Genomic DNA, 1005815 nt, shown 5'->3' with positions numbered 1-1005815 from the left:
GATCTGCAAATGAGGGAAAACTGAGTTTAAGTTCTGCTTCAGCCACATACTAGATGTGTACCCGTGAGCTTACGGCATAATCCCTTACAACTTTGGCTTACTTGTTTGCAAGTAGTGATAGTAACTATGCCATGAGGCTGTGGTGAGGTGTGTAAGAGAAGGTACGGTGGGAACATACCTGCAAGCTCCTGGCCTATAGATGCTTGGCTCAGAGGGGTAGACAATAGGTGAATTTCCTTGCTCACCTTGTGCTCTGTCTTCTCCCCTTTCTAAACTACCCCCACACTTACCACATGTGATGTTCTAGAAAGCATAAGTGTGAGGGATGGCTGTGCTTAAATATCATATTCTCAAATTAGTTGTTAGGATTTATAGGAAAGAGTGTCCAGCTAAGTGTCTAGCTCCAAAGTGTTAAATAAGATCCACTTCTTTCTCCCCTTTTCCCTCTGTCTACATGCAATCACTGGGGCATAAATGAACTAACAAGAAATGCGTAAAGAATATCTATGAATTCCCTGACCCCCAGACTCTGCAGGCCGGGGAAGTGCTTTCTGGGTTGGCTGTTCCTGAAGAATAAGGCAGGCTGGCACTACCCGTGGGGCCTGCTTCTTTGCTTTTGGTCTTGTTCCCTGCATGGTGAGTTTGCAAGGGGACGGTTGCTCTGGTTACAAGACTAAATCACTTCATTTTCTGTCTCTTCGTCGGTAAAGGTCTCAGGGGAACCAGCTTATTAGAGACATAGTCACTGTGTGTTCGAGTCAGTTAGGACAGGAAACGGCCTCATCGGAGGTCCTCAGATACAAAGGCACCAGTTCTTCTCTTAATGAAGCCAGAGTCTGTGTCATTGCTGCGGCTGGTAGCGTGGACAAGCCCATTTGTGATTATTCTGTCTTACAGTTTCCACCTTCCATGACAGTGGCTCCAGCGCCTGAGTCAGTCCAAGCGTTTGAATTAGCCCTCTTTGATGTCAACTTGGTTGAGCTGCTCGCAGAATTCTCCATTGTCCCTGCCTTGTTCTCCTGTACTGATCTCTATTCTGTGGGCAAGTCCGGTCTCTTCAACCTGGCCCCTTCCCTCTGCTTAATTCTTACCTTAAGAAACTTGAAACTGCTAAGGAAGAGAGTTAAGCGGTAGAAGGTACCACAGCGATGAAGAATGATGCCGCAGGAATATGCTTTTTGTTGCAGCATGGTGAAGTACACAAAGAACACTATATTGTAACAGACCCATCCCTTGAGCAAAAGCAGAACAATAGCAATGTCTGTGCAGGGTGAGGAGGGAGAGACTGCAGCAAGGGCCAAAGCCTGCTAACATTTTTGTTTCTTGGCATGATATGTGGAACAAAGGGGCTTTGACATGTACTAATTCATATGATTTTTTTTCAGCAGCCTCAGGAATGGTGCCTTACCCTTATAGAAGCTCAGAGGCACAGCGGTATACATCAGCGGGGTTGGGGGTCCCAGGCAGGTCGGTTTGACTCCATACAGCACACTCTTTCCGGTTCAACTCAAAACTGCTCCATTCTCAGGGTGAACCCCATGTTCCAAAACACACTGGGCTCTATCTTATGTACACAAGAGCAGGTCACATAAGTCTTTTGTAAGGCTGCCTTCTTTGTGAGCTTCCAGGAAAGGAAGGCAGGAAGTTCTGTTTCTTAGAAGAAAATGGTAGCGAATCCTTAGACAATCTCCTGGCTCCAAGGGTCAAGTCCAAAAAATGTCTGTGATCTTCAGCAGAAACCCTTTCCTTGTTCCCATTGAAGAGTAAAGCCCCTGTAGTGTTGCTTTCTGTGTATCTGACCCTAAACAGTGCACAAGTCTGAGAGACTTTGAGAAGCAACATGTAAGAGGGAACCGTCAATCCTACAAAGAATCGAGGTGAGGAAAGAATTAATTCTAGGCTTCAGGGTATCTTACGAGTAAGAGGGAAGAATTTTTCTCTGTTTTCTAGTTTGGATAAAACAAGAGAAATCATCAAAAAACAACCTAGAAAAATAGATTATAGATGATGAAATACAGACTCTATTTAGCCAAATGTACCTCCATTTGGGCAAATGGGAACCATTGACTTCAAATACATATAAAGACATGTCTACGTAAAAACCTCTCCCCGTCTCTTTCTCTCTCTGTGTCTATTATCCACCCTGTCACCCTCCACTACATCTAACTCAGTGATAACAGGTTGTGTGTTTGCTGTTTACCAAGCACCTACCACACAGCCTGCTCTATGGTAAACCTCCATATCTACTGAATGAATAAATCTATGGCTTTTGAGCTGAGGATTAACATGATTGAAACAGTCCTTGAGCAGAGGCTTTGTGGAGATACACTAGACAGAGTGAAAGGGATAAAGGGCCAGCAGGCAGGAGAGCACAGAGGTAGAGCTTTCCTAGTGGTCCGTGTTTGTGATTCTGAGGTCTGATGCAGGAGGTGGTCAGGTGGTCATGGGCTGGAAACACACAGATACTAGAGATATTGGGCAGGGAGAGATACTAGAGATACTTCTTTGTCTGAAGGGAAATGGGCCTGAAGAGATCAGCTAGTCCCTTTTAATTTTTTTTTCACTTATTTTGTGTGTCTTGCGATAGCAATCTTCCAGTTTTATAAATGCATAAGTTTTAAGAAACCTGGGCTTCACTGGTGTTATTTATTTTCTAGACAAAGCATCCACAGCACAGAAGCCAATGCTCGCTAGTTTGCACCAGATGAGGTCTGGCGTCCAAGTCCCTGGCTGCTAGTCCTTTACTAGTCACCTCTCCCCTGCTGGTCTGCTTCTGTCCTCACCCTGCAACCACAAAGTCCTTGCCCCCTACTTCCTTCTCTGCAGGAGTCAAACTTCTACATCTTCAGCCCATTTTTCCTCTTATGTATACAGATGAGCCCCATCATCCCCAGAAGGGCAACCCATGCCCCATGCTCATTGCCATCCAGCTTATACTGCATCTTTCTATCTCACACTAAAGACAGGGAGAATTCAACAGCAGGAAAACACTAACCTGGCCCTGCCTCCCACGAACTGGCATGAATAAAGACTGAAAAGGGTAATGTGATGAGGAGGTGAATGAGATGTCAGCCTTTGGACCAATGGATTGCCAGTGTCCATGGCCCCCTTCATAGGAACAGCTACTGTGTGTCAGAACCATACACTACATCCAATAACGAATCCAGTGGCATTGCATGTGGTCCCTGCCTCCAGGGAGCATAGGGTAGAAATAGGAGGACAGCATATATGCAGACATGTGTTTAAAATGTTATATAGTGAGGTGCAGTCCTTAGAGGTCACACAGGGAGAACCTTTGGAGGGTGATTAAATCACCGAGAATACTGTAGATGCACAAATCCTTCCCTTTCCTATTCCCAGACTTCCCCACCCAGTCAAGCTCAGGAAAGACTACCTCAGGGAGTGAAGTTGAAAAAGAGGCCAAATCCTCCCTCCTCCTCCACCCAGTCCAGCCGTAGCCCCCAGGGGCCCATTGTTCTCTCCTTAAACCATGAACAGCACTCAGAGGCACTCAGAGAGGAGAGGGAGGTCAAATACAGAGCGGGTGAGCACAGAATGGGCTGCCGCTGCTCACCTCACCGCCACATCAGCAAACAGCACCGCGGCAATCAATTTGGCTTTTTTGATGAAGACAAAACCATAGAGGAAAACCATTAGAAGAGGTAATAAAGGCCCTTCTTGTACAGTTAATAGAGAGCCTCCTGGATGGAACAAGTCCAGCTGTTACTGCTGAAAATTTACTTCTGTTTTCAAGTTCAAATAGAGACTAAAACATTATCTTCGCGGGAATTGATTTTACGTCTTCCAAACACATATGCCACCTTAATTGTGATTTGTGTGGTAGTTCAGCTGCTGAAAGCTTTCGTTTATCTCTACCTGGTTAAACAACTTTAAATAATAACAAGTCAATATATCTGTCTATTGACCAGGGTTCTTCTCCCATCCCCAGAGCACACCATTGATGAAGAAAAAGGCATTTAACCCTCCGCAAGCCCCCAGTCTTTGACCCACATCCATTTCCCCATGCTTGATTTTAAAGGGCAGGTGTAATTGTTTTAAAAAATGATATGCATAGCAATATGCAGGGCCTTTTCTGATGTACTTTCTCCTGCAGAGGCTGCTGTCTGTCTGTTTTTATTTTTAACTTCGGTACATCCTTTAAAGGAAAAAAAGTCAGATTTTTGTCAAACTTTTCTGCTCTGATTTCTTCATTCATTTTAGTTACAGAAATTTTGTTTTTGGATTGAGCTTGAGAAAAGGACGCTAAAGATGGCAGCTTGTTTTGGAAGCCCCTCACAAACAAACAAAAATCTATTAGGCCGAAAGATAGAAATGAGCAGGACGGAAAGGAGAGAGGGCCTCCAGAAATGACTCAGGGAGTTGATCAGATGAAGCCACAGGGTCCAAGAGGTACTCAGGAAATGTCCAGGATCTCCTCAGATCAGAAACTTCAGAAGCACAGCACAGTACAGCCCATGTCCTCATTTCACCAATCAGAACAAGCCTAGAGAGCTGACAGCTATCAATCAAGACCTCTCTGCCCTGCCAAACCCACATAAAAGCAGCTTCAGAAGGGGCAGCCGGGCCTGTCTCACCTCAGGCAGACCCACTCTGCTACTCTGTGCAGAGCGCATTAAAACTTACTTTGCTTCTTGACTTTAGTTTCATATCTGATTTCCCTGTGACACCAAGCCAAGTTCTTTCCTTCAACAAACGCATGGGCTTTCCATGGAGTTTCTTGTAAGACACTCTTTTTCCACAGGCATGCTTAATGTTATGCGAAGCAGGGTAGGGAGGCCAGGGCAAAAGGGATTATTTTATTCCTATGAAGTAAATCCCAGAATTCTTTGGAGAGTGAAAATGTTGATGGTAATGGTGGTGATGGGGCAAAGTTTGGGTTTTGCTTTCCTGTTTGTTGAACCAAATCATTTATTAGATGATAGGAAGTCACAAAAGGGGTAGGCCTGGGGTTCCAGAGCTCGTTTAGCCACTGCCCAGTCACTGAAGACCTGCCACTGAGGTAGCGTGTAGCTGGCCACCAGGGGCTGTCTCCCGGCAAGGGATGGAAGGGGTGCGAGATGCTCCCACGTCCAGTGGCGTTCAGTCCTCCATGAACTTTCCCTTGGTGTCAAGGGTCTATGATGCAGACAGGGTTGGCATCTGTCTCTCTCCAGGCTGCCCCGAATTTTAACCAGAGGGCAAGGAGACAGTACAGCCTGATCCCCAGTTCTCCATATAAGCCATTTCTTCCCCCAGTGTTGGTCTTGCTTCTGTATCACAACCACGTAGGAAGTGTATATGAGGGCTAAGAGATTTCATGCACCTCTAGCTGCTGGTAAAACCTGTCTGGTGCCAGCACAGCGGGAGGGACAGAGAGGACCAGCATGCAGTTTATGCTGCTGAGAGAAAGGAATGTAAATCAAACAAGTCATACATCCTTATTTAGACTGCCATGGGTGTGGGAGGAGAGGGAGGCTGCTGCTATCAGTGGGTGAGTTCAAGATTAATTTGCATGCTAAGATTTTTTCAAGTTTTCACAAATTCTTTTTTAGAGCCTTGCTTTCCAAATGATATCACTCCATCCCAGACCTCCACTTAAAATGCCATGTTCTCACTTTCTTTTCTCCCTTCCACTTCTCCCAGAAAGTCCTGAATAAATAATAATATTAATAATAATAATAATACTTCCAATTGACAGATTGCTTATAAACAGTGAGCTGTGAAGATGGGAAGGTATCACTAATTGCTAATTAAGAAAACACTTCTCTTGGATGTGTGCTCATTTGATAAAGAATATTTCTTGACTCTTTCATGTTTATTCTCTCTGTGTTTACCTCCAGGGCATGGGCTGTGTATTAATTATCTGTGTATCTTCAGTTGTGAATGAGTGACTGAATCTGATTTTTTATTCCACGGCTTGCTTCATTGGGTATATGAACTTCCTCCTTTAATGTTGATATTGAAATGACATCTGTACCAAGACTTTCCAGATGCTGTCACAAAGGCGACTCTGTGCTGCCTCAGTCTTATCCGGTGACTAATACACTCCTTCCGTCTGTACATACCTGTTACAGTCTAGTGTGTGTTTGCATAGACGACAATAAAAGCTCCCCACTCCCACATTCCAAACACCCTATCAAATCAGCTCGTGTCTTTTTTAAAATTTTCTGTTTCTCTCCAATTCTTATGCTCATACATAGGTAAGTTGACAGAAATGCCATCATAGCAAAGATAAAATTCTGTATTACAGTTACTAAGATGCAAGTGGGTATCTTCTCCAGATTATTAGCTTGGTGGTGTTGGGGTGGGGGTTGGCAGTATGTCACTTGACATATAATGGTCCCTAAATAAATATAAGTTGATTTAATTAAATTAAGGGAACAAAAATGCTGCTCACCTTCTGGTTGGTATATGGAATCTAAGGCTGCAGTCAGAGGTTCCTCAGTAAATGCCTCTTTCACTTTCTAATCCAAATAACCAGCCCCATTATAGCTTCCGAATTCTTTATGACTGATTCCAGAGGAAAGGAGAGAATGGAGGGCCATGGCGGGGAAGGGTTAACGAGTACCACTGTCCCGCAGCACCCAAGGAGGCCTGAGAGTGTCCATGAACACTGACACCCAGGGCAACTCCAAAATGATTTAGTATTTATTTTTCAGATGGAGAAGCTGCGATCCAGAGGGAAAAAAAAAATTCTCAATAAAACAAAATGAGGCAAAACCCCGGACATCTCCAGCCTACACGTTCTGAATCCCAGCCCTGGCTCTTTCACCTAGACTGGGCTGCCCTTGCACAGAGCCCGGGCCTGGGAGTGAAAACCTTGCCTTTCACCTGGAGGGAGTACCCAGCTCGGCCTTGTCCACAGCAGACCCAGAGATGGGAGCCCTTGAGACCCCAAGGCCCAGAGGTGCACAGCAGGGGTGGTGAGAAGGGAGGGTCTCACTCTGGTGTGGAGACCGGCTGGTATTCCTTACTCAGTCTGAAAGAGCTGTCTCACAGTTTTGGTTTGGGGAAGTCAGCCCTGAAATGCAGGTCCTGGTGGAGGGCGCAAGGCTTCAGTGCCACCCCTTTGCCCCGCAAGCCACTCCAGTTCTTCCTTTGCGCACAGGGGGGCACTAGCAATACACCGGCAACTCGTGCTCTGCAGCTGCTGGGGAAGGACTTAATTACACCCGCTTCCAGTGAGCAGAGCTGCTCTTCAGTGAGCCAGTTCTGCAGTGCAGACCTGCTGGCTGTGCTGGCTCAAATGTCACCTCCTGTAGGAAACCTGGCCTCCTCTGCTTAACCCCACTTAGCCGGGTTCACTCCTAAACCCCGGGTCTCCCCAGCGAGTTGGTCAGTTGGCCCTTTACCTTTACATTGCATTGGCTGCTTTTTAAAGTATCCCTGGGTATTTCTCTTTGTCTTATTTTATCTCAAGCTCTCTTTGTGCAAAGGCCATGTTTTCTCCTGTGGGTCCTGATAGAGCTGTGTCCGTGGAAGGGGCATATAGGAAGTTAGGTGTGGGGGAAGCTCTGCAAGCCATGTGCTCAAAACCTAACACTCCCTATTGCCAGGTAACCTCAGGCAAGTCCTTTTGCCTTTCTGAGCCTCAGTTTCCTTTAGCTGTGGAATTAAGAATAATCATAGCTGTGTCTCAGAGCTGCTTGAGAATTAATGAATGAAGATTACGAATGAGTACCTGGCAGGGGGCCTGAACACGGAGAACTTGAGAACTGCCCCCGGGGAACTAAGTGATGTTCGAACTGCACCCGAGAGAGCACGCAGTTTCTGTGCCATGTATCTATTACCAGCTCTGTGCTGGACTCCAGGTAAGTGACCTAAAGAAGACACAGCTCGCTCTTAGGAAGCCCAGTGGGGGAAATTGGAACAGGGGCGAATGTGAAGCAGCAGTGTGAAGGCCTGGACGCAAGCAGAGCGCAGTAGAGGGGCTAAGCCCACCTCTAAGAGGGAGCAGTAGCAGGAAAGGGAATTTTCCTAGATTTTTCTCCCAGATCTGAGGCAATCGCCATGTAAGGAACATGAAGACATGCACTCCTTTGTTGTTTTCAAACCCCACCTCCCAGGACCCCTGGAATCCTCCTGAAAATGGAAGTAAGACAAAGAAATCAAGTTTAGACTGTTGCGCTGCCTCCGACCCTAACCGTTGTACCCTGAGGCTCTCTCTTGCATTTGTAAGATGCAGTCTTCCCATCTATTATTTTGTCCAGAAAATTTTAGTGACCTACAAGTGGCCATGTGCTTGACATGTAACTGAAAATAAATGCTTGTTGGGTTCCCTTCCTTACCCTGAGGCAGATCAGAGCTCCCAGCTCCAGTTTTCCCTTCCAGGGACACCCCAAGGTTCGGATGGCCCTCGCTTTTCTTCTAAACTAGCACACACTCTAGCTGAATGTCTGTGTTTCAGTCCTGAGAACTGGAGCACAGGAAGGCAACTGGATTCGTTTATTGAAGATACTCACACGGAGGTCTGTAAATGACCAGTATTTATTTATTTATTATTTAAATATAAAATATTATGCTTTTTATTATATGTATTAAAGATTATTATTTAAGTATTATTTATTCCATGTTTATTTGCCTTTGAAAAAGATGAGCTCTGCCAGCCTTTGGTCTCTGTAAGGGGTAAGAGATCATGTTCAAAGTGTGGCGGTTTCCCTCACCTTTCCATTAAAAGTCCTCAGCCACCCACCTCACCACTGTTTTTCCTAGTGTCAGGAGAAAGTGGACCAATTATGTGGATCCATATGTCTGAAAGGTAGCTTGCCTCGTCCTTATGTTGAATCTCAAGAAACCGTAATGTATTTGTAGAACAATTCCTATCTTTTCTCTGACTGCTTTTGTTTTCGGTGAACACTCTTATTGTGTTTAATTCTGAAGTGAAAACAATACTCATTTAGACTCTACCTTGACACAAGTGACCTCTGATCATTTCTTTTTGACCTGAATAAAAATTATTGTTTATTGCACTTCATGCAACCACACCTTTCTTTTTATGTGACCCCTATAGGCCTGGGTCTTTCCCTCTCTCCCTTCCCAAATTTAGGAAATATACTCTTCCTACACTAAAGGCCTCAGCTTATTTTGTGGGACTTTTTGTTGACCTTTGGTTGACCCTAGTGAACTGGAAATGCATGTATTGATTTCTGTCTCACCTCAGGAACCATGTGCTCTTTGTGCTTCTGAAATTTTATTCCATTAGCCATTCATACCTGTTGTGAACTGTTTTATTTCCAAAGTATATACTGTTGCCTAAAAACCAGTTGAGCTATGGGGAATTGGGAAGGTTGAAGGTGGCTCTATCATCTTCCTTGTACCAATCTTCTCCCTAGAATTACCCAGGGAACACAATCATCTCAAAACTATCATCTCTGATATGAATTTCCAGTTGTGACTTGATTCATCTCCTTTTATCTTCCTCTGTATAAGTCTGGTCTTGGCTTCCATGTTTTCTATGAGTCTTACTTTGTCCTTCTGAAATTGTTGCTTTAAGATGCTGGGAGAGGAGGGACAACTTTTCCTATTTATACTTATCTGTGGCAGGTTTAAAAATGGTCCCCTAAAAGATACCCACATTCCAATTTGCACTCTCTGAACCTACCCTTATATAGAAAAAAAAAAAATGGGGGAGAGTGTTTACAGATGTGATTAAGAAGTTAAGGATCTTAAAAAAAAAAAGAAGTTAAGGATCTTGAAATGGAGAGACTATCATCCTAGATTATATAGTGGATTCCAAATGCCATCGCATGTATCCTTAATAAAAGAAGAGCAGAAGGAATTTTAATACGCAGAGGGAAGATGATGCAAAGGCAGAGAAGAGAGACATTTGAAGATTCTGGCCTTGATGATTGGAACGACACAGCTACAAGCCAAGGAATACTGACATTCACCAGAAGCTGGAAGAGACAAGAAATGGATGCTCTGCAAGAACCTCTGTCCACACCTTGGTCTCATCACAAGGGTACTGATCTCTGACTTCTGGCCTCCAGAACTGTAAGGGAATAAATCTATGCTGTTCTAAATGTCCAAGATTGTGGAGTTTTCTATAGCAACCATCGGAAATGAATACGCCATCATTACCTCTTTTCAGACAATTGGATGTGCTTCCAAACCAATTGCCTCTTTAGAGTCTCACATTCCTATATAATTTTCATGATCACTGCTACATCAATGTGAACCTCTGAGCCGATGATTTGGTCCTAGGTGTTTTTAAATCCAGTGTGGAATTTCTAGTTTAGACTCCCAAACTATAATGGAGAGCCACCTTCCACTTCAAACACATTGAAACACTTACATATTTTTAAAAAGAAATCATGTGTAGCCAAGCCTGGGAATTAAAAAGAGACTAACTCTATTTTCCAGAGGAAAGATGGAAAACATGGTAGAAAGAAGAAGTTGAGATGATAGGGTCTGTGAAAGAAGACGGGCAGGAGAACACGCCATGGGGTTGTAATGCTATGTGGGACGGACATCAGGTATCAGTCCTGAGTGTGACAGACAACTAACTATGCTCCCTGGATAAAGCCAGGAATCTGGAACATGTGTTTACTTGGAAAAAACTTCACTTCCTGGCCTGAAATAAGCAGGAAGGCAATGCTTCCCTCTAGACCACACGGGAAAAGTGATCCCACTGCAAGAAACCAGAGACCCTAATTGCGATGCATTAGGATATAAGACCCACGTTTTCATATTAAATAAAATTGGTCTGGAACCTACATTATTAATAAGAGTTTGACAGAGGCAACTAGGAAGCAATCTTTTATGGACATTTCCACAATCCACAAAACACACAGAACCCTCACAGAAGAAAATATCTGGAACAATGTGCTCATAATTAGAATGTTAAAATATATATGAAACCTAACATCAGAATATTTAAATTAAAAAAAACAATTGGGAGAAACCTAGAATTCCTGAAGTAAGAACACATTATAAGTATACAAAAAAGAACAAGTGGTTTAAATACATATGCAAGTCTAAATATGAGTATATGTGCAAATGCACCATTAAGTCATTTAATTTAACCATATATTCATGCAATAGGTACTTACTGAATACTAACTTTGAGCCAAGTACTCGTTTAAATGTTTCTTGCATGAATAAATAAAACCTTATCCCAACCCTCATGGAATTCATTTTCCAGTTGGAAAAGTAGAAAATATTCAAATAAATATACAATAATTGGCAGTTAGTGATAAGTGCTCTGAAGGAACATAACACAGACTAAAAGAGATGGACCAAGCAGAGATGTGGAAGCTGTGAAGGAGTGAGTCATGAAGGTATTAACAAACTGCATTCTAGGCACCTGAAACAGCAGGTGCAAAGGTCCTGAGGTAAGCACATGCTTAGATGTTTGAGAAATGGCAAAAAGTCAAGCTAAAACTGTGTAAGACAGACAGTTAACGACAAAACCCCAAAGGTTTCCAGAGGACTGGTTTTGTAGGACCTTGTAATAACAACTGTTTTTTTTTTAACCTAAGTGTATTGAGAAACCACTGGAAGCTTGCGATCTAGGAATAACATGATCTCATTTACATTTTTAAATTAACATTCCTGGTTACTCTGTAAAGAGTAGATTTTAAGAAAGAGAGAAAAAAGGGAGCACTGTTCGGAAAATATCACTGTCATCCTGGTTAGACAGTTTTGTGGCTTCTCTTAGGTGATGTCAGTGAAGATCATGAAAAATATTTGGATCTAGGGTTTATTTTTAAGAGAATGTTAATGAATTTGCTAATGTTCACGTAGTAGAGTATGGCAGAGAAAGAGTTATCAAGGCATCAGTGATACCTCCTGTTTTCTTTCTGAATGACTGGAAGAAGGGTGGCTCTATCTTACTGGATGTTAAGTGGAAGATGTGTGTGTGGGGGTGTATGTGCGTCCAGGTACATGCGTGATGCATTTGAGGTTTCTCTTGAACGTGCAGTTGCCAAGTAGCTGAATACATAAGTTGAGAGCTTAGGGGGAAATAGGAGCTGGAGACACACATTTGGCAGCTATCAGGAGATTGAATGGACACAAAGCCAGAATCTGGATAAAATCTCCTAGGAAGAAATTATAGATAGAGAAAAGAGGTCTGAAATTCAACATTTAAAGATGAGGAATAAGAGCATAATCAAGAAAAGGAAGATGAGAATGAGCTGTCTTTGAGGTAGGAAGAGAACAGAGAGATGGTCTGAGAAACCAAATGAAAAATGTGTTTCAAAGAGGCAGTGACCACTGGATCAGATGCTGCCAAAAGATGGAACAAGATTAAGATTGACGCTTGACTCATGTACTTGGGAAAAATTTATTTTTTGAGAAGAAGGCCACTGTCTTACAGCTTGAGTGAGTAAAATAGTGAGGACAAAATCCTGGCATCTGATAATCAATAGATGTAGAGGATGTGGAAAGAACAGAGTTACTTAAAGGAGCTTTACCCTAAAAAGATATCTGAGGAACAGATGGTTGGAGGAGGAGGTAAGGATGGGGAATACTGGCAGGTTTGTGATCTGAAGGGAATGATCCAGTAGAGAGAGAAAAAGGTAAGGTAGGAGACAGTGGAAACAGTTGCAAATTAAATACTTGAGACTAAGTGGGCAAACGTGGGGTGGATTTTACTGAGCAAGGAGAGTTGCCTTCAGGCAGAAATAGGGGTAACTTACTAGTCAGCACAGGTTAGAATGCCTGTGTACAGAAGAAGGCTCACCTCTTAGTCTTAGATGCCTTGGCAAATAGGAACTCTGATGCTTTATTTGGGCAGACCCAGAATACCAGGAAGGAGAAACAGTGAAGTCTAACAATAAGAGACTTCAGCAAAACAGCATGATGCTTTACCCTCCTGGCTGCTGCTTCACAGTGAATGCAGCAGGAAGAGACAAAGCTAGCACTTAGTGGTGGCTGCTCAACACGTGGGTCTTCTCTAGATGGTGTACATGAAAAGACCATGCCTTGGAATAGTCCATGGGAGAGAGGAAAGAGGAGAATTTATTTTTCCAGGTGCATTCCAGCCCCTGCTTTCCATTAGTTAAAGTGTTCTGGGCAGTGTAAAACCTCCTGAATTTCTGTGTTGCACCATCTGACCCCTTTGATGACCAGCTGGGAGATGACATCCTACACCATGCAGTGTGCTGTTTCATCAAAGTTCAGAGCGTTACTAGGAGCTACAAATTCCAAGCAAAAACACTGTGCAGTAGTGGCTGAGGAGCAGGGCTTGGTAGAAAGGTAGTAACAGAGGTAGCAAGTGTACCTATCCAATTCAACTTCCTCCCCATAATATAGGACCTCCATCCTGAGTGCTTCTGTGCATGTATGTCTTGTGAGAAAAATGATGCCTTTGTGCTTTCTTCAAAGGGTAGAGGTGGCTTACAGTCTCCTTTAAGGTTATAGCAAACTGTGAGTTCCTGAAACATGCAAGCAAAAAGGGCTAATGATATGAAGAACATTGCCCACTGCCATATCTGGTCCCAAGCCTGAAGCTGATGTCCTTCACTTGCCTCCTCTGCCAGCAGTTCCAGATTTCTCTCACTCTGGGAAAGCAATTAGGCTGGTCAGGGTTACATACCTGGTATGGTGATCTTGACCCTGAGCTCAAAGGCATCTAAGCCATTAGTTTCTCTATACTTTTTGGTTTGTGTTTGTTATAAGTTCTCATTAACAGTTATTATCAAGTATGGGAGTTCTAAGAGATACTCTAGTGAAGAAACTATAATCACTTACCCTTATCATGTAGTATCAATTTTAGCTCCTCATGGTAAACAAGACCTGTGTGCCCCACCAGTTACATTCACACTGTTCTTTGCCTGGGTACCCACTCACATAAGAAGCCCAATTTAACCAGGTGGCACTTGCAGCTCCTAGTTCAGTGGAACACCAAATGAATCCCCTGGCAGCATCTCCACACCCTGTAAACTGGGACTTGAATGGAGCTCAAGGTTGAGGCAACAGCAGGAATTCTACAACTGAGCCACGGGGTGTGATAATGAGAAGAGTTACAGAACTATATATCAGTGGTTGATTTAACACATATACCAAATCCTGGAGGACAGAAGCCTTCCTGTTGGTACCTCCCCTGAGATTTCAGTGGGCAGCTATTCCACTGTTATGGGAGTCTGGCTACCTCTGAGTGACAGGACAAAACAGTGAACTTTGCGGTCATGAGATCATTGTGGAATCTCCTTTGCTATGAAGCATTCTTTTTAATAGCATGTCTCTGAACAAGGTATTCTGTATGCCTTGGATGGTGGTGATGGTGGAGGCACATGTAAATGCTTACATTTATTCTAATAAAGGCAAACTTATGCTTTTCCATGATGGAAACAGTCTAGTAGAAGTTATCTCTGCTGAATGGCTGGTAGGGGCTCCAAGGAGTCATGTCAAGTGTCTGTTTCTGCTGCTGTCAGAGGCACCAGGTAGACAGGCCTTGGTGAAGACAAGCTTAGATTGTTGGATTTATTCATAGTCCCCCTCTCTGCCTACATAGTCTATTGGCCATGCATCTAGGTAGCTGAGGAAAGAAGCTGACCTCCACTGGGAAGCTTGTCCTCCCCATGGGGTTTTGGAGCAGCTAGTCTACGTGGCATATTCTCTCCTGGCATTGGTATGACAAAAACAGATCTCCACACTTTGTTTCATGTGCTCAGAGGTCCTTCACCCCAATTCATCCTCCCATCTCCTTATCTGCATCCTTGCAGTTTTATTCTGTCCAGCCTGTGATTAAGCAGTCAAGCCATTCTGTTAGAAGTCCATCTCTGTCTTTCATATATTCTGGCCACCTTCTCCTCCTAGATGGATGATTAGCTCTCTCCCAAGGATTTCCTTTTCCTAGTACATCAAGCCTTCCAGACGGTAAGGCAGCACTTCATTTCCTGTCAGCGCTAACATTTTGTACTGACATCTGGGAATCAGATCAAATTCCTTTCCTCTCCTGTCAGTTGGTCAATAGGAACCTTCTCACATCATGATGAGGTTGTAAATACAGGCTCAGAGAACAGAGGTAAGATAGAACATCTGTTTGTATAACACATGTGCTTCTTGGATCTCTTTGAGTTTATTGCAAAATGTATCCCTTCAATTCCATGGTGGATTTCTGATCAGTGTGTCCAATGTAAAAGTTATATTATGTATGCTATTGTTAAAAAATACCCACTCCCCCACTCTACCTCCATCACAGGAATATACATCCTGATTCCACTGATGTTTGACCTGAACATGTGACTCTTTGACCTTGGAGTGAGCAGAATGTACTTTCTGCCTCTTGACTTTAGGTTAGGTTTCTGACTTTCTTTGGTCAGTGGAATGTTTATTAGCAGATGTGAGTTGGACAGAACTTGAGATGTGCCTCTATGCTTGGAGGTGTGCTCTTGGTCTTCTGCCATTGCAGATTACAGTCACTTGGTTTCTGCAATCAGGAGCTCAGTCTACTATGCCCCAGTATCTCAATAGAAGCTGTTTTTCAAGTGGCAAGTTCTCTGGTAGACAAATCATGGCTTTGTGCCAGAACCTTAGATGTCTTCTCTGTGACTTGTATTGGAGTTTGGAAAAAATTTCATATAACATCCTTTCCTACTACAGGTCTTTTAATCACCTGAATTATATGGCCCTAGAGGCAGAAGAGCACGTCCTACAGTGTGAACCTACTGAAAACCCTTTTATGGCGGTCTGTGGATGACTCAGTAAATACTGTGAAGCAATATTCCCAAATGAAGTATATTTTACTTCCAAAATCCAAGGAGAACAACCAAGTGCTCTTATTTAGTTGAAGGAGGTACCACATGCAGCAAGTTGTACTTTACCCAGGCCACTGGATAACTAAAATCCTAAAATCTTCATTGATATGCCACTTTTCTGAATATCTGTACTTTTTAAAATTTCTTATTGTATGGTTGGTATATGTGTTTATGTATGCATACATCTGCATGTATACATATATACATGCATATATGAATAGACAAATAACAATATATATATTATGTATGTGTATAATTATGAGTATGTACATAGGTATACATATGTATCTTACACAGGCATTTACAGAACTGCTACTCAAAATGTCATCCTCAATCTGCTGCTGGTCTATGAACTGTTTATTGCTAGTTCAAAAATAAATCCAAAAGATAAATTAACTGGTCTAAAAGATAACTTAATAAATATAGAAAGTGAGAGTGACTAGACACTTTTATTTGTCATTTTGACATTTCCACAACATCCAAGCATTTGGTTCTCTGTATTTCACTAAATTGAAGTATTGGTTTGTGAATACTTGGAATTAAAATAAAACAAAATGAAACACAATAAAACTTTCTTAAACTGACCTTTGCTACAGGTAGCATGAGAAACATTTCTCTAGGTTTCTACATGTGACTCCCTACTCATGAGCTTGATGTTCGACAGAACATCAAGAAAATAAAAGTGCCTGTGAACTTACTATATTATGACACACAGCAAACTATTTAACATGTCCTAGAGCAGGACGGTAAGGTATACTGCCCTCCTTGCCACATAAAGGCAAACTACTTTTGATCCTTCTAATTATCAGATTTACACAACAGGCAACATTTTTCAAATTATTAGTCGCAATCCACAATTCACAATGGCAGAAACTGTATTAATCTTCTCAATAAAGATGACTTGTGAAATACCTATGATCTGGACTATCATCTTACTAAGTTATCTTGTATTCCACAACCATCTGCCATGATCTATTTTTGTAAGGGCCAGACAGGTAAATTAAAGAGAGATTTTCGAGACAATCACCTTTGCTTCTTTTTATGTCTCTAGTTGTAATATGAAAAATATTTGCTTTTTCTCAAGGGATACAGTATTTCTTCTAGGCCTTGGGGAAAAGAGGAATGATGGGGAAGCTATTGCAGAAGTTTACACTGACTAGTACCTACTGTAATATCCACAGATCAGTAAACCAGATGCTAAACTTATCTACCCCAATTATACATTTGCAGTCCCAGGAAATAGCCACATGATGAATTTGCTCACTCAGTGAAACTACAATTGAGTTAACCATAGGCCAAAATGTATTTATCGACTGACTTCCAGAAGCCCTTATCTTAATTATGGGGTCCTTGTTGTTTTCCCATTCCATGACATTAATGTAGTTCAGACTCAATAGTCAACAATCCCAAAAATAGCTATTTCCCTGTTGCCTAGTAAGGACTTTTCTCAAAGTATTTTTTGGAAAGTATCAGAGAAATATTTACTAAAAATACTTAAAGTGGAGTTTAGGGCAATTTCTGATGGGGATATGGCGTTGTCTTCAAGCAATGAGTTCTGATTCTGTGAATTAGTTAAGATTTGATATCTGGATGAGGTACTGTGATTTACTACTGTGGCAGTTAACACCAAGCTCCTACTTGCTATTTCAGTATTTATTTTCCTGATTATATAAATGAATAATATCTTAGTGTTTTGTCCTTCCATCTTGTCCTAAGAGACACCATGATCTATTAGCTACCACCATATATTCTTGTGGGTTAATTGCTTATTACAGCAATTATATCCATCTTGCTTGTAATGGTTGAGTGCTGCCATGTGGCATTTGTCATTTTATGATCCCATTATTGATACTGATATGCAAAAGGCCACATCAAACTAGTTGCTAAGCCAGCACCCACAATCTACTATATCCCTCAGAAGACAGCTGTTACTCAGCTTCATCACCCCAATGCACCCATCGCCACTGAATCCTTACTGCCCCAGTGAAGTGTGTCTTCTGGACCCTCCGGGGGGTGTAATCAGGTGGCAGGATCCACAGTCAAATAGAGTTAACTCACCCTAACTACCCATCTCCCTATCTCTTATAACCTCCTCTCCAAGCTGACATATCTACATACTTTAGTGCATGTCATTTTTGAGTCTAAATTTCCAGAAGACCTTCCAGACAATTTTAGGATTTACTCCAGATGTTCTTGCCAAAAGCTTGATGCCTGAACTGTGGAAGAGTAGCCCCAAATGAATGAATTATCCATGATCCTGCTTTATAGCTCAACCCAACCTTGTTTTAATACCTTTAAGACGCACTTCCATGTGTGTTCTCTACTTTCCTGCTCTGCATATTGCTAGGCCCTGAAATCCTTTCAGTTTGTACATTCTATCTACCTGGAGAAATTATCGTTTTCCTCCATTCTTTAACTTGTGCTTACATTGGACTCTTACTATCAGCCTACAATTCAGAGGGAATCTTGCAGAGAGTATAATCATCCTATAAAGCAAATTCTTTATGTGAAGTTATCACATGGTCTCCCAAAAAAGGGAGGGTATGTTTTTCTGTTGAGAAAGAAGGGACAGTATTCCTCTTGAGAATTGCCCTAGCAGGAATGTTCAGGAAAACTTGTGAGTTCAATATTTTTTAGGATCATGCATAAAAATGACTCCAGCCATGTCTCTAGATCCTGTCTCTCACTGTTAGGATGCTGCCTCAATAGTGGAAGACTTCTATGCCTTCATAGTCTTCTTTACACCTTTGTTACTTAATATTCAGTTTCGGAGTCTAATTTTCAGCTTGTTATATTCTGAGACTTCACAACATAAGAGTCTCCTTTACAGCTACTAGAGAGGCCATCTAGTTTAAGGACATGCCAAGTTGGCACAAAACTGTCCCAGCCTGTTATTTTTTCAGTCTCCAGTGGTATCACAATCATCCACCAACTCCACAATCCTTGTAATATTCACAGTTCTCGTACTCACTGACATTGAAACGTGTTCTTCCAGTGCCTTGCATTCTAACTACATTTTATTCCAACTAACCATCAATGAAAGCTTAAATCATTTGGAATGCTACTCCATATGAAAGTTTATTATCATTCCAGTAACTACCAACAAAAATAAACTGTATTGCTTCCAGACAGATAGCTAATACAACTCAAAAACAATCTTAAGGATATAAGATTTCATTTGTATTATCAATTGCCTTGTTTTGAGATTCCCAAACAACAGAACCTGAATTATGCATTACAGCATTGACTTTTTATTTCAGTAGTGCAAGACCAGGTCAGTGAGGGTACATAAAGGAAAGTGAAGCAAAGAGAGATGCAAAGCCATGCAAATAATGATTTACTGAGTCAGCTTCCACTTTGCAATGAGGCAGGAGAAACACAAAGTCTATAATTCATGGCTCAGTACCTGGGACTTCTAGGATTACTTATAATGAAAACCTTCAAGTGGAATAGCCCTAGGGAGGAAGAAAGCTCACTGAGAGGAGGACTTGCTGAAAGGCCCAGAAGTCTTGCTTCGCAATCCGAATCCAATTCTGCCCCAGTTTCAGTTTTGAGCCGCCTGATGATGGCTGTCAGCTCTGCCTGAAATATCCACGGAGACGACACAGGACTGCATGCCCAGCAGAGATGCCCAGGAGAGCACGGATTCCAAGATCTGCCAAATCTGTTGTCACCCATTTCACTGATATGATCTGGAGAGACCAGTTAGGGAGAATTCTGACACTTGGCGCCCTCCCCTCACCCTCTTTCAATTCCTCATTGGGCTCCATGCTTCATTTCACCTCCACAACTCAAAAACAAGACTCTTGTAAGAAAACACCTAAGCAGAGGGCAGAAGCAAAGAGCTTATTTTTTTTCTTTAGAGCTGAAATCATGTTGGCGCAGGCCACCATTGTCATGAAGGTTTTTAATGTATATTTATATATTTATCACAAGTTCAAAAGAAAAGATATTATGCAGACTGAGTTTTTTGACAATGATGCAATATTATCAACAAAATTACAACCTTAATTACTTCTTCCAATATATTTGTCAACTTAAAATATATTGCTATGTAGCTCATGAATTAAAGAAGAAATCCCAATAGGCTTATAAAATATCTATACATGAGTGACAAAAAAAGCTTTGTATATCAAAATTGCCTATTGAAGCTAAAGTAGTCATTGGAGGGAATTTTACGGCTTTAAATGCAATTTTGTAGCTTTAAACACACAAGTTAAAAATATCTGAAACTTGAGTTACTTATTAAGAAGTTATGCATTCAGTCACAAATCTTAACCAAGAAAAATATACCACAAAATGAAGAAATAATAAAAATAGCAAAAATGGTTGACAGAAAAAAAACAAATGGATCTATTGAGATTTTCAACAAAGCCAAAAACCAATTCTATGAATTAAAATAACCAATAGAAAACTTCAAGAAAGAAAGACAGTGGATATGAAAAATTATAAGAGCCTAAGACATTAATTCAACCTTGGTTCAAATTTGAATAAATCATAGGTTACTAGTTTCAATGTTAAATAATGAAAGTTCTTGGATACAAGAGACAACATTAGATAGAGGGTTTGTAGATACAAGTGTACTTTTTAGCCAAGTGGTGTAAAGGTTTTTTTAAGCGTATCTACTTTTTTTATCTTATATTTTACCATAAAATTGCTTTCCTAACTAGTTTCCTTTAGAAGAAATTCTCCTTAGAGATTCCAACTAAAATGGTTTATATTTATAACTTTAAGATATGATTAAGTTATGATTAATTAAGTTATGATTATAACTTTAAGTTATGATTGTTTTAATTGTCATTTGTGGGAAATTGTATTTACTTATTTGGTATTATAGAATGTTAAATTTACTTATAAACTTTGTAGTGTATATACATTAATAAGTTTCAAAGCTCTTTTCAGAATTAAACAAGTGTATATGTTCTCTTGGAATTAGAAATAATCATTATTATTATTCTTGCATATATCTAAGTAAAAATAAATGTTCATGATAAGATTAATTTTTAAAACATTACATGCAAATATGGATCTTCCAAAATAATCATGGAATAAAGTGACACAATTAAGGTGCAGTTAAGACAATTCTATAAACAACTTTGTTCCACCATTAAATAAAAAGCATACAAAGCATACATATAATCACAAAATTGACTCCAGAAGAAGTAGAAAATCTGAATATATAACAATAACCATGATAGGAATTAAATTATTAGTCAAATGTTCTACTAAAAGGGCATCAATTCTAGATAGTATTATAGATTTCATTAAATCCTCAAAAATGAGAAAGAAATGAGTAATTCCTGGCACATAAAATTGTTTTAGGGAATAAAATTTTTAAGGCAAACTACACAACTCACTTTAAATGTTAGACTATTATTGACCAAAACTGAACAATGTCCATGCAAAAAAAACCGTAAGTTCATGTAATTTATAAACATACAAGCAATATTCTTAAAATATTGAAAATAAAGTGCATTAAATCAGCTCATGACTAAGTAGTATTTATCCCATGTATGCAAAGCTATTCAGCATGAGCTAATTTAGTAATATACCTCATAAATAAAGAAAGGAAAATACTACGATTATCTAAATAGGGCACAGAGAATAACATGATGCAATTTAATATTCAGTCATTATCAAAACAGGCTTTTAGCAGAATAGAAGGACATATCCACGATTGGATTAGAAATTCCCTGGTAGCTCTATCTAAACCAAACTCTCCAACTGTTCACTCAACCTCAACCCCTTTCACTTCTTTTAAGGACGTCATGCCTACAATTCTCCTCTCTGTGCCAACACCACATTCTCTTGCTATTTGATATTTCCATTAGCATATAAACAGGCTATTTCTATGTCTCTGTTTTTCTTTCTCAGTAATTTTCTCTCACCTCTCTCTCTCCTTCTCATTTTCATCCATTTCTCCTCCCACTTCTTCCTCCTCTCTCTCCTTCTTCTGGCCTCAAGTTTTCCGCTCTCCTTTATAACAAAACTCAAGAGTTACCGATTATCACCGTGTCAGATTTCTCTCTCCAGTCTTCACATCTCTGAGTGTTTTGTCACTATCATTCTATTAGACAGGAACTCATAAAGGTCACAAAGCTCCACATCATGACATTCAATGGTTAATATTTAGAACCATCGTATTTGACTTGTGTCCAGCCCTTGACGTCACTGCTCCCTCTGTCCTCCTCATTACACGTTCTTCATTTAGCCTCTAGGATACCGTCGTCTCAGTTTTCTTCCTAACTGGTTGTTCTTTCTCCTTCACCTTTCCTCATCTTCTCTACAATCTCTTAATTTTAGAGTGTCCCAGGGCTCAGTCCTCAATCTTAATGATTCCATCTACTCTTCTGATTTAAATACATTTTTTCCCATTGTCTCTTAAATTTGTATCTCCAGCCAGACTTCTATTTCAAACTTCAAATTGAATAGCACATTGCCATCTCAGATGTCTTATCCACATGTCAAGCTCTCCATGTCTGAAGGTAGATTCTTGATCTTCCCCCCTGTAAGCTGTTTAACTTTGTCTTTCTTTTTCCAGTGGAGAGAACATATAACTTTCTGGTTATTTAAGCTAGAAACCTTAGAATCTTTCTTGAGAGCTTGCTTTTTGAAAAAATCACATCTAATCCAGAAAATCCAGAGTTCAGCCACTTCTCTTCTCTCACCTTCCTCACTGCTTTGAACCTTGTCTAAGAATTTCCCTCTGCCTGGAATGCTCTTCCCAAGGCATTTGCAAGGTGAACTCCTTCATGTCTTCCAAGTTTTTCCCCAAATATCACTTTGTTAAGGCCTACCCTGACAATCACATCTAAAGATACAGCTAGGGACCTGTAATCCTGGTTTATATTTTTCTCACACATATCTGTCTCCTGTTAGAATGTGGGCAGCTTGAGGGAAGAAATGTTTTCCTGTTTTGTATACTAGATATTGCAAGCATCTAAACAGCATCTCTCATATGTTAGGTTTTCAATAAATATTTGGTGTTAAAATGAATATCAAGCATTTTATTGCAGATCTAAACAATGGCAAGACAAGGAAGAAAAAGAAAAAATGTTTTAGAACTGGAAAGGGGGAGTACAAATCCCTTTTGACTTATTTAAAATATGGTTGTGTACATAGATATCCCAAATAATCTAAAGACATAAAAAATATAGAAGAGTTGCCAGGTAAAATCTGAGTATATTAACAATATTCCTCTTTACCAGGAATGATCAAACAGAAAATGTTACAGAAAAGAAAAATCTTATCTGCAATAGCAATAATAAATTTTACAAAGTCCTTTGGAATAATCTAACAAAAGATGTGCAGAACTATTATGGAAAGAAATAAAAAACTCATGAAGGCTATCAATGAAGACCTAAGAAATAGAAAGATAGCCACTATTCTGATAGGAAAATTCAGCATTATAAAAAAAAATAATCATTCTAATTTAATCTTTAAATGCAATGAAATTCTAATCATAATGTCAAATGACTTTTTGTGGAACTTAAAACATGCCTACAATAAAATAGTAAATGAACAGAAATAGCCAAAGCATTCTACAAAATAAGACCAAAGGTACTTATGTTACCATTTGTCAACATTTACTTTAAAGTTATAGTAACTAAAAGAATGTGGTATTGTTGCAATAATAGACCAAAAAAAAAAAAATGAACAGAGCAGAACAGAAAATCTACAACAGAGCCAAGCACTTAAAAAAATCTTATCACTTAATATAGATGCTTTTAAAAATCAATGAGGAAAGCAGAAATAGTTAAAAAGGTACAAGAATAATTTGCTTGCCATGTGGAATAATGTATGATCTCTTCCTCATTCTACCCAAAACTTAATTCTACACGGATGCAATGCAAAACCATAAAATTATTAAAGGGCATATATGTAAATATCTTACAAACTTGATAGAGGAAATAATTTTTCAAAAAAAGAGTGAAAGAAGTCTACCTATTGTATAAAAATATTGATTACATTAATTTACATCACAGTATATATTTCTATATCAGTAATCAATAAAATGCAAATTAAACAAGATACTATTTTCATTTGATTAAAACTATATTAACATTTATTATATGTATGTTGTTTGTACACAACTCTCTTGAGATCATTTTCTGACATTTTAATGTTCATTTTAATCTTCAACCCACCCTTGCCCGAAAAAAATCAAAGATCAAATATTTGTTTCATTTGTGGAAATTGAAACTTATGCATGCCTATTTAAAACTTAAATTATCATTGCTATTTTGGAGAGTTGTCAGTTTCTCATATAGTTGGGAAAGTAAAACACTAAATGATTCAATAACTGTTTCTAGCTAATACTCACATATGAGCCCAAGGAGATATATACAGGAATCTTTATAGACACATGGGTTTTAATGTTGGAAGGAACCCCAAATTTCTGTTAATGGGGGATAGAATAAATTCAGGTTTATCTATATATGAAGGAAATTTATATATAATTTAATATAGATTAGTCTATACATATTTATACATATTTATGTTAAAATATATGTATATATATATTTATAATAAAAGTGCAAAAGCTTGGACAGAGGAAATACACACAAAATTTTTAAGAGCAATTGTTAAAGAAAGTAAATGGAGAATGGGTTTGTAAAGAGGTCAATTTTATTTGTAATTCTCTATATACTAAATGATTTGAAACAAATGCAATATAAAAAATCTAGGTGTTGTGCCTATGGGCATTTCATACATTCATCTCTGTATGCATTTTAGGTCTTAGGTTTTGTTTTTTTTTTCTAAAATAAGATCAACCCAAAATGGAAGAGATTAGAAACAAACCATGCCATTTCTAAGTTTACAGACTCCATCTACAGCAGTGTAACACTCCAACTAAAAGCTAAGTAGTTTAAAACAATCACACGTTTAATTCATAATTCCATAAATTAGCTGGTGGGTATTTTGGTCTAAGATAGCCTAGTCTTGGTTATTCTCTGCTGGACTTTGATGAGACTGAGGTCAGGGGGTGAGTGGCAAAGTTCTGGATGGTCTAGGATGGACTCAGCCCACGTCTGGCAGTCAGCAAGTCAGGGGACCTATTGGGCACCTCCACGGAAATGGCTTCCCTCTGCTTATCTCTGCTTGTGGGACTCTCAGTCTTCAGCAGTCCAGCCTAAGCTTCCTAAAGGGTGGTCACGAGGTTCAAAAGGGGCAGCATGAGAGGACAAGCCCCAAGGCCAAAGCTCCTGCAGCCTCTGCTTACGTCAGGTTTGCTGACAGTCCACAAGCCAAACAAGTCCCAATGATGAGTCCAGACTCAGTTCAGGTCTCTCAGTATCATATGCCTCAACGGCGTATGGATGCAGCAATGGGGAACAGCTGTGTCATTTTTGAACCTATCACATGAACCCTGACAATGGTACACACATATGTATATATATAGTAATAGTAAGAGACAAATATGATAACTTCAAAGCCGAGGAAGAGTAGAGAATAAAGCAATTGGTAAAGAGTGGAAAGAACAACTAAAACACTTGTAGAGGGTTGAGTGATATTTCTGATCTGGTTATGGGTTTGGAACCCAAAATGTGAAGAACCCAGATGGGAAAGACACAGATGGCTTAGTTTCTGTTTTCTGTTTCCACGTGCGGTATCACCAACAGGTGGTATCCTTCAGACAGTGGATTTTCTTTGAGAATCGGATCCTAGGTTACACTTCACATGTTTTATAAAAGAAAGAGAGCAAAACAAATGTAGTTGTAGTAAGTAAGTTCACAGTAACATAGGTCGGAGAGGGAGATGTGTGAAAATTGAAAGGTCAGGGTAAGCTCCAAGGTCACTGAGGTCACGCCCCGCCTGGAGGAGATAGAAGCAGAGCTGATTTCATATGTCCTCCGGCTGCCAGCCTTTTCAACATCCTCTGAACAGAATTTCTCCTTTTCTTAAAATCTGTAGTGATAGAGGTTTCATATCCTGCTTTGGAAACACACTCCCTGCAGCTCACAGCCCTCACAATCAGCAAGTTTTTTCTTCTGTCTAGCCTATATTTGTGTTGCTGCAACTTGCTAATTTCCTGTGAGGCTGTACCCTCTGTGGAGATGTGAACATAATTCTCCCTATAATATTCCCTCCTAGATCAGATATAACAGACTGAGTCGCTTTCACGTGTCTGCACATCTCTCTTGAAAGACAGATTCAGACCAGGCATAATACAAGGGTCTGACCAACAGCATAAGCAATGAAAGGATTAAAGTATTGCCAGTTTCTGTAGGCAATTCTCACACTTATTAGCACAGGTGGCTTTTATCTTGGATTTTTTATAGTAGTGTCATATAACAACCTCACTTGTTACCTACAGTCTCTGCAATGTCAGAGGTCCTCGCTGTACCTAGAGGCAGTGCTAAGCAATGGAGGGATTACTGTTCTTGGAACCAAAAATCCCAGTTTAAGTTCAGGCATTACCACTTACTTATTATATGACCTTGGCCAAGTGGCTTAAAGTCTCTGCTTTACTTTCTTCACTGTGAGAGTAATAAAACCTACCACTCACTCTCTCAAACTTGATGGAGAGGATTTAATAAGATAATGTACCTGAAAAGCACTTTGCAAACTGTAAACCAATAAAGCCATGTAAGGTATTAGCCTTGTTTGCAGACCCCTCAGCACAGGGCAGCTTAATCACGGTTCTCTAGAGTAGGTTTTGAAAAATGTCTAAGTCACAAAATCTTAATCCCGGGGTTTGGGATTGGCTGGCTTTCTAAAGATGATCTATAAAGTGTTATTAGTCACTTGGAATATGTTTTTTCATCATATTTTTTTCTTTATAAATAGTTCTATGAGCATCAAATCTTCAGGCATCTCACGAAGGTTGGCTCTTTTCTGCAGTTAGCAGAGGACTCCAGGACGTGTGCTGTGGTGGATGAAGGAGATCAGAAGATGAGGAAGAGGGCCTCTTCCCTCGGGAATCCAGCCCAAGGGCAGGGTCCAAGATGTAAATTACCATATAATGTGCAAGACCCGGTGCTCAAGGCATGTGGTGCCAAACCATTTAACTTCCCTTTATTGTCCAAACAGGAAAAAGATGATACTCTTTAAATATGGCATGAAGAGCCCTGCAGAGTTTACATCTACTGTGATTTCTCATCCCTATGCACCTACACGTCCCTTGTCTTGGCTACTCAAAATCACTTCTGGTTTTGACATGAATGAGGCCTTTTCTAGTTCCTATGAAGCTGTCCATGCAGTACCTACAGAACAGTCATACATAACGCAAGGATGAGCTGAGGCCTTAACTTTTTACTTTTTACTTTTTTAGCTTAACTCTTTACTTTTTTAGCTACACTTCCCTTCTCTTTTGTCCTCTGCAACCCTTTGGCCCTTACTGGCTCAAGTGTAACCCAAATACAGTGGCAGGATGTTGGGTGAATGGTCCACATGGATATGGAAGACGGGGGCAGAGAGGATGCTGATAAAGCATGTTCTCCACCCTCCAATGAATGAGGAAGAAGTGGTCTGGAGGCAGCAACAGAAAGCAAGGAGTATAGACTCAGCAGTATCTGGGGGACAGTGAGAGAGAAAAATCAGCCACATTTGAGAGAGGATCTGGAATGGTAGTATTTTTAGAGGGAAGTTAGGAGAAAAACATGAAAGTTACTTTTAGGGAAGGATTCAGGATTCTGAGACATTTCTATGAACAGACTGTAAGTTTCTGACCAGAATAGAGAGGGTGTCAGAGAGACGTGCAGAGTTGGGCCAGAGTAATGGCTACGTAAGTGATGTGGAGATCAGGTCTGGGGCAACTAGGCTCATCTGGGAGGTGTGGTGGTCTGCTGGAGTCTGGTGAAGACAATGTAAAACACCGTGGCCTCAGCTGATTATTTTGGCAATGGCTTCATGACCTCAGATAAACCTATAGGAATAATTCCTTAGAGATGTTCAAACTGAAGCTTGGACCAGAGGTTCAGGATGCTCTGCTGGCAAAATGCGTGACATGTGAGGTTTATGAACAGTTTCTTGCTGTGTCTCCTACTGTGTAGAGGAGGCTGTCATACAACATGAATCCAAGATACAGAGAAAAGCAGATTTGAAGGGTGAAGTGTGTATGCCCTGAGACATTAGATTCCTTGTTCCAAATTGACAGCCAGCTGCATCCCTGTTTGGAGTTTTGTGGAGCTTGCAATAAGTTCCTCTTCCCAAACTAATTCAATTTGGCTATCTCTCGGTTGCAACCAAAGAAATCTTAACATGTTAATCTAATTTATAAAAAAAGAAATCATTGGAAAAGATTGTTGCTTTATTATTGCCAACAAATTGCTTTGACATGCCTCAGAGCTGACTGTGACACTGCTAATTAGTGGAGACTGTTGAGAGCCATTTGCCTCAAACACAGATGGAGGGACTCCGGCCATCTCAGCAGAGACCTGCAGTGCTGACTTTTCTCATACTGTCTTCTTCAGGCCACACAGGGCTCCCAGGTGCCCTCCCAGACAACCCTGTTGTCTGCGCCTCTTTTGTGTGGCCTCTGTGTCATTGGTGCCTACCTAGTTGAGATCAGAGTCAGACAGGGTCTGATTCACTTCCCAAATGAGATGCCCTGACCTGGACTTTCCTTCAGAGACTCCTAACTTCTGTATCCCTCTCATAGCCACAACAGCAACTGAAACATCCCCATTCCCCTTCATCCTGGGAAACTACCTTTCCTGAGACCCTGCCCTAGTGGAATAATAATAAAAGTCATCACCATGACTGTTACATTGCTGTGAGGGGTGCACAGTGACACAGGCTCATGACACAAAATCTTCCTCATGAGATTAACTCACGGCAATCTATGCGCAACAGTAGCCAACTGCACAAAACCTCTGACTGCTGAAGTCACTGTATGGACAGGTGTAATCAACCTGCTGCCAGGACGAAGAGGAGAGAGGAGGGGGCCTCCTGAAACCAAAGGTGTGTCTTGTCTGTGTTCTACCCTCTTTTCTGGAGAAGAAAGGTAAGTCCATACTGTCCATGCCCCTCTCTGCACACTCATGACCTTTAACTTCTCTTACATTGAGAGAAAATCAAACAAGTTCTTCAGCACACATGGGAAATGGAGGCTATAAGTGCTAATACTAATTTGCTATTATGCATTAGCAATAGTGTCAATTGAGTACATACATGATATCTTTGTGATCTGCTCTGCTGGTTTGGGATGCAAGTACGTCCACATCTCTTGTGTATTTCTAATTGATTACCCGAGGACCCTCACACACACATTAATGGGAAGCAGTGCCTCACTGTCTAAAGGGCATAGCCTCCTGAATTGTCCAAAACCCCAGGAACCCACTCAGTCCCACCAAGGAGGGAGGGGCGAAGTGGGGGTCGGGGGAGAACAGGTCTTTTCTCAAATGACAGGTAGACCCGGAACAGATGTAACTTACTGGTCTTCTGCCATTCCTTCTGGCTGCAATATGTTGTCACTGCTAAGAACAACTCTTGTCTATGCTGCTGAAAGGCGTTTGCCAGTTGAAATCCCTGCTGACTCTGCATGGGACTGCATGCCTGCCCTCTGAGGTTGCTGCTTTCTTAGCTCATGAGTACATGCTCTGTTGCTTTCCTTAAAAGCATACCACCCTGCCAGGTGGCTGGGCCAAAGGAGCTTGCCATCATGGCGCACGCTGCCACCACCAGATCTTCCCAGGGCACTTGGCTTTGAACAAGCATTCCGTGTCTAGATTTATTTTCCCCGCAGGATAATGCCCTTCCTTGCCGCCAAGCCTTGCTCAGGCCCATCTGTGCTCCCAATTTCAGGTCTTACAAAAGCTGCTCATGTTTCTCTGAGGCAAGGTGACTTCTCTTTAGCCAAAACCAAACCGTGTGCTGTCTGGAGTACAAGATATTTATTAGGGATCAACTTCTGTTAAGGGAAGGGAGAAGATGAAAAACTGGGCATAGGGAAAGGTCAAACCATTATTCAGGCTCAAGAAAAGCTTTGGTCAAGTTGGAAGGGAGCTCTGGCAAAAGTATTGCCTTACAGAGTATTCCACATCTATCCAGACTGGCTGTGGGCTTGGACCCTGCCTCATTGTCACTGCATGTGGGCTGTTCAGACTGGGCATGGCCTTGAATGAGGTGGTTCCTATTCGTGGCAGACCCTGAAGCAGCAGACAGCTCTGAGATGTCTGCTGAGCACACTCCCCCGGCTGGGCAGCCAGTGAGGTTTTGAAGGGGTCCTGGGCCCTGCTCCTCCATGCCGCGCTCCTAGAATCAATGTAGCTTATGCTGGCCATTACGCAGAGTTCTGACCTTCCTAAAGAGAGCCACTGGGGAAGGCTCTTCTAGCCCAGTACTGGCTTTCTGGCATGAATGCCACAGTCATTGCCCACTAGTCCTGATTGGGGAAGCTCTTTCCAAGTCCTCTTGGCCGGCAGCTGTTTTTGAGACAAAGAGAGTGAGCCCAGAAATGAATTTTGGCTAGATAGATGGACATGGTTTTCTAGACCCACTTTCAAGCTCAAGTTTTCAAGTTCTAGGTTTTATGCCAGTATCTTTGTCTGCCATGTGTCTGGAAGGAGCTCCTCACCCCATACTTAGAGTCTGTGAGTTCCCAAATAATCTCATCATAGTAAACAAACGCAATGTAATACCAACTCTGTCCTAAATAAAACTTGAGTTATCACTGAACACCAATGTTGTGGGCAGTGATACAGTTCTCTCTGCCCAGGGCTTCCCTATTTTTCATGACCTTTCCAGGGTCATTTCCATCCATGGGGGAAAAAAGACACCTCTCAAGAAACTGTTTTATGAATTCCTTTGCTTGCAAACATCGTGATGTCTTCTCCCTTGGGTGCTTCTGGTTCATCACCATCCTTCCAAGAGGAAATTTGCTCGCCAAGAGGCTCACTAAAGACATCATTGCTGTCAGCTGCCACAAATCACCATTAGGCCTGTGCTGGACTGTATGATGCCCCCACCCTATCCCCAAAGATTTCCACATCCTAATCCCCAAAACTTGTGAAGAGGTTACCTTAGTTGACAAAAAGGACTGCCTGTTGATTACATTGAAGATCTTATGATGGGGACGTCATGCTGGATTATTTGGGAAGGGCCCAAGACATCACAAGAGGACCTATAAGCAGCATGCAGCAAGGTTAGAATGAGAGTGGGTGATGTGACCAAGGAGGCAGAGGTCGGAGGCCGAGGTGATGTCAGGCTGCTGGCTATGAAGATGCAGGAGAGGCCATGAGCAAAAGCATGCAGGCATCCTTAACGAGCCGGAAAAGGCAAGGGAATGGATTTCACTCTCAGAGACTCCAGAAGGGAACAGTCCACTGACACCTGGCCTTTAGCCCAGTGAGAGTGATTTTGGACTTTTGAGCCCCAAAACTGTAAGATAATACCTTTGTACTGTCTTAGGTGATTATGCATGGATTGGTTTGTTACAGAACCAACAGGAAGCTAATGCATCTGCCTTACTTAGAAGCAAGCGCTCTCCTAGAGTCTTCAGGCTTCCCCGAGAGTACTCCTCTGGGGTCTGAGTGGCTCCCTCCTTGGGCTGCAGTGTCAGGGAAATAGCTTCAAGGACAGCCCCCCAGAAAGGCTGAGTCCCTGTCCCTAAAGCATGGCTCCCTTGCACACCTGCCTCCATAGAGACCAGAGGGTAATTCCCATGGCTGATTTGCTTGTGTTCATATTCCTCAGGACAGAAAGTAGTGGGCCCGTACCCAAAACACCCTGCCTGAAGGACAAGACAGCTGCCGCCCTCGCAAAGACTTCAGGATTAAGGGCTGACCTCAGGGGGCTCTGACAGCCTCATCCATTCCTCCTGTTCAGGCCAGAGCTGCTTCAGCTGTTCTTTCCTCTGCCTCTCCTGTTATCTGAGAACTTCTACCATCAACTCTCTTCTTCCTCCTCCAGAATTAACTTCACTAACAGTGAACATTCAGCTCCAAATGAGAAATTTAAGAGTGTCATTTGATGCTAAGGAAGGTCTAATGTCCACAGGCCCAGTAGAACATCTTTGCCCACCTCTATCACATGCCCCCACCTGCACAGCCTCCTAATTTCCAATGTGTGCAGGGCTTCTTTACCTCTTGTTTCATAGCAAAGAACATTGACCTGCAGGTTCCTACATTCTCCACATGATCAGCTGCCATTTAAGCAATATCAAGCCCTTGGCGACAGATACCGTGGCATGAGCAGTTTTGAGGTCACAGATGACCTTTTGTGCGGGGGCTTGTGGACTTCTTAAATTATCATCCTGCTTTGTCTCAAGGACCTGCCAGTTTTGTGCTATCTAAATGGTTTGGTAGAATCACAGCTTATAAATTCTTTTCCAGGCACTATCATCGCACTTCTTTAAATCTCCTACAGTTGTGGTTTCTCTTGGGGCCTCACTGTACTCTTCTCCCCCTGCCACAGTGCTTACGCAGCTGTCCACACAGTACAGACACACCCTGCCATTGTCTTCATGCATCTGCCATAGGCATTCTTTCTAGGTCCAGCTTAGTCTTCTATGGGTTTAGAAGTTGGGTACACATAGATTCTGACATATGCATTACCTTCCCAGGGTCTTCCTCTCCTGATGCTCTTGAGAAATGTAAAAACATTTTTCCACTTAAGAGAGTTTGTAAAAAATTGCATAGGCTCTGCATCCTGTTTGATATGTCCATTTTCTAATAGGACATCCCTCAGGAGCACTCCTTCAACATCAGTGTAGTTCCAACAGCTTGTCTTCGCTGTTGGGGGACATGCCAGGGATACTGTGAGGAGACACAGGGCAGGTCGGCGCCCTGGTGACAGCATACTCCTGAGTCTATCCTAACAACAGTGACTAGTCATGAGGCAAATGAATGCTTGACCAGACTCCCCCCAGATACTGCATCAGATTCCTCAGACCATCCCACAAACGCCCCAGGCTTCACCCTCATGTCCTGTGAATTCTGTGACATGCACACTGCTGGCCTCTGCGCCCATGTGAGTAACTGCAGGACCTCACATCTACCTCCCTGGCCCAGCCCCACCCACCAAGTCTCCCAAGGCGGTTAGTTTTCTTCTTTCCCCTCATTCCTCCCAGAGGCCATGGCTTCTCCCACTCTCACCCTGAGGATCCCCTGAAGGTGCTGGCAGCCAGCGCTGCATGGTGAAACACCACACCATCTCCACTGCTCTTCGATCCCTCTGCGAGATTCCCAAGGAGTGTTTAAAATGCTGTCTCTCAAGGGTGCAAAAACATCCTGAGAAGCCACATGATTTTATTCCTCGACACATACAATGTTTCCGCACACAAAAGCAGGGAGCCTGCTTCCCTGCATGGGGCTTAGATGGAATCATGGGCTGGAAGAGGAGTCCCACCATCAGGTCCTGCCTGTGATGTCTCCCACCTTCTGCCTAGGCCGTGTGACACAAAACAGTGCTCTGGGTGCTATTTTTCTCTCATGCAAATAAATACCTGGGGAGCTTTGGGCCCTGCCTCTGCCCAGCCAGTGTAGGCCGAGCCAGGACCAACGCACCAGAGTTTATATCACACGTCCTGTGCTCATAGAAAGTGATGCTACTGCACAGCTCCCCCATGCCTTTTTGCAGCTGAAATCAGGCTAAATCTTCCTCCTGTGGCTGATGATCAGGAAAAAAATGTTCATAATGAAAGATTTCTATGGTTTTGAGTCACAGTTCCAGAAGAGTCCTGGAGGTGTAGCAATATCAAGAAAGTTGTCTTATGGTGATTTATGTGTTTTCATGCCTCCAGCCTGGCATTCCTGCCACTGACACCCCTCCCAAGGCTGTTGGCAGATCGAAGCCACCAAAGACCAGTGAAGGCAAGTGCCAGGTCAAACACATATTTTTCCTGAACTTTGATACTTGAGTAATGACAGCACAGCCCCACTATCCCTGACCATGGGCAAAAAAAAAAAAAAAAAAAAAAAAAGAAGAGAAAAAGAAAAAGGCCATATCTCTAACTTTGACTACTTTGCACAAACATGAATTTGCCACTTATTTCCTTACATTCTGGTTACTGACAAATAATGATGATGATTTCAAGGGTGAAAATGGAGCTGAATCATCAACTGCCCATTTCAGTTCATCTGAGTTTGGTTAAAGCGTGACCTGGGTTGGACGTGTAATGGCATGATAGGCAATCAAACAAAGGTAGTGCACTTTTGATTTGGGAGTAATTTTTCAGAGTCCTGACTTGATCTTTCAAAGGCAATCATATTAATTCCCACCAGTTACCCCTCAGCTTTCTTTCTAGGATCAGTCATTGAAATAAAACAGCTCTGGCCAGACTTGTCTTACTGTCTGCAGCAGGAACCAAGCCCCACTGATGGCGAACCAGAGACTCCGTGAGCCAGTGGGACAAATTTCTTCCCAAAAGACATGCTATGTGTGGCTTCCAGGAGAAAGTAGTTAAGAAATGGCTACACTTATCCAGCCTCTCTTTCCCCTCTGACCTGTTGGAGGGATCCCACGTCCGGGGACGTCCTGGAAGCCAGCACAGCAACAATGCCTGCGTCTGCTTCCTCTCCGAGTCGGCCTGGGAACACCCAGGCGGTCTGTTCCATAAGTAGGAATCTGCATTTGTAGTGTCAAGCAGTTGAGTTTTTTTTTAAAGCAGGTCTGTGTAAGGAGGCATTTTCACTCTATGTGATGGACCTGGGATTCCCACCCCTGTGTGATGTGTGGCCCTTTTGTCTGCCTGCCCTGCTCTGGTGGACTTCTTGGACTTTGGGTCTCACATGATCATATGTGATCACACGCCCAGTTTCCAGGAGACTCCGTGGGAACCTGTGCACATCCCCCATCCTCTTCCTCTGAGCAGCTTGCTTCCCTGTGACACTCTGCCGTGAGTTCTGGCTGCATCAGCCTCGCTGAACTTCAAACCCTCTCAGCTCAGGAGACTGCTGGGCTCAGTGTAGGGCGCCTGCTTCCTGTACTGAAGCCTGGAAACTCTCTTTGATCAGTAAGCTTGGGCATCGCTGACCTCACCCACTTGTCCCGTTCTCTTACGGACAGCCATCCTGAACCGCCTCGGCTGTCATCCACTGACTGCAATCTGGGTTCCCAAATTCAATTTGTTTTCAAGTTGCTTAAGGCAAGAGTGCAGTCCTGCTTCTTCACCAGGGCTGAAAGTGGAAGTCTGAGACTAGCACACTCTCCCAGAACTAGTCTCCTTGAGCAGGATAGTCCTAAACACCTTTGAACAGGGTCTGCCACTGCGATGAACTATATGTGCACCTTGTTCTTTGCCGACGTAGTGCTAGCTTCTTCACAGCACTGGCAAATTCAGAAAAGTCTCCTTAGAAATCACTGGGTGGCTGCCCTTGGACACTCAGGAAGTGCTTGGGTGAGTCCCTTAGGAGGGAGGTTGTTCCGGAACCTCTTTCAGAAAGGCAGGGGCTGAATAGGTTATGCTGTCTAAGGAAAGGATGAATGAAAAATTTTATGTTTTGTGAGGAAAACACAAAGTGCTCCTTCTCAGGGCATGTTGGCCCTCTGGGTGCATTGGGGGCGGGGGCCCTGGGCTGAGCCTGTGGGCGCTGGAAGCTGACCTGCTGCAGGGCTGCAGGGCTGCCGGGCTGGTTCCCTCTGTGTGGGACAGATGTCACCTGAAAAGCAGAGTCTTAATAGCACGCCTTACTGGGCTCAGACTTGGCAGGTGTTAGAGCCCCATGAAGATGGGGGAGGCACCTTTGGCCATTGCTTACCTGCAAACCAAGCTTGAGGCTCTGCTGGTGTACGGAAGGCTCCACATCCCCAGACTGTGTCTTCTGCCCGTTTTTGAGCTGCTACAGGTCTTTCCCCAGAGAGATCCCATTACAGGGAGGAGTTTGAGCTGCTTCTTTCTGTGAAGGCACTGTACCAGTGCATGGGGTGCTGGTCCCCTCTGTACCTACCCTTCCTGTCTTACATCTACCATCTTTGGAGCCTGACTTCAAGGTCTTCCAGTTGTCTATTGGTCTGGGAGGCTTATTCTCCAGGTGATGGAAATAGTCACTTTTTAATAGGAAAGACCCAGTGAGCCTGGGCATGTTTCACTGGGTATAGCATTGTTTTCAGATGTGACTTGACCCAGGCAGATTGTATTCAGCTCCTGGGCCATCCCCAGTAACCACCTCAAGAGAGTCATGAGCCAAGGTGGACCTCCCTTGAAATAGTGGTCCTCAGTGCTACAGAAGGCTAGATCATGGTCGAAGGGGTTGGAGCACTCCAGGGAGGCTGATTGGTATCCCACTGTCAGGGCTGGACTCCAGCCCATCCCTGCCCAGGCTGCTGGGCTCTGCACCATCCACTCTTGAGCATCTCTCCAGCTTCATCCCTCACTGTTTCTTTATCTGCATTCCCACCCACAGTCCCTATGCATGCTCTTTGCTCCAGTGTCTACACAATGTCGGTTCCTCTGCCTGGAAGGCTCAACCCCAGTCTTCGCTCCACCTTTACCTGGTTAACCCTGGCCCATTTGTTAGATCTCTGCTTCAATGTCATTTCCTCCAGGAAGCCTTTTCTGATCCCCAGTAGAAAAATGAAACAGAAGTCATTGGTGCCACTGTATTTGAGTAACTGTCAAAATGTTTGTTGGCCTAGCGCCCTGCTGGGCAGTAAGCCTCCTGGTGGGAGGGACAGAGCTCCCCTGATCATATCCTAAGCTCCGAAGGCACGTCCTCCCATCTGAATGTGGGAGGGAATAAACCACAAACCAAGGTGTTGCTAATCATCATCCTTCTTAAAAGGAATGCTTCTCATGGTCAAGATGCATTCCTACATCCTGTGCCTATCTGCCCTCATTCCTACATCCTTAGTGCTTAATACTGTGCCCCAAACACAGGGATGATCAGTGTCTGTCTCTTGTGTGGCTGAATGCATGACTGTCCCCTGAAGGTCTTACCATAGCACATGCTTTTGCTTTCCACTGAGGAGAACCATGCCCACCGCCTCTCAGCCCTCTCCCGTACTCTCTGCTTGGTTCGCTCTCACGAACCATCCATCTCCTCCTGCCCAGCCGGTAACTGGTTTTGCCTTTCCCCACTGTGTGCACACTTTGCAGGCAGAGTGGCAGGGAAGAATTAGATCACACAGGGGGAGGCAACTTCATGCTTCTAAGCTGTCAGAGTCACGGAGGGCCCTCCAGGGACCTATGCAAGATGTCCGTGGGGACACTGGTCTGATTGTCACGGTTCAAGCCCAGTCCTGGCTGGAGACAAGGAGCTGAGCCACATGACCTCTGAAAGCCCTCTCAAGAGCTTACTATGATTTCACATGGAAAAAAAAATCAATCCCTTATTTTGTATTATAGATCTGTAATAGGAAACAGCAAGTGATCTCATTGAGTGCAGAGACCCCCATGGATAGGCACTATTCATAGACATTCATTAAAAGCCAAAAACATGTTAGACATTGTACCAAAACAAAGAATTAGGCAAACTCTCTGCTATGATACAGGCTCTTCCCAGGGAGCAGAGAAACTAAATTCATTGAATCGCTGAAAAAAAAAAACATAGGTAAAGAACATAAATGCAGTCAGGGTCCTGACCCTTTTGAAAGAATTTCTTACATGTTTCCTTTATATGTCATGGTTTTATATATAGAATGTGGCATTCACCATCCTAAAAGGATTTGTAAGCTGAAGCCCCAAACCCTTATGGACAGGAAAACTATAATGGGCCATTTCATTTGACCTTCTTGAGTCTTAGTTTCTTTATTTGAAAGATGAGATAGGAGCAAGTAACACTCAGGACGGGGGTGACAGGCAGCCAGCACACACCTGTGTGACTAGAGTAGCTCCTAAAATATGGACATGCTTCCACACTGGCTGGTACATGGCCCTTGGTGCTAGTCTCCCAAAATGCCTCTGACCTTTTTAGACATTTCAGTCACCCTCCCCTGGAGACTCCTAGTCCTCTACATCATCAAGCTACACACAAATCATTCAGGAATTTTGCAAAAAGCAGGTAGTTGAAGGTGGTTGAAGAGGGATTAGAGTAGGGCTCAGGTTCAATGATGTGTCTGGGGAGAAGGAAAACCATCAAGGCGCAGTGAGACATTCCAGATCTATGACAGTGAGTAGCTACTACCACTATGCTTTGGCCTGAAATGTCAAGGGCGTGGGGAGGCTCTGATAATTCGGTTTGATATTTAGCTGTGGAGAGAGCCAACTGATGGGAGCTGAGGCCTTTATGGAGGAGCACAGCCACTGCCAACTTCAGGCCGTCAGGGAGGACTCCAGGAAATAAATAGCCTGACTTCTCACTCTTACCCTTTCGATCTGCTGGTGACCCCCCACCAGCCAAATCCAGCCTGTAGCCAGACAACAAGGGGACTTAGTTGAGGGTGACAGTCAATGCCAGGCTCCCAGGTGCAGAGCACAGTGGAGAAGGAAGGAATGGTTTGCAGGGGAAAAAGGAAGATGCCCAGCACTAAGCCTTAAAGCTCTGGCCGCTCAGGAGATCCCCAGGCCAGCTCCTGTAGGGCTGGGGTCTGCCCTGCTCTGGTTTTATCCCTGCTACACCAACTGTAAGAGATCTGTTTCTACCCTGGCACCAGGTGTAAAGTACCAGGTCTCAGACTGTAACTCCCCCTTTCTCCTTCTGTATTAGTGTCCATTAGAACTTACCACTCCAGCACAGTCAGATTCAGCCTAAGGAGAACAGGAAGCAACTTCTCCATCTCTTAAGGTCACAAATCATTAAGTAAACAGACGGTAAGATTTTGACCCACCAGGAACCCACCCAGGTCTGGGTTTGGGGGTTTCCCCTGGCTGCACTCTGCAGCTAGGGGAGGAAGGGGTTCCGCACCAGGAGCACGTTCTATATATGAATCTCATGAGACCAAAGGAAAACAAGAGCAAGGGACTGGAAATGATGGCGTTTAAGGGGCCCATGGCTCAATCTCTTCTTGCTCCAGTACCAACGGCTTGGCTCTCTCCCTCCGGCTGCAGTGCACTCCGCACCTGAATCCCCACTCCGTGCTCCAGGAGGAACTCTGTGGACAGGGCCCTGCTGACCAGCAGGCCGCTGTCCAGTTACATACAGGAACTCCGGAGAAGACAGCCTCTCCATGCCGCCCTCTGCCACAGGGCCGCAACTTCTGTGACTAACTAGCAGCTCCCCCTCTGGCAAACATCCCCTTGATGTGCAAACAGGATCTTATACGTATATACAGTGGCCACTACTAAGGGCAGGTGGGAATTCTGGTCAAACACTTCCATTTTCCCCACACAAAGCTATACAGCAATAAGCTGAGTGCATTTGCCACTCTACCTTTCTGTACGATCTTTGCTGATGTGCATTAGAGGAAGGCAAAAACGGAGCAATATGTGGGCCCGGCCACCTCGTACATCTCTTCTTACTAGACAGAGTGCTGATGGTTCCGTCCATCGCTCCCTCAGAGTTGCCTCGTGTGGGTCTCCTGCTGCAAGGCCAAGGCCTATCCTCTTGCTGCCCAAACCCTGCCTTCCTGCCCCACCCAAGTCCTACCCCATGGCTTTCCATGGCCTTCCCAGTACCCCCTGTCCCGACTCCATCTCCTCTGAGCACTTGCTGTCCTTAGAAGCTGTGCGACACCAGTTGGCATGTCCCCACACTCTGCTACTTTTTACAATAAATCTCCGTTTATTGTATCAGTGCTGCCGTGAGGAGACTCCCTTGTGGGTTAGACCTTGAGCAGGCACCCCTGTGTTTCCCCACACACCCAGCATGGTACTGAGTCCTGGGTAAGAACTCCCAAAGGACAACAGGCTGACCGATTCTTCCGGGCTCCTCTCGTTCAAAACCAACTACACACTGGATGTCAGGAGCCTTTCACTCAGACCAGCCTTGGTCTGACGGCCTTGTGACTGCGAGGAGCCGTTTCTCCTCACTGATTCCTTTTGCTGGAGGAGCACCACAGAGGATGCCAGGTTGCAAGAGCTTCTCCTCCGCACAGCCCACCCTTCCATAATGAGGCACACATGGCCCCTGGGTGTGTAAGACATGCTAGGGCCCTCCAGACCCTGACACCCAGACACAATTTGCTCACCCTCATGGTTTGCTGGATTTCTGACCCTGACCCGGCTGCTGGGGAAATGCATGTGTGGTGGAACTGTGATTTTCTATGCTTATTGCCTTTTCTATATTAGGTGGATGGAACTCTCACCCTTACAAAAGGAGCTTAAAGTCAGAGGAGCTCTCTTGTCAATTTCAGTTTAACCAGGTGTTGCTTGTACTCTGTCAGTTGCCTGGGAGAGATTTCCTTTGCTTAGCAACAACCTCAGCTTTTCATAACAGCTTCTCCCTAAGCCTCAGCAGTAACTCTGGAACTGCCGGTAGGGGGAAAGCCTCTTGGAATTAAAAGGAATTGAAGGTAAAAACTCCCAAAGGTTGTGGTCTCCTGGAGGGTCTTAAAGCCTCTGGCATTACAGCTCTGTTTCATGGCTGGACTACTAATTCTTTTTAACATAAAGGGCTAATCCCTGCATTGTATCAGTGGGTTTTGGTCACGTATTCTTGCTCAGTGATGCTGGGTTAGCCACAGAGAATGTTTCTGGCCAGGCAAGTCCTGGTCCTAGCACTATCGGTCCTACCAGGAAATCTCACTATTAAATTCATCTCAGCAGAAGGGAAGTCTGTGCGAGTCTGTTCAAGTCACTAGGGGATGAGAAGAAGGCACAATGACAGCTGTGCAGTGTATTCTTACTCTGAGTTTGGTGCTCCAGAGATCATCAGGTTATTCCTAGAAATTTTCCAAAGCCTCAAAGTTTTTCAAAGTCCCTAAGTTGGCATGGAATCATGGAAAAGAGGCAACGTTTGCACTTGGATGGTGAGTTAATTTTAGCATTATGTTAGAGAGAGGTGCAGGGCACCAGCTGAAGCCATGCAGGCTGGGCACCCCATCTGCAGCTCTGTGGTACTTCCTCATACAGAGGGAATGACACGCCTGAAGCTTGTGCAGTGAAGCATGCCTGGGTCGGTAAGGCCCAGATGGAAGGTTTAATCGGCTATGAAGTCTGCACAGTTTCCAGACTGTTATGTGTCATTGCACACATGGAACATGTGTATAGAATGCTAGGGGAAATGGACAAACCCGTTTGCAGTTAGATGCTATGAGCTCAGGGGTTCCAGCTGCCCAGGCCCTGGCCTGTTGATTTTCTCTGTCAGAATCTTTGTCTGTCAGGTGCCATGGAACCCCTGTTGATAAGCTCTGGTCCACAGCTGCAGGCTCATTACCAATCAGAAACACACTTCCAGAATTTGCTGAGACTCTTGACCCAGTGTCCTCTTGGCTAATTCATGACTTTGGGTCTATCTGAAGTCGTCATTTCAGATCCCAGAGAGTACTCACAGAGATATAATTAAGAAGATGCAGATGGTGAAAGGTCATGTCTCTCCTTGCATGGAGAGCTTTAAAGGAGATTAATGAGAGAGACTGTGGAAAGTACTTGGTAAACTGCAAAGAATAGATGAGCATAAATTTTTATTTTTAATACCAATACTAGTGCATGACTGTATAAGCAGACATTCCTCACTCACTGATTGTCATCTGCAAACCCCCAAATATCCAATTCAAATCATCCACATAAAGTAATAAATAAAATACAGGTCAACAAGTGGAGAGGCAAGCAATCCTCACTAAGTAGATATGATGCTCACAGACACTGAGCAGTGCCTGGAGGTCACCGTGAGAGAGGGCTGGGGTAGGTGGCTGAAATAGGTGAAGCGAATAGAGAGGCACAAAATCTCTAATAATATAAATTAGTCACTGGGATGAAAGTACGGCCTAGAGAACACAGTCAATAGCTCTGGAACCTCTGTGCTGACAGATAGTAACTACACTAGTTGAGATGAAGATTTAATAATGTATATAAATGTTTAATCACAATGTTGTTCACTTGAAACCAGTATATCATTGTATATCGACTACACTTCAATAAAAAATTTAAAAGAAAAAAACATTAGGCTGTGTTTAAGGGTGTGACTCACAGAGAAGAAGAATAATGGTGGCTAAAATTAGAACAGTCTAGCTCAAAACAGTCAGAATGATGGAAAATGGGTAAATTAATGCCTTAAAAAGTTTTACAATAACAGGTCAGAAGAAATACTGGAGTGTCTAAATTCTTATTAGTCATCAAGAAATGTTAAGCAAGGGTTAGATATACATTAATGTAATATTCCCTTAAGTTATTTTTGTTAAATACATTAAAATGTAATGAATTGGAACCATAAGTATTTGATGGTAATAATAATAATTACATAGATCTCTACTAATTTTTGTTCCAAACTATTCCATGTGTTGTGTATGTGTTGTTCCCCTGGAGGCAAAGTCGAAAGCAGAGTGGCCCAGGGGAGCTCCACTGACCTCCTGCTCCCATCCATGCATTCAACAAGTACTGTATTTCACCAACTCTGACAGCCATCAGATGTGATACATGCCTTTTTTTTATATATACCACAGGAAAAAAGCAATGCCAGTTGAGCTGTGACGTGTCATTGATTGTAAGACACATCTCCAACTTCCAAGATTTTCAAGTGAAAACAGGTGTATCTTCAAATTGAATTAAAGTGGTATTTTCTAAAGATGGTATAGTTCAAAGACTGGACCTGCAAGTTGCAGAGTCAGACCCCCTATAAAACCCTGCCTTTTCCTCCAGAGACCTTGACAAGTGCTCTCTGGGCCTGAACATAAAGATCTGAAAATTATAGAGTCAGAGAAGCAGCCCAAGGGAGAACTGCCAGGAATAATCGGATTCAAATGAGTCAAGAGCTATGATGACTCGTGGAATGATAGGTTTTGTGTGTTTGTTTTCGTATCACTCCAGTAGGTGTGTAGAAAACAGGAAGGCCATTAGGGGCTCACATGGGATAGCTGGGGGCTGGCAGAGAGGAGCTGGAGCAACAACAGGGGCTTGAAGGAAAGTGGTAGTAAAGTTGGCAGAACTGGACACAGTGAAGTACACATCAGAAATGATGGAATTTCTGGAAGGATTGTGTGTGGGTGGTGAGGAAAAGGAAGCCAAAGTCCTAGGATTTTGGTTTGAGCCAAGTTTGCTGATGCCATGTATAAAAATAAAGACAATTGGAAGAACCATAAGTTCTGCTTTTTTGGGCTTACTGATTTTGAGAACTCACCTGGGAACTTGTTTAGAATCCACACTCCACGGCCCTGCCCCTGGAGATTCTAACAGGTGCCTCCGCCAGTAATTCAGATGGGCTGCATTCAGGTTGGAGAGTAGTCCAAGTCTTAAAACACACAGAAACCTTTGTATTTAAAAAAAGTTCACTGGCTTTTATTGTGTGTAAGATAAATAGCAGTTATCTGGTTTGCATTTAATTATACATGCAAAGGTTCCCTGTATCAGAAAAAAAATTAATTGAAATCATGTATATGAGAAGAATAAAGTTGTAGATGAAGGTTTTCTCTGTTATGCTCACCTTCTCTCCCACTTTAGGGCTGTTGAACCCTGTGGTGACTTTGTCCTTCTCTTCTTGAACCTACACGGAGAGCTTCTTCTCACCTTAGTAGCTCAGATCAAATCTCACCTCATCAGGAAACCTTCCTGGACTCCTGTATTGCCCCTCATGTTACACGCGTTCACAGCACCATGTGCAAAGCACATTTATAGTGTATGTCTGCGTGTGTCCATGTGATAATTGACTCTCTCACCCACTAGACTGGAAATGTCTCAGGAGAAGGAACCATTTTTGTTTTGCTCACCATTTTATCCCCAGTGCCTAGTACAATGTCTGTAATATATTAGGTCCTTAATAAATAATGGATGACAAATGTATACATGAGGCTTCTTATCCAGTTCCAAGTGCAACCTACTTTTCTCCTTATTGGTGGCAGGTCATTGATTTCTCGAAGGTCCATGTTCACCTGTAGGAACAATACCCCAGAAGGAAGATAATATGATTCAGAAATATAAGGAAAATAACTGGGTGGAAAAGTCCTTCTATAAACTTAAATGTCAGCAACAACAAAAGTCTACTGAATTCCCCTTTTAACTCTCTGTGGAGTCATAATGGTCCAGAAGGGAGTTTTAAAGTCCCCACGTGATACTTGTGTTGAAGTGAGAACTTGCAGCGAACCTCTAAGGAGTAACTCTCACGCCAGAAACCCTGGCCACTAGGGAATGGGGGTTTAATATGACCCACTCCTTACCTGAAGGAACACCCACCCCCAGCTTCATTGAGATATACTTGACATATAATATTGTGTGCATTTAAGACATACAATAGATGACATGATATACTTATATGTTACCAAATGATTACCCAGCAGGGTGAGTTAACATCTCCCTCACTTCACATAATTACCACTTCTTTCCCCAGCGAGAACATTTGAGGTCAACTCTCTAAGCAACTTTCAAGTATACAATACAGTATTGTTAACTGTAGTTGCCATGCTGTCCATTTGATCCCCAGAACTTATTCATCTAATAACTATAAGTTTGTGCTTTTTGCTGACATCCCATTTTCCTTCCCTCAGTCCCTGGAAGCCACCATTCTACTCTCTGTTTTTATGAATTCAGCTTTGTTAGATCCCACACATAAGGGATATTGTACTTTGTCTCTCTCTGTCTGACTGATTTCACTTAGCATGATGCCCTGAAGGCCCATCCACGATGTCACAAATGTCAAGATTTCCTTCTTTCTCATGGCTGAGTAATGTTCCATTAAACACACACATGGACACACAGACATATCACATCTTTATCCATTCACCTATATGTAGACATTTAGGTTGTTTTCATGTCTTGGCTATGACGTAAAACATAGGAGTGCCGCTATCTTTTTGAGACCCTGATTTCATTTCCTTTGGATATATACCCAGATGTGGGATTGCTGGATCATACTATGGCTCCATTTTTAATTTTTTAAGGAGCCTCCCTACTGTTTTCCATTGTAGCTGTACCAATTTACATTCCCAACATCAGAGCGTGAAGGTTCCCTTTTCTCCACATCCTTGCCAGCATTGTTAAATTGGAGATAATAGCCATTCTAACAGGTGGGAGGTGATATCTCATGGTTGTTTCTCCATTTTCATTTGTTTCTCTTTCTTTTATTTCTCCTGCCATTTTATTTTTGATTTAGTTGTCTTGCATCCACTTATTTGTGGATTTTCCAGCTTTCCTCCTGAAATTGATTTCTAGTTTCAGACCATTGTCATCAGAAAGGATACTTGGTATGATTTGAGTCTTAAGTTTGATAAGACTTATTTTGTGATCTACCATATGACCTGTCCTGGGTAATGTTCTATCTGTGCTTGAGAAGAATTTGCTTATTTCTGCAGTTGGATGGAATGTTCTATATAGGTCTGTTTGGACCATTTGGTCTAAAGCATTTATGATTTTCTGTCAGAATGATCTATCCATTGTTGGAAATGGGGTACTAAACTCCCCAACTATTATTAGATTGTTGTCTATTTCTCCTTTGAGATCTGTTAGTATTTCCTTAATACATTTAGGTGCTCTGTTGTTGGGTGAATACATATTTATGATTGTTATATCCTCTTGCTACATGGACCCCTTTATCATTGTATAATGATGATCTTTTCCTCTTGCTACAGTTTTGGGCTTAAGTCTACTTTGTATAATATAAGTATAGCTACCCCTCCTTTCTTATGGTTTCTATTTTCATAGGCTATCTTTTTATTTCCCTTCACTTCGAGTGTATGTGAGTCCTTAAAGCTGAAGTGAGTCTCTTGTAGGCAACATTTAGTTGGGGCTTTTTTATATACTTGTTGTTATTCTATGTCTTTTGATTTCAAGATTTTAACTCATTAACATTAAGAGTAATTATTGATAGACAAGGATTTACTGATGCCATCTTTTTAATTGTTTTCAGGCTGTTTCGTAGGTTCCCTTATTTCTTTCCCCCCTCTCTTGTTCTCTTCCTTTGTAAACAGATGAATTTCTGTTGTGGAATACTTTCATTCCCTTCTTTTTATTTCATTTTATTTATCTACTAAAGGGTTTTGTTTTGTGGTTACCATGAGGCTTCCATAAAACATCTTATAATAACACTGTTTTATACTAACAAGTTTGATCACCTACATTCTACTCTTTTACTTTCTCTCCCTTTATATTTTTGATGTCATGATTTACTTCTATACTGTGTATTCATTAACTCATTTTACTATAGAGCTTTTAAAATACTTATGCTCTGTAACTTTATACTGGAGCTGTATGGTTAGCATACCGCCATATTACAATATGGTGCTATAAATTTGACTATATACTTACCTTTACCAGTGTTTTGTATATTTTTATATGTTTTCATGTTATTAATTAGTGTACTTTCAGCAAATCTAGTGGTGATAAACTCTTAGCTTTTTATTTGAAAAGTCTCCATTTATGAAGGACAGCTTTGTCAGATAGAGTATTTTTGGCTAGAGGTTCTTTTTTTCCATTTTTTAAAGCACTTTGAATATATCATCCCTTTCTCTCCTGGCCTATAAAGTTTCTCTGAAAAATTCACCTATAGCCATATTAGGGTTCCCTTATAAGTTATAACCTTGTTTTTCTTGCTGCTTTTAAGATTCTTTGTTTTTGGTTTTTGATTTGACAGTTTTATTATAATGTGTCTTGGAGAAGATCTTTTGAATTTGAATTTGTCTGGTTACCTTTGAGCTTCTTGAACTTGAATATTCAACTCTTTCCAAAGATTTGCGCTTTTTCTCCTCTATTACTTCTTTACATAAACTTTCCATTCCCTTCTGCCTCTTTTTTCCTTCTGGGACTCTAATAATTTGCAAATTTCTTCTCTTGGTGGTATCTCATAGATCACATAGTCTTTCTTCATTATTTTTCATTCTTTTTACTTTGTTCCCCTCTGGATAATTTCAAAAGTCCTGTCTCCTAATTCACAGATTCTTCCTTCTGCTTGATTCATTTTGATGTTTATGGTCTCTATTGCATTTTTAATTTTATTCACTATATCCTCCACCTCCAGAACTTCTCTGATTCTTTGCGATTTCTAGCTCTTTGTTAAACTTCTCATTTTGTTTGTGTATTGTTTTCCTGATTGTGTTGACTTGTCTTTTCTGTGTTTTCTTCTAGGTTATTACACTTACTTAAAATAGCTACTTTCAGTTCTTTATTGGGTAAGTTACAGACCTCCATGTCTTTGGGGTTCATTACTGGAACATTACTGTGATCCTTTGGTTGTGTTATGTTTCCTTGATATTTCATGTTCTTTCAAGTTTTGTGTTTCTATATCCATATTTCAGTAGCAGTCCTCTCTTCCATTTTTACTAACTAACTTTGGGAGAAAAATACCTTCTGCCAGATCTCCTAGGGATTCTGAGGTTTTCCCAGACCTATGGATATGACTGCTCTATGCTTCTTACTCTCTCCTCTGGCAGAATTTTTGAGATTGTATGCTGTCTCTCAATCCTGTAATGCACCAGGCCAAATGCTGATGCTCCCCTTTCACCTTTCCAGTAGCAGCACTAAACCTCAATTTTGTGATCTCTCCCTGGCCCATAGATTTGGGCCAGCTTTCTGTGCACTAGCCATTATCAAAGTTTACTCTTACCATTGTCAGAAGCCTGCACAAAGAGCCAGCCACAGGATGTGGGGGCTTAAGGGTGAGGCATGCAGGATGGTAGGGGTGGCCATGAGCCAACTGGGAGAATCCATGGCCAAGGTATTGATGACAACTCATGGGAAGGCTTCTTGACGGATGCTGAAGCCAGTTAGTAGAATCTACATCCTTTTAATGCTCTCTTGGGGTCCGTTCTGCTTCTCTTCCAGCCTCTTCCATCCCCAGATCATGTAGCTCATGACTCAATATTCTGGATGGAGCAATAAGGAAATCAGCCCTTTCGGCTATACCCCACACATCTGGGGAAACTGAGTCCTCACTCACACTCTCTTATTTTCCCCATGGGAGAAATCATGGACCAAGAAGGTCTCTCTTGGCAATGGGGTGTGCTGTCTTAGGATACAAATTATTCAGGGAAAGTCAACCTGTTCTTATTACCCTATCCAGGGCATCCAAACTCATATTTTTAGCTCTAATGCTGTGCTGAACTTCTCTGTTGGAAACCTGGACTTCCACAAAGGCTCTCAGGTTCATAGATGATTGTCTCAGACAATGTTCTCCTGGGGGCTCATGGACTGTGGATTGGAGCTGGTTCATGGGCCACCGCGGGGCCCGAGGCCAGGACTGACATCTGTGTGCCTATTTCCCAACACAAAGGGAGAAGCCTCCCAGCCCCTTGGCACGTGGTGTTGGATTCCACAGCTCCCACAAAGGCACATTTGTCCAGGGACAGATGTCAAATTGTTATTGAGAGGGGATATGATGAGAACGTCTTATTAGCCATGTTGCTGATGTCACTCTTCAAGAAACTTTTGAAGTAATGGAATCTGAAGTTCATTGTCAATTGTGCTATTCATGTGGCTAATCTGAGTTATTCATCAGATCACTAAAGCTGAATGAGTGTGACTGAGTCCAACCAACATTCCTGACTAAAGTTAACCAAGTGGCTAGGATCTGTGGAGGGAACTCGTAGCATAGAACTGCTTTAGATGTCAGCTAAGCCCTTGACAATGATCCGGATTGATCGGAGAATTGTACATCTAAGTCAAAGTACTAGTAATTCATATTCCGAGGTATAGGCCAACCAGATCACATTAATTTTTTTTAAAGTCATTATGTTGCTCCTAAATGCCTAGTGTAAACAAGGGGGTATTGGAAAAATCTTGTGAAATTGATGTCTTTTTTCTAAATTGGTTCTTCTTAGATATCTAGTTTCTTAAGTTATTAGGGCACAGGTAGGCTGTACTAGAAGGAAATGATGGAGAGAAAAGGACATAAAGGGAAACATATATAAAATGCTACTAAGGACAACCTGAGTGAACTAGGTTAAGAGGGTTATTTAATTCGAAAGGCTTTCTCGTTGATAGTTCAGTGATGTGCCTTTAACACGGCAATGTTTGTTAATGAAAATGGTCTATGCTCCTTCTCACAAATTCTAATCTGATTATCGGATTTGGAGCTCAGACCATCCTATGCCTGACTGATTATTCTTTTATATTTCTGAAGGCAAGGAATGATGAGACATTAATATAGATGTTCCTAGTGTGTCAAAATTTAGAAAAATGATTCTATATGTGGCTGGGAAAAAAGACATGTATTAATGCAAAAATCATCAGGAGGCCAGGGTGTCTGAAGTATTTGTAAAACAGCAGTGCTGAGTTCCATGAGAGAAGTGGCAGCAAACACGTTGTAATGAATTTACTGCCCTTGTGCTGCTGTGATAGAGGGCGATCATTTCTGACTAGTGAATTACACGGTGGAATATTGATTTCCTTGTTCAGAACCAGGGCTGGGTGCATGGTGTGCTTGACCCTCTTACACACATGCCGTGCTAGTGTTGGCACAATCAAATGCTTAGTAAATAAAAAAATGTGTTTCTCCCTTGGAGGGGGACACCCCACACCCACACTGTGAAGAAAAAGTGCTAGTGGGAATGACTTATCCCGACACTGTGGAACATGGAGTGTTTGGTTAATTAGGTTTTATTCAGTCAAATGTCCTGATAACCTTAAGCCTACCAGGCATGGGGTAAAGACAGTACTGATGTGATCTCCTTGGTTCACGGTGGGCTCTGAGCCATTTGGCTGAAAGGAAGAGGCAGAATCACTACTAAAAATAAGAGCACACACACACAGGTTTGGTTTTACCTAAACTGGTGTAATTGTACAGACACTGAGAAGAGTCAGTCAGCATAAAGAGTTTGGGATGAAATATCCTACATAGTATGGTCATTACAGGTTTAATTCCTAAATGATGGGCTCAAATCCATATGGGACTCCCTGGGTGCTCCCAGAGGCAGCTCTGCTTTTTGCTTAGTTGGTTAAAAATTAAAGCATGTAGGACACAATTCTTATGGTGTATATCTGAGAAGTTTAAGTGACCTACAAGAAACTCGGAGCTATTTAACATGGATCTCATTGGTGAGTCTGAAATGACCCAGAGTGTTTCATCAATTTGTATTTGTCTAGATTTCTTGTTTGGAGAAGATGTCTAGGTTTGTTCTTCAGTTTCTCAAAGAGTAGCCTAACATCCAAAGGTAGCTGTTTCAATCCTTATATCATGCCAGAAAAAGAAAGGGGTTCCTCCTACCTTACTGTGAATAGAGATACCTCTTAGATATCTCCATGAGGCCAATGCCTGCTTGAAGGCTTTGCCTTGGCTTCAGTGTGGACATGAACTATTCCTGTTTTGGGAAATAGATGTTAACTATGAAAGAATGAAGAGGTTGTCCAGAGGATATCAGAGCTCGGAGAGCCTCTGAGACCAGCTAGTCCAATGTTCATTTTACCAGTTAGGCAATCACGGCCCTGAGGCCTGCAGTGACCTGCCACAGATCCCACAGTAAATCTCAGCCTGCATTTAGGCTAGAATGCATCTTTTGGCTGCCAATTTAATATTCTCTCTACTCTACCCATACCCATTCCTCCAAAAATGAGGGGGCATTGGCATGCAGTAGCACATGGTACCTTTACTATGTGAAATTGGATTGTATTTTGCCAAAAGCCTGTCTAGGAACGGTGCTTAGAGTGACCGGTGAGGAAGGCGGCTGAATCTCACCTCTGCTCTCTAAGAACTCACTTTTTAACACCACAGGACACATCGGATGTATTATATGTAGACCCTCTCATGCAAATAGATTCAAGGATAAATATTGTCTTTTTGGATTTCTTCTCTATTTTGTCATTTTATTTTCATTTTTTTTGCTTGTTAAACTTTAAGATGGACGCTTAGAGAAAAGAATTTGTGTTTAACAGCATTTCTCACTGTACATCTTAATTCCTGTTTGTCTTTCTTTCCAAGTGGAAATACCAAGAACTGTGAACGGGAGTGAGGAGAACGACATAGTGCTAGTTTTCACTCACTGACATGATAAAGCATTTATTTTCTTTTTCCTTCTCTTTCTCCCTCACCTTTCAAAGGGAAGACAGGGACCCCTCACCTCCGTGTGGGCTATGTGGCATTTGCTCTTCTTCCCTTGACAGTTCAGAGTGCGGAGGTGTGGTTCGATGGCTCCATATGATCCTCCTGTCCGCTCTGCAAGTGAAGCTTCAGAAGGAACTAGGGCTCAGAGAGCAACTAGCACAAACATTTGTGGGAAGGGACCTGGGCTCTCATCTTCCAATGCAAAGCTCAGTCTGCGCTTTTCCCACTGCTCTTTACAGAGAAGTTAGAAAATGAAGCACAGAGTCTAGGGGGCAGGATGAAAAATGATCCAACAATATACAAACATGCTAAGTGAGACCTGCACAGACATTTTTGGGCCCTTCAACAGGACACTTATCAGGATGATGTGATACCATTCAAATCCTTTTACGGAGACCTCTTTTCTCACACTATGTCCTGTTATTTTGAATATGAATCTTGGGAATAACAGGTGTTAAATGTTTTGAAGAATTAAGTAATTACAGTAAATAACACACACACACACACACAAACACACCCACATACACACATGCACACAAACACGTGCATTCCAAGTGAGACCTCTGAGAACTTGGTCTAGTCCCAATGTCATTTACTTTCCCAGACATCAAGATGGGTGTCATATAGAGTGCAAAGCTGAACAGAAGCTTGGGGCTAACATCATTTCCTGTTCCAGAAAAAGAGAAAGAAAGAAAATAGTCTTTTTTTCAACAACACTCCTTTCCAAGTGCTGCAATGTCCATGCCTCATGTTCTCCTAAGGAGTCAGTGCAAAAATCTGCGGAAATGCATCTATGATTATGCATTTTCTTTTTATGAGCCATACTGGAAACAAGGACACTGCATTGACTGTAAAACTTTCTCAGATTCACTCCTTCAGTTGTCATTTATCAAAAAGGGAGATTTCTCAAATTTTTCTTGCAGAAATCTTATAAAATCTGAAGTTACTTGATTACTAGATTTTAAAGACTAATAATGATTAGCAAGCTGCCATCATAACATCTTATAAAAAAGATAAGAAAAGAGAGCCAACTAGTTAATAATAAGATCTGGACTAGTAAAAGAATCTGGACTAGAACCTAGTCTACTGATTAGCAATTCAGTTCTGTATTCAGATACCACACTGATACACAGAAATCCCCAAATCAGAGACATTCGAAACTAGGTAAGAGCTACAGATGACCATAGCCAACTTATATGTTCTAGTCAAACAGATAATCTGGCAGAGGAATAAGTCAGTTTCAAATAAAGTATAGAAATAGACTCAGATACTGTCACAATATGCAGATTCAAATATCTAAGTTATTAGAAGGTTTGCATGGGGGTAAAAAATCAACATTCCAGAATGAAAGCCAAACCAAGACTCCTTCATAAAGGACGATGCACCAAAATGCACCAGACATATATTGTAACAAGTGATCTTAAGTGGAGCCCAGGAATTAGGGAGTCTTTTCTCCAGAAAGCCATGTTGCTCTGGTCACATGATGTGGATATGATGGGAGAGATGTGGAGTGTAGGAGACAGGGGAATGGGAATGAGGATGCAGAGACCCAGAGACTCAGTTATTCATATGTCTTGGGGAATATTCATCTCTGTTATTTCCTTAGAGGAAGATAGGGTTGAACACGCATGGAAACACAGAGTATGAATTAAGAGCAGTAAGAATTAATGCAGTAGAATGGCCTGGTTAAGCAGTTACAGATGACAAAGGAGACACTTCCATATAATCAAATCCCAATTAGTTCTGGGATTTGGTTTAAAATAACTAAAAAAAATGCTGGAAAAACGTATTATTTAGTGCCTCTCTCAGACCACCAATCTCAAGTCTTTTAAGTTGCTTATTTGATGAAGGGTAAAAGACTGGCATAAATACATCTGGCCTGTAGTACCACAACCATGTAAGGCTCATCATAAACAGGCACCATCTACTCTGCCACATCTCTTTTTTGGCATAGATTTTTCTCCTCTCATGAGAAGTACCTCACATTTTTACCATTGTAAGAATAAAAAAATCATAGATGTTTGGCTGATCTACACATTAAAGAGTCATTCCTGTTGAGGATGTTTTTCTATCTTCCCTTCTAAACTCATGGTTCAAAGGTATAAAATAAAGACGGGGTCAGTCCAATGAAATGTGTGAAACCTCAGCCCAATTTTAGTGTTAATTCACTTGCTAACTTATCTCCAGCTTAAGAACAATAACCGTCATTCATCATCACCATCATTATCACCATCCACAGCCATGGAAACATTCCTCTGTGGCCCATCCACCGTGAATGTAGCTCTGAAAGTCTCCTCAGAAGGAGTCGGTTCTTAGACAAGAACTCACAGCACTTCAAATTAGATATCCGAACCCCTCTGTGGAAGAGACTGTGGGGAGAGATTTAACTACAGAACCTGAGAACCATCACACATCAGTGTGGCTGGGAAGGAGCAGATTGTTGAAAGATGAGTGGGATTCTACAGGAACATTTGCTCAGAGTGGGTTAGAGCTTGAGCATCCCCCACATCCCCTACTACACACTTGAGCAACTATTATGGGTTATCTGCCAAATATAAATCACGATTTCTCCAAAGAGCATCCTAACATTACAGGTAGTGGATGAATCCTAATGTATGACAGTGACTTGTGTCTCAAGTGTCGAGTACATTTGAGATCCGGGCCGGCCTGTGGCAACAGTCTTCCATCAGTACCTGTGCCAAGATAAATGACTGTAGATACTATTCATGATGGTTTTCTTTACTCACTCTAATGAACACTCTTGCCAAGCTCCTGTTCCCTGAGAAGACACAGGCTTGAGAGTGGTCCCTAGAAGCTCCTATCAAAGCTATGCCCTCCTGATTGAAGCTCTAAATCTAGTTAAAGGTCTTTCTCATGAGCACCCAGATGGTCTCCTTTAAGGATGAAAGTCAGCAGATTGGGGCTGTGGGGTTCACTAAGCAGAGGATGAGAGGAAACCCCTTTTGAGGAAGAATAGGGAGTTTTGTCAGCTGAAGCCATCAGTCAGAGCAAAATGGGGTCTATAAGGGATGTGCACTTGAATAACCAGAGCTCTCAAGAACTGCAGCAGAAGGAGGTGTATCGAGTTGGCACAAAGGTAAAATTCAATCTTCCTCATCAATGTCACTTTATAGAGCTGGTTGTGACTGACCAGTCTGTCCCAGGAAGATGGTGGTGGAGTGATCTAAAGCATGCTTAGTAACTATGGACAAGGAAGCTGATTCAAATGGAAATTTTGGGCTGTTGGGTTCTCCTGTCCCAGCAAAGTCTAGGAAGCTGCTCACTGCAGGTGCCTTGGTACAGCTTATTCAGAAGTGGTCTGGGCTCAGGCTTAACAAATGGAAATTACCTGTGTTCTTCCCACTCTCCTCCAATGAGCCATGATCTTCACTTCACCCAAATCCTCTCGTTAGCATCCTTAGCAGTTCCAGGCATGGACAGCTAGTAAATCCCACCCACCCACTCTCTTTCTGAGAAGACCTAAAGTCCTTGCCTTTGGCAGTTCTGGGACATAAGAAAGAAATACCATCAATGCAGTCAAAATCTGGGAGGCCTGGACACCCATGTTGCCAAGGAGAAGTGGGGTATCTGGCACCTAGTGATGGGGGTGGAAGGTCCAAAAGGCACAAAGAAACATGAAGTCCACAATCTCTTCTCAATTTTGCTAGTAGCAGCTGGAAATAAAACTTCTTTCTAAACATTTCCTATTCCTCTCAGGTGGAACTGACCCCTGAAAACATGAATAATCCTTCAGTGTGTCATCTCTGACCTCATTTCTTCCTCTCAGTGAATCGTCAGCTACTTAATTCCCAGAATCAATCTGAATCAGTTAAAATGATTTGAATACTGTTTTCTATTAAATTCTACCTTTTCTCTTAATTTGCAACTAGAGGCAAGGTTTGGGGGATAAGCATGAAGGGAAGAGAGACCCCAAAACACTGGTTGGTGGAAGTTGGGATTATTCAATACCAACCCATAAGGTTTCAAGCTTTTTAATTCACCTTTTTTATTTTTTGGTGGGAGCTGCAATATGCTGCATCCCAGAAATAATCACACATGAAAGCCTTTCTCAAACTGGCCTTGACATTTGGCCTAGGTTATGAGGCGAGGCATCTGGGCCTGCGGAGGATGCTGCCAGCCCCTGCGGGACATCCTGAAGGCATTCAACATGCGCTCCCCAGGATACCCACCCCGCCTTTTCTTCTTTTGGAGATTGAAAGTGGCCTCCTGACCTGCCATCTGTCATCTGAGCACACCCACAGAAAAAGCCCACTCCACCTTGAGGAGGGTCTGAAGGGTGGCAGTGCGAGTCAGGAGCCCATCCCCCTGCGTGCACCCCTGAGCCAGGCAGGCTCGGCTCTCCACCACCCCCTGCCCGAGAATGAGGTACCACACCAGGTGAAGAGGGACATGGAACACTTTTTAATGTCAAGTCAGAGACAACCCCTCCCTCCCCTAGCCCCCAACCCCACTTTCCCTCACCACATCCAGGACCCCTCCCCGAGGCCTCTCTGGTTCCCAGACTTCGGGGAGGAGGAAAAAAGGGTACCTAAAAACTGCATTTTCTTCTCTTTCATACACACGCACACAAAGGTGGAAAATTAAATAAAAGAAACCAAGAGGATTCGATTCTCCAGTGGTCACAAAGGCATCCGAAATTCCCGCAATGGGCTAAAGCAAGTGGTGACGGACTGTTTAGTTGGTTCAGGTGCTTGTGTTGGTTCATGCTGAGGCCTGACAGAGAGGAGACGCAGGCTCCCTGTGGAAGGCCTTCCCCTCTCAGAGCCGCCCCCGGAGCAGAGGCTGCGCCTGGGACTAGCGTTCTCTCTGTGTTCTCTTTGCACTTTTTATAAATGTCTCTGACATGTAAATAACCCAAGAAAAAGAAAAAGGCAGGAGCTGATTACACAATTACCAGTAAACTCTATCATCTTTTAGAAGATCAACACACAGCTAACGCCATATACAGCATGCAGTAATGTCTGAGACAGGACCCTGCTGAGAAATTAAATGGCTAGAACTCTAACAAAAAAAATAGATGTATATATATATATATATACTGTATAATATATATCATCAAAAGAAGCAGAGTCAAGAAACTCAAGAGACAGTGCACATCACCCTTCCGTTTCTAAACAGCACGTAGAAGCATAGTGGTTCCTGCATTAAAAGCCAGAATAAGGAGAAATCTGTAGCGCTGGTGGAGAGGTTGGTTAAATCGTATGTGGTTTTTTTTGGTGGACCTGCTGAATCCTCACCAGGTGGGTTAGTGCCCAGTGTGTGGTCCACCAGTTGTAAACCTAGTTTAGAAGTACACTACTCATATTTAATGTTTAACAGACATACTTCTCATCACCCTTTTCATGTGTGTAACTTTTTTTTTTAGTTTTGTCTTGTTTTTGCACTAAGTTCTAGACTCATATCAGAAAATATAATTAATAAAATTAATCATGAATCAGAATCCCTTATTATCCATAATGTCCATGTAATAAAATGGGGAGAAATAAAGTTTAACAATATCTTTTGTGACTGTTGATTGTGGGACTGTTGTAGCTGGCAGGCTGTCTTGTTTAGTTTCCTGTTTCTTTTTTTCTTTTTTTTTTATATTTTGCATTTCATCACACACACAATAGTGGCAGTCTACGAGAGGGCCCTCAGCCTCACAGCGGGGCCCGCACGTCTCACTCCTTGTCTCTATTGAATCTGGGATGGCCGGCTCCAGAATTTTCCTTGGCAGGGGCACTTTAATGGGCAGAGTAGCTGAGCCCTTGCCCACCCCGGTAACACATCGAGGTCACACAGTGCAGCTTGCACGTGGGTCCAAAGCCAGGCGTGCGCTCTTTCCATTTGGGGAAAGAAAGAAAACTCAGTTGTACCTACATATCAGCAAGGACTGCAAGGCGATTTCGATTTCCTTTTAGACTTGTTGCCCCAAAGTATTCTTTGTTCCCCTCCCTTCAATTTGTGTCCCTCAGGCTATTTCTTGGAATTCATTTGCTGATATCTGGTGTAGAAACGGGTATGCTCATGTTGCTGTCGGAGTTGCTGTTGCTGTTGTGATGGTGGCCGCGGCGCCAGCAGCTTTCCCCGGTGGGGGAATGACCCTCACATCAAAATTTGAGCAGTCGGTGCAAGACCAGAAGAGGTAGCAGCCAAATGCAGCCTGCCCTCCTTGATGTCCCGTTGTTCACCTCGCTGACTGCACCCGGGCCTGTGGAGAGAACACACTGGCCATGAGCTACGTGCCATGAGCTGGAATGCCCGTTACCTGGTCTGCTGCCAACAGGTCACGCCTCTGATGAGGCAGGCCTCCCACTGGAAGCATTCTGTTCCAGCTCCCTATATAAGAGCCCATGTTAGCACTGGACCTTCTGCAGCTGTGATCACATGGGTGAATGCTGCAACATGGGAAACCTCTTGCAAGGAGAGAAACTGAGGCCCTGGTTGGTGTGTGCCATTGGCCATGACTCCTTTTTGTGTCATAGCATGCTAAGGCCCTAGTTCAGGGTCAAGTTCATGAAGAATGTGCTGCATAAATTAATATCCTACATAGAGCTGCAGTACGGTAAGAGCTCTGTGATCTTTGCACCATCCTCCAACCACTTCTGAGCACTGGTTGCCTTAAACATTCACATGACCCTCCAGTGGCTCAACCTGTCATGAAGGACAGGACCTCCTGGCCACAACTGTCTGTCTCCCTGCTGTGGTGTCGGACTCGGCATCCACGCTGTCAATCACTCTATCTCAGGGCAAGGCCCTGGGCTTCCGCCTAGAGCGCTTGGCTTCTTTCCCATCTGGATGAGGTAACAGCAGGACTAGCTCAAGCACCATGGGCCTGACAGGCTAGAACCAGCGCACATGAAGAGGAGGTGGGAATAAGTAGAGAAACAGTTGGCCTTCTGCTGTGTAGCTGGGAGTAAGGAAAGCTTTATGTGGACAGTGGGAGGCAGAGCCGGCCATAGCGCTGTGTGAGAGGGCAGGAAGTGGATGGCATCTCTCATGGAGGGTCACACCAACTTGGCCTGCAAACAGATACTCTTTAAGATGGAGCCAAATGCAGGAGGCAGGAAAACCATGACTTCATAAAATTCCCCAGCACCATCCCTACTGCTAGAAGCATAAGCTTTCTGGCCACTCCGGCTCTGTGGCCAAGAACACTTGTAACAAATGGATTCATGAACACTAAACGCAAGATTGGATGCCCAGATGAATAAGGTGCCTAACGAAGCAGGGCACCTTCTCAGACTGCACTTGCTTAGGCATGCTCTGCTGCATGGAACTTAATGGAGGCATTTGAAGCTGGTGTCCTCCCGAAGCCCATGTCCTCACCAGGGGTGAAGGAACAAAGCTAGAACATGCTTGCCTGACTCAGATACTGAACATCAGACACATTTCCGACTATAGCAAATCAGCATCAAACCAGGCTTCTTGACCCTCTGTGGAAATATGCCATCAAGTCTTAGAACTCCTGGCCTGGAAGCACTGCCCTTATGATTTTATTTCTCAGACCTCTGGGACAAATCCCTGTTTCTGGGGCTCTGGCTAAGTAGATAGTCAGGAGTTAGAAATGCACCAGGTCTTACAACCTCACATGCCTCTGGTGTCTGGTCCACAGTATTTCTAAGGCCAAAACTTCTTGGCAGTGCAAGTTTTCATGCTGAGAAGCACATGAGACACCTGTTCTGTATTCCACCCCTCAGGGAGGTGAACATCTGGGCAACACAGAACTGAAGGCATCTGCCCTCAAATGCCCTCCTCCCAGTCTGGGCATCCCGGTGAGCTACACACATCATTCACCATTGATCACTAATTGGTTGGCTCTTCTACCATCTAATGACTATGTTTCTACATACAGCACCACCTCAAACCCCCTCTTCCACATCTAATCACTCTGATATCTATAGTGTTCTTTGGGATCTCCGGAGAGAAGACCCTCCCACCCCTACCCGGGGCTTCTAAGAGAAGAGGTTATTTGTTTCTCTCTCTGAGGAAGGCCTGCCACTCTGAGACACTCCAAGATCATTTGCAACAAGACCCATGCCTGTGCCTGATGCTGACTCCAGGCCGTAAAGGTTGATTCTGAGCCATGGGCCCAGCTGGTCTTTGTGGAGCCAGGCTTCATGTTAAGCTGGGCAGAGCTAGTGGCTGTATCCCACCTGCGTGCTTGCTCACTGCATAGTGATTCCAAAGGTGTTCTGTACACTCGGCATACTGTCCGGGCCACACACGCATCTGCTGGCTCACAGCTCTTTTTCTTTTTCATCTCTTTTGCTCTCCTGAGCATTTGCGCTACACACAGCTCTTTGAAACCCACTCCCCATTTTCCCCAGTGCATGTCTCCACCCCTGGCCCTGGCCATGAAGATGCTCCACGGTAAGAGACAAGAGGGAGAAATCCCAGCTCCCTGAATTCAGATGTTCTCTGCTTCTCCCTGCATTTGCACCTTTCAGGGCTGCCCAGCTAGTGGAAGTCTCCAGAGAGGAGGATGAAGAAGGCCACAAGCCCCACATGCAAGCCAGCAGGGGCCTGGCTTGGTTACCAGGTAGGAGAGGGGACAGCCTTGTCTGCAGGCGCAGCGGCCGTGAGTAGGCATCTCACAGAGGCAGGTGGCCCTGCGGTGCTCTCTGGGCACCCGTGTCCCCTTTCATTCCTCAGCCCCTCAGAGCTCCTTTGTGGCTCGGCTGCCTGCTGCGAAGCACTGCACAGAGTGGGTAGGGAGGCGTCCTGACCTATTGTCAGAAAATTCTTCCCATAGAAAAAGGTAAAGGCCACCAGGTGCGCCCAGCCTTCTTGCCTGTGTTGTTTCCCTGGACAAGCTCTGGGGCCTCTCTGCTCTCCTGTCTCAGGCCGGCAGGGGAGCTGCCACTCACTGTGCAGGACCACAGGCCACCTGCCCCTGTCTCCTCACATGCCCTGCCCTCTCCTCAGCCCGTCCTTCTCCGGCATGCCAGGGGAAGCTGACGTGACAAAGCTGGCCAGGGGGAAGAGGCCACAGGGAGTCCCAGGCGATGCACGCAGGCAGTGCCGGGGGCTCCACTTGCCTCTCCAGGCACAGCTGGATCAGCTCTCCTTTTAATTTCCAAATATGTTCACAAACTGAACTGCCACCTGTTGTCTGGACCCCTTGATTTTATTCTTTATGCTTATTGAAGGGTGATAGTTCTCTGGTTCCAAATTGATTATGCTACTAATCTATTTCGTTCCTACTGCGTTTACAAAACTTCCCAACTGCTTGGCAGGGCACTCATTGCACTTCTGCATCTGTTTGCTGTCTGCCTCCTTAGCTGTTCTTCCAGCCACACGTTCTTCAGTTTCTCTCTGCCCCTGTTTCATGCAGCACAACTACACGTGTGCCACACAGAGGCACATGTGCTACAGAGATCCCCTTTCCTTCCCATCTTCACACCCTCTGCGCCTCTCCCTGGAGCTCTACACTCAACTCATTTCCAGTCCTGCTGTAGCTTCTGTTCCAGCCCCCAGCCACCTCCTCCAGGCAGCCTTCCTTGACTTGCTTTGGCTTGCTTCCACAGCACCAAATGCAGCCTGCTTTTAAAATGCACACCACTCTATTATAATTCTGTTTACATATTATAACATTTATTGCCTCCTCTATACTGTAAGCTCCTTAAGGGCTGATGGCAGTTATTTAATAAACGTTTGTTGAAAGAAGGAACCAGAACACTGTGACATGTGCTGATGTGTCCATATTTACTTCGTGTTTTATTTCCTCTTAAGATTCTATGTGGGGAAGAAACAAACAAACAAACAAAAGACTGACTAAGCCAAAAACAACAAAACACTCTTCCTACCTTGTCTTTAACTTCTGCCTTAACTCAATTTTCTCTTCCAAACACCCTTACCCTCTTTTTCTAACCATAAAAGTTACTGTATAAGTTTTACTTCTAATAAAAGTCACTGAAAAATCTCTGGTTGAAGGAGGGTATTCACAGTTGTGAAATCATATTAGGATTTCAGGCAGACTGCTTGCAGTCAGAAGGGTGTTCCCAGCCTCTTAAAGACACTTGTGTACAAGATGAGGATTATTATCTCCTTCTCTAATATGTGGAAATAACCTTGGAGAGCTTAAGTGATTTCCTCACAGTCCCTTGACTTTTGCCTCCAAGTGCAATTTCCCTTCCACTAATTCGGAACTGTCACTTTGTGTAACCCACACATCTTCAGAGGATGAAGAGAGGAGAGAGAATGAGGCCACAGGGCCTGCCGCAGCTGGGTACCAGGTAAGGTGGGAGCCACACAGGCCATCCCACACTTACCAGGCAGATGCAAGGCCTTCTCAGAGCCTGTGCTGGCCAGAGGGACAGCGCAGCCCATCTGCCTGGTGACATGGCCTTACAGAAGAGGCTCTGTTCTTCATCCAGCTTTGCCTTCCCTCTGTGCTGGATGCCTTTATTGCCTCTATCTCATTAGAGAGCTGTGAAGGCCTAAAGAGACCAATTACCAGGACAGTTAGGGTCTCAGAGAACTGTGATGAGTGTCCATTACCCGTCAGAAACATCTGGCAGCAATGAAAGCCTCAAATAAGATGCATTTTATTCATAGCCAAGTGACTCACCCAAGAACCTCCCCCTTCCTTCCACATTCCCCTCCCTCCCGGCATGTCCCTTCCAGCTCCAAGTTAGAGAGAGAGAAAGAGAGAATGGGGTAAGCAAAGGGCAGCATGCAAGGCCCAGGTCTAAGGAGGTCATCACATTAGTGCATCCTTGTGCAAGGAGAGAGGCAGGCCTGCTACAGAGATGCACAGACACGGGGCTATTCTGGGCACTGACAGGTGCTCATTAGTGCCACCAGCAAAGAGAAGTTAGACTTCTGCAAGTGGAAGCTACACAGGGAGAATGGGGTGTCCTTGCGGCTGGGTTAATCTGCATTGACACAGAGATGGCCCAAGGTCAGGGAGGGTTCCTCCTGGGCTACTTCCTGGGGTTAGCTCAGAAGAGAAGGCATCAGAGGAAGGTGAAGCGTTTTGCACACCCCATCCCCACTGAGGCAGCAGCTGCCTGGAAAATGTGTATACCAACCTTTCCAAGGGCTCAGAGCAGTACTTTTCACTTCTAAAAGAAATTAAGAACAAGTCACTGTTACGGTAAAGCAGTCAGAGGCATGCACTTTGCCCCTATGTGTTCTGGGAACAGGCCAGCCCCACACTGGCCCCTTGCTGTCCTGACCCCAGCTGAGCCCTCACACACGCATCCTGGCCGGGGGAGCCAGCCACCTTAAGGGCTGAGTTGAGGACTAAGGAGAGGAATAGTGATCGGAATGGCTCCTTGGTCCGAGGACAATCAGCCAGCTTCATCTTAGCAGGGCCTCAAGTATACCTTGGGGCTCCAAGCCAATAAATGTTTCTTTCTAAACCAACTTTCTGCCTTTGGCCACAAGATCATCCCCTGATAAGTTGAAGTCTGTAGGGCTTAAGTACATAATTGGTTGATACAAATCGATTATATTACAGTGATTTGGATTTAGGTGCCTCTGCGATATCTGGCATATAAAAGTTTGACTGGGATTTACCTATGCATTTGAGAAACATTGCTGAGCTTGCCTCCATGTGCCAGAGAAGCTCAGACCTTTGATACCTGACTCCTCTTGATGAGTCAGATTATACAGCAAGCGGGCCCAGGGTTCTCATCTCTCTGGGCCACCCCGAGGCAAGGAGGCCTGCATCTGGGCTGCCACCCTGGCACTTGCTGGGAGCCACCTATGGAAATGCTTAGATGCCAGCTCCTCCCTGCTGACAGCACCATGAAAGACTGACGTTTCACCAACTTGAAGATCTCAGAACAATCGAAGGAGCCTTTTGTAGGGATTGTAACTAGAGCGTCTGCAGTTTGTTCAATCTGGATGTAGAAAGGCTAGGAAATCCTTCCAAAATGTATATTCATACCAAAGCCCCGTGATGTCCACTTTAAATATCTTACAATTTTATTTACACATCCCTCAATAAAGCTGAAAAGAAAAGAAAATGACATTAAAGTCTTTTGCACCATGTGATACTGTTCTTTATGCAAAGGTCCTTGCATAGAGAAGGGAAGACCACCTCGCTATAACTCAGCCTAAACTCCACTAAAACATTTGACCAAAAGCAGATGAATACATACTTGCTCATTCAAGTTCTTAACCTTTCTTTAATAGCACCTAACATATGCAATCCCTCTTGGTCTAAATGGACATTAGTGACCCTAAAAAGCCACTCTGAGAAAGATGGAAGGGGTGATCTATGATCAAAGATCAAAGGGTGATCTAAAGAAGATCTGATGTAAAGCCAGGGGGTCAGAGAAAAGCAGGGGTGTTGGTTGTCTTCATGGTTAGCAAGGATAGTCCCTTGTAGTGTTTACTGGGCTCTAAAACCCAGCCCAGAAGCTAAGGAGAGGCTCGCTTCATTCAGGAGCCACTGGCTTCTCTGGGCAAGGAGGCAATTCGCAGGAGGGAGGAGAGTCCGGAGAGGATCTTGGAGGGACAAAGCAGTCATAGTCCTTTCACCCCCAAACCACAAGCAGTGCAAATGGAGGGTTTATTTCGGGGAGGGTCACCCACAGGGTGGGCAGGGGGGCTGTGGTTTAAACTCTGTTGAAGGAAGGACACAAGACAGGGTTCTCCTTGGTAGTCCAACATGTTGGAACTTTCAGAAAGATAAATAAATTGAAAGCATAAGTTGCCACAGTGTTCCAGATAGGAGAAGTGGTTTTCCATAAAACAAAGATCTGAAAACAACTTCAGCTTAATTGTTCCCATCTAGCTATTTTTTTCACTGACTCTCCATCAAGCACTCCTTGCAAGACCAACACTCCTTAGTATCCACCCAGGTAAAGGTAAAGGACCACCTTGAATCTCATGCTTAACCTTGGCTAGAAGTTTTCCTTGGGCTTTTTCAGGAAGCAGTGTTCCAACTCTTCTGGTTAACTAGAATGCCCTGTCCCCCTTATATCTACTGTAGTGATGTTGGGAATATGCCAAGATATTCTTTATTTTATTCTAAACTCGTCAGACTGCACTACAGTTCATTCCTTTCAGTTGGTACTGAAAGGAGATGTAGAAATACTAATGCTGTTTTTTATAACATTCTTGACGTGGGGTCCAAGTGCAGAAGTCTGAGCCTTGCCTGAGCCTCCAAAGTGAGCACGAGTCACACACCCAAGTGTGTGAGCTCATCTTCACCATCAAGGAAACAAACAATCCCTTGAAATTCAAGCATGTGTTTTCCTCACCAAGAGCTTGACTGAATGTTGTAATCTTTTTGCTGCTCTATTAATGAAAAGGCAGGTAGAGTGGGAAAAAAATATTCAAAATAAAGAAAGAAAGAATGAGAGAAAAGAGAAAGGAAAAGAACCATTTGCCTCAAGGACTCCAGCCAGCATCTCTGGTCAACCCACCAGTGATCTTTCTCATCACCAAAGCCAATGCTTGTAGCTGAGCGCAAGTACCCAGGAAATTACAGGGCTGCTGCCTGGTTCTGGCGGCTAGAGGAAAGCTGGTTTCATGCCAGGATGCATATATGAACCTTCTAGAAAGATCTTTTGTTTTTGTTTTTACACCTTTTGCATTTAGACACTTGTGCCATAGAAATGTTAACTGCTGGATGGATGGATCCAATTAACAGCTTTAATCCTCTGCCAGGAAGAACAGATCATCTCTCCTACTACAGTTTTTTTGCTTGTGGTACAGAGTTTACTTACTCCCCCATTCTTTAATAAGTGGGTTTGATGGTTACAGTGAGGTTCACAGACATTAATCAGCCAACCTCTCCCAGCCCACTGATACCATCAAATCTGCCTTCATGCCTGGGAGATAAAAGACAAAGGACCGTAGAAGGGAAATGAACAGCCCCCAAGTCGCTGAGTTTGCAGCGTGGCCCTGGCACACTTGCCTGTGAGGGATGGTGGCTCATCCCTAAGTCCTTATTTATCATGGCAGGAGTCCTGCACCACCAAATATTAATACGAGAGGGTGACATGCAATCTGTTGTGTTTGCAAAAGGGGAGCAGAGAAATACTTTAAGCACAGCAGAAAATGCTGAGGAGGGATGATTCTCTTATCAAAATCTTTCTACTCCATCCAGACATTGAGTAACAAAAAACTTCTGTTAAAGTCAAGTGTTCCCAGTTAGTGGGAATCTGTGCATTCATGTAAAACTTGCTTGGTCTATCTGAGATAAGATGAGCATAATGTGGGGGTATTCCCTGAGAAAATAGGTAGCTCTCTATTCTATGGGAGACAAGCAGAGGAGGAGGGACAGATGGACAAACAGAAATAAAGCACACAGGTGAGTGAGGGAAATGCCCTAGGTTTGAGGCCTATTTTCCACTAAATTATTCCTTAGTTGTATGAAAGAGTCCAACAGCTGTACTAAAGACCCTACGAATCCAAGTCCTGGAATGTTCCAGATATCTGTAAGCTACAGCTTCTGGCCTTGACCCATTGCCCTGAACTCAGCAAGGATGAGGGGTTAAGAGCAGCCTGAGAAAGGAGAGCAGAGAGCTGGTGCAGAGATCCTTGTGCCACACTCAGCATTGACAGTAGGGGGAGGGGAGGCAGGACAGCTTCGCCTCAGCGGTAGGAGGCTGATAATGGGGTTCCTGCACCTGCGGGGCTCAGCAGCCAGGGGGTGGTTTGCTTGTTTCTGGCTGGTTCTATTGTTGGCTTTGGGGTGGGACAACACGCTCTCTATCTATACCATCAGTTAAATACTAACTCCTTAGCAACCTCTACCTGTTTTAAATGTACCCACTCACTCTGAGAACGAAGAACTGAGTGATCGGAACGAGCTCGGTTCGTTCTGAAAGTCACCCTGTGCCATCATCGGCGTGAGCCTGACTCTCACACTCCCCTTTCACCGTTTATGTTGGCTACTTTCTAACGCTCTCTACATCTGTGGACATCCTTGCACAGGGGTCTGATACATGTAAGTCAAGTCATACGTGGAACCTGAGTATTTACACTGACGTCACTTTCTCTTTCAGGTCTTTGTCTGGCTTTCCTGCCTGTGGTCCGTCTCCACAGCACTCCACGTCACTCAGGTGAATCCGCTTGAGTCTTTTCATCATAAAAATATTTTCCTCACCTGTCACACAGCCTCCCATGTAACTCGTTTCCTTCCATTCCTCCCCCACCCCCATCTTCCAGGTCTGATGCCATCCTCCGTTGACTGCTTGAACAGCCCGATGTGAACTGATGAGTAGCACGGGTGTAGGGAGAGGTGGAATGAGAAAGGTCAGGGCGTTGGCGTGGAAGGCAGGAAAAGCCATCCCCCCACTGTCCTCACAGCTCCCCTCCTGCTAGCCTCTCGTGTGGTTGGCACCGTCCTGAGGCAAACAGCTGCCCTTTCAGCCCGGGTTTCATCTACCGCTGACCTGGGCGCACTGCTGCCCAGATGCTCGGTCACGGGCCCAGGGAATCACTTATGCTAGGCTAGTAACCTTGGGGAAGTCTGAAGGGCTTTGCAAATAGAAGCGAGAGATGCAGGAGTCATACCAGGGGCAGACCGTGAGGTGGACAGGGGTGCAGAGCGGCTGGGGAAAAGAGCTCCAAGGAGCACATGAACCCCTGTGACGTCACGCCGAGGAAGGTCCCTGTGTCCTCCAGTTTGCATCTGGAGACTGGACGCTAATGATTCGAAACGCACCCAGCAGTTTTCAAAGTCTTTTCAATGTGCATTCTTGGTTGAAATGTTGGAAAGACACTAAGTAGATAAGGCAGATCAACTCTATTTTACATAAGAGGAAACTGAGTCTAAGTTATGTTCAGTGACGTGCCTGACAGCAGGCAAGTATGAGATGTCAGGCTCCGAGGTAGGACTCGGAGGGATCCCACTCCAGATGGCTGCTCATTGGCCGCAGTGCCCACCTTCCTCCCCTGGAGAACCTCCTCAGGAGCCGGATGATGCATTTTAGGGAATATTTGAATTTTTATGCACATGGTGTTGCTTCTGTTGCTGAGGAATAATCAATAGGACTCGTTACAGACACTGCACAGCTGGTTGGATTTGTCTTCCTATTGGGCCAGCCTCACTCTCTCAACCTTTTGCCCACCCAGATCTCTGGGCTTTGAGGTGTTCATAGACGTTTCTTTCCCTTGCCCCTCCCAAGCCCTCCAGGGAAGTGTGCACAGGCTCTGAGCAGAGAAAAGGGGACTCTCCTTAGGATTTTCTAAGCTCCCAGTAATATCTTTGAAGCCACTGTCATCCTCTAAGCAACTTCACAGATTAGAGCCTTGGGTAATGGAGGTTTAGGGCAGGGGTGGGGGGCTCTGGGAGAAAGGGAGGGGAGAGAAACCGTCCGGCATGGGGGATACTGACCTTGCAACAAAGTTGAGCTTGTAGGCTCATTTAGTTCTAAATCGGGTGAGGGACATACAGGAGAGAAAAATGAAAACAAACACATATATTATATACAGTAGCTATATATTTGTCATATATAGTTTGTATACTGACTTTTACAAACATTTCTGCAGGCATGGATAAATAAAGGAAGACATAAAAACCAAGGTTGGTAGGACAAGAGGTAGCATGAGAAACACTAAAGGGCTTTCTGCTTCCAAACCTGGACACCGGGAGGGAGGGAGTTGCTGGCCATAGGACGGTTTCCAGGGCAGAAGGATGGACTCCCGGCAGGTGCTGGGATGAGGTACTGACTTGGGAACAAAGGACTGAAGTCCCTTTGCAGGTGAGGTTTCTGTTCCACACCCTCCCCCCTTGTTTGAGTTTGGGAGAACAAGTTCAGGAATTTCTGATCCTATGGCATGAAGCAGGAAGAAGGGTCTCTGAGAAACCGTGGTGATTCAAGATGGTGGGAGCAGAATTCTGTGCCTCATCTGGGCTATGCAGCCTCAGGTGCACAGGACCCTACTGCGTCTGCCTGCAAGGACCAGCCCTGCCCCTGTCTAATTTAAGTACACTTTGAGTCCAGCGCCAGCACCCCTCACTTCACAACCTCAGGCCTTGTGAAAAGGGTGTGCAGTTTATGCACAGGTTGGTGGCAAAATGATGATAATTTTGCTTGTTTCCTGTGATGCTCTCCTTCACCAAAAAGTTTGTATATTCACATAAAGTAAGTGCTGCTTTCTGACCTGTCCATGTCTGTTTCTTGGCTCTGAGCTGTGATGTTGTCTGCTAATGGGAAATGACATGGAAAACTCTCTAATAAGTTTATATTTGTCACAAAGCCTTATTGATGGTGCATCTCAATAATGAGTTTAGGGGCTGCAATGTCTGGACTAGCCTCAGTGAGTGCCAGCAGGGTAGAATTGCCCATCTTGCACATTAATGGGATTTACTAGATCCTTGGAACTATGACACCCATGAGCATTTCTGTGATAGGCTCCTCAGAACTGACCTCTTCGTTGAGGCTAAAATAGTTGTTTCTGTTTGGTTAAGTTTGGAACATGTACCAAACTTTTTCTCCTTCTTAGAGATTTAGCATGTGATGATGTGATGGATCTTAGACCTCCTGCATTAAAGAACATTCCCACATGGACACATTCATCTTTGTTTGACTCAGTCTCAACTGAAATTATTTGAATACATACTATCACTTTTTAATGCTTTTTTTTGACAACCCTAGACTCCCGGAAGCTGGCAACTGTTGGAACGTCCCAAATGACGCACAGGGTGAATACTGACAAAACGATGGCACGAAGGCAGAGGTTTTAATTGCCACACATGGGTCTGCTGAAAAGAGCAGATTTATGACACAAGCTTCACGACATTCCTTGTCACAAATGCCAGCAAGTTCATTCTTAAAGTCTGTTGCTTCTCCTTCTGATCTTAAGATCGCTTAAAGGGAAGAGGCCAGGGAATTAGACAGGAATGATAAAGCCAGTTGCAAAACCATTTCATGCACCCAAATCAGAAGGGCGAGGTCCAAAGAGGAGGAAGACTGCTTACAGGAATGAGGACCACTGTGGGTGCAAGGCAGAGGGCAGGACTGGGGGCCTAGCGAGAGCCTTAGATGTGCAGGGCATGAGAAGGAGGGGTTCGCTCCTCTCTAATCATGGCCCTTCTCTGGAGGTGGACAGACACCTGCCAAAATGTCAAAGGGCCTGACAAACGTGAGGGGCAATTATGACTATCCCTGTGTGAGAGATGTCAGACAGATCAATCACACTAATCACAGCTGTGCCTATTCTGAGCTACCAGCTTTGGGGTCAAAGACAGCCTTCCCCTTCCCAGCCCTCCTCCCAGCCGTGCTTGATTTTATGTGTTGGACAGAAGAGGGATAAAATGTGATTCGGAAGCAGAGATGGAACAATGGAGTGCATGTGCCATGGAGGGGATGTGGCAGGGGTAGTGGTTGAGGGCAAGGGGCTGGAAGCTATGGGATTTTCAAGCATTCTCAAAATAAAAGGAATGTGTGTTCTTGCCAATTACTGCTAACTTCCTCACCTTTCCCTCCCCACCACATTCAAGAGTGATTATTAACATGGGAGTCTAGGGGAATGGATTAGAAAGCTTCTAAGCTAACCAAATGTGTTGGATAGTGAGGGATTTTTCCCCTTAAGCGACCGTAAATGAACCATGTGTTCTGTAGGGAGAATCTGTCTCCATCAAGAGATGAAAGCCATCCCTGGGTGCCTGGAGCCCTGTCCGCTGACACAGACACAATGTAAGCTCACGCCTGTGTCATTGTCCCACTCACGGGAGCTGGAGACACACAAGGTCTAATCAGGGTGCTGGTTTATTTGTTTCCTTTACATTCTTTTAGCAGCCAGTGCAGTTATCAGACATGCAATGAACACAGAGCAATTTGCCTCACACTCATTAGTCCTTCAATAAATAGTTGTTTAATGAATGAATGCATGAATGACTATGGGATTCTGTCAGGATGGTGTCTTGGCTGGACAAATATATCTTAATCCAGCCAGACAGCATCCATTGACTCAAATGGAGCACCAGGGAAATCCCATTTTCTATGTTAATTCTCCCTCTAAAGCTAATATTATTCAGGATCCCAAGGTCCAGGATTCTATGTTCATAAATATAATTTAGTTTCTCTCATGTTCCAATGGCCAGGAAAACTTTCAGAAATAGTTAACATTTTATACTAATCCTTTGAACAACATAGTGAAATCATAAATGTCCTCTTTGGGTTCTACACTATTATGTCCAATTATAATCCCCACGGCCAGTTTAGGAGAGATATCACTGAGAAGAAAAAATTAAATGTCACCTCAGCTTCCCAATTCCCCTCTCTCCTGTCTCAGGATTTTTCCCATTATAGAATGAAATATGAACATTCTTTTTACTTTTTTTTCCCCCTACTCCAGGCATCCGCTTTGAAGTGGACACTAGTTTTCTCTTCCCTTCGTTGCTCCTTCTTACCTCCCCGCCTCACCCCTGATTCTCCTGTGTGCCCCCCGGCCTCTTCCCAAGGCCTCCCTTCCCCGTGGCCCTTCCCCCTGCCCAGCTCAGGGCTCAGTCTCACCGAACAGCGTAAGGCTGGCATTGGTGTGGCCCAGTCTATTGGAGGCCACGCAAGTGTAGTTCCCGTAGTCGTGCTCAGACACGTTGAAGAAGATGAGTTTTGAGAGGAAAGGTCTGTTTTCCACTTTGACCCCTTTCTTTCCTTCAACCAGCCTGAGACAAACAAGGGAGAGACAGAAAAAGGAGATGGTTATATTTTTCTCATAGAAAGAAGACAGACTCGGGAATGAAGGATCTCATTGACCCCTTTGTGACATCGTTATAACCACTTCTTCCTCCGTTCAACTACACAGCAAGTTCACACACAAGGACACATGTAACTGTATTTGCTGTGTGTCCCTGGAGGCACTCTTGGCCTGTACAGATATCCATCTCCTTATACAGATATTTAAGTCCTCTGAAGGCAAATGCCTTCAGAAGACCTAACGCGCCAGCTGTGTGACATTCAGCATGATGTTATTCACACAGTAGGTGCTCATGACCTGGTCCTCACTGTTGTGGATCATGGTGGCAATGAAGATGACGAAAACCATGGAAATGAAAAACACATCTTCAAAGAGAACAACCGCTGGAGGGGTTTGAAAGGGCGATGTTTTCCAGGCATCTTGGGAGTAAAGTTTTCTCTCAAGAACTTGAGAGATAATACCTTGCTTTTGGCTGTGAATAAGGTAAAAGAACCAGGGAGCATTTTGACATCAGGGGACTCTGAAGGGCTTGGAAGAGGTAATCTGCCTAGAGTGTGGGAAGGATTGTAGATTCTTAAGAACATGACCCCATAGGGCCAGGACAGTCTCCCTGAGCAATCCATTATGGCAATTTGTAGGGGCCTGCAAAGAGATACCACAGATAGTTAGTGGGGAAAACAGTTAGATGTACTCATTAGAACCACGGATTCCATTTTGGGGCAGATGGAGAAGGTAAGAAGAAACCTGCTGTCAGGGTTGGCAGGGCCATTGCCTCCTCTTTCGAGGTTGTAAGCCACAATTCCTACTACAATTGCATGTCCACTGGGAAATTATGAGACCACCTCTCTTCCTTTTAAAGCATCTGGAGTGTCCTATTTCAGAGAACAGGCTTTAAGCCAAACTTTTACCTTCCTTGAGATAATTTGTCTTCCTTGTCCAGAAGCTGAGTCTATGTTATGGGAAAGGTAAATGCTATTGGGGAAAAAAATATTTCTGAATGGAGAGTCCCAGGGAACATGGAGACAAACCTAAACTGCCTTGTTTAGGGCCTGGTTGGGGCAGGATGTACAGACAGTAAACCATTTCAAGGTATCAGAACAGAATCAGGGGACATGAATTGGGGCAAATGGCTGCATCATTAAACCAAGAAAAACAATATTTGGGGAAGAAATGGAAAGTGAAACTCAGCAAGACAATGACAAGAACATCTTTGTAAACTTGAACATGTGATTCAATACAATATATTTTTATGGAGTCAGACGTCAAGAGCACTGTCTGTCCCTGAGTCACAGTGTGTTCCTGGCATAGAGGACAGCCACTTGATCATTATCTGAAGGTGTTGTCTCTGTAGGACTCTGGAGTGATTCTCTCCATCACCAAAGAAGAGAGCCAGGTTCTGGCTTCAGTTGTCACCCAACATGCGTCTCTGGGGAAGTCAGGAGGTTGGTTGGAGGAACTTGCCTTGCTTTTCATTATGTAGGTTTTCCTGGGAGCCTTTCTCTCTCATAAGCGAGGGGTCAATGAACTGGCCTGAGTCCACGAACTTCATTAAAATCTTCATTAAAATGTGAGCGCTGTCTGAATGGAATAAGGCATCCGTCTGTGCAGCCAGAAACCAGTAATATTTCCAGCTTGTTATGTAGATATTGATCCTCTAGGGGGTGCTGTCCAAAGAGGGCGCTACAGCCCGCCCACCAGGAGGCTTCTGCAAAACTGTTCAAGCGTATTGATCCCATTTGCCATTTTGATGCCATTCCTGGGCTGGGGAAGAAGCCTTCACATCAGAACCAAACTGTGAATTACATTTCGGCTCTGCAGTGGAGAAAGGCACTTACCGAAGCAGGCTCCTGCTTGACAGCTCCGAAGTGTCTTTAGCTAGAAACAGTGTAAGGTGCCCAAACGTCACTTTGCGGCACTTTGCAGCTTCTGGGACGGCACACTAGCCTTTCTCTGTGTGGTCACACCTTTGCCCAGCCCACAACTGCTACCGTGCTTCGGTTTCTTAATGAACCTGCGAGCTTTTCATTGGCTCATGTCACATGGACGGGTGGCCCTTAAGTACTGCGTTCCATCTTCTCTCCCTCTGATTGATGACCCACATGGCAGCATGCAGTTGAGTGGCACTAGTCCACAATCAGAAGTTTTCTACCCTACATTTTGAGATATCTGCCCGATCCCATCACTCGGAGATCTGCTTTGCCTCAGAAGTGCACTTATCTTGCTGGGAATGTGAGCGAGGGTGGAGCTCACCTCCCCGTGGGCAGATGCAGATGCCCTCTGAGCGCTACCTGGAGGAGGCAGCCTGCCCTCCTCGGTGGCCCAGGAAAGCGGGATAGTGGCAAGGACCTCAGAGGCAGAGGTGGTCTTCTTGAGCTGAGTGCCAGGAGGACAGACAACTCCACCAATGGGAGAATACTGGAAATAAATAAATGAGGAGCCAGTGGAAAACTGACCAGACTCCATTAGTGGGGAGACAAGGAGCCTCCTTGAGAAGAACTCAGATGGAGGAGGAAGCAAAGGCGCCTGAGCTAGAGGCCTCTGAACCTCCCCCGGGCCTCTATCTGGCCTTCTCCGCCTGGGTGAATGGTGCCGCAGACTGCCGTCCCTCCTGTGACCCACAAACCTACAAAGCTGAGCTCTCTCTTCCCTTTTCTCCCCAGTGGCCACTTTTGCCTATGACCTGCTCTACTTGCCTCCACATACTTTAAGACCTTGCTTTCCCCTATGTTTTCCTTGCATTTTTCTTCCATACAAAATAAGAACAACAGGATGTGGCTGATGAGTTTTCACAAAGACCTGGGCACCTGAAGGTTTGGGGTCTGACCCGGCAGCTCCATGGTTTTTGTTTTCTTCTGACACCACATCTTCTATATGAAAGAAGGAAGGGAGGGACAAGGAGGAAGGATTTCTAAGAGAGATGACCATGTCCATTTATTGGGAAAATGCTGTTCCCTTCTGCTTGACTCTGAATACTTGGATGGAGTGGGGGGAAATCAGCTGTCTCTCCTTAGCTCTGAGTTTGCTTTTACTCCTTTCACCTCAGTCCCTTCCTCTACAAAATGGGCTGGATGAACGCAACACGCCTCAGTAAGAGGTTGCCAGCGCTTGTACTTAGCAATGAAAAGCACTACATCTCACTCGGAAGGATTAGGGTAAGACACAATGAATCATATGAGTAAGTGACAGGGTTGTAGACAAAATCTAATGACTGATTCAGAGGCTGGAAGAGCTTCTGCTGTCTGACCAACCTCTGGATAAGGAAACCCCAGGCACATGGGAGGGGTCTTCAGTAGTGCAGGCAACAGCTGAGACACCCTGGGCCCAGAACTGCTCTCTGCTCCCCTTCTCACAATTCTGCTGTCATCGTTTCTCACTCAGCCTCTTGGCCTGTCACCTCTTCCTCCCCCGTAACCCACACACCCCTCAGGACATTTTGCATGCCCCCCATCCCCATCTGTTATGCAGGGGCTCTGAAATGGACAGCTCTTCCCATTGTTGCTCATCCCCCTTCACATAGCTCTTTGATAACGGTAATTGTCATGTTGCCTGGCTGCGCCGAGCTGCTGATCCCGTGCTAACGTGCTATTTGATAACTCCTCGCGGTGACAATCTTCAGTGAATCACAACAAATATCTCCACGATGGCTGCCACAATGGAAGAGAAGGGAATAGCCCCCTCTCTTTTCTTCTTCAGGGAAAGAACAACCTGGGCACAAAGGGAGGGCTTAATCGGGTCATGGACTCTCTTATTCACTGCCACTGATACTGTCTGCTTCTGGCCTGGAGACTGGCTAGCTACAGCTAAGTCGCTAGCCACTCCCAGCACCCCGCGAGCACCCTTACTTCTTAATGCGAGCCTGACGATGTGTTAAAAATAGCTTCCGGCCGAACACATTATTTCCTTGGCCTATAAAAAATTTACAAACTTTACACAGGCCTCTTGGTTTCCTTTGAGATCTTGCTTTTCTGAAAAAAGTTTAGGCTTGTTGGCTGGTGAGCTTACTGCGCATGGCAACATTAAAAACAAAGGTGAAGTCCACTAATAATAAGAAAAGATGTGTTTACACACAGTTTCCCCCTTATGGGCACGAGGTACCCTGCCCATGAGAAGAGGGTTTTGTGGGGATTCATTTTGCAACCACCTGGAATTAGGACTTGAAAGCGCTTTCCTCCTTCTGCGGGGGAGGTGGGCAGGGAGGGAGGCTTACCTTTTGTCATCCTTGTACCACTGGAATTCTGCTGAGGGGACTGCTGAAGCTTCACACTGTAGTGTCCCCTTTTGTCCCACGGGGACACCTGTGCCCTTAGCTTCTGAAATGTATGGTGGATCTGCAGAGAGAAGACCCGTCGTCCTGTAAAATGCATTCTGAAGTGAGGCAGCCTGTCTCATTCACCGATTCTGTTGTTCACTCCCTGCTCTACCTCAGCTTCATGGAGCTGACAAATTGCTGTACTAACTGTGCCAGAGAATGAAGCCATTCAGGGTTGTTCTGAAAGAAAATTTGGTCTCCCTAGCATGTATTACTTCTGTTCCCCTCTCTTCAAAAGTGGGATGACCAGGTATTCAGGCATATTTCCTGTTTAAACTTTTTAACTTTCATAGGATGATGCCAACCCATCAACCCTATGCTCCAAGGGTTGACACTCAGCACCTTTAATCAGCCTTATAGAATTTCTGCACACTACGTTCTTGCCAGAGTATATAACCCTGAACTACTCAATTCCCATCAAAAGCTCAGTTGCAAGAAATAATATTCACAGAGAATTGCCTGAAGGATAGATAGATCAGTCATTCTAGGTATTCTAAAATGTATCCCTGAGTCAAGCCAGACCAAACCAGATCCAGATACTGGGCCCACATTCATTTGAAGTCTTTACCTAACCATCCTACAGTCTGCATGGAAGTACATTATGACAAATGGCCATAATAAACTCGCCATACTACTTACTGCGGAAATAGCATATGTGATGTTGTTGACTATATCTCAAAGTGCTCTATTTGTGGAGACCCTAAAGAGAAATATCTTTGGGGTTTCACTAACAGGAAAAGCAGGGCTTTTCCCAAACAATGAGTTTGCTTTTATTTTATGGACATAAAGTTTAAAGCAAATGTTTCCCTTCTTTGTTTTAGCAACTCAGCCAAACACCTAGCCATTCTGGACCTGCATCTAGCCACCTAGTGGTACATATTTCATGTGCTGACTTATCCCTAGCTTTCACTTATTTTCCTAACTAAGTTTACCCTTTGCTTACATTTCCTTACTCTTTAGGATAATTTTTTTTAACAACGGCTAGTCATCTTAAGCCTCTTTTTTAACAAAAACTGTGCTGCCAATTTTGGTATAAAAAATGGTAACACTGTTATTCCTATTTCCTTGCTTCTTAAAGCATTAATTAGGTTCAGATTACAACAGAAACCAAACTATGAAAGTCAAGAATGAACAATCACCAATACATAACATTCTTCCTCTATGTCTACCCCACCCAAGTTTTGAAGGGAAAGCTTCTTGTCTGCTGGATTCGTTCTTGTGTTCTATTCTGTCATAAGACTTCCTGGAAAGCGCAAAGCAAAGAAAAACGTTCAAAATGTCATAAAGAACTGAATGTACAAAATGAGGAATTAAGAGGGAGAGGGTGAGAGAGAGAGAAGGTGAAGTTGAGTAGGAAAGGTGTAGAGAGAATTTGGATGGTTGATAAAAGAGAATGAGGGGTCTAGAGCAGTGGCCTCCAAACCTTTTGGATTCTGTACTTGTTATCGGTCAAAATCAGGTTTTGAGATACACCCTCTAATATGTATATGTTTATCTATATGTAAATTATGAATATATACCATGTGCATTGACTTACATCATTGTAAAAGGATGAGATAAAATAATGTACTGTACATGGAAATTATAATATTTCCTTTACACATAGAGTTTTTGTGTCTCCTATTATGGATATGACAGGTCTAGAGAATGAGAAGCTTGGAAACATTATGAGTAAAGTATGGGAAAAACAGGGATTCAAAGACACATTTATATAAATTATGCACCGACTATAAGTCAAGTTTGGGCCTGTGTTAAATTCCTTTGGGATACATTGTCTTTTTAAAACTAGAGTTTGGATTTGTTGCCCTTGAAAGCAGTGAATGGGCCAAGGTGCTGCATTATTTACTGTGCTGAGTCAGCAGCTGGCTCTGCTACCTGGCTCTTGGTTGTGGCTATGACAGCAGCCAGGCCCATGCGGGTGCAGGACGGGGTCCCTGAGTCCACTCACAGTTCACGGTGACCTTTACTCTCCGGACCACCGGCGCAGCCACGTCATTGGAAGCACTGCACTCGTAGTCCCCCGACTGCTCCCGCGTGATGCCCTGGATTTCCAGGTATTCATCTTCACTCACAAAGCCCACAGCTACAGGAGAAGGTATGGTGAAGTTGGAGAAAAAAACACCGAAGGCATAAACTTAGAAAACAAAGTATAAGATGGTTATGTCTGCAGAGAACGTGCCACTTCTGAGTTCGGATTCTGATGAGCTGTGCTGATGGTCCCTGCCCTGACTGTCCGCGGCTTCCATCAAAATAGTACCTGCAGTACTTGAGGTGGGGATTTAATAAGGTGGGTAACTGATGAACCACTGTGTTGTATACTTAAAAACAATATAAGATTACATATCAATAATACTTCAATTAAAAAAAAAAAAGAACTTTTCTTAAGTTCTCCAGTGGATCCACAGAAATGTTTGTGTTCCTACCGGGACTGAACACAGTGCCTAGAGAGTTACTGGTCCTCAGTAAGTGACTGATAATTTTGACAGTTACACTGCCCAAATCTTACATAGCAGGTGAGCTCTGGGATTTGAGTTAGGTAACTTATGTGAATATCAACTCTTTCTGATCTCAAGGTATCATTGAGACTGAACCTTAAAGTGTGTAGGTGATCACTTCAACCCAGACTATGGATCAATTAAAATACCCCACTAGCATTTATACACATACATACACACACAGTCATAAAAGGCAATGGAAATACTTATAAAATAAATTTAAATTTCTGTTCTTAAATGTAGATACACAATGGGATAAGCAAAATGCACTTTTCTAAACTTTAATCTGCTAGAGCTCTTGGTTACATGATCCTGAAGACAAACCATCAAAAGGGACTCCATACTCTAAACACAAACAGGGCAGAGGGCAAAGGGCAAGAAGACACGTCTGCATATCTTACTCTGTCCCTTCACCATCCTGAGACTCAGGCTCTCTATTGAAAAACAATAACAACCCTCTACCTACTAGTCATCCTACCTGACACCTTGATATAAACCTCCAAATATGGAAAGCCTAGAAGATGGGCTCACAATTCCCACCCATAATCACCTGGGCTTTAGCTTCCATGCAGAAAGGCAATGGAGAACACAAGTAACTGCTTGTGCCAAAGCAATCTTGAAAAAAGAGAACAAAGCTGGCATATCCTACTCCCTGATGTCAGGCTATACTACAAAGCTACAGTAATCAGAACAGTATAGCACTGGTGTAAGAACACACATATATCAATGGAACAGAACAGAGAGCCCAGAAATAAACCCACAATTATATGGTCAATTAATATATGACAAGAGAGGTAAAAATATACAGTGGGGAGAAAGGATGGTCTTTTTGATCAATGGTGGTGGGAAAACTGGATAACTATATGCAAAAGAATGAAACTGGACCACTGTGCTACACCACAGAAAAAAATAAACTCAGAATGGATTAAAAACCTAAATATAACACCTGAAACCATAAAACCACTAGACAAAAACATAGGCAGTAAACTCTTGAATATAAGCATTAGTAATTTTTTCTAGATATGTCTCCGCAGACAAGGGAAACAAAAGCAAAAATAAATAAATGGGACTGCATCAAACTAAAATGGCTGCACAGCACAGAAAACTAACAACAAACCAAAAGGCAACTTACTCTATGGGAGAATATATTTGCAAATTAAATATCCAATAAAGGGCTAATACCCAAAATATATAAAGAACTCATATAGTTCAACACCAAAAACACAACTAATTTGATTAAAAAATGGATTGAGGACCTTTACAGACATTTTCCTAAGGAGACATACAGACAGACAACAGAATGGATAGATACTCAATATCTCTAATCATTGCTATCACCTCACACCAGACAGAATGGGTAGTATCAAAACGATAGAAAGTAACAATTGTCATAAGGATGTCCAGAAAAGGGAACCTTCATACATTGTTGATGGGAATAAAAATTGATACAGCCACTGTGGTAAAAAGTATGGAGGTTTCTCAAAAAAACTAAAAAGAGAAATACTGTATGACTCAGCAATTGCACTTCTGGGAATTTAACTGAAGAAAACAAAATCACTAATTAAAAAAAAAAAGATAAATGTACCCCTATGTTTATCAGAGCCTTGCTTACAATACACGAAATATGGAAGAAACCTAAGTGTCCATTCATAGATGGATGGATAATAAAGATAACATACACAATAGAATACTAGCTATAGAAAAGGGTGAAAGCTTTCCATTTGTGACAACATGGTTGGACCTAGAGGGTATTATGCTAAGTAAAATAAGTCAGACAGAGAAAGACGAATATCGTATGATATCACTTACATGTGAAATCTAAAAAACAAATCAATCACAAACAAAACAAATAGTTTCATAGATACAGAGAACAGACTGGTGGTTGCCATGGGGTAAGTGGAGGGGGCTGGATCAAATGGTAAAGGGTGGAAATCAGTAAGAATGTTTGATACCTTGATCTGGTTGATGGTTACAGAAGTGTATGTACACGTCAAAATGTATCAAAATGTACAACAGGATTCCTGCATTTTGTTGCAGGTACCTCAATATTTAAAAGAACATCTTCACATTTAAAAAAAGCACATGTTTTCATCTCAGGACTATCCCACTCCTCTGTTAAATGAAGGTATTCAACATGATGGTATATTTTGTCATGTAAACTGAAGGAAAAGAGGGTGCTCTTAATAGTTGTTATGGGACAACAAGCTTAAGCTGAGATATTTGCCCAGGCATAATATATAGTCCTCATTCCCCACAGGGTTATTTGGACTAACAAAATGTGTGTGTGTGTGTGTGTGTGTGTGTATATGTATGCACAAAAGCACTTTAAGAATTCTGGTGTGCTGGACACCTAGTACTTCAGTTAGTAATCCTGGAATCCGCCTGGGGGTGCAGACTGCAGTGGAGTGAAGCTATGTTAACATGAGTGGGCCCACAGGAAGAGAAAGTCAAGAAAGGAACATTTCTCTCCAGGTGATAAAAGCCTTCCATCATGCCACGTGAACCTGCTAATCCAAAGCATGAAAATGACAACAGCAAGAAGCTAACACCATACAAAGAGTGACATATGCAGGAGGTAAGTTATGGTTGTATTTGTTTTCTGACATTGTTAAGGTCATCATTTTTGTCACGATAACAACAGTAGCAATAACAACGGCAGCAAAAACAAGACACCTATCTTGTAAAGAAGGGCCACTACCTGCCCAACTCTGCCCCACACCTTGGTCATGATAAGTCTGTGCCACCATCTAATAATAAGCCATCCTGAGCATTTCCTTATGCATCTTTATGCCATATGGAACCCACGCCATATATGTGTAGAAATTCTCTTGCCTCTACTACCTACAGAAAAGTAAAAGAATGGCCTCTATTTATTATAGCAAACAAGTGTTAATTAAATTCACAGGAATAACCAGGAAAATGTTAATAAGTAGAAAACAGAGACAGAAAGTCCAAGATATAGAGAGGACAACTACATAAACTCGTAAAGACTCATAATCCCAACCAGTAAGAAACTTCTAATCATCATAGTAGCCTTTATTGTTATTGTTTTCTAAGTGTCTTTAGGGGAAAAAGTACTAACTTTGATTTGAGGAAAGATAGAGAAAATGAGAAAGAAAGGTTTAAATGAAAAATGTGTGATTCATTTTGTATTGTCATTGTTTATTTGCTCCCCACCTCAAGCCTACATTTGTCACATCTTTCCCTGCTGGAATGCTATAATTACTGTGCAAAGCATCTCGGAGACCAGTGTCACACTTAATATTCCCATTAATTTTAAATGGTAGTCCTTGGTACATATGTGTGGCAACTGGTGTCATATTTTAATTAGGCTTGCCCTACACTATCTGAAATTAATAATAGCTTGAATTACCAATGTAATTTATAAATTAACAGTGCCGTACCATTAGGAAATAAATTAGCTCTGGACAGCTGTTTCTGGATTGAGCTCCAGTGTCAAAGCAGTGACTGCTAGGACCCCAGGTCTCCTGGGAGGCTGTGCACTACACCATTGAAGCAAGGAAACAAAGTGACATGGGGTTCTCTGAGTCTCTTACTCTTTTCTCCAACTAGAGACCGTCCATCTGTTTTAATTCGATAATCCAAATATGTTCTTATATGATCACAGTAAGATTTATAGGGACCAGACTTGGATGAGTTTGTTGTATGGATAACCAAATAGAAAAGCAAGTTAGAGGTTTGCAGTCATTGGCTAAAATGCAAGTACACAAATATTAGGGTAATCACAATCAAGAACTCAAGTTTTCTTTGGGAACATGTGTGTTAGTGTACATACAATTTTATTTAATAATGTCAGGCAATCTCATATAGGGAAGGAAGTTGGATGGCTTAAGGTTTGGGAGAAGTGAATGTTCCCTACTGATCCAGGTTGCTATTTACAGAGGTTGGGGATCTATACTTATGTCATCCTGGAAAAAACAATGAGGCTAAATTTTACTATCATGTGCTTCCAGACCAAATGTAGAATTACAGGAAAGCCACAGTGACTCCATTACTCACCAATTACTATGTGCACACTTTCTGATTAAATTGGGCAAAGCATGTGAAAGTAATTTGTATACAATAAAATGCTTCATACAGTTTAGCTTTCATTATCATTATTTTCACCTTTGTCTTCACATACTTTTTCTCTACTAGAAGCATACACGGCAAAAACAAAATGAGAAGGTTGATCACTATATACGTAACAGTTGAACTTTGAACCACCAAAAAGGAAGTTCCCATAGGTGCTGCTTAAAGCAAACAAATAAACCAATACCAGCAAACAAACAAACAAAAAAACCTCACTAAATTGAAATCTGAATTTATAAGAGTTCATGATTCCAGGGAAGTTTTCCTTTAACAGCATTTGTTCTCTGGCTATGAAATAATTTATCACTCGTATCAAGAACTTACACAGAGTAGCAGAGGAAAAAAAAAAGATCAAGAGAACATACTTTAAAGTGCATTTAAAGTTGCTAAAGGAAATTCTTGGTTAAGAGATACCAGTGAGGAAGAAGCAAATCAGAAACTCTTCATGGTCAATAGCTCCTCATTTATAAGTCTTTCTTTTCTATAGAAAATGAATCCTTAAGTGGTAATGACACACTCATCTTCCTAAAATATCCCCTTCATCATGTCACACCTCTTCAGACACTAAAAATGGCTCCCTATTTTCTATAACATCAAACACAAACGCTGCTGCATTATCAATGTCCTTCATGAAGTAGCCCCGATCTACTCATCCGAGTTTATCTAGCATTAGTGCCGTGAGGAAGGCAACATATCATTATGGTGAAAAGCCTGTTTGGGATCAGATAATCCTCTACCCGCAAGTTTTACCACACGTCGAGCTACCTAAGTCCTCTGCACCACCGTGTCTTCAGCTCTGTGACTCAGTTAGAATAGTATTACCTAAGGTTGCTTTGAGGATGGAAAGCCACTCTAATTATCATTATTATCAACACCTCCTCTACTACAACTCTGAAGCCAGACCATGCTAGTTTTCATCTTGGACAGACATGATTATTCCTTTTATGCACAGATTGCTTCTACCGATTTGGAAGTTAAGTTCTTCCTGTCATCCTAAGCAAATACCACCTCGCTTTCAAATTCTAATTCTTCCATGAAAACTCCCTGCTATACACTGAACTGCAATCCCCCAAAAGATATTTTGAGGCATCAGTACCTCAGAATGTGACCTTAATTGGAAACAGGGTCTTTACAAAGGTAAGCAAATTATGATGCGGTATTGGGGTGGTCCCTAATCTCCTGTGACTGGTGTCCTTATAAAGGAGAAATTTGTGCACAGAGAGAGGATGATGTGAAGACGCACAGGAAGAAGAAGACCACGTGATGCCAAGGAAAGCCGAGGATGGCCGGCAAATATCAGAAGCTAGAAGAAGCAAGGTAAGATTCTCCCCTATAGTTGTCAGAGAGAACAGGGACCGTCCGCCACCTTGATTTTTGACTTTTAGCTTTCAGAACAGTAAGACAACACATTTCCTTTATGTAAGCCCTCCCATTTTTAGTACTTTGCTATGGCATCCTGAGGAGACTAATACATTCCCATCTATCTCCTGATTCTCAGTGCCTATGACTGTCCTGCACACCTGTTGCATGAAGAGTTCCTCTAGTCTTTAAAATCATAAAAGAATGAAACTAAAGAGCCTAAAGTGACATTAATGATGATACAGTTCCATAGCTGCCATGCTAGAACACAGCCTGACTCCAGTAAAACCAATTTAGTTGCTTAAATATAGATGTCTAGATCCCACCCACACGGACTAAATCAGAATCTCCTGGATGAGAAGTTTCAAAATTTTACCAGGAAATTTTCATGTATAGCTAAATTTGGGAATTAGTGATTTTTGTTCAAGCCCTGTATTTTTCATGTGGGAAACTACAATTTAGAGAGGTCCGTATCTGGTTAGTGACAGAGCACAACAGGTCTCTGGATGCCAGAATCTACAGCTCCTGTAAATATGATAGTATTTTCTAATTCTTTTATGCTCTATGCACTAGTCTTATTTTCTAAGGCAATAGAAACTCTTTGAGAGCAGGGACCAAGTCTTAGACTTTTCTGGTTCTCAGGGTACCTGGGAAAGTAGTTTACATAATTTGAAATCTGTAAACTTCTTATTAATAAACCAGTTGACTGACAGACTCAGAACTACAGTCTGAATTCAATTGAAAAAAATAAGAGGGTACCCATGTCATTCTCCTGATCCTTATGTGGCTCTATTCCCTAGACAGGGTCACTTCCGGCAATTTTTCTTAGTGCAATATTTGTTATTTCCTGACTTTACAAAGTATCATCACTATTAGTGTTCTAACAAAACAGACTTTCTTTAAATATGTGATTTTAAAAGGTTTATTGAGTGTTTAGTAGAATGCATATTTAGTCTTGGGGCCAATTATTTCCTTAGAGGTATGTGTCTTTAATTTAAAAACATAGATCAATGAGGAAGTATGATTTATCTAACAGAATTTGTTTTACAGCCAACTTTTGAGAAGCACAGCTATTTCATTAAGTGGAATCTGACAACCCCAGCAGTGAAATGAAGCAAGTTGGAAACATAATTACACCTGCCCCCAAATCCCCAAAGGAGTTTCACATTGTCCAAAGGGTTGAGCTCAGCAGTTTACAGCCAATCAAAGGACAAAAACATCCCTGTGAAGTAATACCCCTTTGGAAAAGAAAACCCCAGGTTTCTGAATTCATAAATTGGGCATTAAAATCCTTCACAACACAAAATAGTAATAGCCACAATTATCATTTTTATTGCACCCAAGAATAAGCTTGTCAGAACAGCTGTAGCATTGGAGAGGAGAGGACACAGCTGTCTCCTTGCTAAATATTTTTATGGCATATATAGCAGCTGAGATAAAAACCACTGGACCTCAGAAACTGGAAAAATAAAGAATGTAGAATCCCAGAACTTGAGAGTTGGAGGGAATTATTTTAATGATTAGTTCAAACACTGTGACTAGCCTCGTACTAGACTGGATCTCTGGCCCCTGCTCCCGCTTTCCCTCTCAGTTTGTACCAGGATGTTCCTGTTCAACTCAGATGGGGCTCCAGGGGCAGCTGTTTCCTGGGACAGGTCAGCTGGTGTCCCTCCATGTGCCTTTGTTATGAACTGACTATCATGGCCGGTTTTGTGCTTTGACGGAAGAAGACATGCTTTGTTCAGATGCTTGGAGATCGGTTGGAGAGGAACAATGTGACAGATGTGGTTACTGTTCCTCGGGACTAAGCCCTGCAAGCCTGGAGGGATGGGTCTGAGATGTGCTGGAGCAAGGGGTTAGGGCCAGTGGCTACAGAAGACGTTAGAGGTGGGCCACTGTCAACACCTGCTGATGAATCAGGGGTGCCTCCATATTCCCTGCCACCTGAGGAGCCCGTGCAGCCTGGAAGGTTAGTGCACAGGCAACAATGATTAGAATAGACCTCCATTCTCCTGAGCCAGCAGAGGCCCTGGCGAGGGGCTCCGTGGGGCAGGGCAAGGGGAAGAGCATGAGGAGACTTGCATTTGAGCACATGGTAGGGACTCCAAGGACCAGTCAGAGGAAAGTCTTGAGGTCAGGCTGAGGGTCCCCAGGCATGCAGACTGACCCTAAGAGCTGCATCAGCCTCGCAGTGATGCACTCCTTGTACTGCAGGATCAGACACACAAAGCCAGTCAGGTACCTTCTCTCACAGGGCAGACTACCAGTGTAACAGGGGTTCCAGACGTGATGTCAGTGTTGAACTCTCTACACAGAATTGCTTCCAAGGGTCTGAGGTCAGGCTGGAGCACCGCTTGGTGGTGGCAGCCCATATCACTTGCCCCTGGCTGCACCGTGGGGCTATGTTTAGCTCCTGTGCACTCACACGGGGTCTAGATCACACTAGCTGGGAGGTCATCCTGTGCACTTCAGATTCCCCACCTGTAAAATGGGGACCTCATCCTACCTTATAAGGTTAGTGAGGGTATTATATAAGTGAATATGTGTAAGGTATTCAGAACATAGTAGGCCCTCAATAAATGGTACTTATCATTACCATCATTCTTACTGATGCTACAACTCAGTCTGAGCACATTTTAACATACACAATCCTTAATACAAGAAAATCACCAGGCAGAAATGAAAGAATAATCAGATCTCTGATTTTCTAGTAGAGATTTAATAATAACTAACTTGACAAAGGTTTCACCACAAATCCTTTAACTAGAGAGTTCTACTCCCTTCACTTAAAACAGGATCTGATTTACAAGAGATACAATTTCTCAGGATCATTTCTTCTAAGAAAGCAGATACACTGTGTAGCTGCTCATGGGCTTGAGGAATGTCTCTCATTTCACAATGAAGAATAAAAAGATATAAACACACTGTATATATATTTTTTCTCCTTGATCTTTCCTCTGGATACAGATGGCCTGGCTGGTGGTAAGGTGAGTCTAATGGGGTCTCCATGAAGGAGTGAATTCATAAGATCTCCTTCAGGAAAAAAGTTCTGCTTTTGCATATTATAGCACTGTACAGCCTCAGACAGTAGATGAGAAAATTACCCTTGATCACAAATGCAGGTAAATGCAGGTAGCATTTTGGGGGAAGAGGCAGGCTGAATTGTTCTCAGTAGCTGGCTTCCATTTATGAGAGGCATTGCCCTGGAACACAGTACAGTGTTGGCTGCTGGTGCAACACGAGCTGTGGTCCTTCTGTGTACAATGCGTGGTGGTGTCCGCATGTCATTCCCTGCCTGCCAGCCTCAGATTTGTAACTGTTTCACATGGACACTGCTTTGGGAAACTTATTTTCCTCAGCTTTCCATCGGATTCCTGAGACTTGTTTGTTTCTGAGCTCCTCCAGCTTGTTATAGCTTTTCTTACATCATGTCTTACACACAGAAGATACCATCTCCCAAACAGCTCCAGTGTTCACTATCCTCTTTGCTTAAGATGGAAATACAAAGTGACAGGTTAAAAGTTAATCTAATAACATGATTCTATCGTAAAGTGACAGAGATCCAATAAAAATATTACATAAACGGATGCAAACTGTAAATTGTATGTCTATCATCTATCTATTTATCTATCATCTATCTATCTATCTATCTATCTATCTATCTATCTATCTATCTATCTATCTATCTATCTATCTATCTATCTATCTGTCTATCTATCTATCTATCTATCCATCCATCCATCTTTCTTTCTTATCTACCTACCTATCTTTCTGTCTATCTCTGTCAATAAGGATAACAGCAAAAGGTTTTGCTTATATATAATCTTGGCATATATTAAGAACTCATTTGATAGTTGAAACTGAATATATGTATTTGTTTGCACATGTGTGAATATGCATATATGAAATGTTATATATTTTTTACAGATATATAGAAGGAAGAAAAAATAATTTCTTTAAATCTTTGGTTGGGAAATTTTCTGAGAATAACCATTAGCTTTGTGTGAAGGAGGAGTTGCAGCCCCAAATGTGATTATAGGACAATGAGCCCTGTCCTCCACAGAGCCAGGCCCTGCATATGTCTGAGGCCTACCCCTTCCCTTCATGGTATGATGCTTGTATCCTTGGTAGATGTGACCTCAGCAGCCGGCTGGGCCCTGGGAGTTGTGCGCTCTTCTGCTTTAGGCCTGTTTGTGAGCTTGTCAGCTCAGTTTTGCATGCAGACCCTCTATTATGGGTGATGATATCAAAGCCAGAAAGCACACAGCTGGATGTTTGGGGGTTTGCAGCTTGCTGTCTGGAACCTGGGTATTTGCAGTAATGCAGCTGATGGCTGCTACAAAAATAAATAAATAAATAAATAAATAAATAAGTTAAAAAAATCAGGTTTTGATTTGTAAACTCAGCCAATTTGATCTGAAAGACATTGATAGGGGATAAATATAGAACTTCTCAGTGTCGTATTACCTCAGTATCTTGGCTGTTTGCTTTCTCTTTTTCTAAATCTTCAGAAATGTAAGCCAGTAGTGAGTAATGAGACATGTGAAGAATTTAATTTGTTTGAAATCCCTTGCCCGGCTTGATTTAAGGAAATCATTTTTCCTTGAGAGGCCCCTAACGGGTTAAGGCTCTCCTGACACTATCACCCCCTTCCTCATGTCAGAAGTCCACTTGCAGGGAGCTACCTTAAGCCCAGGTGCTGAGCTGCCTTAGGAAAACCGAGCATTCAGGAAAGTCAGTCTATAATTTAACCATGAAGACATTTGATGGTTTAACAACAGGGGCTCTTTATCTGAGAACTGTAGGATCTAACCTCAGGGGCTTTTGACCTCGTGAGATGATATGACGCATGTGTGCATATGTGTTTGTGGAGCTTAGAGCACAAAAAGATTACTGTCCACCCTTCTATGTTCCTTTGGTTCACTTCCCAGTGATGGCACAGAATCAAATCTCTATCAGCCCTCAGCCCCACAAAAAAGAAGACAGAAAAACTCTTCAAACTATAACTGATGATAGGAAGAAGGGCATACCTTTAGGAGTACAGCACAGCCTTGTGAGCGTTTCATTAAATACTTTATGGAGGGTGAGAAGGTAAGTAACTTGTAAATAATCCTTTTGAAGAATAGAATGGACAGATCTGAGGCGGCGGATTATTATTAAAAGGAGGGAGTTCTTTTCCCATCAAGACTTAGAATGGAAGGGATGGAGTGCGCAGGGTTCTCTCATTCCCCTGGAGATGCACAGCCACTGGGTGCTCAACCAAACGCCCGCCACACACGGAGGGAGGAGGAGGCAAGGGTCCCCCAAACACCCTCAGATACAGCACAGAGTGAAGGCCTTCCTGACGTGTTCTATTCGTAGACAAACACCCAATGACAAAATGACACTTGGGGGAAAACACAGAGTAGAAAAGATGGGGAGGGGGAATGACTCTACAATTAAGATAACCTAATGAAAAATTCAGATCAGCTCATGAGAGGAAACCTCAAAGTGCCACCAGTACTACAGATAGAAATGTCCTAGTGTTCCCAATGGGCACAGGTGACAGAGTGTGTGTGAGTGACTTGAGAAAATCACATGGAAATATAGAATAGCAGCAACCCCGTTGGCGTGGGTGATATGGGCCCAGAGAGAAAGAAGACATGACTGAGAGCCTTGGTATTTTCCATATTTGATGACAGCCTTTGAACACATATACAAAAATATAAAGTAAAATCTTTGCAAATAGTTCTGAAAATCTACCCACCACTAGAGCTCCTTGCTGGCAAATGGTACTGCGGGACTCACGTGCTTGGGCCCTGACCTTATCTGATCTTGGTGTGCCACTTACACACGGGTGGAATTCTTACCTAAAATCTCTAAAAAAAAAAAGAGTGTTGGAAAGGAAGAGTTGATTTACTCTTTCATTGATTAAACTACTAATGCTTCCTTCTGCCTCCGTACATTTCACACAGAATGTGAACGTGGGCATGCCCACCTGGGTCCTGGATAGAACACAGATATGAAAACAAGACAACATGTGTGATAGAATGTGTGAGACTGGGAATAGCCCAGTGTTTCTGAATCCTGATTGTAGCTATTTTTCTTAGCAATCAGGTAGCCCTGAGTAAATTACTGAGCCTCAGTTCCCTGGCTACAAAAATGCAGACATTCGTGTCATTCACAGGTCAGGCCCAAAGATTATAAGAGAAAATTCATGCACATGCACAGCAGAGAGACTCACACATGATAGGTGATCAACAAATGCCAGAAGGATCAGTCTATAGGAGGAAGGCTACCCTGCCCTTAAATAAGATCCTGTCCCCTGCTACTTCTCTCCCCTCTCCTTGGTCATTTTGCACTTTGAATTCTCATTTCTAAGTTTGGAATTACTAGTGATTTCCACATCTACACCCTATCCCAGTAGGACCTGCTCAACTGCCAACCAAAAGCCTCCTCTGAGTGCCTCACAGACCACGGGCTGAATTCATTATCTTGCCCCTCAACCTCTCTCCTATCCCTGTGTCTGCTGTTCTCTGTTGGTAGCACAGTGAACTCCCCATTCTCCTAAGACAAAAGACAGTCCCATCTAACTCTTCTCTTTCTATCGCTCCTCACCTCTAATCAACAAATTTGTTGCCTTTAGTCCCTTTAGAATTTCCAAAGTGTCCTCTTTTCCTATCATTGTTAGCTATCTTAATCCAGACACCCATTATCTACTATGGATTTTTACAACACCCTCTTTACTGACCAACCTGCCTCCAGTTTATTATTGTTATTCTTGTCAAAATAATCACCAAAGAGTCCGTCTCAGCCCTGCTTAAATCCTCCCACTGCCCCATGCGCCTCCTTCACAAGGCTGTAAGAGCTCATTGTGAGCTGGCGCTTGTCTCCATCTCTATGAGCATTCCTAAATTCTTTCTTCCCGCACCCACTGATGCACTGGGTAAGTTCCTACAACACTAGGCTGTGTATCTATGTTTTGGTGTCTTCTCAGCCTGAGATCTAATACCCCTGCATCTACTTTCAAACGTCTATACTTCTTTCAAAACCATCTTTAGATCATCTTCCCTCTGGGAACTCTTTCTTAACACTCAAGCTCCCTTACCTCGTCTAAACTGGGTTTTTGTTTGTTTCTAGTGTTACACTAATCACACTGCATTGTTATGTATTTCCATATGTTTACCCCACTGGACTCAGAATTCCAAGAGAGAGAGGGAACCTTATTTATATCTCTAATACTAATACATATAGCTGTGTTTAACACAGAAGGCACCAAATGATCATATGGTCAAAGACGGAATGAACGAACCAACTGACTGCTAATTCCGGGGGCTCTTCCGGCTGTCATAGTGAAGTATTTAAAGCCCTTTTTGGTGACTGTTAAGAAAACAGCAGATATCTATCCTTGAATGTTTTTTTTTTTTCATCTGATAAAGTGCTAGACATCTAAAGAGACCTCTCACACCTCCTGAGGTTAAACATTTTTTTTCTTCACATTTCTAAAGAGGACTAAAAAAAACAAAACCTTCTTCAAGCTAGGCCTGGTGTGAATAAGGAAAGAGCCAGGTCTGGCCATCTCCACAAATGCCCTCAGTTGAAGGCTCTTGGAGCTGCTGTCCCTGCCGCCTCTGAATGAGTTAGGATCTGCGTGCTCTAATCAGAAGTGTCTCAGAGAGCTTTTTTATGTCATCATCAATTCAGCTGAATCTTGTCCAAGTGAAATCAGCTTGGTGATTCAGCTCGGTCTATATGTGATTAGTAGTGGGATGATTGCTGGGTGTGTGATTAGGCTCTGTACCTTTCTGGGACAGGCAGGAAAAAAAGTGCTGCCATCGACACAAAATGGGACTCCACTTTGGGGTAGGGTAGCCTCCACGTTAGAAACACTAACAGCAAGCATTCCAGCAAGCGGCACTATGCCAAGAATGGAAGCTAGCCACTGGGCATGTGGTTTCAACCAACAGCTGCTTCTGTTGAGAAAATACTGAACTCAGCCTACTGTGGGGGAAGGACCAGAACCATCCTGAGCTCCCCCACTACCTGCTTCAAGAAGTTTGAAACTAAAATGAACAAGCAAGTGGGACAAATGCCCCTGTTCTCACACATGTGCTCACCTGACTTCCCTGCCCTTCTTCCTTCTTGGGATCTGGGGCTTCGCCTGCCACTGACGGTGCTCTGCTCCGTCCCCACGCACCTGTCCTCAACTGCTCCACTTAAACTGCATGAACTCCCACTCCTCCGGGCTTATCCAAACCTAGAAACTCCCTTTCTCATAATTCCAAGAGATGGGATAAAGGAACATTTTACTTGATCACCAGCCAAAATGTTATTGGTCTTTGACTTGAAAAAACTAACAATCTTAACTGATGGGCCTCAAGTTATCCTTTATTTCTGTTCTATTTCTCTACTTCAGTAGACTAATTGCCACATCTAAGACTTGAGCGGCACTTCCATGGTGAAGTGGAGAAATGGACAGGAGCTCATGAATCCACTATGGTGTCAGCAGTTGGTAAAGGCAGAGCTGAGAGAGAGAGAAAGACAGAGACACAGAGACAGAGGCAGAGAGACAGAGAAGAAAGGGAGAAAACGGTGTAAAAAAGCAAGATAAGCAGATGACAAAATTACATATAAAACAGAAAGCAGGCAGAATGCAAGTGTTTGCTAAAGACAATTATCCAGTTCCTTACGTAAATCGGAAGCTCACTCCCATGACTACTGTGTTCTCATCAATACTCAAAGCCATTGGCACCCCTCTGGGAGTGGTTAACCACAACTACTCTTTTGCTGAAGCCTTTGGGAACAGCTAGCCTGAACACTGAAGCAACCGATGACACTTTGAAGACCCCTGCATTGACTTGGGTAGCCACTCTTCTCCAATAGACCCTCCTCAACAGTCCTTTGGGGTCCACAAACTTTTTTCTGTAAAAGACAAAAACTGAACATATTTTAGATCTTGCAGGCCATTCAACCTCTATAGCAGCCATGGAGAATATGACAATGAGTGAGAGAAGCTGCATTCCAATAAAGCTTTCTTATGGACAATGAAATTTCAATGTCATATAATCTTAATGTGTTACAAAATAATATTCTGCTTTTGATGAAATTTAACTACTCAGTGTAAAAAACATTCTTTACTCTCAGGACATACACAAAATCATATGGCCTGCTGGATTTGGCTGGTAGTCTTTGGACCCCTGATGTGCAAGTCTGAATCTCTCTAGCCTCCTCCTGTTTCCCATAGTCTCCTGTCGCACTTTTGCATCTGACTCAACTCCACACCCTTCCTTCCCTTCAAAGTGCCTCCACGCTGCTCTCTGCATCCTGCACTGCAGAATCAGTCACTCCTGCCTATCCTCACCTTCTTCTCAGACAGAGACCTCTGCCTCACTGTCACACTGACTCTGGGCATGACCTACCCTGTCAAGTGGAGGCTGCTGATATATTTTATTGTTGGTTTCTATCTTTACTTTCTGATGAAATTTCTAGGCTCCATTTTTTTTTAAACCCTGCACCCTCGAGACTTATATCACCCTAATAATTATGCACTCTTCTGCCTCACCACATTTCCCCTCTTTTTTGACCTTCTGGTCATTCCGACCCACCCCTGAGCACATTTGCTCCTGGCGTAGAGTCTTCATCTCCATCCCAACTCCCATCATCATATGCTCTGTGACTCTGTTGTCCAGAAACATAATCCATCAAAAACCTGATTCTCACATTATTGATGTCCTCATCTCCAGTGAGTTTTTCCTCTGCTCACTTCTACACAGTCACACCTGGAACTTGTCTGAAACAGCATCACCTTGGAGGTCATGAATTTGAGCATCTTACTATCCATGATTTCTTGTCTTTGCCAAAACATGTGCTCAGTGACTTTATGGGAAGAATTATTTTACTTCACTGAGGCCTCAAATCCACTGATGAGCAATTTTTAGTTCCTTTTATTTTTATATCCAATGTGATAAAACCTAGGTTTTTATGGCCCGTCATTGCAATCTCTCCCTGAGAAATATCCACAACTCCTTCACCTCTATATATACGTTCCACTAGCCTGAAGAAACTGCACTCTCGATGGATCCAAATACCTGTCTTCCCTGTGTCTGCTCTGGGAATCTCCCACCGACAAGCAGTTTGACTTCACCACACGTCCATGACCACCTACCTCAAGTGAGCATTCATCACTGTCCTGAAATTCTACAGTGTTTCCCTGATAACCACACTCTGCCTCTCTCAAGGCTTATTTTTCCTTCTTTGTTCTATGCAGACCTCTCACTGCCGCATTATCCCATCCACCTCTGCTATCCTTTAATGGTGATCAACTTACAGAGGCAGAGACCAAAAAGTCAGGCTTCTCTCATTTTCTCACTATCAAATCTACAGACCTCTATGTGCTTGTCATCTCATTGTCTCCTAAGTTTTAGAAAACTTTGAATTTGTAACCCATCATTGCAATCTCTCACTGGGAAGTACTCTCAACTCCTTCACCTCTACTCTTCCTACACTGTCCAACAGCACAGCTCTATACCCTTCTATCAAGAAGCCAGTTCTGCCTTTTGATCTATAATTTCTTCCCTTCTCACTTTTCAATGCCTTCACACCCTCCAATTTATTTATTATGCCTCAAAGATTTTCCTTTTATTATTATTTTTAAGCATATCATTCTAGGCACACCAAATGATTTCTGCTCAAGAGATAAGAATCAGTTTGCTCTTCCAGCCTTAGTTCATAGTTGTAATCTACCTAGATATTTTTCACCTTGAACGTCTGTCTTAACACCACTTTCCCCCAACTGACTCCATGTTTTACAGCCTCTTTTCACAGATAAGCTTCTCAAAACTGTTGTCCAAGTGTGCTCTCTAGAATTCTTCACCTTATATTCACTCTTTAGTCAGTTCAATCTCCCTTCTGCCCATATCTGTTCACTGAACCTACTTACATGAAGGTCAATGAATGACTGGCAAGTTGCCAAATTCATTGCACACTTTTAGCGTTTTCTTAAGGATTTCTTGGTAGCAATCTACTAGGTTGACAATGTTTAAATGGCCTTCTCTTGGCTTCTTTCTCCTGATTTTCCTTCTATCTCTCTGGATGCTTCTTCTAAATCTCCTTTACTGGTTTCTACTATTTTATCCAACCTCCATGTGCTAGGAAATTTTAGAGCCAGATCTTATGAAATCCTTTCTTTTCCAGGTAATGTTATTTATGCCATGTCTTTGAACATGCAATTTTATAGCAATCAACCATAAATTTATACCTCTAGCTTCTTTCTTTTTCATTGGTCCCAGACTCGTATATGCAATGCCCTACCTCAGAGTTACTTGGAAGTCTCATGGGCACCCAAATTCGATGTGTACAACATGGAATTGTTCATTTTCTCCTTCCAACTTTCTTTTCCTTCAGTTTTTCTCCTATTAACAAATGGCATCTTTATTGACCCAATTGCTCAAAAGAAGATTCTTGGAATCATTCTCAACACTTACCTCTTCCTGACCACAATACTGAATCTATCACTAAGTCTTACTGATTCTCTACCTCTGAAATATGTCTTGAATCTATCCTCTTCTATCTGTTTTTACCCCTATCACCTTATACTTCAGGGACTACTGAAATAGCCTCTGGACTTTCTAATTTGCAAAGCTTATTTACAGACATTATTTTTCAATAATACTGTTAGGTAGGTATATACATCTGATCCAGTCACCCAAACTCAGCATAAATGACTATGTGGCCCATCATGACCTAACACCTCATTATTTTCTTACTCTTCCCCCACAGTGTATTTCTGTACTTGGCTCACATCTCACTGAAAAAAAATTACAGTTCCCGAAGAATGTCATCTTATATTCTTGTCCATGGTTTTACTCATGTTATCACCTGGAAACACCTTCTCTCTCAAGCTGTCTCTCTTTTTCTTTTTTTTCTCCTCTCAGGTCACAGCTTAGATGACATCTCTTATGAGAATCCTTCCTTAACCTTTGGGTCCCCTGGGATAATGCCTCCCTGCCCTCGTCTTCACAGTACATCAGAAGAACTCCAAAGCTTTTTTCTATAGATAATATGTATTGAAATGGTCTAGTCGTTTATCTATTTTTCCCTTCAGAATAAAAGTTAACAAAAGGCTGTGTCTACAGCATACAATATTGACAATATATAGCTGTTGAATGAATGAATGAATGCATTAGCTGATATGTTCTCTGCTTCCAATGAATTTATAGTTTCCTAGGTCAACATTAATCTTTTCTCTCTATTTGGATGGACAGACTCTATTAATCTACTCTACATTCACATATGTATTCACAGCCCCCAAATGAAGGAATGCACCCTTATTAAATTCTTTGATAACCCATGACACACCGTGACATACCTGTCTGTGTAGTCCTTTTTCTGTTACTCCTAGCTTCCATTTTCCCTATTCCAGTGGTTTACCAAGGGCAGGTAAGTAGTGGATGTCTGTTGACTGCTATTGTTTAAACATTACACATGCATGGTGATAATAGAAGAATTGGACTGATTTTTTTAGTTATTATTATTACTACTATTATTATTAATTCTTCATAGGACTTGCAGTTTCAGTTAACATGGAGAAAGCACATCTTATCCAATCTCTCCCTCTCATTATAAGCAGACAGACACATTAAAAAATATCCTGGCTTAGACTCAGAGCAGTCAGAATCCTGAAACTGCAGTAGATGCAAACAGAAAAGGCTTCAAAATAAATGCCCTCTTTTGGGTCTGACGCTGGAGAATGGGGAACCTTAGAAGATGGAGAGGGTGAGAGACATGCCCGGTTTTTGTAGTGGCTTTTTCCTCTTGCCTCTGCCCTGGAGTAAACCTCACTCCTGGAGCTGCAGCCCCACAGCAGCAATTGCAGTAGCTAACAGTGGTCAGATAAACACTTAGCTCTTGAAAGAAAAATAACTTCTTTGTGATCAGAGGACCTGGGGAAAGGGGCCCATGTGGTCTGACAAATGCGAAGGAATGTCCGTTTCTTTATTTTTCCCTTCTTTTGTCTTTCACTACTTTGCTCTGGAGTTTGAACCATAGGACATGAGAAACATTAATGGGAAGTAATATTTTTGCTTTCTAGGCAGAAGGCAGGGAAGGTGGGCCCAGGGGAGCCAGAAAATGAGAGGGAATCACAGAAAGAAGGGAGGTCAAGAAAGAGATCACATAGAGAAGTGTATACACTCTCAGATTCACCTTTGAACATGTGTGGGACTCACCCAAAACAGTATACCAAGAGCTCTGAGAACTGCACTATAGTGCATACCACCACACAGCATTATAGTTGACCAATGGAGAACACGTCTTAATAACACTGTGAAGACTTTGAAATGGAACTGTCATCACAACCACAATCAGCAGAGGGAGGGTGAGTACTTATGGCATTAACCTACCTGAATTGATTGGTGGTAAAAACAGCCAGTTCTGCCTCTAAAGTGTATGCTCAAGAGACTTTAACAGGATCAAGAGTCTACAAATCTAATATTCAAAATGTACAGGGTATAATCCAAGGTTACTAATCATACAAAGAACAAGGAAAAGTTAAATAACTCACAAGGGAAAAGACAATTAACAGAAACCAGCCCTAAGGAGATCTTTATGCTGTGATTGGCAAAGACTTTAAAGCAGTTGGTATAACTATGCCCTATGAAGTAACAGTGAACATGCTTGAAATGAATATGGAGATAGAAATTTCTAACAGAGAACTAGAAGAAATAAACAAGAAATAAAAAAAATAGAACTGAATTTTAGATATTCACCAAAGGGCTCAATAGCAGAATGGAGATAACACAGTGAAAAGTCAGTAAACCTGAAGATAGATGGATAGAAATCATCCAGAGAGGGAGGGGCGGAAGATGGCGGCGTGAGTAGAGCAGCGGAAATCTCCTCCCAAAACAGCATATATCTATGAAAATATAACAAAGACAACCTTTCCTAGAATAAAGACCAGAGGACACAGGACAATATCCAGACCACATCCGCACCTGAGAGAACCCAGCGCCTCGCGAAGGGGGTAAGATACAAGCCCCGGCCCCGCGGGAGCCGAGCGCCCCTCCCCCCAGCTCCCGGCGGGAGAAGAGCAGGCAGAGCGGGAGGGAGACGGAGCCCAGGGCTGCCGAACACCCAGCCCCAGCCATCCGGGCCAGAGTGCAGGGCCCTGGATACTAGGAAAACAGGGCAGCAAGAACAGTGAGCGGGCACCGGAGGCTGGGCGACAGAGGACATAAGAAAAGCGCGCGACCACTTTTTTTTTGCTTTTTTGCTGTTTTGTTTTGGCGAGCGCTTTTTGGAAGTCTTAAAGGGATAGGGACCCCAATACTAGGGAAACAGGGCAGAAAGACCGGTGAGCAGGGGCCTGAGGCTGGCACCGGAGAATAAAGAAAAACGAACGACCACCTTTTTTTTTTTTTTTTTAAATTAAAAACTTTTTTTTTTTTTAATTAAAAAATTTCTTTTTTTTCTTTTTTTTTTTTTGGTGGTCATTGTTTTGTTTTGGCGGGTGCTTTTTGGAAGTCTTAAAGGGGCAGGGCAGGACACTTAATCCAGAGGTAGGGAATCCGGGATCTCTGGGCACCCTAACCCCTGGGCTGCAGGGAGCAGGGAGGCCCCTTACGGAGATAAATAGCCTCCCAGCAGCTCCTGCTCCAAGTAGCTGCCCGAGCCAGGCCACGCCCACAGCAACAGCGGAGATTAACTCCATAGCAGCCGGGCAGGAAGCAGAAGCCCTGTCTGCGCGCAGCTGCGCAGCACAAGCCACTAGAGGTCGCTGTTCTCCCAGGAGAGGAGGGCCACAACCAACAAGAAAGGAAGTCCTTCCAGCTGTCACTCGTCCCAGTTCTGCAGACTATTCCTATCACCATGAAAAGGCAAAGCTACAGGCAGACAAAGATCACAGAGACAACACCAGAGAAGGAGACAGACCTAACCAGTCTTCCTGACAAAGAATTCAAAATAAGAATCATAAACATGCTGACAGAGATGCAGAGAAATACGCAAGAGAAATGGGATGAAGTCCGGAAGGAGATCACAGATGCCAGAAAGGAGATCGCAGAAATGAAACAAACTCTGGAAGGGTTTATAAGCAGAATGGATAGAATGCAAGAGGCCATTGATGGAATTGAAATCAGAGAACAGGAAAGCATAGAAGCTGACATAGAGAGAGACAAAAGGATCTCCAGGAATGAAACAATATTAAGAGAACTGTGTGACCAATCCAAAAGGAACAATATCCGTATTATAGGGGTGCCAGAAGAAGAAGAGAGAGGAAAAGAGATGGAAAGTATCTTAGAAGAAATAATTGCTGAAAACTTCCCCACACTGGGGGAGGAAGTAATCAAACAGACCACGGAAATACACAGAACCCCCAACAGAAAAGATCCAAGAAGGGCAACACCAAGACACATAATAATTAAAATGGCAAAGATCAAGCACAAGGAAAGAGTGTTAACGGCAGCTAGAGAGAAAAAGGTCACCTATAAAGGGAAACCCATCAGGCTAACGTCAGATTTCTCAACAGAAACCCTACAGGCCAGAAGAGAATGGCATGATATATTTAATACAATGAAACAGAAGGGCCTTGAACCAAGGATACTGTATCCAGCACGACTATCATTCAAATATGATGGTGGGATTAAACAATTCCCAGACAAACAAAAGCTGAGGGAATTTGCTTTCCACAAACCGCCTCTACAGAACATCTTACAGGGACTGCTCTAGATGGGAGCACTCCTAGAAAGAGCACAGCACAAAACACCCAACATATGAAGAATCGAGGAGGAGGAACAAGAAGGTAGAGAAGAAAAGAATCTCCAGACAGTGTATATAACAGCTCAATAAGCGAGCTAAGTTAGGCAGTAAGATACTAAAGAGGCTAACCTTGAACCTTTGGTAACCACGAATTTAAAGCCTGCAATGGCAATAAGTACATATCTTTCAATAGTCACCCTAAATGTTAATGGGTTGAATGCACCAATCAAAAGACACAGAGTAACAGAATGGATAAAAAAGCAAGACCCATCTATATGCTGCTTACAAGAAACTCACCTCAAACCCAAAGACATGTACAGACTAAAAGTCAAGGGATGGAAAAACATATTTCAAGCAAACAACAGTGAGAAGAAAGCAGGGGTTGCAGTACTAATATCAGACAAAATAGACTTCAAAACAAAGAAAGTAACAAGAGATAAAGAAGGACACTACATAATGATAAAGGGCTCAGTCAAACAAGAGGATATAACCATTCTAAATATATATGCACCCAACACAGGAGCACCAGCATATGTGAAACAAATACTAACAGAACTAAAGGGGGATATAGACTGCAATGCATTCATTCTAGGAGACTTCAACACACCACTCACCCCAAAGGATAGATCCACCGGGCAGAAAATAAGTAAGGACACGGAAGCACTGAACAACACAGTAGAGCAGATGGACCTAATAGACATCTATAGAACTCTACATCCAAAAGCAGCGGGATATACATTCTTCTCAAGTGCACATGGAACATTCTCCAGAATAGACCACATACTAGGCCACAAAAAGAGCCTCAGAAAATTCCAAAAGATTGAAATCCTACCAACCAACTTTTCAGACCACAAAGGCATAAAACTAGAAATAAACTGTACAAAGAAAGCAAAGAGGCTCACAAACACATGGAGGCTTAACAACACGCTCCTAAATAATCAATGGATCAATGACCAAATCAAAATGGAGATCCAGCAATATATGGAAACAAATGACAACAACAACACTAAGCCCCAACTTCTGTGGGACACAGCAAAAGCAGTCTTAAGAGGAAAGTACATAGCAATCCAAGCATATTTAAAAAAGGAAGAGCAATCCCAAATGAATGGTCTAATGTCACAATTATCGAAATTGGAAAAAGAAGAACAGATGAGGCCTAAGGTCAGCAGAAGGAGGGACATAATAAAGATCAGAGAAGAAATAAATAAAATTGAGAAGAATGAAACAATAGCAAAAATCAATGAAACCAAGAGCTGTTTCTTCGAGAAAATAAACAAAATAGATAAGCCTCTAGCCAGACTTATTAAGAAGAAAAGAGAGTCAACACAAATCAACAGTATCAGAAACGAGAAAGGAAAAATCACGACGGACCCCAAGGAAATGCAAAGAATTATTGGAGAATACTATGAAAACCTATATGCTAACAAGCTGGGAAACCTAGGAGAAATGGACAACTTCCTAGAAAAATATAACCTTCCAAGATTGACCCAGGAAGAAACAGAAAATCTAAACAGACCAATTACCAGCAACGAAATTGAAGCGGTAATCAAAAAACTACCAAAGAACAAAACCCCTGGGCCAGATGGATTTACCTCGGAATTTTATCAGACATACAGGGAAGACATAATACCCATTCTCCTTAAAGTTTTCCAAAAAATAGAAGAGGAGGGGATACTCCCAAACTCATTCTATGAAGCTAACATCACCCTAATACCAAAACCAGGCAAAGACCCCACCAAAAAAGAAAACTACAGACCAATATCCCTGATGAACGTAGATGCAAAAATACTCAACAAAATATTAGCAAACCGAATTCAAAAATACATCAAAAGGATCATACACCATGACCAAGTGGGATTCATCCCAGGGATGCAAGGATGGTACAACATTCGAAAGTCCATCAACATCATCCACCACATCAACAAAAAGAAAGACAAAAACCACATGATCATCTCCATAGATGCTGAAAAAGCATTTGACAAAGTTCAACATCCATTCATGTTAAAAACTATTAGCAAAATGGGAATAGAGGGCAAGTACCTCAACATAATAAAGGCCATCTATGATAAACCCACAGCCAACATTATATTGAACAGCGAGAAGCTGAAAGCATTTCCTCTGAGATCGGGAACTAGACAGGGATGCCCACTCTCTCCACTGTTATTTAACATAGTACTGGAGGTCCTAGCCACGGCAATCAGACAAAATAAAGAAATACAAGGAATCCAGATTGGTAAAGAAGAAGTTAAACTGTCACTATTTGCAGATGACATGATACTGTACATAAAAACCCCTAAAGACTCCACCCCAAAACTACTAGAACTGATATCGGAATACAGCAAAGTTGCAGGATACAAAATCAACACACAGAAATCTGTGGCTTTCCTATATACTAACAATGAACCAACAGAAAGAGAAATCAGGAAAACAACTCCATTCACAATTGCATCAAAAAAAATAAATACCTAGGAATAAACCTAACCAAAGAAGTGAAAGACTTATACTCTGAAAACTACAAGTCACTCTTAAGAGAAATTAAAGGGGACACTAACAGATGGAAACTCATCCCATGCTCGTGGCTAGGAAGAATTAATATCATCAAAATGGCCATCCTGCCCAAAGCAATATACAGATTTGATGCAATCCCTATGAAACTACCAGCAACATTCTTCAATGAACTGGAACAAATAATTCAAAAATTCATATGGAAACACCAAAGACCCCGAATAGCCAAAGCAATCCTGAGAAAGAAGAATAAAGTAGGGGGGATCTCACTCCCCAACTTCAAGCTCTACTATAAAGCCATAGTAATCAAGACAATTTGGTACTGGCACAAGAGCAGAGCCACAGACCAATGGAACAGACTAGAGAATCCAGACATTAACCAAGACATATATGGTCAATTAATATTTGATAAAGGAGCCATGGACATACAATGGCGAAATGACAGTCTCTTCAACAGGTGGTGCTGGCAAAACTGGACAGCTACATGTAGGAGAATGAAACTGGACCATTGTCTAACCCCATATACAAAAGTAAACTCAAAATGGATCAAAGACCTGAATGTAAGCCATGAAACCATTAAACTCTTGGAAGAAAACATAGGCAAAAACCTCTTAGACATAAACATGAGTGACCTCTTCTTGAACATATCTCCCCGGGCAAGGAAAACAACAGCAAAAATGAGTAAGTGGGACTATATTAAGCTGAAAAGCTTCTGTACAGCAAAAGACACCATCAATAGAACAAGAAGGATCCCTACAGTATGGGAGAATATATTTGAAAATGACACATCCGATAAAGGCTTGACGTCCAGAATATATAAGGAGCTCACACGCCTCAACAAACAAAAAACAAATAAGCCAATTAAAAAATGGGCAGAGGAACTGAACAGACAGTTCTCCAAAAAAGAAATACAGATGGCCAACAGACACATGAAAAGATGCTCCACATCGCTAATTATCAGAGAAATGCAAATTAAAACTACAATGAGGTATCACCTCACACCAGTAAGGATGGCTGCCATCCAAAAGACAAACAACAACAAATGTTGGCGAGGCTGTGGAGAAAGGGGAACCCTCCTACACTGCTGGTGGGAATGTAAGTTAGTTCAACCATTGTGGAAAGCAGTATGGAGGTACATCAAAATGCTAAAAACAGACTTACCATTTGACCCAGGAATTGCACTCCTAGGAATTTACCCTAAGAATGCAGCAATCAAGTTTGAGAAAGACAGATGCACCCCTATGTTTATTGCAGCACTATTTACAATAGCCAAGAATTGGAAGCAACCTAAATGTCCATCAATAGATGAATGGATAAAGAAGATGTGGTACATATACACAATGGAATACTACTCAGCCATAAGAAAAGGGCAAATCCAATCATTTGCAGCAACATGGATGGAGCTGGAGGGTATTATGCTCAGTGAAACAAGCCAAGCGGAGAAAGAGAAATACCAAATGATTTCACTTATCTGTGGAATATAAGAACAAAGGAAAAACTGAAGGAACAAAACAGCAGCAGAATCACAGAACTCAAGAATGGACTAACAGGTACCAAAGGGAAAGGGACTGGGGAGGATGGGTGGGTAGGGAGGGATAAGGGGGGGAGAAGTAGGGGGGTATTAAGATTAACATGCATGGGGGGGTAGGAGAAAAGGGAGGGCTGTACAACACAGAGAAGGCAAGTAGTGATTCTACAACATTTTGCTATGCTGATGGACAGTGACTGTAAAGGGGTTTATAGGGGAGACCTGGTATAGGGGAGAGCCTAGTAAACATAATATTCGTCATGTAAGTGTAGATTAGTGATACCAAAAAAAAAAAAAAAAAAAAGAAAGAAAAAAAAAAAAGGGCAGTTCCTGTGTGGTAACCTCCAATGAGTTCTACACAAGGGTATAAAGGGCATATAAAAGTGTAGGCAAAGGGTCTGTTTGTGTTTATACAGAGGATCAAAGCCTAATTGGGCTACCCCGAAAATGAACTAAGATACGATATGAAAAAGAACTTCCAACATCTGCACTCTCTGGAAGACTCATGCCAGAAGATGATCATCAAAAAACCCCAACAAAGATCCACGCACTGCTACAGCTGTAGATGCACTCATCCCACCAGTTCCTGGACTTGCCATGGGAATGAGGAAGGAGATATCTAAGCTGGCCTGTGCATACAGTAAAACAACAAATTTGACTGGATCTATACTGTTGGAACTCAACCAAGAATTTGGAGAAGTGCAAATTGTAGCGCTCCAAAGTCTTACAACTACAGACTATCTACTGTTAAAAGAACATATGGGATGTGAACAGTCCCCAGGAATGGGTTGTTTTAATTTGTCTGATTTCTCTCAGACTGTTCAAGTTCAGTTGGACAATATCCACCATATCATAGATAAGTTTTCACAAATGCCTAAGGTGCCTAACTGGTTTTCTTGGTTTCACTGGAGATGGCTGGTAATTACAGATATGCTTTGGTTATGTAACTATACTCCTATTATGTTAATGTGTGTGCGCAATTTAAGTAGTAGCTTAAAACCTATACATGCTGAAGTTACTCTACAAGAAGATATGTCAAAGAAATAATCAATCTTCCCATGTTTCTTCCGCCTGCTACTTCTATAGCTTTTCTTCTTCCTTCCTAATTACAACCCTTAAATAGAATTTGTGCCTCATATCAAATTTACCGAGTATCATAATTCTTCCAAGTGGTAAAGATACCTCAAGACAAATGCTGGGCATAGAAGCCACAGGGCATAAATATGCAAAGAAATAAAAAGCTAACCATTTCAAACAATAAGGCTTCTCTCTCACTTACCTACTTTACACATCCCTGTATGGCCCCGGACGATGACTGGTTAGCCAGAGACAGGTAAGATTCCTCAAGGGAGGAACAACCTAAGACAGGCACAGTCGCAGGGGGGTCATCAGGTGAGAAATTGGGGATCAACAGAGGTGAGGCTTAGAACCTCACCCCCCCTGTTCTGAGAGAAATCTTCTGCATATGTGGATGTTTTATTGCCCTGGTCTAGCTTGGATTAACACATAGTCTACAGGCACACACCTGATCATCTACATTTGCTCTCTTACAATACTAAACTATGTTTTCTACCTTTATCTTGTATCTACCTACCACTTCAGCATTTTATTAAAAAACATAATAATAAAGAGAGAAATGTGGTATCCACATATAAATCAAGTATAAAAACCAAATGAGTATTCATATTTGAACCGACTGTTTAGAGTTCATAATGCATGAGCAAAACCGAAAGTTTCTGTGATGACTGCCCTTGTACTGTTCACTATGTAACTTATTCATTATGTAAGAATTTGTTCTCCATGTAAGAACTTGTTTGTTATGCCTCAGAAGATCGGAGACTGACGAAAATTAGGCTTGGGGTGGATTAATGATTGTGCATTGAGCATTGACTCCCCTATACAGAATTTTATTGTCGTTAACAACCATTTGATCAATAAATATGAGAGATGCCCTCACAAAAAAAAAAAAAAAAAAGGACAGACTTCCAATGGTAAAATAAATAAGTAACCGGGATGTAATGTATAGCATAAGGAATATAGTCAAGATATTGTAACAGCTTGGTAGGGTGATAGCTGGAACCTAGAATTATGTATATAAATGTTCTACCACTGTGTTGTACACTTGAAACTAATGTAATGTAATACTGTGCGTCAACTACCCTTCAATAAAAAATAATTAGTTAAAAAAAAAAAAGAAATCATCCAGTCTGAACAACACTGGTTAAGAGAGGGCTTGATTACAAAAGGGCAGCACAATAAATGTCTTGGGATGATGGGGCTGTATGTATTCTGTTCATTTTTGGGGGTGGTGGACGTATGAATCTATGAACATGTTAAGACTCACAAAAATGTACACTTAAAATGTAGCTAATTTTAGGAGCTAACACAGTGCATTGAACATTATAGATGCCAAACAAACTTATTTCATATGTCAGAATCTTGGATGTCTCCAAGTTTTACAGCTTCTTAAAATCTACTTGTCCTTTAAATTTAAGTAAATCTGGATCTTCTATGCACTGAGAAACTCAGTGTTCCTTCAAATAATTTGGGGATTTTGGAAAGCTCACAACCCTCTTGGCCTCCATAGCCCTTGGTTCTGGATTCCGCTGACAATCACTCTACTCTCTGCTTTGTGTCCTGTGCAGATTGTCTCCCCTTTACACTGGTTGGTAGAACCATCTGCTTCTGTTTCCAGAGAAACACTAGCTGTACGCTCTGTGTATAGCCACAGTGCTAAAGGTTTTTGACAGGAGAGGAGACTATGTTTTGCAAAGCATGTAAAGAACTAAAATTTTACTTTTAAACTGCATTGTCTCTGGGGATTATATATATATATTGTCCCCAGCAACCACACAAATGTTTATTGAATAAATAGCTTTAATCATTCCTCAGTATTCTTCAAAATAGACACATAGACATGCAACGCATCCCCAGAGCACTGTGATTTTCCTTTTATTCACATTTGCTATGTTCTCTCTTTGGGCATCCACACAGACTCATAAAATTGTAAGCCTATTGGAACATACTCACATGCATGCTCACGCATACACATATGTTAACATATTTCTCTATTTCTCTACTTAGCAGAATACTTAAATTTGTCATTTATTTCCCTTTAAATCTATCTTTCAGTTTTACATTGGGAAACTTTCTTGGAATCATAAGTCCCTGATTCATTTGCACTTGACTTCCTATAATCATATTCTCTAGGGGTTGTTCAGTCTCCCAGATCCCTTTCTCAAGTCTTTTTAGTGGTTTATTTTTTCTTATTAACTAGGTATTTTTCCCTGTGAAATTCACAGAACTTCAACCTCATCCACACTCACAGCTTGACACATGACCTGCTCAAGGGCCCTCTGCCCAGTCACATGCACATCTATTCCACACACAGGCCCAGAGCAGGATAAGAGAAGCTTCCCCAGGAGGAGGGGGTGGGTGAGAGGGAGGAGGCCAGGCAAGGGGAGGGAGGGGCAGATGGAAGTGGAGCCCCTCAGGTGACGGCAGAACAGAGACTTGTCACGGGAACTGCCAAGAGCTGAGTGTCTCATCTGCAGCCACCATTATGGAAGGAAAATCCCTACTTTCCCTCAGAAGCCTCTTGTTTAAAAGGCAAGACCCATTTTAGTCTTGCCCATCTTGGCCTCCTCTTGCAGTCCTCTTTGCTGAAAGCACCGTCAGTTCCCTGACTGACTTAGAACAAGGCACAGTGAGGAGCCTACAGAAGAGATTCCAGCAACTGCAGGATGCATTGGATGTTTTCTGCATTTTGTTCTTTTTTCTCATACTCTAGGAATACACCCATGATGCAGACATTTTCTAAAATGCCAAATTTTCCATCCACATTCATGCTCAAACTTAACAGGCATCATAATTGGCTCATCTCCCCAAGCTCTCTGATTCTGCACAGGATGCTGTCACTCTTGCCTTTTTTTTACAAAGACGCCAGGCATCAGACCTGCACTGGGATGCTCAGTCTGTGTGTTTCTCTGAAAGCTGGGGCTCATTACCTTGAGGCACTCAATGCGTATACTGGGCTGGCCAAAGTAGGTTATGGCTTTACAGACATGAAAATAATTAGGAGTTAAGAATTCACTGGAAGTTTAATTTGCACACTACATAATAGGAATAGCCCATTTCTTCTGTCTTCCAAGTGCATACAATAATGTGAACGCATGTTGACAAAGGTATGCCACCACATACTTACGCAAACAATCAGTTAAAAATTATATACGCTACAGAAGTGCACACATATTACTTATATTTAAGAAGTTACAGGTGAACACAGACACTCACAGGTAGATAAAAGATTTTGTGTAGACTTCTCTCTTAAACTGAGTAAGTATTCAATTTACCATTTTACCTATACTAATCAGTTTTAAACCATCTTTGCAAGGTAAACACGAAGGAAAAATTCTTCTCATCTGAGTGTAAATAGTCCAAGTTATGAATTAGTCTAACAGGAGTTAATGTTTTGCTGTATTATGGATCAGATGTTTTTCAGAAAACGAGATTTTCAAGACAGAAGTTGATCACAGAGGATATTTCTGCTCAGGGAGCTGTTTTAGACAAAAATCCTTTCTTTAGGGGTGGAGTTTTGGGTTGTCATCTGAAAGCTCCTAATAATCACCATTATCCATCACCATAAAAAATGTGTTTTTCTGTAAGCTTGGAAACCAGAACGATTTATAGCTATTTCAAGTTACCCCCTCACTCCCAGACACAAGCTATTCCCCAAACAGCTCTAGCTCAGCTACTCAGATGATGAGAATTCCTGACAAATATTTCATGGAGATTTTTTAAATGTTTACAACAATGCAAATATTGATGTCTCAGTCCAGTCAATATCACAATTTATTGTCCTTCCATATGAACACTGAGCCAGGCTCCCTATTGGTCAATATTTGCACTCAGGTAAATAAATCTTTATACTGACTTCAGAAGATGTCAATAGCTACTTATTCCAGATAAGTAAAAGTAAAAACAGGGAGCATTATTTATTTTTTTTGAGGTAAAATAGCAACTAGTTACATAAAGGCCCTGCGGCATTTCTGAAATATCAATATGTCGTTACTTTTGGCAATAAAACATAACAGTATTAGATGTGGGCTTGAAGCACACTGCTTGAAATTTTAGAGGTAGGAGTTAGTAAAAATACATTTCATTTGTGTTATTAATATCACAGTAGTGTTTTTTAAGACTTGAAAGAATTCACAGCTTTCTTGTTCTTTTCATCATGTGAGGCTAATTTTTGATATTACCTGTGACTGTGAGAATTCACAAGGCTGTGCTCCTGAACGCTCCCTAGATTATGTGATTAACCCCTTCTTCCAAACCTAAAAGAAAACTACGCCATGACTGACCTGTATGTAAGTGAGCACGTACTGCCTAGTCGTGCCCTGGGCCTCGTGTTTCTGTGCTTTGGGAATAGGCTTCATGGGCTCTTTTTGGGCATCAGTCTTCTTTATTTTTAGATTTCTAGTAAGAAGAGACTGGGGTCCTGCTCACGAAAGAAGATCCTTCCGCCATCAGGGCCCACTGGGTGGGCAAGGACCTCAGTCATCTATGAGGACCCAATAAACAGCTTCTATGGAAAGTGGGCAAATGTTTCTGTGTTATTTGCATAAGTAAAATTATGAAACACATATAATATATATTTTTCAATTATGTTCCCCTTTTCTGGGGAGGCCTGGTACTTTTGTATACACAGAATTTACTTACCTAGATACTGGCAGGTATTTATTAAAATGATGATAATATACAGAAAAAAGTAACAATGTTACTTCCCTGTAAGAAAAGTTCTTGCACCCTTCAGGCTTGTGATTATGCTTCACTAACTGGGATGTGAACTAACTGGCCTCACAGAAAATGTGAGTCTACACTCTAAATGACCACCGGTCACCCCTAGGGTGTTTGTTCTTTTACAGCTGTGAGCAGAACTGCGTTACTAAATGAGTGATACTTTGGCACTATGGCACTTTTAAAGCAGCATTATGTCAAATAAAATTAAACAAAGATTTATGCCTCTTATAAAAATGTCTACAAGGTGATAGAGCACCTCCCCCCACAAAAAAAGATAAAAGCTGGTAAAAGGGAAATAGTGTTCTTTGCCTCAAGTATGATTTACCTCCAGAGCCTTCATAGCCCCATGGCAATCACAGCCAACTCTACAAAAAGGTGAAAAACTCCTATTTGTTGCTTTGAAATCTGGGTGTGGTCTACATAAGCAGAAGCAAATGGAGGAATTCCCTAGAGAGCCCACCAGCGGAAGACCACTGGGAGAGCAGGAGGTCTGGGTGACAAACCAGGTGTCTCCTAGGGGAGTTCAGGCTAGTAGAGCTTCAAAAGCAAAAGCGCTGGGCTCGGCCTGGCCACGTGGACAGCATGTGTCTGCTGGGGACTCCTGGACTTTCACGATTCTACATTAGCAATTTTTTTTTCTTTGGGATTCACATATCAACAACCTTTAACATAAATCAAAGGGGCTTTAATAACAAATTTAAGGCACAATTCCTGCCCTATGCACATATAAGGATTTCTCTGATGCCCCCTGCTAACATCCATGGAGGCACATTTCTTCTCATTATCTGTTCAACAACACAGGTAAGCATCTACAGTAGCTTATCGTTTATTTAAAATTCAACACAAATTTTCTGAATACCTACCATGAGCTAGAGGTAGACTGTAAGTGAACTCCTGTTTACCATGGCATCCTGTTCTGACAACAGGGACTGGCATGTGGTAGGAGTTATTAGCATTAGTTGTTGATATAATTAATAAATAAGAGACTGCTGAAACAGAGTTGTCATTTAAGAGGCTTACAGCCTATAGATTCATGCATACAACCATTATAACACATGGTGATATTTTATATTGAAGGTGGGCAGAGGAAATACTACGATCAGAATATTATATCCACAAGTCTACAGTTATCGCAGTTAATTTTGGAGAGTTTGTTTATCTCTGTAGGTGAAGGGGATTACTTATCAGGGACGTATTCATGGAAGAAGTAATACTTATATTGATATTTAAAAGGCCAAATATAAACAAAAAGCCTGGAAGACAAAGGGAGGAAAAGGATCCCAGGCAAATGGAATAGCATGTGCAAAGGCTCCGAGACATAAAAGAATATGTCACTCAAAGAGATGTTTTTAAGTGATTTGTTGTTCCTGGGGCTTAACATGCAGTAGTGGAAAGAATGACGTTCATTAAATATGGACATTTGGGTAGGTTATCAAATATGACAAGCAAAAATGTTTTAGGATATTTCCGAGCAGCATGAGAAACCATGTACAAAATGTGAGCAAGAGAATAACATAATTAATATATATGACACAGTGCCCTCTAGCAGCAGGATGGAGGATGAAGGAGAACAAGTCTAAAAGACAAAGGATTAGTAAAAGAAATAGTGCAATGATCCCAGTAAGAGAGAATGTGAGCTTCAACTAGGCAGTGGCTGTGGGAATAGAGAGAAATGAATGTATTGACAGGCTATTCAGAAGGACTGGAAACTGAGATGCTGTTATTACAGTACTTGGAAACTGATTGAAAAGATATGTGGAATAAACAGAAGGAATCTAAGATAACCCACAATTCCCTGTCTGGGGCAACAGGACAGTGGTGAGATTCCTGCTAATAAAGACTAGGGGAAACAAATAAGGAATGCCATCTCGGTAATACAAGTAGGACATTACAATGGGAGTGTCTTCTGAACAGTTTATGTGGGTTTGGAGCTGCCTAGTCAAGTCTGAGCTACGCAGGTCTGCTTGTTGTGTTGTTTACAGCAGCTGCCTATTGGTGGTGGTCACAGCAGGGAACTGGAATGAGATCAAAGGAAAAATGCAGAGTGAAGAGCAAAGGATTCATTTCAGCCCCACACTGGAAGTTACTGTCATTTAAGCATAAGGAGATAGAGTCGAAACTAAGGTAAAGAAGGAAATTTCAAAGAGGGAAGGAAACAATGGAAGAGTGTAATGAGGCCAAGGCAGAAGTGTTTTTCAAAGATCCCTGGACAACACTGGACAGCAGTGACTTCCATGGTCCTTTCATTGAGAGGTGGAGCCGGTGACACTCTTGGCTGATAGCCTGGCAGGATTGTATTACAGCTTCCCATGTTCTCTAGAAACCCAGCCACCTTGCTCTGAGGAAGCCCAGTTAAGGTCCTACAGGCAGACTACTCGGAGACACGATGTTTAGGTGCCTGGCTGACAACCTAGCAGAGTCTTAGCCAACAGTCAGTATAAGCAATTACATAGGTGAGTGAAGATATCCAGGATCATTCCACACCTGATGCTGTCTAGTCGTCCAGCCTCCAGTCTTCTAAGGTGATCTCCCAAACATCATAGAGCAGAGACAAGCTGTCTCCACCACGCTCAGGCTCAAGGTGTCTGTGAGCATGACAAAATGCTGAGTTTATAACACTAAGCTTGGGAATGAGTACTGACAGGGCTTTAGCTAAGTGGAACAGAAGCCAAGTACAAGAATAGAAATCCAAGAGAAACGGTGCACAGTCTATAAACAAAAGCAGGCAAACAGTTGAAGTGAGATGATGAGGCATCTATTAGATTTGGCAACTAGGAGAACCATGGTGGTCTGAGTGTCTCAGGGCAGTGATGACTTCAGACGTCAGACCCTAGTGAGTTTAGCAGTGAATGTGGCTTGAGGAAGATGAGACAGTGAGATAAACTTCTCCTTTTACACACATTTCTCCTATCTTGTTTGAGGATGGGTCAGTACTAGCATCTCTTAACACTTCTCAATAATCTGTTAGGAAAAACTAATTGGCCAATATGCTTTTCATTTCTTGGAACTCAGAAAATAAAAGTCCCCAAGCCAGAATTAACCTATTTGTCTCAAAACTTTAGCACAAGTGATTAATATTTTTAAAAGATTTTTAGTATGATTATACACAGCACACATCTTTTAAAATGATCATATTCTGATAATTCCATGTTAGTTACTATTGCTGTTTGCTGGAATATTTTAAAGTAAATCCCAAACATTATATCATTTTCCTACCTTTGAGTATATCTGAAAAGTAATGCTTTTGATCTTACATTGCCAAGTACAATTATGACATCTGACACAATTATTAATAATTCCATATAATGATTGACTTGATTCAAGTATTCTAAAAGCCTTATTATCATTATTATTACATATGAAAACCTACTATCTAAGGCATTAGGCTAAGGACTACAAAATATGTAAGTAAGAAGAAGGAGGGCAACTTAAAAGGAAAACTGCAAAAAAATGTTAAGCAATTCTTCAGATGGCACAACACCTTTCAATTCCTTTTCCTCATCAATAGTCTCCCCCTTCAATCCTAGTTGCCAGGTCCTCACATAGTATTTGCTATGATTTTACCTCCTGTTTGGGGGAAATATGCTCTTAGCAAAATATCAAGCAATGGTAAAGTCATTAAGTCATAAGTCAGTTGAAAAGTTAATGATAAATTAATAATGAGAGCAATGAAAGTCTTCTGCTTTCAATAAGAAACAAGGCCAGAATGTGTACTCTTACCACTTCTGATCAATAAGAGACTTAACTAGGGCAGTAAGATAAAAAAACAAAAATAAAAGGAGTTACAGATTAGAAAAGAAAAGAAATAAAACTGCAGATGACATAATTGCCCATGTAGAAAACATGAGGAATCTACAAAATCCTGCTAGAATTAATAAGTGAATGTGTCAACATACTGGAATAGAATAATCTGTCAGGGGTCCCTAAGACCAGTCTCACACTCAGAGATTCTAGAAGAATTCACAGTACTCAGCATGTAGTTGTGCTAATGGCCGAGACAGGAACATAGTGAGGCTGCACAGCTGAATCAGAAGGGACAAAGGTGCAGCTGGAGTTCAGAGGAATCCGTGTGAGATTCTGCGTGCTCTCTCCCTCCCATGAGCAGCCACGCAGAACACAGTCTTCCATCCGTAATGAGCATGCAGCAACAAGTGTGTGATGTTTCTGTCTAGAGGAGCTCATTAGAGACTCAATGCCCAAGGTTTTAATTTGGGCTGGTCACGTAGTCATCCTCTGCCTAGTGTGTGCCAAGATTCCAGGCTTGCAGATGTGCAGCATAAACCACACTGTACAAAGAGTCTAGACCCAGTAAGCTTCCCTTATCAGTTAGGGAGTTTTATATAAATATAAGGAACTGTTTAACAACCAAGTTCCCAGATACCACCTAAAGGACAACCTTTCAAGGAGTTATCTTTAGAGATACCTTGGGTCTGTTATATTAAATCCTTCAGAACAAATACCTACCTATAAGAACACTGAAGCTTTTTTTTCTCAATGAAATTGACAACCTTACACTAAAATACATATGAAAAATCGAAGTACCTAGACTAGTCAAAAATTTTGAGGGAAAAAGAGGAAAAAATTTGGAAGACTTATATTATCAAATTTAAGGTTTACTGTAAAGTTAAAATAATCAATACATGGTGGATAACTGTAAGGACAGATATATAGATTGATGGATGAGAAAAGACAGTCCCAAAATACTCACACATATATCATCAACTAATTTTTGACAGTCACTACTGTAACCCAGTGGGTGAAAGGGTAGTCTCTTCAAAAAATGTTCTGGAAAACTAGATATCTGAATCAGAAAGATGAATAATAATACTAATCCCTCTCTTACAACATATAAAAAGTAACTCAAGTGGGTTGTGCATCTAAACATAAAAGCTAAAATTATAAAATATCATGAAGAAAAAAACAGAAGGACATCTTCATGACCTTGAGATGAGACAAAGATCCTTAGGTCTCAAAAGTTATGTATAAGAAAAAAGCTAACTGTATAAGAAGCTGACAATCTGGTTTTCATAAAAAGTAACACCTTCAGCTCTTCAAAAGGTATCTGAAGAAAATGAAAGGGTGAGCCAAAGAATGAGGAAAAAAAATTGTTGTAATACATCCATAGCTGGCAAAGAACTTGTATCTCAAATATATGATATTCTTGTAACCGAATAACCACATATATTTTATTTACAAATAGGCAACAACTTGAGAATATTCCATAAAAGAACATATATAAATGACCCATAAAAACATTAAAATATATTTAACATGATTATTCAGCAGAAAAACTTAACTGGAAACCACAATGAGAAAACACTTAACACTCATTGTACTGGCAAAAATGTGTATACTGGCATAGAAAATACTCCACCCGATAAATATTCCACCCAGTAAACACTCTTGGCATATGGAATATTTTCTGAGATAGACCAATGTTACTCTATAAGGCAAGCTTCAATAAATTTAAAAGGATGGGAATCATACCAATTATCTTCTTTGACCAAAATCACTTGAATTCAGAAATCAATAACAGAAAAATTTGGGAAGTTTACAAACATTGAATATTAAACAACTCACTCCTAAACAGCCAATGGGTCAAAGGGAAATAAAAGAATACTTTGAGATGGAGTAAAAGGAAGATGCAGACATCAAAACTTATGGAGTACAACTAAAGCAGGACCTAGAGAGACATTTACAGTTTATATTAAAATAAAGAAGAAAGATTTCAAAACAATAACCTGAACATTTACATGAATACACTGGAAAAGGAAGAGTAAACTAAACCTGAAGAAAGCAAAGGAACAACATAATAAGGAATATAGCATCTATTAATGAAATAGATAAGTAGAAAACAGTAGAGAAAATCCACAAAACCAAAAGTTGGTTTGGCAAGCCATTAAAGGTGTGACCAACAATATAAAAAGAAAGGACTCAAATTACTAAAATCAGAATTGAAAGAGGAGACATCATTGCCAAACGTACAGAAAAAAAAAAGGGGATTATAAAGGAATACTATGAATAAGTACACACCAATACACTAGGTAATTTACACAAAATGGGCAAATTTATAGAAACACAGAAACTATTCAAACTGACTCACAAAGATTTAAAAATTGGAATAGACTTCTAACAAAGAGATTAAATTAGTAGCTAAAATTAAATCACAAAGAGAGCCACAACTACATAGCTTCACCGGGGAATCTACTGAACATTTAGAAGAATGAAATGACAATTCTTCACAAATTCTTTAAAAAGAAAAAAATACAAGAGAACACTTCCCAACTCATTGTATGAAGCCAGTATTACCCTGATTCCACAACCAGAAAAAGGCATAAGAAAACTATAGGCCAATCTGTCTCATGAGTACAGATGTAGAAATACTTGACAAAAAATAATAGCAAATAAAACCCGGAATCATGTAAGAATGATTGTACACTAAAACCAAATAGGATTTAGACCAGGAATGCAAGATTAGCTCAACATCTGAAAATCAAGCAATGTAATATACCATATCAACAGAACACAGTACGAAAAAACATGATCATTTCAATAGATCAGAAACAGCATTTGACAAACTCCAGTGCTCCTTCCTGACAAAAATATTCAACAAACTGGGTGTGGAAGGAAACTTCTTCAGCCTGATAATATCTGCTAAAACCCATAGCTAGCATCAAACTTAATGGTGAAAGATAATGCTTTCCCATAAGATCAGTAATGAGAAAAGAATGTCTACTATTAAGCAGTTCTATTTAACATTGTACTGTAGGTTCCATCCAGGGCTATTGGAAGGAAAAAGTAAAACTATCTCTGTTCACAGATGACATAATCTTATATATAAAAAAAAATTTGAAGAATCCATTAAAAACTATTAAAGCTAATAAAAGTGTTCAGAAATATTATAGGATACAAGATCAACATAAAAATAAGTATACACTTGGAGTGAACAATTTGAATATGAAATTACAAAGGCATTCCATTCACCACAGCATCAAAAGAATAAAATACTTGGCTATAAATTTAACAAAGAATGCAAAACCCATACTCAGAAAACTACAAAACATCATTGAAAGTTATTAAGAAAATCTAAATAACTGGAAGACATTCTGTGTTCATGAATTGGAAGGCTTAATGTTAAGATGGCAGTATTCCCCAAACTGATCTACAGATTCAGAGCAATGACTAACCAAATGAGATGATTTTGTTGCTGAAACTGACAATCTGGTAATAAATTGCATATGGTAATTCAGAGGTCACAGAATAGCCAAAACAGTTTTGAAGGAGAACAAAAAAGACTCACATTTTCGAATTACAAAATTTACTAAAAAGTCATAGTAATCAAAACTTACTACAAAATCAAACAAACCTACCACAAAATCTCAAACATACTACACTGTGGTACTGACATAAGCATAGATATATAGATCAATGGAATGTACTTAAGAGTCCAGAAGCAAACCCCCAGATTTACAGTTGATTTCTTTTTGAGAGGAGTGTCAAAGGAGGGTGTCTTAATAAGGGAAATAGTAATTTTTTCAACAAACAATGAAGGGACAACTGGATATCTACATGCAAAAAGATGAGGTTGTACCCTACCACACACTGCATATAAAAATTAATTCAAAATTGAAAAGGTAAGAACCAAAACTCTCAAAAGAAAACAGGGGTAAATATTCATGATCTAGGATTAGGCACTGGTTTCTTAGATATGACATCAAAAGCACTAGCAACAAAAGAAAAATAAACATAAATGGACTGGATCAAAATTTAAAGCTTAAAAAAATAATATCAAAGAACAACATGAAAAAAGTGAAAAGAGAACCCACAGAATGGGAGGAAATATTTGCAAATCATCACTTTGATAAAGGACTCATATACAGAAAACATGAAGAACTCGTACACCTAACTAAAAGAAGACAACCCAATTAAAAATGGGCAAAGATTCTCAATAGACATTTCTCCAAAAAAGATATACAAATGGCCAAAAAGCATGTGAAAAGATACTTGCATCATTAGCCATGAATAAAATACTAATCATAACCATAATGAAGTAACAGTTCACTAGGATGGCTATAATTGAAAAGATGGATAATACAAATGTTGGTGTGAGTATAAAAAATTTGACACCCCCAATACACTGTGGTGAGAATGGAAAATGGTGCAGCAACTTTGGAAAAATAATCTGGTAGTGTCTCAAAAGATGAAACAAGGCTACCGTATGACCCAGCAATTCCACTCCCAGGTATATACTCCAAGAGAAATGGGTATATACACACAGAAACTTGCAAACAAATGGTCCAGAAGTATTGTTTACAACAGCAGAAAGTGTGGCAACACTCCAAGTGCCCATAAACTGGTGAATGGATAAAAACAAATATGGTATATACAATGAAATGTTATTCAGTCCTAAGGAGGGGTGAAGTACTGATAAATACTACAATAGGAATCATCCTTGAGGGCATCATGCTAAGGCAATAAAGGCCATAAGTAAAGATCCCACATTATATGATGCCATTCATATGACATATGCAAATAGGGACAGAAAGTAGATTAGTGGCTGAGGATGGGTAAGAGGAAGAGTGACTTGTAAAGAATACAAATTTCTTTTGGAGGGTAATAAAACTTTTTCTAAAACTGTGTTGATTATAACAAAATAATGACACTTGGAACTGCTCTCTGAATACATAAAAACCCATTGAATAGTACACATTTAAATGGCTGAATTGTAAGCCAGTTAATTATATCTTAATAATGATGATGACCATATTTATTTTAATGTGTTGTATTTTATATTATAATCTAATTAATTTATTGTAACACCAAAATATGACACAATTCTAGCTAAGATGTGGATCAAATGGAAGATTCATTTTTTTTTTTGGTAGTAAAGTGGCTCAACTATTTTGAAAATGGTCTTGATATATCTTGTAAAGTTTAAGATACAGTTGCCATGTGACACAGACATTCTAATCCTTGGTATTTATCCAAGAAAATAAAAATATATACTTATTCAAAGACAGGCATACAAATATTCATTATAGTTTTATTCATAATAGCCTGAAACTAGATAGAGTCTAAATGTCTTTCAATAAATTAATGGACAAACTATTACAGTGTGATAATGCAATGGGATACTACATGCGATGACATGGAGGAATCCCACATGTCATCATTATGACATGTGACCTTATGTAGACATCATGTGACATGTGACAGCATGTAGACATTATGTTAAGTGATAAAATTCCATCCAGAAGAATATATTATTTCAGAATATATATGATTTCATGAACAGGACACTCCAGCCATAGTTACAGAAATAACATCAGTGGTTGCCTGGGGCTGGGTGCTAAGGAGAGAGAATGTACAGGGGCATGAAGGCATCTTCTTAGTAGATGGAAAGGTTTTAGATCTTGATTAAGGTGGTGGTTACATGACTGTACACTATTTGTCAAAAGCCATCAACCTTAAAATGTTTGAATTTCATTGTATGTAAATTACAGTTCAGTAAAGTTGACTTCAATAAACCAGTTGCTTGACAAAGTAAATCATATATCTCTCAGATGTGTTTGCAGGGTTGGTTCCTGAGTGATGGGATTTCAGGAAAATGTTTACATTTTTGGCTTGCCAGGACCCCCAAATCACACAATGACTTTTCACCTTTTTTGCTCAGCAGCAGCATTCTGGGAATCTCAGTGCAGTATTACATAATGCAGAGAACAAAATTGGAAGTCAGGAATCTTGATTTTAATCCTGGCTGTATCATTTATGAGCTGTGCAATTTTTGGTGTAAATTCTGGCCTGGCCTGTAAAAAACCTATTCCACAGGGTTGTTGTGCATATTGACCTATATGAGATCTATATAAACATCTGCCATTTTAGATGGGAATGTTACTGCTAAGTATTTTATTAACACAAGTCTACACAGAGAAGTATCACACTCTGATGAAATAGTTGCAGCTTTTCAGAGGGAATAGACAGTGCAGTGGTCTCCTGGTGAAGAGAGCATACCAGCCTGCCAGTTAGAGCTTGTCTTATTTTGTTTCCATGAAACACAAAGAAAAGATTTAATTATCTTTGGTCAATAATTTTAAAAAAATCACAAGTATTATCCTCTCTTATCTCCTGATTGCTAGATCTGCAATGGGATGCAAGTCTAAATGGAAGACAAGTTCTCAAGCACATAAGACAGTAGTTTTTCCTTATGTTATTTCTTGTCCTACTGTATGTACTTAGCTTCCCTGCTTCAGAACAATTGAGTTCTTTCTCATGAGTTTTCTCTTTTGCTTCAGACAGCAGCCTCTCTGACATTTAATTAAACTGGACACATGGAGTCTGCCTTCAGATTCAATTTCATCCCCTGGGCCCCTTCATGTGGCTTCTGTTCTGGAATCAGGGGATTAAAGGCATTAGGAGCAATGGAGATTCTGATGATCCTTCGATTATATCTGAGGCTGAGCTATCATGACGGACCATGCCTGGAAGGTCACTTCAGGTCACTCAGAATTATTGCCAGCTTTCTCTCACCTCCATCAGACCCCTAACCCAGATTCACCATAACTTCTTGTCTACTAATTTTGTCATTATCAATATTACCATCCTCTCAGCAAACTGGACTTTTTTTTGACCCACAAAATTATCAGCCCAGTCTACCTTTAAAAATGATTTGAGTTCATTCTAAATTCATAGCTCCATCCCAAACACACACATGTACACACACCCTTGAAATAGTAATCACAATAATCACAATCCTTAGCCCGCCCTCAAAATATGGGCAGCCTCTTCTCTCATCAAACAGGAACCTATGCCAATCTAAAACAAAAAAAAAACATGATACAGGAGATGTTTGATTATTATATGCATGCTAAGTCTTTACTGAACTATCATGAAGTCTGAATTCCTCATTTGAGAAATGAAGATGATATCTACTTATCATATTTGTGATATAAAATAAAATAAAATAATAATAAACATTCAACTAGCAGTGTCTGGCAAAAGGGATACTCGGTACATGCTTTCTTTTTCTTTTTAATCACTCAGATCTAGTTTAGATTTGTGATTATTAAGAAAGATAAAGGATTTCAAAAGTGTACCTTATAAGACACACCTTGTAGGGATGAATTCCAACTACCATGCATATATAAGGTGAAAGGCATGCTAAGTCACTTCTATTTATGTATCTACTGCTCCACACTGGCACAGAGCTTTGCACACTATAAGTGTGCAATAAATAGTTATTGAATTCATAATTTGGTAATAATGTAGGTGAGAACATTTGTGCTAAATTCTAGGATTCAGTCTCTGACTTTTAAGAGTCTGTACCCAACAGAGACAAGAGGAAAAGAGAGTGTTCTCGGTGATGTACTGGATGATTTTTCTTTCATATTAGCTTCTTTCCTGGATGCTGAACAATATACCCACTTGAATTCCATGGGGGAAACCTTAAGGTATGATTTTTGCATACATTTTTAAGTAAAGAAAAAATAAGCATCTGGGAAAAGTTAAGATGAAAGATCGTTTCAAGAAAATGCCTAAGTTGAGGGCTTAGATGTGTATTTGAAACCCATTGAATATGGGTAAAGAAAGTGTGGGTGAGCAAGATTATGTAATTCAGTAGATTTAAGGAGCTTGGTGTAACCAAACGGTGAGGAATGTATATATCTAAATGATAGCATGTCTTCTAATGATCTTTACAGTATTTTAGCAGCAGCATCTAAGTAACCAGCTGTAATATATCACACAGTGTTTTCCAAATTAATTGATTTTGTGCTCCCACGCTGTACATCTAGTCTTTCATCTGCTGAATCTTTGGTATGAGACTAAATGAGCTTTCACAAGGAGACTACTTTGATCTAACAACTCCAGGGAAAGAAAACACAGTATATACACATAAGGTATTGCTTGTTCTTATCACAAAGTGCTAGGGAATGAAAAGTATGATAAATTGTGAGCCTCCCTTTCTTCTGTGTTACCTGAGCATCAGTGTTGGATGTTTTCATCACAATTTCCCTGACGAGGACTAACAGCTCTTAATGTTTGTACTCTCTGAAAAGATCATTTGGTTTTAAATGAAATATTAACAAGTCAAAATCTATTAATGAGCTTCTCTGATTCAAATTTGAACCAAGACACTCAGTCATTATTCCAAATGTGCTTATTCCAAAATAGGTGGCCACCATCTTTCTCCACACATATCCACAGTTTTCTTTTCTGTAGCTCTTACCATGTGACCCCCAAACTGTCATGAGCATATTAGATCTATACTACCAATAAAAGGCAGAAATTCAGAAGTCTTCCCTCAAGAAGTCTGGGGCACCTGGATTCTTTGCACCACATCTAAATAGCCATAAAACCTCGCTCAAATCACATAAACCTTCTAGCCTTCGAGTTCTCTGTCTTTAAATTGTAGATCATGCTGCCATCGGAGAGGAACAGATTAAAGACCTCCTTCCTCATTATGTGTGGCTTTGGCTTGGCCCTGATAGAGTGACCTCCATGTGAAGTCAAATGTAGATGGACCTAAAAGAGCAGCAGGTAAGAAGGCTGCACCAGACTGCACACACCTGGAGAACAGAGCAGACCTCATGAAACAGGGTAATGTACCAAAGAATTGATCTGGCAGGACCCAAGCTCTTCCTCCACCCCAGCTCACTGGCAGGAGGAATAGAAACAGAGCCGGGAGTGGGTGGAAGCCTGGGACTGCTGAACACCCAGCCCTGAAGATCTGCTTTGGGAGCACAAACCTACATTGCATGGTGCTCTGGAGATTAGTGGGGTTGGAAAGCTAAGACAGGTGGAATGCTTGGAGAGACTGAGATTCCAGCCATTTGTGGAGGACAGGGATCCACATCTGGCTACTCTGGGACAAAGGAAAGGCGGGCAGTCTGAGAGGCTTCCTAGAGCAAGAGAACTGCTGAAAGGGCAGGGTTTGCATGGAGCTTGCTGTGCAGGAGAAGGGTTAGGTGGACAAGGTTGTCTGGGCATGCTCTGCCCAGCAGATTGGGAACTTTCAGGAGATTCAGGCACTCCATACCCCTGGCTGGCTACTCAGCTCAAAGGCCCCCACTGTGATATGCAGCCCTTTGCACCTTTTTCCTGGCCAGCCGGCACATGCTGGCAAAATGGCAGTGCTTGCCCTGACATCAGGCCAGCCAGAGGGAGGCTCCACCTATGGCAGGTATAGACACAAAGTGCAGAGGCTTACACCTGTGTGCTTGTCCCACTGGTTCTGACAGTGGAGACAGGCACTACAGCTGGAAAGCAGGAAACAGCTCCTTTCTCCCCCAAGGCACCACCACCGCTCCCCTGCAACCCCCCACATCACTCCAGGGGCTGAGCAGCTCTAGACACTAGAGTTTCTGGGCACTAGAGGAAGCCACACACAAATATGAAACATCAAAGGAAACTGGTTCAAACAAAAATCTCAGAAACATCAGAAAAAGAACAAAATGATACTGAACTCACCAATCTCCTGAAAGAGAGTTCAAAATGAAAATCATAAACATGCTCATGGAGGTATAGAAAAATATTCAAGAACTCAGGAATGAATTCAAGTCAGAGATTCAATCATTAAGAAATTCCATATCTGAAATGAAACATACAATGGAGGGATTGAAAAAAGCAGATTAGATGTAGTGGAAGAGACAGTAAATGAAATAGAAATTATAGAAGAGGAATACAAAGAAGCTGAGGCACAGAGAGAAAAAAGGTTCTCTAAGAATGAAAGAATATTGAAAGAATTGTGTGACCAATTCAAATGGAACAATATTCTCAATCTAGGGATACCAGAGGAAGAAAAGAGAGGAAAAAGAATAAAAAGGGTCTTTGAGGAAGGCATTGCTGGAAACTTCCCAATCTGGGGAAGGAGATAGTCTCTCAGGTCATGGAGGTGCACAGATCTCCTACACAAGGGACCCAAGGAGGACAATACCAAGACATATAATAATTAAAATGGCAAAGATTAACGATAAGGACAAACTTTTAGAAGCAGCTGAAGAGAGAAAAAAGGTCATGTACAAAAGAAAACCAATCAGGGTATCATCAGACTTCTCAACAGAAACCTAACAGGCTGGAAGGGAGTGGCATGATATATTTAATGCAATGAAGCAGAAGGGCCTTGAACCAAGAATACTCTATCCAGTATGGTTATCATTTAAATTTGAAGGAGGGATTAAACAATTTTCAGATAAGCAAAAGCTGAGAGAATTTACCTCCCACAAACCAGCTCTACAGTGCATTTTGGAGGGACTGCTATAGATGGAAGTATTCCTAAAGGTAAATAGCTGTGACCAGGGGAAATAAAACCACAGCAAAGAAAGTAGAACAATTAATTACCAAGCAGATACAAAATCAAATCAATTACCCCCAAAGGCAATCAAGGGATAGACAAAGAGTACAGAATACAGTACCTAATATATAAAGAATGGAGGAGGAAGAAAAAAGAGGGAAAAAAAAAGAACCTTTTGGTTATGCACATATAATAGCACACTAAATGAGTTAAATGAGACGTTAGATAGTAGGGAATTGCCCTTGAACTTTTGGTTACCACGAATCTAAAGCCTGCAATGGCAGTAAGTACATACCTATCGATAATCACACTAAATGTCAATGGTCTGAATGCACCAATCAAAAGACACAGAGTCACTGAACAATATGCTGCCTACAAGAGACTCACTTCAAACTCAAAGACATATGCAGACTGAAAGTAAAGGGATGGAAAAAGATATTTTATGCAACTAGTAGGGAGAAAAAAGCAGGAGTTGCAGTACTTGTATCAGACAAAAAAGGCTTCAAAATAAAGAAAGAAACAAGAGACAAATAAGGACATTACATAATGATAAAGGGGTCAGTCCAATAAAGGGATACGACAATTATAAATAAGCACCCAACAAACAATCACCTACATATGTGAAACAAATACTATCAACATTAAAGGGGGAAATAGAAGGCAATGTATTCATTTTAGGAGATTTCAACACACCACTCACTCCAAAGGACAGATCAACCAGACAGAAAATGAGTAAGGCACTGAAAAATGTATTAGAACAGATGGACATAACAGACACCTACAGAACACTCCATCCAAAAGCAACAGAATACACATTCTTCTCAAGTACACATGGAACATTTTCAAGAATAGACCATATTCAAGGGCACAAAAAGAGCCTTAGTAGATTCAGAGATTGAAATTGTACCAACCAGCTTCTCAGACCACAAAGGTATGAAACTAGAAATAAATTACACAAAGAAAATGAAAAAGCCCACAGACACATGAAGACTTAATAACATGCTCCTAAACAGTCAACGAATCAATGAACAAATAAAAACAGAGATCAAGCAATATATGGAGACCAATGACAACAATAATTAAAACACTGCAAAATCTGTGGGATGCAGCAACGGCCATGCTATGAGGGAAGTATATTGCAATACAGAACTACCTCAGGAAAGAAGAACAATCCCAAATCAACAGTCTAAACTCACAATTAATGAAACAAGAAAAAAAAAGAACAAATGAGGCCCAAAGTCAGTAGAAGGAGGGACATAGTAAAGATTAAAGCATAAATAAATAAAATCGAGAAGAATAAAACAATAGAAAGAATCAATGAAAGCAGGAGCTGTTTCTTCAAGAAAATTAACAAAATAGATAAACTCCTAGCCAGACTTATCAAGAACAAAAGAGAGTCTACACACATAAACACAATCAGAAATGAGAAAGGAAAAATCACTACTGACAATACAGAATTATAAGAGAATACTATGAAAAATTATATGCTAACAAACTGGATAACCTAGAAGAAATGGACAACTTTCTAGAAAAATACAACCTTTGAAGGCTGAGCCAAGAAGAAACAGGAAATCTGATAGACCAATTACCAGCAAGGAAATCAAATTGGTAATCAAAAAACTACCTAAGAACAAAACTCCTGGGACAGACAGTTTCATTGCTGAATTTTATCAAACATTTAGTGAAGACCTAACACCCATCCTCCTTTAGGGTTTCCAAAAAGTAGAAGAGGAGGGTGTATGCCCAAACTCATTCTATGAGGCCAGCATCACTCTAACACCAAAACCAGGCAAAGACACCACCAAAAAAGAAAATTACAGACCAGTATCACTGATGAACATAGATGCAAAAATACTCAACAAAATATTAGCAAACCAAATTCAAAAATACATCAAAAAGATCATCCATCATGATCAAGTGGGATTCATCCCAGGGATGCAAGGATGGTACAACATTCAAAAATCCATCAACATCATCCACCACATCAACAAAAAGAAGGACAAAAAACACATGATCATCTCTATAGATGATGAAAAAGCATTTGACAAAATTCAACATCCATTCATGATTAAAACTGTCAACAAAATGGGTATAGAGGGCAAGTACCTCAACATAATGAAGGCCATATACGACAAACCCACAGTCAATGTTATACTTAACAGCAAGGAGCTGAAAGCTTTTTCTTTAATATCGGGAACAAGACAAGGATGCCCGCTCTCCCCACTTTATTCAACATAGTTCTGTAGTCTCTAGACACAGCAATCAGACAACACAAAGAAATAAAAGGCATCCAGATTGTCAAGGAAGAAGTTAAACTATCCCTATTTGCAGATGACATGATATTGTACATAAAAATCCCTAAAGAATCCACTCCAAAACTACTAGATCTAATATCTGAATTCAGCAATGTAGCAGGATACAAAATTAATGCACAGAAATCTGTTGCATTCCTATACACTAATAATGAACTAGCAGAAAGAGAAATCAGGAAAACAATTCCATTCACAACTGCATCAAAAAGAATAAAATATCTAGGAATAAACCTAACCAAGGAAGTGAAAGACCTATACACTGAAAAATACAAGACACTCCTAAGAGAAATTAAAGAGGATACTAATAAATAGAAATTCATCCTATGCTTTTGGGTAGGAAGAATTAATATTGTCAAAATGGCCATTCTGCTTAAAGCAATCAACAGATACAATGAAATCCTTATCAAAATACCAACAGCCTTCTTCAATGAACTAGAGCAAATAGTTCTGAATTCATATGGAACCACAAAAGACCTGAATAGCCAAAGCAATCCTGAGAAGGGAGAATAAGGCTGGGGGGATTATGCTCCCTGACTTCAAGCTCTACTACAAAGCCACAGTAATCAAGACAATTTGGTGCTGGCACAAAAACAGACTCATAGACCAATGGAACAGACTATAGAGCCCAGATATAAACCCAAGCATATATGGTCAATTAATATACAATAAAAGAGCCATGGATATACAATGGGGAAATGACAGCCTCTTCAGCAGCTGGTGTTGGCAAAGCTGGACAGCTACATGCAAGAGAATGAAACTGGATTATTATCTAAGCCCATACACAAAAGCAAACTCAAAATGGATCAAAGAACTGAATGTAAGTCATGAAACAATAAAGATCTTAGATGAAAACATAGGCAAAAATCTCTTGAATAAAAATATGAGCAACTTTTTCCTGAATGCATCTTCTCAAGCGAGGGAAACAAAATAAAAAATGAACAAATTGGACTACAAAATGCTATAAAGCTTCTGTACAGCCAAGGACACCATCAGCAGAACAAAAAGGCATCCTACAGTATGGGAGAATATATTTCTCCCAATATATGGAGACAAATGACAACAATAATTAAAGTGACATATCTGACAAGGAGTTAACATCCAAAATATATAAAGAACTCACATGCCTCAACACCCAAAAAGTAAATAACCCTATTAAAAACTGGGTGGAGGATATGAACAGACACTTCTCCAAAGAAGAAATTCAGGTGGTCAACAGGCACATGAAAAGATGCTCCACATCACTAATTATCAGGGAAATGCAAATTAAAACTACAATGAGGTATCACCTCACACCAGTGAAGATGGCCAACATAGAAAAGACTAGTAACAAAAAATGCTGGTGAGGATGCGGAGAAAGGCACACCCTCCTAAACTGCTGGTGGGAATGTAAACTAGTTCAGCCACTGTGGGAAGCAGTATGGAGGTTCCTCAAAAAACTAAAAAGAAACATATAATTTGACCCAGGAATTCCACTCCTAAAAATGTAGGATCCCAGTTTCAAAAAGATATATGCACCCCTATGTTTATTGCAGCACTATTCACAATAGCCAAGATATGGAAACAACCTAAGTGTCCATCAGTAGATGAATGGATAAAGAAGAGGTGGTACATATACACAATGGAATATTATGCAGCCACAAGAAGGAAACAAATCCTACCATTTGCAACAACATGGATGGAGCTAGAGGGTATTATGCTCAGTGAAATAAGCCAGGTGGAGAAAGACAAGTACCAAATGATTTCACTCATTTGTGGAGCATAAGAACAAAGGAAAAAATGAAGGAACAAAACAGCAGCAGACTCACAGAATCCAAGCATGGATAGACTGTTACTATAGGGAAAGGGACTGGGAAGGGAGAGTGGGAAGGAAGGGAGAAGGGGCATAAGGGGCATTACCATTAGCACACATAAAATAGGGGGGGTACGGGGAAGGCAGTATAGCACAGAGAAGACAAGTAGTGACTCTGTAGCATCTTACTACGTTGATGGACAATGACTGTAATGGGGTCTGTGTTGGGGACTTGATAATGGGGGGAATCTAGTAACCACAATGTTGTTCATGTGATTTTATATTAATGATACCAAAATAAAAAAAATCATATTCACAAGTAAAAATTAGTCCATGCATAGTTCAGATTCACCCATGACTGCATTTCACATTGAGTTTATATCCTCTTAAATATGCTTTGTGTAAATTTAGAAATATCTGAGGTTTATAAACAGATGGTTAATATAGTCAACATTCATTAAAGGTATCCACAAGAGGAAAAGGTTATTTTATGCATATTTCCTTATAAAAATAATTGTATTAGTTCTATCATAAAAATAGTATGTGTTTAGTATAAAATTTACCCTAGAAAATAAGGTATGAAAAAGAAAGCAGAACTGTCCATAAATACAGCATCTAAAGATAGATTTGGGTTTGGATACGTTTTGGTGTGTGCCATTCCAATTTAAAATTTTAATAAATAACATTACTCTTTAAAAAACAAAGTGGAGATGGAGATGGCACTCAGTTTCTACCTCACCCCAGGATGCTCTGGCTGTCTGTGGCGCTTTCAGTAGCCATGACCCTAGACTGGACACACTCTTCTGTGGCCATAAGAATGAAGCCACAGTGGCCACTGCCACCAGAGACTCAGGAGCCCACAGACAGCATTGTCCACAAAGGGGATGAAGCCTGGCCCCAGGGAGTCTCTAGCTTCTGGGAGGCAGAGAGACACAGCCAGAGATTAGGGGTTAACACCTTAACTTCTCAGGGTGGGCTTCAACCACCAGAGACAAGAGGCGGAAAGGAGCTTGGTGATAAATTGTTGTCTTGGGCAATTATTGGTTATCACTCTGAGTCATTCCTGAGACCAGACCACCAGGTCCAGAACTGTGAAACCAAGCAGCTCTAGCACGGCAGCCCCTCATACCTGCTGCCCTCCCTCGCTCTTCCTTGCTTGGGACCGCACCCTGAATAAGCAGCTAGCAGGAAAGGCTTGGACCAAAGTTTCCATTTTTCCAAGAACCTGAGCCAGGTAAGGTGGAAAATCCTACTAGTGATGTCAGGTGAGGAGTACAGTGGGAGCCCACTGCTGGCTTTGAGTCCCAGCTCTGCCCTTCTGAGCAAGTGCTCTGAGATTTTTTCTTAATCTGTCAGTGGTTGTTGTCATCATCACCATCATCGTCATCATCGTCTTCATCATCATCATTGTCATCGTCATCATCGTCGTCGTCATTGATATCATCATTGCAGTCATCATCATCATCATCATCATCGTCATCATCATCATGATCATTGTCATTGTCATCAATGTGATCATTGTCATCATCGTAATCGTCATCATCGTCATCATCACAATTATCACTTGTGTGCTTCATTCTTTTTCTCCTCCTCAGCTGCCATGCTTCCTGATTCTTGCCAACCTTCTACAAATTGTGTAAGTCCCCAAATTCTTAAATTCTTAAATGCTGCAGTTTCTCTAGCTTATATTAGTCAGGATCAGCACAGGTTTTTGGCAAACAAAGAATCCTAACTGGTATAACCCTGCTACAAGTTAGGGTTCAGGAGGCAATGGAGAGCTCGTGTGGTTTCTAGAGCAAAGTCTGAGCAGATTTGATGTCCTCTTTGGTCTGGGAAAGAAGTTTAGACTGTCAGAGAAATCAGATAATTTACCCAAGATCACACAGCTGGAAATGGCAAAGCCTTGAGGTTCACCCACAAAAGCCAACCCTTTGCAGCCATACCAGTGGTTTTGATGCTTCTAACTTTTTAATAAAAATAGCTGGCTCTTCTTGAGTGTTTACTATGCTTAAAATGAGTCAGATGTGTAACTTTATTTAATTCTCAATCAACAATCCTCCGAGCTAAGAGTAGATTCTAGTGTCACAGTGGTGAAAAGAAACGTATAATGACAGAAGTTCAAGTGATTTGCCTTGTCCCCAGCTTGTCTGATATACTAACCCCGGCCCCTGGGCTTCAAGGGCTTGCCTCCTTCCCTCTGCATGTCCTTATCTGAACATTTTAAGATTTTGCTCAGAACCTTGGTAGTAAGCTGTCAAGTACAGGGCCACTTGGACTGCAGTAGGGATGAGAAGTTTCCCCCCTTCCCTCAAGCCCTTCCCCCATGCTCTGGTTCTTAGCTGCTCACTGAGTGTAGCATCTGCTGGCTTTGAGTCCCAGCTCTGCCCTTCTGAGCAAGTGCTCTGAGATTTTTTCTTAATCTGTCAGTGGTTGTTGTCATCATCACCATCATCCTGCCATCTCAAGCTGACTTCCATGTTAGGGATGGAGTAGCTGGGAGCTGTCACCGTCAGGCCAGATGCTGCAGGGAAGGAAGGGCCTGTGACCACTCAGCAATGGGGGCCTCTAAACACCTCACAGGTGGCGCCGTTCCTTGCCTCTGCAACTCCTTACTAATGACCTAGCAGGGGCTTCTGGGGGGCGGTCTGGAACTTTGGGACATGGCTGTGAAGCCCATGTGACAAACCTAAAGGGGCCTGCACATCCCTCCAGGGGTGGCAGCAGAAGGAATGGTGGTAAATACAATGAGCAGCTGCTGGAGGGAGCCTTTGGCAGTTCTGTCTATTGGATAAACTGCAGACTTGAGTAATGAGATAATAAAGTTGAAAACACTTAGGAAGTACCAGTGTTGTATAAATAGAAGCTGCCTCTGTCTCCCATGTGATGTGCCTAGGAGGAATTCTTCTTATTTTAATTCATTCATTTCTTTATGTCTTGCCTTTATTTTTTTAAGGGATTTAACATAGTTTACAGAAATACACAATACAGTATATGTGTGTGAAAGCCTGCCTGAGTGAAACATGAGATGATGAAGCCATAAAGGAAAGATTGGCAGATTTTATGACATACAAATCTAAAATAGCTGTATGACAAATGACACCATAAAATAAACTAAAAGACAAGAGACAGACTGGAAAAGATATCTTCAACATTTATAATAAAGGGTTAATGTCTTTAACATATACAATATTTCTGAATATCAATTTTACAAAGTGATAAACACCCCAACAGAAAAATGGATGAAGAACACGGACAAGCAATTCACAGAAGAAATACAAATATCCAATAGAAGTATGAAATATGGAAAACAATATGCATGGTAACTTCCTAGTAATAGGGATATGTACGTTTAAATTAGGTACAATTCCTGCCTATCACACTGGCAGACGTGTGAACTGTTGAGTATCTGTTATGAGCCAAGGGCTTGGTAAAGGCACTGCCATGTGTTGGTGAGATAACTAATTGCCACAGCGCTTTTGGAGGGCAATCTGGCTGGTAATGTAAACTTCTTAAGTACACATGTCCTTTGACCAGGCAATTCCATTATAGGCATCCAGCATATCTAAATATTCATAGATATGCATGAATATGTGTGTCTGAGGCTATTCAGGGAAGAACTCTTGGAAAGAGAGAAACATTAGAAGTGACTATGTATCACAAAGATTAATAAATATCCACAGGGTTATATTATGACCTGTACAGTGCTAAGATGAATGCCATCTAGCTATGTAGATGCATGTGAAAAAATTACTCACTAGGTTGTTAAGTTTAGAACATGTACTTATACAATTCTGAGTATAGTGGAATCACATTTATGTATTATATATGTTATGTATGCACATATGTATAAATGTACAGAACATTTTCCAGAAGGACAGCTATCAAACTGTAAAGCAGGGGTGAATGTGTGTTTTACTAATTAAACAAATATTGATCGAGCACTTACATGCTAAACACTGTACTAGGAGATAGAATAATGAACAAAACACAGACAAAAGTCTTGCCCACAGGGAGCTTACACCTCAAAGTGGGGATACAGACAAATGAAATTAGTGAATCAATAAATAGCATACAGATGTGATAAATATTGAGAGGTAAGAGAGCAGAAGAGTAGGATAGTGTTTCTGTGATAAGAGGATGAAGTGATACAGGAAACTCAGAGAACTACACTGAAGTGAATTTGATACAAAAGCTAAAGAAAATGAGGAAGTGAGCATGTAGATGTCTGGAGAAGGATGATTCCATGAAGTAATAGCAAGTGCAAAGGCCGTGAGGCAGGATCTCCATGGCACATCTGAAAAAAATAAGCAAGAAGGCAGTGTGGCTGGAACAGAGGGCTCAAGTGGAAGAGATGGAGGAAATAAGGCCAGAGAGATCATCAGGGTTGTTCTTCGCAGGAGATGAAGAATGATGACTGCAAGCTTTTGTGCAGTTGAGTGACAAGACCCAACTTTAACAAGGTCCCTCTGGTGCTGAGCCACAAACAGGCCAAAGCAGGGCTGAGATGTAGCAGTTTTAAGGTTAGTAGGCTGTTGTAAACTCCAGGCAAGAAAGAAGAGAGACTTGGACCAAGTAGATATTAAATAAATTCCAGTTTCTTGTCCCCAGTCAAAAGGATATCGTGTTTTCTGATTTTAGTTCTATGGGATACATAGTGATCCAGGCTGTGCTTCTACCGCAAAATCGAAGATAAACCTTTTATGTTCAAACCACATCCTTGAATTATCATTGGCACCAGCAGTGGGGAGAGACAGACTTTGAATTAACATGAGCCTTGATTGTAACAAACTGGGAATGGGAGGGAGTGGAGCCAGAGCAAAGGAGCTGAGGAAAGTGGCAGACAAGGCCAGGGCAGAAGGGCACATCCAGGAGGAGTCTGCAGGCACAGGTTTAGTCCACGAGGAGGGTGACAACCCAGGAGATGTCCGTATGGAGCAGAGGATGGAAGGGGGTAGGTTCCTGAGCGGAAGGAGCAGTTGTCCTCGATGTGAGATGTAGCCTGGGTGTCGGGCCACCTGGGCATCGACCAGCAGCAAGACAGAGTCAGGACAGGAGGCCAAGGCAAGCTCTTGGCACAGTGTCAGGGAGACCCTGCTTCCCCTGAGAACCTGGCACAGGAAGGAGCAGGGCACGGGGTACCTGAGTAGGTGGCAGGTTGCATGAGTGGGTAAATCAGGAAGTTTCTAAGGAAGAAACCTGTGGGGCTATGGTTGTGGGGCTGCTGTGCAGTCCTCCTGGAGCGAATCCTTTCCGCGCCCCTGGGACAGTGAGGCAGCAGCCGCAGACTCTGCGGGCAGCTCCCCGTGGGCTGCACAGGGAGGCCAAGGGAGCAGGCAGCCGAGGGCCGCTGCACACACCTGGGGTTTCCATCTGGTTGGAGCCCGCCAGTTCTGAGTCTCCGCCATCCAGTGGCAGTCTCATTCAGGGGTGCCCCCCAAGCAGGCCCTGGACGTGCAGCTGTCAGCCCAGTCACCTGCCGCAGCTGTGAGAGTTTTCAGTTTAGAGTTCTTAAAAAGTTTCCCCACTGTGACTAGTCAAACATGATCTCTCTGCTTTCTCCCTTTCTCCACTCACAATATTTATACTCATTTCTTTTATTGAAATCTATCTTCTCCTGTTCTATTAAAACTGCTTGACTGGCAGCTCCTATTCTACTAAAGCCTGCAATCCATCTGCTTTCCAGACAATGAGGTGCCTGCGTTCTTTCTCCTATTGTGCTTGTGCGGCCTTCTAGGCTCCAATCTTCAATCTGAAAGGCATGGAAGAAATGCCTTCATCTAAACTAGATCTGCAAATGTGGGCAGTTTCAACTACCAGTTGGACATTTAATCAGTTCGGACCAGAGATTTTGGATCTTCCCTTCTCCCTGGCACTTGCCCTGCTGGTCTACCCCAGTCCATGCAGTGTTACAAGGGCCACAGGAGGGTGGGGGGCTGATGGCACCCAGCTGCATCCCTGGACTGTGTGCCTGGACTCCCATACATGTCACTGTGCTTCCCATCCTCCCCACCCACTGTCAGGTGGGTATCATTACCACCCCCACCTTAGGGATGAGGAAACTGGGTCTCAGAGAGATAAGTATATTTGAAGACTGTTAAGAGCTTGTTTGGAAAGTCTGGTATGTAAATGAAGCTACTTTGGTTAGTTCTCCGTATGGAAAACCTACCTTTTCTTACAGGAAGGTGAGTGACAATGGCTTAGTGTGCCAGGTCAGCTAATGAAACGAGCATCACCACTTCACCATCACATCTGGCTAACAGGCATACCTGAGACCATGCAGCCAGAATAGGAGAGCTAGCTACTGGCTTCAAATCCTCAGACTCCTGAGCATAAGCTCTATCCACAACACCATTCCCACCCAAGCCCATAGCTCTTGCCTTCCTCTCCTAAAGAACACTGGCCCACAAAGAGTTCTCAGGATGCAATGAGGGCAAGACTCCTATAAGCCAGTCTCCAAACCAGGATGAGGATTATGACTTGCTGGGTGAAGGATGCATTTGCACGTAAGTTTCCCTGGCATTCCACTGCCAACACCTAAAAACTCAGCTGTGCTTCAGGCCATGCTCTGGAGACGAAGGGTTTTCTCACTTGTTGACCTTCTTTTCTGCAGGTCTTTAGCCAAAACAAGTCAATTTAGCTACATTGTGAATAAAAACCATTTAAAAAAAATATTTCATTATCCATTTGTGTAAAAATAATCTAGTTGACTTGCAAACTGGACAAGGCAAATCTGAGGACACAGATGTGTACCAAATTTTCAGCTCAGTGCTATTAAGTACCGTATTATAGATGGGTATGGGGACTGCAACTTTGATTCATCTTCTCTCTCTCTAGTTTCTAATTATATCACCCATATTTGGAAGCAACTTTATCCAAAGCAAAACTATAGAATTTTCTTAAACAATGAAAAGCCCACATGGTGATATAAATAGACAGCATGATGTTTTACAGCAGGGAAGGCTACTGAGATGAGGTCAAGAGAGAGAAAATCTCAGTCCTGTGTCCTTTCTGCAGACCAACTAATACCCTGATGCACATTGCCTGCTGCCGGCGCATAAGGCTGAGTTGTCCAGCCTAGGATCAAATTAAAGATGGTCTGTGGGGCTTGTCCTCTTCTGGAAGATGGAGTCATGCTATCTGCAGTCAAGATCTCTGCCTGTGAAGGCCTATATTAGAAATGCCTGGGTAGCTGTTCACGTGTTCCACACTGTCACAAAGTACAAATGGATCTGGTGGGTAAGGCTCTGCAGCTAAACCCACAGTGAATGCCAGCTCCATTAGGATGGCAGGTGAGCAATCTATTAGGAAATCAAAGGCCCCTCCCTCCTTATAGGAAAATAAATGAGCTGTGTCTCACAGGGAGCCTGGAGACAGAGAGGAAATTCTATAAAGGGAGGCAATGGGCTTTGAAATCAGACAGATGCAGATTTGAATCCTGGCCCTGCCACACACAAATTGGATGGCTGTAGGCAATTGCTTTAAACTCTTCAAGGTTCCTCATCTGTAAAATGGGCAAAAATAATCCTACCTTGTAGGAACGTGAGGATTAAAAGAAATCAGTTTCGAAGAACAGTCAGCCCACACTACATGACCTACAATGAGGGTGTGGAAAGGTCATGGCCAGTTTCTCCAGCTCATCCTGAATTGATCTGCAGGATGAGGACCACACCTGGCATTCCCCCTGGCCCCCCTCGCTGCCTGCATCCCTCCCCTCTGCAGAGTGCTGCTCACTCTCAGCTGGGCCTGTCCACCTTCTTCCCTTCCGGGAGTGCCGTGCGTGCGACTCAGGCTGTTACCATGCCGCCCAGAGCCCTTTTCCCCACGCACTCACTTCCTCCACTCAGGAGTTCTTGAAGGGTACAGCCAAACCTCGGAACCTTGGAGAGTCTTAGACCCACCACAAGTTCCTCTTTCATTATTTCCTTCTTGCAAGGTGAGAGAGGACAACGTCTCAGAATGAAAGATTCTCCTCCATGCCCTCTCTCAGCAGAGGCCCTAATTCATTTTTCATGGCCCCTTGCAGTGACAAAAGCCGCTGCTTTCTCTCTTGTAAGTGTGCTCCATGCAATAAGTCAAAGCTGATGTGCATTTTCCCCCTGGGTGCCAGAGCGCGCTTTGATTTAATTTGCCCTGTTGTTTGGCACAGAGCCTTTGCCGGCAAGTTTCCTCACAGACCTGGGGAGGCAGGGCCCTGACAGCGATGGGGCTCAGTGACAGATGGGGTTCAGTGGGTACTGTTTAAATACTTTGCTGCAATGATAAAGGAAACGCTGGAGAGTGACAGATGCTCCTGCAGAAAGTCAGCCTGACAAACACACACATCCTGTTTGTGGGAGCTGGGGGCCCCGACAACGACACCATCCACGGGAGGCATACCCACTCTTGTCCAGTTGGAATCAGCAGGCATCACAGGTGAGCTGTGTGCTTTGGAAACTGTTGTTGATGAGCCTGTCTCGGCCTCTCCTGCAGACCATCTGGAGGGGCTTTGTGTAGACACACACATGCCCCCTTTACACCGCTTTTACACTCCCCACCTGAGAACACGCCATCCCTGTTGACACAGGCTCAGGAAAAAAGCCAGTGCAGGGTCAGGCTGGATTCAGTGAGCATTCCTATTTAAGAATGACCTGGGGTAAAAACAGCCTGGTGAGCCGTGAATGCTCAGAAAGGCAAAGAGAGTCAGACAAGTGGGCAAAGTGAGGTCACTCAGAGATGGAAAGCCATGAATAGGCCCCATCAGGTAGGCAAGCACACACATGATGGAAGCCCACAGCACAGGGGCCCGGACCACTGAGGACACTGTGAATCCTGGTCAGCCTGCTGGGCACGGTGCGTCTGTGATCGCTAAAGACCAGGGGAACCCTGGGCACTCAGCCCTATCTATTCCTGATTGCGCAGTAATTATTAATAATTACTGTGGGGTCAGCACTGCTGTCTTCCCAAATGAATGGCGCCACGTGGGGGGACCACACTGTGATTTGGAAAATAATATGAAAGAGAGGTTTGGCAAGCAAGGCAACAATCAGGTTGGAACCACAGGGCATGTGCAGGAGAGCATCATGGGAGAAGGTGATTATTGGGAACCCACCATTCCCAGTGACTATGCATGGGTATAAATGCAATACAGAGAGAAAGAAGAGAATGTTGGGGGGCATTTCAGAGAGACAGAAGAGAACATGGGGGGAATTTATCTTATGCAGGGGAAGGTTCACTGGGCAAGTCTGGTTTCTTTTATTTTTTGATCTATATTTTTTTAGCAGATTTGGAAGGGAGATATATGACATCTCAGTCATGTATAAGATGTATAAGAGGCTAGAGAGGCATGGCGAAGACATGTAACCAAGACCAGCTTGTTGGTGTGGAGCTTAGAATGAAAGTAACAGGATGGCATGGGAATAGGGGAAGGGAAGGCTGCCTGGCATGGAGGGAGGGCACCTAACTGGGAACGCAGAGAGGACAGCAAATAGCACTGAGCTATCTTCCAGCCAGAAGTCAGCAGCTGATAATTGAAGGTGACTCAGGTGGTGTAGCAGTGAGAAGAGCCATGGTAGAACTGAGTCTATTTGCTTGCTTACCTGTTCAAACGTAACAGCTGTGAAACTAACCACCCCCTCTGCATCCCCTTCTCTGACGGGGCAGTGAGCTTCATTCTGAAAGGCAAATTGAGATTTGCCTCTTGGCATTTTCTGGATTTTGTTTTACAGCTAATCAAACAGGCATTAACCACCTGGGATTCAAGAAGCTGAGTTCCCTTGAGCAGCTGAGTGACACCTTGACCTTCTGATGGTTCAGATGGAACACTGGCAGAGTCTCTTGTGTAAGCATCAGTGAAAGGGTTTAATCAGACTGTTTTCAGCAGACTGAGACTCAAGACTGTCATGTCGTCATGTGAGAAGGAAATCTGGACTATGGTGAAAGAAGGCTAAAGAGAACAGGGATAAAAAGACGAAGGAAGGGAGTAACAAAGGTCAGAGCAGAGCCCAAGTTACCAAAATCAATGACAAAAAGGCAAAAGCTCAAGTCCATCCTGTCCACTGCCTGCTTCTTCTGTGTCCTCACCCCGGCACCGTTCTGAAAATGAGGCTGCAGCCTGTGGGCTATGGTAGTGGTTCTAGACTCAGGCAATTTTGCCTCTTAGGGGACACTTAGCGACATCTGGAGACATCTTTGGTTGTCACAACTGGAAGGTGGGTGCTACTAACATGCAGTGAGCAGAGCTCAGGGATGCTGCTAAATACAATACACAGGACAACCTTCCCACAACAAAGGAATCCGAAGCCCAAAACGTCAGTAGCGCTGATGTGGAGAAACCCCAGGCTGGAGAATCCAAGCAGGAGCCAGGGATGCTGACCCCACTGGAAACCCAGATATACTGAAAACGAAGTCCTGGCTGCCTTCAGCCTGCCAGCCGGGGACATCTCAGGGAATGGAGCTACTCTGTCTTCCAGCAATCAGGAAAACAGTGACAGAGGTGAGGAGAAATTAAAGGGGCTCCCACACAAATGGCAGAGGGGCAGGGAGCATGTTGGAGAAAGAAATGGATGTTCTTGAAAAGACAGGGTCAAGGCAGAAGAGGAAAAATACATCAAGAGGGGAAAAAAATGGAGAGAAATGAGGAAGGAATGGCTCAAGGAAAGAGAATGGTACGAGTAACTCGGAGAGAATGCCAGGGCAGAAGTGTGAAGAAGTACTATGAGGAAGTTTGATGAGCCTAGAAGAGAGGTCAAACACAGTGTGTTTACAGGGCATGCGGCGGAGGGGTGGTGAGAGGGCAAGACTGGCGTTCGAAAACATGGGAGAAGTTGGGGAGGAAATGAACAGTTCTAGGCAAAAACAAGAGAAGAGAAATCACAGATGATAAGTAAAGCTCGTAAGAGACACATGACTGAGGAGGGTTAAGAAATCAAGGGTAAAGGCAGACAGAGAAGAAGCTTCCGAGAGAAAGGGTGAGGCAGATGATGACTTCAGCCTGGAACAGCAGCTGCGCTTGACGCTGTCAGCACCTGAGACCTGACACTGCCCGCCGCCAGCTTTACTTAGCAGCTCAGATCCAGAAGAGGTGGTGAATGCAGGCAGGGGTGCTGGAAAGCAGAGGACATAGGGTGAGAATGAGGCTTGGGGCGGAGGGTGCTGGGGCTGAGTTCTAGCCCTTCCTTGGCTTGAGTTCATAAAATAAACCTGTAGATTATTTCATTTTTCCAGATTCTATGTTACAGGAGAATTCAGGAGATTCCTGGACAATCAACCTTTGCTCTAGGCACCGGGCTAAGCTCCAGCACACACAGATGAATAGGAGAGTCTTCGAGCTTGAAGCTCTCTCACACAAGGAATGGGTTGTGTTGGTGGTGGCAGGGGGTTGTGTGTGTCCTCATCTTCACTTGAGTACTTGCGTGAATCTTAACCAGACAGGAAGTTTCTGCTCTGTCAATTACATGAAGGGAGGAAGAGTTGCCATTGGTAAAAAGAACTCTGGGCCAGAAGCCAGGGTAATCAGTGGTGATCAGCCTGACCCTGACACCCAGCTGGCCATGTGATCTTGGGCAAGTCAGGGGACTTCCTCCAGGTCTCAGTCTCCTTGTTTGCAAGTGGAAAAGGAAAGTGCTGCTAGATAATTCACAGGTTTGTTTCAGGAACTAACATTAAAATGGTGCTTGTATATAACTTTAGAAAGGCTGCTAAATGTGTTCACTTTTTAAACTGTTTTGTTTTGTAAACATGTTTCAAGTTCATTATTGGGATAATTTGGTAGAAAAGCATTGCATTACAATCAGCAGACCTGAGATCGAATCCTGGCTTCCCTACGGGCCTTGGGCACATGACTTAACAAGCTTAATTCTCAGTGTTCTGATCCTTGAAAGGGGCACAATGCACAATGTTATCCCTCCCTCAGGATCATCAGGAGGATTAGAGGTCATTCCTGGACAAAGGACATGGGACACACAGCAGGCCCTCATAAGCGGGAATTATTATCATCACCAGACAGTGGATGCCTAAGACAGGAGGAGAGTTCTGTGCTCCAGGCAGAGAGTTTTGCTCACGGCCACCATTTTGGAAACATGCTGTTTTATGAAGAATCCATAAAAAGCAGAAGGAGAACAGAAATGGCTATTGCTTTCAGATTAATGGTTTTCAGATTAATCAAATTCTAAGTGTCCTGCAAGATGTTACTGAATCAGTATTCTGAAAAGAAAGACTTCTTCATCGAGCATGTTGGAGAAACTTTGGGTTAAACAAATTAAATGCAGGGTTTTGCAGAATCTTTGATGGATTCTTATACATCATGAATCTCCAGATGGGTAGGAGAGCACACACAGTATTTTAAACTTATTTGCTCATGGTGTATTTCTCCCTCCCTACAGAAGTATCTATTAACTTCGAAGAGACCACTGATGTTACTCTGAACACAATTTCAGAAATAGGTGTATACAGACACATCCCTTGCTTACTCAGCCTTACGTCAGTCAGGAAAAGACCCAGGTATCCATATATCCAAGCTGTGCTCCTCACCCATGAGTACTGAAGCTGCAAATAGTCTTTGTCTCGATTTTTCAACTGGCAATGAGCTTCTTGTTCTGGACCCCACCCCCCACCCCACCCAGAGCCTCATGTGCTTTTCTATGCAGCTCCGTTTCTCCAGGCTTCCTTCCTCACAGACACTGTTGGTCTTGTGGGGGTTTCCTTTCCTGCCCCAACCCCAGCTTCTCTCCTTGCTCACCCGCTTCCCAGGTACCCTGCTGCGGGCAGTGGGTGGGTGGGTTCTGTGCAGCGGGCAGGATTGCTAACCGGACCCAGCCGTCAGCCCTGTCCAACTCACTGCTGTGCCTGGGTGTTGTTTCTGGCTCGTCAAATTAAGAATTGTTACATGATGCCTGTCAGAAATATGTGGGAAGAAGTGAGGAGCAGGGGAGTGATAGGGAGGCAGGATGAAGGGCTGATTGTAGATGGAGTTCCAATTTTTCATAAGACAGGGAACACATGGTACAATAAATATGAGGAAAACTAGCTCTGCCAAGGAGAACTGCCACAGAGTGACTGGCTGGGCTGAGAAAGGGGGACAGGGCCCTAAGAGGAGGAGGCTCAGTGTTTTGTGGACTAGGTGACAGCTTCACGAAGAAGCCCCCACTTGAAGGCCACACCTTTCCAGTGCCCATAGACTACCTGCACAGGCAGCAGGGCAGGTGCAGCCACAGCCTCAGGCTCAGGGGCATTTCACACTCTCACAATGCTGGGCTTTGTCACTTCTGGCCTGAAGTCATTTTCTTGGGTGGAGACAGTGGCAGCCGGAGGCCTCCCCCTCTTCAAGTCTGTTTCTGTCATTTAACAAACCCATTTGAGAAGCAAGCAAGTTCTAAGCCTAGTGAATATGCAGGAGGCTCAGGGTAGCAGAAAGCACTTTCATAGACACCATCAAATCAATGAAAAAACCAAAACTCATGATGCTATTTCAGCTTCCAATAACCCTGTGAGGTAGGCGGTACAGGTGTTGGTCTCCCCACTTCACAACCAAGGAACCTGAGGTTCAGAAGGATAAAAACAGCCAGTGAGTACTGGAGTGGAATCCACACACCTTTCTCCTTCCCAAAGAGGACATTCAGTGCCACAGTAACAAGTTTTAGCACATGGACAGAAAGGTGACATGGGTTCTGAGTTAAGAAAATCCTGATCTTCCTACTTCTGGGAAGGGCAGATTAGGTTACTCAGCCAGACTGCCTGTTGAAAACAACTGAAAGAGCTGGATGACATTTTACATCTTTCTTAAAATCTCCAAAGAGCTTCCTTCCTGGGATGAAATTGCCAGATCCTTAATTACAGGGAAAACAGGAATCAAGAGGCAGTGGCCCCTGACCCGAGGGCATCTGTTGAGTTAGGCAAGTCTGAACAACCTCTAATGGCCAGAGAACAGAAATCAGAGCCCATGGCTCTTTCCGAGTGGGGGCATCTAACAGGAAACCCTCTCTACAAAAACTGAGACCTCAGAAGACTGCATTCCCAAAATGAGAGGGAGCTGAAAGCTTAACATGTCTTTCAAGGAATTACATTATGGTTTGAATTACCTGGGCTATAGGGGAACCAAAATACCTTAATTTAGCTTAAAGTGGTTCTAAATAGAGAGTCCCCTGGCCATCTTGCAGACACAAACCCAAACCACTTCTATAAGAAGGTACTCTAATACTATGTCTCAAGTTATTTTAAGTTTTTCTTTAACAGAACACAGCAAAATACAACCAGGCACACAAGAAAACAAGATACTATAAGTGAGAGCAGCATAAGATAGACAACAAAAAACAGACTTGAATATATGTTAAATAATGGAATTATGAAACACAGACTACACAATAGCTATGCTAATTTTATATAAAAAAATACATGGCAAACTTGACAATTTTTCATGGAAAAAAATAAAACTATAAAGAGTAAACAGCATATTTTGGGGGACCAATAAAAATATGATTCTTGAAATGAAAAAATATAATAACTGGAATTAAAAATACCAGTAGAAAGACTTAAATGCTGAGACACAGCTTAAGAGGAAATCAGTTAGCTGTAAGATATGTAAGAAAAATTTCATAGTAGAATGAAGAGACAAAAATATAGAAAATGTAAAATAATGAGTAAGGGACAAAAAAGAGGTCTAACACACATTTAGTAATGTATCCTCGAAGGAGACAAAGAAAGAAAAATAGAACAGGAGACTGTACTTGAAGACATATAGCTGAGAATTTTCCAGAATTAAAGAAAACATTAATCCATCAATTCAAGAATACCAACAAATCCTAAGCAAAATTTAGAAAAGAAAAAGGAATCTACCTGTAGAGCAGCATAGCCAAATTGCAAACAAAAACAAAAACAAAGGAAGTCTTACAAGGAACAAAGATTATTGTAAGTGGGGGGAGAAAGATAGATAAATTTCACACAAGCAAAATTATGATTGACAACTGACTCCTCGAAAATAATGTTGGGAGTCAAAAAACCTATATTAAGCTAAAAGGAAATAACTTTCAACTCCAAATTCTATACTCAAAAAAAGTACCTTTAAGAAATCAGGGCAAAGTAAGTCATTTTCACTAAACAAAATGAGAGAATATGACAACAGCAGACCTACACTAGAATAAACCCTAAAGAAGGTACTTCAAGCAGAAAAACAATAACAAAATCCCAGATGAAGGTGCAGGGAATGAAAAGCAAAGGATTTGTAAGTGCATGATAAATGAAAATTGTATAAAACAATACCATAAGAATGTTCTTAATTAAACTGTGTCAGCAACAACAATGAACTTGGTTGGAGACAGATGAATTTAAGATATTCTGACATCCTTGGATTGTCAGAGAATAAGATGAATATCACTGATCTAAATTACCCTTTGAAAAGTTAAAGGAAGACAGAGGTGGGTATGTGGCTGTGGGCCTTGCCCTCTGTCACCACTTGATGCCTGGGAATCTCAATCACAAGTAAATCCAGGCTCCTGGATTTACTTCGTAGCATCTTATATCTTCGTATTTCTATTTTACACCATTTCAAAGATCATTTCCAATGTTTAAGAGAAGGGAGATCCCAAAATAGAAGACAGGACTGAAGCAATGACATCCAGGACCTAGTCCAACACCCTGAACCAAGAGACAAGATCGCCACCTACTTCCTAATGCCACCAGTCCTTTTGGGTACCACAGCCAAGGAAACAGCCCGCTCCAGCTAGGATAAAGCACTTGTCCAATTCCAGCGGATGGTGTGTGGCCTTTCCAGCAAAGCAGCTGGGGACAGGCAATCCCTGTCTTCCCTAGAGAGCTCCTTCTCCAGCTGGTGGAATGCCTGCAAACTCCCGAGTGGACTAATCCTCCCCATGAGGGCTGAGATGCACCTTCCTGCCCACCCTCATACACACACACACTCACACACATGCAACTTTCTAGCCTTGAGACTTGTTCTGTCCCTGTATTTTATTGCAATGGCATCTTCCTTCATGAAGATCATTTACAACCTGATTGCTTTGTGGATGCCAGTTCAGAGGGGACTCTGGAGAGAGCTTGGAGAGAAAAGACAAGGCCAGAATAGCTTGTGGAGGTACAGGTGCATGCACGGAAATGAACCGACACAGACAGGCACTATGTGGAGGCTTTTCCAGCAGAGTGATAACTTGCCAGAGACCCAAACCAGCACACAGGGGGTATTGCAGTCTTGCATGGGAAACACCAGGGACAGATGGCTTCCTTCGTGATAACTAAAATAAATGACATTTCCCCTAGGAAAGAAGCCCCTGGCTATTGCCCTTACATGTGCACCACCCACACAGCTGTGGTGGCAGAGATGCACAACGGTGGGTGTGAATAGCAGAGATGATGAGGAGAAGTTTATGTAGCAACAGCTGAATGCCTCTGCACTTGGCTGCTGACAAATGTTCCCCTCCCGGAATCATCTACAGGCACACAACTTCCTGCATCCAGCTGATAATGCTTTGTTTGGACCTGATGCTTGCAGACCACTGAGGGTTCCCCAGCTTGACATGATGGCCATTCCAAACTGAGGGGCATTTCTAGGACCTTGGCTTCTGATAGTTTCTTTAAAAATGCCATGGGGGAAAACTAAACAAACACACAAAAAACACTTGTGATTTTCATGGCTGTGCTGAAGGGAACTGGATCCTGGGCGAGAGTGGGGCCGTTGGCCCTATGCCGCACTATAAAGGCACAAGGCCATTTCCTTGCTCAGGCAGCTTCCTGGTGCTCAGAAGAAAGGCCATTTTAAATAACAGTCATGTATTAAAGCAAGGGGAGAAGAAAGGGAAAAAACTCAAGGGCTATAGCACTGCCACAGTTTTAAATTATAGTGTAGGAGGATAAAAATAAAAGAGAGAGAGGGAGACAGAGCAAGGGGAAAAAAATTGCCATTGTTTTATGAAGCAGATGGGAAAGTTCAGGGGATCAGAAAAAGACTATTATTATCTCAACTCTACAGTGACAAGCCTGGAGAAGGATGTGCAGTTTTTTTGCCCTGTCTCTGCCTGAGAATGGGCCACTGGTGGAATTCATTTTGAATGCAGTTTAAGGGCAGGAGTTCTGAGCAACAAGGGGTGGAATTAAAGATTCAACAGGCATGCATATTTTGAGAGCACTTTCTCTTAATTTCTCCATTTCCTCTCATGCGTAGATGCTCTGGGCTGTGACCGTTTAATGCCACGTCAGTGCCATTTTAACACCTCTCCCCAGGGCCTATGGAGAAGGTGGAGTTCTGAGAAGATCCCAGGGTTTCAGAGTTGGAAGAAACCTTTCTTAGAGGTTAGTGATTTCGAATTTGATGTTGAAGAAAGACACAGGGTCAATCTCCATGTGGCAGGAAGTGTCAGCTAAATTTTTAGCTCCAGTAAACAAAAGGAATGAGAGAAGAGGGGATTTACCTACAATGTGTAGAGAGTGACCCTCTTAAATTCAGAAGAGAAGGGCACTCATCTCTAGATCAAGGATCCCGTCAGGCCCAGCTCCTCCTGGAAGACCTTGGCCGCACTTGCTCTGGATGATCCTTTACCTTCTGCATCGCTAATATCTGAATCTGAACCATAATTAATGTCGGACTTAATTATATATTTTTAGTAATCACTTAATAAACATTTACTGAAAAGAAGAATTATTTATTAAAGGGAAGAGAACCAACATTCATAAGCACATTTTTATGTTTAGTATCTTTCTACGTTTTCTATTACACATATTACCTCCCTGATTTCTTACAACGTGCCCTCTAAAGAAGCGAACTATCTGCATTTTAGAAATGAAAAAAGTGAGGCACACGTAGTCCTTACGAGTCAGCTGGCCAGCGTTCCATGGCACTTAAGTGGCGGTGCTGGGGTTGAAGCCCAGGTCCATCTAATTCCGCGCCTATGCTCCCAGGCTCTGAGCTCACTATTCTATAGTCCCTGCCCTGAAAACCCAGCATCCTTCAAGGGAGCTGGCCAGGCAAATGGATAGCAAACCACCGTAAGGTGACCCCTGCAGCTGAGATGTGCACATGTCCAGCTCCAGCTCATGGGAAGCCCTGAGGTGGGACTGTGCTATGAGGGTGAAAACAGGTGCCAAGGAAGGGTTCCCCAAGGAGGGGCATTTAAGTCAACTCTGGAAGGACTGCAAGGTGAGCATGAGGTTTGGGAGGTGGGGGAGGGGCATGGAATGGTGTCCAGGGCAGAGGGAACAGCATCTGCAGAGTCATAAATAAATCATGCCTGAACTGGGGACCTGCAGAGCAGCGGTGAGCAGGGACAGGAAGGAAGCCTGGGCTAGGAAGACCCCTGTGTGCGTGTGAGTAGTTCTGGGCTGTTCTGGTTTACCAAACATGGAGGAAGTACCTGCAGCTGAGCCGCGAAGAGCTTTAACTATAAGTAGCCCAAGGTGGTACGGGTGTGAGTGTGTCTGCATAAACACACACACACACGTGCACATGCACTCTCACCAGGTCAGCTGGCTGGGCTTGGAGATGGCCCTGGCGGGGTGGGAAGTGATGGCTGGGCCCTCGGCCTGGGTCGGCACTTCAGCTCAGGAAGCCAAGTCGGTGTCCCCCCAGGGCCCCTGCAGGAGGCTGGGGGCCTGCGGCAATGAGACTCCACGTGCTGCAACTCAGTCTTCTGTTTGCCTCCTTCCCCTCCATCTTGGGGTGGCAGCCACCACATCAAACCCTCACAGCGGGTGTTGGCCGGGAGGAAAGGGCCTCCACAGTCAGAGCAAAGCAGTGGAACCCGGAGCTGGGACTCCTGGGTGCCCCTGCCACCAACCCGCCACCACAGCTCCCCATGGTGCTTCTTAAGCCCCCAGGGGGAGGTGAGGGGTCACAGCCCTGAAAGACACAATTTTGCAGTGGGAAGAAGACGAGAGAAGAAACGTGAGAGACAGACTAGCTGGAATAGCACAGGTGGTCCAGGAGAGGAGAGGGCAGAAAGTGCTGGCAGGCACCCACCTTCCACTCCAGGCCAGGGGGCAGCAGGACTCCTCTGTTCTTAGGACCAAGTCCATTCACTGGTCATCAGACAGAAATGACTTCCTGACTGTCTCTCCTGCCTGTCTGCATTCCTCCTTCACTGGGCTGGCCCCTCACCATGTTATTGATGCGTGTAAAGGAGCTGTGCATAAAATGCTTGCTGGCTCTGTCTGACAAGCCCATCAGCCAGCCTCCTGTGTGCACTCTCCATGCAGGCCTACCCTCTCCTCTGCAAGTCCCTGCTGCCTCACCCCTGGCCCCTCATGACCTTGCCTTTTACTTCTCTTCTCTGCACTTGAACTTCCAGGCCCCTTTTGCCTCTTATCCAATTGCTTTTCATGGGCCCCGAGGTGCACAGTCTGCATTATTCCTGCCCCATCAGCTGACTTTTACTCCATCTTTCCTCTCCTTCACCACAGATCCAGGAGGTGGCCTTAAACCCACAGGCTTCACGCCATGCAGCTCCCCAGTAAAAGTCACCCAGAGGCACGGTGAGCCTCTGTCCTCTGCTAGGCCTGGGAGGGACCAGGGAACCTCTCCACCTAATCCAGCAGCCATTGCTCCAGTGCACTTAATATTCACGACAGATAGAACATTTCACGGCGAATTGGACGCACATTCAACTGGAAATGAAAATTTTATGACTGTTCTCACTCGGAGCTGCAGATTACACCAGCTGAGAAAACACGGGCGCAAACGTACAACCTGTGAACTGTAAAGTATATTAATAATGAAACCACAGCCTGGGAAATGAAGGCTTTATTCTGTTTATATTCTGCTCCATTAATAGAAGGCACTTCAGCTAGCTCCGCCCCATTAGCCAGCAATCTGTGCAGTGAATGAACCGGGTTGGGAGACACAGGGCTGGGGGCTCTGAGGCTCTGGGGGCACCCCTCCCATTCCACCACACCATGCCTGCAGGACTCAGAGAGATCACAGGCCTGCACACATGGGCTGCACATGTAGCCCCAGCATATAGAGTGGCTGTGTATGGTTTTAATCAGAAGGAATCCGTGTCTATATTAAAACAGCAAGGCTGGAAAGAGAACATCAACACCTCATCCAGGAACAGGTCAGTTAGAGCCTTCAAATTTCAACAAAATTTGAGAAGTGCTGTCCTGACTTCATAAAACTCCAGAAGAAGTAATAACATCACCTTTCCCCTCAGCTGCCTTCAATATCCACACAGCAATCAAAGCCTCCGGTCAAAGACAAGATGCCTAAATTCTTCCAGTCTCGTTGTATTCCCTGAGACAGGGACCAGGGAGGAACACATGCAGGAGCGGCTCGGGGATAGAGAGGTCCCTGGGGCCTGCGTACCTGGGCATCGCTCCCACGTGCACAGGGCGCTGATTGAATGACTGCAGGTGTGGCAGGGAACCCCAGTTCCACATGGAAGAGGGCTCATTCCTCTCCCTGTCAACCCTAGCCTGGGATGATTTACTGATCTGCAGTGTAATTAGTGACAAATGGAAAGAATTCAAGAGTCTGATGAACCCATCATGTGAACCCTTGAGATGGGATGGCAGATGGCAGAGATAAAAATGAATCTGGGATCCTGTGGTGAAGGAGGGTGTGGACCCTGGCAGTCTCCTTCCACATCATCTTCTGCCACACTGCGGAGCCGGAGGGTCTGTGTCCCGGCAGGCCAGCCTCGAAACTCTCCCTTGGACTACTGGGCAAGAGCGGCCCAGTGCCCCTGGTCCTCCAGTGACGCGGATGATCAGCTTTGGCAGGGGTCCCAGCACACTGTCCTAAGGAGCCTGGGTACTCAGGAAGGTCATCACACTCCGTTTTCTGCTTTCAGCTGGACTAGATGAAGCCAGCAACAGAAATAAACAGTGCCTCCTGTTTCTGGCTCTGTGCTGCAGGCGAAGGTTGAGGGAACACCCTGAGTGTCTCCAGTCACTTTTAATTTTGACTGTTTGATGGGACTCTGTGCATGAATAAGGGTACACTTGCCACCAGCGATTCTGCTTTCTGAGGCCAGCCATGCAGAGGGTAGGGACAGGGAAGGGTCCTCTGGCATACACAAACACAGCAGTGCCTGTGTGTATCTCTAATAAATGCCACACGGCTGAAGCGTGTCTGATAAACACTTGCAAACTGACCATTTCATTCTTATTTGAACCACATAGGATATCAACCCTCATTATTTATAGACCTGACTCCCCAGAGACAAATCTGGGTCTTCGGACCCCTCAACTCTGAGAAATTCTCCCTCCTCCAGATTTTGCTCTGAGATCAAGGATTTGAGTGACGACATGCTGGAGTACCATTCATGCACATGAAGAAATGGGGGCTCTTAGAAGGGAGGCAGCACATTCCCCCCTAAGTTAGAAGCTGTGTCAACAACAATGCGAATGGCTTTACATCTTAAGCTCAGAATCCTGCAGTATCTACTTAAAATGTTGGGTCAAAAATGGATTCTTGTTGAACCTCAGCCCCTAGGTCAGAGGTCTCACTGCTGGGAAGACAGTCCCTCCCACCCCCACCGTGTGTTAATACAGCTGTGCTCCCTCTGTCCCCCTCCTGGCCACACTGGTGTGCAAATGCCACCGTTTATGCAAAGCACATCATGGGAACAGAAATGAGGAGGAGCCAGTTCCTGCGGCTGAAACATCCTCATGTTGACAGAATGGGGACATATTTCCAAGCTCGAAATTTTATAATAATACCTCGGGGGAGTCACTGGCAAAGTTTGGCCAAAATATAATTAGTTTGCACAGCTATTAGAAGCTGATAAAAGGTTTTAATTTGTGGAGTGATCTCACGAATCTCCAATACTCATAGCTGCTCTGGCTTTCTTTCAAATGCAGTTGCTACTTGGGCCTTGTGAAACCCGCCTCAAACCCAGCACGGGCTGACCCTGCTGTGGACATTGGCATCCGGTGAAGAAAGAGAAGCGGGGGGCTGGGAGGAGATTCTTTGCTTTTTGAGTAAACCAGGATAGAGGAAAGGCCAGGGAGATGCCCAAATGACTCCTTTTCTTTCTTTGCTGTTCTTTCTTTCTCCCACTTGCTTCTCCCCACTTTTTAAACTAAGCAGAACCGTTTACAATTTACCACTTGTCTTTGCAAATTGAGAAGCTTGAAGAATTTACTCTGGATAACCCCCATTTCCAGGGAAGCCAAAAAGAGATTTCAGTCATCTTGTATGTCCTTTAATTGCTGGGATGGTGATTCCCTTAAGAGTGGATAAAAAAAAAAAAATAATAATAAAGCACATAAAGAAGGCTGGACTTCCAGAGGATCCCCCAGGATGATGAAGGCTGGATTGATTCATCTGGGGTTAAGGATAGAGAGACCCGCAGAGGGCTTCTGAATTCTGCTGATTGGTTGAGAGACAGGAAAACACGATGAAGGAAAACAAGGAGATGGTATCAAACTACCACAATCTATGGTGCCTCTGCAAAGAGTTCTTGAACAATGGCAGGGATGGAATCTGATAGCATAATGCATGTTTTACCCACAGCAATTTGCCTCTAAGGGAGAGAGAACACAGCATAACACACAGAAACTATCACAACAAAGGCTAGTTTACCTTTTTCCTCCCAAACGTTGCTTCTTAACAGAGCATTTCTACTGTTTATGGGCAATTGGGCTTGATGGATGTACTAGAAATCAGGGAGCAGGACAGGAGGGTGCATTGATGGATAAAAGCCTTAGACACAAACACATGCAAAATAACTGTGTATTTTCATGCTAGCTTTTAAGTCTGGCCCAAAAAGTTTATTTCTATATCATAGATATTTTGAGTATTAAGAGTAGGAGCAATTCATTATTAGCTTCATTTCATAAAGAAAATGTAATAGGTCATGGTAGGAGGCAAGGATTCCTGGACAGGGCCAATTAAGGAAGAACAATGTCTGTATTTACAACTATGCCCTGTTCTGATGCTAGGTCCCTGCTCCATAGTCAAAACATCCCTTAGTTAATTTGGTTTATGTAAGTAGACATCACTGAACTGTATTGCTAGGAGGGAATGAAGACTAAATAATATTATATTAAATGCATAGTTTTGTATCCAACACGTGGTTACCATTCAATAAATACTGTTAAACCTGCATACACATACACACACACACACACACACACACACACACACACACACACATTCAAGATTAAGTTAATAGGCAAATATCTTACTAACTACATCTTACAGAAACACTTGCGGATTCCCTGTCTCCAGCGTTCATGGTTGTTTCCATTTGCCAACTTGGTATGCCAAAGCATCTTTTATTAATGATCCCTTGGACTCAGAGTTTGGATTTTTTTTCTCTAATTTCATCTCACTATCTCTCAAGTTTTTTTTGAACACTTTCTTTAAAGTCTTGAATATGGCCAGTGGCCAACATTCTTGGCAGGCTGGGGTTTTCTCTCAAACATGTAGCAAGGACAGTGGACAGCCGCAGTACGAAGGTAAGCCGAGAGCTCCCCCATGTTGGGAACAAGACAATCTTCCACTGGAAATAACCAACTTAGTATAGCCTAGTTTTAAAATTGGAGAACTCAAGAGAAAGAGCTAGTGTTTCAGTTGTATTAGAGCCCCACCCCACAAGAGGACTATTATAATCATTGTTTGAATATTATGTCCAGGTTTACACTCTGAACTTTCTGCTTGGTTCTACACAGACTTTCATCTCTGATTGAATAAAAGGAATTACAGATAATCCCAATGTGTAAATTGTAAAGCAAACTGTCTATAGGATCACAGGAAGTAGAGAACAAGTAGGGATTATCCATGTGGTATCACAACAAAGTATTTATGTGTTTGCTTTTCTCTTTAAACTGAAGTCCCTGAGGGTAGTAACCATATCTCATTCACTATTTTTTCTATTTATTTTGTTTCCCAGCTTCACTGGAACCATTAGTAACCATATTGATGCTAAATAAATGTTAGTGAATGGATGGATGGATGGATGGATGGGTAGATGAACTAGGAAGGCATAATGCTCCCAAGCCATATAAATGTTATCTGACCAGCAAGTGGAACAGTTTGGTAGACAATAGGAAATTGAATTGGTACTGTTCTTTTTCTTTGTTTACAATTAAATTTAAAAGAAAATTATCATTGTTATTCTGATGTTATAAAGAATGAAACACACATATATAATGGCACACAAATACACATGCACCAACAGATATTCCTGAGATAAAAATTCTAATAACACTAAGTTTTCAAGATGGATAGAAAAAAAGGCTTTGAAGTGGAAGATATGCAGTAAAATATATTCCCAGTTTATACTGTCTGCCAGTTCCTGTTGCTTCTGAGATTACCTATCAAATCACAAAGACCTTCTCTCTCTTTCCCTCTCCTCTCTCTTGTCTCTCTCAGAAAAATTCAGTGGCACTGGGGAAGATGGACAGGGAGTAAAATGAGACAGGTTTTTGAGAAGCATGCCAACTCTGCTCCTTAAACACTTTTGTTAATTTCAACCTTGAGTACTTGGACTGGATGTGGGTTAATTACTTAAGCTTCAAGTTTATGTAGGTTATGTAGAGAGAAGGTTTACAAGATCAAGAAAAGAAGTGATTTGGGGAAACTCACAAGTGGCAGGACAGAATAGATCTCTCTTTGGAGAAGATGATCAGACTGAGGTTTCAAGAGTCTGAAGGTTTAATCAAGCCTGTTTGGTACTTTGTCAATATGTAACATAAAAGTAATGTTTTAGGCCTATTTAGGAATACAATGCTGTCCCCCCTCAAAACTGAAGGCACCAACTGCTGGCAGTCTTCCTGCTCTCTATAGTTCTTGCAACAGTATTTCTGGGAAGTTTTCATGCCTAACTCATCCCCAGATCTGGGTGGAAGTCACCAACATTTGATGGAGCAAAGCACCACATTTCCATGTACCCACCTCTGAAACGGGGACTATGCTATGCTTTTATCAGATGGCTGTGGGCATGCTCTGAAAAAAGCCAGTGCTGGCATTTCTAGAGGTTAAAGCTCCTGCTCCTGCAAGAAGCTCCTGCTTTGTCAGGTGTCCTCACCTCTCAGACAGTGGTCCATCTGAGCACCAGCAGCATCAGTATTCCAGTAGAGATGCTGAGTTTCCAGCCCCACCCCAGATTGCTGCATCAGAACAATCATTTTAACAAGATCCCCAGGTGATTATATGCCTCTGAAAGTTTGGGAAGCAGGAATGCAGGTGACGAGGCAGAAATGATGCAGAAACTCCTTTTTTCTGCTGCTCTGATTCCCCTGGCATGTCTCCAGCTGCATTTCATCGTAGTCAGTGAGTGCCGTGCGCCCACATGCAGGCTCCTGGGGGCTCAGCAAATGGGGAGAGCTGTGTGCTTCCCATTGAAAAGACACAGCGAAAAACAATCTCATTGTCTAACTGTCTTCTGCTTCTCCTATCTGTCTGTTGGGGGTTGCTGTGGTCACACTGAGGATGTCAAATAAAAGAAGAGAAAAGCTAGAAGTGATTGGAAAGTGGTTTCTGTGGATTCAGAACCCCTGAGCTGGGACACAGGCACACTCATCCTGTCTAGGACTTGGAATCACCTTTCACATTCTCGGGATTTTGGTCCAAAGGCACAGGGACTGAGCAGCCTTTGCCTGCTTCCTGCTGTTCTGTGGCCCCCTGACAGCTCTGTAGTTTACTTCATCCTGCACACAGGACCGTGGGCTTGCCCACTTTCACTCTTTCTTCTCTTCCTCTTCCAGCAAAATCCCCTTCTCAAGTGATATCGCCCCTCCTCACTGACTAAGTGCAAATCAAAAACAGTGGCAGATTTACAGGTTAAGAGTGATTTAGTGGAGTGCGCCACAGCCAAATTAATACTGGCTATAATGCAGTTTACCTCATTAAACAATGCACACCAAGATCCTGTCTGCTGTAAAACAATTGGTCTCTGAAGCCCAGTATTCATCTTCCAGGGTTGCTGGGAGATAATAAATGGGTAATATTCCAGTGATAATGGTAATGGAGTCACGGCTCAGAGCTAATATTATGGCAAAGTAGTAATTATTTCAACAGTAAACAAGGGGATGGTTGAGCTGCTGACAGAATTCAAGCCTGTTGAAATGGTTCAGTTAATTTACTTGGCACCTAGGCTAAGATAGTAGGATGAAGTCTTTATCTTCCACTCAAGTGTTCCAAATCTCTCTCGGCTCTCTGATTTCCTCTGGCTATGAAGAGAGAGAGAGATCTCTATGCTTCTACTTGCCCTGCTTCTGATTTATAGAGAAAGACAGGGATGGTATGGATGCCAGAAAAGAGGGACTGGCATCAAATCCACAGAGGCCCCTACAGCCTGAGATAGTGAGACTAAGTGGGGCTTTTTATAAGGGAGTGAGAATGTTGGAAATCTAGGGACATTTACAGGACAGGCTTCTCCAAATTTCCCCATTTTTATGGGTGCTGCAGCCCAGAAGCAGGGAGACCAATGAGCTGATCCTCAGGACACAGAGCCTGACTTAGCCTCCTGCCATTCTGGAAGCTCCCTGAAGCCTGAGAGAAATGCTCGGCTCACCACAAATGACTGAAATCCAAAAGGAGATTCTGAGATCAGACCATAAACTGTGGGCACCAGAAAGACCACAATGTGACCAACATCACTAGGTCTATGCTGTCTCTGGCCAGAGGGAAAATGTGCAGGGGAAGTGGACGCCAACATCAGAAACAGATGAATGTGGTACCTAAGTGAGTGAGTTTGTTTCCCTTGTGTGATGTGCCCACATTCCAGTAGTTTATTGCTGAGTAACAAACCCTTCAAAACAGAGTCATATTTTGCTCAAGAAGCTGGAGCAGTCTGCACTCAGCCAGGCAATCTTGACATGGTTTTGCATGAGGTCATGGGTCAAAGGGTGAATGGAGTCTCAGTTCTCACCAAGGTTTATTCAGTCTGACCCCAAAAGTTGAGCCTGAGAACTTAGGGCTCTTTAACTTCTCTCAAATGGGGGTCTCTCCCCATGGTCTCTCCACATGGCAACCTCAGGGTAATTGCCTTTCTTATATGGTGTCTCACAACAAGCCAGCAGAAGCCTCAAGGCCTCGGACATCCCCCAGCCTTGTGTCCGCCTCACCCCATTCATAGGAGGGAGTCATGATATCAAGCCCATCGTCCAGGAAAGGGGCTTCGGCCCCATCAGATGGGAGGGACTCAAAGAATTCCTGGGCGTATTTTCACACGATTACAAAACACTAAGCCAGCATTCGTACTTTGCCTTCCCACAGCAGCACCAGGGCTTCTCTGTCTCTGATTTCGATTCCAAAGTGTTCATTGCTCATCCATCCCTAAATTGATACCTGTATAGATAAGTCTTTCCCCATCATTTACTTATAATAAAGTTAGTAATCATTGTTGATGATGGTTAAATACTCCTGTGCGCCAGCAATTGACATTGAATACTTAGGCAGTCCTACTTTTAGAGATAAAGATTACTCCCAATTTATAAATGAAGAAACTGGCCAAAAAGGTGAAATGGAGGTCCTAAGATCCAAACACAGATTTGTTTGATACTAAGTCTATGCTCTTCCCTCTGTGCTATTTCCTTCTACGTAAAATTAGTTTCCATAGGTACCATAAGACATACTGAACAATAGCCAGAGCAGGTATTACTGCGTGACGTTGGAAATTCACTTAACCATTATGAGATTTCAATACTCTTGTCTGTAAAATGGAAAATATAATGGTACCATCTTGTTGGGCTGTTATGATTATAGATGTTGAGTACTGTTTACAGGCTTAGCAAATAGTTAATGTTCAAGAAAAGTTACTTAATGATGCTTGTTAATAACTTCAATGAGAGGAAAATCAACATCAAACATACATTTTATATCATAAGTAGCCATGTGGATCAAAGTATCATGAATTAGATGAGTGAACATATATGTGCATATACACATATATATATACACACACACACTGTATACATATAGCCATCAAATTCTTTGAATAAAGGAGCATTTATACTCCTGTTTTTTTAAGTAGGCACTTCCATGACAGGTATTTAAAAATTAGGTTCTCAGCATCGTTGATGACTGAGGGTATCATTTAATATTAAATTCTGGTATTTGTTGAAAACACCATATTGTTCAAATAGACAATACATGCAAAGGTGAGAATTAATTAGTTGCAAGATTTCCCAGGGGATTCACTTTAAAACCCTAATGATGAGGCAATAATAGGCCCACATAGTATTTTGTGGAACCATCTAGGAAAAGCCATCCATTTATTCTGCCAGCTGTTTAACCATTGATTCTTCTGGTGGGGACAGTCTCTCTGAGTTCCCTGTGTCTCAGCATAAATTACCTCAGCAAACTGATAAAAAGGCCCAAGGGACTCTGTGGGAGCACAGAATTCTTTTGTGGCATATAAGGAGAAGAAAAAGAGAAAAAAATAGAGAAAAGACAAAGAACTTCATTTTGAAAGTTTTTTCCTCCCATTTCAGTGCTACCCAAACTACTGGTGAATCTAGGCATCTGTTAAGTCTAAAACATCATCGCTTTTCAAACCAATTTAATTAGAATACAAGAGGAAGAACAGTTTGGAGGCTACAGATGCATGGAACTAAAGACACATGCACACACCACGGACACACACACACATGCTTTCAAGTACACACATGAGCACAAGCACACACACATGTGCACACCACATATATACATGTGTCTGTGCACATGCATGCATGTGCACACAACACCCATACATATGCATATAGACACACACTAACACACAGGCACATGCACATATTAAACATTTTGAAAAGTAGAAAAGTTATGAAGAAGAATATAAATAACACCTGTACTTCCAACAGTTAGCCGCAAATACAAATCAATGTTTGATGTAAGAATTGGGATTCATTTTTAAAAGTGAGTGACAGGATTTCAAAGTGCCTCTCAACAGAAAATAAATCTCTTTGACAGACTCATCCTTTTCTCTCTTTGGTCAAATTATTACTATTATAATAATGTGTAAAATATTTTTGAAACTAGGAAATCATAATGATGGGATTCTGAAAGTCATCATCTAAGAGATGCCTGAGGAATTCAAAAGGAATGTATTAAATTGAGTAATGCTCATAGGACACTGATTATTGAGGAAACATAAGGCCTGGCACCTCAGTGCTATGTATCACAGACAGAAAAAGGGAGGAGATGGGTAGTGCTGGTCTGCTGGTGAAATACAGATGTGGACCCAGAGGGCTAAGGAGTCTGCAATACAAGGGATGGTTGGAAGGTGGTGACTTCATGCAAACATGCTCCTCCCAGGAGATGGCAACCACCCACTAGACCCCTAGTGAAGGCAGGTGCAGATGCTACCATAAAATGTACCTGAAAGAGAAAAACAGCAACAACATCTGAACAAATTTCTTCAAGGGGAAAACCAGAATCAACAACAGATCAGCAAGCATGTTTTGAGCTAACAAATCAAAGACCAGGGGCAAGGGCTGACTTTTCATGATGCTCCACCACCCACCCCAGACAAAGGCAACTCCAAAGAAGGCACAGGAAGTACAACACAGAATGGTCTGCAGATCAGGGAAACACTCTTCTGGGGCCAGGCAAGCAAGAGCCTTGTGGCAGCAGAGGTCAAAAGCAAGATGAGCCATAGCTGTCAGGTGAAGTATAACATCTGTGAGCCAGAGAGGAGACTCTGAGGATTGGCATGGGACCCTTCTTGGAAGGACCACTATTGGAAGGATCATATTGGTGTGGATGAGGACTACCATAACCGCAAGGTCACAGAATGATGAGAAGAAAAGGGAACCAAAGAAGAGAGTGTGGATAAAAACAAGAATTTTAATAGCTGTGATTAGAGCTGTCAGGAGTCAGCTAGCCTTCATGTGTATGGATACCAGCATATTTCTCTAAAGGACCAAATAATAAATAGTTTAGGCTTTGTAGGACATACAGTCTAGTTGCAACTACTCAACTCTAACCCTCTTCGACAGAAGCAGCCATAAACAAATGGGTGTGGCTGTGTTCTCATAAAACTGTCTTATGTTCTCATAAAACATTATAATTGCAAATAATTTGCACATTTCATGAAATATTATTCTTCATTAGTTTTTTTTCAAACATTTAAAAATGTAAAGTTCTTCCTGAACAGACAGGCTGTTCAAAAGCAGCTAGCAGGTCAGATTTGGCCTGCTGACTGTAGTCTGCAGCTCAGGGTGTCATGAAATAGGGCAGCGAGAACCAGCACTGGTTTTGAGATTTTCGATCCTGTGCAAATCAAAGATGCAGGCCAGATTGTATGAGCCTCCATGCAAACCTTCCTTGTCTCCTGCGATTTGTCTTGTGATTTCTGTTCCGCACAGTGTGCCCTACTGTTCTGCTCTTTTTGAACAAGTTCCAGAATCGACTCTCCTCACTCAGCCTACAGTCTATGTAGCATTGTGAAATGCTTAGGTGAACTTTCAAATGAATGACCCTGCATAAATAAATGTCAAACTTAACAAAGCTAATGGGAACAAGTGATAATTGCTACTGTTATAACAACAGTCACAAACAATAATGACATCATTTGCTTTTTGAGATTGTCCTGCAAAAACATAAAAATATCTTTGTCTTAGAAGCTTGCTCTGTACTGGGTTCACATCTCACCTCCTTGCCTTCCTGACTTTCTTGGCATTGCCCTGGAACACACGCTTGATTAACACAGAACTTTTAAGGAAGAAAATGCACATAACGTCTTGTGTTTACAAAGCACCTGCCATGTAAGATTGCTAATCTCATATTGTGATCCTATTTTACAGATGAGGTAGAAGAGATTCAGTGAGGTTCATTGGTTTGTGGAGGGTCACCCACTTAGTAACTGGTACAGCCATGAGTCAAACCAGATGTCCTGCCAAAAGTGCTCCTCACTTTCCAGACTTCCTTGCCACCCTCTCTCCTGTGCGACCCCGGCATGTCAGGTGGGCATCTATGGGTTGAAGATTCCCCTTTTCCCAAGCATAGACCAGAGAAACCAAGCTTCATTAGTGAAGACAAGCACCTGCAGAATGGCCCCCTCCGTGTCACCCATGTGTCTCAGCCAGGGAGCACCGGGCATCAGCTGCCAGCTTCCCGACCACTCTTTTCTTTCTTGTCTCCCTTTTTGCTTTCCTCTTAATGTTTCCCAACATGGTGTATATCATCAGATGGTGAAATAACTTACATCCGCCCCTCCGAGCACTTGGCAAGCTCCTCCTTGCCTTTATTCGCACAGTGGGGAGTTTATAGTCAATATGAATCGTAATAGCTCTAAAGGGCTGAGTTCTCAGCACTCTCCAGCTGGAGAGCTCTCTGAGGCGAGACCTGGGTAGAGTGACAACAACTCACCATGAAGTTTTTAATTCCCTTTTGTATCTAACTGGTATCTTGAAAGAGACACCGCTGTGACCCTCCTGGCTCTCTCTCACTTTGTGTTCAACTCACTCAGCGGCCCAGGCGCGGGAAGAGAGGGTGACAGACGGGCCTTCTCCCGCTAGGCTGCCCTATCGATTAGCCAGGCAGAGAAGGGAGTTTTCATTTTAAAAGGCACATGGGAACAGCCCCCAAAACCGATGTGTAAGAATCACATCAAGACAGCAGAAAAAAATCTTGATATTATCAAGTCCTGTGGACAGCCCTGACCCTCTTCCCAAGCTACATTTTTGGGAAGTGGGGATGGAGGAGGCTCTTTGTCACGCCTCCCATCCCTGCAGGTGGGCATCCTAGCTGACAGTTATATGCACTTGATTTAATGTGGCTGGAACATTGCTCCCATTGAAATGACAAGAACACACCTCTGGTCAGGACTGGACCGTCACATGCCAGGTAAGTGATTTCTTTAGAGTAGAAATAAGAATTTTCCATTTGTGTTTTTTGTTTATTAAAACCTAGGGCAATTTATTTCTTTTGGTTAAATTTCAGTCACTTTGTGTTTCTTTGATTAAACTTCTGTTTCCATCCAAATCGGATGATGCTAATTGTGAGCTTATTTTGGTACAGGACAACTCAATGGGCAGTCAGGTACTAGCTATCTCTATTCCATGGACATTTGTTAGGAGCCCCTGATTCCACTGGTGAACTTAGAAGAGGCTGTAGGCTTGACTTGATGGGAAACTGAGGCTCTTGGAAACACTGTCAAAAGGAAATGGCAGCCCAAGAGATCATTTAAAAATAGTACTGGCTGAATTCTGCACTGGATGGAATGGGGTGTAGTTAAAAGGCTCTGGGTTGGACATCCATATCTTACTTGCCCATATGACCTACAACACCTCACTCAAGTGTTGGGAGTAGCATGTTCATCTGTAAAAATAAGAGATCATGGTATTGTTTAGGATAAGGGTTAGTTACAAGCCCTGAATGCTTGCTGATAGCACTACCTTTGGTGCCTCCACTCTCTGACAAACATTTAGTGAGCATTTACTTTATACCAGGCATAAGACGTGCACTCACATGTGTTACTTCATGAAATCCTTACAAGAAGCCTAGACTATGTATTCTATTATGATCTTCACTTTACAGATGAGATGACTAAAGGCTCAGAGAGGGTTAGCAATGTGTCCAGGGAAACACTGTTTAGAAAATATAATCAACTCAAGCCTTGAAAGTCGCCAGGTCATGCCTCTGATTATGCTCAGACCCAGATCCTAAGACTCGTCCATACCCATGAAAGACAGCATGCTGGTACCTGCAGGTGGACCCAGGAGGTGAGGCTCAGCTTCCAGCTCTACCTCATACCAGCTACTTGGCCTTCAGCAAATGATTTAACATTTCTACACCTCAGTTTCCTCATTTGTCAAATATGTATAATAATAGTATTGAAATTCGTAGGGCAATTCCAAAGATTAAACAAGCTGATACCGGTAAAGCTCTGGCACATAATAAGAACACTAAAAGCCTGCACTATGTTGTTTTTATCACATTTATTAATCTTAGTGTCATCCCACCCACATCTCCCACAATTCCCTTGTACTCGAATGAGAGGGTCCATCAACTCAGGCCTGAGTTGCTTCTGCCTTAAAAGCTGTACTTTCTAGAAGGCTAGCTTCTAGGGAACTTGTTTGTGTTTGTCATTTTCTGAACATCAGCATAGACACAGAGCTGCAATTACCCTTTAATTGGGGTTTTCCCACACAGGTTACAAGACTTGCTCAAAGTGGCCAAGAATCAATGACAGAAGATAGGATGGAATGAAGGCTGCTGCTGTCTTGCCTATGTTGGGATAGATGAGAGTAGCCACCATAACAGGAGAGTCACCAGGCATTGACTAAGGAGGGCCCGGCTGGACGTACAGTGACGAGAGTGACATATTGCAAGACATGCCAGTCACTCCTTCCATAACCATTAGTGTTGATGCTGGCCACCATTCTCCTTACATGGTCTGGCAACTCTCCTCCCCAGGCTCTATAATACAATACAGCAGGCAGAAAGGTGTAACAAAACCCTAGATTCTGAACCTATAGGTAGTTGTGTTCAGGCCTAGTCTGACATACAGTTTAGCAGCCAAGTTTCCTTGGGAAATCACAGACTCTCCAAACTTGGGTTTTCTCATCTCTACCATAAAGTTAATAGCAATACCAACCTCGTTAGAGAATCAAATGAAAATATTTTCAAACGTCAAAGTGTTGTAAAGATATAAACATTTGAATTCTAGCAAAAAAACATGGCTTGAGTTAGCAAGTACTTTGATAGCTGTGCTCATCCATGCTGATTTGCTGTCAACAGTAGAACAGGATGAGAGTAGACAGCAGAACAGTGGGTTCAGAGTTTGCAGCCAAACCACCTGGTTAAGTGTTGGGCACCTTGCAAAGGAGGCCATGCCTTTGAGCCAGTTGCCTGAGTGAGCTCTCTGTTCTCGCTTCCTTCATTCATGAAAGCACAGTAATAGCATCTATATTTTAAGGTTGTCAAGAAAATTAAAGAGTTCATGTATGTAAAACATATACAAAAGTGCCTGGAATATAGCCAACCTTCAGTAAAAAATGTTAGCTACTAGGACGAGGAGGAGAAGGAGGAAAGGAAGGTAATAATGGTGAGGATGGTGGTGATGACCTCTTTTTCAATTTTCTTTTCAAATGGACAGAGTCAAACTACTGAAGACTGCTGCTATTTCTCTAATTACCGCCACTTGCATTTTTAGGCTCAGAACCACTAACTCCCAGCCTAAAGAATTCAGACTTGCCGAGAAATCCTAGGGTCCCCTACTGCTGTCATCATGCAGGCACTAAAGTAGGGCTCTCATCAAGAGGTCCTTATAACCATGACAACATGAGCAGCCTCACTCTGCTGAGGATGTCATTGCCATGACAACACCTGAGTGACCAAAATCAAGAGGCCTAGGGAAGTACTGTGATAAAGAGAGAAAAAAGATCCACACACAGAGGAATGTGACTGTTCAAGAGCAGAGCAGGGGCCAGTCAGCGTGGATGCCTGGCAGCAAAGCCCAAGGAAGCAGAATTATGTTGAGGAAAACATTGCAGTCACGCTCAGTTGCCCGGATTTGCAATGGGCTCAGGTGAGAAACGGAGATGCAGGAGGCATGGAACCCATTCCCTCTAACCCTTCTGTTTTACACAGTGCGCCCTATCAATCAAAGGGAAGAAGTGCCTCTAGGGTAATGAGAGCAATGGTAAAACTCTGAGGAGACACATACTGGATGGATACTCGGGAATTTACCTGTGAGCCAGAATTAGGTGGAGAAGTCACTACCTGTCCAGGAGGTGCTTCCTTCCAGGGGGCTGAACTCCCTGCCACCTCTAACATTATTCTAGACTCAACACCGGGATTATCTGCTTCCTCTGTCTGCCTGACCTACACTCAGCAACACTGAGGCAGCCCAGTTTCTAGGGCATAGATCTGCACAGAGCCGAAACATTTGCTCCAAACAGCTGGAGGACCTGGGTTTTGTTTGTTCGCGATTTTCGGCTATTTTGTTGGCCTTCCTCTTTCATTCCCTTTGGAGCCTCCTCTGGGCATTGGCAGGGGGTGGGGTGTGTACTTGGACCTTGGGAAAAAGTCTTTCTTTGACCCCATACTCCTCTCCAACCACTAACCCATATTCTGCTACCCTTTATAGAAAAACTTTTCACAAATTTTATTATTATTCTCTCCATTTCTTCAAACCATTGTTCTGCTTTCCATTGATCTTGCATCTACCATCTTTCACCAGAACCATTCTTGCCAATCCATCATAGAAGTGCCTTATACCAGTTCTCAGTCCCCATCTCCCTTGCCTTCCAAGTAACACCTGTGCTATTTGTCACTCCCTCCTTTCATGAAACATTCTCTTGGCTTTCAGCTCCTTCACAACTCTCTGGTCACTCCATCACAATCATCTTTGCCAGATCCTCTCTTCTTTCCACTTAAATATTTGAATGCCCCAAGGCCCAGTCCACAGAAATCTCCTCTGTCCTTACTCTGTAGGGAGTGATAGCAGACTCATGGCTCTAAATACCATCCTACTGCTGATGACCCCTAGATTTATTTTTCTAGCCCCTGTATCCTTATATAGCCAACTATCTACTCAACATTTCCACTTACACATTTAAAGTACCAAGCTCCTTATTTCTCCTGATGACCCTGTTCCTCTTTGCATTCTGGATGGCAGCGAAAGATATTTCTAGTCACCAGTGACACGGGCCATGGATCTTAGAGTCATCGTTGATTCCTAATTTGTTCTTGCAACCCCCATCCAATCCATCAGCGAATCTCATCAGCTTTAATCTCAGAATATACTGCAGATGAAACATTGTGGAATCACCATTTCTTGATGTCTTGATGTCCTAGAGCAACATTCTAAGTGGTGTCCCACCTGCTACCCTTACTTTCCTCTCGACCCCTGTCTTCCTCTTCAAACAGTTAAAATGGCTCTTTAAAAATGTTTATACAATCATTTCACTCTCCTGCTTGCCAGTGATTGCTACTGCAATAAAGGTCAAAGTTTTTAACATGATTTTCCAGGAACTACATGACCAGACTTGGCTCTCTTGAAAGTATACTATGTAATCTCTCTGTGCCAACATTCTTTGCTGTTCCTCATACATAAAAACACATTCCCAGCTCCTGACCTTGGTACTGTGGGTACCTCTGCCTAGAATACCATCTGGACGTGTCCCATTTGCCAACTCCATTCACTCAGGTCTCCGGGTCTCTGCTCAGCCGACTTTCAACACTCCACCTAAGTTGGCACTACCTATCATTCTTTACCTCAAATACTACCTGCTCCTCCCATGGTAACCCCATGAGGCAGAGGTTCCTGAATGCTGTGTCCAACACAATCTGAAGACCTAGATATGCACTGGCATGTTTTAGGTACTCAATAAATATCTGCTGAATAAAAGATGATTGATTCTGCCTTAGTGTCACCACCCCACCTTAAAGCTCACAGAGGAGAGGGATTTCGGTCTCTTACCACAGGCACAGGCTGCAGCCGGAATCCGTGAGGTGTGGCCTCACTTCTCCCCCTGGGGACTGCTGGGATTCAACCCACATGCCTCCCATCTCACTGCCAGGGTGACCAAGCAGCCTTTAATGCTCCCTCCCTCCTCAGGGTCCTGCAGAATGGCATTCCTCACGTCTCCCTGTTTCTCCCACCATCCCTGGCAGATCACCAAGCCCTCTAAACACTCACTGCTTGAGGAAAATACTGCTCTCGGCCTTCAGGCTGCACCCCAGCTGTTTCTGGGGGGCAGTGCTTCCCCTGTGGCCCTTCAGGAAATTGCTGGGTGGTTTGTTTGGCAGGTGGAGGCAGGTTGATAGTCCTCCTGCCTCCTCAAGGGCGCTGGGAGATGGCCCCTTCACTCTCTCACTGAGAGCCTTGCCCCTTGCAGCCCTTGCCCTCTGGCAATGCTGCGCCTGCCCCTCTTCTCCTTTGCTGCCAGTGACCAATGGTCTGAATTCCTCATGATTCTTTTGGGGCTTTCACACTTGGCTCACAGCCCTACTTGTCACTAACCTTGGCCATTATCTGGGTGACTTCTCTGTTCCCTTTGATGATTTGTCAGACACCTGTACTGTCAGCTCCCTGGACCCCTCTTCTCCATGGACCTTCCCTTCTGTCTAGCCATATGCTACTATGGTTATTGGCTTGGATATTTTATTCTCCAGAACGTGAAAGTCACTACTTAAGGGGACACAATTCCAGACTGAACTGTTGTGATTTTCCAACATGCTTGCTCAACTACTCACATTAAACTCCAGATTATTTTATGCACACAGTCTTTATTTATTACATTGATTAAATGCTCATAATTTTACAGGCACATGTTAAGCACTGGTCCCCACAGTAGTAAGCAAGGAAAAGACTGTTTCTTGCCATCAGGCAGCTTATAGTCTATGGAGAGGAGGGCAGGTATAAATAAATCTGCTGGTAGCCACATGGCCCCCTTGATGATCCTTGGACATGACAGGTGGGTACTGATTCAGTACCTCTGTATTCACTGTTAGCCTTGCCAGAACATTCCTTCTTGAATTATCTAAATGTCTCTCCCTCAACTTCTATGGGATAACTTCTTAGTGAATCCATCCTCATCTATCATATTTAAAATTACAATCCCTAAACACAGGCCTGATAAGCTCTTTGCTTCTTATCCAGATTCATTTTTCCAGTTAATATCTTGTAACACATTACAAGGTTTAATTAGCCAGCAGCTTATTTTTTATCTTCCACACTAGAATACAATCTCCATGAAGCCAGGGATTTTTTTTTCTGTTTTGCCGAATCTTGTGTCTCCAATGCCTACGACGGTTGCCTAACACACAGTAGGCACTCAATAAGCAATTAATAAATTGCTTATTCATGTATGAACAATGAAAATGGTTTTGTCAAGGACTTTTCTTGGGGAAAAAATCCACGTCACTTTCTCTGATTAATTCTTTTGCTGGAATGGTGTATGATGGAATAAATCAGTCAATGGAGAGAGAAAGCCATTTGTCTTTCTCTATCATGCAGATGACTGGCTAAATATCTTCAACCATAGTGACCCTGTGAACCACTCGGTAAAGGGCAAAGCAGTGATGCAAGGAATTAAGAGAAGGAACGCAAGGTCTCTGGGGCTGAGCTCAGTTAAACAGGAGGAGTCCTGAATCAATTATGGAGGGACCATAAAGCCCAAAGTCATTCCTTTAAACTCTCTGTTAGTAGAGGGAAGAGGGATTTGTTTTTTGGGGCCAGGGGAGGAGGTTAGCAGAGAGGAATCAGTCACTGTTGGAGAGAAGTAAGTAAGAAGTTCAGATGCTGGGGGAGGAAGGGCTGCATCCTCCCCACCCCAAGTGCCAAGGTGGTGACCTGGCCAACTGTAATATATTTGGAGAACTTAGGGAACCTAACCAGGGAGGAGGCTAGAGCCTTGATATCAGAGGAACTTAATTGGTATTCTGCTCATTCCTTCCCAGCTGTCCTGGCTCCAACAGGTAACGCATTTCACACCACTAGGAAGATAAAGATGCCCAATACCAGAAGGACACGTAGGGAAAATGGGTGGAGTCAGATAATGAAAGACATACCCTGGAATCCAGCTATTTCTCTTCATGTCTAAAGCTGTTAAAGTGTAAAACAACCTAATAATAACAATCAAAGCAGAAGACATACTATTGTGTGAATAAGTGATAATATTTAACATGAAGAAAAAAATAAACCAAGTCAGAAAGCGGCTGCATCACTGCCATGGCCGGGAGCCAGGTGGGGGAGGAGCAGAGAGAGGGTGAAGCCCGGAGAGGCCCGCTCGGTGGGAGGGTGAGAACTCATCTGAGAACTGAAGAGAGGACGACCCTCCACTCTGGGTGGGCTACGTCCTTTGCTCAGAGGTATCCCTGCAAAGGTCCACAGAGAGGAGCCTGATATTACCAGGGAAGACAGGGTGCCGGGGCAAAGCGGTGTCCAGCCTGAGTCTGGGGTATGGCCATGGTGTGGATGCATTAGCAGGAATGCTTTGAAAAAGGGGACAACCCATGCACCATAGGCCCCGGGCTGGCAGGAGACCTGGAACCCAAGAGGACACATGGCCTAGAGATCTAGAAGGAGCCATGGATCAGAAATCAGGAAATTGATTCACATTAAGAATCAATCTTGGGAGTCAAAAAGACTTGGATTTGAGTTTGACTTAAGCCTCTTAATATTTGTGGGCAAACTGTCCCCTCAAATCTCCATTTCTTTGTTGCTAAAATGAAAATAATGCCTACTTCCTGGACAGTTGTGACAGAGTGATGTAATGTGTGCCAAGCAGAGTACCCAACATAGAGCAAATACATGCTCCACAGCCGTAATTCTGAAACTTGAGTATGCATCACAGTCACCCAGAGGACTGGATAAAATGCAGATTATTGGTCCCACCCTAGGTCTGTGGTATAATCCATGTGATGCTGCTGGTCCAGGGACCACCCGCTGAGAACGATGCTCTATATAGCACGGCGGCTAAGCCCTCGTGACACACTGCGGTATGAGTAACACATACTACTATGTGCCAACGTTCAACACAGTGCCTAGCACATTTTTAAACATCACAAGCTATTAGTTTTTGTTATTTTTGAACGATAGGAGCTCTGGTTGTAATTTAGACTCTAGGGGACAAGCAGTCATCCCAGGTCAGAACAAGATTCAGAAGCCAAAGGTAGAAACACACATGGAAGTACTAGTGACAAGGACGTTTTGAAAAGAAACCGTCTCGAAGCTTCCACGGTGGATCCCGGATGGGGAACACCCGAAGCCTTCAGCTGGTCCACAGGGGTGCAATGGCGAGGAGGTCGCTGTGGTTTTGGGGAGGGCTGGCCCTGTGGAGGCCCTTCTCAACCTCAAGTAGAGCTGCTTATGATGGATGCTCACCAGAGATGGGGTCTCCTGGCCTGTGGGGGGGGGGGCTACCATTTTAATAAGCCTTGCGTCTTCCAGAGCCAGAGGTGGTGAGTATCTGCAGGGATGATACAACCTCCTTGCTTTTATGTTTCCTTTTTTGTTCTATCTAAACAGTTCTGCCTGGTAACCGTCACCAAGTTCCAGCATAAATAGCCTCAGACTCAGGATTGGGGCGGGGGGGGAGGATGCTGTTAGCAGTGTCTGAATGCGGCAGACGTCTGATTCTACACCATTTTTCAAGAGCTTTAAAATAATTGGGCAAAACCACAAACAGTGTCTGTGGTGTGCGCTTCTGCCCTCGGTTTCTAGGCTGAGCCTTGATTTCATATGTTCTCCATCCAGACGCACGGCACTCATTAATTTCCCCACTAGTCTTTTTATGATTTTCATCTTCTTTGAAGTAGGAAGCTGCACAGCTGTAATATTGCTTTAACCAGAACATAAATATTAAACTTACAAAAAGCCTATTTACACTGGCAAATTTTACCCTAACTGCATCTATCTAGCGGTAATTTTACAGTTAGAGAGAATCACGGAGTTAAGAGTGACCTACCAATGTCTTCCTCGGCTTTCTTCTCTCCCACCTTGGTTTGTATGTCTATGTTTAAGCCATTTGCTTAATGAGTTCCTGGATCACTCTACCCCATGCTTGAGGTTGTATCACTGGTTTATCTTTATCATAATAAATCGCTTTCTCAGTTCCGGTTGGGCCTCATACCATATGCTCTGCTGTTACTGGGGACAGGAGATCTGCCACTTTCAATTATGATGCAATTATTTTTTTTTCTCCCACCATCAATGACCACTGTAATGCCTTTTACAATTACAATTACTTGGTTCTCCTGGGATAGCTACTTGTGGTACTCTGGGAATTTTAATCAAGCACCTACATTAATTAGAAAATGGTGAGGGTCACGAGCTGCTGATCAGGTACCTTGGCATATCCATCCATTATGGCAATTGACTGGGCTTGGTCTTTTGTAGGAAATCAACCTTTTCAGAGAAAATAACTTCAATTTTCTCTCCTTTTTGTTCTTGGATCATGGGAACGGGAGCGAGAGGAAAGGGCTGGCCGAGGCTATGGAAACTAGTGCTGTCAGTCACCCTACTATGTGTCCCCACCAGGCCAGATGCTTTCAAGGCTGAACACACTTATTCTCACTCCATCCATGTGAAGAAGGCATTACAATCTCCGTTTTTCAGATGAAGAATCTAAGGGGGGTATAGGGGGCTGACCACTGGGGAGAGACTTTTCTTACAGAATTCCTTCATTGGTTTGAGACACATGCGGTTGACAGTTAAGAATGATGTGGAAAGGTGAAGATCCTGTAGCTTACCCTTTACCCACTAAAACTGACTTTGTTTTAAATTCTTCACCCAAAAGAGTTAAATTTAAAAAGGGAAGAAAAATACTGCATTAGATAATGGACCAAATATTGGACCAAATAATGAAAACTCTAGGTGTCATGTCAAGAACCAAGAAAAAAAGTAATGAAGAAGTGCATCTTTGGAGAGGTTTATCACCACCCCAGCATGACCTGGTGGTTAGTGGAAGGAAATTCTGTCAGTGGGACAGGCTGCAAGGCCCATCTTTTCTGGACAGACTTGCCACCTTCTCTCAGGCAGCCTCCACACATGGATTTGGAGCCACTGCAGATAACCAAAGCTTCAAAGAAGAGCCAGACATTCCATAAAGCGCAGAGCTGCTCAAAGCCAGAGAATGGACACTCTGGGAAATTCACACCTGCCCTCAGGAAGCAGAGAAATAGAGCACACACTGGCCATTTCCCATGTCCACCTCTGGGATGAAAGAACAGAGGAAAAAACTTCTTATTGTTATTGTCTTTCTTAGACTCTAATTCTCCAGCAGAAGACAGACAGGCAGCTGGCGGGGCAGCAGGTACCCAGGGGAGGAAGCCTGCCCTGACAAGCAGCAAGAAGACACAGGTCCCAAAGCTTCCTTTGTCCCAAGGCCCTTGTTATTTGGGAACATGGGCTACTCCTGGTTTCATAGCCCTGTGGCCGTGACTGGAGAATTAATTTAGGCATTGGGTTCCCCCGCGGCATAATGGATTTATACCCTGTATCGATTAATTACAGGGTGAGACTGTAATTGTCCAGACTGGCTTGAGATCTTTTAGAAACATCTGCCTCTTTCCTTTTTCTGGTCCTCTCCTGGGTGGTCACCATCTGTAGGTAAGAGGATGACTTTAGCTCTATTTTGTCTTCCTTCCCTGCCATCCCTGGCTTCCCCTTGTTGGAGAAGGTTGTCTCGTCTGCCATCCTAATGATCTCTGTGCCACATGGGGCCCCAGTGCTGGTACTGACAGGCTGCTCATTAATGCCAGGGTGCTTCAGTCAGCCGATGGCATGCCAGAGCCCTACTCCTGACACTTTTTCTCAGAGCTGTCACCGGACTCCTGGCGCCTGCCAGCTCTGGTTGAACTCAAGCTGTGATACCTCCAGTGCCAATTAGGGCTTCAGTGTCCTGCTTGGCTGGGGAGGAAGGCCTGTCAGTGCTCACAAATGGGAAAATGGTTGGACATGAGGCAGGGCTCGGGCAGGGCTCGGGGCATTGGCGAGGAGAGCTCCCATCCAAGGGTGACTCTGTCTTTACCAACTTGGTGCCATTTAAATTCTGAGAAACAAGGCCCATGGCTACCCACTGCCCACTGGGCCTCTTCAAGCCCCGCAGGAGAGCTCGGGTGGGAAGGGAAGATAAAGCACCCATAGCAAGGGCATCCGTTGTCTGGGGCCCAGCGGACACAGGGCCCTGCTCTGATTCTGCCCCCTCGTCTTTGTATGTCTTTCTATGGCCTTGGAAAAACCAATCAACCTCTGTCCCACCTTAGGTCACACACTGTGTGGGGGGTGAGGATAAATGTTAAAATGTTTCTCATTTTTGTACTCACTTCTTTCTTTTTATTTTCATTGTTTTAACCCATGAGGAGCAACACATTTTCATATGCAGTTGAACTAAATCTCCCAGGCAATATCCAGGATTTCTTTAAATGGAACTGTTGGGAGCCATTGAGGCCTATGGAGGCTCAGGTAGGGTCGGGAACAGTGAGACACCCAAAGGGTCGAGGGCCCTAGAAAGGCCAGATGGAGACTATGCCAGAGAAACACACCCGTCAGGAGAGTGACCGCAGTGAGGCAGGGATGGGGCAGACGGGAGCTCACAGAAGATCTACCTCAAAGTCACTCGTGAGCCTTCTCAACATCTGCGAAAGAGAACTTGACGAGGAGTCTTCCTTCAGGGAGCAGTGGAGCCCTGCCTCCCGTAGGCTCTCTGCTAGGGGAGAACCAGGGCAGACCAGGTAACCCCAGCTCCTGCAGCACAAGCCGCACGAGCAGAGTCTCAGCGGGAGACACACCGAGTCTCGATGGCAACATCAAAGTGGAAGAGGATCAAGGGTCAGGACGACACCTTGGGACTGGGAGAAGAGGCTTGTTCCTTTGGGGCACTGACAACTCGAAGTCCTGATTCGCTGAATCAACAACGATTTCTTGAATGCTTTCTAGGTGCTGGCCGCTGTGCTGGGAGGTCAGAAATCAAGGATGAGGAAGACACATTCCCTGGTGTTAAAGAACTCATGAACCAGAAATCAGGACATCTCTGCAGACAGTTCACTGGCCCCAACCAATATCTGGATACTGGTACCGGGTGTCCTTTCAGTAGCCTCGGTGAGATTTTATTTTCAGTGTTTTGTGTGATGGGTGAAGGGTACAGGTAGGTGCACCCAAGGGGGGAGCTCCATTAGTACACTCAGTGGTCCCTGAGTTCATCTGTGGGGCGGAACCCATACATCAGCGATTGGATGCATACCTCCACCTGAGTTTCATGTTGGCCTCCCAGGAATGTGGCAATATAGGAATCTTCCCCACACAAAAGGTGGCCAAGGCTAGAAATGCTAAAGAGGTGCAAGCAGCATCATATGAATTATGATGGAAGAATGTAGGATATTTCAGAAACGTACAGAACAAATAGACCTGTCAGGAGAGAGAAAATGCAATGAAGCCATCAGGTTGCCAGGAGTGCCCAGCCCCCAGCAGCTATCCACTCAGAGATTTGAGGGATACGCACGTAACAATGGTCTAGATTGACACATGATCTAACTGCATGGAAGGGGACAAAAGATGACAACAGTTCTCTGCCTCTGGAGCCTTCGTTAAGGTGGAGCATATCGTTTTCTCCAAGGCACCCCTAGCCTGTCCCAACTTATTTACAATAACTACCCTTCTGGAAATACTTAGTGTGGAAAGATGAAGGTCTGACTGCTAAGGGTCTCCAGCTTCAGTTCAGATTTGGCAGCAGCCCAATGACATCTCTGATCTCCAAATAATCAGTCGCCAGGACAACGGCACCCCTGGTGAGTTCCAGGGTGATTAGTTACTGCTCCACGTGTCTCTTCCGTTTGAATCTGGGATAGCTAATCTGAACCAGGGATCGGGGGAGAGCTGTTCATCTAAATTTCTCTGATCCACAGGTAGATGCTGATTATCCTGCTTCTCTCCCCTTGATCTATCTTCTGTTTCCATAGCAGCTAAAACCCCTGTAAAAGGGAAGCATCTGGCCCAGGCTCAGGTGAATCCTCTGGGGACAAGGAAAGAGGGAGGGCTCTGTGGTACAGCAGTGTGAGCGTCAGCAAGATGAACGGAAGAGGGCTCCAGTGCCAGAGAGAGACAAAGGAATTGTGAGAAGAGAAAAGGGGGAGAAAAGAAAAAAATGTGGAAAGAAACGGAATTAAAGTAGAATCATTTAGGAGGCTGGAGAGGAAAGGAAAGATAAGAACAAAAAGAGAAAACCTTAGGGGGAACACAGAAGGAGAAGACGTACAGAGGAGCAGGGAAAAGGCACCCAGGAAATGCCAAGGACTGAAAGGCCAGAGAAGGAAATCAGAAAAGATGTCACACAGGAGACAATGGGGACGTGCAGGAGAGGGAGGCACAGCGCCCCCGACAGAAGGCACAGTACATCCACCTGAGCTGATGGATGCTCTGCAGCTCCTGCAGCACAAGCCGCCCTGCGTCCTGTAGCACTGGGGACTTGGTGTTAAGCAGTGATGAATGGCCTGCGCCCTGGACTTCGAACGCCTGTCCACTTGGATGCCCTTCCCTCCCATGGGCGCCACAGCCACGTCCCATCACTAATGATCTCACACACAGCAAAAGCCTGCTTCCAGGTTGTGAGCCAGGCCACCTGTAAGGCCGTTTCACATCGAGACTTTGGGGGAAATGTAAGGAATCTCTCAGACCCTCTGATCAAGGGTAACAACAGCAATGGTGGGGCGGAAGAGCTCCCGGCAACTCAGGCCCAGCACACCGACTATTCCTCACTTTCTCTGAGAACCTCTGTCGGGGCAAATGTCACTGTCTGAGAGGGAATTGGAAATGTGGGGATATATTAGGATATAGTTCCAAACTGATTTTCTGAATGTCCAAGCGTATGGACACCGTGCCACGTGGCCCCCCTCGGGAACGGAGGACGTCACCCTGCTGGACTGCCGTGCTGTTTGGGGGGCCCTCCAAGTGCAGCCCCTCATAGGGATTGTCTCATACAAGGAGAGGCACCCAGTCCAAGGTGGAGGCAGCCCATCTGTGACTGACTGCTGTGCTGGCATTAAAGGCCACCCCCCTCACCCCAATAGAGGCCATTTCTGAAAGGTAATCCTAGCTTTTGAACTGCCAGCAAAGACAGACTTCCCACCAGATGAGATCCTCCACTGGGCTGCATCCTCTGCCCAGTCCTGCCTCCTTCCCCCCCTTTCACAGGGGTTGATCCCCAGAGGACCTGGATAAGCTTATTCTACCAGCCACCTTCTCAGGGTCTGCTTTTGGGGGACCCTACATGCTACACCAAACAACTACCACTATGGTTCTTTCAGCATCCTGCACTGCTCACCATGCATATTTCCTTACACATGCATGCATACATATAGATTCACTCACGTAAATATGTTTCTCCTCAACCAGCAACAAGCAAAGCAATTAAGAATCCAAATTCATGGCTCTAATTAAATGCCACCTGTTCAAAGTCCTTCCCTAACCAAACTTCTTATCCTTCTGTGTACTGCTTATACTGCACCATTTTCTCATCTTAATCCCCACCTGTTATATTGTTTATTCTCTCCCTCTCTCTCTTCTTTTTTCACTTGTCTCATGAAAATATGAGCTCATGAGAGCAGGACATTGTGTGTTTTGGTTTATTGCTCTACCGCCAGTGCTTAGAAGAGTGCCTGGACTATTACTAGCACTCAGTAAATATTTAAGAACAAATGAAATAATTTAATGTACTTTGTATAAAAGCTAGCTTAATGATAAAGGGCCTCTTGCCTTAAATTCTAAAGGTTTAATGTTCAATCCATGAAAGCACAAAATAATACTCTGTCCAATCTGGTCCACAAAACATCTAGACATTTAGACAAAGTAAACTCTGCACTCTAGTCACACATTAAGTTGTATGTTATCTAGGATTCGTTAGAGTAGAACAACAACAAAGCCACAAAACAACTAATGGACTGATGACCAGATAGTTGGCAGTGCTGAGGAGGCAGAGTTGGTCATTTTCCTTTCGGGAACACGGCCATTCAAAAGCTCTCGTTCATCATTGCATGTTTGTTTTCTATCTCTTAAAACAACCAGCCGGACAATATCACCAAAGCTGATTGTGCCGTCATCAAACCCGACCAGTGAAGGACACCCAAAACATCTCACCACTATTTCACCTAGAAACAGCTGGGATTATTTTCCCAGGGATGGGAGAGACAATCAAATGTGATTTCTGAAATCTTAGGGGATATGAGTATCTGGCAGACAACCCCAGAATTCTCTGCAGAGTCATGAGTATATTGTTATCAAGTTTCTAAACGTGTAAGAGCCTTCGGACTAAGTCACCGACACCATGACCTGCTAGCCATGGCCAACGATGCTCCCATTTCCTCTCGTGACTTGACACAGCAAACTGCTCCTCTTACCTTTGGGGGAGATGTGTCTCCAGGTAACCGTAGGCTCCGGTCTACCCGTGGCTATGCAGGTGAGGCTGATATTGTTCCCTTCATTAATGGAGATATCTGAAGAAATCTCTACAATTTTGGGAGATACTGTGGAGACAAAATAGGTAGAAGGAAAATAAAAATTCTGCTGAAACATTTCTTTGTTGTCTTAAAATGGTAGTTGACAGGGAATGAAATATTAGGACCATAGGAATAAATGATAAGAAATTAGAGGAATTACCTTAGACATGAAAGAAATACTTTACCTTGGATTTACCTTCTGTTTCCTCCCATTTGAACACAGTCAGAGAGTCCAAATGGGAATGGAGTCCAGTGAAACACTGCAGCAACTGGTTCCCTAGCTTCCCCCTCTTCCTATCTGCATGCTTACCCCCATCCACCTCCCACACATCCAGCAGTCACTCCACACATTGCATTCAAGGCATTTATATAACACGATGCTGATCGTATCACCTTTCTGCCTGAACACCTCCAGTTGCTCCCCACTGCCTCCCTAATACTATCCAAGCTCCTGTCCCAGCACCTGAGGCCATTCAGAACCAAGCGCCAGCCTTTGTTTCCACTTACATTCCAAGAGGTTCCACTCTTATGCACCGTCCACCACACCTTGTGACCCCCAATACATCATGTCCTTCCTGGTCATCAAGTACTTGCAATCTACATTGTTTCTTTGGTCCTTCCTGGAAAACTCCCAGTCATGCTTTAAGGTCCAGCCACTACTCCTCTCTGCCCTCCTTCCAATTTAAATTATGACTGCTTCTCGCCAGAGCTCCTGGAGGACATCATGCACACCTGGTGAGGAGTCCGAAGGACGCCAGTTAGCCAGAACACCCTTGGTCTCTTTCCCTCTGTACCCTAAGTTCATCTCTCCAAAGGTGGGAGGGGCTTATTCTAATTAGTAAATCTGGGGCAGGACCTTCCACTACATCAGTCTTCTGTTTTGGAACCAGGCTGCCCTTAGGAAGCTGTATTCTGCTGTGTTCCTCCTTATGCATGTTTCACAGGGTCAGCGTCCCACAGGGCCTGGTGTGTCCACAGCACAGCTGGCGTCCGCCTGTATGCAGTCTCATTCTGAGTTTCAGAATTATAAGTTCACTATTGCTCACTCTCCAAGCCTAATTCTCTAGTATCCTCTTTACCACTAGTGAACATGGTATTTGACTTGTATATGACTATTCATTTGTCTCACCTGCTGATTGGTTTATAAAGTGAGGGTGTCATTTATTGGGCCCAAACTCCAATTCTTGGCATTTATCCCACTGTGGTATGGTTATTTGCTTAGCATCTCTCACCCACCAGATACCCATGAGCTTTGTGACAGCCTGAGCCAAGACTTACTGTATTTATATCCACAGCAAAAGCCCAACACATATTTATAGGATGAAATTATAGCGGGTTTTCAAGGGAACCATCTTGCCCAACTGCTGTCTCTTTGTAACAACCTCAGATTGGATGATTAACACATACCATCTCAATCCTACTGACACTGGTTATGACATATCAGTTCTTCACAAACTCAGTGGCCCCTCCATCCAGCTCTTAGGTTGCTTCCCATTAGGTTCCTATCTTGAATAAGCATTTTCTGTGAGCCACTGGGGTGCAATTCCGGGCACATGCTCCACTGAGTACACAATGTCACCTGGCCTCCTGTAGCTTCCAGGGAACCTAAATATCAGCCTTTTTCCCTGTTCCAAGGTCAAAGTGTGACCGTCACATGGAAATCAGATCAGTTGAAAATTTCAGTGTTGGTCTTTCCTCTAGCTGAACTATTAGTCACACACTCCTAATCATGATGGCTTTTTCCCCTCCATAAATAGGGGGTATCATGCAGATACCTTCTCTTTGCTTTCATCCTTCCCACTTTCTTGAATATTGCCTTTCCCTCCTTTTCTGGACTCTGGCCAATCAGGAACACTCATTAATGAACATATGTCCCACTTCTCTTCCCTTATCCCCATGCCCATGCCCTTTCCCTCTGGCTGGTGATTTCGAGCACTCAGTCTTCCCTCCAACTGTCTACACCCACTGGGGTTGTTCAAGGCCTGGCTGAGTGACCCTTCTGTAAGTCTCCCAGATGATCTTCAAGAGGATGTGATCTCTCCTTCCTGGGGATCTCATAGTTCCTCCAAAGCATTTAATATTAATTTGCCTATATTACATTAGTCTCTTCTTTCTTCTATGTTTATATATTATCTGAATATAAGATATTGAGCAAGAGCCTTATTCATCTTTTTATCTTCTGCTGACTTGAACAGGATGTCTTGTATAAAATGAGCACCAATTAATCATTTTTAGAATTAAATCCACATCAGGCTTCAGGTAAAGAGGCTGTGTGTGTGTGTGTGTGTGTGTGTGTGTGTGTGTGTGTGTGTACTTGCACACACACTTATCTGCACTTTCACAGGTATTTGCTAGGACAGGGACAATGGGGTTTCAATGTGGTCAGGGTAGGGGACTGAACAATGGCTCTATGATCCAGGACTTCTAAGACATAACACCACAATTTACGGCTATGTCATTTTAAAAGCTAGATTGAATCTTCCAGGACAGAAAGATAATTGATGACTTAATGACTGAACACTTGATTTGCGGACAGTCTGAAGGTTCCAGATTTGTAAACTCTTTTAGTTATAGAATCATTTAAATTTGATGTATTTTATTCACAGTTTTAATTGGCATATTCGTTTCTTGTGCCACCATGCCCCTGACCCATATTTTGCCTGGCCACTGCTCCTGCCCATCCTTGGCACCCACACAGCTTTGCTCGCCTCCTGGAGGACAGGCTGCCTGCAGAATGACTGTGCTGGCCTTGCAGGCATTGCTTCAGTTGTGCAGGTAAGTGATTTATTGATCTGTAAAGCACTCCGAGATGCTCTGCAAGGGATCATGTCACACCAACGCATGCAATAAAATAAAAAATGATGGACTTTGTGAACACAGGGTGATTTAGGGTTTGTAGTTGGAAGTGTGCTTAAAGTACATTTTAAGTGGAAATCAGGCTGGGTAATGAATTACTCTTGCTTTGGAAGGGCTTACTGGGAGTTCATTTTCCTGGCTTCTTACATGATAGCTAATCTGCTAATCATACACTAGAGAACAATGGACAGTCCCCAAGTAGAATAGAAGGTGGTCTGGGCCAGAGCTGTCAGCACAGTAAGTATATTTAGTGAGACGATCACACCTCATGCTTGGAAGAATCATCTAGAATTGTCTCCCTCCACTAATAGTTGGAAAGTATCCAACTCATGAAGTGGAAGTTGGGGAAATGCTTGCTGTCTTTTCAATCCTGCCTAAGAGTATAGTTCAAAGGTGGAAAACTGCCCCTGGATGAATTTGAAAGGTAGACCATTCATGGCATAGAGCTGAGGTGGTCTGACCAGAGGTGCAATTAATTATCAGAACCAAACTGGCCCAGTGACTAAGACACAAAGAAATTAGAAAAATCATTTTCTAGGTGGCGACTTCTGGCATATTGTTGATATTTAAAATTGAATTGTATTTTATGCACTGTGGCCTTAGATAATCCATGTTCATATAGAAGTTTCAACCAACTGAGATAAGGCTACGTTTATTATTACATTGTTCCCATGGATATATTCTACATCTTACCTTTCATCATGAAAGCTGTTAGAAACTTACTAGAAACAAACATGCTTTCTTTCCACTTATTCATTCATTTATTCATTCATTCAATAGCCACTGGTTACTTCCATATATCAGTTCTGTGTTTGGCACTAAGAACATAACACAAAAAAGACAAAAAAAACATAACACAAAAAAAGTCCTTGTCCGAAAGGAATTCATAGCTTAGAGATGTTAAAATGTGTACAGAAGCATATTCCCTTAATGTATTATGACACAGAGGAATATGTAAGTTGTTGAGGGAAACAGAGGATAGACACCTAAGCTAGGCTGGAGATGGATATCATGGAAAACTTCTTGGATATGTGACACCTAAGTTAAGCCTAGGAAGATAAGTGAAAGTTAATCAACTCTGATGGGGACTGGAGGTAAGGCATTCTAGAAAAAGATAACAACACAATAAAAGTGCTATTACTAAGACTTTTTGTGGCCCCACATACTGGTAATGGAAGAAAAGTTGTTAGAGGAGGCTGAGCCATAAGTCATTCAACCAACATTTAGGGAACACCTACTATTCCCAACTGGGTGTTAGGCACATGAATGGATGCAAAGAGATGCGAATTCTGTTGGCTCTCCATGAACTTCTAATCTGCCTGGGGAGACAGTGCCTACAAACATCCGGAAGAATTGAATAATAAGGTAAACTGTCACAAAATTTTGTGTGGTTGAATGTCAAATGAATGGTGCAAATAGTAAATCTGTGAGTTAGACAGAAGGAGGATCAGAGCAAGTAGGAGTGTCAGGGTGGTTTCATCTCAGCTCTACAATCTATTTCAGGTAAAAAAAATGAGAGACAGTCATTTCAACAGAAAAAGTGAGACTGCTTCATGTAGGACAGAAATATTTCAAGTAGGGGCAAGATGGGAAGGCAGAAACCCATGCAGTGTGTGAAGACAGAAAGTGTGCTTAGTGTTGGGGCAATAGAGAGTCATGGTTGATATCCTGGCCCTAGTATGTTCAAACTGGGTGACCTCTGTGGGCCTCACTGCCTCACCTATGCAATGAAGCCAACAACATGCGCCTCCCATAGTTCTTGTGAATTCAAGGAGTAAGTTTATAAAATGCACCTATAGAAGTGCCTAGAATTGTGAAGTGCTCAACAAGTGAGTTTTAATATTGTGTGTGTTTAGCAAACACACATAGGCAGTGTCTGTACAGAATGGACATACGATAAATATTAAGTGACTCAAGGAAGAATGGGATACAAGATCGGAGAAGTAAGCTATAGCCAAATTATGGAACAGTCTGATGGGCGGGGAACTAGATTATAACTCTGTTGTATATATAGGCAAAGGCAAGCATTTGAAACAGTTTAAAGAAGAGAATGCCATAGCTTTATTAAAAATGCATTTAAGCAAAACAATTTAGTAACAATGTGTTAGAGGGAGGGGAATAGACAGAAAATGAAGTCAAAGAAATCAATGTGTGTGAGAGTGACATTCAAGGCCTGCCTTAAACTGTTGGCTCTATATGGATAGAAAGAAAACATGGATTTGAGAGCACTGCCAAGGAAAATTTGCAGATGCTTGATGATTGCCTAGATGGAGAAAATAGAAAGATGGAGTCCAAAATAAATGCCTCTTTACCTAACAGCAGCTGGAGGGCTGGGCTAGCAGATCCCTTGATGCTATATGGAGATTTACTTTTGGGGAGGACATTAGTTTAGATAGTTTGATTCTGTTTCAGACAGCCTAACAGTGAGATGACATGGTGCGCACAGGCAGAACTATCCTGTGAGCAGTTAGACAACCAAAGATCTGGGGCTAGGTTGCAGGTTACAATCCAAAAATAAACAGAGGGGCCAGGACTGAAGCCACAAGGGTAAATGAGATTTGCTAAGAACCCATGGTCCACTAAAAAGTCATCAGCTTGTCTTCAGATCCACGTATGTGATGTCTCTGATCACTTTTGAATTCTGAACCTAGAAAACACACCAATATGGAATCAGGACGACTGAGAAGTGATTAGTTATGTTTGGAAAAAAGACAGAAACCCAATGAGCCACACTCTCTGGATACAGCTCCACACCTAGGACATTATATTAAGGTTTAATCTGACTCTTGTTGAATTTTAATTCAAATGTGTAAATAATTAAATAAGATAATTATTAAAACAGTATTCTAGGGAACTTCCCCACTCTTGGTTTAGCTTCAACTGCCCAGGTGTTAAGTTTTAATAATTATGTCATTAATAATTAGCAATTTGCTGTTTTTAGCACACAGCAGATATCCTATTAAATCCAAATTAAGATGCTTTATTAAGCACTGCATGGTCCTGTGGGGCTGAGAATGCACATAAGCTGTTTGGACCAGGTTACCCTGCATGACACATGCATATCTATGAATCCCAGATGGCTTCCTATGTCACTTCTCTTCCTGTACCATTCCCTAGTGAAGATCTGAGATGCCCATGGCAACATGGGACAGTTTTCACAGTGGGCTGACTTGCTGCTAAGGCCTTGGGACCTTTCTCTTTACAGATGATCCATGTAGAGGATCCTCAACTTCCCTGGTTCCCAGATCCCAGACAGAGACACTCTTGTTTGTCAATGGCCTGAAGCATGAATATCCAATGTAGATCAGAGAGCTCTTAAAGACACATTCACACAGACGTTGGTATGTGGATTAATCCATCTTTTAAAACTGGTCACTATGGACCAAGGCAAAGTTTAGTAAAAAATTGAGTTATTAAACTGTAAATTCAGACTATTACAAGATATGTTTGATCTAGAAACTTCTTTCCTTCATCCAGACTGAACAAAGAGATGAATCCCTTTCATGGAGCATGAAAACACCTTCCTTGGCATCAAAGGCCCTTCATGAACAGATCCTGCCTCCCTCCACACACCTAATCCATGTCATTCTTGTTTTCTCATTCTACTGGCCTCCTTTCCTCCTGAAACACCTCAAGCCTCTCGTGATTCAGGTCCATTCTGTTTGCCAGCCTTCCTGCTCTTCACGAGGCTGGTCTGTTTTATTCTGTAAATCTTAGCACCCCTATGAAGCTTTCCTTGATCAGCTTTTCTAAAGAACCTTCCGTATGGGCCTGTTGCATAATTGTCTTCTCTCCTAAATAAAATGTAAGCTCCATTGGTTGTCTTGTTTGTTGAAGGGTTCAGCACATACATAATATCTGGCTCAGTTGTTCAATAAATATTTTTTGGATGAATGAATTAAGGGTGTTTTTATAAGGCTGTATGGAAATGCAAATCAATTTAAATCACTGTACTTCCTCAAGAGATTTAAATAACCCCCAGACTCTCAACATCTATAATAATGTTGATAATTACTGTTTAGCAAATACCAGCTGTGTAACAGGTGTTTTACATGTGGTACCTTTACTTTATTTTACTCCTGTATTAATCCCACAAGTAGATATTACTTCTAAGGTGACCAACTATTCTGGTTTGCCTGGAACTAGGGAGTTTCCTGGAACATAAGACTTTAAGTGTTGAAACTGGTAATGTTCCAGGTGACTGGTGATGTGTTGGTCACCCTACTTATTTCCCTTCCCACATTTTATAGATGAGGATACTTATATCCTCAGGGTCATGGAACTTGTTCAAGGACACACAACTGAAAATTACTGTGCTTTTTAATAAGGGATTATACAGATTAGAAAAATAATAAATGCATGTGGAATCTCAGATGCAAACACTGAAAAAAATCCAGAAACCAACTAAATATACATATATATTATATATACAGGCATATATATGACACTGACACATATAAATCATGTATATAGACCCTGATTCATTATGTATCGCTGTTGCATATTAAACACTTTATAGGAACCAGACTCAGTTAGTTGATCTAATCTCACAAGACTCCTGTGAGGCTGTACTATTATTATTCCTATTCATAGATGAAGAAACTAAGGGTTAGTGAGACTTCACTGACTTGCTCAAGGTTACCTAGATAATAAGTGTTGAAGGTAAGTCCTGAAAATAGATTATATATAATCCCAAATATATTCTCTTCATACAGAGTAAAGTCCAGTAGAATTCAGGTTCCCAGCACTGCATCCTTGGGCCTTACTGACCTCATTACCCATGTGCAGACCCATGCCTCATCTTGCCTCCCCATCTACCTGGCCATGTGAACGTCTGTACACCCATATAGGAAAGGGAGACCTCGCTGTTCGTTTACATGGGTTGTTCTCTGCGGGAAAACTGGATGGGAGGTTTTATCGATGTATGTTGTAGACTTTGCCATGTTTGCTAGCTGTCTCATCCTCCTGCCTATTTGGTCACCCATCCTTCCTAATCCTCACGCTCCTGCTCCTCTGCCCCTCAGTGTGGACTGAAGCAGAGCTGGAACCTCACAGGAGAGCTTTCATCTGAGGGGCTCTGTGACTGCCGCTGCCTGCATCCAGGCGTCCCTAGCTGTCTCTCTCCTACGGCAGAGAAATCCTCACATAAACTCATGGCTGAGTCCACAGAGAGAGGTGCTCATTTGACTTAGTTTGACTGAAAGGACTAGTCGGTCCTTCTTTCTGGCCTTCCTTTTTCCTTCCTTGTTTCCTATAGAACTATGTATATGATAGAATGCATATTGCAGTAATGTGGAATCCATAGTATTATTTTGATAAAAAAGAACCTTAACCTTTGCATCAAAAGACCAGATATTAAGTCCAAGACCAACATTTAACTCTGATTATTTTAAGTATAGCAACACCTGTCTTGCCACTTCAAAACTGAGGTTTTGTGGAACAGATGAAACTGTGAGAAAACAAGTTTTAAACGTGAAATACTACTGAAATGTGCTTTATTAATAAGCACCTCTAGAGGCCAATATGAGAACAGATACAAAGGTTAGGTGCAGGGGCGGGCTGCTTTGGGTATAGGCTGAGATGGATACACGCCCTCACCCAAAGTGGTTGCTAACCACTACATCAGATGTGCCAGTGGTTCTGAGATAAACAACATCTGTTAAGTGAGGACCTGGGATGCAACGCGGACTGGGGATGTGCATCAGGACCCTACTTCCCTGCTAGCTCTGTGCTTGCTGCCTCCACCTTCCAGAAGGGACCAGTCAGATTACAGACATTCACATCCCAAAGAGAACTGGAAAATGCAGAGAGTACCACAACGACATGGCCTCCAGCAGTGTCATTTCTTTTACCTTTTGTCATTCCTTGCATCTCATTTTTTTTCTCTCTCTCCTTATTAAAATCACTCATGTTTGCTGGAAAACCATGAAGCCCAGGGAGAAAAGCCAGCGATTTAGGTGGGATTAGTCATAAACCACTGGTTCTGAAGTTTGGAATTTGTTCCTCATGGGATCAGTTGAAATGTGGAAGTTCTGATGAGCTCTCGACTCCCTGACCTAGTTCAGTCATTCCTGATAGAGACATAGGAGTAAAAAGTAAACACGTGCATTCTTCACTGCATGCTTTCCTGCTTCTGGCCATAATACAGTAAATTGAATTTCACAGCAACCTATCTGTAACCATAAGTGCTCCATTATATTTGGCAACATGCAAAAACTTGCTGGGAAGTATTTCTTCATCAATTGTTTAATGTGGGAACATAATGGAGTGATTGCTCATCATGATATGGACCTGCCATGCATGCACAGGACAGGACACGGTGAATGGCAAGCTTGGGGGTGCATGCACATGACTGGCTTCATGCATTCCCCCACCCCCAGTGCCCACACAGGACCAGATCTTCAGGGACCAGTTTATGAAGGAAGAAGATGGGATGGGAAGGACAGGACTAATGAACACCTCCTATGCCCAGCTCTTTGCCGAGGCCTTGGCCTTTGCTTCTTCTTCACAGTAACTTAAATCCCCACAGTAACTCATAAGCATCCTGCCCATTGTAAGGACAAGACGCTGCAACCCAGAGAGGTTAAACAACTAACCCAAGGTCGTCACACAGGAAGTCAGGCAATTGTAGATTCTCTAATAAGTTGTCCCTAAAAAAAAAAAAAAAAGCTAAAATTTACACAAACTCAAAGTCCTCAAAAATTGAAATACTGCTACTAAAAAGGGAATCAATAAACAACCTGACTCACTCAGATAATTTCACATGGAAAAAAAATAGAAACCCAGGATGATATTACTTTTTCATGATTATTCCTCACAGAAAAGAACTAGTATCTGTTGAACACTTAGTAAATATTACCTACTTCCCATATATGTCCCCCTTTAGTCCAGAACATTCAGGCTTTAAATAGCTAATAATGCGCTCAAAGCCACTAATCTAAAAACTGGTAGATCTCAGACCCATGATCTTCCTACAGGTTTTCTGAGATCAAATAAAATATGTAGGTATAATTGAAGCACTTAGTGATCTTGCTAATCACTCTTCAAATGAATGCCATTGTGATTTGAGATAATGCAGAACTCAGTCAATTAGTGGTAAAGAACATGAATGTCCTCTGTAAGACCAATATGGAATGGCTGGCCAAGATTTCTTCACAGCATGCCTGCAATATCTTTTGACATGCATGGTTCTTCACATCTACCTCAGAGGCAGGGGTTGGCAAGAACTTTCTGATCCTTCCTCCCCTTTCTAAGTTCTTACCAGAAACTGTCTGCTCTTGTTCCCAGCAGATGGAGCCTTGCTATATCCAGTCTGACTCTGCTGCAAGGCCTCTTTAAGCAGTTTCCTTTGTTCCCTTTGCACCTGACATCTTACTATGTCTCTCTTTTCCCAAAGCAAGAATGCAGCTAACACGACACTCCAGTGACCAGTTAAGGAAAGCTATCCAACTGTACCTGCCATTTGTATCATATCCCAGACCCCACCCACTGTTTCTTCCCCCAGAGAAATGTTTTGCACAAATTCCAAAGATTTCCAGGGAAACAAGAGGCTGACCCCATGGAGCTCCAGACACAGTGCTGGCACCGTGGCAGCCTTGGCTGTGTTTGGAGGATCCCTTTAGATACATTCCAGTTTGAGGGGCTGCGGTTCCTGGGGTGGTATTCATTTTCAGTGGAGGTCACTTTCCTCCAAATTCAGGGAGAGGTTAGCTAGCTCTGTGTCTTGGATGTCCTTGCTTCTGCTAAGACACCTACCTTGTGGAGAGACAAATGGTCTTTCTAGAATAGTCTGTGTCATCGTCTGACACCAGGGTGGAGTTCATGTTTCTCCATCTGAGATAGTATAAGTAAAATATGTAAGTATGTATGGACATGTCACCAGAATCTTGGACTCCTGGCAATGATTCCCTGTGCTCACACTCTCCTCTTGCCCTTAAAATCTGCCCAGGTGGGCAGATACCAATAGTTGCCCTCTCCCAGGCTGCCCCATGCAAGTCAGAAGGAAGGAACCTGGCAGAGATGGAGGCCCTGCCTCCTGGGGGATCCCCCTGCAGCTCTGGGCTGTCAATCTGCTAGCCGCCAACAGTGCCAAGCTCGCTTACATTCTCAGCTGCCTAGATGGTGTCATCAGCACTTTAATTCCTAATTGCCTAAAACCACTGGTAGTCATGCACTCAAACATGAGCTATAAGAACATATGTATCAGGAAATTGTGCTGACTGCAGTGAAAAGTTCTGCTGAAGCCTACGCCCCTCACCCTTGGCCGTGGGTGGTACACATTCCTCCACTGACTTCTCTTTCCCCTCAAGAAACTGCCCGGTTGAGTTCAGAGGGAGGTAGACAGCCCTGAGTGAAGTGTCTGACTCTGTCCATCAGACTCTTGATGTTACTTATAACCAGTAAGGAAAAATTCTGAGAGGTCCTAAAATTAAATGACATGAGGGCCAGAGAATTGGGGAGAGAGAGACAGGGAAAGTAATCAGTCAACAGCCACGGGTGTAGCTGACCAGAAACTCCAGCTCCTGGATGAAGTCATTCAACAATCATCTAGAAGGTCCTCAGGACCCTCACATCTCTCTTGTACATGAACAGGGCCTGATCACCATCAACAACCAATCCACAAGCCTTCTCTGTGGACTAACCACCTACTCCGGCCCTCCCTCCTCTGGATTAGTCCACCTTCCTTATCTGTAGCCAGTGTGAATTTAAACAACTAGACACCTCATAAATGTCCTGTTTCTTGATTCTGGGAGACCAGTTATTTCTGTTAATTGCCGTCGTTGCTGGAGAAGAAACTTCCTGTTCCAGGACTTAGTGCTTATCTGGTTGCATCCGTAGTGGCTCAATAAACCCTTTTATTTCAGAGTTCTCTCAGTCTCCGGAGTTTTTGAATTATCATGCCAGAAAAAAATTTTGAGTTGTGTCCACACTCTCTATGACCATAGTCTTTGGGAATAAAGTAGGCAAGGAGGGAACATCTTATTGTCTGGCTTTGAATACTGAAGCCTGAACAGTGGCCCCATAGCGGTCCGAAGGGACGTGTCGGTTGGTTTTAAACTGATTTTTTGTTCTTAGGCCTTATTGCCACTAAATCCCTCATAAAGGTTAAGGTCTGCAAACAGATCGAGGTGCAGCCTCTTCCCCTGTAGCATGAGGGTTGGTCTGTTTTAAGCTACAAGTTCGCAGCAGGAGCAGCAGCTCTGTTAATCCCCCTGTGAAATGTCACAGAGCTGGAGCTAGAGATGGCATGCAGCCGGGAGAGAAAAAGTTTCAACATGACTTCTTGTTAATACAAAGCTTGTCAAACACGTCATCTAGAAATACCAAATGTCTTTATTAGATTCTTTTATCTCCCCCCGAGATTGGAGGGATGCTACCAGTTGCTTCTCAGTGGAGATGTCATCATCCAGAAACTAATTAAAGGCTATGCAGGAAGCTGGGTCTCTCACTCTCCAGAGAACAAAATACATTAGCAACCAATGCAAATACATACACCGCCTGCCTTGATATCATTCTCCTCCCTCTTCCTACCATGTCCATAACCTCTTTTCTAGTTTTCCAGTTTCTACTATTTACATGGACCTTCTTCCATTGCAGGCATCACAGCTGGAGTAATGAAAAACAACCACAGTGTGAATCACATCATACTGTCCCTGTGCAAGCACCTCTAATGGCCCCTGATTGCCCTTGGGATGGAATTCAGAGTTCACACCTGTGCCCCTAAGACTCTGCACAGCAGGTCTCTGGGGAACTCTGGCTTGACACCGTAGACTGTTTTGCCCAGAATTCACCCAGTTCCAGTCCCGACACCTGCCTTCTGTTCCTTGAAGGTAGCAAGCTGGCCCCCTTCCCCTGTGCCTTTGCAGATTCTGTTCCGAACATCTCCACATTTTCCCAGACCCTCATCTGGTTAGCTGTTTGTCATTTAGTTCTCAATTGCTACTTACTCTGCATCCTTCCAGACCATGCAATCTAACACAGCTCCCTGCCCCATCCCCTTGGTCTGCTTCAGTAACTTTATGACATATATTCACTCCATGAAATGCTCATTTATGTGTTTAGTGTTTATCTGTTCTCATTGGACTGTAAACTCCATGAGAATAGAAACAGGTCCATATTTGCCCACTCTATCCCTGTCCCTTAGAATAGTGCCCAGCACACAGTAGTGATGCAATAAATACTTGTTGGAGACAAAAACTCCTTTGGTCAGAAATAATTTTTCCTTTCTTTGTCCTCTTGCAGTCTTTGTTCAAACCACTCTCAAAAAGCACATTATATATAGTCTGTCTCAGTAACTGCTGCCATAAGTACTCAGCACCTTACCTAGAATATGAGACTTATAAAGAATGATCCACAGTATTTTTATTTTTCTCCTATGCTTCCCTTTACATCTCACAGCCTGGAGCAGGGTTCTCTGCAAATAGGGGCACAGGAAATGACTGTTCATTTGTGTGTTTGAACTGAATCATATGTATTATCTTTCCTGTGACTCCTTGCTATTAAAAGACATATTTCTGGTCTAACCTAACTATTTAACTGGAATTATTAAATTATTACTGCCACACCCATCCCAAAAGCCACATGGGTGCTATACGTGTATATACACACACGCCTATTGTGAATCGGAGGGCAGGTCAGCCATGTTTTCTATTGCGAAATGCACTGCTTGTCAAGAAACCAGAGTAAGTGTCAACATGCCTTTGAAAAGTCCAAGTTCAGTTTCCTCTTCTAAGGCACCAGGATATCAAAGGAAACATTGGGGTATAGGCTGTTCTTCTTTTACAGAGAAGGTTGTGTTGAGTAACACAGGAAAACTAAACGAAAACCCTGTCGCTGGGCAATAAATTAAAAATAGGTCTGTGCTACTGAAGATAAATCAGTAACTTTAATACTCCTCCCTGAGCTGGGCATCAAGGAACATAGGACAGGTGTCTTCAAGCTGAAGTATTGGTTAAAAAGCTGTCCTTTAAATTACATTTGGGCTATTTCTTTTCTGGCTGGCTGTATTTTTTGTGATCTATCTAGAGGCTTAAAAAGACACACAGAAAAATAAATCTCAGTTCCATTAAGAACACACTATGGACTTGCATATTTGTTCTTATCTTTGGCTTTTCTTCCTTTCTATCATCCCTCGCTACCCCCACCTTCCAATGCCATCAAACATTGGCACCAGAAAATCTTCATGATTACTCCAGACACTGATACTAATCTAATTCCCTGTAATTGCTATTCATCACCAAGTAAACTTCTTTCGTCTCTTATTAAGCTCTAGCGTTCAGCCCCCACATGGCCCAAACTCCAGATATAAACTCATACATGCTTATTCCTAGAGTTAGAATGGTTGGCAAAGGAATCAGCTCCCACCTACACTGTCAATCAGAGAATGAGGGTCAGCAGAGACATCAAGGGTGCAACGCTGTGGATCTAGATGAGATTAGCACAAGTTAATGTACTTGCCTTCATTTGAAATCAGGCACAGGGCCCTGCTGAGATGAATCAATATTTAATAATTGTGAGATACAGTTTAAGGGGTCTCCATTTCATCCTCATGGGGAAACTGTTTGCAACAACATTGCACATACAGCATCTCATAACGTCTAGTGTTAGCTTCTCTGGCAATTCCTATTTTTATCAGCACTACCATCTACTTCTAAAATGCATAACAGATATAATAAGCTAACCCCCAAAAGATATCTGCCTAGACCAAAGTGGTTAGGGACCAGCATGAGCTCATAAAGACAGGTGGTGGAATTTTCCTTACTGGAGATGTGGGCTGGGAAGGGGGCTCTGGAGTCTGGGAGAAGATGGAACAACTTCATGTCCAAAAGTACTTATCAGGACCTAATTGGAAAGTTGGCCTCCTGGTTCTAAGGGCAAGTCATTGAGAGAGAAGAGACCCAAGGCTTCCATTCTCCACTATGCACCCCTGAGCCAGCCGCGATGAGCCAGGCTTCAGCTTTCATCTTTAACAGGAGGGGTTTGGTTAGCTGGAGTTCCTCCATCTAGGCACTTCTGACATTTTGGGCTGGAATCTTTTTTGGGGGGGCTATTGTCTGCATGGTAAGGTGCTTAGCAGCATCACTGATCTACCCACTCGATGCCAGTACCATCTCACTTCCCCAACCCCCCAAATTCGGGCAACCACGAATGTCCCCAGACATTGCCAAATGTCACCAGGAGGATAAAGTCACCATCACACACCCACCCCTTCCCCTCAGAACTATTGTGCTAGCTAATGCTTCAGAGGGCTCCTCATTTCCCCTGACTCTGTGCCTCTTTTGCCCTCTTAGAGGCACAGGTTGCAGTTTGGGAGCTTCTCCTTCGTATCACTCGCCTTCTAGTTGTCCAATCATGGTTCACTTTCAAAGCAGAGACATACTTTGTGTGCCATGAAGGTCATCTCTCAGCCCTTGAAGGAACAGTGGTGCTCTCTGCATTCCTCGGCATGTCCCCCATGGATGCTTGCCAGTTCTGCTCCAGAGGCAGATGCCATGTCCACAGCACTGACTTGCCCTCCAGGGCCTGGAGGCGCCTAAAGCTCTCCACTCTCTTGTCCTTTCCTTACTATCTACTCAGCACTATCTCACTGTCCCCTCTTGCAGGTTACCAGCAATGCAGGGGAGCAGCTGCTGAATGGCTCATTACCCAGGGCACATTCGTCAGAGAGAAGCCTCAGCCTGAGCGCTGTAATGAATCTTTCAATCGGCTAGGAATGAATGCATTAATCTGGGGCTATTAGAGTCTTTTATCAGGCTGCCTAAAATATACTGCCTTTCCAAAGCACACTGAGCAGGCATTTCACCCTAAAGGGATATGTGGGAGGGGAGCACTATACTGGCACTAACTAAAACAGAACAGTTAAGAAAAATGTGAGGGGGGTAGGGTTGCAGAGAAGCCGGATATGCTGTTGCTGAATGTACTTGTAGACTTCTCTTATTTTCTCAGGGCACCCAATCTAAAAAAAAAATCCCACCATCTGAGAAATGTCCTTCCCAGTGAAGATGAAAAATAGAGAAGCAAGACTCTGAGAAGGTCCTCAGAGTCACACATGTCCCCACGGGATTTTATGGTGAGATTAGAAAGGCCATTGGCCATGCCAGCTCCATTTCCATCAGACACACAGTGGAGACTGAGAGATGGCACATATATGGACGCTGGCATTCAGAGATACACTATCTTCTCCAAGGCAGGGGGTAAAGGGGGTGGCTGTGTTCACATACCTGTCTCCACTGCACACCGCTCTCTGAATGCATGACCACAGGTGCCTTCCATGCCGCCACCCAGGCCCTCCGACCCTCCTTCATGAGAGCACAGGGAGACCCTGCCAGGGCCACCTGAAGTAGCAGTGTGACGGGCCTGGCACCAGGGTGACACCACAGTGTCAAGAGGCTACAGCAGGAACTGATGACCCTCATGATGTCTGGCGACAAAGGAATTTCTGCCTTCCCTGAATCAGACAACCTTTACAAATGGGTGGGGACCATCCATGGAGCGGCTGGCACAGTATACGAAGACCTGAGGTATAAGCTCTCTCTGGAGTTCCCCAGTGTCTACCCTTACAATGCACCCACGGTGAGGTTCCTCACACCCTGCTACCACCCCAACGTGGACACCCAGGGTAACTTCTGCCCGGACATCCTGAAGGACAAGTGGCCTGCCCTGTATGACTTCAGGACCATCCTGCTCTCCATCCAGAGCCTGCTCGGAGAGCCCAACATTGACAGCCCTTTGAACACACATGCTGCTGAGCTCTGGAAAAACCCTACAGCCATTAAGAAGTACCTTCAAGAAACCTACTCAAAGCACGTTTCCAGCCAAGAACCCTGATTGTCCAGCCTTTCTCCTGTGTTGTCTTTTTATTTTTTCCTTAGATGGTCTGTCCTTTCCTTGATTTCTCTATAGAACTCTGTACCTTAAGCTGTGGTGTCATTTTTGTTTAGTTTCTTAAATTAAGTCTGGTTGAGCCCTTGTGAATATATTAAATAAATCCATTTTGGGTTAAAAAAAAAAAAAGTGAGGGCACCTCGGGCCAAAGGGGGAATGCCTCAGGGCTTACGGGCTCCATGTACAAAATAGAAACGACTACAACTGCCTTGCCTTGTAGAGTTTTTGTGGGAACCAAATCAGGCAATTTATGTGAATGTGTTTTCACATCAGTAAAGAAAAGGTATGGCTGCGATGCCATGCCTGCAGACCAGAACATTTCCGGGAGGGAGAGACAAGCTGTTCGACGCCATGGCCGTCGTGTGGAGGATGAGATAGTGTCTCTATCCGCTGCCACTACTATGAATTTCCAGTGACCTGCAGTTTGCTCAGCAAGCTGTGATCCCAGAGCCAAATCAAAGCAGAGGCTGCCCAAGCAACCGAAGACTGGATGGGATTTCCAAAGACGAGGTTTGGGTTGTTAGAAATACACAAACTCATGTATTCAGGGGTCTGCTGGCCATTGGCAATTTCTTTACCTTTGGCTGCTGTTTTCCAATTTGCTTGATCACACCTCGCTATGATTTATGCTCCTCATAGGCAGAACATCAGAATGAGAGGGAATCAAGTAAAATGTCGGGTGCCCCTAGGGGACCCCCGTGAGGAGAGAGCTGCGGCAATAGCTCAGCAGTGAAGTTCTGGTCACCAAAGGCTCCTGCCTGTGTTTCTTTCTGCTTTAGTAAATGTGGAATCAAGTGTGCTTCCCCAAAGCCTAGGATTTATTGATTTCAATCTCCTCCTAACCATCTAAGGCAGAACACTTTAGATTTGACTTCATTCTTCCCCTAATCTCTCATTTCTAGGATGGAAAAGAGATTAATAGGCAAGTGTGGCCATTATTTTTGATTAGGATGAATCAAATCCAGCACAGCTGTCTGCTTTTAAGTGCTTGACCCATTATTTGCCTGAACATAAAGCAGTGTCAACATTAGAAAATCCAAGCCCCCAAATAAAGTGAAAGTAATTGGTGCTCCTGAAGGCCTGCAGCCCCTCTCCACCCTAACCAGGGCTTCCCCCAGCAGTCAGAGAAGCTGGAGAACTAACTTCAACTTTGTCCCATGCCAGAGATCTGGAGCTATATTACTGACTGGCCAGCAGACACTAATGGCTAACAATATATGTACATATATTTTAATAATGGAGGTTTTTTTCTTTTTTTTTTTACTATATACAGCAAAATTAGCAATGCCTGGCCATTTAATTTGGAATGGATTACCATGTCCCATTTATGTAGCTATTGGGGAGGGAAGAAAATAACTATTTGTGGTATAACAAAATCATATGCAATGGGATAATTGGAAGGCAGCAAGCTCTAATTTTGGGTATCGCTTCTCATTAGACAAGCACTGGAAAACTCTTTACGGGCATCATAAATGCAGAGTTTATTTCAGAGCAATGCTCTGATAAAAGAAAATTTCCTATCTTGAGAAAGAAAAGTGTGAAAAGGGCATTAAAGGGAACAACGCAAGGTTTAATATCTCTTGCAGAATATGTGTGCATATACATTTTGTTTGTATATATGTATGCAGACTTAGGTGTATACATACATGTACATATATACATGCATGCCACATGTTAGGGAATGAGTGAGAGCAAAGGCAGTAGAGAGGAAGGCAGAGAGAAAGCGTTTGATGTCTAAGCATGTAATGTCTTCCAACACTGAGAACTTAGAGTGTTTTGTTTTCCATTTTTGTCAAGGAGCTGTTCTATTTCTATAGCACTGAACACAGACACAAGACTTTTTTAGAGGAACTGAGAGAATAGCAGATCAGATGTCATCATAAGGCTGTCACAATGTATAAATTGGTGTGTGAGGTAGAGGACAATAATAATCCAAATCAACAGGAATTAAAACAACAGGAAGATGAGCTGAAAACGGAAGACAGTTTCTCAAGAACTTTGCTTCCTAAATTGCGAAATCTGACCCCAGGAAATGTAGCATAGGTTCATGGTAACACAGTGCATCATTAATACTGTACTCACCCAACTCAAGGCCAACTGCCTATAATTACATATTCTTTTTACCAGAGAACTCGTTGATTCTCCATCAAATTCATGTGACAGAAATAGCATGAATTCAAAATACACAGCATTGCAATTTTAGGGTGCCAATCCCTTCCTGGTTCTCCTTTCCAAGTTCTAACAATAGAAAGGTGAGAAAGGCTTCAGGTGGGACCTAAAGGCTATACCAATATTACTGCCAGGGCAGGAGAGCTGGGAGTGGACAAAGCCTGCAGGAAAAGGGACTCACTGGTCCCTTCCTCTTGAAGTGAAAAGAAGCAGCTCTTTGCTTAGAGCCAATCTGTTCTAATTATCCAGTAGCAGCTGGAAGCGTCTTAGAGGGAGCAGAGCCCTACCTGTCTGTGTACTGCAGGAACCCGGATGTGCAAGTGTCCTCTACACCTGGGCTAAGAAGGGTCCAAAGAGCATGAGACGGGAGAGGACTCTGCTTTGCAAGTAGCCAGTGGGTCAGCTGGATCAACCCAGACTCAGCTTTTCTTTTCCAAGAAGGTTAAATTGGGGAAAAAAGGGAGAGAACATTTTCTTCAGTGCCTAAGCAGGGCACAAGTTTTGGTGGCTTTTCCCTTTGTCTATTGGTAGACACGGATAGGGAGCAGGAAAAACTATGGATACCCCATTCATGGTGGGCTCTCAAAAAAACACAATGAAACATTTGAAATACAGAACCCTTTTCTTTCTTACTTTAGTTCAAGGTATGTATAGGAGGTGCTAAGATTAAATGATTTTCCTCATTAACAACGCAGGTAACATTCATAAGGTTGCTGGCATTGCAGGAGGTTAAAGGGATGCAGGACTCAGATCCTAAAGCAGTCATGGCTGCCATTTGTCAATGGTTTAATGGATGCTGTTGGCCCAGACTGCAGGAAAATCAGTGAAATGAGGGTACTGTACCTTTGTGTTGTGCATTCACTTGTTTATTATGCAATGATTTAAAATCTCCAATTACCTAGTAAAATCTTTTATTTTAAATCAGAGCAGAGTGACTGAGATGGAAATATTTTATACCAGTATTTTTCCAACTCTGGTCTCCAGAACTTAATATTTCACAGAAATTCTGTCTGGGTAGAGTATCATATTTCAGAATAAAAAAAGTGTTTGCGCATTATTATAAAATTATTATTTTTCAATAATTAAATTTGTGAGATTTCCTAAATTTAGTTCATCTCTTCTTCTTGCTCCCAATTAGGTAATTTAGTTTCAAACAACAGCACTTTTTATTTTCAAATACAATAAATAATTGGCCTTAGCCTAATTAAGAGTTTGTAGCTTTAAGGTTTCTACAGCCTCATAGATCTAGAGAATATGTGCTTTCCCTGGTTCTCTCAAGGAACATGGACTTTTTCAAATGGCACCTGTGTTTATAAAGGTAGTCATTTCTGTTTGAGAATAGTGTGCTAGTAAATGCACACTTCTTAGGCTCTTCCCCTTAATGTTGCTCACAAATCTGGGCCCTGTAAGTGTGATGCCTGTTAATCCAGACTTCCTAAGGTAATGGAAATTCTAATGTAAAATGCAAAGAAAGCTGCCATGTATTTGAGCCTTACAGGAAATCTGAGATTTCTAAGACATCAAAGGAGAGTATTATAGATAAAAGGACCATGTCTTCCTGCATCCTGTTAAAGTCTTAGGAAGGTGCATGGTGCCAATTACAAACTGGAGGTGATTAAGGTAGAACTTCAGGACTCAAGGCCCTTACACACTCGGTTTGCTCATTTCATTATCAAGTGGAGCCAGTGTATTATGGTGCGCTCATCTCGAACCAGTTGGTACACCTCTTCCTGAACTTCCTGAACTTCACAGTTCCTGTGAACACCTCAGGTCTTCACAGAGCCATTACAAATGTGTTCATTAATGCAGTAGTTGAACAACCATTCCCTGATCACCTACTATGCGCCAGTACCGCATAACAGAGAAGGGAATGAATAAGACAGGAGCATTCACTGCAAGGGTGTGCCAGCAGATATGCAGAAGTTAATGACATATGCAAAAAGTATTGGAGTGCTGCCATGTGACTGTGATGGGAACATAGGGAGGGAGCTGGGGGGAAAATGCAAAGAAAGCTGCCATATGCATTTGAGCCTTACAGGAAACATGGGAGTTCCAAGGCCTCAAAGGAAAGTGTTACGCACCCAAATGCGTGAAAGCTAGAAGTACATCTCCGAAATGCCGAGGAGTTGGTGAATTGACTTATTCTTGCTCCTCTACTGTAACATATGTGGTGTTGAGTGGTAGGAGATGGTGATAGGAAGATAATTTGGGGTCCCATTTTGCAGTAGTTTTTATGTCTTACTAAAGAGTTTGGATTTTTTCTCATAGGAAATAAGAGCCATTGAAGGATTCTAAGCAGGGGAATAACAATATCAAATTTACGTTCTGGAAAGATAATGCTGGGAGCAGTATAGAGTACATATCAGAGAGAGGTACTAATTAGAAGTAGTTACTACTATTACTACAGTCATTATTACAATGTTCACCACCCCTCACCACTGCTTTTCACTTTTAGTGTTACCCTGTCTTTATTGAATGCCTATTGTTTTTGAGTATTCAAAATGCTCTAAGCATACTGCCTCGGCCTGTCCTTGCAACCCATGTGGGAGTCGTTATTAACCTTATTTTACATACCATAGAGCAACATTAGGTAAAGTCTAAGGTCACCCAGCTAGAGAGTAGGAAAAATTTGATTTGAACACAAGTAGTCTGACACTGGGCCCATACCCTTAACACCCATAAGGTCATCATTGCTGGAAAGTATTAAAAATCCTCTTCAGAAATGACTTGGAATGGACTTACGAGGGGAAAGAGTAGAGTGCAACAGAATTAAAGAATATTTGGTAGATAGAATGGCAACATGTAGTAACTTAAATAAGCAATACTAACAGTAGATGTGTACCATAAAGAAAAATAAACAAAAATAAAACCTTGCAGATGATTCTCAGTTTCTGGCTTAATTGACTGAATGTATGTTTGGTGCCATTTGTGGAGATGAGAAATACCTAAAGAGAAGACTTACTTCATGAAATATTCAGTGGGCATTTACCATTCCTTCAAGTTACTATCTAGAATCTGAACCATCTTCCTATATTTAAAAAATCTAGATAGTGAGTCCACTTTGAAATACTGCAAGGTCAGAGTTGTGCTCTTACAATTTGTTGCCTGGAGAATGGACATATCGAGTGGTCTCTGTCTAATGGATGCTCTTGCCAAGGACTTTGACTTTACAGCAAGTGATGAAAAAAGGCGGGGACAGTTTGAAATTCCTGAGATGTCTAATGCTCAGAGGTGCCAGAAGGGCCCCAGTGGTGCCTGTGTTCGCTGCAGTGCCTGCAGTGCCTGCTGCGACTCTGCTCATATAGTGACTTTTTCTGTATATTGATCTCTTCCCCTTTCTTGAACCAACTCTCCATCAATTCCATGAGTTCTACAATATCTTTGCAATCAATTTCCTTTTTGTACATCATCCTGCATCAAGCTCTGTTGATTGAAAACAAGAACCCAGTTAGGTACAGTGAATAATAAGAACAGTTTGGAATATTTTGAGTTGAAGTTGTCCACAGGGCATACAAGATAAGATGTTTAGTAGATGACTTGTAATCATTTGGGAATTTAGAAAAGAAATGAAGCAGAACAGACCCTGATGACTGCTCAGATCAGTACCTTCATGCTAGTGCCGTGACTGAGTAGAATCACCTGGGAAAGACATGAAGGGAAGAGACTCAATTTGGAACTCAGAGAAATGCCAGCATGGATGACTTAAGAGAATGATCTAGATTATCAAACAAAGGGAACTGAGTGGAGTGGTTTAAAGTTGGGTGAAAGTCTGAGAGTGGTTTCATGAAAAGTTAGGAAGACAGAATATCAAGGAGGGTGGCAACTATGTCAATTCCAGCAGAAAAAATAGTGAAAAGACATCGTGGAAGTTGACAATAAGAAATTACTGGGGTCCTTAGAAGAATAGCTTACCTTACTTATTTGTACCTTATTCTGATCCTTAAGGAAAGCAAGTAGCATAAATTTATATATGGATGACTGACCATGCCCACATAATAATAAACCAAACTTTATCACTTCTTTTCTCTGTATGCATTTTATTTTTTTTCCTCTGAAACTCTTTCCAGGAAAGAGCCCATGTTTACTTGAGGCTGGTTACTGCAAGAATCAAAAGAAAGAAAGCCCAATGACAAGCCTCACCAAACTGTATTTTCTTTTATCCTTTAAGGATAGGTGGAGTGACGTGTTCTGCTGAACTACCAGTTATGATGACTATAAATGTATTGGACGTACAGAGATTAGTAACTCAGGTCCTTTTATTTGTGCATAGCTGACCAGGACACAAATTACAGAAAAGTCTGTGAAGATTTGTTTTCTTTTTAACTCTGGCTTGGAAACCTAAAAGCATGCAGGTATGGAATCAAGGACAGACCAGAACGACTTGTTTAGGGGAAGCTGTTCAGTTGTACAAAATTTTTATCATTCATCCTCTTCCCTTAAGGACTTAAACACTTTTTTTTTCATTTTCCTTGTTCCTTTGAAGTTATCTACTTTACTTCTTAGCTAATCTCTGCCTTTAATAATAATCCATCACAGTTTAGTAGCTTCTTTAAAAGTCATGTTTGACTTAACTATCAACTTCCCTCTGCCTTCTGAAAGTCCTTGCTAATCATCTCCAACATCTCTCTATTGGATCATTTCATCCTCTTTCATCTTTCAGATTATGCAATAATTTATTACACTGTGAATACAGATACAAAGTGAATGTGAAGTCCCATACGGAATGAATCACCTTCCTCTCCAAACCTGCTCCTTCTTTTACATTCCAAGAACTATTAAACTGGTGTTTATGGCCTTTGAAGATGTTCAAAGAAGGTAAAAGATTTTCCAGTAGAGAAAAGTGTATGCAAATTAACATTACTATCATTACCATTTCCCATTTTCAGGTAAAGAAACTGAGGTACAAAGAGGTTAAGAAACACTTCATGGTAAACAGCCAGACTTTAAAACAGCCAGTTTGCTCTCAGTGGCCACATGTTATACCAACCCTCAATCCAGGAATTTTCCCTTTCTTCCCATACCAGTCACTGAGTCCCATGGATCCTCACTGGTGAAAAAAAAGCCATTCAACCCTGTATCTTTTTCACCATTGTGGCTAATTAGCTTAACTTAGGTCATTCTCACTACTACCCTAAAGTTACTATAGTCAATTTTGTCCCCTTTCTAAACCATTTTCCAAAATGACTTTGAATTATCTTTTCAGAAATAAAAATATCATCTGCTTATCATGTTTTAAAGTATTCACTTTTCATTCAGGTTAACAGGGCATAAAATGCTTCACTGAGTATATAAACTCAGGGTCTTCAGGATTGGCACACTTACACCTCTCCAATCTCACTCTTTACTGTAATGCACCCAACTATACACCCTCTCTCTCTCTGACACACACACACTCTCTCTCTCTCTCTCTCTCTCTCTCATAGCCGTTGTCTACCTACCACCGTCTTTCTACCATTATTACTTATGATCTATTTTAGGATCTTTGTCTATCTCCACCTCGTGAGAATTCTCTCTCATGCACTCACTCTGGTTCCTTGGATTGGAAAAAGTATACAGCTAACTCATCTTACCTCTTCAAATCCAGACTCAGATCTGGAAGCCTCCCCTCCACTCCACCTTGAAACAGTTCAGTGTTGACCTTCTTTGTGGTTGTGCTGGCATCTTACCACAGTTCATTGTATTAGATGCTAACATGCTAACAGAGGGTAGAGCTTCCTAAAAACTCTTTGAGAGCAGCCTTTCTTCTTTATATTTGAATACCCAGACAGTGCAGAATGCCTGTAACATAGCAGGTACTCAATAAATTAATGGTAAATAAATAAAATCTGGATTAAAAAGTGAATTCAGCTTATTTAACTAATATAATTGTTTGAACTGAATAACTGAAACACCCAACTTTTTATTTGCTTCGGTGGACAAGTTAAATGCTAAATTCACATAACCTACAGTTCTCCATATTTTTAAAACATTTTTTCTCTGAATAAAAATCTTTCCTCTATGAGATGGCCTACATCTACATTAGTGAAGTTCTTTTCTTTTAATTTTTAATTATCTGCTTCCTTATCATGCTTTCTTCGTGGACAAATGAAGAGCATTCCACCCCCACCTCCAGTTTTTAAAATGTACAAATGATCCACATCCCTAAAAAGCCCAAGTGTTCAGTTGTCCAGGGCATATTTAAAATAAGTTATTCCTAATTACTTATATTGTACTGTTTCCACAATAAATTTTAGGCATCTTACAAAGAAAATATTAAATAAAAGAATAAATTAAAACACAAAAAGTAAGGTCCAAGGAAAGGGAGAATACTTCAAATATCAAGCATAAATAGCAACATAAATTTTTATGGTAAATTTCAAACTGCTTTTTGAGCTCCTGACAGGAAGGGGAAAATGGGAAAGATGTTTAGTTATATGGTTGCTTTATTAAGTAAGAAGGAAACATTGATGCTTTTATGAAAAACAAAAGAAAGAAGCTAACTTACATAATATTTAAGTTTATCCTTATTCACTCTTTTTACACAAATAGTAAGTATAAGCCATGTGTTTATCCCTGAGATCTCAATCTTGGTGATCCTGATGATTCAGGGTTTCCTTATCTATTACATGAACTACATGTGATCTAAGACTTATGTCATCTTATGTTCTGTAAATATTTTTAACTCCGGCATCAACATAGATATGTATGTATTCTATAATCCAGTTTAATAGAAGTTATTCAGCAAAGCCGCTGAATTACTCCACTATTAGTTTATTCATTTCTTTTGTCATGTGTGTGAGGAGTAATAGAGTTGCTTTGGGATATTATAATCAAGAAACACTGAATAAGGAAGCAAACAGTATCCTGGATTAAGATTATGTCTCTATTTTAAGTTTTTGAACAGTTGCCTGAATCAACTGGGAATTAACTAGAGGTTTACCTAGTCAGAATAAGTATATTAGTTCACAGTCATTAGCACAGAGATCATAATTCTCCCAGTGTTTTATCCATGTCCCACAGGAGCTTTGTTGATTTCAACAAGGTTTTCATTCGCTTTAGGCATTATTTTACTCTGTTTGGTTCATTGCTCAGGTGTGGAAGCATTGAACTCAATTATGGCTCCTTGCATAGAGCTTTGAAGTGCAGCATTACTAAGAAGTTGTGGTTAGGAAAATTCAAATGTCTTCTGAAATGCTCTGTATTTTATCTAATTTGTTGTGAAACATTATCCTTATTTTTAATAGCAATGATAGTATCATAACAGTGTCATCGATCCTGTCCCTTGTTCCATTTTGTAGCAACGTAAGTGCAAAAAAATGTATTAAGGTTTTGGTATTCACCAGTTGGAACTGTTAAAGCTATTAAATTGAATCATACTGTGGTCACTGGATTGGAGTGCTGCTGTTGAGCTCTAATATTTACTTGTATAAGGCCAACTGAATCTGAAGGAAAGAGAGTTTCTGTCCATGGTGCTGAAAGAAAATAATCTCCCACAGGATTTGCTACTGAGCAAGTTCAAAGACTTCATAAGAAGTCTTATGTTGAATCATGCGTACATTGTAATGTCTCTAATAAATCAATTATTTTTTGGCAGCAAAATGTCACAGCATTTCAGATTCTTATAATCACCTCCACTTCATTGAGTTTTAGGCTATTGTAGTCCACACAATCTAGTGTGGAATATATCATGCTAGGAGAAGGTTGAGTAACAAACAATAAAAACTTTAGACTTGTATACTTGACTAAGATCAGAGGGATAAAATTCTTCCAACTCCCAGGATACTAAGGAATGTGTAGATACAATACTCCATCTCAAGCACTCTGAGAGGAAATCCACCCCTCGGTGTCTTATTTGGAAAGTCCTTCGGAATGTATAGAGAAGAATCCCTTAAATACTCATTATTTGATAAACACCAGCATATGTGTGCTATCCTTTGTTACTTATATAACCCAGTTTTACACCCTTCAAATGTCAAGATATAACAATACCTTCTACTCCTACTTACTGTATTGCAAATACGAAAGAAACTGCCTTCAACTTAAAAGTTTTTTATCTCTTATAGAAATGGAAAACTTTCTGAAACTGATTTTCCTTCTTTTTTTTGAAGGTTGATTCTCTCTCTCTAACTGATCAAAATGCCAAAAGCCATCTTTTACAAATGCCTGCTTTTTATCACCTAACCTTGTGCAGTAGCCCCTCCTGAGGCACTGTATTTGACTACTTCTCCTCTGGAATGAGAAGCAATATGAGCATCCCATGGATAGATGAATGAGCAACCCCTTCTGCATACTTCAGATTGTTCTGCATACAGTAATGCTTAACTGAAGGAAAAATCTGAATATGCTTTGATTAAGCAATATCTCTCATAGATTTATTCAGTGAAACTTTATTTAGGGTCAAACATATTGGGATCACAGTAGATGGTGATGATATGGAAATAAAGTTTAAAATCCTGGCTTGCATCCTCAAGGGATGCAATGAGGACAAGGAAAACACCCAGATACTCACAAAATGATATAAGGAATACTACAATCATGAAAAGAATAAAAATATTTGAAAATTCAAAGGGGGAACCCAGTGGCTTTTTGAGGTGGTGTGGGGGTGAGTATAGGACTATCTAAGGGTGGCTTTTCAAAGAAAGAATGAGTTAGGACTTTTTTTTTTTCTGGCTAAGAAGAAATCAGCCAAGACTGACAGAATTTGAATGAAATCCTGTTTATATCTCCTACAACTACTCCAGAAAGTCAGTCTCTGCATCTCCATTTCATCATGGAGAAATTAGTCTTCATCAGCTGTGAAGACTACATTCTGGTATATTTTAGAAAATCTTGGTTAACTTGACCAAATTTGAGGTCCTAATGATTATGGAGATGTAAGAGAGAGGACAGGAGACAGGGTGTGGACATACGTAAGTGACAACAGCATGGGTGTGCTGTGTGCGGAAAGAAAGAGAGACAAGGGCTGAGAATGATAAGCTGATCACTGCTAAGCTGAGAGAAGATCACAGGCTCAAGAGGAGAGGCCATGTGCCTCCACCCACAGGATCACTGAGAACCAAATATAGCCCACACCTTTAATTAAAAACCCTACATGTATATATTCTGCACTAAATCATTCTCTAGTACCAAGCCTGGGCACTTTTATTACCCACTTTATTTGCAAAGCAGCAGCCTCCCACATCCCAGGACTGAATGTTGTTTAACTCCCTTCAGCATGATGCAGGGGAAAAGGGAAGGGCCTTGGTCATCTGGTTCAGAGCAGCCATATCAGATAAATGTGAAGTCCTGTTACCCAGAAATATTCATCTAAGGAGAAGAGAGAATTTGATTATCATGAATTCTGTTCCACACTCTTCTTCCTGCCTGACCATAACCTCCCTCTCCAGAGCAACAATAATCTGAACACAAACAGACGTGAAGCTTTTCAAAAAGTAATGAACTCTGAGGCATTGGAGCCAAAGCAAGCGTGGTTTAAATGCACAGCTCCAGCAAGCCAGAGAGGCTATCAATTATACAGCCCTGCCATCGAGGAAGCAAAAATAATATTTCAAAAAGTCATTGCCAGAAAGCAGAAGAAAAAGAAGAAAATGCCACAGAAATTGCACCATTCAGAGCAAGCAGTTCCAAGTGCAAAGATGAGTGGTTAAATCCTGCAAAAGGAAGCGCTCTCCACCCAGAAGGAAAAAGACAGCAGCATGAGGTGACTTTCCTCTGGTTCTGCTCCTCATTGAACACAACTGAGTCTATGATGTCATTTTATCAGCATTGTTTTCTGTTACCTTTAGGGCATGCACAAAAATACATTCTTCATTTGCCAATACGTTCACAGACATTTTTGAGAACTTAGAACAATGCATCACATAAATGCAGGGATTCATCAGTTGATTTAACTAGTTCACATCCATGATTTAATTTTATTCGTGAAGTAACTATTTGAAGTAGGGAAAGGAGCATTATGATTTTGAAGACAACAGAATCAAAGCCTGGAATAGTTAAGTGACTTATCCAAGGTCAGCTAGTTATTAAGTGACCTGCTGAGGCCCTAGAACGCAGGAGGTCATCAGTAAACAGTTTTGGGACTAAAGAGTGATAAGTCTTAACTATTAAGTATCTTCAAGTCACAAACTTTATCTTCTAATAGCCAGTGTAGGCCTCTTTCCAATGCATCTCTCCATTGAAGGCTGGATAGGAGCAAACAGGTTTTATAAGACATGGTCTAATCACATAAGACACATTCTTGGCTAAAGCATTCTGTTTCTTTTTCTTTTTCTTTCTTTTTTTTTTTCTGCTTGTCGTTTCATGTTTTAGGAAGTAAGGGTGGAGATAGTCCATTATTTGAAAAAAAAGTTCATACCATTTAGGCTGTGATATCTCTAAAAGTAAATGTGTTACCCTATAGAAGAGCAAGGAATTGGAAAGACTAGCAGATCTGTAGTCAGGGGGCTCTACTCTTCAGTAACTTGGGCACTAGCCACATTCTGTGAGCCTCACTCACTTTCTTCACTTCAAAAATGGAATTGATTATACTTGGCCTACTTACTTCATAAGGTGGATGTGATAATGGACAGGGAAACCACTTCATTAAGTCAGTCAACTATTACAGATGTGGTAAGAGTTTGAGTAACCATCCTCCCAGGACCTCAGAGACCCTTCATGGAAAAGAGGAAATACATCTGGTAGAATTAGTTAAATTACAAGAATAGGGGCAGCAATCATAATGCTTATCATATTGGTATACAACTTTGTGGCTTAACATGCAAAGAAAATAAATGGAGATAGTCAAAAGCATGAAATTTGGAGCAGTCAGAAGTTCCAATACCCACTTTCTGTGCACTCATGGGCAATCATAAACAGCTTATTTAACCTCATTAGATCTGATTTCTTAATCATAAGTGGTATTGATGAGGAGATTTAACTTATAAGCTTCTTTTGAAGTTTAAATTAAAAATGTACATAGAAGACATAACACAATATACTTGGAAAATATGTGGAGCAATCACAAGAATTATTTGTATTATTACATGTTGTCGTATTTTTTCAAATTTTGCAAATTTTCTGTGTAAGGACAATTGGATTGACATAGTCTAATTTCCATGTCTAGATATCCGGTATCAGACACTAACCGACCTAATGGGGTATTATGAAATTCAACTAGTGAATTGTGGTGAGAAAGCTGGAAGATGTTTAGACACTTAGAGTAACAAAATGACATGCATGCTATATGACTTTTTATACTAGTCCTTTGGTATTACAATTGATCTTGCCTGGTTCCCTCCTACATTGATCTGTTCAGAATGTTCTTGACACAAATGCAATTTTCTGTGGCCAGCAATCAAATCCACCAATCAAACATGGCAAAAGCGATCGAAACAAAGGGCAGGAGTTAGGCTATTTCCAGCACAAATGGTTAGTTCCTGAGTTTCTGACAGCATCAAGTAGAAAAATCAAAATAACTTGAGACAGAAATAGCCCAAAGACCTTGGGTCCCCAACCCATTTGCAATATTCCTATGTGACCTGGAGCCTTCCACTATGTACAGATGGGAAATTACACATCTTGGGAGGCTGCATGCTGAGGAGAATAGGGAGGTGGCATGGAACATGGCTGGCCTTTCCAGTGCTTTCCTGATTTTAATCATTGACATTTCAGTAGATTTTAGTTGTCTCATTCCTTTATAAGGACAAATATTTCAAGTTAGGCTGATTTCTAGTCACTGAATACATTTTCCCTAAGCCCTGTCTTTTGAAAAGAAGTCTCGTATTCCTTGGATAGATTTTCTGACTGTGTCTCGGGCAGAGAAATAACCCTGGCAGTGCTCAGAGAAAGAGGTAGATGAGAAAAACGAGAAGGAAGCAGAGAGCGTTCAAGCAGACCATCTTTGGTTTTTAGTCTTGTCGACATTACAAAATATCTCTGTATTAGAGCTACCAATTGCTTTTTAACCCCATCAACTTTCTGAAATAGCAGAACCTGGAATAGACAGAGAAAGCATCATGCATCATAGTATTCCTACCCTCACCCAACTATAGCTACTGGAACAAGGGTGGTCACCTGGCTCCAACTAAGACAGTCTGAACAGCTTCCCTGCTAATTTGGACCTGAAACACCAAAACCAACTCATCTGGCTGAGGTTTAGCAAGCTGAATGTGCCCCGAGGTGGACCAGGGCCACATGTGAGATGATGTTAGTGCGTATCAGAGCAACATTAAGTAAGAGACTCAAGGGATGACAGCAGATGAGTGGAGAGAAGCACAAATAAGGCAACCATAACCCCAAAAAGAGAAGGGCAGAGAGGAACTGTCAAGGGTAATCCCTCCTCATGGCGTAGGCTATGCCTCCTGCCCATGTTTGCACCAGTTCAGCCCATTTTTCTTATAAACCATAATTATTTAGGTAATTCCTATAATTCAAATGGATTATTAAACCATGACACAGATTGGGTTGGTAGAGACTGTCAGTACGGAAACCAAAGGGAAACTAGAAATAGTCAAAGTGCAAGAAAGCAATTGGCAACGTGTGGGGATGATATGGACATCAGAGCACTGACTGGCCCCATGTGCATGTGCTGCCCTGGGAGAAAGTTAGTTACTATCCAAAGAGATATGGGAAGAAACTAAAATACATCACTAAAGGAATGATGGAGAATTAGACATTCAGTCAACAACCTGTACATATTGAGAAAAATAAGTGACTCAGCAATGACTCTTGAGCTCAGAAGAATTCCATCTTTTGGGTGAAAAGATAATGTGAGCACAATGATAGATGTGCACAATGCTTGAACTGTTTAGTTAGGGGAAGAAAAGGAGACTTCAAGAGCTTAATAGACATCTTCCATTATTGTAATTCCCACCATGAGGTCAGGGGCAATTTATGATTCATTTTCCTATTCCTAACACTGACCAGTAAGAGTCTAACAAACATTTGTCAAATTGAATTAAAAAGTACTGATGCTTCTTAATATTAGGCATTTCCTTTCATTTCAACCCCCCTTCTCAGTGAACTGATGAGTAGTTATACTCAAGCTGTTTTAAATGAAAAAGCTGGAACTCAGATTAAATATCAGATTGAAACATACGCAACTGCTAATATTTAGACATCTTTGACCTGTAACTTGTGGAAATGTACTGAGGTAGTAAGATTCAAAATTCATATCTCTCAATTAAAAGACAAGCATTTTCATTACTGTAAAGGATCCAACTTATTCTATGTAGTTACAGCAAAAATAAGCAAGAGGCAACATTGGGGTGGGCAAATTTTGGCTTAATATTAAAAAAACAGAGATTTTATAAAGGAAGTAGGACCTACATGAGTAGGTAGATGGTTGCCCATTACTGACAATGTTCAAAAGAGTGGTAAGTACTATCTACCTACCTGCGTCCCTACCTATCATGGAGAAATTCAGTTCTGGCAAGAGGACTTGTGGGAAGATACATGGCCTGAGATTTCTGTGATCTTTAAGAGCACATCTCTTCCTCTTGGGAGGCATAAGGATGTTGGTGACATGAGGGAAGCTGGAAAAATGTAGATGGTCTCTTCCAGCTTATCTTCCAAGGATATTTTTCAATTGCATCTGAAGTGGCCCCTTGGCCCATAGCACCTGAAGGTTCACATTTGGCAGGTGGTCAATGGCCAGCCCAGGTTAGGTGTGTTCCCCTCTCTACAGTGAGTCATTTCTCACCCTTCTTCAAACCCCTGACCTTGGACTGAGGTATTGACAGTTCCTGGAATAACTTCCTAACACTAGATTTCTGGAGATGTGTGTCCTAATAGCATATAGAGAGAAAGACGGGATGGACAGATTTCTGGACAGGGAGGTGGACACATCTTTCTGCAAGCATCCACGTAGACAACAACATGTTCCAGTCTTGCCAGAGAAACTCCATAAATATTTACTTCCATTTTTTTCTCCTGTTTGCCTGCCAGTGTTGAAGACAAAGACCTGCTGATGCCTCTGCTTCTTATCTTCATGCTCAGACCAATGACAGTGCCAGTCTAGGAAGTTATCCCAAGGATAAGGAGCTGATTTGAAGATCAGCCTAGCTAACTCGGCTGGCTGAAAATGTCTTCATCTCTATTTTATCAAGTGTGTGATGCTCCATTCTACAATGGATTGAGATAATTGACTACTCAACCACCAGACCTCAGAAAAAAGGGAGAGAAAGAGGAAACAAGAAAAACTCAGAGGCCAAAATAAGTGAAAAGCCAAAGGCCAGTGTGATTAGAACAGATGACTCAAATCCTAGGAATGACAAGGACCAAAAGGAAAGAGGGTGCATGGATAATGGATTAGATAATGTCTGAAGAGCTTTGTGATGTCTGATTCTAAAATCAGTTCAGCATACCATTTTCCTACTCAATAGTTTTGGTGGTATGAAACCAAAAGACCTTCCTGATACACCGGCTTGAGTCCCCATGGGGATAGGTTTCTGCCTCTGGAATAGGGTGAAGTGAAGACACACTTTGCAGAAGCTCAGTCTTTTTAGCAGTGCATTGGTGAGGCAAGCTACTTCTCAAGTCTGTGCTCCTCCCATTCTTACAGGCAAGTTTCTCTCAGGCCTTGAGTTGACTTAAAGATTTCCCATGGGAGCTGGTCTGAAAATCAGTTCTAAAAGCCAAAAAAATGAGGAAAGCCAGATTAAAGTATCAGCCCAGAATTTATGCTCTGGACTTAAGGTTTAATAATGCAACAGAAAATCAATATTTAATAAAGCAAATGATGGAGAAAAACACTGCCTGGGAGATGAGGCTGCTGCACTGTTTTCCAACGTCTGGGTCCCAGAGGAGGTTGACTTGGCAGAATGGATTGGAGCCCAGGCTGACAAGAGAATCTGGCATGCAGACAATCGCAGGTCCCATTGATTCCTATTCTGTTATCTCTGGGCTTGCTGGCTATTTTTATTAAAGCACTAACACAGAATTACAATGAGAGTGATATGAGATACCCAATAGAGTAGGGACAAATGGGTCAAGCAAGCCTTCAGTGAACAATCCAGGATTGTCCTGACGCATGCCAGAAGGCCTCCAAAGTTCAAGATATATTTGCCGAAATGGGAGGGGAAAGACGGGCTTAGAATCGTACCTCTTTAGGTGTATTCCAGAGAGGTGACAAGCAAGTGTTCCAGCCTAACTCATCATAAAATGAAGAACTGGAGTAGAATGTGTCTTGCCAGAGAAACTCCATAAAGCATAAGCAGCACTGTGAACAGTGACTGGGGCTTAGTAGGGATGCAGATTGTCACCAAAGGATTCATGTACCTTAAGAATACTCTGTCTAGGAATGTAAAGTTTCTGGCATTCTCTCAGATCCACTATGTGGATTGCAAAATATTTCTGAGCTACAAGAAACCTGAACTGAATTAGGCAGTTCTCAATGTTGTATTCTTTACAGCAATTTGAATATTTCTGGTCAATCATTTTTCAGTAGAAATTATTTTCCCCTTGGGGGAAAAACAGGCTTTTTCCTATCTATTTCTTGCTGACCTAGATATCTAGGTCATAGTTCATTTCATATCCTTATTTGACTAGATGGAAATAAGAGTTGTTAGAGTTCAACAACATCTATCTGGCCAGGAGAGAGCACTATACTTATGTGTTGTGAACAAGGTCACTGTGTTTCCTGTTACTGAAACTATGCATGGCCATCTTGTATAGTACAATAAAGTCTTCTGAGTTACTGTGTCTTCCATTCACCCAGGGCTCCCAGTATAGCTGGGAAGAAGTATGGACAACTAAAGCCAGTATGTTGCTCATAACATAAGAAGCCTCAGGCAAGGTGCATCACAGCCGCTGCCTGAATAGGAATGAGCTCATTTGTAATAAACAGATTGGCTACTTTCATTCGTTTTCTAAAAAGAACAGAATGGAGATAGTGCTGTGTATTGCTCCTGGTTAATTAGGACATTTCTTCAGAAATCTTCAGTACACCTGTAAATTTTGAAAATAATGTATGTTTGAAAAGGGGGGGAGTCAAGAAGACAGGAGAAGTGAAATACCCAAACTCCAAAAGGAGTCAGGAACTACCAGTCCTGTCCATCACTGTTGATGTCAGCCATATAGTTGGTGCATAGTTAGTGCTTAGTTAATTTTTATTGAATGGGTGACTGAGTAAAGTGTGGTGAAATAAATGGAAAAAGATCATGCTTTGTGGAGAATAGGAGAGGGAAGTTCAAATCCAATAGCATGATATGGGAGAAATCCCACTTGACCATTGGTTTATCCTGTGAATCCTTTAATGTCACTGTCATTCTAGAAAGAGAAGACAATGGTCCTCTCACATCTCTGGCTCATAAGTGCTGTGCGATGAGGAGGAAGCAGGCAGACTCCAGCAAGCAGCCTTGTGCTAGAAACGATGGTCAATAACAAGGTGACTTGTGTGGGCATCACTTCTTTTCAAGACTGACAAAAATTCTGTCTACATGTGTCTCCAAGTCTAGAGTCTTGAAGTCCTGGGTTCCAAACAAGTGTTGTGATCAATTCACGTTCAGCTCTAGCATGCCTGGAAGAGATTCCTATCACAAACTGACAGATAATGAGGTCTTATATAGCAATAAGGTGGAAAAGAAGGGTTGCTTAATTGCAAAACTTACATTATGGGTTGAGCAAATGGGATTTGGAACTTCAGTGATACAAAAAGGTTAAGGAAACTAGGTCATGTTACTCCAGAATACATCACATGCAACTTCGGCTGAGGTGCTCTCTGCTTAATTCTGATGGGGATTCTAAGGAGAAATGCCACACCACAGTGTCAGGGCTACTGCTTGCTAGCAGAAGAACGGAGCAAAAGACAAGGGAAACATGGGCCACAAAGGGCTTTAGGTGAAAATTTTCAACACTGAGAGTAATTGATACATCTACTAGATAGCTCAAGGGCTCCATCAGAACAGCGGTGATAATAATTTTATTTATAAAATTTAGCTTCTCCCAAGGTGCTCAGGGCACTGTACAACAGCACTAAATAAATTAAATTAAGGCATGAAATATTATGAAAACACAATGAAATCAACATTGCTGAGGAAACAAGGAAAACCGCAAGAAATAAAATAAAAAAGACTCTTCTTCACAAAAAGCAATTGGCAACAAGATGATTTTAAGAAAGCAGAACAAGAGCTGAGCCTCCTGATGAGGGTGTAGAGACACCCATGGACATTCTTTCCAGAGTGGACAAGGGTTCAAACCCCATGTTCTATTTGGAAGTGTGTGGAAGTTTTATGATCTGTAGCAATATTTTAACCCCTCCTCAGGTTTCTCCTCTACAAAGTGTAGATATCATATTCTCATCTACTGTTTATGGTTGCAGTGAAATTTAAAAGAGATTTTTTTATTTTAAGTGCCAAACATGGTACCCACTATTTAGTAAGCCCAATAAATGTTTACTATAATGATCACTGTGACCGCAGCACAGAGGATGCACAGTGGAGGAGAAAGACCATAGGGGATGCAATCTGTCAGGTCAAATGGGATAAAACCTGAACCAAGACACTGACAGTAAAGGTGGAGAGATAGACATAAGAGGGAGAGAGATGATATTTACAGGAGGGTGACTGACTAAATGAGGAATGCTAGGGAAAGGAAAGAATCAAGGAAATCCTCTAGTCTTTATTCTGGGAAATGGGAATATGTTCTTTTCCATTCTTCAAGATCACTAATACAGAAGCAAGAAAATTTAGGGTGGCAAGGGCAGTGGGGTAAGATGATTTATTTAATTTTGAACATATTGTTGCACTTTCAAGGGGCAAATCCATTAGGATCTTAAAGACACAGATTTGCAGGTGTTGGATGTAAGGATGTGACTGTCATTGGTGAAAGCACGATAGTTTGAGTCATGGGCTTGGCAAGATCATCGGATATGATGTGGTCTAAGGGAGAAGATCAGACAGGTAGAGTGTGAAGACCAAAAGGTGAGGGGAAGCAGAGGATAAAACAGCTGTTTAGGAAAGGTCTAACGAGGTCAGGGGAAACTCGAAGAACCATATTACATAAGCTAAAGGCCAAGATATTTAGAGAGTAAACTCCATTCTACCATGGCTTCCTTGCTAGATAGAACTGAAAAAAGATAATGACACACAATCTTGCCTCCAGAAGTAATAATTCCATAATTCCAATAATTCGTTGTTAGTCTATTGGGTAAGTGCTAAGGCTAGTCCCCATCATCAGCATTATAAAGGTCTTTGCTTCTACTCTGGTGATGAGATTGAGAATTTGGGGAGGCAGAGGAACACCCACCCTTGTGATACTCTGGCCAACCCAGACACTGGCTTCAAGACTCAGCGAGGCCCCTCTGGTGACTATCAACTTGCTCACAGTACACTGTGAGAACACATATTATCTTCAATGAACTCATAGTATACCGTTCTTTTATTTCTTTTTTTTTTAAACCAAAGTTGATATTACTGATAAATATCATGAGAAATGCTGGCAAGAAAGGTGTTTAATGAATGGTCCTTTCCATATAATAACAAAACTTACTTCATGTTGGATGGGCTGCTGAAATCTTTATGTGCTATCACCCCACAATATCACCTCACAACACCTCAATACAGGCCTTATTATAATGATCATTTTGCAGATGAGACAAACCCAAAGTACAGAGGACTGAAGCCCAAGGTTACACACTACTATTCTAACCCAGTCATGTCTCAGTCTGAATCCTTGCACACTATCTTTTACTATATTCCCTCACACACAGGCAAGATTCACCTTTGATCAAGGACAAGGAAATGAGCCTTGGATGAGAGCTAGAAGAGGCAGGACTGGTCCTCACAACTGCCCTTAGCCAGTGGTCTGACTTGGGTGAGTCAGTTAACCTCTGCAGCAGCATCATGTTTTCCAATATGTAATACAGGCATACCTCAGAGATATGTGGTTCCAGAGTGCTGCTATAAAGTGAGTTTCACAATAAAGGGAGTCCATTATTTTTGCTATTCCCAGTTAATATGAAAGTTATGTTTATATTATAGGATATTAAGTATGCAGCACTTGGTCTTAAAAAATGTACATACCTTCATTAAAAAAAATTCTTTGTTGCTAAAAAATGCTAACCAACATCTAAGCATTCAGCAAGTTGTAACCTTCTGGCTAGCCGAGGGTATTGCCTCGGTGTTGATGGCTGCTGTCTGATCAGGGTGGTGGTTGCTAAAGTTTGGGGTGGCTGTAGAAATTATTTAAAATAAGACAACAATGAAGCTTGCTGCATCAACCAATTCTTCCTTTTGCAAAAAATTTCTAGAACCTCTTTCAAAACTGCAGTCAGTCCTCTCAAACCCTGCTCACTGGTCTGTCAACTAAGTTTACATCACAGTATTTGTTGTCATTTCAACAGTCTTCATAGTATCTCCACCAGGAGTAGGTTCCTTCTCAAGGAACCACTTTCTTTGCTCATCCCAAAGAGGCAACCCCTCCTGGATTCAAGTTTTATCATTAGATTGCAGCAACTCAGTCACATCTTTAGGTTCCGCTTCTTATTCTAGTTCTCTTGCTATTCCTCCACATTTGCAGTTATTTCCCGCACTGAAGTTTTGAACTGCTCAAAGTCATCCATGAGGGTTGGAAACAACTTCTCCCAAATTCCCATTAATATGTATAGTTTGACCTCTTCCTGTGAATCACAGATGTTCTCAATAGAATGGTGAATCCTTTGCAGAAGGTTTTCAGTTTCTTTTGCTCAGATCTATCAGAGGAATCACCGTATATGGCAGCTACAGCCTTAAAATATATTTCTTAAATAATCATATTTGAAAGTAGATATTACTTCTTGATTCATGGTTTGCAGAGTGGATGTGTTAGCAGGCATGAAAATAGCATTAATATTGCTGCCCATCTCCATCAGAACCCCTGGGTGCCCAGGTATGTTGTCAGTGATCAGTAGGTCTCAACAATGGGCATAAAATAATCAGCAAACAATGTTGTAAGCAGACATGCTGTCATCCAGGCTCTGTTGTTGCATGGATAGAGCACAGGCAGAGTAGATGTAGCATACTTCCTGAAGGCCCTAGGATTCTCAGAATGGTAAATGGTCACTGGCTTCAACTTAAAATAACCAGCTTTATTAGCCCCTAACAAGAAAGCCATTCTGTCCTCTGAAGCTTTAAAGCCAAGCATTGACTTCTCTCTAGCTATGAAAGTCCTAGACAGTGTCTTCTTCCAAAAGAAAACTGTTTCATCTACACTGAAAATCTGTTGTTCAGTGTGGCTACCTTCATTAACAAACTCAGCTTGATCTGGGTAACTTGTTGCAGGTTCTACATCAGCACTTGCTGCTTCACCTGTACTTCTATGTTATAGAGATGGCTTCTTCCCTTATACCTCATGATCCAACCTCTGATAGCTTCAAACTTCCTCACCTCTCTCAGCCTTCACAGACTTAAAGAGAGTTAGGGCCTTGATCTGGATTAGGCTTTGGTGTAAGGGGAGAGTGTGGCTGGTCTGATCTTCTATCCAGACGACTGAAACTTTCTCCAGATCAGCAATAAGGATGTTTTGCTTTCTTATCATTAAGAAATTAATTGGAATAGCATTTTTAATTTCCTTTAAGAACTTTTCTTTGCGTCACAACTTGGCTAACTGCTTGCCAGTAAAGGCCTGGCTTTTGACCTCTCTTGGTTTTCAACATGACTTTAAGCTTAATCATTTGATTTAAAGTGAACGATATGTGATTCTGCCTTTCACTTGAACAGTTACAGGCCATCGTAGGGTATTAATTGGCCTAATTTCAATATTATTGTGTCTCAGAGTAGGAAGGCCCAAGGAAAGGAAGAGAGATGGGGGAATGCGCTGGTCAGTGGAATAGTCAAAACACACATTTATAGATTAAGTTCATCATTTTCATGGGTGTGGTTTGTGGTGCCCCAAAGCAATTACAGTAGTAACAATGATGATCACTAATCACAAATCAGCAGAACAATAAAATAATAATGAAAAAGTTTGAAATATTATGAGAATTACAAAAATGTGCTACAGACACCAAGTAAGCAAATGTTGACAAAAAATGGCGACAACAGACTTGCTCAGCATAGGGTTTCCATAAGTCTCTATTTGTGAAAAACATGATATCTGCAAAGTGCAATAAAGAGAAGCCCAGTAAAATGAGGTGTACCTGTATTAGATCTGTGGCTCTTAACACAGGTGAAAAATACAAGGACTCAGGAAGTTTTAAAACATAATCATGCCATGGCCTTATCCACAGTAAACTGAAACTGAACCTCTGTAAAGTGGAGCCGCCATCATTGAACAAGGTACCGAGTAATCATAATGCACAATGTGTTGAGATTACTGGCTAGTTAGCCTTCAAGGTGGCTTCCAGGTCTGAGATGATTTGAGACCATGATTCGCGCCCATAGAGCCCATCCCTCCTTGGGATCTAGTCCTGTGCATCAGATGAACCTCAGCCTTTGCTCATAAACGGGAGCCCAGTGCCTGAGGGTGGGCCGTGTGGAGTCAGACTGCTTGAGTTCAGATTCTGGCTCTGCCTCTTACCTCACCCAGGTTTGTAAGTTCAGTTTCCTCCTCTCTGAAGTGAGGGAAAAGATAGCATCTGCTGCATAGGGTGGTTCTGAACATTAAATGAGATAATATATATGAAGTGCTTCATCAAATTCCTGACTGCAAAATAGTAAGGTTTCAAAAAGGTATAGCTACGAGTATCATCACTGCATGGTGACAACCTGCCAGCTACTGCGTCCCTCTAGTTGTCTCCAGCAGTGCTACGTGATGAGAAGCTGTGCTGATGATCTGCGACCAGAATATCTATGAGCACACCAGAGTCATTGTGCCCCAGTAAATCACCCCGGACTGGAGCAGAAGGGCCCTCTGGGCATAGCGGACACCAAAGAAGACCCCTGGGACTCGGCCCACATATTTTGCTGCAGCCGCTGCATGCTTTTGCCTGCACTTCTCTGTGGAGAAGGGTCCCAGGTGGCTGGTGGAGTGGCTATGACATTTCTGATGATGGTTCTTTCACAGCCTGTCGGTCTCTTGGAGTGGATCAGAGGAGGGTTACATGGAGTAAAGCATCAGCCTTTCGGAATGGCCCTTCTTCCAAAGTCTTGCCAGAAGTCCTCAGCTCCGGGGTTGAGCCCTTTCACTCCCAGGTCTTCACATTCACTCTAGATAAACTTTATGAATCCAAGTACATGTCTATGATCAGCTGTGATCTCCTTTTGGCTCATAAATAGAAACATGCACACACACACACACACACACACACACATACACATTACATTAGGGAAAAGTACAAACACAACCTGTTTGAGTCTCAGCAAAGAAATCTTAAATATACATCTTTCTTCCCTGCACTGCATGGAGAGAGAATTTCAGTGGGGGCTGCATACAGCTTCCCAAGGGGAAATAATAGATTGTGAGTGAAACTGCAGTGCAATTTTGAGATGTGCTTATTAAATGAAATCAAAAATAAATAAATAAAAAGGTGCATTTATTGTCTTATCCTCTCCACAATGGCAATGTGAGCTCTTGATGTTGGAGATGAAACCATGGACTCCCTTTAGAGGAAGAACATCCCTCATGGACAGGTTTGGGGACTGAGACCTGCAGAGCCAGGAGGGGACAGCATGCTGGGGATTGTGGAGCTATGATCTGGGAAGGAAAAGAAAATGGGTGACAGGGAAGGGTGCCATCAGGCAGGGGACAAAGGAAATAGGAGACAGGGGAAAGGAGCATAAGGAAGACATAGAGGGTGAATGACAGTGTAGCACATATTAGAATGAACAGCATGGGAGCAAAAGAGGGCACAGTTCTGAGAGCACGGGGCTGTAATGAAGAACAGTGCAGTGATGAGTGAGAGAGGAGTGGATCAGACAGGAGAATAAGGGGACCATTAAGGTGGAACAAAGCTAAGGAGAAACAAGGAACGATGACCAACTGCAGCAGACAGAGGACAACAACATGCACATGCGGCAATGAAAAGAAGGTGCTGGTGAGCCCACAGAGAAGACAGCCTCAGAGGTGCAGACAGAGAGTGGCAAAGAGCAGGCGAATTGCCCATGGCAGGAAGGGAAGGTGCCTATCCACCTCTATAGTATCTCTACTGATCTGAATCTTCACTGCAGCCAGGCTAGAGAATCAGTCAACCATTTAAGCCTTGCTCAAGGTTAAACTGCAGGCAGAGCTTGTTTTGTCTCCTCTTAACTTCTGGTAGGCATGGTAAGCAATGGACGGACAGCATGATGAGCCACAAGGGGCCTATCTGCCTCTGCTTTGCTCCCAGAGACACTCTTCAAAGCTGAAACTGTGAGAAATCCTCCTTGAATAGGGTCTGTTCTCTCCTAATTTGGGCCTCTCTACCCTTGGACTACCTACAGACCAGTGTCATCAGCTATTGTCTATAAAGCTAAACTTACTCTAAAGCTAAGGAAGATTTTTAGCATGAAGAACTCACTTGCCATCTGTATTAGGGTTCCCCAGAGAAATATATATGTATATATACACTTATTATAGGAGTTGGTTCACACAATTACAGAGGCCAACAAGTCCCATGATCTGCTCTCTGCAAGTTGGAGACCCAGAAACGCCGGTGGTGTAATTCAGTCCTAGTCTGAAAGTCTGAGAGCCAGGGTAGCTGATGGTGTAAGCCTCAGCTGGAGTCTAAATGCCTGAGAACCAGGAGTGTCAGTGTCTGAGGTCCGGAGGAGATGGGTATGCCAGCTCAAACAAAGGGAGCAAGTTTGTTTTTCGTTCTATTCTAGTCCTCAACAGACGGATGATGCCCCCCCGCATTGGTGAGGGAGATCTTTACTCAGTCTTCTGATTTAGTTGCTGATCTCTTCTAGACACATCCTTATAGATATACCCAGAAATAATGTTCCTGCTCTCTGGGCATCCCTTAGCCCAGTCAGGTTGGCATGCAAATTAACCATCACAAGTCCCCCCCTTTTTAACTTGGCACCCATACCCATCTCCTTAAATTATACTTAATCTCCAAATAAAGACAATAACAAGGTCCTTATTATGCCTAGCATTATACACTATCCTATGTACAACAGAAAATGCATGAATCCCTTCCCTAGAAGAGGAAGTAAAGTCTTTCAATGATGTTTACTCTTCTCCTGACATCCTGTAACTTAAATACTATGATGTAAAATTAATAACACTTAAATAGTGATGCAAAGTCAGTTATCTTATGCTACATGATAAGGGAACAAGAGAGACAAGAAAGCAAAGGTATTTGCTTAATATATGTATATATACATGCAAACATATTCATAACAAAATGAAGAGGAACTTTTGAAATACGACAATGAGAGTCCTCATTTCTGTAACTGGTCACATGGTTGTAGCTGGTATTTATAACTACCTTCCTCCACTAACTGCTCTATATTCCCTTTGTTGTCACCAAGCACCTCTGCAGGCCATGGTTCTTTACATGTTGGGTGACCCAAACCTTCATTCCTAAGGCATCTGGACCATTTCTAGTCCTGCCTGGATTGTGTTGTTGCTTTTCCACTGGCCTTATTAACCAGGCATAGGAATGCCACTGTTGTTTAGCTCAGTTGTGGCTTCCTCTTGGCAATCAGGATCTATCCCCCCAGCAATTTCCGTAACTCTAGAGGCACTGGTTGTGCAAAGTGGTCAGGCGATGGTGTTAACTTTCCATTCATTGAGGATATTGTTACGTCTCCTGGTGGAGGCATTGCTCTCTCTGGACTCAGACCTCTAGGCCAGCAGAACACAAAGTCACAGGAGAAAGAAGCACACATTTATTTTCCAGTGGGTCACTAGGACAGCAGTGGTGCCCCTCCCATTTCCACCATGTGGTCTCTGGTCCTGTGAATCCAGGGAATGGGAGAAACAGCCATCTGAGCTCCAGAAGAGGATTGAAAATGCCTTTACTGAGTAGTAGGCAGGCTGCATTCTGCCCTGCCTCAAGAGAAAAGAGAGGGCTGAGATTCTTAGTATATATCTAGGAAGGATTAAACCCTAATGACTCTTTAGAAACAGTTTTGCCACAAAGGGGTTGGGGGGGTAAGACTGTACTGATCCACTTAGGTGAGCAGCTCTTCATTATGTCTCCGTTTGCCTTTTTTCATTTGAGCAGCGATATAGCAACAAGCTCAGGAGATGAAAGCCACACTGTAATTATAACTATGGAATAAGCCTGCTTACCTGATTTGACACAATTCCTGCTAACGAGCATGAATGTAATTTAGGATTGTATATTTTAAAATGTTGTAAATTTGACTTTCAGTTGCCTCTGGCCCTTACCTTTGCTGGGTCCCAGACCTGTGACCCCAAAACCCACCTATGCAAGGTCCCCCACCCACATTTGCACCTGGGTGATTCAGGTCCAGTCAGCCTGGGGAGCGCAGTCAACTTTCTTCTTCTTTTTTTCTAGAAAGTTCCTCATAAGTGGAATGTAGTAGCATGGTCTGAGAGGCAGTTTTTGGTATCTCATGTTTGGGTTTTCTCTGAATATTTCCAAGTATCCTCTCCTGTTTAAAGGCCCTGCTGATGCTTGACCCTGTCCTATCCTGTCTTATTTTAAGCTTTATTCTTTCTTCATGGCCTGGTATAATTCTTATCTCTTATTGGTGATGGGGTTTCAGTGAAATAAGCTGAAAGCCAGCTCTCGGGATTCCAAACTGAAACAAGCCAGCACAGTCTTTTCTCCCTTCCTTGTAAATTTATGAACCTTGTAATTTATGAAACTTGTAAATTTACAAAGATGTAAACCTTAAGTTCCCTTTTCTTTCAACCTTAACAAACCACTTCCTGAGAACACCTGTCTCTTTGGTCTAGGGCTACCAGTCACACTGGGCCACCCACTGTCACTGTGCACACCCCCCAGCTGCATGGCTGATCTCCAGCACCATCTGTCCAGGCGCTCCGGAGGAGACAGCCAGAAAATTCCAAATCAGTTTTCACTCTGCTGACACCGAGGCCCTGCTTCCTCCGGATGATGTCAGGGAGTCTGTTCCTTGCCTCTTCTAGCTTCTGTGGCCACTGGCATTGCTTGGCTCACGGCCACATTGCTCCAGCCTTCAAGGCCAGCAACTCTGACCCTCTCCCTGTGTCATCACCATGTCACTTTCTCCTTTGTGTGTGTCTATTTCACCTATTCCTCTGCTTATAAGTACACATGTGATTACATTTAGGATGCCCCTGGATAATGCAGGATAATCTCTACACCCCATATCCATCCGTTCAGGTTGGAACAGACCACTCTGGTTGTGAATGGAGAGAGGGAGGATGATGGAAAGCCCAGTGGGTGTGGGCAGATGAGCGATTTTATTTTCATTTTAACAGCTGAGAACAAAAATGTCAGAGCACACATTTCAAAAGACTTCTATTTGTTTGGCCTTGCTGGTGGCCCCCCAGGTCCTGCTCCCAGGTGTGGAGGACACCCCCATCTCATTCCTGAGATTCTCATGAAGGCTCGGTCACAGCAGCCTGTCTTTTACATTCCAACTGCTGCCTCGCCTCCATTACATATCCTGATCACAGGGACCAGGCCCTTCATCTTTGCATCGTTCCAGCCTCTATTTTCATCCTTCCTGTACAGTAGTCTATGCATAACTGAAAGGGAGCAAATCAAATCAAAATGCCTCCCCCTTCTCAGGGTAGCAGGAAGGGCTTGGCCAGCTGACGTCCATAGGGTAAGAGGAGGCAGTGGTTCATACATGGAGCCCAGGTTCATAGCCCTGTGAGACCACCACAATACATCCAAATGGAAGGGTGAGAACAAAGGGGATGATGGTCAGGAAGTGGAGGACATGCCCTGTCATGTATGTGGTCCTTGGTACAGAGAACCAGGTCTGATTAAAGCAGTCGAAAGAAGAAAAAGGGAAGTGAAGAGCATGGAGACCTTTATTATTAATAAATGATTACAAACATGAAGGATGTTATATGCCGTGGTATTTGGCTTCTTTTTATTTGGTAGCTTTCTCCAAATTAGATGACTTAATATATTGAAACATTTCTAATTTCTGTGCAGGGTGTCTAATCTGAAATAGATTAAAGACATAGGTCATTTTTCCAGGTACTCATTGTCAAGATTCAGACTGGAATCCAGGACTCCTAAATCCTGGAATTTACTTTTTTTCTACTAAGCTATTCAATCCCCAACAGAGCCAACACGAAGTTCATTGTGCAGACTCCCAATTAATCACAGTAGAAAGCACTATTTGCCAAGTGAAAATCCTCTATTTTGAATTCTTAATCCCCCCACCAGCTGAGTTTACCACAAAGACATGAATATATAATTGAGACATAAAGAAAACATGCCACCAAATTAAACTGTCCTAATTTTAAATCAATAAATTCTTTCTCAAATAACATGAAATGAAGATCTCTCAAAAAGGAAAATGTTGTGCTCCAACAATTCCGGAAGCCTTTCACCACTGAGCCAACCCCAGCAGAAGCCAATTAGGTTTCATACCAATGTTAGATGCTAATTTACCACGGACAATGTTCAACAGGAATATAAGTCTTAAGATAGACTTCAAGTGGTGACAACTTAAATATTAGCCAGGAGACATCTCAAGCAGACCCTCGTCATCTGTATTATGGGCTCTCAGGTACCAGGGAGAGGTGGCCGTTGGTGCCAGGCCAGGCACAGGTCCTAAGGGCTGCAGACCCCTCCCTGCCTTTCCATTTTCCTGAGCAGTGCCCTTGCCTTCTCTGGTACAATCATCACAGAGACAAGAGAATAAAGCAGCAGTACCAGGTAGTCTATTTGCCAGTGTACAAAGAAAGGTGCCTTAACTATATCACGGGAAAAGAATCATCACTGTGACTGCAATTACAAAACACATATTTTAGTGCTTTAAAAACTGACCTGGCAGTCGAAGAGTCTCTGGCAATCTTTCCCCCTTTGTATCTTTATCATGCAAGGGACATAGAGGCAGTTGGGTTTGGATATACTCTTTCCTGCTAATATACATCTTCCTTTCTCCCAAGGTTCATTGACCCTGGTACCTGTAATTTTCTATTCCACTGATAGCCCTCTGCATATTCGTCCTTTGCCAAAACAATCCAATATAACTTTCCTTGAGGAATAAAAGTGACTAAGGCTGCATTGAAACCCTACAAGACTCCAAGGCCAATCCTTCTCACTGCACCCCTTCCTTCCGCACACGGGCTATCCACAGAACAGATGCCAGTGATCCTTCTGGCCATGTGCCCAGGGAATTCACAGAAGGAACCCTGTCCTGTGACCACTTTAGGATCCTCACTCCTCCAATGTGTCATACAATTCCAGACTTTCAAGCTTTTCGCATGATGTTGCTGCTTGGGAGGGGGTGGGGCAGAGGGGCCAGATTACAGACAAAGCTCTCGGGAAGGGGTCCTCTCCAGATGCCGTCGAACGCCTTACTCACCATTAAAGACCCTGATGAAAAGCAATCTTGTAGTTTAGTCTAATCTTGCAGATACATTCAATTACTTCCTTTTAGTGTATTCACAGTATTTATATGCATGAACATACTAATCCTTATTATTTTATAAGACAGCTCTTTGTTAAAATAGTGGTCTCTTCTGCTAGACACAGTAGGAATGCTCTCTGAATCTTTGTGTTCAATGCACAGCTTTAAAATATTGCTAAATGAAATTGAAAGTTATCAGTTGACAATCCTCAATTTGACAACAGATGAACTAAAAGACTTAGTCATCAAATTCACCCTATGCCCTAAGAAGCTACCTATTTCAACTTAAGCGAGAAGATATGAATCTTCTGAGTACCTAAGAGTCCTCTTGTAACAGTCACAGTGTTCAGATCAGTGACGCTGTCCTTGATGTCACTTTATACACAACCTCCAGGTGCAGCCTACTGAAACCTTTCTGACTCGCGGCAATGAGGGTTTATGGGGACATATTCCATGATTAGCCAGATCTGTACCAGTGAGTCATGAGACTATAAAAATACCCCACATGATCCTTAATTAAGACTAGTTGCTTCAAGTTCATTTTTAATAAACAACAGGAAGGATATGATTTGAGAACAGGAATCTACAGGGATGTATCTAGGAAGTGCCACTTATTCAGGGTCTGATGTTTGTCCTTTCCCCAAAATAAAATGACAGCTTGACTTCTTTGGAAGCTGCAGGGATATGTAAGAGCCAGGCGAAGTCAGATCCCCTTTCCTCAGTGCCATGGCAGTGGGATGTGAGGCACTCAGTGTCCCTGGGGAAAGCCACCTAAATTCGGGTAAGAATTCGGGAGTCGCTCACAGACCTGCCCATGGGAGCCCTCACAGCTTACCTGGAGGGACGCTGCCTGACTCCAGCGAGTGTTTGCTAAGAAGTAATGATGTCACCTGAGCTTTCTGCCTCCTTAGAGCCATCAGCGGTGTGAAGGGTTTGGACAGGGTGACACTATCGTAATTTATTTTTCTGACCAAGAAACATCAGGAGGCAGCTGCCAGGTTGTCCATACTGCTTAGGAAACATGAGGGCCCTCCAGCCATATCAGAAGGCACAGAAAATGCCACTATCAAACCTTTATGACTGTGATTAGAGCAGTTTTCTCAGCCTTCTTTAGTCTAATGGTCTCTATCCTACTTGGCTTAGCAGACATGTTCCAGGGAGTTTACTGAAATGTTAGTAAGCTCACTAACACATTTTTCCCCATGATTGTCAGTAGCTACATGGAGAAATTTAAAAATTCACCAGGCAGAACTGAGTTGCCTTATTTGCATGCAGTCCAAATTCTGTAAATCAATTTCAGGTAAATGCCCTACCCCCTTGTCATTCTCCAGGGTGCTTTGAGGATCAGTATAATTCTGTAGTGGAATTTAATTTCCTGACTTTCTGAAAGTTTTGTCAATTTTAGGTGCAGTCTTCCAACCAGAATGAATGGGCATTTTCATCTATTTTTTTGAACATAACAGGAAGAGAAGAGGTGCTTTGAGAAAGTGGTTTGGGATGGCAAATGTGACCTATTGTCACACAGGGCTATTGAAACCTGGAGGACACATATGTACTCAGAAGGTGACTTTTGTTGGTTCACAACTGTATGATGATGTTTTCCTCCACCGTGGACTGAACTAGATGCAGCCTGAATGGAAATTAGTTGGTGCAAAAGTCTTCTCAGCTGCATGGAAGCCTCGCAGGCCAAGAGGGCGTGTTGTATTCTGGGTGATGTGGTTGAAGAGACAGATATCTTTGCTTTCAGTATAAGGATTAGAGCACATTGTTCCCTTTGATATGCTGTGTTTCAAGTTTCTTTTGTTCAGGTTCGGGTGGGGGAGTCTATGGGGCATAGGTGTCTAGAAATTAAAAGTTATTGTTCCTGTTTTCTTAATCATAATAATGAGTTTGGCTTGACAAGGTTAATTAATTATTCAGGACTGAAAAGGAACACTATTATATATACCAGGAGGGTGAGAGGGGAGGAAGAAGAGGAAGATAATACAAAGTAAGCGCAAGTGCGCACGTGCCTTTTCACAGAGAAGACAAGTAGTGATTCTACAGCATCTTACTACGCTGATGGACAGTGACTGTGATGGGGTTTGTGGGGGGCACTTGGTGAAGAGGGGAGTCTTGTAAACATAATGTTCTTCATGTAATTGTAGATTAATGATAACAAAATGAATTTTAAAAAAAGTAAATGGTGGCAGGGGCGGGTGGGGAAGGGGGGGCTCTGTTGTTTCCCAGTCACCCCCCTGTGCTGGATAGCTCCAGGGCCCGGTCCCTTTCTCCAGAATTCCACCAACACCTGGAAGGTACGGCCTGTCCCGGCCTGTCCCTGCTTCCTTCCTGCATTCCTGCCCATTCCACAGACATTAGCATGCCCTCCCTTTCACAGGAGCTTCAGAGCTGTTTGACTCCAAGTCAGGTAATTAACTCTCAAACAATGGCAGGGATTTTCAGATTAATTCTGCCCAGGAAGAAATAGGGAAGCTCATTTACAGCAAACAAAAGGGAGGAGTGATTAGATGCACTAATGACAAAACAGAGACCTAGACAGGGCCTTGAAACCTGATAATGAGGCCAAAACCTTTTATTATTATTATTATTATTACACCAATATCCCATTTTTATAAACACTGTATTCTAACATGCTGCATCACACAATTGTGTGAGATTTAAACCCCTCAGGTGCCTCACCCAGGCCCCTGCACTTGGGTAACGAGGACCTTGGCTAACCTGCAGACTACCAGGCCCGTTTTGCTGTGCCACCACACTGTGTTTTACTTTTAGAAATACAGTTAGGGCTTTTGAGATGCCTTTCACACTGCCCTTAATTTGGCAAACAATTCAGTCCCACAAAGTGTTTTACTCACTCTGTGCTTTCCAAGATACAGCCTCTTTCAAGAAACAGGAGTATGGCCATTTTAGATACTCTGAGAAGCTTGGCTTGGCAGCAGGTTCAAGGGGAGAAAGAGTTAAAATATGCAGCTAGATTCTAGAAGCAGGCACTTATTAATCACACTCCTAAAGCAGAACACCCTAAGGTCAAAAACGGATGGAAATCATTAGACCCAAATTTTAATAAGTCAAATGGATCTCCTTCACTCTAGCCTAGAAGATATGTTCTGCCTGCCTAAGTGGGTATGCAATTCCATAGGTGGTTTTTCTTACCTTTTACAAGCTCATGAGTAGAAGAGGTGGACCCACCAAAGAAACAAACAAAACAAAACAGAAAAAGGAACTGAGCAGTTCTCTTTTTACCTGTACTACAAGGATATCAAGTATTATCAACAGATTTAAAATATATCCTGGATAATACAGCACACATCTAGAATTTGCCAATAGTGAACAGCTGTCCTGCAGGCTGAAGAACCGCAGATGATGCCTTCAGTGGAAGCTCTGGAAAACGAAGCAAGGAGAGGCACCTGGCCCTCCACGCCTGTGCTGAAGCTAAAGAACAGACCAGTACTTAACAGCACTGGGAAATCTGGCTGCCCCATAAGTGGACCAGCCTGATCTCCATACAGGTCATTTCTAAATTCTATTAAAATGTCTAATCAGGTAATATGGGGATGAGGGGACCCACACTGCAGGCATTTGCAGCACATGGGTGTGGCCAACAGCAGCCATATTTTCAGAAGCTACATTATTCCTGGGGATAATTTGGGCAAACAATATACAAGTCCACTTTCTCCACGTGAAAGGAAACTGACTCTTCAAAGGCAGCTTTTTATTTATCTTCATGGGCTAGGTTTGGCCAGCGTGCCAGTAACCAGAGCTGTTCCTCAGTGATCACATACTGTCAGAGAAGGACAGCTGTGAGTGCAGCACACAGGACTGAAGGGTCTGACCCCTGGGCAAATGCAACGGCATCTCGGCTGCCAGCAAGAAGCAAGCACACTGAATCACAACCAGAGAGAAGAGCCGATTCAAAGAACTAGTGGGAAAGAAGGGGTATTTAATAGTAAAGGGAAAGATAGAATCCCAGCCATTAAGCAGCCGGCACAATACTATGGCGATGCCATTAACTTCCTTCTGTGTGGGCTTATTTCTACATGAAGTTGACTACATATACGTAAATGTACATTCTCAAGGGTAGAATAGCAGTTTAGGTCTTTTTTTAATGTTGCTACTGTGTGTGTGTGAGTGTGTGTTTAATGACCATAATAACATTTTGAAAACTTTCTATGTCTGACTTGCACTCCAGCAGTGCTCTGCTCAGGGCTGAATAGCAACTTCAACAAAATCCAGACAGCCAGCTTCTGCTCGGGGAATTAGGGTTTATGTTCAGTACAATAAATGATCCCAATAGAAATCTCTTTTTTTTTTTATCCTGGTTGGTGACGCATCCTCTTTCCAAAACAGAAACAGGGGGGACTGGCTCTATTTAGTTTGTCTGATTGCTTTTAAGAGGGGGGAACAGGTTGGCTCTGAAAAAACTATGGTCCCCTATTCATTAGAGTGTCAATAACACTCAGCCCAGGCATATCGACAGCAGGTTAGCTTGGGCTGAGTCTGTATACAGGAGCAGTGCCTTTTTCAACCCAGCTTGTTTCCAGATCAATACACCCATCAGCATTTGAAAATTAGCACAAGATGAGATTCCAATACTCAGGGTGGTGTGTCATGCTAACAGGCCACCTAGCCAAGCCACAGATGTAAACACCTAGCTAGGGATTAGACATTTTCCATTAGCTCGGACATGAGCGGAGATTGATGTAGACCCCATCCCATCTCCCCAAACCCACACACACACTGAACCTGCTCTCTCTGAGCCTATATAAGACTTCTGTGCTGTCATTCCACCTATTTGCTTTAATAAACATTTATTAAATGCACTTTGTATAAGGCATTCCGCCAAGTACTCTGTGCGGAAGTGTGTGTGGGTGGGGGGTAGGGGTGGCTTATGAAAAAAAAAAAAGTCAGAAACATGGTCCTTGTTTTCAAGGAGGCTTCAGCATTTTTCAGTATTGCTTCCATTCCCCGGTTCCACAGGCCCTGCTTCCAAAAGGAAATGTCTGTAATAGTGTATAGTTCCTAATCTCTCTGTCACTGCTAGATATTCTGCTCTCAACAGTAAGTGTGTGTGAGGGGTGGGTGCTGAGCAAGCGTTGGGAACAGCTTCCGACGCACCCGGGGTACAGACTGGGGATGGCGCCACGGGACCCTCTGCGAAGCCTCATCACAGAACTGTGATTTTCAAGCTTGTTGTGGCCAACTATGCACAATAAGAGAAGTATTTTGTATTAAAACACTGAAACAAAAATCTTATGTAACAGTAGTTGCTCTGCTTTTCTAATACCCTCTGATACCTTCTAGGGGCTTCTATTTCCTTTAAAAAATGCCGTTTGCACCCAGCAGTATGAAAAACATTCCTGTAGAGAACCAATAAAAGAAAAGCCTTTATACTTTCCATTGGGAAAGAAAGAGTAAGGAAAAAAAATTAATGACAACAACTTGGTCTGACCAAGCTTTGCCACAACACGCGGGGCTCAGAGGTCCCGCCAGCACGAAATGGGGGGAGTTGGGGCCCAAGTCCCTCCTCTTCCTGTGTCCTCTCCTCACTGCCCAGCCAGCCTCGAGCTGCACAGCTTACATCCGCGATCCAGGGGCTTCCTCCTGCCTCTCTCTGCGTCAGCTTTCCCTTAATTCCTCCAGCTCCTTTGCCTTCCTCCTCCTTAAATCTGCGCCTTGTTTCTCTAATCAATCATCCAGCGACTCTTCCCCTTTTCCTGGGGTGCCCTGCCTGGGGGCAGCTGCAGGTGCCTGTGCAGCAGGAGCTTACTGCCCTGGACCCACAATTTAGCTGGATGAAGGGGATGCACAATTGGACCCAGAAAGGAACCCCAGGGCAGGAGCCTGGTTCCACTGTTGAGGGTATACGCTTCAGAGGTAACAAAACTTCAGAGGTATTTGTTCCATTATAAAAGATGTTAAGAAAGTTAAAAAGTAACAACACTACTGGAAATAATAATAATAGCTAACACAACCACACCTCTCTACTAGGCCCTCTTCTATGTTTTTCACGTTAGTACATGTACAATGTAATGCTCACCACAGCTCCTAACAACGACTCCATTTTACAGAAGGAAATCCTAAGGCCCACTTAGTAACTGGATGAAGGTCTCACAGCCAGACAGCAGCCGCATCTGATTCTGAGCTTTTTACTTCCTGTGAGGAAGCCATCCATTCTGGGTAGGTTGTCTGAATGCCCCAGGGCCAGCTCTGCTTCCTGGGGAGCAGACAAGTACCAGTCCCAGGGACTGGGAAACACACAGCGCCAACTGAGAGAGATGCAGAAAGGAAGCAAATACACAGCCTCAAAATCTGGGGCCGAGGGGCACCAATGAAGAGGAGGGATTCGGGGTACCACCAAACCAGGGAGAACGAGACCCAGGGACTGAGGGCGGAATGCAGGATCAGAAAGGCAGGGAGTGAGAGAGGATGCAGGCCTTCTGGAGACCGTGGAGGTGCATCCCAGGTAGGTGCCCAGAACATCTGTGGTCAGCTCTGCTTTCTTTGAAGGCTGTGGGAGTGTGTGGCATATGTGTAGTGCCAGAAAGCAAAAATACTTGTCTTAAAATAAAGCATGCTTAGAGTCAGATTAAAAAAAAAACTTTAGAGGAGAAAAAAGCCAGAGAAAGCAATAATTAGAAGATAATTTTCTGAGAAAATATATTATTGGAACAAAAGCAAAAGAAAAAAATTCCTAGTCCTATTCAATGGGGAAATTATTTGAAAATTCAGCTTCTAACAGCAAAATGACAATTAAGAAGTTGTCCTGGCAGGTAGAACATACAGAACTCATCTCTGTTGAGGATCCCGGAGAAAGTGTTCACCACAGGCTGGACCCGGATGGCCTGCCAAGCCCCGCCTACCTTGCACAATGAGGTGGACCCGCGAGGTCTTTGGGTGGTTGTCCGTCTGCACAGAGCAGGTGTACGGGCCCTCGTCATACACGTCCACATTCTGGATCTCGATGCTGTACTGAGTTTGGGTGTTGCTCAGGAGGACCACGCGTGGGTCCAGGCACCACTTGTCATTCCCAGCATAGAGGATGGTGCTGCGGTTTAGCCAGGCCACCCGGGTGACCCGGTTGTCAATCGTGCACCTGGAAGGAAGACCAGATGCGTAAGTCAAGGGACCAGAGTGAAAAGGGGTCTGTCAGAGTGGGGTCTTCTTGGCAAGGATGAGATGATCTTTGGGGCCTTGTCTCTGCCCCCTGCGCCCAATATACACATACATTTCCTGTTTGTCATAGGTGCAGTTTCTGGAATTCAGCAGTAAAGGTCTTATGGGATTACAGCTTTAGAACATTAGCTCTCTCAGACATCTGGGTCCTGAGCAGTTCACGGCTTCTGAAACCACCTGAGCACAGGGTGACTTCTAAAGCCCTACCTATCTAATAGTTTTGACCTGGAAGCATCTTCCATACCCAGAATAGCTGGGCCCTGGGAGCACCATTAGCCCTTTCTTTGCTTAAGGATTTCCACGACACGCATGATGATAATCCCTCACACTATCTTCTACTGTTTCAGGGGTACTAAGTCATTCAGTACTTATAACAACCCATGAGGAAGGCTTTATTGGTAAAAGGATTTGCAAAATAAAGAAAATAATAATTCCCCCAAGTTATACAGATAATATGTGATAGATCACAGATACAGATTTTAACCACAAAATGTTATTCCCTTCATCGTAAAAGACTGAATCCCAACAGAAGGCTTCTGAAGTCAAAACTAAATATGGACCACCACCATTGCCATTTTTCTTCACAAACCCAGGGAAAGAAAAATGTTCAATTATCGCTAGACTAAAAGCATTTTCCCAAATCTCAAAACTGTTTGCACATGCAAAAATAGATTTTCTTTCTTTTATTTTTGCATCTGGAGTCCCCAAATTGTAAAAACTCCCTTCTCTTTTCCTAACTTTCAAATTTCCCAGCTTCTCTCGCCAAGTCCTAATCACATCTCTCTGTCTGTATTCATTTCCCTCTCTCACTAGACCAAGTACGTTCTCTGGCCTCAGGCTAAATTCGCAAACGCAGTGCCCTGATCCTAACTATAATGCTGGAAATAGCAATGCAGCACTGTATGTATAACGATGCCTCAAATTCATACATTCTTTGCAGTGTATGAAGTACTTTTACGTACATACTGTCTCAGTTGATTCTTGAAGCAAAGCTGTAAGGTAGATGATCTTACCCATTCTCTACTTCAAAGATCAGGACTTCATCATTTGAAATGGTCTGGTGACTTGCTTCAGGCTAGAAAGCTAGGAAGCGACATCAGACTTCTCATCCAGGTCGTCTAATTCCTGGTCCTGTGGGCTCCTCTGAATGTGCAATGGTGCATTTTTCAGTGGGGAGGGATGGTTTCTCCCACTGCATTCTCAAAATGGACTCTGGACATAAAAAGCCTAAGAAACACTGCTGCTGTGCAGACCAGCTTCCCGGGCAGCCCCTCTTGAGCTGAGATACACCCTGCGCTGTGCATTCTTTCAGGCTGTACTTGTGTAAATGTCACACGATCATTGCAGGGCCACTCAGATATCTGCGGGGAGCCTTGCTGAGCGCACCTGTGGGAAAACCGCTCAACCAGAAACACCTTTGCTCTGGAGTCCAGAAAATGTTGTGGTGTTTATTGTGCTTTCTGGACAAAGCAGGATGGAAATGATAGAAGACAAAACTAGGGAAAGATCAGTATTTCTGGAAGTGGGCACAGACCGCTTGCATCAGAATCACATGAGGGGTTTGTTAGTCTCAGATTCTTAGTCTCACCTCCTGCCCAACTGATTAAGAATCTTTGGGAGGCCTGAAATATGAATTTCTAACAATATCCCAGTTGGAATATATATCCCATATACCGACCAAAGTTTAAAAATCACAGGTGTAGAGCAGTGTGTTTAGGACCAGCTACATAACTGGTAGGATTCACAGCAAAATGAAAATGCTGAGCCTTCTGTTAAAAAATTATTAAGAATTTCAAGATGATGAGAGCAGAACATTTAACCAAGTGCAGGGCCCTTTTGAGTGCTGATCCTGTGTGTGCATAAATACACAGCCTGAATGGATCTTAAACTTCACTGCGCTCATGGCGCTTCTTGGTATCTCACTGAAATGCATATTCTGATTGGATAGATCTGGGGGCTGGGGACTGAGATCCTGCAGTTTTAGACACTCCCAGGTGCTGCCAAGTAGCATACATGCATAGGTGAATCATATATATGCACATCAGCATTTGAGAAGCACTGAGTTAGCACTTCACTGTGCAAAAATGTGGTCAGAAAACAGCAGATCAGCATTGCCTGGGAGCTTGTTATTAATGCAGACTTTCAGGATCTACCTCAGATGTAGTGAATTAGAATCTGCATTTTAATAAGATCTCTAGTAACTAGGATGCACATGGAGTTTGGACTGATTTACAGTATACTCCAAGACTTGCTATTGGCTTTGATGGCAGTGCCCAGAATACACTCTGAGAGTGAGCAAGAGGCAGAGAAACACCTTCCCTTATAGTCCTCACAAACCTGATGCTCTTCCTGTCAGGCAGCCTTACCTGAAACGTCAATTTGTAACTACAGTGGCTTGAAATTCCTTGATAAAGACACACTCCACAGCTTACTAGTGCTAGTAAGGCACCCAGGATGTTATCAGTAATAAACTTAATGGTGGTCTGTGCTCTAAAGCTTGTCTGGATTTGAGCAGAGAAATTAGTAGATTTCATATCACTGGCTAATGTTCATGGAATACATGTCATGTAATGCTTGGTGCCATGCCAGCCTATTACGTGCACTATTTTATCATCTCAAAAACTAGGTGGGATTCATTTATTATTGCAAATTTACAGATGGGGTTAAGTGAGGCTGAAGAATATCCAATAAGGTCACACTGAAAATAAGCTGCAGGGAATCCATTTTTTTCCTTCAGCCTCAGGGTTCTTGAACATCCGTAAGGCTGCCTAAAAGCCCTATCACTTTTAAATTCAACATGCATCAGAATCACCAGGAAGCCCTGATAAAATACAGATTGCTGGGCCGCTCCCTGGTCTGGAGACCACTCTTAGAAAATCATTAATTTCAATATCTGGTTTCTGGAGAAATGAGAGCAGCAGAGAGAACTGGCACCAGGAAACGGCTCTTGTTTGAACAGTTTTCCATTACTTTACAGGAGAGAACATTCTTGTAACCAATACGTTCTGGGAAGCCAGAAGCAGAGTCCTCATTATTTTCTCCTCTAGCAGCTTAAATCTGACCAGAGACCCTGTGAATGGCCAGCCACGGTGCCGGAAATGCTGATCAACAGCCTCTAAACTGCTTGAGTAATTGTTTTTGATGTCCCCAGTGGGGGCATCTCACAGACTCTTGATGAATGCCAGAGGACCGTCCTGGGCCTCCTTGTGAGGGTCTAATTATTGGAAATTGACTGAAACGAAGTAGTCTCACCACACCGCGCTTACGGGGCCAAGACGTTCATCCGCAGATGTGCTAACGCTCCGAACACACCAATTTCCAGAGCAGTTATGCGGCCCCTGTGATGTCCTACACTGATGGTTGGCATAGCTTCAGCTGTGGTTTTGGGCACATCCAAGGTCATGTTTAGATGTCCAAATTGTCACTGCCAGATATCAGTCTTGCTGTGTCTCTACAGAATTAATGCTGGTTTCTGCAGAGATGGATCATGAAGGTAACTTGGCAGCCAACTGCTATCTCCTCCTCATACCTGCCCCCATCATCTGTCTCATTTACTGAGTCTCACAACAATGCAGAGGAGACAATTCTCCCAGGTTAAAGAAAAAAGGCAAAAGTGAGCATAATGACTCTCTCAGCCCCATCAAATGCTTTGTTGGTGGGGATTTGGTAGAAGATTGCGGTAGGAAATTCAGTCAACAGGCCCCCTTTTAATCAGAGACAGATCTTAACATAGTTCTGCATAATGACTCCTAAGCCACTCCACGGTATTTCATCTCCCTCAGGAAGGTGACTAACTACTCTATTAACTGGGAGCAGGTAAAGCTGCAAACTCAGCCTAGGGAAGTGCAGCTGGAGGAGACCACTTGTCATCAGGGAAGCAGTCATGGGTCATCACGAGGCAGGCCAGGAAGGCAATGGAAAGCCAGAAAGAGCTGGCCGTGCCCTGCCCAAACCTTGAAAGCCTCTTGCCTCCACCCACAATCTTGACGTACATCAAGCCTCCACCCTGAGCATCCTTCCCGCTCATCCTGCCACACATAAAAAGAATAGAAGGACAGCCTTTGCACACCTACACCTTCTGGATTGAGCCTGGAACCTGAAAATTCCCAAACTTCAAGCATCTCTCACTCTGAAAACCTCTTGCCCTCCCTTATGTCCATACTACAGCCTTCTGGCCAGTGGCCATCAGTGTTCCTGTGAGTGGTCTTTCCTCCCAGCAGGCCTGCTTCCCTCCCCTCCTGTGTGCAGACCCCATGGGCAGCCCATGGCCTGACCTATGCAACCTCCCACCAGGATCCAGTAGACAGAGAGCAAACCTGAGAGGGAAATTTGTTTACCACCTCACGGCTGAGCCACAGCCTGTGTGTCTACATGTACCCTGATCCTTTTCTTGGAGAAGTCTCTTCCTAAAGAGAATAGGCTGGCCTATTTGAACACAGATCATCAAGGGTTCCCAGCCTGCACTGACTTTCAGTGATTTTCTTGTTCGATGAAAGCCTCATGTGTAGCTGACCAGAATAGGACCAGCCATCTGGTCCATGTAGGACCTTGCACCTGAGCACAGTGCTTACACTGTGCATACAGTAAGTTGCTACACCTGTAATTTTCTGCAGCTGCACCAGTTGTGCCAAAGCTCTAAAAATGTAGCCCTTTATGTCCTTAAACTCTTCCTGATGAATAGCAGCTTTATTGCACTTGCTGCATTTATACAGAGGAATAGTAAAAAAAATGGTTAAGCAATCCCAGGTTGGGTGCTGCAGAGATAACACCATAAAAGTATGGACTTGGGGCCTCAAGCTACTTTTGGATTTGAGGGTTGATGAAAGAGAGAGGGAGGGAGAAAAAAAACCTGGAAATTGTGAAAAAATGGAGCAAATTTATCTGCTTGGAACCTTCTAAAGATAGACAAAGAGAGTGTTGAAATAAAGAGAAAGATATCGAAGAAAGGTTAAAATCCAGGACTGGTCTTTCTTAAATACACTGCCTGAAGATCTGAGGACTATAATGGATCCAGACAGTGGGTAATCCAACCGTTCTTTCTATTAAATGACCCTTTAACAGCTTTTGAAAAGCAACACGTCTCAAGCAAAGCTCGAGACTACAGTGAAGTAAGAGCTTCCGCCCTTCACAGCACCCGGTCACATTCTCCTCTTATCGTGCAGAAATGCTCCAGCTGCCCCAAAGTTTGGTCCTCTGAGCATTTGGCTCATGCCCCGCCCCTCCACTCAAGCTGCACAGGAAACATTATAATGCGGATGGCTCAGAAATACCAATACTCAGTTCTGTGCAGTAGGCAGTGCATCTTCCAGCTCCACATCTGGGAAAAAACAACCAACAGACATGCCAGGACGCATTGTCCTTGAGCTGCTGAAAATTCAAATACCATGGGCACCCTGTCTCTTTATGCAGGAGAAGCCTTCACTAGTGGGGCTGCTAATTTTGACCCTTCTAAAATCGAAATCATCCATAAAATCGGTTTGGTCAATCGGAGATGCAAACAGGGAACTTACACTCAGTTCACACCACCTCACATGCCTCAACCACTCCTTTTTTGCTTTCCATTAAAAAATGGATGTGTGCTATGAAATGTTTCCTGGTTATGAGAAAATGACAAGGCTGACCATTGCAGGGCAGAGCAGAAGGGGCTCTCATAATAGAGGGGCAAGGACGAGGCAGGCCAAAGCTGTGTGCATCCTGCAGTCAGGCACATGAGGCCAGCTGCAGTCCCAGCAATGGAGAGGGAGAAGATAGTGCTGAAGTCACACTGCTGGAATCCAAGTCCCAGCTCCATTCCTGTTCTCTGGCCTCACTGGATTTGATTTCACTCATCTGCAATGGAAATAGCTTTCTTCCTGCATGGGGTCAATGAGAAGATTAAATGGGATCACTCATTTAAATGCATTGCTCCCTATGTAGTAGGAACCCAAATGGTAGGACGATGTAATTTATTATGCATACAACTTTCTCATCATAGGTGTATATACAGATATGTGTGACATCACTAACTAGATTGCAAGATCTCGGAAGGCAAGGCCCATGCCCTATTTTTTTCTCATGTGTCCTTACACTCAACATTATAATGCATATGAAACACTCAGTAAATATCTTTTGACTGATTGATTTCTTTTTATTTTTATTAAAATCTCTCACCATTCACCAACTCCTGAAGAGAAAACAATCATGGGTCTATATCACTAGAGGCTCAGGTTGTGAGGATGACTACTCTGTATGTCACTTCCAACCTGCATGCATAAACATACAATACACACACACCATTTATGCCTACTCATGCTTTGTGCAAATAAAACCAGTGGGGTCTGTAACCTTCCACTTCTTTCCTGTCTTGGAGATAAGTGGAAGAGGCTTGGTTTTGTGGACCTCCAAAAAGGGTTCTCAATAAGCCCACCGATCCATATGTCCTCTCTGTCCCCGTCAAATAAAATAGCATAGTCTCAAAACAAACTCTGCTGAATTAGGTGGGCCACAACTTTTCTGAAACACGTACCACAATGCTTTGATTTATACCAGTGACAAAACCCAATGCCAGTCTAAATGCTGAAGGGGCTTGGGGCCTCTCAGTAGGTCATATCATACTTGTAAGCCAGAGCTACCACAAGCTACTTTATCCAATAACCATCTTTACATCCACGTAGCAAAGAAGGATCCTAAACTCAAGATGATCAGGTGATGCGACATCTCGATTCTGTCATTTGACCGCAGATGGGAGCAACTGAAATTTTTCCCTAAGTGAGTGACCAAAGCCAGGATGCCTGGAGGCTTTTCTTTCCATTCTTTCCAAACTTGTCCCAAACAGTCCAAACGTAGGTATGGAGTCTCTTGAACCCCTTGGCGGAGATGCACATTTCCTAGGTGAGAGAGCCCAGAAGGGACTTCACCTGACATTTGACCTTGGGCCCCAGTGAATGATCTGACAAGCCACCTCTCCCCCACCCCCCACAGCTCCAGGTGTGACATGCCCTGGGCAGAGTGGACTACTTCTCACAGTTCCCTGAGCGCTTGGCTCACGTTTAGGATTCAGTGACTCCCTCATTTCCAATGCTCTTCCTTATCATGTATTAGACAAATTCCTATTTCCCTATCAAGGCCCATTTGAAACATTATTTTATATCCCCACTACCTTTTCTCTGCGAAAATGTTTAATCCTCTAGGAATGTCCTCTAGACACACTTTTATTCTCATGTGTATTAATTGCAGTATTCATGCTCCATCTTCCTGTGATAGGTGGGGCTCTTGGAGGACAGGTAGTAAACAATATTTCCCTATTTCAAGGACTATTGGTTACTTTCAGGGCAGTTTAGGCCTTGGGAGAGTTAAGGTGGCCTTGGAGGTTGGAAGGAGCTCACTCAGTAGAAGGGGGCAGTGCATGGCCATTCAGGCAGAGGGCAGAGCAGAATGGAGCTATGACAAAATACTGACCGGCATGTTCTCAGCATTTGAGAGCATGTTTTCAAAAGGCTGGGGATTTGGAGATTTTGGTAGAAGAAAAAAGTTAGGAGCGATGAGGCCAGTGGGTGAGCGCGCTGCTGTTCCCGTCCCCTAGATCCCCTCTGTACTGGATCACACCAGCAGGCTCCGCTGTCCTCTGGCTCCCCACTGGTTCTGCTGCTGCGAGGCAGTGGCAGGAGAAGGGCTGGAGGGGATAGGAGAGGGGCTGCCACAGGCCGCCTCCGTCTCTCTGTCCACAGCTCCTGGCCAGTGGCCCTCTCTCTCTGGGGGGAGCTGTGACCTGCTCCTTTCACCCTCCAGGCCCAGAGGTGTTAATGATGCCCTGGGGTCTTCACTACCCACTGTAGTTCTCCTACGCTTTGGCTGCACCTTTGTAAATATCCATTTTACCCAACTCTCCTCAAATTAACCAATTTGAGCATGCATCCTTTCCCTGCAGAAGCCCTGACTATTGCAGGTAGCTTATGGAGTATGCCAGGTGAAAGATTTTCTTCTTACTTTATTCTAAGACAAGAAAGACCAGAGAACCTAAATGAAGAATTTTGGAATGGCTACCTCAAAAATTACCAGTGGTTATACACTTGATGGTTATAAACCAAACCTCTCTTCTCTGACAGGCTGCCCTCTCTGGCAGGGAAGGGGCTGGGAAGAAGAAATGGGATTCCAGCAAATGAATCCCTCTGCAATCTCTTTGTCCTATTCTCTTTGTCTCTGACCCTTTCCTCAGCACCTGGACCATGTGAAGCCCCCAGCTGAGCTGGGGCTTCATCATGGAGATGTGAGACTCAGATGGGCCAGAAGGACAGGATATATTTGGCATGTTGTGCCAGGCTGGACGAGGGGTCTGGTAATCCCAGGCTCCTCCCAAGCCAAGGGGCAGGAATAGTTGAGAAAGATGTGCTGCTCCTGGCTCCATCTCTGGGCGGGTTGCAACTCTATCTCCTTGATGAAACCCACTTTAAATCCCTCCCCCAGGGCTGGATTCAGTCTTTAGCATCCTTTCTATCATCTCTGAGGGGCCACCTATATTTAGGATGTGAACACCACTGATATGGGAAGAACCTCATGGACTAGGAGACCAAAACCTCATCCTGGGCCAATCATACTATGTGTACCTTCCAGCCAGCAGGTGTGAGGCCTGATACCCAGTCAGTTCTGACCAGATGTTATCCTACCTGCTCCTCTCCCCACAGAATGTATAACACACATGATCCTGTCTCAGGGGAGGGAGGGCTCAGAATGGAAGCAATGCAGTCCGAAGCCAGAACTGTTCCTCTCCTTTCTTGGGAATGTGGTCTGCTACATCAAACTCACACTGGAAGGAAGAACAGGCCGATTAAAGCTAGATTTTTCAAAATGACAAAGAGGGCGCCAGGTTAGAAGGGCCCTCTCGGTCTTCTCGCTAAATGACTTTGACCACACTTTATTCCACCTCTTGGTGGGGCCACTGGGTCTAAAACGATTGTTCCCTGGGTCTGGGAAGAAATGACGGACAGCTAGAAGTAGGTTGGCTTCCTCCCGGGAGAGCAGCTGCCTGGTCACAAAGTGCCAATTCTACCATCCGAGAGGCTCAGACAAAGTTGGCCAAGGCGGGGAACCCCACCCAGGTGCACTGGAGTGGCTGCAAGGCTCCTCTGGCAGCCCAGGAGGAGAAGGGCACCCAGAGACCAGGAAGACAGCACTCACTGTGATGAGGGAATGCAGGAATAATTAAGTGCAGAAGAGGCGACCGGACCTGACAGCTAATCTGAGTGGCCTGATGCTTGCGGGGCAGGATGCACCCCGCAGAAAGACAAAAGCTCCCCATGGAAGGAGCTGACTTCTGTCTGGCCTGCCACTGCTCTGGAGGCCACCCTGCTACTGACCAGTCCCAAGGTGAAGACACATCGGATGCCTGTTCTGTCCCTTTTCTTCATCTGTCCCCTGTGACAGCTCAAACCAGTGCGTCACAGGTGCACGTAGACCCACATGGCTGTTGGCCTTCCCTCCCCGGCTCCATCAGAAAGTGGAGGTCGGCCGTGTGGGGAGAAGCCCTTGATGAAGGGAGTGGACCTACTGGCACTCAGCTGGCTTCATCTGCCTCACGTGCCAAGGACTGTGGAAGACCCTGAAAGTACCTTTCCTAGGCCACAGGAAAGGCCTAGGAAAAGTGTCACGGGGTGTTCATCCCAGGGAAGGAAGGATGCACCCGTTGTTCTGCTGGACTGCTGGCAAAAAGGGCAGCCCTGGAGGAAGGGCCTCCTGCAGTGGGAGCCCAGGTCCGCAGAGAGGCCTTGGGCAGGGTCCCCGCGGGGCACTGAAGCCTGGAGCCAGAGAGCCGGCCCCAGGGGAAGCGGCAGCTGACCTGGGCCCTGGCCTGTGACCAACTGCACCTGCCCTTTGGGGCCTCACAGCAGCCAGTGCGCAGCCTGGCTCCTCGGCCCCATCACACCGAGGCTGCTCCCCAGTTGTGTGTGTCTGTGCTTCTCACAGCTCACACCTGTGATGCTCCCCCGCAGGTGCCTGCTTGCAGGTGGTGGAGCCCTGAGGGCCCACACATGTCCACTGGGGGTGTCTGGGCACTGTGGCCCCAGGGCGGTGGCAGGCTGCCTGTGTGGGAGCATGAAAGCTGCTCTCTGCACCTGCCAGCACTTCCAGCAGACCCAGTAAAGCCCCCTCATGGGTATTTGCCTGAAACTGAGTCTCCACTCAGCTTCTGGGGCTTCTCTGCCTTGCTTTTCACTCCTTCTGCAGTTTCTCCAAGGAGTACTTTCTTCATAAGTCATCTTTACACAGACTAGCATCTCAGAGCCTGTATCTCAGCTCTGGAACCAGGACAGTCTTATTTAGCTGCAAAGGAGAGCAGGTGACAGGAAGATGCCTGGGCTGGGGAGAGAGAACATAGGGCTGAGTTGAGCTTGAACCTCAGGAGAACAAAGAGAGTTGGGGCCATCAGGGGCCACTGACACTGAGGGGCACATAACCCAGCCAGGCATGGGTGCTAAAAGAGACAGGTGGTGAGGGTTTCAGGGGTGTGGTGGTGTGGTGGTGTGGAAAGAGCACACGGGCTGGAAATGTTATGAAAAATACATCTGCGTAAAAAGTGAAATGTGAAAGGATCTTCTCCATAGGAAGAAAACAGAACCTAAACAGAAGGGTGTGGATTTGTGGTACGGGAGGGTCTGGTCTAGCAGGAGGGCTCTGAGGCATGCAGAGGAAGATAGCGTGAGAAGCAAGATCATGGTCTGCCTGTAGAAGCCCAAGAACTCCATACTGAGGGGTTTGCTCACCTGTAGTGTGAACTGTTATTTAAGAGGTGAGAGTAGCAAATGGCAGAATGAACATCACACCAGACAGCAGTGCAGGAAAGAAGACAGTGGGGTGGGGAGCCAGTCACTGCCCCAAACAATGTCAATGCTGAGGTTTCCCCTTCCTGGGAAGCTTTCCCTTCTAAAACATGTTGGGTTTATCCATACCATCAGATATCTAAGCAGGTACTCTATGAAGAGAAGATCAGCCTAGCCCAGGCCGACAGGAGGGACTCACAAGGTCTTTACCCATTCTTCAGGCCCATTTACTGGCCTTACTACATCCAAGGTTCCAGGGAGACAGCTCTACCCTTCATTCATCACCAGCACGTCACCTCTCATTGTTACCTCCAAAGATGTGGCTAAACTGAGGTATGTAGGAATAGGTTTACTGAATTATTCACCTGAATTATTCACTTGACAAATGTCCATTGAGGATCTACTGTGTGCGAGGGTTTGTGTTAAGCTCTAGCACGTAAGCAATGTGATACACAGATGAATAAGATGGATGCAGACAGACACTATGCTTGTGCAGGAGAGGCAAAAAGAAAAGACATATGATAATAGGTATGAAGGGTCATCTGAAACAATACTGTGTGGTGTTGTACAGAAATAGACTGGTGTTGGGAAACCCACTCTGGTCTTGGGAAGTGGTGTTTCTCCTGAGAAGTTAACAAGTGAACATAAATTTGGTGCTTGGAGGGACTTGAAACATTGCCCCCCAATCTCTAGATAAGACTGTAGAGAAGTCAGGTCATTCACAAGCCAATGGCCATGTAGCTATTCAGCTCAAGAAAAATAGGGGTTGAGAATCCACAATTCCTGATCCCTTCACCTGAGATAAAATAGCAGTTTTTTCTGGATTTAGTGGATTCCAAGAGAGAATCTGTAATAAACTCCTGAAAGCTTGACAAAGGACTGGTGTTCCTCAGATTTTCACAAGGTCTCTACCTTCTGGAAGCTGCCATGCATTAGTATATTTCATCGGATATAACTCACCATGTATGTTCATATTTAAGGGAAGCAGCAACCATGCCCAGAGCTTTTGGCCCGATTTCCAGGGAGTTGAACTAGCCAGGTCCTTGTTTCATTATCTGATCTGCTGTGACAAGCCTCTGTCCCGAGACATTGTGTGACTCAGTTTTCATATGTGTCAAATGGGGGAAAACTGTCTGCCATTCCATTCTTACGGTTATCATGAGAGTCAAAGCAAGTATTTCAGGCAAGAGTATCCGAACTCTACGAGAGCAGGGAGGTGTGAATGTTTACGAATCTTCTGTGTGACAATACAGTCATCCCCTCTCTTCAGTTTTATTTCCCAAGTAACCACACACATGCCTACATCACCATACTCAACATTAAACATTTATTTATGTGCTTTTATGCCTGTGGAGATGCAGTGCTCACTCTTCAGAACCAAACATATTCCTTACTTTATATTTTCAGAGTTTATGATACAAAGAAGATAACAGCTGCTTAAATGAAAGAAAGCAGGGGACCTGCACAGGCAATGGAATGACGAGCAGGGAACAGACACAGGCAAAAACAGGCCCGGTTTTAACCCTGGAAGCACAATGCCCTACTGGGAACCAAAGCAGAAAACAAAATTAGGAGACGCCTGGTGGTGAGGCCGAGGAGGGCAGGGGAGGGGAGCCGTACACATGCAAAAACGTAAGCCCACGGAGTGAGTCCTCTCTCGTGGCTCCTTCTGAAGTAATTTTTTTCAATGAACACTGGGCAAATAATTACCTAAGTCCTATAGAAACTTTTGGTGCCTTTGGCAATGTGTTTTATTAACTGGTCTCCACAGGAAGGGATTCTGGTTGCACTCTGCAGAAAGAACTCCTTTCTTGACCATTCAACAAGCCTAAATCATTCCCTACTGGCCCTCAAATCAACCAACTTCTGAACACCAGGCAGTGGGGTGCGTCAGGGGAGAATCCAATCTCAGGTTTCCTAGGTGGTTGGCCATACCAGCTTCCCCTATCTGGCCACTTGCTCCAGATTTAATCTTTCTAGTCCCCTCCCTCTTTATGCCAGAAGGATTTTTCTAGAAAATCTGTTTTACTCATTTGTTCAAAACCCTTCAGAGGTTCCATTTACAGCCTTCAGTATAAAGCTCCAATATTTCATAATATACCAGGATGCCCCCAGCCTCATTTGGACCCATCACCTTGAACAGGAGCCGAATCACAGTTTGTGTTTGCAATGGTCTTGTAGTTTTGTCTATGTAGCATGCTCTCCCATGACTCCAAACTATTGTGCATGCTGTCTGTCTCCTCTGTCTAGGACACCCATCCCCACCTCTACACCCCTGCACACCTTCCTTTACAAGGGTCCCTCTGCCTTACCATGTCTGCACTGATGTCCATAGCATTTATGAACATCTGCATCTCACTTACCAGGCCAAATGCAACTGGGGAGACAGAACCAGTGTGTTTTCTTTACTTTTATGTTTTAAACCCCCTAATCAGTTGTGCTTCTATGATACCTCGTCCATTACCACAGGCAGTCAGTAAACAGCTATTGCTTGAAGTGAAGGCATACTGCAGCAAACATCTACCCTAAACCAGGTGACTCTGAGACAATAGTTGGCCTCAGGCACAACCCAAATACTGGAATCTCTCCAACTGTTCTCCATGGTTACTCAATGCCAGGCTGCCAGGAGCCTGCCAGGCCTGCACACGTAGCATGGGTGTGCTACGCTACCACAAGTCACCAAGCCATGGGCTCATGCTCCACAGAAGCCTGCAAAATGAGAACAAGGATGCAGCAGATATATTATAAGAGTATTTTTGGCAATTTTATTACAGAAATAGTAGCTCTAATGTTCCTGGTGCATGACAGCATGCAGAATCCTTTCACATATAATTATATTTCATGAAATCATCAAAACCAAGCTGCAAGTGGGGATAAATCTCTAACCCCAAACCTAGGACTATATACATGTGTGACTGTGGGCAAGTCACCTCACCTGGAGGCTCTCAGTGTCTTATCTGTACAAGACAAAGATCTCCAAGGGACCCCTGGACCTTGGCAGGACTTCCCAGGTCTGCAGCCCATGCCTCCATAACGTCCCTATTCCCTCATGGGCAGGGAAGTCTGAAACCCTTGACTGGCTCTCTCTTTGCCAAGGTGAACAGAAAGAGGAAAGGTTAGGAGGTTAGAACAGACGGTGGAGTGGAACTGAAATGCCAGGGTGACAATTAGTAAAACACAATCAATGCAAACATGACTTCACTTTTTATGCAAATTTTTGGGAGAAAGAGAGGCATAAGTGTAAAAGAGCATGTTTTATTTCACCTCAGCAGGACACAGAAGAATCAAATAATATTAATTAGAATTTAAATGCATGGAGTAAATTTAGCAACATGATTGCTCCTTTCATTGTAATTATCAAGAGAATTACAAAAAAGTCAAAGGGATGAAAATGTAGATTCTTCTGCTTCGTTGCACTTGGGAAACATACTCCACTCTCCTTGATCCTGTGACTTTATATGACTGATAACGGTATTCTCTAGCTTTTCCCTCACAAAGCTAATTTGGGAGGCTTTGTTTCTTTCCCCCTACCCCACTAATCAAGGGTTCTCCAGCTGCAAGTGGTCCTGTCTGCCTGCCAAGTTGGTCTCTGATTATTGGTCACCTCCAGGTTCTTTTCTCCTTCAAAGAATATTTAGTGTTAGAACAAATGGCATGCCCCCCAAATCCTATCAGTCTCTGGAATTGGGTTTTTGTAATTAAGAATAAGATGTGCTTTGGTAGTTTCAGCTTCATCCAAATCTGTTAAAAATGTTCAATGATGGGCAGAACACCCAAAGAATAAAGCAATGGCTGGGCGGTTATACACAGAAACTCAAATCTTTCTTAATAAAAAGCCTGAGCCAAACTTTATCCCAAAATTCAGGAAATGGGAGGAATAGGACAAAGGGAATGGAGGAGAGGGAAGGGTGGGCAAGCACAGAAAACCATTTTAGAGTAGCGTAGACCGCTTTCCAGGGCAAAGGCCATGGACTTCTGGTCCCTCCGATACTCCACATTTTTCTCCCTTGTCTTTCTAATACAGTCATATAAACCCCAAATTGAAATGGCTGGTAGAGGGAGGCAACTATTTTGTGTGGGTGTTGAAGAAAACCAAAGACAGTAACAACAAAAATCTAATTTTCATTTCCTAACAAGTCTCTTCTTCAAAGATTTTGAAGTAGAACCGACCTAAGATTGTAGATTGATCCAATGGTCACCTTATTCTAGGCAGGTGTGGAAAACCCAGCTAAGGTCTGTACTTAAGAATTCCATCTTAAAAGTCACTCGTATCTTAAAAGTGAGGCTAGGAGACCAGAGGGTGTTTAGTGTTTGGGTCAAGTTTCCCAGAGTTCTGATATATGGGCTCATTTAGGAACAGCATATCTTGGACTCAGGTTGTTGGACCCTTTGCTATCTTTCTGGAGATTAAGTCAAATGCTTTGGATGGATACATGTGCAAGAAGCTGGGTAACTACCCTCTAAGTTGACTCTAAAACTGTCATTAGAGACCCCATAGTAACAATACTTCTTACACAGTGGTGTGCTTTATACAATGTTGCTCTTTCAGAATGCAAATAGTTTTGGATACCAAGTCCCTATATGACCACCTCCACTATTTTTCTTCTAAAATATATGGCCAAATAGAGTCTACAGTCCCTCCTGCCCCCCACACACATGCTGTTCCTTTGCAAATTTTACTCTCCCAAGATCATTTTGTAAAGAGAAGTTGTCTATGCCTGCAACCACCAAACCATCCCAAGGAAGACTTCCCAGCACTGTCCACAGTGCTTTCTGAACTCACCAGCTATCTATACCCTGTACTGTCTGCCAGAGAGTCATTTTGGTTGGGTGAACTTCTATCCCCACAACTATAACCCAGATGAAGATTCTTTGTGGCTCCTGTTCATGTTAAAGGAGATACAAATCTACACAGCAAGTCCACAGTGAGCTGAGGAAGGTCCCTGGAGAGGCAGCTACTGATATTTTACTCTTTATAGTCCCAAGTAGTTTCTAAATTTTGCTGCTGAGAGAGTGAGCAGGACTGGCAGCAGTTGAGATGTAATATTTTGCAAGCATATTCAAAAGGCATTTATTATTTGTAGGACATTGTTTAGAGATTGTTCTACTATTTGATTTGTGATGAACGATTAGTAAATGTGTTTATCAAAGTAAATAAAACCCGCAGAGTGACTTCCGTTGGATTCACATATATTAGTACTAGGCAACTTGAAAAGCAAACCATCCTAAAACCTGGCATGTCACTTATCACACTTGTAACGTGCTTCTCTTCCCCTTCTCCCTCTCACCCATTCTTCTGCACTCTGGCTTCATCCAAAACCCTGCCTAGCCTTCTTCCAAATGCAAATTCATGTTCACAAGCAGAAGAAAGCGGAGGACATATATATGGGTGAGCTTGCCCATATACGAGAGTATCATCTGTTCACAAAAGCCTGAAAAGACTGTAAAACTTCCGGAGGGTCTGTTCCTATGAAAGAATCCTGCTCAGTTCAGTCACTTGGAGGAAGTAGGATGGGTCTAAGGCCAGAGCTAGGCTCTGAAACTTGCAGACCATAAACTTAGACATCACTAAGCCTGCTGGCATGACATCCTTTCTCCTATTAATAACAACATCTTCCATTCTGCTCGCCCCAGAAAATGAAATGAATGAGGCTTGGCTGCAAGTGTAGGAGAGAATAAAACCCAGGATGGCAATAAATCGGAGCGCAGAGTGGCAGACACTGTAATCCGCTGGAATGACGCTCTGGCTCAAGGAAAAGAACCTCTTTGGGGAACCAGTGAAGGGAATCAATGCCCATAAAAGTATCCAAGGCAGCAAGCAACAGCAGAAAAGATAGATACTGTTGACCAGAACATGCAGCAGATTGCAGGTTGTAAAACAAAACAGAAAGTCATTAAAGCGGTGGGCAAAGGGCACGACTGTGTGATGCGGATGTCGCAGGGGACCTGTGTTATAAGGCGCTCAGGACTTCCCATCAGTCAGAAGGTCAGATTTGCCAAGACCTTGTTTGTATGGCCCTGGAATTCTGCACTGTAGATCCTTCTCTACGCACCAACCACAGAGAGAGGAGAGATGGTTAGTATTTATTGCCATTCATGTAATAGGTCTATTTGGAAACCCACTCTGACCAGCTTATCAGGATATTAATACATCACAGGCATATTGAGCTGTATTCATTCAGGGTCTGGGTTGCTTTAACCAAAGACTTTCCTGGGAAGCATGCCAGGGTATATTTTCTGGAATGAGTTCCCTTTTCTGTCTCACTCTCTACCTTTTGATCCAGCAGAGGGCAGAGTCGCCCCATAAGACTCCTGCTCAGGGTCACCCCCAGCCCCAGCCCTCCCCGCTCCCCTGGGGGCAGTTTGCTGCAGGTGGAGTCCTGGGACAAAGGGCCAGAAAGCAAAGAAATGGTAAATTCTTCATGCTGTAAGGTGGATGCAGGGATACAGTCTGGAATCCTCCAGACGAAAGACTGAGAGCAGGACCCGGAGGGGAGAGTTAATGGGTCCTGAATGTGCTGTGCCTCACTTTCCCGACCTGTCACAGGAACAGGCACATGGATCATCTCCAGAACGCCCTGTAAGTTAAACCACACTTGACTGATCACAGAGAGCCCCTCCAGCAACAGAGGAAGGGCAGCTGGAGAGGAGACAGGATGTGGGTCCACAACCAGCGCCAAGCAGGACAAAGGCATGTTGGGAGTCTTCCCTTCCTCTGCCCGTCGCCCCCTGCCCCCCACCCAGCTGCATGGCTCTTGCTCCTGGTACATTCCAGGCCCTTCCCTCTTTCTCCTTTCTTTCTTTGGCTGCCTTGGCTACCCTCTTCAGCATGTCTCCTCTTGGGAGAAATAAAAGTAAAACCAAAAACAACTCCTAGGGGGGAAAATGACAGCAGCTGCGTCCTCCCCCTTCTGCTGCCCCCACCACAGGAGGTAGTTGCGCACGCTGGCGCTCTGCCAGCTGTGGTGAGAGCTGTGATTTCCAATCTGATCGCCTCATTTTGTCAGCTTCTGCAGACCGCAAACAGCTCCGTCCCCACCTACCACAGAGGAGAGGGGTGATGGGAGGGAAAAAGAAAGAACCACCTTGGTCTCCCACAGTAAATAACCGGTGCAGGTGTCCCTTGACACCCCAGCACCGTCCCTGTACCTCACCATCTTACCATGAAGGAGTCACTCGCCACAGCTGAGCTGCAGAGACCCTCTATCTCCTGCTGCTATTCCAGTGGTCCCATTCCGATAAATCGGATCCATTAGACTTTTCTTCTGGGAAGAACTGATGGATTCAGGATCCTCTTGACCTTGGCTGTTTCTGTCTCTGTTCCCATCCACATGCATCTCACACACTCACACACAGATGGTCAGAACCCCCCCGGCCCTCAGTCTCCCACAGCCACTGCTTCACACAGGGGTGCCGTGGGGACCTGTGGTGCTTACAAAATGCAATGCTGCACCTTTTCTGGGCTGCATGCCTTCCTCTGTCAACAGCCCACGCATCCCTCCCCGCCCTGGACCCCTCCCTCCGTGTGCATACTCACCCACCCCAGCATGTTGTACTGTACTCTTCTACCTCCCTGAGTCCTGTGAGTTCATGTAATTTAGTCTAACTCCCTCAGGTATTATGGGAAACATCCTTTATTTATCTACTCAGCCAGTCACCACAAAACCTTTTTTGCATCCCTGCTGTGTGCCAGTCAGTGTGCTAGAGGCTGGGTGCACGGTGAACAGGCCAGGGTGCCTGCCTGCTGTGTGGACACAGGCAGGGCATGTTTGGGACAGTGTTACTTCTTTCCATCTTGAACTGTATATCAGATGCACTTGTAGAGTTAAATAAAAAAATCGGCATATTATAAATAAAGACAAAGTGAGCTGGTTATTAATACTCACCCAATACTCAAAATAAGTTCCACAGATTTCCTGATATATAAAGCTGAGAACCATTATTGACAGTGGCTGGAGAGTAGGCTTTGAGTAGGAAGCGGATGTGTAAAACACCTGGGCAGGTGAGCCAAGGTATGTTCAGGAAAAGCCTTCCACATTGGTCACCTAAGGAATTTGGAATATAATATGCAGACACAAACAGGACAGGAATGAGCTCAGATCTGTGTTCTAAGGGAGCATTGCTGCCTGCAAGAGAGCAGAATGAGGAGCCGCAGAGAGCAATACAAGCCCAGCCCGTGGTCATCCCAGCCAGGGCTGTGAGGCCTGGGGTAGAACAGGACCCTGAGCTGGAGAGGAGGGGGGGTGCTCATCCAGACGGAGAGTTCCGGGGTGGCAGAGATGAGGAAGGTAAGGAAGGGGTGCCGCACAATCATAACAGCTAACCAGCTCACGCCAGGCACTGTGCTTCATTCACTTCACCTACTTTCTCTTACTTGCTCTGCCGTAAGAGAGATGTCAAAAATACCCCCACGTTACACGCCAGGAACTTGAAGCCTAATGCATCACCAAGGGACACAGAGTCAATGCATCACAGAGTGGGGACTGGGTCTGTGGTAGTCCCTCTCCAGGAGGCCTGTAGTCCATGGAGCAAGTTTCTTTCTGCCTCCTGTTTCTGGCTTGGGTAAGTGGGTGACAAAAATGGGACTTGAGGGTAAGACCTGTGCATGCAGGAACCTCGGTCTGGGTAATTAACTGTCACACATGGCTCTCTGATTGATTCAGATGGGCTGGCCTCCCTCACCTCTGCAGGTAGATGGTGCCTTTAGGACAGGGGCCCTTCTGCTGAGCCTCTGTGGCGGTTCCTATCGGCTGGGACCACGGCAGGCGAACCTGTGGTGCACATCGTATTGTTTATGAGAAGACCCAGTGGCAGTAGAGTCCCCTACCACTTCTCAGAGAAGAGCGGTGGGAGATCACGTCCATAATGATGGTCTTGGATGCCTGCACTGAGATGGCTGTGCTCCAGCTCCATGGGTCTGTACAGTGGGCCACACAGACGGTCCTGCACGGGAGCTTTAATGAACTGATGGGTCTCCTAGTGAGTCTTCCAGGGACATGTTTGGGTTTAGAAGAGAGAGCAGATCTATCTCCGAGGATGCACTTTTGTGGAAAGCACCTGAATTCACCCCCACCTATGATGGAGCCTCTCTCCTGTCTCCTCTTCACCCCAAACCATTCCCTGTGCCCTTCCAGGCCCTCCTCTGTCCTTGCCACGGACAGCACATTTTATATGAAGCTGTAAAATTTGATGACAGCTTTCCTTGTCAGTGTGGCCCTCAGGCTGATCCCTCAGTCCTATACGGCACTGACCCTCCAGCAGCTGAGCAGCCTCATTGCAAATGAGAAAAAAGAGACAGAAAGCAGCCGTGGGGGAGTCCAGACTAGGGAACAGGGAGGCTGAGAAGACAGAGCACAGGAGAGAGAGAGAAATTTACACGAGAAGGCCAGCGAGGAAGAACATAAGCAAAATATTTTTTTAAACGAGGAGAAAGGAGTAACACAGAGACAGGTTTTTCCATTCTCTTGGCCATCTATTGTTTCCTGTTGGATGAATAAGTGCTTGAGTGTGTGTGTGTGTGTGTGTGTGTGTGTGCATGCGTACGTACACGTGCACACGCATGTGTGTTACAAGGCATCAAAAATCCCATTCCAAGCAGCACTGTGACAAGCTCCTTACCTGAGAAATTCTCAGCAGGGTAAGATTAAGTATCTTTAAAGAAACACCCACTAGGAGCTCCTGAATCTAAACCAGGCTGCATGAGCCACGGGAAAGGCAGAGCTGCAGGGGGCTCCCCAGTGAGGCCCTGTGACGAGGGCCTGGCCAGCTCAGGGAACAGTGGAGTCGCCCAGTCAGCCCCATGCCTGCCTTTTCTGAGGCCTCACTGTGCATCTGTCCTGAGAAGGTAGACCCCAGAGAGCAGCTCAGGGCCAGAGGAGCAGAAGCTGCAGAGTCCATTTACCTCTAGAGAGGCCCGTGTTGCGTCCCCCGGCGGAGGAGGCACCTCTTAGGCTCCCTGAACAAATTCATGAGGTCTGACTGCAGGTGGCACTGGCCGAGTCTGGGTTCTCCGTTATAAATATTTGTTCCCCATAAAAACCCTGTAGATTTGAGCTGAACAGCAGCCCCAGGGGAGGCTGATATGCTGACTACACAGTTGCCTAAATAAAGCCAATTGGAAGAGAATCTTAGAGAAAAACCCACACTTGCCTCTCTGGGTGTCTGTGCACTGAGGGGCACCCATCTTTGGCTTCCCCTGTTGTTTACCTCCCTTCAGCTCCCATATCCACGAGGGATTGCCTTTAATACTAATTCTCAGCCTTGGCAGGGCCTGAAGTGCCCCAATCCCAGATCGCCCCAGAAAGGAGAGATGGCACATTGCCATCCAACCTGGTGCATGTTCATGCCCAGCACACACCTCCTAGTACAAGGCTATGCCACAGGCTCCCTAAACAAGCCCTTCCACACCTACAGCACTTAACCTGCAGTTCAAATTAATGGCAGAGTATGTGTCTCTCTTTCCACTTGGTGTCTAGACGCAAAGGCTGACGTGAATGCTCGTCCATGGTGTCTAGGTTATTAGATATGTCTACAGAATGCAGGTAATTTGTGTTTCTGCTTTGTGCAATTGGCACTAATGGCACATGCATAAAAAGGAGCCATCTTCCAAATACACATCAAAGGAATATATTTACCAGGCACAAAGGCTAGGAGCAGAAGAACTGGACTCTAATGATAACATGTTTGCAGAAAAGTGATGCACTTAAGTTATTGTGTATGAAAACTATTGGCAAAATTGTCAGTCTAGGCTTGCTAGGGAGAGAGGATGAACAGAAGGGGCGGGCCTGCCGGTTGGAATAGAGGAACACAGAGCTGTGTGAGGACATAGATTACAAGCAGGAAAGGAAAATAAAATGAGAATTAAAGCTTCTGAAGTAGAATTTAAGAGAGGAACAGGAGGGGATTTTATAGGTCAAAAGAGGGGATGGCAAGAATAGGGCTGGGAATAGGATCCTGTAATGGACCAGCCTTTCACTTATACTTTATGTACTTCATAGTCTTTTTCCTTAAATAAATGGAGTCAGGCATTTGCCAGTTAGTCCCTCATCGGCCGCATCTCATCACACCCCTGTGGACCCCAGGCATCTCACACGTGATCTAAACTTTTTTCAGCATCCCATGTTATACTGTAGTGTCTTCTGTTGCTACTGCTTTGTGCATTTGGGTTTATATTTAATTTTTTATACTTGGGTCTTGATGTTGGTTTGTATTTTAAGAGCAAGGAATTAACACCATGACCCTGATTTTATATTCAAAGCAAATGAGGTCCCGGGAAGAGGGCTTATAGATGTCATCTCAGGAGACAAGTTCAGTGATTAAGATGAATTGCACTTCTTCAGGTTCATAGAGTGAAAAGCTCCTTCTCTGTCTCGAAAATGGGAACAACACCACTGGCATTTTCTGCTTAAGAGCACATCGAAGTGATCATCTGACAGTTTTGATAGCAGGATAGGGTGTTGAATGATTAATCAAGATAGTAGATCATCAAATACTAATCATTAGTGCACATGCTCTCTCACACACACACACAAACAACCCCTATGATGTCCATTTCCACCCAGCCTCTCCTGACTTAGCCCAGCTGCCTGGTCAGATCCTATGAAGGTGTGACAATAGACATTAGTCTAGAAATGTACTGTGTAGTAAATACCACATCTCTGGATAATCTAGAAAAGTATGCTAAGCTCTCTTTTGTTGCTTTTGGTGTGCCTCATTCTGGGGAATCTGGAGAAGACAGCTTTTACTCCTTGCAAAACACTAGGCAGATAGGCAAATACTGTTCTCCTCCTATTCCCAGATGAAGAAAGGAACCAATTAACACAGATGATTTGTCCAATGTAGTAAAGAAATTCTACCTGAAAAAGCATCTGGGGGTTCGATTCCCCATATGAAGCAATTAAAATGTCATCATTGCAAGTAACTCCTCTCTTGCCCACAGCAAAGACCCTGTGTAGGGGTTTCTCTGCAACCTTGTAGCCATACCTATAGTGGGAAATAAAAGCCACAAGCCAGGGTCCCATTATTTCTAGGGAGACCTAAACTCAGCCATGTAAGTTGAGTGTCCTCACCTATCCTCACTCTCATTCTCTGCACTTTATCTTCTTTGAATTCATTAATCCACCAACCCCCGAGGAGAAGGGAAACATCCTGGCATTCTTTCAAATATCTTCCTGGTCACATGCACTGGCAGATACAACATGTACATTTGAAGAAGCCATTAGCTCTGATCAGTTTTAAAGCCAGCACTGTTCAACATGTGCAGAAAGAAAATAGCAACATAAACAGAGGAAGAAACAAAGACAGGAATTAAAAAAAATCATCAGTGGAGCTGTAAAACCAAGCTGTGACTCGGGGAAAAGGCAAGCGGGGTTCAGACTGGGAGTCTGATTCAGCGCTGCAATAGTGAATTCACAGAATCTCATTCTTCTCAATTTCCTATTAATTTCCCTGCTATATAGCTCTGATGGGGGCTCTTTTATTGAAACGTATATTCTTTATACAGCATATTATAAATCATGAGCTTATAATCCTCATGAGCTGAGACACAGTTAGCCATGCCATTGTGATTCCAGCCCCTCTATGGGGTGCTTGTTCTAGACTGGGCTGCAGAGCAGCCGTTTGAACCCCTTCCGGCTGTGCCTGGCAGTGCAGGGTGAGTCACTTCATGTACTAGCTCTGCCCATCTGCGGCCTTGGTGCAGAAGGTTCCCTAGAGCCTATCAGAGATGGCTTTTTGGTAGAAAGAAGTGATGTCACGGCACCAGAGCACTGCCAGCTCACTTCAACTGTGACCAAAAAGCCCCTTTCCAGCTTAGGATGGCCAAGGCAGACGAGTTAATGTGTTGACCTGCACGAACTGCTCACCTAGCTGCTGCCCATCTTGGCTGAAGCCTCAGGAGGTTAACTATTCCCAGGCTCCTCTTCACAGAACACATCACGGCTGCTGGGGGTGGACGTGGGCTTGTCTGGGCAGATTCGGGCTTCGGGGGACCACGATGGAGAGCAATCTGGCTTTTGTTCCTGCTGCTGTGCCAGTTCAAGTCTTTGGCATCAGAAGGGTCAGCCTTGAGGTCAAGCGTGCATTTCCCATATTCAGATACCAGGCGCACAAGGAGCAATGACTCCTACCACTGCCCAATGTACTTTGGGAAACATGACCCACCCTGCCAGCCAGTGCCAAGTGGGAGGACTGCGTCTGTAGATGGTCTCTCATGGTGGGAGACCACGTTTTCATCCATTGTCATTTGGAGATGAGCCTGAGAAAGGATAAGGCAGGTGGGGGGAGAGAAGCTTCTACTATGGACTCTCTCTCCCCCTCCCCTACCCCCTAGCCCCTGCACCCCCTTGAGGACATCATCCTTAAAATATATTTCATTTCACAGCTGCATTATGGTACCACAAAATCCTGGGAATCCAATTTAAGAACAGATTACCTCCTCACTTACTTCATTTGAAGCAATTACATGTTAATTTTCATTGAAACCAGCCTAATGCATACCAATCTGATGCTGCAATCTCATTTGAATACTTAAGGGAACATCCACCGGTTTGGGGCTCCAGAGATTTATATTTAAAGGGCCACTTCATCATTCTCTTAGTCGGTGGGCTCTCGTCTCTTCGCAGACCCCTCACTGCAGTGCCTCAGGAGGGCAGTTTTCCCAGGTGAAAGAAATGCAGATCAGCTTGCTCCACACTGCAAGTCTCTGTCTTGGGAGAGGAAGCCTGTGTGCTGGGGTTTTCATCCTTTCTCTGCCATTTTTGCTGGAGGGTGGGGGTGGAGGGGTGTGGGTGTGACGGTGATGAAAATACCCCCACCTTGCTTTGTGTTCCTTGCAGAGAGTCAAGACTCTGCCGTCTGCACAGGTGGGGGGGAGTGGTGGTGGGGGTGTGGTGGGGAATGCCAGTCCCCAGGCTTTTCTCCATCTACAGCCATCACAAACTGTTGATTACTACATATTGTATTCCCAGCCATCCACCTAAAGAGGAAATAGCTTTCTAGATAAACCGTGTGCATTGATTGGAGCCAATGGTAATTAATAATACTCAGGGACTTTGAAATCAGCTGGTCTTTTAGTTTTAGAATAGGAAGGTTAAAAAAAAAAAGTCTTGCCTGCTTAGTTTATGCATTTAAACTAAAGAAATTCATGTTTGAAGCTACAATTTAATTAGATTGTAAGACTGTAAAGGACCTGAGACTATTGTAAAGATGCTATGTAAATGTGTTTTATATTATGTTCTAATTAATCTACTCTGACATGGAGGCAGGCAGATGGGAGTGACAAGATTGATTTAATTCAAGATAGCTGAGAGTTGTTGGTTCCAAAGAGGCCCAAGTTCTTTTGTTTTGAATTAGGTACTTCAGGGTGTGGGGACAGGAAGAAATCAGACAGACACCTATCACTGCTGGTTTAGCTTGGCCTTGAAGTTGCACAGGTACTTAGAATGTATATTATTCTGTACGATGCTCATTTATTGAGCCCCCACTGCGTGCCTGTCCTTAGAGGCAGGAATAGAGCAGTAAATTAAAAAAATAAATAAATGACAAAGACCCTGTTCTCATGGACCTTACATAAACAAAAAACAAAAAAAGCAAATACATCAGATAGTAAGTGCGATGGAGAAAAGTAAATGAGTGTAAGAAGGACTGGAAATGTGGCTGGTGGTGCTATTTTACTATTTCATTATTATTGCATCACATCAGCCAGGCAGATCAGAGCCCACTGCCATTGGGATTCTCTTCCTGGGAGGAATCAAGGGGCCTAGGAGGACTACTCCTCCTTCAAAACCAGTTACCCTAGTGACAGTAATGCTCTATGCATCAGGGCATTTCAGAGCCCCTTGCCAAATCACAGCCCTCCACTTTTGAGAGTAAGGACATGTCACCCCTTCTACCAGCAGAAGCTTGACAAAGCAAATGTGATATGGCCAGGAGGACAGACCAGGAGGCACACACAGACCAGGGAGGGGTGGGGGTGTCCTGGCTCCCCATACCCCACCTGAAGCCTGACACACCTTTCTAACCTCTTCAAGCTCAACAGACAGAACAAAAAACACATTCCTTTCTCTTACAAGCGAGCTCTGCAAATGTGTTTTTTGTCCTGGTGTAGCAAGACTGAATACCATTTGCATAGCTAGAGGGTGTACTAGATGGGTAGAATATAGTTGCAATATAACAAAATGATCATTTTAAAAGAACATACTTGATTTCTAAGAGACATTTTCTAATGCAGAATTTTAAATGAATATGAGTCAATTGGGAACTCTGGACTTTGAGGACGGGTGGAGCTGGGGATTTTGCCTTCTCTATCCACGCCAGGAAAGAGGGGTAGCCTGAGAACATGTCAGCATAAGCTCAGCACTTTCCTCGGCGGACACTTGTCCTGTGGGCCCCACATGGCACTTTCTTTCTCCCTTAACACCATTTCATTTATTCGCAGCATTTTAATTAATTGCATTGCTTTTCATCTTCAAGTCCACAGAAGAAGAGGGAACTGGGGGAAGTCGGGGCTGTATGTTCATCACATGTGGTACAGAAGGGTAGGCAGCCAAGTCACCTCAGTGGATTCTGTGCTCTCACCTGATCTTATTAATGATTACTTGCACTTCCATAGCATTATCTCCCAGACCCCGGCACCCATTCATTCCGTAACCCCGTGCCAGGCACTGTGCTAGGTGCCCATGGTAGAGAAACAATCCTTGCCTGGAAGTAACCCTAATGACAGTGAGGTCACTCTGTGGTGAGTGCCATGAGAGCACCAGGGCAGGAGGCTGCGAGGCCAGTGAAGGAGTGTGGCCATCCATGCTCCTGTTCTGTGCACTTCCTGCTCTGTTCTGCTCTGTACCCAGAGAACCACATTTCCTACATTTCGCGGGCTCCCTTGTCCTCTGGCTTCAGCACTGGCTCCTTCAGTGGAGAGATAGGAGCTGCTCTGCTTATCTGCACAGAGCCACAACAGACAGCCGGCCCTCACACATCCAGAGGTGATGAAGGAGCTGAGCCCAGCCGCCTCTGCTGTGCAGCATTCGGAATGATCTGCATTTCCAGACCCGTAAAAGCTTTGAGTACTAATCAATGAAGAGAGAAGAATGCAGCAGCATTGTCTTGTAAATTAAGAAAACATCAGAAGAACAAGAGCAAGTGGTCACGGGAATATTAAGCCATGGCATCTGCAACAGATCTTGGGCCCAGAGCTGCTCCCAGGGCCGCCTGCCTGGCTCGGCTACTGGCTAGAGTGGACACCGTCTGGTGGTGCCTCCCCTTATGAAAGGAGTCTACTTACTCCTTCAGGAACGCCTCTTGAAGTCTGTATTAGAAAATGTTAGATTACCTACTCTTACTTTTAACTACAGGGCAATAGAAGTTAAGGTTCCAAGCGCTGGAGTTGACAGACATCGGGTAAGCGCACCTGGTGAGGTAATGTTGAACTAAAAGGCATTCTGAAGGTCCCACTGAACAATTTTCAATTAGGAGCTGCCTGGAGTTACTGAGTGGCCTTGAGCAAGTTGGACTGCCTTTCTGAACTTAGGTTTCCTCATCCTACGAAGGATAAACTACAGGATGTCTGAGATCCTTCCCCTGCATTTATCTACAACTGCAGTTTAGGGCTTAAAGTCCAAACTTGAATTCCCCACACTCCCCTTTGCCAAAGGAATAATGAAAGTGTTATGTGCACATGCCCAGCAAATGGGGAATGGAGAGTGCGGGAAGGGGGATCAGAGAAGGAAAGAGGGCAGCAGTGAGTCGGGAAGAGAATGTTGTTTTCGAGGGTGACATTATTTTTAGAACAACACTTCACCTCATTGAACATGGCTGAGTTACGGTAATCTGAACGAGGTTGCAAACCAAGGGCACCGTGTGCCCCTCTAGTGGTGGGGCAGGCAGGAGCAATACCAAAGAAAAAGCGGGGTTGCGGGGACCTCATACACGAGACACACTCGCAGGGGCAGAAATGTGTTTAAAGCAGCGGCACCTCTCACTCCAGGAGGCCAGCTGCCTGGCTGCACGCCTTGCACAACACTTGCTCTTTATTTTAAACATATTTTCAGATGTCATGTCTAAAGCAAGATAAGACCTTTTCAAAACATTCCATATTTATACCTTTTATTATTTTTTTTAAACAAAAGTTTGTGTCTGAATAGAAACACATCTTCAAAGGATCTCTTTTCAAGAATCCATGGGACAGAGAAAAATGTGTTGATGATGAAATAGTTCAACTATACAGTATAAAAAAAAAAAAAAACTCCTGCCGGAAGATGAAAAGACTTGAGTGGTGAGAAAGGCCACAGCAGTGGATAAACTAGGTAATCAGGACAGAGCTCTCATAAATGGGGGTGAGGTCTTCTGCCTGACGTGTACTGCAGATTCCTTTCCTGCCAGCTCTGTCTCTCCAGTGCCTCCAGGGGCTGACAAGTCAGTGGACCCACAGGGGGACACGTGCATCCCATCAAGAGCAGCTGTACTCAGGAAATGACGGCTAAGGGGGACACGGGGGTCTCTATTTACTGAACTGAGGAGGCCATGCCTGCCCCTGCCTTGGACACCACAGCCATGGACAGGGGCACTGCAGTCCCAGCTCCCTGGGATCCGGCCGACGACATGTGGGCAAGGCTGAGAACCTAGTGCACACCAGCGCTGTTGGGCACCGCCCGCTAACGCAAGCAACATTTATTTTGATCATAGGGGATACAGATATGAATGAGGCACCGAGGGGAAATTTGTACTTGGTGCACACGGGCTGGCTTTACCATGAAAAGAATTCAGGTCATGATGCTGAGTTAAGATAGCTTTCCTCTTTGTGATCTGTGGATGAAAATACTATTTAAATGCAAATACAGAGGCATTTATTACAACTGTGGTTATGATTCCAAAGCTATTTTAAAAGCAAGTCGCTGGTTGAATATCTTACAAACCACCCAGGTGAAGTGCCTTGGTAAGATAGGCATTGGCTGCATTGCCACAGAGCACAGCAGAGAGAGCACATTCTCATCCTTACCTATATCTGGGCAATCAGATAAGGCACAGGAGGCATACAAGAAAGAACACACTTTGAGGGATGCATCAGGTGATATAATAACGCAAACAATAACCAGGAAGGTGCCTGGGAGGAGGAGCTTTCAAGATCTGTACTGGAATAAACTTTCCTTCTGTCTAAAATCATAAAAGATGGTCTGGTAGGCTCAACAGGAATTCAAGTGCCTTCCAAGGCTTTTCTGGAGGTAACAAGACCCCTCTCTGGCTGTGTCCCCAGCTGTGGCCAAGGATGATTATCTCTGCAATCTTTAAAAGGCAGAAACAAAGTTGCTATTGTTTTCAGTCAAAGCCAGCCTGAAACGGAAGCCCCAGGATGTGGTCGATGAGCAGCCCCTTCCCCTAGATCAGGAGATCACTATCAGGTAACATGTGTGCTGTGCATGCTGGAACACACTCCCATTGCCCGTTAATATTTGCAAGGTCAACACAGGCATTCGGGCTAAACGTCGCCCTCCGAGAGCCCCGAGGTCAGCATTGGAGGCGGGCCTGCTCTCAGAAGGATGCCTGGGCCAGTTCAGCACTGCCCACATAGAGCTTGCAGTGTCTGCCCTCCCAATAGAGGTCAGGCTTTCCTACTGTTGACCTCAGTTGGCCATGCCCCATACCAGGATGAGGCATCATTTTCTATCAGTTCAGAGAAGTTCAAGGGATTTTCTAAGAAGTCCCATTATTTACTAAGTGAATGGTTTCGGAAAAAATGTGGGTTTTTTCCTTTCTTCTTTAGTACTGCCTGCCACTCACCCAGTAGGTTAGCTTTACCCTTCTATGCAACGTGTCTTTCAAGACGTGTAACTAGGCTAAATGCTAAGGGACACTAGTTTCTTTCTTTTACCATTGAATGCCTTATAGTGGGTAGGACAAATGATGCAAGACTGTTTCAATTGTGGTCTGTTTAAGATGCACCCATCTGCATGGCGCTGCCTCAGCCTGGGTCACACGCAGACCAGAATGCACCACATAAAGAGGGCCATGCATTGAGAAACCAGAAACAAGCTGGGGTGGGGGCTAGGTTGGCTCTCATTCCAGACAATTGGGGCAGGAAAAATGAGAGGGAAAGGGTGACCTTCTGTTGTATAGTAGAGCAGCTACTCACAATCTAAGTCATTTCTTGCCTCTGTTGAAAAAAGGCAAGTTCCCCTCTTCCTTTGCCAAAGTGTCTATGTTAGAATCAAACCAGTTTCCTTGCGCTGCAAGCACAGATCACTGATAATCTCGCCAACAAATACAAACTTGCACTAAAGAGTTTTTGTTAATAATTGTGATCGTGGAGACAGTCTATAATCCCAGTTGCTGTTGACTGGCTGGAAGAAGGAAATGTGTTATTTCTTGCCTGTTGTAGAATGTAGACTGAGAAGTCATTCCATGAAATAAATCTGAAGCCTAGTGCTTATTTTTCTTTAGCTGACTTTGACATTGGAGGGCATCTACAACTCTTTACAGAAGGTCAGTTCATTAGACTCTCACTGATATTCCTAAAACAATTCACATTTTACACGTAGGAGACTGGCACTGAGGGGCGACTGGCTTGCTTAGGACTCAGGGCTGCAACACTAACATTAGACGTCAATTCCCACTGTCTGCCCTTGAGCTTAAACCTGTAGGTTCTATTAAAGCTGTATTTAAGCTTATTAAAAAGTAGCTCAGGATAATATGTTCTTTCTGTTCACTTACTCTACTCTAAAGTATTTTTGGTTTGAAGTATTTTTAACCCAAATTTTTCCAACAAAAAAAAGAGAAAGGAGAAAAAAGTCAAGAGATCAAAAACTCTAGGTAGATAGACACATGTATATGTACATATACATACATACAGATGCACATGACAAGCTCTAGGGATTCCCCACCATCGCTACAAAGGAGCCTAGTTTATTCCATTTTAAACTGGGATTAAGCTCTGGACCACATGCTCAGTTCTCGTGTAACATAAAGCAGGGAGCCCACATCCTAGTTTTCTTCTTTGGGAAGAAAACACGTGAATTATTCTATATGGATACGGAAGTTCAAGAAACAACCCTATGTTTACTCAATTAAATCTTGAGAATATATTCAGAAACAATAGTATGTTTTCATGCAATTTCCTTAAATTACTCTTGCCACAGAATTTCAGCTAAACATGAATATGAGTTAAAACATTCATAGTGAAGCCGTTTAGCCAAAAAATGGAAAAGGTATAAATCCCACGTCCCCAGCGTATGTGCTCCGAGGAACAGGCTAGTGTGTGCTGACAGTGCACTGGCCCACACTTCACCAATAGGCTGACAATTCAGCTCTCCAGGAAGATAATTGTCCTGGATGGAGTTGAGGCATGTAGAAACTTTGAAGAGGAGAAGAGGCTATCATTTCTTAAGTTTTGTTGGTGCAAAGAAAACTGAAATAATGGAGGAGTTCATGATGCATGCGCCGACCCATTCATTCACTTAGTGAACTCGGGAGCCACCAAGTTCGGGCCAAGCTCAGCTCTAGACACGGGGGCCCAGCACACAGAAGAGGAAACTCCTCTTCTCCTAGTGGCTGGAGGAGAAAGACACTGAAACTGGGTGCACATTTTTTTCAAAGGGCAGTAAGTGCTCCCAGTAGTACACACAGGGGAGCAGACTAGAGAATAATGAAGGAGCTGGGTAGAAGGTGCCATGTCTTTATAGAAATCTATTCTAAGGATGTAACGTTTGTCCTGAAATCTAAATAATGAGCAAAAGCCAGCCAAACGCAGATCTGGGGAAGAGCAGAGGGAAGAGCAATACATGTGTGTTGAGAAAGGAGAAAATACGGTGTAGTCCAGGAACAGAACGAGACCAGGGCAGCCGAGCCGGGTGGAACACCATGAGGAACGAGGCCCAGAGGAAGGTAGGGCCAGGTCTTGCAGTTCTTGACTGGATTTTAAGTGAGAGGACTTTGGTCTGAAGGCTTCTAGGCAGAGAAGCTACATGATTTATGTTTTGAAAAGATGTCTTTGACTTCTTTTTAGAGAACAGTGCATGAAGAAGATCCAACTCGGGGAGGATGTTAGGAAACCCATGCAGTGACTGTCATTTTGTTTTGTTTTATGGTAGTGACTTTAACTAGAGGCTGTGGAGAGGAAGCCCAAAGTATGGGTTAGGGACATAATTTGAAAGTATATTGGAAACAGGGTAGATGGCAGGGCTGGGAGGAATAATGAAAGAAGAATGATGTTTGACTTCCTCATTTTTGGTCTGGGCAACAGAGTGGGAAGTGGCATTCTTCACTGAGATGGGGTGGCCTGTGATTAACAGGGTTTGAGAGCAAAATCAGTAATTCTGTTTTAAACAGGAAATACAATGGCCTCTTGTAATCACTCCTCAAATGCATGGTAAGCATTATCACTATATGTTTGCATGGGACTGTCCATTAGATCATTGTTCCCATAAATCTGGAGATGTTGAGGCAAAGATGTAGATTTATGAGAGATCCCGAGAGTGTACGTCAGTGAAAGACACAAGGCTCGGTCCTTCAGCAGGCCAACGTTCAAGATTGCTGTAGGGGACCAAGCAATGTTCATTGAAGTAGTATAAAGAAAACAGGAAGAGTGACGTGTCATGGAAACTGAGAAAATTAGGCACAATGAGTATGTATCATAGATGGCTGCACAGTAAGCTGCCTTTAACTCATATGGAAAAGCACAGTGCTTTTATTTGAGTTACCGTTCTACTTTGGCACACAGTGGAAGACAGGAAAGCCTCAAGGTGGTCTAAGTCATCAGGAAAAGTTAGTTTTGTGTCATTGACCACAACTGGACATCAGAAGGAGTGTATGCAGGATCTGGTCTGCGGTCACAATGGCTGGTCCCCCTTCCTGCTACCAAGAGGTAATGTGTGTGAGACCAGGTCTCAGGCATGGGGACTGAGGCAGAGCCTGGCAAATAACTTCGTTGAATGAACAAATGCATACATTTGGGAGTTTTGGCTGCCTTTATGAACTTTTTATAAGAGATTTCCAGAACTCAGAACATCATTCAGTTTATCCTCAAGATTTCATAAGAAGCTGTACTAAAATAATCCAGGCACATGTTCTCTAACCTAGTTGTAAATATCTATTGATAAGCTATCACGATCAACATGAGAGAATTAAGCATCACACTCAACTATGTCTTTTGACTTATCACAGTGAAGCAGTGAAGAACACTCAAAAATATCGGGGACACTGCAAGCACATCTGGGAAGGGACTTGTGGATGTCTTGAGATTGATCATCACGATACACGTGACTCTGACTTTTCAAAATTTTTAACAAACTCAGCTCTGAGTTTGTTTAAACTCTTTGCAGCCAGCATATAGGTGTGCCGTGGGTGCAGACAGATGGGGCACAGGAGAGAGAGGAAGCTGTACAAATGCCAAGTGGCCAGAGAAGTGGCCAACCTGGACACCTTCTGGTGGGTACTTTTGTTTACTAATCTCCTGTTCTTGGCAGCTGCTTTGCTGTGATCACATGGCTTCTCCACACGGAGCTGCGAACTGCTGCCAGCGGATAGTTTGACCCTTTGAATCCAGATGGCTCAAATCTCCCCAGCACCGAGGATCCTGCCACTCTCCCAGAAAAAGCCCAGTTGCCTCATTACTCCTGAAAGGGCCCCTGTAAAGACCTCCCCAGTGGTCATCACCTTGGCAAAGCTAAGTTGAAATATGCAAAAGGCAAGGGGAAAAAAAAGGGTGGGAAGAGAGGGAGGGTGCAGGGTATCACTCCCCTCCCCCTTTCATTCTGGCATATGAATGTGTTTATTTATAACTCAACATTCAAACTAATTATTAGCTGAAGGCTTTCAAGTAAAAATGTAGGTCAAGCAATATTATGTGGGATAATGGCAATTGTTTCAGCTTCAGGGAACATGTAAGTAATTGAAACTCACTATTTCACTGACTTATTACAGACCAACACCCACCCTATTAGCCATTGAGCACATGCTCCCAGACCACCGTCGGGTTGCCTTGACTTCCCACAGTCCTTCAGTGCGGAGGGGCTGGGCTCACAGCAAGGATTTTGCAGGCTTGCACATCCAGGTACGTGGTACTCTGTCCCTACCTCTTTTCATGGCATGCCTAGGTGCCATCTAGACCACCGCCTCTTCCAAGGTCTCAAAATATCTTTAGGTTAAGGAGAAATAGATGGATAGGGTGGAGGTGGGCCCACAGCCAGCATCTCCCACCAAGAAGAACCAGCTCCCGTCCCGGTGGCCAACCCATCAAGGCTGTGCGAGGAAAGAAAGCTGCAGGGCCAACCAGCCAATCAGAGAAAATGCAGCCCGGAGGCCCAGAGGAGTCAACTCATAATAATTAAGGACAATTAACCGTGTGGTCAGACTGTGGCAGGAGCTGAGTGTTATCTTGACCCTGGAAACTTAGGATAAAAGCTTCTCTGCAGAGGTCCTCGGCCTTGTCTCTTTCTGTTTTGTTCTATTTTTCCTTTCCACTCTTTTTACACACATCTCCCACCTGGTCCCCTCCCCTCTGTCTTCCTCCTCTCCTCACTTCCTCATGCCCTCCACTCCTTTTCCCTTTCTTCTGATTTCTCATGTTTCTCTCCTAGATGAATTTTAATACCTTTCTTCTCTGCACTAATACAGATGGGTTCCTGGGCTAAGAGCACGTATTGATAAGCAGACCCATTTATGTATTGAGAACCGAGAGCATCCCTGACTCCCATGGGAGTTTCTCAATGTCTGGCTGCCATTCACCCTCACTGAATGGGGTGCAGCTGAAAGCAACCGCATTACATCTGCAACTCTGCTCAGACCCCTGGTCCCAAATCATGCTCCGTCGGCTGTGCTGGGTTGGAGCCTTGGGCGAATCCTTCCATATGCCTCCCAGAAGGGGACAGGGATCTGGGTCAGACTGGGGGTTTGCTGCACATGGCCAGACCTGAGGCTTTCTCATGGTGAGAGTTGCAGGGACACGACTGAAACAGAATCCAGCTAGGCTTCCTCCTGCGATTTCTGCAGGACGCTCTCTGCACTCGGCTGCTCGTGAGATCATTTTTTTAAAGAGCCAGAGTATTTTTTTATATATTTTACTATTTTATCAAATGCTCATTGTAGGAAAGATAGATGAGTGGGGAGGAAGCAAACAGGGAAGGAAGAGAGGAAAGGAGGGCTGGAGAGACAGAGTAAATAAGAAGAAAAAGAGTGAGAGAGAGAAGAGAAAGAAGGAATGGAGGGAGGGAAGGCAGGAAGGGGTTACTCTATAGTCTTGTCACTTAGAAATGTTTGCTGAAAACATTTTGATATGTAGACATTTCAAATGTATATGCTCACACACATCATAAATAACACACATACATAATCTTGTAACTATACCTGCACATATACATTATATGCATGACATAAGAAGGGATGATACTATTAATAAACAATTTTAAGTTCAAAGGGGAGGCCATGGGAAAGGGACTCTATGAAGCTTGGGAAGGGAAGGGAAATTCATTTATTGAACTCCTGCTGTATATCAGACTCTGTGCTGGGCTCTTCATATATGTTACTTTGCTTAACACTCCCACCAACCCAGAAAGAACTTTAGAATTGAGGAAATGAAATTTCAGAAAAATTAAGTGCCTTGCCTGAATTAACAGCCAGTTAGTGGTACAGTTAGGACATGAGCCCTGGATGCAAAATAGTTATATTCCTTCAAGGCTAAAGTATATGCATGCAGAAGCCACAGAAATCTCATGTAAAGAAAGAGAGTAGGTGTCTTCCTTAATTTTTGCCACCCTCCCCCAGCCATATGTCACTGAGTTAGGAAGAATATAACAACAACAAAAAAATCTAAGGCTCATTTAATAGTTTAGCTTTTAAAATAAGTTAAGCAGTATACACGTCAAAATTCATCCAACTGTACATTAAGATTTGTGCATTTTATTGTATGCACCTCAATACAAAATAATTAATTAAGCTGACCAACTGAATGAGCATGAATAGAGATTTTCACACACTTGAAAATATTGAAGTTCCTGAACTGGAGATTGCATTTGTTGTTATGTGCTCTGCAGCAAGAAAATGCCCGAGATTAGAAATGCCAGCACAGTAGCAAAGGGAAAATTGGCCCTGTAGCTGTGAATCACATTCCTTCTGTATGTTTTCCTTGAAGCCACAATGGACCCCAAAGATGGTAGAAGGGACTGATTCCAATCTGGCAGAGAAGATGTGCCAATTGGTATCAGTCTGTCCTATCTGTCTTATAAAAGCCTGGATGGAGGTGGCTGAGGAGGAGGTGCTGTGTGCCCATGTGCATCTGGGGGTCACCTCCAGAAACATCTGCTGCTGATGTTCCACAATAGGCATGATGGGGATGAAATGATGGCCAGCCCTGGCACCGTTTTCATTTCTATGGGGCCAATTTGCATTGTAGATGCCACAGGCTCTCTAGGGCCCTAGGAAGGTGTGGCTTTTACAGTCCAATTTGGCTCTGTTGTGCTGAGTTAGGAATGAGAGTCACACTTAGTTTAATGCCTCAACATGAGGCATATGATGTGTGCAGGCACCTGTAACTGTGGGGGCGGCTGCTGTGCCAGGGATATGGGACAACAGGCTTCACACTGCCAGGCAGACTTGGAGTGGGGGCCATTTCCCAGACAGCTTGGAAGACATGCCAGTCCACGAGGGCTCAGCTGGGCACCCTTAGAAATGCATAACATGTGCTCCGCTTTGGAAATGTCCTGCAAAAAAGTGATGTCCACGGTGAGAACTTTACTACAAAGTGGGTTCTTAATGGTCAGAGACAGATGCCTTGCTACTTCCTTACCTGCGGGAGGCATGTTTATCCATCTCTTCTCCAGACTCTGTGAGTAAAAAAGACTCAGCCTCACTCTTGTTCCCGGTGCAGCTCTGTGGCACAGCATGCTCCGTGCACAAGGAATGTATCCTGTTGGACATATAGGGTGCCCCAACTCTTGGGTGATATTCTTCTTAGGCTTGCTTATTTCCACTATAAAAAACACAATCTAGGTATCTGGGTGTCCCTTGCACTGGGAACAGAATGAAAAAAGTACAGAGCCCCTGTCCCAGAGAGGTTTACTAGATTTCTACTGAGTTAAAGACACAAAAAGGAAAATGTACACATATTCCATCCAAACCTCAGAACACAGAAGGAAGACATACTTAGAACACTCTGGGGGAGAAAAGAATGTTTCCTGAAAGAGATACCAGCTGAACTGATTCCCAAGGGATGAGAAATAGCCGTCAAGGAAGAAAAAAATAGAAAGGCTACTATAGGCAAAATTAACATGAGCAAAGACTGAGGAGGGAGAAAGGTGGTAAGGCAAACCTGGACAGTCCCGCCCAGAATGTGAGGTACCTGGAAGGGGTAGTGGGGATGAGGACCTTCAGGTAGAGAGGGGTACGTTTACAGAAGCTTCACTGCGGTGGCCAGGGGTTTCAACAAGAAGCCCTCAATGGGACTAATACAAGCATGTATTTTATAGATATCTACCTGCCCTCCATGTGGAGGGTTTAAGCATAAATGGCTGAGGTTAGTTAGATAGGCTGGAAGGCAGGAGATGAGGCAGTGAATGATCACAACAGCAAAGGGAAGAGCTAGTGAGAACTATAACCACATCACCCATGACAGAGACAGAGAGGAGATGGAATAAAATAATTAGCGAATCAAACTGGAGAAACTTGGGGAGACAGAAGAGGGTCTCAGGTTGCTGGTGAGCATTATCTGGAGCAGAGTGTGTGCATGGATACATGCACACACACACACTCATACATAGCTGAGTTCATCAGTCTATGCAAACTCCTTCCTTTAGCCTGGTGACATTTAAGAAGGGAGGTTCACTCGACAAGGATGTACTGACCCCTGGGTCTGTGGCTTGTCTTCATGTAGCTCCTACCCAGTGGGAGAGACATATGTGTGGTTTCCTCCAAGGAGCTGAAGGTCACTGGACCAGGAATCAGGTCACAGGCTCGCAGCACAGGAGACAGAGGTGGAATACCACTTAGGAGTGGCTCAGCCATCTCTGCTCACCCTGAGGTTTCCTTTGAGTGAGCAGCTTCCCTGTCGGGGGAGGCAACTGGCAAGATCGATATTAAAATAAAAGGTGGGGAGGGCAAAAGAGGAAGGCACTCAACTCCATAGAGGTAGGAAAGATTGATCAATAACCTCCGGAACAATCCATACTAATTATGGTGATAAAAAGCTGTCAGTCAATACTCTGGATATTAAATTTAGTGGATTGGAGACAACAGGTCTGCCTTCATTTCCCCCCCATCATTTTATTTGTTGAAACACTCAGATACAAATGAGCATTCAGTGCTAAGATTACATTATTGTTTCACCTGCTTTGAACTGCAAATGCTTTGGTAACGAAATTGAAAACACTGTCAAATTTCCCTCTGTAGTTTCCATGAAGATACCTTCCTCCACCATCTGATGATTCATTTTGTAAAATCTGACAGTGATGCTCTTAATTAAATCACAGCTGATAGCCCACCTCACAGCTAAACGCAGCTCAGGGTCTGTATGTGTTCCTGAGGGGGTGGGGAACGGGTAGTGCAAGGGGAGAAAAGAAAGGAGGGGATTCCCTCAGCAAGAAGAGAGTAAAGCTCTCCTAAGGAGCAGCAGTTGATAACAGGTTGCTGTAGGAAGCTGGGGCTCTGTGAAGGTAGCCATTCAAGCAGAAGTTGGTGCCCAGATGCCTGGGGCAAAGGAAATGGGGCAGTGGTTTCATCTGAAATTAATACAGACGGCTTGCCCACCATCCTGAATCTATATTTTGGAGTTAAATTAATACAGAAGCATGTGCTAATGGGTGGAACTCAAAGGGGGCTTGCATGAGACAAACTAAATCTACTATACTGTTTGGGCCAACTCATCCCCTCAGTCTGATGCCTGGCCTGCCCATGACTAGAGCATCATGGGTGCTGGCTCACCATCTCCCAAATCAATCCCCACCCTGGGCAAACAAGACCAAATGCAGGTATTCTCAGTGACGCCGGTCAATATTACAGGAAGGTACTAACTAAACTCTCTTTTGGTCCGTGGATTGCTTTGAACAGTGATAGGAGGCAAACAGGTGTGCTTGTCCACCAGGAGGTTTGCATTTGGAGACCTTTCAGCACGGCACAAATATGCAAACACAGGCAGAGAAATTAAGCACTATCTGTCATGGTATCCCACGTTTTCTTGTTTAAATTATTGAGTTAAGGTAATCTCCCTAAGACTGCCTGTTCTATTTCAATCCAGCAGTTTAGAAGGATCGGCTCAAGCATAGGTACCTATAAGCTGGACCAGGTGATGCAATGTGAGTGGCAGGTAAGAGAGAATGATGGTGGCAGGCACACGGTTTTAAAGGAGCACAGCAAGACTGTGGTGGTATGGGGGTGCAGAATGGTGCACCAAATACCAGCGGTCACTACCAACACTTTTTATGTGAGAAGACACCTATCTCCCCAAAGGACACTTCATGGGTGCGCTCAGCCTACGTTACACCGAAAGGAGCCAGGTCCTGGGTCTTGGGTGTGAGCAGGGGTGGGGCTCAGCAGGTGACAGGTACAGAGATGCTGGGAAGAATTCAGTAGACTGGGGCGGAAGTACAAGCTCCGCCACCCAGAGGGATAAGTCACTTCACCTCTTTGGCCCTCAGTCCTTATCTCTGAAGTTTACAGATGGGGCTAGATCGCTGTTTTTCAGTCTCCACGTTGTGCATCCATATGGGTCATGAAATCAGTTGGATGACTTTTGAACTAGCATTTTTTTGTAATGAAACAAATAGGATACAGTAGAACATATTAGAGTATATCGGACCTTGTAGGAATAAGTCGTATGTCATGAAATAAAATAAAATAAAAAATCGAAAGTCGCTGGATTAGAGTAGATCCAAGATCCCTTCCAAATGGAATAAAACATTATCTGATCATTCTGCATCTCAGCAGGCTGCCACCAACGAGCCTGTAGCCAACCACCAGCTCGGGTGAGAGCTCCTTGCTCCCTTCCCTGGTCAGCAGGGCTTCCTCCTCTTTATCTTTCATTTACAATTTGATTTTACAATGTTGCTACAATTTCAGTTTTGATAAACACGAGTTAATTAAAACATGATCTCTAAAAAGCAGGTTGGTACAAGGAGATAAGCAGCAGCTTCTGCAGGGAGTAAATAGCTGGTGCTCCTGACCAGCTTCTAGGGATTCGCTGCTTCCATAAAGAAGACAAAACTAATGTTCAGACTAAAAAAACATACAGTTCATGTGAATGGGTAGCAGATCCCTCAGACATTGCTCTGGCTGTGATCAAAACAGTCCCAGTTGTCAGAGAACAGGGCTGCGTACTATGAGTTGCACAGGTTGTTCACAGCACAAAGGAGCCTGACCAAGGGAACATGTGGGAATAAAATCCAGGTATGAGCTGCAAGTTGGGGTTGTAGCTTCTGATCCAATTTGCACAAATATGCTATAGTTTTACCAAGCCTTGCAGTTATGGGGCTATGTGTGCCCACAAGGGCATGTTTTCTACTTGAGAAAAGGTGCTCTAAGGACTAGTGCCAGTCCAGGCTGGAATTGAAACTAAAGATTGAAAAGCCAAAGTCACAGCAATAGCATTAGAGGCAGAAAATGGCCACCCTCTGGGAGCAACCAAGGTGTGTGGCTGGAGCATAAGTTGCAGTAATTCTAGCATCTAGGTAGGTAACAGCTGCCACTCATGAAGGGAATTTCTAACAGTCCAGGTCATACTGCACAGAGGCGGTCCTCTTTAAAAGAAAAGCACAGACACTGGGGGTTTCAGAACGGACGACGTAATGGAGATGACCAGAATGCCAAAGAATCTACACAAAAGAGTCTCTGTGGGAGTTTTTATAATAATGGACAGCCTTTCTGCATTTAAGACATCATTAGATTTATTATAGATGAGTCACAATTTAGGGGAAAAAGAGACTAATTGCATAAAATAAAGCATGTTCGTTCACATACAACATTACATTGTTGGGGCTTTGATTTGTATGAAGGGGGCATTATCATTTTTTAATTTTTGGTAAACTACAAATATTACTGATGTTTTTACAGTTACTGAACTTAAATCAGCCAACACCTCATAATTAAAGAATATCCTAGCTGTTTTAAATTTCCAAATCATGACACATTTCTTTCTAGTAGGCTCAATGGCTATTCATACTAACAAATATTTTAACAGAATAATTGCTACACATCTTTCTTTGCATTGGTTGGATAAAGGGAACACCAGTAGAGGGAAAATTTTAGGCTATCACCAAGGCTATACGCCATGCAAGGCATGTCTCCCCTGCACACCGGGCATAGTAAACCAGATCCTTTCTGTGCAATGAAGGACCAGCCCACCATCTGCCCATTGGGCGTCACTCAACAAATGTCAGTCCCCTTCCCCAGTTGCCCATTTATGGGAGATGGGTCTCTTCACAATCACCCAAGTGAAATATGTAAGACTGTACTCTTAAAGAGAAAAACCTGTATTACCCATGAACTCTCACAGGTGTCACTGAAGTTCCTACTGCCTTCCAGGGCCCTGAACATTAACATTCTCACCTAGGAAATCTTCCTGACTGGCCCGATACAGGAGGCTGCATGAGTCTCACTCATCATAAAGTCTTAACTGTTATGTCAAGAAAATAGCAATTACACCTGAAGCATAGAAGGAACCCATAGACTTACTTTTAAGTACTAGAAGAGACAAATTCCCTAAGGACCTAACTCAGAATGGAACAAGTGGCATTACTGATGATTCAGAATCCCAAGTCCTTATTGCCCAGGAACAGTCTGATAATGAGGGCACATGACAGGGGAGACTAACCTGGGAACTGACCCGTGGTCCCCCACACAGGTCCCTCTCCAAGAGACCCCATTTGCAAACTCTGTGTCCCCAGTGGCAGGGGCCCACTGACACTGCCACAGCCAGTGCACAAACAACACGCACATGCTCTCTCTGGAGGTAGGTGCTTTCTGAACCTGCAGGAAAAATAGGTTCATGTGCCCAAGCTGTGCCTCTAAAACCTAAATTTTAAGACATTCCACTTATAGAGAATTTCATTTTGGATCTAGGAGTCCTGCAGATCTGCCTGGAGATAAAATCCAAAATAAGAGCTAGAGCTTTGCACTACCTGAAATACACTGAGTGAGCCAGTCAATAAACTGACTCATCTGAAGGAAGCTAGCATTTGTTTAGTGCCTACCATGTGCCTGACACTTAATTACACGCCCGAGGTCACGCAACTCCTAAGCAGCAAGGCATGATCCCAGAGACCCCCAAGTCTGTTCTCTTTCCCTTATGCCATTTGCTCTCTGACTCTGGTGGTAAGTCGTGCACTTCCCCACAGTATGGAGATCCACTCTTCAAGGAGCTAAAGTAGAGACTGAGATTGGGTAAACTGGCACCTGAACACCTGCAAACTGTGCACTCCCCACTCAGAGCCTCCCATCTTCCCTCTGACGTCTGCAGCTCTCAGACCTTGCACGCAGTCCTCTCGGACACCCTCTTGCTCTCCCGGTAAGCTGGGCTTTCCAACAGCCGCGTGATGATTTATGACTTGGTAAATGTCGACTCCCCTCCTGGCAGCCCTAGAACAAGGCAGTCAGGGAGATGAAGAGTGAGGAGACAGTGGGGAAAGAAATCAGTGCTTCTGCTGGCCGGGCAGAGCCTGATTGCTCTTTGATGGGTCAGTAATTAATTGCTCCAGTGTTGAATCTGAGGCTGCAGAAATGTGCCTTGTGAACAGACCCTGGAGGGCGGGGGGAGTTCCATTGCTTGTAAGGTCATTAAGAGAATATTATAAGTAATACTCCATGACTCCCTCATTAAATACTAAGTGAGTCATTCAATCTTGGGGTTCTATTTCTATTCCCCTTCCTAAATGCAACTTTAATGATTTAAAATCCCTTCAACCCAATTACAGCCCTGTATTCTGATTAGGAACTCTTGCCCATTGTAAGCGGGAACCATTATCCAGCAGCCTATAGCAAAATTAGCACCTAGAGAGGTTGCACTAGGAAATAAATCTTTCCTTGACATTTCAAGACCGATTCCCGGCCAATTACAACACACTCTGTTACTCTGGTAATGTGTAACTGAGTTGCTTCTTGCAATCAAAGGCCACTGGTTAGAAAGAAAAAAAATTTTTTTATCATTCAGAGGGAAAAAAGCCTAAAAGGTAAGGGGTTGAGTCCCTGGCAGTGGTAGTGAAGGAGGAGAAGGAGGGGCAGTGAGAGGCTGCCTGACTGCTCTTCTCCAGAGAGGAGCCATGGCAAACTGGGGGGCTGGCAAGGCAATAAGGGCAGGGCAGGAAACGCCTCTCCCTTCTTCCCACTGTACCATGAAATGCTGCGTTAGTTAGGGTAGTGGTAGGTGCTGACTAGTCAATTCAACAATTTTCAGTGGCTAACACAACAGAAGAGCCTCTGGTTCAATTATATCCAGCGTGGGTGTTCCTGGGCACCAGGCAGGTCTGGGGTCACTGTGGGCTCTGCTCTGAGCAGGCGGGAAGTGGCCCAGGCTGCTGGGGTTCCTTCTGTTTGTAACATGAGTCTCCTAAGATCACCCTGCCTGTTGATAAGCATCTGGTGGTAGGTCCGGAAGCGGCACGTGTAACCACATGAATGAGACCTAGACCCTTGGCCACACCCAGATGCGTGGGTGACTGGGAAGCCACGTCCTTGGCTTTTCAGGCACAAGTGAATACAGCTGAGAGCACACCAAGTGCCATGGATGGGGGGACAATCTGACACAGTGGCTCTTTGGTTCCTGTCTTTTGTGTTCTCTACCCAAATGACAATCAGAATGAATCACTCAGTGCAAAGATTTTAAGTCTGTTTCTTTCTGGGTCTTTTGTGCTTGCACCTAGTGCCTCCTGATCCTAGGACCACAGTGATCCTTGGAGGGAAGCCTGACTGTCCCACAAGGGTGGCAGGGACACTGCGGGTGGAAGCCTGTTTTGGAAAAGTTCCGAGACCCTCTCTCAGTATGTTAGTGCTCTGCTGCCCTGCTTGGCCATTCTGAGAAGGGGCCCCCGGCTGGCTTTCCTTCTGATCCCCAAGTGAGGTGAAGCATCAGGAAGGTGGGGGCAGTGGAAGTGACAGCCGAGATGCGGAGCTCTAGGACCCCAGGCCTGCAGGCAGCTGCCTCTCCTGTGACCCATTAAAACTAAGCACGGTACCAAGCAATCCCGCGCCAGTGGCAACGAGAGCAACTCGAGCCGCGACTGTATTTTTGAGTTACATCTTCTTCTCTGACACTCCTCTGGCTCACATTCTGAACGTCTCCATCTCTGCCTTCCTCCCCCTGCTATTAATCTGATGGAGCTGTCATTACAAAGGCTGCCTAATTGCCAAAAGCTGATAGTTGTCTCCTTGTTGAGCCCGATTGTAACAAGTGCCGTGAATAAACATCACAATTTCCCCTGACCCAGCAGTGTGCTGGCGAACAAAGTGAGTGCAGTGCATACACACACACAGACACACACACACAGACATGCTTAGTTTTCTTAAGCATATGGGGGCTGTCTCATCACTCTAACCTCCCTGACTTTTTTGTTCTCTCACTCTGCTTGTTTCCATGGGAACCACAAAAATAATAATAATCATCATAATAAAAGAGGAAGAAAAGCCTGCTGCTCTTCTGCTGAAAAGGACCTCTATTTACCGGCACATGGAGTCCAGTGTCCTCAATGGACTGCTAAATTCTAACCAAATAATTCAGCTTTTCCCTTAGATTAACGGCACTCTCGGTTGATTTGGGGGTCATCCTAAAGAGAAGGCCTGAGATCTTTAATGGTAGAGGCTCTCACAGGGAGCAGTGAGGTACAGACACCCCAGAGGAGCCAGGGAGAGGAAGCCCTGGCCCTACTGATTAGTGCCCCCATGGGAGGTCAGAAGGCCAGCGAAGTCACTCATGCCTCCTCAGCCTGCAGAGAGCCTGGAGCACGAGGAAGAGCAAAGATGTGGAACGAGAGACCAGGCTTGCCAACTTAACCTTCCATCATTCTATCCAGCCAACCAGGCAACAAATACACACCCACAGACAGAAAACCTACCATAAACCAGAAGCAGTGCTAATTACCAACATGACACAATTGTGAAATGCTCACTGTCACAGTCCTCATGTAGCATGCCTCCCTACTTGGGATCGCAGGTCAGTAAATAAGCAGTGTATAGTTTGGCCATGTGTGGTGCAATGCCTTGTATGAGAGAGGCATTCAACACGTATTTGTTGGCTGAAGGAAACTGCTATGATGGGGGAAGCTCAGGCACAATACACCGGCTAAAAGCAGAGAAGTGTGTGTGTGTGTGTTGCAGGAGGGCTCTCTGCAGCAGTTGATGATGCATAGAAGTAGACAGCCAGGTGAAGTGTGTTCTGGAGGAAGGAAGAACTCATGATTCAGTATCTGTTGGGATGGCTGGAGAGACAGAGGGAGGAATAGGTTGGCAAACCAGGTCTCTGGTTCCAAATCTTGGGTTCCTTCTAGTGTGCCAGTCTCTCTGTAAGAGCAATACATGGGCTCACTAAGTATGTGTTGCTATGACAGACCTTCTAATCAGTGTCCCAGGCACAAGGGCCAGCAGCCACTGCCTAGAGGCTGGGGAGAGCGTGGGAGGAAGCTGGAATGTGTTCGCTGTTGCCAGAGAATAGAACGTATGTTTGGGGGAGGGGCGATGTGTTGGAAGGGATAGGGTGGAAATAGGGGACAAGCACACATCAGATGGTGGGTGACTCAGGGCCCCTGAAGTCCACTTAGTGAAGTGGGACTATACCCTGAACATAAGAGAAAATCAATGACAAGTTCTAAACAGTTAAAAGATGGAATCAGAGTTCCATTCTAAGGGCTCTCTCTGCCTGTAGTATAGAGAATGAACTGGATCAGGGGCAGCCTGAGGTGGGAAGGGCTGCTGCAGTAACCCCAGTGAGAAATCAAGGCAGCTTGAGTTAGCCAGGTGGGGGTGAGGATGGAGACCAGCAGTCAGCTTTGAGGGAGATTTGGGAACTAGAGGTAGCAGAGTTGGGATGTTACCAAAGTCTTAGACTTCATCCTTTGGGTGAGAGATCGATCACTGTATGTGAAGTGAGCCGGGAAGAAAGGCAGTGCAATCTGTTTAGACCTGCTGAATTTGAGGTGGTTATGGGTCTTTCCATGGAGATGTCCAGAGGATAGCGACTGAGGGCCAGGGAGAGACCAGGCTGCAGCTGTTGACGAGGGAGTCATTGACACAGAGATAGCACAAGAACCCAGGGAAAATGATGGACTCGGCAATTGGCCCCAGGAGACATCAACATTTCCATGACTGTTCCAGGAAGCAGAGCTGCAAGGAACACAGTTTCAGGGCAGTGGTAGAGAGAGTCAGGTAGACTGAAGACTAAGAGAGAGCTGGAAATGTAGAGACATCAAATATAAACAGTGCCTATGGAAAGACCAAACAGAAGCTGGAAACAGAATCAAGAAGAGGGTTTAAAGTATGAGCTAGATTTAGTCATGTTTAATTGTTGGACAGAAACAACAGAAATAAATGAAAGATGTAGGACAGAGAAGAAGACTTAGGAAAGAAGGTGACAACAAAGGTGGGCGTCACTCTGGTTCCTAGCACCCCTGGAAGATGCAAGTACAGGTGGGGCTAACAGCTTACTTCTGTGAGGGGACAGAGGTGCAAAAGGTGAAGGACCTACAGCTTCTCTGGCAATAGGTCATGAAAGCTCTTAGGTGAGGGTATATCTGTAGTTATCTTCATTCATTAATTTACCCTTTCATCCTTTTTTTCAACAAATATTTTTTGGATACCTACTAAAATATATAGTTGTGGAGGATACAACACATGTTGTTTGACCTCTCGAATCTTATAGATAATGGTAAACAAGTAATAAAAACAGGTGGCACGGACTATAATTGGGGAAATCACACATCTCTGAGGAAGAACTTCCCTGAGATAAAAGGGTGTTTGAGTCCTACAAGAAATCTGCCAAAGGAGAAAAGGTCAAATTAGAGTACAATCCTCTGGAAACAAGGGAACAAAGAAGGATCAGAAGAGTTAAGCATTATAGGAAAGACTGAAGTGGCTATTGTGGAGAATGAGAGACACTGACATAGAGAAACAGAATCACTAGGTGTTCTTGTGGGTCCAGGGGAGGTTAGAGATCATGAATGTGTACAGACACCACTGTAGGAAACTTGATGATTTTCTCTGGTGGCTCCCAGTGGAAACTCTCATGATGTGATTTTTCTGGGGGACTGAATTTTGCCAGGAGAATGGGGTACATGGAGAGTGGGAGAAGGGTGTTGAGGAGAACAACAGTAGATGAAGTCATGGATTGCACCTATGTCCAGGATGGATGAGGAAGGGAGCAAAGGAGGATGAAGCTGAGGGACTGAGGGAAAACACAGTGTTCAAAGAGCCATAGGTTTCAGTGGGCCTTAGGTCTCTCTTCAAGGAAATCACCAAACGTGCAGGCTCAGGGAGGACAGGAGTTTGTGGTCAAAACACACGATGTCTGACCCCACGGATAAGGAGCTGAAGAAGCTCGGCACAATCCCAGAGTTCAGAGGAGAAGCACTGGTTTGCAAAGCATAGGAAGGACCTAGAGATGGAAAGGTCAAAACAAGAAAGGAAGAGCGTTTGCCAAATCATCACCAAACGCAGCTGGATGCAGGGCGATAGCCCTCAGGAGACATGTGTCTGCTGCCATGGCCCCAGCCATCTTTTGGGCGCAAGGCTCCCTCTGCCATAGGAACGTTATGAATGGCCAAGGAGCCAGCACATCAGGTTATTTGCAATTGTTGATTGCTATGTGTAGTGGGATGACTTTATTATATATAGCACATCGTTTAAATGCTTATCTTACCTGGAGCCAGAAGGCCTGGTAAGAGCCTCACTTCAGCATGTATTAACTCTCAGCCCTTAGTCTCTCAGTATCTTGATTTCTTTGTGAATGGGGATAGTAATGTCACCTACCCTCAGAGGTTGCTGTGAGGGTCACATGAAACTATATATATATATATATATATACATATACATCTATGTGCACACACACATATATTATATATACATATATATAATACACAGCACTTTGGAGAGTGCTTAGCATACAGTAGGGACTCTAGGAAGTACAAATATTATAGATACTTTTCATCTGTGTGCTAGTCATTGGGATATTTCATACACTATTTTGATGGTGATTCTGGACATTATTTCTGACAAGTGTTAGTAGATTTAAAGAGCTACTGTGGCTCTCAAAAGGGGTAGTGTCCATCCTGTTGGGAAGTGAGAAAAGGTGCCAAATTACACCACTCTTGGCAACAGCAGCTATGTAGCTTTTAGTTACTGGGAAATTAAATGCAGACGCAATGTTGGCTTAGCTGGAGTGTATTTATGTGTCTGCCTGTGTGTGTGTGTTTGGTTTCCACATAGGATAATTTCTCAGTGATCCATCCTTAATCCCGAGTTTTACCATTTCCTGCACTGTCTAAATCCTACCCGTCTCAAATGCCCTGATGCTGTCCTGCCTTCTGGATGATTCTGGCCTATTGTAGGCTCTTCCTCATTTGAGGGCCACAGAATTTACAGCCTGGGCTAAATTCTTTAGCACCCGCTTACATAGTCTTTCATGTACTTACAGTACTTCCTATGCAAGAACTGGGTCCCTCTATCACATTAACTAGTCATAAGAACCAGGTAGAGGCCAGTTTCATTTTTTTTTTCTAGGTCTACTCCTGGGCTGGTTACACAGTAGGAATGCAGTGCTGTTGCTTAATCCATTTTCCTCATTCCCACTTGTCATAAACTGCCCAATGATTAGATATCTGTGCAACCCCTCAGAAAAACATCATATGAAACAAATACATTTCACAGTTTTCTGAGATTAAAATCCAAACCAAGGACTGTTAGCAAGAGAAGAAATTTCCATGGAGATGAATTTGAAAAGCTCTCAGGTTAAGTAAACACCTGCAGGGCTGCCCGGCTCACAGTCGGCATAGGCCAGTGAAGCAGAAAAGGCTTGCAGAGCCCAGGAGAACATAGAGATGAACTGCAGGTTCAAGGTGAGTAGCCAGATGGGCTAGAGTCTCCAGCAGGCCTACCAGGCAGCCCTTGGGCCTAGTCATTTGAGCATGGTGCCCAGCAGCGGGCAAAGGGCTCCCCAGAAGTTGCCCATTGGCCTGGAGAAAGAGGCCTGCCTTTGTCAAGCAAAGTTGTCTACACTTGGCCGCTGGCAATCTCATGCCATTGCTCAAACCCAGTGATCATTTTTCTGGCATGGGATTTTAGTACCCGGATGTGGTACTGTCTGCTCTTTGAAAAGCAATCCAGCTGAGTGGGCCATGCGGCACAGCTGGCAGATGCCTGCTGCCGGAAAGGCACATTTAGTCACTTGGCAAATGAAAAGATGTCCTCCACAGGCTGTAAGCCCACTCTCAGTTGCTTACCCAATGGGAGGACCACGAGCAATTGATTTTTTCAGCCTTCTTTCATGATAAAACTTACCTGAGCTTCACAATGACTCTTCAGCATGAGGCTTTGTGCACGTGGGACCTGGGGGCTGTGAATTTAGTTAATATATGAAAAGGAATTCATGAGACTTCCTGTTTGACCACTTCCCCAGTTACCATCTAAATCCTCAAGACAATATGCATTCTCACCATTAAATTCCCATTTATTTTTATTAATTCAACAGGATCCACAAGAAAGAACCGTATTTCAAAAAGAAAAAATAAACTGCATAAATACAGAAAATTGAGCGCAGCCTTCAAAACGGTTCACGTAAACAAGCCAACACTTGTATTACTGGCATTAACTCTAGATGAACAAAAAGGGGTAATGTGACTTGCCAAAGCTAAAGGATTATAAAATCATATCAACTGGAGTATAAAATACAAAACAAAATCAAGCAGGGTCCAGTTGTGCTACGACTGGTCAGACCTTCTCTAACACACTGGGCTCATTCTAGTGTGACAGGACAGGGCAACCAGGAAGACAGAGGCCAGGAACCACGTCCCTATCAGGAAGTGCAGATCAAACATGGATTAGTAACCATGGAAAAGAATAGTACGGGTGTGCAATCATAACTGTCTTCAAGCGTGTGAAGGCCTGCACAGAAGAGGAGTTATCCTAACTCTATTTTAAAACTAAGGAGTTTAATTTATAAGACAGGAGATTTCAACACAGAAACAGGAACAAAAACTAAAAGAACAAAAAAAGGGAGGGACAGACTACTTTCCACACTAGTAGCTACAACAGAAAGGGCTGCGCCATAAGATAACAGAGCAGTGAGGTGCCATCAGCAGCCTTGTCACAATAAAAGGAACAAGAGTCAACAGAAGCACAATTTGGGAGCATTAAGGAATGTTCCTAATGTACTAGAGTTTACAAGTGTTCATTCAAATGCAGGTCAGCTGATTCTCAATTGCAAATGCACATCCACTGCATTTTGCTACTCCTATACCAAGTGCATAAAGTTGAGATGAGGATGAAGGGACATGGTACATATAAAGTGCTAGAAAAGCAGTTGGCAGTATAGGTGATGTTCCCAAGTATTAGCTGTTACTGATATCATTATTTTCATTATTTTGTGTCACGATGTCACTGAGTAGAAGGATGTGCTGGGTGACTTTGAAGGTCTAATTCTAAGGTTTCCTCCTCCTAACAGAAGCAATGGCCTCCGAGCTGCATCATGTCTCTGCTCTGGGCTCTCACTGGCTGCCTGTGCTGAATGTACCCAGGATGCTGCTGGTCCTACTACCATTCAAGGGTCAAGTGCGTGTCTCTGCAAAGTCAGCTCAGATACCCATGAGTTTCTGCATTTAATCCTAAAGTTGGACTTCTCTTTATTCAAATTCCATTCAGAATTGGCACAATTCCATTTGCTCATTCAAAAGAGGGAAAGAGGTTTTGAAAAGGCTTATAACAAAGGCTCATAAGCCTTACAGATCAAACAGCTCTTAAAGAACAACATTTTGATGAGTTAAGTGTAAAAGAACCAGAAACATACGGATTAAATTCCCCTTGAAATTTGAATGCATTTAAAAATTAAAGGGAAAAAGCACTTGGCAGAATGCACTGGGACCCCTTGCTGAATCTAAAGCATTTAGAAAAGTAGCTTGAGACATCATGCCCAAATGAGGCGGCTCCCAGTTTCTATCTGACTCACTCACTTTAAGTGCTGCTTTTTCTTCCCCAGTGTCTCTTAGGAGACTATTTCAGATCCCCAGTTCCCCTCAGTTTCTTCTCCCTTGATAACTAATTGCAAATTAGCAAGATATTTGTGTGTTGAAAGAGGCAGTTCATTTTTGAAATGCCCAGAGCCTACACTGGGTCGTCCAGCAGCACTCACCCAGGTACCCTGGTGCTGAATGAGTTGCCGCAGTAGCCAGAGCCGCTGAGAGGGAGGTTCTGCTCTGCTCCTGGTGACATGCTAACCCATGTGCCATTGATTTGCTGAAGGATAAGGCCCTGTACCAATGAGGACCAGCTCCCAGTACCTTACGCCAGCCTCACCAGGCCATGCAGCTCTCATTTGGAATTCTTGGGATACAAAGCCTACATAGGAGGGCTACATGTAGAGATTAAACTATATTTGTCAGGGAGACAAAATATTGCCAGACCTGATGTGTTTATACGGCCCACTGGGGTGGTCCAGGGCAGTGGTCTGCAAAGTATACACATCATTTGAAGCAGGTTGTGATCCTCTCACTTGGAGGAAAATCTAGGAGTTCTTCCATCTATATTTATTTTTTAGTGCATGCTTTTTACATTTATATTTTTGTGAATATTTGATAATTTGCACATAATATGTTCTATAAATGGTACAGAGGTTTAATGTGTCCATGTACGTTGTAAATAAATATATGCAGATTTAAATATACATATTTTGGATGATGTGCCAATGCCAACATTTATTACACACGTGTCCATACATATATTACGGTTGACTTTTTTTATGGGTGATTTTTTTTAATTGTTGTTTTTTGTTTGTTTTGTTTTGTATGGTTTGTTTTTCTACTGGTGAATGTAAGCAGTCAAAAAAATTTAGAGATCACTGCCTTGGTTTTGGTTGGGTAGATCTGGGCTTGAATTCTGCTTCTGCCATTCACCAGCCAGATGATCTCAAGGAAGACACTTAGATTCTCTGAGTCTCCATCTCCTCCTCTGTAAAATGAGAAGTTTACTACCTTAAAGATTATGGTAGTTTATTGCAGGGTTGTGGGGTAAATGGCAGAATTTCCAGAATCTCCTACCTGGCCTTAGACAATTTGCATATCAATTGGTGTTTACTGCTGCAGTTTCCAGCAGCTTTCAGGGCAAGGGGTGGAGATAAAACAACCATTTTCTCCTCCCCTCCATCCTGGTACATAATTGGTCTTGCATCTGCCAATCACCGAGGAACCACCCATGGAGTTCCTCCCGGAAGGGGCAGGCAGGAAGTAGAGAGCTCACCTCAATGGCTGCAGAGAGGGTTTTGCTAGCAGGAACCAGGGAGAGTGGATTGGAGGAGAGCACATGCAGGGACTGGAGGGACAGATGGAGCCATGCCCAGAGGTGCACGAGCCGTGACCAGAGGGAAGCGGCAGAGCGGGAGCTGTGGCTGGAGGAGTCGGTTGGAGCAAGGCCTGGCTAGCAAACTCGAGCAACTGTAAGAAATAAAAGCCTTTCTCCTGACCTACCTTTCCCTTGAGTTATTTTGGTTTTACCAGATTCATAGGGCATTTGTCCCAGGCCAGGAACACCCTCCCCCTGGAGCCATAAGGGTTTGGGACAAAGTTGAATCCAGGGCACCCAGACAGTCCCTGGCTTAAAAGGTCTCAGCAAAGGTTACCTGCTATTTTGTCTTCTTGCTGTGTCCATTTTATAGACATGCTTTTTCTAAAAACTCTGAACTTTTATTGAAATCTTCCTCCAGAAAGTAAGTATACATTTCAGATGGTCATCTTGGGTCAGAGAGAAGATTGCCTATGATGAAGCGTAATGATCTCAGTTGGTCACCAATCACCTTCATCAATGGAGGTTTTTAAAGCTTCTGCTAAACAAGAACAATTTCTAAAGTTTTTCACACTCATTTTATGAGGGTCTACACCAGCTCACCCTGTGTTTTTACACATGATTTCAACAAGTCCACAAGATTGACTGCTGACAATTATAGCTATTCTAGTAGGGGCAAAGTGTGGATATTAAACACTGAATATGAAGGTAACAGCTTCAACTTGCTAATGACTTACAGAAATCTTCTCAAAAGTGGGTATGAAAGGAAAAGAATTCTAATCCACCAAGTCTTTACAGAACCTCCATTATGTTTTGCAATAACAGAGGGTGTTATTTGGGTGATAGAAACAACATCAAAAACAATATCATCAACAAGATGTAATGAACGTACAATGGATCTATTGTTTCATGAAAGACCCTTCACAAATTGTATTTACTCTTCAGCGTAGCCCTATCATATAGGCATTGCTATGGATTAATTTATAAATGAGGACACCAAGGCTGAAGGGGACACGACAAGATTCCTTAGAAAATGTCAGTATAGTCTCAAAATCACACGTTTATTCTCAAAGCCCTATAAATTATGTCCCCTAAACTATAAGTTAGTATTTATCCACTCATCTTTTTTCTCCAGAGAGAGCTTTTGCCAACTGAAATAATTTTGTTAACTTATTTACTTATTAGCATTTGGGGGCCCTACTCACCATGAGAATATTAGCTCCAGAAAAGCAGGAAAGTTGCCCAGCTTGCTACCATAGAGTTGAACCATGCTCTCGATATAGTTGGCCCTCAGTAAGTCTTGAAGGTGTTCATGATTTCTTTCACTAATCTTGGACCACCGTGGAGGGTAAGCAAAGATAGTCCATGGTCCAAATACCATCCACCAACTGTTAAGCAATATAAATTTTACTGGAACATAGCCATGTCAATCTGATTACACATTATTCATGGGAGCCTCTGTGCTTCAGTGGCAGAGGTGAGTTTCTGTAGCAGGCACAGTATGGTCCACAAAGCCTAAAATATTTACTATGTGGTTCTTTACAGAAGATATTAGTTGACCTTTGGTTCACGATAATCAAGTAGAAGTTATAGATGAAAAAAAAATTTACTAGGCAGAACGATTGCTAAAAACAGGTTACAGTTGCAAGACAACTGTTTCAACAACACATACTCATTCAGTCAGGTAAATGCAGCTATTTAGCATAAAATATATGGGATAATCAATACTACTATGGTCTGCTGTTTAAAAATAAATAAATGAAAGCATGTCATTGATTACATTCCCACCAATGCTATCAACATTTACCTTAGTTCAGGTAAATGCCAGCAAGATAAAGGTTACCTACTGCATAAAAAGAATTAGGTTTTCACCCAATTCTCAATCATTCTAAGACAGATTAATAAGATTGTTGCTTCCACTTGCTTTTCTCTCCTGATTTCTACCTTTAGACTGTCTCACTTTTTCTTCAAACTTTCAGGGGAAAGAAGGTGGATGAAAGAGTCATCCTTTAAGCACTTGTAAACCTTTCTGGAAAAAAAGCTGTGTGCTAAAGAAGTTGTTAAGAGATAATGAATAAACACTTTATTTTTAGATTTCTGTGTAGATTGCAATTATCTATACTCTCCAAGCTAATAATAGCTCAGAACATCCAAAGCTGTTTGCAGATGACAAAGGCTTTGTGTGAACCTGAAATCATCAGAAATTCTCTTTGTATTAAGATGTAAACATATATAAAACAACCAATAAAAGATAAAATCCTTCATTACCTAAAGAAATGCAGTATCAAGCTGGGAGTCCCAATGGAAGGATATTCTCGATCAAATCTAGGATATAAATGGGTTTTTGCAATTGGGCTACCAAAAATACTGTTTTTCTCAGTTTTGCAAAATACGCTTTCACATTTTAACATTTGTGAATTAGGAATTTGTCTTATGATCTGTATGTGCATGTAACATGGTACTACCCATCTTCCTACTTCTCCCAGGCCTTAAAAAGGTGTTATTAAATCAACAAGCCTCTTATGGTTGATGGAACCTTCAAACAACAAAATATATTTTCCTGGGAAACCAAAAGAGTAGGGGAAATCCATTTTTTGGAAATACCTTCTCTGAAATTAATCCTTGCTGCTGATATGACAGGTTCAAGATGTCAAGTACCATATTTCTTCACAAGCCCTAACTTCCAAGGTAGGCTTCTCCACCCACCTGTCTGATGAGTCCCCACAAGGACAGTGGTGGCACCCTGAAAAAGACATACAAAAATCCCACACAAACAAGGCCTGTTGCTCCAGCACCAACAGTCACTAAGCCGGTGGTGGGTGTTGTCCCATGTGCCCTTCTGCTTCAAGAAACCTACCGAGTTCATTCTAAAACAGCAAGCCACTGAGACTGAATATTATTTCCCAAATAACCCCATTATCCCATGGCCTATTGCAGTATTAGTTGAGGGAGAATGTGTGCTGAGAGATAAATCTTCCTGTGACATTTCAAGACAGCTTCAGCCAATTAGAACTGCCACTGTGACAGTGGCCTGATAGCATGCACTCACATCACATTGATCCCCCAAAGTCCCTAAAGAACCCCTTTTGCAGACTCGCAGTGTCCTCAGCAGTCTGTAGCTTGATGGGAGAGAAGGTGTATATGTCAGCTGATGGCCTATCAAACTCAAACAGGTTTCTGGCCAGAGATGAGAGCTGACAGGAGACACACAGAATGGAGTCCTGACACTGCTGGCAGGAAAGCGCTTCCTCTGGTAGGAGGGGCTCCTTGGCCTCAACATTTACGTTGGTCTCTGAAAGCAACCTGGGACTGTGCAGGAGCCTGGACTACTGGACAGCTGAATTATTGGTGCTTTATTTCCGAACTGAATCGGAATGGATGGTTAGCCTGGTGCCGTTCACCATGGGGCTTTACTGTAGGTTTTAAGGATGGCTCCAGGTCAGGGCACTTTGAACCTCTTCCCGTGGTATTGAAGTGGCCCTATATTTCTCAAGCACCTCTCTAGAAAGCAGATGAAGTCATTTCTCCTTTTGACAATATTCTTAACCTGCTATTTCTAAAGCTCCTTTTTACTGGAGGGCTATAGGTACTTCGTGAATTTACGGCAACTAATGCAATGCACTGTTGGGGCCATTTGATCCGCCTGCCATCACGTAGGCATTGGGTCATTAAGTTGCATAACATTCTTGTGGATGAGTAAGCACCTCTGCTCCCATTTTTCTGGTTGGATAAACTGAGACGCAGGGAACTTTTTAATTTGCATGCCCAAGGTTTAAAAAGTAAATCAAAATACTTTACTTTCAGTAAGTACCCTTCATAAATACAAAAATTCCCATTTGCATCCTGATCATTAATTCAGACAGCCACTCAATTTGGAAACCCTTAGCCTAGAGAATGTCAAACTCTTTCCTCTTACACCAATTACACTAAGCCCAAGTGGTTCCCAGAAAAAGGGGAGCTAGCCCATCTCTAAGCTGAGGCAGTGAACTGAACGGCCACACTCTTAAACCAGCGTCAGAAATAACACCATCTTCAGATTTGTTCACATCTGGCCATTGAGTAACTTTCAAAACATGTTTGTCAGGAACTTGTTCCTCTCTTTAGAAGATTTCCCAGGAGAAAACCTCCATGCCTCTCAGCAGTAAAATAAAAACATCCCCTCCCTACGATCTGCACATGCTCCCTGCAGGATGAGGAATTGCTACAGTAAAAGAAAGAGCCAGAGACGCATAGACACAGCCATGGATCTCCCCTGGGGAGGTGGTGAGATCTGTGTACACAGCATTCTTTCACAGAAATAAAACTAAAAATAAGGATGATAACGAGAAAGATTTATCTGAGACTGAAAGGAAGTTCTGACATTACCATAATGGCATCTCTCCAGAAGCCTGCTCTTCCCCTTCCACTTGCATCTCCTTTTAGTATTTCTCTGAAAACATAGCTAAAGGGAACTATTCCTTCCGCCTGGCTCCCAAAGCCCATTGCCCAAACTAGCGCTCTCCCAGTACTGAGTTAATTACCCACCAACAGAAATAACCAAAAGCAACAAATCAGTTTCGTGCATTTGTGTCTAAGAACCTTCTTGTTCTAAGAGACTCCTAATTATATGTTTCCTCTGGTATCTACCCCCTACACCTCCCTACTTCCCTACGGGAGACCGAGTAACACAATCAAAGAAGATTCTAAAGAGGCTTGTCATATCCTGAGGTTTACAAGGCATGGTAGTCAAAAGGCAGTGATGTTAATATTGTTTTACAGTATGCTGACTGCTTGGGGGGTTTGCAGCCATCTGTGTGCATTAACCCGTTTCTGCAGTCAGGGGAAGGGCTGGGGCTGGCTCACTCACCGAGTCATGTTGCCTTTCTGCTCTCTTCCTCCACCCAGTCATTGATTTGGGGCCAGCATGCATTGGCTACTAGTAGGAAAGCACATCCTAGCAGGCTCTGGGGAAACAGGCAGCTGCTGATTCTGCCCTAACTACTTCCCATGAGAACTATTTTTTAGCATTACCTTTTTGAATTTTCCAAGAGTTGATTCTAGACTATCCAGGTGGGAGCAGGTTATGGACACAGAAGATTTTATTAGAGCCATAGTCCAACTTCCTAATGCAGGCCAATTTCTACTGATGAATGACCCAGCTACCATATCAATAGGGTAATATTTCATTATATATTAAATATTCAAACAGGGAAACTTTTGTGAATCTGATAAAAATGGTGCCTCTAATTTCAGGGAAAAAAAACATGTGCATGTGTTCTCTTTCCCACATACACAAAGCATATACCTCTGGGAAGTTCATGGACCTCCTGAAGCTCCTCTGGCTCTAATGATCCCAGATTTGGAGCCGTCACTTTATTAGAAGTTTAACTTCCTCTAAACATCTAGCATGGCCTTTCCCCACAATCCCATTATAACCATGCCTAATTGGTTTTAGTGACTCTTTAATTTCTTGTACTTCATATGGTTTCCTCACTGGTATGAGGATAAATCTACTACCATAGTATTTAATTTTAATCTGTACACATGTGGTGAGCACTTATTATAAGAGAGCACTATGGCACCTTGTGAGGCTCAGTTTACCCATCCACGGAGCTAGGAACAATGCCCAGTTATTCACTCAACCAGTAATGCAGTTGTTCCTCTGGAGGCATTTTATAGATGTGATTAATGTTCAAAATCAGCTGACTTTAGGTAGATTACCCCAGATATTCTAGAAGGCCTTAGAACAAAACTGAGACTTCTAGGAAGAAGAAATTTCACCACGGACAGCCGCTTCAACCTGTGCCAGAGGGTTCCAGTCTGCCCTTCTTGCCCTGCCCTATGGATTCTGGACTTGTCTAGCCAGCCCCCCACAATCCTTGGCAGTAAGCTAGTTCCTGCAATAAACGCCTTCGTGTATGTCCCCTACAGGTTCTATTTCTCCTTTTGAACCTTTACTAAAGCAGATTTGGGCACCAGGAAACTGGGTGCTTTTGGAACAAATACCGAAAAATGTGTCACTGGCTTTGGAATTGGATAATCGATAGAGTCCAGAAGAATTCTCAGATACATGATGAAAAAGTATGTATTTTCTTAAACTGATTATTAGTGGAAACATGGGCAGTAGAGGTATTTATGGTGAGGTCTCAGTAGGAAATGAAGAACATGTATTGGAAACTGGAGGAAAGGTGATCCTTACCATGTAGTGGCAGAAAACGTAGTTGTGTTGTCCTACAGTTAGTGAAAATCAGAAGTTGTAAGTTATAAACTTGGATATTTATAGGAGGAAATTTCCAAGCAAAATGTGGGAGCATGACCTAATGTTTAATGTCTGGTTATGGTAAAATATGATAGGAAAAAGATAAATTGGGGGAAGAACTGTTAAACAAAAATGACTTGGTGATTTAAGAAATTCTTAGTCTATTTAATGGCAAAGGATGCTAAAGTAGGGGACTCACTATTACGAAAATGTGCGTGAAAAGCAGGCCAAGGATATGGCTGGACAACCTTTCGCTAGTGCTAAAGATGTTAAGTATATGACTCATGGATCCACTCAATCATGTTAGCAGAAGCCAGGAATAGAGATGAAATTATTCAGAAGACCCTTTTGCCTAATAGTATGAATCGCCATGATATACATAAGAGACCCATAAAGTTTTGTGAACATCATAAAGCATAAATAGTGCCAGCTTACTCTGAAAAGGGGTGAAGATAGGACAAAACAAAAGAAAGCTACTGGCCTCCCCAAGTTCTACAGACAGGATACAGGCTGCTAACACTACTGAACTGCAAACAGGTGCTGTCCTTTGAGAAAAAGGAAGGTTGGCTCAGGGCTGCACCTTGAACCCTGGGCCAGAACCACAGGGCCAGAGGCCAAACTGTGGGCCCAGAGGGTGGAGACATAAATCACAGAGGATCATTCCCAGCACTTGCACCCTAATGGATTTACCCTGTCACATTTTTAAAAGTGCTATGGACTGGTTTCTACCTTCCATTTTCTCCCATTTGAAATAAGAATATCACAGAACTGATACCCAGTGCCTCTCCTATCGCATTTTGGAAGCAGACAGCGTGTTTTCTAGTTTCACAGGTCCACAGATGGAGGTAAATTTTGTCTCAGGATGGATCACACCCAGAGTGTCACCCATACTGACTTAGAGGATGAAATTTGGAACTTTGGAGGCTGATCATATTTAGATGAGATTTTTGACCCTGTGGTAGGCTGAAAAATGTGCTCCCCAAAATATCTACCTCCGAATCTTTGGAATCTGTGAATATAAGGTTATTATGGAGAAAAAGGAAAAAGGCCTCTGCAGATGTAACTAAGTTAAGGCTATGATGGGGAGAGTCCCCTGAATTATCCAGGTGATCCTAAATGCAATCACATTGTTTCCTTAGAAGAGACACATGGAGGGAGAGCTGAACACACATAGAAGAGAAGGCAGCACAAAGATGGAGCAGAGAGATGTAAAGATTCTGGTCTTAAAGCCTGGAGTAGTAACAGCCCTAAGACAACAAATGCTGGCAACCACCAGAAGCGGTTAGAGGCAAGGAACAGATTCTCCCCTATGGCCCTGAAGGGAGGATGGCCCTGCCCACACCGTGATTTCAGGGCAGTAAAACTGATTTTGGACTTACGGGGTTCAGAATAATGAGAGAATAAATGCGTGCTGTTCTAAGCCATCGAGTTCATGGTAATTTGTTATAGCAGCCACAGGAAACGGATACAGACCCTATAGAAAACTAAGATGAAAACATTATGATTCTCATTCAAAAAGCCCTGAACCTGCAAATGGTGAATATTCAGATAACTATAATGCAGGGTGACAGCAACAAAGACTCAAACAACAGACTCCAAAGGACCTGGACCTGTGCTGTGGGTGCAGAGGACTGAGAGAGGACGCACAAGAGAAGCAGAAGCCCGTAAGAGACCAGCATGCTCTGAGAAGTTGCTGCTCAATGTGGAAGAACTGTTACATCCGTGAGTGTTGAGAAGGTGTAGAGCAGGACCAACGCTGAAAAGATACAGTTAGAATGGCACGGCAGGCGTTGTCTCAGAGGTGCTCTACTGATTGTCAAATTGTGCTTCATGTCAGATAAGAAAAACTAAAAACATTGAAAACCACTGGTCCAGTGTATTCTACCACCTTCCACATTAGCTTGGAAAGGAAAGAGAGACTCCCCAAGAATATAAAGGCAAAGGTGAAGAAAGGCAGCATAGCAGGGTGGTTAAGGTACGGGCATTGGCAGCAGATGGACTTGAACTCAAACGAGGCTCCTGCAGGTGCCCACTGATAAACTACTGGTCTGTCTTGATTTCAGTGTATGCAATGGAAGTAAGAGCATCTGCCTCACCTGGTGGTTAGAACCATGTCTGTCACACACCCGCACAGTTCCTTGAACTTGATTCAATACTCAGCAAGAGTGAGTAAGCAAGTACGTCAAGGACTACTACCTAGACTCTTAACCCTTTATCTTCCACTGCAAAACTAGAAAAGTACATTCAAGTCAGAATGCCAAGTTCCTGAATGACAAGGGTTCTGAACTTTGATGTGAGGTAGAATCCATAGAAAGATTTTTAAATGTGAAATTGATCAACTTTCTCTGTGCTTCAGACAGAGCCATCTGGTGGTAGAAAGACATGAACAAAAGTAAGTGGGGCCAGTGTGGAACGTGCCACAAGAGATTCCAGGAAGGAGGAATGAGGCCCAGATTAAGGGTGGAGATAGTACAGGAAGCACATTTCCAAATACTGCCCCTTTCTAACCTGAGACTATTTTTGAGAGGCAGAAAAGTGGATAGGTGCATAGGATTTCTTAACAGCTGGAAGATGTTTCATATACATTTGTGCTGGTGAAGAGCTCGCAGTAGTCTGATCATGCAAGTTTCTCCAGAAAGGAACTGTCTTCTTGGAGCTTGACATCTCTTCTGAGGGAGATGGTTATGGAATGCCACAACGTTCAGTACCTGGGAATGTTTACAAAGCCTGCCATTCACGATCCCTAGAGATCCCGATGGCCAGCTGCATATGTTTTTCTAAGAGTTACACACCCTGCCCTCTTGCACACAGAGCAGCCAGTGGGAACGTGCAGTCCCCTAACCTCATCCAATGAGAGCAGAGACAAATATGTACTTAGAATTTTAGAATAATTGCATACATCCTTGAAGGTGTGACAACGAATCCATAATACTGCATTGCATTTCACAGCTAAGCAGAAATGCAGAAACATACATGCAATGAATCATGTCCTGGAAACAGAGGGAAATGCACTGATTTTATGAAATGTTCATTCTTTTGAAATAGTGAGGGACGATTTTCTGACCCATAATCTAAGGTGGTGTCACTTAAGCTGCCTTCCCTGCGGAAAGTAAAGTTGTTAGCTTGAAGAAAGATGAAATGGAAAGGGGTTCAAAGAGTAAAGATCCGTTAGTCTTCTCTGCCTGCTCCTCAAGCTATTTTCAGGTTTGTTCCTTACACGGGTTATCCAGAGCTTTAGGGAAGCTCATTTTAAATCATCTAAAACCTGTGTCTTCAAATCCTTTCCCTTAAAGGTAGTTGCTACATTGTGGGAGGCCTCACCAGCAACTCTTGGTTCCTGACAGTCACCTTGAATTTGTCTTTTTTCCTTTGAATTTTGCCCTCTTGTTGTTCACCCTGGTACCTTTCAATAATGAGGAGTGGAGGAGTTGTATTTGGTATCACTCCTGTTTCCCTCTGGGTAACTTGGGCCTAACATAACCGCAGTTTAGCAGATACAGACATACATACATACATACACACACCTACACACGCACATGTATAGACATACACACAGACATATATGTAATATGTATACATATACACTTAAACGTATCTTTGCTAAACTGCAGTTAGGTTAGGCACAAGGTAGACAGACAGACAGATAAGATAGATAGAGATACATCTCCTAGATGGGATAGTTGGGATTTGTTTCCTGGAGAAAAAGATGATAGTTTTTACCAGGTTCTCAAAAATGGTATGTAACCCATAGAGGCTCCGCCTTAGAGGCAACCATCCCCCTGCCCCTGCGCCCTCCCTCATCACTCCTTCGTGGTGCCCTTCCACCTCCTCTCTTCCTCACATTGCTTGTCCCTCCTCAGTTTCCCTCCCATGTTAGTGAGCTTTCAGAGCTGACTGTGCCATACCAGGGGCTCTGGGGCAGAACACTCTGCTCCCTAAACTTGTGTTGCTTTTCAGGCCACGTTCAGTGGGTTCCCTCTGGGTGTGACTCTGGAAAGAGGACTGGCAGCTCAGAGCGGGTGAAGATGGGGAGGGGGCTGGTTTACCACATGTGCTGCTTTTCCTCTTGGAGGAGTTGAAGCAGGAGACTGACTCGCCTGAGAGGCTTTCTAAGTGTTCTGCCTCTCCAAGACCCAAGGAGGCTGGAGAAGACACACTTTTCTCCCACTCCTGCTATGGCCTCTATGACATGGAGCCAGTGATCAAAGAAAATTCGGACGACAAGCCATTCCACCTTAATCCTCTCAGTGTTAAAATCATGTCAACTGACTGACATAACTGAGCAATCAGGACGTAGGGGGGTTGGGGAAGGGACTTGATCCATTAGTGCATCAGGCTGTGCCAGGTCAGCAGGTCCCAGAAGACGGTACTGTAAAGCGGGGTTCACCTCTTCTGTGACTGCTCCTGACCAGCTTTGCCTCAGTCACTCTCTGGTCCTCCAACCCTCATGAATAAAACAAGGCCCCTCACTAAAGGATTCTGCAGGGCCTTTCCATTCTCAGCCCTCAGGGATTATGACACTTCTGGGACAATCACTGACCTCCAGTGATGTACCAGGTGGTCTGTGCCTCCCTTTTCCTGGGCTTCCCATGACCACACGTTTCACCCTGATAACGTCCAAACCAGGCCTTTCCATGGCTTCCCCTTAAGTTGATGTTGCAACTCCTACCCACTCCTTGTTTTCAAGCCCCTGTGCTTTCCTTTCCAGAAGCCATCCTATCCTTTCTGGTACTCACCCCCACAAACACACCTTAGACTGAGAGCCTTGGCCTTCTGTTTCTTCATGTAATTCACTCCACGGAGTTTTTACTATTCAATAAAGGACTTCATTTCTATTGACTTGCAGAGACCACACATTTCAAGCGCAGCCAAAACAAATCAATGTCACATGAGTCAAATAAATCCTTCTAACTACTCCAAAAAGCTAATGATTCTAAAGTCCTCTCACCATCTACATTTGGGTTAGAACTAGTTACATCCTATGTGATCACAAGAATATCTAAAATACTAAGATGCTATGTGAAATGGATATGCCCAGAATACACTGTTGGAGGGAAAAGCCTTTTTGAAAGATGTATCCCATTTCACTCCTTACTCCACCAAAGCACACCACTCTCTTCAGCCACATTTTTGAGAAACTTGATTTTTAGGAAAAGTTCCTTTTATAAATCCAAATGTGTTAGACATTCAGAACTGGACCATTAAAATAGTTTCACCACAGTGAGTTTGAGGGATTTTTGCTCTGCTGTTAGGAACTAGCTGGGTTAGCACCTGCCAAATCTATTCTTGGCTCTGGTTTGCATGATTAGCCCCTCACTTTCCCAAGCTCAACAGTACAAAAACAAACAGATAAAAATTACTATGTCACACAGCTCCTCTTTCATGCTCTGCTGGAACATCTTGAGGCAGCTTTACTGTTACTGACCTCAGGGTAATTTTATTGCACCTGGGTGGTAAATTACTTCCAGGTGAGGCAAAACCAGATGGCCTCAACTTCCCTTGAGTTGATTAAAATGATTGTACCTGCTTCAGAAGTCTACTAATCAGATACCATGGTTTGATTTACCATGGTAACGTCTCAGCCAGAGGCTTCTGCACTCTCAGCCGAAGATGTTGAATCTACCAATTAAAACTGGCAAACAATACCCCCATCTGATACACACACCCTCACATCACTTTATTGTAAATGCTTGCACAAAGCCATCTACTGCTGAACAAAAGGATGCTTTTAAAAAGTTCTTTAAAAAAAGGTGCTCCTACTTGGTGACCTATAGAATAATAAAGCACATTCATAACCCTCCTGGCATGATCTACCTCTGCACAAATACAGATGCTTGAACTGTGTAATTGCCTTGGGTCTCATGTGACAATCATTTCCTCTTGACAAGGATACACAATAACATAGGAGGAGGGCAATTTTCTTACTTTTGAGTTATCAAATGTCTCCACAGTTGGGTATATGAATTCAGTATTCTATCATTATCAGATGCCACCAGATCACCATGTACTTTCACTCTCTGTTTCATCATTCAACACAATTCAATTTAGTTCTGTTCAACTCAATCTGATTCAATATAATTCAATTTAATTCAACACATTCATTAGCCACTACTCTATTAGGTACAGGCTGGTATGAAAATTAGTTAAACACAGCCTCTCCCCACAAGGAACCTACCTAGCATAGTTTATCAGCCAGAGTTTGAGGGACCTTTATAATTGCAACATAAAGCATGCTAAACATCAGTGAGTTTAACACCTAAGGTGTTGATAAGGATATTTAGATGACTGTGATACATTGGCCATCCTATCAAAATGTACACAGAAAATATGCCATGGCAAAGCAAAATACTACTTATGTAAGACACAAATAGCTGATACTACTATGAGATGCTTTGGCAATAGGCTAAAGACATTTATTTGTTTCTTAGATTATGAACTTATCTTAATGCATGACTATCTTGTTTTTTGAGTAAAAATTGCAACTTCAATGTATATTTAACAAAAGACAAAGGAAAAGAAGAAACGGAAAAAAATTGTGCTGCAGCATGACTGTATCTTCAGTGCAGCATTAACAATAAAACAAATAAAAATCTAGCAGCATTTTAATGTCCATTCACAAAATGCCATCTTAAAAATCACTTAGATCTTCATTATGTTGCAACATAGCAAATGTGTTTGCTTTTGCAGACGCTCTAACACAAACATTCACATTCCAGACCAATAAAAATAGCAATAGTTTGCAGTTATGACCACTAACACCATTTGCAGACATGTAAAATCAAAAAAGATTAATTGCACCACATGAAGCAGGCAATATACGGGTTTCTACATTCTTCTGTCCCTTCAGATCTACACCCTCCTAGAAGGGAAATACTTGGAGCATGCCATTGGGCAAGAAATGGTATATTCTCAAGGAAATCCAAGGTAGTACATTACTTCTGTGACTGGAAGTCAAAGCCTGCCTTTGGTTTCTACGAACAGCAATAACGTGGCAGGTGCAATCCTTCTGTATCGCTCTACAGTGTGTTTACTTTATCAGTTTATCAGTAGCAAAAAGCTATCTCTCTCTACCTTTACATCAGTGGAGGACAAATATTTCACTGTGCCTTATTGCCTCTGTCCCAGTAAATATGAACACCCCTTTCATCCATAGCATATTAGTGTTTACAATTTAGGAAGCCCTCACTCTAGGCTATACTCACTTAAGAAAACAATTCGGAAGACGGTGTCCCTCTCTTGTGCTTTCTTAGGCCTTCAGGCCTGAATGCACCAGGTAAACTGGGTCCTCCCACACAGCCCCACTGCCAGTCCCCTAACAAGGAAGGACTGACTGCAAGACATCTGAAGCACAGAAGAACATGAGAGCAGCAGAACCAATAGACAGCCTGAGTTGCTGGATGCATCGTGCCTTCGGGAAGAAGTTTAAAGCCGAGGGGCGGTCTTCATGGGAAGCAACGTGACTGGGTCTTAGCCTATGGAGGCAGCCCTGCCTAGTCTCAGGAGGAGGGAGAGCCTCTACCTGGATCCACATCACTAGAGCTCTGAGGATGCCCGGAGGGGCTGTGAGGCTCCTGCCTGGGGATTTGAGTGGCTGTAGGTGTTGTGAGAGACCCTAACCTGGAAAAAATAAATATGCAGCTCCCAATGCTGTAGGAGGGGCTCCAGAGAACCCAGGGCAAGAAGGGAGCCCAGGGGATTGGGTGCCACTCTGGGTCTGGCTGAGGAGTGGAGCAGGAGACAGCAGGGAGGGCAGGGAATAGCAAAGGTGGGCATCCTGGACAGGAGCACCCTGAAGAAATGAACCAGAATCCAAGGCTGAGGTAAGAAGAGAGAGATTCAAGGGGCTCCGAAATGGGTTCATGGGAACTGAACACAAAGCCACCTCCCTGGGTGTATTTGGATGCTTAGTTTGTGTAGACCTCGGCCTGCTTCAGAACGTGAGATTTGGATCACCCGTTCACTGGGCTGGTAATCATGAGATCAAAATTCAATTCATGCCAGTGCTACCAACTTGCTGGGAAAGTCATCTGATGCTCATTTGTCAAATGAGCATGTGAAGCAGCTATCACCTGACCCCTAAGGCCTTTCCCTCTCTCCCGTTCTGTGACTTGGAGAAGACTGGATACCTCGTCCTAGTTGGATCTGTCTGCATAACAAAACACCATAGACTGGGGACTTAAGTGACCGAAACTTGCCTTTCCACAGCTCCAGAGGCTGTAACTCTGAGATCAGGGCACTAGCATGGGGGATGGGGACCATGGAGAGCCCTCCGGTGGCTTGTAGGAGGCTCCATCCTCATCGGCACTCACACAGCCTTTCCTGGTTTATGTGTGTGGGGAGACACCTCTTGCTCTTCCTCTTTTAAGGCCGCCAATCATATCAGATGAGAGCCCCACCCGTATGAACTCATTTAACCTTAATTACCTCCTAAACATCCTACCTCCAAATACGGACACATTGAGGACTAAGACTCTGACATATGATTTTAGGGGACCCCCACTCAGTCTATGGCACGCCTGGATCAAACAAGGGCAACAAATGTGCCTCCCAGGTCTGGCTCCCCCCTCGTGAGGCCAGACTCTCAAGGGGCTCACTGCCAAGCCTCGGAGGCAGCCGAGAGCAGGAGATGGCCAGGAGCCTCGGTGCTGTCAGCCCATGTGCCCAGCAGGTCAGACCAGCCCACTTCTCCAAAGAGGCGAGAACTGGCAGGAGTCAAGTAGACACCCCAAAGGAAGCTGGAAGTTGGGAGAATGATTCTGGGCACACTGATTATGAGCAGGAGCAGGTACCATGGAGGGGGGGATGGAAGGAGGTAGACAGCACCAGCCAGGATCGGGGAGGTATCCTATTTTCTCCATTCACATTAATAGGTTAATATATATATGAACTTAGGAGTGATAATTTTAAAACTTCTGTGAAAGAAGTTTGAGGGATTTATACCAGCAGGACACTTAGGTTCCCCCTTGCTCTTCTATTTCAGGTTTTCACAATACTTCCCACACAAATTGTGGGGAACACTGGCTTGATTTCACCCATAACAGAGCAAGCACCCACTGCCTCTTCCATTCGAGATGCACAGATTGCAGACGTGTGCCAGGTGACAGGGCTCAGGTACTATGATTTGGGTCCTTTATCACAAAGCCCTGGTTTGGGGAGAATCTGGGTCAGCATGCTTCCGACTCAGAGAAGGAGATGACTCCTAGTTTTACGTGGCTTCCTAGAGTCCCCCCGCCCAACACCCCCTGCCCCAGACAAGCCCACCAAATACGAGAGGAGATATATAAGAAACAAGAACCCAAGTTATCACTGAATGATGAGGAACAAAGCGAAGCCACCAGCACAGAGGGAAGCTACAGACCAGGAGACACGTGGGGAAGTTCAGCCATAGAAAGTGCTCATGCCGAGCAGTGGCTGAAAGTCTGGAGACCGTCTGATGCAACATGGCAGCAGTTACTCCACTGCAGTGGGAGCAGCCAGACAGGCTGCCCCTTATGCCAAGCATATGCAGGGCCAGTTCCGAAGGCTGGTAACTTGGGGAGGATCAGAGATCAGCCACAACCAGGACCAGGTGCACCGTCCCTCAGCAGCGTCCACTCCCTCTGCATCATCACTGAATACAGCACATGCTCCGTGACCCGGGCTGATCGCCCACCTCCACCCTCAGAAGGCATAGACAGGGCCTTACAAAGGTAAGTGTCCAATCAAGAATCGCCAAGCAGTCCAAAAAACCAATCCTATGAAAAATAAATGAAGAAACAAAATAAAAGAGGCTCAGCAGTTAAACTCAAGAGGAATCAGAGCTAAAAAAAGGAATGAGAATAGGTCTCTATAAGTAAGTTTCATATCTACAGTAAGATACAGAAACGTAGTTCACCCATAAACAAGAACAGGAATTATGAGACAAGCACAGAGGGCTATTTTATGAAAATAAAAGAACAAAGTAGGTATCTTGGAGATGAGAAGCAAGCACAAGATGCAACGACCTTAGCTAATTTACCTAGTGATCATGTGATACAGTCAGTGGAGGAAAACAAGAGAGAAAATACACAACAAAACCCCCAAGCAGTGACCGAGTAGTTCCTGTCTCCTGGATATTCTTAGTAAATGAAAAAATGCTGAGAAAGAACATACGGACTCTAGATCCACTTTAAAATTGAATTGAACTGTTTATTTAGGATCTGCTACACAGGCACGGTTGCCTTATACAAAGTAAGTGTTAAGAGTTCCCTCTAGAGTTGATCCAGAAGAAGACCCAATTTAAAAGAAAAACTGAAGTCTTAGCAGGATCTAGAAGTCAAGAGGAGAGAGAGGCAGGGTGATTCAGTATTTGGAGAAAGGGCAGCGTACAGGGGCGTCTTCATGTTGGCAGAGGCAGAAGTGGCAAGCCTTTTATTTTCAGGAACATTTTCCTAAAAACTGGAAAATTGAGAAGACATTACTAAAATTATTGAAAATAAAACACATAGTTCAGTCTATTTACTGTAGTTGGAAACCTTGCAGAACCTTATGGTAAAGAAGGGATATGTTAACAGATGTGGGTGGTATTGGTAAAAATAAATCATGAGTTGGAGCAGGAAGAGGGGGAAAAGAGAAGCCAGAAAGATTCTTACCCTGCTGCAGGACATGGCTAAACACATGCGTGAGAGTAAAAAAGAACCAGTCACGCCTGCATTCCTAGAAACTAAAAAAATTCCATCATGTACCATATATTTTAGGGTTCATATTTGTCCATATTTCCTGCATTGTGTGTTTTCTTTCTCTTTTCCTTCTCAGCTGAACACACAGCCAGACAGCACTTGAGGGAGGCTAAACATTTGTGCTTTGTGCTTGCCTAATGATTTCCATCTTTACCTCAACTGTGTAAAGTTTCTGAAACTTATGCTTCTTATCACCGGTATCAGCACTTTCATTTCTCTATGAGGGAAGAATGCAATAAAACATGCAAACAATTGTACAAACACTGCTCTCCTAACCAAGCAGGTGGTACGCCTGAAACCCAGTTGCTGGCTGGCCGGCAGCACTGCTGAGCCCTGGCTCAGTCACCATTGGGGCACAAGGCCCCATTTGGCATTTGCAAAGTGGTTTTAGTGTAGCATACTGGAGACTTCGTAGATTGTGCAGAAGTTGAACATGCAAAGGTTGAGGATAATCTGGATAGGTGTAAGAACTTGGCTAATGAGATTGGAGCACATCACATGAATAAATGACAGAATGTGCTGATTTATACAACATGGGGTGGGGATTTTGAGAAGAGCAAGACAAGACTGAAAAAATAGTTTCAGTATTCAAGGACAGGACATTTTCTATATCCAAGAATAGTCTGATTCTCCTCTCCTCTCCCTTCTTCTTCTTGTCTCTCCATCCATTTACTCATGCATGCATTAGCTCATCCTATATGCTAGGTCACCTACTATATGCCCTATTGATCCCTTGTATCATGTAAATGTAAAATGGAGCTTACATTTTAGGATGGAAGAACAGATAACAAATGATATGCATTGCTAGCTATCAAACTTGTATTTTCAGTAGAAGAATCCTTTCTGTCAATGACAACCTACACTGAAAATTCATCATTATAAAAGCTGAGTTGCTCCTTTGAGGCGGGGGTGGGAGTGTGTGGGTACCCAGGATCGTCACCCAGGGCTCATTCTCATAGCCACTCATTTTTTCTCTCTCTCTCTCTCTCTCTCCCTCTCTTTCCTCTCTCCATTTTAAATTGTCAAAGTTTGGAACAAGGTATAGTTTAATCATACTTTGAATTTATTGAATAAAGATGAATATTTCCAATTTTTAATTTTAAAAGAGGAGGAGTTTGTCATTTCATATGTCTTCACCCACTGCAAGAATGGATTCATAAATCCAAATATGCTCGTCATGACGATGTCCCGCTGCCTGACGCCTCTCACTCCCCGTCCTCCCTCTAAAAGCGCAGCCGCCTCGTGCTCAGGAGCCCGGAAGCCCAGCTGCAGCATCTTGGAATGTTCTACCACAGAGCTGCAGCGAGGACTGGCCTTTACTGAGTGCCTTCTGTGTGCTGGGTCCTGTGCTAGATGGCTAATATATCATCCCTTGTGATCCTGAGAAACAAGATCACCAAGGACAGATTAGAATTAGGATTGTGCAGACAAAGAAACAAAGTTTGAGAGAGGTCAAGTAAAGGGACCAACCCCACCTACTTCCTGGGTAGAAGAGATGGACTCAACCCTGGTCCACCCGGTCTTATATCCACCTCCTACTGCTCAGTTATCTCTGTGCCGCTCGACTATGGCTCTGTCCCTGTCCCTCTGCATCTCTCTCTCTAATACACACACACACACACACACACACACACACACACACACACACACACACACCCTCTTTGCTTGGAAATACCCACTCCTGATGTTAAGCACTTTTAAAACACATGTTTACTTTCTCACCCTCCCCGTCGGCTGTCCCAGACTGCAGCTGTGGCTCCTGATGCCATCATGCTGGCAGTGCCAAAAAGCTGTTTTTCTTCCACTCTAATAAACATGTTTCTATTCATTTGTGAGTTGGTGTGTTTCTTTATCGGATAGGTTCATGTGATTCAAATATGCCCAGATAATGCGTTAACCCCTCTGAGGCTAAGGCTCTCCAGAAACAAGTTCTCCCAACACCAGCCTCAGCCCAGACTCATGGATTCCACAGCTGAGTTAGCCCTGAGGGCAAGAGGGTGGCTTTGAGAGGCAGCAGGTAAGTGAGTGGGCCAGGGCATACAGAGACCATCTGCTTTTTCTATTTTAAAACAAATTTAGTGCCAATAAAAAGTGTTCAAGTGAGAAGATCAGAGAATGGAAATTGACAAAGACAGCCTGACTGGACCCCACCTCCATGCCAGTGTCCACTTCTGTGACGTGACCCACTCTGTTCTACAGCTCAGCAGGGAACCCAGACCCTCTCTGAGTTCATTCACTGGGCCTGCCAGCTTTCCTCAAATCCTTGTAATATCAAACACCAATGTCTTGCATGACAAACATTCAATCATTTAATCTTCACACCAGTCCTCTGAGGCACAGATACGTTAAGTGATTTGACCCAGGTTACGCAGCTGGTCAGTGGCAGATGCAGGACTGGAACTCAGGGAGTTAGCCACAAAGCCATACTGGTTATTGATCAAAGGCACCTCACTGTAGACATGTGCTGAGACCCATATAAGCCAATTGGTAGGAATTTCAAATTCCCTTCTAAGTAAATTCATGAGGAAAGGCCTGAGGTAGTGGCTGAGTACCCATGCTCTGTAGTCAGCCACTCTGTGTTGTGTGACTCTGGATTCATTATTGAATCTCTAATAGCTATGACTTCCTTATCTTAAAGTGGGGGTGATGACAACATGCTGGGAAGGTAGAATGAGGCCACTGACCCTGGGATTAGTGCCCTATCACAGACAGTGAGTGCTGCCCTCAGTTACGGTCGATGGTGTCCTCCACCGAGCAGGCAGTAACCTGGGCAAGACTTCTTAGAGGACTGAGGAAAAAAACCAAACCAAAATAAAACAAAATCAACACACAGACATTTTCGTTTGGCACGGATTTCAGCTCTTGACAGCCATTATTATATCTGGATGACCAGGAGAATGCTAACACCTAAATGTCCACAGCAGTTATGTTCCCTAAAGGAATTATCTCCCCACAGAGGGAAGAACACTTAGAATACACTGAGCCCACATTCCAGCACCTGGACATCTCTTCAGGCTCTGCTGCCTATCTTCGTGCCTCGGCAACCCTGTACCAAGACCTCTGATGCCTTACCAGGACCACCCGTCTCTGTTGCTCAGCTTTTGCTGTCCCAGGGATAGTTCTGAGCTGCACCCCCTGCAGGAAGGGACCCGATCATTCTCCACTGTCTCCAACTCAGTTCCACCATCCAACAGAATCATTCGGCTAAGTTTGTTATAAGCTACACTAATATGTGGTTAGCTTTTGGAAGGTTACCAGTACTACCTAAAGAGATGTATTTTTTTTTTCCATTCAAGGTAGATTTAATAACGCTTCTGAATCTCTAGTTCCTGAGTTGGTGTGCCCGCTCCCCCCTCTTCCTCCTCCTTCTCCCGCTGCCCTCCTGGATCCAGGTCAACTATTCTATAATCAGTCTGTTCACCAGCCACCAGCATAATCAAGGAGATGCTGACCTCCCTGTAACTTACTGCAAACAAACTGTGCCTCCGTCCATTCCCCTCACTCTAATGTGAAAATTATCACCATCAACCTCCCATCTTGAAGGAATTTTTTGAATAGAATACACATAATAAATACCAAGTCACTTTGAACTCTTCAGAGAAAGATTTCACATCCAAGTACATTCAAAAACATGCAGCCATTTTCAGAGAATATGACTCCAAGTCAGAATCACCTGTGTTCATCCATGGATGGTGTAGACAAATGGTTTTGGAGCTAAATCTACAGCTTTGCTTTTAAAGAAAGAACAAAAGTCAAGACTAGAAGATGCCAACCCCGAGTCTCCTGAAACATACATGTCTACATACTAAGTCCCAGTCGTTCATACAGCAGGAGGCGGAGGTGCAGTATTTTATTTTGTTTGGCTTTCTTATTTTATTTTTTGGTTGACTTTTGTTGGGTAACCACATCATTTGCTGTTGTAAATAGACACCAAGATCCAGTGCAACCACTTGGGTAGGGAATTGGCAGCTGCCACTGGAAGGAAACCCACCAATGAGGGTAATCAGTCCAAGGAAAAGAAAGAACACATATTAACTGCTTTCGGTTTTAGGAAAACACCTGGGAAGCTTTAGAAACAATTAACCCTCTATTTGAAGTTTTGAAGCATGTGGTCACTGAATTTTGCAAGAATTTCATTTGGAAGATAGGGTGGCAGGGGAGGAGAGAGTATTTATTCTTTGTTTTATGTTATTTTGCCCTTAGAACGTTGGTCTCCCACCTTCACTAACCCTCTACCTTCCCACATCCCAAGGAAACACCTACAGGCCTGGTCCAGAATTCTGTCACATTGAGAGAGGGCTAGAAGGTCCCTAACCCTATAGGAATTAGTTTGTTTGGGGGGCTAGATTCTCTTTATTCTTAGCTTTGGCAAGGTAAGAAGAACAGCTGTAAGAGTTGATAAGACCTGAATCCACCACCTGGATCTGTTCTTCCTTTATTTGTAACCTGACAAGTCCTTTGCCAGGTGATTATCATCACCTGGAAAGGATCCTTTTAAAATTTAAGCTCTGGAGTCAATATGCCTTGGATTGAATTTCATCTCTACCACTTATTGGATGGGTGACCTTGTACATGTTACTCAACCTTCTAAGTCTGTGTTTCCTCTCTGGACAAGGAAGATCATGGCAGCCCCTCCCACATAGGGCTAGTGTAAGCATTAACTTACAACATGCATACCCAGTGCTAGCAGATAACTATTTTTGTTGTGATTGATATGCCATTGCAATTAGTGATTTCAATCAAACGATGCAAATGCAGTGGAAAACTATCAAACACAGCACAGATAAGATGCATAACACTGGAAAAGCAGCATAGCTATTATTTTATGACTGTAGCTCTTGCTTTAGTTTTAGAGGTGACAAGAGGTATCATAAGAAAAGGAATCACGGATTTATTTTTGGGGAGCTTTGAATACCCAACATGGTTGAGAAATAGACATTCACAAAACATTAGTACAAGTTAAATGAAAATTCACACACACACACACACACACCCTAACTCACTGAGCATGGAAAATACAAGTGTAAAGACAGAAAATAATTCTGCTATTCTGCCTGCCTCTAGAAAGAAGAAGAGGGGAGAGGAGGGAGCCTCCAAACCAAATAACATTTCCTTCAAATTTGAAAGTCGGAGTGAATAAACGATTGACTTTTCCATTTGCTGCTTTAATTCCTGTCCATCAGATTTCCTGCTATTTCTTGCCTGGAAATGTTATTATCTATCGCTTTTCTGGAATGAACAGAACTAGGTACATCTCTCTGAATCTCGCTCTACCTCTCTCTTTCCTTGATAAGCTGGCAGAGCCGGGGGCTGTTGACAAGATTCACATTCTCACCTGATAAAGTGCCATTTACACGCTGAATGCCAAAGACAGTGGTGGGAGGCATGCTCCAACATTCCTCTCTAAGGAAGAAAATAAGTCAGGACTCCCAAACCTAGAGAAAATTCTGGTGTCCCAGAAGAAAGGGAGGGAGGGTGAGTTCCAATTTCCATCCATGCCAGTTCTTACTCTGTGAAATCATGGGATCAGAGCTTTGTGGATTAAGAATTAAGAGCAATTGGCTTAGTGAATATTCGTCCACTGGATAAATGTCTGTTGAGGATGTAGAGAACACTTTTCTAAACCAGTTGTGTATTTTATTAACATGCCAAGATTTTATTTTCCATTAATAATTGCATTCACTTCTATATAAAAGGCCTGATTTTTTTCCTTCCATATTTTAAAGATGAAACTTCCCCCATCAATTTAATCGATCCTCTTGCCTCTGACTTCTACACAGCCTGGGAGATGAGCTCCGGGCCAACTGTACAATCGGCCAGTGATCCTCCCCCAAAAGCAAGGTCAGGCCCATTACTCTGCCAGCTTCCACAGCACTGAATCCAATCTTGAGGGATCACAGCACAATAAGCAACTGGCACCCAAGAGTTCCTGACAATCATTCCTAAAATAGACTCAGCACTTGAGAAAGCTCATGCAGGGTTTGGATCCTCACTTTCTGGATCAAAGCTGTAGATGGAGATGGTTGGGTGGACAATGAGGAGTAAAAGGGCTTAGCCAGGACTGTGCTGCATGAGGCCCCCATGCCAGTCCTGCTGGCAGCCTGGCAGCCCCTCCGCCACCAGGGACTGCTTGTCCAGGCAGTCAAAGCCTACCCTTCAAGTTTCTCCATCCTTACCACAGGGACACAAGAGACCAGCACCACAGGAAAATAATGATCTTAGACAAGTAATGATATGCAAAGAGGGACAAGAAGGGAGGACTGGCTCTCTGTGCACCTCACTTCTTTTCCTTATGGCCACTGTGGACTGGGTATCACCAGCACCTCCAGGTCCCACACAGAGGGGAAGTCCAAGACAACATGGTAGCTGAATGCAGATGCAGGTAGGAGTCCACATCCAGGTTTCAGTCTGCGTTGTCTGTGCACTAACCTCCCAGGGTCTCAGTTTCCTCATCTGTCAATTGGGAATAATAATAGAATCCACCTTAAAGAGTCACTAAGGATTGGACGGGTTAGTATATGGAAACTTTCAGAACAGGGCCTGGCATGAAAGTGCCATCATCACCACCATCTTAACCACCATCACCTGCATCACCATCATCTTTTGCAAATGAATGCAAGTATTATCTGTATTTTTCTGTGGGTGTAATTGAGACCGGGAGGGACTAAGTAACTTGGCCAAGTCACAGGGCTAGGATTCAAACTGACATGCACTGACTGTAGACGGCAAACCCTTAACCAGGGAACAGGACCCGTCTCTTGGCCACCCTTTGCCAACCAGCAGCCACAAGGCATTCTTTCCATCCCCGGACACATAGTAGGTCTCTGAATTCCTCAAGTCCTCCTTAAGGAGTTCCTGCTATCAGTCAGGCATAGTTACACAGAGATGGGTGAGACAATGTAAATTGCTGATAGTGTCTGTAGAGAAGCAGCACATATACGTATGGAAAGGAAGACAACAGAAGGTGGCAAATAAAGCCAAAGAGGAGCCCTCACAGCCCCTGCGAGCTCTGTTGTTAACCTCTGTTAGTTGTCCCGCCCCGGGCCCTTCTGGTGTCTGTGAGCTCAGTTGCTTCTGGCCTCTGGCTGGACCTTCTGCTCATGGGTAGATCTGTATCCTCCCTGTCCCTAACCATGTCCTCTCCATCCTTGAAGTCTCAGCTGAAGGGAACTTCTTCATGGGGGTTTTAGACCCTTCAATCTAGGCTTTGTCCCCCATAAGCCCTCCCAAATCAAATGTTTCTCCTTGAAACTCAGATCTCAACAGGAAACAATCGTTTGCTCAGCTGTGCACCTGTCTGTCTCCTAGCATCATGGTACCACCCATTAAGGCAGGGACAGTTCCCTTCTGGCTCCAACCATAGGCACAGGGGCTGGTATACAAAATAAATAATTATAGAATGCATCTCGTTCAGGGCCAGAACTGCCCAGCACCTTTCTTCCCATTTTTGTCTCCTGTGCATCTAGTTCAGGGATTTCTGGAGCAGAACAAATCTTGAAGATGTGGGCTGTCAACACTGGCTGTGAGGAGCAACTGTGTGCAATATTCTTCTCCAGGAGGACAGGGCAGGGGCTGTGAAAGCAGGCAGGTCTTTCGGTCCCGCTGGCTTCATATCTGGGTTCTCCATTTCTCCCACACAGACCTGACTGGACAGTGGGTCTCCATCTGCTTGCCCCTGCCTGGATGATTATTAGCTAACCAGCTTGTCTCCGACAGTTGCATAGCATTCTATCTCCCCTCTAGCCTCCCTGCCCACCCCATTCTCCTGCCAGTATTTTCTCTCTAAACCCTAAAGTCACCCAACCATGTCACACTGCCAGTGGCCTCAGGTAAATGCCACTGAGCAAATTTCTGATTGCCTTTGGAAAAGCCCAGTGTAGAAATTCAGAAAAGGTCAGTGGGAAAGCTGGGAGGGAGATACCACATCTTTCAAAATGACCTGGTAATGATGCTGGAGATCATCCCATGAACACTTGGGAGCAGCCCACAGAAAGACTCAGAAATAGGATCAGTTTTCCTCCAAGGGCAGACTTCCTAAGCTGTCAGCTCCTCCCCTGTCAACTGGAAGGTATGTCAAAGAGACAAGCCCCTTAATGGCTGCCCTCCTGACTGAGCCAAACAGAAAGGCATGCCCCTGTGGTTCGTCTTCTCCCCAGCAGTTTTCCCTCCTTGTGCCTCTATCTGAACACAGCACCGCGCGGGCTTCCCCGGACGAATCACATCCCCACTAGTCACGCCACCACCGACATAAGTAAAAGCTGGTCCCCGACAAGTATGATGGAAGCAATAAACATGTCCCACAGTGCTAATAACCAGCAAGGTCACAGCCAAGAGCATGCTGCTCCCACTGACTGCCTCTGCAGGAGAGACTTTATGGTCTTCCAAACCAGTGTTTTTTGGGGGGCTGGCCCTGTGCTCACTGCAGATGCTGCCTGCTGCCCCGCGTCTTTGCAGTCTCCATCCCTGCCTCACCCCGGCCCTGCTTCCAAGGAGGAGCCTTGTAGGGATAGAAGGATCTAGTGACTTTCTCATGGATAACCAGCCCCAACAGTGGTGAAGGGAGAAGAGGAACACAGTCACTCCCCTTTGTCCTCAGAAGTGCCCCAGCATGTGTGATCCTGTGTGTTGTCCACAGATGGGCCATCTGGGAATGTCTTCCTCCAGGGGGGACTTGGGGATTTTTTTTCAGACATACTTTATGCTCTGATCTTTCTCCTTTTTGTCAGATATTTATGAGGTGTTTGTTTGTTTCTTGTCAGTAAGCATCTGAGGTGTGAAACCTTAAAATCAAGAGGCTATGTGACATGAACCCCCCATGGTATTTTCTTTCAATTTCATTTCCTATAACCTGGTTATATCTGGAAACATGGCTTTATTTTCTTTGGGGCTCATAATTAATAACAAAATAAAAAACAAAATGCTGAACCATAGTACAGAAGTCCTCCTACTCTCTCGGGTACATCAGAATCCCCTACAGGCTATGGGCTGACTCTTCTAAGGCATCCCCCAGCAGCAGTGTGGGCTGAAGTAAAGACTCTCTGGCTGGTGTTTGCTCTAGCAGAAGCAGCTCTTTCTTTCTAGAGACCACAGTTTGTGTTCATTTTGTTGTTCTTGTTTCTGCTGCTAGTGTGGTTTGTCTGCTTATCTGTTTTGAGGATAGCGTGAGGCTAATGTCTGAGGCCAGAGTGACTTCTACTGGGGTTTCTTGACTCCTGGGTCCCCAAGCCACTGTGTTTGCCATCTGGACCCAACCATCCACAAACGCCAACTATGTTCCCTCTGCGTTCTCACACACAGCTTCGGAGGGGCTCTGGAATCATGACAAGAAATGCAGAACTCTTTCTGCTCTGATAGGTGAGAAAAGCCTGTTCTTTTTCTGTTTCCAGAGGTGGAGACAAGCAAAGCTTCAAGGGTGTCCATGGCCCTGTTATTCACCCACCCGCTGCAATACTAGTCCCTCTATTTTTAGCATCAGAGAACGGCATACCCTTTCCCCACAAGGGGTTGTATGTGGTATGGACCCAGGGATGTTTACAGAGCATGGAAGAAAACTGGCTCTTTGAAGGAATCTCTTGGGCTCTGCTTGGGAACCGGAGGAGGGGAGAGGGAATGCCTTCAGATTCGGCAGCAGAGAGGAAGCATACATACTGGTCAGGCAGCGGTATGCTTTGAGACCCTCATGAGACCCTCTACTCTGAACTCATCCAAAAGGCAGATAAAGAAGGTATGGCCTCTTCCTCCTAAAAGTTTAACTGTAGCTAAGAAGAGTAGGTACAGAAGCACAAACCTAGGTGCATACATGCAGATTTACACAGCTATAAAAAAAACATGAACCAATTAAGGATGAAATTCTAGGTCAGTAGAAGTGAGGACATTACAGATACAGGGGTAATCCAACCTGACACTTGAGACCTCACACAGTCAGTCCCCCCCAACTTGGGTGTCAAAGAGAACTCTCTTCTGGCTCAAAGATGGCAAGGTGCCCTCAATACCATGAATAGTAGTTCACTGGGAAAGACAGAGCTCTCTTCTCTTGGCACAAGTCAGTTTGTGAGGAAACAGGCAGGTCCAAGAGAAAGAAGCTTACTCAAGATGTGAGTGTCTAGCTGAGCTTGCATACCATCCAGTCCATTTCACTAGGGTCAAGACCAGAGGTGTGGCCAGGAAGCTAGTATGTTTGTAGGCACTTTAGGGAGGACTGGGTTCTGGCAGACTCCCCTCATTTTCAAGTCTGAGGATTTGGATGGTTGTTATTTTTGCTTCTAAGACCACACCTTTGAAGGAAGAGGAAAATGGCATCTGAATTAGAAACACTGTTGTCTGCAGGTTTGGAGAGAAAACATTCAGAAGGGATATTCAAGATGCAGCATCAGGCTGGCCTGAATACATTGCTCGATATTTGGCCTCCAAGTTGAAAGATTATTCAGTTAATTGGATACAAACCTTTTCCTGAGCATCCCGTGCCAGAATCTTGCTCAGCCTGCCTAGAATGATTGATGTCCACTTCAGATCCCAATCCGTATGAACACAGGAGACTGGACTTAGGCAAGGAGGTAAAGCAGAAACATAGGAAACAGGCAGACGTTCTTTCCAATGACAAACCTGTTATGTATTTGCCATACAGCCAAGGATAGGAGACAATCTCTGAGCCTGGGATTCTATAGGTAAACTTGAGATAACCATACGAACCTCCTAGGGTTACTACAAGGATTAAACAAGACAGATTCTAGTGCAATTTCTGACATAGACTAAACAGTAAAAAGTGAGGTGATGAACAGATATGAGATGGATGGATAGATAGATGAGAGAGAGAGAGAAAAAGCAGATGACTGATAGATAGATGACAGATTAAGCAAGCACTCGGCTGCCTTCACTGCCCCAAGCCAGGAAGGACCCCTCTGCTCTCCCTAGAGAGAGTCCTGCATCTATCCCTCATGCTGCTAAGAAAGACACAGAGAACAGAGGGGGGTGTGCTCTGGGAATGATCCATTTTCTGTACTCAGCATGTTCCGGAAACCTGTTGTCCCCAGGAGAACAGGTGAAAACCTGATACTGTCAAGGAGGTGGGGAAAGCTTGCCGCTTAATTTTTTATTAATGGTATTAAAATTTCTGTGCATAAGTCATTAATCATTAGGTCACATGAAAGGCTTATGTTTATTCAGAGAATATAATAGCTCACAGCAGTAAGGATGTACACTTTCTCCACTGGCCAGCAGGAGTGCCATGTTGTTATACAAAGGAACAGACTTTTTGTGGGCTTTTCTCCTTACTCATTTATTTATTCTAACTTAGAACAGTTAATTCAGTTTAACAAACATTTGTTGATGTTCCAACAAAGATAAATACGATATGGTCTCTACTGCGGGAAACCTTGGAATGTTAACAATAATGACAAAACAGCAAGAATTGTCACCAGTTTGTGGGCATTTACTAGGCGCCAGTCTCTGTGCTAAGCACTTCATGCACATTAGCTTATTGATCTCATTCAATCCTCAAAACCATGCTATGAAGTAGGCACTATTATTATCCCCATTTTGTGGGAATGAAGGCTTGAAAACATTTAGCAACGCGGCCAAGGTCATGGGGTAAGGATGGTGGTAGTTTGGTAGGGAAGACAATTGCCCAGATAAAATTCTATTTCAGTTTCTGAACTTCGTATAAACAACTGTATTTCTACACATACTCTGTACAGAACCAGGACAGCAGTATTCTCTTGTCTATTTATGTTTTTACCTAAGTCACTGCTGTGGATCCTTGGATGGGTTTCCAGAGAAAGTGAAATTTCAGAAAAAGCTCAGAAGAAGTGGTCACCTGTTCCAGGGTATCTAAGAAAGTGAGTTGGTGGTCCAGGAATATCAGGATGGCAGCCTGCTGCGGTGCATTATGGGAAAGCAGAAGGACCCAGAGAGAAAAACCTCAGCCCCACTGATAACAACCTGTGTTAAGAAGAAACCTGCCTCTGAACTAACTGCATTCAAACTTGGGAATGAAGTACATTCCATGCCTTTCCTGTTGAAATGTATTTAAGGAAATGGTGAGCTAGCCATAGAAGAGAATACTAAATAGTCATTAAAATCATGTGCCTGAAAAATAACTACTCACATGGGGAACCATAATATGATGTTTGTAAAAGAATCTAAATATAAGGAAATACAACAAAATAATAATTTCAGATATCTCTAGGTGTTGAACTATAAACTGAAACAAGATACACTACCAATTTGTAAAGAGCGTACTCTACTGCCAATACAGTCGTACATTCGCCAGGGCGAGTACCACGGCTCCTGCCCCGTCCCCACCTTTCTCATGGGGACTTCCTCCTTCCCCATTCCTCTCCCTCCCCAGCAGCACTGTCCGCATCACCTGTAAGTCCACTTCCTGTGAAGGAGCTGCCAGTGCTTAACCCTTCAATGAGTGCAAAGAGATATGTAAGTGCTTATGACGGGGACAGTGTATCCCAGCAATAAATGGAATGCAACAAACAATCTGGTCAGAAACTCAAAGCTGCCACTATCCAGTGAGAATTGCCTTTGGCCCCCTCCCCTTGCAGGCTCCTTTCTCTAGGTGGTGCTCCATGACAGCTCGGGCTATTCCAGAACCCAGTCACAGCAGAGAACTTGCATAACCTGGAATCTTGTTCCAGAGACTATTTTCCTTGTACTTAAGAAGACGCCCATAGTAAAAGCCGGGATGGCTTGGTTCTCTCATTTCCCAAACCTTTTGTCCTGTATCATTCATCTTCTCTCACAGCTGTGGGCCACTTCAGGGACTAGGAAATAAGAAAGTATCTTGATCCATGAGAAAATGAGCAAAAGCGGTGCTATGGAATGACAATATGCAGGAGGGCATCCTCTCTCTTGAACTGACACACTTACTGATTTTTACAATTTCTATTTCCTTTGGCCTCAGATTTCCTACCTCTGAAACACAAAGCGTCCTGTCTACCTGATTTCCATGTATTGCAGCAGTGGCATAAATCTTAACATGCAAAGGTCTTCTACAATCTTGAAAGAATGAATCACTCAGGTAAAGTCATCACCAATGGGGCCCTGCTATGGGTTGAGATTATGAGAGGCTGGGCGGTCATAAGCCACAGAATAGGGAGGGCACTGCACCCTCAGATACTAACACACACCCCGCCAGCATCTGCCTTTTTATCTGTTACGATAGCAGCACTGTCACTTACCCAATTAGACTGTCTTCTTTTTTTTATTGTAGTATAGTTGATATAACATATTATATTGGTTTCAAGTATACAACATAGTGATCCGATAGTTATCTCCATTATTAAATGTTCACCCCAACTAGTGTAGTATGATTGGATCTTCTTTAACCAGAAGAATGATCCTAGGTCAAAGTGACATTGGCCAGATTCTATATATGTCACTGAACCAGAACTCATTATTCTTTGCAAGAATCATCAATCTTAATTCTCTCCTCTTCCCTAAAAACATCAATTGATATTGGAGGACCACAGTAAGTGCAGACATTTTCTGAATAGCCAATGTTGCAATAGGTTTTCCCCTGCCATCCAGCTAGGGGGAGAATAACTGAATCATGTGCTTGAACTGACCCAGAAGGAGAAGCCAAGGGCCATAATGGGTGACCACTTTCTAATCTTATAGAAACCATAAATGAACCCAAATCAACAAACTGTGAAAACTGCCCGAGTCAGGGTCTATGCTTTCATGTAGAGCCATACATGCTTCTGAGTCCCTTACTTCACTTACATGCCAGACTTCAATAATGCCACAGATATGGATGGTGGGTGCAGGAAAGAAGCTTGGTGAGGTCTAAACAGTGAGCCAAAAGCACCCCTCCCCACCTTTGCTGAAATGCATGTGGTCCTTATTTTTAAAAATGCCCTTTGTTAAGTGACAGGTGGTAATGATTGTTCCTTTTGCTTTAGGCAAGCCCATTAGCATGGTCTGAAGGAGGAAGAATTAGGTCAAGTTTTAAAACAGAGCCCAGAATCTTAGTGGCCATGTAGGAATTTGGAGAGAGACAAACCAAAAACAAGCAGTAGCAACAACATGTGAATAAAAGACAGGATTCCTCAGCATCCTGCCCAAAACAAATGGCTTTCAACAATTCCTTGGTCTGCAGAGTAATGTAAAAGGATTTTTGAAACCTAACATTTATTCTCTGGCATCCAACATCAGCCCCTGCCTCTAGACCTCCTCCACTTTCACACTTCTACTTATATAACAAAGGCATAAATTAGTGTCTAAGCTCAGTGAATGGAATAATGCTCAGAAATATTTACTTTGAGCATTAAGTGTATGGCAGGCACAGTCCTAGGTGCTGGGGATATAAGGTGATATGGATCACATCACCATGGAGATTTGACATAATTTTCGTTGGTTTGGATGAACTGGTCCTCTTCAGCAGAAAGAAACACAGCTGGAGACCCTGCAGAGAAGCGACTGACTGGCAGGAAATGTAAATGTCCCTTGAGCATTTCCAGCCACATTTGTTTTAGAAATGTAATGCAGGAACATGGCTCTTTCCTCCAAAAAAAAAGGAAAAGAGATGTGCTATGTGACATGTAAGGTCAAATTAAACATAACCTCTAAATTCTACTCTGTTCCACTGATCTATGTGTCTCTTATTTTACCAACACCACACTCTCTCGGTGACGGTAGCTTAGTAGGAAATCTTAAAGTCAGGGTGTGTCAGACCTCTAACTTTGTTCCTCTCCTTCAAGATTGCGTGGGCCGTTTTGGGTCTTTCACCTCTCCATATAAACTCTCGAATCAGTTTGTTGGTATCTACCAAACAGCTTGTGGGCACTTCCATTGGGACTGCATTGAATCTACAGATCAAGCTGGGGAGAACTGACATCTTGACAATATTGAGATGGATGTGAAGCATATCTCCATATTTTTAGTTCTTTGATATTTTTCATCAGTTTCCCTCATATAGATCTTGTACATATTTTGTACAGGTATTTCATTTTTCCTAAATATTTCATTTTTGGGGGTACTACTGCAATGCTGTAGGTTTTTTTGGTATCATTAATATACAATTACAGGAGCAACATTGTGGTTACTAGATTCCCCCCATTATCAAGTCCCCACCACATACCCCATTACAATCACTGTCCATCAGTGTAGTAAGATGCTATAGAGTCATTACTTGTATTCTCTGTGCTATACTGCCTTCTTCATGCCCTCCCTTACATTATGTGTGCTAATCTAATGCCCCTTATTCTCCTCTCCCTTCCTTCCCATCCCCCCATGCCCAGTCCCTTTCCCTCTGGCAACTATTAGTCCATGCTTGGGTTCTGTGAGTCTGCTGCTGTTCTGTTCCTTCAGTTTTTGCTTTGTTCTTATGTTTCACAGATAAGTGAAATCATTTGGTACTTGTCTTTCTCCACCTGGCTTATTTCACTGAGCATAACACCCTCTAGCTCCATCCATGTTGTTGCAAATGGTAGGATTTGTTTTTTCCTTATGGCTAAGTAATACTCCACTATGTATATGTACCACATCTTTATCCATTCATCTACTGATGGACACTTAGGTTGCTTCCATTTCCTGGCTATTGTAAATAATGCTGCTATAAATATAGGGGTGCATGTGTCTTTTTGAAACCAGGATCCTGCATTCTTAGGGTAAATTCCTAGGAGTGGAATTCCTGGGTACAAATGCTGTGTTTTCAATTTCAACTTCCACTTGTTCATTACTGATATATAGGAAAGCAGTCCCTCTGAGTTCTGACCTACTTGAACTCTTCATTTTAGTTCTAAAGAAAGTGAGTAGATGTTTTTCTGTCATTTGAAGTGTGAGAGAGAAATCACATTGTGTGTGACCTGCCAACCACCAGCATTAAAACATTGCATGACTACAAATTTAATGTGGTCAACAGAAAGGCAGGCCTTCATAATAATTAGGATATAATCCTCGTACTCATTTCCCAAATGGGAAAACTGAATACTAACTTAGGACACAAATAATAAATGTCATAATTATAATTAGTATTTCACCATTCATTAATCTGCTAAAATATGTAACTTATTTGCTCTTCACAACATGACTGACATTCTCCCCATTTTACAGATGAGGAAACTAAGCCTCAGAGTGGTTTACCAACTTGTTAATAAATGGTAGTGCCAGACTTGGTCCTCATGTCTTCTAGTGCCAAATCCCACAGCCTTTCCACCTCACTCAGAATTCCCAGTGGCTCAGGAACGGTTGGGGGCACTGCCCCCGCATCTGACATTTGTCATACTCCTTTCTCTGCTCCCACTTAACATGGAGAAGCAAATATCCTAAATCTTGGGTTTGTTGATGATTGCACATCCATACCCACTGAGTGACAGAAACATATCTTGGGAATTATAGTTTAATAATCCCACAAATCAGCATATTAATGCCCAGAGACAAAAATAAAATGTATGACTGTCTAAATATGCTTAAGGTTACTCTGAATACATTTGAGGGAATTTGACAAACTAAAATCCTTTATATCAGCTCTTTCAATGGAGTCAGGTGAACAGCCTTGATTTCTACATTCTTGTCTTCAGCTCCATCTGGCTCTGCCTATACTTCACTCCCATTGCCTTGGTTACAAATTAAAACAAAACAAAACAAAACAAAAGGATTCCTTTAGTAACAAACCCCTTTCTCCCTTTCTCTGTGTCTCTCTCTCACACACACATACACACATACACACCATTAAAAAAAGAGAGAGAGAGAGAAAGCAAAGAGATACAGGCTGATATGTGCATTTTAAACAAAGAAAGGTTCCAATCTTGATAAATGTGACTAGTAAACAAATTCCTCCAAGTCTCGACAAATGAAACCCTTTTGTTTTTTAACACTGGATATGGAAGCCTCCAGCTTATTTATTTAATGAACAGAAGGGCAAAACTAACATTTATAGGATGCCTACTATATGCCAGGAGTTGCGCTGGGTACCTCTACATATATCACTAAGTTAATTTTTGCAACAAGTGTGAGATTAGCTTTACCCCCTTTTTTTTACAAATGAGGAAATTGGGTGCTCAGCTCATGTGCTTATGGTCATATAGCTGCAAATGGTGGGTTGATAACTGAATCAAAATCTGAAACCAAAGCACATGACCAGGTAAAATCTGTTTCCTTCTCTCAAGATCTCAAGACCTGAACAGGTTAAAGAGATCATCTCTTGGCAGAAGAAAGGTTTCTCCAAAAGGCTGAAGAAGAGGAGAACAGAGACTGTGCTCCCAGATTCTAATGGCTGGAGAGTTTTGAACAGGAGGCTGTCTGCCACCCCCAACTGCCTGTCCTACAGTCTAGGATAGTAAGGGGCGATGTCTAGGACCTGGGGACCAATCACATACTCTGGTCAAATCCCAAACGGTTTTGGCCATGGGCTATCACTAATCTGGGGGTAATATGAAAGAAGACATGCCCCCAGGTGTGCTGAAGAAGGCAGAAGCTCTTCCACTAAAAAGTGTCTCCCAAACTGGCCCAAATCTTGCACGTAACTCTCATAACAATCATCCCTTTGAGTTAGGTCTCTGGAGGTATTCTAGTCTGACTCTGGTTTTTTAAACTAGCCCATCTCACCTCTGCTCCCTGCATTGGCTGGCTCACAGAGGCAATCCCCAAATAGTACTAGTTATTTACAACCCTTCAGCTGTATGCTTCTTTCCACTCACTCTTCATTATAATGAAAGACCATTCCTGTTATGGTCTATTTCTCAGACTGGTAAACTGAGAAACAGAAATTACAATAAACCACTAACATTTGAGTAGTTGTATGTATGTGTGTGTGTGTGTGTATATATATATATACACATACATATATATTTGTATATATAAGTAATTTCATGTATGTATATATATGAAATTACATTCATGTGGATGCCTTGGTTGATCCTCACAAAAAGCCTGTAAGGTGAATGTGGCAGATACTGCCATTCACAGTGAGAAAGCTAAGCTGCAGACAGATCAAGTGACTCACTTGGGGACATGCACAGTCTGAGGGCATGACTGATTGGCACAGCTGATGTCTTATCCCACACGCCCGCAGGTGATGCTCACCTCTGCTCCCCTTGGTTGAGGCCCCCCTCGGGGCTCCCTGCCCACAGGGCTGCTAACTCTATCCATTCTCTCAGCTTCATTGCCTCTGACAGCCTCTGCTAAGGCTACTCTGCTCTATATCCTGGTCTTAAGGTCTTTCTCACTCCAGCCCACCTGGCTTCTGAGATGACAAATAGAGGAATCTAGTCAGGAATCTGTGATTAGAACTTATGAAGGGCCTTCCTAGTGTCAGGCACAGACTTTGGTCTTTTTTTTTCTCCTGCTCTTATGTTTTACTTTGTAATTGAAATATAGTTAATATACAATATTGTATTGGTTTCAGGTGTACCACATAGTGATTCAACAATTACATACATCATTAAATGCTCATCACAATAAGTGTTGTTATCATCTGTCAACACACAAAGAAATTACAGTACAACTGACTATATTCCCTATGCTGTACTTCCGTTCCTGTGACTATCTGAAGAAAACAACATCACGAATTCAAGACATATGTGCCCCTGTGTTTACTGAAGCATTATATTACAATATCTAAGGTATGGGTGCAACCTAGGTATCCATCAATAAATGAATGGATAAAGAGGATGTGGTTCACAGGCACAATGGAATATTATTCAGCCATAGAAAAGAAGGAAATCCTGCCATTTGTGACACCATGGATGGATCGAACAGGGTATTGTGCTAAGTGAAATAGCCAGACAAAGAAAGACAAATGCCATGTGACTTCACTTATGTGTGTGATCTAAAAAACAAACAAAATAGAAACAGGTTCATAAACACAGAGAACAAACTTGTGGTTGCCATAGGGGAGGCTGCTGGGGGAACAGGCGAAATAGGTGAAGAGGAAAAAAAGGTACAAACTTCCAATTATAAGATAGTCATAGAGATGAAAGTACAGCTTAGGGAATAGGGTCAATAATACTGTAATAACTTCATACAGTGGCAGAGAGTAACTATACTTACGGTGAACATTTAGTAATGTATATAATTGTTGATTCACTACATTATACACCTGAAACTAATAGTGTATATCAACCATATGTCAATATTTTTTAAATCTTATGAAAAATAATAATGAAAAGAAAGCAAGAAGCATGGCAGAAAGTAAAGAATAGGAGGCTCTGCCTAGGTGGAGGAGACCACTAACCCAGCATGGGAAGAGAATCCAGGGAGTCAGAGCCAAGGATATAAAAAAGAAACACAGGTAACTTCTTTAGGGGCCACCGTGCCTGGGTAAAGTAGGTGCAATGGTTAATTTTAGCATCAACTCAAGTGGGCAAAGGGGGGTCCAGATGGCTGATAAGCAAGATTGCTGGGTGTGCCCGTCGGGAGGTCTCCGAGGGGTTAGCACTGGACTCTGTAGGCTGAGTGAAGATCCGCTTCACCAGTGTGGACGGGCATCATCCAATCCCGTGAGAGCCCAGGCAGAACAGAAAGCCAGAGGAAGGGCAAAGTCTGCTTGTTAAGCTGGCAGTCTCCCTTCTCCTACTCCCAGACACTGGAGCTCCTGGTTCCCAGACCTTCAGGCCTGGCCTGAATTATACCACCCACGGCCCTGGGTCTCCATCATAGCCTACCTCAGCCTCCATAAGCTCATGAGTCAGTTACCATAATAAACCTCCTCTTATATGTCTCTATACATCCTATTGGTTCTGTCTCCCTAGGGAACCCTAACACCAGGGCTTTTCTTCCTTGGAGCTGATATCCCACACTGACAGCCTGCTGAAATGAGTCTTCACTCGGCTGGCAGGGCACGCAGAGCCAGGGATGACCACCACGACAGGCATCATGCAATCGAGCATGGCGATAGTGACAGCGAGCCCTGATTGACCACTGATCACGTGGCCAGGCCCCTGCAAAATGCGCACTTTATCCTCGAAACAGCCCCATGAGCCCAGTACTAATATCACTCCTCTCATTTTACATTTGAGGACACTGAGACTTGGAGAAGTTAGGAGAAGTTAGGTGGAGTGGGATTTCAAACTGCCCTGTTTGACTCAGAAGCCCATGCACTCCTCAGGGCAAAAGCAAGTGCCAAGTCAAGAACCAAGTCTCCTCTCTTTACAGTGAGAAAATCTTCACTCCGTATGAAACCCTTAGCCAGGGAGAGCTATCCTGGGGACATCATTGGCCAAGAAATGCATGAGAGTGGCAAGTGAGGTCAAGAAAGGAGGACTGATCCAAATAACCCTTTACCCCTAGTGAAAAAAATGCAAATTACCTTGTCACCTACATCTAACAGAGTGACTCAGAATTGCTAATGTAGGACAAGAAATGAGAGGAACCTAGAAGCCAGGGAGATGACACATGCCCCAGGTAAGCTCCAGTACTTATCTGATAACATCATTCATGCTGGTAGAAACTCACTTCCACTCAGTCCCATGAGTTTGCACACATGCACATTATAATATTTTGTTTGCAGATCTGCCTATTTACATAGTTAATTTGGGATCTGTTTGCAAACACAAATTAGTTTGGTGCAATTACTTTGTGCACGGACACGGAGTTACCCGCTTCAGCGGTTTAACAGCACAGCGAATGGCTGCCGAGTAGCATATGGCTGTCTATATATAATCACAATATTACCTGCACATATTAGTTACATAGCAGTTACATTATAATTAGTGCTGTTTTTTAAGCCATACAAAGGGAAAAAAAGTATTTTAATTAAATCAGCAAGATGTTTGGGGGGAGAGAAGTGAGAGAAAGTTTTAATGATTCACTGCATTCCATCAACTGAAATGTGACATCCACACCAGCAAAGCCTTTCTGGCTCCCACGGGGCAGGGGAAGCATATCTGGTAACACAGTGAGCGTCATCTTCCCTGACCTTGTGCCCAAAGATGCCAAGCTGTTTTCTGACTCATCCATACCCTGACTGAAATCATGGGGTCAGAAACAACTATCAGAGCTGGAAAGTCCTCAGCCACCCTACCTGGCCCATCTCAACACTGAGGAGGCCACTGAAGCCTGGGCAGGTGGAGGTGACTGAATCACAGAGTGAGTAGAAAACTGAGACCAGTCCCCCAGTCTTCTGACCCCTGCATCAGCGCCAGCTCCAGTGCACCACCCATATCACAACACAGTTTCCACACCTTTTGATGGTGAAAGAAATGCCCCATTCAGTCCATTTTTCCCGTAAGGAGGAATTCATGCAAAGTAGACACCCTCAGAAAATGCAATGACATCACCCACATCAACTGATAATTAATAAAAACAGAGGGTTAAGGAGCTTGTCCTAAGTCATGTGAGCAAAAATGCAGTCATATCCAAATTTACCTAGTATTGCTTTCCAAAGTGTACTGCCTCCGAATGGCAGGAATCCATCTAAACATGTTCAAGTGGGGACTGAGCTCTGTCATTTGAATTCCAGACATACCAGTAACTTGGTGACACTAGGCGGGTCCCTGAACCTTCTCATGATTTCTCTGTGATGTTGAATTACACATTGAAATGCTTTCCTCTTTCTTTCATTATAAAAAGGGTTTTTTTTTCTTCCAATAGGCAGTGCATTAGCATGAGCTTCAAGTCACAAGATGCAGTGATATAATCCCAGAGTTGATATTGCCAACTCATCACTTGGTGGGATGGGTTGGAATAGTCCTTATATCCAATTTCCCCCATGCTGCCAATACAATATTGTCTGCATCCTCTTATGAAGAAAACGTGAACTTGGAGCCTAGGGCAGGGAAGCCACAGGATGCCGTTATTATCAGCAGGCCAATCGAGGAGAACAAATAGCATCACAGCATAGTCAACATCTTCCCAAATCGTTCCTGTCCGTCCTCCTGGCACACTATTTAACACTCCATGCAGAAGAGACTACACATCCTTAGTAGCATAAGACGAGAAACAGACCACGGTAGGACAGGATAGAGATCACTGGTGTCCATCAGGAACAAATGACCATGTAATAACTCTGTAATTACATGGTAACTAGAACTGATTGAGCCTATAAATTATATCCTTGTCACCTCTGGGTAATGATGCAGCTCTATCTCCCATCTACAGAAAAGCAACAGCACATGGTCCCCAGTCACTGAGAGATAAGGGAATTCTTGGCTGTTAAAGCAGATTTGCTGCTGATGATAGTGATAGAGAGAGAGAGGCTGAAATCTGGGAGTTAATGATTTTCTAGTGGAGACATTACTGTCCTGCCATCCATAGCAAGACGTCCATTACCCAGCCAGTGTTTTCCATCCTTAGTCAGAGACACTGATGAAGGTTCCCCAAATTAGAGATGAAAGGAAAAAGAACCCTCATGCACACAAGTGCTACACGTGCATATGAACACACAGAGCAACAGCCAATTGACACTCCTTGAAACATTCAATCTGCAATTCTTTGAAACATCACATTGTAGCATTTCACTGAATATTTTAATACTGGGAAGAATATTGTCTCTTTTTATGCAACATTCTCTTTGGGACCATTATGCAAAGGCATTAAGAAATGCTGTGTGGTAGATTATTCAGCAAATATTGTTTGACAGCCAACTGAGCATATAGCATTCGGTTAGGTGTTAGGAGACAAAGAAGCATAATACTCAATTCTCTCCCTCAACAATCTGAGTCCACATACACAGATAATATAAATACATAAGAAGCTAAATTATGATGCAAAAGGCAGTATATAATTAACTTCCAAGTGACTGGTACAGACAAGGAGAATTATGGAAATAAAGAAAAGAGGAAACCCACTTTGGGGTGGCATAATCATAACACAGCTTCTTATAGATTAAAATGAACATCTAAAAGAGCTGAAATACCAAGTGCATTCAAAGTGTTAGGAAGAGACATTTCAAATTTCTCTCAACACCTCATCCTCTCAGTTCTCTAAAAGTAAATAAACAGAAACATCAACATAAACCAGCTTTTTTCATTAATGAAAACAGAAACTTTGGGAAGAAAAACATCAGAAATATGACCATAAACAAGCTTAAAACTATGTATAGCCAAATGTTAGGTGACCAGAACTAGAGTAATAACTTCAATATCCCTTTAATGTTTGAGTGTTTATGACCTGGGCGTATATGTAGATGATCTGTCCACAGCAGTAGGGAGGTCTTCTGATCAATACAGGGATTTAGCAATTAGGACAAGACCAGGAGGATTACCATCATCAAGTTGAGAAAGTATAAAAGCCTTAAAGTGTGCAGCATGGTGCGAGGAATATGGGACTCAGGCCCTGGGGATCAATGAGGCCTGTTTGCCCTCTCTCCAGGTTGCCCTGCCCCTAAACTCCCAACCCTCTAATTGCTATTCATAACTAGGTATCAAGGGAATAGCAACAAGATAGAGTCACTGCACAGTTACCGCTGAGGGTTAATAAAAATGGCTTCTTGAACTTTATCTGGATTTAACATCAACCCATTTGCCATCATCTGATTGACCACTTGAGCAAGCTTCTGACATACTGAACTTCCAGCCACAGATACCCAGCACTTACCCTACACATGTTCTTTACTGATCTGCAAGGTGCAAAAACCCACTTGGTATAGATCATGAAGTTAGTGTCCTTGCAGTTCAGAGCCCTCCAGAGATCTGGTGGATGCAAACCAGAGACCACAGCACCTACAGGGAGCTGATCTCAGGGTGAGAATGAGGAAGACGAGGGCACCAGGTAATCTGCATGTACCATAAAAGAACTACTTCTAGACTCCGAAAAAAAAGAGGTAGTTAGCACTCCTACAGACCCATAAGAATTTGGGAGGTCTAAGTGAGATTTTCTCATTCTGGAATAGATCAGTGCTATCCCAGAGGAAATCTCTTTTACAATCACTAGGCTAACAAGGGTAGTACTTTTGACAATGGTTCAAAAAAAGAAAAGGTCCAAGCTAACTATGTGACCTTGTGTATCTTACTAATCCTTGGATCATCACTCCCTTGCCGAAAAATAAAAGACTTAGACGAGCTGATCCTTAAGGTTCCTCCTAGATCAAATAGCCTATGATCTAGAAGGAAATGGTGTAATGATCAGTTCTTAAAAATCTGATGAAGAATTATCACATCACCAATCTCAAACTTTATATATAGAGAAAGAAGCTCATGTTTTAACCAACCACTAAGTCTATAAAACAATTCAGTAACCTAGGCTCCTAACCTTTCTCTGACTCTTATAAAACAATTTCTGTCAAACCAGGCAAGATCCTAGGGACTGTATGTGACAAACGGTGGTTGATCCACTCAGGTCTTTGTTTGATGTCACATTCAGGAATTGTACTGGTAGTTGTTCTACCGTGGAACCTACGTTTCACATGCCTCATTGGACTCCCGTGATGTGTTCTTCCCCACAAGAAAGTCACACCATCAGTAACAAATGTCAACATTGACCTGCTACAGCAAAGCAGGTCTTCAGGAGACAGTTCCTTCTGCTATAGCCAGATCCCAGTGGCAATGGCAGGACTGGACTTCTCTCTCCACCTGCAGTTTTCATTTTATTTACGGTGGCCACAGGATCGATATCTCTTCCCCTAGAAAAAAACCTTTCTACTTGGCATCAGAATTTATCTGCAATAGCTGCTGGAAATCATTATCACGCAATAATGTTCTATTCACTATTCATGTTATCTCTTCAACTAGGCAGATTGCCAGACATTTGACTGCCTGACACCAAGTCCATTTGGTGCATGACAAAAATAAAACCTCGTATTGCCTGGAAATAACATGAGACACACTCATCATCTAGCCAGGGATGATTGGGCTACTTTCTCTTGCTGAGGAGTTGTCAGAATTCATGTAAATCATCCAGGGCCTACAGTCTCTCTCATTATGTGTGTATAGCAGACTCAAAGAAAAAGCTTTTGAGTGGACGAAAGTTATTACGAATTCCAGAGGTGAAGCTATGAGGTCTAAAGGACTATGTGTCTATGGCTGTATCTGGACTTAGCCTATCTTTATCATTGGATTCATTGATCCAAATGTCATTTCTGTTAAGTTCAAAAACAGTCATTGAGCTCCTACCAAGTGCTGAGTACTGGTCTAGGTACTTGAGTTGAACTGATGGACACAGCATTCTGGAGAAGTTTAATTTAGCAAGTTAGGCAAAAGATGTACACTTGCTGTCAACAGAGTACGCTGAGACATGTGAACAGGATGTTGGTAGACTACCAAGAAGGAACACAGTATCCTGGTAATGACACAGAAGAGCCTTCTTAGAGAAAATTCCATTTGCATCAGATATCTTAAACTAGAGTAACTAAAAACGAAGGAAAGTATGGCTCAGAGGATATCCCGCTACAGGATCATCATGAGTAAATTCAGAAGTGAATGAGTGTTGGAATGGGGACTGACAAGTGTAAAAGTAGGTCTGGGTCCCTAAAAGCTCAAAGGAAGAGTGAAGGTCTCTCCCTTTCCAGTTACCAGAATGTGTTTCATTGTGGGTAACCTTGAAACTGAGCTTGTACCTATTAGGCATTGATTTGGATGGATCCATCCAGCAGGGAGTTGGAAACACTTTAATTATATTCTAAGTAAGGGACCAGAGTCAGAGATGGCTATTGGGGCAGCTCCTATGGGTAAACAGCAGTGAAAATCCAGGACGTGGATGAGACTTCCCATGGGGAGCTCTAACAGTGTGGCTTCTTGGACAAAACCAATGCTGAAGGGGTCAGCATGGGAAAGAAACTTCACACAGAATAGCTGGAGCCTCATGAAGCCAAGCAGGTGAGGGGCAGCATGGCAGAAGCCAGAGCTATGGACTTTCGGGGGACAGGGGTGGTGGGGGGTAGGTAGAGCAATTTGAATGCAGCAGTGAAATGAACTAGAGCATGCACTTTGGATCTGTGCAGATTTGGGAAATTTGGCTGGAGTAGTTTGAAAAGATGTAGCGGTTAGAATATAGATTTTGATCGATTAAGGAGTGACTAGAAATGAGGAAATAGATTATTAATTAAAAATGTCAATTGAGAATGAAAGAAAGAGACAGAGAAAGAGCAAGGTAGGGAGCAGAGGGCTTGGGCGTGTTATGTTTTGGGGTAAACATCAGTAGAGAACAAGAGGATTTGGAGATACCCAACCACAAGAGATTATATAAGAGAGTCTGCCTCAAAGTGAAATATTATTTCTAATACTGAAGATAACTATAGGTTTAAATCTCTTATAAACTTTAACTATATCTCCAGCCTGGACCTCTCTCCTGAACTCTAGATTCATATATATAATTGCCTACTTGACATTTAGACTTGAAAGCCTAATGGACTTTTCAAAACATAATCAAAATAATAATTCCAAAATCTCCCCCCCCAACCCAACGCTCAAAACTATTCTTTGTCCAGGAAGCCTACTCATCACTGCAGGTCCTCCAACCAGAAGTCCTGGAGTTCTCCTTGATCTCTCTCTTTCTCACATACCCAACATCCAATCAGTCAATCAGTTCTGATGGCTCTACCTGTGAAACATCCAGAAGGTGACTCCTCCATGTCATTCCCACTTCTATACCATGGTCAAAGCCACCGTCTCCCATCTGGAATATGGTAAGGCTCCTTACTCTTCTTGCATCCAACTTGGCCCTTAGAATCTATTCTCCTCATGTTCCCAGAGTTATTCTTTAAAAACAGAAGTCAAAAGAAATCACTCCTCAGCTCAGTATCTTTTAGTGACTCCCCTTCACACAGAGAATAAAAGTTAAAGACTTCCGGTGATCTGCAAACCGCTCCCTGGTTGTGGCAGATTGAATTATTGGACTCAGTCCTTTACTCCTTTACCTCTCCACTGTGGGGAGCATGTACATTCCTGCCCACAGATTTTGGGCTTGGCCATGTGATTGCTTTGGGCTGTGGATGTTACTGACCAGGATGTGAGCAGGCATGAGGCTTGCACAGTGTGTGGGTTGTTAGGCTGTCCTCTTGCATTCTGGTATTTTATCTGAAGAAAACGTTTGGGCAGCATCTAGCTCTTCAGCCTGAGCCCCAAGAAGACCAGGTAGAGAAGAAGGCTGAGCCCAATTTGCAGTTTACAGTCTTTGCAGCCAATCTTCAAATCCAAAAGTGAAGAAAACATGCTATTGTTGAATGCCCCTGAGTTTTCTCTGCAGCAGTGTTGTGCCAACAGCTGGCCAATTCAGTGATCTAGACTCCCATTACTTCTAAGCTCTCATCTCCTCCTTCTTCTCCCCCACTCACTCTGCCAAAGATGTATCTGCATGGTATGTTTCCTGATCCTAAGCATACTCCTGCCACAGGGCCTTTGCACATGTAGGTCCTACTTCCTAATCTACAATATCCTAATGGTGCTTTTCTTTACTTCCTTCAGGACTCTATTCAAATATCATCTTATCAAACAGGTCTTCCATGGTCACCCCTTCCTCCAGCCCCCTCTCACACCTTGCCCCTGTTTATTTTTTTTCCATAGTACTCCATAACACAACAGACATATTATGCATTTATTTATTTATTAGCCCATAGGACAGAGCCTAAAACAGACTTTTTTTCATATAGTCTGTCAACTAATTAAACAAATATAAATTCAGACCTCTTATCCTATAAGGCAGTGTGTTTCAAAGACTGTTGTATGCACACACTATGAAGTGACACGTGAGATGATGTTAGAAGATAAATGGACAGATTCCATATGAATTAAATATATTTAGTTATATTTTAGGTTGAGTAGATAGGCTGGGGGCTTTTGGAGTAATTGGTAAAAGGGGTGATAAAGAAAAGCACTAGGAAGCAAGGCGGACAGTGTGCTCAGGTGCAAATGACCCCAGTCACCTCCAGAGCCCTTGAGAACTGCTCTGCATTACAACAGTCTCTCTGTGACTGATATTCACAATCATGACCTGAGTAACAAAATAAGATAAATGATATTCTCTATGCCTTGCTCAATAAGACAGAACAATAATATATTTTAGAAAAAGAACTCTATCAAAAGAGTGTAATGTTTTAAGTTCAATTTAAAGGATGATAGCTCAGTTATATGACAAATTCATTCATGTGGAACACTGCTGGTACCTCATAAATAAGACTTTCCTATATAAATATAAGGATTTGCAGTGAATTTGCTGATTATTCTTTCCCCATGAATAATAGGCAGAATTGATTTTATACCCACTCCTCTTCTCTGACCCACCCCCTCCCACCTTTATATGGTTTTCTTCTTTTTCTCTTAAAAAGGCATTTTGTAAAAACAAATAGCAGTAGCCAAAAGTTAATGTATACTCCGCTTCCCACCTTTTCACTACTAAAGGCCCATAAGATTATTTTTCTTCCTGATGGACTACACAGAATGAATTTGTTCAATGATAATTACTGGAGCAAAAAGAACTTCTAGTTTCCAGTCTGGAATCCCAAGTAACTTGGAAACATTAATCTCTTCACACAGAAGAAAAATGCTGAGCAAACTGAAAATAAAGAACTCTTCTTAGACACATCAGAGAACTAAGGTCAGAGGGCAAACTGCTACACCCAAAATTGGAGAGACAGGTGGGTAAATATAGTGTACAGAGACTCACAACTTATAGGAGGAGCAGAAGCCCAGGAGCAAAGAACTTTCTGGGAGCCATAAAGGGATAGGACCACTTAAGTTGGGATGGATAAAATGAAGGTTCCTGTGGCCAGGATTCTCACCTGGCCCTGGTCGACTAGCTCACTACACACGTGTGGGCAATATGTCATCACTGACTCTATATAAAGAGCCCTGCCCTGTGCTCTGGGCTACCCAGTGGCATGGTTGCAAGGCTGCAGGAGAGCAGAGCAGAGGCTGGAATGTTGGCAGTGCCGAGGACAGAGTCCCAGAGGACGGCTGTGCGGACAGAGAGACCCAGGGGCAGAGACCAGCTTGCTGCATGCAGACCTTCTCTGAGTGGATGGGATTCTAGTGATTGACCTGCCACCATGGAAATAAAGTTGGGTATGACCCTTTCACCCCAAGAACATTCCACTGTCATTTCTTTGGTCACACTGAATCCATAGTGAACTTGCCCAGAGCTAAAACCTATTGGCAAGACAATTGTAATTAGTGAATAATTAGAGGTGCTATGAGGACAAGTTCGAGGATTAAAAATGCCAGGGAGCCCAGGTGTTAGAGGTGCTCCCACACGTGTTTGTAAATATCACTTCCAGGAGCCCTACCAGTCTCTCACAGTGAAGAGTGGAGAAAAACCTTCTAATATATCCAGCAGAAGTAAGGACAGGTAAACATTCTGAAATGCACCCAGATCATTCTGTTGTTCTTAACAAGGCCTGATCACAGGGGCTATCATTTTAACAGAGTCTAAACGACCTTGACCTGGAGAATGAGATATACCCAACTGCAGCCCTCTCTAGCCTTTGTATCTCACCTAAGGGGGAGGACAAAACTGAGGAGCACTTCGAAAGGTCACAGTCCAGAGACACAGACTCAGTAAATACTGAGACCTAATCACAGGACTACAGAATGGTCTCTACTTCCCACACCTCACCACCACATCAATGAGGTCCTCATTAGAAATAACAGGAGAATGCAATTTCAGGATTATGCATCTTTGACCTTAAGAAGTCTCTGGAGAAACCCACAGACAGCACAGTAGACTCAAACAAGGACACAGAGGATGTATTAGCCTCTGACACCTACAGCAAACAATGAACACTGTTGTAGAGAAAATGAAAGTTCCGATGGCCAGGATTCTCACCTGACCCTGGTCACCTTGCTCATTACACATGTGTGGATAATACATTATTACTGACTCTGTATAAAGAGCTTCACCCTGTGCTCTGGGCTGCAGGGCTGCAGGAGAACAGAGGCTGGAGTGGTGACAGTGCCAAGGACAGAGACTGAGATGGCTGCGGTGGGGGGCTGGGGGGACAGAGAGGCCCAGAGGCGGAGACCTGCTTGCTGCATGCTGACATGTTCTAAGGTGGATGGTATTCTAGCACGTGATCTGCTACCGTGGAAATAAAGTTAGATATAAACTTTTTCACCTCAAGAACATTCCACCTTCATTTTTTTGGTCTCAATCAGAGGTGAACTTGCCCCAGGTTGAAACCCATTGGTAAGACAACTGTTTAATCCCCAGCCATATATATAGATCCTTACATGAGACACCTATTTACCTCACTTCTTTTACCCCAGTCACCCTGTACAGCTCTCAGGAAAAACTGAAAAGACATACTTAAAGACAAAAAACACAGCTTGAAGACACAGAGCAAGCATCAGAACCAGATTCAGCTACGGCAGGGATACTGGCACTGTCAGACTGGGAATTTACAACAATGAGGATGAATATTTGGAAGGCTCTGAAGGCAAAAGTGAACAATATGCAAGAACAGATGGGCAATGTAAGCAGAGAGATGGGAGCTCTTTAGAAAGAATCACAAGGAAATACTGAAGTTCAAAAACACCATTACAGAAATGAATGTTATTGATGGGATCCTCAGTAGACTGAACACAGCTGAGGAAAAATCAGTGAATTTGAAGAAATGTCAATAGAAACTTTTCAAACTGAAAAGAGAAAGAAGACAAAAAGAGCAGAGTATCTAAGAACTGTGGGGAAACTGTAAAATGTGTACCATATGTGTAATGGAAACACCAGAAGGAGAAGAAAGAGAAAGGAACATAAGCAATATCTGAAATGATAATGACAGAGAATTTCCCCAAATTAATGATAGATACCAAACCACAGATCCAGAAAGTTCAGAGAACATCACAAAGGAAGCTCAGAGAAAACCAGAGAATCTATACATATATTTATGTGTGGATAATACATTATATATAATTGTGTGTGTGTGTATATATACATATACATATACATATACATATACATATATACATATTGAAACTGCAGAAAAGCAAAGACAGAGAGAAAACCTTTAGAGGAGCCAATGAGGGCAGGGGATAAGGAGCACCTCCCTCTAAGGTGTAAGGACATGAATTACACTGGACTTCTCCAGAAACCATACAAGCACAAGGGGAATGCAGTGAGATATTTCATGTGCTAATAGGAAAGAACCACAGACCTAGAATTCTGTATCCAGCAAAACTATCCTTCAAAAGTGAAAGAGAAATAAAGAGTTTCTCACATAATCAAAAATTGAGGGACTCTGTTGCAGGGAGACCTTCCTTGCAAAAAGTGTTGACAGAAGTTCTTCAGAGAGAAGTAAAATGATCTATCCACATAAGTGATAATCATTGTGTTTTCCAATTTTTATTTATTTACTCAAGTCATGTCTGTGAGTGAGTGCTTCTGATCAGCATGAGACATTCAGCACTAACCCATCGAGCTGATGCAGTTCATCCCAAAGCAAAGAACTTGGCATTTCGGTTACCATGTGTGGCCTCACCATGAGGAAAAGGAAGATAGCCACACGAGTTTTGAAATGGTGATATAACTGAAGGGCTTGCAGGGGTGTATGGTAGGGACAGTCAGGGAACTCCATCTTTTTTTCCAAGGCCTTGGACTAAATTGGGATAATTCTTGGGATAAATTTATTTTGTGAGCTTTGTTCTCACTCACTCTGAGTAAATCAGGAAATGGGAGTGTGAACAAAGTCTAAACAATTCAGAATACCTCATCTTATGACCAGGAAATGGGAGTCAAAATGAGCATGAATATGGGGCAATGGTCTTATAATTGCTAACTGTGTCTTAATATCATCTGTTCATTCTTTTGGTTTCCAACCTGCTTTGCCCAAACAGATCCCACAATCCTCAGTACCATTTCCTTTCTGAGAAGGGAGAAGAGAGACACAACTGCCATTCCCCATAACCCCTCCTCCCAGGCAAAACACAAGCTAAAATTAAACAAAACAAAACCCCGGCAAAAGTATGTGTCCTGTTCTCAACACCAACTGCTGCTGGTAATAACTGTGAATGGTCAGCACTGGAATCTAGTCACACTCACCAACACATGCCAGGATTTTCTTCTACCCATTTACCACCATATGAAAGCAGATGGCAAAGCTACTGTAGATAAAAGACAAGCAGTAAAAAAAGAAAAGAAACGCCCAATTAAATACTAGAATGAATGGACAAACTCTATATTCTGAGCACTTCCTTAACTCAAAGAGCTTCCATAACATGATATGGTAGTGACCTAACAGCTAAGAACATCTCATAAGTGGACCCAAGAATGGTTTGCATACATGCCTATCTGCACTTCTTGTGAATGACACTTCCCAGGAAGGTTGAGAGCAGTGGTCATTAAGCAGCTGCTTAGCAAGACTTTCAGACAATGTTGGGTAAGATGTTAACTCAAAGGACACAGTGAGCTCCTGCTGCAACGGAAATGTATTAGTAGTAGCAGTATTATTGGTATTAGCAATAATTACAATAATTATGAGCATATACACAGTGCTTTTGTATCTACAAAGTGCACTGCATTTATCATAATGATTAGCATTTGTACAGTACTTTTTATTTCCCAAACAGTCTCTGCTCATTAATTAGATAATGCTGGCAACATCTGTGGGCAAGTATTACTACTCCCGTTTTATAGACACGAAACAAAGAGGAATTGATTGACTTGCCCAAGGCCACATGATGAGTCCCTGACAGAATCAGGATTCCATTTCTAAGTTCCCAAATGTCTATTTTGTCTTCACTCTCTACAAAGCTTGTGGTTGCTTTGCTTCCCATTGAAAGGGAAAGAGAAATGCTTAGGACATAAAATTTTATCACCCTCATAGCCTTTGAGTGGTCATTAATCACCACTAAAGCCACATAGAATTTATTTTCATGGAAAATTTCAGGGGGGAAAAAGATTCCTCAAAAATCATTCTAGGGCAACATTCTCATCCTCAGCTCAGGCTACACCCCAAGGTCAATTATATCAGTCTCCTGGGTGTGAACCCCAAGACCAGTACATTTAAAGCTCCTTGGGCAAATACAGTGGGTAGGTATGGCTCACTGAGAATTGCTGGTCTAACGCATTGGCTCTCATACTTCAGGGGTCACAAGAATCACCTGGTGAGCTTATTAAAACACAGATTGCATCCCAGAATTTCTAATGCAGTGGATTAGGAGTGGGGCCTAAGAATCTGCACTTCTAACGAGTTCCTAGATGATGCTGAGGACCACCCTTGTCCCACAACCACACTTTAAGAAGCACTGGTCTACGGTATTATAGATGCAGATAGAAGGATTACTAAATTACTACCAAATATCCCTTCAAGCCCCAAAACTAAGACTTCAAAATCAGACTGACTAATATTAGCAGTTTAAGTTTGGTGGAGACTTTGGACCCTGTCTGTGATCCTGGACCCACAGGGAAACTCCATTCTCCACATTTCCTTGCAAGGAAGTTGGCACATGTGACTATCAGACAGGGGAATGTGGGGGAAAGGGTCCCTCTCCACCCAGCCATAAAAAGGTCTGCTCAGTCTCCCATGACCACTGCCCAGTATTCCAGCCTCTCTTTAGTGGCTGGATACCATGGAACTCCAAGGTGTTGGTGCCACACAAGGGGAAGAACTCAGATACAGGGGTTATCAGTTAGCTGAGAGACACTCAGTGGGTCTGTGCCACCCTCTTGCAGGCAGTCGGGGGATTAAGAAGAAACTTTATTGTGTTTGACCTCTAAGACCTCAGGGCCTATTCATCTCTGCAGCATAGCCAAGCCCACACTGACACACATAAGAAACTATACATTGCTGGGAGCTGTTCCTAACTTTCTGAAAAGAGTGACGAAATTTGACAGACAAGTGAGAAAGAGGCCTAAGGAAAATATCCATTAGAAAACAAATGATAGCTACCTGACTCAGAAGTTAAGAAAGGTGGAGAGATTGATTCAAGATGGTGGCATGAGAGATGAGACGGGGAACTCCTCCCAAAAACCACATAAATATGAAAATAGAGTTAATACAACTAATCCTAAAAGACCAACAGGAAAGAAGGCTGCTCCAGACTGCATATACCTGGAGAACAGAGCAGACCTCAGGAAACAGGGTAACGTACCAAAGCCTTGATCCGGCAGGACCCAAGCCCTTCCCCCACCCCAGCTCACTGGTGGGAGGAAGAGAAACCAATCTGGGAGGGGTGGAAGCCTAGGACTGCTGAACACCCAGCCCTGGAGATCTGCTTTGGGAGCACAAACCTACATTTCATGGCGCTCTGGAGATTAGTGGGGTTGGAAAGCTAAAACAGGGGGAATACATGGAGAGACAAATTCCAGCCATTTGTGGAGGACAGGGATCCACATCCAGCTGCTCTGGGACAAAGGAAATGCGGATGGTCTAAGAGGCTTCCTAGCAGCGAGAGGGCTGCTGAAGGGGGTGGTTTGCACAGAACTTGCTGGCAGGAAAAGGCATTGGTGGACAAGGTTATCTGGGCACGCTCTGCCCAGCAGGTTGGGAATTTTCAGGAGCTTCAGGCACTCCATCCCCCTGGCTGGCTGCTCAGCTCAGAGGCCCCTACTCTGATACGCAGCCTGCTGCGTCTTCCTCCTGGCCTGCTGGCAGGGATTGCAGACTGGCAGTCATTGTCCTGGCTTCAGGCCAGCTGGAGGGAGGCCCCACCTACAAAAGCTACAGACGCAAAGGACAGAGGTTTAGACCTGTGTGCTCGACCCACTGGCTCTGACAGTGGAGCCAGGCGCTGCAGCTGGGAAGCAGGAAACAGCTCTTGCCTCCCCTCAGGCCCCAGGGCCGCTCCCCTGTGATGCCTGACCTCCTTCCAGAGGCTGAGCAGCTACAGAGACTAGAGCTTATGGGCACTAGAGGGCGCCACATAGAAATACAAAACAACAAAAGAACATGGTACAGACCCAAATCTCACAAACCTCAGAAAAAGGGCCAAATGAAACGGAACTCACCAATCTTCCTGAAAGAGAGTTCAAAATAAAAATCATAAACACGCTCATGGAGGTACAGAAAATTATTCAAGAACTCAGGGATGAATTTAGGATGGAGATTCAATCATTAAGAAATTCCATATCTGAAATGAAACATAACAATGAAGGTATTTAAAAGCAGATTAGATGTAGTAGAAAAGGCAGTAAATGGAATAGAAATTAGAGAAGAGGAATACAAAGAAGCTGAGGCACAGAGAGAAAGAAGGATCTCTAAGAATGAAAGAATATTGGGAGAACTGTGTGACCAATCCAAACGGAATAGTATTCACATCATAGGGGTACCAGAAGAAGAAGAGAGAAAAAAAGGATAGAAAGTGTCATTCAGGAGGTAATTGCTGAAAAATTTCCCAATCTGGGGAAGGAGAGAGTATCTCAGGCCATGGAGGTGCAAAGATCTCCCACACAAGGGACCCAATAAGTACATACCTATTCATAATCACCTTAAATTTAAATGGTCTGAATGCACCAATCAAAAGACATAGAAACACTGAATGGATAAAAAAAAACAATACCTGTCTATATGCTGCCTACAAGAGACTCACTTCAAACCCAGACATACACAGATTGAAAGTAAAGAGATGGAAAAAGATATTCCATGCATCTAATAGGGAGACACAGGCAGGTGCTGCAGTACTAGTATCAGACAAAATAGATTTCAAAACAAAGAAAGTAACAAAAGACAAAGAAGGACATTACATAATGATAAAGGGCTCAGTCCATCAAGAGGATATAACCATTATAAATATATATGCACCCAATACAGGAGCACCAACATACCTGAAACAAATATTAACAGAACTAAAGGAGGAAATAGAATGCAATGCATTCATTCTAGGAGACTTCAACACACCACTAACTCCAAAGGACAGAACAACCATACAGAAAATAAGTAAAGAGTCAGAGGCACTGAAAAACGTATTAGAACAGATGGACCCAACAGACATCTACAGAACACTCCATCCAAAAGCAACAGGGTACACATTCTTCTCAAATGCACATGGAACATTTTCAAGAACAGATCATATACTAGGCCACAAAAAGAGCCTCAGTAAATTCAAAAAGATTGAAATTATACCAACCAGCTTCTCGTATCACAAAGGTATGAAACTAGAAATAAATTCTGCAAAGAAAAGGAAAAACCCCACAAGCACATGGAGGCTTCACAACATGCTCCTAAATAATCAATGGATCAATGACCAAATAAAAACAGAGATCAAGCAATATATGGAGACAAATGACAACAATAATTAAAACACTGCAAAATCTGTGGGATGCCTCAAAGGTTGTGCTAAGAGGGAAGTATATTGCAATACAGGCCTACCTCAGGAAAGAAGAACAATCCCATATGAACAGTCTAAACTCACAATTAATGAAACTAGAAAAAGAAGAACAAATGAGGCCCAAAGTCAATTCCTATACAATAAAGGAGCCATGGATATACAATGGGGAAATGACAGCCTCTTCAACAACTGGTGTTGACAAAACTGGACAGTTACATGCAAGAGAATGAAACTGTATTACTGTCTAACCCCATACACAGAAGTAAACTTAAAATGGAACAAAGGCTTGAATGTAAGTCATGAAACCATAAAACTCTTAGAAGAAAACTTAGGAAAAATCTCTTGAATATAAACACGAGCAACTTTTTCCTGAACGCATCTCCTCAGGCAACGGAAACAAAATAAAAAATGAACAAATGGGATGACATCATGCTAAAAAGCTTCTGTACAGCAAAGGACACCATCAACAGAACAAAAAGGCATCCTACAGTGTGGGAGAATATATTTGTAAATGACATATCTGACAAGGGTTTAAAATCCAAAATATATAAAGAACTCACACGCCTCAATACCCAAAAAACAAATAACCCTATTAAAAAATGGGCAGAAGATATGAACAGACACTTCTCTAAATAAGAAATTCAGATGGCCAACAGACATATGAAAAGATGCTCCACATCGCTAATTATCAGGGAAATGCAAATTAAAACCACAATGAGATACCACCTCATGGCCATTAAGAAGGCCAACACAGAAAAGAATAAGAACAAAAAAGGCTGTCAAGGATACAGAGAAAGGGGAACCCTCCTACACTGCTGGTGGGAACGTAAACTAGTTCAACCATTGTGGAAAGCAGTATGGCGGCTCCTCAAAATACTAAAAATAGAAATACCATTTGACCCAGGAATTCCACTCCTAGGAATTTACCCTAAGAATGCAGGATCCCAGTTTCAAAAAGACAGATGCACCCCTATGATTACTGCAGCACTATTTACAATAGCCAAGAAATGGAAGCAACCTAAGTGTCCATCAGTAGATGAGTGGATAAAGAAGATGTGGTACATATACACAATGGAATATTATTCAGCCATAAGAAGAAAACAAATCCTATCACTTGCAACAACATGGATGGAGCTCGAGTGTATTATGCTCAGTGAAATAAGCCAGGCAGGGAAAGACAAGTACCAAATGATTTCACTCATCTGTGAAGCATAAGAACAAAGCAAAAACTGAAGGAACAAAACAGCAGCAGACTCACAGAACCTGAGAATGGACTAACAGTTGCCAAAGGGAAAGGGACTGTGGGGGTGGGTGGTTGGGAAGGGAGGGAGAAGGGGAATAAGGGGCATTACAATTAGCACACATAATATGTGGGGGGGCATGGGGAAGGCAGTACAGCACAAAGAAGACAAGTAGTGACTCTATAGCATCTTACTATGCTGATGGACAGTGACTGTAATGGGGTATGTGGTGGGGACTTGATAATGGGGGGAATCTAGTAACCACAATGTTGCTCATGTAACTGTATATTAATGATACCAAAAAAATGCAATAAACAGTTATTTGTAAAAAAAGAAAAAAAAAGAATGGGACTGAGTCAGAAGTGGACAGTTTCAAGGAAAGCCTAGAGTATATTCATCCCAGCACACGTGCAGCCAGACTCTATGGAAACGGTCTGCTCTTGGTGTGTGCAAATGTAAGAAGGAGGGGTAGGGCTTTGGGTCTTTCCTACGCAGGTCTTTCAGGATTGGAGCATTGGGAACAGCGGGGCAGGGACTGACCTAGGGCTCAAGCTGACAGTGATGGGCACAGTCAGGAGGTTTTCATGGATATAAACAGCTAAAAAATTTTCAAAAAACAAAACAAATCCCATTGGCCTCCCCTCTCTGAGTCTCTTCTCTTCAATTCCAGTGCCCACAGTGACACAGTTCACTTTAAGAAAACTTCTAAATAAGTCTGTGAGAAAGAGGAAGGTGTGCTACTGGTGAGCACTAAGATGAGCTGGGTATTTGGGTGGGGTATACTGCTTCAGAAACAATCGAGAGAGGAAGTCACCAGGTTGCCTGCCCCCAGCCCAGTCGGTATCCCAGCAGGGAGAGCCCCTCTGCCAGGGCTTCAGGCCTTCTTTCAGACCCAGCTGCAACCAGAGGGCCCCATTTCACAGCTGTTCAGTTTCAAATCGTACTTCTGCTTCGCAGCTGCAGTGCCATATTACTCGAGTTTGTTTGCCATCAGCTTTAATTAAGAGAGGTTTAATTTTCCAACATTATTTTGGCTCCTCCCTAGCCCAACACCCACATCAAGCGATGCTGTTGTCTTCTGCCCAGCCTCCACTACGGCATGTGTCCAGGACCACTGGAGATCCCTCCCGCTGCCTCCCAAGGGACGTGACATGCAGCAGCTGAGGCTCGAGACTGGAGTCGTGGTTAATGAGTCTTCCCTGCACCCTTAGAATGAAAGTACAATGCTCCCTCTGCAAACCCAAGTCCCCCTTTTATTCTGCGCAGTATAATTTTTTTCAAGTCTTCCCATGAGCTTCACATGGAGTCAGTCTGAGGAACTCAAACTTGATTCCAATCTGATTATCCAACATGGCCCTATCAGCTGAGACAGCAACATTTATCACATTAATAAGAAGGATAGAAGAAAACTGGGATCCCATCCAACAGGAACATTTTTATCCCATGTTGCACTGTCTTACAAATCCAATTATCACCCGCTGAAGGTCTTAACAGCCCTTGAATTGCAGCTTTCAAATCTTAAAAGACCACGATACACATTTTCTTAGATTTTTCCTGCTGTACATTAGCCACTGCAGGTTTAGGCATCCACATGTTACTTGTCCATGTGGCAATTTCAGGGTCAGCACCGCCTGGGAATGTTTGTCCAGAGTTTAACCAGTGCATTTAAGAGAAGCTTGGGTTGGGGACTGCCAGTGACTTTATTCTACTCAACAAATATGAACATCTAACTTGACTTCCCAGTCAGAAGTAGCATCTCGGAAGCCAAGTGTTGCAAAGCTCTTAAATGAGCTCATGGCAACTTATAGCAAGTGGGGTCAGCATCTTTTGCAGTGCCACATGGGACTAAAAGTTTATCTACAAATTTAGAGAGCTGTGATAACAAATACATGGACTCTGAAGACACCTCACCCAAAGTCACCAATATAAAGGTCTGAGAACAGCACCAAACAAAACCCAGTGGCTTCCCTATGGTGAAGAAAGGAGATTGGCAAATACTCTGTCCACAAAAAAATTGACTTAATTTGAACAAGATGGATAAAAACAATCAGGTAAGTGATGTGAACATTGAACAAGAACATACCACAGTCTGAGAAGCATATATTCTTGTAAAACCGATGAACTTGGGTGAAGAACTCTGGGGATCTGTGGTGCCCTGACCCCACCCCCAGCCCAGTCAATGTGGGAGTTCTTCCAGGTCAGGGCAGGCCACGAGGGCTGGCAGCTCCAAAGCCATGGTTTAAGGGCCCATTTGAGTTGGAGTGGTGGGTGATGCTATTGTGGGCTTACTGATAGAAATGACACATTCAGAGGCTAGAGGGGAGGGCCAATGATCCTACTGGCATGCAGTTTTGGTCAGGTTTAGGCAAACATATAACTTCACACATGTACTGCAGAGCCTAGAAAGTCTTCACATCAGCCACATACTCTTCACTGACTTGGAAGCTGTAAACATGAGCACAAGCTGTAGACATGAAGGGTCACAGCAGGAGGTTAAAGCCAGGGTAGTCTTGAAAATGGCCTGAACTTTGCATATGCTCCCCACCCACACACAAATCTTTGAGCAGAGGGTTTTAATGGCTTGAGCTGTTCATTCACAACCCCTATTGGATGACAATTCAGTCACATAAGGTCAACCCCTGTGTAGGAGGCTAGGCCTAAAAATTAAGCAAAGTAGTAAAAATAATCTGAAAAGAGACATTAGTGACTTCATATTGCACAGCAGAGAAGAGAGATTTCACATATTATTCCAGCAAATTTACTAAGTAAAAAAAAGAAACAAAAAATAGCAAAAACAACTTTCAATGGGGTAAGTGTAGAATCCAGGATCCAGATAGGCCACAATATATTTCCTGAAATGTCTACTTTAAAAAGAATTATGAAATGCACAGAGAAACAGGCAACTGTGACCCAAACTCACACACACACACACACACAAATAGGCAACAGAAACTCCGAGTATCCCCAGATGTGGGCTTTAGTGGTCAAAACTTCAAAGTAGTTCTTATAAATACATTTTAGAAAACTAAAGGAAACCATGTTTTTACAATAAAAGCACGACAACAATAAATCAGTAAATAGAGATTTTCAACAAAGAAACATGAATTATAAAGAACCAAATGCAAATTCTGTAGCAGAAAAGTATACAATGAGAAAATGATGATTTAACTAGAGGACTCAACAGATTTGAGATGACAGAAGAACCAGTTATCTTAGAAACAGATCAATAGAAATTATCCAAACTTAAAAAGAGGAAATAAAAAGATAGGAGAAAAATTAACAGTCTTAGAGTACCGACGTACACATAACGGGGAGTGTCAGAAGGGGAGGAGAAAGAGAAAGGGACCAAATATGTATTCAAAGAAATACTTGTGAAACTTCCTAAAATTGTTTCAAAATATAACTGTACATGTCTAAGAAGTTCTACAAATCCAAAGATAGCTACTATGAGATCCACATCTAGACACATAATAATCAAACTATTGCAACCAAAGTGAAAGAAAATCTTTAAGGAAACAAGAGACAAATGACAGGAAACCGTGATATGATTAAGGCTGACTTCTCATCTGAAACAATGAAATTCCAAGGCAGTGGAATGACATATTCAAAATACTGAAAGCAATAAAAACAAAAAAACAAAAAACCTGTTGACCATAAACTCTCTATCAACCAAACTCCCCTTACAATATGAAGATGACATTGTCAGACAAACAATTTCTTGCAATCAACTTTTGCAAGAATGACTTTTAGGATGAAATGAAATGACCAGATGACAACTTGAATTCACAAGAACTAAAGAACATAAGAAATGGTAAATATGGGGAATCTTATAAAATTCTCTATGAATACTTTTCTAATTTCTTCTCTAACATGTTTAAAATACACAATTGTAAAAAGCAACAATTGTTGTACTACAATTGCATAAAGGAACAATTATTGTACTACTGTGTTTATAATATAATGGATATAATGTATAATTTATCTGACAACAAAAGCACAAAGAAGGCGGAAGGAAATAGAGCTATAATGGAGCAAATTTTCTGTATTTTACTGGAACTTAGTCAACATTAATCTGAAGAAGATTGTAAAATGCTGAACTGAATTATAAAATCATTACAGTAACCAATACAAACACAATTCAAATATATAGGGAAAATGTGAATAACAATTAAAATGAGACACTAAAATATGTATTTAACACAAATCAATTTAACAGAAACAGAGAAGTTTAAATGATATGAATCATACAGAAAACAAATAGCAAACTGTAAAGTGTAAATCCAACTATGAAAATAATTATCATTAAATATAAATGGTATAAATATCCCAGTTGAAAGGCAGAGGTGATCAGATTGGATAAAAAAGTAAAATTTGATGGTAAGTTGCCTAAACACCTTGGATTCAAAACTACAAATAGGTTAAAAGTACAAGTGTGAAAGATATACCATGTAAACAGTAACCATAAAAATGCATCCAGATTGAGAAGTAAGAATTTTAATATAAGACAGAATAGACTTATTTAAGCCTGGAAACATTATCGGAGATGGAGGGACATTTTGTAGCAAAGCCCATGTAAGATGTATTTTGTAAAGGGTCCCTATATCAGGAGTATATACAACTTACAGATGTATATGTACCTACAAACAAAACCTCAAAATACAGCAAGTAAAAGCTGACAAAATTTTAAGAAAAAGTAGATAAATCAACACTTAAAGCTGGATATTTTAATACATCACTCTCAATAATAGAACAACCAGAAGGACAACCCAGTTCATTCTATGAAGTCAATATTACCTGATAACAAAGCCAGACAAAGAAATCACAAGAAAAAAAAACTACAGATTAATATCCCTCATGAAAACAAATGCAAAATTCCAGCAAAATACTAGTAATCCAAATCTAACAATGTCAAAAAAAGATTGCATATCAACACCAACTGGGACTAATCACAGTAACGGTAACTTGATTTAGTATTTGAAAATCAGTTAATGAAATATACCAAGTAATAGAAGAAAAGAAAAGCCATGTGTTCATCTTAATAGATAAAGAAAAAACATTTGATAAAATCCAATTCCCAGTCATGATACAAGCCCTGAACTGAGAGGATTACAAACATTCTCCACCTGAGAATAGGTATCTATGAAAACCCCAGAACTAGTATCATATACAATGATGATGAAAGACTCAATGCTTTCCCCCTAAGATCTGCAAAGAGGCAAGGATGCCCAGTTTTGACATTTGTATTCACCAATGTACCAGAAGTTCTACTCACTGAAAAGAGAGAGAAGAGAGGAGAGAAGGAGAGGGGAGGGTAAAGAAGGAAAGAAATAGAATGAGGGGACACAGGGAGGAAGGGAGGAAGGAAGGGAGAAAGAAATGAAAGACATCTAGACTAAAAAAAATTAATAAAATTGTTTTTATCTCAGGTTATATAGTCCTGGAAGTAGAAGATTCTAAAGAATTCATAAACTATTAGAACTAATAAACAGTTTTGCAAGTTTGCAGGACATAGAGTTGATAGATAAAAATGATTTGAATTTCTGTAAAGATTTAAATACTTAGGAATAAATATCTACACTGAAAACTATAAAACAGTGTGGAGAGAAATTAAAACAGATGTAAATAAATAGAGAGACATTCCATGTTCATGGATTTGAAAACTCATTATTGCCAAGATGGCAGTTCTCCTCAAATTAATCTATAAATTCAGTGTAATCCCTATCAAAATCTCAGCAAGTTGGTATAAACTGGCAATCTGTTTCTAAACTATATGTGGAAAGGCAAGCAAGTAGAAGAATAAAACAATTTTGAAAAAGAAGATCAAAGCTGGGGGATTTCAGAATAACCTAATTTCAAACTTACTTTAAACTCATAGTAATCAGTAATGTGTAGTATTGGCGCAAGGATGGGCATTTGCTCAATGGAATAGAACTGAGATTCCAGAAGTAAATCTCAACCCCAGGAAGAAAAAAAAAGAGTCACAAATCCCATCTATGGTCATTTGAATTTTGTAAAAATTGCTAAGATAATTCACTGAATAAAAGACAGTATTTGCAGAGCTAGAAATGAAGCTAGAACAGTTAAATATCTCTATAAATAAAACATTGCAGAAAATAATTCAAATTGGATCACAGAACTAAAAGTAAGAAATAAAACACTATAACACTTCTAGAAGAAAACAAAAAAGAAACTCTTCATGACTTTAAATTGGGTAAAAAGTTTTCAGATATAACAGCAAAAAATGATGTGTTAAAGAAAACAAAAGCTAAATTGGGCTTCATTAAAGTTAAAAGCTATTATTATTTTAAACACCATTAAGTAAATGAAAAGACAAGTAAAAGAGTGGTAGAAAATATTTTCAAATTATTCATCTAACATAGGACTTGCATCCAGAATATATAAAGAATTCTTAGAACTTAATAAGCATATGAACAAAATGACTAAGAAACCACCAAAAGATTTAAATTAGCATTTCACCCAAGAAGATATATGAAAGGTAATAACCATGAAAAGACGTTCACCATCAGTAGTCTAGGAGTGGAGAAGATGGAGAACTCATAAATTGCTGGTGGAAATGTAAAATGTTACAACCAGTTTGCAAAAACAGTTGGCAGTTTCTTTTAAAATTAAAAATAAACTTACTATATATATGACCTAGTGATTTCCACTTCTAGGAATCTCCACAAGAGAAATGAAAATGTTCCTATAAAGACATGTAGGTGAACATTCATAGCAGTACGATTCATAATAGCCCAAATCTGGAAAACATCGGAACGTCTAACAACTAGTGAATGAATAAACAAATGTGTTACATCTTTACAACAGAATTCTATTAGGCAATATAAAGGAAAGAATTCCTGATAACCTACTACACCATGGATGAACCTCAAAAAACATGAGATAAGCCAGATGCACAACTACATGTTTTAATTACATGAAATATTTTTTATTAAATATGAGACATATCAAATAAATATGAAGCATATTTATATGAAATATCCAGCAAAGTAAAATGTAGTTACAGAAAGCAGACCAATGTCTGCCTACCACCAGGGGGTAGATAGGATGAATATTAACCTTAATAGGCATGCTGATGGTTACACAGCTCTATAAATTTACTTTAAAAATAACTGAATTTTACACTGAAGTGGGTGTATTTTATGGTATATAAATTATACCTTAACAAAGCTTTTGCAAACCAGAGCAAAACAACAAAACAACAGTGAAGTGAGCCCTCCACTAGGTTCCATTTACAAGCAGGCATTCCTGAGGATTCTACTCCTTTCTCAGGGAAGGGATGCTGTCCCTTTTCAAGACTACTCCCATTACCCTTTTTCTAGATGTTATTTATCCCCAATCCCCTTTGTTTCTCCCAAGTTCTCCACTAGCTTCTTCCTTTAGCCACTAAGTATCCTAAAAGGATGGTCTGTGATAGGCACACCACTTTCCCACTCCTCACTCCACAGGAAAGTGAGCCTGCACCCGTCTGTGATGGTCTAAGCACAACAGCTAATAGATGCTGTGGGGTCCTGCTTTAACAGATCCTTTCTTGAAAACATTTCCTTTTCAGTTCCTTGACTCTCGGGTTTTTCATTGACTTCTCTGTGCACTCCTTGTGAAAACTGTTTGCTAGATGACTTCTCTGAATCTTAACATTAAACTGTTGTGGTACTCTATTGTCTATTGCCTGTATACATCCCTCCTGTGTGAAAAGCTTGACCTACCAAAGCTGCCAATAATTCCAAAGCTGGTTATCTTCAGGAGACCCTCCCTTCAGAATTCCACATCTGTATGTGCATTAATTTAAGGAGTTTCAGATAGAAATCTTAAGTACTGTCCGCTGAGTAACTAATTCAGTATCTCACAAACACTCCCAACACAGTAGGTCCAAAATTAAACCCATCTCCATCCTCACAGATGTTTTCAGCAGTCCTTTCTCTCCTGAGCCCTATGCTGGACTGCTCCTGAGTCCTAGACTATCATATCTAGGCATTTACTCTATCTCCTCCCTTCCACCCTCTCTGCTACTGGCTTCATTTTTACGACTGTATCATTGTAGCATTTTTGAAATAGCCTTCAAATAGTCATTTTAGATCCTCTTTTTTAAAGGAATGAGTCATTTAATTAATCAAAAAAAGAAGAAAGAAAGAATTCAAAATTCTAAGCAAATACACTGTAAGTTTGGCAAACAAGGTCCTTTATGTATGTCAACAATTATGAAGCCCTGGTTAGTACTGGTTAAAGAGAAAAATATTTACAAGTGTCCTAGGCCTTCTTTATCACTACGTGTTTTCATCCTTAGACTTCTATCTAGCCTTCTAAAAAGTTCATTATTTCAGACTGTGTTAATTTAAAATTTTCAATCATCTGCAGAAGGGCTGAGCTTAAGTCCACTTTTGCATTTATGCAAAAAGAATTGATTAATTACAGTGGGAATGACAAGACAGCTACTTGACAACATTTTGTTAGCCATTAATTAACTTTATGTTCTTGAAAGTAATAAAACTGCATTTCTTTTAAAAGGCTTTATAATTACTCTGAACCACACAATTTAGCACTTAATTATATACTGTCTTCTATTGTCCTCTAATTCCTCCCTTTCTTCTCTCCTCTCTCTCCCCTTCCTTCCCTGACCTCATCTTCCACACATGTGCAGAGAGTGACTGACTGTGCGTTAACTGTTGTACTGACTCCTGAAGAGCACAAAATGAATCAAAGGATATCAATTCTGATCTCAAAGAGTTTCTTGTGCAGGAAGGAAGATAAAATCAGTACAGAAATGGCTGCTCTGTAAATGAATTATTTTAAGGAGTTTCAGATAGAAATCTTAAGTGCAGTGAGAATTCCCATGAAAGGAGTGATGGACAACAGGGCTTGGGACAATTAACACAGTCTGAAAAAATGAGTTTTTTAGGTGGGCACCTTTTTATGCAATGGGGACATAGGACAGGCTTGGGAATGAGCACGCCCAGAGACACAGAAGCAGAAGAATGCAGAGCATATACAGATACTGAGTGATGCAATAGAAAAAAACAAGAGTTCTGGAAACCGATGGGTCTAAGTTGGTATAGTAGCTTTACCACTTACTAGCTGTGTGACCTTGGCCAATTGATTTACACTCTCTGAATCAATTTTTTCAACTTTAAAATGTGATTGTAGGATTTTGGCCACAGGATTATTATGAGAATTAATTGGGATAATGCTTGTAAATCCTACATACAGTGTATGCAGTTAAAACGTAAATCACAAATGCAAATATTCTTTCTTACAAATAAAAAGAACATGTTAAATGCAGACACCCCTGTTGAAGAAACATCAGGACAAATGTTTAGCGTTCACTTATCCAGTTCCTGGTGAGGCACTGTCTGACCTCCCTGCCATTGTCTATTTGCATTTTGAAACAAAGATACCTGATCCCTTCCCCTCTGGAGTACTGTTAGCACTGAGATCACTTCAAAGAGAGGTCAACACACTAAAATTAATTAATTTGCACTTCAAGAAAATGTTGGAAACACTACAACAAACTTATCTCAAGCATTTCCTTATTGTGACATTTTTGTTCACATCAGAGAATTATTATAAAGTATGAGTTTTCACTAGATGTGGTTTCATTTTCAGTCCTTCACATATTTACGAAACAAATTTTACAAATCATAGAACTAATTATTATGAATAATGCCAATCATATAAGAAACAGTTCCATGCTTCCTGAGGCTTGTAATTAAACATGCATAACAACTCACTGCCAGAATGTGTATGTAGTCGCAATGCCCACGTGAGATATACGAGTATTAGGTCACTTCCTATTAGAGAATGAAGATCAAGAGAACTTAGAGATTATACATAGACAAGTCACCGAGACTAAGAGAAGTCTTAAAGCTGTTATGTAAGAGCTGAGGATACAGTCTGATTCACCTAGCATCAAGTACATGATATTTCCATCAGGGAATTCTTAAGAGGGATAGCATGTAAGCTGTACCTTGAAAAAATTGTACAGTTTTGATAGGCAAACGTAAGGACAGGGAAGTTTAACAGAAAGACAGAAAGATAGTAGCAAAATCCTAAAGCTGGGGGATGTGTACAAGGCCCTTTGATGAGAGTAGTGGATACCATTCATTTGCCATAAGAGTTCAGTCTAGTGGCAGGTAAGGCAAAAATAAATGGAAAACTTAGGAAAGAGTCTCAAATGCCAGGATAAAACAGGAATGGCCATTGAGGGGGAAATTCATGGAAGTTTATTTAAGGAGAAAATGGATATGATCAAGACCCGTCTGGTTCCAGAGTTAATGTTCTTTTAGCATAAAGAACTACAGTTGACCCTTGAACAAAATGGGTTTTAACTGTGTGAGTCCCTTTTTTGATGATTTTTTTCAACAAAACATTGGAAACTTCTTTGAAGATTTGTGACAATTTGAAAAGCTTTCTTTTCTCTAGCTTACTTTTTTGTATGAATACAGAATACAACACATATAGCATACAAAATATGTGCTAAAAAAATGTTATCAGTAAGGCTTCTGGAAGAAGAGTAGGTTATCAGTAATTATGTTTTGAGAGAGTAAAAGTTATATGTAGATTTTCAACAGTGCAGGCAGTCAACAACTCTAACCTCCGTGTTGTTTCAAGGGTCAGCTGCATACTGGAATACGAGACAGGTGGGAGGCTTGAGACTGGAAATGAAGAAATTATTTAGGAGGCCATCCTAGTAGTCCAAAGTTGAGTCAAGTCCCTGGGAAGAGCAGCAGGGGATTCTGAAGGAAATTGGCCTTTGCAATATATCAATCATCCCTATAACTTGATATCTACATCCTTAAGCTTGAGAATATTGTTTCTTAAGCTCCTCTTTCTTTGATAGCTGAGTAACCAAGGTGAGCTCGAAGTCGGGCGCTGCAGTTATATCACACATTAGCTCAATTTCAAATGCTTAGTTTCATGTTAAATTCTTACAGGGAAAAGTCATTTAGATTCGAATAGATGGTAAGTACAAAGCTACCATGCAAAAAGCTATTTGGTAATATGTGAAGCCATGATGAAGATAAATATTTGGATTTTCTAAAAATTCCAGGATTATCTCTATGGACATCTACAACCTAGCCACTGGCTTAAAAAATTGGTCTGCCCCTTTGCTGCGCTCCTGCTACGCAGAATCAGGTATAGTGTGCACATGCTCTGCTCGGTGACCTGCCACGGCCATCTGAGCCAGGTGGTCAGCAATGAATGCAGAAAAAAGGGTCAAGAGGGCCAACCCTCTCTGTTGGGTGAGTTCCTTAAATATCAAAATATGCCCTCCCTTCTCCATCCTTCTGTTCCTCTGAGATCTGACATCACGATCACTTTCCAACAAAATCGAAAAGGAAAAATACACCGATGATGGATTTTTTTAATCACAAATGTAATAACCCATCATGTCTCATGAAAACGGAAGAGGGCAACAGGGAGGCAATTTGGTCCAGTAGTTTAATAAAAGCATACTTTCCTCATTAGGAATCTCATAATGCTGTCTTCCAAGGGTGGTATGCAAAACATAGCTCCAGAAAGCAGTGAGTCAGACCCAGGGCTCCAAAGACGTCACTGAGCACTTGGACTCCTTTCTCCCAAAATGAGAGGTCTCCGCAGCTGCCGGAAGAGCATGGGTACAGCATCGGTGCTGGGGAGGGTGCCTTTCCACAAGACTCTCTGTAACAGGTTCTATTCTCCTTCTCCAGGCTCCCACAATTTCTCTTAGCACCTGTCTTTGCTCTACATCAGCATGTGCATATACATCCGACAGACACTTCCGAGGGATTTACTGTTCCGATCCCAAATTGTACCTGTGTTTCAAGATAGCCAGGTACCCAGTGAGGAGCAGGTCAGTGAAAGTCAGGGAAAATTAGGACACTTCCCTGGGCAGCAGGAATTACCTTGCAGGACACTTGCAAGCACAGGCATATTTCACGAGAGTACACTGTGTGTTTAAAAATGCTTTACAAAAACGAGCTTCCAATTGCAGCGTTTCCTAACAAAAGACAGGGGGGACTTCCTCCAGAGGTAAAGCTTCCAGGCTGATGGGCAGAGGGCCGGCTGGGCACTAAGTCAGCAGGACTCAGAGAGCCTGCGGGCTGCCTTCCCCACCGCGCTGATGGGGCGTCTGTCGTCCTTTCTTTCGCCAGGCGGATTTCCACCTTGGTGCCCCACTGGCGAATTCTTTCCAGTTATAAAACACTTTGTTACCTTCATTTGCTCTTAATTAGAAAAGGAAAAGAAACTCCTAGGGCTCCGACAACAGGAAAAAGAAAAAGGAAAGAAAGAAAAGAAAAGGAAAAAGGAAAGAAAGGGAAGAAAAGGGAGAGCTCTTTTGAGTTGTTCAGCTCAAATGGTCAGAGAAGCTGCCGCGGTAAAGGCACAAAAGATAAAAACTGTGGCATCGCTGAGATGCCACATCATCGCTCAGAATGGTTTTACTTTTTCTAAGTAATGGGATTCTGTGAAATAGACATGTTTTAGGGGGAAATGGGGGCATTTGTAATGCTGGGAGGGAAGGCAAACGACACACAAAGAGGCTCATTACCCTGCAGTCCTCCCAGCCGGCTGCCCTCGCCCTACTCCTTGCAATACCACAGTGGTTTATCCGTTCAACAAGCATTTATTAAAGCCCTACTGTGGGCTGAACCCTATACTAACACCTTATGTTTAGGATCCCAGGGAAAAATAAATGTACATCAACCATATTGATAGCTTTAATTTCCTGAGTCCTATCTGGGGTCAGCTATAATAGGAAGTACTTGACATCTGTGGGCTCTTGACCCATAGAACATTCCTGCAAGGAGGGATTATGATAGTCAGGGATGGATAGCTAAGGCTCAGAAAGATTAAAATGATGATACTAAAATTTTAAAAATATAAACCTTTTCCAAAGACATGCATCCAGCCAGTGGCTGGTGGCAGAGCAGAAATTTAATCTCCCACCGACTGAGAGCCTTGGTTCTTTCCACTACTTTGTGGACTCCATGCCAAGGAGTCAAGGGGAAAGTGGCAAATCTAATCCCATCACCCTTTGTATTCACACTTAGTCCATTCTGACGTGTTCTCTGGCCTCTCTTCACGAAGGGCATTGGCAGGGCTAGGCAGGTTTTCCCCAGTTTCCTCATTCCAATATAGGGGCCTATTCCTCATTCCAAAATCTAACTTGGGGCCACTCAACAAGTTCTTCTCTACTCTTCATATTCCTAACCTACTTTGACCTTCCTTATATCCAGTCTACCACCACCCGGGGTTATTTCCACCAACTACCTACCGTGTGCTTACCTTCTCAACTTGCAGAGCTTTTTAGGTAAATATTCATATCCCGTTGTCCCTTAGCTCTACCTCCATCACAATGGCAAGCTATGTGTGTCAGCTGACCTAAGGTTAAAGTTCAGCTATCTTGGTCTCTATGCTTGACATTATGCATTATGATGTGTCCTAAATTCATAAAACCTGATATCCACACAGAAACACAAAATTTACAAAGCAAATGCAAATCAGGGTGGATGACTATTCCTTCACAAAAGGGTTCACCAAAGACTTCCTTAAATAGTAAGCTTCCCCTGATGCATCTATGATATGACTTGATTTTTCCCCCAGGGACATATTCTTTGCATAAATAAAGCAAAGCAGACTGTAATGAAAAAGAGCATCAGTAATACGTACCTGAAGAATGCACATTTTGGCCTTACTCATTTAGCCTTCAGCTGTTGCAGCCCTAAATCTTACAGGTTTTGCTCACACTGGAAATGAAATGCTAACCCACCCACCCCATGACACATGTCACTTCTGTAACATTTAGTAGGAATTGTGCCTTATTGACCCTCTGGAGTGGTCCTCGTCTACTCCCAGCCTGGCAGCCAGGGCCAATCTTATCTGTGCTCACATTCGATCCTGGTATGAATGGCTACTATTCCCTGACTTTCATTTCACCAAACTACTCTGCAAAATACTGAGCCTCAAAATAGACAGCTTCTGTGGAGAGCCAGACTTCAATTCCTGATTATTTTTTGCATTAGAATCACACTCTGTAACAGTCAGGATAGGTTACGTTATGCTGAAATAACAAACAACTGGAAAGCCTCAGTGGCTCAAAATAAGTTTATTTGTCTCTCACACTAGATGATCATCACAGTTCAGCAGGCACAAGGAGGGCCAGGACTCTTTGTAGCAACTAACCTAGGAGCACAGGTTGATGGACCAGTCACAGGAGTTAAAGCCATCAGTTGTCAAGACAGAGGGAAGAGAGAACTCTGGGAACCTCACACTGGAAACGAAATGCTAACCCACCCACCCAGTGATACATCTCACTTCTATCTGCCTCTCACTGGCCAGAACATGTCACCCTCCACTCTATTCCCCTACAAGAGAAGTAGAGCCCTACCAGAGGAAGTACTTAGCATGTAGAAGGTCCAAATTATTTATGGAGAAGTGCAGAAGATTGCCAAAGGCTCACCATGCTGCCCAAGGCTATTCTAGGACCACAGAGGACAAGGAGCTTCAGATCCTGTGGAACAAAAGCATGAAGGGAGTTCCAGATGACCTGGGCTACATTAGTTCTGTGGAAGAAAGATTGCTAGTTATATCCCTACACCAGCCCTTGAAAGCTTGTCCCCAAAGGAAAGGACTGCTGAGCTCTCCTGAATTCAGAATAGGTCCCTGGTCACATCTGCCCTGTGGGATGACTTCTCCAGGGCTGTTTTTAAGGGTGAGACCCAGGTCTTCTGTGCTTTGGTGACCTTTCCAGTCCTGCAGAGAAACCAGCAGTCTTATGATATTCTTGCAATAGAAGCTTTAATCTCTATCAAAAGAAAACTGTCTTCTCACATTCTCTTTACTCGTCTTGTTGTATTTTTTCCTCTTTTCGAGGAAGATTGAGATATTTTCTACTTCTCAAATTTCTCCTCCTGCCCCTAGCCTTTTCACAAGGAAGAGAAGAAAAGAAACACAAACAAATCAAACTGTCTCTGCTAAATCATTGGCCATTCCTCTCCCCTCAAGCTTTCTCACCATTTTGGGTTGAGAGATGCAGGTGCTAGGTCTTCCCGTGTGAAGTGGGTTTTTTTTGAGCCGCAAAAAGAGGGCAAGGTAGATTTTTTTCAATTCGTACACATTATTGAATGCTAACAGCAAGTACTCTTATTAAAAGTGTTGTCAAGATGCATTAACCAAGTAGGATAAGGCTTCCAAAAGAAGGGAATACCTAATCAGAAGAGAGGAAGGAAAAGGGCCGTGTTTCTGACTGGATTATAAAGCAAAGATGCCTCATTTACCTGTGTTAATGGGGGCACAGGTGAACACTCATAATTGAAATACACAGGTATGGTTAAAATCCTTTATTTTGTATGTGTTCAAATGTTTTATCTCTTGTTTTAATGTTGCTTCAAAATTTCTAAGTAAAAGAAGCTTTGCTTTTAGGAAAAGAAGAAGAATTTGAGTCAGAAATGCAGTTTGTAAATATAGGTGAGTTAATATTGTAATCTAAGGGGTCTGCTGTGAAATAGGTAATAGAAGGAATAAAGTCTGAGTGCCCATCCCCCCTTTGAAAAAGGGGAAAAGGAAAGCAGAGGAATATGAAAACAAAAACCACACAATGAGCATGCTGAGCTGTAGAAAACAAACAAGAAAAGGGGGAGGAGAACTTCTTTGCATGCCCTCTATACATCAGGAGTATTACATGGTCACCTAATTTAATATACACAAAAGGCATGGGATATCATTTATATAGTTCTTCCTTCTAACTTTCATTCATTCACTCATTCATTAATTCATTCTAAAACATGAACTAGGTTCCTACTCTGCCTCGCACTGTGCAGGGAATTTATGACAAAAAGAGCAAACATGGAAATACTGCAGTGAAATTGTTCATCATCTAGAGAGGACATGGGTTGGAATATAATAACCTGACCACAGGATGAGAAAGATGAGACTCAGAGAGGGCGTGTCTTGCCAAAGATTTTTTAAAGATATCAATTAGCTGAGAGAAGACTCAAGGTCTTCCTGACACCGTCTAAACCCAAATTACCCGAAGGTAGCAGGTCGTCAGGGTCATCAGCTGATGGAATTCCATCTCCAGATGTGAATTTCCATGCCTGGGGCCTAAGAACCTGTACTTTTTGGAAACTCTCTTAGTGAACCACATCTAACAACCAGCCATATGAAAGCTATCATTTCACAGTGTCACCACCTGCTTCCCTAGAAGCCCAATGCCATTCCAGCCATCATCAACAGCATCTTTCACATCAAAAGCAAAAAGATATTAAGTCTGCTTCTCCTAAGCACGCTTCTGTTGTGATTTGGGGTGAAAAGTTACAGAAGTAAGAATTTTCATGGATGAATTTATACATAGGTCACCCATTCTAAATACAACTCTAAACCTATTTCCATTTCAGATTTTAAATTTCTCTCCATGCTGCTCTGAGGACAACCAATCATTACTTAAGATTGCCAAGTCCCCAAGGAGAGGAGTCTTTTTAAATTACCATCCATAGCTACTTGAAAGTTGAATCAATCTACCAGGTAGACTGAATCATTCATAAAATGATTGTGATTCTACCACAGATATGTCCATGTTCCAGCTCATACAATGCATGTGTGTGTGTGTGTGTGTGTGTGTGTGTGTGTGTGTGTGTACAACTACTTTTTAGAGCCAAAATATAAGATTTCTTCTAGCCTGTTCCTCCAGAAGACACCAATCAGGGGAAATTAGGTTTCCAAACTGGTGACAAACTAGCACCAGGAATAAGTGTTGTCAGTGATGAGATGAGGGAGTTCACTGGACAAGGGAATAGAGATCTTGCAAAGATGAATCATTGGAAGGTGCATTTACATGGGGATATGGCCATAAGGAAAAAAATGAAAGCTCAGAAGCACCCTTCATTGCCTACTTAATAAATAGATACAGTTTTGAAAGATTCAATGAGATTAAAAGGGAAAGGGTTTGATGCAATTGAAAGTAGTGTCTGTATTTTGACTATATATGCAGACATACGCCTTCTTCTTGAGAAGAGCTAAAAGATAAAGTAGCAATCAATGTGTCCTACCACTATCACCACCCCACACAGACACATGCTCTCTCCCCTTCCTTCCCTTTTCTGTAATTCCCCTTGGTGTAAACATTCTAAATTATTTATATCTAGATTGAAGGCATCTTTTAGTCTGACTGGAACTAGAGTAATCAAAATATAATTGTGCTATAGATATGCTAATACATTATGCTAATGTTTGATTGAGCAGGCTAGGAGTCCTGAAAAGTGAAGCTAGGAGAGCTGGCCATCTAGGAGCTCAGAGATGTTCATGGAAATGGTTAGAAGAGAACCTGAGCTTTTGGAGAATTGGTGAGGCTGAGTAAGAAGTAAATTCTAAATGAGAAACGGCTCAGTGGAGCTCACTGTGTAAGCAGTAGACCCAGGAAAGGTGACATTGGTTAATAGCTTTGCTAAGAACAGGAATTGGTCTAAGTATTTAACAGGTTTAAAACCCACTTAATCTCAATTTTATGAAATTCTTACTAGTATTTTCCCTATTTTTCACATGAATTAACTGAGGCACAGAGAATGTAAATAACTCATCCAAGATCACAGGGCAGGGAAGTGGAGGAACTTAGATCCAAATTCAGGCAATCTAGTGCCATAAAATTTAATAGACTGAGATTTCCTGGGGAGAAGAATGATTTAGAGAATCATGGACATTAAGAATAAAAGAAGAGAGAAAAACCTAAGTCTGTGCATGCTGATAGTAGAAAGTTATGCAAGCAATTCGCCAGAAGCCTCCTACTTCGGGGAATAAACACAAAGGAACCATTTCTTTTCTCTGCATGCTGTTTGCAGAGAATTAATTGTATTCACTTAGAAGAAACAGATACAGTAGGGGTTTCCTAGGACCACGGCCACTCAAAACTTACCTCCTATCCCCTTCACCCAAAAATTTCCCTTCTGTTATCCTCCTAATTCAGTTGCTTATCAGTAAACTCTCATTCCTAAATTCCCATTAAAAGATATATCTTGCTATATTAATGTTCCAGATAACTGAAGAATTATTAAATTTGATGGCTTTTGTTCCATAAAGATACCACAACAGCCCATAGGAAAAGTCTGACCAATACCATGTCACTTGCCTACTTATATGTTCCGTGACTCCCTGCTGCCACTGAGGAAAAATGTCCAATACCCTTAGTCTGATATTTAAAGATCCTCCACAATCTACTGGCAACATGCCTTCTGTCCCCTCAACCATGTGCCGCCAACTCTCCTCCCAGCTAGTCTAATTCATTCACCACATTCTCATTGCAATCTGGATTTCCCTATTATTGCTCTTCCATTCAAATCTTCCTATACATCTAGACTCCTCCTTTCCACATCTCCCCAACTTCTGGGTTCTATTAAAATCCCACCACCTTTATACAGGCTTCTTGGGCTATTCATTTTTATGTAATTACTCTCTCTTCTACTTCATAATTGTTTGTCCTTAAGATTACTTGACAATTACTCATTTATGACCTTGTCATCTGACTTTAAATTGCTGTCTGATGTGTGTGTGCAAATGTGTGTGTGTGTGTGTGTATTGTTATTAATCAGCTTTTCTGTGCATTGAGGCCTTATCTCTGCAACAAAACTTCTGATTCTCAGAAGGCTGGTACTAAAATACATCTTCATATCATTTTTGTACCTCTTCATCACTGTATATCCACCATACCTGGTACACTACTTTGTACACAGCAGGCACTCAATAAGTATTTGCTAAGTTGAAGGGGCATACAATGGCCCACACTGATATGGAAACACGCTGCTTTAGTATTTAAAATCCACATTTGGTATCTTGCAATACAAATAACCCCTCAAAATCTGATTCTTGAATTCTTCTTCAGCCTCTTTCTTGCTCAGGACTTCTTACCTGTTGTTCAGCACAGAACTATAAATGCCACAAACATGCTCTTTTCTTTCTGGGAGTTTCCTGTGTTGCAAACACTACCTGGAGTGGCCCTTCCTTATTCTTTCCTCCCAAGGAAAATCCAGATAAGATTAAGCACTTCCAGAAAGTCACTGTTTACTCCTGCTTCCTCTGTGTACACCACTGCATTTTCCACAGTGTTTACCAGTAATTGATTACACTTTTCCTGCCCTATTTATTTATGAAGTGCAAGAAGGCAGAGGCTGTTTCTTTTTTCATCTCCTTGTCCCCAGGCATGAGCATAGCACCCAGCACATAGTCTATTCTTTGTGTGTTGAATGAGTGAATAATAATGAAATATAGAATGAAAACCTTTCCAAATTTGTGAAGGAGTCTGTCATTAGCCCAGCGGAGAATGAGATCCAATTATGAGATACAAGAATGTGATATGATGGGATAGAGAGGAACCTTAATATGAAAAAGGTACTTCTACACATCCGCCCTGAATGCTCTCCAAGTTCAAGTCATATCCTCCTGTAAGTTATTAGGTTGCTAAGGCCCCCGGGAGAAAACCCTTCATGATACATTTACTGGAGTAACCTCCCCAGGGAGAACAGTATTGGAGTAATGAAGGTACGAGCAACAAAACCAACCTGAGAGATGAGAGTTTGCATAGCACAGAGCTGACAACACGGAAATCCTTTGCTGGCACACAATTCCGCCTAGGTTTAACAAAGGGACGCCAGGTAAGTGCCCATGTTTGGGAGGGGCTCTGGGGACAGAGCGGTAATCAGCACAGAAATCCAGAGTCCAAGAGAAAGGCACACAGGATGGGGTGGCGGGGGCGCTTCTCTGACCCTGGGGACGCCATGCAGCGCTCACCCGCTAGACACACAGCCAGAGCTCCCGGGGCTCAGGGTTCCCTTGACACCTTAGGAGAGATCTGAGTGAGCCAGGTGGATGGGAATAAAAGAAAACAAAGTTCTGTTAGAAATCACCAGCATGGAGGAAGGGGAGAAGGAGAGGTGGAAGAGAGAAATCAACCGTGAAAAAGAAAAAGGGAAATAAAGCCAGAGACATATAAAGCCTGTCAAATCTCTAGGAACTGCAACAAAAGCATAGGAGAGATAACTTCTCTTTAATGAATGCTTTGATTAGCCTCAGTTGATATAATAATTATATAAAACCAGAGCAAGACAGAAATAAGATGTGTTTTTCTCTCATGTAGCCTGTAACCTTTGTGACTGGTTCATTTATTTAAAGAAAGAATAAGGCCCTTCAAAACAGAGGCATATGTCAGGAGAGAATGGGTTTTCTCCTCTGATTTATGTAGGAAACTGGCAGCAATGCCTGCATCCCTCTCCCCCTCTCCTTAGACGGGCTGATCTGCCAGCCCGCCGCCCTGAAGGTGAACTAGTGGTGGGGGAGCTCCCCTCCCACGCCCGCCGTCTAACCTCCCAGGCCAAGTCACTGTCTGGAAGGCTCCCCTTCACGCCTTCCCTACCCCAAGCCTGTCTCCCTGCTTCACTTGCTCTCCCACCCATCTGCACCTAGTCGGGCATCCCCCACGTAATACGAGGCCTCGTGCCGCTGGAGGTACTGACTCAGCTCATCTACAGAGGAGGAGAGGTAAGCACCATTTTTTTTTTTTCAGGATGATACTCCCCCAAGCACGTGCTTTTCAGAAATAGCAGGGGAGCAAGGTGGTTGCCATGGGAACAGAGGTTACCACACAAACAGGAGTAGCACATTTCTCCCAAGGGGGCATGAACAGTGCGGCGTCCTTGTGTCTGCCACCATCAGACCCTCTCCACAAAGCCTGTTTGTCTGAAAAAGAAGAGAGTCCAAAGTAGTGAGGGGTGCGTCCCTTCCTTCCTAACTTCCACGTTTCAGCTGAAGAGTCTGCTTGAGTCTCGGGTTATGAGCGTGACAATTCATCCGGGCCTGACTGATTCCGGGTCAGGAAAGAGGGGGAGAAACTATGCTTCTCCATGCAGTGTTCTGAGGATTCTCTAGACTGGTGATCTACTTGAGCTACAAACTAATAAAAGCTGACAATGGCACAAAACAAAGCAGCCTCCCATCACACCTCCCCTGGCTGGTTGGCACGCAGGTGCCACCAGTGGGTCTAGAGGGTGACACCTCCACTGACTGTTCTGGCCTCGTAGGGGCCCTTCCCTGGCCCACTGCTGGGCTGTGGCAGATATGCTAAGACAACAGTGGGAAGAAGGTGGAGGAAAGAAGGGCCCATGGGAAGATGGGATGAGAGGGCATCTACAGGGTGAAAGCAGGTTATACTCGGCTGGCGCGCCTCAGTCATGCTGACGGACAGAGTCTGAGATTGGGTCTCTTTAACACCAATTGACTTAAAAATAAATCAGTCTCGTTTTTTAAAAAATCAGGTTTATGGAAATAAGAAAGCCAACCAGTAATTTGGTACAATGCATAAAAAGAAGTGGTTGATTAACAAGTATTCTCTTTGCAACGAATGACTTGGGGAATGATGGCAGCCCCAAGGAGCTGGCCCCAAGTGCAGCCTGGCCTGAGAGGTGGGGTGAGGGAGCCGTAGGGAATGCAGCAGAGCTGGAAGCTTTTCCCCTGCCACATGCTGGATGCTGATTTATTGGGACTGGAACAATTTGTCTAAAGCTGTAATTTTAACTACCTCCGTGCTGAGCAGCCAATCACAGGGCTTGCTCTACGCAGCCTTTACGAGTCCCCATAAAAGCAGCAAAATGAAAACTCAGGGGCCCTTAAAATATACTCCAAGGGTTTCTGCAGTGCGATTGGATGCTTTTATGACTCCTGTCAGGACTTTTATGACCCCGTAAAACCAGGCAGCAGCCTGGCCTGAGATGAAAAGTGGCCCAACTGTCTTAAAGTCTAAATGCTCTATACATTTACAAGGCCTCAAGGAAAGGTAGGGGGAACCCCACCAGGGGTCTGCCCTGAGTGAAGGAAGGGCGTGTGCGGGTAGAAGGACTGACTCAGGGGAAGCAAGGGATGGAGAGCACGGGGAGAAGGGGACACACATGGGAAATACGTGTGTGCAGGGCCTTACGGTTCTCCAGCTCTTCGGAGCACCAAATGCTCAAGTCCCAGCACTAGTCACCAAACTCACTGGGAATCGAAGGTTCTACAGATTCATAGCTAACAGGGGCTGGGGAAGAAGGCGCCTTCATTAGAAAGATAAAAAGGAAGATGCCAGGAAATCACAGGCTCCACCACACATTTTCAAGGACATCTTCCCATTATTACAAAACCTGAATTACAGAAAGGAAAAGAAAGACTGAGAGAAAGAGAAAGACTAGGCACCAGAAACCCAGCTCAGAGCTCTGTACGTGTTCCATGCAGTTCAGAGAAAATTTGTCAACTAGGGTAGGACACATCTGTACCAGCTGGAGAATGCAAACCCCGTAGGCTCCCAGTCCTTGGCCATCCAGGCCCCTTCTGGGTCAGTGTGACTGAGTCCACCGGCTCCTGTCCTTGATCTGGAACTGTCAATCAGCCAGACTTATGAGCCAGGCTCTGGGTGTACATGTGCCCATGCAAAGCCAGTCATCCTGCAGAAGGTGCAGGCAGGGACTGGGAGAATGTGGCACGAGTGTTCCAATGGAAGCACATGGGGGCAGGGCAGGGAGCTGGGTGAGTAGGGGGCACGGACCTCCAGAGAGGGGCTGCTCTGGCCCCCAGGCATCCACACACAGAGCCTGCGGAAGGCAGGGGAAGTGAGGATGCTGACTGCAGACCTCAGAGAATCTAACAGGACAGAGACAAGGCTGTGCTGAAATAACCCCATGGCATGGGCCACGGCTGCCGCCCTACCTCCAGAACGCCCACGTCAGGTGAGGGCCGTGGTGACACTGGCCGTGTTCCCAGACCTTGACTGACTGTTTTTTGGGGGGTTTCCAGGTTGGAGAAGACAGAAAGGTAGGAAAGCAAGAGCTAGGTCTGGATGAGTTACTTCTGGGTGGAGTGGGTCTCCCTGTCTAGAGGGGAGGTGTGGCAGAACAGGGGAGGCCACGAGTGAGGAGGCCGAAGCACACCCAGGGCACCCGCCAGGCTGGCCTGGGCACCGCAGCAGTGACCCGGACTCCGTGTGGCTCCTCTCCAACCGCTCCTGCATCCAGGATGTTGTAAAGTAAGGGAAAAAGGGTGCAGACAAGGAGACTCCGCTGTAAACCCCAAGACCGTACCATGTGATGCTGGCGAGTCCTTAATCTTTCTGGGTCTCTTTTTCCTCATCTGTAAAGTGGAGATGGGGAACAGTTGCCCCATCTGGTCACTCTAAGGATTAAAGGAGGTAAGGTGTTCAGGGCAGGATTTGAGCAGCATCCTAATGGATGCACAGGAGTTTGCAGTGGCCAAAGGAGGGCCATGGCCCATAAAGGAAACCCTCATAGTAGCAGCGGATGTAGAAGAACAACCCATGTCTTAGGTACAGGAAGAGGCCTGTTGTGCCTAAGCATCGGCTCCTTGCAGGGAAGGTTTATGTGTTTAGTCGCTATCTCGACAAGCGTGCAGACGCCGGGCTGGGTACCCGCTGTGGGCCTGGGAGACCACAGCGTGTGAGACCAGGAAGGTTGGTGCGCTGCCTGCCTGACTCCCAGCCTCATCCAGTCCATTCCCCTCAGAGCAGTCAGTCATCTTTTCAAAGCAAGAACTTGCCATGTCACTATCCCCCAAATTTTCAGGCATTTGCTGCCACCCATGGGAGAAAGTCCAAATGCCCTGACACAGGCCTATGAGGTGTTGCACGACCTGGTTCCTGGGGAGTCTGACCAGGTGCCCTCTTAGCCTCGGTCGTTCTGCTTGTGCTTCTCCATCCTCAACTCCATCTCCCGCACACAGTGCTCTCTGCCACTCAGGGTCTTGGCACTGCCATTCTCCTCCCTGTAACTTTTATCTGCCTGGCTGCTTCACATCTGCCCAAGCCTCAGCCTAGACGCGGTTTCCTTGGAGAAGCGTCCATGGCAGGCACCCTGTTGCTTTCATGCCACTCAGGCTAACTGAGATGTACAGTTACACAGCCCCACCCCTGCAGGCACTTCTGTCCAGCACTCACTAGGTTCTCGGTTCCTGTTCTATTTTTTGTCCACACGAGAGTGTAAGAAGCCCCTGTGGAGTGAGCTCTGTCACCACAGGGCCCACCTCAGTGTGAAAAAATAAATTTCTGGTAAACTGCTGAATAGACCTAGATTGGAGACAGATTAAGAAGGTCTTTCATGCCTGCTAAGTTGTTTAGATGGCAACCTATAGTTTGCATGGAGCCACCCACAGACATAGAAAGATCACTGTGGCCCCATGGCCTCCTCCTAAGGGGGAGGATGGGTTAGAGAGCAGGGTTAGAGAGGATGGGTTAGACAAGGCATGGAAACTTGCTTATTTCAAAATGCACCTACCACAGTGGCAGCATGAATGCAGATGAGAGATAAAAGTCATTCAAAAATAAACTCTGCAGACAGTGGGGAAGAAGGAGGCATTTCAGATGACCCTCAGATATCTGACATGGGTGATAAGGTGGACAAAGGACTTAAGAATAAGAATTCAGAATAAGAAGCTGGAAATGGAATCCAGTTTGGACCTTGTGAAATATGAGGTACTTGTGAGACATACAGATGAGAAACACCCAGCAGGCAGCTTGAGGATTAGAGCTGGTATCCAGAAAGGCCAGAACCATAAATTGGGGAGTTAGTGGCCCAAAGGTAAAAACTACTGAAGTGGAATGGAATAGTCCTTGGTGTCTGCGTAGAGACAGAAAAGACTAGTGGGCTTACGATAAACCCTGAGAAATATAAGCATTTATGAAGTCACAGAGGGGTTGCTGCCTTTCTTAACACACATCTGCCAACACACCAGCCCACATTAGCTGGTCCTGTTTCTGTGCACTTAGTGGTGATATTACTCATTGTTGCCCAGGAAGTTTAATAAATATGCCAATTTAATAACCTTTTATTGGGTGCCCACTTGTTATAAGAATTGAGATATCCCCGCTTAGGGCTCCCATAATAATCTGTATACCTCCATCGGAGCTTATCACTTTCTACTATAATCTTTTTATTTGTCTTCCATTAAATTACAAGCTCCTTGAGTCAGAAAGTATGCATTTCCAGACTCCCAGCCCTGCCCACAGAATTGTTACTCAATGAATGCATGAATGAAGTTTACCATTAGATGGGGAGGATAGATGTATGAAAATAATATTAAAGAATAACACTGTTCTCCTCAAGGCCATGATTGACTTAGAGCCAGCTAAACCCAGTGGATATTTTTGAAACTGATGTTTCTTATCATTGGCTAATTCTAACTTCTTTAAAATATTTCCCCACCTTTTAATGACTCTGCTGTTTCTTGATTTATATTCTACTTCTATGTATGTATCTCCTTTGGGGGCTTCTCCTTCCCAACCTTCTAATTTCCCCTTAATTTTTCTGGTGTCCCAGAAAATTCATAGACTTATTTGTCCTTAAAAATTATATCCAACGTAGGAAACTTTAGACACTATCTTCACCTATCATTGGTAAGCAATGCTTACAAAAGCATCATTTTTGCCTCAGAACTCCCTTCTATTCAAAAGTATCCTGGACTTGCACTGTTAGAGGCCCCGTAGGCATTTCAAATACAAAATGTCAAAACTCAGCTTATCATCTTCCACCCCAAATCCTCTCTCCTCCTCTAGCACCTCATTACTTCATTACCTGTTCCAAAACCGTGGGAGCTATTCACGATGCAGTCCTTGTCCCGCAGATATAACTGATGAAACAAACTGCCAGTTCTGCCCTCTAACTATCACTTCTCTATTGCATTACTCTTGCCTTGATAAGATCTGTTATCCCTCCTGGATGAATGTATGTAATAGACTCTTAAGAAGAGTCACTACACTCTCATGTTCTCCTTTCCAAATGATTTTCCAAAGTGGGTGTAACTGTGATGCCAAATCCTGCAGAGGTTTCCTCTTTAATTTGAGATAAAATCTAAATTCTTTAAAATGGTTCCCAATCTGGCTGGGCATTAGAATCACCAAACTTTTAAAAGGCAGGTCCCCAGACCTCACCTTAGAATCAGAACATTAAGCAGGTAAGCCCCAGTAATACCCTGGGGTATGTCTCCAAAACTCCAGAAGTTATTATGATGTGCCATATCAGCGGATGGGCATTTGGCACCCACTTATATAATAGGCATACTTTGTAAAATTTTCAGTCTCTTTCTCTGGAAATTTCCACAACAAAAACTCCCCCTGCAGCTTCACGGTCACAAAAGCACTGTTCATACAACTTGCCATCTAGCCACAGGCAAGGTGGGGCAAGTGTAGACATCAGGCTCAAGCTGGCCAAACTGATGCCCTTTCAAGGAGAATTTGTAAATGAATTTAAAACACTCAGTCTTACCGGGTGTTTGTATATGTAAGATACAATATCTCAGATGATGGTCTTAACTTCAGAGTTACATCATGTGGACTGGAAAACTAGACAAGCAGTACTGCAGAAGGAGAATAAAGAGCCCAGGAAGAGAACAGCAGAATCGGGGTCCCTATCCTCTGCAGCAGTCTATTTCTGAAGCCCAGCTGTAGTCCTTGTATTTGTATTCCAGGAGAACATTCAATATTTTCAAGCAACTTTCCTTTCTTGCCTAAGCTAGACTGAGTTGGTTTCCATACGTAAGTCCAACATCACACAGATTAATAAACACAGACCGTAAGTGCTTCATGCATTTGACTTCTATCTTTCCAGCCTACTGTCACCCTCAACCTTTCTTCGCCTCCCAGTCCCACACACTTCCACTATACTTAGCTACTTATTGTGATGGTTTGTACCTGATGCTCCTTCCTGTCTTCCTGTGTGCATGCTAAGACATGTATACCATATCTTGAATGTCCTTCTGCCTTTTTTTTTATTTGGGTAGTTAGCTTTTCCATCCATGAAGATTCATGTAAAAGACCATCTCCTCTAGAGATGCTTATCAGGATTGTTTAAACCTAGAAAATTTATTTCTCCTGTGTCCAAAAACAGCTTGCTCTTACACCTCACTTTGGTTTTATCACATGCAATTTTTGGTTGATTGTTTCCTCTGTTAGACTTAAATCTGTAGGGGAAAGCCTATGTTTGTAATGTTGGCTCTCTATCCTTTAGCACAGTTCTGGGCACAAAGAATAACCTCACTTAATATTTAAATGGGGGCAGAAGTAATCTTTGATTAAGGAATCACCTCTTAATAACCAATCAATCAGAAGAGGGTGTCAAATGAAGGAAAGCAAAAGTCAGAAAAGTGGCTGTCTATGCCCTGTAATTAATCAGTCTCTGACCTCCTAACCAGACCCTCTTTTATGGAGCTGCAGTTCTCATTTATGCAATATAGTTGATGGAATATTTTCCCCATCTTAGGAAAAAGAAAGCAGCTCAGATGGAAAAGTTTTTTTAAATTGTGCTTCCAGAGGATCTCCCTAAGATCATATAATTAATCTCTTCAGTAAGAACTCCTGGCAGGAAGGGTATTGCATCTTCTCGGTAGCACACACTCCAGTACTAAATGTATAGCAAACATGAATCGACCTGAAGGAGTCATCGAGTCCATTTATTGTGCAGTATTGGTTTCCCTTGCACCTGAAGTCAATGTTTTTGCTCAAGTTAGAGAGTGTGTATATCACACATATAGAATACGATTTATCAGGAAACTGGGTTTAGAGCCCACCCACTCTAAAACCAGACAGATTCCAAATGAAATACTCTTTTTTTTTTTTTTGAGTAGAGCATGCATGTGGAAAATAGTTTATAGAGCTCCATTCCTGCCTCATAGGAGATGAAAATGTGATCCTCTCCTAGCTCAGACAAAATCCTCCATGCTACATTAGGCTTGATAGGAAATTTTGTACTTGCAAGCTTTTATCAAAACTGTATATCTGAAATCTTAATAACGAAAGAAGGTGGATTATGTTTCTCCTGTCTGTGCAGGTTTACATCAACAGAATCAGAACTAATTCCTGACTTGAAACACAGCAGTTTTAGCTGGATCCATAAGAATACTCTGCTAAGGTCCTGCTAAGGACTGAAGGAACCTGACATTATACATGCATATATACATGTATATGCCAAAAGTGAGAATCTTAATAAGATTAGCTAAAAATAATGATCATATCCATGGATAGAGAGAACTACCTTAGTTCAGTTTTGGTCACCTTAAAGAATAGAAAATAGATAAATGGGAGTTTAAAAACAAATTCTCCAGAATCTCATATCTGTAACATTTTCATTTTTTGTTCCAGTTTCTGACATCATACACTCACACATGTAGCAAGGCCATGAAGAGTATCAGATTTAGATTTCAGTTAGAAAGAAAATTAAAGACTTTCTTTTTAGACTTCAGTTTAAATTTAGAATTTGCCATTTACTAGCTATGAGACTTGAAAATGTTAAAAAAAAGTCTCAGGTTTTTTTCTCTTTTTTTTTGCTTATAAAACACAGTGAATAAAATCTATTCTGCAAAACTTATGGTTACTTTTGAGGATCAAAATCAATATGAGATTGATTTTTCTACCCAGATTTCAACATTCCAGCTATATATAATAATAATATGGGGTGTGTGTGTGTGTATTTTTTAAATTTTTCTGAATATTTTGCAGCTTCTCCCAGTGAAAGAATTGTACATTTCACCCCACTGACATAAGCCTTGGCCATTTGACCTGCTTTGGTCAATGTAATAGGAATAGAAATCTCATCATGGAAGCTTTAAGAGCCATTATGTGGTTCTGCAATTATTTTTCCTCTGGAACTAGACCCATGTCCTAAACAAAGCCTACCCCTTCAAACTTTGGTATAGGAATTAAATAAGTGTGAATGTGTATGTGTGTGCATATATGCATGCAGGCACATGTATAAACACACACACATATACATAAAAATATAAACATATTATGTATGTATATATATGTGTGTGTGTGTGTGTGTATATATATATATATATATACACACACATGCACAGTTGACTCTTGGACAACATGGACGTTGGGGTGCAGACCCCTCCAACAGTTAAAAATCCATATATGACCTTTGACCCTCCAAAAACTTCACTACGAATAGCCCACTGTTGACCAGAAGCCTTACTGATAACATAAACTGTCAATTAACACACATTTGTATGTTATATGTATTATACACTGTACTCTTATAATAAAGTAGAGAAATTGTTTTTCAAATTGTCACAAATCTCCATAAATTTTCCAATACATCATCAAAAAAAAATCTACATAGAAATAGACCAACACAGTTCAACAATTCACATCTGTGTTGTTCAAGAGTCAACAGTATATATGTAAGTCAAATGGCCAAGTCTGATGTCAATAAGGAGAAATGTACTTTATTTATATATATATATATATATAACATATTAGATACAGATACAGAGAGAAAAGAACACACACAGAGTTAAAGCCTCTTTTGAGCTTGTAAGCAACTGACGTCTCGGGAATATTTGTTATTCCAGTATAACTTAGCCAAAGCTGACTGATGTACCTTAGAACCTCTCTTAACTAATTTTCACTTAAATACCCTGCCAGATTAGCTGATGCTATTTACTCTATTCATACTGAAAGCCCAGAATTATTAGACCAATTCTTAATACTTAGCTCTGAACCTACAAGTTAGATGAATAATGACAAACAATCAGTTTCTTTTATGCCATGTATAGCTACTGTATTTTCATGAGGAGTAAGTTAAACACTTTGGAAAGACTTGATAAGAACAAATCCCTAAATAATTGTTGTTGACCTTTTAAAATCAATGATGAACTGTCTATGAAAGTGTTTTATAAATTACAAATTCCTGTGTTGATATATACCCAGTTGGTTGATAACTAACTTATCAATGAGTATACTTTTGAGAAGCTACTTTTTGTAAAACACCACACTGGAGATAATATGAGGCATGTAACATAGGACTATCTTCAAAGACTTTCAGCCCAAAGTATTGTAAAGGAGAATCAGCAGCACCATATTCAGGAATATATCCCAGTGACTGATCATAGTTCCCATAGTCTCCCTAGACTCTATTGTATCAATTACTAAAAAACAAAAATGGTGCAGAGTATTCCAGGCCGACTATAGCTAGATTTACAGGGTCAGAAAGGTGATGTGTTTCTTTTCTATTTATTTTCTGTTTATATATATTAGTTTATTTAACCATTCCAAAATAATACAAGTTGATTATTACAGGCGTAAAATAAGGAAACAACTATCGATGTTTTTGGTATTAAGATGTAGTCATCTAAACTCTACATAAAATAAGGGGCTTTGTTTAAAGCCTTCTTATCAGAAGTCTTGTTGCCTAAGCTCAGCTGCCTAACCTCCTCTGCTGAGAATCAATCCAAAAGACCCAGACAACTGTTAAAATGAAGGTATTGCCCAGTGAGCCACACATATCAATTTCTCTAAGGAGTCCCTGATTTAAGTGGATGAGGCAACTTTCATTTCCTTGACTTGAGTAAAAAAAGTCTGGTTTAAAGCCAAAGAGGTAATGACGAATCCCATAAACCTACCTCACCATGTCTAGAACCATCATTTACAGAGAATGCTGTCAACAAACAGAAACCACCACTGCTAATCGTTATGTCATCAGACCACAAGGAATAACCCCATTTAATTTATCAACCCCATTTCAAGCTAGACAAAAGGAGAGAGCAATACTGTATCACCAGGATGCCTAGCATACAGCCAAGTAAGAGGTACACCAGTCCCCCCAGGACAGTGGAATATTGTTGGATACCCTCAGTGCAAAGGGTCAGATACCAAATCAGCTTATGGAAAGACAGATTTACTTACACATTTTCACCTTAAAGGTGAAAAGATTTCTATATGTTTCCAGTGCTGAGCACACTGCCTGGCATATAACGAGCTCAGTAATTAATACTTCTTAAGTGAATGACAATGACTGATTAATGAGCTGATTATCCAAATGAATACAGAAAGCGCATTTTGACTTTTCTTCAGTTTCATACTAAAAGGCCAAGCATCTGTATTATTTGACAAAGACCTAAATCACAAGAGTACTACCGCCTAAAATGGTGAAATTTTTATTACTGTAAAGATTTTCTTAATCCTAGACCTTCATTCAAGGCCAAGCTCAAATGTTACCTTCTCAACAAAGTCTTCCTGAATCTTCAGTATGTGGTCTTCAGCTCCAGAGCCTTTCAACACCAAGGCACATGATAAAGAGCAAACATTTCCAAATCTATTTTGCAACCCATTTATTTGCTGCAAAAACAATTTAATGGGCCAAAACCAAATTAAGAATTGGAGTGGGATAGAATGGAATAGGATGGGAAAGAGCAGAACAGACGAAAATAGAATAGAAAATATTAGAAAGGTTCAAAATAGTAAGTACTTCTGTGTGACTGTGTGTGTACATGCAAAAATGTGTGAGTGACTGCTTGTAGGTAACAATTAAAATACATTCATTTCTATGGGTGGATATGAAGAAGTTTATAAATTACCAGTATAGACACAAATCCAGACAGACACTGTTTCCAACAGCTGCTAGTTATGTATCTCTGGACAAATGACTCTGCTTTTTAGAACCTTACTTTTCTCATCTACAAAAAGGGGAATTTGCCACTTGTTTTCAAGCAAAATTTACCTTTTCTGAGCTGTGTCCCCTCCACTGCCAATATCTCACACATCTCTCCCCACCTTGGACCCCAAATGTTCCTTCTCTCTTCCACAGACACACACACAGAAATATTATTCCACCTTAAAAAAGGAAATCATGTCATTTGCAAGAACATACATGAAATGGGAGGGCATTATGCCAAGTGAAATAAGCCAGACACAGAAAAGGAAGTACTGTGTGGTATCCTTTATATGTGTGACCACCACTTCCCCCCAAAAAAAGCCAAACTCACAGAAACACAGAGTGGACATGTGATTGCCAAGGGCTGAGAGGTGAAAGGTTGGTAAAAGGCTACAAACCTTCAGTCAGGGGCAATAAATTCTGAGGGTATTCTGTATAACAGGGTAATGTGAAAATTAATAAAGGAAAACCTCCCTAAAATGGAGTCAGGAGGTCAGAAGGAGGAGTACCTTCCGTACTACTGGAGGTCAAATGCAGGAATGATTGTCAGTTGTAGAACCCAAAGAAGAATCCTAAGCAGCAAACAATCATCAATTACAAGTCCCAACAGGGAAAAGATAGGCACTGCATCTCCTAAAGAAACTGACTACACTGCAGCTCAGCAAATGAGAAGCCATCATCACCCTGAGCTCTTACTGTTCCACCGGGAACTCTTACTTCTAGACTTTTGTTGAGAACAACCCACCCAAACTCCTCTTTCTTCTCCATAAAATAAGGTTGCTCTCCTTTGTTGGACTTCCCCAAGGTGTTACCCTAGCTTGCATGTCCTAAATTGCAATTTTCTGCTATTTCCAAATAAACCCATTTTCTCTGGTAAAATAACTGACAGTTCTATTTTTAAGATCAACACTACCTATAGTTGATAACACTGTACTGTATAATTAAAATTTGCTATGAGAGTAGAAATTAACTACCCTCATCAACAAAAAAAAGGTAAATATGTGAGGTGATGGAACTGTTAATTAACTGGATGGGGGAATCCTTTCACTGTGTGCACATATATCAAATCCTCACCTACGTTTTAAATGTCTAACAATTTTATTTGTCAATTATACCTCCATAAAGCTGGAAATAATTAACCAAACTGAAAGAATAAAAAGAATGGATGGTAAAAAAAAAAAAAAGGAAACATTATAAACTAGTAGAAATGGGATGGAACAAAAACATTTCCTTAATAATTCTTTCTGTAGTGGCAAAGTAATTTAAATCTGGAGAAAGAAAGATCAAGCCTTTGTGAAAAGCTCACTTAAAGGTAGTTATGCTTAAAGAAGATGTAAAATTCAGCACAACGGATGACTTTCATCCAATTCCTCTTCTGCTATTTTATGTTAATAGCTGACAGAGACATGCCCCAGGGGCTGCATCTTTAGTGGCCAAAGGACCTGTCAGGGTTGATGCTTCAACTTTGAAACAGTTTCCAATAAACCAGATGGGGTTCTTTGGAAAACAGTCTAGGTTTCCTGAGAGATGTTTCTGATTCAAAGAAACATCAGGCCCAAAGAGATACAAGGTCCTAAGCAAGGTCAGATTTCAAAGGTCCCCAATTCAGAGCAGAAATAACTATAACTATGTGCTCATTTATTCTGTGTGTACTCCGATCTCAGTGGCACTTAGGAGGCTGCCTCAAGTGAGGAGAGTGCTGAGGACTGACACTTACCTAGGACGTGTTTTATCATGATAGGCCCTTTACATAGCCTATTTCAATCCTTACCACAATCATGTGCAGTGGATATTTGTGAGAAGGACTGATGGCTCTGCACCACAACTTGCTTTCTCTTCCACTTGCGCATGTCTCTAGATGCCATCTCTCAACCTCTCTTGCAATTATGTGTGACACTATGACTCAGTTCTGTCTGACGGAATGAGGACAGAAGTAATCTACAATTTCCCAGGCCTGGCCCTTTAAAGCCTCCTTCCATGTCCCCTCTGTCCCCAGACAAAGGTTGACACTCACGGCTAACATGGCTGTCACAAGTTGAAGGCAGAAAAGCCTCTGGAACACAGCATCTCTGAACGACCACAAAAAGCAGAGGCTCCCATACTTTATAATCAGTAGCACCACACTGAGTGGCTACATAGTCAGAAATGTATATCCACTGTAAAGTCACACAGATTTGGGGATTTCTTTATCATGATAACTAATTTGACCCTAATTCATATTGAAATTGGTACCGGGAGTAGAGTTTTGGTATAAACCAAAAAATAGGTACTGAAGGCTTTGTATCTGGGCAATGGATGGCAATGATAAAGAGTGCGTTAGAAGGCTGGGGACACCTGTTTGGAAATAGCAAAACGTTTTTGTCACTTTTGATAACTTCTGAGGCCAATCAAGTACCAGCTGAGCCTGTGACTCCAGAGGAAACAGACAGGAAATGCCCCAGTGTTCACGTGTACTAATTATTCCTCTCTGTTCACACTAATAATTACAAGAGAGAGATGAGCTCAGGAAAGAATGCACCAGTTTTCAAGCAGACATTAAAATGAGAGAGAGAGAGAGAGAGAGATTCTAGAAATCTGAGACCTCTCAGGTCTGGAAAAGCCAACTAAATCTGGATCCTAAATATCAGGAAGGTAGAAAATAGTCCTAAGTACAAAGGCCCATTGTCAAATATTTTTCAGTTGGGTTAAAGGACTCACCTTCGTGGCCATCATCCAATCATGGCTACTACCTTCCTTCCTAGGCACTCTTTCAGGTGACCTCAAGGCCAGCACATTAAGTTGAGGGAGAGGGGTATGAGGGCATGAAAGAAGGAATGTAGGCTTAGGGGTCTGACTGAAAACAAATAGAACAGAAGCCTGTGGCAGTTTTGAAGGAATTGTGCAGCCAAATAAATCCTGAGAACCTGTAACAGTAAAACAACTTCCACACTCCCCAACATGCACTAACAGAAAACGACTATAGACATTGTCAGCCCGCACAGAGCTGCTCAGCAATGCACACTTTAGATGCGGTCACAGAGGATACTGAGTAAACAGCTTCCCAGGGGGTGACCTGGAAACAACAAACTTCCTCCTGAAGAACATAATCTGAGTCTAAGCAAAGAACATTTCCAGCTGCCAGAGTGAATGTGTCACCACCCACCGAGGAGCAACTGCTTTCTAGCTCCATCCTTCTCTTTTCCAAATTCCAAAAGTTCCTAATATTTTGTGATGTTCCTGTCCTGTGACCCCATTAAAAAGGATACTGGAATAAGGGGTGGCAATCTTTTTTAGTTATAGGCCACTTTTCCATGAAAAACCAAGTCTGGTCCTGAAGAAAAACAGTAAACATCACCAGTGATCTTGGACTTGATGCCATGGCTGGACTGAATTGTGAGCTGTCTAAGTTGGGACTCTGTGGGTTATGAATATGTGAACAAGAATGTAAATGGATATTTGATGAAAATGTTGTAGCTATGATTGCTAGCTATGCCCATAAATCCACTTCCTATTTTTTCTTGGCATTTGGCTAGATTCCTATGCTCACACCCTGCAGTCAGAGAAACCAACTGACTGCATTTTAGCTAAAGGAATATGAAGAAAAAATTTTTATGTATATATACCATTATAACTCTTGAAAGTTAAAAAAAAATGCATACTCCTCTATTCTCTTTTCTCTTGCTTTGGCTAGAAAATAGTGCTCAGGGTGAGCTTGGACGCATTCAAGATGGCAGAGCCTTCGTTAGCCTGAGTCCCGGAGCAGAACTCCTCTCCTCACCAACAATCAGAAACAATCATTTTAGACTAAGTGAACAAGACATAAACATACTGAGTTAACTCAATGACATTTTGGTGGTTCATCAGTAGGGTGAGTACTATACCCTCCATTTTGCAGATGTGAAACATGAGGCCTGGAGAACTTAACTTACATAAGGCGGGGAAATGACAAATCTAGGAGCTGACAAACCTGTGTCCCCCAACTCTAGCATCTCCCTGGGCTGCACCTCACTATCACTGGGCAGTTGAAGATATACCATCAGTCATTAACAAAGGGATCTTAACTGGGTTAAGAGAAACCAACCAATCTTTCCCTACTTTCAGATTATTAAGTAGATTTGCTTTTGCCCCTAGTTTAGGTCACAGGTTGTCCTCCACATAGCATGACTGAAAAAATTATTTTCCTTTGCAAAGTTAAGGAAGAAATGAGGACTTAATGTGAAAAAAACTGAATCTGGATGCGCCCCGCAAGCTAATGGAAACAGCCCCTCCTCCCAACTGCTGATTCCACAAGGATTCTTTAGGTAAATGAAAACCATAAGCCATTTGATCCTAGAAGTTTTTCCGCAGAAAGGCAAGATCAGGTCCTTTCTCTCTGTTAAATCTTGCCTTGATTAAATTGGCTTTTTTTCTAAGTGAGTTTCCAAAGCACTGAGTTACTAACAAGAAAAGGTTTTAATAGGGTCCTAGATTTTAAAGCCACAGGCAACACAGCCTGGGTCTTTTATGGTATGTAATGAATAAAAGAACCCAAAACACTGTTTTTTAAAAAATCATACATCTAAGAATTATAATGATTTTCCCCTTTATTTCTTTCATTTTATACATTCCCCACTGCTGCTGACTTTAAAGGGCATGTATCAGCGCTGCAGAAACTCTGCTTTTCTTAGGAGAGCCCCCTGGTTGGAAGGACCCTCTTCTCTGGGCAGATCTTGCATCCTGCCGGCTGCTCTTGCAGTCCCAGAAGCAGTTGTAACTGCTGCATCTCCCCACGTGCCCCCTACCCCTTCCCATTCCCTCTCCCTCTGTCCATATAGTGGCTCATCCTTTACTTCCTGCAGCTCATTTTATCTTTGCCCATCTTCCGTCCTTCCCCGTACACTCACTTCCCAGGCCTCCTCTTGGTCATTTTAACAAAGAAACCCCACACTGGTGAGGATCGCAAACTCTTCTCCAATAAGGTCAAGTTCCTGTGCACAAAACAAACGAAAAAGCCTTCCCTCTGCAAGGTGACAGCGTGCCGCTGTCTGAGAGTGTCTGCCTTCCTCGATCTGTTTCTTACAGATTTATTTTCCCTTTAAGCAGATGGGCATTTGGACATTATTTCAAACTTCAATATTTTGGTTTATTTCTTCTCTTTTCAAAGTCCCTAGAAGCACATGCAGGGTGATCTGAGATAAACTAGAACAATTTTCAAATCCTTTCTTAGTGCAGAAATACTAGATATTCCAACGAGAGGAAAAAGACCAAAGATGATATGGGTCCCCTCTGTTCCTCTCTTGCCACAGAGACACTGCAGAGGTGCCAGGGAACACAGGATAAGCATAACATTTCCAAAGAAGTGTTTTATTTTAATTGCTTAACAGCTTCATGCCAATGAGTCATGCCTCGGTTAAGCAACAAGTGCCTGCAGAGATTCATCAAGACCACTCCAGCCTAAGTTTGGAGGGAGAGCTGGGGAATGACTGCAGGGGGCATCTAGCTGTCTTCACACAGTTAACCAGAAAGCCACGATGCAGCTTCATAGCTGGAAAAACCACTGCCTACTTAAAACCCAGGCAACCTGGTACGCAGGGTCAGGTTTAATTCTCTCCTCTTCAGTCCTCAACAGGTAGCCTTATACAGTTCAGAATAAAAAGATGCAGAGCATTATTACACCGCCTAAATTGCTCAGGACCTGTCCACCTGAATCTCAAGGGTGAAGTCGTATTTACTGAATGCCTGATACATGCCAAATTGCATCTCTCTCCTTTATGTGAAAACAAATAAATCCAAATAGAATTACATACACACCTCATTTCATTGTGCTTCGAAGTTACTGCACTCTTAACAAACTGAAGGTCTGTGGCAACTTTGCATTAAGCAAGTCTACCGGGTACCGTTCTTCCAATAGTATTTGCTCATTTTGTGTCTCTATGTCACATTTTGTTAATTCTCACAATATTTCAAACTTTTCTTTATTATTATATTTGTTACAGTGATCTGTGATCAGTGATATTTAATGTTACTATTATAATTGTTTTTGGGGTGCCCAAACCATACCCACATAAGACAGCAAACTTAATAAATGTTCTATGTTCTGACTGCTCTACTCACTGGCCATTCCTCAGGCTCTCTGCCTTTCCTTGGGCCTCCCTATCCCCTGAGACACAGGAATAATGAAATTAGGCCAACTATTACCCTACAATGGCCCGTAAGTGTTCAAGTGAAAGGAACAGTCCCATGTCTCTCACTTTAAATCAAAAGTTGGAAATGATTAAGCTTAATGAGGAAAGTATGGTGACAGCTGAGACAGGCTAAAAGCTAGGCCTCTTGCACAAAACAGCCAGTTGTGATACAGAGGAAAAGTGTTTGATGGAAATTAAAAGTTCTACTCCAATACACGAATATATGAGTGATAAGAAAGCAGAACAGTTTTATTGCTGATATGGAGAAAGCTTTAGTGATCTGGATAGATCCAACCAGCCCAACATTCCCTCAAGCTAAAGCCTAGTCCAGAGCAAGGCCCCCACTCTCTTCAATTCTATGAAGGCTGAGAGAGGCAAAGACGCTGCAGAGGAAACTTCTGAAGCTAGAAGAGGTTGTTCCATAAGGTTTAAGAAGGAAGCCAAATCCATGACATAAAAGTGCAGGTGAAGCAGCAGGTGCTAATGGAGAAGCTATGGCAAGTTACCCAGAAGATCAAGCTAAGGTTATTAATGAAGGTGGCTGCACTAAATAACAGATTTTCAATGTACAGCCAAACAGTCTTATGTTGGCAGAAGATGCCATCCAGGACTTTTAAAGGTTCAAAGGACAGGATGACTCTTTTGTTAGGGACTAATGCATGTAGTGACTTTAAATTGAAGCCAATGCTTATTGGCTATTCCAAAAATCCTGAAGCCCTTAAGAATTATTCTAAATCTAGCCTGCCTGTGTTCTCTAAATGGAACAGCAAATCCTGGATGATGTCATACCTGTTTATAACATGGTTTGCTGAATATTTTAAGGGCCCTATTGAGGCCTACTGCTCAGGAATAGAATATTCCTTTCAAAATATTACTGCTGACTGACAATGCACCTTGTCACCCAAGGGCTGTGATGGAGATGGACAATGAGATTCATATTGTTTTCAACATTCATTCTTCAGCCCATGGATCAAGGATTATATTCTAGCTGTAAGTTTTATGATTTAGGTTTGTAAGGCTATATAGCTGCCTCTGATGGATCTGGGCAAAGTAACCTGAAAACCTTCTGGAAAGGATTAACCATTCTAGATGCCATGAAGAACACTGGTGATACATGAGATCTCAAAATATCAACATCAACAGGAATTTGGAAGAAGACAATTCCTACCTGCATGGATGAAGTTGAGGTGTTCCAGTTCAGTAGAGGAAGTATTTGCAGATGTGGTGGAAACAATGAGAAAGCTAGAATTAGAAGTGGAGCCTGCAGATACAAATGAATTGCTGCAGTCTCATGATCCAACTTTACGAGATGAAGAGCTGCTGCTTATGAATAAGCACAGAAAGCAGTTTCTCAGGGTTGAATCTACTCCTAGTGAAAATGCTATGAAGACTGTTGAAATGACAACAAAATATTAAAGATATTACATAAATTTAATTGATAAACAGAGGCAGGGTTTGAGAGGATTGGCTCCAATATTGATAGAAGCGCTAGAAATCATTCATGAAAGAAATTGTCAATTGATGGGGCAACCTTCATTGTTGTCTTATTTTAAGAAATTGCCACAGCCACCCCAGCCTTCAGCAACCACTGCCCTGATCAGTCAGCAGCCGTCCACATCCAGGACAAGCCTTCCACCAGCAAAAATACAATGAGTTGCTGAAAGATGATGGTTAACATTTTTAGCAATAAAGTATTTTTAAATTAAGGTATGTACATTGTTTTTTAGGAATAATGTTATTCACACTTAAAATACTGCAGTATGGCATAAACATAACTTTATATGCACTGGGAAACCAAAAAAATAATAATAATAACAATTTTACTTGCTTTATTATGATAATCACTATATTACAGTATTCATTTTATTGCCATGGCCTGGAACCAAAGTCACAGTATCTCAGAGGTATGATGATAGTGAGGTTGTAAATGGATCCAGTTATTTAAACGTATTAGTTTCTCTCTCTCTCTTTCCCCCTGCCCCTCCGCCAAACACACAGGTCCAAACCACAGAACTATGAAATCAACTTGAAGTAATAACAAGTGGATAGATAGGTCTGTAGAACAAAACCCTTCCCATAAGTGATATAGATGCTAACCATAGCATGTGAGCATACATTGGGATACTTCCAAAGTTAACTCTTGCTCTTCTTTGACTCCTAAGCCCCACGTAATTTGCTCATGCATCTGTTGTAGAGTTTTTCACTCTGGGTTACAACCACTTGTTTACCTTCCCTTCTGCCATCAGACTGAAAATTTTAAGGTCCATAATCAAAGATCAAGGGGTCATGGTGGTGTTTAGCACATCATATGTACTCATTAAATACTTGGAGGATGAAGTAATATACAAAATAATGGTGTTGTTTCCCATTTGCTTTTGGAAGTATAGTGGAAACTCACTCTATTTCTATATAGAACACTGTAAAATTAAAACAATACTTTTTTTTTTAATTCTGTAAGTAAGTCATTGTAAAACAATTTGGGGAGTTTGGATGGGATCTTGGAGATAATACAATTTAGTAATATTTCCTGTTTTTAATTAAAATTTCCATGTTTCAAGTAGGTGTTTGGCAAGTGGATTTTGGGCATATCTACCAGGACTGAGGGAATACCACCACCCAGGCTGACTCTGACTTGACAGTAGAATCCAGCATCTTTGGGGCTGGACAGCAAGAGAATAATATTCTGGTTATGCCAGGCATCTCTTTGCCAAAAGCTTACCTATTGTTTGAGGTCTGGCTACCAATCCAGTAAAAATTACCAATTCCTATTTCAAAAATATATGACTAGAAGTAGTTAAGTCATCCAAATAGTTTGATAATTCACTGAATTTTCTCTGGGCATCAGTTCCCTCCACTTATCTACAGTTCTTATTCTTCCTCAATTAATTTTAAAACTATAGCCCATGTGTTTTCAAATCAGCAAGCAGCTAATCATTGTATATTAGAAAAGGGCAATTTGAATATGGCTCAGTTTACTCAGCAACAATAAAGTTATAAAGCCAACTTTCTGTCACCACTTGCTTGCCTGAATTAATATGTGCAAAGAGCAGTGAGTTCCTTGTAGAGAATGGCCTTACGTACTCAGAGGGCCATTATCATTAATTGCCATTTAGTAATTAGATGTCACCCGTTCCATTATCACATCCACAGACTTGTGAATGCTTGGACCGTAATGTCTGAGAGTAAAATACTATCAAAAGTGGATGTCAAATATCTTTCAATGTCATACCCTCTTCTGGACAGAAAGAGTGACATCTTAGTGCTGCCTTCTGGGCACTCCTGAGTGAGTTAATAATGAGGCAAGTGTCTTTCAAACTGCTTCAAACAATAACCTCTTATTGGATTACCAGACAATGAATTAGTGGCCACAGAGAGGCTGCCTGATCACATCTTAATTAAGCTGGGCATTGAGAGGGTTCTGCAACTCCCTGTCACTGCATCTCCATACATCATATGGGCTGTACTTCCCCTTGGCCAGAGGTTTGCCCAGTTCTCTACTGCCAGCACAGCAAAGACACCTAAAGTCACTACAATGGATCTTAAATGTGTGCTTGTTTCTCTAAACATTAAGAAATTACATGCCGATTGTTAATGCCATCACACATTCCTTTAAGTCGTAATGTCACTCTTAGCAGGTCCTAATATCTGAAAACTAGGCAGCCTCCCCTCTTCCCTCCATCAAGGTCATGCACTGATTTAGCACCCAGTAAGCCAACCAGGGCACAGCAGGGAGAATCATATTCAAGTATGACTGGGTAACCCTGACATTCTGTGGTTCACTGTACAGCACATGCAGAACAGAATATAACCACTACCTGCCCATAGACATGTGGAAATACTAAAGAGAGTATATCTGAAAAGCCCCTTAGCTTCATGGGTTCAAAAGTCCTACATCTGGCTCCTAACTGCTTACAATTGTGTCTCGCAATACAGGTTATTTCAACAGCTTCAATACCCTTATTTGAAAAAAGGGAATTAGACCAGCATCTTGACAAGAATTGTGTTTCCTAAGTTTGCTTACTGGGTGCATTGTAGGGGAATTATTTGCCACACATGTTAATAAGTGTTTCTGATGAAAGGGTTCCCTAGTCAGGTGACTCAAGTGTGCAGGTGAAAAACTAGGTCAAACATACATTCACATATTTCAGAACTGAAGATTCCTCGCAGCCTGCAATGGGCTAATGAGTATTGCAATTCTCCAAGCTCTGGGTTATATAAGCCACATGAAAATCTTACTAAACTGAGGAAACATGTTTTGGCAGAGTATGCATGAGTCTAGTTTGGGAACTACTACCAGGAAGAATAGGGTTTCAAACCTGCTCTGTGGAGCCCTGCGATTCTGTGTGGAGATCTCCCGGACAGACACAGGCAGAGAGAAGAGCCTCCAACCTTCTCAGCTTATCAGCTGGAGCAGGTCTACATCTTTTCTCTTGATTTTCTTTGTTTGCTTTAATTTATTAATATTGTACCAGATTTGTCTAGAAGAACAGGTTCTCTGGCCAAAGCCATTTGAAAACCACCACACTAGAAGTTCTGAAGTCACCTCCACAGCCAACAGTCTATGAGTCTATTACTATTTTTGAAGAAAAATATGCCATAAGATAAAATACTGAAATCATTAGCTTCCTGCAGTCTCTAGATTCAAAGTATTAAGATGTTATCCCAGGTTTTCCAGCCTGTGGTGGTGGTCCTTCCATTGCCAGTTCACACCTTGTATTGGACAGTATGAGATCCACCTTTATTTCTGAAGCAGCTTCTTTATCTCCCCAAATAAATGATGTGTGCCCTCCTTCCTGGCATTCCAGAAGCTGCACCTCAGCCTGACTTCATGTGGCTCCCTCTTCTCCTCCTGACCACAGAAAGCCTTGGTGAAGGGCCTCCTCCTTGGACACCACTCCGGCTGCTCCCACCAACTGTCCCTCCTGACTTTGTAATTAATCTGGGCAACTTTCTCTGTAGCTCATGATTGATTTTCTCCATAACTTATTTGGGCTGCTCTTGCATATCAGAGGCCACGTTATACCACACTGTTAATGGCTCCCTGAGAATGAGACATTTCTGCCCCATTTCTGAAAGCAAACTCACGTTGCATTTGGGTTATAAAGGTTCCTATTTTGGATCTTAATTGGACACTAAATTTTTAGTCAAAAGAAATGAAATCTCCTCTCTCAGACTTTATTTTACAAGCCCAGCTCTTACTGGATATATTTACATAAGCCGTCAACCATGTCATACAACCACAATATTCAAATGGCTTTATATATTCAAGGTTAAGAGTAAATTAGTCAATGAAGTGGCAAGACCTTAAAACCAAAACCCTTTTCTTCTTTATGCAAGGGAAGCAATTGTTCACGCAAGTTGTGGCTTCTGTTGCCCACAGCTGAAGAAGCAGTGTGCGCCTAAGTGACTGGCAGAGCCCAACCTGAGGACAATTAAAATATACAGAACTATTTGGCAGGAGTAGAATAGCCCTTGCATGACATGCACCAGCTCATTGTTCTCACAATAGGAAGAGCAGATGCTCTTGGGAAATTTGGCAGCACAATACGTGGGGAGACAAAGCGCAGCACTGAAGGCATATGATGTGAAAAGTATTAAGCTTACTTGTTTTTTATTCTTTCATTAAAAATTCAGCAAACTATTCTACCATTCTCCAACTCTATCAAATGGCAGTGGTGAGCGGGGTGGCAGAGAGAATCAATGCACTTCTGAAGGATGGGCACTTGAGCCTCAGTATGTGATATGCCAAATATATTTGATTTCCAATATGCATGTATGCATAGAAAGCTTCCAATGGATGAGGCTGACATTTATCTTCAGCATCCTGGACTGGTGGGGCTGGTCACCTCTGTGCTCATGAGTGAAAGTAAATGTCAGGAAAGATTAGTGGCCATGTATTACCCACACACGTGGATATTTTTCATTCGCTGCTCATTCCTCATGCTGCTCTTCATTTAGGTAACAGTTGTGAGAAATGTAATGTACCTGTGCTCCAGCGGGAGCAGAATTATGGAAATGAGAGCTGCGTTAGCATGTGGGATTTTTTTCCTGGGATTCTTTTCACTCAAAATAGTGCACACCACACAGGCTTGTTTTCCTCCACAAATTAGAAACAGACGCATGACAAAGACTATTAACTGGATCCACTCATTTGTGAATGTGGTTACTCCTGAACTGGGGTGGGTGTGTGGAACGCAGCAGAGAACTGAATCCGAAGCATCCTTCTAAACTGTCTGTATGTTAACCAGTGTACCCATCACCTACAGTTTAAAAAAGAAAGCAGGAAATAAGGAAGGGAGAATTTAAGAAAATATGAATATTTGAGATGATTCCTTAGGACAGAAAATGTGAAGAGAACATTGAAAACTGTCAAATGTAGAAGGCAGCTGATAAGTACAAGCTGAATGACAGCTGTCCAGTAGACCAGATGTCCTCCCACTGGGCCAACTGGTAGCTGAAACAAACAAGGATCAGAACAACTCATCTCCTCTACTCACTTATCCTCAGGTCCAAGCCCAACCATGGTCCTCCTCTCATTGCTACAACTTTATCCCAAATATATTGAAAGCTGAGTTAAACTGCATTCAAGATTTTCCAAATTAAAAAGAAAAAGACAGAAAACAGCAATCAAACTACAGCAATCACACTGAAAATGCATTCAAAGGCCATTTAGCTCTTTTTGAAAGGGTAGCCAGACCCCCATGGAACACAGGGTAGACCTCACTAAGGACACTTAGCTGCAAGGTGCTAGATCCTGGATGCTGGAGGCACTTGATTCTCTGATGAGGCCCATGGGGTCCTGAGTCTGGCTCATCGGGGTCCTGAGTCTGGCTCATCGAGGTCCTGATCTTTCACAGAGCACACCACAATGCTCTCTAAAATAAACAACTGGAAAATCTAGGCAGAACATTTTCCATTAGCTGATGAACATAGATTTGAAATTGGACTCTAGAAAGCCACTTCCCTAATGATCCTCCTCCTTTCAAGTGCAAAAGCAGGAAGCTGAGGACTCTCTGCTCCAACCCACGCATTCCTCCACGAGAAGGAACCATTGAGGAAAGACATTCACACGGACCCAGGTGGCAGCAACACGGAAGAGCATTTAAGTCAGGCAGTAAGCAACTCCAACGTGCATGTGTCAGTGGCACCCACACCCACACACACTCTCCTTTCCAAAACTCCAGAGGGTATGCAAGAAAATGGGAGCCTCCTATGATGACACATTTATTCATGCAGGGGCTTCAGCATTTAAGCTGCTAATGTGTGATTGATTTTTATTTAAAGTTGTTTGATTTATAAACCTAGGACACCAGATTTTCCATAAGAAGGAAATATATGTATTTTAGTCTCACCCATTGTCTTAGGATATAGAAGCCAGGAAGCAGTAGAAAATGAAAAGGGGAGGGGGAAGCTATATGATCTGAATATTTTCTAAGGCATAAAATGGGTCACATTGGATGTTTGAAGAGCATCCACTGAGAGTGGGGTGCTCATCTATCAGTGCAGGGAGACCCCTTGAAGAAGTTGGCGAATTAAATGGGGTGGGGGTTCAGCAGACATTATATTGGTATAAATTACTTAGAATTTCTGCTAAATGCTTTAGCCCTTTCAAAAGTTTAAACTACCCAGATTATGTCTTATTTCCCCATCCAAATTTGGGAGTTTTTTCAGACTAGCCTATAACACCAGCGCTGAATAACCGTACGTTACTAATGTGCCAAGCACTGCATACATGTCATAGAAATTAATTTTCTCAATAATTCTATGAGAAAGACAGTATGTGACTCTGCCAAGTTCATTTTCATAAGTGACAGGGTCAAAATTTGAGTATAGGCATTCTGTCCCAAGAGTTTATACTCACATCTTTTAATCTATTTTCACATTATACCTATCTTCTATGCACCTTTCAGATATTATACAGTGCTCATGGTAGGTGTTAAGTCAATGTGAGTTAATTAACATGAGGACAAAAAGTCACGAATTCATGTGTAAATGATAAATATGTGCATGCTGATGATGGTTCAAGTTACCTACAGGATGAGTATCTTGGGATGCTAAGCAAGATGCCAAAGTCTTCCTGTCTTAAACATGTTAGGCTACACATATTTGGGGTAAGATTTATCACACACAATTTTATCCCAATTCACTCATTTAGGTTTTTACATTCATTCAATTATGTCTTAAATGCTTGTTTTGTGTCAGTCATTCTTCTAAACAATGCAAGATGCAGAGAACAAGGCACATCACTCCTGCCCTGAAGAGTTCACAGCTGTGGAGTGGAGGGGCAGGTATGGATGCTTCACAGGAGGGGCACTAATAAAAGCACATGAGTCTTTGGATGGTGAGGAGCTGAACTGAACCCACATGCTATGCATAAGGGTTACATGGGAGTCCCTGAATTTAGAATTGCAGGCTATGGAATTCCTAAGAATCCTGACAGCAAAGCCATGTGCTCAACTCCCTCTTCTATATTCTACCGAAAGACTAAGTGAATGAGCCAAAGAGACTAGAAGGGCTATGGGATATGGCTTTGTTTCTTTCCCACTTCCCTTCCATGTAATCATCCTCATAACGTAATTATAGATGGGAACAGGGGGATTAGATAACCCTGGACAGGGCCAAACTCTGTAGGGGACTTAGAGTCCATTTTAATGAATTTAGAGTTCATCAAAGTTAAGTAGATTGTTAAGTGCATAGTATTTACTTTGCTGTTCATGTGCTTGCTTGCTTATTTGTTTATTTGTTTGATTATTTGTGGGTTTCACTTGTGTCATCTACAGAGTCCACAATGATTTAGACTTCTCTGAATAAAACGGGTCCAAAAGGAAAAAGCTGACTCACAATTCACTCAACAGTGCACAAAAAATCATTAGACTTCCTTTCATTTAGAATGATATGATGGTAAGTGGTGCTATTTTTTTATCCTTAAAAACATCTTAATTAGCTGCCCCTGACACTATGGCAGGCAATTTACAGAGAAACAAAAGATGGATCAATGTTGTTATAATCTAACAATAGAGGAAGTAAATATGTTGAGTCCTTTGGTCCAGGATAGCTTCTGAAAATCTTACGGAAACCATGAGAGCTATACCATGTGCTCTGCCAGGTGGACAGAAAAATGATGTAGGGATCCAGACAGACACGAGTTACAAGAAATAAAGTGGACAAGAAGGAAGGCCATCCTACCAGGCAGTAAGCCTAGCATAACACAACACAATGGCCCTGGAACAGCAGGCCAATGGAACAGACGAGAGCTCAGGAAAAGAACCAAGTACGTATGGGAACTCAACATGAAAACTGCAGCTCCACAAAGCAATGGGAATGACCGACTTTTTAGCAGACGGTACTGGAAAACTGGCTCACCACATGGGGAAAAACAAAGCTACCTTTTGTTACAGTAAGATCCCTACCTTTTGTTACATTAAAATTATATTATACTGTGTTAGGTGGATTTCATATTAATTAGCTAAATGGGAGAGGCGGAACTATAAAGCTAACAAAATCATTCTTTGTTTTCATTGAAAAAAGTACAAATAAGAACTTAGTTTTTGCTAGGTACTTTTGTAAGTTCTTTATAAATTTTAACTCATTTACTCCCAGGAAAAGGCCTATAAAGAAGGTAACCTTAATATACCCATTTTATATATGGGAAAACTGAGGATCATCTCTACAGCCACCAGTGAACCCAAGCAGTTTGGTTCCAACACATAAACTCCTATTCACCATACAATGCACCGTTGGCAAAGGTAACAGATAACAAAGGAAAAAAACATTACTTTCAACATCTAAAACTGATAAGCAATCAAATCTGGAACATACAAGGAACTCTTACTTATCTATGAGAAAAAGATAGACAGTTTCATGAAAAACTAGGCAAAAGATAAGAATCTGCCATATACGGAAGAAAAAGCCCCAAAAGAAAAATCCATGAGGAGAAGTTCATGCTCCCCAGTAAACAGAAAAGTAAATGAAAATAAAAATGAGGTATCCCTCATTATACCCATGACCATGATTTTTAAAAAAAAAGTAATCAGGAGGTAGATAAAAGTGTTGGTGAAGATGTATGCACATGGGAACTAATGCTCTACAGGGGCATGTAGATGGTAAAGCCATATTGAAAGGCAATATGGCAGCTCTTAATACAATTAAGTGTGTTGGAGGCCCATTAACCCAAAAATGCCACTACTGGTTCTGTTTCCAGGGAAATTTTACCTTGGGGTATAGGGCAAAATTCCTTGTGGAATTGATTAGGATAAATGCAAACTAGAAAGCTCCCTGATGAATCAGAAAACAGATATATAAATCATTGGCATATGCATATAACACAGCATGGTATTTCATGAACACACACACATTTAATTTAAAGATTTGTGAAACATCTCTGTGGGGAAATTTGGAGGAAAGGGAACAGGATTGGGTTCACAGACGTAGAGGAAAAATAAAACAGTACTTTTTGGGGATCTATGATCCCCTTTTCAGGAATAATCCTGGCTATGAACTAAGAAATATGATTAACTCAACCCTCAAGCAGCCTGCGTCTGTGGTGCAAATAACAAAGAACAATGAGTGGGATTAAAGGATGAAGACTGAGGTTGAGAGCCCAGGTGTGAGAACTGGAATGCCAATCATGGTCAAACAAGGTGCAAGGTTGAAACGTTGCTGCCCCCAGAAGGAAGGGCTGCAACTATTTAAGTAACAGCTGCCTTCGCCTAGGAGTCCAGGGACCTGGGAACAGACATAATCCTCAGGAATCAAGTAGCCCAGCAGGGGAAGGAGGAAGTCTCACAGAAGAGGACTGATGACATTAGGCTGGACACATGAAGGACAACCGTGGGTACCAAACTGGAAGATCCGTATGGAGTTACATAGTTTACCCCGCGCAGAAGTGGAGAGATGCCCAAAGGAACTGAACCTCACCCCAAGCTCACTGGCAGGTAAAACACAGAAGCAGACAAGAAATGCACAGTTGAATCTCATGCCTGATGCCAAGATGAGTTAAGGTAATCTCAGGGAAAGTGGAGCCCTGAGTGGCTTTTAACACCGTCATTCTGGTTCTGGTTGCATGAGAATAGTTATGATTTGGTTGTGAAAAGGCACAGGTGAAGTTCCCACCTGCATGACTTCCGTTGCCTTTATATATGGATTACCATTTTTCTTGCCTTATACTTAGATGAAAGCATAGACAGAAGAGAGAGGGAAGAGGGTGCCCTGGGGGTTAGAGAAAAATTTCAGCCTACAGAGCAGGCTATCATTTTCAAAACATCTAGAGTGTGCATTCTGTGTAGTGCTCAAAATCAGACATAATAAGAAGGCTTCAAAGGGACAGATGTGTCCAATGTCTAAAGTACATCAATTCACATCATAGGCCACTACACCCCAAACAATGGAACCTTTGACATCTACTACATGGCTCTGACCTATAATAAAAAGTACTGAGGACTCATCTTGCTCACCCCACTCAGCCCCCAAAATCAACAGATTAAAGGAGCCTGCTCTCCAGAGTTGATGGCTAAATGGTGTAGGTCACGAAGACATAGGTTTGAATAATTACAGTTTTGAATAATTGAAACATGAGCAAGTACTCAAAACTCATACCGAGTACGGCTAAAGAATGGAGTAGCCCTTAGGTCAGGAAGACAAAATTTATAGCAGGTCTCCTGAGAAGGTGGCCTGCCTTCACCCACCTCCCTGTCTCACAGAATCCACTCAGGATTAACATAGACACCTGGGTAAATTTTCTTTATTTCCGATTAAATATTCTTACCAAGACTTTGGCCTTTGTACTACTATTCTTTAAGCAACCTACCACCCAAATGGAAAACAGAATTAGTCCTCTTCTGTTTTTAAACTCGAATTGCATGCTAATTGATTTTTACAAGCCCTACTGCTATATTGTATTTGCCCTATAATTAACTGTGTTTGATTACAGATGTTTCAGGGAGAGAGGTAGAGTCCCCTTGCCTGGCAACAAACAAATCCATCAGGTAGGTCTTTAAACGCCCCTGGTCTTCAAAAGGCACAGAGTACAGGAGGAGAACTAGTCAGTGGGGAAACATTTGCAGTAATCCTCAGGAGAATTAAAGGGGTGGAAGGCTGTTTGTGTTCAGTCACCAAAAAGCTCTTTCAAAATGCCTTTTGGGGAAAATGGTATGATTTATAAAAATGATAAGGAATTATCACACCTGGGCCCTGTTAGAGATCAAATATCCTAGGAGTAACGTCACTTTACTCTTACTCCAGCGCATCGGAGCAGCCGGTAAAACGGAGGCCAAGCACACGGCATGAGCAGGATACAGCCCGAGCAGGCAAGCTCAGGTACTTGGTGAATACAAACAAAGAAATGAGTAGCTATTTTTAATGCCCCGGGTGAGCCCTGGAGCCTACCTTTGCTGGGTCTGTTTGTAGATGGCGGCAGTAGCCTGCTACTCTTCAATCTTAATATTTTCAAGAAATATCTGTCAAGGATGGGGCTGAGTTTCGAGGATACCAACCCTCTAATGGCACATAAGGGACCTGATGCTGCTCTAGACACCAAGTGGTATGTTCTTCTTATTTCCAGGCAGCATGCGTTGTGGAAAAGCAGGCCGCAACTTGCAAACTGGTTTGATCTGTGGCTCTGTTCCTCTGTGATGCTGGGCAAGCCACTTCACTTAGCACTTAGTTTCTATATTCTCAGTAAAATGGTGTATGTTGGGGTTGAGGGGTACTTTATGTACTTCACAGGATAGCTGTGGGAATTCATTCTGAAGTATATAAAAGTGATTTTACACTGCAAAGCATTCTTGTTGGTCAACATGGCTAGGTACCTTATACATGTAATTTCAATTTAGTCCCATATGAGGTGGGGTGAGTGCCATGATTTAACAGGACAAGGGATTTGTGGGAATGGGATCCCTTCCATCTTTCTAAGAGAATCTAATCAGATCTATTTGTCTCACAAAGTCTCTCCCAGATCCTGAACTTGATAGTTAATGAAAGCTCCTCACCCTCCACAGTTCAGACAGACACTGATTTTCTCAAATACTGAAACCTCTGTCTCTATTTTCCTCCCTACTGCTGTCAGCTGTGCTCCCAGGAAGCAAAGCATTATAAACCATAGCCATGCCTCAAGCAGTGTTAAAAAAATAATAAAACAAAGAGACAGGAAAAACACAAAAACCTTATTTTCAGGCTTGAGTGATGTTTTCTTTTCTATTGATCTGGTGATTTCTGTTTTGAACTGAGTGAAAGGAAAATTGGTTTTGCTGTCTTTTCCCTCCTCCCCTTTATCTCCCCGGTGCCCGCTCCCCTCCATCCCCACTGCATGGCTCTGGCTCGGCCCTCATTATCCCTTCACACGGCTGGCTGGCTGGGTGGCTGGGCGCACCAGCCTCTTGACTGCCCTCCCGGCCGTCTGCCGTGGGCCCAGGAGCAGCACCTGTATAAAAGAGACAAACAAAAAGCACCAAACAAAAGAAACAAACTGTTACTCCTATTCTCAAAAAAGTAGATATCAATAGCTCTCCACTGATCACAAAATAAGGTTTCAAACTGTTGGCATGCCCTTTGAGACCAGTTATGATTTTTGGATGGATTCTTTTCATCTCAGGTTGGAGATAACTTCTACATGCTTATGACTTCCCACTGCAAACCTCCTATCTGGATGCCTCCCTGAAGTTCCGGCCTCTTTCATATTAATCCGCCCACTTGCCATGCCACTTGGATGTCTAATAGGCATCTCATCTTATCATGCAAGAGGTAACTCCTGACCTTTTCCAACAAACTTACGTCACCCACAGTATTTCCCATCATAGGTATTGGCAACATGGCAAAAACCTTAGCATTACCCTTGACTCCTATAGTTTTCTACACTCTGTATCTCGTCCATCAGCAAATTTTATTGGCCCTTCCTTCTAAACAACATCAGGAATCTGGCCCTGAGTAGCATTCCCCCTGAAGCCACCTTGCTCACCATCGTATGTGGTGTAAAGGACTGCAGCACCTTCCTAACTGGTCCCCTGGTTGCCACCTGCCACCAACCAACTGCAACCAGAATAATCGTTTTCAAATGCATGCCACTCCCCTGCTCAAAACATCCTGCAGCTCCCTCTCTCTCTCATGATGAGACAGTCCTCAAGGCCTGACACAATCTGGACTGCTGTCCCTTCTCTGACCTCTAACCTCTCTCCATGCACGGCACCCTAGCCACACTGGCCTCCAGCTCCATGAATACTCCAGAGTCACTTTTGTCCTAGAATGCTTACATAGCCTCTCCCTGCACTTGGAATGTATTCCCTAGACAAATGTGTCAATCATTCCATCACCACCTCCCTCAAGATGTTACTCAAATATCACCTTCCTAATGACTTACCCTAAATATGCTTTGGGCCTGTCCCTGTATCTCATTCCACTATTCTGCCCTTTTTACACCCATAAGCACACACTCCATTCTGCTTTCTGTGTAATTTATTTATGTGTTATATGTATTGTCTGACTCTCTTCACTAGAAAAAAATCCATAAACACATGTGTATTTATCTGTTTCATATCCTGACATATCCTAAGCCTTTTAGCAATGCCTGGCCATAGTAGTCACTCAATAAATATGCATTGAATGAATTAAAGGATGAATGAATCAGGACCCATTCTGTCTTAGCAACCTTATTTTCCACTCTTATTTCTGTGTAGAATCCAGCAAGAATGAGTTATTTGCCATTATGTTATCACACAAACACACACTCTGTACTTTTTATTATGCTACTCAGCCTCAAATCCTCTTCCTCCCACCAACATCCTCAGAAAAATACAATTTACTCTTCTAAACTCAGCTCAGATATAATCCCCTCCCTCCTTCCCACTCTTCCTTCCTACCTGCGCTTCTCCCTCCCTCCTTCACTTCCTCCCTCTATGGCTTTCTTCTTTCCACAAACATTTTGGCATATTTTACACAGTATTTACTATGCTAGCAGTGGTAGATTTCAAAAAAATCAAACACAGCCCCCACCTTCAGTTAGCTTATGGTCCACTAAAGATTTCTCCAGTGCCTCTGGGCGAGTAACTCACTCTAACGTTTTGCTTTGTGGATGGCACTTTGAGATGGTGAAAAGAGCATATAGGCTTAAGAGTCTTAGGGACCTGGGCACCTGTTGCAGCTCTACCATTTAACAGCTGGCTTCCGCAAAACATTCAACCTCCTTAAGCTTCCATTTCTTCCTCTTTAACCTGAGGATAATAATTCCCACCTTAAAGTGTTATTTGATACTTAGACTAAATAATAAGCAATGACCATATGCAACATATTATATAATACATAAAATAATTGATAAATAAATAAAATTAATATAACCTAAATAGTATGCAGATGCCCTTTTAGCATAGTTAGCATTCAAACGTTAAGCCCCTCTCCCTTCCCTCCAATGCCCAGCAGTTACCCTATTCCTCTGCCTCAACCTTTACTTCGTCCTGCCCCAGTCTGTGAGCAATGGAGTCTGCTTTCCACGAGATGCTGAGTTCCTGGACACCTCCCTGCAGCGTGTAGCTTTACATACTGTAGACTTCAATTCATGAGATTCAAGGAATAAATCTCCTTTCCTATCCTGTACCCCCTCACTTGTCCCCATGCTTGTTTATCATCCTCTACCGTTCTCCTTTCTTTTCAGACCCCCTTTGTCCCAGTTGCTTCATTTTTCTTAAAAATTATTTCTCTCTGACTCTCCACATGCGGCCCTACAACCACCCCCGCCCCCAGCCCTTCCCCATCTCACACCCTCCTTTCCTTTTCCCAGGTCATGGCACAATCTTTCCGCCCCTCTCCTCTCAATCATCACTCTCTGTCGGGCTTCTTTCCTCTCAGACCGGCTGGGGGAGTTTTATTGATCTCTCGGTAATGCCCAAGTGCCTCTGAAGGTTAAGGTCAACAGGGGTAAAGCATCCAGCTGAACCACAAAACCTAAACTCGACTGCAGTATGAGTGGTTATCAATTATTCAGAGCTGTCAGATCCCAGGGCCCTCTCCATCTGCTGATACTGAGTGGGAAAATGTAGGATGATCACATGGAAGGTTACTGTGGGGAAGACCAATCTGACAGGGCTGGTGCGCACAGCCCAGGGAAGCCCCCAGTGCTGCCGGGAGGTAGACAGTCAGGGTAAGATCTGGCCATTAGTCCTGGGGAGAATGATGCCTAATAGCATCCAATAATGACAAGAGACCATCAAAGAGGCTAGTACTGTCCAGATTTCCAGGCTTTGACTCTTATTATTCTGTCCCACAATCCTGTGTGTAGCTGTGTATAGGCCTTAATTTCTTTTCTTGATAAATAATTAATGCATCTGAGGCCTGGGAATCCTACTTAAATCAAAATAAATTCCGAGAATGGTGGGCTTCGTCATTTCCGCCACTCCCTCGCTTGCTTGTTGGCATTTCAGAGGTGCCTGTGCCATCTCAGCAAGAAAGTATGGAGTGTTTTCTTAAAAATACACAAGAAACAGAGAACTATGAATTAGGAATCTGGGTGAAATCTCATCAGGCTCACTCATTCCAAAGAAAAGGTGTGCTTAGAGTAAATGACGCATGAAAGTAGGCATTATGAGCCACCCCAACTTGCCTCCAGTGCCTCTGCACGTGCAATTTCCCTACCAGAAGCTCCCTTCCCCCACCTTTGACTGGTCAACACCCAATGACCCTTCAGGACTGCTCTTAGACATCGCTTCCTCTGGGATGCCCTTCACTCTGGCTTACAAGCTCCTACTAAATGACCCCAGTTCTTGTTTCATACGATCACTGACCTCAGGATATTGAGTGATAATTCCACCAGAAGCATGTAACACAGACTGCTGAGAACCACCAGCTCAGGAATCTGCCTGTGTCTGAATTCTGACTCCATCACCTCCCTCCCAGTGCTTCAGCTTTCTATCTGTAAATATGGGAATACTAACACGTGTGTCTACGTCAAAGCATCGTGTGATGATCGCAATATAAATTACTTACAAAAGGCCTAGAATGACATAGTCAGCACCATGCAGGTGTAGCTGTCATTATTATTATTTTTCCAACAGAAGTTCTGTCAAGGGGAAACAATTACTATGTTATTTGTAATATATTCTGTAACTACTCCAGAGCCTAGAACATTCTAGTAAGTAGTTGATGAATCAAGGAGTGCTCTGAAGTCAGGACTACAGTGCTGTCACTTTCCCAGTGATCTCAGAAAGAATTCGTCATCGGTTGCTTGCATTTCTGCATATCTGGAAAGCAGAGGACCTGACAATCTTTTCACAATGTTTGTAAAATGAATAACCTTAAAGGATTTAGTATCTATTTAGTATCTAGAGCAAAGGACACGTTTTCTTTACTGGCCAGTGTAATAAAGATAGTGTCTCCCTTCTAATACCAGGCAGGTTTGTGTGCAGCCCAGTATAAAAACGTCAGGTCCCTTAAACACAGGGTCGCCAGCTGTGCTGTGAAGCCACTGCATGTGCAGCACCCCCAGGCTGCTCTGCATCACACCTGCGGACTTGAGGATTATAGGGAGTTGATGTGAATGTGGAGATGGTGCATTTTGCTGTGCCAGAGCAATGAGGTCCTTTGTGCCTGAGCCAGGACCCTTGTGTCTCTGCCAGGGACCATGAAACAGGGGCAGGCTACCTTGTTAGCTTGGAAGTTGGGTAAAATCTCAGACCCTCCATGGTCTCTAACAGGTCCTAATGATGAAAATGGGATACTAGTAGAGATAGAGTGTTCCGGAAGAGAAAGTATGGGCCTCACAGGCTGCATGAGGGGGTAGAAAACTTCTGGGATTTGGTAGCAAATGCCCTTGCCCAGTGGGGTTGGCAGCAGTAAAGTCCCCACTCTCCTACCTATTAGCGGATGTTTGGAGACTGGGTGGTGAGAGGTGGGACCGAAACAATTCCATAAATGGCTACTTGGTTTTTCTTACACTCTTTCAGGGGCCAGGAGGAAGGGATGTTATCCCACCAATGGGGCAGCAATATGGCTGTAGCTGCTGGGCCAGAAATCCCCAGAGTTGAAATAAGTGGTATCAATAATGAGGATACAGAACTTTGAGTGAATTGAAAACACTAGAAACATGTTTTGGTTGGGTGTGCCTGGCTTACTGGCACGGAGCTGCCTCTACCCCTGACACCTTTCAATCCTTTCACCCCTTACCCTGTCTCAGCTACTTTAAGCAGAAAGATGACTGGGGGTGGGGCGGAGACCTCCCCATTCACAAAGGGGCCTGAGGGCCATATGCACCCATGCAAGTATGCTAGGGAACCTTGAGAAGGGAAGGGAATTACAACATTACGGTTCTTTTGGATACAGACTCCGAAATCACCAGCTTACCTGTTCACACTGTGGAGACAGTCTCAGATGCAGCTAACAGGGTCTGATCAGGGTTTTCAGTGGGAAAGGAAAGTTAATGCGGACTGGTGGGTTGGGCCCCATAAACCAATTCAGTGTTTTGTTGTTGGTACTGTTATTTTTACATCAATAATAGGAACTGACAAGTTATATGCTCGTACTTACACATCCCATTAGTGCCAGAAGGATCCTCCTAATTAGGGAGACTTGAGGTATAGAAGTGGGACAAACTCCCTTGATATGTACCACTAGGTGTACTAGCACAAATGCTTCTACTCTCTGGTGTCCAAAGCTTTTACTGCATAGATGATGTCCAGCTGACTGGCCACTTAGAAGCCTCAGGCTCAGTGACTGAACAATATTATCACACCTCCACCAGCAGGGGTGTCTGGTTGATAAACCTCTACAAAATTCAAGGACCTGCTTTCCAAGTAGTTTCTCTGGACTGTGTCAGTAGATTTATAATCTCCAATATCCCAGGAAGTCAAGGGAAAACTGCTCTCTCTTTAGCTTCCTGCCACCAAAAAGAAGGTCTCATATCTCGCTGGACTCTCTGGGGAATGGATGGACAAATGCTGTGGCTTACTTTGGAGTGCTACTTGTTCTTCTATGTTGACTTAATTCTCAAATCAGCTTCCTCTGAGGGAAGCCCAAACCAGCAGGCTGTGTTGAAAGCTGTCCAATGACCTGTGGCATGACCCCTCTGAGTTACATGTCTCTGTGAGGATGATATTGCTGATTGGAGCTGCTGGCAAAGACAGGCAGGCTCACCCAGAGATGTACCTTCTGTTCTGGACATTTTCCCACTCAGACATGGCTACTAGATACACCCTTTTAAAAAACATCTACTACCTTGCTACTGAGCTCTTGTCAAAACTGCACATGTAACCCATGGAGGCCCAATGACCATCAGGGTAGAAGAGCCCAGCATGCCTTGCTTGACAAATGGAAATGATCTATTCAAGAACACAGCCTGCCTAGCTCAGTAGCATTTCAGCTTTACATGAGAAGTGTCAGTTATTCCTCTGGGAAAACTTTATCCCCATTTCCATTGCCTGAATCAAAGTCACTCAGTCACCTTAGTTCACAGAGGTTCCCCTAAATGCCTGACCTTGGCTGACTGATGGTTCAACTAAGTTGAAACCCCGATGGTATCCTCTAGACTGCTGCAGCTGTGCAACCCTAGCTCTAACAGAACAGAACCCAAAATGGACATGGCTATTCGGCTCAGTGGGAAGAACTCAAAGCCAATCACATGGTTCTGGCTAATACTTTCCTTGATGAGTCTTGTTACATTTGTACTGATACTTGAACTGTTCTCAACAGCCTAGCCATTTGGTCTACCACTTAGAAAACTACAGGCTGAAAGACTAGACATCTTTTTTTGGGTCCATGAGCTGTGGAAATAAATCACAGAACTGCTAATCAAACTGCCTGGGTCTCTCACACAGATGCCCACAGCGAGGACCTGTTCTCTCATGGGACCAAGTGGAATCAAGTCACACCACCTTGATGGACACCACTGTTGCCTGGATTTGTCACTGCAGTAGACATGGCAACATATCTGCTATGCTAGACTGAGTACACAGTAAATGACTCTGTGTTCCTAAGGCAGAGGCTACCACTCATGGCTCCTGCCAATGTTGACCTGTTTACCATGTCGGGAGGAAGGCCTAGGGCATGGGGCATTGCCCCTGCCCACTCCTGGGAGGCTGATTACATCTGATCTTTTACTTCCCCTCATCAGAGCTATTGATGCTGCCTCACTACAGTGAACATATTTTTGGGGAACAGTGTGGCTGTTCCAGGATAGTCTGTTAATTCTAGCCACAATCTCTGTGGCCCTTAAAGCTAATCTGGATCATAGGTTGAGGTTTTTAGAGTCTTTACAGTCAGCAATGCTGCATCTTTGATCATTAAAGCAACTCAGGGCTGATAGTCAAGGTACATGATGGTCCTTTATTCTCCCTATCAGCTACAGGCACCTGTTATTGCTGGGTATTGGAATAGCCTCTGAAAAATTGGAAAAAAATATTTCTGACTCTATTTCCCTCACTTCCTCCTAGCCATGCGCCTTAATATATCACTTCAGTTCCCGAATGTGGCTGTTCCAAGAAAGAGATAAATTCCTTCTAGACACTTCTTGGATAATGAACAGGACAAAATAAATAGAGTGTTATAAAAGCTTTTCCTGAAAATTCAACATTTTGCCCTGACCATTCCTAGGTATGATGTGCCCTAACAGCAGCCCCAGGCCAGCCTACTGGTCCACCCCCTGGGTGGCAGCCTGGCCCAAAGGGGCTCTAAAGTGCTCAAATTCAATTCTGGAATAAAACTCAAATTCAAATTCAAACTCAAATCTAGAGGATGCCAAACTTCTGGATGTTCTTGTTAGACTGACTTGGTCTTAAAGAGGACAACGGCCATGTGGTTGAGTACACTCTTGTCAAAAATCCCTCTACAGTGGTCCACACACACCAAAATGCCATAATGCATCTCTAAGTCTTATAAAAATTACTTTGACCCTCTTCTATCTGACTCCCTGGATGACAGATTTAAGTAATAACTGATGACTGGAAAAGGTGAAGTTATAGCTACTAGATTGGCACACCAATTTTGTAGAGGTAGAGAAGAAAACCCAGGCACCAGGAATAAGGCACCTCAGACCCTGGGAAGCACAGAGACAAAAGGGACATGAGTCACCTTTTATCCTTTAAAGCCACCCAGGAAGCCTTCCTTACAAGGAGACTGACTGGTACAGCTCCCCCAAACCATTGCCAGCACCTTGATTTAATTGAAACTTGGGTCTCCCATCCTGCTTATGATGTCTCTGACCACAGTTTGATCACTGTTCCCTTTATCTTACTGAGAGTCTATCTGACCTCTTGAGACATGAAGGACAAAGAACTGATATGAAGCTGCTGACTGCTGTGCATGAGTACTTAGGTATTTGTCTCTTACCCAAGACAGTTGTGTCTTCCACCAGGCTCCCTGAAACAACAGCAGGCTACTTTGTTAGCCTGAAAGTCGGGTAAAATCTCAGACCCCATAGTGTCTGAGTAGGGCACCAAGGAGTCTTAGTAAGGTTTCCTGTCTATCTTCCAAAAGATGTTTCTCCCTGTTATGCCGATCATAAACTTAATAGAATGCCCACAATAAATGACAAGGATGCTCCAGAGTAGGGCAAAAGCAGCATAAACAGGCAAGTGATAAGACTCCTCTAAACACCCACTTTTCACTGGTTTCACAATGCTGAGCTACTTGGTTTGAGGAATATCAAAGTTCAAAGTTCACATTACAGAATGCAGTTTCACTCATCAGCATACACCAATATTTAATTCATCATCTTCAAAGCTCTTTTGTTCCAGATATAGAAAACAAATTGGGGTGGAGACAGAGTTGTGTGTGTGTGAGTGTGTGTGTGTGTGTGTGTGTGTGTGTGCGCGCGCGCGCGTTTGTCTCTGAGGTTCAAAGCCATTAATTTAGGTTGGCATCATAGGAATTGTTGATACAAATACATTTTTGTTTTTCCTAATATGATTTTCTCATTCATGAATAGACTTTTATGGGGGAATTTGGTGAAATCGGTGCTAAATTGTGAATTAAGATTTAATACCTGCGGCTTTGGCTTGCCTGTTTGGTATCTTTGTGGCCAAGATGTCTCATTACTCCATGCTGCATGGTTATTCCTTTACCACCCAGCAAGGTCTAGAACTACATATTAAGATTCTCAAAGTCCCTTTCCCTGTCCAATGCCACTTTCCCTCTGGCACTGCAGCACCCAGGATGCCTCCCAATAGCTCTTTATGTTTGATGTCCCTAAAGACTGCTAAATTGGGTTGGATGTGTGGGATTAAGCTCACCTCATAAAACTTGCTTGAGAAAATCTCAGATCCATTAATGCTTCATAAAAGTTTTACAAGGTTTCTGCTAAAGGAAGAAAAACAAACAGAGGTGGTGTCGGCATCCAGGCGCTCTTTAAATCAAGCATTCTCTCTCTAATGCATTTTTTTTTAGAGCACCAATCAGAAAAGCAATCAACCATGAAGCCTGCAGCTGCTTCTGCTTCCATTCCTGGAGCAAAGTTTCCAGGATCTTTAACCAGTCTACAAGAAGCCATGGGAGAAGTGAATATATATATATATCCCCACCTACCTACATCCCTTGGAATAATTATCTGACCCTAAAAAATCTCTATTAATATTAAATTTCTACACCCTCCAATTTGAGATTAGGAAAATGGGATAAGATGATAAATTAATCTTCCCTCTTCCAAAATGCTGCAGGGTGAAAGAGGGATAGATAGAAACCGTAAAGCCTTAAAACTAGGGAATGGCAATTAAAATATTCTTACATGTATTACCTTTATTGTTATTTTCATTGTTTGGGATAATAAGTAAAAATAAAAATAAATCATGAGTAAGAATTGGGCTCTAGGGTTGAAGGACATATGAGCCTTGTGATGACAAAGGGAGATATTTCAAAATGATCTTGGCATAAGTGGACATAAGCGAAAAGGGAAGCTGAGCCTAATCAGCAGAGCCTGGACCACTGCAGTCCAGAGCAGAGCAAACTCCCGCAGAACTGTGGCTGAACTTCCAATCTGACAAATGGAGCTTTTGAAATGAGGCTATAGGATAACTGGTTTCCTGGGATGAACAGAGAGAGGTTAATGCTCCCACCCCCTTATTTCTCCAAGCCATATTATTTCCCTTCAAAGCCAGCACATTTGGACACTTGACTTTTGTAACAGACAGGTGGCTAGAATAGGGAAGCAATCATAACACTGCCAGACAATGGTTAGATTTTTCTCTTTTTCTTTCCAAATATGTCATAATCATCTGATCCTCAAAACAGCCATGTGAAGTAAGACAACTGTTACATCTTGAAAAGAAAATAAGATTTGCACTAAAATAAAAACGGGTGTTTAAATCCCAGCATGGCCACCTAGTAGCTTACGTGATATTACAAACCTCAGTTACCAAGTATGTAAATGAGGGATGACATTCCCTACGTAGCATGAGATTCACAGGATTAAATGAGATAACTGGCAAGACACAAAGTAGGACAGCACAAAACGATGCTTGAAGAATAAAAGTGTGTTCACCCATCCTGTTGCACATTTCAGAAGTTTAATTAATGATACAGAGCTAGTTAGCAACACAGCCTTAAATTCACTCTCTTTTCCAATTCTGAGCCCTGTTCACTTTATTACACATCTGGGGGCTTTCTGGCATTATTTCTGGTTGAGGCTGTCCACACGGGTGGAGGCTGACCTAGGAGAGAAGGGGAGCGGCATTCACTCCTGCCCAGTTTCCGTCACTAAGTGGCAAGACACCTGGCTAGAGAGAATGAAGACTGTAAGGGTATGAGAAGGAAGCCAGATAGATGTGAATGAATGGACATTGCTGAGCTGGAAAGAAGGTCGCATGAAGAGCATGCTCCTCTGCACATGGCCCCGCCCACCCTGGGACAGATTAAGAGGAATCTATGCTCAACAGTAGCAGGAAGACTAGGAGATTTCCCAAGGTCTCCTCATTTTTAAGAGTCTCCCTGCTTAACAAAACTGAAAAATCTGGATAAAAGCTTGCTGAGATTTCCTGTGTTGAGAAGAAATCAATCAACATCATGCTCATCATTTTCCCTTACCCCCCACACCCAAACGCCTCTTTAATGTGGATGGCCCAATTGTGTGTTCCATAACTAGGGCTTCCAAATGCCTGAGGTCACTATTCCAACATAGATGTGCAGGCCCCTGTCTTCTACCCACCATTCAGACATGGAAGTTAAAAGGGGCAAAGGCCCAGAGCAGAGGCAGCATCAGCATATGGAATTTCCCCTCCTTTCCGCCGGCCGCTCACTAGGTCTCTATGGTGCTGGCTAATGTAGGTCGGTGGCATTTGCAGAGAGGCCTGTTCTAAAGAAAATCAATGGCAGACTCCCTGACTCCCGGTATCAGACATCTTAGAGACACCAGTTTCTCCGCTTGGCCCTGGGAGTTCTTGAGCATTTTCAGTAGGGAAGAGCCTTCATTCAGCCTCTGCCCCCACAGGTTTTGTAAATAATTCAGCAAGACAAGGATGGAGCTTTCTTAAGAACAGGCTGCCATGCCTCAGGATTCTTAGACGTCATAGAGTGCCCCTTTGGTCATTTTCGGTTGTTATTTTTAAAAGCTAAAGCACAGACTTTATATTCAGGACAAGGATATTTTGGTATCAGTGAGCTAGGGTAGGATGTATCCCTGCTGGCAATGCAAGTACAAAAATCACATTGTCCTTAAGTCATAATGGAGAACTGGTGGCCGGTGGGGGAAGGGGACACTTTTCTTCCAGTTTTTCTTGATGAAACATACTCACATAGGATTCTCACCTAATGAGTAGATTTCCTGAGACACTTTGTTCTTCTATCATTTATGTATCTCTTGAGTTTTTGCCTTTCTTAAAAACTAGTATAATTGTCCTGTTTGTGATTTGCCACACTGATCATTTACATGTTTCCCTTTTATTTTAAAATCTTTTGTTGAACACATTTGATGAAGCATAATTTCTACATAATGCTTCTCTAAGGAAAGGGAGAGCCTGAAAGTTTCCCTGTTACCACTTTCAGGAGCTCACCCACAAGCCATGTGTGTAGGTAATTGGAAAAAGGGTTAGATAGTCAATCAAAATGTGGGGGAAAAGTTGCTCTTCATTGGACATGCTCCTCATTTCATTGCTCTTCAAGGAAATGTATGTCTACCTGAAGAACCAGCAAGCCAAAACAAAACTATAACAGTTGGCATTGATGAGGGGCAGAGTGGGGGGACCAAGTAAAGAAATGACCACCCTGGTGGACTCAGCTAGGAATGCAGTGGCACTGTCTGGAGGCCAGTTTGACAGCAGGTATCCACAAGTACAGGATGCTTTCACATTCTCTGGTACAATTCCACCTGGAAGAATTTATCATGAAAATAATCATGGCTATGAATAAAGATTTAACAACAAAGACATTCATTTGAATGGTATTTACAACAGCAAAACAATTGGAAATATAGCCTACTTGTCCAACCATAAAAGATCATTAGTTTTAAATAATTGATGATCCATCAATACAATATTTGTAGCTATGAAATATAATTAATAAAATATCTAATGACATAGAAAGATAATTTAGATAGAAAGCAGAATATTGTGTAATATAGAGATTCATTTCTGTAAATTAAAATATAATTAGGTATATAACTGTATAAAATAAAGACTGAATGCGTATGTACCACTCTGTTAACAACAGTGAACTGTGGATGACAAATTACAAATAGTTTCAATTATTCCTCAATTTCCCATAACAAATATATCACGAGTTCTAAAAATAATTTTTAATTTAGTCTATAAAACTTGATCGACCACACACATTGTGCTAGGCGCTACCAGAGGAAATCACTTCAATGAAGCATGCAAGTCCCCTGGAGGTACCGATGGAAAATAAGAATCTACTCATTCTTGCTACGTCACTGGGAGCCCTGAGTAAGTCAGCCTGTTGGCTGAATGTGGGCCCAAAACAGTACAAGTGGGTCACCTTGTTCCTGCAGGAGCGCAGCCTCTGTACATGCCCGGGTGAAGAAGCAGTCTGCAGCCTGGGTGCTGCTGAGCCACAAGCAGTCTCCCTGCTTCCCAGGCTCTGCGTCAGAGGACAGTGGGCTGGTCTGCACTGTCTGTCCCTCCCAGAGGTCTACCGAGGCTCCCTACCTGGTCTGGTAACAGACACCCGCTTGCTGTTTGCAATGCTCAGAGCTCATTCCTCAAGCCACTGACCTCTATTCCCAGACTCCCTTCAGTGCCAGAGGCTTCCTCCAGGGGGGTTCTGTAGGGACAAGGAGGGCCTATCTAAGTCACAGCTCTGTGACAGCATCAGAAGACTCTGCAGCAGCCCTCTGATTGAACTTATTTAATTATGAATCATTAAATAAAAGGAACTCACCTGTAGACCTGACATATGGACCGATGTGCCCAGATGGTGGCTGCTGACGTGAGCAAGGGTCGGGATTGCCTTCTCCATCCTGAAGAGCAGCTTGAGGAATCACACTCACTTGAAAGCTCACATTCTCCTTGGGCAAACTATTTTATTTCTCGTCCTCTTTTTTCTCACCTTTGATCTCTTTATCTTTTCTCCTCTTGGATTATTCAACTCTTTTCAGCCTGCCAGCAATTACTTTGTTTCCAACCCTTTTCTCCTCTTCCCTGTCCATTAGAAAGTGAACCAAGGCTCTACGGAGGTCTGGCTGCAGGTGGCTGTTTTGCATTTTGTCCAGCACTGAGCCTTAACCAGACGTAATGCTGCCCAGGCCAGTAATACCACAGAAAACCCATCACATGCAGCCACCAATTCAATGAAATTACTTACCTATAGAAAGTTCCTTTCTTTGGATTAGGTAGTAAAATTTAACGTAATTGTAATATTATGTTTCACTTTATTTTATGCTCCCTAGGCAGATATAGTCACCTACAAAGGCCTGTTCTTATTACTGTACTTAACACACACACACACACACACACACACACACACACACACACACACACACCACAAACTCGGCTTCTACCTTCTAAATGGCTTGGATACCACATCTGCCCCACCCTCAAAACCACTCTCAATTTTTAGTCTTAAGACATTCTGTGAAAGTGTCTTATTAAGAAACATTTATACTATGCTATTTTTGGATAACTTAGCACCTCGTTTTCCATGCCTATTGCAACATCAAAGAAATGTTGCCACAAAAACAGACCATCCAGTCTTTTCCTGATGCCTGAAAACTAACTGGTATCTGACTTTGCTGTCCCATGTTGTTGTACCCCATGTAAAGTACCCCATGTGCTTCCCTCCCAGCAGCTGCAGGAACCTGAACTTGATCATTTCTGTCCAGGAGCCATGATGAGTGGCTACATTATGATTCTGCAAAATGGATAAAAATGACCCAAACAATTTAAATGTGTTACTGGGGTAAGAGACTTTAAATCTACATGCCATCTCACCAGAAGAATCATACCTCTGGACTCCAGGGGATTTTTAGCAAAGGTAGGAAGAGAGAATAGAAATACAGGACTGGCTACCAGTCAGAATGACCACACCTGAAAACCACGTTCACTTATTATGAAGTATAACTTCTAACAAGGATTTTTGTATTTGAATGGTGAATTGCCTCTTTTTTTAATAAAAATTAAGTTTGTTGCTTTTGTTTTCTACCAAAATCTAAGTTGAAAAATGCAGCCACACTCTCTAGAAGATAATTTGAATCTAATCCCTTGACAGCCAGGCAATGAGCATGGACAGTTGAAAGAAACATTTTACAAATACAAAGATCTGTTTGCCTACATGCACAAAAAATCTGGGTTTGCTGAGGGGGAGCTGAGAAAAAAGGCAAAGCCAAAATGTGTTTGTGTTTGCATGCACTGAGTCAAAAATACTTCCTGTATGTGTACGGACACATTTGTATACACACAAACATCTGACAAAGTTAAACTTACAGAAAGTACATAGATGGACACTTAGGACCCCTGCCCTCCAGGACCCTAGATTCTAGTGGTAAGGCACATATACAAACACTCATAACACAAGTATGAATGTAGCAAATGCCATTAAAAATTATGTTCAGACTCTATGTGAAGGGTGCTCAGAATAGGATGCAGTCAAAGTAGGAAGACAAGCTGAGAATCAGAGACACACGCATGGGGACAGGGACATATAGGTTGGGCCTTGAAAAGTATGGGTAGGACTTGGGGGCTGGCAGGGAGGCTTTCCTGGATGAGGGATTTACAGGCAAAGACATGGATGCAAGAAAACAGGGGTAATAGAGGAGGACTTAATATCAGACTTGCTAGGAGTAAGACGGAGATGTTACTGCCTTGTGGTGAACTTCTGTAGGTCACATACTATTCACTAACACAACAAAGCAGAAATCACATTAGTGTGACTGGGATGACATCCTTGTCTCCTGGGTAGGTGGCATGTAGGTTGAGAGTAGAGAGTAGAAGCTGGACTGTGGTAATCCGGACATTCTCTCTATATCCAGAATCCAGACAACCCTCCAGGCCTCTATCTCTGTTTTTGTGTGGAAGGTTCCTTATTCACAGGACCAGGTTAACAGGGTAGAGAGGGAACATCTGCTTCAGAGAAGGCCATCGAGTGAAAGGCAGTAACATTATCTCCAAAACAGCTTTTCATAGGCTCTTACTTACTATTTAATTTGGCTGCAGTGTATGGAATTAGGCTAATGGCTGTTAAGTGGCTAAGGCACAAACATGGTCCATCTGCCGAGAAGGCTCCCGGCCATTGTCTATTTCAAAGGCTAAGGAAAAAGATGAGTGAGACATACTGTTACACTAAGAGCCTCATCAAATGCCTTTTTATTCCCCCTCTGATCTTATTTCTTTCAACACTGGTGATTTTCCTGATACCATATTAAGAGCTTAAAATCAGGGCCTAGCTGTAGGGCCATTACCAAAGTGAAAAATAGGCTATCCTTACCTAATTTACAGGATATTGTGATAGAAGAAGTCTGGGCAGCAGCAAAATGATTCAGTCTATTAAAAAAAAAGACAATTATGCAACAACTGTGATGTTCAGAGTGTGGTGGAAAGTACAAGACAGGATTCCTGACTTCAAGGCATTTCTCATCGTACATGGGTAGAAGGGAAGGAAGGTAGAACATGTGACCAAAGAATTCTGATGTATGGCCAAAGTGGCCACAACCTCCAAGACAACAGTAAGGAAGAAGGGAGACCATGTCTGGGAAAATGAGAAGAGAGTTGGCTTAGGAGAGATTTCGTTTTGGGTTTTATTTGAGTTGGGCTTTGGAGAGAAGTAAGAACTTGCATTTATGAAACGCATACTCTACTCCAAATGATCTATGTACAGTATCTACTTTAACCTTCACAATATCCCGGTAAGGGAGGTGCCATTACTTCCCCCACTTGTCACATTGTTAAACACAAGCTCAGGGAAGTATTATCCATTGGCCAAGCAGCATTTGACCCAACTCTATGTTCTTTTTAAGCTTTGGTGAGACCTTGGCAAATACAAAGAAGGGGGATGAGTGGAAGGGGAGTGATCAGGCTCTTTGGACAGAGGTATTGTGAACAAAGGGTGTGAGAGAAAAATACATGGTCTATACAGTAAAGGTGAGTACTCTGGTTTGGCTGAAGCAGGAGTACTGAGAAGAGGAGGTAAGATGGAAGGGAAAGTTTAAGATGTGTGTGAGATACCCAGAAAACCAGGAGAACAAATTGTGGATGCAGCCTAGTAAGCAAAGGTTTGTGTGCAGTGGAGAAAGGAGTAAAGTACTCTGGCCACACTGCAGGAACATCCTTCTGGGATCCCTGCTGTGTAGGGTCCATTGCAGGGTAAAGATTCTAGAGAAAAAAAAGACCAGATAGGGTCTGCTATAGCAACCCAGGGAAGTGGTGCTGAAGGCAGTTTTGAAAAGGGAAGGGCATCCCACTTCTGCCACCTCTATGATGCAGTGTGGATCAGAAGGTGAAACAAAGTCAATCCACAAACCAATGATCACCAAATAACCGCTGACCCTGGCCAAGCACTATGCCTAGTAGTCAGGATGGGATGCTGAGCAAAGCAAACAGGGCAACATCCCTCAGAGTCTACATTCTAGTGAGGAAAACGGTGACAGAATAATTAAAAATAATAAGTAATAGTAAGTGTGCAAAGTTCTGGAAGGCAGAAATATGAATAGCTACAAGAATCTCAACAGGACGGACGAATAGGGGATATAGGATATGAGAAGGAACAAACATTGTCCATCTTACCTCAAAACAGACCCTTCTGCTCTCCAGGACTTTTGAAAATGGTCTGCAAGGCTGACTGTACTATTTCTGAGTCGGTGTGGATCTTCACTAAAAGCAGGCTTACAAAAGTGACTTGGGCCTAAAGTACATTTTCATGATTCAAGAGGAAGGACCTCAAAGACTGTGGGAATGTTCGTCACTGTTCTGGACCTGGTAATCAGAGTAGGTCTGGACCCAGAAATGCCATGGATGCCAAAGCTGATCATTTCTCCAATCACACTGGGAGTTTCTGTTTGCATATAGCCAAAAGCTTGGACTGAGATGGCTTTCCATCTTAATAAATAATTATGAACAAAGGAAGTAGGTACTGGGATCTGAGTCTCAGACGGTGCCTTGTTCTAGACTCTGAAGATGCAGCAGTGGACAAACCAAAGCCACTACCCTTGAGATTTAGGTTCTAGAAGGGCACAGTGGACAGCAGGCAAGCAGTAAGTATGCAAAATATATCAGCACTCCAGTGTTCATTACAACACTCATAACTGTCAAGATGTGGAAACAACCTAAACGCCCACAGATGGCTGAATGGATAAAGAAAATGTGGTATATACATGCAATGGAATTAGTGAGCCTTAAAAAAGAAGGAAATCCTGCAGCGTGTAACAACATGGACGGACTGGGAGAACATTACGCCAAATGAAATAGAGAAGGGCAAACTGCATGATTCTAGTTAGGTGAGACACTGAAAATTGTCAAACACTAGAGTCGTAGGTTAGTGTGGCAGCTGCCAGAGGCTGGGAGGAAGAGGAAATGGGGGTTGTTAAACAACCAGCATGAAGTCTGGATTATGCAAGATTTAAGTTCTAGAGATCATTTATACAACAATGTCCCTGTAATTAACAGTACAGTATTATGCTTCAAACTTATTTTGAGACAATAGATTCATGATAAATGTTCTCACCATAATAAAATTTTTTTAAATCAGCACGTATGGACATGTCAGTAGTCGTAAGTGCTGAGGAATCTCCCAGAATCAGGGTGGTGGTGCTTTCTTATACTGGGGTCAGGGAAGCCCCTTCCCACAGCCACACATGGCTCTTTCAAAAGAAATAAGAAGCCATTGAGATATCTAAGGCAAGACCCTTCCAAGCAGGAGCAGGGGCTACACCAAGTACAAAGGCCCTGAGTCTAAAGAGTAGAGCAGGAAGCACTAATTTCCTTCAAGTATTCTTTCAAATCATTCTTTCTAGACACAAAGCAAGTCAACTTCCTAAGTTACACTAACTTCTCTGTCAACAATAATCCATCATCAGAGGAACAGCAATGTTCTGGGAAGTAAAAACAGCTAAGTTTTGTTAGTTCACCCAAAATATACCTTAAGATATAATAATCATGGGCTTAATTTTATTATAATATTTATCAGGGTAGTACCTATGACCTTATCACCAGAGACATAATTGCATTTACCATCTTAGCACTTAATAATAATAATGATAATGATAATAAAGAAACAGAAATCCAATTGGTAAGAGCTAACCCTTACTGGGTGCTTTACTTCATATGAGGCTCTGGGTCTAGTGCTTTTAATGCATTATCTCATTTCAATCCCACTACTAACCAAAGAGGAAAAGCTGAGGCCTAAAAAGGTAAATTTAACCAATCACAAAACCAGTAGGTGGTACGGCCATTACTCGCACTCAGATATGATTGATGCCAAAGTCAGTGTTATTAACTGGTATGTCACGTGCTCCCCATATGGGTAAGTGAGGAAACAAGGCCCCAGGGCACAAAGCACTAAAGCAAGGTCCCCAGGTCCGATGTGGGGACACACCTTGGGCTCTGTGTCTGACAGATGTGATAGCTACTCCAAACATCAGGGGCACCCTGTGTCATTCTGCTCCTCTCTCCCTCCCTCCCTTTTGTCCTCTCTTCCTTCATCCACAGCTTGGTGAGTGCTTATATCTGCCAGGAGCTCTGCCTGGTGCTGGGATTCCATGAAGACAGATGAGATAATCCCAGGAGGGGCCAGGCCAGCAGGGGCAGAAGCACCCTGAGGGCGGGTCTGGGCTCCACAGGCAGGGAGCTCCTCAAGGGGACCTGCAGCTATGCCATACTTAGTGTGGGACGTGGGGAGGGGCAATAAAATCACACATGAAGATAAAGCCGAGTCTCCAGTTCCAGGTAGGAGAGGAAAATCATGCAGAAAAGTAACCCACCATAATCAAAAGGAGGAGTCCGTCCTCTGGCCAGCCACATGTGGAGTCCAGAGGCAGAAAAGAAGCCACAGGCTCACTGCTGTGAGTCCCCACAGCTATCCCACCAAGAGGGCCCTACTACTAAGAGAGCCAAAGAAAGCCCTTTGGGGGTGACTCTCTACTGTCTTAGAGGGAAGCCAGGCTTTGAGGAGCCAGGACCTTTAAGAGGGTTCCAGGATGGCACGGGGCCCCACCTCTTTTCCTCCTGTCTTCTCCCCATGTGACGGGATATCTGAGAAGGGTACTTAGTATGGGGAACTATCCCTGAGAAGTACTGAAGTAGTTACAAAACTGTAACACCTAAAACAGCACAGACCTGGCTCAGTAATAGTCTGACAAATCAATGGAATGAAAGACAATCCAGAATTTGTTCCAGATTTATACAGCAATATTTACATAATAATAATGGCATTTTGAATCAGTGGGCATAGGTAGATTACTTAATACAATGTTGGGACAATGAGTCAGAAAAAAATTCAGGACCCCCCTCCTGACATAAAACACACCTCTTACAGATCAACCATTTAAACATGAAAATTAAATTATACAAACCATTAGGAAAATTACTCATATTGCTCAAAATCTTGGGGTGGGGATGGGGAAGATCTTTCTAATCATGAGCCCAAGAGTCATAAAAGCCAAGTTGTTTGACTATATAAAAATGAAACATTTCATAGAGAAAAAAAATTTGATGAACAAAATAAGATTGCAAACAACAAAATGGAAAGTAATTTATAATATTCATGGCAATGGTCAAACTCTCTTAACATATTATGTACTCTTCAAAATCAATAAGAAAAAGATGAAGAAGAAAAGCAGGTAGATAATATAAATAAGCAATATGAAGAAAATGAAATTAAAATGCCCAGTAAATACATGAAAAGATGCTCAACTTCACAATTACAGAAATATAAATTAAACATTTCTCACCCACAAGTCTGGCAAATGTCAAAAGTTTGAAAACACCCACTACCAGCCAGATTTTCTGGAAACTTCTATGTACAGTTGGTGGTATGGCACATTTCAATAACCTTTTTGTTAGGCAATTTTACAATATTCTACAAACTTTTCACTTGTGTATCATCAATCCTAGCAATCCCTTACTGAGACACTTACGTGTATGCACCATCCTGGTGACGTTGTTTGACAGAGCAGAAGAACTAGAAATAACTTACAAATGAATTTATAAGGAACTAGTGAAATACTATGGCATTTTGGAAAATAGAATATTATTCATGTAAGTAAAAAAGCAAGATTAATTCATTCATATGGAGAAGGACACATACTGACAATATACTATTTGTAAATTTAAAAAAACACAGATCAGGACAGGTAACACATTTTGCTGTGTACAATTCATATTATATGCATTCATTTGGGTAGAAATGAATGTAGCAATACACATAATGTAAAAAGATACATGCAAACAGATGGACACCTCCAGAGAAGGAAGGAAGATACAGACCTCTTCCAGGCAACTTTCCTTTTCTTCTTAAAATACTGGACGCCTCAAGTTTTTACAATGAGCATGAGCTCTTTTTTTTTCCTTTCTTTGTCTTTTTTTTAAACAACAATAATAACCTTTTTCCTTTTACTTTCAAGAACAATAAAGACCAAGAAATCTGCCTTTTTGACCTTTGAGGCCACTTAATCTCCCCTAGGTGCTTTTTCCTATCTAAAATAAGGGCAGTGTTACAACTGCTAACGTCTTTCAGACTTATGTTTCTAGGATTTAAGAAGATGCTTTTTTAAAAAGCACATCTGGCTGCTCAGCCCAAGTGTGCTACGGATGGGAAGCAGTGAAGCATTCATCAGTGGTCCATCTCCTCACTTCTCCCCATTTCCCGAGAGTTTCTCACACTGCCTGCCAGCCCTGGCTTCCCAGGCTTGTTTATAATGTCTATCTACCTGATTTATCTCTCCCTTTACTAATTCCCTGACCCGCTTCCTCATTCTCTTTCTGGTCAGAATCTGGCTATAGACTTCTGGGTTCTATCAGTTTTCCTCTTAAGGAACCAACCCCAGTTCATTAGCTGTATACAAAGTATAGTTACATTCAATCAATCATCCCACTTCATGCCTGTGATCGTGCATGGAATGTAAGTTATCTGCCTGCACCAGGAGACACTTAATAGGCGAGATTGCTTATCGCTGGCAGGAAGTGATCTGCCAGACGCCATCTATTCATTTTAATACTTCTCTCTCCTAGAGATTTCAGGATGGACGCATCACAGCGAGCAATTATATTTACACTTCCGCGTGGGACTTGTGGAGTGTATTGTTAAAGGTGCAGGAGGTCACTGCACAATTCAGACTACCTCTCAGGCGCAATTAACTAAGTAATGTACGCAATTCACCCTTTTTTTCTGACAAACACTGGCAGGCTGATGACTCACTTTGGGGTTAATTCCTCAAATGATTTTGGAAATATTGAATATGTAGACAACAATTTGAACACCTCACTAACCTTTTACTCTTGATATTTCACCTCTTATTCTTTTCAGAGAGGAGTATCTGCTTACATATGTTTTAAGGGTTCACTCTCAATTCTCTCAATTCAAGCTTTAACCTCCAATGGACCAGGTGAAAACATCCAGGGAATCAAAAAGCTTCCCCCAACCACACAGGGTAGAGGAACGGGTCTAACTATTTCCCACATATGAGAGGATGTTCAGGCATCTCACTTCTGCACTGTTCCAAATTGAACACCTGAACACATCAGTGTCAGAGCAGAGCTCTGGCTGCCTGTGTGTGCATGTACGTGTGTGATGAGAGATTCTAAGGACACCGGGAAAGCAGGGACTTTGTCTTACACAAATATTTTTAAATTAGCCTTGATTTATATTAGTTTGTGAATTTCTCTATATGCAAAATGCTATAAACCTTTAAAGCAAACACTGCTCTTTTCCTGGATGTGTGCTTGGTGAAAGGGGAAAACCAAACAAAAACAAAAAACAATGAAACGTGCCAACACACCAATGGGACTGTGTTTAGTTCAAAACTCCAGGCATGAAGCCCATATAGATCCAGGCTGGGCTTTATCTTTACACAACAGGGGAGATGATATAAAACACATTTACTTAGTCTTGCATCATGAGAGCCAAATGACTCCAAACTGAACTAATCCTGTTCCAGCCCAGGAGCAGTGTTTTGATCTACACACTACGTATGTCAAAATGGTGATGCTGTGACATGATACATTTTCATGACACCCCTTCAAGTGTGATCAGGCATGTACCCCAACACATAAATGCTCTGTATACATTTGCTTAAATAAATAATTCATGAAACTACAAATACTGATCCCTGAAGCAGCTTCCAACTCTTAAACACTAGAAGCATGCTCATCCTCATTTTAAACAGGGGGAGATGAAGTGCATGTTGCAATTCAGATGGAGGGGATGCCATTCCACAGGGACTTATTTCAAATTAGTAAGGAGTTAGCTACTGGGTTTCAGAGCAGCGGGCAGAATTTTATTTCAAGGGCAAAAAGCTAAGATTACATGCTGATATCATTGTTCCTTGTGTGGAACTAAGGCTGGGACAAGGATGCAGCGTGTGTTTTCTCTGTCTTATGCATGGATCAGAGTACTTACTGAGTGCCCCCTGCAACACGGCTTCCTAAACATAGTCATTAAGAACTCACCTCTAACCAGCAGCCCCTGTCTCCTGTGTCTAATGCAGTACAAAAAGGATTAATAAAGCACAGAGCTCAACTCCTGCAAGTCAGCATCTAGTGATTTTTTTAAAACTAATGGAGAATTTTACTGTGTGTCTAGTCATTCTAGATATACAGTGCTTCATATTTTCTAGGCAAATTGTCTTCACACCAGCCAGTGGCATTTATTTACCACCCAAAGCATATCAGTGTCACACATGACGTTTCAAAATTACCAGCCTTTTTCTAAACTCTCACAAGCAAGGCGGAAAAAAAAAACTGTTTCAGAAAAGTTTACGAGCAGGAAGAGCACAATTTTCACATAGAAATAATGCCCAAATATGGATCTGATCAAGTGCCTCTAAGAAGGAATCTGCTTTAAGGAATCCTGTCTAACAGGTAATTTTTTTTTCCCTTTTAGAAAATTTGTGAGTCAGAATCAGAAAGTCTGCCAGGCTGTAAAGAGAGCAGCTCTGGGCCATCACCACGGATGAGTGAGGGAATGATTGGATTCTGAAGCCGTGCTTTGATGACGGCATGTTGAAGGATATTCTTGGCTTATTTGTCATTTAATTTGGCAAGATATTCTAATGACAGAACTGGTGCCTGTAGAGAAAAAAAAGAAAGTTTCATTTCTAAACTGTTTTACTCATGGCAAGTGGCCCAGTGTGGTAGGAAGGGGTGGGCAGAAATTAATAGAGCAGGCTCAGAAGGCAAAGGGAAAAAGTCATCTGTCCATTTGTGCTCCTCCTCTCTCCCTTTTCTTATATTTATATTTTTAAAATGTTACAGTTGAAGTCTTTACACTTTCGAGGTGATATGGTAGCAGTCTTTATACTTGTGAGGTGGTATGACAGCACGCAGACCCCCTGAGCGCAGTCCACAGCCGGATGCCCCGGCGCTGTCCAGGGGCTTGTCCAATGCTCAGGCCCCACTGCAGACCGCCTGAATCAAGAACTCTGCGGGGACACTCAGCAAGGAGGAGCCAGTTAAAGCAGTGGTTCCTAGGCAGCGGCAATGGTAAGTGTCCACCAAACCATCATTTTCTTCCTAACTAGGATGCTTTTCCCAGCCACCTGGCATCTACGTGGGAATATGTAAAATTCTAGGCTCCATTTCCAGGCCTGGTCCCAGAAAGTAGCAGGATTCTCTATTCTCTCTTTCCTCTCAACCTGCATAGAAGCAAGGACTCCAAAGTAAATGAGTCACACAATGCAAAGAGCCCAGGTCCTTAATCACCACCTGGATGAGGCCACCTAGGAGGCCACAGCTCCTGCAGTGGCCATTGCATGAGTAAGACATTAACTTGTAACCTGTTACCTCCCTGGTATTTCAAAGTTGTTTCCTGTATCAGCTAGTAATAATGATCCTACCCATCCACCCCACCTTCCATTTTTGCAGCTAGTTTGTCTGACCTCCGCTATATCATATTCCATTTATATTACGGTTAGTTGTTTAACGTCCATCCCATGACATTAGAGCTTACATCACTTCATTATATTTTTTTTAATCTCCAGCAAATAATTCAATCCTGGAACAAAACAAATAATCAATAAATGTCTACAGAAGGGAGAGAAAGAAAGGGAAAATAGGAATCAAGTAAAGGAAGGAAAATCAGTTGTATGATGTTCAATAACTTTAAGTGCACTCTTTAACGTGGATTGTTTTGCAGCCAACACCTGCCCATTTGAATAGATCTACACTCCACCTTAATGGAAGGGCAATGAAATTGAGTAGAGGCACAGGGATTGAGTTAAGAGGTCAAATGCATTATTTAGTGGGTTTGGGGGTTCACTTTGGTGACTCCAAATGAATAATACCTGTCTCCCAAAAATAACAGTAAGGACCTGCACCTTTGCAAACTTTATCCTAATCCTCCTGACACCTCACAAGCTCATGGAAGGAGTGAAATGAAAGTCTACTATTCATTGAGTCTGTGTTCATTCCTCAGTCACAGGCCAGGAACCGTGCCAGGCTGCCTCTGGTTAGCTGTGCCCCTCACATCATGAGGTCATGAACCTTAGGATGCCTTACAGCACCTGCCCGTGAGAGGGGCCCAGCCATTGGCAGCAGCTCTGCTCTTCCCCAAGTGGAAGAAATGCTAGATTTAGATGGAAGAAGACAACCTGGTCCTATGGGAAACTGACCAGTGGCAACAGGAAGGCTGGGAGAAGCAGTGGGCTGGTGCCTTTGCTCTGAACCCTCTTCCATATACATTATCTCCTTCAATTCTCCTTCACAAAAATGGTTGTGACATTTTTAAAACATTCAAAAAACAGGTAAGAAAATGGAATGGAAGCTAAGTAAGCAATTAATTTGCCCAAGGTCACACACAACTGCAGAAGTGGAGAGACAGGATTTGAATTCCTATCCCCAGGGTTCTTTCTTTGAGTTAGGCTGACTCCCCACTTGGGGGTGGGGCAGGGCCAGGGCTGACAGACCAGCCAGAGCAGTCATGGAGGGCAAACACAACATGGAAAAATGCCAATTAATGAGAGGAATCAAAGCAGCTAATTTCTGCATTTTTGCCCTTGTTAAAAAAATAATGTGAGAATTGTAAAATGCAACTCGTACTTATCATCAACACTGTCTCCCTATGCCCCACGAACCCTCCCAGATGCTGTATTCACAGTGTCACATGAACTTATCCTTCCCGTCAACAGAATTAATTAAGAAGAAATTTGTATTTGTCGGGATGGGTTCACTGTGATAAAATATTTTGGTAATTTGTACCATATTCACAAACGGCATTAAAAATTCACTGATTATGTCAGCTCATAAACTGACTATGTCATCAAAATAAGGTTAATCAATTTGTTTAGTGATTTTCATGTTTCAAGGATGTAGCAACATTAGGGTAATATGCAAGATTCAACAACACTTAACATTTATTGGGTACAAAGAAGGTAGATTTCTGTGTCTGGTGTTAAGAATTCAAATACTCCATTAAACTTAGCAGAATCAGAAAAGGAACATTCTAACTCTGAAAAAAATCAAGAGTTATTTAAAGAGATAAAATAAGGAAACATACCTGAAAGCTCTGGGATAATCATTTGCAACAAAGTGTCTGCAACAAACTTCTGTAACTCAAGTTAAGTGAACTATGTCTATAAAATGTTCCCTGATAATAGAACGACAGGCAATCATATGTACATTGTGCATGGATATTATTTATAAAACACACGGGACAACCAAGTAAATACAGCCCTCTTCCTGCAAACTTTAAAATATCTATCCAGTAAATTACACCAGTTAATGTCTTTACTTGATCTCCAGCAAGTACTCCCCATGTCCCCTCCCCTACAGCCCACTGTTCCTGGGAACCAGTGCTGGTATTTTGTTGCTGTTATGTTATGTTATGTTTTGTTATGCTATGCTATGTCATGTCATGTCATGTCACATCATAACATTGTATCGTACAGCAGTGGAGTCGTGCTTGGCACTTTACATTAGGTCAATAGTGAAAATAAGAAACTGTAATGGGGCAGCATCTAGAGTAAGGCTCAGGTTGGAGACAGGGTGTAGAGACAAACCAGAGTTCTTCAGATCTGTCCATCCTATATTGGGATCATCCACAATGAAGCAAAAGATAGTAAGGAAGCTTCTCTGAAGTGAAATGTTCTACCCACAGTTTAAAACAGATTTCTTCTAGTTCAGCTCAGATCTGTAGAGCAAAACTCCTTAGACAAGAGGGAAGATACAGGTAAAAGTCTTAATAGGGAGGGAGCTCATGCTGGGTCTCCTCAATTCAAAACTGGTAACATCCTCACACAGCCACAGTCACTGAATCCCAGCCCTCCTACTCCAATCTGGCATCCGTAGCTACTACCCTTCCTTTCCCCCCACATTCATTCAAGAGAGAAAAAGAGCAATTCTGGAAAATCCATATCTTCATATGTTAAATTCCTCAGACTCTCAATCATCCTGTTTGAAAACCCATAAAAGATGTGACTAAATTGGCCAAACTGAGCAGTTTACGAAACCAAGAGGTTCTAAGAGAAGAAAAATCTGGGAAGCAAGCAACAGAAGAGCTGTCACGCCCAAGGTGTGCCTTGCTTCCTGCAAGGCCAGCCCTCTACTTGCACTCTGCCTCTCACGTCTGCTCTCTTGCGTATAATTATTCCATCTCTACCAGAATCTTCTCATCTGCATGCAATCAGGCTCTCGTTAGCATGTGTCTGAACACATCCACAAACACACAATTATTTTGACTTGATTTACCTCTCCAATTACCATCATCTTTTTTTTCTGCTCCCCTTCCCTGATACTCTTCTGAAATCCTACTGCCGAGATCACCAAGCCTTCATCTTATCCACTCCCATGGGTACTTCTCTCTTCTCATTTTCCAGAGCTCCTGGTTATGGCAGCATTCCACAAAGCTGGTCACTCCCTCCTTAGGACATTTCTCTTGTAGTTCTCATATCACACCTCCTGGTTTTCCCCCGTGTGACTGGCTGCTGATTCTGTAGGTGCTTTGTGGCCCCTCCTTTCTCCACTTTTAAATGGAGCTTCAAGGTTCCAAGCCTTGATCCTGCACTCTAGCTATGCCCTCTCCTTATTTTGGTGGCTTTTATACAATTTTAAGATTTTAACAATAAATGTAACTGATCTCTCCCAAATGTAAATCCCCAACTCTCATCTTTTTCCTGAGCTCCACAATCATAAATCCACTTAACAACTCTTTCTGATTCTAAATCTTGAACCTAGTATACCTAATATGGTCCCCTTGCTTACTTGTCCCCCACAACCCCACCACCTACGGCTTCTCTAGTCTTTTCTGTATTGGTAAAGGAATCATAACCATCAAGTGTTCAAGTGAAATCATCCTTGATTTCATCTATCCTCTCATCACAAATTCCAGCACCATGTCCTATAGTCCCCTCCAAAACTTCTATTTCCACATCTACACCTCTGTCTATTCACTGCCACAATCTTTGTCCACACTTTCACCATGTCTCCCAGTGGCAAGACCACTGAAGAGGTCATGTTAACCTCCCCACTTCACAGTACTCATAGGAGGAAAGTCAGGGTATTTTAGAAACATACACATGACCAAACCAGTCTTGCTTACAACCTCTAACCCTTCCCATTGCCCCCAGAGGCAATGCAAAGGCTTCCCCCTGGCCAGCAAGGCAGGGCACAAGCTGGTGCCTACCGACCCACCTGCCCTGCCCTATGACACTCTCACTCTTGTCATTATGCTCAGCCACAGTGATGTCTTTTGTCTTTCCTAAACATGCTAAGATGGTAATAGTCAAACAAGCTTCATCTGTGTTTCTTTTCTTGTTAGAATTCTGTACTTTCTTCCGGGCTCTCTGCCTGGCTGGCTCCTTCACATCCCTCAAGGCTCAGTCCACCTACGCCCAGCTCACAAGTCCATCCCTAACCACCCTACTCCAGCTACTTTCCACCACATCACCTGCTCCTTTTCTCCTCTGCCCGTATTGTCAAAGAATGTCCTTGTTTAATGTGTGCTCATCATTTGCTTTTCCCATTAAAATGAAAACAAAGACTTCATCTTGATACAGAATCCAACCATCTAGAATAATGCCTGGCCCAGCGTATGTGCTCAGTGCATGCTAGATAAATGAATAAATGAATAAATGAATGAACAAATAATGTGTGCTAGCTAAACTGATAGCAAGCATGTTTACTGTGAGCCATACATAATGGACAACACTATTTTGAGGTTTGGCTCAGTGATCTTATACAAAAGCAGTCAAGTACAGACAACAGGCTATGTACAACCAAAAATAATTGTATTGTTTTTCTGCCCATTGAGATACTTTTCTGAAGATCCCCTAGAAAATAACTTGAATCTATACCTTATGCCCATTATTATAACTCTAAGGTAGGGGGCTACCTCTGTAAATGGAATACTGGAAAGAAATAAATTATAATTTCTTTCTATAGTGAGACCCAGAACCAGATTACCGTGGTATCAAGTGAAAAGTATCCCCTTGCCTAGATTAATTTATAGTCAAAGAAATGGGAATGGACTTGATTCTCTCAGATGAGAAATTCTGTATCATATATAAAGGACTTGGTTATTTCATTCACCTCCACCCAAGAAAGCATCATTCACATCTCACACCCTCTCCCTGAAACATGCACCCTCCTAATACAGATCACTGTCAGCAGCCCATACATTATAGAGTTTCCTCCACACCAGCCCCATCCATGCACCCTCACATTTCATCCTCCTGCCATACCTGTCTCGTAGAATAAAAAAAATACACAGAATATTAAAAAAACATTAATAGCCAGAATACATTATTAATTCAATTAAACTATGAGTCCAATAATGATTCCTTTTCATTGTTTATTAAAAGGAATAATTAATTGCTGAGAGGGTATTAAAAAAACACACAAACTGCTGACTCTATTCCTGAGTGAAAATGCAGAGCTTCTGTTGAGGCAGGAATACTAGAGAAGATGTGCTGGATACAGTTATAGAAAGGCAGGAATATTCCCTCTGGCTTCTTTTCTTTATAGTTTCATAGCTGAAACTAAAGAGGTAAGAGAGTACATAGGTTGGACTTTTTCTTTGGACTAGGATAAGAATCTCCTTTGGGACTGAAAAAGAAATATGGCTTCATTATTTACTAGTCATATTCTTTTGGTCATGTCCTTTCCTTTAGCTTTTCTGGGCCTCATTTTCCTTATTTGTAAAGTACAAATAATAGTAGGATCTGTCCCAGAGATTATTAAGGGATGGATGTAAATACTTGAACACTATATGATACATGACCAGTGGCTGATGAGTCCTGGCATTAGTTCTGTGTAAGATCCACATACTCCTCGATTCCAGCTATTGATATATCACACAGGTAGGGTTTTTTTTCACAAGTAGTGACTGATCTTGAGAACCTGTTCCCTTCAGCCAGTGGTTTGATAACCCACCATTTACCTATTTCCAAGGCTTGATAAAAAGACACCCAAGGAAACAGTATTGTCTTAAAAGACACTCAAAACCAAAGATAAGAAACCACATTTTCCAGTGATACCTCAATTTTCTGACATTATACAAAGGAATTTGATGTGTCATAGAAATGAATGTTGAGATAAACTGAAGTTTAATTCTATATGCACCAAAATTATCATCTTAATTTTAACCAGCTTTGATGACAAATTGCTTAAAATATATGCCTCATTTCAATGCCTTCGGAGACTGAGTATGTTAAATGTCATTTAATATATTATTTTAAAATGCTGATGTCCCAAGTTCATCATCCTGAACACCAATTTTTATACTGATACTTTTAGGAGTTAATGAAATATTTACAAATCTGCTCTCCATATACATATACAGCCATAATTTCCTTGATTCTTTTCTTTTTAGCATTCCTGGTTATTGCAATACCTGAGCAAAATTACAATTCTGGTTTTTTAGTGCTGATTACGCATAAGAACAAAACATCAGTATTACTGATTGTGGGTGCCAGTATTTTATTTAAAAGTGATATTTGTCACTGTCGTCATCTGCACAGGCTTTGTTCTTTGCTCTCTACATGAGACAAGGTGCTCTCTACATGAGACAAGGCTTGAATCCATGACTGCAATCCCTCTGTCATTTTGGACTAAAACTCTACACGTAAGAAGACTACAGAAACAAGCCCTAATTAAAATATATTATTCTATGGAAGATGAAACCAGGTCCACAGAAAATGTATCTGGCCCTGGGAGTGGGAAGGCTGTAGAGGGAATTTGGTGAATTAGACCAGGGAATCTTACAGCCCTCACTTCCTCTCCTCACAAAATTCTCTAATTCTCTATCCTAGCCTTCTTCTGTTTTAATTACCTGTGGTCACAGTGTCAGTGTGTGCATGCGTGCACGCACACGCGCGCGCACACACACACACACACACACACACACACACACACAACATCTAATTCCAAAATAACCCTATTAGGAAAACATCAGGCATGGGCTTGGGCACAAAATGACTCTTAGAGAAAATACGCATAACTAATAAATCAGAAAAATCCAACTCAACCTCATAAATAAAGTAAAGAAAGGGAGTTAAAACAAAAACAGTTGCTCTGCATGAGAACTGAGGAAGGGAGGTGGGGAATGGTGCTTTCTAATTCAGAGCATCCATGTTTGATTCAATGTAATAATGTGGCTGAGTAATATTCCATTGTATATACAGACCACTTCTTTATGCACTCACCTATCAATAGGCATTTAGGTTGCTTCCATATTTTGATTATTATAAATAATGCAGCAATATTATTCAGATATAAAAAAGAATGACATCTTGCCATTTGCGATGACATGGGTAGACCTAGAGGGTATTATGCTAAATGTAATAAGTCAGATGGAGAAAGACAAGTACCATATGATTTCACTTACATGTGGAGTCTAAAGATAAATGAACAAAATAGAAATAGACTCACTGACACAGACAACAGACTGGTAGCTGTCATGGGGGAGAGGATCGGGGGACGAGTGAAATAGGTGAAGGTGGGAAAAATTAGTGAGAATGTCCGCTGTCCCATTCTGGAAGATGGTTGCGTGAGTTTAATACATGTCAAAATTCATTGATCTATACAATGAGATTTGTGCGTTTTATTATACGCACCTCAATATAAGTAAATTAATTAATTAATTATAAGAACACAAGCCCAACAACATAAGCACATTTCAGGATCACACCATGCTGTCCTGTACTATCCCACATGCCAACAAGCCAAGCAGTGCGAAAGTGCCTCTGTCCACCATGAGGCCACAGAACTAAGTTGTATAGGGATGAGGAGGATGTAAATATTTGCTAACAACAATAAAAACAAAGAAGTAACATGGCAAATAATTTCTGGGTACATCTGGGTCCATTATTTACCTTCTGGGAATGTAAATAATTCTTTATGTAAATATTTCAATTATGATAGTCCAACAAAACTACCAGACTTCTGTTATTTTTAAACAGCAAGGCACACAAGCACTGCAGTCACTAACACTCTTGAATTTACTGTCAGCTTAGACCAGTTACCCATCAAACATCTTGTAAGCATCTCTCAGGTTCTCCCACGTCCACCCTCATCCGGATTCTGCATCGGCAGGTATCACAGTCTCCACCTGTCAGCCTTACAAAGCATTCCCCAAATGCCAGCCCGTACCAGCAGCTCAAGTCCTGTGCCGGTGGTTTAACTGTTCTATAGACTTCTGATCTTTTAATAAAATGAGACCCAAATGCATTACTGGCTTTCAGGACCTCTCCTGTCGGACCCCACCCTCCCCCCACTTGTCTCTACCTATTATCTCCTCTGCTTCAGACACAATAGTCTCTTTCTATCCCTCCAACACGTGAAGCCTGTCCCCAGGCCTGGAGTGCTCTGTTCCCAGATCCTCCTCTCCATTTAGATCTCAGCTCAGATGTCACTTACCCTCAGAGAGACTGTCACTAACCCATTGGTCTCCAACAGCCACCCAGGCGGCCTGCAGCACAGCACTTCAATGTATCTGACATATATGTATAGGTCTGTTTGCTTGCTCACCATATCCCCTCAGGAAAACATAAGCTCCAAGAACATATTATGTCTCCCCTAGTCACTGCAGAATCCATGGCACATCATAGGCACGTAATAAATATTTCAATGAGGGAATGAATATTTACTCAGTGCCAGGTACTGCTAAATACTTTATACGGACTATTCTATCTGATCCTTAAAACATCCCTACAAGGTAGTCTCTATTAATTACTATTCTTATCCTGCCTGTGAGGTTAAGTAAATGTCCCAGCTGACAACAGAGTCCATTCTCTCACGCATCTTTCTGTATGCCCTGGACGTGACATGCGATATCCTCTGGGGAATAATGGTCCTGATGGATTGCCACGATATTATACAAAGCCTCATTCATTAGGAAAAGATCAAAGCTGGTTCCTTAGTGTTAGTGTGGGGTATATTTTATTATGTCCTCTTTTCTTTCAAATCTGTAATTCCACACAGAGCATACAGGGTAACTACTCAGCCATGCTTTAGGCAAAAGGCCTTCAGTAGTTTCTTCTCAGTCTCTGTACTTGAGGCCCTTGCTCGCAAAACAGGAATGATAACAGAGCTCCCACAGTTAAATGAGATAATATGTAAAGCACTTGGAAAAGGAAATGGCCAACAAAAATTAGTTAAGTAAATGTTGGCTAGAATTTTTATTCTTACTAAATATATTTCTGACTACTTAATTACCTAGTACATCCTCTTTCTCACCGAGCTAGATTGCATATATTACAATAACCCAAATTTATTGCCCATGGGACTTCTATATTAAGATAAATTCTTTCTCTCCCTCTGCTTTTGCTTGGGTATAGGTTAAAAATCCATGACAGAGAGTCTCCCAGGAAAACAGGGTACACTGAAGCATTAACTTAATAAAAAACCAGGTGATTAAACCTGGGAGACTTAACGCACAGTCCGGAGCCATTTGTCTTACACACAGGCAGAAACTAGAGTATGAGGAGAATCTGGCTACATAACATTAAATCACCATCTAGCAGCTAGAGTAGAAAACAGCAATTGTAGTATCTTTGACCTAGATAAATAAATGGCTTACTTAGGAAGAGGAAATCCACTGGGGGAGAAAAAGCTCCAGGACATGGAATTCCTAAGTAAAAGACCAAGCTGCTTGGAAAACAAGTCTCAGCTTTGACTTGGGCAACAGGACAGACATGAAAAGGCAAAGCCTCACAAAGTAGCCAAGCCACCGGAGGGCTGAGCAGGCCGCAAAGCCTGGAGCTTGCAGAGAGGGGCCTGCCCGGGATGTGGGGCTCCCCGCCGCTGGTCTCCGTGTGCTTGCTTCCCTGACAGTCCTGGGTCCAGAAGCCAACTGGCAGGGCCGGCCGCACTTGCAGGAGACACAGCGCGCCACTGCCAGCTTTTGGTGACAAAAGGAGTGTTTCTAGCAGGCGTGCTGACAGCTGTCCGAGTGCCACATTTATTTACAAAATGTTAGTTAAATTACTGACAGTTGGCGCTGTGGAGGAAAAGCTGAGAGAAAAGCTGACATTCCTTGATCTAGCGGGCGCTCCCAGCCCTGGTTCTGGCCCCCTCTCCTATTTATTAATTCCATTATTTGCTTGTTAGTTTATCTATTTATGACTTCTGGCTTATTCACCGGCCATTGCTTTTAAGAGGCTTTGAGCGCCTGGGCAGTTAAGCTGCTCCACACAATTTGCTTCCAAAGGCCCTTCGGCTAAAAGTCGCCTGAGGATCGGCTGTTCTTAGCGGCATCTTGTATCTGCACTGGCTCAGACTCCGCTCTCAGACTTCCAGAAAGCCTCCTGAGGGCAGGCTGTAAGCCCCTGGCCTGTTTTCTGCAGCCACTGATGATAAGTATGCGCTCATTAGCTTGTGAATGATCACCATAATCAGCAGCATCTCATTTTTCCTCTTCTGTTGATCAGAGACAGGTTTTCTGTGATGCAGTTGGACAAAGCGTTTCCATTTTTCATTCTTTCTGACAGGGTCAATTAAGATAGAGGAAGAAGAATTTGGGTGATAAATGAAGATCAACATTATGGCTACAAAGAGTTTCAGAGACTAAAACATATTTCTGATACAGCTGTACAGTCTCATTTCCTCAACATAGAGAAAAGCATATATATTGCCTTAAACTGTTGTCTTTAATTTTTTTCTAATGTATTTCCTCTTATGTCAAAATGCTACATGTTTTTGTTGATAATTTAAAATATACAGATAAGCAAATAGTATTTAATGAGGCCTCCTCCACCTCCTATTTGAAACTGTGGTCTCCATTCTCCTTTCCTACCTCTCCACACTCTCCTTCCCTTTCCTCCCTAGCATGCACCACCAATTAATATGTTCCACCTTTTGTATGTATTTTGTTCACTGTTAGCCTTACTCTACTGGAAAGTAAATTCCATGATGACAGATTGCAGCATAATGTATAAGCTACTTTATTCCACGGTGCCTAGAATAGTGTCTGGCACATGGTTGGTGCCCGTAAGTACTTGCTGAATACAACTGAACCCACCATAGCCAAGCAGAGCATGCACTAACCAGTCTGTGTTCTGACAGACCTTGGCTGCTCTAGGATCTGATTTGAAAGGGATCCAGATCTGGCTGAGTGGGAGGGACGAGCCAAGGACGTTCAGAACTCTATTGCCCTCTCTCCAGAAACGGGCCAGCTTCAGTCAGAGAGCCTTGCTGGACCAGCCCAATGTCCCAGCAGCCCTCACACACTCAGGCCCCTTGCCACCTGCTTCCCAACACTGCACAGTGCCCCTTCTGTGCTTCTCCCACATCCCAGATGACAAGTGACCTCCCAGACCAGCAGTGGCATATATTCCAATCTCTCTGAGGTCCTGGTGCTGAAGATTCCCCAACCTGGACAGACTGGAGGCGTGCCCAGGACAGGAACTGTGCTGGCATGTGTACAAGAAGCCCTCCGACATACCCATAGCAATGTGGATTCAAAAGGTAACCTCTTTTTACTTTTACTAGATTTTATGTTGACCTCTTTCTGATTTTAGAAAACTAAAACATTATTTTTAAAAATTTAATAATTATTGAAAACCAAGAAGCAAATCAAAGGCACTTATAATTCCACTATCCAGAAACTTTATGAGTGTTTTACTACATTGATAAAAGAGCCTTTCAGTATTTTATTATTTTTAGCAGGCATTTGCATGCACACACACACATATTCACAGGGCATGGAACCATTTTTGACTGATGAGTTGTAGACACATTAATTATCTGAAATGACTTAAAGTTCTGCCTTGATTCATATTCATCATGATATTAATCCCAAAAGGATAATAAATAAGATTCCTTTTTGTATAAAGGAGAAAAGAACAAACAAAACTAGAGAGCGTATTGATTAAGATACTTCTATATTTGGCAAAACTCTAAAGAAAAGGATATTAAAAAGTTCAGAGCAGTGGTCAGCTTCTCAGAGGTAACGAAAGGGTATAAGATAAGGAGGAGAGAGAGGAGGTTTTACAGGGAATGGGAAGTTCTGCCCTTAGAATGGGTGGAGGGCACATAGGTGATCGATTTGTTATGCTTTTACATGTAGATATGTTATGCACATGGTGATGTACAGGACAGTTCATAATAAAAAGGAAAATAACATACTTAGTTCCCAGTAGGCATCAAATATTGTGCTACTCAACATTTCATCAACCATTTTCTGAGTGCCACCAGGAGCCAGACCCACAGTGAGGGCCTCGCAGGTCCAAAATGAAAACACGGAAGGAAGGTCAATGTCAGGACAACACAAAGACCCATTATTCATCACTGCTTATCTGCACGGACCATAACCTTATCCCTGCTTGTCCCACCCATCCCCACTTTCTAGCAGAAAAGGATATTATGATCAAAATAAAGAATTATTAGAAAAGTAAAAAATGTATTTCTGACAGGAACTACCCATAAATATCTCCTTTAACAATAGGAGTATTTTAGTTAGTTACTATTGTTAATTCGTATTTTATCTGCAACTCAGCAATAATTACTGTGAAATAGAGACCAAAAAATACCGTTGGCATATACCCTGGGGCAAATCAACAACCCAGCACCAACTAAGGCAATGACAAGAAAGCAAAATAAACAAATTTTTCACTTCTTTAAAGTAATGGGAAAAAAAAAAAGTTTTAATTTTAATAGATTAAGAATAGTAGTTGACAGCCTCTCTGCTGAAGCTTTTATTACAAATCATTCTTTCAGGACATTTCATCAGTTTTAACCGTCGTTAAGACCAGGAGCCATAGGGGCCTGGCAATGTGGCTGAGCTTGTGCTCATAAATGAAAGTGGAAGTCCAGGTATGGGGAACTGTTTATTCCCCCAAGGAAGCCGGTGGACTTGTACCCCAGGGAAGTTTCATGATTCATCAAGGAAATCCTCACAGTGTAACTGACGCAAGAGGGTTCATGCTTTGTGATTCAATGTGAGCCTAACCAAAGACCGAGTGTCAGAGAAAGAACTTTTCGGCGTATGTCACTGAGTGCTTATCAGAGGAGATGGTTCAGATAATTGTGGGATCTCAGAGGAGGTTCACTTAGCCAGCTTTAGGATTCTGTCCTGCCAGTGATATCTGATTTTTCATTTTCAAGTACTTAAAATTGAGCAAGTGTAGGACATGAAAATTAATAATAAAATACAGAAAAATGAAAAAATGTTAATGTACAGAGCCAAAGTAAGCACACTCCTCCAGTGGCTTCCTTGATACTAAGAATAACATCCAAAGTGGTCACTGTGGCCAAGTGGCCTGCCTTGGCCCCCAAGCCTCCCAGCGCACCTCTGTCTGTGCAAGCCAAGGATATTCCCACCTCTACACATTTGCATTTGCTGGGTTTCTGCCTAGAACGCCCTCCCCCAAATGTGTACATGCTCACTCCCTCATTTCATCAGATCTTAGGCAAAGGCCCCACCCCAGAAAGACCTCCTCCAGCCAATGTGTCTAAAATTAGCACCTACTCTTCACTTCCTATTGTCTTGCCTGCTTGCTTGCTTCTTTAGCATGCAGATCACCACCTGATATTAGATAACCACTTCTCTGATCACTGTCTTCTCATGTTCCAGGGTCTAGAACAGTGTTTGGCACTTAGCACGTGCTGAATGACTAAAAACTATTTGTTGAAAAGATGATGAATGATTATAAACCACAAGCTATGAGAGCCTGGGTGAACAGAGATTTGTCGCTGTTGGAAAAGATCAAGGAAAATGCGAAGTTGGTGCTGTTTGCAGGGTTTCCAGTGAGATTGTGTCTGGGAGAGAGGAGAGAAAAAAATGAGGAGATGGGCATGGAAAGAGCAATCGGGACGAGTAAGCCACAAATGGTGTTTGAGAGCATTTGAAGGGTGCCTTTGCAGTGGGACAATACACAGATGAGAGGTGACAGAAGAGTGTGTCTGGAAATTCTGGCAAGAGACAGAACGTGGATGGGAGAGCCTATCTTCTAACATCTCCCATCCGGGATGAACAGTTCTATCTTCTCTTCTTGCTCATTCAGTGAATTATTAATAGAAAACAACACGTTTAATGCCTAATATATTCCAGGAACAATTATTGAGATTTTACATGTTATCTTATGCAATTATTATAAATAATTACAATTATTAAATGAGATGGCCATTGTAAAGCATTTATCATGTAATCATAGGTTCCCACTAAATACTGCTAGTGATGTGGCATTTTGTTGCTATTATTATTTAATTCTTACAACACTTTTGTCTGGTAGGTATTAAGGTGTTATTTAGCCCCATTTCACAGGTAAGAATATGAAGGCTCAGAGGTTAATAGTTTCACAAATCAAGTTAAATCTCAGCTCCAGAGTCCATCTTTTCCCTACAGAATCATTCTCAATTCATATGTTTTATGTAGACTAACATGACTTGAGTATATATGTTTAGGACCTGTATTTACGTATTATAAATAACCAAGCTGTAAAGAAATTCGCAGGTTAGGCATCTGACTACTGGAACCTGACAGTGTGTTAACCCACATGGGGCTTCCTTTAAGTCCCAGAATTTCATGTCTCTGTTACAGCTTCAAAAAAATCAATCCTTCTCTGGTTAAAATTCCCTACTACCAAACATTCCACCTTCATTCTTTCTTCCTTTCAGTTACTAGGGCAAATCATGTCATGAATAGGATTTTGAAGGCTCACTGACAGTTCAAGTTTTGAAGGAAAGTATGAACAGAGAGCACAACAGTCAAGTGCACTTGGCCTTCCAGCCAGAAGGCCAACAGTTTTTGACTAATATACCTTAGGTTAAAACAGAAGGCAGCAGGAGACCATTAGCTTTGGATAAAAATTCAAATATAGATAGCATCACATCCGGGCTAACTCCCCAGTCTCCCAATCAGTACACCCTGAAGGTCAGGACCATGTCTCCCAAAGACCAGAAGGGCCTGGCGACATGGCAGGCCTTAGTCTCTGATGACTCCTACCACCTGTTCTGAGCCGCCTGGCATCCCTACGGGTTCTTTGGAGCCCAGCACCAATTGCTGATTATATATTAATGGAAACAAGCCAAGCAACTATTTTTTCAATACCAAAGATAACCCTAAGGGCAGGGGAATGTCAAACTGAATGCTTAATAAAGTTGGTGCAAAATGCTCCGAGGGGCATTGCTAAATGTTCAGGCACAAATAGAGATGATCCAAGGAGTGGAAAAAAAAAAGGGTAAAATTCTCACCATCTTAGCACAGACAATGTCTGGGTTTGATTACTGAATAGAGATATGAAATATGTGTTAAATATTTCTTCTGAACAGCTCATTAGGCCTAATCCATCTCTGATTTCATTGAGTCCATTAATTCTAAATATGCGTCTGCTTATATATACACACATATACACAAGTGATCATGAAGTGCCAGCCTAATAATTTCACAATGTAATGCCCTGGAAATGGCAAGAGGTAAAACATCAAATTGGATGTTACACAGCCTTTAAATGTTTATAATTTTCAGATATGACAAATAAAAATGACAAAGAATGATGGACAAAAAAAAAGATGGCATTTCAGTTAGAAAACACAAGACCCCTTTGGCTGGATGCATGTGAGGCAGGCGCCAGGCCCCAAATATCCGCTGTCACCAAACCACACAGCTGTACCAGCCCAGTCGGTACCCACACGGAAACTATACACAATTAGTAAAACCAACACGGGCATTATATTTGTTCAGGTGGGTTTTGTATTTCTTTCTCTTCTCCTAAAATCCACACTGCTATCATCATTTACACAAGCTACACTAGGTCTCACAGACACTCAAGAACCCAAATCATCTTTCTTCATTCTTTAGCCCTTCTTCTGCTTGGAGACTGCGCCCTTTTGCCCTGCTTTTGTTTTAATAAGTCAAGAAACTTGCCGATGCCTCTGCCTAGAGTGTTTTTCATGCTCATTTCTGCAGGGCTCTCACCCAGTGCTGTCCCCCTGATCAAACAGCAAACACCCATCTCCCTGCACCCTGGGCTTCCCTGTCCTTTGCCTGTATTTTACTTTCTGGTATAATGCTCTCCACCAGGCAAAGTATGGTTTACTTACTTATTTTTTTTATTGACAACTGGTTCTTGCTAGGTACGGTTGCGCAGGTTGTGTGCTGCTCAAGGGTGCTGGGTGGACGGAGCTGTAGAAGTGCAGCTCTGTGTATCCAAGTAGGAGCCCTAGGGAATGCTTGTCAGAAGGGAGGAAGGGCACCTGTTTCTACCTGGTCTGCACAAGCTGTATGCTGGGAGAGGTCACTTTTTCAATGTATACAAGCTGCAGCTCGCATCTCCCTTCACTAGAAACTGTGCTGAGAAAGAGGCACTCAGTGCCTAGAATACTGCTGGGCACACACAAGATGCATAGTCAGTAGTGCTGAAGTGACGCTTGGAAGCTCATCCATTTATTCTCCAAGGGTACATTAGGCTTCTGTTACCTGTCAGGTGCTGTGTGTCAAACTGAGGCAACAATGAAAATAAGACAAGGTCCCTGACTCCTGAACCACAAAACCTTGGAACAGAGCCACCCTAAAATCTCGATGTCTCTGCATTGTCCTCAGTCCCTATAAATCTTCTACCAGGACTACTGTCTCTCCCTCTCCCCTTGGTCACACCTTCCTGTCCCCTTTGCACAAATTCACAAGTGACTTCCCCGCTACCTGGTTGCTCTTCGAAAATGTGGCCTCTGACAGGGGTTTTCTCTCCTTTCTCTTCAACATTTTTAAGAACAAGCCTGCAAATCATGCCATCTGTCTCTTTACTATGTGTCAATTAAAACACTGTTAGAATATCTCTAACACAAAAGGTTACACTAAATAAGAAACCTCCAGCTATTAATGAGCGATTTGTCGTCTAAAAGGTATTTTCCCTAATTATAGTACATCTCAAGTTGTATCCATTATGGACATGTGTTAATTTACTTCAAGGTACAACTTTTCTTTGTCACTGGTTTTCACATGCTTGTAGAGTAAAGGAGACATTTTACTTGGTTTGGAGATGTAAAGAGTCAAGCAAATGAAAATCAAACATTTGAGGCTTCAGTTTGAAAAGGCCGTGGTTCCCACTTTCAGACAAATGCAAAGCATCACCAAAAGGCTTGCTACGAGATTTTAATAAGTGCTTAAGCTTGGATTTAAAATACATATCTGTGTATTTCTATGCAGTTGAATCATCAATCATAATGTATCAATCATAATTGTTACATTCAATCAGAATCAGATAGGGCAATGCTTGCTACTGTAACAAATGAACTCCAAAATCTCAGAAGCCTATCACAATGAAGGTGTATTTCTCCTTCATGCAGTAATCTACCAATCAAGGCCCTGGGTCAGCTGGCAGGGCGGGAGGTGGAAGCCCTGTGCGTACAGGCATTCAACCACTTGGCTGATGGAGCGTCTGCCAAATAAGGCACAGGTTTCCAGGGTAATTCTGGACATTGACATCCAGATGGCTTAAGGAGAAACAGTATGAAGTATTTCACAGGGGAGCTTTTTATGGGCCACATGTATACCCACAGCTTTTGCTCACATTCCTTTGGACAGAACTCTGTCACATGGCCACACCTCAATTAAAGAGTGGCTGGGAAAAGCAGAGGAGCTCAGTGTCCAGGGAGGAGAAGAAACAACTTAGATATTTCTGAACAGCCAACAGTCTCTTCCTGAAAGGTAAAGAATGAGCAGAGCAGCAGTGATCATGTCCTTCCTCCTCACTGTGGACACGGGGAAACGCGGGACCCCCACACACGAACTGTCTCAGCAACAGCCCATGGTGAGCTGAGTAGAACAGAGCCAGGACTAAAACTCAGGTGGCCCCAGCCCTAAACTACTACTCATGTTCCCCAAACAGTGAAACTTGCTGAGACGTTTCAAAGTCATTCCACCACAAAGATATCGCTGCAGCTGCAGCACCAGCCCCAACATCAGCCAGGACTCGAGGGCCCCACTTCCTGCTCTGTGCATCTCAGATCATTAGATTCAGAGGACTACACAGCCCAAGCACATACACCCCATGCTCAGCACCTCCCTATCTGTGGGAAGCTCACTGAGGGCCAGGCATTACTCCGAACACTTCCTATTTCTCTCCTGCTTCAGCACTCCTATTGGTAGTGTCTTTAAACAATGACAAAACCAAAGCCCAGTGAGGTCAACCAATTTGCCAAAGGTCACACACTTGGACAACGGCAAAACCAAGCCTGGAACCTAGGGAGGGGTCTGGCTGCAGACCTTAGTCTGAATCATTGTGCTCTGCAGCCTTGAGGTAGAATTCCCTTAATAAAGAAAGCTTCAAATAACGTAACAGACATTGAAGAGTGTGTTCAGTTTCAGGTTCACAGCCTTATTTAGGCCCACCTGCCACTTCCTTCCCTTCCCCCAAGTCTATAGGCCTTTAGGTAGAAACTAACCCTACTTTCAAATGCTTATTAGAGTTTCTATAAAACCTCTGGTGAAAATGGACATTTAAAGGTCCTTTAGATTCTGCACATGTAGGTTTTTTAAAGTGTGTCACAGCACCCCAACAACGTCCTCCTGGACATCCCACTTCACTCACTGTCCCTGTAGACAAAACCAAGGCTGAGTCACACACACTCCCTGCGTGGGCTCAGTTTAAGAGCCCCCAAACCTATGCCAATACAGAGATAAACCCAAGTCTCCTCTTTCTAGTAAAAGATAAATAATTTTCACTCTTAACAGCTTACTATTATTCCTAATAATCTTCATTCACTCAACAAATATTCTTTAATATATCCCATGGTCCAGGCTGTAATTTAGCCACTATAAACAGGAGCAATAAAGTCAGTGGCCTTGTGCATATTACATTTTAGTGGAAGAGGCCATACATAAATAACAGATAAATAAAAGAATTTTCTAAGTGTCAAGAGCTATGAAGAAAAATTAAAGCTAGGCAGGGGCATGGTGATGTGGGGGCTGGGGGCATGGCTATTTCAAAGTCTTCTTTGAGGATGGCATATTTGAGCAGACACAGGAATGCCATGAAGGTCCTGCTGGGGTCCTGGCAGAGGACAGAGCATGTCCTCAGGTAAGAATGGACTTGGGGGGTCAAGGGAAGACACAGAAGTTCACTGAGCTGCCTCCCTTCAGGGGGGCAGGTATGACAGAAGGAGATGTCTGAAGGACAGACAGGCACCAAGTACCAGAGTCTTTTGCACCAATGAAATGTTTGCATTTCATTCTAGATATGACTAGACACAACTATAAGGTTTTGAACAGAGTGCTATGACTTCATTTATGCTCTTAAATGATAATTTAGACTATCGGGGGTGGGGGGGGGAATGGATTCTGGTAGAGCAGAAGTGGAAGCAGGAAGACCAAATGTGCGTCTGGAATAGTCCAGAAGAGAGCCGACGGCAGTTTTGATTTGAGAGGTAGTGTTTGAAACAGTGGAAAGTGGCCTGAGTCAGGACATACATTAAAAGTAGAGACAAACAGGATTTCTTGATGGATAAGATATAGCATGAGAGAGAAAGAAAAAGATGTATGTGTTGGGTTTCTGAGCAGCTGGATGAATGGTGCTGCCCACTCTTAAGATTTGGACAGACTGAGGGAACATCACGTTGGTAATGGCTGGAGACGGGACAGATGGGGCTGGGATCAAGAGCACTGGTGGAGACATAGAGATGACTGAATCATAAAGATGCTCTGCAGATTACCACTGGGATACACAGTCTGGAGGGCCAGAGTGAAAGGGATCCATCAGGACAGAAAGCAGAAGACGGCAGCAAGGAAGCGGCCATAGGTAAAACAGACTCATGGCAAATTCTAACAGTAGTGGGATTTTGAGAAAGATGGAAAAAGAAATGCACAGAAGCCCCAATGAGTAGCAAGAACATCTCTCTAACTTTCAAGCTTCATGGTAAGCAGGATATAGAAGAAAAACAGCCACTGTTGAGATGGTGGTGGGTGTGGAAATAACCCAGGAAATAGCTAAGAAAAGAAAATGATAGGAACATTCAGAGAAGAGACTGGGGACATAGAAACTTTTCTGGTGACAGATCACAAAGTCCAGAAAGCAGGAAGTTTTCTTGGAGGACTTGGGCGAAGTTTGCAGCTGGGTCAGATTATTGGATGTACAGAAGCATGAGGTCATAAGATTCTAGACAATGATTCGTGGCCTGGGTTGGGGGACGGGGAGGAAGTCTTTGAGTTCTGAGGCTGAGATAACTGATAAGTGAGATAAAACAGTGTTTGTCCTGATCATCTCTTGGGAAAAATAGAGTAATCAGTTGTAACTCTATTTCTACTCCAGATCATGGTCCTAGCTATTTGTAATGGAGAACCCGGGGGTCATGACTGGGACAGACACATTCATCCAGAGCTCTGGCGCCTCCTCTACGGGCTGCAAGGGCTTGTGTCCTGGGGGCTTATGGATCAGTCTACCCAGGCCTTCCAGGGGTCCTTTGTGATCATTATTTAAGAACACTTCCTTTATAATACCCAAGTGTACCGATTTCCTGAGTCTGTTGCAATAGAGCATTACAAAGTGGACAACTTAAAACAATAGCAATGGATTATCTCATAGCTCAGGGGGCCAAAAGTTCAAATCAAGATGCTGGCAGGGTTACCCAGGAAACTTGTAGAAGAGAAGCCTTTCTCGCCTTTTCCTCATTTCTGGTGATTCACTGGCAGTCTTCGGTATTCCTTGACTTGCAGCTTTGTAATTCCAATCTTTGTCTTGTTATCATATGACATTCTCCCCAGGAGTCCACTGTGTCTCCACAGGGCCATCTTCTTATAAGGACAGCATTTCACTTGGATTAGTGGCCCGCATACTCCAGTATGATCACATCTCAACTTAACCAATTACATCTGCAGTGACCCCATTTCCCAATGAGGTCACATTATGAGGTACTAGATGTTAAGGCTTCAACATACCTTTTTTTTCCTTTTCTGGGGAGAGGAGAGGCACAATTTAACCCCACAACATGATTACTTTTTCCAGTTTTCAGGTATATCAACGGCACTAAATTAAAAATAATTTGCATATATTCTCTTTCTTACTTTCTTCCTCATAGGCTCTGACCAGTTAAAATTATTTTGAATTGAGCTTCCTGCTGCATGAATTTGTCCAAAGATGGTTATTCTGAAAGCAATAGCATTTTTCCATTCATCTGTTACATTATAGGTAGTTTGAAAGTCAGAGAAGACCAAGAAATTATTTTCACACAAACACATTTTTCTTTGCCTCCATGGGGCCAACAAAGCTTTCTCTGAAGGTTGATTTCGGTTTTGTCATTTTCCATCAGTTTAGTGGTTGATGCTGTTTGCATTAAAAATTCTATTATTTAGAAAAATCCATAAGCAAGAGTTTAAGATTAATTCGTATGCTCATTTTATGAGACACATCTAACCCCCCCGCAAAAAGCTTTCTAAATCAAAACATCTCACACTGACAGGACAGCAAGTTGGCCAATATGCCCAAATAAACCGATGTGAATCAATGAGATCTGGCCAAAACTGATAATGGAAGATTGAGACTGCTATGTAAAATTTACGCTAATTTCAGTTCATTTCAGTATGCCCCATAGCATATGGCTGAAGTGAGAAGGAACTGTGTTGTGCTTCCATTGTTAAAATTCTGAGTTTCTGGTCTTGTTCCAGACTTGCACAGAAGAAAAATTACCAAATGCAGAGAAACTTCTTTCCCTATTTTCACCATCAGTGTGCAAGCCCTGAGCTGGCCTCCAAATGAGTAGGAGATGTGAATGATGGTAAAATTCACATCAGAGAACATTATAGCTGGTGGGGTTTAAAACCTCCAAGCAATGGTGGCCCTACCCCTATTTTGCCAGCTGACTCCAGCGGAATTATAATGGAAAAATCAGTCTTTCAAGGGAAAAAGTTCTACCAATCCTAAATCTATACATGAACTCCTGACTCCACGATCTGTTTCAGATAACCTGGCTCCACAGAACTTTCCATATGGCTTTTCTGGTAGGAAATTCATCTTCAGAACTATGAGCTGCGGTAAATTGCTATGCAACAATCTTGTTATGAAAAATAACGAAAGACCTTTCTTCTTACTCCCTGTCTGGAATAAAATAGTGCAGGAAAGAAGATTTTTAGGATCTAAACAGATGTGCAGAAGAAACACAAAAAAGTGCAATTATAGGTAGATGGAGAGGCATCTCTCTCTCCATAGATCTTTCAGAAGCATGGCACAGTGTATATATCAAAGTATAGCTACATAGGTGTTTAAGCTACAATGGTTTATAATGAAAATTGCTAAATGTGTGCATATTATATATACATGTGCATACACATGTGTGAATGCATATACATATGGAGAGAAAGTTATAATTATACACTGAGCTTTATGTGCATTATTTCATTTTAACCCAACATAAATGCCTCACTTTTAGGTAGGTAATAACTGTCCTCTTTATACAGAATGATTACAAAATTCTTCCCAAGATCACACAGAGAAAGTACTTAAGAGGGTGTTACTAGAATCCTGTCTCCCAGCCTGTTTGCATTTTAGCATACAGCCCTGCTGGAATATGAGTTAGTAAGATCTTGGAGATCTTTGTCTCCATTAGTTGTGCTCCCATTAAACATCCCTATTACTTCCTCCTTTGCCTTGGCTCATGTGTGCAATTTGGAATTTGTATCCTAAACCAAATCAATATTTAATCTCCTAAAAAATAGTTTTAGTTGACTACCTATATAATGTTACCAATATTATTTTTTTTATAATCAGTAATCCTCCACCACACAAAGTGTGAAACCATCAACATACTCCTGAGGAAGTGACCTCGAAAAGTAGAGGGCTGTTGTTGTTTTTTACCCATTAATGCAGACTTTGAACCTAAGAGAATAAATATGCTATTAATATTATATAAAATTTTTTTCAAGATTTCTGAGAAAAGACACCAATGGTCCTATTTTTAGTACAACAAAAAAAGGAATGTATAGGTCAAGATCCCACCTCTGAGGCCTCCCACTGCCAGGGCACCCAGGTATACTGACTGTGGGATCCTGCTTGAATAGTGTTTCCACCTAGATGTGTTTAATCTCCTATTCCAGAGAAATACATGGCAACATATGTGAAAGTCCTGGTAATTGAATCAAAAGTTGGTGGAAGAACCTGGGTTAAAGTCTTCCTCTGAGCAAACTATGGCAATTCTAGGATTCTCTGATGAGAAGGGACATCTAAAAATCAGCTGGGTAGTTCTGTGTCCCCATGCCACACCATCGTAAACACTTGCATATTCGATTCCTTAAATACTTCAAGGAAGGAGATGTGTATGCTCCAGACAAGAGGGGAAAACTACATTCACTTGGTTTCTGGGAAAAGTAGACCTTGCCAATGAAGCAAAGGGACAGGAAGAGAAAAACCCTCGGCACAAAAAGAAAGCCAGCCTACAAGTCAGGCAAAACTGGTTCAGAGGCCCAGGCCCAGACACCGTCTATGTGATCCGGGAAACGCCTCACTTTGCCTCTCAATGCTTTCCTGTCCTGATAGGTAAGCTAGAATAATTGGAACCACCTCACAGAGCAGCCACAAGGATTAATTAAGGCTCTGCTGGTACAGTGCTCAGCACAGGCCATGACGCAAAGTAAACAGAGCTGCCGCACATGGAATCGGAGGAAGAGAACATAAGCGCTAAGAATCCAGGCTTTAGTACTGGACAACACGAGCAGTTAGGAGAGAGCAAGGTGATCAGAGGCAGCTAATCACATGAGAAGCACCCACAGCCAGCATGATACTTTGGCTCTTAGTAGGAAGAACATGGGCTTCTCTCCGGCACAGGGCGCCTGGGCTCCCAGCCGGCTGATGAAGTGTGGGAGGGATGTCAGCTCCGGCTCACCCTTCAGGAAGGCTTCCTGTGCCAGACCTATTATCACTATCCTCATTATCTGTAAATCCAGGTGGTTCAACTCCCTGGTCTCTGTAATCCCTTCAAAAGCAAAAGAAAAGAGAAACATTTCTGCAGGGCATGTAGACTCGTAGGTGAGAGGTGTTGAGAACTGAGCCATCCCTCTGTGCCCTTCTCTAGGTTCCTGTGACAACCAGCGTACTCCTTTTCCTTCTGCCCCACAGTTGGTTGGGTCTTTAATTTTCCCATTTTCTTTTTTGGCCTCAAAAGGCTGAGTGCTCTTCCAAGAGCCTCTCTCCAGAACCCCGTCTGTCCCTGCTCTTTTGTGTACACAGTCCACCCACCAGATGCCTGGAGAGCCCCAGAGGTGAGCTCACAGTGGCCCATCCTGGGAGGAGATAGGGCCATAAGAACAGCACATGCCTCCTGAGTGGCATTGTTATTCTGGATGAGTTAACTCATCAACAATGGATTGATATTCACACCACGAGACAACGCCTGCCAGCAGACTCCAAAGAGAGGGAAAGGAGGATGGGCAGAGGGTGCTTTTCTGTGACCCTCCTCATTTTGCAAATGCTGATTTCCTGATGTCCATCTGGAGGTGAGTATGTCATCAGAAGGCAGTGTTTCTTCAAAGTTTAAGGACTGGGCTGGGAAGCAACTGGGCAGAAAGAAGGCAAGCTTCATGGGTGCCAATATGAAATAGTGGACAAATGGCACAGCCCACCTGTGTCCCGGACAAACGCCAGCTCCATTACTTATGCATATTTGTGGCCTCTTCAAGAGCAATCTCACACCACTGCATGACCCAGACAGAAATGACAGTGAGCCAGTCACACATCCAGGGCAAGAACAGCACAAGGCCATGCAGGGAAAGGACAGAGAAGGGCAAGGACAAGAAGAAATCCCAGATTCCCTTCATTCCTTCACGCAACAGATATTTATAGAGCACCTTCCATTAGCCAGACACTAGTTACATGGTGAATAAGACAGAAAAGGTGCCTATTCTCAAGGAACTTATATCTGGTGGGGAAGACACGTCATAAACACATCACTATTTGAATGAATGGGAAAACTGCAGATACAGATAGCTCAAAAGACAAAATACAGGATGATAGCCTAGCGTGAGACTGGCAGAAGAGGCAGGGGGTTGTTTAGATTTGGGCGTCAGGGAACGCTTTAGCGAGGGGCTTCCATTTGAACTGAGGCCAAAATGATACACAGCTGTCCATGGAGACATCTGGTCTAGTGGTATTCCCAACAGTGGGAACCACAACACAAAGGCTCTGTAGCAAGAATAAATTTTCTGTGTTCATGACACAGAAAGAAGGCCCAGATATCCACAGCAGAGCTAGTAAAGGGAAACGCAGGACAGTCACTCGGACTTTATTGGCAAAAGTCATGGGCCTGGGTGTGTGCTGGGGACCAGGGTGCAGACCCAAAGAAGGCATAGTTCTGCCATCGAGGGGCCATGGAGCAGCTGGAGAGACTGACAGAGAATCCATCTGCTTATAAAATGAAAAGCTAAGTGCCTCACACGAGATGAGTAAAGTGCCACCACTTCCCACATCTAGAAGGGGACTCCATGGGCTTTCCCGAGTATCACAACCACATCATTCTGTGCTGTTCCGTGGAACTGCCACATAAAAACCCACCTTCAATTTTACTCATTTCTTAGACCTTTTATTCTTAACTCATCCCAAATAAATATTGTGCAGTGGCAAAGCCTACAGTCTAGATACCTGACAAAAAAGTATAGTTCATCTTCTGCTACTCACTTAACCAAGATGATCCCAAGGAAATAATTCATTTTCCTACTTGCTGCCTTATTTAGGGCATCCATGAAAGCATGAAACACATTCATCAGAACTGCCAAGTGACAGGTTGACCTTCAGTGAAGGTCTCTAACTCACTGCATCCACTGGGCTGGGCGTCTCAGGCTCTCCTGGTCCTCCCTGACTCCACAACACACCCATCCGAGGGGCTGGGTCCTACCACACTCAGAGAGGGACACTCTTCTCCAACCAGATGCACATGCAACACACATTTGTCAATCCGGCCTCAACTGCTGACCACTGCTTTGTCCACAGCCCAGCCTTCTGGGTTTGGAGCCAAGGCCCTGGAGTATAGAGTCCAGACCTCATTCCTTATATACCCCAACCTGCAGCTCAGGGCCCTTCATGAAGGACTACTCAATAAATCTTGTGGATTGACCACAGTGGCATTTAAAATAAAATGATAGAGACACGTGGTAAGGAGATAAATTGAATAGAGGCTGGAGGACATTTTTGTTTTGTTTCCATTCATTTCATCTGTTCAGGATTCACTTGCAGGCATGAGCCTGGCTTTCTAAGAGCTAACTGCTCCCCAGTCCATGTGGAGCAAGAAGACAGAGAGCGAAACAACATTGCAAGATGGGATCTAAGCCAAAACAAGTAGGGGAGACATGAAGTCCCAGTGAGGAATTAGGAGAACACAGAATTCAATGAAGACAGTTCGGTGTACAAAGTCAAGGAGCCGTGTCCGGAGTCAGCATCCCAGCTCTGCACTTGCTACTTGTATGATGTCATGTGAATTCTCCTCCCTGGGCCTCAGTTTCCTCATCTACAAAATGGGGATAACTAGGTCCATTTCAGAGAGCTTTTTGTTAGGATTAAATGTTATTATGTACACAAAATATTTAATACAGCAACTGACCGGTAATTGATAGTATTATTCATTTTATTAACATTATTATTAAGAGTACTTCATAATCTGGCTTCAAAACTTTATCTGTGCTACCTTGAGCAAGAGATGTAAATTCTCCATACGTCAGTTTCCACATCTATAAAATTGTAGATAATAATAGTACCTATATCACAGGGTTTCTGTTAGGGTTAAGTGTTCATGTTATAAGATGATGCATGAGATATTATATAAACACTTAGAAAATTCCCTAATACATAGTAAGTGTGCAATAAACCTTGGTAAATATTATTACTACTGCACATTCTGTTTTATGTAACCTCCCTCTTTTTAAAAAATATGCATGCAGACTATGGACAGGAGGGCAGACAGGGTGAGAGCTTGCAAACGGTCTGCAGTTCTTCCCAGGCTGTCAACGCCACACTGGGTGAAAGGTTTCCCAATACCTTCTCAAGGATCAATAACGTTAACTGGACAAAATAAAACATTAAAAAAAGGTTTCCTCACATTAGAATCTGCTGCTGAAGCATTCCTTCTTGGGGACTGAAAGAGATCCTTAAAAAATGAAACTGGTGAGAACAAAGCAGAATAAAATGAAATTTGAGCAAATAATCCTCTGCTGGATGAGAAGAAAACTACAAGCATCAGCCTCCTGTCACCACAGCCAAGCGGATAGATGGGGTGGCTCTCCAGGGCAGGCAGAGGAGCTCAGCATCTCCCTAGCTGTGGTCCTCTGTAGCGTGGTCACATGCTGAACCAAAAAAAAAAAAGGAAGAAGGAAGTCAGGGAGGAAGGGAAGGAGGGAAGGAAAAGAAAGAAGAGGCCCAAATACACACACAAAAAGCAAAAAATAAAATAACCCAGAGCCCTGAGCCACTGGACTGTTGCAACCAGGAATCAGGTTAAATGCAAATTTAGCAATTTTTATGCAAATAAAATATATTCTGAAATTCCTATTTGCTTCTCTGCACACACAATTACAAAATGGAGAGCCTGTGTCTGAGAGTTCAAGGGCTTCTACTCCACAAAAGCACACCTGAACATGAGGGCCCATTCTTGTTCTAGAGCATTACAGCCTGAGAAGAATGAAGGTCATCCTACAGAGGCAGGAGCATCCTCTGTGAGGTTGTCTGGTACACCTGCTACCCGATTCACATCCTAAATCAGTCCTATGGCCGGTGGGTTGGCATCAGTCAAAGCCTAGCTCCTCTAATCCCTGCCCTATAGGGCTCCATCCACTGGGAGGGTCTTCTTCCTACATGTCAGGAAGACATTTAGTCCCAGGGGATGGCACAGAATGTCAAGGGATGTTCCAGGAGGGCCTTCTGATGCCATGAGTGGGTTGGGTGTCTGAAGGAAGCCCCACCATATCCCACTTACTCCATCTAGACCCAAACAAGACCAGAGTGTTCTGAGCATATGGGGAAATGCAAACAAATATTTGTGATATTTGTGTCTAAAGGAGACAGGGTCAGTGACACCAGAGTGAAAAAGAGGCAAAGAAGGAAAGACAAAGAAAGAGAAGCCAGCAAGTACGTGATAGTGCAATTTTCAAAGAAGCTGCTCCTAACCCAGGCCCATTCCCTGGCTCAGCATCTGCTGAATGCAGCCACTCTCTAGACAGTCCTGACTCTCATGAGCCTAGGGGACTGCCGTCTGGACACCAGATCCTGGCCTGTCCAACCCAGCCCCCTGCCTTGTTCCTGTAATATGGAATCACTGTGTGCCAGGACCCCTGTGCTATTTCTTTATCTTCAAATCTCTATGGAGCTGACCAGTTTCCACCTTGTCCTTGAAAACACTATCCCTTTCATTTCTAAAATGTTCTCTGGGAGAATGTCTCTGTTTTATCACTTGGGGCTCCTCCTTACAGCCAAGAATTAGGGACAAAGGAGGGATCCAGAGACCACGAAATTTCATCAATTACATTATGTCCAAGGTTCATTGTTGTTCCTCTGTTTAAGTAGTCTGAAATCATGGCATATTTGGAGCCCCCCAGAAATTCCTTTATAAAGCAGATACACATTTTTTTCGAGATGGGAGGCAGATGGAATGCTTAACCTCTGTTCAAAACAGTCCTTAAAGGGCTCAGTGGAAGAGGTGGGTTTCCTGAACCAATGAGTAACTAGGAGTTCACAGAGCCCATGGGGTTAGCTCCCCAAAGACAAAGGAACATGAGATGCTAGCAGACCTTTCCTGGGTCCTTAAGTCCCATACTTTCTTTGGTAATGTCGTCACAAGTCTGCCCTGTACACCCATTTGTCCCCTCCTTAACATTTTCTATCCCATGGGTGTTTCCTTAAGTACATAGCACAATCCAGTCTTAGAAGAACAGACACGGGGACAAAGTAGTGGAATCCAGCACCAAGGTTACCATTGCAAGAATCGTCCTGTGCAAAGGATAGGAACACTGCCATGCTGCCTTGAAGTCAGAACAACGGCCCGGTTTGAAGAACTTAGAGAGCATATTAAATTCAAGAGAGGGAGGGAACTCATTCTTCCCCTGAACCTTCTTAACTTCTACCTCATGCTGACTCTCTTATAAAATTCCAGAGAGTGAGATTGCCTATTCCCACCACGGGTTTTGCATTACCCTCTTGGGAGTGGTGCAGTTTGTAGACACTGGAAATGGAGTTAGCATTTTATTGGGCAGGGTGATCATCCTACCTTACACAAAATGTATCCAAGGTTCTTTTTCTCCTCCTCCACCCCAGAAGCCAATCAGCACCCAACTCCACACTGAAACCGAGTGCCTGTTCAGTAGATGAGTTTTGCACATACTGCTTTAGTGGGCAGTGCCAAGAGAGCACAGTTAACCAGAGTAAGTGATATTTTCCACAGACAAATCAGACTCATCCCCACGACTTCAATCTCAGAAAGCCATGTTCAGACAGGGAAAAGGATGCCCTTCTGCTCACCAGCTCAGGGCATGAAGGCAGCCCAGGAAAGCCCAGGCAGGCAAGAACAACTCAAACAGCAGCCCTACCGGAGACCAGGAGCCCGGGGGGTGACTCCCGACCACAGGCACAGAGTGATGGCATCCACACGAAGCCAGACCCATCCACTGGGACTCAATCACTTCAGAGATGACTGTTGGTGCTGAGCCCCAGCCAAGCCCGCAGTCACCAGCGACACCAGGTTTGGGCACAGACAGTGCCCAGGTCACTGTCCTCAATCTCAGCGACTCCAGGGCCCAGCCACCCCTCAAGCTTACCAGGTCCTGAGCCAAGGAGGCCGGTTGGGGGCAAACCGCTCATCTTCCCAACCTCTGAGCATTTCCCATTGACCATCACATGCCCGGACAGAACACCCAGTTCATCCGTGAACTGTGCAGCCCAGGGAACCGGCGAGCTCTCTGCCAGCCACTCCAGTGCACACACCTGCACCCCTGCCCCTCTCCCCCGACACCCCAAACACATCATTGCCAATTCAGAGAAGAATGGCAGCTCCCTACCTGAGGGTGGCGCTCTCCCCCTGCCGGACCGTCACGTTGTCCATAGCTTTGGGGAAGGTGGCATCTCCGCTGCGCACCGGCACTCCTGTGGGTACAAGGAACAGCAGCCTGAGAGACACGACCACGAGGCACTTCCAGGGCAGGAACAGGGACCCACAGACCCCCATCCTCGACAGCCACAACTTCCCAGAACTCCGGCAGCGGCTCGGCACACGCCCCCCAGGCGAGCACAGGAAGTGGGTGGGGTGAGGCAGCGAGAACAGGGACCGAGCGGTGAACTAGCGGCGACCGCGCGGCGCGGGGAGGAGAAGAGCGCGCAGACTCCTCCAAGTCTGGTATTCCTCCCCCAAATCCGGCCTCAGCGCTCCAGCTCCGGAGGGCCAGTGTCCACGAAGGACATCCGAAAGGGGCCTCCTCGGTGTGCTTCGACCGGAAAGGTGGCCAGGAAGGGGTAGCGCAAGGCAGGTGCAAAGGTGTGGGCACGTTTCAGGAGCCCCTTCTTCCCGTGAACAGTTCTGACATGGCACTTTGGAGTGGAGTAAGCACTTTGGTACCAGGAGGGGACAGAGGGTGGGCTAGATCCGGCAACCCAAAGGTGATCTGCAATTCCTCAGTTCCAACAGGGGGAAATCCAACACTTTCTTTGTAAGTTTCGGAGGAAGGATTGCCCGCAGAAAACAATCCGTAACAATGGCAGGGGTGGAAAGTAGAGCGCGGCGGGCAGCAGGGGGTATTGCAAGGAGGCGACGGCCGCGCCGACTTCGCGCGATCCGAACCCAGGGATCCTGCAGCGGCCGCCTCGGCCAACTTCCTCCGCGCCGAAGGCGCGCTGCGGCCGCTGCGGTCTCCGGGCTCCCGGAGGGGAAGTCGCCGCGGCGGCGGCGGGGCGGAGCGGCCGGGCGGGAGCGGACCGCAGCGCCCCTGGCTCGCTCCTCGAGGGCTCGCTCGCGGGCGAAGGCGCGGCGCAGCCAGCACCGGAGCCGCGCGGACGCCAAAGCTCAGCGGCCGCCCCCGGCCTCCGCGCCGCCGTCCTCCCGGGAGCAGCCCCGACGCGCGCGGGCCCCGGCCGCCGGGGTTGTCATGGCAGCAGCTCCATCACTGACCGCCACTTGCTCCTGTGCCGGCGCGGGCGGGCGGCGGGCTGCGCGCTCCTCCCGGCGGGCGGCGAGCGCCCACCTTAACCCCTGCCGCGCCGCGCCGGTGCAGGAGCTGAGCCGAGGAGTTGAACGATTCCCCTCTTGAAGAGCTGTCACTTCCAAATTAAGAAGGAAGGCAAAATCACCACGCAATGGTAATAAGCCCGAGACACCTTAATAAGAGTCACAAACTAATTAACTAGAAAAGGAAATCCCTGCAGCACACATATAGGCGCCTTTTTACATTATCAGATTAATTCTATTAGCATTTAGAGGAAATTCAGTGTTTGGAGTTATGTTTCAGAATAATCTCATTTGTATTCAATGGTCAAACCCGACCCCTTCGGTCCCCCCACAAAAGCTACTTTAAAACTCCAGAGATTCACCACCACCATTCTAAACAGAGATCTTCCACATATAAAACAAACACAAAATCATAGAAACCTCTTAGTGTGCGAAACTGGCAAATTCACATCAGAATTATGGCCAAGTTCAGACACTGACACTCTTTATTCTTGTTTTGTCCACACTAAAAGATGCCAGCCCTGCCTAAGCGCTCACTCAGATGAACAAGTGAGCCGCTTGCTTTGTTTAAACAGGGGACCCCCAACTTTCCTGGGCTTCACACTCTACAGCCGATTGCATCTTAAGAGGTGTGTTTTTCAAATGGTTGACACCCAGAGAAAAGCTGGATTGCCTGAATTCCTGTACTCTCTAGCTGCTGCGGGTTCCTCCAGTACCTACAGTTTTACTCCTCCCTCAGCTTGGGCTCTGATGCAGTGTAGAGCATTCCACTGCCTGGGGAATAATAATCCCCCTGCCCCTGAGCCGGGCAACGCCCAGAGCAGCCCAGCCCACACTGCACTGCTGATGCTAACATGCTCTCTACTCAGGGACATCGAGATCTGAGCTCCCACACTGACCCAAGTTCTCCCTGGGGACAGAGGTGGCAACAGTGGTATTGTTTTTTTTGCCTAGACTTTCTGTGAAACCCAATGAGGGAGCTATTTTATTTTTTAACAACTCTTAAATTGAAATGTTCTTCCCAAAAGCCAAAGAGACTGAATCATTGTCCTAGTGCCAGGCAAATCCTTGTGTTCTGCAAGAATCCGCTGTCACATACATGTAGATAAATTGCTGTCAGATATGACACAAGCATGTCTCCTATATAACCCCCTCACCCTGACTGCTTGAGATTGGTAGGGATGGAGGTAAATTTGCAGATGTGGAAGTAAAACCCCAGGGTAACAAGACCAAGCCGACTTACCATTCTCTTAATAGATGACCAGAAAGTGGCCCACCATGAAAACTGAGCATTTTTACACTGAAGAGCTCAGTTAATCCATCATTAGGCCCATTTTCCCCTCCTCTCCTCTGCTGAATTTTTCTAACATTAAATCTCAGGGAAACCCCTCTGCCACTTTGGGCCAGTGTGGACCATTTGCTAAACAGCACCAAAAAAATCAGTTGTCAACCTATGACTGCAACAAATGACTGTATCGGGGGGGAAAAAATGACAACTATAGGAACAGGAGAGGTACATTTTCAATTTTGAAAGAAAAAGAGGAAAATTAACCTATTTTAGCATCAGTCCCTTCTTCCAAGACCCTATCTTATCTCCATTTTACAATAAGAAATTATGGAAATGGGAAATTGAATGATTTCACCAAATTAAGATGTTATATGATAGCAGGCATAAGGCATGAAATTGTTTTGGCTGCTTTCTATCTGCTGAATTGGGGTTCTTCTTCCCCAAAAGCCAAGGAGTTACCTTCAATCAACCATCCATCTATTTTAACCACCCCTCATGTTCCCCACCAACCCTTTTCTGTAAACATACTCTCACCACCTCAAGTGGAAATGACTGCAAGAGGTAGGGAAGAGAGAGGGATTCAGTCTGAGCTTGGGAGTCATTTCCCTGTAGCCGTGAGAATGGCAGGGGCGAGTTCTTTCATGATAAATTCTAATCCTGGCTCTTGCATCTAATTCCCAGGTAGGTACAAACGAGCATTCGTTTCTGCATCTAGGAATGTGGATAATGACAACAACAGGCCTTCCCGAGGGGCCTACACACATGATTAACTCTACAGTAAAATACTTAGAAATCCATTTAAGGTGGAAGATGCTTCATTAATACATTTTAGCCTGCCATCACTTCATTATTACAGCTGGGCAGAAAAATAATTCTTTTTACAGGCTCTTTAAGATGTTCTGTTTATACCAGTCTGTGTGCCGTTGATCTAAGACAGTCAGACCATCTTTGTCTCTGTGGTGAACGGGGAATGCTGAGTGGCAAAACCCCAGGGGCAGCCAGCAGAAAACCTAGCAGAGCTCAGATAATGCTCATGGTGGAGAAAGAAAAGCCACTCATAACCTCATTCTTGCTTTATTGACCCAGGGATCTAAACTTTTTTCAAAAAGAGACATTTAGAAAGTTGTGGAAGGCCGAAGATGCCTGCCCAATTAACAAGGCAGAATCCATTTTATTCAAACTCATTATTGAAGTTGTTTGAATAGATGAAGATCAAAATCATATGTCAACTCCCTTCCCATCCCCTAATCTCTAAATATAACCAACACTTAGTGGCTTATCTTCTATCCTGTTTCTTGCTTCATAAAAACTGCTGGATTTATTTTATTTTTCCCAGCATATCTGAGTTAATGAAAAAGGAATGACAGTCAGAGCAATTTCATTATTTGTGTTCTCTGTAGAAACAACTTCCTTTCTGCCTCCTGGAAAGCAGATTCCTAACAAGCGCCCACCTCCTCCTTTCCCGTCTCCCTCTCCTTCCCTCTTGCATACACATATACTGTACACATAAATCAACTTGTCACAGCTTGTCTCTGTGCTGACAGCTGTAATTGCTTCAGGTTATAAAAATATCTATAGGACAATGCCTTTCAAGCTCACAGATGTGCGTGCATGTGCACATGTGCGTGTGCACACACACACACACACACACCCTAAGCAAAAGAAAACAATCATATTCCCTTTAATAACCCCTTGACTGCAAAGGAGGGGGTGCGGAGGAGCTAGCAGGGCAGGCTGGAATGCTGGGAGGCAGGTGAGGAACCGGGTAGATAAAGACTTCTGTAGCTCTAACATCTACACACTAAAGCAGGGCTGGAACAGGGAAGAATTCCCAGTGAAAGGGAAATCAGAGGTTGTTTTTGTTTCACTCTAGGTTACCTACAGCAAGCTGAGGGTAGTAGCTAAAGGGCCAAGAATATTCCACACACAAAAAAAAGACCAAAGGAAGAGCCCTAGCTTAGGAAATGCAGAATCTGCTTCCTGTTCTCTAAAAAGGCTAAAGGCCCCCCTCTCCTGGTGGAGATTCCAAACAGGAGCGCAGGCAAGAAGATGAGAAATGCAGGTTGCCACACAGATACTGGAAGGTCTTATCCCCAAAGGACCAGTGGATCTGAATAAAGAGATGGGTGGTAGGGGAGGGCTGGGTTCTGGGAAAATATGGACTATTTTTTCCTCTTACATGACTGTAATATCAAAATAAAATTGTTGCTCATGTGGGTTAGAGTCCAGCATGTTAGGATTTCAGCAGGAAGCACAAAAGAACAACTTGAAGGAGGAAGAAGCCTCCAGGGAGAAAAAAAGAGGTCACGGACAGAGAGAATTGAACTGGAGGACGGGAAGAAATGGCAAAGGTTAGGCTATCTATGGACTTTGAAAGCCACAAAACTTTATAAGAGAAACATACAGTGGAGAGACAATAGAGAGAATAATTGATAGGAAGACAGAACAGTAAGGAGGAGCTCAGTGAACAACCAGAATCAAAGCTCCAAAAAGCCAAAAGAGATCTCCAAAGGGGACCATCCCCAAAGCCAGGGGTCGTCAGGGCAGAATCTTAACTTATCTAGGTTTGTAGTCATAATTATAACAGCCTGGAGGCACAGAATCACAGAATGATTTTGTCAGATCTTGGAAAATACGTCATTAACCCACTCATTTCATAACTTGGGATTGGACCCAAAAGGGAAGAATCACTATCACAGGGACATAAAGTTAATAAGTGGTAAGTCAGGACTAGAACTCAGGGCTCCTGGCTCCTGTTCCAGAGTTCTTTGCACCATACCTCTCAGATAAGGACAGTGCTTGAGAACAAAATAATAAAACGCTTCCCTTGGCTGCTACATCTGTGGCAAGAGAGAACCACAGAAGAAGCGATACTATCACTGCCCAGTTTACCTCTTGGTATCCAATTATCCACTGAATTCAGTTTATTTTTTAAACATTAATAAGCAGACTTTGTGTTCCTCCTATGTAGCAGGAACTGTATTGGAAGTTAGAGAAAGATGAAAGACAGATTCCATCCTCAATTTGCTTATACTCTAGTGCTATTGGGTTCATCAGTGGTTTGGTATGTATTTACATTCATGAACACTGAACAGTGAACTCAACCCCGCTGTCCCTATAAGCCCCGGAGAACATTCTCATTGCTGAGATAAAAAGCTGGGATGTGTCTCCCCGTTGGGAACAGTTTTTCCCATTAGCTTGCCCAGAGTGCCAACGTGCCTGTGGTTTCCTAAACTTAATTTAAAGTGACTTTAGGAGGGGAGGGGATACTCTCAAGAATTTATAAGTACAGGCAAGAAATTCATCTACTCAACAAGTGTTACAGGACACATTAAGTGCCAGTTACACACTAGGTGGTGGATTTAAGGTGTGAATGAGAGGGACAAAAGCAAACCAACATGGGTCTTACCTTTGTAAAACACACTGTCTAGCAGGGGATAGAGATACTAAGGAATTTTCCAGAACAGTAGCTACAATGGGGACAAGCACATGAGGCGATAATCGAAGAATGCATATGGCAGAAAGTATGCATAGAATCTGGGAAACCAGGAAATGTTTCCCTAAGGAAATGACCTTAAACTGAGGCTTTAATAATGAGAAGGTGGTGAAGGGGCAGGTGGTGTGGGCAGGAATCTAGCTGCAGGCAGACAAGACCGGAAGCAGCATGAGCAGAAGCTGCTCATTTAAACTAAAGGGTTGGGGCACAACTGAAGTGCTCTGTTTAATTGAAAACCTCTCACTGTTCGGCATTCTGTGTTCATTCCTTGACTCATTCAGTATATATTTAACAATTAAGAATGACCACAGGCTTTAGAATGAGACCAGAGGCCAAACATTCATCTTATTACTAGCTGTGTGACCCTGTGAAGGAACCTGCCGTGTACAGCAGTGGTGACAATGGTGCTCCCCACACTGCTAGGGTGAGGATGAAGGGAGATGATAGATGTAGGGCCTGTTGTAGAGAAGGGCTGCCATTCTGGGGGCCTGGAATGGAGGCCTATAGCTGTGATCCCGCTGTTCAGAGGAGGCTTGGGCGTGAGATTCTTTCAGGGAACGCAGGAGCCGCCTGCGACGAAAGCCTGTGAGAGCCATCGGTGTACACCTCCTGAGAGGGTTTCAGCTCAGAGACAGAGCAGGAACTTCATGCTGAGATGTGGTCGGAAACAGGAAGCGGCTCAGCCTTCAAACCAGCGCAGGAAGACCTACTGGCTCCCACGCCAGGGTCCAAGCTCAGTGGTCTCTAAAACCACACAGGACATAGGCCTGTGGGAAACAGCCTGTGCTTGAGAAAGAGGATAAGGCCTTCTCTTTGTGGCAGCCTGGGAACTTTCAGCTGTTATGCTCCCACATACACCTAAAAGGGAGGAAGATAATCTGAGAAAAGACAAGACCCCTCCATCCCATCACTGTGTTGGCCATACCCTCTGACCTCCTTCCTTGCGGCTGTAAGCCCTTCTTTGCTCCTGTGTGGCCTGATGACTGGATCCAAAGACTTCTTGGGTCCAGATCTGAGGCTATTCATTAGATAAAAATATCCTGTGCCTGCCTCTACTCTCCTAATTTCTACTGTTAAACATCCCAGGGCAGTGCTTCCGGGTCAGCCTTGTAACCTCCAGGTCTACATGCACAGACACACATCAGTTCTAGAGTTTACAAGATGCAGCTCACCCGGAGGCAGGTAGTGGTTCCTCCCACAGAAAGAACCCTTGGAGTAGCAATCTCACCAGCCCCCAGCTTGAAACTTAAAACCCCAAATTCACTGTCAGAGGACCTTGGTTAGCCTCTACTTCTTCACACCTTTCTCCATAAGCAAATGCCTTTTACTCATGTCTCTCTTTAACCTTTTCTCTACATTTTCTTTAGACATTTTACCCTTTGCTCTCTAGCCAAGAGCAGCCACAAAAGTCAATGTTAATGAGACAAGAATTTTCTTGTACTATATGGGTTAAATTGTGTTTTTTATTGGAGTGATTTTGTAAATATCATTTTGTAAATCAGAAGAATGGGATTCAAGTCTTAATGCAGGCCATGATTTGTCATCTTAGATAAGTCACGTATTTAAAAAAATTTTTTTAGCTTTGTCGAAAATCATGTTCATGATATGTGGGTCTTTAAGAAGATCTAATGCCTAATGCATCCAAATGGGCTAATGAACTGAGAAAAATTATTTTTTAAAAAAAGTGATTCTAGATCATTTTAGCTGGTAATATGGCAGGTAAGTCCAGGGTCTAGGAGTCAAGGGTATAGCATTCCAGCCCCACACCTGCCCCTTCCTGGCTGTATGAAGTTGCCCGTGTTGCTTCCTTCCAAATGAAGAGTTTGCATTAAATGACTTCCAAGGACCCTTCTAGCTCTTAACAGTGTATGGTCTTCATGCTTCTCAGCACTCTCCACAGAAGCAGTTTATGCTTCATAGACACTTATCAGTTCCTCCTGTAGAGAAATACCTGTCCTCACCATGTCCTTCCACTCTCACACACCAAGGTATCCACTTCAAACTCAGAAAACTGTTTGACAAAGTAATTAATGAGCTGAACTGGATCTAAGGCAAGCTGATGCGAGAGCCAAGATGATTAAAAGTCTTCCGATAAAGGGTTTCTTTAAGGAAAAGAAAATCCCACACTGCAACCAGCAATGTTAATCTTCAATAAATATGCTGTTAATATTTAACTGGCATTTATTTAAACTTACAGTAACTGTCCTATTAAATCTAAATTAATTGCCCATTTGGGAATCTTCCCCTAAAGCCTAGCTGGGACATGGCTGTCTAGATCATAGTCTATGCTAGGCATCCAGCCATAAAGAGAATATTTAAGCCATCCATTTAAAACTAGACTATTAGAATATCATGGTTGGAAGGGCTGTAGAGGTCAACTGGACCAGTGAATTTGATACCCTGTGGCTTTTGACTTTGTGGGGCCTTATTTTACCCATCTTCAGTAAGCGCTAATTATTCTCCCCTTCACCTAACTCTTCTTTTAATTTGAATTTCTCTCTCTCTTTCCTTTCTGTTAGTGATTTTTTCTAATGCATCTTTTAGACTCATTCTGCTGTGTTTTTGTCTCAGTCTCTCCCTAGTTTCTTAGGATAAGCTATTTAGGATAGCAAATTCTGTAAGCTCACACATTATGTACATATGCCTAAATATCGTTTTATTTTATGTGTCACAAAGAACATTTTATAACAGCAGTTGTATATAAAAGACTAGGAGCTATGAAATAACCCTGAGTCACACAGCTTCAGAAGGGGCAGCGAGAGTGTAATTGGGTAGAACTGATCTTTGCTATCCCTGAAATCAATCAATATTTTTTATTATGAATGTAGTCCTAGCTGAACTTCTAGGATGTTATTTTGCTATGATTATAACAACCTTTCTACACACACACACACACACACACACACACACACACACACACACTCACTGATTTCATCAATTCAGTTTATTACTGAAACGTGGATTGAAGATAAACACCTAATCAGACTGGTTAAGTGTTCAAGCTGAGTTAACTTAACCTCAAGAAGTAGGAACTGGTTGAAATTAAAATAATTCACTGTAAGTTTTCTAAAGACGTATAAGTCCCTGATTTATATTTATAAATGTTCACCAATTGCCTTGCATTGCAGAGCCTGGAGGAGGTCGGAGTGATGGAGCGATGGTCGGGGATGGAAATGGGAGGGGGAACATAGGGGCAAGGATGATGAGAAAGTGGGCAAAGAGGAGCATATCCCACCCACACATTTTCCATAGGATTAAACATATTCTCAGCTGTTTGCTGTAGAAGGCTTGCATTCATACCACCTGTAGAAGTCATGCTTCTTTGTATTTCTAACTGAACTAATACACAAACCATCCTACTTCCTTTTTTTCCCTTTGCTTCATTTACTGTCAAGTTAGACTAACGACACTACAGCATCTTCAGTTGAAATAAATCCTCCATATTCAAAGCATTTCTATTTATTGAGTCTTAGAAGTTTAAGAAGTAATTGGTCACATTTCTGTATGCTTAGACATCTTCCTAGCTTTTACTGCCTCTGTCCATCTTTATGCATTGCATTAGGAGTTCGGGGTCCTTTACAACAAGGCAATGAAGGCTACAGTTAGAATATCACATTCCTCCTATCCTGGGAACTTTACCTAAACCTTTGGTACACTTTCTGCATCCAGTTTAACTAAAGGCTGCAAGTGGTGCTGAAGGCAGAGAGATGGTCAGAGAAACTTGTGAGCAGCTTGGGAGAATGGACTTAAATTCTCAGGTAGCTTTGAATTTAGAGGAGGGAGAATGCAAAAAATGTTGTGAGTGTACATATGAATAAGGGACAACACACAAAAATAATTTACCTAGGCTTTCACAACAGTTTTGACAAGGTGTCAGAATCAAAGATGTCTTTTTAAAAAAGTAGATTATGAAAAGAATACTTTTTTTTCAAAGGCAGAGAATTAGCTTAAAGCTAAGACACAAATCAAAGATAGATTGACATGTTTCTATATGGAGAAGTATTAATACTAGATTCCCCATGGAGTAGTTGCTGGGACAAACCAAATATAATATTTTTATCAATGATCTGTCAAAGGGATTTCATAGAGAGAGAATTCTCCAAGTTCTCAGAAGACATTAAGTTATCTTAAGTAATTAAATCTTCAGTTGACATGGATGAGCTGCAGTAATCCAGAGCTATGCCAGTGTGTAGAACATTGGGCAAATGCCATGTAACAGATTTCATCAAAAATCATCTAAAGTGTTGCTTCTAAGATACTGGACACTAGGTGGTGGTGGAAGGAACAGTGTTGAGGCGTGGACCCACCCAGCATGGATGCTGAGGCTAATGGCTTTAACTTTAAGTCCAAGCTCCAGAAATTGCCAGGTTGACCTTGGATAATTTTCTTACCTCTCAGAGCCTCAGTGTTCTCCTCTGTTAAATGTCAGTATCACCTGCCGCATTTATTTGCTGTGAGGGTTAAATGAGATAGTATATGGAGAGGACCCAGTGAAGCGGCTGGCGAGTATAGACTCCACAAACGGCAGCCAACAATGATCATTTTACAACCCAGGAAACAACACTGGACAAACTCACGGCCAGTGGTTCCCAAGCTATGGCCTTACGACAGCTTTTGGAGTATAATACTAAAGATTATTGTCTGCTGGTATCAAGATGTTGCAGGTTGCCGGAAAAGGAAATGTTGGGCCAAACATCTTATGAAAGATATTAGAGGGGTGTTGGAAAAAATAGAAACAAAGAAAAATGTTACCTTTACTCAAAATTAGTGTATGTAAATTATTCAAATATTACTTATAATAGTAGCTCACTTATTACTTATTACTGTAGCTCATAAATAACACAGGAACTTCAAAGCGCCCAATTTCTGAAGTCAGAAATCAGGAGTGGCTTTGAATCTCTTGCTCATCACTGCCCGCTCCCTCAGAATTCAATCCATCCTTCTCTTTCTGGGAGCTCTCACCCAAAAATCTCTTTCCTGTCCAGCCATCTTTCTCAACTGCAACTGCCTTCCCAGGACCCAAGCCATCATCCATCCTTATTTTCTTCTTTGGAACTAAAATTCCCTCTATATGGATTTCTTCATTCTACTCATGCCAGATCTGTTTCCAACTCTACACCAAAATTAAGTTTTCCTGAAAATCTGGAACCACCCTCTGATGCCATCTTTAGAGGCTCCAAATTTTTAATAGATTTGAATAAAGTCTCAAATCTCTTACGTGGTCTCTGTGTGGCCCTCGTGAAGTGGTCTCTGTCTAGTGCTAGTTTCTCTTCTCATTTCTCCCTTGGGGAGCTATGTCAGTCTTTATTTTAATTCATTATTATTTTAATCCTTCAACACTTCCTCTTTTTCAATTTGGGGTCTCTAAATGTACTGTGTTCCTGCCTGGAATGCTCCTGAGTAGTCCCCACATTTTTCTGCCTACATTCTATTCATCCTCGTAAGTTCTAACTTCCTCTCATAAAAACCTTACTGTCACTACTCCATCCGATTAGGGTAAGTGCCCGGTGCATCAGTACTTCTGACATTGGTAATACTTGCAATAGTTTAAATTCTTTTCTTCTGTTATATTCCTGAAGCCTAACACAATGCCTGGCACATAGTAAGTTTTTGCTAAATTTTTGTGGAGTTTAAATGAATAGTGTAGCTGGGAAAAAATCAAAAATTAAAATGGTTCTCTGGCAGGGACTTCTGAATAAAGGGACATTTAGAAGATGAAGTGGAAGGACAGAGTGTGCACACACTTAAAATTACCAATTTCTAGCTAGAAATATATAAAGAACCCCAAGAAATTGAAATATGGTGGTTTAAGGGTAAAAACAAGATGTCTGTATAAAAGGTTATACAGGCAAAAACAATATCTAAATAGGACAAAAGGAAGGTTGGATAAATTAATGGGTGACAGACCTGTACTGGTTTATTAGGTTAGGGGTGTCTGATGTATATCTCTAACCTTTGAAGTATGATTCTCATGCAAAATTGCCACTGTCCAAAACAGGTAACTAGGACATCTGAATTGATGTGACCTGGTGCGACCTTTCTAATGTCATGTTCCCATCTGCTCAGTAATTCTATTGTCTACATCACTAGAGATAATGGAATTATGCTTATCTTTCCCCCTGCATACCTTAAGCACACCCATTCTAGAATATTGATGTGCACTTGGTAAGAGTATTTGTGAAATTCTGTAAGAAAATGTGTGTGTAAAAAATGAACCCTGAGGTGGGGAGAAACCCTCTTTAGGCAGAAGTAGTTGGACTGCCTTCTGTTCTTATTCTCTACTCCCTTGGCTATTTCTTCCATAGTCCTGACTCCCAGTCTTAACAGTGGCTTGGGACTCCCACTCTACCCTGCACTCACTATGCCCTGATGTACTTTGGGCACTTTCCACACCTCCCTTGACTCTTTCCTTCCAAAGCTCAACTTCTAATAGCCAGAAGACCTGGATCAGGACACGTGTCTTTAAACTGAGTCACATGACATTTCTTCTCCACCCGTTGCTTCCCTGAGTCAGTCTCCTTTCCAGGGCATAATGGGGAGTAACAAGTATGTATTTTACATATAATTCTTCATTTTTCACTGTGGTGCAAAAGAATCATGACAGCCATAGTCCAAAACAATAGATAACACACAGGCCTGTGTTCTCAGCTTAGCTCCATAAGACATGCTTCACCGGAAGGAGTCTATCTCTAACTTGGTTTGTGAAGCTATATGACTCACTTTCATTTCATGAAGACACAGCTAACTAAATAACATGCACAGGGCCCCAGCAAGCCCAAGACCAGAAAGGCTCTGAAAATTTCCCCCAAATCAAGGTCTACATAAGTTAGTTGGAAAGATTATTTCTTATCACTCAGTTGGCATGAGAACACCCTTCTCACATTTATTCAACAAATATGTACTAGGGTAAGCGATGTGATTCAACAGGAACTGTTGTACCATCCGTCCAGCCTCCACGGCTATAGTCGGCTACAGGGACAAACATTACAAATAATTTTACAGATAATCAATGAATCACAAGTCAAATGCATATTACAAAGGGGAAGTGTAGGATTACAAGAGAACAGAAAATGAAAGGCAGTATCTCATTCATGATCACTCTGTCTCAGCACAGAAGGGAAAAAATACTCAATAATAAATCAATGTGAAAAGAATAATTGAATAAATAAACATGTGCAAACATCTAGAATCTAGCATCTCAGTACTTCTCCTTAAGGCCAACTGGTTGTACCTCTCACACACAAACATCTCTGCCAGACCTTTTTGTTTCTTCCAAGAGATAGTAGAGTTCTAAGGAACTGGGGTTGCTCTACTCATGTTTTTGTTATTTATCAAACCAAAATAGAAGAAGTCTACAAATCAGGTTACATAAGTAGTTCAGGGCAATCATTGCGCTCTTGGGAAAGCTAGCGCACCACACTCTCAGATGAAATTCACTCTAATCCCAACACCTAATTTATGACCTCCTAGTGCACTCTATCCAAGAATAACATTAATAACAATCAGACTATTAGCCTGGGTGCTTGGTTTGAACCTGAAAAATGTGAGAAACGATCTTATAAATTATTTTCCAAGGATATTATCTTTAAGCATTAGCAAGCACAACTGACTCTGAATTCTGGGAATTGAGCATAATTACATGGAAATTGACAGGACACAAATGCCAAGAATCCTGTTAACCTTTAATATCTTGAAAAAACTCTCCTTGTAATTATCTCTTTCCTTTGTCTTAAATGTTAACTGATGAATATTTAGAAGCATAAGCAAACAGAAGTGGATGGACTGTGAATCTTGATCTTTTGTTTGGAATCCTAGAGTTTTCCAAGCATTCCATAAAATACCAAGATGCTAAATGGAGCACTTGGAATCTGACTATTTCCAGAAGTTGTTTCCATGGTTGTATTTTCTCTGCTCTGGTTCTCTGCTTATCAGTCTCCGCACTGAGTAGCAGCTCCTTTGCATTCATAATTACAGTGAAAATGTAGGTCTGAGGCATTGGGTGTCTAATGCAATTCCTGACCTGTTCTATGTCTTTGGAAAAGTCATTGCACCTTTTTAGTGCTTCAGATTTCCTTTCTGTGAAGTGAGTAGAATGACATTTAAGGCGAACAGCAACAATATTTGCATAGTGCTTTAAACTTTACCGCAGACATTTACATGCCTTATCTCACTTGTGTAGGGTTGGTGTCTACATTTTTTACTCCTTTGTGGATTCCAAGTCTACCACAAAGCCCTCCCTGGCTTCGTTCTCCACTAATTTTAATTAAATCTTAACTCACCTCTTTGCCTCCAACCTTGCTTCTATCTAAACAAGTGCTTCCTCACAGGAGCTGGGTAGACTCCCTGTGGGTGGTAAAAAGTTGGGGGGAGATTAGTTGCCACCATTATCTCGGAGACACTCCTGCCACTTAGTGTGTGGTGCCCAGGGAGGCCAGACACAGCAGCAATACATATGGGATATTTAGCCACAGATGTCAAATGCCTGCCAGACATTTAGGGAGTGAAACCTTTTTTTTTTTTTTTTTAAATCTAAGCCTAAGATGTACTCCATTTGGTATAGAAACACAAAATATTTTGGCACGGTTTTAATGTTCACAAATCCTCCAGGAATGCAACCACCATAAATAAGGGAAGATTGTGCTTTGATTTGTTCATATCGTCACCAAGAAAGGTTCACTAGTTTAGAAAATCGCATGACCTGATGTTTCTTATCGTTTCTACAGCCTGTATCAGTCTGTACTTTAGCCATCACATTCATGAAGATTCTGTATTTAAACACTTTATTATATCCTATGGTGTACTTGTGCCGAGTTATTTTACACTTGTTTAATTATCGATCACTTTCAGTTTATTTCTCTGTAGATCCAGTTAGGACATTACATAGGTCATTGTTTAAAGTCAGTGTACAGGGAGCTTATCTTAGCTATCAACTTAATTTCACATAGTAATGGGTATTACAAAAGATTTCTCAAATGAAATTTGGATCAGAAAAGTAGATATAAACAATTCCATACATGGAAGATACAATTGTCTTTTTGAAGTATAGCTCAGTAATGTCTTTGCCTGTTTAAAATATTTCAGTGGTTCCCCTACCTAGGCCACATAGATCAAATCCTCAATTTTGGCAATTAAGGCCCTTAGAAATACCCTGAGTTGATGTTCTAAGCTTTCATCTCCACTGTGGCCCTGTGCTCACCCCCACCCACCATCCTCTTACTTTTCAACCTCTCTGCAGATCTAAGCTTTGCATTTGCTCACTTTCACTATGCCAGCCTTCCTTCTCTTCCATCCGCAGATTTCTAAATCCCATTCAAACTTCAAAGACCAGCTAAAATTCCATTTTCTTCATGAAATGATACTTTTATTGATGTCCCCTGCCTCTGTCCCCCACTGGTTAAAAATCAAACCCTGTTTAGGTATAAGCATGTATATACACATAAATAGTGAGTGTATTATACATATATCCTTGTATTGTAGTTGACCTTATATTTATCTGATTTCACCTATGAGGGCATAAGCTCTCTGAAGGTAGGTACCATTTCTCATTCATGTGTCTTTCCAAAGCTGAGCAAAGTACATGGCCCAGAGTGTGAGTTCAATAAACAGTCATTGAATTGAATGGCCTTCTCAGTAATTGAGAGCAATTGCCTAGGTACTATTATCTTTATTTCATGCATGAGGACACTGAGTTCTAAATGAGTCCTGAAAGGTGATTTTATGTGGCACATCAGATGAGGCACGCGGTCGAGGGGGAACATACGATTACCTCCAGCTCATGCAAGGCTCAGCTCTGCACCTAGAAAAACATCTATAGAAAGGCTGGCCTACATTTTTTGGCTGAAAGAAAATAAAGATTTTTATTTCTAGGTCAGCTTTCCAATGTAAGGGTTTGGGGATTTATATGACTCTATATGCCGTTGATCATGGTAAATCTATCTCTTAAAATCTTGTCACCAAATAGAGCTGCAGCTTTCCTCTTTTAAGACTGTGTTCCCAACAGAATTCAGCCAGAAATAAGGCACAAGTTTCCCAGAAACCTCCTCCAGCTCGCCCGGTGGTGGGTGGGTCAGGCTCCAGCTGCGCTCCCTGGCACCTCTCCAGCCTTGACAAGTCCCATCCATCACGGCTGAAGCCTGCCCTTCTCACACGCCGCTTGAGTTGGAATGCAAGTGGCCTTTTAACAGAACATTGTCTTAGGATTGTGTGAAGCAAGACTGACAGAGAAAGGAAGATTCATTCCTGACACCGATCATACTAATATCTGTCACCAAAATGACATTTTCCCTTTAATGATGAAAAATTCATCAGGAAAGAGGGAGGAGAGTGGACAACTTCCATGTGCTGCGCTGATCTGAGAGAGAGGAAACCTCTGCTGCTGGTTTGCAGTTTATGGGGATGAGAGGAAGGATGGCCAGTAGGTTACTGAACAAACAACTGGCACTTGATTTGGAAGAGAAGGGGGCAAGCAGATGGAAGCCTGTGGGTTAGATGGTGTCACTGAACATCTGACCAATTTCTCATCAGGCCTTCTGCCTGGTTTTACAGTAGAACTATGCCCACTTCCTTAAGGCCCAAGTAGGGGTCCAGTAGTAGTTTTGGGGGCTGCTGTACACAGATTTTACCATACCCAGTTTTTACCATATCCAGGTTTGCAGAGCTAGTAAACCTCATGGGAATGCAAAGCTGGAAGAGTCCCAAACCCTCACTCACATACTCTTTGTTTCATGGAAAGACGGCACAGAAGAACCCAGTCCACAACGCAGGGGCCCCGTGCATATCCAAGAGGGTCTAGTGTCCAGATGACCCATGGATGGAAGAAGGCACTGGAAAGCCAACACTTCACACCCCCAAGGCACAGAGAATAGGGATGGCCAAAAAACCAATTAGGCAAGCATATTGCTGGCAGTTAGAGAGAAACTGCACAATGGTGTCAGGTCTTCACAGAGTGAAAATAACCCTACAAATCCAGGATCTTTACCTACAAGGCCATTGTTTCAAAAGGCACGAGGTGCTGACATCTATATAGAATGCTGTTTTTTGTCCCCTCCTTTCTTTTCTACCACCAGAGCATGCCTCTCAGAGCAAAAGCTAAAAATGCCACCCATTCACTTCCTGTCTCTGGCAGCTAGGGATGATCATATCACACAGAAGACAGCTGGTTGTCCCTCTCTAGTCAAAGAGAAGTAGATGTATTCTTCCAGGTCGCCTTTGTCCCTGTTTTTGATCAGAGACAGGTGATGGTGTGAGGGGTGGAGAAATGCACCCCCCTACCATTCATGAGATGAAGACCCAACATCTCAAGCATGCCAGAGACAATTACTAGGTCCTGGTCCCAGAGGCTGTGGTCAAGCTTTTGGACACCCTACCTCCAGGCTTCTTTGATGTCATATGTTTCTAAGCCTCTTTTATTAAGGGTCCAAATGCTGGCAGCCAAAGTATCCCAAAGTATCATATCCCCATTTCTTCAGGAACAATGTGCTAACTTTCTGAGGCTGGTCCTTAAGCTGGTCTTGCTCTGTGTGCACAAGTCTTTTGTTGCCAACTTTCTTTAATCCACCAGTCTTATAAATACTGGCATACACAGGCTGGATAATACACCAAGAATCATCCTACAGCAGGATGCTTAAGTTTTTATGCTTTAGCAATTCTTTAAGATGTTAATTAACACCCACTCATTAGCTAACCTGCCAACAAAGCAACTCGGCAGCACTTTATGGAAAAGGAAACTGAGTCACTTATATCCCTGTATTTGCACGAGTGGGCTTCTGGCTCCCCCTCTCCTCCTCCAACACTCGCACTTTCAAATATATTTTAGACCAGCAGGGATGTGATTTCAGAAGGCTTTCACCTAAACAATCAAGCCCTCGAAGTACCTGGTGCACAAGTGCATACTTTTTAAGCCCTTAACCCTAATAGGAACCCCTACCAGTAACCAAGACCACATGTCTACATGCTCATTTTTGGGCAAATATGCTGTCTGTCTCTGACATTGTTGGCCTTCCTTGCCTCCCTGTGTCTTTTATGAAGAAGAATCCTCCTACACAGAGCTTGAAAGTGACTTCTAAGTGCCAAAAATGACCCTATAGCTCTGCCTTCAGGGAGAGGAAGGACACGCTGAGACTGTTTTCAGGGAAAGAACAGCAAGAGGCGGAAGCTTCCCATCTGGAAGCAGACGTGCTGACTCCGGGGACTCAGGCAGGTGGAGGCCCTGCTGTGGGCCACCTGCAGTCAGCTGCTCCAGCTTTCTGTGGACACCATCCGGAGGAAGACACTCTTGCTCCTTGAGCGGGTGCGTGGGTCTGAGTGCCACTGACAGTCCACGGCGAGGACCACATGCTCTCTTTTGGGCCTACCCACAATGTCATCTGTTCCTTGAATAACGGACAGATGCCACAGGACCTGTAAATTCCCTCTACTGCCTTAGTGCAGACATCCAAGGGGCAGGACATGGCAACCCTTCAAGACAGCAGTGCATCCAGATGCCCAGTGGAGGCACTGGAGGAATTTCCTATCTAGTAGAAAACACATGAGAGAAGATAGAAGAGGAAGCACTATATATCTGACTTAAGTTAGAAATGGGCCACGTTTCCTGACAGTAATGGAAATTATACACTCCCTGAGAGAAGCTGTACACATAATTTAAAATCACTTACATTAAACACTGAACACTTAGATAAAACATTTACGTTGATAAACATTGGTTTATCAAATGGTTGATGAACTTTTTTAAATGATGAAGGTTATCTCTCTCTGCACAGCTATGATGACCATAACAGATACCAAAATGTTGGATCTGCAAAAAAAATTATCTTTCGTCATGTAATGTGATTCTCTCCCAATCACCTTGTCCAGAAGAAGCATTGTCCCCATTTGACAGATGAGTAAACCCAGGCTCACATTTGTAAAGGAAGCTGACAAAACTCCAGTGGTAGAATGTGGAAGATCCAGGTTGACCTGGAAATCCAATCTTCCAACTCCATATCCAGGACTACTGTAACTTGACTGCAGCTTAATAAGTGCAAAAATCTAACTTCCCTCCCTGTGGAATCCTCCTCATAAATGGCTCGTAGGGAAGATAAAGTATACTTAGCATAATGGGAATCATTTGTGAATGACAAAAGGAAGACTACAATGCAAGAACAGACGGAACGAGAACAAGAACCATTGTCAAGAAGTAGGCCCAGTGAAAGGACGTGATGCAGAAAGAAAAGGAAGGCAGTCCAAACCGTCTGAGCAATGCAACAGGCCTGCCATTCATTCATCTCCCAGTGTGTCACTTCTGAGTGTCCGGAAAAGCAGCCTTTGTTGTCCCCAGAACAATGAGCGGTGTTTATAGACATCACAAGCTTGGGGAGCACAGATAAAGTCCCCATGAAGGACACCAGGGGGCAGCCTTGCCAGTGTCACTGGTGGACCAACAGGGCCCATCCGGAGGACCAGAGGCCTCTTATCTGGAGTGGTGTTTGTTCAGGATGGAATGGTGAGCCAGCCTCTTTGATCACTTGGCAGCATGTGGCCCCCCCCCGGAAAAACTCATCTCCTTGAAAGGGCCTCTTTCTTTGGAATCCAAGACACCGAAACTTTCCTCCATCCCCCAAGTGCGAGGTCACCATCCCAGCTCATGTCCCTGCCTCTACCTTCTCTCTGTCCATGGAACACTCACACCTCCAGACGCATATTTTGTATCTTCTTTAGCATGTAAAACATAGTGCCTGTGTCATAGTTGGGTCTAAATACATAGCATCTTCCCTGTGAGAGATAAACTCATTGCTGGGATAAACTCATCCGTCTTTTCATTAGATCAATTTACTTCTGAGCTAAAAAGACCCGTATAAGTCACCTGGGGAGGCTATGGAGGCCTGGAAATCTTTATAGTTGAGGCAAGTTCACATAGCCAGGCCACATTAGAACTGGAGTTCATTGGCTCAGTGAAGCACTTGCCTGGGATGAGGCCAGAATGAAAGATTGAATGAATGATTCTGTGAACTCCCTGAGATTTGCCATCCCACAGCCAGAAGTGTTCCATCCAGAATCCAGAGACATATACAAGCAATATGGAATCCTTGAGGCAACTTGATTGTAGAAATAACTGTTTCATTTATCACGTGTCTGTTCCCATCCAAAAGGGTTTCCGTGAGAGCCTCATTCAAGCTTCTTAAGCAATTTGGTGGTGATGTTTTTAATCAGCTGACCAGGGATGAAAGTTATTTAGATTATTATGCTTTAATACATTTTAAAATACGAGCAGAAAATCAATCTAGCACTAATAAAAGATGATTGAACGTTGCTAATATAAACCCAATACTGCAGCCTTGCTTTGCAAAAAATGAAAATGCTTTTGGATTTCTTGTATCCTTCCCTGGATACCATGCACATGGCTCAGCTCCCTCCACTGCTTCCCCTGCACTTTTATTACAGGCAGACCACCTTACGATCAGCACAGCAATGCCAATTAATTGCAGTAATGAGCAGGCTTCACATCTAAGGACACTCACAGCCTGATTCCTAGCTGCATTTATAGACTTGAAATGTGTTTAGGAAGTTCTGTTTCCAAGGGGTACACAGTGTGTCTTCACAATGAAGTGAGGGCTCTGAAGGTCAGCAGCACAGGGATGTGTGTTCACATCTGCATGTGTGTGCATGTGTGCACTATCTCAGAGTAGCCAGATGCCTTCCTTTAGATAGGACAGCAGGGTGCGGGAGGAGGGTCCTGGCACAGAGGTGAATGTCAGACGGACAAGCCTGCATGTCTGGGAAGGGAAGTTGGTGTGAGCCAGAGAAAGGAGACTTTGAGTACAGAGACCTGAGAAAGGTACTGCATGCATGCTTAAGTAGGATGTTTCTGAGGTGTAAGGAGGGCGTTCCTGCAGAGACACCCATCCTGGGTTTGGGAACAATGTGTCCCGCACAAGCATTGTGTCACAGTGTGCTTTTTTGCCTAGGGTACCCCTTCCTCCTCCTCCCCCATCCTCCACATTGAAGTCTTAGGGACATGCCTCTCTGTGTCCCGCCCCACTCCATTCTTTCCCTGTCTTTTCCATCTACGTAAAGGTGTCAGGCAGTAGGAAGAACAGCTGCTCTTTACTGGGAGAACTGACTTTGACGATTGTATTGTTCAGGACCATGCCCAAGTCCTGAAACAAATCCCAAAAGGAACTCTGTTTCCCCTTGAGGCCCTTCTAGTGTACTATTTTTTAAAGCCCACACACTGGGCCATCAAAGTCACATGCAATGTGACAAAGTGGGTAATTATGTTTCACTTAGCACACATCAAAGGAACAAATGGCCAGAGAGTGTGTACGGGTACACCTGTGCATGCGTGAGGCCAGCCCTGGGTGCAGACTGGGTGCAGCCACTGCCCAAGCTCCCCTGCTGGTCCCCTTCCCGTAAAAGGAAAAAAAACATAAGACTCATTTATAGCCGGGAGCTGAAGTGGAATGTGTCTGGTCTTTCTCTTAGGTTCCTTTGTTTGGCTTTCATGGAAACCTGTTTTTATGGCAAAACTCAGCATGCTTGCTACAGACAGATGTTTCTGATCTCTGTCCCTCCTATTAAGAATGTTCCTTCTGGGAGATGAACCACCATTTTTTTCTCCTCCACTAATGCAGAAGGTGGAAATAAATTATCACCACTCCTAAAATCCAGAGGTCCCCCTGGAAGCAGGTGACTCCAAACAGCCTTTGGCTGAAGCCCATTCACTACTCGGACCTTGCTGCTGCCACTCGATGGAGAGAGGCAGAACCAAAGGCAGAAATTTAGCCCACCGTCCCTGTCACAGATAAAAAAAAAAGAGGACTAAAGCTGGATTCTGCATCACTGATGCACAGCCCAGACTCCTCCTGTAACCCTGGACCACCCCCATCCATCCTTGCCTTCCTTCTTTTTCCCCCATAGGCTGAAAACTTTGTCACTTTAACAGTTAATTATATAAAATCCTGCTTCCTTTACCCCCTGTGGATGAACAATTGTTCTGCTATTTCTATAAAACGCCACAGGAAATATGAAAATAGGAGGCAGAATTTGGAACAAGGCTGTTCCTGAATGCCTGTGGTTAGTGGTGCAGAGATGGCTGTGTGGATTTTACTTCTGTGACAGGAAAATGGAGGGAGGGGAAGAGAGGGGATGGAGGGAGAACATGCAGGAAGCAGGCCCTGCAATGGAACCAGGTCAAGATGCTAAGATGTGACCTTTGACCTGAAGGGATGAACCTGGGGCTGACCCCAAAGGAGGACAAGCCCCATGTATGCCATGCTCACTGCTTAAGGCAGGCGAGCTAGACGGGCAGACGGGTCAAAGTGAGTCCTAAGTTGGAGGGTAATGAACAACACAAGTCCCTGATGTAGAAGATAACCTTCCCAAAACATGCTGGACTGTATCTATGGCCTCATTTATTTTTCATCAAATATTTTGCTGGTAAGCAGTGTTGAGGAGGCCTTGAAAGTACAGGCGCTGGAGCCAGAAGCCTAGGTTCCAGCTGTGGCTCTTTCACTTGCTCAAGGCATTCCTGGGGCAAGTTCTTTTACTCCTGCCTTGCTGTTCTCATCTGTAAAATCGGGCCAACGATAATAGCACCTCCTACATGTGAAGTGCCGGGAAGTGATGTTACAATGACCTAACAAGAAGCCATAATGAAGCAGATATTGAACTAGATGCTACGATGGTGCAGAGCAGCCTGTGCTCACATGCCAGTGGCTCCTAACTTAATGGAGGAACAGATACGTATGCAAAGCACCAAGAACTTATGGGAGCTAAGATAGTGACATCTAAGAAGCCTGAACTTCTGGAGATGAGGTACAAAGAAGTTGAGGAGCACTTGGCAGAAGAGATGGGTCCTGTAGGTTGTGGAGGAGAGGCCGGAAGTCACCAACTGGAAAAGAGGGAACAGATCATTTCTAGCAAAGAACAAGAAGAACAAAGAAAGGGAGGTTTAAAGATCTTGGCTTGTTTAAAAAAAGGTGAGAATTTGTTTGTGCCTGAGGAATGGTGGGAGGCGAAGCTGAAACGAAGGACCACACGCAGTTTGCTGGAGAGTTTGGGTTCCATTTTGTTGGAAATGGGGATTCAGTGGAGCTTTTGAAAAAGGGTAGAGGCATGACCCAGTTGGAACTATTCTACCTTCTATCATACTAATTTTAATTGTTTTACCATCACTATGAATTCTCTATATGATAAATGGAATTAATAACCCTTCCCTAAATATGAAAACTACAGTAGGACAACACATATGTCTTGAGCAGCTGTGTTTGACCATTTGATGGGTTGGAGACAGCAGTAGGAGACACTCTTAACAGACTGTTGCAATAGACAATGTAAGAGGCAACAGAGGGCTGTGTCTGCAAGGGTAGCATAGACTGTTAGAGTTTCCTTCTAGTGGCTTCTTCTTTACTGTAGAAAAATCTACATAGTAGAAGATATCTGAAGGTGGAAGACACTATTAGTTATCTACCTAATATGTGTTATCCTTCTCCTCCTCACTCAACTATTCCTGAGTTGGTTTAGGGCACCAAGGCACCTAACAAAAAACTACTGCTCCCAGCTGCCCTTGCACGCAAGGGGCAGCCACGTGAGGAGGACCTGGCCCGATAAGGAGTGGTCTGAAAGTGGAAACTTCCTAGAGATTTCTAGAACTGTTTTGTTTCCTGATTCTCACACCATTTTTTCCCCTAACTTCTTTTTCTTCTTCCTGCTTAGAAATCAAAATGACAATGGAATGAAGCAACCATCTTTCAACTATAAGGTCAAGAATCTGACCCTAAAGATTTCAGAGGAAAGATAAGTTGATTCTGGGATGCTGATGACATCATGGAGCTGCTTCTCATGGAGCTGGCCTAACTCTGGACTTCACACTCTGTAGTTAAGCCCATGAACTTGGGTTTCTGTGATCTGCAGTGGAATGTAGTCTCTTGATGCCAGGGGGCCCATGTGGATAAATGCTTCATTTAATGTACACTGCTGTTGAGGCACAGCTTTTTGACACATCATAAGCAAAATCAGTCTCTCTTTGGCACTTAGAAAATAGCTCCATGTCTCACCAGTATTCCCTGCATGTGAGCAACCTACAACTTAAGTGCTTCTCTGTTGTCAGGTGTTAATCATTTATCTCCTACTAGCCAATGAAGAAAAATATCCTCTACCCCAAAGGCTCAGCCACCATATGGCTAACCCCAGAGAGAAAGGTAAGTGTCAGTGATAAAGGATAAATGTTGGCTATGGAATATTTGCTAGATCAGTGGGGGCCAAGGTCGTGTCTTTCACATGGAAAAGAAAGGTGATTCCCTACATAACATCAGTAGCTTGGTTTCAGGCTAGTCAAAGGGGAGGCAGACCCCTGGGCTGGGATGGAAGCTTGTTGAGGACATAAAGGGAAGGCTTAGAAGGAGATAGCTGTGGTTTCAACCTCCAGTCAGAAAGTAGAGATGGGGAGAACTACAATGGCCCAGGGTCCACCCATCAGGGAGTTAATAATAAGCAGGAGGTAGATACACGGGCCCAGATACAAATAGAAAAATCAGGGGTCTTGGAGTTACATGGATGTGGAGTTTAGGTTTTAAGAGCTAGTTGACCTTGGGTGAGTGAAAGAAACACTCCAAACCTTAGGTTCCTAAACTGTAAAGTGGAAATCATTGTGACCACCACAGGTTTATCAAGAGGATTCAATGAGATAATGTACAGTAAAGAGCCTAACACTCTATAGGCACTTTATAAATGAGCACTCCTGGTATCATGGAGGAAGACCAGGAGCCACACCTCTTTGCTAGGAAAGTAGGAGAATAGCTGTTAGCTAAGGTTGCGGTCAGAGCTTTGTAGGAAAACCCCTCAGCATCTCTGACCTCTTTTTGCCCCTTTCACTTTGGGAGCAGGGGTCTCATGAGCATCTCCTGCACAGCCCCGAATGTGGGAAAGAGAGGAGGACATGCAAACAGCCACGCTGTAGAGAAATCCTGCCCCACAAAGTCGGCGAGAAATGGAACACAGTTCTCCCTACAAATGTTCATTCCTAGGACCCACACAGAAAGAATTATTTCAAATAAAATAGTTCAGCACGAACAAAAATAACTCAACCCAGGACTGAAGAATGTTCTGCTCCATCAGCCTGAAAAACAGAACCCAGGTCAAGAGCAGCAGAGAGGTTCCCTTAGCCTGGCCCTACCCACTGTACACCTGGCAGAAAGGCTAGTCAAAGGGGATGATGTCTCCAGAATCAGAGATGGCCCAAGACAGCTTCTGGTTTTCGTGGTGGGGACCATGAACACAGATAGATGGCAGCAACCGAGGGAGAGGAAGCTAGGCCAGGAGAGAGTGAACCTAAGAGGGTTCTGTCTTGGCTCTGTTGCACCCTGCTTGGGCCTGGCGTGCCCTCCTGCAAAGGCGAGTTGAAAACTTGCTGGCCAGTAGAGCCAGTATGGCAGAGAGATGTCTCCTGGAAAGTCCAGGGAGAATGAAGGAAAAGCAGAAAGCAAGGTGCTCGGCCTCTCCAGGGAGTCACCCCCTCCTAGGTCCTCGCCCCGCAGGAGAGAATGGACCCAGGTGTCTTCATGGTCTCATGCACTGTTTTTTCATCAACTCCATCTCTCTACCTTCAGTCCCTCTACATGCAGGCTTCCTTAATAGAAAGTTTGCCCACTCTCGTGCTGGAAATAAGGGGTCTCAGGCACATTGGGAACGGTGCCCCATCAGGGAACTTCTTGTATAAAATGTATCTAGTTGTTCCATAATTTAACTGCAGCTTCTGTACAAAAAGCTCTTCTGTTGTGCTGGTGGCTGATAATGCAATGAGACACCACCCCCTCTGTGAGCTAATGACGTTTGTGGGGAGATGACAGGTGGGTATGAAAATGGAATCGGATGGGGTGGGAGCAGGCTCTGGCTCCGTTCCTTGCTCTTTGCTGTTTCTGTTGCTTGGCTCCTGAGGAAGAGCGTGGGATGTTATCTATTAGTCTGTGCATCAGGATTTTCATCTAATTTCATAATGAAGATGTTGCTCCATCAGATACAGACGACATGTCAGCAGAAATGCAGAAGGCCATTTTTATGTGTCAGCTGGCTCTCTGCAGGGGCCCCCACCTGCCTGGAATAGTGTAAAAAGTACTGGTTTGAGAGAAAGCCTCTGCCACCGTAGACTGATCACCACGGATACACCAGCTCTCCCTTCTGCTTTCCTCATGAGTGACTCCTGTCAAGCTGCGAGCTCTATGAGGGCAGGGGCCCTTTCTGTCCATTTGCTGTTGTACACCCAGTGCCTAGAACGTGGTGAGTGCACAACATGGGGGAATGAATGAATCCATTCTGCCATGCTTCCCAGGCTATGTATACTACCCGTTTTTTTCTTTAATTGAGGTATGATTGATATAAAACATTTTAGTCCCAGGGGTCTGACATAATGGTTTGATATCAGTATGCACTGTGAATGATCACTTCCCTAAGTCTGGTCATCATCTGTTACTCACCTTTCTGCTGCCCAGGTTTTGAAGACCTGCTTAATCCTTAAAGCTGAGACCTCCTCAACCCTGGTGCCCTTCTGAGGACTAGTCCTTACATTATTATGAGGAATCACAGAGCTCTGACCCAACTACATGAATCTCAGCAGCAAGTCCACTCAGCCGTTACCTGGCTTGCAAATGTGGGCTCGTATTCTGAGCCCCTTCTGTGCCCCGGCTTCCTCCTCTGAATAGTAGAGACACTAAGAGGAGCTGCCTCACGGCTTGCTCTGAAGGTTGAGTGAGATAATAAATGTAAAGGATTAAGAACAGGATCTGGAGCTTGGAAGCACTCAATAATTATTAGCCATTATAAAGTTCTAAAAAGGACATTAATCTTCTTTCTATGTATTTGAGTGCTTTGTCTGAGGAACCTACTGGGGATATCATTCCTCCAGGACTTGTCAATCCATCTCTCAAGGGCATGATCTTACCACCAACTCAAGACAGGAGCACTCACCTTCTTCCTACATTTTCCCTTTTGCCAAGATTTCCCACACATTGCCTCTTCTTGAAGTCCCCTGGCATTTCATGTAGACCCCAATGTTAGCTAGACCCAGAGGTCTTTTATTTGTGGGAGGTGTTCACAGATGATAGTTTCTATAGCTATCTAAAGCTTGATGGGCACCATGGGGTGAGAGTTAAGAGTCTTGCATCCAGTGTCACAAATTTCAGCTCTTCCATTTTTCTACCTATGAGACCCTGGATGAATTAATAACTTCTAATGCCTCACTGTCTTTATCTGTAAAATAGGGACACTGATAGTATCTAGCTCATAGGATTGTCATAAAGATAAAATGAGTTGCTTCCCATAAAGGCCTTACAGTAGCTCCTGCATCATATTAAGTATTCAGTGCATTTAAAATATTATTTGTAGTTACCACATGCCACATACCCCCAGCACAAACAACATTGACCACTTAATTATGGGTCAGACTCCTCTCATTCTGTATCATCCAGTGGGTAGCAGGTCATTCCCATGTACAAAGATAAGGTGCTGCCCTTTCTCTTTTTTTGTTAAGAGAATGAAGTTTTACCTTGGAAATCATCACAGCTCAGCACCTCGGCAGGGACCTCCTTGGGACAGACACTCCTTGGCACTGGTTTGTCATCTGCACTCTAGGCCCCTCTGCTTTAATGCTTCTTTCAGACATTGAGTTTCTATCATAAGCCAAAGGGCGTGTGCACCTGCTGGGGGTCATAAAACCTGATTTTAGTGTGAAACCTAGAGAAACTCACTCCTCTCAACCTCATCTCAGCCATGATGGGAGCATACTTGGTGCCATTCTTATTCCCTCTCAGTTCTGAGACTCTATGAACGTGACCATAACTCGAAGGTGTCTAAGAATCTGATGAGGATCTGGACAGGATCTGATTCTGATGTCTCCAGAGGGAATGTGTCTGCCTGTGATTTCTCTTTGGATTTTTTGGTATTATGATGGGGAAGCCTACAAGCTTTCTATCTATCACCAGCTTTGTAAAGGAGACTGGAGATAGCATGACCTTTGAATATGAAATATTAATGCTTTGACTTTTCCTTTTTAATTATTTGAGATGCACTGTAATTGGCAAGGAAAGGTTATATGCCGACAGTAGGTCTCAAGCAGCAAACAAAGAAAGAGAAATCCTTGATTTTCTCATTTATGGTGACCTCTTGGTCTGCTCCCTAGATGTGAGGCTAAGGAGCAAAGGGTTCTCTCTTCCAAGTATGGCCATCTTTCTCATCCTCAGTAGGAATGTGTACCCAGGATTTGCCACACATTTTCTGTCCCAGGGAGCATGGTTTTGGGGCCTTTAATATGGCCTGACCCAATCATTCATGATTTTCTTGAGCTTTTCTGGTGCACCCTCTGTTTTTTTTAGAAGGAACAGAATGAAATAGAAACTTTAACTTTTTATCAGTTGCTTACTATATTGTATCAGGCCTAACATTTCTAACATGGCATGTGAGGCTCTAGGATTAGGCTAAGAACGGCCTGCTCAGCACTCGTCACATATAAGCAGGGAATATTTATTCCCTCTCTTCTATCCTGCAAACACATACTTCCTCATCTCAACTATAAATTTCCTTTCCCCTCACTCCCCAACTCAAGTGCAGTTCAGTGCACACCCCACCATGTTTGACACGCTCTAGGAATGAGAGGAGCAGTATAAAGCATGTGTGTCATGCCCTCACTTCTCCATCATGTTGTGATGGTTTGCACTGTGGGTCAACTGGCTAGGCCACAGCACCCAGATATTTGGGAAAACATTATTCTAGATGTTTCTGTAAAGATAGCTTTTAGATGAGGTGAACATTTGAGGTAAAGCAGATTGCCCTGCATAATGTGGATGGGTCCCATTCAATCAGTGGAAGGCTTTAATAGAAAAAGAATGATTCTTCCTGGAGAAGAGGGGCTTCTGCCAACAGACAACCTTCAGACATGAACAGAGGCACTAACTCTTCCCTGCTTTTATAGCCTGCTGGTCTGCCATACTTTGGATTTACTAGCCTCCACTATCATCTCTCTCCCTCCCTACACACACACACACACACACACAATTACTGATTCTGTTTTCCTAGAGAATTCTGATTCACATGTGATATGCAAGTGTAATGTAGTATAATGCTACCCTTTCTAATAGGCACTTTGTGGGAATGTGAAGCATTCCTGGATTTCACCCAATTTTCTAAATCCCAGCTTTGGCAAAGGGAAGAAAACTGTGTGAAATTTTTCTCGGCTAGTGAGGAGAAAGCATAACACATCATTGGCCATACCCTGCAGCCACCTGTCCTGTACAATGTGCCTCGTGTCCTGTGAGTAGCCATTCACAGTTCAGAGTCTTGTCTCTCTGAGGGTGCTCTCATCACCAGCATTGAATGGTACGTAAACAAGGTACTTAGTGACTGGAAAGAAGTGAATCATAGTTTGAAAATATGACAATCCTGAAGCCTTCTTGGTCTTCTCTGAAAGAATGTTGGGAAGAGTCTTCCTCTCCTCTAAAGTTCTTTAGTGTCCTTTTTTTCCCCATTTTTCTTAGTAGGGAAGGTAAATGGTGTCTCATACTCTAGTTGTTTCTACTTTATATTCAATTGCACCTTTAATACTATTACCTACCACTTTGACTACTCTATGTCAGAGACTGTGTGTGTGTGTGTGTGTGTAATGAGAACTCACAGTTAATTTTAGGTAGGTTTTATTATCTGCAAACTGAAATCAGCAAGATCAGGTAAATTAAATAGGATCATGTAGTTAATAAGTGACCAATCTAGGATTCATATCCAGTGTTTCTGGCTCCAAATCCACATACTTTCTATGAGTCCTCTGCCCCCTCAAACTCTTGAGAGTAAGGATTGTAAAAAATAAATTATATTCACCTCTGTGTTCATATTGTTTTGATTTGCATGGTAAGTGCTCAATGTGTATTAGTGAATGACAGGCAAATAACACACAATGGAGACCAGAATTCGTTTAGACAGCTGAGTGAGTGCCTTCATGTGAGATCAGAAAGCAGTGAAATCAGGGCTGAAAAATACAGGAAATCTGCATAGGAAACAGATCATTTGGTCACATACTGATTCTTTTCAGTAAGAAGTTTCCTGACAAAGTCCAGGGAGACTCAGGAAATTCAGCTCATGACTAATGGATGCCTGTTATGGTTGGACACTCCCTAGTTAAGAAGCAGCCTGGGAAAAATGCCACAATGAAGAGACTGTGATCATGGAATCCCATGGAGCAGTGCAGGAGTGAGGAATGCCAGATGGCTGCAGACCACCAATTTCCACCACTGATATAAGTGATCTTTGGATGCCAGGGAAAAAGACCTGGCTTAACCAGAGCCAGGATAAAAGAATGGAGAGCTGATTTCAGATGAAAATGGCTGGAACTAAAAAAGACATGTATAGGCGTTAGTAGACCAGTGATGTCTGGGTCTAAGCTAAGTAGCTCTAGTTGTATGTCCACTGTGTGCTCTGAGATTCATCACAATGTGTCAGCTTTCAGGGGTGTTGAGCTCTGGGGAGGTCAGTGAAGTCTAGACCCCTACTTCCCTGTAACAGGGGTAATAATATTACAACTAATATCTTTCCCAGATTGACGACAGCAGAAATGACCAGAAATTGAAAAAGAAGCTTCAGTTTAAGGATGCTCAGGGAGATGTCAACCAAATCACTCAATGTAATATAATTCAGTAAATACTTTTTAAGCATTTATCATGTGCCTAGCTTTATAGCAGGTGGTTACTGGTAGAATGGGTGGAGAGAAGAAATAAAAAATATATATGTTTTGTATCTATACCCACACTATGTCTATTTCTACCTACATATATACACATTCATACACACATATTCATGTATGTGTATGGATGTGTTTAATTTTGGTGCCTAATCTGGCGATCTACGTGCTTACTGGAAGGTGGAAGAGGGGTGTCAGCGTGCGGAGAGAGACATAGGGGAGTTATATGTTTACTATGTAACCGGCTTTGCTAATTAATTTACCTTAATCTCGCACCTGTTCTCTGAGGTAGGCATTGTTATTTTAGTGCTTCCAACTCACACAGGCTGAGTGGACATTTGTTCAATGCCATTCATCCAGCTTATGGCGGAGCTGAGATTCAAACCCAGGTGGGTCTCACATTCAAATCCCTATTTTTTCTTCTGTCCCACCTAATACGTTTATGGAGGGGATGACACACACATGAAATAATCATTTAATCAGTAATAACTCTTACTGGAATGTTCTTTCTGCTGCTCCTACTATCTTGTAAGCATCCAACGATATCACTCAGCTACCAACCAGATCTGGCTCAGGAGCGCTACATCTTTGCATATGGGGTAAGCGCCTCTCAGGCCAGGACACTATTTATCATGGCTTAAATATAAATACTCCCAGTTTTGGGGGCCAAAGGAAAAGAGTGAAATTTGGAATTGTCCTTTCAGCTGTTGCAAAGTATCAAACATGAGAAATCTGTTTCCTACACAGGCAGGATAGAAATTAAATGCCTGAGGCAAAGGAACCTGTGTGGTTGCCATCCTAGGAAAGCAGATAATAACCAGAAAGCTTTGGGTCAGCTCCCGTGACCCTTGAATCTGGCAGGAATTCTTCCTGATGCCTATTATCTTGCTCCTGTCCCTGGCATCTGGCAGTGGCCTCCAAAGTCAAGAGCCCTGAGCAGGAAGCTCTCTGTGAGGGGAGCTTTTCTGCTAATCCCCAGCCTAAACTTTCTCTTCCCCAGCTCCAGGCTATTGCTCCTTGTCCTAGCACCTGCTGAGAAAATAAATAATTCCCTTCCCTCATTTGCATTGTTACCTTGAAGGTATTTATAGCTTGTGATCATCTGCCCCCTGAGTCCTTTCCTTCTCTGGACTATAATTTAGCATTAGATCCAGGTCTGTTAGCCTGGAAACTGAGCATGCTCAAGAGTTCTGCAGCCGGAGCTGGTGTCAGAAAGGACTGGGGACTTGTTAAGGCTTCAGCAGTGGTTCAAAACGGACTGGGGAGGGGGGCAGAAAAGGTGCTCTCAGAACTGATGCTCTTGGTTCTCTTTTACTGAGAGCTTTATCATTTGTCTGTTGGGTAAGAAGAGATTTAGAGATTTGCCTAGATGTTTGTGTGCGTGCGTGCATGTGTGTGTATGTATGTGTGTATGTGCATAATGTGCGGTGGGGGAGGTTGGGGAAGCAGAGTGAAGGAGGGACATTTGCTTTTTTCCTCTCCGGCCCCCTATGGCTCTGTTCCTCTATTTTAATTCTTGCAGGTGACAAAGCCAAAAAGCGAACAAAAACCAAAATATAAACAAATCACAAACACTATGCACACAAACATAGAAATCCTAAAATAGCTCCTTGTAGATAACACAGATAATTCTTTCAGCTTCTCAAGAGTCTATGACCCCAGATCACTGAAACATTAAGAAGACTATATATGGAATCTAGAGAGAAGAAAGGAATTGGGGACAACTATTTAAAAGACTGCAGAAGAGCTGTAGCTTGAGCCAAGGATCTTTTTGGAAGGTATCCATCCATAAAGCTGCAGGTAGCCAGATTCATCTTTTTCTATGATGCAGAAGGTGAAAAATAAAATAAATATTTTTCAAATAAACATTTTCTTCAAAAAAATCAGATGGAGAGTATTTTAAATTTGAAGCCTCTGCAATAGTACAAAGTATTGTTAAATTAAGATACTGAGCTGACAGGTAGAAATAGTTCCCATTCCCACCTTGCTGCAACCTTCTATTTTGCTCTATGTTGCTGAATTAATCTCATTAAACTTATTTCAATTTAAGCAGAAAAATGTTGAAGAGTGGGGTTTGGAAGTGGGATGTGGCATCAAGACAGCTTCAAATGTAGACTTTTTCACGTTGTTTCATGAAAGGATTTTCCACACAGTGGAGAAACCTGGCAGACACGAACTTAACCAAGAAATCAAGTTTCCAGGAGTGGGACGTTGTGGTGGTCACTGAGCTCATGGGTGTGCTGTACTGAGAAAAGCACAGTGGCATTTTGGTGATATTCCCACCAAGAATGTACCACCTAGAGCAGGTCATAAGGGTGGGACAGGCCCCAGGTTCAGGGCCATCCTACAGACTGGAAGGTCTGGAAGCACTTGAAGTCCAGTAAAATAGGAAGGATGGAAGGCCCAGGAATTCCTCCAGATTGAAGAAGACTGAGTTATGACAACTGAATTTATTACATGTTCTTGGAAAAGATCCTCGGCCAGAAAGGAAAAAGAGACATTGTTACAACAGTTGGCAACATGCGAATGAGTTCTGTGGATTGGAAGGTTGTGCTGGCATCATACTGATTTCCTGATTGGGAGGGTTCTATGTTGGTAAGGAGCACAGAGTTCTTATTCGGGAGGGTAAACACTGGAGTATTTAGGGATGATGGGACCTCATATCAGGGAAAGATCTCTTTCTCTCTCTCTCCTTCTTTTAAGAGACTCTGGACCCAGAAGAAAGGAGCAGGTGCTCACCAGGGTAAGTCTATACCACCAAGCAAAATGGTCAAGTATGTCAACTTGGCTCTGTTCCCCATTCTGGCTGTGTCTTCTTGAGCCCTTTTCCTTCCCCATCTCTGGCCACTACCCCATATCTCCTCATAGGATGTTTCTTTCCATTGGCTATTGTGTTACCCCCAATTTCCCTGATAACAAGTTTTCTTACTGAGAACACCAGAATTTGAATAGGGAACACTTGGAAAGAAAATGCCCCCAAGGCTCAAAAGAATCAATCTGCAAACATAGAATTCCTGGCTCTGGTAGTAGATGATGAAGCCCTGACATGCGTCACACCACAGGTGTCGTAGGAATCTCACCCCTTGAGAAGAGGCTAGCCCTGCCCGAGAACTTGAGATCCCAAACCGCCTGGCAGGGAACTGAGTGTTCTGGCACCACTGCACCCCTTACTCAAAAGGATGCTATTCCCCTGTACTGCCAAATATAGTTTGATATAAAAGATGGAATCCCTTTAAGTAAAATTCCACAACAGAGCATTAGAAAGATGTCATAAAATATATACGAGTTATTAAATATTGTCATCAAGATGAGTCATAAATCAGAGGTTTTATGGTTTCTGATTATAAATTCCATTTATTCAGTAAGCATTTAAAGAAAGAAAAATGGAGACCCAATGGAGATTTAAGCATGCCTGGGATGAGTATATTTCATTACTTCTGTGTGGCTGCTGCCTTCCAGGAGAAACACAGAAGAGCTTTCTCAGGGCTGGGAGATTCGAGCTGCTGTCCCTCCGGGGCTCTGGGAGTGCAGGCTTCCATAAGCGAGAACATTCCAATAAGGTTTTTGCAAGTCAGGAATTCTGGCCAGATTCCTTCTGGAAGGGAGTGCTAAGATAACCTGTCATTTCAAAGCCCCAGACCAAGGGGAGAGAGAAGCAAGGTGAGGCAAAGCAAGAGGGTGAGAATCTGAGTGGGTCTTGGCAGGCAGCCCTGAACAAGTCAGAACCTTAACGGGCGACAAGAGTGTGTGAAGAGGGGCTGCTGTAGATCAGGGAGCAGGACACAATGTCAATACAGCAAGCACCGGTTCAGTAAAATTATACCGTGTGTTCATATAGCACTTTAGAGTTTACATGTTATTTTATTAAATCTTACAGTAACCCTCTGGCATAGCCATAGTTATTTTCATTCTCAAGAAAGAGAAAATGAGGGTGGCCCACTTGTGTAACCAGGTCTTCCCAGCTCCTGCTGATGCTGCATTTAAAGGTGGTTTAGAGCGCTTTAGAGGTGGTTCTAGTCTAGGGAGAGAAGATGGCAGCGAACAGTCTCCAGGCATTCTCCATGGCAGGATTTGACCTGCTTTTGGAATGCCTCATATGTTATTCTTCTAGCAGATTTCTCTAATTATGTTTTGCTTGGGCTAAGATTAAAATTAATTGGTCTTTTCTTGATCACACATCGGGTGAGTAATAGGGCCAGGCACCTGAGGACAAGCTGGAGACTCCAGATTGGTTGTGACTAAACCGCAAGTTGGACCATCTAACTGCAGTGTGTGGTGAGGGGTGCATACCTGAGTGGGCCTCTGAATGTACGCCCAGCAGCTGGGTTATCAGTGGGATCTTTATCAGAAGCTGTATGTGACAGTATTTAGCCTTACGGGGCACAGCTGTTGACTCAACATGCATGCACACACGTGTGTACACAGGCCTTCACGCAGATGGGGGAGCATAACTGTGTGCACTTCTACAGCACTCACACTGTTTATTAGATTCTGAAGTGTTGACTTTTGCAGAAAAACCTGATAAATCACTTTGGAGAGGGAGAAAAGAAAAAAAGATAATAGAGGGGGGAAAAAAATCTACTTTCTCCCCCCTTCAAATGCCACAAGAAAATGTCAAGGAAATTGCTTTACTGGAAATAACAGAGAAGTTCAAAACAAAATTATCAAGTGTCACTCCCTTGCCCTGACTCTCCCTTGCACACAGGGTTCTCTTCCCCTGCCTGTCAACTGCCTTACTGTCTCTGCCATCGTTTACCACACTTCTCAGTCCTCCAAAGGAGGATGAACTGAAAAATAGCTCTTGGAAAACCTTTCATTAAAGGGAATAATAGACAATAAACAAAGGGACGAAGGAATGAATGGGTAAGAGATCTTTCTCTGCCAGCTGGCCAGAGCCACCTCTGGGACAATGCCCGTTGGAACCCACAGAAGAGAGGCTCCTTATCACTTTCAATGTCAACATCAAAAGCCTTTATTAGTAATTAATGTGCAAGCTTTGTACAGGTCCCTGTAAATAAGGAAGTATATAGGGACACTTCTGCCTTCTTATAACTTACAGTCCATCACATATTTCACAGTCCTACAAAAAGCTTCTCTAATTTACTTTCTGTTCTACTTCTATCATAATAACAACAGCAGTGCCTGGCAAAGGGACATGGAACAAGAGAGCTTTTTCATTATATAGATTCATTCATTCATTCAGCATTCCAAAATCAATTCAGAGCCTATAGTATTATATGCCATGTCTGAGGATGGTAGGAAAACAGAGCAATGGACAAGCCACAGGTCCTGGCCTTGAGGAACTCACAAACCACCATAAGCTGGGATATTCAATGGTTCTTCTTTTAAAGTGTAGGAAAATGATCTTTACATAAAGTGTTTCCAGGAAGTCCAATATATGAGACCAATAAACCAGAGCTTTCGGTTAAGAGGGGAGAGTACATGATGAACTAAAAACTTTTAAAGGAAGTATCAATTTATATGTGGAGAACTCAGGTTCAGGGAGGTTTTTCCAAGTCACAGTTACCAGGGGGAGAATCCAGGAGGTGGCACTGATTCTGTAGGAGTTCAAATCCCTGCTCCGGCCATTTCTCCAGTTGCTGCCCCAGTGGGACCTAAAATACAAAGAGGCACCAGGAAGGGGAACCCAGCCCTTGTTTCACTGAGTTTATCCTTTGCAGTGTCAGCTAATATCAAAGTCTTTAGTAACAATTCACAACTAAGTTTCTCATTTCTGCAGCCCTATCCTGATCTAAAGAGTCCAAGGGGGATTGAAGATAAGTATCTTGTATCTTCCCCTGGATCAGAAGGAGAACTTTTTCAGTAAGAAAAGGCCTTAATCAATCCTTTGGTGGACTTTGATAAGCCAAACCAAGAAGACCCTCCTTATTCCTTACATGTATATGAAATAGTTTAGAATATTACCATAAAATGTAAGCAGTGTTAGAAGGAATGGAGAAAGACTTATCCAACAAATGGATTTTGCACTAAACCCGTTGGTACACCTGGGCGGAGAATGCACAAGAACCAGCTCAATAGTAAAGACTTAGCTATCATGCCCAAATCAGGGCCTGTACAATTTAAATGTTGCAATTAAGAAACTTGACCAATTAAACATATGGGACTCTAGAATTAGAGTTTTTTCATATGCTACTTAGTAATGTTTCTTTATTGGGGAATATCTTACTATTACTTTGCTATTATTTTGTTTTTTTTGTTTTTAATAATGGCAACTGGTAAACAAAGCATCATGATGAAAACAGTTCATCTTGAAAGAACTCACTTAAAATCAGGATGAAAACCTGATTACATGCAGTATGCCACATGCCATAGTTTCCTGGCTATCATTCTTTTGCTTACTGGATTGATTGATACCACTGTGTACAGGAGGAGGTGACTGACCACTTTTCCCCAAACTACATAAACTGTGACAGTCTAGGTAAGACTGGGAAGATCTTTATCTCTATTTTCTTCTCACAGTAAAGGAACCAACACCTCATGGTTCCAGATATTCTGCCACTGGTTTTAAGTGCTAACACTGCCCATTTTAAACCTGGTCCTATCCCAGGAATATGATGGCATAATTCATTAATAAAATCCTAAGGGTACCAATTTTCAACAGCCCTACTATATTTCAAGAATATAAATCACCAGATTGGATATATTCTTAAATGCTACAACCCTCTCATAATTATTATATGCATCATCCCCCCACCTTCCAACTACATCTGCACACAGATACATAGGTATACCTCCTCTCTTAGGCTGCTTTCAAATACACCGAAATGTGACGGAGAAAGCCAGAAAATGATATTTGGTAGCACAAATGGGGTGGCTGTTGTGAAAGGAGACCTGCTGAACATAGATCTTGGCTGAATAAACCAATAGGCGAGGCAGCCACTGGCCCTTTTGGGAATCAAAACGAATGAAACAAGGTTGAAAGACACTGAGAAATTGACAAAGCTGGGCATTGCTAAGCATGTCATATCTATTTCTCCTGGTGCATAATCCTTCTGAAACTTTCCACCCAAAAGCTAGATGTTGCTGAGCCCCATGGAAATTTAAGGAAGGCCTTCTTCAAGGTTCATTAAGGGCTGGCCCGAGCACCTGAGCCCTGCTTCCTCACCTGTGAGCCGTTTGTGCCAGGTCTGTCTGAATCTACTTGACTCTTACTACGTGGTGTCTGGGATGTGGAGAAACTGTGCCCAGTGGAGAATAATTTGGTAATGGACATCCTGGGTACACTAAAACACAATCTAGTAGTGTGGAAGAATGGGCGAAGCTTGTGTAAGTACCAAGGGAGTTCTGTATGTGTGCACAGCATGTCTTCAGGAAGAACCTTGAAATCCCTTAAAGACACTGGCAGTTTTCCCCAGCTGCAGCACTGAAATTGGCTGAACCTCTTCATTCTTAATTGGGAGAAACTGCAGAAGCTGCAGGGAAACAAAAGGAAGAAGACAAGGGACCTCATGAGAGAGGAAGGAGCTCGGGGACCAACAGTTGCAAATGCAGAGAGGAAAGGAGAATGGCTCCCTCTGAGAGTGGGGGCCAGGTGTCAGACAGGTGCAGCAGAGGGTGGATGGGCTCAGGGGGAGGGAGGGGCCAACAGCTGACGGGTGCAACACTGTCACCCTGTCGGTCCTTGGATTAATTGGAAGAAAACAAGCCCATAAATGCAAAGTATTCATATTGATAAACATTTATGTAACTTTGTCAAAATCAGTTAATAAACACATAAGAGGCAACAATGTATAAACAGTATTTCAGAGCTAATAGCTATAGCTTTATCATCAAGTATAAAATCTCATTATAATAATATTCAGTCCTGCTGTGTCTGCCTATCTATGGCACCTCCACTTTCTCAGAAGTCACTCATTGCCTCAGTAGCTTCATTTATTTACTTGTGATTTATAATCCACCTACTTAGAAAACACGTCTGAGACAGCTTGAGATTTTAAAATATATATAAAGCAGAAGAGCTAAAAATGAAAACAGGAACACAAACCAGTAAAAAATGAACAAGGAAAGAAATGTATCAGGCACCACCGGGCTGGGCAACTGAGAGCCACTGAATGCTAAATTTAGCTCTAAGCTGCCAAGACCAAGAGGGACAACGTATGTTGGTTTCAGTGTTCTCACTGATTAAAACAGAAGCAAGCCAGCTCACATGATCACACAAAGTCTTTCTTGGTACTGTTTAGCATGTGCAGTGACAGATAATAAGCTGACAGTATCTTTGGCTACAGTTTTATAAAATATACAACAATGCTTTCAAACAGGTTTTCTTACATCTGCTCCCTATGGATGGCAGCTTGCAGATTTTGAATTTAGGCTAGGTCAAGTCCTTAAATGAGCCCAATCATAGCACCTTCTACAGCGCCTAGCACAGTGGTTCTGAAGCAGGGATATTTTTAAAACACAGACCTTAGTCTCAAATAATATGATTCAGAAAGATTCCATTGGAAAACTCAAAGGGATCTTTAAAAAAAAATACATATTGAGCATTTACGCACAGGGCATTTCTGATGCTCATTCCTGGTTGAGAAACTCTACACTCGACTGAAAGAGTTTCATTTCAATCATTTTCTCCCAGAGAACTGACTTCTAAATTCTGTAAGTTGGTATCTTTCTATCAGTACTTTCTCACCTTAAAAGTTCAAGGGAAATAGAATGCCTTGAACCTTGGAAATGGATATGTATCTTATGCCCCAGTGGGAAGGAGAGAGATCTTGCTCATAGCTACAAAGGAGCATTGTTTAAAGAGGAGCCCTACTTGACTCACAGCCTGGTTTCCCACCAGGGACTAAGCTCCAGAGAAATGACCAGCTAGGACTGGTGCATCCATCAAGCAAAACAAGGACTTCCAAACTTTCTACCAAAGGAAAGAAACTGGCATTCAGAGCACAACTAATAGTCACAGGGTGCCATTGTCAGTCATTCCGCACCTAGATCTTCAGTTACTGTGCAGATTTTTTTTATTAGCATGATTATCCCATTTTGCTAATAAAGAAACAAGGGCTCAGAGAAGTTAATACAACCTTCTCAAGATCACACAATGAATGCTAAAAACCAGGGTTCAATTCTGCTCATTCTAAACCCAAAGCCCATCCACACTATCGTGATTTCACTGTGGAAACATTTCTTCTTAGATGGGATTTCACCTCCATCAGAGTACAGTAAAATGTATTAGTTAAAAGCAAAGGTTCTGTAGTCAGAATTCCCAGGCTCATAGCTTAGCTTCACCCCTTGAGAGCTGGGGGCATTAGTCAAGTTACTTAAACTTTGCATGCTTCAGTTTTTTCATCTTAAGATAGGTATTCACTCTGCAGAGTTGCCATATGAATTAAATGAGATGACTTCTGCATAGCCCGTAGTCAGTGCTCATTAAATGCCAGCTGATTTAAAGTGGTAGCAAGGATGAAGTTATTTAGGGTCCAGGGGAGGCGTGTGAGAGCCATCCAGCAAGACTCCCATGATAGGAATTGTCAGAGCTGGATGGGCCAAGGTGTCGCCTTCAGGCTTACTCTCATCCCAACAGGAATCCCAGCTCTTTTGTACGAGGAACGACAGAGACTGAGAGAAGGGATGTGACAGCAGCCGCTGACTGGAGATCCACAATTAAGTCTTCCAAATTATCGCTAAAGGTTCCTTCTGTTTCTAAAAGTCTATAATCTTACTAAGAATAAAATAAAATGAGAGCATAAATTTTTAGATATAGCAGTTGGAAGGCTGAAAGCTGGCATCAACTAAGCCATCTGAAATAATTTTAAATTTTATTTGGTTCAAAAGACGAGCAAGGAAAGGACAGGCCAATTTCTTGGGGAAGTTAGTGAATGTTAACAGATGTTGGAAATGGCAGAACTTCTCAACTCCCAGTTTGCTTTTATATCCATGCCAAAGGAGAAGAGAAGAATCTGCAAGCTACGAGGGGTAGAAAGAATATGCTTAGAATTACACAATGAGTGATAGACCTGGAAAGGACTTTTCTTCCTCTGAAACAAGGTTTTCCAATGAGCTGTAGAACAGGAGAGGCAATGATAGGTCTGTGCAGGAGCCAAAAAGTACATCTTTCCTCTTCCAATTGCCCCTGATGGGCGAGGGCCCAGAAGGTAGGCTTGTCTGCCACAGGGTTGAGGGCAATGGAAAAACTGAATAACAAATCCACTGATTCCCCACTAATATTAGCACTAAAGGTTGAGGTTTGAGGGTGACTGGTTGCTCATGGTAATGAGATGAGTAAGAAGAAGAGGCAGGGTCCTCTGGTTTCCCATTTCCAAGCTGGGGGAAAAAACCATGATAAATTGGCTTGATTTGAAGCTTGGCTTACAAAAAAGCATGTAAGGGCAAATGTTCATGTTCATTTATCCATAAGTTTTGTTAAGTTCCTGTGCACAATAGTGTGGGAATAAGAGGTGAGTCACCGTCAGGGTAGCGGTAATATATGCAAGAAGCCTCAGTATGTAAAAGGGGTGAATTACAGAAGAGAGGTCCAGGAGAAAGGCCCCGAGGGTTCAGAGCAGGAAATGAATAGTTCAGCCTCATGTTGTCAGGGCGGCTTCATGGAACAGGCAGCATATGGTTGGGAGATTTGAGAAGCCTGGGGCATTTGGAAATGAAATAGAAGGACACATTTCAAATATCCAGTAACAAATGGGGAGAGACACGGAGCTCAGGGTGTATGCAAGAAATAGGAAGGATCTCAGTGGGTTCTGGAATGAACAGAGAAAAAGAGGCCATGCTGGGAAGGTGTGTTCTTCTGCACTGGGAGCCAGGCTGGACCCCGGACCGAGTCCACAGCTGGCAGTGGAGACTCTGAGTGCCTGGACCTACACGATGCAGTCAGAGCCATGTGTGGGGAAGGTTAAACTCCTGGCAGAAGGCAAGATGGACGGAGTAGAAGGACGGTGGGTAGAGACCCTGGGTAGGAGAGGATTAGAGGAGCCCTGATGGGAGGCAGTGAAGGACTGTCACCGAGGGGGGGAAATAAGAGAGGCAAGAGATGCTTTGATAAAACTTAGCCAGAAAAAGAATGGTAGGGAGGGAAGCACCAGGGCACTAAGTCCCTCTTCTTCATCTGTAAATCAGAAGGGGTGCCTTAGACCCTAACATACACCCAAACCATAAAGTCCTAATTCTAGTAGGGTGCGAGAGGGCCGCGAGCCCATAATCACAGACCCATCTGAAAGGAGTATTCTTTAGTTGTAACTTGGAATTCAATCAACGAGTCAAAGCAACACCTGATTTTTAGAGAAGAAAGAGGTTTGTAGGTATGGTCAGGGTTTCCTCCATCTCCACGCAGATGGGGTGTGATCTTCCCTTAACTCCTGCTTTCAACACAATTACATGTGAGGTCTGCCGAAAAACCCAAAGCCTCGCCTCTTCGAAACTTGTACCTACAGCACCATCTGCTGGTGTGGGATCCTGTGGCCTGTGGTCATGTGTAAACTCCTCACTCTGTGCCCTCAGCACCCCATCCCTTGCATCACCCACACAGACACACACACACACACACACACACACATACCCATATGCACATACAGGCCCACAGAGAAGCACACAGGCACACACAGACACGGTCAGATGCACAAAGATGCACATACAGACACACAGATGCACACACGGACACATACACAGGTGCTCACACGGGCACATACACATATACATATAGACACACACACACACACACAGGGGCTCTGGTTCTCTTTGCTGCCCCTGCTACAAATGCACACACTCCCTTTGCTTCCCCCCACTCCATATTTTCCAGAGCTATACTCTCTGGTAGGCCCTAGAGTTTAGATTGAACCACACTCTTTCCCCAGCCCTGCCTCAAAGTGGAAATGACAGACTGGTAGGGCTGCAATATTTGAGAGGACAAACAGTTGGACATCTGAAAAGTTAATTTGCTGGTTAATTTACTTGCAGATTGCTAATTAATCCTGCAATTTCCTTCTCCCCTCTGCTCCCTAGTAGAGACCCGAAAGGAAAGAGCCTGGCCCTTCTTCCCGCCCATCTGTGTCCCTCTCTCCATCTTGGCGGCAGGAGTGTCCTGTTCTCATTCCAGAAGAATCGGCAGACAACCTGGTTTCTCCAAAAGCATTTCCTATTAACCTACTTTTCTGGAAGATATCAGTTTGCCTAAAGAATCCCAAGTTCAAGTGGATTTTATTTTTAAACCAGAAAAATCATGACACTGTAATGAAAATAACCACTTTTTTTTTTTTAACCTTTTAAGAAAAATGCCATCCCCTGCCACATCTCTTAATGGCTGACTCCTGGTGGTAGCCTAAATCATGAATCCTCCAACCTGTTTAAAATGTAAGGGAGGTTATTTAAAAAGTAATTCGAGGGTGTTTCTGACTGCAAATGCAAATTTCTTTGTCAGCGGACTCTGGCGCCATGGAGCGCTCAGGTATTTTTAGTCCATACGGATTTGTAGGGGGGAAACATGCACGCACACACTCGGTTAATGCAAGGTGAGTTCTCGTTTTGAATAGTCATTCCTGTGGGATTTGAAGACCTGGAGGGAAGAGCCAAACTATCCTTGCACACTAATCGGTCCAGGTCCCTGTTACCCAGCTCCATGGTTGATGCCAGGCTCCTGGGCCCCCGGTGTTCCTACTGAGAAATGGGTCCTACCCATCACAACTGAGTGGCCCAGCTGTTCCAAAGCACTGGCCAGCAACTGCTGGTGATACTGAGGAGTGCCCTTAACAGATATTGGTGCTTTTGTTTTAATATTTTGCTCATGTACATTTGGAACAAGACTGAATAGAAAAAGAAGGATGAAAAGACAACAGTGTGTGTGTGTGGGGGTGTGGTATGTGTGTGTTTCCCAGCTTCAAGTGACGAACAGGAGGAAACTATTAGGCTGGCTAATCAAAGTATAGGGATTATTTTTGGAACAGCTTTGGTGGTAACCAACCATTTAGTCCATATAAAAAACAATGTACTTAGGATTTTTCTGGACACTCCCAACTTCAAATAGCTATCTGTAGTATACTCACAAGTACCTTTTAACTCAGTGAACCATGTATTCCAAATTTCTGTTCCCTGTGACATAGGAAAACATGTCACTTTGAGCTTTGGAGTCTCACAGACACTGGCTTGAATACTGGCTTTTGCCATTTGCTAGCTGTGCAACCTTGAGTAAGCTAATTAATCTTTCTTAGCCTCAGCATTCTTACATGAAAACAGAGACACTACTACTGGCCTTCCAGGGTACGTGTACATCACAGTAGAAGATAAAGGAAGCTTGTGCCTGTCTGTCTTGCTGCTCATCTAGCAAAAGCCAGACATTTAGGAGCGAGAGACTCAGAGCCCAGTGCCCCCCACCACCCCAGCACAGAACTGTGTTCCAGGTGGTGGGTCCTGAGCAGGGAGTGCCCTCAAGAGATGGACCAGCTTCCCTATTTCCTGTCTCCCCAGTGCAGCCAGTGCAGCCAGTGCTGGGATCACACGACCTTGGGTTGTCAGAGCCCAGAAACCTTAGCACGAGACAGAACTGAGACGGAAGCACAGAAATTAGCTAGAGGCAGATGTCAGCCGAACATTAGGAGAGGCAGTCTGACTATGAAAGCTGCCCAACAAAAGACCTGGAGGTAACAAGCTCCCGGTCACCAGGTGTGTTCAAACAAAGGCAGGTAATCCTGGTCAGAGATGACATGTTGGGAGACTTTGATGCAGAGAAGGTCCGACTATATCAAAATCAAAATCAAATGTTCTCCCAATGCTGTCTTTGTTTCTGTGAAAAAGACAGTATAACTACTCCTATTTCCCCTTGAAACCTAACACTCTGGAAGTCCCTGGTCCCTGCTGGAGGCAAAGAAATAATAGGAAACCTCCAGTGTTTCATAGACATGCACCGGGACCATTAAGCAATCGTTTAGAACAAGAGGGAGAGGGAGGCTGAGAGACAGGCTTAAAATGATAATTAGCTTTTATTATAGTCTTAATTGAAACTGGTTTGACCACAGAGAGGATCTCTTGGGTCAGTCCTGCCCTTTCCGCTTTCTGGCAGCATTAGAGTGACGCCCTCACGTGACCAAACCCAAGTGACCGGAAGCCCAGCACTGGGCAGAGGGCTAATTGATGTCCTCTGTCTTTCTTTGGATTGCTTTTCTCTCTCCCTCCTTTTCCTCCCCAACTATTGACACATCAAGAAGGATACATGACATTCTACAGAGTCCTTCTGTTTCCAGTATCCAGGGTCATTTTTTACTCCCTGACCTACCTCCCAATTGACTTCTACTTGCTTCTGCTTCCTCTTTCTTCTGCACCCCTCGGACTTCCCCGGCTGGTACAGCATCACACACTGGGGCACCCCATGCATTTTATGCCTATCCCATTCCCCTAGAGACCCCAAATTCTTCAGGGTCACTCTCAAAGGCTACACTAATTTTTCTGAGGTTAGATTGTGTTAGATCATATTGGTATAACCAGCTGTGACTGTTAAATAAGAATGTAGCAACATGCTTCCTAAATTTTACCAGTTCCACAAGCTCTGGCCAGCCCTCCCAGATCATGTGGTAACCTGAATTCATGTTCATGGACAGCAGAAAGGCAGATAGGCTGTGGGTCTTCACAGCTATGGCTTGCATAGTTCTTTAAGAAATAGGGAAAGAGAAAACCCATTGCTCATGCCATCATGATCTCCAGCCCTTGGTTTTTCATACTGATTTCTATTTCTGCGGCTCCAAGTCTAGATTGCTGAGAGCCAGTGATGCTGATGAGTGGCTGTGTGATGTCAATCATTTCCAGGGCTTTCTTGGGAACACTGAATAATAGGTCATGATGGAATCAACAGGATCCCAAGAGCATCTACTAATGCTAGGTTTGAAATAAAGGACAAGAGTGTCCAGCCATCAGGAAATGAAAATGGAAACATCAGGAGCATGTGAATGAAATCCTTCTCAGGTGCAGGCTTTGAGGAGTCCAGGTATAGCAAAGGGATTCCTATCCATGCCCTTCTTTCCTCACTGTCTAATCTGCTACCTTCAACCAACATAATGATGACTTCCATCTTCAGAACACCACTCACGCGACAGACATGATTTTACAAATGGAGGAAGCCAGTAGAGTTGAGAAGAAAGAACACTGCTTCGGAGTGCAGAGGCCCTGGATGGAGTGTGGTGTGTTCTCACACTGACACCTGGAGGAGGAGGGATGCCTCCTCAGTTTCCTCATTTTGGAAGCGAAAAACTCCATGTGAAGACCTCGATGTACTTCCCAGCTCTGAAATTCTAAAATCCTCTATGGATATTTGTGAGATATATAGGTTTCCTTTCTCCTCCCTGAAGGGCTTGAGAGGGTGTCTCTATTTATTTTAGTTAATTTGGATAGATTTATACTTACACCTAAAGACAGAGACTCAATAACTCATATTTTGAGATTTGGAACTATCTTGCCCTTAAACAGAAAACCTGTGTGCAGCTTCACGCAAGCGGAATAGTCCTAACTTTGGATGTGCAGAGAACAAGAAAATGCTCAAAAACTCCAGTATGACCAAAAACCTGAATGTCAGGACAGATTTTGAAACCAGATACTTAACTATGGAAACTTCTTTTAAATATAAATTTATCCTCATTAAAAAAAAATTTAAAACCTTCACACATAATGAGGTGACACAATGAGGTGTAGTTCAGAATGTAGGCTTGCATCCATTCCCAAGATCAGTTCTGTCTGTGACACATCAATTGATACATTGTGTGAACAAATCAATGAATGAATGAATACTAGGAACATAAACCCCCTGGACAGAAGGCTGCCTCTGGGTTGTTCTGCTCTGTTGAAGACTCTCTCAGGGACAAGGAAGTTACTATCTTGTCTAGTGTTTTGTCTTTTTTTCTAAACTGGGGAGGAGAGTCAGTTAAAAAGTATTTCGTTAAGTCAGACCCAAATTTGACTGTGTTTCCTGTACCCTTGGCCCCAGTTAGGCCAGACGCACCTATTTCCTCCTCTACACTCTTCTCTGCTTGACAGCTACCGTGTCTCTCCACACTATCGGAATCTGAGAATCCCCAGAAGGATTGATAACCAGCTTTGCACTCCACATGCCCTGCCCACAAAGTTCCTTATGGATTTGCCTTCAGAATTGTATTTGATTCTACTGGTATTAAACTGAGCCTGTAGCCCTGCAGCCCATGCCAAATGCAGCCAATGGGGAGAAAGGTGAGCCCACTGTCTCATCTGGGGTTCAAGAACTGGCTCCATATATGCAGATGGAGCACCCCAGAGCTGACCATACTCTTAGTCATTCAGGAAGTGGGAATGTCTCTGGACGAGGCGTGGAGACAGGACCACCTAGCCTTCCCCCACCTCCAGCGCCACCTGTGGCAATGCTCTGTGCCAGACCAGCAGCACCGCGAGCGGCTGAGTGGCCTGCACCACCACTTTCTGCATTCTAAGACATATTCATTAGTGAAATATCAGAAACCTCAGGGGCAGCATGTGCTTCTAATTCATTTTCCAATTGTATAATGAGCCAGAAGTGAAATTTTTAGGGTGAATTTAATTGACCTTTACAGCAACATCAGGCAGATTGGCCTAAATGCTATTAAAGCAAAATGTAACCCAGTGAGACTTCCTGGAAGGTTATCAGAAAATCTATCAAGTTGCTTTTTCTAAATTTTCATCGAGAAAGGAAAAGATAGAGGACATAGAAGGATGAACAGATAGAGAGACAGAAGGAATAAGATTTAAAGCAGGAGTGAGATGGGAAGAGAAGAGTGGAAGGAGAGAAGTGCCAGGAGAGGGAGGGGCAAGCCCTCAGGGCCGGTGGGATTATGGCTTAATTTAGAAAGGCTCTTTGAAAATGTGCAATTAAGCTACAGGTCACATTGGTCTGAAGTGTTCCCGACACTGGGGCTTAAGACAGTGTATGTTTCTCTCTTTATTAATATTTTGTGTTTTGCTGTTGAGGCCCCAAGTGACAGTACACAGGAAGGCTCACGTGGCAGCTGACAGGGGTCTTCTTTCAGACCCCACTGTTCCCTTTGCCAAGACATGCTCAGTTCTCAGGAACAATTAACCCATGCGGAAGCCAGAAAGCCAGGTGAAGGGCTGAAGAAATCCTCAGATAATAAGATCACCCCTTTTGGGAAGGAGCAACAACCAGTGGACAGAGCACAAAAGCACATGGCACACTGGGCTCAGTCCTAGGTGGTGTCAGATCTGAGGGAGGTGGCCAGTGTGTTAGGTGAGGCCCACTTGTGAGCATCAGAATCAGCATCGGCCACCTTACAACTGGCATTGCCATGGCCGCCTGCACCCAGGCCTGTCTCTCAGACACAGTCGCTAAAGTGTGGGGAGAGAAGTGTGTGTCCAAGAAAGGTGAGAATCGAGGAAAGGATTCAGCCCCATCAATACATCCTGCGAGGAAAAGTGGGTAAGAACTCAGGAGGCGGCCAGGTGGGTATCCTGGAAGCTGGAACAGGAATCCATGCCTAATGAAGAACTGGAGTGTGTGAAAGAGGGAAGCTAGGGTGAACCAAAAGACAGGGAAAAGGCAGGTTTCCCTGGAGTTCATAGCAGGTCATCAGTACCAAGATGAATGAGATAAACCACAGGGCTGGGTAGGGCTTGCTCAAAAAGCTCACGGGGCTGAGCCAACAAGCGGCACACAGTACTGCTAGCTAAGGAAGGGAATGGCCCTCTGTGCAGAAAGGAGTTAACACAGCAGGCCTGAGGTCACTGTCCTTAGAAAGGCCTGCTTGCAAGGTTGGCCATTAACAGGCATCAGAGAGCTTGGGTTTCTGGAGGGTTCCCAGCGTTTTCTAACCGGTAAGCATGGTTCTCTGTGCCTAGACTGTTTGTGCAGATGATGTGGATTATTCTGGACACTTGCTTTCCTTCTGGGAGTCTGGAATTTTGGTACATGCTAGGTGGAGGGTGCCTACATGACCAGCTCTCACTTAGGCCCCAGGGAGCTGAGTCTTTCATGGGCTTCCCAAGCAGAAACACGCACATGTTCTTGGGGGAACAGCGAGCTCTGTGTGACCCCTCATGGGAAGAAGAGCACAAGGAAGCCTCCTATGGATTCCTCCCTGTGTCTCTGTCCCTTTGACTTTTCTGTGTATCCTCACTACGTGTCTGTAATAAACCTTACTTATGAGTACAATTATATGCTAAATCCCGTGCGTCTTCCTAGGGAATCTCCAAACATGAGGTGGTCTGGGGAACCAGTGACATATTCTCTATTGTTGAAAACTCTCCAGCTGGTTCTTGCCCTATTCTCAACCCTGAATCTCACATCCGCTCCTGAGATTTCTTTTGGATACTGATGGAGACTATAGACGTGAGCAATGGCCCAATATAGATGCATCACCCCCGGCAGTGACTAAGCATGCTCAGCGTTCAGAGGACTCTAATAGATTTTGCAGTTACTCATATATAAGAAACACATGTTTCTTCTTACCCAGGAACCTGCAGAGAAAGAGGGAGTAGGGAGGAAGTGCGAAAGGAGGGAAAAATTGCCTTTGCTAATGAGAACAACCTTTACTAGTCTCAGAAAGATAGTGAAAAAAGTAAAGGAGGGGGGATATTTAAAATGGAAATGCAAAATGTCTCAGAGTCTATCTTTACCACCGTGATCAACATTGTCCTCTTCAATACTGTCAGTTGAGCACCTGCAGTGCACCAAGTATGTGCAAAGCCCTTTACATCTATGGATTCCAGCTAAAATTCATAATGGGTGCAATAGATAATATTGATATATTTCCCAGTTTTTAAATGATGACACTGAAATAATTTGCTAAGTCACAGAATTGGGTAAGTGATAGAAACTGGATTCCCGTGTGTTCTTCAGAAAGACAAGGTAAGTCTCACCTTCTCACTCAATATTCTTAGACTTGGGAAATACGATGTAAAAGGAGGAAAATAAAACAAAATATGATCACTAGGAGGACTTTTTGAGAGACAAGAGGCGGTCTTACCTCTAATTGTCCCTTATCACACCTGAATTCCTGGTGGCACATGTAGGGAAAGCCATCCAAGATACCAAGAATGTTGTCTATTAGCTCCACATTGTCAGTCCTCTACACCATTTTAAAGAAACAAGAGCTTTCTTGAAACCTTATTTTTCAAATGTTTTATCTTTTCTACTGGTTTGGATTATAGATTTACAGAGCATTTTCAAAGATAGCACAAAATATTTACTAAATTGTAACCACTGTGGAAACATTTTTGTATCCCTTGATTATTACATATGGTACCAGGCAAGCATCTTAACATGTCTGTCAGATGGATGGATGGATTAATGGATGTACAATGGGTGGATTTTTGGATAGATGGATGCATGGATAGATGCATAGATGAATAAATGATAGATAGACTTATCGTCAGATGTATGGATGTATGGATGGATACATGGATGCTGAAGGTAAAAACAGACTTTGGGAAATTGAAATAATTTCCTAGGAAAGGAAGTGAGGCAAACATAATCTTATGTTCCTAATTTTCTGGACTAAGAATTAATTAGTTTAGAGGAACAAATTTGCTCTCTACTGTCTCATTTCCTTTTACACTTAACACACCTGAGGTGCCCCCCCACCACATGGAAGCAAGGGTGGAGAGACAGTGGGCAAAGGAAATTGTCTGGATTTTTGCCAATTTCATCTGATTTGGGAATATGCAAAGAAGACTTAGGCCCCATAGACTGATAATCCTCCATCCTCTAGGCCCAAGGATTCCAATGTGAGCTCCCAACTGCTGGGACTCAACTTCCTCTGAAGCCTACTTGAGCAAAGTCAGCCAGCCAAGATGTCACTTTAGGTGAGAAAGATGCCTTTGCAACTTGCAATTTTTGGGGACTTTTTTGGGACTTTTGTCACTTAACTTGGTGTCCTATTTTTATGCTCATGTAGCCACCAGGGCGCAGGAGCCTCCTTGTTTCCAGGAGCTGTGACCATTTATGCATTTGTTCATTTATTCCACAAATACTTAACTCCTTATATAGGCCAGGTTCTTTCGTAGGTAAGAGAGATACAATGATGACTCAAACAGGGCTCCTATCTGCTTGTAACCCAGTGGGGGAGAGAGACAAATAACTCAGTAATTGCAAAACAGTGTTTCTAAAGATATGTGTGTATGAGAGAGTGAGAAAGGCTGGGGAGGGAAGAGGAAGGGAAGAAAGGGGAAGAGAAAGAGAGAGATCTGCTCGTTCTTCAATGTTCACAAAAACCTCAGCATAATAACTGACAGATGGGTTGCCAGCAAAGAAAAATCAAAAACTGTACCTGATAGAAAAGAGTATGTAGGCAGGTGGGGATTAATATTCCAGGCAAATGTAATCACAAGTACAAAAATCACAAACAGTTTGCACAGCACAGGCCCTCTAGGGCTCAGGGTGGTAAACACAAGCTGGGAAGGAAGGTGAGGGGTAGGAAGGGGGAAAGAGACAGAGGAGGGAGAAAGCAACAATGACGGAAGATGCAGTCGGACAAGGCAGGGCCTTTGAAGCCATGTGAAGCAGTTGGGGCGCTTTCCTGCAGACGATGGGATGGCACTGGAATAATGTGATCAGACTTCTAGTTCGAAAAGGTCATCTAATAGGAAGGGGGTGGGTAAGCCCAGGAGATAAGGAAACTGACTAGCAGACAGTAACATGGACTAGACAAGAGCTAACAGGCCAGGATGAAGGTGTTAGCAATGGCAACGGAGATGTATGCACCTGAAATGCCATTTAGTTAGGACAGGGAGAAGGAGAAACCCCGACTGTTGTTCAGATTTCTCAGGTTTTCCCGCCTACTTGCCTGATGGCACTTAGACAAAGAGCATAGGGACTTACTGCCCAGTGGGACTAAGACAAGGCTCCTACCCACAGCAAAGGCAGGCAAAGACAGCGGACAGCAAAGAGCCATCCATTTCCACTGCCAGTGCGGCAGAGACTAAGCACCACAGGGTAGGAGAGCATCGTGGATGCTCTGTGTCAAGCTGGGAAGATGGGCAGGACCCAGATGACCCGTAGGAAGGGGTGGCCCCAGATACAGGGGAGAAAGATGTAGCAGAGGGAAGCAAGGAATATTAGGAGTAGAAAAAAGAAAATGGCTCAGCAGCCTGACTTTAAAAAAGGATGTATAGATGGAAATTTTGGAAGGTAAAGATGGACAAAGAACGGACGAAGACATTGAAATGACAAAGGGAAAGAGTTTGAACTTCCACATCCAGGCTGATGTCTCTCTTGGTCTGTTCTGCAGAAGGCCTGTGTCCCAGGAGATGTTTATAATCACTTTGTGAAGTGAGAGGATTGTGGTTATTAAGTTAAGTTTGGAAAGTGCTGAGTTAAATTAAGTTAAATGGGTCCCACTACTAATGGACTTGTAGATACTTTAATATTTAAGACAAAAAGAGGGAAGAAGATCTAAGGCTATAGAGAAACACACAAAAAGGAAAAAGCACAGGACTGGAAATGTGTATCTCAGTTTTATGGTTGCTTAGATGTGTGACCCTTAGCAAGCCACTAAAAATCTATTTGGGCTTTACCATGCTTGTCTGTAAAATGGGCTCTCATATCTGGAGATGCCCCCAGTGTATTAGAGCCTCTAAAGATGGACATGCTTATTTTCAAAGTTTCAAATATATATACCTATATATTTATTTATATCTATCTATCTATGTATCTCTGTCTCTTTTATCTATCTATACATTTATCTGCAAAAGGCAGCTAAATCTAAATAAAATGTGCTTTTTATTTAGGCTGCAATCACATAAACAGCATGAAAATACTGGATAGTCCCCATATGGGATAGTAAGGTTTCTGAGTGAAAGGAGTCTGGTTTTGTTCATCATTTAATTTCTGGAATCCCGTATAGCACTGAGGACACAGACCTCATTAAATATTTGTTCAGTTTATGAATGAATGCTGATCAGTCCCTTCAAATGGCAAAAAAAAAAAAAAATATATATATATATATACACATATATGTATATATATGTATATACACACTTTTACGTAAAGGAGAAAATTAGCTGTTGCTAAATACAAATTTAGGGAGACATTCTTGAAAATGGTATCATGGGAATTTTAAAAATGAGTATTATTTCTGGAAGAATCTGAAGACTATTGGTATTGATAATCTCAAAATGTCTCTTAATTTAAAAAGTGCATGTGATTTTTTTGAGGCCTAAGAAAACTCATTATAGTTGATGTTTCTGAGAACATTGCTACAGTCTCAGAGATGGAGAGTCTGCAGTAGCAGTGAGGTGTGGAGAAAAATCAGCATTGCAGGCTGCTAAGAATGACAAAGAAACTGAGATCATAGATACAGGATCCTTACTTTATCCACTGATGCCAGCACCATGCACCCAGAGGGACATAGTCACTATGCTTTGACTGTCCCCAAGCTAGCAGATCCTTCTTTCATTCACTCAAAAAACATTAATTGGGCAGCCACCACCTGTCAGGATGGGGATCTGGCAGTGAATACCATTTTATACAGAATTCGATTAAACAATATTTCATGAGCATCTATTATACATCAGGCACTAACCTAGCTACTAAGGATACAGTCTGCATCCCCAAACAGGTCTAATTCATTGAGGGAGGTGAGAGTCTCAAATCTGTGTGGAGCACAGTGATCTCCCAGGGCTGTGTTGGGGAGCAAGAATTTTCCTTTAACCTGAAAGTTTCTTCCAGCTGATCTACAAATCAAATTGATGTGAGACAGATTAATAAGAGAAAAAAAATTTAGTTGCATATATTTGGGGAATATATAGACATGAGATTCCAAAGAGTCAGGGACAATAAGGTATACAGTTATCCTGAACTTAGGAGAAGGGGTAGGGTCTGGGACTTCAAAGGGAAGGAAGGCAATTCACAGGAAGAGGGAAAGGAGTAAATGTTTGGTAAACAAATGTTTGCCGGGCCACACGGAAACCATGGGACATAGGAATTTTAACTGACTTTGCCATTTTCCTCCCTGTCTCCCACTCCTAGTTCATATTTTCATGTAGTTATTTATGGTGGTAGCATTCCTCCTGGAGCAGGTCCTCCATCTAATTCTTTTTACACAGTTAGTGGGGGAAAGGTCAAAGTTTCCTCTTGAGTCTTTTGGTCCTTGCTTATTTTCAGTTTAAGATCATCTACATGTCAATGTGGCATCTTTTAAGGCTCCAGATGGCTCGCCGTTGGCCCCTATAGTGGTAAATAAGAAAGAAGTGATCAGAAGAGAGACCCCACCACATTTAGTATTGGGAATTTTGACCATCCTTAAGAAAGACAGTTAAGTAGTGTTGTTGGGATGAAAGTTAAAAGGCGTGAACTTAAGGAGTAATGGAAGGCGAGAAAATGGACCAGCAATGTATAGAGCTTACAGACTTGGCAACAATAAGAAAAAAGGAAAAGGTTGGTAGTTTGAAGAATGACAGGGTAAAAGAAAGCTGTGTTTTCCTTTCATCTATTTGTGTTATTTTGCTCATTTTTTGTCAGGATGAGGAGGATCTGAGCTTGTCGGTAGGGAGCGGGAAGTAAATGTGAACATTGCCTGTAACCAGTTACACAGAAAGATGTTCAGGCCTCTATTGCTTCTGAAGTTGGTATGGAGAGGCCACAGTTACTTTCCTTCAGATTAATATCTCGACATTATGGATGTATCCAAAATAACCTAGTTTCCCTTGACAACTCATTACATCCACTTTCTTTTAACCTCTTCAGATTGTCAGCCTGCACTGTGTCTTGGAGTAACAAGTTTCATGCACTTGCTGCCTGCTGGGTAAAGAAATACTTCATTTTAATTGCTCTAAATTTACCGTTTCTAAGCTGCGCATGATGCCTTTTCATTTTAATGATCTACAATTGCCAGCTCATCTGTGTGCCCTGGCCGGTGCGGTGCTGGCTGAGTCTCAGTCCCATTCCTGGGCCCCTCTCCCTGACCATGGGCATCCCGTTGGTCTCCAGTGCCCACTTTTCCACTCTCACTCTCCTGTGTATTCTCTCCGTGGCAGCTGTCCTCCCTTCCAGGAACAGAAGTCATGTCAGCATGCTGCTTCACACACACTACAGAAACCGTAAGTCCTACTTTACCTGTGGCACCCATTAGCTTTCAAAGGCAATCCCATTTGGACAATCAGTTAGATGTTCACCCTACTGAAAATCCTCCAGTGTCTTCCTATTGCTATTAAAATAAAATCCAGCTCCCCAGATTCTGGCCAGACCTTTCTCCCCTCTGTCTCCCTGTGCTCTTCTCTCCCCCACTCACTGTGCTCCAGCCCACCTGCCCCTCTCTAACCTCCCCCTTCTACTGAGCCTGCTCTGATGTCAAGCCTTGAGCAACTGATGTTCCCTCTGTGTGGAATGCAGTTCCTTCTTTTTTTGGGGTACTGACTTCCGCTCTTCCTTCAGATCTCAACTCAAATGCCACATCCTCAGAAAGGCCCTCCCTGATCACACCACCACTAGCAATCCTTCCCCGACCTACCAGTCATTTCCCTACTTTAAGGGCCTCTAAGTGCTCATGAGTGACAGACATAATCTGTTTTCTTAAATTTGCTATTTCTTGCTATACCTTTTCATTCAAATGGTAGCTCTCCAAGGTTGTAGTATGTATGGTTTATTTCTGTGTGCCCACCACCTCTCATATTGAGGCACCATTACTACGAAGACAGATAAGTTAGAGACTCTCTCCATTCCTATGAAGGGAATCCTCCCAGCCTTTATGCATGGGAACATTCTAGAAAACACATATCTTACTCTAAGGTGATTTCAGCTGTATGATTCTTTTATTATCACTAATGCTTTCATTGTGAGCCTAAGAAAGAGTTATTACAACGTGTCACAATGTGTCTTGGTTGCTCTCCTAACTTGTTACATGCATCTGCCCCAGACCCTCCCATTGTATAATTTCCATTACTGGCCCTCCTATATAATTACAGGGAAAAAGACATACTATGTATTCAATATTGGAGTGTATAAATCATTCATATATTGTGTATAAATCAATCATCACAGAAACAAGAGTTTATGATGACAGCTTTCAACCTGCTTCAGAGTATCTTTGAAGAAGGCAAAGGGTTATTACACTTATTAATGGATAAAAAAGTAAAGTTCAGATGGCCAAAGTACTTATTCAAGACCACTGACTTCCTAGGCTGCGATGACGGGGCCAGGCTCTCTGACTCCTACCTTGGTTCTTGGGGCTGCCTTTATATATAGGCAATGCAGACACTTCTCCAAATATTTGTTCCAAATATAGCAGAGCAAATACTGTAGAGACTTTATACAAAGCATTGCAGAACTCTGTAAAAATATGATCTAGGAAGGGGTGTTTTTCAGGCAGCCACACAGGGCTTGGCACTTGGCTCTCTCATGCACCTTTCCCTTCCAAGGGAAACGTCCTTGGGCTACAGGGTGTGGCTTCTCAGCCTACTGTTGTTACTTAAATTATACTTGCTTACTTAATTTATTTCCATAGTAATTGTTATGAATTCAGGGAACATACTACCAAGATTGGCACCTGGCTATAGTCAATCAAATCAGTTAGTCACCTATGTGATTCTGAGAACCCCTGAAGACAGAAAAATAGTGATAGGTCAGGAGTCAGAACCAATTTAGGACAGTGGCTTTCAAACTTTAGCATGCATCAGAATCATCCGGAGTGCAGAGTGCTGTGACACCTGAGTCTGGGCCCAAGAATTTGGATTTCTAGCAAGTTCCCAGGTGACACTGAGGTCTCTTGGGTTACATGAGCATGAGTGAATGGGGAGGGGCTGGGCACTTCGAGGACACTGGTTGAGAACCTGAGATGGTAGCAGTAAGGTGACCAACTATCCTGGTTTGCCTGAGACTGAGGGATTTCCTGGGAGATGAAATTTTCAGGGCCAAACTTGCTGACGTCTTTGAGCGGTGCAGGGTAAACCTGGATGAGTCAGTCCCCATAAGTGGGAGGATATTATAGATGGGCCTTCAGGAAGGGACTTGAGGGACAAGTTAACCAGTGTGTATTAAAGGCAAGAGGGTGGCATAAAGGAAAGGTCTATTTATGTGCTTTCCTAATGCGGAATGAATACTCCTAAGGGGCATCTAGTTTTGAATATACAGTAGGTGCTCTAAAGTGTTTGCAGATAGATTGTCTGCATGAATATCTAATGAATGAATGAGTCAATGAATGGGTGAGGAGATGGATATTGGATGGATGGATTTTTGGCTGGATGGATGGATGCAGGGATGGAAGTAAACCATATCTCTCCCCAGGTATAGTCCAAGGTAAGCTGGTCTACTCCAGCAATCAAACCAAAGCAAAGATCCTGGGGTGTGAGGGTTAGTATCCAAGTAGGGAGAGAAGCTCTGCTCCTGACTCAGCAGGTGCTGTCTTCGAACATGATTCCATGAGCCTCTTTAGGGGAGGGCAGGGCAGTGGCAGAGCTCTCCATCTGCCATACTAGCTCTTTCCTCAAACCTTGTTCATGCCTCTGCTCCCTAGAGAACCTTCCAAAACCTAGAGAAAGGAGCGGTTCAAAGCGAAATGAAAAAAAAGGAAATTATTAAAATGGGTCTTATTGAAAGGTAAGGTTTTCTATTTTAGAAAAATTAAGGAGTGTGGAAGCCTCTCTTGTATTCAATGTTTGGAATGTTCAGAAAGTAAATACTGTCAGTGAGCAAGCAGGAGAATAAGGTGACAGGGAGAGCTGTTCTGAGCCCCATTAGATATTAATTTCCCATAGATCATCTGTCCGTCCTCTCCTTGTTTGAAGTTCCCAAGGCTGGAGGCTTCAAAGCACACACTGACTGCCATTTGCACACAGCTCATGGCTCCGTGGGGAGACGCCTCAGCAGGTTATAACGCTCCGTCCCTGCAGGAGCCTACCTCACACTCCCTCTCTGTGCGCCGCTGCCTTTCTCTCCATTCCAGAACATCAGGGACAGTTCTATCAGCCAGTCTAGCAGCTAGTAATAAAGGCAACTCATTCCCAACGTGGTGAGCATCCCAGGCCCTGGCTGCAGAAAGGCAAATGGACTTAGGACATGAAATGCCAAACCTCCCTCAGAACTCCCACCCTAAGGAGAACTTGCCCTCCTTTTGGACTTCTTTCTCCCTTTTCTTCTCTGTCCCTCTGCATGTATTTCCCTTTTATTTTACCCAAGTTTCGAGTAATGTATGGCCCATTCTGATATCCATCATTTGACAGAGTTATTTTCAATGATCAATTATGGCTGTTCTATGCAGGAATTCCTCCAGTTGTTCATCCTCAAGGATGGTAGCAGGGAGATCATTGCCTGGTAGGAGAAGAATGTGCCCTAATGGTCCTACATTAGACACTAGCGCAAGGAAAAGGGGCACAAAAGGGAAGCTTCCCAGAAGTGGGAAAGCTTCTCCTCAGCACCCCCGCCCCCAGCAGTCATGCCCTTCCAGAGCATGGAAGGTTACAGACCCGCTGGGATTCGAATGGAGTTTTTAACTCAGCAAGAGAGTTTGGAGATACAAGCAACCCTAGTGATAATCATAGGAAACACCAGCCCTCTCTCTTGAATATGGGAACACCATTCTTTAGATGTGCTAAAGCATAAAAACAATATTGAATAGAAATATTAGCCAAACAATAAAAATAACAAAACTGTTTTTTCCTTTAGAAAGAAGACTGACCTGTGAACAGGGCATCATCTAATCACTTACGGGTCCAATTTTATGTCTGTGACAAGTGCTGGACTGTACATCCTCCAAGCTCCCTTGTTACCCAATATTTAACATATTTACGATTCTAAAGACCCTATTGCTGTATGGAACTATAGGGGCCAAGGGAGGCTGCCCCTGAAGTGCAGTTTATTTCCAGCTGAAAACAATCAAGGCCCAAAAGACTCAGGAAGGATCTTTTTCCTTCCTCCTACCCCACCCACTAGCTACATAAAAAGAATTTAGATGGAGGGACTGCTCTAGGAAGACGGTGTTACCATAGATACCTACAGTGTAATATGAAGTAGGAGTCGTAGACTTGGAGAAATTTAGCAAAGTCTGTTTATTAAAATTTCTCCCTATTTCCTATTATTTCCGTGTGGCCCATCAAACACTTGTTTACCAAACATTTGCTCCTTTTCCTCTGTGAATTGCCTTCCTTCCCTTTGAAGCCCCAGACCCCTCACCCCTTCTCCTTAGTTCAGGATAACTGTATACCTCATTGCCCTTGACTCGTTGGAATCTCATGTCTATATATTCCCCAAATGTATGTAATTAAACTTTGAGGATTTTTTTTTCTGTTGTTAATCTGTCTCACGTCAGTTTGATTTGTGGACCAGCTAGAAGAAACTTGCAGGGTACAGGAAGACTCTTCCTCCCCAACAGATCCCAAGATTTAGAGCATTGGGATCTCTGCTATATAGTTTTTACTTTCATTTAATAATTTATATAGATCCCTTGACTCCAGTAATTATACACAAATGGAACTCAAAACGTTCTCGTTTAGACTTGGCAAAACAACCACTTACCATAGTAAACTTGTTCCCCCTTAGATTAAAGCAGGTGAATAACTCAGTTTAGATGTGGACACATGCTCACCCACTGAGAGGACCAAGACAGCGGAGGTATGGATGACAGACTGCAAAGCAGGGGGCAGGGAGGACATCTCTGCCAGAACTTTGCTCCATAGATATATCTGTTGAAAGAAGTCTGAGAAACAATCTGCTGCCTATTCTTCTAATCAAAAGATCCTGTGGGTCAGCCCACACCGGAATCAAAGATGGTGCCGTTTGTTTATAGTAATTCCCTGCCAGGTCATTCATCGACTAAGCAAACCTAGCGAAATCCGATGTCTCAGCCTGACCCGCTGACCTCCCTTTTAGCATTGATTGCTGCTGCTCAACTCATTAGGCCATTCTGTTCAGCAGCCATGACCTACCCAAAGGAATTTCAGTTAATCCCTTGTTTCTGGTTTCTTTCTTGGTTTTCTTTAAGGGAATTGCAAGCAATGACCTCATACTTGGAAGGACAAGCCAAACTACCATGTCAGGGAAAAGAAACCTACTCTGGCCAGCCACCCTCCCTGCTCAGAGACTCCCTAGTAGAAACGCATCCTCTGCAGGGTCAAGGACAAAAGGGTGACTTGCTAGTATACACTTAGACTTGCTAAACTCAGAGCCAGGTGAGGTAGGAAAGGCAAGGAAACAGTGCTAGCTTTATTTTTCTTCTGGTTACCATGGACTAATGCCCTAGTGGAGTGGCTAGAATACATATTTAATCTATTGAAGGAACTAAGTGAATATATGTCTATTATTAATTGTGCCACAGTCCTTCACTTCCAACAATTTGATTGCTAATCCAAATACCCTAAGCTGAATGTGCAAGTGCATTTTACCTGTCAGCTGAGCTATTCAAGTGTTTACATTTTCACTAATGTTAGCAAGCCATTAAAGCTAATCCTGGGCATTAGCTTTCTGTTAATGGTCACTGGAACCTGCACTTAGCATCCCCAGTGTAGACCACATGCCTCTAGATGGGAGGTCTTAACTGCCATCAAAGATAATTTGTAGGTCATTTATATTGTCTCTGAAATTCTATGTATTATTTTTTGTCAGTGGGGATTTTCAGGAAAGGTTCCTGGTCTAGAAAGTATCCAAACAACTACTTGACCCAAAACATACTAGGACAATAGCTGTAAATTACAGCCTTGCCTGGAAAGAGGATCTGGGTCTCTGTCTCTCTCTAAATTCTTAATTTGTCTTACTGGGCTTTGTTTGAAACATGCCCCTGGTAAACCAAAATAACGAAGTTTAAGAACCTAACTATATTGAGTTCATTTAGTTTCAGATAATTATTATTATTAGGAGGATTGATCATATTATATACCTCTTTTATAGATGAGAAAACTTAAGTTCTGTAAGCAGTAAGATAGCTTGTATAAGAAAAGCCAGCTATTTGGCAAGGACTTACTTAAGACACCCTTTCAGGACACATTGATTAGTTAATATAATAAGCTAATGACTCAAGTAACACTCCTCAATTTATGAAGAAAAAAAAGCATTGTGAGAACTTCCCAGTGCTCTGTGATGTAATTAAAATCAGAGGCACAAAAGGAGAAGATCTGGGGTCTAGTTCTGGATCTGATTTTCCTGGAAGTGTAATTTGAGGTCGATCTGCTGCCTTCTAGAGCCAGCCTGAGAACCAAGGGTGATAACTGATAGGCAAACTCTTTGTAGAATGTAAAGACTGCTTAAATGTTAGTTATTAATGGCATTTTGGAAATGAGCGTGCACATTGATGGCATTATCAGAGGTGAAAGGGAAGCGGATCTCTCCAAGAAGTCTTGACGGGGAGGCTGATATAAAGCATAAATGTTTCATGGGATGCAAGTGTTCTCTGTAATAACATCCATCATGACCTTCCCCACAGCCTTGCTGGCAGCTGAAGGCTACATTACTATTGATATTATCACATCATCAGGAAAGTGACTTTCATGTAGATAAAAGGGAATCCAAATGGCCACAGTTTAACTTTATTAGAGGGGAAGGAAATGAATCAACTATTTAATAAGACTAATCAAGAAAACTTCAACTTGAGAGTTACAGCTACTTGGAGGCTTCCATGTTTTTATCTACAGTTATTTAATTATTTGTTTAGCTGAAATCCAAGAGGAAAGATAAAAGTCAGGCCTGCATGGAGGAAAGGGAATTTGGGTAAGATCAAGAAAAAGATATTTTCAAGATATCTTGTATTTTCATATCAACTTTAGATCTCAAGTTCAAAACCCCTAAACACAATTCCATTCAATGGCATATCTATATGATACTCAGAAAACTCCATTTGAAAAGGAAAAAAAATAAAGAAAAAGTGTTTCTTTCATTCATTATACATTTTCCTAATCTGTAAAGGATGTTCCTTCTGTGTTGCAGCCAAACACAGAATGGTCCCAATGACCTTTTACCCCCACCTCTGATATTTATGTCCTTAGGTTGATACCGTCCCCTTCAGTGTTGGCTACACCTAATAACTTACTTCTAACAAACAGAATACATCCACAGTGTTTAGATGTCATCATTCTCTAACATTAGCTTATAAAAGATGGTGACTTCCATCCTGTCCACCTACTCTCTCTCTCTCTCTTGTTTGGTCCTTTGGATGAAGTGAGCTGCCCTGCTGGGAGCCGCCATATGGAAAGGCCCAGTTGGCACGAATCTGAGGGCAGCTTCTTGCCAGCAGTCCAGGAGGAAATGAATCCTACCAACAACTCAACAACTATGTGAGTGAGCTTGAACATGGATCTACCCCAGTAGAGACTGAAGATGACTCCAGCCCTAGCAGACACTTTGATCTCAGCCTAGTGATAGAGCCAGAGCCAGAGGACCCCGCTAGGCTGTGCCCAGAGCAATTGTGAGAAAATAACTGTCTGTTGTTTCAAGCCTCCACATTTTGGGGTCATTTGCTGTGCAAAATAGAAAACCAATTCACCCTATACCAGGCACTACACTGAGTGCTCAATAAAGTTGTGTAGGCTCATAAGATTGAGATTCTTAATGATTTTTCTTAACGGACATTCTGTCCTAAAATGATGGCAAAGCTTCTATAACACACAGATCTGCCAATCCCTATTTCCTTGCCCAGGCTGCACCTAGGCTGTCCATCATGCACAGAGGAACATGCACCCACTACCATGGAGAAAAGCTGCAATGCCTGCCTCCTACCTTTTTCTCTCCAGTTCCATTGTACACCGCTCTATAGTCACACTCTGAGTTTTAGCAATATGGAACTGCCCGTACTCCCAGGTACAAGACCTTTTTCAAAGCTATGCCTTTGCTCTGAACCTTCTATCCTGTTGGTTTTCCTGCACCCCTCTTCTAACTACCATCTCTACATATACAAAGCCTCGTAGCCTTAGGATTCTGATAGGGCACTAGCTTCTCCAAGAAGCTTTCCCCGATCCTTAGAGTTTGGGTTAGGTGGCAATTCTTTGGGTTTGCATACAAACTTGGTGTCATTACATGCATTACATCAATAGCTTCATGCCCTTGTGTCTGTGTCTATGCTTCAGCTTTGAGCTTCTTGAGACTAGGACTATGTCATATTCATCATGAAGGTTTCTCACATATCAAAGTACATGTGTGATAGAACATGCCCTGGGTGGATAAATGAAGGGATGAATGGCACCTCCCTAAACATAGTTAGAGTATATTAAATACAATCCCAAACAAAAACATTGAGGTAACCCTAAAGCTCACTGTAGGTAATAGGGTGAGACTATTACCACAAAACAGGCAGAACAAATTGCAACATGATTGGCAGCGAGGCAATTCACAGATGAGGTGGTCCACTCTGCCACCCAGAGAACTGTGCACACTACAGAATATCTGTTCGGCCATGTGGGAGAACTGATCATTCAAGAATTCCTGCTCAGGCATGCTTACTCTCTGAGTGGCTAGCTTGTCAGAGATAAGAAACCTCAGTCATTGTATTTCTGTGTCTTTAAGATGGGAGAACTCTTATGAATGAGGATCAGCAATGACCATACTGGATTCCTAATATACATAGTTGTCTTCTAGATAGAAAGTACTAACTGGGTCCTGGCTTGTGTCCAACATCCTGAGTGATAAGACAACTAAGTAGCATATTTTTAGAACTAGAAGCAACCTGAAAGATGAGGTCTAGACCACTCTGCTCAGTTTACAGAAATAACTGTTTAAGTGCACATATGACTATACATGGTAACCTCTCTATGGGAAGCCACCACAGGCAGGACACAGGGCTGCCGCCGTTGGTGGAAGGATGCAGTAGTTCAGAGAACAGCAAAATGCTTACCTAAAAGCAAAGAATAATAGTAGTGAGAATAGGAAAATAAGCTGAGTGAAAAGACAATACAAATTAAAATTGTTCAAAATAATTTTCCATCTCATCAACAGGACTGAAATACAGTTAGCAGCAACCACCTGCCCCTGGCTCTTGACAGATAACACAGAGAGCTGGTTCTAAAGCAGCGGGACCTGCTGATATGCATGTATTTGCCCTGTAACAGAACTTCAGCATGACTCCCGGCCCTTTATTTTGGTTTTGATCTCAGGCATTTTCCCGGAGCCAGGCTCTGAAGCATGAACAGGGGATTCATTCTTGAGCCAAGAAATGGTTGGTTAACTCTGGACTGATGTCTGACTTGATCTTACTGCAGCAGCAAGTGAGAAGAAGAGGAGAGACTATTGCAGGATTTCCAGTAAGTGAGAAGCAAAAAGGACTACTCCATTCTTAAAGGGATTGCATTATCCATACATGCTGGGCCTGTCCTAAAACAAGCCCAACCTTCCTGATTCCTCCTTCCAGGTTTGCTGACAGTGTTCTTTGTGAAAGCAAGCCCTACTCCTGCTCAGGAGAAATGTGCAGAGTCCTATTCCTATACCTCCTCTCTCATTGTACATTATTAGTATTATTAGCAAAAAGTTATATAATTAAAGTAATTTGAATATACAAATATAGCTCACAATAACTCAGTATGGTGAACCTTATTGTTATTCCTACTTTATAGAAAAGAAAGCCAAGGTCAGAACACTGGTGATGTAACTACAATCCGTATGACCAATTGGAAGATGAAGATTTGAAATTATACCTATGATCACAGAACCAGAAACCTTAACCATCACTTCATGATTTTTACTTTTATTGCTTTTGTGCCAGAATCTCAGGATTTTCCCAATGCAGTTTTTGCTGAACTGTTTCCTTCCCAGTTGGTCCAACTCTGGCCCCATGCCTTGCCCATCCTTGTCCCATTTTCTCCCTTGTTATTTTGAACTTTTCCCCCAAATAATTCGTTTCTGCCACTCAGCCCTACACCACTGACTTTGTGTACGTGAGGGCTACTGCCGATCCTTCTCCCTGTCAGTGTTCAGCATCCTTCCTTGTCCCAGGGACTGTGCCTGACTTGTATGGACATTCATGGAGAGCTGCCCCCACCAGATTAGACATAACTACAGAATACAAGTTATTTTCAAGTACACATGGAATATCGACCATAGATGACTATTTAGACCTCAGAGTAAGTCAGAACTTACCTACATATATAAGTATAAATGTAAATATATATGTACATACGAATGCTGAACTCATGAATCAAATAATAAAAATAAAAGCTCAAAATATTTAGAACTAAATTAGAATGGAATATTAAATGTCAAAATGTATAAGATACAGCTAAAACTGCATGATATTAACGGGAGATGTAAAAATATAAAAGACTGAAAATGAATGAGATAAATTTATAATATGCTTAGAAAAGAATAGAATAAACCCAATGAATATATAGAATAAAGAAGATACTAAAATAAAAAGAAGAAAGAAATGAAATAGAAAACAAATAAAAATATTAGAGGACTGAGAAAGTGTAAAAGTAGTTCTCTGAAAAGACCAGCAAAACTCTTAAGCCTCTGGTAAAATAGGTTAAGAAAAAACAAGAGAAAAGGCACAAATACATAACATCAGGGATACAACAAACTAGTATACATTTTTAAATTAATAAGAACATTTACAGTAAATTTAAAATAAAAATAAACTGACTGAAAACATGGGAAATCAAATTAGACATGTGATATTTAAAATGAAATGTACCAACAAGTTAAAAAACCTAATAACTGCCATTAGGCACAGAACAGCTTACAGATAAGTTCTAACAAAACTACAAGATACAGACAGTTCAAAATTTAAATAAGCTGTTTTAGAGAGTATAAAAAAAGGAAATACTCCTCAGATGACTTGTTGAGATAGAATAATCTCAATACCAAAAGCAGAAGATAGTACCAGGAAAATAAATTATAGGTCACTCTCTCCTATAAAGATACAAAGTCCAGAGATGACTTCTTTTAAATGACCAGACAGTTTTATCCTAGGAATGCAAATTTGGTGTAATTTTAGACAATATATTAATATACTAGGGTATATGAATGAATTTGCCTCTGATGTTTGAAGGATGATGTCTAACAAGGCTTTTCAAACTTTAATGGGCACAGAACTCATCTGTATCAGGGATTGTGTCAAATGCACATTCCGAACTTGGCAGGCCTGGGGCAGGCCTGATGATACATTCCTAACAAGCTCCCCAAGAGTGCTGCCGCTGATCTGTAGATGACATCTGTAGGCAACCAGCAGTGTAGATGGCTGGTTTTGAAGGAGTGAGTTTCCATTTTAGTCAGAAACATCTGCTTACCTCAGTTCTAGAATATGAGCATCACCATACCCAATCCCTATTTACTTTCATCTCAAGTATTTTCCTTGAGTCAGGCTCTGTGTTACAACTAGATCTTTTCAGTGAACTTCTGGAATAGTTTGGTCCACTTTGAGGGAAAAATACTTTATTTCAATAAATGTAGAGCAACTGTTTAATAAAACGTGATACACTCATGATAGAAGTACAGTGAAAACTATGAGTATAAGGCACTTCCTTAACTTGAAAAAGGTAATTTACCAAAAATGTATGGCCAACGTCACATTTAATAGCAAAGCTATTCACAGCAGTCACTGTAAGACAAGAAGCAAAGTAAGGATCCCTTTGGCTCAAGGCTTTAGCTCAACAGTGAGCTGGAGTTCAGAGTCAGTGCAGAGAGACAACACAAAGACCTACAGATAATAAGAAATAGAGAGGAAAACAATGGACCTACCTTGTAATGAAACCTACTGATGTAATTATCTATGTAGAAAATCCAAGTAAATCAGAAGATTAATTAGAATTAATATGAGTTTAGAAAAGTTACTGAATGTAGCATCAATATAGAAATATTAATGATCTTTTTAAACACAAACTGCACACAAATTAAAAAATTAATTAGAGGTAACACTATTTATAATGGCAACAAAAATAGGGTTTGTAGGAATGACTGTACAAACATGAGTAAGAGATTTACAGCAAAAATTATAAGTTTTATTAAAAAACAAAAAATGAGACCTAAATAAATTACATGTTCGTGGATGAAAAACTCAATGTCATAAATATGTCAATTCACACCAGATTATTCTATAAATTTAATTTAATGCAACTCTAGTCAAAAGTCCCAAGAGAATTTTGCATGGTACTAGACATTAATTTTAGAAGGATGAACAAAGGGTGGGGAATAACGAAGATGAATTTGAAAAGCAAGATGGAAAGTCTCATTCTGCAAGCAAGATATATTTCAAGCTACAGTAATTAAGACATTGTGGATGGGGCCAAGAATAGACAAATGGATGAGTGAAACAGGATAAAAAACAACCAAACAGACCACACTATATAGAAGCTGGAATTAGGGAAGAAATAGCATTAAGGATTCTTGAGAAATCGTGTTACTGGGACCCCTTTCTCAACCATACATAAAAACCAAAGGCGGGCAGATAAAACATCTAAATACAAATAGCAAATGTTTGTCGTTTTTAGAGCAAAACATAAGAGAGCAGTTTAATGTTCTTCTGGTAGAAAACTATTTTTTTATGCAAACACACATGCACATACATTACGAAAAATATAATTTTCGTTAATTGAAAGGAAATAAAAAACAAAAATCTTCTCTACCTCCAAAAAAATCGTAAAGTGCAATGCATATCACAGCTGAAAGAAAAAGATTGCATAAAACTATCAAAGAATTAGCATCCAAAGTATGAAAAATAAAAAATAACTTCTAACCAAGAAAGAAAAAAAAGAACTGAATAGTTAAAATGGGCAGCTCAATAAGGGGAAAACCAAATGGCCAATAAGTATTTTAAAATATGCTCAACAACACTAGTAATCAGGAAAATACAAATTAAAACAACAATAAGACATTTTACACCTAGAAAATTGCCTGTTTTCATGTACCCTAGTGAGATTGTAAACTGGTAAAACCATTTTACAGCAATTTGGCACTATCTAGAAATTTTGAAGGTGCTCTTACTGTACACCAAGTAATTATTTCTCACATATACAAGAAGCCACGTACAAAAATGTTTGTTGCAGCAGGGTTTGTGATAATTAGAAAAAACCCAATTATCTGGCAACAATAGAAGTATCAGTATATTCATATAATGGAAGAGTACACAGCAATTAAAATGAGTGAATATGTATCATATTTTGTAATTTACATGTAAATTATATATTATATATTATGTTTATGTATTTAAATTATGTATTATATTAAAGATATATTACTATACTTAATGTTTAATATTTATATTAAAATTATATATATATCAATTATGTGAACTTATATTTATATATTAAATATAGGCATGATTTTTATATATATCTATAAAATCAATAAGAACAAATCAAATCTTGGAAAAGCTAATTTGCATAAATAAGGTAAAGAGCTGGAAGGATATAAACAGACAGATCATTTGCTAAAGTTTAAAATCATAGAGACATGATATTTTATTTACACATACAAATGCAACGTGATTAGAAAAAAATCCCACTAAATTCGTAATTATGGAAACCACTGGGGAGGGAAGAAAAGAGTGAGGAGAGGATGGAATGAAGTTGAATAAATGGGGGAATTCAGTTTGACTGTAATGTTTTCTTTCTCTAACAAAAGGGTCTGAAGTAAATTTGGCAAAAATGTTGAGAAAATGAGTAGTTAGTATATGTTTTTGTTTTATTATTCATCACGTTTTTCTGTATATTTAGAATATCCATATTATAAATGTTGATAACCATTTTAGCAGTGTCTGCACACACATGCAAATGTCCCTACTCAATGGCTGATCAGCCAATTGCAATTCTTTCACAGTATCTTTTTAAAAAAGGTCAGTTCTCTGAATGTTTTTCCCTCTGAATGAGCACACTCAGCAGATGACACTGTTCATCTTTAGGCCACCTCCAGGTGTCAGCAAATTTGTGGACACTATTTTATGACAGGCTCCTGACTCTCTCTGTATCCTACTTACTGTGCCACATTTTCTTAACACTGTAAATCATGCAGCGTGACACAGAAACCACAGCTTGCAAAACTGCACTGTACCTCGCAAAACAGATAAACTCTATGAAACGACGACGTGCAATACAAACAGACTCAACTCAGGCTGTTTTAATAGCAGCTCTTTCAGATCATTCTTTTCCAAAATAAGACCATAAAATAGACCAGCTGATTTAACAGTAACTTCTCATGGACTCATATGTTGCAAAGAAAGGACCGCTGACTGTTCCAGCAGCTCAACTGGCTTACAAAATCTGACCAATCCCTGCTCAGTTCCTGCTCACTGACTTCTGCCCTAAAACCACCCTATAGCTAACCCCAGAGCCCAGAGCCTGTAAAAAAATGTCCTTTCCCAACTTCCTACCCTTGTGAACTTCTCATAAGGTGTTGCTCTCCCTCGCTCAGCAAATTCAGTTAACCCAGTTGTGTATGATTGGCAGGCTTCCCCGGCCACCTCTGAATGGGGCTTCAACAACAGGATGGGACAAATGTGGTTTGTCAGTGCCCTTTCCATTGTGGCCCTTACCTTGCTGGTCATTCAGCTTCTCTTGACACTTTTCTCCTACTTCATGCACCTGCTCTGGCCTTATGGAACCATTCCCAGTTTTCTAGGGCAGTATTTCATCCCTCGGGTCTTTGTCACTTCTGTTCCTCCAGGTGTAATGCTCTTCCCTCCTCCTCTTCCCACCCTGACCTCACTCCTTTACTCCACCCAGGTGGCTCTTGTGGCAACTTTTCTCTGGTCCCTCTAGCTGAGGTGTAAACCCCCAGCTGAATATCTCTAATACCTCATGCTTCCCTATCCTATAGCATTTAGCACACCTATATTTCCCTGTCTGTCTTTCCCACTAGATCAGCAGTCTCTTCCTTGACTGTAGATAAGAAACACTGGGGAATTTTATAAATGCTGACTTATTGCAAAGGGGTAGCAGGGCTGTATGGATTTTTAAAAGCACCCAGGTGATTCTATTGCACAGCGAATGTTGGAAATCACTGCACTGGCTGGCGAGCTATCTGAGTGCAGAAATTCTCTTATTTGCCATTGTAGCATTAACACCTGGCACTGTGCTGGACATGATAAATCTTTATTGAGTAAATGGAAGATAACTATGGATGACTACATTCTGGTTCTGATGTGAAATACCTTACCAGCTTGCTGTGTCACTATATTTGGCAACAGCACTTGGCAGTAACTCCCAAAACAATGAATATAACTCAATTATAGAATTATCACAATTTGTTACAGCTATCGATTTCATATTTCAGTCTCTCTTGCTGCAGGACTGTGAGTTCTTTGAAGGGAGGGACAATATCCTATTTATTTTTATATCTCCAGAGCCAGGAACAGTTCATGACCTATAAAATGTCTCAAAAGCTTGTACTCAACTTACTTAATTTGACCATAAATTGAATGATCTCAGTTTAAATCAATCACCAGAAGCCCCTAAAGGGCCTTGTATGGCGGGACATCCACACCAGGCACTAGTTCATGCACTGCCTTCTCCCACAATGATCATTTCACATCTTCTCCTTCTTCAAGTGCCAATGTGCCATCATCCTCAGATTCACCTCATGACCTCACTTCATACATCACTGAGCAAATTACAACTGTTCAGAGAGCATGTCTGTAAGACTCCTCACCCTAACCTCCACCCGCCCGTGTTACTACCCTCGGCTGCCCCCAGGGAGCCCCATCTCCCACTCCACGTAATGGCTCAAATCCATCGTTCATCTCTGTTTCACACTAGCCCCTACCAGTCGTCTCTTTTGCACCTCCTGGATCATTTCCATCAACATGCAAACATGCTTTTGTGGATTCCATTCATAAAAAGCCTTTTCTAATTGACCTTACTTCTATTATTTCTTTGCTCCCATCTGTAGGAAAAAAACTCCCCGAGAAGTTGTCTATTTCATTGTTTCCTATTCATCTCTTGAGAGTGTCTCTTAAATTCTCTTCAATCAAGATTTTGCTCTCAGTGCTCATCTGAGAAAGTTCTCAAGGTTGCCCCTGAGCTCCCTGACTGCAAATCTCAGACTTCATCAAACCAGACCTGTCAGAGCCCTGAATCACTCCACCCCCCGCGACAGACCTTCTTCACATCATGTCCACATTCTTGTTTTCCTCCCACCTCACTGGTTGTTCCTTAGAGTCTCTGTGTCCTCAATTCCTCCCCTACTCCTTCATATTGGAGTTCTCAAGGGCTCAGTCACTTCTCAGTCACTTCCTTGGGGAATCTCATTTGGTCTCAGGGCTTTAAATAACATGTGTAGGCCAACGCCTTCCAAATTTCTATCTCCAGTACAAATCTGTACTACAGAAGTAAGTATGCAATGACCTGTTTTTCAGTCCCACCTGTGTCACATAGACACACTACACTCAGCATTTGCAAATAGAACGCCTGACCTGACCTCCCAAACATGACCCACTCACAGCCTTCACCATCTCGCTGGTGGCAAGTCCATCCTCCAGCCACCCAGCCAAATGCCTTGCAGTTATACTTGCCCCCTCCCTTTCTCTCACACACCAAATTCAGTCCATCAGGAGATCATGTTTGTTTACTTGGATGTATCTCCACAAACTGATCACTTCTCGATGACTGCACAGCTGCCACGGTGGCCTGGGCCACCACTAACCTTCCATGGGGTGCTACAATCCTTTCCCTATTATTCTCCCTATGTCTACCTTCGCCCATGCCCATCCAAACCTGGTCTCAGCATTGCAATAAAAAAAAATAATGATTCTTTTCACATATGAGTTCTGTGCAAAATCTTGTAGTGGCTGTTAATTTCTCTCACAGAAAAAGCCTATATCCTTACAGAGGCCTATCAGCCTCTCCTTTCCCAGCTTCTCGATATCCCTGGACTTTCTCTTAGCTTCGGCCCCTGCCCACCTTGCTACTCACTGGCCATGCCTGGCATGCTCCTTAGGGCTTTGGCACTAGCTGATTTGTCACCTGGACTTTTCTTTTCCCTGATGGCTACATGATTCATTTCCTCATTCCCTTCAAATATTTGCTCTAGTGTCATCTTATAAATGATACCTATCCTGAATACTCTATTAAAACTGCAACGTGCCCCAGCCCTTGAAACTCCCAATCATTAGCCCTTTCCTTGTTTTTGTTTTCTATCTCAGCACTCATCACTTTAAGACATATGATGGGATGTACCTACTTATTACCATTTATTGCCTGTCCACACCCCACCTTCAGAATCTAAACTCATAAAGGAAAGGGGTATTTGTTTTATTCATGGACATATAAAAAACACCTAGAAGTATCTATAGGAGGTGTTCAGTAGATATTTGTTGAATGAATGAATCATGTATTTTCTTTAATTCTGGAGAAATCTTTATAAACTTGAGCCCCTCTTTTTTACCCACCTAGTTCCAATATCTTCTATTAGATCAATTAGAATGTATAGTTTGTACTGAGGTATGTATGTATGTGTGTACACACACTCACTTAAACTTTCTTTCACCCGCTGTGTATTTTCTCACTGACCGTTTTCCTATTAACCTTTGTTCCTGGCATTGAACTAGGCACTTTCTCTACACTATCTCCAATACTCACAGCGTCATTGAAGGGTGGATATAGTTATTGCCACTTTAGATATGCAGAACATGAAGTTCAGAGGAACTTATTGATTTGCAACACAATTAATAAGTCACAGAATCAGAGTTTGAATGTAGTGTTTTCCAGTCTCTATTCTTCTACCTTCTGCTATCCCCATAAGCATGCAGAACACAAAACTAAATTTTACTCTTTCCCACCTATAGTGTTTCCCATCGGCACTTAATATATGCTAGGACACTCCTTCAGGAGCTGTCACATGCTAAATGTGTATGTTCCCAGCACAGAGCTCGGAGCCTGCCTTCCCGGGCTGGGGGGTGGCCACTGAGCATGCCCACAGCTTGCCCTGCCCTCTGCAGCCACAAGGCTGGAGCCAGGCCATTCTTTCCACTACTTGATGTAAAAATAAATAAATAACGGGGGAAAAAAATCCAATCTCCGTTTGGAGGCACTAAATCCCCTCTCCTTTCCAGATGGCTGGGAGATTTCTCCCAGGTGGTAAATATATTATTAAGAACTCATTTCACCGTGAAATTGACTATTCAAAACACAGACAGAAGTTAATATATTAGGACAACCTGTCTGAAAACTCGCGTTAGAGAAAATTTATTTTTGTTTAATATAAAACCTGGTATTATACACGACCTCTTTCTAGCTCAGGCAGTTAAAGTCATTCCAGTTAGAACATGTGTTCCAATGTCAGGAGCACCACCACCAAGAGTCATATCTCCCTGAGTAGGGCAGGTGATTACCCCACCTACCCAGGCGCCTTCTCTTACGGCCCTTAATGATTCTGGTCTCATGTGACATCGCACCTAGCCTTTGGGTGCACAGTAACTTTTTCCACCTAGCAGCTGGGCCAGTTTAAAAATCATTATCTGGGCTTGTGCTAGGTTGGCCTGCAAACTAGTGATTAAAGCTCATCCTGGGCAAATGTGGAAGAATTAGCATTACTTAGAGTGATCTGTTTCGTCATTAGGAAAACAGGATCAATCAGGAAACAGCAAAAGAGCTCTCTGCAAGGATTCAGTTGATGTGAATCTCCTAAATATGAACTCATTCATGCATTGTTGTTTCACTCTTTAATAGGGAGGCTGATTTCCTAGATTACAAAGACAATTACTAGACAGGCTGCATCTGTCCCTGAACACCTACATTTTAATGAGAATGGTGTTCTAGGATTTGCACAGTTTGTTAGAAAACCCAATTTACAGACCATTAACTACTTAATTGAAGGGGTGAGGGTCAGAGGATGCATGACAGAGGAAGTACCTTTCCAAATGATCTTGAAGAAGGGGTGAATGTCACAGAATCCTGCGTGGAAATGCATATCTATGAAGGGACCTATACCTAACCTGGTCTTGACACCAACATGGCTCAAAAAATAACTAGTCCTTCCCTACCAGAGATTTTTCATCTTAATATGTGTCCTTTTTCTGTATCTTGACTTTTTTGTTTTGAGTTTTGTCACTAAACTATAATTCGAAGACAAAATGCAAAGTATTTCACACCTTATATGTAAGGGATACCTGGCTTCCCCTAGGTCTCCCAAGAGACTTTCTTTTCATTTTAAAAAGGATCCCTTCAACACTGACAGACTTACTATGAATCACACATGAATTGGTTATACATCACCAGGAGCAAAATCAAACTGACAACTAAATAATGTCTATTAAAGAATTTCTTAACTTAGTCCTTGATTTTGATTCAACTAATTACTCTCTTAAATAAGAATTCATTCAAACAACTGCCTAGACTTCTTAAAACAAAAACAAATAAACAAACAAAAAACACCAAAGCAGCTCCAGAGTAATTGGTGAACCAGTAATGAATAATCCCCTGAGGAATGAAGTCATTTTTCACATATTTAAAGTAAAAAAGGAAACCTTATTGGGTAACTGACTTCTGCAGTAACTCAATAAAAGTTCAGCTCCTCCTGAAATGGAGAGAACTGTCCAGGGGACATCCTGTTTATTGGAAAACCATTTTAAATAAGTTTAAATTTCCTGGTTCAGATCATTTGCATACTAGTATACGAGTATAGATGCTAAAAAACAAAAACAAAACAAAACAACAAACAAAAAACCTTATTAATATAATCTAGTTACATTAATAAATACATTAACTAATCCCCTCATCCATGCATCAAGCATTTGTTATCTACTCACTGGGTTCCAGGCACTGTGCTGCACCATGTCATATAAAAATGAGAATTCCCTTGACAGTAACTTTCAGTCATTCATTATTTAGGTACAAAAAGATTTAAGGGACATTTACAAAGATGGAAAAACAAGAATTCTGTCCTGAAGAAGCTCTCACACTAGATTATGGAATTAGAATTTCAGGAGAAATCTTGTAAAATAGAGGAAGAATCAAGAAATGGAAGAGTAAATAGCCCAATTATATTTAAGAAAACATTTTATTAATATATGAGATATATATAGAAAAGTGAACACATCATAAGTTTACAGTATGATCAACAAACAGCTCACAGTGCACAGCGAACACAACTGCATTATCACCACCAGCTGAAGAAACAGAATATTACCTACACACAGAAACACCTCTCCTGACCCCTCCCCACCTCTGGTCTCCAAAGGTAACACTATCCTGACCTGTTTACAGGTTAGTTTTACCTGTTTTCACATTCAATATAAACAGAATTACTTGTTTTGAATTCTTCTGTGTGTGCCTTCAACATTGTATTTGTAAAATTCATCCATGTTATGTATAGTTTGCCAGCCTTAGTGTTCTGTAATATTCCACTGGATGAATATATCCCAATTCATATAACTCTTTGACTGTTTATATATGAGTTGCTCCTAGGTTGAAGCTAAAGAAAATAGTGCAGCTATGAACATTTTTGTAAGATATCTTGGGGCATGTATATATCTGTGCCCCGGCAATCCATGCTGGGAAGAATAACATGAGGTTCTGTAGTTAATAGTTCTAAACAAATTTTCAATATCTTTGTACCAATTTAGAGTCCCAGCAGCAATGTATGAGAGGTCTAGTTGTCCTATACCCTCATTAGCATTTGGTATTGTCAGTCTTTTAAATTTTAGCCATCCTGATGGGTACACAGTGATATATCATTGTGGTTTTAATTTACATTTCCCTAAAGTTCTTTTATAAATTGTTGGTTATTTTATGAAGTGCCTGTTTAAATCTTTTGGCCATTTCTATTGGATGTCTGTATTCATATTTTTTATTTTAGGCATTGTTTATACATTCTAGATATAAGTCTTATCAGTTATATGTACTGTGAATATCCTAATTGCTCAGACCAGGGAGCTTAAAACCAATCCCCAGCAACACTTCACACGGCATATGCCAAAGCCTCCAAGGCACACATACACACAAGCATTTGGCAGTTTCCATTTCCCATTTTGCATGGTTAGGGTGGGAAGTGTGCATTAAACTTTGCACTTGGACCTTCAAAACAAATGCTTGACATCTGGGTCCAAAGAGATATGGAACATCTAATCAAAAAGCAAAGAACAGGTATCTCCCACCCCTTAAAACTTCTTCTTCTTCTAATATGTTTAATCTCCAGATTAGTAAACTCCTTGAGGATGGAGATTTTTGCAGATCTTGTTTACTGCTCTATTGCTGAGAGCATAGTCAGAGCACAAAAGATGTTCACTGATTGAATCAACAGCTAGGGTCACAGCGGCAGCATCCTCTCTCAGAGGATTTCAGCTACCCAGTGTGCACCAGTAATGAACACTAACCCCACCTAACTGGTTAGATATTAAAGAAACAAATATAGTGTCATATATCCAATGGGAGCTAAGATGATTTAAATTATGGGCTACAGAGCAAAAAGGCCTAAGTTGGATCCTGGCTCCAGTACTAAGTAGCTGGGTGACCTGTGTTAAATTGCATAGTCTCTCTGTGCTTCTGATTCTTCCTGTGTAAAGAACATGTAATAATATTACCTATCTGACTGTGTTGCTGTGCAGATGATGTAACTTAATGCAGGTGAACTACTTCAAGGAAGCTTGGCCCGTGGTCAGAGCATACTAAGTAGTGGTGGTGACTATGCTGGTAATACTGGTGATGATGAAGGTCATAGTAGATACTTTGTGTGGTCAGACCTCATCTGTATTACTCAAAGCTACAATCTCAAGCAGGGCCTATTACGTGTTAAGGACCCAATAAAAGTTGTTGACTGGATGAACGATGAATAAGTAATTAGAGGCAGAAACTCTGAAATTGCAAACAAACCTGTGCCCTATAGGTCATAATTAAGGACATAGGTGTGGAAGAGAATGGACAGTGAGAGAATGTAGAGTGGGAAGGCAGGAAGCCTTACGTCTGAGCCTTAAAGAATGTCAACCTTGAAAAAAAATGGTTGCTAAAGGAGCATTAGTATGGTGGGCTTTGAGCTCCCACTCTGAGTAGCACAAAGGCAGAGAAATAAAGTGAGATGAAACAGCAGTTAGTGAACAAAGACAAGACAGAGGAGATGGCAATGGGAACCCAAAGACCCAGTGTTCTCTCTGCCTGCTCCATGCCCGTGCTAAGTAAGCTTTCTAGACTGGATATATCCCAAGCAGAAAGGGATTAAACGACAGCGTGGGGAAGGGAACAAGAGGAACTTTAAAACTGCCGAGGAAAAATCTTGGAAATAATTGGATGAAGATTTCTGTCATTGATGAGAACAGGGTCTGGAAACAGAAATGAAGCAATTACAGGAAGAAGAAGGAAGCTACCTTTTCTTCCAATTAGGAGCATGAGTGTGGAATCAGATGGGGTCCAAATGGTTATACCTGAGATTCCCGGAGCCAGGCCCCAGCATAGTGAGATGAGGCCGGTTGTAGACGACAGAATGAGCAGAAAATGAAGATGGCACCAAAGGGGAAAGGCTGGGTGTAGGAAGAAAGAAAGAATCCAAAGGGGAAGAAAAAATCCCAAGAGAACAAGAAGGAAATGCTAATGTCGGTCTCATTAAGACAAATGCCATACAACAGAAGCTACGCTATATGTTTAAAGTAGTTTATCCTTTGGAGAGCATGTAGTAGTTTTCAAGGAGCGTGCTTATATTATTTATGTATGTGTGTGTGTGTGTGTGTGTGTGTGTGTGTGTGTTTATAAGCACACATACATACAGGCATATACTTCCCACACTTAATCCCAAAGGCAACCCTGAGAAGGAGTTACTATTATTTTTCTCACTTTATAGCCAGGGAAGAGGGGGTCTAGAAAGTCTTAGTAGCTCATCTGAGACACAGAATTACTAAGTGTCGGATCCAGAACCCCAATACCAGATCCTGCTCTGGATCTCCCTGTACTGGACCGCCTCATATCCAAGCCGAGAGGATGAAGTCAAGATTCATTTTCATAGGCCATTGGGTTTTATTGCAAAAAAAAATTGCCCTATGTTGGGATTAAATATAAAGCTCATAGTAAATTCTTTACTGATCTTGAGTTTATAAAATCATGATTCTTTTTTACCATCAAAGAGCAAATACGCAGGTCAAATCCTCCTCAGGGCATCCATGTGTTTTTCCTTAGAAGTCAGGCTTCTTTGTAATGATTTCTTTGCCAAATATCACATGCTCAGTCCCCTGGCTGTATAGTCTGAATTTAGTCTCTCCGACTCTGACATTGAGTTAGCAGGTGAAAAAAATTGCTCTGAACTGATGAGTGGAGAGAAGCAGCATTGGGTATACAGATGACCTCTGTTTCATTTCCTCCTCTAACATCAAGAATTTGACATGAGTGTTTATGCTTGTGTTCGAGTTTGTGTGGCTTGTTTTGATGGGTGATTTGGGAGTTGGAGTAGATTTTGGGACAAATGTTTTCCCTTCTTTCATCCGTCTGTGTGCAGAAGAGTCTTCCTTGTAATACTGGCTTGTCATATATCTATGTACTAGGAAATCAGACCTCTCTGCTCTCTGCCTTCAGCATGTTGATTAATTTCGGGATCCTTTATGTTCCATGAATTTTAAGGAACTCCTACAAATCCTGAGACCATCTGAACACAGGGCTGCTCTGAGAGTAATCAAGTGAAATTCATTCTCTTTAATTCAGAGTGAGAGTATCAACGACCTAGCTTTTCCTGAAAAGCTGTAGTGTGAATACTATTCCAGAATGCTCCCCTCTGCAGTTCAAGGTGTGTCTTCCCCAGGGAAACTTATTTGCCATACAAGCTGTGAGGTCTCCTGATAAATCTACACATTTGCATGTCAGTGAGAAGATTTTAAAAGTGGCCCCATCCCTGTAAAAATCATTCTGAGTGCTGACATCAGGAAGCCTTGGTGAAGTCAGCAGAAGTCAGGGCCATCTGTTAGAGTCCCCACAAGGTCCACCCTGGGCCCAGTGTGCAGGGATGCCACCAGCTGAGGCTCAGGGCTCTGTGTGGACCTGGGCACATTGTCTGATCTTATGCCAGACTTTGCTCATCAGTAAAATGGGAAGCTGGGGCTCACTTATGGTCACATGGGGCCTTCAAAGGAGATCACATTGGTTAATATGCTTTGTAAACAGCAAACCATAACAATTTCAGACATTTATTAATTTTTTATAGATATGGGCATGACAAGGAGACCTCCAAAATCTTGGAAGCTACTATTTCCAATTAGGAAAATGAGTCCCAAATAGGAAAATGTTTCCTCTGAGGTGACAGAGGATCAGTGCTTGGGGAGTTCTCATTGTTAGCATGTAGATTTAGTAAACAAGAGTGCACAGCCTCTAGATTCAGGAGGCTGCATAATCTTGAGCTTTGAATATCATTGTGTGTGTGTGTGTGTGTGTGTGTGTGTGTGTGTGTGTGTGTGTGTCTAGACAGAGTCATACAGGGGGAGAGCCAGAGACAGAGAGATAGATTATGGTAGGATGGTTGTCATGAGGCTAAAATGAACTCTTACACCAGCTGTAATTTTCTATATTTAATTGCATTGAATAAGTAGTTCAAGAATAAAAGTGGGCTTTAACTATTCTAATACCTTGAAAGGTTTAATAGGCAAACGGGTAGCATTAGAAGTACAGGGGGAAGAAAGAAATGGGGAATAAAAGTGGAATGAACTGATTTGATATGGAGAGATGATATGAGACTTGTGGGAAGAAAAGACATTTGATGATCAGAATGAGATCATAGTAACAGTCGTGAGGTGGCGGTTTTGGTGGTGATGGTGGTGATGGTGGTGGTGGCTGGGGCCGTGATGGTGATTGTGGGGATGGCGGTGGCTGAGATGGCAATGGTAATGGTGATGGCGGTAATAGTGGTGAAAATGGTGGTAATGATGGTCATAAGCATGCAAACAATAAGAACAGCTGAGATTTAATGAGCACTTGCCATCAAGGCTATAATAAGTACTTTGCAAATACTGTCATTTAGACCTACAAACAGCCCTGTGAGGTAAATACTTTTATTCCCTTCATCTTACAGATGATGAAAACAAGGCACAGAGAGCTTAGTAGCTTTTTAAGATCATATACGTTGAGCTAGAAATTTGAACCCAGGCAATTGGCCTCCAGAGCCTAACCATTTTGCAGTTCGGTCAAGAAAAGGCAAAAAAGTAATCAAACACTGAGATAAATTTATTCCAATGGAAAACTGGATTATGAGCCAATGCCTGAAATGGGGGATCTAGAAAGTCTTATCACCTGATGATCTTAGAGGTGCGTTAAAATGCATATGAGTGCAATCTCACCAAAGAAAAGGGATCGACTTAGAAGTTAGGGAGGTCGCTGTCAATAAAATTCAATCATTTTGTAAGAAGGGGACAAGTCAAATTGAAAATGACACCAGGTATCTGTATTGTACCTACCTGTACATCACTTGAACTTCAAGATAACCATTCAAAGTGAAAAGAGATTTTTGTTTTCACTCTTAGCTGACCTACTCAGTTTGGGTTATGCTGTGTAATTGCTGTAGAGGAATGTGACAAAAGGGAAATGGTGTGGTTCTAAGGTTTCAGAATTTGAAGAAAGCACAGGCCGTTGAAAATGGGTACATAAGGACAAAATGACAGGCAGGTTGTTTTCAACAGCTTTGGGATACCTAGGAGAAGAGAGGCAGAAATTCTGAACCCACCTGACTACCTCACTCCTCCTCTCTTTCTTTACCTTTTAAATCTTTACTCCACAATACAGTCAGAGTGATCCTCTGTCATTCCATGGTGTACAACCCTCAATGGCTCCCTGCTGCCCTTTCCCACCTCTGCCAGGAATGCTTGGCCCCCAACTCTTTGCAAGACCAGGTTCACCTGATTCCTAAAAATCTCCAGATGTATTGACCCAAAATCTATATATAAGGGTGTCTCTCCTTTTATTTTCTATTTAGACATCTATCTTACCTTTTACCTTTATAGCCCATTCCTAACATATAATTACATTTGTGTCTGTTGGCCTTCTTTGCTATTTATTTTCTGTCTTAACCAAGTAGACATTAGGAACCATGAAGACAGAAACTAATGTACATCAAAAGCCTAATACAAAGTAGGAATTCAAAAATGTTTGTTGAATAAGTAAAGGAAATAATGCATGCACACGTGAATTAATGAGTGAATGCATTCTCTGTGAACACTACTATCTCCAGTCATGAACCAGGGAGGCAGTGACTCTCAAACTTCATCTGCACATGAGCTACTTGAAATGCCACTATTTCATGCTGTATAAGTGCAAAAATTGCACACCTGGGTTTGTAGTCACACTACTCCTAAGGAGGCAGAGACTGTAGGTTCTGGACTCATATCACACAGCTCTAGATAACCAACACTTTGACTATTTGGGACTGTGTACAACCTCCTACATCTTCCCCAAAGGAACTAGTGGGACTGTACCACTAACCATCCTAGTTCTTGTCACTTCTTACCTCTGTTAATATAAACATGAGAAGATCTACTTCCTCCCATTCCTTCGATCGCTGGATTTTGCTCCTCTATCTCTACTCTTCTTTTATTCACCAAGGTTTCTGCTGCGCCTTCTACAATGTTCCTTCCATACAGTTTTTAAGATTTTATGACTAATTCCTTAAAAGATGCCTAAACTGTCTAAACCTGGACATCTATTGAGGACACTGCCCTCAGTGCAAATTTAGCTTTATATTCTCTCAAGCTGACACCTGCTACAGAGTCTGCAGGTGTGGATGTGTCCTTCCTGACTACCAGTGCCCCTTCCATACAGTTACACACCCTCACAGTAAAGGTACTTCTTTAAGACTCATGCCATTTGTTGATTCCACCTCCATCTCTCCTTGTTGCTGTCTTAATTAACCTGCTTGTCACTTCCCTTATGCATCAAAGTCTTTGAAACCTGCATAATTTATCCCAAACCCTGATTTCTCAGTTCTCGACCTGTTAATACTCAGTGACCCTTTTCCCTACTCTTCCTCAAGGATCTACTCCCATAAAGATCACAGCATTTGTCACAACCCATAACTGATCTTCTTTTAAAAGTATCAATGTAAGTTTTTATTCCCTAGTCACAATATCTTAGTATCCAAGTTTCTTCTTCAGTGACTTCCACTGACAACATTCTTCAAATCTATTGATAGCTCAATATTGTACTGAGATACTGTATGGAAATTTCTATGTTGTTCCCCAACATCAACATCATTCCCAAAATTGTTCATGGACATTCTTGTCAATCGTAGTCTTGCAAAAATATCTCAAACTACCTTGCCCTTCTATTTCTTTGCTCTTTCCTTTCTTTGCTCTTTCCTTTCTTCTTGAACTGGGTAGAAATCTAAACATATTAATCCATATTTGTATCTGAGTAGCCAAGCATGGCTGGAGGATGTTACACAGTAGAGAAGATTGATCCCCATTACATCACTAACTTCTAGTGAATCCTCACTGATGCTTCAAAAATCCTCCTCTTACTCTGTCCTACTTGTATTCCAACTCTCTTCCATCCTCTACTTCCTGATATTTTACTTAAGTGGTAAGATGGGATGAAGTGCTAAGTGGATCTTGTGCAGTTTATTGGAATTTATCAACCACTGCCTACCCCATATTCTTAGTTCAGAGAAATGGCTGTTGTGGTGCCCATCACCTCCTGAAGGTTTGACTAGAGGTTTTTGCTCTGTAATACCTCTGTTCTCCTCTAATATAGAAGGCTAGAAAGGATGATTTTTTGAGAAACACTATTTGTGAGGGACAAAGAAAGGGAAGGAGAATGCCTCTTGACTTTTTCTCCTTTCTCAAGTGGAAAGAGACTGCTGCAAACATTTCTCATGAAGTCCATAGCTGTCTGTAAGCATAACGTAAGCCCAACAGTTGTCACCCAGTTGATGGTCTGTTGAGGGGCAAGGCCTACCCACATGACTTGTATTATAGATGTGGGAAGATGACACTAAGAAGAATATATAAACACAGAAGGAGATCACAGACTATTCCCTCAAGTTCCCATTAGTGGTATTAAATAACTTCTCACATATCTGTTTGCCGTCTGTATGTCTTCTTTGGAAAAATGTCTACTCAGATGCTCTGCCCATATTTTAATCATTTTTGTTTTTTGCTATTAAGGTGCATGAGTTCTTTATATATTTTATATATTAATTCTTAATCAGATGTATGATTTTCAAATGTTTTCTTCCATTACATTAGTTACCTTTTCATTTTGCTGTTTCTTCAGCTGTGCAGAAGCTTTTTAGTCTGATGTATCATTGTGGTTTTGATTTGCATTTCCCTGGTGATCATTGATGTCAAATACCCTTTAATGTATGTGTTGGCTATCTATATGTCTTCCGTGGAAAAGATATCTATTAAGCTCTCTGTCCATTTTTAAAGCAGATTCTCTGTTATTTTTATTTGTTTGCTATTGAGTTGTATAAATTCCTTTTTGGCTATTAACCCTTGTTGGGTATATAATTTGCAAATATTTTATCTCATTATGTAAGTTGCCTTTTCATTTTGTTGATGGTGTCTTCCTCTATGTAGTAGCTTTTTAGTTTGATAGAGTCCCACTTATTTTTGTTTTTGTTGCTTGTGCTTTAGATGTCATATTCAAAAAATTATTGCCAAGACTGATGTCAAGATTTTCCCCTATGTCTTCTTCCAAAAGTTACATTGTTTCAGGTCTTACATTTAATACCTTAATCAATTTTGAGCTAATTTTTTTTAGGGATATAAGATAGGGGTCCAATTTCATTCTTTTGATGTGACTCTCCAATTATCCCACTTCCATCTATGGAAGAGATTGCAGTTTCTCCTTTGAGTATTCTAGGTCCCCTTGTCAAATATTAGTTGACTATATATGCTTGGGTTTATTTCTGGGCTCTTGATTCTGTTCCTTTGGCTTATGTCTATTTTTATGCCAGTACCATACTATTTTTTAACTGTAACTTTGTAGTATAGTTTGAAATTGGGAATTATGATGCTTTCAGCTTTCTTCTTTCCCAGGAGTGCTTTGATCAGTCAGGGTCATTTGTGATGCATAGAAATTTTATGGTTCTTTTTTCTATTTCTGTGAACATGCCATTGGAATTTTGATAAGGATGATATTGATGTTGACACTCTAGATAGTTTCGGGTAGCACGTATATTTTATAGTATTAGCTTTTGGATCTATGAACATGAGATCTTTCTATTTTTCATCTTCTTCAATTTCCTTCATTAAGGTGTAGTAGTTTTTAGTGTACAGTTATTTCACTTCCTTAGTTACATTTATTTCTGAGTGTTTTATTATTTTTTGATGGTATTGTGAATGAGATTATTTTCTTTATTCTTTTCCAAGTAGTTTGTTTTAGTGTATTTAGAAATGCAACTGATTTATGTATGTTAATTATGTATCTTACAACTTTACTGAATGATTTATGAGTTCTAACAGGTTTCTGGTGCAGTCCTTAGGATATTTTATATACAAGAACTTATCATCTGTATACAATTTTATTTCTTCCTTTCTGATTGGATAACTTTTATTTATTTTTCTTACCAAATTGCTCTAAGTAGTATCTCCAGTATGTTGAATTGGAATGGTTAGAGTGAGCATCCTTGTCTTGTTCCTAATCTTAAAGGAAAAGCTTTCAACTTTTCACCATTCAGTATGATGTTAGTTGTGGGCTTGTCATATGTGGGCTTTATTATGTTAAGAAATGTTCCTTCTATACCCAATCTATTAAGTGTTTTTTTTAATTCACAAAAGAATGTTATAGTTTTTCAAATACTTTTCCAGCATCTGTTTTTTAATATTTATCATATGAGTTTTATCTTTCATTCTATTAATATGGTATATCACATTTATTGATTTGCAAATGTTGAACCATCTTTACCTCCCAGGGATAAATTCCACCTGATAGTGGTTATGATCCTTTGAATGTGCTGTTTAATTTGGTTTGCTAGTATTTTGTTGAAATTTTATTAATTTATATTCATCAGCATATTGGTCTGTATACTTATTTTCTTGTAGTGTCCTTAACTGGCTTTGGTATGCTACCCTTGTAAAATGAGTTTGGGAGGGTTTCCTCATCTTCAAATTTTTGTAAGAGTTTGATGGACTGGTATTAATTTTTCTTTAAATTTTTGGTAGGATTCATCAGTGACACCATGTGATTCTAGGCTTATCTTTGTTGGGTTATTTTTGATTACTGATTCAATCTCCTTGCTCTATTTAGATTTCCTGTTTCTTCATGATTCAGTCTCAGTAAGTTGTATGTTAGAGGGATTTATCCATTTTTTCTAGGTTACCCAGTTTTTGGTGTATAATTGTTCATAGTAGTGTCTTAAGATATTCTGTATTTCTTTGATATCATGTAAAATGTTTCCTTTCTGATTTTTGTTTTTGGAGTCTGCTCTTTTTTGTCTTACTCTAACTAAAGATTGGCCAATTTTGTTTATCTTAAAAAAAACAGTACTTTTACTATCTTTCTATTGTTTTTCTTGTCTTTATTTCATTTATTTCTGCTTTGGTATTTGTTATTTCCTGCCCCTTGATGTCTTTAGGTCAAGTTTGTTTTACTTTTTCTTGTTCCTTGACTTATAAAATTAGATTATTTATTTGAGATTATTCTTTTTTATTAATACAGGCATTTATCACTAAAAACTCCCTCTTAGAACTGCTTATGTAGTCTCCAGTGGCTTTTGGTATGTTGTATTTTCACTTAGTTTTGTTTCAATGTTTTAAAAATTTATTCCTTAACCCATTGCTTGATCAAGAGTGCATTGTTTAATTTCTACCTATTTGTGAATTTTCCACCTTTCTTCCTGTTATTGATTTCTAGCTTAATGTCACTGTAGCTGTAAGAGATATTTGATATAATTTCAATATTATCAGTCTAAGTTTGCTAAGACATGTTTTGTGACCTGTCATATGCTCTGTCTTGGAGAATGTTCCATGTGCACTTGAGGAGAATGTGCTTTCTGCTACTATTAGAATGTTTGGAATATGCCTGTTAGGTCCATTTGGTCTAAAGTCATTCAAGTCTAGTATTTCCTTGTTGATGTTCTGTTTGGATGATCTATTCATTGTTGAAAGTAGGGTATTAAAGTCCCCTGATATTATTGTATTGTCTTTTTCTCCTTTCAGGTCTGTTAGTGTGTTTTGGTGCTCAGATGTTGTTTGCATATATGTTTATTATTGTTATATTTTCCTAATGATTTAAAGCATTCATTATTATATAATTAACTTCTTTGTCTCCTGTAACCATTTTTGGTTAAGGTCTATTTTGTCTGATATAAGTATAGTTACATCTGCTCTCTTTTGTTTCCATTTGCAAGGAATATCTTTCTCCAAACCTTCACTTTGAGTCTATGTGTGTCCTTAAGGTTGAAGTGAGTCAGAGATTGTCCTTTTACATTTGCTTCTTTCCTAGCATGAACATCATCTCTCCAGGGAAGGCTGAAGTGTTTAAGGAGTACAGAGACCATATCTATAGTCTGGTCTACATTTCAAAACATTCAAACCATCTCATTTGCCTCAATTATCAGCATTTTATATTGTTAACCAGTCCTCCTCCTTGAAATACTTTCTTCCTTTGACTTTTTGACTGTTTTCCTCCTGCCTCTCTTGCACCTCCTTTTCTGCAGGCTTATGGGCTTTCAAAGTTGGAGTTTATCAATGCATATTCCCAGTCTCTGTCCATTAGGGAGTCTACCTCTCCTTAAGATATTTTATTCATATTTATAATTTAACTTATGAACTAACATATGAAACAATCATTCCTAAATTTGTATCTCCTGCCCAGACCTCTTTTCTGAGCTCCAGGATATTACAGTAACATACTCAACATCTCCTCTAGGTTATTTAAAAGGTACTTCCTATTCTACATAGCCAAGACTAAATTCAAGATTTCTCTTTTGCTAAATCTGGTTTTATGTCACTAAAAGATACTAACCTTCCATCCAGTTGTCATTCTCTTATCACCCATATCCATCACTTGGTTCTATATATTTTATTTTTTAAGTATCTCCCTAATATACTAATTTCTCTCTAATTTTTATCTTCTTCTTCCTGGTATACACTAGTCCCTAATCTTTCACCCAGATGACTATAATAGTCTCCAAAGTATCTGTCCACAACCAACCTCTGTGATGGAACCTACAGTGATGAGCCAGGGACATTTTTTGAAATGCAAATTGGACCATCATCTTAAAATGTTAGGATAAAGGACCAAGTCCCTAACATGACCTCAAGGAAGTCAGAGGCAGCACCAGTCTAGCTTTCTGTCTCATCCCATAGCATTATAGGTGGCATTGTGTCCTCCTGGTGTCCTAAACCTCCATACCTTAGAATTTAATCTCATTTTGAAATAGGTTATCCGCTGTTGTGATTAGTTAAATTAGGGTGAGGTCGTAGTGGAGTACAGAGCGCCCATAATCCAGTATGACTGGTGTCTTTATAAAAAGGGAAGATTTAGACAGACCCATTTGGAGAAATGCCACGTGTAGATTAAGGCAGATGGTAGTTTAATGCTCCTACAGCCAAGGACACCAACGATGGCCAGCGAATCACCATAATCTAGGTGAGATCACGGCACAGACACTCTCTCAAAGCCCTTGGATAGAAGAAACCCTGATGATGCTGGGGTCTCAGACTTTGAGCTTCCAGAATTGTGAGACAAATTTCTGTTGCTCCAAGCCACCCAGTTTGTGGTAGTTTATTACAGCTGCCCTATTAAACTAATCTGAATACCATGGTCCTTCTCACTCTCAGATATAGGCATACTGGCTTCCCTTCTGTAACTCACATCCTTCCTATAACAGAAGTTTACACATGCCCCTCCTTCTGTCTGGAACACTTTCTCTCTTTGTTGGCTCCTACTGATCCGTCAGTCCCGTGACCAGATGAGGAGAGTAATTCTGGAGGAAGACCACAGCCTAAAAAAGGCATATTTATTATTCAACTTGTTTCAGTTTATAATTGTGTATAATTCATGCCACTCATTGACAAGCCTATCTGTCACAATGTAGGCAAGCAAAAATTATTTGCTATTTGAATGAATGAATGGATGCTTACAGAAATACATATTTGGGTTGATTTAAATGCAAACCCAGGTAGGATTAATTGCTCACTACTCTTCTCTGCTTCTAGTGATTTCTGCTTTCTGCAACTACGGCATTTGCCACATTACCTTCTATTCATTTATCTTATGTCTGTGTCACATACTGTCATCCCCTCGAGACTATGCTTTAAACTTTGAACCTTATGTTCCCAAAACCACCACTAATCTGAAACCTAGTGGGCACTCTCCAAATATTTGTGGAACTGAATTGTGTAGAAATTGTAGGGTACAGTGGATTATAATGCGCTAAACAAATATAACATAAATATCACCAATGTTTCCCTACACTAAGGAGTTTTTAAAATTTGCTGCTCCTGGTAAATAAAGTTATGCCCAGAAGTTCTTCTGTTCAGATTTAAGCTTATGTGGAAGGAAATTAAATGTCTTTCCCTCAGATTCATTTATAACTCACTCTTCAGCTGATGTGCTCCACAATGCCTTTTGAGAATTCTTTTCAATTCTCTTTATCCTCTTATCCTCCCTTAGATGTTTGTAACCCAGGGGAAAACAAAGCACTTAACTGCAACTAATACTGTAATCATAGATGGCTTTGAATTGCACAAAGAACTAACAGACACTCGAAAGTCTTCCACTTACTCTCCTGTCTTTCTGACTTAAACTTTTGTATTTGGACATCGTAAATGTAAACATAGGCCAAAGGAATAACCTCTGACATTTGGGGTTAGCCACGGAAATCCACTGAGTTCCAGCTGAAATATAAGCACAGTGAATTCTCTAACTCACAGTTTGCTTTTGTTTTTGTTTTTTTCATTTTAAGCAATGTGCTTCAGGGTGATCTGAAGAAGATATAGAAATCTCATAAATACATAAATATGATAGGAAAATGCCCTTTTCAATGAAGCAATGATAACAATAATGATGACTGCTATTTATATATTTACTTTTATCCAAGTTCTCCAAAGCACTTCAAAAGACTGCATTCTATTATGTTAAGGTCAAGCAAGAAGTATGATCTATAGCCAACAGACAACAGAACCAGATACTTATTAATTAGGACTCTTGTCACAGGATAGCCCAGTGGTTCATAGCAAATTCAACAAAGATGTAATCTGAATCTTCTATGGGCCAGAATAGCTAAAATCTGTTTATAGCATAGTTTCTTCCACTTCAAACTTCATACCCAACTAATGCTTTTGGCTGTTTAATTTTCCTCTGAAGGATAAAACCAAGAGATTTAGATGAGTTTAAAGAAACTGTGAGTGACAGCAGGGTGAGAATCTATTTGGATTCTGCTCCGCCTCCACTGGCCACATTTTCTTGTATCCAATGTTGGAGAAGAAAACAACCCTCTAAGAGTCATTGAGGGATTTCTGTGGTCTTGGATGACCTGTGATTTCACCATTAGTATAACTGGCCTCTGAAGTAATGTAATTTTCTTTCTCATTCTTACCACTAACTTTGAGGGCCTCTAGGAAAGTCAGACCCCTATTGGATTAAACACCTAGCTCACTTGCCTCCTGACTTTTAGCATTAAAAAAAGAAAATAAAATAAAAAGCTACTGCTCTCTGCCCAAATGGATATTGCCTTTCAGTCTGTTCACAGAGCAAGGTATTTTCTTGTATATGTAGCTTTCCTTTTAAACCTGACTTTTTTCGGAAGCAAATCAGTCCCTGGATGCTGAAAATCCACCTCTATCCCCACCTTAGTTTCCGTAATTCCCCCTTTCCCATCCGCCCTGCCCTACGGAGTATGAGCTCATTAAGCCAGTGTCAAGACAATGAGCCCTTCACTCACATGTAGGAACGCATCTGAGCCCCACACAAAAGTAGCACGTCACAATGACTCCAGGAAAAATGACTCATTGGAGAGATTCCTACTTTCCTTCTCTTTATCAGTTACTCATTCAAGATATTGAAACCAGCTGTTAAGAGGAGCTGGTATTTGCTTTGCAAGGAAGAAAAGCTCCCTTTGTGTGCACATTCTTATTCTTCCTACTGATTTGAACGTTAATAGTATTTGACAGGTTGGTAATTTGTTTTTTTTTTAACCATAATTCATTTAGTGTCGTTCTGCTTTATTATTGTACATTTTATACACTGGTGCACAGAAAACATTGTTTTTTTTTAAACATTTCTATTCCTTCCAGTAATCATTCATTCAAAAGGTCTGCATGAAAGCATCTGGGGGTGGGGGCTGAATTGTGGAGGTGCCAGGAGGCCAAGAGAATGAGGAAGAAAACAGTAGAAGAGGGTAAGAAGGAAGAGCATCAGGAGGGCAGGAGCTGGAGACAGAAACAAAGACAGAAGGGATAATTAAGTGGCATGACAACTGCAGGAGAAAACAATGAGAATTGTGAAGAATCAACAAGATGAAAATACCACAGCTTTGTGCTCTATAGCATGCAATGAATTCTAACCCCACTTTCCCTCCCACCTCTAAAGGGATCTGAGAGGTGTCTTGCCATTCTTGAGTTTTTATTGAGGAAGGAGGGAACTCCTCCTCTACTTCCCTAAAGTACAATTGCACAAAGGTAAGGAAGAGGGTCAAGATAGAAGCCCCACATATGCACATTAGAGACTTACCTACACAGAAAATGCTTCTGCTGGTATCCCCGGAGTCAGAGTTGAGTAGACCTAGGAAGGCTCTCTGAAGTCCACCTCCTCCCATGAGGATCAGAATTCAAGGCCAACAGAATGCTCAGTCTGTCCCAGTCTTGGGAATTGGAGTCTGAAGGGAGGAGACAGGAGCCAAGCTCCTCCCTCCAAGGAGGGCATTCAGGGCTTTCCTCCAGCAGGGCATTCAGGCTGCCCTCCGCCAGATGTGCAGAGCACAACGCACGTTCAAAGCCACGTCTGACATTTCCTGGGCCATCCTAAGTGCCAAGCATTGTGCTTTTTGCTTTGCTTTGCTTCCCTAATCCTCTCAACTTCTCTGTAAGGTTTGTGTGATTACTCTAATTTTACAGGTGAAGAAACAGACCCTGAGAAGTTCAGTGTTTGTGATTGCAAAATTAGCAAGGGTGAGACTTCAAATTTAAGACAGACTTACTGCAAAACCCACGACCCTCCCAGTGTGCCCAGCTGACTTGCTGGAGCTTACATGGAAACAGAGGAGATGCTGTCAATTTGCTTGGAGCTCTGGGCAATAGAGAGCATCCTTCACAGAGCAGGCACCATCCTGCCTGAGCCTCAAGAAAGAGCATTCTGTGACTAAGGATCCTACCTACCAATGGCTTTAGGACAAAAATCAAAATGACCAAGGAAAACAGGAGCAAGGGATGAGTTTCCAGTTCCATTGGGAGGTTAGTGATGCTTCTGTTCAGCTAAGACATCATAGATGGTGGGAGGGCAAGAATAGAAACTTGGGGGAAGTGCTTTTTCTTTTCCCAGTGCTATTGTCTTGCTGGCAAAACAAAGGGAGAAATCATTTCTCTGTGCTCACATGTAAAATGGAGTTAACGATCCCTACTTTTCATTTTATTACACTTTGAGGAGAAAATGCCTTTGGAGACACCTTGGCATTACCCACTAGGGTTGAATATGTGCAGCCTTATAACCTGGCAATCCCACATCTAGACTTATGCCTACAGAAAAGCTTGTGTCTGTGTACAAGGAGATGAGAACCCAGATATGGCCTCAACGTTTGTAACAGCAAAATGTACTGAAGCAACTAAATGTTCTCCAACAAACAAATAGGTAAGTACATCACCGTGAGTTATCATCCAGTGAAATGTAGTACTTAAAGGCAAAAATTAGGGAACTTTAGCTCATGTATCAAATGGAAGAATGTCACATATGCATTTTTGAGACTGTCAAATACACATAGTATGATAACATTTGTATAAGTTTAAGCCTTGTCAACGCTATTTTGCATTGCTTAGCAACATACACATAAGTGTGTATAAATATCAGTGAATACCTGGGAAAGATAGGTATCAATTTTGGAATAGTATTGAACTCTGTGGGGAGAGAGAGAGGTGCGTGGAGCAGAGAAGTGTTCTCAGGAGACCTCACTTGTACGGGTGATGTATTTTCTGTTAATCTCGGTGGTAGATACATTTCTCTCTCTTCTTTGTGTATGTGTAAGATATTTTATAAGAATATTTTTAACGTTCTTAATATTCATATAAATATTCTTATGAAATATTTTAATTGAGAAATATCTGAAAACAAGCACGGAAACTCCTAAACACCAACAAGCCGCATTCACTGGGATGCATAATTCCAACCCTGGAGAACTGAGACACAGAGCAGCCCCAGGGGCCACGTTTCTGAAGCTGCTGCCCCTTGGAGTCTCCCACGGTCCTCTTCTCAGCAGACCACTGTGCTGCCTGGAGAAGCAGGAGGGTTTCCAGATGCAGACAGAGATGCAATGGGGGACGTCGGAGCAGACAGAAGCCAGAAGAGGGAGAGCTCGGACCCAGCCAATCTGAGAGGAGGGGCCCTTGTTAATCTCACCAGGCTGTTGTGGTTGAAAGGACCCACTTTGCTCCCAAGCAGACGCTTATGTTATTATTTCTCTCAGCGGGTTTCAAGATGCCTGTGATTTTCTGTTAGTTAATAAGGAAAGTGAGAGATGCAACAATTGCTTTTGCTTGGCTGGCTTGTAAAGGCTTTGTCACTCAAAAACGGAACAAAGGCCCTAATAACACCTTGTGCCGCAAAGGCAAGTGTCAGGGAACAGACCAAAATCAATTATCTGGGTGAATTTCAGAGACAGGAGGAGCAGCACACAGGCACACAGCAGCCTGCACACGGCATAATCCCATTAGCAGGGTGCCGCCGCTCTCTCGGGAGGGCAGAGCCACACAGGAAAATTAGAATCAAAAGTAAATAATGGGAAACAAGTCCCCGGTGCTTTCTGTCATGTCCCTGAGCACGAATGTGGTCCCGGCGGATGGTCGCAGGGCTCCCAGGGGCTCCGGCTTGGCCAAGGGGTCCAGATGCAAACCGTCTTGGGCTTGCTGGCTGACCCTGCTTGTTAGTGATGTTTAATAACTGAGTAAAGGATTTGGAAAGTTCCCGTGGTGTCCTGGGAGCCTAGCAGAATCTTCTGACACAGGATATGGACTGCTCTGGAGATGTCCTATATACATCTCTCTTGCTAAATTAATATTGAAGGAAAATGTGGGGCAAAATAACTGACTGACTGAATGAATGACCCTGGCAGTAGAATGTGAGGGTGAATGGTCCGTTTGAGTTTTCCTTAAAAATGATACTTAAGCATCATCTGGGGCATCTTTTTAAAATCCAGTGGTCCAGACCTGGCTCCAAATCCAGTTATACTAAAATTTTTTGGGGTGGAATGAAGTCTTCAGTGGTTTTACATCCCCCTCCAGATGACTCTAAATGTGCAGCCAAGGTGGAGAACCTTAGGTCTTCTTCAGCTGGGCTGATAGGTTTTTGTCATGAACTTATGCAATAGAAAGAGTAGGCAGAAGGCAATTAGGACAAATGGGGTCTTATCTCACCTCCACTAATAACGAGCTTTGTAACTTTTGCCACGTAACCTAAACTCTCCAAATCTCAGGGTCCTCATCTATTAAGAAAGTGGGGGGGGGTTCTGATAACTAGATGGCTTTGCAGCCTCTTTGGGATTGACAGCTCTATGATCTTGAAACTCCATGACCCAGAACTCATGTAGAATAACCAGCACAAATGTTTACTGAGCACCTTTTCTGCCTGCTAATCTCTGTGGAGAGATCAAAGATGTGCATCTAATAAGAGGCAGAGATAGGATCTCATAATTCCTTTTATACTCTGCATAGATGGTAGATAGACACACAGACAATTGGTTAAGTGTAGATAAGCAGTGTAGATAAGTGCTACAGCGACAGAGTTTGACTCTATTAGTATTTTTCAGCAGTATCTCCAGTTACTAGCCATGACAGACACAGAAGGTCTTCAATAACTACTAGTTGAATGAATGAATGAATGAGTGAATGAACGAATGAGTGGCACCTCTAATAAGTAAGTCAAAGGGTGGCTTGTCTTCAGAAATCGAGGATCTCTACCTCACTAGATGTTAAATAATAACCCTCCCTGCAACTTTCCAGGACGCAGACTGCTGCACTGAATTGCCCTTGATAGTTTCTAATATCCCAGCCCAGCTCCACAGTCCATGGATTCTATCAATATGCAAATGTATGGTTTTTGAGCCAAAAGGGATGTGGTATCTCCTCCAGGAAGGACACATTTGCACCTGGTGAGATTTTAGTCTATGAGACCTAGAGAGAGATCTTTCTTACTCCTTCAAAATTGTCTTCTATTTTATTTAAATGTGTTTTACCCATTTACTAAAGTCAGTAGGAGAGAGTGTGGCTCGAAATCAGGCAGATTTCAGGTAGCAGAAGCCCCTCTGCAGAAATACCCGCAGGATAGTAGAAAGCCATTCGAAATTAATTCCCTGGAAATCATGGTGAAAGGTGCACTGCAGCGTGAAGGTGGGTTCTGAAGCAAAGAGGGAAATTTCAGGTCATTGTCCCTCTCAGACTCCTTCTGTTGATGGCTGTGGGGTGCGAAAAACTGCTAATGAACGAGTGTAAGCAAGTGCAGAGTGCCATCGTGAACACCCTAGCTCCTCAGCCTATCATTTTCTGTGCTGCTGGAAATGGAAAATCTCTTTATAAGAAAGCACAATCAAGAAGATTTACCTTATTTGCAAACACAGTAAGTGGTATAATTCAAACCCAGCAATAGCAGCCAACTGTGAGGTGGGGAAAATTTCTTCTCAGCCCCTGTGAGATGGGGACAATTTCCAGCAGTCACTGAGTATAAATGAATGATATAAAGAGGACTGAGTAGTGACTCTCAAGTCACTGGGTGCAAGGACAGGTGACTACTGATAATTAGAATGAGGTGGCCAACACCTGGCACTAGACAATGAGTGAACTCAGGAAAGTAGGGCCAGAAGGGTAGAAGGAAATGGGATAGAGCAGGTATCAGTGCAGAAGCTCAGCACCTGCTCCCAGGACAACCTTTGGAAAGACCCACATGCGTGCTGCACACTAATGCTGAGCATTCCCAGGCCATTCTGATTGGCTCCCCTACCACTCTACATCACTGGTTAAGAGATGACAGAGCAACAGCCAATTTAGCATGGCACCTTTGCTGAGAGAGCTGCTACTGAGCTGCCCAATGAGAGACAAGCACAGTTGGAGGTCAGGCTGAGGCCAGTTATCCTATTCTTAATAAAACAAACGACTGAGAAACAGTTTTAGGGTCAAGTGCTTATTTTTTAAAAACAGCAACATCTGCTAAATTCTCACTCTCTCAAAATCCCTAAAGATGACTTTATTTTTAAAGCAGATATGTTCTATGTGAAATAATTCTTGGTCTTAAATGTCGTGTATATACCCCGAGGGCTTATTGCTTGGAGTGAAGTAGTAATGAATCAGATACATTATTCATACATGAGTACAAAGACTGGAGTCTTTCAGGGAAATTCACACAGGTATAGAAGATGCAGAACACTATGGATGTGAATGCAAAGGAAGTTGAGTAATTTGGGGAAAGATCTACCTTAACAGAGTGAAATGAAAACCTGAAACAACAGATCTAGCAGAACCAAAATTAGGTAATAGATCCTCGTGTGCTCCTGGGTTTCAAAATGCCCACACAGCCTTCAGCCTGAATAAAAACATTTGGAAATAGACACTGTGCCATAGGAAAAAAAAAGAAAGCTGTTAAAAATCTTAGGGAGGATTAGGTAAAATATTTGGAAATTCCAGACACTCAAACCCACTCCGAGTACATGAAACTAGGCAGCACAAATTCAACGTTTATCCAACTAATGCTTACTTAGTGCCTCTGGTGTTTAGGCCATGCTAAGAATATACTCTTGACTTAGAAACTTAACTCTAAGCTTTCAAGCTAAAAGGCGCCTCAGATGACCTGATTTAGGTCTGCCTAGGGCTCCTAGACACAGATGTATACTACGCTTCCCCTCTAAAATCCCTTATGTGTTAAGGCAGAAACTTAGCCAGGCCTAATTCTAAGCCACCTCAGTCAATACAGAGTGGCATGATTTGCGGTTAAGTCTCTGGAACTCAGGTTCTTTACCTGTCAATGATGAGTTGCATTAAATTATCTATAAAATCCTTTTCCAGTTTTCAAAGCCAGTGAAATTATTTTCCCAACCCAGAAGTCAATTGCTTTTGTCTTTAATCCATATCAACAAAGCTTGTGAAGTATGGGGTATCCACGAAGGGACATACCCCAAATTGTATAAAAATGTCAACCGTCCCTTTTCAGGACTAATAAGAAACTGTCATGCTAGGTAATCGTGGGTGCAACTGCCTACCATCTGGGGAGTGTCAGGGGCTGAGGGATAGACACTGTACCCCAGGCCACGCCACATGACAAGGCAGGTAGAAGAGCAGTTGATCTGGGATCAGTGCATCTGAGATGCATTCGTGATGAGTGGCTGAGCCTCAGATGTTTCCCTCTCTGGATGCACTGGGTGTGGTCCAAAACAAATCCTCTTCTGCTTCCGTGTCTCTGGGTTTCGGCTTGGTTGTTATATAATCAACAAATGCAGAATTTTCCAGCCACTCATGAAGGCACTTCACATTTAGAAATAGGAAAGCTTTCTGAATTGTAAATAAAGAAGAAGAAAAGAGAATATAATTCAGTGGGGTTTTTTAAATGTTGAAATGGAAACAACTGCCTTTTTGCCAGATTTCTCCCCCACCCTAACTCCTGGCTTCCCTGTGCACAACCCCCAAAACAGCCTGCAACTCAGAGGTCCAGGGATCCTGCAGCCCAGCCCAGCCCACGTGCTGGAATCTGCTCCTGCCACCCGAAAGGAAGCAAGATTAAAGGCAGCTGCTTAATCCTCCTGCAAAGCTTCTTAAGCGTTTCTATCAGGGTCAGCTCAGTCGGTGCTTACTCAACCTGCCTCTGGAAAATATCCCAATTTAGGCCTTTCTGCTGACTGTCAAGTTGAGAGAAATGAGAGACTGGATCCTGATCAGGAGAGGGGCTCAGGGAAGGCAGAAATGGAGGGCAGACAGATGGTGGAGAGAGCACCAAGCCATCCCCTTTCCTGTGCAGAGAGGATCTCATTCCCACTCCCCGGGCAATTTGGGCTTCATCCCTGATTCGTTTTGTGTGGCTCCCCTCAAAAGCATTCAAAAGTATCCAAAAGGATACCTAAAAATTCTATCTGTATTACCTTAAACACCTACTGTGTTCCAGTTACTATACTGCAAGATGGCAGTGAACAGGACAGGTAATGAATGCCCTTCTCACCGGGCACAGCCTAGCAAGGGAGACAGCTGGTGTGACAAGCAGCAGAGTGCAGTGCGTGCTGTAGTCGAGGGCTGCGGGAAGCTATGGGAGCGCTAAGTAGGGCCCATAGAGAGGAACATATTTGGGTTGAAAGCTTCCAGAAGGAAGTAATATTTTTTTCTAAACCAACAGCTAAATTGTGCATAGCCAGTGTCAGCAGAAAGATGGGGGCAGGGGGACAAGGGAGAAACAATAGGTGACAAAGAGGGCATTGGAGGTGAAGGGTCATTAAGGTTAAGAAGACCCTTGTCAGCCAGTCAAAGGAGTTCAATCTTGACCTCCCCTGAGGATGATAGGAAGTCATGGGCCTGTTTTCAACTGGCGAGCAACAAGATTCTTTTTGCATTTGAACAGAACTCCAGGTTGCTGAGTAGAAATGAGCCTGCAGAAGGGTTCAAATGAAAGAGGACCATCAGAAGCCCTCCCCTGTAGTGTGTTAGTACAGGTGGCAGTGAGGCTAAGGAGAAGTGGTTGGTTTGGAGAGATGTTTGGGGAGTTGAATTATCAGGGCTCACCTGGTGACCATGTGGATGTGAGAGGTGAGGAAGAGAAAAGAATTGAGACTAATGTCCAGGGTGCTAGACTGGGTCCCAGGGTAGCGCAGCTGCAGAATGAAGGGTGGCTGTGGAAACAGTGCAGAGCAGCCTGCACAGCTAGGAGACATGCATGTACAGTGCAGAGCAGGGGCTGGAATGTGCAGTGGTCTTCAGCGGGGGACCCTCTCTCTTCCCCATTCCATGTTGGAGGATTTATTTTTATTTTTGTTTTTTTGTTTGTTTTTGTTACATGTTCTATTCACTGGATTAAGAATGGAGCCAAGTTTAGGAGACTGCCTTTTAGGATTCAAGCCACTGATAGATTTTCTTTTTTTTTGAAGTGAGGATTGGAGGAGTGAAAATGTATCGCCATCCGAAAGGCATGAAAGAGTTCCAGAACCTTTGTTTTCACATGACAGCACGTATGTGTGATGAGAACATATGTGTGTGGACTCACAGTCTGGCCTAACAGAGAACCAGCTGGGGGAGGCACCTAGCAGCAGGGAGCTGAAGGGGGAGAGCCAGGTGTGAGCGTTCGCAGCAGCTTTGTTAATGATCTGGAAGAGGAAGTAAACTGCACATGCACCAAGTTTTCAGCTGTGCAACAAAAAAGGAAATACCAGGGAAAAGAGCAAAATAATTGGAGTAAAACCCAAGGGGCGCAGAGAATAGGGATTATGTGTACCTACTTTTGTGCTGGTGATTGATTGCAATGAGACCACATCCTTTCGGAAGAGAGATGAGAAGAGGGTTCTATTAAAATTTCCGGGAGGTACATTAGCTCCATAAAATTACGTGTTGTGGTTCATTCAGTGTTCCATTAGGCATTAAATGACAGATAATAATAATATTAATCACACATGGCTAACATTTGTTTAACTCTGATTGTGTGCTTGACACCCGGCTAAGCAAATTACCTCTTTATATTCTATGAACTCTGTGAAGTAGGCACTATTACAGATAAGGAGAATGAAGGTTAGAATTTAAGTGACTCGTCCAAGATCTCACAACTATTAGGCAGCAAGGATGAAATTAGAACCTCAGTTTCTGTGAGTCCAGAGATTCTGATTAAGCACCACCTTACACTACCAACAGCATCACGGAAGTAGTGCTGCAACCAAGTCTTTTGAAGAAGTAATGATTTTTGTGGGAAGCTGAACAAATAAAAAATTATAACATTGTTTTTATTTTATTGGTGAACTTCAATGGAGCTTTATGTAAGTTATTTGCAACAAAACGCCCTGTCTTCCTCATTTACAATATTTGTGAAGAGAAAACTTCAACAAAGTCTTTAATTATAAAGCTCAAATTTCCCTTCTGCTTAGCATCTCAGATTCCAGGTAAGGCCACAGATCCCCCTACTCTTCAGAGCTCCAGTCCATTCCTTATAATAAGTCAGTGTATGAGGTGCTGGCAATTGTTCTACATAGATGTGTGTGTTTTCCTCACTAGCTTATGAAAACTCTTATTATTCATGTAGGTGTCTGATACCTAGCAAAATGCCTTAAACTTAGTAGGTTCTCAATAAATAAGTTTTGAAAGAATGAATGGTTGGATGATAAATGGATGCCATTACTTCACATAAAATTAATTTGCTGTCATGATAACAATCATCTGTTTATTGAAGAAGTACATAAAATACATTAAATTGAATTGACAAATACGTTTGGTAAGTCCTTAGTTCTAAATATTATGTGCTTAATTACAAGCAATGAGAATCCCCAAAGGCACGATGATGGTAATTTTTGTTGTTGACAATATATCTTCCTTACCACACAACTGACAATCTTATCGAGAAATAAAACCTAGCTTTTTAGAGGGATATACATAGATGAGGTAAACCTAAAACATCATCACGTGCCCAAGGGACTCTTTGCATGCCATAGTCCATGCCTTTTAAACAGGTGTAGGTTGGGCACTTCAGAATATTGAGTTTCTTTAGCCTCACCTCCTGACTGTCCCTTCTCAAGAGCTTTTCTTTTGCATCACACTAATTGCAGGTCCTTGAATTGTCCAAACACTTTTTTGCTTGGGACACATGTGCACCACTTTTTCCTTGGTAAAATCTCCCCTCTCCACTTTGCTTTGCTACCTTCAGTTGTGGTGGTTCCCATGCTAATTCCTCTAAGACCTCCCCACTTATCTGACAGCCACCACAGTCCCTTTCTTCCCTGGAGATATTCCTATGCATCCCCCTAGTTTCTGCCTGGCATTTACAACAGCTATCGTGAAGGACTCTCGTGACATTTTTACCTCTCCACACATTTAACCTAGTGCCATTCACTGCTGTGTCTGACCTCGCACAAAGCCTGGTGTAGGTTGTGTGGAGGAGGAAACAGGAACGGAGGGGTGGAGAATGGTGGGAAGGAAGGAAAGGCAGGCAGGCGGACTCTAATGCTATTGTGTCATTTTTCTAATGCTGAGGGATGAATATGAAGTGCTCTTCAACCAACCAATTTAAGTCCAGGAGTCTGTCCTCACGGCTGAATGTTTAGCTGGAGTTGATCCAAACATCATTGTTTGTTGAAAGGATAAACCAATTCCCCATACTCTCCTGTGTGATCAACATTAGCACTCACATGATAATGACTGCCTTATTAGAAGAGAAAGAAAGGGGAGAATAAAAAAGAAACATATTCATGCAGAGAGAGGCTAATGCTCTTCCTGGTATAGGACAGAGAAAACCGAGAGAGGGCAAGAATTTGGGGGAGGCAAATAGAGTTTTAAAGTCAGCATTCCACTCTTGCACATTGTTACTCTGCAAGCACTTTGAGCTTGTTAGTCTGGAGATAGATAAATGCCATGGAGTGTCTCGGTTTGCTAACCACCACCATACAACCTTATTTCATGCCAGCATCACCACCTACTGTAAACATGATCCAAGGTTGGTATGAAGACTTTTTAGAAAACCTTATAAAAGTACAGATTTTCTCAGAGCTAAAAGATGAAAAATAATTATCTCCTTAATGTCCATTGCAAATCCCAGACGTTGCCACAGCTGTATTTTAATATTCCAATACTAGTACTAGGACAAGAGTGAATCTTGCTGTGTACCTCTTATCTTCCCCCCGCATACCAGAGCTGTCAATGCCACTGGCAATTTTACATGTAAATGAGCCCATCCATCACTCCTTACTTTGCAGCAACTCACTTCTAAGCCTGCCATAGAGTCACACCATTAAATCTCCCTGCCTTACAATATACATCATGACATATTTGACATCAATCAGCTGTGTCAGCCTGCTCACTGTAAACCATAAACCTGCTCTGCATCCCTCCTCTGCACGGGGTGATTAAACCTGCTTGGGGTAGCTTCCTGATTACAGTGATAAATGGGGATTCATTTCCCACTCACTCCTCTTGCACCTGCTTCTCACCTCTGCCCCACGCTCCTCACGCCTGCCTGTTGGGGGAGGTAGTGGTCAGTGGAAAATGTGCACTAAAATGTAAATTTGTACATTTGGGTTCAAATTCTGACTTTGGCAACCACTGCGTGGCTCTGGGTTATGACTACTAGTTTAAATGATAAGAAAGCTGCATCGTCCGCCATGCTGTGAGGATGCAAGAGATGAGTACTTAGATTTCTTCTGAGGACAGCCTTCCTGCCCAGAAGAGACCCACCAGGAGAGTGATTCTTAGCTTCCGGTGGTGAATGCTATCCACGTGCCCACCAAACCCCTATACACAATGGGTGATTTCTGCCAGGGTTCCTCTAACCATGTCCTATTCCTACGCAAGAAATCATATGGGAATTCATGTGGGTGAAAATGACATTACTATAGGTATAACCTTGAATCTGTTCTAATTGATTGCTTTAAATACTTCATTTGCAAACTTCAGTACTTTATCATTGGAAGCAATAAATGACTTGTGGCATGCTGGGATGTTGCATCATACTCTGCAGCTGACTGCAACACACCAGGTTGTCATGACACTCCAGTTGAAATACACTAGACGAGCTGATACTCGGGGTTTTTTTTTACAGCAAGAAAATCCAACAGAATTTTAGAAATATGAAGAGATACTCCGCTGAACTGACTAGGCAATCCATCTGAGCACTCCAAAAGTCCTTTTGCCCTTCCTTCTGTTGAGTCTGAGACAACAACTACTTTGCCTTCTTCCTGGCACATGGGCCAAGCCATCTGCTGACCAGTGGAGGCAGCCTCGACCATGTGTGCACTCCAGAATATCTCCTAGGCTACAAATCAGAAGGTTCTTTGGACCTAACAAAACACACAATGATAAACTTTCTTGTCCACATTTATCCCATTCCAGCCATAGACCTAGCACCTCCCCACTTGTCCCTCATTCTGATTTCTGTCAGTCTGCTGCTTGGGTCCCCTTTTTCTAATTACCTCCTTCATCTACTAAGTCCATGGTCCAAACCCAGGACTGCTATCCTATCTGGAAGTGGCAGAGTGGAGGGTTGGCTCTCGTTTACAGCCACAAATCAGATCCAGTGCTACAATGCTTTCAGGATGCCCACAAAAAGTTAGGACATATTTGGAGTGGGTGACAGGGGAATGGAAAGAAATATAAGTGAATATGACAGGGATGGAGAAAAGGAATAATTCTGCTTTGGAGATTCAGTTGGTCTCATGAACTAAAAGGAGGGGGTGAGAGAATGGGAGGGAGGAGAGAAGAAGAAAGCATAGGAGGGGAAGGAATAGAACAAAAGCAGAAAGTGAGCTTCTTGCTTTCATTCTTGGGACATCCAGAGTAATGAACCCTCTTTCTAGAGAAGATGAATGGGCAGCTGTAGAGATTATGAGTGAGGTTTTATTGCAGATCAATAAATCTGTGTCACAGATCCCCATCTGGAGGGAGTTTTAATTTAAAGGAAAGAGTGATGAGCTCCCAACGACAATAAATCAAAAAGTTGTGTGTTCACGTATGCATTAACCTTCTATCAAAACATACATCGACGTCAAAGCAGGAGTTTGGAAACAAATCTGGGAGGTGATTTGGAAGGACAGCCAACTGGAGCCCCATAGCTCACCTACCTTGGGACACAGAGAATTTATTGTCTCACTTGGCTCCCTGGCCCCCACATCTTTGACAAAAATTTGGGGGGAAGCCAGGATTTATATTAGAGTTGTTAACAGGAATTGCTTGTTGTAACCAGACTACAGCTGCCTCAGATCAAAATCAGGGACAGTGCTCCAAAAAGGAGAAAGAAGATTTCACAGCAATGAAACTGAGACAGCAGCTGACAGAAAGGGGTGGGGGCATATGTAGGAAATTCTGAAGCCAGTGTTCAAGCACAATCTGAAGTTCCGGGTGCAACATAGGGCGCTGCCCCGTTGGTGCCCATTGTGTGCATCTTCTCCCTCTCCACGTTTCCCGTCTTTCACTGACATCCTCCACGAGGCCATAGCAGTAAATGGCTGCTTCAGAGCATAGCCATGAACTAATGATAGTCATCCCCTGGGACAGGTGACTGGATGCCTAGCAGCAGCACTACATCTTGAAAAGTGAATCAGATGCAGACAGTATTAATCAGCTACCACAACAGCCCAAGAAGAGCATTGTAGGAAGGAAGTCTACTTATTTGCTAACCAATGGCATCACTGTTTCATGGTGATCTAAATGACTGTACTATTTACTCTTTCAAAGACTTTTATGGAAATCAAGGAAGAAATTAAGAGCTTATGCATTGACTGTCTGTCCACCAAATCAATTAGTATCTCTTTCTGCAAACATGTTATAGATGTAGAATTATACATGTGTATATGTGTAAACACTAAAACAAACATATCCATTTATCATATACATGTGCACTAAGTCCTTTATTTTCTAGCACTTAAGAAGTGTTAGACATCTTTATTCACATGAGCAATGCTAAGTAGAAGCAATGAATCTTATATTATTGATGAGAAAATTGAGACTCAAAAGGATCAAGAAGCTAGGATTTCTGTCCATCTCTGTCTGACCTCATTGGCCAGATCTTTTCTTCTGTTCCTCCAGCTTCTTGTGCATGTGTATATGTGTGCACACACACGTGTGTGTGCACGTGCATACTATCAACCTTCTTCCATTTCCAATCTAGTTCTTAATATGCTCCCTCCTGTCTGGGCTGCTTCACAGTGATGTTGTAATACAAGCTTTGCATATGCTGTTTATCAGAGCTGCAAATACCTTCTTCATGATCCAATTCATACTTGGACACTCATTTCATGATTCTGGCATCTTCCCTTATTAACACCAACTCCATTCAACAGAGCTGACTTCTTCTGTTTTTTCCACATTGTGTATGTCTCTATCAGATACTTCTTTCTCTTTATTGAACTTACTGTTTTTGCAGGTGTGATTTCTCTGTGTGCATATTCATAGGGACTGTGTCTTCGTCACAATTACTTAGCAGAGTGTATGATCTATAGTAGGTGCTGAAGTGTTTCCCGAAGGTGACTAGGGGAATATTTACACTAACGAGGTTTTAATGAAGAAAAATGAATATTTATCAAACAAATGGATACATTTGACAACAGAAGTGCAAAGAGAACTCCTGGCCATGGGGACATATAACTGGACTGCCGGTCCCTGATTATCATTAGGAATCTGTGCATATTTATTTGGTGGAACTTTTCCACCTACTGCCTTCATACAAATCCATTCATAAACACAGAAAGCTTCTGAGGTCAGCTCAAAAATCCCAGTCCAAAGACAGGTAAAGTGAGTCCTAGAGAGCCTGGCTTGGCTCTCATGACCTGTGAGTAGCTGAGCAGCCAAACAGAATCCTAGAATTTTGAGTAATTACAGTGCAACCTCAGCTCACTGATCTAAGTCAGATTTGGGGAATGATGTGCAAAGTGTTAATCTCTGGTGAATATATTGAAAGCAATAGTTTTAAAAGAGATTGTGATACAATTGCATCAAAAAGAATAAAATACCTAGGAATGAACCTAACCAAGGATATGAAAGACCTATACTCTGAAAACTACAAGATACTCATGAGAGAAATTAAAGAAGTTACCAATAAATAGAAACCCCTTCCATGCTCATGGATAGGAAGAATTAATATTGTCAAAATGGCCATCCTGCCTAAAGCAATCTATAGATTCAATGCAATTCCTATCAAAATACCAACAGCATTCTTCAACAAACTAGAGAAAATCATCCTAAAATTCATATGAAACCACAAAAGACCTCGAATAGTCAAAGCAATCCTGAGAAGGAAGAATAAAGCAGGGGGAATTATACTTCCCCACTTCAAGCTCTACTACAAAGCTACAGTAATCAAGACAATTTGGTACTGGTACAAGAAACAGACCCACAGACCAATGGAACAGACTAGAGAGCCCTGATATAAACCCAACCATATATGGTCAATTAATATATGATAAAGGAGCCATGGACATACAATGGGGAAATGACAGCCTCTTCAACAGCTGGTGTTGGCAAAACTGGACAGCTACATGCAAGATAATGAAACTGGATTATTGTTTAACACCATACACAAAAGTAAACTCAAAATGGATTAAAGACTTGAATGTAAGTCATGAAACCATAAAACTCTTAGAAAACAACATAGGCAAACATCTCCTGAATATAAGCATGAGCAACTTCTTCCTGAATCCATCTCCTCGAGAAAAGGAAACAAAAGCAAAAATGAACTCATGGGACTCCATCAAACTAAAAAGTTTTTGTATGGCAAAGGACATCATCAACAAAACAAAAAGGCATCCTACGGTATGGGAGAATATATTTGTAAATGACATATCTGACAAGGGGTTAACATCCAAAATATATAAAGAACTTACACACCTCAGCACCCAAAAAGCAAATAACCCTATTAACAAATGGGCAGAGGATATGAAGAGACAGATCTCCAAAGACGAAATTCACATGGCCAACAGACACATGAAAAGATTCTCCACATCATTAATCATCAGGGAAATGCAAATTAAAGCAACAATGACATATCACCTCACACCAGTAAGGATGGCCTGCATCAAAAAGACTAAGAACAACAAATGCTGGTGAGGATGCGGAGAAAGGGGAACCCTCCTACACTGCTGGTGGGAATGTAAGAGTTCAACCATTGTGGAAAGCAATATGTTAAAAATAGAAATACCTTTTGACCCACTAGTATAGAATAGAATCCCACTCCTTGGAATATACCCAAAGAATACAACTTCTCAGATTCAAAAAGACATATGCACCCCTATGTTTATAGCAACACTTTTTACAATAGCCAAGATATGGAAGCAACCTAAGTGTCCATGAGTAGATGATTGGATAAAGAAGATGTGGTACATATATACAATGGAATACTATTCAGCCATAAGAAAGAAAGAAATCCTACCATTTGCAACAACATGGATGGAGCTGGAGGATATTATGCTCAGTGAAATAAGCCAGGCGGAGAAAGACAAGTGCCAAATGATTTCCCTCATTTGTGGAGTATAACAATGAAGCAAAACTGAAGGAACAAAATGGCAGCAGACTCAGAGACTCCGAGAATGAACTAGTGGTTACCAAAGGGGAGGGGTGTGGGAAGGCGGGTGGGGAGGGAGGGAGAAGGGGACTGACGGGTATTATGTTTAGTACACATGGTGTGGGGGATCATGGGGAGAACAGTGTATCACAGAGAAGGGACACAGTGGATCTCTGGCATCTTGCTGCACTGATGGACAGTGACTGCATTGGGGTGGGGTGGGGACTTGATAATATGGGTAAATGTAGTAACCACATTGTTTTTTCATGTGAAACCTTCATAAGAGTGTATATCTTAATAAAAAATGCCTTAATAAAAAATTTAAAATAAATAAAATAAAATAAAAGAGATTGTGATATCATTAATAACCTTCTGTATATCAATGTATACTATCTGGAGATGTCAGCTATAATCCTTATGTAAATAACTTCATATATGATCATACCAGAAGGACATAAAGGGAGAAAATGCAAAGCTGAAAAAAACAGTGATAACAATAGCAGAAGCAGTAACAAATGCTTATTAAATGGCTAAGATGTGTCAGATGCTTTTCTGGGCACTGGGTATACAGCAGTAGGTGAAACTAAGTGGCCCCTCTGAGGAGACTCCCATTCCATGTTAGTTTCTTAATACCAACAACCCCCACAAGTATTTCAGAACTTTCTGTGAGCAAGCACCCATTTGAGCACTTTATAATTCCAATCTCGTGCATGGGAAATTTGCAGATTGAAAAACAGCACAGGTAATTTAAGGAACTTGTGTAAGGATGAGACGGAGACAGCCAGTCTGAATCCAGAGCCTGAGGTGCCAGTTCTTTCCCATTACATTTCTCCTCACTGTTTTTTGCTTTCAATTCTTAGCATGATTTTCCTATTGCAGAGAGCACTTCGTGGATTTTGAAGTAGGCTTCGGACTGCTGCCCTTACCACCTGTCCCACTCCTCTAGTCATCCTGCAGCCCAAATGGCTTCCCAAAACATACAGCGCCCATCATCGACTGCCTCCAAAACCTCCCCATCACATATGAAATGAAGTCCCATTTCCTCAGCATGACGCTCATGTCCTCCAGTGAGCTGGTCAGATTTACATCTCCATAAATTCCATACCCCTACAATGGCTCCTTCAAGTCACACCCATGAGGACAGCAGCTCCATCTTCTCCCTCTTTGTGCTCCTGGACTTTTCTTTTGCCAGACTGTTCCCTTCTTTCCTTAGCTTATGGCTGTTCTGTATTTCTTTCAAACATCAGCTTAAATATAATTTCTCCTATGAATACCACTCCACAGCCCTCAACTTTGGCCATATTATAGAATCCAATTTATTACTCCATTCACTGTGAGCCCACAGCACTTTCTCTACATCTCTATTACAGTATTTAGTTCCTAATAACTACTCAGTAGCAATTTATGTGTTTTTCTTCTCCATCAAAGTTTGTGAACTTAAAAGCAGACACTGAGACACTGTGTAATTCATCTTGTAATCCCTGCAGTGCTTAGCACCATGCCTGGAACATAATATGAGCATAATAAATATTAGCTGAATTGAGTTAGTTCATTCTGTTGTCAAAGAGTTTATCACATCTGGGAAATGGCTGATGTGGTGTGACGTGTGTGAAGAACTTTAGACCAAGAAATGTGAAATCTGGAATCTACTCCTTCTTTTGCCAGTAGTTTGCTGTGTGACATTGAACTAATTCCTTGTCCTTTCTGAATCTCATCTTATCTAGAATAAGAGGGTATCACTAGATAATAGGAATTCTACTATGTAACACTATAAAAACCCTTAAAAATCTTGCTCATGTTCTTCACGTATTCAATAAATATTCATTGAGCTCTTTTTTTCTATTCTGTCTACTCTTTTAGGCTTTAAGGCTGTGGAAACAAAGACAAACTCTAATATCAGAACCACATATGTGATTCTCACATAAATCTTTTGATTTAAGCAAGGTGTTTATTATTGACCTTGCTTTCTTTATCAAAAGGAAAAAGTTTGGAGACCTTTATACTTAATGATGAGTAGACATTCTTAAGATTCTGAGGCACAGTAGTTGAAGATATATAAACAATTCTTCATAATTTTCTTCATAGTTGAGAACAAAGTTCTTCAAAGATTTCTCACTTAGATTTATAGAAAAGCTCAATTACTACATGAATTTGCCAGGTAATCTTATTTATCTCATTGGCCACCTTTAAAAAGAATGTTACCAAGTCAATGCTATTTCATTTTGTTCACGCTTATAAAGATATAAGATGCAGTCCTCACAAAGATTCAGCAACATTTCTGTTAAAGACACTAAATTGAGATGGTGGATGTCTAATCTATTTTTCCCATAGAAATGTTGTCATGTAGGTTACATTCTTCATGAAAAGTGTGATGGCCAACATTTTATAAGCATGACCATAAACATCGTATTTGATTTTCTGAAAATTATAAAAACATATTCTTTTTGAAGCATAAATCTCTCTAAATTAGTTTGCTCCATCAGATTCAACAAATATTCTAAACAATTAAATTATATAAGGGTCTGTAATCATCACTGCTGAGGAAAGGAATGTGAATAATATATCATTCTTCCACTGGGAGCTTTGTTCTATTATTGGCAATAAGAAAATGACATGCATGTCTGTGCTAGAAGTCATAAAGTGATAAGTACCTCAAAGAGGGAAGAACATGAATTAACATTTATTGATCATTTGCCTTGTTCCAGGTATTACTGTAGGATCTTTCATAAGTATAGTTGTCCTTGAAATGGGTGTTGTAGTATTACAGTAGTGAGGAGAAAACTTTTAAAAAATTAGGAAATAAAGTTTTGTGTTTGAATCCAAATCCTAATGTAAGTTTGATAACTACAAAACATGCTCTTTCCACATTTTGGAGCTCACACACATACACATTCATGTATATATCTGATAAAAAGACATCAGAGAAGGCTTCTTGGGGGAGAAGTTATTTACACTGAGCTTGGTTCAGGATACCTCGAATTTTGATAAGTAAATAGTAGAGGATGGATTCCAGCTGGAAGGAAAGACCAGGGCAAAAATAGAGAAAGGTAATTGTAGTTGCACTTACATAATAACAAACATTCCAGGTTAGTTAGAAGGTGAGGGTGGGTCGTGATCCCATTTCTATTCTTTATAGGGTGTTGAGTAACAAATAAGATGGTCAAGGTGGCCCTGGCCTTATCGAAGCAGAGACTATAATATAGAGACACACAAAGCACTGAGGGAATAGAGCGAAGGGAATGGCTTATACAGACAAGTTAGGTGTAAGAAGACTTTGCAGAGAACACAGCCCCTGCACTGAGCTTTGAAAGAGCATACAGAGTTTGTCAAGGTGAAGGAAATGGGGCAAGGTTGGGTGGGATGCAGGAGGGCATGGTAATCCTGGCAGAGAGAGAAATGGGACCAAAGTCATCCACCAGTGTGGCACAGCCAGGACACTGCTAGCTGTCCTGCATGGTGTGGATGCCTGGTGCATGAAAGAGGGAAAAGGCCAGTGCTGGAGGCAGAAGGGCAGACATATGGGAAGCACTGGGTGTCAAGCTTCTGAGTTTGGCCTAATTCCCCTCACCCATGCCTGAAAAAAGACTCTGGACTTAACTCCCCTGGCACAGGAGGTGTCACTAATGGTTTTTGATAAGGGACCGCCAGGGCCAGAGCTGTGCTTTGGGAAGATTAATACAGCAGAGGCATGATGGGTAGAGACAGAAGGGAGAGAGGGTAATTAATTGGTTGTTCTGATAGATCAAGTGAAAAGTAATGAAATAATAGACCGGGATGGAGGGGGCGCAGAGCAAAAGGAGAGGTGGGAAATTGTAAAGTTAGAACCAACAGATCAACAGATTTTATGTAGGGGCAAGGGAGAGAGAGCTGGCGACATCCCCCAAACAATTATAAATGCAGGATTAGATTTCAAGAAAGGAGTCAAGGCTGGAGACAGATTTAAGCATCATTCCCACAGAGGTGATAATTGGACAGTGGGTGGTGATGAGAACCGCAAGGAAGAGAGAAAAGAAAGAAGAAAAGAGCCACAGACTAGACCCAAGAGAATCCTTCGCTTGGGAGGCAGAGAAAGGTAGAGGGGCCGAGCAAAAGGGAGGCTAGCAAGCCAGTCTACAGAGCAGTAGACGGCCTGAGTGAAGTGCTGCAGAAGGGAGTCGGATGGATTGAAATGCTGCCAACTTATCTGACAATTAGTAAGTCAATGATACACTTCAGGCGTTGGAAAAAAGTGTGATGAGAAAACAGGTGACCGAGACGGGAGCAACACGGCACCGACAGTGAACGCCGAGTGCACGATGTTCTCTCACAAATTCTGTCAGTGAAAGGAAAGAAAATACCCACAAAATTTCGCTCACCCACCAGTCATAGGAAGGAAAGCTGTTTAGATTTGCTTATTCGCTCGTTGGCAGCTCTGTGAAGTGTCTGGACACTCAGCATGTGTGGTGAATCTAGTGTCAGAATTCAGGGCCCATGGTGGTGATGGGCACCAGCCCTGACGCCCCCCCGCCCGGGGCCGCCTCTGCTCACCTGCCCCCCGCGTGTGGGCCCCATTCGACTCTGTCCTGAGGGGCAGTCCCTTGCAATTCTCAACAGTGGCAAAGGATATTGCACAACAGAATGGATAAGCCTCAATCGATAATCCGGTGAGCAATTTTATCAAGCAGAGGAAGATAACACCTTGATTTGCTTTTCCCTTTCTTTCTGCAGCTGCTCTAGCTATTAGTTAGCCACGTGAAGGGCAGGAAGGAAGGCTCACCCGGTGCTCTCCCTGCGTGGGAAACCGACCACTCTTTTCTGCACCCCCAACACATACCAACAACAAACAGTCGATCAACAGACGGAGAGCAAAGCTGCGGATGCCCCCGGAGAGACAGCTTGGCAGCGCACCCTCATGACCCGTCCCCCCACCCCATGCTTTACCCAGAGTTATCCTCATGGTGATGCCAGGGCACTCCAGTGGCATCGAGGCTCCAGGGTGCTCATGTGCACTAGCGGCATGTACTTCCTACCTGAAGGTACCCTGCACTCAGTGGGTGCAGACATGAGGGCTCTTTCAGGGGATTTAAGAATTCTGAGAGAGAATAAACTGCAGCAGATAAAACCCCAAGTAGCCGAAATGCTGTTTTCATGCAAATAGCCCTCAGCAAAATTGAAAAGAGGCAGGGCTGGGAAGGAGCGAAAGGAACAAGAAGAGGAATGCAAGAGAAAGGCTGAATTAATTCTAAATGGGAGATTTTCCTGAGAGGCATTATTCACTCTTAAAGAAAATGAATAGGCTTTCTTCCCACATTTATTAAATTTCTATGATTCTTTAATTTAGGAGTCTTATTTTCAGTGGAAAGGGGAAACTTCTGGTGCATTTCACAAAGAGATGTTCTCTAGTAACTATTGTAATTCTCCAAATGATTTCTTGAGGACAGGGGAAGATGAGCGGAAACTTCTGCAAGGGAGAAAGAGGTATAGCAGGAAGTCTGTGTGGGCCGGGCTGGACAAGGCGCATGGACTGCGTCAGGAATGATGTGCCTGGCGCAAACTCACACAGAGGCAGTAAGAGAACGTGTAAAGGCATCCAAGCGTGTGATGAAAAGAGCACTGAGTTTGCAGGAAGGAGGCCTTGGACTGTGCCACCATTAATTGGCTATGTCATTTAACCTGGGTTTCCTCATTGATGATATTGCCTTATAAATAGTTTGCCTCCCTTCTGTTCTATGAAAATAAAATATGACAAAAACATGAAAATGTGCAAGGAAAAAAATGGTTAGGATAGTTTTACATACACATAAGATGTTCATAAGCTTGAAAGAGGAATTGGTCTCATTAAGCACATTTGAAAAAATGAAATGACACTGTCCTGTGCAAAACGGCAGTAGTGTCACTCTGCACCTACTAAAAGGAATACAATGTCTGGGCATGCTGAGGCTTCAGTGGGGAAATCAGCCACCCTGAGGCTATATCACAGGAATAAACAAGAGGGGAGGGTGGCAATGCGCTCAGCTGCTGGCCTATTGCCGGGCTCAGGGAGCTCCTGGACATCTTTGCTGGTCTCTTTGCCCACCTGATGTGAAAACTCTTCACACACAATTGAGCCAAGTGAACTGCCTTACATTCATACAGACAAATACATTCTGCACATGTCTGCTGTGTTCCGACTTAAAATCTCAAGTCAGAAAAAGTCATTGCTCTGTTTTGTTCTCCTCGGCTTGTAAAAGTAGTTGATGTGGGTCACAGTGGGTTTGATTTGATGCAGAGGTGACTCGTTGCTTGTTGTGTAAAAGTGCTAATCTTCTGCCAGCCACTTTTGAATTCTTTAATTCCTCTGACACATTAATTCTAACCCCCTTGTAAAATGCCCCAACATCCCTGAGAATCCCAGAACAGAAATTACAGCAATTTCCTATAACTGGAATCAAATCGAAGGTTGGACAGCACGGGCCACGTCCTGCCATTAATGCAAACATCCATGTGAAAGATTATGGTGGGCAGCTGTGATTCCATTAAAGGGTGCAATTTCAACTCCATTTCCTTGATAAACAGACACAAGCTCGCCCCTAAATTGGACTTGATAGACTTGATTAGGGTAGAGTTTTTGGAGGTTGTGGTTTCTGCAGGAAAATTGCTATTTGATGTGCAAGGCCAAATTGCACTTGAAATCTCCTTCCATCCATAGAGGGGGGAGAAGGAAGAGGATGGAACACCTAGCCAATTGCTATCATCCAAGCAGCAGGGGAGTCAAGCTGTTGTATTCAAAATATCTGTTAGGTATGCAGCCAGTGTGTGATGCAGAAAGCATGCCATGCTCAGGGGAACCAATGATTAAAAGCAGCAAAACCAAATGTTATTTAAACAAAGCAAAATGTACCCATCCAATATGTTTAGCCCACATGAATCTTTTGCAGGGAGAAAGACAGATATGTAGCCTTCTTTGGGAACACCTGTCGTTCCGTGTTTCAGAATCCCCTCTGTGAGCCTAGGGACCAGGCAAGGATAGCAGTTGAAGCTTATAGCTTTAAAGCACATTCTCCAGGCACAAACACAGAATGATGGACTGAGTATCAGTCAAACCTCCTAGGCTGTTTGCCTTGTCTTCAGCAAAGGGGAAACACCACTTCTTTACATCGGCACCACCAGATGAGACAATGGGGTTGCAGTTACTTCTATAAATTACTCTTCCGAAATTCCAAAATTCACAAACCCTTAGTATTGGTAAATCTGTTTGCTTCTTCAGTATAAACTCCTTCACTACCAGACATTCTGCCTGGCCTGGTGCTAAATGAATAGGGACTGAGATTCACTGAGGGTCTAAAATGTGTCAACAGCCACATTAGGTGCTCCACGTGCATCAGACCCACTGAATCCACTAATAATCTTGGGAGGGCGTCACTGTTTCCCCATGTTCAAATAAAGGTAACAAGCCTCATGAAACTTTAAAAAATGGCCAAGGACTTGTATGTGGTAAGAGATAGACTAGAATGTAAACTAAAATCACCTGAAGCCAAAGTCCAAATTAATTCCATCATGTGGTATGGCTGCTGTCGTTGATGTGTGGTCACCGAGAACTCCAGGGCAGAGGAGGAGGAACCAAACCAGTCGGACTGGGACGGTTCTGTCCTCCCCAGAAGGCTCAGAGCCTGGAGGGCAGAGTCAGTATAAAGACTGAGAGAGGATGAAAGTGATACATGACTTAAACTCCTGAAATTCAGCATTATATAAAGCAATCACCAAATCAGACTCCATTAAAGAATAAAATAGACCGGCAAGTGCCAGTCTTGGGAGCTTCTGTTGGAGCCATGTGGGGAAATAGGCAAAGAGCTCTCAGAGACACAGGGGCTCCATGGTTCTGCAGCCATGAGCCAAAATTCTCTGTACTGTCTCCTTTGGGAATTTAACAACGGTAGAAATTCATTACACCTCATCGTCTTTAATATGTTTCTAGGTTTTAATGAAACCACTTATAGTACCCCCAAAACATAAGAATTTTAGAATTCAGGTCTCATCTACGTGAATTTATATTTTTACAAAAATGCTATGATTTTATCTGCCACATATCAGCACGTCCAACCCAGTGTACTAGAATCTATTCCAACCTTAATTTTGGAACTTTTCTGCGCTGCTCCCCATCCTTCCGAACCTTTACTCATCCACCTATTCAAAGTTTTCAAAAGCAACTTTCTGTGTGGATCAGATACTTTATTAAGGATATTAATGGAACCAACTCATGCTTGATTCTCTCTTCCTGCCCCACTCCTATCTTCACAGGTGCCCTCCCATGCCCGCCTTAGAGAAGGAGTCACACACCACTTGGAATGGCTGCTTTGATCAGCTGTCATGAGATTCAGGCTCCAGGACCTGCCTCCCCACTTCTGGCACATACAGAAACCAAATCTCTACTGAACCAGGATGTATCAGGCTGGACTCCAAACTGGAGCCCTCCTGGTCTCCCTGCTGTCTGCAAGAGCCTTTAATTACCACTCCTCTTCTCCAGCCCAGACTTCCTAACGAATCCTCCCCTATGCATGGACTGTACATTCCCTGACCCTGTAGAACAAATAAATAAAATCTTTTGGATCTGATTTGTGCACCTGAAGAGCTCTTTTTTGATGCAAGAGGCAAGGATGCCCACAGGCCAGATCAGATGATTCCTGATAATGGCTGCTGGAGCTGCCTAGGGCTCTGTGCAGAGTATAACACCCCAGCTTGACTGTGCATGAGCACTGGGGCAGTTTGAAGCACGCTGTCCATTCAGAGCCATACAGGATGTTAGGACTGGTGTCAGATTGGATTTGGGGAATGGACTGGAGTGTATGCAGCCTTATTTGTTGTGCAAGATGAATATTTTTAGTCAATTATAAAGGGTATGAAGTGTTGGCAATTTTTCTCTCTGCTCTTTTTATTGTTTCACAATTTTAATCAATGTTAATTGAATAAATATTTGTGCTGGTTAATTACAGGACAGTGCTGTTGATTAATACAGACATGAACTCTGCTCTCATGGAACTTACTGGTCTAGTAGGAGAGAGATCATTGAGCAGTTAGAGGTTCACTGGGTGTCACCATCTGCTCTGGGCAAGCACCTGAACGACCTAAGGCAGGTGCAAGCACAGACGGCCATTTTCCACCTGCAGGGAAGGAGATTGTGGATATCCTAAATAATCCATAATAATGTTGCTGAATCCCCAAAGTCAGAGATGATCTAGCTACACCATGTCTGACATTCACACATACTGGAAATGGACAAAGACCATGTGTTGCTTTTATGGATATAGGTCAGCAGGCCTCAAACTCTGAGAGGAAAGAACAAAGGAAGTTGACTGCCTCTCCTTTTCAAAGTGAGGAAACCTTGAAGTCAGCACCAATCAGAGTACCTAGCACACAGTAAGTGCTCACTAAATATTTGTTGAGAAAATCAACTGAAAGATTGCTATCTGCTCTAAAGTAATCAGGCTTTGGACTCCTTGTCCTGCTGACTTGATTTACCTTGTCCTTCTTCTGGTGGATGCCAGACTGTGGGAGGACAAATGCGATGGAGCATCTGGAGGAGGTCCCTGCCCTGCCCACTCTTAGATGCATTCTCTAGCAGGAGAGAAGGAAATTGACCACTGAGGCAGCCCTCTGACACTCCACAATAGCAATGGCAACTAGGAAGATGGAGAGCCCAGCATCCAGGGGGTTCCACAGACGACAGCTTGTACATCATGCATCATCAAGATGAGGACCACAAGGACCAGCTTACAGCAGATCTTCAGTTAATTTATTTTACCCTGTTGCCCATTATTACTACCCTTTTCTTGTTTCGGTCTTGTATCAATATGCTTGGCTAATTTTTTTCTGCCCAGCTGCCAACCTTGGGCAGAAGAACATCTGGTGTATCCCCAAAGGGCATAAGCTCATTAAGAAAGGCAAATTGATTTTTTTAAAATTTCATAAATCAGCAGTCAAATGAAAAATGTCATTTTAAATTACATACACAACTGAGTTGAATGCGTGGCTGCTCCTTGTGCACAATTGGAATTATTTATGACCGCCTAATACTTTTTGGGGGGGCACTGTAATTTTAATTATGTGATACAAGGTGAGATGATTATTTATGGGTGCTGACATGAAATTGCCAATAATTACTTAATATCTATTGGAAATTATTCAACAGTTTTTAATTAGTGATACATCTAAAGTGATTGTTATTTTCTCAAATATAAAAATCTATCCATGAGAAAAGACACTTGGGACTTACATTAGTAATTCGTCTAAAATGCATTATTGATTTATTCACATTACCATACTGTGTTATTACTTTTCAATATTTGAAGGATTCTTGCGTACATCAGCAAAAGAACAAAAAAAAACAAGCAACGACGACCAGAGAGGGCCTTCAACTAGAGGAAAAGGCATATATTTGAACAGATCCCACTTGCGTCTTATTCTCTCTTAGATTCTATCTGGGATAAACACATTATGTTGCCATAGGCATACACAAATGCTATTTGTCCAAGGCATTTCTTCATTTCAGTCAGAAAGCCCATGAGGGCAAGAACCAAGGCTTTTCCTAAGGCTTCCTGCAAGTTCTCCCTGGTTGGGTCACAGCCAGAGCAAATGTTCTCTACAGAGGTGTGGACGCAGATGTGGGACAGAGATAGTCACTCATCTGTACAAAATGCCTTTCACTGCTTTCCTGATGTTTTTTTGTTCACCCTTAGAACCATAGAGGAAAGAAAAAATAAAAGGAAAATACAATCTCACTAGCTTCTAATAAATGGTCTTAAGTCACTTACTTGGTGTAAAGATTACTCAAGAACACCATTACTTGCTAAACACATTATTCAGAATCGTTTTTATGTTAAAAAGCATTTAATTAGAATTACATTATTAGAGCCTGCTAAGTACTTCCTTTAGTTATTCATTAAACAATGAAGTACTTTATTAAGAGGAAACAAAAGAAAGAAAGATATTTCTATTTAATCATTTGCTAAATATTTTCGATGACTTGCTAACAATCACTTCCAACTATTTTTAAGTGTAATAAATTCAACTCCTACACTGACTTATTAACACCACACTCTCTAGGAGGAAGGGAGACAGGGATTCATCCTTCCCATAAGGAACAATTTAGACAGTGGGCCATCCATTCCAGGGGAACCAGGTATTACCATGACTTCCCCCGGGGCTTTACCCAGCTCCAGCCCTGCCTCTCAGCTCATCCATCCATGCTGAGGTCATTCCACATTACTTATAAGCCCCTCTGTCTCCCAGCTCCAAAAGCATCCTCTGCATTCCGCCTCATGTGCTAAGGCTGAGATTCTAGCTAACTACTTCCCTCCTATGCCAGCTGGCTTTGTGTTCAGTTCTCCAGCATGGGACATAGAGAAGGGATGGAAGGCAATGCCCCCTCCCAGTGGTCGAACTATGTGCTCTGCATGGTGCTTCTTGAGATGCAGTGGATGGCATCCCCTCTGAGGAACACTGGCCCTGGCTCTACAGGACCTACTAATTCCAGTTTCTGACAATTACAGCTTCTTCTCCTAATTCTCCCAGCCCCAGGGGAGCCTCAGTCTTTCCTTTTGTCCTTTTAAAATGGTTACATCTCCACACACAAATGCTGATTCACAGCCTTTGCTCCTGACTCCTGACTCCTCTCCACCTGAGACACCTATCCCCTTCCTCATGGAAAGTTCTCATCAGACTTCATGATGCAGCCCAGAAATGCCCTAGCCCAGAATGTCACACCTCCACTCAAGGCTGCACATCCCCCCTCTGCATTCCCAGGGTACCATACATTCTTGTGACGGGGTCCATCACTCAATTGCCCAGATACTGTAATGGCCCTCGGTCCCTAGTCAGTCCCCTCACTACGGCAGTGTCTCAGCATGGGTCAGTGCCTCCCCACACCTCACACCACACCCAGTGCAGGGAGGAAATAACACAGACACCTCCTGTGAGCCCTGGGCTGATGTGTATCAGCAACATGCCGACTTCAATGTAAATTCCTAGAGAACCTTGTGCATCTACCCTTCTGGAACCAGGATTCTCATCCAGAAAATATGGACTGAAAAGGTCCTTGCTATATTCTGACAGAGCAATGTTGTGCTATGAGAAAGAATCATAGAAAATGAGGGTAACAGACAGCTAGAGGTGACCTGGTGTCATTTTTTCAAGATACATTACACATTGGATCTTATACCGATAGTCTATCTGAGGACAGTCCTGGAACACCATTATTCCTTTCTGAAGTGATGCTAAGCAGATAGCTAATAACAATAATATCTATCACCAAGTACACCCAGGACGCCAGAGCATTGCACTAGCTCTTTACATTCCAACTATGACCCTGTGTAGGGAAGAAATCATTATCCTATCTTGCAAATGAAGGAAACATTACCATGTCTCCATCCACACACTGTGAGTGAGGAGGGTTGGAAATGACACTCAAGGTGTGGGAACAGGGTGAGGCCATTGAACAAAGTTTAAGGGGTTGACATGAAACTCAATCATCATGTACCTATGTTGATGTGGCAGTCTTAAAGATCAACATGTAGACATAAACTGGTAATAAATAAGATATGAAACTTTTAAGTAAAGACACATATTGCTGGTTCCTCCCTTGGCCTCTGACAGTCTCCAATACGGAGCACTGGTAACTGCCTCTGCTGTGTGTGTGAGATCACACATCACGTGACATTTGGACCTGAAGTGCAAATTCGAGTCCCCCTAACTCCAAACCTTAATTGTCCACACTTACTTTAGGGCCAGGGCAATCATAATATATAACTATAGAGGACATTGCCTACTGCTGCTTTCTGAAGTGAGCTTTTTATTTAAAGCAGCACCATCAGGGTATGTTCTGTGAAAGAACATGCGTGTGTTTCACGTGTCATATAGAAAGCTCTCTATTCTATACAGTCTATCTATGGTTTTAGATGCCATGCATTCCAGGGATTAAAGGTGCACTTTTCACTATGTATGTATTATTTATTCATTCATTCATTCAAGTAACAGTCCCTGAGTACCTATTTTGTATTCAGTCTATTGCCGTTATTTATTCAAGTACTTGTGGAATTCAATGAAATTCTGTCTTCCTTAGGGTAACTCCCAAGGAAGAAAGTAATAAACTATAGATGAAAAATAAAGGCAGAATACTTATATTATCGTATTAATTTATACCAGAAACTAGAGAACATGAGAACATCATTGACTTCCTTAGCTAACGGCTACTGAGAATATATTGCCTACATTCCACAGCTCTGAGGATCACTGAGTAGAAGGATTATCCCTTTTCCTCTGTTGCTTTATTTTAAAGTAGGTAAAGTAGGCCATAAGGAAAGGATCACCCTGATGCTAGACTGACTTATGCCCACATTTCAGTATGACTGCCCACAGGGTAGATGCAAAGATGCATTGCCAGAGGCAACTCCCAGAGAGGCTGCCTCCCAACTGAGAGATGTAAAAGAGCCCCTGCACCCTAAAGTTGGCATCAGATGGTCAGCATGGCATTCAGCAGGCTGTGCATGCCCTGACGCTTCACACCCTACCATCCCCCTTCTTTCCTTCCTGAAATCAGCATACACTCCCTGGGGAGTTCAGTGGTCTGAGGTGATTACACCTAGCAAATATTTGTAGATGGTTATCCTGTCTGTCCCACAGCCACAGCCCAGACAAATGATAAATATCAAGGCCTTTAATCTTATCTCACAAGCCAATCCCTCCAGCCCTCTAATCATTCTTGTTGCTCTATGGGGAGAGCCCTCCCATTTGTCTACCTCTCTCTGATACAGAAATGACGGGAAGCAGAGCCAACACACGGCTGGAAACTAGAACTTGACCGCAGCTCATGTTCTGATGCACAGACCAACGCCGAAGTCTCAGAACTTTGCATCTCTGCTTCAAGAATCTTCTGCCAGCATCTCTTTCTAACATACCAATTCCAATTAAAAAAAAAAAGTGGAAGCAGGAAATGTTATGGTAACATATACATAATGTAATTTAATCTAGTCTAAATGACATGTCTGCTTTTGGTTCCAAAAGCCAGCACTGTTGCCGAACAGCGGTGCTATACAGGTGCAAAACAGACTGGCCCGGTTGGCAACACAGGTGCTTTGGCTTTGGTAAATTGCTTAATGTCTTTGCTATTCGTGTTTTTTATCTGTAAAATAGAGATAATGCTTCCTAAGTCCTAGAGTTGCATGAGGTTAAAGGTGATAACATGGCAAAGTGTTGGGTATAGTATCCATTATTCCTTTATTCAGTCATTAACCAATAATAATTAAGTCCCTAGTGTGTGCCAGGTATTAAGTGCTGGGGTTAGGGTATAAGAAAGACAGAGATAGTCATTCATTTCATGAAGTCCAGCAAGTTCTTAACATAGTGATTATCACAATTTTATCATTAATAATAATAAGAAGAATGAAGTAATACCTGCTCATAGTACTAACGTTACCATTACTGTTAGTAGGAAAACTATTTTGCATATAGAGCAGAGGCTCCACAGGAACCCCTCAGACCACATTCCTAGGTAACTCACCATGTTTTGCTATGTTTGTGAGGGAGATGGAAAATGGAAATACTGAAAAGTCCTTCTAAACAGGTTGGCAGTTCTCACTGAGAGGTCCCAGGGCCTGTGTTTTATTAGGACTCGCCACTCAACTTCCATGTGTGTATTTGTCTAACTACTCTGGAGAGTCCGGTCCAGGCTATTCCATTTTACAGTAGAGATAACTGTTAGTAAGATAAATTAAGCAATTTAACTAAAGTAAATACAAATCATTCCACTAGTATGTACCTATTAAGCAGTATGTGATGAGATTTGCAGAAAACAAATCATTTTTATAGCCTAATTTTTATTCTTACTTATCAAATCAGTTGCCTTGATGTTTACTCTTTTCAACATGAAAACAAAATGAAAGCAATACCAATTAGAAGAGCAAGGGCCACACACGGTTTTTTAGGAGGAGCTATGTGAAGACAGCGTGTCCATTTGTTACAGACATCTTATCTGCATCCGGTATTGTCTCAGCTGGCATAAGGAGCAGCAAAGAGGAAAGATGGCTGAAGGTGATCATCAGATGGAGGGGAATTTGTGCAGAGGTGGTGACAGCCCTACATGGAAGTGGAGAACATGAACTCTGATGGTGGAGGGTAGAGACTAGTTTATCATGGGATTCAACCAGACAAAGTGTAGAGTTGGACCTTGGGCTTGAAACGATACCAACTTAAGTCCAGCCAGATTGCTGGTGTTCCACCACCAAGAATAAGCCAAGGCCTGGAGGATCAGAAATCCATGAAATCAGACTATGATCAGGGGAAATTACAGTAGAAGAAGAGAAATGCAGACCAGGACCTGAACTTACACAAGAACATAAACTAGCTGCACTAACCCCATGGCATTCTCATTTGTTGATTTCTTTTTTGTTGTTTGGCCAGGATGCTGAATATGGTTAGACCCTTTCTCCTGTATTAAAATATAATTTTTACAAAAAGCATTTGAATGTTATTTAAAACAGAAAAGATCAAGGTAAGGGGATTAGTCATGCCGCAAATGCAGGCAGTAAGATCCCTTTTCTTCCCATAACAACAATTACTAGATACTAATAATAAATAGCTTATCAGGTGCCAAACACATACATTAACTTGAAGGCTTATGACAAACACCCTGATGAGACAGATATTGGTGTTTCTATTTTAAGATGAGCAACCTGAGACTCAGTGAGATTCAGTAACTTTCCTCAAATTGCACAACCAATTAAGCTTGGACCTCCACTTCACCCTCTGTCTCCAAAGCCAACTTTGGCAATGTTTCCCCTTCTAAGAGTCTCTTCACTTAACTCTTGACTCACGCAGTTACTGATGCATCCATTTATTCACACACCCAAAAATGTTAATCAAGCACAGCAAACATTCTGTGCTAAATGCTAAATGTAGAATGGTAAGTCGTGTGTTCTTGGAAAAGTCATCTACGTTGTTGGAAATCAGGTAATGGTTAACTTTAAAGGGGTGGGTATTTACTGCAATGGAACTGGAGAGGCTTCTCTGATGTCAGTTGCTTGCTCTATTCTTGATCTCCCTGGTAGTTACAGTAGATGTGCTCAGTTTAGAAAATTTATAAAGTTGTACACTTACCATATGTGGATTTTTCTTTATGTACATATCTATGTGTGTATATGCACAGACGCACAAAGGACACTTAATAATAGTCTAAACACACACACAAGCAAAAAAGACACTGTCCTTAGAGAAACAATACAGTACTAAGTAAGAAAATAACTCTTCCTTAGGCAGAATATCTGAAAATACTCTATTCACATTGATGTTGGGCATTGCTTATTTTTTTTTATATACTTTGTTACGACTTTGCTGTACTGCTATATACTTAGCTTAAGTAGGTAGGATGAAACTAGCCTTGACTTCCTCTTGTTGGTTAAAATGTTTGTGCAAAAATGATTGGATTCAAACAGAGAAACTCCTGGTTTTGTTTTTGTTCTTTAACAAACTTACAAATTTAGGCTTTGCACTAAACACCTTGAACTTCTTTTCTCATGGTGACATGACATCAGCAAACAAGGTGATTTCAAGGGTCAAACGTGTTTGGTCAACCTTAAGTGCTACTGCTAGTTAGTAGCTGTTGTTGTTGTTTGCTTTCTGGGTTTCATAGACATGGCTTCAAAGGTATTTCTGAATGATTAAAGCAAGCCTGGTAAAGTAGTGGCCTTAATGCTCTTTTCTCCTTATTCCCAACTTTCATCTGTTTCTTTTGAGCCTCATCTGGGGCCAAAGGTCAGGCTCATGCAAGCAACTCTGATGGAATTGCTATGAAGAGAGTTTCTGTAGTGCTTGCTCCCCTGTAAGTTAGGAAAAAACTCGAAATTACCATGAGGGAGTCTTTATATAGACCAGAAAGTAGTGGACATTGGAATAAGCCTACCACACAACAATCTGTGATATGCTAGGCGGAAAATCAACATCTCAACGTCTGCCTGGTTTGAATGACTTGGTTCTCCCAGGTTCTAAGGAAACTTGGAAAGAGCTGAACAGATACATGGACTGAATCCTGCTTACTCCTGAGGCCAAGAGGGTAGGAGGAAGTGAGTGGGTGGAGAACTTCACTATTTCCATACCACTGATCCCCAGCAGGCCAGACCAGTTCACGTTCCACCACCTACTTAGTAATTTCTCAACATGAACTTAATCCCAATTAATTGACAAAGAAAGATAGTCTGTTCAAGGGGGACCAATAGTTAGAAAATAAGAATCTGTCAAAACAGAGAAGGTGCATGCTTAGCAAAGTGCTGGTGATGATAAAGTGAATTAAAGAAAGAAAGAGAGAAATAGAGATTTAACTATAGCACACAATTATTTCAGCAGGAAAAAATATGCATAATTTCTTAACTAAAGAATTCTGTGATTGAACGCAAAGAAAAAATGCCACTGTGGAAATTCAAGTTACCTGGAATATCAGGTGTAAAGTATATTTTAAAATACATATTAAAAGGATGAAGACATGATAATCGTAAGGATGGACACAGGAGACTAATACAAAAACAAAAAATTGCTTAATATAGGGGAAAACAACTAAGAAGAGAAAACAAGATCTGAACAAATAATAGGAGAAATTTGGAGGGACTGAGGATAGACTGGAATCTGAACATTGAATGGGTTTACTCTATTCTGGGCTGGTTGATGAGAAAAAATACATGCCTCAGCATATTACAATAAAATTCTAGAAGTCCATATAAATGTGTAATTTTACAAACTCCCACATAGAAAGAACAAGTGGCTTACAAAGGAAAAAGAATCAGACTGGCATTGAACTCATCAGCAACCCTAGAAGATAGAAGACAATGACATAACACAATGGATGACTGAGTGAACTACTGCAGTATTAGAATCCTATGCTCAGTCAGATATCATTCACTTGTAGGAGCAAAAGAAGGATATTGAGACTGGGCAATGATTCAGTTACTGCTTCATGCATAGAGCCCATATGAAGAAAATATTCGAGAACTCAGAGTAAACAAGGGATGTGGCATGATAGAGGCTGCAGGGCAGGGAAGATAAGAAAAGGGGCGACAGAGATAAGAAATGAACACCTCTCTGTATTTTGCCAAAATGGACAAAGAAAGATTCCGTGAGAACATATTTAAGCCACTCTTGAAAAGGAAGGCATGTATTCAAAAGGAAATGAAATATTATTGAGAGCACCACATCAGTATCAAGAACTTCCAGCTGTGGGGAAAATGGGAGAAGCAAGCTAAACAATATGAAAGACTTGATGAAGATTTGAGATAAGGAGGAAGGAGGAATAGGAAGAAAAGTTTTCCAAACATAATATCTAACTGAGGAGGATTAGGAGAAAAATAGAATATTTTTGTAGATGACAGTCAATATTAGAGGAAAGATTATATTTTATATATTTTTTCAATTAGTAGGGAAAAACATGATGGGTCAGCCGAAAGACTACAACCCCTAATAATGGAGAGTGGAACTTTGAAAAATACAAAAGGGGGAGCCATAGAATGAAGAGGGATTAAAATGTAATTGATATCAATCTATATACTCTATACAACATGCAGTCACTTGTGTAAGAAAAATTATCCATAATGCAAAAAACTTGATAAAAGCAGTTATAACAAGAAACAATAATGTGACTGTATCAAAGTTGGCATGTTTAGTAGATAAAAAACAATGATAAGAAGATGGAAGAATTAAAGAATATAGCCTATAAAGTTGACCTCAGATGTCATCTTACATTCTTATGTGCTGTATCTAGATAGTATCAATTTATGTATGTGTAAAGCATAGTTTAAAAAATTAATCTTGCACAAGACTATGAGGAAACATCAAGAAATTGTCAAAATTAAAGGTTTTATAGGCAACATCCTTTGATCAAAATGCCTTGGATTAAAAATAAATAATAAAAGTATAATACAAAACCTTTACTTTGAAAATAGAAAATATATCCCTGATGACCTTTAGGTCAGAAAGGGAATTGAAAGTTATCAGAGAAGCAAATTAAATTAAAAATCCTCACATCAAGTCCATGGAGCAACAGGAAAACTAGTGTATTCTTACTTATCTTTATTATTAATGAAGAAAATGAAAAATGGATGAATACTCACCTTAAGAAATTAGAGCAAGAACAACTAAGCAAACAAATTAAGGAAGAAGGGATTGACATAGATGCAATCAAGAATTAATTGAAAACAAATACAAAAGAAAAGGAAAAGAATTTCAAAAGCCAGTTCATTGAAAAGTCCTTTGTGAGGCCTGATTAAGAAGAAAACAGATAAAACAAACACAGATACATAAAGAGTGATAAAGAGAAAGAAAAGAGAAAACACAGTCACTCTGTACTAATGAAAACATTATGAGAGTACATGAAATTTGAAGGCAGCAAAGACAAAATGGATGATATTCTAGCAAAATATAAATTTAAGAAAATTCACCTCAGAAGTAGAAACTCAAACAAATCAAATTGAACTCTTGCCATTTTAAATAGGAATCAGAACCAGATGAACTCACGGTTGAGTTTTAAATAACCTTTAAATTCCAATGATGTTGGAAATATTCCAGGCCATTAAAAAAAGAAAAGTTCCAAATTTGTTCTATAAATCCAGTATTACATTAAAGCAAAACCTAGTGAAAATAGTACAAATCAATTTCTCTCTTGCATATAGACACAAATATCTAATTAAAATATTAATAATAGAATTGAGCAATTAATTTATAATAGAGGATGGCTTTATCCCAGGAGTGGGAGAACTCTTAGTAAAACTGGAATAGAATCAAGAGATTAGAAATTAGAATTGCTTGTGAGCTATTTCAACTCAAGATCTTGAAAAAATAATCTGTCTGTCTTAACAAGTATAGTTTCTATAATTAATCAGAGATTTGGTTGTAGCTATCAAAGACAATAGCAAATACAGATTCAGTAATTATTCTGCATAGAATGGCATCTAATTGGATATTTACAGAAATATGGAGTTTATAACAATTCCATAACATTTGAAAAGCACAGGAAAATAAGAGTTGAGTCTATTTGCAGTATTCATTAATTTGGTCTCTAACTCCGCAGACAGGAATTGTCTATGGGCCAGCAGACTGTCCTCTATATGCCTCTTCAGACTTGAGACTAAACTCTCTTGCTAACCAGTGTTGATGGTGGAAATAGGCTTCTTCAGGTTAAATCTTTAATTTAAATGTTGTCAATTGGAGCTGAACCTTAATGTCTTTTGTAATTCTCCTTTCATATTTAAATAACATGATAAATCTCAAGGACCATTCATGTCTTTGTATCCTGCAAGCTCTTTAAAAGTATTTTTTGTTTATTTGTTTATTTATTTAAAATTCCTTACAGTGTCTATTACAATTTTTTGATCGCCTTGGTATCTTGGGAGGTGGTTAATAATCATCTAGGGCATTAAATAATGCTAAATTAAATTGCTGAAAATGAACAAGTGGGACTATATCAAGCTGAAAAGCTTTTATACAGCAAAGGACACCATCAACAGAACAAAAAGGCATCCTACAGTATGGGAGAATATATTTATAAATGACAGATCCAATAAAGGGTTGACATCCAAAATATATAAAGAGCTCATGTACCTCAACAAACAAAAAGCAAATAATCCAATTAAAAAATGGGCAGAGGAGCTGAACAGACAGTTCTCCAAAGAAATTCAGATGGCCAACAGACACATGAAAAGATGCTCCACATCGCTTGTCATCAGAGAAATGCAAATTAAAACCACAATGAGATATCACCTCATACCAGTAAGGATCACCACCATCCAAAAGACAAACAGCAAATGTTGGCGAGGTTGTGGAGAAAGGGGAACCCTCCTACACTGCTGGTGGGAATGTAAACTAGTTCAACCATTGTGAAAAGCAGTATGGAGGTTCCTCAAAAAACTCAGAACAGAAATACCATTTGACCCAAGAATTCCACTCTTAGGAATTTACCCTAAGGATGCAGCAGCCCAGTTTGAAAAAGACAGATGCACCCCAATGTTTATCACAGCACTATTTACAATAGCCAAGAAATGGAAGCAACCAAAGTGTCCATCAGTAAATAAATGGATAAAGAAGATGTGGTACATATACACAATGGAATATTATTCAGTCATAAGAAGAAAACAAATCCTACAATTTGCAACAAAATGGATGGAGCTAGAGGGTATTATGCTCAGTGAAATAAGCTAGGCGGAGAAAGACAAGTACTAAATGATTTCACTCATCTGTGGAGTATAAGAACAAAGGAAAACTGAAGGAACAAAACAGCAACAGAATCACAGAACCGAAGAATGGACTAACAGTTACCAAAGGGAAAAGGACTGGGGAGGATGGGTGGAAAGGGAGGAATAAGGGCAGGGAAAAAGAAAGGGGGCATTACGATTAGCATGTATAATGTGGGAGGGGTGGCACAGGGAGGGCTGTGCAACACAGAGAAGACAAGTAGTGATTCTACAGCATCTTTCTATGCTGATGGACAGTGACTATAATGGGGTTTGTGGGGGGGACTTGGTTAAGGGGGGAGCCTAGTAAACATAATGTTCTTCATGTAATTGTAGATTAATGATACCAAAATAAAAATAATAAAAAAATAAAAATTGCTGTCTTCTTTCAGTGCTGTTTGACATAAGTAATGGATAATCTCAAGAAAAAATCTTAACCTGAGCATTTCAGCATCCCTATTACCAAACGTACCAAACACTACATTTGCCAGGCATTTGTGATCACAAATATGTTAGAACATACAGAACCCCAATGCACAGGTAAAATTTTCAACTCACCTTGCAGCTTACTCATCTTGGCAAATGCATCAAGATGTAGTCTGTCTAAAAGCTACATATTCCACAGTGTTAACACAAGTTCCTTTGTTGGATAAGGGGGTCAGTTATTAAGACTTGTCTTAACTATTTCAAGCGAAAGTCATTTTCCCAGGTTGTGTAAAACTGAGGTCTCAACCAAACACATGCTTAAGTCCTTTAAAAGACAGAAAGCTCTTTCCTGAAGAAAATACTGGCTCTACCTGGAAGAAGCCCTGCTGTCCCCACCTGTTTGGAAGTGAGATAGCCTTCTGTCTGGCTTCTCAACTTTCACAACAGAGCGACATCTTCCTTCCCATCTGGAATGGGGAGCATATGGCCACCACAGCACCATAGAATGCCTGCACTACAGGTACTTGTTAGAGGATTCACTCATAAATTGTCTGAATCCCAGCATAAGCCAAAGGCTCTCCTAATATATCTGATATTTGGGAAAGATTGCTTATTGAGCATATGAACTATTTTTTTCTCTTATTCCCTCCCAGTGCTACTCCCAGCATAGTAAGTTAGAGTATCAGAAGGCAATGTCTTAACTTTGGGTCCCAAACTGACCATCTTTAGCACATCTCCAGCTTAGCACTACCTCCTCTGCCCTCTAGGACACAAGGACAGTGACTTTGAGCAGGGTTTCTGACTTTTAAAAAATTCTCTTGAAAATACCATTTGCCTCATTACCAAAAGTTCATTGTTCCCATAATAAATTCTGTCTTCAGTTTTACTACAGGAACACATTTTCTATCAGAAAATCGACATGCTTTCTTTCAGTGAAAAAGGATAATTAAGTAATACTACATAACTCCTTTGTTGGGCTTAGTTGCCAAAGGCTCGATTACAAAATTAACTTTTCTGGTTTCTGGAAGAATCAACTCTCTCTTTTCTGAGACTATTTCTGGGCTGTTTTCATCTCTTTCCTATTTTATACTATGTATCACTTGTTAAAATTCATATGATCTTGATTTTTGCTTTGGATTTGGCTTTAGTTTCACCACAATTCAGGTACTATAATTCTGTGTATGGTAGGTTTGACTGGACCCAACCTGCCACTGGCCACAATCTAATGTAATAAGGACTATACAGGTCAGCTTCAGCAAGACTAAGGAAGAAAATTGTCAATTTTGACTCAAATGCAAAGATTGATCATCTCCTGCAGTTTTTTCATTTGTTTGATTTGTTTTTAATGATGAATCCAGTGTGACTTTGGTAAAAGAAAATGTACATATGTAAGCCTTCTGTAAGGAAGATTTAAAGGACTCGTTTTTTATAGATAGTAATTAAATTTTGGAATTGCCTAGGCGACTTGAAAAGAATATTTACAACAAGGTCTACTGCAAGAGCAATAAAAGTGGATAAAAATAATCTTTTAATTAGTTTATTTTTGATGAAAATATTAATATATGAATTTGGAAAATAAAGAAAGACCAAAAAGAGAAATTTAAACCATTTGTAAACATACTCCTACCAGCTTTACTGAGGTATATTTTGCATGAGATAAAATGCAACTATTTAAAATGTTCAGTTCAATGATTTTTGACAATCATATACATTCATGTAAATACCACCACAATCAAACTTTAGAACATCTCCACAAACTTCCAAAACTGGCTCATGTTCCTTTCAGTGTATTTGTACTGTATTTTCCATCCTTTTTCTACCCTCCCCCCAACCTTGATGGCAAGCAACTCAGCTCTACTTTTCTCTGACTATAGCTTAGTTTCGCCTTCCCTAGAACTTCATGCAGTATGCTCTCCTTTGTGTCTAGCAACTTTGGCTCAGTGCAGTGTTTTTGGATTCACTCCCAAAAAGTTCTATACACAAAGGAGAACATACTATATGAAGCTTTAGAGAGGCCAAAATCAAGTTATAGTCAGAGAAAAGTAGAATTCCCACTTGTGGCTATAATACAAATTTTGTATCCACTCACTTTTTAAGGACATTTAGGTTATTACTGGTTTTTGGCTCTTATGAGTGAAGCAACTATGAGCATTTATATGCACGTTTTTGTGTGGACATGTCTTTGTTTATCTTACATAAATGTTTATGGGTTGATAAGTTATATATTTAACCTCTGCTTAATTTTATAAGAAACTACTAAATTGTTTCCAAAGGAATTGTACAATTTTACATTCCTACCAGGAATACATGAGAGTTCCATTTGTTCTCACATCCTCATTAACACTTTATTTTTCAGTCTTTTTAATCACATCCATTCTAGAAGGTGGGAAGGGGTACTTATTGCGGTTTTAATTTGCATTTGCTTGGTGACTAGCTTGATGTTGAATATATTTTCATGTGATTATTGACATTTCATAAATCTTCTTTTGTGAAGGAATTGTTTAAACTTTTTGCCCATTTAAAAAATACATTACACTATTTGACCTCTTACTATTAAGTTGAAAGATTGGTTTATAGATTACAGATTAAGTTATTTGTTAGATACATGCATTATTAATATTGTCTTCTAATTTGTGGCGTGCCTTACCATTTTTTTACACTTACAAAGAGTAAAGATTTCAATTTGATGAAGTTCTGTTTATTAATTTTTCTCTTTTAGTTTGTGCTTTTTGTGGTAGATATAAAGAATACTCACCGACTCCAAGGTCACAAAGATATCCTTCTATTTTTTTTTTTCTAGAAATTCTAGTTTTTGTTCTTACATTTAGATCTACAATCCATTTTGAATTGTTTTATGCATAACATGAGGTAAATACAGATGTTTATTATTTTCCATATAGATATCCAGTATTTTTAGTACTGTACATTAAAAAGACATTCTTTCCCCTGCTTAATTTCCATAGCACTGTTGTTGAAAGTCAACTAAACATATTTGTATGGCTATTCTAATCAATTTGTCAATGTCAATCAAAAATAATGCTGAGATTTGTATTGGAATTTTGTTTAACGCATAAGTAATTAGAGAAGTATTGACATTTAAAAAATACTGTTTTCCAATCCATTGGTATGGTATATCTTCTCCATTTTCATTTATATTTTCTTCAATATTCCTCAGTACTGTTGTGTACTTTCAAGTGAACTTTTTTTCTTACATATTTTTAAAAATTCACACCTAAATATTTCATGTTTTTAAAATCTATGGTAAATGGGATTTTTTTAGGATAGACTTTTCAAATTCATTACTAGTGTAGAAATAAACTTGTTTTCTATACATTGATCCTATATCATACAACCTTGCTACATTCATATGCTCAAGGTGAAGGGATGCAAAAAATTATTCCAAACAAATTGAGACCAAAAGAAGGCAAAAGTACCTATACTTACATCATACAAAATATACTTTAGGCCAAAATTTACAAACCTTTAGCTAGACTAATGAAGCATGAGAGCATGAGAGAGATAGAGAGAAAGAAGAATCAATTAAATAAAACTATAAGTGAAAGAAGAGATATAACAATGGATACCACAGAAATACAAAGAATTGTAAGAGATTACAATGAACAATTTGTATACCAACTAATTGGACAAATTATAAGAAATGGGTAAATTCCTAGAAATGTAAAACCTACCAAGTCTGAATCATAAGGAAATAGAAAATATTTACAATATAATTATAAGTAAAGTAATTGAATAAGTAGTAAAATACCTCCCAAAAAAGAAATGCTCAGAATCAGATGGCTTCATGGCTAAATTCTATGAATATTTAAGGGATTAATACCAACTCTTCTCAAAATTTTCTCAAAAAATTGAAGAGGGGGAAACATTCCCAAACTTATTTTATGAGGTTAGCATTACTGAAATACCAAAACCAAATACAGATACTATAAGAAGAGAAAACTAAAGGCCAATATCCCTGATGAATACAGATGAAAAAATTCTGAACAATATGCTAGCAAATGAAATTCAATTGTACATTAAAGAGATAATGCACCATAATCAACCGGAATTTATACCTACGATGCAAGTATGGTTCAACATTTACAAGTCAATAAAAATGATACACCACAGAAATAGAAGGACAAAAATCATCTGATAATCTCAATATAAACTGAAAAACTATTTGACATATTCAATACCTTGCCATGATAAAAACTCTCAACAAATTTGGTATAGAAAGTACATATCTTAACATAATAAAAGCCATATATGACAAATTCAGAGATAACATCTTAATGTTGAAAAGTTGAAAGCTTCCCTTCTAAAATATGGAACAAGACAGGTATCTACTCTCACCACTTATATTCAAAATTATATAGAGAGTCCTATCCAGAGCAATTAGGCTAGAAAAAGAAGTAAAAGTCTTCCAGATTGGAAAGGACAAAATAAAATTTTCTCCACTTGCTGATGAACATGATGTTGCATATAGAAAATCTTCAAGATTGCAACAAAAAACAAAAAATTTCCACAAAGTTATTTATTAGGTTTGACCTAATAAAAAATTTGTTTATGATAAATAAATCCAGTAAAGTTTTGGGATACAAAATCAACATACAGGAACCAGTTCCATTTCTATACAATAAAAATGAACTTAGTTTCAAATTTCAACTATGTTTACTTCAAAGAAATGAAGAAAAAAATCCCATTTACAATAGGAACAAAAATTATAAAATTTCTAGAAATAAATTTAACCAGGGGAGTTAATGATGTGTATAGAGGAAGTTGTAAGACATTGAAAAAATAATCTGAGGACAAAATAAATGGAGACATCCTATGTTCATGGATCAAAAGAGTTAATATTATTAAATGGCCATAATACCCAAAGCCATAAATTCCTATCAAAATTACAATGTCATTTGTCACAGAAATAATAAAAGCAATCTTAAACTTGTATAGAATCACAGAAGATGCACAGTAAAGGAAACCATCAGCAAAATAAAAAGTAACCTACTGAATGGGAGAATATATTCACAAAATCAGTATCCAATAAGGGACTGCTATCCAAAATAAGGAACTCATACAACTCAGTGTCAAAAAACCACAAATAATCTAATTAAAAAATGGTCAGAGGACTTGAATAGACACTTTTCCAAAGAAGTCATAACAGATGGTCAACAGACACATGAAAAGATGCTCAACATTATTAATCATCCAGAGAATACAATTCAAAACCACAACGAGATATCACCTCACACCAGTCAGAATGGCCACTATCAAAAAAACAAGAAATAAGTGTTGCAGAGGATGTGGTGGAAAGGAAACCCTCACATGCTGTTGGGGGGAATGTAAACTGGTGTAGCCACTATTGAAAACATTATGGAGCTTCCTCAAAAAAATTAGAAATGTCCTATGATACAGTAACTTCATTTCTGAGTTGAAAACAAAAACTCTAATTCTTAAGGATATGTGTACCCCTGTATTTATTGCAGCATTATTCACATCTGCCAAGATATGGAAGCAACCTAAATGTCCATTAGTAGATGAATGGATAAAAAAAGGTGTGATATATATACAAAGGAATATTTCTCAGCCACAAAAAGAATGAAATATTGCCATTTGTGGCAACATAGATGTACCTGGAGGTTATTACACTAAGTGCAGTAAATCAGACAAAGACAAATACCATATGATTTCACTTATATGTGGAATTCAAACTACAAAACAAATGAATGAACGAACTAGCAAACAAAAACCAAGAAACAGATGACTTATAAATAGAGAGAAAAAACTCATGGCTACCAGAGAAGAGAGGGGTGAGGAGATAGGCAAAGTAGGTGAAGGAGATAAAGAGGTACAAACTTCCAGTTATAAAATAAATGAGTCACAAGGATAGAAGATACAGCATTTAGAATATGTTCAATAATACTGTAATAACTTTGGTATGGTGACAGATACAACTACACTTATCACAGTGAGTATTTTATAATGTATAGAGATATCAAATCACTGTGTTGTACAAGTGAAACTATTATAATACTATGTCAAATATACTTCAAAAATAAATAAATAAAATAAAACACAGGTTAAAAAATTTAATCACGGGAGAGGGGCGGAAGATGGCGGCGTGAGTAGAGCAGCGGAAATCTCCTCCCAAAACAACATATATCTATGAAAATATAACAAAGACAACCCTTCCTAGAATAAAGACCAGAGGACACAGGACAATATCCAGACCACATCCGCACCTGAGAGAACCCAGCGCCTTGCAAAGGGGGTAAGATACAAGCCCCGGCCCCGCGGGAGCCGAGCGCCCATCCCCCCAGCTCCCGGCGGGAGAAGAGCAGGCAGAGCGGGAGGGAGACGGAGCCCAGGACTGCCGAGCACCCAGCCCCAGCCATCCAGGACAGAGTGCAGGGCGCTCGATACTAGGAAAACAGGGCAGCAAGAACAGTGAGCAGGCACTGGAGGCTGGGCGACAGAGGACATAAAAGTGCGCGACCATTTTTTTTTTTGCTTTTTTGCTGTTTTGTTTTGGCGAGCGCTTTTTGGAAGTCTTAAAGGGATAGGGACCCCAATACTAGGAAACAGGGCAGAAAGACCGGTGAGCAGAGGCCTGAGGCTGGCACCGGAGGAAAAAGAAAAACGAATGACCACCTTTTTTTTTTTTTTTTTAATGAAAAACTTTTTTTTTAATTCAAAAATTTGTTTTTCTTTCTTTTTTTTGGTGGGCGTTGTTTTGTTTTGGCGGGTGCTTTTTGGAAGTCTTAAAGGGGCAGGGCGGGTCACTTAATCCAGAGGGAGGGAATCCGGGATCTCTGGGCACCCTAACCCCTGGGCTGCAGGGAGCAGGGAGGCCCCTTACGGAGATAAATAGCCTCCCAGCAGCTCCTGCTCCAACGCGACTCCACCATTTTGGAGTAGCTGCCCGAGCCAGGCCACGCCCACAGCAACAGCGGAGATTAACTCCATAGCAGCCGGGCAGGAAGCAGAAACCCTGTCTGCGCGCAGCTGCGCAGCACAAGCCACTAGAGGCCGCTGTTCTCCCAGGAGAGGAGGGCCACAAACCAACAAGAAAGGAAGTCCTTCCAGCCGTCACTCGTCCCAGTTCTGCAGACTATTCCTATCACCATGAAAAGGCAAAGCTACAGGCAGACAAAGATCACAGAGACAACACCAGAGAAGGAGACAGACCTAACCAGTCTCCCTGAAAAAGAATTCAAAATAAGAATCATAAACATGCTGACAGAGATGCAGAGAAATACGCAAGAGAAATGGGATGAAGTCCGGAAGGAGATCACAGATGCCAGAAAGGAGATCGCAGAAATGAAACAAACTGGAAGGGTTTATAAGCAGAATGGATAGAATGCAAGAGGCCATTGATGGAATTGAAATCAGAGAACAGGAACGCATAGAAGCTGACAGAGAGAGAGAGACAAAAGGATCTCCAGGAATGAAACAATATTAAGAGAACTGTGTGACCAATCCAAAAGGAACAATATCCGTATTATAGGGGTCCCAGAAGAAGAAGAGAGAGGAAAAGAGATGGAAAGTATCTTAGAAGAAATAATTGCTGAAAACTTCCCCACACTGGGGGAGGAAGTAATCGAACAGACCACGGAAATACACAGAACCCCTAACAGAAAGGATCCAAGAAGGGCAACACCAAGACACATAATAATTAAAATGGCAAAGATCAAGGACAAGGAAAGAGTGTTAAAGGCAGCTAGAGAGAAAAAGGTCACCTATAAAGGGAAACCCATCAGGCTAACGTCAGATTTCTCAACAGAAACCCTACAGGCCAGAAGAGAATGGCATGATATATTTAATACAATGAAACAGAAGGGCCTTGAACCAAGGATACTGTATCCAGCACGACTATCATTCAAATATGACGGTGGGATTAAACAATTCCCAGACAAACAAAAGCTGAGGGAATTTGCTTTCCACAAACCACCTCTACAGAACATCTTACAGGGACTGCTCTAGATGGGAGCACTCCTAGAAAGAGCACAGCACAAAACACCCAACATATGAAGAATCGAGGAGGAGGAACAAGAAGGGAGAAAAGAAAAGAATCTCCAGACAGTGTATATAACAGCTCAATAAGTGAGCTAAGTTAGGCAGTAAGATACTAAAGAGGCTAACCTTGAACCTTTGGTAACCACGAATTTAAAGCCTGCAATGGCAATAAGTACATATCTTTCAATAGTCACCCTAAATGTTAATGGGTTGAATGCACCAATCAAAAGACACAGAGTAACAGAATGGATAAAAAAGCAAGACCCATCTATATGCTGCTTACAAGAAACTCACCTCAAACCCAAAGACATGTACAGACTAAAAGTCAAGGGATGGAAAAACATATTTCAAGCAAACAACAGTGAGAAGAAAGCAGGGGTTGCAGTACTAATATCAGACAAAATAGACTTCAAAACAAAGAAAGTAACAAGAGATAAAGAAGGACACTACATAATGATAAAGGGCTCAGTCAAACAAGAGGATATAACCATTCAAAATATATATGCACCCAACACAGGAGCACCAGCATATGTGAAACAAATACTAACAGAACTAAAGGGGGATATAGACTGCAATGCATTCATTCTAGGAGACTTCAACACACCACTCACCCCAAAGGATAGATCCACTGGGCAGAAAATAAGTAAGGACACGGAAGCACTGAACAACACAGTAGAGCAGATGGACCTAATAGACATCTCTAGAACTCTACATCCAAAAGCAGCGGGCTATACATTCTTCTCAAGTGCACATGGAACATTCTCCAGAATAGACCACATACTAGGCCACAAAAAGAGCCTCAGAAAATTCCAAAAGATTGAAATCCTACCAACCAACTTTTCAGACCACAAAGGCATAAAACTAGAAATAAACTGTACAAAGAAAGCAAAGAGGCTCACAAACACATGGAGGCTTAACAACACGCTCCTAAATAATCAATGGATCAATGACCAAATCAAAATGGAGATCCAGCAATATATGGAAACAAATGACAACAACAACACTAAGCCCCAACTTCTGTGGGACACAGCAAAAGCAGTCTTAAGAGGAAAGTATATAGCAATCCAAGCATATTTAAAAAAGGAAGAGCAATCCCAAATGAATGGTCTAATGTCACAATTATCGAAATTGGAAAAAGAAGAACAGATGAGGCCTAAGGTCAGCAGAAGGAGGGACATAATAAAGATCAGAGAAGAAATAAATAAAATTGAGAAGAATAAAACAATAGCAAAAATCAATGAAACCAAGAGCTGGTTCTTCGAGAAAATAAACAAAATAGATAAGCCTCTAGCCAGACTTATTAAGAAGAAAAGAGAGTCAACACAAATCAACAGTATCAGAAACGAGAAAGGAAAAATCACGACGGACCCCACAGAAATACAAAGAATTATTAGAGAATACTATGAAAACCTATATGCTAACAAGCTGGGAAACCTAGGAGAAATGGACAACTTCCTAGAAAAATATAACCTTCCAAGATTGACCCAGGAAGAAACAGAAAATCTAAACAGACCAATTACCAGCAACGAAATTGAAGAGGTAATCCAAAAACTACCCAAGAACAAAACCCCCGGGCCAGATGGATTTACCTCGGAATTTTATCAGACATACAGGGAAGACATAATACCCATTCTCCTTAAAGTTTTCCAAAAAATAGAGGAGGAGGGGATACTCCCAAACTCATTCTATGAAGCTAACATCACCCTAATACCAAAACCAGGCAAAGACCCCACCAAAAAAGAAAACTACAGACCAATATCCCTGATGAACGTAGATGCAAAAATACTCAACAAAATATTAGCAAACCGAATTCAAAAATACATCAAAACCATCGTACACCATGACCAAGTGGGATTCATCCCAGGGATGCAAGGATTGTACAACATTCGAAAGTCCATCAACATCATCCACCACATCAACAAAAAGAAAGACAAAAACCACATGATCATCTCCATAGATGCTGAAAAAGCATTTGACAAAGTTCAACATCCATTCATGTTAAAAACTCTCAGCAAAATGGGAATAGAGGGCAAGTACCTCAACATAATAAAGGCCATCTATGATAAACCCACAGCCAACATTATATTGAAAAGCGAGAAGCTGAAAGCATTTCCGCTGAGATCGGGAACTAGACAGGGATGCCCACTCTCTCCACTGTTATTTAACATAGTACTGGAGGTCCTAGCCACGGCAATCAGACAAAATAAAGAAATACAAGGAATCCAGATTGGTAAAGAAGAAGTTAAACTGTCACTATTTGCAGATGACATGATACTGTACATAAAAAACCCTAAAGACTCCACCCCAAAACTACTAGAACTGATATCGGAATACAGCAAAGTTGCAGGATACAAAATCAACACACAGAAATCTGTGGCTTTCCTATACACTAACAATGAACCAACAGAAAGAGAAATCAGGAAAACAACTCCATTCACAATTGCATCAAAAAAAATAAAATACCTAGGAATAAACCTAACCAAAGAAGTGAAAGACTTATACTCTGAAAACTACAAGTCACTCTTAAGAGAAATTAAAGGGGACACTAACAGATGGAAACTCATCCCATGCTCGTGGCTAGGAAGAATTAATATCGTTAAAATGGCCATCCTGCCCAAAGCAATATACAGATTTGATGCAATCCCTATGAAACTACCAGCAACATTCTTCAATGAACTGGAACAAATAATTCAAAAATTCATATGGAAACACCAAAGACCCCGAATAGCCAAAGCAATCCTGAGAAAGAAGAATAAAGTAGGGGGGATCTCACTCCCCAACTTCAAGCTCTACTATAAAGCCATAGTAATCAAGACAATTTGGTACTGGCACAAGAGCAGAGCCACAGACCAATGGAACAGACTAGAGAATCCAGACATTAACCCAGACATATATGGTCAATTAATATTTGATAAAGGAGCCATGGACATACAATGGCGAAATGACAGTCTCTTCAACAGGTGGTGCTGGCAAAACTGGACAGCTACATGTAGGAGAATGAAACTGGACCATTGTCTAACCCCATATACAAAAGTAAACTCAAAATGGATCAAAGACCTGAATGTAAGCCATGAAACCATTAAACTCTTGGAAGAAAACATAGGCGAAAACCTCTTAGATATAAACATGAGTGACCTCTTGAACATATCTCCCCGGGCAAGGAAAACAACAGCAAAAATGAGTAAGTGGGACTATATTAAGCTGAAAAGCTTCTGTACAGCAAAAGACACCATCAATAGAGCAAGAAGGATCCCTACAGTATGGGAGAATATATTTGAAAATGACACATCCGATAAAGGCTTGACGTCCAGAATATATAAGGAGCTCACACGCCTCAACAAACAAAAAACAAATAACCCAATTAAAAAATGGGCAGAGGAACTGAACAGACAGTTCTCCAAAAAAGAAATACAGATGGCCAACAGACACATGAAAAGATGCTCCACATCGCTAATTATCAGAGAAATGCAAATTAAAACTACAATGAGGTATCACCTCACACCAGTAAGGATGGCTGCCATCCAAAAGACAAACAACAACAAATGTTGGCGAGGCTGTGGAGAAAGGGGAACCCTCCTACACTGCTGGTGGGAATGTAAGTTAGTTCAACCATTGTGGAAAGCAGTATGGAGGTACATCAAAATGCTCAAAACAGACGTACCATTTGACCCAGGAATTCCACTCCTAGGAATTTACCCTAAGAACGCAGCAATCAAGTTTGAGAAAGACAGATGCACCCCTATGTTTATTGCAGCACTATTTACAATAGCCAAGAATTGGAAGCAACCTAAATGTCCATCAATAGATGAATGGATAAAGAAGATGTGGTACATATACACAATGGAATACTACTCAGCCATAAGAAAATGGCAAATCCAATCATTTGCAGCAACATGGATGGAGCTGGAGGGTATTATGCTCAGTGAAACAAGCCAAGCGGAGAAAGAGAAATACCAAATGATTTCACTTATCTGTGGAATATAAGAACAAATGAAAAACTGAAGGAACAAAACAGCACCAGAATTACAGAACTCAAGAATGGACTAACAGGTACCAAAGGGAAAGGGACTGGGGAGGATGGGTGGGTAGGGAGGGATAAGGGGGGGAGAAGTAGGGGGGTATTAAGATTAACATGCATGGGGGGGTAGGAGAAAAGGGAGGGCTGTACAACACAGAGAAGGCAAGTAGTGATTCTACAACATTTTGCTATGCTGATGGACAGTGACTGTAAAGGGGTTTATAGGGGAGACCTGGTATAGGGGAGAGCCTAGTAAACATAATATTCGTCATGTAAGTGTAGATTAGTGATACCAAAAACAAAGCAAAAAAAAAAAAAAAAAGGGCAGTTCCTGTGTGGTAACCTCCAACGAGTTCTACACAAGGGTTTAAAGGGCATATAAAAGTGTAGGCAAAGGGTCTGTTTGTGTTTATACAGAGGATCAAAGCCTAATTGGGCTACCCCGAAAATGAACTAAGATACGATATGAAAGAGAACTTCCAACATCAGCACTCTCTGGAAGACTCATGCCAGAAGATGATCATCAAAAAACCCCCAACAAAGATCCACGCACTGCTACAGCTGTAGATGCACCCATCCCACCAGTTCCTGGACTTGCCATGGGAATGAAGGAGATATCTAAGCTGGCCTGTGCATACAGTAAAACAACAAATTTGACTGGATCTATACTGTTGGAACTCAACCAAGAATTTGGAGAAGTGCAAATTGTAGTGCTCCAAAGTCTTACAACTACAGACTATTTACTGTTAAAAGAACATATGGCATGTGAACAGTCCCCAGGAACGGGTTGTTTTAATTTGTCTGATTTCTCTCAGACTGTTCAAGTTCAGTTGGACAATATCCACCATATCATAGATAAGTTTTCACAAATGCCTAAGGTGCCTAACTGGTTTTCTTGGTTTCACTGGAGATGGCTGGTAATTACAGATATGCTTTGGTTATGTAGCTATACTCCTATTATGTTAATGTGTGCGTGCAATTTAAGTAGTAGCTTAAAACCTATACATGCTGAAGTTACTCTACAAGAAGATATGTCAAAGAAATAATCAATCTTCCCATGTTTTCTTCCGCCTGCTACTTCTATAGCTTTTCTTCTTCCTTCCTAATTACAACCCTTAAATAGAATTCGTGCCTCATATCAAATTTACCGAGTATCACAATTCTTCCAAGTGGTAAAGATACCTCAAGATAAATGCTGGGCATAGAAGCCACAGGGCATAAATATGCAAAGAAGTGAAAAGCTAACCATTTCAAACAATAAGGCTTCTCTCTCACTTACCAACTTTACATTTCCCTGTATAGCCCCGGAAGATGACTGGTTAGCCAGAGACGGGTAAGATTCCTCAAGGGAGGAGCAACCTAAGACAGGCACAGTCGCAGGGGGGCCATCAGGTGAGAAATTGGGGATCAACAGAGGTGAGGCTTAGAACCTCACCCCCCCTGTTCTGAGAGAAATCTTCTGCATACGTGGATGTTTTATTGCCCTGGTCTAGCTTGGATGAACACATAGTCTACAGGCACACACCTGATCATCTACATTTGCTCTCTTACAACACTAAACTATGTTTTCTACCTTTATCTTGTATCTACCTACCACTTCAGCATTTTATTAAAAATAATAATAATAAAGAGAGAAATGTGGTATCCACATATAAATCAAGTATAAAAACCAAATGAGTATTCATATTTGAACTGACTGTTTAGAGTTCATAATGCATGAGCAAAACCGAAAGTTTCTGTGATGACTGCCCTTGTACTGTTCACTATGTAACTTATTCATTATGTAAGAATTTGTTCTCCATGTAAGAACTTGTTTGTTATGCCTCAGAAGATTGGAGACTAACGAAAATTAGGCTTGGGGTGGATTAATGATTGTGCATTGAGCATTGACTCCCCTATACAGAATTTTATTTTCGTTAACAACCATTTGATAAATAAATATGAGAGATGCCCTCACAAAAAAAAAAAAAAAAAAGGACTTCCAATTTTAAAATAAATAAGTAACTGGGATGTAATGTATAGCATAAGGAATATAGTCAAGATATTGTAACAGCTTGGTAGGGTGATAGCTGGAACCTAGAATTATGTATATAAATGTTCTACCACTGTGTTGTACACTTGAAACTCATGTAATGTAATACTGTGCGTCAACTACCCTTCAATAAAAAATAATTATTTAAAAAAAAAAAAAATTTAATCACAAAGGTGTTTAAATATCTAAAGCAATCCTGAGAAAGAAGCATAAAGCTGGAGGCACCATGCTCCCTGTGATTTCAAACTACACTACAAAGCTATAACAATCAAAACAGTATGATGTTAGTATAATAATAGACACAGGTGAATGGAACAGAATTAAAAGCCCACTGATAAATTTACAGTCAGCTAGTAGTTTACAAGAGAGTCAACAATACTCAAAGGACAAAAGATAGTCTAATAGATAGTGCTGGGAAAACTGGATATGCACATACAAAATAATGAAATTCAATTTCTATCTTACACCACTCCCAAAATTTATCTCAGAATGGATTAAAGGCTAAAATAGAAGGCCTTGAAACAGTAAAACTGTTGGAAGAATTCATAGGGAATAATTTTGACATTAGTCTTGGCAATGATGTGTTTGGATATGATACCTAAAGCACAAGCAGCAAAAGCAAAAATAAACAATGGGACTGTATTAAACTAAAAAGTTTCTGTAGAGCTAAAGAAACAATCAACACAATGAAAATGCAACCTATATAACAGGAGAAATATTTACAAACACTATAGTGACAAGGAGTTAACACACATCACATATAAAGAACTCATACAACTGAATAGCAAAAAAAAACAAAAACAAAAAACATTAAAAATATGGGCAGAGCCTTTGAATTGACATTTTCCAAAGAACACAGACAGATGACCAGAAGGCACATTAAAAGGTGCTTAATGCTACTAATCATCAGGGAAATGCAAATCAAAACCACAATGAGAAATCACTTCACACCTGTTAGAACTACTATTAACAAAAAGCAAAAGAGAGCAAATGCTGGAGAGGATGTGGAGAAAAGGGAACCAGGGACACTGTGGGTGGGAATGTAACTGGGTTCGGCCACTAAGGAAAATAGTATAGAGGCTCCTCAAAAACTTAAAAATAGAATTTTTATTGTGATCCAGCAATCCTATTTCTTAGTATATGTTTGAAGGAGATGAAATCATTATCTTGAAGAGATATCTTTACTTTCATGTTTCTTGCAGCATTATTCCCAGTTGCCATGGGAACCTTGACAACCTAAATGTCAATCAATGAATAAATGGATAAAGAAGATGTGGTATACATACACAGTGGTATATTATTTAGCCATGAGAATGAAGCAAATTCTGCCATTTGCAACATGGGTAGACCTTGAGGGCATTATGCTAAGTGAAATAAGTCAAAAGAGAAAGACAAATACTGTATCATCTAATTTATATATGGAATCTAAAATCATTGAAGTCTTAGAGACAGAGAATAGAATGGTGGTTGCTAGGGGCTGAGGGGTGGAGGCAATGGTGAGTTGTTGGTCCTAGGATACAAACATTCAGTTATAAGATGAGTAAGTTTTGGGATGTAATGTACAGCATAGTGATTATAGTTAACAATACTGTAATGTATGCTTGAAAGTTGCTGTGAGAGTAGTGGTCTTACCATAACAACAACAGCAAAAATAATAATAATAATAATTATGTGAGGTGGAAGATGTATGAATTAACTTCATTGTGGCAAATATTTTGCAATATAGACATGATTCAAATCATCTCATTGTATACCTTAAACTTATACAATGTTGTATGTCCTACATCTCAGTATATCTGGAAAAAAATCATTCCTAAATATTTCCTGTTTTTTTATGCAATTGCAAATGGGGTTTTTTTAACTGAGTTTTTAAATTAATTGCTAATATACTGAAATAAACTTGATTTCTGTACATTGATCCTGTATTATACAACCTTGCTAATTTCACTTATTAGTACTAGTATTTTTATAGATTCCTTCAGATTTTCTAAGGTACAATCATGTCAAATGTGAATGCTGACAAATTTAACATCTTTGTTTCTGAGCTGTATAAACTGTATTCCTTTTTTAACTACATTGTATTATAATACATTATATTATCACTCTATGTAGGACCTCCAGCTCAAAAAAGTAGTGAGAACAGACATTCTTTCATTGTTCTCAATATCATGTGGAAAGCATTCATTCATTTCCCACTAAGAATGATGATAGCTACAGTTTCTGTAGATGCCCGTTGTCAGATTGAGAAAGTTGCCTTCTTGGCTTTGTTTGCTGTGAGGTTTTATCAGAAATAAATGTCTAATTTTGTCAAATGCTTTTCTGCAACAATTGAGCTTCCTCTCCTTTAGTTTGTTATATATAGTGATTTATTTCAAATGTTAAACCAACCTTAAATTCCTAGGATAAATTCCATTAGTCATAATTAGTTATCATTTTCTTATATTCCTAGATTCAATTTGCTAATATGTACTCAAGGATTTTTGTGTCTATGCTTATATGTCTTTTATTTTTTAACCTTGTGAGTTCTTTAGTTCTAATATCAGTATAATGCTGGCCTCAAAATTGACTAAGAAGTCTTTCTTACTTCTCTGTTTCCTGAAATAATTTCTTAGGTTTGTTATTATTTATTTCTTCCTTAACTATTTTACATAATTGACCAGTGAAGCCATGTAGATCTTGAGTTTTCTTTGCAGGAACATCTAAAATTTTCTTTGTGGGAGCATTCAATTTCTTTGCTATATACAAAAAGAGCTATTCAGATTTTCTATTTATTCTTGTGAAATTTTTGACAATTTATGTTTTTCAAGGATTTTTTTTCCATTTCATCCAAGTTGTCCAATGTATTGTTATATACTTTTAAATTATATCCTTATTATCCATTTGCTGTCAGTAGGAGCTTCTGTAAATCCATTTCACCTCTTGGGGGTAATTACTGTCTTCTCTGTAGTTTATTGATCAGTCCTCTTGGGGCATATCAATTTTATGGATCTTTTAAAAGGACAAACTTTGGTTCCATTTACTTTCTGTATTGTGTTCCTTCTGTTGTCTTCACTGAATGCCACACATGTTCAGTAAGTTTTCTTCACTCTAGCTGGTCAGAACATGAAAATCTCACAGTGTTTCTTGAGGTCTAGGAATTAGCCAACTTAGAAAGTCCCTAATAGTTCTTTCCTGGCTGTGTGCATGTCATTCTGCATGTGTCCCTTGACATTCACCAGTAAAACCCTTAGATCAAGTCCCACAGCCCTTTCTCCATGCACCACCCCCCAGCCATCCCAGGCTCCTCAACCTCCCTGAACACTGAGCTCTGTCTATTCAACTATCAAGACTGACATGCTTCCAGAAAGCACTTCGAGGCTGAAGGCCAAGTGAATCCTAGGGTTCACTTCTGTTTTCACTTTTTTAGGGATCAAGTCTTCACTGACTATTGTCCAATGACTGAAAAACATTGATTAATAGATTACATGCCATTTTCTAGTTTTTCACAGCAGGAGGAAATTCTGATGCCAATTAATCTTCTATTGCCAGAAGTAAAATTCTGGAAGCCTCACTATTATTATTTGTTTTTTTAAGGAAATATTTTATTAATTAATTAAACAGAATCTTTTTCAGCACTTGCCAAGCATCTAACAATTATAAATTAGTATATAAAGTATGTAAATTGGATTCATATATCCCTATATTATTATTTTTTCATTTATTTCTCTTGATTTTCAATAAATGTTTTCTTTCAGTAAAGTGTTCATATAGTTTAGGAAATGATTTTACATTGTATATATGTTGTTCTCAATTGTTACAGTATGTTCTAATACGACACAAATTCTCCTTAGGTAAGATATATTTTTTAAATTCCTTCATCTCTTTGTCCTGAAAGTTTTAATTTTGAAAATAAAAATCCTCCAATATGTTTTCTGCATCACTGATTAAATTTTAGATTGCTATTTCTATCCTATACTCCCTCTCTCAAATTTTAGTTTCCTTAAATATTTCTTGATATAATAGAACTCTCTTTTTAGCTCAAACTGCTGTTCCATCATCTTCTTTTTTATTTCTTTTTCCAAAGAACTACTGATTTCTTTTTTTGCCTGTATGGAAATTTTGTACACAATAATCTTTAAAGTTGTCTTCTGTTTTTTTGTAGTATAACTTTTTAAACATTTTGTTTCCTCCCTTGCATCTTGGTGTAATGATATTCATCTTATATGTACAACAAAGACTACCAAATCTTTTCACAAGTCTTATGGTTATGACTTCATTCTTCATATTTATCCATGAATGAGAAGATGTAGAAAATTAATGGGCAGATGGCTTTTCCACCACGCCGGCATCCCTGCCCACCTGAGAGAAGTCAGGATCTTCCATCAGAATCTAAAGGATTACTGGATGTGCTTAGCCAATTTAAACCTTTTAATATTGGATATATGGCTGTGTTTTTGTAAGTATTATCTTAATAAGACGGAAGAGGGAAAATCAACATTTCCACACGGTAAATGTAAAGTCTAAAGTCTTAAAAGTTTTAGAAGAGAACATTGTAAGGGAATTCTCAGCTTGGAATCACTCACTCTCAGAAGTACAGACACAGCCAACAAATCCCTGACATGCAAAGTAATGGCTCAGACTTTCTTGGTGACCTCAGACTCATATATTTACTTCCTGCTAAATATCTTTACCTCAGTCCCACAAGCATCTTAAAATCAGTGTATCCAAAATAACACTCATCATTTCTCCTGTATTTACTACACTTGAAAAGGATCACTCCGTCCAATAGTCATATTAACCAGGCTTCTGAGGTTCATTTTAAACAACTCAGTATCTCTCAACTCATCTTGTCTGTTGTTCAAATTCTAGATGTTTTGCCTCCTTAAAATTTGTCTTATTTATCCTCTCCTCTCTGTGCCCACCATTCCTGTTTTGTACTCTTGCCTGGACTATTAGAATAATGCTCTAACTGGTTTTCTTTCTGTCTCATACTCCTCAAATGAGTCCTTCCAACTTCTTCCAATGTTTTTCCTAAAAGACATCTGACTGTATTATTATTCACTTTAAAAGATTTCCACATCTTACCTTGTATCTAAAGGATAGCATCCAGTGTCAGCAGCACCAAGATGCCCTAAAACAAGAGAGTGTCTGTGACTCACCTGCAGATGTGGTTCAGCACAGATGCTGATTTGGTAGATGCAAGTGGGGCCTGGGGGTCTGCATTTTAAACAAGTTCCCAGGTAATGCCCATGCTGCCTGCCCCTTGGACCACACTTTGAGTAGCATATTTCTCAGATATGTCTTCCTGTTGAGCCTTCTCTCTGGGCTCTTTATTTCTGCCTCCTCCATTGCAGCCCAGTCCTTTTTGCCTCCTTGGCTTAAAATGCTGAGGAAAGATCTCTGTGTGGTTTGTCACATAGCATCTCTGTTCAGAATGTTCTTCTCTCCCATTTTCACCTGAAGAACGAATATTCCTCCTTAACACTGAAATATTCCTCTTTAACACTTTGCATTTTATGATAGATTCTTTCCTTGATCTCCCCTACCCCATAGGTAGACATATTTACTTGTGTCCTGGCTGTGCCTGTATGACCTACCCTCAGAGCACATGTAATCCATTCTTAACAGAGTTTGTTGACATACCTATTTTCTTTACCAGTCTACAACACTTTAAGGCCAGAGACTGTGTCATATCCAAACTTTGTCACACCCCTAGTACCTAGCACACCATCTGCCATATTTCAGCTACCTAATCAAATATCTATAATAGGATACAGATGAATCAGGTGAACATCAATTTGAGAATTTTTTGTGTATAGTATTAGTTTTCTACTGCTGCATAAAAAATTATTGCAGACTTAGCAGATAAAAACAACAAAAATGTATTATCTCAAAGTTTTCATAGGTCAGACATCCATGAGTCCTCTGGAATCTGCCTGGGATGAAATCACGCTGTTGACCAGGGCTGTGAACTTATCTGAGGCCCTGAGTTTTCTCTTCTGAGCTTTACTGGCTTGTGCTGCAGACTGAGGTATCCATGCTTTTTTGTTTGTTAGCCACAAGAGGCTGACTGGGTGTTTGGCACCCAGTCCTCATAAGCCATTCATACCAGTGTTGTCTGCTTTCTTCCAAGCCATCAGGAATATGTCTCTGACTTTGTGCCCCTCTCCAGTCTGCTGTGAGGGAAAGTTATATAACACAGTGTAGTTGCATTTGCCATATAGCATAACCCAACCAAGGGAATGAGGAGAGACGATCTTATCATGTTCACAGGGCCTGCCATCACTCAAAGACAGAGGAGAGGATTACACAGACATATATACCAGAGGGCAAGACCTGGGGCACCATCTTTGTATGCTCCCTACCACAGTAGTTAACTGGAAGGCTTGAGGTGCTCATGATGCGTTTGGGAAAATAGGAAAGGGAGTCCATTGAAGAGGAAGACTGATAAAATGAGACTTAAATATATATATATTTAAGACTTTAATATATATGTTAAATATATATATTTTAACATATGATCTTCACCATCATGATATGGTAGAGCTGGATTTTTAAAAAAATTATGAGGTTAAATTCTTCATTTTATAAAGGAATATAAAATTTGAGGACCTTGTAATTTGTAGTAGAAGGGGTGTTCCTGACTACTACTAAAATGATCTTTCTTCTATGTTATAATTGCCTTCTATCCCAAGTCACTTAAAAAAAAAATCCCTCAGCCTTTGAATAGTTAAGTGTGTGAAAAGGGAATTTACTGTGAAATTAAGTCTGATCAGTGTCTCTTAAATTTCTTGATCAATTTCATCACCTCTAAATAGAATCTTAAACATCACATTTAAAAGAATATAGTTGATGGCTCTTGAAGTATGGCTGGCAGCTTCTCTTTGTGCAAGCCTAAGGATGCATGGGGCCAGTTGCATTAACTTCAGTTTAACCTTCTGGAAAGCCAGTTACCAGCAAGCATTGTAGGCTTTGGCTCCCTGCAGAGGGTGTCTGTTGCTTTTCTACAAATCCATCTGGAGCCTGGAATTTGAATGACAGGTGCTTAATGTTACTGAACATGCCAGGTTTACCAATTCAATCCTGCACTGAATGGGATTAAACTTCTGAGTTGTGACAGGTGATGTAATGACAGTATTATCAGTTTTTAAATTTTTTAACACTTGCTAACACATGGCTTATTCCCCTAGGATAGTTCTCTCTTCCTGTGAAATCCACCAGTGATCTGTGTATCATAATTCAGTGTATTCCTCTATCACCATGTAAGCATAATTGGGTCAAATATTTTTACTCATCGGTTAAAAATTCCCATAGGCAATTATCAACTCCTTTTATGATTAATATAAAAACTATGGTGTTTCTATTAGTGAAAATGCGTGATAGAACATTGATAGTCATGCACTGTAGATAAACTTTGTCATTATACTAATAGAAAGTAAAATTCCTGAAGCAGCCAGGAACTTGGTATTACCTGTAGTATCTAAGCATGCCAATTGGCCAGGAAATTAGAGAGAACAACAGCATTATTAACAGAATTTTTGGAGCCATTTTTGCAAAAATGGGAATAAAGACTTTTTTTGTTTTTTAATATCATAATTTCAAGCAAGAACAAAGATCATGAGAGCACACTGTGCAGAGGAGACATCTATTTCAGATTCCTCCTAGGAATGGTACGCATGAGAGAAGACTGATGTTGCACGCGTCAGTGCATACTAACACCAGGATTGCATATGGGAAAGCATTTACTCATAAAAATATTGGGTTTGGAAATACATGGCTTATGTATTTCCAAACCAGAAGAGCCCTTGTATCATAAAGATGAACTGGAATCATATTGTTCACGAAAAGAACTTCATTTGTGGGGTGTGTGTGTGTGTGTGTGTGTGTTCTCCATGGAGCCTAGTGTTTCTCCCTGACATTAACTCGTCCCTAACTCAGATCTGCCAAAAGAGGGCACCCTACTTCTAGAGGGTATTGGTGAAAATGTAATGTTTAATATGTCTTATAATATGTAATGTGATATACATAAGAATATAAGTACATGTGCTTATGTGTCTATATTGCATTAATGCATATATCAGTGTTACTGAATATTTATTCTCCCTCTTTAGAACATGATTATTCCTTCCAAAACTTTTTTTCCATGTATGCAGAAGGAGCTTCCTACCACCAAAACTCTGTGATTTGACCTTAAATAGTGTGTTGATCGTTATTGGGAAGTGTCTGTCTACACAGAGACCACATTTATCAGTCTCCTCACACTGTGATGCAGCCATTTATTGAGTTCTAAAAAAATTGGAACCTGAGCATAAGTAATCTGCACCAGTTTCAAGGCTGTCCACAAAGTGCCCACTGCTCCCACCTCTGCTGGCTGGAGGCTGAGGACATAGGAGCCCGAGGCCACAGTGGAGTCATAGGACAGAAAGAACCTGCACCGCCCCCATCGCCATGTGGAGGAAGCTAGCCTTCCCCATGATCCAGGAACACCTGCTCTGGAATTTATATGAAGGAAAAATAACTTTCATTTTTCTATGTCATTAAAATGTGAGAACTTGCTCATTGCAGCAGCAAGCATTACCAGAACCAACACAAAAATCAAGGCCTTGAAGTAGATGTGGCCATAAAACAAAAACCTAAAATATCTGAGAAAAGCTTAGCAGTTTTGTGGTAGGCAGTGATGAAACAGATCTAGCAAGCTGGAAATCCCTGCTCTGCTGTAGTGAAACATTTGGTAAAACTGTCACCCTTGTTAGTGTGGAATGCAGACCAAGTGTCTACTGAGCCTGTGAATCTAGGGAGAGTGGTTGGAAAGAGCCAGAATGTTAGCATATGTTGATCTTCCCTTGCTGTGTTTGGCAAGGTACTTCAAAAAAGAATCAGCTGGTTTGTAGACAAAAAGAAACAGAATAAAAGTCAGAAATTTTGAATTGCATAGGTTTGAATCTGCTTCTAGAGGACAAGCAGCCTAAAATAAGACTTTAAAAGACTTTGAGCCACAAAGGCCCATTAAGACTTTTCAATTAAGCAAAGTGACACAGCCCTGCAGCTGAGACCAGATTAAGAGTGAGGCTTCACCCAAGCCAGCCCCAGATAGCCTCAAGATACCAACCATTCTGTTGATAGAGAGAGGCATACGTGTTGAAACAAGGAAGGCACACTGTTATTCCCGAAAAGAACTTGTGGTGTGATTTCTCGCCCACAGAACTGGCTGGAAACAATAAGCAGTGTAGGTTATCTTTGCCAAAACACTTTTTCTGTCCTAACAATCACGTAGTCCCAAATAGCCCCTTATTATACATAACTCCCATCACAACCTGCACCGCTCAACGTCATTTTCACTTTCCCCTAGCTTATTCGGCAGAGAAGATTTCATTTGGCTTCATGCTGACTGAGTTTCCTATATTCCTGTATATCCTAAATTAAAGTCTCCCAGAGACAACAGGCCAGGTATATATATAATTCTTTCCATGGTGTGACTAAGTTAGACAGAACCACAGTAGGCACTAGGTACCAAGAGTTGCTTAATGACTTTGGGATGGAAGAAATGATCAAAACTGGTATCTGGAAAAGATTTTCCCTGAATGCATACCTTCAGGGGGTATCAATGGAGGAAAGGGGGAAATCATGGGAGCAATCTTTTGGGGATTTAGCAAGTAAGGAAAACTAAAATGATAAAACTTTCAGTGACATTGATTCCTGCTGTCTAAAAATCCCCAAAATGTCATCTCATTTTTGGCTGGCATAGAAGCCCACCTCCAGGGAGGAAACACATGATCTTTTTCCTTGTTAAGCAAGTGCTGTACACACTAAAAGCACACTGCTATGAAACTATAAACCAAGTGAACAAATGACTAAAGGTGCCCATCAAAATTGAGTAGTAATGCTCCATACCTAACGTTTTCAAGGGACATGTCCCATGCAATGTGTTTTCGCAGATTTTTTCTAAAGTGCAGCTGACTGTGTTTTGTAAATTACAGATTATCTAGAAGTGCAGCCTTCTCCAGAGGAACCCTGTGCTGAGTTACAATCCAGGAACACTGGAACGGAAGCAGTGGTGAGTCTGACAGTAACTGGGGTGAGCATTCACCCATGGAGTGATTATTCCCAACTTCTGTAAAAACAAAACTCCGGGAGAGACACATATTGCTAAAACTTGTGAATGCACAGGAGGCAGAGAAACAGAAAGGGGAAGGGAACACATTACTCTTTTTCTCATGAGGCATCACAGGACTTCTCCAGACGGCTGAGGTTGTCTCAGCAGTTTTGAAATCTGAGTGTGCTCTAAAAGCCACAGGCGACTTAGATAGGAAGGAGCCCACAATAGCACCCAGATCATTAATGATACACTCATATTGAATGCTGAAGCAAAATTATTTTCACCTTAAGTTTAATGCATTCCTGGAAACCACAAGGAGAACAGCTCTGAGGAATTTCTGTTAATGGCAAATGATAGAAAAAAATTCTTGCTAACAATTATTGGCAACCATATGAATACCTAAAACGGATGGAAAATGATATTTGGAGCCAAAAGCATGACCTCCTCATTTATTCTGCATGTTATGACTACATTTGTGGCAAGTAGATGCTCTATTGGTTTAGCTAGAATGATTCAAAGTGGAGAAGACTATCCTAGAAAGGAGAAGGTAGGGAAATGTGTGTGACTCTGCCAAGAAGAAGTATGGTTGAGTGACATTTGAAAATGACTTCTCCAGCTCCTTAAGAGAGTGTGTGCAATTGTGTGAAAAGTCAAGGGTCAGTGTGAGTGATAACAATGGATGCCCCCAAGGGAGACAGAAATAGGGAGAAGGAAGAAATGAAGCAGCACATCAGTGTCCTTCCTAGGATGCTGCTGCAGAAGAGGAAATTGAGGTTGTAAGGGGCAAAAATGAGTGCCGGAGGACTGAGAAGCTTAATAAAAGCTATTGAAATAAAAGAAAGTTCTTGGAACAAATGTGTTTCCCACTGACATTTATGAAGAATTCACTGACGATTAAGTACTCCAAGCTTGGTGGAAAGTTTCAGAGCAATTTTGGAAAAACGGAAGAAGGCAAAGTCAATGACACCATGGCTATTGACTATTTTGTTTAAAAATGGCACCACAGAAGATGTCAGGAATTGAAAGTCTTTAACACTATTGGATTCGGGCTTTAAAACACTTGTGGGAATTGTCCTGTGAGTCCAGCAGTCATAGCTGACAGAATGATATATGAGAACCCAAACCATGTAATAAAAGGGAGGAAGATCACGTACTGCTTAGTCACCTTAAATGAAAAAGTAGGATGCAGTCAGGTGACTTACCATTCTTGGATAAAGATGTTGCATTTAACAAGACAATGTGTGCCTTTGGGTTGCTAAAGTTATGAGCTTGAAGGAACATATTAGCCATATGAGAATGGAGATAGAAAAAAAGAGAAAATGCCATGAAACAAGGTAAAGATGCCTGCTCACCACTTGCTTCCTGAATTAATAATGTATTCGTGATGCAAAAATGCATCAATATGACAGAAAAGGGATGTAGAGAATGCTGGACAACATACATGTTGGGCATCAATGATGTGGGAAACTAAGAGGAAGATAATCCCTTCTTCACCCATTGAGAAGTCCATAAATACAACTGTCAAATGGCAGCATTAAGAAAGAACTAAGGTGAGCACAGGGACACTACCCTTTACATATAGCTGGGTACCAGTTGTTCTTCAGACGTATCTTGGATGATATCACAGTAATGCATACCTCTCGCTTTGCCTGTTGGGCAAATATCTACTCCTACTTTCAGTCTCACCTTGGATATCATATCCTCTCGAGAGCATTTCCACCCCTTTCCGGGTGGAATGAACTGTTCTTGCCTCACCAATCCCCTGGTAATTTGGTATAAATTCCATGTGTGAGTTTTCTATTGTAGCAGAACAAATTATCAAAAACCTAACATCTAAAACAACACACATTTATTATATCACAGTTCTCACAGTTTCAGGAGTCTTTATGTATTAGCTGGGTGGTCTTCACAGGATCTCACAAAGCTGAAATCCAGGAGACAGTAGACTTTAATATCATCTAGAGGCTCAACAATGGAAATATCAACTTTCAAACTCTCTCAGATTATTGGGAGAATTATTTCCTTGTTTATGATTGAAAGATTGAACCCTGTTTTCTTGCTGGCTGTTAGCTGGGAATACCTGTCAGGTCCTGGAGTCTGTCTTCAGGTTCTAGACCCTGAATACAGGTCTGTGTTCCCTTCTGTAGGCTGCTTTCTTCTAGGTCATTATCTCTCTGACATTCCACCATGTCTTAATAAGTCAGCCTAATCAGGTTGGTCCCACGGAGGATAATATCCCTTTTGATTAGTTCGAAGTCAACTGATTAATAATCTGATCACAGCAGTGATCTCTCATCATATTCACTGATACCACACACACTCAAGGGGAGAAGATTATATAGGGTATATTCACGGATGGGAGGTAGAACTTGAGGGGTCATCTTAGATTTCTGACTACCATATTCTGTAAGTCAGCATGTGGTATGATAATCATATATATTATGATTGAAGATTATACACACACATACACGCAATCTCTTCAGATTGTAAATTTCTCTAGAGCATAGACCATGCCCTTTTCAAATCAGTTATCACCAGTGTTAAAAAGAAACAACAATCCCCAAATCGAGTCACTTGTGCTAAACCCTCCAAAACTTAATATGCAACTTAATTTCAGCTTTAGCCTCTCTCATGAGTGGAATTTTAAACCAATCAGTCTGGAAGGTAGTGAGGTAATCTGCATGATAAGATCCCTTGCCTTTCCCCCTAAACAAAGGTGACCCTGCCTGAAATGATCCTATTTTGTTACTAATAACTTCCATTTCCTGTCCTATTTCTGCCTATAAAAGCCTTCCATTCTGTACAGCTCCTTGGAGTACCTTTCTATTTGCTGGATGAGAATATATACCTGACTCATGAATCATTGAATGAAGTCAATTAGATCTTCAAATTTACTCAGTTAATTTTTTAAAAACAGATTTGGTAGCAGTGTAGTGTGGGTAAAATTGCAATATTTCCAGAATCTGTCCCTGGCCCTAGTGCATCTCCATATCAATAGGTGTTTCCAAGGGGTGGAGAGAAGTAGTCCATTTCCATGTCAATAGTTAATTACAAGGGTGCTGGGAGCAAGGGTATATCTGGACTGCAGAGATGTGGTGAGGTCCCTATTTGCAGCCAGGTCACAAGGGACATGGACAAGCAGAAGTGGATGACTGTTTGTCGGCAATAAATGGGTTTCTCCCACTTTATTTCTCCCTTTGACTGACTTTGTCTTTAAGGGTAATTTTCCCTGGGCTGGGAACATATTTTCCCCCCAGAGTTACACCTCGTGGTAGTCAGCAGGAACTACGAACCCAAAATCTGTCTTCATGGGTGTGAAGCTTGGGAAAGCTGCCCCTAGGGATGGTGTGGAGGCCATGGTGGCCGCAGTGGTAGATGGTGCAGCTTCATTCAGGAACCCCTATCTGTGGGGCTTCCAACTGTTGAGTCCGTAGTGAGAAATTGGTTTAGGGTAAAGCAACTCCTAGACATGTGGGCCCTTCCCCAAAATTAGGGAAGGGTGGAGACACCATAGGCTGTGGAATTAGCCCTCTATGAGATAGAAGATTGCTTAGAGCCAATCGTGGCCATGTAGCAGCCAGGATTGTGGGATGGTTGTTTCTCAAGGTAGTAGAAAGGGTTATTGAGGAGACACACTTCAGGGGCACCTGGAAGAGCTCGGTGATGACCTATGGGATGCTCTTAGGAAAAGAAAGTTACTGAGAAGATGGGTCTCACTACTGGAAGACAGGGTAGCAGCAAGGCAGGAGGCAGCTGGAGAATAGGCCTTGCGGGACGCCATGTGGAAGGGGAAGCAAAGAGCAGTGCCTTCAGTGCTGGAGGTAGTAGAAATGTTGAGGGAGAATGAGGGGGTGGAGACGAGGGCAGAACTGTTGCTGAGGCCACTGCCTGAGGCACCTGCACCCCAGACCCATATTAAAGGCCCACCCAGTTGTAATTAAGAAAATAAAAACACAACTGGGGGCTCTTCACAGGAAGGAACAGCCCAGTCCCCAGGTGGTGGAGCACTCCATGCTCCACCCCTGTACCCAGGAGGAGCCAGTGGACGTGAACATCCAGTTTCGGGAGAAGCCTTTGGAACCGCTGCCTACATGGCTTTTGCGTCTCTGGGATATGGGGGTGGAAAAGATTGTTATGTTGGGTTCTGAAATGGGTAGACTGGCTTCCTGATGACTCACACTTCAGTCCAGCAGTGGTTGCAAATGGCCCGTAACACCTCAGGGAATCAGGTGCTTCTGGAGTGGCTGACAGCAGCCATCAGAGCAGTTTGGCCTAATCAGGGTGACTTACCATACTTACCCACTAGCTGGAAAGCATGTGCAGAGCTCCAGCAGGTGTTATGGGAGCTGGACATGAAAAATGGCATCTATAATATGAACCCCCAGGGCCCTGATGAGGGCCTTGTAGCCCTCATCACCGTATGAATGAGAAATCTGATGGGGGAGACCCAAAGAGAGATGGAGGAGCAGTATGGAGCACCATAGGAATGAGAAATCTAGTGCTCCATACAGCTCCCCCATCTCTCTTTGGGTCCCTAGTGACGATTCTTGCCCCCCACATAAGGCAACCCATAAGTGAGGCTACTCGTACTTTAGCAGATCTGGGGGAGATTGAAACAATAAGAGCACAGAAGGAGGTAACAGGCTATGACTGAAAGCAGAGGGGCAAAGGGCTCCGTGAAGCTCTCAAGGACCCAGATGTGGGTCGATTTGATAAAGGCAGGAAGAGTGAAAGAAAAACTTGATGGACAGCTAAATAAGATCTTCTTAGAACCGTGGTGCCAATTAAAGCCAGAGCAGCAGTTCCAGTAGCTGAGGTCCAGGACACGGAAGCTGGAGGCAGAGCCCCAGGTCTAGCCTGTGTCCCCGCAGGACTTCCTGGGGGACAGCACTCAGGCTCTGCCTGGGCCCTCACCCTCACAGGATGCTGATTGAGCATTGCAGTTTGACTGGGGGGCTGGGGTCAAGGCCCTGACCTTGCGGGACATGGTGGGAACAGGAGGCCACATGTAGAATTAGCAATTCATTGGTCCCTGGTGAATGTACATGTCCTGGCACTGGTGGGCACAGGAGCTGAATGTTCGCTGATTTATGGCTACCCTGAGCGTTTTCCTGGGACACCAGCTGTGGTAGATGGCTATGGGGGTAAGGCAATTAGAGTGAGGAGAGCCCAATTCCCATGGGGATAGGGTGTTTACCCCAAAGGAGTATACTGTGTACATTTCTCCCATCCCTGAATAGATTTTGGGGGTTGCTATCCTTCAGGGCCTGTGGTTACAGACCCCTGCAGGTGAGTTCAGACTAAGGGTACATGTGGTAAAGGCAGTTCTGAGGGGACATGCTAAGCACCCATCTGTAGCTCTGCCTGTACCTTGGCAGGTGACATAATAAGCAGTATAAATTGCCTGGGGAGGCACAAGGAAACTGGAGAAACTCTACATGAGTTGGAGAAGGTGGGCAACATAGTCCTTTTAATTTCCCAGTGTGGCCAGTGAAAAAGCCAGACAGCTCCTGGTGTATAACCATGGATTGCAGGGAATTGAATAAAGTCACATCCCTTTTGCAGGCTGCTGTTCCCTCTATAGCACACATTCTGGACACCCTCAGTCATGAACTAGGGATGTATCATTAAGTTGTGGACCTTGCTAATACTTTCTTCTCTATTGACATAGCACAGGAAAGTCAAACAGTTTGCCTTCATGTGGGAAGGCCGGCAGTGGACATTCACTGTCCTTCCACAGGGATACCTTCAGGGTCCCACCATTTGTCACAGACTTGTAGCCCAGGACTTGGCCACATGGAAGAAATAGCAAATGGTGTAGCTGTATCACTACAATGATGATATCATGCTCATGTCTGATTCTCTTGCAGATTTTAAAAGGGAAGTCCCTAGACTGCTGCAACATCTACAGGAGAAAGGATGGGCTGTGAACAGCACCGAGGTTCAGGGACCTGGTTTGTCTGAAAAGTTCTCGAGGGTTGTTCTGGTTGGGTAAAACTAAAGTTATCCCAGAAGCATAGACAAGGTCCAGGCTTTCCTTACCCCTACCACTGTGGCAGTATTACAAGAGTTTTTGGGTCTTTTGGACCACTGGAGAGTGTTTATCTCAAACTTGGCACAAATTCTGAAACCCTTATACTGGACTCATCAAGACCCTGTAAGCTAGATGTTCTTGTAACCGAAGATGGTTATGGATGGGGCCTTTGGTGATGGTTTGAACAGACATGCCAACCTATTGGATACTGGTCACAACTATGGAAAGCAGCAGAGGTTTGGTACACTTTGATAGAGAAGCAACTGGCTGCCATTTACCATGCCTTGCTGGCTACAGAGCCCATCATTGGAACAGCTCTGACCAGGGTAATAACCACCTATGCCATCGTGGGGTGGGTGTAAAACTGTACCCAAAGGCCACGGAGTGGTGTGGCACAGACACCTACACTGGCCAAATGGGGGTGCATACTTACAGCAGTATAGAGCCCTGTCTACTAGTCCCTTAAGTGGAGAACTCCAACACTTATTGGGGCCAGTAACAGGTACCAGTGGAAAGCAGGAAAAACTTGCTTTTGAGGAATTGGTAGCTGAGAGTCTTATCAGGAGGGAAAAGCCCCTATATCTGAAGATGCTTAGTATACAGATGATTTCAGTCATGGGCAGCCACCAAAGCAGAGGGCTGTGGCTTTCCATCCTAAGACTGAGACAATATGGATGGAGGATGGAGAGAGGAAGAGTAGTCAATGGGCTGAATTGAGGGCAGGATGGCTCGTGATCACCCAGGAGCCCTCCCCTATAGTTGTCTGCACTGACAGCTGGGCCATGTATCAGGGTTTGACCCTGTGGCTACCGACATGGTACCATGCCAACTGGATAGTTGGTTACTGGTGCCTTTCTGCCTCTGGTCAGACTAAGACAGTTACTGTATATCATGCGACTGGCCATTTGCTTTTGGCATCCCCAGGGAATAATGAAGAAGATATAGTGGCCGAGGTGCATTGGCTAGAAGAAAAGCCTGCCTCTGATGTTGCCCAATGGTTACATCAGCGTTTGTTGCACACAGGGCAAAAGACGATGTGGGCTGTAGCCCATAGGTGTGCTTGCCGTTGACCTTTGAAAAAGTCAGCCAAGCCCAGAAGGAGTGCCTTGTGTGCTTTAAGAGTGACTTACACTGAGTCCCGCAGCAACGTGGGACAATAGTAAAGGGGCCGATACCCTTGTCAGGTGGCAGATAGACTACATTGGGCCTCTGCTCATATCAGAAGGGTATCGGTATGCCATGACTTGTGTGGACCCAGCTACCAGACTGTTGGTTGCTTTTCCTGTATGTCATGCAGATCATCAAATAACCAAAAGGGGCCTAGAGTGCCTCTCTGCAGCCTATGGCTGGCTGCAGGTGACTGAGAGTGATCAAGGCACCCACTTACTGGACATGTGTTACAAGAATGGGTGCAATAATTAGGAATAAAGTGGGAGTTTCATGTACCATATAACACTACCAGGGCAGGCATGATAGAGAGGTACAATGGTTTGTTGAAATCTGGCCTCAAGTCAGACACCAATAGTCTATGGGGCTGGTCAGTGTGCTTATGGACAGTGCTACAGCATTTGAATGAGAAGCCCCAAAAAGGAGCCTTAAGCCCTGTGGACATGCTAACACACGTTGCTGCCTCTCCTATGCAGCTGTATGTGCAAACCAAAGAGGAGTTATTGAAGCCAGGATATGGCCAGCAGAGCAACATCTTCCGGCCAGCCCCAACTGTGTTAAACCCTGGAGAGTCTATTGATTGGATGTGGCCCTGGACATTTTTACACATGGACTGGCGATGGCTGGCCCTTCTGGCACCTTGGGGAAAAGGCCTAGAAGCTGGCCTCCTGTGTGTTCCTGGAGTAATAGCAGAATGGTCACCAAGATCACGGTTTGTACCCAAAACAGCTGGGAAGTAAGAGCATCTTACAGGGAAGTTTTGTTTTATCTTTATGGCCAGTGCATGTACCTGCCTTAGCCCTATATATCGACCCATCTGTAACTCCCACAGGGAGGGGGATGAAAGGACAAGATCCCATTCCTGGCACTGTCCTATTACAGGACCACTTTCTTGCATGCATCCTATCTGATGGGCAGGGTTTGCCTATGCTGGTGTCATTAAAACATGTGTCTTATCGCCCTTAACGTTATTTTCTTCTACAGTCCTGCAGCCTGGACCTGCCCCCTGGCTGCAGCCGCCGCATCATGAGAGCACTGAACTCCCAACCTGTTCAGCTGCTGGCGCCTGTGGAATGGGAGCGCTATATACTTAATCTGCACAGGACTTTGAACCTGTCTGAATCCTCTGGCTTGAGGATTTTGATGATTTTATTGCTGTTGTTATTGTGCTATTAGTCTGTTTACAGGGCTCCAGTTTTCTCACACAGGGGCCATTGTGGAAGATAGGGAACAAGTAGATTGTGAGGTAAGATTTCTGGAGGGGTGGGCTATGGGTAAAATTGCAATATTTCCAGAATCACTTGCCTGGTCTTAGCGCATCTACAGATTAATAGGTGTTGCCAAGGGGTGGAAAGAAGCAGCCCATTTCCATATCAATAGGTGATTACAAAGGTAGTGGAAGCAAGGGTATGACAAGAGGTTTGATGGGGTCCCTTTTTGCAGCCATGTCCCAAGAGACATGGGCAACTGCTTATAAGCGATAAATGGGTTTCTCCCACTTTATTCCTCCCTTTGACTGATTTCAGCTTCAAAGGTAATTTGCCCTGGGTTGTGAACACATTTCCCCCCACCCCCCAGAGTTATAGGTAGGATCTGAAATAAACTTTTAATAGAATTTAGAGACAATGAGAAATACAGGTGAATCCCTTTTTTAGTTCAATGCCCTTCTTGCCATTTCTGAGGGCTGTGGGTAAGTTCCTTTTGGTTCTAAGCTCTGCTGTCTTTGTGTTGAACTTCTTATCTAATTGGCTTTAGAGTCAGTTTCTATCTGTTGGAAATGCCAGCCCTTGGTTTTGTCCCCAGATTCCATGTTAAGAAATGTGGGTGGCAGCGGCAGGTTCTCATTTGTTTGGAATCAGTCTGTAGTCCTCATTGGTTGAGGTCTGCTCAGTCTTTTTCCCGTTCCAAATTTCCATAGGAATTGTTGTAGGTTACCAGCCAGAGTTGGACTTGGTCTGATAAAAACAAAACTATGTCCAGCATGAGACATGCTTCCAACTTGAGCTGGACTGTGACCACTCAAAGCAATTGTTAACAGGGATCTCAGAAGCCAGAAAGTTGCAAAAGCTGGCGGACATGGGTTGAGTATTTAACAGCTGTTAGTTCACTCACCACCTCAATAAGTATAACTTCGGGGAGAGGAAATCCCAGGGCAAAATACTAAAACCAAAATCAGTCAAAGGGAGAAATACAGTCTAAAACCTGTTTATTGCTTACAAACTGTGGTCCAGGGGCCATCTCTCTCCTACTCCAGCAGAAGCAAGCGAAGCCTCCCCCTAAACTCTCAGGTTCAGATAAGCCCTCGGTCCCCCAGGTAATTACCTATTGATATAGATTAGAGATGAACTACTGCTCTCTACCCTTCAGAATGTCTGTTGATACGAAGATGCACTAAAGCCAGGTGAGAGATGCTGGAATATTACAATTTTACCTTCAATAAGATTCCCATGACAGGAAAAGTTGGTCGCAGAACAGTTCAGATTGACACTAAGCTACCTGTCAATTTCAAGATGTGGGATAAAACATCCCATAATTACCAACTCCATGGTATATCCCTCTTAGATATTAGCTTGGCTTCAAGAAACCCAAAGACCTGTAGAAAAGAAGTGATTTATATCCGAAGAGTTGAGTACACCACCTTATGATACATCTGCTTATTTTATGTCTAAGTATTAGCATGCTGGAAGCTGTAAATATCCACAGAAATGATAAAATATCACTAAAGACAATCTAGAATTACAAGGGCCTTTATAGGGAATGTTTGAGTTAGACAAGATTATTCATTTCAGAAGTGTGTTTAAAAGCAAGGGTTCTCAAGTCAAACAAACAGAATGGGATATCTATTTTAATTGGCATGTAGAAGTCAAAAGGCTTCAAAAGTCCAAAAAACCTTCATGAAAGATTCATTGCAAAAGAGTGATATAGATTAAAGAGATAAAGGATACCTAAAATAAGACTGTAAGTCTGGCATAACTCTGAAGGCTCCCCTCCCTCCTCCTGTATTTGAGTACCCATCTTAGTGATCCCATGTCAGAATGACCCTTACAAGACTGTAAACAAAAGTCCCCAAGTTAGTCACCTTATAGATACCTGAGGTCTACCCTTGAAGGAAGGCACCAGTAAGGTCCCCTCCCAGACTGACAAGACTCTGAGGGATTTCCGAGTAAGCCACTGTGTCATTCCCTTAAACAGCCAAGGGAACATAAAATTAAAATTAATGAAAACCTTGCCAAATTCTGGTAGATACTGGACCTACACCTTCTATTTTTAAACCCACTCCAAAGGCTGCAGATGGAATCCTAGGAAAGGCGGCAGAAGCTACCTATGGGTAAGATTGTTTTATCTGAGTCAGTTCTCTCGAATGTCTGTCTATAGCAGCTAGTAGAAAGAGAAATAAAATTTCAGAGTGTCCTTTCATTTCCAAATCCAGGCAATTAGTTACTGATCTTTGGAAGTGACTTTGGATCTTGGGAAAGTAGTAAACTTTGTACCTTCTTTGGATGCCTCTTGGGTCTATGAGATTGTTTAATACTGACAGAAATATTTACTGTTTCTCCTGACTGAAACCTGACTAGATTTTATGATCATAAATTTGTCCACTTTGGAAGCTGATATTCAAAACCTGATAGGACTTTTTTAGGCCTTCTTACCTAAGCTAAATGTACCAGAGGGAAAGAAAACCATTCTAAGTGGGTGGGTGTGTCAGTCCTTGTTATAGTTTAGGCAGTGATCCAATTCTCTGAGCTGTTAAAACAGCTCTCCTTGTCTTACAAATCTAGGCTTAACATGACCAGAAGTTCGCCTCCAGAAACAATGCAAAGTCTACCAATCCTACCAATCCCAGAACTTCTTCTATTCATCCCAAAAGACTTACATATATTGGCCTTAGAAATACAAAATCCTTCTTGGAGGAATATGCATTTTTGCCTGTGACTTTGAAATTTAAATGTTAACTCTTTTCTAGTTTAAATGTTTGTCTCTTTCAAGCACAAACTTGTCAGAAAGAGAACAAAAGGGGAAAAGGTCATTTGAAATTTAGTTAATGAAAAGTAATGTGTCTTCTTCACAAATATTAGTGGAAAAAGTAAAACTTCATCCATCTGAACAGGTAAACTTAACTTACCTAACTGTTCTTTTATAAGCTAGTGAATTTTAAATTATCATTCCCATCCTATGATTAAAATCTTAAACAAAACCATAAGGTCTGTGTTTATGTCTATAGGTATGTTCATGTGTGTCTATATATATTTGTTGTAGATGTGTGGTTGTTTCTATCTCTAAATGCTATTGCCCAAATTAATTTATAAGTGAGTTCTATTTAATTACCTTAAAGAAATCAAGTGTTTATATAAATTCTCAGAAATATAGAAATCAACCCAAATGTTTTTCAAGTTCACATTATCTAAGATTAATCATTAGTAAATAAAAGTAAAGTTTAAGACATGTCTTTGAGTTATCTGCATGAAATATAGTATTTCTATTCCACCTAGGTTTATGAGAGCTCATATAAGTTCACATTATCCCTGTTACAAAATTTGTCAGTAAGGCAAATAACAAAATAACTTTGTCTTTATGGTATGCTCACTTAAAAATAATTTCCAAATCTTTCTGATTACTCAGAATCTTAAGGTTTTGCTAGGTAATTAAATAACGGATAGTCATTGAACATCTAAAAAGATGTTCATTGGATTTCCAAGTAAGATAAAATACTGAAACAACTAATGGACACAGATTTATTCACTTTGGGCTCCTTATTACAGAGAAATTGAAGATATTTTGCGGTCTGTTAGTGTGGGTAAAATTGTAATATTTCCAGAATATCTCACCTGGCTTTAATGTATCCTCAGGGGTGGAGAGAGGTATGGCTTTAGTGCATCTGCATATCCATAGGCATTCCTCAGGGGTGGAGAGAAATTCATCTCTGCATCAGTGGGTAATTACCTGGGCAACCAAGGGTTTTTCTGAACCTGAGAGGTTAAGGGGAGTGTTGGCTTGCTTCTGCTGCAGCAGGAGCAAGAGAGGGCCCTGGACTGCAGTTTTTAAGCAATAAACAGGTTTTAAACCTTATTTCTACCTTTGACTGATTTTGGTTTTAGATGTATTTTGCCCCGGGATTTCCTCTCCCTGGACTTACAGTTAGTAAACATAATTTGTGCCAAACTGAGAAATTTACTATGAGAGATCATGTTTCCAAAAATTCTGAAATGTATTTGTAAATTTTCCAAGCCACACAATGTTAGTGTAAAAGTTCAAAATTGTTTACTTCTTTATTAAAGTTTTTAAGGTTTAAGGAATTCTTATATGCAATTGAAGCCACTAGAAATAAGCAAACATCTCTGAATGCAAGAAAAATAGGATGCATGTTTTAAGTAAAAGAAGGTATGAAGAATGGAAATGCATTTTGTTGAGGGAAAATAAATTAATTTTGCCCTAAAGAGAGGTTTATTATTTAAGAATGGGAAATATGAATGTAAAGGAGAAATTTGTAGAAGTTTTGCTGAAAAGAAATCTTTGGGAAGGAATTTCATGCATGGTTAGTGATGTCTAAGATTGGAATAAATTTAATTGAGTGAATAAATTTTAATGTCTAAAGTAAACTGGTACAAAATTAGAATCTGGTTTCTCTCTATTAAAAGAACAAACCTTATTTGGCTATTGGTCTGCTCTTGATAATAAGAGATTGTGAAAAGTTTTTATTTACTTTTTAAGTAAATTTGCCTAGAAAAAAACAAAATCTTGTATCTTTTCAATAATCACTTAAAAGAGCTGATTTTTGCTCAGAACTATTTTGCCTGCAAAATATTTAAATGTCACTATGTTAGGCAGGAAAATAGATAGGGGCAAGGTGGAAAGAGAACAAGGTCAGTAAAGCCCCCTAGAAAGGATTCGGTTAACCAGTTAAAACTAGAAAGCCAGAAAAGACTCAGAGTTAATCAGTTAAGCTCAAAAGGTCAAGAACAACTTGTCCTTGAATGTTTGAATATTCCCCAGATAAAGAAGTATCTGAGCACAGCCCTTATCTTCATTGTGCCATTGTAAGATTTACTCTAGCCTGCTAAAAGGCCCACCTGTAAACAGCATAATAAAGACAGGGAGATCCCACCTTAAAGCCAAAATTGCATTTTGAAAAAACCCAGGAAGTTAAGAAGAAAATTCTTAACATACTCTTTAGCAAACAACAAATAACTCTGCCCTCCTTGGAGGAAGGACAGTCTTGATTGATATGCTCCCAAACCAGGAAGCTGCTATCCTGGGAGGGGACCAGAGCAGTAAATTTCTTGTGTTAAGCTTATTTTACAGAATTACCTAGAGGACTGATAAGAATAAGAAACTTAATGTCTCATCTAAGACAGTTGAGACCACTTAACAAGTTCACACCCCTAGCCCTCTGTCACATTCCTGAAAAATCCTTAAAAGGGGAAACCCCCAACCTTTCAGGGCATTCCTCTCTCTGAGGTCCCCTCTAAGCACTTTCTCTCTAAGTAACTGTAAATAAAACATTTACTCTGTTTCACTACTGTGTCTCTGTCCTTCAATTCTTCATTGCAGCAGGGTAAGAACTGAGAAAAATACACAATGCCTCTCCCACCAACAACTATGGTTAAATAAATATTGTTTCACAGTGATCTATGATCCTACTTGACCAAGTGATTTTAAACCCTTTTCGATATTTTGACAAACACCCCCAGATCAAATTCTAAATAGTCTTTTTGAACTCAAACTAACATTTGGCATTTTTGAAAGGGTCCCTGGAACATCTCAGAAAATACATTCTCTTTCTTTATAAAAAGGGAGATATTAAACTAATTGAGCTTATTTGTATGTTAAATTACATGGGAAACATTGTCAAATAAGTGATTCTAAACCTTCTTAGATTATATTTGTGTGGATATATATTGTTAATACAAGTGTTCCAGAAATTGTATAAGATTCCTAGAAATCTGATGTGTGCTGGAATATTCTCTCTTGTAATTCTGATTATTATCTTGCAGCATTGTGTGGCACAGAAATCACCAAATTTCCTTGTTAACTGCATAATGAACTTACATCAAATTTTTAACCAATCTTCAAGGAGATGGATAGAAAGGACTCTGACATGTAAAGTTTTCTGATAACTTTAAAATCATAAAACTGAACTGGGTAAGAATTTTCCAGAAACAATGGAAATTGGATTCAAGCAGAATAAGTATTATTTACATTAAATTGCATTGAACTGAGGAGGGTGACCATAATTTTTATGATTTTTTGTTTGAAACATTATTGGTTCCTTAATGTTTTGCTTTTCCAGATTTAAGGGAATCTTTTCTTTTAAGCTACTACACTTACAGAAATTGAGTAAAGTATACTTTTAAAAACAAAGATTAGAACACTTACTTTTTCTCCCTAACTGATCGCTTGAGACTTTAGAAACTCTTGTGCATTCTTTTCTTGGCAATATAGTTAGTTATTTGCATAAGTTCATTGAGAATCTCTTTTCCTTATAAAAAATGCAATTGGAAATATTGCCTATGTTATCAAGGTTTTGACTAGAATATCATATTTGAGAAAGATGTGCAAAGATTCAGACTGGACCAGACAGTTTTAAGGAAATAATGTTGAATTTTAAAGATGCCCTGCTATCTTGTTTAAAAGATCCTGGGCAAGCAGTCTTAAAAAGAGATTATAGTGTCAATTACTATTCCTGCTACACTTGTGTAAATAATCAGGCCAAGCTTTGAAAGGACAAGCTCCCAGATTCTATTTCAGCCAATTGGGACCCAGATCCTATCTCAGCCAATCAGGATCTGGATCCTATTTCACCCAATCGGAGCTTGGTCTCTCTCCTCTCCAGTCAGCAAGGAGCTCACCCACCACCCTTAGACCCTGCCAATTGACCAGAACCACGGCCTATCACCCCACCAACTACCCCTAGATCCAGCCAATCAGCCAGAGCCATGACCATCACCCCACCAACTGCCCTAGAACCCCATAAAACCTTTGTGGTATTGAAACTCGCTCTCTTTCTCTGGCATCTTGCCACTGCGTTGGTGTAGATGAGAGATTGAGCTCGAGCTAGCTCGAATAAAGGCTCTTTGCTTTTGCATCGGTGTTGGCTCCTTGGTGGTCTTCTGGGATTCGTGACTTTGGGCACAACAGCTTAATGCAAACAAAGAAGTTTTACTGTGATTATCTTTGGAAAACATGTCGGGGGTAATTGTAGAGAGAAAAAATATGTTTACATCTTTGTAGATATTAGATTTTAGGCCTATTTTAATTGTTATATACCTGTAAGCTGGACTGGATTCTGAATTCTTCTAGTTTCCTCCATTCTGGCAGTGGTTTCCAATTTTCTCCCACCCTTCTGATTTAGAATCACTAAAAACAAAGAATACCCACGAATCTCTTTGGAAAGTACTATACCAGATCCTCTCTCTACCCAGAGGCTGCTAAACTTCAGGAACTTAAATGGTAGGTACACATCTCACAGTTAAAGTAGGTTCCACCTGACATGTTATCCTGGGCAGATGTTGGAGACTTCTAAACCAAATTGACAAGGAAGACAAGTAACTGACATTTATGTAGACTGCTTCCTCCCAAGACACCAGATCAAGTTTTCATAGTTCAACTAAACAAGAAATCCTCTCCTCTCCCCTTTTTTTCCTTTACTCTGTTCTGCACTAACCTGGAAAGATAATCGTCATCTGTATCACACTGCCTTTTGCTAAAAAGAGGGTAACCTCTCTTATTTAGAACAACAACTGTTTTAGCGAGGAGAAACTCTAACTGACCTCTGGCTTAAATGGGAAAACACAACTATCCCTGTGAATGAATCCATTAACCGTGCACCTTAGTGTAGGAAGTGGTTTTGTATCCCAACAGGCTATATCTTTGTCTCTGGTGATTATCATTTTTGCTGGGCCTGTGAATGCCTAGATAGCTGGCATGTAACTGGGCAGCTCCTCATAGGTTACCTAATGTGCCCATAACCAGCCACAGACGGACTGAGCTACTTTGGTTGTCAACTCCACTGAATTTACATCATCCAGTTACAAAAGACCTACCAGGAGGTTTTCATGATTCATGATTTGCTTCATTTGGCAGTTACCTATTTCTCTGGTTAGGAACAAATGTAAATGAGATTATGAACAGGAATCTCTGCTTATTTTTCAAAAATATTGCAGAATCTGCTACTAATGCAACAGCTGCCCAAGAAAAATCTTAAGACTCTCTGGCCAAAGTTGTTCTTGATTATAGAATAGCTCTCGACTATCTTTTAGCTGAGCAAGGAAGTGTCTGTGCTGTGGCCACCACCACCAGATGCACCTGAATTAACCCTTCTGGGGAAGCTGAAACTCAATTACATGAGATCACTGAGCAAAACACCTGGCTTAAAAAATGACTCCTTCAGTGGGGTTTTACTTTGACTTATTTGACTTTGATTTATTTGGGTCTTGGGAACCATAGCTCCAAAATGTCCTCCAAACACTGGGAATTATCCTGCTTGTATTCATAATAATCTCCCTTGTGTGTTGTAGTCTCTTCAAACTTAACCATGTTTGCAGCTGCTGACAATCAAGCAAATGATCTCCCAAAGACTGGAATATCAGAAAGGTGATGAAGAGAGAGACCAGCCTAAAAACTGTGAACCTCAAGTTGTGGTGGGAAGCCAAGGAAACCAAGGAGACAAAGTTCCTGTTGAGGCTTCAGGAATGTAGAGGAATCACAAGGTGCTTGGGTGCTTGGGATTGAAACAATGTAACAGTGTTTCCCCCCACCCGCCCTCCCCGACACACCCCAGGCAGGACTCAGTGCTATGGAACAGTGTGTTGATCATAGTCATGGAAGCCCATTAGTTTATAACACGGTATCTGGGTAACCTTTACAGAGACAGATTAAAATACAACCAGCATCCTGAAATACACCTATAGTGACCTAATAGCTCCCACTGCAATGGTTCCTGGGTGCTGACTCCCTTTAACCTTGTAGTGAATGTATAAAAGGCATGGCCCTGCTGCACTCGGGGCTCGGCCTGTGGATAGGAACCCACTGTGCCAGCGCCGGCACTAATAAGTGCTGCTTCTTGGCTTGGTGGCCCGACTCCTTGATCATAGTTCCCGCGGATCCTGCAACAAAGTCATTGCCTAGAGATACCACCTGAATTCAGCAAAAAAGATCTTGAACTGTAACTATCACCTTAATTTTTTTTCACATCTCTCAGTTAAGCTGAGAGTCTGATCAAAAGGGGGGCATTTTTGAAAAGAAACAAGCCCCAGATGGAGTCACTTGTTCTAAGCCTCACCAAAACTTAATACCTAATTGCAGTTTCATCCTCTCCCAAAAGCTGATTTTTAAACCATCAGTCTGGAATTTCCTGATCAGGGCTAGTGAGGTCATCTGCATGGCAGAGCCCATGGCCTTCCCCCCAAAGGGAAGTGACCTTGCTTGAAACAAATACTCATTTATTTATTTTGCTAATAACCTTCTGTCCAGCCGATGTTTGCCTGTAAAAGCATTTCATTTTTTACAGCTCCTCACAGCTCCTTTCTTTTTACTAGATGGGATGATGCTTCACTCATGAATCATTGAATAAAGCCAATTAAATCTTCAGATTTACTCAGTCGAATTTTATCTTTTAACACCAGCAACTAGTGTGATGCTAAAAATATAGTAGATATTTTATAACTTTTTTTAAGTTAAATACCAATAGGGAAACAACATATATATTAAAAAATAGCAAAACATAGGGTTGGTTTGTAGAGAGATTATCAGAAATAGATTTGGAAATGGCATAAGAAGGTGGAGAAGGGCAAGAAAAAGAAAATTTCCTGGGGAATATGAAAGACATCTCCTGGCAATGTCTCTGATGCAACTTGCATAGTTCATTGCAGACTTCTTAATAAAGCATGCACTATTTTATGCTACTACCAATAGAGCTGCCAAATTTCTTCAGATATATTCTAAAATCAGAGAAACCACATGACTTAGAAAAGCAGAGATCAGGGTGTGTACTTTCTCCCAATCCCAGAACTTTGAGTCATTTCCATGGGGCAGAAGTGGAGCAGGAGAGAAGATGGCCGTGCCCTGGCTTAGAGCAAGGAGGAAGGCCCTGAGCTCAAGTCCGTGGAGATGGCTGCACCTGGGATACTCCCCTTGGCAGAAAGCTCCATTATGCACCTGAAGAGCCCACATAGCCCACGACATGAACCCAGCAAAACAACGAGACCTCTTCTTGAAATCACTGATATTTCTGGCTGAATTGTAAGGAAATAATGAAATAGTATGTTCTGGGACTCAAAGGAGGCCTAGGAACTCTACTTTAAACCACTATCATGTTTAATTGGGGAACAAAGATGACCAAAGGCTCTGAACATGCCTCAGTAAGTCCTGACTGGTGTACCTACAGACTATGGTCTTAGCCTAGTCCGATTCTGGGGCAATCATGACTGAAGCACTGGCACCTTCTTTTCCAACCTTTCCATCCGTGCAATGGATGCCGCTCAGAGCCTGAACCCTGAGACCTTTAGGCCCAGCAGTATGCTTACAGAATCCCATAAAAACTAAACTGCATTTTACTGTGATCATGAACAAGAGCAACATAACTGATAAAAGCTTTACAGGGAGGGGGATGCAGCACTTTGAGAATTTCCTAGATGCCCTTTATCAAGAAACTACATTTTTTATTGTCAGATGTGTTCTATCAAGTTTTACAGCTAGTGGTGTTTGATTTTTACAGCTCATTTAGAGAGGTGGGGTTTGTTTTGCTAAGCACATGCTTTATAGGACCTCTTCATGTGAGTCACCAGGGCTGTGAAATATGATTAAGGCAGCCGTGTCCAGTTCACAGAAGAGCAGCAGAAAGCATACCATCCACAAAGAGCTACGGACTTTGGAGACAGGGGCAGACACAGATGATGTTTCTCCAATGATGGGCCTTTCTGACCTAACCCTGAATCAAGAAACACTGGCTGAGGAACATGAGGCACCAGGTAGAAATACTCATAATGACCATGAAGTTGCAGAGCAAAGACACGAAGGGCAAGTGTTCCTAGTCATTCATTCCAGGTTCAGTGACAAAGTACCAGAAAGGAAACAAAGGAGACTTACGGAAGGGCCGGCTTCGTACAGCTCAGAACTCGGAGATTTCTTCAGGTGGGAGCTATTGTTTATATAGCCAGGGCTCAGAAGTGGTCACAGCCCTGGAGCCTGCAAAGTAAACGCCTTATTCTAATCAGGCTAGCCTAAGAACTCATGCAGAGAAAGCTGTCCTGACTATCCCTGGAAGCCTGAGCATTTGTGTTTTAGATCATTTGGAATTCAGTACTTCTGCTATTGATGGATGGAAGAGAATTCCTATTGTGTTGAATACTTCAGCTCTCTAACTCTGCCTGGGCCTGGGGTTACATGCCCTGTCTTCCCTTTGACCTTAAGGCTCTGGGTTTGCCACCTTCTGTACAAAGGGAGGAAGGACACAAAATTCGGAGTCTTCTCAGCACTAGCCATCTGGTCTTCCCTGTCAGAGGCAGTGGCAAATCAGGTCACTGGGAGCTGGCATCCTGCTGCCAGGTTAGCAGGACAAAGGATTTAATTAAAAACAAATGAACAAACAAAATAACAATGAGGACAATTTGGACCTCTCCTCATCCTCTTATTTTTGTGAGAAAACTTAAGTTGGAACCACACTTCTGCCCACCTCCCCTTCACTGTCTCTCACCCCTTCCCCTTGAGGAGAGGAGAAGGTGTGTGCTGTGTGTGGCTGAAGGCGGATGCAGGGTTCAGCGTCCCCATCCACCATCTCTTAAGAAGCCTGCTGATCTGTAAGAGGACTGAGATCCAATTGCACGTTGGCCTGGGACCGGATGGTATTTATTACTAGTGACAGAGCCAATATTGTCATCTGACTTCTTGGTATATTTCTCAATTGGTTCGGAATATGCAGGGCAGAGATGTGACTGATGCTCATTACACCCCTCTCCAACCTTTCCACATGGACAAGTGGAAAGAGCCCAGCATTTGTAACCCAAAGCCTTGATTCAAGACACTGGCTGTCACCTTGAGCACTTTCACGATTGCTCTGAATCTCTGTTGCATCATTTGTTAGAAAGAGTGAATAAAATTTGCTCCACGTGAAGGGTTGTGTGGAGCCCATATAGAACAGCGTTATCCAAATGTCTATAATTAATGAGCTCAACATATTTTGATCTCCCAGAAAAAAAAGGAAATAGTAAATGCTTTATAGATACCAGAAGCTAGTCACTGATGAACACTTATTTCTCATCTTTGTTCTTCAATTTCCTTCTCTTTCCTTTTTTCTTGACTCCTTTCTTCCTCTTGATTTTACATTGGAGGGTCTCTGCTGGTATTTTCACAGAGGCATAAAGCTTGAAAGGGATTTGAGCGCTTTGCTTCCTAATTGAAATAGGAGATGTTTCACCTTAAAAAAATTTAAAATACAGAATCATTGGAGAATAAAATAAGAACTGATAGAAAAAAGTTTAGGGGATTCAAAGCTGGGTATGAAATATTAAATCTAAGAACTTTAGGGGAGAAATCTCTGAGATAAGATCAGCAGCAGAAAAGAAGCTATTAAATACTTAATTGTACATAGATCTGACAGAAACTGCGTGGAGCTTATGATATATACCTGGCCTTTGTACTTGATAACTGATGCCAATCTAAAAAGTTTTTTTTAGGTATCAAGACCCTCCTCCTCCCCTATGAAGGTTTACATTTATTTGATGAAACTAGTAGCACTTAAATAAGCTATATTGTTAAACATAATAGCAACTTCACAGTTTCAAAAATAATTCCAAAAAAATAAATACATCTAGGACATATTATTTATTTGGTCCATAATGCCCTGGGAATCTGGGTTCCATAGATTGGGAATCATGACTTACTCTCTACTCATGCTATTAGGACTATAAATGCTCTCAGTACTACTACAAATAATAATAATAACAATAGAGTTGAGATGTATTGAGGAATTACTAAATACCTTATTTGGATTATCTGGTTTAATTCTTACAACAATCCCTTGTGGTAAGATTGCCGAAGTCTCTTTGGAAATGAACTAAGCAAAGCCCAAAAAAGGTTAAGTAATTTGCCTTTGAGCTGAGATTAGGGGCCCAGACCAGCTGATTCTAGAGCCAGAATTGTTAACCCTTACATGGTATTTATTGCCTTGCCTGTACTTATGGGTACAAAAGAGAATACATACGGAGGGATGATGTAAAATAATTGATTCCTATTTAATCACACGAGTGAATAATTTGAAAATAAAATAGGGTAATGACTATTGAAGAAGAAAGAATTGTAGCAAAGCTACTGGGAAAAAGGGAGAGAAATATCCTCATGAAGGTGAATGGAGAAGAAAAATGAGAATGAGAAAGGGGACAGAGAGGGCTGGATCTGAATATTTATGCTCCCTGTTATTCATGTGGCAGTGACTGAAATGTGTAGAAATGAAAAGCATCTGAGTGAAAAGGAAAATAGTGAGTGGAAAGAAGAGGGAATGCATTGCTGTAAATAATGTCACTTAGTTTTTAAGATCACATACATATATAACCCACGGAAGGAAAATACTTCAATAAAATAATAATAACTAGAGGACAGGTGCAATAATAGGGGTTTCTCTGAGTTCTCTGCTGGGAAATGTACAAACAAGAGGTATTTTTGGCAGAATGGGGCCCTGCGGTGTGACCCCTGGAAATGGAGCTGTTCTGAGCCCTGGAGCGCCCACTCGAACATCAGGTTAGAACAACAGTCCTGATTTCCCTTACATTTATGGTGCAAGGCTGTGCTCCTCTCCCCTCTCACCTGTGGTGGATTGAGCTGCCTTCTCCCCTGCACCCTCTGTGCCCCAGCAGACCCTGTCCCCGCCCTGCTCTGCTCCCAGCTCCTGGCCCCCAGCGTGCTCCCCTTCAGGTCTAAACTTTTGAGTACAGGGGGCTGTCTTACTTCTTAGGTGTTAATACCCCTTATGAGAAAACGAAATGCGACCTCCTTTTCTTCCTGCCACACGTGAACTATTTAAACCCCCTTGTGTAGCAATCTGGCCACAGAAAGGCAGGCACTCTGCCCCTAAGCTAGTGTTTACTGAGTGCCTGGGTGTGATGGTGAGTGGGAAGGGGTGAGTTTGGGGAGGTAAGCAGGTGCTCAACCATAGAGGTCTTTAGGGTTAGGCCCTGACAAGAGGTGGAGAGTAATGGAAAGCCGCTGGCAGATCTAAAAGGATCAAGAATAACATCTGACCTACATTTTAAGGTGATTAACTAGGCCACTTTGCAGAGAATAGGCTGGAGAGCGGCAAGAGGGGAGGGAGGGAGTGTGCTTCTCAGAGCGGGGAGGTACTCATGTGGCCCCTTTATGCAGCTGCCAGGTCTGCACCTGGTGGGAATCACAAGCTAGTGGACCGACATCAGCTGTGGAGACAGGCTGGCTGGACTCACTCCTGGTACCACTACCAAGGAGCTGGGAGGTCTTGGTACATTTCTTAACTTCTCTGTGTCTTGATTTCCTCCACTAGGTGATAATAATTGTACTTACTTTCCTGGGTTGTGATGATTAATCAGATAAAGCATGTAAGGAATCAGGCACACAGTGACCACTGGCTGCATATTAGCTCTGTTATGGTGACTTTCGGTGGTCTAGGACAGAGCTCCTGGTCATGAGTTGGGAAGTCTGGAACCAAGGGGTTCATAGAAAGAAACAACTGCAGGTCATGTTCTCCCTCTTCATCTCATCTGTTAGTCACTCCAAAACAAAACCACCAATAGACATCAACTGTGGGCTAGGAACAATTTTACCCATGATTGTAACTGTTATTTTATTTCACTCTCACAACAGCCTTGCCATACAAATACTATCCCCATTTTAGATTTCAGGATATTGTGTGGTCTGAAGGAATTAGGTAACTCGCTCAAGGTCACCTAGCAGAGCCAGCATTCGATCCAGACCTGTGTCTTTCTAACCGCCATTCTCTTCCCACTGGAACAGCCCATCGGCAGTGCACATCTGCGTCCCGGGAATATCTCCAGCTTCTCAGGACTCCACAGCTCCTGCGTCTCCCAGCACAGGGATCCTAACTATGGAAGGTCCCAGGGGACATGGGAAAGAGAGAAGTCTGCCCACTCCAAGCCTTATAAAAAAGGAGAGAACAGAACTGCTCCATCTGGTATTCTATAAAGCACAGCCTTGCCAGGTAAAGTCTGGAAATGAGGTTGTACCCACTGCTGAGTACCAAATGTTATAGAGCTAATTAACCACAGAGATTTGGGAAGGAACCCATTAAAGAGACCAAATACAGCATGAACAAAAAGCAAATGGTAATGCTGCTGCTTATTACCATTATTTCCATTAATATTAATATTAATACTATTATTTAGTTTTATTATTACTCTGATATATCATTGTTATTGCTGTTTTCTAGCATCTTCCACATAAATCTATCACCAAATGTTTTAGGAGTTTAATATCGTTATAGTTATGTAATTAAACAAATAGAAATAATAGTTGCAGAATTGCAGAGTTACATAATTATGGCTCCGCCATGGAAACAATAAATAAAACTTACATGCCTCCATAGCTGTTACATTAACAATAGAAACATTGAAGGCTGAAGCTGAAGAATTATGTAATGGTTACATAATTAAATAATAAATTATCCCAGAACTACAGGGACATGCACTATATATAAAGCAGCTTACAGGATGGAGGAGAAAAGAAAACCATTAAGCAATATTAAAAAAAAAAAAAAGATTTGCCTGTGGATATGAAGCAAAACATGAGCCCACAATGAGGAACCCTGGGGTTTGTAGTAGGAAGAGCTCTTTAGCTTCCCATTCTGGATTCCGACATGTGCATGGATTTTATCACCCCCAGTACACAAAGTGATTTGTCTAAGGCTATAAATCACTTGGATAATAAAATCCCCTTAACTGAACAGCTTACCACATGTGACAGACATTTAGTCTCTGTTTTCAATTATCTCAAAATTTAGCTTTAGTCTTAGCTTAATATTATATAACTATTCTTCAACTACCTGCATTGACTCAATGGCTTGTGTGTGTGTGTGTGTACATGTGTGTAGGATGAAATGCTTGCCAGAGGCTGAGAACATGTTTTGAAAATTATTTGAGATAATTGACACACGCAATCACTGTGCAATGATGGGTCTTTGGTTGTGTTATCACAATATTAACATACTCAAATATTTGGAAAGACTTAGATATTTGATGTTAAATCAAATATCCACATGACTGACTGACTTGCTAATTTTTTAACCCAAAGTTTTATGGTCAGGCTGACCAGGTTTTCTAAAAAGGTGTGTTTATTGAGGTCCAGAGCGAGGCAGTCCATTATATACCTGGGGATATAAAAATGGGCACCTGCTCTGAGGGCTGAGTTCCGATTGGGATGCCAGAGTGATAGCGACGCATTTTGCACTCTGAACCCACCTGTCTCCCTGGGTGTCAGCAGATCCGGCCCATTGTTGGAAAGAATAATACAATGGGATGTTCCTAGGATGCCAGCAGCATGGGGTATGAATAAGCACGTGGCATCGCTCAGCAGCGACAATGGGGAGGCAGAAGGCTCCTGTCCAGAGCCAGCAGGGAGCAGAGCCACAGTCTGCCAGTCCCTGTGTAATTCGCATTTCAAGGAGGCTTTCACTTCTCCATCAAGCCTGTGCTGAGAGCAGCCAGGTTGGGCCATTATGATAATGGGGTCACCTGGGAGTCTGGAAATAGACAGGGGAGCATTCTATTGGGGAGAACTAATTGACTTCAATTGACAGGCAAAGACAGTGATTGGAAAAGGACAGCCTCAAAGGAGGCCCATGCCAAGGAAGGGCCAAGGGCCACCGCACCTGCTGGGCCTGGGGGAGTGCAGGCGGACTGCCCAGTGACAACCTGCAAATTCAGGTCATAGCTTTTCAGTGTGCAGCTCTGACTTGCCCTTGGCCTGTAGGGAGACTGCACTGCCCAGCTGCCTGTGTCCATGAGTTATAATGATGAAGGACACTCAGAATTCAGACCCTTTAGTATCACTTTGTCCCCAGCTGCCAATATCTCCCCTTTTAAATCCTGTGCTTAAGATCTCTTTTACCCTTCTCCAGAGGAAGGTGAAAGTGGAGTTCTTCTCTAGGTAAGCAGGACAGGTTCCATCATCCTGGGACTACAGGGACTTTTCCAGGGCCTCTCCTTACTATTGTTACATCGAACCACACGGGGCCTATGCAAAAGCTGTTTGCATTCCTCAGTTACTGATGAAGGCCTCCTGGGCGCACTGTGGTACTGCTGAAGGTCCTGGGGCTTTGACAATAAACAAACCTGCTGTATTGGTCAGCTCAGACTGTCAAGACAGAATGCCATAGACTGGATGGCTTAAAAACAGAAATGTATTTTCTCGAGGTCTGGAAGCTGGAGTCTGAGATCAGGGTGCCCACAGGGCTGGGTTCTGGTGAGGGCACTCTCCTGGCTTGCAGAGGGCCACCTTATCACTGTGTCTTCATAGGGCCTTTCCTCTCTGACATGGAGATCTCTCTGTTCTCTCTCCCTCTTCTCATAAGACCACCAATCCCATCATCAGGGTGACACCCTCATGAACGTTATCAGACTCTAATTGCCTCTCCAAGGCCCCTTCTCCAAAGAAAACCTCATATTGAAGGTTAGGGCTTCAATGTATGGATTTTGGAGGGGTGTGGTAGGAAGCCAAGCCAAGAAAAGGGAAGCTTTTGGAACACAGAGAAAACCAGGGTGCTTGAGTTTAAAGCAATGTGACAATGTACCCCCCACCGGGACCCAGTGATATGGAGCAGCTTGTTGATCATAGTCATGCAGGCCCATTAGTTTACAATAGAGTATCCGGTACCCTTTACTGAGATAGGGTAAAACATAACTAGCATTCTGGCTGAACCAACAGCTCCTACTGCAACATTCTTGGGGGCTGACTCTCCTTTACTCTTGCAGTGAATGTATACAAGGCACGGCCCCACTACGCTCGGGGCTCAGCCTTCGGATATGAATCCACTGAGCCAGTTCCGGCCCTAATAAACTGCTTCTCGCCAAACATCCCAGTGTCCTGACTCCTTGTTCATAGTTCCCACAGTTCCTGCAACAGGGGCCCAAACATTTGGTCCATATAGCACCTGGGTTTGAATTTCAGCTTCCTCTTTTTATTAGGTTTGAATCCTACATGATTTCAATGTCTGGAATCATAGTCATCTCACCTGCGTACTGGGACTAACAGTACCTACCACAGTGGTAAGATGAGTTAGTCGGAAAAGCCTCTGACTCATAATTAGTATTAAAACATGTCAGTTCTGTTCCCTCCCTCTTGCCTCTTTCAAGGAGTCTGTGATGTATGGTGGTTTGAGTTTTCAGCAGTTCTCCCCACCAACCCACATGGAAAAGGTCTTTCCTCTGAGATTCCTCCATCCCCATGGATTAGGCTGGGCTGCACCTTACCTTCTTGGAAAACAATGGCAGTTAAGACTTATCGCCCAGAAGCTGGGATGGCTCCTCTCCTGGGGGTCCTGTGGAGGACGGGGTCTTTATAACAGGCTTTGAGAGGGATGGGGACATCCTTTTCCATCATCATGATTTCCCCGGGGGGCAGGCCCCTCAGCCCGCCCCTCATCCTGCCCACCCCATCCTGGAACACTGGCCTCACTTCAAAGTCTCAGGGTCTGCAGCACCAAGGCCTGACGCAGGCCCAGCTCCCATGAGCTTCTTCCTGGAGATGGAACCCCCTGGGCCTGCCTCCCCAGCCCCTAGACACAGCTGATTCTCTCATCCGGGTTATCTCTATTAGCTGCTGCCAACGTCGGTGCATTGAAACACTGCAACGTTAGACACTTCCCCTGACGAACGTCTTTGTACTGAGCGGGGGAATCAGAACGGAACAGATGTTTTAAGGACTCCATAAATCCGTGAAGATAAAAAACCACCCACCCAGCACTTTTTAACAATGCGCCCTGCTGATGAACCAGCATATCGGAAATACCAAAATAAATATAAAATCCCACTGAAGCCTCAGAATAAATCTTAGAGCTTTTTTTTTTACCCCCTTTTTTCCCCTTATACACCAGACATCATTTTTAATTCTCAGTGAAGACCCACAACTGGGAACAGAAGTCTATAAAAAACGTTGCCTCTTTCCTCTGAAGTGACCCAGTGATCAACAGCAATGTGCGTGAATCACCCTCCAATTGCTTCCTGAAAACTCATTTCACTCCCCCCAGAATCTTCTCCCTCTCTCCCCACATCCAGCGTTGTCATGTTTCTTCTCATAACTCCTCGCTGAATTCCAATGAGGTTTTCTAATTAGCCTAATTAATTTTCTGCCCAACTTAATAAGACTGTCTCTGGTTCAGAAATAATTGGACTTCCCAAACACCATTTTCCCTCCCTCTGTTTCTCAGTGGTGAGTTGTGATCCAGCCTCCTTTAATAATTCAACATTAGCTTCTGTTTTTCAGATGATGGGTTCGTGTTCGCAGAGTTATTTAGTTTTTTCATTAACACTCTGACTTTGCCCTTTCCCTCCTATAAAGAATACCTTAAAAAGTACTAAAAATAAACATGCAACATGGATCCTTTCATAAGGAGATAAATCCATTTGGGATCCAGATTTCAGTGAATTCTTGCTTCTTACCTTAACCAATTTCAGGAAGGTAAATTAGTAACCTGGACAAAGTATATTCTTTCCCAGAGTTTGGTAGCAACTATGAAAATAATCTGTAACGAGCCCAAATATGAAACCATGAGAAAGGTCTTCAGGCAACTACCTCCTATGAAAAACAGCCTTCTTTCTAACCTCCTACAATTTTTTATGTGGTTGTGAATTTGTTATTATAGGCAAATGAAACTATTGTTAAGTGTGTGTGTGTGTGTGTGTGTGTGTGTGTGTGTGTTTTCCAAACAAATGAGAGCTAGAGAAAGGAAGTGATAAAAAAAAAGTTGATAAGCCAGTGAAAATGTCCATGTTCCTGTGCATATTTCAATATACTCTGCAAAGCTGTATAAATTGAATACTGTCTTCTGTTTGCTTCTGGGTTCCAGAATGCCAGGCAATCTCAGTCTCTCTGTATTGGTTTCGCAGCCCCAGGAATACTTTACTTGGAACCACGAAGATGGAATTATTTTCTCATTCCCTGAAAAGCCCGAAGCATTATTTTAAGAGGACGTATAAATATGCCTGTGAACAGTACTATGAAATAAAGGTCCTAGTAAGATTGTTGCTTCCAATCCTTTTTCCTTTGTACCAGGATGGCACAGCTATGAACCTTCTCATTGTGGCTGCCATGTTCCAAGTGAAATCATAAGGCTGTGGAAGTTATCAAAGAACGTATTCCAAACAAAACTATAAGGCTATAGCCCTGATCTTCTCTTTGGATTATCCTAGACTTTTCCAAAACAAAATGACTAGAGTTATTAAGGTAGCTTCAGTGTAGATGGGCGATCCACTTGTGTTCACCAGTCACTGCTTCTATTGGGATTCATTTAGGGAGATAGATGTTTTAAGACAATATGATTCAGAAAACTCCAAGTGTACCAAACTGGTTAATTTGGGGATAATAATCTACTACTAAAAAAAGAATTTCACTCTTTCTCTCTTTAAAAGAGCTCGGGATGTTGTTTCAAAAAATGTGAAGTATGACTCAATTTTTGTCAAATGTAAATAACATTCCATTTTCAGATATAAAACAAATATCCTGATATGGAACACGCCTGTATTACAAGCCCACATCACCAGAGATGGCTACAACTAGCTAGTGGGGAAAAAAGTACAGAAGTTATGGATTAAGGGGTCAAAGTTAGAGTGAAAAGAGTGGTACCATCTGTAGCTACATATTTAAATGAAGCTTACTCTTGGCTACCAGTTAGAACAATGCAAAACTGTATAAAGTAGTCTACATTGGACTTAAAATCTTGAGCCTTCTGCTTGTTGCTTAAGTAAAACCACTTGCTCTCAGCAAAATCCTGCAGTGACCAGCTGGGTGCACTTTGAAGTATGAGCCATTAAAACCCATAGACATTCAAAGGAGGTCCGTTTAAAATTTAAAGCTAGTAGAATAGTAGGTGAACATTAAGTCCTTTATCCACATTTCATTCTTAGAATACACTTTTTCATAACTGTATTTTTAAAAATGTTCTGTGCATGTTAATGTTGGGATGGCTTTCTATTCTCAACTTGGGTACATTTTACTAATCTTTGCCCTACTGTTCCTGCCTTAGTTAATTCCTCTGTTTGATAATTCAGTTACTGAGTCCTGGTTTTATGTGAATAGCTCTTGAGAAAACAAAACATCAAGCATAACAACAGTGACCACCTGTGATTCAACTTCAAGTCACCCAAGTGGAAGTTTAGAATGTACTTCCTTGGCATTGTTTCCATGTCCCCTGAGTTAAGGTGAGTATCACCAGTCATGCAACATTGACTGTGGAGTGCACGCCCCTGAAAATGGGTACCAAAAGAGCAGGAAGAGAATCAGCACCTAGTTCTTTTTCCGTTCAAGTTTGCCTTGACCGTGCAACTACGCTGAGCAGGGCTCCACCCTATTAAGATGGTGTGACAGGCAGGAATACCCTAGGGAAAATGGCATGTCCAGGTGTCCAGGTCAGAGTCCAGCCAGGCAGAGTGCATGCATGACAGGACTCCAAGAGAAGGACCGTCATTAGTGGGAACTCACTATAAAGTTGTTGGAAAAGTGAGAGGAGCTGACAAGGAACCTATATAGCTCTGCAACCTGAGGAAGTCTGTCCCCGGCCTAGGACTGAGGGTTCAAAGGAAGAAGGCATGTTCCCATGCCAGGACCCTGGGCTCAGGAATGTACTGAACTAGGAGACACTGGCTGGAAGACCCCTGCCCCTGCTGAAGGTGTCAGCTGTCACTCTGGGCTCCCAGGTGGAGGTGGCATTAGATGCCCATGCTCCAAAGCTGCATCACCAGCCAAATTTTATGGATCATAAAATTGCAGGGTCCCCTTTTTCAGTATAGTCCCTGGTTTTGCTTCAGTCACCTCCCACAGCAGTCAGCTGCATAGCAGATAAAGAAGCATTTCCTTTTAATGGCTGGGAATTTACTGGCTGTAAATTTCACCGAGTGCCCTCAGGTCTGTGTGTTATTGCCAGGGAAAGTAAGTCAGGGGAGTGACCGGTTTTCACCATTCCCTTTGAAAGCCTTTTTTCCTCTCTCCTCAGGGGGAACAAAACAAAACGAAACCCTATTGTATCAATTCTTCAAGAAGGAGAAACCTCCAGGTTCTCCAGCACAGATCAACGCCCCTCCTTATTCCTCTTCAATCCCACACCTCCTGCCTTCCTCTCAAGGAGCACGAGCAGGCAGTGAACATGACCGACCTTCGCATTCCTACCACCACTGCTAGTGCCCCTCCCTCTTCACGAACATCCCGAGAGTGCCGATGCCGAGTGTGATAATCAAAGGCAACCCAGCATCCCTTTCAGAATTTTTGCCAACACTGAGCTGTTCTTGCCTCCTCTGCAGGCAGCAGGACCTTCTAGTTTCTGAAAGTTGAGACACTGACCTCTACTGGCCGAAATCAGGGCAGCAGAGGGAAAAGAATGGATCCTCTAGATTAGGGATGACAAATGCCGAGTCCTTCCTTCCACAGCCTCTCCTCAAATAAGACAATAAGCTAATGTGAACATCATTTCCCAGAGATGTTAAATAACTTGGTCAAACTCTCAGAAAGAGTTAGGAAGCAAAGTTGGTATTAGAACCAAAGTCTGACTCACTACAATTATTTCTACTATATAGTATCAGTTCTAATTTTCCATGTGAGGGGCCTCATAAAATGCAAAACATGTTCTTTCTGCATAAGAGTTCAAACATTCTGGTGTTAATATGGTATGCTGAGAGAGTTGCAAGGTTTAGCAAATGAAAGTGCAGGATGCCTAGTTAAACTTGAATTGCAGATGAATAACAAATATAAATAAACATATATATGTTTATAATATACAGATGTTTATTATATATACATATTCAGCTTCACTTTGCTGTGACAAACTGAAAATGCTGTCAAGGAAAACTGAACTGCTCTCTCCTCTGCCATCACTGCCAGTCTCCACTCCCTGGGGTTGCTGGGATTCCTTTTAGGACAAGAGTGAAACTCATATATGGCCACTGAAAACCTTGAAGTGCCCAACTGAGCCTTTTAAACAACATTAGTAAGGTATCACACACACACACACACACACACACATGTACATACCATATATATGGATATATGATACACATATGTATAAAAAATATATGTATACATGCATGCATTTAAGAGTGTGGCTCAGTGACTTTTGATTGAATATATACGTTTTTGTAAACACTACCCCAATCAAGATAGAGAACACTTTCCTCACACCAGAAAGTTACCTCACCTCCTTTGCAGTTAATCCCCATTCCCCTCCAGCTCCAGGCAACCATTGGTCTGCTTTCTGTCACTGTGCATTATTTTACTTTTCCTATAATTTCATACAAATGGAATCGCAGAATTGTACTATCTGTACTCTTCTGAATCTGCCTTCTTTGGCTCAGCATAATGATTTGAGATTCATCACTACTATTGCCTGTATCAATAGTTCATTCTTAATTATTGTTGAGTCATTCTCTATTATATGGAGATACTATAATTTGTTCATCCATTCATCCACTGATGGACATGGACTATTTCCCAATTTAGCTAATAAAGGTAAAGCTGCTATTAATATTTGTGTACAAGTCTTTGTACAGACATATGACTTTATTTCTCTTAAATTCTAAGGAGTATAACGGCTAGGTCATATAATAGGTATATGTTTGACTTTATAAGGAACTGCCATGGTATTTTTCAAAGTAGTTCTAGCATTTCACACTCTTACCATCAGTGTGTGACAGTTCCATTGCTCCACATCTTGGCCAACCTGGTTATGGTCAGTCTTTTTGAATATTAGTCATCATAATGGGTGGGTAGTGGTATCTCACAATGGTTTTGGTTTGCACTTCCCTGAGGTCAACTGAGTTTTAAAGTACTCAGAAAAATAAAATAAATGTTGACTTCTTCATTCAGTATGCAACTTTTTGTGCCTCTATTTTTTGCCAGGTCCTGTGCTACTGACAATGTGTATAAAATGGCAAATAAACAGACGTGCTCCCTGACAGCGAGCTGATAATCTAGCATATGATCACGTACTGAGCAAACATACACCTTTAAGTATATACCTACGAATGGTAATAAGTGTCATTAGAAATATAATAAATAATGTGTGATAAGAGAATATCAGAGGCCACCCAATTTAGACTAGGAGGTGTGAAGAAGAACATTGGAAGAAGAACACTGAAACACTGGGAAGGATGACTAGACGCTGGGGAGGCAATGATGGTGGAGGATGGGGGAGCCTTGCAGATGGAGGGACAGACTTTGTACAGATCCTGAGATGGAATGGAGCTAAATGCCTTTTTTCGGGATTGAAAGTGGTCCCTGCAGTTGGGAATATTGAGGTGCAGGAGAGCATGTGAGGAGACAGGCAAGGCCAGCAGCAGCGAGCGAGCCAGATCACAGAGACCGTTCGGGATCTGATTCTGAGCCGAGGGCAGCTTCACTGGTAGATGAAGGGCAACAGCATAAACTGATTCATGGCTTCAAAATCTCACCCAGCCCCCAGTAAGGAGAGTGATTTGCATGAGTCTGGGAGTGAGAGGCCAGTCAGTGGCCACTGCTGCTGTAGTTTAAGCAGATGACTGAGTCATGGATGTTGGTGGAGAGAGGAGAAATAGAAAAGCTCAAGACAGATTTTGGAAGTGAAATCAACAGGATCTGGTGATGATCTAGAGAGCCGGAAGGCTACAGGGTCTTGGCCTTGAGCAGTTAGGTTGATGACGGTACCAAACAGAGAGTTTGGGAGCCTGTGGGCAGATCTTGTTTTCTGAACTTGTTAATTGTTACAGTAACTTGTACAGCAAGCTAAAGGGGCAAGCTTCAGGGAAGGTGATAATCTTGTTGCCAGAGTAACATTTTTCCTGACTGTAAAAATAAAGACAGTAAAAGTACACTTGTGCCAACGTGCATGTGACCTAATGTAATGTTTTAGGGGTCTCTGACTAGACGCTAATGGGAATTCAGGGCCACCACGTACAGATGTACAGAATATACTCTGTGCAGCTTGAACACCATGTGACAGCCCTGGACAGAGTTAGCAACACTTAGTCTCATGAATAAAAAGAAAAAGATACCTCTCTCAAAAACAAATGCTAGATAGGTGTTCTGAAGGACAAATTTAGAGAGAGATGGGAACATTGAGGTAATTGGTGCATGTTCTCTGCCACATGTAAGCAGGTACCTAATGGCTTGTCACTGAAGGTCACCTAAGTGATGCTTTAAATAAACAAAGCAAGGAGCACATGAACACTGGACAGCTTCCCCTCTTTCACTGGGCATTCATAGGTCCTCTGTTCTCTGACAGAACACTGCCCACACATGACCCACAGAGATGCTGGTGACTTAGTCTCTGCCTGTAACATTGACAGGAAAACATCTAGAGGTCATGAATGTAAAATGACAACCTCACAGGGATATACCTGCTACGACAGCCATATGTCCAAGGGACTATTTTAGATGGTTGTGCTATGCCCACACAGGGCTGAGCACTTTGCCAGATCTATGCCATTTACTCCCCAGGGCAGCTCTGGAAAGTGGATATTATTGCCATTCCTTTATCACATGCTAGGAAATTGTAACTTAAACATGTCCGTTTGAACAAAGTCACATTCTTAGGAAGCGGCCAAACTGGGATTCAAACCTGAGTCTGTGGGATGTGTAAGCCCATGTCCCTGATGACTTTATGGCTGTCCATGTTGGATTCACTGAGAACCAACTTCTTTGGGAAATGAACTTGGCTGCCTCTATTACTCTTACTCCCGCACCCCCTCCTGCTTCAGCTGCTGATCTGTTGTAGTACCAAAAGAGGGGTTATGATTCTTATGCAAGTCATAGGGTTATGAGTCGTAGCTAAAAGCTAAGGACCTGTGCTGCTCTGTGGCCTTTTTTCTTCTTGGTTCAAACAAGACAGAGGGTAGCCCACTCAGGCAGGCCCCAAAGGAAGGCAAAGCTAGGGCCCCTCTATTGTCAAGGACCCCGTGCTGCTGGAGAAGCATTTCAGCATCTCTCTCTCTCTCTCTGTGGCACCGCACAGCCCACATGACCCCTCACACTTTGTGTAGAGAGCCCGGGTCTCCGGGGGGGAAGCAGAGAGAGCGAGTTAGCACTGAATGGTCCCCTCCCATCTGTTTTGCAGTAGACAGTGATTCTGAAAAAGCACATCAGATTAAATAAATTAAAAGAATTGCACCCCTCTGGGAACATTCTCAAAACAGAAAGTCATTTGGACTGATGTACGATACACTCACAGCCTCTCTCCTAATAGGAAATGAATACAATCAAAATAAAAATCACTCCTCACTCTGTGGAGTAAGAGGCAGTAGATGGGCACAAGGAGAGAGGGAGGAGGGGAGCAGGTCACAGAAGCCACAGTGTTTACAAAGCCATTAAAACGGAATGAATAGATTTAGTCTAGTCCCAAAAGGCAAAGAAATGTGAATTTTCACATATAAATAGAAAACGTTTAGAATTTATTAATTCAAGACAGAGCTGCTAATGCCTCTCGGTAATAGCCATGCTTGGGTGTCTGATTAGCTGCAGTGACCCCTGCTGGTAAGAATCATTCCCTGCCACCCTAGTCCTTATTTTCAGAATTTACTGTCAATGGTTCTGTGGAAAGAGTGTGGAGGAAGCTTGTATCTGCATTTATATGCCACGTGGTACACACCCTGGACATCTAACCAAGAACCCTTCTCTACTGTGCAATATAGAACCTACTGCAGTACCTGGTGCATAGGAAACTTACAAAGTAGTTGAGTGACTATATGATCAAAACCACACAGCTTTCCTATAGAATTGAACATATATGGCACACGGCACTTTACTCTTGTATGAACTGTGGCATAGAAAATTCTTGAACCCATTCAATGGATTCTGTTAGGAAAGAGGCAAGACTAATGTTACTACAAGAGGTGACAAGTGCCATGGGGTCACTGTGAGCACGGTGGGAGGCCCATTGTGTATCACAGTGACACATGCTGGCTGGGGAAGGCATGTCTGAGGCTGCAGGGTGATAAGGAGCTTGCCCGATGAAGAAACAGGGGAAGGAGGTTCTATACAGAGAACAGAATATCAGTGGGCCAGTCACAGTGATGGGAAACTGACCTGGTGGTGCAGGAAGCTCCAGTGAGAGGAAGGACTGGCGGAGGTCAGTGGTGGGCAGGTCGTCATAAGGAAAAAAGCCCTCTTAATCCTGATGAAAGGCTTGAGATTATTCTATGGTCCATGGAGACGCCTTGGGGTGTTATATTAGGATTGACACGATTCCTTTGCATTTTATATGCACAGCTCAGCAAGACTGTGGAAGATGATTCCAGGGTGAGGAACAGACCAGAGGCAGAAAACCCAACCTTGAAATGACTGCATTTGGTAGCAACACAAGAAGGGCTTTGGTGAGATATCAGTACTATGAACAGCAATGAGAGGGAGAAGGTTTAAGAGGCGCAATCCCAAGGCGCAGCCCAGGGCTGCCCATCACAGAAGAGAAGGCCAGGATGCAGCCCAGTTCCTGGCATGGAAATTGGTGCCAGCAACAGGAAGAAGAAACTCCGGAAGAGGAACAGGTCTGTAGGGAACCCCAGAAGGGATATGGAGAGGGACAATTGTAACTTATGCAGCTGACACCTTGACATAGGAGTTTAAGCTCAAAGGAGCTTTGTCTGCTTTAATACCTTTGGGACTTGTTCACTCATAGATTGCAGTAGGAAAAAGTACATTTTCCATCTGTGCCTTAGTTTCCCTCTGGCATATTTATATTAAAACTAAACTGCTGCTCAGGGATGCAGTAGCTTCCAAGGAAGGTTTATAATAATTTCAATTTGTATAATGTTATACAATGAAATAAGTATCTCATTTTTTTTCCTTGCCACAACCCTGCAAGTTAGATATTTGTCCCCCAGTTTTACAGGTAACAAAATTGAATGTTTAAGATTATGTGACATGACTGAAACTATTACAGTGAGTCAATAAATGACTGAATCAGGACTTCATTGTCAGTCCTCTGATTCTTCTGTTTGTATTGTTGGATCTTTGTTACAATAACTTGTTGACGTCCTTATTTTATTTTTCCTGATGGTACTCTTCGCTCATGAAGGATGATAGTGGAACTCAAAGTTTTATAAGAATACTAAGTGTCTGAAGCAGGGGGAAAAAAACCGATGTGCCATCATTTATAACAGTCTGAGCTCCTCGGAAGATAAAGGTTATTTAAATGCATAGGCTTAGTAATATCTCTGCATACTCACAGATCTGTCCATTTGAGCACCACCTGAAGTTGTACATTGTACAGGGGAGATAGACAGCATGCCTAATACTTATTTTGATCTGGAAAAAAAAAGCCAAACCATAAGGATCAAGAAAGGCACTCTCAGTGCCTGGTGCATCACAAAGAAATGGATGCATGGGCATGTGTCTTCTCTTTTTGCAGAGTCTTCGTCTGCCACCAATTTGGCCGCATCATGTCCCTGCTTAAGTCAGTGAAGAGCTCCCCATTGGGCAATGCTTCACTTTGCCAGGGTTGAAAAAGAGCACACTGTGTTCCAATCCCACCGCCATGGAGGGACTGTACCCAGACAGCTCTAGGAAAGATGTCTGCCCCTGATGGTTGCCACAGAGAAATAAATTACATCTCGCCAGCTCTGAGAATCACCTTGTGAGGAAAGATTTTTGTTGTTGTTGTTCTCTACTGTATCTCCTTACCTTGACCTTCTAATCGTGCATAGGAGCAGGACAGTGTAAAGACTCCCAAAGAGAGGGCAAATGAAACATCCCTGGACAGATGATGACACGGGTAGGGTGGGCTGGCATCCCTCATGGCGCCCTGTCCTTCTTCCAGGACTCAGCCAGCTGCCCAGTGTTATGGGCGCGGCAGAAAGAGGGCACCGATTAGAGAATGAGCATGTTCCCTTGAAATGCCTTTTTGGTGAAATTTTTAAAAAGGGCTTCTTTAGCCCCCTGAGAAGGGTTTATTTCAGGGCTATACCTTCACTTCTTTTTAAGGGCTAACCAGAAGCGGTAACTGCGGCAGATAAAGATGGAGAGGTGACAGCTGAGGCGTTATTAGACCAGGGGGAAGGCTCTGATGGGAGCAGATAGAGCGGCTCTGGCAGCATCCATGATCCTGGCACAGGGCTTTTAAACTTTCTAGCGCTCTCACAGTTATATCCCGATGGCCTCCTCCTCATCTGGAAAGGAGGTAGGAGCTTTCACAGCTCTCCCCGTTTGAAAGGTGAGGGGACAGAGGGGCAGAGCCCTTAACCTAAGGGCACCTCCTGTCCTCCAGACACTCTGGTCTAGCTAGGAATCCTTCCAGTCCTACAGAGACAGCTCCAGAAAACAGAGCTCCAGGAATGTGAGCAATAATCATTGTCATCCAGGACTAGAGCTCCACAAAGTGGTTTCTGGTAGCACCACCGATCGGAGAGTAAGTCAGTGTACCTGGACCGAAGTCACTGCATTTGTGTACCGGGGTTTGTTTTCAAGAACATCATCCCTCTGTAAATACAGGAAATACTTCAGCCAAGTCATCATGTGGGGATGGTGTCAGTACGCAAGTACTTGTATTTGTCCAGAAGATAAGGCCACTTGCAGTCCATAACCTATGTGTTTTGATACTAAGTATCCAGTGATCCAGGCATGACACGAATGCTGGAGTTAAGCCACTCAGGTGGTGCAATAGGTCAGAGTAACATAGGACAACCAGGATCTGAACATCTGGGGTCTAAAGAAAGTCCAGCCTGTTCCACAGTCCATTTTGTGTCCTGAAGCTGGGCTTGAGGGCAACTATGTTCTGCTCATTTACTACAATTATTTCAGAGTCTGGAAAACAACAGAATTAGGAAATTATTCTTTTTCTTGAACATTAACTGTCTAATCCATATCCAATTTCTTAATATACTTCTCTGTTCCTTTTACCTTCTCTGACAGGTTTTCTGTAGGCTGCTTGAAGAGTTTTCTGCAGACTGCTAGCAATGTTTGGAATTGGGAGGTACTTTCCCCCAGGATACTTAGTTTGCTTCTAATGACAGTCATTTCTTTTATGTTTTTATTAACTTGAGTGGGAAGGAGGGTTGATTTGCATGTTCTGTATTACAAACAATAATAATCTCTGTATAAATGTTAGATGGAAAAAAACCACTTTTTTTGTGGATTTGCTAAAATGTTGTAAACTCACAAGAATAAAGTCAATTATTCAGTCCCTTTGGAATCTAGGTTGTAATTTATTTGTATGGAATTTAATAATACTTAGCACTTTACATATCTAATGTACTTCACAAACATTAACAAATTAATCTTCTCAATGCCTCCTTAAAATTAGGAATAATTATCTCTGATTCACAGATAGGGAAATTAGAAAAGGTTAAGAGACTGCTTCAAGTTACAGAGAAAGTCAGTATCTCCTAAGATAGGAAGCAGAATAGGACCTGCTTCTCAAATATAGGCTAACTTTGGAATATCAAGCACTTCTAGTGTTCAAAGACATTTAAACTTCAATCTAACAATCAGCTGGACCTTGGCGGACTATTAAAGTCAGAATATATCATGAGCAATATGGAAATGACCACAGAGGGTAGATCAGAGTAGGGTGGGGGAATGAAGAGATGATGGTAGAGTACTCTACATTTTGGGGAATTGTCCTGGATATGATAGCTCAATCCCAAAGTACTGGATTAAAAACTCCAGATAAAACTATCTGTATCGTGCTGAAGGGCGTACACACTTCCAGAAAACCAAGAGCATCAGTTTAACTCCAGATAAAACTATCTGTATCGTGCTGAAGGGCGTACACACTTCCAGAAAACCAAGAGCATCAGTTTCCACCATTTCACATGATTTCCCAGTCTTACTGCGTTTTGTCTCTTCTTGAGATGTGGAAGTAAAATGCACAAAGGGGCAGCAGTTCACAAATATATTTGACAAGTGAGATAAGCCATCATTCTGCCTGATATACCTTCACTCTGACCAAGCACTCAGTAGGAACACTGCATACGACCATTAAATTGAATTGAATCCATGATTCTGAATGCATTTAAAAACCACATAGCAAGTGACCCCTCCCAGGAAGAGTATGACGAAGGTTTTGGCATGATACTGTGTTTGGTTTTATTTTGTTTCAGTTTTTGCAGAAACTTGCCATACCTGGTTTCTGGAAAATAGCATGTTGTTTTTTTTAAGGGCAAATTTGTGATAGTAAACCTCATAGTACAGCTTTTACATTGTATCTACTCTTCCATTTTATCCCTATCAAAATTATTTCTTAAGTAATTACCAGGCACCAGAAATGGATATATCCTAACCAAGAGTTATTATTTTTTAAATGTGGGGGAAAAAACAATACTAGCAATAATGCGTAAAAACACAATTAGGAAAGAGTTAATAATAAAGAGAAAACTTGTTAAGTCTTCTTCAACATAACCTCAGACCTGAGAAGCTACCACAAAGTCTCAGCTTTTGTGGATACAATTGCTTATTTAACGAAAGGGGGGGAAAAGACAAAAATGGTTTTTCTGAAATTCCTTCTTGCAATAACCGAACTGAACAATCAAGCAAAGCTAGAGATCTCAAATGGTTCATACAAATGCATAAACAGTTGGAAAAAGTGAAGCTGAGTCAATCAGCCTCTAGTGTCAACCTTCGGAGGTGCTTCTTCATACAGCAGACAGTCAGCATTTAGGCATTCAGTTCATACACATTTAAGCTGTGAACTTGCTGAATTGTTGCTGTGAAAAACAAAATATTATTTCATTCCTATGTTTTCACCCTTTACCTGTTTTCTATTCTACTTAAATACATGGTCCATTTTTTTTTCTATTTTTTCCCATAGCAATCAATTCTACTTACGTTGTTTTTTAGCTGACTGGCTGGTTAGTAGGACTTCCCCTGTTTTAAATGGAAAGAGAGTAAATGAAAAGAAATAGTTTATGCTCCCCTTCTCATAAATTTGACACAGATCTCAGAACATCTTTAAATTGACATAAGTCCCCTTTTATCTAATATTGGAAATGGCTTGGCTAAAATCACAATTTCTATGTAATTCACATAGGTTATTTCTCCAGCCCAAGAGAAAAACTACACTGTAATTCAAATCACCGATAGCAAGAGATACTCATATGCTCTTTGGTTGCACTGGTGCATTCTTTTCAAAAGTCATTTACATAGCGTTTCTCTCCATATAAATGGTTGAACCAAAGGATCACAAAAAGTATAAATCGAAAGACAACCAGTGAAATAAAGATGTCACTTATAAATAGAGTGAGGTAACGTATTACTTTTTAGAACTATTTTCTAAAGGCCACAACAAAATGTGTTCATGATTTACATGTTTTGAGTTTATTTATTAAATGTATAGTATTGTGTGAAAATAAATTCTTGTTTTTTGTTTTACTATATGTAATTTACAAATTAAGCAAAATATAGGCCACCATTCATTCATTCATTCCTACTTCCTCTTAGAGTTTCTTTGTTAGTCTTACACTTCAACTATCTTTTTTTTTTGCTTCAACTATCTTTTAACTTGTAATTCCACGTGCATATAGTTTTTTTACAATTCTGAAATACTAAGTTTGTTTAAATACTTTCACTTCATAGTTATGCTACCATCAGAAAGTCCATGATCACCTTAGTGAATGAAGAAGGGAAGTCAATATTTCGGAACAAAATACCAGTTGCCAAAGATGGTCTGAGAAATAGAGCTTTTTTCTATGGCTCTGACATATTTTCAACTGGGGATCAGCATCACCAATGGCACTTACTAATTTCTCAGCGCTCAGGCATTCAGCCCGGCAACGATAGAGAGTCCATGCCCACAGGTGAGTGTGGACAAGCTCTCATCCTGCCGTCAGCCGCCTGTCTCCTTCCCAGTAACTCCAGGCCCTCTCTGGGCTGGGCTACCCTCCAGACGCGGGTGCTCTCCCAGGGCTCTCCAGGTTCCCTGCAAACATCCTGTCTCTTAAAGGTCACGGAAATGATCAAAGATGATCCAACCTCCATTGTGACGATTACCCTCTGCCCGAGCCCAGCCTGCCCTCAGTTCCAGCTGCCACACTCAGGGTCAATAAACTATTATTCTAACTGCTTTTCACAGCCCACTGACCTGAAATTGACTGCCTGCAGCTCTGTTTTACTGCGTGGACGACAGAGAGAGGGGTGGGGGTGGGGAGGGAGAGAAGTATGAATTAAATGGCAGGAAACTCCAGAGTCAAGAAAAAATCTTCAGAAAATGAAACAAATTTCTACGTCTTTTAGTATAAGCCATTTAAAAAGATACACACGGTTTAACTTGTGACCTATTCTAATCCAGTTAATAGTAAGAACTGTTTTTGTGGATAATAAGGAAAGATCAATAAAATAATAATGTTAGTAATAGCCACTTATTAATGAAGACGGATATATTTGTTGAGTATTCATTATGTCAGGAACTGTGTGCCTTAGGGTTCTTCTGTACATTTTATCGCTGACTCCTCTCAACACCCATTGAGAGAGGCAAGCATTATTTTCTTCATTCCAGATGTGGAAACTGAGGCTTACAGATGTAAGCAGCTTTTCCAGAGACCCAGAGGTGGTACCTGGCAGGGCTGGGATTTGAACACAGTCTCACTCTGCAGCCCTGTGAAGGGAGTATTATTCTGGCATGGCAAATAAGAAAGCCGGGGCGAGTGAAAATGGAACCTACTCAGCACGTTGCTGAGTGTCAGAGTGAGGCTTCCAACCCATATTTGACACCTGAACCATTTTTTCCCCACTAAACCATGATGTCAGATAATCACACTCAGGGGTCTAGGAGACTCTACATTTCGCCCTCTCCCCACTCCTGGTGTTTCCCCTTCATTCAAGCCTTTCTGGCTCCGGGTTTGTGCAGGGCCTTCACCTCCAGCCAGCTGCTGTGTATCTGTCTGTATGAGAAGAATGAAGCGAAGTCAGAACCTTTTGCAGCCTGTGGCCACTGCAGTTTCCCATCTGGGACTCACTGTAACGCCGCGCCATCCCTCGCCTCCTGCTGGCAAACACTGTTACTCTGACACAGAGCAGAGTCCTCATGTGACAGCAGCGTCTTCCCGTCCCTGGGCTGGGAAGCAGATGATGGGATGCTCTGTGGCTTGACAGGTTCCAGCATGTGGCACTGAGCTGCCTTGGTCCTCAAAGCCCCCCAGGCACCGAAAGGACAGGGGATAGACAGAGACAAGCAAAGTGCCACTGGTTTTGGAATGAGAGGTTTGCCATAGGTTATAAAGCAGCTTAGAAACAGAAGTCTTTCTTTCAATGCGGAGAGAATACTGACATAACAATGACAGCTGCTTGTGCCGGCAGCCTTCCATGGGAAGCACTATTATCCCTACTTTCTAGATTGGGAAAATAAAGATAGAAGAGGGTAACTTATCCATGATAGTAACCTTATCCATGGATAGTAACTATCCATGATAGTATCTTAGAACTGTAGGTTCTAAAACCTACAGTTTTGTTTATCCCACTCCAACAAAATGAGCTGTTTTGAGTTCTCAAAAGCAGTCGAAATAGTATTCATATTGGTTCCTTTAAATAAATTGTGGGAATAGGTGTGCAAAAAAGAACATTTCCTTCTCAGAGGCATTGACGGTCAATTATCTGTAACATGAGCATGGCAGACAGGGGACAGACCAGATGAACGAACACTCTGGGCCAGTGGCCAGGCTGCAGGGATGGAAGCTCACATACTTTGTTCTGCAGTTCAATCCTAGAGATCCTATAATCTCATTCTAAGCTTTAGCTCATTTGATGTGAGCTGTCCACACTTCCCAGGATGACTTTCTAATGCATAAAGAATGTCTGAACTCTCCTCTCTCCACTCACAAATCATTTGGACCACCATATGATGGGGAATTGAAGGGAATGCTAGTCACGTTTGTGAATAAATAGTTTACATTCACCTTGTAGATGTCAGAATCAAAAAAGCTTCTTTGGGGAGTAATACATGGCTTATTGGCCAAGAGTAGATGTCCACTTGAGGGCCATAGATCTCATTGTCTAATTATAACAAATAAACAATGGTGGAGATATGTATGAGCAATTTAGAATTAACTATGGGAGCTGGGATATGAAGGGAAGCCATGGTTTTCTTGGAAATTCCTCTAGAATTCACAATACTCAATACAGCATGAAAGACACTTCGGTTTTATTGCTCTGGGAAATTTCTTCTTGGTTCTGACCTATTTTACAAATTCCTACCTCGATACTAATGCACAGTGACCATTTTTAGTAGGTGAACCCAGACTTATTTTAGGCAGGATGGCAATGGGAAGTGTGTGGACACCATGGGGAATGTGCCAGCCCTCTGACTGCTGACATCCAGGCACAGGGGAGCGTTGTACCTGCAGCCAGCAGGATGAGGGCACTCCCACCCTCACCACCATTCACCCCCACACTGTGGCAAGGGAGCTGAATCCTGGCTCTACCTGCACTTGTCTGGATTGTTATATGCCCATCCAGAAAAAAAGAATCTGAGAGGAGTGACAGCCAATGTGGCGCATCCATCACCATCCCCTGCTCTGTGCTAATGAAAACTGCCGCTGCGGCTATCCTGGCAGCCTCGGGGACATCAGAGGGGGGAAGCTACTGCACTCGGAGTCAGTTTGATCTACAGTGTAATTACAGCCGTGCTGTGAGACAACACAAATTTGGCCTCTGTGTAGGCGTATTTCTTTTTGTCCAGAAATTAATTTTCATATCAAAAAAAAAAAAACATTTAACTTCCAAAACCGTATTGAACAAGGGAGAGAAAATGCCGAGGATGGCAACCTGAGGTGAGGCGTGCCAGCCATGTCCTGGGTGCTTATGTTTCTGACGGAGTTTGAGGAGAATGGAAACTCCTTCCCCCCACCCCCTGGCACTCCAGGGCAGAAATGAAGAATCAGATTCCAAGTAGAGATATTTGTGGAAGCAAAGGGTAGGGGAGACGGAGGAGGCACATAAAGAAGGAGACAGAAATAGGGGAACGGGAGCAGAGAGCACAGACATCATAAAACCCAGATCTATTAATCTTCCCCCAGGATCAGGAAGAGAGAAGGAAAATGATGTTTGGTGCTCTTTACAGAGCTCTGCAGGGCAAATGAAATAACAAATAAGAAAATGCTGAAGAATCAACACAGTTTATACCAGATAAAAATAGAGGTACAGTAAAACAAATAGCATGAATTGTTTCTCTTCTACTGAGCAGTGGAGTGGAACAAATATGCCACCTGAACTACGTAACAAAGGAGAACTCCTTGGTCTCTGGTGTCCGGTCCAGGCTGACGGTGGGTCTTGCAGACAGAGGGGTGGGGTCCACCATTCCTGCACCTGCAGCTATGCGCCTCCCCTTCCTGTTCACCTGCAGTCCTCCCAACCACCTTGTTTCCTTTCTTAGTCCTTACTGAACGGGGTGGCTGGGGCTCACCTCCTGTGACCAACTGTCCCCTCTTAAATGAGCTCCCCTGTGTGGGATGCCTTACAAGTGCCAGATAAATCAAAATCCAGTAAGTGTCGATTCTCTTCCTCCCCTAGACGCCATTAGCCTGATAATTTGACCTGCAGAAGGAGCAGGTTTCTAAGGAAATGTATAGTGTGAGCATGCGTATGAAGGAACAGGTAGGATTTTAAGCTCCTTGAGGGTAGTTGCTATGTTTGAGAATCTTAGAATGACACCACTCCCTGCATAGGCTTCTCAATTGATGATGGCTTATTTTTAAACTAGTCATGCATCACAGTAATACGTAAGAATGTCATAGAGCAACACGAAATTCTCAGCTAAGATGGACAAACCTTCCAGATGGAAACAGGGAGGACGATTCCCTCCTCATTCACCTTCCCCCCGCTTCCCTCCTCTCCCCTTATACCATCCTTAAGAGAATTCAGGGAAATCTTTGCACTGTTTTAACAATATTGCGTTAAGCTAATCATCTACCTCTTTTTCTCTTCTTTACTGAGTCCTTAGATGCCATGCCAGGGAGTGAGTGGTTCTGGCAGATACGGAACGTATCTCAGGAGCTGACAGAGCTCTGTCTCAGAGCCATCTCCAGCTGATAAAGTGTCAGATGAGATGGAACAGAAAGCGAAATCCATTTGAGGAGGAAGCCGACACTGGGCTGATGGATGTGAGGACAAGAGAGGGAGGAGGTGGTGGGCGGGGCTGCCCTGCCCCTGGCGATGGTGCCAGGGTGCTTTGTCAGCAGAGAAGAGTTTGTGTCTCAGGCAGCAATGCAGTTTTCTGAGTCACCTAATTGATTGTACCTGCTGAGGATTTTTTAACTTGTGAGTAGAACAGGCCTGGCAGACAGGAAAGTGTGTGTGTGTGTGTGTGTGTGTGTGTGTAAAAGAGAGGTATAACTATTTTCACGGCATTTTGGATACAAAGTGGGTTGGTGAGGTGGAAATAACACTGGAATGTAGGACTGGCTGTGCAGGGCTCCAGACATCTAGCTCCTGCTTGAGACACATGACCTTGGACAAGTCACCTTTCTCAGATCTTAGTTTCTCATCTTTAAGTTAGTGGAAATAATCAGACTTGAGAGAGACAGCTTGCCCAATGACCTTAAGTTTCTGTTCTGTGAAAAAACTGAGACAAGGACAGGAATGATTTGTGGAGAGCCTTACTGCTTCACATACTCACACAGAAGTGGTTCAAGAATACTCAAGGATTTTTATCTCTTGAATGAGAACTCAAGGAGTGTTTAAAGGCCCTGACTCACACTCCAGTGCTCTTCTCACCACACATGTAAGCAGCCTAGCACCATTGATCTTTGTCATAAAATTAATGGAAGGAGCAACCGAGTTACAGAGCATGCAAGCGCCTGAAGATATATCCAAGCACATAAACACAGGAGAATAAATTGGCGCATCCATTACAGGTAGAGCTCACTGATACATCCTTTCTTCAATGTCAAACACCTTGTTGAGACATGCACTAACCAAAGTTTGCCTATTCTAGGTGTTTCTTTTTCTTTCCACCTGATATTGCTTCAGATAGTAAAGTTCCATCCCCTCCAATTTTTAATACCACTATGGGCTACGATTCCCCAAAATGATGGTGACATTACTATTTGATGTGTTTTGTATAGAACCAGCTGTTTTACTTGGCTTCCCTCATGAGCTGCATGTCTGAACACTATATCCATTTTTCAGATGGAGAGACTGAGGGTCAAAATTTGCAAGGGTGCACAGCACACAGGAGAAATGAAGTGTGACGCCCCGGTAAGCTGCACAAAGCTTTCTCAGATCTGGACAGCTGTGACGAGTGCCTGGGAACATTGCCAGCACCTAGCCAGAGGGGAAATACTCGTCAGTGTGGCTCTAATAATGAAAGAGTTTTCTTCTCTTTTCTTCATCCTTTTTCCTTCTTGCAGCACATTTTTGGCAGGATCAACTAAATAAGTGTTACACAATCCAGCACCTCTTGAGACCTCAGTGGCAGAAAGGCCATTGAGAAAGACGGAGAGAATGTTCAGGTTCTCAGGAAGGATTTTGTCACATATTCCTAGTTGATCTTACTAGCACCTGTCGCAGTGAAGTTAGCCCCTTGGTTATATTTTCTTGGCTTTTGCAATATTTGTCATCTCATATTTATTGTGGTGTTGTTTTAATTATTCTTTGCTCTTATTACTGGATTTTAATTTTCTGAACAGCCCTTGGGTGATGGTGGGGAAATAATGAAAAGGGATATAATAATAATGATGGTGAATCCCCATTCACAAGTATGGGGGTGTTGTGCTGCTGGTAATACTGATACTGTGATTTGGGTTATTAATAGTGATAGTAACAGTGGCAACAATAAGAGTACTTTCCATCTGAGAAGCTCAGAGCATTTTAAAGAAATATTAACTTGTGCACACTCTCCCATTTTGGGGTAAAGCAAAGGAGAGGAGGCTAGGCATTAATAACGTCCCTGTGTAAGAGAAAACAGGGGAGTGCAAGCACAGGGAACAGTTGGGGACCACTGAGAGGAATAGCACAACTAGGGACAAGAGTACAAATTCTTGACTCTGTGTCTTGTGAAGGATGAGGTTCCTTCCTTTAGAATGGGGCCGTGTCTCATTCACTTCGGGGTCCCTCTACCTAGCAAATCTGTATCTGGCTCACGATACAGTCTTGATGAAATGATGGAAGGCGAACAGGGAGGAAGGCAGGAAGACAGGGTGGAAGGGGGGAGAGAGGGAGGGAGGGAGGGAGGGAGAATGGACTCACTGGAGCAGCAAAGTATAAACCAAAGTCAGAAAGGAGCAAGGACCAAGGGGGGATGCACTGGACCCTTGGCTGGGCCTTGTCACATTCCCCAGCTGCGTCACAATGGTAATGGCTGTTCAGCAACTCTAAAACCAGGTCTGTGTTCAGGGTGAGCTGCGGAAGGACAAGCTTCAGTTCACCTCGGTTCACCCAGGAAGTCAGCTTCTGAGCCAGATGAGGTGGTAGGACTATGGATAAGAAGAAATTGACTAGTAGGTTTGTCCCCATCATCCCCTCCAAGCACTGATCCACTGCAGGGTCCCTCTGTGGTGAGATGTCTGTGATACCAGTTGCTATTTTAAATATACTTCCAATAAGTTATTCCAAAAACCTATCTATTAGTGTAGACACAAAGTATGAACAATGGTGTTCTTTCTAACATGATTCGTAATACTAGAGAATTGGAAATTACCTTAATGATCAACAATATGGGGATGCTAAAGAAATAATGGTATATCCATATGATAAGTTATTAGGTAGCTATTAAAATAACATTCTAGAGTAATTTTAATCCATGGGGGAAGTATGATGATGCTAAACTGGGGAAAAAGCCAGGGAAGAAAAGTAGAGGGCAAAGTCCTTATTAGTAGGGCAATGAAAGAGGGGGTTGGATCAGTAAATTACAACAAGCATTGAATGCCGTGCTTATAGGATTTGGATTCTGAAATTCCTACAGAGGGGAGTAGCTTAGCTATCAGCTCACAGAAAATTTTTTTTCATTAAAGCAAGGCTTTACCATTTGGTTAACAATTATATCCATCTTGCTAATGCTATAAATTAACAAATGATTATCACTGTAATAATGTTAATGCAAGACATTATATTATACCAACAGAATCAATCAGAAAAGAAACTGAAACCTATCATTGGGAACAAATGACTGAAGCGTGTGAGACTCTAACTTCACTATACGGAAGTCATTTTGCAATACGGATGGATATGACTAATTAATTTGATTTTCTGAGGGTGCTGCTCTTTAATCAAAATAAAAATCGCAGCTAATTGATTTTCCTCCGACTTTGCTTTCTACAACCAGTGTTTTAATGTTATGTGTTCTCTAGAAAATTTACATGTGATTCACTATTGAACTGTTTCTAATATTGGCAAGTACAGACATGATAGTATAGACATTTGTTTGCATACATGACTATAAATAAGATAGCATTTTAAAAGCAAAAAAAAAATTCACATATGCATATGAAAAAAAGTTATTTCTAGACCTTGAGCATGTATCTTGAGAAAAGGACAATGTCTACACAAACAGGCATCACCAAGAATACTTCAATGCCATCTAAGAATGCCATCTAAGAATACAGAAAACAATGTGAACACAACAGAATAATACAACGCCAGGCTTGATATAATGGGATTTGAGGTAAACTAAAAGATCCACAAAAATGAAAAGATGGGGGCATCAAAATTACAGTTGATAAGTTACCTTAAAACTTCCCCTCCTGAAATCTCACCCATCCTGAGAACGTTATTTGTTCAATCTGGCATATAGGCAACTCTGTTTAGGAAAAACAACTCTAATGGCACCAGGGAAAACAGGAGGGATTAGGTGCTGGAAGGTTAGAGGCAGAGCCCCTGAGATGTGGTGAGGGACTGAACGAACCAGTGACACTGCGGATAGAAAGAAGGTGATGAATTCTAGAGATTTTGTATGACCCAATGAACAGGAAAAGTCACCGGTTAGATATAGAGAATAGGAATGAGGAGAGAAATGGATATTTTGCAAAAGCTCAAAAGTTCCCAGCTTGAACTCCTGGGTGAATAAATAACAAATTGGGTTAATAAATAACAAAATGCAAGATCATTTTGTACCTTCTATGGTACTAAGGATCTGCTGTAGTTTATCTCATTAATTCTCATGACAGCCCTGTGAAACAGGTTCTTTAATTATCTTCATTTTGCAGACGAATAAATGGAGGCCCTGAGCATTTAAGTAAAATATGCCCAGGATCGCCCAATTAAGTGGTGGGGATAGTTGCACTGGAAAGTGTACAGTTCTTCCTAACCATCATGCTGTACCACACACAGTAGGCCATCAGATGGACAAGCAAGCATACAGATAGAGGCACTATGTGGGGTGAGGTGCAGATGGAGAAACACCAAGACACAGAACAGAAACCAACAGCAGCCAGCAGACACAGCCCAGGATGCGTTTTCTCAAGAAGAGGAATTCTCCGTCTCTGAGACTGCGCTGAGCAGGCCTTGCCTCTGTAAATGCATTTTGGTGAACCCAGTCATGGGGTCTAACCAGCCAGCTGCCTTTTTGTTGGTGAATTTCTTTGAGGAAGCTTTTCAGCCAACATTCAGGGCCAATTCTATTCTGATTGCTTCCACTAAATCAAAAAGAAAATTGAAAAGATTGACATACATGTGCACGAGCCTGTGTGGAAATCCGGAAAGGTGATGATTGGCGCCCCAGCCATGACCTTTATTTTCTGTTAATGGACCTGGGTGAGTGCCAGTTATGTTTGAAGCTGCATAAAATGAACTGAAATAAGCAGGATAAACAGCAATAGTTAAGGGCCTTTTCTAGAGGAATTTAAAGTTGATTCAATAACATGATATACCAGGTAGCACTCTGATCTCAGGCACAGCCAAACTAAGCATTGGCCTACCCCCCAGACTGAATGAGTTATTTTAAGCAGCATGATTATGGGAGCTGATCTGCATATCTTTGATCTGAAGAAACCAGGTGAACATAAAATAGAGGAAGATCCTCAATGCTTGTGATTTTCTTTTGAATCCTCCAAATAGAGCAAAATTGAGGCCAAGACTGGACATGAAGGAATAAAGAGTGAACACACACTGGGGATGTGTGGTGGGCCATGCAAAACTTTAGAACCAACAGCCAGATGTGCTGTACTAAATTATAATTTTTCTTCTGGCTTGAGCAATCATAAGGGAAAATGATTCTATATTTTAAATCTGTAAAGTATTTCATATATTTTTTAAAAAAGCAGCTGCTTAGTCTGATGTTTGAAGCGTTAGGTAATAATACCTTAACTAGAATTCTTTTGCTATGACAAAACTTAGTAAGATTTTTATTGAGTTCTGGAACTGGTGGTGATCTTCCTGGGGACTGTTTCACTTCAGAGAAACTGCTGATCTCAGGTAGTTTGCTGATCCTACTAGAATTTCTTGAAATTTGAACTTTTCCCTCAAGGAAGCACCCTGGGCCCATCCTTGGCCTTTCCAGATCCATTTCCTTCTCCTCTTTCCATCCTCTTACTCTCCCACTGAATGCAGAAGCTTCTTGAGACTCAGGGATTCCCTGTTCTTCTCTCCCTCCTGGAACTCACGGCTCTTCAGGATGTTAGCGACCACCCGTGTGATGATTATCACAAAACCCCAAGTCCAGTGTTTCCTTTGCCTACACAAATGTCATGTCTATATATCTTTATAGAGTGTAGGTCACCCTCTGGACAATTTTATTTAGATTTACCATCCCCATCTCAGATGCATCCTGCTAAAAACAACAGAGCTGAGGATATACAAATGGCCACTAAGTATATGGAAACAGGCTCAGCATCATTAACAATTAGGGAAATAAGAACCCAAATTACAAGATAAGATTTCGCACCCACTAGGGTGGCTAAAATCAGTTTGACAGGCCCAGGCAAGTACTGGCGAGGATGTGGAGAAGCTGGAAACCTCCCACATTGCTTATAGGGTGGTAAAATGGTGCGACCACTTCTTCAAAAATGTTAGAAACAGAATTACCTTATTTCACATTTAGGTATATACCCCACAGAAATGAAAGCATATGTACACAAAAGACTTCTACATGAATGCTCGTAGCAGCATTGCTGAAGATAGCCAAAAACTGAAAATATTTCAAATTTCCATTGCCCTCCACTGTCCTCGTGTGCACCTGGACGTGGAGCCTGGATGAGTGCTTGGTAAGGTGTTTGTATACTCTCCTTGTTACTCTATTTCCTCTAGTCTAACTCAGGCAGAGTGGAATAAGGAACTGACCCTCTTATGGAGCCTATTTTCTAGCAAACATGTCCACAAATACCTACAATATATATGTGATAAGCTGCATGTATTATGTTCAACAGATGAGGAAAAGAAAGTGATCGCTTCCATGTTAGGAGGTCCAAAAAACAATGACAGTTTTCGTGGACACTGGGCTTGGCACAAGAGCTTTATTTCAGGAGCTAGGCTGGAAGACAGCGTCCAGGAGGGCACTGCCAGCCCTCACTCAGATCTTGTATGAACCTGAACCTTGGCATGGCTGTCCTGGTTCCAGATTCTCTCCCTATTCTATGGTCTTATAGACTTCTGCTGAACTGATTTCCCTTAGATGTTGTTTAAAACCTGTCTTCCTTTGAACAAAAACCTTGAATGCCTGTTTTCTTGCATACTTAGACTAATCTCCTCTCCCTGGCATGTCATAAGCTGGTCCCTTGAGTCACTCAATTAGCAATCAGTCCTCCTGCTGCAGTAAGTTGATCTCCCTGATTCACAAATAGGTCCCTATAGTTTGCTGCCCCTTTTTTTTTGAAGCACGTGAAAAACCAAATTCGTAACCATCCCCTGGCAATACTTAGGATGTAAAAGCATGTGCTTTGTGTACCAGCTTTACTGTGACTCCCTACTCTTATTTTAATTCCTCTTACTGTTTTTGAGCTAAGATATATTTGAACTTGCTATATCATATGTGCAACTGGAAGGGGAGGAAATGTGTTCCTATATAAATCAGGTGCTTTTAAAACCAGATTTCCCCAAAAGGACCACCACATTTGTCTTCCTAAGATGACTCTGCTTTTCTTTAGGAAACTCCTTGAGCTCTTTGGGGTGATGAAAGGCAAAGACTCCAAGGATGTAGCCTGGGGGAAGAGCAAGGACACACAGAGAGCAGGCTGCTCTGTGTAACAGAAGAAGAGGGATTTAAGAGTTGACCAGGTGGCATGGGAATCCACTTCAAGAGCAATGGGGCAGTGGATTGCTGGGAGAGAAAAATAGGCCTAGTTACAAAGCAGGAGACTATGGCCTGGGGAGGATGGCCACCAAGGAATTCCTAGGGACAGAGATGGCTTTAGGAATACTTGGGACTGTGATGTTTGGTACTTAGTTTTAAGTTGTCCTCTGTCCTGTGCTGTGGTATCACCCTCTGGACCCAGCCAGCCTTCAGTAAAAGCCTGTCATTCCCAGCAGCTGTGGCCTAGGCAGATCTGGGCAACAGAGCAATGGGCTGGTGTCCTGCAGAGGAGAAGTGATACCCGAAGGGGATGGCAGCTGCAGAATGCAATGCGGGCAAGTAGATTGCAGTGTAGACCAAACTGATATTTGTGAGACCTCCCTTTTCCATTAGACATAATACAAGCAGGAGAACCTTGCAAAGAGGCACTGGAAAGACTAGAATTTGCCCAAGATAAGGTCTGTAGAGAATTTTCCATGTGGATAATTGTGTTCCACATTTTATAAACTGCTCTACATTCTTACCACAAGAAAATAGAATGGGATAAGAAAACACTACCACTGTGCACTTTCCCTTTTCTTGAAAGGTTCTACCTGTTACTATCAAAAGTCCTACCTAAAATCAGCCCACCTCCTCCAGGAAGGGGTTTCTTATGCTTTGTCCCTTGTATCTTCCTGTTGTTTCTCCGAGGGCAGCTCTCATAGAGCCCTCAACACCAGGAGTGGCAGTACCTGCCAGCTTGTTACAGTGCAGATCCTCAGTCCCTACCCTGATCTGTGGAATCTTGGGGGTGGGGGAGCTCAGCAATGTGTATTCTAACAAGCCCCCCAAGTGATTTGGAAGCACCTTAAAGTCTGTGCACAACCCAGGGACCAGAAGCATCCTGTTAGAATGGTAGCCACGTCATACCTCTCTTTAGCTTGATGCCATCTGCTAGAATCCCATCTTCCTCTTAGCAACAACCAAAGTATTTGTAATGACCTTCAAGGTCATACATGTACGTTGGTTCCCTTCTTACCTCTCTTGCTGCATTTGCTGCCCCACCAATGTCTCTGTCACTCACTCGGCTCCAGTCACTAGAGAAGGTGCCAGGCTTGCTTCTGGCTCAACACCTGTACTGGGGCTGCTTCCTCTGCCTGGCACACTCCTCCTGTGATGTCTGCATGGCTCAGTCCCTCACTGCCTTCCAGTCATTTCTTCCAGGAAGCCTTCCTTGGTCACACTATTTGTAATTAGGTTCACTCCTACCAAGACTACCCATTCCTGGTTTCTGATTTATTTTTCTCCATTGCATATATCTGCATATAGTGTATATTTCACTTCCTCAATATTTTTTTACTCTTTGTCTCATTCTAGAATTGTAATATCTAGGAGAGCAGAGATCTTGTTTCATGGTTTTCTGTTCTTTGCATTGATAGAGTATTTGATTCATGTGGTGATTAGCATTCAGTAAATGTTTGTTGAGTGTGTGAATTTAGCACTTATTTTCTGTCCTCCCATTTTTCATGAACTGCCCCATCATTGTATTCTTGTTGCCAACAAGTTGCAAGCTCCATGAAAAAGACACATCCCATCTTGGATGTCGGTCTTCCCCACCTCGTTCAGCTCTATGCTGAGAATTTAGATGGCACAAAATACTCCTGGATCGTAGGTCTGACCACATTGTCCCCTGGACTTGGGATTCAAGACAGCAAACTCAGACACTGTCGATAAACATGCAAGGCTCTCTCCCCTCTGCTCTCTCCAACACACAGTCTGAAGCTCCAAGTCTGCTTCCTCCTCCTTGTCCAGCCATAATTTCCAGTCATTTTCCTGACATGCAAAGACTCCACCTCTAACTGGATGCTCTCTCTACCCCGAGGCTGTGCTGGCTCTGGCAGCCTCCATCTGTCCCGCACCCGAGTTCCAGCAACCCAGCATGACAGCTGAGATCTATAATTGATTAGTACCCTTCTGTTGGGCCTTTCTTTCTCTTTCTGGTGCATCATTGGTACACAGACCATAGTCAGCACCATAAGAAGGTCTGCAGGTGTTTGAAAGGCCCCCAGATGGAGGTAATCCGAGTTAAGCATTAGACTAAGATAAGCAATTTGAGATTCTGGAACATGCTGTGCAAGGAGGAAAAATCTTTATTACCGTAAATGTGTCCTGGAATCTCTTCATTGCCATTCCTTTTTGAATTTGCCTGAATATATACTAAAATCACATTTTGTTCTTTGAAGGAACTGTGTATACCAGTTGAGGCTAAGAACCACTAAGAGGGGGCCAGACAGCATGTATGAGTTGTCTTCTCAAACCTCAGTAGGCAATATGTGTTTTTAATAATCATCTGTAATTAACAGCTGTGATTCAAAGCCTTTCATTTGAAAAAAAATAATAATAATTTTACTTCCTGTTGCCAGGAACCAGATGGACAGCCAAAGAGGGAAGCCTCCAGCTAGGTATCAGACAAGTAGAGAAGGTGGTGCCCATGAGCTCCTCATCACCTTGCAGCTGGCACAACATCTGGACAGGAGAACAAAGCAGTGGTACAGATACCTGGGCCCCCGCCCCTCTCATCCATTCAGTGCTCATTATAGTACTGGTTATAATCTCTGCTATCAAAAGTACAGTCCCTCCCTCTACTGACTTGTTCTAAATTATCTCTTTAAAAAGATGCATTGCTTGATAAGTAATGTCAACTTGGGAAATTATTTTGAAATATGACCATGAATTCTTTATTTGGTTCAAAGAAATTGCACTGGCCCTCAGGCCTTCTTGCTGCTTGCTACCACCACTTTGACCATTTCAAAGTCCCCTGCCGATTTCTGTCACCTCAGGGTCAATGAATAGCAAACCACCTTTCAAACATCATGTGTCTGTAGCAAATATATTCAATATCTTCACAAATCTCTCTCTCTCACACACACACACCTCTTTGTTGAAGATGTCAGGAGAGGGGAAATGAGATAAAGGAGGAGGGTGACAAGAAGCAAATAATCTGGATATATTTTTATTACATTTCTCATTAAGTCTAGTGTCTGGTCTCTTACAGGTTTGGGGCGTGATGGCTGGAGTTCATCTGCTTGGCTGAAACCATTTGAAACTCAGCATGGATTTGAGGGCTTTGTTATCATTTACACAGAAAGAAAGAGAAAAAACATGGAATGAAGGGAGGAACGGGACGAGGCAGGGAGGGAGAAAGGAGGGGATAGTAGAAGGGTCTTCTACTAAGAGTAGGAGCGTGTTGATTCCTGTTTTCGTTTGCTGTATGTTTCACATGGGGCAGATGCTGCACACAGCCGTGTCACCATGGAGAAGATTGAATCCTGGTCCGGCAGCTGTGTGAGCTACATCACTCGAGTGGAAGAGGAACACTAGTAACTGATTTTTGGCTCTGCACTATCTCATCCATCACCAGGAACAATAGGAGAGCTGTGGCTGCCTTTCCGATCCTGCTTTGAGGGGCTTAATATTTTGATGGTTGCCATGGCAAACAAGCTTAAAACACCACTGGATGACATGAATGGCAGAAGATAATGCTTTATAACTTTCAACGGCCAGACTCTGAAAAGAGGATTTTTGGTTATTTCCATTTTTTAGAGTGGGAAAGCCAAGGAAACTGGGGATCAGAACTGGATTCTGGTTTCAGATCTGCCATCGAATAGCTACACTGACCCTGGGTGGTATATCTCTTAAACTCTCTGGGCAGAGAGATTCTTCTTCTGAAAAATTAGAAAATAGTACTGAAAGCGAAATATTGGGATTTTAAGGGCGAGGTAATACAAATTGTGGCCAAAGAGTTGGAATTTGGGTCCTCTTCTCCATTAACTAACTGAGACAGTTCAGATGATTCATTGAAACTTTCTGGATCATCATTTCCTCAGTGGAAAAATTAGAAATTAAGGATGCACGTTAAAGATATGGTGATTGTGTGATGCCAACAATAGATAAAGAAAAACTGGTACCGTGGGCTGACGAGTCACGATGAGAGAGGAAATAGCTCCAATGCCTCAACATGCCTTTATTTGGGACCTATCGGCTATGGCTATATCCTTGTCACTCTTTAGTGGCCCTGAAGCTCCCTCCAAGTCTGTTGAAGCTAAACCAGACGAGCCGAGCTTCTAGCTGGGGTCATCACTGTCATCCTCCTCACCACTAGAATCTATTAACAGTAGAAAATAAAACACCAGCATCAGCATAGCTACTTTCATCAGTAGGCTATCACTCACTCCCCTCCTTCACTCCCTCTAAGGGTTAGCCAAGATCCTGAACAATGTATGTTTCTAAATTAAAACACGGATTTGATTATTTATGTATTTGAGTAGAGACCTAGGAATCTTGCTCTATAGTAACAAGCTCATATCAAAGGAATCTCACCAAACTTTTCCTTTTTGGCTCGGGACAAACTAAGGCTCAGAAAGTTAGGCAATAGGCACGCTGTCATTGTGCATTCCGAACAGTTCGTTCAATTGATTGTAGTTTTTTGGGGGAAAATGACAGGCTAGAGATCCAGATTATACCCTGTATAAATGCTGTGAGCGAGCTGGTTTGCATGTCTGGAAACTTGCAGAGCATTATTTAAGCATACGAGGGTATTGACACAATGGATGCCAGATGATTGGAAAATATAATGAGAGTAATTATAATTACTCTGCATCTGTTAGTATGTATTGGACATGGACTGTATATCAGGCATTGCGCTTGGTGCCCTTTAGTGCATTATTTTCTTTAGTCCTCACAACAACCTTAAAAATTAATGTAATGAAATCCTTACTGTACAGATTGAGAGACTGAGAGGAGGTTTGGGGAATTTCAGTGATTTGTCCAGTGTCACACAACTTGGGCAGACAGAGAGAGGCCGGCTCAAGTCCAGGCATGTTGGACTCCAAAGCCAGTGTTCTCAGCAATTATCCTTATTTCTTATTTATTAGGCCCTTTTAATGTGCTAACTCTATTATAAACATTATTTCATTTTATGATCACAAAATCCTGATGAGGGAAGCATTATTATCTCCATATTATAACTGAGAACACTGAGGTTCAGAAAGTCTAGGTAATTTGAACAAGACCCGCCAGTCAGTAACTAGAAGAATTTAGGATTCTAGCCCCTGTTTCTTTGCCCCCAAAGCCACTGTGCTAGGATGGGTTTTGAGCGGGGCAAGGGTGTAGCATCACAGTAAAAAGGAAAGAGAAATCCCATAGTCTCCTGGGTTCCAGTAGTAATTCTGCTGCTAATTAGCCGGGTTATTCTGATTTTTCTGGGTCACTTATCCTAATTGGACAAGACAGGCTTTTTGAGAGAGTTAACAACATTATGCATTTTAAAATAAATTTTCCAATGAACTTTATAGTTCTAAAATCATTGGTTTAAAGTGCAATATATTTTCCATAGGATAGAAAAACCATTCTCTATTAACTCTAAAGAGTCAAGTGTTTCTATGTACAAACCAGGAACGAAAAGATAACAATAATTATTAAGTATTGAAAATTGACCAAATGTTCATCCAAATGTTCTACTCATTTAACCCTCACAAAAGCTCAGTAAGATAGGTATTACTTTTCTTTCCCATTTTATCACTAAGATGATTGAGGCAAAGAGAGATTAAATAATTTATCCAATATCTCATGGTAATAAACAAGGGAGATGGCACATGAACTCAGTCAGCCTATTTCATAGTCCACACTTTAAACCAATATCGAATTTTGCCTCTGGAGTTAAATTAGTTCATTAGCCTAATGGCAGTCAACATGGTGCTAAATTATATTGGAAATGCAGAATGACATGGTGTAGAGGGTTCAACCTAGATGTTAGGCAAAGGTGGGCTTGAATCTCCGCATTGCATCACTAGGCATCCTGCTTTATTAGAGTAAGAATTTGGTTTGATTTATTACCCCCATCCCTTTCAGCCCCCACAACACATATCTGTTGAATGAATGAATGTGTTTTTGAGGGTGGAGGCACACGCGTCTGATTCCAAAGGCTAAGAGGTTACTATTTTCCAAGACTAGCTCACAGAATAAATACCAACCTGTCCAAAGCTAAGGGTTGTTCATGAGGCATAAGCCAAGAGCTTGGCATTTGAAGAACTCTTTGAGTCTCCATTTACTTCTCCATAAGTTTAAGGTCATGTTGTCATATGTGCTCAGTTGTAAGAATCAAAGCTGTAACTACATCAAGCACCTACTACACTGCTTGGCATAATGGCATAGAATTGATAACTTTGCAATTGTTTTTCTAAAAAATAGTCAACTGAAGCTGTAGTATCTGCAGGCTGTGTTGGCCACACCCTTTTTTGGGTGATGGTGCTTCTCTAAGGAAGCACCCACTGAAATACCATGGCAGTCTGCCAATGTTTCCTCCCACAAAAGTTTTTAAGTCAACTTACAGGAAAAATATACTCCGGATGAGAATGGCCATCAGTGAGAGAAAGGCACCTTGCAAAAAGAGGAAATCCACCATCTGGCATACTTGAAACTAATTTTTAATTATTTCCAACTTGTGCCATTATGAATGTCTCCTAAAGTTGAAGCTGTGGTTATTTTTCCACTTACATCTTAGCCCGTGAATTTCCCAGTGGATGTAACTCATGATGATTTGGCTGATCAACCCCCATCAGCATTGACGGAGCACAACAGCATGCTTAAAATAAACAAGGTCCCTTTGGCCTCCATAAATGCCTCCACACTTGGCAAATAAGTAGCACATTTGGTGTGAAGTCACAGGCATGAAACAGCTCATTGTCAAGTTCCCACAACACTAACAAGACCATCCAGAAACTCATCATTTCTCTGACTTGCCTCCTGAGGCACTGTTCCCTGTACCAGATTAAACCTGAGATGATATGGGGCCCTTTGCTTCTATTATTAGCACCCTCCATGTGACCTTTGCATATTTTATTGCAGCTTTCACTGATATGGATTATTAGGAGCTCTATCTTTACCCTTCTTCCTGAATGACCCCTCTGGCATTGTGTTGCTGTAACAGCCAAACAGTTGCCTCTCCAGGGTGGCATCGCATGATATTCCCTAGATTCAAAAGCAAACTGCAGACTTCATCTTCTGGCCAAGAGGGAGTAAGTAACAGGCACGAGATTACCCTCCCATCTGAAACAACGACAGCAACAAGAGAGACAGAACATACGGGACAGTGTTTTCAAGACATTAAACATCAGGCAGTGAAAGACAGCTGTCCCTGCAAGATGGAAACAAACGAGGTGAGCCCTACAGTTGTCCCACCTAACTGCCTTGAGAGACTTTTCAGGCACAGTGTAGGGAGGGGTCATGAGGCAGAACCTAGAGAACTCCCTGAATTGAGCATCTGAGAGACCAGGGAGATAAAGGCAGTTAGAGTTCTCAGAACAGAGCACCAGGGAAGAGAACACCTGCACAGAGAGAGAGCACCAGAGATCTGTAGAGGGTTCCCTTGAGTATTCAGCAGAGCAGTCAGTATATGTGTGTGATGAAGCTACCAAAGTCTGTGCAAAGAACCATCCAGAGGGTCGGAGGGAACGATGCCCAGGACTCACACAGGGTCAGGTAAAGTGCCTGTTGCCACAAGCCAGACGAGAAAACCTATGATTTGAGAGGCATTGAGTTGACTATTCATAATTATCGTGCCTCAGTCATGGGGCCCAACACTAAATATTGTATTGATCTTACCTAACAAATCTTAGAGGTAAGATCCACAAGAAATTGAGTTTTTAGGTAAAATCCCTTCCACAAAGACACATAAGCCCAGATGGCTTCATTGGTGAATTTCATATGACATTTAAGGAAGAAATAATATCAATTATATACAAACTCTTCCATAAAATTAAAAAGAAATAACAACCAATTCATTCTATGGACCAAGCATTATCCTGACACCAAAATTGTAAAGAGCCATAAAAAAACAAAACTACAGACCAGTATTTCTCATGAATATATATGCAAATATTCTCAATGAAATTTTAGTAAATTGAATTCAGTAATATATAAAAAGAATACATTAGGATCATGTAAGTTTTATCCTAGGGAAACAGGTTTGGTTTGATATTTAAAAAATCAATATAATTCACAATATTAACAAATTAATTTAAGAAAAGCATATTATTATCTCAATAGAGAAGAAAAGCATTTGACAAAGTCTAACATCCATTCCTCATTAAGGGAAAAAATAGTCTTAGCAAATTAAGAAGAGAACTTCTTCAATCTGATGAAGAACATCCATGAAAAACCCATAGATATCAACATATCTGAAAGTAAAAGACTGAATGCACCTCCTGTAAAATTAGAAACAGGTCAGAGACATATGCTTATATGATTTCTATTCAACATTGTACTTGAGATTCTAGCCAATACAATAAGGCAAGAAGAAGAAACTAAAAGTTATCCAGATTAGAAAGGAAGAAGTAAAATTGTTATTTGTAGATGACATGATTACCATTACAGACTATCTGATGAAATCTATAATACAACTACTATAACTAAAGAGGGTATCAATGGTACAAGATAAAATATGCTAAGGAAAAATCAATTAAATCCCTATATACTGGCAATGAGTCATGAAATTTAAGTTAAAATAAAATACCATTTTAAAAAAGGCAATTAAAGTTTAAATACTTAGGGTTAAATCTGTCAAAAGATATCCAAGACCTGTACATTGAAGACTACAAAACAAGACAAAAGGAAATTTAAAAAGATCTAGGTAAATAAGTATACTGAGCTAATCAGTCACAACACTTATTATTGTTAAGATGGATTCCTCTCAAAATTAATCCATAGATTTAATACAATCCCAATCCAAAAACTAATAGTTCCTCTTATAGTAATTAACTGATTCTAAAACCCATATGGAAATGCAAAACATACATAATAAGTAAAACACTTTTGAGGAAGAAAAAGTTGAAGGCTTAACATTACCTGATGTGAAGACCTGATACAAAGCTACAGTAAACAAAACAGTGTAGTATACAGTAGTGTACAGTAAACAAAACATAAAGATAGAAAAATAGATCAATGGAACAAAATAGAACCCACAGTTACAATAACTGATTTTTTTAAGTGCTAAGGCAATTCAATGGAGAAAAGATATAAAATCTTTTCTACAAAAGGTGCTAGAACAATTAGATATTCATAGGTTAAAAAAATGAGTATCAGTCCATGCTTTGTACCATAAACAAAAGTCAACTCAAAATGGATCAAAGACCTAAATGTAAAACCTTTTTGTAAAAGGAGCATAAGAGAAAACCTTTGTGATCTTAGATTAGGCAATAATTCCTTAGATGTGACAGCAAAATCACCATTTATAAAAGGGAAAAATGATAACTTGGACTTCAACAAAATTTAAAAGCTCTCCTTTTTAAAGCACATAGGTAAGAAAGTGAAAAGATAAGCCAAAGACCGGGAAAAAGTATTGCAAATCATATATCATCTGATAAAGAACTTAAATTCAGAATATATAAAGAACTTTCAATAACAAAAATTCAATAAAGAAATCCAATTAAAAAATGGGCAGAGGATCTGAATAGACATTTTTCCAAAGAGGACATACAGATGGCCAACAGGCACATGAAAAGATACTCAACATCACCAATCATCAGGTAAATGCAAATCAATACTACAATGATATGTCATCTCACACCAGACAGAATAGCTAATATCAAAAATACAAGAAATAACAAGTATTGGTGAGAATGTGGAGAAAAGGAAACCCTCATACACTGTTGGTGGGACTATAAATTGGTGCAGCCACTGTGGAAAACAGTATGGAGGTTCCTCAAAAAGCTAAAAATAGAAAAACCATGTGATCCAATTCTACTACTAGGTATCTATTCAAATAAAGTGAAAACACTAATTTGTAAAGATACATTCACCCCACATTGATTGCAGCATTATTTGTAATAGCCAAGCTATGGAAGCAACCTATGTGTTTATAAAAAAGAATGAAATCTTCCATTACAACATAAATGGACCTTGAGGGTATTAGGCTAAGAGAAATAAGTCAGAGAAAGACAAATACATGATTTCACTTGTAGGTGGACTCTAAAGAACAAAAAAACAAAACAAAACAAAATCCAGACTCAGAGAGAACGTATTGGTGGTTGCCAGAGAGGAAATGGTTGAGAGTTGAAATGAGTAGAAAAGATCAGGAAATAGAAATTTCAGTTATAAAATAAGTAAGTCATGAGGATGTAAAGTACAGCATGAGGAAAATACTCAATAATATTTATTAACTTTGTATGGTGATTGATGGTAACTAGACATATTGTGGTGATCATTTGACAATGTATACAAATGCCAAATTACTATGTTGTATCCTGAAACTAATATAATTTTGTAAGCTAATTGTACCTCAATTTAAAAGAGAAAACTACTCCTTATCTTGCCTTTTGGTTAATTATGCACTTACAGACTACATTTCCCAGGCTTTTTGAGGTAGGTGTGATCATATGACTAAGATTGAGCCAATGGCACATGAGCAAAAGAGGTGTACATTGCTTGCTGTACATTTCTCCTTCCTCCTTACTACCTGGAAATTGGTGACAATTGGAACAGTCATAGAGACCAAGTGTTGGAGGTGAAAGCTGCTATGAGACCTTAGACTCCTTAGTCGGAACTGCCAGGAGACAGAGAATGGAATTCAATCTTATTAAACCATTGTATTTAGTTGTGGCCATTCTTTACCTAACAATCACGTATCTAGTAATTATCCTTTTCTCTGTCTTGTATCACAGGCTCCTAGAAGCTAGTGTTTGTTGTGAATCTTCCAGAAGCACCGACCTTAATGTCATGTACAAGCAGATCTTGCTTCTTAATTTTATCATTTCAAAAAGCATTTATTAAGCAAGTATGATTCTAGGACTGTTTCAGCTTGTAAAATTAAGAAGCCCATTTCAGTAAATGTTAATGAGCCTAAGTCAAGTGAAATAACACAACTCAGACCACAGTTCCTTGTTTCTTGGCTATGAGAAAAAATAGCAAAGGCTATTGAAGTTGACCATGCTTCTGTGGAAGGACAGCAGCGATGTGGCATCAAAGGTGGCAGACATCACAGGCTGATGTGGGCTAGAATGGGCCTGAGAAGGACCACTCCATGTGCAGATAAACAATATATGCCTGACATGTGTGCAGTTCCTAGTGGTGACATTTGCCTAATGACATGGCACATTTACATTGATTCGAAAATGAGGGGAGCTGACCTGAGTAAGACTTGGAAACACAAGAGAAGAGGATATATTTGCCTGTAGTATAAATTTTCATGGCGATAAAAGAGAAAAGGAAAATGTGCAGAAAGGAAGACAGGAAAGTTTTTCAGAGACTAGTTATCTAAAAAAATAGAAAAGAATGAATTGGGCCTAGAGAAGTTAAGAAAATCACTGGAGACAATCGCTGCTGGTGGCAGGAAGTGTTAATGAGGCATTTAACATTTGGACTTTGCTTAATAGCTGAGGCTAAGTTGAGACAGACTAGGCTGAACTATGTAGATAGGGGGAGGGCTGTAAAGCAAATGGTTAGAAACAGAACTTTATCACAGTTAAGTGACAACATACCCTTTTGTGCTTAGCAAGATAGTTATCCTTCTTTCTTTCTTTCACTTGCGTGTTTGGCATTGTGTCGTTTATATTTAGAACATGTACTGAACTATTTCTATTTTTTGCTCTAAAAATTTTCATTTCTTTGTAATTATACACCCAGTGTGTAGCATGACGTCCTTGTTTTCCTATACAAAGAAAGACTGAATTTACAGGGACACCTTGAAGGAGATATAGTGGACTAGATGCAGTAGTGGGGACAAACACATCACCATGAACCCCCACCTCTGACCACTCCACCCCTTCCTGGGCTCCCCGCTTCGGGCATACACATGGCCCACCAGTCAGCAGGAGAGGTGGGGTGCTTCTGTTATTTCCATTCTTCTTCCCTCCTTTCCTTCCTTCCTTGATTCATTCATTATTAGCTCTTTCTAATAATAGGTATACTGAGAGATGTATGAATGATGCCTTATAATTGTTTATCTATTGTGAATATATATATACACACACATACATATACACCAACACATTTATGAATACATACCCACATATGTGATATTTATTAATAGTTGACAGAAGAATCCTTCCCTTTAAAGGGGACTGCTTATCTTTACCTGGGAGGATAATTTGAATGTACAAATGCTGAGAAGAGAAAGGCAACAAACTTTACACAGAGCTCAGCTGTTCTGTAAAAGACAATCTGAGGTATTGTTTTTATTCCTGAGAGGATGAGGACTGGCAAGATGAAGGAACAGGAAGGAGGCCTTGAAGAGAAGGGAACCAGTGAAATGGCCAGAAATGTCTATTAGTCATCACTATGCTTTTCTCAGTGTGGAATGGGACATAATCTCTCCAGAAAACTCACTAATGTCGTCATCAATGCATTTCTTATTTACCACAGCCTTGGATTTGTTGAGACTTTGGAATAGTGCATCACAATAGCCTGGAAGTCTTGCAAACCACGGGAACTGTTTTTTGATTCATTGAGTCCACAGTGGAACCATAGGACTTGGCGTTTTTTTTACAGCTTCCCAGATTCTGTTGATGGTGCTGACCTGGGAATCATACTCTGAGAACCACTATATTAGAGACTTAAGGAAAAGAGACTGACTCCAATGTTTGGTGGCATCACACTGAATATACTATTTGATATTATGTACTTCATTCAATAAGATACCCTGAACAATTTTCCTTTGTCATTAAGTAGTGTTTGAACACATATAAAAGAAATAGTATAATTTTTGCCATGCTAATGGAAATGATCTAGAAAATGGAGAAGACTGATGATATCACAGAAAGCCAAAAATTGTGTTTGCTTGAGTTGGAGGAAGGTGATGACTTCTCTGTACCAGTGTGGAGTTAGTTCACATTTTCTGTCTCCAATTGCCTTTCTCTCCACCTCTTGCTTTGCCCTTACCACACTGACACTGTTCTTCTTAAAGTCACTAATGACCCTCCAGCTGGTAATCCAATGTCCTATCCAGCATTAAGTCACCATCACACTTGATGTAGCAGCACCTCTGTCTATTGATATGCTTCCCCCTCTGATCATTTCCTCTTCATAGCATACCTTCTTCCCTTAGCCCCCAGGACACCACACTCTCCTGTTTCTGTATCCATTTTTTCTTTCTATTACAAGGACTGCTCCCTCTTAGCCTCTGTGGCTGGTTGCTCTGCTTCCTTTACCCTCTCAGTGGTGGACCGGTTGAGGCTCACTTTTTGGATAACTTCCATTCTGCATTTATTCTCTTTCGTGATCTCATCCAGGTGTGTGGCTTCAAATATCATTGATATGTTGATGACTGCTAACTGGTTAACAGCCATTTCAAAGTTAACATGTTGAAGAGTGACTGTTGGTCTTCCCTAACCAAAGTTTCCCCATCTATGTTAATGGAGAAGCCATTCTTTCAGATGTTGGGGCCCAAAACCTCTAGGTCATCTGACTCCTGTCTTTGACTTACAAACTCAACCAATACTTTAGGAACTCCTTTTGTTTTTGCCTTCAGACTAACCAACACATCTATCTTGCCATTTCTACTGCTTCTACCATCACCTTTTCCTTGGATTATTGCAAAAGTCCCCCAACAAGTCTGGTTGGATATACTCTTGCGATCCTGTAGTCTAAATACAATAGAGAAACCAGATTGATTATTTAAAAACATGAGTCATTTCATGTTACTCCTTTGTTCTGATATTGTCATTGAACTTCCATTCACCTTGAGTAAAAACATAGTTCTGTACAATGGACTAAACAACCCCTACTTTACATAGGTACTTCTCTTCCCTCCCCAGCCTTGCCTTTATCAGCATCCATCCTGCTTTCCCTTGCTCCATACTGGAATCCTTGCTGTACCTGAATAAACTAGACAAGCTCCCATTTCAGGGCACTTGTAGTCTCTTTTTCCTCTAAAATCACAAATATGTAGAAATTTACAATATGTTACTGAATAACTAATAGGTCACCAAATAAATCAAAGAAAAATTTAAAAAATACCTTGAATTAAGTGAAAATGAAAATACAATATACCAAAATCTATAGTATGCAGCAAAAGCAGTTAGAAGAGGGAAGTTCATATTTGGGATATTTAGGATATATGGGATGCTTGTTCTCTCCCCCACAGATGTCCACAAAGCTTACTCCATTGTTACATTCATGTATTTGTTCACATAATACCTTCTAAGTGAGGCCAACTGTGGCATAACCATATGATTATCCATCACCTTCTCAATCTTTGTCACTCTCCATCACCTACCCACTCTATATTTTTCTTCTTATGTACCATCTTCCAGCATTTGCTAAAATTTATGTTATGCTTTTCATCTGTTTTCTTCCCATACAAGTGTAAGCTTTCCAAGGACAAGATCTTGGTTGTTTACCTTATTGATGCATTCCCAGAGTTTAGAACAATTTCCAATGCATAGATGGTCCTCAGTAGATTTTTGATGAATTAATGAAACATGTGACTTTATAATTTTCATCATGCTTATTGTATATAACCATTCTCCTATTTGTTGTTTATAGAACACTGTAACAAATAGTCTCTTATAAAATCCTTTTATTAGTTACATTTTGACCACCCTAGGATATAATCCTGTATATGGGTATACCAGGTAAAATAGTATAGGTATTTTAATTCCTTTGTTGCATGCAATCAAAATGCTTTTTCAGTTTGAAAATGCCCACTGCTAAGGTAGATAGTTAACATTTTTCTAGATTTGCCAATTTGTGATTCAAAAAGGAGCACATCTCAATTATTCTTAATTTAAACTTCTTTGGTGAAAAGCAGTTTGAAGTTTTTATTATGTTTCTTGATCATTAGCATATTTTAACTAGTTCTTCAGAGCTCTTGGTTATTTTGCTCTTGAAATCCTCATGTTTTTCTTTTTGATGTTTGAAATTCTTGATCTAAAGATATTGAGAGTTTCTTGTATTGTTAAAAGTATTCAGCACATTGCTTATTTTTAAATTTTTTGATGTTTAACATACAGAAGTATTACATTTTAATGCCACCAAAGTCATCAGTGTTTCTTCTCTTATTATGTCATTGCTTTTAGACATAGACAGACCTTCTCCATCCAATATCTCCATGTAAAATTACTTATATTTACTTCTAGGTTTAATGATTTCATATTTTAATTCATGTTCTGTGAGCTAACTAAAATTTATTTTGAAGTTGGGCTGTATAAAGATTATTCACTATGGAAAAAAATCTACACTGCTTATTGAATACCACTTTTTTACTAGCTGATTTCTGAAACTGTCATATTCATACACAAAATTCTCATATTCCATGAAAGTATTTCTGAGTAATTAATTCTGTTACATATGTCAATCTATTGATTCTATGCCAGAACCCCACAGCTTATATTACTGTAATTTTGTGGAATGATTTAAAATAGGGCTCTGGTGCTCCCCTCTGGCTCCATATTGCTAAATCTAAGAAGATGGTTTTCCCTGCCTTGCCAAAGCCAGTGGGTGTGAGCTGTACACACAGGGCATATACCTTGAATGCCTGGCTCTGGTGGACACTGGTGCTTGTGTTTATTAGCCCCACAGGATTGAAAAAATTGGAAAGACAGTTTTTGACAAGCTACCACTCTCAGAACACTGCATATATAGCCAACTGAAACATACTCCCATTCTTCCTGTGACCACTCCTTCAAGACTGGGAGAAATAGCTGTTTCACCTAATACATAGGAACAACACAGAGTTCAGAAAAATGTGAAAACATACAAAATAACAAGATGAAACCCCAGGATAAAAAACCCTTAATGAAACAGGTAAGTAATTTATCTGATAAAGAGTTCAAAGTAGTGGTCTTAAAGATGCTCACCTGTTTCAGGAAAAGAATGAATGAAGGCAGAGAGAACTGCAGCAAACACAGAAAATATAACAAAGTACCAAACAGAAGCCACAGACCTGAATAATACAATAACTGAACTGAAAATACACTAGAAGTGTTCAGACTAGATGTAGCAGAAGAAAGGATCAGCGAACTGGAAGACAGGGCAATAGAACACACTCAAATGGATCAGCAAAAAGAAAAAAGAATTTTAAAAACAGAGGATAACTTACAGGGCCTATAAAAGAATATCAAGCAGATCAATGTTCACATAGATGCAACACAGATTTGATAAAGATGTTAAAACAAAGGGTATAATAAAAGACAAAGATGAACAATGATAAACATAATAATAAGATCCAACAAGAAGATACGATATTTTAAATATTTACACACCTAACCTAGGAGCACCTAAATATATAATGCAACCTTTAACAGACCTAATGGGAGAATGGATAGCCATACAATAATACAAGGGGATTTAACACTCTACTTACATGAGTGGATAGATCATCCAGATAGAAAATTAACAAGGAAACATCAGCTTTAAACATATTAGACCAAAAAGACTTAATAGAGAGATACTGAACATTCCATCCAAAAGTAGCTAAATACATATTCATCTCAAGTACAAATGGATTATTCTCCAGAATAGATCATAAGGCCAGAAAACAAGTCTCAATAAATTTAAGAAGATGGAAATCATATGAAACATGTTTTCAGACCACAATGTTATAAAACTGGAAATCAGTCACAAAAAAAACCCTGGAAAAATCACAAATATGTAAAAATTAAACAACATGCTACTGAACATCTAATAGGTCACCAAATAAATCAAATAAAAACTTTGAAAAATGCCTTGAATTAAGTGAAAATGAAAATACAACATACCAAAATCTATAGTTATGCAGCAAAAGCAGTTATAAGAGGGAAGTTCATAGTGATAATACAGACCTATCTCAAGAAACAAGAAAAATCTCAATCTTAGTTTACACCTAAAGTAACTAGGAAAAGAAGAACAAGTGAAGCCCAAAGTTAGTAAAATGAAGGAAATAATAAAGATCAGAGATGAAATGTATGAGAGACTAAAAAGACAATACAAAATATTAGTGACACTAAGAAGTGGTTCTCTGAAAAGATAAACAAAATCAATAAACTTTATCTAGACTCACTAAGAAAAAAAGAGAAAAGGTCTAAGTAAATAAAATCAGAAATGAAAGAGAGGAAGTTACAGCTTCATAAAGATACACAAAGGATCATAAAATATTGCTATGAACAATTATCCATGAATAAATTGGACAACCTAGAGGATATGTGTAAATTCCTAGAAACATACAGTCTTCCAAGACTGAATAATGAAGAAATAGAAAACCTGAATAGGTTAATTAACATAAAGTAAACTGAACCAGTAATCAAAAGCCTCCCAACAAATGAAAGTTTAGGACCAGTCACCTTCTCTGGTGAATTCTACCAAGTATTCAAAGAAGATTTAATTCCTATCCTTAAATTATTCCAAAAAGAAGAGGAGGGAATGTTTCCAAATTCATTTTATGAGGCCGGCATTACTCTGATACCAAAACCAGAGAAAGACTCCACAAAAAATAAGGTAGAAATAATTACAGGTCAATATCCCTGATAAGCATATGTATAAAAATCCTGAGCAAGTCAAATTCAGCAATGCTTTAAAATGATCATACACCTCAATAAAATAGGATTTATTCCAGAGATGCAAGGATGGTTCAACGGCTGCAAATCAATGTGATATACACCACAATACCAAATGAAGGATAAAAATTATGTGATCATCTCAATAGATAAGAAAAGCAGTTGACAAAATTCAACATTCATTTTGATAAAAACTCAACAAAGCAGGAATAAAGGGAATGTACTTCAACATAATAAAGGTCGTATGAGAAGCCCACAGCTAACAGAACACTCAACAATGAAAAGTCAAAAGCTTTTCCTCTAAGATTAGGAAATAAACAAGGGTGCTCACTCATTACTTTTATTCAATATACTATTGGAAGCCCTATTCTGGAGCAATGAGGCAAGAGAAAGAAATAAAAGGCAGCCAAATTGGAAATGAAGAAGTGAAACTGTCACTTTGCAGAGGACATGATTTTATATAGAGAAAACTCTAAAGAATCCACTAAAATACTGTTAAAATAAACACATTCAGTGAAGTTTCAGGATACAACATTCAAAATTCTGGTGCATTTTATATACTACAATGATCTATCAGAAAAAGAAATTAAGAAAATAGTGCCACTTACAACTGCATCAAAGAGAATAAAATACCTAGGAATAAATTTAACCAAGTAGGTGAAAGGCCCATATACTGAAAACTATAAGGCAGTGATGAAAAGAAACTCAAACAAATAAATGGAAAGGAATTCCATGCTAATGGATTAGAAGAATTAATATTATTAAAATGTCCATATTATCCAAAGCAATCTATAGTTTATGCAATCCCTACCAAAATTCCAAAGGCATTTTTTACAGAAATAAAATAAACAATTCTAACATTTGCATGGAACCACAAAAGATCCCAAATATCCAAAGTAATCTGTAGAAAGAAGAACAAAGTTTGGAGCACTATGCTCCCTGATTTCAAACTATATTACAAAACTATAAAATCAAAACAATATGCTATTGGCGTGAAATCAGACACACAGATATGAATAGAGAGCTGAATAGAGATCCCAGAAATAAACCCATGCACATATGGTCAATTAATTTAAGACAAAGTAGGCAAGAATCTACAATGTAAAAGGGCAGTCTCTTCAATAAATGGTATTGGTAAATTGGGGCAGCCACTGTGGAAAACAGTATGGAAGTTTTTCAAAAAACTAAAAATAGAACTACTATATGGTCCATCAATACAAAAACACTAATTTGAAAAGATAAATGCACCTTTATGTTCATTGTATCATGAGCCAAATATGGAATATTACTAAGCCATAAAAATGAATGAAATCTTGCCATTTGCAACAACATGAATGATTCCTGAGGGCAATATGGTAACAGAGAAAGACAAATACCATGTGATTTCACTTATATGTAGAACCTAAAAAACAAAACAAACAAACAAACAAAACAAAAGTCATAGATGCAGAGAACAGTTTGGTTGTTGCCAGAAGGGAGGGGTCTGGGGTGGGCAAAATGGCAGGACAGGGTCAAGAGGTACCAACTACAGTTATAAAGTAAATAAGTCATAGGGGTATATTGTACAGCATGATGACTGTTGGCAATAATACTGTGTTGCAGATAACATAACTCTACATGGTGGTGGGGGAAAATAGACTTAATGTGGTGATGATTTTGCAGTATATGCAAATGTCAAATCATTATGTTGTACACCTGAAACTAATACAATGCTACATGTCAATTACACCTCAGAAAAATAAATAGAAATAAAACAAATAAAAATATAATTAAATAAAATAAGGCTGTTTGTCCCATCCTCCACTCAGTTTTCCTTTTCGGGTTTTCTTGGCCGTAGCTAAAAATGAACATAACTCCCCCCCCCGGCAGCTTTTCCAACAAAACAAAACAATTAGTATTTTTCTTGGAATTGCTTTAAAACTACAAAGTCTCTTAGGAAAAACTGACATCTTAATAGTATTCAATCCTCTTGTCGAAAGCATAGTTTCTTTCTCTTTCTCTTGTCTGTTATTATTGTTCCTGTTGGCTGTTCCATCCTATCATGCATCTCTCCAGGCCCTGTGAACACTTCCCTTTCCTTGGAATATCAGAGAGGGTTCTCTTTCTCACTGTGTGATCTTGGACAAGATACTCGACCTTCTAAATTTATCTGTAAAATGGAATTATAGCAGTAACTACTGATTAGATTCGATTGTTTTAAAGATTAAAACAATTTAAATCATGTTAAATTCGTTTTAGGTTAAAAGCAATGATGTGAAAAGCCTTTTGTGTGGAGGAAGCCCTCGTGTTGACTTTCAAAAATCGGCACATCTTTACTGTTACCATTTTACTCTTTAAAGAAAACGAGTGAAGGTCACGGGAAAAATCAGTGTCTGATAAACCTGGTAAGTCAGGGGTAATGGACTGATCGCTGGTGAAGAAGGAGCTGGACACCTGACGTCAGGGACTCTGCCTCTGAAGGAAATCTTCTGATGTTAAAGTTGGGTGGAAGGCGAAAAGGATGACTAAGAAGGCTCTGGGCTATTTGAAAGCATCCGAAGGGAGGCTGCAGGGAGTCCCCGGGAGGGAGAGCCAGGTCTTCCCAACCAGGGCTAGCCTCGTGGGTATGGGCCATGCGGTCCCACAGGGCCCCAAGCTCAAAAGAGCCCAGAGTGTGCTTTCACGCTCTCCTGTGGCCATCCAAAAATGCCTGCAAATTTTCTAACAAGAGTCCTGTATCTTCATGCATGGGGGCCCACACATGATATAGCTGTCCTGATCCCCCCACTTCCATGGCTTACCTGGCCTTCCATCTGAGGGCTTAGGACATCCCTGTGTGTCTCTAAGCCCTCATCCCAAGGACCCTGCTGACACACCATTAGATTAGGAAATAAAAAGCTGTTCAGCAGTGTACTTGCTGTAAAGACGGAAGAAGAGTTGGGGAATGTGCTTTTTGCAAAATGTGAGCATTGAACATCGGTGTATTGTTAAAATATAGGTAATAATTTATAAGCTAACTGGACACTCAGTTCTTAAAAAAATTAAAAAGCAAGAGAGATGGAATGTCAGAGGCATAATTCTTGCCCATGATTCTGGATTTTGGAGGTCGTGGCAAAGCTGACGAACCTGCTGAATTTCTCTCTTTTTGCTTCCCCTCCACCATGCCCAGATGCTTTTCTGGCAACTAATTATTTTCTTCTTAGAAGTGGATGAGGCAGTATAAAAGCAGTGACTGGGGGAGAAGAGGAACAACACTTATTGATTGTCTATCACATGCCAGGTGTTGTGCTAAGGGCTTTAAGTAGAGTTTCTCATTTATTCCTCACAATGGCCCTGTGGGTGAGAAGTATTATCTTCATTTTGCAGACAAAGAAAACTGGGCTTAGTGAATTAACTACCTTGACCAATCACACATATAATAAGTGGTAAAAAAGGATATAACCCTGGTCTGCCTGTCACCAATTGCCTTGTTCTTTTTAGTGTAATATTGTCCACCAACTAGACACTGAGACAGATGAGGAAATTTTTCATTACTATATTCCAGGCACTGTTCTAAAGGCATCCCGTGACTTGACTCATTTAATTCTCACAATGAAAGTTTAATTCATTTCTGTAAGGACTTGTAGCAGATAAGTGTTAGAATCAGGATTCAAACCTAAAGAGTCTGATTGCAAAGACAAAACCATCAGCCATTATATGATGCTGCCTCTTCTAAGAAAAACTAGGGCATGGGGAGAACAAACTTGCTTGATTAAATATGGAAAAAGCCAACGGTGATTTCCAGGCTTCATGTTTCATGTTTGAGCACATGGAGGGTAGGTGATGTCATTTAATAAACTGTGAAATACGGAAGGATGAGGTGCAGGTCTTAGGGACAGAGCTGTGACATCACTTTTGGACATGCTGAGTGGGGTGCTTGCAAGACATCCATGATGATGCTGTACAGCAACTTCTTTAAAGGGTTGTTGTGAGGGCTGAATGAGTTAATATATGCAAAGTGCTTAGAATGGCGCCTGGCGCAGAGTAAGTGCTCTGTATGTGTTTGCTATTATTATGGCCCAGTGAACAACTGGGCCATCATGCAGCAAAGAAGATTATTATGACCCAGTAAGCAATTGGGCCAAATGGGCCTAAGAAGAGGGATCTTGGCTAGACTAATAAATCAAGAGTTCTGAATCGATAGATGACAATGGAAACCACAAGAGAAAAGGAGATCTCTTAAGGAGAAAGGAATGAATGAGAAGAGGAAGAGGGGAGATACTTAGGAAGCAAGCATCTTGACAGATGTATAAATTGTCTTTGAGGTATTGGATAAAGGCTGGTCATGGCCATTAGAAAGTTTCTGCAGTTTCAACAGAAGGGAAACTTATTTTTGTATTTGCAATAAAGCACTGAGTCTCTGACCAAAAAAGACAATTACTTAGATGGTAAGCAATGCAATCAGAAATCACAGTAATTAAATGAAATAATATGAAGGCAAACTCTTTTTTTTTTTGCCTTCCCATGCTGTCACCTTAGGCCAAGAGAAAGGGGACCACAGCTAACCGAAGTGTTGTGTTCAGCACCCGAACCGACTGGTCACCAGGGTCTGTGCTCAGCATCACCATACACTGATAATTCTCCAGCCTTTCGATTATCTTCCAACCAGTGTATGGTGCCCAAGCTTCTATGTGGTCAAGTATCCTGATCTTCAAGAGCCCCATGGTCTAGCTCAAAGCACTGAACACTCCCCCCCACCCACACACACACACTCACTCAGTGTCTTCTGACTGATGCCTTTGCTAGTGATCCTGGGGGATTCCTCCTGACCTCCAGGGCTCAGTACGGACTTCCTTCAAAAGGTCTTCCATGCTGTTGCTCGGGGTTTGTTGTGCCTCCATGGCTCCTGGCCCTTGCCTCTATCATAGCACCTACTTTCCTGTCTTCCTGATTAGACTATAAGCTGACATCAGAGGTAGTTTCATTCCTAGCCCCAGGACCTAGCACAAATGCCTCTCATAAGTGCTCCAAGACTCATTTGAAAAATTGATTCCTGGATAACCCGTTTTTAATTTCAGCATTTTGTGTAAAGTCAGCCCCACTTCTGTTCCTAATGAGACTCAGGTAGCATGTGGGGGTTCGGTGCTCTGGGCCTCTCCTGGCTCAGTATGGAGTTTGGTTTATCTTAGTCAACTTTGTTGAGGTATGATTTGTAACCATTGAAATACACATTGGTTTTAAGTGTATTGACCAATGAATTTTGAAATTGTATATACTTGTATGACTACCACCATAATGAAGACAGTGCAGATCACTTCATCCACCCAAAAGGTTCCCTTTCATGTTCCTTAGTTAATCTTCCATCTTGCTTCATGCTGGAAGCTTTAGATGCACAGAAGAGATGGGATGGGCCATTCCCAGGTTTCATGAAGGAAATGATGATGGCTAACCAGGATGACTGCTCTCACGTAAGAGGTGGGATGCCTGGTTTGGCGGCAAAGAAAAAGAAGAAAAAAAGATGCCTCAGGCAGAAAGCATATTGGCACAGTCAGGAAGGCAGGAACTTGAACCTGGGGTCATTTGTCTGGAACAGAGGCTTTGGGTCTGGAGACGACAATGCAGGGGATGAGCTGAGAGTTGGTGGGGGTAGGAATGGAGGTGCACACACACTGGGGAACACTGCAGGTGTCTCAGGTCCTTCCTGGCCTTCTGTGCCTGCCCAAGGAGGGGCGGGACTACTCATGGGCTCTGGAACCTCGCCACCCCTGGTCACATAAACAGGCAATGGAGGGCTAGCTCCTGAGCCACACGGCCACTCCGGCTAGTTCTCTGCCCGCTTCACCTCAGAAGGATGCCATTTCAGACACCTCCCCTCACACCCCTGCCATGTCAGACCCCCAGGGCAGCTAGGCTCTGCGTCCCGCCTGTGCTGGCTTGCCCTATCTTTTATTCAGGCCCAGTCATCTCCATGAATGGAGAGAGAAACCTTTGAGACAAAAAGGTAGCAGAAGGAGGCTGTGTTGGCCTGTTACTTTGAATTTTAACCAAAATTTTCTGCAGAAATGGCAGTATAATTTCAAAGCATAATCCAGAGGCTTTTTGGTTCATGTCAGCAGACTTCAGCAGACAGGATTTTTTTTTTTTCAAAACAAGTCACATTAAAAGAGGGAGCATACATCAACCTGAAATTTTTCATGGAGAAATGTTTTATCTGTGTCTGTAAGGAACACCCTCCTTAGAAGACAAAAGTTAGCAGCTTACCTCTTCTAATAATTTTGTGAACAGTAGATACAACCCCTTTTGATATCTGCCCAGTACAAGGGTAGGTTAGAACATTAGCAGTGATACAGAGATCCGAACACGCTAACCTTTATGAAAAGGGTGCTGTCATCATTCTCCCAGATCTTCCTCAGCAAATCAAATGCTGACTGCAATGTAAGCAACAAGTAGAACTCCACGGAAGGCACTCTCTTCACAGGGACTTCAGCACAGGGCTGTGAGTAAGGCCAGTATCCCCCAGATGCACGTTCTGCCTCTGATGAGAACTGGCCATGTGAATCTGGGAGCATCATTTTCCTTAATGAATCTGATTCTTCATCCTCTCCTGTAAAAGTGTTACCTAAATTTTTAAGACTCATGTTGTGTTTTTTTTTTTTTTCAATGGGGAGTACTTGTTCTTTAGAAGAAACTACAATTTTATCATCTGTAAAATGGGGATAATTATAGCTTCTGCCTCATAGTGTTGTTATGAGAGTTAAATGAATGAATCCACACAAAGCAATTAGCACAGAGCTTGCATGTAGTACCAGGACTCAATAAATGTTAGCTACGATGATGCTACTGCTAATGATGATGATGATTGCAAGAAAATAAGGGAATTCTCTAAAGATGAACAACAAAGAGGAGTCCTAAAATGCTAGGCCTAGGGGAGGGGAAAGTGCAGCTTCTGGTGTGGTGACTTCAGGGGCTGGGTCTTAACAGGAACGTATGGACTCAGGCTCAGAACTGAGTAACATTTCCTCATAAGGTTGGAGTCCTCGAAAGCCTCCAAATATTGGGGTAGGGGAAAAACAAACAATATTAGCATGGGGATGGCAAGGATCCTCGTCTCTCCTGCCCTGGGCTCTGGATGGAAGAGTTATGTCTGCCCAGGGAATCTGTCATAACAGGCCTGGGCTGCAAGTGGGTTTGGGGTTCAGATGTATGATTCACTCCTGGGGCCCCTGCAAACACAGAAATCCAGAACTACCAACCTTGCAAGGAAACAACCTACGTCCTCTTAGGTCCTGATGAACTAAAAGCGATCACCTAAGTAAAGAGAGATCATGGTACAATTCAGCTTAACATAACTTAAAAGGCAGGAATCAAACACATATGCAATTATAAGACACAAAAGTAGTGCCTTAAAATACAAAACTTTTAGAAATAAAAAAAGAAGTCATGAAAACTCAAAAATCTTCATGAATGGGTAAGTACTATCAAAGAAGATAAAATTACCAAAATGGAAGATAAATCTGGGGAGTCATCCAGAAATGCTGAGATGAAAAATATGAAATAATAATTAGAAGTGAGAAGACACAACATGTGCCCCCGAGGAGCTTCAGAAAGAGAGCGCTGAGAAATGAAAATGGAAGATTATATACTCTCCAAATGACCAACGGACCTTTGCAATGAAAATAATCAGCGAATATGCAAAACAATCAAAAGGGAAGTACTGTCAATAGGGCTGCGGTGATAAAGCCGGCAGAACCCTCAGAAGTGCCCCACCATCAGCGACAGCAGTCACCCCCAGGGGTGACTAAGATGCTGAGGACAACCTGAAGGGCTCTGGACTGATATTTCCACATTTTCAAGCATGTCCCCAAATTGCAGTGACTGTGATCTGTGTGTTCACGACATTCGCTGCCATCTCACCCTGAAACGAAATCCGAGAAATGAACAAGTAGAGTTGGACAACGAAAGGGCCAGTCCACCGGCACCCGGCTTGCTTCTTCTGAAAACTGCCGAATCCTCCCAGCTGTGAACAGACCTGCTGCTTTTCTCCACACACTCAAGGCTATTCCACTAATGTTTTCAGGTTCTTGTCTTCAGTGCCAGGGGCAAGGTGACATTCCTTAAGATTTATTATTATTGTTTTCCATAACCTGAGGCATGTCACTCCTCTAAAAGCCTCTGCATTATGTTGATTTTCTAAGTTAAGTCAGACTAAGCATAGATTTATTGGTGAGGTTTGTGGTTTGCCCTGCATGTGTGCACACACCTGTACGTACTGGGGACACAAAGATGAAGGAAGAGAGAGAATCAATATTTATTTGGCATTAATATGTACCATCCCCTGAGCTAACTGCTGTCAGATATGCCAATTTTTTCCATTCTTCTAGCAATCAGACATGGAGAGTGTTGTCATGTTTGTTTAGCACATGAAAAGAATGAGGCTCAGAGAAGTTGAGTAACAGGAGAGTCACTTTCTTATGGATCTAATTTTATAAGAAAGAAAAGGGGAACGACACGACAGAGTGAGAACAACACGTTGGAAAGAACCCAGCAGCCACCCGTACCTATGAGCACAGCATTGTGTGGACCTATCCAAGCTCGTGCGGCAAATGCGCAGTCCACAGACTTGGAATACTCTCCACTTTAGAGCCTAGCAAATGCTTGTGTAGCCCCTGTCTCCCAGACATGCTTGAAAGTGCTTGTGTAACCCGAGAGACACTCCGACACCCAAACAGGACCTCTGAGGCCGCATCTGGCTGTACCAGCAGCGCTTTGAGCCTGCGTGCACCCACCCTGCGCAGTGGTCCTGGAATCTTCCTGGGGGGCCTGGAATTTGTCCGTTCCCTTAGAGGATAATATCTCTTTTTGTCCAAAAAATGAAATTAGCTACCCTCCCACAAAGGGCCAACTCCATCCTGGGTTTTGCATTATCACAGTTCTGTTGTAGCTGTAACACTTCATGCTGAGAAACTAGTTTGTTGGAATGGTAATTAAATGTGCACCTTTCTGAGCCATGGATTCAGCCTTCCTTATGAACTTTCGCCCTCCCATCCAAGTGGGCACGCAGACTTCAGCTCCTGTTGTCTCAGGGCGGAACGGAGCAGAGAGCACCTCTGTACAGACCCCTGGCCTTACTACCCAGGCTGCCTTGAGATGTTTAACATCCTGAGCCTCGGTGTCCTCACTGAACATGGGGGCAATAATCCTATGCATTGGATTGCCCCAAGAATTCAGGGGGAAACATCTATGTAAGCAACTAATTTACAATCAATGCTGAAACCTGTGGGTTCTCCATCCCCATCTGCTGCAGGAACCCCCAGGTTCTCAAGGTGGCCACACAGTAAGCTCCTCAGAGACCCTTACTCTCCACAGATTTGCCACCTATGAACTAGAAGAGCATTCTCTCTCAGAGGACAGGGGAGATAGAGAGGATTTGGTGAAAAACACCAGAAAGATCCTGAGCTCTTGAGTCCAAACCTACCTCATTGCCTGGAAAGTCATGTAACTTCTCTGAGCTGAATTTGTAAACTGTTAATACATACCTCAGTGGGTTGTTCTAAGGATTTAGTAAGAGTGTGTATGGAAACGCGTGTAGACATATGAAATCATACTTTCAGGAAGGTGTCCGGCTAACCAAATTCAACCTTTAACATCATCTCTGGGGGACCTGATAGGCAGGCAACCTTGATATCACAGCACTAACGCAGATGGTGTGGGCAGCACCATGCGGCTCTGGCTTCATACCAGTCCAGTGTGTATCTTGTCAGTGGAATCACAGAGATTTGTTTTATAAGCAAAATCCTTGGCCTGACTGTGCCCAGAACATTTTAAGGTGAAAATATCCCAGACAACACATTCGGCATTTCTTACAGCAGACAGCCCTCCGCCCCACTGGCAGGTGGCTGGACCTGGAGAGCAGGCACCCCATGCACCTCAGCCCTTCTGCCGCCTCCCTCTAGTGGCCGTGTCCGGTGATTTCACCGCTCTGCGGGATTCCCTGCTGGGCTGCTTCCCTCCCAGGCTTCAGGCTTCTGTGCACCGTGCTGCCTACTCCTGGGGGCATCTCTTCAGTGTTGAGAATCCAGAGGCATGTGTTGTAGAGTCTCTCATCCCTTCCTAAGGCAGGCAGTCTCTTGGTGGGCCCTGACTCTCTGTATTGTCAGTCTAGCTGATCCTTCCTCTCCCTTCAGGCCCCATCCATTTCAGAGTGATCTTCTGGGAAAATCTGTTCCATCAATCCTTGTTTAAAGGCCTTCAGATGTTTTCACTGCCCTTCAGGAAAGCTTGTGGTCCTTGGCATGAAATAAACACGCTCTTTGTGTTATTCCCCCTGTCCCCGGGTTCAGTCTCAGGCCTGGGGCTCCATCCTTCCAGGTATCGGGCCCTGCTGTTATCCCCAGGGGCCTGCTCACTCTCCTGCCTGAGAGGGTCGCTGAGTACATTTCCCACCTGACTTCCTTTCCTGCCCCAGACTCAACTGGCATTAACCCCTCCAGAGCCGAGCTCGGATGTCCCCAATCAAAATCTTCTGGCACCTCACCCCCCCACTTCCAGGTTAGGAGCACACCTAATCCCCCTCTTCTGTGACAGGCCTTCTCACCAGCCTCAGGAACCACAATTTTTCCTTGCATTTAAAAAATCTCCACAGCCACAGGACAGAACACAACACCTAGCACAGAGACCTTGCTCAATAAATGTTGAATGAAAAACCCTATGTAACTTGAGAACCAGAAGAATGGCACATATTACAAGGGTAAAAAATAATCACAATTACTTACATTAGCACTAATACTAATGGGAGCCATGGAACCTTTATTATATGCAAGGCACTCCTAAGCACATCAAATTCATCTCTCATTCAGCAGGCTCAGGGAGCTGCCCCCCATGCACTATCTCATTTAATCTTTACAACAGCCCTGGCAGGTGGGAGGAGAGCAGACATTAAATCCACATTACAGGGGAGAAGGAGGAGGCTGGAGAGAGGCTGATGGCCAAACATCCAAGCATAATGCGAGAGCCAGGGCTTGAGCCTAGTTTTTGCAACCTCTTTCAGACTCACACGAGTCTGCTATCCCTTATTAATACTTTGCCACCTCTTCCTGACAGAGGCAGGTCCCAGGAGATGAAGCCCAACACAGAAATGTGCTTTGCCTGCAGACCCAGGCTGTAAAAGCAATCACAGCTTCTCCTCTCTCGCCTCCAGTTCCTAATCAATTATGGAGGAAATGACACTGAAGAGGGGAGAGAGAGAGAGACTCAGGAGTGGCTGCAGTTCATTGAAAAGATACCAGAGGCTTTGTTTCTGCAGCCACAAAGCCTGGCTGGGAACACCAGGGCACATCGATGAAGTTTGGTGAATAACCTGGAGACAAAGGAAAAATGACAAACCCAGTGAATTAGTGAAGGTGAAATAAACAGTGCTCAGCAGCAGATGGGGCTGACGCTGGGTAATTTCCTTCTGTCACGTTCCCTTGGGTTGTAGATAATCCTGCAGCTGCTGGCATTCCTGAGCAGGCCGGTACAGGGCCTCGGTCTCCCTCCTGCTTCGGCGCCATGCCCCCCATCCCTTAACCTGTCTCAATGATAAAAATCTTAAGAGTCAAAAGTTTTTGCAAGACTTATAGTGGCGATTTAACTCAGTCCCAGCTAAGGTTGCTATCTGTCAGGCTGTCATGGTGACGGGCAGATTTGTAAATGCTCTGGCTTCCATGTCAGGTTGAAGGTGACATTTTTCAGCTGGAGATTTTTTTCCCATCCCTCACTGAGACAGAATGTCTTGGAACGAGAGAAGCATCCCCTGAATAAGCCTCTGACCCACTCACGGTCACCCTGACCAGGACTGTTGACTCCAGAGCTATAAGATTGTGACTCAGTCTCTCTGGCCCACCTCTGCCCTGACACCACATACTCAAAGCACCATGATTCCTGATTTGCTGTAAGGCCACACCCCCTGTCCCTGCCCCCTCCACGCCATTCCCAGGCCTCGCCTGGCTTTGCCTTATAATGATTTGTCTTGGCTGATGGTTGCTCTGCCATTACCATTATAAATACTTACACAGATTAATTAACCACAGTATAAAAACCCAGAATCCCAACTAAATTCATTTAATGACCTGCCATGTTATTTCTTGGCTGAAGCATCTAAAACTAACCCTGAATGCTCAGTGACATTCTTCCTGGAATTACTAAACCTTAACCAAGTTTCTTCTTAACCCCTTCTTTTCCTAGGATTTTATTCTCAGTGTCTTTAATCCTGAAGGAGTAGCACTGAAGTGGAGCAATTCGGTTCTTGGTTTCCTGCCCAATTCTTAGCATTTATCTGACTTCCTTTATGAAGCCTGGAAAAGCACTCTCTGCCCTCATGTCACATCAAAGCTCGGCTAGGAGTTCCATTTGTCCCCGTCTTTTGGGCCAGATGCCAAAACGGAAAGTTTCTCTTTTTCTCTCTCTGATTCTTTAAAGAGGAACTAGCATTGTGCCATGCCATCCGTAGGTCTCCACGGGACAGGGGCTAGTGTTGTTCCAGCACCCTGCAGAGGTCTGCGCTGGGAGCAGCCAGCCTTGGGCCGGAATGATCCACAGTCTGCACGGGAGGGGGCTGGGCTAGCATCGGCCCAGTGTCTCCCGGAAGTTGCACGATGACAGGGCCCCTCTTTCAGCCAACTGCTGCCAGGGGCCTGAGTGAATGCTAGGGTGAGGGCTCCAGGGCCAGCCCGGAAGGAAGGAAGTGTGCAGGGGGACATCCGTGACTTCCCTCCCCTGCTGTGCCTTCATATCCTTCTCTTTACACCTACACCGGGCATTTGAGTTTCCTCAGGGGGTGGGTGACCTGGGGCACAGTTCCCACAGCCCACCGCTGGCCCACCCAGGAGCTACTCTGGGGTGCCTTTTGTTCTTGGCCAGACGACAGGACTGCATGTTCGGTATTTGAATTAGGTGAGTTAGTCAAGCATCTTCATCTTCAATCTCTTCATTTAAAAAGAAAAGTTCATGATAGACACCTTGAATGATAGCTTTTTTTATTTTTTATTTTTTTTTAGTAATGGGCAAGACAGCATATGAAAAAAATTCTAAGGTGCAGTAAAAGCGCAGTGGATGGTATTGGTCCTGCCCTGTCCTCCAGCGGCTCTGTCAGTCTCCGCCAACTAGACACAAGGAAAGCTTAGGGCGCCCCCTAGTGGAGTGGGAGGGGATCAGCGTGACCGCTGAGCCCCCAGCTCTGAGCAGGTGGCCTGAGCCTCTGGGATTTGTGGCCTGTATGCTTCATACTTTTACTGCTTTTGGGATTTCTATTTAGAGAGAAGATGTGAGAGAGGAGAAAGAGAAGAAGCTGACAGTGATGGGAAGGAGGAAGGAGACAAAGGAAGGCAGACAGAATCCTATGTCCTCTGTCCCTGGAGAACGGTGCTGGAGACTGGTGGGAACGGACAGATGCCTGGCGGACGCTGCTGACATCCGTGTCTCAGCTAAGCCAGGCTGGGCCCCAGAGTTCCACATGGAATGGGCATCCGTGAACCCTGCAGCAGGAGCGGGGCAGCGGGAGAGGCTGCCACATCCCTCCTGGAAGAACTGCCCTAGGCGGCCCCACACATGCCGTGATAGAGGTTTGAAAACGGGAGGTAGTTTGAGCTTCACACAGGCAAGCGGAGACCCAGCAGAGGCAGAACAAACTGCCTGCTACCTTCTTTCCCCCAGGCCACCTGACAGAGGGGGCTTCGTCTGTGCCTTTAGATGACAGCTGGATTCTGCAGAGGTTAAAGATTAAAGGGATGCACTCTCAGTGCCAGGGGAGGGGGAGAGGAGGCACAGCTGGAACAAGGCCGTGCCGGGGGGTGCAGACGGGGTGCCTGACAGATGAGTCCTCCCAAGGAGCAAAGTGTCTGCTGCTGGAGAGAAGAGCTGTGTGGGGGACAGGGAGGTAGACCCCCGGGCAGCAGGGGCCCCCACTGCCTACAGAGCTCTTCAGCTCTGCTCCACACGTGCACACCTTCCTAGAAAGTGAAAGGCCTTCACTTAGTAATCAGCGCCCCTCTCATGGGGCTTATCTGAGCAGCTCCTCTAAGAAGAGTCATCTTCTCCCTCACTGAACTCCATCAGAGGCAGATTCCACTTCCCTTTGTCCTTCATGCTAAAAATTCTCCCAGCGCCGCTCCCTGCCTCGCTCCACATTTCCACACTGGCTCCCAGGTAGGCATCCCAGGTGCCTCCTTCCCTTCTCTCCCTCCCCTGGCAGCCCCAGTCCCTATCACAGGGCTTGCCCTTGGGGTATGAGGGAACAGCCAGTCCTTCTGGGCTCTTGCCAAAGGGGACAAGCGCCTGTTAGCCCAGACAGTAGCATAATATGTGTGGGGACAGGGGCATCCAGGTTGGCCCTGAGTGTGGAGTACAGGGGTCTTACCGGGGCCCTGCCAGGCAGTGGGACACCTTGGAAGGCAGACCCTCTGTGGGCAGGCAGGGGACAGCCACCAGCCCCCTGCTTCTTCCCCTCCTCAGCCAGCTTTCTTGCATCCCATGAGGCTCTGGGGTTCCTGAGGGTGTCTTGGCAGCTGAGCTATGGAGCCCAGAAACTTGGGGGACCTTGGTTGGGTGGCGTCAGGAGAGCTAGGTCTCAAAGGACCCTTCACAGAGCTCATCTCCAATGCTGCTGGGTCTGCTCCAACACCTCCTCTCTCCTCAACATTTAAAAAATGTCATGCTCATCCCTAATTCCTTGGGCCCTACTTGCCCTGGGAGGAGGGTGTCTGATTGCAGCGCCTATTATTTTTGCTTTCTGTGTGAATGGTTTGTTATTGGTGGGAGGAGGTGGTCATTGCCACCTCTGTTAAGTGATTCATTTATTGGACACATCTTTTAAATTGCATGCATTAGTGATGCATGTTCTTCAATGATTCCAGCCTCAGGGCTGCAGCCTGTATGCTTGGGGATGTCCTAGTCATCCCATCAGGGAATGCCTACTCCTCTGTTTCCCAGGGTTTGGGCAATTCTGTTTGGATTCCTGATGAAATGTTTGAGTCCTGGACTAGGGTGTCTGGGGAAGGTCTCGCCATGCTGTACACATTTCTTTTAGTCTGGGACCCAGGCTTTTCCTTGCCAGCTCCATGTGCTCCTGCACCTATTTCTATGGACAGATAGGCTCAGGGACAGACATATGGGTGGGGGAGACCCAGTGGCCTCAAGCCCTGAGTGTGGAGTGAGTTCCCGTCGTCACAGATTTGGGCAGCAGGATAAGATACTGCTGAATTCATCTCATGCAGACCCAAGGGAGCCAGCTGTGTCACTGAAAATACCCTGCTCTCAGGTAATAGGCACATGACCAATCATAACTGGTATTTGCTCTCAAAGCAAAATAATTCCTTTTCACTGTTAAATTTTTCTGGAGGACTGGCACTGGTGAGAGTGGGGGGCATGGTCAGAGCATGGTGCCAGCTTCTTGTAGGAAAGGCAGACACAAGCCTTGGTCCAAGCCCTCAGAGGTGTTCTGTCCAAGTGTGGGGTGGAGAGGATGAGCAGTAGGGAAGGGAGACTGGGCAGGGTGAGCCCAGAACCCTTTGCCTGCTCTGGGTAGGCCTGCATCTCTATTTCATGTACATGTCCTCCCTGGAGCCCTGAGGACACACGAGAACCACAGTATCTTGCCAGAAGTGTCTTTCTACCTGCGAGGTCTTATCAGGCAATTCTGGTGGCTTCTGCCTATGCAACAGCCCAGCCTAGTGGTCACGAGCATGGGCTGGATGTGAGAACTGGCCCTGTCCAAATGAGGTGTGTGACCAGAGACTACTTGGAACTTCTCTGTGCCTTATTTCCTCATCTGTAAAACAGGATGAGCATGACACCCACTTCTTATGACAGTACGGAGAAAGAAATTAAACAAGGAACGTAAGTGAAGTTCTTAGCACGCAACCCACACAGAGCCAGTCCCTAATCTCTAGGAGCTATTTTTAGTAGTAGTATTCTGTGCAATTTTCTGTGACATGAAGGGAAACAAAAGTATAGGGTGCTGGTAATGTAATAATTTCCCTGTTTCCCCACCTCATCTCTTTCTCATAGCAAGCAGTGGGAAGCTGGAGGAAGGCAGGGGGCTGAGTAACGAATTACAGGCATGTGTCCTGGAAGAAGGCAAATGTGGTATCTGAAGAAGAGGATGTGGTTTCTGAATGCGGCATCTCAGAATGCAAGCAGGTGAGCCCACGCACCTTGGGGACCCTGCTACCTGCCTGCCACCTGCAGGAAGAGGGCACAGGTGAGGAGTTGAGGCCTCCATCCTCTCCTTGCACAAGGCCTCACCCAATCCCATCCCTCCCAGGAGGATGCCACAGATAGGCCAGCCCCTCCTCCTGGACTTTACCTCTCCCTGTCCTGAGAGAGAACCGGTGCTTTCAGGGGAATGGGACTAAAAGCCACATTTGTGGGGAAACTGAATTCCACAAGATACATTGCACAAGTTTGGCTTAGGGACTGAACTAGCCTTTGAATTAAGGCCTGGGAAGTTAAAGACAAGTCTTAGTGTCCTGCACTGGGACTGGAAGGGGCACACATTCACTCTCCACCTGCTCCTTCACCCTGCTGTCTTCCAGTCTTCCCAGTCTGCAGGAGTTTCTGGGTTTCCGAGAGCTTGGGCCACACTGGGGAAGCACTGGGACAGCTCCCCTGCCCTCCTCTCATCCTGGACTGTGCCTCTCATCCCCGTGGAGAGTCACAGGCTATGGCAAATGCCACCAGAGAAAGGGTTCATTTTCCCACCTAAAAAGCCTGGCTCAGGATTCAGAAGACATTTCTTCCTTCCTTGGCCACCAGGGGGCTGCCAATGATTTCCCCTAAGAAACAGGCTAATCATTTGCCAGCATTTGCTCTTACTGAAGGGTAAGCACATGTATAATTAAAACCGACTAAATACATTTAAAACACCAGCTATCTAACTAAAGTGTGTCTTGCAGTGATCATAAGTAGTCTAGAAATCCAAAAGAGACACTTTTGAGATGCATTCTGTGGGCCTTTGAGGTTGGGTGACACTCTCAGCAGTGAGGGGGCATCTGCCCACTGGTCTGTGAGAATTTCCAGTCCCCAAAGGGGTTGCATTGTCTGACAGCAGAGTCAGCAACTAGGTTGTCATACCATGGGGAGCAGCCAGTGTCTTCTGCACAGCCTCACCCCCATCCTAGAAGAAACAGTACTCAACTCAAACATGAATGGCATCCACACCTGCTATTCCTAGATCCTGGGATGCAAAGGTAAAAACTCCAGGGGCTGCCCCTGCCTTAAGAGAACCCTGGGGAGGCCAGGGGAGCAGGCAAAGATGTACCCACACCATGCCACACGGGCCCCAAGAGGCTCATGTGGATGGAGACTATTCTTGCCTTTGGGGTTTTGGAACTCAACTCACAGACTTCCACCAAAGAGATATGATACATTTGACCATGTTTTGATGTGATTCAAAAGTATTTTTCATGGGCTTTAAAAATAACATTAATGTGTCATTTCTGATTCCAGCCCACCTGGGTGGCTGGTTTTGCAAACCAGTTTACGGAGATCCAGTCAGGTGCAGGGCGAGAGCGAGATGCAGGTTGCCTCCCATCTGCCCCGGGCCCTCTGAGAAGAGCCCCAGGTCCAGGGAGCACGGGTGCCCTCCTGTGGCCACGCTCGCGGCTGCAGCGCAGCTCCGCCTGCATCTGCGGCTCGCTATCCAGGTGGCTGGCAGCGCGTCGCACCCCTCTGGGGTTTATTAGCCTGCTGTAATGTCAGTGCGATAATAGCCCCAGGGAGGCCGTTACACCACTATTTCTACCCAGCGGAAGGCTATTCCATCAACTGCTCCAGAGACCTGCTTGGTAAATGAGTTTTGTTTTAAAAATACGTTCTCTTGATTGTTTTGCTAAAGCACCCTCGGCACCAAGGGACGTGTGTGGGGCGGGAGGACACTCTGGGGATGGGGGATCACCCCAAGATCAACAGCAGAGGCCAGGAGGTGCAGTTCTCAGACCTGCTGCTGCCCAGTTCAGGGTGTCTCTGTCCTCCGTGCAGCCTTTTGTCCTTCACTCCCCAGTGACGCTAAGGTGGGGTTGTTTTGTGCCTTGAGAAGGGCCCGCGTGCAGTGCCCTGCACAGGCTGTGCAGGTGCTTGGGCAGCATTAATTCAAGAGAATTGTGTTTGTCCCTGTTCTGGGGTCACACTCAGGAAGACTGGGAAGACACAAGTGTTCATTTCTACCTGGGCTCTGACAAAGAGGGACAAAGGTCCCTCTTCCAGAGAGCTCTGCCCAGGCCCTGGAAGTCCAGGTCACAGCAGGATGCAAATTCCTACCCTTATCCTAGACCTCACGGGGGTTACTGAGTCACTGAGCAGGCTCATGTCCCTGCGGGAGACCTAAGTCAAAGGGACAGACAGTTTAGCAGGCAGCAACATCACGGTCACACAACCAGAGTGGGAGGGAGCCCGGGCAGAGGGGAGCGCTCCAGCACCGCTGCCCCAGCAGACCAGCGATGAACCCTTGCTAATGGCCACAATCCACGTCTCCTCACTTTTCATTCAGTTACCCTCGTTGCCTTCCCCTGAAACTCTGGATTAGTTAAGTTGTTACTTTAAAACAAGAGTGGGGAGGTCTTTTGTGAAAATGGGGCCCACTGAGGCTGACGGCCACCCCCAAGGGTGCTGGCCTGCAGATGGGAAGCCCCACAGGTCCCACCCCTACTGCCTCTCCAGACAGAAGCATTGGGTCGTCTGCCCACTTTGGAGACCTGCCTGGTCTGTACTCCTGGCCCCGCCAAGCCAGGCCCTCGAAGCACGGGCATGCCGGCTCAGGCTGCCTCCCTTAGGTGTGCCCAGCAGGGCAAGCTGAGGGCATAATTGCTTCTAATGAGCATTTCCTGCAGATGGAACATCCCCCAACACCCAGTGTACAGCTAAGTGGTTCTAAGAAGAGGACAGAAATTATTTTTTAACCTTTGAAAACATCAAAGGAAATCAAAGGAAATTAGCCCATTCTTAGCTGTGCCTCTCAGCCAGCCCCACTGTGGCATCCGGGAGGGGCCCAGCTATTAGAGGGAGAGCGGTGGGGCCTCCAGATCAGATGATGCCTGAGCAAGTCCTGCTCTCAGCGGCCTCCTGGGAAACTGCGGCCACTTTTGCTCCCACCTGTGGCTCTCTCCTCTCCTTCTCATTGGGCCCCTGGTTATTCCCACCTTATATATGCTCTCACCTGCTCCTTTGTGATAATGAAACCCTGGGAGACAGGGCCAAGTCTAATTTCTCTGTATACACATTGGGCCAAGCCTAGTACTACTTATGCAACATAACATCACACAATGTTGGAGCTGGAAAAATCCCCCTGGTTACCATGACCAGATTCCAAAAACCTATTAAGTGACCTCTTTGTGCTAATATTATAGACACTGTGACTGGAGACATGAATAATGTTCCTGATCATATGGAACTTTGTTCTAGTGGGGAGAGATTAACAGTAGGCAAGTAAGCAAGAACACACAATATGTCAGGTGTTAGAAAAGGCTAAGAAAAACGATAAACTGAGGCATGGAGGTAAAGCGGTACGGCAGTGTTTCTGCTACGTAGGGTGACTGACTGGCAGGCACTTCTGGTAAGATGGCATTCAAGGAGAGACCTGAGAGAAGCCAAGGAATAGTCAGCCCACTTGATACACGGAGGTGGAGCATTGCAGGCAGGAGGAGCCAGTGCATATGTCCTGGGGCAGGAGTGTGCTTGGGGTAGGAGAGGAACGTCCAGGAGATGAACAGTGGCAGGGCAGTGAACAGAGAAGGACAGGAAATGAGATCACAGACATATCAGCTGGTGTTAGAACAAACATATTGAATGTGGCCAGTCCTGGGCAATCCAATAGCTGTAGGCCTGCCAGCCCAGCTCTCCATTCACTACCCAGGTGTCTCCTGTAGATGTTGGCCAGGGAGCCTTCTAGGCTCAGCACGAGCATCCCCAGGAACTGTGTACGAAGGGCTCAGTGTGGTCAGGAAAGCCTGGTCCCTCCCCAGGGCAGGTGATCTCGCCAAGCTGCCCAGCTGTTGGGTGCCTTCCTTGTCATCACAAGTCCCTCCTCACAGAGCTGTTGTAAAACGTAAATGAGATGCCATTCTAAGGTACCAAAGGAAAGCTTTTCTCCACCTATGGTTTCTGGAAAGCTCTCTCTAGGTGAGCTTCCCTCCTAGAGGATCCTGGGTCTGGCCCCTGGGCAACATGAAGCAAGTCCTCCCTCTGTTCTCAACTGCTGTCCTGCAGACACTAGCTTTCTCTCCAGTCCTGCGGGGGTGCTCAGTAACCCCCTGGAACTCCTTCTGGAGATCCCCCACCCACCACCCAGGCGCTGCTCTTGTTTCCCGTCTCCATGTTCCTCCTACACAGATGGGGACACCAAGTCGCAGAGAGATGCAGGGCATGTTCTTGCTCCAGATCATCACCTGGCCAGGGTTCATGCTGCAGCCCCCAGATGCCTCCCTGGTGTCTAGGAATGTGGGCTGTTGAGACAAGGATGCTCCTCAGAGGGAGGAGAGGTGAGAGGCAGGGGTAGGTGTAAGAGGGGCACACGGGAAGGCTGCAGAGCCCCAACCTAGGGCAAGGCCCAGCTGCCCATCCTCAGGCCCGAAGCTAAACAAGCACCCAGGAGGAAGGAAGTGAGGTCATCAGCCAGAGGACAGGAGCCTGGCTGGGACAGCACCCCGTGAATGGAGGCCATGCCCCCCCATCCTGCCCCTCTGAGCATCTGTAAGCAGCCCAGGGCTAATGAGGGTATAGGAAGGAGGATGCTGCCAACTGCTCAAAAAGCCATTGAGCGAATGCCCTCTATGCAGGGAGCATGGGCTGCACTGCCTGGAAGGGCAGGAGAGCACCTTCCACAGGTCCCAGGTGGTGGAGGGGTGGGCTGTCCTCCTCTGGGCCCAGGTTGTTGCTGGTCACCCGGCCAGAAGGGCTCTCTGTGGATCACTCTGGAAAGGTGGGAGCAGCTGGAGGTCCCTGCCCTCATCCTGCCACGTTCATGGCCAGCACCGCCGCCACCCCGCCCCTCTGCCCGGCACTGCGGTCAGGCACACACACGGGCTCACTTCATTCTCACAATTGAATCCAGAGATCAACATCCCAGATACCCCAGCTTCACGGTTGGAAAAAGTCCAGCCGGGTAAGGCTCAGTTAACGTGAGTGCCCTACCGCACAGCCAGCAGGTGGTGGAGTCGCGATGGAGTCCTGCGATGGGCAGGAGGGAATTCGCTCAGTCCTAACGACCCCTTTTACGGTGGGCTGCCCTTCATCAGTGTCGCTTCTCACCTCCCCACCCTCCCAGCGAGGCCTTTCCTTACAAGCCGCATGGCACCAGGCTGGGAAGGCCCGGGAAGCAGTCGGCTTGGGAGCCGTCCGCTCCCGTGACAGTGAGAGCCCAGAGGACCTTCCCCTGAGACGTCCGGCGCCCACTCTGTGCTGTCTCTCTGCCACCCCAGGAAATGTGAAACCCTCTGCTGCCTCGGGATTGGCACACCTGCTCGGCCTGCCCCTTCCATAGTGATAGTGATCGTATTTACGGATTTATGTCCTGGCCTGCTCCACGGCAGGTCTGCTGCAGACCTTTTGACAAGGTGAATGAATCTCTGACACCTCAGGTATATTTCTGCCAATATAACAGAGCTATTCAGCCCACCCTACCTTATGAACATGCACTCCCCTGACACCACTGGGAGCCCTCATGCACATCCATCCCCGATCTCTGCCCGTCACACTCCCTGTGGGGCCCGTGCTCTTTCACCACTTCCCAGGAGGGAGATGCCCCCCGGTGCTCCAGGGCAGGCCTCATTCGGTCTCCTCCCTTGGCTGCCCAGGCCTCAGCATGTAGATTCATCTGTTCAAGCGTCTCAGGGAACATGCACGGTCTCCTTCCTGTCTTACTTCAGAGGAACAGAGTCGAGGGAGAAGGAGTCAGCGGCGAGCTGCGGAGGCCCGGGGAGCAGCGCTCAGCTTGAGGAGGCATTGCCAGCATCTCCTTTTGATTAGGAAATAAAACGTGCAGACCTGCTGGATTTAGCAGGAAGGAAGAGCAGTTTTACTTTGAGAAGGAAAGTTCAGTTACAGTGAGGAAAAAGAGCTGTGCAGAAATTACACCAGCAGAATCTCTAGAAAGTTTCATGCCCCTGTGTCCCTGAGTGTGTGTGTATGTGTTCTCTCCTGCCTTAGAGTTTGACAGAGGTCGACTCTGATGGCAACTCTACTACTTGTTTGCTGTGTGCGTGTGCGTGCATGCGAGTGTGTGAGACAGACAGAGCGGGAAAGCTGGAGTTAGGGCATCTGTAACATTTCCGTGCCTTTTAAAGCAGATGCTGGTAGATGCAAAGCACAGAGTGAGCTGTGGGCACAGACAGCTGGGGTGCCTGGATGAGCCCCCTCCTGGGCTGGCAGGGGCCACAGGGATCCTAAACCAAACAGATGAGCGAAGAGCCAGGACTCTCCCGACGTGAGAGGCGGCCGGTTTCAGAGACGGCTGTCAGAACGTGCATGTACTCGGGGGACTTTCTTCTGTAGACACTGAGAGAAGATTGGAGCAGAGATGCACCCAGAGCGGCGTAAAGAAGGACCTAACTTCCTGAGTCAGGGCATCGAGAGGAGGTGAGGGGCTGGCCCTCCTACCTCCTCCAGCCTCCCAGCTTTAACGACCTGCAGGATACTTAGTAGCCACCAGGGGGCACAGCCCTGCACATGGCAGGCAGAGAAGAGGGGGCCCCCGGGAGCCTGGACCATGTGGCCACTCTCAGCTCCTTCGGCCCCAGCTGCTGTGGACTGAAGAAAGTAAGAGTACGCAGAGGGGGAGCCTGCTGGGTTGGTCCTCCATGATCTTGCAGAATACCCCTAGAGGCGGAGCTCAAAGTGTCTTAAACTGCAGGAGCTGTTTTATGTACACAGTCTCAGGTTAGTCTTCGAAACAACCTTTGAGACAGGAAGTGTCCCATTTTCCAGGTGAGGAATGCATGGTAGCTGACAGAGGAAAGGTTAGATATCAAGAGCCTGTGGAAGTAATGCAGAATTTAGCCCCGTGTCCCTCATGGCCAGGGAGATGTTAGCAATGATCCAGCCACTGCCTGTGGAGGTCAGGTGACAGGTGTCAGTGACTGCGGAGGTTTGCCTCCGTCCCTGGGTCTGGCCCCTGATGTGCTCTTTCCAGAGAGATCACCCAAGGTCAGAAGGATGAGTGAGATCAACCTACTTACTTTTCAATTACCTTGATTCTCCAGATCTAATGTTCAAGGACGGAAAATGCAGACACATGCGTGCATACACACACACACACACACACACACACATGTGCACACATGCAAAAATACACACAAAAGTTCATGTCATGAAGTATTCTCATTTCCCTCCAGCAATCAAGCCTGGTACCTTCTCTGGTTCATTCCAGTGAAATCAGAAATGTCAGTTTTACAAGCATGCATGACCTGAGGTGAGTGAATAGTGATGGGAAGGCTGAGACAGGGGTATAAATACAAGAGAAGAATGGAGAATCAAGAGCTGTGAGAGTATCTTCGTGTGGGTTCACATCACACCATTCCCCAGGGAGCTTCATCCTCCCCTGTCCAGGAGGGATATACTGAAGTTTGATAAAATCTGCTGTTGAATATTGCTCTAAAATATTGGCCCTTCTCAGTCTGCTTCACCCAGAGAATCGTAAACCAGTTGATTCACCTTCCCATGACTTTGTTAAAAGAAAGGAGCTAGTCAAAAAACAGAGCTAGCCTGTTCCATCCCAGTTCCCCAATCGCCATTTTTCTCCTTTTTTGTTACACAGTGGTCCTCAAAGATGAACACTGAGATGGCTGGGAGGGCTGGTCATAGATGTCACACATTTCTGGGTCTCACCTTCAGAATTTTGAAGTTAGGATATTTTCCAGGGCCCAAGCTTGTGAATTTCTAAGACATTTCAGGTGATGCTGTAACATTTCTACATTTCTACATTAGGGAAACAAACTGTCCCAGAAGCTATCAGACAGACATGGGAGAAATTGGATGCAAACAGCAAAGGGAATAGCATGTTCAGAGTAGAGACAGCAGTTCCTGGATGGTTAAATCCTTGCCTTTCTCTATCCAGGCCCACGGCAGCCTCTATTAATCAGGCATGACCTTCTTTTTGGTTGAGCCCAGACTTGGCTCCAGAATCATCAACATATTCCTCCAGAAAGCCACTAACACCAGCTGGGATCAGCAAGCAGGACAGAAACCCTTTGCTCCATTTGATCTAGTGTTTGGGCTACACGCTCTGACTTCTGCACGTTCTGACAGCCGTCTCTGAAACCGGCCGCCTCTCACGTTGGGAGAGGCCATCTGGACCCCAGAATGAAAGAGGAGATGGAGGAAGATCCTGCAGGGAGCACGTCTTAAGGGAGGGGCAGCAGATTGAAGAGCGTGACAGACTGGGGGACTATCATTTGTGAGCAGCTCAGGGGCCCACGCCAGGGACGTGTGGGTATAGAGCATGCATAGTGGAGTGGAGGGTAGGGTGGCTCTTCTCTTTGAGCACCTTCTCCAAAAATGGGATATTTCCCATTTTGAAAGCAATTATGTAAGATGATAGTTGCAGTTAACTGTGATAAAAGGTGACATGAGGCAGTGCATGCCTGAAGACAGGGAGGCATTTGGAGAAGGTGGTCCCAAGGTCCTGGGGACACACAGGGTCTAAGTTGCAGGCCTTAAACAGAATGAGTGACAATCCCTCTCCCAAACTGGAAAAGAAACAGGGAATTGAAGGGCACTTGACAAAGAAAGAGATCGAGAGAAGGAAAGGAGAGCAATGTCTTTGAAGAACTGTGATATGAAGTGGTGTCTGGATGGTAAAATGTCTGAAAATCCCAGCCAGGCCTTTCCTGCACACGCATGGCTCCAAGTTGCATGGGGGGAGGGGCGGGGCATCCATGCACATTGTTCCCTCTTCTGAGACCAGCTCACACAAAACTCAGAAGACCTTCCTCAGGCCCAGACTGCCTTCCTGGCTTCCCTGTTGAGCTAGAGCAGGAAATTTGGGACAGCAGGATTCTGGAGACAGTGTGGCAATGCGACTAAAAGGCATGCACCGCCTGCAGGCTGAGCTGCCCTGCCCCGGTACATGCCAGGCAGTTGGCCAGCCAACTGCATTGCCTGTTGTTTCAGTGTCTAATGCGTGATGACAATTCTGTAAGCTTTGGAGTATCGATCCTGTGGAACCAGCATGAAGACAGCTGGAGGAGTCCCTGGGGTACACTCTCCAGAAATACGTCCTGGACTTCAGTCTTAGCGTGATCCAGAGCAGCTGAGTTTTCTGTGTCCCCAAGATCCTGGTCTGGCTTCCAGGCAGAGACAGGAGACTGAAAGCTCACTACCAGGACCCCTGTAAGCTGCAATTCTCCTGATGTCCTAAAAGTTCTCCAGACTCACACCATTTCAGAAAATCAGTAAATAAACACACTGAGCAGGTTTTCAAGTGATGTGTGGAACCGGAGCTTATTAGCATACATCTGCATGTCAATGGAAAAATAAGGTCCTGCTTAAAGGGAGTTGATCATTTACAGATCCAAATAAATTCCTTACTTTAGAGTAGAGCCTGCTGACAACTCTGTGTCACATGGCTCTGTGTCACTGGGCTGCTAAGGATGAATTGGGAAGAGTGGAGGGAACACAGTCATCGCGCGTGTGCGCGCACACACACACACACACACACACACACACACACACAGAGTGTTTGTAGGTATTGGAAACTTGCTTCATGATTCTGCAATTTCCTAACTGTGTGACTTGGAGTGAGTAACATATCACTTCTGAAATTGCATTTTTACATACAGCTTGTAAGACTTTTCAGTAATATTATGAGAATGTGGGCTTCACTTGGCAAAGCATCTGACCTCCGGTAGATGCGCGGTGAGCCATGGCCATTACTAGTGCCAGAACCTTTGGGCGTGCGAGCCGAGAGGAGGCTCCATCTGACACCTTGCATGTCCAGCAATCCCACCCAGCCAGCCCCGCTTGTTTCCCTCCAGAGCATTTTACAGACTTTGCAATCGCACTGCACTATTCTTCTTCAGGCTGCCTCGCTGGTATATTAATAATAAATTACAATAGATTGCATCGGTCCAGCTCTTTGCTGTAGTTTACAAACACTTTTACCTGCAATATACCACTTAATTATTACTACTGTGGGAGATCTGCATTTAGAGATGAGGATGCTCAAGTTAACAGGATGTAGGTGACTTGAACAAAGTCAAATGGCAGAACAGAATTCAAGATTAAGCCATCCTTCCCTGGTTCCACTTGCATCTGACAAAGTCAAGCTGGCTAGGCAGGCTCGGGCCTGAGACCTGGGACTTCCAGCTCACAGATTTCCCTCTGCTCTGCTATTACTGACCAGATATTAGGTGCCAAATGCAAAACTGTCTGCTGGTGAGTGAGCAACATTTGAAAAGCACCCAATGCTACCAAGCAGTCTGTCTGTGGTCTTCAAAACTGCCAGTGTCAGGAAGGACAGAGGTTCAGGACAGTGAATGATTAATGGACCCTAAGGAGACGTGACAGCTGAGCATAGCCCAGTGGCCGGGGCCACTGGCCAGGGAATGTGATGAAGGGCAGTATTTGAACAAGTGGGGAAGCTTGAAAACAGACTGCATATTAGAGAATAACATTGTGTCCATGTAAAATTCCCTGATTTGAACACTGCTGAGGTTATATAAAAGAATGCCTTATTCTTAGAAGATGCATAGCAAATATAGGGGAAAGCTGTTCAATATGCTATTCTTGTTACTTTTTACAAGGTTTGAAATTTGAAATAAAATAAAAGTACACCAGGCAGATTCTTGAGCAAATGCATCTCAATGACAACTACTAGTGTGGTGCCTGAAGGACCAGCTTAAAAATTCAATTATATGAGTCCAGGAAATATGAAATTGTATAAAGGCCATCTAACTAAACCTGCTGTCTTCTATTTGCCCCTTGCCCTGTGTGCATGGACTCATGCATGTGTACACACACCCACACTAACACCCCTTCAGTGGTAGGAAAACTCCAGGGTGGCCCTTGACTTCTTTGGGCAACTCAGACCTGCATACTTATTTTTATTAATCTGATTGTTTCCCGGTCACTTAGGCCTATTTGTCTTGTTTTTGCTTTATGTGATCAGAGAGAAAACAACACATCCCTGTTCCACCAAATAGCAGTTAGGAATAGAAGGTCGCCCGGCTTGCATCTGGGTTCCGGTTCATGCACTTCAAGCGAGCCAAGCAGAGGTCTGAGCATCCTTTTCTAAGGACAGGGCCATCATCTTTTAGGTGCTCAGACTAGAAATGCTCTGCCTCATTTCGGGGTCCCTTCACATGGAAGGACACACGGACAGTCACACAAAGCCACAGCCAATATGCTGGCTGCATGGTGGACCTTCCATGGAATCAAGGTCCCAAATGGATTTTGCACAGAGGCAGGACCATGGATGGAGGATTTTAGGCGACCTACACAGACTCTGGGGCAAAGTCTGGAAGTGAATTCTGTCCCTTCCAGGGTTTTGGTAGCTGTGAGAACTTGAGAAAGCCACTCAGCCTTCCCAAGCCAGTGTCTTCCCCTAGTAAAATGATATAATTCTCCCTTGTAGGGCTGTAATAAAAAATAGAAGACGAAAGTGCAAAGCTCTGTGGCTCTTAGTAGGCATTCAGCAAATACAAAATATTTATTAATGTGGCCTCCATTCCAGAAAGGTTATATGATGCATTTGGCAAATGTCCACTCCGTGTTTTAGGCTATGTAAGAAGCAAATTAATTATAATAATAACATCAGTGAAATCAAATCATAGTCAGTAATAAGAATTTAAAAATGTGTTGGGAAAACAACCCATGATAAATTGGGAGAGGGCCAAGACAACCATTTGACAAACGGTGGCCCACAGATGAGACATTCTGCTGTTTAATACACTTAATGAAACAGTGTAGCTTCCTGAAATTGCTGTCTTGCTCAACACAGATATCCCAAGGGTTTAAACAGAAGGGATAAAGGACTTGGTTAGCCTTATATAGGAACTGACGTAGATATGAGACAGGGTGGGCTGTCTGGGTGGGATAGCCAGGCCCAGGGGGTGAGGGTGGTGGGTAAGGGTTAAAGTCCACTACATGGAATAGTTGGAAAAAGCAGAGACTCTTGATACAGAGGGGTTAATGCAGAAAAGGATACTTTCTCTTTTTTAAAAAAAATGTCCGCATACTGTGGAGTTCTCTTTTCTAGCAATAAGAGAGGGAACTGTGTTAAGATTCAGATGAAAGGAAAATATAAAACCAGATACCACTAACTGTGAGCTCCACGTTTTGACCCCCAATTCAGAGCTCAGGGTGCTACTTGCTCATGGGTCTTCATACGTGTACGAAGCTGGAGTGAGTGTAAGTGCCAGACAATCTCCATCCCTGGGGAAAGTTTTCTCTCTCATCATTTTCAGAGAGGCAGTATTACAAGGAAGCAGACAGGGAAGTCAGCCTTGGTAGTAACAATGGCGATATTCTTGTACCAGCAAATAGGAACAATAAGACTGGTTCTGTTACACTGAGCTAACACCAGATTCATCAGAGCTAGAGAAAGACTGCAATAATAGCACTGAATGAGTTTAGATGAAATGAAGCAATCCCTGCCAAGAGTTCCTCTAGCAGACTTATGTCAATGATTTGCCAGATCTCTCATGTTCCAGCCTTCCTCAAGGGCTTCTCAGACCTGACTGGCTGCCCCAACTGCAAGGCATGAGAAGCACCAGCCATTCCAGGCTTATCACTGTACAGGAGATGAAACTGGGACCCACAAAGAATATAGAGCTGATAAGTCACAAAAACCAAACCAAGCTCTTGGATTGAGTTTTATTCCTACCATACATACCTCTTCTCTTCTAGAATGCCAGCCAGCTTTAGGAGGGACGAAACATGTCTGTATAGATAAAGAAGACGTTTGCAGACTACTCTACTTTTTTTTGTTAGCTCTGAAGCTTTTTCTGATTTTATTTAGGCACTGCCCCAGAACTTCTGCAAAATGCCTGCCTCTCCAGGAAACAGAAGACGGGATGTGGCACTATTTCTAGTGGTCACAAGAGGGCGCCAGCACCACACGCTAAGACCCCCTCTCCGGCAGTCTTGATCGCCCATACAGCGTGGGTATATTTATTTTCAATGAGGTCAGGAGTATCAAGGTTGTAAAATAACATATTTTCACTTGTTTTCTTCCTACATCTCAGACATAGTTTTTCTGAAGTCAATTATCTCCCTGAGTCGCTCCTCTCCCCATCCCCTTCCTCTTTACTCTGCCTTTCAACACATCGAAGTCTGACACCAACAGAGAGAAAACTGGGGCTGGGGAGAGGTGGAGAAAAAAAAGCAACTTTTTCCCCCTGGCTGGAGATGTGAAATACTGTTTCCTTGTCCTGGCATTTTGTTTAAAAGGCAGTCTGCAAACGTAAGGCCTCTGTCCTCCAGCCCCACGGGGGACACACGGAGAGGTGCGGGGCTGTGGTGCTGTGCACGGAAGGAGGGAGCAGGCACCAGCTGGAGACCCCCCACGGGACGGGTTCCCCCAGGGGACGGGGTCCTCCAGGACTGTGTCTACAGCGCTGCTCCTGGGCAAGGCTGGAAGAGCATTTCTGGAAAGGGGCAGACAGAGGAGAAAATTAAGGATGGTGAGTAGACACCTCCAACCGTATCATGTCAATATCTGGGTGCTGCTATTTAAATAGAGGCTTTTTGTTCACAGATGGGCAACCAGAATGACAAGGGGACAGGAAGAAAGAACACACTTGTTCACACTCACACACACACACACACCAGGGAAACAATGAGCAGCTCTTACAAAGCGCAGACCTGCAGCCTGGCAGGAGAACCTGAGTTGCATCTGCTCCAAGGGGCCGTGCTTTCCTCTGGGGCTGCCACGTCATCCTGCTCAGAGGTAGCCACTGGGGCTGCCACGTCACCCTGCACCCTGCTCAGAGGTGGCCACCGGGGCTGCCACGTCACCCTGCTCAGAGGTGGCCACTGGAGCTGCCACACCTCCCTGCTCAGAGGAGCCCTTGGACCTCTGTGTGCTCTAAGGCAGGAGTCTGAATAGGTCTGTAGAGATCCAATGGGTCAAATGCCAACCCTGCCCACTCAGTCAGGACCCTTCGCCAGCCCACGTGGTGCCACCCCCAGCCAGTGCAGCTGACAGACCACAGGGAGGGGAGTGGGGTCACCTGGTCTCCCTGCTGTCCTCACAGTTCACTACCGGACATGCCAGTGGGTTGCGGACCCTCTGGGCCTCCCCAGCCCTCTCGCCTGTCCAGATCTATTTTTATATTTTTAGGTTCCAGACAAATAACACAATAGCTTCTTACCCCAAAGCATGGTAAAATTCCCTGTTCTAAAGGAAAAGTTTATCACAAAGCCCTACTTTACAGGTGCACACACCTTTAAAGAGGATAGGCCAGTCCCTGAGTATTTCAATTCCTTAAGCCTCTATTGAGACCCTACTGTGCATCGGGAGAACTAAAACCCTAAGGAAGATCACGTCCATTTCCTGTAAGTACTGGTAATCTACCCGGAAAGAAAAACAAATACGTGCGCTGCCCATAATTAATGCCAGTGCAGAGCCATGTCAACCAGGACAAGGGCGGGGCTTGAGCAGCGTCCTGAAGATGGGAAGTGGCCAGTCAAAGAGGAGAACAGAAATCTCAGGAGGACAAGACTGAACAGCCTGAGCAGACGTGTCCCAGTGGGGCTCCGTGGTGCCTGACGGAAGGGGGGAACACAAGCTGTCTAGGGAGGCCAGTGCGTTAGGGTGTGGTTCCCCCAGAGCTGCAAAGCCACATGGCATTCAGCCCAAATTTGGCCCATGCCCTGCCTTCTTAGGCAGCCCCAGAGCTCGCGATAAGTCCTGAATGCCTGGAGCTGAAGTGCACTTGCTCTAGTCTGCCACATTGGCCATCTGCCACCACCCTACCTGAGGCACGTTTTTCTCATTTGCATCCCCAGCCTGCATCCCGAAGGCATTTGGTAGTGGGTGCTCACTTTTAAGGCCTCCCAAATCGGCAGTGAGAGGGGCACATGCAGTGTCCTCTTGAAACTGTGCTGCTGATGACAGGGGGAGGAGGTGGGACACCTGTGCCAGCCACATGCAGACACGTGCCTCCCGCCTCTGCCAAGAGGCCTGTCCTCCGGCGCCCACGGTGTCAGAAAGTCTAGTCCACTCCAAACACAATTAGTTTAGGAAAAGAAAGAAGGATGTGGGCACACACCGAGACGGTGCACATGGCAGCCCCTTGCCATCTGCTGCGGAGTGCAGGGCTGGCAGGGGAGCAACCCAGAGTTGGCCTAGTGCTCTGAGGCCTCTGTTCCGGAGCCAGGCAACTGCTGCTGCCAAAGGGCGTCATATCCCCGAGCCCCCACACCTTGACTTGACCTTCAAAGGCGCCTCAGCTCCCCAAACAAGAAATATCTTTGCCTCAACCAGAACCCCAGGCCTTCCTTCTGAGTGAGCTCAGGACACAGTTCTCTCTGCCATTTTGATGTTGTCTCTGTTCAACTATTGTTGACTGGCACTTCGTCACCCTCTGGGCACTGCAGAGTTGCACCAGGCCTTCTTACACCTCCGACTCTTCGCTGCTTCTCACAGGGCTCCAAGCCTTTTGCCAGCTTGGCCAAGTCACAGAGATGCCCCATCCAGTGAGGGTTCCAGGGGAGGGGGCGGGTCCTGCCGGGTCCCAGCCCACTGTGCTGACAGACCCAGAGTCAGCATTGATGCAACCGCATTCTCTGCAAAGCCCAGAGCTTAATAAGGTGAGTGTAAGCAAGAGCTATGAATTAATCCCCTTGAATATGCAGGTAATTTAGATGGAAGGAGACTGGTGCTGCCGGCCCTGCATAAATAAGCTGTGCAGTGATGGCATGAGGGTGGAGGTGGGGAGAGAAGCCAGAGAGAGCCCCAGGGAGCAGAGAAGTGGACCTGGCCTTCCAAGCTGATTATGCCTTTGCCTGAGGGGGACAGAAATGGCTCTTTGACAGCCATAAAGTTGTTGAGGGTAGAGCTTACCTGGAAAGGCAAGAAGCTAAGAGCCACCCAGGAATTCTCAGCCCTTTTGTGTGAAGAGAGCAAGCAGGGGAAGAGGAATGGTGAGCAGCAGGATCAGAGCAAAGAGGAAGGTGGTGGGAAGGAGGGAGGTGCCAAAAGGGTGGAGAGCGGAGGAGATCCTATGAGGAAACACAGGGAGGAAAGACCGCTTATGGGAGAACCAAAAGGAAAGAGGCCGAGCCCCCAGCATTCATGGGGGCCTCCTGGGCCCTTGGCATTTAGTGCCCAGCTGGTCTGCACTTAAGCAGCCCCCAGGGAGGGGACATAGGTATGATTGCCATGTCCAAAGTTTGCCCCCTGCACTCAAAACACCATGTGGCTTGGTCTTATTCTGCAACATCTAATGACCTGCCACCTCCCAAGTGGGTTACACAACATCCCTCCTTCTGCCCCGGGAAAAGCAAATGGCAGAGTGGGGTGGTTGGCTGTGCCCCTGGACAGTTCTATGTCTCATGAACCTCACTGTCCCTGAAAGTCCATCCACATTGTCCCAAATGGCAGGATTCCCTTCTCTTCTGAGGTTGAATAATATTCCACTGGATGTCTACAACCACATCTTTATGCATTATCCATACACGGGCACTCAGGTTGTTTCTATATCTTGGCTATTGTCCATAAGGCTTCAATGAACATTATGCTTAGTGAAATAAGCCAGACACAGAAAGACAAATACTGCATGATCTCTCTTCTATGTGCAATCCGAAATAGTGCAACTGGTAGAGGCACAGAGCAGAATGGTGGAGGGACAAATGGAGAAATGCTGGGCCAAGGATACAAAATGCCTAAGTTCTGCAGATCTAATTCACCACAAGATGACTATAGCTAGCATAAGGGGAACTGTGTACTTGGCAATTTGCTAAGAGGGTAGATCTTGAGTGTTCTCACCACAGGCACAGAAAAGAAAATAGTGATTCCATGAGGTGATGGATACGTTAGCTTGTAGCCTGATTGTGGGATCATTGCGCAGTGTATTTGAGTATCAAATCACTACATTGTACACCCTAACTATATACAATTTTTATTTGTCCATTATATCCCAATAAAGCTCACCAATCCTTTGGAACACTAAGTAGAGTCTGGGGGTGGGGAAGAGCAGAGGCTGAAGTGGCCCCAGGGCCCCCCTGCTCCTGCCTGCAGGGGTGTGGCCCCCAGGGTTTTGCCAGGCCCCACGTGGGGCCTCAGTCCCATGGAGAGGGAGCTGGAGACAGCCCGCTGATCCCTGTGCCCCAGGCAGCCTTCCCACAGCACTCCCCACGTGCGGACTGGATGGCAGCCACACCGTAATTGATGCAGATATTTGTTCTTTAGCTTAAAGAAAAACCAGAAGAAACCAAAACATTTTGGCAACCAGTTTTTTTCTGTATCTTTGCTCAAGAGCCCGAAATTTGCCCAAAGGGAAGAGGCTAGAGTGGCAGCTGAGAAGAGGAGCACATGGGGGTGCCTCCCATTAACTCAGAGTTATCGCTTAATAGGGAACTTATTTTAATAGCCTGCAAATGAGAAGTCAGAAACAATTAAAATTCATTCCCAATTAATTGTGTTTTTTTTTTCTTCTTTCATTACCAAGAGTTGCCATTCGGAAAACGACAAAACCTCACAAACAACAGCAGCCAGCAGCTGCACTTCGGCCAGATGTCACCTGAGAGGTGTCTTTGGTCCGAGCTCCTTGTCCTTCAGCAGGTGACTTCCCCAGCCCAACGTGGGCAGGAGAGAGCTAAAATCCTTAGGAGCCGAGGAACCTCCAAGCCGTGAAGTCACGGACAAGTTTATTACCAGGACGCTGCCAAGTACTTTTTTATAGTTTTTAATTCCGGTTTATTTACTCTCCGGAGTAAATGGCCTCAGCAACTACATTTATTACTGATTCAGCCTTCCTGACTTCGGTTGAGTGAAGTCCTCCTCCTTCCCCCCACCTCCCCTTCTGGCTGCTATACCAAAATTCCAGACGACAAAAGCAGCCCGAGATGACAGACAGTCAGAAGCCTGGAGCCAGGAGGCAGGTGCCTGCTCCCCTCTGCGTGACAGCGGCCAGCCCATACCTCTGCTTCATCTCACCTCCCTCGCCTCTGCAAAGGCTGCCTCCAGGGCTTCAACACCCCTGTCAGCTCGACAGCATTAACACTCCATTAAAAAGAAAATCAGTGACATACCATGAATCCTTAAGATGATCCAAGTATTTTCCATGTTCAACCTGACTTAACCCTTATAAACAAACCCCTTAACCAGTGTGGGTGAAATTGCAGTATTTTCAGAATCTCTCACCTGGCCTTAGTGCATCTTTGTATCATTAGTTGTTTCCAACGGGTGGAGAGTAACATCTCCATATCAATAGGTAGTTAAGGGTCGGGGGAGTGAGGGCGTATCTGGACAGGACAGGTTCGGTGGGGTCCCTTTTTGCAGCCTGGTCACAAGAGACATAGTTGAGCAGAAGTAGGTAATTGCTTTTAAGCATTAAATGGGTTTCTCCCACTTTATTTCTCCCTTTGACTGATTTTGATTTCAAAGGTATTTTGCTCCAGGCTGGAAAAATATTTCCCCTCCCCAGAGTTGCAGCCAAACACCCCCATTACCACCAGTTTTCCAAAGAAGAAACAGGCTAACTTTTCCAGATTGGCAGAGTCAGGACTTGAACTTGGCTGGTTCCAGAGTCTGACCTCTTACCCTCTATTTCCTCCCTGGTTTTGATCTCTGACCCTCTTTTTTTTTAGGATGTTGGAGTTCCTGACAAAAACTGTGGCCTTGTGAGCTCATTTTTTGATGGGGAAGAATATCCCTATTGATCTTCTAGTCTCACCTGGTTAATGACCAGGGGGCGTGGCTCTGAATAACCAAACTGGAGAGAGAGCTAGGCTGGAGGTCACCGAAAGGCTGGGGCAAGAGAATCAGTCTTGGAACAAAACCCAGAGCTCCCAGCCAGCTTCCAGGAGAATCAAGAATCAGCGCCTTCAGAAAGCAGAGCAGGTCCTCACTGCCCCCACCACCCCTGAATCTCCCTGGGGGTTACGGAGTTCTCACTAAGCCTTTACTTTATTATTCTTATTATTGTTGTTTGAAATGCCTCCTTATAATAACTGGGATAGATTTCTTAGGAAGCCAAATAATGGGATGCATTTCCACTCTAGCTTTATAATTAATGTTTGCATCATTTATCTTTCGTGGAAAGATTATACTGACTAACGAGGTTTTGGGCCACTAATTCATTATACTGCCGTGTCACTTCCTGCTCCTTCTTATTACCCAGAAATAGACTCATTAGTCAGAGTTCAATGACAGGGAGAAATTGTGTTCGTTAATTTAATTCCCTCACTCATTTCTAGGCCCCACTTTTGTCCGAAATTGGGGACTAGAAGGGGGAAAATGAGTTGTCTTAAGTCTTTCCTTCTGTTACATTATACCTTCCCCCTCACTCCTGTTCAACAAGAAAGGGCCAGCCCAGCTCAGAACAATGGCCACACAGTCACCGCCCCTTCTCAGTTCAAAGCTAGGAGTGGTAGCCCAGGGATTTAGGCACTTGTCACATATAATCAAGTAGCTGGTTCTTTTTAACCATAAGTCTCAATTTGTAATACCACCTGGGAATCGTCCGGAATACCCGAGCATCCCTGATAGTAAATGCTGTAGATTTTATATGTACATAAAGTATATTTGTATACGACACAGAGCATCCCTGGAAGTCCTCCACCAGAATCATGGAAGATGAGTTGAGATGCTATCTATAGCCCTGACTCTGGGGTCAGATAGACATGGGCTCGGATCCTGCCTCTTGCGGAAGCTGCACGTCCTTACTCAACATGCTTAATCTCCTTGGGCTGCACTTTCTCTTCCACAAAATAGGAATGACAAAGGCTTTCTTTATATTGTGAGGATCAGGCTCCATGAGGCACAGAAGTGGTTTGCACAGTGTGCTAAGACCATTAAGAACTTGGAGAATGAGTGCATTTGGACTTAAATAATCAACACTCGCGGTGGAAAGAGGGTGTGTCTCAAGCAGGGGCTGCAAAGCATGCGACTGTAGCAAGGAAATCATGGAGAAGAGCTAAGAGCAGCAGAGAGCAGAACCATGTAGGTTTGACTAGGATTTGGGTCCTCCTCTTTAAGACAAAGGGACACTCTCAAACTGAGGAATTTTAAGCAGGGACAAAGGTTGGATGGCAAGATGGAACACGCCCTCTCTCAAGCCCACTCACTTTGCAGCACTATGCCCTGAGAATCAAGGTAGCAGCATGATGCAAGGGACAGTGAAAACACTCCACTCCGGCTGAGCCCTCTGGTCAGCCCCTTGTAGAAAATCACAGGAGCCCCAGATACGGCCACCAATGGGTGGGGCTCTATCTCTATGCTGAGCAGAACATAGTGGAGAACGTTTGTTCAAATCTTTACTCACCAAGAAACTCATCAATAATTCAGCTTCCACAAATGTTGATAGCAGCATCTCTGGAAAGGCATGTCCTCCTCCATGGCAAATTTCTCAGTAGGAATTCTGTTCTTTGTCATCTTTTTGTGAGTCTCTCTGAGTCATCTCTGTGGGTCTCTCCGGCAGGAGTCGGGCCTTGACTGCTGGGGTGATTCTGACCACTTGTGGACCTGAGCGGCTAAGGACCGTGCTGCTGGTGGGCGTGTCGTGGGGATGGCGGCTCAGGCTTCATGGTTCTCATTCAGCCCTTGCTTCGGAGGTCAAGGGCTTTTTCATCACGATGTCAGAATTGTGTGTGTTCACTGAGTATGAATCTTCCTTCTGACATCCACTATTCTGGGAAGGGCACATTATAGGCAAGCTTCCACATCCAGATAGACCAGGACAGATAGAATGGCTGGCATCCTGCCCTTCCAATGTCTGTGTGTTTGTGTGCATTATGCATTCATGGCCAATAATCATTATGTAAATTATGTAAAGCATTATAAGTGAATCCTTCAAGATTGCACGCCATTGTTTGTGACTCTAAGTTTCACTTAAAAAGAAGAATATCTGGAGATGGTAAGAGAAGAGGCAAGCTAGGGTTGGGGATGTGGGCATCTCCTGAGTGGTGGTTCAAGGCAGTCCTTCGCCCCTGGCTGAGTATCATTTAGGTGGAGTGAGGAGAGGAAGGTTCATAGATCTTCACACAGACTTTGGCCTATTGGTTGGTGAATTCAACCATCCTAGGCAGAGTCCTGAGAACAGACTTGTCTTCAGTAACCAAGAGCAGAAGTCAGATTAAATGGAGTACCCTGGGTAAATGTTTAGCACAATGCCTGACACACACGAAAAATCACAGCAATAAATATATCTGATTAAATTTTATCTCTATTAAGAAAAATAGTAAGAGTTGGAGAACTAGATTTGAGAGCTAAGAGTCTTAGTGATATTTGTTATTCATTATCACAATTCTCACAATAGCAGTGAGATATACATCATCCCCGGTACAGGCAGGGAAAGTGAGGATCAAAGTGATAGCTTGCCAAAGGTCAAGAAAAACATTGCAGTGCAGGAATTTGACTTGCAAGCCTGCCTGTTTGCATGGCCCACGGGAGCCTCCACATGCTCCCGTACACTCAGCCTGAGTCTCGGTGAGCTCCCCCTGTGACTACGTTAGCCTGCTTGGGCTCCCATAACAAAGTACCATAGACTGAGTGGTTCAAGCAACAGAAATGTATTTCCTCATAGTTCTGGAGGCTAGATGTCCATTATCAAGGCGTTTGTGGGGTTGGTTTCATTCTGAAGCCTTTCTCCTTGGCTTGTAGCTGGCCATGTTCTCTCTGTGTCCTCACATGGTCTTTCTTCTGTGTATGTCTATGTCCTAATGTCTTTTAATAAGGACACCACTCAGACTGGAGAAGGGTCCACCCATGTGACCTCATATTACCTTAATTATTCCTGTAAAGCCTTTATCTACTAGGTCAGTGAGGTTCTGATGTCCTGGGGGTGAGGGTTTTAACCTAAATATTTTGGAGGGGATTTAAATCAGCAGCCCCATACCAGTGACCATGTGGCTTAAATAAAGCTGTTTATCCTTCCTTTGCCATGAGATCTAAACTTGGCTTTTCACATCAATATGTACACAAGATATTTTTCACCCTGCAGTACAAGAAAAGGATTTTACTCTGAATGGTTGGGCAAATGTCAGGATTAAGATAACTCACTCCAGAGATGAGGTATGAAAAGGGTGGGTAAGACAACGTGGCTGTCTCCAGGTGTTAGTCTTCAGAGGGGATCCTTTCTTAATTTCTCTGCAGGACAGGAGGGAATATGTGAATGCCTCTGGCATACACAGGAAGCATTTTCCCAACTGCATGTAGTATACACATACATGGTCTGCAGAAAGCAGTTATATGGGTCCTGTCCCCAGTGCCAAATGGATGCATGAAGGCCTTGGTTCAGGAACTCCAAGTCAACCACACAACCCCAAAGGTGTGCTTAGATGTCCCAGCCCTGTTCAGCTTCTCTTCCTTCAGTCTGCCACTAAAGGATGGTAACCAATGCAGAAGGGTGGCTTTCAAATATTGATGGAAAAAAAATGATGCAAGAGCAATAATCTGCTTCCTGCTAAGTATATTCGACAACCTTTGCCCTTTTGTGGTTAATGAGCTACATCTTGAATCTACGGGGTTTGTTTTGTTCTACTAAAATGATCAAGTTAACACATAGGGAGAAGAGACACTGGGATGGAATCGTGTGGCCTGTACATTCATGTGGTACCTGGCACTTGGCAGTAGACAGCTGGAGAGAGGAAGAATATAATTCCCTAGGGCCCACACGTGTCTGAGTGATTGGCAGGATAATTTTGCTATCCACTAGGGCTGGTATTGCAAGGAAGTGAAGACTCAGAAAGCTGCCAAGAACTGTTCCTTTTTTCTGGCAAAAATTTCTAGACCTCATCAGGAAGATCAAGAAGGAGATTTGTGGAGTCAGGGTGAAAGGGAGTTTTTCAGGTAATGATGAGAAGTCCGTATTGGTGGAGCATCCTTTTATAGGTATTACTCTTTGATTTTGGTCTCCCATTAAGGCTCAGAGAATTGACTAAATTGCCTCAGAGCGCACAGCAAATCAACAGCAGATTAAATCCAAGTTCTTTACCTCCCAGTACTGGAGACTCCAAAGCCCTGTCCGGCAGGTGCTTACTTGGTCAAGGTTACAGCTGATCTAAGTAGCTAGGAAGGAGCAGGACCAGTGTAGTTTAAAGACTTTCCTTGCCTGTCACCCTCTGCACTTCTGGGACAGCATGGGTGGTTGACAAGGTGGGAAGAGCATGGGTTATTGTAGTCAGAAAGGCACAAACTCAAATTCAGGCTGCAAGGTTAGGCAGCATTGGGCTAGGTATCTCATATCCTTAAGACTTGATTACCTTGTTTGTAAGAACAGGAGAATAAAATCAACAGCACAGGATTGTTTGGAAAATAAAATGTGTGTGTGTGTGTATGTGGTGTTTAGCATGGTGTCTGAACCTTGGTGAAGGTTAGTTTTAAAGAAATATAATAAAATGGTCCTATCCTAAGGAATGGGGTTTCCAGCAGTCCCCAAAGCAGGTTTGCAGACAATGCAGAAGGCTGGGTTTGTGAGATTGCATATGCCCTTTGTTTCCACCACCTTACACTCGCTGACACTGCTGCAACCCAGAGATCCCAGGGTCCAAGAAGCACAGACCCTACCAGATGTCTGGCCTTCCTTCCGGGCAGAACTGTGTATGGACAGACCGAAGGGTCAAGGAAGGCCACAGAACCAGCATGGGGAGAAGAGGGAGGGAGATTAGTGCTTGCCCCACATGATTAACTCTGCCACCCTAGGGCCCTGAGGCTGGGATGTGGCCAGATTTGTGGATTCCAAAGCAAAGGAAGAACCTCGTGCTTTTGCTGTCCAAGCTGTGTAGTTAAATACAGTGGCTGGACAAGCATTTGTTAAGTGATGGGGAGTGAAACAGAACACACACATGCACACACACATGTACCTTGGCAACAGTGCTGAGAGAGCAGATGTGATTCTGCAAAAGACCTGTTCTTGTCACCTTTCAAAGGCAAAGTCACAGCTCTGTGGGTTTGCATCTAAAAATGTGCATTTGTGTGTGTATGTGTAAGTGTTGGTGTGCTTGGGATGTGCTTGTGCATATGTACAATTTGTCCTCTTATTCCACAGGGCACAGCAATGCTGGGGAATATGTTGTTCATGAGGTAGGTGCAAAAGAGCTTTATTCTCATAGTTCCAAGAATTGTAACATATTAAAACTATTCAAATATATCCCATGTACTTACATACTTGGTGGAGATTTTTCTTGTAAAATTAACATGTGCTCCCTTTCCACCTTATTAATAGGAAATTCAGCAGTACTGACTTCATGCATCGCATTAACTAGGCCACCCAATCCCGCCCGCCTCTGTGATGATAAAACAAACTATGGTGCCCAGAGAAGAGAGGGAGGGCTGCCTCGCCCCTTCCATCCCACCTGAGACAAGGAAGAATTTAGATGGTAGCCCTTATTCTGTTGACAAATTTCAAAATGAAGATCAATTTTCCAACTAAGTCAATGATTCAGTCAACTTGATCAAAAGTAGCAGAGAGAAATTTGTATTTTGTGACAAAGGGGCTATGGAAAAGTCCTCTTCTGAGAAACTCACCTTAGATTGCCCTAGTGTACAAGGTTCTGGGATTTCTTCTCAGTTGCAGATTTTCTTCATTTTCAAAGTGGGTTGTGGGTGTGCAGAGCCCTTGGGGGAACTTGGGTCCAGAAAGATGCCCCTTCATTTTCCCTCTTAACTCAGGGAAAACACCAAAAGCATCCCCAGTCCTGTCTACAGCCAGCAAAGTGTACTGTAAGTCACTGCATCTTCAGTGAAAATATAATAACAGACCGCGAGATTGGGATCTGACGTCATGGCGAGATTTTTTTGTGTGCAATTTTCCATTACACAATGAAGCATCTCCAATTTCAGAGCAGGAAGTTATATTCTGAGCTCTCTTTTTTTTCCCTTCTTCATTGAAATTGAAAGAGAATTTAAAGAACATCCGTTGTTTCAAAATTTTAGAAATAGAATTAAATACTTTAATAACAAATTCTGGTATTTTTCTGTCTTCTTGAAGTTTCTAATGTCTACAGACTTGTCTCTTTGTTGTGGATGAGATGTCCTCCGAGGGCTTTGGCACAGACTCTGCATTTATTTCTATCTTTCTCCCCTTCCTACCAACCCATCCGCCAATCATTTCTGTTTATTTCCCTTAATTGGATGCAAGCTAGGACTGCACATTTTAAATATTTTTATTGAATTGTGTTTTATGTTCCCAGTCTAGATTTATAGACTGTTAAATAGAATGTTTTACATTTCTTTCTTCCCTTTAAAGAAAATAACAAATACGTGTGTGCAGAGCCATCAGTCAATTACTCTGTGACTTGTTCACAAGTTACAGGAAAAATAAAAGCACTTCTACTTTAATCTTAGGGGAGAGAAATTGAATTTTAGGACAGTAGAAAGCCCAAACTAGTCGTGAGCTTCAAAATGCCTTTCTTGAGTGACCAAGGAGAGGTAAGGTGATTAAAATGACAAATCCCCCTGCAGCGTCAGAAAGCCTCTCTGCCTTGTGCTAAGGTGAAAATAAGTAATGTTTTAGCCTCAGTGACCAAGCAGGAAGGAAAAAGTACATCCATAGTAACTAGACCTTAAAACAAAGTAAATGATTCTTAATGAGCGAGAGGATCTCCGTTTCCCCAGGAATCTGCTTTCTGTCCAGAAATGTCCATACCATTTGTCATTCTATCATGACACCAATGCTCATCTTCCACATTCCTAATTTAAAATCCTTGGGATGGTTTAATTCCCCATCTCCAGATGTAAACCTATTTCCCCTACACCCCATGCCACCAATCCACAGCAAAGTAGCCAATATGTCAAAACCCCAACGCCAGTCAGACTTGAAGCTTCCCCAGGGAAAGACCCCTTGGCGGCAGCCCTAGTTACCCATTTTCCAGAACAGACCTCTTTCCAACAGCAACGCATCTCTATCCCAACAGCCACAACCTCCAATCCTGGGCAAGGGCACTCACAGGCCCTGAGGGGAGAGCCTCCCCCTCGCCTCTCTGCGCAAAGGAGGATGAAATTATCCAAAACCTACCTGGGCTGCCCCTCGACCGCCACCTCTTCCCACCTTTCCCGTTTCTTTTTCCGCTCATATTTTTTTTCCACTTTAAAAACATCCAACTTTGCCTTGGGGATGAGCAGAATGAAATGTCACTTACCTATAAAAAGAGAGACAGAAGAGAAAGCCATGCATCACATTACTTACAAGTTCTTTGAAATCAAGTCCAGATTCTGACTTTGAAACTGTAACAATGAGAGAATATTATTTTTTCATCCTACCTTTCTATATTTAATGAAACTTTGGATTTTGCAAGAAGCGCATCCCCGGGCCCAGCCTCCCTTCACGGTTTGCCTTTTGTTGTGTCACGCTTGCCAGCCCTCTTCCCTGCCCTGCCTGCTCCCTCTCTTCATGGAGGAAAGGTCAGGGAGGGTAGGGGTGATGCAGGCCCACAGAGATCAAGAAGGGACCCCGGGCCTGGGCCCTCAAGTTGTGAGGCTCCCGGAGCCTCTTCTCTCTCAGGCGGGGGCCTTGGGGACTGGGGTCAGTGCTGGCCGGTGCCACACAGGAGGAGGGTCACTGTCCCCACAGGGAGCTTTCCATCTGTGGCTCTGAGACCTTTTCAAATGGCTCTGGCCTGAGTCTTCCTCCCCCCTCTCTCGCCCCTACCTAAGGTCTGCACCCTGTCTTTCGTCACAGCACCCATAGTTTCACCTTAGAACTCACGGTTCACATCTGCCTCTCCGGGCACTGATCCCTGTCACGGCCCTGAGAAGCTCCCTGTGACCTGCAGAAGTGATTTTCTCTGGTCCGTCCCTCAGAGTAGGATTCCAGCTGGCCCCTTGGAGACCTTCTGCCTACGAGCTGCAAGGTGCAGAGGGCGCACCTTGCCTGCCTTCTGGTGTCAGAGGCCCCTTTCCCCCAGCAGTTGCCTCCTAGCCCGCCCTCTCCCCCTGCAGGGGAAGCTAGGCTTGGCGCCTTCTGTTTTCAAGAACACCCCTTGCGGCTTTGTACCAAATCCTCTAACATGTTAAATAGTTTAAAATCAATTTTAGTGGCCTGCCAGTATCCTTTCCTTATTATGCTTGAATAACTCAGTTCCTTTTACCCTCTTCTTAGAGACTTTAGTTGTTTCATGTTTTTTGTCCTCCAAGCTTCTCTGAGAACCTGGATGGGGTACACACCACAGTTGAAGATTCAATCGAAAAGTGAGCATGTGTCCCCTGCCTGACAGGTGCTAACATTGCACACTCCAAAGGGTTTTCCACTCGAGATGCTTTGCCAAGAAAGGAATTGTGGTCAAATACTTCCATGAAATGGTGTATCTTCCTTCTTTTGGAGATTCCCAACCACATGAGTACATTAAAGGCTTAGAGAAGGCTTGCTGTGAAAAGCCATGCTTACTTAAGTTTTTCCTAAACTTACTTAACTAAGAATCTTTTCTTCCTACACACAAATTAAAACACTCTTCTCTACTTCAGAAGGATGGCTATTTTTTGTCGTCGTTCTTATGGATGCTACACTCAGAATACCAGAATATAGGGCCTGTTATTATCTCAGGCTGTGGCCATGCCCTGCAGGAAGCCCAGTCCTGGACTCAGCCTCCTGGGCTCCAGCTCAGCTCTGGGCCCCACCCAGTGTAAGGCAGCCAGCCTGCTTCCCAGGAGCCCCCTTTGCTGTGGGGTGAGGGACATCTCCACACCCTGCATACACCACCAGGACGTGGCCAGGCTGCCGCGACACTACAAATGTGCTTTGTAAACTATAAAGCAAAAATAGTTGTAAAGGCTTCATGTTTAATACTCTGTCCTTGGGCACTCTTATGGAAAAAGCCAGAAAACCCTGGGCTTTTGCTGCCCTGGGAAGCTGCCGAAGGATGGGTGGCTTTTGTTCTTCCCCAGGAGCCAGTGTGACTCGATTACTGCCCCCACTTTGGGCCCAAGGGAGAGAATTGATCTCCTAGGTCTTTTTCCATCTTTAATATCTATGCCTATGAGTTTCTCTCCGGTGCACAGGAGTGATTTCTCTGCCATCTCAGTGTTTATGCCTTTCAAAGCTTGTAATCCTGTTCTGTCTCTGCTCTGCGGCTCTGTAGCTGGGCAGCTTTCTCAGTGGACCAGAACCTCTTAAGTGGGGAGGGAGAGAGAAAGGCGCTGGCTCAGATGCCGGGGAGAGGACTGTCTTGTCTGCCTCCGGGGTTACTCTTGAGTAAGGACACAGGGGCACCAAACAGGGATGTGTCCTTGGGGTACACACAGAGCCTGCAACTAATGCCCCGCTCTGGTGGGGGATGTTGAGAAATGGGGAAGCAGGGGCATATGGAAATCTGTACTTTCTGCTCATTTTTGCTAGAACCTGAAACTGCTCCAAAAAACAAAGTTTATTAATTAAAAAGGCATACTCCTCAAGTCTTCATTTATCCAGGAAGTTTTTTTTTTTATCACAATCTATGTACAAGGCCTAGATTGTTTTTCTGCAGAATCACAGAGTTCTGGGAGGCACCTGCATTTTCTCTGCACAATCCCTAAAGTAGTCCTCACAAGGCCGTTTGCTGGGCCACGTGGAAAGAATGGAAAAATGCGACTAGAGTCCCAGCCCTGGGAGAGCTTGAAAACTTCAAGAGATGAATATGAGAAGTTTGGGAAATGCTCAGAAAACCGTAAGTGTTGACCCAAGTGTACCTCCCCTCCCCACCCCAACTTTGGAAATCATATAAAAATGTAGACCCTGGCAGTGTGGGGGGCTATATCATCTCTGAGGCCTCCCAGCGTACTTCTGGGTATGTGAGATTTTCCTCTGTGTCAGCAGCTTGCTGTTGGCTGGACTTTAGGTACCTCCTCCATCTTGCCATTTGTTAGAGCTTGCTGTTTCTCATCTGCTGCTACATTTTGGCTTTGTAAATTTGACAATACCTAGTCCAGGTTTCACTGCAATCAAGTTATGAGTAAACTAAGTTTTCAGACCTTGTTGAACTTGGGATTGCAGATAAGGGACTGTGGGTTTCTATACATTAGACAGTGTGAGAGCTCTGGGGCTACAGAGATGGACAATATGATCCCTAACTTCTTACATTCCGGAGGAGAAACTGGACAGAGAGACGTGGAATCACAGAGCTGACATGAAAGCAGCAGGTGTAGGGGCTTTGAGAGCACAGAGCACCCCTGTCTTTCCTTTGGGTGCAGAGAATAATATGAAGGTGAAAAAAACTCTGGAATTTGGCAGAGACTATCAGGGAAAACCTCAAAGAGGCTGGCCCTTTTCAAACAGTCCTGGTTGCAATGCTGGATTAAAAATCCACTGACCACCATCTGTCCTCACTCTTACCTGGCCAAGGGAGAGTTTGCCTTTCTTTTCCCCCTTCCTGCATGGCAGAGTCCTGTGATGTTCTTCCCCACTGAACTGTCTCGAAACCCGAGGTGGAGCTCAGATGCTCGCCTTTCTGAAGGGCTTGGAACCCAGGGAAGCGCTAACTCTGCAGACGGGACCCACCTGACATTCAGTCCCAATCACGCCACCACAAGCCTGATCCACTTAAGTGATTTTTTTTTTTTTGGTTGCTCTTTATAGGGCCATCGTAAAACCACACGTGGTGACAGCCCACCTGTTTCAAAATAGTTTCAGCTGAAGAAGTTCTCCTCCTTCCCATCTCCACTCCTCATTAACACAGTGAGTAGGAAGCGCACTCCAGAAACCCCCTCGGTCCCACAGCTGGGGGACGGTCCTCTTCCAATGAGGGTTAGGAGAGGACACCTGGCCACAAGGGTGGCTCATGGGGCACAGATGCCCCAGGCACGTGTGAAATGTACATCTCCCAATTCTGTGGAAATGGGTCATCTTCCAGAAGTGTTTATACTGACAGCTACATACTTACTCCAAATTTGGACACTAGGCTGGCTCTAGTCTTGAACCAAACAAGCTTTCCTCAGACCCTCCCCTATTGCCTTTGGGCCTTCAAAGAGAGAGACAAGATGTGAAGGCAAGTGCCCAGGTCCAGCGCTTGGCAGCGTCCCTCCCCCTCCCCTGCTCTTATATCCACTCTTCCTCTGTCCAAACCGGGAACCTGAAACTACAGCTGCAGGACACATGTCCATGTCGCCGTGACCTTCTTCAGCATCTCTGTAAGGGGCCACACGCGGTCCAGCCTTGAACGCCTTCCCAGGGGCATCTATTGAGGCTCTACAGCAATTCCCAGCTCTACCCATGCCATTGGGAGAATGGCTCGAACAGGCCTGCCATTTTCTCCTGATTCAGAGGGGCATGTCGCAGCCCATGCTAACACTGCTGGAAGGAAAAGAAATGCGGTTGCTTTTGAGTATGTTTAGGTGGAGAGATGAGTGGGGTCATGTAGGGTACACTGTTCAGGCATGTGTCATAAAAGGCAGTGAGATGGATTTAAAGCGTCCTCTCCATCCAGCCCCACAGATGGGATGGGGTGGGGTGGAACTCGTCACCCTTTCCTGCATTCTCTCTCTCCCTCCCTAAAGCAGAGGGCTGCTAAAGCACAAATCCCCCTGCCTTTCCTGTCCACATCCTCTCTGCGCTCTGGAGAGGAGGTCTGGCGTTGACACTTTGTTGGTGGGGAACTGAGGCCCAGGGAATTATCGGCTGGAGTCTGTGAATGCAGGGTCAGGGTCAAGGGTGAGGAGAGTTGACTGCCAGGCTCTGCTTTCCCTCATGTGCTGTCTAGTTCTTTGCTAGGATGACGGAGGAGGTCTCCCAAAGGTAGGCTACATGTCCAGGGCTGGGATGGTCAGATGCTCAGGTGGGCAATGGATGTGGTCCCAGCATTTCAAAGGAAACTGCTCATGCGGCTCCTCCCCCGGAGACTAGGATTCCTCTGTTCTCCTCTGCCCCTAGGTCTCCACATGGAGCTTGGCTAGGTAGATTTCTTTTCTTTCCAATGAACATAGTTATTAATTTTCACAATTAGACACAAAAATGTACTGAACATTTAGATTTCGATTTCCCTCCCTATGAGCCCCACCCTTCTTTCTCCACTACGCTTAGATGAGAGTTTGGAGGGAACTGATATCAGGAGAGGGGGGTCTGAGACTACGTGCAGGGCTACAGCCCAACCCACTGCTGCCTGCATTAACCCTGCAGACCCTCAGGGTCTCTGGCATGCAGTGGGAGAGAACCGCCCCCTGTGGGAGCTGGCTGTCCTGGCAACCCCTGTGGTTCCAGGAAGCTCAGGAACTGTGACGATGCCACCTTGCTGCACAGTCCTGCTTCTCTGTGAGATGTCTACAGAAAGGAAGGTGAGAGATGCCAGGTTAGAAGCTACTAATTCACATCTCCTTAATGACCAGGCAAACGTCTGGGGATTGCTAAGAATTCCAGAAAACAAAAAGCATAGTAACCAAAGTTCTGAGGCCCCCTTTTCTCCATAGCTGAACTCTTCGATTACTGCAGCAGTGATTCTCCACATTGAATGTGCATTAGAATCACCTGAACAGATGTAAAAAAAATCCCAATGTCCCAGCTTTATAGGAATCAATTTCTTTGATGTCCAAAGAAATCAGAACCCCTAAGAGTGGGACTGGGGCAACAGTGTTTTCAAAAACTCACTCTTCCCGCAGATGGGGATTGGGAACACCTGCAGCAGGCTGTGTTGCCAGCACAGCCCTTGTTTCCCAAGTCTAAGTGATGCCAACAGGCAGCCAAATTTGAGAAGGTGCCTGCCTGGAGGCCTGAGAATCTTTATTTCTGAGGAGTTGCTGGTGAAACCCTGTCTGTGGGTAGGGGACCAGCCTTGAGAAGTACTGTATTAGACAGTCCCTGTGGCTCCGTGAAAGAAAAATGGCCTGGCCTGGAGGAAATATTTCTCATTATTTGGGTCTATGATGGGGTCTCCTTGCCTCCTACCAGGCTTACCTGGAGCAGATATAAGGGCACTGGCCCTGCCTTTGAAAAGGAAGACCACCTGGTTTTTCCATGCCTTACAGAACCATCACTGAGTACAGTCATGTGAACAAGGAGATGTCTTATGTCTATTGAGTTAATCAGTGAATGAAGATCCCATTTATAGGCAGGAAAGCCAGGCTGTCACATGGTTTTCTGCTATTACATGCTTTACATGCTTAATCAATGAATATTTAGCAAACACCTTGCTGAGCACCACATCCACTTCTTGATAAGGCTGTAATAACCTGAGACGGGATTTTCATTTGCATGAACTTTTATAATTTACAGCCCCCATTTCAGCTACATTTTATCACCAATGCCTCCCAGAAGCATCTAGAGAGGCTGAGGAAGCAGAGCCCAAGGAGATGGGTGCCATTTATGGGTGCCCCAGCTCTCTGCCCAGGACATCCCGGTAGGAGCAGAGGGCAGGTGTCACCTTTACATTTGCTAAATATCTCACTCTTCCCCCACGATGGGGATTGGGAACACCTGCAGTGGGCTGTGTTGCCAGCACAGCACTTGTTTCCCACCTTCTCCAGGATTGCTCTGTTCAGGGCCACATGCCCACGACACGGAGGCAGACACATTTCTCTGTGCCCTCCGCTCAGCCACACGGCAGCACGGAAGGGAGAAAGCAGAGGGGCTACATCTTCTCCTTCCCTCTGAGCTTGTTCATATAGTAAAACACGGAGGCCCTGCTGTGACTGTTGATCACATCCAAAGCAGAGGCAGGTTTTGAAATTCATCAGAGATTTCTCCCACAGCTGCAGCCAGCCAGGCCTGAGCTCTACCCACCCCCGTGGTTTGCTGGCTGCTGCGAGCCTTCCCGGGGGAGCAGGGAGAGCTATGAAGTTGTCTTTCCAATGTCCCACATCTGTTTCTTGAGGCTAGAAGAAACAGTAGGTGGAGGGAGACATGTGAGATGGAAAGAACAAAGGGAGAAAAGAGAGAGAATACCTCCAGGAAAAAGGGAAGGATTTGAAAGAGAGACTGTTGAGGTCTCTTTCTTCTTTCTCTCCTTCTCCTTCTTTCTAGAGCAAGTTATGCGGTCCATGCGTTCTAGTGTACATCAGTGGGGACCTGGTGACCGACGCTGCTTAATCCAGCACCTGGTGAATAATTGCACAGGCTCATCATGTAGGCTGGTGGCTGTAATAATGCTCTCGCCTATGATCTATGGATTTTATGGGGATTTTTAGGAGATTGGTAATAAGGTTGCTCCAGTAAACAGTCTGGCAGAGCAGTAAAAGATGAAGGCAATTGCACAGGTTGCATTCCAAGTGGCTTTCCAAAGACAGAATGACTGTCACCAGCTGCCTCATATTCCAAGGCTTGCCTCCTGCTTGAGGGATGGAGCCCCGCGACTTGCTAAGATTCCTACCCCACTGCAGACAGGAGCCAGGCACTAACATAGCTGTAAGGCCACAGCTTGCATGTGTGAGGATGTGACCCCAAAATTTAAGATGGCATTGTTCTTAATATCCCTGGAGAATGTGGAGATTCCATCTTCAAAGCAGAACATTTGCTGTCTACAGCCTTGGCCTTTCCCTCTCAGAGAATCTGATCTCTTAGTAAAATAGCACCCTGGACTAGCTCCCGGTTCCAGGCCACCATGAATGACCTGTGGGACTTTGGGTAGGACTGCACCTCTCTGGACCTTGTTTCCCCTCATCTGAAGAGACTGAGGAGGTAACATTAGGTGATGCCTAAGATTCCTTCCTATACAACCATCTGTGGCTCACTTTTTCAAGCCAATGGAAAAGAGGTTGTTCAGACTCTTGAGCCACAGCCCTATACAATTGTTGACCCACTGAGAGCTTACTTGAATTGTATGGTGGAAGGATCAGTCTGGCAAATGGCTATATTGTGAAGAAAACCCAGTTAACAATTACCAATACCCCAGAAATTTTCACTCAAAAAATTAAAAAGGAAAGCACAAAATGATCGGTCATTCCTAGACCATCATCCATTCCTTTGACCTATGTGGCCATCTCAATTTTCCTGAAATCCAGGGAGATTTAAACCACAAATACACACACACACATACACAAACTAGTTTCTTATCAACATGCTTCTACTGAATGAGGTGATTAACTCCATGACCTTATGGAACTCTAACATGACCTCAGAGAACAGAAAGAATCTTCTTATCTTGTAATGAGTTTTCTGGCTTCGGTACATTCTGTCCATGTTTCTCTAGTGATTAAGGCAATTATCAGCCTATGCATTTCAGGATTATGAATTATGGAGCTTTCTCCAGGTACTGACAGAGTCTTGGGAATACTCAGACTACTTTTTATCCCATCAATACATATTCCCACTCTCCCTCCCCCACATACATAAACAGACCCTGCATTCCGTTTCTGGAAACCCCGCATGCTGCTTCTACACTATACCTAGGTATGGTTATCAGAACAGTGACTTTCAGATTTGAGTAAATTACATATCATTAATTGGTGCCATGCACAGTGCTTTAATTCTCATCACTATTACTTAGGACTTAGGGAAAGAGATTTTTCCATCTTCCACTGTAATGTTATAGGGCAGCTGAACACTTGTGGCCGTGAGCACACCCTGCCATCACGCACCGGGCACACGGCATGATGAAATGAATCCCACTAGGCACGACACCAGGGGACATCAAGGGCCTGGGTTTGTCCCTGGCTCATGCTGCAATATCCATTAACTTCTTTTACCTTACATTTGAATTCATGTGTCCTAGAGTGATTTTTATTCCTATATTTCCTCTTTCTGGATTTGCCCCAAAATGTAGCTCATGAATATTCCATAAGAAGACCACCAAGAGAAATGTGCAACATATCTCATGCCATATAATCGAGTATGATGAGAGGACAAGAATGCGAAGATGATTTACATGCTACCATCCACAATTTTACCGCCCCTCCTTGTGTAATATGATCATTAAGTATTACAAAGAGTTGGTTGGTAAATGTTACCAAAAGAAACTAGACCCTAAGCTATGCTTAGCTTAGGATACAATAAATACTTAACAGAAGTTATGTAAAATAAGTATTAAGAAATCATTTCTAGTGGTTTAGAAAAAAACCTTATTTGTAAGGTACACAAAGGTCAACTTTTTCTCCCAGCTTGGGTCTCCTCAAGAGCTTGGGACAACAGTATTTCAATCCAGCATGGTATAGTGAAAAATTAGACATGAATTTGTATCCAGATCCATCATGAACAAACTATATGACTTTAGACAAATTGTTTAACTCTGCTGAGACTTAATTTTCTCATTTATTAAATGAGCATGATTTATGGAATTTAGAAATGCGGCAAGAATGAAATGAGATCAGTATAAAAAATATTTAGCAGACTGGGAAGCTCACGGCATGCTCATGATGCTCACCCCTCAGTTTGTTTTTCATTGCTTGCCCTTCCTTGTGCTGGAAGCTAAGGGGTTCCCCAAAGGTGTCTTTACTATGAAATTCTTCACTGTACTACACAGACAGTGTGGTGGTTGCCCTCTGTGATGCTGTTCTCAAAGGTTAGAGATTCATTGTGCCATCTCTAGCACACTTTAATAACCTACTGAGGTCCACCCATGCACTTAAGAAAATCCTTAATGGTGAGGCTCTCAAGTTTGAAGTAAGCTATAAATTTCTTTCTTTGCTAAGAGATCATATTTCCCATGGATCAAATGCTTCTGAGTCTCAAGGGCTTGCCTTGCTATTTCTGCCTTCTCCCTGATCCACTTGATCTTTAGTTAAGGAAGGTTGGAGGGGGATATAATCCCACTGATAAATGTGTGAGATTTAAGGTGAGCTAACCCAGAGTTGCCAGGTGGTCCTGCTTGGGTCCGAAGGCTCAACTTTTTACGTGCAGCCCAAGGTCTGGGAGCTCTGCAGCATATAAATTCCATGTCCCTTTACATATTTTTCTGGATAATTCTGTACAATAGGACCTTATACATTCCTCACTGAACACATTATAGTGTGGACATGGCCCAGAAACAGTGAGCACATCTTTGTATTTTCCATAATACAAAAATCAATACAGAAAAGCAGGAAATATATCATAGTGGGAATAGAAGTTTAAAATGGAAACAAAACTGAAAATGTAGAAAAAACTGAGATTGAAAGCCCCTCTAGAGTTCATTTATTTTCAATTCCCTACTATGCATTTCTGGATGGAGGTGTCAAGAAGTGTCTGATTATTATCACACCTACCCTAGAAATTCCTGGCCAAACTGAAGACTTTGGCAAAGAGACTCTAAGTGTGAGACAATGCACAAAAATTTTAGTACCATTTATGCTAAAATGTACTCTAAATGGTAAAGTACAATAAAAAACCTGGAACCTCATCTAAAATCTGCATCCAAATAGACCATGGCACTGAATATTCTGAAGAAATAAGTGACTTGCAGAGATCAAAGCTCTGCGTATCTTCTTTTCAAATTGATATTTGTAGAAGGGAAAGAAAATGGATTTGGTTATGGGGGAGAGAGTTGGGATTTCAGAAATTTCTCTATGAGATGTGTAGAAGAAAGTTCCATGCATTTAAAAACTAGAGAAAAGGGCTATGTAGTAAATACTTAGGCTATAGGGTCATACAGTCTGTGCCTTACTACTCTACTCAACTGTTGCAGTATGACAGATCACGGGTAAAGAATGGATGTGCCTATATTCCTGTAAAATTTTATTGTAAGAACAAGTGGCAGGCCAGATTTGGCACAGAAGCCATAGTTTCCTGACCCTTGTCTTAGATGATCAATTTTTTATATCTGCCATAGAAGCCTATCCATAAAATAGGTTTCCCTTTTGTCTGTTTCTCTGAGCTGACTATGCAAGTATCCTTTCTAAGCCCTTTACACATGCCCTTCTATACACACATAGCAATAGTTAAGCTTGGTCTTGGGGTTTCCCAGTCAATAGTTAGAATCTAAGCTTTGTGTTTCTCTTTGCAAAGGCCAAGCATCATGGACATTTTTTGGTGGTGCAGAATGGTGTTGAGGTTATAATCCAATACCCACATTAACTGCTTTCATTCTGGGTGTTCCACATAGTCTAGTACCTACAGACCTATCCAAGATTCTATTGGAAGAATGGTATGAAGGACAAAATACTTGACCTTTCTCAAGGGGAGCTCCCAATCCAATGGAGGAGACAGGGAGCATATGCCTATTTTCAAAGCCATGTAATATATTATATATATATATAAATTTATTCAAGAGCTTTGTGGAGATCTAAATGCATAAGGACTAAGAGAATACCAACATCAATAATTGGAAAAAGGAAGGCTTTATGGAAGAAATGAATTGTAAAACTGACTATAGAAAGAGTAAGATATGGCTTGAGGGTAGAGAAGACTTCAAACAGTTTGGTTTAATTTGCAGAATTTTTTCTTTCCCTATTTAGCATGCAGGTCTGCATGTGAAAGTTATGATTGAAATGGAATGCTTTTTGACCTTCCCCGGGATGCAGGCTGACTTTGCCCTCTCTCCAGCCCTGGACTCCCAGCAGGACTTGCGCTTTGTGGAAATGCTGAGAATAACACATCTACTTGAGAGGAGAAAAGAAGTGCCTCTGCAGAGGGAGGGCTCAACTAAGCAGCGACATGATGGGGCTCTCAGTCCCATGGCCTTGTCATTGAATCTAGACCCTGCCACTTTCTTATCGAAGAGGTTGGTCACTGAACTTCTCTGTTTCTCAATTTCCCTAATTTTTAAATGGCTAATAATAGTATCCAACTCATATGGCTGTTGTGTAATTTACTGACTTAATGAAGCACTTAAACAAGGTCCCAATACATGGCACCTATCTATATGGGCCAAGAGTACAGAGACCCCCACACCTGAGTCCAGTCAAGCCTGGAAGGGCACATGCTTGACAATGTTTCAAGTGTGTCCACTGCAAAAGAAGCATTTGGAAGCAATGCACAAAATGGGCTAAATGATGAAATCCCAGCTCCATTTCTGAAGCACCTGAACACACATGGGCTTATTGCCATCGTAAATTCTTTTTCAAGAAAAAAAAAGTCATTTCTTTCCCTTCTTACTCAAATTGGCTAAAGGAAATGTATCTTTCCATCTTCTTAAGACAAATCTATCATGCTGATTAAATATTTAGGAAATGAAATTGAGAAATCCTACAAACTGAGCCCCTTATAGTCAATACATTCCTAAAAGGTATACACTGTTATAAATAAAATCCATATGAAAGTATTTCAGAATCCCAGCTGGTATGCTGCACAGTTATCTAATATAGTTTTTGGTACAATAGAATTCTGTAGCAAGTAATGAACTGGGGCAGTCCTTTGGCAAGAGTACGCTCACTAGTAAAAACCCCCTTTGGCTGGTGCTTGTGTGTTGGCCATGAGACCAGATTAAGGGGACATCTGCCTATTAATCAGTCATGTAGATGAAGGGAAGAGGAAATAACCTGGGGCAATCTCAGTCCCAGGACCTGGGATAAAGTTTTTCAACACCCTACCACATTTTACTGGATGTAGAATTTCAGGTATCATATAGATCCTGTATTCAGGTATTATGCATGTGGTTAGATAAAAGGTTCACATGTTCCATGTGGTTACATGAAAGGTTGGGTACTCATTTCACTGGTCTCTGTGGACATCCTCAACCTCCCTTGAGCTCACCTCTCCTGTCCATCACAGCAGTAATCTCAGCAGGGAGGCAGAAAGGAGGGAAGGCTGAATATAACAAGAAGAAATCTCTCAGGGAAATTGTACCTAACCTCTTACACATGCGGCCAGAGCCATAGAACCCCAGATATGCCCCCCGCAACCACTCTATATCCCACTGGGAAATGCAGAGGTAGTCTTATAATGAGTGATGATAGAAGAAGCACAGAATTTCTGTGGACACGTGATTATGACCAGACATAAAAACACAAACCAGACCCATCTTTATATGGCATACACCTCCAGGCTATCCTGGGGTCTCTGAGCTCTCCCGCACACTCTCAGTGTGAGTTTGGAAAGGAGAGCTGGGCCTGCCCCACGCTCTGTGGCCCATGGACGTGCCTGGCAGCACGCGTGTCTGCATTCACTGAGGCTGTAGCTCCAGCCGAGGGACTGCTGGGCTGCAGTAGGACGTCAATGGTAAGCTGAGTGCATAACAGATAGGCTTGCTGGGTAGGGCCAGCAGTCCCGCACCTTCTTGTGGAAGGGTGGTCTCCCTAAAGCCTCAGGGTGAGCGTGTCCACAGGTTTCTGTACACCAGTGTCAACAGTGAGAGCTGAGAAGGGTCCCCAGGGAGGGCCTGGAACAGTGCGCAGAGCAGTCGTTGCCAGGTCTTCAGGAAGAAAAATAAAATACCATAGATGTCATTCATCTCTTGGGTCTTCCACCTGCATGACAAGCACCCTGAGCCTCCACTGTGCCTGCTTACAGGTGCTCCAGGTACCCTGTGTGCTGAACAGTCAGCAGGCCTCCTGCAGCCCTGGGCCGGGGCAGGCTTGGCCGGGACAGAGCCAGCACATGGAAGACGGCAGATGAGCAGGTGTCTCCTGTTGATAGAATCATCCCTTAATTCACTCTGAGCTGTGCCATTTAATTACCTTGATCCATGTTTTGTTTTGCCAAAGTGAATGTCACAGATTGAGTATTACTTGCCGGAAAATAACAACAGAGACTCCAGCATTTCTGTAATGAGAGTTGAAATATGATCTCTCTTTTTCCCTGGACCATTTTCTCATTCCTCTCTTCTCAAGATCCATTTCGGTCTTTTTTGTTTCTTTTAAGAGTAAAATGTAAAATATTAATTTTGAGCAGAAGTGAAATTAAGCCCTCTGGAAACGATTCTGGGAAACCGAGCCATAGCTTGACTTAATTAAGAAGCGATTATGCTGAAGAACTTATATAATGGCTTCGTGTTTCTGGTGCAGACAGAATTGCTTTTAGAGAAGTCAAGTCAGGCAGCAGAGGGGGCCTGAGGGAGGGGACAGGATGGTAATTGGATAGATGAGAAAGAAGCAAAGTGGTAGTCATGGGAAAAAATAGAGAACGTGTAAATTGGTTTGGAAATTTCTCAACTCCGTCTTTCAGGAAGGTCAAGATGAGAACATGGACAACCATCCCTATTTCAGCCAAATGCTTCGGCCACCCCAGGAAGGGCCAGCTCTATTCCTCACCCTTCCCTACAACTCAGGTATCTGCAAAGGCAGGGAGAATGGGTTGCAAGAGTAACAAAACTCCAGGGAACATGGTTAGCCCCCTGCTGCTCTCAGGATGGCAACAACTAATTAGCCCCACAAATTTATGGGCTCCAGGGATGTGAGCAGATGGGTATTTAAGTTAACAGCAGATCCAATTTGTCCTCCATTAATTCCAGAGTGATACCTGAGTTTATTGGAGTTTTATATTGTTTCATGTTTCAAAGTCGGTTCTCCACTTCCCTAAATTGTTATTCTTTAGACAAACAACTCTCCGGATCTCTCTCCAGTTTCCAGAATGGAATACTGACTCAACTCCAACCTGCAGTGACTTCCTAATACGCTGAGGACTCCTGACGGAGCTTCAGCCTGGAGCTCCCTTGACAATCCTTCCCATTTTCCAGATTCCATTTTGCAGGCTTATCACTGTCCATTCAACCTGATGGACTGGTCCAAAGTGGCTGCAGTTTGTGCCAGGAAATGGTCCTATTGTAAAAATTGCCCGAATTTTGATGGCTCTTTTTTTTTCTCCACTTCATTTAAGAGACATTTTAGAGATTAGAAGCCTTAAAATCTAGATAGTGGAGCTTTTAGAAAATAGATACCAGAGCCTACCTACTGCAGTAATTTACAAGTTGGGGTGCTACTCATAGCTACCACCAACTCTCAACCCTGTATCTATCTTCCAGAAAGGAGAAGTTGGCCCCCCACTGGAACATGGACACGGGGTGACATCTCAAGGTACTTGGACCAGCCTCCATCGATGAGATTCAGAACTCGCCCCTCCTGAGCTCACCAGACCAGAGGGTTCATGACCATCTTAGGGAGACCTCATGGAGGCGGAGATCTGGTCCCACCACATAACCGCTGACTGCAGCCAGAGAAACTCCACTTTAATCTCCTCTATTTTAAAAGGGCTCCACTGCTAAATGCCTCTTGAAAACCACCAATTTAGTCTAACTCCTCTCTTCTAATAAGTGAAAAAAACCTGAGGCCCAGAAGGCTAGTGACTTGTCCAAGGTCACAGTGGTGGTTATCAAATCAAACTCCTGACACCCCATTCAAAAAACATGCCCATCATTTCATAGAACTCCGCAGTCTGGGGAACTTGGGAAACACCCTCCTCCTCTTCCTCCTGCTATCATGTCATAGCAATGATAATGTGGATCTGGGTACAGAATTTAAGTCTGACCAGGGAAGTTAGCAAGCAGTGATGGTGTGAACATTCATTAATTGTAAGGTGGTAAGCAAGAGGGACAGAGCCTAGAAACACACGTTTCCTTGTGCAGACCAATTTCAGATCTCTGGAGGAAATCATTCCCATGATTCCTTTTGTATTTTTCCTGACAGCAAACATACAGTACTGATTTTAGTGTCTGGAAATTACAAGTAACTTGTTTAACTCTGTAATCTGTCAGGTAAACATAAGGTAGATAGGAGCAACTGTTGGTCACTGATGAGGAGAAACCACATGTCAGATAATCATCCTCAACCTCAGCTGTGCATCAGAATCATTGTGAAAATATTTAACGATACTAATGTTTCGATCCCTCCTGGAGATTCTGATATAGTAATTTGGGAGTGGGTGGTCCAAGGACATCTACAGGGTTTACACACCTCACAGGTTTTAATTTCCATATTAAGCTAGGTAGAGTCCCCAAGATTAGAAGTCAAAGCACTTAATTCAAGTTGCCTGTGGAGGGTGAGGTCCTGCCGTCTGGCCTCTGGATTCACATTGCAAGCTCTTTTCCATAACAGTGGGGTAGGGTTAGCCTCATTAACACAATGAGAAATGGCAAATTAGGTCAATCCCAAGATTACGGCAACACCAAAATTGGTTTATGAGAGCCTGCTGGGGCCTCTGTTGGGAAGGGTAGGTGTCCTCCTTGAACTTTACCTTCAAAGGTGCGAATGCACCAAAGGCTGCACTTCCTCTGTTAAGAATCTGTCTTGAGATGTGTGGATCTACATCTTTATTGAACCCCCACTTTTTGTTTTTAGTCTTCGTCATAGTGTCACAATCATAAATTGTGAATGTTTATCTTTCTAGCATGAGAAGTACTGTTTCTTCCGATCTGACTTTATATTCCTTTCAGGCTTGCAGAGCCCTTTGAAGACTACATCCTTCACAGCTGCAAGGAGGTTACAGAACCAGCACGAAATCACAAAGGACAGAAAACAGAAAGATATTCTCAGAATTGGGGCTTCTCTGCCTCCACCCTCTCCCAGGATGGGTACTCCCATTTCCCTGGCTCAATAGAACCAGAGGGGAATTTGACCACCCACCTTTGGAAAGGCTGCTAACCTTTCCTGAGAGAGTGTCAGAGAGGTCTTTGTAGGGTGGGCAAGGGGTAAAGTTTGAGACTCTTGTACTTCCTGGTTTAAAAGTATTTTAAGTTCATGCAGTTCCCGGCTGTGTTAGGAGCATGTACCTGACCTACCATGTAGGATATCTGTGGTGTGAGGTGAAGGCACGTCATTGCTTTCAGACTTCTAAGATTTCTTTTTTGAAAGCAGTATCTCCACTTCCACTCTTAAATCCTATTCAACAAACAGCAATTTTCTTTGGAAGATAAATGCTATCAGCAAAGAGAAGAAGGTCCAGTCAGCAAGTTCTTAGGAAATCCCCCAAATCAGGAAAGAAAAAACAAGCATCAGTATAATTGTCCATTCCAAATTATATTACTGCATTTATCTCTATTCTAACAAATATCTTAACATTCTGGAGCATTTCTACAGATACTGCTGTGACCACCACATTAAATCTGTTAAGGTGACAGTGTGACATAGCCCTGAACGTTGGGCTCAGTTGGCCCGGTTTTAAATTTCAGCTTTGCCACATACCAGTTGTGTGACGTGACCTCAGTCAAGTTTCTCAAACTCTCTGTGCCTCAGTATATCATTTGTCCAATGAGTAATTATAACCAGCCTTTAAAGGTTGTTGTGAAGATTAAGTTAATTCATGTAAAAGTTTTCAGAGGAAAGCGTATAAGCACTCCTCAATTCTAAGCTACTATTAGCATTACTATTTTCTAAATTTTAACTTTTAAAACGGTCTTCAAATGGCAGGCAGGCAGGGAGAATTATAGTACTTGTATTTTAGTGATAATAAAACTATTCCCAGAGAGGTTGTTCAAGATCCGCCAGTTATTTAGTGGCAAAATCTGGAGCTACAATTTAGCTTTTTCCAAAACACAAACCATGCATACGGTTTGGCCTTCAAACCATTGAAAGGGGTGTGTGGATATCTGGGCTGTCATTACAGGTATGACCTGAGGCCAGCCCATTCTGTTTCAGTCAAAGCAATTCCAAAATAATGCCTCCTGTATCTGATTTACTTATTAGAATCTTTCTTTTCCTTTTCTTAAGGCAGAGCATCCTTATAATATCAGGACATAATTTGTTTGATTATAACTGTTGCAGTAGAGAAGAGTCCATTATAAACTGAGCTCTACTTTAATTAGACATCTTTCTAATTCTGCTTTTGAATAAAGTTTTTCTAAGTTTTTAAAACTCAGCTGACTGTCACACCTGACCCTCTCCTATGATGAAAATGTTCCTAACCTTATCAATAGGGGCAGAATTCTCTTGTAATTGGTGATTTCCATGAACTGATACATCGACACTCTCCCTCCCCGAAAAGGTCACATTGCTTGAGGACCAGGAGATCTTCAGACAACTGTGGCTGCACTATTGAGGCCATGTTATGCCTGGTACAGCCATGGGACCTGGTGGGATATAGATATTGAGCACATGGGGACAGGAGGAGACTGTCACATGTTGATTATCAGTATGAGAAGCTGAGCTGCAGGAAAGGACTGGAACGTGAGTCTGGGAAGCAAACAGAAAGTTCTACTGTTTTGAGAGCATATTAGTTCCAAGTATTTTCATTTTTGTCTCATTCTTACATCTCTGCAAGGTACAGGGCTAGCTTGGCTTTTGGGAGGTAAAATTGTATGCAAAATATCCTTTAAGGGACAATGTGTTTTTATTCTGTTGGCTTGGGCACAAGAACTGTAAAGAAAGTGGGTGGTGGTGCACGTGAGCTGACAGCAGCATTGAGGGCACAAAGGTCACCCTTAATGAGAATAAGAGGGGACCAGTTATCTATTTGTAGCTCAACAGCCTTGATTTGGGACCACGCTTCATTCTCCAACAGGAGGGATGAATAGGTAAGACTGCTAACTGGCAAAGGCAGGGGCAGCCTAGAGAGCAAGGCTGGGACAATGGGCCAACCAGAAAGGGCCTGAGAATACAGGTGGGGCCGATGAACCCAGTTTGGACACCAGGGAAGGAGATGGGATACAATTGTGTGCAGAGGGCCTGAGTTATGTATATACACACATACCACGTACACCCATTTTTTTGAGACCTTTAAGATTTCTTCCCTAGCAGCTGGGGTGTCTCTCCTCCTGCTATTCAGCATTTTACAATTTAATTCTTTATTTTCCATGGAAAATTACTCTGGCCTTCTACAGAGAGAACAAGCACAGGAGCTGCATCCATAGCCAGCCAGAGGTGGGTGTCCTGGGCATGTGGGGCAAACCTCACTGGACTTGGTTTTGGAGCAAACCAGGAGGCAGAGGGGACAGCTTGGAGCTCCATATTGGCCTCCATTGCCTTGGGCAGGAAAGCAGCAGTCTCGTTCAGCAGTGGAGAGGCGAACAGTGCACTGTTTCTTTGGATGAAAGTTGCCAGCTCTGATGGGCCATCTGGATTCTTGCCTGACCCGAAAGATGACTACCTAGCCACTTCTTAGTAGAAGTCACTGTGAAAAAACAATGCCGAAGTTCAACTCTGCCTACAAAGAGGCCGACGGCACCCAGCTAGCCTGGGTTAGTGCCCACCATGTATGTCATCTCAGTAGAGCCCCTCTGTTACACTGGGAAATGTTAGAATCTCCATTTTACGTGCGGCAACATGGCCTCACAGAAGATGTGCAGTGATGTGCTCAAGTTACACAGCCCATCAGGGGAGGAATCTGGGCTCCCCCAGATGTGTCTGATTCTGGAGCCCATTCTTTGTCTACTGGACTCTGAAGCTGAGCAGAGCTGGCTCAGCTACACTGACAAATGCACATTTCAAAGGAATTTCATACAGCAGATAGCCAGCATTATTTTATTTAACACATACTATAACCTAATGAAATATATAAGACCATTAGTTCAATTTTATAGTTTGAAAAATTGATGTTTAGAGAGGTAAATATCTGGGGCAGGATTGAAATTCCAGTCATTCAGAATTCTGGGCCAGAGTATTAAATTTCTCTTCCTAGTTGGGGTTAGGGGTCTCCTCCTGATTCTCGTATTCAATTGTTGCCTGTGGTTATGGAGAACTGGGTAAATAAGTATTTAAGCAAGGTATGAATGTATGACACAGCTGAATATACAGACTTTACATCTATACACACATATCCACATATAATTTCTACAGTGTGCTGAGTGCCAATTATGTACAAGACATTCTTCCTGTAGATGTATTATTTCTTATAGTGAAGATAACCATACAAAGCAGGGAATATTATATTTTACTATTAAACCCATAGAAAGAAACTAAAGCTCAGAAAACATTGTTACAAAATTAGCAAAAGCTGGAGAAAAGATTCAAACTTAAGGCTGTTTGTAAAAGCCTCATACATTTTTTTTCTTTCTTTTTATTTTTTCTGCTGGGTTGTCTGTGTAGAAAATGATCCTAAAGTAACTTCAAAGAGAACTGATAAGACCTCTCCAGAATAGAAGGCTTGGGAGACACATTACAGAAGAAGTTTACAAGTGTTCAGTATCAACATATTTTTTGGCCAATGCACTCAAATCACAGAAAAACTAGTTTAGGCTTAGAAGAGAGCTTCATTTTCATTACTGCATTATGCAGAGGAAGAGTCACTTTGAGAAAGCATTTTTTTTCAGGGGGCTTGAAATTTCCTCTGAGCAGCTCTTTCGAGAAGAGTTATTAGAATTTATTTTCAATTATACACCAGAATAAGCCGTCTGCAGTATAGTTAACTTTCAATTTCAGCCAATTTTCAACGCATTCAATCATAGATGCCTCAGTGATTAAGAATCTATGTTGCAAAACAATTCCCACTTTGCAACAATGCAATCAAACAGATCTACAACTCATAACATATTATCCAGTGCTTTTTCAGCTCACTGGTAAAGTGCAATGGAATTTACCAACCATCCCCTAGTACCCAGTGTACTGCAAGCTCGTTTGCAAACACTTGCACAACTCAAAACAGCTCACGGGAGGGTTCTGGGTCAGCCTAGCCTTGAAGAGAGAGAGTTGGGTTGCTTTGGATATTCATGACTTCGGCTCTCTCATTTTCTTGTTCTACCCTAATGAGCACTGGCTAAACATGACATACCAAGAGGAACAGAATACCTCCCTACACTTTTCTGAAATTGCTCTCCATGGTAGGAGTTTTGATTCATTGGGAAGACAAAAACAGGTTTTATGTCCAGCTGTTTGCTTTTCTAAATTGCATGGCTGTTAGTGCGCGTGCGTGTGAGCGTGTGAGACAGAGACAGAGACAGAGACAGAGACAGGGACAGAGAACCTTGCATGAAACACTGAGATGTATACACTGCAACCTCTTTTTAAAAGTTTGGAAGATTAGGGCAATCTTAATAAATTTATTAAAAACTCTGAGTTTCAGAGGTGAATCCAGCCATAATAATTATTTCTGTTGGACCTCATTTTTCAATACTGTTTCATTTAAAGTCCACAGCACAGAAAATGTTAGTAAAATGGGTGAAGAGGACACAGAACAGCCTCTCAAAAAGGACGGGCTTCCTGCTGACCACAGTGAAGTCTTCCGTGTTCCCAAATGAAATACTCCGAAGCTCAGGAGAAAGCCCTGGAAATATATGTCTAACAAAATATGAGAGGATCAATCAGCATCCAATTATTAAGAAATACTTCAAACAGACTCTTTCGACCTGTGGTTATGTGGACTAGAATGCCAAACACCTGGCTCTCTGAACAGGTCCCGGATGCAGTGAGAAGAGAAAATCAGAACAAATAGATGGTTTGAACCAAGCTGCCCAAAAATAATCAACAGGAAAGGAAGTGCTGAGGCAGCTCTGCCAACATATCACAGGAAAAAAGGGAAAAGACCAAATTAGAAATAAAGAAAGGAACCTGGCTTGCAAATGTCATGAAGAACTGTGTCTGGGAGAATATGTAACTTGACATGCAGAGCTCATGTTCCATGAGTGGTTTATTTTGTACAGTGACTTGACAAGAGCATGAATGTAAATTAAAATAAGAATTAAAGACTGAAAAATAATAGACTGAGATGAAAAAGTAAAACTATGGATCTGAGGCCCTAACTGAGGACCATTTCAGGATCAAAGTCAATAATTAAACTACACTAATTAATACTAATCAATAAATTAGCTTACGAATCAATAAATATTACCGGGAGCCAGTAATAAAAGAGGAGGTACAATAGACAATTCAGTTACTGGTGTAAAGGAAAGACTTGATATATTCTTAATAAATGCTGAGGAAAATAGATAAAGTACTTAAAGAAATTAAGAAGGTAATGCTTATAGAGTGAATCCAGCATAAGATAAAGGGATACCCCTGAAAAAAACCTATTAACTACAGTGAAAAGGTATTCAAGTATATAGGATGGGAGAATAGCCCTGAAATTAAGGAATAACTAAATCTGCATATCAACAGAGCACTGTTCCTTGAAAAACTCTTTCAGAATGATTGGTGCTGAAATATAACCTTGCCACATAATACCACATTGAAGATAAATTGAGAATCATCTGGCATCTAGAGGAAAAAAGGAAAAAAGAAAAGAAAAGAAAAAAAAAACTGATTCAGACTTCTCCAAGGTAAGATTCAGTAGTAGATGATCTGAAAGCAGTTTTACTAAAATGTGTGGGAAATAAAATGTGACCCCAGAAAAAGCAGTGGGCAGACATTCTCAAACATGTCAACATGCATGAGCCAATCAACATGGAGGAAACAGGTGAACAACTCCTTCGTTGTGCAACTTTTGTGCATTTAAATGTATAATTAGGACCAAGCACTTATGACAATTGGAAAATTGTGGAAACAAAAGTGAATGACAATGGAAAAATAATGGTGTGATTAATGGGAAAGTGGGAGGAAGTATTTTAGTGTTTATTTCCACATCCTTTTTAGTTGTGAGTCAATTACTACGGTCTATAGTAAAAACTTGTAGTTTAAAAGAAATTATCCAATCTCTTAATGGTTTTGATCTCTTTTATTAACATTAGAGGGAACTTTTAGAAAATAATATACATTGATTTAAAAATCCATCTTGGCTTTGGAAATACAAACAGGAAATGGAGTCTGAAATTGAGAAGTTAAATTGATTGAAATGTTACCAGTTTGGGTACTTTCTGTGTCTAGGAAATCTCTTTTTGTGATTTTTCTCTGTTTAGGTACTTTAAGCCCTAAGTGTGTTTATTACATGGACACACAGACACGCACACAAACACTTTTATTGAACACTTAGTAAGCTAAGCAACCTCAATACATTGTCTCATAAACTTTTCATAATACTCTACACTAGGAATTATTATTGTCACTTAACAAGTGACAAATCTAAAAACCAGAAAGATTAAGCAAACTGTTAGTAAGGACGAGAGCCCTACTAAAATCCATGTATTTCCAAATACAGCCTGAGTTCCTAACCACTATGCTGTATTTCCTTAATTATTTGATTTCACTCTGACTAACAGAACAGAGTTTACTGGAGGATATTTAAAAGCAGCTGGCTATTGTGGAACACACAAGACAATAAACATTGGTGAGAGCTTTTGGGTCCTGAAAGCAGTTTTACTTTTAGTGTTTTTCATCCAAACTGGTTCCCTTGCTCTGAAGAACAGTATCACAAAGATATCATTCAATATTAGGTTTTCAGAGGAAAAGGATTTTAAATCTTTAACAAACCCTAGTTAAATTTTCATGTAATGTGCCTGAGTTAAGGAAAGAAAATAGTCAATAAAAGGCTCAACTTACAACACAGATAACTAATTAACCTTCAAGAGATCCCAGGGCAAAAGGTGATGATCATGATCTGACCCAGGAGGGATGTAAGAGAGAAAATGTCAGTGACTAAAGGAGCCTAGTGGGTCTTGCTTGGATCATATATTAACAATTCTTGACTCTTGACTTGTTCTCTGACTGTAGGACTCATTTCCATTACTAGGCTATGTGGTCTACGTGTGAAACATGAATGCCAAGGAAGAGAGAATAATTTCAATAACAATTTCAATTTGTCAGTACTGGTAAACTCTTACTGCACAAAGCTTTTTATTCAGCTCAAGCAGAGTATGGGAAAGAGTAACACTGAGAAAAGGGAAGAGCCAAGCAAACTTGAAAATTGTCAAGATTTTCCCTAGATTTCATTAAAAAGGGTTTATCCAAATTCCCAAAGCTAGGAGATTAAGTTGGAAGAGAGATAAAAATGTTTGCGAAGCATCTCCTCCTGAGAATATCAGAATTTTGGATATTAAGTGTAATAGATTCCTCTTGATCCAAGGTGAAGATAGCTTTCTATCCCAATATCCATTCTCATCTTCAAGATCTCCAATATTTAGTGGAACATGTGTCCTGCCCTTCTTTGCAGTTAGATGAAGCAATGTGATCAAGTTCTAACCAACAGGAAGGTTGGGGAAGCTCCCAAGAACTGTCCTACAACATAGTTGGTTGATGCCCTTTGATCTTTCGTCTTCCCTTTGTGCTGTTCAGAAGGAGAATTGTGTGATGGCTGGGGCTCCAACCGAGACCATGTGGCCAAGGGTCACACTGGCTGGTGCCGAGGAGCCCTGGTACTGGATGACTGTAGAGTCACCAGACCAGCACTGGACTGCCTGTCATTAAAATTTAAGTATGAAAAAGTGGATTTCCACATTATTTAAGCCATTGTTTTTCAGGTTTCTATTACTTGCAGCTAAACCAGTCCTAACAGATGCACCTCCTTTAGCAAAATATAAATTTGAAACTTTTGTTCTTGCACACAGATTGTGGGTCTAATGGAAAGCAAATGAGGTTCAGTCCTCTGTTCAGCCAAACCAAACAAATGTAAATACTCCCATTCCAAAATAGTATGTATCCATGCATCCTCCAAGGTGTTTCTTGTAAGTGAGCTACTTTATTCCTTGGACTTCCATCAGTAGAAGCAATTTTAAGCAGATAAGTGTGTGCAAGAGGTGATAGAGTGTCCTGTTCTTACTCCATCCAGCCAATTATTCAATGTATGGATTCCCATGTCAGCCCATTTCCTTGCCATAGAGTTGCCTATTCTCAGAACCCTCTGCTCAGAAAGGAAGGGTCCTTCAGGTAACAATGCAAAACTTTTCCAAGTATAAGACCATTTCAGAAACTGGACAGCCATACAAACTTGGAATGGTTGGGGTGAGGGTAACGATAAAGCTTCCTTGGGTTTAGATCAGTACCGGGCTTCATTCTGGCATGACTGAAAATGCTCAGACTAAGAGAGCCTTATATGAAGTGACTTAGGCATTCTGTATTTTTAAAAAATCTTTAATGTTTTTGCAACCACACAGCTTTACTCTTCATGGAATATTAAGTCCCTGGGAAGACCTCTGTCGTCTTCATTTAATAGGATGATAGAAAAATTCCCCAAACTCTCAGTTATAAGCTTCATAAGGGCACTCACTGTACAAGATCTCTCTACTCCCAAACCAGGAGTGTAGTAGAGAGCTAAGCACAGTCTAAGGGGCTCTGCCGATTGCTTCTCCCTTCAGCTTGGTCCCTGCCCACCCCACACCATGCACCAGATGCCCCCAAAATGAGTCAGTCAGTTGCCTCTTTGTAGGACCTGTGTCCACCTCCTTTTACTCTGTTTACCTGTGTCCTGCATCCCTGGATGTTGGACACCTGGCTCGTCTCCCTAGATGGATACCAGCCCAAAGGGTGTAGCAATTCCTTAGGGTCCCCTTTTGATTTTTAAAAAGCTTTGACAATACTTCAGCCTACTCTTTTAATCTTCTATTTCCAGTGAGAAAGGTCCCTCCCAGCTTCAACTCAGGCAGTCCTTGTTTTGGATGAACCAGCAATACCGTTGTCATATAATGAGATTCAGGCAGAGGTGGTGATTACCTTAGAGAGCAGAATAATTAGGGTTGGGCATGAGGATGTGAGATATGAGCACCATTTAGGTGTCTGACTCTTGGCTACCAGACATGCCCAAAATCAAACTGATGAGCAATTAATTCTTAAACATTAATACATATACACCAATACGCACACTCATTATTGAACCTAAAAGTATCTTTGTGCTTGAGCAAAGGATGCAGGAAGGCTTAAAATATTCTTGGTAATAGCCATATTTATTAAATATTTATTGCCTGACAAACACTGTGCCAAATACACTATTACATTAAAATACTCTTTGTGAGCTATTAATAACTATTATTTCCTACAATTTCACAAATGAAAGAACAGATTTTGAGACATTCCTTAACTTGCCTATGTCCACAGAGCTTGTGTGTGGCCAAGCTCTAAACAATCCTTCCTTTTAGCTCAGTGACGCTGTGGCCCACGCAACTGTGGCTAAGTGGAAGGAGTCACCTGAGGAAAATCCACTAGTAACTAAGGTGATTTTCTAGAAAGTCCCACTGATTTCAGAGTGTGTCGAGCATGAGACATTTTTGCCTCCTCCTCCTGTCCTTTCTCCACGTTCTTCCAGAAGGTAAGTTTTGCCCATTCCCTCACCTGGCTTGACTAGTCGTCTCTAGTCTTTCCAAGTAATCTTGAAGCAAAATTGAAGTTTTGCAGCCTTACATAGTCCATGTTTCCTTTTCAGACACAGCTAGTGCCATGTATACTTGGACTCTGAGGACTCTGAGCATGAGTTTCCTGCAGTGGTAATAAGGAACTCCTGTCCTCCTGTGTAGGGGTTACATTGCTTTGTCCAAGCACTGACACACCAGGACTTGTGTTTTTTTCCAGGAGGGAATTCCTAGCACAAGAAGGACCCCTGGATAGTACCTGGAAAGTTGAGTCTCGATCTGTCCTCCACAAGGACACTTTTTCCTCCAGTAGTCATAGAGGTGGCATAGTGTCACAAAGAGGGTCTCTGCCTGGTGGTCAACAGTCAAGAGATAAGGATTCTGGCTCAGTGGGGCTTTTTAAAACAATTTCATTCATCTTGCCTCATCTGCACTTAGAAAATAGTGCCAAATTCACATTCCTCAAGTGCTGCACTTTCCTCAGAGGTCATCTAGACAGTCCCTTGCTTCCAAGCTGCACAGTGGGCATCCTCTTCCAATATCCACATACCTCACCCTACCCACCCAAATGCAATCTGCTTTACTTAATGCACAAATAGCAATTTCCAACCAAGAAGAAACACCTGGGAGAGTCAGGGAGCTCATGGTACAAGATAATTAGAGATTATTATAATCGAAATTTCATTGCCACATCAAACTGTGTCTTTTAGCATTAATTAATCTCCAGTCTCAGCCCATGAGTCTCCCAACCGGCCTGCTCAGAGACCAGCTTATCAAACACACCCCAGCCTTGTATCTCATTATCTTATCACTGGGTGCAGGGGAGGGAGATAAGCACAGAGATTCCTCAGAGCTTTTGCCCAAGCAACTGTAATTCACAAGGTGGATTCCCTGGTAAGAGGCAGATGGAGGAAGCAATTTGGGGAAGGAGAACTGGGATATTTTTATTATTTATTTATGCATTTATGCTTCCTCAGCAAACAAAGAAGCCGAGGATGCAAATTGCTTCCCTGAGAAGAACTGGGTCTAAGAAGTCTATTCGTGGGTCACAGGTGGAGAAAAGTATAGAGTGTGCAGGGACCTCACCCCTTTGCTGATTCTCTCATTCTCTCCTGAGCTTTTAACTGAGTATCACATGGTCTTCTGACTCATGCCTGTCTTCTCTCTACACCCTTCACTTTGTGCTTGGCAATGTTTGCTGCCACTCTACATATAGGAAATTTCAAGACCAGTATTTTAAAGATTGACACTTCTTATTGACAAATACTTTGCCTGCAACTGAGGTAAGCTGCCACAATTTGAGTGAATAACTAAGTGTCCATAGCTGTGATTCAATGACTAATGTGTTTTTCACACCCCACCACTCATTTTGGTGACAAAACAGAACTCTTCACTCAAACAGACTCCTAACAAGCATTAGCAGTTATGATGATTAATAATTCATATCCTTTATGTAGTGTTACTAATTATTAGTACTGCACTAATTCCTAATTAGTACAAAGGAATATTTGAAGTTTAAATGTCTTGGTACAGTTAGATATCTTTCTCACTATATGTTGAATAGGTATATTCTCTACATGCATTTCAGCTTTTAATTTTTTTCTTCTTCTGTGAATATTTGATACAGCAATTCCCTTAATGTGTAGCATATTGATGCAATGGAATACTATAGCATTGAGAATGGCAACCAGAAATACAGGCAACAACATGAATGAATCTCACAGCATAATGTTGAACAGAAGAAGCCAGCAGCAGAGGAGAACATTCTCTGTGATCCTGTCCATGGCAGATGGAAAGGAGGCCAATTTGCTTGAGGTGCTGGGAGTTGAGCTGGAGATCAGCTTGGGGGTGGGGGTTGCCCAGGTGGGGATCGGGGTGCTCTGTGTTCTGGTCCTCAGTCTGAGTGCTGGCTATTCAGGTGTGTTCAGTTTGTTACACCTCACCGAGCTGATGTTCTATGAACTTGGCTGCATGAATATTATACTCAAAACACAATTTAAAAAAAAGAAAAAAAAGGTATGCAAAGCCTTCCTTCCTTGCTCCATCCCCCTCAACCCCTTGCCTCTCTGTCTTTCTGGAAAAAGTCTCCATAGGACTAATTTCTGTGTATCTTAAGAAGTTACTGAATTGCCTTCTGTGTATTTGGGCAACTCTGAGTCCTGAAGATCCTGATGTTCCTCTTCCCGTAACAGGAATGGAATAAGACAGTTGCTCCCCAGCACAGGGAACTCCCCATGGCCTACCAGGGTGACCAACCACATCTGTAGCTCAGCATCTGGTGTAGCCATATTATGCTTTTGTAGGGACATACTTGTTTCCAAAGAACATGAAAACTTAGAATGCTTTTAAAAATGAGGTGGTTTCTCCACATGATTGCTCAGCAAAGTGTCTGATATGGTAACTCTGTTTTCAGTTCTAAGACAAAGAAACATAATAAAATACAGGCTATTACTTACCTGCCATCAAGCATTTTAGGTTATGGAGTTCTCTAAGTACTTTGAATCATTGATTGTTTCTTTTTTGAAGGAGCAAAAACACTTAAAGCAGATCACTGACTGAAACCCACTAAAGGGCATGCTCGGTGGAGATGGGCGCCCCGGCTGCCCTGTTGCGTGGCACCACCTCACAGAGTCCTGGCACTCAGGAGACATGTTTCAGGAGAGAATGAATGAAAGCATCCAGCAAACTCAAACATAAGCCAAGGACAGGGTGCCTTGCCCTCCTTACAGGCGGTGGAATACTTCCTGATCAACATGGATGGGGTTCTGACTTTCTATTCCACTGTTCATGAAGCAAATAGATGTGTGGAAACAAATCAATCATTTCTTAAATGTCCATCCTGTGCTCAGCAAAGTACTAAATGTTGTGAGTGCTAGAAAAGTATGTGTGGGCAAGATTTATACCCTCAATGACAGGCACTCGGGGAACAGGCTTACAAAGGGTGCAAGATGCTCATCAGGGCCCTGTGGCCATCAGAGAAGAGCAGTCCAGGGTAGTGCAGCAGCCACAGGAGACTTTCTGTGATGTCCATGGTTTACAAGGTGGCAGACGCCTTCTTAACTCTGTGATTGGATAGCTACATTAAATGCTCAGAACTGCTCTGTGAGGTAAATAGCACTGGGATGATTTTATAGATGAGGACACTAAGGCAATGTGCCCGAGGTCACAGAGCTGGCCAGTGTACCTTTGTGCAGAGCCCAGGCACACGGCGCTGCTGGGAGATGTGTCGGTTCCTTAAAAAATGGACAGGACACCGATGGACAGGGTACCCAGGCCAGACCTTGATGCAGTACCTGCCAGGGAATCGCACCTGAGCTGGGAAGGTGGCATCTGAGCTCTGCCATCCACCTGCCCCTTCAAGCACCCATGGGAGGACTCAGCCCCGAGCAGAGCACAAGCTGCTCCAAGGAAAGACTGGGGGGAAAAACACCCCAGCAAGGCCCCCCTGCTCTTTTTACAGGAAGAACTGAGTCTTTGGCTACTTTGTCAAAGCAACTGCTTCTGTTGGATAAGAGTTGATGTGGGGACTCAAGTTCTGAACCTTCAGAGACTTGTTGCCCTCCATGCTTTGCTCTCCAAATACAGGACATGCATGAGGTGTTTCCGTGGCTTAACCACAGAGGAAAAGCAGGACACAAAAAGGGTAAGTTAGACACAAACCATTGACCCCTCCCTACTTCCTCCATGCACATTAGATGCTTAATTGCACAGCGTGTTTTCCTCCACAGGAGGGAGAGGCGGCTCGGCCAGAGGGTGGCACACCGGAGCCTGAGGACCATAAGCGCTGATCACGCCCAGGCTGGGGGCACTGCAGGCGCTCAGCATTCTCATCAGTATCGAGGCCTAATCCATTGCTGATTATTTGTTTATTTAGTTACTGCTGTCTAGCTCCAAGCATGTTGCCATCCAAATGAATTTTCATTTAAATATGCAAGCAGTGGAACACAGAATTTTCAAATGGAAGAACTTGGGCTCTGGAACATGATTTGGCATAAAATGAGGCTTGGTAAATAGCATGGTGTCTGTCTTAGATTTTTGCCGAGGGCTTCTAGTTACTGAACAACGAAAAGGTCCTCATTTTAATGATAACTAGTACTTGTATGTGGATTTACTGGATGCAAGCTCTCCTCATATATATTTCCATCTGATTCCCAAAACAGTCCTGGGAGGGAGTATTGCCCTCTACACTGGAGGAGCTGGGACTCAGGAAGGTGGAGTGACTCTCCCAAGGCCACCCAGCCCTCACCCGGTAGAATCAGGACTCAATCTTCAGACTGCAAGTCTCACACTCTGCACTGTGCCCACACAAACTCTTGACTAGGTCCTTCCACTACACGGTGGGCACATCTTGAAGGAATGTACAAAGCAAGATTGCAGGTTAAAGGGATGGCTGTGTAATCATGGGTGACCCCTGTCCAGTGTGGTGGGCATCCTAGGGGGTGAGTTTTCTAAGATCGTCTGAGAAAAGTTGTTTCTTTAGAACCATTTCTCTCTCTTCTTTTCTTTTCTTTTCTTTTCCTTCCTCCCTCCCTCCCTCCATCTCTCTCTCTCTTTTCTTTCTTCTTTCTTCTGAAGAACTACAGTTTGAAGGTCAATGTACCAACAAGATCTCCTACAGAGAAGGCAACCAGTGTGTCTGTGGCAAACACAAAGATACAGTTTCAGGAGGTGAATGGCAACTGACTGGCAGTCCCTGGAGTGTCAGGTTGGTTTCCTTGCTTATTAGCCGAAGGGCCCAGTGCAGACGATCATTGGTGAGTTCCTGAGGTAGGGACATACTAGGGGGAAGTCAGGATACCACCCCACCTTCTCATCCCGTCTACTATTGAATGCAACAGAGAGTAGAAGCCCAGAAACAGAAATGGAGCCCATTTATGACCCATTTTCCTTCTTTTATCTGTGTTGTTACAGAATACATACTATCAATTTGTATTCTGTTTGGGCAGCAAAATTTGGCTACCAAATAATGTTTAATTTAATAATCTGGTCAATTTAGAGGTAATAAACAAAATTTTAATGTAAATAAATAAACTTTTCAAGCAAGAAATAATTTGTTCATTCTTTCTAAAAATGTTTTTGAATACTAAGCTACATTAAGCATACAAATGAGTGGCTGTTACTGTGCAGGGCAGCCGATGACAGAGCCCAGACATGCATTGGGGATTTGAGTTTCAGCTTTCATGATTGTTTACTTGAGATTATGCAAACTCTGGGATAAATAAAACATACATTCCCCTATTTTCTTTCTGTTCATCTTTCCCCAGCCCTCACTGGCTTGTGGATACTCATGAGGTCACATTATTGTTAATATACAAAATTTGCTGACTTTTTACCCCTCTCACATAACTGCAGGGACTTAATCCCTAGCAAGGACTGTCTTCCCCACTGATTGGCTTGGATTCCTATGGAAGGCCCCTCCTGTTCTTATTCCAGGCCTTTCCTTAGCCTCTACTGCCTGCTAACATCTTGCACATAATAGCCACCATACCCACAATTCCAGACACCTTGCTCAGAAACCTGACTTTCCTGGTTAATGTGCTGATTCCCACATTTCCAATAAGAGATTAAAGGAATGTTTTGTCTCCAGCTCTATCTTGCTGTTTAGGCCCCCAAACATGGGCTGTGTGTCTCGTAAGTCCCACATCAAACAGCCCTTTCAGTTCTAGTCTATAGCTCTCATTTCTATAGGGACTCTTGACCTGTGGTCTGCATTTAAGGACACACAGCAGCTGCTCCATTTGCCCATGTCTGGCCCCCAGGTATGCACTCACAAAGCTCCCCTCACCAATGTCCAGGGGACATTTCTCCCTTCCCCTCTTCATCTCCTAATGATGCACTATACTGTCTATCCCACTTTACACATGTTCTCAACTTACTGTCAAATTAATACATCTGGTCTCCCCAAATAGAATTATATATTTTAGAGGACAAATATCATGCTGTATAGTGTAAATAAACAAAACTCTGGTTAGTGAATATAGAGAACTATGTTATTGTCTGGACCATCAGTCATTATATGAAGACTATAAATAAGATGTTTTCAGGTGTCAGTATCTTAACAAAACATAGACTTAATTAGCTCTGAATTCCCTTCATGCTCTCATGTTACATCATTTAGGTGTTCTGTATTCTTGCATCATGCACAGTATGGAATTTGTATTCTGGCAGTATCCAATGACTGCTAGTGACTGGTGTAATCTGGGTAGCAGTTTCTAGTCATGATTCATTAGTTCATTCATTTCCCTAATAGTTACTGAACACCTACTATGTACAAAGTACTATTTCAGGTCTTGTGGATGTATTAATAACCAACAGACAAAATTTCTGCTATCACAGAAATCTTAGTCTAGGATACAATGTGTAACAAGTAAATAAATATGTGATCTAAAGTTAGTTAGCAATGTGTTATGGAGGAAGATAAAGTAGAGCTGGTGGTGAAAAGTGTGTTACATTAAAAGATAACATATGAACATGAACTTGAATGGATTTATTGAGCAACCACATGAATATCTGGGGCACGAGCCTTTCAGGCAGAGGCACTTGTAAGTGCTAAGGCTCTGGGGCAGGTGCATCCTTGGTGAGGTTGAGAAGTAGCAAGAAGCTTCATGTAGCTGGGGCTATGTGAGCTAGGAGGTTGATAGGACAGGGGGCTGTGGAATAGTCAGGGGCTGGATTATGAAAGCCTGCTAGCTAGGCTGAGGTATTTGAATTGTATTCTACATAAGAGATTATGTGCTGGGAGTGACATGATCTGATCAATGTTTTAAAAGGGTAACTCCATAAGAGGGAGGGATGGGCAACAGAGTAGAAATGGAAAAACTAGTAAAGTGTTTATAAAGAAGATGATGAGTTTGAAAGGGTGTTAGCAGTGGACATAAGGGGATCTTTGGTGCAATCTAAAGAGCTATAAAATCAGAGAAAATAATGTAAAGAAAACTTCACTTCAGCAAGTCCTGATGGGGCTAGACTCCCCTCCTTGGGTAAAGTCTCATACTGCCTTTATTTACTACCTATGTTCTGTGCTCTATTATACAGGCATTTGAGGTAGAAATATTACTTCTGTGTTCTTCCCCATAGTTTTTCTGGACACCTCACCTACCACATTTCTTTCTATATCATACCTGCTTTCCTGTAAGATCTAATGCTACAGCTTCATTCTGTCATTTTTCCCCTTTTCCCACAATTTTTTTCTTCCTTTTTGATTTGCTGTGTGGTCCTCTTGATGGTCTGTCCAAACTTGTCATTTCTTTTCTTACTTATGGGTACATTCTGTCTATTGCCAACTGCCCACCATTTTAGTCTGGTAAACTATTGTTTCAAAGATAAAATCCTGTGTTGTAGTACTTAATATACAAACCTCCCCCCCCTTTTTTTCATTTCTGCATTTTATTCCTCACCTTCAAGTGCTGAAAGGATGAAAGCATCATCCGGGCCCCCTGCTGTGGTTTCCTGTCCCAGCCGGCGGACAACCGGAGCGGGAGCAGCTGTGGGACTGATACATCCTGGGTGCCTATCCATATTATCTTGTGATCCAAGAAAGAACCCTCTTAAATAACCATGTCAGGTTTCCATTTAATCACCTACATTTTCCTTATTGGGGTGTCACCGAACATTTCTCTCCTTTTGTCAGAGGCACATGCCTCTGCATTCCCTTTTGAGCTCATTGAATACGGACTACTGCATCTCAGACGCTACACCCACACTCCCCAAGGGCAAAACTCTGAACCGCTCCCTTCCTTCTTTTTTTATCGTACACCTCTTTATCCTAATGTTAATTCTCCCATTCTCAGCATATTTTTATCCACAGGATTTTTGTCCTATCTAGTCACTCTTCATAGGCTCTAAAAACATCCCAAAAAATTATTTCTTCTACTTCTTCACTATCCCTTTGTTAGGAAAACCATCTTTTGTAGGTAGCACAAGTAATTGGTGACTAATACATATGGGCAACCATATACAGCACATAACTTCTAGCTCATGAGAACAAGTTTCTTTGTATCCTTGCGTGAAAGGTGTTCTAAACCATCTGTTTCCAGAACATACTGGTTTTTCGATACTCCCTTTTTCTTAAACTTGCTAAAATGCAGTTCAGCTATGGAATGTTTGCAACCAGCAATTAAATTCCACTTTCCCTGTCTCATCTGAACACTGGGGAGGTCAAAGTAGGGAACACAGCCTTTTGCTATTAGGAGCAAAGACTTCTGCCCACCTCTTTTCTTTGAACTGAAATTGTTGCTCCCTCCAGAATGACTCAGAGTCAGATAGGAGCCCTGAGCAATATCAAGCTAATTTAATTTAGAAAGCATGTCACCAGAGGGCATGGAGAAGAGGTATATTGGCACATTGGCCTACTGACTGCTTTTGAAGCATCTGTATCCATCTTGGAATTGCACTTGGCCAAAGTCCAGAGAAAATTTGATTCTTTTTATGCCAGACTTTGTTTTTGTACCAGTGCAATAGAGATTTTATGAAATATTTTTCCTGAGAAATATTTAAAACAAAACACCATTGCTCTGGAATGGCTGTAGGCATAGAACAGCTTAGGGAAAGGGGCTGCACTGAGTAACCTCTGGGGGACTTTTGAGGTCTTGGATCTGTTGACTTTCTACTGTAACCAGTGTTATACCTAACTGCTTCTGCTATAAAAATCATTCCCACAGGCCTCCCTCACAGAAGAGAAATGAACAGCATGCAAAGAGCTGCCCGAAGCCTTTCTGGGAATTACTGTTTTGGCACTAACTCCCTACCTATTTCTCTGCCCAGCACTCTTCCCCAAAGCTTGGTCCTGGCCCACATCAGAACAGCCAGTCCTGGCCCAGAGGGGTTGAATTGACAGCCCTCCACTTCTTCTAAGATGGCTTCACCACCCTGTATCTCAAGGTCAGAGGCACAAGGGATGCTCTATGCCTCCCCCTCCCCCCACTTATCTGCCTCTGGTCCAGATTCGTCCCTTTCATCTAGAAAAGGCAGCCGGGAGCTGGAGGTCTTTGCAGCAATCCAGCCCATTGTATCAGCCTCAACAAGGACAAAAATCCCAAGGTAAGAACTTAGTTTCTAAAACAATTTGTGTTATGGAAGGTGAAAATGGGTGGAGAACGTTTACTTTTGTTTGCATGGGCCCCTGTATTACTGGTTCAGTTCATGAACAATGTAGCCCTGAAAAACACCCTTCAAGAACACTGTACTGTGTAACATTCAGCAGCCGTATGTTCCTGCTGTATGCTGAGCACCAGTAGTCAGCTCCCCACACTGCTGTGCTTAGGCTTTCTCAGTCTGAAGACGGTAGTTCCATTGCCAGGCACATGGTGGATGCTCAATAAATCTGACTCTTTTACATCACAATCACTAAATTACAATATCAATCGACTAGTGCTGATACCCTGCTGATACAAAGGATATCAGGGCACAGAGGGGTCAGGATATTAGCAAAACCAAAGCTAAGTTAACCGTCTTAAACATAGGCATGATGCAGATTCTGGCTTTTACGTGTACACATGTGCATGAGCGTGACACACACTATTTTTCAGTAAAGGATTTTCTGTTTCCATGTGACATGACTGATTTGTGATCAATTTTGCAGTAATGTGACTCCAACCCTAACAGTCACAGCACAATTCCCAAACATAAGCACAGCCTCAATCACACACACACGCGCGCGCGCACACACACACACACACACACTCATGCACACACATAACCAGAAAGGAGAACCGAGGCACACACCTGAGATCTTCCCTCGCCACTCTGCAGCGGCAGCCAGCGCTCTCACTCGAGCTTTGCCTGTTTAGCTGACACCCTGAGGGGCTCCCCCTCCAGATTGTTATGATGGAGCCGGTATCTGCTGAATGAGCAGTCTGCATTCCAAACCCAGCATCTGGGGGGTAAGAACTCAGATCCTGGAACTTATTTCAAGGTCAATTTGCTTCAGAATCAAAACCCATTTACCATAAAATAGTCATATACTAGAAAGAGGAGGAGGGCCTCCAGAAGGGAAGGCGCATTCATTAAAACAGCTGTAGGAAAGCCAAACTACACGCACACACACACACTCCCTCACAAACTGTGCATTTTAAAACCCTGCCTTGCCTCACTGTTCCTCTACGTTCTGCCTGTCCCCGTGGCTTTCTGAGCCCGTGTGCTCAGCCACCAGAGGTGCAGGGCTGCGGAACAGGACTGTTTCCGTGTCTCATCATCTTGGGTTAAAAACGGGCGCGATTCCCCGGCACAGCTGCAGCCTCCCATCTCATTCCGAGTCACCAGGCCATTACTAAACTATTACCAGGTCCTGGCTGACGTTTTCCTGAGCCAGTGGCAGATCGCCTTAAGCCCATGAGTGAAGCTCAGAGGGTCAGGGAGAATTGGCGGTGGTAATTTTCACCTCATTGTCAAATCGCTGCCTCTGCTTTGTGATGGCCTGGCTCCCCCTGCCCTCTGTCCACAGTCATTTCCTGTTTTCCAGTTTTGAGAAATGTTTTTTTTCCTCAGCTCTTCAACTCCCAAATCCCCTTCTTGGGCAGTGGGGGTCTGCCTTGGTCATGGAAGGAGAAAGGATCCCGGGGACGTGGCATAGGGAGAGTGGAGGAGGGGAGGACAGACAGGCGGGGTGTCGCGTGTGGTCTCGCAGCCTGCCGCAGGGTTATCTCTCCCCGCCTATTCCTTCCTTCCGAGCAGAACTGGTAATTGTTATTTGTAGATGATTTTCTACCCCCTGAAGACATTGGCGGTGTGGGTGCACAAAACCGAGGAAGCATGGCAGACAGCAAGAACAGTGGTTAGCTTGTTGTGAGGATCCTATCGAAGGCCAAGCAGGAAAAATGAAGCAAACGCTGCTTGGCTGAAGGCAGGCCCCCAAGTGCCGCGCCCTGTTCAGCAGGGCTGGCTGAAACTGGGCGCGCTGCAGGCACCCTCAGCCGTGGCTCCTGCAGGGCGGGCCTGGGGAGTAGGGAAGCCACCCCAGGTCACTGCCGAAGGGCAGCAGAGGTCCTACCTCGCTCACTCACCTCAGCTCTAGGTTGTCTATTCAGGAGCTAGTAGTTCACACTTCTCTGTGAGGGTCTGGGGTGGATATGTCTGCACCACGCCAGTGCCAGAAGGGCCGCACAGGAGGCTGGAGACGAAACCTTCTTCCTAGGTGCTGTGAGCTTCCAGGGACAGTGGCCCAGACATCCCGTAGCAGCTGATGCTATCGTTTACGAAGAGCTTCCCGGGAGCCAGGTGCGGTGCCAGCTTTTAATTTCACCCTCTCACCCTGTGTGGCAGCTACTATGTCATCCCGGCATTGCTGAGGACAAACTGAGGCTGGGAGTTTCCAGTTCTGGAGGGAACAGGCCCTGAAGGGCCAGGATTTGAACCCAGGCTTCTCAGACTCCAGTGCGCGGTCTGGTGCTCACCCGTTGTGCCATCTCAGTGCAGTCGGCTGTAGCTTTGACTAGAAATGTGTCTGCTCACCACTGCTGTGGGGTGAAGTAGGTTCACAGTGAAAAGCTGTATCTGGCTCCAAGACGGCGGATTCCACCACCGCACGGAGTTTAAGGAGTCGGGAAGGTGGGGCAAAGCGAGAGGGTGTGGCCCGGGGATCCAGGGATTGAGACCAGGGGAAGGAATGGAGGGGGCGGCCACCGCCTTGCGGGCCACAGGACAGGAGGCTCTCCCGTGTCTCACATTCAACTAAGCAATTTCAACTCCCAGCATGATTTACAGTTTCATAGTCTTGGTGGACAATATGAAGCTGCAACAGCTTTTTGTGCTCTGAAACCTGGGACAGGCAATGGCAGTTTTGTAACCCAGGGGACCTTTGAACGAGAACTGACAAAGCCGTGGCAATCTCAGTGAAAAGTCACCCCTATCTACCCCCAGAAACTGGGCCAAATTGCTCGGGAGAGCTTTGGGCCAGTTCTGGCCTCAGGGGGATAACTTCGCAGCTCCCTGGTCCCTGCCCCGGGGCCGTCCTCTGCGGCTGGGCCTGGCCGGCTCAGGGCCCTCTGGGCCTCCATGCTGACCCCCTCAGCTCCTGTGGGATTATCAGCAGTTCTGTTCCCCTCGGGACAGAAAAGAGAAGAGAAAGAGATGAATAGGAAAAGAACTGACCCAGTTTTGGGTGAGTGTTGATTTTCGGGCATAGGTCTGTATTTGCTAATGGCAGAGCTGGAGCGGGGTGCGGGTCCCCAGGGAGTGTGGGGCTCCTCCCAAACTTGGGTCACCCTCTGGGCTTCAGACGTTTATGGGGCTGCTCTCTCTGGTCAGGCCACAGCAGGGACAGCTCTAGGAATGGGACCCTGACAACTGCATGGAGCCCTTTCTGGTGCTTGTTCTCTGCATTAGGAGGTGGGAGCTACCAGTTAGCAAGGCAGGCCCTCCAAATCTCTTCTAGATCTAGACCGCTGGCAGCCATCACCCCAGAATCCTGGTGACACCTTGCAAGCACTGAGATCTCCATGTCCTTGTGTATCTGGGTGCTAAGAGACCTCCCTAAGTCCCTCTACGATACCAACATTTGGGGATTTTTGCAAAGCAGGGACGGAAAAGCTCAATGCAGGTCTGCATGTAAGAAATAGAATTTCACAGATTAAGCAAGGGTAGGAGAAAGCAAGGCCAAAGAGTTGGGCCCCGAGCTCCTTTGCTGCTTCAGCCACAGAATCAAGGCTGGTGCGTGATGCTCTCTCAGGTTCCCTCTGGCAGTGTGGTGGGGTCAGGCCTGAAGGGGATGCTGCTGAAATAAGAGATCTTAGGTCTCCCAGGCTGTGTGGCTTTGGGCTAAAGACTTAATTTCTCTGAGTCTTGGCTTCTTCTGTGAACCAGGAATGAATGATAAAAGTGTCTCTGAGAGGTAAATGTGATCACGTGTGTAACCTTCATGGCACAGTAAACAGAAGCTGTAATTATGAATATTTTCAGATTAGAATACTTAATTTGAGTCATGGTAAGATTTTAAGTTTTATAAGTTTTACTAAGTTTGGATGAAGTGCCATTCAATCATGGGTTCCCTCCCTAGTCTGGCATTTGGAGATCAATGTTACAAAGGGAGCCACAGCAGTAGCTACCCCAGAGGGGACGCCTGAGGGAGGGCCGAGAGAGCCTAACGGTACCTACTAGAAGAAATATGTGTCTCATAGGAGACCGCAGTGGACTTCGGAATAATGGAAAATACTATTTCAGAGACCTCAGTATGAGGGCCCAGGCTTTGGCAAACTAACAGATCTGGCTTGTGTCCATGGTCAGTGGGGTGGTGAGTGAGGCCACAGGGTCTTCTTGCAGGAGTGGTGACCTATGAGCTCCAAGGGAAGGACAGTGCCCAGGCACCTTGGCTGGTGGCTAGCCCTCAGATGAAAGCTCCCAGCCAGAAGATTTCCTGCAAGAAGTGGCCCAGATAGGAAAGGAAGAAGTCCTATAGGGAAGCAAGAAATGAGGAATGGAAGCTGGAATAAAGACCACTGGAGAGGGACGGACCAGGAGACTCACGTGAGGACAGCTCAGGCTGTGCGTCCTCAGATGGGCCTGGCCCCGTGGATGTAAGCCTTGGCATAGGGAAATAACATCAGATAGAGTTCATCTCACCTGCTCTAACGGGGGGGGAGGCTGAACTGTGGGTGTCACAGAAGCAGACTCCTGCAGCAGAGGCCAATGGAGAGACTGAGGGCCAGGCCACTGAGGGACGAAGGCAGGGCCAAAGCCAAGCTTCCTCCTGCTCTGTGCACTGGTTCTCAGCCAGAAAGAAGCCGCTGTTCCTATTAGCAGAGCTTGGCTGCACCCCTTCCTGTGCGTGGCTCCATAAACTTGCGTTTCACCACATTAGGTTGAACCACGGAAGCGTTCCATGTAGCACACTGTTGTCAGTAGTTTAGCATTTGATAAACATGTGAGGTGACAATATAAAGTGCTTCATCTGTAACTGTCTGTAATTTCAATTCTATTTAACTCAATAAGCACATGTTTGACATCTAATATGCATCCATTTTCTTTTCCTGAGCTCTGCTTCCCTCCATGAAACTTTGCACACTTTTGGAGAGACTTTGAGGTGAAAACATATTACTCATAAATTTCAATAGCTTGGTGATGCATTACAGCACCCAAAATATTTTTCACATTAAAATTGAGATGAGCACTCTAGACAGTTCTAGTACATTTTATGAGTCTCGTGTATTAGTTATCTATGGCTGCATAACGAACGAGCTCAAAATTTAGCGGCTTAATCTACAGTCATACATTATTATCTCTCACAGTTTCTGCCAGCCAGGAATTCAGGATCAGCTTGGCTGGCAGTTTTGGTTCAGGGTCACTCATGTCAAAGTCCGATGCAGCCCAGGGCTGGAGTCATTGATAGGTCTGGCTGGGGTTGGGGGACCTGTCCCAGAAGCGGCTCCCTCACACGGTGGCCAAGTTGTTGCTGCATGTTGACTGGGGGCATCTGAATGTGCTTGGGGCATGTGGGCCAGCTTTTCCCCAAGCAAAAAATACAGTAGTTCAAGGCAAAAATGTCAATGCCTTTTATGACCAAGCCTCTGAGATCATATAGCATCATTCCTCCTGTTAGTCAGATAGCCCAGGCTCCTGACTTACTGTGGGAAGGGACTCTACAAGGACGTGTAAGCCAAGGGGTGAGAGTCCCTGGGGGCCGTCTCAAAGGCTGGCTGCCACAACTAGTAATCAATCTTTGAAATTTACTTTTGGACTATCTTCAGAAGCCTATGTTCATGTACACCATTCTGTCTCCATGTGGGAGAAGTCTTGCTTCTCCCCCTCATTGGACATATTTTAGTCTGCTTCACTGGTTCTGGCCACTTTTGTTCCATCCAAAATAGTTCCCTTCTGCTTCTCACGCAGTTCCTTGCTCTCTGCAATAGGACCAGTGTGTGTGTGTTTGGGTCCCCAGCTCCATTTGAATTAAACCCCTTTTGTCTTTTCCTCTTTCCTTATGTAAGTGGATTCCCCTTTGATCTATTGTTCTCTCAGTCCCAGAGCAATAAGATTTCACACAGGGGAGCTGGAGAGGCAAAGAGGCCAAAGGATTTATCCTGTAATTACCAAATTCATGTACATATGCACAGGGTAGCATATTATCATAAAATGCTGTCATACATGGGGAAACCAGGACTTAGGTCTGCACAGATTCAAGGTGTCATTTGAGATCCAAGTTCTAACCGGGTCTTCACTTCCCTGTACTGGGATAGCCTCCTATTACCTCATGTTTAACATATTGAAGTAAAATCAAATTCATCATCTTCCTAAAATCAGCACTTCCTCCTGACTATCGTTTTTTTATGCTTCCTCCTAAAAGGTGCAAAGACTAAACACTTCAATGTCTCATTAGCTTACCATGATCCCCTTTGCTCTGTACATACACACAGTAGCTACACTGAACTGTTTCTCTTCTTCAGCCCTATTTTCCATTTTTACAACCACCTTATTCCAGGTTTCTATCACCTCTCCAAAAGTTATTTGCATCAGTACCCCAAGGTGTCAGGTCCCTTTCATGCCTCCAATGCAATCGATTCTATATGCTTTGACCAGCTCAATATTTATTAAATGCCACTTTCATCATTTCATGCTTCTGCTCAAAAGGCCTTCCAGTATTTCCCCACTAATGTTACAATGAAGTCTAAACTCCTTGGCCCAGCGTATATGATCCTCAGCACTCATTCCAAAGTACATTTCTACTTTTCTTTCCCACCCAAGCTGACAGCTCTCCCTACATGTCTTTCCTCATGTTGTTCTCCACCCCAAATAGGCCTTGCCCCTGCCCCCACCCAAATTGCATGCACTCATTTCCCCATCTCCCCATCACGCCTCGTTGAGGACTCTGGCTCTTCCGAGCTCTGCTTTTCTTACCCTCCAGTTTCAGTTATTCGCCCACACTGCCCATTTGCCCCAGTGTAGAAACTTGTATTAAAATCAATTTCTCCTTACTCGGTGCCAGAGCTCCTTGAACAATAACCTTCTTGTGGATGACACTCTTCTCTGCCCAGCTTGGTTGAGCACACTGTTCTATGTATGAGAAGAATTCAGTACTCATTTCTAATGAATTCTACAGGCCAAAAGCCCCAATAAAAGCCCCAGGAACAAGGTTTTTCACAGATTCCTTTCTTCCTCTTCTGGCTCAACAGTTACTGTGGTTGGAAAGAGCTGGGTTTCCCATCACAGCGTCAACCTAAAACCCTTGCGTCTGCACCAGTGAAGGACATCACCACGTCCAGTCCAGCAGAGGAGACACTACATTTACTCCACTGCTGCTGATGCCCCAGTTTTGTTTGCTTGCACTAGGCTTATTTTCTCTCTCAGTTTACCCTGTTTATTGTTTGACAATTTAACCATTGTTTTCAGTGCCATTGGCAAGTGCCCTATTTAGGGCTACCCACTGTGGGAAGCTGAAGTAATTTGTGCTTGTACATTTTTGTTTTCCATGAGTTGCTGCTAAGGAGAGAATGCCAGGACTGCACAAGTGTCTGAAACAAAGAAATGTATTTCTCCTGTCGCCAAGGGCAGAGACTCCCACTGCTTCTGCTAGATGAAGGGATGGATGCAAGAGAAAGACAGGCGTCCTGAGATCTGAGAAGCCTTGGTGGCTTCTCCCTGACAGAGAGGAATGACCTTTAACCCACATCCTAATTAGCATTTATATTAAGTGAACTGGGGACTGGGTAGAAGGTTGAGGACAGAACCATGCTTGAGCTTTAAGGGAGGAGTGAATAAAGGGGAGTAGTTATTTACTCGCCCAGCAAATAACGATCTATTAAGGGCCATACCCAGGGACTGGCACTGCCATTCATTAAAAAAAAAGAAAATCAAGAAATAAATCCAGCTCAAAGGCAAACCACAGTCTGCTTTTCCAGAGCCTTGTCCCCGTCAAGGAGTCTTTGATCTTTGAATTAAGCCAAAGTCTGTTGATGGAAACCCGAACTGCGCTGCAGTCAGGGAACCACACAGCATGAAGGCAGACAGGGAGAAGACCGAAATAAGAGATGGAGAAGGCCTGGGTCATGGCTTCCATTACTAAGTGTGGGCAAGGTGTTTCCCTGCAGGGTCTTTGCTCAGACTTGGCCTTGTCTGGGTTTCAATGACTTTAATAATGGAGCTTTGACCAGAACTCAGTACTGTATTATAGAGCCAGGCATAAAAATAGTGAAATAACCCGGTATGCCAAGCAATCCAAGCCTAAGATCTCAGTGTGGCTAGGACCAAAAATGTCAGAAAGGTAGCCCTAGGGAATGTAACTGTACATATTCAGAGTGTAAATGTACATACTTAGAGAATGTAACCCTGGGTCTCACCCCTCATGAGATCCAGACCTAATGGGACAGAAGCCTGTAGACCCCAAGCCTCTGCATAAGTCAGCCTCCTAAGGTTCACAGGAAGCTGAATAGATGTGTTTCCTGTCTGCACCCTGACTTAGTACCCCCACGTTTTTTTTTTGTTTTAAATACTGGTCATGTATAGAAATTTATTTTGATAACATGAGTTCCCTTGGCTTTAAGAAGTTCTACATTATTATTGTAACAAGTATTTCCAGCTATTACAGGTGACACAATTACAGGAGAGCCAAGAAAATCAGAATGAAAAGTTTGACATCTAGTCATGACTTTGCCCCCAACTTTGTGGGACGTTATTGAATCTCAGTGTCTCTGAAGCTGTGTTCTGTGTTCTTATTTAACAAATGAAGCAAGTCCACTGGATGGTATCGGAGAAGGTTTCACAAGTGATGCATGAGGAGAGAAGGAAGGAAAGAGGGCAGGAGGAAGAGAGAGGAAGGCAAAAAGAAAGAGGGAGGGAGGAATCATTGACAGGCAGGAAAGGGTAAAGGGCATGGTGGACACAGTGCTCCTGGAGATGTCCAGGAACAAGGCTTGGAGACCAGGACAAAGTCTTTACGTGCATCTGATGAAGGCTTAGGTCCCCAGGTCAGTGGGTATGAGATTATCAGGGCCCGTTGCTTATGGTGTGACACTGCATAAACAGGCTCAAAAAGAATGAGCTTTCTCCTTAATTGAGATCCTCTAATCTGCCAATCTGTAGCCAGAATCTGAGAAACATTCAAACTGGTAAAAGGAAAAATTATTTTTGTAAATACCTGCTAGGTTACCTGAGCGTTAAGCACTTTCCTATCAATTCATCTCATTTACTCATTCAAAAATGTTCATTGAGCAAATGGTGTATACTGGGTTTTGCCAATAAGGAGACAAAACAAAATCATTTCCTGCCTTCACAGCATTTGCAGACTAGTTTACAGGATAGGTTGGGAGAATGACAACAAATAAACAAGCACAGCAACTATCAATTACATTCGCTTTCAGTAAGTGCTGCATGAGTAAGAGAGCCCTCAGTTTACAGGCAAGAAGACTGAAATTTAGAGGGATCAAATACCTTGTTCAGCATTTTGCTGCTAATAATCTTTAGAGGCAGAATTTAAATGAAGGTCTGTTAACCCCAAATGTACACCCTTCTTACTGTGCACATCAGCCACCTTTCCTCCCCAAGGAGAGAAAGAGCATTAGAAGGGGAGGGAAGAAATGGGAAAGCAACAAAATTGAAATTATGGGTCATGCCATGATTGGGATTGACTGGCCCGGGAGAAGTTACCTACTGCTCATCAAAAATATGAAATCTGGGGGCCAACTAAAGCAGCCAGTATAACCTACTGTAACAAGGTTGTTATGAAAACTCAAACAAACAAGCTTCAAATAAGCTACAGGAGGACACTATCAACACAATGACTGAGAAGCAGGGACCCGTTCCTCCTCCCTCTGAGCAAGTGAATAGAGAAAGGCCAGCAGTCCTCCTAAGTTGTCTTCAAAGGCAATTACACTCACAGTTGCATAAAACTTCCATCCATGAATGTGTCTTTTTTTTGCCAGCTCCTGGCTGTTTGCGAGCATTGCAGACATTTGTGTTGGATATACAAAGCCATTTCAGCTGCTCAAAAGCTATCAGCACTTACATGCTAGTTTTGAGCAAGACAGATCCTGCAGCACTAGGGGCATCAAAGGGGATTACCCAGAAACCGATAACAGATTTTAATTTAGATGATCATGATGGGGGCTTAGGAGGAGGAGGCTGCAAAATGGACAGATTTAACTGCAGGGTGGCAAAAGGAATGAGATGGAGTTGATGATAAAGGTACATTTGGAGGTTTATTTAGTCAGCCACCATGTGGTCTCATATGCCATGGCCTTTCCTTTATGATAGGCAGCAGGCTACAGAAGGAAAACCCCCCAGAGCAGGCTGTCCCAGTGCCAAGCATACAGGCCAGTGGGGAGACCTTAATAGCTATTACTGCTCTTTGTTACCCTGGAAAGAAACAAAACACCCTTGTTAACAACCCAAACTACCAAACGCAGCCTAGTTTAGGGGTGAGGCATGAAGGTGCCCCACCCTGACAGAGTTCTCCTGCCATCAGTTTGCACATGTTTTTTCTTCGGTTGGTTTTTGGGTTTTCCCTTGGCCACTGTTTGACTCTCCTACTATTAAAGTGTCCCCACTATTTTCCAGACTCATCACTGTTATCTCTAGTTAGAGTCCAACCACTGGCTATTAGTCCCTTCTGCTTCTGTCCCACAGTCACTCAGTATCTACTCGCATAAAACACTCTTTCATCTGTTAATCTGTCCAAATATTCAACAAATATAAATTGATTGATCAACCGCTACCTGCAAAGAATTATGGTTGATACAGAAAATAAAGCAGTGAGCAGGACAAAATCTGGTCCCTGGTTTCCTGGGAAGAGTTTCATTAATGTGGTGATAAAAAAAAAAAGAAAAGGATGATGAAAAAACATAATTTTTAATAATGAATATCAAACAGGAAGTACAGAATTGAAGTAATGATTATAAAGTCAGCTGAAGGAAGTGACTTAATGAGATCGTCCAGGAAGGGCTCCGAGGTCGCTGGGATTAAGTCTTTTGAAGGAGGGGCCATGTAAGCTGACTTGAAATTGAAGAAGACACCTCTACATGATAAAAACACTTTTTAAAACTAGGACTAGAAGGGCATCTCATCCTGATAAAGGACATCTAGCAAATACTCATAGTTAACACTAGTGAGAGACTTCACACTTTCCCTCTAAAGTCAGGAATAAGGCAAGGATGTCCGTCTCTCCATTCTCTCCTCTTGCATTCAGCATTGCACTGCATGTTCTACCCAGGGCAATTAAGCAAGATGAATAAATGAAAGTCATCCGTATTGAAAAGGGAGAATCAAAACTATGTCTCTTTGAAGATGTCATGATCTTATATGGAGAAACTCCTAAGGAAACCCCAAAGAAACTATTACAACCAAGAATCAAGTCAGCAAAGTTGCCAGGCATGCAATAAACCCATGAAAATAAATTGTATTTTTTTCTATACACTAGTGATGAACAACCCAAAAGTGAAACTAAGAAAACAATTTCGTTTATACTAGCATCAGTAAGACAATGCTCAGAAATAATGTTAACAAAAGAAATGCAAAACTTATATTCTGAAAACAACAAAAAGAAGCTGAAAGAAATTTAAAAAGACCAAAATAAATGGAAAGTCACTCTATGTTCATAGATTGGGATATAATATCGTTAAAATGTTAAATTTGCAAATTTACTGACAGAATCAACAAAATTCTTCTCAAAATCACAGCTTCCTTTGGTATTGGCAGAAATTTACAGGCTGATCCTAAATTTATAAGGAAATACAAGAGACCCAGAATAGCCAAAACAATCCCGAGTAAGAAGAACAAAGCTGGAGGGTTCAGATTTCCTGATTTTAAAACCAACTGCAGGACCATATTAATCAAAGGTCAGTGAGTACTGACAAAGGGATGGACATATAGACCGACAGGATAGGATAGAGTCCAGAAACAAAACTCTCACATTTATGCTCAATTGATTTTGACAAGCATGCCAAGAAAATTCAATGGGGAAAAGAATCATCTTTTTGACAGATGTTGCTGGGACAACTGGACTGGCACATGCAAAATAATAATTTTGGACTCATGTTTCACATAACACATAAAAAAGTAACTCAGAATTGATCATGGACTTAAATGCAAGAGATAAACTTCTGCAACACTGCGTTAAGAAATGGCTTAACAATTGTTATAACTTTTGTCATATATATGTCATCCAAACACTACGGACAAAATAAGCATCATCAAAATTAAAACCTTTTGTGATTCAAAGGCATCAAGAAAGTGAAAAAAGAACCCACAAAATGGAAGAAAATATTTGAAAATCACATATCTGATAAGAGACTAGTATCCAAAAACAATTAAAAACTCCTACAACTCAGTAACAAAAAGACAAATCTCCCACCTACAAAATGGGCAAAGGATGTGAACGGACATTTCTCCAGAGATATATAAATGGCCAATAGGCACATGATAATATGCACAGCATCATTAGTCATTAGAAAAATACAAATCTAAACAGGAGAAACCACTTCACCCTCACTAATAAAGTTACAATAAAAATAACAGGTAATAACAAATGTTGGACAGGATGTGGGGAAATTGGAACCTTCATAAATTCATGATGGGACTGTAAATGATGTGGCCACTTCAGAAAACAGTTTGGCAGTTATTACATTTTGTAAAAAGTTTCCCTATGACCCAGCAAATCCACTCCCAGGTGTATACAGAAGATAAATGAAAACAAATGCCCACACTGAAACTTTTGTATACATGTTCATAGCAGCCATATTCGTTTCAGCTAGAAAGTGAAAGTAACCGAAATGGATAGACCAAAGGTGGTACATCTACATAAGGAAATATTATTTGACCATAAAAAGGAATGAAACATTGATACATGCTACAGCATAAATAAACTTTGGAAAAACTGTGCCAAGTCATAAAAAGAAGTCAGTCATCGAAGCTCACATATTGTATGACTCCATATGCACAATGTCCATAACAGGAGAATCTGTAGACAGCAGTAGACTAGTGATTGCCTAGGGCTGAGGGTGAGGTGGGTGTCAAAAGTGACTGTTAATGGGTACAGGCTTTCTTTATGGGGCAATGGAATGTTCTAGAATTGACTGTGGTGATGGTTACACAGCTATGTCAATATACCAAACAATATTGAGTTCCATGATTTAAATCGGTGAATTGCAAGGTATGTGAATTACACCTCAATCACGCTGTTTAAAAATAATTGAGGCACAGGGCATAAATCTGCAAAGAAGTAAAAAGCCAACCTTTTCAAACAATTTTGCTTCTCTCTCACTTACCAACTTCACATTTCCCTGTATGGCCCCGGAAGATGACTGGTTAGCCAGAGACGGGTAAGATTCCTCAAGGGAGGAACAACCTAAGACAGGCACAGTCGCAGGGGGGCCATCAGGTGAGAAATTGGGGATCAACAGAGGTGAGGCTTAGAACCTCACTCCCCCTGTTTTGAGAGAAATCATCTGCATCCGTGGATGTTTTGTTGCCCTTGTCTAGCTTGGATTAATACTTCGCCTATAGGCACAGACCTGATCATCTACATTTGCCTTCTTACAGCACTAAACTATGTTTTCTACCTTTATCTTGCATCTACCTACCACTTCAGCATTTTATTAAAAATAATAATAATAATAAGGGAGAAATGTGGGATTCACATATAAATCAAGTATAAAAATCAAACGAATATTCATATTTGACCTGATTGTTTATAGTTCATAATGCGTGATCAAAACCGAAAGTTTCTGTGATGGCTGCCCTTGTACTGTTCACCATGTAAGAACTTATTCACTATGTAAGAATTTGTTCACCACGTAAGAACTTGTTCGTTGTGCTTCTGGATTAATGATTGTGCATCGAGTCCCCTGTACAGAATTTTATTGTTATTAACTGTTAACAACCATTTGATCAATAAATATGAGAGATGCCCTCTCAAAAAAAAATAATAATAATTGAGGCAGAGCTAGTCAAGCAATAAGCTGAGACAAAAGTAGTAGCCCATGCTCCTTCTCCTCGAATTATGGTCCATGGACTAAGAGCATCACTTGGAAATGCAATCGTTAGAAATGCAAATTTTGGGTCTAACCCTAGATCTATGGCATCATATTCTGCATATTAACTAGTTCTCCAGTTACATGCATTTTATAATTTGAGAAACACTGGTTTAAATAGAGAGGAAGTGAGGCCCAAAGCTCTGAAGTAGGAAGAAATGCCAATATATTGGTCTACTGGAAAGACTGAGAAAAGCTAGTGTGGCTTAGCATGGAAAAGGAGAAATGGCATGGGGTTAGTGTGCAGAGGTTAGCATGGGGCATATTTTCAGGGCCTTACACTGTAGGGTTTGAGGTCTGGATTTCACTACTATTGGGAGGGATCAAAAGACTTAAGTAAAGGAGTGAAATCACTATACTTGCTGACATATGGAATATGAATTGGGAGGGAGCAGAAGAAGAAATTAAGAGCCTCGTTGGTTGTCAGGCAGAAAGATATATGTGCCTTCAACTAAAATGGTGGTAGTGGAGATGGACAGGAGAAGGTGATTCCAAGATACATTTCGGAGGTTGATAAGATTTGCTGATGATTGAATATAGATGGTATAGGAGAGTGTTCCTGGGTGCTTGGCATTGAACACTTGAGTGAATGTTGGCACCATTTATTGACATAGTGACAACTGGATGGGTGACAGGTATATAGCACAGTATAAAAACAGAACTCAATGTTGACAGTGTTAAGTTTGAGTTTTCCTTAAAGGTCCAAACGGAAATATTGGATGTGTGAATCTAGAGCTCAAGATACTTGAGCTGGAGATAAAATTTGGGAGTCATTAATAAAAAGATGCTATTTATATGGGGTGACCTAGGAGAATGGAGAGAATACAAAGAAATACTAAAATGCCAAAAAAAGAATGTGAGTTTCACTCTCTGATTGGCAACCCAGAAAAACACTAGCAGTTCTCTGGGGAGTGAATATAAAGGAGAACCCATGTTTTGGGAATGTAGACTCTAAGGAAACATTGACATAGGCTGACTTTATGGGAAAGGGCATTATTCAACATAATTAATATTGGGAAGGTACTGACATTAACCACTCAGGCCAGGCTCTGGCCATAGTCCTGGGACCCCTCCCTCTATTTCTATTGTTTAGAAAAGCAGGCAGATCAAGGAAAAATCAGGGATAGTGGGTACAAGGTAATATGGCAGTGAAGGAAACTCAGGGAACTTGATCAGAGTCCACTCACCGACCCCCAGAGAGTATTTCATTATTTCAACAACCAGAATAGCTATCTCTGTGCAGCCTGGCTGAAGAGAAAGCAGCCCTCAATACAGAGGACAAAAGCATTAAAAGAGGTATTTTAATTAACAATGTGGCCTGTAAAATGAACTATAGAGATGTTCCAGTTAGTTTCTTTTTAAATCCAATTCTTAGATTTTACTAGTAAACCAATTACTTGTACCTCCAGTGTCACTCTTGTTTCCTGTATTTTGAATTATGGCAAGCTGGTTAGATGCCTATTGCTCCATTAGAGCAAGGACCATGACTTACACATGTTCTGCATTCAAGCAGTAGTTAGCTCAGTATTCTACATGCAATGCATGTGCAATTCTCAATAAATATTTGTTGAATAAGTGGATAAATATATGACTCTCTACATAGGTAGGAGTAAAACCGAAACCAGGAGAAGACATCTTCTCATTTCGGCTGGTCATACACAGATCACGATTCAATAGCACGGACCTATCATTGGAAGAGACCTTGTATCACCCAAAGACACCGTTTTTCCCACTGTGTTCCAGGAATCCCTATGGAATCAGACCACACGGTTCCTGGGGAGCTGCCTTGAAAAGGGGAGGCACATTTGGGATAGGATACAATTTGACCCCTGAACCTTTTTTAGCCAGAGCAACAATATTATCTCCTCCCAAGTGAGATTTCATTAGAACACATGGCTTATCTATTTTTTAAAAGATTTTAAATAATTTATTAAAAATCATGATCTGATGCAAATTGCTCTCTTTTTCATCATGAAATTAAGACAAGAGAGGTTGGTGATAATGGCAAAATCATAGTTAGTTGGTAAGAGCAGGGACTGCGAATATGCTTTCACAACACCATGTTGTTTCTGCCGAAATTCCCAAGTTCCTAAATCCTGGATGGCCATTGCCACCCATCTGTGACCTCACAGAGAGAACATCAGACTGTAAGAGCTGTTTGGGCTGAATCAGGACTTGAGGTTAGTAGGACGCAGCTCATCCCTGTCGGGTCCCATCCTGTTCCCTGACTCTTACCTGACTTGTAGGAGAGAATTAAATTCTCAGAAAAATTCTGAGAAAGCATCAGAGAGCAGCCCCATCTTAAGCCCCAAACCTGAGTCTATTCAGAACCCAGCTTCGACTTTTACTTGGCATGAGGAGCTACGTCCTACCCAGAAGCAGAGGGATGAATTCAGTGATTTCCAACCCTGACTCAGGTATTTATTCAGAAATATGAACGATTTAAAAGTGTGTCTCAGAAGTAACACCCAGTTTCATAAGGAAAACATGGTGAATGTCTGCTGAGAAGAGTAGTCACACTAGGGTTGGCAGTAATTACAGGCCTTGAACGCTGAGGCTTTGTTTTTTGTTGTGTCTGGACCAGCAAATCCATTTCCCACCCCCTTTTCTTTCAACCTGTAAGTACTGGTCAATGGTCAGGTTGTTTTCTCTGCAATTGACATTATAAATAGGCAGGATATTTACATTCCCTATTATATGTTTTAAGATTTCCTTGGCAAAAGAACTGTAAATGCAAAGTAATAGCATGGCTGGGAGGCAGGGGGCCATAATTAAAATCCTTTTTTGTTTTTTAAATGGCTTATTAAAATGCTTGTGAAACCTGCTACACAAAACAACAGCCAAAACCCCTTTGCTGCTAAATGGAATGAATGGATTTTTCAAATGTCATGCTAGTATCCACTTAATAATACATTTTCTTATAGACAGGACAATAATATATATTTTAATCACTTTTCTACAGGCAATAGACTGCATTGGAGCTGCCCTTCACTGGCACTTGGAAATTATGAATTTTTCAATAACCTTTTCTATTATTCATCCTGTGTTATTCCGTAACATTTCTGCATGAGAAATGTGCTTCCCAGGCACTTTATGAATCTCTTCTATTATTTATTAAACAGCAAGGTGTCTTCCCACAACCCTCACCCCAATCCCCCAGAGAAGGCTGTTTGGAGGAAGGGCCCAAACATGTACGGGCACATCCTGTGTTATTAATAATTTCGTATCTATAAGAGATGCAGATTGAGCAGCTTCGTCTATGCAGTTTAACTTTGGCTGCCAGAGGTGCGCTGGCTCAGAGAGGTGAGTGAGGTGTGCTAGTTGGGAGGCGGGGAAGACAACCGCCTAGACTGTTCCTCTGCACTGCAATTGGGTGACATTCTCTACTCCGAAACTGTCCCTATCCTAGAAGGGAGGTCCCCAGGGTGCATAACTCTGACCAAGAGTCAGGATTCCTTGGTTTCACTGTACTGCACATGTAGGATCTGACTTGGAGAAACCTCAGTGTTTTCATTATCTTACCACCAACAACAACTATTTTCTTTGCCTGCATAACTCCAACTCCTCAAGCATATCACCGTCTGCCAGGCGCCTCCATGGCACCCTGCGTCTTTCCTATTACAGTATTTGTCATACTATATGACTTAATGGTTATGAGCCATTCCAGGGAGGGAGAGATCTCTCCTGCCCACCGTTATAATCCAATGCCTACATGTAAATTTAGCACAAAGTGAGTGCTCAATGATTATTTGGGTGATTGTAAAGATATATAAATAATATGGCCAACCAAGTGCTCTTCCCTAAAGTGACTTTAAAAAGGACTAAGAGATGCTAAAGATCTATGTGGCAGTTCATTTACTGCTCATTAAATATACACCATGAGTCCAGCAGGATTCTCGGTCCCCCAGAAGTGACACAGGACCCCATGACTAGCCCTGGTTCATGAATAGGCATAGACGGAGCGTGGGACACTAGTGAGACGTGTGGCTCTCTACTCTCTGCTCCACCGTGGTTTTAACAGAAGCCACGTGTTCCAAATGGCATGGTTTCAAATGGAGGAACCTCCCTCAATGCAGATCCCTGAATAATTGATGTTGAGGAATGCTCCCTGGCACTATGTACTCACACACACACACACACACACACACACACACACACACACACACACGCACACACACATACGTATACACTGACCTTTATTTTGTTATGCCACTGAGATCTAGGGGTGAATTTGTTACTGTAAATATAGTCCTGCATAAATAACCTACATAAATAGAATTATGCAGAAAGAGAAATATGGTGGAGAGGATTCGTCGTTTTAGTTATTAGTTTGTTTTCTTTCTCATTTCTGAACCCTTCCTCTCTGGAACATGGGAATTCATCAGAGTATTACCATCTGGTGCCACAGCTAAAAAGAGAGGTTGTTCTGGAAAAGCTTCTAGAACCTTAGAAATCTGATTTATCCTTAATTTTATTTTGAGAAATCCCTTACAGAAAAAAGTAATTGTTAAGGTAATTCTCCTGCTTCCAATAAACTAGTGAGTTGTCTGTCCCCAGTATTCTTGGTTTCCTCCACTTACAGCCTGGAGAGAGCAGGGTCAAGATCAGCCTCCGGCAGACCCTGAGTGTGTAGTGCCATGGAGCTCCCAGGAGCAGAAGTGGATGGTAACCAAGGGGCTGGAAGCATGAGGTCCCCAGCCCCCCGGGCCAGGACGCAGAGGCGGCGGCTTGTCTTTCTTGGGCACTTCCTGAGGCTGTGGATTTTGTTTTCTGTACCTGGGCAAGTGGACTCTTGAATTCTTTAGAATGAAGTTCCCCTAAAGCTAATATTAAAGGATGCCAATAATGGTGTGGCTGGAGATTTGTGTGTACTCAATCGATCCACATGCCAATCTCAGGAAACAAGACATTTCAACAGAATGTTTCCCCTGCTTGCTTACGTGCCTCATCCCCTTAATCTGGGGACAGCATGAAAGCTGGAATAATCACTGTGTAGGCTATGGGATGCAAAGATCAGGAGGCTGGGTGCTACCTTCACAGGCAGCTCCTGCCCAGGGTAAGGGTGCAGGGTGGGGGCAGATCACACAGAAGTGTGAATGTCCAGCTGGCGACAAAGAAGGTCCTCGCCTGGGGAATGGAGGAGTGGAAGCGAATGGGAAGGCTGGGAAGTAGAAATGTGTGTCCCAGCTGGAGTGTGCTGAGGGGAGTGTCTGCAGAGGCTTCACCGCCGACAGTGTGAGGAAAGCAGTGACAGTGGCCACAGAGGTCCGGAGCGGGGGAGAAGGGGAAGGAGGCAGAGGGCAACAGACAGCTGGAGCCACCCACGTGGCATTGAAGGGGCTCCTAATTATCCTGAGGGACCAGGCTGATATTCACTGGAAAAATCAACCAACGTTCTCGCCCCAAGAGAAAAAAGTCTGATAAAGTAAGTGTAGGGGCTGCACATAGAGATGCAGGGAGAAAACCTTTGAGGGCATAGGGGAAAGAGCTCATGTCCCCAGGCTTCCCTCCCATTCCCAGGGTTGTGCCAAGACCCCAATTTGAGCCTTGCTCCTCTCCCATCTAGCAGAGCACAGGGGATGGGGAGGGAGGGGAGGGAGGAGAAGGGCGGTGGAGGAGGGAAACCTCGATGAGGAAGGTCAGCGGGAATGATATTACGGCCTCTGGGCCAGATTCTGCTCGCTGTTTCTTACTGTAAATAAAGTATTATTGGAATGTAGCCACTGTCATTCATTTCCCTGTGTTGCCACAATGGCCAAGCCAAGTGATTTAGGTAGAGCGCTCTGACCCTCCAAACCTATAATATGCACTGTCTGGATCTTCAGAGACAGTGTTCACTGATCCCTGGACTCGCCTTAAATAGTAATCTTGACTTGACTTGAAAAAGGAAGACAAACGTTGAAACAGACTAGGGACGTTTGGAAGACCCTATATCAACGTCTCCTACCATCCAGGGAAGGAGTCGGGTGAAGGACACCTGTGAGTTTAACAGACGTCTAGCTGCTCCCCACCACGGGGCCATCACCAGGTGGGGTCAGTTCCCACAAAGAGGGAGGGGCTCAGGGGACCCACAGGGCAACTGCACACGTAGGGTGCGTGTGCAGAGTCTGGCCCGGCCCAGAGCCAGGGCTTTCTCCTCCCTGCTAGGCAGGCACCCAGGGAGGCCAAGGGCTCAGCTTCTGTCCCGCCGCATTGGTTTCCATTCTCTGGACAGACGGGACCCCTGCTTCTTCGTCCTGCTTGTTGTCTGCATAGGTAAACCACTGTCCGGCTGCTTCAGGCTCTGGATCGGCTCTGAAGTACTTAAGAGTTTGCTTTTGGGGTTTCCTGAGATACTCTTGCCTCCCCGCCCCTTTGCTCCTGTTCCAGAATCCCTACTAGTTTCAAATAGGAGGCAGAGGGGTTTGATGTGCCTTCTCTGCAGCCCTGAAAACTCCATGCATGCCCAGGCCACCCTGGGGCTCCTGAAGACCTCCTTTATGTGGGAAATGCAGGCCTTCCTTCTTTCATCTCAGGCAAGCCTCCTCCATGTCAGCAGCTCTCTGCATATCATCTATTTATGTGGGTTTCACAATGAGGGGGAAAGTCACTTGAGATGGAGATGTCATTTGCAAAATAACAGTAGTGTCCCAGATGATGAGAAGCAAACACCCCCAGGGTCAGTCCTGCTAAATGATACATCTTTCTTAACTATTTAGTTTGTGAGGCTATATGAGCAGAGCACTTAGACTAATTTCAGGGTCTTTTCTTCCCTCTGTATGAACTGCTCAGCCCTCTCCAATACAGAGCTGTATTCCATAATTGGATCTCATCAAAGCTTTCTCAGTGTCTTCAGCTGGTGGAGGCACATCGGGATGTGCAGGGAGGGGACAGGCACCAGCAGGGGATCAGCTGGTGGGCTGTGCCTGGGTGGTGGCTGTGTGCCCCACGTGAAGCCTGAACAGAGCGACTAGTCTTGTTCTGTGACTCAGCTGTAGCCAGCCCTCCTCTTGCAAGCCACTGTCCTTTCTCCCAAAGAATGAAAAACAGCAGTGATATCAAGATCCCCCTCTAACTGAAGGCTTACTGTGTGTTAGACACTATGCCAGGCATTCTGCATACATTTTACAATTGATTTAAGCCCCACAAAATCTTATAAGGCAGAGGCACCATTAGCCAGGTTTACAAACAAGGAAATGGAAGCCCAGAGAGGTTGAGTAAGTGGCTTGAAGACACACACATAGTGAGTGGCTCATCAGGGATGAAACCTCAGGAGAGGAAGAGGAGAGAATGTTAGACCTTTACAGTGTGTGGTGATCCTCCCTTCCTTTCTGTTAATTGCTGTAGGTTTTCATGCAGGTCAGCAGGCCGGAGCTCATTTCATTTCTTCTACTTCCCTTCAAGATGCTGCAATATTTTATTTGTAAAGAGGATTGCTACTAATCTTTCTTAAATTAGGAAACATTCCTTACACACACACACACACACACACACACACACACACACGAGAGCATTATGTAAGACTTTGTGGGAAAGGAGCTAAAAGGAAATCCACTCCTAACTGTTCCTCCCAACACAAACTATTACTACATGAACAGGTATAGGACAACTTTATGTAGAAATAAAAATAATCTATAGAAAATAGCAGCATTTCCCCCCCCAAATCTTTCCAAGTGTCAGATTAACAACATATAAGTGGGAGTACAGGTATAGATTTCTTTTTCTTGAATCTAATTGTTATGATACATAGATCCTGAATTGTCCTCCTCCTAACTCTGTCTAAAACAATCTAACTTATGCATCTAGAAGCAAAGAATGTTCCATGTGCATCAGAAACAAGTGTATGTAGGAGTGGAACAGAGAACTTAGGAATTGTCAGCAACCTAACCAAAGGAATATAGACCCTTTGAATGCATTCATCTTAACAAATATATATAGAAGTTCCAGTGTGCATCAGGCAATATGCTAGGTGCTAAAGGGAGAAAATGAAATAAGACATAGGCCAAGCCCTCAAGGATCTTGCAGTCTACTAGCAGACATTCAGATAAGCATAAAACAATATTGTAAGTGCAGAGACTAAGTGTGCCCAGAAACACAGATAAGCATGTAAAACCAAGCAAAATAAAAACAAAACAAAACAGAAACAAAACACACAAGAAGGGTTTTTGGAACTAGATGATGTTGATTTTAAGTCCCAGCCTTCCCCATATACTATTAGCTGGCTGACCTTTGACTTGGCACTTAGGTTTGGTTTTCTCAGCTAGGAGTGAGTAATAATAATGCTTTCCCTGTAGAGCTCTAATGAGGATTAAATAAGCTAATGTGTGTAAACTGCTTAGAATTGTGCCTGGCATGGATAGGGGGTCTTTCCCAGGTTTCAGATACCCTGATGGAGTCCCCTCCAGCCCATGTGCTCTGGGGAAGCTCAGCCACCTGCCCTGAGGGAGTGCAACCTGCCTTCAGGACATCCTAGACACCCCACCTACCTAGACCTCAGCAAGGAAATGGCTTCCTCACTTGACCCCCTTCTAGTCTCCAGTATTGCTGCAACTTCCAAGCAGGAGCCCCTGCAGCTGGAGGAACTGGAGGCCAAGGAGAAGGGGCTGTGGGGAGGGGCACTGAGGGGGCCCAGGGCTGCTCTTGGTCTATTTCATCTCTTGAGTGGTGAGGGAGAAGGAGAGAAATAAGTAATAGTTTGCTTTTTGCTGGATGTTGGAGTGCATTTCCTACTAATAGCTCCTCTCACAAGGGCAACTCTTGACACTTAGGCAAGAGACAGTGTGAGAAGAGCAGGACAAGATAAAATTACAAGTGACAGCATAGCCCGTGTCCACAATTACAATGCATTGTAAACAGGGAGAATTGAAATTCCAGCTGCCAGGTATACCCAGAGAGTGACAGGAACAGCACACCATGTGGGAAGATGGCAGGCGGACGCACATTTGCTTTGAGCCCAGAATGGTGAGATGGGGATGTGGAGAGAGGATGGGAAATGCGAAAGTCAAGGGTTGGCAAGGAGGCCAGGAGCAGCAAGTGAGCAAGAGGAGGTGAGGCAGAAAGAGGAGAGAATGCCAAAATGTCAACATTGAGCAAAGGAGAGAATGCACACCTGTGCGTGTGCGTGTGTGCGTGTGTGTGTGTGTGTGTGTGTGTGTGTGTACATAAACATGTATGTTGTGGGCGTGAATGGGAGACAGGAAATTTTGGAGCCTGGTTGCATGACTACCACCACCACTACCTAAGTTTGCTGAGGATCCTACTAAGCACCAAGTATTTTAAATGTGTTATTCCAATGATCTGGACCACAGCCACTCAAGCAGTAACCTGCTACTAAACAGGCAGCTTTTGAGCATCTGTGATTTCTGGACCCTTGGCTTTCATAATAATATTAGATTGGGAAGATATAGCAATTGCTCCTTTAGAGGTAGCTATGATTATCCCATGTTACAGAGGAGGAAACTGAGTCTCAGAGAGGTCAAGGACCATGTTCAGAGTGCCACAGCTAGTAATGGCAGTGCAGAGACCCCAGTGCAGGTCGAAACTGGCCCTTGGCATTCTCTACTACATATGTTATGAGAGCCCCAGGAATTCTGTCCTCCGCTGTCAAAGCTATTCCTGTGGTTTTGTCAAATATTAAATTAAATGGGATAAAATGTGATGCATTCAATGTAGCTGCTCAGTAAAAATTCTTTTCTGTGCCTCATCATCATTAACCAACAGAAGCACCCATCACGATAAGCATCATTATCAAACCTGAGCCAATAGTGCCACTTACGCAGGTAGAGGGAAGGAAGAGCCATCTTTGACGTGGGTAGGAGGGCCTGCAGGCTGACTGAGTCCTGCTGCTCCCTCGACAAACACTGGGCCACTTTCCTCCCGTGAAACCAGGTGGAGAAGAGGCTCATTCCATAGCAGGAGAAACTTCAGTCAGGTACATGAGAGCAAATTTTAGCAGTGAATAGGATGTGTCTCTCCCTTCCAGGCTGGTGTCAGTCACGTACACACTCAGGGTATCTCCGCAGTGACTGCGATGAGCTGGATGAGCCGTCCATCCTCCTTGGCACCCCCATTAAGGGCATGTGTTTACCTGGTGTTGGACATGCTGGAGACAGCAGAGTGGCACTGTTCTTTATCAGTGGCCTCCCAAGGACCCAGTCCCAGCCTTGCTCTACTCACACTGTGAACCCCTGGCTTAGCTCACCAGCAGACAGGTGAGTTGGGCATGCACTCCACACGTGCCTGTGTAGGGCTGTCAGATGGGAGGGAACTTAGCAGGCTGGATGCTAAACCCTGTGGGTGGCAATGTGCCCCCCCCATGGGTATGTCTCCCCAGGCTCCACTCCATGGCCTGTCAGCAGCAGATAGCTGGGCAGGCCCATGGGGAGATTTCAGTTCTCTTCGGCAGAGCCTCTGAGCCCAGCCTGTCTCTGCAGGAAGTCACTTGTTACAGATCTGTGTTCCCACAGGAGGGGGGCTGTCCTCTCCACGGGCTTCTCAGTGATCGGGGGCCTTCTGATTCTGAGAAGAGTGAATAGTGCCGAGAAGCAGGGAACCTGGGAGCAGGGCGGGCTGGGGCTGGGAGGATGGGAGGTGTCTGAGACTTATTTCCCCAAGAAGTTATGACTCTGGCTGGATCAATGCTGCTGACTCCCAGAATCACACCCAAGCATGTCACGGGCTTTCTTTGACCTGTGCGCTGCATGCTCACCTCATGTTATCTTACCTTCTGCTAGGAGTGGTCATGCTTCAAGAGTGGAGCTCAGCCCTGCCCTCCCAGCCCCACCTCGCCCTTCTGGGTGACTCTCCGAATGCTGCTGGGTGCCGACATGCATCCTCACACCCTTGGAGGGCAGCGCAGACAGCAAAAAAGTATATTTGGGGTCAGAGCAGGGAGTCAAACCCTGGGTCTGCCACTTACCCCAAAAGCCCTTGGAAAAATTGTCTAAGGTCTCTTAGGAAATCTATTTCCTCATCTATAAAATGGGAAAATCACCTTCACTTCAATGTGATTGCTGTGTGGGTCAACTGTGAGAATGTTGCAAAGCTCTTGCTCAGTGCCTGGCCCAGATTAAGCAGTAAAGAAGGAAAATTATTCATATTATACCTGTAAATGCTGCCAATGGCTGCTAATGGGGCATTAAAAGGCCATCTAAATGTCCCCTACATGCAGAGTAAGGGACACAGAGGCCAGGTCCCATGGCACTCTCTCAGAGCCCAGGCTTTGGGATCTGCTTTGTTTGCACTGCTGCTTCCTGCTGACCCCTGCCCTCTTAGGCTCTAACTCTCGCTTCTTATTTGCAGCTCACCCTTGGCCTTCCAACCTGGCATGTGGTCCAGCCCCTCTAGCATTAATTTGCTTGCTGCTTTTAGGTCTAATGAGCCCTCAGCTCTTGGTCATCCCATTTCTGGTCACTTTAGGTGACCCTACTCCCACCAGCTCCCCCTCAGACCTGGGAGTTTATTTTTGACACAGGCCCTCAGTGTTGCTGTATGGTGATCCTGGCTCTGGAAACAGAATGCATGGAGATGCCTGTCATTGGGGCTTGACGAAAGGCTGCCCCTTCAAGAGATTAGCCTGCCAGTGGCAACAAGACCAGAGTAGGAGGAGAGGCTGTGCAAAACAGACTGAAGGTCTGCAGAATTATATTCAGATTGCTGAGGGAAATATGTGCACAGCATTGGGGTGAGAACATGTCAGTTCTTTGGTAAATATCTGCATTTCTTAGGATCCTGGAGTGTGGCTGTGGAAGAGAGTATTTCCTGCTTATTTGTTGAATTTTTGTTTGGGAGAGCTTTCTCCCCTCCCTTCTGAGGCGAGAAACACGATATTTAAATGGACATCAACTGGTCACCCTATCTGGTCTGACATCCTACTTACAGCTGGAGCTGAGGAACAGTGGTTGGGCCAGTAAATCCCCAGAAAACTGCCTTTTTCTCTCCTCAGCAGTGAGGTTAGAGCAGTAATGTCAGTGCATTTGCCTGACATCAAGTGTGTGTGTGAGGAGGGCTGTGAATGTGTGAGGGATTGTGAGGTAAGCATGTATGTGGAGTGTGTCGTGTGTATGTGCATGTGTGTGAGGTCTGTGTGCATGTGTGTGAGGTGTACGTGTGTGTGTGAAAGGTGATGATCAAGGATGGGACTATGTTTTCTCTCCATGTATATATCATATCCAAAACTATTATAGATCTTCAATGTACTATGGGGTAATACCTGGACAAACCCATTGTAAGCTAAGAGTATCATAAGTTGAAAATGCGTGTAATATGCCTAACCTACTGAACATAGCTTAGACTACCCCACCTTAAACATGCTCAGAACACTTGCATTAGCTTTCAGTTGGTAAAATCATCTCACACAAAGCCTATTTTATAATAAAGTGTAGAATATCTCATGTAATTAATTGAGTCCTGTGTTGAGTCCTGAAAGCGAAAAACAGAAAGGATGCATGGGTACAGACCAGACGTAAATGTATCAGTTATTGGCCTTCATGATCGTGTGGCCGACTGGGAGCTGGGGCTTGCTGTGCCTACCATCATGAGAGAGGATTGTCCTTCATATTGTTAGCCCAGGAAGAGGTCAAAATTCAAGACTGGAATTACAATTTCTACTGAGTGTGTATCACTTTGTAAGGTCAAAAAACTGTTAGTAAAACCATTGTAAGTTGGGGGTTGTTTGTACATGGAAGTTGCTAAATACAAAATAACAATCGTGATTTGGGACTAAGTAACCCGGAGAGGAAGAAAACCGTTTTACTTCCTCCCTCTGTGCAAGCAAGGAGAGAATGAGTCACTCTTGCCCCTGCAGGAGTTGGTGGGAGCTGCCTGGTCTGCACTCGCAGGGTAGCGAGCAAATGGCTGTTCTTTGGTAACTACACCTGTGCAGGGGAGCAGCGGTGTCCTCAGTCCCAGAATGCTAGTGCTGGAAAGAACGTCAAGATCATCTTCTCCAATCTCATCACTATGATAAAAATATGTGTCCCAGAGAAGAGAAATGCCCTGCTCAATCTCACTCAGATTATGAATAACAGGATATTCACTAGAAACAGAACCTCTTGACTTCTAACCTATGCCTTCCCCATAACCACAGCCTAGATATTTATTTTCAGGTTAACCACAGCATGGATCGCAGTATAATTGTTTTCTCAATCTCCTTTGAATAATGTTTTCATCAAGTTGCCCTGTCCTCTAAACCTTCAGGAGCTACCGGTGACCTACAGGATAAGGACCAAATTCTCCCAGTCAGGCACTCAAACTTTGAGACCCATGTAGCACTATCTCCCACCCCACTTTCACATTGCATAACCCACACCTTTGTTAATGCTTTTTCTCCTTCTCTCTTGCTTGCTCAGGAGGAATTTTTGCTCAAAACTCAAATACAGCTCTCCAGCTCACAGTGATCTGTCTCTTAGAATTTATCCCACAGTTAATATCTTTACCCCGTTTAGAGATCAATGATTACACACCGCCCTGAACTACAGACTTACATGTGGTGACTTCCTACACAGGATATGGATCTTGTCTTATATTTTGTTATATACCCATAGCACCTAGTCCAATGCCCTTGCCCATAATAGATACAGGATTGAATATTTATTCCTGAACTTTCCTATTCCTTTTGATTGTCTGCTCCTGTTCTAGGTGGAGTTGGGTTGCCAAGATGTCAGATCCCTCTGGTTACAGGTGGGTTTTGTGCTCCTCACCTACCCAGGTCCAGCATCTACGATAGACACCACAGGGGAAACACTCCTATTCTTCAGTTTTGTTCCAATGGCTTCATAGCCTCGGCTTATTTGTACCATCGCCTCAAGCTATATTGCCAAGAAAATTCAGCATACTGGTTAAGAGGAAGGATTTTGGATTCAGGCTACAGTGAATTTGTGTTCTGGCCCTTCTATTTACTAATCATGGTTTGGGATGAATGGTGATCTCTCTACGCCTTGGTTCCTTTATCTGTGACATGGGGATAATTTTAGTAACCATGCCTTATGGTGACAGATGGGTCAAATGAGACAATGCATTTCAATTACTTAGCATAGTGCCTAGCACATAGCAAGCATTCCCTAAAGGTTGCCTTTCTGAGTTCTTGTCTTACATCATTCTCAACTTTGGGTCACTCTTACTCACCAGACTCCCCCTAATGGTAGTGATTTGATTTTGCTCTCACTTCTTTGTTTTGCCACCCCTGAACTTGTTGTACCTCTGGCCACCTCTTCATTAATACTGACAACTACCATACTTCTCTCTGTGCTAGCTCCTGTCTACTTCTTCCTTGTTTCTGATGCATAGTCATGAAAGAATAGTCCTGTGCTGGGTGTTGTGGAGCATTTAAGATACAATTCCATTCATGCATGTGTGTGTGTATTATGTCTGGTGAAATAAGGCTTATATACATGGGATAGAATTTTATGATCTGAATTATAGTATCAAATTCATCTCACATTTAGGGAATTCATTAATTTTTCAATCAACCAACATTTGTGAGTCTTTTTAAGACCTAATTGTGTATAAAAAGTCAAACTTTTGTGGTCAAATGTATAGGCTCTGAAGTCAGATATTTGATATTATTATTAGCTATGCAACACTGAGAAATGTATTTAAACTCTCTGTACTGTAACTGCCTCATCTGTAAAATGGATCTAAAATAGACCCTACTCCACAAAATGAATGTGAGGATTACATGAGATAATACAGGGTAAGCCGCGTAAAATCATGCCTGCACGTAGTTAGCACTAGTGTCTCTCTCTTTTCTGAATACTTACACTTGTTCCATAGTCTCCTAATTGAGCATTTAGTTGTTTGAAAGGTCAGTTGAAATTAATTTGATACACATCATTGACATGGTATCTTTTAATAACTGAAGTTGCTCTAGTTTTGGATATAGTCAGTGTGGGTTTAGTAATATAGATTGCTCCTTATAACAAGTTAAAAACACTTAAGAAATAGTCTCTTAGTGATGAAGTTGGTTTCACATTTCCTTTTTGAGAACTTACAGTCATTTTCTTTAAAGCACTTAAGAGGAGGAAGGACTATTATAGTACTTAAGAAGCCACTGTGTTAGTTATCTATTGCTGTGGAGCAAATGAAGCAGTTGAAAATAACAAACACTTACCATCTCACAGTTTTTAAGGCTGGGAATCTGGTTCAAAGTCTCTCATGAGGCTATAGCCAAACTGTTGGCCAGAGGTTGTGGTCTCAACTGAAGGCTCAGTTAGGAAGGGAGAGATCTGCTTCATACTCACTCACAAGATTGTTGGCAAGTTTTGGTCCTGACCAAGCCAGTCTTCCTACAGGGCAGCAGCCTCCCCAAGGGCTGGCAATCCAGAGAAAGTGAGAGAGCCAGCCCCAGATGAAAGCTACAGCCATTCTATAACTGAATCTTGGAGGGGATATGCCATCACCATAAAATCAAGTTGTTAAGTACAGTTCACACTCAAGAGGAAAGGATTACACAAGGGCCTGCACACCCAGAGACATGTGTCTTGGAGGATATCTCAGAGATTGACAACCGCAACCACCTATACAAAAGGGGACCTCTGGAGAGACTTTGCACACATGCATCTTTGTGAGCCTGAGATAAAGAGGAAGGGGCTGAAATACGGTTTAACAAGACTCAGCTAAAAACCACACATACATGGGATTATCTATGATAGGGTAACTTCACACGGACCCTCTAAGCAACAGTTACTCTATGCCATGTTCTGTGCTTGGCATTTGTAGTCATGATCCTGTTTAGTTATGAGGCAGAACTTTGTGGAAAATATAAGACTTGAGTTTGATCTGGGTAATTGGTGAGAATTAGCATGGCCAGGGAGAAAAAAAGGGAAGATAGTAAGAAAAAACACTGGAAAATGAATATGGCTTGAAGACACGATAGGAAAAAGATTCAAAAGGAGAGTGAGTTGAAATGGGAAGCAAAGGACAAGATAGGCTGTCAACTGCAGTTATTGAGGGTGAGCAAGACTTTTACACAAATCTCATCTTACGTCTTGGCATTTTGATGAAATGCCCTAGTTGGAGACAGAGGAGGTGGAGGGTGTGGACCACATGGCCTTTCAAGGTGCGCTTGGCCTTAGGGCATCAGGAATTTGCCAAATGGGGCACCGATGAAAGTAAGAAACATTCTGCATTAGCCATCATGTTTGCTGCATAGAGAAGGACAACAAGGCGGTGGTGGTTGGGGCACAGCACTTCAGTCCTGTCTGCCGGGAGGTCCCCTCTGTCCTCCTTCCCTCCAGGCACCGGACAAGGGCCTGGGAGTATCTCCCAAGGCAAACTTCCTCACACAAAGCCTGGGAGGACTTGCCAGTTGCCATCGGCCACCAGTGTGGGTTCCCCCAGCCAGGCCAGCTGGCAGGAAGGCTGCCAAGGCAGCAGATCTGACGAAAGAATTCTCAATCACATTTACATGTGCGTGGTGCCAAAAGGGAAAGGAAGGGGGGAAAAACCCCTCCGGAATCCAAAAAGAAAGTCACTAATCCCTAAAAAAAAAAAAAAAATGAACCACAGATTTGTCTCAGATGTTCTCAAATTGCTGTCCTTAAAGGCTCTGCTTCCCTGTCTTCCTCCTCCTCCCATCCGTCCAATTGCCCAAAGAAAGTCTCTAATTTTGCCTTAATTTGTGCCTTGGTTGCAGGAACAAAACAGAACGTCACTGCAGCTTTCTGCAGCCCCTCCCCTCGGCTCCTCAACAGCTGTGCTTCCTCAATGGCCTGATAGAGTCCTTTCTCCACCATCATTCCCTATTCTTTGCCAAGCTCATCCTCGCAGCGCCAGGCCCAGTGGCGCACTGTGGGGGTGGGGAGCAGCTCTGAACAGGCAGCTTCCATACTACCGTACATCCAAGGGTCGTATTTACACCAGTGTTGCCCTTGATCCCTCTGGGAACCAGTGACAGCAGACCCTGGGGCAGGAAAAAGCAAAAAAAGGTCCAGCCTGGGGTGACACAATCTATAATCTTGCAGAATTACAGATATCTTAGGCATCTTGCCAGGACCCCGGGGGCAGTCACAAATTTGGGTATTTACATCACTTTTGAAATAAAAAAGTAAACACAGACAGCCTCATTACTTCCTCCCAATTGAATCCTCTTGGAATATCAGATGGCACATTGTTTCTCTGTTGCCTACTAATGGGATACAGAATTTTATTCTCAGATATAGCCCTGGCTTGAACCAGACAAGCCCTCACTCAAAATCCTCACTCCCCACTCTCAGGGGAAGCTAATTTAACTCCCATCTCGTGGCCTCCACCCCTGCCTCCACCAAGGATGAGAGTTCTGAGACGCTTCTAATTAATCCTTGTAAATTGCTCTGTGATCTTGGGACATAAAGGCAAAGTATTTTTAGAAAATGCTGGTTGGGTTAGTGGCCAGCCGTAAAAGTCGCATGCTGATAAGCTCACTTTTCATGCCACAATTATTGGGAACTGTTGCAAGTGGTTTTATGTAATGGGCATATCATAAGTCCTCAAGAAAAGCATGGAGCAGGGACCTAGGGACATAACTTGTGACTCGGAGCAGGTGTCAGCAAACAGGATTTGCAGTTAGCTAATCTTAGAGCTTTTCCTGAACTAGCCATAGTGCAGTGGAATCCCAGTGAGATGCTGCTATAGACTCTGAGTTTTGTATTCTGCTGTAGCAGCCCTTCTCCTGCTTTTTGGCCTTTCAGAAAAATCACATGTGGCTGAAATGGGTTCTCAAAAATGAGTAGTCCCTGTCCTTAGGGAGATCCCCATTATGACATATTCTAGCTGGAGACTTGAAACAAGTGAATATCCAAGGTAAGGAGGGGAGATGAAAACATTTCTTGGGGGTTCATCTATGGGGTTCATGAAAATCAAAGAAGAGAAGAGACCTCTAAGAAATTTAGATCAATAACCCTTGATGTCTCAACCCCACTTGTGACTTATTTCTGGTGCATTCATGAGGATTTAGCTAAAAATTCCTGCCTCAAAATTGTTGCATGACATGAAGCAGGACTTAGCTTTGTTATCTCTTTGCATCTCCATCTGCATTAAGCTGATATTAATCCATACTTCCTAGGATATTTGGTAGAGTAATGAACTAATGTTTAAAGAATGCTCTTTGAACATGGAAAATACAGCATCTGAATTTAAGGCACGATTACTCTTCCAAATTGCACGTTTGCCAGGGTGATTTTTGTGGAAGCATATGACCTTCAGAAGAAAAATATCCAATTATTGCAGTTTGTTTATTATTTCATGTTAAAACATTGTTAACACAGACATTTTCCCTTAATATTTTATGAAGAAGATATCTAAGACAGATTTAATATTTTAATATCTATTTACCACGAGGACTAAAGACTACATAATGGAAGTATGTATTGTGTGTGTGTGTGTGTGGGTGGGTGGGGAAGGTGCTGTAATGAGAATTCAAATTTCTCTGAAACAAGTTAAATTCAAGGGGCAGAGACTATCTTTTCTCCTGTGGAGGGTCAGCAGGATGGCATTCAGCTTAGGGATCTGAATCCAGTTGGAAATGTATGGAACATGATCCGTCTTCTTGGAGCTGAGACCAGCTTTCCATCACGGTTCCCCAGCACTGTGGAAATAGGTTAGTAATGCCCTTGGCGATTAAAGAGAGAAGGAGAGCCCGAAACTCACACTGAAGAGAGAAACATTGGTAACAGCGGAGCAGTGTTGTGAGCTATTGTCTTAAAATAAATCCCTTCCACCAGATTTCCTTAGATCCTCAGTTAAAAGGAAGCACAGGCCACCTGCACAGACTCGATAGTAAAATCTTGGCAGAGAGGTTGCTGGAGGTGCTGAGACAACCAGGAGCCCAGCTCTGACACACTGGCATCACCTCTCAGCCAGGGAAGCCTAGAAGAGACTCTGCTTTTTGATTTTTGAGGTGTTTGCCCTACCGAAAAGTAGTAGGGGTGTGTGTGTGTGACATTGATTATCATGAGTAATATCAGTGTATAAATTATTGAGTGTTAGCTCGGCACCAAGAACTCCCCTCAGGGCTTTGAAGGTGTTAATAGATGGTTTGCCCACCCACCAACGCTGAGACAAGAATCGTTGCTCTCTTTTTCAGATAATAGCATCGGGGCTTGTCCAGGGGAAAACGAAACAAGCAAGTGGAGGAGCTTAGATTAAAATGCAGACAGTTTAACTGCAAAGCACAGCTTAACTGCTAAGTTAACTTTAGCAGTGTCTTACTTAAATTTAGAAGTGTAGCTACTTCCATGGTCCTAAAAAAAGCCCACGGGAATCATTTACATACAGTTTGGGCGGCTGGCGGCCGACAGGCGGCGGAGCTGGGCTCCTCATCCTCCACGCTTCTCATAAGCTGGTTGGTGCCAGTCCTGTAGGTGCTAGTCCACTATTTTCCCCTCAAGGCTATTCTGATGTTCATTTGAAACAGACTTCGGTAGTATAGAAATCCCTGAAAGGGGGCAAATTTTAAAGCAGCAGCACCTCTGCCTTCTGGGGTCTGGAATGCAGAACCCACCCGGAGTAAAGCAGGCTTTTGGGTGGGTAAGGCAGCAGAGAGGTGGAGGGTGGGAGTTGGGGGTGGGAAGCACTTTTGTAGGCTTTTGGATATGCAGTTGAGGATGGGTGCCCAGTCTAGATGGGATTTTGAGATCACCAGGATAGAAAGGTTAGAACCTCTAATACCACCAGTAATAATGTCACAGCCTGTGTTCTGTGTGGGAAGAGCAACATCTCTGATGAGTGAGGATGGCCAAGGTAGCTAATTTGTCTCCCTTGGGGAGAGGCAGGTTGGGGGTCTGGAGTTCAGAGGACCTGGGTGCCAGGGGAGGGATACCAGGGGAAGCCCATGAGAGCTGGGGTGCAGATGTGCTGTGATGTTGCATCTCTAACTAGACTTCCCTCTTCCTGGGAGTAACTCCCCTTTCCCATGCCTCTTTGGGAACATAAAAGAAGAGTGTCTACATTTGGGGACAGAGAGAAACAGAGAGGTGGTCCAACACAGTAAAGAGGTGGCAGGCCCCTCACAGCCACCAGCTTGAAGAGGAGCCTCAGAAACTCAGAAGTGCAGAAAGGACCGGCAGACTTTGCCCACAGGGGATGCAACCCTCCTTGTGGTGCTGAGAAGAGTAGGAAGAAAGCACAGCTGAAAGACTAAAAAATTGTTTTATTCCAGAACAACAACAAAAAAATTTCCTTGAAAATGCATACCCAATATCCCAGACTCTTCTATCAGTAACTCAGGGCTCTATGAGTCTCTAAAATTTTACTGGCAGCCCCCTCAATTTTTTGTTTATTTATTTACCAAGTAGAACTTTCTATTCCTGACCTCATAATGACCACCATGACTTCTAGAGGAGGGTATTTGTCTTCTTCTTCTTCTATGACTGTGGGTCCAAGAGCTCAAATGCCATGGAACTAAAAAATACACACACACACATTTAATTTCTCTAACAACAATTTTATGAGTGTGGCAATGTGGCAAGCATGCTACAAAGAATAAGAAGAAAGGATAACTTATATTCCTGATTTCAGATATAAGGTATAGAAAGCCTATGGCCCTACTGTCAGCTTTGAGATCTGGGGTCTCCTGAGAAAGGTCATTTCAGTCGTAGACTTTGCCCTCTCACCTCTCCTTTCCTTCCATTAACTTTCTCCATCTGTCAGGTCACTGTGCCAAAAGGACACTGACCTGTAAGTTCTCAGCCCTTCTGAGTAGCTCTGGTCTCCCTGAGTCAAAGGAAAGCAGGCCTGGCCCATTGTTCTCTCTCTCTATATATAATCTGTCTCTCCCTTTCTCTGTCTCTCAGTCTCTCTCAGATCCCAATTTTTCTGTGTCTCCAGCATGATCTATAGCTGCCCACAGAAGGCAGGGGTGGCAGGTGGGTGGGTGAGGGCCAAATAACTGTCTGTGGTGGCCTTACAATGCTGATGTGTAATCACAACTCAGCCATATACTGTAATGTGGCCATAAAGATCTCAGAACCACAGTATATGAGAGTTATGCCTGAAATGAAGTCCAATCTGTGATAAAGCAGCCAGCATTAATGCCACAAATATGTGACAGCGGGCAGAGAAATGACTGATTGGGGATGTTTATAAATATAGGAAGTGAGCTGCTTGTGGTATCCAATAGAAGGGGTTAGCAAAATGAAGACAGATGGCAGCCGATTAGCTCTCACATTCCTTTACAGCTGCCCATCCACACAGAGGGCTCCAGTGCTCAACCTCATCACACCCTCCCCAAGGGGCCCTCCAGGTACATTTACAGCCTGGCTGCACCTCCTGGATCAGCGTAGAACATACAGATCACTTAATAATGACTTCTGCAACTGACAGCTGAGAAAGATGCAGCCCAGCACAGCCTTTCCAAAGATGGCATGGATGCATTGCAAATGCAGCCAAAATCCTGGGTTTTACTCTACTGTTTCATAGTAGTTTTTGTAAAAACATAGAATACTATGTTTGGGAAAAGATTTTAAAGACCTAACCCACACCCCCAATCTAGTGCAACTCTTTAAGCCATGTTGAATACCCTCGCCATCTTCACCCAGCCCATGAGAAGGATGCCACTTTCCAAAGGAGAGGCTTCCATCTTTAGCATGTCATTGATCTTGCACTTAGGAGTTAAAGCTCTTTCCCTGGCTCTTCCATCCTCTCATCCTTGGCAGCATTTTGAGCAAGGACTGGCCACTCTTCCTTCACAAGACAGCCCTGCAAATATTTGACGAGCTCTCATGTCCACTGTGTGGCTGGGGTTTTGGTTTCCTCAAAGGAACACCGCAAACTCTGTCCTTTGTTCATACATGTGCTCGTGTGGCTTTACCATCTGGGCCTTTAAAACTGTGGAGCAATGGTGAGCATGGCACCTTGGTTATTTTCTGACTGCCTTATCATAATCCAGCCCTCATGAATGCTTTTGTTTTGTGTAATATAAAAGGGGGAAGGTGCCTTGCTCTTACGGTTTGTAGGAAACAATTTGGAAAGGCAGCCTCTGTACCCCATCTTTCCTCAGAGCAGAGTCCAGAGCAGGAACCCCCATAAAACTTTCCACCCTGCTCTTGCCCCTACAATCAATTGTGATCCCAAACACAAGAGATTTAAAATGTACTAGCCCCGTACCTCAGGCTCTCCATCAGTTGTTAGCTTGATTTCTGCTTTGCACGTCTTTCGGTTGCTTACATTCCACTTTAGTCCCCAAATCCAGTTCATTCCTGTTGTGCAGTTCTGGTTACAGGCGCCCTGATGTTTTTCCTGTAACTGTCTTACTAATCTTCCAAGCTTTGAGATCTCCAGCACAGATGCCTTGCTTTGATGCTACCAAAGATTGTACCTTTCCTCCAAAGAAGCAATGTACCTTTTCCTTCCTTCCTTGGTCAAGCTGTGCACCCAGTGACAAGCAGTCAAAATAATAAATATTTCATGTGTATTGTTGAACTGGATCTGCACAAGAACCCTGCAAGGTAGGTAGCTACAAATTTTATAGATGCAGAAATGGAGTTACAGAGAAGTTAAGTGACATCTAACAGCACACAGCTGGTATGTAGCAAAGCTAGTATTTAATCCCACATAGACTGAATCTAGAGCCTGGCACCTTCAAGACCATATGCTTTGTATGGCCTCATGATGAATATATTCAGAGAAAAGGAGTGAAAGAGTTATTTTATGTACCTGGCTTCCTGTTACTGTTCTCAGCCTGGAGAGGTTGCCTGCTCTGACACACCACTCTTTTCTGCAGCCACGTTCTTCAGGACCTGCATTGGCCCTGCAGTACTGGTCTTTCTCCCTGCTGCATGCCCCAGTGCTCAAATCTATGGGAAAGACCCTCTTAAAGAACCCCTACTTCCTGCAGTTAGCCAGATGATGCCCAAATCTAACATAAGATATGACATAAACCTATATTTAAATAATTTCCTGTTTGAACCTAAATACAAGATATTGCTTTTTCCACACATTAAATTTCATCATTTTCTATTTGGCCCATTCTGCATTCTGCAGGCCTGACAAGATCCTTCTGGATTCGATCACCTGATAAATTTGCTTTTCCTCCCAATCATGTCACCTGCAAATTTGATACGTGTCATCTCTACGTGTTCATCCAAGTTGCTGATGGAAATGTTTGATGACACAGGACACAGCCAATATCCTGTGTATCCTGGTAGCCCACTGCTTGACATTGATCAATTAGTTTGTTCAGCACTTGTTGGTTATAGCTCACCCACTTACTAATATGCCTGATTTTACTAGAACTCAGAGTAAATTTCTTCATCAGACAAAGATATTACAAAAGCCTGTGAAACACATTCCTGAAATACTGATTCTCTATACCTACCACTTGTCCCTGAAAAACACTGTCAGAGTGGAAAATGAGGTTTGCCTGACATGACCTGATGTTAATAAATCTGAGACCGTAGGAAATCACTATTAATCTGCACAGTGTATTGTAATAGTCTAAAGAGAACCCCATGCCTTTAGTGTGTTGGTTTCTAAACTGTCTTCTGTGGATCCTGGACTTCTTCCGAGGGACTTCAGAGGCCACTGCAGGGGCTGAGGCAGAGACAGAGCAGGTACCGCCCTTCTTTCTGAGCAGCTCTGCTGGTTTGGGTATTATTATAATGTTCTGTTTTAGATCCTTCTTGAAAACGTGAGGTGCAAAATATAATTTGAAAATGACTGCTTCAAAAGAAGAAAGTAATCTTTCTAGAGTTGTAGTCTATTGTGCTATATTGACTGCTGCTTGGGACACTGGCTTTGTTAATAAAATCAAGACACCATTATCCACATTTGCTCTGTGCCTCACAGAAGTGCTGTGAGAGTTGATAGATGGCCTTAGGACACAGCGACTGAGCAAGTCCATTATTGGAATGCACACATCTAAATGCCCAAAAGAATCCTTGTCATTTTTTCTGAACGATCTGCTCAGAGGATATTTTTCCCATCCCCAAACATTTATTGAATGCCTCCTAGCTACAAGGTATTTTCAAACACACGATTTCTTCAACCTTACAACAATCCTAATGAGGGAGATACGATTATTCCTGTGTACCAGGAGGAAGCTGACACTCAAAAGAGGTTAAGTTGTTTACAGTCACACAGCCAGTAATCAAAAGAGCCAAAATTCAAACTCAGTTTGATTGATCCCAAAATCCTTGAAATTTGCCTTTACATCTTACAGCACTATATTAGTATCAGTGTATTGACAGCTGATATTTTGAGTGTTTACAATGACCTAGGCACTTTGCTAAGCCTTTACAAAAATGATCTCACTTAACCTCACAATAGCCATTCAGTTGGTGATATTATTACGCCCAATTTTATAGACAAAGATGAAGAACTTCCCCAGGGTCACACAAAATGGAATTGGCAGAGCTATGATTCCAATCCACATAACCTGACTCCAAAGACTGCTGTTAACGACTGTGTTATTGTTTCTATCAGGGCTCATCTTATTAGCAAACCGGACACAGGCAGACGCCCATGGCCACCCTTTGAAGGGTCTTGGAAGCTGCCTCTGGTCCCACGTGCTCTCCTACACTAATCTACTGTTAGAGATGCTCTTCCCTTTGGAGTAAGGCATTGTTGTGTGTTCAAATGGAAGCAGTCTTTGTCAGTCATTAATGATCTGGCATGAAGTAGAATCTCTCCAATGTGCCTAGTTGGGAGAACAGCTTTCAAAGAGAGAGAGAGGCAGGAAAAACAGGCTTAGGGGTGAAGAACAGGACACGAGCTCAGATGATGGATGGAGGCAAGTATGGGGCAGAACTCTGAGAAGCGGGACAGCGCAATATCATGGGAGGGAGGGGCACCACGGCAGGCTTTACCTTCAGCACATTTGGCTATGGACTAATCCTGGTTCTTTTGAAAGAAGATCGCTTATATAGCCACATCCTGCTGTTTCCTCTCATCTTTTTCCAACTGTGCTGGAGATAGTTGAAAGGGATGCAAGCCTATAGACTATGTGGCTAGTGTGAAGAGAACCATGCTCTGAAGCGGCAGATTTCAGTGGTGTTGCTATTATATATGGTCTGAGGGTTGGTTCCCTTCCCCCTCCAATTGACAGGAGCAGAGTGGATGGAAGTGAGGACAAATCACATGACTCCTTCCTTCCAGCCCATCTTCTGGATGTTGTGTCGGAGGCTGGCTTTCTGCAGACATATATATTTCTATTGCCTATTGAGCACGAAGGAAGATAACAGTCCTGAATAGCATCAGACGAGGAATGAAATGAAATTTTAACCCTGGTAATGCAAGATGCATTGCACTTCTCTTCTTTTTAGGGTATATTTGCCACTTAAGATGATTTGGCTGGAATCCAAAGAGTACCCAGTGAGCTGGGATGGAGCAAGAGCATAAAGGTACCAGAGAGAGGATATTGGCTAATAATAGAGAAATATGATCCAAGGGATGGCATACCTTGGACTCTTTTGGAATTGGAGAAAGTTAAGCCATCTTTATTATTGCCACTCTCCTCCCCCTTTTACCAGTGACTGATTTTGAACACCATTAAATTGTTTTCTTGAAGATATTTGGCTAAACCAAATGGGAGGAAGTGGGGTAAAAATAGGAGGAACAGACCAGGAATTATAGAAAGTTGGTTCCAATTCAATCATTTGAACTCCAGGAGTTATACAGTGATCTGATAATGAAACAAGACTATTTCATTAAATATGTTATTCAGTTAGAACATACTAACTATATTATTTCAAGGCTTTATGTTAGTTCAATTTTCTTATATGTTCTGTTGGAAAGAGCAGCACAGTATCTCTGTGTTGTGTACTATGATATAAATAATATAGTATATACCTCTTGTGCTCCAGAAACATCTCAACTAGAAGAGAAAATAAAATACATCTGTATACCCAAAGATATATACTGTAAAAACATCTTAGGAATAACATTTTAATGTAACAGTGGTCTTCCTATCCTTGGAGCTGTTTGAACTGCATCTGCATAAAAGTCTGTTAGTCTTAGCATCATTTAAAAACATTTTCCTTGTGGCAGTCCTTCTCAGAGTCTGTATGGTCAAAGTTTATAGTGAATAAATTCCTTTCTAAGGAAGATAGGTGTCCAACAATATCATACAGAGGTGAACCATAGAGCCATTTCCCCCCTTTTTATTTAAAGAAGCATCCAAAGAGACTGGATTTCTGGGAAGCCATTTGAGGAACCCCCTGCTGAATAGGATATTCTTGCACCAAGCACAGATGGACACACCTTCTGTGTAAGACCTCCCCAAGCCTGAGAGAGCTCTGCACTGGGCTGGCAGGGATCTCCCTGAGAGGGATAAGTGACCAGGAGAGTCTGCTGCTATTCCCATAGCCTGATGGCCCTCTCAGTCCTAGCTCCCAGGCTCTCCACACAGTGTCAGGATGTGAGTAGAGAGCCTGTAATTCCTATCTACTCAGAAACGAATGCTGAGGGACCAGGGGGCTCTGCCAAATCTAGCAGAGGAGAAAGGACTTTCCAGGAGGGATCATATTGCTTCCCTTGCAAAGCCTGTGCCATTCCACTTCCCTCTACTCTGATGTTCTCCGTTTGCCTCCTCTTTCTCCTTCTTCCAGAGGACTCTGGGATTGGCACTGACTATTGGTCATGGAAGTGAGTACACACAGGCACATGTATGCACACACCTGCTCACACACATGCATACCCTGGTTTGCATTTCTTGGGCTCCCAGTGGGCCCAAGGGGTCCATCACAGACATGGATCCTGAAGTTCCCTTACACAGCATAACCTTGGACAAAGCACTTCGCCACTCTCCAGGTTTCAGTTTATGCAAAAGAAAGAGGATAAATGATCCTTTTTTCCTAGGATGTTGAAAGAATTAAAAGGAGTGGTGGACATGAGGGGGGCTTTAAAAATGTGGTGCATGTAATACCTCCGATTGCTTTGAGCTTATGTTTTGCTAAACAGAGTGGGGAATGAAGTGATGTTATTTCCTCAACTGTAGTCTCCACTGAATAGTTCACCTCTAACTACAAAGGAGAAAGCTGTCTTTTCAAGATTACTTGGTTTTCAAAAGGCTGAGCTAGCCCTATGTCCCCAGTCACTTCATAGAACTTCTGAGTAACCCAGAAAAATACTGGGCATCTTCCCATGCCCCCAAATCTTAATTCATCCCTGACACCCACTTGCTGGAGCCATGGGGGAAGTATATAAAACACAGTTAGAAAAGAAGAAGGGAGTGAACTCACATGCCTTCATCACCTCAACTGGAATGCAGCCGCTATGGTCTCCTATGATCAGACAGTGTTCGGGGGCTCAAAGAAGAACCTTCTGGTGATTCAAGTGTGCCCAGGTGGAAAATTGTTCTGACACTTTAGAAGAAACCTACAGAACGGCTCCTCACCTCATTCTCATCGCCAAGACCCTAGCCGTGATTGACCAGCCTGCCTTCGGATTCTGATTATTTAAGAAAAAGATCCCCAACCTTTTAGTGAAGTAACACTGTTGGGTGTCACCCTGATTCAGGAGACATTTGGGGACAGGAAAATGATGGGAGGAGCAGAGGGTATTTTTGTAGGCTAGAACAGCCTCCTTTGATTTTCCTTCTGGCTTCTGCCTGGCAATCCTAGGACAGGAGACTATTGTGGACAAAGGGGCTTTGGGAGAGCTATTCACCTACCAGGAAAGGCTTTGAGAAAGGGCAGAAATTCCATTTCAGCTTTACAACAGGAAGAAACTGAAGTTCCTTCCAATTGAATTGAGCCCGAACCTGCCAGTTGGGAATCCCTGCTTTAATTTTCCTGCCATTTGAAAACGCCACCCAGGCTAATTTATATTGGCTTTCCACTGAAAGACACTATATAAAACACATTTTATCTGTTCCTTTCTACAGTCTTGCAAGGCAGGAATGTTGCAAATGAGACAACAGGCTCAGGGATACAATGATAAGTTAGCAGAGACGGGATTTAAACCCTGCTTTTCCTGGTTCCAAAGTCACTCTTGTGGGTTAAATTTTATTTCTAACAGTGATAAAAATGCACCTGGGTTCCAGCCACAAGTTTGGACTTCACCAGCAGTTCTCAAACCCTTTGCCAGCAGATTGCCAGGCTGGCTGGGGCTACCTGTTCTTGTTCAAAATTTCCCACGGCCCTGGGAGGAAGAAGGGTGCCAGGGAGGGGCTGCGTCCCCCACCCCCCCACCTGCTCCACTCCCGCCGAGCTCTCTACTGGGTCCTCCTCTCGGCTCCCTTGTGTTAGCTCTGGACGCTTAAGGGAAATGGAAAGCAGATAGACATGAGGTGACAGCCAGGGCTGCAAGCTCTCCCAGCCAGGCTACTGACTGGGTGCCAGGAGCCTGCTTCTCATTCCATGAGCGTCGGGCATGTTCTCCTTCATCAGCAGAAGAGTTGGATATCTTGAAACACTGAAGTTTTCATCTCCTCTTGATTGGGCTCTACAGCAGTTTAAAAAGCCTTTGCCTGAAAGTGAGAATCATGTCACACCTTAATAGCCTCATTTCTAGGGCGACGGGGGCTTTTTAAACTCCTGAGCCTTGGTGGGGCTGTCTGAGCTGCTTGCTTTGTTTGTGTCCTGTGCATTTCTATTCAGGGAGCCGTCTCAGAGAAGTCTTTCATTGAGCTCACAGGCATCCAAAGGGAAAGAGAAGCATGCCCTGCATGAATGTTAGTGGCAGCTGGAATCTGTCACACTGAAGATCAAAAAGCACAGACAGGTGAAGGAAGACAAAGGAAAGGAAGCAGGGATGGGGGCAAATGGGAACGCCCGGCTGGGTGGAAGGGTCAGGGTGGGAGTGGTGATGGTTCAGGCTTGGTGTTTATTCCTTTGGAGAAGCACAGCGGACGAGCGCTTTCTTTTGGGGCAAATGTGTTCAGTTGCTCTGTGTGTCGGAAAGATCCTTGGCTCTGGGCGGGCTTCTTGGGTTATATCCGCTGTGCGTCTGTGAGCCAGGCTGCCCCAAATGTTAGGGCATTTTTGGCTCGGCCGCCTCCCAGGGAAATCCTGGGGCCAGAGTGTCCTTTCTGCGAGAGAAAGTCAACTCTGCAAATGCCCCGTGCTATCCGCACACCAGTGGGCACACATTCACACATTTAGCCGTAAGTCTGTGCACACTGGGTGTTGGCTACATGCTTGTGCCCTTATGTGTATGGATGTGTGTGGAACCAATTGGTATCAATCAAATTCATTTCAAATGGGCTCAACCAGGGCCTCTTTTTTTTTAAGATTATCCACTGTAGCTATTGTGTCTTACCCAAATGAGGGCTGGTACTGTGGAACACTGGAAGACAAACTTCACTCGTTCCACGTGCACTCTCTTCCTCCCAGAGCCCATACTGCCAAAATGGAATGTGTTTGCACCAAGGCACATTTGTGACCTAGTTCTGAGAGGCTGAGTCCTGTGTTGCTTTAATTAAATAGTACAGGATTCAGATGGCAGCCTCCTGTGCTATGGGATCAGCTGCAGAGAGGGGAGTCAGGTCCCGCCCTTCTGTCTTTCCACACTGTGCTTGCTAACAAAGAATGTAAACAGCACGGAGCTGCCTGCCTGGAGCACAGCATGGTTCTCCTGCCCAGCCTTCTCCTCTTTCCACGTACCAAGAGACATCATGTGGGGTGATACAGTTATCCCAAATATCTTTTCCTCAATAACCAACTATGAAGCTCTCCTCCTGTAATTGCATCTTGACAGAGGGAACTGTTAAGAACGTGCATGGACTTTGGAGTGGAACTTCATTCCCTTTTCCAGCCAGATGACCTTGGGCAAGATGCACAAATTTCCTGAAAAGTGTCAGTTTTCTCCTGGGTAAATTAAAAACCTGTATAATACCTATTCTGCAGGACTTTTTCAGATTCATACTAGTGTACGTAAAACATCAGGTACAATGCTGGGAGCCACTGCAATGCCACTTCATCAAGGAGGCTTCTCCAGACCAAGTAAGGAGCTCCTGTTACACTATTGATTCCATTTCTCCTTCCCAATATTTATCAAAACTGTGGTTAGTTAGTTACCTGGTAGTTACTACTGACCAAACAACTAATGTGTACCAGGCTTCATGTGAAGCATTTTATTTTATACAACCTGAAGAGTAACTACTGTTAATCCCAGGTTTGGACATCAATAATTTGAGGCCCAGAGCAGCTAGGTAATTGCACAAGGCCACACAGCAGAACTGAAAGGTTTAGCCCAGTCAGGTCTGGAAGTTACTGCTCCTGACAACTGTACTGCACTGCTATGGGGCCTTTTTTAGTGGCTGTCTTCCCTTTCTCAGTCACTTTTTTAGTGGCTGTCTTCTCTGTTACCCTGTACATCCTGGGAGAACAAGAATGGCATTGCTCTGTTCATGTCTGAGTCTGCAGCACCTGTCACATAATAAGCAGTCCTACGTATTGAATAAGTTGTTATTATTTTAGCCTGCATTATTTCCTGTGGGTAAAGAACCCTAAAAATTCATGACCTAAGTCACTTCTTTAAATGAGTTATAAATGTGTCTTTCAAGGTTCGGATGAGGCTTCTGGGTTTTGTATGTTCTCAGGATTTGCAGACGTCCAGAGCATTGCTACTCCTCAGGCATCATCGGTGTCTGCCACCTGCCTACTCAGCATTCCCTTTTCCCCAAAAGGATCTGGAGAAACCTAAGCATCACCCAGGCTGCTAGATCAGTTGTTTCAGCCGCTTTTTCCCTGGTCTGCTTCAGGCTGAAGTTCCCACTGAGGGGTGCCCAGCAAGCTCAGGTGAAGCGGGGGCCCAGCTTGAGTGGAGAGAAGGATCCTGCTAGAACCAAAGGCAAACTCTTCTTCAATCCAGAGAGCTTGAAATGAGAAATGAGGGCCTGAGAAATGAGGGCCAAGCAGGTTTAGCAGCCTCTGCTCTGTGCCCCTGGCCCCCAAAGGGCTCTTGTTGCATGTCCCTGGGTCTTGCCCTGTCCCTCTCACAGAGATGCTCTTCCTGCATCTCTTCAAGGAACTGGATCTTGTTTCTTTTAGGCTTGGATCCTATGTCAACTCCTCTGAGAAACCCTTCCTGACTCCCTTGTCTACAGGAGGCCATCTCTTTCCAGTCTCTCCCAGTACAGTATCCTTTTTAATGTTCTCTACCGCATTTAACTGTGATCCTACTGATGTCTGTGTTTGTGTGTTTACTTCTAACCAGGCTGCTTGTCTGGTTCACTGCTGTGGCCTTGCTGTTCAAAGGGTATATGGAACTCAGTAGGCATGCAGTCAGTGGAGGAGCAATGCAGGGAGTGGTGGGCTACACGGCGGGATCCATCCCAGCAGGCAAGCTCCTTGAGAGCAGGGGTCATGAGCGATTCGCCTCTGTTGGCCTGGCATCTAACATGCCTCAAGTTCAATAAATGCTTTGAGAAAGGAGTGAATGAATACCTGAAATTGTGAAATTTGATGGCAGGGGTGGGAGGGAAGGCAGTGGTGAGCTGGATGAGAGAGGGACATTCCTGTCCCTGGAAAGGAATGGGTGGCCAGAGATAGACCCCGGGAACAAAGAGGGCTCCTGGAAATGGTGAGCAGTGTCCTAGAGAGAACAGAGTTCCACCCACTTCATGATTTCCTGGAGAATTGTGGAAAAGGCTAATTCAGAGGAAGAGAATGAAGACCTCTGAGGTTTGGGTTCAAGAATCGGCATTTCAATAAGCAAGTGATTCTTTGAACTTTGCAGCTAGAGGGGCACAGGGTTAGAAGAATTGGGAACAAAGATCAGAAGGGGAGGAAGAGTGAGGCACTAAATGGTGTCTTGGGAGAATCTGAGCATTAACAAAGGAGACAGCCAAGGTGGGAGGCTGGGCTCCGGGACCCTGCGGCTGCCCTTCATGGGGACCACAGGCTTGCCAGAAGCTCAGCCCTTGCTAAGGAGAGCGTTTCCGAGGCTGGAAGGTGTGAGCTGAGAGCCAGAGCCAAGAAGGCCCAGGTTTCTTGGACCTAGAAAAGTGAGAGAGAGAAGAACCTGGATCTATAAGTAGAAATGAGAAGAAATTTCAGTAAGAGACTGTGGGAAAAGGGAGAGCCCCCAGTATGGAAGAATGAGCCCCGAGTCCTCCTACGGTATGGCCAGAGCTCGGAAGCAATGTGCTGAGTGAAAGAAGCCAGACTCAGGGGAATGTGATTCCTATATTTCCTGATTCTGCAAATGTGAAGTGTCCAGAGCAGGCATGGTTATTACAGTCTGTAAGTGAAGCCAGTCAGCCAGTTGGAACTGAGCACAGACCATGTGCAACTCTGCTACTATAAATATTTGTGAAAATTTGGGTCCCTGGGACCCAGGTGATATTCCATGTCCCCCACCGGCCAAGCCATGGCCCTCTTGATGGACAGATGGGATAGATCCGGGGAGCATCTAGTGAGGTTGCTTGGTGGCAGAAACATACATTATTTCAGCATTTATGCAATGAGTTGACACAGGATCACATTTCCTTTTAGAATTATTATTGCTTTTTAAAAAAGAAAATAGCATTTTAAAAATGTTTGGAGTAAATGTTGTTACTCACGATGCAAACTGACTAACAGAACAGGTCTTAAACAGCAGCACTTCCAATGGGAGATTTTGAGGCTTTCGGAACAAGAGTCTTAGAAATGCTTCTGACCAGACTCCGGAGTTTCCCTAAGACGCCACGCCCAGCCTATCCCCACCCTCCAGACGCCCGCTTTGGGAAGGAGGACACAGCCCGCTCCTTACCAAGAGAGACAGGAGCAGAGTATGAAGGCTTTCTCTCAAATGCTGCCCGGTGCCCCAGCCCGGCCCTGTCCTCCCAAAGCCCCTGCTCACTCGGCCCACTATGAAGGTGAAATTTCCGCTGAGCCATTTTTTCAAATCTAAAATATGTGACTTCTCTGAGGAACCACTCTTACTTCTCGAGCCTCTTCTATCCAAGATAGTACCTGGCAGGACTCCTAATCACAGGCAATTGATATTCCACTGAGCATCTTTGGAAAATAATCTGCAAACAAGAGGCTGCAGGCTATAAAAGTCTCTGTGTCTCTCTTCCTCTTCTCCCTCTCTTTTTTTTAAAAATACTGCTTACAGCTTAATGAAAACACAACCTGAGTCAGAGCAGAAAACCTTAGCACTTGGCCCAACAATACTATCCTTTTAGAGTTTTATTAATCTGTTTAAAGTTGTGCTGTATTTGGCTAAGAGGTGCAAGGTGCCTTCCCCTGCTGACGAGATTGTCCTCGCATTTCAGGAGCTGGCACGGTTGGCTCAATTAACAGCATGGCTGGGAAAGAAGGTCAGCCTTGGAAAGCTCAAGACTCACACTGCGTGTGTGATGAGTTGAGCAGCAATTTGGCTTTCCTGCTGCATCCCCCTTGCACTCGGCACGCACACAGGCTCACACACATCTTCACTTACCCACACATTTGGGCAAATGCATGCTCCACAGCCAGGCGCACCAAGACTCCCTCCTGGAGAAAGCAGCATAAAGGTAGAATAAAGGAGTTCCTGATTTGTTTTTATCTGCTTGCTGTTAAGGAATTTGTAAGACATTCTTCAATGAAGACTTGCTAGCTTGCAAGAATAGACAAATGTGTCTGTCAGTTTAGCAGCATCATTTGAGCTCAGTCAGTGTGCCGCTGAAGGAGTCCCCCTCAATGTTTAATTTCTCCCAGCACCGTAAGTGCTGGGATAGGTCTTATCAGGGTCATATTGACTGCACAAAATGAGGCACTGTGTGGAGCAGTTTTCTTGAAGGGAGAGACATTAAAAGCACACACCAGGAACCCATTTAACAGGCTTCTAATAATATCGTTTTATATCAACATCCCATTTTTATTCCTAACCACTTCAGTCTTCGTGTGTACCCACAGACTACCCATCCTCCTGTAAAATGCAGTGTTTTCTAGCTTGGGGTTCACAGAACTGAAGGTAGAATAAATGTGGGACCTCCTGAGTATGTAAATTGGTTGTCACAGGATCAAGATTCTCCCTTTAGAATATTAACAATATTAACTGATAAAGTAATTACTAAAATATGCTTATGGCTTTGCTTAAACAGAGTGACTGTCAATTTCAGCAAGATGCATTGGAACCCGTTTGTGAGCAGAAATATGCAGAGTTCCACAGGGACATGGAGTCTTATACCTCTCTCAGATATTTTTTCAGCACATATGCAAAATGTATCAAATGTTCAGTCAATTTTTGCTCTTAAATGTGAAACACAGAGGTACTTATTTGCTCACACATTCATTCATTAAATATTTGTTAAGTGCCAACTAATGGCCAGGCACTACTCTCAAGATGCCCTTAGACTAAAGGGGTAAGTGACCATGAAAACAAAAATGTCCCGCCAGCATGAGGACGGCAGACCAGGCTCCCTGGTACACAGGACGATGGCACAGGGAGGCGGGAGGGAGCAGGCAGCCCAGCCAGAGACCTCATCGAGGAGAAAGTAGACCTGGGCCATGAATATTGGTTGCATTTTTCCACACAGAAGGTGGAGTTAATACCATTCCAGTCAAAGGATCAAGCAGGAACAAAGGCAGAGAAGAATAGAAAACACAACATGTTCAGGATGCAACTAGTATTTCATTGAAAGGAGAGATAAACTCTAAGGCAAGAGACAACTGGAGATGAGATGAGAAATCAGCATAGTCATCCACTGCGCTTGTCCAGGGGAACAGTGCTGGCAATCGTCACGCCAGCCACCATGCTACCATCAGATGCCTACTAATCACTCAGGATTATTGCCCTTCTCACCACGCTTGTCATCCCACCAACATGTGAGGCCTGAGAACCATCGGTGTTGGTCTGTACCTTCCAGAGTATCATAGGCTGTGATGGCTCGAGTTACAGGTACTAGGAGTCCAGCAAAGGACAGGTGGTTGTGACCTGGGTAACACATGAAGGGGTCCTACATGATGTGGAGGATTTAGATGACAAAAGAGCAGGTGTGTGTGTGTGTGTGAAGAATATTCTTGAAGAGAGGAATGGGGGAAGACTCAGGAAAATGAGCATGGAAGTTGAGGGGTAGCAGAGGCATTGGGGCAAACTGTACCAGGAGGAAAGCAAGAGGGTATAAAAAGCTATTTGTTGTTGTTGTTAGTCAGTTGTTGCCTCAGAAAAACAAAGTCAATGCTCAGTTTGGAATCCAAAAAGCACATGCAGAAACAGGGCCTTAATGAACAATTGAGAGAAACAGCCTTGCACAAAATAATGTGCTCCTGGCTCTGAAGCTAATATGCAATCACAGTGCTCCTGGAGAAACACAGGCTAATTTGACTTTCTGTGTAGCCCAAGGTGATAGGGTCAGGGCGAAACCTGGGGAGCAGGGATGCATGGGTCCCTCAGGGATGTGGCAACATAAGCCTGCAGGCCTTCTGAGTAGCAGCACAGGGGAAGACCTGGAAGTTTGCTGGGAGGGCTGATGAGAACCTTCCCTTGGGGAGCCAGGCAGTCCATTAAGCCTCATAGACAGGAAAAAGAAAGGGAGAAAATGATTGCCAATGCCTCACACTATTTTTATCCCCGTGGAAAACACAGGGCATTGTCTTGGGGGAGGTGGTTCATCTGACACAGTAAATTAGTTTGATGCTTTTAATAGAGAGGGTGCCCAGTTATTTGAAATCAGTCCAAGGATATTGTATGAAGTCTTGTTTCTTACAAATACTTGGCATTTGGCTTCTATGCTGAGTCAAAGAAAGTGCCCAGAGCTGGAGGGATGGCTGCTGTAAAGGGCAGGCCGTGGCACTCAGTGCTAGAGGGAAGACCCCACAGCCCAGGGAAATCAAAAGCACATTCAGCAGAGGTGTCACCCTGGCCACTCAGGCTAGGAACTTGGTCCTGTGGAAAGAGAGTAAAGAGCAGGGGCAGGAGAGGGGGCATGGAGGGAGGAGGCCCAGGGAGGATGGCAGATACGGAGGCTTCCTTACAATCTTCCCCTGAGATGGGCTGCTTGGAACTTTCAGTTAGACAGTGTTGTCCTTGACAAATGGTAAATTTTTCCCCCACTGCCTGATGAATTACTAGGAGTTAAAATTAATATCTTTTTTTCTTCAGAAAAGAAATCATTATTAGCCTCAGCCACAAAATTGAAGTTCAGACTCCAGTGATATAATAATAATCATTTGCACTCACATGGATTCTTTCAAGCAAAGGTCTCAGCAGCTTTGCCAAACATTAATTAATTAAGTCTTGCAGATTCCCCCCAGGAGGCAGGTAGCTATTATCTCAGTTTTCCAGATGTGGAAACTGAGTCTCAGGGAAGCGGAAGAGGTTTGCCCAAGGTCACTCTGGAAATGTGAAGCGAGACAGAGATTGGAATTGCAAAACCTGCTCCGTGCCCAGGCTGGGGAAGCTTTCTGCAGCTGCTCGTCTGGGCTGCCGGCGGGGTCAGGTCTGCAGAGGTGTGCAAGAAGGTTGCTGCCTGCTGCCCGATACATACACGGGGCTAGGAGAAACCCAGTCCACGAAGCCCATCAAGGTGACAGGGAGAGCTCCCCGAGCTATTTCTTTTCACATTCAAGATTCAGGCTGCTTGTGAGTAGATAGAGCTCTGCTAAAATTTGGAAATGAACATGGACCACACGATTATAAAATGCTCTGGGGACAAAGCTCCTTGTAACATTTTCATGGGATTATTTAAAGCCAAGCTCTCTTTTGGCTTCTGCACAAGCTAAAAGTGAGAAGCACAAAGGAAAAGGATGGAGAAGGTGGATATTAGATAGGGAAGGAAAGCCTTCAAAGAGGTCTCCCACATTTCTGCTGAATCTCCTGGTTTCCTTCACCATGAAATGCCCTCCGCTTTGTCTGGCCTCCTTCAGAATTTGGTGGGAAGGCTGTTTGCAGGGAGAGTGTGGAAGCCAGGGCCTCTCCGCCTCCACGCCTGGTTTAGCAGCTGACAAATACCATCAGCCAATTCCAGCCCCCGCCCTCATCTTGGGTGCTGCTGACATATTTTGATATTTCCTCGTGAGATTATACTTCACATAATGAATTTGATTCTTCGATTCTTCCTCTCCTCTCCTCAAAACTCTGCAGCTCCTGAGAGTTTATCTGCTGCAAGATGAATCGCCCTGAGAATCCTGCTGCATCTTTCTTTACAGTTCACCTCCCCCCACTTCTGATGAGAAATAGACTTTTCCCTCATCCATCATAAGTCAGTGTGGCAGCCCTGTCGTTCCCCAGGCCCGGCTCACTGCATCATCCTCCTCTCTGTCCTGCTTCAGTGCATGGCCTGCTTTCTTGGGAACAGTCAAGACCTTTATAAAAGACTTGAAATTGTAATAGAACCAGACTCATAATAATAATAATAATAAATAATAATAATAATAATAATATGGAAAAATGATTTTTAAAAGAAATGAAAGAGAAATTTATTTCCAAATTTCTTTGCTTAGAGGACTATTCTCTTTTAAATAGGATATCATGAAATCCTAATATATCCAGTCATTTTTCTGACTTGTCATCAATCTTTGAACATTTGTCTGATTTTATAGGTTGGGGAAATGAAACGAAAGAAGGTGAGAAAGAAAGGTTATAATGGAAGGCCAGAGGAATTAGGAGAGGGAGGGCCACTGTGGCAACAGCCCTTGTATGAGGGGAATTATGAATATAAGTAGGATACTGACAAACTGTTCTATCATGCCACCTCCTGCCTGTCTCCCAATGGGAGCTGAAGGAATAAAAATAGATGAAGATTTTAACGGAGGAAAAATTCCCATTTGTAATGCTGAAGCAAAAGGTGACTGGACTAGAGGTCAGGAGCCCTAGGTCCCAGGCCAAGCTAGAACCAAAACTCCTGAAATGAACTGAGCTAAGTCTTTAGCTGTTGGGTGGGTGAGGTGTGGGGGTGGTCAGGGGCTCAGTTTCTCATCTCTAAAGTGAGGGCATCCATCCAGAAGACCTTGAAGTCCTTTCCAAATTATAAGATCCTTAGATTTTATTATTAACAGGGTTCTGGACATTAAAAGTCACCAGGGAGAGTTAAGACACACTGAAGGTTTTCATAATCAAAGTAAGCAGCCATTGTAGGAAGGGTTTGAAGAGGGAGTCTCAACATTTAGGACAAGCCCAGCATGAGCCCAGCTCGCCGGCTGGCAGCCATCCATATTATCTTCTTCTCTTTACCAGGACAGGGTCAGGAGATCAGCCTTCTGGGACTGTGTCCCCAAACCCTCAGGCAGTTCAGTCAGGGGTGGTGTGTTCATTATCATAGACATTGAGGAAAATAAGTGGTGGCACTAAGGAGCCTCTGCCAGGTGTGGGGCAGCTTCACCATTGGGGTGCCACTGGTGGGCTCCACTGAAAAGCCTGGGTAGTGGTGAAGGGCTCCAGGCATTGCAATTCAACAAGTGGCTGCAGCTTTCTGCGTGGTCTGGTCTCACCACAGCAGGTTCCTGAAGATTCCATCCACTCCTCCATCACTGTTTCCTTCGATAGCATGGGCAGGGTGAACCTTTGCTTCCAAATGTTATTCGAAGATTTAATTAAGCACCATTTGAAATTTTTGAATGGAAATTACCACATTAGTCATGATTATTATCCATTTTCTTTAAACATAGAGCCAACTGCTACACTGTTAGGCACAAGCATAGAAATTACAAAAATACTCAAATATCCATTATCTGAGGCTCTGTTTGCCAAGCGTCCTATCTAATCACGGAAAGCCTGCCGGAACAGATGCGCCTTACACCGTGCCCTATATGCCAGGAAACCTGGATATGTTAGGACCAAGTGCTTCCAAGTGCCAAATGTTACTGCTACTACAAAGAACTCATTTTTTTACTCGGCAAAAGACTGGCTGTGCTTGTTCTTTTCAAAGATCACACATTTACCTCCTGCAGCAAGTTCTCTGAGTTCTCCAACACCTTACCAGGAAGGCGAACACCTACATCCCTGAGAAACAAAGGCCAGCTTCAGCTTGCATGTAGCCAGCAACTGTGCTGAGCTATTCCCAGGTGATTGGAACCGTCAGCATAAGGGGCCCAGGGAAGACAGAACCAACTTTAGGGAGAGGGTGATTCGAAGCTGCTAATGCAGGTGCTTAAACACAGAGAAAGTGCCTTCATTTCAACTTTATATTTATGAGTAGTTTACAGAAAGCTTTCCAGCCAAAGGAAACAAAATTGGTAAACACAGTAAGTAATAGATTCAACAAATACAGCTAAGGATAAAGGACTAATTTACATTTAATGAAACAGCGATTGTTTATTAAATAAGAAATGGTTGTGTTTATGAAGAAGGCCTTAAAGGTTTTTCATGAAGAATACATTAAACATTGAATATATTCATATTCAAAAGATGTGACTTCAGGAAAGGGGGGAGGCAGGAGGCTGAAGAGCGAATGAAGAATATAGGAAGCTGATAACTTTGTCCGGATTATAGGTCACCCACCGGACAAAAATTTAATGGAAAATAAATTCCACAAAGGGTTCTTCTCTTTGGACATTATGCTCCAGGCTGACTCCACAACAATGATTTTTTTAAAAAGATGGTATATGATTACTAGACAATTTATGGCATATTGGAACATACATTCCTGACCTGACCTTGCATAACGTATTTCCAAATTGAAATGTTTGCTATTGTGATTGCACCTGTGGGTACATATGTTAGAAACATTTAGCTGTGTAATTTCTCAGTAAGGAAAAAATAGGGCTTCCCATGTAAAAACTGGAAAACTCCCTAGCTTCCCATGAAAGATAAGACCAGGCAAAAAGTGTGACAGAATATCAAAGTCAGTTCTGTCTAAGATTTGCACAGACCAGCTGAATTACAGGATTGCCTGATACGTTTACCTGCAAGATCTCTTCAAGACATATGGCTTAACAATTGCGTTCATTCATTTTGTACGACAAATCATTTTTTAACTTAACTGTTTCATGTCTTAATAAGCACAATACTCAGAGTCAGAGCACCTGAATTTGAGTCCTTGGGAGCCACGAGCTAGCTGTGGCAGAAAACTCTAATTTTCACCAGTACCTTCTTTTTTTCCTGTCCTAAGAGCTAGTCTGTATTACCCATCCATTAGGACTGCACAGGACACTGTTCTCATCAGTAGAATGAGAGCAGAAGTGATGTGCACCGTTATCCCTCATACCTTTAGAGAGAATTAATGTGGGATTCCCTCATTCCCTTACTCCTCCCTCCTGTTTGGGCTACAGATGTGATGGTAAATGTTGAAACAGCCACTTTGGAACTAGAGTTAAAAGCTGTGGCTATCAGGATCTCTCCACCAGTGCTAGACCTACTTGAAAGAGAAATACAATCTACCATGATTAAGCCACTGTATTTGGAGATGCCTTGTTAAAATATCTTAGGCTATATCTTGACTAATACAGAAGTCAGTTAGAATGTCCTTTAAAACTAAGGCATTATTTTATACATTTTGCCTCTGTTCTTAAACACAGAATATATCTAATAAATTTGAGACTGTGAAGCAAACATATCATACTCTTCTCATGGGTGTATGGGGTTTATTTGAAGGAAGAGGATAAAAGAAAAGGACAGGAGAAGCAGAACAGCACCTTTAAATGTAGAAAAAAAAGCCAGTTTATTACTTCACCAGAGAAGTGTCAAGAAACACCAGACTGAAATGCCAAGGGCAATTGATAGGCCTTTTTGGTGTAATATGAGGCACACTGTTTGTAAAAGCCACATGTTTCATGAAAGAAAATAAGAAGAAAAGTTTTAGATCAGGTCTTTTGGGTAAATTGCTGAAAATGTACAGAGAGAGGCGGGCTCATTAAGAGAAATCCAAGTCAGAAGAAATCTGATTATTTAAAATAAACAAAAGCAAACAAACAAAAACAATCTTCATTCCTTCTCTTTTAATGTAGGTAATATATATTTCATAATTACCATTTGATTCTATCTTTATTTTTTATGAAGAAAATGTTCATTCACAGAAGAGTGATAAAATAAACCCCATGCATCATTCAGACTCAATAATTATCAAGATCTTACCACATTTATCTGATTTTTTTTCTTTCTTCTTTTATTTCATTTTCTGAGATGAGCACAAGTCACAGCAAATAGAATGATATATCAGAAAACTGAATTCTATTTCCTACAGGCTTACATTCTAGTTAATGTTTGCACAGCCACTCACCAGAATCCAAGGAGGTCAGGAAATAGCATTCCTCCCCCTCAGATGGACCACTGTCTTCTTAAAGACATGAATTTAGGTTCATCAATCCTTATACTTGGCTGACTTTCCAATACCTTGCTGATTGGGCCAGGGAAGGAACTGCTTGGATGACTAGGGAATTGACAACCCCATTAACAAGTGATACTCTAATAAAACTCTCAGGGATCTTGGAACTGCTTTAATAATAAGGTGGGCATATACACAAAAAAGGAAGAAATCCTGACAACTTGAGAACTAAACAGACATGTAGCTCTAGGCAGAAGAAAAGAGGCAGCTAAGGCTTTTGGAATAATAAAGTCAGTAACAATTTTATATACAACTCTGAGGATTAGGAAGGGAACAGACTTCTCTGCTCTTTGATTCCCTGACAACCTGAATAATCATGGACCACTGGACAGTCATGGATACTTCCAGTTCCTGCGTCTGAAGTCCATCAGAGTGGGACAAATGTGCAGGTGGCTAAGCAGGGTCAGGGGCTAAGTGGCATAGCACCAGGCAGGGCTACAGGGAACACTGTTGTCCCAAAGCAGCAAGTAGAGGGACTAACCATACAAAAAGGGTAACTATAATTCCAGTCCAGCCTCATCTCTGTATTTGGTGGTTTATGTTTCTAAGTAGCTGGACTCAGATGGTAAAAATCTCAGTATATAAAATGCTAAGCCTGTTCTTCAGGGCAGTGCCTGTTTGTGTGTATATGCGGACGAAGCAGATCATGTCAGTGGAGGGCAGGAGGAGAAGGGGCTTTATTTTAGGTATCTTTCTTTTTTTTCTTTTCAGTGGACTTGAGGTAGAGTTTCTAGGTAGCGGGGCCCTAGGGCTTAGCTCTTTTCATATTCTGGTTGAGCTGATATTTGTCATATGCTCAGAGATTCAAGCTTGACAGGGCAGCACTCACTGCCCCCCTCCATCCCATCCCCAGCCCCACTGCCCTGCCCAGTACCCTGCCTAGCCCCATCATCAGAATGCACCAAAAAGTATCTAATTGGTCAGACACAATTACATCGACAACATAATCCCCTACCTACATTCAGGGAGGTGACAGTCCAAAACAAAGGCCCACACAATCCTATGTGTCACATCATGGAGCTGATAAAACATGATCAAATTAATTTTAGCATGTGTCTTCCAGGTAGATGTAAGATGAATCCATTATTGGCTTTAGGTCAGGTAGCTTAGGCACCTAAAGGAGGAGGGCTTTACGGGCATTAAAAGGTTGGACTGTTTGGACACTTACTATTCAGTCATGATGAGGAAAGGAGGCAAATCTTCATGTCTGCCAAAAAGGACTCTTTTCTTTACTGTATTTTTGAAGATGGAACTCAAAGCACAGAAAGGTGAAGTGACTTTCATAGGGTCAGGAGTCAGTGATAAGATGACGGTAAGGACAGGTACTCTCTGAATCCTGCTTTCCTTTGCCATTCCCCTGAGCTAAGTTACCCAACTCACAGAACGACTCACTGGCTACAGACTTGCCTCAGCCATGAAGATGTACGCAACAGCGTCGGTTACTCTACTGCAAGCATGGCTTCTTCCTTCCTCCCCAAGATAAGTGGCTTAGGTGGAGAAACAATAGTCATCTAAATATTTGCTTCAAGATGGGTGATCTCTGCAGCGGTGCCCGTGAGCCTGTTTCTGCCATCTTCTGGAGCCTCTCCAGATGCGCAGTGCGTGCCAACCCATCCTCACCCTGCCCTCCGTCTGGACCTGCACTCCTGCCATACGTCTACAGGGGGGCACAAGGCACGCTGAGTGCCCCGGCCTGCCCCGCTTCCCTTCCTGCGAAACCCCGGGGAAGAAGAATGCTTCAAAAGACTAGAATGAGCTGCCCCTGCCTATCAACAAACTGATTTTTAAAAAAGTAAGTTACAAATCACTTGAAATTCTCCTTCGAAGTCACACATGCATACAAAAAAACATCCGTACACCAAGGTAGTGTATAAGTCACTCCATCATTAGTGTCTGACTCAGAATGTTGTGATTATAAGTGGTAATAATAACTAACATTTACAACATGGGCTTATGAGATATGTATATAAGAGATATATAGAAATAAGATATAAGATATATATATGATATGATATATATATAAAAATTAAATATATTAAATATTAAAATATAGTATATATGATATGTAGAGTATGTATATATGTATATTTATTATATATGTATGTGTATTTCACTTAATTCTCGAAATTCTCTATAAGATCAGAGCAGCTTTTATAGCTGGTTTTACAGAGGAGGATGGATGCTGTGACCCAGAGTTGCCATACTTTGCCCAAGATTCACAGCTTACAAGTGGAAGAGCTGGCCTTTAATTCCAGGAACTTTGACTTAGCCATCATTAAATATCAATCCCAGTAAGAGAGCAATCTGAAGTATTAAAGTATTAAATGATAATACTCTGCCTTTAATTTAGTCTATATGTAACAGACTGTTTTTTTCAAATTTATACTCGTCTACCTGCTTCCCTCTTTTTGGGGGTTGGAGAGGGAGGTGGTGGTAACCGTTTTGGGTTTAATGGCCTGGTTCTTGATGGGGGAAGGTGATTTGGGGAGTGGACCTCAATAAGAGGTTGACATCACAGGCATGTGGTTTCGAATCTTGCCACCTGTGCTGACTTCCACTCTTATTTCCAGTCTCCTATCTCTACCTGCTGCGTTGGCTCCAGAGCCCTGTTCTCCACCATGACAGCTCTCAGAACACAAACTTCCACCCACAAGATGCTACGTCATCATTTCCTGGTGACAGCAAGACGCTTTCCTTTGTTCCCATGGAAGCTGGGTAACGTCCTCTAGGGTTGGGTGCACAGAGCTGGAGGCCACAGTCATCATTGAAGGCAGTGTCTTTACCCCTTTGCCTATGTGATATCTCCTCATTTCCTACCCACGGAGCTTGGGGGTTGGCATTTAAAAAGGTTCTCTTAGGCCCATTCCCTGAGGGAAGTGACTGCTCTGAGGAACAGATGCTATCAGGGAAAGTGTTCCGTGCCCCAGGGGTTATCATCTTCCTAGAGGACAGCAGCGATAAAGGAAATAGAAGGCAGCAGAACACACCTTCCCTGCCTGGGGAGGAGCTAAAAAGATTCCTCTTCCCAGACACCACACTGACAATTGGGCTGGGAATGGCTGATGAACTGAGGAAAGAGCAGCCCCAAAAGTGTTTCTAGACTGTTCTATGCCTCACTCATTCCTAATCTACCTGTCTTGGAGTATGCCACAGGCTGGAAACTTTGGGGATATGTGGGCAATTCAGGACCATTAGCAAATTCTACTGTATTGGGGGTCTTTGCTCTACAATCCATTCCATCACTAAGACAAGACCCAAAACTACTAATAGATTTCCAAGATTTTCACCTTTAGAAGACTATCTCCAACACTACCCAATCGTAGGGACCAAATGACCACCCCGTCTAATGGAATTCTGCTCAGTTTATCCCATCTTTCCCCTCAGAACCAACAAAAAGAACCAGATGAAATGGCTTTGAGGTGTAAATTAACTTAGACCACAGGTTGGGAAACATGTTTATATTTACCTCATATTTATGACACATGGAATTAACTGTGTTTGGTGCATATTGGTGACTTAGGAAGTGTATGACTTTTTTCTAAGGTTCTTGTGTCTTGGTAAGTTGGTCCCTCAGAGACACCCTGAGAGTGTCCCTCAGAAGGCAAAGCCAAGCAAAGGTTGGGGTTTTCCAAGAATTAAGGGGGGTTAAAGCCACATGATTTCAAAAAATTTTGTTGAAACCTAATTGCTCATGGTACATAGCCAAGTAGCATTAATATATAACTAAATCCTGGAGATACTTTTGTATCCTATGAGTTATCTAAAATAGCACCCCAAGGCAAAGGAAAAGCCAGGAGAAATTAGTAGAAAGTAGTGCTAAGGAGTAGCACCCATCTTCCTTTGTACTCAGTTATTCTTCTGTAGATTGTGGATTGTGTGTGTGTGTGTTTGACATTGACCTAAGTAAACTTGAAAGAGTATTTGTAGCACCAGTTGTTTATAAATTGTTACAAACTTGGGGATCTTGAATTTCCTTGCCAAAAGTCATAAATGACTAAATGCTGTTTGTCCACAACTGATAAGCCACTAACTATAGGAGGGACTTGGCTTCTTCACAGTATGCACTAAGGTCAAATGATCACAGGGTCATCAAGCGAGTCATTTCTTGTTCACCCATTCATTCAGTAACTTTCATTGAGATTGCACTTTGGGCCAAGCATTGTCCTGGAGCCTTGGGTATAAATATTGCAAAACCATTCAGAGGTTCACACGATCTGAGAGGGAGACAGATACGTCAACACATAATAGCCAAAAAGCCTGTTAAGTAACAAAATAAAACTAAGTCCAAGCTATTGAAGCAGTAAGAAGAGGGAAGAATCACCTTCACAAGGTTTGAAGCCAGAAAGGAAGTATTCACAGAGGAAGTGCCATTTGACTGGGGCCTTCAACAACTAGTGAATGAGTGTGACTCTCCAGGCACAGAATGCGGACAAAGCTATTGGCAGAAAAGGGAACAACAGATACATGGGTCAAGAGAACTTGAAATTACAGTAGTCAAGTTCACTGGAAATGGCAGCGAAAATCTATGTCAGTACCAGGTTTTAGATAACTGTGTGTATCATATGAAGAGGTCAAAACTTGATTTTACAGGTGATGGAGAAATGATGAAGAGATTACAACTGTGTTCTCACCTAATAAGATTTGCATTAGAGGAAGGTCCCTTTGGGAATAATAGGGCAAATGAAATCACATGGAGGGGAGGGGAGGAGTAAAAAACATGGGGAGGGGTTACTATAGTATAGGTTAGGGATTATGAAGTTGTAAGGTTGTGGTAGTGGGTATGAAACATAGAGACCCATTGTTTAAATGTGCAGGAAGTGGGAATAATTTGGGTTTAGGAATTAACTGGATGTATAGCATATGGAAGGAGGAGGCAAGATGACTCCCAGTTTTTGGAGTGGGATGGTACCGTCATCCATTAAAGCTAGGCAACACAGAAGAAGGAATGGATCCAGAGGCCAGAAGGGCTGGATTCAATCATCCCCTTAGAGGGTGGGGCTCCCTCTGGACATCACCTGAAGTGTTCATCAAACACTCAGGAGAGTGGAACTGCTCTGTGCTCACATTTAGATGTCCAATTTTTTTTTTAAGTTGCAGAATATAAAATATCTAAAATGTACATAAAACATAAATGTGCGGCTTGGTGAATTATTGTAAACTGAATATCCTTGTGGCCATGGCACAGACAAGAAAAATAGCATTGCCAGCACCCAGAACTCATGAGCCTCTTCCTAAATGTTTCAGAACCACTTCCTTGATGTTTTGTTGGTTTGTTTTCCTTTTTTTGTTGTTAGTTTTGTCACCTGGGTATGCCTCCTTAAGCCTAAGTTTAATTTTGTCTGTTTCAGAATGTCATGCTGTCTGTGTTCTGCGTCTAGCTACAGCAGCTCAGAGTGATCTGTGTGAGTCATCCTTGTTATGTGAAGGTAGAATTGACTAACATTCAGTGCTGTCTGACATTCCACTGAATGAATATACTGCAGTGTATGTCTTCATTTCACTGTGAGAGACATTTTCATTGTTTCCGTCTTGAGGCTATTTTGAACAACATTGTCAAGAACATTCCTGCACATATCCCTTGCACGTGCTTATATTTTTTATAACTAGAAGTGTAGTTCCCGAGCCACATGGTATGCATATTTTAAACTTTAGTAAATAAAAGCCAACTATTGTCTGAAGTCACCATCCTGGTTTATACTTCCATTAGCTGTGCGTGAGAATACGTTACTCTATGCCTCACCAACACTTGTTGTTGGCAGGTTTTTGTTCTTTTTCTCTCTCCTTCTCTCCTTTGTCTCCTTCCTCTTTTTCCCAGTCCCAGCCTCCCTCCCTTCCTTCCTCATTCTGGTGGGTGTGCTTTAGCAACTCACCGTGGTCTGAATTTGCATGTCCCTCATATCTACTGATGGTGACAGACCTTTTGGGTCCTCTTCTGTAAAATGCCAGTTTAAATGTTTTGTTCACTGAGTCTACTAGGTTATCTAAAAACTTAGACATTCAGATACGTAAATTGCAGGAGACTCACTTGGAAGATGTTTGTGGCAATCCCAGCCAAGAGAAAGCTCCAATTCTCCTGCCTTTTGTGTAGGGGCAATGGATAGTCAAAGTCCTGCCCATCTTGTCAGCTCTATTCAGTGTGTGGTAGTCGGAATATGGGAGGTGAGACGTTATCCTCAAGCAACTGATTAACTTGTCACCATGCCTTATCAGCTGGCTAGCTATTCCTCCCTGCTTCCTTTCCTTACCCAAGCACTCAGTCTGCTGTTGAAGCCACAGCTTCTGGTCTTTCTCTAATCATTTAGAGAAAGTCCACACAAGGATATACGTGGGTCTTCTCAAAGGCATAACAGGCAGAAAAGAGACTGTGGGAATAACAGGACAGCCTCATGCATAAAGGATCCTTGAACATCCCCAAGGGTGTTTACAGAAGGATGTTTAGAAAAAATGACAGACAAGTTGGTTCATGGTGCCATGTGTTTGAAACACACTGGTTTTAACAAAGTTAGATTGGTTTCTCAGCTGCAAGAGTTTCTGGATGCTTTATGTATATTAAGGATTGAATTTCCACGAGGGTGTTAATAGTAGATACGATGCTCTCAAATTTCTCTGACCTTAGCAATCATGAGAGTTTATTTACTTTTTGAGAAACACGTCATAGTATTTCCACACTAGATGTGTTCCTTTTGCCTTCAAACTCTATTCTAGTTTGTTTGCATAGTCTGACAAATTCACTTCCTCTCTTGGCAACCTGAGAAGTCTTTCCTTTATGATTCATTATCTTCACTCAAAGTCTATCACTGTGCTCTGTACAGGTGAATCCCGGTTCTCCCTGAGATGGTATGTAGTACAGTGCCAGGGAGAAGCGAGGGCTCTCTAGTAAATGGCTTGGGTCTGCGTCCAAGCTCTACCACTGCCAACTGGGTAGCATTAATAAACCACTTTACACATCTCAGCCTAAGTTCCCTCATCTAAAGGAGAAACAGAACAGTGTCTGTCTCATAGGGCTTTCTTTCTGTCTTTCTCTTTTTCCTTATTGGCTTAATTAATACATTTCATGTGATGTGTTCAGAATAGCTCTTGGCACATAGTAAATATTTAATGCAGTCATCTATTGTTCTTGTTACTGTCTTTTTAGCATTTCTGTTCCTTTTGCCAGTGCGAATCCCTGATTCTCTAGATCCAGAGCCACATGCTTCCCCTGGAGTAATGCAAGTGCTTCCTCTGTGCTCCTGGGTCTGCCTTGTAGGACATGAAATGCAAGTTGCGCCATGTAAGCTGCACTAACAGAATTCACTATGTACACACATGCATATGAAAAGGACATGACCTTAAATTGTGTGCTGTCATTTGAAAAATGGAAACTCATTGTTAGTTTAGGAGATGTTAATCATCTTTGGGTCAGAATTTAATTTCCTCCTGTGAATATTTTATCTTCCTCCACCTCCTGCTTCCCAACTCTTCACTAATGAAGATTTTTGAAAGACTGCATGGAATAGCTTTGATTAACCTCCAATGGAATCTGTTCTTGACTGAAAACCCTTTCATGGTGTTCAAGACACATGAACACGTGAGGCAACAAAGCTTTGGTACCCAAAACCACAGCCCTTGGTGACTTGAGGAAGACTAATTTCCCATCCTTAGATCAAAGTTTTGCTTGTCTTGTTCGTGATCTTTTTCCCTGAGAAATTAAAGGTATAATCACCACTCTATGGCTCATTTTGGGGTAATACATATGAAAGGTTTAGTTTTGAGCCTGACATCTCATAGGCAGACAAATCTCTTCTCAACTTCTTGTGTCCCTTGATGCCTGGAGTTTCTTCTACATAGGATATGACCCCAGACATAGAGTTCCTTATTTACCTGATTGCAGTATGTTGAACAGAGTTCTCAGAGGCACTCTGCTAGATAAATAATACAGGGTTTGTTCCTAATTAAATGCCTTCAATGATTCTGCTGTTAAACTCTGGAATGGGATCTGAGGATATTCCACAAAGGGTGAAAACTTCCTTCCCCAATTTCCCTCTTAACTGTTACCGTAATTTCTTGGTATCACTTTTGGGGCACTAAGAAGAGGAGTGAATGGTGGAGACGAGGAGTTTTCCTGCTTCTGGTCATTTATTCATTCATTCATACTTCTGTGCAGCCTCCACTACTATACTTTCTTATGGCTACCCTTTCTGCAGCACTGTTACAAACTCCCAGTTACCTGGTAACTGTTTTTAAATCATTGGCTCAAAGTGGGAGTTTACGGTTGGCTTATTCCTTCTCTTTGACGTACATGCTAACTGTTGGATTCAGATGGACTAAGAGGCCTGGAGGCATCGGTGTACTTGATATATATCACGTAGCTAAATAACACCAAGGGATCAGCCCCTCATCCTCTTGCCCTTCCCCGCCTCCCCCAGGCAGTCCCTGCTGGATCAGAATGGAGGAGTCAGAATGGAAAAGCACACATTGTACCATTTCATTGCGAGTCAGCAAACTTTTATGTCTCGTGAAGCCTTGTCAGTATCACACTTAATCTGAATGTTGTCATAATTATTATAACTGTACATTGATGTAGCGCTGAGTCTCTGAGGAGAAAGAAAGTACCGGGGATATAAAAGAAGACCAAGCTTCATCCTTTCCTTTTAGGGAATATGGAAAAGTATATATCAATCTTTTTTTTCTGCCTTCTCCTGACTCCTGAGGCATCACCTGGATGTACCTTCTGGGGACTGTATCTTTCCTGGGTGGGATTGATTTAGAAAAATGTTGATGGAGATAAAAATGTGCATGTGGCCAAAAGAAAAGATTCTTGCAAAGATTCAAAAAGGAGGGGATCTAAGACGTCTCAATTACCTAGTCAGATCCAAGCCCTGAATTACTTGTTTGCATATCTAACTTAACAGTCAGTAAAATTCCCAGAGAAGTATTAACTATCTCTTGTGGAAAGATAAGCTCCTTTAAGTTCAGAAACTTGCCCCCAAATCACCTAATTGATTAATATGTGGTAGAGGCTGAGTTTGAACTTCTCTATCTCTTTCCAAAGTTCCTGGGCTTTTAGGTGTTATCTTGCAGACAAGTTTGTGATCTTAATCTGATGTCTCCCAGCCACCCACTGCCTAGCACTGTTCTATGAGTTTTGAGTGATCTTGATTTATAAATCCTGCTTCCCACTTGCAAGAATTTTTCATAAAGGAAATAGAATTGACACACAGAATCCAAGAGCAATCAATCCATGATAGAAATGAATTGGGTATGAAATCTTGTGGTCAGCTCTGTGGGAGTTAAGAGAACAGGGAGGTAAATTAGAACTAAAGTCCTCATCAAGTCTTCATGCAGGAGGAGAGTTGGAGCAGGGCCTCCCTGCACAGGGATGGAGAAACTGAGGGCAAGCATTATGGAAAGGCACATACCCACAGACGGGATGAGGATATAGGAAAAAAACAGGCCCGCTTGCAAGAATAAGTTCAGCCAAGGGGAGGTGAGATGTACAGAGGGTCCTGAGGCCTGGCAGATGGGCTCAAAGGGAAAAAAAGGTACAGCTTGAAAAAAGAAAGGAAGACTTCTGCATCTGGGCCGTCTGCCTTCTTCACGAAGCCCAGGGCCAACCAATTTCTCATTCTCTTTCAGGGTCACTGGGCAGCTTTGCGGAAAGGTCAGCATGCTGCCTGCCACTCCTGGTATAGATGGTTCCTTCGTGCACATTCCCCGGTGGCTGAGGCCGCTGCAGAGGCTGCTGGGTCTCACCTGACAGGAGCCAGGAAAGCTCCAAAAGAGAGAAAGTAGGCAGCTGGTTGTGTGAGCAGCGTAGAAAGTATAGGCTGGCATGGAGTTTGGATAGCATGACAAGTTTATGTGGGCCAGGGATAGATAGGCAATTTTTAGCCTTAGCAAAACCCCTACTGTGCAGAAAAAGAAAAGGCAGGTGTCTAGAATTGGGGTGACAGGGAAATGGGATGATAATCAGGGATAGAGCAGAATTGCCAGGGGCGTAGTGGGAGCCTTGTTCCATGGAGGGTCACTGACCAACAGAAAAATAAAATCAACCAAATCTTACTTAGCAGGAAAACACACCTGGTTTGGTTTGTTAATGAAATACACATAAAAAGCATATACTCACCTATTTTATTTTACTTCTTTTTTATTTGAATATAGTTTATGTACATTATCACATTGGTTTCAGATGTACAACACAGTGATTTGATAGTCATACACATTATTGAATTCTCACCACGGTAAGTGGACTTACCCCCATTACTACGCCAAGATATTTCAATATTATAGTATTGTTCATTATATTCCCTGTGCTGTACTTCCATTCCTGTCACTCATTTATTTTATAGTTTGAACTTTGGACCATTTTATCCCCTTCATCCATTTCATCCATCCCCCTGCTCCCCTCCCCTATGGCCACCATCAATCCACTGCCTGTGTTTTGAGTCTATTACTTTTCATTTGCTTGTTTGCTTTTCTGGATTCCACATATAAGTGAAATCATAGAATGTGTATCTTTCTCTCACTGACTGAGGAATCTTGCCATCTATGATGGACCTAAAGGGTACACTTATTTTCAAGGAAAGGGTAGGAAACAGAGAGCACTGGTCAATGAACTCTTAACTCCACTACTGTCCTGATGAAAAACCCTTCTTGTGTCCCTACTCTCAAAAAAGGAGACCTGATACCTGCAGGTGGCATAAGCTATAAATGATTAGTGTTACTTTTTGGTGAAAGCAATGCATGCTCTCAGTATAAAAAATTCAAATACTGCAGCAGGGAATTTAACCAAGTGTAAATGTTCCCGTCATCCCTCAGCTGACAATGCACGCAGAAATATTATTTGTGCTTTCCAGTAGCTTACCAGGTTCCTGATGATCAAATTCAGCAGCTAGCTCCTGGATCATTTTGCATTGCCACCCTCCCCAGCCAGGTTAGACTGCTTTCAGATATTCAAATGTTCATGTTGCTTCCCGCCTCCATGCTTTTCTCAGGCAGCTCCCTCTGCCTACAAATCCACCTCCCCGCCAGCACCTGCCTCTCACCCTCTACTTAGTGACACCTTCACACAGTTTAATATTCAGCCCAAATGTCACTTTCTTTATGAACCTTCCCCTGATATGACCCCGTAGCCCTGCTCATCACCTTCCTTAAATGCGCATCATATCCTGCATGTATTTAAAAATTTCTTTGATCTCATGTCTTTCTCCCCTTGGTGATTCAGTTCTGCTTGAGAGCAGAGATTGTCTGTTCATTTCTCTGTTCTGAGAACCCAGCAAAGAGATGGATGCTGAGTAAGAGCTCTGTGAATGTTGGTAGAAAGAACGAATGGATGGATGAATGAATGCATGAAATGTATCAAGCTAGATTTTGAAATGCCCATTGATTCCTTATTGTAATCAAAAGGAGAGGAAAGCAAATGAGAAAGATGAGAGAGAAACACAATTGGTGAGAAGAGAAAAAAATGGAGGAAAGACTGAAATCCACAGAAAGGGAGACTTAAATTCAAAGAAAAAAAGAAAAGAAGGCAACAGGTCCCGTACATTTAAAAAGAAAGTAAAACAAGCTATTCTGCTCATGCCTTATTATTTAATTGAATCTGTTTGTTGGTATCCCTAGAAATGCTACATAGCCAGTTTTCATTCTTTATTCTCTGCATTCTAAACCTTCGGTGATTCAGTTCTGGGTGAGATGGACTGTGTGGAACATCAAGGAAGAAAGTATTGTCTGAATTGCAGTATTGGTGGGAGAAAAATGATTTCTTTTCAGCCAAATGAGCTAATTTCTGTAAGAAGGAGAGGGTGTTAACAAAGACGACAAACTGAAGAGGGGTCTGGGGCCCTCCAACAAAAGATCAAACTGTGGATGAGACTGTGATACCACAGTGGCCTGCTCAATTCCTTAAAGTGCCTCTGCCCACTGCCCAGTAGTTACCTTATTAGGTGGCCGGAGATCCCTTTTCACAATTCAGGTCTGGGACTACTTAGAGAACTTGCAACCTGGAGTTCACAGCCTCCCCAATGGGTCTTTCAAACCCACCAAGTGGGCTCTTTGCAAATCCTTGCATTTCCAGGAGCATGGAATCAGGGAGTAAAACATTCTTCAAATTTAGATCTGAATAAGAGGATGTTTACATAATTATATTTAATTGCAACAACCCCTGGAACTCAAAAGAGAAAACATTCTAAGACAGGTATTGCAGAGGCCCCATGGGGCTTAGCCCCTCCTTATTTTGCCTTTTTGGGCCTAGAAATATGATCGTAGGGAACATCCTCGAATCAGGAGCAAGGGGATGGCGAAAGCTTTGCAGAACAAGAAATGCAGGGTTTATAATGGGGATAATTTGGTAGTCCAGGGAAATTCCATGTATGCACCAGGAATAGAAAGAATAAAGTCAAAGCTTCTCCTTCTCAGGGAAAGGAGAGGAGATGGCAGGGACCCAGGACTGTGGGCACACCAGCCAGTGACTTGCTCCCACCTCTGGAGAAGGACTAAGGGGCTCTCCCTTTCTTCTTTACCTACTTCTGCAGTATTTTAATTATTCAGAGCAAACTGAATTATTTTGAAAATTGAGAAAAAGTATTTTAAAAATAAGGGAAAAGCAGAAAAAATTATTTAATTCCAACTGCCAGGAAGTGCTGTCTGGGAACCCTAAAGGACCTAGGGACCTGCTTCCCATGCCTCTGTTCTCAAAGCCCAGTCCTGTCCGTATGGTTAGCTGCATGGATTGTGTCCTTTTCTTATTTGCCAGGAAGTAGGGAGAGGTAACCCAAGACTTACTAATGTGGGGGCTTTGAGGAGGGATGGCGTCTCTGCCAGAAACAGACCCAGCCTCTTTCCTGGGAAGGGAGGAGAGGCCACCTGCCTGGCATGTTTGCTAACACACAGGAGCTACGGCCTGTAATCATCATTAGCTCTCTTTGGTGTTTACTGACTGTTATTAATTAGAATGAGCAAACTTGGCATTAATGTGCCTGCCATAAGGATGAAGGCTCATACTGCACAGCCATCCTGCATAAGCAGCTAGACTGGGACTCATTTACCAACTGTTACCAGGATAATGCAGGGCTGGGCGCACTGGCTGATGGGCAACTGGGCAGAGCAGGGGCTTGGACCTGGACTTCTCTGAGGTTTCAGAGTTAGGGGGCAGCTCTGCCAGAACAGAGGAGACCAGAGCCTCTCCTCCTCACAGGTGGGATCTGCAGGCAGGCTGCGGCGGCTTCCCGCAGCAGCCCAGGCAAGGCCCTGTAAGTCTCGGTCACCGGACAGAACTGCCCTCTGGCCCTGTCCACAGCAGCTTTCTCTGCAATCAGAAAATTCCTTGAACACACTTATGTTATAAGGTGAGTATCCTATGGTCCTTCAGGAAAGACTCTGCCCTCCGGTGGGAAAGAGTTGGAGAGGAGCGTGCACAGTTGCGAGGAAAGAGAAGCACTGTTGGGGTTCTGGTTTACCACGGAGTCCTGAGTCCTGATACCCTGCGGCTTCTCTGGAAGCCGTGCTCTGCTTATGTGTTTTCTCCCCCTAAAAGATTGGACTTCAAAGAGGAGATGGTCCCTCTATGGGAAATTTAGAAGATGGGAGGTAGAGGAACATGTGAGCTACAGAAGAGGATCGATTTCCTCCTGTGGGGATAAGCAGCTAGGGCTGTGGGCGAGGGAGGTTTCAAGACAAAATGGTAACATTCCAGCTGGCTCAGAAGTAGGATACACAAAAGATGTACGTAGGAGATAAATCCATTCTTTCCAGAGAAGTTGCATGGCCTCTTCAGCTTCCCTGGATGAAGGCGTCATTGGCAATGGTGTGGATAAGACCTGCCAAAGAAAGGCCACCAGGGCCACACCCTCCAGGCTCTAGGCCTCATATTTTGGGTTGTTTTGAGGATCACTCTTTACTTTCCCAGAGGATCTGGGTGCAGGTCAGACCCACTACAGGGCTCAAGTCTGAGCAACCAGAGGAATTAGCAGCAGATCCCCTCTGGACAAACCCGAGCAGAGCTGGGTTGCATGCCCCTCACCATGTTTCTCTCCTTTCCTCTCTGGGCAGAGGATTCAGTGTCTGCACAGGCCATGGCAAGTGTCTTCTCCCCAAGGACACTTATGCCCTTGAACTGAATCGTGAGTGGAAGCAGGATTATGAAAAGTAGGAGAGCTGATGGGTGAGGCAATGACCGGGGGGGAGGGCTGGTGAACCGGGATCTGGGAAAAGGATGGGTTAGGACTCTGTGTCCCAGAGGCAATGTGTGGTCTCAAAGACGTCACAGGAAAAAAATCCCTCAGACAGCTCTGTGTTTCTGAGATCTCAACTGCTAAGAAAGGAAGGACCCTTGGTCAAGAGGATTTTTCCTGTGGGGGCACCTAGCAAACAGCACTTCTCATGGTCATGGTGGCCATGTATCAATACCCAGAAGGGCACAGTGCTGTTCTGGAACATGCTCAGTTCTGCCTCCCTGCTTTCAGGTGCTGCAGCTCTCTTGGAAATCTATTGACTCCCTTAGGCATCTGAGAAATTCACACCTTTTTTCAAATCCACCGCTATGAGGCCCACTTGACCCAAGTGGAGCTGGGTTTCTCCATCCTCTATGGGCTTATTAGATCTCCTACATATCTTGAATTCAAACAAAGCATGGGCAGTATTTTGCATCTGGTTGGGAACAGTTCAATGCCTGTTTTATTTATCTCTCAGCTCCTGGCATGAGTAAGTACTGATGGTTGGGCCTGAGAACAAAACCATGACGCCAAGATCTTCTAGAAGCTGCTCTTCTATTATGAAAACACTGGTATTCACTGGCCAGTGAAGAAAATACATGGGCGATAAATTTACACTTAATATCGATTGCATAAGGAGATAAGGAATAAAACTTTGAAGATAACTTAGATGTTAAAACATGGAGCAAGCAGAGGTGGGGAGGGAGTGACATTTACTGAGCAACAATTCTTTACCTGGTGTAAGACAAGGCCTTGAAATGTGTTATCTGATTCAGGCCTTACCACAGTGCATTCAGGTAGGTATTGTTATGGTCATGTGTTCACTCCTCAGGTATTTAATGGGCTCTTACTCTTCTGCCAGCACTGTTCTAGGTGGTAGAGCCCAATGGTGAGCAAGAGAAGCAGAAAAGATCACATCACTTGCTTGCTTACAGTCTACAGATGATTCTACAGTTCAGACAGGGTAGGTGTCTTGCCTGGCTTTACACAGCTCACAAAGGATCAGTCAGAATTTAAAGTCCGGTCTTTTTGGCCCTAAAGTCTAGTCTCTTTCCACCTTCTAAGTCGTATATATTTCAGAAGAGTGGGGGCAGAGAATTCTGAGGTTTCCATTATGCAATCATGAAGGGCTTCCTGGAGGAGCTAACGGTTCTGGAGCATTCTGGGGCCTCTGAATAATCTTTGGTGATGTTTAACAGATTCCACAATTTCATCAATCAGTGCTGAGCTTGGCACTGGGCATTGCATGGAGAAGAAGCAGGATGCCTCTCTATCACTTTAAGTCCTAAATCATTTTTCAGGTGCTTGTTTAGAGATAGCACTAGGAGGCTGCCTGCCATGCAGGGAAGAGGGTGGACGTGGCCTCCTTTAAACCTCTCATCATCAGAGTTACTGTTTCGAGTAATGAGGAAGCTCAGGAATTGATTTGATGCCTAATGAATAATCAGCTGCCATCAATAATTGTAATCACTAATCTGGTGCAATTAGAGGCAATTATAATAAATGCAATTTCCTCCCGAGCCACTAACGAACTACAGAAATATGAATTGACTTAAGGGGGCTGGCAGTGATTTATGTGATTGTGAGATCACGAATCCCATTATGTTGTTAAAAGTTCTTAAAGGAGCAAGCTCCTATTCTGATTTCACACCTAACACAAGAAAAGCTATAAAATACAATTCCGGCGGGGGTGGGCAAGAACACAGAGGCTACTGTATTTCTCTCATAGCTCGCTATAGATTCTCCTGGAGACCTGTGCAGACTCAGCTGGGACTGTCATGCGAAGCCTTGTTCCTTTAAGTCTTACTTACTCTAGAGATATTCTGAATTCCTACCTTCCAGTCTTGAAGAATGAGGACTAAAGAGTCTAATCAATTCTGCAAGAAAGGGTGTTGACAGGAACATCTGGATGGAGATGACATTTATTTTATTCCCAGGGAAAGCATGTCTATTGGCCCGTTACCCTTTCCACATCCAAATGAATCCCCAGATTGCAACAGAAAGGCATCTTTATGTAAATTGAATGACCCTAGAGGTTGTATCTCAAAATTGCTGAAATAGTTTTAATTATGTTATTCCTGTTCTCAGAAATTTTGAATGGCCATCTATTTTCTAAGGAATCAGCCAGAGATTTTTGAAGGGCTCCACAGCATGGCCCCAAACAACTGTGACAGAACAGGACTATAATAAGCAAGAACAAGGTGGGAGGTAGGGGACTGGCCCCTTCCCCACTTGCTGGGGACTGTGGATGTTCACAGGATGCTGGACTTGCAGTGCTAAGACTAGGGAAGTCTTGGGCACATCAAGATGAGTTGTTCCCGTGAGACAGAGGCTGAGGCCAGGTACTGCAGGGAGGGAGGCTACTTCATTGTGATCTCACTTAGAATGAAATTAATCTTCTGGCCCTGGACAAAAGGTTCTATGTGATCTGGCCCCTGTTGAGCTACCAACTCCTCCCCCACAGGTAGACCCCACCAAGTCATTTCATGTGGGCATTTTATTTTCCCTCTCTCAATGTGCCAAGTATGTTCTTGCCTCAAAGCCTTCGTCTTGTCTGTCCTTTGCCTGGAGGGCTCCCTGACCCTGGTTTTCTCATTGCTGGCTTCTTCTTGTCATTCAGCTCAAATGACTGTCAAATTAGGCTCCCAGGCACTTGCTGTCACAGAATAATCTGTGTGTGTGTGTGTGTGTGCCACCTGTCTTTACCCTAATGGCCTCATTGACTGCAAAATTACAGGCCTAGAAGGGTGCCCGGACCATAGCAGACCCTCAGGAAATACCTGGCCCACTTTCCACCACCCCTGCACATATCCTCCTCCTGCATGCACACTTGCCTCTATGCTGTGCCCCAGACTCATCCTGCTTTATGTTCTGCCTTTTGCTGGAAACACCATCCCACGTTGCTATCAGCTGCAGTTCTTCCTAAAGGTGACTTCAGGGCTGCTCCCTTGCAAAGCCCTCCCAGGACCCTGAGGGAGGATGGCCCCTTCTTGTCCTTATGCTACGTGCCAGGCACCAAGTGTTTTAGCTTCTAACATACTTATTCCTATTGCCTTCACCTCTACTGAATGGTGTGGTCCAGGATGGAAGCAGACACCTCACCCTCTGGCCCTGTCTCTGCCTCACCTACTCCATGATCGCAGCCCTTCACCTGCACTGAAGGGGACAAATTCCTACCCCACAGAGCCCTGTGGAGATCAGAGCAGATAATGTATAGCCTCTTGCACAGTACCTCACACAGAGTGGGACCTCCTACACAAAGTAGGATTTTTGACTTGAACAGAAATAGAACCTGTGTGGTGTAGTGATAGGAACTTAATGTAAGATTCTGCAGACATAAATGGCTACTCTTAGGGCTGCCACTGACCTGGTATGTGGCATGGATCAAGTTCCTTTATCCCCTGTCTGTAGTTTGCTTGTGTATAAAATGAGGCAATATTGTTTGGATTTCTCAAGTGCTTGTAGCCCTAACGCTGCAGTTCTGTGCCCTGCTGAAACTTCAGGGGTTGGGGGAGGGAGGGGAAGCCTTATATGTTCCTGTTCAAATTTTCAAATGGAGGAAGTTGTTGTTTTCTCCCTTCTCTTTTCCCTAGTGATAGCAAACAAGCAATAAATATGGAAATCCTAAAAGCCAGAGAAAATAGTGAGTGTTTTCCATCTTGCTGACAAAGTGCACAGAGACAGTGTCACAAAATGAATGGGCTTATCCCTCCACTGCGCCTGCATGAATTCCTCCTGGCAGAGCGTGGCTGGATCGTTCACAGGACTGGTTTCCTTTGTTGTGCAAACACCAAACCCCTTGGCCTGCTCCAACCGGCTCAGCAAGGGCCACCCCTGCAGAGGGAAGATGCACATTCCTTCACCTGAGAGCCCCAGATGGCCTGAACCAGAGCTTAGTAAAAACAATTCAAAGGGGACAGAAACCATGCAGGGGAGAGGCGAGGTGGTTCTGGGAAGGAAGAGAAACAAAGGCAAGGCAGAGTCCTCCAGCTGCAGACTGCCAAACCTTTGCTGCTGGGAGACAGGTAACTAGTACTGTGATTGATCTGAACCTTCCCTTCTGCCTTTTAAGCACAAGCCTGGATCCTGTCTAACTCCTCCTCAACAGCAAATGTCCCAGGAAGGACCTAAATAATAAGAGTCTTTTAAAGCTGATCTTCAGAAACCTCTTCGCCAAATCGCAGCCCCTGACCCTGCCTCCAGCAGCTCCTCCCACGGGCCTGCTCCTTCGGGTCCACTGGAAGGCGGCCCCTCTTCCCGAGGCCAACACTTGCCCACCCGGCTGGTCTGTTAGTTTCTCTGATTGGAAGGCAGGTAGATAAGCTTTCTGGTCTTTACCAGGTACCTTCAGGATGGAATTTCAAGATCCCCCACCTACTTCCTAGCCATTTCCTCAAGTTCCAATGGCCCACACATACCCAATGCAATATTCGTTTGCTTTAACGTCATTCTGGGTGAAAAACACTCATGCCTCTGGACCAGTCTCTTGAATTCCACTATGGGTCACTCAACAAGAAAGATGCCCAGCCCCTCCGGGTCTGAGGTCCCCAAGATATTCACACGGAGCTTTCGTTTCCAGCACCGGATGCACACAGGATAATGGCACCAGAAGGGCATCGGGCAGGAGGCCAGGGAGGGCACAGAACTGGTCGGAACAGTGCTTCTCCCCTTCGCCCTGGGGTTCTGCCCCACTAAAAACCATGCTCACTCCCTCTACCTATCCACACTTACATATTCTTCCAGGCCCAGCTGAACTCTTACTTCCCTCCATGAATTGGTCTCTGAATATTGTCTTCCTCACAGAGGATCTCCTTATCTGCTGTATCTCTCTGTTTAGTGCTGTCCTGTAAAACACTGAGCAATTGTTTCACATGTATATGCCTTGTTTCCTTAAGTGGAATATATCCTTTATAAAATCAAAAGTGTCAGATTGATGGATGGATAGCAGAGAGAGAGATGAATTTCTGATAAAGAATTGAGTAAAATGTTAATTATAGAACCTTGTTATCAGTTAGTGGATACTCACTATAAAATTCTTTTGTCTTTTCTGTATGTTTGATGGCTTCCTTATAAAAATGTTGGAAAATATTAAAAGTTTACCTTCTGCTCCACCCATTAATCTGTGTCCTTAGTAAATGCTTAGAAGGTCCTTACTATGTTCTGGCTCTGAATTCCATGTGCGTGTCCCATCTCATAACCAGGGTGGGTGCAGAGAAAACGTAAGGGGTGCTCAGCAAATATTTGTTAACGGCCGGTCCTGTCCACTCATGTGCCACTGATTACCTTTCATTCTACATCTGCCTTTCTCGTTTGCCATCTGGGGTGCACATTTTTGCCACTGGGAGTGTTAGGGGTACCAGGTCACTGTCCTGGATACATCCCCTATCTTCTGCCTCCATCTTACAACCAGGGAGGTAGAAATGATCTCTTGGCCCTGGACTGTCTCCAGGAAGATATCAGCAAAGTCCCCCTCTGACCCCCATGTTCTCTATCCAGGACAAGAGGAAATAAGGTGAATACTACCATCCAACCTTCACCTATATCTTGATTACAAGGATCATTACAAGCTTTTTGACAAAGAAAGAGTCATTTGTTTTTCAGCAAACATTGTCCACTCCTAAGAGTTCTGTTATGGATGTCTGTGTTTGGCAGCAGCAATGCTTTAAGTCAGTAGTGTTGTATAAACCTTCAGCCAGGCACATTTTGGCAGTGGTTTCTGTGTGTCAATCAGATTAAGCAGTGGTGAAAAGGAAGCTACAAAAGCAAGAAAGACAAGGCCCTGTCTTTGGGTGGTTTATGCTCTTATGAGACAGATCCATGAGCAATTTCAAGGGTATGTGACAACAGCTTCCAGGGAGACACACACTATAGGATGTGGGTGATAACCTCTTGTGAATTGCATTCCATACCCCCCTTCCCCTTGGGGATTCAAACACCAAGCCAAGCAGAGCACCTGAAATGGGAGATAAAAATTCTGATAAGACCTGATTGCCATTGGCCCACCTAATGGACTGCCAAGAGCTTCCAAATAGTATTGTTAGACGAGAAGGCCAGGGAAGGGGTGCTTAGAAGTTTCTTGCTTATTTCACGGTCCAAGTCCTGCAGGAGGCAGTCAATAAATACACATTGATTGATTTCTTCCCATAGCATTTAATGTCTTCGCCCTTCATCTGGTAATTAATCATGGACTGGAGTATTGTGTGACATCTCCTTTATTATTGAATTATTTATAACAGCTTATATTGCTACTTAAATTTTCACATGCTTATGTATTATTGCCCTTGGCTAGAATTTAAAATACCTGAGAGCAAGGTGCCTTGTTTTCTATCCCCCATTGTGCCTAGCACTGCTCCTGACACATAGTAGGTGCTCATTCAATGCATAGATTAATTAAGTCTTCCTTCTGTCTAGGTCCCATTATGCTTTAGCGCTAACAGCTGTCACCTGGACCATCCTTGGCCACAGGGGCACACAGACAAATGAGCTCCATCTGCCTTCCCTCCATGAGCAGCATCAAAGACCCTGAGAGACAAACCCAATGTGAATTTTAAAAATGTGCTCAGTGGTGGTTGCAAAGCAATCCTGCTTATAAGGAGAGGTCATTTTCCCCTCTTTCCAGAACCACTGAGGTGGCTCCTTCCATTGAAAATGCAGGGATTTGTACCACATGGCTGTGCAGCGGGGCCAGGCTGAGTCCACACCAGGTATCAAGGGCTCAGCATGGTTTGAGGGGTGTTGTGCCCCAGAGACCCAGGGCAGCCTGGCCCAGGCCATGTACACCCTCTTCTGCCAAAGCTACAGGGTAACTATTTCTGTAAGTGACTTTTCCTCATGGCCCTGTGCTCTCGAGAACCATACTAGTGTGATCATTGGGAAGTTTATTTTCTGCCTCATACTGCTGTCCTCTTCCAGAAATACCATAATAAGGCTTTTTATTTGGGCAAAGAAATAAGCTCATGGTTTTATTCTATTTTAGGTTAGGAACTAAAGAACTAAGATTTATTGAGTACCTGCAATGTGCTAGAGACCATTTGCTATGCTCCCCTATTTAATCCCAACAGGAGATTTTTGATAAGGTAGCCCCATTTCTGGGAACCCAGATTATTCAGAGATGCTTTATTACTTGCGTAAGGTCACAAGCTAATAATGAAAACTTGATTCTAAAGCCTCTGTATGTGTGTGTTTCATTTCTGTCCCTAGATCCCTGGCTCTGGTCCAGTGTCACTTGTATTAGGAGAGGTTCTGCTTTACCCATGTCTCAATCTATAGAGAGCCTGTCCACTCTGCTTAGTACAAGGGGTGGTGGGACTTGGTGACGGGAGTGTCAGATGTTCTCAGAAACGACACAAGCTGTTCACTTATTATTCAGGTAAACACCCAAAAAAGTGATGACTTCCTTCCTTGCCATCCGCATCCATTCCCAGCTTTTCCCTGGGACTGGGGTGTATGAGGGATTTAACTCAGAATTCATGAGTGTGGCTAAGCCTCCCTGCAAGAAGAATGGTGTGGATTTGTGCTTGTAGAGGGGTCTGCCTGGTAATTGAGAGGACCTGGTGACAAGAGAAGCCAGGGTGGGGAGAAGGCTTCTAGGAGCTAGGGGAGGGGAATGGTGGGGAAAGAAGTCTGCCCTGGGAGAGGGGCCTTCAAATAAAATTTCCAACTGTTAGATAGCATCTACTTTTGACGGTGTACGGAACTACTGTTTGCTTTTCTATGTAGACGTGCCTAGCCACTGTAGCCTTCTTCTGCACTTTTTTCTTCTTCTCTTATCATCTCTCAAACTCTATTTCCTCACAGACTAACTATGTGTAGAACACGTTTCATATATGTCATATTACAATCATATAGCTACAACTCCTTTCCTCATTTTGAAGAAGGGAAACATAACATTCAGGAAGCTGCAAGGCCCCTCAAGGAATGGTGCCAGGGCTAAGAGTTGAGGGCAGGAATTCTGACCTCTAATCATGGATGAGATCCATTAGAGCACACAGCTGCTTGGATCTAGCTGCCTATCCAGGATCCAGTCGGGGCCTGGCAGAGGGTCCTCCTCAGTGCAGGCCCCCAGCTGACATGTTTGAGGACGCCTGCCTCATTGTTCCCCAGGGCTGGAGTCATAGACACAGAGAAAGGCATTCATCAAAGCCGAGCTGGATCACCCTTTCCCATTTCCTCAAATGTCGCAATGTAAATCACACTTGAAGTTCACTTGGAACATGTGGGCGTTAGCAGATCAGACAAGGGTAATGTGTTTCTAATCCAATGGCTTCCACAATGTATGATTTATATCCCCAGATTGTTTCCTGGTGGTTTTCTAGGCTTTTATTTAGCTTGGTATTCCCACATCTGCTCAGAGTTTTATTACCTTTGGCCATTGGGGACTATGGAGGACTTGCTTAATCAAGAAATTCAAGAAAATATGTAAGAGCAACAATAAGACTTTTAAAATACTTCTCCAGTCTCACATGTCAGAAAGGCAGAGCTGTGTTTTACCAAACTTAAAAACAAATAAGCCTATAACTTTATTGGTTACATTTAGCTCCAGTTCCATAACCCTTGAAACTAAAAAAAACAACAAAAAAATTTAAACAACAAAATAAGAAACAGTCTGATTCAAAAACAGGCAAAGGGCTTGAATAGACAGTTCTCCCAAGGAGATTTAGAAATGGCCAATAAGGACGTGAAAACATGTCCAATGTCATTAGTCATTAAAGAAATGCAAATCAAAATCAAAATGAGGTACCCCTTTACCCTATTAGATGGCTAGAATTAAAAAAACAAAAAATTGTTGGTGAGGGCATAGAGAAATTGGAAACTTGTTCATTGCTGGTGAGAATGCAGCTGCTATGGAAAACAGTTTAACAGTTCCTTAAAAATTTAAACATAGAACTATTTAATCATGTAATTTATACATTTAAACTGTGTGTAAACTATTTAAAGATATATATGTTATATAAATTATTTATTTAAACATATAATTTAAACATATAATCCAGCAATTCCGCTTCTAGATATATATCTAAAGGAATTGAAAGTGGGGACTTGAACACATACTTGTGTACCAATGTTCACTGCAGCATTATTCACAACATCCAAAAGGTGGAAACAACCCAGCTATCAGCAGATGAATGGATAAACACAATGTGGTATATACATGCAATGAGATACTATTCAGCCACCAAAAGGAAGGAAAATTCTGACACATGCTGCATCATGGATGAAACTTGGAAACACATTATGCCAAGTGAAATAAGCCAGACACAAAAGGACAAATTTTATATGATTCCACTCTTATGAAGCACTTGAATGAACTGAAAAATTCATAAAGACAGAAAATAGAATATGGGTTACCAGAGGCTGGAGGGAAGGGGGTATGGGGAATTACTGATTCATGAATACAGAGTTTCTGTTTGGGATGATGACAAAGTTCTGGATATTGATGGTGGTTATGGTTGCACAACATTGAGGATGTACTTAATATCAGCGAATTAAAAATGTTTAAAAATGGTTAAGATGGTACTGAGATTAAAGATGGTGGTGGGAGAGGTGAAACAGAGAACTCCTACCAAAACCACATATAATATGAAAATATAGTTAATACAACTAATACTAGAAGAGGAACAGGAAAGAAGGCTGCGCCAGACTGCATACACCTGGAGAACAGAACAGACTTCACAAAACTGAGTAACATACCAAAACCTCGATCTGGTGGGACCCAAGCCCTTGCCCTACCCCCAGTTCATCGGCAGAAGGAAGACAAATGGAGTGGGGAGGGGTTGGAAGCCTAGGACTGCTGAACACCCAGCCCTGGAGATCTGCTTTGGGAGGACAGAATTACATTACATGGTACTCTGGAGATTAGTGGGGTTGGAAAGCTAAGACAGGCAGAATACTTGGAGAGACTGAGATTCCACCATTTGTGGAAGACAGGGATCCATGTCTGGCTGCTCAGGGACAAAGGAAAAGTGGGTGGTCTGAGAGACTTCAGTAGCAGCGAGAGGGCAGCTGAAGGGGTGGGGACTGCACAGAGCTTTCTGGGTGGGAGAAAGGATAGGTAGGCAAGGTTGTCTGGGTGTGCTCTGCCCAGCAGGTTGGGAACTTTCAGGAGCTTAAGGTGCTCCATCACCCTGGTGGGTTACTCAGCTCCGAGGCCCCCCACTGTGATATTCAGACTGCTGCACCTTCCTCCTGACCTGTCAGCACCAGCTAGCAAACCAGTAGTCCCTGTCCTGGCATCAGGCCAGCCAGAGGGAGGCCCGGCCTATGGCAGCTACATATGCAAAACACAGAGGCTTACACCTGTGTGCTAGGCCCACTGGTTCTGACAGGGGAGACAGGCACTGCAGCTGGGAAGCAGGAAACAGCTCTTTCCTCCCCTCAGGCACCAGTGCCGCTCCCCTGCAACCCCCAGAATCACTCCAGGGGCTGAGCAGCTACAGAGACTAGATCTTCTGGGCACTAGAGGGCACCACATAGAAATATGAAATGTCAAAGGAACCTGGTTCAATCCCAAATCTCACAAACATGAGAAAAAGACTCAACTGAAACTGAACTCACCAATCTTCCTGAAAGAGAGTTCAAAATAAAAATCATAAACATGCTCATGGAGGTACACAAAAATATTTAAGAACTCAGGGACAAATTTAGGATGGGGATTCAATCATTAAGAAATTCCATATCTGAAATGCAACATCCAATGGAGGGATTTAAAAGCAGATTGGATGTAGTAAAAGAGACAGTAAATGGAATAGAAATTAGAAAAGAAGAATACAAAGAAGCTGAGGCACAGAGAGGAAAAAGGATCTATAGGAATGAAAGAATATTGTGGTAATTGTGTGACCAATTCAAATGGAAAAATATTCACATTTTAGGGGTACCAGAAGAAGAAGAGAAAAAAAGGGATAGAAAGTGTCTTTAAGGAGGTATTGCTGAAAACTTCCCCAGTCTGGGGAAGGAGATAGTCTCTCAAGCCATGGAGCTGCACAGATCTCCCAACACAAGGTGCCCAAGGAAGATGACACTAAGTATATAGTAATTAAAATGGCAAAGATCAAGGATAAGGACAGACTTTTAAAAGCAGCTAGGAAGAGAAAAATGATCACATACAAAGGAAAACCCATCAGGCTATCATCAGAATTCTCAGCAGAAACCTTACAGACCAGAAGGGAGTGGTGTGACATATTTAACACAATGAAACAGAAGGGCCTTGAACCAAAAATACTGTATCCAGCAAGATTATCAATTAAATTTGAAGTAGGGATTAAACAATTTCCAGATAAGCAAAAGTTGAGAGAATTTACCTCCCACAAACTGTCCCTACAGGGTATTTTGGAGGGACTGCTATAGATGGAAGTGTTCCTAAGGCTAAATAGTGTCACAAGAGGTAATAAAACCACAGTAAAGAAAGTAGAACAGTTAATTACTAAGCAAATGCAAAACTAAATTAACTACCCCCAAAGTCAGTCAAGGGATAGACAAAGAGTAGAGAATATAATACCGAATATATAAAGAATGGAGGAAGAAGAAAAAGGAGAAGAAAAAAAAAAGAATCTTTGTATTGTGTTTGTAATAGCTTACTAAGTGAGTTAAGTTAGACTCTTAAATAGTAAGGAAATTACCCTTGAACCTTTGGTAAACACAAATCTAAAGCCTACAATGGCAATAAGCAGTTACCTATCGATAATCACCCTGAATGTAAACAGTCTGAATGCAGCAATGAAAAGACATACAGTGACTGAATGGATAAAAAAACAAGACCCATCTATATGCTGCCTACAAGAGACTCACTTCAAACCCAAAGACATACACAGACTGAAAGTAAAGGGATGGAAAAAGAAATTTCATGCAACTAATAGGGAGAAAAAAGCAGGAGTTGCAGTACTTGTATCAGACAAAATAGACTTCAAAACAAAGAAAGTAACAAGAGACAAAGAAGGACCTTACATAATGATAAAAGGGTCAGTCCAACAAGAGGCTATAACTATTATAAATACCTGTGCACCCAACACAGGATCACCTACATATGTGGAACAAATACTAACAGAATTAAAGGGGAAAATAGATTGCAATGCATTCATTTTAGGAGACTTCAACACACTACTCACTCCAAAGGACACATCAACCAGACAGAAAATAAGTAAGGAGGCAGAGGGACTGAACAACATATAGAACAGAAGGACCTAACAGACATCTACAGAACACTCCATCCAGAAGCAGCAGGATACACATTCTTCTCAAGTGCACATGGAACATTTTCAAGAATAGGTCATATACTAGACCAAAAAAAAGCTTCAGTAAATTTAAAAAGATTGAAATTGTACCAGCCAGTTTCTCAGATCATAAAAGTATGAAACTAGAAATAAATTACACAAAGAAAATGAAAAAGCCTAAAAACACATAGAGGCTTAATAACATGCTCCTAAATAATCAATGGATTAATGACCAAATAAAAACAGAGATCAAGCAAATATGGAGAAAAGTGACAACAATAATTCAACACCACAAAATCTGTGGGACAGAGCAAAGGTCATGCTAAGAGGGAAGTATACTGCAATAAAAGCCTACCTCAGGAAAGAAGAACAATCCCGTATGAACAGTCTAAACTCACAATTAATGAAACTAGAAAAAGAAGAACAAAGGCAGACCAAAGTCAGAAGAAGAAGGAAGATAAAAAAGATTAGAGTAGAATAAATAAAATCTAGAAAAATAAAACAATAGAAAGAATCAATGAAAGCAGGAGCTTGTTCATTGAGAAAGAAAACAAAATAGAAAAGCCCCTAGCCAGACTTATAAAGAAAAAAAGCGACTCTACATACATACACAGATCAGAAATGAGAAAGGAAAAATCACTACAGACACCACAGAAATACAAACAATTATGAGAGAATACTATGAAAAATTAAATGGTAACAAACTGGATAACCTAGAAGAAATGGACAACTTTCTAGAAAAATACAGCCTTCCAAAGCTGACCCAAAAAGAAACAGAAAATCTGAATAGACTACTTACCAGCAACAAAATTGAATTGGTAATCAAAAAAAATCCTAAGAACAAAATTCCTGGACCAGATGGTTTCATTGCTGAATTTTATCAAACATTTAGTGAAGACCTAATACCCATCCTCCTTAAAGTTTTCAAAAAAGTAGAAGAAAAGGGAATATGTCCAAGCTCATTCTACGAGGCCAGCATCACTCTAATACCAAAACCAGGCAAAGACACCACAGAAAAAGAAAATTACAGACTAATATCCCTGATGAACATAGATGCAAAAATACTCAACAAAATATTAGCAAACTGAATTCAAAAATACATAAAAAAATCATCCATCATGATCAAGTAGGATTTATGCAAGGGATACAAGGATGGTACAACATTCAAAAATCCATCAACATCATCCACCACATCAACAAAAAGAAGGACAAAAACCACATGATTATCTTCATAGACACTGAAAAAGTATGTGACAAAATTCAACATTGATTCATGATAGAAACTCTCAACAAAATGGGTATAGAGGACAAGTACCTCAACATAATAAAAGCCATATATGACAAACCCACAACTAACATTATACTTAACAGAGAGAAGCTTAAAGCTTTTCCTTTAAGATCGGGAACAAGACAAGGATGCCCACTCTCCCCACTTTTATTTGACATAGTCTGGAGGTCCTAGCCATGGCAATCAGACAACACAAAGAAATAAAAGGCATCCAGATTAGCAAGGAAGAAGTTAAACTGTCCCTGTTTGCAGATGACATGATATTGAACATAAAAAACACTAAAGAATCCACTCCAAAACTACTAGATCTAATATCCGAATTCAGCAAAGTTTCAGGATATAAAATTAATACGCAGAAATCTGTTGCATTCCTATACAATAATGATAAACTAGCAGAAAGAGAAATCAGAAAAACAATTCCATTCACAACTACATCAAAAAGAATAATATACCTAGGAATAAACCTAACCAAGGAAGTCAAAGACCTCTACCCTGAAAACTACAAGACACTCACAAGAGAAATTAAAGGAGATAACAATAAATGGAAACACATCCCATGCTCATGGATAGGAAGAATTAATATTGTCAAAATGGCCATCCTGTCTAAAGCAATCTACAGATTCAATGCAATCCCTATCAAAATACCAACAGCATTCTTCAACAAACTGTAGCAAATAGTTCTAAAATTCATATGGAACCACAAAAGTCCCTGAATAGCCAAGACAATCCTGAGAAGGAGGAATAAACCTGGGGGGATTATGCTCCCTGACTTCAAGCTCTACTACAAAGCCACAGTAATCAAGACAATTTTGTACTGACACAAGAACAGACACACAAACCAGTGGAACAGACTAGAGAGCCCTGATACAAACCCAACCATATATGGTCAATTAATATATGATAAAGGAGCCGTGGACATACAATGGGAAAGTGACAGCCTCTTCAACAGCTGGTGTTGGCAAAACTGGACAGCTACATGCAAGAGAGTGAACCTGTATTATTGTCTAACTCCACACACAAAAGTAAACTCAAAATGGATAAAAGTCCTGAATGTAAGTCATGAAACCATAAAGCTCTTTGAAGAAAACATAGGCAAAACTCTCTTAAATATAAATATGAGCAACTTTTTCCTGAATGCACCTCCTTGGGCAAGGGAAACAAAATAAAAAATGAACAAATGGGACTATATCATGCTAAAAAGCTTCTGTACAGCAAAGGACATCATCAGCAGAACAAAAAGGCATCCTACAGTGTGGGAGAATATATTTGTAAATGACACATCTGACAAGGGGCTAACATCCAAAATATATAAAGAACTCACATGCCTCAACACCCAAAAAACAAATAACCCTATTAAATAATGGGTGGAGGATATGAACAGACACTTCTCCAAAGAAGAAATTCAGATGGCCAACGGGCACATGCAAAGATGCTCCACATTGCTAATTATCAGGGAAATGAAAATTAAAATGACAATGTGATATCACTTCACACCAGTTAGGATGGCCAACATAGAAAAGACTAGGAACAACAAATGTTGGCAAGGATGCAGAGAAAGGGAAACCTTCCTACACTGCTGGTGGGAATGTAAATAAGTTCAACCATTGTGGAAAGCAGTAGGGAGGTTCCTCAAAAAACTAAAAATAGAAATACCATTTGACCTGGGATTCCACTCCTAGGAATTTACCCAAAGAAAACAACTTCTCATATTCAAAAAGACATATGCACCCCTATGTTTATTGCAGCACTATTTACAATAGCCAAGATATGGAGGCAACCTAAGTGTCCATCAGTAGATGAATGGATAAAGAAGAGGTGGTACATATACACAATGGAATATTATTCAGCCATAAGAAAGAAACAAATCCTACCATTTGCAACAACATGGATGGAGCTGGAGGACATTATGCTCAATGAAATAAGTCAGACAGAGGAAGACAAACACCAAATGATGTCCCTTATTTGTGGAGTATAACAATGAAGCAAAACTGAAGGAACAAAATAGCAGCAGACTCACAGACTCCAAGAAGGGACTAGTAGTTACCGAAGGGGAGGGGTGGGGGAGGGTGGGTGTGATGGGAGGGAGAAGGAGATTGTGGGGTATCATGATTGTTGCACATGGTGTAGGTGGGGTCACAGGGAAGACAGTGTAGCTCAGAGAAGACAAATAGGGACTCTGTGACATCTTACTACACTGATTGACAGTGACTGCAATGGGGTATGGGGAGGACTCGAAAATAAGGGTGAATGTTATAACCACATTGTTTTTCTTGTGAAACCTTCATAAGAGTGTATATCAATGATACCTTAATAAAAGAAAAAAAATGGTTAAGATGGTAGGTTTTATTATTATGCATATTTTACCACACTTAAAAAAAAAACCCACTACTCCTCCTCCTTCAAAAAAATGTTAAGACCTAAAAGTCTGAATATGATCTCTACTCTCTCTCCACCAAATGACCTGGAAGATCTCCTTCACCCCTATGCAATGGTCCCCATCATGCTTTGGGTCTTTGTTCATGCAGTTGCTTCCATCTGGAATGCCTTCCCACCTTGCCCTCAAAAATATCAGCTTTCACTGAATCTTTAGCTAACTTCCCTCACATCTGAGGTTTCACTGTTTTCCTTCTTGTTTCCTTAAAGCATTTACACATGGCTTATTTAGTCAGTCTACCCTGTTCCGTAGGGATTCCTTTCGGTGGAGTGGGAGTTCCCTATGTCAGGGACAATGTGTTACCCATTTTCATATCCCAGAGTGCAGTAATCACACTGGTTGGTCCTAGAAGTGCTTTTGTTCTGTTATAGCTCCTTGTGGGGCTAGGAGCCTGGAGGACGGGCCTTCTCCAGGGCTCAGAGAAAGCGGTTATAGCTGCAGCAGAGGAAGAGAGCCATCAAGGAAAACAGCAGAAACAGTTTCCACCCCTCCACAGGTTCTGCTCCAATAGCACGGCTGTGGCAGCTGACCCGTGTGGGGTTGAATTTGGACTATTTTCTGGCCACAGAATCTTGTTATTTTACCTTGGCTGAAACCTAGCTACCACTTGTAGGATATGAGAATAAAGAGCGGGTCTGCATTCAGTGATCATGGTGAGGATTCAGTATGGTAACATGTGGAAGGCAGGCAGGCAGGCTGTGTGTCTATGCCCGGGGCTCTCTTGGTAACTTTGCTCACTGGTGATCTCACCACCCACCACTTCTCCTTTCTCCCCTGCCCCCGATTCAGATCTCCTCCTGAACTACCTCCGTGTTTTTTTCTGCATAAGTTATTCCATCAGCAACACACTCTTGGTTTTTCTAGTCTAAGAATGAACTCATTCTTTTGCCTCCTTTCGCAATTTGGAGGGTGAGAATCAGGGAACTGGGAGGGGAAGGCTGCGCCTGCTTCCCAAAATGGCCTTCCAGTGCAGCTGTGCTAAGGTCACCATCGGCTGCTTCAATCCCTTCCCTTGGCTGCATCAAAGGGCAAATGCCCCACATGAGTCGAGGTTGGCAAGACCTCTGGCGCCTTGGCACATAGTTGTAGGCCTTTAAGCTTCTATTCTTGGGTGAATCACAGGGCTTTTGTTCATGTCCCAGCCCTCTCTATAGTGGGGAATGTGCTTTCTTTTCCCTCTTATTTTCCCACCCTCCTTTCTCTTTTGCAAGCTTTCAAGTACCCCAATTAAATAACTGGTAAGTTTTCTTTGTGAAAAGTGCTAAACTTTACTGGATGATTTCCGTGGTACATGCATTTCTTTCTCTTTTATTTCTGCCCTTGAATTCTCATACATTTCTCCTTGTAGGGGAAAGAAATTAAAACAGGATGTAAAGCATCCATCACAGCAGGGTGTGTATATCTCAAACCCATCTAGAATGTCCTTCGTTCATGTATTCAGCAAATGTTTATCAAATGTCTCCTCACTCAAGACACTGTGCTAGGCACTGGGGACCCAGATCAACAGGACATGGTCCCTGTACTAATGAGTATCTGCTGAATCTATCACTGGGGAATTTCAAGGTAGAGAGGCAGGACCTGTTTTCTCCGATGGGTCCAGTGACATGAGATGGATGCACAAATACCTAGTCTGCTCCCTTCCAGAAAGCACTTGCACACCTCTCCATGGACGTCTACCACAGAGTCCCGGGAGTATAGATGGGGGAGTGGCTGAGGAGGCAGACAGAATAGGATAAGAGTTCATTCCCTCCACAGGTAAATTACACATGGAATTACAGAACAGGAAGGGCTATGCCTTATTGCAAAGAATGCCAGGCTGGCTGGCTAGGTGCAGGGAAGATAATCAAGAATAGGTCACTCTAGGCTCAGACTTTTCCATCCTCCTATTGATTTGTCTCTTAATTATTTTCTAAGGAATCTATGATCTTTGGACCAATATCCATACAATACAGCCGACACATACATCAATCAGTCTTGATTTCAATTTAGAATTACATTAAGTCCTGGGATCTCAGATGCTGCAGTCTTGATTTCAAGTTGGAATTACATTAAGTCCTGGGATCTCAGATGCTGAAGGGAGCCATCATTTCCCTGGTTACTCAACTCTTACTATCAGGGTTCCTCTTGATTTCCTAGATCACTGGGATCCTATCTGCCTTTTCTCATCCCATTTGCCCTCTGAGAGTTGTTTTTGCTCCCCACTCCCAGGAGGGAGCAAGATTGGGAGCGTAATTTTGCTTACAACTTTAAAACTAGCTTAAGGATTAGTAAGAGTTAGGTTGGGTCTCATATGGGATGTGTGTGTGTGCATGTGTGTATGTGCGTGTGTTGTGTTTGCAATCTTTTTAGGACACATTCATTCAACTAGTAGAATTTTACCGATTACCTTGGGGTCCCTCTCTCAGACCATTGTCCTCTGAATTTTCTAAAAGTTGCATAACACCGTTTCTCTCTGGAGACTAGCATCGTAGGAGGATGGTAAGCAAACTTTGGCAATATGTCAAATTGTATCTTAAGTCACCAGCCTGGATGCTGGTGCTTGACCTGTCAAAGACATCTGTTTAGCAGAAACCACATGACAGTTTTTCTGAAGGCTAAAACAACAACCCAGGAGGTTACTGCTATTTCAGTGTTCCTTCTGGCTTCAATGTGTGCTGAGGCATTACTCAATTCCATTTCAATCTGTATTTACTGAGCACTTGTTATATTCTGGGCACTGGAATAGGCACCATGGGGAATAAAAGGGAAATATAATACAATTTATTGGGGAATACAAAACACACACATTGAACAGTTAGAACCAACAAAGGATAGAATATAATCAAATGTCTAAACATAGAGTGGGTATGAGAGGTTAGAGAAGGGAGAGATCAAAGTAAGCTGCCATGATAGGCTACCAGACCCAGAAAAGGCCACCATCCATTTACCATTCATTCATTAAATGTCTCCTGAGCACTTGTTATGTTCTGGGACCTGTGGAAGATGGTGGATAAGAGAATAAAGCTCTGTTACATGGAAGAAATGCTGAAGTTAGTAGCAGAACTGGAAGCAGAAGCCATGTCTTAACTCATTTATTCTACTAACACTAAATGAGAATCTATTATGTAGCAGGCATGGGAATAGATGTAGAAAAATTGTATTGTATACTGATTAAGCATCCTGACACTTAACTAGCTGCATGAACCTGTGCACGTTGCTTAACATCTCCCAACTTCCTTTTCCTCAATTATAAAATATAGATAATAATGGCATTCCCTCACAGAGCAGACATAGGTATAAAATGAATTAAACATATAAAGGGCATAGCACAATCTCAGACACAAAGTGAGTGCTTAATAAATGTCAGCTTTTATTATTATTCTGTAGCTACCTCAACAGATAAAATATGGTCCCCATCCTTGAGAAACATATTTATTCTCCTGGAGAAGACAGGCATAGTACCAGATCATTGTGTCTCCCTCACACCAGAGCTTTGGTGAGGACATAAACAAGTAAAATGAAAGTAAACAAAATGAGAACAAGATTAAAGAGAGAGGTGAAAGTTTTATGTGATGGAATAGGCAAAACACTCTGAAAAGCCACTTAATTTATTGCTTTCCAAATCTACAGAACTGTCAGATCTCCAAACCTGGCAAGTAAAGCATTCAGAGGTCATCTACTCCATGCCCCTTCTCCCATCTATTAATTATTAAAAGGCACTAATTAAAAGCCCATTATCCTATGGTGCACACTCCAATAACATTATAGATTTCATGACCCATGGTCATTTGGCCCTGAAGTTCTCTGGAGTGCTGAGATCTTTAAAGTAGCCAGTGAAGAAAAAAAGAATAGAAATGGCTCCTGCAAGTATGGGTCTTGGGAAGCTAATTCAACAATGAGAGTTTTTCCTCCTTTCCTATCCCCACCTGGGACAGAGCAGAGTTCAAATGTCAATGTTCAGGAGATAAAGCAAATTTTAGTTCTTACCCAAACAGGTAACAATATGACAGGGAAACTTTTAGGAAGGAATGGGCATGGCAGTGAGAATATTCAGGGAGTGGTGACACTCGCTGAATGCAGAAGATACATTGTGATCATAGATTTAATCATGCTGATGTAAGACTAGTAATGGGGTGAGGGGTGAAGAGCGCCGACTATGAAATCCAGCTCCCAGGGGTGGGAGAATGGAAGGAGCAGCAGTCAACCACGCTGGAGCTCTGAGTAAAGCCTTTACAGGAATGAGAACAAAAGCCTATCTGTTTAAAGGAGACGCATAAAAAAGGGAGCAGGTGGTAAGCTCTGGGTGCCCAGGGGTTTACAGAGAAGCACACCAGCCATGGTGTGGTAAAATCACTCCAGATTCTATTCATTAGTACAGGTAAGACTTCCAACATTCAACCAGACTGAGCTTCCATAGCACATGACTAGACAGGACTGAAAGCACCAACTTCATTAACTGCCCCTGGATAAATCCCCCAGGTGGAGGAGGAGGAGGACCAGTGCGCACAAATGTCACTTGAGGGTTCCCCCTACCCCACAAGGCTCACCTTTAGTAAACTAGAGGTTCTTCCCATTAGTGCTTGGAGAAACGTGAACTTCTTTGTCCCCTTCACAGTGGACTTGTGTGACTGCCCTCACGCACGAGACACACCACTCGGCCCTGCTTCAGCCCTGCTTCGAGTCAAACGCTGACACTTGTCAATATTGCTCTTAATGTCACCGCCATGTGGCGACCATCCCTCACATTTCCTCCTGCTCCCCAAATGCCTCCAATATACTATTGTTTTTAAGCAGCTCATGTGTTAATTAAAAAGTAGAAATCAATTGGCCTCATCTCTCCATTCCAGGCTCCTGTGCACACAGGGATTAGAGCTGCCTCTACTTAAGTCAATTAGAGATAAGGAGAAGCTGACATTTCCACAACCTGCCTTATCACGCTGTTCAAAAATGGCTCAGATTAAAATGTACAAAGATGATTTCTTTAGTCCTTTTCCTCCTCCTTTACCTGCTTTTAATCATTATGAAGAAAGCTGACAGCCCAAGCTAATGGTTTTAGATGCACACCCCAGCCTGTAGTGATCAGCCATCCTGAAATGCATGGCCCATAGCAGGTGAGCAAGGCTGCAGACCTGGGGGCCCTGCCAAACGCTGGGGTGCAGAGAAAGACTCAATCTGTGCCTCAGTTGAGGGCAGGTAATTGTGGTGCAGCAGGAAGGATGGTCTTGGAGTCAAGACATTGGTTCAATGCTGCTTAATGTACAACTTAACCCCTTGGGCCCCTAACATCTCTGAGTCTCAGTTGCCGTATCTGTGAAAGGGGACAGAGTGCAGCCCAGTCACTACTGTGAAGCTCACATGTGTGCAAGTGTATGATGCGGGCCTGACGCAGAGAGGCTTAATCATGTTTAAGTTGTATTTAAACACTCTGGGATTCATCTGAGGTAATTTCTGAGTGAAGAAAGAGGGCAGTTCACAAGTGACCCCATCTATTGTAACAAGTTCTACTTGTTGATCATAGGCCTTGATTCCAGGTAATTTGTATATACATTACTGCTAAGCAGCCCTGCACGTTTGCTGTTGTGATATCCCTTTTAAAATGAGGAAATGGAGGATCAGAGAGATTAATAATTTTGCTAAAGTTCACCCACCGGTGAATGATGGAGCTGGGATCTGAACCCAGAGCCCATTATCTTTCCATTACCTTGTGCCCCCGGCCATGCTGAGTAATCATGGTAGAGAGAAGAAGTGTGGTCCCTTGGCCTTTTTATCCACTCACACAGTGAAGAGAGAGTGCTACCTTACTGATACTGGTCTGGGAATGTACTAGCAATTTCCCAAATTTGCCTAGTCCATTAGCTAGGCGTTTTCTGGCTACCTTTGGCTTTTTGCCTGCCCAGACTCTGCTCACTGCTGATGCAGCCCTTGCACAGTCTCGCTAGCCTGTCTTATTGTCCTTCTCCAGGTCATCCCTCAGCCAACTGCATCTCTCATCTAGCCCACTCTTTATACAACCACTCTTGGTGACCCACAGCTAACGTTCAAACAGTGCTTGTGGCACACGAGAGCTGTGCTGGTGTCTGTAATTATTCCTTGCATGCCTCAGCGGACACTGGACACTGACCAGATCCCCCTCCCATGAGGAACTGTTCCTCCCGCTGCCAGGAGTGCTATCTACAGATGCTCTCAGCTGTCAGCCCTTCCGGGATCCCGTGACCTGGAGAGAGCCGTCACTCAGCCTTTCCCTTCCCCAGGTGGCCACGCCCAGTCACGCGGTATAGACCCGGTGACCTCAGCGCCCGCTGACTCACATTACTCTGAAGGGTCATCCTCACTCCAAAGCTCCTCCCTGTGGGGGTCCACCCAGGTGATTAGCAGCTGGAGTCATGGCTGGAATTGTCCCTCTTTCTACCTGCTCCCTTCCCCATCTTTCCACAGGTGTTGATTTCAAAATCTTACTCTCCAAATAACAACCTTTTTTGCAAAATTTTGTTTCAGATTCTGCTTCCTGAAGAGCCCAATTTCAGAGTCGGGCAGGTTCTACTATTAACCACACCTTACAGATTAGGAAGCAGGAACTGATTAATAAATGGTATTAGAAACAGGGTTAGTCTTAGACCAGAGCCCCACAGATACTGTCACTTTGATCCCTGTTTTCCTGACGCATACTGATTATTCAGTGTAGATTCTAATGAATTTTTAATACCTTCTTCCTCAAAACTGTTCTGTGTTCTGTGTCTATTCTTTCTAGACAGTGACTGTGGCAGACTAAAGAAGGCCAACATCACTAGATAGTCCTGCAACTGATAGGTGGGTCCCAGCTCGCCCTCTGGACCAGGGCCAGCCTCTGTGCCTTGTTAGACCTACAGGATATAGCAGAGTGTTACCACAGCACTGCAGGGGAGTGGCAGCTTCCAGCATAGCCCCTCTGAGCTCTAGGCTGTTGCATCTAGCTCAGCACCCACACTGGAAAGGCCACACAGGAAGGTCCTGAGTCCACATGGGAAGGAAAAGGTGCCCAGGTGAGCATGGCCTTTCAAAGCCACACAGCATGTGAGTAAGGCTGTCTTGGACCCTCTAGACAAACACAATCACCAGCCAAATATCACCAAATTGATGCCGCATCGAGCAGGAGAATCACCCAGCCGAGTTCTGACCAAATTCCTGATCCACAAATCAGAATGGTGTTTGGGTAGCTTTGACACAGCAATAGGCAATTAGGCCACAGGCACGCCACCCAAATTACTCTGGGAAGTCTTCTACCTGTGTCTTACCTGCTCTGGAGCCTTCTTCCTGCAACTATGCTACACTGACCAGCATCTGAAACCTGCCCCTACAACATCTATCCTATGTTCAGACTGGCACAGCAAATTTGCACCTCCAAGTGTGCCTTAACATCTCTTCTTCACTCTGCTTTCAAGCTTCACAGTGAATCATCAGTATATACTACCCCCACTTCTATATCACCCACTGCACCACTGACCTTTGAAATCTGACTTCTATGTCTACCATTCTTTGATGGGAAAGTCTTGAAGTTTGGAAGATAATTTAGAATCACAAAATCTAATGGTATTTTCTTAGTTTGAGCACCCTTTGCTTTGGGGAAGTCATTCCTGAAATTCACCGCTGAGGACCAGCCTCACAAACCATCAGCTGCCCTCTTTTGAGGTATTTCAGCATGTATTTATTCATTCAGTCAATCAAAAAACACAGAATGAGATACTCTCTGTGACTTGAGGCCCCAGGCCACTTAGTAGCAGAAAAAATGGCCAAGTCAGAAATGGGAATACTAAGTCAACTGAAATAACTGTAACTGATCCAGCTCAAATACGACTCACCTAGATTTTAAAGACATCTAGAGAGGATTTTCTGACTAGTTTCTAAGACTCGTGGTGTCACGAAATCTGCATCTTTGGTCAGCCCAATAGTTCTCAACTCTGCGTACATATCAGGAACACTAGGAGAACTTCTTAAAAATGCTAATGCTTGGGCCTCACCTCTGGGGATTCATTAGTCTAGAGTAAGAACCAGGCATCAGTACATTTTGAATGGTCGCTAAGTGACTTTAACATGCATCTGGGGCTTGAGAGACATTGACCGACCTAAATCCTAATAATGCAGTTTAAGATCATCCCTCCTGCTCTATGCTCTGTGCAGCAGACGAAAGCACTAGTTGGAGATTGTCTTGGACCTTGATGTTTTCCTGAAATCTCTGTGCAGCTTTTTTGTCCCATGTTAAACAGTCCCAGTTCTTCCAACCTTTCTGCACAGGTTCTATATGTAACACTGTAATCACTCTTTAATCTTGTTTTGATTTAGCTCAAATAGGTCTGTTTCCCTGGAGAAAACTTTCCAAGTTGGATGTCTCTGTTTTACGGAAACACATAACCCTGATAGCTCATCAATTCAACTGTGAATTGCACAGTAGTTGTTATGAAATGCATATTGATAAAGATTTCAGCAGATCATTTTGTTTTATCTCTACACTTACATTAGCTAAAAATGAAACACCACCCTTACCAACAAAGGGACTTTTCTCTGCTACCTTGCAAATAGTGTTAGTAAGACATTTGGTTTCTTAACTTATGAGTCAGTTGATTTGTATAGGGCTTGATTTTGGTTCCCCCAAATCTCCCCTTCTCCCAGTACTTGCATTTATCAGTGGTCCTAAGAAAAATGAGACTTGCTCAAAAGTCAGCCTGTAGATGCTGAACTTGGAAGGAGAGGGCACCCAGGGTGATCCTGGCAGTTAATCAGTAATACCCATAAGCTTGATTAAAAGTCATCAAATTACTCATCTCTTGAATCCAGGAATCTACACTGTTGCTTTGTCATATATATCTGCATGATTATCTTTTCATGTAAATTACATCAACTTATATTTTAATGTATTAGTCTAAGAGAAATTTAACCTGTTATTATATTCAAAATGAAAGAAACATGGGTTCATGAAAAATACAGGCATAAAGGTCTTCAGAGATTACAAAGGAAAGCAGGACCTAGTGAGGTATGGATATAAGGGTCTTAACATTTGAACAGTTATGTTTGTTTTGACTCCTGTATGTGTGATTCCTTTTAGTACTTACTAGAATGGGAGGTGCTGAGTGGTAGTTTTCAGAGGATTTTTTTTCCCTTAAGGACAGGATACATGCAAAGCTTTTAACTCATCAAGTCATCAAGATAAGCAAGAATCTATGGCATGAAAATAATGCTTGACAGTTGTCATAGACATATAGGATAGAATCAAAACATCTTAGATCAATTGTATTTGGAAGAATGTTTAAACATTTTCCTGCTCCCTGAGTGTCTAAGGAAGAGCCAAGATCTAAGGACATTCATAAATCACACTGCTACCCTGGACACCACCTAAGGACGGTAGATGGATATTATAAGGAATAAGCACTTCTTGTTTTCCAGAGTCCTTTAAACCTCCCGGTGCAGTGGAGCCAACAGACTCCTGATCTCAAACCCCATCTGTATGAAGTATAAGCTTTTCGATTTTAGAAAGTCACTTAAACTTTTCAAGCTTAGTTTGTTTATCTTCAAATTATGATAATAATTGCTTCTCAGGAGGACTCGAAGGAATCTTTATAGAGTGCCCAGGACAGTGCCTCCACACACACTGGATGCTCAAAAAATTATTATTACCACTAGTCATTATTATTATCGGCAGCTCCAACTTTACCAACACTAGAGGAATTATGGGATCATTCAGAAGGTTGATGTTTTATTACCTGGTGATTCCATGATGCAACAGATGTAGATGAGGACAGAAGTTGAAGCCTCCATGCACTACTCCCTGGGTGCTAATGCAGCAACAAAACACAAGGTGTTGCCGTTTATGAAGACCTACAGGTGAAGAAGACTTGGGTTGGTCATAACTAACTTCATGCCTTCCCACCGTGCAGGTTACAGGTCTCAGTGAAACCACAGATGTGAGAAGGGGGCAGGGGGAGAAAAGGAGGGATATGTCCCTTCGGCTTCAATTTTCAACTCAGGGCTTTTCCCCATTAAGCAATCTTGGAAGAAGCTCTTGTGATAACTGTTCAGAAATGTGAGAGGCATAATATTTACCTAACGTTACTTCAACATATCAAATGGCAAAACTCCTGATTTGTATTCATTTAGTCTCTATTAAAGGCGTCCAAGGTTATTTATTGATGCTATTAAAGAGAAATAAAAAGGAAAATATACCTGCATTATAGGACATTTGGAGTATGTTGCATCTGAAATGCCCCTGAAAATAGGCTTTGGAAAACATGTTGGTCTAATTAGTTATGATTATTGGGTATCTATGGAAACAGACGTATATTTGTCCTAAGCCAGACAATTACTTAGTCATTTAATAGCATGCAATGTACACAAACTAAGCTTGGTGCTTGTATACATTAGCTCCTCGCAACACATACAAAAATAGAGAGACCAGAAAATATAAAGTAAGTAAACAAATGGAGGAAAGTGGGCCTATTATACTGGGATGGTGCCTTGCCTAAAGTGAGTAACTAAGGAAATTCAAAGACTAAAAGTTGATTTTATTCAAATGGCATCAATTTTGAATAAGCTGGATGAAATGCCTCCCCAGTGGAGGTGTAGCAGTGGAAGGAATTGTCCTATTAATAGCATGCTTCAGCTACATTATGGGTTAAATGGGTTAACTGGGCTTTTGTTGAATGGCCTTGTAACATAGTAACCATTTATAACATAATTTCTATGGGAGAAGTGTGTCCTGAATCCCAAGTACTCAACAGCTGAAACACAGCCTCTGTGTGAGACGAGGATTTCCTGTATCCTGGGAGAAACAGCCAGGTGAAGTGGAGAAGCCCTCGGGTGACCGTCCATAGGTCTGGGTTCTAGTCCTCACTGTTGCACTTATTAGGGGAGTGATTTGAGCCTTTTAACTTCTCTGGGCCTCTGTTAAGTCATCTGTAAAACAGAAATGGGACTATCTATGTTGCCTGAAAATAAGCTCCACCAGGGCAGAATCATGCCTGTATTTAACCAGCTCAACTTCCCCAGCTCCTCAATAAATATTTGGCAAGTAAGGAATGAATAATTGCCCACATCCCAGAATTGCAAGCAGGAGTAAGTGGGGTAACACATGTGAAAACAATTCAAGAAGCTGTAAAATGGAATACAAATGAGAGACATGATAATTATAACCTATTGTTGCAGACAGAATGTCACCTTCTGTGCATTCCATGTAAATGAGGACGTTTGTGTTAGTGCAAATTCAAATGGCTGAGCCCATATCCAGAATACAGATGGGCCACGCAGCGTTGGATAGCAGTGGTGGCTGGGGCCAGAGGGAGGGGTGGATAACAAGAAGGTAACCAGATCCTTGTCCAGGGATCCTGCAAAGTCTCTTCTAGGGCCATGCTAAGGTCTAGAAGGCTACTCTGCCTGGGCCTGAGCAGAAACAAAAAAGAGCTGGACCAGAGACTGGATTTCATTCTGGTCAGCTAGAAAATTTTAAAAAGAAAAGAGTGATGCTTTGGCAACTAATCAGGAAGGCTATAGAAGAGGCATATGTAAGATGGAGGATTTAACCTGTAAGCAGAATGAAGCAGAACCCAGTCACTTCTCTCTGCACCACCATTTGCCCACCTGTGGATTACCTTTGCCTATTCATGACAAATATTGTGATTGAGCCATTGGGTTGCCCTCAATGATAATGTCCAGGTTCTGCAACAGAGGAAGGGCAGGGCTGACATCAAAGGGAAGGGTCCCCAGGACAGTGACCCTGGAGTCATCGTTTGGCATGTGACTCAGGTAGCCAGAGTCTGGTTTTTCTACATGTTATTAGAATCTTTCACAAACAACCGGGTACAGACACAGTCAGGCATCTGTTTGCAGAACATGACTGGGATTTCTACAAACTGAGACCCAATCATCAGCTCAGACCTTGGCCACAATGTGGACAATGAGAAGTCAGGCTTTCTGACTACCCAAAAGATTCGAGTCTGTGCCCAAACTGGGAGAGACTTTCCAATCAGCCAGCTTATCTCCTCTGGAGCAAGTATTAGCTTCTCCCACAGCCACACCACCGTATCAGGATAAAGAGCCACCTGATCTGACTTGGTCACTTTTCCTGCTCTAGCAACCAACCCCAAAATGCAGTCTGAAGTGGCTCCACATATCTACTTCTGTGGAAACCACGAACAGCCCAGGAGGAGGCAAAAAGATTATTTTTTTTCTGCCTTACACAAGAGGAAGAGAGAGAGAGATGACCTCCCTGAGAAGTCACAAAAGAAATTCTATGTCATTTCTCAAGATTCAATGTCAAGTTAATACAATACATATTTTCCCATAATGCCTGGAGTAACTTTCAAGAGGGACAGGTTATCCTGTGGAAAGGGCACAGGTTGGAGACCCAGAAGCTGGTGGTTCTAGCTTCTGTGCTGTTGCATCCCTTCAGAAGTTCAAGCCTTGGTGTCCCCATCTGTTTTATGAAATAAAATAATACCTGCTTCCTGCTACACAGGACTGTTGTGTAAATTAAAGAAGATAATATATGTAAAAGCACTTGGATAAATTAAAAGCACACTCCAGAAATAAAACACTGATTAAAGGAAATCTATTCAATCAAGCAGTGCCTTGTCTATACCTAATGTATTTATTTTTTTTAAAATGCAAACAAATACACATAATTATCCATGAGATGAATAAGTTCTCTTTAGCTCATTGGAAATGTTACAAAATCCAGAAAGTTGTCCATATTTTCCAAACCCAAATTCCATATGGGTCTTCTCTTATGACTATGTCTTCATCTAGAAACTGGGTAGAAAATAAACATTTGTTCAGACCTACATGGCAGTAGATAGTATAATTAAACAAAGGCGACTGCAAATCACCCTGGACATTCACAGGAAGCTTTATATTGCAATCTCTCTGAAACGTTTCTCATTTCTATACTTAAACACCTGATGCAGCCAAACTGGCCAAATGAGCAAGAGGAAATCTCCGATCCTGAGGCCATAACTCTGTAAGTTCATTAACTGTGATTTATTGTTTTGAACCAGGCTTGGCTTCCAAAGCCAGAATCACACACTCCTAAAGTAATGTGCCTGACACTAGCAGAAAAGGATCTTCACAATTCTCACCTTGAACTCATGGAGAACTCCTGCCTCATCTATTACCTGCTATCTGTATAAGTGACTCTATCCAGGTCTGTAGTTCCCCTTTAATTATTACCAGCACCGAAGGCTCGTATTAGTGACAGAGAATACACAGCACCGACTTGTTCAGCAGAGGAGCCAACGTTCAAAGGGAGTCAGGAGGGCCACGTGCCATGGGTAGAGAGCCTTGTTCCTTGTAACATTCCCTCGTGCCACTGCCTTTTCCCTGCTCTGAGTATGGCAGAGACAGATTTTAAGACCCCCAGTGCACTGACCACTGTGCTGGCCACTTGACATGTATAATCACAAAACGGTGAATCTGGGCCAGTGATCCTGAGTTTTGGTAAGGATTCTAGTTTTTTGGTGTAATAGGACATTCTGATTCTTTAATATTGGGCATTGGGCTCCCATATCTGCCCTTCAGCATCCTCCAGTGGTGAGTTTGAGGTTTTTGAAAGCCTGGAATAATACCAATATTAATAATCCCCAACAGTACTTGAGAGTTATTATGTGCCGGACAGTCACAGCATTCTTTCTGTGCTCCTTCCCATCTGAATTTTAGACACCATTATGAGGTAGATATTAATATTATCTACACTTACAGAAAAGGAATGGGAGACTTGGGCAAATCAAGGGACTTGTCAAAGACTACAGGACTAGAACATATCAGGACCAGGATTCACCACCCATTTTCACTGACTGAAATCTGTGATCTTTGCACTTTATCAGCTGCAAGTTAAAATCCAAACAGAAAATTGAATTGAAGTGTTTCTGTTAGGGGAAATTTTCTTATGTTTTCTCCCCTGGAACAATAATGGTGGTGTCAGCTGACTTACCATCATCATCATTATTATTAAATTTTCTGGGGAATGCCAGAGCTGGGGAGCATAAGCACCTGAGGCAGGAGCCGTGGTGAAAATGGCCCAAAGCAGTGGCATCTATTAGGACAGTGATGGTCACATTTTGTCCTCTTCCCCCTGGGCGGTGACTTGACAGAAAGCCACTTCCCAACACATAATTAAGATAAAACTTGACCTCTGGCCCTCCACTCCCTTTATAAATCTCCCTCTGAATCTCAGCCTGCCAAGGACCTTCACACAGCAATACTTACGGATACGTCCAGCTGCTGAGGACTCTGCCCAGGCAGCCAGAGACACCCTACCTTATCCCCAGATAATCAATATCATCATAGAGGTAAAAGATAATCATAATGCCTTAGATCCTTAAGCTCCTTTGAGCCTAAAAAAGTTCAAAGCACTTCATATCAGGTCTCTCATTCTATCTTCACCACATCTGATAGTGGAAGGATGAATTAAGGAAGGAAGCACCTATTACCCCTGCATCCTGTCTCCCACAAACTTGAAATGCTGCATCCTTCCTTCATGTCACAAGCTCACGGAGGAGCTGCCCCTTGACTTGTGTTCAGAGGACTTCCTAGGTCTTTGATCAGGATTTCTGGTCTGGCTGCTGGGCCTCCTGCCTGGTCTATTGCCATCTTTGTCTTCTGCTAAGGAAACCTCCGAGTTAGGTGCATTAGTGTAGCAGAGTTTGTGACATTCTGGAACCACAGGACAGGGTGACGGAGAGTTCCTTGATGAGGTGAGGCGGGTGTGTCACCACAGGCAGAAATGGTGCAGTCACAGAATAGAGCAAGGGACTGAATGTGGGTGGAAAGGACAGATGGGACATCAGGACCTAACCCTGGTCCAGGCTCAGAACCAGGCTCCTAATCTCAGTGGTGCCAAGTGCGCAACTGAGCAATGGAAAGCTAGCTTGGGCAATTTATCAAGACTGACAAGGGAAACTTTTCAGAGGGCAAATCTGGGCAGAGAGTGGTGCTGTCCCTTCAGGACCACACAAATGACAAGCCCTCCTTCCACCCCAGTTGTAGGTCCAGGCCTGGTAGGTGGCCAAGGAGACAGGAGAACCCTGGCAACAAAGCAAAGCAGGCTGTGCCCTGCCAGCACCTTCTGGGTGTGGAAAGTGACTTCATACCCCACCCAGTGAATTCCTTCCTTCTCTGCCATCCTTAACTCCAGAACTTATCAGAGCAGGACTGGGCTGGCTGCAGGGCGGGCCTGGGGCAGTCTAGCTGAAACTCAAACACCTGGAGGGAGAAAAAACAAGCCCTGACCTTTTCACACTGGGCTCTTCTACTGTGAAGAGCAGGCATAGTTGCAGGAGCAGCTGGCCTCATGACTCCCCAACCTGGTGAGATGCCTCGGCTGGAGTCTGGGGCCCTATCCTCAGGGCTCCGTCTTTACAAGAGCCTCGGCTGGGCTGAGCTGAGCAAGGGCAATGCTGAGCAAGTGCGGCATATGGGGGCCACTGAGACCATGTGATTGGAGCCAGGCAGCAACAGGGATAGACATAGATTTTAAATATATTCAGAAAGTGAACAGATGAGACAAATGAACAAACATATAATAAACAATTTTCACAGTCAATTCAGCATGTGCTTCAGCGTGTGGACCCTGAGCAGCATTACAAAGAAGCAAGAAGCCCAGTGGTTGGGTTCCCCAGCATCCCCAGGGCTCTTGGCCCCTCAGCTCCTCCTTGGAGAGACATTAGTTCTCAGCCCTGTGTTCACAGGTGACGTCTACAGTCTGGAGCTTGTGAGTCTGTCCTTGAGTGAGCAGTTAGCTCCCTGGCACCTCTGCTGCTTTTCCTTTCCCTTCCTGGACCAGTGGAATCTGTTTGGACTGCAGGTGGGCCTGGCTTTGCAATGACAGGAAATCTGGACCATAGGGCTGGCCCTGTGCCTGCAATCCCAGGTGTGGGTCAGGCTCTTCTGCATTCCTACTATGAAAGGTCAACCCTGACATACACATTGGCTCTGCAAAGTGCTTCCAGTTATAATGGGATTCAGTAAAGGCCTCTGCTTGTGCCATAAGAGCTGAGGACTGGACACAGAATGAAACTGGATGTTGCCTATTTACAAGTGAGTAGAAAGAGGAGGTGGAGGGCTCAGCTGCCAGGTGTCTCAGCCAGAGATTGCCCAAGACAATAATCCCATCTTTCCGCTTTCCTGCAATTGGGGGTGGAGAAAAATCAATCCTCAGCAGAAACTGGACAGAGCTGTGTAATATGTATAACCCCAGGGGTTTTGTTGTTTTTCTTAAGTGTGGACCTGAAGTCACACTTAATGAGGCCCTAGGCTTCAGACTGAAGTTGCTGCTTTCAAACCATCCTCAAGCAGGGAGGGAAATGAGGGAGCGTTTTAGAGATTTCGGGGGAAGAGTGTGAATATCATGGGAGCCAGTGCCAGAGACAGTCCAAAACCGAGTGTCACTGGCAGCCAGGTGGCCTCCATCTCACCTCAATTCAATGAAGGCTGGGACCACTGTCGTCTTCCCACTAGCTGTTGTTGGGGCCTCACCTGCTGGGCTCATCTGCCTGGCTCAAGCTCTGAGGGTGTGGCTTGGCTCTTCTTAAGCCTCTGCTGCTGGTCTGGGGAACTGGGGTCCACCAACCACCTGGCCTCCCTGTGCAGATACATCTATCTGTGTTGTGGGTCTCAGAGGAACATGTGATGTGCTCCTAAAAGCCTAGGTCAGAAGATACATGGCCTGCAGCACAGAGCAGTAGTTTATAAGGTGTTTCCATGGCCATCTCCCTTGATCCTACCAATAACCCTGGAGGAATCTTATTCTCTTCAAAACTGTTTTCAACTTGAAGAACTGGCTTTTCTAAAAGATTAGGTAACTTCCCCAAAGCACACGGAAAGTGGGAAGCAGAACCTAGGTTAGGATATGACATGTCAGTTCCTTCCACACAGATGGCCCCTGGCTGTTCCAGAGAATAATCAGGCACTTGGCTGGAGAGGGCTCTTCTTGCAACCAAGCCATCACTGCAGAAAATGCCCAGCCAGGGCTGAGCAGAAGGCAGAGCCCGGGGCCAGCCACTCCTGCGGAATGCTAGTTCCTCTACTTATGAAGGCCCCTAGAGCATTCAGAAAGGTCTGGCGATAACAACATAAAAGTAATAATAATAACCAAATGATAGCAGTGATATGGCAGGTTGGGATTGTTACTCAGATTGAAAAAAAAATGAGGTGAAGTTATTAGATACTTAAAAGACCTTAATAAATTGACCCCAGTCTTAAAACTGAGAGCTGAGCCAGATTTGAACTGGGGGCTGTCTGACTCCAAGCTGCATTCTTCAAATGGCTTGGGACCAGGAAAGGAGAATGTGTAAGCAGACCTATCCATTCCCCATCTAGACTAGACAATGACGCACAGAGGTGCTGTGTTGGGCTGGGTATCTCGCCCTGGGAAATGCTACCTTGATAGGCCCTGCCTTCACCCCCTGGAGTTACAGGACCACTGAGCCAGGGTGGAGAGCAGTGAGCCCGCAGGGGCTGGCATGGGGGTGAACCTGGGACATGGGGTGAGGAGGGCTCCACAGGACAGGGCTTTCCCAGAACTAGAAGGCACAGATTTCCCCCAAATGGAAAATGTGGATTCCTTCATATGACTCATGCATTTGGATCCCTGGGACTGCTGTGGGGTCTGCTAACTGCTCACTCAAGTACAGAGACTGACAAGCTCTAGACTGTAGACGTCACCTGTGAACACAGGGCTGAGAACCAATCTCTCTCCAAGGAGGAGCTGAGGGGCCAAGAGCCCTGGGGACACTGGGGGACCCAACCACTAGGCTTCTTGCTTCTTTGTAATGCTGCTCAGGGTCCACACGCTGAAGCACATGCTGAATTGACTGTGAAAATCGTTTGTTATGTGTTTGTTCATTTGTCTCATCTGTTCACTTTCTGAATATATTTAAAATCTATGTCTATCCCTGTTGCTGCCTGGCTCCAATCACAAGGTCTCAGTGGAGAAGAAATTCTAGAGAAATGGAAAACATCATTTCACACTATACATCACCTCCCTTGAGAAGACTTCTCCAATCCTTCTTGTTCAGTGATTCTGTTCTTCCTTCAATGGCTTGTGGCATTTGTATTTATATTGTGAACACTGGCGTCCTACTGGAAGCAACAGGCCTAAGATGAAGCTTTCATTAAATATCTTTCTAGCTGCATAAATTTGGATGATCCTCAGTTTACCTCTTTGTGCCTCCATTGTCTTATCTTTAAAGATGAAATTAAAATCCCAACCTCTCATCACTAATGGGAGGACAGAATGAGATACAGCTATAAAAGTGTTCCATGCTATAGAGAACTATATAATGGCAACAAATTACTTTGATTTTGAACTTATGGCTATATATCCTGCCTCCTCAGATCATCTGCAAGCTCCTTGAAAACTAGAACTGGGTTTTCTATCTCTTCAACTCCTCCATAGTGTAGAGTTTGCAGACATTATTTCCTTAGTAAATGCTTGCTGAAGCCTTGTCCTAGAGAAGCTTACATTTCAGTGAGGGCAAGTGTGCTCAGGATGCAATGTAATGCCAATGAGCCATCTGTCCCATCTGGAGGAGGAAGGCGGCTGCAAGCAAAGCCAAGAGATGGGCAGAGACAGAGTTTGGAGGTGTGCTTCAGGGGCAGAATGAAGGGCAACTGGAAATGGAGTGCCCGGTACGTGCCCACGGACCGCGCCCCGGCAAGGTGGGCCTTGGCAAAGTGCCGAGGGGGAGGGGCCGATTGATTTAAATCACAAAATCAGGGTTTGAGTCGTAACTCAGCAACCTAAACTGGGGTGCTGTGGAACAACTTACGTAAGGTTTGTAGTGTTGTTCTCTAACATGGACCGAGTATAACGCACCCCATCATCCTCATCTACTGTGGTGATGTAAGGAAGAGCTCTCTGTAACCAGGGCACCAACAGAGGACCTAGCATCACAAGGCACTCGTGCTTAAAGGGTAAGTAATCTGGACATTAAATATCTATCTTTTTTAGACAAAGATTTTACTCTGAAGCATCCAGTTTAACCCCTTTAAAGAAGACATGGGCTTCTTGCATGTTCTTTCTCCACTATATCCACCAGGAGCTTTTCTCTGCATCCTGTTCCACGGGGCTCCAAAGGGCAGAGGTACCTGCTTCTTGCAAATATCCTTCAGCCCTCTGCCCACAAGCCCTGAGTAACAGAGGCCTTAGAAAAGCAAATATAAAGAAAAAGAGGCGAAGTGTGAAGTGTATGTCCTACAGGCCCATTGCCTGCTTCCACCAAATCCTGCCTGGCCTCTCTTAAGCCCTGGGGCTGCAGAGCCTGCCGTATTGCCATGGTTTATCTCGGCTCTCTGGCAGGGTGAGTGACTCATCCTGGGAACCAGATGCAGAGCAGCCCCTCCATGGGCCCACCACGTGCTGCCCAGCACCACGGGGCGAGCCTCCCTCCCACCCCGGAGGTCCCCTTTCTTCCTCCTCCTCAGAGCGACTTGGCAGGATTTATAGGGCCGTCCCAGCAACACGCCATCTCAGTAACTGCAGAATGGCAGTTGTAAAAAATTCCATTTGCCAGGGTATTAGAATCCCATTAGCACTCCCGATGGAGAAATAACCTCGACCCTTCAGAAGGAATTAAAGATACTCGGGCACCAGCATTTGGAGTGTTATAGGCCTTCCCCTGTTTGGATGATTGTGCCAAGAGACATAAAGCCTCAGGCACCAGATGTCCTTGGTCTATAAACCCCCTGAGAAAAGTCCTAGGAATGATGTATGAAGGGGCTTCGAGGGCCGCAAACAAGCTCTGGAATAATCACAGGGAGTAACTGACAGAGGGCTCGCTGATTTGTCTGTGTTTGGGAGAAGAGTTGTTTTAGGGGAAGCTGGGTTTGGATTTCAGAATTCAGTATTCTCCTACATCCTTTTCCTTTCTCCCCAGTGCTAAATCCATTGTCAGACTGGTGATTGATGTCGAACAGAAACACTGACAAAATTCTCATGGATTTGGATTGTCAAGACAGAATCACCTGCAAAACAAAAGGATAATATCAGAGGAATATGGTTATAATATTATCTCAATCATCTCACTTCATCAGTGAAGAAACAGAGCCCAGAGAAGTGGAGGAACACATCCAAGATCACACAGCAAGGTAGACTGGAGTGTCCTCATTCCCAGTCTAGTGACTCTGTGACTACACTTCCTTCCTGTGAGGGACAGAATCCTCAGCTTGTATGGTCTCTGATCCCTGGGCATGTCAGATCCTGGGCTCCGAATGTGCGAGTGTCTGCCCTTCTGCTTTCTATGTGTGAGTGTGTGATTGTGTGCATATGTTCACACTCCACTAGGCCATGGTGGTGAGCACTGAAGTCAGAGACGCTGATCTTAGAGCCAAGTGCTGGCTGTGGCCTAGGGCCCAGTGTCTACCTGGCTGAGATCTCAGCTTGTGCATCTGTAAAATGAGGCTAAGCAATGACTCTGTGTCACTTTCCACATCTTGGGGATTTTGTTAAAATGCCAATTCTGATTAAAAAGTTTGGGAATGGAGCCTGAAACTCTGTATTTAAAAAAACTCTCAAGTAATTCTGATGCTGTTTCAGGGACCACTCTTTGATGATGAAAATCATTGAATTTTGTAAAAATTAAATACAATGAAACATACAAAGTCCTTGACACCATGAGAATAGTAGTAACTCAATAAATGGTACTTGTTGATAGTACAGGTTTGAGATTTAAAGTACGTACCTTAGATTCAAGAGCTTTTTAAAAGGCCTAGTATGTGTCATAAACTGAGCTAGATATACAGGGGCATCTTGTCCTCAAAACCTTGAAACTACTGTATGAAAGGTCACATCTTGCCTAGTTTTTGGAAGGGGTAAATGAGGCCCAGAGACAGGAATGACTTCCCTATGGTCAAGTAGGAGGCAGGTTCAGTGACTCTAAGCTCATGAAGTCTTTCCACCTGGCGGCAGGTAGGGAGCAGTACCCTGCCTTCATGTTAACACCCTTTGCCCGTGGTCTGACCAGTGGGGATCATGCTGAAGACAGGGGCTTGATTTCAACATGTGTGTACTGATTCTGAGCCGTGAGTGCCAACTGCACAAGGAAGAGGAAAGGCAGTAGTCAGGCCGCGGTGGGATGCAGGCACATGTACAGGCAGGAGAAGCAGAAGGGGGAGGATACACAGTGGCAGGAAACCTGCAGATCAGTAACTAGACAGACGTCCAGGAAGTCTGAGGGCTGACAGACGTGTGGGCGTGTGCCAACACCCAGATGGCCGAGCCGAACGTGGACCAGGGAGAGTGTGGAGGAGCTAGAAATTAGTTAGAGGTGGACAAGCCTGGAGACAAACAGAGAAATAAGACAAGGGATCCTGGCAACACCATCTGTGGGTGAGAGACCCCCAGGCAGGATGAAATGGACTCCAAATTCTGTTGGAGCTGGAGATGGGTTGGATGGTGGAGCTTGGTTATTTTAAATTCCTTCCAGTTCTCTGCAGACAGCCATTCTGCTAAGCCCCAAGGGGTTCCTCAGGGCTGAGCTGGGGGGCTGCTGGCCTGCTCTGAGTGTATCCCCCATCATGGGAGGAGAGGCAGAGTGTTTGCCCCTAGGAGCCTGAGCCTAGCGGGTCCCCATTCGGAAATCAGAAATGGACACAGGCTGCCAGAATAGGCCACGGGTGGGCAAGAAAGGGGGCACTGGCTGGGTAAGTGGGCAGACTGGAGGCCAGACTGCCTGAATTAGGCTTCCAGCTGCACTACATACTCACTCTGTGGTCTCAGGCAAATGACTTCCCCTATGTGTGCCTGTAAATGGAGGGTAACAATGATGATGCCCACCTTGTGGGGATGCTGAGAGAGAAAATAAATAGATGAATCTAGAACATGTGGGACAGAGCTTCGTGGGCATGTTTACTCAAATAAATACTTGTGGAATACATAAGCCTTAGGTCCTAATGATTCTCTTGGACCAAAGATCTGAAAGAGAGGCAAACATTGCTTTCTACACAGACTCCAGCAGTGTGTGCTGGCAAAATGCATAACCTGGCCAAAGAAAGAAACGTGCAAAGTCTTCTCTCAGCATGAGTCTGCATAACCCCCTAGTCTGTGAGGGTTTCTTCTCTCTCCTGTGTCCACTGCAGGCCTGAGGGGGCAGGGCTGCTGCAGGGACGTGAAGTCTGGCCCCCATGGCCATCAGTGCTGCTCTGGGAATGTGGAAGCAAATGAACCTTGCTGCCTGAGCCCCGCAATGGCACACCTGCAAGGTAGGCTGGTTCTGGGAGTGCTGTGGAGCACTGTGGTCTTTCCAGCAAATTCCAAGGATCCCATCACTTCTATCCTATGACTGGTGCCAGAACACATGTCACCCAGGCATTTTATTTGCAGCTGTATAAATTTTCCCAAAGGGAAAATTATTCACAAAATAGTAAGAGATAGACAAATTAATAGAAAGATGTTTACAGCTGGCATACAGGTAGGCATCAGAGGCACAGGATGCTCTGGAGCACATTCATGGGGTGTGGGGGAACTTGACTTGGACTGGGGTCTCAGGAGGTTGTGTCCCCTGATGCAGAAGGAGTTATGAATGTTTTAAAAGAAATTAGAAAAGGCCATGCGCTGAAGGATTGTGAGTGGGAGGGGAAGTGTGAAATATGACTGCGAGGGTACAGAGGACAACTCAGAGATTCGTGAGCTTTTTCCCCAAGTAGAAGGTAAAGCAAACTTGGCGTTTCCAACAAGCGAATGAGAAGATACAATTTGTGTTTTGTAAAGGACACTCTGGCAAGGTATGGAGAATGGTTTGGAAAGAAGCAAAGGTGTAGTGTGGGAAGACTTTCAGAAGGCAGTTGAAGAGGTCTGGGGGAGGTTAGAGTGGCCTGGACCAGATGGTGACAATAGAGATGAAGGGGACTAAGTGGGTGTAAGTGAGGCCCTTGACCTGTTTCAATGCCATCTTCACCTTACGGACTAATTACTACTAAGCCCACTCTAAAGATGAGGAAGCTGGGGCTCAGAGTAGGTGAGTACCCAGGTTACCTAGCTATTAATTGAGACAATCATATTTGAACCCTTGAGACCCCAAGAACGCTTTCTGTGTCACTCACTCCAGAAAGAAAGTGTAGAACATCTAATCTATGCTCCGCGACATTCCCCTATGGAATTATGGGCCTGCTTAGTGAACATAATATTTTCTAGTGCTACGTGAGCTGTAATAATCATTTTGCTTTGTTGTTTAGCTCCACTGGACTCCAAAGTAGCCTCCAAGTGCTGGAATGGAATGTCCCAGGGAGCACTTAGCCAAGTGACACTGCCCCTGGGAAGCCACTGCAGAGTGCACAGGTCACATCTCCTGCCTGGAACTGACACTGGCAAGACAGTGCCTGCTAGAAATGCCGGAGGCAGGATCCGGCATCCTCCTGCTTACCAGCAGGTGCCCCCAGAAGAAGCCAAGAGAGAACAAAGGCGATCAGATGAGATGCTGCACAAACAGTCACCCCCTCCTGGCAGCTCTGGCCCAGGCTGCCGGGCCTGCCCTGTGCACAGAACTCCCTTTCAGGCACCGGCCCAGCCCCACTCCAGAATGGGAATAAGCCGCTCATGTATATGCAGATGTGAGGAGGGGAAGGCAGGCTGGGGGAGTTCGCACGGGGGATGAAACAGGGGCACGGGCAGCGGCAGAGTAATGAGCAGTAACTCGCTGTGGATTTTTTGGAGGAAAAAGCAAGAAAAGGTCCTGGCCCCAGGGCAGATGGCAGGGCCATCCACGGGACTCAGAAGAACCTTACAACAATCTTGATAGAATAATGATAGGATAGCTAAAATAACAATACCAAATATTTAATGTGATCTCAGTCGCTGAGTAAGCACTCAATAACTATTGGCTCTGGGCCAAGCAGCGTGTCCATCAATCTTGCCAACCACTCCACAAAGTGGGTAGTGTTATTATCTCTATGTTAGGGAACATGGAAACTGAAGGTCAGCCCTGTCAGAAGTCACATTACCCCTACGGAGCAAAGGCAGGATTTGAACTTGAGGCTTTCTGGCTGCAGAGCTTTTCCCCATCAAAGCTGCCTCAGTCCGCAGGCAGTTTTTAATGTGGTTGCATCATGTACAGCAGTCGGCCTGACGGGGCCCAGGGAGGGCCTCTTGGCAGCAATGATCAGCGGTGCCAATGGGGGAGCCAGAGGCCCCACTGGGGTTGGTGTGGAGGATTGGAAACGGGTGGCTCCCTTCCTAACCAGAGCATCACATAGGGCCCAGTTTCTCTTCCAAAACCTGAAAATCATTGCTGTGAAGCACAGCCCAATCTCCGACTTATCGATCACCTGCTGGAGAGATTCCAGTAACAGCAAATCCCATCTCTGTTCAGGAGGGAGGTGTGGGTGTGACTGTCAGGTTAGGTCCTGTGGGAGGCTGTGCTCTCTGGGTAGGCCACACACAGACCCTCTGTGCCTGCTCCCACATCTCTGTCATTATTCCTATTATCCATGCTAATGATGTTAACAGCACCTGCTTTTTCACTTGCAGGGTGGGGAGGTGGGGATGGTACTGGTCCATCAGGCATGGCAGCCAGCATGCCTACAGCCACACTCCAATTTGGGATTCCCATTAGGCACTAACAGTTTCATTGAATGGATTATTGAACTAGAACAGGCTAAATGCTCCCAAATAAGCTGATGAAGATGCTGGGTCAAGATGACTGCCCCAGTGGAGAAGGCTTCCCTAACCTCCACCCTCAGCATCCAGTGAGCTTCGTGGGGCCCCTCTAGGGTAGCCGTGGGGGGCAGGAGGTGTAGCTGTGGCCCAGGCCCCTGCTCCCTTGCCCTTGGCTGGGCCAGCCCCAACCCGTCTGGGGTTTTCTCCCACCCACCAGCCTTGTCTGCAGGTAGGGACACAGCCTGCTGTCTTCCAGTAGATACTTTTCAAGCTGAACATAACTGCCCAGAGAGCAAGGAGGAGTTTGCAGAAATGCAGTAGACATGACAGGAACACAGCTGCAGAGTCACCAGGAGGCCTCTTCTTTCTCAGACAGAGGCTGAACCCCAGCTGGCTGTCAGCAGGACCTTGAAAGCATCATTTTTTTTTTTTTTTTTTTGCAGGGAGGTGGTGTGAAAGCCATTGGCTAGGTTATTCTCAGCCATAAGCCCACATCCCAGAACAGGAAAGACCCCAGAGGGCCGCTCCTCCCCAGCCCCGTGGTGGGGACTGCAGGGTCTGTATCATTCTGAACATTTGGTCAAAGACCACTCACCTGCCTCCACAGAAGTCAACTTGGCTTCAGTCCTTGCAAGTTCGGTTTTGAATTCAGCCAAACATCTCACGTTTTCCTCTCACTGGAGTTGGAAGGCCATTCAGATCTCTTGCAATCACTTTTTAAATTCTTAGCATCCGTTTTGATAAACTGACACTTCTCCCACCCTCCAGTGTTCTCTTCTGCTAGTGAAACCATCCCACCAATGCAGTAGAATGCATCCTTTTGCACATGGGATAGAAGGAATCTGTTGATGTGCAGCCAGTCTGGCAATAAGTATATGAAGCATTTGCTGAGCCCAGAGGAGGGCTGCCTCTGCTGCAGGAACAGGCTTTGGTTCTGGAAGGTTTGCCATGGGCTCTGGGGAGCACCACCCCTGCCCCCCTTGATTTCCATGCCAGCTTACTCTAGCTACTTGTGCTGCAGTGCATGATCTCAGCACCAGGGAGAAGGGAAGGAGTGCTGGGTGGGAGGTAGTTCGAGGGAAATATCATGAGATGAGGGAGAGGAGAATGTGCAGAGCAGGAACCAGAGCCAGGAGCCCTAACCAGCAGCCTCACAGGCAGCGGAGGAGCAGGCCCAGGCCATGGCCGTGGGTGCCTCCTCCCAATCAGTGTGATTGCAATCAGCCCAAGAGCCAGCGTGCAGGCAACAGAGCAGGCAAAACACGGAATCTGCAAAATGCATGTCAAAAATCACAAATGACAACAACACAAACAACAGGGAGGGGGAGCAACGGGGGAGAAAGATACCCCACCGGCTGCTACCTGGTGGCCAGACTGGGAATGAGGGACTCTATGTGGAAGGGCCAAAGACCCCCACAAAATCCGAATGGGTCTACATCAGGCACCAGGGCCAGGAGCTGAGAGTCACCCCCACAGCCCTTCAATCAGTCTCTTTTACTACTAATTTCTCCTCATGTTTTTTAATTTAATTCTCGGCTGCCTTCAAACACCAGTCAATGAACCGTCCAAATTTCCTCCAAATACCCTTGAAAATGTTGAATTATGCAATTAAGGATGGTGTAATACAATAATATGAGGAGAAATGTTGTCATACATATTTTAATGAAACACACAGGCTTGGGAGGGAGAGAGAGCAAGCTCCCAGAGCTGCTTTCGCCCACCTTCTGGTGACAGCTCCATCTTCTTTCTTATTAAATCCTGACATCCACACAAATTCTAAAATGAACATTCACTGTGCACAGGACCCTGCAGGGGGCAGCTGCAAATACTGAAGTCAGATTTGGGTTTGCAAATATTCAGAGGGAACTCACTGGGTAATGGATTATTCCTCTCATGTATTTATGCGTGCTTTACTCATTCATTCATTCATTTAAAAATATTTGCCAGGCTCTGTTACCTGGTATCTGTGTGAACGCAGTGGTGTGACCAACATTGCTGGGGCTAAAACTGGGACTGCCCCAGTGTTAGCAAAGTCCAGGGACTTAGGAAACCCCTTAGTTCCAGGCAAACACAGAGGACTGGTCATCTGCCATGAAGCTGTATTTGCTTGGCTAACTTTAACATGTTCGCTAGGAATCAACTAGTATCTCCTCTAGAAGGCTTTCTGTCATAATGCCAAAATGAACTTCATTATTTCATAGCACCATTAGTCATCCTATGTTGGCTATTACCAGCATACTCTCCTTCACACACCTCTCTCTCCACACCTCACCATGGTCCCTTGAGGCCAATATCGTGTCTTATTTGTAACTGTGTTCCTAAACTTCCCAGTGAGTGCTTGGACACATTGTAGGCACTTAAAGATTTATTGCAAGACTGGTAATTATGATGAGACTAGTAACCATTTATTCAGATTTACTATGCGCCTGGTGCATGAAAGCATGTTAAAGTGACATAAGGTTTTCAAAGGTACAGAGGATCAGAGGCACTTTCAAGAAAGGAAGAATTATGTATGTGTTGAGTACAGTACTTGATAAAAATTAGGTAAATAGAACTTATTCAATGACAGACACTTAATGTATAAGAGTAAATGGTATTTGAGAAGAAATGATTATAAATTTGGTAAGAAAATGAAATTGAAATAAGAGGCTGCAGAGAAAAATATTAGGATGTATATGTAGGTTAGGCTCAATTGTAGATGCCATGAATATGAAAATCAGTTACTCAGCCTTGACTGATTAGACAGTAGAATCCCAATACTAATTTCTGAGCACAGAATGGGGAGGTATGGCATAGGAAAAAGAATCTGGGATTTATGATCTTTAAAAACCTGGATTTAATTTTGATTTACCACTTAGAAAATTCTGTTAATGTTTCTAGGCCTCGCTGCCTCATTTGTATAATGGGGGACTGGTATCTAACTTACAGACAAACTTGGAGCAGAGACAAAGTCTGTGAGCTCCACAACAAACCAGCAAGGAGCTGTGGCAGCCATTATCACCGTCATCACTATTAGAAAAAGCCTAAAACCTAAATGTGATTTATTCCCACCAGGAGGTTTAAACATTTTAACAGTAAGGTATTAACAAAGGGCCACGTGGTGGAAAACATGCCAGGAAGCTGCTCAGGCTGAGAGTGGGGGTCGGGGTGGGAGAATTGGTAAGGGCCTGGCTATACCTGTCTGAGTTTTTTTAAACCTACCAATGAAATTAAGACAAATATAAGAGAAGGCCCAATGTGGATATAATTGGCTTCAGCAATGTCCAGGAAACAATGTGAACCCTGTAGTACTCAGCCAATGAGGAGCCAGGGGAGGGACTCGCGTGCTAGGGAATAAATTACTTGGCGCCAACGGCCTCAGGTGTGCCTGCTCACCAGCCACTCAATCTTGCAAGACCATCATTAAAGCCTTGCTCCACTGTTCTCTTTGTCTCCATGTCCATGTATTAAGTTAGGACCAGTGAGTGTATTTCTCACAATCACCGTCACACATCATCACGATTATCATCACTATCTCACCTTCATCACCATCATCAAACACGGAAAAGCCTCAGGAAAATTAATCTAATGAACTTGGGGGTGAGAGAGAGAGAATTCTCCCACTTATAAATAACCACTGACTAAGTTACAATCTGGGTCACATTCAAGATCAGCTGTAAACAGAAAACATTTAGTAAGCTCTTTTTCCCATGGATCTCTGGGCCATTTTAAACATTACAGTTATTATATTGCCCTTTTTCAATTTTCTGTAATTTACTTACTCCTTCATAAATACTTTTTTTTTGTAGTTTGTCAATGATTATCAGTTTTATTTCACTTTCTTTTGTTAATTTTAATGAAGAAGACATTTTACAGTATCTCTCTCTTTTCCATTTTTCTTTTCAAATTTTATAAAGTTATGGGAAGGTGGAAAATAATTATTGCTTTCTATTTTTTTTTTTACCATTATTATTCCCTTTTTTTTTTTGAGAGGGCATCTCTCATATTTATTGATCAAGTGGTTGTTAACAACAATAAAATTCTGTATAGGGGACTCAATGCACAATCATTAATCAACCCCAAGCCTAATTCTCAACAGTCTCCAATCTTCTGCATAAATACTTTTAAGTTGTTGCTTTTCTTGTTTGTTTTTTGTTTGTTTGTTTGTTTGTTTCTCCTTTCCTCCTATATGTGTGCTACTCCAAGACTGGAGGGCAGTTTGCAGGCAAAGACCACACCTGCATTTCGTCAGTTTATGCACCCAGTGTCTAATTCAGATCTCTCTGTGTACTCAGTGGTCACTCCCTGCAAAATGAAGTTCACATCCTGGTACACCAAGCCCCCACCTTCTCCTCCCAACTTGTCTCCATTAGATCTCCAGCCACACTATGTTACAGCCCACATCAATCACTTAATGTTGTCTGAGACCTCCATGCATGTCCTGCCTTCCTCTAGCATCCAAAGGGCCAAGGTGTGTTCAGAAGGCTGCAAGCAGACTGGAAACCCTTCCATTAGTGAATGAGTGAAGGCAGCTTGTGAATTTGCAGTCAAAAATCCACAGCTCGAGTGCAATTTCTTCTTCATCTCTCTGACCCTCATATTTCTGTTTGGTAACATTGGGATGATCATAATACTACTTCTTATAAAGTTGTAGAAGATATTGCATTAGCATTTTGCGTAAAGATGTTTCAGGAGCTGAAAAGTACTCTAGCTGCAATGTATTAATCCACAGTGCGATATAATGAACCGCATGCGACAGTGGGCTTTTCAGTTCCAGTGTCACCACTTGCTAGCTGCGTGATTATGAATAAGTCACTTTGCAATTGTAAATTTCAATTAATCACCCACAAAACGAGAGTAGCAGCAGCTGTCGTGTCAACTTTTAGGGCGATTAGCATTGCAAGTGAGATGCTCTCTATAAAACTGCTTGATAAACTGCAAGGTACTATCCCTGCACAAGGCAGTGCTGCTAGTTGCTAAGGAAGCAGCCTCCAGAGAAGCAGGACTGCCTGGTGCTCCTCCTGCCCCCGCCCAGCAGCACGTCCTGGGGCAGCTTTCTGTTCCTTTCTCCACCTGCTTTCCTTGTTTCTAAAATGGATGGGACATTGGCAACTATCTCACAGCATTGTTGAGAGGATCAAATGAGTACTTACAAAGTGCCTGAAACAATGACTAGGTAAGTGAGCTAATCTAATATTTTTGGTGTTATTATTATTAGCAGTATTATTATTATTCTCCCTGATCTTAAACAGACCTGAGGTGTCCTGTGCCTAAAAGTCACTGTTTCCATCATTGTTTCATCAGCTTCTGGGTCAGGCTCCTTTGGTCTCTGCTTCATCGTGTTTCATCTTGCTCTTATATCCTCTACTTCTCTGTCCTCCCAAGAAATACAACCTCAATAAATCATTTTACACTAAGCCTGATTCCTCCATGCTGGGAGATAACACCAATTCTAGGATTTTAATAGTTAAGAGCCTGTCGTAGCCTTTGAGAGTGAAATTTCTGGTCAAGGTACAGACACAGCCCAGATTCAGTGGGGCCTGAATCTTCTACAGTTCTAAGGTTCTTTTTAAGAAAAAGAACACGTGATTACAAATACAATAGGTATGGACGTATTTCTTTAAAATGAGAAATCATAAGTTGTAAGTTTTTAAAAGCTGAAAAATACCCATCAACATCAGAAACTCTAGACAAATAATATACTGATATTAAATATTTCCCCAATACACTTCGGTAATATTTCTCCTACATTCTTAGCTTTATTCTTTTTTCTTTCACTTTTTCACATGATAAAAACAATATTTTCTATAGAAAGAATGGAAAGATAGTTCAGTATGTCCTCTGGCATGGTTGACTTTTTTTTATATTGATAGCTCAGAACAGTTTCTTTCAGCTTCTTAAATCATGACTGGTAATGTCATGAAAATGTCATCAAAATCCAGAACTAGAATTTTGATCAAATCTGGAAAACTATCTGTTAAACTTCTTTCATTTGTGTTCATGATATTTGGAAGGATTTCCCACAGGCTAGCTATCAGCTCCTTCTCATTCAAACCCTGTTTTTCTTCCACTCCTTATGTATTTTCAATACTGGGCCCCAGAGGACACGCTCATAGTGCAATGTGGCTGCTGGGTAATACTGGGTGTCTCACAGTAGGCAGTAGGAACATTTCTGGAAGTTATCTCTACATCAGAACAGCTAGCACGAATTTAATATGCATGGAAGTGACTGTGAATTACATAAAGTACATCTGACTAAACCCAATCTAAATGTACCCTCAGCTCGAATTCCATGTGGTTCGATTCTCACATGCTTGTGGCCATTCAAATGCCACCTGACACGTAGGATGTATGACGAAACTTATGTCAGATTAAAAGTAATGGAAGTCCTGATTGATGGCAGTTAAAATAGCTTGATTTTCTATAATTTACAAAATACACTTGGCCAGGTAAGTAATTTTCTTAGTGCCTCTTCCAGGGCCTTGTAAGGAGCCAGTACAGATGAGGGACCCTGTTTCTGTTATCTGTTACTGTGTAACAGACTGGCTGCAAACCTAATTAGTTGAGACCCTTTCAGATGTCCCAATCCCAAAGAAGGATCCAGCTGAATGCAGCTGAGTCCTGCACTAACTTTACAATCACTAACTGCAAAAAAATCCTGCACCCAGAAGTGTGATGGTGCTGTAGCAAAGACCTGAGGCCCGTGCAAGGGCTCTGGGATCTCATGAAGGACAAGGCTAGCAGGGGAGTGTTAGCAGAGGCTTGCAGGGCAGTGAGATGAGTTTGTACATTACAAACTTGGCTATGATTTTCCAGCTAAAAGTTGAAAATGCCAAGCAGCATCTTCTTTTCATAGTATATGCTAAGGTGCTGCAAAGAACTGACTGTGTTCAAGCAGAAGTTAGAGGACATGCAGGGGCTTCAGGACAGTTTATCCAGTTGTTTCCTGCTCCTTTCCTTTTTGAATGGAAATATTTACCGCAGTCACCCTATTCTTGTATTACCTTTATATCACAACTCTCTGTGGAGTACAGGGGAATTTAACATGTGTTTTCAGTTCACTGTTCTTTAGCTCAAGAGGTGCTAAACCCAAGGAGCCTCATGCACATCTCCATCCATTACAGATCGTGAAATGCTGAACATGAACCTGATGTCATAATGGAATGAAAATTTAGGGTGTCCTGAGGGGAGTTGGATATATTTTCCACATAAGAGGAAAGTGAATTTCTGTAGTGAGAAGACGCACTGTGTTGGGTTGTCTGAGAAGAGGCCCCTAATAATTATTCCCACCCTGTACGTGCATGCTGCTCTTCTCATCATGAAGTAGAGTCTCTATTGCCTATTGAATCTATGCCAGCCTGCAACTCTTTTGACCAATGGAATGAGGCAGAAGTGATGCTGTGGCACTTCCTGACCTAGGTCGTGTGAGGCCTGACAGCTTCGGCCCTTGCCCTTCTGGGAGCTGGCTGCCATGAAAGGAAGATCAGGCTGGACGACGAGGATGAGAGTGTGTGCACAGAGAGCGTGTACAGAACTGAGGCCCCAGATGTGCAAGCAGAACCTCCTACGTGTTTGAGACCCAGCTGAGCTCCCAGCTGAATGCAGCCACGTGAGTGACTCCAGCTGACACCTTGAGAAGAGCCATCTCCCAACCCGAGGATGTATGGGAAATAATAAACCATTTATGCTTTAAGCCATCAAGTTCCTATTAGTGTGTTGCACAGCAACCCATAATGAAAGTAGAGCTGGAAGCTTAAATTTCATCTGCTTCACAGAAAAGCCACCTCTGGGCACAGAGCCTAGGCTGAGAGGCAGAGACTCTTCTGCTTGTCAGCCACAGGATGAAGAATCATGGTCAATGCCTGACAGACCATCCTCTGCCCTCTCCGCCCCACTCCGTGATGAGGAATGCTGACCCACCAGCTGCATCATTTTCTCCTTGCTGATTGGTTCCAGGTGGGTTTGGCAAATGCCTCACAAAGAAAGTGGCCTTTTTTCTTGTTCCCGTTATGCTTCAGCAGTGTCATCCTGACAGTGGCCCAGCCTTCCAAGCCATGCATCCTGGCAGGCAGATGCCCTCTCATGGCTCCAGCCCCCACTTGACTCCAATCACATGACAGCTTCTCCTTTTCCTTTTAGGTCCAGAGGTGGGAAAAACTTCCCTCGATTGCAAATCACTGGCTGCCTCAATGTTCCTGTTGGATTTCTTTTACCCAGTCTGCAAACTCTCATTACTGTATCTTCATTTGAACCAAGTGGAATTCTGTTGTCTACTATTACCCTGGCTGATCTACTTCCTTACATTCATCCTCACATTATGAATCCTAATCACCATAAAGAGAAATGAATGTGGAACATGAAGTCAATCTTGGGTTTATATCTTGGGTTTAACAGGATGGTCTGTTTATGTCTTGGATTTCAATCTCGGGTTTATAATTTCTTAGCTCAGTGACCTTGGACTAATCAATTAACTTAACTGAGAAACAAGTTCCTCAAGTGAAACTTGAAATAATAACCTATTTTACAGGTTTATGTTTGGAACATCTAGTATTCATTAAGCCCTTAATCCTGAATATGGAACTTATTAGGCACTATATCTCAATATATCAAGGGACTGAGGTAAAGTTCAGCAAATATCAGGACACCAAGACTGTATAGCAAGAGTTTAAATTAATGATGCATAAAGCTTGAACTAATACTAACCTGGCCACCATTACAGCAGGTTTCCAGTGGCCCAGGGAATAGCAGTACAGGCATCAGGAGATGTCAGACAGGACTTCCTGGTGGTGGAACTGGGATCAGACAGCAGGAGAAACACCAGCCCTTGGCTGGAGCTTCATATTGATGAACAAGTAGGTGTGTGTCTCTGCCAAATGAGGATCTGGTGGCATTAAGAAGAGTAAACAGGATAATATGTTATCGAAAGATCTTCCCTTTGTGATCAGAGGGCCTCTCCAGCTGTCTCTGTGCACTATGCATTATGTATGGCCCATCCAGTGCTGGCATCCCACTACTTGCCTGCTCTGTGAGAGGGGCGGCAGGAAAAGAAATCTTTGACTCAGCAATTTTGAGCAAGGCTAAATGAGAGGATAAGGGAGAAAGAGAAGTTGGAGAGGAAGGTGGCTAGAAAAGCAAAGAAGAAAAGGGAAGAGGTTAATCAGAAAAACAGAGCTGGGTGGACGCAGGTCTGGGAGCTCAGACCCCATCTGATGGCATCCTCATTGCCAGAGAAGGAGATGAGCTGGTGGTTGGCCTGAGAACCTGAGCTGGAGACAGCTGGGCTCAGTGATGGAGAAGAGCAGCTGATTTCCTCCTGCAACCTGGTGGTGTTCATGCCATAGATGGCTCTTCCGCCTGGAATTGAGACTTCGGGGTCCTGCTGGGAGTATGAATCAGCAAAGCTATCCCCACCCTCTTTTCCACTCCTAATACCCACCTCACTGCCAGGCTCTGAAGGCAATAGAGTTCCGTGTTTGTCTTTCTTTCCGAACAACCACAGTGATGCTCCTATTAGCATTATCAGCAGCAGCATCAAACTACATCCTTGCCAAGTGTCCTTCATTCTGTATTCTGTATTGGGGAACTAATATTAACTGAGCCTCCAGTAAATGGTGGTCGTTCTGCTTGGTATTTAAATTGTGTTATCGAAATTCAGCCTTATGACAGCCCTGTCAGATGTCCCAACCCCATTTTACAGAAGCTATAACATGCTTAAAGAAATAAGATAATTTGCCACATAGCTCATCATGGGCAAAATGTGGATTGCAATCCATGCCTAGGATCTCCAAAAAATAGAGACTGACATCCTTGTTCTCTGTCACATAATCATGCCCTTGAGGCTGCATTCAACCTTGAAGGTTGTTAGTTATTTATAAGGTTCCATAATAACATACACTGTGGGAGCTTAGGGTCAGCATGTTCCAGAAAAGTAAAATACATACCTCAGCGCTGGTACCTGACATATGAAGACAAATTTTAATTAAGTCCCAGGTTCCCATTGGGGATGGTTGCAAGATAAGCTGGTCTTCCATGGTATCAAACTCTCTCTTCAGGGGATGATGGATAAAATGTTCACTAATTGTTTATTTACAGCTTATTCTCAACTGCAGCACAAATCTCATTCCTCTTAGGAATTAATGATCTTGACACCAGTCCTCAGAAATGGTAACCCTTTGCTGGTCAAAGATCAAGTTTTAGCACTTTTTTGGGGCTCTGGGAAGTTTCTATTTCTTATTTTTCCTTCTGATCTCACTGGGGACATTCCTCTAGAGCTGGTGGCATTGGGTGGGTCAGGAATTCACACCCCAAACACAGGACTGCAGAATAATCTACACAAAATGCCTAACATGATACCCAGCACAGAATCCTTTGTTGCTTTTCCTTCGGAAACTGATTCCAAGTTCTCCCTGGCCCACTATACATGTCACAGTCTTTAACCCTCCTTCCAATGTCCTTGTGTCAAGAGGATCAAAGATTTGGATCTTAACAGATACAAATAAGCATCTCCTGATGTTGGTCCAGGGACTTGATGCCCTGATGGCTATAAATCAGAAGCCTCCCTGGAAAAAAAAATATTTCAGGTACCAAATTCAGAAGAAGGGATGGAATCAACTCACAGTTAGTGAGCACTGATTTGGTGACAGGCTCTTTGCTAGTTTTTTTGCATGTATTGTTCAACACTTCCAACAACTCCCTGGTGTAGGTACCAGTAGTCCACTGCCCAAGACCCCAATCTGTCCATATGAGATCATAAGTTATTCATCCAAGACAAGAAGGGTTTTGGTGATATTCTTCATTCATGTGTCTTTGATTCTAATGCCCATATTCCACTTCTGTTTGGCTATTGTGCTTCCAGCTTCCTCTTTTTAATACGTTTCTAAATTCCCTGGGTGTGGCCCACTGTCTGCAACACAGAAGATGCTTAATATATGTTCACATATTCTGTTCCACTGGTCTGTGGCTCTGTTCTTGTGCCAGTACCAAATTGCCTTGATTACTGTGGCTTTGTAGTAGAGCTTGAAGTTGGGGAGTGAGATCTCCCCCACTTTATTCTTCCTTCTCAGTATTGCTTTGGCTATTTGGGGTCTTTGGTGTTTCCATATGAATTTTTGAACTATTTTTTCCAGTTCATTGAAGAATGCTGTTGGTAATTTGATAGGGATTGCATCGAATCTGTATATTGCTTTGGGCAGGATGGCCATTCACTCATATGTGGAGTATAAGAACAAAGAAAAACTGAGGGAACAAAACAGCAGCAGAATCACAGAACCCAAGAATGGACTAACAGTTACCAAAGGGAAAGGGACTGGGGAGGATGGGTGGGAAGGGAGGGATAAGGGTGGGGAAAAAGAAAGGGGGCATTACGATTTGCATGTATAATGTGGGGGGGGACATGGGGAGGGCTGTACAACACAGAGAAGACAAGTAGTGATTCTACAGCATCTTACTACGCTGATGGACCGTGACTATAATGGGGTCTGTAGTGAATGGGGAACTTGGTGAAGGGGGGAGCCTAGTAAACATAATGTTCTTCATGTAATTGTGGATTAATGATAACAAAAAATAAATAAATAAATAATATATATGTTCACATAACGGCTGATGAATGAATGAGCGAATGTCATTCACATGTCTTTGGAACTTGAGACCCAGACTGGAAAAGCAAGAGGATCTCAATGCAGCAGCTGAGCTGACTCTCATTGCCCCTGGGAAAGAGGCAGTGTCCATGCAGGGGGGGAAAGAAGGGTCTCATATGTATCTCTCACATCCCCTGCAGAAGGTCCACATGGGACAACTCGGGAATGGCTAAATGGCTCTAATGGCCCTCCTCAACTATGCTCCCCATCTCGGGCCACCATCAGCTTTCTTGTCAGAAAAACAATTGTGTCTGCAGAGGCAGAGCTATGTTTTCCTAAAGCTAAGGGCTAGGACCTCCCAGACCTTTACCCAGCAAAGTCACAGAACAGGACCATGTCTGCTTCTCCCATGTTTGCATTTGAAAGGGAGGACGAACTCTTGGATATGTACCAGCCTTGTATCTTTTACTGGTACCCTGATAGTCTCACCGTTAAATTGAAAAATCTTCCTTTAGTCGCCTTTTTTTTTCAAAGTATGGAATTTACCAATAAAAGGAATTCAGTAAAAAGATTTCTGGCAGAAAGCAATTGCTATTTGTATAGTCGACGGGGCACTTAACATAATGCAGGCAGAAAATTAGCCTGTAATCACTGCTTTCTTTTGGATCTACTTTAGATGTATTTAAGCCCAAGAGACTTCCCCAGAGAGTGTGCCCCTGGGACTCAGTCCCTCCTCCTACTCATTACCTTTGGTTTTGTTGTCTCTGAAGAAGAAAATTAGGGCACTGTGGCTATTGAGATGCTTGTGTTCAGCCAGTGAGATGTTCACACATAAAAATAGTCACTGCATATGATTTTGGATGATTTAATGGCCTAAGTTCTCTTGTAGGTTCATGGAGGAAATGCCACAGCTGGCAGCACCATGCAGGCATCTTGCCTCCACCCAGTCCCTAAGTGCCAACCGTAGAGATGGCTCTGTATCCCCCGCTGCCCTTTTTTGGGGTGCAAAGGAAAGGGCCAGGTAAGTGGAGGAGGCCACCAGCCATCTAGGCTATTGTGCAGGGTGAGATGCTGCAGAAGAGCTGCAACTGTGTGTCTGCTGGTTCCTCTCACCCCCTCAACAAAGGGCACAAAGTAACTGTGCAAATGGAGGATCACCCAGACAAGCAGGGCCTGCGAAACCTGAGAAGAGCCTCATGGTTTTCACTGACATCCTGCCTTTCTCCTTCTTCTTCATCTTTCCTTTTATAAAAGTTCAAACTCTACCCTGGGTTGCGGTGCTTCTTACGAGCTTTGTAACCATGGACAACCACGTTTGCTTTACGGCCCTAGACCTCAGTCTTCACATTTACAAAATGGGAAAGTAATGATCTACTCCTGAGAGCTTACTCCAGGCTTAAATAAGGATGTATGAAACTGCTGTGTGACCCCAGAGCCTTCTGTGGAGGGCCGCTCCTGCAGATGGCATGGTTGTTTTGTCATTTTTAACACACTCTGCTTTCACAAATTCATTAGGGAAGGTAGCACCACAGAATTTGTTTCTGACTCTGAGGTTAAGAGAATGAGGGAGCAAAGCCCCCGTCTGTGTTTGAGCTTATCCCAGAGGTTCAGTTTCAGCCTTCTAATTAAACACATGAACTCAATTCATCCCAGACCTGCACCCAGCCCAGTCTCAGGGTAGGGGTTACTGGGTGGGGTCACCACGCAAAGGAAAAGACTCCAACAACCAGCCATAATTAAAAATAAGGCCGGTGTTTATTTGTATTCCTCCAAGAATATCAAGAGATCAGACTGATAACTACCAATCAGACTTCTTAAAATTCACTGTCCCCTACTTCTCTTTTTTCTTTCTCATGCACACAACACAACTACCTTGAAACTTCTTTCTTTCCAGGCCCTGTGCTCAACTTCCCCCCAACACATCATGTACTTACTGAATTAGACTTTGGTCCCTCTCTCCTTTGCTCTGTCTCTGCTTTTCTCTTCTCTCCCCTGAGTTTATACCCTCATTTTTCCTATTCCAGTTCTGTTTCTGTCTATCCAGTGTCCAAAATTTGCATCACAAAAGCTTATTACATAACATTAGCTTATGGCAAAGGTACAATCCTCTGTTGGAGGGTAAAGGGAATAAGAGGAAGGAGAAATGGAGTGGACAAAAATAGCATTCTCTTTGTCAATCAAGTCAGGGCGGAAGACTGTGAAGCCTCACATGTTAATAATTCTTGTCACCATCAAATATGACTGAGGACATGTTCTGGGGTGGTTAAAGATTCGATTCCAGCTTTCTTAGGAATGTGTACAAAATGGAATACCAGCACCAAACAGGTGAAATCAAGAGGATGTCATGCTTTTGTCAGCCTGTTGGATGAAAACCTGAAGCAATTTTTGTCCATGAATATGCATCATGTATATGTCTTAGCTATCATCAGCTATGCTCAGCAGATGGCTGGTATGTGTTGAGATCTGCTACACACTATACCTGAATATTGTGATGGGGGATCAAGAGCAGGACAGAAGCTGTCAGAATGCATAACACATCATCTGGGGAAGTGGCAACTCTCCATTACCCTTGGTTCCAGGGCCAAAGGCCATGATCTTTTAGAATATAAAAGGTAGCCCTAATGAGTAAGACATGAAAAGGGGCTTGACCATTAGTGGCCATTAATGCTCCCATTCCCAGGGCCATTAACCCTGGGTTCCTTGGCCCAATTCCAACTAGGTTAATTATATACCACCTTCTCAAATGCCCTCCTGCCCTGACAGCTGTATTCAGTATGGCTGTAAGAAATGTTAGCAGCATCTGTCTTCATAATCAACCTGAGGATGTTGCCTTCATTATTGACTCCCACGTTTAAGCAATTTCTCTACGAGTGTGTGGGGCCGGGACTGGGGGGAGCTAACAGGGCCAAGAAAATAAGTCTTCTTTACCACCCCTGCTCCTTAATGTTCCAGAGACAGATAAGACATCTTCTACTTAAGAGGGGACTGCAGGGCTGCATTTCAAGAAAGGACATAGTACTGTTCACCATGCAGAGTGCATCGAGATTATATGGATACCAAGATAACAAAAGGGGCCCCAGTTGCTAGAAAGTGTAGGCTGTGTGGGTGCCTGTGCTAACCTATGGCTGGTTCTGCTGAGATAGGTCCCTGTGAACAGCCATTTCCCGAACTGTGAGAACATGACCTAACAGTTGCAGGCCTGGGCCTCAGCATTGCTCATGCTGGTCTCAGTCACTGCTTCCAAAGCCAGGTGCTCTGAAGTTCTTCCTCTTCTTCTACCGTCCAGACCCCTCAGTCCTTACATGCCTTGCATATCCCAGCCTGGAACCAGTCCCATGGCCCACCAGATTCCCCAAGCCTTTGCCCAGAAAGCTGAGCATAGCCAAAGACAAAAATCCTGCCTATTGTCATGCACATTTGTGGTCTCCAAGGACAGAATGTCTACAAGCAGGCGTTCAACCCACTCATTGTCTTTGGTCAATTCTCTCTCTTCCCTTAACCTTCAATATCCTGCCCCAGCCCCATATTCTCAGAAAACACTTTTTTTTTCTAATTTCTCTAAGAAAATTGAAGCTATCAGGCAAAGTACTCAAATTTTCACCCACCCTCCCTGTTACCAAATTCTGCATGCCAATGTCCATTTCCCCACCCGAGCACTGCCTCACCTGCAGCCTTCTGCTACAGCTAGCTGCCTCCCCTCCTTCACCTCACCATGCCCAGCATACCCCATCTGCACATGGCAGTTCATCTGGGAAAACCCACCCACGTCCTTCCTAGATTTCCAAAGGCCTCAGTATTTTTCATCCCAAATTTTGCACTGACAGAATATATGACATGGAGCTGGGATAAAAAGTGAAAAGATGCTTCAGGGAATGAGGAAGACTGAATTTTCACTGCCCTGAAGAGATGGAGACAAAGCTGACTGCTCTTCCTGGCTGACCATGTTTCCCTCCCATGCTGTCCTTTCCTAGGAATGGCCAGGTGCCCTTTATGGCTTCCCCAGGTTTTCCAATTCGGAGACTCACTTGCTATTTCCCACAATCTGCTCTATAGGAATCCCTTTTATAGCACTGCTTTATTTTAAACCACCCCTATTTTAGAAACTGCTGGAGCTTAGAAACCAATTTCCATGCTTATTCCAAAGCATTTGTGGCATTTGGGCGAGCTGTACGCAGCCGTATGTGAGTCTCATAGTGGGAGCCCCGACTCGGCTTACTCAGAGGGAGGGCAATATGTGGGGTCTGCATGATGTCTACATTTGGTGAAAACCCCGAGCATAAAATGCCAACTTTCAGTGGATTGAGGAAATATACAGGGAAGAAAGTCACTTTTAGAAGCAGACTGAGAGGTCCTTCAATGGAATAAGGCCCAGTGGTGGTACACTGCTGCATCCTACTTGACAGCACCCTTACAATAGCTCCTGACCACTCCCCGCTCTCTTCCCCCATGCCCTGTTCTAGGTCCAGGAATAGGATGAGTCTAAATATGCACTTGCCTGGGCACCAAATTTAAGAGAGTGCCCCTGAAAAGCAGTAATCAAGATACACAATAACTTAATGCAATATTAAAAAAAAATCAAAACATGAAAAAAAAAAAACAAGGAACAACCTACTGAATTTTCAAATAGAGCCATAGTCTATATATTATAATATCAAGTCATACTGGGGACAAAAAGCACAAGGAAAAATCAGTAATTCTGATCTGTCTCAATTTAAAGATTTAGTATTTTGTTAATCATGGGGCTTTTATTTAACACTGAGTTTGAGCTCTTAAAGTGTTGAATTTAAGTCCTATTCATCTTCATTACTGAATTTTGGTGCTGAGGTGAATGTTACACTTGCTTCTCTCTCCTCTGAGCCCTGCCCTGTTCCCACACACAACCACTTATCAAGACCTGCACTTTTGCTTCTCATTACCTTTCGAATCACTCCTTATCTGCTGCCACAGGCCCAGATCATTGTTTCATCATCTCTTTCTTGCATTAATATAATAATAATCCCCTATTTTGTCTGCTAATTTCCAGAACCACCCCTTTCCATATTGCTGATTCCACTTTTTCCACTGTTTAAGAATCCTATGGGGTTCCCTAGGGGCTACTGTAAGGAATTCAAGGCTTTGGTGGCTGCAGACTCATTTCTTCCAGTTTTGCCTTTAGTTTGCCTCTGTAGCTTCATTTCTCACCATTTCCTCTTCCGGGCTCCTCAAATAATCCATCAACACTCTTCTTATGATGCATTGTATGTTTATCTAACAGCTCCCTGAACAATCACGCATTCTTCCACCCATCTCACATTTTATACATGTTGTTTGTTCTGCCAAGAATACTCATTTCTTTCTTCTGTCTGGAAAACTTGTCCTTGTTCTGCTAGACACGCTTCCCATTGCATTGTGATTGTCACTCGGTACATCTGTCTCCTCTACCAGCTCAAAAATGGTTCTCAAGGGCAGAGACACTGTCTCTAATTCACCTTTATGTTGAAGGCATATAGCAGGTGCTCAAAGCTAGTTTGACAGTTACATAAATGAATTATGAATAATTGAGTAATTGAATCATCATGGTCAGAATGCTTATAAATAAATTTTATTAAGATCCTGGTTTTGCAAGGTGATGTGCAAGGCACTACTAACCAGGGCTGGCCTCAGCAAGTAAGTGTTTCCTGTGAACCACACACACCCTGGAGCTGCCTGGAATCTGCTCTTTAGTGTTCTCATCCAACACGTGTGGAGCAGAGTAGACACTCAACAGAGAGACCAATTAAATAAGTGTAGGTGTCGGGTTATAGGAAGAAGCATTCTGTGGCTTTCACAGTGTTGAGATGCTCAATTTCACTTGAAAACTATTTCAACTATCCATTTTTCAAATCCCTAAGAATAGCTCAAATAGAAAGCCATTTCTAATGAAAGGAAAATCCATCTGGGGTTAGGGAATTAGGGTTGGGAGTCATAAGACAAAAAGAAATGCCAAGTGCCCCTAGGATTCAGACCCTGAAAAGAAGATTAGAGAGTTCTTCTGCTTATGCACTGGGCTGGTGGGGTGGGCCTGAGCAAACTGTGGTGTTTGTTTAAGGTGTTCCCTCATAGATCCTCACAGAATAAAAGATCTGCTTCACTAGAGGGTCTTCAGTCTCTTGCCTCTCTTCTTTATTGGCTTGATAAATCTTTTATTGGGGTGGCTGTCTTTTAAAACTGGCCCAGAACACATATAAACTCCACTGATCAAAAGTTATAAGCTCCGCTCACTGCTCTGGAGCCTGTAAATAACTGAGACTGATCAGAAAACCAAGCCTGGACTTGCACTGAGACTGTGCAACCTTCTCTCTCTCCTTCTGGGTGTGTGCAGATGGCTGGCCCATCAAGTGGTCTAGACAAGCAGGGAGGTCTTCTCTGGTTCCCAGCATGTCAGGGACACAGTCAGCTGGGGTTCTATTGATGCCCGATTTCAGGATCCCAACTCTACCACTAACTTGCTGTCTGTTTTAATAACTCATCAAATTTAACATGCTGAATTGATAAATAGTCCACAGGTTAGCCTAATAAAGCGCTCCGTAACCTTCTAGGGTAACGGATTTAATATGAATCTTCTAGAAGAACATGCCATGGCAAGAACATATAGGGTAAAGAGCTAAAGAGCACCTTGTTAATATAGATTCAGTTAATTTAAACTCTGCTAGAGCAACTAACAATATGCACCTGTTTTCTCCCTCCCTTCTTTCTTTCCACTAATATTTATACCAAACAGCAAGTAGATGCTTACAGCAGAGATTATGTCTGTATTGCTCTGTACGATCAGTGGCACAGCACTCTCTGAGTAGTATATGCTCACCACATGTTTGCTGAATGTGTCTTTCTCCTCCTGCTTCTCTTCCCAGTCTTTAAACAGTAACATGATTTCTTCCCCTCTCTACCTCCAACAAAATGTAGGGTACTGAGTTCATTATTTTATCTTTTATTTCTAAAACTCAGACATGCTTGGGTCCATCTCTCCAGATCCCATTAAACAAATAATCTGTTTGGCAACCTTTTTTTTTTTTTAAGGAAATGAACTTATAGCCACATGGGTGATGATTCTGCATTATTTAGGAAATCTCTTCATCTTTTATTAACTTGAAACCTAACTTATTGGCACCGACCACATGACTCACCAAGTTAATTCTGTGTTGCAGACAGTTGCATTCAATGCTTTCTCAGCACTCTTCAACAGTCCTCTTCCTCCTCACAGCAACTTCTTAACCCGTGTTTCATTTCACCAAGAGCCTCTCTTAGCTAACTGCCATGAGCCCCTTCCTATAACATGAGGGAACTGATAAAGATTTAAGGGATTAAGCTCCTTGCACAGAAATTTATGGAGGACTCTCCACAACCAGAAAGACAGGGGCAATCAAATGAATGATCCAATAATGAAATGATTGTAAACAATGACAGATAACTAGTTATGAACCTCCATGAGCCATGTGGGTGGGCACCTATGCTGTCTTCCTATAAGTGTGGGCTTGGCTTGCCAAATTTATTCCCTTGTATCTATGAAGGACAGCTGAAACAGACTAAAGAGCTAATGCAGCTAGAGACCTGACGAAGGAGGGAGGAGATTAGGGTGCTATGGACAGAAGGAGCAGAGCGATGGAACATTGAACCATGGTAGGGTGGATTCATTGCAAGCAGCATTGAACTGATGTAACACAAAGAGTAGGGTAGCCTTGAGGCAGATAAATGGGCTGATGTCACACTAGTGAAACCTTTTTCTATAACACAAAAAGGAATTGGTCCAATCAAATATGGGAACTCACATAGCACAAGATTTTAGAAACATTGCTCTGGGGGCAGTATAGAGGATAAAGAGGATACATTTGGGTGGAATAGGGGATGGGCAGAGTGGGGGTAAGAATAAAAGATAGAAGACTATTTTAATAGTCTTAGAATGATGTAAAGAGAAGCTAAACTAAGATATTGGCATAAGGAATGATGGAAAGGGGAAATCTTCAAAATAAAAATTTCAGGACTGGTGACTAGTTGGAAATGCATTTCTGGAGGAAGATGAATATTGAAAAGTCCAAGTCCCTGGCTGGGCAACTGAGCAGATGGAGATGGTACAGATCAAGAAAAAGAACTCAGAAGAAAACAGAATAAGAGATAAAGATGATAAATTTGGTGTTGGATATAAAGAGTGTGAAGCATATGGTGCCTGGGAGGCATCCAGGTGACTCTGTCCAGCAAACAGTTGGATATGTAAGTATGGAACTAATGGAACAGAGATCAAGATTTGGGAATTATTAGCATATCTGTAAAACTTTGAAATGTGAGTGTAAACGAAATTGGCAAGGAAACATGCGGAGTAAACAGTAAACTAAGGTTAGAACCCAAAGAAGCCAACCATTTAAACTGAAAATTGGCAAAGGAAGACCAGTACCATAGAAGTTGAGGAAGAAGAGCTAATTGCATCAATGGTTACAAAGATGTGATGCATGAATATATACAGAGAAAGATCAGAAAATTCCTGAAAGTGCTTTGTAGCTTGTGTCATGTGGAAGGTCATTAATTCTGACTTTAATGAGAGCAATTTCAATCAAATAGTTGGGTTAGAGATCAGATTACCATTGACTGAGAAGTGAATATGAGGTAATGAGGTGTAGACAATGGGGTGAGGACTACCCTTTCAAGCAATCTGGATGATAATGGAAGGAGAGAGAGAAGGCAATTGTTAGGAGGATCTACCTTCAAGGTTTATTATTATTCTTCATTGTTAAGGAAAACTCATGAGGTTGACTAAGTAGATTGGGAAAAAGACATTAAAGGGAAGGAGAGGTTAAAAATGCTGGAGAGAGGAGTGATCAATGGACCAAAGTGTCAGAGGAGTTTGGAGCAGGTGGGAATGGGTGGGAGAAAAGGCAGGGCCAGCCCTTAGCAGGGAGAGGGACACCTCATCCTCTAAAATGAGAAGGAAGTTGCTAAGTGTAGCTACATGTGGTGGTTAGGCATGGAGAGTGGCTTAGTTTGGAATAACCACGGAGGGAATAGGCGAGGGAGTGGAATGTTAATCCATTACACGCCATGATACGTGCGAGTGGCCATTCAATAATGTTAGCCTCCATTTGTTCTCTTCTACTTCAATTATGTGTTCACTTTTCTCAAAAACCTTGCAGCTAGGATATTCTAAGTAATGTCTAATCTTTAGTCCTTCTGATATGATTTAAACCCTGCCATTCCCAGTCTCTTTGCTGAAAGAACAAAGGACATCTTTATCTGTGGCTTTCCCTGGTGCTGTAGAGAAAAATTAAATAGGAAAAAAAAGTGTGTATCCTGTGGACATCCCCTCACCCACTGATTCACGACCCCTCCTTCCCCCATCAGGATCCATACATTCTGCTCATGGACATTTCCATTAGGAAAATTTCTTGGAGCACTTGGCAAAGCATAGAGAATTTGTGTTTTGGCATGAAGGTACCATGCCATAGCCCAGGGAGCTCCTGCCTGCCCTGGCCTCAGCAGGCAGTGGGATAAGAGCCTGCTCTCTGCTCTTGCCGGCCACCTGGCCCCTCACCCGAAACAATCAAGGTGAGAGACTCATTGCTTGGAGCATAGTGGTGATGCCTTTGGAAGCAGCTGTCCACATGTAAGTGTCTCATTAGATGAGTTAATATTTATAAGATGTTAGGAACAAAGCTTAGTAAACAGTAATCACCATGTAAATGTTAGCTGCAACTCTGGTATTAGTATCTTGACTGTTGCTCACATTCCCTACAGGACCAAAAATCTATCCCATGCCTGCCATGGAAGCGCAACTCTTTTGAGCATTAATTTATCAATGTGATACACAAGCAGGCTGAGAAAGGATTGAGGTTTGGTTGAATCCTTGGCATGAGTGGAGTTAATAGGGGATTTGGAGTCTGAATCGAACATCCACTGTGTTAAACTATGTTTTCTTAGCCTTAGCTTCTTCACCTGTCAAGTGGCTGTGTTCAAATACTACATCAAAGGGTTACTGTAAGGAGTTAAATCACACACATTCATTGCCAGACATCCAAAAAATTCAATCCTCCCTTATTTCTTTCTTCTAGGTGAAGAAACTGGTGCTGAGATTGTGTGGACTGATGGCTGTACCATTCCCACGGCACCTAACACTTGCTACCTTGCATTTTGTGATGATGTGTACTCTCCAGTCCTCTTCTCCCTCCTCCAGCCACCACTTTGCAAAGTGCAAGGTTCTGAACATGGTAAATATATAAACAGGGCAACTGTTTTTGTTTATGGGATGAGTCCTCTTTTCTGCTCACATTCCCTTCATTTTTCAAAACTCAAGCTGATTTCTTTTGTCCCTGGTCTTGCCTAACACTTTTGCACTATATTCTTGGGACCTGAGTGATATCCAAGAGCCCTTCCAGGGGGTGGGCACCGACACACCAGCAGGGCATACCCAATGCAACTAAGCAAAGTGTGGCTGGCTTCCGCCATGTGTTACCCAATTAAATACCCACATGGTAACTCACTCAAGGGAATCCTGCTGATGTCAGCAGAAAGAAGAGACTCAGTTACAGCCTTTGACTGGACAGCTTATCGTTATTTATAATACACAGCATTCTGACTGGGAAGCCAGGGAAGAGAGAGATTCTGGTGTGAAGTGCCACCTGTTAATTGAAATGTCTTTGTTTCAGGAAACTGGTTGAAATTCCCAGCCACTACAACACTGGGCAGCATATCTATGTTCCCAGGAAATCTTTGACTAAGCAAATTTTGATTGTCCCTTTTACAGTCATTGATGAGAAGGGCTCATTCCCAGGCTGATACCACTGAGCAAGGTAGAAAAGCAGGTACCAGGCAATCTACTTTAATTCCCATAATCCCAGCACAGCAGATGGAACTTCCAAGAGCAGCTCGCCTACCCCAAAGACCCTTCAAGCATTTGCCCTTAAGGACAAAGTGGGTTTGCTGGCATGCTTCCATGCCAGCTCATCTGCAAACAGCTAGGGAGTCCTTAAGAAAGGCAAACTCATTTTAACTTTGGTGCCTTAACCTGTTCTCCCCAAAACTATGCTAGAATTCTGAGACTCAGTCTCTGAATCTTAATATAAATATCATGTCCTCAAAGCCTTCTTCCCTTGCCACCCTGGCCCCTGGGACAGATATGGGTAGGGTTCCTGTTATGTCCTGTCTAATTTTCAGTAGCAAATGTAACTATTGCAATTAAATGATTCATGCAGTTATGGCATCATTTCTATCTTTTCCCCATATGCGATCAACACTGTGTGGGCAAAGGCTCTGGTTGTTCCAATACCCTTGTATTTCCTAGTATGACATGTGTCATACTATATGTACTCCATAAATATTGGTTGAATAGTGAATGACTTAATCAAGGAAAATCTTTGGGAAGACAAACAGGTACATAAACCATGCACTATGTTTAGATAATCATAGAATTATTTATAGATTAACCATTCTTGTTGAATTACCTGGGTCACCCTGCCCTCCTCACATTTTGGAAATGTAAGCATTCATAGGCTTTGCTTTTCTGCTTCTCACTCAACAAAAGCCCCAGACTGCTTTTGCTTTCAAGTTTGAAGGTCTCTGGCCTTTCCCGTTCCCTCAGGACCTTAGGTAGCCTTGCAGCATGCAAATGACCTCCCAGTTTGCTGTGGTGCTCCGACCCCTGCTCTCCCGGCTGCAAGCCAAGGGGAGCAGATCTGACTTCCTGGATGACAGCCTGGGAGCCGGGAGCCTTTCAGGACAACTTTCACTGGGTCCCTTACCCAGGCTTTGAATTTCCCAATCCTTCTTGTTGCTTTAGGTTACTTTTCTCCTCTCTCAGGGAATCTTCCACTTTCAAGATAGCTGGAATGTGTGCCAGTGTGAGGGTCTAAGATTAATTGCCCTCAGGTCAGAAAAAGGGAAAGTGGTAAATTTTTATATTCAGAGAAAGATGAGCTGGTGAAATTCAGCCAGGATGCTTTGCCCAGTCTTTTATTTTAGAGTAGAAAATGCCTAATACAATTAGACAAAAGCTCATTTTCTGAGGCGCCTTCTTGCTTGGGGTTTAACTCAGAATCTCAAATCCCTTTGCTCTGCAGATAACTGAGAACTTTCTTGCAAGCTGGATATGTGGACTGGCCTTCTGCTTTGGTACTAGCCTTCTGACCTTGGGCTAATCTCTGAACAATTATTTCAAATGCAGAGAGTGATCCCTGCCCTAGCCAACGTGAGTTTCCTCCTTTCATATGAAACGAGCTGCAGACATGGATGGGCAGCGCCAGTCTAAAGGGACACACATGCATGTGCAAGCTGTTCACACTGCACAGTCATCCCAGGTTCACCTCTAATTTTGTTCACATTGATACAACACCATGAATAGCTACTGAACTTTAAGGGACTATAACCACAGACCTGGTTCATAGGATTTCCAAACCAAAGTAGACCTAAGAGATCACTGAGTCTCATAAATATGGACACACAGACAGAAGCTAAGTAATGATAGCTCACATGTGCTAATTTACTATGCATCAAGCTCAGATCTAAATCTTCTAGATGTGATAACTCATTTAATCATCAAAATTATTTGCACAAGGGAGAAACTGTATTAGTTCAATTTTTTTAGATGAGGAAGATGAGATCAAGTAACCCCTCAAGGTTACCTTGTGGCAGTACTAGGGTCTAAACCGAGGGAATCTACCCTGAACCACTCTCCCCACTTTTACCGTGAATTGCTGTATAGAAACTGAGTTCCATAAGGGGACAGGCAACTTGCCAAAGATAACTCAGTAATTTGGGATCAAAACCAGTCTCGTGATCCACAGTTCAGATGTCTGTCTGTCTAACTGGATGGCAAGAAAAGGTGCCAATCCTGGCTGGACATGTAGTAGTGTTGGAATGTCCTTGTGCAAGTCATCCCCTACTTGGGATTTGGTTTTCTCATCTATATCAGATTGTCATAAAATAGTGTCTTCTTTATAGTTTATCCTGAGAATTAAATAAGATTACATATATGTAAAATATAGATATATAAGCACTTAGAAGACTCCCTGGATGTAGCCACTCAACTGATGGTAGCCATTACTGTTACATCTTGCTGCTTCTTCAGGAAGGTTCACGGAGGGGAGATAGGGCAGCTCTGTGGTGGGACCCAGGGGGGTTGATTGTGGGAGGAAGAAGACAGGGAGAGGAAGCACCAGAAACTTGAGTTTGCCACAGAGTAGCAGTCAGCCCTTCCAGGGTCAAGATGAAAAAATACAAAAGAATGAAAAGTCTAGAGCCACAGACAGCCCAACCCTTGCTATCTTGCCCTCTCACCTGGGTATCGTATCCATTCCCTCTGCCCTGAATGGATGAGGAGCTGAATGGGGACAAGCTTTGCCTGGCTCTTAAAGTCCTGGCACTGACGTCTGAGCCACCCGCCCTTCCCAGCCTCTAGATTCATCCTGTGATGGTCTGGCAGCCAAGTCGGGCTGGCCAATCAGCTGCCAAAACGCAAGAGTTCCAGCCAGGGGAGCTGCTTGCTTACTCCTCCCAAGGGAGCTCTGGCGATATGCAAACTCGCAATTGCTTCAGCCTACTCAAATCGCTCTCCCTCTGTTAACAACTCGACAGACATCTTGTCCGTGTTTGATAAATAAGCTTCTCTATTTATTCAGGGGAGTGAATTTGTAGCTATTATGATTCAAATGACATTGACATGATATTTTCTCTCTCTTTTTCCCCCCTGCTGTGGAATCAGGAAAAGAAAATCCATAGAAAAAAAAACAATCATGAAAACCCAAAGCAATTACTCTACATATAGGTCCATGAAATAAATAAATGTATAAACCAACTCTCTTTTGGGGTGAACGTAAGGGAACTGATAAATAATTTAGAAATTGTGGCTGCTTCCTGGTTCCCAGGGCTGCAGCTGGCACGTGCTAATAGGAGGCACATGCTGCATTCATTAGGCACGGAGCAACGTTTTAATTCCTCAACCATTAACATTATCTGCAAGTGGGCCGGTGCATAGAGTCAGTTCCCGGGGATGTCAATCAACCCATTACACAGTGTTGGCTTCGTCATATGGGGTGTTACCTCTCATTAGGTTGCCTGAATCAGCCAGTCAATCAGATGTGACTGAGCAGACAGGCAAGAAGGGGAGGTGGGCGAAGTGTGGGGAGGACAGGAGGTATGCCAGCCAGCACAGTGAGCTCTGCATCTCAGAAGCCATGCATTAGACGTCCTTCCTGTTAGATCAGTTTAGACATATCCTATGTATCTCAGCCCTTGCCCCAACTGTGCTCATCCCAAACTGTCCAAAGACTGGACTCAAGAAGTATCTGTAAAGTTTTGGATGTCAACGATATTCTAGAATCTTCTCAAATATCTAATTTCAAAACAGAGGAAACCTAGAGAGCTTGTCCTCAGCAGACTTCCTCACTCATATTTTCTAGATTCATGTCATTCTCATGGAGCTGCTCAGAATCAGACACAGAATCCATGATGACCCTGATGGGTCATTTAGTCCTATGGCTTTCAAATGTTTCTGACTATGACCCACAGCAATAAATTTATTTTACATCATAATACTGCATACACACACACACACACACACACACACACACACACACCATTGAAATGAAATGTTCATTAAATATCCTTACTATAATTCTATTCAATTTCATTTCTTTAAATATTACAGGTGAAAGCCACTATTTGATGACTTCTATATGGGCTTCAAAGTGCAGTTTGAATAACACTGGTTTGGTCCAATGGTTAGGCACCTCAGGTTTAGGAAAAGGAGTAGACCTGTTAGCAACACAGGCATCTATCTGCCTTGAAGAAAGAGTTCAGAACCCTCTGGGGGAAAGTCTTGTGACAGCCGGCTCTAAGCTGGCCCTGGACTAAAGGCCTGACTGCAGTTGCATTCCTTAGTTGTGTAAAAACAATACGTCCCTGGAGGCAGTGTGGCTGGGCTGAGAAGCCTAGAGCACTTCTGATAGAACCTGGGTTCCTGACTGCTTCTGACTTGTAATACAATGAGAGAAATTGATGTCCACCCCTAGGATGTGGGACAGCCAAGGGTATGCTTGTCAAGATCATGGGCTTCTCTGAGTCACAGTCCATTTTCTCTTGTGACCACTCCTTTTCCCTCTCTTCCCCTCTCTCCCTACCCTTTGCCTTCGTTCCCCTTACTCTCTTTTGCACCCTCCTTTTCCTGCCCCCTCCCCTTTCTTTACTAATAATTAAAATATTTTATAAAAATTTTATTATTTATCATTCATAGTCTGCTAACACAATCCTTCAAAGTCCCTGCAGGACTGAAACCTGAGGACTGGGTTGAGAGCCATGTATTACGTGCATGTGTGTATGTGTGTGTTCATGGTGCATGCATGTGTCTGCATGTGTATATGCATGTGAGCATTCGTGATGTACATGTGTATGTGCATGTGTGTGTTCATGGGTGTCTGTGTCATATGGGGGAGATGAGCTGGAGAGTATGCTGATGATTTGGTTTCCCCTGTATGAGAGGTTGTAAGAGCATAGCATTGAGAGAGGACTAGCCTGCAAATCCCCAATGCTAGGAAAATAACTTAAAGGGAGAGAAGAAATCATTGTTTTGTAAATTTGCTTTCAAATGCTGCTTCCTTGCTAGGTATATTAGTTTTACATTTGATTGTATTGCTCCATCACCATCTGCAGTGATTTGGAGCCGTGATATATTCAACCACCTACATTCAATAGAAAGGAAGGAATTTGTGGATATAGTCACTGAGGGGTTAGCAATGCTGTGAATAAGTGGCAGTTTCCCTGTTGAAAGCACATTAAAAACATTAACTAATTGTGCTGCACAACATCCTACAGAGAGAGGGAGAAGTGATGGGGTTCTCCCCTTGGAGAGGGACGGAGAGGGAGCCAGCACACAGCCTGCATGACTCCAGGGCAGGGGGACTTCCTGACACCTGAGATTAGGATGCAACTGTCATTTTGCCCAAACCCTCACCATTTCTTATGCCATATTCTAGCTGCAATGTCTATTTTTACATAGTCTTAGGGCATGTGACTTAAACTTTCAAAGAGTAAGTTTCCTCAGCTATTACTTGGAGACTATAATAAAACCTATTGAAATAAGATTGCCGCAAGAATTAAACGAGATGTGATTTGCACAGGCCTTGGCCCTTAGCAAGTACTCAGTTAATCATGGCTGGGTTATCAGCTTGGGATATTCCCTATATCTCTTGTTTATGTTTCCTTCGCTGTCTTCTCACTCCCCTTTTCTGCTCTGTGCCCCCTCTCTTCCTTTCCCCCTTGCTTTCTCCTCTGGGCTCCTCTGGAAGGATCACAGGAGGGATCCTTGGCTGTCAGGGCTGGGAGCTGCTCTGAGCAGGCATCTGGGATACCAGTGCTGTCTGCTGGGGGCACAGATCATGCACTTGCTCCCCTGTTGCTCAGTTCTCTGCTGAAAGTGCTGAAGGTGATGGTTTTGGGCAAAAGCCTATAGGATCCTGATAGACACACATCCTGCTGTGCTTGAAACCCCTGCTGGGTGACAGTTCCTACCCTGAAGGGTGGCCCCAAGGCCATGCCCCCTGACAGTCACTGGTACTCTGCTGTGTTTTGGCAAGCATCAGGCATCCTGCTATGGCTTTGGAGGCACAGGTACAGAGGTTTGCTAACAGACGAGGTACAATTCCTCACACACAGACCTGCAGAAACACGCTCTGCGAGTTGCTCTGGTGCACTCAGATGGGAGGGTCTAGTCCTGCCTGTGCTAATGATAAACCAGGTTGGAATTCTGAGAAAGGAAAAGACAGTGTTTGCTATGGAATTCAATACTTTATTGACTTTCAGTCGGAGTTTGTACTCTGGTCCATGAAAGCACGGCACCGAAGAAACCTCCGATTAGCACACAGGGCTTAGGCCTCGGGACCTGGGGGCAGTAGGACCCATACACAGCAAGAACTCTGGGTAAAGAACAAGATGCAGTTGGCTGGCAGCATGGGTGAAATCACACGCATGACTCTCCTGGTGGGCAATCACCTCTGTCACAGATTCTTGCTCCTGTGGGTCTATTATTCTCAGTCTGTGACCTACTGGATTTTTCTCAGATTTCAGTCAATTCCAGAATTAACAGTGCCCTCTTTCAGTATGGAATGTAGAGAAAGAACAGGGAGTAGGTAAAGCAAAAACGGTGTATGGGAACTGCCATCCCACAGAGGTGGTGACCCAGCAGCCACTCTGTGGAGTCACCTGTTTGCAGGTCACCCCTTAACAGCATGGCCTCACCATCCAGCTGGGATGTGTTCAGGGAATACAAAACCATTTTCCGCCACACAAAGCCCAATTAGGGAGATGATGCCACCATGCGTGAATTGTCCAGCATGCACAGAGCCAGATATAAATCATTCTGGGGTCATCTCTTCTTGGGATTTATCAACCATTGGAGAAAATTGGGAAATGGCTAGATGCAGAGCAGAATATATGTGTATATATGTGTGATTTCCCCCTAGATTTTAATGCTACTTGTCCCTAAATTGAGGTGGTAGAAACACTGGATAAAAATGACAATTGGAAGCCTTGTCTAGGAGGGATGTCAACCCAGAATGGCATGTGGAGGGGATTGGGATTTTCTAAGAAAAGCAGGCAAATAATTTGACCAACTTTTTAAGCATGACTTGTTACCCTTGACCCCTCGGAGCCCCGGCTGGACACTGATAGATGAAATTCTGCCATGTCTCTGGCAGAATGTGGTACTTAGGGGAACAAGGACGTCTTGGCCCCTCTGAGGGCACAGCGGGTTCCCAGGATTTCCTCAAAAGACATCCTTGATTTGTGTGCCTGTTTGGGGTGTCACAGTGTCTGGGTCTGTAGGATGTCTGCCAAATTGGGAGCAGGGGAGGAGACAGTGAAGAGAAGAGGGTAAAAAGAGGAGGAGGGAGCCAGCAAGAGAGAAGAAATCCGATAGTGGGACTCCTGTCAGGGGTGGGGGCTTCGTTTATTTAGAGCCTGGGAGATATACCATTCAGGCTGGAGACAGCTGCCAGAAAGATCGGATTTAGCAATGAATTTAGGATGCCGCTTCCCTCACTTCCCTGTTGGTGAGTGTAGACATTGGGAAGAGAGGGCATTCCTCTTGACAGATGGTTTGGGGTGCCCTACAGATTCCGGGCTCTGACGCGCGTTTGCAGGTCCCTGTTCTCAGGAGGTTACCACAGTGTGTGTCAGGTCTCCAAGGACGTGCTTTTCCTTGACAGTTTAATCAAGGACCAAGGGGCCGACGTCTGGAGCAACGTCTGAACCCTTGGCCCCGGGTCCCCGGCGCCATTCTTACATGCTCAGCAGGGCCTCAGCAACAGTCTCCCGCGGGAGGAGAGATTCTTGGCCAAAAGCTGGAGATGGGAAAGTGCCCAGGAAGCCAAGCACCAAGTAAACAGCATTTAAAAAAACAAGAGTTGTTACTTTAATTATGGCTCATGCTGCTTTATCACCGCAGCGTTTCTCACACATTCATCAGAAACCTGGTGATAAATCAATCTCTGGCAGCCAGAAGCTGCCACAGCCACGGCCTCTGGGCTCCCTCCTCTCCTCCCTGGGCTCGGTTCTCCTGGAGCCGCCAACTGATTAGCATGCAGCCCCGAGCCTCCGGGATTCAGACTCCACTTTGGTTTTGGATTGAGGCTGAGAATCAGGCTGAAGCTCCCAGCACTGATTTCAAAGAGACGCTTTCAGCAATGAAGAAAGGGTCAGAAAGGAAAATATTCATAAAGGTCAGATCTGAAGGTAGATGGTCAGTAACCTGCATATCAGTGGTGCGCTGGACTGTTTTTCAGACACTGTTATACCTTTGATATTAATGATAATAATGCTAATGATATATATATACTAGCAGCTGTTATTTACTAATCACTTCCTATATGCCTGGCTGATATACTTATCTCCACTGTTTAGTCCTTAGCAACCACTCAGCAAGGTAAAGATTATTATCTGCATCGTTCAGCTGCAAAAATTGAGGTTAAGGCTTTTTTCGAGGTCACATATTGAGGAGTAAACCAGGGTTCTAGCCTTCCTGTCTGCTGTTCCAGGTGCCAGTTGGGGGCATCATTTAGAAGGACACTAAGGAACTGTGTGCGTCAGGAACAGGACTTGGGCACAGGTGGAACGACCCGGGCTGCTTCTCACCGAGGACGGAGAACAGAAACCAGAACGCTAGCACTGGGAGGGCCTCGCACACCTCAGAACCTTCTCATAACCCTTCTGCAGAAAGGAAAGCGGAAGCCCAGAGGCCTAAAGTTACACCACACTCAACGCAAAGCAGGGCCTCGAACCCAGTTCCCTAAGGTTCCAGGTCAGCAATTTCTCTACTGGATTTGAAGAGAATGAGAAGTTGTATTTGAATCTTTGAAACTGTTAAGGCCTCTTCGTAGCCCTGCCTTTTTCTCATGGGTAGGTAAGCGGCCCTTCGTTATTCAAGGTGAACTTGTGCTGTCACCCGTGCTCGTCTCCAAGGCCTGGAGCTGCAGGCTCATGGGCTGCCTGCCCACAGGAGACGCTGATCCAGCTGGTGAGCCTTGTGGAAGCTATTGTCCAATGCTGGGAAGGAGAAGGGGTCTGCCTGGTGTTGGCCTCAATCAGGATGAAAGGAAATAATTGAAACAGGTAAACGTCCCTTAGCTGAAACAGCGGCAACAGACATGGAAGTCAGGGTAAAGAAAGGCAGCATTCAGGTGGCAATCTGCCATCCCTCCCTGCAGCTGAATGGAAGCCACAACTTTGAGGCCCAATTTTAATCCTACCTCCTCTGAAGCTGATTCAGTCCTCAGCAGCCTCTATTTTGTTGCTGTTTGTTTGTTTTTTAAAAGTGAGCTAAAATGTACATACAGTAAAATTCACTGTTTTTAATGCATGGTTCTACACATTTTAACAAACATGCATTCATGTAAATACTTCTGTAGTGAAACATGGGACATGTCCATCTCCCAGGAAGCCCCCTCATGCTCCTGGGCAGTTACTTCCTTCCTAAACTCCAGCTCTTGATCTTTCTTCTGTCACTGTGGTTTTGCCCTTTCAAGAATATCATGTGGACAGAATCACAGTGTTTGGCCTTTTGGGCCTGGCATCTCTGGCTTAGACCAATGCATTTGAGGTCCAGCCATTACACTGTGGGCATCACAAGTTCCTTCTTTTTAATTGCTGCCTAGCATTCACTTTTGAGGATGTACGTTAGATTTTTATCTGCTTACCAGCCAAAGGGCATTTGGGCTATGGCCAGATTTTTCAAGTCATTACCAAAACTGCCACAAATATGTTCATGCAAGTGTGTGTGTGAACCTCTGTCCTTGTTCACTTGGGCTGGCTGGGGTGTGGGGTAAGGGCAGGTTTAACTTGAACCTCCCTGGTTTTCATCTCTCAATCTCTTAAAGGCAGTTCTGCAGAGATTTTTCTTGAGTTGTTCTCTAATTTTCTTTTAACCAACCCCAAATTATGAATTAAGTTGGTGTCAGGTACTATAACAAAGGTACAGGAAATGCCCTCCTGAGATTGGTACATATATATATACATATATATATGGCCACCCAGGTTGCTAAGTGGTAGACATTCTACTTTATCCCATTAGGAAGCTGGAACTGTAATGCACTGGCCAACCCAGGTCATACTGGCACAAGACTGGCTATAAGCAACCAATAAACGGATTGTTTATAATAATAAACAAGCAGTGGTCACCTACAGACAGATGCATCAACTCTGGCCCACAGGCTCCTGTTCACTAAGATGTGTGGCAAGGACAGATGATGGAACCAATACCCTCATTGCTGCAATTCCCTCAAAACTGAAAACATCTAGAAGCAACAATCTAGACTATTTGAAGAATATAAGTAGTTTGTGCTGACAGTTCTCTCTGTGTAAAAGCGTTAAAAGGCACAGTCCCAGTATTTCCAGAACATAGGTCCTCTTGCCCCACCTCCCATCCAACGCCTGACTCTCCTCTGTACCACCAGTGCTCAGTCAACGGCTGCGTTTCCCTGTGATACCAAAGCCCTGTCCTGAGGGTCCAGCCAAACCCCGCACTGAGTCTGGACTGAGGTACACCTTACCAGCCTGCGTGAGTTGTTACAATTTTTGCTCACTTCATCATTACCATCGCTGTTAGTTCACCTATAGATAATATTGAATACTAGAAATGTTATCTTCATATTAAGCCAAAATCTGTAACCCTATTACTTCATCAATTGATCTTATGTTTGGTCTTTGGGGTCATCTGAAATAAGCAGAATTCACATGCGATGTTTCAAAAATATTTGAATTACTGTGTCATCCTTCAGTCCTTTCCTCTCCAGGCTGAAAGCTAAACTCCCTTGGTTCCTCCTGTTACTCATCATAAGACACATTATCCAGTCTATTCATCATCCTGGCCACTCGGACGTGATTCTCTTTGCCTGTGCATCCCTAACTGCTTATCAGGCTGCAAATATAGTTTGCTCTGGGTGCTACTGGTCTATTAATACATTCCCATGTGTCAACATCTGGGGAAGTTACATCGCTAATGACGTGTTGTGCTTTCTAGCAAATGAAATTCCCCAATATTCTTAAAAATTCTGCTATTGAGCCTTGTTTCCTTTACCTGCTTTGAGATAATTGTTCCATTTTTTTTTAAACCTGGCCCACTTCCTGAGCTTATCAAGATCCTTTGAAACCCAAGTCTATCCTGCTGACTATTAACTATCCGTTCCAGCTTTGAATCAGATGAAAGTATGATCTGTGTGCCTACTGCATCTGCATCTAATGCTGATAAAAACGTTAAACAGGGCAGGGTTGAGGACTAAGGCCTTCCTGCAGGTTGACGCCAATCTATTACTCAGAAGACTGTGGAGATCATAATTCAATCAGATTCAAATCCACTCACCACCAGGAACGTCATGAGGACCCCCGGGAAATATGAAGCTTAAATTAAACAAGCGGTGCCTACCAAGTGTCCCAAGTAAGTCGTTATAAAAAGGAAATGGGCTCTGTTGCCAGGGATTTGTTGAAATGAACTGATGCTTCTTGAAGCACTCATCATCATCCTATTGATACTTTTTGTCTAAAGTCTTTCTTCAGAGAAGCAGGCATTGTGTAGCAGCTACAGTTCTGAATATTCAGAATAAATATGGTTCATTTCTTATTCTCAATAATCTTATAGAATTTAGGCCTTCAGTGAAGTGCATATGAACAAATCTGTAAGATAGTTTAAAATGTATCTTCAGGGGCCACCAAGGACTTTCAGACCCTGGGTGATGAAATGTAGAGAAGAAGGTTCAGGAGAGTCTGGTGAGTGTGAGAGGCCTGTGGCCTTCGGTTTCAGTAGGTCAAGAATGGCAACTATCTGGCCTCCTGTCTGATGGCCATGCTGATATCTGCCCCCTGCTCCATTCAGGAGGCTAATACATGGTGTAGCATTGGCACTTAGTAGCACGGACTCATGGCACTCATTTTTCTCCCATGCAGCCAGACTGGATGCCTTTATGCACAAAAAAACAAGAGCCAGCTTCACCAGGGAAGCCAAGTAAGAGAGATGCTTGAAAGAAAGCAAGTTTCAGTTTTGGGGCTTTTCCTGACTCAACTAGCAGCATCAGTATCAATTGGGTGCTTGTTTGAAATGTAAGTTCCTGGGCTGCTCCAATGACTGAAGCAGGAACTCTAGGGCAGGACCCAGTAATCTGTGTTCTACTAAGGCATCCAGGTGATTTGGAAAAAGAAGTTCCAGAGGGCTTGCAAAAAAAAAAAGTATTTGATAACCCAGTTTAGGCAGTTCTGGGAAGGCTTAGCCTGAGATTGGTAACCACTCTCAAAATTCAATTCGGCTAACATTTTCTGGAGTGACTATTCCACTGAAGGCAATGGCTAGGTGCCAGGGCTGAGACAGAAATGTGAGTGAGGCATAGCATACAGCCTCTGTCTTTAAGTCACTCACAGTGCAGACAGGAACAGGGGAACACAGTAATAGGTGAAGTGTCATAAAAATTCTAGAGTGTGTTAAAGGGATAAAGTGAATCAGTCCAATTGGGTAGTAGAGGATGAGAGGAAAGGTAGATGATGGTTGATGCGTGGAGCATGCAGATTTTGTGATGGACCTGGAAGAATGCCTGGGATATTGGTCAGCAAAGGTTGGGGAAGGAGCCCCCCAGAGATGGTTGGAAACTCACTTCTTTCTCTGTCCTCACTGTATCCTGTAAACACATCTACAGTGGGGTTTCCTTCAAGATATGGATTCTACATGTCTCTACCATTCCATTGGGAAATCTCTTGTCAGGTTATGGATGACTCAGCACAGCCAAACCCAAAGGTATCTCCCCGTTCTCAGCTCATTACACCTGTCAGGTCCCTAGTAGAGCTGAACACTCTCCTGCCAAGAATCCGCTCTCTCCTCTTTCCTGCCTCACTTGCGACTCTTCTAAGCTGGGTGTTGGAGTGACTTGGGACTCAAAACCTCCTCTTTTTCCTACACACATTTCATTCCCCAGGTGGTCTGATCACAAATAGATGAATTCCATACCCAGATGATTCCAAAATTTCCAGTCCGGACCTCTCCTTGACCTCCGTATTCACATAAAAACACCTACTTAGCATCTCCCCTTCACTATCTAATAGGCGTCTTAAACTTGACATGTCCTGTTATGATCTTCTGCCATTTCCGGCACACCTGCGCCTGCTCCTTTAATGTCTTCATTTCAGCAAAAGGAACTTACATTCTTCCCAAACTTCTGATCAAAACCTTGGAATCACCTTGGACCCTACTCTTGCAAACCCCACGTTTCCAAGTTTGACCTTGGAAACTGCAGAATCTGTCTGCTTCTTGCCTCTTCCACCTGTTCACTGTCTACTTCACCTGTTCACAACCACCCATGGCTTCCATCTCACTCAGGGCAAAATGAAAAGTCTTCACCCGAGAGGTTTGCAGCACACGGCCCCTCTTCCCTCTCTGACCTGATCTCCTGCTGTTCTCCCTCCCCTCATTCCTCTTAAGCCCACTGGTCTCCCAAGTCTGTGCTCACCCCAGGACCTTTCCACGTGCAAGTCCCCACTGCATGCAGTATGTTTCCTCCCAAGCCATCTGTATGCCCTCACCTTCTTTAGGTCCGTGCTCAAATGTCACCTTATCTGAGAAGTTACCCCTGGCCACCCTATCTAAAGAAGTACACCTCATACTTTTACCCAACTTAGTTTTAATTTCTTTTTCTTTATCAAAGTTGCTTATTTGTTTGTTTTGCCTTCTTTCTTCATGTGGATTCCAGAGGTTAGAGATTCTGTTATTTTCACTGCTATATCCCAGCACCTATAACAAACAGCTCCTGGTGCAGAGTGGATGCTCAGTAAATTCAGTGAATTATTCAGTTATGATGTGCTACATATCCATTTCCCAAAATTGAATATTGTAACTCTTTGAGTAGGATTGAAGCATCCTACACAATGTTGGGCTTCCATCATCAAACACGATACCTAGCATGCTGCATTGAGTGACTTGAGAAGAAGACATTTCAATTGTTAAAAGAGCCTAAACATAAACCTTAGAGATGAGAAAGTACAGTGATCCAAGTTCCAGCAAACACTCCCGTTTAGCTTGAGCAGAGGTCCGTATTAGAGGATTAAAAGAGTACAACCTGTAGTCCTCCAAAAAGTATGTGGGGTCATCTACTCCAGCCCCAACTCAAAATGTGATCACCCACAAGCCCTTGCAACTAGGTGGACTTTTCCCTGCAGTCAGTGATGTTCTATGACTTCAAGTTAATATTATACATGATGTTAAATTAAGGTTTCCTTTGAGCTTCACTCTCCTTTTGCAGCCCCATTTTCCTTGTTGCTGAACCTGATCTCTGACTCTTCATGATATCAACCCTGCAGTGCCCTACCCTGAGGCAAGGGGCCCTGCTGGGTATGCCTGCTGGGAGCTATGTAAGGAGGCTTGACTTTGGATTGCCAGATGAGAACAGAGGAGGCAGGGAAGTCCAGCCCATCTTCCAAAGCAGAGAAGGAGTGTCTGATGCCCCACTCGGTGGGCATTTTCCTGCCAATACCTCCTAAGGACCAGGCACAGCACCAAACTGCTCTGCTTCAGATCCCTGACCTATTAAGTCCAGACCTCCCATCGTGTTCCTCTATCAGCCCTGGGCTCAGTCCTCCATCTGAGCCTGAACTGAAGCCAAGTTCCATTTAGCTTTAGCATCAGGGCTCAGTCCCCCTCTCCAGACTTTCTGAGACCCTTCTTCCATTTTTCTCAGCTTTCTTCCCCACCACAGTGGCCAATTTCCTCCCATGGAACAGTTCCTTCAACAAAATCATAGACCCTAACCTGATGCACGCTTCTTGCTTTGTGGTAAGGCCCTCAGTGAGGTTTGCACTTGAAGGCAGAGGCCTGACTCAGTGGTCTGAGTCTGATGGTGGGAGTTCCCATAGCAGCCTGCAAACAGGGACACCTGGGGACATGCAGACCCTTCGAAGGTGCACAGCCTCTTGGGCAGGCCATCTTTTACTCTGCCTTGCTTGTAGCTTCTCCTGGCCTCCAATCTGTGTGACCAAACTGCATGCACAAGGGGTTGGATGCACCTGCTGCACGATGCTTGGAAGCTTCGGGCTGATGGCTGAGCCACGTACTGACAGCACCTGATGCCTTCATTGGCCCAGTGGCAGCCAAGCAGAGATTTTTAAGTCTTGCTGAGCCTCTGAAATGGAACTATCATTGCCTGCATTGCATAGCACACACAAAAAACAGAAAATTTATAGTCTGCAAGGGTATCTGCAACAATGTTTCCTGTTTTTGGAAGACAGGCTGATTAAAAATACTAAAGAGTATGATGATTTTTTCCCCATCTCTTGAAAGCCCCTCTCCCCCTGTCCTGTCTTCTCTTGTCTGTGTTTATCTTTTGCTAGAGGCACATTTCAGAGCTTAAGGCTGACAGTTTCATTTAAAATTATTTAAACTCTGCCAAATACTGATCTGTAAACAGGTGATTTTTCTTTTCTCTGTGGCCTTAGCTTATTTCCAAGTCAGGATGTGGTGGCTTACTGCGGAGGTTATTAATTTCTAAGTCTCCAGCCCCTTCTTCCCTGCTCCTCCCTCCACCCATACATACACACTGCCCACGGAGGCGACATCCTCAGATTTACAGCACCTGCAAATGCTTTGCTTCCTTGGATTGGTATAAGCACTCGCCTCTCCACCTCCCCCACCTCCGCCCACAAAATCTCTAGCCATAGCTCCAACTTGGAGAAGATGCAGGAAGATGCAGCGCGTCCTAGCCTGCAGGCTAAGGATATGTTCAGGAACGTTTGCCATTGTCATGTGGTCTTTTGGAAAGCGTAGGAAAGTTTTTAAGAGAGACAAAGAGAACACAGGTGCTCTGAGGAGGAGTCGAAGGAAATAAACATATGCTTAGAGATTGGGAGCCCTGTGTGATGGGGAAAGGGTTCCAAAGGGAAATAATAAGAGACACCATCCCAGGAGTCCCGGAGTTGGAAAGGAGAGGAAGCAAGAGCTTCAGCCCAGCTTGCACTTCGCAGCTCACCTCTGCCAGCTGGGCCTGCTTGTCTACTTACCATCAAGAACCCCGAACCCAGCCCTGAGCCTCCAGGCCTTCCAGCCTTCCTCTTCCCAGCCTCCTCCCCATGAGGGAGGGACACACTTGAATTCCTGTGAGCCTGGGTGACACATGGACCTTATAGGAATCACACTCTCCTCATCAGGTGAGTATTTGGAACAAGTGCTGGGCAAGTAGTTTCTATTTTCATATGTACTTGGTGGCCAAGGTTATAATACATTAGACATTTCATTTCACGTTAGCGTGCATATGTTATACCAATGTACAAGATACCATTGCACCAGAAAGGTTAACAAGTAAGGCTCCTGCAGGCTCCATCATACCCAGCTGGATAAGTGCTGGTCCTTTGCTTGTTTTGTGTTTAAAAAAGAAACTCTCTTCCTTGTCCCTGTCTCTCCCCATCCATCTCCTTCTCTACCACTAGAGAAAAGTGTTTTCTACATTCATGCAGAAAACTTGACCCCTGATTCATAGTGGGATTGGTAGTACCAAGTAACTAACCAATTAGTTACTTTTGCTCAAACCTTGTATAAATGAAAAATATTTCATATTATTCACTACTATTAAATATAATCACAAGAGATCCCCTCCCTCTAAAAGCACATGTTGCAAAGTTGCAGAGGATGGGTTTTCTATAGAAGGCACATTTTTCCCCTCTTGTCTCTCCTGATAGGTCGGTCTGCTTTCTATGTGTGCATCTGAGAGTTATGCCTTCCATGAATGCCAGTTCAGGGCTGATGATCTGGGCTTCTGTCCTTGACCAGTGGTCCTGAGAAGATGTCATGGGCACGAAAAGAGCCTCAGAGATTCAAGAAACATCTATGCTCCCCAAATATGTGTGCTTTCAGGAAAGACAGCTCCACTGAGATATGGAAATATGGTACCAGTATGGTCTTAGGAGAGCCGGTGCCAGAGCATAAAGAAACCAGAGTCCAGGGTGCTTCACCTTCTGGGATGCTGATAATTGCCCAGTCCCAAAGGGAAGCTGGGTCACAGATGTGGCATTATTATTATTATGATGATTCCCCTGAGGGGGTCACTGGATAATAACAATCATTCATTGAGTAATAAAAATCCCACCAAAGGCATACAGGGTCCTTTGCTTGTTTTGTGTTTAAAAAAGGAACTCTCTTCCTTGTACCTGTCTCTCCCCATCTATCTCCTTCTCTACCACTAGAGAAAAGTGGTTTATACATTCATGCAGAAAACTTGACCCCTGATTCATAGTGGGATTGGTAGCACCAAGTAACTAACCAACTAGTTACTGTTGCTCTGTTTCCAAGCAGTGTCCATGTGCTGATGGACAAGGCTGTGGGGCTTATGGGAATCCCAGAGAAGCTGGGCTCACACCAAAGACCGTAACTAGCAGGATGGTCTTAGGAAAACCAAGAGGCCTCTTTAAGTCTCAGTGTCCTGACTGGGATGAAAAGGAATGTCTATGTTAATAACAGTTTTCTTCAGGGAGCACCCACTATGCAGCAATGTTCTCAGAAACCATCATTTACCTTTGCATGATTGAATAAAAGGTATTGTTCCCCTTTTCTACAAATCAGAACACATGTCACCTGCTCAGGAAGCTTCTTACCAGTCTCTTCAAATGCAGCACGCTACTAGAAATAAATAGCCCTCCGGAAAGGTTCTAGGCTTGGGGAAGTAGAGAGGGTCTTTCTCCAAGTCATGGAAGGGACATGCCTTCAAAGGGGCTCCCACTTGAGATCAATGCACTGCAGAGGATGTGCTCTGACTAAAGGCTTTTCCATGGCTTGGAAAACCTCCTGGAGACAGTGGGGCCTGCAGGCCAGGGGTGCTCGAGCAGTAAAGCAGCAGCCTGAGACGCCAGGCGGCTGCCAGCTGACTGAGTTTCCATTTCCTAGCCCATTAAGCTCAGAAAACTCTAAACATTCGGGAGACTTTACGGTGATAAAATAGCATTACGCCCACCATGCCACCTGCCCCATCCATTCAAATAGAGATTCTACCCTAGGTCCGAATCTAGGGGCCCCAAATGACCACTGACTAAGTAGAGGAAAGATGCAAAGGGCACACGGAGTGGGACAGCAGTGCTGAGGCCCCAGGGAGCGGCGGCCGGCCGTCTGTGGACGGAAAGGGGGGTTCTGGAGGGCGGGGTATAGGCTCTGCACTCTGCTGGCTCCTGTCGCTGCCCCGGCTTTGTATTCACAGCCTCAGTCCCAGCAGTGTGTCTCACCTCTTCTGTCTGTTCCTTGGAGCCTTGAAAATGCCCCAATGTATGTTACCATTTCCAAATCTGCACATATGCATCTTTGGCCCGGCATGGCTTCCCTTTGGCCCAACTAGGTCTTGAGTGTGTCCAGCTTTCAAGCTTCTCTGCACAGCCTTCTCTAAAACATGAGCCCACAATGATTCCCCACCCCCTTACTCCTTTCACATTATCTCCTGCACTGCATAATTAGCCCCTGATGGTATGCTGTCTTCTTCTCTAATTATCTGTATCAAGTAATGTACTCCTTAAAAAATATCTACAGAAAATACTCACCTATAAAACTGTCTTTTGCATCTGCTTGATTCTTCTATCTAGACTGAAAATCTATGTCTTTATACTGTGTATGTCTCCCACAATCCTACATGAGATTAAGCATATGGTTGGCACTCAATAAATGCTTATAATGAAACATTTGTTCATTACTTTTCTTTCTTAGATGGACACCTTTCCCCCCCTCCCCACACGCTCTGAAACAGAAGAACATGACATTTTTGTGCTCCATTTATAATATCCAGAACAAATTTGACTTCCAAATGATTCTAAGTTATAATTTCTACTGGGAACTACTGAAAAATGCCAAACACAAAAACAACGGTATAGTCCAGGCCTTGAGAAGGTCCTGGTGCAATGAGGAAGATGGGGCAGAGTCTACAGACAGGAAAACAGAACAGTGTGTGAGAGGTCACGTGGTGCGACAACCACTGGGATTAAGGATTCGGGGAGAATTCCTGGGGGTGAAACCAAAAGCTGACTTGGAAGCTGGCCGAGTAGGAATTAGCAAAATGACATAGGGAGAAGGTTTCTAGGCAGCATGGCCCAGAGAGACAGAGAAGAAGTTAGGGATGGTTGCTGGCAAAGGTGTTGCTTCTGAGTCTGGCCCATAGCACTTATGGGAAGGTGCACCACAGCTGAGTCTGGCTGGTGAGCCCCTTGGAGGCGGCCCCTGCCCCCACACATGAGCCTCAGTTTTCTTCCCATCCACCTGATGAATGGAAGGGAAGCTGAGGAAAGACAGAGCAGGAAAGGAGAGAAGAGATGTCCTGATCTTCAGCTGTGGCAACTGCATCATGAGTGAGCCTACTGCATGCCTCGGCATCTCAGATGCTAGGTCTCCAAATCCAGCATTAGGTCGAGTGAATGCAGGGAAAGTGCCCAGAACTGACTACATGTGGTGAGTAAGCAAGAGCCACCTTTCCTTGACTCCCTCACTTTCCATCAGCAGCAGGAGTGAGCTGAACGGTGGGAGCCCCATTTGTCCAGACAGACTTCCCTGTTCTCAGGGCAAACGTGTGAGAAAGGCGGGCTTCCAGAACTTTCCAGTCCATGATCAGTCAGCATACATGGAACCCTCACTGATTCTGAGCTCACACACACACGTACACATGCTCCTTTGAAAGACCTGCTCATGGACAGTACCACCAAGACAGACAGAGGGGTTAACTAGGAGAGAGAGAGGGTTTGACTGGGAACGGAGGAGGAGACAAAGCTTCGGCTGTCTCGCTGGAACGGCATGCCTGGGACTGCCTCTATTTTGTGCTTTCCTCCCTACGTGGACAAGCCCTCTCTGGGCAAGAGGGCACAGGGAAAAGCCACACTGTAAAAGAACATTTACTCATCTAAATCCTGGCCCAGGCTCTGCCGCTAACTTTCTGTGTGCCCTAATAGAAGCAAGCTCTTCTATTAATTTGGGCCTCTACTCCACATTTGTGAAGTGAGGAAACTGGACTCTAGTTATCTCTGGGGTCCATTGCATGTCTTTCCATTAGAAATGTAGTTTCCACTTTCCTGGGACCTGGTGGAGCCCACCAGCAAGCAGCCACATGGGCCCTCAGGCTCCTCTCAGCCTTGCCTGCCCAGCAAAGTGCTGCTTCCTCACTGTCCTTCCTCTGCGGCGCATCTCACGCATGAGTTACTGAAGGGCAGCTCCATTACCAGGAACAGTGTCTGTGCTGATGAGAAAAAATAAATGCAAACACCTAATATGATTGTGGCAATTTATAGCTCAGAGTCTCTGAAGACTGCCCCTCCTTTGATTCCCCCAGAGCTCCCAACACCTCCTTTGTTTGCCAAGTCCTTCACTATGTCGTGTCTCCCTTCTTTTAGTGTATGCGCAGTGTACGGCACGCTGCTGTCCCCCAGAGGGTTCATGGAGGATGAACAAGAGCCTTCTCCAAACAGAAGCAGGGTTTTAAGAGACACCCTAAGCAAGGCTTAGGCCACCTACACTGTGGCCACCTACATCCAGCTCAGTTGTGCTCCAGTCTGGCTGAGCCAAAGGCCATCAGCATGCTGTGGCCTTGCCAAGTGTCTTTGTGGTGACCAACAGCACCAGCCTATAGTGGTGGCGGCTGCAGGAAGCCTCAGCCCTGACTGGAGAGGTTGAACTGGGAGAGGGGCACTTGGAGAACAGGTGTAGTATAAAAAGAAATACATTTATCTTTGTCCCAGTTCCAGGCAGAGATCCTCACACTTTAGTGAATTCTCCCTGTCTTATGTCATTCATAAGACACTGATTATGCTAATGAGGTGACTGAGTGTGGGGACCCTCTAGATAGCCTCAGGAAGGGGCTGGTCAGCCCCACCCACCCACCTCTGAGGGGGCTGCAGATCAAACTCTGTTAAGAACTCTTGAAGGGGATTTAATGAGCTCTGGGTTGGTGAACATATCCATCTGACAGGAAGATGGGACATGCCAGTTCTACTGAGAGAGAAATTCTTTGAGACCTTTTTTATGTACCTCTTGGTCTGATTGTATCCTTTATATATCCTAAATAATCCTTTGTAATCCTGAGAAAGAAAAATAAAGCTGGGAATGTTACATTCCTTGAATTCAAGCTATACTACAAATCTACAGTAATAAAAACAGTATGGTACTGGCACAAGAACACACCCATAGATCAATGGAACAGAATAGATAGCCCAGATATTAACCCATGCATACATGGTCAATTGATATACAATAATAGAGTCATGAATATACAATGGGGAAAAGACAACCTCTTCAGTAACTAGTGTTTGGAAAACTGGACAGCTATATGGAAGAGAATGAAACTGGATTATAATCAGTTCCATAAACAAACATTAACTCAAAATGGATCAAAGATCTCAATGTAAGACATGAAACCATAAAACTCTTAGAAGAAAACATAGTCAAAAATCTCCTGAACATGAGTATGAGTAATTTTTTCCTGAACACATCTCTTCGAGCAAGGGAAACAAAATAAAAAATGAACAAGTGGGACTACAGAAAAGCCTCTGTACAGCAAAAGACACCATCAGCAGAACAAAAAAGCAACCTGTAGTATGGGAGAATATATTTGTAAATAATTCATCTGATAAGGGATTAACATCCAAAATATATAAGGAACTCACATGCCTCAACACCCAAGAAACAAATAACCCAATTAAAAATTGGGCAGAGGACTTGAACAGACATTTCTCCAAAGAAGAAATACAGATAGCCAACAGCCACATGAAAAGATGCTCCACATCACTAATCATCAAGGAAATGCAAATCAAAACCACAAATGAGATAACACCTCACACCAGTTAGAATGGCCACTATACAAAAGATAAGAAATAACAAGTGTTGGTGAGGATGAGGAGAAAGGGGAGCCCTCCTACACTGCTAGTGGGAGTGTAAATTGGTACAACTACTGTGGAAAATAGTACAGATATTCCTCAAAACACTAAAAGTAGAAATGCCATTTGATCCAGTAAGTCCACTTCTAGGAATTTACCCAAAGAAAACAAAATCTCTGATTCCAAAAGATATATGGACCCCTATGTTTATCACCACATTATTTATAACAGATAAGATGTGGAAGCAACCAAAGTGTCTATCAATAGATGAACAGATAAAGAAGAGGTGGTACCGATACACAACAGAATATATTCAGCCATAAAAAAAGAAATCTTGCCATTTGCAACAACATGGACGTGTCTAGAGGGCACTATGTTCAGTGCAATAAGCCAGGAGGAGAAAGACAAATACTGTGTGATTTCACTTGCTTGTGGAATGTAAAAAACAAAGCAAAACAGAAGGAACAAAATGCATTAGATTCATAGACACTGAGAAGTGACTAGTGGTTACAATGGGGGAGGGGTTGAGGTGGGTGGATGGGGAGGGTGAGGAGGATAAAGGGGCACAAAAAATCTCAATCATAATTGGCCACAGGGACAATAGTACAACATGGAGAATATAGTCAGTGATTCTGTAACATCTTTCTATGTTGACAGCTAGTAACCACACTAGTGGGGATGAGGGTTTAATAATATGGGTAACTGTTAATCATAAGTAAACGTTTCTCTGAGTTCTTTGAGGCATTCTAGCAAACTAATTAAACATGAGGAGAGGGTTGTGGGAACCACCAATTTATAGCCAGGCAGTCAGAGGCACTGGTGACATCCTGGACTTGTGACTGGCATCTTGTCAGGGGGTCAGTCTTCTAGGACTGAGCTCTTCCCCGAAGAGACCTGACACTATCTCCAGGTAGATGGTGTCAGTGTCGAGTTAAATTGTATGTCACCCAGTCAGTGTCCACTGAGAATTGGAGGGTTGCTTGGTGGTGTAGGAAAAAAATATATATGTTAACAGGGCACAGCTACTCTGGCTGAAGGGACCCCTTTTCCTTCCACATGATCTGTACCTGTAGACAGAGCTACACAGCAAAAAAAAAAAAAAAGACCTGAGAGTGTGCCAACCTCTGCTGGTTTACACATGGATAAGGGCTCTTTTCACCAACTATAAGGTCTTCCTGGGCCTGAGGGAGAGCAAAGGACATCTTCACTTTTTGTCTTCAGACTGTACCAGCTCATTCTGGGAATTAAACACCTGGAGGCCCAGGTAGGGTACGCTGCACGCGGAGGTGTCCATTCCAGACACACAGCCTCCTCCTGTTGTCCTTCCCCACAGACTGGAAGCTGGTGTTTGTGAAGCAGAGACAGCAAGCCAAGCGAGGACAGGCCCAGGTGGGTGGCAGAGTTGTTGGTGAAGTCAGGCAGAAAGACAGACATGAGCAGCCAGGGAACGGAAGGACAAGGTTCAAGGAAAAATCGTCCAGTTAGGGGATCCCACTTGAAGACAAGGCTTTGGGGAGATAATTTCCTTGCCTATTTGGACCAGGCCAAACTTGTCCCCCATGCAGTCACACTTGAACAGAACTAAGATCTGCCCAAAACACACCTTATCATAATCTAATTAAAATTAAATAGCAGTTTTGCTTCTCTTCCCCTCCCCTGACCCCATGGGCTTTTCTGTGTACATGTTAGGAAAAGACATGCACACCAAGAAGAATGGATGTATAGCAAAAACTATCAATCAAATGACCTCACCCTGTCAATCAAAGAGGCACCTCAGACTAGAACATGATAAATAGACCTTCCCCTAAAAGTTTGGGGCCTTTGCTACCTTGACTGGCCCACTCCTCCCTTGAAGTGTATCCAAAAAGAACTTTCACTCTGCTTTGCTCTTGTGTCTCTGCCTTTCAAGTCTTTGTTTCTGGGGGACAAGAACCAAGGAGAACAAATTCAACCTGCAACATATTTTGTGCTGTGACTGGGATTGCTCTTCCCGCCATTAAGGTAGCTAAATAAAACCCCCCTGCGGCTTTTGCTCTTATCAGTTCTCTCTACTGAACTCTTTCCTTTGAGAAGACAGGAATCAAAGAATTCCACAATGCACTGCTGGTAACAGTGAGAGGACAGACTGTATTAGGAGAAACTGGGCTTGTCAGAGGGGAGAGTGATTCAGCAGAAAATGGCTGTTCTCCACCTCACCCTCACTTGGCCGGAGACTGGCAAAGGCAGTGTGTGCCTGGGGAGAGCCCAGCACAGGGCAGTCCCTCGGCGTTGCTTCCGCATTAGAGAACAACCTCTCCAGCTCTAAGACTCGGAGCTCAGCTGGGGCTTGCACAGATCAGGAGCCTAGTGCAAGCAGGCGGGACCTGACTTCACCAGCCAGCAGGATGCCGTGTGGCTGTGGTCACTCTGCTGAGCCCGTGTGGCTCTCTGCACAGCAAAGTGGGGATGAGCAGTCCAGGAATCAGGATGGCCCAGCTTTCTGCATTCTCCCCTGCTTGTCAGCATTCACCGTGGATGAGTGTGAAATCCAACTTCCCAAGACACAAAACTACAAAGAGAGTAAGTGGGGCAAAGATGTGGAACTAGGACAGGCCTGTTCTGGGACAGAGCGTGGCAACCAGGGGCTCCCTCAGCCTCCTTGCCCAAACACAGCTTCGTTTTAGGCCTCTGCTCAGAGACCCACACTGAGATTCACAATCTCGTCATGAAACATCTGTCTTTCCCTTCCCCCACCTCATCCAATTAACCACATCTAACATCATCCGTCATCTCGTCTTTGTGGCAGCAAGAACTGAAGAGCAGACGGGGGAAATTAATAATAATTGTGGTGTCAAGGCGCAGAATGCAATCAGAATTCAGCGTGGAAGTGAACACAAATACAAACAAACCATATTTATTCTTCTGAAAGATTGCTCAATTCTCCTTCCCTCCCTCCCCCAAGAGCTGCCAATGACAGCGCTGGGGAAAAAGATGAATCAGCACTAATGTGGGGATTAGGAATGGCTTCTTCAGCCCAGTCCGCACGGCCACAGAGGGGGCTCTGATTGAAATTAGAGCAGGGATTTGGGAGCCTCTGAAGAGACAACCAAAATCCATCAGGACGCAAGTGGGAAGCAGAAGGCAGGGGTGTCTCTTTAATTCAATGGTAAGCATGTGAGCTCTGGAAAGATCCAATGATAAACTGAAGGATCGGCCCAGAAGAAAGCCAAAGAGCAAGGAACTGCCCCCTCACCTTGGCTTTTAAGGGTCTCAGAAGCATGTTAGAAGGTCTACACCGAGCCTTCATTATCATCCCCGCAGAAGGTGTAATCTCCCCACATACAATTCATGGAAATGATCCCTAAAAGAGAATATGCGTCTACCTGCAAACAACCAACTTAACAATCCATATTAAGGAGTGGGGAGCCTTCGAGTGGATCATATAAAATGGCAGAATATTTAAAGCAAAAATAATTATTTTTGGCTTTGGTATGCATTACACATTCATATTCATATCCTGTTACTGTCTTTACTCCCTGACATTATTTTTAGTTAGGCTAATAGTTAAATGCATTTGCTTTCCATCAGCCTCTCCTCTTCCAGACACTGTTCCTGACGCCTGTCAATTTCCACTGAGCACCCTGGCGGAGAGGAAGTTCTGCAGAGCGGCTGACCTGGGTCAGAAGGCCGCCTTTGCCTCTTCTTCTCAGAGTGAATTTGTACAATTTACTTAACCTCTCCGAGTCTATGTGTTTACCAATAATACCCATTTCAGAGATCTTTTGTGAAGAATAAATGAGAAAGTGAATATGAAGTGTATAGGACAGTGCTCGGCACATAGTAGGTGCTCAATAGAGGTAGTTACATGGAACCTGTGCAAAGCGGGATCCCCTCAGCGAGGCGCAGTGTGCTGCTTTAGAATTTCACTGAAAAATTCAGCAGATTTCAAGGGGAGGGCAAAAGGGTTACATCACGCTTCACTTTGTAAAACTTCCTTAAAAATCCTCACTTACATATTGCTCTCTCATAAATTTCACACTCAGGGCACCTACTCACCCTCACATGGTTTCCCCGCTGTGAAATGGTATACTACCATCTCCTACCAAACAAACTCAAGGTCCTGCTACTTGATGCTTTTGTCTGTGCACAATTGTCTTTGTGAAGTAATCTGTGGTTCCCACGAGGAGCAGCCAGGCTGCAATGCTGGTCAGTGATACTCTCTTGCCACGTAGTGAATGTATGCCAAGTGCCCAGCATTATACTGCCACGGAGTAGGTGCTCAAAAGATGGTAGGCATATGTAATATTCATTACAGGTCTAGAAGTTCCTCCCACCTGAGTGCTCTGTAAATATCGCAGCCTTTCTCTCCTCCATTTCCTGATACCCTGATCAAACCCAAGGCAGGAACTGCACTGGGAATTGGTGGGATTTAAAGGAAACTGTGGTTAAGTTGTTAGAAGGTGCCTGATGGGAGCCCAGTAAACTATGCCTTCCCCTACCTTCCACTTTCACAGCCTAGAGTGATGAATGGACCTGCAAGTTCTGAAGAACTGCTCCAACCCCAGTCAGACTGACTGCGTCCAGGTGGTCAGTGTCACTGCCTAGAGCTCTGCTATAAATAAATCAATTTTCTAAAACCAGAATGCTACTAACTGTATCCCTGTTACTGACTGTATGCATTGGAACAGACCTCAGTAATTTTTAGTCAGCTGTGATTAAATCTGAATCTGCTACATTCTTTTAAATACAAGTAGGCTTTTGGCTGTGAAATTCCACAGCCAACTTTCAGCTTAGGTCCCTGGAATATCTGAGACCTATTCAAATTACTACATGTTTCCTGGAAATACTCTGAGTAATGGGAAAGATGGAGGCCCCAAAGTGTGCTGAGCATTACAAGGCAGCCATTCAGATCTGACAGACTGCAGAACCCACTGTGAATTTTACAGTCAGCACTGGCTGTACATGCATGTACTGAGAGTCAGTGTCATCCCAAACCCTGAATCAGAAGCATTCATGACTTGAGTAAGGCTGGGGTAGGGGGTGGGCGCATGGTGTCCAATGTTATGGCAGAGGCTGCAAGCACCCACTTTGACTGGCTCAGGGTTCTGGATTTCAACGGTGAGGATAGGAAGGTGAATGAATGCATTCCTAGATAGGCTAGGTGGAATGAATCCTTTTATGTAAACAATTACTATTTTTTCAAAATGTGCTAATTAGTCCCATTCACATCTCTACTGAGGATCAAAGAAGAGGGAAACAGCAGTTTTATTCAGAACTCTGAGTGTACTTGCTTGGAAGTTCTAAAAGAGAGAAAAAGCAAAATTTGGAAGGAGGAGAGCAACTGAGAAGGGTGAATAGTGACAATGCAAAAGCTGATTCTCAATAGAAATTCTACAGACTGGAGACTTTGGGAAACTGTTGTAAGGCTGAGCTCGACCCAGGATGTTCTCTTGGAATGCAAACCATAGTTAAACAGACAAGTCTAATGGACGTATATTACCAAACTTAAGGGGGTTCAGGTGAACGATGAGCAATCTCTTAGGGGTAACATAACCCTTCTTCCATTAGGCTTGAGGAACCTTAAGGTGAATATCTGAAAACTCAGAATTATTATTGAAAATGAGCAAGAGTGACCTGCAGAAACTATTTGTTAAGTTTTATCTCATGAGATAGGTCAATCTGGAATAGAGGTCTTTTTCTATAAATAGCCAGATTGTAAATATTTCAGACTTGGGAGACCATAAAATTTTTGGCACAGTTACTCAAATCTGTCATTATAGGGAAAAAGTAGCCACGGACAGTATGTCAGCAAGTAAACACGACTGTATTCTCATAAAAATTTATTTACTAAATAAGTGGTAGGCTGGATTTGACCAGTGGACCTCAGTAAGCCAACCCTTAATAAAGAAGAAAAAAAATCATCAATCTCATAATAATTTATATGGTGTTCCCCAAAAGCTAAGGATGTTGAATGGTGTATATAATAAGTCTCATATTGCAGGAATTGTTGATGCCTGTCAAGCACATCAGTTGCAAAAATTAGGAAGTCATTGTGTCCTTGTCATTTATACTACTGTAACTATCAACACTTCCCACCTGTCTGTATAGTACACCCATATTCTAAGGCTGCTTACCAGGTGTTATGCCTGACCTCAAAGATCAGCTTCTCCATTTTGTCCCACAAGTACTCAGCCTACCGCTGGGAGCCCAGATACCCACCCAGTTCTGACCACATCATCTCATCCTTAAGGCTGCTTTCTCACCTCATCTCCTCAGCTGAATGTAAATTATCTTTTTCTCATTCATTGACTAGGATGAAGCTCTGTTCTTCCCAAGGTGACCATTGAGAACTGAATGAACCTTAAAATCTGATTGAGGTAATGTGTCAATGGGTGCTGATGGTTTAATGCTGGGACTCTCAAACTGCTCTATAAATACCCTTAGGGGTTCAGAGCAGTGTGCCAAGATTAACATACCACAGGATAAACATAATGCAGCTTTCAGAAATATAAATTCTATTTGAATAATTTTGGAGGAAAGTTAAATATTATAACAAATTCAAAACATCTTATATTAAAACATGGCTAGAATATGAATATCATATAAATAGTATGCATTAATAATTAAATTTAACTTTCAGCATATTGCTGGCCACTCTTTGCTATGACTTTAGATTGCCAGGGATGTCCATTAACTCTCCCTGCTCATTAGGGATATTTTGTGGAAAAGTTTGAGAAGCACTGAGTTGATATGTACCCCTTCCTGCTTTGATAAATAAGTCAAGGTCAAGTATAATCTCCCACAAGTTCTCATCCTCCTTTCCAGAAACATTTATATCCACATTTAGCCTTATCTTTCCCCAAGTCTTAGCTGATTAGCTACAGTCCTATTTAGGCCAATGACCTCTACCTGTGTCCTTGACCACAACTCCTCCCACTTCTTTTCTGTCTCTCTTCCATTTGTTATCTTTATCCTATCTTGCTATTTCTACTCCCCTTCTTCTTCTTCTGGACCTATTGTAATCATAAACATGTGCAAATAATTCAGTCACAGAAATCCATCATTTAATTCATATCCTCCTTTATCATCCAATCCTTCTTCCTTCTTCAACCATTCTTCTCAAAACATAGTCAAAAAACAAAACAAAACAAAATAAAAAGCATAGCCTATGACTTCTCTCTCTCCCCTTGCTCATGTGCCATTTGTTCCTCAACCTACTGCCATATGGTTCTTACCCTCCTGACTCTACTTAAAGTGCTCTTGGTAAGGTCACCCAAGACCACACACCAACTCCAAACCTATAGGACATTTCAAACGTTATGTTACTTGAGCTATCTGCAGAATTTTTTTATGGTTGATCTCTTTTTCTTTCCATAACATGCATTCCCTGGTCTCTTATAATGCCAAATTGTCCTGTTTTTTTCTCATTTTACTCTTACTGTTTCTTCTGTCCCTCATATTGGCACCCTTTTCCTTGTTTTCTTTATTTTCTTCTTTCTTTTCCTTATTTTTAAATATCTATCCTTTAGATATTGGTGAGCATCAAGGTTCTATGCTCCTTTCTCTATACTATCTTCCTGGATGAGCTCAAATATTCTCTTAATTTTAACTACTTATATTAGTGATCCATTGCTACATAATAAATTGCCCTAAAACTCAGCAACTTGAATACCACAAGCATGTATTATTTTGTGATTTCTCTGGGTAAAGAATCAGAAAGAGGCTTAGCTGAGTTCCTGTGGCTCAAGGTCTCTCATGAGGTTGTAGTCAAGTTGTTGGCCAGGATTATGATTTCATTTGAAGGCCCAGTTGAGGAAATGGGGGATCTTCTTCCAAGCTTATTCACATATTTTTTTGCACGCTAGCTGTGTCTGTCCACAGGGCTGCTTTACACAAGAAAAGCTGGCTTTCAACAAGATGAGTGATCCAAGAGGGGCTGATAAAGAGAGCCCAAGGTAGAAGTCATCGTATTTTCATAACATAGTCCTGTAAGTGATACCCCATTGCTTCTGCTATAGTCTACTCATTAGAAGTGAGTCATTAAGTGCAGCTCATGCTCAAGGGAAGATGTTACATAGAGCATGAAGATCAGTAGATGGGCATCATTTGGGACTCTCTTAGAGACTGCCTATCATACCACCTGTGCACTGATGGTCTCATGTCTATATCTCTATATCCAGATATCTTCCTTGAGTTTTAGATTCACATACTCACTGCTGACACGACAGCATTTATTTAATAACTCATAGGCATCTCAATCTTGATATATTCCAAAGAAAACTTATGTTTCCCTCTATAAATATGACCTATTCTTTCCTAATCTCTAAATATGCTGCAACCATAAACCTAGGTATCCTTGCTAGAAACCTGGAAGACAAACTTCATTTTCCACTCTCCTTTATTCTATAATAATATAATCAGTCTTCATTTCCTCAATGTATTTCTACATATATTCAATCTGTTTCTCGTCTTTCCAACGCTTTACTGCTTACAACGTTGAGTTCATTGTGTCTTCTCCTGCACCCCTGAAGCAAATCTAGCTCACAAACACTACAACCTAAGTAACCATGTCCAGTACATTGCATGTGTTATGTACTAGATGCTTTCAGGTTATGAGGACAGAGATGGACATCATTAGGACAGAGATGATTCACCAAGTGCTGAAAGCTTAATAAACACTCTGTTACAACTTACAACACTGCTGTTATTGTTGATGAGGATGTTGCTGATCAGAGTAATGATAATATGTGATAAATACACCATGTCTATAATTAAATATGAGGCTTAGTCTCAAGCATGGATGCAAACAAGTTATATCTATATACTGAGACTTTCAGCCCTTGTCAGAAATGCCAAAAGCACGGGTTCCAATGCCACGTGTCATCATCTCTGTTTCTGCACCTGGATGCTCAGTTAAGGCTGAGTCCTCAAAATAAACTCTGTTTTTGAATGAGAAAATCATCACAGTATAATTGGAGCTGTTGAAGAGCTGAGATGTCATTCCAATTGAATAGCATTCTGAAGTTTTCCCCAGCCATCTAAGAAGTGGCACATCCAATCAATCATCTAATCAATGATTCAATAATTGTGGATGTACCCATACACACGTTCTCTATGGACATTTTCTCCAGGCCTCCAGTTTTGTCCTGACTCCTGTAAGGGCACAGCACTTCCTCAGTGGTGAATCTATTCAGTCATCACCACCAGCCCATGCACAGCACAGAGAACCATGCTGGAAAAGCTGTAAGACAGATAACCATCACCCAGCAGCAATAGCCAATCCTATTCCTGCCTGTGAATTCCATGGACTTCCAAATGCAAAAAGACAGTTGGTGCCTTAGGAGAAATGTAGCTATGGCTGAGCTAGATCAGGGATGGTTGCTAGCATGAAAATTCATTCATATGACTTAGGAATATAATACCTGACACAAGATATATCGTGGCTGCCATGCTCCCAGCCCAGATAAGGACACAGCAGTAACAGATGGAGGAACAAGGCACTTATCTTGTTAGTTGATGGATTTATCTTTTTTTCTCTCTTCCCTACATATTCTATAGTGTTCAGTGAGTGGCAGTTTTTACCGTGCAGCATATGGAGGGTGAATTGATTTCTTTTCTCTTTCCTTAATTTAATAAGAACCAGAACAGAGGATAAACAGCTTGCTGTGCTAGAAAAATTTCCAAACAGTCAAGAAAACGTCAAACTGCCTTTTTTTTTTTTCTTTTTGTGGCTGGGATTTTAGTTCTGGGAAGCATTCCTTCCTCTGCAGGAATGGAAATAAGAGTGCTTTGGGTGATTAGGAGAATGGTGCATTCATGGTCTCTAGGCTTGGGTTGGGGACAGCACCAGCTCATCCTAGATGTACGGCCAAGGAGAGTTGGGCTTAATACAAGGAAGCGCAGGGCTCTGCAATTGAAATAGCTCTTGATGTGACTAATTATAGTGGCCTAAAGAACTGTGTTCAGTTCTGCTTCTTTCCAATATCCCTTTGAAATAACAGTAAATAAAAAAATCTACATAGACAAATTAAACAAGAGAGAAAACATTAGCAGATGAAACATTGTGACAAAATTGTATAGGATGAAAAGCAGATGAATGAATAAATGATTTTGCCAAGCAGGGAAAGTTAAAATAGGAATGTCTGGATGGAAAAACCAAGCTGATTCAGGCTGCAAACCTCTAGAAATACTCATGAATTTGAGACACTATATATTATGAAGCCTGTGGTAATGGATAGGGCAAAAAACAAAGAAGGAGACTGTTGAAAGTCTCTATGAGGAAAAATTCTATTCCCTAAATCCTCTATTAGACTGGGAAACCAGACTTCTACCCTGGTAAGAGATTGCAAGCTTATTTTTTAGAGCAGTGATTTTAAAATGTGTGGTCCCGAAATTAGCAGGTCAGCATCACTTGGGAACTTCTTAGAAATGCAAAATCACAGCCACCCCACTCACACCCCAAAACTACTGATTAGAACCTCTGGGAGAGAGACCCAGAAATCTGTGCTTTCACTAGCCCTGCTGTGTGCCCTGATGAACACTCAGTGTTGGGACCACTTAGGGACAAGTCACAGTAAAGTCAGAGATAATGCACAGTTAAGCAGATTGGAAAAGCGTCCTCTGAAAAATGCAACCACAAGAACAGGGCAAAATCGTTGTTACTTGAGGGTTCCCCAACAAAATGTCTGGGTTCTCACCATTGGCTTACAAGGAGGCCCTCTAGTCAACATGCTCACATACAGAACTCCCAAAGAGCTTCTTAGCACTAACCTCTCAAGCAAAAACAAACATTCAATAAAGATAACGGAGAACTCTTTAAGAAATTAAAAATCTTACAGCTGAAAAAAAAACAGTCTAAGTAATATTAATGTTAAACATAGGCTTATAGAATTGAGGAACTCTCCCAGAAAATAGAACACAGAGATAGGAAATAGAAATAAGAGAGTATAAAAAATACAACATACATTTAATGGGACTTGCAGAAGGAAAAAGAAAGAGAAAAAGAGAGGAGAACATTAACAAATAAATATGAAAGTTTTCAAAGCTGATTGAAAAGGAATTTACCAAGTTCTCCAGGAGAGTTAAAAAAAAAAAAGCACAGGATAAAGAAATTCTAACATACCAGGATAGAATTACCTATGATTTTCCTAGGAAAATATATAGATCGCATACAAAGAAGCAGGAATCAGAGTGACACCATTTTTCTAAATAGCCACCCTGGAAACTACAGGATAATGAGAAAAGTCTGAGGTAAAAACATTTTGGGGTGAGAATTCTATACCTAACCAAACTAACTTTTCAAATAAGTAAGTTGTCAGTGCTTCCTCAGGAAGTAACTGAAAAGTGTACACGTCTAAGACACAGAAGCAATCAAGAAAACACAAGCCACAAGGTCCTGGAAACATGGATCGTAAACTGAGAGAGGTGCCAGACGAATGTGATGGAACTTACTGGATGACAGCTGTGAGGCAGGCCTGGAAAGCAACCTCTCAAATTGGAGCAGGCCAGCTGAGGCTGCAGAATGGATACTCCAAATAAACCCTGAAGCAGCAGCAATAAATATGGAGCTTTTGTGGGAAAAATTCTGGAGAAAACAGGCACATGAACATAGACAAAGTAACTCCATTAGAAGTAGGAAGCTGTATAAGGAGGGAAATGAAATCACAATCACTTGATTTGATTTTCATTATATTGACAATTTGAATATTGACAATTGATTCAAGCAACAATTGTGATATAAAATTATATATTGGGAAAATGGGAGAAGTAAATGTGTGTGTGGAGGGGTCAAGTATAAGAATGTGAATCTTCATTTTGTGTAGGAAATGAACGTCTAAAATTTGTGAAATAGTTTTCTAAGCATGTTGTTTAGAAATCTGGAGATAAATATCCAAATAAACAGATGGGAGTTGAAAATGATTGCTTTTGGAGAATGGAATTTTTGAGTGAGGAGAGTGAGAGCATTTTTAAAAAATTATACTTAGTACTACTGCTAATTATTAACTATTTTTATAGTTTATTGATATTTAATTATTTTGATACAAATAACATTCTATTTTAAGCCATGGATTTGAGGTCCCCTGACCCCTAATCCTAATTCTACTATGTTCTAGCTATGTGACCTTGAACAGTTCATTAATCTCTCTTACCTAAGCAAAGAATTTCTCTCTTTATCATCTCAGTTTGTCTCTCCCTCAAAACCCTCTTCCTTGACACCCTCTAATACTGGAGGTCTTCTGTTAGTTTCTCTCACAAAAACTTGTTCTTCTGAGCATTCATCACAATTTTTAATGAGAAAACTATTCATGTAATAGCTGCCTCCCCCAGGAGATGGTAGAGTCCATAAAGGGACTTGGGTCTTCGTTTGTTAAGCGTTACTTCCTCAGTGCCCAGCAGAGAATAAAGGGATGAAAGAATTTGTCTACATCCCAGCTCATCCTGAGAAGTATCTTCCTACATCAAAAATGGCAGTTTTCTCCTTAAAGTGGAATTAAGTGCTCCCTCTGACCTCTCCTGTTATTAATGGTTAGAATTCACAGAGGTCCAAGACAAGGTCTTGAAAGAGCAGAGGGCCGAATCTTCCCTCCACTCTAGGGAGGTTCAAAATCTCCTGCACACTCATTAACTATTTTTTAAGTTCTCAAATAAGGATCATTAAGTCTAGAAGTGTTTCTTCCTTGAAATTTAATCTTGTAGATGCCTTTCATCATCTTTCCACTTCTCAAAACAAGAAAGTTCAAGGGAGGTGGGGTGTGGTGGGGGAGGTGGGCTGAGCAGTGGGGGAGGTAGAGGGTAGTGAGAGGTGGTGGAGAGGATTGGGGATCAGGAGTGGGAGTAGGTTGGGGTAGGGGGGCAGCGGGGAGTGGTGGGGCCTCCTTCCTGGGCTCTGACTCACCCAGGGCTCTGCATGCTCTGTGGAAGCTTCCTGGGCCTGTTGGCGGGGGTCGGGGGGCAAGAGACTCTCACCCAGAACTGCTGATTCAAGAGATGCATGCTTGGCTTTAGGCCTTGTGTCACCTTGAGAGGGTCATCCCTCCATCTGTGGAGTAGACATAGAAACCAAAACTGCTTTATCTACATCTCAGGTGGTTGTAGAATTGAGTGAAATAATAAATGTTTACTGAGTTAATGGGTGGATTGAAGGTCCAGTTATGTGTGGGGAGCTGGGAGTCATTCCTTCTAGTCCTGGAGGTCCATGTCTGTTGGGGAATACGGGTCAAGGGATCATTAACCTAGACTTGTTTTTGCTTGGAGGTGTTATTGACCTCATCTGCCTGTCGTTTTCCTCCACCTCCCCCAAGTGAGTGTGAGCATCTGAAGTGGTGTTGGGAGGAGGGGTCTTGGGCAGAACAGAAATATCCAGGATCTTGTGCCTCTGCCAGGCAGCAGCTCTCACAATGGTGAATGAGTAATTCCCCTCCTGCATCCACTTTCTATTTTCTCTCTCCTCCCATTGCCCACAAAGTCCAAATGAAAACCCACATTCCTGGGGACCGATTCCCATCAGAAAAGCTGCAGTCCTGGGCATGGCTGAGGAATGGCTATAAAAACAGACAGGTACCACTGATAAACAGCAAAAGGCAAACATAATCAAGACCGTGGGGATTTTGCAGGTCTCTGCGACACTTTGCACCGAGCTGCTGCAAATCAAGCTAATATGAATCACCCCAGCCTATCTCCCTGCAGCTGGTAGGAGACTGCAGTGTGCCTCAGGGGACAGCCCTCAGGGTAGAGGAGATACTGACTGGGTCTCTGCAACAGGTGCAGGAGGCCTGTGGGGAGACAGGCTGTTAGGGTGGCAGCCTGCAGGATCCTGCTGGGAGACAGCATTTTAGGGAAGGAGATTATCCAGGATATGTGGCCCAATGGGGCCTCCAGTGCTGTGACCTGCAGGGAGAATTTCTAATAGAGGAAAATGCATGAGGTATGCTGTGGGCCTTGGGACCTGTCAGCTTCACAGTTACCATCTGGGTGCTGTGATAAGGTCCAGGACAGGTGTCCCACTTAAGAAGAACCATTTAGTCCTGATGAATATTATGCAATTTTCAGGGTGAACTTGCCACTTCCCTTTTCTAGAATCAGTCTGGATCTCTGCCCACTGTCACTCTCAGATCACTCAAGGATGTCTCTCCTTTTCCTGACCACAGTACAGCATGGCTTGGGAGGAAAAACAAACAAACAAACAAACCTGGAATCCAGTCCTTCCTCTGCTACTAATTGACTTGGCAACCTGGAGAAAGCTGGTCCTCATACCTGTGTGGAGCTCAGGTGTCTAACCTGAGGGTTCCCTGTACCTTCTTGTCACAGTCTGTCCATGGCTATCCCTCACACTCTCAGTATGGATAATCTTACCTCATATTTTAGATTTTAATATAATTTCTTCAAAACTCCTTTTCTACACCCTTATATGTACTTGGGAGAATATGCATTCTCCTAGCATATTGTAGATTTGCCTTGTCACACTTACTGCAATTTTAATGAACTCATGCCTTATGGCTGATCCCTGCTTGTCTGCAGTCTCTGTATTCAGGACTGGCACTGCTGCCTGCCCATTGCCAATACACTCCACAAATGTGCATGAATGAAAAAATGCCAGCAAATATCTTCTGAGCACAACTAAAGTGTTTCCCACTGTACTCGCTACCAGCAACATAGTGAACAGGATACAATCCCCGCCCTTAAGGACTTCTAATAACATTTGTGACAGACTAAAAGTAAACCAGCAACCAGCCTGCCGGTGCCATGTGGGTGAGATCACAGTGCCTTGGGACACTTCAGGGGGAAATGTGAGCTATTTCTGGAGATGAGGAAAGGTTTATGGCATGAATTCATAATTGCATTATAACTCCTACAGAATAAGTACATTAGAGCAATACCGTGTGAGCACAAAACCCTGGTGATACAGACTAGACAGAAATGCATTCGTAAGCATTTCTTTACATGAGCGACCTCTAGTTTGGTAAGTGTTCAAACAGCTATGTGTGGAACTACTGGAGTCATCGATTCAAGTGGCTTTAGTATTTTCCAACTTTTTTCATTTGCTTCAACATTCTGTAAGTTATATACCTATTTATTTTTGTGTCACTCTGTGTCTTTATTTTCCTATTTTTTCACGCTCAGGAGCATCATCATCATCACAGACGACCACGCTAAAGAGTAAATGACAGACAAAATGCGGGTTCATGAATGACTGGCGAACACACCGAGTTACTGCAAGTCCTTGAAGAGTCGGTATTTCATCCTCCTTTACAAATAGAAATGTGAGTCTCAGCGGGTCCTTGCCCACATCTTGGAAATGATCTTGGCATTCTCTCCACCTCTCCAGGGCTCTTGGTGCTCTTTCTGAGCAGGCTGCCCCTCTCTCAGCCATCTCCCCACGGTGTGGAACCCAAACGTTCATTTGCGGCAGTCCTCTTCACCCCCCCTCAGCTCCTAAAGACCAAACACAAAGGATCTTCCAGGTCTCAGCTGAGAGCTCCTCGGCAGGAACTTTAAGCCTAACCTGTGTCTGAAACAGAATTCATTCCTAATCCGAACTGTTATTCATTGATTGGATTTAGGACTAAGACTGTTGAGGCTCTATTGTGTGCCAGAAACTGTGCTGGAAAGTTGAAATGACAAAGATTAAACAATTTTTTTTTCTGTTCTTTTCTCAAGTCTGGAGAATGGGGACAGATATGTCATCACGTAGGGTGACACACAGAACCAAGGCATGGACTGTAAGAGCAGCCAGGAGCAGGTGGCCAGTTCCATCTCGGAGAACAGGGAAGGCTTCTCGTAGAAGAAAGCATGGAAGGCATCTCAGGGGAAAGAGGCCTCACACATGGTAGATATTTGTAGACAACAAATAATGGACAAATTTGCAGTCCTAGAGAACAAAGACGTGGTGTGGTAGAAACCTGGCCTAGATTTGATAGGGCTATAGGCCTGGAAAGGTAGGTTATGGCCGGCTTATTATGACCCTCATCTGCTAAGCTAGGAGTCTGGGCTTAAACTAAATGAGGAGGTTGACATAGAGAAGAGTGCGGGGCACATCAAAAGATCCAGCCTGGGCTGCTGGGGGAACGCAGATGCCATTAGCCCCAATAGTGAAATGAGGAGGAGGAGAAGGTTTGAGAATCTGGTTTACTGCACATGGAGTTTTAAAGGCCTGTGGGATATTCAGGTAGACATGTTTAATTGGTAGCTGGGCTAAAGATCTAAATTTGATGGACACCTGTACAAAACCTTGAATGGAAGTCATGGGAATAGAGAGATCACCCAGAGGGTGTACAAATGTTAAGAGAGTCAATGATGAAACGTCAACAGCCTGGACATTAACGCAGTCAGAGAAATGGAGAGGAGCAGACAAAGGCATAGTAACTGAGCAGAAGGAGAAGCAGAAGACAGTGGTGCCCTGGTTGTCAGGACTAAGAGGCACTGTAAGGAAGGGGTAACCCACTCTGCCAGTCTTTCAAGGAAATCAAGTTGAAGAACGAATGAGAATGGCAACAGTAGGATATGCTTGACCAGGGTCACAGTGGAAGATGATTGGCACTAGGCTGAAAATTAAGACAGAGACATACTTTCAAGAAGTTTAGCTCTGAAACAAGTGAATGGGGGGTGTGAGCAAATCACTGAGGGCTAGGGGGCGTGGAGATGAGGTCTAATCCTATTCATCCTGAATTAATGATGCTAAGCCAGTTCAAAGATTTTCCGATTTACCTGCCCTGGCAGCTCTCAGTCTATGATATTCTGTTAAACCAGCCCAAGTAGACTAAGACAAAAGGGCCTCACTAAAAGAATAGGTATTAGTCATTTTCCTTTGCCTTGTCCCTGGATCTGAACTGAGAAGCTGTAATTGTTTAAAACATTCTGACTCATCTACAAGATTGTTTCAACGTATGTGCCAAAAGATCAACATTGCTTATCCCAGACCTTTACTTGGTTTGCTCCAGGAAGTGTGAAATGATCTTTCTTACGATACTGAAACACCCGTGCACACACACACCCCAAATTAGATACCTTGACCTCTCAGGAGCTACTCTTCTGCTGCAGGACTGGACATACCCAACGAGACTCTTTCTACCTTTCACATCAGCCCAGACACAGCCTGAACTCAGAGAAAACTACTTATCTAGTTTATTCACGGTCAAAGTCTTCCTTCTCCCTGGTGAGCCCCCAACCACCAGTCCTGCTGCCGTCCTTCCCCTCTCCCTCTGAAGGTTGAAGGGGTAAAGACCAACTCGGGGGAAGGTAATAGAGTGACAGCACCTCATAAAAGGGAAATGTGAGGATCTGGGCAAATCACTGTCTGCCACATTATGTGGTTCTGTCAATATGGTGAAGAAGAGGAATGTGCACCGTATGAACTCAATTTGCTCCACTGCTTTTGACTTAAGGAAATATTCCAATTCTTCCTCTGCCTTTTGTGCCCCCAAGAAAGCCCAATGGCTGCGGCTCTCTGCCACCTGCGTACTAATTTAGTTGTTGAGCAGGGAGCCCTAGTTCTGACAGGTGGGCCCTCTGACAGGGAGAGAATGGATATCAGGGTCTATGGCCTTTGGGCCCAAGCCCAGGCTGATTTCATTTCAGATTAAGAGGCACCAAAATGCAGCAATCGATAACTCAGCTCTTTTGTTTGCTTGTTTTTACCAAGTCCCCAAAGAGATTAGATCTGATTTTGCAGACCTTTAGCAAATTTAATTGTTTTTTATTCACAGTTGCTCAATACAACTCCTTAGAAACTGAGAGCAGAGAAATTCTCTCCCTGCATACTGGGTTACTTTAAGATAAAACGCTCTAGCTCCTCAGGTGTGCCGAGGAGCACAGGATCACACCAGCACAGAGATGTGTTTGCCTCCCACGGCCCTTCATTTGCTCACCACCGCCCCTCCCACCACCATCCTGGAACAGGATTCTGCCCTCCTTACTGATAGGACCAACAAAGAAGCATGTAGAAATGAAATCAAGAATTCTCAGTTCCCAGAATTTATCCTGACACCCCAATTATGGCCACTAGTTATATTTGGGAAGATTGAGGAGGGGAAGATTTCTGCAGGGAAAGATGACCTCTTGTTCAAACAGGGTCCTTCCTGGGATCACGAGGGAGGAGTCTGTAGGACTCACAAGCCGTCAGTGACTGCTTCCCACAGGGTGAGACGAGGATAGCAGTTCCATATAATTTTATCATTCCTTCCAGGAACTTTCTGAAAAAACCATTAAATCATCAATAAAACACTTGGAAGGACAGCTTATACTCCAAGACTCTTTTTATCCAACCATCCTGATTACATCATGACTCTTATGTATGCTAGTCAGCCCCTCCTTAGCTCTTACATAGAAAGACCCAAGTGAAATCAGTTTTGGATATCTCAAAAGGTAGCCTTAATTTGCCATTTTCCCTCAGAGACACTACGAAGATTATGTAGAGATGATGAACTCCTTGCCCCAGGAAGCAAAAATTCATCTTGCCTTTTTAACTGATGGTTTTGGTGACTTTAGAGGGGAGCTAGTATTTGAGCCAGTATTTATTAAAGGAAAAAGACAACAGAACCAAAATGGCGTCACTTGTGCTAAGTCCTGTGTCAGCAAACCAAGACTTAATATCTTACAAACCAAGATTTAGTCTAATTGCAGTTTCAGCCTCTTTCAGAAATGTGACCTTTAGTCAATCTAGAATTACCTGATAAGCACTGATCATCTCCATGATAGACCTTCACATTTCCCCAAAAAGGTGACCTTGCCTGAAACAATCCACTTTTCTTAGAAACTTCCTTTTCCTCCCCTTCTGCCCACAAAAGCCTTCCATTTTGTACAGCTCCTAGGAGCTCCTTTCTGTTAGGTAGCTGGGATGTTTCCCCATTACTGAATCATTGAATAAAGCCACCTATATCTTCAAATTTACTCAGATGAATTTTTTTTTAAATGGATTTGGTGGCAATGGTGGGATCTGAGGCACACTTCTAACTACATTCAGGAAAAATAAGAAACACAGGTGTGATACCTGTGAGCCCTTTGGAATTCTCTTTCTTGCCAATTCCAAGGACTTATGGCTAAGTTTCTCTCAGTTCTGAGCTGTGCTCTTTATATCAAGTCCCCAGTCTAATTGACTTATTAACTTTCCAGTCAGTTCCATGTTGGGAACTCCTGGTAATTCAGGCTACATTTTTCATTTAATTTGTGGAAACTCCAAACCTTGCTCCTGTCCCAGAAACCACATAGGAACTGTTAGTGGTAGTTCACAGTTCCTCGTTTATGCGGAGTCCCCGGTCTTCAGTCCCCATTTGTTGAGGTCTTCTGGTTCAATCCTTCCCCAATCCAGGGTTCCAAAGGAATTGCTGGTGCTGTGCATAGGGTCTTCTCTTAGCAATGACACAGTAACTTCTCTTGGATATCACTGATACATTAAGGTGCAAATGTTTGTTGCCTTATTTTGGGTAGTAAAAGGCTATTGCTAATGGTAATTTCAGAAGCAGCCACAAAATTGGTCAGCACAGGTTGAACATTTAAAAGAAGTTAGAGTGGTTGTCACCTAACCCAAAGACTCTGTGTTAGAACAAGTTGGCCATGGAATTCATTAGACAGACACTAGGGCAACTGTCAACCTCAAGAAAATTTTTGCATAATAAGGTACATAGTAAAACACCACACAATTCCCAGCCAAGCAGCACACCCCTATTAGGTATTAGTTTAGTTCTGAGAGACTCAAAGACATAATTAATTTTTTAAAATAAATAATAATAAAAACAGATCCATAAAATCCGAAGAGCAAAGCATGCCACCTTCTAGCACACCTGTTTGTCTTTTTGAAGAATTATGGTCTTGGGAGCCATAAATATCTATAAAAATGGCAAAATCTTCTAAAGACAACCTAGAATTACAATGGCCATTATAAGCAATGTTCCAATTAGACAAAATCAGTCATTTAAAAAGTATATTTGAAAATAAGTGCTCCTGAATTAAACAAACAGAATGGGATGCCTATTTTAATTGGCATGTAGAAACTTCCAAAAGGCCTCAAGATTCCAATATAACTTAATTTTAAAGTTTCAATGCAAAGGCTAATGAAAAATTTGACACAAAAGGTATTTTAAAAAGACCACCTAGGCCTCCCCCACTTCACCTTCCTAGTGGTCCATCATCAAAATACTAGCCCAGAAATCAATGTCTCATTTGTATTTACTGGAAAAAGATTGTCCTCAAAGGTTTTGTGTGAATATTTCAACACCACCTTAAATGTCCCCATATCTGACTTTGAGGAAAGGCCTCCATGTCAACCTCTCGCTGAGTTGATGAAACGCTGAGGGATTTTTTGGTAAATGGTTATACCATGTCCTTAAGTACTCAGGGGAAGTACAATTATTCAAAGCCTGGGAAAAAAAAATTTTCTTTAGGTCCACTCCCCTAAAGTGAATGTACCCAGAGGGAAAGAAATCTTGTGAATCTTTGTGAAAGGTTTCAGTAAAACATTCCAAAGGAAAACAGCTCTAAATCCAAACATAGAGACCTTTGGACTTCTGTCTTGGAAATTTTCTCCCTGATCAGAAGCAGCAGCAGAAGAGGAGGGAGAAGGGGGAGGGGGAGGGGAGGAATAAAGAAAATTGAGGATAATGCAGTTAGACAGCAGATGGGTAGATCAACTGTGATGTTATTTAAGATGCAACACCATTCTTTGAGTTGAGAAATTGAAAGTAACTGTCCTTACCTTACAAATCTTTGCAAAAGCTAGAAACAACTTTAGAGGCAGTTCAACGTACACCTATTCTTTTTTACCAATTCCAAATCCTCACTTACTTATTTTGAAAGGCCTGTAAATATTGGTCTTCTTGGAGAAACTTCCATTCTTTCTCTGTGCCTTTGAGACATAAACTTTAGCTCTTATCTAGGCCATTTCTTTAAAGTACAAACACAGGGAGGTAAATGTTACCAGAAGAAGGAAGGGGAAATTTTGATATGAAACTTAAGTGGATGAAAAATCTTTTAAGTGTCTTCTCCACAAATATTAGTAAAAAGTATTATCCATATGTGCAGGCAGCCTTAAATTATTTCATCTACCAGGAAACCAACTGAAATCAAACTTCTATAACTAGTGAATTTTGTATTATTATGTCTGATTCATGGCTAAAATCTTAAAACAAAAGTATAAGGTCTCTGTGCCTGTCAGTATGTTTATGTATGTCTATATTTATATGAACTGTAAATGTGTGATATTCTGTACCTCTAGATGGTATTAATAAAATTAATTTGCAAAAGAGCTCTATTTAATTGGCTTCAAGGGAACTACATGCTTATATGAATTAAAGATTCTTAAAACTCAAAAATATAATAGAAGCTAACCCAAATGCTTTTCAAGTTCATGTGATCCAAGATAATCTTTGGTAAATAGAAGCTAATTTAAATTTGCCTGATTGACTAAAATAGACACATCTTCAGAATTATTAACATAAAAAATAATGCAGACATACAACTTAATTCTACTCAGGTTTATTAGTCAAATAAGTTTATGTTACCTTTGTTACACAATTTGTCAGCAAGAAAAAAACTTGGAATAATGGTTGACTTTGTCAAATGTCTTGTGAAGCTTTTGGGTAATTTTAATATGATTTTTGAGAACAAGTGAATTAAATAGATGTAAAGAGGATAAAAGTTTTTTAAAAATTTTATTTTGGTATCATTAATCTACAATTACATGAAGGACATTATGTTTACTAGGCTCCCCCCTTCACCAAGGCCCCCCTACATCCCCGTTCACAGTCACTGTCCATCTACATAGTAAGATGCTATAAAATCACTACTTGTCTTCTCTGTGTTGCACAGCCCTCCCCGTGCCCCCCCCCCCACACTATACATGTTAATTGTAATGCCCGCTTTCTTTTTTTCCCGCCCTTATACCTCCCTTCCCACCCATCCTCCCCAGTCCCTTTCCCTTTGGTAACTGTTAGTCCATTCTTGGGTTCTGTGCCTCTGCTGCTGTTTTGTTCCTTCAGTTTTCTTTTGTTCTTATACTCGACATATGAGGGAAATCATTTGGTAATTGTCTTTCTCTGCCTGGCTTATTTCACTGAGCATAATACCCTCTAGCTCCATCCATGTTGTTGCGAATGGTAGGATCTGTTTTTTTCTTATGGCTGAATAGTATTCCATTGTGTATATGTACCACATCTTCTTTATCCATTCATCTACTGATGGACATTTAGGTTGCTTCCATATCTTGGCTATTGTAAATAGTGCAGTGATAAACACAGGGGTGCATCTGTCTTTTACAAACTGGAGTGCTGAATTCTTGGGGTAAATTCCTAGAAGTGGAATTCCTGGGTCAAATGGTATTTCTATTTTGAGCATTTTGAGGAACCTCCATACTGCTTTCCACAATGGTTGAACTAATTTGCATTCCCACCAGCAGTGTAGGAGGGTTCCCCTTTCTTCACAACCTCGCCAACATTTGTTGTTGTTTGTCTTTTCGATGATAGCGATCCTTACTGGTGTGAGGTGATATCTCATTGTGGTTTTAATTTGCATTTCCCTGATGATTAGCAATGTGGAGCATCTTTTCATGTGTCTGTTGGCCATCTGGATTTCTTCTTTGGAAAACTGTCTATTCAGCTCCCCTGTCCATTTTTTAATTGGATTATTTGCTTTTTGTTTGTTGAGGTGTGTGAGCTCTTTATATATTTTGGATGTCAACCCTTTATCAGATCTATCATTTATGAATATATTCTCCCATACTGTAGGCTACCTTTTTGTTCTATTGATGGTGTCCTTTCCTGTACAGAAGCTTTTCAGCTTGATATAGTCCCATTTGTTCATTTTTGCTTTTGTTTCCCTTGTCTGGGGAGATATGTTCAAGAAGAGGTCACTCATGTTTATGTCTAAGAGATTTTTGCCTGTGTTTTTTTATAAGAGTTTTATGGTTTCATGACTTACTTTCAAGTCTTTGATCCATTTCAAATTTACTTTTGTGTATGGGGTTAAACAGTGATCCAGTTTCATTCTCTTACATGTAGCTGTCCAGTTTTGCCAGCACCATCTGTTGAAGAGACTGTCATTTTCCCCATTGTATGTCCATGGTCCCTTTATCGAATATTAGTTGACCATATATGTTTGGGTTAATGTTTGGAGTCTCTATTCTGTTCCACTGGTCTGTGGCTCTGTTCTTGTGCCAGTACCAAATTGTCTTGATTACTGTGGCTTTGTAGTAGAGTGTGAAGTTGGGGAGTGATATCCCCCTCACTTTATTCTTCCTTCTCAGGATTGCTTTAGCTATTCGGGGTCTTTGGTGTTTCCATATGAATTTTTGAACTATTTGTTCCAGTTCATTGAAGAATGCTGTTGGTAATTTGATAGGGATTGCATCGAATCTGTATATTGCTTTGGGCAGGATGGCCATTTTGACGATATTAATTCTTCCTAGCCAGGAGCATGGGATGAGTTTCCATTTGTTAGTGACAAGAGGATAAAAGTTTTCAGGTGAACTTCTTAAATAGCATTCCTCCCACCCATTCTTTTTCATAATCTGAACCTTAAAGTTTTACTAAGTCAAACTAAATGATGAATAACCATTAAATATTTAGATCATTTCCAAATAAGATAAAATACTGAAATGTTAATTACTAAACACAGGTTTATTCACTTGTGGGCAAAAATGCAGTATTTCCAGTATCTCTCCCCTGGCCTTAGTGCATCTCCATATCAATAGGTGTTTCCAAGGGGTGGAGAGAAGCAGTCTTCATATCAATAGGTAATTACAAGGGCGTCAGGGGTGGTTATCTGGATCAGAGAGGTTGGGTAGGGTCCTCTTTATCCTGCTCAGAGTCGCAGGAGACATGGAAGAGCAGAAGTGGACCACTGCTTATAAGCAATAAATGGGTTTCTCCCACTTTATTTCTCCCTTTGACTGATTTGTCTTTCAAAGGTATTTTGCCCAGGATTTTCCCCTAGAGTTACACCACTTTTGGCTTCTTTTCACAGAGGAATTACAGATACTTTGAGTCTGTTAGAAAATACATTTTGTGACCCACAGAAAAAAAATCTACTATGAGAAGGCATTTGTTTCTAAAAATTATAAAAAGTAATTATAAATTTGTCAAGAAACAGAATGCTAATTTAAAGGTTCATAATCATTTATTTCTTTCATTTAAAATTATATTTTTTTAGGGTTAAAAATTCTAATATACATACTGAAAGTTACTAGGAAGGATGTTGGCAACATTCCACATACAAGGAAAATAGAATGTATGTTTGTTTTGAGGAAAAGAGAAATGGAGATTCATTTATTAAGGAAAAGAAAGTGATTTTGTCCTAAATTGAGACTGGTTATTTTAGAATGGGAAAGAGAAAAAAAAAAAGACAAAATCAGAGAAGATTTGTGGAAAAGGAATCTTGGGAAGCTAATTTTATGCATGGTCAAGCTGGCTAAAATTGGAATGAATTTATGTAAGTAAAAAAATATGATGAGTTTTACTATCAAAAGCACACTGGTGAAAATTAGAATTGGTTTTCTCTATGTTAAAAGGACAATATTTTATTGGACTTTGGGCCTGAGTTTGGTAACAGATTGTGAAGTTTATTTACCTTTTAAGTAATATGTTTAAAAAACTAAGATTTTGTGTCTTACCAAAATAATCTATTGTACTTTCTGTTATCTTTGTCATCAGGTCTTTGACTACTTAAGAAACTGAATATTCTCTATTAAAAGAGATACTTTTTTTTCCAACTACTAAACTTTCTGTATTTGCCTGTGAAGTCTTTGTCGCTATGGTTAAATGAATAACAACTATTGTTTCATAGTGACCTACGATCCTATTTGACTAAGTGTTTTTTGACATTTTGGTATTTTTACAAACTTCGCAACATCAGCTTCTAAATTAATCGTTTTGACCTCAAACTCATTTTGGGATAGGTGAAAAAGCCCTGAAACATCTCAAAATGTTTGTTCTCTCTCCATAAGAGATGTTAAACTAATTAGGCATATTTGATAATGTTAAATTACACAGGCAGCCTTGTCAAATAAGAAGCAATACTAAGCCTCCTTTATATTGCATTTGTATAGGTATGTAAGTGCTCCAGAAATTGCATGACATTCCTCCAGGCTGATATGCCTGGTATAATGTTATCGTCAGATTTTCAGTTATCACGTAAAAATATTGTGTGTCACAGAGGCAACCGAATTTCCTTGTCAATCCCAATTTAATGAACTCTCATTGAATCTTTAGCAATGGGCATTTTAAGAGTCTTTTTTCATTTAGAGATGGTTTTGTTTATTGTCATTTATCATTTTACTCATATTCTTTTCCAAAAATGTTACTGAAAATGCGTATCATCTTCAAGAAGATTCATAGAAAGTACTTTGACAAGTGTATGCTTCTGATAACTTCAAGATCATAGAACTGAACTGGGTAAGAGTTTCCAGAAGGAATGGGAATATTAGATTCAAGCAGAACTACTGAATGAACTAAGGAGAATGATTACAATTCTTTATGAGTTTTTGTTTGAAATAGTGGTGGGTCTTTAATATTTTGTTTTTCTAGATTTTAAGGAGACCTTTTCTCAAGCTGCCTGTGACTTGTAGCAATTTGGTAAAGTATACCTATGTAAACAATGATGAAGCATTTACTTTCCCTCCCTACCTGAATCCTTCAGAATTCAGAAACCCTTGAGTATTCTTTTCATGACAAAATGATCGTTACTTGCCTAAGTTTAATAAGAGTCTGTTCTCCTTGTAATAAGACAACTGGACACATTGGCTATATTAGCAAGGCTTTGTTTGACTGGACTGTACTATTTGGGATAGATTTGCAAAGACTCAGACATGATCAGACAGCTTTAAGGAATTGCTTGTAAAGATTGGCCTAGTACCTTGCTTCTAGTGTTCCTGGAAGTCTTACCGGGTGAGTAAGGGAAGTCACTGCCTGGCAGGCCCAGGAATCTCTGGATATTTGGGGGGACCTCAAGAAGAAGAATTCACTCCAACAACAGTTACTGCAGGTAAAATCTAATGGCAAGCCTTTTATTTTATTTTATTTATAGAGACTTTTAAGAGTTCATTCTGAGATTCATTATGAAATGTTCCAGCAAAGTAGTCTTTAAAAAGAACTTATATGGCCAATCACTGTTCTTGCTTCACTTATGTGAATAGTCAGGACAAACTTAATGCAAATAAATCAGTTTTATTGTGATTATCATTGGTAAAAAAGAAAAAAATAATTGGAGGTAATTATAGAGAGAAAATTACATTTGTACATTTATGGGTATTAGATTCTAGTCCTGTTAATTGTCTTTGAGGTTCTATTATGTATATGTAATCTGGACAGGGTCCTGAATTCTTCTAGTTGCCTCAAGTATCTGGCTATGATTCCACAAACTGATGTTTCCAATTGCTTCCCACCCTTCTGATTTGGAATCATTAAGAACAAAGACTGAATCTCCTTAGAAGGGACTATATCAGGTCCTCCTCCTTCTACAGATGGCACTCAGATTTCAGACACCTGAACCTTAGGTATACAACTTGAAGTTCAGAAAGTCACTTCTTGACATCTGGTCCTGGAAAGATGTTGGAGACATCTGAATAAAATTGATGAGAAAGAGAATTAACTGACATCTATGTAGATTGCTTCTACCCAAGATGCCAGGTCAAGACTTTCCACTTTAACTAAACAGAAAACTCTTTCTTCTTTTCTTTCTTTCCGTTACTCTGTCATTAGCCTAGAAAGGTAACACCATCATCTCCATCTCCCAGGCCATTGCTAAGGGGGTAGCCTTTCAGACTGCTACATTTGTCATCAAGAACTGTGATTTGTCCATTAATATTGCCACCTTATGAATGTTCTTTACCTCGACAGGATCTATCTTTGTCTGTGGTAATGGTCATTTTCTTTGAGCCTCCGAATGCCTACATGGCTGGCACATAACTGGGCAGTGCCTCTTAGGCTATCTAACTGTGCTCCTAACTGTTCACAAACAAACTGAGACACCTCATTGGGCATCTCCCCTGAATGGACATCACTGAGTTAGAAAATACCTATCAGGAAGTATTCATGATTCAGGATTTGCTTCCTGTGACAATTCTCTACTTCCCTGGTTAGGAGTGAATACAAATCAGGCTGTGATCAGGAATCTCTCCTTAACTCTTAAAGTTTTTGCACAATCTACTGCTGAAGCAATAGCTGCCCAGCAAAGATCCCTGGACTCTCTGGCCAAAGTTGTTCTTGATTGTAGTCTTTATTTTCTTTTAACTGAGCAAAGAGGTATCTGCAGGTAATCAGCAGGTAGATTTTACCTGCAATACACCACTTGCTGCACCTGGATCAACACTTCTAAGGAAGTTGAAACCCACCTACATGAGCTCATTGAGCAAGCCAGTTGGCTTAAGAAAGTGAATCCTTCAATGGAATCTTTCTTCGCTTAATGGACTTTGACTCGTTTTGGTCTTGCAGACCATGGCTCCGAGGTACACTCCAGACATTGGGAATTATCCTGCTTATAATCATCACAGTAGTCTTCTTGGTATTCTTATTCTTTCAAAAGCTTTAAATGCATGTTTGTAGACGTTAACCACCAAGCAAATGGTCTCCTTAAGACTGGAATGGCAGAAAAGGAATGAAGAGAATGACTGACTTAAAAATTGTGAATATGAAATTATAACCGGTGAATGCCACACAAAGGATCGACAAAATGCACGAACTGCCACATGGTAGCTGAGAGGGGCACTTAAGTTTTGATTGCATCTGTCAGTGAAACTAAAAAACTGTAGTTTTAGTGATTTTTGAGGGGAGCTAGTGTTTGACCCTAGCTTCTATTAGAGAAAAAGACACAACAGATGCAAAATGGAGTCACTTGTACTAAGCAGACCAAAGTCACTTGTTTTGTCAGCACACCAAAACCTAATACTTGACCTCTCTGCAGTTTCAGCCTCTTCCAGGAATGTGACCTTTAACTCATCAATCTGGAATTACCTGCTCAGCCCTAGCTAGAGAGGTGATCTGCATGATAGACCCCCATAATTCCCCAAGGGAAGGTGATCCTGACTCAAACAATCCATCCTTTGTTAGAAACTTTCTTTTTCCTCCACTTCTGCCTCTAAAAGCCTTCCATTTTGTATAACTCCTTTCTGTTTGGTAGATGGGAGGTTGCCTGATTTATGATTCACTGAATAAAACCATTTAGATCTCCAAATTTACTCACCGGAATTCTGTTTTATTTTATTTTTTAACATTTCAGAGCTCCTTCCCCACTCAGATTTCTAAGTTTTCTTTGTCCTGTGGTAGGGTTTTAAATAGTGTTTTGGGAACCTTAACATCAAAAGGCTGTTACTGACTGAGACCCTTGACCCTGCCAGACTGCTTAGATTTGATGGTATATAACTCTCAACAAGAAGCTATAGGAAGTTGTTCGGAAGCCACAGCCTTGCATTGCACAAAACCTTGCACATGTGCTATTTCATTTAAATTATTTTTAACTCTCACCTACCAAACAGAAACGAAAAATCAAACCAAACCAAACAAACAACTCCCACGAGATATCAAATATCTCCACTTTAAAAATTAGAAAACTGAGTCCCAGAATGGCTTCCCCAAAGTGTGAAGGCAGCAAGGAGAAAATGAGATCTTCACTTTAGGCCTTTCCTGCCTCAGTGACCTTAACAACAAAGTGCACGTAAATCCAAGAAGATAAACAAATAAAGAATAGAAGGTTACAAAGTAAAACTATGTTATTGTAAACTAGGCAGTAAACTATCAGCTCCTTCTGAGGGAACTGTTTCTTCATAGTCCAATTAGGTCCTTCAGGCATTTATCTGTAATGACCTGAAGAAGTTGCATAACTCAGCCTGCCTGCCTGTTAAATGGGTCTAAGGGGTCTGTGCATCCCTGAGAAACGGAAAATCATGGTGGCAAAAACTTCACAGTACAGAGGCAGGCAGCCGTCTCGTGGACCTGGCCCAGCGCAGCCTGAGTGGCACCACCCTCCAAGCAGCCTCCGCCCAGGCCTGTATGCAAATAACTTGGCACAACACCAGGAGCCAAGTGTTTTCCCATCTGCTACTTTTCTTTTTCTTTCTTTCTTTACAGAAAAAAAAAAAAAAAGACAGACTTTCTTTTCACTCTGCATTAGTGCTCGATGTAATGGTGCAAAGCATTTTTCATTTATCATCATAATGCCAGTCAAAGGAACTCCTAATAACGTAAATGCAGGAGGAAAGCCATTAGGCTTTATTTGCATGGCAGCTTTAAGCGCATTCTCCACTCAGGGTGTGCAGTGAGCGCCCATGGGCAGGGCTACCTCCCTAACCAGCTGGCCAAGTAAACGCTACATCTAGCCTCTTCTGGGAGGAGCCTCAGGGAAATGGAAAGGTTCCCCTTGTAAAGACCTGAGCTGGAAATGAGACGGACTGTTGACTTCTGCAAAACTCCAAACTGTGCTCTATGACTCCCACCCTAGGTCAGAGGTAGAAATGGGCTACATTCTGACCAGCAATGGAGAAAGTACCAGATGCTTCCCTACCTGGAGGTAAGTTGATTTTGTTGACCTCCAGGCAACCTGCCATTTCTGTGTATTCTGAGCTGCTATCAGAAAGCATCCATGGTCCCCGGGCTACCGCGCTCTCCTGTCTGCTCAGCAATCTTCCTCCAGGGCAGGCATCAGGCGCTTTTAGTCTTTGTGCCCTGGAAGTACCTACTATGTTGCAAGTACCAAGAGAGGCTCCACGAAGAGTTGAGTGTCCAACGTGGACTCTCCATGAGGGGATGAACTGCACTTACAGAGATTCTAGCGGTCAGCATTCTACCTCTTTAAACAGATCAGCTTTATCCCAGCTAACTTCAAAACTCAAGGAACTCAGGTATCTTCGGATCTCAGTCTTTACTATAAGTGAATCTCCTCTCAGTTATCCTAGCAGAATAGAAAAAGCATGGACTATGCAGACAGTGAGAACTGAATGTAAATTCCTGACCTGACACCTATTTAGTAAATATGACCTCAGACAAACTTGTTTAACTTTCCTGAGGCTCCATTTGCCCATATGTCAAAAGGGAGCAATTATTCCTATCTCCTAGAGTTAGTGTAAGGAATACATGGAATGAGATAAGGCAGTACTTCTCAACTAGAATGTGCTTATAGATCATGAGAGGGTCTTGTTCAAATACAGATTCTGATACAAGAGGTCTGTGATGGGTCTGAGTGGCTACATTTCAAAAAATTTCCCAAGCAAAGAAAACGCTGCTGCTCCTGGAACCACATTTTGTGTAACAAAGATGTGGTGCTCCTAGGACAGTGCCTGGCATATAATAAATGCTCAGCAAACATGTATCTTGTTATTGATTGTGGTTTACAGACTATTCATTCTCTGCTATCTCGTGGAAACAAGAACAGTAAGAAAATGGTCCCTGATCCTAAGCTGATAATTTCTTCAATATTCAACAACTATTTAAAATTTAGAAGAAATAAATTTCACATATAAAATGCATCAAATAGGCAAGCAGATTTAAAGTGTAAGAGGACAGAATAAAGTTAGCCATCTGCATTTAAGTTTTTGTGTACTGCCTTCTTAATTTATGCTGGAATACATTCCTTAGAAGAGCAGGGGCAGGGTGTTCTGATGAGGTTTTCTACCCAGACTAGTGTTGAAAATGACTCAGGTTCTGTATGATTGGAAAGAGAGAGGAAGGGCCAGTTTATGTTGGAAGATAGTTGCTAAACTTCGGGTTTCTGAGATTTAGCCTAGAAATTTGTTACCAGTGGATTTCAGAGCTTCTGATTTTTATTTAATTTTTCTCGATCAAATACTAATGGTCTTTTTGAAGAACTCAGGTATTTGACAGCCATTTCTTATCTAACATTGATTTCCAAGCACCCAGCTTCAACAGCAATGTCCTGTAACTTTAAAAGCCAAAGCAACCTGCTTCTTCCAAAAATTAAACTGAAAATTTGATGATACCATCTTTTCTCCAGTATTTCAAATAACAAAAGCATTTTACTCCTCTCTTCATCTTTTGATCAATTTAAGTCTATTTCCCCTATGGGAAAATCAAGGCATAGGAAGTTTAAGGCATTTGCTTCAAGTTGCTCTTACAAAGGCAAGTGATGGAATCATGCCTGTTGTTTATTCTCTGAAATGCTCATGACTTCCTACCTCATGACATGACAGTCAGGAAGCAGTTGGCTGTTGAGAACTTTGCTTTGTATGGCCAAACAGAGTAGCATTCAAATCCTGACTCTGCTGTTCATTAGCTTTGTAATCTTGAGCGCGTTCATTTATCTTGCTAACATCTATTTCCTCTTAAAAGAGGGTGATTTTGAAACACTTACTTTATGAGGAGCTGTAGTAGTGATTAAATGAAATACTGTTGATGACTGTCTTATGTTCTTGCCTGGCACATATGTATTCTCAATAACTGTGACCCTATTAGTAGAGTTAGCATAGCAAAGAGGTTAAGCGTATGTACAGATTCGCAGGCACATTTTCTGGGTTCAAGTCCTGCATCTACTATTTACCAGCTGAGTATCTATTACAAGTTATTTTTGTGCCTTAGATAATGAGAATATTTATAATGTCTTCTTTGAAGGGTTGTTGTAAAGATTGAAAGAGATGTTTTTAAGGGCTTGGAATAGTGCATGGCATACAGTGAACACATATTTTGTTTTAGGAATTTTTATTATCTCTGTCACCATTCTCATGTCTGTAAGGTACCAGGCTGATTTGTATCTTCCACAAACTGATCTGTTAAAGCCCTAACTCCCAAAACTCAGAATATAATCTCAGAATATTTGGAGATAGGGTCTTAATCAGGGTAATTAAAGGGAAATGAAGTCATACGGTTGGGTTCTAATGAAATCTGACTGGTGTCCATATAAGAAGAGGAAATTTGGACACACAGAGAACACCGGGAGGCACAGAGAAGAAAGACAAGGTGAGGACACAGCAGGAAGGCAGCCAACTACAAGACAAGGAGAGAGGCTTCAGGAGAAACCAGGCCTGCTAGCACCTTGATCTTGGGGTTCTAACCTTCAAAGTATGAGAAAATAAATTTCTGTTGTTTAAGCCTGGCAGCCTGTGGTGTTTTGTTACGGCAGCCTGGGCAAACTAACAGAGAAACTATATTTTTATCATCTCCAGCATCTTGCTGGCCAGTAGACCACAGGTACAGAAAGTGAGAGGCCCTAAACGGGAGGGTCAGTTCTGGAGGGTGGTCACAACCAGCACAAGTCCATGGTCAGAAGTCTGAACTGAGGACAGAGGGACAACACCATGGGAGGGCTCACTGGAGAGAAAGGAAGTGGGGAACATGGCTATCAGAACAGGTAATTTGGCACCTTCCTTGGCCAGATTGGACAGGGCAGGGGGCCAAAGGTGGAAAACCTTGTTGAGAACAGACAGACATCCAGATACAGGTGACAGATGTCTAGAGGAAGAATTTGGTAAAAGTGATAAAATGGAGGAACATAGGAATGGCTAAGTTGCTAAGAGAATATTTAAATCTCTCAGTAATTATGGAAGTAAAATGCAATGATAGGGACCACCCTTATTAGTGAGGCAGTCACCATATCAGAGTTAGGAGGAAAAGGAGAATCCTCATGTGTCTTCATAAGAGAAAGAAAATAGCTAACCCCAAATAATCACAAAGCTAAATACACATCTCTCTGAGGCTAAGGTGGAACCTTCTTAATAAAGTTACATAGGTTAGTCAGCAATTGCTTTGTTTAAATCTGAGATAGAGTGTGGGAAGCCTGAGGCAGGCAGGATAAAGGCGATAGTTCTGGGAAAGAGGGAGTCTAAATCCTAACCCACGTCACCCCCTGTCATCTTTGCCTCGAGCTCTTGGGGAGATCGCCTGGAACTGCATATGCAGTAACTTCCTGTAAATGAGTGCTAATTAAGCCCCTGTTCCAGGAGGCCTGTCTGGAGGGTTACCAGATCATTAGTCTTGGTTTACAAACAAGAGTCTGGGATGGGAAAAGGTCAAAGGATCCAGAAGCACTTCAGGGCTTCCAATCTGTTTTCTTTCCTCCAAGCAGGACTGTATGCCGGCAGCCTCTGCAAGGGAAAGACCCCCCAGCAGGGCAGGATCCTGTGTCTCTCTTAGATGTCTCTGTGCTCCTATCTACTGGAGAACCCTGCTGCTTTCACAGAAAAAAATATTAGTATTAGCCAAGGGCCTGTGGTCAGCTGGTACAGGAAAGTCATGAGCCGGCCATGCTGCTGGACAGGAGGGTCAGCTCCAGACTTGCATGGAGGAGGAGGTGTAGCTGTTGCCGGGTAGGTGTATACATTTATTTCAGGGCAAATGATTGATTTCTCAGTTTACAAGTTGGTGCCCTCCCTCTTCTGGTGGAGACCTCTTCATGCTTCAAGGCCATGTCACACCTCACAGGGACCAGCAAGCCCTGCTCCAGAGTCTAAAGGGTAGACACAGTCCAGCGGGTTCAGAATAAAGACTGAAGGTAGGGAGGGGGCATGAGAGAAAGGCCGCTTCTAGGGACCTGGAAGCATGCGGTGCTCAAGAGTGTGGCTTAGAGTTGTCAGAGAAAGCTTTACAATCATTTAAGACCATGAGACCATGCATTTGACAACATTCACTCACTAGACCTAACAAGCTATCGTTCTTGCCATTGTTAGCTGTTTTTACTAAAGTTGACTTCTATAAAACAGAAAAATAAATAAAATAAATATACTCCTTGTTTGGTTGTCTGTGTTAGGTCTCCACTGGAGCCTATCCACTTCCAGAAGCCCAGAGTCGGATGTCCTCAGTTGGCGTCTCTGCTAAGCAAAGCCAACTTTAGATGCATTATAGTGAAAGGCCAGTCTCAGGTCAGCAGGTCTAAAACAGGGGTCTGGGGGTGCAGGAAACAGATCCTGCCACATTAAGTGGGTTTGAGCCTACACAATCTCATCATTGTTACCTTCTGCCTTCATTTTTATTGTTGCTGTTACAAATCACCACAAACTTCATGGCTTTAAACAACATACATGTATTATCTTATGGTTCTAACGGTCAGATAGTCAATACAGGCCTCCCTGGGCTAAAATGCAGCTGTCAGCAGCGTTGGTTCTTTCTGGAGATGCCAGAGGAAAATCCACATCTTTTGCTTTTTGGTTTTGTTTTTCACTTCTAGAAGCTGCTCTCATGCCTGGGCTTGTGGCCCCTCAGTGCCTCCCGCCACTTCCTTGGTTCCATTGTCAGTCTCCTGCTATGGCCTTCGACCTAACTTGTTTCCCTCCTACAAGGACGCTTGTCATTAATTCAGAATAATCTTCTCATCTCATAATCCTTGACCTGATCACACCAGCAAAGTCCTTTTGGCCATGTAAAGTAACAAAGCCAAAGGTGCCAGTGGACATCTTGTGGGGGAGGAGGTGGTGGGGACATTTTCAGCCCACTGCCCTGCCAGTTATAAAATCCCACTGAGCAACTGTTACGTGAGAGCAGATCACAGTACTTGGTACTGATCCCCAGCCCACATGGTTGATGAAGGCATCCATAACAGAATCCTCCAGAGATATTTCCTGGGCAGAGAGGGCTCATCCTTACATCTCCAAGACTCATGTGTGACCAGTCCGGGCCCACACTGTCTCTGGTTCACACTAGTGGTACCTTTTGTCCAGGCTGCTACCAGTTTCCCAGGGTCTGCTCTTGCTCTTGTCCAATTTATCTACACACAGCAGCTAGCAGAATCTTTTTATACCCCTATTTTTCCCTCCAATGTCTTTCCATTGCACTTAAAATAAAAGCCAACTTCTTTTTATGGCCTTCATACCCTGCATGATTGGGCTGCTGGCTCCCCACCTTTCATTTGGTTCCACTCCCTGAATCACCTGCCCAGCCCAGCCACATGGCCTCTTTTAGTACCCTGAGAAGTGCCCCTCACCGCCCCCCTCCACCCACCGCCCTCAAACACCTAAAATGCTCTTCTGCCTTCTCTTTTCATCACTGGTCTCTTCTCCAGTGTCATTCTCTAAGAGTCTTTCTCTGGATCATTCTAACTATGGAAATCTCCCCCACCTCCCCTTTATTCTCCCTCATTTTACTCTGTATATGCTCATAGTACTTACCACAAATTGCAATTTCATATTTATTCACTTGCATATAAAAGCAGATTTTTTTTACATGTATATGATCAAATCAGACAAATAATTTAAGAGCAATTTATCTGTTCTTTCTAGGACTGATGACTCCCCCTCTAGACTGTAAGCTAATGGCAAGGGCCAAGCCCAGTTCTGTTTTTTTAAATCAATGAACATCAGTGTTCTTAGCTCAGCACTTGGTACCTGGTGGCCAGGCCATCTGCTGGATGGGAGGATAAATGGATGGATGGTGGATATATGGGTGGATGAATGGGAAAAGGGATTGATCTATGAAAGCTAATCCACAGGAGATGCTTGCTTTACCCTGACCTATGGGGTCTCTGTGTACTGAGCTAGTAGGTGCCTATGCCTTGGCGATTGCCTCTGCCCACTTTGGTGATGAAAGTACAAAACTCCAAGAGTTCCTAAAGCATACCCTGATTTTAATGCATGGAGGATTCAATGTGGAGCACAGCCTCCTTGTTCTGAGACTTGGTCTCTATGTCTATATACACATGACACACAAATATCAGCAGACAGACAGTCAAAACCTTGGTGGTTTGTTTCGCTTTCTTGCAGTTTAATAGAGAGTCGACAGACTAACCGGCAAAACCTCTGGGTTGGTTTCATTGTTCCTAACCTCAGCAGTGACTCCTGCCAGGGAGAAAGCAGGTGGCCTTGCACAGGAGATGAACAGGAGCATAGTCCTGTCTGGTCTGTGAGTGGATAGGCAGGATCTGAGGCCAGCTCAGTACGGCGTGCCTCACCCCTGTGGCAGCCCCACTCCCTTGCCCACTCTGCACTTATACGCTGTGTGCAAGCTCACACACAGACATTTGTTCCTTTTCTACCTGCTCCACTTCCCTCAAAGCCGAGTCTTTGAAAGAACTGTTACCAATTCCCTGGTGGGTAGGAATGAGAAACAAAGGAAATTTGGATATCTTTAGGTGGTGCCTGACCTGTGCTGAAGTCTGATCACCATGATCTGAGCCTGAAGCTTCCAGCCTGCACTGCCTCAAACCGGCCACTTCCAAAGTGCTGATAAAGCTGTGGTGGGCTGCAGCCCATGCAGAATTTTCTGCTGGGACACAGCAAGGCATTTTGTTCCTCGGGTTCCTCTGCTCTGATACCAGTTTCCTAGTGAGCCCTGAATTCCATTCAAAATTGCTTAGTTGACATTTAAAGGTCTCCACCAGTCCAGTTGTGTGGCAAAAAGGACTGGATAAAATCGCCCCTGCCTCACTACCTCCTAGCTGAACTTAAGACAAAACTATTGCTCTCTGGAAGTTAAGCCCAAGTGTTTCTTCCAGCGTTAAAATTCTATGATCCTATGATGCCTCCTGTTCAGCCAGTTGTCTGAACCCCTCTGACTGCCAATAACTAACAGAAAATCCCATTAGAAGAGCAAATGAAACCTGTAACCAAACTGTTCAGGAGACTCTGCCAAAAGCTTAGGACATTTTCCACCGTGAACTGTTTGTTTTCCAAGGGCCTTGTACTGCCAAAGGGGAATTTTAGATGAGACATGAGACATGACTTCCTAGATGTAGATGTTACGGATCCGAGAAGGAAGACACTGACGGACCTCCTCCTTGTGGGGAGATCCTGTGTGAACTGGCGCTGTGCGGTCCTTTGGGTTATTGTGGTTTCAGAATGCCTTGCCCTTCCATTGCCCTCTGCAGGCACCCACCTGGCTGACTGCATAGCTAGGGCCATTTCCACATTGTGGGTCTGTCCCCGAGGAAAGGTGCTGAAAACAACGCGCTCAGCCTGGGACTCCTGGGAGGGCTCAGCACACCTGCTTCAGGCCCATCCAGCCACACCAGAGGATATGAATACACCTGCTCCACGCCCCTGCAGAGCCTTCTCTAACAGAACATTTCCCCCTCAGGGATTACATTCTTAACCTAACACAGAGAGCTGCATGCTACTTTAAAATTTTCTCTAGACAAATGAACTTATCTCTCCAGTTCCCACTAATATCAAATGACAAATCCTTTAACTTCTAACAAAATTCATCTCTTTGTGGAGTCAGGAAAGCCTTCCCACCAAGGAGAGGCTACACTGACCAGATCAAAGGGACCCTTAGTTCAATATCAGGGTTCATTAAAGTCTGCCCTGAACCCCCAGTGTAACTAGGCTTTGTTATTTATTATCACCATAGAAAATAATGGGAGAAAATTATCAGATGTATTTTTTCCTTCCTTGTTTTAATGCACAATCCACTGAAATCCACCGAAACCAGTGGTATTCGGCCAGCTGACATCTGGCCTCTCATCACTTTGGCAGCACACAATGGGTGTGGGCTGCCGTTAGGTAAGTGGAGAGCCGGGAAAGAGTTTAGCAGGTCCTGAGAAAAATGCTGAAATTTCCTAGTCATCGGACTAGAGGTTGTCTAATTTCACAAATACCCTCATTTTACAAAACAGAAGATTGAGAGTAAGAAAGCTTTTGTGACTCGCCCAAGGTCACAAAATATTAAAATATAACTGAGACTAGAAAACAGGTCTACCGACACCTGTATTAACTCTTTCCACCACCAAAAGAAATCAGACACGGGATGTGAAGAGGGAATATTTCTTTGTGCGTCTTCTTTTCTATTTGAACTTCTCTGGTAACGTGCACCCTCATCTTCCAACCCACTCCCTGACTCAAGTTCTGTGAAATAGGACAGTGCATCAAAATCAAGCTTTCTTTATTTGATTTTCAAAGCAAGTTAGATTGAAGGTTCAAGTTCTTTTGGAAGATCATACGGTAAGACCAAAGGTACTTTGTTTTTTTTCCCACAAATGCTCCTCACTGCCCTCTCCCCTCTCCCACACACAGTAGAAGCTGAGTCAGTTTGCTGAACCCAACTCTCTCTTCTACAAATATGGACCTGGTCTTGCAGGTAGTCCAGTTGGGGCCATGAGCAGTTCACATGCCAGCCTGGTGAGCTCATCAGCAAATATTGGAGGTGGCAGACAGGGCACAGTGTTTGCTAGGGCAGGGAGGGAGGGCAGGGAGAGGCAGCCATGCGATTCGGCAAAGGTTTTCTTGGCCTCTTACTCAGCAGTTTCTATAATGTGATGAATGTGCAAGTGAAATAATGACGGTAAAAAAATGATGAGTTTGAAGGTTAGTTCCTTTATCATTTCATACACTTTAGTTCCTCTCTCTCCTAGCTTCTCTTACCAACACAGACAGGAGCTTGGGAAATAAGAACACAGTATTGAGATGCATGTCTGACTTCGATTGTACAGAAGGGTGGAGAAAAGACAAAAAGGAGATTTTCCTAATTTGTGATCTGACTCAAGTAGGGTCACCAGGTAAAATACAAGATGCCCAAATAAATTTGAGCTTCAGATAAAAACAAATAACATGTTAGCATAAGTATGTCCCAAATACGGCATACTTAACCTAAAATATTTTTCATTGTCCTAACAACAAATGTCACTGGGTACCCTGTATTTTCATATGCTAAATCTGACAACCTAGTCCCAAAGTAGCTGATTTAGGCATCCTGTATATTTAAAAATCTTCTCTCCTACCCCCTGTGCCCCCTACCAAAATAAGCACATAAGAACACCAAAGGGGAAAATGCCCAAAACCTTAACCCATATAACATTAAGAACATTCTAGATTACTGGGAAAATTCAAGGATCAGCATGCTTTAGGCCATGATCGTTTTTCTTAAACATCTCCATGCATCAGAATCACCTGGGGCACTTGCTGAAATACAGATTTCTGGGCCCCATCTCCACAGTTTCAGACTCAGGGGGTCTGGAGTGGGGCCTGAGAATGAGTCTTCCTAATAAGTTTTCTGTAGTCACGGTGCTGCTGGCCTGGCCCCTGGCTTGGAGGAAGAGGCACTGGCCTGAAGGCAGGTGCCCACAATTCTGGTTTCTGTGCAGTTCCTCCTCAGTTATGCAACTTCAATAAACATAGTGTTACTTTGTGTTTAATAATACAGCTCTATCCTGAAATTATAAAATCAAGCACCATGGGCATACATGAGTTACTGAAGCACTGACTGTCCTTAATGATCTCAAGTGAAGAGGAGCATATTCGCTCAGATGGGTAGGATCCAGAATGTGCTCACCATGGCCAGGGCTTAGGGGAGGTTTGCAAGCCCTCCGTGAGGAGCTGAGCACCCCAGGCTCCCAGCTGAGCCTGCTTCCACCAGAGCAGGCCTTCCTTATCTGCTTTGTCTACTGGGGGCTGTAGGAGATTCACTTTGTATAAAGGTTCACTAGTTTAAAAAAAAAAACGTCTGCAACCCATTGACTCAGAAAATCACCTAGGATCTCTTGTAAGAGTCTATGATTGCAGCTCAGCTCCATTCCAATTCCATCCCCTATTATTTTCCCAGACAGCCTGCCCTTGGATTTGCTATCAATAAATGGTCCTATCAGTCTCCAGGGAAAGATCAGCTCCTGGCTTATACCTGCTGCACCCCAAAGTCATCATGGTGATTCATTCTAGGTGCCAAGTGGCAGGATTGGCAGACTGAAATCTGGTAGGTACATAACTTGCTTTCCGAAGTCCTGAGCAGCTGCACTGTGCAGACAATTCTGTTTAGAGATGGATAGAATGACATGCAAGCCTGCAAGCCTGTGAAGAGTTAGAAAGAACCTGCAAGAAATTAGGGAAATTCAAATGCACTGACGGGAAAGGAAAGGCATTCTCACTGGAGGAACAGACAGGCAGATTTAGATAATGTTAAAGAAGAAATGGGGAACATGATATGTACCCCCATCCATCACTGGCAACAGACAAATGCAGATGCCAGCAAAAACCATCTACTTGGGCAGAAGGCCAGGGCAGTGCTTGGGAAACAATGATGTATTCAGCCACGTGACCTCACAGAAGGCTGGCCTTGCTCTTTACTCCTCCAAAGGACCCTGTTCACTCCCAAATGCCCCTGAACTTCAAAAAGAAAGTGTTTGAGGGCCTGCTGTCCCGATCTGCCACAGCACCTTTCATCATGGGACAGACCTCAGTCTGGCCCCAGCAGCGGTCGCCCTTCACGGCACAGTGACCCAGGCCCTCAGCAGAAGACAAGCTCTGCTGTGGCAGGACAGTGGCCTGAGCAGCAGACTGACTATGGGCTCAGCCCGGGGCAGGAAGAGCTCGCAGCCCAGCCCCAGTCCCAGGAGTGCCATCCTCCGGGGACTTGCTCACCTTCTTTCCCTGCACCCAGGGAAATGCCCTGTGAAATTCCCTCCAAGTGTGTCTGTTTCTCCTTTTCTCCTCGTGCTCCTCCTCATCACCGCATATGGAGCTTTTCTCTACAACTCTAGTGTGTATTCATAGGACAGGACGTTAAGGGCCCACCTGTTTGCATGTAAGGTGGATGAAATTGAGATTCAGAGAATTTGGGGCTTGCCCAATCACATGGCCAGGAGGGCCTCACTGGGCCTAGGAACCAGGTCCCTAACTGCCTGGGCAGGGATTGTCCCTGGGTTACCACCACCTTCCTGAAACAGGCACCCTGCTCCTCATGATCTTCCTGTCCTCCTTATAGCTAGATTATCACACAACTCCAGCAATACATCTTTCCCACCTCTTCATCCCCCCAACTTTTCCTGCCTATCCCCAAGGGTCTGGATTGCCAGGAGCCAGCTCCCGAGACTGCAGGGACCATGTGTTTACATGCAACTGCAAGGGACAATACTGCCACAAACATGAACATCTTTAATAAAATCCTTGGATTTGGCAATGCAGCTGTTTCCGCGTCTGCCTTAATTTCATCACATGACTGCTTCTTTCAGGCTGTGGCATGAAGGAAACAGCTCGCTCTGAAATTGATGGCAGTTCCCAACTTGGAGAGAAAAAGCTGACTCTGCCTGCAGGTGGGGGCACTTCCCAAAGCTCTTGGCAAACTGGCTGTGGAAGGAGGACAGAGCAGCCGCGTGGCTATTTCTGGGTTAGAAGGTTTGGCCATGTCACTGATGAGGTGGTCTTCTCATCTTGTGCTCAGAACAAAGGCACACACCCTCCGGGGTCATCACCACAGTGTCTGGGCTGGAGCTCAGGAAGCAGAAAGAAGCACACTCATACTGTTTATCACGGAAACAGAATAAAATGCTATTTAAAGGCAATCAGTCAGAATTGCTTTCAATACATAAATATTTTGGTAAATGATCAGTTCATTTTAATTACTTCCCTAACACTGATAACAATATTTTTGCAAGTGGTGGCTTCTCCAAGGAGATTGCAAGGTGGCACCAATTCTATTCCTGGCACCCTAACTCTTTTGCTTGGAAAAAACAAACCACTATCTATCTATTCAATGGCTATAAGAGAGGAGCCAGAGTAGGGTGGGCAGGAGGGTGGGGGCAGGGCAGGGGGACAAGGAGCAAAGAATTGTGTCAATCTAACAAAATCAGGCGTTGGAATTCTGTCCCATTTTCACCCAATGCAGCATGAGGTATTGTTAGATCTTCGATGTTCTCTGGCCTAAGAACTCTGTAACTGGGCCTGGCCACAGCTCCACACAGAATCTAAAACCACCTTAGGATCACATATTTCTCTATCGTAGGTGTTCTGTATTCAGACAAACCAGTAGAAAACAAAAAATTTCCCTTTCTTATAGCTGATTCAGAAACACACACACATTCCCCAGAAAGAGGTGGCTGCTTTTCTCAAAAATTAACATCCGAGTATGTCTTCATTTTTGAAATCACTGTGTAGATTTTATTAACTCAGCAAGTTAAGCCCAAATCCTGTACTTAAAAACACAGAGAGCAGATCAGACATGTGTCATCAACAAACCACATCACTGAGCAAACAAATTCATTACTGTCAATTACATGAGGAATTAACACAACTCTTCTAGTTCTGCTAAGTATGGCAATGTCTAACTTGATGTATGGAGAGGGAAGGAGAGGGCAGTTTTACCCAATAATCCAGATTATTATTTGGAAGTCAGGTCACAAAGGTTAGAGAGGTGAGTACGAAGGTCACAAACGTATGCTTTGGATTGAAAGTGCGCAGGAGATCAAACTCCCTATTTGCTTTCCTCCACCATGCCACTCCCTAGCTCATTCTTTTCCTCTCTCTCTCTCTCCCTCCCCTTCCTCACTTCCTTCTCTCTGCCTCCCTCCCTTCTTTCATCCTTCCTTCCTGCCACTCAGTATCATTTCCACTGAACTCTAAGACCAGGAGGTGATAAAAGCTGAATCTCAGGGTTGGCCCTTCCTGACAAGTTCCACTGGCCCTGGACTGCTAAATTCATCACTGTTCTGTGATTAGAAGCTACAGGCTTATGAGATCAAAACAAAGGCTGCCCTGCTTCCTTAGCCCTTCCTTAGGACTTCCTAGGCTAATACAGGACGAGACAAGAAAGGTAAAGATGTAACTCTCAGGGTTCAATACACGGAAGGGACTTCGCTCTTAGAATTGCAGTGACACTGCACAACACTTCCCTAGGCTGGCACCCAGCTTTCAGCTCCACAGGAAGAGGGGAGGGTACACGGAGCTCTGGGTCCAGGAATCACCAGGCTGGAGAACAGAGAGAGGCCAGCTGTGTTTTCAGACCTGGCCAGGCAAGGGATTTTGCAGCAACTCTTTTCACATAAGTGAGACAAATGCTGCTTGTAGTTTTGTTCCCTTTGCTGTGTGAAACTGTCCTCGGGGCTCGGTTCCAACCCATAATTGAGGAAGAAGAATAAAAAAGTGACAGTCATGTGCTCTGACTTGCCCAAAATGCTCTTTGTGCTCTACAGATCTGGCTTGGTGGGCAGAAAGGTATCCCCACCTACAATTGAGATTTGGGGTCACGCGGGGTCCCCTCCTCTAAGCTTAGGAGCAGAGCATGGTTTCCTTTTGATTTCATGAAGCTCAGCAGTTGCTAACTGCAGTTTCCTCACTGTTAATTGGCTTCTTCAGCTCCCAACTAAACACACACACACACACCACCGAAGACCCCAGCCAACAACTCCCGCAGGCCTTTCTCTCCATTCCCTTACCCTTGCCTGATGAAATAAAATCACTGGAATCCAGGAACCGTTTCCTTCTCTTTCCCTTCCTACCTCTGGCTGTAAGGGGGTAAACTACTGTATTATATATATATATATTACTACATCCTTGGCAATCTTTAGCTTAGACACGTGTTTAGGGTCAACTAGGTCCCGGGCGTTGTGCTAAAAAGAAGGATAAGACACACTCCATGCTTTTGAAAATCTCATGAAGGTAAAGCGTGTCCACATAAACAAACCATTACAAGATAAAAGATTATGCACATGGACTGAATTGCAAGCATCTCAGAGAAAATGATTATAACCTCCATGAAGAGCTCATGAAGGCTTCACAGAGGAAATGATCTTTGAGCAGAATTTTAAAGGACAAGAAGGGATTTGCCAGGTGGGGAAGGAGGTGAAGTGTACAGAGGGTACAGTTACTCCCAGGGGCAAAGAACATGGCTTGTCCAAGATAATAACAGTGCAAGGTGTCAGGGGATGGGTCTGCCAGCAAATGAGGATGGAAATGTCTATACAAGCCAAGAAACTAGAACATTAACCCATGCTGTTATGTTCCAAGTTTTATCCATTGAAGGTTTCTAAGCTGGGTGGTAGCATATTGTTTTTTAAGAAGTGTATTTTGAAATAAATTGAGAAAATAATCTGTTTACAAACGAGTTGAAGGATGTGCCCCCCTATCAAAGGCAAAATAATTACTACAAATATTAAAATAATTACACACAAAAAAAACCCCAACAGGTTGATACGTTCCATACAAGGGACAACAGGAAGGGTCAGAGGAGGAAGGAAGGGTCCAAAGGATGCAACCAACTGAAAGCCCTTCTCATTCCTGGCCCCTCCTCGAAGGGGCTAGTTTGGATGGATTGGCCACATCTGCAGACCTGCTCCCAGAAAGCTGCTTTTCCTGAGGCTGGGCCTGCCTCCATCAGCACCTGGCTATCCCAGATCCTTCTTCCCTGGCTGTGTGACCCAGCCGGCCCTAACCCCCAGTCCTTTCCCCTTCTCCACTGACTCACTGCCCCCCTTCCATCCCGCTGTAGCAACCTCCACCTGCCTCTCCCTGGCTTGGTATTAACTGCTCAGATTCTGTGCCCTGGGAGGCTGATGTTAACAAAAGATTAGCCCTTTTTACAGGGGAAGTGATTAAAAAAGGAGAGATTTTTGTTTTTAAGGCAGATGAAAGAAAGCCCAAGGAGATGTGCATTTGACCCTCCAACATGCTTCCTCAAGCCTCCCTCAGCAGTCCTTAAAGGTGCTTCCAAAGGCAGGCTTTATGAATGCGAAATGAAGTCAGTGCCTGTGTCTGCTCCAGAAGAAAGGGGAAACAGATCTTTCATATACAATCTCTCCTTTATAGCACACTGCTCCTCCTGCCCGTGTGCCACTGCGCCACTTCAGACGCCTGCTTGACCTTCTCAAGGTCACTCTGCTCAGCAGGACCCCTGTGCCTCTCCAAGGGACCTGCGGAGGAGCTGAAAGGACCAGCATTTGTTTTCTGTTTCTCCTCAGTCACAGCAGAGCCCTTGCCTGGGGGCAGAGACACCTGCAGTTTGCAGCAGGGCAGTCCCAGTTGGCTACTGTGGGGCTTGTGCCCCGGTCTGTGGAAAGGGTCCTGGCTATGTCTAAGCAGCAGCCATTCACTCCACCATGCAGGGTCCATAGATGCAGCTCCTGGAAGCTTGAATGAGAGCAGAACTGTGCTCACAGGGAGGTCCCTATTCTCAGCCTCCCTTGTAACCTCTCCTGTGACCTTCTGCTTCTCAGACAGCATTTGATGCTAACACTTTGCAGTCTTACTGCATTTCGCTTCGCAGCTAGTATGTGGCCACACACCTGTCTGGTATTTGCTTGCCGACATCAGGCATTTGTCATGGACTGCATGTCTCCTGTTGAGATGGCGCTTCTCCTCCGCATGTCCTGACAGCTTTGGAGAGTACAGATAATGCCTCAGTCACATCGGTATCTGCCACAGAACCTGACAGGCTCCGAGCTCTGCCCAGCTTTTGCACAAGCTATATGCTAAATTGTTTCTTTTTTCCCAGATGTAATTTCTGATGAATGGTACACAAATCTGCTTTGTGGTGGTGATGATCCCACCAGAGTAAATTTCTGTATAAAGGAATTGCCTCAAAAATACTGTCCCTAACCAACCTGGACTTTAGCTAGAATCTCTGGGTGTCCAAAGCTGTGTGGCTTTGGGCAAAGTATTTCCCATTTTTGAGCCTCAGTTTTCTCATCTGAAAAATGGAAATTATGCTGCTTCAGATCTCATAAGCTTCTTGCTAAGAACTTATGTTAATCTCATAGTAAATTCTCAAAAAGTGGCAATTATTTTTGCCCATGAGCTGATGATCATAAGATGGAGAACACAAGATTTAAATTCTACTCTAAATGCTCTTCACATCTCCATGCATGTAAATACTACATCTTTTCTCAAGGCCCTCAAATGTTCCCACCTAGAAGCTTTACCCCAATGCTTCCTCTCCCCTGGACAGAATTAATTTCTCCTTCCTCTTCAGAAATCCTGTAATTTCATAAGTTACCTCTTTTATAGCATTTATAGCTTCCTGGCTTAAAGATTATAAGCTTCTAACAGGCAGGATAGGATTTGCCCATCTCCGTAAATATTTTGCATAAATGAACAAAAGTAAGACAAGAGGGTATTTTGTCTCCCTCTTTCGGCAGAGGACGGTGTTTCCAAGAGCCTGTTGGCTATTCTTGGGCAAGAGCAGTCTCTTCTTGAAGCCTGAAGAACACTGAGTGACCTAATGATGAATAACTGGCTTTTAGTTGAGGGTAGGCCTGGAAATGTCCATTAAGGGGGGCATTGAGGCATTGCACATTAATCTAAGCATTTCCCCTCAAACCCAAATGAAATAACTAACTGTTGCATAATTCAATAAGAAGCCCAGGCTAAGGGCTGTGTTCACTTTCTGAGTAACCAGTGAATAAATACCATCCATGAAACTATTAAGTTCATTTAAAATCCTGACAATTTAGCACCACTCTGGCGAGATAAGAACCATTTATTAAAAGGCACAGTTCATTAACCTAAATGCTACCAGCATATTTGCTCAGAGAAAGGGGTGGGTCCAAACATCATTCAGAGTCACCTTTTTGCCCACCCAGGAGCTAAGGGGATCCAGGCTGGGAGGACAGGAAGTCCCTGCTTATCATATCCCAGGAGGTGTCTCTGGCCCCTGTGACTCTTTGCACTCAATATCCATGCCATGGGGACCATCTTGGCGTAGTTTTTGATTTAAGGAAGAAAGTGTGACAAAGCCTGAGCTTAGAGGGGCTCAGAGCTCTCTTTTCCACCTTTCACCCTGCTGACTTCTCTTTTCCCTGTAAGATCTCTGACTCTGGCTGTTTGTGAGCTTCACCTGGGCCTGGCGCCTGTTTCCCACACAAATTGTACATGTCACATTCCTGTCCTAGTTAGTCACTTGGGTGTTCTGAGTGTGCAGACTGGGTGCTGTTACAAAATACTTCACAATTCCATCATGCTGCTGCTTTTCAGGGCATTGTACGCAATCCTTGCATAAAACTGACAGGCTAAGGACAGCGCAGAGCAAGGGTGCCCTTTTGTGACATTTTTTCTGTTTAGGATGAGAATGCAATGAAACCCACTACAGACCCATTGAGCCCCCAAGGTCCTCTCCTGGGTTTATTTGTTCGTTTTTGTTTAAATCCAGTCTTGTAACTGTTCTCTGGGAACCCTTGGGCCACTGATATGAACAGAAAGTGAAGAAGGCCTCTGAGAAGTGAGCCAGTGTCTAGAGCTAGTGACAGACTGACGTCTTCCATATTTACAGCATAAACTGTTAACACAGCTCATTAACTGTAAAGAGCAAACATCTTAACTCTCCAATTGTTGTGATCAACTTGAAACTGACTTGATGTGGATCCAGGTAGCAAGTAACGCTTGTGTAGGGGAAGGTGTCAATCCTGTGGTCTTTGCAGCTCTTCAATGCAGAGTCCAGGGTACACCTACACACCTTTCTAGACGACAGATGTCCTCCTTGAGAGGGGGCGAGCTCCTACTCAGTTCTCAAAGAGCGATATAATAAGGTCTCCCATTTTCACAATATGGTTGCATAAATTATTTCATTTAATTTTCAAAACAGCCCAGGGAGATAAGGATTTCTGTATGGTCACTATACAAATATAAGTAAACAGAGCATAAACGAAGCTTAACGAATTTCTCAATTTCTGGAAAGGAGTTATACCTCATGTTCTAGAGAGATGGTGTCACTCTTACTTGCAGAGACACCACTTTTAGAAAATAAAGGTGGAATATCTATTCCTTAATTAAGTCTAACATTACTGAAGAATCATCTAATAGTTACAAAATATGACCTTAAGTCTACATATAAGCATGACAATTCCCTTCCCTCTTGAACATCTTAGTTGGAGAAAATAACTTGATTATTGTAGTCATTCTTCCATAGACAAATAAGTATTTCCCTGCTATCAAATTTACATGCTGTTTTTCTATTACCATGCTTTTCTGTATACATGATTTTTTTTTGTTTCAATGCTGAATCATCGTGTGATTCAAAGAATCATTTATGGAAGAAATCTTAGATGGCAATTAAAACTAACATATGTTCAATAATGCATGTCACCCAAAGAAGTGAAGAAAATGCGACCAGTTTGTACACATGCTAAGGTACAGAGACTAAACCCTCACTTGGCAGGCAGAAATTATAAGATGACACTGATCATAAGATACATCGAGATTTCGGAGATATAAAAATGTGGGAAAATATGGGCAATTGAATGAATGAAATGATGTATTGTGTTTAAGATCTTTACAGATCTGGAGTTCATGGGCAAGGTCTGGGCTAGAGATATAAATTTGGCAGTCACCAGCATCTAGAGGTATTGGAAACCACAGTACTAGGTGAGACCTCCTAAAAAAAGAAAAGTTAGAGAAAATGCCTAAGGATCAAGCCCTTGGCATCCCAGCATGTAGAAATCAGACAGAGGAGAGAAGTTGGCAAGGAAGGAGTGCTTGGTGAGATAGGAAGAAATCCAGGGGAGTGTGATGCCAGGGAAGCCAAGAGGAAAATTTTCAGAAAGGAAGAAAGGGTCAAATGTGTCAAGTGCAGCTGAGAGCTGGATGACAGATTGGAAATTGACCACTGTAGTTGGCAAAATGAATACTGCTGATGACCTTGATGAGAACAGTTTTAGTGGAATGGTAATGGACCAATGCCAGATGGGTGAGTGGAAGACTGTGTGAGAGGGGAAGAAGACAGGCAGTAAAGATCATTCTTTTGAGAAGCTTTACTGGGAAAGGGAGCAAAGCAACATGTCTGAGGCTGAAGGAGAATGTTGATGTTATAGTTGTTCTAAAGGTGGGAGATATTAGAGCAGGTGTGAGTGCAGATGGGAATGATCTAGTGGAGAGGAAAGAAGTAATGATGTAGAAAACACAGAAAGGCAATTGCAGGATTGAAAGTCTTGAGGAAGCTGCCCAGAGCATACGTCGAGAAGTAGAACTCTGAAATGGAGAGGGATATATTTTCTATTATAACCAGAATGAAGCCTGGGTCTGCAAGTAAGTAGCAGGTGTATTGGAGGACTTAGTATATAGAACATGAGTTAGTTCCTAATTGCTTCTATTTCCTGAATGAAATATGAGTCATTCAGCACAAATGGGACCATGGAGGTTTTTGGAAGACTGTAAAAATTTTGAGGATGGAGGAGAAGGTGCAAATTAGATGTCCGAGGAAAGAAAAACAAACCTCCTAGGAATGCATAGCAGGATTCATGGGCAGTAGTCAGTACCCACGGAGATTTAAAATGACATCAGATCTCACTGTTTTTTCCCAGCAAAGTCTAGCTTGACAAGTCCAGGATCAGAGACAGTGGCCAAGTGGTTTCAAAACCTTCAGGCTTTAGGTTTCTCCAGAGAAACGCAACAGAAGGAAGGAAAACTGGGGATGCTGAGGGTGTTTGCAGAGGAGTGATTGGGGGACCGTCTGTACTAAGTGAGGAGTAAAGTTACAATAGGTGAGATGTGAAGAACTGTGAGGTCCATGGGTTAGGTAACATGCTGTAAGCTTTGGGACAAAGGGGAAGACTCCGTCCTGGATAAGCAATGGAGCATATCATTATTTTACATGGAAGAGAGAGACAACCAGTGAAAGGAGTAGATGGGAGTAGGAGCAAGCAGTGTCTCTTCTCAGAGAATGAGGAGGCCTGAAGATCTCAGAAGCTGCAAGAAGTGTAAATAGGCCTGTTGGCTTTTCCTTTTATGCAGTCTAAGCTTTTCCTACTGCAATTAAATTATGTTTCACCTTCTTTAGTCCCTAAGGCCTAATGAAGAGCAGCTGCTTGTCATCCACATGGAGTACCCTTTATTTTAATTGTGAACTTGTATTAAGTCACCCCTTACATTTTTTATCTTGCTGAACAACCCTATTTCCTGGTGACAGTCCTCGCAGGCCCTGTGATACGGCCCTTTGATCATTTCCATCAAGCCCCTCTGGAGTAATATAGCAGAAGCCATAAAAGTTTAATAAAGATTCTAATAAAAGTTCGACAGTACTGGTACAACCAGAGGATATCCCATTGTGTCTATGGTTTCTACCCTGCATTATATGCTCTGTTTTCGATAATTACTTCTTAGATACTAGCTTCCTCTTGCAGGACTATGCTCAGTTCTTGGCTGTTTCTGAATATCTTTCCATCCTGCGTGACTTAAATCCACACTGACTCTGCCCATTAATTGTTTTGTGCTTCTCTACAACTCCATTAACAGGGCCCATCTTCTACGAGTAGTCATATAACTCCTTTTTTTTTCTCTTAGTTTCTCATTTCTTGAACCTTTCTTAGGGGATCTCATCTACCGAACTTCATCTGGCCACCCAGCAAGCAGGATACTCCAACATTTGGTTCCATTTTCTCTATAACTTAACTACCTTTCTTTGGGGAGATAAGAAATTTCTGTATTGATCATTCTCTTTTGAATACCATAGTAGAAGATACTGAACCCTAGAGATTCTTTGTGTATGGAACTGAGTAGTGTTAACAGAGATGACAATAATTGCTAAATATAGGTCCCATATTTTATCATTGTAGTTATGATATGACATGCAATTCTCATGGTGCTGCATCTATAACATTATTTTTGGAATATAATCTATGCTTAGGGCTCTGTGAAGCCAAATGCTCTCACCCATATACATCAATAAAATCCTTGATCCAGTTCCTGCCAGCTGTCTGCAAAGACTACATCCAGAAAGCATCTTAGAATGGCCCTCAGCTCACAGGGCATGCTATCCCAAGTAACAGGCTGACTTCTGCCAAGACTTTGATGGCTGAGCAAGGTATAGATAAGAGTCACTCTCCTCCCTCTGCAGCTAAGAGAACAAGCAATGGCTGTCAGTCACACATTAGTTCCTGCTTTGCTAAATTAAAGAAAAAAAAATCCAATGGCCTGACTCAAGTGATGATAGAGATAATTAGGGGGTGATGAAGAAAATTTGGATGATGAAATATATCTGGAGGAAATTATTTTAGTTTACCCTTTCTAATTGCCCTAATTAGAATATCTTGTCCAAATGCTCACTATCTTCAGAGAGGAAAGGGACACTGTGAGCATTAAGGACATCCATGTGAGGATGGAAAAGGAGAAAGTAGCCACTGCTGACACATCTAATCAGAAATTAAAATGCAGTGTCTCTGTTTCTTGAATACCTACCATATATATTACTTCATTTAGCTGTATAACAACACTAACACAAAAGTATTATAGCTGATTTAATGAGGTTAAAGAACTCACAGCCATCAGAGGGCATATCTGGTATTTGAACCCTTGGCGACTTGTTTTCAAAGCCCATGTTTTAGCCAAAGGAAACAACTGAAGGAGATATCCCAGCAGTCTCCCCTAAGTAAACCTACTTAGGAAGTAAGCAAACCTACTCTCTCATATGCTAGTTACCTTAATGGGATTGGGGTCTTCAGTGGAAACAGGTTAAGATAGATGACTTTATGTGACCTGAGGATGCTTTATAAGGCCAATGGGATGTTTTTTTTTAATTAAAGGCTCTTCTGATCACTAATTATATTTAGCTTCTGAGATTTTAAGTGTATTAATTTCTATCATCTATCCATTTTCTATCATCTATCTATCTATCTATCTATCTAATCTCTATCATCTTTCATCTCTGCCTCTCTCCCTGATGCCTCCCCTGTCTTTGTCCTCTCTGTCTCTAAGTTTCTGTCTGACTCCATACATGCCTCGGCCTTTTTATTTTGCTCTGTTGGCTTGGGAGAGGAGACAATTTGTTAGGGCGGTTCAGTATCAAAGTCCAGAAATGTACAAGGCCCAAGTTGACGTCCGGATGGAGGAAGCAGAAAGCTAGTTTTACTCTAAACTCAAGGGAAAGAGATTAAATAAAAAATACACGTCCTCGACTTTCTAAAATTCACTTTACATCCAATGCCACGACCCATTGTCCACATAAGCATACCTGCACTGGTTAGGGCTTTGGGTCCAACTTAGGGTTCATCACAGGCTTTCTCTGTGAAAAGGTAACCTCAGACTTCCTTCTTTGACATCCTGCCCAGGTCACCAAATTCAGAAAAGAAGGGAGAGCAAAAATGTATACTGTGTCCATAATGTACAGATACTTTCACATACATTATGGAATTTAACCAGAATCATCTTACATTTGACAAAAGCAAAGCTAAGAGAGAATAAACAAGTTGCTCAAGGTCACATAATACGTGGTAGACTCAGGATTCAAACCAATGCTTCCCTACTTTTAAATCCTGTGCTTTTGATCAACACTGCAGGAATTTAGATCAGAGACCCTGTCCAGGAAAAAAAATCATGCACCTGGAGGGAAATTCTCTGTGGTTTTATATTTCAGAAAAGGAGTAAAGTCTTCAGTATAAGGAGATAAGAACCTCAACACAACAACACAAGTCCTTATGAAAGTTGGTAGGAACACAAACTGAGCTGCAATTGCTCCAGGATAGATGGTATACCTCAGGGGACATGCAGAGATACTGGAGAGAGGGGACAAGCGATGGCCTCACCATGTGCCTACTAAGCTCCTCGTCATACAGTTCTCCAAGTTAGCAGGCTGGGGGTGGGTGGGTGGTCATTTCCACCTTCCTCCCTCTGTTGCTATTTGCCACCAACTGATGATGAACTATATTAAGGTGATTTAGGTCCCATACATAGACTAGGACAAGCATTATGGAAATCATGTTATTGGACATCAAAATGATTCAATTTTGGCAGTTTTGCATGGTACAATCAAATACTGCAATCACAATCACCATTCAGTCTTGTCCTACTCGTGACAGAGCACAAGCCTATGGTCAAAAGAGGTCACTGCCCAGGTAACCACCACATGCTTTTATGTAGGAGGAAGAGCCATCAGTGAACCTGGAAAACCAGGAGGCAAAGAGTGGGGCCCAGGAGTCCTGTATTTTCCCTCGCCCCATAACTGGCTCCTGAATGAGTGGTAAGGATGAAAACAAAAGTTGAGCACAGCAGAACCATGACCTGCTTATCACATCTCTTCTCAAATGTTGGGAAGACAGTGGGTAAAGGAGCCTAAGCATGTACAGGGTGAGACAGTAGGATTTGCGGCCAAGCTTCCAAGGCTTAAATTCCCCCCTGTCCCCAGTTGTCTGTGTTATCTGACTTCTGTCTTCTCCAGTCTTCTCATCTGTAAAATGATATATATACCACCAACTTCATAGAAATATTATCGAAATTAACAGAAATGATACATACATAGCAATTAGAATTGTACCTAGTACCTTGTAGGCAGTCAGTAAAATTAAACCATTACTATTATCGGAGACCATTCTTTCAGGTTGTAAAGCCTTCATGCCTTTACATAAAACTTATTGTGTGGGGCTATTCCAGCTCTCAATATTTAGAATACCCACTCTGTCTCTCTTCTACCATTCAGCCACCATAAAGAGGGCAGGGAAAGGTCCAGAGGGAGGTAATTATGGTTTCCAACTTGGAATTACTATCTCGGCAGGAAAACTAAGGATGCTTCTTTTTAAAGGACAATGGACCCTAGTTTAGGGTGGGGCGTGAAGAAGGGACAAGAGTTTTAAAAGGGGCTTAGGATCCATATGCACATCAAGCATTGACAGCAGATGGAATAGGTATTTCTCAGCATAAACTGCTTGTATTATTTCCAAATACATGAATACTGCTATGCGTAACTTCACGCATACTGTTTACAAGTGCTATACAATTTACGGTAGTTTTTATTGTGTTTTCTCTCAATCATTGAATACTAAAAATAAAATAATTTTATGTGGCCACCAAAGACATTTTTAAGTATGCTTTATTTAGAAATTCTAAAGACCACCATATAATGGAAGAAATGTAAAACCAGGAGGCAAATGACCTGAGTGTTGGTCTGAATGCCACTCTTGGAACTGACCATGGGCCCTGGGAGTCACTTAATTTCTCTGTGCCTTAGTTCCCCCTGCGTATAAAAGAGAATTGGTGGTGATAGGATTTCTAGTGATCTGTCCTAAGGAAACAGTCATAAAACTGGAATCAGACTACATTCATGGATATGTTCTCTGAAACATTATTTATAACAGCCAAAAATTAGAACAACATAAATGTCCAAACATAGGATAATGGTATTGTACATCTACTTGATGTAATGTAATGAAACCAATTAAAATTATGTTCACTAATACTATGTAACTGCATGGAAAATTGCTTCTGATCTATTCTTAAAAGAAAAAAATGAGATATAAATGATATGATTATGACTATATAATAAAAACCATGGCAGAGAGTAAGGAAAAAATTGGAAGAAATACATTAAATGGAATTGTGCATGAGTGACTTTAAGTCTTTTTAAAGCTACTTTGGTATGGTGTCCAAATTATATTTAATACGGTTACATTATTTAAAATAAACATCTATCAATAATAATCAGCTGAGAGAGTTAGGGAAAATGTTTCCAAGGCCCCTTTAGTTCTAAACTCCAACTGTAGTCATGAAGATTTAAAGATATAATAGATCTGTGAAAGCTTTTATGAATACATACAACACTTATAAGGTCTTATTATTATTAACTGGTACCAAGCAAGAACTAACATAAATCCATTAATAATGCAAAGTAGGGAAATGAGAAAGAGGCAGGTGACAGTAGTCCACTTCTTGTTAGAGCTCTTGCTTGGAATATTCTTGACGGAACCTCTGGAAGAAAGGATTTTACACACTTTTTTGCCATGCCGCCCTCTCTGCCCTTTTTGCTGACATAATCATCAGGCAGATTTTATTGCATTCTCAAGTGATGGGCAGAACAGATGGCCACAGCCCAGCTTGGGGACTGGTGCCTGCTTGGAGTGTCAGTGATGCTTTGCAGGAAAGGGGGAAGGGAGATATGACTGTCCCTGCAAGAAATGGGGATGGGGACCCCTTAGGTAGGAAGATTGAAAAAGAATAAGGGATAGCTGGTGGGCTTCCCTGCAGAAAATCCCATGGACACTCGTTCATAGGTTGTAATGCCGTTGTGAACTTAAGCAGAAGGAGGAATCCACCCAAGAAAGTAGGTGTTTAGCCCAAAGCATAGGTCACAAATTACAGTTCATGCCAGGACAGGGGCAGCTGCTGCAGTATGTCTTTATTTCATCCCAGTTGTGCCACCTACCCTCATTCATGGAAGCTGGAGGAGTGGCGAAACAATACGGAGTAATCCAAGAGAAACCCACCAAAATCTAAAAAGCCTGGACCTCAGTTCAAGAGAACTGTGTTTGATGTGTGATCCTGCAATGTACAAACTATATAAACCTCAGACCATGCACAGTACCTCTTTGAGCCTCTGTTTACTCATATAAAAGAGATTAACCTACTTTGGAGGAGTATTAAAAAGAATTATATGACATAAGTATGAGGTGCTGGTACTCGGCAGGCCCTGGTGGGTCATCTCAGCTTAATGTCTGGATTTGAGGCAGCCTTGAAAATAATAAGTTCAAGTCCATGTTCCCAATGCCCAGCACAAAGGTGTGCGGTACCAAGAGAAACCAGACAGTGACTCTAAAATGAACTAAACATAATTTTCTATTTTCCTTGTTTATTTGCATTTGCTTTTGTTACAGTTCTAAACCGTAAGGCATGTTGTTGACGAAACAAGGAGAATTTAAGAGCTCAGATGGTCAAAGGAACCAAAATGTCCTGGTTAGGCCTAAGTCACCACCATGGTCCTTCAGACAGACACACAGGATTTACTGGATCAGGAGGCTTTAAAAATATGAAGTCCAGAATTCAGAGCAGTGAGGTTCAGAGAGGTGAAGTAACTTGGTCAGAGTTGCAGTTAATGAGTAACAGAGTTGATATTCAAATTTAGATCCCCAGTCTCCAATTTAACATTCATTCTACTATGTATATTTTGATGATTCAAAATATACTTTTCTTCTCTTAAAGTACAATATAAAGGCAGCAGACATGGAGCTCTGAAAGCATACGTATGCGGGTTTGAATGACGACGGCAGGGTGCTGCCTTAGCAGTCGGTGGGGATATACATGTGGAACAGCGAGTAAAGGCTACACATGATACTAATCCTGATGCCTTGTGTCAGTATATCAGTTTTAGCAGATTAATATAACGGCGACTCCATTTAATCTTAATTGATTTAATCACTTTTAGTTAGGCTATGGACAGGTATAGACCCTATTTTGTAGCTGAGGAGAGTCGTTAAATATTTCACCCAAAATCTCATAGTCTATTAGTGGCAAAAATGAGGCAAGTGGTGAGCTCTCCTGACACAAAGAGAATTCTTTACACGACCCATTTTAGTCTGCTCGCTGGGAGCATATTCTTGTGCATTTGACAGTCCACATGGACGGTTCTCAGCTTGACTTACCTCGGGAGCCTTTATGCTCCATCCCCTTTAGGAGGTACAAAACTCCATCCTGACGCTGGGTCAGTAACTCTCACAGGTTGTTACGTTGGCCCTGGGAGTTTGAAGATATCAGTGTATGTTTATTCGCCTGGAACTTCAAAACATTAAGCAGTTTTTTAAAGATAAATATAGGCAACCCAAGAAGAAACTGGTTTGACATCTGGTGGTGGGGATAGTGGGTGGAGGACAAAAGAACAGAGGGAATCAACCAGACTTTATCAACTCCACCATGCCTTTCCCCTGGTGGGCAGCTCAAGGTACCAGCCACTTGCCTCTTTACAGTTTTAACTAAAAGGAGCATTACAGAGGTGAATTAACATTTAAAAAGAATGTAAAAACTCAGAGCTGTTCTAATGATGATTAATGGAGAGCTATAAGGGGGCCATGACCTGCTAGTGTCATTAAATGGATTGGCAGGTTTCTGAGCATTAATTATAAATAGCCGCAGGAGTTCTCCTGCTCAACAGAAAAGATGATAAATCCAAGTCTCTGAGAGAGAGGAAGAAAGGAAAGCAAGGGGAAAAACTTTGCCCGTGTCTGCCTGTGTGTTGTGGGGAAAAGAGAGAGAGCAGAGGGAATGAGATAAATGATAAATTAGAGCCTGCCAGTCAATCACATTTTCTAAATGTCTTATGTCCCCAAAGTGATAAAAGCAATATTCCTTTCTGCCCTTATTGGAACCATTTCTGTACAGCAATCACATCACTTTCCTTGGGGATTTCAGCTGAAATGTGCCTTTTCTTTTTATATTTACTCCCCAGCCTGTGACCAAGGGAGGGTCAGAGTCCACATACAAATGGGCCAAAGAGAGACCTGGGGACCAGGGAGGGCAGGGAGTGAGAGGCACTGGCAGGGGGCCTGGCTTCCACTGCTGCCACAGGGAGTCATCACAGCAGAGGCACTTTCCCTTCTGTTCTGGGATGGGCCCAGCCAACAGGCTCAGAGCCTGATATATAGGGTGGGAACAGATTTGCTGACTCGGCAGACGGCAAGCACCGTGAGGGCAAGGATGCGGCCTTTGTCTGTTTAATTCATTGCCAAACCTAGAGCAGAGCCTTCTGCAGAGTATCATAGGCACCCGGTCCATACATGCTGAATGAGCAAGTGAGTGGAGTGACTAAATGCGTTTCCCCATGATTGAGAATGCATAGCAGCCTCATTTGAGAAGCTTCATCACTGCAGAGACACCTGGGCTTCTCAGCACCTCAGCAAGGGCCGTTCAGGTGTGGGGCTCGCTGTTGTGCAGGTGCCTCCCCGGCCCTGGTATGTGCCACCAGCTCCTCTCCTCACCTTCTCTTTGAGAGCGAGCTCAGGTTTACTGCCTTGTGGAGCTGGAAGGGAACCCAAGGAGGCGAAGAGACTGGCTGGCCCAAGGTCACCCACGAAGCTAGTTTAAGGGTGACAACTGGGCCAACTCACCTAGTGTCCTTTCCCCCCTCCCCGTGACTTCCACGCAGTGACAGCCTGGGAGCGCGCCTGTGGAGGTTGGGGCAGCCCATCTTCTGGGGAGCCCTCTTCCCACCTGCAGCGGACAAGGTGCCTCTGGGTTCTGGTTATTGCCTGTGCTAAAGAGATAAAGACGAGGATGTGGGCAGGGAGGAGGGAGAGAGAGGTCGGGAAGAAGGAATGAAAGAACCCCCACCTAGGATTTGGAATAATGGATACTCCGGGATGATGTTCTATTTCTTGTGTGTCGTTACTTTTCAGGGTTTTCCACTGCAAGTCATTATTTCAGCTGATTGGAAAACGGTGTTGAAAGACCTGCTTCTCCGGTACGATTTTCTTCATATCCTATTAGTTGCAATACAATTACAGCGAATACATCAACTCCTGGCCTGCCTGCTGCTGCCGCCCAAGCCGCCGATTACAAAGCGGCCTTATTAATGGAATTGTACATCTAGGATTAATCGGCTTGCATTGGCCATTTACATTTCTCATTCCACAAGCACTTCTGTTTGCTTAATAGGCTGAAGGAGGTAGGAAATGACACAACAAAAGCCTCCTCCAATTGCCACGCGTATCACTGGTGGATTTAGTATCCCCTCCTTCCTTCATCCTGAAGTGCGGCACAGGGATTAGATCTGGCACATGCCACTAGGCAAAAGCAAGGTGCTGCCAAACAGCGGTTGGTGGGGACTGAGGGAGGAGGGCGGGAAGAGGGGCCAGGCCACAGGGAGGCCTTTGCACCTTTGGGAAGGAGCAGTAGGCTCCCATTCTCTGTCCAAGCTGAGAGGTGTGCCTGGGAGAGCACAGCACAGGGAACCAAGCACGGGAGAGTGAGCCAGTGACTGGGCAGGGCCTGGAGAGGGAGGGAGTTGCCCCACATTCATGGCTGGTTCCCTCTGCTTTGCCATGAGGATGTCTGCACGTCATTCTGTATCCAAGCTGAGTTGTTAATCCCGGTCTGTCCCATCCGCAGTCTGCCATCCTCTCTCATCTAAGGCTGAGGGTTAGTCACCCCACGTCACTCCGCCGCTCGGCCAGGCAAAGCACCATTTAAGGCGAAGTGGAGTGCCTTGGGGGAGGTGAGGGAACTCACTCAGGTTCGCTTGGCTTTCTCCTTTTTTCTTTAGGTCTGGATAATTTAGAATTGGCAGGTTGGGATTTCTCTTCAGACTTTAGGGAAGGAAAATTGAGAGCAGCCTTCTTTGAGCTCACTGGATTCCAGGAGATGAGCTAATGGGCAGCTGTCTCTGCAGCAACAGTCTGTGTGGGACAGGGTGTTCCAGAAGGAGCCAGCTACCCATCTGAGGAGGCCCAGCACATAACGCCAGCCTGCGGGGAGTGGGGGAGACAGTGGGGCAGACAGGAGATGAGGATACTCCAGGCCCTCTTCCTCTGGACTCTGGGTGGATGGTGGGGGTGTCACACACTTAACTGCGTAAGTGCAGCCATTTACCTCCACATTATGCACTGGTCTTCAGGGAGCTCCCTGAGGTTAGACAGGCTTAAGCCTCCAGAGAAAAGTCACAGAAAAAGTCAGAGCTTGGACTTTCTAATCACCCTGTCTTAGGAGAATTCAGCATTTGGGGAGCAGGATGGGGACTGGGAGGTAAGTTCTGCTACTGGGTGGGGCTTCAGCACTAGACCACAGGAAGGTGTCCAGCTGGTAATGGTCAGGGAATGAACATCCTATCCCCAGGCATGAGCTATACCTCCCAGCCCGAGCCCAGTGCCCACCTGACCATCTCCTGCTCCCGTCCTCTCTCCAACCTGCTCCAGGAGGCAATGCTTAGCGAGGCATATCCTTCCCGTGGTGATGCTTTATTGAATTTGCTTCTGCCTTTGCTTCTGGCTGGCTGGCTTCTCCCATGACCTGGAGGTCTGTGCAGGTCAGAGCTGATAGACAGCCGAGGCCTCTGAAGCCCCTTCCCAGCCGGGGGCTCTGTGGTTAAATAGAGGGCTCCTGTGTCTGGGATGGCATTACCTCAGCAGCAGAGCCCACGTATGTTGAAGAGCTGTAATACAGTATGACTTTTTGCTTTAATGGAATTTTTCTAGACCACTAGGAAAAAAAGACTCCATTAACCACACTACAAAGGCCTCAACTTATTAGTATTTTAGAACAGTGACAAAACATTTCGTGAATCTAATTACTGCTGACAAATATGAAAATTGAAATCAAAGTTACATTTTCAGCTACAGTGCCTCATATGCCAGCCTTCTCTGACTTCAACTATTGCATCAACACATTTATTCTTCCAATAGTTTCAGCAGAAGATTGCTTATTTTCCCTCTCCCCTAATACCACTCGCTTTCCACCCCCAGGCTCTCAGCCCTCCCTGGCTTGGACCCTAGATATTTTGAAGCATTGAATCTGACATATTCATCTTGGTGGCTGGCACCAGCTAAGTAACTTCATGTTTACCTGTCAGGGCTACAGAAATGGGCTGAGCAGGGTGCTGGGGAAGTTGACTCTCCTTCCCCATCCTTCCTCCCCCACCCCCCATCCTAGCCTTTTTTCAGATACAAGTCGTTTGACTGATTTCAAATTCCTTGTGATATCAGGACAGAAAAAAAAAAAGACTTGTCAACACCTTTCTCTTCCCCTATTAAGCATACTGTAAAAATCAATCCCTTTTGTCACTTCACTCTGCTTGCGAGAATGTTTAATGGATGTCAAGGGAGCTAATGATCACTGGTAGAAAATTCATTTTAGATTTGCTATTTATAAAGTACTCAGTACTCAGGTGGGAAATTAACATGAGGCAAGGAGCCGGGTGGGGTGGGGGAGGAATGGAAATACAGAACCAGGCCCTGCCAGGCTGGCAGTTGCTTTGTGTAGGTGGCGCCCAAGGTGTTCTGGGGGCAAAGGGCACATGTGTCAGAGAAGCTGCAGGGGTTGGTGGAGTATAGGCTCAGGAAACATCCAGACTTCACCGAGTTGACTGTTCTGAGCCCAAATTTTCTCAGCAATAAAATCGTATCTGCAAAACTTTGATTAACAAGGTTGCACAAAGGATGAAATAAAAGATCACACCTGGGGTACTTACCAGCACCCAGAACCAGGTACAAGTACATGTTTGATAAGTGTCACCTTCCTATACCCATAGCCCCATGAGGGGATCAGGGTGGGCTGCGTCAGCACAGAACTGCTCCAGATCAGACTGGCCATGGTGCAGCCCTCTGCAAGCCCACACAAGGACCCTGAGCCTCACCTGGTGCCCGCAGTGTTCAGGTGATCTGATTTGCCAGTGGTTCTCCACCCTTACTGAGCATCCGAATCACTTGGAGGACTTCTAATTCACAGACTGCTGGGCCTCACTTCACAGTTACCAAGAGTTTATAGTTCTGGAGCGGGGCCTGAGAATCTGCATTTCTGAAATGTTCCCCAAGGGATTGTTGATGCTGCTTGTCTGGGACCATGCTTTGAGAACCACAGAGATACACATACACGTGGAACTGTCTCCTAAAACAGTGAGGTGCCACCCTCCAACTGGCATTTTTCAGCTGCAGCAAGTTCTTCCCTACCCCTGGCTCACCCTCACCCTTCAAACCAGTAGGATTCAGAATTTTGAAGCAAATCCCTGAACGCTGGTTAATTTGCCGCCAAATGTTACATCACTGGTCAAGCAGATGAGGCAAGTGCTGAGGTTAATTTTCTGGTCTGCATCAATGTATAGCCAAGCTTCAGGTTCCCGTCTACATAGCTGGTGCCTCAAGAGCTCAGAAGGATCAACTTTGTCCCCCAGCATTCTCTCAGTTGCACATGAGGCCCCAGGTCAGAAAGCTCTGGCCTCCCCTCCTGCTTCTGGCTTCTCCTTTTCCTAGCCTTCTCTTGGATACTCCTCTGTTATATTTGGATTAACTGCAAATCTCCTTTGATTACTCACTCTGTTGAAACAGACAACCTGTTGCCACGTGTTTGATTACTGAATCCCAGGGGAGTTCCTGTTTGTAATGCAGCCAGTTACAGTATACTCAGCATTACACACAGTCACTGAGCTGCTAATTCATTGTCTAAGAACTTGTTTTTCAGTTTCTGATTTTTCAATAACAGGCTTCTCACGAAACCCTTAAGCTTCGGAAAAAAGCCAAAAACTGCTTTTCCAGTCATTTACATGGACACAAGTGGATCAGGAGGGGGGAAAAGAGGGAACAGTTTTGCACATTATTCCTGGGGCTCTGGCAGCCTCGGTGGATAGCACGTCAGGGCTGCAGAGCTGCAAAAGCGCAATGGGAAGTGTGTCGGCTTGAGAGAACCTGACACGGAGGCAAATGATAAATCCTGAAATTTCGCCTGACACCCAGGCTGCCGCTTTACTGAGGCTGGGTGGATATTCTGGGCACCAGCAAATTGTTCTGTCAGCAAGCCTCCCCGACAGCTGCATCTTGTTAGGAAGCCTGCCATTCATTCCCAGTCATGGCACAGCACTCCCACCTTCTGAGTGGCATCCTGTCACCTGGGACAGGTAAGGGGCTGGCTGTAGAACACCTGCCTGGGAGCCAGGGCCCCGAGGCAAGGAGCCCGACCTCCCTGAAGCTTGCTTCATGTTTCTGTTGTGGGGGATGCAGTGTCAGAGCCTTAATAGATGCTCAGTTATTTCACCTGAGGGGAGGAATTGTCTGGCATGTGGGTCATTTTCACCTGCCATCTTATTTCTCTCTCTCAAATGTAGATTTTACAAATAATCCAACAACCCAGAAGCCAAAAATAGTAGTTTCTTGCTTCTAACACTTAGGGACAAAAGGTAGGGTGCCAGATAAAAATAGAACAGAAACAAAATGCCCAGTTAGACCTGAATTTCAGATAAATAGCAAATAATTTTTTTAAGTATGTGCTATGCATAATAAAAAAATTTACTTGGTGCTTATCTGGAATTCAAACTGTTTGAGTGTCCTGGATTTTTATTGGCTAAATCCAGCAACCCCAGCAAAACTGTATATGCATTTCCTTCCTAGTTTACTTATTTTCACAGCTTATTGTCACCAACCTTGCTTTGTCCTGGCAGTTTGTTTTTTTAAGGCGGGTATATTCACGAGAAACTGAAACCCCTCCCACATGGGGTCTTCTTCCCCTTCGCCCACAGAGCTCAAACTGGGAGTGGCCCTTCCTATTACAGCCCTTCATGTGTGCTTGACTACTTCAAGGCAGTGGTTCTCCAAACTTAGTGTCCATCACCTGGAGGGCTTATTAAAATGCAAATAGCTATGCTTCAGAAAGCCCCAGACTTTCTGATTCAGCAACCATACCTGGACAGCCCAACTCTAAGGACACTGTGTGACACAGACCCTTTCTTCTTTCCCCAGGGCAGACTCGTAACAAGGAGTCCTGCAAAGGATCCACGCAAAGGCTGGTGAAAGAAATAGTGGGTTAGAGTAGGTCTCAAAAATCTTCTGTTCTCCTTTTTCAGCCTTTTCAATTCCTTTCCTAGCCTTATTTATTCTCTCACAAGTATGTGCAAAGGTGCACTGTGCTAATCCTGCAGGAAGGATATTCCCAGCAGAAAGCAGCATGTGCCCCCATGGCCCCACACCAGAAAGGGCATTGGTGTCTGGGGTCACCATCCAGGTCAGTGTCCAGGTCAGTGTCTGGGTCAGTATCTGGGATCAGTGTTTGGGGGCCCTTCAGCGGGGCTGTGCAGAATGAGGAGGCTGGGGCCAGATAGGGAAGGGCCCTTCATTCCCTGTTAAGGAACTTGGACTTTATCTCGAGAGCCATGGAAATGCTAGTGGAGATTTTAAATAAAGTCTGAGGTGACAAAAGTTTTTTTTTAAGCAAAACAATTAATTACTGACAGGATGGAGGATGGGCTGAGCTAGGCGTAAATTGGTAGCAGGGCCCTGTTTAGAGGACGCGTTAATCCAGCAAGCAGTGACAGTGATGTAAGCCTGAGCTGAGACGGTGGCAGACTGGTGGGAGAACAGACGCAGATCATCCAGAAGCAAAACTGAGCTGAGGTGGGGAGTGATTTGCAGGAGCAGGTGTGGGGGCGGGGAGCTGAGGGCTCTGCTGGGAGGTGCAGACACAGACACCTGCACTGTTCACAAAACCCCGTGGAAGTGGGGTCTTCGTGTATTGAATGACAAAGTGCACAAACAGAATTCAATTAAACTTGAAACCTGTATTTTGAGGAAATGTAAACATCCCACTTTACAGATGCTGAAAATAAAGGCTTTGCTCAATTCTGAAAGGTAGAGTTGACAATAGCACTAGGAAGAAAAAAGGATATTTTGACCAATGTGGAGATTGAGGTATGTATTTTATGTGGCTATTCTCTGTAAACTGTAAATATAAAACTTCATCTTTGTAATTCCTTAGAGAGTAAACCCAAAACAGGAGTTGGGATGAGCTCTGAACATGTTTGGGAGATGGTCTGCTACCGTCTTCTAAATGGTAGGACCAAAACTGGAAGAGATGGAACAACAAGGTGAGAGTCAATCATACTGTAACTTAAAAATGCAGAGAAAAGAGAATGCCTTGAGGAAAGGAGAATATACTATGCAGAGTCCTTCTGAATCACTAGTCAGGTCTTTTGCCCATTACACAAGTAAGGATTTCACTTCTTTTCTGATAAAACCAGCCTATAGATTTATGGAAATACATGTGAACTGATATACACATTCATGCAAACACACATCTTCCCTAAGTTGTGCTCAGAGAAAATTAAAGCCATCAAATGCAAATTCCTTCAATGTCCTACCACCAAGCTCACACATTTACCTGAATCCAAACTGTGCCAAGGACAGCTAATCATCTCTCTCATTTTTTTTCCATTTTCTTTATCAGAGTAAACTATATGTAACATGAAATATACCATTTTAACCATTTTTAGGTATATAATTCATGTCATTAAAAATATTCAAAATGTTGGGCAACCAACATCACTATCTATCTCCAAAACATTGTTTTCATCATCTCAAACAGAAAGCCAGTATCCATTAAATAATAACTTCCCATTTCCTTCCTCCCCCCAGCCGCTGGTAACTTCTATTCTACTTTCTGTCTCCATGAATTTGCTCAATCTAGGTATCTCACAGAAGTGGAATCATACAATATTTGTCCTTTTGTGCCTGACTTCTTTTAGTTAGCATAATGTTTCTAAGGTTCATTCATGTTGTAACATGTGTCAGAATTTCATCCATTAATTTAATTAAGGCTGGATAATATTTGTATGTATGTATCACATTTTGTTAATCCATTCATCCACGGATGGACACTTGGGTTCACTTTTTGGCTATTGTGAATAATGCTGCTATGAACATAGGTGTACAAATATTTATTTGGGACCCTGATTTCAATTTTTGCGGGGATATACCTAGAAGTGGAATTACTGGATCATATAGTAATTCCATTTTTAGTTTGTTGAGGGAACACCAAACTGTTGTCTACAGTGGTTGCACCCCTTTACATTAGTACTAAGCAATGTACAAGGGTTCCAGGTCAATTTTTCCACATCCTTACCAACACTTGCTATTTTCCTTTTTTAATAATGGCCATCCTAATGGGTGTAAAGTGGCATATCATTGTGTTTTGGATTTGCATTTCCCTAATGACTAGAAATGCTGAAAACCCATGGTTAAATGCTGCAGAGTATGAGGCCATGCCTTAACCATGTGTATATTGTATGGGCCCATGGGTTTTCTTCCAACCTTGTCAAGAAGAGAGATAACTTTCCCTCCTTTCTTGACATACAAAAAGCTAATTGTCTCTCAACATTCATCCCTTCCTTCTTCCATAGTAATAGACGCTCTGAATTTGTTGTGCATGTGATTATCCGAGGTAGATAATGAATCTTCCACACTCCTGTCTGCATGTGGTCATGTGAGTAAGTTCTGGCCTAGGGAGGCAAAGAAAAAGAATGCCCTGGGAGGGCTTCCAGGAAGGAACCTGCTTTGGGAGACAGTACACTTGTGCATTTTGTCCCTCCTTATTCAACAATTCTTCCACTGCCCAGCACAGAGATACCACCATCTTAGACTATAGGGTAGAAGCCACGTGTATCAGATCCAAACCACAGAAAGGGCTGGGTCCCTCAGTTTAATGAACACTGCACCAGCTGTGAACAAAGCGGAGTGCTTCTATAACCAGAGAGATGAACTTCTTTCTTATTTACACCATTTTTATTGAGTACTGTCTGTTATTTGCTGCTGAATCCAATCATAAGGGATATTCTCATATATGATTTTCCTTCCTTCCTTTAAATAGTAATGCAATTGGTCTTTCTCCTCCTCTTCAAGACTCATTCTTCTACCTGTGCTCAAGACTTGCCATCCCTCCCACCCTCTCATACTCCCTAAGGGACCTCACTTGGTCAGTCATCATCTATATCTCCCTTTCATCCTCCCCCTTTTCTAACCTGTACCCACCAGTGTGCAGAGGCCTTTACCATCTTATAAAACAACAACATCCTCACCAACTACAGTCACCCTTTGTCACCCTATTTTTTCGCTCTCTTTTAAATTCTTTTGTAATAACTACCCACATTTTCTACATCCTCATCCCACTTTTATGACTCACACTATGGCTCTACCCCACAGAACTGTTCTCCCAGCGAGATAGAAGACATGGTCATCACGAAGTATAATCTTACTTGATCCTTCAGCTGCATTTGAGACCATTAATGTTCTGTGTTTCCTAAACACACATCATTTGACCTCGATGGCATCATGTGCTCCTAGTTTTCCTTGTATGGTTTTGCCACTTCTTGTCAATTGTCTTTGCAAGACCTCTTCTCTTCTCAGTCTTTAAGCACCAGTGGTCTGTGCTTATTTCATTTCATGTCCTCTCTACTCTCTTCTCAGGTAATTAGTTGTCTGTGTTGAAGACCATCTTTGCTCAAGCTCAGATATTTTTCCAGAGCCCAGATCCATCTAGCTAACCCTTATCGGATAGTCCCTCTTAGTGTTGAGCAGGTACCTTCAAACCCACCATGACCCCAGTTGCATTCACCACCATCTCCCTCAAGCCAACCTCTGCACCACCTCCCAGAAACTAGATGTCCTCTTTCACTTCCCTTTGTCACCTGTTATCTCCTTTCTCTCCATGTTATAACCTTCCTACCTCCATAACTCTTGAATACTCAAATATCTCTCCATCATTGCAATTCCCAATGTTAACTAATGCCTGATTGGCTGCCACACCCTCTAGGAGACTCCCTAGCCTCTATCTAGTCTTGCTCCCTTTTAACTCATTTCTCACACTGTAACTAGAGTAACATTCTAACATTTTTAAGTAGCCTACTAGTGTTATTTAACAATTACAACTGCAAATCTTATCATGTTACTATCCAGAATGCAATGTTCAACTCATTTTCTTCCCTCAATATAACATCTTTAATTAGAGCCATCAGGCCATTCCAGCTCTGATCTCTACTTACATCTCTACCTACCTCTCTCTTTCTCCCTCTTATTCCCCCCAAAGCACACAAACACATTCAATATAGCCAGACTAGACACTGGAATCCTAAATTACTACAATACTCTCCTGCCTCCAGGCTTTGGCATATGCAGTTTTCTCTACTTGTAGTACTCATCTCTCCTCTTGCCTGGTTACATCCAGTCACCTTTATTTCTCAGCTTTAAGATCTCTTCCTTCTAGAAGACTTCTCTAACTTGAAAAATCTCCTATATGCTGCCACAGCAAGCCTGACTTGCTTTCATCCCAGCACTTACCATGTTGTATTGAATTATCTACTTTACTAAGTGTAAGAAATATGTTTTATTGTTGTTTATGGCTTTCACACAGTAGAATCTGAATACATTGTTTTGAAATGGATGAAACAAAAATGTAAGTCAGAACTTGGTCGTGCCCTTGGGTCTATTATGGTTCCTTTTTTTAAAAAAATAATTCACCTTGATGATGCAGAGATGACATGTTTATATCATTTGAGGATGACACACAGCTGATGATGACAGCTCATCAGAATCCAAATATAATCTCAATGAACTTAAATAATGGGCCCAAGGTGCAATGAAATTTCAAGCATTTAAAAGAAACATTCAAAGAAAATTAAATGTAAGTAAGAATAGGAGAGGTCCTGTAGCATTTTTGTCTGAGGAACAAGTATAAACATCATCAGTATGAGCAAATGCTACATCTGGAAAAAAAATTAAGTAATATAATAGCAGATAAAACCTACAGAGCTCTAAAGGGCAAAATGTGGTAGGCAATAGTTCATTCCCCACTTTGCCAGTCAAACTGTATCTGGAAGAGTCTGTCTGATAATACATTTTAGTGGATCATTATCAAACTAGAACATGTTCAGAAGTTAATGATCAGGATGATAAATGATCTACTATCGGGATGCAAATCATGAGAAGGAACTAACAATGTCAAGACCAGTAAGATCCATGAGGGTCATCTCTTAGGAAGTGGATCACACCATATTACTTGCATTCTGAGTAGCTCTAATTAGCAGAAGTTGGGGAAAAGCAAATTTTTCCTCCACATAGGTTCATTAAGATTATATTCAGAAACCTAATTAAATAGATAATTTAAATTAAATAGGTAAATATGGTAGTATTTCAGAGCTGGTACAACTGCTTTGTCATCTTGAACCTGAGATCATTTTATTAGATTGAACCATACAAAATTGTCTATACTCAACTATTTTTGATTTACCAAAACAGCCAAGCCCATTTGGTTCAACTTAAAAGCTTCCTTCTTAGCCATTTTTGGCATATGATGCTTTTCCTCCTGCAGGCTGGTTCCTGGACCCCCAGGTAGTGTGCCAGTCTCTCAGTCAAGAAGGAAGAACGGTAAGGTTCAAAAGGCAGAGACATCCTGAGTGCAATCCTTAAACCCTACCCAGTAAAACTGTGATTTCATTCCTGAATTGTGTTGCACGGCCATATTCAGCCATAAGGGAATCTCAGGTGAGTATTTTGAATGGGCACATTGCTTCCCTGAACAAATTTAGAGCACCCCTTATAATCCAGAGAAAGGTTAGAATTGACAGAGGAAGCCAGAATAGTGTTTTCTCACAAGTTTATCAACTATGAAAAGGGGTGCTGATACCAGCTACTCTCAACTGTATCTGCAAGGTAGAATTACCTGTAATTATTTTGAAGTAGAGACTACCCAGCTCTATACTGACCTAGTCAGTCAGAATTTTTGTCAGTAGGACCTGGATGTTGGCTTCTAATATTTCTCATGGTGATTTTGATAGACAGCCGGAACTGGGAGCCACCACTCAGGCAGGTAGTGTCTGCTCACTGCAAATCTCTGGAACTGTTGAGCCAGAATTAGTGAACATCATTCAGGAGGGATTGTTGCCTTGCATGGGAGACTGGACAAATGCCAAGATATCTCCCAACTCTAGGAGTCTGTGAGAAAGCTTTTGGATTTAATGATTAAATTACTGTGGCTTTGGACAAGGCTTCAGCAGTGTAAGAAAATAATGAAGAAATGGTGATAAGACATTTAGATCCTTCTATGAAGAGGTTTTAGGGAAAAAGGAAGGAGAAATAAAAATGATAAATTCTTACTTGTTTTCAGAATTAGCAAGACGTCTTACCCAACTATGGGTGTCTATATACCACTAATTGTATTGAGGGGAAAAAAAGCTGTCAGTTAATCTTTCATGTCTAAGTCAAGTTACCTCTAGGAAAACCTCCCCTTGTCTCTGTTGCTCCCCTGATACCAGCATAGGCTCAAATAGCCACGTCTCCCTCCACTCATCTGATCTATTGACCACTAAGAAGACTATTTTCTGATCTTGGGTGTGTTTATCCAGGAATACTGAGCTCATCTACCACTACCTAGGTGCTGATAGCATATGGCTTACGTCTGATTATTACCAGGAGGGATTACTAATATATGAGATTAAAGATTCAGAGCCCAAAAAGAGTTTACCAGAAAGAAGATATAAATTGAATCTAATAAGATGTCTTCAGGAAGGGTAGGTTCTGAGGTCAGGATGTTGTGTACATAGTAGAATGACACAGTCATAGGATAAAGCAGAGTGACTTAACAAAAGCTCACCATGAGTCAACAGAGTTATATGGCTCCTGCAACACCTGAGGGAATCTCAGACCTTTTTCCCTGTCTTCCTCTCTTTCCTTTCTGTCTATTCATAAACACCAAGTGTCACATTTGTGCCATGTACTATGCTAAGTGTGCTAGGAAAGATACATAAGGTGGTCCCTGACCTCCAGGAGATCACATGGGTAGGGGAGATAGACATGCTAGTAGGTAACCACACGATGTGTGTGGTGGGTGTTAAGAAAAGAAGTAAGGACAAGAGCAATGGAGGCATAAAGGAAGAAATGAAAGGTTTCAAAAGGAAGCTGAGCCTGGAATTTTGTCTTGAATTGTAACAAGTGTTTTCAAGGTAGACAAGGGCAGCGCTCAGCAGAGGGAGCAGTTAGCACATGTTCTGTGAAGAAGGAGAGCAGAAACCCCCAAAGAGTTTATGGAATGAGGGGCCAAAGGATCAGGGGAGGCTGGCAAACCTGGGCCAGACCTGCAGGCTTTCCTATACCTTTCCTAATAGCTGAGACTTCATCCTATTCGGACTTGGAATCAGCCGAGGTCATATCTTATAATATTCTGGGCCACTCGGAGTATACTGAGAGAAGATTGCTTTAAGAATAATATGATGTAACCAGAACAACCTTAAATAAGGACAATCAGCACCTTTTCCTATGTGATCATATAGAAAATAGGAAAAAGACTTTGGATATTTAACTTAGTGGAGAGGAGATTTGAAGGAGAAGCAGAGAGAATCATGTTTTAAAATATCTGAAGGAAAGTCACGTTGAAAAATTAGACTTGTCCTGTGTGTAGCAGTATTAGTATTAATCATAATACTATTAGGTAATATTTATTGAGAACTTTTTATGTGCTAGGCAGTGTTCCAAGCACTTTATCAGCAGTAACTTATTTAATCCTCATAACAGCCTTAAAGGTAAGTCCAATAATTATTTCAGTTTTATTGAAGAGGGGACAAAATCACACAGAGGTTGATTAAACTGCTTAAGGTTTTAAACTAGGAAGTGGCAAAGCCAGGATGTGAACCCAGCAATCTAGCCACTATTATAATGCCCCTGCAGACCTAGAGCAAATGGCTGAAATCTACAGGAAGACAGATTCTCCTTGTCTTCCTCTTCTTCTTGTCTCCCTAAAACCTAGTGTTCAGATACAATAGACCACCTGCAGCGATGCATTTCCCTCTTAGTGGAGATAGAAGCTAGGGACCACTGCAGCCGTATTGTTGAACTATCAGAACTCAGAAAGAGGGATTAAAGTAGATCATCACGCAGTTCCCTCTGGGTTTAGGTTGGCTTTGACTCTGGGGTTCACCGCTACGGCAGTGTGAACACTTTGGGAAGCTATCAGTTTGAACACTTTACAAGTTCCCCAGTGACTGCCCTTGGCACAAATGTGCATGGTAACCCTGTCCCCCAAACGCCTCCAGGACCTGCTGACTCCATCAAAGTAGACAAGTCTGCACCAGAGGAACTGACCTGGCGTGGAGCATGGAGCCGGCATCGCCTCTGCCTAACACACTAGCTGCAAAGCTGCCACTGAGGCTCTCAGCACCGAGCCCCTGCTGCCCATGAGAAGGAGCAGTGGAGGTAACATAACGCTGCTGGTGAGGCGGTTCCTGGGCAGGGCATTTGGGGCCAGGCAAAGGAGGAGCACGTACATCTTCTCACTTTTGAGTGGAGCTCCGTCCAAGGCTCACCACGGCACAGCACTCTCTACATCCAGCTCTAACACCTCATTGCTAACCCACATACAAATGGCTCCTGAATTTCTCTTATAGGATTGGTTAATTAAAAGTCATTATCATTCCTGATTTCCCCTACCTGAAATGCTTTGGCAAGTTAATCCTTTCCTCCCATCCGAAGGAAGCCTTATAGATAAAGGCATATGTACATATATGGACATGCGATACAGTATATACAATGCAGTATGTAGTGTTTGTATGCACACACACCACTCACACATTCTGATTTTGGTCATCGTCTGTGACTGTGTTTAGATTCTTACTTTCCTGCAAGGCAGAGCCTGCTTCTGAATATCTTCTGCCAGCACCACTACCTTTAAAGAATTATACTCAGAAAGACTATTTGAAGAATTGCAAAATGTTGACCACTAAAGGAAACTTGAAAATCTTTCAGTCCAACTGAATTTAGAGATGGGGAACTAAAGCTCATGTAGGGAATGTGTCTTACCCAAGGTCACAGAACATTTTCAGATGACTTTAGAGGTATAGTCTTTAAACCCGACCACATTTTAGAACCTCTTACGGTGCTCTAAAAAAATCAGTGTAATAGGGGGCAGGCATCATGAAAAAATCCAGTTCAATCAGTCTGGGATAGGGTCCAGTCATTGGTATTTTTATAGGACTCCTCAGGCAATTCTATGATACACAGAGTTTGAGAACCACTTACATAGAACATAAGTATTGCAAATGAACACACATCACACCTATGCTCTGAGGACATTCCTGACTTCCAAGACTGGATCAGCAGATGGAGAATTGCTCTAGTCTCACTGACTTGGAGGTATCATGGATCCATGGGAAAGGTAATTACTTGTTCTTGTACATAAGAAAAGTTAAGAATAATTGCCACCACCGCTTTGGAAAAGAATAGATGCAGCCAGGTAAGCAGTCATCCGAAAGCATTCAGGGGCAGCTGCAGTACACAGTGCGAGCATAAGAGAAGCTATATTCCCTCTGGGTACATAATCCAACACAAGTTAATAGATTGAAAGATTTGTGTCCTAATCACAGTATACTGCTAGAATATGAAAAATAATGATGCATTTATTATTATTATTATTATCCCAAGAACCCAAAGTTAGGGGATGATGGTTCTGAAAAGGGAGGTCATCTTAGATCTACCCTGAAATATGAATACAGACTAGCTGCCTAAGGCAAACCCTTCCTGGTCTTAGATAAGTGTTCTCCCCATACCTGCTTTGGTCCTCTAGTTCAGTGCAGAGAACAGGGCACAGAGGAGGTGATAGGCCCACAGATAGGGTGGCAGTGGTGGCAGGAATCAACCAATAACTCAGATGACCAGAGACCATTGCTGCAAAACCAGTTGACTTTACACCAGTTTTCACTACCTGCATACTAACTGAGGGCACATCAACATCCATGAGCTCCTTTTGGGCAGGAGATGACCTGGAGTAGCGAAGGCAGTACATCTTATTCATTATTCACCCAGAGCTGGAGTTGTTCATCCTCCCCCAGGGCTCCTTATCTAAATACAAGTACGGAGAGTTAGTTGCTTTCTTGCCGCTCATCATATTTGCACAAGAAACCAGAGTTCCTGTTGATGCTCCCAATTGTTATTAAAAAGGATGACAAACCAAGCCAAAACTGGGAGATTTTTCTATGTCTTTGGTCTCATTCTTTCATTGGTTTTAGTCACTGTTGTATTCCCAGCACCCAAAATAATGCATGAATCATCATAGGCACTCAATAAACACTTGCTGGGTGATTAAACCAATGAACAAGTAAACAATTAGACAGTCTGTGTTGGGTTAGATTTGGTGGCACCACCAAGACCAAGAGAAGGAAGCACCTCTACAGAGTGAATTTGCATGAGCAATTGAAGCCCAAACCATCCAGTCTTTTGATCAGTCTTTTATTACTATGAAGGGCAATACTCTTAGAAAAGAAAAAAAATCAAATTCAGTAACCTAAGATGTCCTTAGTAACAGAGCTGAAGAATGTGTTTTCCAGTATTTGATTTCTTAACTTGACATTCTCTGTTGAAATACTCTCTTCTCAGCAATGAAAATGTGAATCTTTGTTGGTTTGTTTTGTAGTTTGCAAATGACTTACAGAGCTCTTCTGGCAGGGTTTCTCTTGCTTCTTGCAAACAAACAAAAGGCCATTCCTCTAATATAACTTAAGTGGGGAGATTCTGTGATTTCTCTTGGTTTTGGAAGGTGGAGGAAAGGAGGAGCAAATAGAAAGAAGAATGAGGAAAATTGAAACAAGCAGGGCCATAGGAGCAGAGCAAAATGCAGGAAAGAGGCAAAGATAAATTGGATGTGGTAAATTAGAATATCAGGGTGCCAAACAGCTGAGGACCCTGTAATCAATAGGATCCTGGGGACCTTTACTGGGGATGGCTGGCTCTCAGGGTCACCCTCCCATGTATGGGGCCACGAGCTGGGCTCCTTGTGAACTGGGAAGGCAGAACCTTCCCCTTCTTCTCCTAGCAAGCCTGCATGAAGTGGAGCAACCCCTGCCAGCTTGACCTAGATCTGTCAACCGATCAATTATTTTTCCCAAAGAGGAGGAGGAAAATGAAAGAAAGAAAGAAAAAGGGAAAGAGAAAATGGGGGGGAAAGAGGGCAGAAAGAGGAACGGAGGAAAGGGGAGAGGAAAAGAGAGAGGAGTGGGGAGAGAGAGAGTGGGAGGGAAGGGGGATGGCATGTTTCTTTTAAGTTTAAGCAGTGATAGCAGAACAGGATTAACACAGAAGTTTTCATAAATAAATACACACATTCATAAAATGAAGCATAAAGCTCTCAGACATTCTGACCCAAATCACAGTCAAAGCAGAGGAGAGAGTCCTCTTTTTCCCCGCTTTTCCCTGTCCTGATTAGAGCTGTTTTGCTCGTCTCCCTCTCAGACTCCCAGCTACAGTCCCTCAGCGTGCTCCCCCTCTCTGCCGTTCTCCCTGCAGGCATTGCACCTCCATGTAGCAGCTCCTTTCACCCACGGACGGACGGGAGGCCTGCACCCTGCATGCTTCTCCTAAAGCCCCTCTGGCCGCCCCCAATGCACTCTAATGCAATGGAAGCATCCACCACCAGGTGGGAGGGGGCGCTGGCGGAGATGGCTGCAACCGCACCGTCCCACCCCATCCGACCTGTATGCCATCGATTTCCTTATTTTTGCATGTTTTCATTTTTTACGTTTAATTTGTTTTATTGAATCTCAAATGACTGTAGACATAAAGTAAACATGTAACAAGCCAGTAGAGCAGAAAGGAAGTAAACCGCATAAATACAACCGATCTCAGCATGGAGTTCCACTTAGCACCACATGTTTGGAGTGTTACAAGCATTAATGAGTCCTTATAACACCCAGGGGAGATGCTCCCCAGCCTGGCAGGCAGGTGGAGAGACAGGCTCACAGAGAGAAAGATTTTCCCCTACAGAAAACAGAGAACTTTGAGCTCAGATATACATGTTCCTCACTGAGCTACGCTCAGGCCACCAGAACTGGCCTCAAATCTGGGAGTCATACCCTTTAGAGTTTTCGAAGAGTCAGTAGGACCTCTGCTAAGGTTAGATATAAAGCAAATATTCTTTGCATCTTTAGCATTCTAGTTGGTGGGCAAGAGCGAACCACAAGCTACAAAACCAAAAAATCCTGGAGCGGAGCCACATCCCAGACTCTACTGATAGTCCTTTCCAAAGGGTTTCCACCATGAGTAGGCAGCCCAGAGCACTGCAGATCTTTCCAGCATGTGTTTCCTGCACATGTCGGGATCATGTGTCCCATATTGATTCAGAAATGTTGCCGGTTCTTAGAATACTGAGAGAGCTCACTGCATCTCAAGGGATAAACCAAGGTCAATGTGGGTTTGTCTGGCCCATCTATGCAGGTACCCAGTACCAGCTTGGGTCACTGAATCTCAGGGCAGCCAGACTATATGCACGGAGAGGACAGAGCCTTCCAGAAGATAGTCCCATTGACAGAAGATGGGAGCACCTCAGCGGGGAACCAGGAGAGATCCTTCAAGGACACAGCTGAATGCTCCTTGATATCAGCACCACAGCAGAGGCTTACTGAGAATCAGCAACAGGCAGGGGATAGGCCTCGAGGCTGATCAAGAAGGGGTTCTTTGGCTTATACTTGACTTTGAAAGTGCCAACAAGGAAGAACCAGCACTGAGACTAGGCTGTGCCCCTGGAAATTAAAGCTACAACCCCAAGAATGGCCTTCATGCAGCAAGGCCTGCTGGTCACTGCAGAGACTCACCCTTGATCAAATGCATAGAGGACCATCATGTGGTTCTCAGGATGGAGGTGAGCTGCCTGAGCTGTGCTGTCCACAGCTTTCCTATAACCTGCCCCGAGCTGGCAGCTCCAAGCATAGCAGCCAGAGTCCACTTTGTGAAGCTACCGCATCCCTTTCCTCTGCCTTTTTTTTGGCCATGCTTCCAAGAGTCCACAATGCTTGCATCAGGCTCAGGGGTCCATCATCCCAAACTGATTTTTCACTTTGCCAGTAAACATTGTTATGGTCTCATCTGCCCTCACATTCAGGAGCACTGCCCAACTCAGGCTGCTGCTGGCACCCACATGTTCACTGTGAGTGGCAGGAGCTTGGCCAGTCTGCCCAGCTGAACAGTGCCCATGTCATCCACATTGACAGAAGGCAAGGGAAGTTAGTTTGGTCTATGTTCCCTTCCACTCTGCCCTGTGTGTGTCTCAAGTGAGCAGACAAGTTGATGCAGGGAATGAGGAGATGAGAGGAAAATAGGAAAGCAAGACAGGAATCCCGCCAAGCTCATTGGAAGGTGTTAAAGGGAGCATTAATCCTTCGAAGGAGAAATGGTCGGGTTTCTAGAAAGAAAAACGCTGCAGCACAACCAGCCATTCCTTTCAGGGCCTCTCAATGGCAGAAGGTGGGTGGTGCGCTGAAAAGGACAGCAGCTAATCCAGCTCCTCACCCACACTCAGGAAAGAGGAGCTGCCAGTTAATCAACCTTCTGCTACTTAGGGCCTGCGCCCTGGGTACTAATCACCCCCTCCCTCCCACCCATCACTAATCAGTGCTGAGTCCCTCGGAAATTCCCTCCCCTCTAAGCTGGATCATGCTTGCTGGTTGGGTTGTGGGGAGGAGCAGGTCAGGGAGGGGTCCATGACCTGCCGCTTGCACCACCGGACACCTTTTTAAGAGGTAAGAAACCAAGAAAGTAGCAGCTCTAGGAAAATCCAGCTTAAAACCAAAACAGAGAAGAAGAAAAAAATTGCTCTGGGATGTGTACTGCATCCTAACTAGTCCCACTGGGTCAATGCAATAGGGTTGGATTATTGCAGGCAAGACCTGCGGTGTCTCAGTAATTCTGTAAGTTTGATAAGAGATAGCTGGCAGATTCTGGCTTCCATCCCCTGAGAAAGAAAACAGACATCACCTTGGCTGGTCCAACTGGAATGCGGAATGGGGGGCCTTTGGGGGTCATTCTGCCTTAAAACTGGGCAGCCTGTTTTATTATGACACATCAAAACCTATTCAGAGCTGGCTGGAGCTGAGTAGCACAAATAAGACCATTCTTCTCCTTAAGAAAGTCAGGATTTGGTGGAATGTGAGGACATCTGAGGTAGTCCGGTAGCTTCCATCCCTACCCCAAGACAGGAACAAGATTACAAAATCAGATTTCGCCCTGGAGAATTTTGCACCACTACTTTCTACTCATCTATTCAGCATTGATTCAAAGTGTGAGCAAATATTATGCTTCCCTGCATTTATTTCTGATGAAAAAAAAAATCACGTATGCTAATTTATATGTAAATTTAGTATGGCCCCGGGGCTCCTGGCGTGCTGCCAAGGGGGCTGTTGATGGTGGCAGTTTGGCCATTGTCTCCAGTTTGATGTTGTAGAGACCTCTACCTCGGGACAGGGGAATTATTGAGGACACGGGGCGTTCCCTTTCCCTTCCTCTGACCCTTCACTCCACCTCTTGCTCAGTTAGTTCTCATTCGTTGTGAGATGATAGAAGCCATTTCCCTGCAGGCTTCTGGCCCTGAACTAGTTTCCCCACTGCCAGTCTTAGGGCCCTGACCTCACTGGGTGAACCCCTGTGCACCCAGAACAAGCAGGGGTGCGCACATACCCCCGCACACACACACACACACACACGCACAAGCTGCTGCTCCATATTACGTAAGAAGAAGCAGTCAAGGATGCCTCCGAGTTGGCTTCTTCACTCTTACACCCACCAGTGCCCCTCGGGGAGAGGAGAGAGATCTTGAGGCCAGTACCCCTCTGAGTCGGGATGCAGCAGGCGATGTCAAGGATATCCCCCACCGCCAGGACTTCCTTGTCACCCGACCCAGACCTCTCCAGCACCCCTTGCCTTCCTCCTTGACCCCCGCCAAGGGTACACAGGTGCTTGATTGTTCCCAGCCTGTCTCTCTGCCCACCTTGTGTGGGTCTGCAGGGCAGCCACTGTACCCTATGTCCAGGAACAGAGGCAGTCCCCAAAGCCTACCCTCAGAGAGGGGTCAGCAGGACCAGGGGTGGGACTGTGAGACCGTGAGAACTCCACATTGCAGAAGGAGAAGCGAACAGAAGGGTAGGACCCCTCCATCCTTTATAACCCCATGAGACAAAACTTTCCTCTGGGAATGCAGTGACACAGAGAGCAGATCTGATGTGCTGAACCACCCAGGAAAGTTTCTCTGTCTGCCTCAACCCCTATGAGTTCAGGTATCTCTAATATGAAAGAGGCAAGCCAGACACCCTGGAAGGACAAGGTGGTGAGCAAGCATGTTAGAGGATTATGCTGCTACTGGCACATGGGGGCTGGGACAGAGTGTGGGGCCACACGATGCAGCAAATAGACTCAAGGCGAAAGCAAAGTCCAAATGCACCCCAGCACTGCACTGCCCACATCAAAGTGCACAGCCAGCCAGGGAGCCAGCCCGGCCCTCAACTGCGGCCCCGGCACTGGACTTACCACAGAGAAACAGGCAGAAAATTAGGATCAGACTCTTACTGCTTCTCTCCCTTTCAACTTAGAAAGTCTTTCCTAAATTTCAGAGCCCTGTGCATCCATGTTCCCACTGCCTTTTATCTGCTGGTTATGCTCCCCACTGCCCCCGCCACAAACACACCCCCAAACACATTCAGAGCTGATAAAATTGCCCAGCGCTGCTGCAAATTGATTCATTCCTTCAAGCTGAATAGCTGACCCAAACCTTACAGGATGCAGTTACCTGATTGTTTCTAGCCTGCGTTTTTCCAGTTTACTCCTTTTAGAAGCTTTGCAAGTTTACTGGCTCATATTTAAAGTTTCTTCCTGCAATTTTCTTCCCAGTAACATAAGCAACACATTAGCCACCCCACTGCCCTCCCAATCTGTAATTTTCCCCTGCTTCCATGTGTGCTCTGTTGTGTATATGTGCAAGAATGTACATAAAACCAGGGAAACAACACATAGCCACATACCTAACAGGAGCACTAAACACATTTTACTTATGCATATACATTCCCCCATTCCAGCAGCAGCCAGAATCAAATCAATATTCTCACAGCCTGGTAGGGAGAATGAAGTCCCAGCCATGCTGTTTAAACGGTCTCTCCTCCACCTGCAAACCGCGCAGCAGAGCCGACTCGGGGAGCCTGCGAATCATATCAAGTACGCTGTACAATTCCTGGGTCTACCGTAGGCAAATCAATAGCAAGCTCTTACCTTGAAAGAGAAACAGAGCAGCCAGCCCCGTGAAGATTGCCCAAGAGATAGAATTGTGCATTTTTGCCTGGATGGTTTTCATGATTTTTTCTTCTTCTTCTTTTTCTTCTTTCTTGTCAGATTCGTTTTTTTCTTTCTTTCTTTCCTGACAGATTGCGTTGCTCTCAAGCTTCTGGAAGGAAATTTAAATCCACTGTTTTGCTGAAGGACACAAGAAAGCCGAGGTGTGAGAGAGTGTGACTTCTCAGTAATTATCTCTACTCATACTCTGGCACTGAGACACATCGTACAATCTGGCCCTGGACAGCCCTCCTACAAGCTGCAATCATTGGTTCTAATCCAAGGATTGACAGAGCTACAACACACACGCGCACAGGCACACACACACACACACACACACACACACACACTCAGGAATCATTTACTGGGCAAATCAGGCTAGCTGATTAAAGAGACAGGAGCCTGGAGAGATGGAATGATAAATGTCACTTTGCCCCTTCTATATTACTTTCATTTTTTAAACTGACAGTCTCAGAGCTCCAAGCGTCAAAAAATCCCTTTCCTTCTGGCATTCTCTGGCCTCCTGAACTCAAATTCCCTTTGCATTGGAAAAATCCCATAGCCAGCAATGGCTTACAGGAAATTTTAAAGGGACATTTTCATGCTCGTGAAGCTTGCAAAGATGAGTCGAATTGCATTTGTTGGTACCTATTTTCCTCTCTGATGAAAATATTATTCAGTGACAGATTTCTTTCTCTCTGTCTCTTATCTTGCACCTTTCCCCAATCAACCTCTTACTTAGTTGACTTTGAAAATAATAAATAACTTTCTATTTTCTTCTCCTGTCACTCCTGTCCCAGAAAACCTGTGTTACTCCTATTTTTCATTCATTTAATTTATTTCCTAACGTCATCCATGTGTATATGATACTATGAAAAAGAATGAGGTTTCTGAGATTTGAGAAGAACTGTAGTCTGAATATGAAGAAACTTCCCCAAAAGAGAACAAGGAATGAGTTTATTCTACATGCCTCAGTCAAACTACAGTCCCTAAAAGTCATAATGTAAGTGCTTGTAGTTTAAACTGCAGCAAGACAGATTTAAGTTAGAAATGCTGAAGGACTTTCTGAGTGTAGACTTTGCGTGTGGTTATAAAGTATCCTCAGAGAGTTGCAGACATTCATCTCCTTGGTGATGGGTAAAAATAAAAATCAGACAGAAATAATCAAATGGATATAATGACTCTAAGTCCCCGGAAGTTGATTCAAATTTTTGGTTTCCGGTTTTATGATGTGAACAGAAATTCTGGAAAACTTAGCCCCTCACAGAACATTCCCCAGCTGATCTGACAAATTAATTCATGACATCACAATGCTTTGACATACATTTTAAAAATACTTCTTCAGCTCTCCACAGCTAATTATTATACTTGCTCGTAACCCTCAATATAATCTTAATGTATATATTCTCAAACTGCATAGAACAAAGGTATTTATTGCCTGTTTATGTTTTTATGGGCATACAGGCAAAATGGAAACAATACTGTCATCTCACACACGTCGGAGAGGTGCCATTCAGCCTGTGGTGTGTGTAAAGGAGGGTGGCCCTCTGCAGCCATGCAGCCCAGTGACTCTGAGTGGAAGGAAGGAACACTGAGGACTGAAGACCAGGGTCCTAGTCTCAGCTCCACACAAACCGGAGGATTGTGGGTAGGTCATTTTACCTCTGTGAACCTTGGCCTCTCATCTGTAAAATTAGAGAACAATTAGAGAATCGTTTTGAGGGTCTCTTTAAATTTTAAAGGTGTTTTACGTTAACAGATGTTTCCTACTCTGTGTGCATTCACATTCCATCAGAATGTCCTTGACACTGTCGGTTCCCACTGGATAAGAATTTTCTTTCTCTAGTGTTCAACAGAGTGACATGTGCAGTGAAATGCTTCGGAATGGCTATGGCGACAGTGCAGTTCAGTGTAGTGTGGACAACTGTGCGGTGCAGAAGGAAGGATGGTTTCCTCCTACTCTCATCCTGCTTCTCTCCAGCAAGATGATAAAATCCATAGGTTGTTGATAGTCTTTAGTCTCCACCTGCAGAGGTAGAGACACTGACATTTATAAATGTCCTCACCCTAGACTGCCATTAATCTGTACATTTATCAATGTTTATTAAGCATCCAAATGTATGGCAATAACAATGAATTAATAATTCTAATTGATATTTACTGGGCATTTGCTGTCTGCCAGGAATGAGACCTAGTGTTTTGCATGCATTTTTCTCATTAAATCCTTACACCTTATGAACTGGTGCTATTATCATCCCTGTTTTATGGTGAGAACACACAGCTGCTTAGCAGTGCAGAAGGACTTGAACCCAAGCATGTACTTCAGACTCACTTCGAAAATATCCTGTGCTAAATACTGTGAGGGACTCAAATAGATATCAAACATTCTTATATATAATCTTGTTGCTGTTTTTAATAGCATATAAGGTTGTAAATCATATGAAACCACACATATATTGATAGAGGAAAGACAGAAAACTCACATATTGCTTTTAACATGAACTGAATTGCAAAGGGTTGGTACCCTAATTAATTGTACCAGAAAGCAAAGAAGTGATAGGTGGCCATTTTCTATGACAGAATTTCAAAGCTCTATAGAGATTCCCAAAGTCATGATACATGTTGAAAGTGAGGTCGATACTAGACCTAAGGCAGAGGGAAGAAGACTGCAGGCAAGGAATACCAAAAATTAAAATTAGAGACAGAAATATACCATGTAAGTTTTCAGCTCTAGAGACCTGAGATGTCCTATCATGTCCTTCTGTGCTGCAATACAATTTTAAAAAGATACAAAAAAATGCATTGAAATGAAGTTCATTTGTGATCCTTTTTAGTTACTCTCTACACACAGACAATGTAACCATGCCTGGCACACAGCGGGCACACTCAACAGACACTTGTCATCATCAGTATGGCTTGTTGATTGAGAGCACAGACTGGCTACTCCGGCTGGGTTCAGATCCCAGCTCTGACCCCTTGGGGTTATTGGCCTTTGGTTGAATCATCTTAACTCCATGTCTGAAATGGAGATAATGGTTGTAATTCCATCACAACCATCACTGTACATCATAACCATCAAACTAATTTTCATTTGTTTTACTATTTTAAACAGTTTGGACTCATGTGGCCTACCATGTGTCATATAGGAAGGAGCTATCAGCATTTGTGAACTAATTCTCCTAGAGGGTGTTGTTTCGGAATTGTACTTTGTACATTCACTACGGCAAAATAAATCCTCAGGGGTTGCTGAACCAAAAGTCTAATTTGGACTCTCAGTGCTGCTAAACGCTAAACTATCGAGAGAGCTATATATCTTTCAGTGCTTGAATTTGCCACATAGAGTAAAATTTCCCAATGGCCTTCATGCTTGGCAAGAACATACAGTTGACCCCCTCCTGGAGGAGGTGTCTTTCCCCCTCCTTTGCGTTGCGTTTTGACACAAGGCCATCTATATGGGTTTGCTGGATTGCGGGGAAGTGCACTGAGGTAACTACAGATTGAAAGGCTATTCTTAGTCTATGCACACCAGGCTTTTGTTCAACCAGGCCCATCCTTTTACCTAATGAATGGGTCACATCCAAGTGAGTCAGAATGTTTCCTTTCTATTTTCCATGTTGGTCTCATGGTCTTTCAGGCCTTAGAGCCGGGAATCACTATCACTGCACCTGCCCCAAACCGTGTGTGTGTCTTGGTTCTTCCGTGTCAGGGTGGCCCATGGCTGTGGTTAGGGACTTCTGTGACTAGATGTGAAGACATGACTGAAGAAGCTCTGATGGGAGGGGATACTCTGGAACCACACTTCCTTACTCAACAACCAAACCCCCTTCTTCTGAGTCAGGAGGCTCACTAATCAGGTGTCTGTAGGAGTCGCTTTGCCTCTTGGGTTCGCCAGAGGCACGTGATGTATCATTTCCCGCCCGTTCCAGGATTAGAAGAAGATGAATGGCCTTAAGACAAAATTAGTGTAAGGAAAGGGACTTCAAATTTTAGGCAGAATGGTATTCTCTCACCATCCACACTCCTTGAAGTTAGGAGAATTTTGTTACAGAAATAATTTTTCTCTTTGTAGGCAAGGAATAAGGAGAGGGAAACAGACGAGGCCTTTAGCTTCGGAGGAGAGGGCGGCCAGGATGGCATTTCATAAACCTTTCATCAGCAGGTAGCTTAAGATTCTGCATGGTATGTGGTGAGCTAGTACAAATGGGGATTGATTCTCTGCAAACTGTCCCCATGCATACCTGTCACCTCGCCAAACCAGACAGGAAGTGCATGGAGGTCACTGTGGGGCCCGGCTGCCCCACTGTCCAGATACCAGCTGAACCCTAACAGCAGCCCTCCAGCCCTGGGAGGAGGGATGGACAATCGTGCCCCTGTGGTGGTGCAGGCGCAGAGGACTGGCAGCCGGAAAACCCCAATGAGGCGGAGGAAGGTAGGTAGGTGTGCCCGGTGCGTGGGAGGGAGGGAGGGGGTGTGGGGCAGGGTTTTTTATTTCTCTCAGCTATTATGGAAAGAACTGCAGGAGCTTAAATCTAAAGAGCAGAACTGAAATAATGTGCAGGATTTAACAAAAGCCGCTGCTTTGCTCTGTCGTCCACCTGCTGTGGCCTGCCTCAGCTGCGGCTTAGTGTGCTGGGTGATCTCACAGACTCAGCCCAGAAAGAGCCCTGCCTCCAGGGTGGGAGGGAGCTGCCCTGCCCTCCCCACGTTTGGGGCTGAGCAGAGTCCAGTTCTGACTCGCAGTGTCACTTCGGCGAGGGAGCTCTCTGTGGAAAGCGGTCCTGGACGTGGCCTCCATGTACAGTCACTCTGATGTGAGTGGAATGCGTCTAGGATACAAATAATGTTGGAATTCTGTAGCATCTATTTTAAGAGTTTGACTTAGAGGAGGAGATTTCCCAATTTATTGGTAATTTGCCTAAGCTGATAATAAAAATGAAAGTCCAATTCTTAGCAGCACAGAGATTAAGGGCAAGGAGATTTAAATCTGCATTCCTACAAAAGGAGCATTTTCAGTGTTTTCTAACTGGAATTAGAGGCAGTCATCTGACCTTGATTCCTATGAATTATCATCATCATCTCAAAAAGAAGCAATATAGCGTGGCAGCATAACAGAAAGAACATGACACTCAAAATCAGAAGACCTAGATTTGAATCTAATTCCACTTATCAGCTTCAGTTCTGTGATCCTCAATCTTCTCATTTCATCTCATCTCCTCCCCTCTTGCCCTTCAAATGAAAATAATAATAACTACTTCACAGAGTTGGTATGAGTTAACTGGAATGAAGACTGTGAAAGCCCTCATACTATGTCTAACGCACACATTGGCTCCTGTCTTTATGATCAGCAAGCGCACTCGAAGAAACACATCGTGCTGGATAATATGCAGTATGCTCTCCACAGAAAGAGTCACTGCCTTCAGGAGGCTCATGGCCAAAACGTTCTCCCCGGGCTGCGTAGGAGACCAAGGACCTGCTGTTGTTGGAGGCCCAGTGGCCCCCGAGATCAGTTCCATGGAAACTGACTGGGAATGCTACACTCTGGGCACAGGATGGGCAGATAGCCCTGCCCTGGTCCACAAGTTTCTTCACTGGGGGTTTTCTAGGTGCTTTTTGGGAAGAAACATTGCTGCTGGAGAAAGCCTGCAAGGAAATAAAGTCAACAAAAAGGAAGACTAAGTGGAGAGGGCATCCCTAAAAGTGGGAAAAGCCCAGTCTGGAGGCAGGCACACACCCTCACATTCCCATTCCCTTATTTGCTCAAGTTATTTTGGATTGAATTCTGTCACTTGCAACTGAAAGGACCTGCACTGAAAGGGTCCACGTGGAGGGCAGATGAACACAACCTTCCTTGGCTTCCCTTTCCTTCCCACATTATTTTTTTGGATATAGTACAAATATCTAGATATTATATGAAGCTTAGAGATGTAGGTGTCTGAGGCTGTTTATTTTTTAAAAAGTAAGTAGTGTTTTTATCAAATTGGAATTAAAATAAAGTTATAAGTGGAGTCAAGATGGGCAAATAACTCCTCCTCCTAGAAGCTGGTGTGAACAGAGTAAATCACTATGTAATGGTCATCCCTTCATGACAGGCCCCGTGCTGGCACATTGCATGTGTCTTCTTACCTAACCCTCACAGTGTCCCTAGAGGGTGAATACTATTATCCTTTATCTGCAAGTAAAGATTGTTAACTAACATGACTACAATTGAAGAGGTAGTAATTGGTCAGGCTTTCTCAATGCCCAAGATCCTGCTCTTCCCCCAACACTTGGCTACAATCTAAATGAAACTGAGACTCAAAGCAGAAATATCAGGGCAGCATTGCATGGTCAGTGAGAGCTACAAGAAAGGCATTGACCTTAGTCAACTTTGAATAAGAGAAGGTGGGAGCTCATCCACACTGAGGGGAATCACTCAGCAAGGGCTTGGAGGAGAACATGGAGTTCAGTGGAAATCAGGGTGATCCAGTTTGGGTGGAGATGAGGCTATGTATTCAACAGTACTGACAGTAGATGGAGTTTGGATGTAAATTGGAGGGTCTTGAATGCTAAGAGGTTTGACTTGAACTTGATATCATAGCTGCTGTTGATTCTGAGCAAGAAAGTGAAAGCCGTAAAAATCAGTAATTCTGGAGATTAAAATGGCAGAAGGCATAGTAAATCATGTCACATCCCCAGGAAGCCCCCAGTACCTGGCATCTAGATGTGAACAACTGCCCACCTCAACTCCTGTTCTAATCAAGCAGATTGTGAGACAGAGACTCCTGGGATATCAGCAGGTCACCACATGAGTGACTCTGGCATACACGTGGGCCCTGGAAACCTCTTCTTTGCATTCTGCTGCCCACCACCAGGAGTTGAGCAGAACACAGTAGATTGGTAGGACTCAAGTTTGAACTTAGAGGAATGTGGGAAGATTCCTGGGGTTCTTGGAACTTCCCTACTTCCCTACATTGGGGCTGATGACTCTACCTACTTGACAGTAAAGTGTTAATTTACTTTTTTGGGGGCACTTCCTTCCCTGAACATATCTAATTTGAAGACTTTATGGGGAGGACGAGTCTGTTTTAAGGAAGGATTTATGTATTTCCGAATCCCTTGGCCGCATACTCTCTAACACTGTCTAAAAAAACCATATTGAATTCTATCAGCTGAGTTTAGGGGAGGCTGTGAAATTAAGAGTCTAGGCACATTTCTACTGGTCTCCCACATTGTCATTTACACTAGAAAGGATCCAGAGAAGGACGATACTATGCTTAGATTCATGCAGGTTACACACAGAACTCCAAGTAGAACCAAGTTACCTGGCTGTTTGTCCGATGTGATTTCTTTTGTTCCAGATTGCATCTGGATGCCTTAGTTCAAAGTTTGATTAAACAGGTAATGTTAAATGTCCTTTGCCCAAGCAATACATTTTTTACCCCAAAATTATATTCTTGCAAGTGAAAGTTCTGAATCTTTAAAAATACAATGACACCCGGAAAGGGTGGATATATTAAGCTGTTGTCAATCATAGAAGTCTTAGGGTGAAGGGGTTTCAGCACTTTTACAAAGCGTAGGTTATGAAAGGAGGCGTGTTAGTATGAACCAAAGAATTTGTTGGTATGAGGAGGGGGAGGAAATGGTAGGCGAAGAGGAGGATGGAGACCTGGGAGTCTGGGTCCACCAATAAGGACTGACTTGGCTTTTGTAGTGATTCTTAATATTGCTTTGCAAGACAGGAGATGTAGTGGTAAGAACCAAGGTGTAACACTCTAATCAAGTACCTGACTTGTCCATGTGCTGCCCCCATGAGCTACATTGATGACTGTTGCACGGGAGGGGGAGATAAAGATTCTTCCAGGAGGGTATCAACAGAATCTATGTGGGAGGTGACTAGCCTAAGCAGCAGCATCTATTCATCATTGACATTTGACTGATTCTAACCAACAGTAGTATATAGAAGAGACATATAAAGGCTTAAAATCAAATCATGTGTCATGCTGAAGAATAATGGTACTTTCTGAAAGGAGTATGTGTATATTTTTAATTTCTGAGTGAATTAAGTGCCTATAAAAGGTGTTGAATTGGCAGCCTAGAAAGCTGAAGTCCTTGATTTATACCCAGGAGAAAGAAAGACAGAGACAGTCGCCTGAATCATTCCTGAGTGCTCCGAGCCGCCTATCCATACCCTCGGCCCTTTGTCTCTCTGGGAGTTGGCATCCACTGCACATTGTGCTCAGATCATTCTCACCAGTCTCAGTAAGCTTTGGGTTAGGATGATGTAAAGGATAAATGAGAAGGGAATAAAATAAACAAATTGTGATGTCCCTTGCAAACAAATTATCCTGACTATCGTTATGGACCGACCAACAATGCTAACACTTGTACGGCTTTCTCTAAGTTGAACTCCTATTTTCAAAGTATCCTGGTATATTCTATTCCATAATCTTTTCACAGAATATTTGCAATCTTTGCTATTGTCATTTTTGTTTTTGGATGGGAGACTGAGGTAGATAAAATGATAGCATGTTAGATCTGGCAATAATCTTGTGAAGGGATGGCACTAAAAATAGAACCCGGATTTCCTGAACAGGGAGATGAAGAGAGAAGCTCCCAGGCAAAAATGATGAGGCAGCAGGGGGGCTGGGGCTGGAACTCAGGTTCCTGATCCCTCTGCCCTCGTCACTGGTTTAGGCATCGGTCATTATCTAACCCAGAGCAACAAAGAAAACACACACACACACACACACACATACACACACAATGCAATGATGGCAATAAAAACATTAACTAAAATGACACCTATAAGAAAAGAAAGTATCAAGATAGATTAGAGACCTAGAGGTAGAATGTATATGCGGTTGTTGAAGTGAGGAGAGCTGGCTTCTCTCCCACTTGCAGGAAGCTTTTCTTTACAGGAGACTGAAGCTGCCTGGGTCACAGACACCCCATTCTTGACCTGGGGGAGTAAAAACAACCTCACTAGATTGAACACAGGACATACTTAAAGCCGTTGGTATTCAGTAGGCACTGAGTATATATTTGTTCTCCTACTAGAAGAACATTATTTTTCAATCAGGTAGACAAATATAATTATTTGGGAAGAAGTTTCTTTAAGTAAACAAAAGACTGATTTACATTAAAATCGTCATTGTGATTAGCCCTAACTTTGATGTCTTTTCATTTTGTTTGTTTTTGTAAAATTGAGTAGACTCTTGATTTGACAAATTAATGAGGCTTCAGATACACCTTTCTTGCATTTAGTCCAAGAAAAACTTTTTGGGGGTGATTTATATTAACAAAATATCAAAATACATAAAAGTTGGTTTACTAAAATATAAAAGGAGAGGTGATTCCAGGTAGAAGATTGCTCTCTGCACCCATCCGTTTCAAAAGGGAGGTTTGTTCTTGGAAGAGAGGAGATTCTGGGGTCTTCATTGTGCAACTTCGTGTCACTGTTAATAGAAACATGCACACACAGGTGCGGCTCATCCGTTCTACAGCAATCCAGAAATACCATGAGGTTGCAAAGGCTTCTGTGCTTTAACTAGTTTGTTTGTATTTGATGTTATTAGAAATGAAATGTTTGTTGAAATGTCACTGCACAAGTAAGGTACCTACACGGGGCGAAGAGGTGTGATTCTTAATAAAAGCTGAGAGTACAGTTACACACACACATGCACATAAACACACACACAGGCTCACACACTCTCCCTGTTCTCTTCCAGGTACGTTTACTTCGTTTACAATAGCAGTTCAATTTAAATCACATGTGAAAGTGAAAGTATTGAAAATCCAGCCAGAATTTTAATATGTATGTACTGGTTGTTACGGTGTACTTCACTCACCTTTCTTTCTTCCCATTTTACAGATGGAAAAGTCAGCAGCAAAAAGCTCAGGGTGACATGATATAATCAAACCAGGAGGGAAAGTCAGAGGCCTGACCTTAGCCCCCATGTTATAATTACTATTTCTAAATGACGCCCCCACTTTAGAAGAACATTGTTATATTGCAAAAATCCTGAATGTTTCTATTTCCTTTAAACATAATATAGAACTTTATTATGTTTGTCTGCCAAGCTAGGGAGACTTGCATTCACATATTCTTAAAACAAGCCATCAACCAGAATTTATTGGGCCACAACTTTGTTCAGGCATTGTGGTAGACTCTGTGTCTTATCCAGATACAGTAACAATGCATCCTTGTCATCAAGGAAGATACATCCATCCATCCAAGTACTGATTTAACACCTATTGTGTGGGCTAGACACTCTGCAAGTACTACAGATACAACAGTTGGTAAATCTGGGTTTTTCCTAAAGTTGCTTGCAGTTCAAGTGGGAGGTTGACCAGCAGTTATAAATGTAATGGGTAGTGAATTAATCAAGATAAATGACACTGACACAAAAGAAGTCTAAAATCTCAGTGACTTGAAGCAAAAATGGTTTTGGTTTTGGTTTTTTAGTTCACACTATGTCTCATCGGGGGCAGAGACACCACTTAGGAGTCAAAAGGAGTCTTTAGGCAAAAACCTAAAACACGGCAAACTAAGGCAATGGCAATGAGATACCGAGCAGAATCCAGAATTATAGGTGCTACCTCACTAGGTACTGGTGAGTTTCAGGATGGTTTAATTGAACATTAAGACTGTTATGAAAAATGATCAAGAAGATAAAGAAGCATGTTTTAAGTGCCAAAGTGACATAGGTACTAGTGATAGTAGAAAGAAACCAATAATAGTTATAACTAAATTTAAATATATTGGTGTGATATATGGTTTTGCAAAAAATAAATAAATAATACATAACATTTGAAACTCAGCATGGAAGAGACCAAGGGTTTTGATGGATGGAGAGCAGTTGAACAAGAAAGCAGGAAAAAAAACAGCAGCATAAGGTTCTGTGTTCTTAAGGAAGGGAAGAGTGTAATGATTAACTCTAGGTAATTTTAGAAAAATACACTTAATCCCACATGGTGAAGATGTATGGATAATCTGCAGAAAAATTTAAAGATAATCTATAACTTCCAAGTTATTTGAAAAAAAAAAAAGAATGAACAGGAAAAGAAAATAAAGGACAACAGACAACTTAAATATAACAAAATAATATGAGAGAGGGCTAAATAAACAACTCTAAAGAATCCAAAATAGAAAGCATAGAGGTAGCTCACTAAGAAAAGCAATAAGATTTCACTACCAATAAATATGAGTGCATTAACTTTCTCTATTAAAACACAAAGATTTGCAGATTGGGAGAAAATTTGGTTTTAGGCTCTTTAGTAATGGCACATCGAAAATAAAGCAATACAGAAACTTTATTAGTATGCCAGGAAAACAATAACAAAAACAGGTACAAGGGTATTAATATCAAAAGAAACAGAAATCAAGATGAAAAGACTAACCATGGGAAAGATTGGTATTCAATCCACCAAGAAGAAATAATAACAGTCATGCTCTTTTGAAAACAAAATGGTTACAAAAATAAAAAAGAGACAACTTGTATATGTGAGGATAAATGGGCAATTCCACAATTAAAATGAAAAATATTAATGCAGTTCTCAAAACAATAAGAGCATCAATAGGTTAAAAAAACAGTACTCAGAAGATTTTAATAACAAAATCAACAATCTGAAAATAAATAAATGAATAATACAGGTATATGATACATAGACTAGACTTAGACATAGAGATAGGTAGATGATGGATACAGAAAGAGAATTTTGAAGTAAAAAAATAGAGAATGATCATCCCTTTCAAACACAAGAGTATTTTCAGAAATCAACTATCTTCAGGTAAAAGAGTCTCAATGGCTTTTAGTGGTCAGAATGGTATGGGCCACATTCTCAGATAAAAGTATGACAAACTTAGGAATGAAGAGAGAAATAAGGGAAGCTACTTGAAAATAGCAAAATCCTGGTTTAAACAAAAACTCAAATGAAAATTACAAAGTATTTATAAAAGAATGAGAACTATATATACTTAATCATACAGAATGTGGTCAAGGACATTTATAGCCTTAAAGAACATTATTAAACAACAAGAAATATTAGAAATAAACTCATAGGCATAAATGTCTATTAGGAATATTTCTGAAAATAACAAACAAAAAACTAAATGCAGTGCCTTAAAAAAAGAACTAGCTTTTTTCCTTTACTTAAAAAAAGAAGTCCAGAGATGGTCAGTTACTACATTGTTTTAGTGGTTAAACAGTACAGGGGCCAATGGTTTTACAGTTCTATTAGACTTTGCCTTATTCTGCAGGGTGTCTGTTTCTTCTCCAGATATTGCATTCCTATTCCAAGCAGGAAGAAGTAGAAAGGTAAAGAGTATATCTGTCCACTCCATTTTATCAGGAAAGCAAATATTTTCCCCAAATTCGAGTAGTTTCTGTTAGCCAAACTATAACAAATGGCCAGTGTTGGCTATAATGCAAAATTTGAAAATGAATAGTAGAGTCAAAGGAGGAAATGAGTAACTTACAGTTAGAAGATAAAGATAGAAAACAAACAATAAAAATAGAAAACCTGATCAATAAAAATAAAATCTGGTTATTTGAGAAGAATAAAATTAGATAACCATCAAGCCAGATCAAAGGAAATATACAAGCAACACTAGAAATAAGAAAGAAGACATGAATTAAATTTTAAATTTGGGAAGGGTACTAGGTACAACTTTAATCCAATAGCTGTGAATATCTAGATGAAATAGAATATTTCTTAGAGATATAGAATGTATAACATTGACTAAGTAGGCAGAAACCATGAATAGAAGAATAATCATATATTTCAAGATGTATCTATCAGCATATTAGAATAATACAATGAAGTCTCACCAAATACAAAACTACATAGTGAAAATTATCTTTAAAAAAAAATCTCTTATGAGTCTGGCATAACTATTTTTCCCCCCTCCAGAATTAGAAAGAATTCACAGGATTTTTAGAGGTGGATCAAAAATGAAGCCACTTGGCAGAGCCAAGATGGCGGTGTGAGTAGGACAGTGGGAATCTCCTCCCAAAAACATATATATTTTTGAAAATACAACAAATACAACTAATCCTAAAAGAGAGACCAGAAGACACAGGACAACAGCCGGACTCCATCCACACGTGCGAGAGCCCAGCGCCTGGTGAAAGGGGTAAGATACAAGCCCTGGCCCCGCGGGACCCGAGCGCCCCTCCCCCCAGCTCCCGGCGGGAGGAGAAGAGTCAGAGCAGGAGGGAGATGGAGCCCAGGACTGCTAAACACCCAGCCCCAGTCATCCGGACCAGAGCGCAGACACAGTGTATGCGTGGAGGGCTGGAAACTAGGGAAACAGGGCAGGAAGACCTCTGAGCGGGTCCCGAAGCTGATGCACCTGTGACAAAGCAAAGCGAGTGCTTTTTGAAAGTCTTAAAAGGACAGGGATGCAACAGCTGGATGGATGCATCCCGGGTCACAGTCCAGAAGCTGGAAATTCCAGGGAAACCCAGGCACACTAACCCCCTGGGTAGCAGCTCTGAGACCTCTCACGGAGGTAAACAGCCAAACAGTCCCCCCATCCATTACCCCTCCGGGACTCGGCCATAGCAGAGAAGCAGCCTGAGCCTGGCCACGCCCTCAGCAAGGGAGCTTCCTCCATACCGGCCGGGCAAGACACAAAGACCCAGTCTACACGCAATCGCCCAACACAAGCCGCTAGGGGTCGCAGTTGTCCCAGTAAAGAAAGGCCAGTAGCAAGTGGAAAGTAGCTCTCCCAGCTGACAGTCAATAACACCTATCAACATAAAAAGGCAAAAAAATATGATCCAGACAAGACTGACCCAGACAGCTCCGGCATCTGCTACATCTTCCCCTGAGAAGGAACCTGAGGAGATAGATTTAGCCAGTCTTCCTGAAAAAGAATTCAAAACAAAAGTCGTAAATATACTGAAGGACTTGCAGAGAAATATGCAAGAACTAAGGAAGGAGAATACAGAAATAAAACAAGCTCTGGAAGGACTTCAAAACAGAATGGACGAGATGCAAGAGACCATTAATGGACTAGAAAACAGAGAACAGGAACGCAGAGAAGCTGATGCAGAGAGAGATAAAAGGATCTCCAGGAATGAAAGAATTTTAAGAGAGCTGAGTGACCAATCGAAAAGGAACAATATAAGAATTATAGGTATTCCAGAAGAAGTAGAGAGAGAAAAGGGGATAGAAAATGTCTTTGAAGAAATAATTGCTGAAAACTTCCCCAAACTAGGGGAAGAAATGGCCTCTCAGACCACAGAGGTACACAGAACTCCCATGACAAGAGATCCAAGGAGGGCAACACCAAGACACATAATAATTAAAATGGCAAAGATCAAAGACAAGGACAAAGTATTAAAGGCAGCCAGAGAGAAAAAAAGGGTCACCTAAAAAGGAAAACCCATCAGGCTATCATCACACTTCTCAACAGAAACCCTACAGGCCAGAAGAGAATGGCATGATATACTTAATGCAATGAAACAGAAGGGCCTCGAACCAAGACTACTGTATCCAGCATGATTATCATTTAAATATGAAGGAGGGATTAAACAATTCCAAGACAAGCAAAAGTTGAGGGAATTTGCCTCCCACAAACCACCTCTACAGGGCATCTTACAGGGACTGCTCTAGATGGGAGCACTCCTAAAAAGAGCACAGAACAAAACACCCAACATATGAAGAAGGGAGGAGGAGGAATAAGAAGGGAGAGAAATAAAGAATCATCAGACCGTGTTTATAATAGCTCAACAAGCGAGTTAAGTTAGATAGTAAGATAGTAAAGAAGCTAACCCTGAACCTTTGGTAACCACAGACTTAAAGCCTGCAATGGCAATAAGTACATACCTTTCAATAATCACCCCAAATGTAAATGGACTGAATGCACCAATCAAAAGACAGAGTAATAGACTGGATAAAAAAGCAAGATCCATCCATATGCTTCTTACAAGAGACTCACCTCAAACCCAAAGACATGCAAAGACTTAAAGTCAAGAGATGGAAAAAGATACTTCATGCAAACAACAGAGAGAAAAAAGCAGGTGTTTCAATACTAGTATCAGACAAAACAGACTTCAAAATAAAGAAAGTAACAAAAGATAAAGAAGAACATTACATAATGATAAAGGGCTCAGTCCAACAAGAGGATATAACCATTATAAATATATATGCACCCAATACAGGAGCACCAGCATATGTGAAACAAATACTAACAGAACTAAAGGAAGAAATAGAATGCAATGCATTCATTCTGGGAGACTTCAACACACCACTCACTCCAAAGGACAGATCCACCAGACAGAAAATAAGTAAGGACACAGAGGCACTGAACAACACACTAGAACAGATGGACCTAATAGACATCTACAGAACTCTACATTCAAAAGCAACAGGATACACATTCTTCTCAAGTGCACATGGAACATTCTCCAGAATAGACCACATACTAGGCCACAAGAAGAGCCTCAGTAAATTCCAAAAGATTGAAATCCTACCAACCAGCTTTTCAGACCACAAAGGAATAAAACTAGAAATAAACTGTACAAAGAAAGCAAAGAGGCTCACAAACACATGGAGTCTTAACAACACGCTCCTAAATAATCAATGGATCAATGACCAAATCAAAATGGAAATCCAGCAATATATGGAAACAAACGACAACAACACTAAGCCCCAACGTCTGTGGGACACAGCAAAAGCAGTCTTAAGAGGAAAGTATATAGCAATCCAGGCACATTTAAAGAAGGAAGAACAATCCCAAATGAATGGTCTAATGTCACAATTATTGAAATTGGAAAAAGAAGAACAAATGAGGCCTAAGGTCAGCAGAAGGAGGGACATAATAAAGATCAGAGAAGAAATAAATAAAATTGAGAAGAATGAAACAATAGCAAAAATCAATGAAACCAAGAGCTGGTTCTTCAAGAACATAAACAAAATAGATAAGCCTCCAGCCAGACTTATTAAGAGGAAAAGGGAGTCAACACAAATCAACAGAATCAGAAATGAGAAAGGAAAAATCACGACGGACCCCACAGAAATACAAAGAATTATAAGAGAGTACTATGAAAACCTATATGCTAACAAGCTGGGAAACCTAGGAGAAATGGACAACTTCCTAGAAAAATACAACCTTCCAAGAATGACCCAGAAAGAAACAGAAAATCTAAACAGACCAATTACCAGCAACGAAATTGAAGCGGTAATCAAAAAACTACGAAAGAACAAAACCCCCGGGTCAGATTGATTTACCTAGGAATTTTATCAGACATACAGGGAAGACATAATACCCGTTCTCCTTAAAGTTTTCCAAAAAATAGAAGAGGAGGGGATACTCCCAAACTCATTCTATGCAGCCAACATCACCCTAATACCAAAACCAGGCAAAGACCCCACCAAAAAAGAAAACTACAGACCAATATCCCTGATGAACGTAGATGCAAAAATACTCAACAAAATATTAGCAAACCGAATTCAAAAATACATCAAAAGGATCATATACCATGACCAAGTGGGATTCATCCCAGGGATGCAAGGATGGCACAACATTCGAAAATCCATCAACATCATCCACCACATCAACAAAAAGAAAGACAAAAACCACATGATCATCTCCATAGATGCTGAAAAAGCATTTGACAAAATTCAACATCCATTCATGATAAAAACTTTCAGCAAAATGGGAATAGAGGGCAAGTACCTCAACATAATAAAGGCCATCTATGATAAACCCACAGCCAACATTATACTGAACAGCGAGAAGCTGAAAGCATTTCCTCTGAGATCGGGAACTAGACAGGGATGCCCACTCTCCCCACTGTTATTTAACATAGTACTGGAGGTCCTAGCCATGGCAATTAGACAAAACAAAGAAATACAAGGAATCCAGATTGGTAAAGAAGAAGTTAAACTGTCACTATTTGTAGATGACATGATATTGTACATAAAAAACCCTAAAGACTCCACCACAAAACTACTAGAACTGATATCGGAATACAGCAAAGTTGCAGGATACAAAATTAACACACAGAAATCTGTAGCTTTCCTATACACTAACAATGAAACAATAGAAAGAGAAATCAGGAAAACAATTGCATTCACAATTGTATCAAAAAGAATAAAATGCCTAGGAATAAACCTAACCAAAGAAGTGAAAGACTTATACTCTGAAAACTACAAGTCACTCTTAAGAGAAATTAAAGGGGACACTAACAAATGGAAACTCATCCCACGCTCCTGGCTAGGAAGAATTAATATCGTCAAAATGGCCATCCTGCCCAAAGCAATATACAGATTTGATGTAATCCCTATCAAATTACCAGCAACATTCTTCAATGAACTGGAACAAATAATTCAAAAATTCATATGGAAACACCAAAGACCCCAAATAGCCAAAGCAATCCTGAGAAAGAAGAATAAAGTAGGGGGGATCTCACTCCCCAACTTCAAGCTCTACTACAAAGCCATAGTAATCAAGACAATTTGGTACTGGCACAAGAACAGAGCCACAGACCAATGGAACAGAATAGAGACTCCCGACATTAACCCAACAATATATGGTCAATTAATATTTGATAAAGGAGCCATGGACATACAATGGGGAAATGACGGTCTCTTCAACAGATGGTGCTGGCAAAACTGGACAGTTACATGTAGGAGAATGAAACTGGACCATCGTCTAACCCCATATACAAAAGTAAATTCAAAATGGATCAAAGACCTGAATGTAAGTCATGAAACCATTAAACTCTTGGAAAAAAACATAGGCAAAAACCTCTTAGACATAAACATGAATGACCTCTTCTTGAACATATCGCCCCGGGCAAGGAAAACAACAGCAAAAATGAATAAGTGGGACTATATTAAGCTGAAAAGCTTCTGTACAGCAAAAGACACCATCAATAGAACAAAATGGAACCCTACAGTATGGGAGAATATATTTGTAAATGACACATCCGATAAAGGCTTGACGTCCAAAATATATAAAGAGCTCACATGCCTCAACAAACAAAAAACAAATAATCCAATTAAAAAATGGGCAGAGGAACTGAACAGACATTTCTCCTAAAAGAAATACAGATGGCCAACAGACACATGAAAAGATGCTCCACATCGCTAATTATCAGAGAAATGCAAATTAAAACTACCATGAGATATCACCTCACACCAGTAAGGATGGCTGCCATCCAAAAGACAAACAACAACAAATGTTGGCGAGGCTGTGGAGAAAGGGGAACCCTCCTACACTGCTGGTGGGAATGTAAGTTAGTTCAACCATTGTGGAAAGCAGTATGGAGGTACATCAAAATGCTCAAAACAGACTTACCATTTGACCCAGGAATTCCACTCCTAGGAATTTACCCTAAGAACACAGCAATCAAGTTTGAAAAAGACAGATGCACCCCTATGTTTATCACAGCACTATTTACAATAGCCAAGAATTGGAAGCAACCTAAATGTCCATCGGTAGATGAATGGATAAAGAAGATGTGGTACATATACACAATGGTATATTACTCAGCCATAAGAAGAGGGAAAATCCTACCATTGCAGCAACATGGATGGAGCTGGAGGGTATTATGCTCAGTGAAATAAGCCAAGCGGAGAAAGAGAAATACCAAATGATTTCACTCATGTGTGGAGTATAAGAACAAAGGAAATACTGAAGGAACAAAACAGCAGCAGAATCACAGAACCCAAGAATGGACTAACAGGTACCAAAGGGAAAGGGACTGGGGAGGAAGGGTGGGTAGGGAGGGTTAAGTGGGGGGGAAGAATAAGGGGGGTATTAAGATTAGCATGCATAATGCGGGGGGAGAAAGGGGAGGGCTGTACAACACAGAGAAGACAAGTATTGATTCTACAACATTTTGCTATGCTGATGGACAGTGACTGTAAAGGGGTTTATAGGGGGGACCTGGTATAGGGGAGAGCCTAGTAAACATAATATTCTTCATGTAAGTGTAGATTAATGATAACAAAAAGAAAAAAAAGAGAAAGAAAGAAAAGGGGGATTACTCCCTGATAGGATAAAACTAACTGTAAATCAACGATTAATGCATGCTTTAAATATCCTTTATTTTGATCACTTAAAGGGTGTCAGATTATCGGCTATGGCGGTACATTTTTCTGGTGATATTCCTTTCTCTTAAAAAAAAAAAAGCAGTTCCTGTGTGGTGACCTCCAATGAGTTCTACACAATGGTATAAAAGGCGTATCAAAGTGTGGGCAAAGGGTCTGTTTGTGTTTATACAGAGGATCAAAGCCTAATTGGGCTACCCAGAAAATGAACTAAGATACGATACGAAGAACTTCCAACATCAGCCCTCTCTGGAAGACTCATGCCAGAAGATGATCATCAAAAAACCTCAACAAAGATCCACGCACTGCTACAGTTGTAGCTGCATTCATCCCACCGGTTCCTGGACTTGCCATGGGAATGAAGAAGGAGATATCTAAGCTGGCCTGTGCATACAGTAAAACAACAAATTTGACTGGATCTATACTGTCGGAACTCAACCAAGAATTAGGAGAAGTGCAAGTTGTAGCACTCCAAAATCTTACAACTACAGACTATCTACTGTTAAAAGAACATATGGGATGTGAACAGTTCCCAGGAATGGGTTGTTTTAACTTGTCTGATTTCTCTCAGACTGTTCAAGTTCAGTTGGACAATATCCACCATATCATAGATAAATTTTCACAAATGCCTAGGATGCCTAACTGGTTTTCTTGGTTTCACTGGAGATGGCTGGTAAATATAGGTCTGCTTTAGTTATGTAACTATATTCCTATTATGTTAATGTGTGTGCGCAATTTAAGTAGTAGTTTAAAACGTATACATGCTTAAGTTACTTTACAAGAAGATATATCAAAGAAATAATCAATCTTCCCATGTTTTCTTCCACCTGCTACTTCTATAGATTTTCTTCTTCCTTCCTAATTACAACCCTTAAATAGAATTCGTGCCTCATATCGAATTTACCGAGTATCATAATTCTTCCAAGTGGTAAAGACACCTCAAGACAAATGCTGGGCATAGAAGCCACAGGGCATAAATCTGCAAAGAAGTAAAAAGCTAACCATTTCAAACAATAAGGCTTCTCTCTCACTTACTAACTTTACATTTCCCTGTATGGCCCCGGAAGATGACTGGTTAGCCAGAGACGGGTAAGATTCCTCAAGGGAGGAACAACTTAAGACAGGCACAGTTGCAGGGGGGCCATCAGGTGAGAAATTGGGGATCAACAGAGGTGAGGCTTAGAACCTCACCCTCCCTGTTTTGAGAGAAATCTTCTGCATACGTGGATGTTTTATTGCCCTTGTCTAGCTTGGATTAACACTTAGTCTACATGCACACTCCTAATCATCTACATGTGCTCTCTTACAACACTAAACTATGTTTTCTACCTTTATCTTGCATCTACCTACCACTTCAGCATTTTATTAAAAATAATAATAATAATAATAATAATAAGGGAGAAATGTGGGATTCACATATAAATCAAGTATAAAAATGAAATGAATATTCATATTTGACCTGATTGTTTATAGTTCATAATGCTTGATCAAAACCTAAAGTTTTTGTGATGACTGCCCTTGTACTGTTCACCATGTAAGAACTTATTCACTATGTAAGAATTTGTTCACCATGTAAGAACTTATTCGTTATGCTTCAGAATATTGGAGACTGACGAGAATTAGGCTTGGGGTGGATTAATGATTGTGCATTGAGCATTGACTCCCCTATACAGATTTTTATTGTTGTTAACAACCATTTAATCAATAAATATGAGAGATACCCTCTCAGAAAAAAAAAATGAAGCCACTTACTTAAATTTAGAGGCATGTTGCATGAAAACACATTATCTTTAGGTATTAGAATCACAACATCTTCATGAAATATACACAGGAATAAAAGCCTGTTAAAGAAACAACACACCACTCCCGTCTCACTCTTATTCTGTGTCTGGAATACTCTGGAATACAGATTTTAGAACAAGATTCGTGTGCCTACACGAGTTTACTTTATAATAAGCATGGTATTTTAAATCAGTGGGGAAGAAACTGACTGTTAAATAAATAACGTTAGGGAAATGTTAATTGTCTGTGCAAAAGAAAATGAGTCAGAAAAAGACTGAGAGACAGAGACCCTTTCCTTTCTTCATCTTGTACAAAAAAAAAATCTAATTCAAGATGGGATGAAGAGCTTAAGGTAAAGAGCACAATTCTTTAAGTCTGAAGAAAATATCAGGGAATATATTTTTAATTTGTGCATCAGAGGCTTTCCTAAGTAAGATACAAAACCTAGAATTTATAAAGGAAAAGATTGACAGGTTTTTCTGCACAAAAATTATAAATGTCTGCATGACAAAAGACTTCATAAACAAAGTTAAAAGACAAGTAAAAGAAATATTGGTACAGTAGAATAATATTTTGATATAAGAACTGCTTTTTCTCTAGCTTCTTATTACCCTTGCCACCTATCCCCACCAACTGCAACTGCCCCCAGCCCCAACTCCCCTCCTCATTTGGGCAGCAGCAAGGGTAGTCTATGTTCATAGCCTAAGGGAACAGATGACACAGCACAGTGCAGGGAACAAAGGAGTCAGCTCTCAGTTTTTGAATGTCAAAACCCTAAGACGTAGCATAGAAAAACTGTTTGGGAAAAATGTGTTTGTAACCATCCCAATCTCAAGATCTGACTGTCTTGATTCTCAGTCAAGATTCTATTGGCTTTGGAAAGGAGAGGAGTTGAACAGGAAATAAGACCTGAGAAACTGGTGGGTGCTTGAGAAAGGCATCCTGCCTCCAGCTCTGGACATAGGCTGAGCGTGCTGTTACAGGGAGCAGCATGTGTTTGTGTGTGTGTGTGTGTGTGTGTGTGTGTGTGTGTGTGTGTGTGCATGCGCACATGTGTGCTTGTGTGTGTAGGGCAGGAGGGTGATGTTAGTAACACTAGAAACAGAGAGCTACATCTCTTTTTCCCAAGTGGGGCAACGGACAGACAGGACCTCACTGTACCCACTCTTTAACTCAGCCTTGTGTTGTAGGGAAAATATCTGTGTGGTGTGTCTGGGAGGAGGGGCTTGGCACGTTCTCACAGATTTCTCATGTCAACGTGCGCAAAACAGCCAAATTATCCCAGTGCACCTAATGATAGCACTGAGGTAGCAAGGAAAGTCACCTTGAATGGGAAGAAAGGATGATTCAACTTTAACTTGAAGATTAAGAACCAAAAGATATAAAGTAATTCTCGGGGAAGGCAGTGTGGACAGAGAGGTGACTCAGGGCCAGATTCATGCCACCACCAACACCTCGGTACTCTTGTGCCCCGGGAACTTGGTCCCAACCCATTAGGTGGTTGGGTCTGAGATTCAGCTTCTGCCATCTAGTGGACAGGGTTGGAATGAAATTAAGTTAGAGAAAAATGAGTTTCTCTTCTAGCTTTAGGAGAGTTTGGGACCCATTGCATTTGCAATGCTTATTTGGTATCCAGAATGTCTAAGGCGCTCCGACATATCATTACAATGAAGAGAGGCATCCTTCCAGAGGCTGGATCCTCGAGGAAGCTGACTCTGAGATGAAGTATATTGTAAGGGTTGCATATTAGGTTCTCATTTCATGAAGGGGCTGCCTGCTCTCCCATAGCTTGGCAGTGCATCCCATGCCCAGTAACACCCCAGCATAAAAACAGGCAGATTCGCACCATGCAGATAGGAAATACACAAACACATGAGAAGATCTTCAAGCTCATTAGTATGCAGAGTCATTCAATTTTAAGTCATAATGAGAGTCTCCGCTCCACCCTCTGCCATAGGCTGGCAATGCTTTTTACATGTTGATAATATCAAGGGTTGTTAAAGGTGCAAGCAAAGAGCATATTCACACACTGTTGGGCAGTGTCAATCTACATTTTAAATGTGTAATTCTCTTTTAGTCAACAAGCCTATGTTTAGGTCCTCTTTCTGGAGAAACATGCAGGGGCACAAAGAACCACCTACTAGTGTGCTGACTCCAGGCTTGTCTATAATAGTGGAATAAAGATCACCTAGACATCCATCAGAGGGGATATTTAAAATTCACTGTTGCTTTTCCATTTTGCAGAAAGCTATACGGTTGTTTAAAACAATGGGATATAGCTACATGCACCAAAATATGTTTGAATTCTATTATTACATGAAGAAAATAAAGGAACAATGAATATAATATCTCCCACTTGAGAGGGAAGTGGGGGTGAATCAAAGGGCAGACCGTGCTCACCTTGGGGTGGGTGAAGGGAGGTGAAGTACTTTCATACTTTACCTTGTATATTGCCATGTTCATTTATTCTCTTAAAAATATGATCATGACATGTTGCATAATAAAAAATAATAAAAGAACTGAGAAATTCACATGAACACAATTAGACAAAAAATATTTTGCTTTTATTTGGGTTATTACAAAAAGCAAGCACTGAAGCTTATATCGTTTAATACCGTCAGCACTTGCTGCAGACTCCTGACTCATGAGGGCGTCCTTCCCAGAACTGAACACAGTGCATGGAGAATGAATCCATTTCTCTTACTCATCCTCAGGGAGCCATCCCCTGACGGCTGGGGAGGCAGGGCAGGTGGAAGGCAGGGATGCACCCTGGGGGCGGGGAAAGCCAAGAACGAGAAGCTGTCTGATCTTCCCCAGAAAGACTGAGCCTGTTGGGCCTGAGGGAAAAGAGAAACAAACACATAACAAACAAAAACACCTCACTGGAGCTATTTGGAACCATTTATGCTATCTCCACTCAGGTTTCTATTCTTTGCCAGAATTCTTTACAAATATGGCCGCATCCCCCTTTTCCAATCCAACTGTAAGCTACCAAAGGACAGAGTTTCTGCTTGCATCTGTATCCCCAGGGAGTAGGCCCAGCACAGGAACTGCATGTTGTAAATTTGCTGTGTGTGAATGGGTCAGTCTGTCCCAAAGTTGTTTCTGTTGGCTGAACCCTCCCAGGGTGTAGGTGCCACATGAGAAGGTACTAGAAAGACAGGGGATTCCTCCTTTGGAAACCTGTTTCGAGGCCACACAGAGGAAATGATCAATCCACCATTCTCAATGATCTCTTGTTTCTGCTGCACTGAATTCATTCTGATCAGCAGTTTTATGCACAAGATGTTTCTCTAAGGTGAGATGGTGTCTCTCTGACCTACAGTCAGGGAAAACTTCCTAAAAAGCCTGAGCGATGGCAGGAAGCTGGCATGGGTTCTGAGTGTAAAGGTGCCTTATAGGCATACTTTGAGGTAGGAGGTGGGAATGACATGAATGGGGGAAAGAGAAGAGATGGACAAAGAAGCATTTTGCTGGGCTTTTGCAAAAACAGAAAAGCTGATAGAGAAACACAGAATAGGACAAAGCATGAAGTTCAGGCCACAGTAGTTGGCTCTGATCGAAGGTGTGATAGAGAAGTGAGAAGATGTTAGGGAGAAGGGGCTGGTGGGTATCAGTTAAACACTAGGGAGATAGTTTAGCTGTGGCATGGTGAGTCAGAATAATAAGGAGCATATGTCTGAGGCGGAGATGAGAAATGCAATAGACTGCTGGGCCCCTGGAGCAATGCCCAGGTCTGGCTTTGTACTTAAAGCATCCTGGGTGAGTCTTATCTAAAACCAAGCCCTGGCTGGTTGGATCTGCTTGGGTTTTATTCAGAGTTGCTGAATAAGGCCCTTGCCTGCCTGAGGAACTCCCTGATTGTATTCTTGGCTGCTCTGAAAAAGCACCATCTCCCAGCCCATCTCTGCTATTCAGTAAATTGTTCTTTCCCTAATCAGTGAAACCTGGTCACCTGGGAAGAAAGAATAATTTTACACTGGCCATCTATTTGCAACTATAAGCTCCAGGTACAAGGAAATTGCCCTAGTCTCCTACGTAACGCTCCCAAATGCGAGGACAGCCAGCACCTTCCCTGGTGCCCCTTTGCTGCACTTACTCTGGAATCTGAGCTCCACGGGCACAGGGGTATTGGGTGCTCATTGAGCTCCAGGTACTAACACAGGGCCTGGCAGGGAGTCAGTGCCTTTGAACTGATCTAAGCTACCTCTGCTTCTTCATTTGTTCTGCTTCCCCACCGTGGAGAGGACTCCTCCACCAAAGTTACCACCACCGAGAACGAGTCACCCTGTGCGGGGCATTCCACCCTGATCTCTTCTCTCACAGATTCCTCGTGACCACTATTGCTTGCAGCAAACATTTAGGACTGTAATCCTGCATTGTATTATATCAGTCCCTTCTTATACCATGGGAAGTCTTGTGTTCCATGCTAACTATGTGACCTACATAGAGCCAATTAGCCTTTCTGAGCCTGTTTCATCACCCAGAAAATGAGGAGAAAAAATACACGTCTCACTGGAGTTTTCCTGTGCTTAGAAGAGATAACACACAAGAAAGAGCCTAGCAGAGTGTGCCTGGCTGAGGGTAGGAGCTTGAAAGAATTAGCTGGCTTCCCCTTCCCTGGACTAGGTCCCCAGTCCAGATAACCCCATTTGTATCCCACAAGGCTTCTCACAATGTTCAGCACACAGTATGAGAATTATAGAATTATGGAACCTCGGATTTAAGAGGAACTCAAAGGTCATACACAAATTTTTTATTTGTAAAGTCTTTATAAAGGCTTTCAAAATTTTTACTGCAGTCCAGATTTTGTATCAGGGCACAAAGTATGTGTATGTATAGATAGATATAGATATAAATATATAGATTTTTTTGTTCTATTCTACTCCATTCATTTATATAAATGCTGACTGTGGCAAAATAAATTGATTTTGTGTGCCTGTGATGTGGCATGACTTGCAGTTAGAAAGCAGAGATCTGGATTTTAGACTGACCACCCAGGAGATGTGCATGCCTTCTCAGCACCATCTGTTGCAGAGTGACTGTCTAGAATCCATCTACTTTGATAGGAAACACTCCACACTGAAGACTGCATCAAGCCTGATGCACTAAGTGTAAAGCAAGGCTGAGACCATAGAAGATGCTGTCAGCGCCCACCCTCCTCTGCGGTGTGTACTCACCAGACAAATGTGTGCTGGCCCCTGCTGCTCTAATAAAGGAGGTATTGGTTTAGGTTTTTCCATGGTGCGTGCTTCTTTTTTGAGGGTTCTGGCTAATGCCCAGGACTAGCTGTGTACTTAAAGCATCCTGAGTGAGTCTTATCTAAACCCATGCCCTGGCTGATTGGATCTGCTTGGGTTTTATTCAGAGATGTGCAAGAATTCTTTATAAGTGCAGGCAAGGGACACCTCCCTTCTTCACTCCATGAGGCCTTCCAGGTACATCCCTCACCATTGTGCACTTGCACACACTGTCCAATCCTGTTGGGATGGGTGTGGGTAACTGGGGTACATTCATTATGGACAATGCTTCCCACTGACCAAGGAGTGGGAGTCCCCATGCAGGTGGATAGAAAACATAGGTCTTAGTCTCTCTAGAGAAGGGATCCCCAGGAGGTCTTAGAGACAGGGTTGCCCCTTTACCCTCTCCCTGAGCAGGAGAGGAGACATCTTTCCTCAGAGATATAGTGTAACCTAGACTGGTCTCTAAAACACCCCTGGGACCCTGCCTCGGGGGTAGAGGTTCAGGGCTCTCCTGCTGTTGTCATTAATCTCCACTTTTCTTCCTGATTCCCTCCTACCCCTTGTCCTTTTCAGAGGAGAGAGGAACCCCACAAGGAGGCGGAGGTGTGCAGGACCAGTTCACTCCCTTTCTCCGGGCAGAAGGGCTGCCCTCTGGCTGACTGAGGCACAGGAACGAGCCCCTCCTCTTTTCTTCCTCATTCAGTGAAGACTCTGGGGTGTGGCAGCTGGTAGAAAAGGCTTTCCAGAGGAGAATAAAAGACATCTTCCAAAGAGAGTGGAATAGTCTGCTCAGGCTTCCATGACAAAATGCCAGGGGCTGGGAAGCTTAAACAACAGAAATGCATTTTCTTACAGCTCTGGAAGCTGGAAGTTCGCTATCAAGGTGCCAGCATTTGGTTTCTAATGAGAGCATGCTTCCTGGCTTGCCAATGGCCACCGTGGCGCTGTGTTCCCATGTGGCCTTTCCTCTGTGTGCACTCAGGGTAGTAGTTTGGTGTTGGGGAAGCGATCTCATGTGTCTTCTTCTTCTTATAAAGTCACCAATCCTATTGGTTAGGGCCCCACCCTTATGACCTCATTTAACCTTAATTACCTTCTTAAAGTCCCTATGTCCAACTTACATTAGGGCTTCAACCATGAATTTAGGGGAACATAGTTCAGTCTGTAACAGGGGCATTTGCTTTTCTCTGTACCAAGGCCACAAATGTACTCTGGGTGGTTCTTTCCCAAGTACCTGGTTATGTGGCTAATAAAGTCTCTGAGACCAAAGACTAGGCCAACACTTGGTTTCACAGGACAAGCTCACTCAGCTTAAGTCTAGCAAGTGTTAACATGAATATCAACTAGGGTTTTGATTTGACTGAATCATGGCAATGTGTGACTTAACTAATTAATTATTTTAACAATACTTTATTATTAATGGAAAGCAATGGGAAGAACCTCTAACTTCATAACTTCCCTGGACCCTAAAACAACTTAACACAGCCCCATTAGAGAGAGACATGCATCCATCATTGGACATTTTGGAGAAGATGGTGCTTAAAAGGTGTTTCACTTACATTTTGAAAGCTCACATTTTCTTGTATTTATTTACATGCTGAAGACTGGGAGTCAGGACTCCTGGGAATTTCTGGACTCATATGTGATCCTCTTCTGATTGGCTTGATCCACCTGCTCTCCAGAAGACTGAACACTGGTTGAAGATAAAGACTTCCAAATGTTTCATCTCACTTTTCTTGTATTTCTACATATCCTGGACTTCTCTCCATCACAGCCTTTACCACCTACATTTCACTGCAATCATCGGTTTACTGATCTCTCTCCCCAAATCAGTTGTAAGCATTTTGAAATTAGAGCTCATGTCTCATTTGTCCTTGTATGTTACATACCTAACATAGTACTTGGTATATGTAATAAAAGTGCTAAATGAATGAATGAATTATGTTTTTCCTTGATCCCAATATTTCCATAAGGATTAATCAGAGCATTTTAACCCAATGGAGAAGGTCTGGGGTGTATTTGCAGTGTGTGTGTGTGTGTGTGTGTGTGTGTGTGTGTGTGTGTGTGTGTGTGCATGTTGCTATAGCAGGAAGAGAGAAAGGCTGTCTCCCTTAGCAGTAACTAAAGCATTGCTAGAAAGAAATTTTTCAAATAAAACCCGGAGAAAGGTTGAACAACCATCCTGGTTTCTCTGGGTCTAAGTTGTTTCCAGGGATGTGGGAGATTTTTACTGCTAAATCTAAGGCAGTCCAGGCAAGCTGGGATAATGATCCTGTCTGGAGACCACTTGATTTTGTACCTATAAGGCTTCTGTGGTAATCACCTCCCAGATCTTTGGATCTAAGACTCTCTAACTCAGCACACAGACTAGGCTACATCTAATTCAGCTTTGATGCATAAGGTGCTAATCATGCCTAATAAGAGTTTTGAACTCATCTAGATGCCTAAAATGGATGTGACTTTGACATTTTTCTTGCTCAAGTTTTCTTGTCCAGAGTCATTCTGTTCTCTTTTCTTTTCTAGCCCATTATGTATTCCCCTCTTCCAGCCATAGAACTACCATGAGTTTTAGAGATAAGAGAACAAGTGTAACTCCTGGACTCAGAGGCAGAGCCACCAGTTGGGGATGGCAGAGTTGCTCCATGATATCGGTTCCATTAGGTAAGAGAGGAACATGCTTCTCTTTTGTTTAAAGCACTGTGATTTCGAGTCACTTTTTTTTGCCTTTCATGAAAGAGCATTTTACTTCAACAGCATGTACTTAACTCTCTGCTGACTACTTGGTCAAAAATCAGTGTCTGCAATTGGAGCACCCACCCCTCCACCACTGCTTGTTTTGTTTTTGTTTTTGTTTTTAAGGTATCATTGATATAGAATCTTATGCTCAGGTTTCACATGAGCAACAGTGTGGTTACTACATTCCATCCTATTATCAAGTCCCCACCACATACCCCTCTGCAGTCACTGTCCATCAGCATAGTAAGATGATATAGAGTCACTACTTGTCTTCTCTGTACTATTCTTTCTTCCCTGTGCCCCCCTTATATTATGTGTGCTAATCATAATACCCCTTAATCCCCTTATCCCATCCTTTCCACCCACCCTCCCCAACCTCTTTCCCTTTCGTAACCACTAGTCCATTCTTGGGTTCTGTGATTCTGCTGCTGTTTTGTCCCTTCAGTTTTTGCTTTGTTGTTATACTTCACAGATGAGTGAAATCATTTGGTACTTGTCTTGCTCCGCCTGGCTTATTTCACTGAGCATAATACCCTCTAGCTCCATCCATGTTGTTGCAAATGGTGGGATTTGTTTTCTTCTTATGACTGAATAATATTCCATTGTGTATATGTACCACATCTTCTTTATCCATTCATCTACTGGTGGACACTTAAGTTGCTTCCATTTCTTGGCTATTGTAAATAGTGCTGTGATAAACATAGGGGTGCATAAGTCTTTTTGAATCTGTGATCCTGTTTTCTTAGGGTAAATTCCTAGGAGTGAAATTCCTGAGTCAAATGGTATTTCTATTTTTAGGTTTTTGAGGAACCTCCATATTGCTTTTCCACAATGGTTGAACTAATTTACATTCCCACCAACAGTTTAGGAGTGTTCCCCTTTCTCCACATCCTTGCCAGCATTTGTTGTTGCTTAGGATGTTGGCTATCCTAACTGGTGTGAGGATATCTCATTGTGTTTTTAATTTGCATTTCTCTGATGATTAGCGATGTGGTACACCTTTTCATGTGCCTGTTGGCCATCTGAATTTCTTCTTTGGAGAAGTGTCTATTCAGATCCTCTGAGCATTTTTTTTAATGGGGTTATTTGAATTTTGGGTGTTAAGGTATGTGAGCTCTTTATATATTTTGGATGTCAATCCCTTACTGGATATGTCATTTATGAATTTATTCTCCCACACCATAAGATGCCTTTTTTGTTCTACTGATAGTGTCCTTTGCTGTACAGAAGATTTTTAGTTTGATATATAGTCCCACTTGTTCATTTTTGCTTTTGTTTCCCTTGTCTGAGGAGATATGTTCATGAAAAAGTGCTCATGTTTATATTCAAGAGAGTTTTGCCTATATTTTCTTCTAAAAGTTTTATGGTTTCATGACTTACATTCAGTTCTTTGATCCATTTCGAGTTTACTTTTGTGGATGGAGTTACACAGTAATCCAGTTTCATTCTTTTACATGTAGCTGTCCAGTTTTGCCAACACCAGTTGTTGAAGAGGCTTTCATTTCTCCATTGTATGTCCATGGCTTCTTTATCATATATTAATTGGCCATATATGTGCACGTTTATATCTGGGCTCTCTATTTTATTCCATTGATCTATGACTCTGTTCTTGTGCCAGTACCAAATTGTCTTGATTACTGTGGCTTTGTAATAGAGCTTGAAGTTGGGGAGTGTAATTCCCCCAGCTTTATTCTTCCTTCTCAGGATTGCTTTGGCTATTTGGGATCTTTTGTGTTTCCATATGAATATTAAAACTATTTGTTCTAATTCATTGAAGAATGCTGTTGGTATTTTGATAGGGACTGCATTGAATCTGTAGATTGCTTTAGGCTGGATGGCCATTTTGACAATATTAATTCTTCCTACCCAAGAGCATGGGATGTATTTCCATTAGTGTCCTCTTTAATTTCTCTCAAGAGTGTCTTGTAGTTTTCAGGGTATAGGTCTTTCACCTCCTTGGTTGGGTTTATTCCTAGGTATTTTATTCTTTTTGATACAATTGTGAATGGAATTGTTTTCCTGATTTGTCTTTCTGCTAGTTCATCATTAATATATAGAAATGCAACAGATTTCTGTGTATTAATTTTGTATCCTGCAACTTTTCTGAATTCAGATATTCTAGTAGTTTTGGAGTGGATTCTTTGGGGATTTTTATGTACAATATCATGTCACCCACAAAGAGTGACAGTTTAACTTCTTCCTTACCAATCTGGATGCCTTTGATTTCTTTGTGTTGTCTGATTGCCTTGGCTAGGACCTCAAGTACTATGTTGAATAAAAATGGAGAGAGTGGGCATCCTTGTCTTGTTCCCGATTTTAGAGGAAAAGCTTTCAGCTTTTTACTGTTAAGGATGATTTTGGCTGTGGGTTTGTCATATATGGCCTTTATTATGTTGAGGTACTTGTCCTCTATACCCATTTTGTTGAGAGTTTTTATCATGAATGGGTGTTAAATTTTGTCAAATGCTTTTTCAGCATCTATGGAGATAATCATGTGATTTTTGTCCTTTTTTTATTGATGTGGTGGGTGATGTTGATGAATTTTTTAATGTTGTACCATCTTTGCTTCCCTGGAATGAACCTCACTTGATAATGATGTATGATCTTTTTGATGAATTCAGTTTGCTAATATTTTGTTGAGTATATTTGCACCTCTATTCATCAGGGATATTGGTTTGTAATTTTCTTTTTTGTGATGTCTTTATAGGCCTGGTTTTAGTATTATAGTGATGCTGGCTTCATAGAATGAGTTTGGAAGTATTACCTTCTCTTCCACTTTTTGGAAAACTTTAAGGAAGATGGATATTATGTATTCTTTAAATGTCTGATAAAGTTCAGTGGTGAAGCTGTCTGGTCAGGGGGTTCTGTTCTTGGGTAGTGTTTTGATTACTGATTCAATTTTGTTGCTGGTAATTTGTCTGTTAAGATTTTCTGTTTCTTCCTGGGTCAGTCTTGGAAGGCTCTATTTTTCTAGAAAGTTGTCCATTTCTTCTAGGTTATCCAATTTGCTAGCATATAATTTTAAATAGTATTCTGTAATAATCCTTTGTATTTCAGTGGTGTCTGTAGTGGTTTTTCCATTCTTATTTCTGATTTTGTTTATGTGTGTAGACTCTCTTTTTTTCTTGGTAGGTCTGGCTAGGGGTTTATCTATTTTGTTATTTTTTTCAAAGAACCAGCTCTTGGTTTCATTAATTCTTTCCATTATGTTATTCTTCTCAATTTTATTTATTCCTTCTCTGATCTTTATTATGTCCCTCTTTCTACTGACTTTGGGTCTCATTTGTTCTTTTTCCATTTTAATTAATTGTGAATTTAGACTGTTCACTTGGGATTGTTCTTCCTTCTTCAAATAGGCCTGAATTGCTATATACTTTCCTCTTAGAACTGCCTTCACTATTCTAAGTTGGGGCATTGAGCTCCTGTTTTCATTTGTCTCCATATATTGCTTGATCTCTCTTTTAATTTGGTCATTGATCCATTGATTATTTAGGAGCATGTTATTAAGCCTCCATGTGGTTGTGAGCCTTTTTGTTTTCTTTATACAATTTATTTCTAGTTTTATACCTTTGTGATCTGAGAAGTTAGTTGGTAGAATTTCAATCTTTTTTAATTTGTTGAGGCTATTTTTGTGGCCTAGTATGTGATCTATTCTGGAAAATGTTCCATGTGCACTTGAGAAGAATGTGCATCCTGTTGTTTTGGGGTGCAGTGTTCTGTAGATGTCTGTTAGGTCCATCTGTTCCAATGTGTTGTTCAGTGCCTCTGTTCCTTATTTATTTTATGTCTGGTTGATCCATCCTTTGGAGTGAGTGGTGTGTTGAAGTCCCCTAAAATGAATACATTGCATTCTATTTCCCCATTTAATTCTGTTAGTATTTGTTTCACATATGTAGGTGCTCCTGTGTTGATGCTGAGATATTTATAATGGTTATATCCTCTTGTTGGACTGACCCCTTTATCATTATATAATATCCTTCTTTGTCTTTTGTTACTTTATTTGTGTTAAAGTCTATTTTATCTGAGACAAGTATTACAACTTCTGCTTTTTTCTTCCTATTGTTTGCATGAAATATCTTTTTCAATCCCTTCACTTTAGTCTGTGTATGTCTTTGGGTTTGAAGTGAGTTTCTTGTAGGCAGCATATAGATGGGTCTTGCTCTTTTATCCATTCTGTAACTCTGTGTCTTTTGATTAGTGCATTCAATCCATTTACATTTAGGGTGATTATTGATAGATTTGTACTTATTGCCATTGCAGGCTTTGGATTTGTAGTTAACAAAGGTTCAAGGGCAGCTTTTTTACTATCTAAGTCTAACTTAACTCACTTGTTACATTATTATAAACACAATCTGATGATTCTTTTTTATCTCCCTTATTTTTCTTCCTCCTCCACTCTTTATATGTTAGGTGTCATATTCTGTACTCTTTGTATATCTCTTGACTGACTTTGGGTAGCTGACCTAATTTTGCACTTGTTAGTAATTAATTGGTCTACTTCCTTTACTATGATTTTATTTTCTCTGGTGACAGCTATTTAGGCTTAAGAACACTTCCATATAGAGCAGTCTCTTTAAAATACACTGTAGAGATGGTTTGTGGGATGTAAATTCCCTCAACTTTTGCTTTCTGGGAATTGTTTAATCCCTCCTTCAAATTTAAGTGATAATCTTGCCAGGTACAGTATTCTTGGTTTGAGGCCCTTCTGTTTCATTGCACTGAATATATCATGCCACTTCCTTCTGGTTTGTAAGGTTTCTGCTGAGAAGTCTGATGATAGCCTGATGCGTTTTCCTTTGTAAGTGATCTTTTTTTTCCTCTCTGGTTGCTTTTAATACTCTGTCCTTGTCCTTGATCTTTGCCATTTTAATTATTTTATGTCTTGGTGTTGTCTTCCTTGGGTCCCTTGTGTTGGGAGATCTGTGCACTTCCATGGCCTGAGGGACTATTTCCTTCCAAGATTGGGGAAATTTTCAGCAATTATTTCTTCAATGACATTTTCTTTCCATTTTTCTCTCTTCTTCTTCTGGTAGCTCTATAATGTGAATATTGTTCCATTTGGATTGGTCATATGGTTCTCTTAATATTCTTTCATTCCCAGATATCCTTTTTTTCTCTCTCTGCCTCAGCTTCTTTGTATTCCTGTTCTCTAATTTGTATTCCATTTACTGTCTCCTCTGCCTCATCTAATCTGCTTTTAAATGCCTCCATTCTCTGTTTCATTTCAGCTACTATATTTTTAAGGTGTCTATCTCCCTCCTGAATTCATTCCTTAGCTCTTGAATATTTTTTTGTAGCCCCATTAGCATGTTTATGACTTTTATTTTGAATTATTTTTCAGGAAGATTGGTGATTTCAATCTCACTGAGCCCTCTTTCTGGAGTTTGAGGAATTCTGGTTTGAACAAGGTTCTTCTGCCTTTTCATAATCTTATTTGATAGTGAGAAATATTAGGTTTGTGTAATGCCCTCTAGTGCCCAGAAGCTCTGCTCTACGGAGCTGCCCAGTACCTGGAGCGATGGCAATGGTTGCAGGTATGTACCCAAAAACGGCAGCGGTGCTGGTGCCTACCCTAAAGAGCCAACCCTTTCCTGCTTCCTGGCCACAGTGCCTGCCTCTTCTGTCAGGGCCAGTGAACCACATGCAAGAAGCAGCCTCGGCATTAAACTGTGTAGTTGCTGTAGGCAGGGCTGCCCTCCAGCTAGTCTATAGTAATGGCTTGGGCAGCAGGCTTGCACGCAGGTACCAGCAGGCTGCTTATCATGGTGGGGGGCCTCAGGGCTGTATTGCCAGCCAGGGTGATGGAGCACCTGAAGCTCCTGAAAGTTCCCAACCTGATGGGCTGAGTGTGCTAGGACAATTTTAGCAACCTGTTCCTTCTCCTGAATTGAATCCTTGACCCTTTAGCAGTCCTCTCACTGTTGGGAAGTCTTCCAAAGTGCTCGCCTTTCTTTTGTCCCAGGACAGCCGGTTGTGGGAACCTGTTCTCAGTCTCAGTCTGTGACTTCAGTTTTCAGCCCCTCTAATCTCCAGAGCACCAGGCAATGTGAGTTTTTGCTCCCCGAGTAGATTTCTAGGGCTGGGTATTTAACAGTCTTGGGCTTCTACTCCCTCCCTGCTTTGATTCTCTTCCTCCTCTGGTGAGCTGGGGTGGGGGAGTGCTCAGGTCCCACCAGGTCACAGTTTTATTACTTAATCCTTTTCAGTGAGATGTTCTCTTTTCACAGATCTAGACAAGCTGGTGCAATCTCATTTCTGGTCACTCTTTTAGGAATAGTTGTATTTGCTATATTTTCGTATTATATGTGGTTTGGGGAGGGGATTTCTGCCTCACTTCTCATACCACCATCTTTTTTCTTCCATTCCCTGGAGTCATTTTATTATAGAGATTATCATCTACCTGAAATATTAGATTATCCATACATTCTTTTATATCTATAGAGTCTATATTTAATCTATCTGTTGAAAATGTCAGAGATTTCCCCACCCCAGAAACCCATAGAAACCAAAAACAACAAAATCAACGAAAAACATAACTGCCATTTAGTAAGCACTTACTTAGTTCCAGGTGGGACCTCTATAAGAGGTCCTCAGGGTACATGAGCTCATTTCACCCTCACAGTAGTCCTCTGTTTTGCATATGAGAAAAATTAGGCTGAAATATGTAATACAGGTCATATACCCAATAATGGAAGAATCAGGATTTGAATCTTGACCAGTCCTTCAAACATAAAGTATAAATAATCCAGGTCACTTTTCCTAATATCTAATTCCTCAGACACAAAAAAGTTCATCAGAGGTCACATTAACCTCTCTCTTCTCCCAGTCTCCTGCCAAGATAAGCACCTTAACCTCCAAGTTACCATCCTTTCTGTAATACCCCTCAGTCTCTTCTATTTCCTACACTACCACCAGAGCTGTGAATTCAAATAAAGACCTATTTTCATCTACATAAGAACTCTTAAAGGGACCTCATTAGTTCCTGCAGCTATTCTTAACAGGGTAAGTATCAAGTTGTAGGGACTATTGAAATCATGTCTAGTATTTAAAAATTCTCCTGATGAATTGAACATCCCCCTACTCTTCTGTACCCTGTCATTACCTGCATTCTAGGTGTGAGCTTCTAGAGAGAAAACAAAATGAACAAACAAGCAGCAAAATAGAATACCAGTATTTATTGAACACTTATTCCATACAGGCAATATGCAGCATCATATGTCATCTGATTTATTCTCTTAAATATACTAGTTGTATTTGCATATCCTATCTCATTCAATCTTCATAAATGTTCCATGAGAAAGATGTTATTATTATCCCTAGTTTAAAAATGAGAAAGCAGATACGTACAGAGAATAATTCATCCAAGATCATATGCTAGTAAGTTTTAGAATCCAAATTCAACCTACGTCTTGGTTACAAACTCAGAACCCTTTCTATAACAAAAATCCCTAAATATGGCACATGAGACCCTTCTCCATCTGGGATCAACCGTGTTGCTGGCTGGTAATCTCACTTAGCTCCTTCTCACAGAGGGCATTCCTTGCATTCCTCTGTTAGGAAATGCAACTCACTGTGCCTAGAACTCTCGCTTTCATTATCATAAGGGATGTTTCCTCCTCCTTCCCAATCCATCGGTCTCCTCTTGCG

The 1005815-nt window shown here is 42.8% G+C and overlaps 2 protein-coding genes and 1 non-coding gene across 8 annotated transcripts; 1 reads left to right on the top strand and 2 right to left on the bottom strand.

Annotated features, from left to right (window-relative positions):
• Nucleotides 1-55920: 55920 nt before the first annotated feature.
• Nucleotides 55921-969612, bottom strand: NTM (neurotrimin). 6 transcript variants are annotated; one of them, XM_036930127.2, is made up of 10 exons: nt 969301-969612; nt 438650-438734; nt 227328-227560; nt 173108-173233; nt 76453-76587; nt 74403-74523; nt 70012-70163; nt 66888-66923; nt 61618-61650; nt 55921-56792 (listed from the first exon to the last, which is right to left on the bottom strand). In XM_036930127.2, exons 1-10 carry the CDS (start codon nt 969380-969382, stop codon nt 56692-56694), a joined length of 1104 nt encoding a protein of 367 aa, XP_036786022.1. In that variant the 5' UTR covers nt 969383-969612; the 3' UTR covers nt 55921-56691. The 6 variants fall into 6 exon arrangements, with proteins under 6 accessions (XP_036786022.1, XP_036786028.1, XP_036786020.2 ...); XM_036930133.2 differs by lacking the exon at nt 969301-969612 and adding an exon at nt 620660-620741; XM_036930125.2 differs by lacking the exons at nt 438650-438734; nt 969301-969612 and adding an exon at nt 438410-438510.
• Nucleotides 189451-189938, top strand: LOC118934541 (ubiquitin-conjugating enzyme E2 C-like). The gene has a single exon (XM_036930135.2). It carries the CDS (start codon nt 189467-189469, stop codon nt 189887-189889), a length of 423 nt encoding a protein of 140 aa, XP_036786030.2. The 5' UTR covers nt 189451-189466; the 3' UTR covers nt 189890-189938.
• On the bottom strand, nt 955464-955591 carry LOC118934680 (U6atac minor spliceosomal RNA). Its single transcript, XR_005033548.1, has one exon. It is a non-coding gene; the product is annotated as a U6atac minor spliceosomal RNA (small nuclear RNA).
• Nucleotides 969613-1005815: the final 36203 nt, after the last annotated feature.

The sequence above is a fragment of the Manis pentadactyla genome, chromosome 13 (genome assembly GCF_030020395.1).
Source record: "Manis pentadactyla isolate mManPen7 chromosome 13, mManPen7.hap1, whole genome shotgun sequence".
NCBI lineage: Eukaryota > Metazoa > Chordata > Mammalia > Pholidota > Manidae > Manis > Manis pentadactyla.
Note: the sequence above shows the minus strand (reverse complement) of the source record. Positions and strands in the feature narration are given on the sequence as shown.

Bases quoted from the DNA above. Each gene is read 5' to 3' on its own strand.
- LOC118934541 (XM_036930135.2), top strand. From the start codon at position 189,467: ATGACCCTCATGATGTCTGGCGACAAAGGAATTTCTGCCTTCCCTGAA.
- NTM (XM_036930127.2), bottom strand. From the start codon at position 969,382: ATGAAAACCATCCAGGCAAAAATGCACAATTCTATCTCTTGGGCAATC. The intron at 173,234-227,327 runs GTAGGCGGGGCT...TTGTCTCCACAG, and splicing joins GGTCCACCTCATTGTGCAAG to TATCTCCCAAAATTGTAGAG. The intron at 56,793-61,617 runs GTTGGTATACAC...TTCTCTCCACAG, and splicing joins TGCTCTGAGCCCTTGGAAAG to GCCCGGGTGCAGTCAGCGAG.